General features: G+C 44.6%; 1 protein-coding gene and 2 long non-coding RNA genes across 19 annotated transcripts; 1 reads left to right on the top strand and 2 right to left on the bottom strand.

Annotated features, from left to right (window-relative positions):
* Positions 1–27,070: 27,070 nt before the first annotated feature.
* On the top strand, positions 27,071–39,480 carry LOC310743186. Its single transcript, XR_014538865.1, has 3 exons — positions 27,071–27,156; positions 30,599–30,643; positions 39,293–39,480. It is a non-coding gene; the product is annotated as an uncharacterized lncRNA (long non-coding RNA).
* Positions 39,481–205,969: 166,489 nt separating this feature from the next.
* Positions 205,970–976,806, bottom strand: SOX5 (SRY-box transcription factor 5). Of its 17 annotated transcripts, none has more exons than XM_083572723.1 (17): positions 976,144–976,806; positions 822,237–822,416; positions 777,704–777,783; positions 538,786–539,017; positions 501,404–501,614; positions 425,847–425,933; positions 404,905–405,077; positions 401,835–401,903; positions 338,802–338,925; positions 328,884–328,969; positions 291,063–291,209; positions 263,976–264,150; positions 254,147–254,319; positions 223,705–223,813; positions 222,213–222,386; positions 214,486–214,702; positions 205,970–206,733 (listed from the first exon to the last, which is right to left on the bottom strand). In XM_083572723.1, the coding sequence occupies exons 4-17, from the start codon at positions 539,014–539,016 to the stop codon at positions 206,427–206,429; spliced, it is 2,283 nt and encodes a 760-aa protein (XP_083428849.1). In that variant the 5' UTR covers position 539,017; positions 777,704–777,783; positions 822,237–822,416; positions 976,144–976,806; the 3' UTR covers positions 205,970–206,426. The 17 variants fall into 17 exon arrangements, with proteins under 17 accessions (XP_083428849.1, XP_083428854.1, XP_083428845.1 ...); XM_083572728.1 differs by having other exon boundaries at positions 338,802–338,922; XM_083572719.1 differs by having other exon boundaries at positions 214,536–214,702; positions 338,802–338,922.
* On the bottom strand, positions 592,242–601,048 carry LOC310743202. The gene is made up of 2 exons (XR_014538882.1): positions 594,677–601,048; positions 592,242–594,309 (listed from the first exon to the last, which is right to left on the bottom strand). It is a non-coding gene; the product is annotated as an uncharacterized lncRNA (long non-coding RNA).
* Positions 976,807–1,044,519: the final 67,713 nt, after the last annotated feature.

Raw genomic sequence — 1,044,519 nt, 5'->3', positions numbered from 1 at the left:
AATAAACGCCCTTATGTTCAATATGTAGGTATATTAACCATTAGGCTTAAAAATTTATGGCATTTCATTCTGACAAGGGAAATGTTACGAGTGCTGCACTGAACTGATTCTCTGCATTGGGATAGGCTGTCAGTCTCTAAAGAAACCAGCTTTCCCTGCACTCCATACAGGGGATGTGTGCTGAGAAAGCCACTTCCGACATAAGGAGGAGGTGGGGTTGCGGGCTTCACGCCCCCAAACTCACGTGTGGAAGCTGTTTCCAGCCCCCGCGCGATCAGGGGAATCCTCGGGCCGTGTCATCCCCTGTGCCAGCCAATCAGCTGGCTCGGGGTGTGTGGCTTGCCTCACTTAAGGCAAGCGCGGGCCCCATCGACCACCCCGGCATCCAGTTCAGCAAGGAGGCCCTCTACCGCAGAGATGGCGTGCATCTTTCCCATGTGGGGAATAATGTTTGGCTGGCCGATATATTCACAGGGATTAAGAATTGGTTGCAGGTCTGAGGGTATTGGGGGCAAGCTTCGCTCGAGTGGCGGTTAGGCATTGGTAGGGGTATTGTTATGCAGATGTGGTGGTGGGGAGAAGCGCCATCACCTCCCCCATTTACTGAAGGGTAGTCCGGTAAAGGATTCCGGGGGGGGGTGTCGCCTCGTCCGAAGCCTATGGAGGTCAGGGCCCAAAGCGGTGACCCCAGGGGAGTACCTAGTTGATGTGCATCAGCAGAGCTCCCCCTGCTGGTGTTAATCCTTCCCAGTCTTCATGCAAACAGGCTGAAGCTGGATAGTCTGATAGGACCAATGCCTAAGCCAATACCGCTCTTACCTGTAACCAATAAAGTTGTGGCCAATTTAAGACCATTAACCTAATACATGTTGTCACGTGTCTTTATTTCCATTGGGGGGAGGCAGGAACTCGCCACGCAAGCACAGCTAGATAGTCTAGCTCAGTGGCAGAGGATCAGCTTCAAACACACAATGTCCCAGGTTCAATCCCCAGCATCTCCAGGAAGGGCAGGGAGAGAACTCCTGTCCAAAATCCTGGAGTGCTGCTGCCTGTAGATACTGTAGAACCAATACTGTGCTAGAGGGGTCAATGGTCTGACTCTGTATAAGGTATTTTCCTAGTCTAGGTAAGTGGCATAGCCCCTGCTTTGCATGCAGAAGTTCCCAGGTTCAATCCTCCTGCCTGTCCACATAGATGTTGGCATCTGCCTGTCTCAAGCGACAGTGGAGTGTGCCTCCAGGGGTGAGATCAAACTGTTATGATAGCAGTGCCGAAGTGACCTCCCTGGAACGCAAGTCTGGGCAGTTCCTTCCCCAGCAGCCCAAGGCTCCTTCGTCTTGTCTCTCTTTGCTCTGCCCTCTTCATTTCTTTGTGTGTTCTGGGAGACCAGGGGGAAGGGGAGCTGGTCACAGCAGGAAGGGGAGACTCCCTGTCTTCTGGCCCACCTCCTCTCCTGCCTCTGGTGTCTCTTTATTCAAAGAAACCAAAACAGGTCTAGTGATCCTGGCAACTCTTCCCAGTAGGTCTTGCCCCAATGAGGTGGTTGCAAGGACTGAAGGTCCCTGCCTTCCCAACGCTCTCTAAGGCTCCTCTCCTGGCTCCTTCCCCAGCAATCTGAGGCTGCTTTGCCTTGTCTCTCTTTGCTCTCCTCTCTTCATTCCCCTTCGCGTTCTGGGAGACCAGGGAGAGGGGAGCTGGTTGCAGCAGGAGGGAGAGACTCCTTGGCTTCTTCCAACAACATGCCTCCACTCTGCCTCTTGACCCCCCCTCTGCTTCTGCCTCTGATTCTGGACTGCTCTCTGCCACAGCCCCTTCCTGCTCACAAAACCCTGTTTTCAGTCTGCCCCCTCTATTCCCTCTGACCCCTTCATCATCACCCCACCACCAATCCCTGGCTCTGAGCCTTCTTCCCTTGGGGGTTCCTCAGCTGGTGCCTCCCATTGCTCCTCTGCATCCAGCTAGTCCACCACATATATGTAGTTTTAATCTTAATTGATCGAACTCCCTCTTGAACCTGTGGAGCAGTGTGTGTCGTAGCAAAAGTGACACAGCTTTTAACCCAATCATTATTTTTCTATGAACAGTTCTTGAAATAAAGGGAAAGGTAAAGGGACCCCTAACCATTAGGTCCAGTCATGGCCGACTCTGGGGTTGCGGCGCTCATCTCGCTTTATTGGCCGAGGGAGCCGGCGTACAGCTTCCGGGTCATGTGGCCAGCATGACTAAGCCGCTTCTGGCAAACAAGAGCAGCGCATGGAAATGCCGTTTACCTTCCCATCGGAGCGGTACCTATTTATCTACTTGCACTTTGATTTGCTTTCGAACTGCTAGGTTGGCAGGAGCAGGGACTGAGCAACGGGAACTCACCCCGTTGCGGGGATTCGAACCGCCGACCTTCTGATGTTCTTTTCTGGAAAAGCGGCACAGAGATAGAAGCAGCTCATTGGTAGAGCACCTTATTAGCATGCAAAAGGTGCCTGGTTCAATCCCCGGTATCTCCAGGTTGGGCAGGAATACCCCCTGCCTGGAACCCTGGGGAGAAGCTGCCAGTCTGTGTAAACAATACTAAGCTAGAGGGAGGAGTGGTCTGATGCAGTAAAACTAAGCTTCTATCATTATAACTCAGCTTCCTACATTCCTAAAAGCAGAAACTGCAGGCACCAGCCATGGCTTTGGTGTCTTCAGTTATTGTTCAAATTCCCTTCTCTTGGGGATTCAAAGCAATGGCATTAAAAAAAAACCCCTTCTATTCCTTCCCTGGTGGGAACCAATTGCAATCACATTTGTTCCCGCAGGGGAATGAATGGAAAACGGACTGCCGATACAGAGAGCGAGAAACTTGGATGCCAGCACCAGGGGAAAGATGACACAGTTGGCTCATAATGCCTGGGAAACCACAGAACCACTCACAGTGATGCGGGTGGGAGGAAAAAGTTTCAGGAGTGGAAATAAATCAATATCCAATCATCTCCTATTACTTTTCTCCAACTTGAAAGAAAGGATGTAAGTGTCGTTTGACATAGGCTAGAAGATGGCTAAGCAGTTAAAGGCGAGCTCCCTTTTTATTTTATTTTATTTTATTTCTTAATTTTCAGTTCTAAAAAAATTATTGATATAAATAAATTTAACAAGCACAAAATAGGCATCAGTTGCCAACGGCCTCAGTCCTGTATACCTGAAGGAGCGTCTCCACCCCCATCGTTCAGCCCGGACACTGAGATCCAGCACCGAGGGCCTTCTGGTGGTTCCCTCATTGCAAGAAGTGAGGTTACAGGGAACCAGACAGAAGGCCTTCTCGGTAGTGGCGCCCACCCTGTAGAATGCCCTCCCTTCAGATGTGAAGGAAATAAGCAGCTATCCTATCTTTAAAAGACATCTGAAGGCAGCCCTGTTTAGGAAAGTTTTTAATATTTAATGCTGTATTGTTTTTAACACTCGATTGGGAGCCGCCCAGAGTGGCTGGGGAAACTCAGCCAGATGGACGGGGTATAAATAATAAATTATTCTTATTCTTATTATTAACGCTGTGCTGAAGTGGAGTCGCATCTCTCAAACAGAAGCACACATATCAGAATTGGGGGCTAGGACCCCGCTTCTGATGGGGCCCCTATTCCCCTCACATTTACCAGAGTGATTTAACAGTCAACCCCTTTTGCAAGGAAACTCTGTGAATTGCAGTTCTGTGAGGGGGAGTTGAATCTCCTATCAGCTCTTAGCACCCTTAACAAACTACAGCTCCCACGATGCTTTGGCTGTTTAAAACGGCACCGTAGTGCTTTAAATATAAGGTGTGGATGTGACCTAAATGCATTTGCTCTGCTATATTTAATTTGATATGACTTATTCCCGGTCCCAGATAAGCGAGGAGAGTAATGCAGCCCAAGTTTCTGAAACAGACAGAAGCGTAATGAATTTATAAACTGTTCTAAGTGCGAGCATATGGCAGAAAAAGCATCATGGAAAGCCAGCTTTAAATAAAGTCTGAAACAAGCAAATGAGTAAGTCTGTAAAGGTGTGCCCTTCACATTCAGAGAGGCATGCTGATACTTTCACATGCACAGACACCACTGATATTCCTAAGAAATGTATAGCTTCAGGAGAGTGTTGGTTCAAATGGGATAAGGCTTCATAGGCTGGGCTAGTGCTTTACAGCAGGAGAAGGGAAACTTGTTTGATTCAAGGGCCACATTCACTTCTGGGGAACTTTCCGGGGGCCACAGGCCAGCGCGACATAAACCATGTACATGTCCCAGAGTCCTTTGCAACATGCTGGGTCTCACCAGTAGTCAGCAAGGAAAATGTTCTGCCAAGTTTGAAAGCCTGAAAAAGCATAGCCATAGCAGACCCTCCAAGTGTCCGTAATTCCCAGGGACAGTCCTGGATTTGCAGAAGTTGTCCTGGTTTCTCATTTGATCCTGGAATGTCCTGCTTTTCCTTAGGACGTCCCTATTTTCATTGGAGAAATGTTGGAGGGTATGGAATTATGCGACCCCTGAGTCAAGGAGTTAACCTTTAGAAGACAGCCTTTAGAATACAGTGGTACCTCGGGTTACATATGCTTCAGGTTACAGATGCTTCAGGTTACAGACTCCGCTAACCCAGAAATACTACCTCAGGTTAAGAACTTTGCTTCAGGATGAGAACAGAAATTGGGCTCTGGCGGCGCAGCAGCAGTGGGAGGCCCCATTAGCTAAAGTGGTGCTTCAGTTTAAGAACAGCTTCAGGTTAAGAACGGACCTCCAGAACGAATTAAGTTCTTAACTCGAGGTACCACTGTATACCTGAAGGCAGCCCTGAACAGGGAAGTTATTTAATGCTGAATGTTTTATTATGTTTTTATATATGTTGGAAGCTGCCCAGAGTGATTGGGGCAACCCAGTCAGATGAGTGGAGTATAAATGATAAAATTATTATTATGGAATAGGACATCCCTATTTTCATCAATGCTGGAGGGTATACCATGGTGCCCAAGTTGCTTGTTCCCCATGGAGTATCACAGAAAGACATTACGTACCTTTAGACTTCCATTCCATTGTACTTCAGGATATATATATATATATATTTAAAAATAATTTTTATTAACTGGCCAATCACATCAAATTAAATCACATCACATAAATTCCAAATTACAAAGCCAAATTTTTAAATTTTGTTGGGGGAACCCATACTTCAAGATCCAAAGGGGGATTCAGATCATCTTCTTATTACTGCGTTAATGTCCAAATCAGTCCCAATCAGTCCAAACAAAATTCATAATTCTATCCAGTCTTATCTTGGTGTTTCCACATCATATCTTGTTCATATAATTTCTATTTTTCCTTTACGATCTCTTCTGTTAGTCTCCTTAAGCCGATAAGCAAAATAATAATCCTGTGTGGATTTCCCGTTCCTCCACTAAGTCCAGATGGTTTCCATATATCTCCTTCGTAGATAACATTGCTCTTTCCATCATAAATTTGGCATTTGTCGCTCTTAAGTCCCACCGAGAAGTTGATCCATGATATGTAAACAACTCTATTTCTGTCTTTCTCCTCCCAGACCCAAGAGCTCCAACAATGCCTCCCAAAATGTCGACGGCATTTTTAACTGCGTCATTCCAAAACTCTTAGCTTTCCAGCTTCATCTTGAAACATTGCTTTGGTTCGAAAGTTTATCTCCACACAGCCTTAAATCCACAGCTTAAGTCCTTAGTTTCTGACTCATTAGGGGAGGGGATTCTTGTTAAATCACATAAGAAAAAGGAAGGCAGGTTTCCCCCCTCCCCCCTCAGTCATACCGTATCTTGACGTATCTTCTCATATTTTATTCTTGTCTTGTTATCAGAGATCTCTTCTGTCAGCAGTCTTTACTCCCCTTTTTCCTTGAAGCATGTGCAATTTATCTCGTCCAAATTGTTTCTTTTGAAGATGCTTGCAACTAGCGGCGCGAATCAGGGACGGTGTCCAGGAGTGCCGGAATCCCACAGGAGGGCTTTGTGCCTAGTGCCCCCACCCCCACAAATTCGGGGGTGGTATAGGGCACAGCAGGCAAGGGCCGTCCCCCCCACAATCCTGGGGGGGGGGTTAAGGAGGCTAATTACCCCCATCATAGCCTCCAAATTACCTCATGTGGGTCGGAGAGATGTTATTGTCAGCCATCTTCCGATGCGCCACCTAGTGGCCCCCCATTGTACTTCAGGATATGCAACCCATGACAATTTGGGCAAAACAAAAAAATTTTTTTCCTTCCAGTAGCACCTTAAAGACCAACTAAGTTAGTTCTTGGTATGAGCTTTCGTGTGCATGCACACTTCTTCAGATACACAGTATCTGAAGAAGTGTGCATGCACACGAAAGCTCATACCAAGAACTAACTTAGTTGGTCTTTAAGGTGCTACTGGAAGGAAATTTTTTTTTTTTGTTTTGACTATGGCAGACCAACACGGCTACCTATCTGTAATTTGGGAAAAGTTATAAATCCTATGACCGGAATGTTGGTCTTGGGGAGTTTTTTTTTTAAATTGTTCCTGGGTTGTTGGTTTTTTAAAAACGAATATCCAGTGTCTTGTGATGCATCTGTCACTAGCAGAGAAGAAAGGCTCAACAAAAGGCGATGTTTGTTTGCGCTTCTGAAAACTCTGTATTTGGGGCAGCAAATAACTCGCTGGATGGATGACAACACTGGGCTGTTGTCTCTGATTCTTCACAATTAAAGCGTGGAGAGACCTATCACCACAAATGCAGCTCACATGCTACTCTCCAAAGACGTTTGGAGGACGGAAAAAGCATCACAAGAGAAACAACAAAGCAGGCCACATCAGGGCTGGTTGAGTGGGCTTAATTGCAGTGGAACATGGAGGGATTTCCAGATCAAACAGATACATTCTTATATAACCCTTATATAATGCCATTGGCTCACCATCAAGGCGGATCTTTCAATCAAGGGTTGGGGGAGATGATTTTGCAATCTTGTTATGGTGATTCTTATCTCTGTTTTGTCTTGGCTTATCCTCTCCTCCTCTGAAGGAACTGGGCTGATGGGCATAAGCACAAAACCACAAAAAAATGTAAAGTAAACTCAAAAACTATGGCAGTTGAGCCTGCCAGCTGATTTAGGAGGTAAAAATGTACTTTGAAAGGCAGACTCTTCTGTCCACCATTCCTCCTCGCAAAGGGATTCTAGAAAAGCCACGACTAGAGAGCAGACGGGAGGAACTACAGCTTGGCCACCAGTGCGGGGGAGAATTGCTTAACCCAAGTGCAATACAATGCCTTTCTAGAGGACATCAGAATAGGCGACTGTGCCAAGCAAGTGTTTGAAATTATGGGTATTGTGTAGGTGCATTGTTTGGAATACACCCCAGTTTACATTTTCAGCGGAAATCAAGTGGCAAAGCTTCAGGCAGCAGAATGGGAAGAGCACTTTCTTTGTATTCAGAGGGACGGAGAAGGTCCCTTGTTCAAAATCCCTGGGAACTGTGGCCAGTCACTGTAGACAATACTAAGCTAGATGGAGCAATGGTCTGACTCTGTATAATGCACCTTCCTATGTCTCTCTGTGCATGCATGTGCTGGTTTTAATGGTCCCCCATGGGGGGAAATTATGTCTCAGGCAAAAATACATACAGTGGAACCTCGGTTTTCAAACTTAATCCATTCCAGAAGACAGTTCGGCTTCCGAAAAGTTCAAAAACCAAGGATCAATGGGCTGGCTCTAAAGTCAATGGGAAAAAATGAAAAACACGGCTCAGAAGCTGTTCTGCTTCCAAAAATTGTTTGAAAACTGGAGCAGTTACTTCTGGGTTTTTGGCGTTCGGGAGCCGAAATGTTCCAAAACAGAGGTGTTCGGGAACCGAGGTTTGACTGTATTAGGGAGAGTTAAGTCTCAGACTTCTTTTATCAGAGTGGGGGTGCGTTTATGGTTTTTGGGAGACCATTCAGACATATACCCACAGGGAGGCAGCTGAGGACCTGTTTCTGCTTAATGCTTAAAGTTGCTCTTGGTGGGAACTCTCACTTAAGGGCCTGCTAGGCCAGTGTTTTATTGAGGGTGTATTCTCCAACATTGCAGGGGGTGGACTAGATGATTCTTGTGGTCCCTTCCAGCTCTACAATTCTATGTTTCTAACAGTGTTGCCTTAATAGTGGATTTATTCCGCTTTACTTTGTTCTGAGGTGCTTTCCTGAAGCTGCCATATTGTTGCTGTCCGGAGAGCCTATATAGCGAGACAACCAATCCCACTTGACCTGAGCAGATAATTTGTGGTAGAAAAAAAATTGTGGGATTTCAACAGCAAGTTACAGGACATGTGCTGATTGGAGGTGAAGCAGGATGACTGCCCCCAAAATTTTCAAGGTAGGGTTGCCATATGTCCTCCTTTTCCAGGACACGTCCTCTTTTTCATAATGAGAGTCGTCCTAGAGAGCCATAGTAAAAGGTAAAGGTAAAGGATCCCTGACTGTTAAGTCCAGTCACAGACGACTCTGGGGTTGCAGTGCTCATCTCACTTTACAGGCTGAGGGAGCCGGTGTTTGTCTGCAGACAGTTTTTCTGGCTCATGTGGCCAGCATGACTAAGCCTTTCTGGTGCAACGGAACACTGAAACCAGAGCAGTGCATGGAAACACCGTTTACCTTCCCGCCAGAACGCTACCTATTTATCTACTTGCGCTTTTGGCCGTGCATTCGAACTGCTAGGTTGGCAGGAGCAGGGACCGAGCAACGGGAGCTCACCCCGTCGCAGGGATTCGAACCGCCAACCTTCTGATCGGCAAGCCCAAGAGGCTCAGTGGTTTAGACCACAGAAGTTGGCAAATGTGTCCACTTTTTTTGCTCTTCAAAATATGGCAACCCTAGTAAGGGCACAAACAGTATTGAAAGCTCCATTGTGTGTGACACTGCCCCGATAGCATCATGAGCACAATTCATTGGGAATGTGCAATAAAAAGTGTTACGTATTCAGTGGTCTGTGTTGCCTGAGCTTGAGTCTGGACTAAGGAGTCTGAGCCCCTGTGCTCTGATTTGATACATGATATCCAGTCACAGAACATTTCAGGATTTGGACCTCTGCCATTGGCCTTTAAACTCTGACTTATGATTCGCAGCTTGGAAGTTTAGACAGCCAATGACGTTGTGAGTGGGAGTGGCCCAGGCCTCCAGAAATGTATATAAGCAGTTGCGTTGCCCCTGTTGTCCAGTTCTGTAGTTCAATAAAGGTTCTCGCTGTTATCACTATGTCCTGCCTTGTCTTGCCAGTGTGGTGTAGTGGTAAAGAGCGGTAGTCTCGTAATCTGGAGAACCGGGTTCGCGTCTCCGCTCTTCCACATGCAGCTGCTGGGTGACCTTGGGCCAGTCACACTTCTTTGAAGTCTCTCGGCCCCACTCACCTCACAGAGTGTTTGTTGTGGGGGAGGAAGGGAAAGGAGAATGTTAGCCGCTTTGAGACTCCTTAAAGAGAGTGAAAGGCGGGATATCAAATCCAAACTCTTCTTCTTCTTCTTCTACATTTCAAAAAGGATGTCAGGAGAGGCCTTTGTTGTGTAATGTGGCCCCCAGTGTGTGAGGCCTAGAACACCCCTTTCCCTTCCCTCACTTGCACGTGAAATGTGTAGAGGATTCCCTCAGCCCCCCCTGCTCCCCCCTGTCTTCCCCTTCAAGTAGACTTCATGTTATAAAATCGTTTTTGTTCACGGACCAGTGAGCACCCCGGCTTGTCAGTATTCAAATTACTACCAGGCTGTTTAGTACCTGTCTAATTAAAGCAGAACTTACTCACTGATGCCTCCAATGCTTAAGCAAATTAAAGCCTAATAGGAAAAGTGATATATCACTTAGACGAGAAGAAAAATTGAATAACTATCGCAACAACCCTCTTTTCTATCTCCTTCCCAACCCTTTCTCTCTGGTTTCTGAGAATTCAGGATGAGAGGGAGGCGCCGTTTTATCTCAGACAAAATTATATACACCAACACAGTCGACAAAAAGAGAGGAAGGAAAAGATAACAGCCTTAAGGAGAAAAATTAAGATCTGAAATAATGTTAGCAGGCCCCATTCGATGCCAAAGTTATGAAAACGCTAGTTGTTTGAAAGTGAGTGAAGGGTAGTCCAGCGAATCATGGATTAGATGTGGGTTCAGGAATCCTAAACTGAAAGGCCTAAACCAGAGCTTTCCAAACGGTGTGTTGTGACACGTTAGTGTGTCGGTTGCAGTGTGTGGGTGTGTCATGTGAACGCTCCCTGTGCTCCTTTTGGAGTGGGAAAGGGGTTAGTTTAACCTCTGGTTTACTAGTAAAATGGAATTATTTTGTTGCAAAATGATGCATGTCCAAAAAGTGTGTCACTAACATGGAAAGTTTGGCAGGCTCTAGCCTAAATAGTTAGGATGAACTGTGTGACATCATATGATTCATGCGCCTGTGTCTTTTAGGTGGACTGTAACTTCCTGTTTCCTGTCTGCTCTTTCTTTCGCTCTCCGCGTAACTTCCTGTCAGGGGGCACTAGGATCTGCATGCAGCGGCCCCATGTGGTTGAGACACTGAATTGCAGCACTTTCTGTTCAAGGGGAAGTGAGGGAACCAGGCTACCACCTGAATGCCTGCACCCCTACAGGTCTGAGACCTCACATGTTCATTTGAGCACCTGAACAGGACTGAGGAATGACTACTAAGCTTGTTTAAGTCTGTGGTTTAGATGCGCCTGAGCACTGCCCAATGTGATCATGCATAATGTGGGCTGGTTGCATGATGCCATGGCACAGATGGAGAAACAATAAAAAGTGTAAGCACCTCTTATACAGGGCACCGAAGCAAACAGAGATCACAATTCCTGCCATTCCTTTCAGCTGAAGGTATTTACAAAGAGGCTGGATGGTCATCCATCAGCTGTAGCTGCTTCCTGCATCACAGATTCAGGATGAAGCTGGGGTTGAACTAGATGTCCTGAAATGTGCCCTCCCAATTGTATGATTCTATTCTTCTATGAACTCCAAGTGAAGAGGTTTTCATCAGGAAAGCTGCTGATGGGCCAGGTCCACTTTGCCTTGGTATTCTCCGCATTCTGTGGCCCAGCTGAATTTCGCGATTGTCTCAGTCACCGTCATTTGCTTCTTGGCTGCTGATAAAAATAGTACATAGAATCTCTCTTTGTTTTCTTCCTATTTTAATAGTTCTCCCGAGCAGAGAAGGGCCTGTTCATCCGCCCTAGACAAAGCGATCACTTGTCTGGGAGAATTGACTTGTTCTATGAAGATTTCCATTATTTTGCCTCTCCTCCTCCAACACTCCTTTTTTTCTTCTTCTTCTCCTGACCCGCCGCCTCACGGAATTGTGGCACATTGCCTCCGGCAGAGAATGCTAATGAGCATCTCTTTTCAAGGGTTTATGCATATTCCGCTCTGTGAATCAGTTGGCAAAAGTTGCAGGCGGCGAACGAGGGGGCAGGGAGAGCTGCTGTCCGGCTCATTTATTGCGATGGATGTCCAGGGGGTACAGTGGTAGGACGCCTCTTTCCCTACCCTGAGAGCAAAAGGTCAAAGCTTCTGCTCATAGTGCCAGTTCTCCTGTAAAGGAAGTGCTTCCCAAGATGTGATAAGATTATAAGACAGAACTGAAGGGGGACAGTGGATCTGCCAATCCTCCTATTTCGAGGCTGGAAGCTGCGTCCAATGCACTCCTTCCAGGAGTGCAAGGATTTACGATCGCTCCTCTCTCCACACCCACCAACATTTCTCTGATGAAATAGGGACATCCTATTTGGAGGGACGCGGGTGGCGCTGTGGGTTAAACCACAGAGCCTAGGACTTCCTGATCAGAAGGTTGGCGGTTTGAATCCCCGTGACGGCGTGAGCTCCCGTTGCTCGGTCCCTGCTCCTGCCAACCTAGCAGTTCGAAAGCACGTCAAAGTACAAGTAGACAAATAGGTACCACTCCGGCGGGAAGGTAAACGGCGTTTCCGTGCGCTGCTCTTGTTTGCCAGAAGCGGCTTAGTCATGCTGGCCACATGACCCGGAAGCTGTACACCGGCTCCCTCGGTCAATAAAGCGAGATGAGCGCCGCAACCCCAGAGTCGGTCACGACTGGACTTAATGGTCAGGGGTCCCTTTACCTTTACTTTTTATTCAATAAATAATAATAATAATAATAATAATAATAATAATAATAATTTTTATTATTTATACACCGTCCATCTGACCTGGTTGCCCCAGCCATTCCGGGTGGCTTCCAACATATATAAAAACGTAATAGAACTATACAGGACTGCCTTCAGATGTCTTCTAAAGGTTGTAGAGCTACTCATCTCCTTGGCTCGGAGGTAGGATGACTCCATACCAGGCTTCATCAAACTTGGCCCTCCAGATGTCTGTGGAGCCATCAAGGAGAAAGTTATGTTTGATGGAACAAACTCGCCCCAATTAATGCCAATGCAGTCATTGAAGGCTGAGCCTGGAAACACCTATGAGGTAATGGCAGTTTCCTAACTGTACCCTGCTGTATATTCCGGCATCTTCTTTGACGTCGTTCTGGGAAGGGAACTTCCCAGGAGACACTATTCCATAGACAGATTTCACAAATACGGAATATTTCCTTCTGTTCATTCGGAACCTTCTCGCCGTATTTTCTGCCCCATTTCGTCTGCTTCATCTCCAGGGACGGCTAAAACTTGTCCTCTTCTTCGGTTTATTATGCTCTTGAAATTCAAAGACCTTTTTTCCTCCGCCCGTTTTCCTCTATCCTTTCTTCCTTTTTATCCACGGGAAAAAGAAGAAGCAAAAGTTGGAGGAGCTTGCTCTTCACCATACAGGACACCAGTGAATCAACAATTTCTGAAAGTTTAGTCATGGAGAATGAGAGATGCAGTGTAGGTGAGGAAACACCTTGGCTTGACCGTTTTGTGTTGCCCTTTGTATAACTGGGACGGAATACTCCTTTCTGCTCAGTGAATCATTCTATGCCAACTTAAATTGTTCTGTGCTAACTTAAAAGCTAGCTATGACACCCTCGACTGGCAATTTTCAGTTGCATCTGGTGAAGTGGGCTGGTTGTCCATTAAGCCTTATGCCATGACAAATGTGTTAGGCCTTAGGGCGCAACAGCAGTCCCTGATGGTAATCGACAAGACTGTGCCATGGAAAATTCTGGGTTTCCTTGGAAGCGTAGAAGGACTTCCCCAGTGAGAATATCAGCAGTGGACAAGTTTCACTGTCCCCCCTGCAATAATAATAATAATACTGGCATATTGCTATTATTGACTAGTGGTCGATTCAGGTCAAAGACAGCACTTATTTGCAGAACCCAAACTTACTTTTCTGGGAGATGACTGCTAGGCTAGGTGACTGTAAAAGGGGATTTGCCCCCCTGAAAGAGAGGATAAAGCCGTCACTGGCTACTAATCATGGTGGCATCATATTCACACCAATTGTGCAATGGGTGGAGAAGGCGAAGGGGCACAAACCAAGACTTTTATCATAGCAGGGGTGATGAAATCATCTGCCAGAGTGCTAGAATAATCGATGGACTCTCCTTGCTCCAGCAAGTGAATGAAGCAATAAGGAGGCTTTCAAGTTTGTTTGTGATAGATCTGCATAGGAGAAGTCACAGAACGTGAAAAATAATGAAACAGGGTCCAGAAACTTCTTTCCCTTTTTTAAAAAAATAATAAAAAATTAGGTTCCTATTTCATACCAACAATTTGAAAGGCAACACTTCTTTTCAAGATTGTTTGTATTTCCGATTAAAACCTAAAGGCTGCATTTCAGCTGGCTAATGATTTTTTGTTATAAAGCTCCGTATGTCTTTAATGTCAAACCTATGCAGTCAAAAGCAAGTCAGCAGCACTGATTTTAATGGAACAGTGCTCCCAGGTAAGCCATACACAGGGTTGCAGTGGTGCTGATCCTAAAAAATTAGGCATTGTGCTATGTACTGCTGCTCTTGGTGTGTGTGTGTAAACAATAAGGGATCAACACAGCTGCCTGTGTTTTTTCAGTCTCCTTACGGGAGAGGCTATGGACTCTGCTTGAGGATGTGGCTATATAGGTCCTGCACGTCAACATTTAACACTGCACCATTGGTTCAGAGACAGTATATCAGACTGATATTAGGGAGGAGGTCTGCAGTCTTTCTGTCCTGCTTTTGGGTTTCCTGGAGTCATCTGCTTGGTCACTGTAGGAAGCAGAACGTCAGACCCTCAGTTGGTTAGAGCATGGTGCAGATAACACCAAGGTTGCAGGTTCGATACACATTATGGGACACCTGCATATTCCTGCATTGCAGGGGGCTGGACTAGATGATCCCCAGGGTTCCTTCCAACTCTACAATTCTATGATTCCATGTTTAAAACACCATGATACCTCATTGCTGCCCTTCTGGGGCTACACGAAGACCTTTCTATTCCAACAGGCCTCGAAAACTGACTTTTTGAGGAAAGGGCTGGTCCTGTGATGTTTTTATTACTGTTGTCTGTATTTAATGGATTTTTAAAAATTCTGTTAGTGTTTAACTGCATTTTAATGATGGCCTTTTCTGTGTTTTTAGCTTGTCGTATTTTACCTGTGCAAGCCACCTGGAGTGCCGGACTGGGGGAAAGATGCAATATGGATAAATATAATACTAATACTAAACAGTTGTGGCTTATCCCAAAGAATTCTCAGAGGTGTCATTTGATAAAGGTGCTTCGGGTTGTTAGGGGACCCCTGTTTTCCTCGCAGTTCCTAGAGTTTCCTGTGAAGACAGATTGATTGTTAAAACACTATGGGAATGGCAGGCTAATGAATCTCAGCCCCTTTAACAAACTACAGCTCCCAGAATTCTTTGGGGGAAGCCATGACTGTTTAAAGTGGCATCTGAGACGGGCTCGTCGGCACTTTTTCCTCTCATGCCATTGAGCCCCCTCTCACTCAGATAAATTGCCCCCACCTCACTGAACAACCCTTTACCCGAAGGTTTCTTTCCCTTTCCTCTTAAAATTCTAGCCCAGAATATCCTGCGGGCGACCTTTGTGAGGGGATAACGAGTAAGCTGGAGTCTCAGACAGGTTTTCTTTAAATAAACAATAAAGATTTATTTAAGGCAAGATAGTATATAAGACAAATGGGTTAAACTTAGGTTTACTTCAGGAATACAGTGCGATTTCACTTTAATTCGTCCTCAGTTGTTTTTGCGATATAGGTTTGGTTCCTTTATATCAGGCATCCCCAAACTTGGCCCTCCAGATGTTTTGGGACTCCCATCACCCCTAACTAACAGGACCAGTGGTCAGGGATGATGGGAATTGTAGTCCCAAAACATCTGGAGGACCGAGTTTGGGGATGCCTGCTTTATATGGCGATACTTTCTTTCAGTTATCGACCCCCTTTAATACTCCTGCTCCTGGGGTACTTTAAGTAATAGACCCAAGGGGGTCTGGGGGTTTCTTCTTTTCCTTAGAACAATCTCTTCCCTCCAGACTAGATTTGAGTCCCAAGTAGACTGTTTCTTTCCAGCTCCTACTTCTCCTGGCTCAATCTCTGCCTCCTAGTAAAATTCAGGTCTATTCCTCCTACAGGACACCACACTCTGTCCTTCATAATACGCTCAGAGTGGAAATGGTTTTTCCAGAACCAACTCTTTCTCCCGTTCACTCTTTATACCTCAACCGGTCTCCCTACCTATCTCCAGCCTCAATTCCAAACCACCTCAACCAACCCTCTCAACTCCCACAACAACTAACTGCCTCTCTTCAAATCCTCTCCTTTTAAACTTTCTCTCCTGGAACCACGGCCAGTCGGAGGCTGCCGTTCACTAACCATGTGGTGGCAGGGAAAGAAAGAAAGAAAAAAGAAACACTTGTTGTTCCAACCTGTCCAGCAAAACCAACTTTTTCGTCACAAGCATCATAGTGCATTAAATCTATGGTGTGAATGAGGGCTCTTTGTATGTTCTTTGTTTACTGTTGAATAAGAGCGGCCACATCGCCCCTGTAATGCGGTTTGAACATGGCAGCTTTAACGTGCAAATCATCCCTCAGACCACAGGGCTCGTTTGTAGTCGGAGCGGACTGAACACAGGCCAAAGGCCTTCTTCCAAGCTCACTGCTCCAGCTGCAAAATAGCTAACCCTTTCTCCTGAGAAATGTGGTTATGCATACACCTGGTCACTTTACTTTACAAGGCCTCATTAAACTCTCCTTTCTCTCCCTCTCTCAGACAGTGCTTTGTAGTGACATGGTGTTAATTCTCTCCCATTAATTGCATAAAACGTAACTAACCTTCAAATTCAGGACTGGAATCCTGAACCAGTCATTATGCAAATTAAACAGGAATGTGGTAGGGTTCTGAGGTGACGGATAAAGCTTAACAGCAGGTTAGGGCTCATTTTTTCCATAATCTTCTGTTTTATGCCTTTTTTAATGAAGGATAAATGTTTGTGAGTCGTTTCGTTTAAGTTCGTTAGATCACCATGCTTTCTGAAATAAAGAGATTAGTACTTAGACAATGGTCTTTTCCCGTTTGTTAAAACAACAGCAAAAAGGTGCTCCTAGGGTCTCCCCCATACCCTCTCCTGCTCTTGATGGCTTTTTCATTTTCTCAGAAAATATATATATTGGCAGGTGTGTTGGGGCATCTCCAGACCGTCAATATTTTGAAGGAGAGATTCAGGCATATGCCAGGAAATTTAGGGTTGCACAATTAAAGTGGATTAAAGTGTTCTGTTATCCTAGTACAACAAACACACTTTTAAAAAGTTTGTGTTTTTTTCCAGAATATTTGCTGTTAGGAAAGTGACAGGGCAATTTGCTGAGAAGTGTGGAATGAATGAACGATTGACAGGAAGACAAATAAGCCCCACTCAAGCAAATCAGGATGCATTCCTTATCATACACCCAAGAAACAAATCAGTATGAATGCTCAGAAATGACTGGATAGAATGTAAGCTCCACGTGAACTTTGCTTAAGCATATCAGGATAAATAACAGGTTGATAAATAGGTCAAGTAGAGGAGGACAATTATCTATATCTATCTGTCTACACACGTTGCTGTTATTACAACTTATTACCTGCCTTTCACTCCCGCGTCCCAGGGCAAGTTACATCAATTAAAGCACAACATTAAAAACGGTTTAAAACAATGGCCATCTGCTAGGGAGACTTTAGCTGTGACTCCTGCACTGCCGGGGGTTGGACTAGATGACCCCTGGGGTGCCTCCAAACTCTACAATTCTATGATCCTAACTTAAAATTACAGAAATAAGTTTTGGAGGATGAGGAGAACAAGAAATGCTAGGGCCAGAAAAGATGTTGGAGTCCGTGGTGGTAGGTGAGGGTCTCTAGGAAAAGTGTGTGGAATGGTGGATCAGGAAAGGACCTTCTCTGTGGCAGCCCGTAAATTGTGCTGTTCCCTCCTTACAGAAGTGCCTCTAGCATCTTCCTCCTGTAGCGCTCACCTTGTTACCTTGGCCTGTGACTGTTGAGGTACTACTGTATTTTGTTTTGTAGGACTTGCCTCCTTTGTTGAATTCATACTGTGCTTTCCCATTTGGAATGGTGTCGTGTGTTTTGTAATAGTTTTATTTGTTTCTATAGTTGTATATTCTGTTGTTGCAACCTGCGCTGGTGCCTTATGGTGAAGGGCGGGTAAGAAATCTTATAAATAATCGTTTTGCTACTCATAGTCCAGATCTGGCCTCAACTTTATAGCTTTAGGCAGTTGGTCAAGGCACATTTTTTTCAGAGGGCATTTGGAGGGAGAAATAGCTTATTTCTGCTGTTGCTAGTAGCAACTGTCATTTAGTGATCTGTTGTTGTTGTTTGTGTGTTGTTGTTGTTTTTAATGAACTTTATGTACTGTCATTTACTTGTTTTTATTATTCTTAAAAACCACCCATATAATGGGTGGTTTATAAACCATCTAAATAAAATATTTGAATTTTGCAACAGGTTTCTTGTTCATTTCAGACGGTGAGGGGCCAGACTGGGATTTTAAGTGTGTTTGAAATTAAGATGCCCGCCCGCCACACTCATGTGCTGTAAGATACTTTCTGTTTGTTAATTTACTTTGTGGTTTTTCATATGGAATTTGGCACAGCCTGACTGTGCAGATGCTATCGGTGGTTTAGATAAACAGCATCACCTCAGACACCAGATGTTCCGATCCATTCGAAATTCTTGCCAGGCGGTAATCCACATTCCATTAGGACCTGCAGCCCTCCATTGCCATTTAGGCCAATTGCATGTTTAATTTTCAAGTTCCTGCCCCCCCCCAGGAACCATCCATTTCCAACTGTGTTCCTCCCTCCCTCCACCAGAATTCCCAAAGAATGCACCTCAGATCTCCAAAGTGTATTGCCTTAATATTTACAGATCACATCCAGCTCATCTTCCCAGTTAAGACGTGATGGGGAGGAGGCAGCAAATACTGGCCAAGGAAACCCTCCAAGGTTTATGCTTACAGAAGCCAGGCAGCAGATGCACTATCCAAACATCAGCAAGCAATTAGCGGAGCCCATATCCAAAAGAAGCCAGCAGGTAGCTGTTGCAAATCCTCTGTCAGAACAGATATGTTGCATAGCCTTCCCAGTCTGGTTGCCCTCCATATGTCTTGGGCTACCAACCAGCATTGGTTTGAGAGTGCTGATGTTCTTGTGTCCTGCTCTTGGGCTTCCTTAAGGCATCTGATTGGCCCCTGTAGGAATCAGAATTCCAGAATATACCAGCCTCTGGTTTCACCCAACAGGGCTCTATGGATGTTCTTTTGCTCTCTCCCCCCCCCAATATTATTCTTTCTCTTTAGGTGTGATGGCCTTGGCGTGGTGCATTGTTGTTCTTTTCTTTCTATCCCGGAAGCCCCTGCAAGCCTATTCATGCGGTGTACAAACTCAGGCTTTGCAACGTAAATGTTGTGCGCTTGTAACAGGCTTTTATTCAGAGGTGCCCCGGCGCTTCTTGCATACTGTGTTTTCATTACAGCCTTTTGATTGTCTTAAAGTGCATTTTTTTTGAAATAAAGGAAAACGGGTACAATTGTGCATATCCCGCCTCCCTCTTGCGAAGACCGGTGACAAGGACAACTCCAAGGTCAGATGATTAAGAGAGAGAGAGAGAGAACAACTGTGAGTGCACTAAGCAAGCAGAACAATACGAACAGCACTAACAGTGAGGAATAACTCAAGAACTATGAAATGTTCGGCACTAGCATTCCTACATAAGGGATGTAATGCAGTTTATTTTATTTGGATGTTTTCAATTTCGTGAGCTGCCCCAAATACCAAATTTTAAACATATCTTTAATAAATGAGGAAACAAGGATCTTTTGGAAAGCAATGGCAAAAATAGCTGCCTATGCTGTATGCTGAAGATTGCTGTAATTTTCTGAAACACCCTCATAGCTTGACTTCTTTTTCCTTAATGGTGTAGAATTGTTCGGCTCTTTTACATAGAACACCCTCCAAAATTAACTTAGGAGTATGTGAATGCAAAAGACTACCATGGTTTGCAGTCTTTTCCTTCCCTGCCTGGTATGGAACTTGTGTGTTTCCCTTGAAGCTGCACAATATGGTTGTGGGTAACAGCCAGACTTTGTGTTGTTAAAAATGGGTGTCACCTGTTGCTACTTTTTCTCAGAATTCTAGGTGTGTCACCTGACCATTGCGAAGGGACGCAGGTGGTGCTGTGGATTAAACCACAGAACCTAGGACTTGCCAATCAGAAGGTCGGCGGTTCGAATCCACATCACGGGGTGAGCTCCCGTTGCTCAGTCCCTGCTCCTGCCAACCTAGCAGTTCAAAAGCACGTCAAAGTGCAAGTAGATAAATAGGTACCGCTCCGGTGGGAAGGTAAACGGCGTTTACGTGCGCTGCTCTGGTTCGCCAGAAGCGGCTTAGTCATGCTGGCCACATGACCTGGAAGCTGTACGCCGGCTCCCTCGGCCAATAAAGCGAAATGAGCGCCGCAACCCCAGAGTCGGCCACGACTGGCCCCAATGGTCAGGGGTCCCTTTACCTTTAACCTGACCACTGCAGTATACAACAGAGACTAATTCAGTCTGCAATCTTAGAACTGAGTCTAAAGGCTGACCTCATGGCTACAACAACATCCAGCCTAAAGAGGTGGGTCTTCAGCGTACGTCACAAACTATATAATGAGGCTTGCCCTAAATCTCACAACATTCAGCTTCTGTATATGATCCTGGGTTCAAGTATCATGGGAAAGGGAGAAAAAACTTTTCTGTATTCACTCTTTTAAAATGTGGCATACTTGTACGAATAGTCCCAAAGCCTGGCTGCTGAGAGCAATTTGTCTGGGTGTGAAACACAAACACAAGGATATTGCATCTAGTTAACTGCCAGAGCTAATTGGCATTTTTTTTGCTGGGCTCTTGACCGTTTTTGTTTATACTTTGTGTGATTTGTGTTTGTTGAGTTTCATGCAGGGAGAAGCAAGTCCTCGGAAGTATTTATGCACTGTAAAAAGTTGTTGCAGCCAAAGAGATGGGGGAGTTTACACTGCCTTCACAATGCTCTTTATATTTTATGCCAGTTGTCATCTAATGGAAAGAATGTCCTCAGGGACGTTGCTTCTCAAGGTTTTAGCTCACTTAAAAAGATGTGCAGCCGTTAGCAGTTCCTAAGGCCAAAGCTGCGTCTAATGGACCAAAGTTCGAATAAAGGCAAACTGGCCTCCTTGTGGTCATTATCACTTCATTGTTGTTCTCAGATGCAAAAGAAAATAGAGGCTCTACCTTATTTGCATTGGGTCTTTTACTATACATTCCTCAATCGGGGACTGAGAGTCTTTGGAGATGCTAGAGAGAGTGAGAGTGAGTGAGAGTACATTAAACTGAATTAATACTCAGTGATGCAAATCTTTATGAGAATTCTGAGAGCAGGTTCAAGCAGAGATTTTGTAAAGTGCATTTGATGGGGTGTAGGGTTCAGATCGGAAGGTTGGTGGTTTGAATCCCCGTGACGGGGTGAGCTCCCGTTGCTCGGTCCCAGCTCCTGCCAACTTAGCAGTTCAAAAGCACGTCAAAGTGCAAGTAGATAAAAAGGTACCACTCTGGCGGGAAGGTAAACAGTGTTTCCGTGCACTGCTCTGGTTTCGCCAGAAGTGGCTTAGTCATGCTGGCCACATGACCCGGAAAAACTGTCTGCGGACAAACGCCGGCTCCCTCGGCCAGTAAAGCGAGATGAGCGCTGCAACCCCAGAGTTGTTCACGACTGGACTTAACTGTCAGGGGTCCTTTACCTTTACCTTTAGGGTTCAAAAGCTGCATGGCCTGAACAAATTATTAACCCACCCCAACTTCCCAACAACTGCAAATTCCACCCAAACGGTCTGAAATGTTGAAGACTTCATTACAGTTTGCTGCCATTTCCCCATTTTCTTGCCACCCTTTTAGGGACTAGAAATGTGCTATTTCAAATGAAATGGGAACATATTGCATGGTTCTCTAGAATGCATTAGATCCTGGCCCCAAGAAGCCTTAGTTTTTATATTTGTTATAATGAAAATTAATGAAAATTAATAAAAATATTATAAAAAATGAACCATTATACTTCCCTGTCATAGTGAATTTTCTTTCAGCGGCTTTCTTTGCTTTTATTTAATCGAAAACATACAATGACCAGTTTTAAGAAAGAATAGATAATAACTCAATCGCATGAAAACGAAAATGAAATGCACACAAACAAACAACAACGAAAGTATACAAATTTTGGTTTTTACATACACAATCCCTGGGAATTATTATTATTATTATTATTATTATTATTATTATTATTATTAATCTTGGCAGGTAGTAACATATCCTGCTTCAATATATGTTTACAAAGACATAAGACATTTCCCCCCTGACATATAAAAACTTATTTTTTTTTTTTAAAAAACAACAGCACAGAGACATAAAGCATCTGGAAACCAAGCCTTATGAGGAACGGTTGAAGGAGCTGAGTATGTTTAGCCAGGAGAAGACTGCTATGCTCCCCTCCTGTTTGTTACAGTGAAAAAAGGTACTGAGGCATGCCTCCTTTTAGCCACAAAATGCTGCACATATATTTTATTAGTGGCCTTGTGGGAAGGCCTTTTATTCAAGAGAGTCACTTTTAACGTGTGCTTGAAAGCGCAAAAGTCACTTAGAGCGGGGAGGTGCGCTCTCAAGTGGCACCCGAATGCTTGTTTTGTCATGTGGGCGCACCACACACACTGCAAGCGCCAGTCTTCAGGCGCCTTTGAGCACAGGTGGGAGGTTATTAGCACTGCCATCCTCTTCAAGGATGGTGACAGCTGGGATGCTGACTGGGCTGCGTACGGCTCCTTGAGCAGTCCCCTCGGCACCACTTACGGCTGCACAGGAACTGGAGTCTCCGGCATCTAGTGAAGGAGAAAAGGCTCAAAACATAGTCAGAAGCATTTGAAGGGGGAAATGCCTTAGAAACACATTCTGCTGTCCTGGATGAAGCTGCAGAGTCAGGGCTCAAGGAAATTGTGGATTTGGGCGTTGCAGACTGGAAGGTTACAGTCCAGTGCTGTTCACTGGGTGCTAGTGATCAGGTTGATGTGCAGGTGCTTCTGCTGGTGGAGAAGAGTGTGGGCAGTGGAAGTCCAATAATGGCTGCACCAGAAAGTTGGTACTTCCAGGGGGCTGGGGAGAGACTTGCCACAGAATCATAGAATTGTAGGACTGGAAGGGATCCCGAAGGACATCTAGTCCAACCCCCTGCAGTGCTGGAGTCACAGTCCGGTTTACAGGCAGTTGAAGTCCTGGCGGACGTCAGGACTGAGGGCAAGATGGCGGGGTGGGAGCAGGAACGGGAGTCTGGAAACCAGGAGTCTGGAAGCCAGGAAACCAGGAGTCAAGGGTCCAAGGATCAGGAGTCAAGAAGCCAAACACAGCAAGGCAGAAATTGTGTTGCTGTGGCAAAGAGCCAAAGGGAAATGCTGACCTTATATCCCTTCCCGGCTCTTGCCACCAGGTGCTGTGAGTTACCAATCAGCCTCACCTGTGCGGCCGCGCCTTGCCTCTTCAGAGCAAGCTTAGGAAAGCCCCAGTCCTGCGAAACCCTATCGGTCACAGGGCCTGGCTCCTGCACACACTCCCGACAGCTGGGATCTCAGCTAAAGCATCCATGGCAGATGGCCATCCAAGCTCTGCTTAAAGAACTCCCAAGGAGACTAGGAAATGTGCACAATTCCCTTTTCATGGACAGGTAATGCGCACTTTATCCAGGCTTCCTCAACCTTGGCCTTCCAGATGTTTTGAGACTACAATTCCCATCATCCCTGACCACTGGTCCTGCTAGCTAGGGATCATGGGGGTTGTAGGGCAAAAACATCTGGAGGGCCGAGGTTGAGGAAGCCTGACATTATCTATGATAAATGGTGAATACTGCACAGTGCCTAGCTGTTATGCACATTAACTGCTCAACTTACATTACCCATAGCGAATCTATGGTGACATTATAAACCAGACTCTTGAGTATGTTGGCAAGGGCAGATCCAGCCTCTTGGGTTGCAGAAAGTAGACTGCATGGAAGAATGAAAGACTAAAGAAACAGCTTAACCTTTTAAATGCTGGCCCCTTTAATACCCAGTGTTTTATTATTATTATTTTTATTCCAGTCCTGCTACAGAGACACCTTGGAATAGAAGAACAGACATGGCAGCTGCAGTAAATGAGGAACAGAGAAAATGTCAGCCAGACTGCCTTTATGAGGAACTGAAAATCCTCATTCTGGAGGGAGGAGGGGAATGATTGGAGTGGGATAAGAAAATGGCATGAGACTTGAATCTTGAGATAAGGTTGTGAGCAGGGAAATTTAAGTATAATGAAATGTCAGTAGTGGCAATGAATTAGTACAACACAAATCTTGATTTTAGCCCAGGACAATTGGTTTTGGTGTTTGGTGAAAGGCCAGTGACTGGTCCAAGGTCACCCAGTGGGGAATCTGAACCCAGGTCTCCCAGGTCCCAGTCTGCCACTCTAACCACTGCACCACACTATAGTGTCTCAGCATTATATTTCTGTCGTGGCGACAGCCTTACAATCTTATAATATAAGACACACTTCATATGTTGTCTATGCTTTTATTTTGAAAGCTGCTTTGAGACCCAGTTGTGGTGATATAGATATGTACTATAAATAACTGAATGTATATAACTATATATAAATCCATATATACTTTTTTTTTAAGCAACCCTACGTATAATACGAGACAATAATAAACTACAATGCAAAATAAAACAATAAAATCCCCACGGAAGCAAGAACACAGCAGCACGTAGCTTTATGGATTGAAACTAGCAATTTAGGTAGGAAGGAATATTTCTTCTGGAAACCGCTTTGGCTCTGCAAATATCCACTCCTTTCAGTTATATTTGGCACCATGGTTCCCCTTGGCTGCTGTTGTTTTGGCGCCATTTTTTTCCTGGGCTCCTGATTCTTCCTCTTTCCAGGATGAGTCACATGGATGATCCTGCCCAGTGGGAGGAGGCCAATAGGATTTGGCTACTCATGCTTATGTTACTGAAGGCAGGAGAGGGCAATTTAGACTTAGGGCTAGGCCTTTAGTGTTCTGAGGGCAACAGCTTAATACCAAGAACTAGTCCCTGCCTACCCACCCAAGTCTAAGGGATTAACCATATTATCCGCTGAGGAGGTAGTGCTGAATTAATTGAAATATTGGCAGGCTGGTTGTACAGTTCTCTGTCCAACCTCTGTGCTCCTCTCACCAAGTTAAAATATAATAATAATAATAATAATAATAATAATAATAATAATAATAATATTTATTATTTATACCCCGCCCATCTGGCTGAGTTTCCCTAGTCAGTCTGGGCGGCTTCCAATTGAGTGTTAAAAACCATACAGCATTAAATATTAAAAACTTCCCTAAACAGGGCTGCCTTCAGATGTCTTTTAAAGATAAGATAGCTGCTTATTTCCTTCACATCTGAAGGGAGGGCGTTCCACAGGGCGGGCACCACTACTGAGAAGGGCCTCTGTCTGGTTCCCTGTAACCTCACTTATCGCAGGGAGGGAACCGCCAGAAGGCCCTTGGCGCTGGATCTCAGTGTCCGGGCTGAACAATGGGGGTGGAGACGCTCCTTCAGGTATACAGGACCGAAGCCATTTAGAGTTTTAAAGGTCAGCACCAACACTTTGAATTGTGCTCGGAAATCCGGTGTTATGTGGTCCCGGTGGCCACTCCCAGTCACCAGTCTAGCTGCCACATTCTGGATTAATTGCAGTTTCCGGGTCACCTTCAAAGGTAGCCCCACGTAGCGCGCATTGCAGTAGTCCAAGCAGGAGATAACTAGAGCATGCACCACTTTGGCAAGACAGCAATATCATTTAAATTCTTGACTTAAAAGGAGGATCAGTATTGTATCTAACACGGAACTCTTCCCATCCCCTGCAAATTGCATTTGAAATTTCCTAAATGCAGATTGCAAGATGGGACAATCAAACTTTCATAGCAACTTTTCCCAGCCAAAGCCATTTTTGTATTAAGCTTCGGTGCAGCATGCTAATAAAACTAGCTGTTTTGAGCAGGTGCCGAAATATTTCTCGGGTCAAATAATTCACATCATGCATAGATATCAGGAGGCACTCCCCCCCCCCACTGGATGTAAAAACAATTCTCAGATTGAACAACCTTGAATTTGATCTTGAAGTTTCAGTATTTTTATAGTCCAAATTTCATGGGTTGTTGTTGTTTAGTTGTTTAGTCGTGTCCGACTCTTCATGACCCCATGAGCACGCCAGGCATTCCTGTCTTCCACTGCCTCCCGCAGTTGGGTCAAACTCATGCTTCGAGAACACTGTCCAACCATCTCGTCCTCTGTCGTCCCCTTCTCCTTGTGCCCTCCATCTTTCCCAGCACCAGGGTCTTTTCCAGGGAGTCTTCTCTTCTCATGAGGTGGCCAAAGTATTGGAGTCTCAGCTTCACAATCTGTCCTTCCAGTGAGCACTCAGGGCTGATTTCTTTAAGAATTGATAGGTTTGATAGGTTTCATGGGTTACCTGTGAGTTTTAGTCTTAATGAAACTTGTAACAAGGCTTTGCTAGAGATTTTAGGGCTGCATATTTCCTTCCTTTTCTATTGGGAGTTGCTGGAGAAGTGGACACAATAAACATGACCTCTCCCAAGCTGGCCAGGCCAGACTCTCTCTAAGCAGGACCCTGGACAGCTCATGGTGAGTGCTTCTGGCTGAGCTGTAAAGGATGTTGTTTCAGCAGAGTGTTGGGGACCATGGAGCTGGGTGTGCTGACAATGGGAGGAAAAATTCTCCAACCATTTATTGGGGAGACATCTTTTTCTTTCTCCACACACCCCTTCCCCCTCAGGTCTTCTTCAAATGGCAGCAGCAACTATGGCGGCTGCTAGTTTGTATTCTCCACAATCCCCTTCAATTTTGCGTTCTCCAAATTGACCTGGACAAGGTGTGTGTGCAGGGAATTTCAGCTCACCTTAAATTCCAAGGGCTTCACATTTACCTTACTAATCTTTATTCCAGCCATAGAGACAGGCTGTGATGGCCTGGGAATCTGATTCAGAGGCTGAACCTGAGGAATCCCAGCCTGCACAGGAGTCCCCGCCTCCAGGGCCGGCTGAGCCGGGGCAGGGGCTTGAATCTGAAGGGCCCTCACCTGTGCCGGATCCTCAGGAGCAGACACCAGTTGAATCCGCTCTGGCTCTGGAGGTGATCGAGGACCCATTGCCTGCAGGTGCTCCTCTCCCAGTCCTGTCAGGGGAAGGTGAGGTTGCCTCTGGGTCCAGTAACCCTACAGCCTCTCCTGAGCTGCAGAGGCTCAGGGCAGAGAGGCGGAGGGAACTAAGTTCTCTCAGGAGGAGTGCTCGCCTCCAGGCCAGGGGAGGTGAGTCACCTGTGGACCGGGGCCGCCCTATGCCTCGGAGGAGATAAAGGCCAGCCCGTCCAGTCCCAGGTTGCGGGAGCAACGTCGTTGGTAACCTGTTCCTGCCGGCACCCTGACCTGCTCTCCTGAGTTCCTGACCATGCCCGACTCCTCGCTTTGGACCTCGCTTCACCCCTGACGGACAGCCTCCTTACCTTTGACCTAGGACCGGACTTAGACCATGCCGCACGGTAACCCCCCCGGGACCAGCACACAGGCTGATGTTATCTTCTCCTTCTTGTGGATGGAGAGCTTGGGTTGAGCACAGTGGCTAGCCTGAGGCCACCTGGTGAGTTAATGGCTGAGGTACCTTTTGAACCGGGCTTTCCTCAGCTTACACTTTTAGCTACCAGACTACACCCTGTCTGCAGAAGAGCTTCTTTCTCCCATCTCACCTCTGTCATGGAGAAACTGAAGAAAAGTGTTTTTTAACTTTGGCTCCCCATTTCACACTGCGTAAAATATTTCACAGATGGCGCTGGGCCTTCAGCCAAGCTGGCTGTAGCTCGATTCCCTTTGGCGTTTGCTGGCAGGGTATTTCCAAGATGGCGCTCGACTTCCCCCTTACGTTCTGTTCCTTTGCTCTCCACCTCAGATGTTTTTCTGGCTTAAGATGCCCAACATAATTAGCTGTGTTTGTTTCCTTCTGAAACCTGTACTTTCTCCTCCTCCTCCTCCTCTCTCTCCCCCACCCCTTTCATAAGAACGCCTTCATTTTCACGTCTGTTTTGCCTCAGTCTTTTCTTCTGGCTAGTTCCATAGCCAAAAGAAAAACTGTACATCGCTGGATAATTAATGAGAATTTTATTATCTTTGTAAGAGTATCAAGAAATCTTCAGCTGTCAGAAATGGGATATGTGTGTGCAAGTATATGTGTTATATACTGCTGGGAAATGCATGAGGGGGAAAAAATCCAGCAGAGTAGAAAGTCTGGTTTTACTAGCTGGATAAATAATTCCATGTGCTTTAGCTTTCAAGTTAAGTTCAGCCCTAGAGATCTACTGCCGGTCAGTGTTGACAATATTGAGTTGGATGGATTGGTGATCTGGATTGGTGGTCTGTACAGCAGTTTCCAAGGGATGCGGGTGGCGCTGTGGGTTAAACCACAGAGCCTAGGACTTTCTGATCAGAAGGTCGGCAGTTCAAATCCCCGCAACGGGGTGAGCTCCCGTTGCTCAGTCCCTGCTCCTGCCAACCTAGCAATTCGAAAGCACGTCAAAGTGCAAGTAGATAAATAGGTACCACTCCGGTGGGAAGGTAAACAGCGTTTCTGTGTGCTGCTCTGGTTCGCCAGAAGCAGCTTAGTCATTCTGGCCATATGACCTGGAAGCTGTACGCCTGCTCCCTCGGCCAATAAAGTGAGATGAGCGCCGCAACCCCAGAGTCGGTCACGACTGGACCTAATGGTCAGGGGTCCCTTTACCTTTGCCTTTTTACAGCAGTTTCCTATGCTGCAATGTTAGCAGGCAAGCAGCAGTCACGAACCCGACTTCTGTCTTCAAATATCTGTCATGTGCAAATCTGGGAGCAGCCTTGATTTCTGTTGATCCAGAGAGCTGGGTTAGAACTAATAGGTGGCACTTATTGGCAGCTGAACTCTGCTGCCTTACATTTCTAATGGGAAGGGCGGTTTGACAGTGGACTAGCCTGCCTTGGGAGATGGTGGAATCTTTTATGCTGACAGCATTTAAGCAGAAACTGTGCAGAGAGCTGTCAGGGAAGCTGGAGTTGTAGATTCTGTGCTGTAGGTCCTGAGTGGAGCAGGTGTTGGGATAGATGGTCTCCAGCGGACCCTACAATGCGAAAATTCTGCAATTGCGTTCCAGTTTTCCAAGTGTTTCGTTGGAAAGGTTTTATGGCTGAATTGGCCAATAATGGCAACTCGTTCTTTGATTTAATTTAGGCTTGTTTGGTTTTCTGGTAACCAGCGTGGGAAATTTGGTGGTCGGCATTGCACCCAGAAACAAAATAATTCAGTGCAACTTGGGGGAAACAATCTGTTCCTTAGGATATAAAATTAGGCACCATCTGCACCATACATTTAAAGCAGCATCATACCACTTTAAACACGCATGTTTTCTCCAATAGAATCCTGGGAAGTGTAGTTCGTTAAGGGCTCTGAGTGCCTTTGGAAGACACCTATTTCCTGGGCAGAACTGCAATTTCCTGAGTGGTTTAACAGTCAATCCTTCTTCCAAGGGAACTCTGGGAATTGTAGTTCTGTGAAGGTAATGGGATCTCCTAACAACTCTCAGCACCCTTAGCAAACTACAGTTCCCATGCTTCTTTGGGGGAAGCCATGACTATTTAAAGCGGTATAATACTGCTTTATAGTGCAGGTGGGGCCTTAATTTGCTATTGAGCTCATGCGGCAATCAACGGCTCCTTAGTTTACCAGGCCCACTTATGCACACTGCATTTAAAACCAGCATGAACAATCACTGCCGCATCTAAACTTACCTATGCTTTTCTTAAAGTCTGCATTCAAATCTTTCTAAATAAGACCTTATTTACCTGTTGATTCTTTAGTCGAGTTAGAGCTTTGGAAATCTGGCATGAGTTGATGGGTGCAGCTAATTTTCCTGCTGTGAATGCAATTAAAATAGTTTGCATATTCCAGTGTAGCTTAGTAAGAAAGAGAGTAAACTGTAACCCAAAAAGCTGCCTTTTCAAATAGATTTATTTCGTCAAGTGGTCACCAGGTAAGTCAATTTCGCTATGCCTCCAATCTGCAATGCGGAGGTAATAATAAAGGGCCGCCTTCTAGGGATGTTGTAATGATTGCAGAAAACAAACCTTGTGACTAGCTAGGAGAAAGCTTAAGCAATAGTCCCAGTTCAAATGAGTCACTAAACCAGGCATCCCCAACCTGCGGCCCTCCAGATGTTTTGGCCTACAACTCCCATGATCCCTAGCTAACAGGACCAGTGGTTAGGGATGATGGGAATTGTTGGGAAACTGTGTACGTGCAGCTACTCACACAGAGTCAATTAAGGTTTGGCAGACAGCCAGAAGGCAATCTGAAGGAGTAAGTCTGCCTGCTGATAACAGAGACATGGAGGCAGCTCCCTGATTGGTCAAGCTCTCTTAAGGGAGTGATAATTAATGGCCTACTAACTGGAATGTGTTAGTTCGTGTGTTCAGGGTTCTGTGTCAGTTTAGGAGTTGTGAGTTGTGTCAGAGAGAGCTAGCAAAAGATCCGTGATCTGTTCCTGTAAATAGTCCACTGTATATAATAAACACCTAACTACAAGTTCCTGGTTCCTGCTTCGTTTACCCTGTCTGCAGCCAAGTTGCCAATTGCTTCCGTGGATTCTGCGTTTACTCTGCTAGGTCTGGCTAAGGTCCTGCAACTAGTCGGAAAGTTGCGAAACACCAACAGGTTTTGCCAATAGGAATTGTAGTCCCAAACATCTGGAGGCCAAAGGTTGGGGATGCCTGCACTAAACCAAGGTTTGAATTAGCTTAATGCAGTGTGAGAAAGGCCCCTTCCACAACACCTTGAAGGATAAAGCAATTATGAATTGCATAAGTTGAAAATCCAAATGAAACTGAGTTGCGCTTCCCTGGTTTCCTTGCTTCCAATCTTCCACCATTGTCTGTGCTCATTTTTTGAATTTTAAATCTAGCAGTCATGAGTGCTAGAAACTTGTAACCGCCTCAACTCTTCTGATTGCAACAGTGCCTGGATCCAGCTTTTAGAATGACTTGTTTAATTGTTTTGTTTTCAGCACAGACAAGAGGAAACCTAGGCAGTAAAGCAAGCTGGCTTGAAGGTAAGGACAAATTATTTTAATTGAATTTACTTCTGAGTAATTGCTCTTTGGGAGGGGGGGGAAAGGCAGGTATGCTAATATGCATTAGTGTACACATTAGTGTATGCATAGTCATCTGTCTTGTTTTGTTTTAATAAAAGGGGATGTTGTTGGTTTTTTTTAAAAAAATACGAGGTATAATTTTGGTAATGTTCAGTAAACACCTGTGTTTGTCAGCAGAGAGAATTCCTAATCAGAAAAGGCAAGGATATTTTTGGTTGTTGTGATCATGTTCCTGGACTTTAATTGCACTTTGTCTGAATGGCTGGCTATTTTAATGTGATCCTTTATGACTTTTGTGTAAAATGCATTAAGTAAAAAAATAAATAAATGAAAAGGGGTTTCCTATCAGTGATAAGCTCAATGGTATATGGAGGGAGATATTTCACCTGAAATCGTAGTAACGTGTATATGCCGCACCTCGATAAATATAGTTTAGGCTGCTACAGTGGAACCTTGGTTCCCAAACTGAATCAGTGCTGGGAGTCTTTTTGATTCCTTAAATAGTTCGGGAACCAAGGCAAGGCTTCTGATTGGCTGCAGCAGCTTCCTGCAGCCAATCAGAAGCCACAGAAGCTGCGCTGGGCGTTCGGCTTCTGAAGAACGTTCGAAAACCGGAACAATTCCTTCTGGTTTTCATTTGTTTGGGAGCTGGAACGTTCGGCTCCCAAGGCGTACGGGAGCCGAGGTTCCACAGTAAAATGTTTCATGGGGCAGGAACAGATAAACTGGTTCAGTGAGAAAAGTTCTATCAAAGAGTAAAGTAAAGTGAGTTTATTGCCTATAGGTGGCATCCAAGCTGGAGAATAAGTATATATACTAATAATGAGCTCAGGTTTCCCAAGTATTTATCCTTAAGTTACCAAACTGCACCACCGGCACATAAGAGGCTGTTTCAGGTTTGTAGAAGTACAAAAGATCCTTGGACTCATGGTCCAATATGGACTGAGCATGGTCTGTGGCCTTAGAATTCTGATTGGCTGTTGGAGAGCAGGAGGGGAGGGGACAAAAAACCAGGAGGGAGGGAAAATGGAATAGAATGCACGGAAAGAGGGCATGGCTGGGTGACCGGCTGGGATTCTGGACAGGAACCCTCCCAACATGCTGCTTTTTATTGCAGATCCCATCTAATCTCCTAAAATGACAGTGTTGTGAAGCCAGACATCTTCATACATCCAGGCTGGATTTGATGATTCCACCCACAAACACTGCTTGTATGTTTGTGTGTGGGTGTGTAATGATCATTGTGCAAAATCATTGTGATGCCCGTCCTTCCTTTCTCTCAGCTTGTGTGTTTGTGTGTGTGCAGCCTCTTGATATTCCCCTGTTCAGGCAAGTGGAACCATGATGGTTCAGTGAGTTGAGCAGGGGGATTTAAAGAGAATCTGCCGCCTGAGGTGGCTACATCATGCTGCCTAATGGTAGGGCCAGTCCTGATCCAGCAGGTAAAGGTAAAGGGACCCCTGACCACTAGGTCCAGTCGTGGCTGACTCTGGGGTTGCGGCGCTCATCTTACTTTATTGGCCGAGGGAGCCGGCGTACAGCTTCCGGGTCATGTGGCCAGCATGACTAAGCCGCTTCTGTTGAACCAGAGCAGCTCACGGAAACGCCGTTTACCTTCCCACTGGAGCGGTACCTATTTATCTACTTGCACTTTGACGTGCTTTCGAACTGCTAGGTTGGCAGGAGCAGGGACCGAGCAACGGGAGCTCACCCCGTCACGGGGATTCGAACCGCCGACCTTCTGATCGGCAAGTCCTAGGCTCTGGGGTTTAACCCACAGTGCCACCCACGTCCCCACGATCCAGCAGGACAGAAACACAAAGTTCCGAGCTGAGCAATAAAAGCAATGAGCGTGGTGTGAATAACTTCCAACACAACTTTTCTTAAGCACAATTTTTGTTTGTTGTTTTGCACTGACTTCAAATACCCCGACTCCCCTTATCTCTTCAGCCCCTCCTGCTGCCACAAAAAGGTCTGGCTGCATGCCCATGGCTGTTCTTCAAAAGTCTTGGATTCTCTGGACTGTTTTCTAGCCCAAGGATTGCCAGTTTGGTGTCCTCCAGATGTGGCTGGACTCCAACTCCCATCAGCCCCAAACAACATGGCCAACGGTGAGGAATGATGGGAGTTGTAGTCTAACAGCAGCTGGAGGACACCACATTTACTACCCTAGCTAAATTCTCTGGTTAGCAAGGTTGCCATATTTTGAAGAGCAAAAAAAGAGGACACATTTGCCGACTTCTACTTTTAACTATGGATCACTATGACAACTCTACTCGTGAAAAAGAGGACATGTCCTGGAAAAGGAGGCCATATGGCAACCGTGGACGGCTCCCGTGCTCCACTAATCCATTTGCCGAACTGGGAAAGCTCTGTTTTTAGTTTTAGTCAAAAAGATGAGAGCTGTACGGCAAAACTTTTTGGTTCTTAATTCACAGGCGTCAATAGAGCCAGAGAGAGACTGGAATGAAGGCTCCATTTAAGGAGTACCGACTTTAATTTCCACGTCAAACAACTCTTTTAATGATGTTCAGAGAGCTTTTGAAGCTATTTTCTTTTCCTTACAGGTCAACCGTTCAGTTTGCCCGGTGGTCAGCTTTCTGAACTGTTAACGATTCGCATTTCAATGCGAACATAAAGATCATTATGTTAAAATTGGCACACATCAGGGTTCTCCTGGTATTCTACCACCAGTTGAGATTTTAGGGGCTGGAGACTTTCAGGGGGTTGAGAAGAAACCCAAAGAAATCATTATATTCTGCTGAAGGTAACTGATTTTCCCCCGCCACAGGAACTGTAAATGAAACGTATATATTTTGCATAATGAAACAGATGACAAACTGGGCCAACCTATCTATTAATGAGACTCCTGTAATGCTAGAATGCATGGACGTGGGGAGTGCGTGAAGAGCAGAGGAAATTATTGCTCTGATCATAATTTTTTTTTATCTAAAAAAACCTCCAATTTTAATCAAACCCTCCTCTGGGATCCTTGAATTCTCTGGTGCCTTCTAATGCCCTGTGTAATTTGAATTAAGAAAAAAGAAAGAGGGGGAAAAAGAGAGAGAGGACGGGGGGAATGGAAAGACATTCTAGGTAAAGATATAAAGGCTTGTTTTAAATCAACTCATTCAGACACGAAACATATTATTAAGTAGGGGGGAAACTTACCGGTAAGGTGTTGAAACAGGGTTTGACTTATGTATATTAACTTCCCACCCCCTGGGAGATGGCGCAGAGTGGAGTGTCCTGCAAGCTGGACTGATTGCACAGAACTGTTCTCAGGCTGCAATCCTATTCCCGTTTACCTGGGAGTAAGTCCCACTGAACTTGGAAGGGTTTTCTGCTGAGTAGACATGCATAGGACTGAGCTGTAAAACTCCCCATTTAGGTGTGAAGGGAGTTTGGCTGCATTCAGGTCAGTGGTCTGTTCTGCCTTACTACAGAAATGAAAATATGTCACCCACCACAGTGCTGAAAATGATAGGAGGGGCAGTCAATTAAATTGGTACTAAACCTTTTAAGTGGCACAACAGCATGCGACAGCGACCGCACCTCGGGAACGGCTTCGACTGGCCGGCTAAACCAGGGGAGGGTAGACGATGGGTCTCAAATCCTTGGTGAGTTAGGGACTCTGGCAGATTGAGCAGATGGGACTAGAAGTGGGTACAATAGTCAATAAGGCAGTTTCTGCGCATGCTGTGGGCACACGGGGCTCATCTTCCTGGGACAGGAGCCCATCTAGGAAAAGGAAAACTGTAATACTAAACCTCCTCTGCCTTGTGGGATATATTTAGGAGAAGAAAGGGCTCAGGAGAAAACCCTACACAAATCCAGCATGCGGTCCCTTAGGCAGTTGGATGGCACCTTGTCCGCCTCCTTCCAGCAACTCCTGCAGCCAAAAGGTAAAGGTAAAGGTACCCTGACCATTAGGTCCGGTCGTGGACGACTCTGGTGTTGCGGCGCTCATCTCGCTTTATTGGCCGAGGGAGCCGGCGTACAGCTTCCGGGTCATGTGGCCAGCATGACTAAGCCGCTTCTGGCGAACCAGAGCAGTGCATGGAAATGCCGTTTACCTTCCCGCCGGAGCGGTACCTATTTATCTACTTGCACTTTGACGTGCTTTTGAACTGCTAGGTTGGCAGGAGCAGGGACTGAGCAACGGGAGCTCACTCCGCTGAGGGGCTTTGAACCGCCGACCTTCTGATCGGCAAGCCCTAGGCTCTGTGGTTTAGACCGCAGTGCCACCCGCATCCCTACTCCTGCAGCCAAGCTGGTGCCAAATAGATTGCTGTACTTCCTTTGGATCACATCAGCGAGACTGAGGTGTGGAGGTGTCTTGTTGTCTGGACAGTCCAGGACCTCCATGTGCACTGCCCTGGCTTGCTTTTCTTTCCAGTTTTTGTGTTTGTGTGTCAGGTTTAAGGTGCTGGTTTTGACCTTTAAAGCCCTATGCGGCCTAGGACCCACGTACCTACGGGACCGCCTCTCCTGGTATGCCCCGCAGAGGACCTTAAGGTCCACAAATGACAACATTTTGGAGGTCCCAGGTCACAAGGTGGTTAGATTGGTCTCAACTAGGGCCAGGGCCTTTTCAGTACTGGCCCCGACTTGGTGGAACGCTCTGTCACAAGAGACTAGGGCCCTGTGGGACTTGACATCTTTCCACAGGGCCTGCAAGATGGAGCTGTTCCGCCTGGCTTTTGCTTTGGACTCAGTCTGACCCTAATGTTTCCCTCCCCTTATGGTTTTGATCTATGGGCTACTTTTTAAAATGATGCTGCATTTTAAATTGCATTTTAACCTGTATTTTAAATTGGTTTTTTTCCTTATTATGTTTTTACTGTAATTTTACTGGTGTTAGCTGCCCTGAGCCTGGCTCTGGCCAGGGAGGGTGGGGTATAAATAAAATTTATTATTATTATTATTACAAGCAAACACACACACAAACCTGTTGATACACATACATACACACACATGCATACATACATACATACATGAAGCTCTAGTCCTCATCTGCCTGTCTCCCACAACCCCACATTTAATACTCCTTCTGGGCAATGCACCAACAGCAAATCCAGTTTTAACCGAGGTCATTTTGAGAATCCCTGCCAGTAAAGACCCATCCGCTCTTCACGAAAGGAAAACGAAATAAAAAATCCTGTGCAAAGCAAAGACCATTGTGTTGTGCTTTCCGCCTCCCCTGTAGTGAATCTTATGTATGTAAACATTCAAACAGCCTAATTAGAGCCTTATTATTTTGAGAATGATTATGCAAGCAGGATCCCAAATCGGTCGGAGCCTCCAGCCTAGCTGCGTTTTGAACAAAGTGCTTTCCCTCCCCTTCCTGGTGTGATGTTTGAATATAGGACTTGCTTACTGTGCTCTGAACTTGAAGACCTCTTAGCCCATCCGATTGCCTCACCTCAGAAAGGGTTTGCAGAACTGGAAAAGGGCAACCAAAATTATCAAGGGGACGGAGCGACTCCCCTATGAGATAAGCTTGCAACATTTGGGGCTGTTAAGTTTAGAGAAAAGGTGACTAAAGGTGGGGAGACGTGAGAGGGATAATCAGTTCTCTGTACAGGGGTGTGTCCAGCATTTGTCAGAGTAGACCCACCGAAAAATAATGGATATGGCCTTTTTATGCGTCTTCTCTGAGTAAAACCTAACTGGACACAACCCAAAGAACATAGTTGAACTGCAGATTTGCTCCCACATGCTGTAGTGGTGATCGCCAACTTGGGTGACTTTAAAAGATTGCAAATCCAGGTTAAGGCTGTCAGCTCGTCATGATGGTTTATGATCTCAGAAGCACAATGCCTTGGAAGGCAAGTGTTGTTGCACTCGGGTCCTATAATTAGCTGGGTCCAGAAGGCAAGACATTTCCGTTGTGTGACACCCCACGTGGGAAAACTCTGTTGTAAACAAAAATCTGCCCTTTCCCCCTTATGGGGTATCCAAGAGCCCATATAGAGTCCTTACATAGGTTCCCTATTGGTAGGAGAAAATAACAGAGGCCAACCAGAGAATATTGAGAAGCAAAACAGCTAGTAAGCCTGATCTTTATGTATCTGTTGCAACAGGGTCCTCACTCAACACACACAGGAGGGAGGAGGAACCCAGAACAAAGGTGTGTCCACCCTTATATAGACATTTTAAATTCCCTCCCTGGAGTCCAAGACCACCCCCAGAAACATCATACCTACATCACAGAAAGGGCGGTCTACAACAGAAATCTGAGTGCGTTGTTTACCTCCTGTCTGCCAGGTTACCTGTTTAATGGCCACTTGATTGGATTGCCTGGGGAGCCTGGCCAGTCTTTTGTAATGATAAATACTTAGTTCCTGAGCCAGGTCACAGGCTCACACCCTATTCATATCTTAAATGTGCCCTTAAGACAGGATTTGTGAGGAAAGAGACAACTGGGAGGCTTTTCCGTTTTCCTTTTACCTTGCAGAGAAAACATTTGGTCAGTTTGGGAATCAAAAATGGTTTGAGGTCGGTCTTCCTGTGCTGATCTATGTACGTGCTTGGTTGGTACATTTATGAACATTATATATCTAAGACTTTAAAATTCTTATCACAACACCTTCCTGTTAAATTGAGGCAGGCATCTTCCCTGATCTTCACTTCATCTTTCAATACCTCCCTAAGACTTACCTTTGCACCCAGACCTTTGCTGGTGCTCCCTTCCAATATCTGATCTATTCATTTCCTTCTTGTTCTCTGCTTATTTTATTACATTCTGTTTTTTATTAATGCATTACATGTTTAATTTTGCACACCACCGCAAGCCTGTTGTGAGTTAAGGTTGGGTAGATAGATAGTTGGCGGAATTCCTCGTGTGTAAACAGCCTCAGCCTTGTGCTCTCACAAAGGCAGATGTCCTTCTCTTTGTCCAAAATATACTTACCGGCTCTTTCACCCCATGCATGCTAGACGGCACGTGTATGCGAGGACTAGAGGCAACATTGTTGTTGTTGTTATTGTTGAGTTGCGCACAAATGAATGAATAAACCAGCAAGATGAAGCAGGAGGGGCATGACACAAGGTCTCCAAAGCCCTTGGACCTGAGAGCTAGCAATGCCTTTGAAGACTTTCTTCCATGTCTCTTTCATAATTCATTGCTCATGCGCTTGGTAGTTTTATTCCATGACCGGTGGTGGGTCCCTTGGGGATTGTGGAGATCTGAAAGTTATTGTTGCAAATATGGATATTGTCAGTATGGAGGAGTGGGGTGGTGGAGAGGAAGAGTTCTAAATAAAATACAGTGCCACGGCCCTTCAAGTTGTTGTTGTTGTTTCTGTTGTTTGGAGAGACGCAAAACAACGTTGCAAGAGCTGCTCATCCTTTTGTGTTGTGTTGCTTTACATTTTCTTTATTGTTTAGCCCTGTGAAATGAGATATCCCAGGGACATGAAACCATGTCATCAAAGAGCTCAGAAATCCATGTGTTGATAGAAACAAGTCCGCATATCAAAGGCATTTCATCCTGAGAGATAAGAGGCTTTGTCCTCCTCCTACCCAACTTGGCTTCAAAAGACCCTCTGCCTCCTTCAATCAGAGGAAAGTCCAAAGTTGAATTAAAATGTTTCTCATACAATGGCTGGCGTAGTTGAGCCATGCCAATTTCATGGACTGTCTTGCAAGAAAGTGCTGTAGGACATGTTGCATCCAAACACTTTTGATTTTTGCAGTCTAATGAGCCAGGTTGATTAAATGCTGTTATTTGGTGTTGTAGAGCCAGGACTCATCATCCTCCAGGAATAGAGGTAGGAGCCTCAATCACTTGGCCACCATATCCTCTATAAGAGAAAGGAGCAATTTTGTTAAGTGGGGCTCTTGCAATAAAAACCTTTTAAATCTACTTTGTAAAATTAAACATTATTTAATCCACATATGGATATACATGCAACTTGCCTTCTTAGTAGAGTTGACACTGGGCACTGAATGTCCAAAGAACTGGGGTAGAATTGGAGCAGAATGCAAAAACTGAGCAACGTGATGATGTCAGGTTACAGAATAAGTTGCATGGGCTGTTTCACAGCAAGGAATGTGACAGAGAGCTGCCATTTTGTGCAACAGGCCTTTCTTTCTTATAATGTGTAATTTTACCTTGGGTGCTGGTGAAATTTATTGAGATTGCTGGTTACATGGAGCATGGAGCTCCAAAGTATGGTTGATTGGTTGTTGTTTTTTGGGGTAGGAGTAGAGCACATGATTTCTATGCAGAAGGTCTAGAGTTCAATCTCCACCACCCCAAATCAAAAGATTCAGGTTGTGATATGGGCCCTAGTTGATACCCAAGAGAAACACTACCAGCCAGACAATATCAACCTAGTTTTTGGGAAGTTAGGCATTTGCTGAATTGTTGCTCTCTGTGATATGTACCCTGCCCCAAGATCAATTGAGATCAATGGTTGTTCTGACATCTGTAGTCCAAAACATCTGTAGTGAAGCCTGCCCTATAGATTGAAAGGAAAGAGCTGCCATGATGTTGTCCGTGTAGAGCATTGTATGCTAAATTGTTCCTACACAGGGGCAGTGATATCTGCCCCTCCTGCCATTCTGATCTCCATCATTTTTTTGACCCCAATTATCCAGCGTAAACAAATGAAGAGGAAGTATGTGGATTCGGTATGATTCATTCAAAACAGAAGGCGAGGAGCGCACTCATATCAACGCATTCCAGGACTTGCTAGCGTAGCACAACTAAATTCAGCAGTGCTGTGATATTGATTTGATTAAAAATGGTTTAAGACTTGTAAATGTCACTGGAACTTAGCAAAATGAACGTTATTAAATCCTTCTGGTGATGGGGAAAACTAACAAAGGGATTTGCAGCGGTTTCTGTAATTAATTGCTCTGTCATGATTTATATTAACTTACAGTATGACTCCATTAGCGCGGACCTGTCATCTCTACTCAAGGAACCACCAAGTAATCACTACCACATTAAAGAATAAATTAGTTTTTGGCTGGGAGCCTAGTTGTGGAATGTTTCATTTGTGTCTGCCTTAGACATATGTACCTAATAAAAGTTGGGAAGAATGAGTTAAGGCACATATACATCAACGTCCTTCGACCATATTTTAGAGACAATATGATCGGCATTGTTCATTAGAGCTAATGAATCACTTTATGCCAATTGCATTGCCTCATTTTCTTCTTTTTCTCCTTTTTTTTGGTGAATGCCTTTAGGTGATCCATGAAGCAAAAGACGGATGAAACAATGAGTCTTCCCCCTCCCCACCCCTGAGAGATTTCTTTCTCCTCCCATTTGTGTTTTGTGGCCTGTGGTTGTAATAATAACTTCATCTGGTTTTGGTTAACACTTCATTACCCTGGGCTTGGATAAATTATCCTCTTGGTCCTTTTCCACTTGCAGACACGTGGGGGAAGCCAAGGTCTTAGCTGCTACTTATTGCCGATTACGAGATTTGTAAGGTTCTATCAAGACATCAATGGCTTTGATAGTTGGGATATATTTTAAATGGTTTGCCCTGGGTTGTTCTTATTCTCTCCTCCCCCCTTTCTTTTGGTGCTCTGCCTATGCTAACAATTGTTTCCATACCCACACAGGCTCCTACAACCTTAAGAGTGTTCAGGTGTTAAAGCTTTAACTGCCTTTCATTTTCTGCTTGGGCGAGGGTAAATCGTTGGCCAGGGATATAAGGCAGCCTTCCCTAACTTGGACTGAAACTCCAATGGATGGGGCTGATCACAGTGACAGTCGGAAAAATATGGAGAGCACCAGGTTGGCAAATGAAGATATAAGGAGTTGTCTAGAAGGAACTGTAAGAACTAGAAGGGGTACAGGTTGAAAAGATTCCAAATTGCATTTCTCTACCTTTCTTTATGGGACACAGGTGGCGCTGTGGGTTAAACCACAGAGCCTAGGACTTGCCGATCAGCAGGTCAGTGGTTCAAATCCCCGCAACGGGGTGAGCTCGCGTTGCTCGGTCCCAGCTCCTGCCAACCTAGCAGTTTGAAAGCACGCTAGTGCAAGTAGATAAATAGGTACCGCTCCAGCGGGAAGGTAAACGGCATTTCCATGCGCTGCTGTGGTTCGCCAGAAGCGGCTTAGTCATGCTGGCCACATGACCCGGAAGCTGTACGCCGGCTCCCTCGGCTAATAAAGTGAGATGAGCGCTGCAACCCCAGAGTTGGCCACAACTGGACCTAATGGTCAGGGGTCCCTTTACCTTTACCTTTCTTTATAATGTGTAATTTGAAGAACAAGCACCTGTCCACTCCTCCTTCACATTAGTGGGCATTGCAAGGGGGGGGGAGAGGAGAAATGAACAACCCTTGAACAGTGGTGGACCCACATTTTGGGGGCCCTGAAGCTTGAACTGTTATGGGGGCCTCTTCACAGCCAGCAATGAAGTCTGGGTAAGCTCCGTTATCTTCCTCAATGGGGTTGTTCCATAACAGAGCACCACAAATTTTCCACGAGTTTGCGTTTTTGGGTACTGCTTTTGTGATCTCATGGCTATTCCTCTAGGGCAGGCATGGCCAAACTTGGCCCTCCAGCTGTTTTGGGACTACAACTCCCATCACCCCTAGCTAACAGGACCAGTGGTCAGGGATGATGGGAATTGAAGTCCCAAAACAGCTGGAGGGCCAAGTTTGCCTATGCCTGGTTTAGGGTCTTGGTCTCTGTTAGAAAGGGGAAAGAAATTACATTAGCCATAGCAGCAGAGCAGCCAACTTAACGCAACGCTCCACCTTCGCAACATCTGTGCCACTGACTCTCAAACTTTGGGATTGTTGAAATATACACAACAAAAAAACAATCAATTTGAGTCATGCAACTCACATGGGGTCTATGAGACCCATTTTTTTTAAAGCAATGTGGATTCAGGTTACCTCTGGGGTCCCTCTGAGATGAAGGACCCTAAAGCTTAGGCTTCATTCGTTTCATAGTAGATTCACCCCTGCACTTGAATAAGGAAAGGCACATCTGGGAGTAGGAATGAGCGAACCTGCTAATTTCAGTTTCTCTCGTTTTCTCATTTTTCCAGTCTAATCCACATTTTCCATATTTCTGCATTAGTTTGCAATCTTTATGGGCAGAGTTACAGTGATAGTGGTACCCACACAAATTCTGTGTGAGAGAGTTTGGGCCACACAGCCAGGGATTACTTGCATGCAGGTGAAATTTAGGAGAAGCGGTTCCTCCTTATTAGAGATGGGCAAATTTGCCGAGCTTGGCACCTGATTTTTCTAATCTTAAAGTCAGTTCTCCACATTTCCACATCAGCTTGCTGGTTTTGTTTCTAAAGTTCTCATGAAAACCCATCAGCATTGCAGCACAAATTTCTTCTAATGCACACATTTTTGTATGAAGTTTTCTTTAATACACTTTTTTTTTGCACGACAATTTCCCCTAATACAATGCATCTTTGTATGTTTTTTTTTTGCTAATATATGCATTTATATGCACACTTTGGCCTAGCATACGCGTTTTGGTAGACATTGCTTGGTAGACAAAGTTTTCTTTAATACACTTTTTTTTTGCACGACAATTTCCCCTAATACAATGCATCTTTGTATGTTTTTTTTTTGCTAATATATGCATTTATATGCACACTTTGGCCTAGCATACGCGTTTTGGTAGACATTGCTTGGCTGGAGAAATGTATTGCAAAATTCGAAAGAGTGTGAATTTTGGAGGGCGGCTGTATTTTCGCTTGCGAATTGTTTCGGAAAATGTGAATCGGGTAGGTTTGACTTTACATGCAAACTGAATCAAAACACCCCCCCCTCCCCGTCTGGGAGATTGTATTTACTATGTGCTTAGTTGAAGACAGAAAAGGTGGCACTTTAGGTGGCAAGTTGGTGGTACTGGCCAATGTATCAACCCAACCACTTGTTTTACCTTTGCAGCACCACTGCCCATTGCAAGCAACTTAACATACAAATGTAGTGCCAGTTTATAAAACCAGTTAGTCTGCGTCAGTCAGATCTTGAGTGCAGGCATCCAATTGCACCATTGCACTGAAAACTGATAATTGCAGACATAAATATGCCATCCTGCTTAACAGAAGTCTCCAGCAGCATATGTAAATATTCAGGTGAACAGAAAGAGATGATTTAAAAAGACACTGCCCAACCCATTTACAGCCCATTGAGTTTGATGGGATTCTTCTGTATGCTTAGGGTTTCAGTTACACATTTCTGTTTTTGCTTTTTTTTTAAGAAAAAAGAAAAGCAAGGAAGTTCTAAACCATGGGTAGGCAAACTAAGGCCCGGGGGCCAGATAAGGCCCAATCACCTTCTAAATCTGGCCTGCGGACGGTCCAGGATTCAGCGTGTTATTACATGAGTAGAATGTGTCCTTATATTTAAAATGCATCTCTGGGTTATTTGTGGGGCTTGCCAGGTGTTTTTACATGAGTAGAATGTGTGCTTTTATTTAAAATGCATCTCTGGGTTATTTGTGGGGCATAGGAATTCGTTCATTATTTTTTTTCAAAATATAGTCCAGCCCTCCACAAGGTCTGAGGGACATTGGACTGGCCCCCTGCTGAAAAAGTTTGCTGACCCCTGTTCTGAACACTAGTCACTTTTGTCACAAAAAGCAGAGGGTAATGTTTTCTCACTGGAAACAACCCCCCTCACCAAGCCTTCCCCCCAAAGTAGGACAAAGAACAGCTCAAGGAGAGGGGGTTGAAAATGGGTGGGAAAATGGTCTGGAAAAGTGGCCATTCTTCTTGTTGCTGTAAGGCTTCAGTCAGTTGCAAGATGGAAGGAAAGGGAAGATTTATTCTGCTTGTTGCTTGCAGTCAAAGTGCCATTTTCTGCAGCTATCCATGACTCCCCGATAGTGAGAACAGCCTCAGCTATACAGTGGTACCTCGGGTTAAGTACTTAATTTGTTCCAGAGGTCCGTTCTTAACCTGAAACTGTTCTTAACCTGAAGCACCACTTTAGCTAATGGGGCCTCCTGCTGCCGCCGCACGATTTCTGTTCTCATCCTGAAGCAAAGTTCTGAACCCACGTACTATTTCTGGGTTAGTGGAGTCTGTAACCTGAAGCATATGTAACCCGAGGTACCACTGTACATACTGCAATTTGATGAGGGGTGTTTCATCTAGGGATGGATGGATCAGGCTATTTCTGATTCATTTCAGTTTCACATGTGCTCAGTCCTAAGTCTGTTACATTCCATTTCTTAAAAAAAAAAATATACCAAAGATTTGCATTTAATTTGTACACATTCCACCCTAAAGCAAGCTTTGCCATATGCTTTTCGGTGCATCTCCCCAAATGTGCATTTTTAACACGAAATTTTGGAGCATTTGGGGGACAGAATTGCAACATGAAAGTCAGAGGGATGTGCACTCCCAATTTATCGCTGTGTTCTAGTCCACATGTAAGTGCAGAGTGGTGAACTTGTTCAGCCCACTGCAAAAAAATGGGCTGAATTTGTCCTCTCGACAGCAACATGGGCGAGGAACCCTTTTTCAGCCTGGTGGCTGAATTTCTCTTCTGGGCTAATTTCTGGGGATTCACATGCCACAAGTGGGCCTAGCCAGAGGCAAAATTTTGTGGGTGGAGGAATGAAGGGGCTTTGAATCTGGCAGATGCAAAGCCTCCGTAGATCCACCCCAGAATGCCCTCCTTTTTGGCCTTAGCTCCCTTGGGAAACTAAGGTTGGATAAGCACAGTAGAGTGTTTGGAAGTCAGAGTGCGTTAAAATGTTTTACTGAATTACCCACTGTCAGGGTACTGCCATCGGAACAGGGCAAGGAAGCAGAGGGGCAGTTGGGTTACAGGGAGCCTCTGAAAATCTTGCAAAGCAGTTCCTCTTCCTGTGGTGAGGAAAGCCCCACCTCCAGTGGGGAAGGGGGGAAAGGACCAGAGGATGCTGCTGGGAGCCTCAGCACTGCTCCTGGCCAAGTCGGCCAGGAGGGAAGCACACCTTTTCCGTCGCCCACCCTGCGCAGAGGTGTAAAACGCAAAGAGGGAAGGAAAAGGCTGGTGGTGATGAAACTCTTATGTTGGGGGAGGTCCAGGAAAGAACCACTCCCGGATTCTGCTAGCGATTGAGGCAGACATGAACTTGTGGCTCTGCACTGTAAATAGTTTTGCACCAAAATAAAACCTGTAAAAGACAGGTCGGAGTCCTGACTGCTTACTCACAAGCAACCACCATTGCCATCTGACACTCACTCATGTTGGGAGGAAGGTGGTTAAGGGCCGGTGTTTCTTGCAGCACGCAAAACGCTGAAGTGCCTTGCTCCAAACCATTTGGCAGGGATTAGTTATTCCGTTAACTCTATTCAACCATTCTACTGGACTCATGGGGGGAATTATACAGAGGGTAGATTACCCCCCTGCTCCCCTTGTGGAATTCATGTTTACGAACAGGTTTAGCACGGGACTGGGGAGTGGTACTCATTCCGAACCAAATTATTGCAGGTTGTGAGCTTGCGTATGTTTTGGAAACACAGAAAGATGCCTGTTTCAGCTCAGACGCTTTGTCTGCCTATCGTATTCTGTACGCTGACTGGCAATGACTCTCCTGGGTCTATCAGGGGAAAAAGGAGGGTGTTTTCCATCACCTGCTGCGTGGTGCTTTTTTCAAACTGGAGATGGCAGGGATTGGATTGGGGCCTCCTGTAATGCAAAGCATCTGCTTTACCACTGCGCTATGGTCCTTCTCTGGTGTAAAAAGACTTTTAAGTAGCCTGCAAGTTATATCGTGTAAGAGAATGATTTCCTTAGTAATCTGTAGCTTGTGATGGAGTCACTGCAGATAGAGATTGAGGTTATTCTATTTCCCACTGTGTATTGGCAATCTGGTTGGCTGTTTTGTGTGTGTGTGTGCGTGTGTGTGTGTGTGTGTATAGTGTGTGTGTGTGTGTGTGTGTGTGTGTGTGTGTGTATGTATATATATATATATATATATATTCCCACATGTCTAGTGTTAGGGACGTGGAAGCGTTGCAGAAAAAAATGAATCAGGCTGTGAGGGAACCTGGCACAGGACGCAATATGCAAATCTGCTGTATGCCATGCTATATAAAAGTATCTTGTCAGGAAACTTGGAGCAAGTCGTAGGGGGAATCTGGCACCCAGTCCTAGAATGGAAAGTATTCACAGGCTGCGAGAGAGAGTCTGGTTTGTTCTGCTCCAGGGGGAGCGACGGCTGGCAAGGGTACAGACGGCACACAAGGGAACTCCTGAGCTCTCCATTCGAGCGCTGTGCCATTGTGCTCCGAGAGGAGGAAGGAGAGGGCTGCCCAAGAAGAATGGCCGGCTTTCTTGCGGGGAGCGGAGGGTCACGAGAGCGAACCAGAGCCAAGTTAAGGAAAGTGCGCTATGGCAACAGGCTATCTGGTCCAAGGAATGTCCTGCAAAGTAGGAGGGGGGGAAGGGGAGATGGGATGTGGCGGTGAAGGGGAGAACTCGGTTCGAATGGGAACAATTCACCCTCCCAAAGGAGCTCTAAACAAGGAAGCAGCCATGTTAGGAAACAAACAGCCGTTCATAGTGAAATGGAGGGTAGGGTGGAATGAGTCGGCCTTCTTCACACTGGTGGGCGACGTGAAAAGTGGCCTTTGACAGAGTGCCCAGCATTGTCCCAGTGCCACCCCTTATACGGGATGGATGGGCAGCCTTTGTTCTGAAGTGTTTCCTCTTTTTCCAGAGCATCGCCAGAGCTAAGCCTGCATTTGGGCAGGGCAGCCTTTGCCAACCTGGTGCCCTCCAGATGTTGTTGTTGTTTAGTTGTTTAGTCATGTCCGACTCTTCGTGACCCCATGGACCAGTGCACGCCAGGCACTCCAGTCTTCCACTGCCTCCCGCAGATTGGTCAAACTCATGCTGGTAGCTTCGAGAACACTGTCCAACCATCTCGTCCTCTGTCGTCCCCTTCTCCTTGTGTCCTCCATGTTTCCCAACATCAGGGTCTTTTCCAGGGAGTCTTCTCTTCGCATGAGGTGGCCAAAGTACTAGAGCCTCAGCTTCACGATCTGTCCCTCCAGATGTAGCGGACTGCAACTCCCGTGACCCCCAGCCAGCGTGGGTGGCTTTCGTGTCCAAGGCCTGGGTTCACAGGGGTGTCTTCAGCATTTGACAGAAATGAAGGTGCCAGGCGGACCTCTGTGGGCAGAGAATTCTACACACCCAAACAGGTGTCTGTTCTGCGTTTGCTAAATTGCAGGTTTTTCTCCTTTACTGAATTTACTCACATGGTCTGTATATTGTGCAGTTGTATTTTCAGTGCTTTGCTTTTTGATGTTTTGAATGTGAGTTGCTTTGGGCACAGTTCTTTGTGGAAAAGCGACATGCAAGTAAACCGAATTAGTCAATCAATCAATCAATCAATCAGTCAATCAATGCTACTGTTCTGTGAGCCAGCCAGCCAGCCATACCTGCTTTCAAGACACTCCCTTTCCCTTTCCCAAGTTTTTTTTCCATACTCAACCCCCCATAATGGACTCTCAACTGGAAATAAAACATAAAAATACCGTATTTTTCGCCCCATAGGACGCACTTTTTCCCCTCCAAAAATAAAGGGGAAATCTGGGTGCGTCCTATGGAGCGAATGCAGGCTTTCGCTGAAGCTTGGAGAGCGAGAGGGGTCAGTGCGCACCGACCCCTCTTGCTCTCCAGGCTTCAGGAAGACATCCGCAGCCTAGGCAGCCCTGCGGGAGTTCCCGCAGGGCTGTCTAGGCTGCGGATAGCAGCCTGCCACCTGGTGCACGGGGCGCCCTGAAGCAGAGCGCCCCGCGCGCCGGGCAGACATCCGCAGTGTGGGGATAGCAGCCTGCGCCCGGCGCGCGGCACACCCTCAAGCAGAGTGCCCCTCGCGCCGGGCAGACAGCAGCCAGCCCCACAAGCTCAGGGGACAGTGGAGAGGCGCAGCGCCGCCATCCCGCTGTTCCCCGACCTGGTTTTGGGGGAGAAATAAAGGAAAACATTTTTTCCTTTATTCCCCCCCCCAAAAAAACTAGGTGCGTCCTATGGGACGGAGCGTCCTATGGGACGAAAAAATTTAAAACTGTTAAAAACATCCAAACAACACCCCCTACAAAACATTTTTAAAAATACCAGATATAAACAAATCATGTGTCTTGATAGGCAGAACAGTTTTCAGCAGGCATCTAAAAGTGTCCAGTAATAGTGCCTTTCTAATGTCAGTAGATGGAAATTGTGTGGGTTATGGGAACTGTAGTCCCTCGGAATGGATGATGGGAATTGTAGTCCAACAATATACGGCGGTCACCACATTATCAACCTGTGTCAACATCATTTTGAAGGCTTACTTACAGCAGGGTGTGGGGACAAGTTGGGGTTAGGACAAAAGCTTCATGGGGTATGTGGGTTTTAAGGAGGAAATCGAAGGAATAGAGACAAAAATGAACCATGGAAAAGGTAGGCCGCATTAAAATGGTTTCACTTCACACTTCAGGTCTGACCAAATGTATGTGATTTCAAATAAATAAACAAACAAATTACACCTTAAAAAAGAAAAGAAAAAGAAGAGGCAAATTGGTGGCCGCAAACTAAGAACACCCAACTCTGTTACCCCATTGTGTTAACCATGCCATCACTTTAATTGCAAGACAGGGATTCGAATTCAATCCGTTCTTCCCATTTAGAGGTGGGGAAAAGTTCTCATCCCCCCCATTTGTGAAAGAAATAGTTTTAAGTATGTGGTTTTGATTTATTTACATTTTTTTAATTAAAAGAAAATTAGAAATAAAAAAAAGATGCTGTAGCAACTGCCGTCCTACAAAAGCAAAGCATTGCTATGTAATTAAAAGGGCTCCTTGAATTATAATTAGATTTGAAATTTAATTATGACTGCAACACTTCATCTTTACATGCAACTGACACCTTGCTGCTACATAGCCCTTATTGTAATTTCCGTATATGTTTAACTCCAAGATCTTAAACAGCAGACTAAGTATCAGGGTATCTGCAGAAAATAAAGGCTTAGAAGGTGGGAGAAGAAAGCAAACGTGATCTTTGCCCCCTCTTAGCATGTTGGCTGCCTCACGCACACACTTGAATGGCTCTTCTCAGGAGAGACGTTGCTGTGTGTCGCAGAGAACAATGTTCTTGCAAGAGGAAAAGGAACTGCCTTGCTGTATAGAGGTTGCCTCGCCACCAGGTATCCTTCAGCAGTTGTCTAAGGCAGGGATGGGGAAGCTGTGGAGCTCCAGGGGGTGTTGGACTCCAATTCCCATCGGCCCCAGGCAGCATGGCCAGGGATGCTGGGAGTTGTAGTTCTCCAAATATCTGGACTGCCACAGATTCTTCTTGCCCTGGTAATAATAATGATTTATTATTTATACCCCGCCCATCTGGCTGGGTTTCCCCAGTCACTCTGGGTGGCTCCCAACAGAATATTAAAAACACGATAAAAGATCAAACATTACAAACTTCCCTAAAGGTGTCTTCTAAAAGTTTATTTCCTTGACGTCTGATGGGAGGGCTTTCCACAGAGCGGGCGCCACTACCGAGAAGGCCCTCTGCCTGGTTCCCTGTAACCTCACTTCTCACAGGGAGGGAACCACCAGAAGGCCCTCATAGCTGGACCTCAGTGTCCGGGCTGAACGATGGGGGTGGAGACGCTCCTTCAGGTATACTGAGCCGAGGCCATTTAGGGCTTTAAAGATCAGCACGAACACTTTGAATTGTGCTCGGAAACATACTGGGAGCCAATGTAGGTCTTTCAGGACCAGTGTTATATGGTCTTGGCGGCCGCTCCCAGTCACCAGTCTAGCTGCCGCATTCTGGATTAGTTGTAGTTTCTGGGTCACTTTCAAAGGTAGCCCCACGTAGAATGCATTGCCAAGGAAATAAACAGCTATCGAACTTTTAGAAGACACCTGAAGGCAGTCCTGTTTAGGGAAGCTTTTAATATTTGATGAATTATTGTATTTTAATATTTTGCAGGAAGCCGCCCAGAGTGGCTGGGGAAACCCAGCCAGATGGGTGTGGTATAAATAATAAATTATTATTATTTTTATTATTATAGGAAGGCTCAGAGCCTAGGGATTGTTGGTGGGACACTGAGGAGAGGTCAGAGGAATAAGAGTGGGTTGGACTGGATTGCCCTTGTGGGTCCCTTTCAACTCTACTATTTTTTGAGTCTATGATTCCATGACATTGCCCAAATCTTGCCCTAAACATTCTCTGTTTCAGAACGAAAAAAATACTCGCCATTTAAAGGTAAAGGACCCCTGACAGTTAAGTCCAGTCGCAGACGACTCTGGGGTTGCGGCACTCATCTCACTTTCAGGCCGAGGGAGCCGGCGTTTGTCCGCAGACAGTTTTTCCGGGTCATGTGGCCAGCATGACTAAGCCGCTTCTGACGCAATGGAACACCGAAACCAGAGCAGCACATCGAAACGCCGTTTACCTTCCTGTCGGAGCGGTACCTATTTATCTACTTGCACTGGCATGCTTTTGAACTGCTAGGTTGGCAGGAGCTGGGACCGAGCAACGGGAGCTCACCCCGTCACGGGGATTCGAACCGCCAACCTTCCGATCGGCAAGCCCAAGAGGCTCAGTGGTTTAGACCACAGCGTCACCTGTGTCCCCACTTGCCATTTAGAGAACGCTAAAAACACTTGATGTTGTTGTTGTTACTTAGTCGTGTCCGACTCTTCGTGACCCCATGGACCAGAGCATGCCAGGCACTCCTGTCTTCCACTGCCTCCCGCAGTTTGGGCAAACTCATGTTTGTAGCTTCGAGAACACTGTCCAACCATCTCGTCCTCTGTCGTCCCCTTCTCCTTGTGCCCTCCATCTTTCCCAACATCAGGGTCTTTTCTAGGGAGTCTTCTCTTCTCATGAGGTGGCCAAGGTATTGGAACCTCAGCTTCAGGATCTGCCCTTCCAGTGAGCACTCAGGGCTGATTTCCTTAAGAATGGATGCGTTTGATCTTCTTGCAGTCCACGGGACTCTCAAGAGTCTTCTCCAGCACCATAATTCAAAAGCATTCATTCTCCGGCTATCAGCCTTCTTTATGGTCCAGCTCTCACTTCCATACATCACTAGTGGGAAAACCATAGCTTTAACTATATATAATTCTCTAAACAGCCCTCTGTTAGGTTAATATCATTATGCCCATTTTGCAGATGTAGGTAGGTGACATTGAGGCCGAGAAGTAGAAGGCTTGGCAAATGCTTCCCAAGTAAGTTCAGCAATAAAGAGAGGTTAGAAAACAAAGACGCCCCAGTTCTTATTTTTAGCCACTATGCTACACCGGAATAATTTTGCCCCATTTTTCTCACAGTAGGTGTCAGAGAATGCATAGTAATGTTTTTAAAAAACACAAAACCACACTGTAAATTAATATCTAGTCGCAACAGCAATTACATCAGAGTTTCCAAACAGGATTTGTTCATGCTGTTTTCTAGTTCTTTCTTTTCTTTTTCCTGAGCTCAGTGGTTATGTGTTGAGGGAACAAAGTTTAGTTCAGAGACTAAAAATGTCGGCTTGGCAGCAGAGCTGGTTGAAAAAGAGCAATGCCATTTTTATGACAATTTTGAGACTTTGTTTTGACACGGCCATCACTTCCGCGTCAATAGCGCTGAAACAAAACGTCAAATGTTGTAAGGGAGGAAAATCGAAATTTTGATATTTTCCATATTTTTGGATACTTTTGGCGAGGTTGCTGAAATGGCAAAGAAATTTGTTGGGAGACGGGGGAGGGCAAATGTGTGTGTTCTCCAAGCAAAATCTTTCATCCAAAAAAACAAAAAAGAAAGAGAAAGCACATTTAAAAGGGGAGTGAGGGAGAAAAAGAAATAAGATTGGTTTGTTGAGATTAGCGACTTTTGCAGTTAAAGTTTGGGGCTGCTTTTTTTACAGGTTTTGACTTGAAGAAATAAAAGGAAAAGACACCCAGGAGAGATATTATACCATTTAACTGAAAAACTTTCTTTTGTTTTCAAAGCGTGCCTTTTCATTGTTTATGTGCTCTTAAAATATGTACACTTTGAAAATATTCTATTAATAATCACACGTTTGGAGTGTGCATTGTATTTCACACACATTATCTCAGTAGCTTTCAAGTTAGGAAATTTTAAAACTATGCAAAGTGCTATTAGTTATAAATGAAACGTTGAATATGTATAATCCCCGAAATCTGCCGTCATCCTTCATTATAGTATATTTACAAATATTGTACATATGCGACTTTTATTAATGTAGCATTTTATTTTAAATAGCTAGCAGTTGAGATTAGTAACAGGTAAATTCTTAACAGTAAATTGATATTAATTATTTAATCATTTGATTAATGATTTTGTAATATCACAGTCTTTTTAAAACACATTTTAAAGGGCATAGGATTTCAATCAGCCATAGACCTAGTTGAAGAGGAATGTTTTTGCCTGGAGCTTAAAGATATGTAATGGAGGCTCCAGGCGACCCTCCTTGGGAGAGCATTCCACAAACAGGGAGCCACTGCAGAAAAGGCCCCGTTCTCATGTAGCCCCCATCCAGACCTCTCATGGAGGAGGCACACAAAGAAGGGCCTCAGAGGATGATCTCAGGGTCCAGGTAGGTTCATATGAAGAAAAGCAGTCCTGAGATGTTTAAGGTCCTGAACCTGCACCTTCTGTATTCAAAGCAGACGATCCGCTACTGAGCTATGGACTCCCTTCTTTGCCAAGCCAGGCGGCTGCGGATTTGTAAACTGTTTAGGTTTGCAGAATCCTCTGCCCGCAGAAGTGAGTCATTTCTGTCGTATGCTGACAATGCCCCCCTTTACCCTGCCCTTTGACACGTGAGAGAGATGTTTCCCGGACTCGCCCTATTCCTGTGATTGTAAATAGTTATAACCTGTTTTTAATATTGAATCTTAACTCTTTGCAACCTGCCCTAGGACCTGATTGTGAAGGATGGGTAATAAATTGAAGAAGAGTTTGGATTTTTTATCCCGCTTTATCACTACCCGAAGGAGTCTTAAAGTGACTAACATTCTCCTTTCCCTTCCTCCCCCACAACACACACTCTGTGAGGTGAGTGAGGCTGAGAGACTTCAGAGAAGTGGGACTAGCCCAAGGTCACCCAGCAGCTGCAAATGGAGGGGCGGAGACGCGAACCCGGTTCCCCAGATTACGAGACTACCGCTCTTAACCACTACACCACCCTGGCTCTGGAATAATAATAATAATCCTTTTCATCTGCTGAGCATTTATTTTATTTTTGCAGAATCCATTTATATTGCTCGGCTTTGGAATTTTTGTTCACTATTACTTGTGTTATTTTGATGGTTGCAAGGTGGGGGGAGAGAGAAAGTTAAGTCCAGGTGCTTTAAAGTAGATTTATTTCAGGCCTGGCACATTTCAGAACAATCCTTCCTTAGGGGCATGTCATGAACTGCTGTTTCCATCAAGCACATAGGCCACTGGCTGCAGTAACCCCTGTGGGCCTCTGAGAGCACTGCAAATGAGAAAAGTAGGGATCCATAAATGGATTGAAGTATCTATAAAAAAATTCAAATAAATTTATAATACTACCAGACCCACACATTGCCTATTTGTAAGCTGTTGCAGGGGTTTTTTGTCCATCCAAATCTCTCAGGAACATAACAAGCTTTCCTTTCACAAATAACGCACTGACCCTGTTTGCGTTTTTTCAAGGTAACCTGGGTGATAACAATGTCATCTCCATTCACTACAATGCTTTAAAAAAATAATAATGTCAGGAAGTGTTCATATTGATTTTACTCTGGCCTTTGATCCAACAATTCACACTGCGCACTATCTTTGTTTCTTTCTGTTTGGTGAGGTTTATCCATGGGAGAATGGTTCTTCAGCTACGTTAGCAAGGAAACAACAAGTGATTTTGCTTAATGGTGTTGAATCGGAGATGAAAATGTTCCCCGGGCGAGTTACCCCGGAAGCTAATTAGAGGGCTTTTACTTCTCCAGTTTTTATTAATGACTTGTTGGTGTTGTGGTGTCTGCGAAACAGTTCTATGTGTCCACATGCTGACGGTGTGACCCCATATGCAGTAAGAGCACTGTAAGGTTATCAGACCACGACTGTTTAGACGGGAGATTTATGGAGCCATATTCAGTATTTAAAGATATGGGCAACCACCTCCCCAACACCACTAGAAACAAATTGGTTTGCAGACCAAGCTGAGGCTCAGTAGGGCTGAGCAATATATCAATACATCGTCCAAAACTGGTTTGAAGTCCATATGATATTGGTTTCATAATTTTTGATCCAGCGATATATTGCGAATCAGGATGTATGTTAGAGCTGGGTAATATATCACCCAAAACTGGTTTGATATTGGTTCCATAGTCATGAATATCACACTTGTGATATTGGTTTCATAATTTTTGACCTGCCAATATGTCGTGAATCATGATGTGTGTGTGCTTTGCAAAAAAAAGCCACAATGTGGGAAAAACCATGAAGCCAGCCAGTGCTTCTCTTGATTCCTGCAGCCTCTGTTAACTCTGCCATCACAGCAGTCTTGCAGGGAGCAGAGGAACTGGAGAAACTGGCAAAAATCACAATGCAGGAAAAGCCACAAAGCTGGCCAATGCCTCTACCTAGCCCCCAAATGCAGTGTGGGTATTTAAAGAGGATACCCAGGTAAAAAAGAGGCTTTGTGCTGGTTGAATTTACAGGCATGGCCAAACTTGGCGCTCTAGCTGTTTTGGGACTACAACTCCCATCATCCCTAGCTAACAGGACCAGTGGTCAGGGATGATGGGAACTGTAGTCCCAAAACAGCTGGAAGTCCAAGTTTGGCCATGTCTTAGCTAGTAGGACGGTGTTGTCTTATTGTGGTTGGTTTTTCAGTGACAATCACACTACAGTTTGCATGTATGAAGTGGACCGGACTGAATAAATGATAGCAGAATAAATGATGTAAGGAGGGAAGTGCAGCCCAAGGTACAAAAATAGGTAGTAAGGGAACACCTAGCTACTTTAAATGAATTTAAATCTCCAGGGCCTGATGAGCTGCATCTAAGGGTACTAAAGGAGCTTGCGGATGTAATTTCAGAATCTTTGTCTATGATCTTTGAGAATTCTTGGAGAACAGGTGAATTCCCTACAGACTGGAGGCGGGCAAATGTTGTCCCCGTCTTCAAAAAAGGGGAAAAAGAAATACCCAAGGAACTACCAACCGGTGAACTTGACATCAGTACTAGGGGAGGTCCTGGAACAGATAATTCAACAGTCGGTCTGTGAGCATTTAGAAAAGGCTGCTGTGATTACCAAGACCCAGCACGGGTTTCTCAAAAATAAGTCATGCCAGATCAATCTGATTTCCTACAGCCAAGAGGCAGAGATGAGCCAGGCTTGAAGAATTCAGGGAGTTTTTCCCCTCTTGCTGTGAGCAGCTCTTGTCCCCCCCGGTCTCCCAGAACATGCAGAGAAATGAAGAGGGCAGAGCGATGAGAGACAAGACGATGGAGCCTTAGGCTGCTTGGGAAGGATACAGCGGCAGAGGGGGCCGAGAGAATGGCCGGAAGGACCTTCTCACAACTGCATTATTGGGACAAGTCCTATTGGGAACGGTTGCAGTGACAAATCAGGACCTCCCTTAAAGAGGGCACGTATTGCGGTGAGACCTGGGTACAAGTGGTCAGCCACAACACCCGATTGGTAGGTCCCTTGTAGCTGGGAGCAATCTGGCCAATGGGACACAGTCCAAACGGTTCAAGGGACCTATTTATGCCCATGCACATGACCCAGAGCTTCCTCTTTCGGCGCATGCATTCAGAACACCCGCCCACCTCTCCCTACTTTTAAGGCTTTGCGCTTGACCTTGCTATGCCATCATGTGTTGTCTGTCGTTGGGACAGGGGCACGGCAGGAATTTTCCCCAATAGGCTGATTGGCTGTTGCCATTTGGGTTTCGCTTGCCACGTAGCAAATCGTCACAACTTGTAAGGTTGCGGATAGGCTCTGGTTCAGGTGATAGGATGGGAGAACGCTCTTGCCATCCCTATGTGAAGGGTATTCCGTTAAAGGAATCCAGGGACTCGATGGTTTGGTCAACCCCTGAGAGGGGGTTGTGCTCATGCCTGAGTCCAGGGGGGCATTTGGGTGGCGGAGATAGCCTGTTCTCAGCTTTCCGCTTATCCAGGTGTTTACCCTTGGCTGACCTATGCTGGAGCCCTGGGTCAGTGCTACCTGCATGGAAGGGAGCTAGTCGAACCTATGCAACCACTCACTTTCTGTAATCAATAAAGTTGTGGCCTAAATTCTGCCAAAAACCAAAACCAAAATTTGAGTCAAGTGTGAATTTACTTAGGGGGGAGGTTTCTGGGTCTGAACACGCAACTAGGAATGAGCTGTTTTGTTAACTTCACTGACATGTGCTTTATTGTTTCATTGCTGACCTACACTGACTCCAGCTCCTGATATTGTGCTTTTTGTGGGTTTCCACTTTAGATTCTGCCTCTCCGAAAAATGTTTGTATCATTACAAACCTTGGGTTCCCCCAGCCTGCTGAGCCCTGTCTCTTGTCCATGGATGATGGTGTTTTGACCACTCACAGCCTAAGGATTGGAAATTCAGGAAATAATGGTGCTGGACTAAGGTTTGTCTGAGGCTAGTGCTGCCTGAACACATGTTTGCTTGCTTCCTACCCACTCAACCTGCATCTCTGAAAAATAAATAGTTGACTATAACAGGCGCCATAAATCTTCTGTTCTCTCTTTTTCACATGGGCAGCCATTCATATGCAGCTGCACTTGGAACGTGTGGAAACAGGAGAGTGTGGAAACAAAACTTGAAAGGCAGAATGTGACTTTTTTCAAGTATAGTTGAGTACAGTACTGACGGAGCAAATAAAGGGTCCGTGCACACAAAATAATCACCTCGGACCAGAAGAGCCCGGCACATTTTTATAAGTTACAGCAAACCCTTATAAGACTCTGCAGCCAATTAAATTGTTTTACACTCTTGCAGTACAAGGGTGGCCGAAGAGACTTCACTGGAAATGTATTGCGAAACTAAACCAAAAACCTCCTAATGCACCGAATAGTTTAGACATGGGAGCAGACTTTAATGGCTGGATGATGGAGCGTTGCAAGCTTTCATAAAGGGGGTTCATAAAGAAAACAAAGCAGAGGAAAACGTCTGCCCATTTTCTTCATTTCTGATGGCAAAATTAACACTTTTAGGCCCAACTTCAACTTAACCATAGGTAGATCCACACTAAACATTTAAGGCACACCCACATTGAAAGCAAATGGCTTCCTCCAAAGAAACTTAGGAGCTGTAGTTTCCCCTCATGGAGATAAAATGCCTAGCATGCTTTAAAAAGCTGCAGTTCTCAGGAAAATCATGTGCTTTAAATGGATAGGGTTGCCATCTTTGGTCTGGCAAAGTAAGGGACAGGTCAGGCAAAATATGGGACAAGTTGATTAATATCCTACAGCCTTTGTGTCTGCGGGAAGGGGGTTATTGTTTTACTGTTTTAATTATTGATTTTCTCCTGTTTCTTATTCTGTGAATCACCATGATGAAGGGCGGTATATAAATCTTAATAATAATAACAACAACAACCATTTGACGAGGCTGCAATAAAACTGCAGCTCACAGTAAAAACACCACCACCAAACCGTGCTGATACCAATCAAAATGTTTCTCTGATATCCCTTTTAAAGAAAGTATCAATGAATCAAATGCTATTATGCAATCACAGAGCTGTTAACTTTAAAGAAAACAAAGGTTGCGCGCGTTGTTTTTTTAAATTGTCAACACACGATAACTCTGCATGTGGGGGGGGGGGAAATGGGTGAGGAAATCGTACATCAGTCATTGCCTGTGTTTAGCTACCTCCGTGCAAGCTAGTTATTTTTTAACTAGATGAGAGGCTAGCTAAAAGCATATTCCTTCCTCTCTGCCTGTTTGCAGACCTCTTTGCTTTTTTCTTTGCTGGCAATAATGAAATATGCCTCTACGCTTCCCCCCACCCCATCCAACCTCGTCTATTCGGTTATCAGTAAGCCATTGTGCGGCTAACAATGGCCCCTCTTTTTTTGTCCCCCAGCAACGCTTTGTAGAATAATGCTATTCATCCCCACGGAATCCCTGGTTCATAAAAAGGTATTGATGAAAGGTGGGGTAGATTTGCTCAAGTTTTCAGCATAATAATCCTATTGTTCACCGCTCGGGCTTGCCTAGCGAATGGCCCTTAAATGTAAACAGCCAAGGCAGTATGCTTTGTGATTATATGTGGAGGGGTCTGTTTGAGGTGGGCATTGCTGCTTCCTTTGATAGGACTCATTAAAGCCAAACCGGTGCGGGTAAGTTCTCGCTGCATTAGTTGGTGGCTTGCATCTGAATTCTTGTGTGTATTCTCTGAGAGGTATTTTGTCTACACTTGAAAGAAAGGCCCACAGTGCAAAGGCAGGCTTATGCTTTTCATTAGGTCCCACCTGTCAGGTAAGGGGTGCTTGTTGCAACAAGACAAAGGACCTTTGCTCTTTTCGGCCAGCTTTACGGGATCTCTTACTTTGCAGAAAGCAAACGCTGAGATCCTTCTCCTTTCACGCCCTTTGCTTTCTATAGGGCTGCCTTGAAAACGGCCCCCAACCCCACCCCTGCCTACAGGGAGACAAACTCAGCACAATAAAATATTACACACAAACCTCATTATTGTATTAAAGTTATACAGTGGTATCTCGGGTTACAAACGCTTCGGGTTACAGACTCCGCTAACCCGGAAGTAGTACCTCGGGTTAAGAACTTTACTTCAGGATAAGAACAGAAATCGCGAGGCGGCGGTGCAGCGGCAGTGGGAGGCCCCATTAGCTAAAGTGGTGCCTCAGGTTAAGAACAGTTTCAGGTTAAGAATGGACCTCCAGAACGAATTAAGTTCTTAACCCGAGGTACCACTGTATCCTGCCCATGGGCATAGCTAGGGGGAGCGGGAGGCAGCTGCCCCACCCCCCAAATCACGTAAATAAATAAAAATACTTAGCTAAAAGTATAAATTGTAGAAAGATTTGGACAGGTTTTTCTGAGCGCTTGGGGTCAAAAGAAATAAATTTAAAGCAATGGTTGTTGAGACATTTCATTCTGAATCTGCTAGACAGAAGATGGTGATGGATGGGTGTCTTGCCTTCCCCAATATAAATCCTGGCTACGTCCAGGATCCTGCCCCACACCAAGTGTATTTGAATGCTTTAGGACAGGCTTCTCCAACCTGGTGCCCCCAGGTGTTGTTGGAAGCCTGTTTCCACCAGCCAAAGGCAACATGACCAATGGTCAGGAGTGATGGGATGCAACAACATCTGGAGGACACCAAGTTGGAAATGGCTGATTTAGGAAGATGGGAGAGCAGGGTCTCTCCAGGGTCTTGGACGGGAGTCTTTCTCAGTTCTCCCTGGAGCTGCTGGGATTGAACCTGGAACCTTCAGCATGCAGAGCCTTTCGTCTTTTTCTCTGATTCCATAAATCAAATTCCAAATACTTGGGGCAATTTCACTCATTACACAGTGTCAAGCCTTGACTGGCCATCTCTGGCGTCTGTTCAGCAGGGAACTGCACCAATCACAGCTTCTTGGCCGTGCAAATATGTTCATTTTATTTATTTATTTCACAATACCTGCACATCGCTTGATTGTGAAAAGAAACCCTCAGAGCATGTCTATGCATTTCACATTTTTCAGGTGTCTCCTTAAAGCAATCTGGGAATTGCCTCTGTTCGGCTCACGAGGATGGTTGTACGTTGCCTTGGGTTGCCTCACGCAAGATGAAGCAACTAACAAATTTAATAAGTAATTAAAAAAAAAAAAGGATGCTATTCTTAAAGCGCCCCCCCAATCCACCTCGATGGGCCTTTGCTACAGCAGAGCATGAAGTTAAATTGGGCAGCCCTTCCTTTACCTTCCCTGTAGTCTCTTGGTATTCTGAACTGGCTTTGGGGGAAATGAAATTGTCAATAGTTTATTGCATTGGAGACAGCTGCGATACATCGAACGCTCCAGCCTGTTCATAGTTATCAGTGCCATTTCTTCAGGTTTCCTCCGTTCTGAACCTAATTGGATTGAGAAATCAAGGGGGGAGGCTCAGTAATTGCCCGCTCTCCCACAACAGTGCTGCATGGAGCAGGGAAGTGTGCCACACCTATGTTTAAATTATGTCTTGCCTCTGTATCTTGCCCCACTTTTTTCCTTGGAGGTCAGGGTGGGCCTGCTCTGTGTCCATCTGCCCTCAGAAGTGGGCCAGCAATATAGAGCTTTTCAGGAACTTATGTAGGAACATACATTTTTTGGAAGAAAAAACCCCCTGCCTTGTGCAGATTTGGAGCCCAAGAATTTCTCTTGGCTATCAGAACTGAATGGAACGCACAGGTCTTCTGCATGAAATCCCACTCCAGTCTACTCTTTTTAGTCTGCACTTATTAAGTTTGCAGATGACACCACCATAATGGGTTTAATAACAGGTGGAGACAAATCAGCGTATAGAGGGGAGGTCCAAAAAATATCTACATGGTGCCTAGGGAACAACTTGCACCTTAATATCAGCAAGACAAAGGAGATGGTGTTGGACTTTCAGAGGAAGAGGGGAGAACTAGCCCCACTGTACATCGGGGAGGGCTGTGTGGAGAGAGTCTCTTCCTTTAAATTCCTAGGAGTTTATCTCAGTGAAGGTCTTACTTGGAAAATCAATACAACCCAGGTGGTTAAGAAAGCCCAGCAGAGACTCCATCTCCTCAGAGTATTGTGGAAGAACGATGTCAATCAACATTTGATGCTCTCCTTCTACCAGTCAACAATAGAAAGTGTCCTTTCATACTGCATTACGGTGTGGTACGCTGGTTTGACATCAACTGATAGGAAGTGCCTACAGAGGGTGGTGAATACAGCACAAGATATTATGGATTGTCCCGTGAATCCGCTGAATGAAATAGCGGAAGAACATTGCCTCAGGAGCGTGAGGAAAATTTTCAGGGATGATTCACACCTTGGCCGGCACTTTCTTGATCTCCTGCCCTCAGGCAGAAGATATAGAAGCATGATTAGTCGCACCAACAGGGTAAAGAACAGCTTCTATCTGTGGGCTGTTAGGCTGCTGAATGAAAAGATAACAACAGGGCAACTGACTTTTGGGTTTGGTGGGGAATTAAGACTAAGAGAGCTGAGTGGGGGGTGCTCGTGTAATCTCACTGTATACAAGTTGTACAAGTGACAATAAAGTATTTCAATATTTCAATTTCTAAGCATTCTCAGTTTCAGAACTTAGAAAAGCACCGGAAGCTGCCTCTTGCTAGCTCTGACCATTGGTTCATCTTGCTCAGTTTTGTCTACACCGACTGCCAGGGTTTCAGGCAAGGACCTTCCCAGCCCTACCTGGCGATGCTGGGGATTCGACATGGGACCTGCGTGCAAATCATGCTCTGCCGCTGAGCCTTCCCCCATTGAATGCATCCAGGTTTTGGCATTTCTTCTCCTGGGGGGATCCATTTCCCACCCCTCTCTGAGTGACTCCTGGCCTTCTGGCGTCATGTCAAAACTCTTCTGTTTCAAAGGACGTTTTAGGCAGAGAGTTATTTTCTGACTGCTTTGTTATCAATCGGCTTTTATGTTTTCCTATTTTAATTGCAACTGTTGTTGGGCGGGACTTTGTTCGGCTTTTGGGTGGTTCTGGTCAGTTGATTGTTTTTATGACATTTTATTATTTGTTTTCTTCTGTATTTTAATATTTTTGTGAGCCTCTATGTGCATTTCCTTTATTTTTTAAAAAGGAAGAGCAGGATATAAGCATTTTAAAATAAACATGTTGTATCCTGGCGCTGTGGTGTAAACCACTGAGCCTTGGGCTTGCTGATCGGAAGGTCAGCGGTTCGAATCCCCGCAATGGGGTGAGCTCCCATTTCCGGTCCCTGCTCCTGCCAACCTAGCAGTTCAAAAGCACATCGAAGTGCAAGTAGATAAATACCGTATTTTTTGCACCATAACATTCACTTTTTTCCTCCTAGAAAGTAAGGTGAAATGTCTGTGCGTGTTATGGAGGGAATGCCTACGGGTGGCATGCCTACGGATTTTCCTCCTCTAAAAACTACGTGCGTGTTATGGTCGGGTGTGTGTTATAGAGCGGAAAATACGGTAGGTATCGCTCTGGCGGGAAGGTAAATGGCATTTCCGTGCGCTGCTCTGGTTTCGCCAGAAGCGGCTTAGTCATGCTGACCACATGACCCGGAAAAACTGTCTGCAGACAAACGTTGGCTCCCTCAGCCAGTAAAGCGAGATGAGCGCTGCAACCCCAGAGTCATTCGCCACTGGACTTAACTGTCAGGGGTCCTTTACCTTTACCTTTACCCTCATGAGAACTTTGCAAGGCAGATGAAGGCTGGAAAATACCAAGTGTCCCAAGACCACCTACCGTAGTTGACATTCTTGATAGACAGGATCATCCACACTTACTTTTTCTCCTCTCTTTCCAGGCACGGTCTGTACTTTAAAGCTCCGCATTCAAGCACACTGCCTCCTCCTCCTTTTTTGCTCCAGAGCGTTCCCTGCAAAACCCTGCTTTTTAAACCTGAATCGGAGCAAATGAGAAACCTGAATATCCATTTGCTCCAATTCAGGTTTAAAGAGCGGGTTTTTGCGAGGAAAGCTCTGGAGCAATAAAAAATAAAAAAATAAAAAATTAGGGTGCTTAGACCCCTTTAGAGCACTGACCTGTGCCTAGAAAGAGCAAGGCAAAAGCAGGATAAGCCCCAAGTGGTTTATTTTTGTCCCGGCACTTTGCCCAGGAAAGCCCGCATTTTACTGCTGCATTGGAGCAATCTGCAGAAAACCCAATTGCCATTTGCTCGAATTCAGTGGTTAAAAAAGTTTGAGAACCACTGGACTAGCTTGTACTGTGCCTTGGGAATGAGCATTTATGGGGGCAGGTAATTAGCACTGACGAAGGCTGGGCTGCTCCTTTCTAATCAATCAATAAAACAGGAAATGTGTTTTGTTATTTTCTGGGTAACTTTTAGCTATTGTGTAAAACAGGTGTGGGGATGTTGCTGACCTCCAAATTCCTGTCAACTCCAGCAAGCACGGCCAATGGCCGGGGGGTGATGACAGTTGCAGTTCAGCATCTGGAGGGCCAAAAAAACATTCCCCACAACTAGTGTCCCTCTGCACATTGTTGTTGTTGTTTAGTCGTTTAGTTGTGTCCAACTCTTCATGACTGTATGGACCAGAGCACGCCAGGCACTCCTGTCTTCCACTGCCTCCCACAGTTTGGTCAAACTCATGTTAGTAGCTGCGAGAATACTGTCCAACCATCTCGTCCTCTGTCGTGCCCTTCTCCTTGTGCCCTCCATCTTTCCCAACATCAGGGTCTTTTCCAGGGAGTCTTCTCTTCTCATGAAGTGGCCAAAGTATTGGAGCCTCAGCTTCAGGATCTGTCCTTCCAGTGAGCACTCAGGGCTGATTTCCTTCAGAATGGGTAGGTTTGATCTTCTTGCAGTCCATGGGACTCTCAAGAGTCACCATAATCCAAAAGCATCAATTCTTTGGTGATCAGCCTTCTTTATGGTCCAGCTCTCACTTCCATACATCACTACTGGGAAAACCATAGCTTTTACTATACGGACCTTTGTTGGCAAGGTGATGTCTCTGCTTTTTAAGATGCTGTCTAGGTTTGTCATTGCTTTTCTCCCAAGAAGCAGGCGTCTTTTAATTTCGTGACTACTGTCACCATCTGCAGTGATCATGGAGCCCAAGAAAGTAAAATCTCTCACTGCCTCCATTTCTTCCCCTTCTATTTGCCAGGAGGTGATGGGACCAGTGGCCATGATCTTACACTTTCCCAAACTAAACGAAAAATTGCCTCCCTATCCATTTTGAAACAAGCAAAGTTTCACTCACACCTCTGTGTGCAACTGCCTCACTAACTTCTTCAACTGTTTCACGCTTTATTCTGCAAGGCTCTGTTGAAACTTGAGTGCATCCCTATAGTTCTAACCCAGACGAAATCCCCCCGAAAGTGATCATATACCATAGATAGATAGAGATATAGCCTGCTTGTGTTCATAGCCAATCATAACCCTTCACTGACACTAATGAGAGGTGTGCATATAGAGATGGAGGGCGGGGGGAAGGGAGAAGAGGTCCTTTAGTTAATGGGGCCCTTAATATGTTTTAGTGAGCCAATGCAATGTTCTAAATATCCCAAAGCCCAGAGGAGGTGGGAAGGCTCTGCTTGGCACTGATGAGGCAGATTCATTGCCTCGGAGCGGGCTGCATTTCTCCTCCTCCATTGGAAAGGGGATGCAAATGCAACGATCATTTACACTAACGAGGAAAAGGTAAGGAAGACGGATGTAAAACCAGGGAGCCGCAAACGGGGGCGAAAGGGAGTAAACCACTTGGGCTGTCAACTTCGCCATGTATAAAGCTGTCCGGTTGAGAATGTACAGTGGTACCTCAGGTTAAGTACTTAATTCGTTCCGGAAGTCCGTACTTAACCTGAAACTGTTCTTAACCTGAAGCACCACTTTAGCTAATGGGGCCTCCTGCTGCTGCCGTGCCGCTGGAGCACGATTTCTGTTCTCATCCTGAAGCAAAGTTCTTAACCTGAAGCACTATTTCTGGGTTAGCGGAGTCTGTAACCTGAAGCGTATGTAACCCGAGGTACCACTGTACAAGGATTCTGTCCATGTCTGACTTTCATTATGGTTCTAGTCCCATGCCGGATTAATACCGTGTCTTGTTCGGATGGAAATAAGAATGCGATAATCTCCCGATAAGTCATTAATAACAACAACAATGCAAGCAACCAAGAGCACATTCGTATCGTACGAAATATCAGGGCCGTTTCCCTCCCGTCTCCTTTCCTGCCCCTGCTATTAATATGATTATTGTTTAACCTTGGCTGGGTTATAATGCCGAACATATGTACCCTTGGCCTTAATCACCTTGTCAAGTTAAACGATATATTCAACTTAATTTACATGACACACGATCTAATGCTGGAGAACAACAATGCTATTGTGGCGCGAACAGCAACGTCTGAGCCAAGCGCCAGGAGAAACCAGCGGTCTGATTGCTGAAGGTCCTGGGGACGGGGGCTATTCCCTCACCTGCGCTTGGACCATAACGCCAACATTGTTACCAACATCTGGCTCTAATCAGCCAGAGGCCCTGATATGTTACTCCTGTGGCACATAAATTTAGCATTATATTCCTTTTTTTCTTTCTCGAGACTCTCCCCCGCCCCCACCTGCCCCCGTGACAGCCTGTTCGATCCCCTTTTCAGGTTTTTAAAGACAAGATAGATTCATGGCTCCACAGAGTCTAACAAAATGGGAGGAAAAAATTGCAAACAGCGTAAGTTACTGCCCGAGTTTCTAGCTGGTGCGTACCACTTAAATAATGGAATTTTATGATCAGCTCCGGGCTTTCAAAAGTCAGGTTGCTAGAGGTCCCCCCCACAGTGAGACAGGGATGTCGACTCTTTATATAAAGTAAAGAAAGCAAAAGCAGTCGTAACAGGCGAATTTGAATATTGGCTTGCTGGCTATTTGTATATATGCTCTGCCAATTAGATGTATAGCAGAGTCAAAGATGGATCGGCTACACGAAACAATGCACACACTTTTCCGTTTAAGAAATGCTTTTATTAGTTGTTTTAGAATGCCATTGGCAAGTCCTTGAGGAAGACCTTTGATAAAAAGATGAAGAAAATGTAATTACATACTTATTGCTTTAGTGTAAAGGTTCAGACAAATGCAAACAGGTATGAATGAGAGGTCACATTTTACTAAGTGCAGAAGTGGTGAGGTTTGACAATAAGGACATTGTGTAAAACAATTACGTTGTTATATCTAAGAAGCAAACAGTATTCGGGGTTAATGGTGTGAATCTACTGCTTCTGAATCCAGAAATTCGGGGTGGGGGGGTGGGGATTCCAGATCTGTCATACTCATCATCTGATGAGTAAAGTATCATCATGAGAGGATTATCGTGTGTGTGAAAGAATTGCAAATATTTGTACAAAATCAACCATGAATTGCAACAGTAGGTGAAACCAAATTTGTGAAAGCCCAACCTTTTGAACACTCATAACATTTTAAACTTGTAGTCCTTGGTATATAATTCTTGCACATTAATGTGCAACAATTGCACATATAAGAATGGCAAACGATTTATACAGCTATAAAGACTACAAAATCCATGTTGTGGTGCAACCGTAAGTGAAAGAGACGGGTGAAAGCCCAACTTGGTGTTCCTGTAATACTGCAGTTTTTTCTATGCCAAATAATGTTCATTAGTGCAATGGTACACACATCTGCGGCAATGCCACACTGTTTCTGGGTCCTTTTAAAAAAAGCAAACTGCAAGTGAAACAACACCAGAATCTTTCAAAATGAAACGAACAATTGGCACAATCAAGGGGAGGGCAGACCCAGTCGAACTAGACCAAATCTGAACAGGTAGATGTAGTTTCTATACAAATCTGGTGCCTGGGGACTGGAAAGCATAAGTGAAATTTCCACCTGGAGCTCTGTACACGACTACTTAGCTCTCTATCCACTGTGCAATATGTAAACTACAGTGATTTTGATAAAGCACATGGTGATCCTCTCGCTAATGCTATCTGTCAGTGCAGCTGGTATTTCTTTGCTTTTGTGGATTTCAGTTGAGGGGTGGGGAGAGGGAAATAATCTGGATAATCTCCACGATTTGTATCACCTTTACAACATGGGGTTTTGAGATGCAATCTACCTCCCATTGAAGCCAGTGACAAAACTCCCATTGGTTTTAATGGGCCTGGATTGCACCCTTTTGTCAGTTAATAAATGCTAAGTACTGTGATTGTTCCCTGCGACTTTTATTCCCGCACTACCATTTTGCAGAGATATTGTTATCTGAGTGGGAGATTGCTGGGACCCCAAATGATAATTTCTCTTTGTGGATTGCAGCCTTGGCTTGTGGCATTATGGAATCTCCCGCACAAATTACATGTTTTCAAACAGGAAGGTCGATTAAATGCGAAAAAAGGCCATTATGAAATTGAACCTACTGCCTATTGCCTTTTGCATTCATACCTAAATATAGACTCGCATTATGTATAAATAATGGCAAATCTATTCTATTGATAGAAAGAGAATAAAGCAAATGCTTCCTTATGATAATCATTTTTAAACATCTAGCCTGGCACACTTATGAGCTGGGGCTTTCTTTGTGATGGGTTTTTCAGCAAACATTGAATACCAGTACAGCGCTGCACAATGCTGACAATTTAACTTGTATCATCACTTTAATTACTACATTAAACAATGGAATGCACTTATTCCAAAACCCGTGCGAAATCTCTCCCCAATTGTATTTGAAAACTGCAAAAAACCCACAAAAACAAAAACACACCCACTAGCAAATGTTTGAGGAAATCCCTCTTTCGATTGGTAGCCTCTCATCTGAGCGCATTCTTACTTTGATTATCGCAGGCAATTATCACTTTTCCTGAATTAGTGTCCCCAAGGGAGCCTCTCGTGGAAGGATACACTTATTTATACAGGGCCGTCAATGTACAGCTGCCTTCACCAACTGCCAGATGTTTTGGACCACAACTCCCATTGGCACACGCTGTCTGGGGCTGATGGGAGTTGGAGTCCCAAACATCTGGAGGTTACCAGGTTGGCAAAAGCTGATGTACAGCATAATACCCACACAAACAAAGAGCAGCTCTCTGCCCCACAGAGTTCGCCACTGAAAGTTTGATGGTGGAAAAGGCACTGGAAGCTGCATCACACCAGGTCAGATCTAGCGCATTATTGTCTACTCCAGCAGTAGTGAACATGGTGAAATCCAGATGTTACTGCCTACAACTCATTGGCCCCAGCCGTCATGGCCAATGGAAAGGGATGGAGTTCAGCAATCTCTGGAGGGCACCATGTTGGTCACATCTGCACCATACATTTAAAGCATGTTCGTTGAACATTTAAAAACACTCTTACTTCTCCCTAAAGATTCCTGGGAGCTGCAGTTTATATTTCGCAGAGATCCAGTTGCCAGGACCCTTAACAAACCACAGCTCCCAGCAATCTATACCCATGGTTTTCTCCAGGGATCTCTTTCTTTCCCCTTCTGTTAGTGCTGGATTTCTTGGCTGTGAGTCCTGGAAGACCTGTTTCCTGCCTTGCAGGCCATTTCCCACCTAGGACTGACTCCAGCTACAAAAGCTGAGGCTGTTGAACAGACTCTTGGGCCAGGGCATTGTTTAGTGGGGGTTGTTGCTGTTATTTACATCGTATTTTTGTACCTTTCTAGTTAGATCTTACTACGATTTATGATTTATGTGGAAATTGTTCCGTTTGGGCCTGTTTTGATGTGTTTTATTTATTGCAAATGACTACTTTTGTTATGTTTGTAACTATGCAAATCGTTTCATGTTGTACGCCACCTTGAGCTTGGTTTTAACTATGGAAAGGCAGCATGCAAATAAAATGAGGAGGGTGATAATGATTTCACCTCCTGCCCTTTCTATCTTTGGGCAGCATTCTATTAAATTATTGCACAAGCACAAGGAGAGGCTCTAGCACAATGGGACTTTCCACTGTCTCCTCCCACTGTGTGTGCTTTGCCCTGTCCCTAGACCTCCTCTGGAGGGTTAAGGGGTGCATGGAGGGGGGCAGAGGGGGAAGTCCTGTTGTGTAAGGAAAACCTTTGCACTGACCCAATGTTACCTTTAGTGCTATGTTGAATACAATCCATAGTATTTTGGGGTGGGAGGATTAAAAGAGGATGAGGAAGAAGAAGAAGAAGAGGAGGAGGAGGAGGAGGAGTTTGGATTTGATATCCCGCTTTATCACTACCCTAAGGAGTCTAACATTCTCCTTTCCCTTCCTCCCCCTCTGTGAGGTGAGTGGGGCTGAGAGACTTCAGAGAAATGTGACTAGCCCAAGGTCACCCAGCAGCTGCATGTGGAGGAGCAGGGACGCAAACCCGGTTCACCAGATTACGAGTCTGCCGCTCCTAACCACTACACCACACTGGCTCTCCCTGGCAGGCCCAGCATCACCATGAGGCATATTGAGGCAGCTACCTCAGGCCGCAAAATTCTGAGGGGTGGAAAGTGGTTACAAAGGTGTGCTATGTGGTCTGCAATGCAACCCCTAACCTAGCTTGCTGCCCTAGTATGGCTGGCACATCAATGGAGTGATTGAGGGCCCCACCCCCCCACAGGTCCTGCACCCAATCGGCTTGCTCCGCCGCTGCTTCTTGTCGTTGCTTACTCTGTGTTGGTTACTGTGGCGATCACACAGGGTCCCCGGACGTTTAACAGTCTATGCCACCCTATGCCACCACTGTGCTCCCTTCCCCGCTGCCACCAACCAGTTACTCTCTGGTAAAACACTGAGTCCAGTCAGTTGTTAAAAGTGAACCAAAAAAACAACTTTATTTTACAAACGTTAACAAGTTTATGATTTCTCAGATAATATTCCTGTTAGTATCTTAACTTTAGTTTCTTTACTGGCCTATACCTTCCTAATACCTTCTGACTGATTATCTCAACTGTTTGACTGACTCCTCTTAACAAATTCTCCCCCTCTCTCACACCAGACTAGCCCAACCCACAGACTATTCTTATCTGTTTCTTCTAACTCCAGACAGTCTTCTCCACAACTCTAAGGCTCTCCAAAAACCTCTGTGCTTCAACCTTATACACAGTTAACTCTGCCCCTTGGGTTCCCATTGGTTAGTCATTTTACAATTAGTTAACCCTTTCCCTATGAACCCAGTACGATGTCACACACCTATGAGGGCAAACGCCACAGTTACGTTGTCTGCAACACTTTTGCTTAATTACTGAGCGCACTGAGCTCAAGCTGGATCTGTTGCTGTCTCCCAGCCTTACCTACCTCACAGGGCTGTTGTGGGGAGGGGTGGGAAAGCACATATGCCAAAACATTCAACATAAATGTGGTAATACTACTAGTTGTTGTTTAGTCATTTAGTCGTGTCCGACTCTTCGTGACCCCACGGACCAGAGCATACCAGGCACTCCTGTCTTCCACTGCCTCCCGCAGTTTGGTCAAACTCATGCTGGTAGCTTCGAGAACACTGTCCAACCCTCTCGTCCTCTATCATCCCCTTCTCCTTGTGTCCTCAATTTTTGCAACATCAGGTCTTTTCCAGGGAGTCTTCTCTTCTCATGAGGTGGCCAAAGTATTGGAGCCTCAGCTTCAGGATTTGTCCTTCCAGTGAGCACTCCTTAAGAATGGAGAGGTTTGATCTTCTTGCAGTCCATGGGACTCTCAAGAGTCTCCTGCAGCACCATAATTCAAAAGCATCAATTCTTCGGCGATTAGCCTTCTTTATGGTCCAGCTCTCACTTCCGTACATCACTACTGGGAAAAATACTACTGGGAAATACTATAGTACTAATGATAATATAAGGAAAACATTGAAAAATAGCAGACAGAAACTTTCCTTGCCACCTCACCAACTGGAGTCCTGGCTCTTTTTGCCAGTAAATTCTGACTTCTGTAAGAGACCTTATATCACAACGAAAGCACAGAATAAAAAGTTCTCTGCCATCTTCTTACAGGTAAAGATGGTGAGAGGAACTTTCACTACATTACAACGTATTTTTGGCTCGTCCTTTGGGGGAGGGAATGGGCTTTTCTGTTAGTTTTGTTTTCCTTTGCGTTATATGAATTACGCTGTGGATTTGCATGCTTGTGGCAGCAGGGGGCGGCTAATGAAGCTACTGAATGAAGGGGGGGGGACTGGCATCTGTTTCCAATTTATTTGAGAGTCAGTTGGACAGATAATTAAATAAACATGTAGATGATCGGGACAAGGACGAGCCCTCCTATTATTCTTGCGACGGTCTTAATTCAATCACCAAGTCAGCAGGCAGCAGAAATCAGGACCCAGAGTTCCATTAATTGTTCATCTACCATCTCACTCACACGGCACATGCTCATTTCATTGTTTTAATTCCCCCCCTCATTAGAACTAAAACCAAGGAGCAATTAAACACAGATGAAACATTTTTGCTCCTTTGTTCTTGTTGCTGCTGTTCGTTTTTGCAGAGCGGGAAAAGGGCATTGATTGAAAGGATGGATTTGAAGAGCACTGCTCTTCCACCTCTGTTCCATTCTTCGGAAGGAAGGGTGAGGATAGGAGTGCATCCGGGCCTTCTGCAGCCTGACCAATGGGGGAAGAGCAACACTGCCCCTTTAAAAGGTGTTCCCGCCTCCTCCTCCTCCTTCTGCAGTTGCCTACAGCTGTGACATCCTGTCAACCTTCCTTTGTAAGTGACAGTGCAGGCTTCGCACTGGTTGCCATTCAGAAACTGAGTAGGAATATGGTTATCCACCCCATTCTCAAGCAGAGAACTGGCTTTTCCTGTGGAGTCATAATCAGAGCAGGCTGCTGACTTAACAGGACACACATGTGTGCATATTGGGAGAAAGAATGAGATTTTCTGCTCTCTATAGAAAATGGAGCCACAATGGGCTGAATCCTTGTGTTCAGAGGCTTGACAACCATATGTCAGGAGTGCTCTGATGGTGTTTCCTGCTTGGCAGGGGGTTGGACTCGATGGCCCTTGTGGTCTTAGTCCAGTTAACACATGAAAGGGTTAATACCATAGAGTAAGCTGACCTGCCAGGCTAAGCGAGGATACTTTGCCTTACCTTGGGCAGAAATGGGTTGTCAAGTCTATTGTTCAACCTCCAGTGTCCTTGAAAAACTCAACATGTGCGGAGGTCTGAGCTAAGCGGGACTTTGAATCCAGGTCTTCATAGTCCTACTCTGCCGCTCTAACCATTGCGCGACACAGCCTCTCAGTAGATGCAGACTACCCTATATAAGGAAACTTCCTGTGCAGTGGGCCTGCCTATCCATTCCATCCTCAAGCAGAAAACAGATTTTTCTCATGAAGTCATAATCGTAGTGGGATGCTGACTTAACAGGACACATATGCATGCGTACTGGGAACAAGAAAAAGGGCTGAAGTTCCCTGATCTATTTATATGCTTGAGTTCACTGCTAGATTTTGTAATGGGTGTAACGCTAACCGAGTTTCACTGTGGGGGAGAGAAGCCATGTTCCTTTCCTCTGCCCAGCTGGTAATAGCCACAAGACGTCTGTAGTTATGTCTATGACTTTGGCAGGCTGTGCATTTGCGAGGGAATTAAATTTGTTCTTCAACTGTTCATTATTTTAACAACCTCCCTGGCTTTGTTTTTGTGGCTTCAGCACTAGTAAAAAAGTACTGTACGTTCCTTCTGCTGAACAGAAAACCGTAGACACCCTGTTAAAGGGATTACATCACTTGCGCCTGCCTCTTTGGCTGCCGAAGTGAGAAAACAATTGTCAAGTGTATAGCTACGATGTGAGGGGATTTTTCACATTTCTCATGTTAAATAATTAGGAAGTGAACATTTTCTTCCAAATGTTGTTCCTTTGGCAGGATGGTGCCAGAAATTGCGCGCGCGCGCACACACACTTAATTTAGGATACTGAAACAAGAGAGGTTTCACCGTATTGACTGAGAAGTTAGAGGGAGCTCTTGACTTAATGGGACTGTGCGAAGTATTAAAATGGTGCCCCCATCAACAGCCTCCAGAGCTCCTGGTGCTCTGGTGCTCTATTCTGCTCTGGATTCACTAAGTTGTGCTAGTTGAACCAGAGCAATTAGTCCTGTTAATTCAGTGGGACTTCCCTCGCTCTTCCTCCTGTGCCCCCCGCATTCCCTGCCCAAATCTGCTCTGGTCAGGGAGAGGAGAAGGGAGATTGTTCCATCTGGCAAGCAGAAAATTTCATGCTGCTAGAACAACCGCCTTACCAAACGGTTGAATTCCGCTTTTTGTGTGGGTGCAGTTTATATTCAGCTAGGTTTTAGTCAGAGTAGACCTACTGACACGATAGACCTAACTTAGTGACGTTCATTAATTTCAGTGAGTTTGCTCTGAGAAAAACTTAGTTAAATACTATCCTGTGTCTTTGAAATGTGAACTCTACCCCATTCAAAAACTGCACTCCATTTTGAGCCAGGCTGAAGGGGCTAGAGAGACCCTCTTGCCCTATGTGTGTCCATAACGATGGCTTCTCCCCCAGTTAGTTTGTGTGATGTGTGACCCATTTAGCTGTCTGCAAGGTGCTTTTAGAAGAAAAGTCAAGCTGTCCACTTTCAACAGACCTTGTGGTTGGAAGTTGGAAGGTTGGAAGTTTCCTGGTGGTTGTAGAGTTTGGTGGTTGTAGAGAGACCTTATGGTTGTGGAGCTCCTGGCATTGTTGAAAAGGCATTGTCCAGGAGGGAGTAGGTAATGACAGAGAGTGACCACCAAACCTGCTAAAACTTGCTTTTTGAGGAACTAAGCCCCTCAAACCCTGAAGACTGACTACAAGCTTGGTGGCGGGGTGAACCCCCCAAGGGGTGCCTTCTTGTCACCCCCTCAAATATGGCACCCGGGGCAATCCGCTCCCCCACCCCCCACTTCCTCCGCCACTGTACAAGGTGTTTCCTGTGAGGTCCATGTCTATGCTTAGTGTTAATTAACAACTAGGTCTTATCTGCTTGACTTTAGCATAGCATATCTATGATCATGTGTTCTTCACATGTAACCATGTATGGGGACTGTATAATATGTGTCTTGCGTTCCACAGTTTCTTTGGGTGTTAACCTAATCTGTGCCTTCTGCCATGGCCGTATAAATTGTTTGACTTTCCACCCTGGTGTGTTCATTGGCTACGCACACCCTGGCTCAATGGGACATTTGTCTACAACAGGGCTCAATCCTCTTCAAGTTTGAGTGTGGCTCAAAACAGAAATTCTTCCTGGCCTCTCCAGCTCACTCGCTCTTACTGCCAGTATCTTTGCCAACCCAAGCAAAAAGACCACCCTTTATTTTTGCGAGGGGGAAAGAGGTGAGGGCTCCGTCGAGATAGGTGAGGACTAACCACAAAATGGCGTCTACTCTTTTCAAGGCTCTAGTGATGACCCAATGGTAACACTGTGCAAACTGACCCTAGGACCATGTTTCTCAAATTTGGGTCTCCAGGGACTACAAGTCCCACCATCCCTAACCGATGGTGTTGCGAGGTAGGAATGATGGGAGTTGAAGTCCAAAAACTGCTGGAGACCCACGTTTGAGAAACACTGCCTTACGGCGTGGCCCAGAATCTTCTGCAACACATTGTGGTTCCTCAGCAAAGCCAGGAAGGAACAGTTTCCTTAAATAAATCAAGCCTGAAAAGCCATATTTAAATTTTAATGATACCCAAGTCCTGTTTGTAAAAAATATATTATGATATTGGCTTTCTCTCCCCCCCTTTTTTTCTCTGTTTCCTGCAGTCAGTCAGTCAGTCACCTGTGTTAATCACATCTATCCCTCAGCCCCAACCCTTGCTGAAATTCTCCTATGTAGGTCACTTGCAACTCTTGTAATTCCCAACCAACACCAACACCAAAGGCTTGAAGTTGGAAGGCACAATCTCTGTGATGCAGCGTGAATTGCTAATTTATTTATTTTTCTCCCCGCTGAAATCTATATGCAGCAACAAACTTGTAAGGAAGAAAGAGGGGGAAAAACACACAGACGCTTCTCTCTGCACTCCGACAAATTTGCTCACGCATGCAAAGAGCCGGAAAGCCTTCCGTCGTTAATAGAGCCCTGGGCATTTCTTAAGCCTTAGCCTTGAAAAACTAATTTGTTTTATTCTCTGACTCTCTCTTTCTGTTGTCATTTGGTAAACGCCGGAGTTTAGTTTCAGTGAAGTTCCTTGTGATCATTCGCCATGAAGGGCACCACAGAAGTCTAACAAGCTAATGGAGTCAACTGATCGCATACAGGCCTCCGTGCTGGATTGCTGCGTTTGCTGGTGTTTGAAAAGGATGCTGGCGCGTGGCTCTACATAAAGCGTATTTAGATCTTCCTTTGCAGCTGCCGACGTTTCTCCCAAAGGGAAATATTTCGAGCAGATTAATAGGCAGTTCGGTCTTTGGGCCTTTTTCGTACTTTTTATTCTGTTCCATAATAATTTCCTTCTGTTCTGTGATTAATTATCATAGAAGAGTGGGGCGTTATTATGGGAAATAATAGAAGTAAGAGAAAAGGCCCGAAGACTCCAATTGTCCATTAACTATGGGATTAACAATGGGACTATGGCATTCCAGCCCGCAGGAGGTATTGGTGGTGAATTGCAAGTGAACCCCAAAATGGAGAGAAGGGGGTGGGTGGAGCGATGCGATTCGTGCCAGTTGGGAAGGAGGGGGCTTGCTAATTTACTGGATTTCTGTTCAAAATATGATAACAATTTTAAAAGCAGTTGATGTGGATGAAAAAACAGTGCTCTCTCTCTCTCACACACAGAATGTCACTGGAATGTAGTCTCTGTGGGAGTATATTGTATTTAATTGTGGGGTATCAGAGTTTTTAGGGGGTTAACCAGGCTGGGATAGCTGGGATAGCAGGCTTGTTGGTTTTTGAATGTCTGATGTAGATTTTTTTCAATTTTGTTGTTCTGTATGGGACAATGACAATAAAGATTATCGTATTGTAATGGAAACTTTTGTTTCGTATTGTAATGGAAACTATTGTATCGTATTGTAATGGACGCGGGTGGCGCTGTGGGTTAAACCACAGAGCCTAGGACTTGCCGATCAGAAGGTCGGCGGTTCGAATCCCCACGACGGGGTGAGCTCCCGTTGCTCGGTCCCAGCTCCTGCCAACCTAGCAGTTCGAAAGCACAACGTGCAAGTAGATAAATAGGTACCGCTCCGGCGGGAAGGTAAACAGCGTCTCCATGCCCTGCTCTGGTTCGCCAGAAGCGGCTTAGTCATGCTGGCCACATGACCCAGAAGCTGTACGCCGGCTCCCTCGGCCAATAACGCGAGATGAGTGCCGCAACCCCAGAGTCAGTCACGACTGGACCTAATGGTCAGGGGTCTCTTTACCTTTACCTTTAATGGAAACTAGAATAGCCACATCAACCTCCATTGGCAAAAGTATGTGCTGATGAGTGTACTGAGTGGGCAGGAACACTAGGGAGAAGGCTTTTCTTCAAATACCGTCTTTAAAATCATTTAATGTAGGTGGGGGCAGCTAACCTTAAGTCCTGCAGATGGGGTTGGACCTCAACTGCCAACACCCTGACTATTGGCCCTGTTGGCTGGGGCTGGAATCCAACAACATCTGGAAGGCCACAGGTCAGTCTGATTTAAGGTTATGAAGGAGATCACCTTCACTTTGATTTGTGTTTGGGAAGAGGCTGGAAGCCAACAAGAACGATCAGCATTGGAATTGCATCCTTCGAAAAACAACAGCACTGTCCTTCTTTCACCTGGTATTTCTTCCCTACACATTCCTTTCTGCATTTACATCAGTTGGCAAGTGTTGCTGGCCATCCCCTGCCTGATGTGTTTTTGGAAATATATGTATCATAGAGATTCAGCTCACCAGTGAACCAGGAATGGTTGCCACTCCCTATCAAGCGTACACACAGTGCCAAACCTGGGCTTGCTACCATGGCATGTGTAGAAAGGCTTCCAAAGGAAAACGTAAGGAATTAGTGGAGAAAATTAGCAATGGCACCAGATGTTTCAATGTCAGAACTGTCATTATGCCGGACTGACAGATTTAACTGGCAGATCAGCTTCCAGGAGCTTTGTCCATTGGGTGTGTCAAGAGTTACAGCCAATTATTCTGACATTGCAAAGGCATGAGTCCTTGGCCATTATCTTCCTGCTTCTCTATATCATGTGACGGAAAAGATGTGACTGGGGGAAAGAGGAACTGGGTATCAGTATAACTCCAAGAAGGCATGGAGGGTATGATGAAGCCACTGTACATTTGTCTCTCTTTAGGGAAAGGGTGGATGACATTTGTGGGGCTTTTGATGACTTCAGCCTGCCAGCTCTTAGAACATTAAAAAAACAACAACCCTTCTTTCCCTCTGGGCGATTGGAATCAGCAGTTGCTAGATGCCTTGCTGCTAAAAATATTAGGCTATTGTAATCTCATAGGCTGTGTTCAGATGTAAAATTAATTTTCCCTTGCTTTGTTCATGGGGCGTGGGTGTGTTCTGCCAGCCAGGAAGGGCGAGGCAAGTTCCTACTTTGGCTGATTTCATTGCATCTGTGTATCGATTTTGCATGGCTCTTAAGTCTGGAAGGCTGCAGTTCTACATCCTTTTCAACCTTTCTTCAGTTTGCTGCTCCATAGTTGGTAAAGTGTTGTTTTTTTCAGATGCACATGTGATTCCATCATATTTAGGATTGTTTAACAAACTTGAGTATATTCTGACCATGAAGATAGTCATCATCTTTGATGGGAGCGCCAACAGATCAACAAACTATTGGCTAAAAGTGATTGGGAAGATTGAAATACTTTATTGTCACTTGTACAACTTGTATACAGTGAGATTACATGAGCACCCCCCATTCAGCTCTCTTAGTCTTAATTCCCCTCGTTTACTGACGCACACCCACCAAACCCGAAAGTCAGTTGCCCTGTTGTTATCTTTTCATTCAGCAGCCTAACAGCCCACGGATAGAAGCTGTTCTTTACCCTGTTGGTGCGACTAAGCATGCTTCTATATCTTCTACCTGAGGGCAGGAGATCAAGAAAGTGCCGGTCAGGGTGTGAATCATCCCTGAGAATTTTCCTCACTCTCCTGAGGCAACGTTCTTCTGCTATTTCATCCAGCGAATTCATGGGACAGCCCATAATATATTGTGCTGTATTCACCACCCTCTGTAGGCACTTCCTATCAGTTGATGTCACACCAGCGTACCACACCATGATGCAGTATGAAAGGACACTTTCTATTGTGGTAGAAGGAGATCATCAAATGTTGGATGACATCATTCTTCCGCAGTACTCTGAGGAGATGGAGTCTCTGTTGGGCTTTCTTAATCACCTGGGTTGTATTGATTTTCCAAGCAAGACCTTCACTGAGATAAACTCCTAGGAATTTAAAGGAAGGGACTCTTTCCACACAGCCCTCCCTGATGTACAGCAGGGCTAGTTCTCCTCTCTTCCTCCGAAAGTCCATCTCCTTTGTCTTGCTGATATTAAGGTGCAAGTTGTTCCCTAGGCACCATGTAGATATTTTTTGGACCTCATGACAGGATTCAGGATGACTCCTTAATATTATTGAACTACTTACTTTTGATAGCAGCAAAAAAGTTATGTAGGCAGACAATGAGTAGCAACAGATGCAATGACTAAGTCAGGGTGCAAGCCAAATCCTGGCAATTTCAGGAATAAGTTGTTTCTCATGGAGAATCCTAGGCAGAGGGGGTTGTAACAAACTTATTTCCCATAACCTTATTTCCCTGGGAGTGAAAACGCAATAATAAATTAAATAAAATAACTCACAATTTGCTGCCCTTTCATGAAATGTCTAACAGTAGGGCTGGCCCTGTGGGAGACATTGGTGTAATATACAATCATGACTGATTTGTAATTTCTCTCTCTCTTAATATTACTAACAGAGAAAACAAAAAAGGCACAGTCGTTTTAATTTACCTCATGGTTATAAACTCTAATTTTCCACTACTTCTGCCAGAAATGCTTTATAGAAAAGGGCAATTTTTCAAACGAAGAAGTTACATATGGGTGGAGATAGAAAAGAAAAGAAAATTCCCCACATTGGCAAGACACCAGTCATATGGCACATTTGAGTACAGCCAAATATGTACACGGATTTTACTGAAATGCCCAGAAGCTGAACAATGTAGGTGACAAAACTCGCACATCTTTAAAGGTGCAAATTGATCATTGGACATGCAGCCAATGAAGTTATTAATTGTACTCTGGAGGTGAAAATTGGCAGACTAACTACAGTTATCCCTAAGTTGTAACAGTAGAGAAACGCAGACCGAGACTAGGAACCAGCGAGTGACACTGAGTGATTTTCAATAGTTGATTTGAAGCCCTCATGAAAAAAAGTTTAGCATCTGTACAAAAATGCAGCTGCAAAATGGTGGTCACAAGATGCCATCTTACAGCCTGGCTTTATGAGCCAACTAAACTGGAATTAGTCTGAGAGATCACAAGCAATGATATATTAGGAATGGGCAGTATCCAGCAAATGGGCTCCGTCAGCGCAAGGATTTCTGCTTGTGCAATGGCACTTCTACCCTGCTCCTCCCACTGTACATGCCTATCAAAATCTGCTCTGAAGGGTTGGGCGAATCCCAATAACAGATTTAGGGGACATTGGGCGAGGGGTGTGTGTTCCTGTTGTACAATGATAAATCCTTGTGCTTATGGGATGCCATGCTTTGGAAGCATGTTGCAGGGATATGGAGTATGTCTTGCCCTGTAGAGCAAATGGAATCTGGCTAATCATATCACAACCTGATTATTACTGCCTTGTGGTGATGTGGAGGTAGGCTTTTTCACTGGGAACACCAGTGTTGTGGGATACACTCCCTTCTGAAATACAAGAAGGCTCCATTTGCAATGGCCTTCCACTGGCTTTTGAAAACACAGTTGTTCACACTGTAATTTCCTTGATCTTTTGACCAGAGTCTCCTACTTTAATTGTTGTTGTTGTTGTTTAGTTGTTTAGTTGTGTCCGACTCTTTGTGACGCCAGGCACTCCTGTCTTCCACTGCCTCCCGCAGTTTGGTCAAACTCATGCTGGTAGCTTCGAGAACACTGTCCAACCATCTTGTCCTCTGTCGTCCCCTTCTCCTTGTGTCCTCCGTCTTTCCCAACATCAGGGTCTTTTCCAGGGAGTCTTCTCTTCTCATGAGGTGGCCAAAGTATTGGAGCCTCAGCTTCAGGATCTGTCCTTACAGGGAGCACTCAGGGCTGATTTCCTTCAGAATGGATAGGTTTGATCTTCTTGCAGTCCATGGGACTCTCAAGAGTCTTCTCCTGTTGTGGACTACCCGTCCTGGCCAGATTGGTCAACAATCAAATGTGATGAGATCTCTAGTCCAAAACATCTGAAGAGCATCAGGTTGGGGAAAGCCTCCAGCACTCCAGCAGGTTTGGGGAAAGCCTCTCAAGAGTCTCCTCCAGCACCATAATTCAAAAGCATCCATTCTTCGGCGATCACCCTTCTTTATGGTCCAGCTCTCACTTCCATACATCACCACTGGGAAAACCATAGCTTTAACTATACAGACTTTTGTTGGCAAGGTGATGTCTCTGCTTTTTATGATGCTGCGCTCTTTTGATGGGATTGTTGTGTTGTGTGTGTGTGTGTGTGTATTTAAGCCAGACAGTGCCCTCAGGGTATCGATCTGCCGTTAAGCAATTGGTGAATCTGCCAACATTGTTCCGAAGTAACCACTAGGCTAAGCTGGCCTGGTTGTGTTGTATATTTAAACAGGTGAGCTCCTGTTGCTCTGTCCCAGCTCCTGCCAACCTAGCAGCTCGAAAGCACCCCAGTGCAAGTCGATAAATAGTACTGCTGTGGCAGGAAGGTAAATGGCATTTCTGTGCACTCTGGCTTCTGCCATGGTGTCCCGTTGCACCAGAAGGGGTTTAGTCACACTGGCCACATGACCCGGAAAACTGTCTGTGGACAAACACCAGCTCCCTTGGTCTGAAAGTGAGAGGAGCACGACAACCCCATAGTCGCCTTTGACTGGACTTAACCACCCAGGGGTCCTTTACCTCTTTTTTACCTTTATATTTAAATCACAAATGTTCATATTTTAATGTTTTAATGGGGTGGCTTTATTGTGTATTTAAACTATGGTGTTTTTTAAAAAATATTCAGTGTTTATCAGTTTGTCCACACTTAGCTTCCCTTTGCTTTTTCCAGGCATGATCCATGCTTAAAAGCTCTGTTTCTGAGCACCTTTCTTTTAAGATGCAGAGCTTTCTCTGGGAAAAAAAACCATCCTTTAAAGCTCAGTCAGGGCAAATGCCAATCCATGGAAAACTTGAGTTGACATTTGCTCCGATTGAGCTTTAAAGAGCAGCTTTTCATAGGGAAAGCTCAGGACAAGCAAGCAAGCAAGCAAACCAACAAACAAAAAGGCGCAGAGACAAAACTTTTACAGTAAGTGCAGACCTCTGCTTGGAAAGAGCGAGGCAAAATGTACAGTGAGAGTGGATAAGCCCAGGGCTTTTTTTCCAGGGGGAACTCACAATAATTCAGTTCTCTGGTGGGTGCCATTGCCATTCTAAGAGAATGAGGGTGGTGTTCATAGTGAGTTCCGGCACCTGTTTTTTCTAGAAAAATCGCCCTAGATAAGCCCTGTGCTGTGCAGTTGGCTTTTACGTTTTGTAAACTGCTTGGAAGCCTTGTGGGCATAACGCAGCATATTAATTAATGAAATAGTCATACCTCGGGATGAATATGCTTCAGGTTAAGCATTTTCGGGTTTTACTCCACGGCGACCCGGAAATAACAGAACATGTTACTTCCGGGTTTCAACACTTGCGCATGCGCAGACGCTCAAAATGATGTCACACAAATGCGCGGAAGTGGTGAAACGCGACCTGCGCATGCGCAGTCGTGCAGTCGCGTGTTACATTCGCTTCAGGATGTGAACGGGGCTCCGGAACGGATCCCGTTTGCATCCAGAGGTACCACTGTAGTAGTAGCCATGGCAGAGTCACATACCCGAAATTTTCTCCTAAAGGCAGGAAGAGGAGCAGATTTGTGTAAGCACAGTACATAACCCCACCAGCACAATGCACTGCTGGAAATATGTCAGTTGCGTGGCGAGTTCCCGCCTCCCCCCGGAAGAAATAAAGACACGACACACTGAATATAAGGTTAATGGGCGAATTAGGCCACAACTTTATTGATTACAGGAATGAGCGGTATTAGCCTTAGGCATTGGTCCTATCGACTAGCCGGCTTCCGCCCAATTGTGTGAAGACTGGCAAGGGTTAACCACCAGTTGAGGGAGTCCCGCTGAGGCACGTCAACTAGGAGCTCCCACAGGGTCACCGCTCGGGGGCGTGCCTTAGGCCCACACCTCCATAGGCTTTGGACAGGGCAACACCCCCCCGGAGTCCTTTATCGGACTACCCTTTGCTGTGGGGGAGGCGATGGCGCTTCCTCCCCCCTTTCACATACACTTAACCCACCCTAACCAATGCCTAACAGCCAAAACCGGGAGTTGTGACGAGTTGCTACGAGGTAGGCGAAAAACCAAGTGGCTTAAAATCTGCCAAATGGGAAAAATTCCTACCAGGCCCCTTGCGGCGACCAACGTACGTCCATAGCAATGTCAAGGAGCCTGCCTAAAGGGAGGGAGGGTGGGAAACGGAGTCAGCCGGAGCGGCGAAAGAGGGCGAGCCTCGGCCGCGCCGACCCTAAATAGGGCAGGCCACACCCCCCAGCCACCCGATTGGTTGGCTGGGTGGATGATGCGGCCGAGGATTCCCCTTGGTCTCGCGGGGGCTGAAAGCAGCCCCCGCGCACATGGGGTGGGCGTGAAGCCCGCAACCCCACCTCCTCCCAAGCTCGGAAGTGGCTTTCTTGAAAACAGCAAACTATACATAATATAAAGATAGATGCTTCTACTTAGGATGTTGGTGGCTGTCATATGTAAGGCAAGGATGGGTAGAATTTAGGCTTTCAGGATCTACCTTGTTTTTTAAATAAAACCTCAGGATCCAGCACCCCAGAGCCTGATATCTCTTGCTTGTTTGGAGGGAGGATGGAGGGGAGGGCTTTGAAACTAGGCTACTGAACAAAGTAAAAAGTCACATTCCACCAGCTTTTGCATGTAGCCCTCAGAATGTGACCCTGTATATATACATGCTCCATAAATCATGTTCACCATCTCTAAGATCAATTTCAGTGAGCTGGCTCATGTAATCAGGCCATAAGATGGCATCTTGTGACCGCCATTCTACCTGTCTGCATTTTTGCACATGTGCTAAATGCTTTATACGAATACTGCAAGGCACCTAGTGAAAGCAACTCGGTGTCATTCAACGAAGCAGTTGGATAAAACTCAATAGTAATTGCTAGCTTAAGGAAAATCCAATACAGGTGCCAGAGAGTATTATTACAATATCATCACTTCCACCTCCTGTGAATATAGTCAACTGTGTGCTATTGACAACTATAACTTAAATTGCCATAGAGTTCCCAGCACAATCCCCGCGGCTCGGCACCTTAAAGCGTTTCTCGTTTCTTCACTGAGAAAGAAGAATGGCTCTGCGGAAGTGATCCCTCTCCCCACCCTGAACATGATTATTTAAGGCAAACTACCTAGTGTATGGAAAGCTGTAGTGCTGTTTCCTTTCTGATGGTGTTGCTTTATGGGAGGAGCAGGGCGGCAGTAGGACAAAATATTGAGAAGGGCTGTAGCTCAGTGGTACAGCATCTGCCTTGGGTGCAGAAGGTCACAAGTTTGATCCCTGGCATCTCCAGGTAGCACAGAGAGTGAGTGAGAGAGAGAGAGAGAGAGAGAGAGAGAGAGAGAGAGAGAGAGAGACTCCTGCCTGAAATCCTGGACAGCCTCTGCCAGTCAGTGTACAGAATACTGAGCCAGATGGAACCAATGGTCTGACAATCGTGTACGACTGCTTCCTGGGTTCCTGTGCTTCCCTTCTGTTATGTACTGAGTTCAATAGGATTCAGAATGCAGCAGTCTGATTGGTCCTAGAACAATGCAGCAGTCTGATTGGTCTGCAGGAGCCACCCAATCCAGCTCCAGGTGGAAGTGAATCCACAACCTGATTGGCCTACAGGAGAAGCCAGGAATTAGCCAATCACGTGCGGCCCATTGTGTATAAAGCAGATATTTTGGGGGAACTTTTGTTCCTCACTACTATGAGCTGAATAAAGAGCATGAAATCCACACTCGGCTCCGAGTATATTTCACCTTCCTTTCCCCTTACCCAGGGTCTCAGGCCACAAGTTACTCTTCTTTGCTGTCCCGTGGCACAAGCCCTGCTAAGGATGGGAGATGGAACCACTCAGCCTTGCATCAATCCCTTATGTTGATTCCATTGCACGGCTGTGTGTGTGTGTGTGTGTGGCTTGTGCCCTCAGTATCAATAAATAAAACAGTTGGGCTTGATGCAAGTTCTGCTTCACAATAGATGCTCTGGTTTAAGAACTAAATTATGCATGTTGTGTTTCCTCAGAAGTTGAAACACATCTGAGGTAGTGAAGGGTGCAGCATCTTTTAAAGTTTAATCCTCCTTCTTATGTAATATTTTGCAGAGATAATAAATCTGTGTGTGTTATGTGCATTTTCAAAATGCTAAAACATTTAGCATGTTAGTAACAGTTAAGCAACACAGGTTTTTCTACCTACTTCAAACTCATATTGCCATCTGATTATTATTTTTTAATGCAACAGTTTGATTCCTTATTTGTTGAGGCATCTGGACTGAGACAACAAGGGTTGTAGACTTAGCACAGAGCCATTAAAATCAATAAATCTAGGTTGGTCATGGTTATTAACTTCATTGTGTCTATTCTGAACAGGACTAGCGTTGGCTAACATCCTATATTTTTACTGGGAGTCCAAAATTACCTGGGTTGGGAGAAACTGCAGATTGGGGTGGGGAAGGAATCGCAAGTACACAACTGGCAACCTTGAAACACAGTATTAAAAAAAGAATAACAACATCAAACATGGCTTTGATCCTGTTTGTGAGCATTCAGTTATTGGTGCTCATTTTTCACGTCCCTCGTACTGAAATCCTCACAACGAACTCAGCTAAAACTTCCTTGGGTTGACATATAGCCTCTTAGAAGCCATTTTGGCATGTCTATGATAAATACGTAAATAAATGATGGTGGTGTATTATTATTCTTTATTTAATTTATATACCGTCCTATACCTGGAGGTCTCAGGGCGGTTCACAGAACAAAATCAAAATATAAAACCACAAAATATATAATCAAAATAAATACAACAACCCAATAACCCCCCTCCCCCCAAAAAAACCCACATTTTAAAAGGGCATAGGATGTCAATCAAATCAGCCCAAGGCCTGGTTAAAAAGGAACATTTTTCCCTGGCGCCTAAAGGTGTATAATGAAGGCATCAGGTGAACTTCCCTGGGGAGAGCATTCCACAGACAGGGAGCCACTGCAGAGAAGGCCTGTTCTCGTGTTGCCACCTTCTGGACCTCTCACAGAGAAGGCCCACAAAGGGCATCAGAAGATGATCTCAGGGGCCAGGTAGGTTCATATGGAAAGAGGTGATCCTTGAGGTATTGCAGTCTTGGGCCATTTAAGGCTTTATAGGTCAAAACCTTCATGGATCACTGCCTTGACGTGGTGAAGGGGCTTGAATAACTCAGAGAAGCTATGAGCTATGCCGTGCAGGGCCACCCAAGATGAACAGGTCATAGTGGAGAGTTTTGACCAAACGTGATCCACCTGGAGCAGGAACTGGCAAGCCACTCCAGTATCCCTGCCAAGAAAACTCCGTGGACAAAGACAACAGGCATATAAAAGTTATGACACTGGAAGATGAGCCCCTCAGGTCAGAAGGCATCCAACATGCTACTGAGGAAGAGCGGAGGACAAGTACAAGTAGATTCAGAGCTGATGAAGCGGCTGGGCTAAAGCCAAAAGGTCGCTCAGTTGCGGATATGCCTGGAAGCGAAAGGAAAGTCTAATGCTGTAAAGAAAAATATTGCATAGGAACATGGAATGTAAGAACCATGAACCTTGGTAAGTTGGATGTGGTCAAAAATGAAATGGCAAGAATAAATGTTGACATCCTGGGCATCAGTGAACTAAAATGGACGGGAATGGGCGAATTCAGTTCGGATGACCATCGTATCTACTACTGTGGGCAAGAGTACCGTAAAAGAAATGGAGTGGCCCTCATAGTCAACAAAAGAGTGGCGAAAGCTGTACTGGGATGCAATCTCAAAAATGACAGAACGATTTTGATACGAATCCAAGGCAGACCTTTTAACATCACAGTAATCCAAGTTTATGCACCAACCACTGGTGCTGAAGAAACTGAAATTGACCAATTCTATGAAGACTTAAAACACCTTCTAGAAATGACACCAAAGAAGGCTGTTCTTCTCATTATAGGGTGTTTGACCAAACTGTGGGAGGCAATGGAAGACAGGAGTGCCTGGCATGCTCTGGTCCATGGGGTCATGAAGAGTCAGACACGACTAAACAACAACAACAACAAGGTTAAAACCAGCACTTTGAATTGGGCCCAGAAACTAATTGGTAGCCAGTGTAGTCGGACCAGGATTGGTGTAATATGCTCAAACCGTCTTCCTCTGGTGAGCAACCTGGCTGCTGAATTCTGCACTATCTGAAGTTTCTGAACCGTCTTCAGAGGCAGACCTAAGTATAACACAATAAAGCAATCTGACCTTGAGGTTACCAGAGCATAGACAACAGTAGTTAGGCTATCCCTGTCCATATAGGGGCATAGCTGGACCATCAACCAAAGCTGATGGAAGGAACTCCGGGCCACTGAGGCCACCTGAGCCTTGATTGACATCAAAGTATCCAGGAGTACCCCCAAGCTACGAACCTGCTCCATCAGAGGAAGTGTAACCCCATGAAGAGCAGGCAACCTCCCACCCATCTGGTCTAAGGAACCACCCACTAACAGTGCCTTAGTCTTATCTGGATTGAGTTTCAGTTTGTTGGCTCTCATCCAGTCCATTACCGAGGCAAGACACTGGTCCAGCACTGCCTCACCTGCAGATGTAAAGGAGAAATAGAATTGAGTGTCATCCGCATACTGATGACAACATACTCCAAACCTCTGGATAACCCCACCCCGTGGTTTCATGTAGATGTTAAACAATGTGGGGGATAGGATTGAACCCTGCAGAACCCCACATTGAAGGTTCCATGGGGCTGAAAAACACTCCCCAAGCAACACCCTCTGGGAATGACCATCCAAGTAGGACTGGAACCACCGCAAAGCGGTGCCACGGTCTCCTAGTTCAGACAGTTGCTTCAGAAGGATACCATGGTCAATGGTATTGAAAGCCGCTGAGAGGTTGAGAAGAATTAACAGGGACATGTTTCCTTTGTCTCTCTCTTGACAGGGTGACCAAAGCAGTTTCTGTGCCAAAACCACACCTAAACCCCAATTGAAATAGATCCAGAAAATCAGTTTCTTCCAAAAGTGCCTGGATCTGGTCTGTATGCGTTTTCTGGAGAAGAACGTAATGAGATTGCCATGAAAAAATGGCAGATTCCATTCCCGGGATCATTAGGAAAGGAATTGAAAATAAAACAGTTAATATCATAATGCCGTTACACAAATCTATGGCACAACCGCATTTGGAGTACTGTTCTGGTTGCCTCACCTCAAAAAGGATATTGTAGAGTAGAAAAGGTCCAGGAAAGGGGAGAATCAAGGTGGATGAAGCAACCCCCTATGAAGAAAAGTTGTGGCGTTTCGGACTTTTTAGTTTAGAGAAAAGGCGTGTAAAAGGCGACATGATTGAAGTCTATAAAATTACACATGACACGGAGGAATTGAACAGAGAAACACTTTCTCCCTCTTTTGTAATGGACATCTGAGGAAGCTGAATGTTGGAAGATTAAGAACAGGTGAAAGAAAACGCTTCTTCATGCGGCACGTAGCCGAACTATGTAACTTGCTCCTCCAGGAGACAGTGATGGCCACCAACTTGGATGGCTTTGAAAGAGGATTAGACAAATTCACAGAGGAGAGAGCTATCAATGGCTACTAGCCATGATGGCAATCTTCTGCCTCCACAGTTGAAGGCAACAATGCTTCTGAACACCAGTTGCTGGAAACCAGGGAAGGGAAGAGAGGAAGAAGAAGAGTTTGGATTTGATATCCCACTTTATCACTACCCTAAGGAGTCTCAAAGTGGCTAACATTCTCCTTTCCCTTCCTCCCCCACAACAAACACTCTGTGATGTGACTGAGGCTGAGAGACTTCAGAGAAGTGTGACTGACCCAAGGTCACCCAACAGCTGCATGTGGAGGAGCGGGGAAGCGAACCCGGTTCCCCAGATTATGAGTCCACCACTCTTAACCACTACACCACACTGGCTCCCAGTCTCTTGGGCTCTGCTCCTCAGGCATCTGAGAACAGGATGCTAGACTAGACGGGCCACCAGCCTGATCCAGTAGGCTCTTCTTAAGTTCTAATGCTTCTAGAGTATTTGTGCTGTTTTGATTTGTACTGTTCCCTTCTCAGATCTCAAGCACTACAAAACTAATATCATATACTCATAGAACGGAGGCTTATATACAGTGCTGTTTTGTACGAAAAGTGGAAAGCTGCTAAATGCACACTCATTATGTAACTGCGAAGTCCAATGGTTTGTTGGTTTTTAGGAACCCCTGCATACATAGCTAAACTGCTTTAAGAATGGTACAGTTACTTTCATATAGTTGAACATAGACTGAGAAAAAGCAAAAGGAAAAAAAAAGGTCATAGAAATACTTGATTAAATTTGTGCCAATTGGCTGGTCTTAGATTTGGTTCTGATACTGTGGTTTCTCAGTTCAGTTAGAATTCTTTCTCTCTCTCTCTCTCTCTCAGCAACAGCTGTGGTGTAAAATATTCTGAGATAGAATTTTTTATCGTAATCAATAATAGATGAAAATTTCTGCGTTTTTGAAGTTCTAAACTCCATGCTGTTTGATTTACGGTGTCTTTATAGTTGCTTTCCTGGTAATTCCATCCTTTCCCCACCCAGCCCTACTGGGATACAGCCAGATGGGTGTTTTTTAAAAAATAAAGATTATATATATCACAGCAGAACCGGCACAGTGCTCTTTCCTTTCCTTTGGTGTGGCCTTTTCAGTTTTTGTAAATAAAGGGTGGTACCCAACCAAGTCATACTCATGGTAGACCCATTGAGATCAGTGGACTTTGGTTATCATGGCGAACTTTGTTGTTGTTTACTCGTTTAGTCGTGACCGACTCTTCGTGACCCCATGGACCAGAGCACACCAGGCACTCCTGTCTTCCACTGCCTCCCGCAGCTTGGTCAAACTCATGCTGGTAGCTTTGAGAACACTGTCCAACCATCTCGTCCTCTGTCGTCCCCTTCTCCTTGTGCCCTCCACCTTTCCCAACATCAGGGTCTTTTCCAGGGAGTCTTCTCTTCTCATGAGGTGGTCAAAGTATTGGAGCCTCAGCTTCAGGATCTGTCCTTACAGGGAGCACTCAGGGCTGATTTCCTTCAGAATGGATAGGTTTGATCTTCTTGCAGTCCATGGGACTCTCAAGAGTCTCCTCCAGCACCATAATTTATTAATTATTATATTGATCTCTTGCTGTTTTCCCAGGCAGGGACTCAAGTTTCTCCCAGCCTTAATGCAACATACAGGGGATTGAACCAGGACCTTCTATATGCAAAGCAGATGTTCTACCACTAAGCTACCTTCCTTCCTTCCTTCCTTCCTTCCTTCCTTCCTTCCTTCCTTCCTTCCTTAAAACTGGACCACGAAGAAGAAGAAGAAGAAGAAGAGGAGGAGTTTGGATTTGATATCCCACTTTATCACTACCCTAAGGAGTCTCAAAGCGGCTAACAATCTCCTTTCCCTTCCTCCCCCACAACAAACACTCTGTGAGGTGAGTGGGGCTGAGAGACTTCAGAGAAGTGTGACTGGCCCAAGGTCACCCAGCAGCTGCACGTGGAGGAGCGGGGAATCAAACCCGGTTCACCAGATTACGAGTCCACTGCTCTTAACCACTACACCACACTGGCTCTTGGCATGCCAATAAAGGCATGCAAATGAGGCCCTATCTTTCTTTTAGGGGCTACATTATGGCCTTAAGAAAAGCTGAGATGATAAATATTCTGCTTTGTACGTGCACAGAGAGACTCAAACCATCCTTTCCTCCTCAGCTGCTGTCCTTTGTTGGCTTTATGGAGCCTTTGTATATCTGCCTTTCTTTAATCTTCCCCAGTGTAATTGCTGGATATTTCGGGCAGGCCTTGTAGTTTACTCAGGGTTAATTTGCTTGAGCAACTTGGCATGCGCGTTAAAGTTTCCACTTACCGTCACTATGGCAAAACTCCGGAGAAGCGATGCTGTGAAGGAAAGGAAGAAGTTTGAGGCTAAACTGACTCACATCGTGTCTTCTGAGGTGCAGTTCTTTTGATCTGTGAAATGCTAATAGGCTTGTTTAACAATACTGTTCCTGATTCAGGAATATCTGCTCAGTTGTCTGTTCCGTTACACACACACACACACACACACACACACACACACACACACACCTTTGTTGTTCTGGAAGCTCTTTGAAGTTTGCTAACTTTGTAGCCTGTTTCATGCTCTGGGCCTATTTACCCTTTCCCTCTTCAGTGTTTTCCCCAGTGTTTTGTGGGTTTTGTGCCTCTTCCTTGGGGCTATTTGGTTGCTATCCTTGCTTCTTACTGTGGATTTAGCTCTCCATATCACAAAGGCAGACCTTTCAAGTGTCCCTGTCTTCCAAGGACGGTCCTGGATTTATGGAAGCCAACCTGGTTTCTGATTTGATCCCAGAATGTCCCGCTTTTCCTTAGGACGTCTCTATTTTCATCAGAGAACTGTTGGAGGGTATGGAGTAGGACATCCCCAGGGCTTTTTTTCAGCCAGAACTCACTGGTACTCAAATCCAGCACCTCTCAGGTGGGCACCAAAGAGAATGAGGGAGGTGTTCATAGTGAGTTCCGGTACCTCTTTTTCTAGAAAAATATCACTGGATGCCCATATTTTCATTGGTGAAATGTTGTACAGTCATACCTCTTGTTACGTTTGCTTCATGTTATGTTTTTTCAGGTTGCGTCCCGCGGCGACCCGGAAATACTGGAAAGGGTTACTTCCAGGTTTCGACGCTCGTGCATGCGCAGACGCACAAAATGATGTCACGCGCATGTGCAGAAGTGGCGAATAGCGACCTGCGCATGCACAGATGAGCAGGCGCGGGTTGAGTTCCTTTCATGTTGCGAACGGGGCTCCGGAACAGATCCCGTTCCCAACCAGAGATACCACTGTATCGCTGTTCTGTGCTACCCCGTAATATAAACTTCTCTGCGCAGTTTGCAATAAGCATGTAAACAGCAACAAAAACCAAAAGCCCCAAAGCATTTTCAATTAAAAATAAAATAAAATCAAAAATAAATATGACAGAAACAAAAACAATACAAGTTATGGAGTCGTGGGCAAGATCACCAACAGAACAGATGAAGACATAATGCAATATGGCTAATGAAATCACATTGAGAAGAGCTAATATATTAATAAATTATTATTGGTTATATTTTAGGGTTGCCATATTTCAAGCCAAGACTTGAAAGTTGTTGAGCTCCCCCCCCCTCAAAAAATGCCAAAAAAGTGACTTTTCGATTTGCTTTCCTAAGATCTAGGACAAAGCACCACCTTTCGGAAATTTCCCCCGTATGTTAATTCTGCCTTTGAAATCCCAGTAATGTCCAAGGAAATCTGGACGTATGGCAGCCCTGTTATATTTACATTTCTAGTAAGTCTTTTCCAAGTCATTCATCCAGCAAATTTGTCACAGTAGGGCCAAACTAAGGGAAATATCCCCCCCAATACTGCCATTTTATTCCTTTTGAAAGCAATATTTCTTCCTCTAGCTTTTGGTCACTATTGTGGCCATCCTTATTCTTTTAAGCCCTTTCCTTCAGTCTACTGAAGAGACTTCAGTTGTGTCAGATGTCTTAATTTCTGCTGATTTAAATATATTTGCCGATTCCAACACTTGTTAATTATGAATGCAATTAAGCTTAGGGGGCCTAACAAGCAATAAAGAAAGACTTCCTTTTCCTTCTGACAAAGGGGAGAAATGCTTTTTCTATTATTATAAAGGAAGAGTGAATAATTGAGGGCGAGCTTTTCAAAACACGAGGAGACTGTTCTGAATGTGATTAAATTGTACTGTAACTGGGCTCACTCCAAAGGAGGAAGAAACATACGGAGTGGTGTGGCAGTATTTTTCATTTCCAGTGGAAGGGACAAATGGAAAGACTAGATGCTGAAATGTTGAAAAGTTGACTCAAAGATAAGAACGTAAGAAGAGTCCTGCTAGATCAGGCGGTGGTCTAAAATGGCATTTTACCATTGTACTGTTGAGAGTGTATTAACTTATGGTCTGTGTGTGTGGTTTGGGAGCTGCACGGTCGGGAGGGAAACAATGCTGTCCAGGGTTGTAAAGACTGTGGAGAGAATAATTGGGTGCACTCTTCCCACCTTGGATCAAATCTATGCTTCCAGGTGCCATAAGAAAGCTGCAGAGATAGCGTAGGATAGTGCGCACCCCGGAAATGATCTCTTTCAGCTTCTGCCTTCTGGAAGAAGGTACAGGGTTATAAAAACTAGGACTAGCTGTCTGAGAAACAGTTTTTATCCAAATGCGAATTTGGTTTTAAACGCAGTGTAAGGTAGTCTCTGTGGGAGTATATTGTATTTAATTATGGGGTATCAGAGTTTTTAGGGGGTTAACCAGGCTGGGATAGCTGGGATAGCAGGCTTGTTGGTTTTTGAATGTCTGATGTAGATTTTTTCAATTTCGTTGTTCTGTATGGGACAATGACAATAAAGATTATTGTATCATATTGTATCGGTCCATTTATCCCAGCACCCTGATCTCAAGAGTGGCCAACCAAATGCCTATGGGAAACGTGCAAGCTGGACCTGAGCACAAGAACAACTCTCCCCTCCTGTGGTTTCCAGCAACTGCAATTCAGAAGAAGCATGGCTGACTCTAACCATGGAGGTAGACCTTTCTTCTTCTTTGGCGATCACTCGTAGCCGAGTAAGATTATCTTCCATAAGCACGGTTTTAACAATGAGTCCATAAGTGACTGTGGAGGCCAATTCTGGAACCACACGTCCTTCCACAGTGGGGACATTGGTTTCCGGGCGGGAGTTGATCATGGTGTGGATTTGCCAAGCGTGCCTTCCTCTTAGCACATTTCTCCCTTGCGTCCTGAGTTCAAGTGTCTTCAAAGCCCATGACATCTTTGGCAAGGCTGTTCTCCAGTTGGAGTGCTCGCAGGCAAGTGTTGGTGTTTATTGTACATTTTTAAAAATTTGCCTTGAGACTGTCTTTAAACCTCTTTTGTTGTCCACCAGCATTACACTTTCCATTTTTAAGTTCAGAATAGAGTAGTTGCTTTGGAAGACGATAATCAGGCATCTGCACAACATGACCAGTCCAACAAAGTTGATGTTGAAGAATCGTTGCTTCAACACTGATGATCTTTGCTTCTTCCAGTACACTGGTATTAGTTTGCCTGTCTTCCCAAGCAATGTGTAAAATCTTTTGGAGATACCATTGATGGAATCTTTTGAGAAGTTGGAGATGACGTTTATAAGTGGTCCATGTTTCACAAGCATACAGTAAGGTTGGTAGTATAATGGTTTTCTAAACAAGCATTTTGGTTTCCCTGCAAAAGTCCCGGTCCTCAACTCCAACCATGGAGGTAGACCATAGCCATCATGGCTAGTGATCATTGATCACTTTACCCTTCATGAATTTGTTCAATCCTCTTTTAAAACCATCCACGTTGAGAGTCATCACTGCCTCTTGTAGAAGCAAATTCCATAGTTCAGATATGCGTTGTATGAAGAAATAATATTTTTCCCCTGTCTCTTTTGAATCCTTGAACACTCAGCTTCATTAGATGTCCATGGATGTGTTACGACGGTGGTGAAAAAGTATGCCTGACAAGTGAGAAAATTGGCAAACATTTCAGTGGAGGGCTTTCTGATGACCTCTTGAAGGCAGTGCTGCATAGCAGCTGCCATTCCTTCCCCCGAATGTATCTGATGTCCTGTCATTACTGGATGTTGTTTCAGGAAAGGGCAGCCATAAGGGTGGGAACTGCCATCTCCCTCCCAAAATTCCCTGGATTGGTACTTCTTCCAGGAATTATGGAGAAGAATATGGGAGCCCCTGGCCATTAGGAGCAAAAGAGGACCTCTGAAAGTTGCACAAGCACACCCACCACCAAATACTTGACACTGTGGTCACCAGGAGTATGCTGGATTGGTAAACATCTGCAATGGCCAAGTGGACGGCAACATATGGGCAACATACGTACTGGCATATGGGAAGTAGTCACAACTGATTTCAGGCTCTGCACCTGTCATGGTGGACATTGCAAGACGGAATCTGGCTTGACATTGTGCAGATTTCTAGCTGCTGATTCGCCAGGTGCACCCCGCCTGGGAGAAGGACACTGAAGATAGCAGTACCACTGGATATGGCTAAGCAGACAGAAAATGCACACCTGCATGGTGCTGCCCCAGTCAATTCTCTGCCAGCCCCTTACCGTAACATCCTGTACAGGAATAAATTTCTTGCTGCTTAGCAGCAGTGACCTCTTTCTAGATCAAGAATGGAAAAGCTGTGATGCTTCAGATGTTCAGATGTTGTTGGTTTTCAACTTCCACCAGCGCCAGCTGGTGTAGCCAATGGTTGGGGGTTTATGGGAGCTGTCGTTCAACACTATCTGGAGGACTGCAGGTTTCCAGTTCCTGCTCTAGATGCGAGCCACAGCTGGCTACACAGGCTGGGAAGTTGCACATCACTCCAGCTGCTGATGTCGATATATTGTCTGCATCCGATGTACAAACACGTACCTGGAGAGAGAAAAACAATGCAGGAGGAAGCCAGACTTCCAGAAGAAGTGACCTTGAAGAAGACATGGCGCTTCCGCAGAAGGTTATATGGATGTGTTGCACCATATGATTTGCAAAGAGAAAAGGAGGCCTCGAGGTCTCTCGCCTGTCTTCAAAGAAGGGGTAATGCATTTTCATCTTGCAGCATTAAAAAATTCTTTTGGCAGATCGGCAAAAGAGAGCAAATTGTCTCAGGAATCTGCTGCCGTGGGAGGTCAGGGAAGTCGAAGGAGAGGTCAGAGAGTCAAACGCTGCAGTGGGGCTTTAACAAAAGAAAAAGAATAATTCAATCACCATTAATTACATTTGTAGATATACAGATGCTTAAGCAGCAATAACGGCACTCCCCAGAAGACACAGGAAGGAGCTGCAGATTAACCAGTGTTTTGCCTCGCATAATCGGTCAGGTAGGCAGAGATGGGTAGGGTAGGTCTGAAGACCCATTCGCACAAACATTGTCTGTATAGTAGGGGCCCAAAAATTCCTCTGCCACAGATCACACTGCCTGTGATAGTCAGGGGCAGCCACCTCCATGCTTGAGAGCCAGTGTGGTGTAGTGGTTAAGAGCGGTAGTCTCGTAATCTGGGGAACCGGGTTCGCGTCTCCGCTCCTCCACATGCAGCTGCTGGGTGACCTTGGGCCAGTCACACTTCTTTGAAGTCTCTCAGCCCCACTCACCTCACAGAGTGTTTGTTGAGGGGGAGGAAGGGAAAGGAGAATGTTAGCCGCTTTGAGACTCCTTAAAGGGAGTGAAAGGCGGGATATCAAATCCAAACTCTTCTTCTTCTTCTTGAGGAGTTTGATTTCTGGGGATTCTGATATGAACCAACCTAGTCTCTGTCAGTGTTTGTAAAAAGCAAAAAAAAGAAGGAAAGGGTTCTGACCTCCCTTTTGTCTCCTCAGCCTGGTCCTCAGACCCTTTTCGGCACAAAAGAGTCCACGAGAATATCCTTTCAGAGTTTTATTCTTAAACGTCTTTGAGCAAAAGCGACTGAACAACTATACACACCAACACTAACTAACCAACCAACCAACCAACCAACCCAAACACCAGCCTCAGCCAAACTAACATTTCTCACTCTATATATACAACTTGGTGCAGGCCGCTGAGTCATGCTGACCCAGCTTTATTCGCATTAAAGAAACAGCGGCCATTTTAGCCGTGACAGTCTCCAGCTCCCAGACTAACATGTCAACCAGAACACAGATTTTTCATGTTTCCAAATTTTGCAGTACAGAAATCACGGAAGAAACCACGTAAAAACGTGTATTTCAGGATAATGCATTTACAAATTTGTACGTTGAGAGAAAAAAATACATTTGGAAATGCAGGTTGTTGGGTTTTTTTTGAGAAAAATATGTTCAACTATTTAAAGGCATATTTAAATACAAATATTCGTGCAGATTTTATTTAAAGTTCAGATTGATGTGGGAATGGGACAAAATGGAGTTGTGAATGAATGCATGCAAAACTGAGATAAAACTGGAAATAGACTGGTCTGTTTTAGTCTACTGCACACACTGTAGTGCAAACTCAGGGCATCAGGCCAAAGTTAAGCATATTTACATCCCAGTGGAATTGGTGGCACATAATCAATGCACCTGTTTATGTAGGCATTTTGTTGCTTTCTTGACCCAGGTCACATCCACACCATGTATTTAAAGTACATCTAACATACCTAACGTACATCTAAAGTACATCTAACATACCTTGGTTCTCAAACGCCTTGGTACTCAAACGCGTTGGTTCCCAAATGCTGAAAACCCAGAACTGTATTGGTTTTCGAACGTTTTTTGGAAGCAGAATGTCCAATGCGACTGCCAGCTATTGTTTCCGGGGCACCTGCACCAATCAGAAGCTGAGCCTTGGTTTTCGAACATTTCGGAAGTCAAACGGACTTCTGGTACGGATTAAGTTTGGCGCTTTTGTTTTTGCTATTTATTTTGCATTTTTGTTTTTGAGGCTTTTTTGGTTTTTTGTTTTTTTTGTGTGACTGTGTGGAACCCAGTTCAGCTACTGATTGATTGATTGTGTGACTGCGGAAATGGATAGAAGCCCCCAACCATCCAAACAATAACTATCATTAGTACAGGTAAGAAAAGATTTTATATTTTTATCCTCTGCAATACTGTCTTATTTATTTTATAATGCAGTACATTGATTATTGTTTTCATTTTATGGATCAAATGTCTCGATGGATAGTAAGATTCATGTTAAATTGCTGTTTTAGGGGTTGTTTTTAAAAGTCTGGAACAGATTAATCCATTTTGCGTTACTTTCTATGGGAAGGTGCGCCTTGGTTTTGGAACGCTTTGGTTTTGGAACGGACTTCTGGAACGGATTAAGTTTGAGGACCAAGGTACCACTGTACATTTAAAGCACATGGCTTTCCTCAAATAATGCCAGGAACTGTCGTTTACCCCTTACACGTCCCAGCACCTTGAGCAAACTACAGTTCTTGGGATTCTTTGTGGGGAGCCATGTGCTTTAAATGTATGGTGTGAATGTGAACTCTGGTTTGAACTGCAGTGTTGTCTCAATGGGGTTGTTCTATTGTGCATTTCAATTACAGGTGTTTATATTTTAATGTTTGAGTATGGTTTTTATACTGTCCAGAAGCTTATTTTGGCATGAAGCAGCATATAGATTACTGTTACTGATACTAACAATGACAACATCTTGGACTGGATCATGCCTGTGCTTTTCTTTTCTTTTTTTAAAAATAATATTTATTACTTTTAAAGATTACAAAAAAGGAAAAGAAAAGAAAAAAAGACAAGAGAGAAAAAAACAAAAGAGAAAAAAAGCAATACAATACAATATATAAACAATACAAAACACAACCTAAACACATTAAACTAAACACATTAAACTAAACTAAACAAAATCTTAACCCTAACCTTAAATAAAACAAAACAAAAACAATTTAAAAACATACATCACACCTCTTCCATACTCTATCTTTCATTTCCTTGTTTCCTCGACCTCCTCTCACCTCCCTTTTTGTATTCCACTTCTATTTAATTGTTTCAGCAAATCCTTTCCATCTTTCTCTATTTTCTATCATATTATGAATATCTCAACATATTTTTAACCTTATTTTCCATTAAGACTAAAATACTTATATATGCTTAACTCCTTATAACATTTCTGCTAAGGCCATAAAATTTCATTCCACCATTTTTCTATCACTCATTAATTTTACAGTATTTCTAAATATAAACTTTAAATTTTCCAATCTTCTTCCACCATCTCCTCTCCCTGGTTTCAGATTCTGCCAGTCCTTTCCGTCAATTCCATATAGTCCATCAACCTGGAGATCTTATGTCCGAGGCTCTTAACTCTTTTCCAGGTCCCTTCTGAAGGTCTTCTTCATATTCTTTAATGCTAAAGAGCAGATCTCGGGAAGACTCCAACCTAGCAATACTTTTATTCCTTCTGGACAGGTCAGCCAAATTTTCATAGTTGAAGCTAAGATCCATAAAGTGTTTCAGGACATGTTTCAAGATTCCTCCAAATCCAACGGCCCCAGAACTTCAATCTCCTCCAGACCCAAGTCCATGTCCCAAAAGTCAGTTAATCCCTTCATAGAGGGATATTTCCAACTTTCCTTCTTCAGTCCAGGCCGGGATCCGATCCTCAGATTCTGACTTTTTCTAGATTCGATCATAAAAGGCCTCAACTTGTAGTCCTCAATTTTCTTCTGTAAGGCTGAGGATCCCGCTTGTATTACTTTAGGTTCAACAACAACAGCTTTCTCCTTCTCCTCCACAATTTGTCCTGCCAAAGTAGATTCCTGTACCAAGTCCTGAATTATTTCTGTGTTGGTGCTCACTTTTTGTCTCATGTTAGTCACTTTTTGTCCCAAGTTGTCAATTTTAAAAGCCATGTCATCCGTCTTCTTATGAAGCTGTTCCAGTGAATAGCTTATCTTGCATAATACAGTCACTATGGCTTCTCCTGTCAACATTTTTAAATGGTCCAAGGTCAGTCTCTGGTTCTCACAATTTCTTATCTTGCAGCTGGAGATTCCCCAGTTACACTCCTGTAACAGTTTCAAAAGCTCCCTCTAGAGGGAAACAGTCTCCACTTGTATCAATCCTTTCAAACACAACTCAAGCCATAAAAGATAGTTTCAATTTTCAGTTACTTTTCCTCCTTTTTAAACGCAGAAGAGGACAGTGGAAACAGTATCTTTCTCTTATTTAGCTAGCTGTCAAATACTTTCTGTTCAGAGTCAATGAACTCTCCCAAAACGTCACTCTTTCTGGCAACCCTTTTCCAGGTTCAGAGCAGTGGTAATTTGATTTTTCACTCTCTCCTGCAGGCTTGCTAGGTCCAAAATTTTCCCCCTCTTCTCCTGCTTCCAAGGGGGTTTTTGTAATTTTAACCGATGGAAATTTAATCCTTTACCAAAGGCTTTCCAAGACTTTAGCTTGTAACGTCTTTGCTTCAATCTATTTACAAAAGAGGAAGGCGGACTTCCTGTTTAAGACCTTCCCGTTTCGGTGCCAAATTAAGGTATTTAAGGATCCAATTTTCCGTTCTACTCACGGGTAGTTGTTTAAAGTCCAATTGTCCACAGGAAAAAGTCAGCGCTCTCCGGCAACAGCAATGCGGCTTCACTCCGTGAAAGAAGCAGTCAATTCGAAGCACCGCGCCACTCACCCCACGTCGCTCCGGATCCCCAAAACAGGGTTTTCCCGCGAGTAGGGGAGGCGCAAAAGGTGCCAGCCGAACCCCAGGTTCACAAGCTTCTCCCGCTTGTGATTTCAATGGGTCTCCGCCTTCGCCGTGGCGGTCAGACCCTGCTTTTCACGGAGCAAGTTCCTCCCGATCGGAGGAGCTCCGCCATTGCCGGAGGCGCCAACCCGGAAGTCTGTATTGTTCTATTGTGCATTTCAATTACAGGTGTTTATATTTTAATGTTTGAGTATGGTTTTTATACTGTCCAGAAGCTTATTTTGGCATGAAGCAGCATATAGATTACTGATACTGATACTAACAATGACAACAACTTGGACTGGATCGTGCCTGTGCTTTTCTTGCATGCAAAATGCTTCATCCTATTCACACCTGGCTGACTGAAGCCAGTTTTCCCAAAATGGAGGGAAAGCTAAGTCAACCCTGGAGTATTGTCCTCAGTTGGAAGAAATGAGAGGGAAATAGTAAAAAAAGAAAAGACAAAACCCAGAATGGGTGAGGGAAATGCTACTCTGCTCTCTGTAGTTCTCTGCTGGAGCAAAGTCTTGGGGAAGACAGGTTTGTTCAATTATGGTACTCTATTCCTCCTGTTTTTTGGATTTCACCATTAAAGGCTCAAAACACTTACAGTGCAGTATTCCAGTAATCTGTTCAATCCCAGTATCTTCTGGAAGGTTTAGGGAAAACACCCTGGAGAGCATGCAAGGAGGGTGAGCTAGATGTACCAAGATTCTGTTATAAGGCAGCTAGCTTCTTATGTTTCTATTTAAACAGAGGATCTTCTTCTTCTTCTTCTTCTTCTTCTTCTTCTTCTTCTTCTTCTTCTTCTTCTTCTTCTTCTTCTTTTTCCCACACATAGCCAAGTAAGATTGTCTTCCATGAACACGGTTTTAACAGTGAGTCCGTAAGTGACTGTGGAGGCCAATTCTGGATCCACATGTCCTTCCACAGTGGGGACATAGGTTTCTGGGTGGGAGTTGATCATGGTGAGGGTTTGTCAAACATGCCTTCCTCTTAGCTCGGTTCTCTTTTCACCCAGAGTTCGTGACCAAATTATCCAGTTTGAGCGCTTGCAGGCCAGTTATCAGTGCTTATACTACATTTTTAAAGATTTGCCTTGAGAGGCTCTTTAAACATCTTTTGTTGTCCACTGGTATTTCACTTTCCATTCTTGAGTTGGGAGTAGCTTTGGAAGATGATAATCAGGCATCTGGGCAACATGACCAGTCCAATGAAGTTGTTGTTGAACCATAGCTGAGTGACAGAGCATCAGTTTTGCATGTAGAAGGTCCACAGGCTCCATCCCTGGAATCACCAGGTAGATCTGGAAGAGGCTGTTGCCTGGAGTCCCGAAGAGCTGTTACCAGTCAGTGTAGACAACACTGGGCTGGAGAGCCTAATGGTCTGACTCAGTATTAAGTGGCTTCCTATGTTTCCATGTTCTTAGGTATTTGTGGGGAATAAAGGAAATTAAGAGAATAATGGCTGCCTTGAGGTACCATGCTACCAAGACTGTTTCACTGCCTCATCCTGCATAACTTTGACATATTGCAATCCTTTTCTTTTTTTAAAAAAACCCACGTTTTCTTGGAAAGGTGCCTCCAGGAGCCAAAAGCGCTCTGTAATTGTTCAGCACACCTGTTTCCAAATACCTCTGGAAAAAAAAGTATAACTATTTGGTTTTCTCCTGCAAGAAGACTATAGTATGAGTTCTGTTAAGCCTTTGACACCCAGCCAAAAAAAACATCATTTATATAAGCCTGAGCTCTATGGACTCTATTCACACACACACACACACAAATACACACACACAAAAGGGACAGGCATTTCTCACTTCTCTCGATGAATTTTAAATGGGAACTGGAGTATGTTAAAGACCATCCAGTTTGGCGATAACCATTGTGGCTTTGTTAAGGGGTCATTGGAGAAGAGAAGCACAAGCAAGTGGTTTCCAGTGAGCAAACAGAACATACAAAAATTCATTCAGAGGATAAGAGAAACTCCTCCTTAAAAAAATAAAGCAAATTTGCAATTATGATAATGGCTGGCTGTGTAGGGGCCAAGAGGAGAGCAAGGAGTTGTTTCTGATACCTGATACCAAGGGAATTGGACCTGCAGGAGGTGCTCTTTCGCCAGAAATATTGCAACTTGAGAAATGTGTTGCATGGATGCAGGTAAGCCAGGCCTTAATCTGTGAACCTTGGGTGGAAAAGGTCTGGGGGACTTAGAACTTGTTTGAAATCAAAGGCTCAACAGCCAGTGAGCTTCTGGGGCTTGTGAACCTTTAAGAATATTGCGTGCATTGATAAAAGGTGTGTGTGTGTGTGGAGTACTGGATCATATTGTCTGGAGAGAAATCGCTTTGGTAAAGTCCAGCACTTCTCCTTTGTTTCTTGTGTGCAGCTCTCACTTCTACTCTAGGAGAGGAGAAAATGCATAACTAAACAATGGAGCTTTTCCATTAGGGGCAATTTGTTACTTTCGCACCAGCTTCCATTGGCCCTCAACTGCCTGTCTTCTTGCTTGCATCCAGCTGAAGGAATGGTATCAGAGGCGGGTTTTAAGGAGTGCAACAGGGTGCCAACACTAGAGGGAGCTGTAGGGCTTCACAACTATAATTTAGTGAATTGAGCAGAACGGAAGGCGGAAGGCGGGTTGGGGACAAATTTTGGCCCCACACAGGGTGCCACCAAAATGTTAAAGACCAAAGTCTGCCATTGGCGGCACTGGCTGTCACCTCCCTCAGTCCCAGGGCTGTCCCTGTAGCTCTCATCAGCAGGGAGGAGGAGGGCAAAACTAGAATTAGTGGCCCTGCCTGGCTGTAGCGCCACCTACTGCTGGCCTCCATGTTTTCTGCCCTATCAGTCCCAATGGGCACCAACCACCAAAGGACCTAAAGCAGGCTTCCTCAGATTTGGCCCTCCAGATGTTTTGAGACTACAGTTCCCATCATCCCTGACCACTGGCCCTGCTAGCTAGGGATCATGGGAGTTGTAGGCCAAAAAACACCTGGAGGGCTGAGTTTGAGGAAGCCTGACCTAAAGGAACCAGGATGCTATTTAAGGCTTTAGCGGTGAGAACCAGCACTTTCAACCGGGCCTGGAAAACACCAGCAACCAGTGATCTAATAGAGGAGTTACAAGTGCTGACTGCCTTGCCCTCTGGCAGCCTCACTGCAGGTCAGGTGAACCCCCCCCCTGCCCCCCGCTGCCCCACCACACTGCTCACATATCAAGGGGAAGAGTGAAGAATAAGGATTCCATCTGCTATAAGCTTTGCTAGGACTCAGCCCTGGAATCTGCTTAGCGTGTCAGCATTCAAGCCTGGAGCATGTGAAAGAAACCCTTCGTTGCGAGTAATCAGAATCCATGCCTGCGGTTCTGAGAGCACGCACAAGGCATTTCAGGTTGTGGGGTGACTTTGGCAGTATACCTTCTGGGCAAGAATGAACCCTAAACCTCGCGTTTCGTTAATTAGCCACCGGTGAGAGGCAACAGCTCTAGGCTGTCCCGACGCAGCAAGAAGGATGTCAGCCAGAAAAACGCTCCAGCAGTGTAACCTGCTAACCAATTATACTGTTCGAGCTTTTCTGTTGTTGTTGTTTTAGTAAACAGCATACAAAGTAGTGGTATTATTTCATTTTGGAAACTCCTCGTGTGATACGGAAAAAGAAACCAAACAACATCCAAGGAGTTTACTTTGGCAACTTCTCTGATCTTCGATGAGCTGGGTACCCAGGGGTATTGTAGGGGTTAAGTACCAGTCTGCAGCTACCTCCCTTTAGCATCAGTTGGAGCGCTAGCTAATTAGCTACCCACATTGTTTAATTGCAGGAGTTATTAGTGGAGAATAAGCAGAGTCAGGTTCACACCACACGAAGAACGCACTTCTTAGAAGACGTGTATTTTCTTTTTGGCTGAATTGCTGGGCGTATGTGTTGCATATCTTACTGTCCCCCCCCAAGCTCATCTTCTTTCTTGCCCTTTGAACACCTGACATCACCCTAGGGTTTCCTCACCCGCTTCTTTTCTCTCTGCAGCAATACTATTGATATCAAAATCTTTCTCCCGAAGGCACAAAAAGATATGTGAGAGATGGAATGGCTTAAGGCATGCCTTGTTGAACACCCAACGGCTCTCCTATGCGGTCCAGTTCATCCAAAATTTCAAGCGTTTAGTGATGGAGTGAGCGTTTTTCACAGGGGTGTGAGCCCCCAGTGGCTGTTTGATGTGACCCAGGCTACCATAATGGGAATGCTAAGTAAGGGGCAGCTCTAATATTTTGGGGGCTAGTCAGGGTCGGGGTGGGGAAATCTGTCAACTTTAGTTTCTCTCAGTATCTTATTTTTCAAACAGTTCTCCACATGACCACATCTATTTGGAATTTTTTAAATAAGAAAAGTCCTCATGGAAATTCAGCCACAGTTTAGAGTAAATTTCTCCTAATCCATGGACGTTTGTATGCAAGTTTGCAGAACAGTTTACCCCAGTATATGCATTTTTGAATAAATTACTTGGAGGAACTGTTGCAAACTGTTTTGGAAATTGTAAACTGGGTAAATAAATATGTAAATTGGTTACATATATATATATATATATGTGTGTGTGTGTGTGTGTGTGTGTGTATGTATATATATATATGTGTGTGTGTGTGTGTGTGTGTGTATATATGCCAATTTTTCATACTTACCTCTTTGCATACTTACCTGCATACCCTTTACCTCTTTGTTCATTTGGTTTATGGCTCATTTTACGTTACGTCCAGTATTGCTGCGTAGAAGAGGAACAGTGGTTTACAAAGCAATTAACAAAACAATTCATCAATCCAATAATATGGTGTTTCAAACAATTAAGAAAAACAACAACAGGTGGAAGATAAAATAGGCACAATACAACTTAATTACCGTATTTTTCACTCTATAAGACGCACCAGACCACAAGATGCACCTAGTTTTTGGAGGAGGAAAACAAGAAAAAAAATATTCTGAATCTCAGAAGCCAGAACAGCAAGAGGGATCGCAGCACAGTGAAAGCAGCAATCCCTCTTGCTCTTCTGGCTTCTGGGATAGCTGCGCATCCTGCATTTGCCCCATAAGACGCACACACATTTCCCCTTACTTTTTAGGAGGGAAAAAGTGAGTCTTATAGAGCAAAAAATACGGTAAAATGCCTGCTGGGATAGAAAGGCCTTCACCTTAAGAGAGGTGAATATTGAATACTGAATGGAAAGATCCTGTTGGATTATGAGTCGTGCATCTGAACCGTGGCATACCACCAACAGAGATCTCAGTGATCATCCTAGAACATTTGTTTTGTTTTTATTCCAATTCTGGGCAAACCAACTTTCTCTGAGCATCACATATATTCATTCTAATTGTTACATTTATATCCCACCTTTTCTACAAGGAGTCCAAGACGGCAAAGACATTTCTCCACAGCCCTATTTCATACTCGTAACAACTGTGTTTGCAAGGTTAGGTTCAGAGGCTGTGACTGGCCCAAGGTCACCCAGCACTCTTCCTGGCTGAGTAGGGATTTTACTTGAAAGCAAGAAACAAATATATTATGAGCAATAGTGGAAAACATTGGGAGATGCAGCACTTCAAAAGGACTCACGGAAATTTTGGCATCTGGTTGCCCAAGGTACAAATGGGCTGGGCTACTCGTTAGAAGCATCTGTCCAAGTAAAGGATTGGGTGACATATTTTACAGGGATATGTGGCCCCCGTCCTGACTCACCCTCACAAGTTTGCTATACTCAGTTATCAGAACTGCCAGAATGGCCAGACGTCACGCCCAATCAGATTAAGAGACTAATCGTAAGCCAACTAGCCAATAAAGCTCCAGGAGAAGACATGATCCCAATGGAGATTTATAAGATAAGACCTGATTTCGGCTCACCCATTTTTGCAAAACTGTTTTCATACATTAACAGCTCAGGTCGCATACCAGAAGGGTAGGAGCTGGGTATAATTGCCCCAATATCTAAAAAGGGTGATAAGAAAAACCCTGCCAATTATAGACCCATTAGTTTGTTAGATGTAGCCTCTAAACTATATGCCAGGCTCCTTCTTGGGAGACTGGAAGAATGGGCAGATAGAAATAAGGTGATATCTGAAGTCCAGGCAGGTTTCCAAAGAGGAAAATCCACATTGGACCAGTGCTTTGTGATGTGAGTAGGGATTTGAATCCTGGTCTCTCACGTCCTAGTCCAACACTCTAAACAGAACACTGCATAATCTCCCATTATGGTGGAGCCAGAAGCTTGCGTGGCTGAGATTAGGTAAAGATAAAGAGACCCCTGACCATTAGGTCCAGTTGTGACTGACTCTGGAGTTGCGGTGCCCATCTCGCTTTATTGGCCAAGGGAGCCGGCGTACAGCTTCCGGGTCATGTGGCCAGCAGACTAAGCCACTTCTGGCGATCCAGAGCAGCGCACGGAAACGCCGTTTACCTTCCCGCCGGAGCGGTACCTATTTATCTACTTGCCCTTTGACGTGCTTTCGAACTGCTAGGTTGGCAGAAGCTGGGACCAAACAACAGGAGCTCACCCCGTCACGGGGATTCGAACAGCCGACCTTCTGATCGGCAAGTCCTAGGCTCTGTGGTTTAACCCACAGCGCCACCCGCGTCCCTCATGGCTGAGATTACCCCACCCAAATTGGGATCAAGTCTTAGGATCCCATTTCTCATTACCAATGCTTAAAAGTTAACTTGTCGAGTTGTACTTGTTCCCATAATGCCAAGCTGAAATGCTTCTTCTTCCTTGATTCATGAACTGTGGTGTGTGCTGGTAGCCAGACGGAGCAACTTTCAGTCAGGGCAGCCACAGGAATGAATGGAGGAGTTCGCACTGTTGTATATAGATGCAGAGGTTAAACCCAAACACATTGGGGGTGGGGTGGGGGGTAGAGGAGGGGGGGAAGTGACGCTGGAAGCACTTGGGAACAGCTGGGCCTGATGAATAACTCAATTGGATGCCATGAGGAACAAATTAAACAAGTGACTGGAGAGCGAGCTGCTCCTGTGACAGACACTTTAATCAGGAAGTCAAAGGCTGATTGACAAGATGAAAAGCTGGACGACATGAAAAATGGAAACAGAAGGAACAACACAAGAAAAGGGCACCCTGGGTCAGCATGCTGACAAAAATAATCAAGTACGACAGGCCATAATCCAATCTTTGAACGTTTGGCATGGGGCTAGTTATGAGAGTTTGCAGCCAAGAGGAAAAGAGCTGTTATGAAGCACAAGGAAGGAGCTGCCGGTGTTGGACTTGCACGGACGCAAGCCAATCAGGATCTCTCCTCCTTTCTGGAAGGGAAGGACCAGCAGCGCTAAAGGAGGCAAGCGAAACCAAATCTACGGTTGCATTTCAGAGGGTGAAGAATCACTTGCAAATGCAAATGCAGGACTCTTTTTTTGGAATCACAACATTTAAAAAAATCCAGTTAATCAGATGACCATGTTGAAAAGACATAAAAGTGAACATGGTTCAAGTGATATTATTATTATTATTATTATTATTATTATTATTATTATTATTATTATATAAAAAATCTGACAGTTCCACCTTCCAAGTTGTTGAATTCCAAATTAATTACAACAGAGTTATCATGCTGCAATTCACATCCTGTCTACCAAAGAGCTGCCCTATAGACTTTAGTAAAACTGCACCAGAGGAAAATGTAGAGATATGTGTGACTTAAGCATGGGGTCAGGATCTGGACTCCCTGTCAGGGCTAAGGCCTGGAGTCATAGGCTATTGATCCTACTGAACAGGCAAAAACAAAATTGAGGGACTTGACTCAGTGATACCAACTTTTCAAAGCCTGGTAGTCATTTGCACTTCCAGTGCCCCCCTGCTGCCACCCCCTTGCCTCTCAGTGCCCCCCACCCCACTCCCTGGGGCCCTACCACTCACTTTGGGAACCACTGATACAATATTTCCCACGCGGTATCAAAATCTGCTGCATTTCCCCAGTCAGTCTCCATACTTACTCACCGTTATGATAACGCATTCTCATATTTATTTATCTCTGGGGCGATGCGATGAGATACAACGATGGTAGAGAAGAAAAATCATGAAGGTCCATCCAGTCTATGTATCCCTAAGTCGGGCATAGGCAAACTCGGCCCTCCAGATGTTTTGGGACTACAATTCCCATTATCTCTGACCACTGGTCCTGTTAGCTAGGGATGATGGGAGTTGTAGTCCCGAAACATCTGGAGGGCCGAGTTTACCTATGCCTGCCCTAAAATGATAGCTCTGAAATGGCTGACAAATTGCAGTCCTGCCTGCAGCTCTCTTAACCTGAAGAAATTTGGGATTATGCTGGTTTAGTTCTGTAGAATCTGCCTGTTGATATCACAGCCCATGGAGACAAAGCAGGAATGACTGGGTATAACTGTTGGCACAAGGCACCAACCGATGATGTGCATGCCTTCCTTGTTTAGATAAGTGCCAGCTTCCCCACAGCGCCCTACCAAAGTTCCTAGCCATTGATGTGGAAGCCTGCCATTCTCTAATCGAAGGAGTTTAGTCTCCATATGCGTTCATCGTTGTTCTTTTGATCGAGACTACCATCAAGAATGACAGTTGGTTTTGACGCCAACTGTGATGCAGACAATAGTTACTGAACTTTGAGAGGCAATTAATTCTTAAAAAATAACAATAATTCACCAATGATTCATCAGATGGTTGTGAGGTTTTAAGCCAGTTCCATTAACCAGTGAACTACAGGTGCCGATCCAGGCAGCAGAAGATAAATCTGGGAGAGATGCCAAATGTGGCAATCTGGCAAAAGCTGCCCTTACTTCCTCCAGGCAACAGAAAATCTCAACATGGGCAACACCAGATGGAATTGTGGCCTTATGTGCCAGAATTGTGGTCCTTGACTCTCTCTCTCTCTCTCTCTCTCTCTCTCTCTCTCTTTCTTTCCCCCCAGAATTCAAAATATAGGGTCGCCCGACAGTAAAGAAACACAACATTACAACAGATTCCTTTCGTTGCACAAGCTGCTTCCAGCTTCCCACCGGCGAATATGGGACTTCCTCTTGATATGGTAAATCCCAGTATGGTAAGTCAAGATCAGTGGCTGTGTGTGCAAATTAGGGCACAGAACCAGATAAATATTGGCCTGGGATCTGGACATTTCTGAGCAAGAATGCCAGCTTTCAAAGCAACTAGCTTTTACGCAGAAGCATTGTATGGATGGGAAATGCACACTGCACATCTTGCTCGTTCTTTTTCAGTTCCTCCTCCATAACCATCAGGGCCTTCTCCTTGATTTTGTTCCCATTATACCTGCACATCTAGAGACGCTCTTGAGCTGGTGTAATCCCCTCCCCACATTTTAACGGTAGCAAACTCAGTCATGAAGCACGCTCGTGTTTCAAAATCAAATGCCTCAGTTTTAAGTGTGTGGGTGTGACATATTTGTATGTGCCATTAAATCTAATCTGTAGGAGGATACAAATTACTAGAAAATATATGAACGGTGGCAGACAAAATGAAACCGAAAGCACTTGCTTGGATGCAGCCATGTTTACATATTTATGAACCTAAAATGTTATATCACCCTTTATATACCCAATCGACCACTGCACTCTGCTAGAGAGGGCCTCCTGCAAATGCCATCTTCTCAAAAGATCTGTTCTGTACAATTTAAGAATCAGGCCTTTAATGTAGGGGTCGGCAAGGCTTACTGGTCATGGGCTGGATCACTCCCGCGGAGATCCTCCGTGGGCCAGGCCGGTGTAGCATGATGCTGGAAATCGCGCCTGCGCATGTCCGTGGTGCCGGAAATTGCACCTGTGCATGCCCAGACACAAAAAATTGCGCCTGCACAGAAGCGATTTTCTGCGCCTGGGCATGCGCAGAAATGATTTCTGGCACCGCAGACATGCGCATATGTGATTTCCAGCATTTGGGCACTTGCAGGAGCAATTTCTGGAGCTGCGGAAGAGAGTCACTGTAGCACCCTGCTTGTGGTTAACGCTTAGCTGGAATGAAATATTCAACGCAGCAATAGAGAAATTAAAATAATATTTTATTTGTCAGACAAATAAATGTGAGGCACAGTGGTATATGGTTACCAAGCTCTGGCCTGGCCTCCTGTCATTATGGCCAGCACTTATATTCCCTCAGCTCAGCCCCCTTGCTCCTCCTTTGGCTGCCTCTGTCCAATCAGCCTGGTTAAAATTCCTATTGGCTGTTCGCTAGAACCAATCATAAAAGATACACCCATTTCCTATTACCTTTTATGGGAGACAAAGAGCTATATTTCCTTCTATTTATAATTGGCAAACAGCCATTAACCTCTACAAGGCACCTTAATTACCAGATAACCTTTTGCCCTAGACTAGGCGCCTTAACTAACATTTCATCTTTTGCCCTATTGCCCTATTCACTCCAAAACAGATCTTTTGTTCATCTTCCCACACATTATCAATGAAAGATCTCCTTCTTTGGAGGTCATTAAGCAGAGACTTGACAACCATATGTCAGGAGTGCTCCGATGGCGTCTCTCTGTCTGGCAGGGGTCCGGACCCAATGGCCCTCATGGTCTATTCCAACTCTTCTATGATTCTATGATTCTTACTTTCTAAATCCTTTGCATAATTACATTTAAGCCAATATATTTCATACATATATAGATTTTTTAGAAGAAAGGGAACTTAGTAAAAGCTAAGCTAAGTTTTCTAAATTCTCTGAAGCTTTAAAGCAGCTCCAAAGAGAGAGAGGCCTCTTCCTTAGCCAGCTCTGTTTGTATTAGCTCTTGCTTTTTTTTAACCTTAGGAAGATGTAGCTCAAGTTTAATGGGAGGCACAGTGTTTTTGCAACCTTGATTGATTGTATTCTATCATTTGTATGGTCAGTGTGACCTTTTGCTCCCAGCCTGTTTTATGACCGCAATAAACCAAAGGGGCCTCTGACAAAGACCTTGCCTGTTGGTTTCCCATCTCGAAAGAAACATGTGAATTTAAGCTCATTTTTTTTAATACAGGAATCTGATCAAAATATAAGCCTTGATTAAAAATGCAGGCTATGATCAGATGCCTCATTCCCCCCTTTCAAGCTCAAGGACCTTCCCAAGTGTCCTTGATAGCTTGACCTTCATCATATTCCTGAGGTAAAGCTCTGTATAGGGCCATGATATGAGGTAGAGTTTCATTTGAAATCATATGGCTAATTGTACTTCTAAAACATGAAATGATACATGGCACCATACACAAAACCATTACTACTACCGTCAAGAAAAACAAGCAAGACAATAGTATCCCTTTGAGTCCTGCGACATTTGGTAACCAGTTGGTGAGCCATCCCATATCCCATCCTTCCCATGTTTGTACTGGGACATGTGCTATATTCTCCATCTTTGTGGCCAACACACGGATCGCCTCACCATTATCAGAAATGTTAAAGCAACAGGCATTCCCTGTCAAGTTCAAGACTCCACATAGGCCTCCCTGCCTGGCAAGTACATAATCCATTCCCATTTTCAGCTGCAAAATGGCGGCTCTACTTTCATCCAACTGTTGTGCAATAAGTCTCAAACTCTGGGCCGTTGCATTGGTTACAAGTTCCACTACTGCTTGCAATCGAATTATTCTGTTTAGATTATAAATAGGATCTCGAGCCCCTTGTATGAGCTCATCAGGATTCCAGGAGGCAGGTTCATAATAGGCTATAATGCGCTCTGGTGGCCAATCATCAGTATCGCTCCAACTTTGGGTACTTCCTCCTGCTATATGAGAAATATCAGCGTTTCTTCGTGTACGCTTGGCCGAACTAGTGGGCATAATCCACATTGGTGGTAATACCCATCCCAGGAAACAAGTCCCACTCCATTTGGAAGGGAGTTTCTTGTATGCCCATTCTCCACATATCCACCACAACCATCGGGTCTGAGGTCTTTGGTACGTGGAGTGCATAAGGCGAAATATCAAAAGGGGCATAGAGCTCACAGTGCAGTATGTTAGATTGCCTTTTTCTGTCATAGTTCTGGGAGTACTGAGTATTCAGCCCCAGTATCAATCATAAAGTCTATTAAATGGCTCCCTAATTGAATCGTGACCGTGGGCTCCTGGAAGCCTAACTTTATGGAGTCCGGTCGTTCCTAGTCTTGGGTAAAATCCTCCTCTGCCAGTCCAATGAAATTGTCTCTACTCTGTCCTTGTCCAGGTCTCTGATATCTTCCATTTCGGATCATTCCCCGTCCCCGTCCCTGGTTTCTTGGGCCGGAGCCTGGGCCTGGGCCTGGGCGTACTTCTTCCAACCTCAGGGGTTCAGGACACTCCCGCTTCCAATGACCCTCCTTCTTGCAATTCGCACATTGATTCCTTCCCAGTGGTGGATTCCTTCCCCGCCCTCTCCCTCCGTTTAAAGGGCGGTAGTCTTGCTTCACTGCTGTGGCTAGCATCACCATCTTTTCCTTCTGCCACTTCTTCTTCTCTTGTTTCTCAGCCTCATCCCTATTCCGATAAACTCGGCGTGCAATGGCCATAATTTGGCTCATCAGCATCCCTTCCCATCCTTCTGATTTCTGAATTTTCTTACGAATGTCAGAAGCACACTGGGCCACAAATGTAGCAGTAATCATTCTGCTGTTTTCAGGGGCTTCAGGGTCAAAAGGAGTCCATATACGATAGGCTTCCTGCAGCCTCTCTAAAAAATCTCCCGGACTCTCATTTGGTTTCTGTTCTACTTCTGAGACTTTAGACATATTAGTGGGCTTCTGGCATGCCCTGCGGATACCTTGCACAAGCGTCTGGCGGTAGGTGGTAAGCCTGGCCAGGTGAATTGCATTGTTTGGATCCCAATTAGGATCTTCCAAAGGAAAGTTATCCTGGAGATGACGGTCAATATTAAAAATATTTCCCACTCTGGCCTGCTCACGCAAATATATCTGTGCCTTTTCAATTATGTCTCTTCTTTCCTCAGTGGTGAACAGAGTATTCAGGAGTTGGCGGCAATCTGTCCAAGTAGGACTATGAGTATTTACTATTGAAGTCACCAAGTCCATCATAGCCTGAGGTTTTTCTGCGAAAGATGGGGTGTGTGTTTTCCAATTCATCAGATCCGTAGTTGTGAATGGAATGTACTGGAGGGTCGAAGTTCGAGGTGGCCGTGGTCCGGGTTGCCCGTTAACCAGCACAGGCTCCTCAAGTGCATCAAATACTCTTCTAAGAGGGGCTACTACGTGACCTTTCTCTTCGCTTTGCTCTAGGGGCCTCAAATCATAGGGGATGGTATCTGTCCCAAGGCGTTCTTTTAGCAGCTTTATACGCCTGGCTGTATTGCTTGCTGACCGATCAAGGTCTTCCTGTAACTTCTGTAATAGTTCTCTAGGATTTGGATGTACAGGGGTTTGGGGTGGGCAATTGGTTGTTCCACTAAAGGAGACTGTAGATGGAGTTCTACTGGGACTCACAGGTGGAATAACCACTTCTGCTTGGGCTTTATTATAGGACTCCAATGCCTCCTGAAGATATTTATCATAATCTATCAAGGAATCAAGTTCTGTGACTCCACCCCCATTATTCGTTCCACTTTCTTGCCTTGGGGTTACAACTGGTGGAGTATTTGGATTAGGCTCCCTTCGATGTGGAGCATAGGGTGGAGGTGGAAGCACCTCTTCCTCTGGTCCCTCAAAAATGGGCTTGAGTTTATTTGGCAAGATTCCTTTCCTAGCTTCGGCTTTTACAGCCAATAATTTGCATCGTTGGACTTTGCATTCCCTTATCCATGGAGGATTTTTATTTAATGTGCTCAGCCAAGAATCTATATATGAAAATTGTTCTGGGCACCCTCCCGTTTCTTTGGCGATATTAGTCCAAAGTTTGCTTACTAAATTTATATCAAAAGTTCCCTGAGATGGCCATTCAGTATTTTGTTTCGGCCACTCTAATTCACATAACGTTCTCAAGCGCTCTGGTGTCATTTTGACTCCATATGCTCCTGAGAAGGCTTTCTTAAAATTATTTAACATACATTCAAGAGGTGTATTTTCCCCCTTTGAACCCCCAACTCCCATTGTATGGCCCTGTGAAGTATCCACTCAGTCACTCACACACTCGCTTCGTGGGGTTCCTTGCCCAGTGAAGTCGCCTTACTGGGAAACGAAGTACTACCCACTCCACACTCAGGTCAGCTACAGATTGTACTTTCTCACACATACAATGCGCTGGATACTTCACCACACTCTACTTCCCAACCTTTCCCTTTTCCTCCACCAGACCACCGTCTGATGTACCCAACCACCTAGCGTACTCAGTTTCCCCCTTACTGAGACGCAGAAGTTTGATCAAGACTTCTCTTCCTCCCAATTAATTGGAGGGCCAAAACCCCTTTGTGCACTTACCCTTAGCAGATCCCTCTTTATTTCTCTGGTTCCCCCCGGTCCGTCGCCGTCGGTGAGCAGGGTATCAGACAGACGAGACTTCTGCGTTCCCCTGGAAAAATGTTCCAGTGCGCGCTGGGTAAGCAGTTAGTGGTCCTCCCTCTTGTACCCTGCCCAGTAAGGCGAAGGGGCTGCGTTCCAGCAGACCACTTATCCGAGTCACAGAGGCACCATAAAATGTAGCACCCTGCTTGTGGTTAACGCTTAGCTGGAATGAAATATTCAACGCAGCAATAGAGAAATTAAAATAATATTTTATTTGTCAGACAAATAAATGTGAGGCACAGTGGTATATGGTTACCAAGCTCTGGCCTGGCCTCCTGTCATTATGGCCAGCACTTATATTCCCTCAGCTCAGCCCCCTTGCTCCTCCTTTGGCTGCCTCTGTCCAATCAGCCTGGTTAAAATTCCTATTGGCTGTTCGCTAGAACCAATCATAAAAGATACACCCATTTCCTATTACCTTTTATGGGAGACAAAGAGCTATATTTCCTTCTATTTATAATTGGCAAACAGCCATTAACCTCTACAAGGCACCTTAATTACCAGATAACCTTTTGCCCTAGACTAGGCGCCTTAACTAACATTTCATCTTTTGCCCTATTGCCCTATTCACTCCAAAACAGATCTTTTGTTCATCTTCCCACACATTATCAATGAAAGATCTCCTTCTTTGGAGGTCATTAAGCAGAGACTTGACAACCATATGTCAGGAGTGCTCCGATGGCGTCTCTCTGTCTGGCAGGGGTCCGGACCCAATGGCCCTCATGGTCTATTCCAACTCTTCTATGATTCTATGATTCTTACTTTCTAAATCCTTTGCATAATTACATTTAAGCCAATATATTTCATACATATATAGATTTTTTAGAAGAAAGGGAACTTAGTAAAAGCTAAGCTAAGTTTTCTAAATTCTCTGAAGCTTTAAAGCAGCTCCAAAGAGAGAGAGGCCTCTTCCTTAGCCAGCTCTGTTTGTATTAGCTCTTGCTTTTTTTTAACCTTAGGAAGATGTAGCTCAAGTTTAATGGGAGGCACAGTGTTTTTGCAACCTTGATTGATTGTATTCTATCATTTGTATGGTCAGTGTGACCTTTTGCTCCCAGCCTGTTTTATGACCGCAATAAACCAAAGGGGCCTCTGACAAAGACCTTGCCTGTTGGTTTCCCATCTCGAAAGAAACATGTGAATTTAAGCTCATTTTTTTTAATACAGGAATCTGATCAAAATATAAGCCTTGATTAAAAATGCAGGCTATGATCAGATGCCTCATCACCATGCCACACCACGCCAGTTTAGCGCAGTGTGCAGGGACTCGCTGAACGGGCAGCTCAGTTTGGAGGTGGCTCGTGGGCCAGTTAAATGGCCTCTCTGGGCTGCTTCTAGCCCATGGGCCGCAGGTTGGGGACCCCTGCTTTAATGTCATGGCTCCTCCTCTTTGGAACCCCTCCCATTATTAGATAGGCACTTCCTATGTTGTCTTCTCAGCCCCTACTGAACGCCTTCCTTTTTCAACAAGCCACAGACTGCCTCCATCTCCTTTTCCCCTTCTCCTTGCCACTCAAACATCACCCCCTTATGACATACCCTCCAACTTTCCTCAGATGAAAATGGGACATTTCTCATTTCCCCACAACTGACCATCCTCGTCCCCCCCTGTTTTTTGTTCCCGCCGCCGCCGCCGAGCATTTCGTGTCATAAAGATGAGTGCTGCCACCACTGCACCAATGGGATACAGCACACACGTCCTCCACCATCCTGAGAAAACCCCTTAATCCTGATTTTAGTTTATTCTTGGGTAGATTTACAAAAAGAAAAACACACACCAATAAATATTTTTTTTTTACAAAGGGGCAAGATTAGATGCAAATGCACAAAGTATTTTTTTTATTATAAAAAAATCAAGACTCCTGTTGGTGTGTCACACTCGGTGGCAGCAGCCTGCCTCCCCTCCTCTTCGCCCATTCTCCAACAGCTGCAATGAGCTGCCCAAAGGAGGAGGAGGCTGGCAGTTGCAGCCATGGAGAGGCAAAAGGATGCTGTCTTGCAGCTGCCACCACCACCACCGTCGTTGCTTGGGACAAGAGCCAGTTCTTCCTCCTCCCCAAGCTCGGCAGCAGCAGCACTGGCAGGAGAAATAGAGACATTCCGGGATCAAATCAGAAGCCGGGATGGTTTTCGTAATTCCAGGACTGTCCTGGGACACTTGGAGGGTGTGTCTTATGGGTGTTGGGATGTGTCCGGGGAGACGGGGGCATTTGGCAGGCCCCCAACTGGCTCCAGCCACTGGCCGGCAGCCGGGCGAACTCCGGTTCTCGGAACAGCATCAATCAGCGACTCGAGCCTCTGAAACCTTTAAAGACTGAGCACGCTCTTATCAGCAGAGTGAATAAATCATCACAACGGAAGTAGCGGACAGAGGCAGATGTAAGTATATTTACAGGCATTTATTCAGCATCAGGAACAAAGGAAAAACATGTCTGCTTCCCTTCGTGTCCAAGCAAACAGCAGCATAGCAAAAGCAATATACAAACGGAAGTTCCCAGCAGACTGTGCTGGTAGTAAACAGGCATGTGACACACAACAGTCATGCCTGTTCCTTTTAAGGTGGAACAGAACTATATCCTAACAATGGGAGCCCCAGAACTCTCCATGTGGAATTGACAGGAGGCGATGCTTCAACCGACTCCAGCCAAATTCCAGGTTGACTTGAATCAACCCAAATCAAAGTGGGACCCAGGATTCACCCTGATGGGTTGTGTCCAATGCTAGTCCTACTCAGAGTAGACCTGTTGAAGTTGCTGACCATGATTAACTTAAGTATGTTGATTTCGGTGGGTATGCTCTGAGTGTAATTTAGTGGGATACAACCCAACGAATGAACAAGCAAGCTAGCTGATAGCGTTGCAGTCCACTCCTTTGAATTAGATCCAGTCTGTTTGTGTGGTCATGTGACAAGGAAAAGGCCTTCCGACCAGGTACAAGTCCACGGAACTTGAACTACAAGTTTTGCACCAAAGGGTTTCTTCCTTCCTTCTGAAATTCTGTTAGCCTCTTTCCTGCAAACACCTTCTTCTCCCCTGTCTTGTGGTGACATGGAATAACATTGAGAACAGACAGAAGGAAACTCCTTTGTATGGCTCTTAATGGAAGCCTCCCTTGGGGAATCATCATCAGAGACATGTATTTGAAGCTTGCTGCTAATAGAATACTTCATCTTTAGGCACGGCCAAGTTCATTTCTTGCTGCCCCCCAGGAAATGGCCCTCCGTGTTGTCTGAGGGACCTTATTCCCAAAGTGCCTTCGTTCCAGCTTGAGAGAAGAGAGTTAGCCACACAGCGGGTTGAAAAAATAGGTATTATGTACAAACAATGGAGAAAAGCTCACATCTCTGCAGGCCTTTCTCTATTCAAATATTTCAGATCTCAAATTAAAAAGTTATTTTTTCATGAGGTGGGGAAAAATTCCCGTTCTCTTATTCCCCTCTCTCCCCCTCCCTCCCTCCCTCTCTCTTTCTAAAAGAGTGCCTCCTAGGTGGGTGTTAAATACTTTAAAAGGACCTCCTACAAAGTCAGGACAAAAGAATGATTTTATGAGATTGTCAGAGACAATCTCCTTAACAGAAGAGAAACACCATCGCACTGTTTGGGACGAACAAGGACCTGGTGAGTGTCAGTTTAACAAAGCTGGAGGCCTCCTGAGGGATGAAGGCCTGAGCCTCTCAATAGATCAGTCAACAACTTTCATCAATTCACACTCCTCGCTTCCCCTCGGATATCTTAAAATGGGTTCGACATAAATGGGGCCGAGGATCAAATATTCCTATGAGTTAAATTTGTCTTGTTGTTAAGCGTACATCAATGCCGTACAATATAATCACGTTTGAACTAAGGCCCCTTTCAGGTTTCACATTGACTGAAGAGAAAAGAAACAGATGTTTCTGCAGTGGGAAATCACAGTGGTGAGATAAATACTCCGAAGCCTGTGACATTTGATAGAAAGCCTCCCAAACAAAATCAGTGCTTTCGTTTAATATCGTGGGTGTTGAACATGTGAAATATAATTGGCCCAGGTCGAAACGGGACTGTAACCCAGAGAGCTGGCTGGCTGTGCTCGTGCGACGCCTTGCTCTGCCAAGATTTTTGAACCCCTCTGCAAAGTGCCATAAGACAAGTTAATGCTACCAGACCTCTTGATCAGTCTGCATCAGGGATAGGCAATGAGGTGCCCCTCAGATGTGGTTGGACTGCAAATCCCATGAGTCCCAGCCAGCATGGTCGATAGTCAGGGATGATAGGTGGTGTGGTCAATGAAACCTGGAGTCCCTCATGTTAGCTATCCTGGTCTAGCGCAAGAATGCCAGGTGCCAATGATATACCCTCTCACATTTCTCTGATGAAAATAGGGATGTCCTATTGTATTATTACTACTGCTGCTACTTCTACTAATACCCTGCCCATCTGACTGGGTTGCTGCAGCCACTCAGGGTGGCTTCCAATATATATATATATATACACACACACACACACACACACACACACACACACACACACACACAGAGTCATACCTCGGGTTACAGACACTTCAGGTTGCGTTTTTTCGGGTTACTGACCGGCCAAAACCCGGAAGTACATGTGCAGAAGTGCCAAATTGCAACCCGCATGTGTGCAGACATGCCGCTGCAGGTTGCGAATGCTGCGGGTTGTGAACGTGCATCCCGCATGGATCACATTCGCAACCTGAGCATCCACTGTATATCTATCTATTTATCTATCTACACACACACACACACACACACACACACACACACACACACACACTGGTACCTTGGGTTACAAATGCTTCGGGTTACAAATGCTTCAGGTTACAGACTCCGCTAACCCGGGAAGTAGTACCTCAGGTTAAGAAATTTACCTCAGGATGAGAACAGAAATCGTGCGGCGGCAGTGTGGTGGCAAGAGGAGGCCCCATTAGCTAAAGTGGTATCTCAGGTTAAGAGCAGTTTCAGGTTAAGAACGGACCTCCGGAATGAATTAAGTTCTTAACCAGAGGAACATTAAACAATTACAGGGCTGCCTTCAGATGTCTTCTAAAGGTTGTAGAGTTACTTATCTCCTTGGCTTGGGGGGGGTCACATAACTCCATACCCTCCAACATTTCTCCATTGAAAACAGGGGCATCCTAAGGAAAAGCAGGACATTCCGGGATCAATGGCTTCTGTAAATCCAGGACTGTCTCTGGGAAATAGAGAAACTTGGAGTGTCTTTATAGTATTGTGCCATTAGATTGATATTCTCTCTCTCTCTCTCTCTCTCTCTCTCTCTCTCTCTCTCTCACACACACACACACACAGAGAGAGAGAGAGAGAGAGAGAGAGAGAGAGAGAGAGAGAGACTATCTCACACAATAGCTCTCTTCAAAGGCAGGCAACGTATTTCAGAACTGTAGGACTGGCCTTCAAATAAGGTGTCATCAGATTACTAGGGTGACTCCTGAAATACTTCATTGGGAGAGCGGGGTGGGAAATACCATCACTAGGGAAGCAAGGGTTGAATATAGAGGTAAAGAACCTGTGACACTCCAGATGTTGAATTTCAGGTCTCCGCAGTTCCAGCCAGAATAGCTAATGGTCTGGGAACATGGGAGTTGCAGTCCAGCAGTGCCTGGAGGGACTCAGGTTCCTCAGCTCTGATTTAAGCCATGCTATGTACTGGGGTAAAGTTTAACAAAATAAACCCATTAGTGAAAATAATGTGCAAAATGTGTGATATTTTGGAAATCGCTTTGCACAAATGTGAATGTTAAGGGAAATAAGCATACAGAAAAGTGTGTGTTGGGAGAAGTTCACACAAATATGCTGATGACTTTCCATGAGGGTTTTAAAACAAAAGAAAATGGCAAACTGATATGGAAATGTGGAGAACTGAATGGTAAGATTCAAGAAACTGAAATCGACAGACTCACTCATCCCTTCAGCGCAGGTATTAATGTTGGCAACCTTACTGTCTCCAGAAGGCCGATCTTTTACAATTACTTGGAAATTAGTGTTTGCTTGTATAAAAAGCATAAATAAATCTAATGGGAGCAAAATGCAGCTTTAAAGAACAACGAGCTGTTTGATTCCTCTTTAAGCTTTAACAAATTAAACAGAGAATCTCGCTAAGCTGGGTGCAAAAAAAAGGGGAAAAAATAGAACTATTAAAACATCCCCTCTGGTATTTTTTCCTTTGTTTACTCATGAGACCAGACTTCAGTCCCTTTGAACCACGTTGAAACTATATTTGGAGAACTCTGTATTAGGCTTTGGGTATTTGCACTCAAACAAATTTTTGGATTCTAATTCATACAGTAGGAACATGCTGCTTCCACTGAAACAAGCAAAGTCAGAGATGCACCTTATGTTGCAACATGTTTTCAAAAGTTTGGCCAACAAGGGCAGCACATGGCATCTTCACAAACTGTGTTGAAATGACTTGAAACTTTGCAAGAAAGACTGCGCCTGCTGCGGTCTGAGTCTCACGCTCATCTCAGTCGGTCGAGAACAAATACGGTTTTCAAAAATTGTGCCTTTGGCCAATTGTTTGCATCCTGGGTTGGTTTTTATGGAGGTGCAGACGACAAGAACAGGGATGTCAAGCAGCAGTGGTAGAATCTGAGCTGATCCATCCGCCAGATGAAGCAGGGTGAGGCCATTGATTCAGGGCAGCAGGCTCTGGAGAACTGGGAAGGGCAGAAGATCCACCCCCGCCCAGATTTTGATCAGGTTGCAACTCACCTCACTCCATCCCACCCCAAGTGAAGAAGAAGAAGAAGAAGAAGAAGAAGAAGAAGAAGAGGAGGAGGAGGCGGCGGCGGAGTTTGATATCCTGCTTTATCACTACCCTAGGGAGTCTCAAAGCTGTTCGTTGTTCTTTAAAGCTGCTCAAAACAATCTCCTTTCCCTTCCTCCCCCACAACAAACACTCTGTGAGGTGAGTGGGGCTGAGAGACTTCAGAGAAGTGTGACTGGCCCAAGGTCACCCAGCAGCTGCATGTGGAGGAGCGGGGAAGCGAACCCAGTTCACCAGATTACGAGTCCACCATTCTTAATCACTACACCACAAAAGACTGGCTCCTTGTTTGCAACCAGCCAGAGAACCCCCAGAAGCCCTAATAAGCCCTTCACAATGACTTCTGGGAATTGTAGTCTCCTTGGGCAGGAGCCAGAAGGAGAAGTAACGGTAGCCTATGGAGCTGAGGACAACAGCTCCCACAATGCAGGGCAGCTGCCAGAACCCCATTTACTTGCCCAGGCAGCTTTGGTGGTGCTTGCCATGACTTGGAGAAGCTGCTACAGGCTAGGAGTCCTGGGGGAGTGAGGCATCGGGGGGGGGGGAGTGAGCCAACTGGCAAGTTCCCTTCTTCTTCCCTCCATAGGAGCCCAATTATCTGCTCTAAAGAGGAAACAGTGGAGGTGATCTCCATAGATGATAGATGATAGATAGATAGATAGATAGATAGATAGATAGATAGATAGATATAGATGATAGATGATAGATGATAGATGATAGATGATAGATAGATAGATAGCTAGCTAGATAGATGATAGATAGATCCTTTAAGAAACTCTGATTCTTGGGTGGGCTCCCCTCAGGTGCCAGAATGTCTTGGGCTTGTCCTGGATAGAATCTATCTTCTTCCTTTGTCAAGATGTGTGTCCCCTGAGAATCCCTGTCTTATTATGAGCCTTTGTATTCCAAGGTCTAGTTCTCACTGACAACATAAACCGGCAGACCCTCCAAGTGTCCCTATTTTCCAGGTTACAGAAGCTGTTTCGGTTTCTGATTTGATCCCGGAATTTCCCACTCTTCCTTAGAATGTCCAAGAGAAATGTTGGAGAGTATGGTAGGATGTCCCTATATCTACTTTGAGTCATCCAGAATTCCACCAGTAGATCCTTTTGCCCCCGCTCCCCACCCTGTCTTAGACCATTCCATGCATCAGATGCTTTGTCCCAAGTGGAAAGCATTCTCCATACACTTCCAAGTACTAAATGGCTACCCAATAATTTGCAGGGGGTTGTTACTCATAACGTTTTCCAAAACAGCCTTTTACTTAGGGATCAAAATAATTTTGAAAATAATAAGACTTGGCATCTGCATTATGCAAAATATTACTACTCATTTCCTAAGCAGCCCAAGAACTGATAGAAAGATAAAGTGGGATAATTCTTCTGTTAATGTTATGGCATATTATAAATATTAATTTGACGGCATTAGTCATTAGTTTCATTATTGCTGAGCCACTGTTTTCTCCTCTTTAAATTGCTTGATGATTGCTTATGTTAATGAAAGAGCATATTAATGGGTAACGTCAAGCAGACAATGCAACCCAGAATATATCTGGCGCTAAATTTGATTCTTATAGAAGCCAGTTAAGCAAAGTCTCGTATCCTGGTTACAGTTTGTGGCACAGTATTTCCCATGGTGAGAAAATGGGTATCTTTTAAAACCAAAGACCCACTACCTGCCATCTCTAACCTGGTGCCCTCCTGATGATGTTGGACCACAAATCCCATTATCCACTGCCAGGATGGCCAATCATCAAGTATGATGGGAGTTGTAGTCCTAAACATCTGAAGGACACCAAGCTGGGAAACACAGGAAGCTGCCTTATTTATACTGAGTCAGACCCACCAGTCCATCTAGCTGAGTACAGTGGTACCTCGGGTTACATACGCTTCAGGTTACAGACCCCTCTAACCCAGAAATTGTGCTTCAGGTTAAGAACTTTGCTTCAGGATGAGAACAGAAATCATGCTCCGGTGGCGCGGCAGCAGCAGGAGGCCCCATTAGCTAAAGTGGTGCTTCAGGTTAAGAACAGTTTCAGGTTAAGTACGGACCTCCGGAATGAATTAAGTACTTAACCCGAGGTACCACTGTATTGTCTGCACTGACTGGCAGAGGGTTTCACTCCCAGCTGAGTGTTGAACCTTCTGCATGCAAAGCTGATTCTGTCCCACTGAGCTATGGCCTGCTCTGTAGGACTAGCTTCTCCAGTTTTCATAAGGCCAAGTTGATGGTGTTGTTTTAATAAATGTTTCTTTCTGTCAATTCCAGTCTTTTCAGATGAGCCATGCCAAGACAGGCTGGCACCGTTCCTGAGAGAGCTTGACATGGCATGGCTTGTGAAATGTTCCCCTTTTTTTCCCTGAGACGATTTTGGTGGGAATGACGTTCAGCAAAAAATCTCAAGACCCGATGCCATAACATAGCCTTTTAAAGCACAGAGCTGGGCCATGTGCTTTTTCTTCACTGCGGTTCTCAGACACAGACATTGGACTGATATCTGCAGCTGGTGCCAATGTCATAAAGAACATGCCATCTATGCGCAAAAACATATTTTCCTTTGCATAGATGGTTATTTTCTTCCCATTGCTGGTGGGGGACTACACACACACACAAATCTTAGCCCGGGTCTTCCGCATTCAGATATCCACTGAGCTATAGTTATCCCCTGGGGTTCTCTAGGGAGTTACTTGAATGCTACCCAGGACATCTTTGCTTGTTGGTTGGTGCTGAAGCAGACAGACTGCCACTGATGCTTTTCTGTAGGTATAATAATAATAATAATAATAATAATAATAATAATAATAGTAATTTATTACAGTCATACCTCGGGTTGAGGTAGCTTTGGGTTGAGCGTTTTCGGGTTACGCTCCGCAGCGACCCGGAAGTAATGGAACACGTTACTTCCGGGTTTCGCCGCTCGTGCATGCACAGACACTCAAAATTATGTCACACGCATGCGCAGAAGTGGCGAATCACTATCCACGCACACGCAGACGTGGGTTACGTTCGCTTCAGGATGCGAACGGGGCTCTGGAACGGATCCTGTTCGCATCCAGAGGTACCACTGTATTTATACCCCACCCATCTGGCTGGGCTTCCCCAGCCACTCTGGGCAGCTTTCAACAAAATATTAAAATACAGTAATGCATCAAACATTAAAAGCTTCCGTAAACAGGGCTGCTTTCAGATGCCTTCAGATGTCAGAGGTAAAAGGAAAGAGAGAGAGAGAGAGAGAGAGAGAGAGAGAGAGAGAGAGAGAGAGAAGATACATCACTGCCAACATTTACTGCAGAAAACAGAGTGATGGGAGATGAAGTAAAAACAAACAAACCTGTAGAGTTGGAAGGGACCCCCAAGGTCATCCAGTCCAACCCCCCCCACAATGCAGGAATCTCAGCTGGAGAATTCCAGACAGATGGCCATCCAACCTCTGCCAGTGTGGTGTAGTGGTTAAGAGTGGTAGACTCATAATCTGGGGAACCGGGTTCGTGTCCCCGCTCCTCCACATGCAGCTGCTGGGTGACCTTGGGCTACTCACACTTCTCTGAAGTCTCTCAGCCTCACTCACCTCACAGAGTGTTTGTTGTGGGGGAGGAAGGGACAAGGAGAACGTTAGCCACTTTGAGACTCCTTCGGGTAGTGATAAAGTGGGATATCAAATCCAAACTACTACTACTACTACTACTACTACTCTTCTTCTTCTTCTTCTTCTTCTTCTTCTTCTTCTTCTTCTTCTTCTTCTTCTTCTTCTTCTTCTTCTTCACCAGTGAAGGCGAGTCTACCCCACCTGCTGAGGCAGTTTGTTCCATGGTTTCTTACCACCAGAAACAGCTCTTACCATGAAACAACAGTACCTAGACATCACAGGCCTGCACTTTGGGCACTGTTCTTTATTTTGGATGCCTGGTTAATTTATCGCATGTGTGGTCCCATGTGAACTTTTCTGAGGAACTCATAGCTGATGGCAGCAACAGAAAGAAAAGGCATTGGTGGGGCAATTGCACGAAGGTGCTCCAAATAAGGCTGGCTTTGCCAGTGATTTGAACCCTTGCAGAAATAAACAATGCTCCCCCCCCCCCGGAAGAAATAGAACATCATGGAAATTTGGCGCAGCTTTCTGCGAAGGCAACTTTTGAATCACATTTGTTCTGCTTTCCTTCAGATGATTAAATCTCCTGGTGCATATTCCTTCAAAAGAAAAGACCACAGAAACATGTTTAGAATGTTTAAAAAGCACACAGGAATAAACCACTTAAGGGAAACAGTTTCTGGGTGATGCATGGGAAGTTACACCCAAGTCATTCATTAAAGTTAATAGGAGCAGTATGACCAACTCTGCCTTATGCAACGCCCTGAAAATCTGTCTCTTTGTCTCCTAGAATAAAAGAAATGAATGCTGCTGCTTCATGGATCCTTGCCATGTGATCCTTTCCAAGTGGTGTAAACAAGTCACCCAAAGGGTTCATAGATATGCTTCCCTTATGGAGATTTTCTTTCCATTTTTTTTGCCAGCTATGTATGCAGTATTTGTATTATTTCCCCACAAACATCCTTGTAGTTTGCAGTAGACAGGAAGAGGCTATGTCTCAATCAAAACTATTTTCAATGGGTTTTTTTGTGCAAGCATTTTCAGCTGCCCCTTTGCGTGGCAGTTTTTGCAACTGCTTTGCCTTCCTTGGTACTCAACTCACAACTGCCTTTTCTTGCCTTCAGTGATGTCATCATGTAGTCAGTTCTGATTGGCTGCAAAGCAATGAGAGTATCTGGTGCAAATGTACAGGAGAAAATCAGCATGGCTCTTCACATTATCTGTGTGGAGGTGCAGAAGATATATTAGTAGTGGGACAAAGTTCTGTGGCAAATAAATCCTACTGTGCTGTTATGTACTGAGTTGAATAGGATCCAAAATGCAGCAGTCTGATTGGTCCTAGAACAATAGGATCCAAAATGCAGCAGTCTGATTGGTACTAGAACAATGAGGCAGTATGATTGGTCCGCAGGAGCCACCCAATCCAGCTCCAGGTGGAAGTGAATCCACAACCTGATTGGCCTACAGGAGAATCCCGGAATCAGCCAATCACGTGCAGCCCACTGTGTAAATAATGTATATAAAGCAGATATTTGGGGGGAACTTTCATTCCTCCTCACCACTATGAGCTGAATAAAGAGCATGAAATCCACTCTTGACTCTGAGTATATTTCATGTGCGTTCTGCACATGGCTAAATAACTCACAGTATGCACGAGTCCACAGAATGGAAGATGGCAGGATCCCCAAGGGAGCTGACTTCAGGCACCAGGCCTATTAGCAGGTCAACTCTGCGTTACAAAGATGTCTGCAAACATTACATGAAGGTGGGCAACATTAACCCTGCCGTGTGAAAATCCCTTGCAGATGATCCAGCATCTGGAGAAAACTGGATCATGTCAGACCACTGGTCCTGGTTGCTAGGGATGATGGGAATTGTGGTCCAGCAACGGCTGGAGACCCAAGTTTGAGAAACCACATTCTGGACTGACTGGCTGCAGTTTCTGTTCTTTTCACATTCGGAAAAGGGAGCCGTAGAGCAGATTTTCTGCTTGTAAGTTGAAGTTCTGGCGGCTTCAGAGAGCAAGACACCAGGTCCACTGCTGAATTCCTTGGTTTGATCCCTGCTGGCACCTTACACATGACTTTTAATTACCTTTGCAGTTATGGGTGTACATCTGCAAAGCATAATGCATGAAGAGACTTGGAGCCGTAAGGGTAGAGGCCGGAGCGGCTGGCCCATGCCTGATTTGACCCACCAAGCCATTCTTGGTGGCTTGCCAGCTTTGACCTAAATTCCCAGTGGTGGTTTTGCAGGGGCTCCAGTGGCATCAGCTGTGAGGGCTGCAGAGTAAAAGCCAGAGGAAGAAGAAGAAGAAGAAGAAGAAGAAGAAGAAGAGGAGTTTGGATTTTATATCCCGCTTTATCACTACCCTAAGGAGTCTCAAAGCGGCTAACATTCTCCTTTCCCTTCCTCCCCCACTCTGTGAGTTGAGTGAGGCTGAGAGACTTCAGAGAAGTGTGACTAGCCCAAGGTCACCCAGCAGCTGCGTGTGGAGGAGCGGGGAAGCAAACCCGGTTCACCAGATTACGAGACTACCGCTCTTAACCACTACACCACACTGGCTCCCCATCCCTGGCCAAGAGGATTGAAGAAACACATGACTGAGTCAGATCATTGGCCCATCTAGCTATTGACTGGCAGTGGCTGTTCTGGGTTTCAGGTAAGAGTTTCTCCCAACCCTACCTGGAGATGCTGGGGATTCAACCTGGGACCATGCAAGGCAATTGCTCTACCACTCAGCTACTGCCCTTGCTTGTCAGAAGTCCTGGTCTAGGAACAGGTCAACACGTACTTAGTGAACAAGGACAGAATCCCGGGGTTTTCCTTAGAATCACAAAGTTGGAGGAGGGATCCCTGGTGGATGGCCACCCAATCTTTTGAGGTAGTCCATTCCACAGCCAAACGGCTCTTACTGCCAGAAAGTTCCTCCTCATGTTTTGTTGCAATCTCCTTTCTTGTGATTTGAATCCATTGGTTTGGGTCCTATCCTGTGCCGCAGCAGAAAACAAGCTTGCTCCATCTTCCATGCGACAGCACTTTAGATATTTGTAGATGGCTGTCATATCACCTCTCGGTTGTCTCTTCTCTAAGCTGAACATATCCAATTCCCTCATCTGTTCTGCTCTGTTCATTTCCTTGCTTGCTTGAGCAAAGCATGATGTTTTAGACAATGGTAATTTGGATGGAGTTAGGTGAGAATCATATTGTGTGTGTGTGCATGTGTGTGTGTGTGTACACACTTTCTCTACCACAAGAGTGTGCTGAAATGTCTAATTGCTGTGCTAAGCTGAATACACAATGACTAGCCATTATTTGGCCAAACCAAATAGTGAAATAAAGCGATGAATGGCAGATTAAGTCATGTTGGGGGGTGGAGGTAGGGGAAGAAGTGGGTAATTTATCACCCCAGGGTGTTAGTAATAAAAACCATGACCCAAAAGTTAGTCAGCCACATAACTTCACAAAACAAAACATATTAGCTAGCATTTCAATTTTCCTTTCATATTTTTTGTCCATAAATTTACTGGGTCCACCATAGAAACCTAGGAAGGAAATGACACAAACACACTGAGCGAGCACCTCTCCCTCCCTTCTCCCCTGCCCCCACCCAGTCAATGTGTTCATAGCCCACATGGCCAAGGAACAAAACCAACACCCCAGGCCTAAGTAAATAAGTCACAGTGATGGCATACAGAGTGGCATGCACTGGTGTTAAAAAATCCGCAATGCATTGTGGGTAGAGCAGCTGGGATAGAAGTGTCCAGCAAGGTAACATGTTGGGATTTACTAGCATACACTGGATGTGAAAGGAATTCTCCCCACCACCCTTTGTGTCCTTTGAAATAAGCAGATGTTGCCTGTCTCTGCGGCTCTGTGCTGCCCTCCCCATGTGAAATTGCGATGGATATGTGAAATATACTCAGAGTTGAGGGTGGATTTCATGCTCCTTATTCAGCTCATAGTAGTGAGGAATTGAAGTTCCCCCCCAAATGTCTGCTTTATGTACATTGTTTACACAATGGGCCCCATGTGATTGGCTAATTCTGGGATTCTCCTGTAGGCCAATCAGGTTGTGGATTCACTTCCACCTGGAGTTGGATTGGGTGGCTCCTGCGGACCAATCAGACTGCTGCATTCTGGATCCTATTGTTCTGGGACCAATCAGACTGCTGTATTCTGAATTCTATTGTTCTAGGACCAATCAGACTGCTGCATTTTGGATCCTATTCAACTCAGTACATAACAATATGGCTGCCATGATGTTGAAATGCTACCTTCAGGATCAGAAGGGCTGTAGCTCAGTGGCAAGGCATCAGTCTTTAATGCAGAAGGTCCCCCGTTCTATCTGCAGTGCCTCGAGGAAGGACTCACTGTCTGAACCCTGGAGTGCTGCTGCCAGTCAGTGTAGACAATCGTCAACTAGATGGACCAATGGTCTGACTCAGTAGGAGGCAGCTTCCTGTCTTTCTGTGCTCATGCTCCTAAATACCAGTAGCTGCCGAACAGCTGTGGGAGAGCACAGTTGCTCTCATGTCCTGCTTTAGCACTTCCTGTACGCATCCGGTTGGAAACACAATCCTGGACTCAGTGGGCCTTCGGTCTGTTGCAGCAGGGCTCTCCTTCTGCTCTTGCCTTTATAAGGATCATAGGAGCAAATGAGAGAGATGTATGCCTGCAAGCCCAGAGAGCTGAAGCCAGAGAATAAGATACTGGACTGGATGGGCAGATGCAAAACTGATTTTTTTTTTTTATCTTCCAAAGAAATTATCTGAACTCTAAACCAGATCATCGCTGCACCCAAGAGCAGCAGGTTTTGCTTCAGTGGCTCCTGGGAGCCTTCTGCCTACTTTCCCAAACAAGGGGAAACAGCAGGAAAAGCACCCCTGGGTGCTACTATCACCATGGCTCCTTGCATCCCTGGGTGATGCAGCAAGCATCTTTAGCCATGTTCAGGAAGGTGGACTCAGCTAGATTGGTAAAGAAAAAGCATTTTATATATGTTGTATATGCAACATAAAACTGTGACACCAGATGGCGATGTGGAGTCCCATCTTCCCCTACCGGATTTCCCTGTATGAGTTTACAATGTGTTTAACTGAATCACTTCTTTGATGTGTCTAGATCCAGACTGCCTTTCATGGGAGCAATCCTCACATCTTGAAGGAAGGAGGCAGCAAGGAGGACTCATTTGAGTGAAAATTACACCATTTTGAACCGGGCCTGGGCCCCAGAGGGATAAGGATCCGAACAAAAATGGATCCAGGAGTTGCAGGCGCTATCAGCTTCTTCCTGCCACCATTTCCAAGCAATGGAGTTTAAAATACAGTCGCCAAGAATCTAGGCTTGCCATAAGTCAGGGAAATTCCTGACATGTCCTGTTTTCGGGGTGCAAAAATGGCGCCGGGGGGAATTTTGCTGAAACGGCAAAATGTCAGGGGAAACCCAGATGTATGGCAATGCTCAAAAAAGCTTAAAATCACTATTTTTTGGGTGGTTTCCTAAAATTTTGCGGGTGTCAAGAATTCTACTTTTTGAAATACAGTGGTACCTCTACTTACAGACTCGATCCGTTCCGGGGTGCTGTTTACACCCCCAAAAGTCTGCAACTAGAGCGCCGCTTATGCACACACACGCGGCTTCTGTGCAGCGTGTGTGGCGAAACCCGGAAGTATACACTTCCGGGTTTGCCACGTTCGTATCCTGAAAAAACGCAACCGGAGACTGACGTAACAAGAGGTACAACTGTATGGCAGCCCTACAAGAACCAGCGTTCCGGAGCCCTCTCTGTCCTTGCGCCATCACTTTTGTTGCTGCAGGTAGACCGGAGGACGCGCATTATTCATCCCAGCTCCAGCCCTCCTTCCACATCTGGAAAAGTGTGCAGCTATTCATTCTGATCGATGTGTGGCCGCGGCGGAAAGCACGGCGCACACCTATCGCCGCTAACGACGCCCTTGATAAATGCGGCGGGAGTACAGTGTCACCGGTGCCTTCCCTTTCTTTATTTCCATTATCCATCAGAGCGGGCCATTCGGGAATGCCTGGGAACTCTGCAATAAGCCACGACGCTAATGAGGCATAACAAATTTAGGAAGTATCATGTATAATCCTGATCCCTCATTGACACTATTATCGGTAGAGGTTTCAATTCCTCATTTGTTATGTGCTTAACACAGATGGAAGCGGGCGGGTGGAGCAGGGTTATTCCTGCCTGGCCGTTAACATTTTTCAGGGACTTGTCATCCTCCAAAACAATAAAAAACTCTGTGGCAATGGGCTTTGTTTTGCCACTGCTGTTTCTCAGCGGGACTTTGCTGCTTGTTCTCCGAGGAGGTCAGCCAGATTTTCTTTCTCACAGTTTCAGCTTCTTGGGGATTTAGACTCGTACATTTTTTGAGTGTCGGGCATCAGCTGGGCCCAAGATAAACAAGTGTACCACTCCGTGTGCCCCTCTGCAACCCCTCTCATGCCCTTCAGAAAGGAAAGGGGAGAAGCGGGAGAATCATTTGACGGAGTTGGATCTGGATGCTTGGATAATTGGAGAAAGCCTATTCTGGAATGAACTGAGGATTCTCCATGGCATCTCTCTGGCTCGGGCTGTGAGCCATTTATGCGGGGAAAGAATATACCTCTGCAGCATGTCTCGCAATTCCAGTTGCTGGGAACCACAAGCGGAGAGATTGCGCTGGATGCTTTAGGATAATAATGTGGCTGGAAGCTGGAGGAGAGGGCAGAATGGAATAGGATGGAATATTTTGAGGTTTTGTAATGCAGATTCTGAGGAGTTATTTGGCTTCCAGGAAGGACAGACATAACTTTATATGACAGGAACTCAAACCATTTATTTTAGGACATAACTACAGTTCCTCCCAAAGCCGCCTCCTCCTCCTCCTCCTTGCTGGAACATTTCCTCATAGGGGAGTCACTCCATCTTTTCTTTGCTCGCAGAAGGACTCATGTTCAATCGCAGAGCTGTAGAGTTGGAAGGGGCCATGAAGGTCATCTAGTTCAATCCCCTGCAATGCAAGAATCTCAACTAAAGCACCCAAGACTGGTGGCCATCCAACCTCTGCTTAAAAACCTCCCAGGAAAGAGAGTCCACCACTTCCCTGTTTGGGGAAGTTTTTAATGTTTGAAGTTTTATTCTGTTTTTAGTCCCCTGTTGGGTGCTGCCCAGAGTGGCTGGGAAAACCCAGCCAGATGGGTGGGGTTTAAATATTATTATTATTATTATTATTATTATTATTATTATTATTATTATTACTTTCCAAGGGAGTCTGTTCCACTGTCAAGCAGCTCTTACAATTAAAAAGTTCTTCCTGATGTTTAGTCAGAATCTCCTTTCTTATAACTCAGATTCATTGGTTTGGACCCTACCCTCTGGAGCAGGAGAAAACAAGCATGCTCCATCTTCCATGTGATAGCCCTTTAGGTATTTGAAGATGATTATCATATCTCCTCTCAGTCTTTCTTCTCCAGGCTGAACATACCCAACTCCTCATAAGGCTTGGTTTCCAGACCTTAATCATCTTGGTCACTCTCCAGCTTGTCAGTAGCCTTCTTAAATTGTGGTGCCCAGAACTAGACACAGTACTCCAAGTGTGGCCTGACCAAAGCAGAATAGAGTGGTACGATTACTTCCCTTGATCTGGACACTATACTTCTGTTGATGCAGCCTAGAATAGCATTAGCTTTCCCCCGCTGCTGCTGCATTACACTGTTGACTCATGTTCATCTTGTGGTCTACTAAGACCCCTAGATCCTTTTCAAACGTACTACAGGTAAGCCAGGTTTTCCCCATCTTGTATTTGTGCAGCTGGTTATTCCTGCTCAAGTGTAGAACTTTACATTTGTCCCTATTGAAATTCATTTTGTGAGTTTTGGCTTGGTTCTCCAATCTGTTATGGCCATCCCCATGTAAGGCTGGGAAATACCTCTGTCTAAAACCCAGGCAATCAGTGTGTACAACACTGAGCTAGATGGAGCAATGGTCTGACTCAGTATAAGGTTGTTTCCTATGTTCCTACTAGACTCAACAAAGGGACTGCATCCGCAAAGTCCATAAAAAGGCCCCACCTACACCCTCAAGACAGCCCAGAATTGATGTATGCATGTCAGTTATGAATGAGCAAAAAACTCTTCATTTCTCCCTCTCCCACCCCCAGAGATCATCAGCTGAATCCTTTGAAGAAGAAGAAGAAAAGGTACAAATAATTAAATACATATCTATATGCACTTTTAACCCCTATATGTGCAGCGAGAGAATGACGTGGCTCAGTTCGCCTTTCATATTAAGGATAAAAACACTCCTCACAGATAGCATCAATCATCAGAATAACAATGAGATGCCCTGACACGCTGGATTTTTTTTCTGAAATCACACAAAAATGAAGATACGGGAGAAGATAACGCAGCTTAATCTCCATCTCAAAGGTTTGAGATGTGCCTTCAAGGCTAAAACTGCTGTAATCTGAACATTTTGGCCATTTTTGACAATGGTTACAGATGAATTTAATTCCTTTGCTAGTGCCAATGGCTCAATCAACAAGAACATCTTGGGCTAATGTTACTCAACTGTCACCAAGCTGGTGCCCTCCAGATAATAATAATAATAATAATAATAATAATAATAATAAATACTTATACTACGCTCATCTGACTGGGTTGCCCAAGACACTCTGGGTGGCTTCCAACATAATATAAAAATTCAGAAAAAGATCATACATTAAAAGCAGGGCTGCCTTCAGGTGTCTTTGGAAAGATGTTCAATTGTTTATCTCTTTGCCATCTGATGGGAAGGCATTCCGCAGGGCAGATGCCACTACTGAGAAGGCCCTCAGCCTGGTTCACTGTAACTTCACTTCTCGCAGTAAGGGAACAGCCAGGAGGCTCTCGGAACTGGACCTCAGTGTCTGGGTTGAACCATGGGGGTGGAAACCACAACTGTTCTAGACTACAACTCCCATCTACTTGAGCTAGCTGGGAGTCGTACTCTAGAACATCTTGAGGACACAAGGATTATGAAGGCCATGCTAGTTCTAAGTGAAACAAAACCACCTATTTCTCTTTGCTGCCATGTAGGGCTGCGTCTCTCTGCATGATCTCTTGATGTGGTACTACCTCTGTCCCACTTTCCAGATCCTTCATCATCTTATATTTGTTAGCAGAGGTGCTTAGGTTCCAAGCCATTAATTTGCTAGTTCTGACATTTTTACTTAGGCCTGGTACCTCTCTGACAGCCACTGCAGTCCTTCCATTGCAGCTATTATGTAATTGCTTACATTAAATGTAATTTCAATGCAGCTATTATATTGTAAGAAGAGCAGAAACAGCAGTGAACACTCCTGTGTTTAGGCAGGAACTATTTATTGATTTATGTATTACTCCCTGGAAGATCCAGGGCCCAAATACCCTTTACACTGGTGCAGTCCAAACAACTACCACATACAGTTCCAGGTGGTAGAATATGTCAATTTTGGTTTCATTCCATTTCTCATTTTTCCACTTTTAGCTTCAGTTCCCCACATTTCAACATCAGTTTGCATTTTTTTAAGTACTTGTGACAATTCACCAGCATGTCATTGCAAATTTCTCCCAATATACATACCTTTGCATGCAATGTTGTCTTATATACACATCTTTGCAAAGCAATGTTCCCCTACTATAATACATGTTTCTATGTAATTTCCGCTCGTGCATGCATCTTTACTCCAGGATAAGGAGTTTCTTTCACCTTACTTGGCAGGTGAACTGGCAAACTGCATTGCAAAATTCAGAGAAACACAAATTTCAAAGGATGGCTGTATGCCGGTTCTCATATTGTTTTGGAAAGTGTGAATTAGGTAGATTTGCCTTTGAATGCAAGCTGGATCAAATTCCTTCCCCGTTCCTCCTTAAAGCACAACCCTGTGCGTGTCTTCGCAGAAGTATGTCTCATTCAGTTTGATCAACTTGCAGCCAGGGATTCATGAACAGGACAGCAGCGTTAGCTTGTCTTGTGGCCAATCTCATCCTTGTGAGATGCCATCACAGTAGCTAACTGTTGCCTGAAAACTGTTGCCTGAGCACACACATCAGGGATGACTATGTTTTGGTGCTCCAGATGTTGCTGGACTTCCATCATCCCTGACTACCGGCCATTCTGGCTGGGGCCGATGGGAGTTGGAGTCTAATGACATCTGAAAAGGCACAGGTTAGCCACCTGATGTAAACTAGCTGAATCCAAGAGCTGGAATACTGCTTGAACTCTGAACTGCAAGCAGAATACATTCCGCCACAAGGCACAACTAATGAAAAATTCAGGGGGGCCATTTCCTTTGTAACCTACTAGCCATGAAAGCTATGTTCTGCCTCTGCGGTAGGAAGCAATTCATGGACCATTGGCCTGATCCAGCACACCTCTTCTTCTCTTCCTATCTTCCAGCAGATGGTCATTCTGTTGGGAATCAGGGAACGCTAGCTGAAGAATAGAATAGAATAGAATAGAATTTATTATTTATACCCCCGCCCATCTGGCTGGGTTTCCCCAGCCACTCTGGGCTGCTTCCAACAGAGTATTAAAATACAGTGGTCTGTTAAACATTAAAAGCTTCCCTAAAGAGGGCTGCCTTCAGATGTCTTCTAAAAGTCTGGTAGTTGTTCTTCTCTTTGACATCTGGTGGGAGGGCGTTCCACAGGGCGGGTGCCACTACCGAGAAGGCCCTCTGCCTGGTTCCCTGTAACTTGGCTTCTTGTAGTAAGGGAACCGCCAGAAGGCCCTTGGCACTGGACCTCAGTGTCCGGGCAGAACGATGGGGATGGAGACGCTCCTTCAGGTATACTGGGCCGAGACCATTTAGGGTTTTAAAGGTCAGCACCAACACTTTGAATTGTGCTCGGAAACGTACTGGGAGCCAATGTAGGTCTTTCAAGACCGGTGTTATATGGTCTCGGCGGCCGCTCCCAGCCACCAGTCTAGCTGCCGCATTCTGGATTAGCTGTAGTTTCCAGGTCACCTTCAAAGGTAGCCCCACATAGAGCACATTGCAGTAGTCCAATCGGGAGACAACTAGATCATGCACTACTCTGGCAAGACAGTCTGTGGGCAGGTAGGGTCTCAGCCTGCGTACCAGATGGAGCTGGTAAACAGCTGCCCTGCCCGGAAGGGAGGAGCAGCCTTTCCACTTTGCATGTGAGAAAGCTGAGAAGATTGGGAATGAAAATTAAGGTTGGAGTTGGGGTGTTGCGAGGGTGGCGGGCACATCCAGCGGGAAGAAAAGAGACTCTGCGACAGACATCACATCTAGCCATTCTGATAGATCTCGTTCCACACTTCCTCCGGGCCTCTATTATTTTCACAAAGCTCCTCAAGCTAATTACGCCTTTTTGTCAAAGACAAAAAGATAACACCGTACAGCGAAATCACGGTTTTTATCTTTTTTGTCTTTGGAGTGCTCTATTGTCCCTGTGAAATGCAGAAGCCCTTGTTGATTCCGGGAGCTTGGGAAGTGGAGAAAGGAAAAATTAAACGAGGTCACAGAACCAATGTTTCACAACCTGACTGGGAGCTAACGCACACTTCTTATGTTTTAAGCACTCAGAATTCACACAGACTAATTAGTTTCTTTAATCTGGCAAGCAGAAATACCTCCTCTTGACTCTGCGACTCTCTTGCGGTCGCAACACCTTGAAGATCAGAAAATCTTCATCGGGGGATTGTTCTGTAATATAATAGGTAATAGAAATAGGTATCTCTTTGCTGAAAACAGAGCCGCGTTGTTAAATATTCTCTGCTACGAACAACAGGAATTGTTAGAAGGATGGAAGAGCCACAGAAAGTGCTATTGCCGGTTTTCTGAAAACCCCAGCTTTCATATTGCTATTTCTTTTTTTAAAAAAAATTATTGTCATTGTGGCCACAACAATATTCTTAAAATCATGTGAGTAAAAGTAGTGAAGGCTAAGAGGGCTTGCTGAATATGGTTTTCTGTAGAGGGCGGGGCTTCATTGCCTCACGTAGCTCCATCACATTTGACTGGCAGGAGAACGAATTCTGCAAATATAGAAGAAGAAGAAGAAGAGTTTGGATTTGATATCCCGCCTTTCACTCCCTTTAAGGAGTCTCAAAGCGGCTAACATTCTCCTTTCCCTTCCTCCCCCACAACAAACACTCTGTGAGGTGAGTGGGGCTGAGAGACTTCAAAGAAGTGTGACTAGCCCAAGGTCACCCAGCAGCTGCATGTGGAGGAGCGGAGACGCGAACCCAGTTCCCCAGATTACGAGACTACCGCTCTTAACCACTACACCACACTGGCTGAGTGACGCAAAACAAGGTCAACCATTCAACTTTGCTTGACTGCATAAAATGAATGACCACCATGGCTGCCTATGCCTTCTGTACTTTGTGAAGAATTTAACCTCCCAATGGTGGGATCATAAAACTGGGGGATCTTCTGCCATCTGGAGCAGGGACGTAATTCTTTCAGGTTATGTATCCTCTGACCACTAAGTAATACTACCAATTCAGCTTCTATTGATTCATGAGAACATAAGACACACCTACTACGGCATCATTGTTGTCACCAGATGCCCGAAAGCGGGATATGAGCGCAAGAACCCATGTCTCTCCTATGGTTTCCATCAACTGGTACTCAGAAACATTGTGCTGGTTCTGAGGGTTAACCGTGCAGAGAGGTCTGAGTCCAGTCCGAGGTCGAGGGTGCGGTATGGAGGCTTTCCATCAAAGCTGAAGCGGGGTCCAAGGCAGGGAGTTGGGTGAGGTCAGGAACTCTGGCAGAAGAGCAGGACGGGGCAGACAGGAACAGGCTAGCAACAACGTTGCTCCTGCAACCTGGGACTGGGGCTGACTGGCTTTTATCTGCCCTGAGGCATAGGGCGGCCCCAGTCCACAGGTGACTCGCCTCTCCTGGCCTGGAGGCGAGCACTCCTCCTGCAGGAACTTAGTTCCCTCCGCCTCTCTGCCCTGAGCCTCTGCAGCTCAGGAGAAGCTGGAGGGTTACTGGACCCAGAGGCAACCTCAGCTTCCCCTGACGGGGCAAAGAGTGGAGTACCTGCAGGCAATGGGTCCTCCATCACCTCAGGAGCCAGAGCAGACTCAGCTGGTGCCTGCACCTGAGGATGCAGCACAGGTGAGGACCCTTCAGGCTCAAGCCGCAGCCCCGGCTCAGCTGGTTCTGGAGGCGGGGACTCCTGTGCAGGCTGAGATTCCTCAGGTTCAGCCTCTGAGCCCGAATCCCAGGCCATCACAAGCATACAATGGAGACAGAACAAAGTGATTGTGGCTATTACCAAACGAGGGACTTATCCTCTACGAATTTGTCTAATCCTTTTTCAAAGCCATCCAATTTGGGAATAAGTGCTTTTCCTACCCTGCATCTTCCAACATTCAGCTTCGTCACATGTCCCCATGTTCTAGATTTATGACATCCATAAAGAATCATGCCATGAGTCTGCCTACAGGCTCTTACCAACACACCACCTCATAGTTCTAATGAACTGCACACTTTAAGGCTCCAGCATCATGCCCAGCTTGTTCTCCTCGCACCCACGCCAACCTATGTCCTTTCAAAATGTGTTGGGGCTGGGTATTGGGTTGTTATTGTTGTTATTTCGGTTATATATTTTGTGGTTTTATATTCTTGTTTTTATTCTGTGAACTGCCCTGAGACCTGCGGGTATAGGGCGGTATATAAATTCAATAAATAATAAAAATCACTTTTTAAAAATTTATTTATTTATTTAAATAATACAGAAAAAACAAAACACCAACAAAAAAAGGAAATAAATGAAATTAAAAAAATGAAATTGAAAAAACACAATTCAAAAACATTGAAAACAAACATTACATACATACATACCCACCTACCCATCCGCAGCTTCCCTCCGCCACAATTCGACTTCTTTAAATCTCTATCTCCACAGTTATCCTTGCATTCTCCAAATGTATCGTTATTTGTACTTCTTTTATCTCTTTTCTTTTCCAGTTCATACATATACTTTACATTTTTATTCTAGGCATATTAGCATATTTTTCTTAGAACAATACTTTAACACATAATCTTTGAAACATTTCCATTCGTTTTTCAATTTTTGATTTGATTGATATCTTATAATTGGTGTTAGCTTTGCCAGTTCTAAATATCCATTTAATTTGCAAATCCACAGTGGCGTAGCGTGGGTTGTCAGCACCCGGGGCAAGGCAAGTAATTTGCGCCCCCTAACCCGTGGATTTGCGCCCCCTAACCCCAGATGTTGCGCCCGGTGCGGCCGGCCCCCCCTGCACCCCCCACACTATGCCACTGCAAATCCACTCCTCTTTTGAGGGCAAGATTTGAGCTTTCCATTTAGAAACAACAACAAACAACAACAACAATGATAATTACTTAACGTCCAGCCTGGAAAAGAGCTCTGGGAAACTCAAATGTTTGCTCAGTGGATCCTAATAATATTTTTCCTACTGTGGCTTTTAGTTTTCAGGGAAAGGTTGCAAAGAACTTTTTGTAACATGCAGAGTTTTATTCCAGAGGTTAGCAATGACACTGCTTAGGTTTTTGCTCAATCCAGATCAGGAAACAACTTGCATATTTCAACCTGACCTGTGGTGCAACATTTCTGTCAGCATTTTCTTCAAATATCCCTTTTATTTTGGGCTGTAACAACTATTCTAGCTTTCATTTCATTCCCCCTCCACCCTTAAACACACACATATCCTGTTATCCAATATTTTCCTATTTAAATCATCAAGACTGCAATTGTACAAACACATACCTGGTAGTACGTCCAATGGAAATATAAGGGATTTGCTTTTGAATAGTCATGCATAGGATTCTGCACCCAATGCATCTTTTTGTTTGACCTGCAACAGGTTATAAAATGATCCACGGCCCTCCTGTGGTGCAGTGGGTTAGTGTGTCTGGCTGTTAACCAGAAGGTTGGTGGTTTGAGCCCACCCAGGGATGGCTATGGACAGGATTTTTGCATTGCAGGGAATTGGACTTAGATGTGCTTTAATTCTATGGTGTGCATCTGCACCAAGACATCTAGTAAGTAGTTGTTGGGCAACTAAGAACTCTAGTAAGTTAAGTATGTGTAGTGGATGCTTCTTGGGAGCAGTTTGGGCTACATGGAGCAAGCAACACAGATTATATTGCCATAAGTGGATCGTGAAGCTGAGGCTCCAATACTTTGGCCACCTCATGAGAAGAGAAGACTCCCTGGAAAAGACCCTGATGTTGGGAAAGATGGAGGGCACAAGGAGAAGGGGACGACAGAGGACGAGATGGTTGGATAGTGTTCTCGAAGCTACCAGCATGAGTTTGACCAAACTGCAGGAGGCAGTGGAAGACAGGAGTGCCTGGCGTGCTCTAGTCCATGGGGTCACGAAGAGTCGGACACGACTAAACGACTAAACAACAACAACAAGTGGACCCTCCCAAGGTGAAGTAAATAAAAGAAGTGGCACTAGACTCTTTTCCCTCTTTCTTTCCTCTTCTGAATCTCAAGCCACAGGGTGACACTGTTGGCTTCCCCGAGCCTTCGATAGCTGCCGGTGTCAACTGCAGTATCAGCTTTCAGGTAGGAGCCCCAGATTGTAATTAACGGGAGTGAGCAAGGCCAAAATCACATAAAAATTTAATGGCTGGCAATAAATTATTTTTTAAAATACAAATTTGCTTTTGGACAACTTGCTGCTGAGTCTGTGGTTGGTGGGAGTTCAAAGTGCTGGCTGAGCACGGTGGAAAAAGAAGAGCTGAATTGTCTCTTCATGTGGGGAAGATTATGGGGGGCCTTTCTCCAGGCCAACCTAAAAAGCTGAAGAGCCAGACAAGACACAGGCCCAACTCTACCATTAGGTAGAGGCAGTGCTGGATTTATGTATAAGCCAAGAAAGCTGGGATGGAGGTGGCTCTGTGGGTTAAACCACAGAGCCTAGGACTTGCCAATCAGAAGGTTGGCGGTTCGAATCCCTGCAACGGGGTGAGCTCCCGTTGCTCAGTCCCAGCTCCTGCCAACCTAGCAGTTTGAAAGCATGTCAAAGTGCAAGTAGATAAATAGGTACAGCTTCAGCGGGAAGGTAAATGGCGTTTCTGTGTGCTGCTCTGGTTCGCCAGAAGTGGCTTAGTCATGCTGGCCACATGACCTGGAAGCTGTGCACCGGCTCCCTCGGCCAGTAAAGCGAGATGAGCGCCGCTACCCCAGAGTCGGTCACGACCGGACCTAATGGTCAGGGGTCCCTTTACCCTTAAGCAAGCTGTAGTTTGGACCCCACTCTCTTGGGCTCCCCCCAAAAATAAAGGGAAAAAACTGGATGTACATTTCCAAAATATAAGATAAAAAACAAATAAAATAAAACCTACATGCAGCAACAGTATTTTGTGTTGTGTAGGCTCCAGTGATGTAAGTAATGGGCCCCGCCTGCTAGCCTGCTCCCTAAAATATCACTGGTTTGTTCATTTCCATATAGCATATATTCAACACAAAGAAAACAGCGACAATTTGTTGTTGACAAAGGACAGCTGGACATATAAAGGGCCCCATTACCTTCAGTAGCTGAGGGCCTCATCAAACCTAAATCCGGCCCTGGGTAGAGGGAAGACGCTGCCTCAAGCAGCTAGTTTCAGATCTAACAAAAGGAAAGCAAATTGTTATTTACTTAATTTATTATTATTGGGCTGGGCTCTTTTTCTTTTGGTGGGGGGTGAGGGTATAGATGTGTGAGAAATTCAGTCCAATTGGCATTTAAAGGCAAACCTACCTAATGCTCGATTTCTGAATTTTGCAGTGCAGTCCCCCAACCTAGTAATGTGTACAGCAGAGCACATATGACTTACTTATTTTCATTTTGGCAAAGTATATGCCACTTTACCATAGTCATTTCTAAGCAGTGTGCTGGAGGCTCTGTGCAACAGAACTAAAAAAAGCAATAAAATCAGAATTCAGTTAATAAGCCTAAAGGGACCCCTGACCGTTAGGTCCAGTCGCAGACGACTCTGGGGTTGCGGCACTCATCTCGCTTTACTGGCCAAGGGAGCCGGCGTACAGCTTCCGGGGCATGTGGCCAGCATGACTAAGCCACTTCTGGCCAACCAGAGCAGTGCACGGGAACGCCGTTTACCTTCCCGCTGGAGAGGTACCTATTTATCTACTTGTACTTTGTGCTTTTGAACTGCTAGGTTGGCAGGAGCTGGGACTGAGCAACGGGAGCTCACCCCGTCGCAGGGATTTGAACCACTGACCTTCTGATCGGCAAACCCTAGGCTCCGTGGTTTAACCCACAGCGCCACCCACATCAAAGCATTCAGTAGGCCCTGGAAATTCAACAGGGACCTCACCTGGAATGGAGTTCAACAACATAGGACCCACAATGCCACATATACCAGGGGATTCTTTCCTGGGACCCTTCAAAATCTGGAGAAATGGTAGGGTAGGTCTATTTTTTTTATACAAAAATAAATAAATCCATGGGTGAGGAGGGGACAGACTAATCCTTACCCTGCCTCCTGTTTACTTTGTTAGTCATATGAAATGTTTATATCTTCTCTTTTGTCTGCTTTTGGAGTGATGTATTTCCTCTTTTTAGCGCTGCATTAGTGGCCACCCCAAAACTGGGGCCCCCGGCACCGTCTTTCCTCTGGCTGGTTGTGACTTGCAAGTACTGGAGAGGCTGCTTATATCTGCTATGAAGCAAAGAAATGAATTTAGCTGCTTAACCATCCTCGGAATGCTTAGAAGCACCGAAACGGTTAAAAGGTTGGAGGTGCAAAAGACACTTGGTTAAAAAATCGACTTCATTTCCTAATGGACATATGTTGGTTTCAGAGAGCAGGGTGGGGGTTCCTTTCCCCCTTTTTAAAAAGAGAGAGATAATGCAGAGAGGAGACAAAAGTGAGGTTGCATTGGCTCATCTGCTCGGATTATGGAGATTAAAAAGGCATTTGAATGGTTTTGTATATTACACTAATACGTAAGGTCAGCAAGTACAGGGCTGAATGTTCTGTCCTTGAATGCTTATGATGACAGCGGGGAAGCAGAACACATTCAGGGGGGGCTAATTGACAGTTAATGGGTTAATATTATGGAGGGAACAATGGCAGGGGATTATGGGCAAAACCCCCTACAAACTCACAATGGTACTTTATGCATAATATTGAAATACTATGTTTTGGGAAGCAGAGACAGAGGCACAGGAGGTTCGGTTGGGGGCCTGAGCCCTGCAGGGATTTTCAATGCTTCCTCCCTGACTTTTCAGCTTTTATTAAAAGCAAGAAGATGAAGAAACCTCTGAGTTGTGGAGGCAGGAAAAAAAAAAAAAAAAAAAAGCAGGCAGGCAGCATTCAGCCCAATGGTTTGTTACAAGTTTGTTGCTCCAGTTTGTTGCTCCAGTGTTCTTCTGACCATTGAGTGCCAAGGAGCGTGTGTGTGGAAAATTGGCAAGTGCAATTCAGGCACAGGCAAAGCCATCAGAGCAGTTACAAACTGAGGACTAAAACGGCAGCCAGGGCTTACTATGTAAGGTCCTCTGCTAGCAAGGCCAGAGCTCAGTCATGATGGAAGTTGTAGTCCAACAACATCGGGGGACCCACAATTTGAGAGCAACGAGGTGCTAGGTCAGCGGTTCTCAACCTGTGGGTCCCCAGATGTTGTTGGACTACAACTCCCATCATCCCTGAGCTCTGGCCTTGCTAGCTAGGGGTGATGGGAGTTGTAGTCCAACAAACATCTGGGGACCCACAGATTGAGAACCGCTGTGCTAGGTGGATCTCCCTGGAGGTGGAGCACTCTAATAACGAAGTGCCAGCACTGAGAAGGCTATCTTCCTAGAAGCCACTGAATTCCAGATATAGAGAACAGACACAGGTATTTCTTGCATATGTGGCCAATGAATTGTAGAGTTGGAAGGGACCCTAGCGCTCACCTAGTCCAACCCCATGCAATGCAGGAATCTCAGCTAAAGCATCCATGACAGATGGCCATCCAACATTGGCTTAACAACCTGCAATGAAGGAGAGTCCACCACCTCTTGTGGGAATCTGTTCCACCGTCAAGCAGCTTGAAAGTTCTTCCTGATGTTTAGTGGGAATCTCCTTTCTTGTAACTCGAAGCCATTGGTCCGAGTCCTGCCCTCCTGAGCAGGAGGAAACAAGGCTGCTCCATCTTCCATGTGACATCCCTTGAGATATTTAAAGATGGCTATCGTATCTCTCACTCTCCTCTTTACCAGGCTAAACATGCCCAGCTAGAGGGCCACAAGTTCCCCGTCTTTGCTCTAAAGCTGTGGTATGGTTTTCCATCCAACTCAAAATTAATGTCTCAACCCTTCTCCCCCCCCCCCCCCAGCTGGGCTGGCTGGAGTTGGAGACAGTTGTAGTACAAAACATCTGAAGTGCATCAGTTTAAGGACAGCTGCCCTGTGCATGCCTGGTATAGTAAAGATGAAAATAAATGTTGAGGGTAAAGACCAACAATGCACGCTTGGTGTTTTCAGCAGTAGAAGGGTCTCTGTTTACGTTACACTCATTTCAAGGCTCTCAGACTGCTTTGTCTTGCTTCTCATCCGCCGAACGCCCTTCTCAGTGTTATTGTATGGCTTTCATCTCTGATAAATATTGCTTTTAACAAATGATGTGCACTTGCGATGAAGAATTCCTTTGTGCCCCAGACCCGAACTGATCCAGCAGAGCTTTCTGTCTCTTCTGCTCACACTCAGATCTAGGAACTATGAGTTACATTATACAGGCCAAGAATTAGGGGGACCTTGTGTCATGACCAGTCCCCCATTTGGGGGGTGAGGAAGGACCCTGCTGCCACACCAATCTCTTTGCTAATTTGCTCGGATGGATTAGAAACCTGAGACACAAACAGGGGTGCCCCTGTTTGTCCTCCTGATGGACTCTCCATAAGATAACAGGCACCTGCATCTTTCCCCAAAATGAAAGCAGAGGATAAGCAGGTTTGGCCAACTCCTGATGGGTCACACACATGTCTTACAGAGCCATACCACCCTCCTCTTACTAGCCTCCAGCTGCTGGGTTGCTGTAAGATGGTGCATCTGTAGTGGCTTAGGGCCCTCATATTTATGAGACTGCCTCTCCTGGTCTGCCCCGCAGAGGACCTTAAGGTCCATGAATAATCATAGTTTAGAGGTCCCGGGCCCTAAGGAAGTCAGATTATCCTCCACCAGGGCCAGGGCCTTCTCAGTGATGGCTCCGACCTGGTGGAATGCTCTGTCCCAGGACACCAGGGCCCTGCAGGATTTAACCTCCTTCTGCAGGGCTTGTAAGACAGAGCTATTCTGCCTGGCTTTCAATTTGAATTTAGCCTGATCTTTTATTCCCCTTCCTTCCCTCCCTCTCCCCCTTTTATGAAGATTACCTGCTCTGGGATCCCACAGCTAATTCTCCCCTGGTCTCCTCACTGGCCCAAACAGGACTAATTTATCTAGCTAGCCCTGGTGATCATCTAATGTTTATTGGATGGATTTTCCCCTTAAATTGATTTTAGAATTTAGAATTTATTGTTATTCACGCTTTTATACTGTCTTTTATGCTGTTTTCTGTTGTATCACAAGTGTTTTAAACTTGTTGTTAGCCGCCCCGAGCCTGGTTTTCGGAAACGGGAAGGGCGGGGTATAAATAAAAATGTATTATTATTATTATAGCTAACATAAGAGTGCAGATTTCTGCAGAGAGACTTTAGCAGAGTGGCACAACACCCGCCTCCCATGCAGAAGGTCCTGGGTGCAATCCCTGCCTTCTCCAGGTAGGGATGGGAGAGAAGCCTTGTCTGAAATTCTGGAGAGCCACTGCCGGTCACTGATCAAGACAGACAAATGGTCTGACGCAGTACAGTGTTACCTCGGGTTACATACGCTTCAGGTTACATATGCTTCAGGTTACAGACTCAGCTAACCCAGAAATAGTACCTCAGGTTAAGAACTTTGCTTCAGGATGAGAACAGAAATCGTGCTCCGGCGGCGTAGCAGCAGCAGGAGGCCCCATTAGCTAAAGTGGTACTTCAGGTTAAGACATAGCTGTCAACTTACAGATTTGAAAATAAGGGACCAGCAGCCTCGAAAATAAGGGATCAGCAGCCAAAATAAGGGATTTTGGCTTAGCTTATACAGAAATCCGCCACTGATGGAGCCATGCTGCTTTTGCTTCCACTGACTATGTTTTGCAGGGGGTTGGACTAGATGATCCTAAGGGTCTACAACTCCAACCAAAGAAGAGTGGCAGACAAAACTGATGAACGACGTCAAGATGGCAAAGCTTACAGGCAGAATTAGAAACCAGGAAGAGGACCTCTTTAATAAAAAATGGGGAAAGTTGATAATTTAGTTGAAAAGCTATTGTAAAGAGTTACATACATTGGTAGGTTGACAGAAAACTTGCAGTAAAAATTTGAACTATGGATGGACAAATGATTTATAAAAATAGAGTTATAAAAGGGATGCAGAGGGGGAAATCACTACATTAAGATGCTGCACTGGTTGGAGGGTATGCTAAGCAGCACGTGGGGGTTGCTGTCGTCCTGGCGCAAGGAGTTCCATCGGCCCTTTCCCGCCCGAGAGAGAGGGGGGAGGGAGAAAGACTCTTGCCCATGCTGCCCGCGAGCCTGGCATGAGGCGGTTGCAGCGCTACAGCAGCTGCTGAAGCGCCACCCATCTGTGTCCCTCCCCATCCCCTCCTCTTCCTCCTCCCTCAGGCTGCCTCCTCAGCCGCTGCTGCCGCCTCCGGCTTCCCCTGGCAGCACGGCGGAAGTCTTGCAAGAGAGGGGCTGCCTGCCCACCCACCACCACCCGTCTCCTCACGATGCGCCCCTGAGGGGGAAAAGGGAGAGACAGAGACAGAGCAGCTCGTGCGCATGCTCTCTCGCGCGGCAGAGGACCCTGAGCCGCTGCTTCCCTCCCAAGCCGGGCGAACATGAAACCCGGGAAATTTAAGGGACATCATCAATAAGGGACAGCAACGGTGCTGGGATAAGGGAGTTTCCCGCCAAATAAGGGACGGCTGACAGCTATGTTCCAGTGTCCCTAGAATGGGATCACTTTCTGGTTGTTGTAGGTAGAAAAATGGCAGTAAGAACTTGATACCCACCACCTGCAATCCTCTTCATCAATTGTGCTGCCGACTGAGAAGTGACGGGTAGAAGACAAAGACAACAAAGAGGGGAAAAGAAAAGTTGTCCGAACATACAAGAGACAAAGAGAAAACTATCAAGCAATTTTTTTTTTTAAGGAGGGGAATAATCAATTGGCAGGAAAACTTCTTAAGAGATATAAATCAAACGGTGGCAGGCATATGAAAAGAAAACATTGCGTGTGTGTGAAATCTGACAGGGACATGAGAAATGAAAAGCATCTATCAAGGCTGATGGGCTTGGGTTGGATTTTTTCTTTTCTTTTTAAGGCCTTGGAAAGACAGGCATGTAAAATGCATTTTTGTTTTCTCCCGTTTCAAAAACGGAGAAGCAGGAGCAGTATTCTGAACTGCCTTCTTATTTGAGCACTGAGTTGAGTCAAGAATTCTTGGGCTGGAATCCCAAACTGCTTGAGGAAGTCTCAGCTGTTTAGGGCTGGCAGGCGCTGCCAGTTTCAGGGGCTGACAGCTGCTTCTGTGGCACTGTCTGGTTTTAAACCTTTCCAGACCCAGGATCTGCCTCTAGCTCAAACATACACTTTGGGACCAACTTCAAAATTTCTTACCATATATATATGTATGTCAGTAGTGTTGCAATTGTGATCAATCCTAGGTCCAATAATTTGGCCTTACACCCTTTTGCAGGGTTTTTTAATTCCTGAAAAGTTAAACAATCTTGCGTTTTGTGTGTAAATTCTATCACTTTGCAATTTATAACGGGGTCAGGGCAATTACAGTTTCTCTCAGTTTCTTGTTCCCCTCAATCTTCTTTTCAGATTGTCCTATATCTCCATCAGCTTGTGATTATATATATATATATATATATATATATATATATATATCCCTCAAAAAAATTCCGCAGCTTTTTAGTGCTAATGAACGCAATTTTCTCACATATAATGTACTTTTGCATGTTTGTTTTTACTAATCTCCACATTATATACATATATACTTTAAAAACTTCCCTATACAGGGCTGCCTTCATATGTATTCTATAAATTGTTTAGTTATTTATTTTATTGACATCTGATGGGAGGGTGCCACTACCGAAAAGGCCCTCTGCCAGTTTCCCTGTAACCTCACTTCTCGCAGTGAGGAAACTGCCAGAAGGCCCTCAGAGCTAGAGCTCAGTGTCTGGGCTGAACAATGGGGGTGGAAAAGCTCCTTCAGGTATACAAAGCTGAGGCCGTTTAGGACATACTATATATAATACCCATATATGTAATCCCAGACATTCAATGCCAGGTTGATCTACTACCCTGTTTCTTTAAAAGATAAAAAAGACACAAAACTGTTTTATGAGAAATGGCATGTGAAGAAACATGTGTCCATTAACTTGTTCCCATATGCTATATCCATAATGGGTGTTGGCTTCTCAGTTATATAACAGAGACCTAATGGGATGGCCTGCTTGGGTGATTAAGATACCATGGAACCATCACATGAGATCATAGCTCTTATTATTAAGTAAAAAAAAAAAGTTTCTGTTCTGAGAAGATTCAATCCATTTAGCAGTATGTGATTCTGAAAAGATTGCAGCGTTTGGAACTTTTCAGTTTAGAGCAAAGGCGAGTGAGACGTAACATGATAGAATTTTACAAAAATTATGCCTGGCATGGAGAAAGAAGAAAGAAGATTTTTTTCCTCCCCCTCTCACGACATTAGAACTTTCATTCATCTGTACTGAAACTTCCAACATTCAATGGACGTCCATTGAATGTTGGAAGTTTCAGTAGAGATGAATGAAAGTACCATTTCGTGCAGCACATGAACTTCCACAGAAGGCAGTGATGGTCAGCAATGTGGATGGCTTTAAAAGAGGACCAGGCACATTTATTAATGGCTACTATTTGTGCTTTGCTCTGCCTCCACAACTGGTATGCTTCTGAATACCAGTTGCTGGAGTCCACAGGAGGGGAGAGCTGTTCTGTGCTCAGATCTTGCCGGTGGGTTCCCCACAGGCCTCTGTTTGTCCACTGTGACAACAGCAGGCTGGACTAGATGGGTCATTGGCCCAATCCAGCAGGCCTTTCTTATGTTCTTACTCTGAGTAAAATTATGACGAATTCTACCCTTGATTTATATCTTCAGTTTACAGTGGACGCTTGGGTTGTGAATGTGATCTCTGCGGGATGCATGTTCGCAACCTGCAGCAGTGGGTCTGCGCACGCAATTTAGTGCTTCTGCGCATGCGTGACTGCCAAAACCCGAAAGTAACCCGTTCCGGTACTTCCGGGTTTCGGCGGGGTCCGTAAGCCCCCCAAAAAAACGCATCCTGAAGTGTCTGTAACCCAAGGTATGACTGTATTTGCCACTCTTCATGCAACATCACAGAATGTTTTGCAGATAAAAGCAGAAAATACACAGCAACAATGAGCAAGTAGAATAAAACAACACAAGACAAAACAATCACAAGACAAAGTCCCTTGGAGGGCTATCAGTGGAACTACGCAGAAGTAGGCATTCTTCACCAATCTCCCCCTTCATGCTTCTTGAACTAGAAGCTTTCAAAGCTGTTCTCTTGCTTTTCATGCCTTCACCCTTTTCTACCTTCATCAGTTTGCACTGACTCCTCCTGTCTCTTCTGATGAAAGCCAGTGGAAAGGCTTGAGAAGTAAACTCTGGCAACTCATCTCAGAACAGAGGCTTCCACATTTCATGCAAATGAGGACTGTGGACATTTCTAGTATCGCTTGCCGCTGTTATTTGTATCGCTTGATGTCTTCATTGGCATTTCTTCCCTCTCCTTCATTTGGTGATGCCACCACATAGCCAAATCTGAGTGGCTATATAGCATAGCACCATGATCCTGTTCGCCGTTTAATCTCTGATTCGCTTGGAACACTGATGTGATTAATTCAGGAATTCGCTTGCAATTGATTTCTCTTGCCCAAATCCGGTTGGCTATGTTGCAGCATGCTATCAACCCATTCATTCTCCATGTGATCCCTGCGTGGCTGGAACCACATTACAAACCCAGGAAGGAGAAAGAAACAGAAACTAGAGGCAGAATTGGCACTGAGGAAGTCAGCTAGGAAAATCAATGGCACAGAACAATATTTTGAAAAGTTAAATATTAGCAGACATTGTTTCTCAGCAAATACAACTAGCCCCTTCCTTCCAAGTTGCCATTTTGGGCCCAAAATTCAAAACTGGAGACAATTTTGCATGGTCCTTATTTAAAATTTTAAAGGTTCCATCCAGTGGCGTAGCGTGGGTTGTCAGCACCCGGGGCAAGGCAAGTAATTTGCGCCCCCTAACCCGTGGATTTGCACCCCCTAACCCGTGGATTTGCCCTAACCCCCAGATGTTGCGCCCGGTGTGGCTGGCCCCCCCTGCACCCCCCACGCTACGCCACTGGTTCCATCTATTTAGCTAAAGTTTGTTTTCTCTAATATACTTGTATATCACTCAGAAGCTGCATTATATCTCCCCCCAAGGAATTGTCCATATTTCTACATCGCTCGGGGAAAGTCAACACTTCACATCCACACTCCTTTGACTGATTACAGCTGAAACACATGGATAGCAGCCCTTTTTGTGGCAACCTCTGTAAATGAAAAGGTGCCACATTCATTTATTATAATGTAAGCAATTCAGTGCAAAAGTTAAACATACCTGGAGAGTGACAAGGTCAGGAAAAAAAATACTGAATCTCCTTTTGTAAAAAAAAAAAAAAGGAAAAAAGGCACATTTGCTAAGGGTTTGCATTAAAACCAAAGAACCTGCATTTTAATGATATATATTCAGAAGCCTTACCTTTGTGGAAAGAAGATTGAACTTCTTCCAAGAGCCCCTTTGAGTTTGTGCAGTCCCATACCACATCCCAACAGTTGCCCACAGGGTTAACAAAATATTTGATCTGTAGGTAGGGACTGGGATCCAGAATCATAGTGGGTGTGTTGGAAATGCCCTAGAACAATGCATCTTGACCTTTGCCTGAGAAGGCCACTCTCCCATATTTCCAACTGGTGTGCATCTGAATATAGGTGCACATTCAGGAATATCTTGAATTATGTGCTTGTGTTCCAACAAAATCTCCGTAGTAAGAGGAGTGGATTTCAAAGAGCACATGAGTCTTCCTGTGCCAGTGTGGTGTAGTGGTTAAGAGTGGTGGACTCATAATCTGGGGAACCGGGTTTGCGTCTCTGCTCCTACACATGCAGCTGCTGGGTGACCTTGGGCTAGTCACACTTCTCTGAAGTCTCTCAGCCCCACTCACCTCACAGAGTGTGTGTTGTGGGGGAGGAAGGGAAAGGAGAATGTTAGCCACTTTGAGACTCCTTTGGGTAGTGATAAAGCGGGATATCAAATCCAAACTCTTCTTCTTATGGACACCACTTTTCTCCAGTTATTGACCTAGTTTCAAATCAATATATACATACTAGTAAATTTCACTTGCATTGAGAATGCAGAGATACATGCTCCTTGCCTGCTGGTAAAAATGTGCCTTTTTTTTTTTAATGTATGAAGAGGAAATGGAAATCTCCAAGCCTAATCTTCCAACCCATGAATTTTGAACATGCTCTTTGCTGAAGTACTGGCCCCTCTTAGCAGGGTGCACGTGGGACCTGCAACAAAATGTTGCAGTCAGAATTATCATGCAGTGTATATAGGGTGGTGACCCCAAAATGGGCATCTTCTGCTGTTGCCATTGTACTCTGGAATGAATGGCCTTCCTTCTGTTGTACATGAAGCAGTTGCTCCAGAAATCTTGTGAAGACTCATCTTTTTGCCCAGGCCTTTAATATTGGATCTTTTAAAAGATGTCTAAGTCCTCTGAATTCCTGTTTTATTTGCCTTTATGTGTTTCTGTACTGCTGTTTTACTCGTTTTTGTTTCAATGTTTTAAGGATACATTGTTTGTTGCTTTAGACTATACACCGCTTAGATATTTTTGAAGTACAGTCAAACCTCAGCTCCTGAACGCCTCCGTTACTGTATGTTTTGGCTCCCGGACACCTGAAACCCGTAAGTGTGTGTTTTGGTTTTTGAACGTTTTTTGGAAGCCAAACATCTGATGGGGCTTCCGCTTGAGTGCAGGAAGCTCCTGCAGCCAATCAGAAGCTCCGCCTCAGTTGTCGAACATTTCAGAAGCGAAATGGGCTTCCGGGACTGATTAAGTTTGACAACCAAGGTTTGACTGTGTTAGGTAGTTCATGAATCACACTAAAACACACGCTATATAACCATACTGACAATGCTCACGACTCCCACCAGCCCCAGCCAGCATTGCTGATGTCCAGGGATGATGGAACTTCTGCAACATCTGGAGAGCGCTGGGTTGGGGAAGCCCAAATTATATGTTATAGATTCTTGGTGCTCCCCTTTTGTCCTATGCACTCCCAGCAGTTTCCAAACATCTTCGCTGCATGCTTCTCAGAACCTTCCGCCTCGCAGAGAAGCGAGCCAGATTAGAGCAGCCGAGAGGGCGGAGAGGAGCGTTTTGTCTCCCAAATATTGTAATTGATTTAGCAGCAGTTTAAAAACAATGTTGAGCATTGTCAAGGATGCTCCTCTGTGGCATTAAATCAAGTTCCTCGAGATGGATTAGACGCTATCCACATGCTATCTGAAAAATCTCAAGGGCTGTTTCTCGCTCGGCAATTTACGATTGCCTTGTTAGAGAATTGCATATTGGGCCTCTCTGGAGTCCAAGGAGGAGCAGAGATGAATAGCATGCAAACCCCATTGAACAATTTCTTACTTTGTAGTGCAGAATCCCAAGCATCTTGTGGATGGGTCCTTTTAAAAAAATGCATGCTGCCTTATAGGACAATAATCATTTTGTAATATTCCCGATATTTAAATCATATTTATAATAACACAGCTTTAATGTAACATCCCCTCATAAAGTTCTCGGGGCATTTTACAAGATGCATAAAGCATGGGAAGGAAAATAGGAAATCCTAACTTAACAGAATCACCTACGGCAGGGTCTTGGAAGCAACCTAATGAGGCCGATATACCAAATCCTAAATTGACAGTTTAAGTGTTTTAAGTAGTATCTATAATAATTCAGAGATGCTTAAAGATATCTCTCGCTATAAAACCCCTCCTTTAACTAAACAGTTGGTTGAGCTGGTAGCTTATTTTCAGTTTATGGGTTCGTTGAGAGAGTGGAACATTTCGAGGTTTGTAATTTACAACGGTTCCCTTTAAAATGTTTAAAGGGGTCAACCTAAGGATAAATTTCTGACTGTGGTCTCTCTCTCTCTCCTGTTGCTATCCTGTAGAGCAGTCATCACCAATAGGAAAGGACCAATAACCCAACTTCCAAGCCAAGGAATACTGAAAGGATTGGCACCCTAATCCGCGTTGTACCTTGCTTCTAAAAATTAACTCTGAGTAGATCAAGCAGGCATCCAAGGTGGATCCAGGGGAGCAGGACTGGTTTGGGCGCAAGCCTTCTGGGGCACCGCAGCATTTGCTGCAACTATGAAGTCCAGGAAAAGGCAAGAGGTGGGAACATTGGATTTTGGCATCGCCCAGGTTGCCACTGAAATTTGAGATGCCAAGATCTGCCACTGCAGGTGCACCTTGCTACCTGCCAGGCTGAACACAGTCTACCACTATATATATTTTCTGCACTCCCAGTCAGGCAGTGGAAGAGAAGGTTTAATGTTGTCATGCATGACTTCTGGGTTGCCAACTGACCTGAAAAAAACAAAAAAAGCCTGGCCTGCTCACAGGGTTGGTGCCACTCAAGAGATAGGAGAGAATTTTGATTCTGTTTGCAATTAAAACCGAACCTGTTTATTTCACACTTTCTGAAACAATATTATAACTGAGACACCACCATCCTTCAATTTTTCAATACTCTGAATTTTGCAATGCAGCTTTCCAACCAAGTCATGTATACACAATTGCTACACTAGGGTAAAGTTTGCATTAAAATGTGTGCATTGGTGTAAACAACAAACAAAACGCAGTATATCAGTTGCATATCCAAAAATGATGATTAGGTGAAATTTGCACTAAACTGCTGATGAATGTTCACAAAGACTTTCTTTTTAAAAGATAAAAATGCAAACTTGCAAAAATGTGGAGAACCTAGAGTGGGGAGAATGAGAAACTGAGAGACCACAGGCTCAAAATGGCGGGGAAGGGCTGAGCCATCCAGGTGTACCTTATTGTCTGAGTTTGCAACCAGGGGATACATCAATAGCTGCCGGTTGGATAATTAGGCAGACAGATGGGAGGCAGAACCAAATTGGGAATTAGGGAGCAGGCAAAAGCTGATGGTGGAGAAACAGTTGTTTTTTTGACCAATAAATATATGCAGATCCAAGCCGGTTCTGGCTAGTCCTTTATTACAATCATTTTTCATTGCGGCAAACCAGTTTTTCTCTTGAGAGATAGCCAAGAGAATGACGATACCTTTGGGTTCCAAGTCCTGCTCTTTTGGAAAAGCGCCCCCCGGTGGCCTCTTCATCATGTGTTGGGTCATTAAATAGGGCTACCGGGGGACTCTTATTTCAAGGGAATGTTGCTAGGTACTTCAGAGTACCTATTTCCCATGTAGTATAGGGTTAGCACACAACTCTGCTAACAGTAACAATTTTGACTGCGTCAGACCAACACGGCTACCTACCTGAATCTAGTAACAGTCATATTGACTTGGCTTCACCTACATCGAGCACACAAGGGGTCCAAGCAGTCCTCCAGAGTAAGAAGTCCATGTCCGGTTTGCAATCATAGAATCACAGAAACATAGAATTGTAGAGTTGGAAGGGACCACAAGAGTCATCTACGCCAACCCCCTTGTGATGCAGGAATCTTTTGCCCAATGTTGGTCTCAAACCCCAGACTCATGCTTTAGCGACTGAGCTATCTCACCATCTGTGACATTTGCCTCATAGGTGGGTCATAAGGAAAGGGTTAAAATGAGTGTGATGTGATTGGCCAGTGGAAACTGATAGGAGGACTTAGGGTTAGAGGGGGAGTTGTGTGAAAGTCAGTTGAGAGTTGAAGAAGGAAGAGGGAGGTTTAGTCTGTGGGTTGGTCGAGTTGTGAGGTGAGGGAGTGAGAGGAATTGTTAGGTGGAGTCAGATAGATAGCTGGAATAATCAGTTTGAAGTTGTTATGAACGCATAGAACAGTTACGGAACTAGGATTAAGAAATTGCTAAGAAAAATTAACTGAAACCATAAGTTTGTTCATGCCTATAAATAAACTTGATTATTTGTTAATGTTAACAACTGTCTGGACTCCGTGTGTACCTGAGGGAAACGGGTTGGTGGCAGCGAAGAAAGCAATCACAGTGGTGGCACAGGGTCAATAGACCGTCAAATGTCCGGGGGCCCTGTGTAATTGCCACACCATCCAATATCGTAACTAATCATCATTTATCCTTTTGGGCAGTGGTGGACCTTGGCGATGCCATAATCCAGCATCTCCCTGCCTCTCGCCTTCCATTGGTCTTCATAGTACCCCAAAAGTTCTGTACCCAGAGTGACTGAACTGGTCATGCTCCCCTAGATGTGCCTTTGCTTTCAGGCCAGTGTCTCAACATTGCGCTCTTCCTTTCAGAACTGATGCTGGACAATCCACACATGAGGCTCTGTATGGATGAGCAGATGTTCTCTCTGGAACCATTTTTTAAAAAATAAAAAAAAATTGGTGAATTGTCTAATGCCCACTAGATGTTGGGAGTGGAGTGCAAATCGAAACACTGAATGAGGTCCAGAGCAAGGCCCCAGGACATGGTATGTGGTGATTATTATTTCTCATTTATTGCATGCATTACCCACACTTTGCCACAAGTTCCCAGGGTACTGGGCGCCAGTACTTAACAATGAACTGGTGGCACCACTGTTTTGGACTATTTTGTTACTGAAATCAGGCAGGCACCTGCAATTCTGATCTTTTATCACCTGCTTACAATGTTTCCCTTTCTCTGTTAATTAATTTGATTCAATGTTGGTCATATGCCTCCAGTTTATGATTTTATGATATTTTAATGATTCTCTTGTATACCACCTTGATATTTTTTTTAATGAGTTGGCAGTTTATAAATGCTCTAATAAATAAGTAAGTGCTGCTAGCTCCCTGCTACTGGGACTGTGCATGAAGAAGTTTCTTAAAAACTTTGAAGGGGAGATAGCACTCTGGATAGCTCAGTTGGTTAGAGCGTGGTGCTGATAAGGCCAAGGTTACAGGTTCGATTTCCGTAAGGGACAGCTGCATATTCCTGCATTGCAAGGGGCTGGACTATATCCTCCTCAGGGTCCCTTTGAATTCTATGGTTCTATGTAAATGCCTTCCATGTGAAAAAAACCACTCAGGCAAATTTGCACATTGTTGCTGTTTAATATACTGCTTAATTGACAAAGTAGCTTCTAAGCAGTTTACAAATATAAAACCAAGTACCAAAAATAGCATTAATTCAACGAGGCAAATGCACCCCACCCCCCAATTCTTTGATGTTCCTCTGCAGGAAAAGAAATGCATTTTTCACAGAGAGCAAAGAAGTCCATGGAAATTGGAGGCAGTTTCAGCAGAGCATGAGTTTGGAGCAGCTCAGTCTGTATTGAGCAATGACTGGCTCAGATTGTGAAGTGAGGCTAACGATAGCTAATATATATACAGTCATACCTCATGCTATGTTTGCTTCATGTTACGTTTTTTCAGGTTATGTCCCGCGGTGACCTGGAAGTACCAGAAAGGGTTACTTCCGGGTTTCTCTGCTAGCGCATGCGCAGTAGCGCCAAATCACGCTTTGCGCATGCGCACAAGCACCAAATCATGCTGCGCACCTGCGCAGATATGGCACTTCAGGTTGCGAGCTTTTCATGTTGCAAATGGGCCTCCAGGATCCCGTTTGCAACCAGACGTACCACTGTATGGCCATTGGCTCCCAACATCACCTGGTCCTGCTAGGTCAAGAAGCTTCAATTCAGCTTCAGGCCATCTGCAATGGTGCTGCTGCACAGGAGTAAAGGTTAGGCCAGCAGTTCTCTAGCAACATTGGAAGCTGCCTTATTCTGAGTCAGATCATCTAGCTCAGCATTGTCTACACAGGGTTCGAAACTTGGGTCTCCAGGTGTTTTTGGACTACAACTCCCATCATCCCTAGCTAGCAGGACCAGTGGTCAGGGACGATGCGAACTGTTGTGCACAAGCAGCTGGAGACCCAAGTTTGGGAAACCCTGGTTTATACTGACTGGCTGTGGCTCACCAAGTTTTCAGACAGGTGGGCATTCCCAGCCCTACCTGGAGATGCTGGGGATTGAACCTGGGACCCTTTGCGTGAGCCATGGCCCTCATCCACAGGGTAGTGCTGAAGCAGACCAAACCAGTGCTCATAGGGCAAGGCCCAGTGTCCTCATCTTGCTGAGCGGCCTCTGACAAAGACTACTGTTGCTCATTCCCAAATGAGAGGAGCAAACATGCATTTCTGCCAAAACCTCAAGGTCATTTACACCCAACCCAGCAGAGTGTTTCTCATTGCGTTATCACAGACAATGTGTTCCAGATATTATGCTCCATCCCGTATGCACACATCCAGGGTGAAGTTCTCGCAAGTTATGCTGCTGGACCTCTTGTCTTATCGACTCATATCTGTTGTCACCAGGAGGCTCAGTTCCACAGGATTGTCTCCAGCGCTTTTGTGACATGAGCATGTTCCTGTCAGTTGACGAGGAAGCAAATGTGACACAACGGATGTCTCTTTATCTGAGGTGGCTTATGCACAACATCCGTTTCTCCACCTAAGGGGTGGAATATCTTTTCTGCTTGACATGGTCTTCACTTCAGCAAACTCCAAGAAGGTAGAAATCATAACTTTGGGAGGCCGCTAGCTATAAAGGCAGAGGTTTTGAGAATAGGCCCTTCACTTCCTCTTTGTGTTCCAGCCTTTCTGGGACTCTTGTCATCCAAAGTCCTCCTTCCCACCGGATTTTCCTCCACTCCTAGCACCTTCATTTTTTGATAGATTGCTTAGCACTGTGCCTGGATTGCGATGCTGCTTCTGGCTTCATACCTCTTTGAATGTTTGATGCATAGATGCTAAGGACTGGTTCACAAAGGCCTCTTCCATCGCTTGACCAATTCAGTGTCAAGTAGAGTGAATGAGAACCTAGGAAGACCCTGCTAGATTCAACCAGTAGCCCTCCTAGCCCAGCATCCTGTTCTCACAGTAGCCAACCTCATGAAGGACCCAAGCAGAAGAACACTCCCCTGTGGTTTCCAGCAAATAATATTCAGAAGCATTACTGCCTCTGACTGTAGCAGCAGAGCATAGCCACTATGGCTAATAGCCATTGATGGTCTTATCCTTATCCTTGTCCAATCCTGGTGCAGCAATAAAATTGCCAGAGTATTTGCTAAGCTAAGCAGGGTCCGGTATGGTTTCAGTTGGATGGGGGACCGTCCCTTCCAACTCTACAGTTCTATGATTCTTAGTTGGTAGCCATCATTTCCTCCTGTGAATCCCAGAGTTTACGTACGATCAAACAACAACAGCATTCATATTGCTTAACATGACCAAAGACACAATGGGATTCAAAAGAGTCAAATTAACACATTTGACTGTGCACCAGCCGCTTAGTGTAAACTGGGGATGGTGAAGCTGTGGCCTCCCAGATGTTAGAGGACTTCCAACTCCTCTCAGTCTCTTCCAGCACAGCCAATGATGAAGGACGATGGGAGCTGCAGTCTAACAACATCTGGAGAGCTGCAGGCTCTCCATCACTGGTCCAGACCTTTGAGTGGAACCTCATCTTCTTGCTTCCATTTCCAGAACAAGGTAAAATTGGATGACAACACACAGGGTAAACATGCCAAGAACATTCCAGAAATTAGAATAAAATAGAGAGTGGTGGGACAAACCTAGACAGCATCTTAAAAAGCAGAGACATCACCTTGCCAACAAAGGTCCGGATAGTTAAAGCTATGGTTTTCCCAGCAGTGATGTATGGAAGTGAGAGCTGGACCATAAAGAAGGCTGATCGCCGAAGAATTGATGCTTTTGAATTATGGTGCTGGAGAAGACTCTTGAGAGGCCCATGGACTGCAAGAAGATCAAACCTATCCATTCTGAAGGAAATCAGCCCTGAGCGCTCACTGGAAGGACAGATCCTGAAGCTGAGGCTCCAATACTTTGGCCACCTCATGAGAAGAGAAGACTCCCTGGAAAAGTCCCTGATGTTGAGAAAGATTGAGGGCACAAGGAGAAGGGGACGACAGAGGACAAGATGGTTGGACAATGTTCTCAAAGCTACCAACATGAGTTAGACCAAACTGTGGGAGGCAGTGGAAGACAGGAGAGCCTGGCGTGCTCTGGCCCATGGGGTCACGAAGAGTTGGACACGACTAAACAACAACAACAACAACAACAACAACAAGAGAGTTGTGGGAAAGCTCTTCTTAAGAAACAGCAGCAAATGCAGGAAGGCCTTAGGAACTAAGAAGGCTACCTTATACTGAGTCAAAGCATTGGTCTATCTCAGCATTGTCTACACTAGAGTTTCCCAAACTTGGGTCTCCAGCTTTTGGGGGGCTATAATTCCCATCATCCCTGACCGTTGGTCCAGCTAGTTAGGGATGATGGCAGTTGTGGACCAAAGACAGCTGGAGATCCAGGTTTGGGAAACCCTGGTCTACACTGATTGTCAGTATGTCTCCAAGATTTCAAACTGGAGGCATTACTAGTCTTACTGGGAGATGCTGAGGATTGAACCTGCATGCACAGCAGATGCTCTGCCACTGATCTACAGCCCTTTCCCAGCAATGGCTTATTAATAGGTGGAGGCAAAGGGTGTGATAAGAGCAGCAAATGTCGTGTGCCAGTTTGAACAGGTGCCATATTGAACCTATAATATTTTAGCATTTTGGAGAGGGGCATATAATTATGCGTAAAAATGTGAAAGCATTGGAGTTGATGTGCAGAGCAGAGGCCGGCTATGAGCAATATATATCAAGGATTCCTGGCTGGTCTGCGCCTCTCATTGCCGCCAGTGCTAAAAAACCCATGTGTCATTAAAGTAGCATCCTTTATTTGTGTTCGCTTGCGCCAATTCGGCATAAATAAAGCAATTGGACGGCCGTCAGCAGAGCTGTTTGATAGAATTCAGAAGCAGATAAACAACAAATAGGAAAGCAATTGGGTCATTAGAATTATAGATGTATATACTGTATATAAAATCCAAACAAAAAATCTCCCTCTCTCCATTATGCGTTTTTAAATTTTTTAATTGAGCTGGCCTGCTGCCTCCAGTTTCCCTGGCAGAAGTGGAACATTTAGTACGTAACCCTTAATGTGCACTGCACTGAACCAAAGGGCTAGTGAAAAAACCAGATCATTATTGTTACCTAGGGGAAAAGCAGGTTTGGTGCAAAGACACGAGCTCAGCCTTCCTCACTTGTCTACACTGACACAGTGGCTCTCCAGGGTTTCAGACCAGGGGGACAATGTTGAGCAGAAAAACAGCTAGCTAGCAGGGAAAGGGTTAAGCGGTCCTCCCATCAGCATTCCTGCAACCAAAATTCTGTCGCCAACAGCCTGTTGTTGTTGACAATGGAGGAGTGTGCCTTTGGGGGTGAAGAGTTGGAGAGTTATAACACGTGTAGAGACTGATATGGGACAGACATGTTTTGTTGCAGCTGGGGCAGATGAAGGTATCTGGTTGTGCTCCTGCAGATGCCACCCCACGGATTTCTAGAAAGGGCCCCCTGGGATTCATCATGTCAGGCTATCCAAGTGCCCCTATTTTCCAGGGACAGTCTTGGTTTCTGATTTGATCCTGGAATGTCCCGCTTTTCCTTAGGACCTCCCTATTTTCATTGGAAAAAGGTTGGAGGGCATGGAATAGGATGTCCCTATTTTCATCGTATAGTTCCTTATAGTTCCATATAGGTCTGTATAGTAAAAGCTATGGTTTTCCCAGTAGTGATGTATGGCAGTGAGAGCTGGACCATAAAGAAGGCTGATCGCCAAAGAATTGATGCTTTTGAATTATGGTGCTGGAGGAGACTCTTGAGAGTCCCATGGACTGCAAGAAGATCAAACACATCCATTCTGAAGGGAATCAGCCCTGAGTGCTCACTGGAAGGACAGATCGTGAAGCTGAGGCTCCAATACTTTGGCCACCTCATGAGAAGAGAAGACTCCCTGGAAAAAGACCCTGATGTTGGGAAAGATGGAGGGCACAAGGAGAAGGGGACGACAGAGGACGAGATGGTTGGACAGTGTTCTCGAAGCTACCAGCATGAGTTTGACCAAACTGTGGGAGGCAGTGGAAGACAGGAGTGCCTGGCGTGCTCTGGTCCATGGGGTCACGAAGAGTCAGACATGACTAGATGACTAAACAACGACAACAACAATTTTCATGGGAAATTTTTTGGAGGGGACATATCTATTTTCATTGGAGAAATGTCGGAGGGATTATCATGTGCATCCACATGGTATAAGTTTCTCTTTAAGTCTGGTTTGTTGTAGTTTTAGCATTTGGCGAGCTCCTCTGAGAACATATTGCAGGGCAGGTTGTGAATCTCCTGGGCTGCATCCCGAGAGGTGTTGAACCTCCAAGCTAGCGGACAGCAGAGAGCCCTCTAGAGCTCTCCACGTGCCCCTTGGAATTCTCATTAGGCCACACCTCCCTCTCTCCAAGCCACGCCCCTCACTGGCCCCGAGGGTTGCATCCAACCTACATTTCCTCAGAGCAGACCCACTCAAATGAATGGCCGTGACTCTTTTTCATTTCATTTATATCCTGCCTTTCTCCCAGGAGCACGAATTAAAACAAATGCAGGTAAAAAACACTCAGAATCAGTATAAATATTAGAAAACAAATAAGTATCCCTGTTAAAAACAGAAAGGAATATGCAGCAACTCACCATCTGCAAAGACCCTGCCACAGCAGCCAGTTAGTGGCCAAAGGGCTGCCTGAACAAAGCAAATATTTGCCTGCCAAGGGAAAGGTTAGCAGAGAGGGGACCAGCCTAGTCTCCCACAGAACAGAGCTCCACAATCTGTTTTTTTTTAAGAAGATATTTATTAAGATTTTCCATTTTATACAAACAAAGAAAAAAAGGAAAAAATTAAAAAGAAAAAATATTAAAACACATAAATTTCATAACTTATTTTTCAATAACATATTTCCCTGACCTCCTCATGCCTCCCCTTCTTGTATTCCAGTTCAAATTGTTCATCCAGCAAATCCTTATCTCATAGCATTACAGCTAAAAACCTTATTTTCTATCCATCTTCTTAAATTATTGTAACTTATACTTTTACTTATATACAAAAAAGAACTATTTTTTCATATTCTTTTGTACCATTACAGCTGATAACCCCTTAATTTCAATCCAACATCACTCAATATTCCTTAATATTACAATATTTTTGCAAATAGTCTTTGAATTTCTTCCATTCTTCTTCTGCCGATTCTAGAGCTCCACAATCTGGAAGCAGCTGCCTAGAAGGTCTCAGTGGACTAAGTTAGGCCCATTCCTTTCAGGGGGCCTACTCTGAGTAAGAGTCAGCTGAATCACACCCCAGGGCGTTTTGGGCTGAATGGAATGTGCCCTTAAACTCTGATACTGACTCTTGCCCTTGAGGGGTTTGCACCCATGTCTTGTGTAGAAGCTTCGCTACTGTAAAAGGTAAAATGGCATACCTGTCAACTGCCCCGGGGGGGGGGGGGAACTGAACATCCCAATTTTTTTCTCATGAGAGGACAGCAGCCAAAATGGCCGCCACAATCTCACACAATTTCAGGCCGCACTTTGGGGGGCACGGTGCCCCTAAATGTGCATTTTGGGGTGCCACACAAGATCACTTCCCCCAAAAGTGCTTTTTCAAGGGCAGCAATCTTGCACCGTGCCCCAAAATATGTGTTTGGGGTGTTGTGCCCTAATTTTTTTTGGGGTGGGCAGGCTGCAATCTCGAATGGGTCACGGGACTCGTGCGGGAATGTGGACCTGGAAGATAGTGTTCCAGATTTGGGCTGTGTCCTGTTGGAAGGTATGAAATGAACATTTGCTGTTCTGTCCCACTTTTACATCTAGCCTCAGCTATCACATGCCCCCCCCCCCGAAGGCTGCGCAGAAAGGAATTGTGGTCCTTAGGCTGAAAAATGTCCCACACTGCTATTACACACACACACACACACACACACACACACACACACACACACACAACATACACTCTTCTGGGTAGACATGCATGGGATTACACTGTTCCATCATATATAAAATAAATTAAACACACATGAGATTTACCCCGCCCCCAACGGCTTCCTTGCATGATGAACTTTCTGAGGTTCATCTATGGGAACATTTGCCTTTAAAAAAATTGTTAGATTTCTAGCCATATTTCAATAACAACAGAGAACGAAAGAGAGAGCGAGAGAATGAGAGAGAGACATAACATTGCAAAATGACAACCTGTCACTGTGTAGAATGGCAGGCTTTCTATTCAGGCTGTATATACGCCATCCATAGCCTTTTGTGTGCATTGCCTTGACATCGTTTTGCCTTTATGAACAAACTGTGGAAATGCCATTCACAGCACATAGACTCCCATCGACAGCTTCTTGCCTTTCCTCCAATCACGGCGCCGTCGAGACAGACATCCGTTGACATTGTTTGGCTGTTGTTTCCCTCAGATTTGCAGAAATCTCATTTGGTTTTTTGTTGCATTCTACAAAGTTCAGGGTAGATTGTTTCCAGGGAGAGAATTCATAAAGATACTGGGTTGTATTCAAGAGAAGTCATATTCAGAGAAAACCCTTTGGAATTATTGGATCTTAGTCATCATGCCCATTAACTGCAGTGGGTCTACACTGAGTAGGACTAGCGTTGAACACAACCCACTGCAAAGTTATAAAATAGTAATTCAAAAAAATGGAAAGGAAGGCTCTAGTTTCTTGATATTTCCACCAGACACATCCTCACATGAAATTTGTGTATGGGAGAATTATGAAGCTGAACACAAATGAATTTTCTTAAGTGCAGGGATGGGGAACCTCAATTGCAGGGACAGGATGCGACCCTTTGTGCCTCTCCCACCCTCCCCACAAGTGCTTTTGCTTGGCTGGGATGTGTTTTCAGCCACTACCTCAACATACATTTAAAATACTCTTATGCCACTTTAACCGTCATAGTCCCTCACCCCCAAATCCTGGGAAATGCACTTTGCTAAGGGTGCTGGGAACTGTAGCCTCCTAGGGACCCAAAAGCTGTAACTATGGGTCCCAGGATTCTTTGGGGGAAGCCATGACTACTGAAGCATTATAAATGTACTTTACATACTGTATATAGTGCAGACGCGATAGCTGAACAGTGACAACAGGAACACATGAAGCTGCCTTATCCAGACTCCTGGTCCCATCTATCTCTGCATTGTCTATGCAGACTGGTAGCAGCTCTCCAAGGTTTCGAGCAGGATCCTCTCCCAGCCCAACCTGGAGATGCTGGGGATTTGAACCCGGGACCTTCTGCATGCAAGGCTCTGCCACTGAGCTATGCCTGTTCCCCAATGCATCTTGCTTATCTGGTCGGAGATTAGAGAAGGATGTGTGACCATGAAGTCCTCAGGCTGAAAATGGTTCTCCAACCCTACTTAAGCATGTTGTGGTTGTTTCTATTTCAAGAGGACAACCGTGCTCCTTACACTGTAAAGCATCATTGCCAGTCTTTAATTTGGAATGTCTTTGGTTCCAGTTTGGCTTTCCGCAACTGCAGCTCTCTAACTAGACTTACCTGCCATTATCCAACAGGCTGAGTTACATTCCTAGCAGGCATCAGACCACAGCTCTTTCAAAGTCTATATGCATGTATTGTTACATACCAGTTGAAAGTTGGAGCCATTCTCCCTCCCCCCCATCTCTGTACACAAACTTATTGTACTCGGTACGAAAAATTGTTCAAAGCTATTCTTATGGAAGGGACGCGGGTGGCGCTGTGGGTTAAACCACAGAGCCTAGGACTTGCCGATCAGAAGGTCGGCGGTTCGAGATCCCGTTGCTCAGTCCCTGCTCCTGCCAACCTAGCAGTTCGAAAGCACGTCAAAGTGCAAGTAGATAAATAGGTACCGCTCCGGCGGGAAGGTAAACGGCGTTTCCGTGTGCTGCTCTGGTTCGCTGGAAGCGGCTTAGTCATGCTGGCTACATGACCCGGAAGCTGTACGCCGGCTTCCTCAGCCAATAAAGCGAGGTGAGCACTGCAACCCCAGAGTCGGCCACGACTGGACCTAATGGTCAGGGGTCCCTTTACCTTTATTCTTATGGAAAGAATGTTCTGGGGGCAATTTTCACAACTTCACAGTGGTGGCCACTCCTGGGTATGGAATACTTTTCCTAAGGAAGCTCACCTGCTGTCCATATTGTTGTCCTTTTGGCACCAGACTAAAATGTTTTGGTCTTCTCAGCCTTTTCAGGCAAATTTATGGGCTTGCAATTTTCCATATTTCCAGAGGAAATTTCAATGTTTCTAGGGAACTGCTGAGAGTCCAGCAACCTTTGGCTCCTCTTCTCATTGAGCTCTTTCCAGTATTGGTATAAAAGCTCTTTTACTGGGTTTCCTTTTGTGTCACATCTTTTATATTGTGAGCCTCTAGCTGGGGGGTGACTCATTACTGATCTTTGCAAGCTTCTCTGGGAGCCCTTGCTTGGCAGAATATTAGGGTAAAAACAGGAGTGGGTGGCATGGTGTGGCAGTGGCACTTCCCTGACCTCCTCTCACCAGTGTCAGTGTGACTTAAAAGAAGGGTTGAGGCAGTGCTGAGAACATCGCAGTGCAAATGCAACAGTGGAGTCAATTGGATGCACCATATGCAACTTTCCACCACCTCACCTGGGAGCCAGTGTGGTGTAGTGGTTAAGAGCGGTGGACTCGTAATCTGGTGAACCAGGTTCACATCCCTGCTCCTCCACATGCAGCTGCTAGGTGACCTTGGGCTAGTCCATGGGTAGGCAAACTAAGGCCCGGGGGCCAGATCCGGCCCAATCGTCTTCTAAATCCAGCCTGCGGACGGGTTTTTTTACATGAGTAGAATATGTCCTTTTATTTAAAATGCATTTCTGGGTTATTTGTGGGGCATAGGAATTCATTCAGTCCCCCCCCCCCAAATATAGTCCGGCCCCACACAAGGTCTGAGGGACAGTAGACCGGCCCCCTGCTGAAAAAGTTTGCTGATCCCTGGGCTAGTCACACTTCTCTGAAGTCTTTCAGCCTCACTCACCTCACAGAGTGTTTGTTGTGGGGGAGGAAGGGAAAGGAGAATGTTAGCTGCTTTGAGACTCCTTAAGGGGAGTGAAGGGGACGTGGGTGGTGCTGTGGGTTAAACCACTGAGCCTAGGGCTTGCCGATCAGAAGATCGGTGGTTCGAATCCCCGCGATGGGGTGAGCTCCCATTGCTCTGTCCCAGCTCCTGCCAACCTAGCAGTTCGAAAGCATAAAGTGCAAGTAGATAAATAGGTACCACTCCGGCGGGAAGGTAAACGGCATTTCTGTGCGCTGCTCTGGTTCACCAGAAGTGCTGGCCACATGACCCGGAAGCTGTATGCCGGATCCCTTGGCCAATAAAGCGAGATGAGCACTGCAACCCCAGAGTCGTCCACGACTGGACCTAACGATCAGGGGTCCCTTTACCTTTAAGGGGAGTGAAAGGCAGGATATGAAGTCCAAACTCCTCCTCCTTCTCCTCCTCTTCTTCTTCTCACCTCTCTGTCTCCTGCTAAACTGTGGCGAAGACAGCAACTGGAGGTCAAGGGAGCACTGCCACTCAACCCCACCACTCAATACTGTATTAAAACATATCCAAACAAACAAGCAATACCATTATTATTATTTTTAAATCACCACTTAATTTGGATCTAGGGTGCCTGGGTATGTGAGTTTTGCTTTAAAAAACAAAACAGAAAACCCTTCCAGCAAAAACTTTATGGGTCTCTGCTTTGTGTTTGAAATTAAAATTTCTGTATTTAAATTTTCTAAAGCCTGGGCAAACAGACACTATCTCTTTCCAACTGCAGGCTGAGCTTAAATGTAGTTAAAGCGTGATTCAATTACACCCAGAAACCCATTTCATTAAAAATATCCCGTTTGCATTTTTTTCCTTCCTAGTTAAATTCCTGCTTTTATGGCTTTTCCCTACTCTAATAGAGTAGCAAATCCTCATATTTTTGTACACTGCATATTCGAACTTGGCATTAGACAGCACACACACTGTAAAAATATATGGTATCATTAATAAAGTATAATGCAATACCCATTAGTCCAATAAGGAAGTAACATTCTGTGACTTTATTAGCTCATATTAGTAAACACAGCTTGCATTAAAAGCCATTCCAGTTTTACTCCCAACATTTTTAATACAGGCAAGGAAGGTCCTGTGATTATTTTTTAAAACCGCCGGTGCATTTCTGACACTTACTTAAGAGACACTGTCAATGTTATTATGAGAGTCTGACAATTCTATGAGGAAGTCAGTTTGTGGGGCAAAATACACCTCGGAGCCCCTAGAACAGGATGGGGAATTTTGGACCCTTCAGATGTCCTCAATGGCCAGGGATGATGGGAGTTGTAGTCCAACAACGGCAGGAAGGCAACGAATTCCCTAGAAACACTGAAATTTCCTCTGGAAATATGGAAATTTGCAAGCCCATAAATTTGCCTGAAAAAGGCTGAGAAGACCAAAACATTTTCTGTTGCCAAAAGGACAATAATATAGATGTTAAGTAAGCTTCCTTAGGAAAAGTATTCCATACCCAGGAGTGGCCACCACTGAGAAATTGCCCCCCGGGCATTCTTTCCATAATAATAGTTTTGAATAATTTTGTGTACTGAGTACAATATGTTTGTGTACGGAGATGGGAACTGCTGCAGCCTGATGGAATGCCTGCTGCTAATGATGGGGGGGGGGAGTCTAATAATAATTTTTATAATAATAATTTATTATTTATACCCCGCCCATCTGGCTGAGTTTCCCCAGCCACTCTGGCGGCTCCCAGTGTTCAAAACAATACAGCATTAAACATTAAAAGCTTTCCTAAACAGGGCTGCCTTCAGATGTCTTCTAAAAGTCTAGTAGTTCTTCTTCTCTTTGACATCTGGTGGGAGCGTGTTCCACAGGGAGGGTGCCACTACCAAGAAGGCCCTCTGCCTGGTTTCCTGTAACTTGGCTTCTCGCAGTGAGGGAATCGCCAGAAGGCCCTCGGCATTGGACCTCAGCGTCTGGGCTGAACAATGGGGGTGGAGACGCTCCTTCAGGTATACAGGACTGAGGCCATTTAGGGCTTTAAAGGTCAGCCCCAACACTTGGAATTGTGCTCAGAAACGTACTAATAGAGCCAGCTTCTCAGCGGAGCTGATGGAGTGGCTCTGCTTTCCTTTCCTCCATCTTTTCTGCAGCCTGATAGAATCGATTTGCTCAGTAAATGCAAAAAGTTATTTGTGTGCATGACTAGCTGCACGACAGAATGAAGATGGGAGATCCTTAAATCCCACTGAAAGCGAGAATGTACAGAGAGGATAAATCCATGATGGATACGACTTTCAGTGGTTACTGGCCATGATAACTATGTTCACTGCTGGAGGCAATGGGACTCTGAATTGTTGGTAATCACCTGGAAAGAATGATGTTGGATTCAGGTCCTGCTTCCAGGCTTCCCATAGGCATTTGGTTGGCCAATGAGAGAACATAATGCTGGACTAGATGGGCCTTTGGTCTGATCCAGAAGTAAGGCTCTTTTTATGTGTTCACGGGAGGTGGTGTCCCTAGATACGCATTCTGATGCAGATCTGAACAGATAGTCCAACAGGTGTGCATCAGCTCCTTTCTCACAGCTGCCATATGGATATAACATCCGGGCAGAGTCTGACATCTTTGCAGAAGCCTGCTTTCGTGAACTGATCTCCAACCCCAAATCTGATCATAATTTAAAAGCACATATGTAAGCACACACACAATATATTTTTGCATTGCATCCCACTTCTGTTGATATAGGACCATTGTGTAATCTTCTCCAGACCCCTTGAGACAAGGTAACCCGTAAAGGGTTAAATTTGCTGGAGAAATATTATTCTATGCATTGCAAGGGGAGAAATATTATTCTGTGCATTGCATTATTCTATATGCATTGCAAGGGGTTGGACTAGATGACCCTTGGGTCCCTTCCAACTCTACAATTCTATGATTTTTTAATTATTATTTTTTTGCAGAGCCGCACAGAAGCCTGTAAAAAAGAGAGAGGGTCATTATCAGATGATCTGTTCAAACGAACCATTGGTGAAACGAAACAAGTAAGTCAGACACTTTTAAGAGCAATATTGTTAAAGCAATCGTGTTCTTTGCTTCTTCAAAAAACTTAAAGGGCATTTATTCTCTGCTTCTGCTGTAAATACAATGCTGCCATGTTGGCTACCTGTAAGCAAAATTGTGATGTGGCTGTGTACCTAGCATCTTTAAATAAATAAATAAATAAATAAATAAATAAATAAATAAATAATATTTATACCCCGCCCTCCCCGGCCAAAGCCAGGCTCAGGGCAGCTAACACCAGTAAAATTACAGTAAAAACATAATAGAAAAAAACCCCACCAATTTAAAATAGAGATTAAAATGCAATTTAAAATGCAGCCTCATTTTAAAAGTAGCCCATAGATCAAAACCATAAGGGTCAGACTGAGTCCAAACCAAAGGTCAGGCAGAACAGCTCTGTCTTGCAGGCCCTGCGGAAAGATGTCAAGTCCTGCAGGGACCTAGTCTCTTGTGACAGAGTGTTCCACCAAGTTGGGGCCAGTGCTGAAAAGGCCCTGGCCCTAGTTGAGACCAATCTAACCACCTTACGACCTGGGGCCTCCAAAACGTTGTCATTTTTGGACCTCCAAGGGGCATACTAGGAGAGGCAGTCCTGTAGGTACATGGGTCCTAGGCCGCATAGGGCTTTAAAGGTCAAAACCAGCACCTTAAACCTGACCCTGTACTCCACCGGGAGCCAGTGCAGTTGGTAAAGCACTGGATGAATGTGAAGCAGAAGTGTCTTGCCAGGTGGGCCACCTTTGCTTACTGGAAGAGAGAGGAAGGGGCACAAGGGGGCAGGAAAGTTGGTGCAGTGCAAAAACACTGGCAGGTGCACCAGACTGGCCCCCGCTGCTGCAGTTGCACTGCACCAGCCTCCCCACCCTTCCTCCTAGTAATCTGCCAGGAAGCAAGCACAGCAGCTCTGTCCCTCCAGATGAGCTGCTACTGCTTTTAAGTACCGTACTTGGTGCAGTTAAAAAGATGGTTAGAAGCACCTTCATGTGTCTTTTGCTGTGTCTGGTTTTGCAACTGAAGAGGCTGGACCTGGGGATTTGGGAAGCTTCTGCACGCAATGCGTGTGCTCTTTCCCTGAGTTGTCCTCCAGCACCATATGTGCAAACCAACTCTTCATCCACACGTTGGAAAGATGAGGCATTTTTGTAGCCCTCGCTGTTTCAAAAAGAAAAAGGAAATCAAATAAAGATGCACTTTGTTCAACATTCTTTACAAAAATATTAGTTCTTAAAACAGTCTTTCTTTCTCTTTCTTTCTTTCTTTCTTTCTTTCTTTCTTTCTTTCTTTCTTTCAAAAAAGAAGACTAGAGATTTTCAGTTTTGGCTTCTGACCAATGAGACAGAGAGAGCTAAATTAATTTGAGAAGCAAATTGTGTTAAGGGGGGAGCTGATAGATAAGCAGTCATGGGAAATCCATCTCAATGGAGGACAAATGAGCAGAACTTGACTTTCCTCTAACCCTTAATCTATTTATAGGAGGGAGAATTGGGGAATGAAGTACCTCTCAACAGAAGTTTAAGTCAACAACTAAAATTAATTGCCTCCACTTTCAAACTGTAGTATATGTATGCACTGGCAACATAATGAACGAGCTGATAGCGCAGTGCTAAATTCTCAGCTTAAAAAAAAAAAGTCAACAGAGCAAACTTTGCTTGAAAACAACAAGGCAGTCACCTCTGAGCTTTATATATCCCTCGCTTCAAGTCACAAGCCAGTTACAAATTCACTTTATGAAACCAGAGGGGAAAACCATAGTTCAGCGGTACAGCATCTGCTTTGCAAGCAAAAGGTCCCGGGTTCAAATCTCGCCATCTCTAGAGTCCCACCTGAAACCCTGGAGGTTAATGATCTGAAAAACAATGGATGCTCTTTTTGTGTGTGAACCAGTCACACACACACCTTGTCAAAATTCAATGTCACCTTGTCAAAATTCAATGATTTTCACTGACGTTCCCATTCTACATCTACATTTTCAGTGTTTAGGTAATGAGATAATTTTCACGGTGTTCCTGTCAAAGGATCTGTTTTGTGGCGTGTTGAACAGGGAAGATTATGAGGCTGCATTCTACTTCCTCTTGGCTGCTGGCAAATGTGAGGTTTGTGCAGGTACTCTCCCCTCTGGCTGACTTCCAGAGCTCATTAATGCAGCAAGACAATGAGTCAACCTAATCAGGCTGATTCTAGGCTTAAAGGTAAAGGTAAAGGGACCCCTGACCATTAGGTCCAGTCGTGGCCTACTCTGGGGTTCCAGCACTCATCTCTCTTTACTGGCTGAGGGATCCAGTGTACAGCTTCCGGGTCATGTGGCCAGCATGACTAAGCCACTTCTGGCAAACCAGAGCAGCACACGGAAACGCCGTTTACCTTCCTTCCGGAGTGGTACCTATTTATCTACTTGCACTTTGACGTGCTTTCGAACTGCTAGGTTGGCAGGAGCAGGAACCAAGCAACGGGAGCTCACCCCGTCGCGGGGATTTGAACTGCCAACCTTTTGATCGGTTTAACCCACAGCACCACCCGCCTTCCCGATTCTAGGCTTATGGCTACTTAATTGCACAAGCTTAAACTGGGTGATCTCTGCTATGGGGTGGCTTAGCCTGTGTTCCCTCTCTGCTCACATCTAAGGCAGAAGGCAATGCTCTTTTTAGGGTAGCACCACAAAAGGTGCAACGCCTTGCCTTGGACCTAGCCTGACCCTGAAAGTAGGGATGTAGGAGTCTCTCAATCTCACTTTCTCTCCATTTCTCATAAGAACATTAGATGAGCCCATGGTCCTGAACCTCTGTGTAAGTCCTGATGGTGCACACAGACCCAACACCAACACTAGAGAGCAGTCAGACACGCCAAATGCTCAAATACCAGTCCATGTCCAACACAACAAGCAAGGTCTGAAATCAATCTGCAAGGTCAGGTTCCTGACTCTGCAGAAGATCCAGGGTTGGAACACCTGGGGTCAGTCCCAAAGTTACAATCTAGTGGAGTCCCCGAAGGAACCAAGCTGTGGTCCATCAACAGAAGAAGGTGAGCAGGCACAGAGTCTCTGCTTTGCTTTCTTTTTACCCTCCCCAGTCTTGATTGATGCACCTGAGCTTGTGCCTCTCCAGTTGATGAAGCATGTGATCTTCACCTGCTCTGAGCTTAATCCAGCTGAGTGACTACAGCTTCCTTCCAGACCTGACGAGTCCTATGATCTGCACCTGGTCCACTCGTGAGCTGGGCTGTGTTCCCTTCCCTGCCTCAGTCTCCTGCTGTTCCTGATGGGCCTGCTGTGTCCACAGAGATGGGGACACTTCTGGTGATGTGTCCAGCTCCCCATAACTGTCAGCTGCCCCCGCAATATCCTCTGATGGCCTGTGAGTACCTCTGAATTCCCCAACCTCCTCATTCCCATCTTGCCCTGGTGTGTAGCAATCTTGGCTCTAGCCTTCACTGGGATCCTCTTTCCCTTCCTGAGTGTCTTGCCAGCTCATGATGTCCATCCAGCCCAGAATCCTGTTCTCACAGTAGCCATCCAGATACCTGTGGGAAGCTTGCAAGCAGGACTTGAGCATGAAAAGCACTCTTGCCTTCTGTGGTTTGATGGCATTTTACCATTGTACTGTTGAGAGCGCATTAACTTATGGTCTGTGTGTGTGGTTTGGGAGCTGCATAGTCAGGGAAAAAGCAATGCTGTCCAGGGTTGTAAAGACTGCAGAGAGAATAATTGGGTGCACTCTTCCCACCTTGGATCAAATCGTGTCGTAAGAAAGCTGCAGAGATAGTGCAGGATAGTGCACACCCCGGAAATGATCTCTTTCAGCTTCTGCCTTCTGGAAGAAGGTACAGGGTTATGAAGACTAGGACTAGCCGCCTGAGAAACAGTTTCTATCCAAATGCAATTTTGGTTTTAAAAGCAGTGTAAGGTTGTCTCTGTGGGAGTATAATGTATTTACCGTATTTTTCGCTCCATAGGACGCATTTTGTCCCTCTTAAAAACTAAGGGGGGAAGTCTGTGCGTCCTATGGAGCGAATGCAGGGGGAGGCAGGCAGGAAAAGCCCCCAAGCTTCGTGCGGCTCTTGCGGGCTTTTCCCCAGGAGGGAGAAGGGACTGACACGGCCAGTCAGTCCCTTCCTCCTCCTCGTAGAAAAGCCTGCAGGAGCCACGCACTTCTTAAAGGGTGCGCGGCTCCTGTGGGCTTTTGCGGGAGGTGGGGGAATTGCCATAGCCACACACAGCCTCTCCAGCTGGGAGAGGCTGCGCAAGGCTAAAGAAACCAAGGCAGTGAGCGCGATCCAACCCGCTCACTGCCTTGGCTTCCTCTTTAGCCTTGCACAGCCTCTCCAGCCGGGGGAGGTTGCGCAAGGCTAAAGAGGAAGCCAAGGCAGCGAACGGGATGGATCGTGCTCACTGCCTTGGCTTCTTTAGCCACGCTTCTTTAGCTGCGCTGGAGAGGTTTAGCTCCCGGCTGGAGAGGTTGCGCGGCTATGGCAGAAGCCAAGACAGCCAGCTGGATGGATCCCGCTCGCTGTCTTGGCTTCTTTGCTCTTTGGGGCTGGGGGGGGAATAATTGTTTTTTCTTGATTTCCCCCTCTAAAAACTAGGTGCGTCTTGTGGTCCGGTGCGTCCTATAGAGTGAAAAATACGCTAATTATGGGGTATCAAAGTTTTTAGGGAGCTAACCAGGCTGGGATAGCTGGCTTGTTGGTTTTTGAATGTCTGGTGTAGTGTTTTTTTCAATTTCGTTGTTCTGTATGGGACAATGACAATAAAGATTATCGTATCATATCGTATTGTTTCCAGCAACTGGTATTCAGAAGTGTTGCTGCCTCTTAACTGTGGAAGCAGAGCCAAGCCACCTTGACTAACAGCCGCCAATAGCTTTCTCCTCCGTAAATTTGTCCAATCCTCTTTTAACGCCATTCAAGTTGGTGGTTTTCTGTGGCTCCTGTGGGAGGTAGTTCCACAGTCCAATTAGCTGCTGTCATTTCCCCCAAACTTAAATTCAGCTCTCCGTGTTTCTGCAGGTATTTATCATCCTATTTTTAACCCTCATGAATTCAGTGTGAATTTATCCTAACAGGCACATTTTTTTTTTGCATGTGTTTTGATCAATGCACCATTTTTTGCAAGCAATTCATCCAGATACAATGCATTTTTGTATGCATTGGTTGGGGAACTGCGTTGCAAAATTCAGAGAAGTGCAAATTTTGAGGGATTTGGTGTTTAGGTGTTTTTATTGGCCCAAGAAGTATGAATTGTGCAGTTTCTCATGAAAATGCAGCCCAAATTGTATTCTTCCCTCATTAAGTGAAAGAGGTTATAGCACCCTTTACCACTTTCCTTGTGTACCCCAAACCTCACCACCACACAGGCTACCACTGATGTCGTGATGGTGTCATGTAGTGCCAATGATGTCATATGTCTGCTGCAAAAATCCCATGCGTGAGCAACACCCATCTGGAGACACCCCCTGTCTCCATAAACACTTTCAGCTGTTTAGAGCCAGGCAAAGAGGTAGCGATGGATATGAAAAAGTTCTACCAGGTGGTGATTCTTCAGAACAGCAAATGTTCTCGATGGCAGCTGTAGGGATGTAAACAGAGTTAATTGTTATCGTTTTCTTAGTTGTGCTTATGTTAAGTATGTACATGTTTATCTCCACTGTGTTTATCGGAAGCCTCGGATTCCCCTCCCATTGTTTGTAAATATTCCTCACAATTTGTCTGCTTTTATGTATTAATGCGTATCTGCTCATTTATTTTGGGTAGCAACCTGTTTTGTAGCAGTATTTTAATAAAATAAAATTAAAAAAAAATCTGTGAAGCAGGCGGGAAAAGTAAAGCACAAAACAAACATGAGCTGTGCTAATGAAAGCTGAGGAGGTGCACTTGGGGAAGGGGGGACTGTAGACTAGGATGGAGGCTTTTTCATTCGCAAGTGGGGTTTGCTAATCAGTGCTGACAGCAGGTCTGGCTGGGATCAGTTGCAATAGGGAGTTTCCCATTGGAAACTCTTTCTAGTGTGGCGGAAGAGGCACAGCACTTTGCAAATGCTGGCAACCAGCTGCTTCTGCCTTTGCAAACGCACTTGGTCATGCAAGAACTTCCAAGAGCACCGGGCTTTGCAAGCGCCAACAACCAACAGATTGTCGGTGTGACGTTGACATATGAGAGTGCCGGAGGTGAAATAGTTAAACAGGTTACCCAATCAGAACCCAGGGGGTGGAGTCAGAGGGACTATAAAACCAGCTCTGGGAGGGGCAAAAGGGGAGTTCGTTGAAGGAGATCGTTGGGAGTTGGGTGGTTGGTTGGAGTGGGAGTGAATTGGGATAGAGTCTGTGGGTAGGTTGAGTGAGTGTAGTGAAATAAGCTGAGTCAGGAACAGTTAGGGGCTAGGAAGACAAGTAAATACTGAGAGGTGGTTTAGTGAGAGAGAGAGAGCAGGTAGCGGAAGTTATAGATCTGCATAGGCACCCCAGGATTGTAATTGACTGATACTGTTTATGAAACCACATGCTTGTTAAACTGCAATAAATAAACAGAAGTTTATGTTCCAATTTAAACCTGACTGGACTCAGTATTGTACCAGGTAGGGCCTGGGTGGTGGCAGCGAGGAATCAAGTGGTGGCACAGGGTTCAATAGACGGTGAAATGTCCGGGGACCCTGTGTGATCAGCACAGTCGGTTGCTGCAAAGCGCCACATTTTGCAAGTTCCCACAACCAGCTGATCATTTGCATTTGCTGCCTTTTGCACGGTATTTGAGTCCAAGCGGCATAGGCAAAGTCAAACGGGTTGCCTGGTGTCTTTGTGACATCAGGTGATTGACGGTTGGGTTAGGTGCATCCTGTCACAGGAGCTAGCCCACTCATCGGATCCAGTTAGCTACACCTGCGTCAGGGACTGGCAGGAAATGGACGATTGTGCACCGGGGTTTGTGTGCCTGGAGTCTGACTTGGGATGGGGGAGGGAGTGGTTTTTGGGGCCCTGCGCCCACAAGAATCAGAGGCAGGGGGAGCTTCAGAGCTGGAGAAAGAGGCAAGCCAGGCAAGTCGAGGCCTGGGTGCTGAAAACAGCCCCCTGTCCAGATATAGGCAATACTGACATACATTGACTCAGTGTAAGCACTTTCCTATTCCCTTTCAAGGCTTGCCTTAGGTGGAGACTCTAGAAAGCTTGGATATGGTTTAAAATCCAAGGCATAAGATCTTAACGTAAGAAAGGCCTGGATAGGTAAAATAAGAAGTATTTGCAATAACTTGCAGACAGGAGAGTCCTACTCCTATTTGATCCCATTAAACCTACGCTTGTGAGAAACATTTCCATTTTCTTTTCCTCTTCCGTTGTCCGTTTCACTTGCTTGTTGTGCCTTTCTGTTGTTTTTAATTGGTTTTTAAGCTCTCCAAGGCAGGGGGAATCTTTTCTCAACCTGTACGGGCAAGCGTTTAGCTCTGGAGGGGAGAGACAGGGGCTATGTAGTTGTGATTCCTGCATTGGAAACTTTTGATTTAGCGGGGATACCTGCAGGTTGGACTAGGTCTCCCTTTTGGTCCCTTCCAACTCTGATTCTGTGATCTGATATAGAAGTAATAAAATGGGATAAGGACTGGTAAGGAAGTGATTTACAATAAACCCGGTGAGGGAGAAACCCACCCCCACTATGTATTTTCTGATCAATTTGAAAACTGAGTCCATTCTATATCAGCGATGTCAAGGAATGTGTTTTCACAGCTGATAGTCTATTTCAGAATGAATTTAAAATGTTAACATGTCCAGATGATCAAAATGAGTTATTGAGTTGGATTTTCATATTACGCTTCGAAATGGATTGGCATCAGAATGCTACTGTAACGAGATGCATTTTTGCAGTTGTGTTGTGGGGTGCTTTGCATGCATCACTGTGGGAACTGGAATAATAAATAAAATTTTTCCTGGTCACTTAGTGACCAATTGATCACCAGTTGGGCAGTTTATGTAAGACCAATAAAGCACTCAAAAGACAGTTCAGCAAAACAATCCCAATACAGTGGTACCTCAGGTTACAGACGCTTCAGGTTACAGACTCCGCTAACCCAGAAATAGTACCTCAGGTTAAGAACTTTGCTTCAGGATGAGAACAGAAATTGCGCAGCGGCAGCGGGAGGCCCCATTAGCTAAAGTGGTGCTTCAGGTTAAGAACAGTTTCAGGGCTGCAGAAGGGTCAAGGGCGGAAGGGGAAGAAGGCTAGGCTGTCAAATGCAACACGTTTGCATTTGCATATGACCATGAAACTGGTATAAAGCCGATATAGAAGTATATAGTATAAACCTGCTCATAGCATACCCTCCAACCTCTCTCCAATGAAAATAAGGGTGTCCTATTCCATCATCATCATTTTATGATTTATACCCCACTGACTGGTTTGCCCCAGGCACTCTTCCATATACAGGGCTGCCTTCAGGTGTCTTCTAAAGGTTCTATAGTTACCCTACTTATCTTCTTGGTTCGGGGGGGTGGGTGTCGCATAACGACAATGTTTTCATTGGAAAAATGTTGGAGGGTATGGAATTATGCGACCCCTGAGTCAAGGAGTTAACCTTTAGAAGACAGCCTTTAGAATACAGTGGTACCTCGGGTTACATATGCTTCAGGTTACAGATGCTTCAGGTTACAGACTCCGCTAACCCAGAAATAGTACCTCGGGTTAAGAACTTTTCTTTAATGGGGAGGCCCCATTAGCTAAAGTGGTGCTTTCATTTTTCCAATGAAAACAGGGACGTCCTAAGGAAAAGCAGGACATTCCCGGCTGAAATCAGAAACTGGGACGGCTTCTGTAAATCCAGGACTTTTTCTGGGAAATAGGGACACTTGGAGCATTTTTATAGTATTGTGCCATTAGACTAGTATATTCTCTCTCTCTCTCTCTCTCTCTCTCTCTCTCTCTCTCTCACACACACACACACACACACACACACACACACACACAAACACACAAACAGGAGTCTCTCTAACACAGTAACACTCTCTCTAAAAATCTCTCTATACAACCGGAATAGAAAAGGTTTGGTGCCAATTTCTACACTAAGCGCTCTTGGCCTAGCTTGCTTGAACCATCGCTGATGTGAGTTATACTCAGCAGAACAAGGTAGTCCCTACCATCTGCTTCCACGCTGGAATAACACGAAGGAGCCGTTTCTGCAAAGGCTGTCTGCCTAGCTGAGCTTAATCATGCTTCCCAATAAGGTCCCATTTATAAATTCTTCGTTATTAATAAAGCAGAGCAATTTGCGGCAAGCCTAAAAGTTGATTTATGCTCACGTGCTAAGGAAGCCTATCAATTTAATAATATCGGAGACTTATAACATGCCTTGTAACAGCTTGTCGCACCATCATCTGTTAAGCATTTCCTCTTAATGCATTTCATACTGGGCCTTGTAATAATTTGCTAGAGGATGCAGCTGCGTCTATTAAGCTCCCCCCCCCACTCCCTGAATCAATATGAATAGCACATTTTCTAAAATGGCAGGAGAAATTAAATGATTTCTGGATAGTCTAACGAGAGACAGAGTTTTTCTCTCTCTGGCTTCTCGGCTTGAGGAGAAATGCAGCTTTAAAACAACATCGCTTCGGATTTGACAACACTTGAAAGAAGCAGGACCAGCCCAGCCCTACCATTAGGCAGACTGAGGCAGCAGACTCAGGTGGCTAATTTGGGGTGTCATGAAAAGGTAGAAAGCAAATTTTCAGGAATTTAGTGTACTGTTATTGGATTTTTAATGCCAGAGAGGGAAAGAGAAGCTTGTGGGACTTTAGGCACCAAAATCATTTGGTTGGTGTTGGGTACTGTGCCCACCCTTGATTTGGGCAAAGGTCACATTTGCCGCATTGTTTCATGTGGCAAAATACCTTGGGGTCTGGTGCTACAGTCCAGGCAATATTTGATACTTCCAATGGCTACTAGAAAAGAAAAGAAAAGAAAAGAAAAGAAAAAAGAAAAAAGAAAAGAAAAGAAAAGAAAAGAAAAGAAAAGAAAAGAAAAGTGAGCAAGGCGTTTTCAAATTCTTTACCATGTCATAATAATAATAATAATAATAATAATAATAATAATAATAATAATAATAATAATTTATTATTTATACCCCGCCCATCTGGCTGGGTTTCTCCAGCCACTCTGGGCAGCTTCCAATGGAATATTAAAATACAATGGTCTGTTAAACATTAAAAGCTTCCCTAAACAGGGCTGCCTTCAGATGTCTTCTAAAAGTCTGGTAGTTGCTCTTCTCTTTGACATCTGGTGGGAGGGCGTTGCACAGGGCAGGCGCCACCACCGAGAAGGCCCTTTGCCTGGTTCCCTGTAACGTGGCTTCTCTCAGTGAGGGAACCGCCAGAAGGCCATCAGCGCTGGATCTCAGTGTCTGGGCAGAACGATGGAGGTGGAGACGCTTCTTCAGATATACTGGACCGAGGCCGTTTAGGGCTCTAAAGGTCAGCACCAACACTTTGAATTGTGCTCGGAAACCGAATTGTGCCCCCCACATCTGCCCCTGGCATAGGCTGGTAGTCTTCAGCCTTTGCAGAAACAGTATTCCCCTTAACCCAGAGATGGAGGTCCCATTATTAAACACTATAAAAATAATAATAATTTTTTATTTATATCCCACCCTCCCCAGCCGAAGCCGGGCTCACTAAAAGCTTCCCTAAACATGGCTACCTATAGATGTCTTCTAAAAATCTGGTAGTTGTTTTTCTCTTTGACATCTGATGGGAGGGCGTTCTACAGGGAGGGCGCCACTACCAAGAAGGCCCTCTGCCTGGTTCCCTGTAGCTTGGCTTCTTGTAGCGAGGGAACCGCCAGAAGGCCCTCAGAACTGGACCTCAGTGTCTGGGCAGAATGATAGGGTGGAGATGCTCCTTCAGGTACACCTGACCGAGGCCGTTTAGGGCTTTAAAGGTCAGCACCAATACTTTGAATTGTGCTCGGAAACGTACTGGGAGCCAGTGTAGGTCAACCATGTTGTTGAGGGTTGCTTGCTGGTCACACGCTCCAGATCTAATGGGGTTTAGATGCAGTGGATGGAACTTGGATTTAGCAATGAAGGAGGACTCCCTACATGGATTCCAAAATGAATTCACCTGGTCCAGACAGAGCTTGTCCCAGATCAGATCAATGGTTTACTGCATAATCCACAGTCTGGCAGATTCCATTACAAGGTCGTCTAAGGGCTACGTGTTGTTGCCAATGCTCTCCCTTCTTGTCCTCTTCTTTGTCTCTTGTCCTCTTCATTGGCTTCCAGTACGTTTCTGAGCACAATTCAAAGTGTTGGTGCTGACCTTTAAAGCCCTAAACGGCCTCGGTCCTGTATACCTGAAGGAGCGTCTCCACCCCCATCATCCAGCCTGGACACTGAGGTCGAGTGCCGAGGGCCTTCTGGCAGTTCCCTCACTGTGAGAAGTGAGGTTACAGGGAACCAGGTAGAGGGCCTTCTCGGTAGTGGCGCCTGCCCTGTGGAATGCCCTCCCAGCAGATGTCAAGGCAATAAACAACTATATTACTTTTAAAAGACAACTGAAGGCGGCCCTGTTTAGGGAAGTTTTTAATGTCTGATGCTGCATTGTTTTTAATATTTGGTGGAAGCCTTCCAGAGTGTCTGGGGAAACCCAGCCAGATGGGCAGGGTATAAATAAATAATAATAATAATAATAATAATAATAATAATAATAACAACAACAACAACAACAACTATTATTATTATTATTATTATTATTATTATTATTATTATTATTATTATTATTATTATTGCCTTTTGAAATGGTACATCCAGCCACTGTGGAGGGCACACAGTGCCTCACACACCTCAAATGAATGCAGAGCGAATTGCCCAGGCATCTGTTTGGCCCTTGTGAGAGCAAGATGCCTTGGGCCTGATCCAGCAAGACTCTTCTGATGCTTTTATGTTCTTATTTTGCATCTGATTAGAAATGGGATCCTAATGAGTGAGAGTGAAATGCATATAAACGAATAATCGCAAACCACAGAGAAGTTTGCTTTTGTAGATGGCGTTACCAAGACGCCCACTCTCCGAAGCATGGAAGCTACATCTGATGCAGTTTGTTCTGTTCAGCTCCCAATCGCTTTTACCAGTTACCTGCCCTTCAAGCTAAGGTCCTAGGGTGGATTACAACGTTAAAACACAATCCTAAAAACAGTTTTCAACAACTTTGCAATCACAAAAGTAAAGTGGGTCCTATAAACGTACACCTCAAGTGCCAAAAGCCAGGGGGAAATTTAGTTATTATAATGAAACACATTTGACCAGATATGATTAATATTGTGGACTCCATGCTAAATACAGAATTCAATTCCACACTCAACACCATCCAAATTCTGCACTAGGAAAATGATGCAAATTGAGCATATTTTCTGGGTGTTTTTTAAAAATATATATATAAAACTTTATTTTGCTACCCTCCTAAATTTTAACATTTCAGCAGGCATTGCCCAGACATTGCCCTAGTACATCTTCACAGCCATAAATCCTAGAAATTTGATCTATGGTTTTAAAATGTAAACTATTATTTGAAGTTTATTTCAGTGTTCCTCCAAAGCCATGCCTCAAAATAGCGATGTTTCAGCAGGCACGGCTCATATATTTTCCTTGTACGTTGTCATGGTCAAAAGGACTAGAAACTTTATTTGTGTGTGTTTTTAATAGGAACTGGGATTCTCAGGAGGCTGAATCTTTGACTCCTGCAGAGCTGCAGCATGCACCCAGTTTTCATTATGACTATACTGAGATCGCAATAAACCTCAGGATATCTTGCTCATTTTGCCCCACAGATGCAGTGGATGGCTCAGCTGTTCATAACTCTGCAAGCTGATGTTCTTTGCATCTTGCAGAATATGATTTACCTCTGTAACATCTACTTTTCTTCCTTTCTCCCGCTTCTCCTTCTCCTTCTTCTTTTTACAATCCTCCTACATCTATGATTTAATCTCCCCCCACCCCCCAAAAGTGGCACCCTGCAATGTTTTTGGAGATTAAATTCTTAATTATAAATTTCCTTGCATTTGTGAGTTTGCCTCAGATCCTTAACATTTTTAATGTCATTTTTATGTGAATTTCCATGCTATTTTAATTCATTAGTCACGGGCTATCATTTTTCGATGTAATTACTGTAATTTCATCAAGTGACATAATTACAGTAAATACTTGAAGTAATTGCCATTCGTATGGAAGAAAAAAGAGAGGGATCTGGAGGTGTAATATTGTCATCTAATAAACTATTTATGATGTGGGAAGATAAATTACGATGACATGTTTACGGCACGTAATGACATAACTGAGTCCTGCTGGCCTGCCGAGGGAGGCTGGAAATGACATATATGAAACAAGCAATGACATCATGTGCCAGTAATAATGAAAGAAAGTTGGACAGACATGTGTGCCCCTTGACTGCATTTCAAGGTTTCTTTGCCATATATATATATATATATATATATATATATATATATAAAGGTAAAGGGACCCCTGACCATTAGGTCCAGTCATGACCGACTCTGGGGTTGCGGCGCTCATCTCGCTTTATTGGCCGAGGGAGCCGGCGTACAGCTTCCAGGTCATGTGGCCAGCATGACTAAGCCAATTCTGGCGAACCAGACCAGCACACGGAAATGCCGTTTACCTTCCTGCCGGAGCGGTACCTATTCATCTACTTGCACTTTGACATGCTTTCGAACTGCTAGGTTGGCAGGAGCAGGGACGGAGCAATGGGAGCTCACCCTGTCGTGGGGATTCGAACCGCTGACCTTCTGATCGGCAAGTCCTAGGCTCTGTTTAACCCACAGCGCCACCCGCATCCCATATATATATATATATATATATATAGGAGGGGAGGGGGGGAGGGTGCTCTCATTCTTGGGTCCTGCTCGAGCATTTGCATGTCAAAGCCCCTAAGCCACTCCCAGAAGAAATAAAAACACAAGGACACAGAATTTTAGGTTATTGTTAATGGGCAAATTTAGGCCACAACTTTATTGGTTACAGAATGTGAGCAGAATTGGCTTAGGCATTGGCAACAACAGACTACATCTGACTTCTGCCCGTCTTGCAGGAAGTCTGTAAGGGTAAACCACTTGAGTGTCCCCTAGGTTCCCAAACGGGTTGTGGCATGGCTTCAGCGTCGCACCACAGTTTAAATCGACCCCGGCCACGCCCCCAAGCGAGCTGATTGGCTGCAAGGCCCCATGGCGTGGCCAGGGTTGACCCAGTGTGATGTGTGACACTGTCCCATGCCCACACTGTGACTGGGAGGCTGAGCGGCCCAACCTCAAAGCATCCCCACGTGGAGGTGGAACCGATTTCCCATGTTGGTGGGAAGGAGAAAATATGGTAACAAAGAGATTTCCCTGGATGCCAAGATCCAGGTTTGGGGCAAGAAGTCTTTGGGTGAGAGAACCCCAGCAGAAATTTAAAATAACAAAGTATGCAGGAAGGTAAGGCATAGAAATGTAGGCTGTTGGACCTTAAAAATGCGCCCTTCTAAATGCCATACAAAGTTTCCCAGCATTGAAAAAGACCACACGTCTGGTAAGTTAGAAATGGTTTACTTACAAACTTTCCAAAGGTCAGATTCATGTGTTTTTCCATACAGCATTCAGGGAATGTTGCAGTCAAAGTCGGATTAGTTTCAGTGGGGAAAGTTCCTAAATCATTGGTGCGGGATAGCTCAGTTGGTTAGAGTGTGGTGCCAAGGTTGCAGGTTTGATCCCCATATGGGACAGCTGCATATTCCTGCATTGCAGGGGGTTGAACTAGATGATCCTCAGGGTCCCTTCCAGCTCTACAATTCTATGCTTCTATAAAGGCTTGTTAGAGCCATGCGGTCAGAGCTTAGAGGAACCTGCTCAGGTCTCACACATGGAGCTTCTCAGATAAACTGAAGGAGAACAACAGGTTTGATTCCCTTCTTCCCAAGGTGAGGGGCAGTGGCTTAGCTAAGCCTGGCAGGACAGCTTACTCTATGGTGTTAACCCCTTCACGCATTAATTAGACTTAAACATGTTGCTTATCTGAGGCTTGTTGCCCCTTATCCCACAGCTGGCCATTGGATGGGCCATTGGCCATCTTATGTGTTTATGGAAACAGAGAACATTGCGGCTGCTAGTCATGATGACTATGTTATCCCTTCTACTATTGGAAGCAGTATGCTTCTGGTTACCTGTTTCAGGAAACCTGGGGGGGGGGCGCGAATGCTCACGTGCTTGAATCTTGCTTGAGGATTTCCCAAAGGCATCTGGGTTGCCACTGCGAGAACAGGTTGTCAGGCTAGATGGGCATTTGGCATGATCCAGCAGAATCTTAATATATTCTTACCCTGATTCAGTGGTGCTTTGTGGGTTTTTGAGCTCTACTGTTGATGCTGTGCTCTTCCACTCAGTGGAGGGGCAGCTTGCTCTGTGCATGACAGAAATATGCATACATGCATCTTAATCCTTTATTATAGATAAGGGAGGGATTTTATTCAGTTCACATTTAAAGGTGAACCTGACTAATTTCCCCATCTGAAGCTCCAAGATCACCTGAACACAGCTATCTTTCAAAACCCACACATTCTTATATTTTTCAAAGTAATGTACAAAACATGGGTATGCTTGGTTCCGCAAAAACAAAGCCACTAGAATGCCTATTTTACGCAAATTCAATTGAAAAAACACGTCAACGTAATAGGCTGTATAGTGACGATTGTAAAGTTATTTACTAGAAACTACTTCTCAAAATGGGACGTGGGTGGTGCTGTGGGTTAAACCACAGAGCCTAGAACTTGCCGATCAGAAGGTCGCTGGTTCAAATCCCCGCGACCGGGTGAGCTCCCGTTGCTTGGTCCCTGCTCCTGCCAACCTAGCAGTTTGAAAGCACATCAAAGTGCAAGTAGATAAATAGGTACCGCTCTGGCACGAAGGTAAACGGCGTTTCCGTACGCTGCTCTGGTTTGCCAGAAGCGGCTTAGTCATGCTGGCCACATGAACTGGAAGCTGTACGTCGGCTCCCTCGGCCAATAAAGCGAGATGAGTGCTGCAACCCCAGAGTCGGTCACGACTGGACCAAATGGTCAGGGGTCCCTTTACTTTACCTACTTCTCAAAATTAAATACAGTTTCTCATAATGTCAAAATCAACATCGTGACATAACATATTAAAATTTTAAAATGTAACTTATTCAGTTAATCATCAAGTCCAGTATGTACAAAATGCAATTCCTATTTTGTCAGTCCGGTGTACATTCATTTTAAATTTCTTCATCTTCTCTTGTATATTTCTATCTGACAGAGAGTAGCATGGAATAGTTTTCTAAGTGTCAAATGATGATGATAAGTTGGTAGATATAAGAAACTGGCACTGGTCAATGCACATGTTAGGGAACGTAAGATACAAAAATGCATTACTTTAGGGAATAGCTGCTTTGGCAAAATGTGTACATTAGGCAAACTTTGTGTATATTAGGAGAAAGTCGTATTAAAATGTTGAAAAACATTACCAAAGTCAATTTTAAAATAAACAAATCGCAAACTGATGTGGAAATGTGGGGAACTGAATTTAGGATTGGAAAAATGAGAAACTGAGATTGACAGCTTCATCTGTCCCTATCCTCCATTGATGTGAATGGGAACGAATGCTTCTGATTAATGGCATGAGCAATAGATTTAAATCCACTGCCCTGAATACTGGTAGAAAGATTCCTTCAAAGTCTTCCACAGTCCAAACTGCAACTGGATGGCAGGATGGTTTTTCTGTCTATCATAGGTCTTGATGAGCAGAAATGCATCACATTCCATATGCTTTTCACCTGGCACCTGTAGCTACCTGTGTATTCCGCCAAGTTGGCTTGCATCAGTGTGTGACATGCGCATCACACCCTAATGGCTCAAGTCAGTTGAAACTAGTGTGCTTCAGCTGACTGCACTTTTTCCAGGATATTCCAGGATAAATATTGCTGGTATTTGACCTCCCATATCACTTTACAAATCATGTATCCTAATGTCAACAGGATATGCTGGGGATGTGGGGAAAGTGAGGCAGATTTTATGCACACTTAGTGTGCACATGTGAAAAGATGCTTTTGCAGGAAAAAAATTATGCAGGCAAGGCATGGTCAGATACAGTGCAGTGTTCAGTCTGCTACTTTTGGATTATTTTGGCTGATCTTTAAAAAGATTGTGAGCAGGACATTGTAATTTAGTGGGAAATTTGACGATCACAGCCAAAACGTTCATAGTTGCTAAATGATGTACTCCTATAATTCCAACTGAACATGAGTTGATCATCGCTTTGACATCCTTCTGCAGGGCCTGCAAGGCGGAGCTGTTCCGCCTGGCCTTTGGTCTGGGCCCAGTCTGACCCCCCTCTTTTTTATGGAACCCCTTTCTATGGGACCCTGTATGTTTTTCCAGGATCAAGTAGGAACCACCAGCTCCAACGGCATTGTCTCTTGCTGGCATGGACTTTTCCTGGCTCTGGGGCAAAGTGTCCAAGCAGCTGAGCACAAATTCTCACAGCCCAGCGATGGTTGAAACATCATTGAAATTAACTGGTGCCTTAGTCACATATGTTGAATCCCATGCAGCTTTTGCAAGGCTGCCCATGAAACAATATGGAGCAAAAAAAGGCTCTCTACCTTTGATTTAGAGGGACGCGGGTGGTGCTGTGGGTTAAACCACAGAGCCTAGGACTTGCTGATCACAAGGTCAGCGGTTCAAATCCCCGCGACGGGGTGAGCTCCCGTTGCTCGGTCCCTGCTCCTGCCAACCTAGCAGTTCGAAAGCACGTCAAAGCGCAAGTAGATAAATAGGTACCGCTCCGGCAGGAAGGTAAACGGCGTTTCCGTGCGCTGCTCTGGTTCACCAGAAGTGGCTTAGTCATGCTGGCCACATGAACCGGAAGCTGTACGCCGGCTCCCTCGGCCAATAAAGTGAGATGAGCGCCGCAACCCCAGAGTCGGCCACAACTGGACCTAATGGTCAGGGGTCCCTCTGATTTAAGTGAAGCGGCAGTCTTCCATTGGGCTTGCATTACATTTGCAATCCTGCATTCATAGTGCACCACTGCACTGGCTTCCATTTGGTTTCTGGACTCAGTTAAAAGTCCTGCTTTTGACCTAAAAGCTTTATGCCACTCAGGACCCCAATAGCTCAAGGAATGCCTCTCTCCACACGAACCAACCCAGACCCTGTGTTCATCATCCAAGGCCTTCTTCCAAGGGAGGTGTGTGGATGGTTGGGAGGGGTCCAGCCACTTTTCAACACTTTCTCTTTCCAGTGTGGACCTTGGGGTCTCGAACTTCAGCAGCACCCTGTGCAGAGCCAAAATTCAACACCCCCCCAGCCTCTCGCCTGCCATTCTGTATCATAGTTCTAGCACCCCCTGTGGCTCTGCACCTAGTTCGACCAAATCAGGTGCGCTTCCCTAAATCCACCCCTGCTCTTTCTCCTGTATATAGTCTGAATTTTCAATTCAAAAAGTTGCAAGCCGGGATGCATTTTTTTTTTTTTAAATGAAACTGCAAAATAGAGGATGCTAAAAGATTTGCCAGCATGACAGGCTAAATCAGCCTCCCACAGCTAAACAAAGCTATGGGAAGCCACATCGCCATCCAAAGAGGGTGATTGTATCGCTCAGATGGTCAGGGAAGGGACACATGCCAAAGGAATGACAGAGAGTTACGCTAATTCGAAATGATTAAATCAAGAGAGATGAGGCTATTGCCGGCTAGTTTTTGGTGCCCTAAACCTGATTGACAGATCATACCATTAGGCTGAATGATGAGATTTTGCACATATTTCTCCCCCATAAAGAGCGAGTGCTAGGGGTGACTCTGTTTGGCTGCGGCGGAGACGCATGCCAGGGTCTTTAGAATCCGATGGGGTTGCCAGCCATCTTGCGCTTGAAGGGCTGTCGAACGGTGGGCAGGCAATTCAACAGCCCAGACATAAAACTGAAAGCTTTGGAGGAATGGCAAAAAGGCCCCATCTCTCATCTCAATTTACGACAACAACACAAAAAGAGAGATAGGGGGAGGGAGCACTTCTGTAGCCGTTGCTGGGCTCAGTCTGAGGCATGGACACCTCCCAAGTGCGTGTGTTTGTTTGCCTGTCTTCCACAAGAAACTTTTTTTTTTTTTTTTTCAATTTGTGATCCTTGCCAAAGCAGAGATTGGGATAGCATGAAATGTTGAAAAGCCATCATCTGGAATGTGTAGGTTCAGAACCAGGCCCATTTGGTAGATGGATGAACAGATGGATAGATAGTGAGATAGAAAGATTGATAAAGATAAATAGATGAATAGAAGGAAGGAAGGAAAGGGAGGAAGGGAAGGGAGGGAGGGAGGGAGGGAGGAAGGAAGGAAGGAAGGAAGGAAGGAAGGAAGGAAGGAAAGAAGGAAAGAAGGAAGGAAGATCTAGGGTGGCCACTTACACGTTGCCAAAAAGATGGACAAAAAGAGATTTGCATAATATTTACATATGCTAATTTATATGTATAGATGCACATTTAGAAATAATTAGTCTAAATGAAATAGAACTGCATCTCAGCACAGTGGAGAATTCTCTACCCGCTGCTGAGATGCCAGTCAGCTTCTTCAGTATCTCTGCTTGCCCTCCTCACCCTCCTCACTGCAATTCACCACAATATTTGCCCCTGACACAAAGCATTTGAATGCCCCTACTGAAACAGGGGCAAGTAATCAAGCAAGGAGAGCAGTGGGAATGAGCACGCTAACACCACCCTTTCTGTTATTATTCTTCTCTCACTCGGATGGTACTGGACTCTCCTTCCTCGGAGATTTCTAAGCAGAGGTCGAATGGCTACCTGCCATGGACGTTTTAGCTGAGATTCCTGCATGGCGGAGGGGGGGGGGGTGGGATTAAATGACCCCCATGGTCCCTTCCAGCTCTGCAATTCTATGATTCTGTTATTCTAAACAAATGTAAAGAAGACTCCCTGTGCATTTCAGAACCCTGATTTTCCAGAGCAGCAAGTCTCCACAAGTACAGAAGCCTGCACAATGCCTCACAAGGCATTGGAGGGAGATGATTATGGTGATGTTGTGGGGGCAGAGAGCTAGTCCCTGTTGCTCTCCCCCATGTGATTAACTTATGGCTCATGAAGCTTCGCCTTTGCTGCCTTATAAATGGGGCTGCAGCTTAAATGATTCACAAACATTTGGAGTGTGTGTGTGTGGCTTCTCCACAAAAGCACCTGGCTTGAAGAACTTTGCTTTTCATCTTAACATATTTAGCAGCAAGCAACCAGGCCCTTCCTATAGCAGTACAATGGTACCTCGGGTTACAGACGCTTCAGGTTACAGGCGCTTCAGGTTACAGACTCCGCTAACCCAGAAATAGTACCTCGGGTTAAGAACTTTGCTTCAGGATGAGAACAGAAATTGTGCAGTGGCGGCGCGGCAGCAGCAGGAGGCCCCATTAGCTAAAGTGGTACCTCAGGTTAAGAACAGTTTCAGGTTAAGAATGGACCTCCAGAACGAGTTAAGTTCTTAACCCGAGGTACCACTGTACATCCCAAAACTGCTGCCAACCAATTTAGGAAGGATGAAGGTATAAAAAGCCAAAAGTGTAAACTAAAGAGTGCGACAACAACAACAACAAAAAGTTCTTCAGTTTCAACAAGAGCTTTGGAAGCTGCTGCGCCTTTCAGTATTCTATTTCCCAGCGATGATCATCTTAACAAAACAAAGCCTTTGAAAAGGAACTTGTATTCACAGCCTGATCGCTCTGTCTGTCTTATTGACAAGCAGAGTTGTCATTTGACCAAACTGAATACAGGTAGCATTTGCATTGCCCCTCCTCCACCCCCCAAGAAGCAGGCACCTGGAGAAGAATGCAAAAAGTCCATCATCAGCTCCCATCAGCTGTCACTTAAACACTGATACGCCTGGCAGAAAAGAGAAGTTTGACATCTGTTTTGATTCTGCTGTCAGGATTGTCTTTTATTGTCTGCCGGGGAGTTGCCTGTATAATTTGCTCCTCCCTGATATGATAATATAGATTGCCCTCTCGCATTCACTGGGAAGAATGGGAGTTACCTGTTAAACGCACCACCTACGTACGATGTCTCCGGTGAACAGGAGAGGAACAAAGCTTTGACGGGAATATAGATCTCAGGCTGCATGCCTCTGCTCGCTGCTTTTCAATCAAACTCCGAAACGAGATGAAGTTGAGCTTCTTCCCAAAGTTAGAAACTTCACGTGTCTGTCTTCGGAAACTGCTTTGATTTTCCTTGCTCATGAAGGCTTCTTCAATGCTGTCCATTTAAAAAGAAGTTTAAAAGAGGTTTATTTGTTTCTATTTTTTTGGCGTATGTAGATAGATAGATATTAAGGACGTGGGTGGCGCTGTGAGTTAAAATACAGAGCCTAGGGCTTGCCAATCAGAAGGTCGGCGGTTCGAATCTCCGTGACGGGGTGAGCTCCCGTTGCTCGGTCCCAGCTCCTGCCAACCTAGCAGTTCGAAAGCATGTCAAAGTGCAAGTAGATAAATAGGTACCGCTCCGGCGGGAAGGTAAATGGCATTTCCGTGCGCTGCTCTGGTTCGCCAGAAGCGGCTTAGTCATGCTGGCCACATGACCCGGAAGCTGTACTCCGGCTCCCTCGGCCAACAAAGCGAGATGAGCACCGCAACCCCAGAGTCGGCCACGACTGGACCTAATGGTCAGGGGTCCCTTTACCTTTACTTAGACATATATTCTTTGACTAAGCCTGATTACAAAGCGGTAATGTCAGGGACTGGCTAGGCACTGAGGACAGATGGCTGGATTCTGATGTGTGGCCACCGGGAGGAAGGGGGGTTAGAGACTGACTTGGAAGAAGGAGTCAATGAACTGGGGGAGCCTCTAACAGCAAGGAGATGAAAGGCAGAGGCAGGAGAAGCTGCAGGGTTGGAGAGTGAGGAACAGGTGCAGGAGGAGGAAGGGAGAGAGGTCAGGCTGGTGTGGAGTCAAGGGCTTCCACACCTCCTCCTCCTCCTGCCCCTACCTCTCCTGCTCCACTGTCTCCCAGGACCAAGAGAGGATTGAAGAGGGAGGAGCAGAAGCAGGCTGCACGCAGGTGTAGTCTTCGCCTGCTTGTGCGCAGCTCAGGTGGGAGAGATACATGAGCTGAGGTTAGGGACGGGGCCTCTCTGTTGTGGTAACTGCCTCATTGGATGCACATCTAGGAGTAACAGAGAGATGGAGGACAGATGGAACATGCCTTTTCCTAACTTGTAAGTGTCCTTTTGACAATAAAGAGTGAATTCCTCCCTCTGGGCATTCTTGTGAGCTGACCAGGCCACTACTTGCTACTTGATTTGCAAGGTGGAAGATTGGAGACAGATCATATTGTGCTGAACCTCACATTTCAGTCCTTTGCCTGGCTTTTAAATTGGGGGAAAGGAAGATAATTTATGTGGTTAATACAATGACTGGTGGGAGCTCTCCCGGATTTCAGACAGGGGATCTCTCCTAGCCCTACAGGGATCAAAACATAGAACTTCTGTGTCTAAAGCACATGCTCTGTCACCGAGCAGTGGTCCTTCCTTGGACGACACCATATACTTCCAAACCCAAAGCTGAACCAACACTCTTGGAGTCTAAGCAGTGTCCCCTGCTAAGCCCAAATCCTTGCTTCAGCAAACTCCTGATTTCATCTATCCACCCCTCACGGTGCCATCTGAATAAGCAAGATTGGCACTGTAGCAGGTGCAGTTAACATTTCATGCATCTGATTAAGCGTGCTCTAGTCCAGGAGTGTGAAACCTAAATGTGGCCCTCAGGCCTTTATATGGCCCTTGGGACTTTTATTAGGCCACACCCATCTCCCCAGACTGCACACCTCACCAGCGCTGTTCTGTACTTCCTCCAGGGCTTTTTTCCTGCTTCAGGTGTATCCATGAATTGTGAAGGTGCCTCTGGCTTGATGGAGAGATGTCCAGGTGTAGAAACCTCTGTTTTCTTTGGCTTGCCTCTGGCCTATGGTATAGTGGTAAGAACCACATATCTTGTCCCACCTATTTTTGTCTCTTGCTTGTTCTATGTCCACAGTGATTTATGTCACCGCCTGTCCCTCTTAAAGATACCACAGACGCCCCCCTATTTTCTACTCATCACTCTTCATTGCAGATGCTTCTGAAAAATCCCACCCTTAGAATTTCTCCCCAGATTTTGGAGTTCCAAATGATATAGTCCCGTTTCTTAAGGGGAGCCAACAATTAAACCTCTTATACCCAGAACAAACTTAGTTGGTCTCTAAGGTACTGCTGAACAATTTTTTTTTTCGACTGTGTCAAACCAACACGGCTACCTATCTAAATTAAACCTCTTGTTTTTGTTATCTTCAAAAATCAAGTTCTGATTTTTTGCAGCGTGTTGCAGATGTGGAGCTTGCCACAGACTTCAAGGTCCTCCTGGTTGTCTGTCTCTTTTGCCCCAATGTGCAGGGTTGCAGGGTTAAACTGCTGCCAATGAGCCAATGGATGAGATCCAGCATGATGTGACCACAAGTCGCTTGAGAGCTGATGTTGCACAAGCTGAACCATCACTGAGTAGAATAATTGTGATGTTTGCACAAGGGCAAAGGTTCCCAAATTGTGGTCCGTGGACTTCATTCAGGTGGTCTGGGTGATTTGTGGTTGAAGATGGGAGACAGCCAAACCGCCACATTAAATACACATATTGATTGATTTTTTAAATTGCATTTTTATCGATTCTTTCATTTCTTATACTGTTTTTCATTGCATTAGGATTTGAGTTCCGCGGACTTCCGATTGTAATACAATAAAATACAATATCTAAAAATAAAATAAAAGAAGCAATAAAAAATACAATTATTGGGGTGTGTGGGTGGAAACAATGGAAGTAAACAACCAATTAAATGAAATTTTATATTGCTGGTATTTGACCTCCCATATCGCTTTACAAATCATGTATCCTAATGTCAACAGGATATGCTGGGGATGTGGGGAATGTGAGGCAGATTTTATGCACACCTAGTCTGCACATGTGAGAAGATGCTTTTGCAGGAAAAAAAATTATGCAGGCAAGGCATGGTCAAATACAGTGCAGTGTTAAGTCTGCTACTTTTAGATTATTTTGGCTGATCTTTAAAAAGATTGTGAGCAGGACATTGTAATTTAGTGGGAAATTTGACAATCACAGCCAAAACGTTCATAGTTGCTAAATGATGTACTCCTATAATTCCAACTGAACATGAGTTGATCATCGATTTGACATCCTTCCGCAGGGCCTGCAAGACGGAGCTGTTCCGCCTGGCCTTTGGTCCGGGCCCAGTCTGACCCCCCTCTTTTTTATGGGATCCCCTTCTCTGGGACCTTGTATGTAAGTTACCTCCTTGGCTCTTTTTATCGGCTCCTGTGGGACCAGCATGGATAGCTGGCCCTGGCGAATACTTGATGTTCCCTAACCCTATGGTTAGGGAAGTGAGAGCTGGACCATAAAGAAGGCTGATCACCGAAGAATTGATGCTTTTGAATTATGGTGCTGGAGGAGACTCTTGAGAGTCCCATGGACTGCAAGAAGATCAAACACATCCATTCTTAAGGAAATCAGCCCTGAGTGCTCACTGGAAGGACAGATCCTGAAGCTGAGGCTCTAATACTTTGACCACCTCATGAGAAGAGAAGACTCCCTGGAAAAGACTATGATGTTGGGAAAGATTGAGGGCACAAGGAGAAGGGGACGACAGAGGACGAGATGGTTGGATAGTGTTTTCGAGGTTACCAGCATGAGTTTGACCAAACTGCGGGAGGCAGTGCAGGACAGAGGTGCCTGGCGTGCTCTGGTCCATGGGGTCACGAAGAGTCGGACACGACTAAACGACTAAACAACAACCCTATGGTTGTGATTCGTGGGCTGCCATTTAATTTCATCCTGATTTTAATTTTAAGCTGTATTTCAATCAATTCTTTGATTGTGTTTTTAATGTATCACATATTTGTTGTTAGCTGCCCTGAGCCTGGTCCTGGCCGGGGAGTGTGGGGTATAAATAAATTCTTTATTATTATTATTATTATTATTATTATTATTATTATTATTATTACTACTACTACTATTGAAACATCTACGTTGCCATGATGTCAAAACTCACCAAACTGGTATGAGAAAGAAGATGAAGTCAACAAGGACTTGAGCGAATTTCTTTTATTATACTTTATTATACTTTTAAGTAATTCAAAATTATATGAAACGGAGGTGTAATTTGTGTAGGATTTCCATTATTATGCGAGTTATATTTCTTTTTCATATGGTTTGGAATTATTTAAAGTGTTCACACTGCTGATATCAAGATTATTCTGTAAGATTATAGCAAAGGATTTAGTTTGACAATGTGTGGTGTGGTGGAACGAGGTTCTACGTAGAAAGCCGTGGGGATTTTTTATTGACATCAAAACTGTAAACATGTAAATATGTTTTATGTGACGGTGGTTGCAGTGGGGGTGCAGTGACTGTGACATTAGCTGCATTTCGTGATGGAGATCTAGATGCCTGCAAGCCAAAGGAAATGAAAGCTGCAGCAAACGCATCTTCAGTTAGTTCACCAGCGAAACCCGTTCCTGGAATGGAGTAACTTGGACTCAGTAAATCATGTGCTGCTAACATCCCAGATAGATTACTGTAATGTGCTCTACGTGGGGCTGCCCTTGAGGACGGTCTGGAAATGGCAGCCTGTGCATAATGCTGTGGCCCAGCTGTTGGTGGGAGAAGTGAGAGAGTTTCGCAGGCTCTGCAATGGATGCCAATGTGGCTGAACAGATCTGTAAATTTCAGCTTCACGCTTTTCCAGTCTTAAATTCAGTTCTGCACATTTCCAAAGCAATTTGCAATTATTATTATTTTTTAATGCACATGAAACTTTGTCAGCATCCTAGTGTGAACTTCTCCCAATTTTGAAAGCTGTTTGGGCTAGCGTACACCTTTTCAGCAATCCCTTTTCCCTAACATAATTCTATTTTTTATTCCCGACACCTGCATTTTCACGCACACTTTCCCCTAATATAGATGTACTCATTGGTTGGAAAACTGCATTGTGAAATTTGGAGAAGTGTGGGTTCTAAAGTGTAGCTGTGTTTCACTTCATGTAATGGACTGAGATGCACAGTTTTTGGTAGGGGAATAAAACACAGTGCGGAATGAAATTCTGAGTCAGTAAAGTAAGGAATGTGGGCAATGGGCTCAGGGCAGGATTTAGGTTTGATGAGGCCCTCAGCTACTGAAGGTAATGGGGCCCTTTATATGTCCAGCTGTCCTTTGTCAACAACAAATTGTCGCTGTTTTTGTGTTGAATATATGCTATTTATGGACATAATAGGTATCTAAAAGGGACACGGGTGGCGCTGTGGGTTAAACCACAGAGCCTAGGGCTTGCCGATCAGAAGTTTGGTGGTTCGAATCCCTGCGACGGGATGAGCTCCCGTTGCTTGGTCCCTGCTCCTGCCAACCTAGCTGTTTGAAAGCACGAAGTGCTAGTAAATAAATAGGTACCGCTCCGGCGGAAAGGTAAACGGCATTTCTGTGCGCTGCTCTGGTTCGCCAGAAGCGGCTTAGTCATGCTGGCCACATGACCCGGAAGCTGTACGCCGGCTTCCTCGGCCAATAAAGTGAGATGAGCGCCGCAACCCCAGAGTCGGCCATGACTGGACCTAATGGTCAGGGCTCCCTTTACCTTTACCTTTACCTAGGTATCTAAAGCCATCTGCACATGTTGCCATGCAAGCCATCCATGCAGAATGTAGAAATGAGCAAACCAGTGATATTTTAGGGAGCAGGCTAGCAGGCGGGGCCCATTACTTACATCCTAGGAGCCTACGCAACACAAAACACTGTTGTTGTATGTAGGTTTTGTTTTATTTGTTTCTTATCTTATATTTTGGAAATGTACATCCAGTTTTTCCCCCTTTAGTTTTTTGTGTGGCCCCCCAAGAGAGTGGGGCCCTAAGCTATATCTTGTTTAGCTTATATCTAAATCCGGCACTGAATGGGCTTCTCTTCCCCAAAGTTTAGAGGTGTGTTGCTCTCGGCATAAAGGAATGTCACGCTTTAATGGCATTAAGAATTTGGAAACAGAAACACAGTCTAGGTAAAGAACACATTTGCTGTTTTTTATTGGTGCCCTGCAGGGCAAATAATACTGGAAAAAAGGGCAATGAAAAAAAGAAAGAAGGAGAACCATCGCCTCACCCCCCCCACCCCTCAAACCAGGATCCTGGCAAACCCACATCATCTTCTTTTTTGTAAAGAGTACATAAACTCCTCTTTTTTTTAATCGTGGCGTGAATGTTAACATAAAACCAAAACATGAAAATATACAACTTATATTACACTATGTGTTATGAACAAAATATAAATCTATAACTCTATGTTATATTTACATAATTATTTTCTTTTATTATTATTATTATTATTAAATTTCAAGTGAGATGGTAGGTTGCACACATACTTTGTTTTAAGCTCCAAGCATTTGATTGTCTCTTTTTTTTCCTTTTATTTTTTTTTCCTCCTGTGTCCCCTCCCCCCCCCCCCCCCCCGCTCCCGGCCCTCACTTCCCCAGATACAGGAGAGGAATAAGCACTTTAGAACAAAACAGAGCTATAAAAATGTGCACCGCCCCGATCCATAAGCAGAGATAGGGCTGTGTGTTGATACAACTGTGCCCCGCTTGCACTGCCTAACAGGTGGGTGGTGCTTTCAGTGATGATTAAGGGTTGCAGAAGAGGGAAAGGATGCCAGATTAGGTCCAGGGTCCCCCATTCCTGTCTCCTGCTCATAGCCCAAGAGTTGATGAGTATTGTGGGTTGACAGTGCTGATCACCTAGTTGGCGTAGGGAGAGAGAGGGGGACGGTTCCGCGAGTGTCGCATCTGGCAGGAGCTCCACTCTTGGCTCCTTGGAGCAGGCTGGTGATTATTTCTAACACCACATGCCATACATTTTGCAGGAGGAGATGTATTCACGATGTATCTTTTGAGTCAGCTGCCTGGATCAGGCTGTATGAGCCTTGCACACAACATGCAATGAAATGTATAAAAGTAGCAGTGCCTGATGTGGCCGCTGTGTCAGAAATCTATTATATTATAGAAGGGAGGATTGCTGGCACAGAGCAGGGTGGAGGCAGAAACTGAGCCGTAAGCAAAACAAACATGCTTCGTTAGTGAAAATAAAGCCAAGAGGAAAATCAGCACACATGGAAATGAAGCTGAATGTGTGTGCATGCACACACACACACCAGTCTCTCAATGGTTATGCGTGGTGTTAGGGCTGGCACATAGCCCGAGACCTGTGGTGCGAGTCTTCACTGCAGTGGGCCGGAGTGTGGCTGTATATTTTCCCTTTCAAAGAAGTCCCTTGAAATGACCCACAGCTCTGCTAAAGAGCTCCAGCCATCTTTGCAAGGGGAAGGCAGGGAGCACTCCTGCTAGCTTGCTTAGTGTGAACACACAGAAATGACTAAAGTCTGGTTCCCATACTACACCTGTCCCAGGAACAAAAGTCCTGAACACCCCCAGGTATACCGAGACTAGTGTGAAACAAATGGCTGGTGGGAAACCTCCAGACTCCAGGCATCTTGGTGGGGCTGGGCAAGGCAGGAGAATGCAGAACTATCAAGGAAATTGCTCCCATCCATATCTGGGATTTGCCTCATCAACCAGTTCACATTTCTCCTTAAGCGTGAGTCAGGGTTGTAGACAGTTGCTCACTTCCAGCTAGAATTAAATGTGATCAAGTTCCATTGAACTTAGGGAGATCTAACGTTTTCCTTCTCTCTTGCATTGCAGCGGTCCTCCAGAAAACTACATTTCCCGAGGGACAGTGGGGCCTTTCAACGAGGGTTCCCACAAAGGGATAGAAAGGATCAAGTCTTCCATCTCTCTGTGGCGGAAGTCCCACCATGACTACCCTGCTCAGGTAAGTCTTGTTGGAATAGAATTTGATGGGTTTTGAAGGTATATGAGCCAGGATTTCTTCTGCAGCTTAGATTTTACTCTGAGCTGCATGATGGTGCAGGGCTCTTGTAATGTTCACCACTTCTTTGAGATGCGGGTTTTAAACCTCAAAACTTGTTATCCACACCAAGTTCTCAAGCCTGGAGAATTTGACCGAATGGGAGAAGTTCATTGCAATGAACTGAAGCAGGACTTTAGCATGCACCCCTTTAGTTAGAAATAGGACTGAACAATAACTCTGCTATTTGGCACTGAGTTTTGAATATTTTACTGGATCGTTACCAGAAAATTAATCAGCAAAGTGGAGAAGGGCGACTATCACTGAGTTTGCATGGTGGCTTCTCTGTGGTTCCCTCTGTTTGTGAGATGACGAGCATGATTTTGGGGAAGTATTGTGAGTGAATGTGGCGGACGTTCACAATATGACCATGCTTTAAAGCTGAAATGAACTGGCGGTTTAGGGGTGGAGAATTCAAAAGCATGTGTTTTTTGTGCTCCAAATGACTTTGTTCCATTCTATCTTTACCACCACCACCCCAAAAGAAAGAAAGAAATAGCAGTGCGTAAAACACTTGAATATGGCAAGACTAATTGAAGGACAGTCATTATTAACCAGATTTAAAATTTTAAAGCTCAGTCAATCCAATGTTAAGTCTTTAAAAATCCTAATTAGTTTCAATAGGGTATTATTAAGCACAAATTTAATGATTCCCCACTCAATAAATTTCATTGAAAAATGATTAATTCTGGTTGGGTCACCCCCATAGTTCAAAAAGCAGAACTTTGGGGCTGGGGTTGGGTGGGATTTGAATTTCAGAAAGTGAGATTTGAGTTGCAAAATATTGCACGATTATCATCTTTTAGGGGGAAAAAGTTGATTTTTTAAGTAAAAAACCCCAATAACATTCAAACCAGTTTCCAAAATGTGCCCAGTGAGAAACTCAGGTTCTGAGCATGTGGTAAATCATGCAATGTACTGCACAGTCATAGAGGCAGGGGTGGTGGAATGTCAAAACACATTCACACAAACCATATCTCACCACCTAAAAATGGCCATGTGAATCAATCTGCAGATGACTCTGCAGGTCATTGTTGCTTTCTTCGTTGACCTACAACATGGGCTCCATCAAGCCACATTTTGCCATGCTAAAAAAAGATGCTTGCAATTCAGAGAAAGCTAGCTGAAATCTCTGGGTGTCTAGAGTCTACAATGATGGAATATTCCTTAGCTGTTTTTGTTGAGTTTAGTATTTAATTTGGAGACACTTTTGTTATTATTGATATTACGGTATTGTTGGAACTTACCAATTATGCGAGGATTGCTTAATTTTATTGCATACTTACTGAGAAGTTTTCATTTGCTGTTTATGACTACTTAAAACTTTGATATAGTTTTGTAACTAGTAAGAATGAATCAAGGTATTCTTTAGTGTTGAAAGTTGCCTTGAGCGTGGTTAAATTATGGAGAAACAGCATGCAAATAAATGATGATGAACTCAATGGAACTAAAATGCAGCTCTCATTCTCTGGATAGAGGACAAAATTGTGTGGCTCACAATGTGAATAGGGATAGATGAGAGAGGGAGATCACAGAAGAGTTGGAAGAGACCCCGAGGGTAATCTAGTCCAACCCCCTGAAATGAAGGAATCTCAGCTAAAGAATCTATGACAGATGGCTACCCAACCTCTGCCTGAAAACCTCCAAGGATCAGAGAGAGACAGAAGGCAAGAAAACTAAATATAGAAGTGGGCCCTTCTGTACTTTAAGCTAGCATGATAACCACCCTGTTCCTTATGAGCAAAGCATACATTTGAATCCAGGCTTAGTGAATTGACTCAACCAGAAAGTGGAAACTAAACATTTCACCCTTATTAAAGCATGTCTTTAAATAGATGCTATTGTGTGGTTGCCATTAATTCTAGGGGATAAGTTTTTGCTAAGAGAAGCTTATGTTTGTACTGAGTATAATTATTTTCAACTTTAGAAGAAACGTGATGTCAGATACTTCTTCAGGAACAATGAGCGTTCATCTCGTTTGGATTATGTTACAAAAAAAAAGGACTTTGAAAATGTGTTGTAAGGAGGTTAAAGACAATTTCTTTTGTTAAAAAAAAATTAACTGAAGGAAGTCTACTGCCAAAACCCAATCTCTGAAACATTGTCACCGAAGAAAGACTTGCTTCCCCCATCCATTCATTAATAAGAGGATTTGGTTACTCAACTAATTAAATACTGTAATAATAGTTATGAGTCCCATTTGGGATTAATACAGTAGGACAGTTAAATAAATATGTTAAATGCACTTGGCAATCCTATTTTGCCAATATAAAGCATGAACAATTTATGGGGAGGCATAGCAATAACGTGAAACTATTCCCATTTCACTGGAAACTGGTGGTATTGAATATTTTCTTTCCCACCTTTGCCAGTGATAGTATTATTTTTGCCAAAAATGATTTAAAAATAAAACAAAATAGCACGAATCATATGACATCAGGAAGTAGAAGCGGTGGCCCTGATCCAGCTAAAGTTAGTAGGGACTAATCCTAAACACACTTACCTTGGATGTATGTGTCATGGGTGCTTCTTCTGAGTAGAGATGTACAGGGTTGCCCTGCATGCCCCATTAAAAGCAGTGGGAGATCAGTGCAGTGCAAACTTACACATGCCTGCTCAGTGAAGCCTCATGTGTTTACTCAGAAGGAAGTCCTACTATGTTCAGTAGGGATTCCTTCCAAGTAAAGCGTGCATAAAATTGCCGTCACAAGTAACTCTAGCTAAATTGGTGCTGCTGGAATGAAGATTCAAAAGTTCAGTGCAAACAACACAATCCTTTACAAGATTCTCAACTGGACAAGAAGAGGTAGGCTAGGCAATAATTGGGGGGGGGGGCAGGAGAGGGGATCGCTGTGTGGATCAGAATCAGAGGGCCTTAATGTTCAGTGATCGGACACATCCTAATCAAAGTTAAGCTATTTTTTTACTTCTGTTAACTCCCCACTGAAGCCAACCTGAATCTCAGTACTCAGCATGTTGATCTCAGAGACAGACTATTGGGCTCAAACCAAGGCTTTTTGGTTTTTTCCAGCCGAAACTCAGATGTGTTCCGGCACCTCTCCATTGCCATTCTAAGAGAACGAGGGAGGTGTTTATGGTGAATTCTGGCACCTCTTTTTCCTAGGAAAATAGCACTGGCTCAAACCATTCCACGCTTGGATAAAATATCCATACCTGACCAAGTCTACTGCTTTGGATTCAACCTTCACGTTTCTAGATGTGGGCTGTCCTCTAAGTGACCCTAGGGTGTTGTTGTTCAGTAGCGCCTGGGATACGTTCTGTAAATAAGGTCATGCTTAACAAGGGCTTGACATCAGTTTAGCTTCTTACGGCTATCACATCAGGGACATATCCAAACCTTGAATAGGTCCCATGGCATACAGTGAAGAAGATAAATGCAGAAAGACTCCCCTCTCCCAATCAACAAAAGAAATAAAGCTCTGTCCCCTTAACTCAGTAGGAATGGAGAGCAGGTATGTTCCCCCCAGTTACTCACAGATGAGGTCCTTGTACCTGCAGTAATTTTGAAGTATTTTGGGTCCAGTACAGTAAGCATTTGCAAGCACAGGCCCACTGGACTCAACCTAGGACAGTCAACTGAATAATTGATTACGTTTATCTGTTTCTGGGGCGATCAGACATACATTATGGAGTATCACTTATTTCTGAAGTTTCCCTCAACACAGTTGGGACCACAATGAATTTGTGTGGATTTGCACGTGCTTCTATCACAGGCTCATCCCAGATTATATATTCTCATAACTAGTGTGTTGATGACTTGCTCCAACCTGGGTTGGAACTAACCTGGAGCTAAAACAAAGTATTGATGTTGACCAAAGTCACATAATTAACCCAGACTGTCTTCATAAAATGGTGGAAATCAAGCATCCAACACATGTGAGGTTGAACCCACAAGAGTCAGAAATATTTGTTCACAAAGACAGGGAACAATCTGGTTTAGTTGTTTTGTGTTTTTTTCCTTTTAGAAAAAGAGAGCAAAATGTTCAGTTTTCACATTGTACATTTGTCATAATATTTATATTTATATTTATATATATATATAAAAGTTTGCTTTAGTTTTTAACCAGAGTGCTTTGAATGGCTCTAGAGTGTCATTAAATAATCCAAACTGAGTGAAGTTAATTAAGATTGAACTCAACACTCCCATAATTCACCCCGTCTTAAGAAATGTCCATACCTGATGGGACAGTGGGCTCAAAATTATGTTTTCTAAAAGATCCCACATACACACACACACCAAGAAAGGGGGGAATGGGCGAGCAATAGCGAAATTGCAGCTTTTTAACCCAAAAGGAGGAAAGGACACTTTTTTATATATATAAAAAACACCTTAACAGCTGTCGTTGTTCGTGGTAATTGCCAAATTAAAAAAACACCAACGTAATGTAAAAAAAAAAGAGAGGAAAATAAATTATGCATAATTTACTAACTGGGAACAGCTGACCATTATTATTCTTAACGTCATTATAAGTACCATTACAACACTAGCATGAAGAGGCAGTTCAACTGAAGAAAGAAAAAAACTCTCACGCAAAATCAAATGCAACCATTAACCAATACAAAACAAGACATCTCCAACATAGAGAATATGATGTACTACTCTGAATATCAACCCAGACAAATATTGAGAGGAAGAAAGAGAGAGAGAGAGGATTGTTGAGGGAGAGGTGGATAACGTGAAAGAGCAGTGGGGGTGGAAATTGCATCCAAGCACCCATTTAACTATTGCCAGAACTATTCAATCACAATGGGATACTGTTTGCTTTGCCAGAGGGAGGTCTATTTTTGAAGTAGCATTCTGTCATACGAACAATGAGGGCATGAATCTTCAAAGAGTTAATAAGAATGAATAGGGATTGATGATCAATTCTTAATTTTTTTAATTTATTTTTATTTTTACCCTTTTGAGTCTTCTCCCACCTACTTCCTTCAAGATCCTCCTCAATAACCTCAGCATTGCCAATAAAATATTCCCCATTGTTCCCAGTGGCTGGAATTTTGTGAATGCCACTATCTTGTACATTTCTGGGCAAGTATGGCAGTCACACTATCCAATAATGCCCAAGATGGCAGTAATGATTTCCAATGTAAATACTGCCATCTTGAAAAACTATGTGGTGTGCTTAAACATATTTGATGGGACCACCCCTTCCCAAGATAGCTACAGTGTTGGATAAGGCTTGCCACCATTTTTGACATACCCAGGCAAACACATGATAGCCACAGAATATGGTCAGATATTTTTTAGACTTCAATAACCATGAAACTTCCATTTTGCTCTGGCACCATCCACCCCACTGATCTGTACACAATGCTTTTTTTTGGAGAAGTCAATTCACACATTGAAATGACAGTCAGCAAAATCAACAGATGTATCAACTCTATGCATGTTTACTCAGAAATAGGTCAACGGGACATACAGCCTAATACGTGTGGCAGCCTCAATCTGGTCCTTCTGTCATACAGCCTTTCCCTATCAAAAGTATTATTTAGCTACCACTCTAAGCTTTCGAGATTCCGCCAGATGTTGTCCTGAGTTTCTGTAAAATCTTTGCAATAGTGAGGACTAGAGATCTGCTCTTTTAAAAATGAATGGCTGCTGACTTCAGTTTGTATTCTGCACTGTACCAGTTTGTATGTAATGATAAGCCGTTGTTTGTTTTAACCATGGATGGATCAGCCCTGCAGATGACCAGAGCAACTATAATTTGTTGTGCCTAATGTTGGTTTTTTAGGGGATGAAGGTGGTGCTGTGGGTTAAACCACAGAGCCTAGGACTTGCCGATCAGAAGGTTGGCGGTTCGAATCCCCGCGACGGGGTGAGCTCCCGTTGCTCGGTCCCTGCTCCTGCCAACCTAGCAGTTCGAAAGCACGTCAAAGTAGATAAATAGGCACCGCTCCGGGGGGAAGGTAAACGGCGTTTCTGTGCGCTGCTCTGGTTTGCCAGAAATGGCTTAGTCATGCTGGCCCCATGACCCGGAAGCTGTACGCCGGCTCCCTCAGCCAATAAAGCAAGATGAGCGCCGCAACCCCAGAGATGGTCACGACTGGACCTAATGGTCAGGGGTCCCTTTACCTTTAATGTTGGTTTCATTTTCAAAATGTTCATCTTGCACCTTTGTAGCTGAGCAAGCATCGAGGGCAGGGTGCTGAAACAAACTGGGATTAAGCCAGGATAGTGGGTTCAGACCTAATGAGAAACCACAAGTCAAAATTTGCAAGCCCGTTTCAAACCATGGTTCCATATACTGGTTTGTTGGCCACAACAAAAATATAGTTGGCTAGGATGGACTTGGATGTACAAACAAACCACCATGGCTTAGCAAACCATGGCTTAGCATTGCATGCAAACAGTATATGTGCAGGTCTATCTCTGTAGCTCTCTGCTGTAGTAAACCACTTAGAATGGAATTAATAGTGGCACACAGAATGGCAGAATAAACCTTTCCCATTTGGGTCACCGATGAGCCTGAGGCATCTGTATTAGCAAGCAAGACATTGTGGGAAGTGCTGGAATGTGGAGCCACTTGCTTATCATCAAACCTAGTATGCTATCTGGCAGCCTGAACTATAAACTGCTTATGGTAAAGTTCTTCCATTTAGCGAGCATAGTTCCATTGATTTCAGCTAGGTCAAAAGCCTAGTTTTCCCTGGTCCAGTCATCATGACTTCCTCATCATGGCAGGAAGCCAAAGATTGAATGGGGCCAGGTACACAAGATATACCACAAAATCAGGGCTCTGTCTCATTCCCTCTAACCTGGGAAAATGCCAGATGGAATTGGGGTGATATATACCCAGCGCTCTCTGGCATTGAAATGAATAGGGCAGTTGCTAGGCCCTGGAAGCCTAGAGTGTGTTGCCAGAGCCCTCAATCGGGATTGTTCCAACTGTTGGAATCTCCCTGCAGCACCAAAACAATGTCCCAGTGGCACTACGGCAATGTTGCAGCACCATGACTGGAACAGCTATTGATGCACAAAGGCCCACTGCAGACATTAGTGCCCATGGTAGTGTAGTAGTGCACTTTGTATCACGAGGGATGGGACTATGTGGAATGACAAACTGTGAGGAATGCCTTGCCCAATCTGAGTCCAAATCTGGGTGCACGGGCATGGGAAGATGGGTCACACATATTGAGTCAATCATTCATATATCACGGGAATTATTTTCATAGCTCACTCAAGATTTCATCCCCAAGCAAGATTTCATCTCAGCCTCCACCTCATGGTTGATGCGGATCTGGAGCTGAAAGTCTCTGAACACCTGACATTGGACATCCTCACCCTTTCCTCCCCAATACTTGACTTAGGAAGTTAATGATTCACATTCTTCAGCGCCACACTTCATATGCAAACAATGGAAATCTATTACATGTAGCACCAACATGAAGTGTAAATTCAGGATGTCAAACAGACTCAGTTATTTGGGAAATCATCCATTGATTTACTTCTGCTCCACCCCAACAATTCTCTGAAGGTTATTCTTATTAGTACCATAAATACCCACATAAACCTAAACACACAAGTCCACGATGCATAAAATATTTTTTCCCTCTAAATCTATTGTTTTTTCTCTCTCTCTCTCTTTCTCTCTCTTTTTCACCTGAGAACAGCACCTACAGTTTCCTTTAACTTGTGTTTTTTTTTAATAGAAAATTAATTAAAGAAAGAAAAATCTAACCTCACCAGCTGCTGGTAATCAGGTTCTTCAACGGATTGTCTAAGACACAACACTGTCCTAACTTTAGACCGAAGACGAGATGAAAGAAATAAAGAAAAGACGACCAACTGGGAAAGAAAACATGAAATGGAAGTTGTTCAGCATGTGAGTACAAATTTGGCACTTGCTCAGAGACTACGTCTGGTGTGCAATTGGTGGAAGGAGGCCTTGTCTAGAAAGGAAGGGGGTGATTGGCTGGGGTGGTGGTAGCAGAAATAAAGAGTATTCCCACTGCAGCCCATGTGGCAACATGCTCTCGCGCACATCCATCAAGGTCAAGCAGATATTGGATTGGGACAAGGGCACATGCGTCTCCCAGATGCTCAGGTGCTCAGGCTAACTGGCTATTGGTGACTGGCATGACCCATTTAAGGATGTGTGTAGATTAATAAGGAAGTTGTCAAACCAAGATATAACAAGTGCTTGCATTTTTAAGGGACTGGGTTAATGTATTTTGGTGGAAGGGAAGGACGTAAGTCAGTGGGAGAGCATTGTTGTTTTAAAGGATTTTAATATTGTATTTTTATATGGGTCTAACCTGTCCTGGGACCTGGTGGTATAAGGCAGGTAAGACATCCAATAAATAATGATGATGATATGTTGATGAAAGGTCCCATATTGGGCACCTCTTGAGCTCAATTCATGGTCTACAAATCTCTCAAACCACCCAAAGGTTTATTGCAGCCTGCACAGAAAACATTCTGCACTGCAGCAAACCACAAGGGCCCTAAGCAAACTCCTACAGGTCCAACTAAAGTAGCAATTGCTGTGAATCGGGATGTGCAATGCCACATGGGCTAAAAAAACCAGGTCCGTTCCAGCCAGATGCATAAATGCCTTAATAACCCTGACTCTGGAGAGGAAGGGTGAAAAAGAAAAAGGTGGGAAAGTTGGAGGGGGAAGTATAAAGAATTGTTTTTAAAAATCATCTATTCTGCCCCCCGCCCCATCCTGGTCAGGTGCGTCACCTCCCCTCCCAACCTCCCCCCACCCCACCCCAAATCTTATTTTTTTTCCTTTAACCTGTAGCACAAAAACAACAGAACACATTCACAAGCCACTTGTTGGCACTGTGTACCTGAGTGAGAATTTTCTAGAACATTGTAGAACAAACAGCCATAAAGTTTATTTTGAAAAAAATAATAATAATAAAAGGTTGAACGGGTAAGACTTCAGTGCTCGGGTATAGCAGCTGAATTACTGGCATTATATTACCCATAGCTTATTTACGTCCGTTTTATATATATATTTATATATATATATATTTGTTGTCTTCGTGAGTTGTCTTCCTTGTCACGGTTCCTTCCTCTGAGCCTTTTTGTCTCTTTAAATTTTTTGTTTCGCTTTCCTTTTAAAAAGTTTATTTTTCCCCCCCAACGCGGGCTGATGCCTATTGATCAGCTGATGTCCCCCCAACTAGTTAAGACTAAGAGTTTTTAAGTAACAGTCAGTGTGTGAGGATTTAAGTCTGTGTGCTTGGCCACTGGGCTAAGGAACCAGCCGGGGCTTCCCACCGAAGTCTTCCGAGGTCAACGCCAAGAATCGGGACCCCCTCCTATCAGTTGGCTTGCCCCGCGATGTGGTTTTCGCTGTCGCTGCCGTAGTCCACGTCGGGGTCATCGTCCTCTTCGTCGTACTCGTCGTATATTTCGCCGTTGATGTCGTCAGTCTGCATCTCCTCCTTGACGTGGGAGGTGTCCTCGCTTTTGATGCCGTAAGTGCTCTGGATAACGGGCATCCCGGGCTCTGGACTGCTAGAAACGCTCGAGTGCTCCGAGGGCAGGTGCGGGGAGGGCATTCCTGCCATGGCAATGGCCCCTGGGTAGACTACGCCGGCCGTCGCAATGGGAATCTGTGCTTGCTGTCTGTTGGCAATGAAGGAGGGGGGAACAATACGGGGAGGCGTTAGACACAAGAGGGAGGGTGCATCCTCATAAGCCATTCTTTTAGAAATAAACAAAGGAAGCTACCTTATACAGTCATACCTCATGTTACGTTTGCTTCATGTTACTGTATTTTTTGCTCTGTAAGACTCACTTTTCCCCTCCTAAAAAGTAAGGGGAAATGTGTGTGCGTCTTATGGAGCGAATGCAGGTTGCGCAGCTATCCCAGAAGCCAGAACAACAAGAGGGATTGCTGCTTTCACTGCACAGCGATCCCTCTTGCTGTTCTGGCTTCTGAGATTCAGAATATTATTTTTCTTGTTTTCCTCCTCCAAAAACTAGGTGCGTCTTGTGGTCTGGTGCATCTTATAGAGCGAAAAATACAGTACGGTTTTTCAGGTTGCATCCAGCGGCGACCCAGAAGTACCGGAAAGGGTTACTTCCAGGTTTCGCCGCTCGCGCATGCGCAGAAGTGCTAAATCATGCTTTGCGCATGCGCAGGAGCGCTGAATCGCACCTGCACAACCACTTCAGGTTGCGGGCTTTTCATGTTGCGAACGGGCCTCCGGAACGGATCCCATTTGCAACCAGAGGTATCACTGTACTGAGTTAATTAGTCCATCTGCCTCAGTATTATCTACCCTGATTGTCAGTGGCTGTGCGGAGAAACATAGTCAACTGTTGTCCTATACAGAATAGGACCATTGGTCAATTAAGCTGAGTATTGTCTACACTGTCTGCCATCAACCCTCCAGGGTTTTAGGCACAGGACATTACCAAGCCTACCTGGAGATGCTAGAGTTTGAACCTTGGACCTTCTGCATTCAAAACAGATACTATGCCACCAAGCTATTACCCTTCTCTCTCCTTCTCTCTCTTGCAGGCCCCCTTAAAGCCATGTTTCCAGGGATATAAAAATATGTTCAGCATCTCCCCAATAATTAGTATCATTTTAGACTCCAAGAAAGTCAAACTGGAAGAAAATAAAACATTGCACTTTGGAGTTATTAGACCGCAGTATGGTGACAACTCTGATTTAACAACGCAGCGGTGAAACTGCACAAATGCAGCAGTTAAGGTAAGGAACATTAACTATTTAGTACTGTTGTTGAATGCATACTTCCAAGAAGTTTTGAGTGGAATGAAAGCGTCCATGTGTAAGACATTAGGGGTAGGAGAACCCCACACGGGGTGCAATTACAGACCCCAGATGCCATATCTTAATAATTGTACCCATGTATTATAAATCTTAATGCATTTTTTTTTACATTACATTATATTGGAGCCATTGCTTCATATGTTTGATATGCCTTAGATGTCAAATATAACTCATTATTTCTCTGTTTCACTCTGACTTCACTGGCATTTCCTTCAGTTCTAATGGGCATGCTATTTCCCCATGTGGGCCCAGTACAGAAGATTCCCTATAGGGCATAAGAGGTCTTGTTTTCCCACTTCCTTCCTTAGGACCAACATTAATTTCTCTAGTGTAATTTAATGCATAAGTGTAAATGGCAGCAATGGGGAAGTCTGAACAGCCTCAGGAAAGGGGTGGTGGTGGAGGGGAAGTTTAACCCTCTCTTCATCCCTGCCATGGTGCTGACAAAACCACCTCTGAACCTGCTGCTTGCATTTCAATAATAATAATAATAATAATAATAATTTATTTATACCCCACCCATCTGTCTGGGTCTCCCCAGCCACTCTGGGTGGCTTCCACCGAAAATAAAAACAATACAACATCAGACATTAAAAACTTCCCTAAACAGGGCTGCCTTCAGCTGTCTTTTAAAAGTAAAAATAGTTGTTTATTTCCTTGACATCTGTTGGGAGGGTGTTCCACAGGGCAGGTGCCACTACCGAGAAGGCCCTCTGCCTGGTTCCCTGTAACCTCACGTCTCGCAGTGAGGGAACCACCAGAAGGCCCTCAGCGCTGCACCTCAGGGTCTGGGCTGGATGATGGGGGTGGAGACGCTCCTTCAGGTATACAGGACCGAGGCCGTTTCAAGGGGTGTATCCATTGATGCATGGTGTGTTGGCGTCAGGAAACAGTAATGCTTCCCCCAGCACAATGCCCAGGATGCAAATTTGCATCCCTGAATTGTGAGGATGGGGGTGGATTGCGCTGGAAGTTCTGAAGGCCCTTTGAGAAACAGCACTGGTGCAAGAATTTCCTGTGCAATCGACTGATCACACTTATTTCTGGTTCTGAAACCTTTGCCAGAAAAAAAGGTCAAATCCCAGGGGGAGGACCCACACACTCAGTGGTAGAGCACACACTTCCATGGGGGCAGGGAAAAGGCACCCAGATTCATTATGCAGGACCTCCAGCTAGATAAAGAGTTCAGGCTGCAAGGCTGGGAATGACTTCATTGCAAGACATTGCAGACCTGCTGCCAGGAATGGGGAACTTGCAGGAGTTTTAACAGCATCTATAGAGCCACAGTATGGATGGGCAAAGTTGTTGGTTTCACTTTCTCTCATTTTCCCAGCCTTCAGTTCCTCACATTTCCACATGCATCTGTGACTTTTCTGCTTTTACTTTAAAACAGTCCCCATGGAAATCCATCAGCATTTTATACCAAATTTCTCCCCAAGCACACTTTGTTTTTTTGTATGCAGCTTATCCCAATATATATCCTTGTATATCACTTTCACAAATATAGTACCATCATCATCAATGATGGGTTGCCCCAGCAACTCTGGCCAGCTTCTAACAATTTATAAAACTGCCAACATTAAAAACTTCCCTATAAGAATTTTCATCCATACACTACTCTAGTATATGCATTTTTGTACATGTTACTTGCCTGGAAAATTGCTTTGAAAGATTTGGAGATATGCAAATTTTAAAGGAAGTGTTTTGGTTTGCATATCTTTTTTTTGGGGGGGGGAGTGCAAATGCGAACTTAATAAAAATTCTTCTCCCATCCCTAGGCCAGAAGTTCCCCAGCCCCTGGCATAGACAATATAAAGGTAGACAAATCCACTTGTCTGACTCAGTTTAAAAAGACAGCTTCATAAAATCAGACCTTAAGGCAGTTCTTAAAAACTGTAGCTGGGCTCTGAGCATCCAAGAGAGGCATACTAGGCCATCTTCTTGTAACTTTTCTGCGAAATCATAAAGCTACCATGCCAAGCATCTGCTTAAAACCTTCCTTTTCAGATACCGAAAGCTTGGAAATACATGCAAATGTCATAAAAGAGCTGGGTTATTTTAGGCCTGCTAAATTCCTTCCTCAAATCTTGGAATGCTGGCTGTGTTTATCTCCCTAAGAAGCTCTGGGGGATCCTTGCAAACCTACAGATTTAGCACTGATGCTCCTTTTGTTGCCTTGCAGCATGGGCTAATTCAATTGCGATAATATTGTGCAGAACATGCTCCGCATTGTAATGTCATCAAAGGTGTGTCCGTCTGCAACGGAAAGCCTTGCCACGGGAGACAGGAGGGGAATCTCTGGAGGAGAGCAGGCTTAACTGAGAGTGAAACCTTGCCCTGGCCATTTATGCCAAGCATACAATAAGCCTCAGAACAGTCCTGGAAGGCCATGGGGCAAGGTTGGCAGAGTTCTCCAATCCTTGCCACATTTCTAAATCTCTCACTTCTTTCCTTCAAGGAGAAGGTGGCTGTTCAAGCGTTATAGCAACATACAGAGGCCTATCTGGGGCAGAGGATACAGGAGTGGGGAACCTATTTCAGCCTGAGGGCCACAGGCCAGCAGCAGACAGGGTGATGACCATAACAACCTTGTGAGATAGGGGAAGAGGTGGTAAACCTGAGTCCGGGTTGAACCACTTCATAGACTGCAATGCTCCTCAGTGCAATTAAATTGAACTAATTCCTGCATATAGAGTGCTAGAATCCCTACGAGAATATTAGATTTCTGTGAGGAGACTGATTTTGTAGAGATGAACATTCAGTCATGAGAACCTCAACCTACTGGTTAAAACAGCTTCACCTTCCAGGTCATTTTGGACTACAACTCCAATCAGCCTCAACCAGAAGCGATGAAGAGAAGAAGAGGAGTTTGGATTTGATACCCCGCTTTATCACTACCCGAAGGAGTCTCAAAGTGGCTAACAATCTCCTTTCCCTTCCTCCCCCACAACAAACACTCTGTGAGGTGAGTGGGGCCGAGAGACGTCAGAGAAATGTGACTGGCCCAAGGTCACCCAGCAGCTGCATGTGGAGGAGCGGAGACGCGAACCCGGTTCACCAGATTACGAGTCTACTGCTCTTAACCACTACACCACGCTGGCTCCACACCATCGATGGGAGTTGCAGTTGTTGAAGGCTGATCTAAAGTGAGATAGCCCAGTCACAGGTTTAGAATCTCTGAGACCTAGGCCCTTAGTATCAATGAATTCAAAGGTGATGTGAAAATGACTAGACAATTTCAATCCATACAGAATACTCCCCCACCAAACCCCAGTTTTGCAGGGCTCCAAGAGCATGTAGGTGTATGGATTGGTAAAAATAATTTGCACTTAGCATGGGTTAAATAAGGGAAGTGTGGGATTACGTAGGATGGATTTTACCACACAGGCATCTACAACAGCAACACCAACACCAACACCAACCTGTAACTAGATCTGTTACAGCTGGCCGTGGTTAGGAGGCTAATTTCTGAGTATAGGATTGGAACACTTTGAAAACCTGCAACATCAGAGTTCACTGTGTGCCACAAACCATGGCAGCTCTATGGAGTTGCCTCTATATTTCTGAAGAGCTGCCACCTGTAATCTCACCAAGTTTACTCAGAAGCAAGTCCCAGCCTCCCCTGATCGGGATTCAAGCCCTACAGCCTGGCGCTGTGCCGATTTAGGCGTGAGACAGTCTACTGAAAGCAATCAGTTCTAAGCACACCAAACTTAGCACGAGGTTGCAGTAGCCTCGTTTGCATATTCTGACAAACGTCACGCCCTTTAGAGAACCCAAAATCAGTTCCCTTTAAGATATCACCTTGTTACAAAGACCTCATTTGGGGCACACCTATTGGTAACCCCAAAGTATCTGCGCCACTCCCAGCAGAGAGAGAATTTGGCTAGCTCAGTAAGGAAGCTGAATACCATTTCAACTATTGCTGGATTAATCCCCCCGCCCTAACATTGTCAAGCATCAGTGTTGGCGAGATAAGTGGAATTCTGGAGGCTTTGTCGCTGCCTATTCTTTCTCCAAAAGGTCCTCCCCTCCCTCTCTTTTTAATCTCCTGATGCCAAGGTTTGGCTGACATCCCTCTGTTTGTTTCCGCGCTTACCAGTGGGATCACCGGACTTGCCAACACCACAGGGTTAAGCGGCTCAGATTTCTGGGCTGAGCTGCTTAGTATTACAATGCACACTGTAGCTGTTTAAAATACTGCCTGGTGACACTTAGCAGTAGCTGGACAGATTCATCTCTGTTCATCATTACTGTCATCCATTAACCAGGCTCAAACAGCCAGCTCTCGTTCCAAAAACGTTGGGCGCAGTCCAGCCCTGGTTAAGCAGTTTTAAGTCTCCTTGATTTCAACAGGAGAGATTTAAACCTGTACTTAACTCTTACGCTGGAAAAAAAAATCAATAGGACTCAAAAGTGCTTAGCTTTGGATCGGCTAGGCGTTTGTTCTCTACCAACTCAGAAAGATTCAGCACTATGTAAGTAGATAGAAGGATATATCAATTTTGTTTCTCATTCCCCCCCCCCAGTCTTAAATTCAGTTCACATTTTCTAGCGATGAGGATTTAAAAAAAAAATCCTCATGAAAAATTATAAATGTTTTAGTGTGAATTTCTTCTATTAAATAATTTTTATATTTTGACTAATGTGCACTCATTTGCAAGCAATTACCCCATATTTCCCAATTCTTCTCACTTATATCTTCATTTTTAATGCACACTTCTTCCAATAAATGCATTTTTGCAAACACTGTTTTGTTGAAGAACTGCATCACAAAATTTAGATAAGTGAAGATTTCAAAGGATATTTTTGTTTCGGTTTGCGAATTGTTTTTGACAGTGCAGATTTGACTGGTCTAGCTGTCAATGCATACTGAATCAAATTTCCCCTCCATCCTCTATCAGTAGCCATAAAAAAATCTTGTGGCGGTGAATTCCATATATTAATTGTGCATTAAGTGATGAAGCGCCTGCTCTTTCTCCCCAGAACATTCAAGACAAGAAAGAGTGTATATTTATTTATAAGGCACACCCTTTCCTCTGTATAACATGCTATATAACTAGCATGTGGAGTAAGCAGTAAGGTGACTTTTGGAGGGCAAAATGGAAAACATTTGTCTCTCGTCCTCATAGAAGCTCCTTGAATGATTTAGAACCCTGCATAGTCAGGGGCGTAAATCCCACGGGGTGGTCCCCTGCTTTTGAGCATCGCCTTGAAACTTAGTGAAAGCTCTAAACTGAGTAAAAATGGTATGCCAGAGCGGGCAGGGCTGTGAGGAAACTGAACATTTGCATAGAGTTGAAAAGGGAATGGGAACAGAATGGTGGAGCTTGAAAGCAGGTCTGTTTGGCTAGCTGGCTGGCACCCTGAACTGGAAGGCACCACACTGCAACATTTTGTAGCAGGCCCGACTTGCAATTAACTAAAGGAGTTCACTGCCACGTAGATGGGGTGATGAGCACTGGCTTAGATGGCTTTGAGAGGGGACCAGTAAAATTCGCAAAGGGGGACAGGTCTGTATCGGTGACTACTAACAATCACAACAGCTAAATGGAATCTCCGTGCTCAGAAGCAGCAGTATGCCAGTGGACAGCATTTGCTGAGAAAGAAGAGCAGGACCTGGGGGGGTCATTGATTACAGGGCCTGCTTCTCATCCTATAGAATGTAAGGGCAGCCTCTGAGAACCAAGCGTGCAAACCACTTGCAAATACTGAGTCCTGAATGTAAGAGGAGCCCTGCTGAATCAGGCCAAAAAGGCTTATCTCACCCAGAATTCCTGTTCTCACAATGGTCAGCCCATGAGAAGCCCAGGTCCCGAGTGCGACAGGGCTCTCTCCCCACTTGCGATTCCCAGTCCTGGTGACTGGCATTCAGAGGCATATTGCCTCTGACTGTGGGGTCAGAATGTAGCCATTGTCCCTAGTAGCCCTTTTCAGCCTCAGCCTCCAGGAATTTGCTCAATCCTTTTAAGCCATCCACACTGGTGCCCATCACTGCATGTGATGCACTGGAAGTCGTGTTACAAGGATGAGCGTGGGTGCACACAACTGACTTCCCTCCAGCTGAAGTGGCTAAAGCTCTCATGTGCTAGTGGTTGGGCAAGCAGACCTTAAAATATTAGAACTGTAGAATTGGAAGGGATCTCAAGGCTCATCTAGTCCAAACTCCTGCAATGCAGGAATCTTTTGCCCAACGTGGGGTTCGAACCCACAGCTCTGAGATTCAAAGGCTCATGCTCTACTGACTGAGCCACCCCTCAACCTTGGAAGTCAGGAGAAAAGAGATGCAAACTTGTGGGCCCCTTTTCTCCATCATCCCACACCGGGAAAACATCAGGTTCCCACTATATGCCTAATAACACCTGCAAGGCTAAAATGCACATAGACTCATAGAACAGTACAGTCGGAAGGGACTACGAGGGCCATCTAATCCAACCCCTGCAATGCAGGACTTCTTTGCCCAACATGGGACTCAAACCCATGATCCTGAGGTTAAGAGTCTCATGCTCTATCAGCTGAGCTACCCCAGACCCTTTCCACCTAAGTATATGAAATCCGCCACAAAGGGCCCATACCCAACATTGAAATACTGCCTCATCTCTTGACGCCGATTGCGCATGATTGCCTTGTATTCGCCGATCCGCAGCTTCTTCCCGTCCACTAAGCACGTGCGCTTCGGCCTGGGCTTGTACTTGTAATCCGGGTACTTCTCCAGGTGCTGCTTGCTGAGGCGCGCCTGCTCCTCATAGTACGGCTGCTTCTCAAGGTTCGTCATAGCCTTCCAGCGAGAGCCTGTCGGGGGAAGAAGGGAAAAGGAGATCTGTCCATCTCTGAGCCTTTTCAAAGGACTTGACAGCCCTGGAGTGGTCTAGCGGCAACCCGAGGGCCAGATCCAGTCCATGTAACACTTGGATCTAGTACAAGGTTTTCCAAACTTGGGTCTCCAGGGTTCATGGGAATTGTAGTCGAAAAACAGCTGGAGACCCAAGTTTGGGAAAAGCTGATCTGGTGGTACCTTGATGGCCCTCCCAAATTGTAATTATCCTTTTGGTAGCTCCAAAAGAGTCACTGGTGGCCTTCCTTTGCCCAAGGCGGATGCTGGATTGCTCCCTTGCTGGAGCTACCTGGAGTGTTAATTTGGCAGTTTCTCATGAAAATGCAAACAAAATCAAATTTCTCCTCCATTCCTAGAAAGTGGGACAGGGGCTGGCCAAGGTTGGTGAAGCATTACCCCATTTGCACTAACGGACCAGCCACTACCGGCTTCTCTCATCCATGTCTTGTAGCTCCTTGAGATAGGACCTGTTTTGCTTACGTTGTGCTGCAAAAAGCCATTCATTCATCCAGCCTCACTAATTCAGCCTCCATTCCTGCCCCCACTGCCATTCTTGTATCTCTTTTGCCAAATGTGTTTATCAATAATGTCATCCAGCTCATTCGTAATGTGACCTGAGTTCCTTACTGTTGTTTAAAATCACTTGTGTGTTGTGTGTGTGTACACAATGTGCATGTATGTATGTGTGTGCATACACACACACACACACATAATGCACTCACAGATATTATACACACACACACACACACACACACACACACTGGTACCTCGGGTTACATATGCTTCAGGTTACATACGCTTCAGGTTACAGACTCCGCTAACCCAGAAACAGTGCTTCAGGTTAAGAACTTTGTTTCAGGATAAGAACAAAAATCGTGCTCCAGCGGCGTGGCAGCAGCGGGAGGCCCCATTAGCTAAAGTGGTGCTTCAGGTTAAGAACAGTTTCAGGTTAAGAACGGACCACTGGAACGAATTAAGTACTTAACCCGAGGTACCACTGTATATATATATATCTATCAAACATCCACATGCATAATTGCATCAGCCCCAGAGGATGAATGACACAAGTGATTAAAGTTATGCCTCTTAAGGGAAAAACAACAACAACCCTTTTCTGGCTGTGTAAGCGAACAAGTCCTAGGCAATGCTTTGCTAACATTTGAGAAAAGAAAAATATTACAAATGGAGGAACAATGTTCATTTGCTCTCCGGGTTGCTTTTTCTAATGGAGCTGGGTGGAGAGATTTTTGTTCTTACAAAATACTCATGATGCTCATAAATCTGGGCTGGGAGAATTTTTTTTTGGGGGGGGGAGAGAAAAGAAATGACCCAATGGGATATTACTCAGGCTAGCCTTGTAGTGCTCAGCCTCTTTGGGGAAACAGAGATGAGCCCCTGGCTATGAAAACAACCCCTGGGTGGAAATGTGGCAAGGACATTGTGGGGGCTGATCAACTTGGGAGACAGCCGTGGCCTTCCTCCTCGCCGCAGTTAGCTCACATTATAACTTCCACCATGCCTAGATCATCACAAACACCCCACGCACCATTTATGATCTACAGAAAGCTTACATTCTCTCCCTTTTGCAAAACATTTGTCCCTTGCTCCAACAAAAACACCAGCAAACCATATAGCTTCTATTAGGAAAGTCTCAGGTTTTTAATATTATTAACTGCCAATTTTCCATTTGCCTTGCTAGGTGGGTGCGAGTATGCCTTTCTCTTCTGATGAGGGTCAAATGCACGCTGGGCAGGAAATGTGTCTACACAGGACTCCCTCTTCCCTCTGGCAGGCTTGGACAAAGGCGGCCCTCCAAGTCTTTGTCTGGCCCTCAGAACTCTCTGCACAACTCATTCCTGCCCTAGCTACACCCACTGTCCCCAAGCTTTGCACCCTCCTTGAGAGTTTTTGCCTGTCTGGAATGTGCCATTCAACTGCAATGGTGCCATTTGCTACCTTTGAAGGTGACCTGGAAACTACAACGAATCCAGAATGTGGCAGCTAGACTGGTGACTGGGAGCGGCCGCCGAGACCACATAACACCGGCCTTGAAAGACCTACATTGGCTCCCAGTACGTTTCCGGGCACAATTCAAAGTGTTGGTGCTGACCTTTAAAGCCCTACATGGCCTCAGCCCAGTATCCCTGAAGGAGAGTCTCCACCCCCCAGCATCCAGCCCAGACACTGAGGTCCAGCGCTGAGGGCCTTCTGGTGGTTCCCTCACTGTGAGAAGCAAAGTTACAGGGAACCAGGCAGAGGGCCTTCTCGGTGGTGGTGCCCACCCTGTGGAATGCCCTCCCACCAGATGTCAAGGAAATAAGCAACTATCTGACTTTTAGAAGACATCTGAAGGCAGCCCTGTTTAGGGAAGCTTTTAATGTTTAATGAATTATTGTATTTTAATATTTTGCTGGAAGCCGCCCAGAGTGGCTGGGGAAACCCAGCCAGATGGGCAGGGTATAAATATATTATTTATTATTATTATTATTATTATTATTATTATTATTATTATTTGCTTGCATGGGCGGAGAGTGTGTGTGCAAATGTGCGTAGAAACCGGCCTAGCGCATGAAGTTAAAAGCTTGCATTTGTTATTTTGCCCCCTTTTGCCTCTCACGGCCCTTGGAAACTTTCCCAGAAGGTGATGTGGCCCTTAGGTTCAAAAAGCTTCCCTTCCTCTTGGCTAGGGTGCAGGGGAAGGCCAATAGCATCACAAGGAAGCTGAATCAGACAGACGGGCAGATGCAGGTGCGGTCCCTGTATTAAGGAATGCAGGAGAACACTGTTCCTTGACTGGTGGCCCAGGCAGCCTCCAAATGCCTTCCCCGCAAAAGCTCCCTGTGCCATAGCAATTAATAGCCACCCAGAAGCTGAATGAGCACTGGCCACAACTAGCCAATTGCAACATGCTGAACACTAGCTGGTTGTCCCCATCATTTCCGTAGCAAGTTTTAATCTCCCAAAGTGCTTTACCGGGGTCTTCTTTTCCTCTTTAGCAGCAACTCAGGGGAACTGAGTTACCATACCATTTTAAAATTATTTCTTGTCCGGGGGAGGGGGCTGGAACGGATATACACTCAATACCTGAGCCAAAAATCCACCTATAATCTGTAATCAATAAAGTGGTGGCCATTTCTAATCCAGAAATGGATTGAGTTTATTAGTTACATCTTACATTTAGCCACTACCTTGGCGGGGGGCACTGTGACTGGGCCGGCAATAAACGAGCAAACAAACTTCATGGTGAGTTCTCCCACTTTTATCCCCGGGGGAGGGGGACTGCAGCTTTATCTTTCTTATCTCAACTCCTTTCACAACCAGCCTGCGAGGTAGGCTAGGCTGACAAATACACAGGCTAAGGCACAGCAGAGGCTTGAAACCTGCCGCATCGTATCTCTCTTCCACTTTTCCCATGAAGCATTTAACCAATTAATGCCAGTCTAGCAAAGCTGGTCTAAGGATACAGAGGTCCACCAGCACCTGTTGATCCCTTGTTTACCTGTGGCTCTCTCCCTTCATTGACATTTAGATTGTAAGTTTCTTGAGGCAAGGACCTTTCTTTTTTTCTTTTACGGCTTCCTTGAAACAAACACACCAGTCTTTCTGTTTCATTGCAACTGTTTTGTTTTTTAATTAATGCTTATTGTTGCAATATAACTTTTGGTGAACTGCTTTGGTGAGATCTGCCTGAATGGCTGCATGCAAATAAGGCAAGTATGCTGTTATCAGCATAGTGTACTTCCCAAATAGGAGAAATAGCTTAACATTCAGAGATCCCGGCTATCACCGGCCTCCTATTTCACACTCCTATAAAAATGGCTGAATACAGAAAATTGTGTTTTAGTTTTTTTCCAATTAACTGCAACACACACACACACACACACACACAGAGAGAGAGAGAGAGAGAGAGAGAGAGAGAGAGAGAGAGACAGACAGACAGACAGACAGACATTCACACAAGAGAGATAGATAGAGAATCTTAAAGACTAAGAGTGGGAACACTGAGAGACTGAAACTGCCAGGGAACTGCCATCGGAGCCAGAGGCGGATGGAAGGCTCCAGAGGGATGCCGGAGAGGGTCCCAGCAGGCAGAGAGGCAGCCCATCTGCTGGGGAAGGAAATCAGCGTAACACCAGTGGAGAAGGGGGGCAGATGGGGGAATCGGAGAGGAGGCTCCAGGACTCTCTACCGGAGACCAGCGGAGAGAGCACGGGTGCTCCACTGCCCACACCCTCCCTGCGCAGAAGACTTCCACGCAGGGAGAGTAGGCGTAGACTTGGCGTCAAAGAACTTCTTTGCTGGAAGAAGTTCAAGAAACGCCCACTGACGGATTCTGCCAGCGACTGAAACAGCCACGAAGTGAAGGGCTGTCCAGACAGAAAGGGTTCAACCAGGTAACCTAGCCAGGAGTGGCGGCAACTTACGCACGAGCAACCCCTATAACCATTACAGAAACACTTCTTAAAAATGACAACAAGGTTCTTTAACAAGCCGTCTCTCTTCCTTCTTGCAAAAAGTGAAATAAAAATCGGATACACCAGTTTACGTACCAATGAACAGATGGATGACAAACATGTGCGCAGATGACTTTGCTAACAAATCCATGCATTGGTACTCCCCCCCATTTTTTTTAAATGTTCAGAGCGTAATATCAAAAGTGTCAAAATTTAATCCCAGGATAGAATAGCACTGTAGTACAGGAGCCATATATAGAGAGCACACACACACACACACACACACACACACACACACACACACACAGCCTGTTTGAGCAACAGTCTCACATAACCCACAGTCAGTGTGAAACTTCAGACACCTGACCCCAGTGCCAGAAAGAAGGAAGAACGATGACGATGGCGAGTTAGAACAACTGTGCCATTCTTGCAAAGAGACCCGAGTACCTGGTTGATCTGCGAGCTTCCAACTCCCTCTCCTTCCCAAAGTTAATAGAGAACTCCCTGCTGAGTTCAAAAAGTGGCCTTCGGCAGCCCAGAAGGGACCTTTCCAACATTTCCATCAGGGGAAGAGGAGAGCGCCTCACCCCCTCTTTATTGCAGAGGAGGAAGAAATTCCCCCCTTTATCCTCTGATGTTTCAAAGGAAAGCAATCTCTCACTTTCGCTTGCTTTCAGACCTCGCCACTCACTTGCAGTGAGTGCAAGAAGTTTTGAGAGCTAAGCAGGGCTGTCATCTCTATGAGAATCTGGAATGGATTTGCATGTTACACTCCACGTACTGTATATTTAATCGGAAAAAGATGCTCGAGATACGCTCGCCGCATTTCCCTCCTTCCCCGCACTGGCCTGGCCTAGTGCTAAACAGTAAAAGGTGATTCCTTATGTTAAATTTCTTAGCCGAAATGGTTTATTAAAACCAGATTTGGAGGGTATTATAAAATGCTTAGAAGCCCTTTAAAATGTCAACGCGGATCCCCCAGAGACTGAGTAAAATGTCAGCCCGGCTCAAGGGCCTATTTTAAGTGGAATGAATTAGCAGCGTGCTGTTGGAGTTTGTTATCCCAAACAATCAGTTAAGATGGGGAGAAAACATCCAAGTTCCCTTTGTACTTTCTGTATGGAAAAGTGGAGGAGATGGTGTTTGCGGTGATCTGACCAATTCCTGAAGACGATTGCTTAAAGGTAAGTTTAATCAGGACAGCTCTTAAATGCAAAGACCCAGCCAAACTGTTTTTCCTCCTGACTCATAGGCTTAATCTCACAGCCACTAACTGCCTTTAAATCCCTTCTGCTAGCATATGCAAGTGTTATCTTTCCAGGAACAAATGTAGACTCCTTATCTCACTTTCTTTCGACTAATCTAGTCAATTCAGGTGCCCTATTAAAACCATCCTACCTGCCAACTATAACCGACAGCTAGTATATAGGCCTCTGTGAATCTGTAGAATGAAGAATCCAATGGCAGTCACACAAATCCTGCTCCCAGCAGAATTTCTCCAGCGGCCAACTTGCCCGTGTGAAATTGAGTCAACCTACATATTTGAAAGGATGCGGGTGGCGCTGTGGGTTAAACCACAGAGCCTAGGACTTGCCGATCAGAAGGTCGGCGGTTCGAATCCCCGCAACGGGGTGAGCTCCTGTTGCTCGGTCCCTGCTCCTGGCAACCTAGCAGTTCGAAAGCACATCAAAGTGCAAGTAGATAAATAGGTACCACTCCGGCGGGAAGGTAAACGGTGTTTCTGTGTGCTGCCCTGGTTCGCCAGAAGTGGCTTAGTCATGCTGGCCACTTGACCCGGAAGCTGTACGCCGGCTCCCTCGGCCAGTAAAGCGAGATGAGCGCTGCAACCCTAGAGTCGGTGATGACTGGACCTAATGGTCAGGGGTCCCTTTACACATTTGAAAAGCCAGAATTGTGACTGCACAGCTACAGATTATGGGAAGGATGTTGCCGCCTCATGTAAAAACAGACAGGCACACACAACAGATCAAACACAACTCCCTGAAAACTGCAAACTCACATTCTAGAGACAAATGTGTAGCCAAGTCCTCTTTCTGATGTTCATTACTAAAAAGAGCTTTTCACACAGAGGAACTTTCAGAAGCATTTCAATTACCAATAACAATATCTTGTATTTTGGTCCCAAGGCGGGTTGGGAAACCCCCCCCCCCAATAATAATACAAACATGAAAATGTTGTGTAAAATCCACATAAAATTCTACAACAGGGGTCACGAATGTGCCTTCTGCAGCATTCATGAAAGAACACATTTGCTGTCTCCTCAAAAAACCTCAGCACAATAGAGAATTTTTGTTCTTTCTCCTCAGGTTCTATTTGCACTGGCTCAGCCTCTCCTACACTGAATATGCCCCTTTAAACATGCCCACATTTCATTAGATGCCAGGAGTGGACATCCATTCACCCATCATTTCTGAACAAAGGAGAGGTGCAAAGAGCTTCTCTTTGTGAGTGAGCTCAGGAGTGGCTGATGGGAGCACATTCCCTCCCCTATTGATGGGGTGGCTGATGCATGGCACCCATTTTGTGTCATGCCATGCCCCATGGCAGCCATTTTGTGGCTGGTGCCCACAACACCATCTCAAAATTCCAGATGTGCCTACTGACCCAAATGTTGGGTGACCTTTGAGCTACAAAGATTAACAAGACAAAAGCACGACCCCAAAGAAGCCATACCCCATATCCAACACCCAAAATGGCCCACCTTCACTCCTGAAAGTGGAAGAAGCCTCAGATACCGATCTGAGTGCAAAGTCATGGCCGTTCTGCAAGCTACATTTGGACAAGACGGTCTCTTGGCCATCTTGGCCACAGTTCATTTAGGAGACACCTCACTACACTACGAAATGGTGCAGTCCAGAATTCTGCCACCTCGTTCTGAGTTAAGCACAGAATGGCTTTTGCGGAACCAGATGGGTGTCCAGTTGATATTACGCCCACTCCAAACCACAGAGCCCTGCTGGAGAACTGCTGCTCCTGTTTTTCATTGCCTTACCCAGTATTTTGCTGATGTTGGAGTTGTGCATATCCGGGAAAGCCTGCAGGATCTTCCTCCGCTCGTCTTTTGCCCATACCATGAAGGCATTCATTGGGCGCTTGATGTGGGGTTCGTTGCTCCCACGCCCTCTGGACTCCCGATAAATCCGAGATTCTGAGACACCTGCGCTTCCTAAAACGATGGGGTGGGAGGGCAGAAAAGACAGGGAACAAAGGATATTTCATTGTTATAAGCTGCCTCCTCAAGCATAGCTTTAAATTGTACTTGGGAGGGTTCATCACTGCAGCATGAAGTCCTGCATCTCCCATTTCTCAGTTAAGACATGTACTTGTTGTACAGCTTTATGGCATGGTGGATAAGGGCACTTGTGTGCTTTCCCTCCACCATATAATCACATAAACATAGTTGCTGATGGTAGTCAATGCTGAGGTCCAAATGTACACACCTCCGGTTTGCACAGCCTTCCCTTCCTCTCTTTTTCCGCAGGGAATGAACTGCCCAACTTGGGTCTCCATAGGGAATGCTTCCTTAGTGAATGGTGGAAGGAGGTTCCACACATTCCCATTCTTCTGCTCCTCCTAGAGAATCGCCAGCCACTTGAGTAAAAGAAGTGGGGCATGGGAATGTTACCCATGGTTACACTGTCTCCAAATAATGCAGGATAGTGCTATGGGTTTTTCTCTCGGGATGAGGGTGGGGAGGGTATCCGTTCTGAAACGCCATCTAAAATTATTTATTTTTTCTGAAGATTTTGTGATTCCACCAAAGGACTAGGCAGTGCTAGTTGCTTCCTAACAGTGAAGGGTCTTTTTTTGGCAGCATCACAAAGATATATCCCGGCTTTCCTGCTAAGAAGCTCATGGCAGTGTACATGGCCCCTCTATTTTATCCTCACAATTCCCCTGTGAGGTAGGTTAGGCTGACAGGCCAGAAAGTCACCCAGTGAGCTCCATGGCTGAATAGCAATGGAGGTTCAATCAGGTTTAACACTCTAACCACTTCACCACCCTGGTGAACATCTAACCCCCTGTCCTGTGATGTATGAATTGGATGTAACAAGCCAACAAGTGCTTGTTCATGACTGCCTGTCTTTTCATGCACAGACACCTCTGCAGTGGTACAGACAATACGAAAGGTCTGCGCAACTCAAACAGCTGCTACAGTCCCAGAGTGTGCCTGTCCTGTGTCCAATCGGTTCTGCTAACTGATCACTTCTGCAACTGATCTCATTCTTCCAAAACCTATTTCTGTTTGCATCTTTCATCTCATCTTCACAGAGCCAGAGACGTGGTCTTAACCTTGGCAATGGCGTTTACTATGACAGCATGAAAAATTCGCCCACAGACTTTCAGCATCGCACATCGCCAGCTTTGTTTAGTGGGTGTCTCCTCGCCATGCACTAAGTACCAAGGAGATCAATGTTCTCTCTCCACCGGGCAGTGGATGTACAGGCACAGCTGGGAATAAGGCAAAGCGCTCCGCTACTGACCATCAGAGTCTCCGCTCATGTTGAAATCCATCATAGCGTGGCTAAACTTCCCGTCTTCATTCTGTTTGACTGCCAACTGTTGAGTCAGGTTCTCCAGTGTCGTTTTGTCCTGGGTGGGGAGAGAAGAGAGGGCACAAAGGAGTCTTTTTATTAACACGCAATGGAACCACAAAGTTCATAGGTAATTTGCAATATTCCCCAGAGAAGGAGGGTTAGAAAATAAGGAAGAAGATGGTTGAGTTGGAAAAGTAAATGAAAGTGGGGTGAATGCCCGAAGGGATGGGGGGGGGGAAGAATAACACAATTATTTCTGGGAGGTTTTATGAATTGAAAGTATCATGGCTTGAACATTCACTCCTCCCATTTAAAAATACAGCTTTATTAGCCGAGGATGAGTAAGCTTGTGAAATTCAGATTAGTTTGACACACATTGCAAGCGCTCAGCTAGCATGTTCCACAAGCGGTTCAAATGTTTCTGGTGGAATTCAGTGCACTGAAAAGTGGATTTCGTTTAGCAAACCACAGGGCAATTTAAGATGCTAAATTTTCTGATGGGCCCGATGGATAATTGCCTCTGAAAAACCTTGTAAAACTTAACATTGATAGGAAGTTAAAAGTATGCCAGGGCCGTTTCTGATGTTAATTTTTATCCCTGTCCTTGTCTGAGATGCAAGTAAGGCAACTGAGAAAATAGCCAAAGGAAATAACTCTGAATCAGAAATGACTACCTTGTTCACAGGATGTAAACGGCAACAATCCCTTCTGATGATTTTTCAGGAGTACCTTTACAAATGGGTGAAATTTTCACCCCACTCATCACTGTGACAATCACTTTCTCATCCATTTTCCTTAAAACTGTTTCGCCCACAACATTCCAGGGTGAGGACAAGAAACATTTTCCTCACACTTATTTCACAGAATTGTAGGGTTGGAAGGAATCTAGTCCAACACCCTACAATGCAGGAATCACAGTTAAACAATCCTCGACAGATGGCCATCCAACCTCTGCTTAAAAACCCTTCAGTGAAGGAGGGTCCAACACCTTCTGAGGAAGTCCCTTCCACTGTCGGACAGCTCGCACCATCAGAAAGTTCTTCCTGATCTTCAGTCAGAATCTCCTTCATTTGGTGCAATGAAGCCAACAAGATTTGGCTATTTGATGGTGTCTGAACAACGCCTTGGGTGTTGTAGGGGTGGGGTGGAGAACTGAGGGGAAAAATCAGTATGCGGATGATACCCAGCTCTACTTCTCTTTTAAATCAGAACCAGTGAGGGCGGTGAAGGTCCTGTGTGAGTGTCTGGAAGCGGTTGGAGGATGGATGGCGGCTAACAGATTGAGGTTGAATCCTGACAAGACAGAAGTACTTTTTTGGGGGGACAGGAGGCGGGCAGGTGTGGAGGATTCCCTGGTCCCGAATGGGGTAACTGTGCCCCTGAAGGACCAGGTGCGCAGCCTGGGAGTCATTTTGGACTCATAGCTGTCCATGGAGGCACAGGTCAAATCTGTGTCCAGGGCAGCTGTTTACCAGCTCCATCTGGTACGTAGGCTGAGACCCTATCTGCCTGCGGACTGTCTCGACAGAGTGGTGCATGCTCTGGTTATCTCCCGCTTGGACTACTGCAATGCACTCTACGTGGGGCTACCTTTGAAGGTGACTCGGAAACTACAACTAATCCAGAATGCGGCAGCTAGACTGGTGACTGGGGGCAGCCGCCGAGACCATATAACACCAGTCTTGAAAGACCTACATTGGCTCCCAGTACGTTTCCGAGCACAATTCAAAGTGTTGGTGCTGACCTTTAAAACCCTAAACGGCCTCGGTCCAGTATACCTGAAGGAGCGTCTCCACCCCCATCATTCTGCCCGGACGCTGAGGTCCAGCGCCGAGGGCCTTCTGGCGGTTCCCTCATTGTGAGAAGCAAAGCTACAGGGAACCAGGCAGAGGGCCTTCTCGGTAGTGGCGCCCGCCCTGTGGAACGCCCTTCCAGCAGATGTCAAAGCGATAAACAACTACCTGACATTCAGAAGACATCTTAAGGCAGCCCTGTTCAGGGAAGTTTTTAACGTGTGATATTTTACTGTATTTTTGGTTTTTATGGAAGCCGCCCAGAGTGGCTGGGGAGGCCCAGCCAGATGGGCGGGGTATAAATAATAATAATAATAATTATTATTATTATTATTATTATTATTATTATTATCATCCTCAAGACAACAAACAGAGAGCAAAAGGTGATGGGAAATAGATGAGAGCGGTGTCACTTGCTACACAAGGAAAGATCCTGTGTGAGAGGCCGGGAAGGGAAATATATATGACAGTAAGGGTAGGTAAAAATGCATATTAAAGAAACACATAGAATCAATAATACAGCACAGCAACTAAACACAGCAACTAAAGAGGCAGAGTGGGATTCAAAGAGAAAACTTGCAAATTTGCATACAGCACGCCAGTGATTTATGCAACCCCTGGGCGGCTGCTCTCCATGGCTGTGACATGCTTTGTGGTTCATATGTTGTGCAGGCCTGCTTTGTGCATAACCACTCCCTCCCGCCATCCCCCCCCCCCACAAATACCGCTCCTCACCTATGCCAGAGACCATGCTCAGAGTCTAGTTCTGGGAACGGGTTATGCCCAGCAAGACCAAAGAGGAGCCTCACAAACCCCACAGCATGCTCAGAGCTCGGGAATGCGCCTGCAGTGTGTTTACAAACATGGCTTTCCTGCAAATCCTATAGCCAAAAGCACTGTGTGCCCAGGATTAGTGCCGCGCACTTGGCTTGGAGGAGAACGATGCCTCCGCTGTGGGGCTTTGGAAGAGGCTAGCCGGGGTCTGCACCTTTCTCTGAGTGCAATACCTGCATTCATCATTGCTGGAAAATGTTGCTTTCCTCCCCCTCCACACCCAGTTATGGGAGTGCTGCGGTGCTGCAGAACTGAAATGTGCAAAGCAAAGGCAGCCCTCCTTTCCGCAAGCCGCACACAGTTCAACTTGCCTGGCTTTCGGTTGCCTCTCTCCGCAGAACGCGGGAGCGATAAGGGGGAGGGGGGAGGAACCGGAGACTCTGTTTCAGCGACAAGGCGACCCCTAACCCCCCACTACTAAAACATGCAGTATAATAAAATAATTCAATTAGTCGCCATCAAAGGGAAAGTTGAGATAATTCTCAGAGGCTGTCACTCTGAAGCCGAGCGATGTCAAAACAGTCAGCTATGCTTTCGTTATGCCCCTTTGAGCCATGACTTAAGTGAACCTTCAGTCAATCTCGGTGCTGAGCAAAGGGAGAGGGATGGCATGCGAGAGTTGGCAGCGGGGCAGAGGAGGTGAAAAGTGAGTTGCAAAAAGCTTTAATTATAAAACAACAGAGCGGCCTCCAAGGCTGAGGAGGCCCAGCCGTTGCACTTAACCAATCTCTGCTGCGGCTGATGCACTGAACGAAATTAACGCGGCTAAAGGAAGAAAAAGAAGAAGGAAAAAAACCCAAAGCAAAACAAAAGCAAGAACACCCTTGTGAGCAAAACAGGTTATTTGGTTTTTAAAGCAGAGGACACGGTAATCCATAAATTAAAAAGGGTTTTTAAATCAAAGAGGGGAGCGAAAGCTCAGCCGGGACGTAGCAGGGTGTTTGAGTGAAAGGAACAGGAAAGTTTTCAAGAGGCATAAGTAATGAACAATACTTTTGGCTTTGCGGCGTGTGCGTCTCAAGCTGAAGATTGCCACAGTATTTCCGGGTTGTTGAATTCAGTTCGGCACTGTAGTTCATGTGGGCATTAGTCAACGAGACGGATGGTGGTGGGGGAACATAGGAAGCCAGCTTATATCGAGTCAGATCATGGCTCCATCAAGCTCAGTATTTCCTGCTCGGATTGGCAGCTCCTCTCTAGGGCTCCCTGATAGGAACGTTTCTCAGCCCTGCCTGAGGGACTGAACCTGGGACCTGATGCCACTGCATCTTTCTCAAGTAGGAACACAGGAAGCTGTCTTAGACAGAATCAGGCATTTGGCCCATATAGCTCAGAAATATTGATTCTGACTGGTAGCAGCTTGCTATGGTTTAAGGCAGAGGTCTCTTCCAGCCCCACTTGGAGGGACTGAACCTGGGACCTTCTGCATGCAGATACTCTGTGAAGGAACCATCGTCTTTTCCAGGATGCAGAGTTAGAGTGATGACCCAATAAAACGAAAAGGCCCCTTGCTATGTAATAAACTTCACTCATATGTAACAAACTACGCTTAATGTCTCATCTGCTTTGGCCCTCAAATTTATGTTGTTCGGATTGCATTGTAATATTTTCTTTTAGGGTTTAGTGGCTGGTGCCTAATTTGTGGGTTTTTGAAGCAAGGTATAAATATTTTTGGAACGTTTTAGGAAGCTGCCTTGTACTGGTTATTTATATTGCTATCTCTGTCCCAGAATTGTCTACTCTAACAGAATAGGGTCTTTCTTTCCTGTCACCTGTTACTGTTAGAGAAATCAGTATGAATTTATTTATTTTTAAGGTAAAAGAGTGGTCACCCTGATGCTTCTAGATGCGACCACACTCTCCACCTTAAGAAGACAGAAATGTAATAAATAATAAGAATAAGAATAATAGTACCCCGCCCATCCGACTGGGTTGCCCCAGCTACTCTGGGCAGCTTCTAGTATGGTTGCCATATGTCCGTAATTTCAAGGACAAACCCGGAATACAGTTGTCAGAAGCAGTGTCCAGGTGTAAATCAGCAAAATGTCCAGAAAAATCTGGACGTATGGCAACCCATGTTGGCAGTGCCATTTTTGGCAATGTTACTTTTGGCCAAAACAACAACAAAAAAGCCCAACAACTTTGCCCCCCAAAAAGGTCAGAACTTCCAGCATATACAAAAACACAACAAAGCTTTAAACATTTAAAACTTCCTGATACAGGGCTGCCTTCAGATGTCTTCTAAAGGTTGTATAGATACTTATCTCCTTGACATCTGATGGGAGGGCGTATCACAAGGCATGCACGACTACTGAGAAGGCCCTCTGCCTGGTTCCCTGTGTCTTCACGTTTCACAGTGAGGGAACTACCAGAAGGCCCTCGGAGCTGGACCTCAGTGTCCAAGCTGAATGGTGGGAGTGGAGATGCTCCTTCAGGTATACAGGACCAAGGCCATTTAGGGCTTTAAAGGTGAGCACCAACACTTTGAATTTCTGGAAACGTACCAGGAGCAAATGTAGGTAAGAAGAGCTCTGGTGGATGCCAATGCCCATCTAGCCCAGCATCCAATCCCACCAGTGGTCAACCAGATGCCCATGGGAAGCCCAAAAGCGGGACATGAGTGCAACAGAGCTCTCCAAACTTGTGATTCCCATCAAATGGCAAACGCAATCAGAGAGTGACAAGTCTCAGGTGCTTGGTCCCCAGGTCTCCATTACAACTCAGGTGAGGCCATCAGGAAGTAGCTCCTCAGATGGGGCTTTGTCAAATCAGGTATTGCATGCACCTGGGGAGGCTGCAGAGCACTGGAGAGAACATTAATGCAGGGTTTCCCAAACTTGGGTCTCCAGCTCTTTTTGGACTACAACTCCCATCATCCCTAGCTAGCAGGACCAGTGGTCAGGGATGATGGGAACTGTAGTCCAAAAGCCCAAACACTGGGAAACACTGTATTAATGGAAAGAAACACACCCAACCACCAGGCTCAGGCACCACACACCCTAATAAATTCTAAGTACCCTGTGAATGAGGAAGGAACAAGGAAGTGTGGTGGGAAACTTTTGGAAAACTGGAGGGCAGGTGCTAATCAAAAAGGCCATATAATGAATGGCGCCAGGGCAAAATTAAGCACAAAAGCAGCAGCTAACCTGTTTTGCTTTAGAAGAAAAAAGAGGTGGGTGGCAATCTCGTATCTGCCGGGCTATGCACTTTCCAGGAGGATATTTCAATTTATGTTCATGGCATCACTCTGTCAACAAAGGAAGAGGATCCTCTTTCCTGTCCCTGCCCACTCACAAATTAACCGCAGCTCGCTGACAGAGGGGCATCCCACCTTCATCTTGCGAAACCCATTTAGCGGTTCCAAAGGGGGAAGCACAATGGTTTCAGGTTTGCACATCAAAATGCACCCATTAATCATAGCTGGCTGGCTGGAACATGGCCATTTCCGAAACTCTTAGAAACTCTTAACTGTTTGCGATGTGGATCAGGCCTTGGCACTATTTGTAGCCTCTATTTGCAGCTCTCTATTTGTAAGGAGATGGTTTAGGTCACACTAGGTCACACTGGCTTTCCCCACTGAAAACATCTTTGGCTTCCCTCATAACTCCTGAGGTGTTCCTCTTTGCCAAATTTATATTGAAATTTCCATTTTGGAAAAGCCCTAGTTCCAGGCCTTATCCGGCGATGCTCAGATGGAAGATGGCAGCAGCTGTGGGAAAGCATGTACTACCTAGGTAAAGGTAAAGGGACCCCTGACCGTTAGGTCCAGTCGTGGATGACTCTGGGGTTGCGGCGCTCATCTCTCTTTACTGGCCGGCATACAGCTTCCGGGTCATGTGGCCAGCATGACTAAGCCGCTTCTGGCAAACCAGAGCAGCGCACGGAAACACCGTTTACCTTCCCGCCGGAGCGGTACCTATTTATCTACTTGCACTTTGTGGTTTTGAACTGCTAGGTTGGCAGGGGCAGGGACCGAGCAACGAGAGCTAACCTCGTCGTGGGGATTTGAACCGCCGACCTTCTGATCGGCAAGCCCTAGGTATGCAAGATTTGCTTGATTTCTGCAATCCTGTCCCCAGGATGAAAAGATTGTGGAAACTGAGGGAATTGCATCTGTAGCTGAGATCACTTGCAATTTCATTACTTGGGGGGGGAGGGTGCATGTTCCCACCACACCGGAGCTCATAGCTGGGATGAATATGTGAGCAGGACCTTCCACTCCTTTTGACAGCTGCTAAGCATGTGGCTTGACCTCCCCACTGAGAGATTCCCCACAGCAGCACTGCATACTCCTGGTGGCCTCCAGGAATGGAGAGCAGAGCCTCCAAACGATTAGCTTGAACCATATGGAAAGTGTCTTCCAAACGAAACAGCTGCCATGTGGAACCCTGCCCCACAGGAGCGATTGCCGGCAGCTTCTGCATGGACGCCATAGCGCTGAATTGGCCTTTCGTTCTCTAGTTCTTCCAGGAGAATTAGCTGGATGCACACACAAGTACTTCAGCCTAACTGGGTGATGGCTCAAGATTCAAGTGCCTAGTTCCCCACACCCCTTACCCCACACCCCCAGTGTGGTAATACTCTACAGCTGGGTTTGGCCAAGTGAGTGCAAGCCTGACAGCGGCATTCCTCCACCGAAACGTTCTCTTGGCCAGGGTAGCGCTGGCAAAATCCTAGAGAGCTGTGAACTCTGTTTGCCAAAAAGCTCTTCTCTAACTGCGTAATTCAAGGTTAAAATTTCATTCCAGCTCTCCATCCACAGTACTCGGCTCCTTCTCCTGCCATCTCCTCTCCCTCTTCCAAAGGCAGGCATACATTTCATTCACATTTGCTGCCTTGCAGATAATACACACACACACACACACACACACACACACACACTTGTGGGGCTGCAAGCCAGCCCAGAGAGTGCCAAAAAGTGCCGGCTCAGACACAGCTCCCCAACCTCATGTTCTTCTCTGCCTTTTGCCAAATGCAGTGTGTGTGTGTGTGTGTGTGAGAGAGAGAGAGACCAAGCTGAGATGACTGCGGGGAGAGGGTTGGTGAGGTGGGAATCCTTGAGGTCTGGCGAAGCCTGGCTTCCAGTCTGCACAAAGGAGGCTGCATTGCAACTAGGGGTAGGGGGGAAATTTGAATCAGCTTGCACTCTAAAGGCAAGCCTACTAAATTTAGGCTGTGGACACACTCCTGTTTATTCTGCATCCGATATGCTAGTTGAGGAAGGGCTGTACATATGATGTTATCCGCAATCCCTATCTAGCCTGTCGTTTCTGATGAAATGCTGCCTTTTGATGGGTTTTCTCTCAAGCCAGCTTTGATCCATTTTTTTAAAAAAAGAATGACCCAGCTGTGTTTTAAGCTAGGAATTTGTACACAGCCTTGCACTTTCTGGAGGAAAAATATGTGCAAACTGAAACACAGCCATCCTTCAAAATTCACACTTCTCTGAATTTTGCAATGCAGTTGTCCAGCCAAATAGTGCGTACAATAATTTTCATTCTTAGGTAAACTGCGTGTATACTAGTGAAAACGGCATACTGAATTGCATTGCATTAGAGGAAATTGCATACAAAAATGTGTGTATTGGTACGATGATTGCTGTATGGAAGCATGGAAGCCTTCTTTTTTGGACTATTTAAAGAAATATTATAGTATGATGAATTCGTGAGCAGGAAGGCATGAGAGAGTGTTGTATTATTGTTATGATCCAAGAGAGGGAAGACAGAGAGCAACAAGGGGGACAAATAACAAACAACATGGAAAATGGGATGGGATGTTGACAAAAGAAAAGAAAAATCTATTGTGTACTGGAATGTTTATGTGGGGTTTTTTTTTGGGGGGGGGAATTTAATACAATATATCTTTAAAAAAACCCCAAAACCCCAAAATGTGTGTATTGGGAGAAATTCACACTAAAGTGCTGGTGCACTTTCATGAGGACTATGAGTGAGTTACTATTGGGGTGCTGGCATTCTGGGCCTGACTGAAATCCTGGGGAGCTTCTGTCAGTCAGCATACACAACACTGAACTAGGCAGACCAATGATCTGGCTCACTATAAGGCAGCTTCCTATGTTCCTAGTTTTCCCCTCTTTTTTGGAAATCATAACCAAGCTATGGATGGGACCACTTTACGTGTCTCACCAGGTCAACATTGGCCAGCTGTCATGAATGCTTTAGTTGAGAGTCCTGTATTGCAGAAGGTTGGACTAGATTACTCTCACGGATCCCTTCCAACTCTATGATCCTATGACACTATGGACTGTGCCACCTCTTATCTCTGGCCATTGCCTTGACAATGACTGTTGTGCAGAAAAACATGCCATAAAACAGAAACAGGATCAGTTGTTGCAACAGGCTGAGCTCTGATGTGCTTAAATGTAGTTTACAGAGCTATAAAACCCATGCGTGAAATGATAAAATAGAGTGAGACTTTCAAATGTTGACTCGGTTATTGTTAGCCCTCGTTCTGGTGGCCCCGCTTTATTGTTTTCGACTGTTCTAATGAACAGGGAAATAGCAACAAAGAAGGGCTTTAACCTTCCAATTATATAAACTCCCCGGACCACCAAAGTAGACAAAAGATTATTTATAATGCAACTAAGATTTATCAGTCAGGAGGTTTCTGCCCCCACCCCAAACCCGCTTTCCTTGTTTGTATTGAAGTTAAAATTGAAAAAAAACTGCTTAAACTACCCCTTGCTTATCCAAAAAAGAAAGAAAAGAAAAAGGCACCCATAGGAGCTAAAAGTAGACTTAAGAGAAGCGAGTGGGGAAGGGGAGAGGGAAACAAATTCCGATCTTATTTTCATACCTCTTTTGGGGTGGAATTGTATGACAGCTTAGTTTTAAAGTGTTCTCTCTGGTCCCTGCTCTTGGCTGGAACATGGGTGGCTTGAAAGCCTGGCTGCAAAGCTTTTAGCAGATCGGTTCGAAAAAGAAGATCCATTCGGTGTTCAATAAATAACGCTTTCTTCAGACTCCAACCGGCCCCCAAGCACAGTTGACACTGACTTATTGAATCTGGTTCTTATTCATACCTGGTCGTGAGTTTATCTCCTTTTGTTATTTACACAAGGGTTTTAACACATCGAGTGCTTTGCACACATCAATGAGTTCCACCGTAACAACAACCCTTTAAGGTAGATTATCGCCCTCATTTTGCAGTAGGGAGAGTGCTGCATTCGGAGACACCACAGCACTAAAGGGCGAAACTCACCCCTCAGCCCTAAAACGGGCTTCTCTCTCCTTCCAGTGTTCATAGAATCCTAGAATTGCAGAGTTGGAAGAGACCCCCCATGGTCATCTAGACCAACCCCCTGCAATGAAGGAATCTCAGCTATCCATACGGATGCAGCAATCACATCCATGACAGATGGCCAGCAAACCTCTGATTAAAAACCTCCAATAAAGAAGAGTCCATGCAACAATATGCAAATCCTCCCTCCACACAAACCTGGTATTTTATAAATGACAGCTATGCTGGAAAAACAGAATTGGCACAAGCCACGTACACAGTACTACTCACTGAAGCCCCATATCAATGGGGAGCTGAATGCACTTAACTGTTTTGCATTGCAAGCAAAGGATGTCACACACACACAATCGCTTTCTTAAAACCTAAGCTGTGTAAAAGCGTTTATCTGGCTGCCTTCGTTTTCTCCTGAACCAGAGAGGTCCTTGCAATCAAGGGGTTAACGTTTACATGGGAGGGGGGCATTAAAAAAATAATAATATGGAGAGGGATGAAAATTGCAGCCCACACAGGATAGGGAGTAGCTGCTTTCATGTAAACAGAAAGTCAGGACGCAGACTGTGCTTTGCTGGTAATTGTTTACTAAACAATAGGGTGACTCAGTCACTCAGCAGTGCTGCACATGTCTAAAATGGCTCAACATCCATTCCATCAACCGCAACTTTCCTGGGAATGTATTAAAGAAGCTGAAAATGCCACTAATGCTTTTTGTTGTAATTATTTCCTCTGCCCAGAAGCCCTATCACTTGTCCTCTAGGCCTGGAATGTACAGAGAGCACTGGATTTGTGAGTTTATGGGGTGGGTGGGTTATTTATGGTGCGTCCGTCCAATGAAAGAACATAAAAGGCTGCAGCTTTTTTGGATGAAGCCAAACTCCTTCTACAAAGGGTTTAGGGCTTGGGCACATGGAGTCCTGGGCAGTTTGCTCAGCTAGCTCCTCGCCTCAAACCATGAAGTTCCCAGTTCAAGCTGCAGCTGACAATGATTTGCTGCTTCCCTTGTGAAAACATGTGCTGATGTGCTCCCCTGTTAAAGGTAGATGCTTTGAGAACATTTTCATCAGGTAGTAAATCAAATGGTACAAAAGGGGGTGGGGAAAATCTAAATGGGATCTGCTAACCCACAGGTTTTCAACCAGTGTGCCATGGCACCCTGGGGTGCCTTGAATGATGGTCAGGGGTGCCGCGGGCAACACTGGTCTCTGCCCCTCTTCCCTTCCCTCCCTCCTCTGATGCCCTTTCATGTCTTGCACAGTTGTTTGTTGCAGCAGCCCTGGCTACAAGCTCCGCAGGTGAATGGTGCCTCTGGGGCTGGCCAGGGGGTGCTGGTTGCCAGGAGATGAGGCAATTGAGAGACCAGGGGTGGCTACAGTGGCTGCCTGGAGGACTCCCAAGGAGAGGGGAGAGGAGAGGAGAGGAGGCTGGGGGAATGCTCCACAAGGGAGGGTGTTTGAGAAAGGGTGAGGGGCTGCCAGCTTGGCAGGCGAGGGGTGGCATACCTGGGTTTCCTGAGCCCCACAGGGCTGTCCTAGAAAGCGTGTAGTTGGTCAAGGGAGCTGTGGACTCAAAAAGGTTGAAAATCTTTGCACTAACCCTATCTCCTTATCTCTCTCTACCCCTTCCCTAATATCACCTAAAAAGGTAAAGGGACCCCGACCATTAGGTCCAGTTGTGACCGACTCTGGGGTTGCTGCGCTTATCTCGCTTTATTGGTCGAGGGAGCTGGTGTTCAGCTTCCAGGTCATGTGGCCAGCATAACTAAGCCGCTTCTGGTGAACCAGAGCAGCGCATGGAAACACCATTTACTTTCCCGCTGGAGCGGTACCTATTTATCTACTTGCACTTTGACGTGCTTTTGAACTGCTAGGTGGGCAGGAGCAACGGGAGCTCACCCCGTCGCAGGGATTTGAACCAACAACCTTCTGATCGGCAAGTCCTAGGCTCTGTGGTTTAACCCACAGCACCACCTGTGTCCCTAATATCACCTAGTTGTGTAGTAATCAGAATAATTTGAACGCTGCAATAATCAGATCTCCAAACAGAATGTTTTGAAAGTTAATGCACAGCTAAGTCAACATCAGATATCACGGGCATGCTGTCACACATGATTTCCGGGGACGTGCGGCATTCCTTCAAATACATACTGCGAAAATTCCATATCTTGCTTGCAAATGTGTGTTCCGAGTGTGCAACGCGATTTATGATTATTACTTGTGCTGCAGCAAAATTGGTTGCATGTTTCCCCGGAAATCTTAAATAGTGCGAAGGGCCATTTATGTTCATAATTCAAAAACAGAACAATAACAAATAAACAAGCGTGCGGGAAGGCAGAGAGATTTGTAGAAATAAAAGGATGGGTTTTAATCACATTCTTAGGCCTGGCAAGTTTCCTTATGAAGATGCTAGATCTCGCCTGCCATTCAGCTGCATCCAAGTGATGGCAGAAGGTGTCAGACTGACAGCTTGAGACACAGGGGAAGCCTAATCCCTCTCTTACTGCAGTTCGTACCAGTTTCAAATCTATTGGCCTGGATATGGCATCACAATACGTTGGGGGGAAACAGGCCAAGCTCCTAAAATTTAGCAACATGTAACACTGTGCTGCAGGAAGGAAGGGAGGAAGATACCCAGAGATGGGAAAGTCTACATAGCTATGTTCTTTGGCGATCACTCATAGTCAAGTAAGATTGTCTTCCATAAAGACGGTTTTAACAGTGAGTCCGTAAGTGACTGTGGAGGCCAATTCTGGCACCACATGTCCTTCCATAGTGGAGACATAGGTTTCCGGGTGGCAGTGGCGTAGCGTGGGGGGTGCAGGGGGGGCCGGCCGCACCGGGCGCAACATCTGGGGTTAGGGCAAATCCATGGGTTAGGGGGCGCAAATCCATGGGTTAGGGGGCGCAAATCCACGGGTTAGGGGGCGCAAATTACTTGCCTTGCCCCGGGTGCTGACAACCCACGCTACGCCACTGCCGGGTGGGAGCTGATCACGGTGTGGATTTGCCAAGTGTGCCTTCCTCTTCGCACATTTCTCCCTTGCGTCTTGAGTTCGAGTGTCTTCAAAGCCCATGACACCTTTGGGAAAGGCTGTTCTCCAATTGGAGCGCTCGCAGGCCAGTGATATCTATAAGCTTTCAGTCACAGCCCAGCAGTATACTCTAAGACTAGGGCCACATACTCACATACTTTAACCCAGTTAAAGCACTTACCGTATTTTTCCCTCTATAACACGCAGATTTTTTCTCCTAAAAAGGAAGGGGAAATGTCTGTGCGTGTTATTGAGCGAATGTGTGGTCCCTGGAGCCAAATGGCAAAAAAAATCAGGCAAAAATCAAATCGCGCGTCTCGGAGAAGTGAAACCTGAAAAGAGGAAGTGGCTGCTTTCCTGCATTCTGCCTCAGGGTCTTACTGCCCACCCTCTCTGTTTCCTTGCTGTGTTTGCTCAAACGGAACAAAGAGCAGGGAAAGCCCCTCCCCTCCAGGCAAGCAGAGTGTCGTCTCTGTGCTCCGGTGCTGCTGAAAACATGCAGGAGGGAGGGAGAGAGAGAGAGAGAGAGAGAGAGAGAGAGAGAGAGAGAGAGAGAGATGGCTGGCTTGGGTGGGTGGGTAGGTGAGGGAAAACTTTTGCCTTCCTTTCCTCCCTCCCGTTATACCCCTCTCCTGCATTCTTAGCCAGCTGCTTCTCTGCACACCCCTCTCGTGCTCCTTGTCCATTCTGTATTTTTCCTTCCTTCCCCACTTAAAATGTGGTTAAAAAGCATGGATCCACATGGATCCTCAGGATCTTTGCATTGGGTCACCCCAAATTCACCATCAGATCACATAGCATGTCCATGGCTACAGCCTGCCCCCCAAAAATCACACACACACTGTTGCCTGGGGCTGCAATGGTGCAAAAATGTGGTTAAAAAGCATGGATCCACATGGATCCTCAGGATCTTTGCATTGGGTCACCCCAAATTCACCATCAGATCACATAGCATGTCCATGGCTACAGCCTGCCCCCCCCCAAATCACGCACCCACTGTTGCCTGGGGCTGCAATGGTGCAAAAACGTGGTTACAAAACATGGATCCTCAGGATCTTTGCATTGGGTCACCCCAAATTCACCATCAGAGCACATAGCATGTCCATGGCTACAGCCTGCCCCCCCCCAAAATCACACACCCACTGTTGCCTGGGGCTGCAATGGTGCAAAAACGTGGTTACAAAGCATGGATCCACAGGGATTCTCAGGATTTTTGCATTGGGTCACCCCAAATTCACCATCAGATCACATGTCTGTGGCCACAGCATGAAGCACAAAAATGATACATCCACTGTTTCATTCAGAATGTTTTTTCCCTTGTTTTCCTCCTCTAAAAACGATGTGCGTGTTATGGTCAGGTGCGTGTTATCGAGCGAAAAATACGGTATATCTGAGCAGGCTGAAAGCAAAGAGTAAGGTTACCGTAACTTCTGTCATAGATCTTCAGTATGCTGACGACAACGTAGTGTGTGCACGCTCAGAGGATGACCTCCAAACCATCCTAAATATCTTTGCAGAAGCTTACGAAAAGCTTGGCCTATCACTCAACAACCAAAAAACCAAATTGCTGCACCGACAAGTACAAAATAACCCCTCTGCAGCGCCACAAATCCAACTCAATGGTGTAAAGTTGGAAAATGTCGATCACTTCTCCTACCTAGGCAGTTATCTTTCCACAAGGGCCAACATTGATGCCAAAATCCAGCATCGCCTGAGCTCTGTGAGTGCGGCTTTCTCCCGATTGAAGTGCAGAGTGTTTGAGGACCGGGACATTCGCAGGGAAACCAAAATGCTTGTTTACAAAGCTATTGTACTGCCAACCTTACTATATGCTTGTGAAACATGGAACACTTATAAACGCCATCTCCAACTCCTCGAAAGATTCCATCAATGGTGTCTCCGAAAAATTTTACACATCACTTGGGAAGACAGGCAAACTAATATTAGTATACTGGAAGAAGCAAAGATCATGAGTGTTGAAGCAATGATTCTTCAACATCATCTTCACTGGTCATGTTGTGCGGATGCCTGATGATCGTCTTCCAAAGCAACTACTCTATTCTGAACTTAAAAATGGAAGGCGCAATGCTGGTGGTCAACAAAAGAGGTTAAAAGACTGTCTCAAGGCACATCTAAAAAAATGTAATATAAACACTGACAACTGGGAAAACTGGCCTGTGAGTGCTCCAGTTGGAGAACAGCCTTTCCCAAAGGTGTCATGGGCTTTGAAGACACTCAAACTCAGGATGCAAGGGAGAAACGTGCTAAGAGGAAGGCATGCTTGGCAAATCCACACCGTGATTAAATGCCACCCAGAAACCAGTGTCCCTACTGTGGAAAAACGTGTGGATCCAGAATTGGCCTCCACAGTCACTTACGGACTCACTGTTAAAACCATGTTTATGGAAGACAATCTTACTCAGCTACAAGTGATCGCAAAAGAAGAAGAAGAAGATACAGTATTTTAATAGCAATTTCTTCCACTACAGCAGAGGTTCCCAATCTTATTGGGCCTAATGCGTCCTTTTCAGGAAAAAAACAACCAACGACTCAGCACTCACTGCCTCTCAGCCTAACCTACTTCACTAGGTTGTTCGGAGGATGGACTCAGGGGACAGGGAACTAGGTCTTGAGCTCCTTAGAGGGAAAGGTAATAAATAAAAGTGAAAAATAAAGGTAAAGGTAAAGGTACCCCTGCCCGAATGGGCCAGTCGTGACCGACTCTGGGGTTGCATGCTCATCTCGCTTAAGAGGCCGGGAGCCAGCGCTGTCCGAAGACACTTCCGGGTCACGTGGCCAGCGTGATGAAGCTGCTCTGGCGAGCCAGCACCAGAGCAGCGCACAGAAACGGCGTTTACCTTCCCGCTATAAAGCGGTACCTATTTATCTACTTGCACTTAGAGGTGCTTTTGAACCGCTAGGTGGGCAGGAGCTGGGACCGAACGACGGGAGCTCACCCCGCCGCGGGGATTCGAACCGCTGACCATACGATCGGCAAGTCCTAGGCATTGAGGTTTTACCCACAGCGCCACCCGCGTCCCTTAAAAAAAAGTGAAAAATAACATCAAAATAAAAATGGCTGGTAGGTACACAGGGCAGAGCCTTCTCTGCTGTGGCACCCACACTATGGTATAAATTAGGAGTGCTGAACCTGCAGCCCTTCAGCTGTTATTGGAGTCCAATTCCCATCATACCTGGCCATATGATAATGGATGGTGGGAGATTTGGGTCCAGGCCCAGCAGTATCTGGAGGGCCTCTGTGCAAGAAGTTTTGCTTTATCTCTTGCATTTTGTGTAACCTTTAGATTTTGTTTAAAAAAGATTTTGATTGCTTTCAATTATTGTTGGATATTTTGCTTTTGAGATTTCCTCTTCTTCTTTTACGTTTCTCATCTCTATCTCTATCTCTATCTCTATCTCTTTTTTTTTATAAATTTTTATTGCTTTTCCAACATGAATTAAAACACATTACAACTAACAATACATAGACAAACAAACATATAAACACGTATAATTTCATAACCTCTTTTTCTTAAGCCTTATTTCAACGACTTCCCCATACCTCCCTTTTCTGCATCCCTGTTTTGAACTTTTTCAGCAACCCCTAATTTCAATTACTTATGATTCACTTTCTTTAATCCTTTTTCTCTTACCCAATCATTTATCGCTGCAATTCTGTTTTACGTTACCCATGACATTTTAGCACTCATTGATTTTACAACAGTTCTTAAGATAAACTTTAAATTTCTTCCAATCTTCTTCCACCGTCTCTTTTCCTTGGTCGCGGATTCTGCCAGTCATCTCAGCCAGTCCCATATAGTCTATCACCTTCGTCTGCCACTCTTCCAGCGTGGGTAGTTCTTGTGTCTTCCAATACTTTGCTAAAAGAACTCTTGCTGCTGTTGTAGCATACATAAAGAACGTCCTATCTTTCCTTGACACCAATTGGCCCACCATGCCCAGGAGAAAGGCCTCTGGTTTCTTATGAAAGGTACACTTGAGGACCTTCTTAATTTCATTATAGATCATTTCCCAGAAGACCTTGATCCTTGGGCATGTCCACCAAAGGTGGTAGAAAGTACCTTCAGTTTTATTACATTTCCAGCATTTATTATTGGGCAAATGATAGATTTTTGCAAGCTTGACTGGGGTCATGTACCACCTATAAATCATTTTCATAATATTCTCTCTTAAGGCATTACATGCCGTAAACTTTATACCGGTGGTCCATAACTGTTCCCAGTCAGCAAACATGATGTCATGACCAATGTCTTGTGCCCATTTAATCATAGCTGATTTAACCGTCTCATCCTGTGTATTCCATTTCAACAGCAAGTTGTACATTCTTGACAAATTCTATCTCTATCTCTATCTCTATCTCTATCTCTATCTCTATCTCTATCTCTATCTCTATCTCTATCTCTATCTCTCTCTCTCTATCTCTATCTCTATCTCTATCTCTATCTCTATCTATCTGCTGCCCTTTCCCCCCGTGTTTTATTCATCTGCGTATTTTAATACCACTTTGCCACAGGGCCAAAGCAAAGCCCCTCTAAGCAGTCAACAAATGAAATCATCATTAAAACAGGTTAGAAGCCAAATGCAACATTCGCACTAAAAAAAAAAATTTGCAGCAATGGTGAAAGACACAACCGAAAGGCATAAAACAGCAGCACCTTTCTCAGTTAAAAGTGGACGTATATAACCAGGTCTTTAGAGAGCCTGCTTAAAACCAGTCAACGAGGGGAGCCAATAAACAAGAAGTGTGCATTATTGCTTTAAAATTGTGAGCCACCCTGAGTTTCTTGGTGATACGACGTTTTAAACAAGCAAGCAAACAAATAAATCCCTGCGTTGGCAAAAGCCAATGGGGTAGAATACCCCCACTTTAATATTATTATTATTTTTTAAAAATGCTTTATATATAAAGAATCGAAGCCATCTATGCAAAAACTGAGAGGAGAGGAAAGTACATATACCCAAATCCATCTGATAATCAATCTCTACCATGCGTGGGCACTAGCTAGCTGTGAGCAGTGGCAGTGTGACAAATATAGCAAAACCGAAAAATCAGGCTACAATAGAAGGGAGAGGGGAGGGGGGGATCTTTCACTGACCATCTGTGAAAACAAGGCATGTGGCCATTATATGCAGAGGCCATAAATAAGCACAAATGCTAAGAACCAAATGGCAAAAAAGGGAGTGAGAGCTAAGCTCAAAACAAATCAAAATGTTTAAGGCTGAAGAAAAAACAAGTCCGATCTTGGTACTATATCAACTTGACATCTATTTTCATATTTCTCTCTCTCTCTCTCTTTATTTAAGGGAAGAAGCTATGATGCAATGATGGGAGGGGAAGAGCAAAATTCTTTCCATACAGTAGCACTTTGGATAAACTGCCCGTTTTGATGTGTACGATCCCGTGAAGGCTGTTGACGGGAGGTACAGGATAGGTTTGACATTCGGCGTGATGGATGGGCGATGACATAAGACCCACACGCCCCTGCTGACGCGTTGTTGCAAAGATGTCTGGTAAGTGTGGGCAACATTAATGTAAAGCAGATTGCACACTTCACCACAACCCGTCTACCCAGATACAAATCCCACTGTCTGTTCGGACATCACTTGCGGAAGGCAAAACCTCTCACTGAATGTCACCAAACTTTGTCTGAAGTGGGTTAGTTGTGTTTTTTTTTTTAAGGCAAAGTTTGGTGCCCCCACTCAGGCACATCTGGAGATAATGGTTGGTATTCTTCTAAGGAGTCCCAACAGTGCTTGTGCGATGGGAATTTCCCCTCTCTCATGTGCCTTCCCCAGATCTGCTCCAGAAGGTTGGTGGAACCCATAGAGCATATTTATGGAGGGGGAGAAGCAGAGGACTTCCTGTTGTGCCACAGAAATCTTTGCACTGCTGGAACATTTGCTCTAGCACTAGGATGAATCCAACCCAATGGAAAAGAACCTCATGCATGTAAAGGATGTGCTCTACAACTGAGTGACAGCCTGCCCCCAACATTTTTCAGTAGAGTTTCGCACACTGTTGGTTTCGGTCTCTTGCCGACTGTGGGAGAAAAAGCAATAACCAATGCATGTTGTACTATGGGTATTTGGATAAGACTACCCCCGACATGGGTGGCACTGTGGTCTAAACCACTGAGCCTAGGGCTTGCTGATCGGAAGGTCAGCAGTTCGAATCCCAGCAACGGGGTGAGTTCCCGTTGCTCAGTCCCAGCTCCTGCCAACCTAGCAGTTCGAAAGCACATCAAAGTGCAAGTAGATCAATAGGTACTGCTCCAGCGGGAAGGTAAACGGTGTTTCCGTGCACTGCTCTGGTTTCGCCAGAAGCGGCTTAGTCATGCTGGCCACATGACCCGGAAAAACTGTCTGTGGACAAACGCCGGCTCCCTCGGCCAGTAAAGCGAGATGAGCACCGCGACCTCAGAGTCGTTCGCGACTGGACTTAACAGTCAGGGTCCTTTACCTTTACCCCTGAAAAGCTCCGCACCAAAAATTATCCCCAAAACTGCATTACAGTGGAACCTCAGGTTATGTACCATCCTCCTTACGAACGCTTTGGGTAACGAGCTCTGCAAACCTGGGAGTAGATGGTCCTGGTTGCGAACTTTGCCCAGGGATGCGAGCGGAAGTTGCGTGCCAGTGGCGCAGCAGCAGCGTGTGGCCCCATTAGCGAAAGCGTGCCTCATGTTAAGAACAGTTTCAGGTTAAAAAAGAACCTCCGGAATGAATTAAGTTCATGACTGGAGGTACCACTGTGTTTTATTCTGCTTCTAGCAAGGCATGGGGAGGAACATGGCCTCACTCCAGAATATCCCATGAGAAAAGGCCTTGGGAAACGGGAGGCTTAATGCTCTTTTACTCCCTTCCCAAAGACTGAAGCACTTTTTCTGCTCAAGAAGACGCTGCCCCGGCGTTTACTCTGCTCATCCCCATCCATCAGGCAGCCGGAGAGGCATCAGGAGAGCATGATGGATGCAAAATTATCACAGGGCTGCCACTCGATACACTTCCTGCCATTTGTAACTAGCGTTGGAGCTGACATGCTTTTTTCCATTATTAAACATCCACATTAAGTCAACATTGGTCACTGTCATTTCAAGTCTGGTACACTGTTTAAGGGGAAAGCGGAAGATGATGGAGTCTGAGGAGGATGAAGTGAGGAGTGGGAATTGAGAGGCGGGTGGAGGGAGAGGGGAAAAAATAAGCAATCTGGATCCTGTTCTCTTTAAACTCGCAGAAATAAAATCTGCCTTTGCCGTCGCAAAGAGATCTTTTTATCGCAGCTTTCTAGTCCACAAGCCCTTTGAGAAAAGCAACGCTGCAAAGGGAACAGGAATAGAGCCCTGAGTTGAAAAATCAAGAAAATTATTAAATGCACATTTCTTGGGGGGTGCATTCACTCCTGTGACTTCATTCTTTGAGGGGGGGATTCCACTTACATGCTCCTGCTGCAAGCCCTCCCTCCAACAGCATCCCTTTGGTCAGCTCCCCCCCCCCCGTAACATTAAGGATAACTTGTTCTCTGGAATGTTGCCATCTCATGATGTTTCCATGTTCTGTACCACTTCCCTGGATACCACGGGTGAAAATTTAGAGATATACAATGTAGTTACATTGCTACATGGTTCTAGTTGTACAACCAGGGGCAGCCTGTCCCGTTTCGCCGCCTGAGGCTCAGGACCAAAATACTTCCAAGGACTGCCTTTCTCCATACAAATCAACCCAAACCCTGCACTCAGCATCTGAGGCCCTTGTCTATGTCTCCCCCCCCCCCACCCTGCAGAAGAAGTCCAGAGGGGGGCAACACAAGACAGGGCCTTTTCTGTGGTGGCTCCCCGACTGTGGAATGATCTTCCCAAGGTGTCTCACCTGCACCATCATAATATATCTTTAGGAGCCAGGCAAAAACTTTCCTCTATATATAACTAGGCCTTTAAGTATCTGTAGCCTTTTAGAAGTGGGCAGGGAGTTTTTAATGTATTTCTCCCCCCTCCCCCACTTAGTTTTATTATATCTACGGTATGTGAGTTTTGTTTGTTTGTTTGTAAGCAAGTCATTTTGGGTTGCCCTGGGCAAGATAAAATGCCCCCAAAATGTAATAAATAATAATATTTTTTATTCATGTTTTCCTGTAAAATTTGCATTTGTGTACATCATTTTTGGTTGATGAACTATGGAACAGGATTCAAAGAAGTACAGATTTAAAAGTATAAGTTGTATTTTGGGATTTGGGCACCAGGTAGGTACTGTACTGAGGTTATGCCCCAGCTTTGGAATGCACAGTCTTGGCCATATATAGCCTATTTGAATTTCACTCTACTCCAGGCCACGTGGAGAAGCAGATAATTCTTAACTTTACAGAGGTCAAGGTGATATATTTTTAATGGCTCCTAAGCATCACTCTCTCTGGATGTTAAACTGCACTATTGGAACAAAGCTTTTTCAAAAAGTTATTTTTGTTTAGATACAGAAAGTATCAAGCTATAATTAACTGGAGGTGACAATTATAAATACAACTGTGTCCCCAGGTTTCCAAGAAACCAGAAAAATACACAAGCCGGGCACATGTTCATTCTCTCTCTCTCTCTCTCTCTCTCTTTGGTTGAAACTCTTCCAAGAAAAGTAAAGATATTTTAAAAATACACTTTATTGCCTTCTCAATTAAAATCTGAGCTGCATTCATTATATGCGTGCACATAAAATGAAATTTATTTTCTCCTACCCGGGTAGGACTACTGATCACGGGAAGACACATTAGTCAAGACTTATTTACAGATCTCTTCTGGGGGGGGGCGGATATATACACATTTCTAGGTTGTTCATTTATCGTGGGTGGCATTCCAGAAACAATTGCCTGGTGGAATATCATGGCCACATGGCTTTTCTTGATAATGTGTTGACGATTGCGATGGTAGCATTTGCAGCGGTGATTCATACAGTGACATCAGCATAGCTGGATATTTTGTAGAGTTTCAGAAGTAAACATGTCCATGTTCCCTGCCCGCATGGTGCTAATAAGAACTATAATAGTAACAAGGCCCATAGTTGCTGGCCAAGTCAGGTGAAAAGGGGTCTATAGTTCATCTTGTCCCTGCTACCGGCAATAATTTAGTTGAGGCTTGAACTGGTGGGACCATCTGCATGTGAGCACTCCTCCATACACAGTTCCCCCTTTAGCCTCTGGAATTTCCCCTGCCCTGAAAGTTTGCCTCAAAATTCTCTCTGGAAAACTTTTGATCTGCCCTTACATCTCACCCCACAGCCTAAAAGATCACAGACTGAGTAAAGGCCACAAAGCTCAGCCCTGCTCCCCTGAAGTAGAGGGCCTGCTGCCCGGCAGAAGTCACCAAGGGAAGACTTGCCTCCATCAAGGACTGAAAAAGATTTCCAGTTACTTAGTCCCACCCCGCTTCCTTAAGAGGATGTAGGAGGAGACTCTGCTTAACATGATGCCTGGGAAGAGCAAGGTTGAAGACAGGAAATGCTGCCTGAATAATCCTGGTTCCAAATGGACACAGAAGCAGCCAAGTACCAGGCAAGATGGCAGGAACATTGGCACTATGTGGGCACACCAGCAGAGTCAATCTGGCATTCCCGGTGGTGTGTCCACACACAGGCAGTGCTCACACTGCATTGCACCTCCCCCTCTTGATAAGTGGCCATGACTCTGTTGCTGGGAGGTCAGCATGTATGGCGCCTGTATGAATACCATGGAGCTTTCGTTCCTCTACTAGATCTGAGTGTGATCTCATTTTGAGAATCTTCTCTGAGGTGCTCTGAGAGCCTCTTGGGGCTATAAAGCAGGGTATAAATGTTCTATATGGCCACACTCACACTAAACATTAGAAGCACTATGATGCTACTTTAACATGCATGGATCAAGGGTCGAGAAACCAAGCCATATGAGGAACGGTTGAAGGAGCTGGGAATTTTACCCTGGAAAAGAGGAGGCTGAGAGGAGATATGATGGCCAACTTCAAATATCTAAAGGGCTGTCACATGGAAGAGGGGACATGCTTGCTTCCTCCTGCTCTGGAGGCTAGACTTGAACCAATGGCTTCAAGAAACGAGATTCCATCTAAACATCAGGAAGAACGTTCTGACGGTAAGAGCTGTTCAACAGTGAAACAGACTCCTCGGCAGGTGGTGGACTCTCCTTCCTTTTTTAAGGTTTTTAAGCAGAGGTTGGATAGCCATCTGTCATGGATTCCCACATTGCAGGGGGTTGGACTAGATGACCCTCATGGCCCCTTCCAACTCTACAATTCTATGATTTCCCCAGAGAGTCCTGGGGACTGTAGATTGTCAAGAGTGCTGCGAGTTGTTAGGAGACCCCTATCCCCCTCGCCGAGTTGCAATCCCCAGAGTTCCCTGGGAAAGGGGACTGACTGTTAAACCACTCTGCAATTTGGGAACTGTAACAACTCTCAACAAACTACAGTCCCCAGGATTCATTGTGGTGGTAGCCATGGCTGTTAAAGCCGACATGACAGTGTTTAAAATGGATGGATATGTCTTAATGAACAAGCAAGCAACAAGATGGATTCATGCTTTTTGTGTGGGTTCCTTGGGAGCCCATGGAAACACCTCACCCATCCTTGCGAAGCATTGCCGGTCTTACTGAAAGGCTGTTCGCTTCCCTCAGAATTCCTCCGATGTTCCTCAGAGCATTAGCCACCAAGTTTACCTCAGAGGTTTGCTGGGGTCGGGGATTTGGGGGGAGGGGAGGAATCTGGTGGCTGCTTGCCTCCTTTCAGCGCATAACACTGAAAGGGGATCGCTCTTCCCCACTCGGAGACGAAGGCATGCAAACGAGCAAAGGAGACGAGTTTGAGACGGAGCTTGACAACCGAAAAGTGGCAGACGAAAAGTGGACACAGATGAGGGCTGTAGCTCCTGTTACTTAATCAAAAAAGCTGAAGTGGAGTCACCAGGGCCGTCGCAAAGTCATGTGTTAGAACAACAGCTGATCTGTATTAAAGAAGATTAACTCACAGTGCCACGGCGGAGGGCCCTGGATTATTTTATGTACTTCCCTTGCCATACAAGCCGTCAGCACAATTACTGCCCTCCGAAGTGAATGACTGATCTGTAACCACAGCTAAACAGCAGGCTGCTTAGGGGCCTGGCCTGCTTCATGAAGATGGATTTCCATACCATCAAAGCGCTTTTAATGGGCTCCCTGATCCCGACCACAAGGCCCCGCTTTGCAAGTATATAGGAGTTGGGATGAAGGCTCCCTGTCCAAAAGGATTTGGTCGGTTGTCACTTGACAATTCCCAGCTAGCGCAGGGGAGGAGAGGGAGAGGGGGCCAGCGGAGGAGGAGGAGATAGGTAGACTTGTCTCTGCTTTGGAGGATTAAGAAGAAGAAGGAGAAGAGAGAGGGGAGTACAGATGCTTTCTAAATGCAACCAACTGCTGTATCCACAGCTGAATTCAATGTGCTTAACAAATAACGGCAATTTAGCTATGCTTGCGAGGAATAGCTTGAGTCACTTTGCATTAGCATCTGGCTGAGTGTTAAAGTCATTTCTACATGGGGAGCAGAGAAAAGGAATTTCTGCTCCAAGCATCCTTTCAAGAATGCTTAAATATTTGAATATAAATTCCTTTGTGCTTGCGATCACTTCGTCTTATATCTGACACTCCATTTTCTCCCCGCGCAGCACCACTCTCCCCACCTCCCTTGCTGGGGCTCTTCTATCTGTAGCACCATCAACACTCACTCTTCATTTGCAGCCCCCCCACCTCACACCGCCCATGCTCTTGCCTCCCCCCCCAACCAAAGCTGCCCTTTATTCCTCTAAAGCAGATCTTAGGTGGTGAGAGACCCCTATTATGCCAAGCACTTTTTGTCCTCCAGAGTCCCTCTCTGGAAAATGCCCCAAATTGCAGCAATTTCCCCATATTTTACACTTGGGGGGGCTTGCACACAGAGTACGTTCCACTTGTGGGGCTGCTGCACGGGGAGGTCATTGCTGAGCTCGCTGGGAGCATCAAAAAAGGGGAAGAGAGTTGGTTATTGGAGAATGAGGCACTTTCCCCTCTGAAATCAAGAGGGGATTATTCTCTCTCATCCACCACAAAAAGTGGGCCACACTACATTCATTGCTCAATTTGTGTAATAAGAGAGGCCAGGAAATTTGTCCTGAAGTTACTCTCACAATGTGGTTTCCCCTCTAATCCTGTAAGTGTCTGGGATGGCAGTTAAGTAGGTTAGGAAGTCAGGGTCAAAACTGAGATTGCGACAAATGCATGACTTACACCAAACATGGCACCCACAGAGCCGCTCCCACCCCCCCATTATATCTAGAAGAGCTTTTCGGTGTGTCGTGGCAGCAGCACAACCTTCCGTGACTCCCTGCTCACTGCCAGCCATTAACATGGAGCAGTGGCACACAAAATGCAGTGACATCACAGCCAGATGTTCTGCCAGATGTTGGGGAAAGCTTAAGTGCAATTTTCATCGTCAGCTGCTGCTGCATGCTCATGATGGCATCTTGCTTAGTTCTTACTGGTAAGAGAAGGCACTCTTTACATGCTTAGGGGTACCCTTTTTATTACCACTTCACCTCCACGGGGATGAGTCCTTGTGCTCAGAACAACTTCTGGAGCCAAGTCCAAGTCATTTTTAACTAACCTTGCTGCACACTCTTACCGAGCCAGGAAAAGTACAAAAAGCTCAGTTGGTTAGAGCATGGTGGTGATAATGTCAACGTCGCAGGTTCAATCGCCGTAAGGATGCATATTCCTGCATTGCAGGGGGTTGAATTAAACTGTAAGCCTGACTGTCTTATTGATTGTTATAAACCTCTCTGGGAGTCTTTTCAGTGGGTAAAAATACTCTAAATAAATAAAGCCAAGGGCCAAAAATCAGCTGCAGCGTACTGTGATTATAATGACCAGGAGGCTCATATGGACTTTTCTTTTTTTTTAGTATCACTTTTTTTGACACATGAGGATATATTTCCAGGACCACAGTAGAGAAGCAATAGGTTAAGTCACATGCTATGGTCCCAACCAAGACTAGTGATACTTATTTAATGTCCAAGAATCAGGTTATTTCAATAAGTTGCTCTAAGGAGGCATAGGCAGGGCTGGGTTTTGATGTGAACTTTCAGAATCTGTGACATCACACAGGATCTGACATGCTGAGAAGGATCAGCTTCTGTTAAAAACAAGCAGCTTCTTCCCTGTGATTGTTTAGAATGGATCAAATAAAACTCAAAAAGAGAGTGCTGAAGACCTGTGGTGCATTTTGTTTTACTGGATGTTACTGGGTGAGAGAGGAATGGGAGGTCTGCTGTTTTCAGAAGAAGTGGCTTAATGCTCCAGTAATATTTAATTCTGGTCTTAAGCTACCAGTTTCACAATGCTGTGCTGTGAATATAACTCTGTGCACTGATAACTGGAGAACAGTGATCACAACAAAGCCTCTGCAATCTAAATAGCTAAGGTTTGGGTAAACAACAACATCAACAACAACAGTTTTATATCAGCCTTCATCCAAGGATCATAGGGCAGTTTACAATAAAAATAATCTCCCACAAAGCTACCAGTGATCATGGATCTTTGCTTTTCAAAGCTTATCACAATCTACCAAGAGGTGTACAACAACTATGAATGGTGTAGAGAAAGCAGACAGAACAGTTTTTCTCCTTCTTTCATAATACTACAACTTGGGAACATCCCAGAAAGCAGAAATGTTGGGAGATTCAGGAAAGACAAAACGAAACACTTCTTCACACAATGCATAGTTTTAACTATGGAACTAGCTCCCAGAAGAGGCACTGATGGCTACTAGACATGATGGTCTTCCTCCACGGTCAAAGGTGTTGCGCCTCTGAAGACCAGTTGATGGGAATCACAAATGGGGAGAAAATGCTGTTGTGATTAGGTCCTTCTCATTAGGCATCTGACAGGCCACTGTGAGAACAGGAATCTGGACTAGATGGGCCATTGACCTGAGCCAGCAGCGCTCTTCTTCTATCCTCAAGCTAATACTTTTGACCATCTTGAACTCTCCTGGCCTTCCAAGTCAAACCTATTTCCTCCACCTTCCCCTTCTTTGCCCTCCCTGTTCATAAGAAGAAACAGTATGTTGTGAGAGGGCCCTGGACTCCAGTAAGCTTGATATTTTATGCACGGAACAGTTGACGGAATGGAGAACTCTTCCCCAACTGGGGGCCCTCCAGCATAGCTGTCAACTTACAGATTTGAAAATAAGGGACCAGCAGCCTCGAAAATAAGGGATCAGCAGCCAAAATAAGGGATTTCCTGGGCACAGATATGTTCAACTTCTGAGCCCCTCCGAGCCAAAGGCAGAAAGCCCAGCCAGCAGCCAAACGAAACCTCAAGCGGTGGTTCCCACAGCGCAGCTACCCGGCAAAGGGGATGCAGCAAGGAAAACCACCGTCACCTGTCCTCTGGGAAGCGCTGAGCAAAGGCGAGTCCCCAGGCAACGTGGCCGATTTGATCGGCAGAAGGCATGCAAGCTCCACCCCCCAGTCGTTCTTCGACTCCTTATTGGGTGAGCAACGCAGCCAATCAACACAGGTGGAGCCTCCCTCCTCCCTGGCCGGCAGGGAGGGAGGCAGAGGAGCTGCTTCCTTTGAAACCCAGGAAATTTAAGGGACATCATCAATAAGGGACAGCAGCGGGACACAGCACTGGGATAAGGGAGTTTCCCGCCAAATAAGGGACGGTTGACAGCTATGCCCTCCAGATGTGTTGGGCCACAACTCGCGTCAGATCCAGACCACACGGGGAATGGTCAGGTGTGATGGGAATTGGAGAGCACACTGTTGAAGACGCCTGTCATGGAGGCTGAGACCTGCCGCCATCATCTTCCTCCCTCTTTCCTTCTATATATTCTGCATCCTGTCCGGCTGCATCAACAGCGCTTTTGATATGCAAATCTGGAACAGTGAAGCCGAACCAACAATGCATGTCCGAACCCTAAGTTCTGTGTTTTCCTCAGCTGCAAATTTGTCTCTCAGACAGGATACTTTAACACAGCTGCACTTCTTTCCCCTTACAGATGTGACATTTTCTTGAAAGAGTGTTTTCAGGGTTTTCGCTCTGCCCCCCCTCCACACCCCTTGTCCTGGCCAACAGCTCTCAATTTCCAGTGTTGTGAAAGTGGCAGGGAAAGGCAGCAGCGAGTCCATTCACACACTCAGCAAGGGGCAGAAAAAAAGCCTGCACTGTGAAAATTCACAGGGGAGCCGGGGGGGCGAGGATGAAATACAAGGAAACCAAGGAATTCACACCATGAGAAAGGCAGTAGAAGCATGGCTATTTTTTTAAAGGTGTGTGTGTGTATTTCCTATTGCTCTAGCCAAGGGTTCAAATCCTTTCTCAACTAGGAGGTTCGCAAGATGAACAATTTCCTACCCAACCTCCAATGCAGTGATACCCTGTTTTCCATAGCTGTCAACCTTCCCTTTTTTTTGCGGGAAATTTCCTTATTCCAGCGCCGTTTCCCGCTGCTTCCCGCTGCTATCCTGGATTGTTAGATATCCCGTAGACTGTCCCCAGGACTGGTGAGGCTGCTGATCCCTTATTTTCGAGGCTGCTGATCCCTTATTGTCAAATCTGAAAGTTGACAGCTATGCTGTTTTCTCTAAATGAGGACTATATTAAGTCAGAGCTGCATAATCTCCATTTTTGTTTATGTCAGGGCTGGGGAACCTCCAGGTGCTGTTAGGCCTATTGGACTCCCATCATCCCTGACCGTGGACCATGCTGGCTGAGGCTGACAGGAGTTGGAGTCCAAAAACATCTAGAGGACCACACCTAGGTTCTACACAAGATCCATGTCAACTTCTACATGAACCAGCAAAGATCAGCAGCCAGCTATAGTAGCAGACACTAAGTTTCCTCCAAGGACCTCATTGCCATCTCACTCTCTCCAGTCCATCACAACAACTCTTTGTGGTAGGTTAGGCTGAGTGGGACTGGCTGGACAGAAGCTTCATGGCTGGGTGGAGATATGGTCTCAGGCCACCTCGCTCTTAGCCAGAAACTCTAGCCACTGCACTAGTCAAAAGCCCCAGCTGAAGAGTACAGGGGCCTGGTATTTCTGGGGTTGTGTTTGGGTTTTTTTTGTCGTGTCATCTAACATGACTCATAAGAAAAACTCACAAAACATGCATGACAGCCTGACGTCACCAGCAGCTTAGCCTCCATGTCAGCAAAAGCTTTTGCTCCCAGAGAAGCTTGAATAACATTATTTTCAAATCCAGCTCATCTCCCCAACACATGTATTTCCAAAAAAAGAGGCATGTTCCCCCCCCCCCACTTGGACCAAATACTTCAAGGATCACCCAGACATAAGACGTATTGACAGCATGGAATAGCGCTTTTTAAAAAACACACACACCAAAACACTCATCTTGTTACATTCAAACACACAAACCCTTGCAAAAGGGCTTATTAGGGCTTTCTTCTTTCCCTTCTTTGAGTCAGTGTGTGGATTACATAAATAAAGAAACTGGCAGAGTCTGAACATTGCAGAAGAAAGATAAATTGGAGAGGCCCAAATATAATTTCTTAAGCCCCATATCATATCATATCATATCGCGGGTGGTGCTGTGGTCTAAACCACTGAGCCTCTTGGGCTTGCTGATCGGAAGATCAGCGGTTCGAATCCCCGCAATGGGGTGAGCTCCCGTTGCTCAGTCCCTGCTCCTGCCAACCTACCAGTTCGAAAGCATGTCAAAGTGCAAGTAGATAAATAGGTACCGCTCTGGCGGGAAGGTAAATGGCATTTCTATGCACTGCTCTGGTTCGCCAGAAGCGGCTTAGTCATACTGGCCACATGACCCAGAAGCTGTCTGCGGACAAACGCCGGCTCCCTCGGCCTATAGAGCGAGATGAGAGCTGCGACTGAGCCTAACGGTCAGAAATACCTTTCCCTTACCTTTAAGCCTCTATCAGCAGCTCAAGATGCCCCTCCTATTATTTATTATGCCATCCTCACCCCAGTCTTCCTCCCAATCTCATCCCAAGGTATTCAGCGCAGCCTGAATGGTTGCCTCAAAACAACCCTGTGAGGTAGACGATGGTGAAAGGCAGTGACTGGACCAAGGCCCTCCTCAGAACGAGAGGTGGAGACGTACCCCTACAGCCACCAAAGCTCAGTTCAAAACATATCCAAGCATAGAACTAGAGGGGATGTTAATTACATGATCTCTGATAATGCTTCCTGCTCTCTTGGGTAGAGGATACAGCAGGGTGTGTGTGTGTAGAAAGGTTGTGTGGCAGAGGTAGAATTTCAATTCATTGCCCTATCCATTATTTTTTTTGCCTCTGGCATGTGGCCCCCAAAAGAGAATGCAGCCCTCCAAATAGAAAAGCCCCACTGAACCCCTGTTCCAAACAGAAAAGCTGGTACAGAGAGCAGTCAGGTGTAACACTTGGGAGCTGAACTGCCAAGAGGATTCTTGGGAGACTGACCTTGTCTGTCCTGCAGTTATTCAGACCCAAGTTGTTTGTCACAGCAACCTTCCCGTCGAGCACCTGTTGCTCCCGCCGTAGCTGCTCCTTCATCTGCCGAGCCTCCTGGATCGCCTTGGTAACAGCATCGTGGTCATTTAAGTACCCTGACGATGTGATAGAGGAAAGGATATCTAGGCACGGGGTGGAGGGGAGAGAAGGGACACAAACAGAAGCAAGGTTACCAGGAAACATTGCGAGCGATTATCTTCAAAACACTCAGGTGGCCTTTTTTTAATGGACGCTGGGCAATGAGCAAACTCATCAGTTGCTAGTGCCTCGAATTAGAGATGGAAACACCCTGTGGTATAAATGGACGTGTATTTGATTCATTCTTCAGTCAATATATGGAAATAAAAGATCATCAGTGGTATCAGGAGGCTTTAAAAACAAGTTTTGAGGATGCTAAATAACTACTTTTCCTCGCTTGGCCAGATAGCATAAGGAAATTGTTTATTGTGTGCAAGATCAATCAATCAATCAATCAGTCAATCAATCAATCAATCAATCAATCAATCAATCAAACAAACAAACAAAATGAATTTTACTCCCCTTTGGCAGCATGCCACTATTATTCCTGTTTTATAGACAAGCTAGGAAAGAGACCTCCAAGAACACCTTAAGACTACAGAGCCGTAACAAAAGCCCTGGAGATAAAGATTATGGGTCGGTCCAATGCTTGCCATACTCCGAGTAGGCCCATTGAAATTAATTGGCATGGCCAAACTCCAAGAAAACCTGAGGACTGCATTCCTAGAGAGTAATCTGTTGTGGGCTGTTGCGATGGGTTGGGGGGGGAGAAGAAGAAGAAGAAGAAGAAGAAGAAGAAGAAGAAGAAGAAGAAGAAGAAGAAGAAGAAGAAGAAGAAGAAAAGAAAAGATGGACCAGCCACTTTTCTCTCCCTTTGACGGCCCCTTCCCCTCTATCTCCCTTTTTTGTGGAATGCTCTCCCTAGAGAAGCTCGCCTGGTGCCTTCATTACATAACTTTAGGCACTAGTTGAAAATGTTTTTCTATGACCAGGCCTTTCCTTTGGCTGATTAACGTTCTATGGACTTTTACTTTATTTATAACTTTCATTTTACAACAAAGAAAAAGCAAAAAACAAACAAACTTAAAAATCAAGTTATTACATATGTCACATTTCGACTCCCCTCTCCCTCTTTCTGCAGTTCCTTATACTTATAATATTTTTACTGCATTTCCAAATTAAACCTAGTCATTATTTATCACATATAATCCATAACTGTTTAATATCACTGCAGGCCTCTACCTTAATCCTGCTAATGTCTTAATCTGTTTGCAAACCATTCTACGGCCTTCTAAATGTGTTTGTGGGGTGTGTTACTGGTTTGTTTCTATTTTTGTTTTGTTAGGTGTTTTGAGTTCAAATTCTGTATTTTTATATTGTGAACGAAAAACAACCCCACCCCACTTCAGACACCACTTTTCTCTCCATCTCTCGCTCTGCCCTCCAGGAAGCCCCCCGGAACAGATTTTGGGGGCACACAGGGTGAAGGAGAGGAAGTTCCATTCCACAAGTGGAACTCTGTCCTGAGCACAAACCCTTAGTTCTGAGCCAAACACTCATTAAACTGGGCACCAAGCGAGCAGTCCAGGGGAGCCCACTCCAGCGTTTGGGTAACACTCCCCCAAAGGCCCTTTCCTAACCTCTGACCACGGGCAGCGGCCCTTTGCAGACTGCTCACCTTGCCTTGCCAATGCTACTTATAATCTAAGTCCACTGGGATAGGAACTAGGTCAAGTTCTGTACAGCACCTAGCACGCCTTGTTGCTGCAGCAAACGAAATCCCATGCAGCAAAAAAACAAAACCTGGAGCTATAATTGCCTTCCTCGGAGCAGAGCTTATTTAATTGAGCCTGTGTGGCAGGAAGAGAAAAATCAAAATATCTTACACCCATTTCCTTAAACTCGCAAATCCCTTAATAAACCACAGGTGATGATGCTTTTGCTGTAAGATATGGCGGCTGAGCGGGTAAATCTCAGCTACGGAACGTCACCCGCAGGCACACAAATGCACACACACACACACACACACCTCCCCACGCCACCTGTCAGTCAGAAACACATAAGGCACCATAGTGCCATGGACTTTAGATTCCCGCTCTGCTAATTCTGGGTCAGATGTTTATTCCATGGCTGCAGTTCTCTCTCTCTCTCTCTCTCTCTCTCTCTCTCTCTCTCTCTCTCTCTCACACACACACACACACACACACACACTGTTGGGGAATAAAGACCTCCAGACCCCAATCTATTCAAACAGATGGGGAGGGGGAACCAATCCTAATATCGGCCATTTCTCTACCTGCCTCCCCGTTCCTCTTAACCTGGTCACTTTCTCTGTATCTTTTAAAGCTAGGGCATCGAAGTTGCATATTTATTTATTTATTGCTTTTTATATATTCCCCCCCCCCTTCCAAGAGCAGCCTTGAAAACTGCAATATGAAATTGCCCGGAAAGGGGGCTTCTGTTTGTGACATGAGGCTAAATCTAACCAGATCCATTGGTGAATTGTAACAGATGGAGGGGCTGTTAGACAGAAGGCTGGCACTAATCACACGCAAAATGACCGGCTTGCCTCAACATGTTCCATGGATTCCAGCAAACTTTACACCCTAATCCATTTTTAGAACAAAAAACATCTGGGCCATAAATCCTCTAATCTGCCAAAACACGCTATTAAATCCCATGATTTGTTGAAAAACACTAAGATTAAAGAAAGGAAATATAAAATGGCTAACTGCCGCGTTAGGAAAGTGTTATTAATACTCTTTTCTTTTGTCTCAATTATGAATGTTCTGTTCCTAAAGAGCCTTGTCTAATCATGTCACATTACACATCCTTGCCGTATTGCTTGCGCCTTCTATCTGATCTGCCGATTGCCAAAGAATGTACAACATTGTCTCCTCGCGCTCCGCTTTGAAACGTTACGGGGAGAGAAGCTGGTGTCAGGTTCGTCTGCGGCGGCACTGCTGAGAGGTTGTTGGGTTGTTGCTGGTGTGTGTGTGTGCTTTTAAATGCTTTGGAAAAAAATAAAATTGTTTTGAAAGCAACGGAGTTTGGCAATCCCCGCTTCCTTGGGAAATCAAAACCTAGGCGCTTGGGAAGCCTCCCAGTTTGAGTGGGCAGAGGAAGCCTTGGTTAGTGTTGATTTTCACATTGAAGGTAGTGAGGGGGTAGCAAAATTACAGCAATATTAGGTGGCACGATGTGCTGTATCAGATGGAGCAGGCATTCCATTTGCTTAAGAAAGAAAAAACACACACACCTAACCGCAAGTGCAGTAGAAGGCTAAGATATTGCAGAAGCCTGTTCCTTTGTGAGCTAGCTTTCTATAAGCACTTGCATTCGCTCTTCACATCTGAAAAGAAGACCCCACGCTTCCCCCGGCACTTTAAAGTGATGTTGTCCTTTCTATTGCATGTGTAGAACAGGCCCAAGCTATTTATTTTCGGGACTTTCTCAGCCCAAGACTGAAGGTGGGTCGATTATTTTTAAATTCTCTCCAACATGAAAAAACAAAACAAACCCCCAACTGCTTGCATGTAATAAACGAGCACATCAGGGAGAGGCTGAACAAAACCCTAAAACTAAATCTGAGCCCAGGACAAATTAAAAAGGGACACCTTTTTGAGTTTGTGAAAGATTGTTATATTGTTGTTAGAGTATGATGTTTATAATTATTATTATAATTTTGTTATTAGCTTTGGTGAAATATGCTAGTATCTGGAACACCTGAGTTTCTTCCTTTTCTTGATTCTTAATGAATTTTCCCCTAAGTAAATTTAAAAACTGGGGTAGGAATCCACCTTTAGTCAACAGAATGTACTATCCTAAAAAATGTCCATGTTTGCCTCCTTATTTATTTTTCTTAAGAATGAATATCGAAAGATTTATGGGAAAGTAGATATCTATAATATGCTGGGATGCAAATGTTAAGAAAATATCATTTTCCCCTTCTCTTCTCTTCCTTCTGTTATAACTTTTTTTTGTTCTTTAATAAAAACAAATTACAAAACAAACAAAAACCTACTTTTCTACTTCATTATTTTCTTTAAATGTGGGACAATATTCATTCCCCACACTCCTTAATTCCAAAGCAGCATTTGCCTAAAACCTCTAGATATTTTGCTGGCTGGAATTAATGGAAGTTGTCGCCCAAGACATCTCAAGGATACCAGGTTGGCAAAAGGTGGTCTAAAGTCCAGGTGTTGAGTCTCTCGGTCCACTTTGCCACGTTATGCTTGCGAGGTGGAAGTCTCTACAGTGTGCTACTTTCACACACTGTGCAGGGAATGTCGGAGTGCAGCTGCTCGCCGCTGCAGCATTGCATCTGGTGGAAAGTGGGACAATGCTGACCTAAGAAGGCACACACTTTCCCCACATGGCCTGGGGCTTCTGAGCAGGGCTGAGGAAAAGGTAACCTACCCAAGGGGGCCCTCAATCCACCATCACAATCTGCATAATGCACAGAACAACTCTTAAAAGCTGTCAACGGAAGAGACAGGTTGCAGGGAATTAACTGGATCGGGGAACTCGTATTTCAGGAAGGCTGCGGCTCCAGTCGACATTTCGGAAATCATGTCCTCCCCCCAGAGAGCACGCGTTGCGGTGAGATCATCAAGATTGACCTCACTGCTGTTGTGGGTGGGAGCAATTGGATAGCCACAACAACCCGATTGGTAGTCCCTTGGTTACTGGGGTAAATCTGGGCAATGGGATAGTTTCATGCATTAACCGAGGGACCCATATATACCGCTGCACATTGCATTGAGCTTCCTCTTTTTTGCCTTCTGCACCGGATCACCTGCCCACCCTATATTTAGGGTCCATTACGTGGGTGGCGCTGTGGGTTAAACCACAGAGCCTAGGGCTTGCCGATCAAAAGGTCGGCAGTTCGAATCCCTGCAACGGGGTGAGGTCCCGTTGCTCAGTCCCTGCTCCTGCCAACCTAGCAGTTCGAAAGCACGTCAAAGTGCAAGTAGATAAATAGGTACCGCTCCGGCGGGAAGGTAAATAGCGTTTCCATGCGCTGCTCTGGTTTCGCCAGAAGCAGCTTAGTCATGCTGGCCACATGACCCGGAAGCTGTATGCCGGCTCCCTCGGCCAGTAAAGCGAGATGAGCGCCGCAACCCCAGAGTTGTCCGCGACTGGACCTAATGGTCAGGGGGTCCCTTTACCTTTACCTTTATGACCTTGCTATGCCGTCGTGGGTCGTCTGCTTTTGGGACAGGGGCCCGGTAGGAATTTTCCCATTTGGCTGATTGGCTGGTGCCACTAGGGTTTCGCCTGCCGCGTAGCAAATTGCGACAGCTTTGTAAGGTTTGGTGGTTAGGCATTGGTTCAAGGTGGAGTGAAGGAGAAGTTGTCACACGTGCCCCTCCCATGTGCAAATGGTATTCTGTTAAAGGAATCCAGGGGCTCGCCTTGCTTTTGTCTGATCCCATTCCAGGAGTTAGGGCCACGCCAGAACCCCTGGGAGCATTTGGGGTGAGCTTGAGTCTGAACCTAATCCAATACTCTGCCAGGATGTTTTCCCTTACTGACATCTGTCGGAGTCCAGGCGTCAGTGCTGCCCTGCTGAGGTCAGATGCAGCTAGTTGAGAACCAACGCCTAAGCAAACCACTCACGACCTGTAATCAATAAAGTTTGGCCAAAATTATGCCCATAACCTTAAACTAAATTCTGTGTCAATTGTGTCTTGATTTATTGGGGGAGGTCTTGGGATCTGAACACGCAGCACCTCAAAATCCCCTCAGGATGTGCAGAGAAGGAGTTCTGCTTTACAGAACAATCACAAATTGATCTTTGAGACCATCATAGGATACTTCAGGAGGAGCAGGAGGAGCCATTTAAAGCTATTAATTGTACCAAATACAGCGTCTTGATAGGAATGCTTTAAATTCCACCAAGATGGAGCTGCTGTTGGCAGGCGGTTCGCCAATTTTTGGAGACAGTGCTGCATCTATTTCTGATGGGGTTTCACTTCTGAAACTTTGCTTTAGGGTGCATGTGTAGGAAGCCCAAGCGGGCTACCAAAACATAACCCAAGGCTGGTGTGACAGATATGGCCTCGGCTGGCCTGGCCAGTTTATGAATCACTATTTTGGCTATTTAGATCACGATGATGAATTGTATGCGAGGGTGCCATTGAAGAGGTTCAGAAACTTCAGGTAAAACAAAATATGGCAGCTAAGTCACAAACTGAGCTTAGGCACATGCAGGAAATCGTGGCAATCTTAAAAATGCTACTAAGATGTTCCTCAAAGACTCTTCTCCAGATTCTGCGTTTGGAAGTGAAGCCAGTGATGATCAGTGGCAGGAATGTGCCGACTCTCAAATGCTGTACCTAGAGAGGCTCAAGTCTGATTATTTTTGGCACCAGGTGAAAATATATTTCTTTTTGCCCTGGCATTTTTGTTTCTGAGCTTTGACAGATTTGACTTTAAAGGAGAACTGAATCAACTTTCTGCCTCATTCCACTTCTAACCATCTCTTCCTGATTGTAACTCAAACAGCAACCTGGCAGCAGCCAGAGATTCCCCAAACTTAAAGGAAAGAAGAAGAAGAAGAAGAAGAAGAAGAAGAAGAAGAAGAAGAAGAAGAAGAAGAAGAAGAAGACGACGACCAGGCTCCATTATCCTAGCCGGCACGCACCACGATCCCCTTCAGTAACCTCAAAAAGTCCCTTTCTATATCTGTCTCACAAAGATATACGGTGGCGAAGCCCATGTCATTAACAATAACTTAAATATGTTATCTTTTGGTCCACAGTTTCCCATGGTTTATTAATGGTATAACACATTAATTCTCCTTACAAGAGTGACCTTTACAACTCCAGTCATCCTCACAGCTTTTATCCAATTACATTATCACTCATTACAGGTACAGCCTTTCAAAATCTACATTTCACTGAAAGGGAGGGAGGGAAATGGCAAGGATTCCAAATGCAGGGAAGAGACCAGAAAGTGGGAAGGAAAAGATTTTATCTGGAAAATTAAGAAGTGCGTGCAGTTACTCCGAGGCTCGTTGGACAAGCTTAAAAGTGCCTTTGAACGTTGGATGGTGGGGGGAGTGTGTCAGGACTGCAGTTGTGGGTGGCATCCCAACAGCTCTCCTGGTACCCTCACCCAGTGACACCAGTGTGCACCCAGTGCTCCACCCCATACCCAATGTTCGAAACTGTTCTAGGTGCATTTTGCGACAGGGAATTTCATTAGTGTGAGCAGTTTCTGAGCTCTGGGAGCAGTACTGCACCTAAGAGTTCAGATTAAAACTGCAGACTAGAAGGAAAGGATGGCGTTTTTCTGCCTCCTCACTTCCAGCTACTCTGTGAAGACTGGAGAAGAGACCCTCTTAAGAATATTAGGGGGCAGGGGAAGGACTTCTAGACCATGTGAAAAATGAACATAATATTTTAGCTGCAGTTCATTCATTTTCAGCTTTGTATTCTTGTTATATAAAAAAAGTGTGCCTTTACATTCCATGCTTGTCTTTGTCCATGGAGTTTTCTGGGCAGGGATACTGGAGTGGCTTGCCAGTTCCTGCTCCAGGTGGATCACGTTTGGTCAAAACTCTCCACTATGACCTGTTCATCTTGGGTGGCCCTGCACCGCATAGCTCATAGCTTCTCTGAGTTATTCAAGCCCCTTCGTCACGGCAAGGCAGTGATGCATGAAGGGCATCTTAAAAAGCAGAGACATCACCTTGCCAACAAAGGTCCGTATAGTTAAAGCTATGGTTTTCCCAGTAGTGATGTATGGAAGTGAGAGCTGGACCATAAAGAAGGCTGATCGCCGAAGAATTGATGCTTTTGAATTATGGTGCTGGAGGAGACTCTTGAGAGTCCCATGGACTGCAAGAAGATCAAACCGATCCATTCTGAAGGAAATCAGCCCTGAGTGCTCACTGGAAGGACAGATCGTGAAGCTGAGGCTCCAATACTTTGGCCACCTCATGAGAAGAGAAGACTCCCTGGAAAAGATCCTGATGCTGGGAAAGATGGAGGGCACAAGGAGAAGGGGACGACAGAGGACGAGATGGTTGGACAGTGTTCTCAAAGCTACCAGCATGAGTCTGACCAAACTGCAGGAGGCAGTGGAAGACAGGAGTGCCTGGCGTGTTCTGGTCCATGGGGTCACGAAGAGTCAGACACGACTAAACGACTAAACAACAACAACAACAACAGACATTCCATTGTTGCGCCCATATCCTAGGTTTCAGGTGCCAGCTCCTAGCTTTCATATCTCAGTTTCTAACACTGCATGCACCAGAGTAAACATTTCCCTTGATGAACATGAGGGGGGAGATGTCGAGAGCTAGCATTATATCAAAACCAGGGGCGCTTTTTTATTATTAGGGGAAATGTGCTGCGGACTATGGTGGGACTGCGTTTGAAGACGCTCAGAAGCTTCAACTGGTTCAAAATGTAGCAGCCAAACTTTTGTCCTGTGAGAGGTGTTCTATTACTCTCCCTACCTAGATAGATCTGTTGCTATTTCAATGCCCGGCCTTTACCACCCTGCAGAGTCTGGAAATAGTATACGTTAGGGAAGCTCCTACTGCCAGAATTGGTGTGAAATTTTAAAAACAATAATAATAAAGAGAATAGATAACGGAGGGGCTGAAAACATTGCCGACTGTCACTGTCCCCCACAAGCACTCAGTTGGGTGCCATCCTTTTTTCCCCTTGGCCCCCTTCCCCTGCAAATTTTGAAGCCAAAATTTTTCAAGGGGGAACTTTCAGCCCAGTCCTAGAAACTCGCTTCCTTTTTCTAAACGAGAGCTTAAAATTAAAGACCCACATTAATCCTTGAGTAGGTTAGGTTCTCCGAGGTTTCTTTGGCAGAGGTTATTCCTCTGATCTCACGAGAGTCCTGCATTAAAATAGCTGCACTGGTTGCCAATTCTTTCCCACACTGAATTCAAGGTGCTCTTGGTTAGTGTTTAAAGCCCTAAATGACTCAGGCCCCCCAAAGCTGAAAGACACCCCCCTCTTTCCCTGGAGATTAGACTAGATGACCCACAGGACCCCTTCCAATTCTGCAACTCTATGAGTCTATGACCCTCTAGGGTGTTAAGATCAGCACTGGCCCTCTTTGTTGCTCCATCGCACTCATAAACTCTGGGTGGCAGCAGCCTGGAAGAGGGCATTCTCTTGGGCAGCCCCTAAGTTGTGGAGCTTCCCCCACTTAATAATAAACAAACAAACAAATGACATCTTCATTATACAGCTTTCAACAAATGCTGAAGATGTACCTCTTTACCCTGGCTTTTGATACTTGAAATGTATTTATTTTTTAGGATCCCCTCTCCCTCCATATCTGTGACTGTAAATTGTTTTGAAATGTTTTCAGAGTGGTGCTTTAATGGTTGTAACCCACCCTGGGACATTAGGGTGAAGGATGAGATCTTCATCATCATCACCATCAGTTCTATTTTTCCAGAAGAAGAGATGCCGGTACTCACCAGGAACACCTCTCTTAATAATAATAATAATAATAATAATAATAATAGTAATAGTAATAATAATAATAATTTTATTATTCATACCCCGCCCATCTGGTTTCCCCAGCCACTCTGGGCGGCTCCCAACAGAGGACTAAAAACAGAATAAAACTTCAAACATTAAAAAAAAAACTACCCTTCTCTTATAATGGCAATAGGGCCCACCTGAAAGGTGCCAGAACTAAGTTCCAGCTGGGAAAAAAAAGTCTTGATAATCATAATCACCATCTGTGCTCCTTTCTGAAACGGAAGAGAACTTACCTATTGTGTTGACTCTGGCCGAAGGACTGGCTAACGTTGCTGGTATAGATTTGAGCGAGCTGCTCCCGCTGTTTATTCTCAGGGGCGGCATGTGAGGAGAGGTGGGTGATGTGGGAGACTTGCTGTCTGCTGTCTTGGGTTTTGCCGAGAGGTTCAATGGCTGGGCCACGTCGTCCTAAAATGGGCATAAGAAGACCAAGCAGGTGAGACAGGCCATACTGCTGCGACTTCAGGCATATAATAATGAAGACGCCAGGCAAACCTGCCTGGGGAGAGAATTACACAAATGGGGAGCCACAGCAGAAAAGGCCCGTTCTCATGTTGCCACCCTCCGGACCTCTTGTAGGGGAGGCACATGAAGAAGGGCCTCAGATGATGTTCACAGGGTTGTGGTCGGTTCCTTATGTGGAACAGTTGAAGGAGCTGGCTATGTTTGGCCTGGAAAAGAGGAGACTGAGAGGAGATATTATAGGCATCTTCAGATATCTCAAGGGTTGTCACATAGAAGATGGAGCAAGCTTGTTTTCTCCTGCTGTGGAGGGTAGGACTCAAACCAAAGGAGATTCCAACTAAACATCACAAAGGACTTTCTGATAGCAAAAACAGTCAGAAAGCTGTTCGACAGTGGAATAGACTCCCTGCCTTGGAGGTTTTTAAGCCAAGGTTGGATGGTTATCTGTCATTGATGCTTTAGCTGAGAGTCCTGCACTCCTCATAAGGCTTGGTTTCCAGACTCTGGGTCATCTTGGTGGACCTCCTTTGCACATGTTCCACTTGTCAACATCCTTCTTAAATTGTGGTGCCCAGAATTGGACACAGTATTCCAAGTGTGGTCTGACCAAGGCAGAATAGAATGGGACTATTTTACTTCCCTTGATAGATAGATAGATAATACTTTATTCGGCTATAAGCCCACAAGATAAAACCAATCAATAAATAAAATAGCATTTTACATTCTAAAATATCAACTAAAATATTTCAACGCATAATCTCCTTCACGTTACATACAATCTCTAGATGTACCATATTGTGGCCTTGAATATAAAGATGGTGTATAGAGTTTACTAGATTTTTAATAGTCATGCAGCATTCCATGAAGTCTTTTATATGAAAGAACTGAATTCAGGAATCTGGCAACCTGTAATGTTCTATAAGAGTCAATGTCTTGGAGTAGGTAGGCTAGATGTAATTCAGGTGGTTTAGCAACAGTTTCCAAAATGATTGAACTCAGAATCCTTGATCGGGGAACAATATATAAAGGACAATTAAACAAGATATGATAAAGGGATTCTATTGATTTGTTGTCACATGCGCATAAAACAGAGACCAAGGCAGAATAGAATGGGACTATTTTACTTCCCTTGATATGGGCACCACACTTCTGTTGATGCAGTCTGGAATAGCATTTGCCTTTTTTGCTGCTGCATCACACTGTTAACTCATGTTAAGCTTGTAGTCCACTAAGTCCCCTAGATCCCTTTTGCAGGTGTTCTCTGCCTTATATTTTTGCATCTGGTTCTTCCTGCCTAAGAGCAGAACCTTACAATTGTCCCTATTGGACTTCATTTTATTAGCATGGGGCCAGTTCTCCAATCTCTTAGAGCAGATGATGTTATTTATATCCCCCTTTTAAAAATAAATAATACAAACATTGCTGCGACGAAAACAAAATGTGATCATGAATGACGATGGTTCCGGATTGCTAACCAAATATGCCATTCTTTGTAGAAAGCAAAGAACACCCCCTGAACACACAAATTATAATAATTTGTACATTAAGCGGAAAGATTGCCAGCAAGGCCTCTTAAGCAAACATTTCTTTGCTGCTAGAGTAGATTTGGCCGAGCTTAGAAATGTAATTGAGATTTTGGCCTTGCCCACTGTTACCATCTTATTGCACACCCTGTCACTTTTGTGAAATTGGTGAGGCTCAAGCCACTCCAGAAACTTGAGTCAGGGATTTGGCCAGCACATCCGGCAGAATGACGTGGCAAAGTTTTAAGGAAGCAGCCTGGACTATGCCATTTCAGACGACAGATAGGAACAGCCACAACTTTGAAGAAACAACCCCCCCCCCCCCGCAAATAGAAAAATAGCTCCACAGGGAATGCTTGGGGCTACAGCCTTTGTGACTAATGCGCAATACAGTGGTATCTCTGGTTACAAACTTAATTCGTTCTGGAGGTCCATTCTTAACCTGAAACCATTCTTAACCTGAGGTACTACTTTAGCAAATGAGGCCTCCTGTTGCTGCCACGCTGCCGCCACATGATTTCTGTTCCCATCCTGAGGTAAAGTTCTTAACCCGAGGTACCGAGGTACTACTTCCAGGTTAGCGGAGTCTGTAAGCCAAAGTGTTTGTAACCCAAGGTGTTTGTAACCCAAGGTACCACTGTATATTAGCTTTAGGATTTTGAGGTGGGTGGGTAGGTGGGTGGAGCAATAAAAATGAGCACCCCTTGCCCTCGATTTAAGGGTCACCGTCTACTTGGCCACCTAAAGGTTCTGCCACCTCGTGATGGGGTCTGAAACATCACTGTGAGGAATGAAAACCAGAGCAACGAACCCAGATCTCATTGGAATTTGAGGGTTTCGAAGCAAGGCAGTCTATCCATCTCCACTGGCTAAAAAGAGCTTGCAAAGCGGTGGTGATTGGTGGGGCTACGGACTACATTGCTGCAAGTGGAAAGTGCAACTTAAGAGGACTTTGCATTGTGCACCATCTGACTGGGTGGGGGTGGGGGCTGGGGGCAGCAAAGCTGGAATGACCTGGCAGAAGCAGAGGAGAGGCTGCTCTGCTAAAGAGGCTTTTCCTGACCTCTGGGAACACATCCATTGCGTATTGCAGCCTATTTAAATGACCTTGACAGCAAGAAATTACAGCCAAAGCGTGAGAGATGCAAGGAGCCACAGAGGGAGGTTTTTTAAAAACAACAACAACAACAACAACAAAAGAAGAAGAAATAATAATAATAATGCACCCTTACTGCTTTGGAAACAAAGCCCCAGACCTACTCCCTCCCCATCCCCAGCCAGTTTCCCTCCTCCCTTTATTTTCTTTCCCTTTTCATAGAGATCTTCATTTCATCATAAATGCACAATACGGTGAATTTCCTGGCACATCTGGGCCCATAGACAATCGTGCCATTGTCGTTTACTGAACAATACCGCCAGTCACTGGCTTATCTACTGAGTCGCTAGCTTATCCCAAAAACGTCTGACCAGTAAATATATCCATAATGGACGTCCAGAGGCAACTGGCACACACAAAAGTCAGACCTTCCCCATCACTGCCTCCAGAGACGGCAGTTGTACAGACAGAGAGAAAGAGAGAGACAAAGAGAGAGACAGACAGACAGAGATTGACAGTTCTCTTCCTCCTGTTCCCTTCCTCTTATCCCAAAAGCAGTTCTGAAACTACCAGCCGCGGTTATAGAAGTGGAGAGGTAAAGGCAGTTGTGAAATACGTTGTGTAAATGAATTATGCTGCTGATATTATCCTCCCTGATGAAATAATTGTATTAAATTAAGCAGGGATGCTCACATGACAGGATGGCGGAATTGGATAATTCTCCTCCGCAACACCAGCACACACACACACACACACACACACACACACACACACACACACATGTGTGCACAGAAACACACACTGGTACTTCCTCCCTGCTCCCCCCACCCCAGCCTGCCTTTCTCAAATTCTGATTAAGAATAATGCATCTCTTTCTCTCAAGAAGGGAATTTATGCATCTGCAGAGACACATAGAAATGCAAGAAAGTGTGTGTGTGTGTGTGGGGAGACACACAGGGGATGGACAGACACCAAAGTCATAAATTTTAGCTAAGACAGTGAAAAATGTGAGTGATCTCCCCCCTGCTTCCTCCCACCCCCCCTAAAACCCGGGAACAGAATCATCCTGAAACTACTATTGTTTCTGTAACTTGTTGCTGGGCAAAACACTTTTCTGATGCTAGTCGTCCACCAAGCCACTCAGTGAAGAATACTTTTTCCAGTTCCCACGTGGCAGCTGAGAATTAAAACATAAAAGATGACTTGCTGGATCAGGCGAACCAGATGCTTCTGGAAAGGTTTGCAAGCGAAGTAGAACGGCACTCGTATACAGCCAACCAGAGGTATTCTGAACCTGAACACAGAAACTGCATCCCACTGTCATGGCTAAAATAGCCAGTGACCCTCTGTGTGTTTGTCCGCTCCTTTTGAAAAGCAACCTAAGCCAGTGACAATCAGCATACAGTTGTGGCAGAGGGGACTCTTCCCCACTGTTTATGCTGAGTGGACGTGTACTGGTTAAGCATGCCAGACTAGGACTGGGGTGACCATGAAACTTACTGGGTGACCTTGGACTATTCACAACCGCTCATTCCTGCATTGCAGGGCCCTGGAGTAGATGACCCCCAGGGTCCCTTTCAGCTCTACAACTCTATGAACCTGCTTCACCAAACTGTTGTGAGGATAAAACTGGGAGGAGGAGGAGGAGAAGAAGAAGAAGAGTTTGGATTTGATATCCCGCTTTATCACTACCCAAAGGAGTCTCAAAGTGGCTAACATTCTTCTTTCCCTTCCTCCCCCACAACAAACTCTGAGAGACTTCAGAGACGTGTGACTAGCCCAAGGTCACCCAGCAGCTGCATGTGGAGAAGCGGGAAAGCGAACCTGGTTCACCAGATCATGAGTCCACCGCTCTTAACCACTACACCACACTGACTCTCACAGTCCCGAGTCCCTTAGATGAAAAGCATCTTATAAATGTAAAAAAATAAAATGAAGTTTACCATATTGTTTGGTTTGGCTTGGAGCAGGTGTTCAAACAGTACACCCCAAACCAATCTACTACCTGGCAAAGTTTCTTTTAGTCCTGACAGCCTGGTTGGCCTTAATAAAGGTACGGATTTTCATTATTTTTCACCAGCATGCCCATCTTTACTCTTTAAATATACCCCCGAGCCACCCTGACTGCATTTCTCGGTGCTTTTGCTTCTTACTTATTTAGCGTCCTCGCCTTTCCATTCCGCAATTTCCACAACTTTACTCCGCACAGCACTGGAGGATGGGAGTTCCTGGGCGTATTGAGCTGTTTGCCATTATGCCAGCTCTGGAGATATGACTTAATCATCCTGCTTTTTGCACAGAGTTCACCCCCCCTCCCCTTTTATAGTCTGCAGCTGGCTGTCGGACAAACAACAAATGCTACTTTTAATTCTCTGTTTCAGGACACCTCCCGCTCCCCTGCTCCCCTCCTTCCTCATCCTCTTTTGTCTTCTTTACCATGATGCCTTGCTGCTTCAATGAAAATATGGCATCCGGTTACAATGACCTGCTTGCCTGCCCAGAAACCCTCGGCTTTTATGCCTGTCTATTCCATATGCTGTTTTGCTGAGATAGCGAGCCGGTGTGCTGTTTCCCCAATGCATCTGGCACTGTGGTTTGTCTGTGTTTTACACACAATTCATCAAGAGGAGGGGAAGAGGGAAGAGGGATGGCAGAACAAAATCTTCCAGTGCATTTCCTCAGCACGGCAGCCGAGCAATCTCGAAACCCGGAGCGGCGGAGACCTCCCCGCACTTACACACACAGGGGTAACAGTGACCCACCATGACCCTGAGGCACGCCACCTGTTCCACTGTTCCGTATTAGCATTTAGCATTTTTTTGCTTAGCAAGATTTATATACTCCTTAATTGAGCAAATATATGGGTGTAGAATATTTATTTAAAACAGCAATAAAAACAAACCGTGAGAATACAGTAGAAATAAAACCAACACCTGTTTAAAAAACACAAGATGAATATAATAAAATTAAATATCTGTGTAGGCTTGCCTAAACAAAATACAGTGGTACCTCGGGTTACATACGCTTCAGGTTACAGAATCATCTAACCCAGAAATATTACATAGGGTTAAGAACTTTGCTTCAGGATGAGAACAGAAATCGTGCTCCGGCGGCACAGCGGCAGCGGTAGGCCCCATTAGCTAAAGTGGTGCTTCAGGTTAAGAACAGTTTCAGGTTAAGAACGGACCTCCGGAACGAATTAAGTACTTAACCCGAGTACCACTGTACTTATAGACTTGTAGAATTGGAAGGGACCCTGAGGGTCATCTAGTCCAGCCCCCTCCAATGCAGGAATGTCAACACGCGGTCCCTCATCCAATTTCAAACCATACCAGACCCTGCTTAGATTTGCAAATGTGCTAGCCGTTTTATTGCTGCACCGCTCAGAGGACCTTTTGAAAGCATTCCCACTAAGCTAAACACAGTCTACCAGGGACTGGGTAAGCTTCCTGTTTTTGGTATCCTTTGAGGAATAAATCCCTGGCAGGATATAATACACAGCAACAGTGGCCGGCATGATGGGGCAGTAGCAGAGTCAGTGCAGTGCAAATGCACTGGCAGAGCCAATCTGGTGTTCTGGTACCTGCATATGCACCAGGCTGACCTCGCTGCTGCCTCTCCTCTCCTCTTCACCTCTCCCTCCAATAAGCAGCAGTGACTCACCTGTCAGACCAGGTAAATGCCACCCCCTGCATCGCACATGATGGAGGACTAGCAAGCATGGGGTTTCATGCATTTGGCAAGTATTTCGAAGTACCAAAAACACCCCCCAATGGGAAGTTCTTTTCAACCTCAGTGGAAAAATTTAAAACATGTATGAAGCTTTGGCTCTATGGTAGGCCAAAGAGACCATCAACTCCTCTCCTTTTGCAAACTGGCCACCACTGCTTTTGTGGTTTATTATATGGCTCCTCCAGATAACTGGCAACCCCTAATAACTAGAGCATTGTTCAGCTAGATTTCCCACACCACGGTTGTTTGGTTTCAATGCTAGCCCCCACTCCCAGTTCTCCATAAATAGGTTCAGGCTAGCTGCTAAACAGGAAATGAGTGTCTTAGCTACAGATCAGCAGGGATCAACACAGCATCTGCAAATCCCTCAGGGAGGCCAGGAGCCAATTTCTTACTTTGCCTCGAACAATACACAGTGTTTCATGAGAGGCAAGAGAAAGGCTGAGAAATCGTGTTGGAACTAGAGGGAGATTCCCCCTTCATCAAAAGCAGCACTTCTTCTCAATATCCCTCCCCGTTGAATAGGCGGCATTTGGGATGAATAACAGTAATTGACAAAGCTCTTTATCAACACTCATTAAATTAACTCTCAGTGAAACATCCTTATCCCTACATTGCAAATAAAGGCGACCCCAGGTGTCTGGCTCACTGAGTGACTTTCTCCCTTGCCACAATGGAAATAAATTGCCACGTCAGAGAACATGAGATACTATCGGGAGGGTCAGATGGAACAAGACAGGTGCAGCTAAAGAATATACAGAATGCAATGAACGCTGGGAAGATTTTCTCATGGGTGTTTCAGCAAAGAGCTGGATAAGTTGGCCTCTGGAGGTTTTCTCCTCAATACATGGCAGTGGCCAAAGGGAGAGATCATATGGATACATATGGATATAACAAATGAAGGCTTTGTTACTGGGTTTTAGAGTTAATCTAACCCCGTCCAGGAAGCGGGTGGTGCTGTGGGTTAAACCACAGAGCCTAGGACTTGCCGATCAGAAGGTCGGCGGTTCAAATCCCCGCGACGGGGTGAGCTCCCGTTGCTCGGTCCCTGCTTCTGCCAACCTAACAGTTCAAAAGCACACCAAAGTGCAAGTAGATAAATAGGTACCACTCTGGCAGGAAGGTAAACGGTGTTTCCGTGCGCTGCTCTGGTTCACCAGAAGCGGCTTAGTCATGCTGGCCACATGACCCGGAAGCTGTACGCCGGCTCCCTCGGCCAATAAAGCGAGATGAGTGCTGCAACCCCAGAGTCGACGCGACTGGACCTAATGGTCAGGGGTACCTTTACCTTTACCTTTAACCCTGACCAGGACCACACCTGTAATATACAGCAGAGCACTGAAGCTAATTTCCATGGTGGTTTATTTTCAACTGCCTTTTTAGGGTATTTCGATAGGCATTACTTTATTATTTCATCCGAGATTACTCGACTTACGGTACAGCACCCTACACAGTGGTGACCCCCAAACAGGGCATTTCTGTTATAGCCCCTGATGCCCCAACCTCTGACATACCAGGCCAAGTTCTAGGTGTTGCTATTAGTACATAAAGCCCATAACAGCTTGGGACCAACTTGTCTGCGGGATCGCTTCACCCAATATACGCCCACTCAACACCTTCAACCTATGGAACTGACACTGTGGCAGATGCCACCTAATATTTCTCCTGCCTTACTGATATCAAGAAGGAACTTTCATGATATACTCTCTTTGTTGCCTGTTTAAAACATTTTTGTTTAGGCAAACTCATCCAGGCATGTAGAAGTTACATGGCTTTCTTTTGAGCTACTGTTGATTCTAATCATCTTCTGAATATTTTAAATACCTGCCTTTTTTAAAAAAATCAGTGATTTCACAGTTTTGTTTTATATCTTTGTAAACTTCCTAGAAGTCTTCTTAGGCAGTATTTTTGTTAAACAAATACGTGAACCACCAGCTGCTTCAGGCATCCTGTAAAGACTTATCTTTTTGCCTAGACTTTCCCTGATCCAGAAAATCAGAACCTTGTTTTATGCATTTGAATTCCAAGAATTTCTGTTTCTATATGCATTTACACAACGGTTTCATTGTTTTTATGCTGTATTTTTCTTTTAACCATCTTGCTTTTCTGTTGCACACATCTTAAGAGACTTGTAAAATATTAAGCAGCTTATAAATACTTCCAGATAAAAAGGAAGGAATAAATCATTCCTCCCAGAAGATGTAGTGATGCCTTCAAAAGAGATTTAGTTAGGTTCATGATGGATAAAGCTATCAATGACTACTCCATGTGGAGGAGCACTGTTGAATTCAGATCCAGACAAAAGACTTCCTACAGACATCTGGTTGGCCACTGTGAGAACAGGATGCTGAACTATGGTGGGCTATTGGTCTAAGGCTGCAGTATTCTTTGTATATACTGTATTTTTCCATGTATAAGACAAATTTTTTTTGCTTTAAAAATTGTCAAAAATTGGGGGTTGTCTTATACACGGATGGTGAATGCACAGGGTTTAGGGGACTGGCTCTGGTGGCCTGGGCTCGGGTTCGGGCTCTTGAAATATGGCAACCCTAACTTTGGGTGACCTCTGCCCAAAGCTTGATGTTTAAAATACTGGCTTCTTAATTTTGGGTTCAAAAGAACAGGGATCATTATACATAATGGGGGATCCTACACATGGAAAAATGTATTTAAAGGAAAGAGTGCACCATTAATACTGGGATACTTCCTGAAATAATAGCTTATTTTCCTGTTAGTACTGAGCTGGAGAGTCCCATGGACTGAAAGATCAAACCTCTCCATTCTGAAGGAAATCAGCCCTGAGTGCTCACTGGAAGGATAGATCCTGAAGCTGAGACTCCAATACTTTGGCCACCTCGTGAGAAGAGAAGACTCCTTGGAAAAGACCCTGATGCTGGGAAAGATGGAGGGCACAAGGAGAAGGGGACGACAGAGGGCGAGATGGTTGGACAGTGTTCTTGAAGCTACCAGCATGAGTTTTACCAAACTGCGGGAGGCAGTGGAAGACAGGAGTGCCTGGCGTGTTCTGGTCCATGGGGTCACGAAGAATCGGACACGACTAAACAACAACGACAACAACAACTGAGCAGGGAAAGGGCTAGAGTGCAGAAAGAATAAGAAACAAAGGTCCTCAAAATAGGAAGTAGCCTTCTGCTGACTCAGCCCATTGGTCCACCTGGCTCAATACTGTGTCTACACTGATTGGTAGTGGCTCTGCTGGATTTCAACAAGGAGTCTCTCCCAGTCCTACTCTGGAGATACCAGGGGTTGAACTTTGGACCTTCTGCATTCAGGGCAGTTCTTCTGCCACTGAGCCCTTCACAATGCCAGGCATGAGAACGAGCAAGGGCCCCCAAAGACGCTCAACTATTAAATGAAACAGAATCAAGGAAACAGAAGCCATGCTGATCAAAGTCTACCACCTCTCTCCGCTGTAGATGACGCCTACGCTGAAAGCATCCCACCAAAACACATTGATATGAAAACAAATTAGGCACAGACCCCTTGTCCTGCTGTGGCCGTATGAAAGAGAGGAAATAAAATAAAATAAAAAATAAAGGGGGGGGGGACCTGCAACTGAGTCAAAGGAGCTTTACAGAAACAAAAAAAAATCAAAGAACTTGGACACCCCACAGAGAACAGATTCCTCTTCAAAACCCACCTGGATTTCTTCTGACATTCGCTCTCTCTCTCTCTGATGCCTACATAGACTTACGTACCAATGCACATACGCCCTGCAGAACATAGTTGAAGTCATTTGTGGGTCTTGGATGAAACAAGTCTGCTTTTTATTCCTTCCCCACCCACTCTAGTTAAAGCCAACTATGTCAGCCTGATCCTAGGCTCCTTTGCTCAGAAGTTAACCCCTGCTGAATTCAGTGGGTCTTGGTGGGGTGTTAGGGAACAGGTGGTACCTCTGGTGGGGGGCACCCCACCTGTGGCTCCTAGAAGCCATTGGCATGTGACAGGCGCCACACCCCAGGAAACGGCTTTGACTGGCCAGGTGAGGATAAGCTGATGAGTCTCAAACCCTCAGTGAGCCAGGGGCATTCCCTGCAAGTAAAGACAGGCTTCTGCAGGTTCAGTGGACGAGACCAATTGTGGGTCCAACGGTCAAGAAGGTCAGATAGGGCTCATCAACCTGGAGAGGTAGCCCATCTAGTGGAAGGAAAACCTCCACTGCCTTGCAGCTATTTGTGAGAGAAAGGCTTCAGGAGTAAACCCCGAGGAAGAATCTGTACCTGCTGCCTTGTGGGACATCTTCAGAAGAAAAGGCTCAGGAGTGAACCCTTAAAATTCTGCAGACGTTTCACTATTTACTTCCAATTTCACGTTAGGCAAAATGTCACTGTCAACTCTGTTTGGCTTAAATAAGATTGCCTGCTCTCGCATATCAGTTCCGTGGTTTGGTAGCACCTCTTTCTCAGCACTGTTAAATGTTTACCCACCTAGTGCTTACTGTTAACAAGTGGAAACATGGACACTTGAGGAAGCATTAAGAATTCCTTTGCCCATAACCCCCTGATCCAATAGTATCTCTCTGTAGAACTTAGTTCCTGGTAAATCAGTGTTAGCCAATGTAGCATTATTCTAGATCTTGCGGACTACAGCTCCCATCTGCTCCAACCAATTTGGTCAATGGTCAGGGATGAGGAGAGTTGTTGTCTACAACATCTGCACAGACTTCCCCTGTAAAAAATGAATAAGGAAATTGTTGTTCTAGGTTTCTAGAATAACTTATAAGAGCTCACACTGAAAAATCCATTTTGGCTGTGTCACCCAAAGTTTTGATGTACAGATGAAGTCCCATATACCATTTGGCACTGGGGAATGCCGCACCTCTACATTGCAATGGCAAGTTCCATTCAATTACACATCTGTTTTTCATTGTTTCATGCCAGTTCATTTCCACATCAGGGTGTTGTTGTTGTTAATAAACAGAGAAGTGCATGAAGAAAATTGCACCCGTATATGCTATTAAACATTAAATTTGACCGTATTTTGCATATTTCTTGACCTTTCAAACATATTTGTGGATGTATTTTCTTGAAGCATGGACATTTTGGGCATTTTAAACACTTTTGTTTGTGTTTTCTGAGGTGAGAACTGCACCACAAAACTCAGAGAAGTGTGATAGCTGACAGATTGTCTGCAATGCTTTTTGTACTTTAGTTTAGGCGATGTGGAAAGTTTGGTTTGCTATGAAATGCGAAATGAACAAAATCCTCGAGCATCCCTAGCTGCAGCAGAGAATTTCTGAACACTGAAAAGAACAGCCAAGTGAGCAGATCACACCACCAAATACATATTTTATATCAGCAAACAAGAGCCCTTTCTCTTTCTTCTCTCTCAGGAGCTTCCCAATTCCTTTCTTTGAGTATGAGCATGTTTGAACTCGTGACATTCGGAAGAAAGAAAAGCATGCTTTAAAAAGGAGTGGAGTGACATATTGAGTCATCACATCACTCTTCTGTGTTTCAGAGGGCCTAGGTGCATGGTGATCAGACCCAACAGACAGCATTCAACCCATGCTCTACTTCAAGCTCACTGTTGTCCGCATGCATGGAGTACTTATCATGCCTCTGCAAGCACCTGATGCTATCTGGTTGCGGTCCTGTTCTGAAAGCCAATCAGTGTGCATCAACAGTAGTCAAATGACCACATTTCCACATCCAGTGCCATAGAGGAAGCTCAACCAACATGGTCTGAATGCTATCACATCAGCGCTCTGCTGCGTTGTATAGGGCATCCCAGAAAGACTTGCGTAACATGCCTTTCTTGATACTGCAGAATACATAAGACAGTGCTTCTTTGTCTAAATTTTAAAAACAAAGCCCCCCCCCAAAAAAAGAGCAACCATCTATAAAAACCACAACAACATATGCCTACGGTTCATCTATGATTTTCAGGACTCGAGAAAATCTTGACTTAAGAACACTTCCAAATGCATTTCCATCACTCAAGACGGAAGACATTCACCTCCCAGAAACTTTAAAGAAGCGAAATATGGAAAGCAGGAGGAAGACGCAAGAGACCTCGAGGAGGAGAGACCTTTAATCCTCCTCCTGGCTTGGCCAAAGGGCTCCCTGGCCCACTCCAAGACGGCTGAATTGTGTCAGAAGCTAGCTGACAGCTATTTTTTGATGATTTTATGGCTGACGTCTTCAGATCGCCTTTTATTTTAATGATAACCCCAATGCAAACATTAAGATTGTCATTGTCTTACTGGCAATGTCCTAAGGGGGCCTGATGTCTTTTGAGAGACAGGGGGGGGGGGAGAGAACCCATAAAGCTCTCCAACGCTTGATATACAGTGCCACTTAAGGGCAGTTTTATGCCAGATGGAGTAACCTAGGTTTTCACCTTTCAGCGATTCAAGGCTTTGTGATTTCAGGATTGCCACCTTTTAACCTTGCATATTATGGAAGGCTGTCTAGGTTAGACAGCATCTTAAAAAGCAGAGACATCACCTTGCCAACAAAGGTCCGTATAGTTAAAGCCATGGTTTTCCCAGTAGTGATGTATGGAAGTGAGAGCTGGACCATAAAGAAGGCTGATCGCCGAAGAATTGATGCTTTTGAATTCTGGTGCTGGAGGAGACTCTTGAGAGTCCCACGGACTGCAAGAAGATCAAACGCATCCATTCTGAAGGAAATCAGCCCTGAGTGCTCACTGGAAGGACAGATCCTGAAGCTGAGGCTCCAATACTTTGGCCACCTCATGAGAAGAGAAGACTCCCTGGAAAAGACCCTGATGTTGGGAAAGATGGAGGGCACAAGGAGAAGGGGGCAACAGAGGACGAGATGGTTGGACAGTGTTCTCAAAGCTACCAGCATGAGTTTGACCAAACTGTGGGAGGCAGTGGAAGACAGGAGTGCCTGGCGTGCTGTGGTCCATGGGGTCACGAAGAGTCAGACACGACTAAACGACTAAACAACAACAAATTATGGAAGGCTTGTTTAATAGTAATTTCTTCTGCTCAGGAAAGTCTGGGCATGCTTGTTCTGCAAGGAAGCCAAAAGTTCCTGTCGCCTTCACCAATCTATACTTTCTCAAGATTCTTTGACAGAGGGAACCATGACAGTTAATACTGGGATAAAACCAAAATTTGTGGAGGTCCCATGTGGAGGTTCTGGCATTATAAGAGAAGGAGAAATCCATATCTCTCTCCACTATCTCCCCATCATGCAAAATATTATACACTTCTGTCTCGACCCTCCTTGTCTTTTCATTCTAGATGAAAAACCACAACCATTGCAACCTTCTCTCATACAGTTGTGGTTCCACTTCTTTTGTTATTTTGGTCATCCAAAATGCGGTTTGACAGCAGTCAGCGGGATTTGTAAGACAAAGAGAGGACTGATAAAAAATTGGGAGAGAGTGATTATGCACAAGCTTATGTACAATGAACAAACAATTTCTTTTTTTTTTTTTTAAAAAAGCCATGGCTCTGTGGTTTCCATTTATCTCTTATGTGGAAGCTCCAAGCTGCTTATCATAATTCAATCAAATATAGCTGGCAATTGGCTCTATAGCCAATATTTGATTATTTGGCTATATAACTTACAGACCAGAAACTTCTTACTCATTTAGGAGCTTGTCCTTTGGCTGTTTTACTTAACTGTTGCTCAATATTAGAGTGAACCAAGTACCCCTGATATTCTAAAGTTTGTAATCTTCATGAGTCTTCGTTTCCCCTGAATTTGTCATTTTGTATCATTCGGTTGGCTCCTCCTTTTCACTGTCTGCATTTTGAACTTTATTTCAAAAGAGGATTGCATTTAAACTGTAAAAAGAAAACAAACTGGCCACAGGTACACGATTAATGGATAAAAGGTGATGTTTACTAGAACGTTTAAAAAAACATAATTTCTGCACACTGCTTTCCTGCATCCGGCATAATGTGCTTACGACGGCACTTTCCTCCATCCATCCATGCCACTTTTGACATGTGTCCCCCCCCCCTCAGTAAAATATTTGTAAGTAGCGTGGGGTAGGAAGGGGAGGGGAAGAATCTTCAAAGATACTTTAGGGAGCCTTTTGTGCCAGTTTCCCCATGGATATGTCATGTTGAGTCTCATCTGTCACTACCACTCCAGTGGTGTCATATTTGCACAAAATCACGTAATGCAACAGGACTGACAGATGCGTGATGCGGCTTGTCGTTTTGCTGCATGTCAGCTGGAAGGCTGCGCGAACCTATTTGTTATCTATCTGTTCCCCCCTCGCCTCCATCCAGAACTCTGCTGCCAAAACCGTTTGCCTGACTTACTGTCCCTGCTATGCCCTTCCTTCCTATCCTCTGTGCTGACTTCCCATCTCCTTTGGTACGCAGAAGAAGCTCTTTCTTCCTTACCTTTCACGGATTCATAGAATTGTAGAGTTGGAAGGGACCCTTAAGGTCATCCAGTCCAACCCCCTGCAAGGCAATGGCCTTGCCTTCTCATCTTTCTCTTTGCACATGCACTTACTTACTTACTTACTTCTTACTCAACTGATCGATAGGCCACTTAATATAAAAAGAAGCTGGAAGTGGTTTACAAAAGGAGGAGTCTTTAAGCAGATTGCTCCATCTGTCCTTAACTCCCCAAGTGCACTGTTCCAGAGGTAAAATGTAAATGCATATAAACACACATATTAGTGGACATGATGCACATATATGCATTACATCTGTGGCAAATGCTTTGCAAAAAAATGGGTATATTAGGCAAAATGGCACACATACACACACGTGTGTGTATTGGAACAAATCTGCTCTAAAATGCTGGTGATTTTTAGGATTTTTTAAAATTAAAAAAACCACAAAGTTGTGGAAATGAACTTAAGAGTGAAAAAATGAGAAACTGAAATCAGCAGGTTCATCTGTCCCTAACAGTTACGCAATAATTTTTCAACACTCTCCCTCTCTTGCCTCCAATAAGGTAAGCTGGGAAAAAGCTGGCTGTCCAGTCAATTTTAAATTTGGTAGGTTTCAGGGGACCATCAAAAGGCAACATGTTCTGAATTATTTAAATATATAGCCCCAGAACACTTTAGGTCATCTCCAGCTAGTGATTCGGTAGATGCCAAGGAGTTTGAGCTGAAGTGAAATTTCACATCAATCTGAAATTAGGAGAGATTTCAGAATCTGAATTCAACCTTTGAAATTTTCAGAGAGGTTCAAGTTCCACTTTTGGATTCAGCTTTGATGAATGCTTTAAAGTTGCTTAAATCCCAATGCTCGACTGATTAATTTTAAGCTAAATATCTGCATGTGAAATTCAACAGTTTTACAACTGGTATTATCCCCTTGCCCCACAAAACACTTGCCGCATCTAACTACATTCACACTTGACCTATATTTCGGAAACGCTGGAGAAAATCACAAAACCAGAAACTCTTACATTTGTATCCTTGCATGCAAAGTTGAGGTGGGGGAAATTGCACTGGGGGCTTTTTCTTTTTCTTTTTACCCCAGACTCATTTCTGCTCTGCAAAGAGTTAAGATTGCTGGGAAAGGACAAACAACAACCTGCCCATCCATTTTGTTTCAGATTTCATTCGGCCCCTACAGTTACAATTTTATGACCCAGTTAGGAATTTCTGGCCAGCTGGATGCAACAACACTATTTGCTATCCTAATGGCTATAAACATTGTGAGGGTTTGGCTTGTTGTCCAATATATAAGCTATAAAATGATATTCTTCCTCTGTTTGCTTTATGCACAAAATTGTGCTTCAATGCCCAATATTTTTCTCTCTCTCTCTCTGAAGACCGTACCTCAAACTAAACTCTGGCTTCCAGTAACAGAGAAGCCCGTAGAAACATAGAAGCTGGATTGGAACAGGGGGCTTTACATGCCATAGGGGCAGCAACCTCGTGCCCATAGGCTGTTTGTAGCCCTTTGGAGCTCTTTATCTAGCCCTTGGGATCCTTCCCAGACCACACCCTTGTCTGGCCTTGCTCCATGTTCTCCTTGAATGCTTTTGCCAGAATGGAATTTGCTCTTGAATTGTGATGACGCCTCTTCCTTGACTGACTGGAAGATGGTGAGATGCGTGTGCATGACTTGGGTCACTTCCCATGCCTCTGGAGACATGATCTGCACCTCTTTTGGACCCCACCATTTGCCCTGGACCCCACAGAGCCCTGATACTCCCATACAAAAAAGAATTCCCCAAAGCCATCACTTCAGAATCTTTGAAGTACTATTTTGCTAACAAGATCCTCTCTGTGCAATGATCATTGGGAGTGGGGATAGCTTAGTCATTGGAGCATGAGACTCTTAATCTCAGGGTTGTGGGTCTGAACCCCTCACTGGGCAAAAGATTCCTGCATTGCAGGGGATTGGACGAGATGACTTTAGGGGTCCCTTCCAACTCTACAATTCTATGATTCTAAGCATTCTCCACTGCGAAGCTCTTCTGTCTGTTTGTCTGTCTCCTGTTCACAACTTCCAAAGCATGGAATCCTTTCCAGGCTGTTTCTGCTCAAGTCAAAAGGTTGATGCATCTTTTACCATCCACAGCTCTGTCTGGTGAACAGATAAATTGAGATAATGAGGGATTAAACCACCCCACCCTCTTTGCTTAAAGATCCAATCCAATGTTTGAGAGGGTTTTGCACCCAAAGGAGAGAAAAACTTCGCATGCCCTGGTGGTTTGCATTGTTTACAGCTTGCCTAAACCACCATTTATTTTCCTTGTTGCAATTCCCGGGTGCTACTGCTGAGCAAATAGTAGCGTTGCTACCCAGGAGTAACGGAAAAGAACAGCAGCAGCAAAAATTGATCTGAACAATCTGTGTGCTGTAGACATTTGATGGGGATGCAACTGTGACTTGGGCAAAAGTCTGGGGTTGTAATGAGGTTAAAAGGAAAGCCGACGGGAATTGGTGGCTCTTGCTACATTTCACAATGAACTGGCCCTGGATTTTTCAATGGCTTCAGACAATGCACAGTGCCTTGTTGAGCAGCAAGAGATGTTTAGTGAACATCCTAAGGAGCTGTGGAAACTCACAGGAGACCAGAGCCATATTGAGAGAAGGAGCCATAAAAAGCTTGATTGTGATGTACAACAGGTGGATAAATGCCACCTGCATTTATGTAAGGTTAAAATATACAGAAGGATAATTTCACACAATACAGGGAAACAAGAAAGCGGCCTTGTTCCTGTACTCTGTGCAACTAAACATGGCCCCAAGTTTATTGATGTCAATGGGAGGTAGTGCACGCAGCTATTAAAAAAAAACCAACCACCACTCCCCCATCCTACGGATACATCTATCACTGCTTCAAAGTAAACAATTTAGACTGTGAACACAAGGCCTGCATTTTCTGCCTTCTTATCAGTGTGTGTGGTTTTTCAGGCACAATTCAAAATGTTGTTTAGGATTGGGGTGAGTGTGCTTGAAGAACTGCTTTATCTCGTAGGAAATAAGAGTGATATCGAAGACCTGCTTTTGAAGGCCCTCTGTTGGGAGGCCCTGTTGCCTGATATTAGACAGGTGATGATGGAGAAAGAGGCCCGGAGGGCCTTTTCAGTGGTAGCAAGCTATTGATGGAACCCTGTCCCCAGAAAAGTTTGTGCTGAAGCTGAATGGAGATGCCCACCACCTATGCTGTGAGTCCATAGGCCTTGAAGGTCTAGACATCCACATTCACTCTGGTATACTGTGATTCAAGAAGACTATCTGCTATGCAGTAATACATGAAAGGGCCTTCTTGATACTGGTGCCCAGATTATGGAATGCTGTCCTCTGTCTGGTTCAACTGACCCTGATGGGTTTTACAATAAAAAAGTCCCTTCTGGTTAAACTGGTTTTTGGTGGAGATGGGCATGGGCCCCTGCATGGGTGAGCCTACATAATTTGCTCTTTCTGAAACAATAAATGAACTGAAACACACTTGTCTTTTGAAATTTGCATTTCCCTGAATTTTGCAACGTGGTTCCCCAGCCACATAATATGAACAAATTTGCATATACTGGGCGAAAACGCATATACTAATGAAAAATATCAAATGGAAATGCATTAGAGTGTGGGAAATTTGTTTTGGGAAAAAAAGAAAAAAGAAAAAAAGGCACAGATACATACAAAAATGTGCGCATCAGGAGAAATTCACACTAAGACGCTGGCTAATTTTCACGAGGACTTTTATAAAAAGAATTCCAAAGAGATGTGGAAATGTGGCATCTGTACTTAAGATTGAAAAAAGGTGAGAAACTAAGAAGAACCAGACTTGTCTGATTTAACCCGTCCCTAATTGCACCCCATGGTGCGATTAATGAAGAGCAAGCTAGAGATTTCTTAAATAAAATAAAAATGAGGGCAAGTGGAGTTGAATGCTGAGGTTCATATCTGCAGGGAAATAAGTAGTGCAAGAACAGAAGGTGCCAAGCAATTCTGCTCAGTCCAACATCAAACAACTGGTGAGGACCACTGATAAACAGTTTGCCAAGATGGTGGCTGCCAAGGTCTTAAGAGGTTCCAGTGATGTGCTCAAGTCTTACGTAGATTTAAAGGATGATTCTTGGCAGCTTCCCACCAATCATTCTCAGCACTTTTAGGGCCAACAGTTGCTCCATCTGCTGCTGAGGCTGACTTTGAACAATCCTTGCTGAAAAGCAATGGACCGATAACTCTTGAAGTTATCCTCTACGGAATAAAAACACCTCTCTCTCTCCTCCAAGAACCCAACCCTTGTCGTAGCTTCAGGTGAAGCTACTACCCTCTCCAAGAAAACTTGAACAATTCCTGCCTCTCCCCACACATTGTGCCAGCACAAATAAGGGCCTGCAGATGGGTTTTCAGCAAAACAACAGCTTCTTGAAGGTCATTTGAAGGGGGAGGGGATGGGAAGGAACCTTGAACAGTTCCTGGGTGGAAAAATTTGGCTTACTGCGATTTTAATGAAATTTCCTCCATCACAAAAGAACACAAAGATTCTCCAACAAATTTACGACAGGGCGAAGAAAGAACTTTAAAATTCCAGATTGGTCTTTGCAGGAGAACAGCTGAAATAGATCATTGACCTGAAGTGCACTGTAATTCTGTAAAATCCTATATCAATCACATTACATTTCACACACGTTATTATCTTCCCTGGGTTTGCAGAGAAGGGAATCCCTTTGCACATCTACATTCAAAGTGTGTGTGTGTGTGTGTGTGTGTGTGTGTGTGAGAGAGAGAGAGAGAGAGAGAGAGAGAGAGATTTGTTTTGTTAAAATGGTAAGATCCAATTTAATTCATTTTTATTGTATTGTGTTTTTCATACTATCGGGCAACACAATTTACTGTCATAGCTGTCAACTTTTCTCTTTTCGGAATAAGGGAATCCTATTTGGAATAAGGGAATTTCCCTTTAAAAAAAGGGAAACGTTGACAGCTATGTTTATTGTATCAAAATCCCCATGTCTCCTCTAGGACCCCATTTAGGGTAACCAAAGTGACCAAAGAGTTGGAGGAACTTTCATACTACGAAAGGTTAAATCAATTAGAGGGACATGATAGAGGTATATAGGATTATGCACGATATAGAGAAGGCTTATAGGCTTTTCTCCCACTTTCAGGGGTTATCCAATGATGCTGAATGTTGGGAGATTCAGGAAGCACTTCTTGACATTGCACATAGTCAAGCTGTGCAATTTGCTACTATGGAACATGCTAATGGCCACCAACTTGGATGACTTTAAAAGGGGATTAGACAAATTCATGGAGGGTGAGGACCTCACCATGCCTATTTTACTTCCAGTTTCAGTGGCACTATGACTCTGAACACCAGTTGCTGAACAACACGAGCAGAAGCATGGAATTCAACATATGTCCTATTTGTGGACTTCCCATAGACATCTGGTTGGTCACTGCAGGGATGGGATGCTGGAATAGTGATGAATCCAGCAGGGTCCATCTTACTCTCCTTCCTCAGAGGTTTTCAAGCAGAAGCTGGATGGTCACCTGTCATGGATGCTTCAGCTGAGATCCCTGTGTTGCAGTGGCCAAGATGACCCTCAGGACCCCTTCCAACTCCACAATTCTATAATTCTGGCCTCATCACTGTCAAGGCGTAAGTGGCTATGCCCAAATCTAGTTCTTCCACCTCATAGTCCTGAGGTCACTGACACATTAATTTTCTATCTGCAGGAAATTCTTCCGTATGGAAGAGGAGTCAACCACACGACCCCCCCCCCACAGTCTGAGGGGGTAGAGCCAAAACGCAGACTTCCCACCTCGGTGGGAACTAGAGCTGAGTGGCTGGTAATAATAATAATAATAATAATAATAATAATAATAAATTTTTATTTATATCCCGACCTCCCCAGCCGAAGCCGGGCTCAGAGTGGCTAACAACAGTAAAAGTAACACAGTTTACATAAAATCACAATCCATTAATTGAAATTCTAAAATCAGTTCGTTCTAAAATCAATTCTGAGTCAAATTAATGGCAACCATTGGGCTACAGTTCTATGAGGATTACTGAAGGAGTGGGTCGGACTGTGCCTTGGCCAAAGGCCTGGTAGAACAGCTGTCTTCAGGTCCTGTGGAAAGATGTCAAGTCCAGCAGGGCCCTAGTCTCTTGTGACAGAGCGTTCCACCAGATCAGGGCCATGACCGAAAAAGCCCTGGCTCTGGTTGAGGCCAGCCTAACCTCTCTGTGGCCTGAGACCTCCAAGATGTTTTTATCTGAAGACTGTAAGGTCCTCCAAGGGACATACCAGGAGAGGCGGTCCAGTAGGTACGAGGGTAATATTTTCCTGGTAAGGATAACTCCCTCCTTTACGTTATTTACCCACACAACTTCTTATACACGTACTGACAACCATTCCAGTGAATTGATTTGACTGACCTTCCATCTGCAGGCATGAAAAACGGTTGCATGCAAAAATGTCTCAGGTTCAACCTCTGGCACATCCAAGTAGGACTGTGGGAGACCCCTGCCTGAGACCTCTGGAGAACTACTGCTGCTGGTGGTGGTCAGTGTAGACCCTACTGAGCTAAGTGGACCCCAAAGGCCTGGATTGGTAGAAGGGAGCTTCTTTTGCCCCTGCCCCCTCTCCCCTGCTCCCACCACCTCTTTCTTCTGGGTGTCTGATAACTGCCACCAGAAAACACTCCTTTCAGATCACTTTGTATTATAAATAATTGTGCTGCCATGTTTCAGTTCCGAGCTCAGAACTGCACTCACCCAAACTCCACAGGCAGATCAGGTGACCTTTCTCCAATTCAACTCTCTCTCCTCTCTCTCCCCCCCCTTTCCATCTCTCTGTGTTGTGGAGGACAGACAAAGTGATATGTCTGTCATATGCCATTACCATTAGAACAGAATCTTGTTCTTTTATTACAACTGAACTCTGCCGGATTTCTCAGCAGGAATGCTAAGTGAAATCAATGTCTTGGATTTCCAGCTTGAGCTTGGAGGTCACAGCCACTCTATCATGTCTCAGCATTATCCTTTCCTTTCACCCCCCCTCCTCTCTCTCTCTGAGCCTCCAACTGGCACACAGCAGATTGAAAACAGCAGGCTTCAGAAGGATCATGCTGCACAATTTTACAGCCTTTTGGAGGGCCCCTTCTCTCCCCCCCCTTTCAATTTGCGGATAAATTCTGTTTGTGTCCTTTGAAAGAACTGCAAGCCAAAGGCACAGAAACACCTAGAAAAAGTATTTTATTTTTTTAAAAAAAGAAAATTGGGAAGGAAAGAATAGCATAACAGAATTCTGGTAACTGCCACTAGATTTTCTTTTCTTTTTAACAGGCATCCTTCTGAGTCACTGCAGTGGTGGCTGATGCCATTTGCGATGGGGAGGGGGGCAAAGGCAGAGAGGACAACAGCAGGTGAAGCCATAGCCAAGTACAGACAGAGTCAACTTATTCTGGTTTTGCCCCCTGTCCTCCGCCCTGCAGAGTTCTATATGGGCAACACTGAGGCAGAAGAAGAAGGTGGTACTCGATGCTGGTTGTAAGTGCATTGAATGGTTGTAATTGCATTGAATTGCCAATGCAATTCTGGGCTGCATCAATAGGAGTATAGCATCTAGATCAAGGGAAGTAATAGTGCCACTGTATTCTGCTCTGGTCAGACCTCACCTGGAGTATTGTGTCCAGTTCTGGGCACCACAGTTCAAGAAGGACACTGACAAACTGGAACGTGTCCAGAGGAGGGCAACCAAAATGGTCAAAGGCCTGGAAACGATGCCTTATGAGGAACGGCTAAGGGAGCTGGGCATGTTTAGCCTGGAGAAGAGGAGGTTAAGGGGTGATATGATAGCCATGTTCAAATATATAAAAGGATGTCACATAGAGGAGGGAGAAAGGTTGTTTTCTGCTGCTCCAGAGAAGCGGACACGGAGCAATGGATCCAAACTACAAGAAAGAAGATTCCACCTAAACATTAGGAAGAACTTCCTGACAGTAAGAGCTGTTCGACAGTGGAATTTGCTGCCAAGGAGTGTGGTGGAGTCTCCTTCTTTGGAGGTCTTTAAGCAGAGGCTTGACAACCATATGTCAGGAGTGCTCTGATGGGGTTTCCTGCTTGGCAGGGGGTTGGACTCGATGGCCCTTGTGGTCTCTTCCAACTCTATGGTTCTATGATTCTATGATTCTAAGTAAGAAGGGGAGGGTGGGCTATGGCTGAGGTTGGCAGGGCACAGCCCCATGCTCCCTAATAAACCCCAAGAGACCCACCTCCACTGAGGGCAGATGTCATGCAACCTAACACATCCTTCGCCAACTCTGTGCCCTTTCAAGGTTTTTGTCAGGGAACTGCCATCAGCTCAGAGGCGAGAGATGGAAAGGCAGTTGTGTTATAGGGAGCCTCTGATAATCTTGCGAAGCAGTTCCTCTTCCGGTGAGGAGGAAAGCCCCACCTCCAGTGGAGACCAGGGGATGCTAGGGAGAGCCTCAACACCGAGCCTGAGCAAACCGGAGAGGCGGGAAGTATGCCCCTGCCAGCGCCCATGCTGCGCAGTAGGCTTCGGCGAAGGGAGGGAAGGAAAAGGCTGGGGGTGACGCGACTTTTATGCTGGGGGAGGTACAAAAACCGACCACTCCCAGATTCTGCTAGTGATTGAGCCAGACATGAACTTACGACGCTCTTCACTGTAAATAGTTTGCACCAAGAATAAAGCCTGGAAAAGACAGGTCGGAGTCTTGCCTGTTTACTCTTGAGCAACCACACTAGCATCTGACAGATTTGGAGTACAACTTCCATCAGCCCAAGTCAGGATAGCTGATGATACACAGCTCAGCTTTGCCATGACATCTGAATCAGTAGAAGCTGTGAAAGCTCTGGATCAGTGTCTGAATGCAATGGTGGACGGGATGGAGGCGAATAAATCTTGGGTAGAAAGAGCCTCTTTGAGCGGGTGGTTCCCGAGTTTGGGAAATTGGCAAGTTACCTGTTTGGGATGGAGTTGCACTCCCTCTGAAGCAGCAAGTGCGTAGCTTGGAGGTACTCCTACATACATCTGTGTCACTAGAGGCCCAAGTGTCGTCTGTGGATAGGAGTGGCTTTTAGCAGCTTCACCTGGTTCGCTAGCTACTGTCGTTCTTGCACAGGGATAGCCTGACCACTACACACTACACGTTGGTAACCTCAAGGCTGGATTGCTGTAATGGCTGCTGGTGGGTTCACCTAGTCGAGAACAACTGACACCATTGTTAGAACAGCTGTTTTGGCTGCCCATCTACTACTAAGCCAGGTTCAAAGTTATTGTATTAATTTGTACTTGAACAACTTAGGCCCAGTGTACCTCAGGGGTCATCTGAACCCTTATATTCCAACTCGATCATTGAGATCATCTGCAGGAACATCACTGGTCATTCCCCGGGTTGGCAAGGCTCGTTGGACAGCAACGGGGAACTGATCGTTTAGTGCCATTGGCCCAATCTTGTGAAATACTCTGCCAACAGAGATTCAGCAGGCACCTTCTGTGCCAACTTTTAAATTTCTGCTGAAACTTTTCTATTCCACCAGGGCTACGTAGGCAATTGCTAACACATCTTCCCACAATGGTTAATTGATGGCTGCTTTTAACTTTTTATATATGGTTTTTATTGGGTGTTTTATGTATTGTTGCTGCAAACTGCTCTGATATGTTTCTTTTTCCGATAAAGCAGTATAATAATAATAATAATAATAATAATAATAAAATAATAATAATAATAATAATAATAATAATAATAATAATAATAATAATAATAATTTATTATTTATACCCTGCCCATCGGGCTGAGTTTCCCCAGCCACTCTGGGCGGCTCCCAATCAAATGTTAAAAACAGTACAGCATTAAATATTAAAAACTTCCCTGAACAGGGCTGCCTTCAGATGTCTTTTGAAGATAGGATAGCTGCTTATTTCCTTCACATCTGAAGGGAGGGTGTTCCACAGGGTGGTCGCCACTACCGAGAAGGCCCTCTGTCTGGTTCCCTGTAACCTCACTTCTCGCAATGAGGGAACCGCCAGAAGGCCCTTGGCGCTGGATCTCAGTGTCCGGGCTGAATGATGAGGGTGGAGATGCTCCTTCAGGTATACAGGACCGAGGCCGTTTAGGGCTTTAAAGGTCAGCACCAACACTTTGAGTATAGAATTATTTTATATATAAATAAGTAAATTCAATGGTAGTATTTATTTCCCTGGCTATCTTTAATCTGGGCCTTTTTACTGCTCGGTTAAAGGCACTGAGACACTACTGTCAGTTCAAGGAATCCACTGTGACGTGATTAAAGAAATGTGGTCAGCAGACTGGAGGACAGTGAGCAAAGGGAAGATCATATCTTTCATCAAACATTTTCTCATGACCGAACCAAGAGTGTTTCGTGCTTCACCCCTAAGCACATTTGGCTTAAAAGCCAGTCTCAGTACTTTGAATGGCATGTACTCTTGAGCGCAGGTACAGCAAAAGGCAAGAAGGCAATGGTTCCTTCCTAAAATGAGAGGTGCTGAGGTTTGGACTGGCGCTGACATTCATTCTGATTTGTTTGCAGGGCGAATAGATGACATTGCATCTAAGCAAGCGTTATTCCACATTTTCCAGTGCATTTCCCATCATTTTCCTCATCACAAAAATTCCAGCATTTGGAGACAGTGGTCTAGTTGTGCAAGATCTCCCAATCAACTGTGGTGATTGCTCAAACCAAATTTGCTGGTCTGTGACTGAATCCCACCCCAAAACAATAGCAGTCTGGAAGCGCCCAAAGATATAGTTGTATCTCTGACAATTTCTGAAAGCTGCAGAGACGTGCGTAAGAAAGCGTGCTTGCCCACTCCCCAATCTGAAATTCTAACAGGTGGCATTTGATAAGGTGTAGAATGCCCATGAAATCGTTTCCCCATCCTTAAGCAATGCACTGCTGAAAGAAACCTCGCTACCCTTCTGAACTGCAGCTGAATCTGTTAGATGCACCATAATTTTGATATTATCAATTGCATGCTTCAGTCACAGGCCCCAGATGTTTTCAAACAGCTTGTGGATAGGTGGAAGGAACTCGCTATGTTTAGCTGGAGAAGAGACAATGATAGCGCTCTTCAAATATCTCAATGGCTGTCACAAAAAAGACAACGAAGACCTCTTCTCTGCAACTCCAGAAGGCAGGACTAGAATGAATTGGCTGAAGTTACAGGAGGACAGATTTTATTGGGATGTTAAGAGAAGTTTCTTGGTGGTAATATTAGAGCTGGATAAACACCACATTTTAAACATGCATCCCCACCCCTGCCTACCAAAGAATCCTGTAGTTCTGGGTTTTTTGGGGTGGTTAAACAGGGAACTGAATTTTTTGTTGGATTCTGTGCTTTAAATGTATGCAGCCCAGGTTCTTGTTGGTAAGAACAGTGTGACAATAAAATTGATTACTCCGATGAGCTCTTCCATTGTTGGAGGTCTTCAAACTCAGCACTATTTCCTTGCAATCTCCATGCAGTCAGTAATTCCCCCCCCAACACCAATAGGATTAGGTGCGTGGGTGGCGCTGTGGTCTAAACCACTGAGCCTCTTGGGCTTGCCAATCGAAAGGTCGATGATTCGAATCCCCGCAATGGAGTGAACTCCTGTTGCTCTGTCCCAGCTCCTGCCAACCTAGCAGTTCGAAAGCATGCCAGTGCAAGTAGATAAATAGGTACTGCTGTGGAAGGTAAACGGTGTTTCCGTGCACTCTGGTTTCCGTCACAGTGTTCCGTTGTGCCAGAAGCAGTTTAGTCATGGTGGCCACATGACCCAGAAAACTGTCTGTGGACAAACACCAGCTCCTTTGGCCTGAAAGCAAGATGAGCACCGCACCCCATAGTTGCCTTTGACTGGACTTAACCGTCCAGGGGTCCTTTACCTTTTTAAAACACATAATAGTTGCTGTTATACCAATAAGCACCACAGAAATGTCCCATCCCGTGCTCAGACTGCTTACAATAACCCGTTATAAATTTCAGAAAGGTCTAAGCCACAATTGCATATACATCATGCTGAAAGAGAGTCACAGAAAGAGAAACAAAGTATGCAAGAAAAGCCAGGCAGATAAATCTGCACAATAGTACCTTGCTTTTGGGTGGAGGGCTGGTTGTGCTCTTGTCGGTATGGATGCTGGTAGGCGATACTGCCGCACCAATGTTGCTTTGGGGGATGCCGGGTATTTTCCCACCTGGGGATACTTGCATCGCCGCAAGCTGGGCAGCATACAACTGCTACGGAAAGAGGAAAAGCGGGGAGTCAGAAAGTGGGGGGGAAAGAAGAACACATTTCTCTATGTGAAGCCCCCCTGGACCGACAATAACCACTCAAAAGATGTACTTTCAGAGAGACCCATGTCAAAGAAGACAAATGCATCCTTCCCAACATCCCCAGTGTGGTGACTTACAGCTGTTTCGGGTAGTTGTGCTGCTGTGGTTGATGGGAGTTGTGGGCTGAAACATGTGGAGGGCAACAAGTTGTGGGGAAGTGTGCACCATTCAAAAGCAAATAAGGGCATGATCTCACAGTTAATTCACGAGTTGGTTTTCGTTTGCAACAAAGTAAGCCCACAACTTATTCACATTTAACTTGTGCACATTCAGCTTACATGCATGGCATTATTATTATTATTATTATTATTATTATTATTATTATTATTATTAAATAAGGGAGTGGAAAGGAGGTGGAGCTCTGAGAAAAATGACTTTGGCAATTTCACCTGCCATTGAACCCAATATGTCACTGTATTTTATTTCCTGATGCTTAGAGGATATCTTGTTTAGTTGTTTACCATGTTTTGCAATGTGGAATTTCCCTTGTTTCTCATGGCTGATTTTTGTGTGTATAATGCTTATATTGATGCCAAAGAGGACACTCTTTCTGTTGTTGTATTTTATAGAATGGAAAAATTTCCTGGGCTTTTTTTGTTATTTATTCAACCTACGTTGCAAACTACTTAAAATTATCTCTTGTGGAAATCGCCCCAAGACAGTGGCTTAGGAGGTGAAGAATACATCAGTCTATCTCTATCATCTATCTATCATCTATCTATCTATCTATCTATCTATCTATATCTATCTATCTATCATCTATCTATCTATCATCTATCTATCTATCACATTGCTTCCCTCAAAGAACCTTAGGAATAGGGATTGGTGATATCTGGTTAACATAATATCATGATATACCGAGTCATTGGCTGGCTTCACAGTTTCCCCCACATTGCGTGGACAGGCGGAGTCCCCAGATCCCGTGCGGTCCCCCCGTCATGTGGAATAACGACTCAAGACAACATGCTATGGGATTAAATTGGCCACAACTTTATTAAATTTCAAATGTGGGTAGACCTTGGCTCAGGCATTGGGCGTTCTCCCTCCCCAGTCCCCAGCCGGGGACCTAGGGAGCATCAGGGTTATCCAGTGTGTGTGTGTGGGGGGGATGGGCCGGCTCTGGAGAACATATGTTCAAGCAGAGATAGCAGCCCCCGTAACGCCGCCGCCGCAGGGGAGAGCAATGACGACCTTTCGGCGTACGGTCAAAGCCTCCCTTCAGAAAACCCCTTTAACGGGGAACCCTGGTATCGCCGCCGCAAAGAGGAAGATGGACAAAAGGATTCCGCCCAAGGCCTGATACCGCCAAAGTTGTGACGTTTTGCTACGGGAAAGGCGAAACCTGCCAATGCAGGGAAATTCCTTTCCGGCCCTTTAACAGCGACCTTAACGTAGCAGCACCCGCATACCTGTGAAGAAAAGTTAACCTGCAAAACCTGTGCAGAAAAGTTAACCTGCCAAATAAGACATTAACTGAGGGTGGGTAGGGTGGAGGAAGCTCTGGAGCCAAGTGAGGATTCCCAGGTAAGATCCTCCCTCTATTGTGTGGGCAGGTAATCCCTCCCCTACCTGGCCTGGTCTCCTTGGCAACGCTTCCCCCAGGTGGGATTGGACAACTGACTGAGGTAGGCGGAGACCTCCAGGTACCCCACCTGAGGGAAGGCAAAGCCAAGCCTATGCTGTTGGAGCCGCTCCAGATCTAGGGGCTGCACGCGTCCACGCAAAGGGCGCCCCCCGTTTTAAGTGGGGAGTGGTCATTCTGATTTTTGCATAATTAACACACACACACACACCATGATTCAAAATACATTGCCAGGTCAAAAATTATGAAACCAGTATCATGATATGGACTTGAAACCGGTGGGTTTTGGACGGTATCTTTCACAGCCCTAACACACATCATGGTCCATGATATATTGCCAGGTCAAGAACTATGAAACCGATATCACAATATGGATTTCAAACTGGTTTTAGATGATTTATCGCCCAGCCCTACTTAAGGAACCATTGTTTATGCCCCACAAAGCCTCAACTCTTAACAAACTACAGTTCCAGGGATTCTTCGGGGGAGGGGGGACCGGGACCCATGTGCTTTAAAAATATGTTTTAAATGTATGGATGTGACCACAGTAGAAAATGCACATGCCAAGCCACTGCCGCCTGCAGTACAAGTAGGTTAAAACGATAAGGGGTTAGGGGGAGTACAAAAGCTAGCAAAGAAAGTACAGAGAAATGGGGTATGTTTCAGCAATATTCATTGGTTCATCGTTTCAAGGACAAGGAGGGGAACAAATTATGCACCTCTTCTGAAGATGCTTTCTATTGTTGATGCAAAGTGTAACCAAGTCGGATATGATCACAAACAGAGCAAGGACAAACATGAGACAACACCGTGACCAGTGCTATGATCATCCATTGTTGTTATTGGGTGTTCTTCTTTTATCATTGACTGTTTACATTAGCGGAGCCATGAAGGTTGGAGGTCACCAGGCTGCAGAATGCTAAACAAAGCAAGTGAGCTTTGAAGACGAGTTTGGAGTAGCGCTTCAAGGTGATCAGGTAGGGTTGCAGATTCCACAGCAGCTTTCAAAGATGTGAGGAAATACGGCACGACTTCGTTCGTCTACTTCTAACCCTCTGACTAATTCAATAATATTTATTAAAGTTTCAAAGAAATTACAAAAATAGAAAAAAGAAAAGAAAAGAAAAAAAACCAAAAAATATCAAATACAGAAAAATAAAAAACAATTAAAAACAAATCAGTCTTTCCATGTCTTATCTTTCATTTGCTTGTTTCCCTGACCTCCTCACACCTCCCTTTTTTGTATTCTAGTTCAGTAGTTGTTTCAGCAAGTCCTTACCCTTTTTGCTTTTATCTTAATATTTTATCTTAATATATTGTAACTTTACATTTTCACCTGTTAACAATCCATTTTTACATACCCCTTTATAACATTATTGCTAAAACCACATAACTTCATTCCAGCATCCCTCTAACATTCCTTGATTTTACAGTGTTTCTGTAAATAGTCTTTAAATTTCTTCCAATCTTCTTCTACCGACTCTTCTCCCTGGTCTCGGATTCTGCCAGTCATTTCCGCCAGTTCCATGTAGTCCATCAACTTCATCTGCCATTCTTCCCGGGTGGGTAGATCTTGTGTCTTCCAATACTTTGCGATGAGTATTCTTGCTGCTGTTGTTGCATACATAAAGAAAGTTCTATCCTTCTTTGACACCAATTGGCCGACCATGCCCAGGAGAAAGGCCTCTGGTTTTTTCAGGAAGGTATATTTAAATAACTTTTTCATTTCATTATAGATCATCTCCCAGAAAGCCTTAATCCTTGGGCACGTCCACCAAAGGTGAAAGAATGTACCTTCATTTTCTTTACATTTCCAACACTTATTATCGGGCAAATGGTATATTTTTGCAAGCTTGACTGGTGTCATGTACCACCTGTATATCATTTTCATAATATTCTCTCTTAAGGCATTACATGCCGTAAATTTCATACCTGTGGTCCATAACTGTTCCCAGTCAGCGAACATAATGTTATGTCCAACATCTTGTGCCCATTTTATCATAACAGATTTCATTATTTCATCCTGAGTATTCCTTTTCAACAGCAAGTTATACATTCTTGATAATATCTTAGTTTTGGGATCTAACAGTTCTGTTTCCAGTTTTGATTTTTCCACCTGGAAGCCAACTTTCTTGTCCAGATTGTAAGCCTCCCTTATTTGATAGTAATGAAGCCAATCTCGCACTTTATCTTTTAGTTTCTCAAAGCTCTGCAATTTCAATTTATCTCCTTCTTGTTCCAAAATCTCCCAATATTTCGGCCATTTGGCCTCCATATTGAGCTTTTTCTGAGCCTTCGCTTCCATCGGTGACAACCACCTTGGGGTTTTACTTTCAAGTAGATCTTTATATCTTATCCAGACATTAAACAGTGCTTTCCTGACAATATGGTTTTTAAATGCTTTATGTGCTTTGACCTTATCGTACCACAAATATGCATGCCACCCAAATACATTATTAAAACCTTCTAGATCCAGAATGTCTGTGTTCTCAAGAAGCAGCCATTCTTTCAGCCAGCAAAATGCGGCTGATTCATAGTAAAGTTTAAGGTCTGGCAGGGCAAATCCACTTCTTTCCTTTGCATCAGTTAGTATTTTAAATTTTATTCTGGGCTTTTTGCCCTGCCAGACAAATCTAGAAATATCTCTCTGCCACTTCTTGAAACACAAAAATGTTAAGCCTTAAGCTGTATCATACCTCAATCAGCACCCCAGATAGAAGTAACTTGGACTACAAGTTAGGGGTAGACAACACTATCAATGTCAGTTTCTCTCGATTTCTCACTTTTCCCGTTTATCCCAATTCCCCATCAAGCCTTCCTTAAAAAATGCATGAAATTTGTTTGCATTTTGTTGCAATTTCTCCTGAATATATGTGTTTTCGAATGCAATTGTGCTTTATATATTTTACGAAGGAAGTTTCCCTAAAATAATGCATTTTAAAATAAATATTTCAGGAGCCATTTATGCTGCATCTACAGAAACAATGTCAAGAAATGGACTCACTAGCAGGATTTGAGTAAACACAATTAACAACAGGAATATAGAATTTACAATGATGGTGTTAAAATGATAAGAACACAAAAATACTGAATTTAAAGAATTTTATATTAAGATATAATAAAACAAGGAGGAGAAGTTAATATGTAAAAAACCAGAAGAGGAAGTTGAGGGAAGTTGTGGGGGGGAGGGGAAAATTTGGGAATCATTTTTTCTTTTGTGATTTGATATGATGTTATTACAATAAAAAATGTAAAACTTAATAAAAATTATTTTAAAAATAAAATAAAATGAATATTTCACTAATTTGAACATTAATTAGTGCCCTTTCCCCTAACTTATGCCTTTTTTTCTTCTTGCTTTGTTTGGCTAGAGAACTGCATCACAAAATTCAGGGACATGTGAATTTCAAAAGACAGCTGCTTGCATATTGGTGCAAATTGAAATGTGAACTGGACAAATTTGTCCCCTATCATTACCAATAACTGCCACCACCACTTCACCAGCAGATCCCAGGGTGGTTACAACAATTTAAAATTATGTATTAAGAACAGTTAAAACAAATTACATCCACAAGAATAGGGTGGGTCCTGAAAACACACATCTCTGGTGTCAAAGAGTAAAGAATACCAAACGAGTCATTAGAACATCTATAAGGATGTATCCTTACCACAACACTGCAATAATGGAACTCTCTCTCAGCAACCTGTTCCTTAAACCAGTGGTTCTCGAAGGGATGCCACACTGGTTGTGGCAGGAAAGAATGGCAAGTGTGGCAGGGAGATTCAAGGACAATCAAAGAAACATTTAAACATTTCAGTGCAGTGTGGACATACAACCAGAAACAATATCCATGGCTCTCTTCAACAACATTGGCTATTCTTTTACAGTTCCCTATGACATGTTGTTGTGAACATGTATTTTCAACGCTGGCAAATATGAAAGATCAGAAAAGATAAAGGCTTCTTTGTGTTGATGAGGATATGAGAGTTTGTTTGCCTCAAATTAGACCTAACATAAATGAGATTACCCGGCAAAAGCAAAAGCACACCTCTCATTGAGTTTGTGTACATATTTTACATGTCTAAGAGGCTCGTTTATATTTTAGGAATTATTCATGTTCTTATGATGTCCTGTGATCATATTAAACAATAGTTGTGTTCTATCTTACACATCAAACACTGCTGGAAGCTGTTTCTTTTTGTTTTCCAATGTATTTCTCATCAATTAAAAAACTCTTATGGTGCGAGGAATTTTTTATTCTGAAAGCATGGTCCAGAGAAAAAAAGCCTGAGAACCACTGCCTTAAACCCTTATTATGACTTCAAGAAGTCAAAAGAGGAGAGAAAGAAGCCACATTAATAAGGTTTATGCTGAATGAAAGCCACTGAAATTCCAGCCATCCTCTTTAAAATAAACTTTAGGACGTGCCCATGAAGAAGTCTTCCTACTGGATGCCCAAGAAATTGGGTGCCCCTTGAATACCTGTTATTTCCACACAGTGTTACCTGTCACTGTTATGATTAAGTTAGGTCTGATAATTGCAGTAGATTTGCTCTGGGTAAATCTTAGTTGAATACCACCCCAGGTTTCTGGCTTCATGGCTACCTACCTCCTACAACCCACTTCCTGACCATCAGTCTCCAGCCTGCCTTCCACTCTTTCCCCCCAGAGTACCTGACTGTCCTTGGCTAAAGTCTCTTATACCACCAACTCTGCCTCCCTCTATTCCACACAGCCTATAGGGTATCTCTTACGGAAGAACTGCACATATAGAACCTGCAATCTCACCTGCAGCAGCATGTACTGTGGTGAGCCGAGGCTGAACTCAACAACATGGTGCCCAAGTGCACAAGCATTGCCTACACAGCTCAAGCATGCACATTAGATGAAGATGGTTCTGCTGACTTTGAATTCAAATACTTTGGCAACCATGCCAATGTCTGGCTTTTACACACACACATGCACAAATCTGGCAACCGGCCCAGAGCTCACAAAAATTGGTTGTTGTTGTCATGTGTGGCCAGTTGGCCATCCAATCTCCATGGCCTGTGGCTACCCTTGGTTACAATGGCCCCATAGTGTGACACTACAGAGAGAGAATTGCCTGGGTTTGTTCCCTCCTTGCTTTGTCAATGAGATTCTTCTTTCAGACCTGCCATGCCTTGTAACAGAGAATGAAATGTACAATATGCAGGATGGGGCGCAGCATGCTAATATTTTTAGACAAGATTGAACTTTGACATTATTGAATCTGTCTGTTCAGATTTAATCATTCCAGGGCAGGACAACGTCTGGCTCAAGACCAGGGAAAAGGACACTGGAATGACCGCATGCTGTGCATCAAGATGGTTAACTGACAACATTTTAGAGAATGAGAAGTTATGGCACCCTCAAGCAATCAAACAAAGGACCGTGTCTACTCAAAGGTCTATAATTGAGAGCTCCAAAATTTGGATTTATTTTATGCTCTAGGGATGCTGCCAACAGTCTCTGTGGCAGAGCAGTGCAGTGAAACACAATCTGTATTTTGCCATCTTCCCATAAGTGTACATTCCCCATGTCTTGTGTGTCTCGCCTAATGGCGAAGGCAGAACGTGGAGGAGCTAAATAAGTGGATCTGGAGCCAATTTAATTTGTGTATTTTGTTTCACATGACTGCTGGGAGGGGAAATTAGAAAGAAAGAGCACGACTATTTCATAACATTGAGGGATGTTCTGCTAAAATAGATTGCAACTTGGTTTACACATTAATTGAAGAGGTGTGATTGTCTTCTTCTCTGTGGCTGCTCCCATTCTGGATGAGATGCGTAGCTCCTGTAAATACAGTAAGTGTGGATTGTGCCGTGACTTCTAACCTTGATGATGCCTGCCCTGTTATGTGTCCACAGATGCACGACATCAGCACTCATCACAGCTGTGGAATTGCATCTAAACTATAACTCATGCCCAATATGTTGCTGTAGGCTGTTGGTGCCTTTGGGGTAAGGCAAATATGCAGTAGACTGGTGGTCCATTGCCCAATTGATGTTGGAGCATCTAGTGCAGGAATAACTAATGTGCTGCCTCCATATGCTATTGGGCTCCAACTCCCATTATCCTCAACCAGCATGGTCAGGAATGATGGAAGCTGCAGTCCAACATCTGGAGGCTGCAGTCCAACATCTGGAGTCTTTAATCTAGCGCTTGCTAGTCTCTGGAATTATTTGTCCAACATTACTGTAGAATATCTACCTGGGTCTGATCCAGAAAAGCACTTTTTATACTTTTAGAGTTCAGGCACAGGATCACTTTGCATAGATTAGTTATAGTTTAACTCTTAAGAGATCCTCAGCATGTGCTCTGTCTTGCAAATTTAATGCACACCAGGGGATTGTGGAATTTCTAGTGTAGTAAGGCTGAACAGTTCTGCCCAGTGCAATGCCAACACACTTACTTACATTCTCATAAGATGCAAAAGGTTTTGGGGGAAGAACTGAGGGCTTGGAAATGGTTTAATGGGGGATTTTGACTTGTTTTAGTAGGGTACAAGATTTTCCCAGAGGCAGCTCTGGTATGGTCCACTTTGTTCACTCCTGAACTCTTGACAACTTGACTGATATGGGTTAGGTATTGGGATTCAAAGATCCTTCCTTCCTTCCTTCCTTCCTTCCTTCCTTCCTTCCTTCCTTCCTTCCTGGAGTTGAACAAAGTGTCTTCCATGTGCACTCAAAAGAAGAGCCAATGACCCATCATTTCCAGGATCCTGTTCTCATAGCGGCCAACCAGATGGCTTTGGGAAGCCCATAAGCAAAACTTGAGTGCAACAACAACACTCTATTCACTTATGATTCCCAAAAGTTGGCCTTCAAAGGCACACAGCTTCTGATGGTGGAGGAAGAACACAACCATCAAGGCTAGTAGCCACTGGTATCCTCATCTTTTATTAATCTGTCAAAATAATAATAATAATTAAGCCATCCAAGTTGGTGGCCATCACTACCTCCTGTTAGAGTGAATAATAAAGTCTAACTATGCTCTGTCTGAAGTACTACTTCCTTTCTCCTGTTACAATTTTAGAATTCTCATTAGCATGTTGACCTTGGGTTCTGAGGTTTTTAAGGAAATGTTGTCAGTCCTGAGCCAACACCTTAAACCCTCTATAATCCTCACCTGCATATTAAACAGTAATATTCTGCTACACTCTCTGAAAGATTGCGAAACATCTCTTGGCTCGATGGCTCTGTGGTACATCAGAAGTTCAGCCATGAGGTTAGACTGCCTTTGAAATCTTTCCCCTGGGGCATTGTTATTATATGTTAACAATGTTCATTACAGCTTCGAGGCCACACTAAAAATGAATTCTTGTTCTATGAATAAAGAAAACGAGAATGTGGCATAATGGGTATTTTTAAAATTATTTTAGGGAAACAAATATTAGCTGTTTTACCATTAAGTAGATGCATGTGCTTCGGATCACAGCCATATTATTAAAATCACTTGAAGAGGCGGGGGGGGGCTTTGCATTTGCAGTTGGGGACAAAGAGTAAAATAAAATAAATTTTAAACAACAACAACAAAAAAACCATCCATGGAAACAGGATTATCTGATGGGTTCAACTTCACCCTGAATGTAAAAGCATCTACTCCCAAAGGATGTTCCATATAGAACCAGGCATGAACTAGACTCAGTGCATTTAAATAATCTGAATCTATTAATTGTGCCAATATTCACATTCTATATAATTTGTAGACCTATCATTAAAAATATACACACGAGCAGGTCTTCTTCTGATTTGCCAGTATGAATCTCCACACTGCATAGCTTTGATTTGTTTATGTAATTGAGTAGATATTTTATGGAGCTGGACTCTCCCCCTGTGTCGAATGCATCAATGGGATCTTTCTCCAATTTGGGTGGTTTTGTAAAGAAACCTATCTGGTAAATTGCAAACAAGCATGCCACATGCATCCTTTTCTTAGGGCAGAAGGAGGTCTTACAAGACAGCGACTCTGCATACCCCCACTATAAATTTAGTAAAGAAAAAAACGCATGGTGTCCATACAATCCCACTTTGAGCATCTCTCAATTCCCAGTATCAGGAGCCAGTGAATGGGAGCAGGGGCTCAGCAACTCTCAATGTGATGATGTCATGCCACACCCTTTCACTCAATAGATTTCGCAGCAGGCTTCCTCAACCTCGGCCCTCCAGATATTTTGAGACTACAATTCTCATCATCCCTGATCACTAGTCCTGCTAGCTAGGGGTCATGGGAGTTGTAGGCCAACAACATCTGGAGGGCTGAGCTTGCGGAAGCCTGTTTTACAGAGAAGAAAGCAAGAACAGCTGCTGTTTTCATCGGCCACATACATGTCTCTTAAAAAGTTTTGTTGTGCTCCAACAGCTGGTTCCAGCTACATATTCTTCCACACGGAGAACAATAAGCTTGGAAAAACATTGAGTTACAAAAATGTGAAAATCTCTCCATGAGTCCATGAACATTCCCTCCTTCCCTTAATGCTTATTTGGTTCCTTCCTTCCCTTTCAGACATTTTGCTCATGCATTGTAATCAATGTCTGTGCAGAGAGTTTGGTCGTGCCAGTCATCCTCATCTTTAGTGATGTTGTCCTGCTGGCCATGGGCTATAGTTTTACTCAAAGTAGACCCACTGAAATTAATGAACATGGGCAAGTTAATGGGTCTACCTTGAGTAAGACTTAGGGCTCATCCACACTTATGTTTTGCCAGGGCTTTTTTTCCAGTTCCGGCACCTCTCAGGTATGCGCCATTGCCATTATAAGAGAACAAGGGAAGCGTTCATGGTGAGTTCTGCTACTTCCTTTTCTGTAAAAAATAGCACTGTGTTTTGCCCTAGGACTTTGCAATCAGAAGATCGGCGGTTTGAATCCCTGCGACGGGTGAGCTCTCATTGCTCGGTCCCTGCTCCTGCCAACCTAGCAGTTCGAAAGAACATCAAAGTGCAAGTAGATAAATAGGTACCACTCCAGCGGGAAGGTAAATGGCGTTTCAGTGCGCTGCTCTGGTTCACCAGAAGTGGCTTAGTCATGCTGGCCACATGACCCGGAAGCTGTGCACCGTCTCCCTCGGTCAATAAAGCAAGATGAGCGCTGCAACCCCAGAGTCGGCCACGACTGGACCTAATGGTCAGCGGTCCCTTTACCTTTACCTATGTAGGCACATGTCCACTCTTTAAAGCTGCATGTCGAAGCACTTTTTTTTTGTCCTTCCTCTTTCCCCATGAAAACTCCCCATTTAACACTGAATTGGGACAAATGACAATTTGGGTTTTCTGTGGGTTGCCTTTTGCTTCCATTCAGCGGTACAGAGCAGGTATTTGTGGGGAAGCTGCCTGGACAAAGAAAAGAAAACAAAACCCTTGGACACAGAACTTTAAACAGCAGGCCTGTGTCTAGAAATGCAACACAAAGGAAGTATGGATGAGCCTTTAATTGAAGACCACCCTCTGCTGTTGATGTCCATGCAATGAGCACAAGAATTTGAAGAAGGGAAGCCTATATATGTAGATCTCTAAGACTTCCATGAGATTTAGAACCCCAATCATGAAGGTTCCAGATGACATGGAGGCCTATGCTCCTTGCTCATGCACTGATTGCCACACGTGAAGAAAAGAAAATGTATGAAAGGGGCCTTTGTGGTGATTAGTTGTATCAAGAACCAACTTGGAAACTGAATCTAAAGTGCAGACCACAAGGCTCCACATCTCTCTCTCTTTCTTCTTCTGATTGCAAGATCTCCTTCGATGTTGTTCACATGCAGGAACTTATCACGAGGCACTTCCTATCACCAGCTTATAAAAAATTGTTACTCAGCTTCTGCGATAATAATGCAATCGCTGTGAAGTTCGCGTACCAGATTGCTTCTCCCTTCGCAAATTAAGAATAGCTGAACTGGAAGGCTGCCCAAGTAAGTCACATATTTGTACATAACAATGTTCACGGCATGTGACAGCAACTGAAATGGAGTGAAAAGACTTGAATGCTGGCCAGAAAGGAAATGTGATAGGGTCATCCGGGTAAACACTCTTGGCTGATACATTCCATATGAATCTGTTGTCCGATGTGAGCAATGTAAGTGCTCAAGACGAACAAAGGGATCTACCATCAACTTATCCATAAACCTTATCTGGTGACTTGGAGTCGCAGTGCAGCTGAGCCCTGCCGCATTTCTTAGGGGGAACAGCTAAAAAGGGGGAAGGCACACATAAACATGAATTGTTCCGATTTATTTCTTTTTTAAAAAAAGAAAACCTGAATGGGAAGCAGCTGTTTCGCACAACAAAAAGTTATAGGAAGGCCCAATGACATGAATGTACACCGGCTTTTGGAAAACAGAAAAGGGAAATCCTTTTCTATAGAGGTATTAACAGGTCCCAGCTAAGATGACAGAAGCACAAGGCATCCCAAAGCTTGCTAGTAGCTGGAATTGAAAGGTGGGCTCCATCTGTACTTTACAATCAAACCAGTATTATGCTACCTTAACAATCCTGGGAGCTGTAATTTGTTAAGGGTACTGAGAGCCATAGACAGGCACAGAGCTGCAATTCCTAGAGTGGCTTAGCAACCCTTCCCCTTTCTCAGGAAACTGCACGTACATTAAATGGTGTATATTAAGTAAAATTGCACACAAGTGTTATATTATGAGAAATTTGCACTAAAATGCTGATGAATTTTCATGGGTACTTCTTTCTTTAAAAAGTCGCCAACTGATGTGAAAAATGTTGAGAACAAAATATTGGGGAAATGAGAGACTGAAAGAACTTGAATTTGACAAGATTTGCAAATTGCTACTCCCACACCAAATCCCTGTTCCTGTTTCCACTTCCTTTGCCACTATTTTATTAAAGTGTGTGTGGGGGGGGGGGGGAATGGACCACAAAGCAAATTGTGTAAGAAACATCACATCTAGCCTGCCCTATAGCGGGGGACAGTGCCAGATCACAGTAGGATAAAAGGAGGAAAAAGTTTGGCTGACCTGCATTTCCTCCCTCTTCCCCTAAACACACATTCCCATTCCAAGGTTCTGAAAACATGCTATCTTGGCTGCGAGAGTCATTGGGGAAAAAGCACCCCCACCAGAACAGTGGGTTTTCACTCCCAGGTAGCGCTTACAGAATCGGAGGTTTCTCGCTAATCCCGAGTTACAAAAAAGTGGAAATGAAGCAGAAACGAAGACAAGACTCCAGCCTGGGATTCCTGCCATCCTTTGAAATGACACACTTGCCACTTCCCCAACCAGCTCCCTCCCCGATTAACTAAAATAAACTTCTTGTGCACCAGAAAGAAGCTGTGATATCCTAGCTGTCGTGTTCCATTAAGCCTGCAAAACGGAGCACAACAAAACCATCCCTGGGAATCAGGGCAGCCTACAGTCTAACTTTGAGGGACGATGTACATATTTTCCTGCCATAATTTGAATGTCCTCCGCTCTCTCCCCACCACACTAACTTCACTCCCTCCTACGGAGCCTTTTCCCGTTCTCCCCACCCCAGGCCTCGTGTGTGGCTGCGAGAGCTGACTCCCAGCTAACCCACGAGCCACGCTTGTCAAATTCTTTCATCTCCGCCTCAATCGGAAGAGGGGTAACTGCTTTTCCAGGCCGCGCTCCAACGCCGCGCACCGAGGAGTGACTGTCTGTCATTGTCACCGTCACTGTCGCTCGTGCCTTTATCTGGGTTGGTTGACTGACAGTAATGGAGAACCGATAATGGAGCAGAGTAGTTTTGCAGAGCAAATTAAGCTTTTTTTCCCCTCCTGGACCAGCCCGGCTGATGCCAACAAGTTCTCATCTGACCACGGAGTGGGTTAATTTACATCTCTGAGGGGTGATCAGCTTTTCTTTAGGAGCGGTCTTAATTTTCATAAGAAAAGAAATACCGCACACACACCCTTTAAAATGAAGACGAGACCCAGCTTCCTATATGTCATTTACAATTAGCACTGGAATACCAATTTGCGGCTACAAACTGCACGCTTAATTCCCACAAATGACAAACCTGGGTTGGTTACTACAGAGGAAATTTGCATTTTATTTTTCTCACTCCACACCCTCTCCTCTCCTTGCCTGTGATATATCTGCGTGCACTATGGTCTTATGAAGAGAAATACGTTGCAGAGGGCACCCATCTCTTGCCTCCAGTATCGGATTAAATGACATTTGGGAGAAAAGGAGATTGGACACAACAATGTTAAGCGATGCCCCATTTTCATGACCCAGGCGGCGCAAACTCTTCTCTACCTGCTTTCACCCTGAGCAGCGTCACAGAAACGCACACAGTGAGAACGGCCACATGAACGTTTTCCCGGTCAAAGCACGTCACCCAAATGTGATGCAACAACTTGCAAACTACGGCAGTTTACCCTATACAGCAGCCAGTTCTCTGCCTAGTTATGAATGTTTTCCAAACGCTTGTGACACAGGAACAGCGGGAACTACAGTGGTACCTCAGGTTAAGAACTTAATTCGTTCCGGAGGTCCATTCTTAACCTGAAACTGTTCTTAACCTGAGGTACCACTTTAGCTAATGGGGCCTCCCGCTGCTGCCACACCGCCAGAGCACGATTTCTGTTCTCATCCTGAAGCAAAGTTCTTAACCTGAGGTACTATTTCTGGGTTAGTGGAGTCTGTAACCTGAAGCGTCTGTAACCTGAAGTGTCTGTAACCCGAGGTACCACTGTACAAGCATATAAGAGATTGTGATGCCCATGCCTCTTGTTCTCACAGCGACCAACAAGATGCCCATGGGAAACTCGCAAGCAGGATTCGAGAGCAAGAGCCCTCTCTCTCCCTGTGGTTTCCAGAAACTGGTATTCAGAAACATTGCTGCTGCCATCTGTGGAGGAAGAGCATAGCCATTATGCCTAGTAGCCACTGATGGCAATCTCTTCCATGAATCTGTCTAATCCTCTGTTAAAGCCATCTAGGTTGGTGGCCATCAATGCCTGCAGTGGGAGGGAGTTCCACAGTTTAACTATGCACCGTGTGAATAAGTATTTTCACATTCGATGAAGATGGGATCCATCTTTCACTGAGGCACCTGAATTTCAAAGGAAGTCTGTATTTCAGTTTGCATTTTGTTGCAGAAAATGTGAATTAAGAAAGCTTGCCTTTAAATGCCCATTGAATTCAATTTCTCCTTCATCCCTACTCTGGAGCAATTGAACAACTCTGATAACGTTGGGTGTCTGTCCTTAGGCTCAGCTCCTGCACAACTTTGCAGATGCAGTTCCCGCAATAGCCACACTGATACCAGTAAGCATCAGACGCCAAAGTAAAAATAAATAAATAAATCTTAAATGACTTCGTACATATTTGAATTTATGTAAAAGTGCCATCCAAATGAGCCCAGAGATTCCCTTCCCCGAGACGGCCTGTGCTGCATTCAAGTTTGTCAGCCAAAAAGACTCAGCTACTCAATATCTAATTAAGCCAACCAGAGCATTAAAAAAAAAAAAAAAAAACAGGGAAGGAAAAATACTTTGTATTTCCTTAGTTATTACAAATCCATCCCAAATCATCATAAACTGAAATTACTGTCCCTATATATGAGAGTTTTCAATTGCCAACAATGAGATTCATTAAGAGAGGCCCTAATCCACATGTTAAGAAATTAATCACCTGCAAATCTGCATTTAACAGGAGGGCAGGAAGTACAATTTTTAGTCTGTCCCCCCCCCCCAATTTTCATATCTTCCTTGCTCCGAAAGCAACTCTAAAACACACATTCAGCAATAATACACAGACACACATTCTCTCACACATATACTCTCTCTCTCTCTCACACACACACACACACTACACACCCAACACAAATCTAAGCTTCTGGTTGAGTACGTGACTAAAAAGGAAAGACGGTTTTTGTTTCTGGGAGATAACATTTTGAAAACTCATTTACAGTTACATCACCATGAGTTACTCGTATTTTCCCCATCAGCTTCTTAAGTCTGATAAGAGGGTTAACGAGGAAGGGACGTGTTAAAGAGGATCCAAATGAAGACAATCAAGGAAAGGGAAGTTGGTGCAACTGACTAAAGTTGAATCCAAAATAACCAAATATAATTTAAGATGCAAATATTTTTTGCTGGTTAACCACCAGCCTTTGAATCAATTAAATAATGGGTTGCATAGGCATAAGTCGGTATCTTGAGCAAGCTACCTATCTATAATAGAGCTGCCTTTTTATAATGGGATACACTGCTTAGAGAGTTGTTTGATCAAATCCAGGGAGATATAGGTTCAAATCCGTACTCAGCTATGATGTTCACTGGGTGACCTTGGGCCAGTAACCTTATTGCAGCCTAACCTACTTCAACGGATTATTATGAGGAGGAATTGGGGGGTGGGCAGGCCTTGACATGCATGTGTGCGTGTGCATATGTAACTATTGCTCCCTCAGATGGTTGGGCGCCAACAGAATTCAAGACAAATGGAGGCGCTTCTCAAACAAGCTTTTTCCAGCTAGATGAACTAAGGTCTCTGTCCACCGTGCATTGTTTTCAAACCTATCTCCATTTATTTTTTGTATGGTTTTAAACATTATTTTGGCTCTTTTTATGATGTTTGTGTATCACCTTGATTAATTAAATTATTATTAATCATCATCATCATAATCACCACTGCCATAATATCAAAACAGAGAAACTCTGCAATCTGCAGGTGATTTTAAAAAAAACACCACACACACAAAATCTAAGGGGGCAAAAATAATAATAAACAAACTTTAACTGGAACTGAGTTAGGAAATGCTGGATGTCATTTTTAAAAAACGGAAAAGAAAAATTGGGATATGGCATTTGCACTGAATGTCCTGCTTTAGAGGGAATGGCTAAACTCTGAACAGGAGAATTCCTAATAGGAGAGTGGACACATGGCCACATTTTGCTGCGTGCCTCAGTTCTTAGAGAGAGATGAAACTGTCGCTATCCAAGGAACCACTTTCTTTGGCAACTACCATGCACAACGCAGCAGATCATAGCTCAACATCTTATGGGGGTGCATTGAAAGTCTCATCTGTCTCCAATTCCTTGCAGAAGACAAAGCCGAGGCTGATAACGGGGATGGGGGAGGGAGAGGAAGATGCCACTGCTTTCCTTGTTCGCCGTAAGCCATATTCAATTGCCACACAACATCCCAATGCAATATGTTCAAACAGCTGACTCTCCATATGACATGCGGTCTATTCTATATGTGCTGCTCCAGACAGCCTCAACAGATATACATTTCTCATTGTTTTTCAGGTTCTGGGTCAATAAACGACTTCATTGAGGGGAAACAGAAGAGCCACTGCGACTGGTAACCTAGCCTTCTCCTAACATTCTGGGTTTCTATGTGCAAGGCTTTGGGGAGATTGCTTGTTTGCAGGATCCTTCTGCCATGGGAACCCACGCCTGCACTATGAACTAGTCCAGCCCAGAAAGAGCTTTATCACCTGGGTGAAAACTAGGCCTGCGTCACTTTCTGCAGCTACCTGTCCTGTGATTTCTGCCACTGATTAACTCGTCTTTGGCATCCATGTTTCCCCACCTGTAAAATGGGTAAGCGATTTCAATAATGTCTCAAAAAATTATAACTGAAGGAATGCTCCTGCATAGGCCTCTCACACAGAAAACTAGCATTCTAGGGATAAAAACAGAATCCTTCTCCCTCATTGGAAAGCTCAGTCGGTCAGAGCATGGTGCTGATAACGCCACGGTTGCAGGTTCGATCCCCTATGGGACAGCTGCATATTCCTACATTGCAGTGGGTTGCTCTAGATGGCCCCCAAGGTCTCTTCCAGCTCTGATTCTCTGATATCCAGTTTTCTCTGAAGGGGTACTGAATCATCAGAACCCCCTGCTTGCAATCTATCTTGGACGTATGAGTCCATTTCTGTTGCAGCTGGGATACGAAGAAGTGAACTCACAAAGAAAGACAGAGAGAGAAAGAAAACAATAAATAGATAATCTTGTGCCAAAACTGACAGGGTTAGAACCATAGAATTCTATGGGTGATCTAGTCCAACTCCCAGTAATGCAGGAATTTCAACACACAGCCCCTCACCCAGAAACCTATGTCCCCACTGTGGAAGAACGTGTGGATCCAGAATTGTTCTCCACAGTAACTTACGGACTCACTGTTGAAACCATGTTCATGGAAGACAATCTTACTCGGTTACGAGTGGGAAGAAGAAGAAGAAGAAAGAAGAAGGAAGAACTCCCCAAAGAGGCTGGATTGTCACCCACTTTGTGATAATTTTGGTGTCAGGTGAGTACCTTTTTATTTCCCCAGACATTTAAACATTGCTAAGTTTTAAAATTTCAGTGCATTTAAGATGATCTATGTTTTAACTGATTGGAGTTTCATACTGTGTTTACACTGGCCCATGCTGCTGTTTTAAATTTTCTCCAATATTTATTTGTTTGTTTTAAACTCTTTTATAAGATGCCCTGGGAATGCTTACTGGCCTTTGAAAGCTGAGGAATAAAGTACAGAAATAAATAAATGCATAAGTAGTAGTAGTAGTAATAGTAATAATAGAAATTAGTCCCAAAATATCTGAAGGACCACCTCCTTCCCCTCATACATTTTGGGTGTTAAAATCAATAGAGGGCCCTTGGTAGTTCCACTATCCTAAGAATTTGGGGGGGCTGGAGAGGCCCAGGAAAGAGCATTTTCTGTGTCTGCCCCAATGTTGTGGAATTCCTTCCCCACAGAAGTCTGTCTGGCACCTTCATTTATGTAGTTTCAATCACATGCCAAGGATATACTTCTTTGTCGCCTGAGATACATACTTTTGGGACCCACCCATATTCATTTGATTGCATTGTTTTCAACTGATTTGAATATTGCATTCTTAAATTGCTAATACGAGTGGGCACTATCCAACTAAATCATACTCAAAGCCATGGGTAGGCAAACATGGGTAGGCCCGGGGGCAGGATCTGGCCCAATCACCTTCTAAATCCAGCCCACAGACAGTCCAGGAATCAGTGCATGTGTCCTTTTATTTAAAATGCATCTCTGGGTTATTTGTGGGGCATAGGAATTCGTTCATTTCCCCCCCTTCAAAATATAGTCCGGCCCCCCACAAGGTCTGAGGGACAGTGGACCGGCCCCCTGCTGAAAAAGTTTGCTGACCCCTGTTCAAAGCAGACCAACCGAAAACAATGGCATTAAGACCAGTGATTTTAACATGCCTACTCTGAGTATGACTTGGTTGGATATCACCCAATATACTGAAGCCAAGTTTTAATGTGATGGAACCCTCATCAAAATTTGTTTAATGACTACAGTCCAAGCCAGAAAAAGTTCAGCGCATTGATTCTGATTGGGGAGAGTTAATCATGTGCTTAAATCTCTCCCTTCGAAACCCACAGAACTGCAAAAGTGCTTAATCTGGGCTGAATCTGGCCCTTAGCTGGAAACAATCACAATAGAGAGACTACCTTTGCAAGGGGGGTTGGACTCGATGGCCCTTGTGGTCTCTTCCAACTCTATGATTCTATGATTCTAAGTACCTAAATGAAAGGGTCATCTTTAGGGATAGGAATGTAGGAAAGCAGCCTGATACATAGTCAGTTCATTGTTCCATCTAGCTTGGAAATGCCTCTATTGATGGATAGTGTTTCTATAGGGTTTCGTGCAGGAGATATTCCCAGTCCTTCCTGGAGATGCCAGGGATTGAACCTGAGACCTAGCTGAGCTATGGCCCTTCCCCACATAAATTATGTAAAATAAGCCTGCAAGGATGTTATCTGTTATCATTAGCCTACAGCAAATCAAGGGCCTTGCCAGTTGCCTTTTACCAACAAGTCTCCATCCATGCTAGATTCTCTTCCAAATTCTGATGGCTTCATGTGAGCACAGCTGTCACTCTTCTCCACTGGGGAAAGATCGATGGGACACACCAACCTCAACCTTGGTGACCTTTGAATGTGACAAGATTTTTTTGGTCAGGCCTACTAAATGGAAGCCATGGTGTATTGAGGACTGCCTCGGGGTGAAACTTCCAGTGAATTTATTATCTCCCAATGCCCTTTGGACTCCTTCCCACCATCAAACACCATGGCAGCCCTCGGAACAGGAAGAAATACATTAACTGGAATCTGATCGTTTTAAAAGGTTACAGATGCCCAAATATAATTTAATTTCATACTTGCCCTTTGAGGGTTTGGTGTATATTTTCATTTTATGACTGCAAATGATAAAGCTCTTAAGATTCCAGGCAATAAAAAGGGGAGGAGGGTGGAAGTATTTTAAGGGCTGGAACTGTACTCTCTGCGTGAATGAAGTGATGAATCAGCTATTGCTTCTCTCTCTCTCTCTCTCTTGCTCTCTTCTATGACATGTCCACAAACTTTAGAATGACTGGGACCTCAAGGGCCACTTCACGTGTTTCCAAATTCTTGGATAGGTCCAGAGGAATGCTGGCTTTCCTTTATCAGAGCAGCAGACTCTCTGCACACTCCTATCATATGACAAACGGCTCCTTGAAAGACTCTCATTTTCAAGTGTGGTACACCATGCAACTTGAGGATTGCTTAGTCAACAGAAGCAAAAGCGGGGCAGAGTCCTTGAGGTTACAAAGTGAGAATGGTTCTTTGGAAGATGGCCAAAGAAATCGTTCATAGCATGACATCTTGAGACGTTGGCTGCATTCCCAAATCACACTAAGCCAAACTATGGCTTAGTAAAGGTAAAGGACCCCTGACAGTTAAGTCCATTCGTGAACAACTCAGGTTGCGGCTCAAATGTGCTGAAGATGGAGATGATAGTGAGTTTGCTCTTCCAGGGGCTTTGTAGGCCCGCACAGCATGGCAATTAAGCCAAGGTTTGGGTTATCTGGACCTAGGGTCATGGTTGAGGTCTCTCCTCTTTAACCACGTTCTTCAGTCAAGGTTTGTCCTGTGCATTAAGGAATACCCATCCCAGGTTTGAATGATAAGTTGAGCTTGGGATGGTGAACCTTTGTGGCTCCAGGGCCCAGATCTTTCTCTGCCCCCACCCCATGTACCGCCTTTGACTAGTGGATGGGCCAAGCTGCCTGCCAATCACATGATGCCTTTTTAACATCACATGATTGACAAGTGGATTATCCCTCCTACCTGTCAAAATCCTTGGCACGGAAACCAAGCTTGGGAACCACAACACAAGGGGCACTGCCAGCCCTATGCTTTGCAAGACACCCTGTGCTGCTCCTTTCAACATCCAATATCAGAGGCTGAAGGGAGCGGCATGCAGAGAGGATTGCAAAGTGCTTTGTAGGCTGTTTCACACTGCCCCTTTCAACTTCTGGAATCAAAGAATGAAAGGAGTAGCCTGGGTTGGGAGGAAGGAGCAGTTTTCATGGAATGGAAAAACACTTCCTTCTCCTTGAGCAAGGTGTGCTCCCACTGCCAATCCATTGCTGGGAAGTTGGGCATGCAATTGTGAGCCTACTTTAAGCTTTGTCCCTTTGAAACCCCAGTCTTACCCCACATGGACCTAATGGAGAGGTCTGGTGGCCCATCTGAAGCTGACCTAAGCAGCCCAGAAAAGAGAAAAAAGGGGTTGTGAGGACCTTGTTGGGTGCCTGCAAGTTCCCGCAGTCATGGTAAGCCATACTCTGCCTTCTTGCAACATGTGAACCAAACCACTGTTGCCCTCCATAACCTGATGCCCTTCAAGTGCTGCTGGATGACAACTTCCATCATTCTTGACCATTGACCATGCCGACTGATGGGAGGTGCAGTTCAACAGCATCAGGAAGATGCCAAGCTGGGGGAGGTTGGCTTAGAACACTGAAACTAATGACTGGAATTGATTCACTGAGGGGCTAGGGATGCTTCTTAAGGTTTTGATGTTCCAAATGACCTGATCTTCTTTAAAGAATGGGACAGGTGCACGGAGACTCCCTTCACTGTTCCATATATATATATATGAATTTTGAAGTATTGTATATATTCTATGTCAACATAGCCAGGGGTGGACACATGGCTTAATGAGGGAGAGAAGAAAGGGGGAGATGAAAGGGGGGGGAGATAAAGAGGAGAGATAAGTGAAGATAGATGAGAAAATGCTTTTTTATCCTCCACTGTGTCTAAAATTAAAACTTGGAGAGGGTTGGCTTTCAATGCACAAGGCCAGATGCTCAACTCCCTGAGCAGGTGTGTGTGTGGGGGGGTAGAATGGAGGGGACTCCTTGCATTACAGAGCACCTGTGTAGCAGTAATGTCAAAGTCTCCGTGTTTAATCTCAAGAAGGTGCAGAGAAAATGTACAGTGTAATCCTATGCATGCCAAACTCAGAAATATTTCCCACTGAGTTCTATGGGATAATCCTAGGCAAGATTGTGGCCTTAGTATTATTATTATTATCATATATCCCACAGAGAACTGGCGTGAGCTTCCTGTCATATATTATACAAACTGAGCACACGAGAACTAGTGAATGTCCACACATAACACATGGTATAAAAGCTAGCAAACCCACAGCACCTATTTCTCTCTGAGCACATTTACGTACTCCACAAACTAAAGCAGTTTTAATAGCCTTGATGATAGTGGAACATGGGGCCAGCCAACAAAACTGAACGTTGGAAGATTCAGGACACACAAAACGACACATTTCTTCAAACAGAGCAAAGCTGAAATGTGGAATTCGCTCATGCAAGATGTCATGAGGGCTACCAATTCATATGGCTTCAAAAGAGGATTGGATGAGCAGTGCGCCTCTTGAGTACCAATCGCTTGTGGGCTTCCCATAAGCATCTGGTTGGCCACATTGAGACCACAATGCTAGACATAGATGGACTTTTGGACTGACCCACCAGAGCTCTTCTTACGTTCCCTCTCTCCAAGGACTTTGTAGAATGCCTTCATACATACGTGAACACTCTCACAGTCACAGGCATAGAACCATAGCTGATGAATAGCATACCAGTACATGCTAAGTGCATCAATAAAACTCATTTTATTTTATTTTTTTAAAAAGTCTTCAGTGAGCCCAACGAACTAACAGAAGAGGTTGCTCATTCTCTCTCTGGAAGATGCACTGCTGTGGCGTCCCCCTCTGCCTCATTTCTTCATCAAATATGACTGGAATAATATCTGGGTCTTTTAGGCTAGAGAAGCGGGAGACAGTTGTGATGGCTTCCGCTCATGAGATTGAAAAAAGCAGGACTATGTTCACCCTGCTCCCTTCAATCCTGCTCACAAGCATTCAAACAAGGATGCTCGCTTTTTCAAGTGCCCCTGTCTGAACGCCCACAACATCCCTCACCTCAACCATTCGAGATTTGGGGAAATCATGGGAAATTTTGGAGCAAGAGGGAAATAAATTAAAATTGCAGAGCTTTGAAAAACTAAAAAACAAATGCGAGATTGGCTTCATTATTATCAAATAATGGAGGCATACAATTTGGACAAGAAAATTGGTTTCCAGGTGGAAAAATCAAAATTGGAAACAGAACTGTTAGATCCCAAAACTAAGATTCTGTCAAGAATGTATAACTTGCTGTTGAAATGGAATACTCAGGATGAAACGGTGAAATCTGCTATGATTAAATGGGCCCAAGATGTTGGACATAACATTATGTTGGCTGACTGGGAACAGTTATGGACCACAGGTATGAAGTTCACGGCATGTAATGCCTTAAGAGAGAATATTATGAAAATGATATACAGGTGGTACATGAAACCAGTCAAGCTTGCAAAAATCTATCATTTGCCCGATAATAAATGTTGGAAATGTAAAGAAACTGAAGGTACATTCTTTCACCTTTGGTGGACGTGCCCAAAGATTAAGGCTTTCTGGGAGATGATCTATAATGAAATGAAAAAGGTATTTAAATATACCTTTCTGAAGAAACCAGAGGCCTTTCTTCTGGGCATGGTTGGCCAATTGGTGTCAAAGAAAGACAGAACGTTTTTTATGTATGCCACAACAGCAGCAAGAATACTTATTGCAAAGTACTGGAAGACGCAAGATCTACCCAGCCGGGAAGAATGGCAGATGAAAGTGATGGGCTATATGGAACTGGCGGAAATGACTGGCAGAATCCGAGACCAGGGAGAAGAGTCGGTAGAAGAAGATTGGAAGAAATTTAAAGATTATCTACAGAAACACTGTAAAATTAAGGAATGTTAAAAGGATGTTGGAATGAAGTAATGTGGCTTTTGCAGTAATGTTATATAGGGTTAAGGAAGAATGGATTGTTAACAGGTCAGAAAGTAAAGTTACAATATATTAAGATAAATTAATAAGATAAACACAAGAATGGAAAGGACTTGCTGAAACAATCAATTGATCTAGAATACAAAAAAGGGAGGTGTGAGGAGGTCAAGGAAATAAGTAAATGAAAGATAAGTTATGGAAAGATGGATTTCTTTTTAATTGTTTTTACTTTTTCTGTACTTTGCATTTTTTGTTTTTTGTTTTTCCTTATTTTTGTAATTTTTTTCTGAAACTTTAATAAATATTAATTTTTTTTAAAAAAAAGAGAGATTTGGGGAAATCACTAGACCAGAAGCTCCAGAGTCGGCAGAGAAAACCCTGTATTAGTATTTCTTAGGATTCTGAAGGGAGGAAAAAGTTAAGAACTAAATTCTCTAGGATACAATATTTCGGTTTGTCTGTCAAAACAGAAGCAGTCTTAAGAATTTCCCCAATGCTATAGTTGATTATCAAAACAGATGTGGGAAATCTGTGCCATATAACAATCTATCTATTCCTCTATCTCTGGTTTAAGATTTGTTAGCTCAAAACTGTAACTCCACACTGGTTGTAAGTGATTATCTGTCATGGTAATCGTCACCACTTACAATTGCAGAGATATCTGGCCTCTGATATAGAATTGAAAAAGCAGCTAAATAAACTTCTGTATAACTAGACTCAGATGCCATAAACAAACATAAACTAATATAAAAGTCTCTCCTCAACTCTCCTCCAATAATGAGAGCATTCAGCCCTTCAACGGGACATCCGAACAAAGCAGACATGGGCACAAACCCGTCGGCAAATGGAGTCGTCTGCCAGTTGCCACAAGGACTGACGATGTCAGCCACTTAAGCAATATTCATCTAAAATTAATGTCTTATAAATAATCAAGGAGCGTTCTGTCTGCTTAACCTCAAAAGGAAAAGAAAAGAATTTTTTTTTGCAACTGCTCTCCACCCCTCCTCTCCTTCCTTTCTTGCAAGAGGAAAGAAATTAAGGATGGCTTGACCTCTCCATCGATGCTTGCCAGGCAGTTACATGCTCTTGGTTGCATAACCGCTTTTGCCTTCCCGTCTTCCAGAGATGTTCCAAATGGGTGCTGACTCAGAGCTGGCGTGAGGGCCAGGCGGGGGCTGTGGGCGGCTGTGCTCAAATGCAAACCCAGGATGGAAGCTTTTCAGCCCAGCGTCTCTACCTTTTTGTTGCTGGGACGGGGAACACACAGTAGGATCTGAAGCAGGCAAAAGGTTCTGCTCCGTTGACCAAGCAGGGGCAGAAAGACGCATTCCTAACATTTATACGAGGCCTGGCTAATCCAGAGGTTCCATACTGCCTGCCAACGAGAGGGGCCAAGGCTGCATATCTCTGTTTCCTTCTGAGCCCAAAGAGGGTTCTGAACCCATGGCTTTCTGCTTCCAGCCTCACCACTCCATTGGTAGGACCGAACCAAAATCTCCCTCTTTTGCCACTGGGTGGTGAGGAGGAGCAAGTTTGGGGGATTTGCAGTGGAGGCTGCTCAATTGGGGTGAATGGGCCCTGTCTCACCAATCTCAGTCTTCCTTCACCTGCTTGCCTCCTTACGAACAACCGGGAGATGATGGGTTCTGCCAGTCATCGGATCTGGATCCACCTATGGTCGATCTCGCTGTCTTCTGCTCTACCAGTTCCAGTGGGCATCAGTCACCACTGGTGATCTGTCATTAGGAAGAGTAGAATTTCATGGGTGGGGTAAATTTACTCCCAAGTGCTTTGTGCACATATCAGCAGAATGTCACCACCATTCTCGCTCCCCACAATGTCCATAGAAACAGAAATTGTGGAGCATTCTGAGTAAGGTGCCCTGTCCTCACTGGTAGCTGCCATTCCCCCCCCCCCCCAGGCATTGAGTGGAGATTGTCTGAACCTCACTACTGAGCAAGACCATTAGTCCGTCTACCCCAATACTGGTCTACTCTGGCTGGCAGCAGCTCTCCAACTACTCAGATAGGAATTGTTCCCACTCCCTGATATCTTTTTAGAGTGGAGCAGGACACTGAATCTGGGAACATCATGAAGACCATGCAAAGTATGCATTCTACCACATTCCTTGTAGGCTCCACTCCTGACCTCCTCTAGACTCCACCCACAAGTCCTGCCTGAGACCCAAATCTTGAAAATCTAAGCTGGCAACCTGTTGGAATCAGACAGGGAAAGAAAGAAAGAAAGAAAGAAAGAAAGAAAGAAAGAAAGAAAGAAAGAAAGAGGAAGTTGTTGAAAAACCAAGGGAAATGGGATAAATACAGAAATGGAAAGAGCTTGTCTGCAAGACCCAGAAGATGGGGATGGCTATGTTTTGAGGCTATTTTAGCATGGAACGAGAGTCATCACAATCAGGCTGAAGGCTTGCCGATATGAAAAGAGCACAGAAGAAAGGCTTTGCTTGGGCTGCTCCTATTGTCCAAATGTCAAAGAGCTCCTGGGAAGCCTAGGGGTGGTAATAGCTGTGTAAGCAGCTCCTCACCGGTTCCTCCTCAAGGGAATTGTTGGGAAGCAGTGGCGGAGTGGGGTGGGGAGTGATGAGAAGATGAAACGACTGGGTCCTAGGGTTCCTGCCTGCCAGGATTTGGTAAAGGCAGAGTGTGTGTGTGTGTGGGGGGGAGGAACAGACCTATTTGCATACGTGCTTTAGTATTCCAAATGTCTCTTGATGTAATTGAATTGTTGTTTCTGCCTCTATTAATACATATGCAAATGAGCCAGTGTGCTGCAGCTGTGCTGTATTAATCATATGTGTGCTTCTGTCTGTCTGCCCCGCAGGCTCAGGGTCGGAGAGAGGAGGGAGAAGAGAGGGAACACAAGCTCTCTTTAACCTACAAGGAGGTTCACTCATGCAGACAGAGGTCTGCTTGCACACACAGCAGGCCAGAGCCAAGGCAGGGATGGAGCTGCTATGTTTTCCCCACCACCACCCCACACAAGTACACACTGATGAAGTTGGCGAGTTATGCGGGGAGAGCCATTAGCCTCATAGCTGCTTCTCAGTCTCTGCTTTGTAGCCGGATGCAGACAGACGAGTCCAAAATACGTTGGCCTCTCGTCATGTTCGAAGTGAGCCCAAGTGTACAAGGTGATCAGGGAAGAAGAGGAGAGAAGCCGTGTTGCATCAATCTAGTTCAGCGCTCACTTTCCAGTGGTGTCGAGCCAGACAACTCACAAGCAGGGGAGGAAGGCAACAGCCTTCTCTTGTTGTTTGTCTCCGGCATTTGGTATTCAAAGGCATGAGAAGACAAGGCCACCCTTGCTAGATCAGACCAGGAAGTCTGCCTGCTTCCCATAGCGGCCAACCAGCCCACAAGCAGGACAAGAAGGAGACAACCTGTTCATCTCCAGTCTTTGCATTCCATGGCATAAAAACATAAGGCGGTTCTTGCTGGACCAGACCAAAGATCCAACAAGTTCATAATCCTGCTTCTCACAGTAGCTTTTTGGGAATGCATAATCATCCCATGTCCCTCTTCTACTGCTGCTGCCCAGCAGCTGGTATTCAATGACACAGTGTCTTCAGACATGTGGTTCACATTTACCTGTTATATCCATGTCTATCCATGTCCTAGCCCAATCCCCCTTTTAAAAGTCTTCTAAGTCGGCAGCTATCACCACATCTCCTGGCAACAGATGTAGCACAATGCTTTGCATGTTAAGTTGGAAGTAACTCTGTTCCGTGGAGTTTCTTCCCAGATACATAGGACCACCAGACTTAAGAATGCATGGTGCAGCATCCTATCTTTTGTCTTGTCCTGAGTGCACTGCCCACCTGGTGTGACATCCCATTCGTCCACAAAGTACGCACAACAGCACTGGTGCTGACGTGGTTATCACACTGTGCCATTTCCAACACTGGTGGCATTTCTGTGTAAGAAAATGGTGTGAGATGAAATGCACTGAGTGTGCATGTTTCCACTTCATCACCTGGTCCTGCTGTCATGTACACATGGCAGATTTTTTGCACATGAGGTGTGAACATTGGAATTTTTTTAAATTAAAAAACAAAACAAAAACATACATGGATTTGCCCATGGTGGCTGAAAGATGTTTACCTTTCCTCACCACCCTACTTCCTTCCTGTTTTTGAAGACTATGCTGGGTTTGCCCGTAAAACTGCAGTGCATCATGCTCTATCAAAGGCAGACTAGGGGTTTCTTTGCTGGCAGCTATAAAGCACACCATGGAAAGTAGAAGGGGAAAGGATTTATTGCAGCTGATATATGTTTAGTGGATCAATCTGTCACCATCTCAAGCTTCTGGCTAGTGATTTTCACTGTAAGGACTAGCAACGTCCCTGGGTGAGAAAATACTCTTCTTAGATGGGGTAAATCTAGTGGTTCTCTGTACAGTGGTACCTCTGGTTATGTACTTAATTCGTTCTGGAGGTCCGTTCTTAACCTGAAACTGTTCTTAACCTGAAGCACCATTTTAGCTAATGGGGCCTCCCGCTGCTGCCGCGCCGCCACACGATTTCAGTTCTCATCCTGAAGCAAAGTTCTTAACCCGAGGTACTATTTTTGGGTTAGCGGAGTCTGTAACCTGAAGCGTATGTAACCCGAGGTACCCCTGTATTTATTTTGCCTCCTTTTTGCAAATGGCAGCTAACTAGAATCTGGGTGCCTGCAGAGCTGTATTTAAATAACCATCCTCATTATGATACTCTATAGCATATTCCTTCTGTCTGGTTCTGAAGGGCAGGTCACTGGTGAGTCATGAGAAGGCAGCCAAGTGGGTGGGAAAGAGCAAACAGGTTGATCTTCTCCATTCATGGCTGGAGGGAAGAAGGTTGGAAGGCACTGGAGAGGGGTAAAGACCCATCCAGAACACTTCCCCATCGCCACACACCCATCAGGTTGCCAGACATCCAGTTTCATGGTTGCCATTCCCCCTCTTGAGTCAGTGAGTGGCATAAGCTCTATCGCACATGATGCTAATCTCTGGTGAGCATTGCATCTGCATATGTGGTTTGAGATGACTAACTTAGTACATTCTGTTCCTCCAAGGAGCTGAAGGTAGAAGTTCTTCTCCACCACACCCCATTTTATCCTCACCACAAACTTGGGAAGTGGGTTAGGCTGAGAACTAGGGACTGGTCTTAGAACAAAGGTTCCATCTCTCCCATGTCACACATATACAACCATGCCTCAGCACTTTAGAATGATCATGGCTGGCCAATGGCCACTGACCCATGAGTATATATATATATATATCCTTTTCAAAGATGTGTTATTGCATCTATTTGTATGACAGGGATGCTATGAAGAAGGGCAGGACCCCATGCTTGCAGCTGCTGTGATGAGGAGGAGGTGGGGGAAATCAAATTTTAACATTAATAATGCATTATTTGAAAACACCTAAAAGTGGAGCATGCCAGTAGGTTTTTTTTAAATCTCTCTCTCTCTCTCTCTTTTATTACCATTGCTAGGTCTAAATCCTCAGCTGCTGTTTATGGGCATTGATCCATTAGCACCAATGGAAGTGCATATATTCCCTACAGCTGGCAAACTGGCCCTTGATCTCCACCAATCCCTTATTTTGGCTACCCCTTGGGCAGAACAGGTGGTGAGCATCTTTCAGCCAATACACCTAAATATAGCATCAGCAATAAATGGGGAGTGCAATGCCCAATCTAGGTTAATATTATACATTTGAGACCAATTTCAGGGGCCAGCCAATAGGAAATATTCATACTATGCTGCCTTGTTAGCTCACTGTCATTATCATCTTCAGCATTTGTGATGTCCATCAAGGAATGTGCATATTAATATTAAAGGAATCTAGTGAGCTAATGGCGGATGGATGCCTGCCATCTTCTGGCAATGCTAATCTGAAACACAGCAGTATGATTATTTATCTGTTATTTTCAGTTTATTTTGCCCAGATGTTTGCTCGCAGAGTGGAAACCCAGTTTTATTTTGGTTTCCCCCAAGCAGAAGTGGACTGTGGTGGTTGTCTCATACAGCAATTAAAGCATGAATCGTCTGTCCTCCTGCAAATTAAGACATTTAGAGGGAGCAGGTGAAGCAGCAGAAAAGAAATCGGAGAAAACGGAGAGAGCCCCAGTGACCGAAAAATCAAGGCTTAATTGGCTTTTGAAGTTGTGCCCTGGCTATTGAATACAAAAAGCAATGCAACATGTGGATTTATTTTTTATCTTGTATTTATTACTGTCCAAGAAAAGCCAAAGTATCTACCCATATATTTTTACATGATGGCTGCATGAGTGCAACTCCCTTTGGATATTCTTTGGCCTGATGTTGGAACCACAGTTAGGAACATAGAATACTGCGAAGCCATTGGTCCATATATAGCTCAGTTGCGACGGTGGCTCTCCTGGGCATCAGATAGAAGACTTCCCCAGCATTAATCAGAGATTCAAGGCATTGAACCTGAGGCTTTTTGCTTGAAAAACAGGTGCTCTATCATTGAGTTATAGCCCTTCACTGACACCTAATCATGGTCAGCACAAGCCATGGTTTGTTGCCTTATTCCCAGCAGTGAACAGTAAGTGAAAAGGTTGTAGCTCAGTGGTACAGTAGCTGCTTTGCATGCAAAAGGTCCCAGGTTCAATCCCCACCAACTCCAGGTAGGACCTGGAGAGTTTCTTGCCTGAAATCCTGGAGAGTCACTGCTAAGACGATGATAGGGAACCTGAGACCCCACGCCAGATGTTGCTGAACTACAAGTTTCATAATTCCTGAGCATTGTTGACATTGACTAGGTTTGATGGGAGTTGGGGGTGGAGGTCCAACAAAATTTGGAGGGCCACAAATTCCCAATCCTTGCAGTAAAATGATACACATGCTGCACTGCTCCAGAACCCATCCCATCAACAGCCACGGGTGTCCACTCAGATACAGTCAGTGCCATGGTCAGGCATTCCATACTGAGACCTGAGACCTTAGAGAAAATAGCTGGGTAAGTTTGACTATCACAGCGGGAGATGTGCAAAGATGGAGACCAGATAACTGGGTTGGAGTGGATCAGGATTCAGAATTAGGGATGGATTGTGCTTAAATTTGAGAAATGGGGTAATCCAGCGCTAGCAACATTTCCAAAATGTTAGCTCAGCATGAAAGCTCCCAATCCTCCCCACATCTTCCATGTAGGTCAAGTTGGTTGGCCACCTAGCCAGTGTTAAGAATGGAAAGAACCTGCATGGGGAATTTTGCTTGCTGTAGGCAGAACCACACATTTCAGCTGCAAGCAATGCATTGTGTAGAAGATCATGTACATTGCTTCTCCAATGCAATGTGTTTGCAGGAAAGGCCAATTGGTTAGGAAGTGACAGCAAGCAGGAAAAGGGTTCCTTAATTTTTCTGCCATCAGCCACTTTCTCCCTGAAACCCCCCTATCCCAAGTTGCAAAAATGCAGGGTTTGGAACTGCTGCTAAAAAAACAGAAGCAGCTGGAGAAAAGAGGTGAAGGGAGTGCAGTTGGTGGATTAACCTTAGGCATTCCAAGCAGAGGGCCTACCCTGAATCATGTCCCTTCCCTATAAACACGTAGAAACTCTTCTGAGTTTCTTAGAACTCTCTCAGATGCTTGGCTCCAGCAGGAACCTCCAGATCTTGCTTTGGAAGAAAACTCAGAAGCAACTTTCACCCCATGTCTTATTAGTTTTGCTCAAGGCACAGAGAGTTTTCCACCAACCTTATACACTCAACCAGACAGTGGGCATTCATCATACAGCTTAGCTAGCAATCTGCACTCATGTGTCTGCTGTGTCCCTCATGGGCGGGCTGTACAGATCCACCCACCTCCCAGCAGATCACTCCTCTCAAACTTCCTTGGGCATTTTGCTCAAGCAGGAACCTCTAAATTCACTTCCCTTATTTTTTTGCTTTGGGCAGAACTATGATGGCAACTCTGTGCAAGACACAGCCTCCCTGGCAATGTAAGTTAGGGCAATCAGCACCCTTGGAAGCACTGTAGGAGTCAGTGACAATGAGACCTATTAGCTCCGTAGCTGCAACAAAAGACAGCAAGTCCCCGCTTTATCCTTGTCAAAAGAAGTTAAAACGTAGATGGTATGAATGCCAACCCTGCTAGCAAAGCAAGTTACATTCAGTGTACAGTATGCAGTGCTACAAACAGGGAGGGCAGTTTAATGTACCTGCTCATCCAGTCATTAGCCTCTCGGCAGGCGGTGCCAATGAGGGCAACCAATTAGTGCTAACTGTGACAGGTAGGACATCGCAGTGGGGGACTCCTGGAGAGAAGAAGGAGAGGAAGGGCTTCAAAACACATGTCCTCTCAAAGCAGGGGTTGGCAGGGGTCTTTCAACACAGAGCATGTGTCAGCCTCGGCACGGAAGCGACAATGTTGGCAATACTCCTTTTCATCCCCTTCCCACAAAAACCTGCCTCGCTACTGCTATCAGTGCACAAAGACTGGGGGTGGCATGGGGTGGATTAAAGAGCATCACTGGGGGCAGGGGAGTAATAAGAGAGAAAGTGAAATAGATCAGGTACAAAGCCTTCTTCTGAAAGTTCCAAGAGATGTAATTGAAATCTATAAAGCCATGCGCTGACTGCGTACAGTGAACTGAGCAGTTGTTTTGCAGTCCAACTCAGGAACAGGCAACACGGACTAGAAGCCCCCGAGTTGAGTGAATGGCCTCATCCTGACTCTTTTTGTGCTGTGTTTCTAGACACAGGTCTGGGCTTTAAAGCATCCTGGGGTTTTTTTTTTTGCCCTGGCACTTTCCCCAAGAAAAACTCACTGTTTACCGCTGACTGCAAATGGCAATATCCAGAAAACCCAAATTGCCGTTTGTTCTAATTCAGCGTTAAAGAGCGGGTTTTCCTGGGGAAAGCAGGGGTAGGCGGGGGAAGTGCTTGGACACAGACCTGTGCCTGGAAAGGGCAGGGCAAAATGTAAGTGTGGATGAGCCAATGTCTCTTGTAGGACGTCCGAAGTGAAGAAATGCAGTCAGCTGCAACACTTGCCTCTCAACTTGGTTTAGTATCTTGGCAAGCTCTGAACTTATTGACCATATTTCAGTTACAATTATATTGTAAATTGCTGTGGGACGCTCCATGGGAAGTGATTCCTAAATGAAATAAACATAACAACAATAGGTAAAGGGGTAGAGGGGACTCCTGACCATTAGGTCCAGTTGCAGACGACTCTGGGGTTGCGGCGCTCATCTCGCTTTACTGGGCACGGGAGCCGGCGTACAGCTTCCAGGTCTTGTGGCCAGCATGACTAAGCCACTTCTGGTGAACCAGAGCAGCGCACAGAAATGCCGTTTACTTTTCCAACGGAGCGGTACCTATTTATCTACTTGCACTTTGGCATGCTTTCGAACTGCTAGGTTGGTAGGAGCTGGGACCGAGCAACGGGAGCTCACCCCATCATGGGGATTTGAACCGCCGACCTTCCGATCGGCAAGCCCTAGGCTCTGTGGTTTAGACAACAACAATACTGCTCTTCAAATAAACCTTTCCACACGACTTCGCCTATTGAGGAAACCTTGCACACATGCCATAGATGGAAAATATACACATGGTATCTATTATTAATTAAAAATGTGTATATACCACCTCTTGTTGATTCCAGGGTGGTTTAGAACTTCTTAAAGTGCTCAAATGTAACAAATAATTCTAAAAACCAAGCATTGTCATAACCCCTTGGTTAAAACAGCAGTTAGCACAGCAGCAGAAAATGTCACAACACCGCACTTAAAGCAACACAATTAAAAGCCATGGAATACCGTATATATATTTTTAAAAAATAAAAAACTCCTTCTCTGGTGCCTAAGAGAGAAAGTGGAATAGTTTCTCCACAACATTACCTAACATATCGGACACCCTGTGTTAAAGTGGCTAATAGTTGCATTGTTTTATTTCATTTATTTCTCTCCCTCCTTGCTCTCCTCCCACCCCCTGACTTGCTGGGTTCCACCCACTGCCCGCCACTGCCCACCAGTTCATACCCCTGGATCCACCCCAAGTAAACATTCACTGGGGCTGCCCCTATTTCCATGTGGGAGAGATTTCTGCTCCCAATCGTCGTTTTGCATTTTTGCTTGCCATGAAACCAATAAACTTGGCAGAATGCCTCCGTTTCCCATTAACCGCTATTATAGGCTCCTTTCTTTCTCTTATCAGAGTTCATAGGCCCTTGAATGACTAAGCCAGGTTCTGAAAAACAGACACTTACTGTCCACTCCTTCTATCACTGACAGCTTTTTTCCCCCCCTTGCAAAAAAGAAAAAAAGACAGTGGAAACAAAGCCCTTTTAGATCACAAAACTTTGACTTCATTGCTAGTAATCTAGCCCTGGCTGGAGTCCCCCTGACGCTTCCTTTCCAATCTTTGTGTGAATATTCGCAGCGCTTACGAGGATCGAAGTGTTCCCCCAGAAATCATTCCAGGATGAAGGCCGGCACCCACAGCACTGCTTGTTATGACCCCCACGATTCTCATGCTGCCCAGAGTATTTGTATCAGAGGCTAAACCACAGTGTTGCTTTTCATATAAAGGCACAATAAGAGGCGAATATATTAACCTCTGCAAGCTTACACACACTGACAGTGCTTTATCTGGCACTCAGCTGACTCAACTGCAGAGGAGATCCATCTCAATTGTCTCCCAGCCTCTCGCCTGCTCATTAAGAGTGACTTATTATGCTGGTATTATGTCACACGCTCAGCTCACAGGGATTCTCATGCTCTCTCACCATGCCAGACCTATTCCATCTACTGCACAGAAAGGCCTCTTTCCCCAGGTCCCAGGACAGCAGGCAAAATCCAGCAACGAGCCAATGGAAGGCAGATCCAATTAACTCCGTAGGTCTCTCAGTAGGTCTTTTTGAAACTACTGGAACTGTGATTTAGCTGGCTATTTTTTTGGGAGGGTGTCTTCTAGGTTTGCCAAGGTGTGGTTTTGGAAGGTGTATCCAGATCACAAGGTTGGTTAGTTATACAAGCATTTTCCGAAAATGTCACTTTGTTATGATTCTGAATAACCGTTGAACTAGTTTGCATGGCAAAGGAGGAGGACTGAGGATGGAGGAATGCCATATGATATGCTCTACAATGGCACCAAGGATTTGTGAATTGGCACCATCATGCGCTGGTGGTAGCATTAATCACAGACTAAAAGAAGCAGCAGTCACCTGTCTGGGGCCAACGGCTTTCAAAAAGGCCCTGAAACTGCCCGAGTTATGTGTACCACAAAGGTACCTTTAGCATGAAGGAGACTATTAATTTAACAACTGTTGATCAGTGACTTTAGTATTCCAGGACAGAGGTCCACAAAACCCCTTAATAAATTGGTTACTTAATCTTAGGCTGTCCTGCCTCCCTATGACATCACAGCAGTTAAGCCAGGGGTGGGGAACCTCTGGTGTGTGAGGCAATCTTGGCCCGCCGGGGATTCCAGTTTGGCCTGCGATGCCCTTTCCTCAAAGCCACACCACTTTTCCATTCACTGACATCACTCTGTAATGTCAGCTGATGGGCAGGCGTGTAGGGTTCAACTCGACCGTGGCTGTTCAGTTCCCCAAAGCACGCTGGCACAGGCAGCCAATACACCAGGATCTAACCCCTGCTGTTGAGTTGGACTTAAATCTGGCACAGTTCAGCGGGATTTGATGCAAACCCCTGCTAAAATGAAGGAAGAACCTTTGTTTCGGTAACTTCTTGCTGCCCGTGAGGTGCTCCGAAGTCCCAACTTTGGGACTTCAAAATGTGAAATCAATTGTGATGTCAGGTGATTGACATTGTGACATTAGGTGGGGGGGGGGATTGGTTTGCTTTTTTTTTAGGGAAGCTTTTAATGTGTGATGCTTTACTGTATTTTAATATTTTGTTGGAAGCCGCCCAAAGTGGCTGGGGAAGCACAGCCAGATGGGTGGGGTATAATTTATTATTATTATTATTATTATTATTATTATTATTATTATTATTATTATCTTTTGCTTTTGTTCTATTATGTATTTGGTTTTCTCATTTTGTATTTTTCTGTTGTGAACTGCCCTGGGATCTTTGGATGAAGGGCAGTATACAAATTTAATTATAACAATAATGGGAACTATGTGCCTGAAATTTTATTTATTATTTACTCATCATCTAGACTTCTATCCCACCATTCCTCCAATCACCATCATCTAGACTTCTATCATCATCATCTAGACTTCTATCCCACCACCATCATCATCTAGACTTCTATCCCACCATTCCTCCAAGGAGCTTTAAAGGCAGCATGGATTGCTCCCCCACTCCATTTTATTTTCACAACAGCCTTATGAGGTAGGATAGGCTGAAGGATGGTGACTGGCCCAAGGTCATGTGGGGATTTGAATTCTCCCTGCTCCTAGTCTGATGCTCTAACCACTACAAATATATATTTATATTTGTATAAAGTCTTCTGGTAGTTGGTTAGCACGATGCATTCTGGACTTGTCCTGCTAAACGTGGCATAAATATGGTATTTATTATAACCTGTCCCTTAATCGGGATGATGAAGGGCAGTTTTATAAACCAAAAGAAGGAACGGGGAAAATAAGTAAATAAGTAGCTAGCTTATCTAATTCAGCCCCAGCATCTAGTAGTCAAAAGCACATGGCCTCTAAGACAGATGCCTCATCCGCAGCTCTCATGGCCTTTGCTGGGTCCTAGGGCATGGTCTGAAGTCGTATGATGTACATAGCTGTCAAGCGTCCCTTATTTGGCGGGACAGTCCCTTATCCCAGCGCCATGTCCCGCTGCTGCCCCTTATTGATGATGTCCCTTAAACAAGCTACTGAAGATAATGGGGCCCTTTCTATGTCCAGCTGTCCTTTGTCAACAACAAATTGTTGCTTTTTTGTGTTGAATATATGCTATATGGTAATTTATGGACCTAATAGGTATCTAAAGCCATTTGCACGCAACAAAATATGTATTTTATCAAAGTAATTGTTGATCCCTTATTTTGGCTGCTGATCCCTTATTTTCGAGGCTGCTGGTCCCTTATTTTCAAATCTGTAAATTGACAGTTATGATGATGTAGCCCCCTTGCTGAAGGTATGTGGGTTTGTGCCTGGTCTGCGTATGGCTGGAAGACCCAGTGTGCCTTGGAATCCTGCACATGCAAACTTGAGTCCCGTCAGTGAAGCAAAGGAGACTCTAAATGTATTGTGGCAAACAGCCATCAACAGACCTATCCTCCTTAATGTACGGCTGCATGCTCACCACATTTATACCGTAGGACTTTCCCCTGAAAAATCTCAGGAACCGACAAACAGAACTACAATTCTGAGCGCTGCTAACAAACTCCAGTTCCCAGGATTCTTTAGGGAAAGGTCGCATGCTTTATAAACGATGGAGTGAGTCCAAGCTCCTTAGAAAACAACGGCCTTCACCTCACCTTGCAGCAGCGAATCCTGTAAATCAGCGACGCATCCTGTGAAGCACTGCTTCCTTTCGCCCCTCCTAAGCAAACTACCATGAAAGGCTCAGAGGGCTAGCATTCTGAGTGGGTGCTAAGCATCCCTCTCTGTCCCCTCTGCTTTACCAGCAAGTCACAGTTCCTTTAAACCAGGGGAGTGGGTGCGGGAACGGCACTTTTGAAGCCCGCCCTCTCCCAGGTGAAAAGAAAGCTACTTCCAGATGTAGATTTGTAAATGAAAAGGGTGTGTGGGGGTGTGTGCCAGACAAAAAAAGGCGGGGCGCAAAAGAGAAAGAAGGGAAAACCACATTGTGTGTGTTTTGCAGGGTTGGAACGGGAGAGAAAACTGCTTTCCATATTTATTTAACCTTTGCCTCCTCCGTCATTGTAGCCGGACTTACCTGCAGTTGGAGAGGACCTAAGCCGGGGGTTGCCGCGGCAGCAGCTGCCATGGTTGTTGGGATCAGCTGAACAGGGTAAGGGTCACCTAAGTAAGAGAATAATAGAGGCGTCAGCACCTTTTATCCACTCTCCACCTGCAAATTAAACTCCTGCATTCACTCTTTCCAAAAGCCTCCTTTTGTGCGCCTCGCAGAGGCCTAATGAAAAGCTCCATTGTGAGGCCTTTTACTAACACTCTTCACAATTCTGGCTGAGAGAGGAATGTGAATAAAAGGCGCAGGCAATTAAGGCGGAAACCTCATCCTTTTTCATGATGTATTTAGGGAAATGGGGAGGGGGGAGCGGAGTGCACACTGATCAGAGGGCTGAGCTTCCAGAGAGAGAGAGAGAGAGAGAGAGAGAGAGAGAGAGAGAGAGAGAGAGAGAATATATCTACAAAGGAGAGAAAAGGAGAAAAAGAAAACAGCGCAACCTTGATAAGATCGCCATGCCGGATTGGGGGGCAAACCTACAGACTGAGCCGAAGCAGGAACTTAACCAAACAGAGGGAAGCTAGTAGCACCGACACTTAACACACACATTGCAAGTGTTTGGGAGATGCAAACAGAGCCCCACTTGTGTAATTGGAACACTATGCTTGCACCAAAGATCGTTACCTAAGTCCACCCCTTATATTTGTGTATTAAACCTCATTTTCATTTAATACTGTCCTGCGCTGGCTGTTGGAAAAAAATGTGATGCGAAAGCCCTTGTACTATGGTTACCAGATTTTTTTCAATGAATCCAGGGACACATTTTTTTTTTTAAAAAGCCAAGTAGCAACAGGGAGTCAGTAGTGGGGATGGTGAGGCAAAAGACCCTGGGCCCAAGCACACATGCATATTGTATAAAGGGGCAAAGCCCTTCTTTCGCACTCTGTGAAACATAAATGCACAGAGTTTTTTTAAAACTGGGCAACGGCGCGCTGCCCGCCCGTGACTCCCAAGCCTTCCCCGATCTCCTGCCCCCTTCCCCCTTTGTTTTGACAGATCAGGGGAGGCTCGGGAGTCACGGGCAGGTGGCCATTGCCCGGGAGGGGCGCAAGGTGCACGGTTTCTCTGCCAGGCAAGGTGCAAAGCCCTTCTTTTGCACCTTGTGAAACATAAATGCGCAGAGTTTTTAAAAAACAGGGCAACAGCCGCCTACCCGCGACTCCCGAGCCTCCCCCATTAGTCAAAACAAAGGGGAAAGGGGGCAGGAGATCTGTATCACGATATGTCCCCGGTTCCCCTTTGGCAGTGGCAGCAGCAGCGGCAGTCAGCAGCCCGGAGCCAGCCTGATAGTGCAGTTGGCTCTGGCTGGCTTCAGGAGCTGCTCACTGCCCACTGCCGTGGTGCCCACCATTTTTCCTCTCCGGAAGTCCCCAAATGATGTGATGCACACAAGACACATCATATGGGGACTTCCAGCAAAGAAAAATGGCGGCTGCCATGGCAGCAAGCAGTGAGCAGCTCCTGAAGCCAGCCAGAGCCAACTGCGCTACCAGGCTGGCTCCTGAGGCTGCCACTGCCACGTTTCCCAGGGAGAGATTTGCAAATCTGGGGACTGTCCCCGGGAACTGGGGATGTCTGGTAACCCTACCTTATACCATTTGTGTTCAGGTTGTTGCTGCCGCTGTTCTTAACTTTCAGAATGTTTAATTTCACTCTGGATGCAAGTACCACCTTGACCAGATATTTAGATTGGTCTTTGAACAGCTGACACAGCCTTTTCAGTGGTGGCACCACACATCCCACAAATGCATTGCTGATAGAGGTTCATAGGGTCCCAAGAGCTCAGCCCATTTAGACAGATGGCTGGTGAAGACTGTGTTTTTAGGCTAGCTACTTTTTCCTCTGCTGCCTTCTGGAAGAAGTGTGTTAATAACAACTCATTGCTCTGATTTTCTTAAAAAAACAACAACACCCAAAACTTATTTCTCAGTGGAAACTTGACCATAGGTGGCACATTCCTCATGGCAAAGAATCCTTAGTGAATGGCCCTGAAGCCCTCAGAAACAGTTATCACAGACCAGAGGCTGTGAACTTCCTCTTGACAAGTCTTTTGAGCTTTATTTTGATAAGAACTCTTATACCACTTCAACAACTGGGAACTGTAGTTTGTTAAGGGTGATGAGACTCCTCTCACAGAGCTACAATTCCCAGGGTTCCCCGGGACGAGGGGCTTATTGTTAAAGCACAGGAAATATTCACAACAAATGCTCTTCTGTTTCTGCAATCTAACTTTGAATATATCTACAAAAGCAGGCCTTCATAGGAAACGACTGCCTTGATAACCCTTTCCATTTTTGTGCAGAAAACAAAGGGCCGAATTGTTAACATCTAGCCTTTGCAGTTAACACAGATGTGCTCTGCCTTATATATTCCTGGCCTTTCTAAATGACAAAATGTTTAAAAAGCTTTCCACTCCATTAATAAAGATCATTGGAGCATTTGTGCATGGCCCAATGATGTGCTAACAGAAATTATTAGGCCAGGAAAGTCTTTGGAAACAAGACTTACAACGGTACACATTCATTAGGAAAGCACAATGCAAAGTCATGGTACATTTGATTCAACGGGCACAATAAGCTTTCCTTTCTGAACGCTGTTTCTTTTCTAGCTAATAGAAGGGAAGTACATTTAAGATAAATTGCAAAGGGCTACATCGCAACAACACACTTCATTGTTGCTAGTTATCAGTGTAAGACGCAATCTGCACTTTATTTTTAAAGCAGTACCAACCATTTAAAAAACTCTTGGCTTTCCCCAAAGAATCCTGAGGACTGCAGTTGGTTAAGGGTACTGAAAATTGTCAGGAGACCCCTATGCCCCTCACAAAAGTGCAGGATCTGCATCAACAGATGTCTAGTGTCCAGATCAAAAGAAGTAATAGTACCACTCTATTCTGCCTTGGTCAGACCACACCTGAAATACTGTGTCCAGTTCTGGGCACCACAATTTAGGAAAGGTGTTGAGAAGCTGGAAGGTGTGAAGAGGAGGGCATCCAATATGATCAAAGGTCTGGAAACTAAGACTTATGAAGGGAACTGTTGAGGGAACTGTGTATGCTTAGCTTGGAAAAGAAGAGACTGAGAGGAGATACAATAGCTATCTCCAAATAGCTAAAGGGCTGTCTCATGGAGGATGGAGCAAGCTTGCTTCTTTTCTTTTCTTCCAATGGCTTCAAGAAAGGAGATTCCAGCGAAACATCAGGAAGAACTTTTTGACAATAAGAGCTGTTCTGACCGTGGAATGGACTCCCTCTGAAGGTGGTGGACTCTCCTTCCTTGGAGGTTTGCAAGCAGAGGTTGGACGGCCATGTGTCATGGATGCTTTATTTGAGATTTGCAGGGGGTTGGACTAGATGACCCTCAGGGTCCCTTCCTACGATTCTATGATTCTACGATTCATTGCTCTGCCTACTTTTGACCTGTCTGCCATGAGCACGTGTCCCTCAGAAGGCCACCTAGAAAAGAATGTGGTCCTTCGGGATGAAAAAGGTTCCCTTCCTCTGACCTAAACCCACCATATCTTACTTAGCTGTGATACTTTTGTCAGCTGCACACTCACCAAAGTCTAAATCTATCTTTTTGTCTTCATCTTCTCCCCCTTAGGGCTTGGCAATTGTTAACAACCTGGATATCATCTGACAGCACTTAAATGAGAAATTAGCCAGCAGCCTTTTCCAAGCCATGCCTGCGGACCTTGTGTACATGAGACATAATTATACAGCCCACATGATACCCCATTAAACAATGAAACATGTGATGAACTAAAAAACAGAGATACATCAGCAAATCTGCCTGGGGAAGTTTATGGTATTTAAATCCTAAACATTAATTTTATTGTCCTGTATGAGAAACCAATTAACTATGAGTTTCATTTTTTTTTTTATTGGATGTAGGGGATATTGTTCAGAAAACCGTCAAATGGTGAATTCAGCATATTTTAATTTTATTAGGCTTGGCTTGTCCACTCTCGTACCCAGTTGCGCCAAGTTGAAATAGTAATTAGATATTTCATCAATAACTGTGTTTGGGCTTTTCTGCAAATTTGATTTTTTTGTTTTTTAAGTTTCCATTCAAAGGGAGCTGATATGTAAGAAATACACAATGCATCTATTGTCTAGCCATTCCCCGCCCAAAACAAGGATGAAAGAGGGATGAAAGCACATCAGCCCCAAAGTCCAGGCAGATGACATATGACTCAACAGCTAACGGGCAGCAAATGTATACTTCTCCCATTGGAAAGAAAGGGGGAGGGACTTAAAAATGCTTTACTTCTGCTGCATCATACTCAAACCCCCACAAGGATAAAAAGCAGCAGCAAATATTCTCCAAAAGGGAGGGAAGATGGAAATTCCAGTAGATTCTAACCTGAGAAGATTTCCATTCACCTATATTCTGCCAGTATAGGTATAATTAATCTAGGGTTCAGACTTGAATGTGCCATCTGTACTCAAATTTCAGCAAAGTCAAGAACAGTGGCATTTGGGGTAGAGTTTTGGCCAACACCCAGCAGAGGAGGGCTCAGAAATGAATCGCTCCCATTCTGAGAAAAACAAGGCACTCCTAGGTGAGCCCAAACCCTCCTGGAGTCCAGCTCTTGGTGCTTAGGCTTTGCCTAAAAAAGTGAATGTATCGCCCAAAAAGGATACTTATTTGCATGAAAGTTGCATCCCAACAGGTGTTTTGGACTGCAGTTCCCATCAAGTATGACTAAGCGTCAAAATTCTACTGCAGTAGTGCAGGCATTGAACATAAAACTATGTAACTCTTCTGAATCTCATCCCTTACTTCCAAACAGATCACCAAGGCCTGGTTGGCATCCGTCTTGAGAGACAATGGAGAGCACCTCTGAAGGTAAAGTCAAACCACTGCGTTAGCAGCACTGAAGGGGAAACCTGGGCAGTATGTATGGAGGTCCTGGGCTGCCCTGACAATAAGACCCCCCCTGCTCAGCCTTGTTGATGTGGTCCAAAAGAAAGCAGAGCAATACGTTTGGCACCAGCTTGGCTGCAAGAATTGATATAAGGAGGTGTACAAGGCACCATTCAGCTGCCTTAGGAATTTCACTCTCGATTTATGTAGGGTTTACTCCTTAGCCTTTCCTTCTCCTGAAAATGTCCTGCAAGGCAGGCAGCAGAGGTTAAGGGCCAGAGTTTTCCTTCTCCTAGATGGGCTACCTTCCCAGGTTGATGAGACCCATCTGCCCCTCACCAAGGCTTAGATCCTCAGGAATGAAGCAGCGCTATATGCATGGGACAGAACTCCCAAAACTCCCTTAGATTCCCCCATGTCATGGATAAATTTGTCAAATGTGACTTTATTGATGAAGAAGGTCTTTCAAGAACATCTCCCTGGCATGCAGCTATTACAGGCATCCCTCAGGCCTAGGCAAAAACCTGCTTCAGTTTTTCATTTCCATGGCGACCAAAATGTGTGATGTCATGTCAGTCTCATGGATGTGATGTGCTACACAGCTGCCATGCTGTTAATATACTAGCAGTTGAAAAGCAAACACACATACACAGTGCCACACTGTGCTAAACATGGAATTAATTGAATCTGCCAGATATGTTTAATGGGATGCAGTCTTGACCTTTTGCAGGCCTACAGATATAAATAGCAATATTCAACATTCAACAGCTTTAAGTTACATGTTCGGCAACGTGAATCACTGCATCTGCCATATGAGGAAGAACAGCTATAGGAACACTCGGTATCCATGCTATGGGGCAGAGCAGCTCTTGGATCAGCTTAATAGCCCTGATTTTCCAGTGTGGAGAAAGGGAGAACTCTTCACTGTGGTCCATATGTGTCCGTGAATAGCCACAGCCAAGATAAGCGATTCGGTAGGCTGGGATCAAACTGACCCAAACTACACTGACAGTGTTGTTGCATATGGCGAATGCAGAAGTTGGTTTACTTTTACTCAGTTGTAACTTACTCTGGTGTCCTTTCAGATATGTTGTAAGCTAGTGGTCTGCGTAGAGAATTTCTCCACTCCCCGGTTCTCTCAGATTTCTAATCAACTCTGAAAATGTGGTAGAATTCTCCTCAACACTTGACAAGGAAATATGTACGGCTGGCTTATCAAATGGTTACATATCCTTCATGGAAAATTACCACTTGCTAAACAGCTGCCTGAGTGCATTCTCAGTAAACACTGTGGGAGCTGTTTATGAATTGCTGGCTGATGAACTGCATCAAAACTCAGCGCTGCACCAGGAACCAGCCCGAGTGAAATGTTTTGCACATTTGGCAATGCCAGAAAAAAAGGCCTTACCTTCTCATCCCTCCTTGCATAACCGCTCACTTATTCCTGTGCATTGCCCTCACTTGCTTGCTTGACTATGTAGCGTTGTGATGTCATTCTGTTAACTGCGCGATCCCTGATTGGGTGCGATTGGCTGCGTAACTGATCCAGCAAGCAGGAAGCAACAGCCAAGAGGGAAATTAGCAACAGCCAGGGAATACAGTACAGTGGAACTGAACAGGGTATGGTTTGAAGTGATGAATGGAAGTGAGAGCTGGACCATAAAGAAGGCTGATCGCCGAAGAATTGATGCTTTTGAATTATGGTGCTGGAGGAGACTCTTGAGAGTCCCATGGACTGCAAGAAGATCAAACCTCTTCATTCTGAAGGAAATCGGCCCTGAGTGCTCACTGGAAGAACAGATCCTGAAGCTGAGGCTCCAAAACTTTGGCCACCTCATGAGAAGAGAAGACTCCTTGGAAAAGACCCTGATGTTGGGAAAGATGGAGGGCACAAGGAGAAGGGGACGACAGAGGACGAGATGGTTGGACAGTGTTCTCAAAGCTACCAGCACTAGTTTGACCAAACTGTGGGAGGCAGTGGAAGACAGGAGTGCCTGGCATGCTCTGGTCCATGGGGTCACGAAGAGTCGGACACGACTAAATGACTAAACAACAACAACAACATGGTTTGAAGGCGGCTGACATGCATTCCACCCTGGGTGCCATGAAGGAAGGAAGATGGGATATAAATGTAAGAAAATAAATAAGCAAAACACTCTTCACACAATGTTTTATTTAAAAGCTCAATCCCCATTTCACTGACAAAGTGTGAGTTTGTCAGTGACACCCCCTCCCCAAAAGATAAATAACCCAAGCTGGAGAATATTCATTGCAAATTCGTGTTGTTTTAATTGTGTCCCTAGGTGAAGGCTCCAGTTCTACCTATTTATATTTTGGAAGTTCGGGGAGGGGGGATTCAACCTTGAAGATTAACACTTTGGAAAAGACTTATCACCGGCACAGTCCTTTTTTGTTTTTTGTTGTGTGTTTTTTTGCCTTGGAAATGAATTTCAACTGCTCCTTTAGCGAATACTGTGCTAACAAAAAGAAAACAATTGATGGATTCATGAGTTAGTCAATGATACACTGATGCGGACATAATAAAGCCAAACAGAAGGACCAAAGACAGAAGCTCCAGAACAAGAGGGCTTCAGATAGCTAGATAGGAAGCTGATGTCAGAAGAGTTAGATAAGCGGAAATGAATGAAACCAGTTTTTATGAAATCCACGATGAAGATAAATCTCTTTGCTGAAATGAAGACTTTTCAGAGCTCTCCCCTTTCCCCCTCATTCTAAAAAAAAATAAAACAGCCAGTGCCATGATGACAGGAGCACACAAGTTTCTATATAAAATTGTCCAAATGCGTGCATATGCACACACAAACACACTCCATTGAAAGCAAAAGCCTTCAAGGATTAATCTGCTGCGTTTTTTCAACCTTAGACTGTTATAAAGATACTCATGCTTTGTGTTAGCCCATAAATTGAGAGACATATGCTACCCTTGATCTATGCACAGAACTCCTGTTGAGATTAATGGGACTTGCATGTTGTTTGGAAGTTGCTTGCAAAAAGGGCAAATTAAACCTCTTCATTAAATAGGGAACAGGCTGTTTTAGAAGGAAATCTTATTTCCCCTACAACAGTGTTAAGTCTCTCTCTCTCTTCCCCCACCCCTCAATCCCTCTTCTTCCTTCAGGGGGTTGGAGTGGAAAAGAGGCACTGCAAACAACGGCAGCTTTAGGCAATAAGAGACGTAAGTTTCAAAGGTATCTGATCTGTTTGTTTGGGTTTTATGCTCTCAAATGTCACTATCAAGAAAATTCCAGATGATTTTTAAAAATTATATATATATATATGGAAGATGTTTCATTTTTTAAAAAGCTGTATCTGCAAATCCTTCTTCCTACCTGCAGTGAAGGTGAAGAGAGTTTTTTTGTAGGAGCCAAGTACAGGACTGGGGTAGGAATGCACTTTGGTTCTCCTTTAAAGACAAATTAGGACTCTCTGTAACAATATGTGAACCGTAACCAAAGCTGCCCCTTGTTATTTGCACTTATTGTAATTTTGTAATGCAGTTCTCCAACCAAAATGTTTCTACAAAGATGTACACATCAGGGCAAAGTGTGCATAAAAGGGCATTGATCAGTGACCACATTTAATCAATAATAGTTTTTTATTGCATTGTAGCATATAATTTATTTTTGTGTATAATTCTCACGTATATTTCATGGCCATACGTTTCTGCTTGACTACAGCCTCTGTTTGGTTTATTTTTAATAGATTTGAATCTGTTCATGGAAAATAAGATAAAAATGCACTAAATTAGGGGAAATGGTATTATCAGATCGGGGGAGGCTCCAAACCAGCTTAATTGATCATCACTAAAGATGCAGAGCAGATGCTAATTCTTGGGAAGACAGAGCTTCTCTAGCGTACCAGGTACTGTGAACCAGGAAATCCCTGGATCAAATCTCACTCTCACACAAGTCGGTGGCCTCAGGTAAGCCACTCACTCACCTTCAGTGATCCTAACTCATGAGACAATCTCAGGGCTATGGGTTCAAGCACCATATTAGGCAAAAGATTCCTGCACTGCAGGGGGTTGGACTAGATGACCCTCGTGGTCCCCTCCAACTTTATGATTCCATCCCCATTTACTCCCTCTAATAGCAAACCAAGCTCAGGAGAACCTGAAATTTTGCAGAATACGGAGGTGCCTTTAGGGAGGAAAATGAAGAGGCAAAAAAAATAAAGGCAGGTGGATGAGAATAACTGTGCGTGGTGGCCAATGGTATGTTGAGTTTGTGGGACCTGTGTGTTAAAAAGTAATGGAGTATCCTGGAAAGGGGCATCACTTGTCATGAATTTGGAATGTTTCACACTGAACCGGAGACCTGTGTAACAGTCCTGTAAGATAGGCTGCTATTCATACTGAATACAATGGTACCTCTGGTTATGTACTTAATTCGTTCCGGAGGTCTGTTCTTAACCTGAAACTGTTCTTAACCTGAAGCGCCATTTTAGCTAATGGGGCCTCCTGCTGCTGCTGCGTGATTTCTGTTCTCATCCTGAAGCAAAGTTCTTAACCCGAGATACTATTTCTGGGTTAGCGGAGTCTGTAACCTGAAGCGCATGTAACCCGAGGCACCACTGTACACCTTTGTCTTGCACCAATGCTCATTTAAGGCAGGTCTGCATCTTCTGGCCCCACCCACAACCTCATTTGAGGTCCCATTCGCAAAGAAGCTTTGTACACATGGGTTCATCTCAACATGCATAGGCTCTGAGCATACACCTGGGGGAAAATGGAGGGTACAGATCATGCACCAGGGGAGTCTGAGTTTGTTTGGGTGTCTCCACGCAGGGCCCTGTGCAGACAGGATCTTGAATACATGGAGACTGAGGTGAGGTCCCTGAGTGAAATTCTGAACTGGCAATTGAGCCAGAAGCTTCCTGGTTCAGAAGACACATTTTTGGCCAGCATGCTACACCATCTCTCGCTCAGCCTCATTAAAACATTAATCCTCTGCTTGCACCCCAGCGGGGCGGGAGAGGGGGAGTTGACTAGACTTACTGCAGCCTGCCTTGTAGCTGAAACCAGGAGGAAGGAGGAATCCCTGCTGTGCTGCTGCTGCTAGAGTCCGCTGGTCTGGAGGGAATACTGGAATCATTAATGGCGGCAGCTGACCTTGGACCTGCTGAACAGGAGAAGGAAAATCAAACCAGAAATCGGGGCTTCTCCTTAATGGTAAATTTGCAACAGGACAGTGGTGGCATTTGCAACTGAAAAGATTGGCCTACAGTGAATCCAATCCAGAAGAGAACAGTCTATGCACTGAATATTTATTATATTTTGCAAAATTTGTATACCACTTTATAATCATAATAAAAAACCTCTAAGCGGTTTATGAAAGACAACCTAATGCATACCTTCAAAATGCAGACAAAAACAAACGTTAGAAACACATTAACACTGCATTTTAAAAGAGAAATAAAATCAGCCATCTTAATACATGTTGAAATTGCATGCTTAGGATTGTTGATTGTTGATTTTTTATTTATTTTTTTTAGCTGCTGGCAAAACCAATGCAGTTTTGGTGCCTGACTAATATTATTGGGAAGGGAGTTCCAAAGAGTAGCCACTGCCACAATGAAGTACTGAGTCCTTGCAAATGTGGAACGAACACTTGTAAATAATAATAATAATAATAATAATAATAATAATAATAATAATACGGTAATTTTTTATTGCTCTGTATGTGCTAATTGGCTTACCAATACCAGGATGACTGTGTAATAGAGACAACTTTCTGCATGTGAATGGGAACTATAAGGAAGGCAGGTAGCAGGGCCTGTTCTTTTCTGCATTCCAGACCTCACAGATTACAATTTACTGCCCACTCCCTTCCGTTAGATGAAATCTGAAGCTCTCAAACAGTCACAAGATCTGGTTCAGAGGTTCATTTGCAGAGCTACAGGGTCCTATGAAATGATGACCCACCACAAATGCAGACTACCCACCAGTTATGACACTGTCCCACTCCAACTTGGATGCCCCAGCTGGCAAAAAGTCTAGAGGTGAGGAAGATCTGCTGTCCGGTTGCCTCTGAAATAAGATGTTGCTTCCCCACATTTCCGTGTCGCTTGGAAATAAGTCACTGCCCCCATGAGCCATCAGACACTCCCACACATCTCTGGCCATGGCAATACTCAAGAAGAAAACCACTGCATGAAATTAAGGTCTCTCTCTCTGTTTCTTTCCCTTCTCCAGTGTCTGGTGTATTGCTATGAAGAAGACAGGACCTCCACTGGCCTCTAGGAAATGCAGCTGGTTGCGTAGAATATCAATGACCAGGAGACCATGGGACTTATATCCCCAAATTAGTCCGAGGCATGTCTTTCAATTGGCGTTAATGAAGGTCCACATTCAGGTGGAACTTATTTATTAGGAAATAAATAAGAAATACATTCTCCGGAGGGGCAAACAATGTTTGTCTGTTGCAGAGAATGTCTTAAGGGCTATCACATTTATTATGGCATGATAAACCCTTTTGGAGTACTGTTCAGTTCTTCAGATGCATGAAATTTTATCCTGATTTAGAGGTATGCAACACTAGCATCACAAAGATCTGCATGCGCTGCCTTCCTGCAACAAAATCTCTCTCTCTCTCTCTCTCTCTCTCTCTCTCTCTCTCACACACACACACACACACACACACACACACAAATGTATGATTGGGCAAATCTGACAATAACAGTTTCTATTAGTTTTCCATTTTCCCCATCTTAAATGTAGTTCTCCAGATTCCCAAATTACTTTGCGATTAAAAAAAGTCTTCATGAAAATTCACCTGCCTCTTAGTGCAAATTTCAGCTAATATAGACATTTTGTTGCCTAACATACACATTTTGGAAATGCAGTTTCCTCTAATATAATGCATTTTGCACGTTATTTGCACTAACTTATGCTTTTTGCACCACTAGAATGTGCATTGTTGATAGCATTATGAGGCTGAAGAACAGTCTTGCAAAATTTGGAGAAGGGCAAATTTTGAACCATGACTGCATTTTCATGTACGCTATTGTTCCAGAAAGTACAAACTAGGCCCACCTTTAAATGAAAACTGAACCAAATTTCTCCCTTATCCCTTATCTTACATTATCTAAGTAAAAAAAGGGTAAGGGACCTCTGACCATTAAGTCCAGTCACAGACAACTCTGGGGTTGCAGCGCTCATCTTGCTTTACAGGCCGAGGGAGCCGGCGTTTGTCTGCAGACAGTTTTTCCAGGTCATGTGGCCAGATTGACTAAACTGCTTCTGGTGCAATGGAACACTGAAACCAGAGCAGCGCACGGAAACACCGTCTACCTTCCTGCTGGAGCAGTACCTATTAATCTACTTGCACTTTGGGGTGTGCTTTCGAACTGCTAGGTTGGCAGGAGCTAGGATTAAGCAACGGGAGCTCACCCCGTTGCAGGGATTTGAACCGCTGACCTTCTGATCGGCAAGCCCAAGGCTCAGTGGTTTAGACCACAGCGCCAACCGTGTCCCTATTGTCTAAGTAGTGAACCTTTATTAACGAGTTCAGCTGAGCATGCAAGTTTCCCCCACCCGCCTTGAGAATGGCTGAAGGCTCGCTTGCCCAAAAGGTTTTGGAATCTGGGGGCATCAGTAAACAATTCAAGCAGACCAATGAATCAGTGGCTTCTGGACCACCAAGGCACAATCTTACTTGTGGAGTGACTCCACTGAAGCCCAAAGTGCCTTGCTCACCTGCCACAGCACTGCACAATTATAAACATAACCCTGACATGAAAGCAGTAGAGGCTGGTGGGGTGGCACAGACAGGGATGAAATCCTGAGCTGCCTCCCAACAGTGGGCATTACTGTCAGTTCCCGAGAAGGCAAAAAGGAACTAAGTGCAGTGCAGATTCCTCCTCCTGCTGCTGCATCAGCACCCTGCTGCCTTGCATCCCTCTCCTCTGCAACCAACAGTGACATTTTGCACTGGAAAGCCAGGTCAGCAATGCCACCCCCCACCTCTATGCTGGCTGCTGGCTCCTCACCACACAGGAAGATAGGGAATAGCTTAGTTGGTAGAGCATGAGACTCTTATTAATCTCAGGGTTTTGGGTTCGCGTCCCACGTTCGGCCAAAGATTCCTACTTTGCAGGGGGTTCAAATAGATGACCCTGGCGGTCCCTTCCAGCTCCACAATTCTATGATTCAATCGCCATTTACTCCCTTCTAATAGTGAACCGAGAGGGTGAGCACAGGGGAACCCAAAAAGTTTGCAGAAATACAGAAGTGCCTTTAGGGAAAATGAAGAGGGGGGGAAAGTGGAGTTGGAAGAGGCCTAACCGTGCTTAGTGGTCCAGTGGTATGTTGAGTTTGTGGGACTGGGACCTGTGTGTTGGAAAGTAATGGAGTATCCTGGGAAAGGGCACGGCTGGCTGGTTGACTGGCAACACTACAATGCTACATGGAAGCATTGTTTGGTGCATAGGGCACACTTTGGGAAGCTGAAGCAAGCATCATCCTCAGGAGTTTGGGGCAGTGACAATGTGCAACTACCGCAGAACACTTGCTGGTCACAGATTGCACTGCACTGCACTGCGCTGGGTCTCACACAGAGAAGCACCCTGTTCTGTTTCCCATGCACCAAGAAAGGAAGATTCCACAACTAGTTCCTAACTCAAGCGACTTCTCCTTTTCCACTCGTGCCCCTGTTGTTATTCTAATTCAGCTAACAAACGACGCACACGCCCTGCAATTTATTATTATTTTTAACACCCTGGAATAATCCCATCCCTGCCTTGAATCGATATTTCGTTTTTCTTTTTGAAAAATCACAAAGAAACTCCATTCTCCTTTTAGAAACAAAAATGAACAGCCGAGTGGAATTTTCGCATTGCATTCTTCGGCAGAGAGCCATGGAACTTTAAAAAAAAAAAAAAAAAGGTTCCAAGGATGAAAGTGACTTTGCCAGCAAAGAAGCTTCAAAACAGAACTCAAAACACTAATAGAGAGACAGATGGTTCCACTGAAGGCTTTGCTGCCAAAAAAAAAAAAAAATCTACAAAAAAAGGAGAAAAAAAACCCAGAGTGATGTTATTGAAGCCGACTGGAAAGTTCTCTGATGACTGCAAATACTCTTGTCCCATTTCAAGTGTTAACTCTGCCTCCAGGGCTAATATAAACTAAAGCAACACACACACACATGCAGACACACACACACACACACACACACACACACACACACACACAATCTCATGCACAGCCTCTGCCAAGCCCACAAGGTAGCACAAGTCTGCACTCGATTTCAAGTGACTTCTGGATACACTAACAAATGCATTGTACTCATGTGTCCCTGCTTGGGAAGGAAGCCATTAGAAAAACAAGGTTTTTTTTTTATTTTATAAAAAATGAATAAATAAAGGCACCATCACGTTTTCTCATACAAAATTTCCACCTCCTGGTACAAATGTAAAAAAAAGGGGGGGAGGGTTTGAAAAAAATAAATAAATTAAAAGCCTCCTGGCTTCAGATGACAAAACTTAGCTGAGTAATGGAGGTAAGGAAAGCAGAAAGGTGAGGATGGGTTGCGTAGAGACCGAAATAACTCAGTCAAAACAATGTAATTTTCGTTCCAATCTGGAATGTAGGGCGAGGGAGAAAGAGAGTTTTAATACCTGTGCTCCATTTCCTTTCTAAAGTAAATAAGTGCCCAGGTAATTTTATTTTTATCAAAATATTACAGGAGGATGAAATGTGAACTGAATGCAGAAGCCGGCTGATTTTGTCCTAAATGCTGTATTTATTTATTTTTCGCAGGGGAGGAGGTAGGGCTTTCAGCAAGGTTTGTTTACTTGTTGCTAGGTTACAGATGTGGAAAACGACAAACACAAAAAACCTAGATTCTCCCCCCCCCTTTTTAGCTAAAACAACACATTTTTCAGATATGTTTATACAGAATTATGTATACACCCAATTCCTTTTCTCCTCCCCCCTCACCTCTCAAACAGCTCTACTGACTTGTGGACTGACTTGTGGATCCTAGATTTAAGAGTTTCTTTAGGACCACTAAGAACTTCCAATCAGAGCTAGATGCAAATCTTGGCATATATGTGGCCACTCCTTGAAAAGCCCAGCTTGGACCCAATGGAGTGTAGCACTCACTGGAGAATTGCCAATACCCTATTTTGGGGGAAGGGGATGACAAAGGTGGAGGAGAGGGTGGCTAATCTGAATGAAACAGATTAGCTGGATCCACCTCAGTCGGGATTGAGACCTGGCTAGTGAATCAGCCTTGGTCACCCTGAAGGATGACCAGTATTGAGTGTGACCCTCTTACAATTACGCAAACTCTTAGTGGCTCCTGGATCAACTGTGGGATGGGTACTGAAGGCAAAAACTACACTTTCATTCCTACCTACATGGTTCAGTCCAAAGAGCAGAATTGGTGAATAGTTAAAGGTAAAGGTAAAGGGACCCCTGACCATTAGGTCCAGTCATGGCCAACTCTGGGGTTGTGGCGCTCATCTCGCTTTACTGGCCGAGGGAGCCAGCATATAGCTTCTGGGTCATGTGGCCAGCATGACTAAGCCGTTTCTGGCAAACCAGAGCAGCGCATGGAAACGCTGTTTACCTTCCCGCCGGAGCGGTACCTATTTATCTACTTGCACTTTGACGTGCTTTCGAACTGCTAGGTGGGCAGGAGCTGGGACTGAGCAATGGGAGCTCACTCCGTCGCGGGGATTCGAACAGCCGACCTTCTGATCGGCAAGTCCTAGGCTCTGTGGTTTAACCCACAGCGCCACCCGCGGTGGATAGTTACTCCCTGGTAATTATCTACCAAGTTCCACCAGGTGCGATTTTGTCTCTAACAACCAAACAACCATCCAATGGGAAGAGTCATCAGGTGTCTTGGAGTGCAGTTCCATTGTTATGCTGATGACACACAGCTCTCCTTCTCTATAACATTTGAACAGGGAGAGATAGTGGAAGCCCTGGACAAGTGTCTTAATGCAGAGGTGGACTGGATGAGGGCCAATAAATTGAGTCTGAATCCTTGGTGTGCATGCAAACTGCCGACCCCAGCTGACATTCATAACAAGAGACCTGCTGGATCAGGTCAATATCTCACCTAGTCCAGCATCCTATTCTCACAGTGGCCAACCAGATGCTTGTAGGAAGCCTGCAAACTGGACATGAGCATAACAGCACTCTGCTCACCTGCAACTGGTAACCAGAGGCATCAGTGGAAGTGGCACATTGCAATTTTTGGATAAGATCCCCACAGAAGCCATTTGAGTTTCAGTCTTTGCCCATCACGTCACGTGTTATTTCACCAGCCCTAGACTCGTAACAGGTAATCCAGGGTCCATAAGAAGCAAATACAACAGACTCCCTCAAAAGCTGGTGGACTCTCCTTCTTTGAAGGTTTTTAAGTAGAGGTTGGATGGCCATCTGTCAAGGATGCTCTAGTTGAGATTCCTGCATTGCAGGTTAGATTAGATGGCCCTTGGAGATACCTTCCAGCTCTACACTTCTGTGATTCTATGACACACACAATACAGTTAGAGTTGCAACCAGAATTAGTATATCCTGCTTGTTGGTGAACGCATACAAAAACCATTGACCTAGACCAGGCACATCCAACAGGTAGATAGTGATCTACCGGTAGATTACTGGACATTTGCAGTAAATCATGAGTAGATCACTGCCCCCCAAAGAAGCTCCCTTAAAAAAGCTCAACATTTTTGCCCTTCACCACCCAAAAACGGGGCTTTCCTCCTCCCGAAGAAAGCTCTTCAACTTTGACCCGAACTCCCCCAAAACAGGCCCTCTTCCTTCTTAAAAAGAGCTCCACAACTTTTACCTGAACCCCCCCCAGAAAGGGGTAGATCACTGCCAGTTTTTAACTCTGTGAGTAGATCGCAGTCTCTTGGGAGTTGGTCACCCCTGACCTAGACCTATTTGTCCCTCCCTAGTGGTTAAAAGTTGCAGCAGACACAGGTGGACTCTTGGTGGTGGCCCCCCCAAATGGAGAACAGATCTCAGCAAATTCCCAATCATTCTAAACCCTAATGATGGAAAGGGTCTAGCAGTGGACGGTGCCCCTTGGGATGGGAAGAGTAGAAGGCTGATAGACCAACCTTGGGTGGAGCTAATGGAGCAGAAGTCAATGACAGGTGGAGCCCACTAATTTTACCTAAGTTCCCATCTTCCACTCTATTGAGTTCTGCAAGGGCAACACTGAGACTAAGGAGGAGGCAGCTGACAACCCCGGATGGGTTGCGAATAATAAGGCAGACAAGCAGGGGCTGGCTGAGAGGACTGGGAGGACAATGACCCATTTGCCCTAATGGAGAAGTCTACTGAAAGGGTCTTTTGCTCTAAAAGATGAACACGGCTCTGCCGCACAGTTTAATATAACACAGAGACGGATAGGAGGAATTTGCTCCCAAATGTGTAGCTATTAATACTACGGAAGAATTCCTCTGAAACGTTTCTTCGGAAGTGGAGGTGGGAGAAAAATCTGTGATCGTTTCATTAATAACTGATGTTCCCGCACAGCGTATGATGGAACATACAGCTTCCAGATGCTTGTTTAATGCAGCGACTGATAAGCTGCGGGCTTTGCGGAGCACCACGGTGGTAAGAGAGTCAATGAAACATTTGTCAGGGAAAGGAAAACAGGTGTGAGATTGCTCGATGGTGGGCGCTTTCTGCTTTTCAACGGAGAATGTGCCGGATAATTTCCCGAGCTGGAAAGGCCGCCTAATGCTCTGTGGAACATTGTTTCGGTTCTTAAAGATGCCGGGAAGATTTTTGCATTGATGTGATAAATACATTATTTACAACGGGGGGGGGGCTGCTGAAAGATCAGGATGCTCATCCACATCTCTGGGGAGAAATAAAAATAATGCTTTTTTAGGTTTAAAGCAGCACGCTGCCTTCTATTGCATCCCCAAATATGGGAATCCCTACTGGAATTGAAGGTTGGTTTAACCTCTTCCTATATAAGCAAGTGGCTTCCATTGAGTTCTATGTGGGGTAGTCTCTAAAAGCTTCCTGGAAACTTTAATACAAAAGGCAGCTGCCAAGTTCCTCCATCGGACCAGCTGCATCAGTGATGGCCAAACTTGGCCCTCCAGCTGTTTTGGGACTACAACTCCCATCATCCCTGACCACTGGTCTTGTTAGCTAGGGGTGATGGGAGTTGTAGTCCCGAAACAGCTGGAGGGCCAAGTTTGGCCATCACTGAGCTACATGGATTACTTCCCACAGTTCTTAAAACAAGTAAACTGACTGCCAATCCTTTATAGGAAAGGTCCATAGCTCAGTGGTAGAACATATGATTTGCATTCGGAAGATCGCAGGCTCAACTCCTGGCATTAGGGCATGTCATTTTAGAGGGTGAAACTTGGTTTTTGCATATTTCTTAAGTGAGGGGTTTTAAAAATATGTCTTTGGGTGTGAGGAATTCAAACCTAGATTTGTTTTAGTGATTAGGCAACTCTTAGCTTGGCAAGTCTACTTTTGATGGAGAAGCACATGAACTGCTTTCGGAAAACCAAAGAATTTTCATTCTACCTTCTAGAAACGTCAGGTAATGCTAAATAAACAAATAATATACAGTGTAACAGCAAGTACTTGGCAATCGTTTTTTAGTGATTTCTATGACTACAAGGCATCTGTTTTTGAAAACTGAAGTTAGCAAGTTTGTGTGTGTGTGCATGCAAGTGGTTAGCCTTGCCTAGGGCACAAAATAGCCGGGCACCAACATTGGCTCTATGAAGGAAGCAGGGGTCTTGCAGCAGCTCTTAGCATCCTTAACAGACTACCCTTCCAAGGATTCCTTGGGAGAAGCAATGACTATTTAAGGTGGTATCATGTAGGTAGGGTCTAACCAATTAAATAGGCACTCCTTGTGGAACCTAAATCTGGATCGAATGTATTTGCGTGCCAAAGCCCCGTGACCCGCAGTTCCCTAGTGATTAATAAACACATGGACACGAGTATTTTGCTTTATGGGTTCAAATAGGCCACAGCTTTATTGGTTACACATGTGAGCGGTTTGGCTTAGGCATTGGGTGAAGCCAGGCTATATCTGAACTCCTGCCCATCTGCAGGGAGTCCATAAGGATAAGCCACCAATAGGGGGAGCCCTATGATTTATTATATCCCATTGGGGTCATGGCATGGCCCTAGCCCATGTCCTAGGTTCCACACCCCCGGATCCCTTTAACAGGATACCCTTAATGAGATCCGGCAAAAGGGCAAGAGAGGAGAGCCCCTCCAGCTGTGCCATGGTTACAATTCCCACAGCCACGCTCCCTACCGGTGCTGATTGGCCAGTGGGGCCTCACTGGGCATGGCCCCACCCAGTGCTGGTGATCAGCCGGGATGGAATGAGGGGGGCATCTACACCCCGCCCCCATGCCAGATCACTGCAGGGGCCTGGATGCCACAACACCGCCCACCGAAAAAGGTGAGGGGACTTCTTTTCTACAGAAACCCCCCCCCCCTCAAATTTAACCCACAAGTTTTGCATGGCAGTTCTTTTCCCCACCTGCACATTGGCTCATCAGACTGATTTCATTGATACTGACAGCAGAGTCAACTTAGTGATTCAAACTTCCCCCTGCAAATTATCATTTCATGTTCATAGCTTTTTGCTTATCATTTATCTTTCAGCCGATTCCACCCCCCCCCCCCGTGTTGTTTTAAGTAACAAGTCTTATTCTTTCCAGTCTATAACATTATAAGATCCTTTGGAAAGAATCCTAATATTGTTGTTCTGCTGTTGTTGTTGCATTATCATTATTATCATTTTAAAATGTTTTCCTTTTCTTCCAGTATCTTTTCTCTCCCCCCCCCCCGCCCATTTTCTTGACAAGTAGTTATAGCAGTGTTTGCTTTAATTAACGTGTAGGCGGGTGGGCAAGAATGAGAGGTTATCTAATAGTACGCAGTGGGCAGCAATTCAAAGTTAGCACTGTTTTTGCATGATGTATTGGCACAAACACAAAGAAAAGTCTAAGTCGAGTCATTTCACTTTAAGTGATATCCATCCATCTATCAAGAAAAACACACTCAACTAACTTTATCTTGGAGGCAGAGCAGATTTTAATCTTTCATGAAACATCGACGTTTGAGTTCTGTAGTTGGGTTAGGAGCCAGAGAACCAGCTCCGTGTTTCCAAGTGGGATTTAGGTTTCTCAAAGAGCATACACCAGCATCACCAGTGCAGCAAAGCAAACTAATTTCAAAGTCCAGGGTCTCTGGAAAGCAGGTTTGGGTATGGCACAGAAAGCCGACGTTCAAAGGAAGACGTGCCAAAAACACATGCACCATGCACACTCACACACATAAATCCTTTGCTGTGCTGAGTGTAGTTCACGAGATTCCTGCCTTGATCTCTTGTTGGGCTTCAAGGTTGGCACACACAGAAGATCTGCCACCCAAGGGCTGTTTCAACAAATCTCTGTGGTGGCTGCCTCCGTATTGGAAAGCCCTTCTCAGTTTCTGTCTATGCTGGTTGTTTAAACATCTTCAGACCTAGGATCTGCTTTTAATTCCAACCCACAACTTAGGATCATTTGCCTGAGAAGGTCCCAGATGGATCAATCCAAAAGTCTATCTCTTCCAGCAACCCCTTTCTCATAGCAGGCAACCAAAGTTTGAGAACCACTGGAGGACCATAGGCCACCTTTTAGAAACCCCTGCTCTGCACTGACCTTTTTCACCCTGAAGGCCACATTCATGCATGAGCAACCTTCCAAGGGCCACATGGCAGTGGTCAGTGGGGCAAGATGCAAAAGTTGGATTCTATTTACGTAACCTAAGGCTTAGTAGTGTTTTGCATTTGCAAAAGTTGGTGGAGCAATGGAAGTGATGCTCACCCTTGTACAGTAGGCCAGGCAAATGTCAGATAATAGCATGGTAAACCATGTTTTGCATAGCTTGTCACTCAAAGGGAAAGAAAATGTTGAAAACTTATCCCCTTTAAGACTAATGCCTTAAATCTAGCGATAGGGCCATCTAATTTAATTCCAACAAGACTGAATGCATGATTGGCATGCAACAACATCATTTTTCACAACTTTAGTTGTTACAACGGTTTCGTACCATCCTTTCCTCAGGATGACACATTTTGTAATTATTTTTATATTGAGCATTATTGCTGCCATACAATTTTTCATTTAATTCACTGTTAACTAGAGTGGACAAACAGAAAGGAAAAGCAGAAGCAGTGGCAACAATATCCTCTGTGTGCTTGTGTGTGTGTGTGTGTGTGTGTGTGTGTGTGTGTGTGTAATGCATTAATTACTCCTGGTACTAGAAAGCCTCTAATTGCTACCCAGGGACTTCGTTCAGCTGTTCAGGCTTGCATCCGATAGCCACCTCTGCTAGGTTGACTGCTCTTTAAGAGCGCTTTGTTTCTATAAGAGCACTTAGTTTCATGGTCAACTGCTCGGTTTTAGAAAGCAAAAGAGAACAGTCAGAAGAGGAGGAAGGCTGCTGTTGTAATGTTCACTCTCTGCCTCATGCTATCTGAGGCTTTACTCTGAAGGACCAGTTAAACATGTGGTCAGGAAGCGAGGAAGGAGGACGAAATTCAAGGAGGGTACCTGTGCATCTCCTTCATCCCACTCTCTTCATCACCAGGCTGCCCTCTTTTGACAGCCCCAGATCGGAGGTGCAAACTTGCTCCACAGCTTGGGGGGGGGCAGTGGCGTGCAGTGTGCGACTGCCGTCATGTGCACAACACGCATGAGTTACATCACATGTGTGATGTCGTGTCACCACATCGGGAGCCAGCCATGGAAGCTGTGCTGCACTTGACTCCATGGTTGGCTCTGTGCTCAGCCTCTTCCACCCTCTGATTGTTTGGAATATTGGGGGCCGGGCTCCCCAAAAATTATTGGGGTGGGCAATGTAGCTTGGCCCCCACAAGATGGTGCCCCTACCCTGAATTGTTCTAGGCTGACCCATTCTGAGCAAGGGCATTCCAGGGCAGTCTCAACTGGATCTGACTGAATACAGCATTGGCCTAGATCAGCCCATCTTGTTTCCATATCTGGCATTTGGCCAGACCTGGGGCAAAACCCTATCAGGTACTGCTCCGGGTGAGAGGCTCTGCTAAGTTTATGAAGCTAAATGATCCCGCATCTGTATGAAACCAGTTGAGAGGACTTTGCCCTGAAAGGCTGCATGTAAGTACTAGGAACGAATGGACTCCCTACTGTAGCCTGAGTCAATTGACTGTCTCTCAGCTTCATTGTCCTGCATGTGGAATGTGCAGACAATAACACTGACCCGCGGGTGGTGCTGTGGGTTAAACCACAGAGCCTAGAACTTGCCGATCAGAAGGTCGGCGGTTCGAATCCCCGCGACGGAGTGAGCTCCCATTGCTCGGTCCCTGCTCCTGCCAACCTATCAGTTTGAAAGCACGTCAAAGTGCAAGTAGATAAATAGGTACCGCTCCGGCGGGAAGGTAAACGGCATTTCTGTGCGCTGCTCTGGTTCGCCAGAAGCGGCTTAGTCATGCTGGCCACATGACCCGGAAGCTGTACGCAGGCTCCCTCGGCCAATAAAGCGAGATGAGCATCGCAACACCAGAGTCGGCCACGACTGGACCTAATGGTCAGGGGTCCCTTTACCTTTACCCAACAAGGATGTTGTAAGGAATACAACTAGAACATTGTTGAGAGGGAGCTGCACACACAAAAAAACAACCCCACATTTATATCTGCTCCATATTTGCAGACTCAGGATTAAACAAGGAAAATGTTCTGTGGAACCGCTGTCCCATCAGATATATATAGGCAACTGGATCTCTTTTTAAAACAGAACGCAGTCTTTTATAGTAGCAGAAAACTTCAAATGCAATTCATAACCTTTATGCCATTAATTGCAAGCTCAAAAATTAGGGACTGCCTTGAACCCTGTTTGGCCTATTATTCCTGGTGCTTCATTTCTCCTCCTCCTCCTCGTCCTCCTCCTTTAGTCCCTGCTGGCAATAGCAGCAGAACAAAAGCACAAAGGAAACAATTGACAAAGAGTTTGTTTGCTAGCCTTTTCCAAGCAGTGCTGGTGAAGGAAATCATCTTTGTTACAAGGAACATTATTATCCTTCTTAAAACAAAACAAAACCAAACCAAAAAAGCCCTATTACCGGATGGTTTTTATTTTATTTTGGCAATCTTTTCGAACGCTTGTATCCTGCATCTTCTTTCCAGTAGTTCGCTCTGAATTTGGCTCAGTCCAGAAATCGGGAGTGAATTCTCCTTTAGAACTCTGAGACAATATCTGATTGGTATGCAATGGAAGGGGTCTCTCTCTTTCTCAAAAACCTGTAGCAGCATAGGCAAAAGCTCGGAAAACGCAGCATAATTAAAGTTAAGTCTCTTTTGATATTGATATTTTCTTCCGGAAACTGAAATAGTTCTTGGAATATACAGCCATTTTTCTTCTTCTTCTTCCTCCTCCTCCAGATTGCCAGTCTTAAATACATAGCTATTTCACTTCTAGCTCCATTTCTAAGCCGCTATAGGTATTAGAGGATAATTTACATGCAATTTGCATTTTTTTTTTTTTTTTTGTGCCTGTGGTTTTGGTAAGTCTTCCAAACCTAATGACTGTTCCTTTTGGCCAGCAACATAAATGCTGTAATCACACAATTATTGTGCTGGGAACAGTTTAATTCAGCATTTTGTTCTCAACCACAGAACAATTACTCAACAATTTTGGTTAACCGTATGAGCTTGCAGCCTGGAGAGGAAGCCACTTATTCACAAGATCTATTGTCCTACACAAAGGTGCAGTTACCCTTGATTCTTATCTGCTCCAACTTCCAGCGTCACTTAGCTCTTTAGGGGGAGTTCCACGTTCTCTCTGGCTAATGAAAATGAATGACTGCAAAGCCTGCTTTATTAGCTTATTCATCTCTATCTGCTGAGCACTTTTAATTACTCATTTGCTTATCAAGAGAAAGGTTTTCTGTGCACGTGTCTGGGGAAAAAAGTTTAAATGTCCAAAATTATTTTAACCCTCTGTTTCCAGCCTACATCAAGGAAACATATAAGAAAGTCAACCCCTGCCTTCCTTCAAGGAAAGCAAAGGGGAACTGGATTTTTTCCCCCTTCCACTTTAAGCCTTTGGCCCTGGAGATGTTGCTGAACTAAAACTCCCATCAGCCCTTGCAAGCATGGCTGATGGGCAGGGATATGGGAGTCATAGTTTAGCAATGGATGGCCAATGGTTCACCTACACCTGTGTTGAACACTTGAGGTGTTATATTCCAGTGTAGATACAGGTCTCTCTACCTAGATGTTGAACCCTAGCAGAAGAAGTCCTCAATCAATGTCATAGGGTTACCCCCGTAAGTACACTCAATATTTTATTTTAAGGGGGTATCTTCTGCCACCCATTCTACTATTACGTATTTTGCATTTTAGGTTGTAAAGCTCCCTGCGGGCTCTTGATGTGGAGGAGGTATATAAATTTAAAAACAAACAATCATAATCTTGCTTATTTTTCAAAATACTTATATCCTATACTTCCACCTTTCCACCATGTCTTGCAATAAGAAACACTAAAGGCAATAAAAATAAAGCCAATCCAATAACCTCAGGATTCATACACATGCTGGAAAAGTCAGCAAGAGAACAACTATTAATTAGGTAAACAGACAAGCCAACCAAATGAAAGGATGCAAGAAAACAAAGATGTTTTAAAATGGTTTTTCCAATATCTAAATGTCTTCAAAGAAGGCACCAGAAGGCCAAGTGGAGGAAGTGCAGACACAACAGCAGCATTGGATATAACTACATGTCTTGGCCAACTTCCCTTCGACTACTGACTTGCCTCTGGACCATCTGACCGACTGTTAAGCCCCCAAAGACATCCCCTTCTTGCACAAGGAGAGCAATACAAGTTATGTGGTAGACTATGGATCCTCATAGAATTGTGGGCTTGGAAAGGACCCCCAAGTCCTTTCCAAGTCTAGTCCTGAAGCAACAGGACAAATTAAGAGCTCATTGTTCTTGACCCCTGACCTTCTTAACCAGAGATGAAAAACTCTGGCCCTCCAGACACTGCAGGAATACAACTGCCATCATCCCTGACCATTTGCCATGATAGCTGGGGACAATGGGAATTGAAGTCCAACAGTATCTGGATAGCATCTTAAAAAGTAGCATCTTAAAAAGCAGAGACATCACCTTGCCAACAAAGGTCCATATAGTAAAAGCTATGGTTTTCCCAGTAGTGATGTATGGAAGTGAGAGCTGGACCATAAAGAAGGCTGATCGCCGAAGAATTGATACTTTTGAATTATGGTGCTGGAGGAGACTCTTGAGAGTCCCATGGACTGCAAGAAGAACAAACCTCTCCATTCTGAAGGAAATCAGCCCTGAGTGCTCACTGGAAGGACAGATCCTGAAGCTGAGGCTCCAATACTTTGGCCACCTCATGAGAAGAGAAGACTCCCTGGAAAAGACCCTGAAGTTGGGAAAGATGGAGGGCACAAGGAGAAGGGGACGACAGAGGACGAGATGATTGGACAGTGTTCTCGAAGCTACGAACATGAATTTGACCAAGCTGCGGGAGGCAGTGGAAGACAGGAGTGCCTGGCGTGCTCTGGTCCATGGGGTCACGAAGAGTCGGACATGACTAAACGACTAAACAACAACAACAACAAAGTATCTGGATGACCATAGATTCCACACTAATGTCCTTAAGTCTCTTTATAGAAGAACTGCATTTGGTAGGCAAATGGTCCCAGCTACATGACCTCTGCCTGAAACCATGGTGAGCCACTGCCAGTCAGGGCAGACAATATTGGACTATATGCACCACTAGAAGTCAGCTTCCTCTTGCAAGAGAGGTTCAGTTTGGTTTGCATTTTAATGCAAACCTACCTAAGTGGCACTATTTAAAGCAATATGCAAATTGGATCACCACTATATAATTTGAACTATATTTTACGATGGGAGTTCCCCAGTATGTTCAGGGAAAGCATGCATGAATTATGATGCACATATTAGCAAATCAAAACATAATGCATTACACAAGGCAAAAGTATGTACAAAAATGTGTATACAGTGGTACCTCGGGTTACATACGCTTCAGGTTACATACGCTTCAGGTTACAGACTCTGCTAACCCAGAAATAGTACCTCAGGTTAAGAACTTTGCTTCAGGATGAGAAATCATGCTCCGTCGGTGCGGCAGCAGCGGGAGGCCCCATTAGCTAAAGTGGTGCTTCAGGTTAAGAACAGTTTCAGGTTAAGAACGGACCTCCAGAATGAATTAAGTACTTAACCCGAGGTACCACTGAATTGGGAGAAATGTGTACTAAGATGCTGGTGAGTTTTCATGAGGGCTTTTTTTTTGGAAAAATTGCAAACTGATGTGGAAATGCGGTGAACTCAGAAAACGAGGCAGAAATCTAAGTTGAGATCACCACCCATCCTCAAGCTATACCCTGAGCATTGTTGGGGACCTGGACACAGAAGCTTCTGCGTCCTGTGGGACCTAAGGCGGGGAAGATGGCACAGGAATCCTCTGTGGACCACACCAGAAGACACAGCAGACCAGTAATGATCCCCTGTCACCTGGTCCCACCTCCGCCCCCAATCCACAAAAAAGAGACTGGAAAGCCGCAGGTAACCCACAGCCATAAACTGTCCACCCCCGCATTCAGAGTTATTACATAAGGTTTTCGCTGAAGACAACTGCATGGAGCCAGAGTGCAGCTGCTTTAAAGACATCCTCACTGCCCCATTTGCCGCCCCCCATGCCCTGCAAGCCAGAATGCAGGAAAAAGCAAACTTGCAGCAATGTTACCTAGCCGCAAGTCGAGCCTGTGTGTGGCCAGAGTTAATGAAAAACAGCTGCGCCACAGGCACACGGTTTTGACTAAAACAATTAAAGGGGTCTTTGGTTGCCGGGCTTAGGGTGGGTGGGTGGGGAGGAAGCTATATTTACCTAATTGACTTACTTCCTTAGAAGCGCTGCTACTACTTAGGCGTGCAAGAATGTAGCAGTCGAAAGCTATAAAAACTTGACAGTTAGGACAAAGGACTTTTTTTAAAGGATAGTTTTAAAAATCCCTCGCTTTTGACAGACTGCCCTTGGAAAGAGAAATGTTTGAGTAAAAAGTCAAACCAGTTTTCACAACTGAATCTGCCTGTATGGTGAGCAGCATTTCCAATAAAACAAAAGGATTTTTTTTCTCTTTTTTTGCATCGGTTCCCCCAGCCCTTACATTAATCACTTTACATTTAAAGTACTTTCATACCACTAAAAGGCAATATTTGTCCTAAGGTTCCTGAAAACTGTAGTTTGTTATGGGTGCTGTCCTACTGTGCCCTGAACAAACTGCAGTTCCCAAGATCCTTCCTGACAGCCAAAGTGGTACAGAGTGCTTTAAATATATGCTGCGGTTGTGACCATTGTTTCAGAGTTCTTGCTTCCACATGCAACAACAAGTTCCAGGGTCAATCTACTTGTGAGAATGCACTAGAGAGCAACTGTGTACACATGTACTTGGTTGACCACAAACTTGACATGAGCCAACAGTGTGACGCAGCAGCTAAAAAAGCCAATGCAATTCTGGGTTGCATCAATAGGAGTATAGCATCTAGATCAAGGGAAGTAATAGTGCCACTGTATTCTGCTCTGGTCAGACCTCACCTGGAGTACTGTGTCCAGTTCTGGGCACCACAGTTCAAGAAGGACACTGACAAACTGGAACGTGTCCAGAGGAGGGCAACCAAAATGGTCAAAGGCCTGGAAACGATGCCTTATGAGGAACGGCTAAGGGAGCTGGGCATGTTTAGCCTGGAGAAGAGGAGGTTAGCCATGTTCAAATATATAAAAGGATGTCACATAGAGGAGGGAGAAAGGTTGTTTTCTGCTGCTCCAGAGAAGCGGACACGGAGCAATGGATCCAAACTACAAGAAAGAAGATTCCACCTAAACATTAGGAAGAACTTCCTGACAGTAAGAGCTGTTCGACAGTGGAATTTGCTGCCAAGGAGTGTGGTGGAGTCTCCTTCTTTGGAGGTCTTTAAGCAGAGGCTTGACAACCATATGTCAGGAGTGCTCTGATGGTGTTTCCTGCTTGGCAGGGGGTTGGACTCGATGGCCCTTGTGGTCTCTTCCAACTCTATGATTCTATGATTCTATGATTCTATGTACTGGCTGAGCAGGTGGAAAGTTGCCATTATAAATGACAGCTCCAAGTTAATTCTTTCCTTTTCTCCCCTAATGCTTAGTCCAGAAGCTGCAATCACTGAGATGCACTATTCTAATATGTAAGAAAATAATAACAGTTTTGTTATATCAAGCAGAAGGGTCATCCAGTCCAGCGGTGGCTCACCTGGCTGAGACCCTCCAGATGTCCTCTGACTCCTGTTTCCATCAGTCCAGCTAGCATGGGCAGGTATGACAGATGGGAAGCCCAACAACATATGGAGGACCAACAACAGATGGAGGATCCCCTTTCCTAATCTAGTCCATCTTCCTGATCCTCACAGTGACCAACTAGATGCCTCTGGGAAGCCCGTAGACAGGTTTTGGAGGCAACAGCGATAACAGATGCTCAGTAGTGTTCCATTTAGCCAACAGAATTGATAACCACCAGTAGTACTGTCCTCAATTAATTTATTTGACCCACCTTACAAAGCCTTCTAAACCCATGGCCAAAACATGTGGCACCAAATTCCAAACAACAATAGGTTATGTGAAACAGTACTTTCGATGTCTGCCCTGAATCTACTGCTAATCACTTCCAATGGATAACCCCAAGTTATGGTTTTATGGGCAAGAGGGGTGGACTTCTATCTATACCAGCCTTCCAGAACCTGGTGACCTCCAAATGTTGTTGTGACTCCAACACCCATCAACCCCAGTCAGTATGACTATTAGTCAGGGATGATGGAAGTTGTAGTCCAACATCATCTGGAAAGTCACAAATGCTTCATTCCTGCTTTAGATCCACACCATGCAAAATTCTGTACAACCTCTATCAAGCTCCCCTTTAATCACCTTTGACCCCAGAACTAAAAAGGCCCAAATGCTTAGTCTTTCCTTGTATGGAGGATATATAAACACCCTTTAACATTTTAGTTTCTCCAACTGGGGTCACCTTTGGTCTATACTAGGGATGGAATATCTCTCAATTTTGGTTCCCCCATTTCTCTTTTTTCCAATCTGAAATCCAGTTCTCCACATTTCCACAGTAATTTGCTATTCTTTTCCCTTAATCCTCATGACATTTCTTCAGCACCATAGTGCAAATTTTTCCTGACACACACATATTTGCAAGTAATTTTTCTTAATAAATGCAATTTTTGTATGTTTTTTTTTTTACTAATATAGCCATTTTAATGCACATTTGCCCCTAATATGTGAATTTTGTAAACATTGGTTGGTTGGAGAACTGCATCACAAAATTCAGAGAAGCGCAAATTTTGAAACACGTCTATGTTTGTGTTCTCATGCTGTTTTGGAATGTACAGTTTTGATACATTTAGCTTTATATGTGAACTGGACTGAATTTCTCTTCCATCTCCACTCGCTACTGAGGGAGGCTTGCAGGATGGAATGTTTCACCTCTGCAAAAAAAATCCTTGCATGGAGAAAACTAGGTACTTTCCTTCCTAACATGCACATTTTCTAAGTGGATCGTCGTATTTGCTATCACAAGATGTCGTTCTGGCCACCAACTCAGATAGCTTTAAAGAGGGGTTACAGAAATTCGCAGAGGGTAAGCATGAGAGGCAACATGCCTGAATATTAGTTGCAGGGGAATGCGAGTGGGAAAGTGTTGTTGTTGCTGTTGTGCTAAACTGCTGCTTGAGGCTTTCCACTGCATCTGGTTGCCATGATGGAGAATGTAATGTAGGACTAGATAAAGTGAGCAGGGCCTCACTTGCTATCTCTAACGGTGCAGCCCAGACACAGGTTTTCTACTTAACTAGAAACCAGGAAGAAACTCGAAAACAGCTGCAGACACTGCACATGATCCGTGACATCTCCGAAATGCCTACTGACCATGAGAAAGCTTTAGGGAAATGATTTCCTCTGCCTAGTCACCACTGCAGAGGGTCTCTCCCCCCCTCGTTCCTTCTCCCCTCCATCCTATCCTTTTGGGAGGGGGTAGAACAAGAGGATTGTTTTCTCCCTGTCCTCCTCTCCTTTTCTCTTTCTAATCAGCGCTCTGCCGATCATCCTTCACATTTTAGCCTCTGCCCTAGAATACTCTCTGGACAATACTATTGGTTCCATCTGTGCTCTCCATTAAACCCTGGTAATCCTTCTAGGAACAGCTGGACATTGTGGATTCTCTACACAGAGAAAAGTCTTTTTGTGGAAAAACCGTTGGCTACAATTACGCTGAGGCTGCATTCCCCCACTTCATGCCTGCGGAAGTCTTTTGTTGGAATTGGGGGGGGGGGACGTAGAATGTTGTGCTAATAAATGAACTGAACAATGCACTAGAACTTAAAAGAGATGTAGGCAACCTGCTCAGTGCAGAGAGAGAGAGAGAGCCACACTAGAATTGCTTTGATCATTGCATATTCAAGCTTCTCTTTGCAACACTAAGGCCTATATAGACCCAGGGTCAGCACCAGAGGGTGGTAAAGTTGAGCACTGACCAGGGCCCCGAAGTCCAACAGGGGGCCCACTGCCCTAGCCTTCCACTTTGCACAAAGTTTCCAAGAAGCTCGGATGCTGCTTAAGAGAGATCTCAGTTGGCATGAAGGACCCCTTGCAGGTTGTGTGTGTGTGTCCCACTGGGAGATCAATCCCTGAGGGGGCCTCCAAATCATAGAGCCAGCAGTGGCTGGCCAAGATCTGAACAGGGTTGGCATTATAGAGAAATGCCTGATGGATCTCACTTGTGTACATGAAGAGACAGACAGACAGACAGACAGACAGGAGGGAGGGAGGGAATGAGAGATGATCCAATCTCAGGAATTGTTTGAGAGGAAGAAGAGATGGACACGGAAATGTCAGAATGAGGGAGAAATGTTTCTTGATCCTATATATATATATATATATATCCAGAAAGCATCTCTGTTTGCATCATTTAGGGTGGCTATAGTGTTAGACTAGGCTTGGGTTCAAATCTCCACTCAACCATGAAGCTTGCTGGGTAATCTTAGGCCAGCCATTCTCTTTCAGCCTAGCCTATTTGACAGGGCTATCAGGAGGTTAAAATAGGGGGAGAGCACATACTCCAGTTATGGTGGGAGAAAAGTTTAAAGTTTGTTTAACTGGAGTACAGTGGTACCTCGGGTTAAGAACGTAATTCGTTCTGGAGGTCTGTTCTTAACCTGAAACTGTTCTTAACCTGAGGTACCACTTTAACTAATGGGGCCTCCTGCTGCCGCTGCACAATTTCTGTTCTCATCCTGAAGCAAAGTTCTTAACCCGAGGTACTATTTCTGGGTTAGCGGAGTCTGTAACCTGAAGCACCTGTAACCTGAGGTACCACTGTATAAACAAACGGATAAAGGATTGAGAATCTTTGGGCATCCTTCCTATGGGGCAGAGTATGAGCAAAAACGCTGGTTCGCATTTGCACTTCCATCATTTGATGACCTCAGCATCCAGTTGGAAGCAGTCCACTCATGCAGCTGCTAGTCATCTCAGCTACGGTTCCACTACTCTTCCTCACAGGGTTGTTGTGTGAGGTTGGTTAAAGACATCCTAAAACATGACATTATAATCTATGAAGATGTAGTGAAGGAGGGAAGCCATTTACACTGATATCAGGTGTGAAGAGCAAGATTGCATTTATTTTTCTGTATTTAGGGAATACATTGCCAACTGATGCTTCTCAAAGCATGTTCATGCGGTAAGGTTGCACTCCTAATTCCACTTACCTGAGAGTAAGCCCTGGTGAATTCAACAGGACTTACCTCTGAGTATATATGGTTAGGATTGCACTGGAAAATAGAAAACAAGTGCTGTTTTCATTCCTGAGATTAGGCATATTTCGGAATCTCTGGTTTACCACAATATCAGATGCTGTATCTGAATTTTCATGTCAAAGTTTGCTTTAAGCAGAACTCAGTGGCAATATAAGGATTTAGAATAAAAATAAAAATCTCTGAGGAATTTTGCAATATAGAAAAAACCCTTTTAGGTACCAGTGACTTTCCTGAGATGCTCTGCCTAAATGTTCCCCCTGCATACCCAAGTCCACCCATTTAAATAAAAGCTATCATTTATAGAGCTGGCACCAAATGTTGCATATTGTTCGTTTCTTTGTTATATTTACATATCAGTCTTCCTCCCAACAGAGCCCAGAGCAAAACAAATATTACAACACGCATCACAAGACAATCACATTCAAAATTTTTTTTTAAACCTTGCATCAAACCCAAGCTAAAATAACACCACAGTCCACCACCTCAGTTACTGAATCCCAGCACCATTTCACATAAGAAGCACTTGGATTTTTATTTTTATGATTTAAGCAGCCTATAAATTTCATTAAGCAAAATAAAATCCAAGTCCCCCAGGTGAAGACATATGCTTTTCATTGCTGTCTAAAGACCATCAAAGTGAAATATGAGGGGAATGAGGGGTATCTTGCTCAGATGTAACATATGCTTGGATTCTGAGGTAAAGGTAAGAAAAGGATCAATGTCAGAGAAAGCAATAAATAGTTCCAAATTTGAAAATCCCCAAAAGTCAACCTTTGGATTGAATGGGGCAGAAGGCTCTGAAATTAGGGACAGGATTTTTTTCCTAACGGAGTGAGAAGGCTTCCTATTGCTAGGAGTAGGGGTGGATGAAAGCAGTGTAGTGAAAGGGTTTACATCTTTTTTAAAAACTTGAAGGGAGGAAGAGGAGAAGATCCTTGGTGGCCATTTCCCCTCAAAGTGCCCTAGACTCAGAATGCCCTGATCATCATTCCAGAACATTCTTGGAGCAAAACAAGGGTGGTCTAACCTCTTCTAGCTAGAAGCACCAGTGCTCAGAAATGAGGGCAAAATGCCAGCTGCCATTTTGAAGAAGGGTGCCTTGTTGTCATTCATCATACCCTCCAACATTTCTCTGATGAAAATAGGGACATCCTAAGGAAAAGTGGGACATTCTGGGATCAAATCAGAAACCGGGATGGCTTCTGTAAACCTGGGACTGTCCCTGGAAAATAGGCACATGTGGAGGGTCTGTGTCGTTAAACCTACTGCTGCTGCCCCATTTTATTTATTTCAAAGCCACCTTTCAGCCCATGGCATGTTGCTCCTGAGGACAAAATGGCGCCTCCCACACTTATGTACAACAGCCAAAGAGACAGGCAGTTGAATCTTACTTTGATGCGAGTGCTGAGGCAGAGTCCTCCATTGCCCTTGAGGAAAGCAGACTAGCTAGGAGAGTCCAAAGCAGACCGCATGGCACACACAGCTCTGTCCACTCCTTGCCTCTCAGAATTTGCTGTATGAGGCAGTTGTGAAACTCTGCCTAATGGCAGGGCTAGAGTTGACTATGGCCTCCTCAGGGAGTTAATAATAATAATAATAATAATAATAATAATAATAATAATTTATTTATACCCCACCCATCTGACTGGGTCTCCCCAGCCACTCTATGCAGCTTCCAAGCAAATATCAAAAACAATACTGTGATAAGCCCTTCACAAATCCTTTCAGTGGGGGAATTAGCCCTCTCCAACAAAACCAAAATGGACCATTCAAATCCCAAGGGCTGTCACGTGGAAGAGGGAACAAGCTTGTTTTCTCCTGCTCCTGAGGGCAGGACTCGAACCAATGGCTTCAAGTTACAAGAAAGGAGATTCTGACTAAACATACAGAAAAAGCTTTCTGACTGTAAGAGCTGTTTGACGGTGGAACAGCGTCCCTCAGGAAGTTGTGGACTCTCCTTCCTTGGAGGTTATTAAGCAGAGGCTGGATGTCCATCTGTCATAGATGCTTTAACCGAGATTCCTGCATTGCAGGGGGCTGGACTAGACGACCCCTGGGTCCCTTCCACCTCTACGATTCTATGAAATTCTCTTGTCTGCACAAGAGCTGGCAAATTTGTGGGGGGCAGTTTTGTTCAAGACTAGCGAAAAGTATCGCCACAAGATTCATTGGAGGAGGAGAGGGAATGCCCTCCATCTCTGCTGCAGATGGCATAGCCCTAAGATAAGGATAGTGGGGGCACATTAAAAGTTCGTCTAAAATTGCTAAGCAAACGTGATTATGAAAACAAGATGCATCTTGTTACAGATATGCCCTTGCTAGGAGAAGCTAACTGAACATGCAGTCAGCTTCTCTAAAACCAAATCTTGTTAAAATAATAAGATGATCCTGTAGTAAAAGTTTTAATGACTTTAGTTTGGGGGGGGAGGGGGAGAAGGGTAGAAAAAAAGGTGGAACTTTGCAGCCAGCTGGTTCTATACTGAAAGCCAGGCTGCACAGCTTGAACTTAAAGCTATCTTAACATAATGAATAAGTGCCAATAATTAGCATATGTAGTGTGAACAGGTTTGCTGGCACAAGCAAGTGAAAAACTCCAAGGTAAAGTTATTATTAGGGAGTAATTAGCTCTGTGAAGTAAATGAGTGAAACAATAGCTGCCAGCACTGACAATATGGCTAACATCTGACTATCTGGAAGATAACATTGTAAAGTATTGCTCCCTGAGCTAGAATCTGTTAATAACCATATGTTAGTTTAATTAATGCAGAGTCTTCCTGACCTGTTGTCGCAGAAGAACAATACTTTCTTGGAAACAGAGAATATTATGAAAATGATTTACAGGTGGTACATGACACCAGTCAAGCTTGCAAAAATATATCATTTGCCCGATAATAAATGTTGGAAATGTAAAGAAAATGAAGGTACAATCTTTCACCTTTGGTGGACATGCCCAAAGATTAAGGCTTTCTGGGAGATGATATATAATGAAATGAAAAAGGTATTTAAGTATACCTTCCTGAAGAAACCAGAGGCCTTTCTCCTGGGCATAGTCGGCCAATTGGTGCCAAAGAAGGATAGAACTTTTTTTATGTATGCAACAACAGCAGCAAGAGTACTTATTGCAAAGTATTGGAAGACACAAGAGTTACCCACCCTGGAAGAGTGGCAGATGAAGGTGATGGATTATATGGAATTGGCGGAAATGACTGGCAGAATCCGAGACCTGGGAGAAGAGTTGGTGGAAGAAGACTGGAAGAAATTTAAAGACTACCTTCAGAAACACTGTAAAATTAATGAATGTTAAAATGATGTTGGACTGAAAATAAGTGGCATTAGCAACAAAGTTAATAAGAATATGCAAAAATGAATTGATAAATGGATGAAAATATAGAGTTATAATATGTTAAGATATAGAGTTAAGATAAATGAAAGAGGGTAAGGATTTGCTGATTTGATTATTTAAATGGGAATACAAAAAGGGGAGGTGTGAGGAGGCCAAGGAAACAAGCTAATGAGTTTAAAGTTACTAAAAATGGATTTGTTTTTTAATTCTTTTTTATCTATTTGTTTTTTGTATTTTGTATTTTGTATTCCTCTTTTTTCTCTTTTATGTATTTTTCTATGTCTTCTTTTTTGTATCTTTTTCTTTCTATGTGACTTTTTTCTATTTTGTAAACTTATGTTTTTGTAAAATCTCAATAAATATCTTTTTTTTAAAAAAAAAAAAAAAACAACTTTCTTGGAAACATTCAAACAGGCATCCCTGCACGGGAAGGAGTAATTGGAAACTTTAAGTGCAAATACCTGTACCTGCGTTATAATAAAGCAGAGCCAAGAAGAGGCGGTCTTTGGGATGCCGGGAATAAGAAAGGACAAGTTAATTGAACAATAAAAGACCCCAACTGCACTACGCATTAAAAGCACTCTTATGCCACTTTTTAACAGCCATGGCGTCACCCAAAGAATCTTGGGAACTGTAGTTTATTAAGGGTGCTGAGCTGTTAGCAGACTCACCACAAAAGACATAATTCCCAGAGCTGCCTGGGAAGGATGGAGTGATCTCTGGGAATTGTAGCTCTGTGAGGGAAATGGGGGCAGCCTAACAAGTCTCACCACCCTTTAGAACTACAGTTCCCAGTTTTCTTGTGCAGGGGGCAGCCATGACTGTTCAAAGTGATGCAACGCAACTTTAAATGCACAGTGCAAATGGAGCTGGACATTTGAGTTGGGACCAGCTGCTTTTTAAAAAATGATTAATTCTTTACTACTGCTGCCACAGTGATGATAGCACAGTCAGTAGAGCATGAGACTCTTCATCTCAGGGCTGTGGGTTTGAGATCCACGTTGCGCAAAAAGATTCCTGCATTGGAGGGGGGTTGGACTAGATGACCCTCGTGGTCCTTTACAACTCTACTATTACTCTATGACTGTAAGTGATGATGCAGGCTCAAGTGTCCACATAGTTTTATTTCAGAAAACCAAAATAGCCACTGAGGTGGTTAAAAAACAACAACCAATCCATGTTTACGTTGGTGAGCATAGAAATATATAGGTCTCGCTGTTTTTTCAAGAGAAAAAACAAATATGAGGAAGTAGACCTAAGCGCCCTTCTTTTGACATAACACACATGGCTTTGTTTTAGGACACTGAGAATTAGGTTTCTTGTAAAAACTAAAAATCTCCCAAACCCACTTGTGCTATGCCACAAGAGGCAATGGCCACCACCAGTCTAGGCAGCTTTAAATGACGGTTAAACAAATTAATGGTCAATAAGCCTATCTTACCTCTACCGCTCAAAGCAATATGCTTCTGAAAACCAGCTGCTATTCTTTTCAGGACTCTGGGTGACTATTATACATGACTTTCTGCAAAGTGACTCTAAGGCAAATCAGTAAGACGTGGACTTGGGTAGGATAAGAAGCCAGGACCTTATTTGGTGGTGGCACCCATGCTTTCCAGAGAGGCTGGCTGGACCACCCTTTTAGGCACACAGTGAGCTTATTTCTGTGGGGATTTTTCCTTCAAAGGATTTGGACATTTGAAATACCTGTTATGGCCCTGGTTTTAGATTTCATTGCACTGTTGTTTGCATTTTCATACCATGGCAGCATTTCATTCCCATAGACTACGAGCTGCCTTGTGGGCCTGATTCCAAGCCAAAAGGTAAGATATAACTTTAGTAAATAACTAGTTAGGAGAGAATGGTGAGGATCTGAGAGGTTAATTGGAAGCAGAAAGCACTAAATCTCAAGGCCATCGTTGTCGAGGAAATACTTAGCTGAAGTGGTTTAAAGGCCGAGCCAAAACTGGCTTGATGGACTCTGAAGGTGGGGCCATTCCAAGATAACTTAGTGACAGGGCAAAAGCCATGCAGGAAGAAGTCTTATGTAGCCAATTAGTTGATTAATTAGCCAATTAAAATAAATACAGCCAGATCGTTCTGAGAGGGTGTTTAATAATAACAAAAAAATAAAGTTTCCCTGGAAAATAAAGACCAAGAATATCATCTTGCTTTTTTTCTTTTTCAAATCTTCAATTTAAAACACACTGCCCGAATTAAAGCACAAAAATCTCTTGCTTGTACAGCCATTGACTACAATAATGCTACACTTTCTGAAAGGTGCAGAGTATGACCGGAATCCAATTTAAAATCCACATTCTTGCCATTTATTAATGAACACATTAATTGCAGGGAGTAATTAAGGCTTTCGAGCCTAGTTTGAGTGCCATAAATGGATGGCAGCAAGGCCAGCCTTCTTTCTATATAGGCTGCAAATGAACACATACAAAATTAAAAGGAGGCAAATGAAAATCTCATAAAGGTTATGAGAAGATGGGGAAAGTTCCTATTTCAGAATGGCTTCAGCTTCTGCTACTGTGGTCAAACTGGAGTATGTGGAAGAAGGGATTAGGACAGGGGTAGGCAAACTAAGGCCCGGGGGCCGGATCTGGTCCAATCGCCTTCTAAATCCAGCCCACGGACGGTACAGGAATCAGTGTGTTTTTACATGAGTAGAATGTGTGCTTTTATTTAAAATGCATCTCTGGTTATTTGTGGGGCATAGGAATTCATTCATTTTTTTCTTCAAAATATAGTTCGGCCCACCACATGGTCTGAGGGACGGTGGACCAGCCCACAGCTGAAAAAGGTTGCTGACCCCTGGATTAGGAGGACACTTTACTCTAAAGAAAGGTCTTTCGTTCTGCCACATTTCACGGTGTGTGTCCCCCCAGAAAGCAATTCTTCCCTTAACAAAGCTTTCAGTTGGCGATCACCTCTGTATCTACCATTGACAGAGCAAGCATTTAAACATTTAAACATTTGGGAGATCAGGAGCAGAAAGATTTGGAGTTCTTGGGGGTTTGTGTTGAATTAATATTCTCATTAGTATTAATTTCCCTACCTGATTTCCCCAAGGCCCAAACGAGATGTTCACTTAATACATAGCAAGCAGCTATTTATCTTGTTTTGCCACAAATAATTACAGCCACGAAGGAACCCAATTCCTTCTGGAAAGACTGCACACGGGCAGGAGAGGGTTATTTCTTTGCTCGCCCTCCACAACTGGAAAGGAGATCAAACCTGCACACCAACAGGGACTAAACGCTCTGGCTGTATGTGTGTATGTGTGTTCATTCTCCATTCTGATTCTGATCATAAGGTGAGAGGATAAACCTCCACTCTCTGTGAGCTCCTTTCCTAAGTGAGAATCTCCCAAATTTGTTTATACATGTAGTTCTTTTTTTCTAGAAAAGTAGGTGCCGGTACTCACAATGAAGTTGTTAGAGCAAGTGTCAAACTTTTTAACAACAAAAAGAGGTGCCGTACACTTGAGTACCCCCTGGGGAAAAAAGCACTGCATACATGTTTTGGAAAAACATCTTCATTTCCTGAAGGCCCCCAAAATTCCTAATCCCTCCCCCACCTAAAAGTTGCATACACATAGGTCATGTTTGGTTAAATGCTTTCGTAAGCATTTTCCATCCCACTATTGTCATGTACAGTGGTACCTCGGGTTAAGAACTTAATTCATTCTGGAGGTCTGTTCTTAACCTGAAACTGTTCTTAACCTGAAGTACCACTTTAGCTAAAGGGGCCTCCTGCTGCCGCCACACGATTTCTGTTCTCATCCTGAAGCAAAGTTCTTAACCGAAGTACTATTTCTGGGTTAGCAGAGTCTGTAACCTGAAGCGTCCGTAACCTGAAGCGTATGTAACCCGAGGTACCACTGTACTACTACTCCTACTTATGCATTTATTTATTTCTGTACTTTATCCCTCAGCTTTCAAAGACCAGTAAGCATTCCCAGGACATCTTATAAAAGAGTTTAAAACAAACAAATAAATATTGGAGAAAATTTAAAACAGCAGCATGGGCCAGTGTAAACACAGTATGAAACGCCAATCAGTTAAAAAACATAGATCATCTTAAATGCACTGAAATTTTAAAACTTAGCAATGTTTAAATGTCTAGGGAAATAAAAAGGTGGACATAGGTTTCCAGGTGGGAGTTGATCATGGTGAGGGTTTGCCAAGTCTGTAACCTGAGTCTGTAACCTGAAGCGTCTGTAACCGGAGGTACCACTGTACTTTTCTTTACCTTATCTTTACTGTGGATGGCTTTAAAAGAGGATTAGACAAATGCAGAGAGGGGAAGGCAGCCAACGGCTGCTAGCCACGATGCCAGTGCTCTGCCTTCGCAGCTGGAAACAGTAATGCTTCTGAACTCTAGTTGCTAGAAAGAACAGGAGGGGAGAATGCTCTCGAACTCAGGTCCTGCTTGCAGGTTCCCCACAGGCATCTGACAGGCCACTGTGAGAACAGGATGCTGGACTAGATGGGCCATTGGCCTGATCCAACAGAGCTCTTCTTATGTTCTTAGGTTGGACAGGTTGTTCTTATCTATCTAACCCTATCTACCGCTTGTGACCTACCAAGCCTATCTAATATGTAGTGTGGCCTAACAGATGCCCTGTTTTTTGCAGTGCAAAAGAAGAGGCTTTGTAGGGCACCGAACATGACGCTCTTCTTTTCCTCTCCCCTTTCTCTCTTCAAAAGATGGCCATGGTGTTATTGGCATAACCCCACAATAAGCACAATCACGACCCTATTGTAGATCGCAGCCCACCAGATGAAGAATAAAGCTTTGCACCAGAGATGGGGACCAGATTTGGGGTATCATATCCATTCTGAAGGAAATCTACCCTGAGTGCTCACTGGAAGGACAGATCGTGAAGCTGAGGCTCCAATACTTTGGCCACCTCATGAGAAGAGAAGACTCCCTGGAAAAGACCCTGATGTTGGGAAAGATGGAGGGTGCAAGGAGAAGGGGACGACAGAGGACAAGATGGTTGGACAATGTTCTCGAAGCTACGAACAGGAGTTTGACCAAACTGCGGGAGGCAGTGGAAGAAAGGAGTGCCTGGCATGCTCTGGTCCATGGGGTCACGAAGAGTTGGACACGACTAAACGACTAAACAACAACAACATCACAAGTGTTGCACCAGTAAGGTAGGAAACTTCTTGTATTTTCCCCCCTGTTTTTACAAGGTGGTTTGTTTAAAGTTTGCATTGATTTCCCCCCCTTTTTTTTGTAAATCAGCAGCAGCTGCACGAGTGAGGCAAAAGAAGCCTACCTGTTTGAGAAAGACCTCAGCCATTCATCTTCTGGCTAAACATCCATTTAAAGTGTTGTGTGATCTACCTCTCGGCTCCAACGATCCAGAAAACATTTGAACCTCCTGCCACACAATCCACTGTGATTGTTTGATCAGAGCCTCTGTGCACAGTAATCACCCCTTTCCCTTTTTATCTTGTCTAATGTTAAGGGAAGAGGAGAGGGGAAGGCACAGCACCTCCAATTAATCTTCCCACAGAGGAACCTACAGGAAGAATATAGTGTCTTTCGTTGGTACAAAGTGATGTTTTCCTACTTGGCATCATTACACTTCACAAAGGGCCTTATCAATAGCCCTGGTAGCAGAAAAGCAACCTTTCAGCTTATTTCATGAATGGAATTGTTGGTAAGCTTGCTTAACATAAAAGGAACCTATCAACAGGAGTCTTAGAAGAGGGCTTTGAGAAAAACGACTTTCTGTTTAATTGCACATGGGGCAATGAGAACCTATTTTATGTTGTCCCCCCCCCCCCCGCTTCTTTCTTCTCAAAGGGACCCACGGCTACCTTGCTCTCTCCTTTGCTAGCTCATAAATGTATCAGAAGTGACAGAGGCTCCCAGCAAAGGGAGTGGACCACTGCAGAGAATGGCCTCCCCACAAGGACACATAAACATGCCACTATTTAATTTACATCACTTTCATGCACTTCTCCACTTGCCACTACTTGCCTCCTGAGTTCTGACGCCTTTGGGGGAAATGAATGGCATAGATTTAGACCATGCATGCCACTTCACTTCAAACCCACTCAAAGTAATGAATGGAGGCTCTGAGCCAGGCATAGGCAAAGTCGGCCCGCTAGATGTTTCGGGACTACAACTCCCATCATCCCTAGCTAAACAGGACCAGTGGTCAGGGATGAAGGGAACTGTAGTCTCAAAACATCTGGAGGGCCGTGTTTGCCTGTGCCTGTGAGCCTTACAGTCAAACACCTGAATTACTGCTGAAGGCCAATAGCTCGCTGGTGGAGATTCTGCTTTGAATGAAGGCCGCAGTTCCATCTTCAGTTAGGGCTGGGAAGGCCACTGCAAGTCAGTGTCTACCATAATGAACTACATGGACCAATTGGTCTGATTTAGTATAAAGTAGCTGCCATTGTTCCAAGTGGTTCAAAATCCCCGGCCTGTTTCCTACTGACATCTTGAAGGTTTGAACAACTGTTAAGTTTGGGGACTGCAAAGAAGTCTGCCTACCAGGGCATAGGGATTTACAGACATGGTTGTCTTATCTACCAGCAAGATAGCTTAAGACACCTGGGGCTTTTTGTCCCACAAGCACCTTTTGGGCAGTGCAACCTGTTTGTGACAGCCTGAGTTTTGCATAAGTAAGGATAGGTTTGGCCTTATTTTATTAACAAATCTGTGTTTCCATGCTTATTTTCTGGGGTGGCTTACACATTAAAATGACTGACAATATAAAATAAGCTATAACAGCAGCCAATTTCAAGGCAGTAGCTATAAGAAACATACAACCAGTAATGCGTAATTTAAAAGTTATTTAACAACACATTGGAAATGAAAAAGGTCCGCACCTGACACCAAAAAGATAACCTGGGTACCAGGAGAGCCTCTGAAAGGGAACCTTCAACAAGTTGGGTGCCACCACCAAGAAGGCTCCTTTCCATATCAGCAGCCATTGCACCTTAGTGCGTAGGGGGCACTGGGAGAAGGGCCTCCATCCATAACCTTAAGAGTACAAGCAAGCTTTAAATGTCTACACCAGCCTTTTGAACCGCGTCCTGAAATGGAACAGGGTGCCCCTGTTCAGGGAATGGCAAGATACTCCTAATGCCTGCTCAGCAATCTAAGAACAACATGGAAGCAAGGCTTCAATGGCACCCTGGACAGCTCCATGCAGGCTCAGGTTGGAGACACCATAATAGTGGGGTAGGAGAGCTGGAAAAAACCCAAAAACATCTGGCAACCAATGAGCCCCTTTGCCTAAGCCTCAGTTTGGTCAGAATTGTGTATGCACTTCCAGATTTAACACTAAATACATTACTTACATTGTTAGGAAAAATATTGGCGATTAAAATGAATGTATTGCAAAAAATGCTATTTCTTTTTCAATCAATACCAGTGATCCTGAAACATGAATGTTTTAAAAAATGGCAGAAAGAGATTTCAAAATTTATCTGGGGGGGGGGGGGCAAAAGGCCAAGGATAAAACATAAAATACTTACAGACGTAAAAGACAGAGGCAGGTTTGCCCTCCCAGACTTTAAATTGTATTATGAATCTGCTTGTTTGGTATGGATCAGGGACTGGATGAGACTGGATAAGCAAGAGGCATTAGAACTAGAAGGACATGACAACAGATTCGGCTGGCACGCATTCTTATGGTACGGGAAAGGGAAGGTTCATAGAAGTTTTTACAACCATATAATCAGGAAATCATTAATGAGAGTATGGGAGAGATATAAAGACTTATTGGAACAAAAGACCCCGTGGTGAGGGCTTTTTAGACTCATCTACCCATGTACTATCTGAAATCAAAGGGGCGTGTTGGTTGCCAGATGTGAAATATATTAGCATTATTTTCAGTTCTCCCACCCCACTATAAGAGCAGAGGGCTCTTGGAGAGAGCTGTGGAGTTCAGAATTAGGTCACATAGCTTTAAAGAGCAAACATCAACACAAGTCTCTTGTATGGAGAAACTGTTGGTCCATAGATGGGGAATCTGTGGCCCTCCACAAGTTGCTGGACTACAGCTTCAATCATCCTTGACTATGGTGGCCAGGGAACAGGTTCCCCACCTCTCATTGACTGAATGAATACTGGCTACTCCAAGCTTTCCAAGGTTAGTATCAGTATTTATTTATTTTGGTCAATAACCAGTTGAGTTTTTAATAACCAGTTGAGGCTTTCCAAGGTCTTAGTCAGAAGTTTTATCCAGCCTAGCTGCTTGAAATACTGGACATACCAGTGATTGAACCTGGGATCATCTGCAAGTGAGCTCTGTGATCTGCCAATGAGGTATACCCTATAATATTTCAGGGCTATGAAAAACTCCTTTGAAAAACTTTCAGCAAGTACCTGCCATCTGTTTTTGGTTTCTTTCTTCCCTTCCCTTACATTGTTCATTGAATGTAGGTTATGATCTCAAGAAGTCATTCAATAAAAATGATGACAGTGCTATGGTGTCTCAGCAATCAAGATTAAAATTGTTACCTAGCTTCAAACGCATCTCCCTCACTGAAGGAGGAGGAGGCCTAAGGCTGGGCCCAATGAATTTCTTGCAAACATTTTAATAAGCAGTTGTAGAACTATGGCACCATGATCAAAAATTCTCTGAATATTAAAATATGTGAAAACAGGATGTCCCGTATACATCTCCTGGTAGTTGACTGATGAGATGGGTGTGTGACCCAGTTGTGACATGTCACACTGAACCATTGTTAAAACAAGCTACGGTTTAATGTGAATGAGTAGCAGGTTGCTCAGAAGTTCTCACCCCACTCCTTTCCTGCTTGTAATGGTGCTACATTGCCATACAAACAAACAAACAAACAAACAAACAAACAAACAAACAAACAAACAAACAAACACAATGGCATATGGCATTTGGAGGAACCAAACCACAAACCATGGTTCAGAAATGAAAATCCAGGCTTTGGCTTCCTTCCCTTTGGTGTAGGAGGAGCAAAGCAACAACTTATTTCATGGCAGCACATGAGGAATGGAGGAGGAGCTTTAAAGCTGCGCGCAGTAGTTGTTGTGTATGCACATCGAAACTGTGGTTTGTTTTTAACTACGGTTTAATGTGATGTGCAAACCAGGCCACCGTGTGAGTTCATTTGAGGCCTTAGGTGTCGTATGAAACGCTTGTTGCCATAGAAATGAAGATTGCAGGAAATGGTGAAGGGTTTGTGGGGAAAGATAATGAGTTCATCTAAGGTTGGTGCCTTTCCTTAAGAGTCATTTTAGCCAGAGATTAAGACACACAAATCACCACTATCTAATCATTGTGGGTTTTTCTTAATTATTGATTTAGGTCAAGGGGTTACACACATGTAGCTCCATATTTCTACGTTCAGTGAAGAGGCTGCCATCAAATTGTCACTCAAGGGCATTTGTTCTTTTCAACAAGTAAGGTCTTCACATCAAGACCCAGATAAACTCTCACCTATATAAATTTTATACTGTGAAGCCTTGCTTTGATCACACAACAGGGAGGACAGGGCTAAACTGTTATCTCATCCCATTTGGTTTAAATCTAAATCTCATTGAGTAATTAAGAATCCAGAGGGGCATGAGAGCCTGTCGGGAGACGTAGCTTGCTATAAATACTACCCTGAGACACAGGGAGAATTAAAATTAAAGAGTTTGGTTGTTTGTTTTGCAAGCCACCAACAAATCTCAAATCAGCTTAAGATAAAGGGTGGAACTAAATGTGGCTGTGAATTGCTTTAAGTGCTGATCTCTGCTAAACAACATTTCCTCTTTGTTTTCAACAGTGTTTGCATTTGTGGGCTGGAAAGAACTTGCAGGATCAGAGCCTTGCTACAGACAACAGTAGCTTCGCTTCATAGGAAGAGACTTGCTGGATCAGACCCAACACCCATCGAGTCCAGCATCCTGGATGTCTGCAGGAAGCCCCCCCAAAAGGCCTGGGTTTAACAACACTCTCCCCACCTGTGATTCAGAAGCTTTGCTGCCTCTCACAACAGAGGGAAAATGCAGCCATTGTGGCTAGTAGTCATTGATAACTTTCTCCTCCATGAATTTGCCTAACCCTATTTTAAAGCCATCCAGGTTGGTGGTCATCACTACATCCCGTTCTCCCTGATAGTGTTCCTCACCTGAAAATCACTGAGCATCTTGGTCATATCTTTGTAAGGTTTGGAGGTTAAAGATAAAAGTAAAGGGACCCCCTGACCATTAGGTCCAGTCGTGGCCGACTCTGGGGTTGTGGCGCTCATCTTGCTTTATTGGCCGAGGGAGCCGGCGTACAGCTTCCGGGTCATGTGGGCAGCATGACTAAGCCACTTCTGGCGAACCAGAGCAGCGCATGGAAACGCCGTTTACCTTCTCACCGGAGCAGTACCTATTTATCTACTTGCACTTTGACATGCTTTCGAACTGCTAGGTTGGCAGGAGCAGGGACTGAACAATGGGAGCTCACCCCGTCGTGGGGATTCGAACCACCAACCTTCTGATTGGCAAGTCCTAGGCTCTGCGGTTTAACCCACAGGGCCATATTTGGTTGGAGGGAAGGGGAAGTCGTGGCCATCACCTACCCCTCCTAACTCAAGGGTATTCCGTTAAAGGAATCTGAGGGGCGTGGTCTCTGCCCGAAGCCCAGACAGGGGCTAGGACCATGGCATGACTCCTAGTGGTGATCCTGGGGGAGTTCCTGGTTGAGGTGGATCAGCAGGACTCCCCCTATTGGTGGTTAACCCTTCTGAGACTTCCTACAGATGGGCAGAAGTCAGATATAGTCGGTTCATTTCCAATGCCTAAGCCAATACCACTCACATTCTGTAACCAATAAAGTTGTGGCCTTTTTTTAGCCCATTAACCTAAAATACTGGTTTCATGTGTCTTTATTTCAACATCTCGGGAGGGTTTGGGGCCTTGCCACGCAACCTGGATAAAGATGCAGATTAGGAGCTTTCATTATCCACTGACTTTTACACTTCCATATATAAATGCATTTTAGAAAACGTGTATTTGAAACAAAATACTGTTTTGAGAGAAAATGCATTTAGAAATTTATATTTTGAGAGGAAATGTGTATTTATATAACATTGTCGTGCAGGCCTATTTTGAAACCCAAATGCAGAAAAGACATCTTCGGCATACTGCAGGATACTTTGCTTTCACTTGAGACTCAGGTAGCCTCAGTGGTGTGGAGCGCCTTCCATCAACTTCAGCTGGTGACCCAGCTGCACCCCATCTGGACAAGGATAGCCTAATTTCTGTTGTTTATGCTCTGGTAATCTCTAGGTTAGAAGACTGCAACGTGCTATATCTAAGGCTGCCTCTGAAGACAGTTCAGAAACTTCAGCTGGTGCAGAGTTTGGCAGCCAGATTACTCACTGGGACAAGATGCCTTGAGCCCATTACACCAATCCTGGCCTGACCGCACTGGCTGCCAATTAGTTTCTGCATCCAGTTCAAAGTGCTGGTTTTGAAATGGCTCGGGATGGCAATACGTCAAGGACTGCCCCTCTCCATATGAACCCACCCAGACTCTGCAATCATCATTTGAAGCCCTTCTTTGTGTGCCTCCTCCATGAGTGGTCCGGAGGGTGGCAACACGAGAACGGGGCCTTTTCTGCAGTGGCTCCCCGTTTCTGGAACGTTCTCCCGCAGGAGGTTCGCCTGGCACCTTCATTATACACCTTTAGGTGCCAGGTGAAAACATTCCTCTTCAACCAGGCCTTGGGCTGATTAACATCCAACACCTTTTCAAACGTGTTGTGGGAGGGGTGAGGTTATTGGTGTATTTTTATGTTGTGAACTACCCTGAGATTTATGGGTGAAGGGCAATATATGAAATAATTATTAATCAAACTCATAATAGTAATAATAATGTGGAAACAGGATGTGGACTTATGAGTGAAAACATCCAAAAATAGAACCAATTGGAATTGACTGATTTGTCCATCCCTAATCAAACAGTATTGTCCATCAAGTTTCCTTCTCCATAAGGAATGTATCCAGTAATGGACTCAATTTCCCGCCTCTTTGTGATGAAGGACCCATCCTTTGCTAGCTACTGGATGTTTCACATCAATCACATATTAGGCAACACAGGTCGTGAAGGGCAGGTGAACCTTGCAAGCAGAAATCTGATCCTGTTTGTAGATCAGCCTTGCTGGATTATGGGAAGAAACTGCATATATGGTCACATTGTAATATTCTTGGCTTGCCTCAACAGAGCCTCCCCTGTTTCTGAGAAACATGACATGCATTTTATTTTATTGCCTTTCAACAGCTTATCTTCAGATAGGTGTTTAATTAACTCACGGTGGCAGTTTCAATGTTTAGCCTGAAGGAGGGCGAGAAGAAAAAGTATCTGAACAGTGTTGCAGTTGCAGATTTAAAGCGTATGGTATGTATATATGTGTGTTGCATGCATATATATATATATATATATGGCACACACCTATGTATAAATAGCACATCCAATCCTACTAAATTATAAGCGTATAGATTCCCCAAGGAACTATTTCACAAGTGGCAGAGGGGAATTGGAAAAATCCACAGATACAAAGACACATATCTTCAGAGTTAAAGGAGCCAGCTCAGAGTTGAAGCTCAATGACAGAGCAGGGCTTCCCAAACTTGAGTCCACACACTGGGTATGGGGGGTGGGGCCTGCCACCCACCACCATTGCCAGGCACCCTTTGTGCCCCAGCCTATTCCCAGTAGCCCAGTAGCCCAGGAGCCAGGCAGCAGCTGGAATGAGTGAGGACGAGCCTGGCAGCTCAGGAGTTGGGCGGTGGCTGGGAGGACCAAAATCTTTGCTTTGCTTGTCCCAGCATCCGCCCAGCAGCCCAGGAGCTGGGCAACGGCTGGACTGAGCAAGCGCGAAGAACCCCCTCCATGTGTCCTGTGCATGCCAGGTGGCATCACGTGATGTGTCATATGACTGCGCCCCCTCAATGTGGGGGACAAGTCGGCGTCCCTGCTTGAGTCTCCAGGCGTTGTGGGACTACAACTCCCATCATCCCTGACCACTGGTGCTGCTAGCTAGGGATTATAGGAGTTGTAGTCCAACAACAACAGCTGGAGACCCAAATTTGGGAAACGCTGACAGAGCATCTGCCTGGCATGCAGAATGCCCCCATGTTGAATCCTCTGCATTCCCAGGTAGGGTTGGGAATGTTCCCCATCTAAAGTCCTGGAGAGCCTCCACTGGTCAGTGTGGACAAGGAGCGTCCAATGTGGTGCCCTACAGAATCTGCTGAGCTCCAAGTCCCATCACTCCCAGCCAGCATGGCTGCTGGCATGTGCATTTGCAGGATCCCCCCCCCAATAGATAAGAAAAGAGAGCAAAACACTGAAACGAGGGAGCAGGATAATTCCTCACAAAAACAGAAGAACTATATTTTGTCTCATATCTCAGGTTCTACAAATGCTAGAAACTCCCTGTTTTGTTTTTTCACAAAAGCTGAGAAACTGGGGGGTTACAGATCAACTGGGGAGACCACTGTCCCCCACTTTCCTTCTCCCCCCCTCCACCTGGATGTCCATGACCAGTGGTTGGGGATGATGGGAACTGGAGTCCAACAACACACAACAAAGGCTGCATCTCCACTAAGATATATTGCACCGAAACTCTAAAACAAACAAACAAAAGTGTCCAGTTCCCTTCTGAGCTATCATCTACAGATTCTACCTTACAAAAAAACAAACAAACCCCCAAATGGTTCATTCTCTAGGTGAGCTTTTGCTGCCATCTTTGCTCTCCCCTTATTATCACACCATTATTTTTTTTCTTTTAAAAAGGGAGAAAGTTAAAGGAAGAAGGGGGAAATGGACACGAGTGAGACGCATCTGCTTGCATTTGTTAAGAACATGCTGAGCTTACATAAGTGGAATATTGAGTTTCACTCTTTTCTCTCTCTCCTTTTTTTCCACCCTCCTTTGGCTTTTCATGAAAGCAGGTAAGTCAGTTTCCAGAACGCAATAGAAAAGCGACTCAGTGAATGAGGCGCTTTCCCCCGCCCTCTCCCTCTCCCTGCGCTGGAGCAGATCAATCTGGATCAACAATGTGGGTAGGTCCCCCACTGACATTTAGCAGGGCTTAACGCAGCCAGCACTGAATGAAAGCAGAACAATGGTCAAGGTGAACTGAGGGCAGAAGATAATGAATCAGACAGCCTGGGCACTCCACAAACATGTTTCTCAGACGAAAGGAAGGAGACATGCATGGTGAACTAAATTTAAAAAAGGGAGAGTGGAAGAAAAGACCTCCTCTTCACCAAGAAAGGAACTTGGGTTTCAGGACTGAAGGTGCAGGAGACAAAATATTTTGGTACTTAAGCTCTGTTGGGAGTACAAACCAGTACAAACCACAAACCAGTACAATGGATCTGTTGCTAACTGGAAAGTATTTGGGAATGTTTTGTTATTTTTTAATGTGATCTTTAATGTGCCTTTAAATATTTGTTACTTGCCTTGCACCTAAGTGCTCTTGCCACATCCCTGAAATAATAAAATTGCCAAAGAAAGGAAGAAAAAGCATTGTTTATAAATGGTTAATGAACAGGGGGAAAACAGGAGGTAAAATGTCCTCTTAAGATTTCGTTAATAGAAATGTTTTTTTGGCTCCCCTGAAAGTCCTGCAGACGTTTCTCCTGAGGAGAAACCACATTTGCTCCTCGTTTCTCCTTGAGATGAAATTTTGTCGGCATTGGAACGGGCAGTTTGGTCCTGCCTGAAAATAGAGAGGCAGCAAAAGGAACATAACGTGGTTCTAAATGACAAACATGTGATGTACAAAGGTTGAGATTCTGTTGAAAGCACACTAATCCATGTTGAAAGAAGCAAGCAGTGTGCTGTGCATGAATACTGCTACTTTTCTAAGTGTGTAGTGTGTTTCTTTATTATTATCAGTGCTATTTTCCTAGAAAAAGAGGTGCCGGAACTCACCATAAAAGCCTCCCTTGTTCTCTTATAATGGCAATGGCGCCCACCTGAGAAGTGCCGGAACTGAGTTCCAGTGAGTTCGGACTGGAAAAAAAGCCCCGATTATTATGGCTATTGATAACCTGGAACTACATTTTAACCACAGTAATACACTGGATTCATCTTTATATCTGACTTTGTTGAGGTCGTATCCTGTCTTGAAATCCAACCTGTGATGAATAGCACTTCAATTCTGTGCACACTGTCCTGAAAGTAGGCTCCTCAGCAGGATTTACTTCAGAGCAAACATGCAAAGGATGTATACCCTGACATGCATTTTAAACCAATACAACATAAAAAAATAGATTAGTGCAGGAAGCATGGACTGCAATTCCCATTTTCCTGACCGCTGGAAATGCTAGTTGGGGCTGATGCCGACTGTGGTCCTTCACATTGGGAGGTTTTAACTCTTTGCCATTCCCACCTAGAAAAGCAATGACAAACCTAGACAGCATCTTAAAAAGCAGAGACATCACCTTGCCAACAAAGGTCCGAATAGTTAAAGCTATGGTTTTCCCAGTAGTGATGTATGGAAGTGAGAGCTGGACCATAAAGAAGGCTGATCGCTGAAGAATTGATGCTTTTGAATTATGGTGCTGGAGGAGACTCTTGAGAGTCCCAGGGACTGCAAGAAGATCAAACCGATCCATTCTGAAGGAAATCAGCCCTGAGTGCTCACTGGAAAGACAGATCCTGAAGCTGAGGCTCCAATACTTTGGCCACCTCATGAGAAGAGAAGACTCCCTGGAAAAGACCCTGATGTTGGGAAAGATGGAGGGCACAAGGAGAAGGGAACGACAGAGGACGAGATGGTTGGATAGTGTTCTCGAAGCTACCAGCATGAGTTTGACCAAACTGCGGGAGGCAGTGGAAGACAGGAGTGCCTGGCATGCTCTGGTCCATGGGATCACGAAGAGTCGGACACAACTAAACGACTAAACTACAACAACAACAATTCCCACCTGCAGTTCCAATATGGATTGAGGCCTCTGTGCCTGCTACTTGCATCGAAAATTGCTCCAATGGGAACTTTCTCCTCAACGTAAAGACTAGGTTGGGTGGGTGGGAGCAGCGGTTTCAATCTGGATTGAGACTGCCATGGAGGGGAAAACATCTAATCCAGATCAGTGCTCCCTGCACCCTTTTAAAAAGCTATCCACACAATTGCTAATTGCAGGACTGATATTGTATCTGGTTTGATGTTAAGGTGCAGCTCCCCCTTTTCACAGCCTCTTTAAGTTCATGTGAATTGGATTTAGTCATACTCAAAGTAGTCATACTCAGAGTAGATCCACTGAAACCAATGGTTCTAATCTGAGCATGCCTTAGTTGAGTCTCATCCTGTAACTTCATACTTGAAGACAGCGGGGCTTGCTTCTGGGTAAACACATATAAAGCTGGCCTGTATAAATAGTTTAAATCAATATGTTTAAGGCAGAGAAGTAATACAAAAAACAAAAACAAAAAAAAAGGAAATTGTATGCATGTAATATTTTACACGTGCAAAACTTGTAAACATAAATAATATGAAATAAGCAAAATGAATTTATCTTCTTCTTTATCCTTGTCTTTTATGTAACATCAGCTTGCAGATTTTTTCCTTTGGGGAAAAAAAAGCCCCCCCCCCACTTGTTTCCTTTCTGTTCCTGTCAAACAGATTAAGCCACATAATCTGATGATGTAATTCCACTGTCTGCAAATTATTTTAATGCCAACACTCCTGTTCCGTATTGCCAACCTTTAGTTTCTATTATCTGCATTTAGTGAAACTGTCTTGAAAGTTAATGCAGATATTATAAGACTACATGTATATTGCCACTTAATGTAAAAATCTTTAGGCGTTTCACACAGATAACCACCATAACATCACAAGTTAAAAAAACCAAACGGATATATGATATCACAGCACATTAAAAAATGCCGTAACATATTATAACTATGGGTTGTATGCAGCTAAGTTTTGTATGCAGCTAGCCTTAAAAGAAGGGTTGAAATTATTACGCCAATCCTGGCCTGACTGCCAATTAGTTTCTGGGCTCAATTCAAAGTGCTGGCTTTGACCTATAAAACTTTAAATGGCTCATGACCTCAAGACCTCAAAAGAGCTGCCTCTTCCCAAATGAATGGACTCAGACCCTGCAATCATCGTCTGAGACCCTCCTTCAGGTGCCTCCCCTATGAGAAGTCTGGAGGGTGGCAACACGAGAATGGGCCTTTTCCGTGGTGGCTCCCCTTTTGTGGAATGCTCTCCCCGAGAAGTCTGGCCTGGCACCTTCATTATACATCTTTAGGTTCTCTATAACCAGGTCTTTGGATGAGTAACATTCTATGGGCATTTTAAATGTGGGGTGTGTGGTTTTTTTTGGGGGGGGATTATTGGTTTGCTTTTCTTTTTGTTTTATTATGTATTTTGTCTCCTCATTTTGTATTTTTACACTGATCTTTGGATGACGAGCTATATACCAATGCAATAAATTAAAAATAAATAAAGACGTGTCCTTTAAATTTAAGGTTTTATTAGATAAAATAAATAAATTTTATTGAATAAAATGAACAAACCCAAAGCATTGCTATGGAAAGAGCAGAGGATCGCTGCTACAGACAACCTGCGACATTTGTATTACGCTTTTGGGAGTGGATTTCTAGGGGGAAACAAAACTTTTAAAAGGAGTTGTACCCTTTGTCCAGGGATTCTTCTTTTGCTATTTTATAAGTGGAAACTTTGATGCAACAAAATTAAGATCAGGCTTACTTGCTGCCCGGCTTTGGATATACCTGGTTGTAGCTTCTTGCTTTACTGCTGATAAGACAATTGGACCCCACAGGATCGCAAGTGCCTTGAGTGAGGGCTGGGCTGTAGCAGCAATCCCCTCATTTTATCATAACAGCATTAGAAGAAAACAGCGAATATCCTGAACTGAATGAGGAAGACATTCCAGAGGACACACACACACCTCGAAATCTAGACAAATGCAGCTTATTTTTCTTTAACTTAGCTCTTTGTTCCCAACGTACTTCAAAACATAATCTGGTAATCACTTCTACTCCCACCCCACCTGACAACAATGGAAAAGAGAAAGTTATACTTCACGAAGTGATTTTCATTATTTCAGCAGCAGGAGATTATAAGAATAACAGCACATTAGTGGAAGATTTGCATGCGAGATCGTCAGAAAATCATGAGTGTTGGCAGCCAACAGACTGGCGAGGTTCCATGCCAACTATGTACAAGTTATTGTCACTTCTGGTTCTTCCTTTTTTGAAGCGTTATAATACACGCCCTTTCCATGAAATATGTGCGTGTGGCGGGGGGAAGGAATCATACAGCACTAACACAATCACATTCCTGAAAGATTTGATAATCCAAATCTCACGAACCTTTTTTTTCTTTTTCTTTTAAAGAATAATGGATGAGGGTAAAAATAATCTTTAAGGGGGAAAGGGGGAGAAAAATCATAGTTAGAAGGGACCCCAAGAGTCATCTAGTCCAACCCCTTGCAATTCAGGAATCACAGCTGAAAAGATATGAAGTAGAGATGATCTCTGACAGCTATAGATTTGGAGTATCCCTAGAGCCCCCCAAAACTTGAAGCATGGGAAGTCCCAATAAAAATTTATAATTTGGCAGAATATTTGGACTATATGATAGGTATTAGTATAATTTGGAATATTTAATGTGATTTGATCGGATTGTTAAAATGGGAAAATTATTTAAAAATTATTTTTTTTAAAAAAAGATTTGGAGTATCCCAAATAAAACAAAGCCAGCGAACCTGAAAGAAAGCATTCAGAAAATACAGACTTCTAGGAAGGTGGCATATATTGGGTCAGACTAGCTATTGGTCTAGCTATTGGTGCTGTCAACTCTGAGTGGCAGCTGAATTTTGCAAGATTCATGACAGACAAGAGAAAGTACATGGGGGAGGATTCCACTGAATTTTTGCACTACTGGGAGCCAATGCAATAAGACCCACAAGTGCAATGGGACTTTAATAATAATATAATAATAAAATTTTATTTATATCCCGCTCTCCCCAGCCGAAGCCGGGCTCAGAGGAGCTAACAACAGTAAAAGTAACACAGTTTACATAAAATCACAATCAATTAATTGAAATACATTCTAAAATCAGTTCATTCTAAAATCAGTTCTGAATCAAATTAATGGTAACCATTGGGCTAGAGTTCTGTGAGGATTACCAAAGGAGGGGGTCAGACTGTGCCTTGGCCAAAGGCCTGGTGGAACAGCTCTGTCTTGCAGGCCCTGCGGAAAGAGGTCAAGTCCTGCATGGCCCTAGTCTCTTGTGACAGAGTGTTCCACCAGATTGGGGCCACGGCCGAAAAAGCCCTGGCTCTGGTTGAGGCCAGCCTAACCTCCCTGTGGCCTGGGACCTCCAAGATGTTTTTATTTGAAGACCGTAAGTTCCTCTGTGGGACATACCAGGAGAGATGGTCCAGTAGGTACGAGGGTCCTAGGCCTTTGCCTCCTCTTCCTCCCCATGTGCCCCTCGTCTCCTCAAAGCTGCTTGTGAGGGCCAGGAGAAACCCCAGAATTGGGGGGGGGGGCAGGAGAGGTGAGATGGTTCTGTCTGACAAGTGAAATTGCAAGCACTGAAGGAATGGCTGCCTTAGCACGATGTTGAATTCCATCCGGGGTGGTCTATCCCAACCCTACGCTAAGGATTGAACCTACGACCTCCTGCATGCAAAGAAGAGGTTCTGCCACTGAGCCACACTGCTCCCCTGTTTGCTTTCCTTCCAAGAGTCGCCATGATGCAGAAGCCATGCAGGACACAGGAAGAGAAGGGACATGGGGGCAAGGTAGAAAAGAGGCCTCCAGAGTCTGGTACATCAGGCATGGGGACCTCAAACCAAATAACCACCTTGTGCCTATTTTATAGCAGACTTCCTCAACCTCGGCCCTCCAGAAGTTTTGAGACTACAGTTCCCATCATCCCTGACCACTGGTCCTGCTAGCTAGGGATCATGGGAGTTGTAGGCCCAAAAACATCTGGAGGGCTGAGGTTGAGGAAGCCTGTTTTATAGGATGAGAAAGTCTGCCTAAGGCTACAGGAAGAAGAAGAAAGCCAGGGCAATTGAATGCAAGAGTATGCATTTGAGTTGACAGCCAAATCATAAATCCATAAGAGCAGGATGGAGGGGGGAGAGATTGAGTTTCCTGCAACTTAATTGACAGTTTAGGGGAATAAAGAGATTATATTTCTTGAGCCACACTGAGATATGCAAAAATGAAGAGGCTGGTGCGTTGTGGGAAATCTATACAGTTGACGCGCTCTTCCATAATCTAAGTGAAGACCAGGAAGGAGTTCAAGGAAGTGTCCTTCTCCCTTTAAGCGTTTCACTTGCCTTCTGAAACTGTAAGAACCTTAGCGATAAGGACCAAATTCCCTACCCTAATCTGCAATTCTACAGAGGGGCCGGGGGGGGGGGGGGAAGAGGATTTGGACAAATAAGCTCAGGATCTTAAGGTCCACTTTTCACAAGGACTGGAGAGAATTAGATCTGAGTAGGTTTATCTCAGTCAAACTTGGGTAAATGCAGTTGGCTTTTTTTTTTAAAAAAATAATTATTATTATATATATATATATATATATATATATATATATATATATATATATTATAAATCCACATTTTAACCAGGAAAGTTAAATCCCCTCTTTTCCTGTGAAAAACTCAGATAAGTTTGTCCCTCTTCGCTGTCTCCCTTTTCCAGGTATTATGTCACTGCACATTAGTACGTGTCAACACACCGTGACTTTGTCCCCCTGCTAATGCAGCAGCTCAGAAAACATGGAGCCTGACAGATGATTTCAGAGCGTTTTCTTTTCTCGCTTTTCTGTAACCAGGCATTTTTATCCTTCCTCGGTTCTGACATTTCCATTGAGAGACAGTCCCAACAGGAAGGAAATCAGCCTTTCAAATGCAAAAGGAACTCCTCAAAGTGGCACACAGCTCTGACGCTCATTCTGGGGGCAGGTGGGATTTGGGTGTCACTCACACAGCTCCCCTGCCTAGCCGCATCCATGCACCGTCTTGATAAGTTCCTTGGTCTCCACCAACACCGGCTTCTCCTTCTCCCCAAGAGAAGGCTAATCCCAACACCACATGAGGTGCCAATAAGATGACTGCAGGGGGCACAGCAACAAGACGGAAGTTGAGAGGAAGCAAGTCCGAGTCACAAAAGCATGTGGAATCTGCCGGCTTCTCAGCCAGTTTGGGAGCACACCTCCCGCTCTTGACAGGGTGATGTACAAGGCTGGGTATCCATCCTTCATCTTGTAGGGGATCACTTGAAGTAATCAAGGCTGGATTACTGCAATGTGTTCTACATGGGCTTGGTCTGGAAGCTCCGGTTGGTGCAGAAGGTGGCAGCCAGCCTGGATATTGGCCGACAGCATGAGACACAGTTGTTACATGGCTACACCATTGTCTGGAGGTTCTAGCAGGGGAGCGCAGCTATCGTATACCCTTGACTGAAGAATGGTACACTCCTTTTATCTGGGATGGTCGTCCTCTTCCACCAAGTGCGCAGCTTCGGGAGGGACGCACATGGAGCGGTGAGGGAGGAAGGGGACACCCGCTTAGACAGCCAGATCAGCCGAATCAACCCTGGCGATCAATGGGGTGACAGATGTCGCAGCCAGATCGCCCTCACACCCTACACCATTGTTAAGCAATAGGTGCCCACCTACTACCGAGCCAGGTGAGTCCTCATATTGATTCACAAATCCCTGAACAACTTGGGTCCATGGAACTTTAGGGAGTTCCCAAACCCTTTTATCTCAGCTCCGTCACTGAGAACATCTGTGCGAACATCACTGGTCATCCCCAGAATTGGTGAGACATGAAGCTGACCCCTTTGTGCCATCGGCCCAGTCCTGTAGAAGACTCTTCCAACAGTTTCAGCAGGCACCTTCTATTTTCGCTTTGAAACATTTTGCTGAATTTGCAGAATGTATGCATTTTTTTTAAAAATAAATGAATAAATCACCCTGAGCTTTGTGTAAGTACTTCTATGATCACGGGGCCAGACCAGTATATTTTGCTGCCTGAGGCAGAGGACAAGATGGCGCTCTCCCATTCTGCATATGAAATCCAACTGGGTTGGCAATCTTCCTTCAACACTGGTGATGGGGTGGCACCCTCTGCCCCACCTGGGAACAGCAAGCTAATTTAGGGAGTGCAGGGTCGGCATATTTAAGGGGCTCATGAGGAATGGTGGGGAACTTTCCCCTGCCTCTCCAGCATCTACTGCATGAGGTGGATTCCCCAATCTGCCTAGGGTTGGCACTGCCTGGAGATCTCCCTCTGGTAGACTCTATCCTGATTTTTTTAGAAGATTAGTCAAATCATCATCATCATTATTATTATTCAGAAGGGTCTTCAGTGATCTGAGTGATGCTCTTATTCATTCTCATGTGCTTATAATACGGTTGCCACAGCGGTTTTTTCATTTATTTGTGTAATGTCCTGCATTTTTTTGATCGGATTGTGAAAACCTGTAAGTTAGGTGGCAGGTTATTTGGAAACGTAGCCTAACATTTATTTGGGAGGTGTATGTGTGTGCATTTGTGGCCTGATTTCCGCCCCTGATATTAGGTTTGGTGAAGCTCTATTGAAGAACAATGCTTCAGAACCAGAGGGGGTACAGCAATTTGAATTCAACACCAACATTTGTAGCGTGTCTTGTGCTTTTACCCATTACTACCTGTAAACAAGCTAATGGTAGCATACTAAGCCATCCCAGCTTGTATGAGGATAAAATGTAGGTCTCTCTCTCTGTGTGTGTCCCCCTCCACTCTCCTCAGCGCTATCAACATATTTTCCTGCATTGATTTTCAGGATGCTGAAGTATTTATTCCCAATTCCCCAAAATGTGCCAAAGTCCCCCCTCAAACCTGTTCGACCCCCCCCCATCTGCTGCTGTTTCAATGCCACTTTTCTAGTGGGGTCCATTTCTCCTTACCAGTGACCCCAGCTAATCAGGGATTGCATGGTTACTTATCTGGCACCACAGGTACCAACTCCTAGGGGCCCAGCTTTTTTGCCCCATAATAAAAAATAAAATCAGGGGATGGAGGAGGCCAAGCGTGGAGCCAAGTGTGGCATGGCTTTAGTGGTCAGTGGCTACCCTTGCAGTGTAAGGGAAAGATGGCAGCAGGAGAAGGAGGCTGAGTGCCAGCGAGGAGGATCTACCAGCCATTGAAGCTGTGCTGCTGCTGAGTTCGGCTCCTCCCACTGGCTCCTCCTAATGTCCTGCCATTGCATGGGCAACATCATGCGCACATCATTGCCCCTTCGATCTCCCTTGCAAGTTGGCGCCTCTGTCGGGCACTATGCTGCTATGCAGGTGTCACTACATGCTAATGACACCAAGGGGGAATGGAGCCAAGTTAAAATGAGAGCCATGTTTCCTGGACTGGATCAGACGGTGAACTGATGACATTGCTAAGAGCAGAGAAATGCTTCCTAAATAGGTGAACACTCTTATCTTCACACCACAAGTGGGGTAACTTTAAACGCTGATAAGGTTCCCCCCCCCAAAAAATGCCTCCCCTTTTGGTTTAGCCCAAAACATTATGTTAATCAGTAACGTTTTGTTGTCATCTTGGATCTTAAGACTTTAGAGATTTTAAACAGCACTGATAGGGACAATGGAAGCTTCATCACACCAAGTCAGACCATTGGGCTCATCTCACTCAGTACTGTCTGTAGCAAATATCTACCACCTTTTCAGACCCAGTACTCACTTTTCACATGCATTGGGGGATCCCATTTCTTAATCTCTCACCATATATTTTCATGGTGGTAATGCTCCTGTTGCAACCCAGCTTGAAGACCAGTGGTCTACAGCAACTGGGCCCCCAGCCCTACCTGCAGATGCTCAGGATTGAACCTGGGTCCTTCTCCATGCAATTCATGTACTCTATCAGTGAGCTAGGACCCTTCCCCATAATAGATATGGGGGGGGGGAGGGAATGGACGTGTGGGCGGGATAAAGTCTGCAGACCATTTGTTCTGTTTTTAGATTTAGCTAGGGTGAGGCACAAGGATAATCGAGGGAAGAGCAAGAGGCCGAGAAAGACTTAAGCAGCGAGCATGAAAGAAGAAATCGAAGGCATTTGTGTACACACAAATTCCATGTGCAATTTGGCATCGTTGCCACAAAGAAGAGTTTAATCAAAAGTCTCCAAGGAGCCACCACAAAGGAAACCGTTGTGTTGCCAGCTCTGGGGTAGTGAAAGAAACACCTGCTATGTACAACAAAGGGAAAGGCAGACAATAGTCGGAGAAGAAAAACCTGCAGCAAACAATGGGGATTGAGGCGGCCACTTTCTCTCTCCCTATTAAGGTGCAGTCCACAGCCTGCTTACTCTGGAGTATTCCCAGTGAGCTGAATAGAATTACTTAGAAGTAAACCATTCTTGGCTTCAGCACCGAAGTCCAATATTTGAGATAAGCTTAGCAATAATGTAAATGTGTTGAGTATCAACAGCAAAAGCTCCAGAAACCAGGAATCTTAAATCCAAGGGCAGATAATATTTTCACTCGGAGCCACCCAAACAACACTGCTAACTTCAGAGCAGATAGTACTCTACTATTTCTCTGCTGTTTTTCATAGGTCCCCAAATGTGCTTCTCAGGTCCTGATTGGCTTCCAACCTTACACCTCTGGTCAGACCCACATTGTTTCTGCTGCCAATTTTTCAAATATGGTTGGAGGGATTTTGAAAATGCAGGTTATAGTCTTAAAGATTAGAAGCATTTTTTCTTTCAGACAAACAAACAAACAAACAAACGCACATTTAAGCAGAAAATCTCAGGATCGCATGCCGTTGCCACCAAAAGCAACCAGAACTGCAAGTACTACTCAGCTATAGCACTGGTGGGGAAAGTCAGGCCCAATTGCAGCCCTCCAAATCTCTCTATCTGGACTCAGAACTGTCCCAGGCCATAATCCCTCTCTCCAGGCCTCATCTGCCACTGGCCCGGCCTCTCATCCTGAGTATTTTTGATAAAATACGAGAGTTGGAAGGGACCCCATAGATCATATAGTCCAATTCCCTCCAATACAGGAATATGTACCCATCAAACCTGTGACCTTGCCGTTATCAGCACCAAGCTCTAACAAGTTGAGCTGATGGGGCTTTGGTCTCCTTGAACTACTGTACAAAGGTAACATTTCATCAATTACTCTGCACACTTTTGCTTCTGGCACAGCCCAGCCCAGACGGCATCTTTGGAAGATTGCCTAGAATAGAATGCCTCCCTTGGGCTTAAAATATTTTCCACCTCTAGGCTATAGGTTGCCACCCCTAGGCTATAGGCTTGCAATCTAGGGCTCTGGCTCAAAGGCTCGGCTCTCCAGACCATTGTTAGAGGGATTATGGCACAAGGATGTATGTGCAGCCACTGCCATGTGTGCAGTTTTCTTCTGACCTGCAGAGCTTGTGCAAATCTTAGAATTTGTGCCCCATGGATGTAAACTTTGGTTCTTAGGAGGGCTCCATGTGATTGCAGCAAAATCCAGTTGGTGGCTTTGCTCCATCCCACAGGTGTTGACCCCCTTAGGTTGACTTGGTTGTTTTGAAAAGGACAGAAAGCTAATCCCTTCCAGGCAACAATGAGATCACCACTATTTCAAGCCGCTTCTCCCTTTCCAGATCCAAGCATGATCCTCCTGTGTGCCTGGATAATGCAGGATCCAAATCATTATAACTGATTTGGCAACTTCGATTTACAGCTTTCATTATACGCACCTCTTTTGATGACAGATGAATATTTTTGGAACCACCTTATTTCTATAGTTTTATGTTCATAAAGGTAAAGGGACCCCTGACCATTAGGTCCAGTCGTGACCGACTCTGGGGTTGTGGCGATCATCTCGCTTTACTGGCCAAAGGAGCCGGCGTACAGCTTTTGGGTCATGTGGCCAGCATGACTAAGCCGCTTCTGGCGAACCAGAGCAGCGCACAGAAATGCCGTTTACCTTCCCACCGGAGCGGTACCTATTTATCTACTTGCACTTCGTGGTTTTGAACTGTTAGGTTGGCAGGAGTAGGGACCGAGCAACAGAAGCTCACCCCGTTGTGCGTATTCGAACCGCCGACCTTCTGATCGGCAAGTCCTAGGCTCTGTGGTTTAGACCACAGCACCACCCACATCCCTTTCATGTTCATAGAATCATACAATTGTGGAGTTGGAAGGGATCCTGAGGATCATCTAGTCCAACCCCCTGTAATGCAGGAATATGCAGCTGTCCCCATACAAGGATCGATCCTGCAACCTCAGCATTATCAACACCATATTCTAACCAACTGAGCTGTTCTAAGTAGTTTTTAAATGTGGTCTAATATTGCATTTGTTGCAATAACCATAGCTTAATATTGCTTAACCATAGCTTAATATTGTTAACCAGTAGTGATGTATGGAAGTGAGAGCTGGACCATAAAGAAAGCTGATCGCTGAAGAATTGATGCTTTTGAATTACGGTGTTGGAGGAGACTCTTGAGAGTCCCCTGGACTGCAGGAAGATCAAACCTATCCATTCTTAAGGAAATCAACCCTGAGTGCTCACTGGAAGGACAGATCCTGAAGCTGAGGCTCCAATACTTTGGCCACCTCATGAGAAGAGAAGACTCCCTGGAAAAGACCCTGATGTTGGGAAAGATGGAGGGCACAAGGAGAAGGGGACAGAGGACGAGATGGTTGGACAGTGTTCGCGAAGTTACCAGCATGAGTTTGACCAAACTGCGGGAGGCAGTGGAAGACAGGAGTGCCTGGCGTGCTCTGGTCCATGGGGTCACAAAGAGTTGGACACGACTAAACGACTAAACGACTAAACAACAACAAATATTGAATTTTAATGTTAATAGTGTGTTTTAATTGCTATAACCTGCCCTGGGACTTTAGGGTGAAAGGCAGGTAGTAATAATAGTAGTAGTAGTAGTAGTAGTAGTAGTAGTAATAATAATAATAATAATAATAATAATAATAATAATCTTTATTTGCTATCACTGCAAAGTTTAAAGAATGCCAGATACATCTGCCACATTGCAAAATAAAATCCAACACAACGAACAGAAAAACCCCCGAAACAAAATCTCACTCCTGTCAAATTGTTTGGATGGTGCCTCCCCAACTGGTAATTCAATTACGTCTCATAAAAAGAGTAGCAATGGGCACAACCCATCTCAAGAAGGGTGATGCGCCAGGGGAAACCCACAATGGTACAGTCAACAGTGCTGATGACTCAGTAGGTGGTACCAATACATTTCCAGTGAATCACTCCGGAGAACTTCTCCTAGCATTTGGTCAGCAATGAGGCTGGAGTGAGATGTCAAAACAGATTGCCCAAGCCAACAGATGGAATCCAAGAGAATACCCAGCATTGTTTTTAAGAGGGATGGGCAACTTCTCAACTTTTGCAGGCCATTTTATTCTCCAGATGCCAGTCTGCTGACCAGCAGTATATTTTGTAACATGAACCGACTTTCACACAGACTCTATTAAGAAAGCAAGCAAAAAGCCATGGTCTTCATTTTGGGCAGCCCAAAACAAACAAAATCATAGCATAACATTGTGTGTACATGTGTAGGAGTGTGTGGTGGTGACACCATGGCTAGGGCACAGTCCAGACATGGCATGCAAAGGAAAATCTGATTCCACCCTACTGGGAATGGGGGGAATGGACCAAGCCTGTGATGCACCTCTGCCGTGCACCCAAAAATCATAGTTAGTCAGAATTTCAACAGTGCAGTCCTAAATACCATAACTCCTAAACATCTGTGGCAGTGGAGGCCATTTCCATACATCAGACAGTAGGTAGTTCCATTCCAGGCTGCAATGTAGGGTTCAGTGACCACATGTGAGAGCAAAATTTGGAGGGTCACAGGTTCCCCACCCCTGTGTACCTGAAGCATCATCTCCACCTCCATTCTTCAGCCTGGACACTGAGGTCCACCTCTGAGGGTCTACTGGTGGTTCCCTCACTGCGAGAAGTGAAGTGCTTTATTATGCTTTTGTTTTTGTTGGAAGCCACCCAGCCCGTTAGGCGGGGGACAAATAATAAAATTATTGATGATGATGATGATGACTAAAGTGTTGGACTGAGACCAAGAAGACCAAGGTTCAAATATCACCTTAGCCAAAAAAGCTTAATGTGACCTTGAACCATTGCCTGTCTTGGTTTCATCTACCTCACAGGTTTTCAAGTGAGGATATAACAGAAAGGAGAACATGTACAACACTCTGAGTAATTTGGTGGAAGTGTGTGGCAATAACAATAACATTCATTTATTGAAAGCAAGGTTGGGGAAACCTGTGGCCCTCCAGCGGTTATTGTTGGACTCCAGTTCCCATCAGCCCCAACCAGCATGGCCCAATGTTCAGGCATGATGGGAATTGTAGTCCAGCAACATTTGGAGGGCCACAGGTTCGCCACCCCTGATCTAGAGTGATGAATGGGGGCGGGGGTGGGTTGCCCTGACAAAGACCCACAAATGCTATCGAAACCCCAGTAAATCGTGCATAAACCCATGACCGTTATAATGATGTTCTCCTTTCCGGGAAAACACTGCAATGTTGCGCGGCGATTTGTCTGTTAAATTGAATCTTTGCCTCCAGATAGCGAGATAGATGGATACAAAGTTTATTTTGAAACGTCTCCTGGTGCCTTGCGAGCCTGACTGATGTGAGATGTTATTTTGAGCATGCCAACGCATCTGAATGGCTCAGAGTCCTTTTCTTTTTCGGCGCGCATTCCTTGATAAGTGGCAAAGCTCCCCACTTATCAGTCACTCAAAGTGACTGCGGCTGTCAGTTGTGTACAAAGCGCAATCAGTTCCGAAGCAGAGACACCGGCATTTTTCTTCTCAGCTTGAAGCAAACACGTTTTGACTGCTAGTCATTCAATTTTAAAGCATCGTCAATTAGGGGCGGACGGAGATATAAAGAAAACACATCCTAAACACCTCCACCAGCCAGCAGTAAAAAAATTTATTGTTATCTTGCCTGAATCATCTCTTTTTTTCCTCCCTTTCTTCTTCTCCTTTTTTTTTACCTCCCCTCAGCAGAAGCTGCCTTTTTTGGCTTCCGAACAAAAGGGCTCATGACTCCACTCTCTCCACATGGATGAGACGCTGATCATATGGCGAACTAATGTTCCCCTTAGTAGGTCAGCTCAATGGACAAGGATGCTTTTCTTTCGCCCGTTGGCACCCGTGGCTTCGCGCTGCGCCTTTCCATATGTGCAGGCACACAATGGCAAGAAATAATAAAAGGGATTCTTAAAAAAACAAAACCACACAAATACCCCAGCCCCCCTCTTTCACAAACACTCACTCACTCGCTGGAATAGAAAAATAAGAGACGTCTCCTCTTGCTAATCTGCAGCCCATCACCTTATTGCAAAATAAAGGAGAGGGTGCAAATGTAAACAACACACTTCCATGATATTACAGAGCTGGAATTCAAGGGCCATCTGGTTTAACCCTTGTGCCCCAAAGGGAGAACCCCACCATCACCCTATGCACACATACAAAGAGTGATGTGCTGGAACTTGTCCTGAAATTTCTTGAAAGCTGTCTTCCCCTGTGAAAAGGGCTCCCATTTCCCTGCCTTGTTCTCATGGCATTTCATTAGAATTTCTATGGGTATGGAGTTCTGAGCTTACCTTATCTTTGCACGATGGTGCTCTGTGTCTTGCCAGTAAACATTCCTTCAGCCTCCCTGGCTGCTTGCACTTCCTGATCTGAAAACGCCCCATGGGAGGAGTCACCTCCCCTGAGCTTTCATTGAAGCCTGGGCACCCATGGAGGCTACAGAGTACAGACTATTGGTCAAACCATTTACAGAATGAAAAGTACACTCACAAAGGCTCACTGTCTGCTTCAGAATGAAGGCACGCGCAACATGACACCTGCATCCCCACCCATGAAGAAGAAGAGTTTGGATTTGATATCCCGCTTTATCACTACCCTAAGGAGTCTCAAAGCAGCTAACATTCTCCTTTCCCTTCCTCCCCCACAACAAACACTCTGTGAGGTGAGTGGGGCTGAGAGACTTCAGAGAAGTGTGACTAGCCCAGGTCACCCAGCAGCTGCATGTGGAGGAGCGGGGAAGCGAACCCGGTTCACCAGATTATGAGTCCACTGCTCTTAACCACTACACCACACTGGCTCTCAGTGAGAATTTATCTCTCCTTTAATAATTTTTAAATGCAATTTCCTTTCTTGTTAATTAATGCAGAGAGGGAAAAAATGCGGGAGAGTCTTTTTTGGAACAACAATGCTGGCAAACACAACAAAATTCGTTGGAACTGTGACCAAAAAAGGATATGCCCTCCCTGTAAAAGGAGAATAGAGAAGCCCATGAGCAACTTACAGAATGAACTGGTGGTAGTTGATTGTAGTGGTGGCAGACCACAGAGAGGACAAACTAAGTTGAGACATCAGTTTACTCCCCCCTGCACCACCAGGGTTCCTTGTTGGAAGGCAAAACTGTAGGGAATTAGGTGGCCTCAGAGAACCAGTCTTGGGCCATGTCTTTCTAGTAAGTTGGATACAGAGTTATATCCAACAAAGTTGTCCTGTTAGTGCAAGGACTTTGGTATGCCAAGATGGACTTCCTCTCCTCCTCCTCTCTCTGCACATCTGGAGGGTTGGGGAAAAGCCCAGAATAATTTTGGGGTGGGTGGGGGGTGCACTGTGCAAACATGCATGGAGAGAAGAAGTCCTGCTGCGCAGGCAGAAATACTTGTGCTAACAGGCCACCTTTGTTAGATACAAGTCTTCTACCCTGTCTCAGGTTGGGCAACTCACCACTCAAGGGAGCCACCAGATTTCACATGCAGAATCCAATTGGATTGACAGTTGAATCTTATTTCAGTACTGATGGCGAGACAGAATTCTCCACCAGACCTTTAGCCAGCTGGCCAGATCAGCTGGCCCAGGAATGGCTGAAGAGTTCAAGAGGAGCAACTGCTGCCTGATGTTGTTGCCTCAGCTTGCCTAATGGCAGGGCAGGCCCTGCCTCTCTTCTTCTAACATGCTTGACAACCAAGCCTGCCACTTGCCCCTCGCTTGCTAGGAGGGGACTGTGAAGAGCAGACAGCATTCAGAACCAGTGGAACAACAGATGATGGTAAGGATAGATTCCTGAAGCATAGTCATCTCTTTGGGTGTCACACCTGTTTATTGGATGCACAATATTCAGAGCAGCTGACATGTGGTTCCCAACAGACTCCTTGCTGGACAATTCTCAGGGCCAAACCCATTTCATCTCAACCCTGAGAAAACTAAAATTCTAAGTGGTGTCTGAGTGAGTTTTGCAACCAATCTCCACCCTGACACTCACTATCCCCTAAAATGCAAAAGAAAGGATCACGATAAAAATCAGGAAGAATTTTTGAAAACTTTTAAAGTTTGGTCCAGTTTTGAACTAATAATAGAGTCCTCTGCCACTAACAGAGAGGAAATGAACTATTGAGTCCTTTTGGGGAAGGGGAGAGAGACAATTATTTAGAGGTTTTGTTTTTAGACGGCAGTCCCTCCCTGTTGTTTGCAAAAGAAAAAAAGGTTGCAAAGTCGTGGGAAAAGCATTTGATGCAGCTCCTTTTGGGGCCTTTCTGAGTGCATCTGGTATGCTGCCGATTCCAAGTCACGTGGAAACAGGCAGCTGCTCCTGACACAGGGCAGGAAACTATCCTGAGTATATCAAAACCCTGGAATGGTGGACATCACCTCTGACAAATCCATGAGATTTGCAGCAGGTGAGTGGCCCAGCTAAGGGCAGTTTTTGCTGATGAAGCAGCAAGGGCTCCACTGCAGTGTATAGCTTGTGGCTTTCCAGCAACTGTGGCTCAGTGGTTTGCATGCGCAAGTACCCAGGTTCAGTACCCAGGAACTCCTGGTAGGACTAGGAATATACCCTGCCTTGGAAGCTTAGAGAGCCATAGCTAGTCAACATAGACAGTACTGAACTAGATGGTTGCAGGTTCGATTCCCATATGGGACGGTTGCATGTTCAGGGGGTTGGACTACATGATCCTCAGAGATTCCAACTCTATGATTCTATGACCATTGAGTCTGTCTCAGTGGAAGGCAATTTCCTATGGAATCACATGCCACGTGAGAGAATTAAATGAATTCTCAGCTAGTGCCACTCCTGAGAAGGGCAATGCCAGATTAAGAACTGCTGCATAAATTCAGTTAATTATGTTGCCTTTTGTTACTGTATCTTGATATATTTTGAAGCTTTGTTTATGATCTGCTTTTGCAGCTTTTATACATTTTACTTGAGCGCATTTATTTTGCTTACATACACTGTTTTCATAGAACCAGAGGATGGTAGAATTGGAAGGGACCCCAAACCCCCCGCAAAGCGGGAATCACAGCTAAAGAATCCCTGACAGATGGCCGCCCAACCTCTGTTTAAAAACCTCCAGCAGCGAAGGAGAGCTATTTAGAGAGAAGTTTCGAGATATTTATTGCTGTATGATTATTTTACTTGAAAGGTGGAATTGTGATTAGTAGTAGTGTTAGTAGTAGACGCAGTAGAAATCTTGTTGTTGATTTGTTTAGCACCTTCCATAGAATGCTAAAGACAATGAAAAATGGTTAAAAACACAAAATTGCACCTTATTTTTTTAAGAAAGCTAAACCTATAAAAGGTAGATACTCCTGGTAAAGACCCATTTATCCAACTCAGAAAGCCTGCGGGTACAAAGATGTCTTCAACTGCTTCTGGAAAGTGCAGCTAAAGAACACCTGTCATATCTCAGCAGGAACGCTATTCCACAGAACAGTGGCAGCGACACTAAAAGGCCTTTTCTGAACTACTGTGGAGAGAGCTTCTGAGATTTTTTGAACTTTCAGGAGAAACTCTCCCACAGGCTGCAGTGATCTGCTGCATGTATAAAAGTGTAGAGGGGTTTGCTTATTTCAGCAGAATGTGAAATTTGTATTGTATTTCTTTGTGGAGGGGTGGGGGGAGAAAAGACATTGATTTTTTTTTGTGGTTCACATATGCCAGCCACTTAAGTGATTTCTGTTGAAATATGAAGCAGTACGCAAGTTAAATAAATAATCCACTTGCATTTTTACTAGTTCAGGAACAAAATTTCTCAGCTGGGAACTTTCAGCCTGAACTGATTGTGTGTGTCATGAAAAACAAGGGGTGAAACTGGTACCTTAGAAGCTGCCGTAGAACTGTAGAGTTGGAAGGGACCACGAGGGTCATCTAGTCCAGCCCCCCCTGCAATGTAGGATTCTTTGGGCCCAACATGGGCCCTTGAACCCATGACTCTGAGATTAAGAGTCTCATGCTCTGCCAACTGAGCCATGTCAGAAGTCTCTCTTGCGCATTTTGAGGACAGGGAGCAAAGCTTACTGATATTCTTCCTCACTCTCCCTGAGCTGAGGGCCACATTTATTTCCCCAGCTGCTACATTTAACGATACCACATCGTTACATAGTTTTTTTGGGGAGAGAATAGTGTCACCCCTCTGGCAGTCGCTGTCACCACTGCTATCTTCCAGAATAGCGTCATTCCAGGCGTTCTGAAGAATTAAATACATGGGTTGCTGGCACAGGTGAGATTTGCGCCATCATCTGAGAAATTCACCTTTGCACCCTAAAATAGTCAGTATTTCACCTCCTGTGCTTGGGGTTTCCTGTGCTTTGAGGTGGGGCACAGTCACTCCCACAAGAAACATTATTATTATTATTATTAAAATATATTTTTATTAAACAATTTCAACAGAACAAATTATCAATCCAAACAATCAATTACATTATTTCCCCTCTTTTTATTCCCCCCATCCCTCCCTCTCCCCCCCAAAGACTTCCTTAAGCACCCCTCTCTGATTTATTTGCGCATATTCTCTGCATGTTCAAAATTGTACATATCATTACCTTATCTGTCATGTATTCTATTAATAAATTTGTGGATGTTTATTCAAAACCTGCCAGGGAGTCCAAGTCATTTTGGTTTTTTTTAAAGTAATTTGTAAAAAGTTCCCAATCTTCCTTGAAGTCACGATTGTCCTTCTCACGTAGTTTATGTGTCACTTTTAACCCAATCTTTTATGGGGTTACTTGCCACCTAACTCGTTCGTTTTTAACGTTCTCTATTTGTAGCCCACCTTTCCCCAGAAAACAGATCCCAGCCAGTTTACCGTTTCACAGGAAAATGCCTGAACTTGAAGATGAAGTCTAAGAGCCGAACAAGTAACAGTGACTGCATACCCACCATATACCGAAATCGTATTTGAGGTGTATGGCTTTCTCTAAAGAATCCTGGGAACTAGAGTTAGCCAGGGGTGCTGGGAAATGTAGCTCTGTGGGGGTAAACTACAATTCCCAGGATCCTTTGGGGAAAGCCATGTATTTTAAATCCATGGTGAAAATACAGCCTTCATTGGGAACGGTGGATTTTGGGGAACAAACGTGTTGTGTGTTTTGGCATATTGTTTAGAAAGCCTAAGATAACAGGGTGGCTTTTTTTCAAGTATAAATCCTCATCAGTCCATACTAGATTATTTAAAAAATGGTATTTCTAGTAAAATATTATCAAAGGAAATTTCCTCTCCTTGCAGAATAATTTATCCAAAATTGCTACGACTTTAACAGACCTTACAGAAAATTGGCTCAGGTAAATGGAATTCCTTTTTTTCACTGGAAAAATAAGACAGATTTGTTCCAGCATCTTAATCATTCAAATGCATGATAATTAAGCAGCAAGCCTAATCTTACAGAGTTGTTTCCTCACTTCTGGTCAACTTTCTGGGCTTGGAAGCAGAAGTAATGGACAAGAAATGGACTCCCCTCTATGGGACCCTGTAAATTACCTCTTTGGCCCTTCTATCGGCTCATGTGGGACCAACATGGATAGCTGGCCCTGATGAATACTTGAGGTTCCCGACCCCTATGGTTGTAATTTCGTGGGCAGTCATTTAATTTTATCCTGATTCTAATTTTTAAGCTGTATTTTAATCAATTGTTTGATTGTATTTTAATGTATTTGACATTTGATGTTAGCCACCCTGAGCCCGGTCTTGGCTGGGTAGTTGTGTGGGTCTTTGACAACATGTGTGGGGTTACATCTTAAAGGCTTTTCACCATCTCTGGCTTCTTGCACATTTTATGAAAGCAAGCTACCATTCTCAGGATGCCATTTCCGGCATAGATACTTGCAGTGAACTCAGACTTGAATTACAGTATCTGTGGACAGGCATCCCAGTGCAGAAAGCTACAAGTCCTTTCAATCCATCAGAGAACACTGAGGCTGCTAGGAATCAGCCCCTCTGATTCTAGATTTCCTAGAAAGCAAGAGTTTGTGTGGGTGGTTCTGCCCTGCTAGTGAGCCAGAGCATCAGGCTCCAGCTTCACCAGTTCAAGCAGGAAAGCTGACACTGGAAATGCCCAAGGGGTCTGGACTCTGCACATTTCTATGGGAAATAGCCTGATCCATGCCTTTCAGACTAATGTGTGGTTCTGGAATTTAACAGGTCAACAGATTTCACACTTCTCTGAAACCTGATTCCCAACAGTTGAAATGTATCCAAGTATGGATTTAAATATGTATTCAGAGAAAACAAACCTTTTAAGAGAAACTACACACACACGTGTATTCAAATACATTATTTGGAGAGGATTTTTTTTTAATCAACTGCAGATTAATGTGGAAATGTAATGGAAATTTGAAAAGTAAAAATAGGTGAAGTTGACATGAACCAGAATCAGATAGATTTGCCTATGCCTAGTTAAACCAATAAACAAGATGATGTAAACTCTCTCTCTCTCTCTCTCTCTCTCTCTCTATATATATATATATATATGGTCAGGAATGGTTTTATTTCAGAAACACAAAAATGGACATTAGTGTGGAACATAAGGTAAAGGTAAAGGGACCCCTGACCATTAGGTCCAGTCGTGGCCGACTCTGGGGTTGTGGCACTCATCTCGCTTTATTGGCCGAGGGAGCCGGCGTACAGCTTCCGGGTCCTGTGGCCAGCATGACTAAGCAGCTTCTGGCAAACCAGAGCAGCTCACGGAAACGCCGTTTACCTTCCCGCCGGAGCAGTACCTATTTATCTACTCGCACTTTGATGTGCTTTCGAACTGCTAGGGTGGCAGGAGCTGGGACCGAGCAACGGGAGCTCACCCCGTCGCAGGGATTCGAACCGCCGACCTTCTGATCGGCAAGTCCTAGGCTCTGTGGTTTAACCCATAGCGCAACCCGCGTCCCAGTGTGGAACATATTTATCAATAAACTCATAACCAGAAATATGCAAAATACTCACTGATAGGGTGAAATAAAGTTTAAGGTAGGTTGGGAAGTTGATAGGTTAATGGAAGATACAGTTAAAGGGAAGTGCTACTTCTCTAAGTTCTGTTTGAACCCTGTTCTGTTCTGAAATACAATGCCAGCTTTGGCCACAGATGATACATTATGGACTGATTATGGTCACAGAAGCATTTGTAACAATTAATGAACATACCAATCTCTTACTTTAAAAATAACTAGATTTTTTTTTAGAAAGAAAAGTTCCACTTTTACAGAACACGATCAAAAAGATTAAGATGAAAACAACCTTGATAACATCTATTACAGATTCAGCCCAAATCTAAATCAGATCTCAGAGCCTTCAGTCCAATCCAGTTAGGAGCATGTGATAACTGGAAGAGGAATTGTGCAAACAAGACTGAACTGCTGCTGTTAGAAAAGGAAAGCTGGGAGCTGGTTTTAATCCCCACTGCTCTCCAGTTCTCAGTGAAGAGGGTTATTGCTTATGGCATGGCTGGGACTATGCGCGTCGAGTCCGCTGGAGCCTGCACATGTTGTTAGATCACACCGTCTTTATATCTAGTAATCATCCATCAATGTCATCTCACACCTTTCCTGAAGCATACTACATTCTAGCATATGAATCTCCACATGAACAAACCAACTTCCACTCCTGTGTGAAATTAGGTGCTTAAAAGCAATGAACTTGTTTACAGAGACACAGCCCCAGCCCAAGATGTTTTGCTGTTTGAGATGATGGATAAAATTGCACTCCCCACCTCCCGACTGGACTGCTGTTGACCCTTACTTCAACATTCGAACCGCGGCAGCATGCAACAGAGCTCTGAACTCTTAACACCTCGCCGCCACCTCCACCACTCCCCAGCATCTGCGGCCTGAAGCAGTTGTCTCATTGCGCCTAATGGGAGGACTGGCACTGCAAATAGCCATTTTCTAGTTACATCTGTAAGAAGCCTTGCAGCTCCTTTAAATAATAGTAATAAGAAAGCCACCATGCTTTTATAAACGGCTAACTCTCCAAGCCCATTTTTCATGCTTTCTTTGTACTAACACACACACACACACACACACACACACACACACACACACACATACACACACACACACACAGCAAGATAACAACAGGACTTTTGTAACAGAAAAAGGTTGGGGTGGTTTCATGTCCATCATCTGGAAAGCACAGAAAGACGGGCTTGCAGCTCACCCCAGCTGGTTTCATGAGGGCTAGGAACACATTTTAGGACAGCAAGCTATGGTTCTCAGGGTGCCATTTCTGCACAGACACTTGCAATCAGTTCAGACTCGCATTATGGAGTATCATGGCAGGCATATCAATATACACACAGCAACATCCATAGATTTGGAACCAGCATCAATCTACTTAAACTCAGATATGGTTGCCTATTTATTGATGGCAATAAATTATTGAATTGGGGGTAGTAGAAAAAGGCACAAAGAGAGACAGAGAGAATAAAAAGAATGGGTAGACTCAGAATCTCTGACCTGGATCTGTTGCTGGAGAAGGTTGATTTTGTGTTGCTGCTGCAGGAGCTGCTGTTGTTGCCTTGCAATCTGTAGGGTCAACACACAACAGTACTTAACAGGAGTCTAATTACAGTCTGAAAAAGGCACATTTGCCCTCCTCCATTTAGACCTTTGCCCACAGCTGGTCCTATCCAAATAAAGACAATGAACACTTCCACTCTGTCACCAAATGTATTAAAAAAACCCCATGTTTAATGGCACTGTCTCCTATGCATAACAGTTAGAGTAGAAATGTGGTTCTTTTGCACTCAATAATAGTGAATACTTCAAAACAGAAGCAAAAATACATTGTACCTAAATGCTACCTGTCCCTTTAAGGTGGTGCTCATTTTTATTTTATTTTATTTATTTATTCAATTTATACCTGAAGGTCTCATAGTGGGCAGAGGGTTGGCTTTGTGTATTTGCAAGTATTCTTTGTGTGAATGTGTTTGATTATCATGTGTTTTCATTTAAACACATGGCCTCGGTCCTAAACGGCCTCGGTCCTGTGTACCTGAAGGAGCGTCTCCACCCCCATCATTCAGCCCGGACACTGAGATCTAACACCGAGGGCCTTCTGGTGGTTCCCTCATTGCAAGAAGTGAGGTTACATGGAACCAGACAGAGGGCCTTCTCGGTAGTGGCGCCCGCCCTGTGGAACGCCCTCCCTTCAGATGTGAAGGAGATAAGCAGCTATCTTTTTTAAAAAGACATCTGAAGGCAGCCCTGTTTAGGGAAGTTTTTTAATATTTAATGCTGTATTGTTTTTAACACTTGATTGGAAGCCGTCCAGAGTGGCTGGGGAAACTCAGCCAGATGGGCGGGGTATAAATAATAAATTATTATTATTATATTATTTAGGCTCATGCTCCTAAACATATCGTAAGTCACTTGGAGCTCTTTTTGTGTAACGAGCGAGTAACGTGTAATAATCATAAATCACAAATCCGACAAAGACAGGAGGGCAGAGTCATGGAGTGAGCTTTGTGGATTCCGACTCTGCTGTCAGAGACAGTGTGCATCTGAAGACCAATTGTTGGGATTCACAGTGTGAGAGGTGTGCCTTGTGCTTGGGTCCTGCGTGCCAAATTACCACAGGCATCTGGTTGGCCGCTGTGAGAACAGGACACTGGACTAGGTGGGTCTAGTGGCCTGATCCAGCAGAGCTCTACTTATGTTTATGTTGTGGACTCTCCTTCCTTGGGAGGTTTTCAAGCAGAGTTTGAATGGCCGACTGTCCTGGATGCTTCAGCTGAGATTCCCACATTACGCTGTGTAGGTCTAGATTGAATAAATGACTCTTGGGATCCCTTCCAACTCTACAATTCTATGTTATGTGCTAATACATTTCCCCTAATATATGCATTTGGGGGTTGTTGTTTTTTAAGGTAGCTGGATTTTTGTTCTCACCTTCATTAGGCATGTCTGCAGTAAAATACGAACTGAATGAACTTCTCCTACATCCCTTCTCCAGTGTGCTTATTTCTAACAAATCACAGGTGCCAACTCCTAGGAGCTGAGGTTGCTTCGCCCCCCCCAATAAAATATTTGAGGGGAAATAATGGAATAAAAGGAAGATGGAATAAAAGGAAACATCTTGGCAGAATTAGACTGATCCCTGTATTGCATAAATATAAGTTCGTAGGGAGGCAAAAAGAAATTATATAAGAAATATGTAACTGTGCGGTATAAAGTAATGGATAGATAAAGTACAGTGAGATTAATTGGAAGTCAGTTTTAAATTTCTTCTCTATAAGTTTTATAATTGTGTTCAGTATCAGGAGTATGTATTATGGTGATTATATTAATCTTCTTGTATCTTACAGTGTGGTGGTTTGTTGGATTTTTCTGTTACTTGTTTGTTTGATTGTATGTTTGTTTACTTGTATGTATGTATGTTTTCTCATAAATGCATTTATTTTAAATTAATAAAAATAAAATAAATTAATTAAAATAAATAAATTAAATTAATTAAAATAAATAAATAAAGAATTTGAGGGGGCATCCCCCTAAGTTGATGGGCATTGCCATTCAAATGGTGTGGGTGGGTGTGCCACGTCACATGATCAATTATACAGGGTTGGGTTTACCTGCCCCGTCCCAATATTTTTTTCAAGTTGGCACCTCTGTCATTTATACTGTGTCCATAAAGGCTACTAATCCTGATGGCTGTCCTTCATTTCCCCTGCCAGAAGTGCTATGCTTCTGAATACCAGTAGCTGGAAACTACAGGAGGAGATAAGGCTCTTGCAGTCAGATCTTACTTGCGCACTCCCCATTGGCTTCTGGGTTGACAGCTGTGACCAGCATTCCTGAAATATACTCGGAGCCGAGTGTGGATTTCATGCTCTTTATTCAGCTCATAGTAGTGAGGAATGCAAGTTTCCCCCAAATGTCTGCTTTATATACATTATTTACACAATGGGCCGCACGTGATTGGCTAATTCTGGGATTCTCCTGTAGGCCAATCAGGTTGCGGATTAACTTCCACCAGGAGTTGGATTGGGTGGCTCTTGCGGACCAATCAGACTGCTGCATTCTGGGTCCCATTGTCCTAGGACCAATCAGACTGCTACATTCTGAATCCTATTGTTCTAGGACCAATCAGACTGCTGCATTCTGAATCCTATTGTTCTAGGACCAATCAGACTGCTGCATTCTGGATCCTATTGTTCTAGGACCAATCAGACTGCTGCCTTCTGGATCCTATTTTTCTAGGACCAATCAGACTGCTGCCTTTTGGATCCTATTCAACTCAGTACATAACAATTCCATAAAGTTAAATGCTTAAATTTGCTAATTTGCACACACACACACACTCTAAGTTAACGGATACTTTTTCATGCATTTTAGCCAACTTTTCATTCATTCCCTGCCCCCCATCCTCCCAATAAATAACTGAACTAATTCCTGGGCTCGGATCCTGCAATATTTCACACCTCCTTAAAATAAGGATATGTTAATGGAGTGTTACTATTCTCCCCCCCCACACACACACTAAAGAGGGGGACTAGATTAAAAGTCCCTTTTAATAATAATCACTCACCTGTTCCTGTTGCTGCTTGGCCAGCTCCATTTGCTGGCGCTGCTTCTCAATTTGTGAGGCCGCCAGCTTCTTCTGCTCATCGTGAGCCGCCAACAGCTGCTCCCGCAAACTGGTCAGCTGATTGATCATGCCCATGAGCTGCCTCTCTTTCTCAACTAGGCTCTCTGGAGTCCCTGAGCATCATATGGTGACAAAAGGTAATGGGAGGAGGGGGAAGAGAGAGGGGTTGGGGGGGGGGAGAGAAGAGAGAATGAGAAGCAAGAACTGGGTACCGTTCCAAGAGGACAGCTCCTGTAAGGCACGGCAGAAAATGCATATTGCCACACAGACATATGTTCGGGAGACTAACCCATTATTTACTTACTTACTCAAAATATTCTGTCCCTGTCTTTGCTGTTCATCCAAGTATCCTGATCTAGAAATACTTGGGCAGTAACAGTGGCCTCCCTGTACGACGGCGCTGTGCCAAAATCTGCCTCCCAATTTCTCATTCAGTTTTCCTCCCTGGAAAAAGCAGCTTCCATTTTTTTTTCTTCTGTCTCATTTTCAGGACACTTCAGAAATTTCTTTTAGGATTTTCATGGCTGATTTTATCATTGTGAAGTAGTTGTGTGTGTTTCTCTCTCTCTCTCTCTCTTCAGGAATCATTTCTTCAGCACCCTGTAGCCTCCCTGGTTGCCTGCACTATCTGATCTGAAGAAGAGGAGGAGGAGTTTGGAACTGATATCCCGCTTTATCACTACCCAAAGGAGTCTCAAAGTGGCTAACATTCTCCCTTTCCCTTCCACAACAAACACTCTGTGAGGTGAGTGGAGCTGAGAGACTTCAAAGAAGTGCGACTAGCCCAAGGTCACCCAGCAGCTGCATGTGGAGGAGCAGAGACGCGAACCTGGTTCACCAGATTACGAGTCTACCGCTCTTAATCACTACACCACACTGGCTCTCCCCAAGGGCTTTATATCTCACAGTGGCTCCCTCTTGGCTGTAGCTGAAGGGTGGGCACCTGGGGAGGCTGCAGTGTAGAGGGACAAAGATGCTCACAGACACCCAGAGGCATTAACTTCCAAGGAAGAATGGATGGGCCGACGTTGCGCGTGTGACATCAAGACGTCGGGCAGAGCCAGGGGCAGAACCAAAAGCAGCGGCAGTACAGTTTCAATGGCTGGCTGCTACTCCTGCCACCACCACTAGCCAGGGGCTGCTTCCCTGCTCCTTCCCCTCTGTGGCAGGAGGAGGAAAAGGAGCAACCACTGAAGCCACACAGTGCTCAGCTCCGCACTTGGCCTCCTCTGCCACCTTTGAGCACCAGGGACCCCCAGCACCCTCCTTTAGTTGAGGGCCAAAAGGGCTCAGCCCTAGGAGATGTCCCTGCACATAGTTTTGTGTGACCTTGAGAAAGTTATTGCCAGGGAAAAACGAAGTTGATTCTCAAAGACAGTCAGCAACACAAAATCAACAATAAAAGCAAGATTAAAACTAAAGCCTCAAACCAAGAAACAGAAATAACACATATAATTGCCAAAAGTTCATCAGTCAAAAAACCCAATTGCTTCAAATTATCCAAAATTACCCCTGAAGGCTTATTGGAAGAAACAAATCTGTTCTGCCTGACCAAAATCAAGAGGTCTTCCAACAGAGAGCATTCCATTGTTTATATGTCACATGGGGTCTAGATGAATCTGTCAATTTCAGTTTCTTTCAGTTTCTCATTTTTCCAATCTTAAATTCTCCACATTTCCTCATGAAAATCTTCACGAAAGCCAAGGCCTTCTGAACTGCATTGTCAAGTGTTAGAGGGGGAAAGACCTGTCCATTTTAGTTTCTTCCACTTTGAAAATCTGTCAGCAATTTAGCGTGAATAAACACATTTTTGTATGCTGTTTTTCTTAATGTCCACAACTTTCCTAATATAATGTATTTTTATGTTATTTTCACTAATGTGTACATCTGAAGCACACTGCCCCCCAATATATGCATTTTTTATAAGTCCTGGTTGGGAAACTGCATTGCAAAGTTCAGTTAATTTTTGTAGGACGGCTGCGTTGTGGTTCTCATATTGTTTCAGAAAGTTCAAATTTGATAGATAAGGATTTAATCCGTGAGCCGGATCCAGAGGGCAATTGGGCCTGATCCAGCCTGCGGACCTTAGTTTGCCAACCCCTGTGTTAGGGCATTACTGCCTAAAGAGTGGTTGCTGCAGACGATGATTGTCACCACATAGGAGTCATGGAATTTCGTTTCTGTGTCAGAAATTCATCTTGCCTCATACTAAGCGGTCCTCATGACGTCTGCTAGAAATGCAATCAGTGGAATGAAACTATAACACTTTATTTACAGTTTCCCTAAGCTTTGTGTGAAAGGGAACAGCGCCGCATGGTAAAATATTAAGAGAAAGGGAGGGAACCCTTCTAATTTGCAGTTTTCACTTCAAACGCCATCGGAGACCAAGGCGTCATTGCCGCAATGTGTTTGCCACCTGGACACGCAATTAGACTGAAGTGTCTGTTACAAGTCTTTGCATCCAAAGAGTTGTTATGCAAAAGGAATTAGCAGCTCCCCCCACCAAATGCTACAGCTCGAATTCTCCTAAAAGGGCAATTCCTCAGTTTCAAGATCAGCTATACAGAAGCAGTCACACCATTGGCCTTCATGTCGTAAAACATGTTTGATGTTATATAAATGCTTCGGCAGGAAGATAAGTAACAGCATGTAGAACAGAGAAGTGGAAATCTGAAGACAGAAGAAATGCAGAATTTGACAGCAGACCCAAGGCAATTCACCTTCCACTTCTGCAGAAGAGACCTTTCCATACACGCAAAATCCATTTCTTAGCATGCAATAATAGCTGTGTTCCTGCACACACCACAGGTTCCAATGGTGTGATCTGCGATCAACTTTGACCTTCTGAAAAATATACGTAGCCCCCTTAATCTACCCGGGATGAGTATGAGAAAAGATAAGACAGTCTGTGGAAAAACCTGAAATCACGAAAGTCAGAGTGGAGTTAAAATGGACCCACCGCCACTCCCCCTCTAGTAGCAAATTGGCTGGTCGTGTGCCAGTTATTCTGAAGGTGAAGTAGGGACACACACAAAAAAATAAGATAGTGGTTTCTACAAGAGATTACCAAGGAATTAAGTTTGGATTTTTTTTTAAAAAACAACATGTTAAGAAAGTGCTCGTTTTTGTGTGAAGCTGGTCCTAAACTTGAGCCCTTTAATGTTAAGGGGAGCTTTCACTGGGATGGGAAAGGAAGAAAGGTGTATTTTCCCATTCTTTCTCTCCTGAAGCCTCCCCCCAACCCTGTGAGACCCCAAAACTGCTAGAAGGCTTCTGCATGGGATGGTCACTTATACGTCAGCCCCAAAGGAGAGATGCATTACCTAAGGAGATGTTGGGAGACCAATATTCTCCCCTCACAGAGCTACTGTTATTAGAGATCCCCAAGAAGAGGGGTTCATTGTTAAACCACTCTGGAAACTGTAGCTCTGTGAGGGAGAATATTGGTCTCACTCTCAGCACCTATAACAAACTACATTTCCCAGAATTCTCTGCAGAGGAAGCCATGACTGCTTGAAGTGGCATGATACGGCTTTAAATATATAAGTGCAGATGGGGCCCATCCACTATTCCACACTGATGCCGTTCCATCTAAAGTCAGCCACTCTGACTACGTCCCAATGTAACAAGTTTGATCGTAACTAACTTAAAGAGTGCAATTGCCTTCAATAGGACTTAGTTATGGCTACATTTAGCTGGATCAAGTCTGGTTTATTTGTTTATATATTTATTAAATGTATTTATTTATTTAATGCTGATATAGCCTTAGAATCAAGGGCTTGGATGATGATGGACATTCAGCTTTTCTTTTTTAATTTTAAAATATCTGTACTGAAATTCTGCTTCCATCAATATGTTAGGCATATCTTCCTGGATTCAAACAACAGCCATCTACATTTAATTTTAAAAAGTGTACCATTTCAAACAACATTAATTTCCTGCATCACTGCAGGAAAACGGGGATATAAATTAGTAGCAGAAGTAGCTGTATTTATTCAATTTATATACCACACTTTACAAAACATTATAAAAACCATACTGACGGACAGCCTAGTAGCAAAATAGTCACAATAATAAACAGCCCTCCCCACCCTACACACTTTCATGGGCCATAGATTATTTAATGGGCAAAGGTAAAGGTAAAGGGACCCCTGACCATTAGGTCTAGTCGCAGACGACTCTGGGGTTGCGGTGCTCATCTCGCTTTATTGGCTGAGGGAGCCGCTGTACAGCTTCCGGGTCATGTGGCCAGCATGACTAAGCCACTTCTGGCGAACCAGAGCAGCGCATGGAAACACCGTTTACCTTCCCACCGGAGTGGTACCTATTTATCTACTTGGACTTTTGACGTGCTTTTGAACTGCTAGATTGGCAGGAGCAGGGACCGAGCAACAGGAGCTCACCCCGTTGCGGGGATTCGAACCACCGAACTTCTGATCGGCAAGTCCTAGGCTCTGTGGTTTAACCCACAGCGCCACACGTGTTCCTTTAATGGCCAAAGGCCTGGGTTAAAGAGGAATGTTTTTGCCTGCCTTCTAAAGACATGTAGGGATGGCACCAGGCGAGCCTGTCTGGGGAGAACATTCCACAACTGGGGAACCACCACAATAAAGGCCTGTTCTCTTGTTGACACCCTCCAAACCTTTCTGGGAAGAATGACATAGAAAAGAGACTTAGAGGACAAGTGTAGGGGCTGGGTCAGTTTGTATGGGGGGGGGAGCCAAAGTAAATAAAGAAATATATAAATGCAAAGTAAATAAATAATACATAAATAAACAAAGAAGCCAAAGATGCAGATCAACTTAAGAAAGTATAAAAATGACAGGTTGAAATTGAGGCTATTTCTTTTTTTAGTTACCCAAGCTGGCTGGTAAAATGCCAAGTTGCACACACATGCGCCTCTATGCCAACGCAGGCACACAGCCCTCCAGTGCGAACAACTCAACTATCAAAATGAGACTTTATTTTTTAACTGAAACGGGGAAGGCGCACCAAGGCTTAATGTATTTGCAGCCAACCTATTGATTGGCAGGTTGTCACAGTATGACGTGCCTCTGCCTGCTCACATCGCCAGCAGAGGAAAACAGGAGAGCGCTCCCGCTTTCCCTTCCCTCTTGTCTCAAGGCTGAAGACGACGACAGAGACAAGCTTGATGAGCTCAAATATAATACCTCCGAACATACCCCTCAAGTTACTCTAATTGACAGGGACGTCCCTGCTTTGAACCTAAGCTTTTAAGCTGTCCCTCCATCCCTTATTATCCTTGCAATACCCCCTGATTTTTCACCATGGGTTCCTGTGCTTCTGCATTCGCTGGCAACGTCTCTTCAGGACTCCAAGGAATGATGGTTGCGGGAGGCGGGGAAGAAAGACCCAGTTCAAACCAGAACAGGGGCAGGAGACAGGTCTTGCATTCATGCCCTGATAGTGGGATTCTCAGAAGTATCAGAATGTCCACTATGAGAGGAGGATGCTGAACGAGAGGGGTCTTTGGTCTGTGGTTCTCAGCCTCATTCCCTCCTTTCGATTCTGCAGAATGGGGGTAACAGTAGCACTGCCAAACTTACAGAGCTGTTGTAAGCACGGATGAAATGATAAATGCGTGAAGTGCCTTGAAGCAGTATACAAATCCTAACTATTGATTTATGAAAAAAAGCATTATCTATATTGCCAGCTCATACAGAACATCAAGGTAGTGTCCAATAGCATAGTCAATGAACATAAAGTGTCATAAAACCATACAAAATAACCATTGGAATGGCTGGCTAATCAAGAAAATATAAACAGCTGCAGAGGACTGTTGGCACAAAAAAAGTTCTCAAGAACCAATGGATTCAAGTTACAAGAAAGGGGATTCTGACAAAACATCCGGAGGAACTTCCTGATAGTAAGAGCTGTTTGACAGAGGCATGGACTCCCTTGGAAGGTTGTGGACTCTTCTTCCATGGAGGTTTTTAAGCAGAGGCTGGATGGCCATCTGTCAGGGATGTTTCGAACTTAAAAATGGAAAGCGTAATGCTGGTGGTCAACAAAAGAGGTTTAAAGACTGTCTCAAGGCAAATCTAAAAAAAATGTAGTATAAACACCGACAACTGGGAAACACTGGCCTGAGAGCACTCCAGTTGGAGAACAGCCTTTACCAAAGGCTTTGAAGACACTCGAACTCAGAACGCAAGGGAGAAACATGCTAAGAGGAAGGCACGCTTGGCAAATCCACACCATGATCAACTCCTGCCCGGGAACCAATGTCCCCACTGTGGAAGGATGTGTGGGTACAGAATTGGCCTCCACAGTCACTTATGGACTCATTGTTAAAACCGTGTTTATGGAAGAGAATCTTACTTGGCTATGAGTGATCGCCAAAGAAGAAGAAGTTGAGATTGGGTTGGACTAGATGACCCTTCCAACACTACAATTTTATGACTCCATGAATATTCTTCCTATTGCAGAGACCTCAGCTGTGCTCTCCAAATTCCTTAAAACTCTGCATGCTGTCCATTCAGAAACCACCAGACACGGCTGGCTCTTCCATGTGGAAAAGCGAGGTAATGAATTGGTGCTCCCTCAGTTCACTGCTTGTCTTTGCTGGCCAGCCCTGTTGCCACCCACCCAGTGAGCCAACATACCCCGTACCTTGCTCTAGGAAGGACCCAAGGAATCCTTCTCTCAAAGTTTGACATTCCGGGCAGAGTGGCCATGAGAGCACCCCTAAGCATTGACACAGTGGCTAACAATGCCTAAAATTTAAACTATGCCACCCCTGACAAGAACTCCCAAGGAAAATAAAGAATTTATTTATGTATGCTACAACAGCGGCAAGAGTCTTGATTGCACAAGGATGGAAGAATGAGGAAACCCCGACAAAAGAACAGTGGCAAGAAAAATTGATGAACTATGCAGAACTGGCGAAATTGACATGCAAAAAGAAGAAGAGGAGTTTGGATTTGATATCCCGCCTTTCACTCCCTTTAAGGAGTCTCATAGCAGCTAACATTCTCCTTTCCATTCCTCCCCCACAACAAACACTCTGTGAGGTGAGGGGGCTGAGAGACTTCAAAGAGGTGTGACTGGCCCAAGGTCACCCAGCAGCTGCATGTGGAGGAGCGGAGACGCGAACCCGGTTCCCCAGATTACGAGGCTACCACTCTTAACCACTACACCACACTGGCAAATTGCAAATTGCGAGACAAGGACAACTGTGACTTTAAAGAAGACTGGGAGCCTTTTACAAATTATTTAAAAAGACAACAAAATGAACTGGACTCCTTGGCAGGTTTTGAATAAACATACACAAATTTATTGAGGGTTAACATAGCATAGCTGTCAACTTTTCCCTTTTCTTGCGAGGAATCCTATTCGGAATAAGGGAATTTCCCTTTAAAAAAGGGAAACGTTGACAGCTATGCATAGTAGACAGATAAGGATGTGTACAATTTTACAAGCTACCAGCATGAGTTTGACCAAACTGCGGGAGGCAGTGGAAGACAGGAGTGCTTGGCATGCTCTGGTCCATGGGGTCACGAAGAGTCGGACACAACTAAACGACTAAACAACAACAACAATTTTACAATATGCAGAAGTTAATATAGGTTGAGAAATCAGAGAGAGGAGCTGAGGGAAGTCACAGGGGGGAGGGAGGGAGGGTTTGTGGGGGAGGTGGGAAAATGGAGGGAAATAATGAAGATGATTTACTTTGATAATTTGTTATGTTGAAATTGTTAATAAATTTTAAAAACTATGCCATCCCTGATATTAGGCATTGTTAGCTACTGCAGGAATTCATGTCAGCAGCGCAGGCACTTTTATAGCCACCCCACCAAGAATGCCTAGCTCCGAGGGAAGACTCCGCCAAATCATTCCTTTAGCAAGGGAGCGAGAGAGCATCCTAAGGGGTGCTTCCACCACTGCCAAACTAGCTGGACAAGAAACCAACAAAAATAAGCTGAGATGAGGGGCTGCCTCTGCCACAATGAAGAGGGTGAGGGGTGGCAAAGGTGTTGCCGGCTCAGATGGCACAACATCTTGCACTGGCCCTGCTGTCAGAAATATGTCCCATTTCACTACGTAGCAGGAAACGTATGAAGCTATATTATGCTGAGTCACCCCACCGATCCATCTCAGCCAGCGCTTAATACTCTGAGTCAGCTTTCTAAGATTTGAGGCAGGGATACTTCTAATTCCCACGCCCAATAGCTGGAGATGCCAGTCACTGAACTAAGAGCCTATTTATACAAAGATGTGTTCTGTCACTAGCCTAGATGCGGCCTAGCAAGCATAGTGAAACCCACCAGCTATATATAATGGAGAACTCCCTTCCCACTGGTTTCAGCTCCAGACAGGCAGTAAGAAAAGGAGAAGTTGAGAAGATTATGGGTTGCCCCCAAGTGGCTGGTGGACCACAAGTTCTGCATGCCTGATCATCTGGCTTAACCCAGGTTCAGTCTTAACTAACAGGTCTCCATGCCTCTCTGATCAGGACACTCCTCATAGAGATATTGCTTGTTAGTACAATCATGTTTGGGGTGTGGGGAATTGATGCTAAGAATAAAACAATGAAAATCTGTATTTGCCTATTCACTGCTCTTTCAATCCCCTATTGCTAAATTTCATGTTGCTTTGCATTTATTTTTAGTTGTTAAAAAATGGGTTTGTGAGAGAAGACACTCATTTCACAATCCCTGAGGATTTTACAATGTCTTCCCATCACCGCACCGTCCTTCTGAATTAAAAGTGGCTGAACACCCCAATCCTAAGCGTTCTTAGGATTCCCTTCCCCCAATGGAATTTGCTTCTCAATAAAAATAAATGTTCATGCGTGATTAGCTGTACCAGCTGAGGGTGGGGTTGTGCATGAGAAAGCATCTTCCACAGCGAAGACAGCAGTGGTGATGTCTATGCAGAAGAAAATTTCATTGAGTTTACCTGGGAGTAAGTATGTATCACAGGAATGGGAGACCTGCACCTCTCTTCCTTAAATGTTGCTGGACTACAACTCCTGTCACCTTTTACCATGATGGCTGGGGCTGTTGGGAGTTGGAGCCAAACACATCTGGAACGCCATAGATTCCCCATCGCTGGTGCTTCAGATTATGGCCTTGGATGCAAACACAGTCTCCGATCTTCCCCTCTCTGTGTAGCTTGAACAACAGGCTGCACATCTAGCTGCTAATTATTACAGATGCCAATGCCAGGTAGAATTTGGTTTATGAGAAAGGTTTGAGATAATTGTCTGCTCCACCAGAACAACAAGGTGCACTTTCGAAAGTGAACCCAATGGATTTCTGCAGCATCCCTAACATGAACCCGTGCCAAAGATAAGAGAGAGCATTATGGGGGAGAGGACTGACAACATGGGAAAAATCTAACAGAAGTAGCTGCAGGTTTTAGGGATACCTCCGGGAAGCCTATTGCTCGTCTTGTGGATTGAGCTATTGAACACCACAGTGGGTTCTCGTTACCTCTGTAATACTGCCAGGTTTAACAGCGAGGGCCGGTATCCGACCAAAATTAAACACTATTAAGTCCGACTGATTTCCAGAAGTGAGTTAAATGCATCCCTCATTCTCTCCTATTGAATTTACAGGGGAGTGGGGTGGGGAAGAAAAGGCGCACATCCCGCTCTGATATGGATCCCCCGGTTGTTTCCCTATCAAGGGTCTGATCAGGTCAACCCCTCTTTAGCGATACTGCGGCATCAGTATTCACCAACCATGCCCTGCACCCTCAAGTCACTGGGATTTGAAAAGTGCTTAGCTTTGGGCTGAATTGTGTCTTTGCCCAGAAACAATATCCATCAGTTGTTCAAAATATACACAGAAAAACAGTTAAATCTACCTCTGAGTCATTTCACTGTCAGAGTAATGAAGTAAATGGCTTTTGAATTGTTATTGTCTATCTTTCAAAGAAGCATCAGAAAGTACAGTGTGCTATTATTAAACCTAGACAGATGCAATAACATTGTATTAAAGTCGTGGCATAAAATATGACATTTCTTTTTTTTGTCCCCCCCCCCCTCAAAAAAGACAAGTATGCTAAGGATTGTTTGTGCCCACCTCCACAAAGTTATCCTTATTGAAACACTCTTTTGAAAAACAACACACAAGTGGGATAGATTTGTGTGTTTATTTTTAAAAAAGTATGCTGTTAATAGTTTCATCTGATTTCCCTTCAGCACTCCACCAAGGCCCATGCAAACTATTCTCTAATTTTGATATTCATTTTTAAAGCAGTATATCTGGCATAGCCAATCAACATACATCCATACAGGTTAAAAAACTAAAAAAATAATTCAAGGCAAAAACATAGGGTGAACATGAACCGGCAAGTAGCTGTTAGAAAGCAATGTGGTCTGGGACCACATTAACAGAAGCTGAGTGCCAAGATCATAAATAAGAATGGGAGAATCGGACAGTTTCAGTTTCTCCTAGTTTCTCATTTTCCCCAGTCATGAATTCAGTTCTCCACATTTCCAAATCAGCATGCTATTTTTTAAAAAGCAAAGAAGTCCTCATAAATATTGGCTTACAGTAGGCTTCCCAAAGGTATAGGTTTTGGCCCCTGTGGAAACAGTATGTTGAATTAGATTGTGGTCTCATTCACCTGTTCTTATCTTCTCAGCCTTTCTTTCCCCACAATGTCTTTAGATCCAACTAGTGGTTTCATTTACAGGTAAATCCATCATTACATCAGGCGCAGGGCCATGACATCATCACCATCAAATTCTAAATTGCCTCGGCCAATCAGATTAAAATGGCAATGTGGGCAAATGAGGCTAAGGGCTGTGAGGGCAAAAAGGACAAGGAGAAGGAGAACATCCAAACAACAAGAAGGTGTTTGCAGCGAGTGCCAGAAACAGCTGAAAACAAGAGGCTTCTGGAAAGGCATGAAAAGAAACACAAAATAAAGTGAGTCATTTTGGCTCAGCAGTGCTCTGTTAGGACAGCTAACAGGAGCTGTCTCTTTTGAAGATTTTAGAGACAGTGAGAATTTGTTGGGCTTATTGTGATGGATGTTTCAGTACAGCACAGGGCAATTCGCCTGCTTAAGTAAAGAAGAATGGATTTCACACTCTTCCTAATACATCCACACACATTTCTGGTACTGGATGTTTCCAACTGTGTTTTCCTTTAATGGATGTTCTTCATTCTAATCTATACACACTGAATACTTATGCGATGGTTTTATGCAAATGTAAGTACTTCAGCAAAGCAGTATTTGCCAACCTGCTGCTGTCCAGATGTTATGGGCTACTGCAGCTTCCCCTAGTCAGGGTACCTGTTATATTAGACAGGTTTCGATGATGTTTCCTTCGTTTTTGCTTCTCCACCATACCTCACCCAAGTGCCTGAAACTCAACATCTTCAAAACCACTTGAACACAGACCTCATTCTCAGCCAGACCATTTGTCTACCAGCATAGTATGATAGGAATTTTGAGGTCTTAGATATATGTTAAATGTTCATAAGTGTACCAACCAAGCACATACATAGATCAGCACAGGAAGACCAACCTGGAACCATTTTGATTCCCAAACTGTCCCAAACTGACCAAATGTTTTCTCTGCAAGGTCAAAGGAAAATGGAAAAGCCTCCCCATTGTCTTTTCCTTCACAAATCCTGTCTTAAGGGTATGTCTGTGTTTGAATAGGGTGTGAGCCTGTGAACTGGCCCAGGAACTAAGTATTTATCATTACAAAAGAATGGCCAGGCTCCTCAGGCAATCCAATCAAGTAACCTGCCAGACAGGAGATAAACAATGACAGGAGAAAAACAACATTCAAATTTCTGTTTTAAGACCACCTTTTCTGTGATGTAGGTATGATGTATCTGAGGGGTGGTCTTAGGTTACACCCCTTCTGTGATGTATGTATGATGTTTCTGGGGGTGGTCTTGATCTACAGGGTGGCAATTTCAAAAGTCTTTATAAGGCCTTGCGCGCCATTTTTTCTGGGTTCCTCCTCTCTCCTGTGGGTGAGGGGAGTACCCTGTTGCAAGAGTTCAATAAAGATCAAGCTTACTAGCTGCTTTGCTTCTCAGTATTCTCTGGTTGGCCTCTGTTATCTTCTCCTACCAATAGGGAACCTATGTAAGGACTCTATATGGGCTCTTGGATACCCCATAAGGGAAAAGGGCAATTTTTGTTTACAACAATAGTCAACCCTGACTGGTAGCAGCTCTCCAGAGTTTTGGACAGGGAATCCCTCCCAGCTTCACCTGGAGATGATGGGGACCTGCTGCCTGCAAAACTGGTCCTGAGCTACAACCCTTCTCCAAATTCAGCCGAGGCCTGGGGCTGGTGACTCTGCCAAACAGATGCAAGGTAGTGAGGGCAAGGTTTAGGTTGAAGCAGTAGGTGGGGAACTGTATGCTTAAGCTTTACTCTTCCCAGAACTTTTCACCTCAGGGACATATGGCTGGGGAGAGGCTTAGTGCAGATTCCCAGGCCTCTAACTACCGGGCTACAGCCACATCCTCCAGGCTCTGCAGAGCCCCTCCTTAAAGCAGAGGCTCCCATGCATGCTCTTGGAGGTGTCCCCCTCCTCACACCCTCTCCCCCTCTGGAAATATTTCTCAGGCGAGAGCCTTCCCAAGGCAGATGCCTTCCATTACCAACTCCAAATACATTAAAGAGAAGCCAAGGGAGAAGAAACAGCATGGGCTGCAGTAAACACTGAATGTATCATAAGGAGTGACAAATAATTACATGCATCCTACCTCATTTGATTAAGAATCTCTCTGCCCCTCCTCTCTCTCTCTCTCTCTCTCTCTCTATCTATCTATCTATCTCTCTCTCCTGTCCCCCATTTGGGAAAAAAACAACAGCCACAAAGCTATCATTAAAAGAGAACCCAGTAGTTCTGACACATCTGGCAAAAAAAGAGAGATGCATTAAAAATTCCTCAAGAACAAATAAATTACATTCACATAGCTACTCTGAGGGCATGCTGCTTTACAGCATCTCCCAGGGAATCTGTGCTAGTATTAACTAAAGGGTTTAAACCAACATTTGTCCTCTTGAATAATCTCCTTATCATGGCTCTCTCCTCCTCCTCCTCTTCCGAAGGGAAATGTGGTGAACCCTTGTAGCTTTCTTGTCTTCAGTTCCCTGATTACAAGATCCCAAGTGTCACGCAGTGGATTACCCTTCATAACCGGAGCGCTGCCCCCCCCAAAACACCTTGCTTGTCTTTCAACTTGTCCAGTGTTACTTAAATGGAATTATCTGTCGCAATCCGTATACAGAATCTGCCTAGCCCACTTATCTCAAGTTTCTGTATGTCACCTAACAGATTATCCTTTTTAATCCATACATCGAATCTACATAACATATGTCTTTAATTCACAGGCTCTGATGAGCTATAGTATCACTGAATGGATTATTTCTCTTAATCCATTATTGGCAGTTGTAAGAGCGTTCTCCAAAGAGAACCCACTGCCCCATCTTGGTGACACTAGCATACAAGGGTTTAGTTTTCAGCAGACTAGAGGCCTGTCATATGTTAGACACAGCTTGACATAAGTACCTGTTACTGATGTCCTCTACGCTCCACGATACAGAGCTATACTGTTCAAATAAACGTCTATTTCAGGCCAAATGGGATTTAATGAACTAAGATTACGCGTGTTGAGGCCACAATTCTGGTGGTGTTCCTTTTAAATCTGGAGTTACCACAGTGACATTTTCCAAGTCAAAACCAACTGTAAGCAGGTGAGACTGAGGGTCAATTTCGTCCCAGTAATATGAAACTTTCTAGTTTGGTGAAACCTATGACTTGGAGGCAAATGTACCCTTTGAGCCAAACTATACATTACATGGGAGATCTGCAATGGAATCTTCCAAACCTACTTAATTCATACTTTCTGAAACAAAATGTGAACTGAAGCACCAAAATCCTTTGAATTTCGCACTGCTGTAAATTTTGTGAATAAGTTTTCCATCTAAGCAATGTATAGAAAAACACATATACTATGGTAAAGTGTGTATACAAATGCGCGCGCGTGTACACACACACAGTGGTACCTTGTTTCCCGAAGGGCTTAGCTGATGAACATTTCGGCTCCTGAATGCCGCAAACCCAGAAGTAAGTGTACCGGTTTGAAAACATTTTTCAGAAGCCAAACGTCCGTCTTGGCTGTCGGCATTGTTTCTGGGGCCAATCAGCTAATCAGAAGCCGCGTGTTGGTTTTCAAACGTTTTGGAAGTGGAATGGATTGAGTTCGAGAACCAAGGTATCACTGTGCGTGTGTATTCATGAAAATAGCATACAGAAGTACATTATGCATATTAAGATAAATTGTACTAAAATGTTGATGCAATTTCATTAGGACTTCATTAAAAAAAATAGCAGACTGTTGTGGAAATATGGAGAACTGAACTCAAAATGCTTTTTTTAATGAGATATTGAAATTGACAGATCTTCCCACTACAGTTAAGAACAGCTATGGTGTATGTGTTGAATTGGACTGGGGACAGCAGAATAAGGAGAAGAGGACAACTGTTCTGCCTGCAATATTTTCCTGATGAAGATTATCCCTCCCAAGAGCTGCTATTTTTCCACCTGAGAGAGAAAAGACAGACATTTGCTTTGTGCCTCCCCCCCATTGCAACTTTAATGTGGGGTTTTGATCAAGATAATTATTCACTTGGGGGGGGACTGTTCCACCACCTCAGTCTCCCCCCGCCCCCGCTATGTGGGAAGTTCCCTTTCTTTGCTTCTAAGTTGTTGTTTGTGGAACATACACACACAAGTGTGACTGGGGATGTTCAGCTACTGGGCTCATTCTAGAGCAGGGATGGCTAACCTATTTCCCTCCCTATGTTGTCAGATTCCAACTCCCATCATACCCACCCACAACGGTCAGAAATGTATGTGGCACCACCATCGAAAATGGGCTCAATCTTGAATATTGCAAAATAGGATATTAATGCATTTGGTGCTACGTTAATATAATTGCTAAATTCTGGTATGATTTCATCCTGTGGGTAGAACTGCCTGTGTTCTACAGAAATATAGAAAGTTGGCAGTTTTCCAACCTGGAGAAGGGGGACAAACAACAGAGCAGTGTGATAGGTTTATATGCCCATTATTACTGGCAAAGTTCAAACTGAGACCAGCGTCATTGATTTTCAAGTGATTGGCGGGGGGCGGGGGGGATGAAAGCAGACCAGTGATGGCTAGATGAGCCTCAGATATGTAGACTGGAGAGCAAACTATGCACACCAAGTAGGTTTAACACCTAGCAGATCTGAAATATCAAGGCTTCACTAATAAATATGGAAAACATTGCTGAACATGAATTGTCACTGTGAAATTCATCACATATGATGTTTACAGTGATTTTTCCATTTGTCTCTTTCACACACAAATCCAGAACTGAAACAAGAAGTTCCTGATAGACTCTCTCATTCACTCTCACCGCTGTAAGCATTTCCTTCCTTTTGTAAACTATTAAAATTGCAAAGCTGTGCAGGGACAGCAATGATCACATTTTTGGGTAAACATGCATAGGACTGAGCTATACAATTGCCTAATGTGGTGGCAACCAAATTGTGGGGAGAAAGAAAACAGCCTTCACCTACGATGTCGATCTGTGTTTATGACTAATGTATAATTCAGTGATAAAGACAAAAAAATCCAGGCAGCACCATCCAAAATCGTTCTCAAGTAACTCTGCACAGGTGAAAAAACATTCTCACAACATGTTTCCCCCCATTCCTGCCTTGGAAATTTCCCTTGAAGATGTCCTGGTGCCAGCTTGCCTACTGCATGCCAATAACCTCGAGAGCAGAAACAAATTCCGAATTTCTTTTCCAGGAATAATTGGCAGCATCCACACAACATGTTTTCACAGGGATCCCATCACAGGAATCATAACTGAAACATAAAAACACACCACACTCCTCCAAAGGATGAAATCTCAATATGGAGCGTAGTTATCAAATGGATTGACAGGAGGGATACTCCTGCCCTGGGATATATATTTTCAGGAACCAACCTATATTTTCTGATTGTATTTTTCCTCCTATTACAAATATTTATACTGTATCTAATATTGTATTTTATATTGTTGTAACGTACCCTGGAACCATAGTGTGAAAGGGCTGGTAATTAATGATGATGATGTAATAATAATAATAATAATATGTCTGGCTCCAACCCATTATTTCCAATGCAGGTTTTCTTGGCTGTATCCACACAGAGATTGGTCCACTTTCTGGGTTTCTCATGCTCTCTTGCCCCATTGGGATTCAGCACAGAATACGATAGTTCAGGTGAGCAAGAAATCACAGCTATTATCATCTACAGGAATGACAATAGCGAGAAGACCTTGCTCTGGGGCCTCTCTGATCTTGCTCTTTCCATGACAGCATTGCAACCACTGTAGAAAATATTCTCAAGGCACAGTCTAACCCCCCACTAAGCTTGTCTGGTGTAGCTTCACCTCTACTAACAAGATCTTGAGGTCAAGCGGTTTCTCCCCACAGTAATTCACAGGCCTTTTCTCACCTATCATAGGAATATTTGGAAGGTAGGGAAATAGCTTGGTGACATGGGGTTGTTTTCCAAAAATGTGGCTCTCCAAATACTTGAGTGGAGGTGACAACTAAGGAAGAATCAAGGTAAGTGGATTCTAGAGGTGTGCATCAGCACCGTGTGTGGTCCAAATTATGAAGGGAACGGGGATGATGCAAGTGAGGTTTTTCCTATCCCCAAATCAGATGGTGAAGTCAACAAGGCTTATTGAATCAGGTCAGAGTCTCCCCAATGTCCTGAATCACTCTGTGGACAGAGGCATCCCCAAAATCTGCATTTTGCTATTAAAATAAAGGACTGCAGTGTGTGTGTTTTTAAGGCGAAACCAATTTGACTAAGGAAACACCCTGATCTCAAGTGAGGGAGGCTGGAAAGGTGGGGGAATATTTCATTTTGATGGACAGGTCTAGGTTTTAAACACATGCGAATTATTTTCCCAGGGCACCCCAATCACAGCAATTTGAAGAAGCAATGTTTGATGTAACTCATTTGTTCCTTTTTATTCTAACCCCTTTCTGTTTTCCAGCAAACAGCGATTTTTAATTACTTGCTTTCCCTTCCATTTCTTTACATTTCTTTACGTTTGTGTAAACTTCTCTTAAAGTCCCCTGTCCCCAGGTGATGTGACTGTGTGTTCATTTGTTGCCTTATTATTATTATTAATTTCCAGCTGGTTTTTCTCCTGGTCTTGTTCAAAGTTTCCCTCCTCCTCTTTTTCTCTTTTGAGTGTTCCTGTGATTTCAATACGCTGAATTCTTTTCGGCCAGTATTATTAATATTTGTAATATAGATTTCTCTCGTTCCCCACTCAAGGTCTAATACGCTCCCTCCTCATTCAGCAAACCCTCCTTGCCTTTTAAAGGAAGACAAAAAGTTATGGCTATTTTTAGATTCTCCATTATAGCTTCGGATTTGACATATCGGATATGAATGCAACTAACAAATTGAACTGGAAACCACACAGAGTGGAACTGAAACTGACCAGGTTGATTCTTAATGCTACAGATACATGATGAATCTTGTGGCCCAGTGTACACCTCTAGTGGACTTCCCTCTTAAGTTACCAAGGAGGAGGAGGAGGAGATGTCAATGAGACCCCCATAGGCCAGCAGAGCCTTCTTTTTTCTGTCTCCCACCCCCCCCTCGTCTAACTTATTTGGAAGTAGATGAGGAAGGAGTTTGGGGTGGGAGTCAGTGTGGGATTTTTTTTTTGAGGGGTGAGTGGGTAAGGTATACACACCCATCCCTACAAAAGGCTTTAGAACTCCAGCACTGCACACATTCCAGGGCAAAGAAATCTCAATGCCCAAGGTGTCTGGTGGCTGTTTTTCCAAAACGGCAACTGCCAAGACAAATATATCAAAGAATTAATTAAAACTTTGGAGCTGGCGAGCTTGTAATAAATAACCTCGTATTCATGGAGAAAGAATGAAGAAAGACTTCTTTCCAATACACGTGTGACGGCTGCACACACCGTTGTGTTGTTTCAAGAAATACAGCTGCAACGTGGCTCAGCTCAGGCTCATTTTCTCGCTCCTGTGCTCCTGGTGGTGGCATGAGCGCCCCATGCCAGGGACCTGAAGGGTCAGCCTGGCAACCTCCTTCCTTCTCCCTCAAAATGAAAGTAAAGACCAAAGCAATCTACCTACCTACCTGTTTTAAGAATTTATAAACTGCTTAATATAGAAAATCAAAGTGGCATGAATGGATGAATTTGCCAAGGATGGTTGGGGTTTTTTTTTGCGACCAGTGTAACTACCAAAGTTTTGGGAGCTTCCTGGGCAAAGCACTTTCTGTTGTGCCCCCTCATAGGAACAGAGGAAGCTGCCTAACACCAAAACAAACTTTTTCGGCCACATTCCTTTATAGGCAACTTTCAAGGGGCCACATTACAGTGGTGGGTGGGGCCAGAAGCAAAAGTGGGAAAAGCAACACATGCAAGTTTGGCCTTTGTCCCAGAGGCTAGTTCTACACATACACACACGCCCCTCACTATCCTACAACCAGGCAAGCTAGAAGCATTATCAAGGACGTCTTCCAGCTATCAACTACCCTCAAGGAAAGTGCAATGCAGGGTCAGGATGAGACACCTGGGCTGGGGTGAGGGGTTTTGCAGCCGGGGAAATGGGTGTTGTTTGGGAAGTCCCGGAGGCCAGATAGAGGAACTTGGAGGGCTGCATTTGACCCCCAAGACCTGTGGCTTCCCCATCCTTTATGGTAACACAGCAACGTGATGTACATCAAAACAAAAGCATGCTCGAGTCAGCAGCGTTCCCGACTTGAAGCAGACCTAACCCTGCAGGTATGGCTGAACTCTTGCCTTTTCTATAATGGCCTCAGATAAAGACGTAAAATGATGGGCTGCTTCACAAATGCAAGTTCATGCTCCCCGGATATAGCAGAATTAAGTGATGGCTTGCCTGTGCAAATGATTAAATGATCAAATCCTACGAATAGAACAGTCACACCTCACCCAGGGTCAAACAATATTTTGCAACAGTAGCAGATGACAGGCAAGCACGAAATTACGTACGGTGTGCAGGTTTCTTTCAAAATACTAGAACCTGAGCACATCCAGTGAAGATGAACGTTGGAAGATTGAGGAGAAACTAAAGTTCTTCACCATTGCGGGTTTGCTCCTACAGCAATGGCTTCCATCTTGAATGTTTCTGAACGAAGGCCGGACAAATTCAGGCAAGAGAACGCTGTCGACGGCTACTAATTGCTCTGTATAAATTGCTCCAAATATTAAGAGTCAGTATGACTCTGAATACTAACAACTGGGAATCACAAATGGGGATAGTGGTTTTGTCCTCATGTCTTCCTCATGTGCTTCCTATGAACATCTGGCCGGCCACTATGAGAACAGGATTCTGGGCTAGATGGGCCCTTGGCGTGATCCAGAAGGGCTCTTGTTATGAGAGTCAACTGGGGTCAGTTTGCATGCACTCCCTGCACATGGATGCAGTGCGTAAATAACATTCTTCCACCTGTAACCTCTCCTACTACAGTGCGCACTGAATGGTGACCTGCAAAAACTCCAGTTATTTATTTATTTGTGGCAGCAGGTTTATGGTGCCAGAGCATCGAATCCACTTTAACCAGATGCCGACCATCTGCAAGGCTAAGCTCAAGGTGTTAGCTTTTGGCGCATAAAGCCCTACATAGCTTGGGACGGGGATAACAGAAAGATCATCTTACACCTTATGTACCCCATTGATCACTGCACTCTGGCATGTGAAGGCCTCATGCAAGATACCACTTTTATTGGGGCGTCCATTCCACACAATGTAGGAATTGGGTCTTCAAGTGCTGTGGCAGCTCCCCCTTTGGAATTCCTGCCTGCTAAATATTAGGAAGGCACCTGATCTGTTAGTCTTTCTGGCACTCACTGAAGACCTTCCACAGCCTGCACCTATATGTTTTTTAAGATCTTTTAAGTATTTGCTTTTTAATTGTCTTACTGCTTCTCGCCTGCCACCCTGGGCACGGTAGATACTCAATAAATCAATAAATAACTGCACAATCTGCAGCTGACACTATGTGACTGAAACCTACGCACCCACAAAAGACCAACAGCATGGAATTGGGCACCATAGCTTTGCTCATGGGATTTTTCATCACAGTAGAAGATGCGGCACTGTCTTCCAGATGAGAGCAGCCTAAAGGGTGCAATCCTGTGCTCACTACAGCTCCTATTATAAACATCAATTAGACACTTTTCCATGCATGTTGCAAGTGGGCCATTTAAATGCAGCCTAGATATTTTGGCCACCTCATGAGAAGAGAAGACTCCCTGGAAAAGACCCTGATGTTGGGAAAGATGGAGGGCACAAAGAGAAGGGGATGACAGAGGACGAGATGGTTGGACAGTGTTCTCAAAGCTACCAGCATGAGTTTGACCAAACTGCAGGAGGCAGTGGAAGACAGGAGTGCCTGGCATGCTCTGGTCGGTGGGGTCATGAAGAGTCGGACACGACTCAACGACTAAATAACAAGGACCCTCCTGCATCTCACCATGCTCTTGAGAGGTCTTCTCCAGACTCTCCACACTCCTACTTCTACTGAGAGCAGCCTGTACTCCCAGACCCCACACAGGGACAAGAGGCTGTGGACTGATGGAGAGCCTCAGCTGCAAAAGGAAGGCCCTGCCAAGTTTTGGCATGCTCAGAAGAGCAGGATTGGCCCTGAAGACATTGCTCCAGCGAAAAAGTGCAGAAATGGAAAAGAGCAAATGACGGCATGCTTCGTTTGCGCTAATTGAACTCACATATATTGCAATGCATTTTCAATCTCCCCCCCCACACACACACACTGCATCCCTTCAGGTGATAGAAACAAGGTTTACCTTTTATTTCTCCAAAGTTCCCTGATCCCATGGCAAGAAGCTTGTCTTTCCAATCTTTTGATAGTAGCTTTTCAATACTGGGGGTTTCTGAATGAAGGGGAGAGAGAGAGAGAAAGAGGGAAAAAATGTAAGTGAATCAACATGACTGACGGCACAATGGAACTCATTAAAAGTCTATCTGCTAAAAATAAGAGCTACCCTATCCTGGACCCCAGTTCATAATGACTTCATCAACAAACTGATAAGAGGGGAGAGAATGAAAAAAAAAAGAATGTGTTTTGTCACCTGCTGTTTCAAATTCATTAGCTTTTACCTCTTACTGAACAAAGCCATTCCATATGACAATGGGCAGACAGAAACCTGGTGCTCATTGTTTTTCAATTTAGAGAACAAGTTTCTGCCTATAATGGATGCTTGTCAATTTAAGGATGTCTGTATGCAGGCACTATATATATATATATATATATATATATATATATATATATATATTGATAAAATGCAAAGTGGGGGGGGGAATAAATAAAAGGCAAAGAATTAGCGCCTAAATCTGCTACATGTAATTATATCCCTCGGTGTGTTTACAATTACATCCACTTTACAACGTGTTTAAACACAGTGTGGTGGTAAGCATGCTGTGGCAAGACACTCCCCGCCCCCAGTAACACACACAAAAACACACAGCAAACAAATAATAACAATGGGGCAAAGTTCAGGATGGTAAACGCTTTGCGACAATTGAAAAATCTGGGAAGAAGACTGAAAGGAGTCCTATGAGGTATTAAAAACAGCAGAAGAGTTCTGCTATATCAGATCCACCTAGTCCTCCAGAATCCTCTCCCACAACAGCCAGCAACAGTGGACCTACGTTGTTTTGTGGGGAGCTTGTACCTTAAACTATCATGGCACAACCAGCAATGAGGGTCTAGGTAACCACTGTTATCTTCTTCAATGGGGTTGTGCCATGACAGATCACCACACCTCTATAACATCTTTGCTACCGATTCTCAAACTCTTGGGACTGTTGAAATATATACAACAAAATATTGGTCAAATTGAGTCATGAGACTCTAATTGGGTCTACCAGACCCAAAAAGGTTAAGCCACGTGGGCTAAAGTCTCTTCCAGGGTCCCTCCAGGACTAGGGGCCCTGAAGCTTAAGCTTCCCTAGTTCCATAGTAGATCTGCCCCTGGGGGCCAGTCAAGTGCCTCCAGAGATCCCATAAGCAAGGGCTGGAGGAAGCAGGCCTGTCCTGCTGTGGCTTCCCAGCGACTGGCATTCAGTGGCAGGTTCTTCCTTTGAACCTGGAGGTTTCCATGCAGCTGTCATAACTAATAGCCACTGGCAGATCTATCCTCCAAAACTTACCTAATCCTACTTTTAAAAGCCTTCTGAGCTACTGTTTAGGGAAGTTTTTAATGGTTGGTGTTTTAATGTATTTTTGATCTCTGTTGGAAGCCACCCAGAGGGGCTGGGGAAACCCAGCCAGATGTGGGGTACAAAATATCATCATCATCATCATCATCATTACTGTCAATCACTCTTTTCACAGAATCATAGAACTGTAGAGTTGGGAGAGACCCCAAGAGTCATCTACCTGTAGTCCAACCCCTTGCAATGAAGGAATCTCAGTTGAAGCACCCATGGCAAATGGCCATCTGTATTTTTTTTTTGTATTATTATTATTATTATTATTATTATTATTATTATTATTATTATCTTTTAAAAATGCTTCTTATAACGTTGCATTTTAAATCGTCGTAATCCGCTCTGGGACCCCAGGGTGAAGGGCAGATGATAAATTATTATTATAAAAATGCATCTTGCGGCAGTGACTCCTGTTTAAAAAAGAAAGTGTAGAAGAATTATAGAATCGTAGAGTTGGAAGGGACCCTGAGGGTCATCTATTCCAACTCCCTGCAATGCCGGAACATGCAGGTGGCCCATCTGAGGATTGAACCCACGACCCTGACGTTATCAACACCATGCTCTAACCAGTGTAACTGTACGCAGAAGAGCCCCACTGGATCAAACCAAGGGTCTATCTACTTCTCACAGGGGCCAACGAGATGCTTCAAGGATACCCAGAAGCAGCACAAGAAAACCAATTTATTTGTTAATTTCATATCTACGTATATCACTTGCTTTAAATATATACTTTCAGAATTTTCAGACAAGAGTGGATATCTATCTGTGCGTGTATGTGTGTGGGGGGTTTAATATTTATAACTCTTGCTTTTTGCCTTTGCTTTTTTTGTGCAGATTTTTAATGCATAAGTAAATACAAATGCTAATACAACCCAGAGGATGTTAAACTCTGTTCCAAACAATGTAATTGTATATTCTTGTCAGCATTTAGAAGGGTGCACAATTACAATAGCTTTCAATCCCGCGATTAGCGCTGCATTCAGTTCGAAAATGGAGTGTACTAAAAGATAAGTGCCCCAGTATGTTCCATCTAAATAACAATAGCCACCCTTACTATCTCGATCTAAGACATATAACTGCTATTCTCCACATTTGTGCTTATGTGTATTTTGGTGCCGCCATTTGTTTACCCCCTACTAGGAACGGAAAGAGAGTACATGTTAACTTTTCAAAGGGACCGTCTGGCCTAGAGACCATGCAATTATTAGCAACTGGTTAATTTCCCTCACTGAAATAAAAAGGCATTACAAGGATCCTTCATTATCTTGGCTGGCTAATTTTGCTGAAGTTTTTCTCCCTGCTCCCTCCCATGCCAGCAACATACTCTCAGGAGTCAGTGACACAACTCAAGTCTCAGGGCAGGACTGATGTGGGCAATGTGTGGACATTTGCACACTGCTCTGCCCATATTAGTCCTAACACAGAGAGCTCCCAAGCTGGTAACATAGAAGTGCAAGCATGTGAATCTGTCTTATCCTGGGTCTGACTGCTGGCTCATCCAGCCCATGAGTTGTTTGCTCTGACAGATAGCAGTAGTCAACCCCAGGGTTTGAGGCCCCTCACCCCTAGCCTATGGGTTTTCCATTCATGCTGCCTACCCAGTAGGGTGGGAGATAGGGAACCTATATCCCTTCATTTGCTGTTGGGCTCCAACTCCACCCACCAAGGCAAATGATGACAGGATGATGGTGAGTTATAGTCCAACAACATCTGAAGGTCCTCAAGTTCCTCATCCCTGCACTAGATAATGGGTCTGGTCGGGTTTTCATTTGGTTGTTTTGCTCCAAGAGGCTACATCCGTCACATAGCTCAGTAGTAGAGATGAATATAGGGTTTGAAGGCACTTAACACAGACAGCTTCTGCTTCAGCTTTCTAGACACTAGGAGTGGAGACCCGTTTATTGCGGTGCACTGAATTATTTACTATAGATGGGGAAGACCCAGATTTAAACACCCAGCATGAAACTGACTGGGTAGCCTTGGTCAGCCAAACCACACCTAACTGACCTTAGGACTGTTGTCATAATTACAGTGGTACCTCGGGTTAAGAACTTAATTCATTCCGGAGGTCTGTTCTTAACCTGAAACTGTTCTTAACCTGAGGTACCACTTTAGCTAATGGGGCCTCCCGCTGCCGCACAGCCACACAATTTCTCTTCTTATCCTGAAGCAAAGTTATTAACCTGAGGTACTATTTCTGGGTTAGCAGAGTCTGTAACCTGAAGCGCCTGTAACCCGAAGTACCACTGTACATCCTTGTCTTAAATGCCATAAGTGGTCAGTGAAGCAGGGGAACTTATCTGACCTCTTGTCAGTGGCATTTATGTGGTTTACTGGAAGGGAGAGCAGAGAAGCAGCAGCGAGGTTGTCATGGTACAAACTTGCCAGTGGCAGCACCAGGTGGGAGGTCGGATAGGTGCCACCACCCTGCCCCATCCACTGCTACTGCTAAATGGTTACCTGGGCATAAGTGGTATAATAGGGCTAGCTTTGGGGTTTGGCTTTTAGGCACAGCAGTCCAAATTATAGGAAGGCAGTGTTACGCTGGGATAAATTATACCTAACTTACTCCTATTCCAGTCCTGGCCCCCTTCTAGTCTCCCAGAACACTCCTTTTTGGGGACTTACTCCAACCTTGACTCAGCCAGCTGAGCCCTGGCTGAAGACCTACACGGGTGTAATCTCTGGCGGAGCAGAGGTGAGGGACTTCAGCCAACTGAGCAGGAGAAAGACCGATCCCAAACGACACTCATCCTGGTGGATCTTGGGTTTGGATCACTCCCTAACTGTCTGCTTAGCAGCAGACATACTGTAAGTGTTATACATGAAATGCGTAACATTTTGTACCTTGAAAATTACTACAGAAATTATTAATAGTCACATAAGAGCACTTTGCTTTAAGTAGGCTTGGGTCCACCTGTTAAGTTATTTACCCCGAATTAAGAAATCACCGGTCAACAGCAACTTGTAAATGCTAAGTCGACTGCATTTTAAAAGACGCAATTTAAATGAAGATGGCTGTAGCTCAGAAATAGAGCACAAATGCTTTGAATGGAGAAAGTCCCAGATATGCTCCCTGGTGCGTCTAGGTGGGACTAGGGAAGACCATTGAAAATCACTGCCATCCATTGTAGTGGTCTGATTCAGTATAAGGCAGCTTCCTAGGTTCTTGTATGTCATTAGTGTGCAGGACACTGTACAGAACAAGCTGGAACCTCTACGTATTTCTTATTAAAATGCTGTCCCCCTGAAAGATGGTGCATAAACTATGCAATAAAAACAAACAAATGCCTACTTCCCCCCTAAAAACAACGGCCTACACAGCTAACAATATGCTTAAAATAAACAACAAGCATTAAATAAAACACAGGATGGGGTGAACGAAAAGCACCGTAAGCCAGCAGAATTCAAAACTTTGGCAAAAGGCGCTTTCAAATATTACACTTTCCCACAAAAACAATGGAAGGCCAGGGATGAGGAAACCAGGTGGGCTTTCTTTGGAATGGTATTCCACAACTGTGCTGCCATGCCTGAGAAAGATGTAGCCTGTGTTTGCCAACCTTCCATATCTAAGGCAGTGGTGATTTGGAGAGGGGCCTCCAAGGCTGATCCAAGCATTCAGAAAGTCTATATAAGATTGATTATTCCCCCTGTGCCTCACTAACAAATAGACTGTATTTTGCTAGTGAATACTTCATCAAGAGTTAAAAAGAAAACCCAACAATCCTGAATAGGTTATCTAAAACATTGCTATTCCCCCCCCCTTTCTGCTGTTCCTTGAAAAAAACAAAACCTTGAGTAGTAAGTAAACAGGCCAGAATACCATGGTATTTGCAGTAGAAGACTGTCAGTCATTAAAAGCTAACAAACCTTTGCAAAGCAGGAATGCAGCAATAGAAATCCATTGTGAACTAACAATAGACCACAGAACCTCCAGGCACCAAAAGCAGACCATTTTACTTCTAAGTCTATTGTCAGCAAAGCCGTGACAAAGCTTTTCCCCTGCAGCTAGACAAAATATTCACCCTAGTGTGCTCATAAAGAAACTGAAGACTTCTGTGTAACTTGCAGAGTTAAAGCAACAGTAGCCCAGTTTGGGATGTCAATAGAAGCCGTTCACCTGCTGCCACTATACAGATATGTTTGTTGCAGATTCGTATTTGCTTTAAAATAAAAAGTGCCCTCAAAACAAGCAGTTCATTCAAGCTAATGTTGGAATAGGCATAGGAAAAATATCGCTTCTCGGCCTTTTGGCTAAGATCAAGTGTAGTATCTGTTCTTATCAGTTTAATATCTGATATGTCCTCTATTTGATGGCCGAAATATTGGGAAATTCTGGAACAAGAAGGAGACAAATTGGAATTGCAGAGTTTTGAGAAATTAAAAGATAAAGTGTGAGATTGGCTTCATTATTATCAAATAAGAGAGGCCTATAATTTGGACAAAAAAATTGGCTTCCAGGTGGAAAAATCAAAATTGGAAACAGAACTGTTAGATCCCAAAACTAAGATACTTCCAAGAATGTATAACTTGCTGTTAAAATGGAACATGCAGGATGAAACGGTTAAATCTGCTATGATTAAATGGGCACAAGATGTTGGACATAACATTATGTTTGCTGATTGGGAACAGGTGTGGACCACTGGTATGAAATTTACGGCATGCAATGCCTTAAGAGAGAATATTATGAAAATGATATACAGGTGGTACATGACACCAGTCAAGCTTGCAAAAATATATCATCTGCCCGATAATAAATGTTGGAAATGTAAAGAAAATGAAGGTACATTCTTTCACCTTTGGTGGACGTGCCCAAAGATTAAGGCTTTCTGGGAGATGATCTATAATGAAATGAAAAAGGTATTTAAATATACCTTCCTGAAGAAACCAGAGGCCTTTCTCCTGGGCATAGTCGGCCAATTGGTGCCAAAGAAGGATAGAACTTTCTTTATGTATGCAACAACAGCAGCGAGAATACTTATTGCAAAGTATTGGAAGACACAAGATTTACCCACCCTGGAAGAGTGGCAGATGAAGGTGATGGACTATATGGAATTGGCGGAAATGACTGGCAGAATCCGAGACCAGGGAGAAGAGTTGGTGGAAGAAGATTGGAAGAAATTTAAAGACTATTTGCAGAAATATTGTAAAATTAATGAATGTTAAAATGATGCTGGATTGAAATTAAGTGGCATTAGCAACAAGGTTAATAAGAATATGAAAAAATGGATTGATAATGGATGAAAAAATATAGCTATAATATGTTAAGATATAGAGTTAAGATAAAGGAAAGAGGGTAAGGATTTGCTGAATTGATTATGTAAATGGGAATACAAAAAGGGGAGGTGTGAGGAGGTCAAGGAAACAAGCAAATGAGCCTAAAGATATCAAAAAATGGATTTGCTTTTTAATTTTTTCTTATCTACTTGTTTTTTGTATCTTGTATTTTTTCTTTTCTTTCTCTTTTTTCTCTCTATGTATTTTTGTATTTTTTGTATTTTTTCTTATTTCTTTCTTTTTTATGCTTTTTCTATACTCTGCAAACCTTTGTTTTTTGTAAAACCCTAATAAATATTATATATATATATATATAAAAGGAAAAATAATTCAAAACCAGGTTTCAGCGTTCTCAGAATGTCCTAGACATTATTCATTCGTTAGGTTAGTATTTGTTTGTGCTTATTTTGACATAATTCATATACCACCCAGTCAACAAAAAAGTAACCTCAAAGCAGTTTGTGGAAGACAATGTAAAATACCGGTACTCACTAAGAATACTGACAGAAACAGACACTGAAAAACAAATTCACATAAAATGTATCAAAATATAAATGAAATTGGTTGTTTTAAAACAAATATGCATAATAAAATTTCATGTTAAAATTGCATGCCTCAGGAAAAAAATTTTTTAGCAGGTGTCAAAAATGGTACAGCAAAGGGTTTTGCCTAACATCAATGGGCAGGGAGTTCCAGGGCCTACGTGCTCCCACAACGAAGGATTGATTAATCACAAATGCCCTTCTTTCAGGGCACAGTAATTCCCCCAGCCCCTCCCCACTTTACCACTGACTGTCATTTCTGCTTTTCTTTGACATTCAACTCTTGCTTTGCTGTTTTCTCCTTTCTACACCTGACAAGGAAGATCTCCTTTCATGCACCTGACAAAGTGAGCTTGAGTCGCAGAATGTTATGCCATCCTAAACTGCTTGGTCTTTAAGGGGCCACAAGACTCGTTCTGCTGTTTTTCCTGTGAAGTATGTTAGGCCTGGAGAGAAAGACCAACCCAGCGGCTCCAAAACTTATTTTCCCACAGATCCTTGGCAGATCACTTAAGGCTGCTGTTATTTTGGTCCATTGCAGATTGTGATGTGCTGTGCTAGACACTGCATGACTTTCAATTGCATTTTTATTTCTCATAATATTGCATTCCATTATATTGCAATTTCAATCCCACAGGATTCAATTTGCAAATTTTCTTCAAAGGCATGCTGCGGATGAACAAAGATTGGGGGCTGCTGGGCCACAAAGATTGGGTTAGCCAAAGGTTGCCCAGAGAGCTTCATGGTGCCCCTGGGTCTCCTGTTCCAACCACTAGGCAATATTGCCTCTTTTCAGCCCTCTCTAGTGAAGGTCCCCATTTCTTGGAAGGAAAGGGAAGGCTTTGGAGATGAAGAACGTACAGAGAAAGAGAAGTTACACCTTCTTTAGCATCTGATGTGAACTCTCCAATTGCGCTTGTATCAGGATATATATTATTTTGACTAATGGGGGGGCCTATTCCTCCTTGGCACCCCCCCCCACTGCTTCCACTCATCATTTTTTCCCTTTCTCTCTCCCTCCCTCTCCTTGACAGCTGTCTCCTCATCATCCCAACAGGTGCTATTAGGCCCCGAACAAAGGCTAAGGCTTTTAAGCCACTGGCTGTTGACAAGTGAAAAGGAAACAACAAATGGCCCAGCACTGCTACTCTCCCCGGGTCACTCAGCCAACGGTAATCGCTATTATTTTTATTTATTAGTTCTGCGGCACTGTCCTCTAACCTGCCTTCGCCCGCCCACCTCCCCTCCCTTCATTCCATGACAGCCAGGAGCATTTTAACTTTTAATAAAAAGGGGGGAGAGCTGCGAGCGGCTCCTGAGCAAGCTCTTTCGTTAAAGTGCCTGGCTAATGAATGTTGTCCATTTAGATCTGGATAATTTATGATGTCAGCAAAGTGTGGGTGGGGAGGGGAGTTGGAATCAGAGCCCAGGCATTAGTTGGCGAGCTGAGCTGAGAGAACAAAAGGGAGGAGGAGGAGGAGGAAGAAGAGAGAGAGAGAGGCAATCTGAAAGATAATTCAAGAATTCATCATGAATATAGCCTATCCGCCACTGTTAAACTTCCTACCTATCCACATCAGTATGCTAGTCAAGGAATCCCTACGCACTTCACAGAAAGAAAGACACCTCCAGTCATAGAACTGTAGAGCTGGAAGGGACCACGAGGGTCATCTAGTCCAACCCCCTGCAATGCAGGAATCTTTCGGCCCAATGTGGAACTCGAACGCACAACCCTGAGATAAAGAGTCTCATGCTATTCCAACAGTACTTCTGAGGTCTATGGCAAGGGTTGGGGAGCTTCATCTTTGGGGGCCAAATGTACCCCCCCATCAGGCCTTCAGGACTATTCTCAAACCACACCGGCCCTCCTCCACACCTTCCTTGAAATGTTTTTGCCTGGCTGGAATATGTCCTTGAATTCTGATTGCGCCTGGATGGAGGACAGAGAGGGGTAATGTGAGCGCATGTAGAAAGTAGCCTACTGTAAGGTAAAGGTGAAGGGACCCCTGACCATTAGGTCCAGTCATGACCGACTCTGGGGTTGCGGCACTCATCTCACTTTATTGGCCAAGGGAGCCAGTGCACAGCTTCTGGGTCACGTGGCCAGCATGACTAAGCCGCTTCTGGCAAACCAGAGCAGCGCACGGAAACGCCGTTTACCTTCCTGCTGGAGCGGTACCTATTTATCTACTTGCACTTCTTTGATGTGCTTTCGAACTGCTAGGTTGGCAGGAGCAGGGACCGAGCTCACCCCGTCACAGGGATTTGAACCGCCGACCTTCTGATCAGCAAGTCCTAGGCTCTGTGGTTTAACCCACAGCGCCAGCCTACTGTACAGAGGTTCAATTTGCACCCATTGTTCCTTCTACTCTTGCCTGTGGCCCCACACCCCTTTGGGCCTAAAATGTTTCCCCACTTCTGGGCTATGAGCAATGTTGCAATCTAGGGTACATGCTTAACTCAGGGATATTTCACATGGTGCAGCCTCCAGTTCCCATTATCCCTAACCATTGGGTATGCTGGCTGGCATTACACTGACTAGTGGGGGCATAGCAGGGTTTGCACCCTTACCTGGATACTGCAGATATTGGAACTGGGACCTTCTGTATGTAAAGAATGTGCTTTGCCGCTGAGCCATGTTTTCTCCTCTTAAAGGAGGCCAGCCTATTAGGTGCAAATATTCCGTACTTGCTTTCCTTGGGATACACAGATCCATAAAATGGTAGAATTTGACCCCGCAGAACTCAGCAATTAAGAGATGGCTACTCCATTGTGTATTGCTGTGTTTGTTGGCAATCAAATGTAACACAATTATTGAAATGGTGTGGGGGTTGTTGTTTTTTTAGTGGATCACTTAATAAAATTGATTTTTTTAAAAACGCAGAGGGTTTTTGTGTTGTTGTTGTTGTTGTTTAAAAAGCTTAGAACAGAAGGTTAAAATCACAATCAAGGAACACATATCAGAATGAGACGCTTTCTAGCCTTCTTGAAAATATGACAGAATGTTTTGCTACTGGAAGTGAGAATTAAACCACACACGCCTGATGCTAAAACAGCTCCACATCCTGATCTCCTCTTGCATAACATATGTGAAAACAAAATCGCAATCTTTATTGTGCCAGATGCCGGAAGAGATGAACAATTAAAAAAAAAACCAACAACATCCGCCATAAATCATATCTAGTGAAGAGCAAGGTAGTTTCACAGTAAATCAGGATGTGGGTTTTGTTTTGTTGTTTTTTTTAACAGAAAAATTAGATGGTATTTGCATGAAATCGTAATGTCAAATTAAGTAGAAATTATTAAAGCAAATGTCAGCTTTGAATTTGCTTCAGCAGGGAGGGGGAAAAAAACCTTGCAAGATTCGCTCTGAGCTTCTCCACCAAAATACAGCCCTCCATCTGCTTTGGCAACTTGTTCCATTTGTTTGCACTTGTCACCATCCATGGATTATTAGAATGCATTATTTTGTTTTCTGGCCTGTGTTATTTCCAGTGCAGATAAGGAGTGAAAAAGCAGTGACTTGCTCTGTTGGGAAGAGCATGAGGAGTTCAAAAGGGAAAACAGAGGCAGCCCCCAAAACGTTTCCAACAGGTTACAACATATGCACACAACGCCGAGGTTCAGGAGTCTCAGGCACAGGCTCTGAAACTCTCCCCAAGCCACAAACACTGCTCTGCATTGCTTCCCAGCCTCCTTATGTGTTTCTGCCTGGCTGGAATGTGCCCTAGAACTCTGGCAATGACTCTTGCCTGCCCGGGTAGAGGACAGAGAGGGCTATGTGTAGAAACTAGCCTATTGTACAAAGCTGAAATAAATATTTGTTGCTCCACCCACTTTCGCCTCTGGACCCACCTGCCACTAGAACATGACCCCTGAACATTGTCCAGAAGGGAATGCAGCCCTTGGGATGTCTGCCGTATGTTGACAGGGGGTTTTCTGTTACAAGGAGAGGAATTCTGCCACTAGAGTGAGATAGAAGATTAAGCAGAAGAAGGGGGGACGTTATGATTGATTTGTTTGCTGCATTTTTATGAAAAGGTGTGCAACAAGCAAGCACACAGGCAGTCTCCCAAAGAGGCATTTCTAGCTCTTTTAGGCTTCTATTCCTCTGAAGTTTCCTCTTAAAACAAAGCCTCAAATTAGTTTTTAATTTCACCTGATGAGAAATTTCACAGGCAATTTTTCACACTCATATGACTGAAAATACCACCCCCAGAAATTGGGAGGTATTTTGGCTAGTTGGAACGCTTTACACTTGCATTCTACTTTTTTTTAAAAAAAAATAAATAGGTAAATTTAAGAGGTGATTGGGTTTCGCAATGACATAACGGCTACCCCAGAGCGCCCGCTGAGTTTTTCATCTTTATTCCCGCATCAAGAATCACAGAGCCCAGGTAACTAGTTCTGCCATTCATAGCACAACGTCTATACAATGATTAGAGTTTGGAAAGAACATTAGTTTGGGTCTGCATTTTAGCTCTATCCCACCTAATTCACACTTTCCCATTCGACCCAGGAACTGAAACACAGCTATTATTTGAATTTTGCAACGCAGTCCTCCAACCAAACAGTAAGTTCAGAAATACATATATTGGTTAATATTGTGCATTAAAAAGTAAATATTAGTGATTTTTTTTAAAAAAATGCATTCTAACAGATAAATTGCTTGCAAAAAAGGCAAAATTGCATACAGATTTTCATTACAGAAAAATATTCACGCCAGTTGATGAAGAAATGTGGTGAACTGAGCTATATATTGGGAAGGAGGAAGAGAAACTGGAATTGACAGTTATACTGGCTTCAGTTATATGGGCTCTGCTGCTGCAGGATTTGTTTCAGCAGCTCCAGCCTCCCTGCCTTAGGTTCAGAGTCCTCTTGGTCACCAGCATCAGTAGCATGGAACCCAATCTGGCTCCCAAACCAGGTGGGCACTGCAGCCTCTGACTTGGTGTCTTGGTCACTTCTAGACTCTAGGGCAGGCACCCCAAACTTGGCCCTCCAGATGTTTTGGGACTACAGTTCCCATTGTCCCTGACCACTGGTACTGTTAGCTAGGGATGATGGGAGTTGTAGTCCCAAAACATCTGGATGGCCGAGTTTGGTGATGCCTGCTCATGACACCCAAGTACCAACATCATGACTAATCACGAACAGACTGCTGAATTGAAACACTTGAACTACATGTCCTGAGAACCCACATTCCCTTGGCAACTGATCTACACCTGGTCTACCCATTCACGTGCCTGTATACCTCTGCACACAACCCATCGAGAGGTAATAAGTCTGAATGGGCCAATTTGTTTTTTACTTGAAAACTTTGTGAGGAATGCTTAGATCAGGGGTCAGCAAACTTTTTCCGCAGTCCACTGTCCCTCAGACCTTGTGGGGGGCCAGACTATACTTTGAAAAATAAATAAATAATGAATTCCTATGCCACACAAATAACCCAGAAATGCATTTTAAATAAAAGGACACATTCTACTCATGTAAAAACACCAGGCAAGTCCCACAAATAACCCAGAGATGCAATTTAAATAAAAGGACACATTCTACTCATGTTAAAACACGCTGATTCCCGGACCGTCCACGGGCCAGATTTAGAAGGCGATTGGGCCAGATTTGGCCCCCGGCCTTAGTTTGCCTACCCATGGCTTAGATAATACTTTAATTCTAAAGAAGGCTGCAAAGGCATATGAGAAAGCAGCCCTTTGCAGGGGACTTGGGTTTGAGTTATGGGAGGGGATGTGCTATCTGAAGGCATTATTTCGTGATGTTATCCTAACAATTACGTTTCAAAAGCTTTACGTTTGCATAGATAAATATCAATGGCTGCAACACAGTAGCATGTGCTTCTACCTCTCATAAACTGCAGCTGCTATAACAATAACCTTTCAATTCCTGGACTGTGCTAGCAAGGAACACTCGTTTAAATTGTTTTTTCTTGCAGTCCAAGCATCTTAGCAAAGAAGTCACATTGACCGGCATTTCACATATACACAAGTGAGCAGTTTTCAGCCTTTTGGAATAACAACAGCCAAGCAGAAACTAGATGCTATTTAACAACAACAGAATTATAGAATTGGAAGGGAGCAGGAGGGTAATCTAGTCCAACTCCCTGCCATGCAAGAATTTCCTTTACAAGAATATTTGAATTAAGTTACTACATTTTTATGTATCCATTGAATTAAAACAGCAACCAGCTGCCCAAGCATTAAATTCACGAAGCATACACACAAGGTCCCCCTTAAAGGTAAAGGTAATGGGACCCCTGACCATTAGGTCCAGTCATGGACAACTCTGGGGTTGCGGCGCTCATCTCGCTTTATTGGCTGAGGGAGCCGGTGTACAGCTTCCAGGTCATGTGGCCAGCGTGACTAAGCTGCTTCTGACAAACCAGAGCAGCGCACGGAAACGCCATTTACCTTCCCACCAGAGCGGTACCTATTTATCTACTTGCACTTTGACATGCTTTCGAACTGCTAGTTTGGCAGGAGCTGGAACCGAGCAACGGGAGCTCGCCTGACCTTCTTATCGGCAAGTTCTAGGCTCTGTGGTTTAACCCACAGCGCCAGTCACGTCCCTTCTCCCAGCCTAACCCAGTCATTAGATCCTAAGACCTTCATAAAGAGCCAGATTGCAGCCTGGTTCCTAAAGGACCAGAAAGTTGGGAGCTGAGAGTGTATCTGATGCCACAGCCAAGAAGGCCCTGCTCCTGCACCAAACCTTTCAGCTGGAACACAAGGAGCAAGGCCACAGATATTGAGTGGAGTGCACACATGGTCATTAGGGTACACTATAAACAGAGATGGATTTAAGGGAGCGTGACTGATTTGGTCACATTGGGCATGGAGTCTTAGGGATGCCACAACTATGCTTTAGAATGGATTGCAAGAGGCAGAGGGCACCAAATTTTTCTATTGCACAGGGCACCACTGAAATTTGAGATCTCAAGGTCCACCACAGCTGTAAGGCAGTAAAGGATTTGGTGATAGCAGTGGCAGTCAAGTCTCTTGCACTGACCATCCAAGTTTTTCCAAAATCACCAAGATGGCAGAGCTGGCTCTGGGTGTCATTGCTTGCATCAGCCAAAGGCCACTGCAAGTTCCTTGACAGGACCTTCCACCATAAGTAACAAATGCCACTAGATCACAATACCATTTCATCTGACACCCTCCAGCACCAAGAACAGCAGCATCTGCCAAAAGGTTCAATCTGAGTTCCTCCAGTGGTATGCTGTGCTTTTATTTTTTCATATATATCTATCCAACTTCCTTGCTTCTAAGGAATTTGTGTGGAGCAAGTCCAGTCTACATCCTCAGCATTCTACTGGTACATTATGTTGTGTGTGCAGATGCGGAGAACATTGCAAGGCCATGGAATGGAGGGAGGAGGTCAGCACCAAAGCTGACCACTTACCAGAGGTCTCTGGCTGAACAAAACGAACTTGTTTGGAAGAACAACCTTGCCCTTTGATTTCCTGGCAACTGGTCAGAAACTGAAAGAAACAACCTGGCAGAGCCTTGTACGAATGGATAGATGTGTCAATTTCAAGTTCTCATTATTTCAACTTTAAGTTTAGTGGGGAACCTAAGTTTGCTTGTGTGTGTGTGTTTCTAAAGGAAGAAGTCACCAGGGAAATTTGTCAGCGTTTTAGTGTTCATTTATCCTACGATATACCTTTTTAAACAGTGCATAGTAGTAGTAGAAATATATTATTATTGTTGTTGTTATTATTATTATTATTATTATTATTATTATTATTATTATTATTATTCTGTAGTCTTATACAACAATGCAAATATGAATCTGTGCAAAAGGGACCCCCACAAAAGTAAAGGATTATTTCTTGTCAGGTTTTGCTATATCCAGCCTGGAGTCTCCCGCTAGCTTGAGCCAAAATACTCGAGTGCCTGTTTGCTCTCAACTCTTTCCTTGGTAAAGAAATCGCAATGTTTAAAGAGAAGGCTTCTTGTTTAGTAGCGGAGTTTCTTCTTAAATTTTATGTATCGTAAATTGTCTTTGGAAGGAAATGTGCCCCACGCTCAACACTGCCTCGTTTGTTTGGATGCTTCGCGAAACTGAAGGTTTCAGTTAAGAGACCTGGGGTGGTGTGTGTGTTTGGTGGAGAGTGGCGGGTGGACCAACTTCTCTGAAAGTAAATGGTAGTTGGTTTGCAGTCATTCTAATTGGATGAGCCAGATTCAGAAAAAGGAAACAATCTGTAAAAATAATATCAAGAGACTTTCAGGTAGATTGCGACCTTGGACACGCATCTTCTGATTTTTTTATTGCAACTGCCCAGAACACATAGGCTAGCTATGTTCCATCTCCCTTCACCCAGCTATGGGAATTGTTTTTAACTATTGGCCATGCTGGCTGGACCTGATGGGAGCTGTAGTCCAATCTTGAGTATACCCAGGTGGGGAAAGCTGCCTCAGAGACTACAACTGCCATTTGGGCCTTCTGTCATCTTCTGTATTGTCCTTTTAAAAAGCAAAACAATACACTCTAATGGAGGTTCTACACCCACCCACCCACCCACCCACCCACCCACACACACACACACACTGTAAAAGTTCACTAGACTTTCCACATTTGTTTCATCATGACCAGTACATTGCTAAGTGATTAGTTTTCTTTTCTAAAGCCATGTGATTTTACACCATTTCCAACTCCTACTTCCCTGAACCCCCAGACAGTTATTTTCATTTTGTAAGCAGGGCGATGGAACAAGAAGGAATTTCTTTATTATCATTTATTTTTATTTTTTTGCTGTGATGTGACATCATGGCAAAATGTTTCCACCTTGCTTTATAGCAGGATCTATGCAGATTGCTTTGAGAAGTTGCCCTCGTAAATAACAACAAAGCAGTGCTGAATTATCAAGGCTGTAACTCAGGCAAAAGGTGCTATCTCCATTTATATTATATGACCCCAGTGCAACATTCTTAATTGAATTGCAGACATTCATCTAATCAGCTGGTCGGCAATATTTTCAGCACTAGGATGGCAAAAAGATTGCTCCTGTCTAGTTGCCACCCCTTGTAAGCCGAATCGCTACAGATCTGTACACAGAGAGGATTCGCTAGTAAACTACTAAAAAGCAGTCAAATATGTATAAAACAACAAATGCAGACTTTAGATATAAAATCTGGATTCAGGAGAGAGCTGTGCATCTCTAAACATGCAAATCCATTCCCTCCTCCTGAACCACTTAAGCCGGGAAGGAGGTGGGAAGTTTGCCTAACAGATTCCTGGAGTATATACTGACTTTCTAATAGGAAGGCTTCTGATCAGGGTTCCAAAAATTTCTGACTCGAACAAAGGCTGATACAAATATCATGCCATTGCCTTGACACAGAAACTTAAAGCCTAATCTTCCACATTTCCTTCTCGTCAGTTCCCTTTGGGCCACGGCTCACAGTCTGCAGCAAAAGGCCTGGGTTCGCCAGCAAGTTCTTGCTTGAGCTTTGGCCAATTCCACCTCTCAGACAAGTGTGGAAGTGTGATGCATGCACTTTCAAATACCAGTTTGCCACATTCACACTTCACAGTGGGGAAAGTCTCAAGCGTATACCTGAAAACATAACAACTCTTTGCCATTTTTTTCTAAGGGTTTGGTTGTAGAGCTGTGTCAGAAAGTTAGCCTGTTTTATTATTACTATTATTAATTGCTTTACTGTATATCCCACCTTTTTGTCCAATGAGCTTAAGGTGGGGTAGGTTAGACTAAGAGGCAATGGTCACCCAGTGAGCTTCTTGGCCATGTGGGGTTTTGAACCCTGGTCTTCAAGGTCCTAGGCTGACACTATTCACTACACCCCACTGGCTGTCATTATCCATCGTGGGAAAAGAAATTGCATTCAAAAATTATGAAAGGGTAGGGGACTGCAAGAAGATCAAACCTATCCATTCTTAAGGAAATCAGTCCTGAGTGCTCAATGGAAGGACAGATCCTGAAGCTGAGGCTCCAATACTTTGGCCACCTCATGAGAAGAGAAGACTCCCTGGAAAAGACCCTGATGTTGGGAAAGATGGAGGGCACAAGGAGAAGGGGACCACAGAGGACGAGATGGTTGGACAGTGTTCTCGAAGCTACCAGCATGAGTTTGACCAAACTGCGGGAGGCAGTGGAAGACAGGAGTGCCTGGCGTGCTCTGGTCCATGGGGTCATGAAGAGTCGGACACGACTAAACAACTAAACAACAACAACAACAAGGGGAAAGTCCGATGAAATTCTTACTTTTGAGGTGGCTGGGGGATCTTTGCAAGGGTCTTTTCTTGGATTCCACAAATGATCTGACCAATGGTCTGTACTCTGCAGCCTTCCCGGGTGCCTGTGTTTCCTGAAAACTGCAGAACACCTTAGCTACTGAACACAGGCAGAGTGGGAGGCTGCCTCCCATGTGCCTGACAGCTGCTAATTGTTATTTTTAAGAGAAATATTTTCATTTTATAAAATCAATTGGGAAGTATATAGGTAAAAGGAAAAACTTCCCTTAAAAATAAAACTAGTGGGGCACACTGATCTGAAGCTCTCAAAAGTCAGCCTCCCCAGCTTCCATCCTTCCATGATGCTTTTTCAGATCAGGAAATGTGGATAGTTGAGGAAGCTGCAGAGCACTGGAGAATGGGAAAACACACCCACATCGCTTTTGGCCATATTGCTGTGATAAGGTGAGCTCAAAACTCTACACCCAGCATAATGGTGGCAGAATGTTAAAAGACCTTCTGAATGAGACAGATTTATATATAAAAAAATGAAAGCCTATTTAATAGGGGAAGAAAACTTTTCAGAAATTGGACTGCAGGTTTTTGGCACAGCACTAATTAGTTATGTGAGTTGGCCTCCAAAATTGTGTATTACAGTTTTGCATGCTAGGTATGTGTACTAGACTCTGGAAAAAGTCCTGTATAAATCAATATTTGAAGGGTCCAGCCAAAGTGAATCATATGTAGGACTTTTTGAGGGGATTAGCCAAAATGCTCAGCATTTCCGGAGCTGTCACTGAACTTCACATAGGCGAATGGGGGTGTGGGTCCTGCTGAGGCGGCAAGTTGTTTGACTACAAAATTCATCATCCCCAGCCAGAATAGCCAACCATCAAGGACAATAGGGCTGGCATCTAACGTATCTTGGGAGAGGGGGGACACCAAGTTTGAGAAGGCTGGTCTATACTAGGGATGGGTGAATCTGTCCATTTTGCTTTCTCATAGATTCAGTTCTCCTCTTCAGTTTGCAGTATTTATTTATTTATTGAAAAATCTATCTTGCCAAGAATTCCCCAGCATGTTAGTGTGCATCTCTCCCCGATATACACATTTTGCAAACACTTTTTCATCATACGATGTACTGCCGAATCTTCTTTTCACCAATGCATGCATTTTTTTCAATGCATCGCCTCTTCCAATAAGACAATTTTTTTGCACACATTATTTGGTTGGCAAACTGCATCACCGAAGTGTGGTTTTTCTGGTGGATAGCTATAATGTTTTGGAAACTGCAAACTGAGGAGTTTCCCACTGAAGGGCAAACTAAGCCGAAGTTCTTCCCCCATCCGTAATACATCCTATTAAAAACCCAATAATGTTATCGTTTAAAGTCTATTAATAACCCGCCAACCAAAAAACAAAACAAAAACAAACCCTCATCATCATCAAGTTTGGGGATGCCAAACACCTCTGGTCCTCTGTCTGTCAAAATAAAGAAGACAAACACGTAACTTTGGGGTTGGCCCTGAGAGACAACCTCCGCCAGAAGCATAAATTAGAAGCCATTCATGGCTTTCTCTCTCTCTCTCTCTCGACAGAAGCCTTTCACTATGCTGGGGTTTGAGAAAGAGGAAGCGCTAAAACAATGGCTTTAGTCTGGGAGAACAATTTCTGTTTTTCAAGAGAGAACTCGCCCCCCCCCTTGCTGCTTCCACCATACCCTGGGACATCAGGGCGCTTTCCCTTATCGTGAACTGCAACTTTTCATATCACGCCCAGCTCTGCCTTCTCCTTGGACCACCTCCTCCTTTCAATACCTCCACAGTGAGGAGAAAAGCTACACTAAGCCTCTCTCTCTCTCTTCCCCTCCTCTCTCCCCCACACCTCCTATTTTCTTATATTTGTGTAGCTGTTAGACATTTTGCAAAGGAGGGGAGTACCAGCCAGCCTTTCACAACAAAAGAGCTACTGTCACTCCGCCAGTCCCAGACATGGTGGAAACCAGCCCACAGGAAAAGGCCTGGCTCCAGCGTTAGGCCCCGGCCGAGCACAGTCACCGCATTCACTCAAATTGGCAACAGGTCTCAGTGTTCCTGGCTTTGAGCTGTGAACAAGGGTCGGGATTGAATAACCAATTATACAACCGCTGACTGAGTTTATCCAAGGTTTGCAAACTGCTATAATAGCCCAGTATTCAACTGGCTGTTTTATCCTTTTCCAGATATAGTGTCATATCTCCCCTTGTGCTCCATTTACATGTCATTTTATTACATACATCCATTAAAAAAGGTTAATACAATGTCACAGTCAGTGCCTAAATGATGCTATTCAGCATCCATACCCCTGGCTGCTGCAATTCGTACAGGCACCTCTCTCTTTCTGTTTCTTACACAAACACACACACACACTACTGCATATATCTGTGCACATACTTTCCTGTAGCAACACGAAGTCTGTTGCTAGCAAGAAGTGCAATGTGCTATATGGACTCCACCAGCTATAAAATGAAATTTGGAAGGCTAAGAAGAAGTTATCAACTCAGACTTGCAAACATGCATAGGGAGGAGGCTCTCAAAAGCCAGATGCTTGGAAGTTGAACCACTTTTTAAAAGACTTCCACTCTGAACGCAGGTTAGTGGATAAAGGCAGGTAGATTTCAGCTTTGGCAAGGGTGCTGGACACCAGTCGCCAAAAATCTGGTGCTGACCATTCTGGCCCTCAAGGGAGATTAAAAAACAAAACAAAACACTCAGCGACATCATAGTTGCAAAAGTAGAGAATTACCTAGTTTTAAAAATCCAAATAGCAGCCGAATGTGCATAATACATTGATGAAGACCATGACTGATAGGGAGGACAGTTTAACCCTTTCCTCTCATACCCCATGGTCCTGATGAAAACCACTGCCTTGGGAGCCCAAACTGAAAGAAAGCCTCAGATTTAGACACTTGTTAATTTTTGGCATTTGATCCATTTTGCAACTTGCTTTCATGGGCATCAGAACAAAAAGTGACACACACTCTCAGCTCAGAGCCGCAAATAGGAGATTTGGGTTGGCCATTACTAGACCTACTCAGAGTAGACCCATTGGAATTGATGGGCATGACTAGTTTAGGCCCATCCATTTCAGTGGGTTTGTTCTGAGTAGGACCTAGATGGAGACAACCCATAAGATTTTCCTCACTAAATGGTACATTTCCATAGAAGGATAAAAAGGCATCCTTTCAGTGCTTTATTTTGTTTCCATCTGTTGTCATAAAAAAGTCTGTGGTGGAAAAGCTTCAGAAGTTGGAAATGGCCTGGACCTCTCTGGAATTAAGTGAGGGCCAAAGGAAGGATTGATGTCCTTTGCCCAAAGACATTCTAACAGACACTGAAGCAACCTCAGACTAGAAAGAGTGCAACTGATTAAAAAATGTTGCAGAATCCGGTTTGGGGAAATCTGATTGTAGATGTGCCAGTTTTCTCTTTGTCCACACCAATGCCCAACATGCAAGCATGATGTCTGACAAACTTCAAGCTGTGAAATCTGGTAAGGTTTGGCATTTGTGCTCAACTTCATGCAACCATAGCTTGGTCTAAACAAATTCAGCGCTGCCACCATTCTCCCCAACCAACACGGTGAATGTTTACATGAGGGATACATAAGGCTTCACATTCCAGTGTCATCCCCCCCTCATTCCTCCTTAGATCATTAAGCTCCCTCGTTCTTTCTGCACAAACAAAAGATGAGCTAATAAAAGTTCATCGCTTTCTTCTTTGGCTAAGGGGGGGATTAATGGGGTATCTTCAATATGTGAGGAAGCTGACATTTCAGCTATAATTTTGGCAGCAGGCAGATCCCATTTACCTTCTGTCATGCCCTTACCAGACTACAAAGAGGAGAAAGGCAGAAAAACGAGGAGAGAAAGTTGAAAGAACGTGAGAAATATTTAGGATGCTCATGCTGAAGTGCAAAGAGAACCAAGTCCCAAGGAAAGGAATGCTGTTTAGTGCAAGCTCCTGTTTTTATGAATCATGTACCAAGTATAGCCCTATTTGGGCATTCATTACTCATGCAGGGGATGCGGGTGGCGCTGTGGGTTAAACCACAGAGCCTAAGGCTTGCCGATCAGAAGGTCGGCGGTTCGAATCCCCGCGACGGGGTGAGCTCCTGTTGTTCGGTCCCAGCTCCTGCCAACCTAGCAGTTCGAAAGCACGTCAAAGTGCAAGTAGATAAATGGGTACCACTCCGGCGGGAAGGTAAACGGCGTTTCCGTGCGCTGCTCTGGTTTCACCAGAAGCGGCATAGTCATGCTGGCCACATGACCCGGAAGCTGTCTGTGGACAAACGCTAGCTCCCTCGGCCTATAGAGCGAGATGAGCGCCGCAACCCCAGAGTCGTCCGCGACTGGACCTAATGGTCAGGGGTCCCTTTACCTTTACTCGTGCAGAGCCAATTGGGTGAGGGGTAGAGTGATTAAGTCCTTATCACTCCCATCTACATGTAGAGGTGGAAGATGCAGAATTTTGGGTGATGTTGTTTTATTTGTCCAATGGGGTTATCAGGCATAATCCTTAGCCAATGTCGCTAGAGAGGGAATTATGGTTTAGGGCAGGGGTGGTTAACCTGTGGCCTGCAGAGGATGTTGGAATCCAGCTCCCATCCGTCCTAGCCAACATAGTCAAAGATCAGGAATTATGGGAACTGCCTGGGATGAGGTTGCTGAGAAAGCATCTAATCCCCAGCGCATCCAACCAATGAACACATCCTGCAGACACCATGCTGTCAGGAGAGCCATTCCACCTGACGCCAGAAGCAGGCCTTTTGTGTGGCATCCCAGACAACCACCTCAAAGGCACAGGAGAAATATGCTACCCTTGATGGTGTCCGGTTTGAACCCAACCCATGAAAGACAGAAATGAGGAAAGCTGATAGTTAGAACCACAAATGAGTTTGAGTGCTGAGTTGATGTTTGGCGCCAGAGGATAGCTGCCCATATAAGGACACCCACCTCTTGGCTTAACCGGTAAGCAACCTGTGTCAAGAGTTGTTATGAGGTCCCCATTCCCCTCCCAGAGCTGCAGTTCCCAAAGTGTTTGGGAACTCAGAGGCAACTCTGGGAATTGTAGCTGTGTGGGGGGAACAGGGGTCTCCTCAAAACTCCAAGCACCCTTAACAAACTAGGGTTCCCGTAATTCTTTGGGAGAAGCCACGACTGTGTCAAAGTGTCATCGTGATGCTGTCAATGTATGGTGTGAACGTGGCTTAAATGGCTGACATCTGGGTGCCAATGATGTCAAGTGGAAGCTGTGAAGAACTTGCCTGCAATGCATTGAACACCCCATCGCACAACAAGAACGGTTCTGGAAGCACCCTCCTATTCACAATACGCCTCAAGTTGGCCTGCAAATCCAGCAGTCACAACAGTCAAGGTTACAGCACCTCTTTCAATCCTAGCTCTTTTCAACAATGCAGAAGCACGCTTTTCTCTTTTCCCCTCCGGACACTTTTCTTTTTGCTGAGGAAAGTGTTTTAATCTTCCTCAATTCAAGGTGTTAACTGATCGGCAGCCCCGCAGTTCCACAAGCAGCCCAGGCCGTCCACCTGGCCTTCTGCTCAAGGCTCTAACGATTTAATGTCCTTATTTATTTACTTCCCCCCCTGTTGGCGGCCATACTTCTTTCCTTCTCCACTCCTGGGCGAGATGCTATAAACCTGAAAGGATTTTGGTGGAGCTGTTGCCTGGAGGTGGCCCATACGGAGCGTGAGCCAATCACACTCAGAAGGGAAGCTACCGTACCTAAACAAACCATTATCGGCTCATCTTCTGTCTTTGTACTTCATCTCCTTTCCTTTTCCTTTTTTTTTTTGCTATTACCTCACGGGATTAACTTTTATCTCTAATCTCTGCTCTGGCCAACTGTCAGGGAGCCTAAAAGCCTCCCGGCTTTTAATCTGTGTGTAATAATACTGCTGTTACTAACAGATAACTGTGAAACAACATGGAAGGAAGGGCGATCCGCACACCCGCAGAAGGGGCTGGCTTGTCAGAAACAGCTGCGCCGGCTTCTCACCTGAGAGGAGAAAGGGAGGAAGCCACAGCAAGCTTTCCATAGTTCAATAGTGTATCACACCATCCATTTGTATATGCTAATGGTGAACTCGATTCTCTGAGGTCTCATCTTCATGCAGGGAGAGAGAGAGAGAGAGAATACGGAGCTCCAGCAGGAAGATTTATTGCAAGCCGACCACATGAGAGCAAGTGTGGTGTAGTGGTTAGGATATTGGACTGAGACCTGGGAGAACGGAGTTCTGGTCCCCACTCAGCTATGAGGCTTCCTGGGTGACCTTGGGGCAGTTACTGTCCCTCAGCCTAACCTACCCCACAGGGTTGTTGTGAGGACGAAAGAGAGAGACAGAGAACCATCTGTGCCACCTTGAGCTCCTTGTAGGAAGGGTGGGATACACAGGCAATAAATAAACGAAATTCTTTCTGGCGGGGAACACATTTTTAAGAGCAACTCAGTTCAAATGCATGGGGCACTATTTTAACACATACCTGACATTTAGAAGACATCTGAAGGCCTGTTCAGGGAAGTTTTTAATGTGTGACATTTTAATGTATTTTTAATCTTTGTTGGAAGTCGCCCAGAGTGGCTGGGGAAACCCAGCCAGATGGGCGGGGTACAAATAATAAATTTTATTATTATTATTATTATTATTATTATTATTATTATTATTATTATTATTTAGGGGTAGGGGCAGGGGAGAGATTTGATTCAGTCTGCATTGTAACACAAATTTATATAATGTGCAGTTTCCAAAGCACAAAACGTGAACTGGTTGTAAGTGACCGTCAGTCCCAATATCAGAGTTGCCCAGGCCTCTCACCTATGTTAAATATTCAGGCAAATTAGGAAACTCCTGTTTGAGGACCAAACTTCCAAGGAATTCGTAAGGGAGCAGAAAATGCTACCAAAGGGAGGGATACATAAACCATGAGGTTTTATACCACTGAACATAAACCAATGGAAGCAGCGATTACCATGAAGGCAAACTTCTACAGGTTCTAGACTGGTGTTTCCCAAAGTGGGCAATACCTTCTCCTGGGAGGCACTGGAATGATTGGGGGGGCGGGGCGGAGACAGTAGTAGCCTCTGGTGCAATTGGGGGGCATTGAATAAAAGTAGGGGGTTGTTGGAAGCATAAAGAAAAAAGAGAATACAATGTTGAAAAACCGTCCGTACGTGTTCCATTTGTTGTGTAATGACACTTGCTGCCAGGTGGGGTGCCGTTGTGGGATGGCGACAATTCCTACCCTGGATCTGGGCTTTCCCAGACTTGAGTGAACCCTTTTCGGCTTCACTCAGGTCTAGGAAGTGGATCACAGCTTGCCTGCCTATTTGGCCAATGGCAGGCTGGCTGCGGCACCTTTGTTTGCTTGCTTAAAGAAAATATGATTTCCAGAGGGTGCTGAGTTTTGGGGTTTTTTCTGAAAAGGGGGTGATAGGTCAAATGAGTTTGGGAACCTCTGTTCTAGATCCTAGCCAGTGAAGCACATATAAAATATTTATAATAGACATTTCTTTACAGACACCGTCTCTCTTTTTCTTGGTTGGGCTCAGCATGCGTTAAATGGTGAATGTGTATGTCAGAGTTTGCACACATTCATCTGTGTTGGAAGGCCATTTATTTTTTTTACCCATTTTCCAGTCAATATGGAGAATGACCAATGGATGACAGAGAATGCAAGCTGATCATATGCAGATGTTTCATACATTGCTTGGTTAAATTTGTGTATATTGCCAAGCAAAGATCCTTCAGATTGTCCCTTAGCTGAGAGACTTGTTGATTTGGTTTGTTTCTTCCCCAATAGTTACTCCAAGATACTCTGCATCTTTGAGCATGTTCAGGCTAAGGGTGAAGGTTGTTATATTTCAGCACACATATTTATTTGTTTGATGCTGTGCTATTCTTTATTTAACACGTCAAATAAAAAAACTCAGCAAACCTCAAGTCAAAATATCCACATTTAAACTATTTATAAATATGTAGTGGGTTGCTACTTGTTTAATCTCTGCTATGATGGAATTGATTTTTAAAAACTATTTAACTTCACTTTAGTATTTCATTATATTTTATTGTAAGCTACTCTAGAGACCGTGTTGTGCTGAATATGCAAGCTATAAATATACTGAATATATATGCATATTCTCTACATCAGTGTTTATCACGCTTAGGTTGAAGATGAAGTTGGACTACAATTCCCCTCATCCCCAGACAGCGTAGTCAATGGTCAGGGATGATGGGAGTTGTAGTCCCAACACCAAATAGGGACCCAAGCATGAAATATACTCCTTCAATCTCATACACTACCTAGGTAACCTGCATAGACCTGCAAGCAGAGGATGTGGAAACAGAAATAGACGGGGAAATATCAACAAAGTAAACAATTAACACATTGTGCACATTGTCCAATGTTGTTTGCAATGTATGCATGTTGACCTGGCAATGGGATGCATTCAATTCTTGCAGCCACACTCTACACACTCGCTTTCAATGTAAATGTGCACAATTATCAGAGTTTATGCACATTCTCCATTCATCTCAGTTTAACTGCAACATACGTGTGTGTGTGTGTGTGTGTGTGTGTGTGTGTAAATACACACACACACAACACTCACATCTATGACTGTTTTTGTTCGAAGCCAACAAAAAAATAAAATAAGGTGATCTAAAAGCCAAACAAATAAACAAACACATTTAGTTTCTCTGAAACCCATATGCATTTTTAATCTGGCTGTCTTTTCAGTCAGCATCTGGCCCCTTTATCAACAGTTCTTTCTATCCGTATGCTGGTATATGTCTCATTCAGTGAAGGACAATTAGCATCTAGAAAGATTAGTAAGGAATAATACAATGGAATAATCATTCACCTGGCGCTCCGAAGTCCGCTTGCATTGATCCCATACTATGAATATATTCCCCCCCCCCCCAGAGCTGAAAATCATAGGTTAATTTAGCTATAGAGACCATCAACTTTCCAAAGACCCAAGAAAGAAAATCATATTTACAAATATGCCAGCTTCAATTTCAAGGTCTACAAGAAGATTACAGGGGTGGCAGAGGAAATATAATAAAACACGAAATCGCTTTTTCCTCCCCTCCTTTGAACATATCCAACAAATCAAATCTCTCAGGTCCAAACAGCGCCATAGATATGTATGAGAATGAAAATAAGGAAGATAAAACTACATACACATAAGGCCAGATAAAAACCATCTAATGTGTTACTATAGCTTGGAGTGATGTTAATAATAGTAATAAAAAAAAACCCTGCTTAGACAAGGCATTACCCTCTATCCCCATCACACACAGCCTATATGTCATTGCCAAAAGGAAATATATATACGGCATTATACCTCAGTCATCTGCACTGCAAGAGGAGGATTGTTCTGCCCAGCAAAGGTTATAGACCGATTTTGTACATGATGAGGAAATAAGGGCAGGCTTTCTGGTGCCTCCATCATTCCCCTGGCTGCTGGAAGTTCGTACCAGACGATGAACGGAGAAGACAAGTAGGTGCCCTGCTGTTTAAATATTGTTTTGTACTGTGCTGTTGCTTGTTATGTTTCCACGAGACTGCTGTAAACCACTTGAAGTTTTCTGATTGGCGGGTGGCATGGAAATAGTTTTAATATTTCAAAAGGGAAGATAGAAACCATCTCGGTGCTGGAACTTCATCTCTGGACATCCCCTCCTGCATGGAGATTTACCAACAACTGTGGGAAGGATCTTGGTAACTTTCAACTCTGTTTTTGCCTGACAACATTGACTTCAGGAAAAACTTTCTTACTGTAAGAGCTGTTTGACAGTGGAACGGACTCCCTCAGAAGTTGGTCGACTCTCCTTCCTTGGAAGTTTTGAAGCAAAGGTTGGATACCCATCTGTCATAGATGCTTTAGTTGAGTTTCCTGCATTGCAGGAGGTTGGAGGAGATAACCCTTGGGATTCTTTCCAACTCTACAGCTCTATGATTCTTCAAGACATAAGAACTCAGTTTAAACTGTGAGCATCTTGGACTCACACAGCACTGTTGAGTTCCATGCGTGCTGTAAGGTAAAGGGACCCCTGACCATTAGGTCCAGTTGTGGCCGACTCTGGGGTTGCGGTGCTCATCTCGCTTTATCGACTTAGGGAGCCGGCGTACAGCTTCCTGGTCATGTGGCCAGCATGACTAAACCACTTCTGGTGAACCAGAGCAGCACATGGAAACGCCGTTTATCTTCCTACCGGAATGGTACCTATTTATCTACTTGCACTTTGACATGCTTTCGAACTGCTAGGTTGGCAGGAGCAAGGACAGAGCAACGGGAGCTCACCCCATCACGGGGGTTCAAACTGCCGACCTTCTGATCGGCAAGTCCTAGGCTCTGTGGTTTAACCCACAGCGCCACCCGCGTCCCTATGCATGCTGTAACAAGAGCCAATTGCATGTTTGTGGAATGGTGGGGTAAAGCTCCATTCACCCCAGATGACTGGCCCTGTGAAAGAAGCATCAACTAGCTGTCCAAGCAGAGAAAAACATCAACTGAGTGATGCATGCTTGTAGCCCACTGTGGCTAGGGGACAAAATGCTTCTCTTTCAGAAAGGTTTATGGGAAGCTTCTCTGTCAGCATGAATTTCTGGGTCACCCTAGCAATTGCCACTTAGACCCATCTCCCCACATCCATGGACAAGAATGGAAAATGTAATGTAGGACAAAGTTAGAAGGGAGAAGTGTTTTGTGAGGGGGAAGAGTTTGCTTTCTCTAAATAATAAGCATGTCAAGATTTCTCACTTTTCCTATTTATGATATTTTCAGCAAAGATAAAAATACCAGAACATAGTTGGAATGGTGGTTCTCTGCCCCCCCTCCTCTCTCCTTTTGTCACCTCTCATGAAAACTTGGTTAATTAGTATCGCATTGAGTGATGGCCTTAGTGTACATGTGACAATATTCGCCCACACAACAGCTCACTGTGCCACATTAGAACTTAATTAGAAATGGGCCTGTGAATGCCAAGTCTTAACACTGATCTAGGCTTCTTTAAGAATTGCTGGATGATTTCTCATTTGGGAAGGCTGGGTAAGATCGAATAAGAGAGGATTTAGTGGTAAATGCTATCAGCTGGGTTTCAGGTACTTCGTCAGGGGCCTTGTTTAGGTAATTAAAAGGCACGGGGTGCAGGCCCATGGTGCAAATTTGCATACGTTTTCCGTACGTTGACTTATATAAATCAATGCGAATTCAGGTCAGCTTTCAGATGGAGGGAAACCCAACTCTAGCTCTTGCTGTCAGAGCATACTCTGAGCTATGTGGGGCCAGTAGGATTTCCTGGACCCAATGCACTGTGTGTGAAAAGAACTCCTCCACAAATTAAGATGGTGGCTGAGTTGTCACTAGCACTGCACTTTGAAGAGTGCCAAGTTACTCTATAAGTTGTTTTTGTTGTTGTTGTTGTTAAGGAGGAAGAGAGCTGGGGCATGTTGCAGGTTCCCCCTACCCCGATCACCCCTATCATAGGGATAGGGAAAAGGCCTGGGGGCTAAATGCAGATCTCCGGACTTCTCTAATTGGCCCTTGAGGTCACACTCACAGATACACCCCTTCTCCTCATGACACACTTCTCACCAGCCCTGCTTTCTACCCTCATTGGATGTGTTGACTGATGGAATGTGTCCCTGAACTCTGATAACGCCTCTTACCTTCCTGGATAGAGAATCGTAGGTAGCGTTGGAAGTCCAACCCGCTGCAATGAAGGAATCTCAGCTAAGGATGGCATACTTTGCCTCCTCTCTTGCATCCTCTGCTATTCAGCAGAGCTTTTCTGGGTAGGCCTTTTAAATGTGATTGTTGGTGGGGCTGTATTGGCTTGTTTTTGCTTTTATTGTGCATTTTGTGTTCTCATGTTGATTTTTTATATTGTGAACTGTCCTGTGATCTCTGGATAAAGGGTTGTATACTTATATTCATCAGCATCTGACAAGTGGAAGTTCTGAAACCCAACGCTCCTGAACAGAGCTCCTTCCTATTTCTACCTAATATCTCTTAACTGAGGAAACTGGGGATCTTGTATCTCCACTATAAACAGCTGCAGTTCCAACAGAAGTCAACACCTCTACATTAGGAATATCATCACACTGATTTCTGCCTGTTATACAGACAGCAGAAGCTGGTCAATAAGGACAAATGGGGCACCACCCACCAATCTTAATCATTCCCCTCAGCCTCACTCTTTTACTTGCAACCAGTCCAGGGCAAGGCAATGCCTATCGGTTGACTCCTCCTCATTGTTGCCCTAGTAGAGCTCAGCAGGGAGGAGGATGGGAAAGAACTAATAGGCTCTGCTGTTGGCCTCCTTGCCTTTCACCCTACCAGCCCCCACTATGTTCAGATGTTACAGATAACCTCTAACCACAATATGAAATGATACTATACGACTGAATGTCCGGCCAAGTAGTTGTGTCATTGGGTACATTAAAGCAGTTGCTGGTGTTGTTTAGTCATTTAGTCGTGTCCGACTCTTTGTGACCCCATGGACCAGAGCACGCCAGGCACTCCTGTCTTCCACTGCCTCCCGCAGTTTGGTCAAACTCATGCTGGTAGCTTCGAGAACACTGTCCAACCATCTCGTCCTCTGTCGTCCCCTTCTCCTTGTGGCCTCCATCTTTCCCAACATCAGGGTCTTTTCCAGGGAGTCTTCTCGTCTCATGAGGTGGCCAAAGTATTGGAGTCTCAGCTTCAGGATCTGTCCTTACAGGGAGCACTCAGGGCTGATTTCCTTCAGAATGGATAGGTTTGATCTTGCAGTCCAAGGGACTCTCAAGAGTCTCCTCCAGCACCATAATTCAAAAGCATCCATTCTTCAGCGATCAGCCTTCTTTATGGTCCATTAAAGCAGTAGGTACGTCCTAAATAATATTTGGTATCAGCAAACACAGTATTTTCTAAGTATGGTGAATCTCTACACATAGCTGTTGACAATATTCCCAGAAACTCTCAAAACTACTGCCATTGATCAAGTGGTCAGATGATGCCCGCCCCTTCTAAAACCCAAAATGGAGAAACAGGCCATGAACCATCATGGAATTAATTGTGCTTAAGCTTTATAATGTTCTGCATTGTCACAACAATGTATAAGAAATGGAAAATACTACCACGGAGTCATGGCAGGACAGAATGGGTGGGAGGATGTAATTTAATAGTCTGTAGCAGTCTTGCGAGCACCCACATGAAAGGATAGCTTGAAAACCCCAAAGTGTTACCTAGCAGATTCCAAAGGTCCACCAAATCCTTTTAACTACTGCTCATTTCAGCAAAAATCATTTGAAAGCCACAATTAATCCATGCTGTTTACAAGTTCCTCAAATTGCATACCATACCACCACTTTACCTTAATGATTTGCATTCGCTCTTTCCTGGTTACAGATAGGTATTTATTTAAGGCGTATACAAATTAAATGATTTCAAAACCCACAGGAATTATGATAGCCAAAACTATTGTCGATCATGTTGCCCTTCAATTCAGCATCCATTTATCCACCATCGGACCCAACGATGCCAATGGGCTTTAGTAGTTATAACTAAGTGTGGGACTTCAGTCTTTCATACTCTCCAGTCTTCTGATGCAGGGATGCTACGTTTTCCTTGGACAACAATTGTGTCTCTAGAAAAAAATGTATTCCCCATCACCACCTAGCACTTTAATTGCTACTGGGGCTATTCTGTGGAATGTGACCATATCATGTATTAATTATTTTACTGAATGATGCCAGTGGCATCAATAGTACTGGGTGACAACTCCCTCCACCCTCAGTTTCAGAATGTCTGTTAATGTTCTTGAGATATTGTCATTTAAGAGTTGCTGGTAGTTGCTCAGGGTGGGAGAAGATTCATTGGCATTATGTGAAACTAGAGTGCAGGCCAGAAATATAAGCATCCCTAACATGCAGTTAGACATTGTCTGAAGGATAGGGTGGGATACCACACCTCTGCTTTTCCTAGATATAATTACAGCTGTACCTCAGGTTAAGTACTTAATTCGTTCCGGAGGTCCGTTCTTAACCTGAAACTGTTCTTAACCTGAAGCACCACTTTAGCTAATGGGGCCTCCCATTGCTGCCACGCTGCCAGAGCACGATTTCTGTTCTCATCCTGAAGCAAAGTTCTTAACCCAAGGTCCTATTTCTGGGTTAGCGGAGTCTGTAACCTGAAGCGTATGTAACCTGAAGCGTATGTAACCCGAGGCACCACTGTATGCATATGGAAAAACCCCTTGAGAAAGATTGTTAGCCTTATCAAAAGCACACGAGGAGAAACTTCCAAACTTGATTCAGCATTCAGTCCAGGAGAAATCCAATGACATAAGGACATCTCCGCAAGTTTGCAAATCTTACTGAAACTCATTCGTTGCCATCAAAATCCTTTACATTTTTGCCTGAAATCTCCCCCTTCCCCAATTTGCTTGAATTTCTCTCTTAAATTTTCTTTCCAAAAGACACAAGTTGACATTAAAATTTGCATATTCTAATTTATATGTATTATGTGAAAATTCAGAAATAAATAGTGTAATGTAAATAAAAGCAAAATCCATTTCACCATAGTGGAAAAGATCAAGGCAAGGTGACCTGTGTGCTTCCTTAGTTGGCTGTCCTGGTACTAATTGTTGGTGGGCAGCTTCAAGGCTCCTGAACTAACTTCTGATGGTTCTTAATCTTTAAACTGGACTTGGACCAAACAGCCCTGCAAATGAATAGAGCACTTGCCCATTGCTAGCAGAGGGAAGAATATAACATTGCACTACATTTATCATTCCACCTGGGCAAACTTGCAAGGAGGAATTATCCATCATCTTCTCCCACCAATCACTATTCTGGGAGTTATCCTGACCCCCCCCCTGAGGATTTTGAGGGGCACGTGGGGAGATGAGAGGGAGGAAAGTGGAAGTCCTTGCACAGGCCATCCACTGACGGGACACATTAGCGGAATCCTGAGTTTCTTATTTTTTAAAAAATCAAAATTTGCCACACCAAATTACGCCTGCAGCAGCGGTTTGTACAGTAGTGCACCACGTTGCAACTTTTTCTGCCTTGCAGTCTCTGGAACCCAACTGGCAACTAATGCCTGCCTCTCTAACAAAGGAAATCAGCTTCATGTGAGAGCTAACCTAATAAGATTTAACAGGGCATTCTCGTCAGATTTAAGAGGCCTATAAAGGAAAAGCAATGAATCAAATTACCATTTTAAAAGAGTAATTTCATCACTCCCAACTGGTTAAAGCTATGAGCCTAAGCAAACTTACCTAGGCGAATGTTCCACTCAAATCCACGGAACTCGCTTCATAAAAGGGCAAGGCAAGCATTAAGGACAGAGATGTCCATTGGCCAGTATTTTAACCTCAAAGGCAAGGAGGGCTGGGTGCCTCAGGACCAGGGGACAAATGCAACCCTCAAAGGAGCCTATCTGGTTCCAGCTGGGCAGGAGTTCCACAGAATCGGGCCCACAATGCCAAATGCACAGCTCCTGGTGGATATGAGCCATGAATCTGAGCCATGAAGGAGGGCTAACTGCGACTCCTCCAAAGACCTCATTGATGGGGAAGGCAAATGAGGAATCAGGGAGTTGTTAAGGACCAACAAATTACAGTGGTACCTCGGGCTACATACGCTTCAGGTTACATACGCTTCAGGTTACAGCCTCCGCTAACCCAGAAATATTACCTCGGGTTAAGAACTTTGCTTCAGGATGAGAGCAGAAATCGTGCTCCGGTGGCGCAGCAGCAGCAGGAGGCCCCATTAGCTAAAGTGCTGCTTCAGGTTAAGAACAGTTTCAGGTTAAGAACGGACCTCCGGAACGAATTAAGTACTTAACCCGAGGTACCACTGTAATACAAGAACTTTGAACCCTTCCATACCTCCAGTTTACCTACTGCATGCTTCATAAGGTGTGTGTGGCTAATGAAAATTTGAGAGTTATCTCAAGCTCTACAGCAATCCTGTATAGAACTACTAATTTTATTCGGGATGTATGCAAATAGTCATTGGTACAGTTCCTCTGGCCCAGGTCCAGTTCACTTGGCAGTGAGGTTAACTAAAACTTGAAGAAAACAGCAGCACCCACAGTCACTTAAGGAGCAACTGGAGAAATCAACGAGCAGGAGACACATGCAGGGGTAGACTTGACTTGCCTTTAAATTTCAGGGGCGCCATGTGCAAGGCCAAAATTTGGCGCCCACCACACCTCTCACCTTCCATTCCACTCAATGCACTACGTCAAAGTTGCAGTGCCCTAGCCTTGGCGCTCAGTACAGCGGAGCCAGTCGCACAGCCCTAAATCCGCCTCTGACACATGCCAGAAGCATCTACAGGACAATGTTCCACCACCTATGCCATCTTTAGTTATGTTTGCTTCTACAGCACAAGGTTAGTAAATGTGGGGGGAAGAAGAAGGAGACTAGTAGTCTGTCTTAAAGTAGTTAGAAGTGTGGCAGTGTGGAGAGAACAGAGAAAGGAGTAGAAAAGAGACTACTAACACAGGGCGGATGATGCTAAATAGTTCTAATCAAAGTGGTGCAGCGGTGAGGGTACAGTGAGTCAACATGGTGCCACCTAGATGCTTCTGGACTACAACTCCCATCAGCCCCAGCCAGCAGGGCCAATAGAGTGATGGGAATTGTAGTCAAACATCATCTGGCGGACACCTGGATTAGAGTGCTGGACTCAAACTGGGGAAATGCTGATTCAAATCCCCACCCAGACACAAGGCTCGCTGGGTGGGTGGGAAGAATGAACCTGTCAGTTTTGGTTTCTCTGTTTCTCATTTTGCCAGCTAAAAAATAGTTCTCCATATTTACACATCTGTTTTGATAATTTTCTTTTTTTAAAATTTGTGAACTTTTAGTGTGAACTTCTAATATGAAAATTCATATGCAATTTTGCGTAACGGGGGCATTTTTGCAAAGGAAATTCCCCTAAAATAATGCAACTGTGAATGCTATTTTCAATTATTTATGCATTTTAATCGACACTTTGCACCAGTATTTGACTTTATTTTTTTTTTACATGACTTGACTGGAAAACTGCCTTGCAAAATGTGAACAAGTGCAATTTTCGCAGGATGGCTGTGTTTTGGTTCTCATATTGCTTTTGGCAATGTGAATTTGGTGGGTTCAAAGAGCAAACTGAATCAAATTTCTCTTCCAGTCTTAACTCGACAAACTTGGGTTAGCCATTCTGAGGGTTGCCATATTTTGAAGAGGACACAATTGCCAATTTCTACTTTTAATTATGGATTGCTATGGCGACTTTACCCATGAAAAAGAGGATGCGTCCTGGAAAAAGAGGACATATGGCAACCCGATGAAGGCTGTTGCAACTATGAAACAGCGAGGGGGTGCTGAGCTCTGGGGAGAAAATGTGGGCTGCAATAAATAAACGAGTAGCCTAAAGATCCTAATTTTAGTAGGAGAAAATGGAGGAAAAATAGCTAGAAGACAAAGACAGTATTACAGATAACCTTCCCCTCCCCATGAAAGAATATCAAAAACTTGTCTCCTACCTTGTATGCTCTCTGTTGGACTAATTTCATTCACATGAAAAAATATATACTGAAACATAACATTAATTTTTTTAAAAAAGACTGACTTACAGAAGACTGAACTCTAGTCCTCTACTTCAAGCTCTGACCTGAAGATGCTGGCTTGATTATGTCCAAGGCACAATAACTGGAAATTGTCTTTAAAATAGTTTTGAACACACATTCCCCTTAAAAAACACAACAACAATTGTGAACATACACAGCCTCTCTCTCTCTCTCTCTTACTCTAATGCTTACAGGGAGAGATCCACAATGCAGCCTCCAAAAACTTGGCAACCTGTAAAAGTGCCCAGTCGAAAATTACTAACAGCTGGAGATGACAGTTGTTTTAACAGCTGAGCTGACAGGATTAATTTAAATGCACTGAAATCAAAAGTAGATAACACCTGTTTAGTCTTCCAGGGCCATTCGGCAAGGTAGGCCAAAGGGGGGGAGGAGGAAGAGAGAGAGTAACGAAGCCAGAATATTGTGCAATTGTGTGCATTTTCGAAGGACAGAGGGACTTCAGAAAAGAATGTCATAGTTTCCTGAAGAGGAAAAGGGCCAGGGAGGGGGGACGAAGGAGAACCAGAGAGCCACCTTCTTCCATCGACTTTGAACATCTGGTTCCCATTCTGCTCCTCCCCTTCCCACCCCCCTCCACCTTGTCCAAGGTCTTTGACCCAAACCCAAGAAATGGCTGGAGATCAATGAATTTCAAAGCCACGCTTTCTCACTCTCGCATTGCAGCAATCCTCCTGGGTTAATTAATGTATTCTCTTTGAGCTTTTCGGTGCTCATGCCCTCCTCTGTTCCAGGCTTGCTGACTTCATTCGCCATTCTCTCCCCCCACCCCCGGAACCAAAAGAAAACAAAATAATAAGAGGCCCACAGTCTTCAGTGTGTGTGTGTGTGTGTGTGTGTGTGTGTATATATATATATATATATATATATATATATATATATATATATATAAACGATAAGTGCCGTGCATTGTTTACACCATAATAAAAATGATCCCATCACAAATTAGAATATAAGGCTCTCTTTCAGGACAGATTTCTGTTGTTGATGATGCTGAATTGATTTTAACTCCTTCGTTAAAATAAATAAACCCAAACTTTCATTTGATATATCTTTTTTAGGAACAGAAGACGGGGATATAAATTTTAGTAATAATAATTAACTAACAACCTATGATCTGTAGCTGGGTAGTAGGAACCAATATAGCATATTAGTTTTCCATCAATTAACCAGGGAAGTCAAATTTTATTGAGTTAATTCTATTCCAGATAGCCGTGCAAGTAATCTCCTGCACCAGAAGCACTATTTCAAACTCAGGGAAAGAGGAGAGATCCCGGGAATATTCATGGCCAGATCTTTCTAAAAAATTCATTCAATGCATTTCAGCCTTTTGTTTTAATATATCTGGTGGGGAAGGGCATGTAAAACTACTAAACCACCAAATTTAGACAACAAGCCTCTTGAGACTCATGGAATTTGAATGGGCTTCTTTGGTTAGAATTTTGTTTATGCTTCAATACAATGGATCAATTTAGGTGGACTTTAGTTAAATATCTTCTAGGGTAGGTGTATGGGGTGCCCTCCAGAAGATGAGGGACTATATCTCTCATCTTTGCTGAACACTGGCGAGGCCATCGCAGTCTGATAGGAGTTTTGAGTCTATTATTATCATCAAATGAGTAAGTCATTTTACTCATGGAAGTGACTCAAAGCAACTTACTGGGGGGGGGGGGATGACGACAAATCAATTAACATGAACACAATCAATAAAAACTTAAAACACACACACAATGACAGATCTTGCAGATCCTACACCACAAGAGGCCAAAAATGCTTAAAAACCATTCCAATTACACATCAATATTGCAGGTAAAAAGGAAAGATTTTGCCTGGCACCTAAAACTAGATAACGGTGCTAGGCGGGCCTTCCTGGGGAGAGCATGTCACAAGTGGAGAGCCACCACTAAAAAGGCCAATTTTCATGTTGCTACTCTCTGGACCTCCTTTGTAGGGGGGTCGTGGAGAAGGGCCCCAGATTATGATCACAGATACTGGGTCAGTTCACGTGTGGAGAGGTGATCCTTGAGGTATTGCTGTATAATATACCACACTGGCTACTCATGTTCTTGGTGAACAAGAAGCTGACATAGCAGATCACACTATGTATCCATCTACCCTACCACTGTCCAATCTGACTGGCAGCTACCTGCCCCCCCTTGATATAATGTTTTACCATTAAGCTACACTCCCTCCCCTAATTTCCCTATTCCATAAACCAAAATAAGCATTAGCACAGCAGCAGCAACAACGTGACCAAGCTCATTCAAGCTACATGAACAACAATGACTATTCAACAAAATGGAGGGTTTTAATCTTCTTAATGCCTCTTTCCTATTGGGGCAGAAAAATAACAATAAAGTAGCATTTGGAATAGGCATCGCTGGAGGATTTAAGCAGTGAGAAGGCAGGAGGGAGAGGCTGGAAAACTGAACTGTTTGGGTCAAGCCCTGACATCTGGCACCTCTACTTTGGAGATCAGAGGTCAAAGGCCAATGCAGGTCACTTCAAGCAAAGCATAAGGTGAGTAACTCACCCCATATGACCAATAAACGCAGCAGCGTGTACTGCCGTAGCTGAAACAGCATCCTGTCCCATTTCTGGAGCTTCGCTATATTGAATCAGCCATTAGTCCAGCCTTCCTCAACCTGGTGTCCTCCAGATGTTGCTGGAATCCCACCGGTCCCAGCCAGCATGGCCAGTGGTCAGGGATGATGCGAGATCTAGTCCAATGATGCCTGGAGGGAACTAGGTTAGGGAAGGCTGCATCAGCTCATCTACAAAGATCCTTCAAGAAGAGGAGGAGGAGGAGGAGGAGAAGGAAGGAGAAGGAGGAGGAGGAGGAGGAGGAAGAAGAAGAAGAAGAAGGAGAAGGAGAAGGAGAAGGGAGGAGGAGGAGGAGTTTGGATTTGATATCCTGCTTTATCACTACCCTAAGGAGTCTCAAAGCTGCTCACAATCACCTTTCCCTTCCTCTCCCACAACAAACACTCTGTGAGGTGAGGCTGAGAGACTTCAGAGAAGTGTGACTGGCCCAAGGTCGCCCAGCAGCTGCATGTGGAGAAGCGGGGAAGCAAACCCAGTTCATCAGATTACGAGTCCAGTGCTCTTAACTACTGCAGCACACTGGAGTGTGGATGGATGGATATTGGACTTATGCTCCAACTCTGAGGACTGGCCATTGCCCTGACACTGGAAGCAGTGCAGGCATTGTACCTGTTGACATGAGCAATGGAACATAAGAGATGTATGCTTTAGCAGTATTTATTGGGGGGGTCACTGCTGGGCAAGAAATCCTGAGTGGGATCCCCTCCCTTGCTTCCACCGCCCATTTGCTTATCCTCTTCCTGTGGGCTGAAGTGCAATGCAATGTTGGCAAGTGAAAGCAAAGGCCGGTAAAAGTTGCTGTTCCTTCTCCTTACTTTTGGCACCACTCATGGACTTGGAGAGGGTAAGGGAACGGGCAAAGAATGAAGCCTGGAGGTCAGCTGGTGGTGGTGGTGGTGAGGGCTTGGCAGATGCCCAGGGGTGTCAACCCTGATAAAAGCCCTCCAGGATGTGTTTTGGTAGAGTGGTTAGAGTGCTAGACGAGGGTGTGGGAGTCCTGAATTCAAATCCTCACTCACTTGATGTCCTTGTACTGCTCACTGTCTCTCAGTCTCAGGCCCCACCAGAACTATGAATGGTCACATCAATGTTTAGGTGTGTGGTAAAGGTAAAGGTAAAGGGACCCCTGACCATTAGGTCCAGTTGTGACTGACTCTGGGGTTGTGGCGCTCATCTCACTTTATTGGCCGAGGGAGCCGGCGTACAGCTTCTGGGTCATGTGGCCAGCATGACTAAGCCACTTCTAGCGAACCAGAGCAGCGCACAGAAACGCCGTTTACCTTCCCACCGGAGCGGTCCCTATTTATCTACTTGCATGTTGACATGCTTTCGAACTGCTAGGTTGACAGGAGCAGGGACCGAACAATGGGAGCTCACCCCGTCATGGGTATTCGAACCGCGACCTTCTGATCGGCAAGTCCTAGGCTCTGTGGTTTAACCCACAGCGCCACCCGCGTCCCTTTTAGGTGTGTGGAGGTTTACCTAAACTGAGATAAAACTCGAAGAGGGAGATATGAGCTCCTTGGAGGAAAAGTGGCATAATAGGAAACAAATAAAAGTCCAAAGGTCTCACTCATGGCAGCTCTGAGAAGTTGCTGTGTCCGAGATCCATGTTCTCCCAATTTTACACATAATACGACTTGCGGATGTCTCTAGTGAGTGAATAATATGGCTGAGATCAGCATATAAGTGGGACAGCTATCACTGCAAAGGTTTTACATATCCAGGTACAGGCAAGGTTGCACCACAATGTGGGCTGTGGTAGTCCCTCTAATGTTTTCAAACTGGAGCCCTGGCACCTGTCAGTTTGCATCAGAACTTAGAGTGATCCCATAAACATTTAGGGTTTTTTTTTGGAAGGGTACCTAGGCATAAACAGCTCTAAGATTTTTGAAGAACAAACAGTCTGTAAGTACAATACAATTCAGCAATGCGTTTTAAAAGGTGGGCTTCTGCAACATTCCATCATCTGGTGAATCCCCAGACTCACCTAGCAAGTTTACCAATGCGGTCTCTGCTACATCACAACAATGACTAAACCATGAAACCACTGGATTAAAAAAAAACACTGAATCAAATTCTGCTGTCACTGACTTTGGTGACAGCTTGTTGATTTTGTCAGAAACACTGCATTCTGATTTTTCCATATAATTTGCAGGGCAGAAGAAGGCAACCAAAAAGAATCTGATCCAGTTTTTAACATCAACTTAATCACACCTGAAATGGGATTAATTTCTAAGTTCAAATGATAAAGCTTCTTCTAGTAACCATAGTCCATATTTCTCTTTCTCTCTCTAAACGTCCCTATAAGGCATGAACAGATGGAAGCTGTACGCTAGAAGAAGAAAAAAACATCCCCTATACTGCACAAAAGGTGACTTGGTATTTGCACACAGAGAAAACGACAGGGCTCAGAATTTGCTTAACCAAGGCCAAATGTACCGTTGACTTCCGTGGGTTAATTAAGCATACTATACTTAATACTTCTCTATACTTCTATAGAGAAATCATGAATGGCCATAGCTCAAAGATGGAGCATTTGTTTTGAATGCAGAAGGTGACTGGTTAATCCCTGACATCTCCAGGTAAAAGGTAAAGGGACCCCTGACCATTAGGTCCAGTCGTGACCGACTCTGGGGTTGCGGCGCTCATCTCGCTCTATAGGCCGAGGGAGCCGGCGTACAGCTTCCAGGTCATGTGGCCAGCATGACTAAGCCGCTTCTGGCGAACCAGAGCAGCGCACGGAAACGCCGTTTACCTTCCCGCTGGAAGGTACTTCCACTACTTGCACTTTAACGTGCTTTCGAACTGCTAGGTTGGCAGTAGACATCTCCAAGTAGGACTGGGAATATTCATAGAGTCCAATATATTCCCAATCTGAAAACCAGGAGAGTCACTGTCAGTCAGCACAGCAAAACTGAACTAGCGAGACCAATGGTCTGGACTCAGTATATGGCAGCTTCTTAGGTTCATATGTTCTTCACTTTGGCTGGATTGTGTCTTACGGCTAAGCACTGTGTAGTCTGTTTAAAATCCCATTTATTTCAGATTTAAGTAGCCTAACTATCTGTAGGACTACAGGATCGTATTTTAAGCCCAAGCTACCTAGCTCGCTTTATAGGCTGTTATGTGCTTGTTTTGAGATGCCACACAAGAGAGATGAAGATTATTGGCTGCTGGAGAGGTGTTTTCCTTTTCCCTGCTTTTTATTTTACTGCGGGGATAGTATTATTTACTGTGATTTTATGTCACTGTCAGTACCTGGCTACTAAAAACAAACATGTAGCAGGATCAATGCCTTGCCACGCGTCTCTCCTGACAAATGTTTTAGATCTTTTACAGATATTAAACATTGCAGGCAGGCCTGAGCAACTAAAGTAGCAATCTGCAACCCTCTTAAAGTAGCTCCTAGTTCCAATTTCTAAATGCAATAGGTGGAATCCAATTGGCTTTATTTGCACAGCCGCGCTGCTGTTGGCCAGATCATCCAGAGCTGAATAAATCCTTACACTAAAGACATGCATTTTTCTCCTCCTCGTATAGTACCGTTTGAGGCATACTCAGAAGTCAGACCTATTGATCTGCTCATCACATGTAGCAGAATGAAGTGGTAGATAACCGAGGTAGCAGAAAGACCTTTACTGCATCGGACTTTAAGTGAGGATGCCATTTTTAAATGAAACCCTCTGGTATAAAAACACACACACCCCAGACCAAAACATCATTGCCTGCAGAAAACTAGCACATCAAGCATAATAAATGTTCTAACCCAGCCTCCACCCTTCCTTTCTCACTTTTTATTTGCTACGTCAATAGCCTCCAGTAGTGATGGGTATCATTCCCTGAACCTGCTGTAGACATGTGCTTACAGATGTTTGAGTTGGGAGTGGCCAGCCAGGATGAGACCAAAGGACAACTGACAATCATGAGTGTGGGGTGGTGAATCAACATTTCTTTTGTTTTGACATGCTGAACCCAGTGTTGTGAACACTCCAACACATGATCTGATGATGACTCACCCAGCTCCTGACATGCTTTCCAAAATTAGGTTGAACCATGCACAACACAATCAGCTCCGTATGTTGGAGAAGGCCACAAGACGGACTTGACACGTACAAATCTACGGAGGAGGTCATTTAGCTCTGGTAAGAAAACGCTGTGTGGGTCAGATGGAAGCTACTCTTCAACTTACAACGTCAAGAAGCATCGATCTGTGGGTGAGGGAGGCAAACAGCCATGCAAGCCCCATTGCTATCAGTACACCCAAACTCTCATAACTGTATTCCACCCATTTTCTCAGCGTAAGTTCTAAAAGGCTGCAATGCCATCTGTAGCTGAGTACACATTAAAGCACATTCAAAGCATGTACCCTCCCCCCTGCAAAATGCAGTTTAGCCCCCCCAGAGCTACAATTCCCAGCACCCTTAAGAAACTACAGTTTCCAGGATTCTTGGGGGGGGTTGCACTGAATGTATGGTGTACGCACACAGCCTAAGTGCCTTTTCAGAAGACCCTTTGAAAAGTTATCTTTTCTTTATTTAACCCCTTTTAAAATAAGAAAGGGAGCTGCTTTTTCAGCGTTCTTGATCAATCAAGTCCACGACAGTGCTGTTTTCCCCAACGATAAGATTCCTTTCCTTGGATAAAATAAGAGGCAGTTTGTTCCCCTTTTTTAAAAAAAGAATCTTTACACAACTCAGAGGCTCAAAGAAGATAATTACAAACAATGCCTGGAGAATGGATCAGTTAATGTTAATTTATACAACAAACTAATTACTACCAAATGGTATAAAAAAAAAAATCACATGTGGAAGTTACTCTCTCCCACGCACACATCTAAACTTGCAGCCATCTGTCTCGGCTTCGAATCTCGCAGTGACAACGAAGGGTAGAATTGGATGCCGGAGCCTTCCCCCTTCCGACATAAATTCTTATGTACTTAAAAACCCGTTTCCGTACAGCCAGTGTGGGCACTAGAGGAAGATTTTGTATGTGTGTTTAAAGCTGCTAACACCTGGTAATGTCTAAATCTCTCTCGTTCTTAAGAGAGTTGCAAGCATCTCTTTGCCATCAATTTTAATTCTTCCCTCCGGCCATTTCGAGACAATGCTCCTTTCTCTTGTCTTTTCTTGATACAGTGAAAAAATGCCTTTCATCGGATCGCTCTCTCCATTTCTGAAATATAGTACTATCTATCTGTAAGGGGGATTTATATATATATTATTATTATTATTTTTATTCCAGTATTATAGCCCGATTAAATGCTGAGTGGAGATCCTGGGATTAAGATCTTAGCCACATCTTTCACCAAGGTGAAGACACACATAGAACTCAAGCAAATGTTTCCTGCCTCTCAAATAGGAAGATACCTCATCCCGTGAAGGATTCCACATACCTTAATAATAATAAAAAAGATACAAAACTGAAATGCACAAACTGATGGATGTCCCTTGACTGAAAGAATGCGTTAGTTTTTGCAAAATACATTAAGCAGAGACAAGGACCCTGTTGCCTTGCAGTTGCAGTTGGCAACAACTCCCATCATCCTTGACCTTTGACGGTACTGATGGGAGTTGTAGTCCAGGAAAATCTGAAATAGGGCTGTGCCCAATCTACCCTCCGGTTTCTTTAAAGTTGTCTTCCCCCGTAAAAAAGACTTCCACATTTTTTCTTGCCTTATTCTGGGGACACATGAGGATTTATTTTGTGTTTTGGTGAGCACAGAGCTTTGAGTTTAGCTTGCTGTTACAAGGTGTCTGAGGCTGGGGTATGTGCCCCCCCCCAGAAGCATTTCTTCAGCACCCTGCAGCCTCCCCAGCTGCCCACACTTCCTGATATGAAAAAACCCCATGGGAGGAGGCTTTATTGGAGCACAAGCATCTGGGAAGGCTGCAGAGAGCAGACCACTCCAGATGGTCAGCATTTTGCAGGAGGGCTCCAAGCACAAAACAGAACTTCAGGCTTCTGGAATCAAAGTGGCTCAAAGTGCCCTATCACCTTAACACAACAAATCTGCCCTTTTTCATTTCTCTTTAACGGGCTGCTTGTGGTTTGGAAAGTGATAGGGAAATGCAGTGAAAAGTGTGGGATGAACAGAAGAAGTGTAAAATACCCTGCAAGTAAAAGCAGGATGAGTGCTCATTGTCATATGACTGCTCCATGAACAAATCAGAACAAATGGTTAATTAAGGCAGGGCATGGTCTAACCACTGCACAAGCTTTGGTACAAGCAAATCAGGTTGAATGCTGAATAAACAGGTCATATGGCTGAAAGAAAGGAATGGAGAATTGGTACATCACAGGAGGGTACTATTGAGCCTAATCTATTTACGTTGCAGAATGAGGTGGTGGTAACACTTCAGCCTGCAGATGGGGAATGCCATTTTATTGAATGGCAGCCCATATAAAATCCTCCCTGAAAGTTTGACTTTAAAAAAGCACATCAGATAGGTTCTAGCCCACCAAGATGAACTTGTATGAGTATATATGATTCTTTTGAACAACCACCAGCATGCATTTGGGGAGAGCCAAAGTGTCAGAGCTTAGGGAGTCCCTGTTCCACCTCAAGACACCTTGTTAACAGCACAATCAGACTTAGAAATGTGACACACCCTCCCTGGGTCAACCCAATTTGCCTTGCAGTTCACAGAGAGCTGATGTACAGCCTTGATTTATAGAATCATAGAATTGTAGAGTTGGAGACCTGAGGATCATCTAGTACAGGCATGGCCAAACTTGGCCCTCCAGCTGTTTTGGGACTACAATTCCCATCATCCCTGACCACTGGTACTGTTAGCTAGGGATGATGGGAGTTGTAGTCCCAAAACAGCTGGAGGGCCAAGTTTGGCCATGCGTGATCTAATACAACACCCTGGAATGCAGAAATCCTGCCCTGGATGGGCTTGGATCACAAAACCAGACACATTGACCCCATTGTGCCACATAAAAATTCTGGGGGCATCTAGGTTGCAAAGTGGCAGCCCTGCTCCCCATTACCAGGAAACTGGATTTTCCATCTTTCTTTTCTTTTCCTTGCCCTTTTCTGACTCTAGCAGAAGCCTGAGAAACTGAAATTACCCCACTGAATCTTCCGATCACCTGCTTCCATGTCAATGGACCTGTTCAAGTTGTGGTTAAAGGCACAGGAACACCGCCAGAAAAAAAAGATGTCAACCTTACGAACGACTGTGGTTCTTCCCCCTTCCCTCTGCTTTTTACTGACCCCTCAGTGAGAGGCTAGCAGATTTACAGTCTCAGACAAATTCATTTATTATATTTGTCCAAGCAGAGACTTGACTTTCAAAGTGGAACCTGGAAAGCAGAACCTTGGTATTTTGACTGTTAATTATTCTCTGATGAGCTTTCAGGCTCAGAAACTGAAGGCAAGCATCTTCTCTCTGCTCAACATTCTTCACTTCCAACATTCTCCTCTCTTTGAGCTCGGGACTCCTACGGTCATCAAAGACAGCTCAGCGCAAAGCAGGGGGGGCCGACAGTCAGAGTTTAGATCCACTGTGCAGCTTAAAGAGGCGAATTTAGCCTTAAGAGCAAACATCTACAGCCCCTTTGTGTATCCTGAGGCTGGCTAAAGATATTTTCCTAAGTCTACGTGGCATTATATTCTGCTCCAGGGAAGGAAATCCTCATATCAGAAGATTATCCCATGTAAACTGGCGCTTCCCTGCATCATATTTATGGAGACAGAAATGGTCACATTGCTTGTATCAGAATTAAATCTGCACAAATGCCACCGTCAGCCTGTCTAATGAGAAATCTGGCTAAACTGTCTTGGATTCTCTCTGTTAGGTGCCACAACCAGAATCCTTAGCTCTGTGTGTGACTGTCCCATGTGGTGTTGGGTGTCCAGGCAGTTTCTCATTTGCCCAGTTCTTCACATTTTGCAGCAATTTACAGTTTTAAAAAATAATAATAAAATCCTCATTAAAATTCATCAGCATTTTAGTGAGAATTTATCCTACTAGAAACATTCTTAAATACAGTTTTGACTCATGTGCAGATTTTTGCAAACCACTTCCCCTAATATAACACATTTTTGTTTGTTATTTTCATTAATATAATCATTTTTATGTGTTTTTGTAAACTCTGCTTAGCTGGAGAACTACACTGCAAATTTTGGATTCCTGCAAATGTGAAAAGATAGCTGTGTTTCAGTTTGCTTATTTTTTCGGAGAGTGTGAATGTAATCGTTTTGGCTTTAAATGTGTATTGAATCAATTTCTCCTCCATCCCTAGTTATCAAGAACTGCAGTTGGAACATCTACCCAGGCAATTAATTTCTGGAGCACCTACCTGGTTCTCAGGCTCTGAAATGGGCCAGTCTAACTGAGCCCTCCTAGACAGGAAAAGCTGTAAAATGCTTCCTGTTTGAACTGGGACTTTGCCACCGTAACAATGGCCTTCCTGGTTCGGGTATGTTTTGGTTTGTTCTCTGCCTGTGACACCTGGCTTGACCTTCCATGATTCCTGGCTCTGTCCTGACATGCGCCTATAACTTGCTGAGACATCCTCAAAACTCTTGTAATGTTTTGACCGAGAAGGAACGTTGCACAAATTTGCTACAGTGGGCCCAGTGACCTTGGGTTATACGGACCCCCCATTAGAGGTTTTGCAAGAGCAATCAAATCTCTTTTGGGGGGCGGCTCACATTACACCGTGGTGAATTTTGGGTGGCAATTAGTGATAGGCAAAGATCACCCATCCCCACCCCAGGACCCTAATAAGGGCTTCCCCAACATCCCATATCCAATATGGTGGCAAAGGCTCTTACTGGAGTCCAAGAACAACCTCCGTTGGGCTCTGGGTACTGCTCCAGGAGTTCAGAAGGTGATAACTAAATGAGAAAAACATTCCTCACAACTCTCAGCATTGCAACTATCATATCGAGAGCTGAAGCAGAGGTGAGATTCAGTACAAGGGACAATGGCAAATCTAGCATTTCACTAGCCGTGGTGCTGGTGTTCCCAGGTTATAAGCAGGAACGTGGGAACTAGAAGAGGGCAAAATGAGGTTGGTGGAGGGGTGCTCCATTAGCCTCAGTGATCTTTGGATGAAGGGTGGTATACAAATAATAATAATAATAATAATAATAATAATAATAATAATAAATACTGAGTAGGGTGGTTGTGTGATTTCCATCTGTAGATATAAATCAGCACATGCACATCCTACATGCTCTCATTTAAATTTTTTTCTGGCAATGGATTTATTCTTTTAGGTGGGGTGGGACAATGTCTAAGTGGCCCCCTAGTGTCTGACCTGGATACACCCCATTGAGTATTCTACTCAGTCACTATAGATATCTCTTATCTCAGTGAATATCTCTGGGTTTGTGGAGAGGCAGCTACAGGAATAAGTGGGGAACAGGGCAGGGGGAATATATCGCTCTGAGTTATCTTACATTAGGAAAAAAGCTTTCCTTTTTTAGCCCAATTGCTAAAGATCTTATCCTGCTGTGTGGGCAGATGAAAGGTAAAAATAAAAGGAACGGAGTCATAAAAAATAAATAAATGTTTGCCTGCTAAATTCCAGCACTGCTTAGAAAGATAGGGTGAATAGATATTCACCCCATCATAAGGTTCTGCACTTAGGCAGGAATAACCAGTTGCACAGATATAAGATAGGGGGTACCTACCCGTGAAAAGGATCTAGGGGTCTTAGTGGACCACAAGCTTAACGTGAGTCAAAAGTGTGATGCAGCAGCAAAAATAGGCTAATGCTATCCTAGACTGCAACCACAGAAGTCTAGTGTCCAGATCAAGGGAAATAATTGTACTACTTTATTCGGATATGGTTAGATCACACCTGGAATACTGTGTCCAGTTCTGGGCACCACAATTTAAGAAGGATATTGCCAAGTTGGCATGTGTGCAGAGGAGGGCAATCAGGATGATCAAGGGTCTGGAAACCAAGCCTTATGAGGAACAGTTGAGGGAGTTGGATATATTTAGCCTGCAAAAGAGAAGACCGAGTGGAAATATGATAGCCACCTTCAAATATCTAAAGGGCTGCCACATGAAAGATGGAGCAAGCTTGTTTTCTCCTGTTCCAGAGGATAGGACCCAAACCAATGGCTTCAAGTCACAAGACAGGAGATTCCAGCTAAACATCAGGAAGAACTTACTGACAGTAAGAGCTGTTTGACAGAGGAACAGACTCCCTCAGAAATTGGTTGACTCTCCTTCCTTGGAGGTTTTTAAGCAGGCGTTGGATGGCCATCTGCCATGGATGCTTTAGCTGAGTTTCGTGCATTGCAGTGGGTTGGGCTAGATGACCCTCAGGTTCCCTTCCAACTCTACAATTCTGTGAAACTGAAATGGAGGGAGTGTAAACTCTAGCCCTAGGCAGAAGTTATCTGTATCCCTTTATGGTGGAGCTACGGGAATTATGGCATCTAGCATGGAAGTAGATGTCAGGGCTCTCTAAACCAAGGGTAGCCAAGGTGGCACATTCCAGATATTGTGGACTACAAATCCTATCATTCCTGACCATTGGCCATGTTGGTTGGGGCTGAAGGGAGTTGCAGCCCAGAATATCTGCAGGATGGCATGTTGGCTATCCCTGCCTAGACTGACACATCTGTTTTTTTAAAACCCAACTATGCTGATGACCTTTAAACAATAGGTGTTTTCTCTTTCAGTAATAATCTAACTTGGGTCAATGCACAACTTGCCTGTACCTAACCTACCCCCTTGTGTCCTGCCTTCCACAATCATGAGTAACACATGAATTCCAACTTCTTGCCATAACCCGCTTTTAAAGTATTTGAACGGGTATTGTCTTGTTCGCCAATCTCTTCTCGAGTCTGATTAATGCTAACTAAAATGGAACTTGCACTCGGTGTCAAACACATTTGTATTTTTAGAAATGCGGCTTTCTCCACCTCCTCCTATCTCTTACATGACTACTGGGCTTTAACCCTCCCTGACACCGTACATTCACGGCTGCTTCTCTGCCCTTACCCAGCCTCCTAGAGAGAGCTCCTGGGATGCCAGTCCCTTGGATACGGCGGTACTCTTTGAAAACATACCACCAGCACCCTCTGGTTAGGCAGTAACTCTTTACATATTGCATAAATCAAAACGTTTGCATAAGCCAGTAGCCGTCTGAGCAAAACAGGTATTGTTCAATGCAATACATGGCAGCCTTCACACACTTGGTGTCCTCTAGATATTCTGGACTATCTAAAGCGTGGATAGCTCAGTTGGTTAGACCGTGGTGCTGAAAATGCTACGGTTGCAGGTTTGATTCCCATATGGTACAGCTGCATATTCCCGCATTCTAGATGATCCCTAGAAACCCTTACAACTCTACAATTCAGTGATTGCAAAGCAGGGGTTGGGATCCTGTTGGCTCACCAATGCAGTGGACTGTGACTCCTATCAGCCCTGGTGAGCATGACCAATGGCCAGCAGTTATGGGAGCCAGGGTGCAGTAACACCTGGGTTAGGTTGCCAAGGGCTGGTATACGATGTTCAAAGTGTGAAACCATAAACAGACTTCTAATGCAGGAGACAATCACATGGTCAAGAGAATTGCCATATACTGGGCCTATCTAACTCAGAACTCTGTAATGTGATTGCTGATAGATCTCTGAGGTCTCAGGTGGGAGTGCAACCCAATATCTGTCTGTCTGTCTTACTTACTTACTGGTGATGCTGGCTTGAATCTGAGACCTCCCACCACCCAAAACAAAGAAGGACAATCGGATTGTTCATAAGTTATCTTCAACACAGCCACAATCTGTCTCTGCACACACAGTGGTACCTCGGGTTACAGACGCTTCAGGTTACATACGCTTCAGGTTACAGACACCGCTAACCCAGAAATAGTACCTCGGGTTAAGAACTTTGCTTCAGGATGAGAACAGAAATTGCACGGCAGCTAAATTGCCCCATTAGCTAAAGTGGTACCTCAGGTTAAGAACAGTTTCAGGTTAAGAACGGACCTCCAGAACGAATTAAGTTCTTAACCCGAGGTACCACTGTATACAGGTTTTGGTGTGAAAGACTATGCACTCTTTGATTTGTACAGCTCAGCTGCCGTGCACACAAGGGTATACTGACTGTATGCTCCCTGAATGTAATGTGTGATCACCACTCACCTAAAAAGGAGCAAAGTGTATGTAAATATCTTGAAGCAAATATCATGAAAACATTCATAGAACTGTAGAGCTGGAAGAGACCCCAAAGGTCATCCATTCCAACCCCCTGCAATGCGGGAATCCCAGCTAAAGCATCCATGACAGATGGCCACCCAACCTCTGCTGAAACACTGACCATTTCATTTTATGTGAGCCTTCTCCTTCGAGGAGCAGGAGTCAAACGAAGAGCCCACTCGCCATTTATGCAGCGTTGGGAGCTGGGAAACACTAAAATTGTGACGGGGAGAGTGGGGGCAGGTCCACTGGGGCACATGATTGTGTTTCCAATGCATATTTATTATTTATTATAAATTTATTATTATATTATTATTATATTTAGGGATGAGTGGCTCCCCTTTCCCACAGCAAGCATCAGGGCAATGTGCAAAGAGGCCCTTAGAAGATGACACGATGCTTATTACGTAAGGAACTTTTATTTGATGGCTTTGCACAGTCAGACCCTGCTGCTTCAGCAAGTGGAGCAGTCCAGTATTTTAAGCAAGGGTCATAGTGTATCCCAGGCACTAAAAATTCCCAGCTTGCAGGGACCGTTTCCCCCATCCAGCAGCCCGTGAGCTTGTAACTGACATCCCCGTTCCTCCCCCTCACTTGCCCTGTGTAGCCTGAAGCAGATCTCACAGCCAAAAGTCTGCCTCTAATTTTAGTTCCTACTCCTGGCATATGTCATGTCCTAGATCACCATGAGCCTCGAATTAATTCACTAAGACTCAGTATTAAGCTAGAGAACTGGCAGCTTTATTGGATGCAACCGGCTTGGCAGAGAACTCTACCTGGAATTGCTTAAAGATCCCTCTTGCCCGATCTTGTTTAAAAATAATATACGGGGGAAATCACTCAGTCTAACTGTGCTTAGGCTCGGGACAATCAGGCATGCAAACAGCCAGAGCTTTCCAGACCTCGCTGCTGCATTTGTTGCTGCTGCATACAATACTATAATTTAATCATGTTCCAGTGAAAAGTCTGTTTATGACAGGGCCAGCGGTACATGGCAATGGCAAAGGTATCTGTATTTAGCGCTGGCTGACCCCTGAAGCTTTCTTAAGGGTTGGGGAGCATCACCTGATCTATTCTGACGTATTGTTGTAAGGAAGCTTCTTTGGCTGGATTCCTTGCAGAACCTTGCCTTGTGAAGACCTGGCTGGTAGTGAAGCAGTAGAGACCCTGCCTGACTTCTGTCAGTTCCAGACAAAAGAGGTTTAAAGACTGTCTCAAGGCAAATCTTTAAAAATGTAGTAGAACCACCAGCAATTGGGAAACACTTGCCTGCAAGCGCTCCAATCAGAGAACAGCCTTTACCAAAGGCAGTGGCGTAGCGTCGGTTGTCAGCACCCGGGGCAAGGCAAGTAATTTGCGCCCCCTAACCCGTGGATTTGCGCCCCCTAACCCGTGGATTTGCGCCCCCTAACCCATGGATTTGCCCTAACCCCAGATGTTGCGCCCGGTGCGGCCCGCCCCCCCTGCACCCCCCACGCTACGCCACTGACCAAAGGTGTCATGGGCTTTGAATACACTCGAACTCAGGACGCAAGGGAGAAACGTGCTAAGAGGAAGGCATGCTTGGCAAATCCACACCGTGATCAACTCCTGCCTGGAAATCTATGTCCCCACCGTGGAATGACATGTGGATCCAGAACTGGCCTCCACAGTCACTTAAAGACTCGTCGTTAAAACCGTGTTTATGGAAGACAATCTTACTTGGCTACAAGTGATCGCCAAAGAAGAAGAAGAAGAAAAAGAATACTGTAGAAATTAATTGCAAGGCTGCATATGGAGCTTACAGATGAGCTGAGATGTAAGAAGGGTATTTATAAGTTATGGGAGAAACAAGGAAACACAAAGGATGTGTATGCACAAGTAGCCAACAACTGCAGGGAGAAGGTCAGGCAGGCCAAACCTCCAAAAGAGCTCAGGTTTGCAAAAGAGGTTAAAAACAAAAGAAAAAAACCCAAGGTTTATTTGGCTATGTTTGAAGCAAAGGGGGAGAACAAGCAAGCAGTAGGTCCTCTGCGTGGAGAAGACGGAGAAACACTATTGGTGTTTTGTTTGAAAAGGAAAACAAGCAAATTTCAGATTGATGCACAAATCTGGCAAACTGAGTTTAAGAAATAAATGGTGTGTGTGTGTGTGTGTGTGTGTGTGTGTGTGTGTGTGAAATTGACTTGCCCATTCATCCCTAGGCATGATGAGAACTCCTTTCCCCTCTCTTGGTTCATATGCATACACCCCATGGCAAGAAATCGAAAGGGCTTCTACAGAAATAGTCATGAAAACCATTTATGCCTCAAATGCCTTATTTTTTCCAGTAGAGGGGTAGGCGATGGGACTTGTGAATGCAACCTTCCTGATTGAAACTGCCCCCACCTACCCCTTCCTTGCCCTTTTGCTCAGTCTCCTCCCTGCCAAACACATATTAAAGAGAAATGTGTGCTCCATTTCGCATTGATAAATAACGCCTCTCCTCCTTCAAAAGGGGCTGCTGCATATTCTCCACACCTGCTAACAACGCAAAGAATTTCTCTTTGCCAACATCTGCTCTAGGAATCCACTAAGCTTCTCCCTTAATGCTTTAATTCTTTTTTGTAGGATGAGTGGTTGTGCAGTTTGTTTGTTTGTTTTTCATTATTTCATAACTGTCTATATTTGGGGACGTTCTCATAATAGAACTCCTCCGACATCTGGCTCCTTGTTAGGAAAGTAGAAAGCTGCCTTACTGCAAGTCTGACTATTAGCCTGTCTGGCTCAGCATTGCCAATGCTGACAAGGGTTCCAGACAAAGGGGTTGGACTAGATGACCCTCAGGGCCCCTTCTAATGCCACAATTCTATGACATTCCCAGGCCTACCTGGAGATGCAGGAGGTTGGAGCCTAGGTCCTGCAAGAGCTAATGCTCTTGGGCAAAAGAAAAGCTTTCATGGGCTCCAATTATGTATTTCCCTATGCCAGGCCTAGTTTAGACCATAGTGCAGCTTTAGAGCTGAGAAAACATCAGTAAACATGATGACCTCTCAGCACCAGCCACAAGACAGCAGCAAGAGCTGTTACAACAGAGCCATCCAAGACAACTCCTTTCCAGAGAGCAACTGAAAGGAATCCTAAGGCAGGGGAGTGATTCGCTTTGTCCAGCCCACTAGCAACCCGATCAGCTACTCCTCAAAGGGCCACATGCCAGCATGGTCCATTGTAGTTGTGCGACCAACACATACTTAAAGGTGAAGGGACCCCTGACAGTTAAGTCCAGTTGCGAACGACTCTGGGGTTGCGGCGCTCATCTCGCTTTACAGGCCAAGGAAGCCAGCGTTTGTCTGCTTTGCATACAGTTTTTCCGGGTCATGTGGCCAGCATGACTAAGCCGCTTCTGGTGCAACGGAACACCGACACCAGAGCAGCGCCGTTTACCTTTCCGCCAGAGTGGTACCTATTTATCTACTTGCACTGGCATGCTTTCGAACTGCCAGGTTGGCATACATTCACCATCCAGAGAGACCATGCACATACACATAAACGTGCCAGAGAGACATGCACACATTTGAACACACAAAATAAGATAGGCACATGCACTGCAAATCTGCTGTTCTGCAGGCAAACACAACTGGGAAGAGAGGTCCTTCTTCTCCTATCTCAGTGCTGCTATCTGTGCTGCATTTATTTCCTCCCATTCCAGCACTGTGATGGGAGGAGATGCTGCTTTCCTCTTCTCCTGGCACCATGCTGTGACAGGAAAGAAAGCCTCAAAGTCTCATTTGCTTACCTTTCAGGGGTGCCTCTTCTCCACCTGCCATGGTACCAATGCTAGGAGGTCTTAGCACTAAGGCTAAGATAGTGGGATAGTTCTTCCCATTTCCTAAAGATCTCCTAGCAATGGAGATGGGAGATGTGTCTTTGCAAAAGGAGCAGAGGTGCCTGATTTTTCCATGGACTTCCGAGTCACCTCTAGTGACTTGACAGGCCAGATCCAAACTGCAATTTCACCATCCCTGCCCCAAGCCATTCTACCATGAATTAACACTAAACAAAGCACACTAAACAATGACCTGAACAGGATCAGCAGTTTGGGTCTCTGAAAGACCCTAGAGAAGATGCTTAGTCTGGTTCTCCATTAACAATATGCACAACAGCATGTAGCTGGGTGGATTCAAACAAAATATCTGTTGCGGTCAAGAACCATGTGAAGAGAAGCTGCATCCTTATGTGAAATAAGGTCCAGGTGTATTGCTTCTGAAAGTGCAAATAATGAATAATAAATCTGAATTTCTTCCCATCTCTAAATGTAGCACATTGCAATTTAGAAAATGCTGTTTGCAGATGTTGCCAAGCTCCTTAACCCATCCAAACCCACAGAAACATACAAACTAGCCTTTCAGAAGTGATGTTCTCCAACATGGTCAGCAATACGATAACCACAGATGACACAAAAGCCTGTGATCATCCTACCCAACACTCCTCTGGAGGTGACCATAATCTGCTGCCTTGGAACTACAGTGACAGATAACCTGTAATCTGAGAAGAAACCAAACACTTGCATTGGGAAAGCAGCCACCAATTTTGACAGACTTCACATAGCTCTCTCTCTCTCTCTCTCTCTCTCTATATATATATATATGAGAGAGAAAGAATGAAAATGACCAGCACTGGATACAAAAAAGAAGTTGGTAACAGGTGCTTAGAAACTATGGATAGCCACAACTCTCAATGTGCTTTAAGTGTTTGAATATACAAGAGAAGCTCAACGTCTGCACCTTCATAACATAAGAGGAACCGGTTGGATCAAGTCAATAGCCCACCTGACCCAGCATCCTGTTCTCACAGTGGCCAACCACATGACTGTAGAAAACCAGCAAGCACGACCCAAGCACAAGAGTAGTCTTCTCTCCTGTGGCTTTCAGCAACTGGAATTCAGAAGAAGTGAATAGCTATGATGGCAAGTAGTGATTTATAGCCTTCTCTGTCCTGAACCCCTGGCCTACCTGGCAGCAATGAAGCATGTAAAGTCCCCAGTCCAGGGTTGACCCAGGTGTCCAAAGTCTGAACCAAAGCACAGTCCCAGAGAGATCTTGAAGCATCCAAACTGAGGTCCATCAACATGGGCAGTTGAGCAGAAACCAGTACCTCAGCTCTGCTTCCCTGTTGCACTTTGCCTGCTGATTGCAGCATCTGGGCTTGATGAGGCAGACGACCCTCACCTGTTCCATGCCTACTCCAGCTAAGGAATCAAACCCCTCCTCCCAGAGCTAGTAAGTCCCACCTGGCCAGCTAGGGAGCTGGGCTATGGGCCTTTGCCTGCCTCAGCTTCTTGGAGCACCCCTTCTTTTGCTCCCTATGCCTTAGAGCCTGCTGTGTTCATGGGGATAGGGACCCCTCTGGCTTTGGTGATGGGTCCTGCTGCTCTGGGTACTGTGCACTGACCCCCATCCTCTCATCATCCTCCGTCACCCTGTGAGTACTTCCTACAAGAACCTCTCTTTCCCCATCCTCAGCTTGCTCCAGTGTGCCCCAGTCACACCCCTCACTGGGATCCTCTTCCTTCATGACATTATCCTGCATGAATTTGTTGGATCCTCCTTTGAAGATCTTTTTAAACTTAAAAGACACACAGACTCCTTGTGCCTACAAAAATATCAAACCAAGAGCTGCCTATTAAAATGGAGACGGGCAACTTTGCTCTCTTTTCGGTATGGGGAGGATGGAATTTGAATCAGTTTGCATTTAAAGGCGAAAGTATCTAATTCGCACTTTCATGACCAATGCAAGAACTGAAACGCAGCCACCCTTTAAAATTCACACTTCTCTGAATTTTGCAATGCGGTTCTCCAGTAAAATAGTATGGAAAAAAATGCACATGAATGAGTGAAAACAGCATACAAAAATGCATTGTTGCAGGGAACATGGGAAAAGGGAACATGGAAGATGCCTCATACTGAGTCAGACCTTTGGTCTATCTAGCTCAGTGCTGGCTACACTGACAGGCAGTAGCACTCCAGGATTTCAGGCAAGTTCTCTCGCAGCCCTACCTGGAGACGGAACCTGGGAGCTTCTGCATGCAAACCAGATCCTCTGCTACTGAGCCACTGCTGTGCTAGCATGTTGTGTACAAGGCAAATTTATGTACAGAAATGTATATGTTTTGAGAAATTTGTGCTGCAATGCCAATTCGTATGCACATGTTTGCAAACAAGTCCCATAAATCTATTTCTTTCTTGAGATGGAAGGAATGCAGGGATCATGTCTAGGAGAGCATCAAGACAGATGTATACTGATGGCTGCTTCTACGTCCTGGGTCTTTCTCTCTCTCTCTCTCTCTCTCTCTCTCACACACACACACACACACGAATCTAAATACTGAATATTCTTTAGTACCTACAGAATCTCCAGAGTGCTGCACATACAATCTCTCAGGGCCTGGTCTACACATGAGGCAGAATTTATCTATTTGTTTGCACCCTGCCTCTTCAGCTCAAGTGGCTGAATTGGTTAAAACAAGACAGTCCCTGCCTGCAGGCTTACAATATAAAAGGCATGGCACAAAAAGGGACATGGAGGGAAGGGAAGGGGAGGAGACACAGCCACGGATTCTTGAAGTTAAATATTAGGTATTGTAACAGCCAACTTGAATGGAAACAGTGTTTGGACCTGATCTTTCAGCAGAGCTGATGGAATGGGTCTTGCTTCCTTCCCATCTCTCCGACTGAAGGGACCTGCTGGAGTGGCTGCTCCCAGGTGACTGTTGAGGGAGAGGAGACCGAATGAGGCTGGACTTTCAACAGAACTGATGATGGAGTAAGTCCTGTTTCTCATCTCCACTTTTTCTCCTCAGCATCATTTCAGGTGCAGGAGGGGAACAATGTGCATTCAAAGTTACTCCAAAAGAAGAAACGGAGTGCATCGGAGAGAAAAGTTTTTGTCCATCCTGTCCCTGCTCTGGTAGTTTTCTGCTAGCAAGGAGTTGGATAGGCAGGGGGAAATTTCATAAAGTTGACTTGCTCCCATCAGTCTGACATGGCACAGCCTATTTTGCCCTCTCTCTCTGAATCCCCACCATCTTATTCTGATGGCTTTGCAAGGTAGGTATCTACACCCTACCACAAATAAAGGATTGTGGGCTTTGCGTATGCACTGGTATTAAGGATAATCTCCCATGGGCCGTTCCTGAAGCAATATTAGCTTGCGCACAGGATAGCAGACGGCCGTTGCTCTCGATAGCTAAATTGAACTTCCATGTTTAGAAGCAGCACGCTTCTGAATATCAGATACCAGAAATCAAGAGAGGAAAGTGATCACACCCTTCCTGTGAGCTTCCCAGAGGCATCTAGCTGACCTAAATGGACCATTGGTCTGATCTCACAGGGCTATTCTTGTGTTCTCAAGAACGGCAAATGGTTCTGTCTTGAGGGCTCCGAGGCATGCATTGGCAGAACACACACGCCTTTGTTTTTCTTTAGAATTAATCATCTTTTTCTCCCCACCCCCAAAAATGTGGAATAAGGCTGAGTTTTATCCCCCCCAAACCTGATTTCTTGTACAGACTTTGGCATGGCCACTCCTGTTTACACTGTGCTGCACCCAACCTTGAGGCTTGTCACTCAAAGTTCCATTCCTGAGTTAGGAAAGACAGAAGGTGGGGGAAAGATAGAGAAGAGAAGGAGGGAAGGAGGGAGGAAGATAGAATTGTTGCCCTGATGTGTGTGTGTCTTTTTAATAGAGAAAGAAAGAGAGAGAGAGAGAGAGAGAGAGAGAGAGAGAGAGAGAAAGAAAGAAAGAAAGAAAGAAAGAAAGAAAGAAAGAAAGAAAGAAAGAAAAGAGAGAGAGAGGCATGAGATTAGAGGGTAACAAAACTAGAGAGGAAGATAAATAGAAACGCAAAGAAAAATCTCTTTTGTTCGCGTAAAAGGCTTTCCGCACTCAAACCCTCCACATGACTAATGCCACAGTGTGGTGGATAAAACCTCTCGGGCACATTATACAAACAAAGCATAACTCGGCCACAGCAAACAAAGGCCTAAGTAACAGTGATTGAATTCATCTTAAAACAACAAATCAATTCTTCCCTATTAATGCCCTAAATACCAGCGTAGGAGCACTGTCCTGTTGTAATAAACAGCCATGTGTTCAATTACCGTCTGTTTTCCCCCAACTACTGCTCTCTTCAGTAATTACGGCGCGCAATGCATTCTACACTGACATTATATTAATGCGCTGGGAGGGGAGACCTTAAATACGAATTAAATCAAGGCTAAACATTTCAGAAAGCCGTGCGCTGTGTCGCACAAGCGCTAACAGCACATTATTTAGAAGGAGTCACAGAGGGGGTTTTCTGTTCTAGCGGCTACTGCTTCCCCTCTCCGATTAAACAAAACAAACCGGGGAGCTGGGGAAGGGAGGGATATTTCTGCAGAGAGGGGAAGGAAAAGCCAGAAAGAAAAGTAGAAAGAAAATGAAGCAAAATCTCAGCAGTGGGACAGGGGTGCCACCCCCCCAAGAAGCAGAGCGCAGTTAACCTTGCCCGTTAGATCCCCCCAGTGCCGTTTTATCCGACAAAAAAGAACCCTTGTCAATAGCCTTTCATGAAATATGCACCCATGTCAAATCAGCTCCAAGGAATGGTAATAATAATCGTAATGCTAAAGGAAGAAGAGAAAGTGTGTGTGGGGGGGGGGGGAGAGACCTTCAGTAGGAGTCAGGTAGCAACGAATGCATAACAGGGAACTGGAGGGGGGGGGACTTTTGTTGCCATTGTTGTTTCTGATCCATGACAAAAGCAGAAGGATGGAAGTTCAAGAAAAGGTTTCTCTCCCTCTGTGGAACTTGCAAAGCCTTTCGCCCTCCCCGCCTCCACCCACCCCGAACCGATCATTGAATAGCACCTAGTAAACAAATGGAACAATAGGTGCGATGAAAGCTGTGTTGATTCGCAAAGGGTTTCCCTGTGCACACGCCCCCCCTAACCCCCGGTCCTTGTTCTATCCCTCCTGCTCTCTGCCCTTTCTTTTTTTCATTCTACAGGCACTCCTGCTGCACAGTTTGTATTCCGATTTCAGAACAACAAACAGCAACCTGGGCAGAACACAGGAACCCGAGGAAGCTGCTTCGTACCTAGCCCGGGACTGTCGGCACTGACTTTGCCAGCTTTGCCCGCAGATGCCAGGGAATGAAGTCGAGGCCTTTTGCATGCAAGGCTAGGCCCCCCACTGGTGTCTGTCTGAGGGTCCCAAGAGCTGGCTCCCTGCCTTGTAGGGCCAGACACTTTCTGGAAGAGGCATAAGGGTATTTTGACCGCGAAGCATCTCTTTCCTTCTGTGTTAAATTGCTTAGAAATATAACATGGAGAAAGTAATCATACAGCCTTTAAAATAGCGACATATGAAGCTGCCTTCAGCCAATTCAGAGTACTGGTCCATCTAACTTAGTATTGTCTACACTGACAGGCAGCAGCTCCCCAGGGTGTCTAGAAGGGAACCTGGGAATGCTAGGGATTTTACCTGGGATTTTCTGAATGCAACATAACAGTCTCTCTCTCTCTCTCTCCCTCTCTCTCTCTCTCTCTCTCTCTCTCTCTCTGTTTCATGTGTAATACACACACACACACACACACACACACACACACTACCATATTACACCAAACTGTCAGTGTATCATTATTGTATGTGCTTTACCACTGAGCTATCGCCTTCCCCCAAAGGGGGTTCAGCAATTCCCGTTTATCCTTCTCACATGACAATTCTTCCAGTCCAGGTCCCAAAAGTATCCATTTACAGCCTCGTCCCAGCACACTTGCACTGACTGGTCCACAGCTGAGATTGACTGCTAGTCTAGTGCAGTGACTGGAAGAAGGCTGAGAACCAACACTGTGTAATTTGTCAGAGTGTTGGAGCGGCTGTAGGGAGACATGGATTCAAAACCCCACTCAGCCATTCAGGTGAAACATTGGGGCTGTTATTAGCCTTCTCTCCCAGCCTAGTAAAGGTAAAGGGACCCCTGACCATTAGGTCCAGTCGTGGCCGACTCTGGGGTTGCGGCGCTCATCTCGCTTTACTGGCTGAGGGAGCCGGCGTACAGCTTCCAGGTCATGTGGCCAGCATGACTAAGCCGCTTCTGGTGAACTAGAGCAGCGCATGGAAACGCTGTTTACCTTCCCGCCAGCGTGGTACCTATTTATCTACTTGCACTTTGATGTGCTTTCGAACTGCTAGGTTGGCAGGAGCAGGGACCGAGCAATGGGAGCTCACCCCGTCGCGGGGATTCGAACCGCCGACCTTCTGATCAGCAAGTCCTAGGCTCTGTGGTTTAACCCACAGTGCCACCCGTGTCCCTTCTCCCAGCCTAACCCAGGACAAAAGAAGGGGAGAAACATTTATGCTTCACTGAGCTCCTTCAGGGAGAGAAAGGGTAGAAATGAAATAATTAAACAAACCCTGTATTGATCAGTCAGCAATAAAGAGGGAGCCTACATGATAAGAGTCTCCTGGATCAGACCAAAGATCCACCTAGCCCCACACTACTGCTTTCAGCCATGGGAAGGATCATAGCTCAGTGGTAGAGCATTCACAACCTACTGAGCTAGTTGTCTAAGGCAGATTCCTATGTTAGCAATATAGGTACATTTTGCCCAAAGGGCAGAATATGGACCCAGAGGAAACCCATTTAGAAGGGTGGAGGAAGCTAGAGCAAATTTTCCAAGAGTGGCCCCAAACTAGACATTTGCTCATGACAGGGTAAGAGTGGCAAACTATGCACCTAACTCGAAAGGACGCAGTATTTTTTTCCAGTTTGCATTGTGAGCTACTCCCCACCCCAAAATCTCACACCAATCCTATTCAGGCATAAGGATGGATGGATACCAGTTTTCCAATCTTAAATTTGGCTTGTTCCATTCCCACATACGTTTGCCATTTTAGCCATTCCCATGAAAAGTTGCACACATTCTTCTGTACATTTATCCAAAGATGCATTGTTAAGAAAAAATGCCTGCAAGAATGCAAAATTGCACCTAACAGAACACATTTTTGTACATTGGTTTCTCTAGCATATCTATTTCACTGATGTACACTTTTTTTGCACACATTCTTTGGGCAGAGAAGAGCACCGCAAAGTTCAGAGAAGTGTGAATTTCGATGTGGAGCTGTGCTTTGATTTCTGCACTGGCTTACAAAGTGTGAATTACGTAGGCTGTTGATGTCAAACGGGCACTGAATAGGTTTCTCTCCCATTCACAGCCCTTCAGGCCCAAAGGCACTAACTTTCAACTGATAAGAAATCTCTGTCTGTGTCTACCAACATGGTGTTCATAAAATAAGCATGTGGTGAGCAGAGTCCCAGTCGTGTGTTTGGAACAGACTTGGCTCCAAAGGCAGATGCACCGAACTTTCAGGGCATCTTAATCACCTTAAAACAAGCCAGCTCGGATGCTCAGCCTAGCCTCTCAGCCTCCACTCATCGTCTCCTCTCACTTACTTGGCTATAATTTCCTGCCGCTCATTCCCTCCTCCTCAAACAGGGCAGTTAGGGGAGGATCCGGGGAGCTCTCCAGCCCTCAGCTCAGTGGGCACAGGTGGCACCAAAAACTTTCAAGTGAGCCCTCTGGCACTGCGGAGCTGTCCGTGCCTCCTCCGCAAGCATCTCCTATTAGGGAGGAAAGAGACCAAGCACCCACTAGAGCTAAGCCAAGCAGGCCTCTTTAATTAGGGCAAGCGCTTGATAGCCACTTCTTCATGTTGAAAAACACACAGCCACACAGGCCTAGGAGGTCTGATTAATTTTAATATGCACGGTCATGACAATTGCCTCGGGTGGGAGAGAGAGGGAAAAGAAGAGTCTCTCTCTCTGTGTGTGTGTGTGTGTTTTGGGAAGTGGTGGAAAGGAACCCTTTTGCTTGCCGACAGATAGGCCCCGGATAAACGCAGGGCAGATTAGGAGGTTACTATTCACTGAGGGCCTCGCAGACTTTCCAAAGAGGCACGATGAGAGGCCTAGGAAACAGGTGGCTGCCTCTTTACTCCTGCATAAATTGCATCCCCTAAAAGGCTGTGGAGTGGGCAGAATAGACTGGCACCATCTGCGGTGAATATTTGCACATTAACATGCCGGGTCAGAGGCGCCTCAGAAGACAACCTGGAAAGCAAGGCTCACGGCTTCTGTCAAAAGACACTCAGTGTGAAATCAACCTCAGGCCGGGTCGCTGCTGGGTACTTGGGAAGATGCTCAGTTGGCGTGAGCATCTGGGAAGAAAGAGCCAATACTAAATTGTATAATCAAGGCTACTGGATGCTATATTCGAGGGGTGAGGAAGCTCCTGCGGCCCTCTGGGTCTCCTTATGTGGCCCCTGAGACTCTGCCCAGGCCATGCCTTCTCTCTGACCTGCTCTATGTCCTCCTCAAGTGCTTTTGCCCACCTGGAATGTGCCAACGAAGTGTCATAGTGCTTCTTGCGTGCTCAGGTGGCTGGATGGTTGGATGGAGAGAGGTGTGGATGGAAACATCTAGCTGGTATGCAATCTATGCTCATTGCTCCTCACACTTTCCCCCCTGTCCCAACCCACCACTGGCCCCCAGAAGGTTCCCCATGCTGGTGTCCGGCCCTCAGGCTGATTAATGTTCCCAGCCCTGCCATGAACCAAAGGTAAGGGATAAAAATAAGATCCTCCTCAATGAAGGCACCTCCAGGGTCGTTAGCAGTGGGGGCAGGGGGAATTGGACAAACGAAACAACCAAATAATAACTTAATTATAATTATTGGTATGTTTTAAACAGATTTTATATGTGTATATTAAACTGTGCTCACTGTCCCTCCAGTGTTCAGTCAAAATCTAGCACCCTGTAACTCAAGCCTGTCAGATGTCTGGAGCTGCAAAAAACAAGCCCTTGCTTGGACTTTGCTGTTGAGGGGATACATATGTAGGGACCTGCAAGTAATTAATATCTGTGTTAATAAAATGGGATGTCATATCCTCCAACATGTTGATGACCAAAAGTGAGACACATGTATTTCCGGTGACACTCTTGGGTTGTCCGGACTTAATTGGGGCAGTTGATAGTTATGAGAGGGTGTTCAAGACCTCTCTCCAACTTTCTGTTGACTTTACTTTCTTTCCTTACCCAATAATGTTAAGAAATCCATGGAAACTCCACAAAGAGTGCTGGGTACCCAATGGTTTTAGAAGCTATAATATAAATCAAAAGCAGGTCCTGTTGATTGCTTTCAGTGGGAATGCCAATTCAGCTGACCTCCTCCATTCTTAATCCTGGCTCTACCACACCCATCCACCTGCCTAGCTTGTGCTAAGAGTTTGCGGACAGGTCATTTTTGAGCTCCCAGACAGAGTGCAAATTGGATAGGAGTTGGGACCGGGGCCACTGTTTGCAGTGGCAGAATTAAAAACATCTGCATTAGAAATGGAACCGGCCGGACTACGCTAGCATCTCTCATTTGTATTATAATTAATAAGGATGCAGCATTTGTTAATTCATATGCTAGATCAATTAATGTAACTTTTAATCAAAGAAGAAATTTGCCCTGATCAATGGCTACTAGCTGTGGTGGCTATATGCTATGTCTCTGAACTGCTCGGAAATTAGCTTTTGTGTCCTTAATATAGGCTTCCTGGAGACACCTGTGGGGAACATGATAGAGCTTCCAAGGCTCTTCCAAGGCTCTTCTTGTGGTCTTATAAAAACTGTGGCTACCAATCACCATTTTTAGTGACCCAGCACCGTAGAGTGTTGGACTAGGACCTGGGAGACCATGGTTCAAATCCCCACACGAGCATTAAGCTTACCACGTGACCTTGGGTCAGTCACACTCTCTCTCAGCCTAACCTACCTCACTGGGTTGTTGTGATGATAACATGGAGGGGGGGAGAGAACAATGACGTACAACACCTTGAAGGGAATGGAATATAAATCTAACAGGATTATTAATACAGTCATACCTCGGGTTACAGATGCTTCAGGTTGTGTTTTTCGGGTTGCGGACTGCTGAAACCCGAAGTACCGGAACGGGTTACTTCGGGGTTTCGGCGGTCGTGCATGCGCAGAAGCGCCGAATCACAACCTGTGTGTGCACAGATGCGCCGCTGTGGGTTGCGGATGCTGCGGTTGCAAACATGCATCCCACCCGGATCACGTTTGCAACCTGAGCGTCCACTGTATTACTTTAAGGAGAGACACTCTCCCTTGGATCACACACAGAAATTCAGCGCTGCTTACTCCCTGTGAAGAGAGGTTAGGATTGAAATCCTAGCCTAGATTGTCCAACCTATTGCTGGGGCTCAGAAATAAACCTATCTTCCTGCTCCTCCAGAGCGTAAGGCCCAAAGCAATGGATTTGAATGATAAGGAAGGAGATTCCAACCAAACATTGGGAAGACTTTCTGATGGCAAGACAGTGGGGCAGCCTAATGCAGAAGGTCCTTGACTCTCCTCCTTTAGAGGTTTTTAAACAGAAGTTGGATGGTCGTATATCAGGGTTTCTGTAGCTGTGATTCACGCGTGGTTGGGCTGGATGGCACTTCCAACTCTATGATTCTAATAATGTAACAGCCTGAACTCATATGCCCAGTCAATGTAAGAGTTCTTTAACTGGGCAAAGCAGCCCTAGCCATTAATTGCTGAACTATAAGAAGCCACTTTTGTTCCATCACACAGAGGAAAAGAGGCAGACGAAAAGAGCCTTTCAGCCAAAAGCAAAGTTTTACTACAAACTCTCTCACTTGACCCCCTTTAGTTTCTTTTGCATTTGAAGATGCCTTATCAACATCTTAGCTGTCTTTTATCAGCCCAGAAAACCAAAACCTACAGACGCTCCAAACCTTTTGAGGATGTAAAGCAAGAGAGGCTTGGAAAGCATTCTGAGCAACAACGAAGAGGTAAGGGGAGCAGCAGCAACAACAACAACAAAAAAGAACCATCGACTGGAATCAACTTTTCACTCTCAGTATTCAATTATTAGTAGATGGTGGGGGGAGAACTCTTGAAGGTGACAAATGGGCCAACCGCTTTGAAGCAGGAAGAATTGGCAAGGCTTCAAACTGCACACATTCTATCATAACGTCAGAACCCTCAATAACACCACCACACCATTTAAGGGCTTCCTTTTTTGCACAGGCATGGCTCCTGTTCTCGTACGTCTTCCTTTCTCTTAACTCCCTCCCCACCCCTTCCTCTTTAATCATCAGTTGTGTGTTTGTGCATCTCCATATGGTGGTGCTTTTGAGAGAGAAAAAGGGGCTCCGGGGTTACGCGCTGGCTTGCTCTACAAGATGAGACACAGGTTGGTGTTGTCGGTTTTCCCCCCACTGTAGCTCCCACCCCCCGGGATAAAGCTGTGCTGAGGAGAAACGTGGCCGTGGTGCAGCACCCTTCCCAACAGCGGAAGAGTGTGGGGAACCAAACTTGAAAGCCCTCAGTTGCAAAGTACCCTTGTTTCTCCTTCAGTAGAAAAAGCATTTACAAAGTCTCTTTAGTGCAGGCTTCGTCAAAGGCGAAGGTGAGGATGAACCAAACAAACGAGACTCAAACCTCAGCCAATTAGAGTATCCCGAGGCTTTCCCCCAGGTTCTGATTGCTTTATTTCACCCCTCCCCTCTTTTTTCCTTCTTCACCTCATCAGATCTCTCCCCCCCCCTCAAAAAAGAACCTGTTATTTCAAAGGGCCTTCTCTTGTTGTGTCCATTAATGATCTCCTTTGGAATACCGGTGGCTCATGAATTTGTAAACCTCTTGATTCCCTAACAAGAGATGGTGATTAAAAAGTTTGATAGTATTAGGGGATATGGGCAGTTCTCATTTCAACTAAGGTCGTCAGAATCTAATACGGTCCTTCTCTTCCTCTACACGCCATCACAGAGATATCAGAAATTCTGCAAAACAAATCCTATAGGTGTTCTGACTTGTAATGTGAATGTAAATGGAAATACTCCTGGGAGATAGACTTAAGAACTAAGATATGGGTAGGCAAACTAAGGCCTTAGTGCCGGATCCGGCCCAATCGCCTTCTAAATCTGGCCCGTGGATGGTACGGGAATCAGCGTTTTTTTACATGAGTAGAATGTGTCCTTTTATTTAAAATGCATCTCTGGGTTATTTGTGGGGCATAGGAATTCGTTCATTTTTTCCCTTCCAAAATATAGTCCGGCCCCACACAAGGTCTGAGGGACAGTGGACCGGCCCCCTGCTGAAAAAGTTTGCTGACCCCTGAGGTGTTTCTGGCTAAGACCCTAATCATTACTCTCACCATAAAATAGTTCTATACACACAAGCTTGGTATAATAAAGGATGGTGTTTGCAGCGCTTATGAAGGAAATATAAGCTCCTGTTCAAATGAGTACGAGAGGAAGAGCCATAGCTCAATGGCAGAGAGCACATGCTTTGAATGCAGAAGGCCGCAGGATCAATCCCCAACAGCATCGCCAGCTAGGGTTGAGAAAAGACTCCTGGCTGCAACTCCAGCCAGTGTAGGGAGTTGAAAACCACAACTTAATCCTACAACGTTAGGAAGTTGAACTAATGATGAGCATGACAAATTAGTTTGTAAAAATAAAAGCTTTCTATATTTTATAACATTTTGCAAAAGTTAATATGGTGAATTACATCATCCATGCTGGACATTTCAGTCTATCTGGAAAGAGATAAAGGGCTACATAGTAAAAAAAAAAAAAACACCCTACAATCCAACCAAACTAGGGAAAAGCCAAGTGGTTGTTTGGGGTTTTTTGTTTTTTGTTTTGCTCTTATGAACAGGAGCAGACTTTGGTCATTCAAATTTGGTCATTCAAATTTGGTCATTCAAATTGTGCGAGGCCAAATTCCGGACTGCCCCTGCCTCTCGCCTTCCATTCTGCTCAATTCACTATGTCATAGTTGCAACGCCCTGCAGCGCCCCCTAGGCTTGGTGCCCAGTGCAGCGGAGCCGGTTGTGCTGCCCTTAATCTGCCTCTGTTATGAACTTGTGCCATGCCCCATGTTTTCATCTGCCTTCTGGGCCTGGGGAGAACACAGAAGTCTGTCCTCCTGGAGCAAGGGAACAGGAGCAGGGGAAAACATGCTTGTATCTCTTCCCACTAATGATTTTAGCTGGAAGAGAAATGCCATGGTCAACAGGCAACCCACAGTGTAAGGGCTGGAGGTCTGTCACAACCTATAAGCCTTCTCCCAACCCACTCCCATTATCTTCATTATTGTACACCAGAAATAGAAGGGGACTGACTCTTCTTCTCCCGAAACCCAAGTTAGAGAGAGAGAGATGCTTCCTTTACAATAACACTGGGTGACTTCAGTAATAGATTTATGCCTTTGGGGGGTATGGATGCTAAAGTAGCACTGATGTAGAGTGCATCAGTGGGAAATCAAACTCTCCAGATTCTATGTCCACAAAAACACTTGGCTGAAATGGCTCAGATTTGCACTATCTGCTCACATTAAGCAGTAGCCAAACAATGACAGAGAAAAATAAGAGAAGGAGGCAGGGACAGGGAAGCTACAGCAGACTACATCTCACCAGATATCATGGAGAGAGAAAAACAAGGGAGAGACACTGGAGAAAGTGGCATGAAATAGAGCATCTTTTTAAAATCTGCAAGGAATTATATGAGGCTTTCCAAGTGGAAATGGTTTTCCAAGTGGAGAACTTCATTCTGTCGGGAGGTTTAGAAATGTCAGAGGATTTGAAATGGAAGGGGCTTATCTGTCCCATGTTGTTGCTGCTTTCAACCCACAAATGATACACAACTGAATCCACACACACTCCACACATTTGCATTGCATTTCCTTTGCACTAAAATATGGGGTGGAAGAACGTAATGATGAAATTTTGCCACCGTGGACAGAGAGATGAATAATGTCGTTTTTGGCGGCCAACAACCCACAGCAGAATGGAAATAGTGCTGAAGAGGACAAATCCAGGGCAGAATGGAAAATGTTGCCTACTTACATCCCTCCCAGTGTGAAGCTTGATTCTCAAGTTATGCTTGACATTGAGAAAACAAATGGGCTTCATTCAGAAGAGCCTATAAAGAATTCTTGTGTCCAAGACTTGCGTGTGTTCCAACCTGCTGTCACACACAAGACTTAATTTATTACTTCTTGTCTTATTCAAACCATAGCTTCCCATAGCTTGAGCAACACCCCTGAACCAATGTAGGCAACCCCATCTTGTTGGTTCATAGGCAAGTCGTAAGAAAACATCACAATCTCCAGATTGATCAGTTTTCTCACCCTGTGCAAGTGTATGCATTAGTGCTTTGCCCTTATTTTGTAACTTATTCTGAAGCATATCCTCTTAACATACCTCTTTGGTTGATAAAATACTGCTTTCTTGATTGGGTACAACTTTGCTGGCATATTCTGAGAGGTGCAATACTGAAAATTATAGTGCTTGGTCATCAGACGCATTGAAAAATATATCTCAATGTGCAGTGGCTAAATGTACAAATATAAGGTTATTGGAATGGCAGACAAATTTATGTTTTAATGTACGGGTTTAGGATGCAATTAGATGCAATGAAGATCATAGGTCTGCCACAGAAAACGGCAGACCCATATCTCATTTTCCCTCCTTTATTCATAATATCTAGTTAGGAAAACCTATGATGCAGGTAATGATATTGCCCCTCTGAATGCCAGTTGCTAGGAAATGCTGGTGTGGAGAATGCGGCTACACTCAGGTTCTGCATCTAGCTGAGACCATAGGAAGCTGAGTCAGAAAATTTGTCCAGTTAGGTCAGTATTGTGGGCACTGACTGGCAGGCTGTCAAGGGTTTCAGGGATGGCACATTGTCAGCCCAACCTGGAGATGCCAGGGACAGAACCTAGGGCCTCCTGTATGCGACACAGATTCCTTAACACTCAACTATGGCCCTCTACAACAGAATTCAATGGTACTTTGGCTGGATCCAGCAGGGCTCTTCTCGTGTTCTTCTCCAGCGCTCCATATCTTTGGCTTTTATGAGAAGAGACAACTTGATGAGGCCACATCTAGAGATGGGCAAAACAGCCTATCCTATGTCTGGTCTGTGCCACTTTCTCCTGTGTTAACCCATAAGTCCATTCCAATAAAGTCCACTTCTACATTAATTTGTCCATTTGCTTTACTGGGTGGGTGGAGCAAAGTTTGGGCATGGACAATAGCCAACAAATTAACGCAGTGTAGCAGAGTCCTAAAGAGAGTGAAGCCGGTTGGTGGATTTGATGGAATCTGTGCAGCTTCCATTGTGTATGGAGCAAGACAGAGAGGGACTTTGGTGCCCCCAAAACCACAGAGATTGTTTTGGGGAGACTTACTACACCACAATTTGTGGCACTAAAATATTGAAGTGGGGGTGATAGCCTGCTAAGTCTGCAAAACTAACTTTCTCCCATCCCTTTTGCGACTGTCTTCTTTTTTTGTAAACAAAAAGTGCACCTAGTTTGCTGGTGCACTTTTTGTGTCAACTTACATTCTATGTCTGTCATTTGTAACTGTGCTTTAAGTCGTTAAATCATATATATATATATATATATATATATATATATATATATATATATATATATGATTTATTTCTTCACAAAACTCAGCCAGATGGGCAGGGTGTAAATTTATTATTATTATTATTATTATTATTATTATTATTATTATTATTATTAAATATCACATTTAAATATGCTTTAAAATGTGTGTCCTTAAAAGTATTTCCTTTTATTTCCTTTCAGCACACACATTTCTAACATTTATTTCAAAATGCCTATTTTTATGTATTTTTATTTATTTCACAAAACTTCTATATCACTTGACTATTGAAAAAACTGCTTCAAAGTGGTTTACAAAAATGAATGCAACAATAAAATTAACAGTAAAATCAGTTAAAAACAGCTATTTCAAAACTTTCATCAAATAATGATGAAAATCAGTGGTAAGTTAGAAACAGATCAAAACATTTGTAATTATTATGCATATATGAGTAGGCTTGTCTATACAAAAAGTGTTCTTAGAAGGCACCAAAAAGAGTACAGTGAAGGTGCTTGCCTAATGCCAGGACATTCCACACAAATGCAGAATGAGAATTATGTATCTCCTGTCACTGTGCCCATTCTGCAATCTCTCAGGTAAACTGGCTTTACATACTAACAGAAACTTATTGAACTTGGCCGGGTAGCAAATCAGCAACCAGTGCAGATCTCTGTTCTGTGTTGATAAATTCTCACTTCTGTCAGCAATCGTGCTGCAGCATTCTGGACTAACTGCAGATTCTGATTCACACAAGTTTGAGGTGGCATGGATCAGACCGAATTCTTGGAGCGTCTCAACTGGAAGAGATTGCCATTTTCAGCCACAACCCAGTTATCTAGTGCTACATGCAATGGAAATGCTTTGGTTTCATGGATTATGAAGTGAAGAAGTACTCTTCCACGTAGCTTGAATCTGGACTTCCTAAGTTCAGTTGAGGGACGCAGGTGGCGCTGTGGGTTAAACCACAGAGCCTAGGACTTGCTGATCAGAAGGTCAGCAGTTCGAATCCCCACAACAGGGTGAGCTCCCATTGCTTGGTCCCTGCTCCTGCCAACCTAGCAGTTCGAAAGCACATCAAAGTGCAAGTAGATAAATAGGTACCACTCTGGCGGGAAGGTAAACAGCGTTTCCATGCGCTGCTCTGGTTCGCCAGAAGTGGCTTAGTCATGCTGGCCACATGACCCGGAAGCTGTACGCCGGCTCCCTCGAGATGAGCGCCGCAACCCCAGAGTCAGTCACGACTGGACCGAATGGTCAGGGGTCCCTTTACCTTTACCTTTAAGTTCAGTTGACACATCTTAGCGGCTATAATGGAACACCACTGCATTGCTGCTGCATTGTTCCAGTGTTTTGTTTTGTTTTTCCTTCAGTGTGCATGGACATTTCAGCATCTGATCGCCATTATCAACTCATGAAAGCCTTGAAGTGCACAAAGTATAATGTCAGCAGACACTGAACATTTGGAAGTTGAGTGTGCAGTCAAGCAGCCATGCACATGCTGCGCAGGATCGCCCAAGTTAGCAACTGTTCAATCAACCTGCATTTCAGAGACTTTGCAGTCAGTCGATCCTATCCATGTTCACTCAAGAAATAATTTCAATGGTTTTCAGTGGAGCTTGTTCACCAATACATGTGTTTGGCATTGCTGCAAAAGGGTTGTAGAGTTGCTGAAATCGATATTGGCTAACTTAAGTTTGTTGATTTCAGTTGGTCTGCTCTAAGTACGACTTACTTGGATGGCAACCAGGAATCAATAGGATGGATCCAGACTTAGTCCTTAGTATACAGTCCCCCCCCCACACTACTTACGTGGGGGTTGTGTTCTGGGCCCCTGCATGCATAAGTGAAGCCACGTAAAATGGGGAAACCCTCTAAAAAGCCTCTACAAAGCTTTTAAAGCCAATTTCCCCCTGCTCTCCAGCTCTCTCCTTTTCTCTATCTCCACACAACTCTCTTTTCAACTAGTGTTGAAGCTCTGGGGCCAGCTGGAGGCTGTTGGACACTCAGGAAGCGGCTGCAGCTGCTGTGCTACCCCATGCCTCAGCTGTTAGACGGGGTGGCTGAGCAGCGTAAACGAAGCTCTGCTGCACCTCTGGTCTTTTGGGGGCTTCCTCCACCCTACCTCCCCTCCAGGGAGGGCCTCACCACAAGCCACAAGGACTCTCCAGCTCTCTCACACAATTGACTGGTATAATGCTATTTATATATTTCCTGGCCCCGCGCATATGTGCGGACACGTGTGAGTAGAACACGCATGAGTGGGGGTTGCCTAATTGAAATCAATGTAACTTCAGTTGGTCATGATTTCAGTGGGTCTGCTCTGAGCTTGAATGAGTCTCTACCCAGTTCAGTGAACATCAAGAACATAGCTAAGCACCATGTTTAGAACCAAGATTTCAGTGAGACATAGTTGGCACGGTTTAATGTTATAGTATGTATTTTAGAAAGGTTAAAGAAAAACAAAGAAATGTGGAACCAAGGAAGATGCTTCTAAAAAAACTTCTCCTGAAAGAACAGGAGGTTCTGTGACCATTTATGATGGACTGTAGTGGGTACAGAAATAATAGTATTGATAATAATAATAATAATAATAATAATAATAATAATAATAATTTATGTAATGATAGTATTATCGATGATAACTAATGATAATTTATTAACCACCTTCTACTCAATTGTATCAAGGGAAGGAAGGAGAAAAAGCATTTCACCATGCATAATACTACATATTCAAACCAGATTTATTATAAAATTTATCCTTACCACTTTGCAAGATGACCCAGACATCTAAGCTACTCCAGGGTGCTAGTGTTCACTCCAGCATCATTTGGCTGTCTATGTGGGATCTATGTGGGCTTTACATTTATAGTAACAGGCTGATACAACTGAGAGTCCAATAATATATTATGTGCTGATCTGTCCACTGACAAGTACTATCATTCCCAAAATGAAATCTTTCCCCTTTGGTGAGATTTCTCTTTTATTTTCTATTTAACTAGACAATCTAAACCTCCAACGCCATTGCAAATAAATTATTACAGATAACAGGAGCCCTCCTTTTTGAGACCCACCACGCTTCCACCTCACATACGGATGAATGGTTAATTAGCCATTTTCTAAACTGGGTGGGTGGGTAGTATCAGTCTGAGAAAAGGCGAGGGTGTCTTAAAACGCAAATATCACCCCCTGCCATTTTAATACTTTTAATTTTTTTTCTCACTCACTACCCCTTACTTCTAAGAAGATGCACCAATGTTACATCCTTTCGCAGCATCCCCATTCAACCTTCCTCTTCCTCTTCCAACTTCCCGACTTGCATTATTATTATTATTATTATTATTATTAGTGAGGGGAGTTGAAGTTGAGATAAAACCCACCACATTTTCTAATTCAGGTTTTTGTGTGTGTCTCCTTGATGGAGGAAAAAGCCGAGGCATGAATATGGCACCCTCATAATGATTTAACTAGAGCTTAATGAAATTTTCATCAGAACCTGCTGTTCATTTTAATGGCCTTTGAAAGACAATAGAACAATGGCTGGAGGGAAGAAAAGGTTTTTCTGTTGCATACATTTGTTTAAAAGCCCCAATGTTCTGTGGTTCTCTCTCACTCTGCGCCACCCCCACCTCTTCCCTCATCTCTTCACAAAGCTGTAAGTCTTTTGTTTGTGCTATACATTTTCATTTTAGCGGAGCTCAGATAATGCATAAGCTCTGTTACTATTCTTATGTCTAAGCGTAACCTTTGCTTAATGGAGTCTCTGGAGCCTTGCATGGCTTCCCACTCAACATGGTATTCTCTCAACCTGCTCCCTTCTTTCCAATCTCTTTCTCCCCCCACCCACCCACCCCATCCTGAATACAGCTGGAACAGAACCACTTGAACCAGGCAGGTTAAGCTAAACTAAGCTGGGGGTACAAGCTGCGGAACAGGTAAGCAAAAGGTAGAAGAAGAAGAAGAAGAAGAAGAAGAAGAAGAAGAAGAAGAAGAGTAGTAGTAGTAGTAGTAGTAGTAGTAGTAGTAGTTTGGATTTGATATCCCGCTTTATCACTACCCTAAGGAGTCTCAAAGCGGCTAACATTCTCCTTTCCCTTCCTCCCCCACAACAAACACCCTGTGAGGTGAGTGGGGCTGAGAGACTTCAAAGAAGTGTGACTGGCCCAAGGTCACCCAGCAGCTGCATGTGGAGGAGCGGAGACGCGAACCCGGTTCACCAGATTACGAGTCCACTGCTCTTAACCACTACACCACACTGGGGGGGGGGGGGGAGTAAGTTTCCGAAGGGGACTTAAGAGCAACCTTTGCCAGTACGGGATTCTGCAAATGGTTTGGACCTCAGTGCCCATCATCAGTCCCAGTCAGTACAGGGGCTGATGGGAACTATAGTCCACAACTACTAGAATACACCAGGTTGGGGAAGGCTGACTTGGAGAGAAAATGAGTTGTGTGACACTCTCAATAGTGTGTAAAATGGAATGGTTAACCAGAAAACAGGGTGTACAGAAAGAAAAGTACTGAGGAGCAGGCAAGTTAGGAAGATTTTGAAATCTCTCCTGGAAACCTTCTATTGTCCCCAGGCAGGCCTGTCTCCAGTGAGGAACAGGGACAAGCATAGGAAGAACAAGATGCTAATTACATCAAAGCCTAGACAACTTTCAGTGCTGGATGCCACACACAGGTGACATTTGGAAGCAAATTGTTGCAGTGCTGCCATAGTGAGCCAATGTGAAAAACTTGAACACCCCTCTTATTTTGTCCGTAGGTTGGGAGCACCACTGGACACAATGCAGGTGCATATGGCTCAGTGCCTGTGGGTTTCTGTGGATATTGTGCTGCAGTTTCCAACTTGGGTGCTGAAGAAGTGCTATTCAGCATTTATTAATTAAATCACGGTACTTGTAAGCTGCGTTGGAGGCATCCACGATGACAGACAGTGTGAAGAACTTTACAATACAATACAAATCAATTCAAACTAAAATTACTCAGAAAACCCCAACAGAACGGATTGTCACAGCCAAGAACATCAGGAGTGCGATTTGGCTCAACCTTCTTAAGCTATGCAAACAGTCTATTGAAATGGAAGGGGCAAAAAATCAATAGACATATGTCTTACAATCCAAAGTTAGTGTTATGGGGAAAGGAGAGAGATAGAACAAGGAATGCAAATATGCTTGCTTCTGTATTTGGAACACAGAAACGGTGGTCTCATTTTCACAGAACATTAAACCAGGACTGCGGCCCTCTAGTTGTTACTGCTTTCAAGAAGTGAAGCTACAGGAAAACAGGCAGAGGGCCTTCTCGGTAGTCACACCCGCCCTGTGGAACACCCTCCCGCCAGATGCTGAAAAGATAAATAATTACACCACCTTCCATTGACATCTGAAGGCAGTCCTGTAATGGGATGCTTTTAATGTGTGATGTTCTGCTGTGTTGTGCTTTTGTATATTATATTGGAAGCCACCCAGAGTGGCTGGGGTAACCCAGAAGGATGGGGTACAAAAAACAAATTAGTGTTACAGTGGTACCTCAGGTTATGAACAGTCCTGCTTACGAACGCTTCGGGTTACGAACTCCAAAAACCTGGAAGTACAGTAGGTGTCCCAGGTTGTGAACTTTGCCCCAGGATATGAACGCAATCCACTTCCAGGGCCGCGGGAGGCCTATGTAGGGAATGCGCGTCTCAGGTTAAGAACGGACTTCCGGAACAAATTAAGTTCGTAACCCGAGGTACCACTGTATTATTATTTATTACTGGACTGCATCTCACATCATTCCAGGTCACTGGCCATGCTGGCTGGGGATGGTGGGAGTGCAAGAGCATCTAGAGATCCACAGGTTCCCCAGCCCTTCACTTACACCAGAGTTTGGCAATATGAAGACCAGGGCTACTCAGGTTCCAATGCTCCTCATACCCCTCTGGCAGAGTGGCAAGAGGGATTTGGACCCTTTGTTTCCATTTCAGATCCATCTAAGCTTGTTATGATGATTCAGTGGTACTTGGAAGAACAGCCACTTTGTGGTGGGGTGGTGGTAATGAGGAGGTGGCCTCTTCAATGTTCAGCACTGCCTTGTGTGTTTTTAACTTGGGGAGTCTCAGCTGATTTGTGTGGGGTGGTGGGAAAGGGCAGCAAACTTCCATGTGTTTCTAAGACCTTACCTTCTGGTTCGTTCTTGATGAGCTCCTCCATTTTCCTCTGTTTTAGAGTGTCCACAACGTCCGCTAGGCTGCCTTTGCGCCTTTCTGGAGTTCCCAGAGCTGTGCTGGAGAAGGACTCTCCGCTCTGACGCCCACCTTCTTCTGCCTTCAAGGGTGAGGTAGATGAGTTGTGTGGGGCAAATGAAGACATCACTTTATTGCCATCAACTTCCTGAAAGAGAAACGAGACCAGATGAAACACCTCTTTTTAAAAAGGAAAAAGAAAAAGAGAGAAAATCACCACAAGCATGTGAAAACATGAAGGAAAGAAGGGGGGAAGATGACAACAACAACCCTTTGTTCTTCCGAGTTCATTGCTGTTTGTTCCTCTGTCAAAACCTTTATTTAAATTGGGGAGAGAAGAAGGGGAAATATAGGTTCAAAAGTATGGAGAACAAAGACTTTCCATCAAGGATAAACTAAGATTACAGGATGGAGTGAAAAAAGATTAGCGTTCAGGAGAGAAACATTACACACACACACACACACACACACACACACACACACACACACTCATACACAAACAGATATCCTCCAAATGAGAACAGTTAACATTCACAGGTTTTCCAATAACAACAGTATGGATTACCTTTAATTGTTTGCTCCTTTACAGCTTTTTATGCTCAACCTGTCGGGTCTTTTTATTTCCCCCCTAAGAACCATTAATTTCCTGTTATTCCACCCACCCACCCCAAGTTCTTAATATCAGGATGGTTAGATGTTCTGACGAATGAAAGAAATATCCAGTGGCCCATACCACAATTGGGCCTTCCTTCCCCCCGCCCCCCGCTTGCACACTCCAAAACCACATTTCAAGCAACTATCTTTTATTCATGGATCAGATCATTTAGATCTTTCTAAATTATTCTTTCCCCACACACTTCAATCTTTCTTTTTAAAAACACACACACACACACACAAGCTCTTTTAAAGACACAAAGGTGGCCCTAATGATGCTTGCAAATATAAAGTCCAATGACATAAGCACACACTTTCCGCCAGGAAAGGTGAGATCTGGCTCTCATTAAAGTTGCCAAGAATATTCTCACCTATTTTAATGGATTTGACTTTTAATAGCCACATTCTGCTCTGTCCTGATGAGACCAGCCTTCTTCACACCTTCTGATACTTCAAACAGTTTCCCCTTCCCTCCTTTACCCTTTGGCTCTGATTTGCTTTTTGTTCTCCCCTCCTTTGGAAATTCTCTTTCAGTTTCTTGATGTTTGTGTACCTTAAACTGCCTCTTCTTCAACTGGTCTGTAATTGTGTTGACAGTCCTAACATGGATCTGAGAAGCTAAGCAGTAGCCTACAAAACCTATGCCACAATGTATTTTTAAAAGGGTTGAAGCCAATACTGTGCATGAGTGGAACGGACACCACCACCCACCCTCCCCTCCAGATATGCTCCAAAGGGTTAGGCGACATGCACCCGAACAAATTTTAGAGGTGCACTGGAAGACAGCAAAGTCCTGTTGAAGTGGAAGTCCACTTGCACGCTGTTGGGTTCCTCCTTAAGGGCTCTTATTCAACACTAGTTCAACTCAGTTAAGACCCATTAAAATTAATAGGCCTGCCCATTAATTTCAATGGGTCTACTCTAATTTAGGATGATCGCCGAAGAATGGATGCTTTTGAATTATGGTGCTGGAGGAGACTCTTGAGAGTCCCATGGACTGCAAAAAGATCAAACCTATCCATTCATAAGGAAATCAGCCCTGAGCGCTCACTGGAAGGACAGATCCTGAAGCTGAGGCTCCAATAATTTGGTCACCTCATGAGAAGAGAAGACTCCCTGGGAAAGACCCTGATGTTGGGAAAGACGGAGGACACAAGGAGAAGGGGACAACAGAGGACGAGATGGTTGGACAGTGTTCTTGAAGCTACCAGTGTGAGTTTGACCAAACTGCAGGAGGCAGTGGAAGACAGGAGTGCCTGGCGTGCTCTGGTCCATGGGGTCATGAAGTGTTGGACACAACTAAACAACAACTCTAATTTAAATGGAAGAACAGTTGCTTCATGGCAGAGCATCCACTTGCATGCAGGAAGTCCCAGATCCAATCCCTAGCATCTCAAAGACAGGCCTGTCAGAATCTCGGAGAGCCAGTCAATTGTAGGAAGTGCTGTGCAGTGGTCTAAGTCAGCATAAAGCGGCTTCCAGTAGAAACAGCCCAATGTCTTTTTAGCTGCTGCAGGAATAATTTATACATGTGTATAAATTCGCAATAGGTTCAACTGCCTATGAGCACCCACTTGCCAATCTGAACATGGTTTGTAGCGATGAAGGCATGTTGTTTCAGATATTTGAAGCACATGTTTTGGTGCTGAGTTGTTCGAAGTCAATAACTTAAGAAGCGGTTGCTCCTTTGGTCCCCAGAGGACAGGTAGTCTGGTTATTTCATCAGTTTCATGGTATGGAAGCTTCCAAGCTGCACAGTATCTTAAGGTGAGCAGAAAAGTGGTCAACACTTATGGTGGCAGAGAGCATATGTCACAGCCCTTATGGGACCAGAGGTTTTCAGAATGCATGTGCGGGTTCATGTGTTTGAATGCCCCTGCAATGTAAACAAACAAACAAAAACCTGCAGCTTGCAGGTCAGGTATGCTAGCATTCTAAAGGCAAGGAGGGCTTTTTGACATAAGGAAGAATTGAGATATGAAATCTTCCACATGTAGCCTGAAGCTCAGGAAAAGCTGTACCACATTATATTTCATAGAATCATGAAACTAGAGAGGGTCTTCTTGCAAGCCCCTGCCCAATGCAGGAGTTTAAAAACAAACCAACAAAATTCTTTAATATATAGCAACCTTCTCTTTCTGCCTGATGATTTTATGTAAACTGAAAAATAAATCCATGTTCTCCAATCAACCTCCCCTAGATGTTTGCATTTCTTAAACAAGTGATGGGAATGCTCAAAAAGATGTTTACAGGAGAATGTCTGAAGCATGGGAAAAGCATAGAGGTGCATCCACTGCTAATACTACTCAGAAATTAATAGCAATGGCTAACTTTGGTTCGTTAATAAAATCATAGAATTGTAGAGTTGGAACGGACCCAAAAGGACATCTAGTTCAATCCCCTGAAATGCAAGAATCTCAGCTGAAGCATCCAATCCACTAATTTCAATGTGTTCATTAATTTCAGTGGGCCTACTCTGAGTAAAACCTAGACGAATACAACCCAGTGACTTTTGCATTCCTGTCTTTGAACATGTATTGGGATTATTTAGCAGATTAATCTCCCCTTGACTTTCAACATTTCGCCAATCTTGGACTTGCATTCAGGGTAAAGAAATCACACGAAGAAACTTTCCTTAACCCTTTCCCTGTCTGCTTATCAGTCTGGTAGAGGTCCTAAATCTGGCCTGCGGCTGCTGCTTGAGGTAACTTTTGGTGGGTTTGTTAGAGCAACCATCACACCAAAACATTATTCCAAAGCTTTCTGACATTTACTGAGAGAAAGATACATCTCAATCTAAGCAAGTGTTTCATGTAAGCATTTAGGAAAGACACAAAGGCACCATGAACTGGCTTACATTTATTAAAAGGAAAAAGCACACCAGGTTTTGGTGAAGCGTCCCCAAATTGCAAATAGGGATGGGTCAATCTCTCCATTTCAGTTTTTTTGTTGCTCATTCTCAATATCAATTTCAATTCTCCACATTTCACATCAGTCTGCAATTTTTTTAAAAAAAGTCCTTATGAAAATTCATCAGCATTCTGATGCAAATTCCTCCTAATACGCACGGCTTATACATAATTCCCTTCAATATAAAAAGTTTCGCAAATCCATTTCCCCCAACATAATGCAAGTTTGCATGTTAATTTCAGTAAAAATATGCATTACATGCTCACTGTACGCCACAGTATATGCATTTTTGTATACATTACTTGGCTGGAGAACTGCCCTGCAAAATTCAGAGAAGTGTGAATTTTGAAGGGCAGCTGTGCTTCGGTTCCCGTATTGTTTTGAAAACTGCAAATTAGATAAATGCATCTTTAAACACATATGGAATAGTATTCCTTCCCCATCCCTAGCTTGCAAGTAACTTGCATAGAAACATCAACGAAAAATTGGCATGAATGAGAATGGGGGAAGGGGAGGAGTTCCTCTCTGACTTTTAATAGACTGGTGAAATCTGGGGAATATTGGTCATCAGCCCCAATGGCAAATGATTGCAAATATTGTTGTCTCCCTGCCCACTTTCCATTTTCAGGAATATTTTCTCTACTAGGGATCCATTCACCTGCTTAAGTTTGATTACATTTCAGCCCCTGGCTGTGTTAATCCTTCTAACAGTTTTATGAGGTTAGCAGCTGTCTCCACACAGGGAGACTCAGGGTTCCTACTTGGCATCATGAATCTCATGCTAATGGGCGATACAACAACATGCAGCTCAAACAACAAAATGATTTCTTAAGGGTGTGTGCGTGTGTGTGAAACAGCGCCAGAAAAACAACAACAACAACCCAGCAGCCTCCTCCTCTCTTGCAAATTACTTACCACAATACCCGATCCAGTTTTTTTCTTTTCTCACTTCTAAGTGCAGCAGAGAAATTCAATTAGATCCTGTAGCGGGGTAACAATACTTCCCCCTTTCTTTGCCTTCTAACCCCCCTCCCCACGAGATTAGGAATAAAAGAGATTGACCCAAGAATTGTGTGCTCTCAGTCCATCCGGAGCTAATCACGGCGGAAGTTGCTATTCTAATTGCCAAAGAGGTTTCCCCACCAGTGACGGAACATCCCTCTTCCAAGGTTTAATGATAAAACAGGCTTCTGCCCTTTCGCGATGAGGTCAATAATCTTCCTTTGTTAATCTTGATGAAGCTTTGCTTAATCTAGCCCCCTTGTCACCTTTGTGACTGACAAGTAAAGTCATGTCACTGGACAATGGACTTTATCCTCGCACTGGATATTCTCTCTCTCTTGCAATATTAAGTAGCCTTCCCATTCCTTTCCTAAAAGAGGAATAATTTTGTGAGACTTCCAGAACACATATTTCAACTATATGCGTATGCATGTGTTTAAAAAGGTCTATCGTATTTGGAATTTATTGGAAGCAATTCTGAAACATCAGCTCTCAGATTCATGTTGGATATGACTCAGAAAGATTCTATAGTATTTTTTTTTTAATCTGTCACTGTTTCAGCTAGAACTTCATATTGTGCTTTGACTCATACTGACAGTCATCCCTCAGCCACCTTCTATAAGCCCAATAGTAAATCCAGCCAGTTAGAAATAATGTGCAAAAATTAAACCTTTTAAAATAAAATGGCTTTCCCCCCTAATGTATTTATTGGAGGCAAATATGTACCCCATTTCTGCTTGAGAAGACAAGCATGAACAGCCAATCATGATGTTCCACAGGCGCCACTCAGTTCATTCCAGAACTATATGTGATGAATTGTATCCTACAGCAACTTATGGTGTGGATTTCCCATAGGAACTGCCTGTGTCAATGTGACAATTTAAGAACGTAAGGATCAGACCAAAGGTCCACCAACTCCAGCACCTTGTTCTCCAAGTGGCCAACCAGCTACCCCACCTGAGATTCCCAGCAGTTGGTTTTTTGAGCCATATAGCCTCCACTTCAAATGACCCCACAGGTCCTTCCCCCAAACTGGTGATGAAAGAGCAACTCGGTCAATTAGCAACAGCTAAACGGAAAGGCCAATACACACAAGTAAGTCCTTCTCAAGGGAAGCAGCACCCCAGAGAAGGCAAACACATACAAGCCAACAGCCAATCAGGAACAGCCTAAAAATGCCTTCCAGAGCCCCATAAAGAACAATCAACACAAGCCCATTGTGGTCCTTTGCCCATTTGGTTGGGTTGTGTCTGCTTGTTGCCCTGACAGACATTTCCAGCTCTTGTTCCAAGCTACACAAGAGCTGGGTCTCACAAGGCATTAAGTGACTCGCTTAAGTGAAGCCTTACTTGTAGCAAGGCAACCTTGTCCCTCTGCTCCACTCCAGAAATATCCACACTCCATTCATTTTTTTCTTCAGGTGGTGGCTTTTCTCAGTGTTCATTCATATTTGTTTCCTTACATTTATACCTTGCCATTCATCCATCATGGAACCCAATGTGATTTATACATGGTTCCAAGCCACCTATGCAGGCATTGACCAGACCTGCTTAGCTTCAGCAAGATGGTGGCTTCGTGTGCCTTCAGACCATGTTGGGGGTCTATATTTGGAATAAGAGGGGATAAAGGAAGAGCAGCAGGACTAAATTTAACAGAAATAAAAAAGGGGGAAGGTTTCATTGATACTGTAGCTGTAGTAGGTGAGCAGCGTAGCAGGCTGATAAGAGATGTGGATAATGGGCCTTTCCATGGAAACATCTGCCCATCTATCACAGTGGTGTGTATACATGCAACCCCCATGAGCAGGTTGGGGTAGAATCACTCAGTGAAGGAGGAAGAAGCCTGTTCTGCTGGAGAAACGAAAAACATTTATGGGCTCCTATCCTCTTCAATTTGAAGGTGTTTATAATTAGCAAGGGACGCGGGTGGCGCTGTGGGTTAAACCACAGAGCCTAGGACTTGCCAATCAGAAGGTCGGCGGTTCAAATCCCTGCGATGGGGTGAACTCCCATTGCTCAGTCCCTGCTCCTGCCAAACTAGCAGTTCGAAAACATGTCAAAGTGCAAGTAGATAAATAGGTACTGCTCCGGCGGGAAGGTAAACGGTGTTTCTGTGTGCTGCTCTGGTTCACCAGAAGCAGCTTAGTCATGCTGGCCACATGACCCGGAAGCTGTACGCCAGCTCCCTTGGCCAATAAAGCGAGATGAGCGCCACAACCCCAGAGTTGGCCATGACTGGACCTAATGGTCAGGGGTCCCTTTACCTTTACAATTAGCAAATGGAGAATGGGGGGGGACCCAAAATCCAAGGCCAAACCCAGTTAGGCCTGGCAGGGGCTCCACTTGCCCCACACCTAACATCATATGTGACTTAGCCCTGGGGCAGGTAAAAAAGTGGCTGTAAAGGAACAATGGTGAGCTTAAGGAGCACTCCCAATTGTTCCTTGACATCCAAAGATTGCTGACAGTGACATTCAGCTGAACAGCACTGACAATAAGTCGCTTTTACGTTGTCACGTGACATTACAGTGGTGCTCCTCCCATCTGTTAAAGAGGTCCTTGAGAGATGGGGAAGGTCAGGATCCATCCTGCTGGCTGGATCCCAGTATTTACCCCTGGGATAGGGAATCATTCTTTTCTATAACTGGTATTTTGTTGTATAATTGTCCTTTAAGATGCAGTTTGTAAGCTTTCCATCTGCTGTCTCTTTGGGACCAAACCTGTTTGCAAGGAAGAAACTCTGAAGTGTCTGGTACCTTGGTGGATTAGAAGAGCACTGGCTGACAACCAAGTTTGCAAGAAAGAATGTTCTAATTTTCTCTTCTGGACTCAGAGGGGCTATTGGTTTTATTCTTCATGTTTCACAAATGTCTTATGCATTTCGCTCTATTCAGTGATATTCAACTGAGAGCAAACCCACTGAAATTAATGGACCTCATTTAGTCACGCTGGTCAATTTCAATAGGCCTACTCTGAGTAAAGTCTAGTTGACTACTACCCATTGTGAGCAATTGCTGCCTGCTACTGTACAATTACGTTTCCAGCTAAAGAAATTGGTTCACCTTAAGTATTTGCAAGTTTTATTCTAGCTATGACCTGTAGGACGCGTGGACAGAGGGTAACATACACTCATTACCCCACTCCCTGCCTTTGTCACTAGTGTCTTCACTAATCAAACAAGTTTTGCAGGTTTTGCGGCATTTCAAAAACCTACAAACCTGTTTGATCAGAGAAAGCAACAGGAAGAAGTAAGGAGTTAGCAGTGATTGTGATACCACCTTCAATTCTCTAAATTGCCCAGCAGAAGCTTTACTAAATTTCTCAGTCTGCATAGTTGTATGCCGTGCTGTACAATACGCTTTTTTAAAAAACCAAAAAAAAATGGAAGAAACGCAAACCTGACATCACCCCACACCATCAAACATTGTGTCTTTTGATGCAAGCTGGAAGCAACATGTAAATTCTTAACTTCTTCTTGCAAGACCACCAGCAAACACTTTACAGACCACAAATGATAGGTGGAGAACCACCGCAAACTTTAATATAAGCTTTCTCCTCCCTTTGCTGTCCCCCCATCACCCTCCCACAAACAGACTGAGCACTGAATTGTTCATTGACCTGAGCTAATCCAGCCGCCTGTATTTGGGTAATTACAAGCCAGAAAGCTATGAACATAACTGCCCATCTGAGGACAGTAATGAATGGATAAGCAGTTTTTGCGGATGCAATCTAGGAGGTCTTCCCTGGAAAAAATATATATCTTAGAACTGGTTTTCTAGTTATGATGACCAGTGGAGTTGAGTTTAATGATCTGTTTTGTTTTTCAAACCTGAATTATTTCATTCATTGTTTAGTTAGTTTTCATTGGGCCAGTTCATACAACCCAGAAGCGGTGGGGTGGGCACTCCAAATTCCAGTGTGGATGCACAGAGGTGGATGAACCCAGAAAGGCATCCCCTGTGAGCCTCCACCACAATGTTAACCATGTTAAAACATAGCGGAAAAGGAGTGTAGGAACCACATGGACAAACAGAAGGAATGGAAAGCTGCAGCAAACTGCCCATTTGTCCACTCTAAAATGAATTATACAAATTCTCCATAAAAAACTATTGCTATGCCAAAATTGCACCACACTTTCTGCTAACCATACTCCAACAATTAATCAGGGGGTAACGCAGCACAAAATTATTGAAAAGGTGGGGATATGGTTGGTGGAATTATCATGGATGAGATGGGGTATTCTGGTTGTTGTCATTTAAAACAAAAACAACAACCCTTACCTTGGAGGTATCTGTATCTTTCCCACCTTTCTACAAATAATCTCTCTGCTGCTACTCTGCAGCAAACCCTGGTGTCTACATTTACATGAAAGCCCAGTCAAGGATGCCATGGGGTTTTGATGAATCATGAAAGATGCAGAGACCACCAAGAAATGATTCTGCACTTACACTCTCACAGACGTCTCAGCCACCTCATAAGAAAGGTAAGTACAAACCCTGCTTAAAATGAAAATCTAAAAGAATTTCTCAAGCATTGTTGTTGTTTAGTCGTTTAGTCGTGTCCGACTCTTCATGACCCCATGGACCAGAGCACGCCAGGCACTCCTGTCTTCCACTGCCTCCCGCAGTTTGGTCAAACTCATGCTGGTAGCTTCGCGAACACTATCCAACCATCTTGTCCTCTGTCGTCCCCTTCTCTTAGTGCCCTCCATCTTTCCCAACATCAGGGTCTTTTCCAGGGAGTCTTCTCTTCTCATGAGGTGGCCAAAGTATTGGAGCCTCAGCTTCAGGATCTGTCCTTCCAGTGAGCACTCAGAGCTGATTTCCTTCAGAATGGAGAGGTTTGATCTTCTTGCAGTCCATGGGACTCTCAAGAGTCTCCTCCAGCACCATAATTCAAAAGCATCAATTCTTTGGCGATCAGCCTTCTTTATGGTCCAGCTCTCACTTCCATACATCACTACTGGGTTCTCAAGCATTAGAAGAACATAAAGAAGACTCCTCCCTTCCAAGAGCCTAAGAAGGCCAAAAGCTCCATCTAGAACAGCATCCAGCTCTCACAGTGGTCAACTAGATGCCCACAGGAACCCTGAGTGCAGTAGCACTCTCCCAACTTGTGATATCCAGCAACTGATATTCATCCCCCCCCCAAAAAAAAAGTGCCATGGGAAAAGAAAACAGCCTCTTTCTCATGGGGAGAAGGTTATCTGGAAATCCGAGGGCAGGATCTGGCACAACACTCATAAATACTCAGAAGACAGGTGGAGTAGAATACCAGGCACAGTCAACTCACAAAAGATTTATGGAACAGAATGGGAGACATCTGCAACATTTAATTCATTAATTACTAGATCAATGAAGTGAAACTAAAAATAAGCAGGTAGCAGATTTTTTTAAAAAAGTATTATAACAAGAGCTTATTAAACAACACAGATAGAAAGCACCCATCATTAAAGAGGTGTTCTCTCTCAAACACATGGGGAAAGCCTCTTCTAAGATGATGTCTGTTGTGACACCAGAGCACACCAGCTAAAAAACAAGGAAATAATTATTCTTCTTTGCTCTAGAAACTATACGAACAAAAATTTAGATAAACAGCACAATCCTTAGCATGTTCTACATGAAACTGCTAAATGGGATTATCTGGAGTTTTGGAGTTTGTTGTCAGTAATATGCTGGTGATACACAGCTCTGCTTCTTTTTTACATCTGCAAGCGTGGCTCACGATCACAAATACTTCAAGGACTGCCTTTCCCCACATGGACTGACCTGGATCCTGTGATCATCACCTGAGGCCCTTTATCAGGTGCCTCCCTCAAGAGAGGTCTGGAGGATGGCAAGAGCCTTTTTTGTGGTGGCTCCCCATTTGTGGAATGCTCTCCCCAGGCCTGGCACCTTCATTACATATCTTTAGATATTTCTCTTCAATCAGGCCTTTGGCTGATTAAACATTAAAATAGCCTTTCAAATGTTTTTGTGGGAGGAGTGATATTGGTTTGTTTTTGTTTTATTACGTATTCAGTGCATTCGTTTTGTAATTTTATGTTGTGAACTGCCCTGTGATCTTCTGATGAATGGCGGTATACAAATTTAAGGAATAATAGTAATACTGGGTTGAATGGGACTCACTACCTAATAAACTTGCTTACGAGTGCAGGGTCTTCTCTGTTGTGGTGCCCACCTTGTGGTATGCCCTCTCCTCTAAGATCTGCCTTGCACCAACCTTGCTTCCATTTCAGAGTTGGGTTAAAACTTGGCTCTTAACTTGAGCCTTCAGTAGATAAGCTCGCTGCTTAATTCATGATGACCATTGCTTTTGTTTTAAAATTATTTATTGTTTTAATATTTATCTACTCCTGGTCTACAGCTGGGTTTGTTGCTGTAATTATTGGTGTACTCTGCCCTGAATTCCTTGGTCAGAAGACAGGTAACACATATTTATTCAAGCAAATGAAGCGAATGATGAACCATTCCGCCCCCTGTTTGGGTTACCACCTTACTGAAAAAATAACTGAAATAGAGGAGGACAGGTCAAGGCTGAGGCAGATTAGGTTATCACCACCGACGTGTTTATTACAGTGTATTAAAAACACACACACACACCAAAATTTATGCTGGTTGATATAATATTTAAAAGGAAAAAGCACAAATTAAACTGTGAATTTATAACGATGTTCAAAACACTTGAGGTAAAAGCCAGCAACTTCTTCCACCCAACCACTGCACAACTTGTTTCCTGCTTATCGCTATCTCCCACTTCAAACCCTCCTCCTTAACTCACAAGTACTAGTACACGTTGTCTTTCACGAAGGGCAGCCAATATGGTGCCTTCCAGATATTGTCAGACTACAGCTCCCATTTCCCCCACCCATTCGCCATGCTGGCTGGACTTGACGGGAGCTGGAATCCAATAGCATCTGGAACAGGGATTGGCAAACTAAGGGCCGTGGGTGAGATGTGGCCCGCCGGGCTTGTTAATCCGGCCCGCGAACCTTGCAGACCCTGCTGCCCGCTCGGTCAGTCCCCACACTAAACAGGCATTGAATGAAGGACTCGCCGTGCAGGGACTGACTGAAGCGATGGGGCTTCCGATTGGCTGCAGAAAGCTCCTGCAGCCAAACAGAAGCCGGATGCCTCTGGGTGGATGGCGACTCTGGTACGGCCTCCGTGTCACCACAGCTTCCTCCCGCTCGGCTGCCTCAGCGGGAAGGAAGGGGGTGGCGCCCAGAGGCGGCCAAGTGAGAGGAAGTGGCTGAGCAGGAAGAGCTGAGTGGGAGGAAGTGGTGGCAGCACGAAGGCTGCCTCCTCCACCCAGGCCAGCGGTGTGGGCTCTGCGCCCCACTGAAACAGAGGAAGAGGACGACACTGCTGAAGATGAGGCGGCATCAGTGGCGGCGGCTTGAGTGGCGGTGGCAGGGGTCCTTTCAGGAGGGGGGTGCTTTGGGGAGAGGGTGCGTCCGACCCCCCACAAGCTCGGAGGGGCAGTGGACCGGCCCCCTCCTGAAAAAGTTTGCTGACCCCTGATCTGGAATGTGACACTCAAACTGCAACCTGCAGTTCTGAGCAGTCCTTCCTTCACCCCTCTAACCCTGCTGCCTGCTCAACCCCAAGACATCAGAAAGACCATGTCCTATAAGAAAAAAAGTGGGTACAAATAAATGAGGACTTCACCCAGTTCTTTAACTTTGGAAGCTGGGGCACTCGTGCCTGGGCCGAAGGAGTAAGGGAAAGGTATCACATCCAACGCTATTGTTCTAGAAAAAGAGGTTCCGGAACTCACCATGAACACCTCCCTTGAGAAGTGCCTGAACTGAGTTCTAGTGAGTTCTAGTTGGAAAAAGCCCAGGTCACATCCAATACCACCAAGGCCAGTGCAACACAGACTGGACCAAAAAAACATTCCTCTCTTTCCTTCATGCTGATTTTTCCTTGGGTTAAATCTGATGCCGTTGCTTCTCTCAATGTTCCCTCTCAGCACCCGAAGTCACCCTCTTCCCCCCTCCTGGGTGCCTGTGCGAGTTGACATCCTTTCAGGCAGTTCTCCTGCCACATTTAGCCCTTCTGTATACATATTTAGCTCTTTCAATCTTTCTCCACAAATGAGTTCCTACAGCCCTTTCATCATTTCTCCTGCTCGCGTCTGAAATCCCTCCAATTTGTTGACATCTTTTGAGGTGCCTGGGATTGAACACAATATTTTACATGTAATCTGACCAGAAGCTATGAAGAGCAGGACAATTACCTCGTCGTTACCTCCCTTTCCCCTTTTCTGTGCCTCAGAGGAAGCTCACATCTAATTTGGTCTGTCACACCTAAATCTTTTTTTCACCATTACTCCTTTCCCAAGTACATTCCTCCCCTTGATTATCTGTGTTTTGCATTTATTTTCCTCCTATCTGCATTAAATTGTAATTTTAAAAGCACAGCCTCATTTCATAATTCCCACTGATAACATATTTTTAACCCTTCTTCCTATTATTTCTCTCTTCTGACAGGAGCAGAATTCAAAATGTAACTAATCCTCTCTTTTTCACTACTCATTTCTTTTTTAAAAAGAGAAAGAAATGAGGAAGCCAGTAGACTCCTATACAAAGGCCAGAGTATATATTCTAAACCATTTTTTAAAGCCCCACTATAGAAAATTCAGCTCAGAATGCCTAGTCCAGTGTTGAAAAGGAGGTGTTCATTTTTTAAATGTGAATCAACCTCATTCACACTTCCCAAGCTAATATATTAAGTGAAACTCAGATGTTCTTCTAAATTTGCACACCCAAAAAGTGTGTGCAAAATAAAGCATATGTTGGGGGATGGGGGAACATGCAAATATGCCCAAAGCAGTGGAAAAAAATGCATTATATTTAAGGAAAATGTTTGCAAAAATGTCTACATTAGGTGACATGCACACAGAAATGTATATATTTACACACAGAGACACACACACAGAGAGAGAGATAGATATAGAGATATACGAGATGTCATGTGTATGTTGGGTTTTTTGTTTTTAAATCACAAACTGATGATTTAATGGGGAGAACTGAATGTAGGTCTTGGGGTGGGAGGGAATGAATTAAGACTGCATCCTGAATTCTGACCTACATATCAGTCTGAGAGATGCGAGTCAAGCCAGTTAACTATTTTGGGCTGTAGGTGGGAGACAAAATTATTTGAATGCTTCCCCACAAGATGTATTCCCTATGTACTTCAAACTAGCATGCAGAGAGGAAGTCTCACCTAGAGGGATCTTCAGGCATGATAGTTACATAAGAACATAAGAAATGCCCTGCTGGATCAAGTCAACAGCCCATCTAGTCCAGCTCTTCTGTCATACTCTGTCATGAAACCTGCCCCTGTATCTAGGGGACTCCTTCTACTAGCAAACTGGTGAATGCCAACAGGACTGCAGTCCAAATGGGGCTGTTGAGTAATAACAGGGAGTTTGCAGAAGCCCGCTCAGGAGAGGTGGAAATGGTGCATTATTTAAAAAAGACACCAGTAGGTTGGCTGGAACGCTGAACAGGAGCACTTAGCACTGCAACATTTGGTTGCAGGTCTCAGTTATTTATTATTAGTTACACCAATGTGTTGGAATTAGCCCCGCAAAAGCCAAATCGCAAAAGGTGTGCTGAGTTTTCTCAGCTCCTGTTGCCCCCAAGAACGAAGGAAAGCACATATCTGTGACAGGGACGTATTTCCTTGACTAATAGAGCCTGGCTTTAAACAATCTGGTGTTTCTGGCCTTCAGATCTACAAAGAGCAAATCTCAGGGTATGATCCAGCCAGGTATTGCTGTGCCTAACGGCACTGAACTGATACGCATCGAGGGTTCTACAAAAACCCCTCTGAAATCCATTCATTATACTTAGCAACATCAAACAGAGAAAAATAATTAAAAGGCTCCCATTGAGCACCTAGAGACCTTGAGCACAGATAGGGGGCGAACACAAAGGCAGGGTATTTGGTTACAGGAGTCATACTTCAGCTTTTTAATTATTATTTTTTATGGCAGATTTGGTGGCCTGTCAGGGATTTACACACCTCCCATCTTTCATTTTTAATGGCTCTGCACTGAACATGCATGATCCACGCACAACATGTGAACGGTTAGTTGTAGGTGGATTTAAAGAAAAATAACCATTTTTAAGATGTGTTGAAGCGTGGGTTTCTCATTCTTAAAATATAATTGCCTGAATAAATTAAATTATCCAGAGGAGCAGTAGAAATAAGATGCAAATGACATTATAACCAGGGTCTGCTCTTGTCCAAGTTATGCGCAGACTAACAATATTATTATCCCTTTCCAGAGGAGTCCTAATCCCTTCTCAAATCACAGCAAACCACCCAATAAAGGTAGACTCTGCAGGCATAAGGTTGTGTTCATCGGGGAGAATGGGGGGGGGGGACTTATGCATTGCACAAGCAACTTCACCTTTGTACTGGAGCAACAATGAGATTCTCTGATCTGCTTGGGATTGGCAGTTCCAGCCACTGGTCTCCTGGAACATTGGTGAAGGGGGTTGGGAGGAAGTGAACCAGGAAAACAGATAAGGGCAAGCCAAGCATGGATTTGCATTGCAATAACCCCTTGAAATTGCATCAGGTGACTGCACCAGGGTAAACCTGCTTTGAATAGTGCTTGACTCCTGCTCCCGCCATACAACCCAGGCTTGGCATGATCCTGAGTCAGCAAATATGGATGGTCAAGTCTGTCACGTCCTACAGAAAAGAGGTCAAATCATGCTGAGTAAGCAAATCATACTGAGCAAGTGAGCAAATATGGATGGTCAAGTCTGTCACGTCCTACAGAAAAGAGGTCAAATCATACTGAGCAAGTGGACAGTTTTTGGATGATGACACTGCATCACCACATGGCGTGCATGGAGATGGGTGCCATTTTCAAGCGTACAGTTTCTGCACACAAGTTCTGGACTCCCCAAGTCTTTGCCCATACCATACCCAAGCTGAGTTCGCTAGGTTTTGGGCCAACCCATGAGAAGCAGAGTCCAAGACATAAGTCTACCTGCTTGCGGTCACCTTCTGTGATTGGCTACCTCATCATCCATAAGCCTGCCAAGCAGGCCAGAGTGACAAGTCTTCTCATGCCTGCACGCATTCTACTTCCTGGAGTCTGTCTTGTTGCTGTAGCAGAATGATGATGAAACACACTCCAAGGTGAAATGATGCAAATCAAGGGAGGGGCTATGCAGATAAGAAGAGCTTAGTTCACATTAGATGCCAGAGCTCACGACAGCCTTCAACCCACCTTTCAGTGTCCTGTAGATTGTGTGTCTGACCTTTGATTACTTCCTCCAACATATTTTTTTATTCCTGGCACTTAAAGTGTAGAAAGGTGGCAGGAGTGAGTGAGAGGCACAGCTTAATTTTCAGATCCTGGATTAAGTCCGCAAACGGAGGTGATTATACATGTGTTTGTGTGATCCTTCTTTGATGTGAGCATATTTCGCTCGACTCCGTCCACATGACCCTATAATGGCATATTTGCCATAATTGTTCTGACAATATCCACCCGCTAAGTGTTGAGGTCAATTGGTCATGAAGAATGAGCTGCACGCTTCTGACATGAGAGTAAATAAAGAGACTGACACTCCATTAACCTTCATGACAACAGTTATTTATCAAAAAATAAAAATGGATTTCCCAAAAAGGAATGGAGGATTCTTCAATGGGGAAAGGTTAAGTGCTATAAAACAAAGTCATTCTTATTAGCAAGTGGGTGGTATCACATTAAACTTCTGAAACAATATTCCAGGTCTATTAAATGTCCTTAAAGCCTGCCACAAACTGCCCAAGGCCTAACATATGAAGTCTCCCTACTTTGCTGAACACTCTAACATTTCTTTGATGAAAATAGGGACATCCTATTCAACAACAACAACAACAACAACAACAACAACAACAATAATAATAATAATAATAATAATAATTTTATTTATACTCCACCCATCTGACTGAGTTGCCCTAGCAACTCTGGGCAGCTTCCAATATATATAAAAACATAATTAAACATTTAAAAACTTCCCTATACAGGGCTGCCTTCAGATGTCTTCTAAGGGTTCTATAGGTACTTATCTCCTTGGCTTGGTGGTCACATAACTCTATACCCTCCAACATCTTTCTGATGGAAATAGGGACATTCTAAGGAAAAGCGGGACATTCCAGGATCAAATCAGAAATCAGGATGGTGTCTGTAAATTTGGGACTGTCGCTGGAAAATAGGTACACTTGAAATAATCTCACCATAGTGTAGCTCCTCAGGAAAAGTTACAACTGGGGATGTAAGAGGAGTCGTACCAAAACAGAAATTGGAGTTGAAAATGCTAATGTTCACTTATGTGTCCTGTGTCTGGAATGGAACTCTGTCCGGCAAATGCTACTGGTATTTGTTGCTGTTGTTGCTTTCAACCCACAAATGACACACAACTGAATGCATATTTTTCTTATCTACGGTGCAAAAATAGGGTGACCTGCTGAGCTGCAAGGCTCACCAAGGCTGCAACTTCAAGCAACAGGACTACTCTCAAATTAACCTGGAAGGTAATTAATGGAGGTACACATTTTGGAATAAAGCCATCTCATCAATCAGTAATAAATACCTGCAAGTTCTAATGCAGGGTGACTAAATCTGTGTGTCCCATCCCCGTCCCCCCCAAGATTTTGTTGGGCTCCCAAGTTTGATAGCTCAGTGGGTAGAGCGCAAGACTGAATCTCAAGGCTATGGGTTTGAGCCCCACATTGGGCAAAAGATTCCTGCATTGCAGGGGGTTGGACTAGATGACCCTTCCAAATCTGCAATTATATATCTGGACTCCCATTAGCCCTAGTCTGTATGTTTGAGGCTGATGGGACTTGGAGTCCAACAACTTCTGAGCAGCATAGGCTGCCCACCACAGATTCTAAAGAGTCATTCTGGAAGAAGACACCTAGAAAGGCAAGCTGTTCAGTTGCTGAGAGAGAACCCCAAAACTGCCTCCATTAATCTTATTCCTGTGCATCATCCAAACTGAATTAGATGGTTTTAGCCTCCACCTTAATTAAAAACCAAATCAGGCAGTTGGAAGTCTACTAAGGTTTTGATAGGGGAAGAAATATATATCCTTTCTTTTCCATTTTTGGAGTAATGATGTTAATTTAGTCCTTTTGAAGAGATGCTTTAGGGGACCCAGATCATACTTTGCTTAATTTCAAGCAAGATAGCTCAACACTGTAGGAGGTGGTTAAAAAAGTAAAAAAAGAATTTCCTTTTCCTCCTTCACAGATTCCTTCTTCTTCTTTTTTTTTTTTTGTATTTTAAAGAGAAACGTTCTTGTTTGCTTAAAAAAAGAAAAACCCAAACCTTCAAAACCATCTGGAAGTCCTCTGCCAAAAGTTTGGTATTTTAAATATCACCTCCCCCTCTTTTCTTAAAAAGTGTGTCTATATGTGTGTCTTTGTGTGACGAACAATTAAAAAGCACAAAAATTGCCTGACACCCCTAGGAACAAAACAACACCATCAAGAAAGAGAATAGTTAAAATGCTAGGGCAAATCTTCCTGCAATTCTGGGCCTATGGCTCTTTTTTCTGTAACTGGCTTCTACTAATAAGATCCGTTTACTTTCAAATTTATATCCCACCCTCCAGCACAGAAACAGATCATCAAGTTAGCTTACCAAAAGAAAAATTAAAATACACACAATTTATAAAACCACCTAAACACAGAACCGCATACAGCAGTTCATTAGGAGTAATCCACAGCACCAACAAATCCAGCATCAGTCAAAGGCTGCAAAATTCTGCTCTGTAGGGTTGCCAACCCTGGAAATAAATAAATAAAAATCCTGCTAACTGCCAATGTTTCTTGGCAGGGGACAGAGGCCAAGAGAACTCCAAGTGTGTCTGTCTGTCTGTCTGTCTGTCTGTCTGTCTGTCTGTTGTGTGTGTGTGACAGGGAGGGGGGCTGTTTCAGAAATGAGTTTCATATGCATAAAATGCAGATGTTTGTATTCATTTAAGTTTTTTAAAAACCTCATATGAATGTATTTGCAGAGAAGCTTTTGTATTAGGCAGGAGGTTTCACTCTGGCAAATGCAGCAAAAAAAGTGGGTGTTTCTGTTTCAGGTTAATTGATGGCTCATCCCAGAAACCCAAGCTGCATATCTCTCATAGCAAGAAGGTGAAACCAGTAGCAGTAACAGCTGGAAGCTCATCAGTGAAGATGATACAAACAAGTTCCTTAGGATCTCTCTCTGGGGCAAGAGAGAGGAAAGTTAACTGAACTGTTTTAAGGACCACATTGTTTGCTCTCTTGTTTAAGAGCAATATGTTACTTTGTAACTCTGTAATGTATATTTGTGACTATTTTGAGACTGATCTGCGTTGAAACTCATTGTTGTGGTGGATAGCAAATTCTTTTCTCCATGACACAGATTGCCATCAAACTACTGAACCATTCTCTCTCTCTCTCTCTCTCTCTCTCTCTCTCTCTCTCTCTCTCTCTCTCTCTCTCTCATGCATACACATGCACATCATACTATAATTACACAAAGTCCGGATCAGGGATTCCACTTGCAGCAAGTGTAACAGGCACTTCCTTCTCCCACATTTGAGGAATGCGGCCTCGGTTCAGTGGAAGCTGCCATTTCTTCCACGAATGCATTAAGACACGAGTCTCATAGTGACTCACGCAACCAAGGTTTCCAAACTTGATGCAGCTGCTAGTCCAACCCCCAACTTCCACATCTCTGATGCACAAGAGCAGGGTCAACGTGCACAGGGCCTACACATGTTTATCTGGAACCATAGCAGGGTTCCAGATCACGCACACACTTGTATGCGCATAAGAACCATTCTTACATTCTGTTTCCTTGAGGAAAGTTGGAGCCAGTGGATAGGGATGGGGGAGGAACTCAATTCAGTTTGCAATGAAAACGTTGGCCTACCGAAACTTGACTTTCAGAAACAATTTGCAAACTATAACACAGTTTCGCAGTGCAGTTCTGCAGCCCAAAATGTGCACAGGAATACATAGACTAGGGCAAAGTGTGCATTGAAAATGCATACATTAGTGTAAGGAGCATACAAAAACACATTATATTAGGGAAAGCTGATTTACAAAAACGAGCAATTTAGGGATAATTGCATACAAAAATGTGTAGATTAGGAGAGAGAAAATGTAAAACTAGGAGATGGTTGGGAAAGCAGGGTCAGCTAGGATAATCATTTTCCTATCCATGCATGTGTACATAATGGATTGCTCCTACAGGTAAAACTTGGAGAAGGGGCTGAACTTAATGTTCAGCCAGATTGGTATGGGGTATGTTGAATGGCCCCCAGCCATTCTTTAGAGATAAGTGCTAGCATCAATGAATTGGGCTCATAAACAATTGGGCAGCCATTATTATACAGTCATACCTTGGGTTGTGAACGTGATCCGTGCCGGAGGCGCATTCGCAACCCGCCGTGCCGTGTCTGCACACGCGTGCGATGCGATTTGGCACTTCTGCATGTGCGTGTGACGTCATTATGTGTGTCTGTGCATGCGCAAGCGCCGAAACCCGGAAGTAACCTGTTCCGGTACTTCCAGGTTCGACGCGGTCCACAACCCAAAAGCGCGCAACCCACAGCGTTCGTAACCTGAGGTATGACTGTACCTTCAGAATCAGCATAATATGGCTCTATCTAGATAAACCAGTCACAATTCTTGCAGCAGGTGTCAGCACCTGTGCCTTCAAGGCAGCTCTGTGTACAAGGCAGCTGCATAACCCAGTCTATGATACTACCCAGGTCAATCTGAACACATTAAATATATACTGCAGTTCTCAGGCTTTTTGCTACAGAACAGTTTTATTTCAGCAAGAAAAGGGGAGAGTGTTTTATTATTATAGCCTCGTCCACTTCCGTTTCCCCTTTCTTTTTTTTAGTCGGAGACTCCATCTATCAGATTTTTGTATGCCAAAACTATTGGAAAAAAAAGTTCATGAATGAATAAGGCTTTCCATCGTAGGAAGCTTAAAACACACACGAAACAAACGTGAATAGGAAAATAAAACAATAAAGAGATAGCAAAAGCAGAATAGGAGAGCTACAAGTGATTAGCATATTTTAATTACATATAATTGATCTGCCCACCAACATATTGTGCTTATTCTGACATGCCCCCAATTCCCTGAAGGTGGCTTCACAATAGAGCCGTCCATGTGTGAAATGTAAATGAGATTTCTCAGGGACTATTCTCAAGCCAGGTCAGCCTTCTGAGTCGTGGGGTCGTATGCACGGAAAGGGAATCTTTCAAACAGAGCAGGGCAGGCTGTCCGTGACAGGGCGCTCATGAGTGGGGGGAGACATAGGGACAGCCATAGCTCAGTGACAAAAGAGTTTACCTCTTGTTCCTCCAGTTAAAAGATGGTTTGGGAATCTGAGTCCCGGAGGTCAAATGCAGCCCTTCAGTACTCCTTATCTGGCCCTCGGGGATCTCCCTGGCCCATGCCCCTTCCTCAAACCATGCTTCTCAGTTGCCCTCCTCTGGGTGCTTTTGCCTGGTTGGAAGGTGCCTTTGAACTGTGATAGTGCTTGTTTGGATGGAAAGAGACATTGGAATAGCTCAGTCATTAGATCATGAAGAAGAGTTTGGATTTGATATCCCACTTTATCACTATCCAAAGGAGTCTCAAAGGGGCTAACATTCTCCTTTCCCTTCCTCCCCCACAACAAACACTCTGTGAGGTGAGTGAGGCTGAGAGACTTCAGAGAAGTGTGACTAGCCCAAGGTCACCCAGTAGCTGCACGTGGAGGAGCGGGGAAGCGAACCCGGTTCACCAGATTACGAGTCTACCACTCTTAACCACTACACCACACTGGCTTCCTTAATCTCAGGGTTGTGGGTTCAAAAATTTCCTGCATTGCAGGGGTTGGACCAAATGACTCTCGGGGTCTCTTCCAACTCTACAATTCTGTGATTCTGTGTGTAGTCAGAGTCCCAGACATTGCTCCACACACTTTTGCCTCTGGCCCCATCCACCTCTGACATGAAGCCATCAGAAGGTTCCCCATGACAGAATGTGGTCCCTGAGCTTCAGATGGCTCCCAATCACTGAGTTAAAGGGATATCACGTGGCAGGGTTGGGAAACAAGGTTATATCTAATGCTGGTCATACATTGGGTTGTACCCGATGTAGCCTAAGTGAAAACCACTTAATTTGTTCTGGCATTCTTGTTCCGTTGGTGAAATGCGTTGTGCCAGCAGAACATTGTTATGCAAGAGAATGCATAAGCAGGTTGTTGGTGCACATCTTTGGTGCACAACAAGTTTCTGCTAGTTCCACGGTTGCGTTGGATTGATGGGGTGAATTACAACTCAACCATCTGCCCCAGAAAGCGCCTTTGCACTAGCAAAGGAAAATTGGATACAGGCCAGAACCAGGGTGGAGTCTTGTGACTCATGTGCGGGGCCAAGGCAGCCCTTTGGTGGCGCTCAGGTAGAGATTGTGAGTTTACTAGCTTTTAGACCTTATTTGATAGCACAAATACGTACTGGTTGGATCAGTAACATTATGGCTGGTTCAAATCAAATCAAATCAAATCCCTTTATTGGCATCACAATATAAAATGTTTCAAATCACTGGGATAATTAAAAGGACAAGGGTGAAGCTGTCAAGGGTTATAGGGTTACACTGTGGTCGTGTGCACTTAGATGTTCTGCTACGCCTAGTCTATTTCCCAAAGGGATGGTTCATTGGGAACCCTTTCGGGTAAAATTGTGGCTAAAAAGGAAGCTACTAGAGCTTCCTAAACTTCCTTGTAGATCAGAATGTAATTCCCAGACTGGTTGCTCACTTCTCCAAATTGTGTGATGAAGTTTTAAGGTGCAAAATGTGTAAACACAAATAAATAAACAAACATTTTACATAAAATTTGCAGGCAAAATGCACATTTTATGGATGAACGCATTTTAAGTTTGCATTTTGCATTTTAAAAAGTGTGTACTTCCTTTAAAAACTAGGTGCAAAATGTGGACAATTTAAATGAAGACTTTTTGTGCATTATTTCACAAAACGAAACCCCACACAAATGGGCTGGGGAAAGGGAAGGCCTATGATTGAGCTGCCAGCAAAACTGAAACAGGATGGAAATACACTGTTCAGCCATCCCTATTCTGCTTGGATATAGCAGGGGAAAGGCTTACACACAATGGCTTGGGATTACGGAAGGGAGAAAAATGCGATTCAGTTTTGATTGTAAGGCGAACCTACATAGTTCCTGTTTTTTCAAAACAATACACAAACCAAAACACAGCAATTTTACAATGCATTTCTCCTGCCAAGTAATGTGGAAAAAAATATGCATGCACAAAAATTGTGCACATAATTGCATATGTTAGTGACTAACGTATATCAAGGTAAATATTATATATTATATTGGGACGCGGGTGGCGCTATGGTCTAAACCACTGAGCCTCTTGGGCTTGCCGATCAGAAGGTTGGTGGTTCGAATCCCCGCAACAGAGTGAGCTCCCGTTGCTGTGTCCCAGCTCCTGCCAACCTAGCAGTTCGAAAGCATGCCAGTGCAAGTAGATAAATAGGTACTGCCGTGGCAGGAAGGTAAACGGTGTTTCCGTGAGCTCTGGTTTCCGTCACTGTGTTCCGTTGCACCAGAAGCGGTTTAGTCATGCTGGCCACATGACCCGGAAAAGCTGTCTATGGACAAACACTGGCTCCCTTGGCCTGAAAGCGAGATGAGCGCTGCAACCCCATAGTCTGGACTTTTGACTGGACTTAACTGTCCAGGGGTCCTTTACCTTTACCTTATTATATATTAGTCAATAGCTGCTAACCATGATATGTTCTACCTCCACTATTGGAGCTCATATGCTTCTGAATACCAGTTGCTAGAAACTGCAGGAGGGAAAGATGCAGTTGTGCTCATGGCCTGCTCTCATACTTCCCACGGGAATCTGGTTGGTCACCCTGAGAGCAAAATGCTAGATGGGCCATTGGTCTGATCCAGCAGGCTCTTCTTATGTTCTTATGGAAACAACACAAAAACGCATTATAATAGGGGGAAACTGGTTTGCAAAAATGTGCATGTTTAGCAAAACTGGGCACAAAACACACACACATATATATAATTAGAAGATATTCACACTGAAATGCTTGTGAATTTTCATTAGGGCTTTTTGCCAACCAGAACCACAAACTGATATGAAAACGTGGAGAGCTGCACTTGAGATTGGAAAAACGAGAAAAGGAGAGAATTCGCAATTGGCAATATTCACCCATTCCTGCTCAGGACAAAGATAGTTATACGGAAGGTAAATACAGCCCCTGGTCATGTAAGGTGCTGCACTAGGGGGTGACCACCCTCCTGTTCCCACCTTCCCGCTGGGCTGAAAAAAAGAACACGGCCAAGCACAAAGAGCTCCCCATTCATCTCAATGGCAGGAACACCGTTGCATGGACATCCTTTGGCAAGTGGAGAGCTGCCTTCTCCATCAAAATTAACAGGAAAGCCCCATTCCTGCAGGGTCTGCATAAACACATGCATTTTGGACTGAAATCCAGCCTTTTCTAGATACGCAAACTTTGAAACAAGGTAGGAAACAGCAACTATGTCTCTCCTGCTTCTAAACACACGTAAAATGATGGTACTTTGAACTGCCTCAACTCTATCCATTGGACTGGCCATTATATTTAGCAATTGGGGTGAAACTTAGATGAGATGGTGGAGATCTGGAATTGGAACATCAATTTCTTTAAACTTTTCTAAAAAGGGGGGGGCATTGGATTGGGGCAGTGGCCCTGGAGGGAAGGATTTTTTTCACCCTCCTCTGCACTATAGTTTTCCCAGTATAAATAATCCCTGAAACAGCAATTTGCTCTGTTGGGGGAAAGAGAGAGAGAGAGAGAGAGAGAGAGATGATAGATATAGATAGATGATAGATGATAGATGATAGATAGATGATAGATAGATGATAGATAGATGATAGATAGATGATAGATAGATGATAGATGATAGATAGATAGATGATAGATAGATAGATAGATAGATATAGATAGATATAGATAGATAGATAGATAGATAGATAGATAGATAGATAGATAGATAGATATAGATAGATGATAGATAGATAGATGATAGATAGATAGATAGATAGATAGATGATAGATAGATAGATAGATAGATAGATAGATAGATAGATGATAGATAGATATAGATATAGATTCCAACACTACTGTTGCCAACTGATTGGTGTTTATGAGTCAGAGCAAATAATATAATAAAGGTAAAAATAAAATCATACATATATGAAGAACCAGTGCTATATATATTCTTTTCTCTCCCCACCCCCCTCTTCTTGTTAGGCAGGGCAAATCATCTCCATAAAAATTGACCAAACAAAAGCTTAATATCCTGCTCCGGCACAGTTATTAATTAAACAAAGGCCCAATTAGCACCTACTTCTTTTCACCTCAATGTTAAAAGCATCCACTTCGCCCTCTCTTGTTTGTCTTCATCCCCTTTCCTCCCCGTGGAAAGCTAAAACCCTACCCCCAAAACCCTTCGGGCCACACGGGGAAGAAAGGAAACGAAGAAGGCAGAAACACACACACACACACACACACACACAGAGAGAGAGAGAGAGAGAGAGAGAGAGAGAGAGAGAGAGAGACTCTTAAATACTATCTTTCCTCTAGGCAGCAATTTCCACAGATGAAGAGGTCACCACTGTTTAACAGTGTGCCCGCCACGTTAATTTAGTATGACAAGATAAAGCAGTAATCTCTGCTCGGAGAGGCTGTAAACCGCCTGCTATCCAGGGACATGCTCGAGTCGATTTGTACTGTATATCACTTTATACAATTGCCGTGACAAAGCCCCCAGAGTTCTCTCATGTAAATCTCTCCCGCTCTCTCCCTCTCAACTTCGCTGCCAGTCAGACAGAAGCGGATCGGCGTTATAAGCTATGCAAACTTAGTGTCTTATGCATGCCAACGGGCTCCCAATCCCTCCTCCCGCCCTCAGCTCTCCCTGCCTCCCTCCCTCTCTCACACACACACCCCTCCAGAGAAGATGTTTAGGACTTTGATAATCCATTGATCCCACTTCCATATCGGCTTGTATTTTTCAATCTGTCATGTTAAGTTGTCAGAAGGGGCGATTATACCGATGTTTCATGTTTTGAGATTTGCGTTCCCGGGAACGATAGTTTTCAAAAGCCTTTCTTGCGAGGGTTCTGCGGAAAGATTATCCCTAAGAAAGCTGATGCAAATATTATTACTGGCATAAACCTGGTAATAAAAACCGTAAAGTGTTTTAGGTAAAGACATTTTAGAGATATTCCGGGGTTATAAACATAAGAGTTTAAAGCTGGATAGAATTCTCTCTCTCTCTCTCTCTCTCTCTCTCTCTCTCTCTCTCTCTCTGTGTGTGTGTGTGTGTGTTTTAAACCTGTCAGCTGTTTAGTCTTTTCAGCATGAAGAAGGAACAAAAACCATGTAGAAGAGAGGAAATGTTTCTGTCTATATATATGAATATATGTAATCGCAGAAGAACGTGCACCAAGCATCAATAAAGAAAGGTTACATTTCCAGCAAGGCAGCAAAACTCTTTGTTGCATAAAGAGGGCAGTGCTAAACATGTTTACTCAAAAGTAAGTCTCGCTAAGCTCAGTGGGGCACATAGGATTGCAACCGTAGCAATCATAGTGTGCTTAAGGACACAAGGCATCTTAAGTGTGGAATTACTATTCAAAGAATGAAGGTGAATGTTGGAAGGACCAGGGTAGACAAAAGAAAGGACTTATTCACACAACACAGCCAAACTGGGATTCACTCCCGCAAGACACCAACTTGCATGGCTTTTAAAGAGGATTAGATAAATTCATGGAGGGTAAGGCTATCAATGGCTACTAACTCCAGTGAATATGTTGTGGGCAGTATGCTTCTTAATTCCAGTTGCTGGAAGCCACAGGGGGGGAGAGTGTGGCTGCACTCAGTTCCTCCTTGCAGAGGTCCTATAGGCATCTCTGTGGCCATTGTGAGAACAAGATGCTGGACAAGATGGGCCTGGGGCCTAATCCAGCAGGGTCTTCTGACATTCTTAATAAACTGGTGTTTTGTTAGTTCGTTCATTAGGTACTGTAGGTTCACATTGAGATGTGAACAGAACAAAACTATCCCTAACTCTTACATGTTACAAAGAAGAAATGTGGTTCTTGACTAGAGATAAGAGGAGGGATTTTATTTGGTCAACATTTAAAGCTGTACCTACCTAATCTGCACTTTCCAAACCGATACAAGAACAGGAGCACAGCCACCTTCAAAATTCGCAACTCTCCAAATTTTGCAATGTATATACAAATGCATCTATCTACCAGGCCAACGAGTGCATAGAAATGGCTACACTACTGAAAATGACATACAAAACTGCATTGTATTAGGGTAAAGGGATTTGCAAAAAAAGTAAGTGTGTTAGGTAAAACTGCATACCAAAAAGTCTCTGTTAAGAGAAATTTGCACTAATGTGCATTTGAATTCCCATTAGAAATTGTATATGTAAAAAGAAATCAAGTTGGAAACGGAGGCAGAAATATGGAGAACTGAATTTAAGTTTGGGAAAATGAGAAATGGAGAGAATCTGAAACTGAGAGATTTACCCATCCTTATTCTTGACGTAGAGCTGACACTTTCAATGACAGTCCTAAAATTGTCTCAAACATGAAAAGCTGTCTTATGCCAAGTCAGATTACTTATCCATCTAGACCAGGGCTGCCTACTCTGGCCGGCAGCTGCTCTGCAGAGTTCCAGGCAGGGAAGTATCTTCCCTGTCATCTGATGCTTATAACTGGAGATGACAGGGATTGGATGTAGGAACCTGTGCATTCATAGAATGTGCAGTTTCAACCTCAGTAAAATACAGCACAGCAGGTCAATGTTGTTATTACCCATATTGCAAATGAGGGCACACAGAGAGTAACCTCAGAAGAAGATATGAAACAAGGACATCACAGATGCATCCATCTTTTTTCCCCATGGAAGGGCCACACGAGAACTTTCGCAGTCAGAAGTCAGCTCTCAGTGCAGCAGGTGAAAGTTAGGATACGGTGCAGTGCATTTGTTCTTCATCTCAACCTCTTATTTACATCTCTTCAAATCCTTAGCGGATGGCTGAGGATAAAACGCACACACCGCAACCTACCGAAAGGTAAACAATTGAAATGACACGCACTGGGCCAACGCTAGATTTGCACACAGACAGGCTGCACGTTTGGATTAAACACAGATCAGGAAGTAAGCTGGAATTAAAGCAAGAGTGCTGACGGAGTGATTTAAGTATGACAGCTTCATTTACAGTCCAACTCTTTCTGCCTGGATATCTATATGTACACGGACATGAAGGCATATTGGATACTGACAAAGACATATCTTATGTTGGAACCTGTGCTACAAAACCTGCCAGCTTGCTTCCCAATGAATGTTGTTTTATATTTGGGGAGGCTTGGGAACCTAGGGAGCTAGCTCATTTCGTCAACTGGCAGCAGCTCTCCAGGATTTTGGACAGGGGACATTCCCACTCCTACCAGAAGATGCTGGGAACAGAAACTGGGACCTTCTATGTGCAAAAATGGACACTGTACCATTAGATCTAGCTTTGAGAGCCTTCTGGTGAGTCCCTCACTGCAAGAAGTAAGGTTAGAGGGAACCAGGCAGAGGGCCTTCTCGATAGTGGCGCCCTCCCTGTGGAACGCCCTCTCATTGGATGTCAAGGAGATAAGTAACTACACAACCTTTAGAAGACACATGAAGACAGCCCTGTATAGGAAAGTATTTAAATGCCTGATGTTTTGTGTTGTTTCTGCATATGCTGGAAGCCACCCAGAGTGGCTGGGGCGACCCAGTCAGATGGGTGGGGTAATTATAATAATATCATTAAGCTAGGGCTGAATCACTAAACCCCCAAGGGATATCGAAAGGAACCAACAAAACGAGTAAAGAGGAAGTGATTGATTTAAAGGCACAGGAGCCCTGAAAATAATGGACAGCTCTTTTCTTCACCGTGTTGGACATACAACTGCATTTCATCATCGAAGGTGGGGAGGAGATTGGCCCAAACCTGGTTGGGTTACTCAGGAAACGGTAGGATGCAACAAGCCAGCAACAATGGGAGGAGAAGGTTGTCAATGGCTGCTTGCCATGATGGCAGCAGTGGAAAGTGTTCTTCTGCTTGAATCCTGCTTGCTGGTTCCCCACAGGCAACTGTTCAGCCACTGTTGGCTTGATGGACTTGATGGGCCATTGGCCTCATCCAACAGGCTCTGATGTTCTTAAGTTCTTAGCAAAGCACCCTCGGCATTCTATAAAAGTGTGCGGATGAAGGATGGCCATTGCAAGGGATCAGGTCTAATGTGGAAGCGCCTCCAAGCAGCTTCATCATCCCAAGCATTTTGATGTACCTGGATTGTAGATCTGGATGTCCCCACCCTTTTTGCGCACAATGCGCCATCATTATATTTCAAAAGGTGTGATTAATAATTAAGAGGATTATGATGTTGAACAATCAAAAGGATATCATGACGCCGAAGCAAAAGAAACAATTACCGGATGCAAAGCTTTTTTTTTTTAATTGGCCCTTTTCCCAAATCATCGGCAAGCGTTCGCTGTGACTTTCGCCTCTATCCTATCTGCAGCTTGCAAACAGATAATCCTGTTTCCAGAGCTCTCTCCCCCCCCCCCGCTTCTCCTTCTCCCCATAGGGCTGGTTTGAGTTTTTCAAAGCGCAGGGAAGGGACGCTGTAGAAAACACCCTCCCGCCTACATATAATGATAGCATTGTTTGGGGATCTGTGGCAAAGTCATCCCCAGTTAATTTAGACACAAACTCGAGTCAATTGCTTTATCTTGTGATGTGAGCTTCACAGGGTTCCTGGAGGTTGCTGGCCTTACTTAACATGAGGGGATGCCTCAGCTTCTCACATGTAAGCTGAGCTTTATTGGCAACTGGGAACACAGCGCCGAACTTCCGCAGCTCTGTTGATGCAGGAGGAGTTGGGGGGGGACAGAGAGAAAAGAGTTCCAAAGGTCTTGTCATTAGCGTCAGAAAGCAGTGGCCAATTTACCGTATTTTTTGCTCTATAAGACTCACTTTTTCCCTCCTAAAAAGTATGGGGAAATGTGTGTGCGTCTTATGGAGCGAATGCAGGCTGCGCAGCTATCACAGAAGTCAGAACAGCAAGAGGGATTGCTGCTTTCACTGTGCAGTGATCCCTCTTGCTGTTCTGGCTTCTGAGATTCAGAATATTTTTTTTCTTGTTTTCCTCCTCCAAAAACTAGGTGCGTCTTGTGGTCAGGTGCGTCTTATAGAGCGAAAAATACGGTAATGCCTAAAACACTGCGATGGCAACCTAAGTGCTGGTGAACGGGGTGCATCTGTATGTGCAGAATCGGCATGCAGAAAACATGCCAAGACTTTCAAATTTCTCTCTTTTTATAATTCCAGGTTGGGGGGGGGGAATAAACCTCGATATGTGAGCTTGCAATCGCGCGTGCTAATTTCTAAAGGGGACCCTGGGAAGGCAGATAAGCCCATAAGGAATTTCCTAGTGGGCCTGGTCAGTATCACGTGGGCTTGCTGAAGAAGGTCACTCACTACTACTTTAACAATGAATGACTACAAATCAAGATCCCCACCCCCCCGGCCAAATCCTGCTGAATGTGAACTGGAACTTAAGGTGCAGTGTGAGTATGGTGGGGGGAGCGCAGCCCCTTTCAGGGATATTCCAGGCCATTCCCTGAACGTACATCTTCCATCTTTTTTTTCTTACACAGATTTCCACAACTTTTTTTATAAAATAGAAAAGTGAAAATGCTGGATGCAATTGCTCACTAAGAAATGATACAATTCCATACGGTGTTGAGAGAAGACCCCATATCCCCTCACAGAGCTACAGTTCCCAGGGTTCCCTGGGAAAAGGGATTGGTTGTTGAACCACTCTGAGAATCGTAGCTCTGGGAGGACAACAGGAAGTCTTCTAACACCTACCACTATCCTTAACAAACTACCGTATTTTTCGCTCTATAAGACGCACCAGACCATAAGACGCACCTAGTTTTTGGAGGAGGAAAACAAGAAAAAAATATTCTGAATCTCAGGAGCCAGAACAGCAAGAGGGATCACTGTGCAGTGAAAGCAGCAATCCCTCTTGCTGTTCTGGCTTCTGGGATAGCTGTGCAGCCTGCATTCGCTCCATAAGACGCACACACATTTCCCCTTACTTTTTAGGAGGGAAAAAGTGAGTCTTATAGAGCAAAAAATACGGTACTTCCCATGGGGAAGCCATGGCTTGTTTGCGTGTTACACTGGACACAGGAACAAACTGTCTCTACTCACGTTTGTGTGACGATGTATACTTGTTTATTTGTACAGCTCTGCTACTGTGTACACAGATTGTACACTCATCCACGGTTACATGTGAATAGGGGTGTTTGCCCATTTCATTCAACAACCTCACAGAGTTGTTGTTGGGGGTTAAACCTCGAGCTCCTTGTACAAAAAATGGGACATAAATGTAATCAATAAAACTAAATAAAAACAATTTCAATTATTTTTGCCACCTGCTTCGCTGGACATTTGGAGTATGATATTCTTCTCAAAATTTTAGGAGCACTATTATTTATGTGGTGTTTGTTGGTGCCCTTGACAAATAAATACAAAAGCTTCACGGTATGCTTACGACCTCTTCTCTTTTTGTTATATTGCTGTATTTTGTATTTTACTTCTGGGGATTTTTGTTGCTGCTCTAAACCTTTCCTTATCTGAAAAATCAACAAAAAATATTTAAAAAAGTAGCTGAACTCCATAAACCAGTGAGTATGCACGCTTTCACACAAACATTTGCACATGTGTAAAGACAGCTTATATAAATGTGTTCAGTGCAACATGTAAACAAGCCTTATAAGCGTTTAGCTCAGCTATCTGCATGGACAGATACACAGATTGCACGTTTGTTCTTTGCAATGTATGAAGGCACCTAACAAGGGCAGTCAAGTACACGAAATGGGGTTGAGGAAACACCCAATGTGATATAATGACATAGGGAAATCTATGCTACAGAGGAGGAGTGAGAACCATAGCTGTCAACTTTTCCCTTTTTCTAAGGGAAATTCCCTTCTTCTGAATAGGATTCCTTGCAAGAAAAGGGAAAAGTTGACAGCTATGGTGAGAACTTGACAAAGGACTTCCATTTTCAGTGACCACCTGGCCTTCACCATAATATCCAGATTCACCCATCAACAAATTGTCTCAGCAGCCTCCTCTCACTTCTGTGAAGAGGGCCAGAGCAGTCTTTCTCTCTTGGCTCCGTGGCCCATTCAAAAATATTTATTGCTGACTTTCACCAGTCTGGAAAAATAAAAGCCACCAGAACGGACTATCTGAATACTCTGGCGGCCTTCAAGGCACAGGTTTCCACCTCGTTGGGTTTGTACACAATGTTTCAGCTGCCCTGAGTGAACCGGGCGTTTGCTCGTATTGACACAAGAGGCTCAAGCACAAATATTTTCTGGTATGAAGTCATTCAATTGTTCCCCCTGCTTAGGTGTGTGCCTGTATGACTGGAAACAATGGGAAACCTACGGTTCCCAGCACATTTATAAAACAATGTGTTTGCTTTTCAGGTGATTATTTTCTGCTTAACTGATTCCAAATGACTCTCTTAAAAAGACGCCAGGGCTTCGCACTGAGTTGCTCCTAAACAAGAGGTTGCCAACCAGCCCCACCCTGGCTCACCAATGCAGTTGCCCCCCCCCCCGCCCAGCCCGTGGACTCTGAACTTCTCAGTCACCCCTAATATCACACCGCAGGGTAGCCTAAGGCAACTACATTGTCTTAAGTTCACTGTCATTTGTGTGCCCTGCCCCCTGCTTTTTGTTTTGCAATTTAAAAAATGTCAGTAAACGACTTGCATCATAATAATCGCCTGCCTTTGTTTTCATTTTTGATTGCAAACTCGCAACTGCGAACTCACAAATGCACCCAAGGGTCATCTAGTCCAACCCCAACCATGCAGGGATCTCAACTAAAGCATCCATGATAGATGGCCATCCAACTTCTGCTTAAAAACCTCCAAGGAAGGAGAGGACCCAGTGATGTTGAGTGTTGAGTGTTGACTCCAGTCCCGATCTCCACTCCGAGTTTTCCTCTCTCAGCTTAACCCACCTCACAGGGTTGTCGCATGGATAAAATGAGGAAAGGGGGGATATAAATGCAATAAACCGATGTACGGGAAGCCTTGCCTAAAACTGAAATGCTAGCTCTGAAGGTGTATTACATTATTTCTGCTGCTGCCGCTGCTTGATGCAACATGGACTGCTTTGTTTATTCCGCCCCAGGGGTTATTTTGTAAGACAATGTGCGTGTATACACGGAAAGGCAGAAATATCAAACGTCAGTTTGCAAGCCTGGAAATTATATGTATGGAAACAGCTTTCAAGTGCTACTTTCGTGATGACATTTAGTGCAACAGTGTTTTCAACAATATAATTCCATCATAAGATAAATATCAATTTAGCATGGAAAAAAGACATTGAAGGAAGACAATTGCAAACTTTCATCGCCATTATTTGCTTCATTTTAACTGAACTGGCCTTGTTCGGGGAAGCTGGCCCGCCTCTTACGGAAACAACAGCGTGGAGTTTAAACTGCGAAATTGTGCGTGTATTGTGTGTCTGCAGAAGTGCATAATTACGCTACGTACTAACTATGCCTTATTGCCATGCTGCACATATGGCATCTAAGCAAGCTCTATCTGAATCTTTGCAAATCTATTCGCCATGCGATTTGAGCGGAGCACATTCCACATCGTTCAAAAGTAATTACACTTTTGTCTCCAGTGTAGGAGACGGCTTCCCCCCAAACAATGAAAATTCTCATTATTGGAGCTGGCACAATAACTACACTGGTGTTCACAACACTCTGCATTGTCCCATCACAATTAAAAGGGGGGAACCTATCCGAAGCTAGATGTACAAAAGGTACGCTTGCAAAACTACATTCCTCCTCCAGAACTGTTCTCTATTTCTTTTTTTATTAAAAAAAAAAAAACAAAGCTCTGTGGAGCACGCAGATTACTAATAGAACAGAGAGGAGGCTGACACACTGAACTGAGAACCAGGGCATCATCATTGCCACCAACAGCACACAGACCCATTGGGATCTTTCCGCTGCCATTTGCTTGCAAAATAGGTTTCATCCCTCTCTTAGCATTATCTGCAATATGGGGATAAAAACCCCAGACCTCCCTTACAAGGCTGTGGTTAGGAATGGGGGGAGGGAGAGGAGACTTCTTAAAATCTAGATTCATGGCACTCCTCCGAGGAGCTCAAGGTGGTATACATGCAGCTCCCTCTGCACATTTTATCTCCGCAATAACCCTACGAGGCAGGATACGCTGGGAAAATATACGTAGAATGGCTAGCTGGATGGGTCTTCTAGTGCAGAGCTTTGTGGTTCACAGGAAATTTGAACCTCAGCCTCCCAAACCCTAGTCTGACATTGTAACCACTGTGGAACCATTCAGGCAGTTTACCAGCCATTAATACTATTTTAGAGGGTTGGGCTAGATGACCCTCGGGTACCTTCCCACTCTACAATTCTATGATTCTACCCCATACAGATGAGTAATTTGAGGATTGAACAGAGAGGAGTCACCAGAAAGGGAGGAAAACACACACCTTGGACAAGTTGTTTCCATCTAGTCTCCCTATCTTTGCTTCCATCTTTCAAAAAAGCTTAACCAAAGCTTATTTTTTTATGATTGTAAGTTGTTTTAAACTGCTTTTCATATTATGTTATATTGTTGTAACCCACCCTGAGAACTTAGGGCGAAGGGTGGGCAATAAATAAATAAAGAGGACAAATCTAAATCCCACTTTACTCCCCACAACCACACTTTTTCCGTCTTCTGGTGTTACCACTGGGGTGTGTGTGTGTGTGTGTGTTTTTTCCAGGAACAGTCACCAATATGTATCTTGACTCCCAAAATGTAAGCTAGTAATGTACATACAGTGGGACCTCGGTTTAAGTACTTAATTCGTTCCGGAGGTCCGCTCTTAACCTGAAACTGTTCTTAACCTGAAGCACCACTTTAGCTAATGGGGCCTCCCATTGCCGCCATGCCTCCGCTGCACGATTTCTGTTCTCATCCTGAAGCAAAGTTCTTAACCTGAGGTACTATTTCTGGGTTAGTGGAGTGTGTAACCTGAAGCGTATGTAACCTGAAGCGTATGTAACCCAAGGTACCGCTGTATCTAGGTTGCATCTAGGTTTTCTCTTTCGTTCTCTTTGCTTCTGTGTGTCCTTCCTCATTCTAAGACACACACACACACACACACACACACACACACACACACACACACATGCTCTCTTCCTCACACACCCATAGCCACCTACCAGGTTATTCTTTGCAAAAGAATAACCAAGAAATAAAATTATCAACCCTCCATGTTTGCTCTGAAGTGGCAAGCAGCAGGATTTAACTCTTTGCTTTAGATGCAGAAAACAGGGGTGGCAGGGAAAGGAGGAGGCCACATACTGAAAAAATGATGAATTTTCTCCCTCACGTGACAAATTTATTTTGAAAAATAAAATAAGCAACAGAGTTTTCTGCTTTTTGAAAAACTAAAGAAAGATGGCACATCAGCGACCCTGCATGAGTTTGGGAAGGCTTGAAAAAGAATAGATGAAAGGGGTTAATACCAGGGCCTATGCATAACCCCCTGGTCCAATTCAGTGCCCAATACCATGCTTTGGCATGGCCCTGATCCAACCTGGAATGATCCAGGACTGCTTCAACCAGGATCTGGGTCTGAAACTGAATTGGGGGCCTAGCACTGTATTAATTAGGGTTTCGCTGATGTTCTTAGCTATGGCTTTATGGACCTTTTTTTTGAACTTATCCTTATATATTGCACTCTGCCTTGCTGTATTTTTTTTTATGAAAGTGTGGATTATAAATTTGAAAAAACAGATGAAATAAAATAGAATAAAACCCTGATTGGACATGGTGCCTATAGCCTAAATGTCAATGGATGGAACCAATGGATTCAACTTACAAGAAAGGAGATTACGACTAAACACTAGGAAGAACTTCCTGACACCCCCCAGGATGTTGTGATGGCCACCGACCTGGGTGGCTTTAGAAGAGGAGTAGTCAAATTCATGGAGCATTAGCAGAATGGCTATGTTCTGCCTCTGCTGTCAGGCAGCATCACTGAATACCAGTTGCTGCTAATCACAAGTGGGGAGAGTGTTGCTGTACTCAAGTCCTGCTTTCAGGCTTCCCATCGATATCTGGTTGACTACTCTTGAGAATCTGCAATCCAGCGTGGAAAGACGTCTGCCCCCATAAGAAACTGCAGTACACCAAATCAGATAATTTGCCCATCTATCTCACTATTGTTGACACTGACTAGAGGCAGGTGTCTGTGGTTTCAGGCAGGGTTCTCTCCCAGCTCTACGTAGAGATGCCACAGACTAAACCAGGGAACCTTCCACATGCAAGGTTGACCACATGCAAGGTTATTTGAAGCTAGAAGTGGAACCGGCAACAGAATGTTGGCCTGTTCAGGATTCCAGCCAGCCAGTCATGCCCTTTCACAGGATACTCTGTTCCAATCCCCTTCCCCACTCCATCCCTCCCCCCTCTTGTCCAACAGCCAGCCAGCCAGCACTGCTTACTGAATGACTGTTCTGCCCTTATTGGGATTTTTGTCCCACCTCCCTATAAGGCTGTCACTCTGAAAATCATGTGGAGTTCTGGAAACTATGAGGTTCCTCTGGAAGACCACTGGAAACTCCCCACTTTTGTGTGGATGCTGACATTTTGGCTACATCATGATCCACATTTGGACAATGAGCTTGCTATGAGAAGCGCAAGAATCAGCAGCACTTCTACATGCTTGCAGAGAAATCTCATGCTGATGCGCAAATTGTGTCCATATCTGGGTGCTCCCAGGTGCCTCTGGTCAGTGTGCGCCGGATTCACACATCACATCTATTTTGGCAAGCATTCCAACCTCAAGATTTCAGCATTGCAGAGGGTTGTACTAGATGACTCTCAGGTTCCCTTCCAACTCTGCGATTCTGTGATTCTATGTGGATTGTGAACCTCTTTGTGCCTCCTGTAATTCCCCCTCATCCCTGTGAAGTTACCCTCCAACCACTCCTGTCCCACAAAATACCCTCCCTAAATCCACAGATTCCCTATGCAGTCGGTGTAGCTCTCTTATCTCTGCCCTACTAGGAAATCTGAAGATGTAGGGAGGAGGAAGTGTGGGGCAGCCACAAGGAGAATGACACATGCATGAGGGAGAATGAAAGGGGTTCACAATGCACATTAAGCCGAGCTATGGGTGGCTCCTTCATTCCGCAACCCCGCTGGGGAGAAGGGAGGTGATTTCTTTTTCACTATATCATTTGACTGATCTGAGGATTTCAACAACTGCTTCCCAACTTGCCGAGGCCCTCAGCAGAGAGCTGGGGGCTAGAGAGAGGTGGTGTTTTTGGTCCTTGATGAAAACACGCTCTGTTGGAAGAAGGGGGCGCCAGGAAGAAAAGTGGTCCGGCTAGGTCAAAGTTTTCCCATTATTGTGATGTGTTCCGTACATGTGATGGCAAAGCCGCGCACCGTGCAAAAGGAGAGGTCTTTAGATGCCAAGCTATTGTGGAGGCAAAAGCGAAAGCACAATTGGAGCCTGGAGGAGACCTACCATTGTGTTTTGCTGAGAGGTGGGAGTTCTGTGGCTGCAAGGCTCCTGCGTCAGCAGAGAAACCGGCTGAAATTCCTCAGAATGAGGCTTGTTGGGATAACTCACATGCAAAGGAAGGTGAAAGGCTTGGAGCCCGTCACTCTCCTCTTCTTCCACTTTCTGTCTGCCTGTCACCATGGCTACCTCTCCATCTGTTTCCCCATACGGAGAGGCTGGTCGCTTGGAAGACATCCTACAAGGAACAAAAGAGGGGGAAATAATGAAACCTCCACATAAATCCTTAATGCCGTCATTGTGTGGTGAGGGGCCATTGTAACAGAAATGCCTTTTTTGTGCTGGCGGAGAGCAGGAAACCATCGAAATACCACTGCAAAGCACACACAATTGGGAACAACGGCCAAGCAGGTAGCAGCAGAATAGCGCCTGTTTGTTGTGAGAATAATACGCTAATATAGCACTCTCTTGTATGCTGGGTTCTTAAACACAGTCACAAGGGGAGGGGGAAATTACCTAAGAGCACAACATAATGAAATGCAATTCCACTTTATTTTATTTTTATATAGTCAGAGGGGGACTTGATTCTCTCTCTCTCTCTTAAAAAAACACCACATTTTGGAAGAGTTTGCAAAAGGCAGAACATCTGTCCGGTGTACATGGCTGTTGACTTGCTCCTCTCACTCACTCACTCACTCACTCACTCACTCTCTCTCTCACACACACCATATTTTCTTTATTGAAGGGGGGGGGGGAACCATAATGTTGTGAAGCTCAAACTTTTGTGCTGCTAAAAGTTAGCAGTTGCATTAGCGGCCATTGTGTGCATCTGTATTTGCGTGTTTAAGCCACCAACTGGAACAGTAAAGGCTGGTCCACACATGGGTAAGAGTAGAATCAATTGAGAGTAAGATCAAGTGATGGCTTGCTTGTGAGTATCAGCAAGTCATCATTCAGTGTCAACTTTTAATGCATGAGTCTGAGATGCCCAAAGCGTTGAGTGATCAAATGGACATCATCCTATTCAAACGCATGTACAAAGCCCTGTACAACTTGGGACCGGGATCCCTTTTAAAAAAAACGCACCTCAGCCCTTATATACCCAATTGATCACTGTGTTGCACATGAGAGGGCTTCCTGCAGATACCATCCTATCTAGAGGTCTGTTCTGCAGGATGTTGAAATAAAGTCTTTTGTGTTTCTGTTTCCTGCTTGGCAGGGGGTTGGACTCGATGGCCCTTGTGGTCTCTTCCAACTCTATGATTCTATGATTCTGTGTGGTGGCCCCTAATAATTTCGAATACAGATCAGATGAACACCATTTCTACTGAGTTATCAGCATCTGTTGGATACTTTCTTCTTTCAACAAGCCTTCTAAGTGGAGAATTTTTAAAAAAACAGATGGCATGTTTTTGGATTTCAAATTGTTTTTATATATGCAGTTCTTTGAATTGCTCTTATGTGTATAATGGGTTTTTTGTTTTTTGTTTTAAAAAAATGCAGGTTGTTTTGACTGCTTTTATATATGCACTTGTTTTGTATACGGTATATTAAACAAATAAATATGGTGACGATGTCAGCTTGATCAAGGGTGCTGCTTGTGTCAGTGCAAAGCTGAAACACCACTAACCAATTCGGTAAGAGTGCTGTGGTTCAGGACCCTCGGTCCAAAGGGACCATAGGTGACAAGGTATGTTAAAATGGTTGGCTATATGGATTCTGGCTAAGCAGAGTAAACTTAAGACCTAAAATTATTTCCTGCTGTCTCACCATTAAGATCCTCAAACATGAATTACAAGGACAATCTAGCTTCAGGACTTCATAGGGCAAAATAAGGGCTCATCCACACTTAATTCAGACCCTCCAAGTGTCCCTATTTTCCAGGGACAGTTTTGAATTTACAGACTCCATCCTGATTTCTGATTTGATCCAGGAATGTCCCACTTTTCCTTAGAATGTCCTTATTTCCATTAGAAAGACGTTGGAGGGTATAGAGCTATGTCACCCCCAAGCCAAGGAGATAAGTAACTATAGAAGCTTTAGAAGACATCTGAAGGCAGCCCTCTAGAGGGAAGTTTTTAATTGTTTAATGTTCTCTTACGTTTCTATATATGTTGGAAGCCACCCAGAGAGGCTGAGGCAACCCAGTCAGATGGGTGGTGTAAAAATAATAAAAGTAGTAGTAGTAGTAGTAGTAGTAGTAGTAGTAGTAGTAGTAACACCCCTATTTTCATCAGAAAAATGTTGGAGGGTGTGTAAACTTTTGCCAGACTTTCCCAGTCCATTTCTGAGTTCTCCCCCCCCCCCCCGGCTGCTTTCCTCAGGAAAATCTATAAAGCTAAATGGGAACAAATAGCAATTCAGGTTTTCTGTGGAATCCCATTTGCACCAATTCAGTGGTAAAAAATAGGTTTTCCTAGGGAAAGTGCTGGAGCAAAAAAGAACTAGCTTGGACATGGACCTAGAAAGCCCAGATCTTTAAGCCCCTTGAAGGGAAATGAGACAGATGGGATAGACAGACAGACATATATATATAGATAGATAGCTAAATAGGAAGGCCTGAAGGTTAAAATCCTTGCTGCTTAAAACTGGGCTAAATTAGCTGGTTTAAGTGAAGCAACTTTGGAGCAAGTGGCCTGAAGGATATATATACACAGGTGCTCCTGAATGCATAATGTCCAGGCACCATTTCTTGGGCAAGTAAGAAAAACAAAAGAAAACCCAGCATTCACAACATTCCAGTAACAGCATTGCTGATTTTCTTTTTCACGGTTGGAAAAGGTCAGTTTCAAAAGCCTAGTACCCACTTGAACCACAGAGGGTGTTGCGGGGACAGAAGGGTGCTGTGAGCTTGAGAATGTCCATAGAATTTGGCACAGTGAACATGAAATAGCACTCAACTGGGCCAGGCAGCAAGCAGCACCTTTAAACAGCCTTTAATAAGGGCTTATTTCACTCCTAATGACCTGATTTGAAAAGCCATTCTCCCCCTCAAAACTGTGAGACTTAATAATAATAATAAAAAAAATATTATGACTGATCCCTTCTCTCAGGAATACTTGAGAAGTTTGGTTTCTGTGAATTTCAGTGAAAACTGACTGGATCGGCAGATCAGCACCAAATATCTTTGGGATTTTGCACTTCCCTGAATTTTGTGATACGGTTCTTGGTTCAAAAAGATACCCAAAATGTAAATGGGTATTTTAGCATAAAATATGTTCTAAATTGCATATGTCGAGGGCCAAAAAGACAAACTTAAATTCTATTTTGTGATAAAATATGTGTTTAAATATGAATGTTCCTATAGCATTTTTTTAAAAGTACAAAATTGTTAAGGGCTAGAAGCAGACAGATCCATCCATCCCTATCTTTAACTATGCATGCTCATCATCTGTTGCTTAAAACAGGAAGGGGAACTTGTTGCTACCCATCCATTGCTAGACTCCAGCTCCCATCAGTCTAAGCCTGCATGGCCAATGGTCACAGATGACAGGAGCTGGAAGGACACAAGTTGCCCATCTCTGGTCTACAAGGAGAAAACAGTTTGGAGATCTGCTAAGTTTGTGGCAATCCTTGTCTTTTCAGGTGGAACAGAGGATAAAAGCATATTCTAGTCATTTTAACATGGTGCCATGAGTTTGGATTTGATATCCCGCTTTATCACTACCCAAAGGAGTCTCAAAGCAGCTAACATTCTCCTTTTCCTTCCTCCCCCACAACAAACACTCTGTGAGGTGAGTGGGGCTGAGAGACTTCAGAGAAGTGTGACTGGCCCAAGGTCACCCAGCAGCTGCATGTGGAGGAGCGGAGACACGAACCCGGTTCCCCAGATTACGAGTCTACTGCTCTTAACCACTACACCACACTGGCTCTTATTCAATGCCATGAATGTACAATGCATTTCATGGAGTAATTTTTAAAAATATCTATTTGTACAAATGCCCCAGCACCAGAGAGCTACTGCCCAATGCCCAAACATTTAACAAAATTTAGGAAAAAGCAGAATTCACCGTGAATCCAACCATTCTCCAATAAATAAATAGACCTGGCATCTACTTCGAAGTCAAATGCTATCAGCAAATGCCTCCAGCACAATTCATGTTTACGTGAAGAAGCCTATCAATGCTGACACTAGCTTTATTCTTGTGCTATTGTCACACCTTTGTTCACCACTGTTCTGCTTAAATAATAGGTTTTTCAACTAAAGCTTTAGTGGGAATTCTTCTAGGACCATCACACAGACATCTTAAAGGTAAAGATAAAGGGACCTCTGACCGTTAGGTCCAGTCGCGGACAACTCTGGGGTTGCGACACTCATCTCGCTTTATTGGCCGAGGGAGCCGGCATACAGCTTCCAGGTCATGTGGCCAGCATGACTAAGCTGCTTCTGTGAACCAGAGCAGCACACGGAAATGCCGTTTACTTTCCCGCTGGAGAAGTACCTATTTATCTACTTGCACTTGACGTGCTTTCAAACTGCTAGGTTGGCAGGAGCAGGGACCAAGCAACCCATTGCGGGGATTCGAACCACCAACCTTCGGATCAGCAAGCCCTAGGCTCTGTGATTTAGACCACAGCGCCACCCACATCCCATCTTGCTATGGGACAAATACAAGTTTCCTCAGAGGTTTATGCCTCCAAGGCAACTACATGCATGTGCCTTTCAAGGAATGGCTATGCACACCCTGTTCTAATGAAACAAAGGAGGGGAAATGGAAAACCAGGGCAGGGATGGGATCGGGTGTTTGGAACCATGAGTAGGAGCCCTCCAAACTGGCAGCATTTTGTTGCAGTTCTACCTTTACATTAACAAGATAATAATGTGCTTAATTTGTAACCCACTAAGCTGAATGCCCCCCTTCATGGATCACTGCCTTGACGTGGCGAAGGGACTTGAATAACTCCAGGAAGCTATGAGCTATGCCGTGCAGGGCCACCCAAGACGGACAGGTTGTAGCCAAGAGTTTAGACTAAATGTGATCCACCTGGAGAAGGAACTGGCAAACCACTCCAGTATTTTGCCAAGAAAACTCCATGGACATGAAAAAAGGAGAAACTTTGAGAAGAAAGTGAGAGTTTCCAAGGCATGCTCTGGTTCATGGGGTCACGGAGAGTCGAACACGACGAAGACAACTAAACAACAAAGCTGAACCCAGGTTGGCCACTAGAACTCTAATAAGCCTCAATGCTTTGCCCAGAGGAACACAGGAAGCTTGTCTTATACTGAGTCAAATTCATTGGACCATGTACCTCAGTTTTGTCTACACTGACTGGCAGGGGCTCTCCAAAGTTTCAGATGAGGAATCTCCCCCCAGTCCTGCCTGGAGATCCCGGGGATTGAACCTGAGATCCTCAACATGCAAGCATGTTCTACCCCTGAGCGACGCCATTCCTACTTGCAAAAGCAGGGATGCTGTCAAGTATCTGGTTGACCCACACAATCTGTTGAGCTGATTTTATATTGATGGTTCACAAGTTGCCCAAGCCTGAAAGATAATGGACACAATATACCTCAAAGCATTCCTCAGAAAGACCCACGAAGGGAAAGCGCTAATGTTCTCCCGTTCATTGCAGTGGATCGTGCCCTTTTGCAAATGCTTTCTAACCGATTTTGATAACCTCCCACTGCTTTGACTTGGCTCGTTCAATGAGGGACGATTCCTTCAGAGGCATCTCAACCCAAAGCAGATGCACAAAGCGTCCCATATTCAGAAGGGTGTTGTCATCTTGCACACAGCCTTCTTAATTCCAACTCAACTGCTTATACCATAAAATTATGAAAGTCTAATCTTGTTACATTCAGCAAAATGCTCCAGAAATACTTCAAGAAATCCACAAAGGCACTTGAGGTGGGGGGGGGGAGAGAGAGAACTGGCTTAGCCATGTCTTTAAAAGTGACAAACACCGAAGTGTCAGGAGAAAAAGATATGGGGCTATAAATCGTAACTTGTTGGGGAATTAATTAAAGGATTCATCAATCATTACGCGGCTAACACCACATCTATATGTATATACAGCTGAAATCCCATCAGCTGCCACAACCTTACAGCAATCCACAGGTTCACAACTCCGGAAGTCCTTCTCTTCTGACTATTTATAAATGACTTTGTATAATCTAGCATTAAGACCTGTAATTATAAAACAGCATTAAAAACAGGCCTGCATAGTTATGGATAATTACAGTTGGTACACTTTGGAGCAGAAAATTCCCAACAGAAAAAGAAGGCATTTCCATTCAAACACAGGCTTTGCCTTTTTTGACAGTTCCAAGTCCACAGGATATAACAAGATGCTTTAAACTGCATGTCTCCCCAACCACACACACTTCTTTTTAATGTAACAGACATCCCCCCACTCTATTTCTCCATAAGAGCAAAGTTGGTTTCTCACTAAGCCCCATGATGCATGGATGGAGTCAATCAGCCAGCTTTGAGATCAAGGTGAAAACTGGTTGGCTCCAACTTTTCTTTTATGTGATTTAAGCTCGGTCAGTACTCTATTTATACAAAGGTCTTGCCTTCCTTATACATTTTCATAATATTAGAACTCAAGATTCATCCAATACAGCAAACCAGTCAAAGGTCCTAGGGTACAAGAACAAAGGTATCTGCCTTGTGTCCAGTCTACCTAGCTCAATATTGCCTACACAGAATGCCAGTTGCTTGAAACCACAGGAGGGGAGAATATGTGCAGGTCCTCAGATATCTGGTTGGCTGCTGTGGGAACAGGATGCTGGACTAGATGGACCATTAGCCTGATCCAGCAGTTTCTTCCCATGTTCTTACAGTAGCTTTCTAGGGTTTCAGACAATGTCATAACCAACCCTTCTAAGAAATGCTGGAGATTGAAACTAGGACCTTTCTGCAAGCAAAACAGGCACTGTACCAATGAGATATGTCTTCAATTGATTTGACCAACCTCCTTTAATGTCCTCTGGCAGCGAGTTCCACAATTCCATTTTGGGACCTTCTGCATGCAAGGCAGATGCTCTACTAATGAACCACAGCTGTTTCCTGAGATTCGTCTTAAGGCACATGAGGTCACTGTCTTGCTGGAAGTAAGCAAGTCTGGGACTGGTCAGTGTCACATGTACAGTGTCTGGGGTTCCATCAAGGAAACTATGGGAAGGGGGAGCACTTGGGTGGAAAAGACATGCTCTCTGTCTCTACAGTCAGGCACAGGAAGTTGATGCATGTTGGCACTAGATCACTCGATCACTCAACACCGGATGACTTTGAAGACTTAATGAACTTTACTAGCATCTACATAAAGGTAAAGGTGAAGGGACCCCTGACCATTAGGTCCAGTCGTGACCGACTCTGGGGCTGCGGCGCTCATCTTGCTTTATTGGCCGAGGGAGCCGGCGTACAGCTTCCGGGTCATGTGGCCAGCATGACTAAGCCGCTTCTGGCGAACCAGAGCAGCACACGGAAATGCCGTTTACCCTCCCACCGGAGCGGTACCTATTTATCTACTTGCACTTTGACATGCTCTCGAACTGCTAGGTTGGCAGGAGCAGGGACCGAGCAATGGGAGCTTACCCCGTCGCGGAGATTTGAACCACCGACCTTCTGATCGGCAAGTCCTAGGCACTGTGGTTTAACCCACAGCGCCACCCGCGTCCCAGCATCTACATAGGCAATAACAAATAACTGAAAGACTTTTGACTGCTCAACCTTGGTGCACTAGCATCAGGAATTACGGCAAGCAGGATCTGTTCATCCAAGAGTTCTTGCACTCTGTGTCAGGACTTCATAATCTACACAAACCAAAAAGAAAGATGACCAGCACCTTTCTAAACCCTTCTTTAGACTGTGGAAGGCAGGCTAAATTATGGATAGCCATGGTCATCAGTCTCGAAGAGTAATGGCCTATCTGTACATTGCAGACATGAGCTGTACAGAACTGACTTTGCCCAAAGTCTGGGATATGGGGAAGAAAAACCAATATTACTATAGACCTTAAGACTGCTGCTAAACATTACTGGATAAGCCTCTCAGCAATGGCTTGCTCACTGTTGCTCTTATGGGTTTGCTTTATGTTCATTGTTTATGTAGTGTTTCCTTATGCTATTTATTTATTAATGTGATTTCTTATTAACCATACTGTCCTGGGGTGGGTTGCAGCAGCAGAGCGTGCAATAATAAAAAGAGATAAAGCTGTTACAGAACAGCACACATTCAGCAAAAGAGGTAGATCCCTCAAAACAAAATACCTCAACGGTCAAGACCCGGGGGAAAGTGGACTTTGACATACATCACAAGCTGCATAATGAAGATTCTAGAGACACCTCTGTGGGGATGGAGTTTCACAATTTAGGGACTGCCCCAGAGAAAACTCTAGCTAGGGATATCACACTTCTGAGGGTGGCAGAACTACCAAGAGGACCCCTTCAAATGATCTTAATGTCTGAGAAAGTTGGCAGAAATTTTAACAACAACAATGGGGGGGGGGGGGAATGGACCAAGGCCTCAGTCACATTGGACGCTTGAAGCTGAACTAAAATAAAATAAAAATTGAGACATCAGAGCAGCCTTACCCAACCTTGAGTTCCTAGATGTTGTTGGGCTACACCTTCCATCATCCCTTGTCAGCAGGACCAAAGGTCAGGGATGATGGGAGCTGTAGTCCAACAGGACCCACAGCTGGGAAAGGCTCATCTAGAGAACAAGCTTCAGGGAAGTCCCTAACTCCCCAATGAAAACTTCCCTCCACTCATACACCTCTTCCACTATGTGTTCCTTTACTGAAAGAGAAACAAACAAACAAAGAACCCTAACTTGTTGATCATAAATTTAAAAAAAAAAATGCCACAAGATGAAATAAATAAAATGTGTCTCTGCTGTCAATCATCCTGGGACATAATAATCTGTTAATTATTAGTTTCTATGAACACATCAATCACTCACCATTTTTTATATGCATGCATGCTATTTTTCCTCCCCCTTTTTTCCTTTCATGGGCAAAGGGAAACAATAGATTGGTTAACGCATTCCAAGTGAGCAAACTCCGAGCCAACAAGCTCCGTGACAGCAGACACCCTCGACACACCTCTGTGCAACTTAATTTCATGTAAATGCGATCCGGACCCAAGGCTTGGCAAATGAAAACCAGCATAGGCTGTGCTGAGATCTCTTTTGCATATTGGCAAAGGTTGCCAAAACATTGCTTGGAAGTCAAGATACGTGCCCAAAGCTCACCAACGTGAAATGGTGAGAAGCTGCTTTAAATTGGAGCATCATGGCCAGGACTGTCTACACTGAGTGGCGGCAGCCCTCCAGGGTTTCAGAGAAGAGCCCTTCTCAGTCCGGCCGGCCGATGGTGGGGATTGAAACTGGAACCTTGAGCATGCAAAGCAGGTTATCTGCCACTGAGCTAAGGCCCTTGCCAATGTGAAGAGATTGTAAAAACGTACAGCCTTGAAATCTCACTGATATATATGGGCTGATGGATTGTGTGAAGACCAGATATGGGAATCTGAGCATGAACCAAGCCAGGCAAAACCTTTTCCTCTGTTATTCAGGCAAAACTAGAAATTATACTAGCCCTGGCCGATCCAGAGGCTTTGTTTTGTTTATTAACTGCCCCGGCTGATGCTGAACATCGCCTTTGCACCTCTGGGCTTACCCACACACAATCTGTGCCCCAGAGTTTTTAGGCACAGGTCTGCACTTTAAGGCACCATGTAAAAACACTTATTTGTATTTTAAAGAATTTTGCCCTGGCGCTTTCCCCTGAAAACCCACTCTTTAATGCTGAATTGGAACGATCGGCAATTCGGATTTTCTGCAGGTTGCTATTTCCTCCGATTTGGTGGTAAATAGTGGGTTTTCACGGGGAAAGTGCCATGCTGTTGTTGTTTTTTAAAAGCACTCGGATACAACACTTGAAAGTGCTGACCTGTGCCTAGAAACAGGGTACAAAAGGAAGTCTGGATGAGGTCTCAATCACAAACAGCTGCATTTGGCCAAGGAAGAAGCCAGAAAAGATACTTTTGTTTTTCTTGCAGTATTTCAACTAAGAGAGTGGGAGTTTGTGATAGAGATGTATGGTTGTTCTGAGTTGGTTAGAGCAATAACGCCAAGGTTGCAGGTTCGATCCCCATATGGGACAGCTGCACATTCTGGGGGGTTGGACTAGATGATCCTCAGGATCCCTTCCAAATCTATGGTATTGCCCTGGAAGAAGGTACACTTTTGCCTAAATACATTGCTACAATACTTTTTTTGGGGGGGGGTGTCTCTCTTCTTTGAGATCTCTCTTCTCTTTCGTTTTGTTGCTTCCATTGGCTGGATGTTCAACACTGAGGATGGAAGGGCTCCCAGACACTCTATATGAATCCCAGCCAATCAGGAGACACTGGGAGCCAAACAGAGCAGAGAAAAGTAAACCAAGGACATTATTTGCTGGGATCACTTATTGCCTAGGCCTCCAGACAGAAAGGGCCTTTGAATAAGCCCAACAGAGATTCCATACCTTGCTATACTGTATAGAAAAGGGAAATGCTCACATAATAGAATAAAATTGCAATTTTCAAAGTCAAACTAGTGCTAGCTAAATAGCCAAAAGTGGCTGTCAAGAAAGCAGTCATTAGACGTTTGTTAGCCAAAAAGAAGTCAGTTTCCCCTGAAAACGGGAGGTAATTAGAAAAATAATTCCTTAAAGGATGAACGATCCATTTCCTCCTTAAAGTAATCTATAAAATTAAGAGTCAGACGGTGGGGCAGTGCTGAAACAAATTTGCCTCTCAAACGTCTACTAAAAATTCTCCATAATGAAGTTTGATTCTGAATATCCTCCAGATATTCTCATCATACTCAAACATTTGCCAAATATTAATTGCATATTTGACATCCAATGATATTTAATGTCAGCACTTGATATGTGACACTTCATGTTTGACAGTATTTGAAAGTTGACAAGAAATACCATTTAATATTTGACAGATGTTGGTAGCCAACATGCCAACATGGTATTTGGCATGGTTTAAAGGCACATTATGCAGTAACTACCTGGAAATCCTACATATGCTGCCTTGATTGAAATAAAGAGAAATAAATGTAGTTAAGAAATAATGGGTGGTGTCCAACACTACTGTTCCACTAGCACAAGAGACTCTTCTTCCTTACAATCTCCCACATATGCCCCCAAATCAGTTCTGGAGAGTTGGGGACCCCAGAGCAGATTTTGGGAATATGCAGGGGGAAGAGAAGAGACAGACATGCTGCTGCAGCAGTGGAAGTCTGCTAGTCCTGCTTTGGATACAACCCAATGAATTGCATATTTGATGACTGACATGCAACAGCATCTGATAATTTATTTATTTAAAAGATATATAGCCCACACTTCATATAGGTGACAGGGTGAGGTTCAGCATAAAATAGACTGCCAACATATTGATAAATAATGATAAAACAACTGCATCCAAAACAGAACAGATACTAGTATTTTGAATGCAGCACCATGTGACAGATGACATGCAATGGTACTTAGTATTTGGTATACCAACAGTTTATGAGGCGTACTGTTTAAAGACTAGAAAAACAAGAGTGGTCAAATTAACCCAAAGCAACCACTGAGGTAAATCTTCCCATTTAAGATGCAATTATTATTGTTGTTGTTATCACAGTGGTACCTCAGGTTAAGAACTTAATTCGTTCTGGAGGTCCGTTCTTAACCTGAAAATGTTCTTAACCTGAGGTACCACTTTAGCTAATGGGGCCTCCCCCTGCTGCCGTGCCACCACCTCATGATTTCTGTTCTCATCCTGAGGTAAAATTCTTAACCCAAGGTACTACTTCTGGGCCAGCGGAGTCTGTAACCTGAAGTGTTTGTAACCTGAGGTGTTTGTAACCCGAGGCACCACTGTATTATCATTATCACTGACATTTGAGTGGCGAATTTAGACATGTTAGCACGGGACAATTTTTCTTCGCGCTCCCTCACAGTCGAGCCATCTAGCAACCATTTCAACGGGCAAAAGTTCAAGGAAAGAGCTTTGGCCAGTGCACCGACAGAAACTGGGCACCTGCTTACCTCCATTGGGGCAAGCATTTTGATGCCAGGGACAGGCAAGGGGTTTCAGCTCCCAACGTATTTCCAGCAAGGCTCTGCACACTGACAACAGCTATCCCTAATCCAGCTCCCACCTGCCCATGTCAAGACCTAACAGGCAGAGGAGTGGAGACCAAGGCACGGGACTGTAGCCCCAGCCCCAGGGAACATTCCAGCATGAGGCTGCCATGTCAAACACAATGGGCTTCTATCAGCACAAATTTGAAAACGGCAGGACACGGCCATTGTTTACGCTCAGAGAAGGCCCAGCCTGATCAGTGACTTCTCTCACGCAGAAAGCCTCTGCTTGGTTGGGCTTGAATTAAACCTGCAAGCTCATTTATTTGCTAAAAAACTCCTCGGAAGTTAGTGCCTGTCCCATTATTTTTTTTAAGCTGACTGAATTTATCCTGCTAGAACTACTCTAAGGAATTTACTTCACTTTTTTTAGCTACAAGGGAACTCTTCACAGGTAGTGAAGCCTCGGCCCAGTATACCTGAAGGAGCGTCTCCACCCCCATCGTTCTGCCCGGATGCTGAGGTCCAGCGCCGAGGGCCTTCTGGCGGTTCCCTCATTGCGAGAAGCAAAGCTACAGGGAACCAGGCAGAGGGCCTTCTCGGTAGTGGCGCCTGCCCTGTGGAACGCCCTCCCATCGGATGTCAAAGCGATAAATAACTACCTGACATTCAGAAGACATCTTAAGGCAGCCCTGTTCAGGGAAGTTTTTAATCTGTGATATTTTAGTGTATTTTTGGTTTTCTATGGAAGCCGCCCAGAGTGGCTGGGGAAACCCAGCCAGATGGGCGGGGTACAAATAATAAATTATTATTATTAAATTATTATTATTATTATTATCATCATCATCAATTTCCCCTTGAAAGAGAAGGAAAATGTTTGGCACTGACAGAGGGCGAATATATATACAGTGGTACCTCAGGTTACATACGCTTCAGGTTACATACGCTTCAGGTTACACACTCCGCTAACCCAGAAATAGTGCTTCAGGTTAAGAACTTTGCTTCAAGATGAGAACAGAAATCGTGCTCCGGCGGCGCGGCGGCAGCGGGAGGCCCCATTAGCTAAAGTGGTGCTTCAGGTTAAGAACAGTTTCAGGTTAAGAACGGACCTCCGGAACGAATTAAGTACTTAACCTGAGGTACCACTGTATATTTACATTATTGAAAACTAGCTTATGATATATTACACACCTCCTGAGTGACACAATGGGTCAGTGAATCTGGTTATTAACTTGAAGGTTGGGGGTTGGGGCCCACCCAGGGATGGCTGTGAGCCGGATTCCTGCATTGCAGTGGGCTAGATGACCCTCGGGGTCCCTTCCAACTCTACAGTTCTACAGTTCTATGATTCTGCTAGAGCACTAAAGATAAAAGTGCTCTTCCCATAGGGAAAGAGATAGAATCCATATTAGGACAACACCTCTAACTGGGCCAATCTCAATGTCCCAAAACAGTGGGAGAGTTTTGATTGCACTGCAACTTATACCTAAAATAAAAAAGGAATAATTATTTTCCCTCGCCCTCTTTCTCTGTTCTCATACATATATTTCCTATAGATCTTCCATTAGAAGGAGAGCCATAGTTCCATGACAGAGCATCTGATTTGCATGCAGGTCTTTGGTTCAGTTCCCACTGCCAATCAGCATAGACAATACTGAGTGAGATCGACCAATGGTCTGACTCAATATAAAAGCAGCTTCCTACTTCACCACCCCCCCCTTTTCTTTCTCATGTCTCAAAGGTGGGGAACCTTTTGGGCTCCACTCCACAAGCCAGCTTTGACAGGTGGGCAGGACAATCACATGATGTCATGATGTCACCACAGGATTGGCAGTTGGGTTGCCCCGCCCAGCTGTCAAAATCACGTGTGCGGGTTTCCCAAAATCACGTTTCCCAAGTGCCTGACAGCCAGCTGAACAAAAACGCAGGCAAGGCGGGGTTAAATCCTATCCACCTGCAAATCAGCTAACATCATGAGTGACATCAACAGACACATCTCATTCTTTCTCATGCATTACAGATATACTTCATACAGCAGGAGTAGTCAGAGTCATTCCTAGCTTTCGGCCATGCTAACTGCTGTTGATGGACTGGAGTCCCAGTCAAGAGGGTACCATGTTGACTAACAATATGAATTCCAGTAAGGACAAATATAAGGCTCTGGATAGCTCAGGCTCTTAATCTTGGGGTTGTGAGTTTGAGTCCCATGTTGGGCGAAAGATTCCTGCATTGCAGCTGGTTGGACTAGATGACCCTTGTTGTCCCTTCCAAATGTAAGATCCCATGATCTGTGATCTACACTTAGGCAGGAAGAACCAGTTGCAAAATATAAGATGGAGGGCATCAGACTTGCCAGTAGTACATGTGAAAAGGACCTAGGAGTCTTGGTGGACCACAAGCTTAGCATGAGTCAATAGTGTGATGCGGCAGCAAAAAAGGCTAATGCTATTCGCCCCAGCTCCTCCCAATGTTGTGACATCTCACGCGTGTGACGCCAAAGGTGATTTTTTAAAACACCCCTTCACAAATGCATATGAGGGCTATGAAAGCAAAAAATTCAAAACCAATATTCATAGTAGACATGAGGACTTGGGAAATATGGGGCAGCCATTAGATCCTAAATGGCTGCCGTATTGCGCAAGAGAGGGCAATCCTTTAGCAGAAGAAACACCTGGAAATTCATCCAGCAGTTGTGTTACTTTGAAATACAACAGGCTCGCTGTTGGCACTGGGTGCAAAAATGGTAGGAGGGGCAGTGGACCCCCTGCCCTATATTGTCCTGTAGAAACAAGGTGCATTTCAGATTTCCCATTTCTGTGTTAATTTGTAGAAATATTTTTACATTTCAGCAGGCAACCATTTTCTAAATGAAAAAATTAAACCTTATTCTTGCAGAATGTGTTACAACTGAATCACCATGTATGTGTATTATTTAAGGGGAGAAAATTGAGTGCTGGGGAAGGGAGGGCAGGGGGGAACCAACTTCTGACTGAGCCTGACTTTTGAGAAAATAAATCAACTCCTAAATACAACAATTTATTCCGCCTCTCCCTGCTAACGTTCCAGCTACTACGGGCTGCAAATCCCGCTCCCCATATTAACAATAACACCCATAAATGTTTATAGCTGTAAATTGCAGCAAGAGCGGATCGTGTCTAAATTGCAGCAAAAAAAGAAAAAGGAAAAAAAAAACTTTTCACCACAGAGAGATGTTCGTGGGTTTTTCTTTTCTTTCCCCCACAACTTACTTCCATGCCTTATTGCGTGTACAGCCTTCTCCTCTGTAAATAAAGTGTTTAGGAGAGCAGTGATTTCAACTCCCGTTAACAATATCGCAGCAATAATTCCTTCCAAACAGAAGCTCTGATTCTGGCGCAACAAGCCATTTGGCGTCTACCCCTGGTGCCAACCAGCTACAATGCACAGCTCCCTTACTGTTTTTAAGCCCCACAAAATCAATAACATAATGCACTCACTTTCGTCAAAAACAGTTCCTCGCCTTTCATTTCACTCCCTTCCTACATCCACAGCCCCCCCTCCCAAAAAACAACAACAGTACAGGCACACAACTTTTTTGCTATTATTTTGAAAGTGATGCGTCTTCTTTCCTCTGTAAGCTGGGTGTCGATGGGAAACAACCCAATTTAAATATCTTGAAACGGTTCTGAATTCTGAATCTCCCTCGCTATATCCCCCCCCCATGAAATTTCACGACATTCAAGTTCAGAATAAACATTTCAGCTGAAGCGTGTGTGTCTCTGTGTGTGTGTTTAATATATGTATAATCATCATCAACACGAACATCTAAAACAACATACACACAAATCCCACCCCAAAATCTAATTCTGCGTTACACAACACTGTTTAACATTTAGGCACTTCCTAAAGGTGTCGACATGCTTATTTTAGAGAAATAGAGCAGAGTGACATATTTTAGCGCATATTTTAGTAATGTGTGCGTCTCTGCATATGCCTTTAGGACAACATTTGTGTATGCATTTCTATGCGTCTATTTTGGAGAATTTAATATATAGACAGAGAAACATCAACACCAATTTTTTTTTAAAAAAAATCAATATTCAAAAACAGGACAGAATATTTAATTCAGTCTCAATACCCTTATAGTGCCTTTGGAGGATGTTTAGATAGGTAATCCAGGCTGCAATCCTAACCTTACTTATCTGGGATTTAGCTCCACTGAATTTGACAGGAATTACTTCTGAGTAGACATGGTCAGGATTGGGCTGCAACTGTATGAATTTTACAGAGCAACCGTCTGCTCAGAAGTAAGCCGAGTTAGTTTAACAGGGTTTGCTGTCGGGTAAGCATGGAGTATATTTAATCCTTAATCGATCAATCACATTTATATATGAATTAAAACATTTTTTTCTGAAGCAAAAATATGTTATTTCTAGAGGATGCATATATGTGTTGTGGTAGATATGACCTCCAAAAGAAACGGAAATATTTCTTTTAAGATGACACTTGATTGAAGTTTTCATGGCAACTTGTATATATATTTTTTTAAAAAGCGAACAGCCTCCTGATTAAATGGCTCAATTTTTTAGTTGATTAAAAGTTCATTTTTAATAAAATTAATTCATTAATTAAAAGTTGTAGCCCTAATACTGGCATTAACCCCCCCCCCAAAAAAAATCCCTCTATACAAACCATTATGCCCTTTTCTAAATCTAATGAAAGCATCATAAAGTGTAATGAATAGTCTTAAACGTTTGGAACCATTTAAAAAAAGAAAAAAGGCTGCCATGCTCCCTCCTTTTAAGACTTCACCTACTGTAGTGTAATGTCAAAAAGTATGAGCTGTGAGCCAGGAAATTCCCCATTCAAATATCACCTCACCCATTTATCAAATGGCCTCTTGCAAGAAGCAATTTCCTGAGACTCTAGTTTCTCTACCACCTACAACTTGGGGCTGCAGCTTACCTTACAGGGCTGTTGTACAAATTAGTGAGATAATATATGAAGCACGTTAAACAATCAGAAAATGCTGTGTGCATATTATTATTATTATTATTACTCAAAGTCAACAGAAAGGAAATAAAAACAGGACATCAGTGACTTTCCTTTTTCTCTTAATTACTGTCCTTGCCATCTTGCATGTTCTTCCTTGTTTGTTCCACGCATTTTAAATGTTATTTTAAAATAGAATCCCGAAAGAAAATGAACGGGGGAAATTGAACGGAAAGCTAGCCTCCCCCCGCCCCCAACGCCTGACTAAACCCCGCAAAGAATTAGGCTTTGTGCATCTATCTCACAAGCGCATTGCTGAAGACAGGGGAAGAATCAGAACCACCACATCAAAAAACTGTTAAGTAGTTTAATAGGTGTCCAAAACTATTTTCACATATGCACATTCTGGAATGCAAAATAGTAACAGATTCTCTCCACTGGTCTTGCCGGGGGTTAAGATTATTTACGCAGGGCTGCCCCTGCTTTCTAACAACAGATGTATTATGTGTAAAAGGAGTCAGACAGACCATCTTCATATTCATTCATACACATACACAAAGTCGGAATTTTTGAAATGCTGAAAGATTTAATCTTCAGAATGAGCCGCTATCCAACTAAACCTGGGATACACAGACTGATCGCATGCGTCTCTTTTAAAAGAAAATCCCGCTGAGCCAGGCAAAACTTTTTTCTGTTGGTAAACACACACAGAGTCTTCTTGTTAAGCTGATTTCTGGCCCAATGGCAAAGCCAGCATCATTAGCAAATACAACCAGGTATCCTGCCTTAAAGTTGATGCAGGCACTGGCTGACGAAAAGCCTAGAGAGGCGCTGCCTGTCTGTGTTGGCAATGATGGCAATTCCTATCTTGTTAATTTCTGGGGAAGAGGCATAGATCTGTGGGAGGGCATCTTGAATGTATGCAAAAGCTCGCAGGTTCAATCTCCGGGATCTCCAGGTAAGATGAAAACCCTCAGGAAGACCCAGAGATGAAAATCAAGAGAGCTGCTGCCAGTCAGTTTGGATTTGATATCCCGCTTTATCACTACCCAAAGGAGTCTCAAAGCGGCTAACATTCTCCTTTCCCTTCCTCCCCCACAACAAACACTCTGTGAGGTGAGTGGGGCTGAGAGACTTCAGAGAAGTGTGACTAGCCCAAGGTCACCCAGCAGCTGCACGTGGAGGAGCGGGGAAGCGAACCCGGTTCACCAGATTACGAGTCCACCACTCTTAACCACTACACCACGCTGGCTCTCAGTGTAGACAATACAGAGCTAGGTGGACCCATGGGCTGATTCAGTATAAGGCAGCTCCCAATGTCTCTACATTCCTAAAGTGCCAGAAGGCTCCCAGCCCCCCAGATTTCCTCTGTTTTGTTTCGCTGAGACAGACTGACACAGCTATTCCCTCTGGGATAATCAGCAAAGGAGCCGTGCCAGGAGAATGCAAACTCCAAAGTAAATAAATTAAATAAAATATATTTGGGATGTGGTGCGTTTGCCACATCCACAAAATAAAATAAAATAAAATAAATAAATAAATAAAAATCCACCTGCTCATTTATTTATTTATTTATTTGTTTTTAAAATATTTCTTATCCTGCCCTCCAACTGAAGAACATCCAGGGCAGCTCAAAAGCATTTGCAAAACCAACACTACACAACACATAAATCAATACAACAGCTCTTCCTAACAACAGCAATCATCGTTATTATGACTGGATTGGTATGTCACCTAGGTTGGAGGCTCCAGGGGACGTGGAAAACAAGCAGAATCGCAAATTCGCAAATTTAAAAAGACATAATTGCCCCTCAAAAAAGAAAACAACCAAACTGTAAGAAAATTAAGTCAGTTTATTAAAAACAATAATACAATTATTAAGAATAATAATCAGGAATACACACATACTCGCCTTGTGCAATATAAAATAAAACTTAAGAATGCAATTCAAAGGCTCAGGTAAATAATAAGAGTTTAATCTGATGGCAGAAAGGAATGAGGTCAGTTGTCAGGTGCGTCTCACTGAGAAGAGCAATCCACAGGTAGGGATACGCAACAGAGAAAGACCTTACTCTGGTCAGCAGCCTCCCTGGCCTCTGACACAGAAATATGTCAGTTTCCATTTTTCATTTTTCCAGTGCTAAGTTCAGTATGCCTCATTTCCACTCTTGTTTGTATGGCCGTTTTTTTAACTCTGCATGGAAATATATGCATATTTTAATGACCATTCGTTTTTGTTTGCAATTTTGCATTATTTTTTTAAAAAACGATTTCTTTTAAACTAATGCAATGTTGACAACACTTTCACGAATATGCACTTTCTCTTAAACAACACATGGTGGGGGGGAGCAGAATTGTGGCGGTTGAAGAATCGCATCACAAAAATCAGAAAAGTGCAAATTTCGAAGTCTAGCTGCATTTTGGCTCAAGAAGTGTGAGCTGGGTAGGCTTATACTAAAATATGGAAACCCCCCCCCCAAAAAAAACCCTCTCCATCCCTGTTCTGAAGGCTGGGACACCTGGAGATGATAATCTTAACATTTAGATGGTTAGCATTGCAGAGGTTGTACAACGCTGTTGTAGTAGACAGGTTGACCTATTGCTGCTAAGGTAGGCAAGTTGGAACTATCAGTAATTATAATGTGTCCCTCAGCAGACATCATTTCCCCCTCTACTTCCATGTTTCTTCCCCACTATCACTCACTGCTCCTCTCTGATTTATTTATTTGTAGACATATTCATCCCATTCTGAAAAAAATATTTTTTCCCTAAGGCAGCACACAGAAAAGAGAAAGCCGAACAGCTGTTTAGAATGACACACTCTCAAACAATGTGTGTGGTATCAAACTGATTAAACACAGCAGCCAAAATCTAACCAAGAAGAATAAAGCAAATCGTAAACAGGCTGATGGAATAATAATAATTATATTAAAAAACGGTTTTCAAAACCAGCCTTAAAAGACACAGAGGGTTTGCTGATTTCTCCTAGGAGCAAGATCCTCAATCGCGGTGCCACTGCAAAGAAGACCACACTCATGTGTACCAGCTATTTTGATTTCAAGTAACGACTGGCTCCTCCTACCTATTTTCTGTTGCTCCTTTTCCAACAGCATTTTCCCCCAAGCTCAAGCGCAGCTACCTATTCGTCCATCTCTGCCACAATCCAACCCATAACATGCGGGATCCTCTAGTAAGCCTGGTGCCAGATTTCTGGGGAGCTTTGGCATGGTGCTGAAAATGATTGCCACATCCCACCCTAATCAGACATGGACCAAGGAGACATATATCAACATTGGATGGGAACCAATGGTTTTGAACAGGAGCTAAGCTCAGCTCCCAGATGACGGGCCTAAAAAAAACTACTACAGATCTATGAAAGCAGTTGATAGGCAGTTTGAGATTTATACACGCATTTTTACAAAACACTTTTCAAGGCCAACTTAAAAGTCGTTACTGAAGAGAGCTTATATACCAATCTTGGGAGAGAGTTCCATAGGCATGGGGCTGTTACTGAAAAGGCCCTGTCTCTTGTGCCTGCCCATCTAATACTTCTTAGGCAAATACATGAAACAATGCATATTACAGATGAATGGTGCTAACATGCCCACTGAGAAACAGATTCTTGCTTTTGTGCACCAAAATGCTCCAGTTTTGCATAAGGAAGAGAGGAGCTGCTTTATCTTTGTTACTGCTATTGTGCAAGATGATGGGGAATAGATTGTCCAGAGGACGGTGGTGATGTCCTACCTTACAAGGATGCACATGAATAGCTTTGGAAACTTAAAAGTGCAATATAAATTATAAACATTGTCATCTTCGTTATTGGTCCCATAAGCCACCACAGCTCTAGTAGCTGCTGCTTTAATTTACAGTGGTACCTTTGTTTGCATACGTCTTGGTTTGCATATGTTTTGGATTACAAACATGTCAAACCCGGAAGTGCGTGTCCTGGTTTGCAACCTTTTTTTAGATTACAACCCATTTTTCTGGGATTACGAACAAATTTTTTTGGAGGCCCCATTGGCGAAAGCGCGCCTTGGGTTACAACCTGTTTTGGTTTACAAACGGACCTCAGGAACGGATTATGGTTGTAAACCAAGGTACCACTGTATATTCATTTCCCTGAAGCAAGAGTGTCCCTTGAACTTCTCAAGAGTCCCATGTATTTCACCAATCAGAGACTGCATTACTGGGCATTTGTGGGGTATGACCCTCCAGCCACTGTTGGGACTGAATGATGGGAATTGGAGTCAGGGATGATGGGAATTGGAGTTCATTGACATCTGGAGGGCCACAGGCTGCTCACCCTTGATTTGAAATGGATAAGGCTTTCTCAGTAGCCACCCCACCCCCGTTGTGGAATTTCCCCACCAAAAGGGGTTTGCTTGACACCGATGTTACGTAGTTTGAGGCACTAGGCAAATAAACAAAATTTACCCAATCTCTCATCCAGAATTCATCATGTCTGAACATCTTCACAGTCATGAAGGAAAATGTATCAAATACAAATCACAAAATTGCAATGAAAAATTGCATTCTAATGGGAGGGTGTGACCCAGTCAAAATAAAATGCAGTCATTAAAATGGGGAGATTTAAGTGTTTGCCTTGCTCTCCCCAGTGGGGCTAATGGAATTTGAAGGGGCTTGACGCTGGCTAACTAATTTCACTTGCTTTCTTGCAACTGAACACATAGACGCTCACAACCACCGCCACTATTATCACTGAATGAGGACTGCATCAGGTGTTGGGGCAGAAGTCAAGTTTATCCATCTAACTGCAACCCTTAGACATCTCTACTGGAACATGGATTGTCTACACTGACTGGCAGTGATTCTCCAGGGGTTCAACGTTTTGCAAGTCTTTCACAGCCCTACCATGAGATGACAGATTGACCCTGGTACCTTCTGCATTCAAAGCAGGTGGTCTACCATTGAGCTATGGCCCAACTAATGCACACAGAGGTATATAGATTTGTCTTTGAGGAACAAATTCTCATGAAACATGAATGTTCACCAAGGACAGCACTGTGTGTGTGTGTGTGTGTGTGTGTGTGTGTGTGTGTGCATGTGCACATAAGCGTGCCAGCAATTGAAACTGATGGAGACAGAAGAAAAGGAAGAAAAGTCGTGGAGAACTTTAAATCTCAGAGGGAAAGGAGCCGTTACAACCCTGTTGAAATAAAACAAGCAAGTTGCCTATCATGAAAGCATCACACAAATCATTCACACACACACACAATTATAAGTCACACTCCCTGCCACTTACCTCAAGCCGTCAGTGAAATTCTCTCTCTCTCTCTTGCAGAAAAACATTGAGTGGTACACATTGTAAGAAACCCCGTCGCTTGTTAGGTCATGGGGCTCAGAGGAAAGTGTGTGTTTGTGTGTGGTGACCACATCTATTTCTCACTCCAGGGAAACATGGGGAAAGTCTGCCAGTCCTCACTGCATAGGTACTTTGTCTACCTTCACGTCTGTTGTTCTACAGCAATTCCCATAAAGCTTCACAAAGACCCAGCTGTATAAACCAAGTCTGTCAAAGGAGGAATGGATAAACCAGGGAGGGGCGTCTAACATGTTGACCACTGACTGAGCCTACTAGAATAAAGGAGCCTTGATGGAGAGAAATAATCACCCATTGCTGTTTGTTTATTTTAACTCTTCTACCACAGCCTGGAAACTAACCCCCTCTTTTTTTTTCTTGCTTGCCTGCTTCTCCCCACCCATTTAGCATCTCCCCACTGAGAGATCTTTGTGATCTAAAAAGCAGCTGCACCCCCTCCCTGTTTCTTAACACTGGCAATTTTATAGAGAGAGAGCGATCCATAACATGTCTTAAAATAACTACTTGGCACCTTTCACAGCATCACACTGTCCATCATTTGAAATCCAAAACACTTTTCTTGTTAGGTCCAGCAGGCAGAAGACAAATAATGACTTGCCAGGTCCATATCAGACCACCGGGTGCTTTGCCCACTGAGAGAAGACCCCTGCAGTGACTGATCTCTGGTTCACATATGCACATAAAATTGCTACACTGGACTATTAAAATAGATTTCTCATCGCACACTCAAAAAAATCCCAGTATAACTGGCTGATCAATTTATTAGCGGAGTCCGTTAATAAGCATTGTGTTAGAGGGGATACAGAAGTTTTACCTGTGGTGTTAGGTCTGCGGTGGTCTATTCACACAGGGAAATCACCACTTGATGACTCCCAAATGGAGGGGATGAGATCTAAGGGTTTTTTTTTTCCTGACTGAATCCATTGTAGCCATTTCTTAAGACCACTCACACTGACCCACAACACATAGACTCTACATCTTGACTCTACACCTCTTGCCACCAGTGGCCCTCCAAATGCTGCTGGAGTACAACTCCCATCAGCCCAAGTCAGCATACCCAGTGATGGTGGATGATAGGAGTTACAGTCCAACATCAAGAAGAAGAAGAAGAAGAGTTTGGAGGGTGATGGAGGATGGCAATGAGAAGGGGGTTAGTGCACAGGAACCAGAGCAGAAGGAGCCATCACCAAAGCCAGAGGGGTCACTGTCTCTATGAACACAGTGGGCTCTGAAGAAGAGAAGAAGAGTTTGGATTTGATATCCCGCTTTATCACTATCCTAAGGAGTCTCAAAGGAGCTAACAATCTCCTTTCCCTTTCCTCCCCCACAACAAACACTCTGTGAGGTGAGTGGGGCTGAGAGACTTCAGAGAAGTGTGACAAGCTCAAGGTCACCCAGCAGCTGCATGTGGAGGAGCAGGGAATCGAACCCAGTTCACCAGATTACGAGTCCACTGCTCTTAACCTCCTACACCACACTACATCAAGAGGGCCACAGGTTCCCCACCCCACATGTGACCTAGCACATTGCACACTGTATCACACATTACATTCTATATGTAGTGGGGATGAGAGCCTGTGTGAACTAGCTCATACATACAGCATCCTTGAGTATCACAGCTTGTCCAAAGCATGGTGGCTCTGAAGCCCATTGCTCACTCTAATTGGTTTCAATTAGCATGCACTTCGACTGGCAATTTTATTTCCCATTCATCCAAATCATCACGATTCTACTGTATCAGATCAAACGATGCCTAGTCCACCACTCCCTTCGCAACAAATGGACAGCTGCCAGATGGACCTGGGAAGGTGAGGAAAGAAAACCTCTGTGCTTTGTCCTCTGGTGAACAGAGGCATCTTGCATCTCTAGATATGGAGATTTTAGTTATCACAGCCACAAGTTATTCGCAGACTTCTCCCCTATGAATCTGTCTAATGCTTCCCTTTATCTTATGGCTTTATCTCACGTCAATTAATTTCATAGGTTGATGACGCACTGAGCGAAGAGATACTTCCTTTTGTTTGTTCCTGAACAGATTGTTCTACCAATGGCCCAAACCCAATTTAGTGCTCCAGAACATTTTTTTTTTAAAAAAAGCATTTGCTGGCAGCTAAGTCAGGATCCGGACTTCTCTTAATTTGGACTAACTAAATAAAAGTCACTGCAGATGGAAAGTATGTTGTTGTAAATAAATCTTCAAACTCGAATGAAAAATTACATGACGTTTTGATTGGCAGAATATAAGCTGAGCCTGGGCACCCAACCATTATTACTGTTAACTGATTTTGTGTCCACACTGAGGCTACTTGCATGTGCAGAAATCGTCAACTTTTAGCACATTACTGCCAGGGTGAAGCTGTCTCCAGAGTGGATAGCAGGAGAGATGTCTCCTGACCCAAACCCTAAATGATCAAATAGGCCAGTACTAAGTTTTTCTGTTAACCTGCCGGTTATATCTGAGAGCAAGTGGGCAGGTGAGCCATGAAGGAAGTAGGACCAAAATGCCTATTGAAGGACCCAATACTCTCAGGAAAGGATGAAAGACAGCTGGGGAAAGCGAGAACAAGTAGGCTCTGCAACAAAATGTTGCAGTGCATCATCACCTCCTAAAAGTAGGACTCATGTTCAAGGTCCTGTTTCAACTAGCCAGCCATGTCTTCCTTCAGCAGGCCATTCTAACCATTTTCCACTCCCCTCAAACCCACAGCAAATCTGCATCCCGTATTTACTGAGTCCACACAGCCTACAAATGGGCAAAACTCTGTTTCGGTTTCTCTCACTGTTTCATGTTTTCCAGTATTAAGTCCTGTTCACCACATATTGTTGCATTTTCTTTTAAAGTGCTCAAAAAAATTGCATCTGCATTTCAGCGCATATACAAATTTTGGCATGCAATTTTGCTCAAGATAATGCATTTTTTAGTTTGTTATTTTTTGCTAATATACGCATATTCTCCACTAATACAAGCAATTTTTTGGTGCACATCATACGGCTGAAGAACTGCACTGCAAAATTCAGACAAATGTGAATTTCAAAGGATAGCTCTCCATTACCTCTCAAAACAGACAATATATAGAGTCACTAAGTATTGTCTCTCTCTCTCTGAGTGTGTGTGTGTGTTTATTATTGTAAGTTGCTTTGAGTTACTTTTTGTAAATAAAATAGCCATAACTTTAATAAATAATAATAATTGTAATACTTACAATGTCTCTCTGTGTTCAGATCAGCAAATCAAAGATTGAAAAGTACTGTGCCACTTAATGTCCCTATTTAACTGATTAGCAATAACCAGAAAACATTGCAATTAATTTTTAAACCACATGTGGCCTCACAAATATAGGATCCTATAACTGGAGAACATCATAAGGAGGTGTTAATACTTTCTTTTATTTTTTTAGATGTCCATCTGTCATTGTGAAACCAAATGCACACATGGCAGGGCAGTTTTCAACTTGGACGATTTTCACTTTCTCTCTATTATGTCCAGTAGCAGTGTTGCTAGTTGCAATAGGCTTGCCTTGGATAATGGCGAAGCGACTTCAGAATGATGACATCACTCCTGCCCCAATGACGAACTGACAAACAAGTACATGTGGGAAGAAGAGGCTTTTGGCCTATCCAGGAGCTGTGCACATTCTAAGATTCTGTGAACATGTACAGTGGTACCACGGGTTACAGACACTTCAGGTTACAGACTCCGCTAACCCAGAAATACTACCTCAGGTTTGCTTCAGGATGAGAACAGAAATCGTGCGGTGGCAGCGGGAGGCCCCATTAGCTAAAGTGGTACCTCAGGTGAAGAACAGTTTCAGGTTAAGAACGGACCTCTGGAACGAATTCAGTTCTTAACCCGAGGTACCACTGTACCATGCAACAGCAAAATTTGGTATCGGCTGCAAGTCACAAGAGTCACAGCAAGCATCACTCCCTCCTTTGCTCCCTTCCTCGCTTCATGCCCATCTCTGTCACTGAGCCAGGCTTCTTACGCATTCATAGTTTGGATGCTCCAATTAGATTTCCAGGTTGGATGATAAATTGGCTCATCAGGACCACTGGTTTTTTTAAAAAATGGGCAAGCATGGCTTGTTGGAATATCAGAAACCAGAGAGGTTGGATGTCACCAAGTACCATCATGCATGTAACATCAACCTTCTTCTTGCCTACCAACCTGAGTTGGACCCAACCTGGACATGTGCCAGTTCTGACGCACGCAGGCTGTTTTTTCTCATTAAGCAAGCAATTGTGATCTGCTATCCAAATTTTGTCGGAAGGAAAATTCAAGCATCAAATTACAGGTTGCTCCTCACACAAAACCTGGGAAATCAAAATCGTTTTGATAAAGCTAGCCAAAAATAAACAAATTCCTGGGGTAGGGTGGGATCTGTACAAACCCACAGTCATAAAACCCAGCCTAATTTTCAAGAATATCTGATACTCAAAAAGAAGAAGAAATAGCACCGGGATGGAACCCTTTAGCTGACACTAGGGATGCGTGAATCAGTCTATTTCTGGTCCATGTCCGTTTTGGATGTGTTTATTCACAAGGCCGTAAGGAGTATTCAAAAACCTGCCTTATACAGAGTCAGGCCATTGTCCCATCAATGGCTCATTAAATTAACTGGCAGCAGCTATTCAGGGTTTCAGACAGTGATCGTTCCCTGCTGTCCCTGAAGATATTGGGGAATGAAGCCATGTTCTACTGCAAGCTAAGCAAATGGTGCACCACCAAGCTTCAGCCTTTCCAGTTTGCAGAAGGGCGACATTTGAAGAATAATTGCATTCACATCTGTACAGGAGGAGCAAATTAGGGCCAGTTTGCTAAGAAATGTGACCCAAATTAAATTCTGCTCCATCTCTCTTTGGCACCATATCCCTGAAAGCATGCTATTGGAACCATCAGGGTGACAAGGTCTGTAGGTGGTCAAGAGAACACCAATGAATAGAATTGTAGTAGCACATAAAGACTGAATCCTCACATTCTGCTGCTTGTGTCACGATGGCTGCTGTAATCCTCATAATCTGCATGGGTGAAAATTCCACTCTCCATCACGACGTATGGTGAGGTGTCACAGATCACTGCCACGTGTCACAATTATTCATAAAATCGGAGCCATGCTAGAAGATGACGTGCCTATCACAGGTTGACTGTCATCCATGATAGAATGGATATCACTTAAACTGAACATTTATGAATAGATCCAGAGATAATTTAGCTTTGGTCTTTAACATAAGAGTTGGTTCTGATTGTATCCTAGGGCTGTCTGTGCTTTAAAGCACCTCACGTCAAAAAGCTGACACATGTAGGAGCCACGGTGCATGGTGTGAATTAGGTAAAATGGGTTTTCCCTCCTTCCCTCACGATACTTGGACTCAGGTTGATTCAATGAAACTTGACTGGCAGGAGATATTCGTCACAGTGCTTCTTCATACAATGAGGAATTTATTTATGGAATGTGTTGCCATGTGATCATGTAGGTTAGTAGACTGTATAAGGGATGAGGCAACTTCATGGAGGGTAGATCAATGCTTGACAGCCAGGCATGATGGCTACACGGATCTTTGAGGTTTATAGGCAGAGAGGCAGTGTGTCTCTCACCTTGCCAAGGGCATCTGCTTGACAACCACAGACAGAACAATGAAGGGCTAGGTCGTCTGATCTAGCAGAGTTCTGTTCATGAAAGATTTTAGCCTGGCTTTCAGGAAAACAAGAACACAGTGGGGAAAAGATCTTCTGTGAGCTAGTGGTTACCATCTTACACCAACCAAACAAGAAGACAAGTGAAATCAATTCTTAGCCAGCAAGACACTAGATTGGGGATGAGGAGCCTGGGCTACAATTTGCATAATCCCTGACCATTGAGCATGCTGGCTGAGACGAATGGAAGCTGGAGTAAACCATCACTGGAGGACCACAGGTAGTAGAGGAAAATACAAATCAACCAACTTTTTCTGTGCTTCATGTCCTGTATCAGGAGGACAAGAAAGCTGTCGTCATTACTGTGCTATCATTGTTTTGTGATTCTATATTGGGACTATTTGTATCCTAACCATGGTTGAAGAAACTGAACGTCTCTGGTTTATGATTTAATAAAATGGAAATGAGGTCTTCATGGTCAGACCAGTAAACTAAAGGGCGGGTGATAATCCATTCCAGGGCCAAGCTAAAAGAAGTGTTTTGTGTGCATTTCAGGCAAAAAGTTGCAGTAATCACTTCATCACATTAAACAGAAGTTTCATTATGGAGAAAGTTCAGTTAATGGGGACAACACAGTGAACTTAGTCATTGGTTGGAATAGTATTACATGGGTAATGAGGACACACCAGGCCTGGAATTGTAGCATATAGACTTGAAAAGAAAGCTAACCTTTCACTAAAATAGTAAATGTTGTGGTGAGTAGTGACTTAGATTCAAGAAGCCTTGTGCAAAGATTTTGAGGTAACCTTACATAAATTCTATTTTCCTGGAGGTCTTTTGTTGAGGCTTTGCCATGGCTCTTTTAAACACAGCACATATCCTGACCCATGGAAGAAGATGATGGATTCTTCACTTAGGTAAAAGATTTTGGCCCTCCAGTAGGGAATTGTGGCTCTGTGCCGCAGAGTTAGACCAGGTGGCGTAACCACTCTCTAAGTCTGGCGTTTGAGAATTATGCTTCTAAGAACTGACAGCGCAAACCCAGGTGAAAGTTACGGAAAGGAGAAAGAGGCAAGCGGTGGGAGGGGACATTCCGCCCTCGGCTTTCTGTTCCACCTCTGTTTAAATCCCCTCTTTGTTCAGCGTGCCGTACAGCCTTACCTACCGGCTCGAGAAATGCCCAAGCCAGCAAAATGCGGTATTGAAAAAAAAGTGATGGAAAGTTGGATTGGAAAACCGCTCCGCGCCAAACCTTTCTTTGGGAAACTAATCTGACAGTGTGAAAGACGGCTATTATGCACCGATCTCAAGCCTTACCTCAGTTGCCGACGGCTCTGCTGGATTCTTAAAAGCACTGGCCTCTGGGTTGGTTTAAGACACGTTTCACTGAAAAGGGTTCACAATCACTTATTCCTGAGTGTATAAGTGTACCAGTGCATATAAACCACTTTTTCATCCCCCCAAAATTCTTGATTACCTTCCCCTCCCACACACAATGTTTCAATTCTAGCATTCCTAAATGGTAAGGATCCCCCCTCCCAAAAAATATTAAACCATAATCTAAAGTCTTAAATATTTAGGAGGATTCCCTAGCGGAGTGCTTTCAGTATTGCAGAGTGACTTGGGTTGTGTAAATCTATCTGCAAGGCAGACAGAAATATGGAGATTTATAGCTGGGGGTCTCTGCAGACCACTTTAGGATGACAGCTTCAAGATTATAGGAATCCTTCTATTAAAGAGACTCGTGGGGGGGGATGAAGGTGTGTGGATGTCTAGAGAGAGTAGAGTTGGAAAGCCGTCCAACACACAGTTTACCACAATGTGCTCTCTCCTTCCTCACCACAGACTTTGGCTTAGGTGCAGAATTATGCTTTCCTGATAGCTTCATGTTATGTACATTATTCCTCTCAATACATGTATACATCGCTCTGAGCCCTCCCCAGAGCTCTTCCCACCCCCTTTCTCCTCCTGAACAGTAAATGCATTTTGCAGATGGACAAGCGGCGGGAAGATACATTTCAGGCGCACTTCCAAAGAACGAGAAAGTGCCGCGATTGGGCTCTCCGGATGACATTTTAAGAGTTGATTCTCACAACACCTTTCTTCGCTCTCATGGGATTGTCAGCCTCATCCTTCTAGGGCATCAGACTTTGACTTCAGGATGTGGTGCTCATGAAAACTCAGGCCATCCCCTTCTAGGAAACCTCACCATCAACCTCCAAGACATTGCTTGCAAAGGCACATCTTAACACAGGGGTAGCTAATGTTGTGCCCTCTGGATACTGTGGGACTACAGATGCCATCATCCCTGACCATTGCCCTCACTGCTTGGGGCTGATGGTAGTTGAAGTCCAAGAACATCTGGAGGATACCACATTGGCTGTCCCTGCCTTAAACCCTTCCACTTAGTGCCAGCTCAAGTTTTTTTGAGAAAGACACCTCCTGTGGGTAGCACAGTCTCAATCCAGGTCCACCTTCCTCTTCTTGCCATTGGTGCTCCATTGTCGTACTACAGCATACCCACTGGCAAGGAAGAAAGCTTGCAAACAGGGCTATTGTTAGGGGGTGGCTCAGTGGTAGTGGTAGCCCCAGATCTTTTCCACTGGGTCCCAGACCTTATGGCTCTTCCCCTATTTATTTTACTTGGATTACAGGGCTTCTGATTATACCAAAATGCTGGTAGGAGCCTAGCCATTCTCCTTCTAAATAAATTAGCAAGCACAATTTTGTGTTATGGGCCTGAGCCCTGAGCCCTTTAAGCACTAGTAACTGGAGTGGCTCACTGGGTGGTGTGGAGCCACTATGCTAGCTTCCCAGCAGATGAGTTGCTGCCATTTACCAGGAGGTAAACAGGGAAGGGTGAAGTGGCAGGGAGGTCAGCGCAGTGCAAATGCACCAGTAGAGCCAATCTGGTGCTCCCACCAGTAGGGATGTTGGAGAATTCCAATGAAAATAGAAACAGGAGCAGGTGGCTGATCTTCACTTATTTGTCCCATGTTGGGAGCCAGTGAATATGATCAGCGTTCACTGCTGTTCTTGCTTTCAGTCAGCAAATGATACACGATTGATTACATTCCCCCCTCCCCAATTTGCATTTCTTTTGCATTGGAATGAGCGGGGTAGAAAAAGGTAATGCCAATGTAATTTATGTAAGTTACTGAATTAATTACAAAACTTACGCATGTTACTGGATTTCATCACAGTGAGCAGAGGGAAATAACACAGTTTTGGGCAGGTGAACTGAAGCACAATGGAAACAGTGCTCCATGTGACAGATACAAGGCAGAATGGAAAACAATGCCTTCCTACCTGCCAGTGCACTTGCACCGTGCCAACCTCCCAACTCTCCCACTCTCCACCCCAGTAAGCAACAGAGACCCACCAGCAGGGAAGCTAGCGCAGTAGCTCCACCCCACCCAGTGAGTTGCTTCTGCCCCTGCTAATGGGCCAGCAATCAGGTGGGCTGTGGCAGATGATCCTCTCCCACTCACTGCTGTCATTTGCCTTAGCTAGGCCAGAAGTAAAATGCAGGTGGCAAAAGTGAGGAGGCTTGGCAGTGAGCCCATTGCAGAGGTGTGGGCATCAACAGGCAAGCTCCGCCTGATGAAATCCCCTCTCCCACACCACTAGTAAATGCAGGAGTCATGGGTCCCATTTTACTGTGTCCTCTGAAAGGCTGTGTGGTCCAGGTTTGGTTTAAAGATATAGAACCAGAAAAAGGAGAGAGCAGGAATCTTGGATGTTGCAGATAGACAGCAGACTGAGCAGGCATGCAGCTCACCTGGTCACAATTTTCCCCTACCTCCCTGCGCACCCCTCCCCCCGTGAGATGTATTGTAATTCACAGTAGTTATTTCTAAATTTGCATCTCTACATATCAATCAGCACACATGCAATGGAATGCAAATTGGTGTCCACTTTCTTGGTGGTGCATTGCCTCTGTTTTGGCAATGCAGAATAGGTCACCCTGCTATTAAAGGAGCAGGAGCTTGCCATCTTTCACATCTGGTTGCGCCTTGGACTTTAAAAAATCCAACTCAGGGAAAGCATTTGCAGGACAGTCTGAAAAGCTCACCTCAGATTTCAACAAGCACTTTGTCTCCTTGTTTTCTTTGGTTAGTACCAGCTGAAAACTAAAGCCCAGGGAACGGCTTCTGAAACATCTGAATTATCCAAAGCAATTTCCAACCTTAGTAAAGTGCTTTGAAAAATTGTTCCTGCGATACGCTCCGGAATGCAGTAATTATAAGTTCTTTTTAAAGCGCTTCTTCCATGCATACTCCAAAGGGGAAGCCATATTAACTGAATCAAAAAAACAACAGTCGCACAAGCACCTTAAAAGACTGGCAGATTTACTGAGGTGTGAGCTTCAGTAGGCCAGATGCAACTGAGGCAGTGGGCTATGGCCCTCTTTAAGGTGCCACAAGACTTTCTGATGTCCTTGAGAGCAGAACGAGTTTAAATTTATGGGTCCACAGAATGTCAACAAGGGTCAGTGTTGCAATCCTGCAAATCAGCTGGGATGATGATACGGATTCTGTGCTACGGATTTACACCTGTCTCTTCCAGTAGCTGGAGTTGACTCTACAATTAAGTCAAGTGCTTCTCCTCCTCTTTACTACACGCTTTCCTGCTTTCAGTATGGACCAAACTACTGCCTTTCCTCTCTTCATTATCTCTAGGCTGGGTAAGAAAATCACTGTCCTATAATCCCTTGCATAAAGCGAGGGAGAATGGAAGCACCGGCCTTTGAAAAAGCGTCTGCTACCTCTGGTCCAAAGGGGGCACATCGATATGACACACGTGTCAGTTTTATGCCATTTTATGTGGCATAAGCTGTGAGGATGGGCCATAACTCAGTGGCAGAACACAGGCATTACTTATCAAATCTGTGTGTTTGTTTGTTTGTTTGCTTGTTTGTTTGTTTGTTTAAAAGCCTTTCTAACCTGCTGGGCAGTTATGCACAAAAACACAACATCGAAACCACAAAGTAGTATCATTAAAAATGGGGATGCAATAAAACACAGTATAAAACAGTACTGACATGGTCCAATCATGCGGGTCACAGAAAGCTTAAGAAGAAGAAGTCTTTGCAAGGCATCCAAAGCTAACCCTGAGCATTCCTGCAGACATATTTACATGTTTGCCAGTGAGTGCCTGAAGGAGACTGATAAACGCAGATACAGTCCAAGGACAAATGTGGCTGAGGCCAGTCCAAAATGGGTGAGTATTTTAAGCAAGAAGCATAGTTCAAAACCAATACTTTGGACTTTGCTCAGAAACTAATAGGCAGCAACTGTATTCAGATAAAAGAAAGAGGGGAGGTAGGAAGAAGACTATTATCCCAACATCTTAAGACGCCTGGCAGCATCCCTCTAAAGCAGCTAAAGTTCCTTGACTGTCTTCAGTGGCAGCCCCAGGTGGAGTGCATTGCAAAACTCAAGAGAGACATGACTGAGGCATGGATCACTGTAGCCAGATGAGAATTAGTGCTTTTAGGTGGCCCCTGCCCAGAGTGACCTGCCTGGCTGCTGTGCAATGCTGGACTGGAAGGATCTCCTTACCTTCTTATGTGCTAGGTTGAAGCTCTCAGATTGCATGACCACATTAGCAGCTGCAGTCTGTTATCTAAAAGGAACATAGGACTCTGCCTTGCACAGTCAAAACCACAGACCATCTACCTCAGTTTCGTCTACACTAGCTGGAAGCAGCTCTACCAAGACAGAAGCTAGGGCCTTCTGTTCAGACCTAGAATGGAATTCTAGCCCTGTTCTGAATAAAGAGCAGCTCCATATCACCAGCTTCCATGCCCCCCCCCGCTTTTCCCCTGAGCTGACCGAGCTCGTCAAAAGGTACTGTAATGCGCTGCATCAGAAATTGTATTTGAAGACAAGAAAATCAGTGGTTATGAAAAGCCGGCATTTATGGCAGCCCTCACAACAAGTCCAATAAACCTCCCTGATCTCTGGGTGAAGCACATCTTCAACGTTGCCTGTGGGGTAAAAGCTCAATATGAGTAGTAGCAGTTACATATAACGAGGTCTGGCGTCATTTCAGGTAGAAGCCTATATTTCTTGAAGTAGAGCACTTGGCTATAAAGACGTGTTTTCAAGCCTCATTTCATTACACCCGTGTCTCCCCCTCTTTATGCAGAGGTAGATTTTTTTTCAACAACAACAACAAAAAAAGAAAAAACCTCAAGAGGAAAACGCAGGGCCCCTGACAATATTGTTTTCAGCCAACATTCAGTTGACAGCCAGTGTGATGGAGTGGTTAAGAGAGTTGGACTAGGACCTGGGAGACCAGGGTTCACATTCCCATTCAGCCATGAAGCTCACTTTGGGCCAGTCACTGCCTCTCAGCCTAACCTACCTCACAGTGTAAAAGGTAAAGGTAAAGGGACCCATGACCATTAGGTCCAGTTGCGGCCGACTCTGGGGTTGTGGCGCTCATCTCGCTTTATTGGCCGAGGGAGCCGGTGTAGAGCTTCCGGGTCATGTGGCCAGCATGACTAAGCCGCTTCTGGCGAACCAGATCAGCGCACGGAAACGCCGTTCACCTTCCCGCCGGAGCAGTACTTATTTATCTACTTGCACTTTGACGTGCTTTCAAACTGCTAGGTTGGCAGGAGCAGGGACCAAGCAACGGGAGCTCACTCCATCGTGGGGATTCGAACCACCAACCTTCCAATGGGCAAGCCCTAGGCTCTGTGGTTTAACCCACAGCGCCACCCGCATCCCTCACAGGGTAGTTGTGAGGATTAAATGAGAAGGGGAAACGAATCACATGGATGACCGTGAGCTCCTTGGAGAAAAGGTGGGATATATATGCAATAAATAATCTTCAGTTATGGCATGGTGAGCTGGACTGCATCACTTCAAGCTGCAGGTGTAGGGTGGATTTTTGAATGCTCCTTCGCACACAAAAGAACAAAAACACCACTTTCCTGAACTTTGTAAACGACACCGAATCAGAGTAAAACGTCTCCCTTTCCCTGGGTATGCTCAGGGAGATTCTGTTTCCTACACGGAGGAACGTTCAAAAACGTGACCTCCCTAAGCCAACATCTGAAATGGTGCAACCCAGAGTTCTGCTGCCTATTGCTGAATTCTGTGTGGAATAGCTCAGTAAGCACCTTATCTGTGAAATGTTAATTGTAATTACTGGGGTCCCAAGCTCGCCATGAGAAGTAACAAGATAAAGTGTGTAAGGTGCCTTGGGATTATTGATATTATAAGAGGATAAGAAGAATCAGGTGAAATCACAACCAAGCCTGCTATTATCATGGTTCTACCTCCATGAAGGAACTCAGTGCATTTCCATTATGTTCTTCAGCTCTTTTGTCTGCCTGTCCATCTCTTGTTGGATTTTTTTTTACTTTCCTAAAAATGTGGTGTAGGGGTTGGGTGGAGAGGTCCTTGCTTGTGTGCTTGCTTGCTTCAAACTCCTTTAGTTCTCCCTTAGGGCTGTCATACATCCAGAATTTCCCAGACATAGCTGGGATTTGCCCACTAGAAATAGCATCCGGAGGTAATTTCTGAAAAGCAGCCAAAATGTCCTGGAAAACTCAGGCCTACAGCAACCCATGATGGAAGTGTATATTTTGTTCGTGAATTTCCTTTAAAAAAATGGCTAATTTTTTTTGGTGGGGGGTTGTTGAGATGCCAAAAATGCTCAACAACTTTGCCGCCAAAAAATCTCAACAAATTTTCTGTCCAGATTTTCACTTTATGAAATATGGCAACCCTACTCTCCTATAAATATGCATTTTTGCTGTTTGGTATTTTTGAAGGTGAAATATAGAACCACAGAATTTTAGGTTTGGGGGACCCCAAGGGCCATCTATCTACCTGCAATGTAGCTAACGAATCCCTGACAGATAGCCAACCAACTTCTGCTTAAAAATCTCCAGTGAAGGAGAGTCCACCATCTTCTGAGGTAGTCTATTCTACTGTCGAACAGCTCTTACCGTCAGAAAGTTCCTTCTAAAGTTTAGGTTTTTGAAGCATCATATTTGTTTCCAGTGTTTTCACCTCTATCGTTCCACCCATACTCCTAATTAAAAATATATTTATGTGGTCTGTGTTTTTTCTTCATTAATACATGCAGCCATCCTATACAGGTGCCATTTTTTTTTTGGTCTTTTGAAGCTTGTGTGAAAGATGAATTGAAGTCTGCTTATTTATCCTTCTGTCTGTTATCTCCCTTGTCTATAAAAAACCAAACCTTGCCCACTTTCATTATCGAAAGTGTGGCTTCCATGGTATGAAATAATACCAATATTTAGGGTGCAAAAATAAAAATGAAATGTATAAACAAATTAGCATGGCAAGGATACTGCATTAATGACCACTGAACCACTGGAACCTATAAGAGCTTGAGAAGCGGTACTCAAAAGAAATAAAAGTAAGACAGACTTTTAGGTATCTGCTACAGAAACAGTAGTCTGCAAAGAACAGACCACCAGAGATTATTTGTTGAATAAATGAAGTACAGTCAAAAACACTCCACAGCCACCAGAAAAATTAACTAAACACGAGAACCTTGCACTTCACGCACAAGAATTTCTCCAAAATTTTCCATCCCCTTTGACAATTTTCAAATGCAATTTCTGTACTCAAGAGTCTCTTCCAGGTAACCTCTGGGCATTAATCCTGATTTACTTATACAAAGCTTACATAGCAGTTAGACTATGTAAGCTTTTACTGAGCAGTTGTTCTGATTGGTCTGCAGTGCAGTTGTATGACAGTGAGTATTCATTCTGATTTGGGAGAGGGGTGTTTATATGATTTTCTATTAGTAATTCATCCATCCCATGCTTTTGAGTGCATTTTCCTGTTGATTTCCAAACCACCAAAAAACCTGTTTCTTTTTAAATGGGAACTGGTGCAACAGAACCTATAATTCCAGTGTGTGCTTCGATCTCCACTGCAAAATAGTGGCTGTCTGGAGGCGCCCTTAATAACTAATGGAGAATGGCTGAAATAAATGCAGGATTAATTTTTCAGCACAACGCTATTTCAGGCTACAAATTCCCATCACCCCTAACCATTAGCTGTGCTGGCTCTAGCTGATGGGTGCTGTAGTCTAAAGCATATAGAAGGCACCTGATTGGAGGAGGTTGGCTGAGATTTTGTGTCAGCCTGTGGCTCTTTTACTGTTTTTTGGAGTACGTTTCCCAGCATGGCCAACAGTCAGGGATTCTGGGAGCTGTGGTCCAACAACATCGGAAGGACCACTGGTTCCCCATCGTAGTTATAAGTAAGCATATTCTTAACAGGAATCTGTAGCAAAAGAAAATGCAATAAATACATCTCCTCCCCCTCCCTAAAACCACCTCCTCTTAATCCTGAATTATTTAGGCTGATTTTGTCCTTCTTCATAGGAAGGTAATGGATTAAGCAGAACATTACTTACTGTTACAACCACTCATAGTAAGAAGGGATTAATTAGGACATTCCTGCTCTTGTCATTTCTCAAGATGTTAAGTTCATCCAGAAAAATAAACTTGACTTCAGCCAAATCGACAGCCTCAAAATGTCATGGCTTAGAAAATCACTCTCCCCCCCTCTTGCCCCATATACTAGAGCTGTTTCCTTCAACACCTTTGGCTCTTGTAGGAGAAAAACCTAACTGCTGATGAGTGGATTTTTAAAAGTGAAATGCTCTGAACTTTCCCCCTCTGTGACGCAATATAAAGGTGGGGCCATGCTAACAATAATGCAAAATCAGGCTTGCCCAGTTTCTCAGTAGCATAAGACAAAAACTACCCCCTTTTCCTTGGACACTACATGGTACAGGATGGAGAACCTGCAACTCTTCAAATGCTGTTGCCCTGCAGATGTTGTTGCATCCTCAAAAAAGCCTCATGATCCTCTGCAGCAGGAATGGGGAACTTGTGATCTTCTATGTATTGTGTGATTCCAGCTGCCCTCGGCCTTAGCCACCATGGCCAGTGCTCACTGATGATGAGAGTTGTAGCCCACCAACATCTAAATGGGCACAGGTCTCTCAACCCTAAGCTTGCACAACAAGTGGTGCAGTAAAGCTAGCATGCTGGTCTTGGACATGGGAAATCCAGGCTCAAATCCCTGTTCAGACATGACATTGAATGGGTGGCATCAGGCCCATCGCTAACTCTCTCCGCCTAACTTGTGACATTAGGCAAAGACCATTTGGGGAAGGTCTGTAGCTTAGTGGCACAGCGTTTACTTGACATGCAAAACATCCCAGATCCAGTCCCAAGCAAGTCTGGGAAAGACTCCAGACTGAGAATCTGCTGCCAGTCACACGTGGGGTAGTACCATCAATCACCTCCATTGTTAGGGGCCCAGTGGAAAAGATCTGGGGCTACCCCACCACCACTGCCACCGAACCACCCCCTAACAATAGCCCTGTCTGCAAGCTTCAATATAATTATGGGTAAATGGAGGACCTGAATCACATTTGCAACCTGGCAAAGGGAAGATCAGGACGTGAAGGTATTCTTTGAACATCTGAAGGTCTGCTCCATGGAAGGGAATAAAGTCTTGTTCTCTGCTCCCCCAGATGGAAATGGAGCCAAAGACCAAGAGGGCTGGTAGGCTCTTCCTCTCTGGACATCTTCAAGCCAAGGCTGGACAAATATCTGTTGGGGACATTCCAAGCTCTGGTTTGCGTGCATCAAGCAGAAGGCTGAGCTAGATGTCTTAAAACAGAAGCACGGAAGCTTTCTCCAGCCCTAGGGCCACAATCCATTGCAAGCAACCTTTTGAGGGCCACATGGTGATAGTGGATGGGACTAGAGGCAAAAATGAGGGGAGAAGTAGATGCAAGTTTTACCTTTGTGCAGAAGCTAGTTTCTACATGCACACACACACATCTTTCATTTCCATCCACGCAAGCAAGATTCATGATCAGAGGTCAAAGACACCCTCCAGCCGTATAAAAATAGCCAGGGTGCGAAATAGGGTCAGTGAGAGGTGATTCTCTATAATGTCAGATTTCCTAGCTAATTCTAAATGTGTTAATTTAGTCCCTGGGAATCAGCTGCACCATGGTGTCTTTTCCATGTTTTAGACTAATAAATATCACAGATACATAACTAAGTATTTGGGTTGCTGTTTTTCAGCAACCAACATAGCAAGACAATGTTTTCCTAACACCGTCACTGACCGCAGTTATTACCTCATACACTGTTCTGGCATTGCAGCCTAAACAGTGTAAACAGCTCTCCACACAATTTACAAATGAAGTTTTGAGGGTGTGTTTCTCCACTGCCACTAAACAGAATGGGAATTTTTTAATTTTTATTTTTTAAAACGAATGTGTTTTCCTTCTCTTCTGTTAAATCTGACCCAATTAGAATGCTAAAAGCAATCACAATAGGGCTGAAACCTGAAGGGAGAGAAACATTGATCATAATCAATGAATTGTTTTAATCCAAGAGCGTTATGTCCATCTGTCCCATTAAAGTTGCACGTTGGTAAGGGATCTCTGAAGCAAGAATGCCTTGATTGCAAGACGGCTCATAGGACGCTGCCTTAGAGCAGGTCAGACAACTGGTAGTGGCTCTGGAGGGCTTCAGAAAAGGTGTTTACCAGTCCTACCTGGAAGTGCCAGGGACTGGATCTGGCACCCTGTCATGAAAAGCAGCTGCTGTGCCCTCAAGTTCTGAGCACTTTCTTTGTCAAAATAGGAATCATCTTAGAAAGGACCCTCCTCCTATGTTTCAGCAAAGGGAGAATGCCTCTTTTAAGATATTGCTTGCCACCTGCACTTCCATAAACACTTACATTAAAATCTCTGTGTGTGTGTGTGTGTGCGCGCGCACGCGCATCTTTTGCCTGGTTAATCAGGGCACCTTTTAAGTTGATTAAATGTGTTTTTTTAAAAAAATCAATTATATGATTTAAATCAGCCAATCATTAGGGGTGAACAGAGCTGGAGACCAGCAACATATAGGGGAGATCACAGGTTTCTCTGCCCCTGGTATACTGTAAGACCTGGACATAGACTTCGGAAACACAGATTGAAATTTCCCACCTCTCTCTCTTTCTCTGTTTAAGGTACCTCACATAGCTGTTGTGATGGTCCACTCTGACCTCCACAGAGAAAGGAAGAACAGGATGAAATACCGTATTTTTTGCTCTATAAGACTCACTTTTTCCCTCCTAAAAAGTAAGGGGAAATGTGTGTGCGTCTTATGGAGCGAATGCAGGCTGCGCAGCTATCCCAGAAGCCAGAACATCGCTGTGCAGCGAAAGCTGTTCTGGCTTCTGGGATTCAGAATTTTTTTTTCTTGTTTTCCTCCTCCAAAAACTAGGTGCATCTTATGGTCTGGTACGTCTTATAGAGCGAAAAATACAGTATAATATAACAATAACGTTTTTACTTTCTTTTTTTAAAAAAACCTTTTATTTCACGAACATGATGATAATTTTACAGAGCCATGAAAGACTATCAAACCCATCATTGACAACATTTTAGTGTTTCCGGAAAAATACATACAGGCAACCCCTGATTTGTGTGTGGGTTGCATTCCAGGTCATTGAATGCTTGTGTGAAATCACGTGCAATCAAAACATCCCGTTCCTCCTTGTCCCCACCCCGCCCTTTTAGTGACGTCTTTTATGACGTTTATGGGTCACTTCTGGGTTCAGCACTGTACGCGTGTCCGTGATTTGCACACTCCTAAAATGGAGGTTGAGTGTATAGGTAAGCATTTTCATGCAGTTTATTACATCGACGTGTAACCAAATAAGGCTCTATTATCCAATGCAGAGGCTGCTAGTCTACCTTCTCTGACTCTAGCTACACGAAGATTCCCGCTACATCAGACAAAAGGTCCACATTGCCCAGTATCCTGTTCTCAGTGTAGCCAAGCAGATGCCCATGGGAAGGTAGGACATGCATGTGACAGCACTTTTCCCACTTGTGATTCCCAGGAACTGGTATTCAGAGGCATGCTGCCTCCAACAGAGAAGGAAGAACATACAATAGCCAAGGTGGATAACAGCCACTGAGAGTCTTATCCTCTGTAAATTCATCACACACGTTTATGTATCGCAAGAGCAAGGAAAATCCCTTCTGCTGCTGCTCTTTATCCCTCACTATTCTGAGTATGGTAAGATGGTTTCTTATTGTATACGAGACATCAGCCCGGCTGCAGTTAGAAAAAGCATCACCAGATACCCATTTTACCTGTGATTCACAGATTCTGGAATATGCTATATATCTTCAGTTGTCCATTGGCCAACACCCGCATGCGGTATTCTAAGCCACAAGAGACACGGCCTGCGTTTTGCAACTAAAGCTGCTCTCCAAGAAAAGAAAAAGGAAAAGAAAAACCGAGTCTCACAAGTTCACACTTCCAGTCCTCCATATGTCTAGTTTGGATAACTTCTGCTTTTTTAAAAATACCACTTTTTAACAACTGCAGGCTTGCCAGTGCTCACAAGTTTAACGCAAACTTTCATCCTTCTAGGCTGGCCTCCGACAGCGCAGCCCAAAACACACACAGGTCTCCCAACACTCTAATCCCTGAACCTTCACCAGTTGTCAATAATAATAATAACAACAACAACCTGAGAGGTACAATCAAACTTGTATTTTAAAATGGCTGTGGGAGAAGAGATATGCAAAACTCACTCAGAAGCAAACACAAATGTGTTTCTTATGTCCTCCCCGAACTTCTAAATCATTTGCTATAGCCAGGGTGGGAAACCTTTTTGGGGGACCGAGGGCCACATTACTGTGGTTGAAAGCTGCCAGGGGCCACATTCCAAGAGTGGGCAGGGTTGCACACACTAGTGTGGGCGACATAATACGCAATCCAAACACAGGCATACACTAAACACACCCACGTATCTGAGTTCAAATCCAAGCCAGACTCAGATGAACTCTCGTGCCATCCCTACTGAAAGCCTTGTGAACCGAAGAATGAGTGGGTGTCCCCAGTTCCATTTCATTATCATTCCATGGGTTGTCGCTGCCTCATTCTCTGCTCCATCTGCTTTAACTAGGGGAGATTTCTAAAATCAAAATAAGAATTGGCATACCCACAGATTATTCCACCCCTATCCCCCGTACAGTTTACTGATGCACATTCGCACATGCATGCACTGCTTAAACACAGAACAACAAGGAATGTTGATGCAATCATACGATCACATCAGAATTCCTTTTTTTGCACTGTAGTCAAATCACGTGTGTGCTAGTAACTTCAGGTGTGGTGGGAGTGGAACGAAACTAAAAACAGTGGCAAATGGACACAAATCTCTCGACAAATCCCAGAAATGAAATAAAGGGGAGAATTGCGGACCATTAACTCATACATACATCTTCTGCACGCAGGAAAGTAGATTCTAAACATCAGGAAGAACTTTCTGATACAGTGGTACCTCGGGTTAAGAACTTAATTTATTCCGGAGGTCCGTTCTTAACCTGAAACTGTTCTTAACCTGAGGTACCACTTTAGCTAATGCGGCCTCCCGCTACCGCCAGGCGATTTCTGTTCTCATCCTGAAGCAAAGTTCTTAACCCGAGGTACTATTTCTGGGTTAGCGGAGTCTGTAACCTGAAACATCTGTAACCCGAGGTACCACTGTAGTAGGATTTGTTCAACAGTGGAACAGGCTCCCTTGGGAGGTTGGGGACTCTCCTTCACTGAAGGTTTTTAAGCAGAGGTGGGAAGGCCATCTGTCATGGATGCTTTGACCTGAGATTTCTGCATAGCAGGAGGTTGCATTAGATGACCCTTCCAGCTCTACGAATCTATGATTCTATGAAGCAGTTGCCATGCCCTTCCCCTCTCCCTCCCCTCTCACCCCACCCAGCTCTCAGAATGGTTACTCTCAAACGCCAGCTTTTAACTGAGTTTGGACAGCACAATGCGGGCGCCTGTTTCAAGAGACTGATGCATTGAGACATTTTGTGGTCTGTGTACGGCATGAGGGAGAGATGGCTGTTTGTTCCCCCTTCATCAATGGTGTTAGGCAACTGAGAATTAGCGCCGTTAATCAAATCAAATAACCCAAGGATCTCGTTAGAACCTTTAAGCCTAATAATAATAACAATAATAGGGAAGACAATCGGCAAGTTGTTTCGACTCCGAAACTCCCTCGCCTCACGTTTCCATGCTCCCCTTCATCCCACCCGCTCCCCTCCCCACATTGACGCCACCAGCAGCCTTCTCAAATTTAACCTGTCCTATGCAAGCTTTGAAATCCCACTCAAACCACAGCGGCCTGGAGCCCTCTACAAAGAAAGCATATAAATAGTATTACCTATAATGCATGCAGCACATGGAGAGAGAAGTTTTGAAAGAAAATGGACAAGATGTTGACACTGATCAAGTACACCTTCCTCTCTGGAAGTTTACAAGAACATTATGGTTGAAACTGATTTCGATCGGGCTTTCCTTTAAAAGAAAAAAAGGCAGATTCCCGCCTCCTCATCTCACCCATCCTCTTACACAGAAGCTGATCCCTATGCATTCATTTCTCTGCCAGCCAGATAAGCTGTTATTTCCTGCTCGTGAAGAAAACTCTGTTCATCGTATGGATCATGAAGAATTGTTCTGCCAATAAGCTGGTTAAATAATGTCAGCACAGTTGCTATGGGGAGGCATGGTGAAGTGTCGGATTAATAAACTAACACTCTGTGGCTCGGCCCCTCCACACCCACCCAAACACCCCCATTACAATCACAGTTTATCTGGCCTCAGAACGGTCATAATTCAGGTCACTAAATCCGATATTTAGCCGAAGAATTGATGCTTTTGAATTATGGTGCTGGAGGAGACTCTTGAGAGTCCCATGGACTGCAAGAAGATCAAACCTCTCCATTCTGAAGGAAATCAGCCCTGAGTGCTCACTGGAAGGACAGATCCTGAAGCTGAGGCTCCAGTACTTTGGCCACCTCATGAGAAGAGAAGACTCCCTGGAAAAGACCCTGGTGTTGGGAAAGATGGAGGGCACAAGGAGAAGGGGACGACAGAGGACGAGATGGTTGGACAGTGTCCTCGAAGCTACCAGCATGAGTCTGACCAAACTGCTGGAGGCAGTGGAAGACAGGAGTTCCTGGTGTGCTCTGGTCCATGGGGTCACAAAGAGTCGGACATGACTAAATGACTAAACAAACCCAATATGGCTGCCTCTGGCCGTTCAGACTGAGTCGGAAATGAATTTCACCCGGTTTTTGTAGGAACAAGTACCATCATAAGGAGCAGCTGGAGGGAAGGAGTTAAGTTAGCTATAGAGATATAACCAGCATCCATTGATTGTCCTGGGAACACCTAATGCTGAGGAAAAGATAACGCTTCAGTGTGGTTCCCTGATCAGGGACCGAATAAGGAGGCTACTGGGTCCTCAATTTTATGTAGTCTGAGCTTTCTCAAAGGAAGAACAGGATATAAGCAAAATAAAAAGCAAATAGACCAGGGCAGAGCCCCAAGAACTACAGCATTTTTCTTCCAGCACAGCATCCAGCTGAACCTTTATTTTATGAAAAACAAGTCTCTAGTTTTCACGATCTCTACTTAATGCACCTTGTCTCCAAAATTTCAGGTCTCCAAGACTACGGGCCCAAACAGCAGGAGATCTGCGATTGGATCTCCTGACTTAAAAAATAACAACAAAACTTTAAAGTAGCCACTGGTGGGGGGGGCGGGCGATGAGTGCTTAACTCTTTCTCCTACTCCATTCCCCTCCTTTAAATCTTCCAGCCTCTACTTTTAAGATTCTAATCCTTCTCTCCACCCAATTCCACCCTGCTGTTCTCAGCAGAGAATAGCAGCAGAGAATTTAAGCCAATAGCATGGCTTAAAAAGGTGGGGAGCAATTTATATCGGAAAAATGGCATGGGGAAAAGGATTCAATATATGTTCCATCAGTGCTGCTCAGATCTGCTCAGATTTGTGGATCCACTTTTGCAGGTGACATTAAAAATTAGGATATATGCCACCGTAGTTTAACGTGGCCACATTACCTACTTTACAGCAGAGGTTCAGTCCTTTGTTTCAAGGAGTTTCTCTATTTGATGGGCTGCCCAGTCCAAGTCTGGTTTACTGATGCAAAGCCTCAGAAAGGGACACCAGGAGCCTTCGATTTCCCCAATCCACGATTAGCATCCAAGCAGCAGACCGAGAAGGCAAACAGCTCATCTGGTCAAAGTCTTCATCACTACGTTGAAGCATACTATTTCCTATATAGTCTTCATGTATTCATGGACATGTACACCACCCCAGGGGTGCCAACTTGAATAAAATATTTTTGAGGGGGGGGGGGAGGTAAGCCCTGCCCCACAGAATCAATCACAAGACACAGTGCACACAAACCATTTGAATGGCAATACCCATCAACTTATTAGGGGAGCCAGTCCCCTCAAATATTTTATTGGAGGGGCCAAAGGGACCTTTGCCCCTAGGAGTCGGCTCCTATACACCACCCTGAGTCTTACTGTATTAGGCAGTGTTTGTGTGTGTGTGTGTGTGTGTGTGTGTGTACAAATACACACACACGGTAGACCCAAGAATGAACATGAGTAAGTTGGGTCCATTAATTTCTGTTCTGAGTAAAGCTTAGCTGAATACCATACAAATGATTTTATTTGTGGACTTCAACATTGTGCTGATATGATTGTTCCATCAACACAAGAATTTCTGCTTGCCTCCCCCTGTGCACTGTTCTGCAGCTTCTCCCAACCCTCCCTAGAGGATTTGGGGGAGACATGAGGGCACACAAGGGAAGAGAGTGCGAAAGCCCTATGGGGCTAGTGTGAATCCTTGTGTTGGCTCCTGCTAATGGACCAGGTTAGTTGAATCTGGCCCTAAATATTTAAGTGACAGCAATTTCTCAATTTGCATGGATCCATATCAGCGAGTAAATGCTAACTCAGTATAAATCTGCACCCACTTTTGTACTTTTTTAATAATGAAGATGATGATGATGCAGAAAAGGCCACCCAGTTGCAACCCCGAAATCTGTATTCGACAGGCAAAGATTGAAGCAGCTCTGGGTCAAAACAATGGCAGTTTTGTGCCGGGTGTATAAACCGTCAATCCTTTGTTTCTCCTTGTTGTGTCATTAAAGGAAGACAGTCCATCCTGATTTAAAGCTGTATATTCAGCTCAAATGGAAAAGTGTTAAAATCTCAGCATGTCCTTGGTCCATTAACTTCTATCCCGATTTAACACGCTCCACAGTGCTTGGGCAACAGACACCGCCATACAACCTATTCCTAAGCAAACAGCATTTTGTTTCCATAAACCATCTGGGGTGGTAAGGGCCACTTGCCTGGAGTAGCTTAATACACTTGGCTGTTTTAAAACAGAGAACTAAGAAACTTTTCTTCAGTCCAGGGGGAAAAAATGACTGGTTTTGGTGGGGGTGGGGGGGTGGGGAGGAGACCGCCATCGAAGGAGGAAGAGAATTTTGGCCAAGGTAGCTGTTTTCATTATTCAGCTGGAGAAAAGTCATTGGCTACCCAGGGTTTTATTAAAACACACGCAGACGCACACACCTATAGGTCCCCCCCCCCAAGATACCAACAAAAGTGATCCCATTCATAAACTTGGACAGTGGTTTCTTTCATATACTTAAAGCCTCTATCAGCCACTCAAGCCGAGCACCAAGAAAATGGTTGGAATCTAGTTTGTATAAATTGTGAGACTATGCGTGCGCATTGCAAAACAGGCTTCTTATATTCATAGAAGGTGCCTGAATCTTAGCCTTCAAGTACAAGCATTGAGCATTGAGCATTTGAAGCTGAATGATGAAGCTAGTCACAACTCTCCGAAAATATTCCACTAGTTTCCCCCAGATGTATAATTAAGGTGGGTGGAGAGGACCAACAATCACAAATAGTGAACTGTGCCTCATAAAAGAGCTAGTTCACACATTACACAGTCACAATTCCAGGTTTGCCAGAGAGCGCATGTCACAGGGAGCCACAACCAAGGCCAGCTTAATGGGAAGCCTATGTACACTGCATGCGTTTTCAACCACCTATGCGTCACATTTGCACAATACGGTTTTAGCTGTACACTAGAAATACTGTAGGTGCACTAGGTGCACCTGTTAGATGTGCAATGTGCAGATGAGAAACGTCCTTATTTTGTATTTGTGTGTATAGTGGTACCTCGGGTCAGTGGCGTAGCGTGGGGGGTGCAGGGGGGGGCCGGCTGCACCGGGCACAACATCTGGGGGTTAGGGGGCGCAAATCCACGGGTTAGGGGGCACAAATTACTTGCCTTGCCCCGGGTGCTGACAACCCACGCTACGCCACTGCCTCGGGTTAAGTACTTAATTCGTTCCGGAGGTCCGTTCTTAACCTGAAACTGTTCTTAACCTGAAGCACCACTTTAGCTAATGGGGCCTCCTGCTGCCGCATTGCCGCCAGAGCACGATTTCTGTTCTCATCCTGAAGCAAAGTTCTTAACCCGAGGTAATATTTCTGGGTTAGCAGAGTCTGTAACCTGAAGCATATGTAACCTGAAGCATATGTAACCCGAGGTACCACTGTATTTCTTTAATGCCAATTTTCCTTTGAGCATAAAAAATAATAATCTCATTCAGTCATATCACCATCAGAAAGTGAGAATTTCCGGAGTTACAGGCAATTTTGTTCTTGTCAGTTTCAGGTTTTTGTTGTTTTATTTTAAAAAAATACAATGCAATAGACAGAGCAGGGCTATCATACAAGGTTAGTCCTCCAGAAGTTGTTGAACTGCAATTATCCTGAGCCATCATGGTGCCTATGAATGCAACATGTAACTGTTTTTTTGCTTTGTTTTTTTTCCTGTATAGGATGGCACCAAGGCTTGGGAACCCATGGGCATCCAGATGTAACTGGACTGCATCTCCCATCACCCTTGTCCATTGTCCATGCTGGCTGGCGCTGATGGGAACTAGAGTCCAACATTATTGGAACGACCACAGGTTCCCCATCCCTGAGCTAGACAGAGGCCAATTTGAGGAAATATTTCTACCTCTATCTTCAAAAGTCTCTCAAACTTGTGGGATCTGTGAGCTCAGTCCTTGCTATTTGTCTGGAGTGGTTCTTCCAGAGGCCAAGGCAGCCCTATCCACCTCAACCACACCGTCTTGCCACCCAACCAGCAACCCTCTCCATACGACAAGAGAATGCAGAACGAAACCCTCCCACGTCACACACTTAAGTGTTCGGCAACCCATTGCTCTCTAACGGCTGGTGGAAGTTGTAATCCAAAACATCTGGAGGGCACCAGAGAGAGTTGATGAAAACTGTTTTAAAAAGCTTTCCAAGCCACCACCTAGGATACTATTCCTAGAAAGGGAGGGTATAGGAAATGTTTTAAATCAATACAGCTATTGTTAACTTACACCCCACTGATTTGCTATGGAGGAAGCACAGCTGTGTCCCTAAGGGGCTTATTCACAGGACTGTATCCTAAAAAGATACCAGCAGTCAAATTATGTACAACTGGGAGCAGAGAGAAGCTGCCCACTTTCCACCTTCTGTTCTGCCTCATTTAGTCCCTGTGTTTAGAAGGCTCCATGGGGGACCATGAGTTAGTTAAAATGGTGGGTTGGATGGCTTATGCATTTCATAAGGAACTCCTCCGCACTAAACTTTTGATTTTATATTTGATTTTCCTTGACTTCCAGAATTGGAGGTCAGTTTTTCATGTAATCCATTAGGAGATACCGTCGTACCTTGGCTCCCGAATGCCTTGGGAGTCGAATGTTCCAGTTCCCGAATGATCAAAAACCAGAAGTGAGTGTTCCAGTTTTCGAATGTTCTTTTGGAAGCCGAATGTCCAATGGGGCTTCCGCAGCTTCCCATTGGCTGCAGGAAGCTCCTGCAGAAGCTGTGCTTTGGAAGTCAGATGTTTCGGAAGTTGAACGGACTTCCGGGATGGATTCTGTTTGACTTCTGAGGTATGACTGTACTTCCTTTGAACATGGGTGGGACACAGCTCACAGCCCACCAGAAGTTATTGGACTCCAATTCCACTAGCCATAGCCAATGTGGCCAATAGTCCAACAAATCCAGAGGGCCACAGGTTTCCTACCCGTGGCTTAATACTAGCTACTCAGCTGCCTGAGGTCCACATGAGCTTGTTATATAGAATCAGAAGGAAACACAAGGGTCATCTAGTCCAACCTCCTACAATGCAGAATTTTTTTTGCCCAATATGGGGCTCGAACCCACGGCCCTGAAATTGAGAGTCTCATGCTCTACCAACTGACCTATCTCTCTTTCTCATACTCAGATCATTGGCAGCAATGGAGGTTATACGTTCACCTCCATCAAGGCAGCAGCAATGGTGGGCAGGGGGAGTATCAGAAGCTGTAAATATCCACGAACCTATCATTATTAATGATATTCCAAAGCCCCCTACTTTACATATTTAAGTAATTTAAGTATTATATTTCATCTTGCCAGAGCGAGACCTTTAGAGATTGTAATTGGACTACTGTAAGAAATCTGTAATTTGCAGTTCTTGGAAACTTAAAATGGGGAATATGGCAAAGGGCAGTCTAGAAGATAAAAGACATGGAACGGGATGCGCGGAGATCTGATTTTCATCATCAACTGTTCAACCTTAGAACAGTTTATTCCTCATTTTCCCTTATGTAAACATGCCTGCCTATCTACCCCCCCCCCTTATTTTAAGTACTCAGACAAATAACTTGAGGCTCCAAAACATTCTGGGTTTTCTGACTGAGGAAACATTTTTTGATAAGTACAGTTTTCAGCAAATTGGGGGGGGGGGAGCAAAAGAGTTTGAGCATTCAGAAATATTTAATTAACCCAGCATTTAACAGCAGAATGCCCACTTCCGATACCACTCATTTAGGCCAAATAATAATTAAAAGAACCTTAAATATCAGAGCCTCGACCCTAAAGTTTCTCAATAATGATAATCACTGGCACAATAAAAGAAAGCCCAATTATGCAAGTAAGAGCCATAATAAAACATATAAGAACTGAGCTATGCCCTCTTTGTTGGAAATGCCACTGCCGGCCCGAACGCATTTTAATGCTGTACAAAATTATGTAATATGCTTGCAATTACATAATGCAAAAAGCAGAAAAAGAAAGGCGTAGAAACACTTGGGGCCAAATTGGAGTCATCTCTGTAGCTATATATAAACTCTCCCCCCCCCCCCATTATGTGAAGAACAGAGATATAGAGAGAGACCCTGGCAAGATTCTGATCAAGGGCATGTGTGCAAGAGAGAGATCCGTATAGCCGCACAAATATACACGTACATGCGCAAACATGAATATATTATGTCTTCTAAGTTCACCTCAGTGCTACGGCTAGGGAAAGAAAATGGTAATATTTTAAAACTTAAATAGGTGTGAAGTGCCCCATATGGTCAAACAGGCTATCAACTGAGTGGGAAACAAATTAAATAAATAGTCATCGTGTTTAAAACATTTGCATCTCTCTCTCTCTCGCTTTGTTGCTATCTTTCTATTTTGATGCTTTTCTAAAATAAGCCAATTCACAGGCACATTGCAAGTTCAACGATCGAACGGACAAAACCAGGACCTAGTTGAAAGCATAAAACTGGTATTGCTCCCCAAGTCCAGCCCCAAAAGGGGGTCTGGGAGGGAGTGTGTTTGTGGGAGGGAATGGAAGCCTGGCAGGAAACTGTGTCCAGTTCAGTTCCTGGATGGGCACCAGTGCTGTGTAGGCAAACCCTCCTCAACCCCACTTCTCTGAAGATGAGCAACTTGGCCCATCTTCCTGGGATGCAGATAAGGTGGTCATCACAGTAGGGGCCCAGGTGGAATTCTTGTCCTCTCCTATGATCGACTGGGGGAGGTGGAGGTTTTCTTTCACCTACTCCATCCTAGGCAGGTGCAGTTAACGGTGGAAGTGGGATAATTAAGCTGATTGGTCTCATTTGTTGACTTAGGGGTGTGCAAGAAAGGGAAGAAGTCGGCAGAAATGGTGAGTATTTGCACACTGACCTCTGGGCTCCATGTAGTAGGCCATGGATCACTTTTGAGTTTAACCCAGGCATAGGCAAACTCGGCCCTCCAGATGTTTTGGGACTACAACTCCCACGATCCCTAGCTAACAGGACCAGTGGTCAGGGATGATGGGAGTTGTAGTCCCGAAACATCAGGAGGGCTGAGTTTGCCTATGCCTGGCTTAACCCTTGCAATTGCAGCACTCAATAGGAGCGTGAATCAGGAAGACCTCACTCCCCACCTGAAGAGGTGCGGCAGGTGAGAAGAGGTGGAATTACTGCCAACTTTCATTCCTGCCTTGTAGGCTTACCCTACCACAACGAGCTCAGCAGCCTGATAGAGGATTTGAATATTTCCCTTGGTCTTTTCCTTCCTTGTGTGGTTCATAAGTTCCTAGAGTTACAGTTAATAAAGTGGGCTTAGATAGATCCCATACCTTGAGTCTTGCCTCTTACATTCCAGCCTCCTAATGCAATTTACTCCTATCCACAGAAACAGCTAGAGTCTGGCAAAGGATCTAAGGATCAGAAAGCACTTGTTGAATTTACTGGTGGGTCAGAAATCAAGTTGGAATCTTCTGGCTGTGGACAGAAGGCTTCTCTTAAAAAAGGAACTGGGAACTCTCTATTCTAATTCCATCCCACCCTATTTTTTTAAGATCACAAAGCAACTGGGAAACATTTCAATTTTTACTGACCACAAATGAAAGTAGGTAGATAGGTAGATTTGCAAAGCACCATTACAGCCTTTTTTTCAAAGAGTATCCAAACATTCTGAGCCCATTCATCCCCATGCCCCTATTTTATAATCAAAGATCTGGAGGTGATTCCGCCATCTAATCCACACACACCCTTGCGGAATATTCTGCACATTAACGCTTCTGGAGATTAACCTGTATTATCCACATTAAAACATGCCACAAGCAGACAGCAGAAGCCAGCAAAGACAGTTCTTGCTCTGATTCAGGTATTATTCATGCAGGGCTTGGGGTGAATATTATTCTTTAATTACTAAAGTTTTTTGTTTTTTTTTAAGTAGGCCCTCAATGCAACTAAAATCCACCATCATTCTACTCATTTTATAGTGGGGAAATTCTGACTGCAAGGATCGCAGCAGCCCGGCAGAATAGACCAGTATTGTTATGCCCATATTGCTGTGTTAGGGGAGGTTGTCCTGAGAAAGAGCTTTAATTAATTAATTAATTAATTTCTGTACTGCCCTTCACTCGAGGAACACAGGGTGGATGACAATACAGAAACACAAAAATACATAAACAATGTCCATTGACTGTTGAATTAGCCAAGGTCCTGGGAGAAGAGGAATGTTTTTGCCTGCGAGTAGTGTATAACAGCTCATGCAGTGCTATCTGGAGTTTTGTATTATTATTATTAGTAGTAGTAGTATTATTAGTGCAGTTGAGGGAGTTCAGTGGTAGAACATCGGCTTTGCTTGCAGAATGTCGCACTTCAGTATCTCCAAGAAATGCTGGGAATGTCCCCTGCCTGAAACCTTAGAGAACTGCTTCCAGGCAGTGTAAACGGTGCTTTTCCTGAGCTAGATAGACCAATGGTCTGATTCTGTATAAGGTAGCTTCTTATGCTTCTAATTTGGTTGTAGCAGTGGTCTGACAGTGCAGAGGAAAGTCTTCTTGGGGGTAGGGGTAAGATTACAACAGCAGACTGAAGTGGAAGTGTTAATCACCCCTTCCCCCAGTGACATTTCTATAACTAACTTTGCAAAATTTGCAATGAACGCTTGCATTTCCTTTTTTTTTTTTAAGCCACCCTGTGTATATCTTGAACCTCCAGGCTGTACCCACATCTAGTCACTTTCTGTCGATGGCAGGTTTGGTTTCTCACCCACAAAGCACACCTCAAAGCTCAACGGAGGTCAGACGCTTTCTTACCCACAAATCAAGGACTCAGTTGCATGCAGAAGCCCCATGTGCCATCAACTTGCATGTAGCCGCACAAACAGTGCGTTTCTCATTTGCTCCAGCAAAGCATCACCAAGCCAGACCAAACCAACTCTCCAACTAAGCAGACTTGCACTCTAGGCTTGCTATGGTCAGACAGATTTCGTTCTGCAAGAGAGATTTAGGCACACAGCAGGTTACAACTATAGAAGCTGCGTATCGTGTGAATGCCTATTTTGAACTTTTGCTATTAACAACGAGGCTGTTCAGGGCTTTAAAAGTCAGCAACCAACACTTTGAATTGCACTCGGAAATGTACTCGGAGCCAATGTAAGTTTTTCAGGACCGGTGTTATATGGTCCTTTGAAATTCGCACTTCTCTGAATTTTGCAGTGCAGTTCTCCAGCTGAGCAATGAGTACAAAAAATGCATATATTAAAGTGTGCATGAAAATGCACATATTGGTGAAAATATTATAGACACACTTTATAAGATGTAATGTCCACAGTGAGGCTTACTTTCAGGGAAAGTGGGCATAGGGCTGCCACCTTTAACATCTACAATTGCCTTAATTTTTATTTTGCCTTTGAAGGTTCAGATACATGTTACAAGTAGAATTATCTTAGAAAACTCAACCGTCTGTTTCCTTCCTTTAAACCAGCCCTGAAAGGAGTAACTTTGAGTGGGAAATCGGAATGCGTGTTGGGGGAGTGGGAGATTGTTTAACCTTATCCCAGCCCATCATACGACTTTCAAAATTAACAAATAGTTCGCATAATATGCAAACTAAGCTGAGAAAGTTTAGTAAAACCCATACCTAGGTGTAGGTGCTGACAAAAAGGTGGCTTGTTGTTGTTTTTTTGCAGTTGGAACAAAGAATTATGCAGAATCAGCCAGGAGTCTTCCCTGACCCTACCTGGAAATCTGTTTGGGGATGCCAGGGATTGAACTTACAACCTTTCGCATGCAAAGCATGTCCTCTACCAATGAACCATAGCCCTTCCCCAGTGCTGTCATGCTGTGAACTGGGCTGTGGTGGTGTCCTCATATTCCCAAGCAGCTTGCATGGAGGATGCTATTACAGCCTTCTTGCCCAAAACCTGAGCCTGAACACCTCCTCAAAGTACCATAATAGTTTCTTGAACAGATGTGGTACAATCTTAAGATTAAGGTTGTTGATGTGTTTAATTCAGTATGTTGTTTTTATTTTCTTCTTAAATCGCTGCCTTGGGAAGAGTTGGGGGATAGAAATGCACACTTGGTAGATCCCCGCTCATGAAATCCTAGCAAAGAATAGTCTTATTTCACTATTCCTGTTGTTTCAGTCTAAGGAGCTAACCCACATACAAGAGGCAGAGGGGAAATATAAAATCTCTCCCAGAGAGAGAGAGAGAGAGAGAGAGAGAGAGAGAGAGAGGAAAGGTGGAGGCAGGGTTGTTAGTCAACTAGACAAAGGTGCAGCTTCAGATGAGGAGATTCTTTGATCCCAAAATATGATAGTCATTCAAACCTCAGGCATACCACCAAACATTCCCACTATGTTTCCGAGCACAATTCAAAGTGTTGGTGCTGACCTTTAAAGCCATAAACAGCTTCTACCCTGTAAACCTGAAAGAGCATCTCCACCCACATTGTTCAGCCTGGACACTGGGATGCAGCTCCAAGGGTCTTCTGACGGTTCCCTCACTGCAAGAAGTGAAGTTACAGGGAACCAGGCAAAGGGCCTTCTCGGTGGTGGCTCCCACCCTGTGGAACACCCTCCCACCAGATGTCAAGGAAATAAACAACTATCTGACTTTTAGAAGACATCCGAATGCAGCTCTGTATAGGGAAGTTTTTAATGTTTACTGTGGCTTTGTAATTCATTAGGAGGAGCCCAGAGTGGCTGGGGCAATCCAGTCAGATGAGCGGCATAACAAGAACAACAACAATTCTTTCTTGATCTTGAACATAAATCCAGATTACCCAACCTTCCACGCCAAACTTTGAAGCTATAGCTCAGTGCTTGTGCAGATATTTTGAATGCAGAAGGTCCCAGTTTTGGTCCCTCAACATCCTCAACTTAAAGAAGAGTAGGTCATGGGAGAGATCTCTGCCAGAGACTCAGGAGAGATGCTGTTAGTCAGAGTAGACCGTCCTGGGTCACAGGGACAAATAGTCTGACATTGGGGTGCTTGAGGAAATCAATCTTGGGGATGCCGATATGTCCACACCTCTCCACACTAGTGGGCTGATTGGAACCCATCTATCCTTTGGAGGAAGGACTTTGGGGGCACTGCAGTGGCACCTGGTGCCCATTGAAACTAATTCTACTTTTGTCCCCTCCCTGCTCAGTTCTACAAAGGGGTGGCATTGAGACTTAGGGAAGAGGAAACTAATAGGCAGGACTATCCCATGGACTGCCCCCCCATTTATATATTATTAAATTCTTTTTAAAAAATCACATATACACTTCAATACATAATGAATTGTTCTTTTGTTTTATTGACTTCACACCTCATTTTCCATGGTGGTATTTTTTATATTTCTCCCCCTTGCTGCACCTTATCTTCTCTCTGATATCATAACAACAGCACAATACGATAATCTTTCATTCCTTCTGTTGCCCATAGTTCAAATCCTGCTTGCAAATTTATCATACTTCAATATTTCAAGGGACGTGGGTGGCGCTGTGGGTTAAACCACAGAGCCTAGGACTTGCCGATCAGAAGGTCGGTGGTTCGAATCCCCATGACAGGGTGAGCTCCCATTGCTCAGTCCCTGCTCCTGCCAACCTAGCAGTTCGAAAGCACGTCAAAGTGCAAGTAGATAAATAGGTACCACTCCGGCGGGAAGGTAAATGGCGTTTCCATGCGCTGCTCTGGTTCACCAGAAGCGGCTTAGTCATGCTGGCCACATGACCCGGAAGCTGTACGCCGGCTCCCTCGGCCAATAAAGTGAGATGAGCGCCGCAACCCCAGAGTCTGTCACGACTGGACCTAATGGTCAGGGGTCCCTTTACCTTTACCTTTAATATTTCTTTAAATAATCCGAAAAATCCACAGGCCCTGGGATTTAAGTTGTTAAGCAGGTAGGGAACTGGCTGAGAGCAGGCTGAGTTAGGTTGGGTAGTGCCCCATTTATCCAAATGGAGCAGCCTCCACTGGGGCTTTGGTTTCACATGCAGAAGGCTGTGAGTTCAATCCCCAGCAAATTTGGTAAGGCAGGAGGGACTCCTGCCCGAAACCTTGGAGAGGCCCTGCCAGTCAGTGCAGGCAGTATTGAGCTATGTGGACCAGTGCTCTGACTTCTTTTGGCAGCTTCTTTTGTCCGTGTTCCAACAGATTTTGTACTTCTCTGAATGAAACTTATCCATCCATTGCAGGGAATTGGACTTGGCGACCCTTGTTGTCTCTTACCAGCTCTACAATTTTATGATTCAGTGGAACTCTGGCTATCTCTGACGTCTCAGAGTAGAAAGGATGAAACTAATATGAAACAGTTAAATAAGCAATGCACTTCAGCTCAACACTATTAGGGACTGACACGGAAACACGCAACCCATTTATTGTACACTGGATCGCCGGCATGAAGTTAGCAACTTTCTGAAAGCGGCGCTTCTACTTGCCACTGACAATTAGCCCCAATTTGCCAGTGGCCACATTATCGTTGCCCTGTGGGGCGCGAGACCCTTTTTGCCGCTCATAACAGCAGGACGGTACACAGCCTCTTTATCTTTTCCCTATCGACCAAGAAATTGACATTTGCAACCACACTAGGTGCTAGATTGGTTACCGGGAGAAAAGAACAATATCGCATATTCTACTTTACAAGTGGAAATTTAACACTTTGCCGAGGATACAAAATGTTCAACAAGTATATTTAGGCGGAGGGAAAGCTGGGGGGAATTTGGTTCGGTTCACATTTTAACACAAACCTGCCTAATTAGCACTTCTTAATATAAAATATGAAACACAGCCGTCCTTCACAATTTGCCCTTCCCGGAATTTTGTGATGCAGTTCTCCAAAAAATAAAATAAAATGCATGCGTTTGAGGAAAGTGCATGTAAGAAAAGCATATACTAGTTAAGTAACATAAAATGCATTATTTTGGGGGAAATTGCTTGCAAAAAAATGCATTTATTAGGACAAAAAAAAAACATGCACAAAAATGGTGGTGAATTTTCCTCAGTTCTTTAAATTTTAAAAAATTGCAGACTGATGAACCAGTAGGGTAAACTGGGGCAGGAGGAAAAGAAACTGAAAGAAAACAAAAATGACAGAGTTGCCCCTACCTAAGCAGAGATAATGATCCTGGGGCCTAGAAAATCCTATTAAAGCCAAATTATGTCAAACAGCTTGGACAAAATCCCATTGAAATCAACAGCTTGAAATTGTCATCAGCTCACATCTTACAGTGAGATTATCTTGCTTTTTTATTATCTTGCACTATTAATGTGCAAAATGGTTTGCAGTAAGAACATAAGAGCCCTGCTGGATCAGGCCCCGGGTTGATTTAGTCCAGCATTTCTGTTGCCAGAGGTGGCTATCCAGATCTTCTGCAATGCCCACAGAGAATAAGGCCAGCAGGCGTTCCCTGTCATGTTAACCTAGAATCTGATAGTCAGAGATTCCGTTAAGCACTCGTGGAGCGAGGGGGGACCTTTATTCATAGATATATATATATCATCCATGAATCTTGTGTGGTCTCTTTTTAAAGCAGTCTAAGCTAATGGTCATCACAGAGTCTGATGAAAACATTATGCACGTATCTTCCTTGTTTCCTACATGAAATGGTTTGATTTGAATCTCTTGGAGTTTCACATTGTGGTTGTTGTTGTTTTTTTCCAGTTCTCCAAATGCTGGGAAGCAGTTCTTGACAGGAGTACACATTTAAATATATATATTTAAAGCAAACACACATCTAAATATGTTTGAGGGGAAACGCACATGCAGAGATGTTTTAAGAGGATTTTTATATATGCAAAAAGCAACAAGAACAACCCACAGATTAATATGGAAAGAAGAACAGAATTGTGGGCAAAAAGCTGTGAAACTGAAATGGATTGGTTCACTCACCCATCTTTAGCAATGTGCCTTCTTCACTTGAGAATGTGATAGGGCATTTTGGTCAAAGGCCAATGAATGAGTCTTTGGACCTGAACCAATCTCCCCACTCTAAGTCAAACATTCTGCTCACTATACTAAAATGGTTCTGAAATACACCCACTCATTAGAACTGTGGATCAGGCTGTCATCTAAATGCACGCAGAAGCTTTACCACCCCAGACAAACGAAATAGCCCCTGGGCTATTATTATCATTATTAGTAATATTTATTAAAATTGCATACCACCCTATACCCATAGATCTCAGGGTGGTTCACAACATAAAATCACAATATAAAAAAGAGAAAATAGAAAATGAAACCGAAACAACAATAACCCAAAAATCCCTCCTTAAGTGTCCCGAGAAACATCACCAAGGCCTATTTAGTGCCGCATCCTGTTTTCCATAGCGACCAATGAGATGTATATAAGAAACCCAGAAGTGGGACATGAATTATGGTCCTACTCAATATGAGGCAAGCATCATTCTGTTAAGGACTGTGCAAGATTTCAGAATTAGAAGATTTCTGTCAAAGAAAGGATGGATCTTTTAGTGCGTTCGCGTCAACACAATCTAGGTTAAAAGAAGGGATGTAATACAGATCCTCAACAAAACTTAAATGTAAAGCAATGTAGCATTTCACAACACCACGAAGAGTGAAAATCACTTTTTAAAAAAACAACAGCACAAGGACATCAACGACACATTGATGTATCTCGTGAAATTTAATATAAAGTATCCCTTTAACAGAAGAATGGTGGTTGTATAAAGATTTGATGCTTGTGGTGGAGGGGGGAAAAACAGGATTAAAAAAAGCAATGAGTATTTTGTCAAGTTTGTTATAATTATCAACAGTATCAACACCTGTCATCTTTAGTTCTGTGAAAACGAACCTGATCCTCTGAAAGAATAATTTCACCAAATGGCTCGGACAAAATGATGAGCAGAACACACGGGTGTTGAGAGCCAAACTAAGACTACAACATTTGTGGAAAAATGCTGCTATTATTCTGGCAAAATGACTATTACCTCTAGACATCCTGTGCATGCAGTTGCTTCGTGGCATATAACCAGGGTGCAATATGGCTGGAATTGGGGAATGATTCAACAACGATGTATTCTAAATACATTTTTTTTGGCCGCTACAGAGGCATGTGCCCTGCTCCACATCTCGGTATACTGGGTCGCAACAATTTTTTCCCTAATGGGATTTCATAAATTCGAGGTAGCGCTTTAAGGTATGTGTGTCAGTATAATTGAGGAAATCCTGGGTCCAAGGCTGTAGCTTAATCCTTTCACCTTTCTCTTAAGAGACATCATCCTTTAAGCAAAACATATCCTAAGGTACAGCATTTATTGTGACTGGAACGGGAAGGCTAGTGCCTGTCAGACGACGGATATCAGAAAGTTTCCTAGTTACAGAAGAGCGGTCCTGGAACAACGTGGAATGTAAAAAATAAAAAAATAAAAAAAAAGCTGATATAACATTTATTTCTATTTGAGATGCCAGTTTATTTTTTTAAGAGGTCAGTGGAGACCTTTAACAAATTACCTCCAAGAGCAATGCAGACCTTTGCTACACAGTTTATCCCAAGTGAAAAACAAATCTAGATATATTTCTGAACATGGTTTAAACGGAGATTATTAATGTGACTCGCACTCATGTGATTTGCTAGCACCCAGGGAATGATCCAGCCAAGTCTCATCGATTTCAACTTGAGGGAAGAGGGATTTTTTAAAAAGAGAGAGAATGTGCTTAATTCCCCCATCGAAATCAACTAGGCTTTGAAGTGTTTCATTTTGGCTGCATTCTGTCCCTAATATCAGGCATCACAAGTGTTTTATAAAATATGTTTTCCGTGATATTTTTGGAGCCGGCCTTTGGTACGTAATAATTTGTGATGATCATGTCGGAACGCATTTTTAAAATAGAACGGGGTCGAAGCAAACAAGATGGTCTTCTTCCATGCAGCTTTTGCACCCGCGGCCTGCTTCTGTGGCCCTGCCAGCACAGACCACTCAGGTCACTACTGCAGCTACACAGATCTATCAGACCGAGATGCCAGCAATTTCTCCCCCTTGAACAGGTGCAATGCTGATTTCCAAGGTGTAAAATTACCAGCCTCTGCTAATGCGGCAATGCCTTGCGTGTTTATAATTATTATACCCACTCCAATAAATGAGTTAACAAGAACGGTGGCCAAAGGACATGGTAGCCAGAAATGTCAAGCACACTAGAAAAACAAACAAACAGACAAAAACTGTCAACAAGTTTCACGACCAAATCCCAACAGATTAAGCTCTGATGTTTGCGGCAGTTGTGGGAGCTGGGTTCAGTTCTTCACGTCTTAATCTTCTGCCACCCCCCCTCACCCACTGGAGAAACACACTCCCATATAATTTCCCTGTTTTAACACCACGATTCCTCGCTTTATGGACTTTCAGCACGTCCTTTGCAAAAGAAAAACTCGGCTGTTGACATCTAGGAAACTGGGTCTTCCCTCCTGTTGGCTCCTCTGCGAACAAGTCTATTGTGCAATAAAGATACGCTGGTTTGAGCAAAACTTTTCAGCTGCAAAAGCTTATCCACCTACCAAAGGTCAGGCGTAAGAGGGCTGCCGAGGAGAGATGGCTATTCTCAGGAACGGAAGGTACGGTATCTGCTCACAAATAACCCCCTAGTGGTTGTCTTGGATTAGACAGTGCACGATATCCAGAGCAGAAGAGAGCCAGACAAAACGGATTTTGGAAAAGGCAGTTTCGAAGGAGGGATAATAATAAAAATAATAAAGTGAGAGAGAGCTAAAAATTGAATTCAACCCTGAACTGATCTCCTGCCTTTAGGAAGCAAATATCTCACTAGAATCACTCAGAAGGGCTGATATCCACTATCAGGCATTATATTTAAAATATCTAGCAGAAGTTCACAAAAACAAAAAGCACACCGTTCAGTCTATTCCTTTGCTGCAGCTTGGGCCACAACCCACTTTATTTGGAGTGTTAGCAAAGCAGCTAATTTAGCCCATGTTAATTAAAGAGTACATTTGCAGACAGAAGGAAGAGGGGGGAGAGAGGATGAGTTTAACCAAGCTCCTCATCCCAATAATTGCTCCAAGCTGATTTCATTTACCATCGCTCTAAGATTATTATTATTTAAATACATGCCAATTCATCCCTATTCTGAATGTGGGAAATACAGAAGCATTTCCAAATGATATAAAACATTTTTTGGTGTGTTTCAAGTATGTTTTCCCTGCCCCAAGATTCTGCTCCCCACCCCCCAAACAAAATTGTTGGCAAGAGCAGAGAAACAGTGCAAACTATTTGAGAAGATTCTCCTAAAATTATCGCGTTATCAAAACGTACTGTGTGTCAAGTGATACCTGTATCTGGAGTAGGGATTCCTTCTGAGCTTACAATTAAGATGACATTATTGCCCAAGAAATCGTAGTGTGTTTGTGTGTGTCAGTAACACTGACACTACTTAACTAAATGGTAGGTGAAGATATTTGCTTTGCAATAAGATTTAAAACAACTAATGTGATGAATTGCCCAAAGTGATACTGTTCTGTCATTTGTTCACTTTATCATCTGTTTGAGATACACACACACACCCATGCACACTTGCCAGCTAAATAAATGCAGCCTGATCCAAAGCAAAATATAGATTTCCAAAGGAGCCAAGAGAAACTTATTCAATCCCTATCAAAAAGCACCATGGCTAAAACAACAAGACAGGTTGTCACATTTTTAATAAGGCTCTGACACAGATATTGCTGCTAGTTAGAAGCTCTCAAAGACGCTGTAAATACCTCTTGCATTCATTATGCTTAATGTCTCTGGACAAGAGGGAAAAGAAGGTTTTTTTGGGGGGGGGCTCTTCAAAGTAGCAGGCGCGCACACACACACACACACACACACACACACTGTCCTCACAAGCAAACATTTTAAAGTCACATGGCTTGATTGCAGGACAGCAGGAGGGGGCAGCAGACTGGCCACCCACCCCTCTCCCTGTCACTTCTCAGTTTAACCCCTCCAGTGCCAACGGCAAACCAGCCGGCCCGAAATCTGGCCAACTTAAATCCTGCGTTTGGCTCGAGCCAGAAGCTCAAGGCTCCTTCCGTGGAATTAGTCACTTCTCCGCTCTCTCAGAAAATAGCGTCCAGCCCTGCCTCACCATTCTAGCAGTAGAGAGAGGTACGAATCTATTGAATTGTTCGTTGAAATCTACAGGCTACAAACTAAAGGCGGCAGCAGCAACAACAACCACCCTCGGATAAGTTATAGCCAGCATGTTTCCTAGAGATCTAAAGGAAAAAAAAGAAGAGGAGAAACCACCCAAAAAAATCTCTTCAAAAGTAAGTGCCAAATGAACACACTGAAAACACATTATTCCTTCTGCTTTCATGCAGAGAGACGTCAGCGGGCCAGATTTTGTTTGGACAAAATGGATGTTTGTGGTTATTCCCAGGCCATGGGTACAAATCAGGGAAATACATGGAGAGGTGGGAACATGGAGATGAAATGACACCATGTGCCAAGTACCAGTACCACCACACAGTTTGGCTTCTCAAGGGGAGAGGGGAACCCCTGTAGTACATTCTCTCTGGAAGGGCATTGTGGAATACCATTCTGACCCATCCCAGTGACGGAAGGCTGTCAGTTTTTCCACTTTCGGAAAAACCAAAACCAAAACAGGAGGCAAGCGTGGGGCAGTGCATCCCTTCTGGGAAACTTTAGCTAAGACAAAAACTGCCATATAGGCAGGGAAAGGATTTGTCATTTAGTGGCACCGAAGGAACACTAAAACAAATTCAGCAAGGGACAAAGATGACAAGAAAAACACAATTCACAAATATATTACTGCCCCATAGACTACTTAAAAAAACTACCACCTTGAACTTTCCTTGTCAGCTGCTGATTTAGGATCCCCCTATTATAATTATTATTTTTTAGAGCAAGTGAGCCAATAAATATTTTGCATGAAACATTCCTTCCTTTCCTCCCTCCCCTGTTGTTTATCAAGAGCACAACCCATCCTTCACTTTGAAGACTCGTGGGTCAATGTGCCCATCTCCGTCCTCCTATGCCTATTCTTTGGGTCTACAGAGAAATCATGACAACATACGCCAGTTACTTTAGGTTTGAAAAAAGCATCCCACACACCACGAACGTTGTCAAGCAGCCCCTTTTGTTTTTCCACTGACAAGGTTTTTATGAAGACATTCAGCGTTTATGCCAGGCGTTTCTGAGCTCTTAATTGTTCTTGTAAAATTTCACAGCAACGTCCCTAATGCTGAAGTTACAGGTCCCTCCCATCAATTGCTTAAGTCAGAACTTCACCTTGACTTGCCTGTTTGTATCTAACATAGGCTGTGTCTCTATTTTGAAAAAAGCAAGAAAATTAAATCTTGGTGGTGTATATTTTATTTATTTAACGCACACCCTAGAATAAAATTGGGCGGTCACATAGTGCCTCATCAAAACCCACCACTCAATAATTCCAGAGAAACAGAAAGCTTGTTCTAGCTGGAACCTCTCAGAACCTTTTGCACTCGACATTTCAGCTGTCTGGAGTGCCTTTCAAAGTTTTGGTAGAACCCCTTCTCGATTTAAAAATAACATGAACAACAAAAGGGATGGACAATCTCTCTGTGTGCTTGCTAAACCTGCCCTGAGTTTGGATCAGCAAACAGCTAATTCATCAATGAGGATAATATGGTCACAGATTCATCACAGTCTTTCTCGAGGATGCAATAGACACTTTTCTTTCTAGGCTTCTGTGTTACCAAAGTTAAGGGCAAGGGGAGGGGGAGGAAACAAGCAAAGCAAAAGAGAAACTGGATCAACTCACTTTCCATGAGAGACAACTGCCTCCCCACAAGATGTAAAGTGAAGTTATGGAAGTTTCAGAATAAATCAATGTGCTAGAAAGGCGAAGGGGGGGTGCGGAATCCCTCTTCCTTAGAAAAACTTGGCGACTGAGAAACTGGACTACCACCCAAAATGCCTGAATCATAAAATCAATGTCTCCTTGTAGCCCACCCCACGGCCTGTGCAGAACGGGCCTTGTAAGCATTAATAACAATGTAGTTTGGGTCTGACAGGTGAGAACACTGATTTCAGCAAAATGCACAAACAACATTAGGCTCCGAGAGGGCCGGGTGTGTGTGTGCGGAGGATGGAGAGATTGCAAGAACATCCTCTATCTACGCAACCCGAGTTTTCATGTGAATTGTGCATGTTGTGTTGTGAATAACTTCCACAACCTGTACAGATCTCCATGTGTGTGTAACTACAGTCAAACACAGAGAATGTAAACAAATGGTAATGATTAACAGAGATATTGGTTTGTATTACCAGCTAAAACCACAGATGGAAAATGGTAAATAAAAAGAATTGTATGGCAAGGTTTCATTCTCGTCCTCCCCCCCTCCATTTAACTATTTCTGTCTATATACCTTGATAGCTACATGTCTGTTAAGGCTAATAACATATGGATTATTTAACCAGTACTTCTCCCGCCTTCAAACAAACAAACAAAAATAAGAGTAAAACTCTGAACACACACCTCATCAGGGAGATGAAAAAGAAAGAGGGCAATCAACTCAAAAGTTGAGTTTCAAAATGAAAATGAAAGCGAGCTCTTTAAAGCAGGACATAGGAAGAGAGAACACACGTTTATATTCCTGCCTTCTGCACCTATTCAGCTCAGAGGAAAAGTTACACAGAGATAGCAAAACAAAACAAAAACACTTTATATATTTGTAAGCATGTTGCTATGGACATGCCATGCAGAATAGCTTGAAACCTCTTGAGTTCTTCCCCTTCCCGAAAAGAAAAAAAGAAACCAGTTTTTGCCAAGTTAACCTAGGATTTTTACTAAGATAAACAGTTAAGTTCTCGCAGGTATGTCCGTATCACAATATTATGAAATGGGGGAGGGGGGAAAATGTCAGCGATTTTAAACAAAGGAGAGAAATTAATTGGATCAAATAAAACCTTGGAAGGCATTCAGAAGTGCCAACCCAAAGTGTTCTCTCTCAAGGGTTAGAGTTACGAAATACAGTAGTTTTCAGAACAACCATCACCCCCCTTACTGATTTCAGTTGCTTTATACTGGTATATAAAGCTATATAGGTGCACACACATCGGTGTACATACATATATGAATACGTGTATCTGTACACATACACCCCTAGCTAGTTTGTTCTCTGGCAATCTAGTATTCTTTGCACTCTATACTTGCAACTTCTCTGCCCTCTTAAGATGTTTGACGGATATTTTCCTCCCTGTGCCTTTTACTATCAAATTCAGCAATCTGAAAGCTGAACAGCTTGGCTTACCATATTTTTTTACCAGCTGGTCTATCACCTAGCTTGCATTACATAGTCAGATGCAACCAAATGTTTATGCAGAATGTAGCTTTCATGAACCGTGGGGAGGGGAAGCTGGGAAACGTGCGCTCTGACAATTTAAAGCCTTTTCATTTTTCTTTATAAAGAGCCACTTAGAAATGCAAAGGCTTTGAGTCCCTCCTCATAGCCAAACATGGGCTATTTACAAGCTTAAAATACAGGGGGGGAAGTGGGATGGGGATGCAGTCAGAGTGGGATGATCTTGGTTCTTCCCGAAGTACAGTGTACAAGTGGTTGAGAGTAATCTTCAAACATAGTTAGCAAAAGTCAAGATTCATGTGAACTGAGCAATCTATGGGAGGAGAAGGAGACTTGGGATCTAGACCTCATGAACAGCTAGGATCTGAAGGACTTCTAAACTTTGGCAAGTGGGTGGTAGAAGTACAGGGGAAGAGGATGGTAAGGCAAACAGGTCATAAATCAAAAGAGCAGGTTTTGACACGCAGTCAGAAAGAGGTACTGATAAATTCAGAATGAACTGTTCCACTCCACTCTCTCCGCTTCCCAAATCCACTTTCTGTGTTTTAGTTTATTATTTTGCTTGCTCAAGCTTGGGATGATGTTAACTTGCCTCCAAATAGTCACTCCTATTAGATCAACCACCACTACCAACGGGAGGGGAGGGGAGTCATGTGCTTCCTAGAAACTTTTTTTTTTTAATGGAAGGATCAAATTGAAAGTTTAAAGCCTCGCCAGTTCTTCCATTCATTCCAGGAAGCGCTCTCTCCAAAAAGGCAAGGAAGATTTAATTTCCCTCCCTTCCCTTTTAAATAAAGACCAAAAAAATGTCTTCTAAGACATTGTTGCTTCTCATTATCTAGTAGATTAATTCAGAAGAAGGAGCCGGGAGCGGCGGGGTTGGGGGGGGGTGGGGAGAACAGAAAGAGGGGCGGCGGCGGAGCAAAAGACAGAGATATACAGTCATGATGATGTTCATTCAAATCTCTAGCAGGGAGCTAAACAAAATCCGAAAGGCATCGCTGTCGAAGTAGGTTACAGGACTTTGGGTGATCCCTTTCAATCTAGTTCAGGAGATGGAAATGGTGCGCGGTTGGAGAAGAGAGAGAGAGAGAGGAAAAAAATAGCAAACAGCAAACATAGATCAGGAGTAATCTGACATTACTGCATGCTGGGAGGGAGATAAAGTGCATGGTTGTTTGTTTGTTTTACTACTCCGGATTTTTCTTTTTAAATATATATATATATACATATATATTATTGACGCGCATACAGGGAAAGTTGCACTTTAACAACATTGGAAAGATCTCAAATCATCATCATAATATTTAAACGCGCGCACGCACACACACCCCAGTAGCGAATGCATGCAAAGCAGATATATTATAAATATATACAGACACACACACTGATCTCCTGGACTCACCTTTCAAACTCCTGGGGTAAATCGGGGTCAGTGAGCATGCTGAAGGGGGAAATAAAAAAAGCGCAATTTTTTTTCCCTTTGTCACAGTAGCCAGCTATGATCGCCTCCAACTGAACCTGTCAAGTGAATCCAAACCTCCTAAACCGATTGATTTTTCTCTCTCGCTCTCTCTCTCTCTCTCTCGCTCTCTCTCTCTCGCTCGCTCTCGCTCTGTGAGCTAGGGACTCCTTGACCAGTCTCTTAAAGGGGTAGCGCACTTTAGCTGAAGGAGACAGCGTCGAGCAAGCTCCCCCCACCGCCGCGCCACATGGCTGGGGTCTGACAAGCAGGCAGCAGCCTCCGCCAACCTCAGGGGTGCCTGTCCGCTTTTGCCTTTATTGCCCCTCTCCTTGTCACAGCCCCCCGCCCCCCGCCCCTTGCAAAGTCAGCTCCTTTCATCCTCTCCTCTTCTCCAATAGCCACACACACACACGCAACCACTACTTGTCTGTGACACACACGCACGCACATCTGAAAGCTTCATGCAGGATCGTGCCAATTTCAAAACCCAAAATTTGTGCTCGCAAAATAAAATAGCAATCGCCACCTCCAGCCTCGATATCCCCAATGTGCTCAGGACAGGGAAGGGGGGGCGTTACTGGGAATGGGGAGGTGTGGAATATGCACATTTGCAACACTTATTCCAGCAGAAATGCAGTTATAAATAGAAACGCACGTGTTACACACACACACACACACACACACACACACACACAACCTAAGCAATTTCCCCGTCTAGGATCTTCCCCTAGTGTGGCCAAATTATGTTTTCCCTATCTTGATATGGACGGACACACACTTTGGATATCCCAATATCTAATTCTGCCGCTAAAGATCATTTCCCTCTCCCCATTCGCTTAATCTTTTAAGAGGGGAGAAATCAGTTGCAAAAGTCCCTCTCCCTGTTTCTCTTTCTCTGTGAGCATCTCTGTTGCACAACAACAACACACGCAGAACACAACCACATACTGAATGAGTCCTTGGCAAATTTCTGCTAGTCAAGCCTCGGCTCCACAAATATGAAGTCGGAGGGAGAGGATCAGTACCTGAATAGCATGTAGAAATTTGTTATATTCAATATGTGTCTTAATTTATAGGTCTACATAGCTGTTAGTTGGCACAGGCAGGCAGTGAACATGTGAGTGTGTGTTTGCACCATTATTATTATTAATTATTATTATTATTATTATTATTATTATTATTATTATTATTATTATCATTATTATAAAAAATCTCTGCCAGATTCTGTTGACCAGAATTATCTAATAGGCAAGCCTGACACCCATCACTCTGCCCTTTGTAGAGAGAAAGATCTGCCAAGGGGAGGGAGGCAAGCTAGGGGGGAGATCAGTGGCCAAAAAGAAACTTAAACAAGGGCTGCTGGCTTAATACAGAAAAGCACTTAGCAACTCATTGAGAGGAGTTAGAAGAAAGGGAGGGAGGGAGGAAAGGAGAAAGAGAGGGAGAAAGGGGAAGAAAAGAAACTCTGAACACCTAAGGACAATCTTCAATATTCCCAAAGGGTTTGTGTACATGGTGTGTGTGTGTGTGATATCCTATATATATATATATAATTTTCTCACCTCTTCATTTTTTTTTAAAAAAAATAAAAAGTCTCTGTGCAAGGGGAAGGGGAAGGGGAAGAAAGAAAAAAAACACCCTACACAACAATCAAGCATTGTTCTGGAGAAAGAAAAGCAACTTTGACAGATTGAAATATACCAGAGGCCCCTTCAAGGAAACCTGTAAACAACTTGTCATTCACTCTGTCGGTTTCACTGCCTTGCCCACAAAGTGCGAGGAAGCAGCCTGGCAACGCCACCGCCATCACCACAAACTATGGGGTTGGGGGGTGGGGGTGAGAGGATAATCCATAGCGCCCCCCCTCTCCCCAGATCACTCTAAAAAAAAAAAAAGGTTTAACTCAGTTCAAAAAACACACACCAAAAAACCCCCTTGGCTTTATGGAATAGGAGGAGAGACTGCGCCACAAGGGACAGAAAGCCACATATGGTGCAATGCTTGTGTGTGTAAATCCTGATCGAGCCAGCCGCACAACCACAAACACACAAAACCACCATTTCCCGGGTCTACCCAGTTTTCCTGGCTTGCCCTCTCTTTTGACTGTGGATCTTTCCCCCGCATTTCGTTCTGCTTCCAACCCTGGCTAAGGCAGCCTCGGCACAACCTGAGCAACAACTCCTATCATGCTGGCTGGGGCTGATGGGAGTTGTAGTCCAACCCCACCCCACCCCAACTAAAGAAGTGGTTCCCAAAATGAGGGATACTGCACCCTGGAGGGCAGTGGGATTACCTGGAGCAGGGTGAGAAGAGGGGGTACTGGGAGTATAAAGAGCTACCAGGCTTTGAAAAGCTGGTATCACTGGCTCAAGTTCACCAATTCCGTTTAATTAGATTAAATAGTTTTTAAACTGGATTTTGAATAAATGTGAAATCAGCTGTTACTGTTCTAAATTTTATTGCGTTACTTTCTTCCTTAGTGGGTCATGCAAACCACTATTCTGAGCAATGCTTTTCATAGGGTAATGATAATAATAATGTATCACTTGTATGCCACCCATCTGTCTGGGTTGTCCCAACCACTCTGGGTGGCTTCCAACAAGAATACAAACAAAACAAAGAAGCATCATACATTAAAAGCTTCCTAAAATGGGGTTGCCTTCAGAGGTCTACAGAAGGTTGTATAATTGGTTTTCTCCTTGACATCTGCTGGGAGGGTGCCACTACCGAGGAGGCCCTCTGCCTGGTTCCCTGTGACTTAACTTCTCACAGTGGGGGAACTGCCAGAAGACCCTCAGAGCTGGATCTCAATATCCGGGCTGATTGATGGGGTGGGGTATAAATTTTCCTTTAGGTAGGGGGCACGAGGGATGAGTTTATGCAACCAAGGCAGGGGTGGCCCAGAAAAGTTTGGCAGGATACCAGGCTGAGGAATGCTGGGTTAAAATAACGCCATATCCTCCAACATTTCTCTGGTGAAAAATGCCCTAAGGAAAAGACATGCCCTAAGGAAAAGCAGGACAGTCCAGGATTAAATCAGAAACTGGGATGGCTTCTGTAAATCCGGGACTGTTCCTGAAAAATAGGGATGCTTGGAGGGTCTTGTAATATAGATGTTGTAATGGTACTACTTAGAACCTTCTGGCTTCTGCAGGTACTTTCAATTATTCCATAACAATCAGGCAGGCTAGGAAGGGGTGGGGGAAATTTTCAGCCTGAAAAACTATTTGGACGGGGCCAAGGGCAAAAGTGGGTGGAGCAACACATTAATTTACTCGCAGTTCTCTTTCTATCTCATACCCTCCAACTATCCCTATTTGTCCGGGACATTCTTGGAATTGCAGAAACCACCCTGGCTTCCGATTTGATCCCAGAATGTCTCAGGGGTGAGCAGGATGCTTGCAGTGCTGCCATTCTCTCTCACGATTCAGCTGGCTCCCTCCAGAGCTGCGTGGTACACAAAGCTCTGTCCTTCACCACTTCACCACCTGCACGCCAGCGTCGGCCACCTGAGGGAGTTGCTTCACTCTGTCTAAGGGTAGGGCTGCCCCCGAATGCAACACGTTTATGTGCACCGTTTGTGTGACACACACCAGTCCGTGCCACCGTGAGTTTTAGCACATCAGCGACAAACAACCACAACCAGGTGAGACACAGGGAGAGAATGAAGATGCCTGCAGCCACTGGGATGGTCCAACACAAGAAACTACGTTGCGTTGCTCACCCTCAGCAGCAAGAGGAAGAGGGGAGTGAAGTGTGTGCAGGGAAGCCTTCAACTGCCAGCCAAGCAGATGTGATTGGTTAGATTTTCTGGGGAGGCTTCCATTAGGAAATCCCTGTTTAGTATGGAGACTATTCTGCAAATTGCCCAGACAACAGATATGTACCATAGCAAGAACAACACTTAGAATCATAGAACTGTAGAATTGAGGATCAGTTCCTAGTCCAATGCAAGAATATGCAGCGATCCCATACGGGAATCGAACCTACAACCTTGGCATTATCAGCACCATGCTCTAACCAACCAAGCTCTCCGGACTATCATTTAAGGCTATCCTTTGCCTTAAAAAAAGGAAAAACGGTTCTGGATTCTTTATATCACTATCCTCTATTTCTTTTCCACAACAACTCCCTTCCTCCTCCTTTCCCCCAGTTTCCTGCAGTTGGGCCCTAGACATATTAGGATCTCAGTCTCTTGACCCTATCACCACTTGATCATGTCCGTTCCTGTACAAACACCCTCTCTCTGACACTCACAGGCAGGCGGTATGCTTACATTACATATACATGTTAAAAACCACAGGCGTTTGTAGGGTGGATATGCACCCCACTTTACAGAGAACAGTCCTCTGCTTGATGGCACTCTCTAAGAACATAAGAAGGCCCTGCAGGATCAGGCCAATAGGCCCATCCAGCCCAGCAACCTGTTCTCAAAGTGGTCAACCAGATACCTCTGGGAAGACTGCAAGCGAGACCTGACTGCAACAGCGTTCTCCCCCACTTGTGATTCCCAACGACTGGTATCCGGAAGCACATTGCTTTCAACAGTGCAGATAGAACACGGCCATCAAGACCTGTGGCTATTGCTGTTTGAAGGGCTGTGAAGTCAAGATAAAGGACCCTAAGAAGGGGAAAGCAGCAGGGAACTTGGAAATGCCCATCAACAGGGAACAAGCTCACCTGGTGGCAGCCTTTCCTAACTAGGCGAAGGTGAACTTAACACATAGGAGATATTTCTAAATTTGCATCTAGGTCTATAAATTAAAATGTGCAAGTTTAATGAAGTTCTGTGACATTCTTCGCTGGAAAAGCATTCCCTTGTCAACATTTTTATGCCTACTGAAATTTAAGCAGATTTTTTTAAAATAACAACTTGGGCCAATGATTATTTTGAACATCACTGTTCTTAGCTGCCTTGAACACCATGGAGTGGAGAGATGGATTATAAATTTAACCAGCAAACAGCAACAACAACAACAAAAACACTATTTGGTATTATTTCATGCTTTCAGAGTTGATTATTGTAAATATAGGCAATTCCAAAAGTCCAATCCCAATTTCTATTTATTTTATTTTATTTTAGTGATTTTTCTATATTGCCCTATCATAAAATATCAGGGTGTGTTTAGCATCAAACCACAAAATGTGTTTTAAAATAAATATGAGAATACATGTGGAGGGAAATGTAATGCAAGGATGCAAACAGCCACTCAGACATAGCAGGAAAAACCTGCAATGATCAGAGATGGGTGTGGAGACCTGCACAATTAATCAGAGCCCTGTTCAAGTATCAGGGGCATGGAGAAAAGCAGATAATCATGTCCATACCCATAGTCCTAACCTTCTCTATAAAGGTAAAGGTAAAGGTACCCCTGACCGTTAGGTCCAGTCGCGAACGACTCTGGGGTTGTGGCGCTCATCTCGCTCTATAGGCTGAGGGAGCCGGTGTTTGTCCACAGACAGCTTCTGTGGTCAGCATGACTAAGCCGCTTCTGGTGAAACCAGAGCAGCGCACAGAAACGCCCTTTACCTTCCCGCCGGAACGGTACCTATTTATCTACTTGCACTTCGATGTGCTTTCGAACTGCTAGGTGGGCAGGAGCTGGGACCGAGCAACAGGAGCTCACCCTGTCACGGGGATTCGAACTGCTGACCTTCTGATCAGCAAGCCCTAGGCTCTGTGGTTTAGACCACAGCGCCACCCGCGTCCCAACCTTCTCTATACATTGATCTAAATGTTTGAAGAGAGCCTATGGGCATATGACTTGCACATGTCATCAAGGAGCATGAATCCATGCATATACAGGTTCTGTTCGGACTTTCAGAACATCACATGAACTTCAGGAGAAGAAAGGACAGGTATGATCGCCCCTCCACATTTAAGAGATCCATGGTTTCCAAATATTTATTATTTATTTATTGCTCATATACCCCACCTTTTCCTCCAAGGAGCTCAAGGTGGCGTACGTGGCTTCCCCCAATCCTTATTAGTTCTTTGTTGAGTTTGTGGGGCTGATGGGAGCTGGGACTCCTGGAAGGCATTACTCTGGACTGGAATATTTGGACTTATTTTTGGTGCAGACTGAGATACATATTCAAACAACTTTGCTCATAAAAAGAGGCATGTCCAGTGGATCAAAAGAACGAAACCACAGTTATTAAAATATGGTGTGTCCATGCGCTTTGATTTGCAGAACAAAATAAATCATTAAGCGGTCTGCCTAGACCCCCACCGATTTTCAAGAGGTCCACAAAAGAGAAAAGAAACATCCAGCAGTCTCTGCTCCAGGATTCTTGTTTTATTGAGTAAAGCAGATGCGGATTGCTTCTGATTGAGTGGAAGAGTGGTGGACTGGGTGAGGGAAGGAGACAATAATTGCTTAAACCTTTCCTTGCCTTCTGCCCATCGTTCTGCCCAGACAATTAGGTCCAGCGCCGAGGGCCTTCTGGCAGTTCCCTCACTGCGAGAAGCCAAGTTACAGGGAACAAGGCAGAGGGCCTTCTTGGTAGTGGCACCCGCCCTGTGGAACGCCCTCCCAACAGATGTCAAAGAGAAGAACAACTACCAGCCTTTTAGAAGACATCTGAAGGCAGCCCTGTTTAGGGAAGCTTTTTAATGTTTAACAGACCACTGTATTTTAATACTTTGTTGGAAGCTGCCCAGAGTGGCTGGGGAAACCCAGCTAGATGGGCAGGGTATGTATAAATCAATCAATCAATCAATCAATCAATCAATCAAAATGCTCCCCCAACCACATTACTCCCTTTGAAGTCTCTTAGTTTAGGAGGGAAAGTGAGAAAGGAGAGACATGATAGAGGTGTATCAAATTTTGCATTGTGGGGTAAAAGTAAAGAGGGAAAAGCCTCTGGGGTCATGAAGTTTAATGGTGAGAGATAGTGGGGGAAGGCAGAGCATAGCCATCATAGCTTGTACCAAATCCTCTTTTGAACTTGGTGGCCACCACTTTATCCAGTGGGCATGAGTTCCATAGTTTCTCTATGCACTGCATGAAGTTGTGTTGTTGTTGTTTTTTTAAAAAAATCTGTCCTGAATCTTCCAATGTTCAGCCAACCAGACAAAGCAGACAAGAAACAACATATAAGAGCCAAAGAAAAATAATTCCAGTGAGCATTTAACTGTGTAATCCTTTGTATTGTTAAAGAGAATGTAGTATCACCCTCTTCACTGACATTTACTCCTAGGTAAAAGTGCATAGGATCACAGCCTAAAATTCCCAGGGTGGAGAAGGAGAAGCTTGTATAGTATTTTTATACTATAGCGGAGGGTGCAATTCTATGAACATTTACTTGGGATTAAAGACTACAAAACTCAATATTACTATGCATGAAGATCTGTCTGCAAACATAAAGAGATAAACGTAATGTTAGTAATAGCAAAAGTTTTCATTTCAAATAGCTGTGGGGGCAGCGGCAAGAGAGAATAGCAACGCACCAAGAAGGAATGAGCTACTGAATCAATTATGGGCGAGAACTGATGTATCCTTGATTCAGATACTTACACAGAAAGTATATGAAGTTGCCTTATGCCGTCAGATCATTGGCCCATCCAGCTCAGTATTTTGGGGGTGGAGCTGAATGCCCTCATGATCTACCTTCTAAGAAGCCACACGCTGGTGGTGCACAGGACTGAGCAATGGTCATGACTCTTACCTAGTACGCTAGGCTAAATGCCAGTCAGAGGTTTCCACCATGCACCCATACACACAAACCCGTACACCCAGGCAAGCAAAGGGCTTTACCACAGTTCAAGAACACCTAACAGCAAGGCAAGAACACACAAGGTATAGAGTGTTTGCCTGGGGATAGAGGGTGTGAATGGAGAGCATGATGTGTAGCTGGGGGGAGTCTAGAGAACCAGACAGAGAGGTCGAGGTGTGCGTTTGGCCCTAGCTCCCTCACTTAAGAGTCATAGAACTGTAAAGCTAGAAGAGATACCCAAGCCCTGCAAAGTAGGAACCACAACTAAAGAATCCTTGACGGATAGCTGTCCAAACACTGTTTAAAATCTCCCAATGAAGGAGAGTCCACCACCTTCCAATCTAATTCTCCACCCTGGTCTACTCTTGACTTTCCAGGATGAGATCCTTCTAATGCAGGAATGTCAACTAAAGCATCCAAGACCGTACAACCTCTGCTTAGAAACCTCCAGCGGACTCTCCTTCCTTGAAGGTTTTGAAGCAGAGGTTGGATGGCCATCTGTCATGGATGCTTTAGTTGAGATTCCTGCATTGCAAGGGGTTGGACTAAATGACCATCGGAGCCCCTTCCGACTCTACGATTCTGTGATTCTATAAATGACGAGAATGGAACCTGGCGCCCTACAAATGCAAAGCATGTAGCCTACCTTTGAGACACAGCCCTTCACTGTCGCTGCCCTTGACTCCCTCACCCCACCAGAGAGGAAGTCGATGTTGACAACTCTGGTGAACTCTTAAGCAGGTGGGGAGCCTCTATCTTACTCCACCCTCCCTCCTTTCCACTAATATAATAATAATAATAATAATAATAATAATAATAATAATAATAATAATAATTTATACCCCGCCCTCCCCAGCCAGAGCCGGGCTCAGGGCAGCTAACACCAATAAAATAAAATCACAGTAGAAACATAATAGGGGAAAAAGAGAGGGGGGAAACCCAATTTAAAATACAGGTTAAAATGCAATTTAAAATGCAGCCTCATTTTAAAATAGCTGATAAATCAAGACCATAAGGGGAGGGAAACATAAGGGTCAGACCGAGTCCAAACCAAAGGCCAGGCGGAACAGCTCTGTCTTGCAGGCCCTGCGGAAAGATGTCAAGTCCCGCAGGGCCCTAGTCTCTTGTGACAGAGCGTTCCACCATGTCGGGGCCAGTGCTGAAAAGGCCCTGGCCCTAGTTGAGACCAATCTAACCTCCTTGAGGCTCGGGAATTCCAAAGTATTGTTATTTGTGGACCTTAAGGTCCTCCGCGGGGCATACCAGGAGAGGCGGTCCCGTAGGTATGTGGGTCCTAGGCCGCAGGTGAACCATACTGCATGCAGTCCCCTCTTTTATTCAGCAGCAGCAACACTGTGTGGTGATCTGCCTCAGCCTCCTGGACTCTCCCCACCCACTTACTTACCCACTCCTGTAGCTGCACCCTCCAGCAAAACCCTGTTGCTTCTGCTTGCATCTGTTTCTCCCCAGATCAAGGCAAACACGCTGGCAGTGACTTACGATGTTATTTTAAGAGAAGTGAGGGTGCAGTAACTTTGGTAATCAGTGGCCCTTATTTGTATTCTTTTGGAATGCTAAATATAAACACTCTAATCCAGCACGGGGGCATATTTCCGCAGGCGATTCCCTAGCCCAGCCGAAAGAGGAATCGTGTGTGAAAATGGGTGCTATACATGGGGAGGGTGCTTGCCTAATCCAGCTAAGTACGGCCGCATCCACACAGCTCTCTTAAGAGAAGCCTGTGCATCTGTCCTAGAGACTGGGTAGCGCTGGTCTGGGTTCCCCCAAATTCCCCATCGAAACAACTAAGCTCTGAAACAGCTGGTTCTTCAGCCAGGCTATGTGCTTACAGCTCCAGCCGCTGTACATGGTGGGAACACAGGGGTTAAAGAGTCTGTTTCTGTTGGTTTATCTATTTTCTGAACTGCAATATTGGTATCTTATGCAGAGAGGCAGCAGTGAGGCACATGCCCCCATTAGGAGGGGCTCACCTGTGCTCCCCAGATGTTGCTGAACTCTAACTCCCATCAGTCCCAGCCAGCATGGCCAGTGGTCAGGAATTACGGCAACAGTCACCCAGAAACACCTGGAGGGCCACAGGTTAGCAACTCCTGCTTTACACAATCCTTGCACTTTACTTATTTTAAATATTTTAATAGATTTTTTTTGACACAAAATACAATGAGAATGAGACTAATCAACAAAACAAGAATGATTTTTTTAAATCCCCCAAAAAATAAAAAGGAAGAGGGGAAAAGAGAGAGAAAAGGATAGAGAGAAATAACTGTAAAGCCCTTTATCATTTTTACAGTTGTCAAAAAGTGGGATTTCCCCCACTCCCATGGCTACACAGTGACAGTTTCACATCATCAAATCAGCTCTTGAGAACCTGTTAAGTTCTTCTGAACCTGGTTTGCTTGTGAACATCTTAAAAGCGATCAGTTGCTGCTGATTTTTTTTTTGCCAGCTATTTTATTTCTGCACCTGAAGAAGTTTGCAAACTATGAAGCTTGTTTTTTTAAGTGTTTTTTAATTTAAAAAACCCCAAAATAAATTGCCTGCAAACATTTTAATACAAATCATATGAATGTCCTTGATATGTTTATTTCAGTTTACAGTCAGTTATGATCTGCTTGTCAAATCTAAAGAGAGCAGAGTGAAGTGCAATTAAAGGGGTAAAAGAAAAGAAAAAAAGATAGGAAATAGGAACTCAGGAAGCTGCCCTCTGCTGAGTCAACTCACTGGCCTGTCTAGCTTGGGTCAGTTCCAGGACCAATTCAAAGTACTCACAAAGCTCTAATTGACTTGGGTCTCAAAAATCTGAAAGACTGCCTTCTTCCCTAGAGACCCTCTCAGGTGATGGGACCAGCAGAGGAGATCGTCTTGGAATGATCAAACAGAGACTTCCCTCCTTCCTTTTTTGGGGAAGAGATTTACAGCACTAGAAAGAACAGCATTCCTAACTGATGATGATCAATAGTATTGCCATGAAGGTCCCATGAAACGCTCTGTTGGGAAACAAGAGTTCTGCAAGTGGAACCCGTGACATAAGGCTGAGGTGCAGAGGGTTTCTGGGGCTTATGCCAGCCTGCCCAATTCCAGAACACTCTATGGCATTACCCCTTCCCACCCTCAGTTCCCCCACCCCTTTTCCCTAGAATAAATACTCAGGATTCTGTGCCCTCTAAGCATGTTCAGTCCTCACTGTGCTGTTATTGCAGGGGAGGGGTGTCCAACTGTGGCATCTTCCACACATAAGGAGGAGGTAGGTTTTGGCTACATAAAGGATTTGTATGTGAGCCCAGTTAGGGACGCGGGTGGCAGTGTGGTCTAAACCACAGAGCCTAGGGCTTGCCGATCAGAAGGTTGGTGGTTTGAATCCCCGCGACGGGGTGAGCTCCTGTTGTTTGGTCCTGCCCACCTGCTCCTGCCCACCTAGCAGTTAGAAATCACATCGAAGTGCAAGTAGAGAAGAAGAAGAAGAAGAGTTCGGATTTGATATCCTGCTTTATCACTACCCGAAGGAGTCTCAAAGCGGCTAACATTCTCCTTTCCCTTCCTTCCCCACAACAAACACTCTGTGAGGTGAGTGAGGCTGAGAGACTTCAGAGAAGTGGGACTAGCCCAAGGTCACCCAGCAGCTGCATGTGGAGGAGTGGAGATGCGAACCCGGTTCACCAGATTATGAGTCTACCGCTCTTAACCACTACACCACACTGGCTCAGTAGATAAATAGTGATAAGTAGGTACCGCTCCAGCAGGAAGGTAGACGGCGTTTCTGTGTGCTGCTCTGGTTTTGCCAGAAGCGGCTTAGTCATGCTGGCCACATGACCCGGAAAAACTGTCTGCGGACAAACACCGCCTCCCTCGGCCTATAGAGCAAGATGAGTGCCGCAACCCCAGAGTCATCCGCGACTAGATCTAATGGTCAGGGGTACCTTTACCTCTTTATGAGCCCAGTTAACATTTTACACAGGTTTCATTTACGTCTTTTAATCTCAGCTACAGATATGCAACCCCCACCATCATGCCAAGTTTGTATCCTTTACAGGACTAGAAGTAGGAAAAGTGAGAATGGGCTACATCTGATATATTTTCTCATGGGGATATGTTGTGAGTAGCAAGGGCTCACTTTGGAAGCCTTGATACAGTTGGCTACAATACAGTTTAGATGGTATATTTAGGAACCTATTTTTTGTTCCAGGAAGTGGCATGCTGAGCTGTCATTTTCATTAATGGGAATTTAGTGCGTGTGTCAAGTTGAGATTTATTTTTTAAAAAAGTAATACAACTGATTTATACTTTGAAATATATAAATGCGAGGTGTTTATGCGGTGGTGAAGAAGCTGAATTGCAAAGAAACAAAACAAAAGAAAAAAACAAACAAACCCAAAAACCCAGAAGTGGTAAAGAAAAGCATTATGCAATGTGTTGACTCTTAAAAAAAAATAGACTCAATCATTTTTAAATCCCAGTCTTCACTGTAATTGGTAACTTAAACAATGCCAGCATATATATGTATACTAATTAGGGCTAAGCAGAAATTGCACACTGTTCTCCGGGAATGTTTTCAGCACTGCTAAACACACACACACACACACACACACACACACACACACAACCCCCAGCAAAAATATTTCATTCAATCATATTGTCTTTTCCTGAATCCCACCCTGAAATCAATTCTGATTGTGTGCACAGGGTAGCACAGGGCTAGCCAATGAGGTGCCCACCAGATGGTGTTGGACTACAATTCTCATCAGCCCCAGCCAGAGGGATCAGCAGTCATGGATGATGGGAGTTGTAGTCCAACAACATCAGGAGCGCACCACACTAGATACCCCTTGCTGTAGTGATATCATCCAGTTCACTGAGTGAGGGCTGGGAGGAATTATGCAAATGTCTAACTTAGGAAGCATTGCTTGCTCATGCTCACTCAACTGACTGTCCTCAGTGATACCATCACACTGCCCAATCGGATTGCCAACGTGACGTGTTGTGACATCATCGAGTTCACCTATGCTTACAGATTAGTTGAGATGATTCATGTGACCAATTCAACAGGAAGAAACAGTACATTGCAGAAGAAAAATGGCACCAAAGCATCATCAGGTGGAGGAGAAACAGCACGGAATAGGGGGGAAAAGGTGAATGCTCCCACAATCAAAGTGTTATTCAGGAAAAATTTCCACCGACTTTGAAACCGCTGTTTTTGGCCTGAAAGCTGAAACAAGTCTATTCAGTGCAACAGGAGATGATATTTTGCAGATTATGAGCTTCTCTGAAAGTCCAAGAGTTGTACGATCCAGCCAAGCTTAGCACTTTCAGTAAATTCCATCCATTTCAGTTGGAGAGCATGGCAGGTGGTGCTTAAATTTTCCACTGAAATGAACAGTGGATTTAAATTCTGCTAAACTTTGGCTGGATCCCACGTTTAGCAACTTGATCCTGAGTAGTAGCAGTAACACCGGTGCTCATATGGCTTGTTTAGGTATTGATGGGGAACAACTGCTCCCTCGAAATTAGAATCATTGTTTAACCGGCATTTTTTGCTCACTCTCCATGAAATCTAAAATGGCAGCAAAATGCTGATCCTTTGATAAATGTGAGCCAGTGTACACAGAGCGAGCACATAATTGTGCATTGTGTGGCAGAAAGAGAATGCCTGCTCTGGAAAGATTTGATTCATGGCACCTACATTCATAAAATTCTGTTAAGAGGAAGAGAGAAACCAATTGTTCTCCATGGAGACTGATGGTAAACCAGGAGGGAATGGGATCTTATTGCAGGAAGAAAGAGGAAGGTGAAAACACCAAGAGTTGTCACCAGCAGTTAGAATAATCACACAGTGGTGAAAATAGAACCCAGGGAGGCTATACAGTGGTACCTCAGGTTAAGAACTTAATTCGTTCTGGAGGTCCATTCTTAACCTGAAACTGTTCTTAACCTGAAGCACCACCTTAGCTAATGGGGCCTCCCACTGCCACCGCACTGCAACCACGTGATTTCTGTTCACATCCTGAAGCAAAGTTCTTAACCCGAGGTACTAATTCTGGGTTAGCGGAGGCTGTAACCTGAAGCATCTGTAACCCGAGGTACCACTGTACTGGTGCCACTGCCAGAGACTTTTCTTTTTCCTGAACAAGTGTGGGGGGGAGAGAGGCAGGTAAGGATGGATTAAATGTGACTGGTCCTACTTCTAAAGAGAGTCAATGGAACAACCATAGCCAATAGGATGTCCTCTGGATATTGCGGGAGTAGAATTCCCTTCATCCCTGATCATTAGCTATATGGGAGTTGAACAACACCTTTAAGGCACCAAATTGGCTATCCCTGTAATCAGAGTATGGAACTTGGTCCTAAGTTAACTCGGGTTCAAATCCCAGCTCAGCCACAAATTTCAATTTTCAATTTATTTATTTACGGCTATTAGCCCATAAAATATGTACAAACATAAAAACACAGGGGCATAAAAACAGATATATCCGACAACAGAAGGTGAACACCACGATGCAAGGGTGGGTCATTGAGCAGAGCCAAGTGACAGCTAGGGGCCAGGAGAGCTCCAAGGGACGGATCACAGAAAAGGAAAACTGAAGATGAACTCCGACATGCACTCTCATCATAACAGTTCGATTAGTTTTGATGTTGTTGTTGTTTTTTGGTGGTTTTTGAGTGTGAGATAACCGCATTCAGAAATCTCGCCACCTGCAGAGTTACAGAAGGATCTGTATCCTGCAAAAGCAGTGCGGCGTGTGACTCAACAGGCCTGCCAACCAAGCGCAGTAAAGCAGGACCCAGGAATTTAGCCCTGGCTATGCTATGTAGGGGACAGTTGAACATTATATGTGAAAGAGATTCAACAGTTTCCCCGTCACACACGCATAGCGGAGACACCAAACCCTTGGAAAATCTGTGGTTCAGCAGGTTCGATGGAAAGACATTGAACCTTGCACGAATAAATGCACGTCAGTGTGGTACTGATGAAAGAGATGACATGTATGATGGAAGGCCAAATGGTGGGGTTATTCCGTGATACCTGGGGGAGCAGACACCCCCACCCCTGGCGAGGTTGTGTTGATTTGCTCAGCCACAAAGCAAACTTACCTTACCTCTCTCTGCCTTACCTAGTTCAGAAGGGTATGGTGAGGATAGTATGGATTCAAGTGACCAGAAAGGAGAACCCAATGAAACATCAGGAAGAACTTTCTGAAAGAGCTGGTTGACAGCGGAATGGACTCCCTCAGAAGGTGTTGGGACTCTCCTTCCCTGGAGGTTTTTAAGAAGATGTTGGGTGGCCATCTGTCACGGATCCATTTGCTGAGATTCCTACACTGAATTAGCATCTAACTTAGGGGTGAGGAAGCTGTTACCCTCCACTACAGTTCCCATCATCCCTGACCTTTGGCCATGCCGTTTGGGGCTGATGGGAGCTGGAGTCGAACAATATCTGGAGTGCTACTGGTTCTGTGGGGTGTCAGGGGTGTTAGGGGTGGGGTGGTACCTCTGGTGAAGGACAAGTCATGCTCCTTCAAGGGTAGTGTGATCACACCTTTAGTCCCCACCCTGCACTCCGTTCTCACCTGTAGCTCCTAGAAGCTGTCAGCATGAGACAGTGGTTGAACCACCCTGAGATCTCTGGATGAAGGGTTGTATACAAACTTAACAAATTATTCAATAAAATTCTATGATTTTACAGATTGACCCCATGTACACCACCATTAGAGGGACGCGGGTGGCGTTGGGTTAAACCACAGAGCCTAGGACTTGCTGTTCAGAAGGTTGGCGGTTCAAATCCCATGACAGGGTGAGCTCCCGTTGCTTGGTCCCTGCTCCTGCCAAACTAGCAGTTCGAAAGCACGTCCAAGTGCAAGTAGATAAATAGGTACCACTCCGGTGGGAAGGTAAACGGCGTTTCCGTGCGCTGCTCTGGTTCGCCAGAAGCGGCTTAGCCATGTTGGGCACATGACGCGGAAGCTGTACACCAGCTCCCTCGGCCAATAAAGCAAGATGAGCGCCACAACCCCAGAGTCGGCCACAACTGGACCTGATGGTCAGGGGTCCCTTACACCACCATTAGCTAATTCATGTTTGCATTCCAGCATGCCTTGATGATGAATAATATATACTAATAGTAATCTCAGTACTCCAGGCATTGACCCCTATGTAGGCAAAGCAACACCACACATATGCATGATATATCAGTGTGCTTAGGGCAATCCTAAGGTTTAAAGAAGGACAGAAATTAACCACCCCCCAGAAGCTCAGTAAAGGCTATGTGTGCCCAATAGTAAAGGTTATGTGTGACCACACGTGGGGAGGGAGGGGGACCTGGTGGGAAAAGGTGTGGAATGGTTTGTGCTGTTTTGAATTCATTCATTCATTGTGTTTTTTCTTATTATTATTTTATGCCATTTTATTTCTCATTTGGGTGGGGTATTTTGAAAGAATGCTTTAAGCCTCCCTGAGTGTTGCAAGTGCACTGGAAGGGGGTGGTATATAGGTTCTTCAAATGATTCAATAAAATCCTACCCACTGCACAGCATTGGCTCTGATAAAAAGTAGGCTTGCCTGTTGCTTTTCTAGCGCAGGCTGCCCAGTTCACTGCAGAACAGAGTTCTTCTTCCCTGTTGCACCTGCTGCAAAGGGAGATGCCACTTTTGGCAAAATCCTTCCTCTGGGAAGAATTAAAAGCAAAGAATCCTTGTCCGCAGAAATCTCTTTGCCAATAACCCCCTGCGGAAATCTAAATGGCACCCCTGCTAATTGTGCTACTGAACATTTCCTGTGTACAAACTAGTTTCCCCCCCTTCCCCTGCAAACTACCACACAGATTAAAGAAGCAAGAGAAAATTAAAAAGAAAATTGGAAAATAAACAAATGTTCTTTGTGTTCAGTGTTTTTGGACTCCACTGATTTTTTATAAATAATAACAATAAAAATCAACACATATCCCTACAAAATCAGGTTCTCCAGGTTCTTGACATGCTCTAGCATCAAGCACATTGGAGTGGTGGGAGGCAGACCCAGGATAGGTCGATGCAAATGAAGGGGTAGCCTTATGTAAACAAAGGAATGGGAACATGCAAATATAAGCATGCTTTATTCACGGTGCCTCTCATTAAACTATGTGGGGCAAAACAAACAGGTTGCAATCTGGGACACAGCTGAGAAAAAACTAAATTCCCTCTTCTCCTCAAATGCCAATACAGAGGGTTTAGCCTTCACTGTTTTGGTGTTCTTAACCCAGAATCACAGAATAATGAAATTATAGAGTTGGAAGACACCATGAGGATCATCTAGACCAGCGGTTCTCAACCTGTGAGTCCCCAGATGTTGTTGGACTACAATTCCCATCATTCCTGAGCTCTGGCCTTGCTAGCTAGGGATGATGGGAGCTGTAGTCCAACAACATCTGGGGACTCACAGGTTGAGAACCGCTGATCTAGACCAATCCCCTGCAATACAGGAATCTTTTGCCCAGTGTGGGGCTCAAATGCGAGACCCTGAGATTAAGAGTCTTATGCTCTACCAACTGAGCTATCCCTCATGAAATGGATGGCTGCCATTAGGTCCTATGGGGAAAGCAGAGCACTGCATTTGGGAACCACCACAAGAGTGCTCCTCACCCAATAGGGCAGGGGTAGAGAACCAGGTGTTGGAGGACTACAATTCCCATGCTAGCTGAGGTTGAAGGAGTTAAGACTCCAACATCCAGGGACAAAGAAATTCAGGCCTATCTGACCCTTGGGACACTCTTTGGGGCACACCCTCTCCTCACATAACCTTCTTACCAGCTTGGCTGTTCACCCTCCTTGAATGCTTTGGCCTAGCTGTTGTTCAACTGGGATAATGCCTCTTACCTGACTGAATGAAGAAGGATGTGTCTCTGTGTGCAGAACCCTGTGATCTTTACATGGCTGAAATGCAATCTACCATACAATGGAAAGAGTCACATCCATTGCCCTACCCCCTTCTTTTTCCCTTTGGCCCTGCCCGCCACTCACATGTGCCCCCAGGAAATCAGCAATGAAGGAATGTGGCCCTTGAGCTGAAAAAACACTCCCCACAACTGCCATGGGGTGTAAAAACAGTGTCTCCAGAGGGGGATTTAGGGAAGTGCGGCCGGTTTGGGTGCAACCGGGTGCAGAGCCTTGGGGCGCTGTGGAGGGTGTCACAACTATGAAATAGACTGGAAGCCAAGAGTTGTTGGGGCACCAAATTTTGGTGTCACACAGGGCACCGCTGAAATTTGAGACCTCAAGGTCTGTCACTGGAGTCTCTGTGTGCTGACTGCACAGATATGCTCAATATACACATCAAAGAGTTCTGACACGATAAATGCCCTCCTGTTGTCGTGCCCCGCCTCACCCATTTTAATTATGTACACTGCATTATGCATTGCATAATTGAAAACACATGAGCTCTGCTGGATCAGGCAAAGCTCTCTCTAGTCCAGAATCCTGTTTCTAGCAGCGGCTATCAGATCCTTCCAGGAAACCCACATTTAGAACATTACAACGACAGCATCTCCCAGTGTTGCCCTTCCCTCCAGTGACGCGTGGATGTTCCATTTAGATACCCTATATACAAGGCCTCAGGAACGTTTTGCAGCCTGGGGACTGCATTTCCTTCAGGCACCCTTCCAAAGGCCAGATGCCTGGTTCAAGGCTCCTGCCTTGACCTACGAAACCTTGAACAACTCAGGACCAGGATACTTTACAGCAGTGCCTCTCAAACTTTTTTCCCCAGGATCACACTTTCAGAATAAAAAATTGCTTGCGCCAAACCAAATTTTTTATTGCATTGTTGTTGTTGTTTAGGCGTTTGGTCGCGTCCAATTCTTCATGACCCCATGGACCAGAACACACCAGGCACTCCTGTCTTCCACTCCCTCCCACAGCTTGGTCAAACTCATGCTGGTAGCTGCGAGAACACTGTCCAACCAACTCATCCTCTGTCGTCCCCTTCTCCTTGTGCCCTCAATCTTTCCCAACATCAGGGTCTTTTCCAGGGAGTCTTCTCTTCTCATGAGGTGGCCAAAGTATTGGAGCCTCAGCTTCAGGATCTGTCCTTCCAGTGAGCACTCAGGGCTGATTTCCTTCAGAATGGAGAGGTTTGATCTTCTTGCAGTCCATGGGACTCTCAAGAGTCTCCTCCAGCACCATAATTCAAAAGCAAAGAAATGCATTGGAAAAGAAAAAAACTCCTAGCAGTGCTTGATTTATAGCAGAGAACACAACCATTTTATAATTTGATCATGGGACATCCAGAAAGTATACAGGCATCCTTGCTACTGACCTCGAGGCATCTCTGGGAAACTTTTCCATGCCAACGGGTTTTTGCAGATGTTCGAATTGATTAACACATTACTGTAATGATTACTTCGGTTGTTTTCAGTGGCATTCTATGTTTTATAGTTGTACACCTCCATTTTATGATGTGGCGATATTGAAATACTTTCACAAAGTTAATTAATGTTGAAGGTAGGTGGGGCTAGAGGTGGGCAGAGCAACGAACACAATTTTTCAAAAAAAAAATATATGTACAGTAAGCTATTTTCTACATGCACTCACACATCCCTCCTTATCTTCCAGGCATTGACAGAGTTCAATGAGAGCTGTGGCCTAGGGAGAGTTCTGAGGGCCAGGTGGAGGATGAATGTGGCCCTCCAAATCACTCTAAGGCTGAGGCTCCCTACGCCAGTGATTATGTTAATAGCAACACTCAATTTCATGAGTGTGACTTGTTATGGAGACCGACAGAATCATCCACACCCACACCTCAGCAGGCTGGGAGGTGCACCAAGGTTTGAAGAAGGACACAAAAATCTGCGGGGGGGGGGACAACCCTTGGAAAGGGGAACCCCCAAAGAGCTGGAGAGGATAGGATGGAGTGACTTGAAATCTGAACAGGAGGACTCTGCACTGCAGCATTTTGTTGCAGTCCCCCTTGCTATATCTAATAACTGTTGAAAGACCTTACAAGGAAGGATAATTGATCAGAAGGCTAATTTGCCCCTTGAGAACTCCTGGCTGAAGTTCTCAATGAATTTGGGCTGTGGTCCACAGCCCATTCATGCTGGAGTCCTCCAACTTCACTGACTGACTGAGGACTGACTTTGGTGTAAGTGGATTGAAGACTGCGGGCTTTGTCATGTTAAATTATGTTGTGTGTCTTTAAGCAGTAAATTACTTGGGCAGATGGAAAACCTGGAAGAACTCACTCAGTTTTGACAACTCCTCCTCTTAGTCTTTTGGCTTTTGTTTTTTTGGCTCTTTTTAGTTACACGGAGAATATTTATATCGGTGCCTGTATTCTGCCTCAGGGGGAGAACTCTTCGGAGCATGTGAAATGTAAGAAAAATAAAAATGGTGTTTGGATGCTGGATATTTATGAAGGTAATCCACAGCTTTACCAACGAGTTGCTCCTTCAAAAGATGACCTCGCTCACAGAATCTGGCTAGAGGAAAGAGAACGGGGCTGCTTCTTAAGACACAGCAAGTTGTCATGTCATATTTCAGTAAGGGGCGACTCACAGGGCAATGGGGCAGAGATCTCCAGCAATGTTTAAAGGTACATTCTGAGATAGATTCAAAATTAAATTGAGTGTGCGCACACACACAAAAGCCATGCTATGATCGTTTGTTATGGCAGTGCATGGTTCAACTAGGGCACTTGCTCCCACAGTAGAGAGCGAAGGCCATTGACTTGGGTGGCTTTAAAAGAAGATTGGAGAAACTCAACTAGGGCCAGGGCCTTTTCAGTACTGCCCCTGACTTGGTGGAAGGCTCTGTCACAAGAGACTAGGGCCCTGCAGGACTTGACATCTTTCCGCAGGGCCTGCGAGACAGAGCTGTTCCACCTGGCCTTTGGTTTGGACTCAGTCTGACCCTTATGTTTCCCTCCCCTTATGGTCTTGATTTATCGGCTACTTTTAAAATGAGGCTGCATTTTAAATTGCATTTTAACCTGTATTTTAAATTGGTGCCCCCCCTCTTTTCCCCCTTATGTTTTTACTGTGATTTTATTGGTGTTAGCCGCCCTGAGACAGGCTCTGGCTGGGGAGGGTGGGGTATAAATAAATTTTATTATTTTTATTATTATTATTATTATTAAGGAGAGGACTATTGATGGCTACTAGCCAAGATGACTGTGCTCTGCCTCCATAGTCAGAGGCTTCTGAATACCAGTTATGGGAAACCACAGATGGGGAGAGCACTCTTGTGCTCAGATCTCGCTTGTGCGTTTCCCGTAGACATCTGGTTAGCCACAGTGAGAACAGGATTCTAGACTGGATGGGCCATTGGCCTGAGCCAGCAGAATCTTCTTACGTTTTTGTGGTTACTTAAAAAGACTTAAACAAGTAGATAAATAGGTACCGCTCTGGCGGGAAGGTAAATGGCGTTTCCGTGCACTGCTCTGGTTTGCCAGAAGCAGCTTAGTCATGTACAGCTTAGCTGTACGCCGGCTCCCTTGGCCAATAAAGCGAGATGAGCGCCGCAACCCCAGAGTCGGCCACAACTGGACCTAATGGTCAGGGGTCCCTTTACCTTTAAAAAGAAAACACTTCCCCAACAATCCTCAGATTTTCAGGGGCTTTCACTCACGTTTGCTTGAACATGAGTAGAATCCTCGTTCAAGGATAAAGCATAGTCTCTGGACACAGGAAGGTTTCCATGCAAGTAAACTCCCCCATGAAAAGTTTCACCATTCAAGGCAGGGAAGGTTGGGGGCTGGGTGATGCAGAAAGAAAAAACTGGTGGAGGAGGCAGGGCTAAGCATGCTCCTAACCCCAATCCCCAGTTTTACATCTCCCACGTTCAGGAGAATGCTGACTTTCACTGGCCAGTCATACATATGTTCCTGACAGTTAATAAGAACATTTGTTGTTGTTGTTGTTTAGTCATTTAGTCGTGTCCGACTCTTCGTGACCCTATGGACCAGAGCACGCCAGGCACTTCTGTCTTCCACTGCCTTCCGCAGTTTGGTCAAACTCATGCTGGTAGCTTCGAGAACACTATCCAACCATCTCATCTTCTGTCATCCCCTTCTCCTTGTGCTCTCCATCTTTCCCAACATCAGGGTCTTCTCATGAGGTGGCCAAAGCATTGGAGCCTCAGCTTCACGATCTGTCCTTCCAGTGAGCACTCAGGGCTGATTCCCTTCAGAATGGATATGTTTGATCTTCTTGCAGTCCATGGGACTCTCCAGAGTCTCCTCCAGCGCCATAATTAAAAAGCATCAATTCTTCGGCGATCAGCCTTCTTAATAAGAACATAGGAAGAGCCAGTTGGATCATGTCAATGGCTCATCTAAGCAAAACATCCTGTACTCACAGGGACCAGTCTGTGGAAAACTCGCAAGCAGGACCTCAAGCAGAAGAACACCTTGTGTGGTTTCCAGCAACTGCTATTCAGAAACATTACTGCCTCTTACCATGGAGCATAGTGATCATGGCTTGTAGCCATTGATAGCCTTATCCAACCTGAATTTGTCCCACCCTCTTTTAAAGCTATCCACATTGGTGTCTCCTGTCTCAGTGAGTTCCACAGTTTACAGCTATGTGCTGTGTGAGGAAGAAATCCAAGGCCCTGTAAGGGTGTAGCCTGTCCCCATTGTCTTGCAAGCAAGGATCAGTTTCAATTATCCCTGGATCCACATGGTTAATGTGTCTAGATTTTGTAAACATGTTTTATATCTGTGCAATTTCTCTTTAAACTCTCCAGGCTCAAGGAGCAGTAAAAGTGCTTTTCAGAAGGAAAATCTCCATGACCTTTTGGAATCAAAAGCTCTTCCTCCATATTCCCAGAGAATGTCAAGCACATAACCACCTCTGTGGATGGGCACCATGTATTGGCAATGTGGATTGGCTGCCTGGTGTTGGATTGATAAGGTTCAGGACCCCCCGCCATCCTTAGGTAAAGGTAAAGGGACCCCTGACCATTAGGTCCAGTTGTGGCCAACTCTGGGGTTGTGGCACTCATCTTGCTTTATTGGCCAAGGGAGCCGGCGTACAGCTTCTGGGTCATGTGGCCAGCATGACTAAGCTGCTTCTGGTGAACCAGAGCAGCGCACGAAAACGCCATTTACCTTCCCGCCAGAGCGGTACCTATTTATCTACTTGCACTTTTGACATGCTTTCGAACTGCTAGGTTGGCAGGAGCAGGGACCGAGCAACGGGAGCTCACCCCGTTGCGGGGATTCGAACCGCTGACCTTCTGATCAGCAAGTCATAACGTAACGCTGTGGTTTAACCCACAGCGCCACCCGTGTCCCTCCCCCCATCCTTACATGGGTCTATAATGCAGAAATCATAAATGTGAAAAGGCAGCAAGCGTATAACATGCCCAAATCTTCAAAGCAACATTGTTTCACTCTTACGTCCCACTATGACTGATCTGAAACATTTTGTAGTAGTTAATCCAACATAGAACCGCATATTATTATTTTTGTTCCAGTTCTTCTCTCCGTTTTCCTTCCTCTGTGACACACCATGCCTATTTCTGATTCTTTCAAAAGTTCAGTTTCTTTCTCACTCTTTGTTGATGCGTTCTCCTTTTGTTATTATTTCAGAGCTGTGGAGAAGTCATTAGTGACATCATGCCAAAGAAAGGGTGAGTCTCCTGAGCAAGCGAAGGGTTTTGATTCACTGGAAACAGAGTCAATAATTTATCTTAGCTTTCCTCAACCTGGTGTCCTGCAGATATTTTTGACTACAACTCCCATCATCCCCAGCCTGTGGCTGATGGGAGTTGTAGTCCAAAACATCTACAGGACACCAGGTTGGGGAAGGCTGGATTACCTTGCCTTGTACAAAATAAACCTACACCTTTAGAACACTATGGCAGGTGCCGGGTTGCAAACTTGCTACCTGCCAGTCAACTTCATAGGGGACAGAGCAACACCCCCATAAGGAAAGGTTGAAGGGCTTGAGACATTTTAGCTTAGAGAGAAGTAGAGTAAGAGGCAGCACGGCAGAAGTTTGTAAATTCATGCATGACATGGAGAAACTGGATAGAGAAATTTTTTTCTCCCTCTCTCGTAATTCATGGAAAGCCAGTGAAGCTGAATGTTGGAAGATTAAGGGCAGAGAAAAGGATTTCTTTATGCAGCACATAGTTAAATTTTGGAACTCTCTCCCGTAGGAGGCAGTGATGGTCATCAACTCTCTCTCTCTCTCTCTCTCTCTCTCTCAATTAGTTTCTTAACATATCATTTCCAACATTCATATAACATAACTTCTTATCTTACACAATATTTTTGACTTCCGTCAACACCTCTGATGATTTTCCGTTCTTTATCACTTTTTCTGCATTTCTTAATTTCTCTATTACTCTTAATTATCATTAACTAATAATTCTCCTCATAGTCTTTCTTGCAATATTTCAAATAGTCCTCCTTAGAAAAGTTATTGCAATCCTACTAGCGTGATCTGTTCATTACTATTACTTTTCAAATAGTTCATATATTTACTCCAGTCTTCTAAGAATCTCTGGTCCTGCAGGTTTTGAATCCTTCCTGTTAATTTATCTAATTCTGCACAGTCCATCAATTTCATCCTCCATTCGTTGGTAGTTCTTCTCTCCCCCAGGAGGCAGTGATGGTCACCAACTTGGATGGCTTTAGAAGAAGACTGAACAACTTCATGCAGGAGAGAGCTATCAATGGCCACTTTGCCATGGTGCCCATGCTCTGCCTTTGCAACTTCTGAATGCCAGTTGCCGGAAACCACAGGAGAGTAGAGAAGAGAGCTCTTGAGCTTGAATCCTGCTTCTCGGTTTCCACCAGGCATCTGTTTGTACACTGTGAGAACAGGATGCTGGACTTGGCGGGCCATTGGCCTGATCCAGCAGGCTCTTCTTACGTTTTTAACTTATTAATTAAAGCAACAACAACAACGCATTATAATGAAGGGATGGTTTAAATAGTTGTTATTACTATTACCTCAGTGATTTATAAGGGATGCGGGTGGCGCTGTGGGTTAAACCACAGAGCCTAGGACTTGCCGATCAGAAGGTCAGCGCTTTGAATCCCCGCGACGGGGTGAGCTCCCGTTGCTCGGTCCCTGCTCCTGCCAACCTAGCAGTTCGAAAGCACGTCAAAGTGCAAGTAGATAAATAGGTACCGCTCTGGTGGGAAGGTAAACAGCATTTCCATGCGATGCTCTGGTTCGCCAGAAGCGGCTTTGTCATGCTGGCCACATGACCTGGAAGCTGTACGCCGGCTCCCTCGGCCAATAAAGCGAGATGAGTGCCGCAACCCCAGAGTCGGCCATGACTGGACCTAATGGTCAGGGGTCGTCCCCCCCTTTACCTTTACCTTTACAGTGATTTATATACTGCTGAAAACTGTAGCCTTTAAGCGGTGTACAAAAAGTTACAAAAGTGATAAAACAAATTGAAATCAACCATAAAAACAAGAATAAACCTTGCATAATAATAATAATAATAATAATAATAATAATAATAATAAAAAAATAATGTATCATTTATATGCCGCCCATCTGAATGGGTTGCCCTCCAGTCACTCTAGGCAGCTTCCATCGAATTAAAACATCTTCAGTAAGTACCAGAGGTTCAACAGGAGGGGAGAGGATCTGTCTGATCTTAGTCAGAAGGAAGTCCCACGGAGTTCACAATACGGAATGCATAGCTTCCTGGTGGAGCATTCCCCCTCTCTTTGTGCTTCCTTTAAATGGGGTCTCTGCCCTCCACTGCTTCTATGCAGTGTTAGCAATGCTCCTTCAATCCACTGCACCCTACGAAGCGTCTGTGGAAGGGGATGTACATGGGGAGAGGTCACTCTCACCCCAGGAAAGTGATGGTGGGGAAAAAACTGTTTAAAACAAGCAAGGAGGGGCAAATAGCTTTTAACTGGTGCTCGTGGTTCCCTCACTGCAAGAAGTGAGTTTATGGGGAACCAGGCAGAGGGCCTTCTCGGTAGTGGTGCCTGCCCTGTGGAACACCCTCCCATCAGATGTCGAAGCAATAAGCAACTATCTTTTAAAATGCATCTGAAGGCAGCCCTGTTTAGGGAAGTTTTTAATGTTTATTGCTGTATTGTGTTTTTAATATTTGGTTGGGAGCTGCCCAGAGTGGCTAGGGAAACCCAGTCAGATGGGCGGGGTACAGATATTATATTATTATTGTTGTTGTTGTTGTTGTTGTTGTTGTTGTTGTTGTTGTTGTTGTTGTTGTTGTATTTTAAAAGCCTCTGACTGGATACCCGATGGAGGAGAATCACTGCTGCCACAGGAAAACATTGACAGGCGCTGTTTTCAGTGGGAAGCAAGTAGGAATGCAATACTATCTAATGAATTTCTCCAGTCCATCCACAAACACAGAGAAACCGATTCCATATCTCTGCAGTTTAAGAAAGGGGCTGCGAAGGTGTGGGGACACTTTCTGATAGGGTGCACAGACACAAGGGAGGGTTCAGGCACGTTCCAGTTTCCCTCCTCTGTGTATTCACTACAAACAAGACACACTAAGTCCTCAAGTCTAGTTTCAGGCTAAGAGGACTCGCTTACATGGTCCTTTGGCTCTCGGGCTAATCTCTGCTAAATCACTGCATGTGGAAAGGGACCTAGCAAGATGTCAAACCATGGTTCCATCCAGCTCAAAAGAATATAAGATGGATCGAGCCAATGACCCATGTAGTCCATCATCCTGTTCTTGCAACGGCTGACCGGTTGCCTGTGTGGGTGAAGCTTGTGAGCTGGACATGTGTGCACTCTGTCCACATCCTGATTCAGAGGTAGTCGGAGGCATGATACCTCTGATGGTGGAGGCAGAAAATCATCTTGACATTGTCTACATTGCCTGACAATTGCTCTCCAGGGTATCAGACATATATATGCAGAGCAGTTGCTCTACCATTGAGTTGCAGCCTCCTTCCCGCCCCCCCATTAAGCTCATATCATTCAAACTATGCCTACACAATTCATAGGGTGGCAGTTTTAGGGGGAAGTTATCTTGCACACTTGAGGGACACGGGTGGCGCTGTGGGTTAAACCACAGAGCCTAGGACTTGCTGATCAGAAGGTCGGCGGTTCGAATCCCCGCAATGGGGTGAGCTCCCGTTGCTCGGTCCCTGCTCCTGCCAACCTAGCAGTTCGAAAGCATGTCAAAGTGCAAGCAGATAAATAGGTACCACTCCGGCGGGAAGGTAAACAGCATTTCCGTACGCTGCTCTGGTTCGCCAGAAGTGGCTTAGTCATGCTGGCCACATGACCCAGAAGCTGTACGCGGCTCCCTCGGCTGATAAAGCGAGATGAGCACCGCAACCCCAGAGTCGGTCACGACTGGACCTAATGGTCAGGGGTCCCTTTACCTTTATCTTGCACACTTGCTATTATTAGCACCGAACCTCAGCACCTCCTATAGACTCAACAGTATCAACGGGTTTTTATCCACAGAGCTTCTTTTAAGAGTTTGGATTATAGTATGAGAGACACGGCACAGCTATTTGAAACTGTTGTTTGAGAACAGCACTTGTTAATCCTTGAAAGCAGATAAACCTTTGGGTGTTTTTTTTTTTTTTTGAAGAAAAACAAATCTATAGCACTACTGTTGTGAGCTGCTACACTTTCGATGCATGTTGCATGCCTGTTTTGGGAAGGATGCAAAGAACACACTAGAGATAGGTTTCCAAGGGGAACTAAAGCATTTTGCTATTTTTTATAAGGTTTTTATAAAGATAATGTATCAGGGAAATAGAGTGCCCACTTACGCATGGCTGAAAAGGAGGGGGGCATGGATTTGCAAAGAGTTTGCATATTCTAATGTGTATGCAGTTGTAGAAAGACTTGCTCTAATTTGAACATAATTTCAGTACTTCTCACCATAGAGGGGAAGGCTGTGAGTAGCTGATCTGTGGGCCTGTTGTGTCTGCTGCCTAAGTTCTCAGTATGGATAGCAACTTCAAGGTCCTTACTGCTCTCTCTCTCTCTATAAATTGCAATTGGACAGTGTGGTCTTTAAAGGGCTACCCCTCCATTCACACAGTATATGTGCCTTGGAATTGGGGGTGGGTGGGTGCAATTCAGTTCGCATTTAAAGGCAAACCCACCTAACCTGGGCTTTCCACAACAACATACAAACCAAAATACACAACTCCTTCAAAATTCAAACTTCTACAAATTTTGCAACGGGGTTATCTCACCAAGTAATAAAAACACAGACATTAGGGGAGAGTATGCATATGTTGATGAAGATAACATTAAAATGCATTATATTAGGGGTAACTGCTTAGCAAAAAAAAAAAAAAAAGCATTAGGGAAAACTGTTACACAAAAGTGCGTATCTGAGGAGAGATTCGCAATAAAATGCTGGTGAATTTTCAGAGGACTTTTTAAAAAATCCAAACTGATGTAGAATTATGCAGAGCTGAATTTTAAGGTTGGGAAAATGAGAAACGGAGAGAAATAAAAAACTAAATTATACACTGCGTGATCTACAAGCTGAAGCTAAGTTCACATTTTCCCTCCTCATTCCTTCTTCCTTTTCTCTATTTATTTATTTATTTATTTATAGAAATATTTCTGCAGCATATATGTATGCAAAGAGACGATAGCTGCAGACATTTGCTAAGGATCTCTGTGTGTGTGTGTGTGTGACACACACACACATTCACATTTATACATTTACTAAGGATATAAATATATTCACATAGTTATAAAAGCATGAAACAGCACTTCACATAAGGTTGCTCCGGCCCTTTTAAATAATTTGGCTAATCACTAGAATAAAATATCTGTTAGCAACGCAGAGTATTTTTTATCTATGTGGCAAAACAGATTGGTTTCTGCCTTCATCAGCTGTTTTGTGAAAAAAATTGTGTGTGTGTGTCTTCCCTTAGCTAATGCAAGCCGTCTTCAACTAACTATTCCAAATATCTTATGAAAAGAAACAGGAATATCAGTTACAGTACTGTTGGTCCCGTCTGTATCTAGAAATAATAATAATTTAAAAGTTTCAGTGCTACTGCCTGTCATTGTAATCTGACTATCCACTAACAAAGGGCCTGTGAGTCCAAGTTCAATAACACTTTTTGAGTGAGCACTGGACAGCCATTCCCTCCCATCCCTGTACAGCTTGGGAAGCAGGGTGGTTTTGTGCAGAAAACAGCTTTCGGGGAACGGGTCAAGCACTCTCACCCTCTTCCATTATCACAGCCTCTTGGGGTTGCTTTTCATGTTAATATGAGTTAGGAGAAGGTCATCTGTAGCAAGCAGACTCTCCTGGGTTCTTGGGTCACCTGCAGGAGCAGTCAGAGGGCTAGTGCAGTTGTGCTTACCTGACCTCTTATCACTGGTGTCACTGAAGCTGGCCAGAATGGACAGCAGGAGGGGCAAGGGGGCAGCAAGATCAGCTTGGTGCAAACACAGAAGCAAAGTCCATCTGAGACTCCTGCCGGTATGTTTGCACTATGTCAACCTTGCCACCAGCTTCCCCTTTGCCCTGCTGGTAAGCCAGAGCAATGCCAGTTGCAAGCGACATGACGTCAGTCTAGTGCTGCTGCCCCAAACCACTGACCACTACCTTGCCTATACCAGGTTGAGAGCTATAGGACACCACCTTGGCCTCTGCTTACAAGCTGCCTGGTTGCCATAGGACATCCCTAGTTCAAGACTCCTTTAAAGTTTAAACCAAAACTTTTTAGTTTAGAGAAAATATGATTAAGAGGCGACATGATAGAATTTCATAAGATTATGCATGGCATGGAGAAAAGTTCTTCTCCCTCTCTCATAACTCTAGAACTCATGGACATCCAATAAAGCTTAATATTGTAAGATTTGGGACAAATAAAAGAAATTACTTCTTCACGCAGTGTATAGTTAAACTATGAAACTCACTCCCAAAGCAGGAAGTGATGGCCACCAACCTAGATAGCTTTGAAAGAGGACCAGACAACTTAATGAGCTGAGAAGAGAGCTCTTGAGAAGAGAACTAATGGTGGCTACTAGCTATCATGTCAATGGGACGCGGTTGGCGCTGTCGGTTAAACCACAGAGCCTAGGACTTGCTGATCAGAAGGTTGGCGGTTCGAATCCCCGCAACGGGGTGAGCTCCCGTTGCTCGCTCCCAGCTCCTGCCAACCTAGCAGTTCAAAAGCACGTCAAAGTGCAAGTAGATAAATAGGTACTGCTCTTGCGGGAAGGTAAACGGCATTGCTGCTCTGGTTCACCAGAAGCAGCTTAGTCATGCTGGCCACATGACCCGGAAGCTGTATGCCGGCTCCCTCGGCCAGTAAAGCGAGATGAGCGCCGCAACCCCAGTCATCCGCGTCTGGACCTAATGGTCAGGGGTCCCTTTACCTTTTTAGCCATCATGTCTATTCTCTTATCTGCACAGTTGGAGGCAGTATTGCTTCTGAATACCAGCTGCTGGAAACCACAGAAGGGGATAATTTTAATCCTGCTTTCAGGTTTCCCACAGGCATCTGGTTGGCCCCTGCGAGAACAGGATGCTCAACCAGATGGACCATTGGCTTGGTCCAGCAGGCTCTCCTCGTGTTCTTAAATTTGCAGGGTGGTGTTGAACAGACACCTAGGTCTGAGATTGGAAAAAGTTATCAATCTATGGCTAAGAGCTGCAAAATCTGTTCGATATATACAGCTGTGCCCTTTAAGTACTTCAGCAGCAGTGCCTCACAGCATTTGCTTCCACAATACACTATGAAAAGAGAGAAAGCAAATTAGTAAGATACTGAATGGAAGGGATGGGGAGGTGGGGGGAAGAGGAGATTAAATTCCACTTACTGTGCATAAGTGTTGTGAACACTCTTCCCTACAAGTGTAGGGCATGTTCCACATGCTCGAGACATCTAATACTTCAAGGTGGATTTTCTCCACACCGAAAAGGCAAGGCGAGTTCACCCGGTAACCCTAGATGACAATTTAAGTGCAGGCCAGGCGAGCTTACAGTGCCACAAATTCTTGCGGCAGCATAAATGAAGCTCTTGTTGCAGGTTGCTAATCTCAGGATTCTTATTAAAAATGGATGATTACATGCACTCGCAAATAGCCAAGGCTTTGGGTATTGATTTACTCAGCGTGCAAGTGCCGCTGCTGACATTATTCTTACAAGGTCTTTATCAAGAGGAAGGGGCGAAAACGTAAGTGAGGGCAAAGATGGGTCAATTGATCCGCTCTCATTTCTCTCCCTCCCCTCCCACCTATCCAAAAGCCAGGTCAACAGTCCAAGCAGAGTGGCCAAAAAGCTGGTCTCCTTCCTTGCGACCAGCTAATTTCTAGAGGGGTGTTAAGGTCACACCATTTATTTACTTACTTATAAATAAGTGTTTAGATGCTGCCCTAACACAAAACTTCAGAATGGTATATAGGAATATTAATTCCCCACCCCCACCCCCAAAAACCCCCCAACAGAGTGATCATTAAAATGAATGCCTGCTCACGAACATTTTGCACAATTTCCAAGGCAGGTGAGTATAAAAAGGTCATCGAGAGTCAACAGTAAGGGTGCCAGCTGAAAGTCTGCTGGTAGAGTGTTACTATTAATTAAATTTGTATATTGCCCTATACCCATAGATCTCAGGGTAATTCACAGCATAAAACTTCAAAATGCATAATAAAAATAAGAAGTGTAAACCACAACCATAGGGGATGCCCTATGACTTACATAAAATACGGGCACCCTTCCCTCCACAGAGTCCCTGTTGGAAGTGTAGTATGGCCTTAGCCCCTGCTTGGGCGTTGGACAGAAGCTACTTTTCCCAGATTCTTTTAACAGGATATCTTTTTCCCATAGAGAGGCAAGCAGAGGCTACAACCTTCCTCTCCAGTCAAGATCTAGGCTCACCCAGAGATATCAGGAGGAACCTGCTAATGATGAAAAAGGATGGACTGAAGAGCATCCAAGATTTGTGAATACATCCGAGACAGGATAAAATTGTCAACCGTTTTCAGACATAGCAAGTGGATGTGATTTGCCGTGCGGCCAGAGCTGAGAACTCCCAAGAGGAAATGATCTGGAATCAGTGAAGAACTTGTTTTCTTTTATGACAGCCTCAGCCATTTCTATATCCTTGTTGAAAATAACCCATTTGTTTTAAGTGCACCAGGCCCTAGCTAAAAGTAGTAGATTTACTCCCTTGATACAGTGCTCCTTCTTTCTTTTTCTCAAGCGAAACTGCCAGGAAGGTAAATACTGTCAGATCAGACAGGGGTTCCAAACTGCCACAATGACAGCTTCATCTCAGTATGTCAACACACCAAGTATTTTCTCCTAGCTACCTCTGAGGGTCAGATTCAATGCTTCTCCCACTCCACACTACAGCTCCCACCCTCAGTAGCCAGAAACTATTTTGTCGCCTTAAGCGACAGCTTTAGGTTTGCTAAATTAACACAAGCACAAACACCTATATTTAACTACTCTCTCTCTCTCTCTCTCTCTCTCTCTCTCTCTCTCTCTCTCTCTCACACACACACACACACACACACACACACACACAAAGAATTGCTACTCAGAGAAAAAGGGGGAGCAAAAGAAAGAAGAGGAAACAGAACGGAATGAGGACATTAAGCATAGAGGAAAGAGTTGGTTAGAGTCAACTGTGACATTTACGAAGGGGAGCTTTGTAGTATGTAGATGTGCTGGGGGTAGCAGAGCTCACTTGGGTTGCTGGGGCAGTTCGAGGTCGGGAGTTCAAGGATGGCTCACTCAGTGCTGCTACCTTGAATCGGCAACCCCACCTTACGACTTGACCTTTAAAGCCCTAAATGGCCTCAGCCCTGTATATCTGGAGGAGCGTTTCCCTCCAATCGTTCAGCCCAGACACTGAGGGCCAGCTCTGAGGGCCTTCTGGCGGTTCCCTCACTGTGAGGTTACAAGAAACCAGGCAAAACCAGGCAGAAGGGCCTTCTTGGTAGTGGCACCCTCCCTGTGGAACACCCTCCCATCAGATGTCAAGGATCCTCTATTCCTTGATCCTCTATTCCCCTTTCCCCTTTCCTCTTCTATGAAGAAACCCTTTCTGGGACCCCACATTTAAATTCTTCTCTGGTCTCTTTGAGTGGCCCTAGTAGGACCAACTTGGCCAGTCAGCCCTGGTGATCATTTGATGTCTACTGACTGGGGTTTGTTTGTTTTCCCCCCAAAATGACCCCTGGATTTTTGAATTTTATTGATATTAATGCTGCGTTTTATGTTGTATTTTATGCTGTTTTATGCTGTTTTAAAGTCATATTTTAATCAGTGTTTCATATTTGCTGTTAGCCATCCTGAGCCTGGTTTTTAAACCGGGAAGGGGGGGTATAAATAAAATATTATTATTATTATTATTATTATTATTATTATTATTCCCATGTCTTGGCCAGAGAACACATGTACACCACACATTGAAAGAAGGATGATACCCCTTTAACAGTCATAGCTTCCCCCAAATAAACATGGGAAATGTAGTTTGTTAAGGGTGCTGAGAGTCGTTAGGGAGATCTCTGTTTCCCTCACACAGCTACAATTCCCAGAATTCCCTGAGAAGCGAGAGTGATTGTTAAATCAATTCATTGTTAGTCTGAAAGCTGCTGAATAGATCAGTTTGTTTAAAAAACATGGCCCAAGCAAACTTTTCTTCCTATTCTCAAACCACATAAGTTTACTTTTAGGAGTGCCTCTTTCTGCAGGAACCATGAGGTGTTGTTGTTGTTCTTTAAAGAAAATACAAAGACATTAAAATATTTAAAATATGCTATTTTTATGATTTCATTGAATTCTCTCTCTCTCTCTCTCTCTCTCTCTCACACACACACACACACACACACACACACACACAAAAGGCAAGACTTTAAACACACACACACACACCCTGCCAAAATGGAGCTCCTGGTTACACTGAAAGGAAAAAGGAGGAACATATTTTAAATATTTACTGCTTTCCTTTAAGTGAAGCCAAAGCCGTTCAAGACATTAAAACATTTATATAACATCAGTTTAAGCGATGATAGAAGCCCACGGTGACTAAAACAACCAAATGCTTTCCTAAAGAAAATAGGTTTTTAACCGTCTCTGAAAGGTTCCCAGAGGCCTGAGCACCTGAGCTTGTGGGGACCAGGAATTCCACAGGGCCTGCCTCATGATAAAAAAGAGAAATTAGAAAAGAAGAGAATAGGAAAGGAAAGCTATATTTTAATCCAACAGAAACTCCTGTGACAACCTTGACATCTGCTGAAGCAGGCTAAGGTTCTTTTAAGTCTCCTGGTTGAAATATTTACCTCAGACACTCAAGGAATCTGCTTCTCGCATGACTTTTCCTGGCGTGCATTCCTTGAAAAGTGACCAGGCGATGCGCTGCTTTCCTGTTTGTGAATTGCCAAGTGTGTGCCAGATACAAAAAAACGGCAGCTCTCACAAAAACCCTGCCCATTCTTACTGTCGCGGCATTATATCATGCCCAGAGATGTCTAAGACAAACAGTGAAGTCGCCCGCTCTGGAACTTTCCAGGTGGAGAGTACTCATGCCAAGGCCTGAAATGATCAACCAAGGGATTGAGTGATGGTCCATATTGGACCACTGGTAGTGCCATGAGTCCTGAGACGTCTCGGGCCTGGAGTAGCAGGGCAAGGAGCAGGGAAAAGAGGGTGTTTTGTGGGACTGAGATAGGGGAATAGAGGCTGGAGGGAGCAGATAATTCCCATCTCAGCTGCTGAGGATGGCGAAGCAGGACTTCCACCTCCTCTCTTCCCTCCTAGAAAGAGGGGCAGCTGTGAGGGATGGAGGAATCAGAGTCATAAAGGGAGAGCACAGCCTGGTTGTCCAGGACCCAGTGGCACTCCTGTCACTTGGAAACAGACCCATCCCCACAACGCAGTACACACAACTGATATAGTTAAACCACGGAACTCACTTCCACAGGAGGCACGGTTGGCCACCAACTTGGAAAGGCTTTAGGATTAGAGAAATTCCTGGTGGAAAAGGCTGTCAATGGCTCCTAGCTACAACGACTATTTTCTACCTCCACTGCAAGAAGCGTCATGCCTCTAAATATCAATGGGACACTGTGATGGAAGCCAGAGTGCATGGAAATGCTGTTTACCTTCCTGCCACAGCAGTACCTATTTGTCTACTCGCACTGGCATGCTTTCAAACTGCTAGGTTGGCAGGAGATAGAACAGAACAATGGGAGCTCACCCCAAAGCAGGTCACCTTTGAACTATGAAATCCCATCTCCACAGAGGGTAGCAACAGTCACCAACGCAGATGGCTTTCATATCCTTCACAACTTCTCTGATGAATATAGGGATATCCTTTTCAATAATAATAATAATAATAATAATAATAATAATAATAATAAAAAAAAAAAAAAATAAAAAATTATTATTTATGGGAATCACAGGGTGCTGTTGTGCCCGTGTCTGGCAAGGAACATAGGAAGCTGCCTTATACTGAGTGAAACCCATTGGTCCATCCAACTCAGTATTGTCTACATTGACTGGTGGCAAGTCTTCAAGTTTTCGGACAGGGTGTCTCTCTTGATTGTACCTGAAGATGCTGGGGACTGACCCTGGGTGGATGGGTTGTGCTATATATTTCCTGCCTGTCGTACACTAAGAGCTGCTAAAGAATACCTCCCCAGCTGTTGCTTAAATGGGTCCCCCCAACATTGCAAGTGGGTTATTTTTGGTTTTCAAGCACCTCGTGGCTCACAGTTGCCTCCCTTCCCTGTCCTCAGTGCAAAATAAATGGCCACCCAATTTCTTCCTTCAGCCTGCACTATGCAACCGCAGGTTTACCCTAAGAAATTTCCTTCAGATTCCTAGCCGGGCTTTGGGTTGGCAGGGAGGGCTGGAAGGCGAAACTGGAATCTGCCAGCCGTCCGTTCTGTGGGACAGCTGACGTGCTGCTGGGCCCTAAAGGTGTAATTTCCACTCACAGTTTCAGATTGAGCCCTAAATGTCAGCTCACTGGGATCCCTGCGCTGCTCTTGCTAATGTTGGCATCTGCAAACATGGAGCCTTAAGACATGCCTGTTGTTCCTTTTCTTTATTTTGAAAATCCTCCTCTACGGGGTGAGGGAGAAAGTGCTGTCAATCAATTGGATTGTCCCCTAAAGGAAACACTGCACAAAGCCTGATGCTCTCTCCATGGCCATCATTTGCTACAAGCTCTGGGCTCTTTTCAAAAAGCTCTGGCTCAAACCCCTGCCTTTCGGGCTTTGCCTTTTCATTCAATCCATAGCCTCCAACAGTCATTCCTTGTTAACTCACCAATCCACCCCAGGAGTGTGCAAGCTTGGAGGAACAAAGGGAGAAAAAGAATCTTAATACTTACACCTGTACCAAGAGGGGAGGTTTTGTGGTTTTTTTTTTGTGTTTTTTTTGGTAAAGGTACAGTGAGATGGAGAGGGATACCTCTATTCATTTTTGGTCGAGAGCATGCACAAATCCACCGAGTTTAGTCAATAATAAAAGAAGCTCAAGCTTTCAAAAGTATTTGAGGGATGAAGGATCAAAAGCCATTTGGGTCTGTTTGTTTGAGATCCAAGGGGACACGCTGTTATTCCATCGCTCTGCGTACAGACTCCTAGTTTGATGGACAAAATGTCTAGAACAATTCGACCACAAAGTGATATATATCCCTAAAGAACAAAACGCATGCAAGCAACCTACAGTATGCTCACAGTAGCGACTTGCGATATTTCAGAGTGTTTTCCTATGATAAGTCCTAAGCCATTTTAGATGTAGCCCTGCAAATGTGTGTTGTGGAGCTTGGATGTCAGAATTCTCATATGCAAGTAGAAACTGAGTATGAAAAATCTATTTTGCTGTGCGTATTTTTCTTGTCACAATAAAGGCCCATTAGTGGTTCTTTCCTATAACATTTAATGTGTGTGTGTGTGTGTGTGTGTGTGTGGTGCATAGGGGCAAAAGTACTATAAGAAAAAGAGTTGTTATCTGGCAGTTTTTTAGATGTAAGTGGGACTACTCTGAAAAGAAAAGGGGGCTTAGAGCATCAGCTTCTAATTTTTCTTTAAATAAAAATATTGTGGCAGCAAGTTGATATGAATGTCAGCTCTATACCACAAGCTCTCTGTCCTCCTTCTCCCAAAACTGCAAAATGGCTTGATCATATCTGAGCTCAATTCCAATTCCAGACCAAGTCATGCATGCTTCTTAAATGGTGGTGTCCAGACCTGAACACAGTCCTCCAGGTGAATCTGATCAAAGCCAAGTAGAGTCAGACTGTTACTTCTGGCAAAAATATCCGAAAGCAGCTTGTTTGGCCGAATCAAAAGAACACAAGCAAGGAGTTAATTTGCAGGCCCTTCCTGCTTCCAAGCATCCAATCCTAAAAATGCCTCTTCACCACAATCAATTGGGTTTTCAGTGCCTCTACGTTCTCAGGAAAAACGGTAGGGATATGCCACTCCGAACTGATGCTACATGTTGGAAGTACAGCTGACACAACAGTAATTCAAGCCACACTGATGGGTACAAATTCTCTTGTTTTGGGGCTTTAACTGCAAAACACCTGTTATTAGCACAGGTTTTCGTGGCTCAAGTCGCTGCCGTCAGAAAAGCATGGCTTTGCTTTATCTCCTTCATCCCATCCACAATCTGCGCTGACAGCTTTATCGTCACGAGGAGCATTATGTCAGCCTGTCCGATGCTTCTTGAAGCTGTCAACAACACTTAGAGTCAAGCCCTCCAAACTTTTAAAAACTTAATCATTTTTATTCTGGGCGCATAAAAGCTGAATGCGAGAGACCCACGCACAGGCTTTGCACCGGGCATTTTATTGACTCGGCTGGCCAAGGGCATAATCAGGCTGCTGAAACATTTACGGAGTACAAAGCACTTTTCTGCACAGAAAGCTTGCTCTTAAAGCCAGGAGTACACCTGAGGTGGCAAAACGTTAGGGCTTTTTGTGCAGGCAGAGCAGGGGGTGGGGGTGGAGAGAATTACATGCAATGACCCACAATGGGCTGCAAAGATAGGTGCCATTCAATATGCAAGAGCATCATCTGTGGGCAACTTTACACTGCGAGATGACAAACGTCAAGAGTGGCTGGTGCAGCAGTTCCTTGCTCATGCCGCCAGCCTGACTGTCAGCTGCAGAGCAGAGTGAAACAGACCAGGACAGGGTGGCCCTGCTGGAGTAGGACAGAGGCTTGGCCAGCTAGAGGATAAAGGTGTGCAGAGAGGCACGTTTAGTGGAAGTTCCAAGCAGGGTGTCAGGTCTTGAGTCAGGCCAGTGAAACAAACAAAACCTCAAGACTAGGTGGTCGCAGCAACCCTTCCTAGGAGGCCTTGCCCTGATGCCACAGTTGTGAGGACTGAAGGTTCCTCCTTTCCCATCCCTCTCTAACGTTCCTCGTCTCCTGGGTTTCCCCGAAGCAGTCTCAATCTGTTTCTGCACACCACAAATCTCTGTTCTGCTCTTTTAATTTCTCTGTGCATTCTTGGAGACTGGGGTGGTGGCGGCGGCGCAGAGCTGGTTACAGCAGGAGGGGGAGACTCACTAGATTCATCAGCAGCCTCTTGACTCCTCTAGCCTCTGCATCAGCCTCAGAGTCTGAACTGCACTCTGCCACAGACTCCTCCTGCTCACTAAACCCTGTTGACCCTTCAGTTTCTGACACTTGCTTCTACCAGGCTTCTCCCTCTGACCACTCATCGTCATCCCACCACCAACCCCCTGGCTCTGAGCCTTCTTCCCCTGGGGGGTCCCTAGGACATTCCCCGGCTGGTGCCTTGCTCCACTCCAGTGCCCCCAGCCTGTCCAAGACACAGGAAGGGAGCAAAACTCACCAGGTCCACCCATTCCTCCAAGCTCCTTCATTCCTCATCCTTCTCAGTAATTGTCCCACTGTGAATTGGGAAACTATAACACGAAGACTTGACTCACACGCAGGTGGATTGGGAAGCGGGTGGCGCTGTGGTCTAAACCACTGAGTCTCTTGGGCTTGCCGATCAGAAGGTCAGCAGTTCGAAGCCCCAGAACGGGGTGAGCTCCCGTTGCTCAGTCCCAGCTCCTGCCAACCTTCAAAAGCACATCAAAGTGCAAGTAGATAAATAGGTACCGCTCCGGCGGGAAGGTAAAAGGGCTTTACGTGCACTGCTATGGTTTCGCCAGAAGTGGCTTAGTTCTGCTGGCCACATGACCTGGAAAAGCTGTCTTCAGACAAACGCTGGCTCCCTCGGCCAATAAAGCGAGATGAGCGCCGCAACCCCAGAGTCGTTTGCGACTGGACTTAACTGTCAGGGGTCCTTTACCTTTTTAAGCTTTGAGAAGCTCAACGTGGGAATTTGGCTTCCAGCGATAGAAAGCAGCACAGAGAAGCTACAGGGGCTGAAGCATCAACCCAAAGCATGCTCATCTCACATGAGGCTCCCATGCACATGGATGCATTTAGAAATGCACACGAGGATGCAAAGATCAAAGACAAATTGGGAAACATGCCTCAAAAAGCAGTGGAGAACAATGGACAGAAATGGAGGAGACATGAAGGGGAACAAATAAATAAACTGTGCTTTGTAGGTTTAACTAGATTCTTCCGTTTGCCAATCCGCTGACATGTGTTTTGGTCTAGTGGGGGATTAGAACACACAGCTGGTGCGTATTTGGCACACAGGTGTCTCCCTCTCTGCCTTTGCTAGCTAGCTCACAACAGATGGCTCCGTGCATACGTGTATGTGTGCAAGTGAGCACGTAAAGAGGGGAATCCTTCTGAGTGGTGTTAAAGGGAGAGCTCAATATATTAACTACACTCTTCTTCACACACAGACCCGGCACAGTTAGCATAAAATTAAAACGACGCTAGGTATCTGCCTCATCGGGTTGTCATCAGCTGTTTGAAAACACAGCAAATCCAGAATGAAACATCAAAAGGACCCACATGGTAACTTTGCCAACCAGAGCATGATAACACATCGGTAATCCACACACAAGAGTTCTGATGTGATGATTTAGAACACCCTATCACGTTAATCTGCCAGACTGCTGAGGAGGATCTGTGCCATGTTTAGGCTACACAGAAATCCGGGAGAATCATGAGTTAAAGAGACTGGTAAAATCTCTCGGGCTGGCTATAGGAAGGCAACCTGATCCAGATCTGGAGTTACTGAAATAAAGGATCCTCGAGGTCAGTGTGGAGTTGTTTGAACTGTAGCTAGAGACTGAAGTGCCTCAGAAACAAGGCCGGCCCTAGCATGTGGCAGAGTGGAGCAGCTGCCTCAGAGGATAAATGCCAAGGGTCAGTAAGTGGAGAGAACTCTACATAGGCTTTGTAGTCTGCCTTGCACCCACTAAACTAGGCCATTGCCCCTCAGGGTGCAATGGAGGATGCTGAAATAAGATTCAATGGTCTGTTGAGCTTCCGTGCATTAAATGGGCCTGAGATGAGGCAGTACTGATAAAGTACTCCTTCCTTGACCAGGCAACAGCAAGTTCCTTTTATCTATACCCATCCAGACACTACACACCAAATGCAAGGATCATATAATCCTGTTTGGGGAAGGAACATAGCTCACTGATAGGGCACCTCCTTTGCATGAATCTCCTAGGTATCATTCTAATTTAATTAAATTTATTTGCCAGTTTTTCTTACTACTTCAGATACCTTCTTCAGATCTGAAGAAGTGTGCATGCACACAAAAGCTCATAGCAATAACAAACTTCGTTGGTCTCCAAGGTGCTACTGGAAGGATTTTTTGTTTTTGTTTCAATATTATTGTTATTATTATCAACTAAGTGAGGCATGATTAAGTCCTTTTGAGGACTTCTCTCTTATTCACCTTTTTTCTCTAAATTAAAACGGCCCATATTTTGCAACCTTTCCTCAGAGGGTAGTTGCTGTATCCTCTTGATCATTTTGGCTGCCCTTTGCTGAGACTTCTTCAGTTTTATAATATCCGTTTTGAGGTTATGTGACCAAAACTGCGCACAGTATTCCAAATGCAGCTGCACCATAGATTTGTATAATGGAATTGTGCTGCTGGGAGTATAATTTTCCATTGCTTTCCGAATGATCCCTAGCACAGGATTCTCCTATTTCACATGGTCATACACTGGGTCCACATCTCCATCGAGATCATCTCCCCTATGATCTGATGTTCTTACTCCTAAGTAGACATGGTTTGGATTGCATTGCAACTTATTTTTTAAAGCACACACACTAATTTGTTAGTAATGTTCTGAAGATTTCAAAGCACCCAACAAAGAACAAAGAGTGTATGTAATTATTTAAGAAAATGATGATTTAAGAAAATGATGAACACTGGAACCAAAATTCTGAAATTCAATATACAGTGGTACCTCGGGTTAAGAACTTAATTCGTTCTGGTGGTCTGTTCTTAACCTGGAACTGTTCTTAACCTGAAGCACCACTTTAGCTAATGGGGCCTCCTGCTGCTGCTGCGCCGCCACTGCACAATTTCTGTTCTCATCCTGAAACAAAGTTCTTAACCCGAGGTAATATTTCTGGGCTAGTGGAGTCTGTAACCTGAAGCGTATGTAACCCGAGGTACCACTGTATAAATAATAATAGAGAAGTTACCTGTATGGTAAGTTAAATTTACAATCACCTATTGTTTTAGCACATGAATTGACATATACCGTACTTCTTTTTAAAATGCGGGGGGGGGCAGTATGGAGTTGGGGCTGCACATCTTGCTTAATCACTGTTCCCACGTTACAACACAAGGATGCATTTGTAGGATTGTCAATTGCTTCCATGAGCTGAGACCTTCTTGGTGTTCTTGAGAGACCACAAGGTCCCCCTGTGACAGTTCTCTAGAACATTTGAAAAAATGTTTGACGGCATCCCCAGAAAAAAACAGCAGGGTGTAGAAATGCCCTTATCTTCATATTTAATGGAAGACTTGCCCATGTCTTTTTGCCAACCATCCTGAACTTCTCAGTTAAGTTGCACACTCCCAAATGTGCGTGCTTTACAAATGCTAACAATGTTTGCTCTTTGTGATTTTCCACTCCATGCTCTGCCATGAAGACAGTGCTTACAAATATGGGGAAATTGGGGGGTGGGGGTGGGAGAGAGAGTAATACATAATCCACCGTCTTGATGCGATGGAAAGCAAAAAAAGTTGCATAGACCTTTAACCCAATACTTCTGGTTTGATCAGCGCACTCCTTGCTGGGAAAGCTCAGATAAGCGAACCACAGCAACTGCTATATTTTTTGTGACTTTACGTCACCGTTCATAGCGGTATCAGATGGGAAGCTGTTATCCAGGATGGCATAACACCTGGAGAAACCATTATGCTTATCAGGAAAACGTGGGCTTAGTCAATTCCTTTGGTGAACTCGCAAGCCCTTCTGAGCCTTTTAGCTAGGCCTGGTCAGCTTCCATTACGACCTCAAGCCTTTTTCTCCGAGAGTAAGTAAGGAGGGCATTAACAGACGCCGCATTCTGGCCGGTGCAGCCTTTAGAAAAAATTTCTCAATTAAAATAAAGAGAAACTATGGTGATTGGAGGCTGGAAGGGGGTTGAAAACAACTCGTGTCCACATGTTCCGAACAGACGTTGGGAACAGACGTCACACCTTTATGTGTGAAACCTGCCCAAATTCAGGAAAGGGGCCTTCACTTCTTATAGGACACAGGGGTGGGGAGTTGCATCCACTGTTACCGGGTGGTGGGTACCACCACTACCTGCCGAAGCCTCATCTCTGAACGCTCATGTCAGAAGTTTTAAATGACTCTTTAAATTCACTATCTTGGGGGCCTTGCTGCTTAATAAAGACTACGGGGTGTTGAGAAGCACAGTATATTATTTCATTAAGTGCTTTTCGGGAGAAGGGGATTTAGAAGTAAAACTGCTGGCTTTGTGTGGCAAGGTCACAACCTTTGACAACTTCGGAGCTTATCTCTTTCATCTTTCCACTCCCCTGAGACCCCAAACTTGCAGAGGAATCGAAGCCAGTAAGCTGGGGCGAGACAGAATTCAGCATTGTTACGGGCTAGGTTCCCCTTCTCTCTCTCTCTCTCTCTCTCTCTCTCTCTCTCTCTCTCTCTCTCTCTCCCCTCCCCTAAACAAAACAGATCTGAACGGAGCCAAGGAAACAAAAATGTATTGTTCCTTGCAGATGGAAGCGAGAGTCGCCTAGGTAACCAGATTAATCTCCTTTTTCTCTCCCTTCCTCTCTTGTAGTGCGGTAATCGGTGGGTTCTCTGTTCACAAAAAGCCAGCCTCAAAGCTGGGGCTCTAACTAGGTTCCTAATTAGCTGCAATTTACAATGAAGACAACATGATGAGATAATAGAAATTTGCAAAATAATGACATACCTCAGCAAAATATTCCTCCTCCTAAGAACCATTTTTATACAAAAACAATAAAGAGGGCCCTTCTACAGCAAAGCTGGAAAATGGTGGTGTATTATGTGACACAGAACATTATTGTTCGCCTCTTGTTCTCCCAATCAACAGCTTATTGTTTGGCATCTTAAATAAAAATGACTCAAATACAGGCCACATAATGATCTCCATTGCGCTAATACACTGTATATACAGAGTAGTAAAAAAAAGGGGGGGGGAAGGAAAAAAAAATGTATTCGAGCCAAAGTGGAGCTTATACAGAAGCAGACCCCAGAAAGGTTACTTACAATGCAATGCAATGAAAGTGGGGGGTGCTGGGAAGTATTATTACTGGGTCTTAATCACACGTATCTTTGTGATTCCTGTCAGTATGCTGCATGGGCATCAAAAAAAAAAGGGCAGCTGTACAGGACAGCAGTTAGTTAATGAAATATGATGGATTGCATTTCTTGTCCTCCGTTGGTTAGCTCCAACGAAGCAAGCTTCCAGATTGTTAGCCAACAGAATTCTCTGGTGCGACATCAAAGGATGCCATTCAAGTAAGGAGGAGGGAGGAGGAGGTGGTAAGGTGAAATGGGGAGGGGGTGGAATCACTGGGAGATAATGCAACGTGGAGGAGCTATGGAGAGAGAGAGAGAGAGGAGGAGGAAGAGGAGGCTTGGTAAAGATATACAGGCATGTATATCACTTGCTCCTTCTACACTTGATGAAGACCGGGCTATAAGGTAGCTCTACGTGGGGCTACCTTTGAAGGTGACCCGGAAACTACAACTAATCCAGAATGTAGACTGGTGACTGGGAGCAGCCGCCGAGACCACGTAACACCGGTCTTAAACGAGCTACATTGCCTCCCAGTACGTTTCTGGGCACAATTACAGTGGTACCTCTGGTTACGTACTTAATTCGTTCCGGAGGTCCGTTCTTAACCTGAAACTGTTCTTAACCTGAAGCACCACTTTAGCTAATGGGGCCTCCCCATTAAAGAAAAGTTCTTAACCCGAGGTACTATTTCTGGGTTAGAGGAGTCTGTAACCTGAAGTGTATGTAACCTGAAGCATATGTAACCTGAGGTACCACTGTATAAGTGTTGGTGCTGACCTTTAAAGCCCTAAACAGCCTCAGCCCAGTATATCCGAAGAAGCGTCTCCACCCCCATCCTTCTGTCCGGACACTGAGGTCCAGCGCTGAGGGCCTTCTGGTGGTTCCCTCACTGTGAGAAGCCAAGTTACAGGGAAGCAGGCAGAGGGTCTTCTTCGTAGTGGCGCCCACCCTGTGGAACACCCTCCCACCAGATGTCAAAGAAATAAACAACTATCTGACTTTCAGAAGACATATGAAGGCAGCCCTGTTTAGAGAAGCTTTTATTTTCTGATGAATTATTGTATTTTAATATTTTGCTGGAAGCCGCCCATAGTGGCTGGGGAAACCCAGCCGGATGGGTGGGGTATAAACATATTATTATTGTTATTGTTGTTGTTGTTGTTGTACCTCGGGTTAAGAACTTAATTCGTTCTGGAGGTCCGTTCTTAACCTGAAACTGTTCTTAACCTGAAGCACCACTTTAGCTAATGGGGCCTCCCGCTGCCGCTGTGCCGCTGGAGCACGATTTCTGTTCTCATCCTGAAGCAAAGTTCTTAACCCGAGGTACTATTTCTGGGTTAGCGGAGTCTGTAACCAGAAGTGTATGTAACCTGAAGCGTATGTAACCCGAGGTACCACTGTATTATTACTCTGCTTGCAACACTGTATGTTGTGATGGCCTGCTCCAGGTGTGTGGAACCTCTGGCCCTGCAAAAGTTGCTGAATGACAGCTCTCATCATCTCTGGCCATTGGCCATGCTTTCTGGGGCTGATGGAGGTCATTCAGCATCGTTTGGAAGGTCAAAGGTTCTACACACCTGACCCACACATACCTGAAACTCAACGCTCAACCCTGCAGGGAAGAATATGCATGTGGGAACTGGACTAAATTAGTATCCTGAAAAGCTGAAATCAGTAGCCACATGAATGTATCTTTTGCCACCAAGGTCTCTATCCTACCTCTGCATCTAAGGGTTCTACCTGGGCTGATGGGTAGCAGGAAGGAAGCCCTCAACATAAGAACTGCTTGCACTGGGAGGACTGTTGCTTAGCTACATTTAACAATGCCTTATTGACTGGACTGGGAGAAAAATGCATTAAATGGCTGGCTGAGTATTATTATTTTTTAAGCTTTTATTTCATGGGTTGGGGTGGGTGTTGCAAATTGGTGGTTTTAGGTTTTTGTCAGGGGGGTGTTTATTGGAATGTATAGTTAATTGTTAATTGGCATCTCATTATTATTTATATTTATATTTTGATGTTTGAATTGAACACTGGAGCGTTGGGGAAATGAGCAAGGTGTTTGATAACTAAGTTTGAACCCGTACATTAGTCCGGGAGCTGTAGATCAGTCCAGCTCATACTGGAATACATAAATACATCTGGAGACAGAAATTGCCCCACGACCTTAAGCTTGTTTTCAGCTAGCCCACATCTGCCGGCCTTCTTACATACAAACAGTTCAGTTCATATCAGCTTCCTTATCCTTAGTGTTAGTGTTAATGTTGTCTCTGTACAATTTAGCAACGAGGAGAATGGGAACAAAACTGGAATTAGTTGGTCCCATTTCTCACTGGCTTTGACTCTGGCTGACATTGGCTCTAGCGCCACCTACTGTTCGTCTCCCTGCTTTCCACCCTACCAGTGACCAAGATCAAATTCCTCATGAACCCATAACTCCCACTTCCTAACTTCAGAACTGAACTCATTCCGCCAAGGCCAAGTCTCAAGAGGAGCTTTATATGTTTCATTTCTTGCTTTGCCTATTCTGAAGTACAATTACTTTCTTAGATAACTCTCCATGAAATGAACTAATGCCATGCCAATAATGATTGTCCCTTTCCCCCCCCGAGTCACAGAACCATAGAAGAGTTGGAAGGGATCGTGAGGATCATCTAGTCCAACCCCTGCAATGCAGGAATCTTTTGCCCAACATGGGGCTCAAACCCACGACCCTGAGATTAAGCGATGCGTGCCCTACCAACTGAACTAAGTCTGGAGGTGCACAAAGAGGTATCTGTTAAGTGCCCAATACATCCCTGCACTTCAAAGCCCACTTGGAGCACATGAGAGTGGTACAATTGTAATTGTTTTTAATTAAAAACCTAAAAGAGAAGTTCTTTCAACTTTTTTTTCAGATGCTCCACTTTCACGTACACCAAATGCAACCTCCACAGCAGCCTATGCTGGAAAGGCCATGAGAGACGGTGTCAGGACTAGGAATGAACAATTTTGCCAATTTTGGTTTTTCTCGGTTTCTCATTTTTCCAATCAAAAGTTCATTTTTCCACATTTATACATCAATAAGTATGTTGTTGTTGTTGTTTTAAAAAACCCTCTTGAAAATTTATTACCATTTTAGTGCAAATTTCTCTGAATAAGCACATTTTTGTAAAACAATTTCCCCTATTATAATTTATCCATGTGTTGCATATATATAACCAGGACTTTGGCTGATTGACATCCAATACCCTTTTAAATGTATTGTGGAAGAGGGGGTTATCGGGTTGTCTTTTTTTATATTTTTTTATATTTTTTTGTTATGTATTTTGTGTTTTTTATATTGAAATTTTATGTTGTGAACCACCCTGAGAACTATGGATATAGGGTACAATACAAATTTTATTGACTGATTGACTGATTGTAATATCACCCCACCCTTCCTTTTAAAGAAACCCATATAATACTTTTTCGGTATGTTATTTTTATTAACGTGTTTATCTTTTTCCATGCTTTACCACAGTATATGTGTTTTGCGACCCATTACTTTAGTGGAGTATAGAATTGCAAAATTCAGAGAAGGGTGAATTTTGAAGGGCAGTTTTGCATCAGTTCGCACCTTCTTTCAGAAAGCGTGAATTTGGTAGGGTCACCTTTGAACGCAAACTGGATAAAATCTGACCTCCATCCTTAGTCAGGAGGATGTAACAATCCTCCCATACACTGGCACAAGGTGTGGGCAGCTGGGGAGGCTGCAGAATACTGGAAGGGGAACACAGATTGTCAAAAAGGAAGACACAGCCACTCCTTGGATGCCACATATCAATCCAGTAAGAACCAAAGCACTCACACCCTTGAGAATTTCACCTAAATTCTCACATGCACTTCAGAAAAAAATAAAAACAAAGCCCCCTTTTTTGCAAGGGGGCAAAGATTTATTCCAAATTGATGGGCAGGGTTTTGAGCACCTGCCAAACGAACACAGTATGTTTGGGGGGAAATTACTATTCCATTCAGATAATAGGTCTAAGTCTCTAGTTATGCATCTCTGCAATCAACTCTGGCATGCCTCCCTCTCCCACTTTTTAAAAACACAATAATATTAACTATCTCTTACAAAAATCATTCCACCTCCTCTGGATCTTTGTTCCCGAAAGACATTATTCAGTACTTTGCCACAACGGAGCTCTACGCTTGTAGCCTTTGTATAAGAATAACTCCATCTAGGTTGCAATCAATGGGGGCGATGCCTACACATGAAAAGCCTTTTTCGCCACATTGCAGAACCTAAAATTAGTTACCCTGTTGTGAGGGCTCAAAACCACAGCAAATGTTCAGCTAGTGTCCTGAGGTTTGCCTAGCTGAGATTCAACAAGGGGTGCATCGGAAATTGCTTTCATCTGGATTTCTCCCTGGATTTTGGAGTTATTCCCAAAAAGGAACTGGTGCATTGGAAATCCCACCACTGTTCCATTTTTCTTAAAGTTCTGAATTTTATTCAGAATGCTATATATGTGCAGTTTGTACAAAAGGGCCATAGCTCAGTGACAGAGCCTCTGTCTTGCGTGCGAAACGCCCCAGGTTCAATCCCCAAGTAGGGATGGAGAGACCCCTACCAGAAACCCCAAGGAGCTGCTGCCAGCCAGTGTAGACAGTACTGAGGTATATGGGCCAATGGCCTGACTCAGTATAAGGTAGCTTCCTGTGTTGTAGCTTTCCAGTTCCTTCCGTAATTAATTCACGCCTTGCCTCTCTTCCATATTCTGCTTACGTGCTCATTGATTAAACCACTGCAAAAAGAGCAAACTTTATCAATCATAGATATGATTGCATCAATAGTCTTTTTGTTTTAGGTTTTACTAATGCATGTATGCACCAGGATGCACTGATTCAGAAACACCGCAAAAACATTGCAACATTGGTGCAATTGTACATATGATTGCAGGTGCATAGGATTGCATGCAGATTATTTTTCCATGGTGTTTGTTTTACCCATGCCTGCAATTTCATGTGTGCACTGGAAAAACACCACACAAAAATAATCTTGATGTGATTATATTTACGGTCACCTCACTCTTTTTTGTAGTGTGGTAGCACTGCACATATTTGTATGGTTAAAGAGAGAAAGAAAGCAGTGAATAAACAGAAGGAACTTAAATACTGTGCATGCTTCTATTCAGAAAACAATTCTAGAAATTCTCTTAGGCTGGATGCACACCATATATATAAAATAAATTTTAAGCACTTCCCTTTCCCCAAGAATTCTGGGAATTGTAGTTTATCCCTCGCAGAGGTGAAATTCCTGGTGAGCTACATTTCCCAGGATTATTGGCAAGGGATATATCAAGTGTGTTTTCAATGAACGATGGGGACACAGCCGTAGTTAAACTGGGAATGTGGGGAGCTGCACACAGGACAGAGTGAACCTATGTAAAAATCCAAATAGAAGTCAGGAAAGATGTTCCTCATTAGATCCAGCTGCATTCAGCTTGAAGAATAAAAGTCATGACTTAAATGCACAAGAGGAGCCATGGAAACTAGGGCTAAGTGGGAATTTTGATATTTCATTATCTTGTACTTAGATGGAGATGGAATATACAAAAGAAGATGACCATACTCATAACTGTTACCAACCATAACACTAGTGCTATTTTTCTAGAAAAAGAGGTGCCAGAAATATTCATGAATGCCTCCCTTGTTTTCTTAGAATGGCAATGGCATCCACCTGAGAGTTCTGGGGAGTTCTGGTTTCAAAAAAGCCCTGCATACTACTAGTACAAAACAAAACAAAAAACAAAGCAAACTTATATAACACTTTTGACTTTCCAGAGTGTTGTAGCAATCATTACAGCAGCCCTAGATGATCCCCATATTGCAGGTGTGAGTGTGGGGGACTGAGGATGAGAGATGGCGACTTACCCAACACTATTTAGGAGTTCATAGCTGAAGGGATTTTTGAACCAGCAGCTCCCCCTCCTAACAGATAGGGTCTCTACCAGCTAGAGAAGACAACTACTCCATAAATCCTCACTTATTAACTGCTCTGATCTGCAGAATTGGAACTGTTGTTCTGCATTTGTAAGAAATCGGCCGTTTACCATGGCATCACCAAACCTTTATGGTGTTGACCTTTAAAGCCCTAAATGGCCTCGGCCCAGTATACCTGAAGGAGAGTCTCCACCCCCATCGTTCTACCCGGACACTGAGGTCCAGCGCCAAGGGCCTTCTGGCGGTTCCCTCACTGCGAGAAGCTAAGCTACAGGGAACCAGGCAGAGGGCCTTCTCGGTGGTGGCGCCTGCCCTCCCATCAGATGACAAAGAGATAAACAACTACCTCACATTTAGAAGACATCTGAAGGCAGCCCTGTTCAGGGAAGTTTTTAATGTGTGACATTTTAATGTATTTTTAATCTTTGTTGAAAGCCACCCAGAGTGGCTGGGGAAACCCAGCCAGATGGGCAGGGTACAAATAATAAATTGCTATTACTGTTACTATTTGCTGCCTATTGACATCCAGCACGTGCCCTTGCTGTACTCTTTTTGGCTACTGCATACCCTCCAACATTTCTTTGATGAAAATAGCGACATCTCATTCCATAAAGATAATTTTACTATTTATACCCCACACATCTTATCGGGTTGCCCCAGCACTCTGGGCAGCTTCCAACATATATAAAACATAATGAAACATTAAACATTAAACAAACTTCCCTATACAGGTTTGCCTTCAGACAGCTTGCAGGGTTGGATAACTCCATACCCGCCAACATTTCTCCAATGAAAATAGGGACATCCTAAGGAAAAGTGGGACATTCCGGGATCAAATCAGAAACTGGGACGGCTTCTCTAAATAAGGGACGTCCGTGGAAAATAGGGACACTTGGAGGGTCTGCTACTGCTAAAAAGATTTATGCTTAGGCAAGTATTTCCATACACATATAATGTTGATATGGGTTTCAATCTGGTTTTTAGCTAATTGTTTATTTTATTTTATTTTAAAAAGGTTCTAAAGTGTTGCAATGATTTCACTCTTTTATTCTTTTTGTAAACCACACTGAGGTTCGGGGCTTTTGTTGTGTTTTTGCACTCAAGCAGAGTATAAATTTTATGAAATAAATTAAATGAACTGCAGACCCAAATGTTTGAACGTGGTTCTGCCCCAATCATATAGGAACCAGGGAGGGGAATTATTAAAAGAGAGAATGGGTGAGGAGCATAGGAGAAACATATACAAAGAGCATGGCAGAAGAGTGCAGATCACCACTGCCCCTGCTGGCCACTTACTTCCCATAGCTCTTCTCTGCAGGCGAGGGAAGGAGGCAGCTCATTGGTAGAACATCTGTTCTGCATGCAAAGGCTTGCATTCAACTATTCAGAGTGGACCCATTGAAATTAATGGACCTGTTAGCATTGCTTTCAGCAGCTGTACTCTGAGTATTATTATTATTATTTCATAAAATTTATAAACCGCTTGATTGTATAAAACAACAACATCAAAGCAGTTTACAAAAATGATAAAACAATAACATTATCACTAATTAAAAAATGCCAACAATAATTTAGGAATACAAAATATAATTTAAGAATATTGAAATTCGTTTTGTTAGTTTTGGCCCAGTTCTCCAATCTGTTAAGGCAGGCTTTCTCAAACTCGGCCCTCCAGATGTTTTTAGACTACAATTCCCACCATCCCTGACCACTGGTCCTGCTAGCTAGGGATCATGGGAGTTGTAGGCCAAAAACATCTGGAGGGCCGCGTTTGAGGAAGCCTGTGTTAAGGTCATGTTGAATCCCGATTCTGTCTTCTGTGGTGTTAGCTACCCCTCCCAGCTGGGTGTCATCTGCAAATTTGATGAGCACCCCCTCCAGCTCTTCATGCAAGTCATTTATAAAGATGCTGAACAACAGTGGGCCCAGGACAGAACCCAGTGGCACACCACTAACAGGACTATTGGTAGCACATGGGTGAATATGAGCTTTAGCACACACAGAGTGTCCTTCTTCATTGTGCTTGCACATGGAGAACAGCAGCCTGGTAAGGAGCCAGAAGGTTCAGCCAGCTAGATCTACTTGCAGACCGCAACAGTAAGGACATCACCACACCTGTAGCTATTTCCAAGGAGAAGTCTAGGCTGCCATGGGCAGAAGGCAACTATTGGTGGACCAGCCCCAGTGGGGTGGCCCTGATGGACCAACTCCAAGGGATCCCTTTGAGGTGTAATAAGAGTGAGGGCACGCGGGTGCCGCTGTGGTCTCAACCACTAGGGCTTGCCGATCGGAAGGTCAGCAGCTCGAATCCCCACGACGGGGTGAGCTCCCGTTGCTCGGTCCCTGCTCCTGCCAACCTAGCAGTTTGAAAGCACGTCAAAGTGCAAGTAGATAAATAGGTACCACTCCAGCAGGAAGGTAAACGGCATTTCTGTGTGCTGCTCTGGTTCACCAGAAGCGGCTTAGTCATGCTGGCCACATGACCCGTAAAAACTGTCTGCGGACAAACGTTGGCTCCCTCGGCCAGTAAAGCGAGATGAGTGCCGCAACCCCAGAGTCATTTGCAACTGGACTTAACTGTCAGGGGTCCTTTACCTGAGTGAGGGCATTCCCCTTGGGCCACTGGGTGCTGATGGGCTTGCTCCTAGGTAAGAGACTGCAACAGCCTGATGGGGGCAGGTGCAGGTGAGTCATCCTGGCTTCAAGGTGAGAGGCCGGTGAGCTTCGCTTGTGGCGAGAGCATGAAAGCAGCTCACAAAATGTATACAGATTGTGTCAGGATTTTGCTGTTTCTATTTTTATAGACTTGCTGTATTTCTGGATTTGCATTTACTGCAGTTTTATGTATTAATCTGCTCACAAACTTGGTGGGCCCTTTGGGGCAAAAAAAGCAGAATGTATAAATAAACCAACGAACACATGAATGGTTATATTCCATTACATGCTGTCGTTTGCTTTGTAAACTGCCTTGGTGGTTCTAAGAAATGAAAGGTGACATACGTGTAATTTTAATAAATAAACGACGGGAGCTGCAGTCCCATTGTTGCCTGGTCCACAGGTTCCCAACTCTGTGCTAGGCAAAGTCAGAACCCAAGGAGAAGGAAAACATCGGCTCTCGATCCATTCCAGTCCGGCTTCCGCGCTGGTCATGGGACCGAGACGGCTCTGGTCGCCCTAACAGATGATCTCCACAGGCAGCTGGATCGAGGCGGGTCAGGGCTGCTGATTCTTCTAGACCTGTCAGCAGCCTTCGACATGGTCGATCACGAACTCCTGGACCACTGCCTTGCCGACGTGGGGATCCAGGGCACAGTCCTTCAATGGCTGCGCTCGTTTCTCTCTGGTCAGGGACAGAGGGTGGCGCTTGGGGGGGGAATTGTCATTGCGCCACTCCTTGGTGTGTGGAGTGCCTCAGGGTGCGATTCTCTCCCCGATGCTTTTTAACATCTTTATGCGCCCCCTCGCCCAGCTTGTCCGGAGTTTTGGGCTGGGTTGCCATCAGTATGCCGATGACACCCAACTCTATCTGTTGATGGATGGCCATCCTGACTCGGCCCCAGACACACTGACCAGATGTCTGGAAGCTGTGGCTGGATGGTTACGTGGGAGCCGGTTGAAGTTAAATCCTTCGAAGACAGAGGTCCTCTGGCTGGGACGGAGCGATATGGGATTGAGGGGGCAACTCCCATCTCTTGCGGGGGTGCAATTAGTGCCAGCATCGTCCGTTAAGAGTTTGGGTTTAATCTTCGATACCTCCCTCTCTATGGAGGCGCAGACTACAGCTATAACAAAGGCGGCATTTTTTCATCTCCGCCAAGCTAAGCAGTTGGCTCCTTATCTCTCTCGCCCTGACCTAGCCTCTGTGATCCACGCGACGGTCACCTCCAGACTGGATTATTGTAACTCGCTCTATGTGGGGCTGCCCTTGAGACTGACCCAGAAACTCCAGCGGGTGCAGAATGCCGCAGCGAGACTCCTTATGGGGTCTTCACTGCGAGATCATATTCATCCGGTACTATACCAGCTGCACTGGCTCCCGGTGGAGTACAGGATCAGGTTTAAGGTGCTGGTTTTAACCTTTAAAGCCCTATACGGCCTAGGACCCTCGTACCTACGGGACCGCCTCTCCTGGTATGTCCCACAGAGAAATTTACGGTCTGCAAATAAAAACATCCTGAAGATCCCAGGCCACAGAGAGGTTAGGCTGGCCTCAACTAGAGCCAGGGCTTTCTCGGCTGCGGCTCCAATCTGGTGGAACGCTCTGTCACAAGAGACTAGGGCCCTGCGGGACCTGACATCTTTCCGCAGGGCCTGCAAGACAGAGCTGTTCCACCAGGCCTTTGGTCAGGGCGCAGCCTGACCCCCTCCTCTGGCAATTTGCACAGAATTTTGCTTAATGGTTGCCATCAATTTGATTTTAATTTGATCTTAATTAATTTTATAATGAATATTTTTAGAATGTTGAATTATTTTGATTGCTGTTAGCCGCCCTGAGCCCAGCTTCGGCTGGGGAGGGCGGGATATAAATAAAATTTATTATTATTATTATTGTTGTTATTATTATTATTATTATTATTATTATTATTATTATTACTCACTTAATCTTCCCAAGGGAAATTGAACAGGGCCACAGGCCCAGCCATCGCTGGGGGGTGGTGGGGTTCAGGGCAGTACAGGACCACTGGTTCATCTTGCTCAGTATTCTCCACAATGACCAGGAGCTGCTTTCCAGGATTTCAGACTGGGACCTCTCTCTCTCTCTCTCTCTCTCTCTCTGTCTCTCTCCACCCACTCATCTCACTTGTATTGTTATGTACTGAGGTTCTTACCCTGGGCCAGCAGGGGGATACTGCAGAGTTTTCACTCAGGTCCGCATATGCAAATAAGGAATTGAAAGTGACGTTCAGTGATTGGATAGTTACAGAAAGTTGTTGCTGTTGCTTTGTAGTCGAGCTCTATATAAGCAGGTTGGCTGAACCCTTCAGTTCAGTTCTGTCTGGCCAATGGCCCATCTAGCCCAGCATTGTGTTCTCACAGAGGCTGACCAGATGTCTGTGGGAAACTCTCACACAGGACTTGGGCTCAAAAGCTCTCTCCCTGCCTGTGGTTTCCATCAACTGGGATTCATAAGCACTGTTGCCTTCAACTGAAGAGGCAGAGCACAGCCATCAATAGTCCATGAATTTATATAAGCAGGATTGCTTCATTTTGCTTTGGCACCACACAGCAAGCGTAACTCGCCTCACACTTTTTGACCATTTGCAATATGGGACCTCCAGCATGTGGCCAGGCATGCACAGGACTGAGTGGCTACAGGGTGGGAGTCAGCGCATGAAACATTTCCCTCCAGAGGCCACATTCTATGAGGGCTTCCATCCCTCCAGAGGCCCCAAACCACCAGTTCCCCATCAAGATATGGCCTCCTGTTATTTTATGTTCTGCAGGAAAAGAGAGCAAAGAGGGGCCACGTGTGTGTCAGTGCTACCGCAAACAAACCCATGTAGCCGAGCAAAGTTTAAATGTCCAACCATTTGTTTTCTTCCCCTTGGCATCCTGTTCTGCCCTGGCCGCACTTCTGTGATGGAGCAGGGGTGGTTTAAATCGCTGACTTGAAGCCATCAATTTTACAAACCCTTAAGCCATTAGGGCTCAGAATTCCACATTGTAACAGCCCTAACCTCCCCTCCCGCCCCAATTTGAGACAAAGACAAACACACACACACACACACACACACACAATAAAGGAAATACTCCCCTGGTCCTGGGATTCACAATGCTCTTGTTCAATGCACTCCCTCTCTCTCTCTTTAACTTAAAAGGAAGAAGAAAACAATTAAACGGAGCCTCAGAGTAATCTCATACTGCTTATTTAGCCTCTTCATCCCTCAATGTGTGGTTGGTAAGTGCTGCAATCAGGGGGCTACGGCCTGCTATCGTTCGGCCTTAATTAAAAAAGACACAGGCAGTGGAGCTGTGAATTAGAAGAAAGAAAGACAGACGAGAGAGAGAGAGAGAGAGAGAGAGAGAGAGAAGGGGGGAGCGGAATGCAACAACACACTACCCCTGATTAATTCGAGGCTCATGTTGGATTAATAACGCCAAACAAAGAACAAAAGGAAATTGTTATGCGAATTGCAGCCCTCCCAGGCCAGACAAAGGTCAAATCACAGGATTTCAATTTCATCCGGACTCGCTTAATCAACTCCCTCGGAAGGAAGAGCATATGCGGTTCTCAAAGCTGCCCATTGTAGCTGCATTGTCGCTGGACCTGGGAGACGGAACAGTGATAATCCCAACTATTCCCAGTCTTCTGCCTTCCTCCCACAACTCCCAACAACCCCTGCACCCCTCTTTTATCTTCTTTCCCCCTCCCCTTCTTAAGGACACCCTCCCTTGCTAATTATGGGCTAATGGCGAAGGGATAAGACTGCCGCACAAGAGAAATCTGTCTTTGTGGTCGCTGGTCCATGGAATCGCAATGCTTTCCCCCTCTCCTGATGCAGCTGCATGGACTCTGCCCCTTATTTTGCTGGGGAGTCTCTCTCTCTCTCTCTCTCTCTCTCTCTCTCTCTCAACAGAGGCCAAGAGCTGTCAGGATGAAGGTATTGTATGGCTGCCCAAGGGCATTGCACTGCAGGGAGACAAAGTGTGGAGGACAGGTTCAGCGGAGGCCCTGCATTGCCTGACTTCTAATGCTAGGCCCTGGTGTTCAGCCTGATGTTAGTAGAAGTTTTAACAGGACCCAAATGCCACAGGGAGTTTCTTCTTTAGCTGATAGGCAGCAGGAAGGTGGGGGGGGGGGCTACAACTATTTCCTCCACAATAAACTGCTGTAGCAAAATCACACATGCACACTCAAGCGACAGTGACCAGGAAAATCAAAGTTGCAGCAGTATCTATTTCGGCCAGGTTACACGAGAAAATTGTAGGGTTGCGTCCAATGTTAGTCATACTCAAAGCAGACCCATGGAAATTAGGCAAAGGGAGAGTCCGTTAATTTCAATGCATCTTTTGACAACCTCTCCCGTGATATTCTTGAGGAGAAGTTGGCAAAATGTGGTCTGGGCGAGGTAAATGTTAGATGGGGATTTGTAGCTGGTTGACTGACCAAACCCAAAGAGTGCTCACTAATGGTTCCTTACCATCCTGGAGAAAAAGTGACAAGTAGGGTGTTGCAGGGTTCTGTCCTGGGCCCATTGTTGTTCAATGTCTTTATGACTTAGATGAAGGAATTGAGGGGACGTTCATTAAATCAGCAGATGATACCAAGCTGGGAGGGATAGTTTCTTTGACTTCCAGGGCTGATTTGAAGTCTCCAGGTTTGCCTTGCCCCCTCTAGGTGAGCAAGAGTTTCTTTCATTATTATTTATTTATGTATTTATATTAATAGAACTATATATTCAGGTTAAAAACATTCATCCTGGCAGCAGCCAGTTGCAAATTATTGCACAGAAGTTCGGGGGGGGGAGTCTGCCCTCCTTCACGCCCCTGCTTCCCTCTCCCAATTAACCTCCGTCTCCACGGCTCTATGGCGGGAGTGAATGCAAAGGAAGAATTGTTCCTGTTCTCCACCAGGAGCTGGCCAAGTCTCAGGTTTGGGCTCTGAAATCTCAAGGTCTGGGATGCTCCTGAACTGGGAAACCTATTATTAATGGGTGTGCGTATGTGTGCATGCCCCCCCCCACTTACATTTTTAGATGCCTGCAATGGACGCAGGTGGCGCTATGGGTTAAACCACAGAGCCTAGGACTTGCCAATCAGAAGGTCAGCGGTTCGAATCCCTGCAACGGGGTGAGCTCCCGTTGCTCAGCCCCTGCTCCTGCCAACCTAGCAGTTCGAAAGCACCTCAAAGTGCAAGTAGATAAATAGGTACCACTCTGGCAGGAAGATAAACGGCATTTCCGTGCACTGCTCTGGTTCGCCAGTCATGCTGGCCACATGACCCGGAAGCTGTACGCCAGCTCCCTCGGCCAATAAAGCGAGATGAGCGCCGCAACCCCAGAGTCATTCGCAACTGGACTTAACTGTCAGGGGTCCCTTTACCTTTACTTTACTGGACTTAGAGACTAAAGGAGCAAGTTCCTTATCTTGAGTAAGATTGGCACTGTATAATCTTGGTATATTGTATTTTTATAATTCAAATAATTTATCTTTTTATCTCCTGTGCAGCATTTAAATATATAGCATCTTGGACATGTTTTACAGTTACTCCAGTTATGAAGTTTTTATACTGAAGCCCATGGGTGAGTGATAACATGGTGTATTTGGTTAAAAATGGATCCGTCCTCCCGTAGGAAGTACTAACCACTATTATGTGTTAGATTGCTAATGTTCAACCACTGAAGAAGACCTAAAGTTGAAACACGTCTGGACAATTCATCTGAGGAACACTCACTTTTCATGGGCAAATATATAAAAAAAAATTTTAAAAATTGTCCAGTAGCACCTTAGAGACCAACTAAGTTTGTTCTTGGTATAAGCTTTTGTGTGCATGCACACTTCTTCAGATACCAACTACAGATATTCGTATCTGAAGAAGTGTGCAGGCACACGGAAGCTTATACCAAGAACAAACTTAGTTGGTCTCTAAGGTGCTACTGGACTATATATAGAGAGAGAGAGAGAGAGAGAGACTGTGTCAGACCTACCTGGATCTTTTCACGGGCATTTTGCCTCTAAGCAGAATACAGGAGTGCATTCTTAATATTTGCCACATTTCTCTGAATTTTGTGATGTAACCCTACAACCCAAAAAGTACAAAAATGCACTACATATGAGGAAATTGTTTGCAAAAATAAATAAATAAATAATGTGTATATTGGGCAAAAAAATATAAAATTGCAAAAAATGTGTATATTAGGAGAAATATACAAGACTGTGCCTGCAAATTTTCCTGCAGATTTATTTATTTATTTTAATACCCACAGACTGGTGTGGAAAAGAGGAGGAGACTGAGCTTACGGCTGGAAAAAACAATTAGAAGAAAACAAAACTGATAGATTTGTCCATTCCTAAATGAGAACAGGGATTGCCTAGAACCCACTTGAGAAATTATGTTAACCTTATTGAAATCCTCTATACTTCCCTGAACATTCCATAGCACTTTAGCCCGAGAAAGAACCCTCAAATCTGCTATTAATGTCACGTTAAATAATATTTCATTAGCAACTCTAATCAGAATATAGCAGCTGCGGCAGAGGAAGATGGAACGGTGGGGAGGTGTTGAGCTTACTTAAAGATCACATTCCCCTGTTCGGCTTCTGTGCAACTTCCTGCTGGGGACCTCTCCCCTGGATAGGTCATCCCAACATGTAGTTGGCATCTGTTGCGAACATCCATCTCTCTCACATACATTCTCTTTGTGGAAATATGTTGTTTTAGATCAGACTCCAAACAATGGGACTCATAGGGTCAACTCAGAAGTTAAAAGTTCCAGTCTGGAAAATGATTCTGGTGTGTTTATGCCCAGGGATGTGTGTGTGTGTGTGTGTGTGTGTGTGTTTAATGTAGGGATTTTAAAAAATAAGGTAAAGGACCCCTGGACGGTTAAGTCCAGTCAAAGGCAACTATGAGGTTGCAGCGTTCATCTCGCTTTCAGGCTGAGGGAGCCGGCGTTTTTCCACAGACAGCTTTCCGGGTCATGTGGCCAGCATGACTAAACCACTTCTGGCATAATGGGACACTGTGACAGAAGCCAGAGCACATGGAAATGCTGTTTACCTTCCCACCACAGCGGTACCTATTTATCTACTTGCGCTGGCGTGCTTTCGAACTGCTAGGTTGGCAGGAGCTGGGACAGAACAACGGGAGCTCACTCCATTGCAGGGATTCGAACTGCCGACCTTCCAATTGGCAGACCACAGCGCCACCCACGTCCCCTCAATGTAGGGATATGTTGTATTAGAGGCATAAAAAGGCAGCAGTTTCCATTACAGTATGTTTTTGCAGTCACCAGCGCTGCTTCTGTTCCACTGGCATTTGGTTTCTGCCAGTTACGCTGTTATTCATCTCGCTGCCCACTATTTAACGTTAAGTTATGCAGCTTCTTACATGACTTGTGTCATTGACATCTGCTTCAATGTAAGTAAACATCAAAACAATGTAAAAAGAGGAAGACATGAATTACATATCATTCGTAGACCTAAAACTTTCCCAGCAATGGAGTGAAGGAATACAGATCATTTCTGCTTGGCTGACTTCTGTTCCTGACCACAGATGAACACGCAAACTGCAAAAAAAAATTTTTCTTTCCAGTAGCACCTTAAAGACCAAACTTAGTTGGTCTTTAAGGTGCTACTGGAAAGAAAAAATTTTTTTTGTTTTGACTATGGCAGACCAACACGGCTACCTATCTGTAACGCAGACTGCAGCAATTTATGCTTTCTTTTCTGCTTTATCTCAGAATTCTCTGACATTCCTAGTTGTAATGTAGGAACATGGTAGTGAAATCAGCACAAATGCAGGATCTACATTGCAGAAGGTTGGGCTAGATGCCCTTTGAAGCTTACACTTCTACCTGTTCCTTCATGATACGCCAGTTTTGCTAGATGAGTGCTGAAGGATAATACAGAGGGGGGTATCCCACTGAACTGCAATGTAGTGGGATTACAGTGGTACCTCGGGTTACAGACGCTTCAGGTTACAGACTCCACTAACCCAGAGATAGTACCTCGCGTTAAGAACTTTGCTTCAGGATGAGAACAGAAATTGCGCGGCGGCGCAAGGCCCCATTAGCTAAAGTGGTACCTCAGGTTAAGAACAATTTCAGGTTAAGAACGGACCTCCAGAACGAATTAAGTACTTAACCCGAGGTACCACGGTACCACTAAAAATGTGTGAGCCATGGGAGGACTTCCTCAAAAGTGGAGTTTTACAGTAAAGGATCTGTCTGTGTCAGCGGCGGAGCAAGCCAATCAGGCGCCTGGGGTGGCGTGCGGCAAGGTGAGCCAGGCAGGATGCTCCGTGGGGCCTCCGAGGAGTCTGCCTGCCTCCTTCCGCTCAGCCGCCCTACAGCTGAGGGGGAGGTGGCAGGCGGATCATTTGGAGCAGTGGAAAGCCTGTGGGCCCCCAAGCTACCACGTCACTCCCAGGAGAGATGCGTGGCTCGGGCACGCTGAAGAAGAAGAAGAAGAGCTGAGATTTGATATCCCGCTTTATCACTACCCTAAGGAGTCTCAAAGCGGCTAACAATCTCCTTTCCCTTCCTCCCCCACAACAAAGACTCTGTGAGGTGAGTGGGGCTGAGAGACCTCAGAGAAGTGTGACTGGCCTAAGGTCACCCAGCAGCTGCATGTGGAGGAGCGGGGAAGCGAACCCGGTGCACCAGATTACGAGACTACCGCTCTTAACCACTATACCACACTGGCTCTTGTGGTGCTGCTGGCCCCGCGGTGAGTGCCACCCACCCCTCAGTGGTGACACCCGGGTCAGGTCACCCCACTGCACCCCCCTTCCTCCACCCCAGGTCTGTGTCAGTTTGACCTAGGCTTCTCCCATGAAAGACCCTCTGAAGAGCAGAGCTGGGTGATATATTGATATATTGTCCCAAACCGGTTTGAAGTCCATATTGTGATATCAGTTTCATAGTTTTTGACCGGGCAATATATCGTGAATCATGACATGTATTAGGGTTAGGCAATATATTGTCCAAAACTAGTTTTAAGTCTATATCATGATATTGTTTTCATAATTTTTGACCTAGCAATATATTGTGAATCATGATATGTGTGTGTGTTATGCAGAAATCGCAATGTGGGGAAAACCATGAAGCCAGCCAATGCCTCCACATAGCTCCATCCTTTTTTCAGACAACGTGATATTTCAGAATATTGCAATGTTTAGCTGGTGGTATATCACAAAGCTGAAAACCAGATATCGCCCGGCCCTTATTTCAGACATAATGATATATTGGTATATCATGATAGTTAGCTGGTGATACATCACAATGTTGAAAGCTGGATGTTACCCAGATTTGCTGAAGAGTAAGAAAGCAGAGAGACTGGATCAAGCTCAACTTTATGGCTCACCAGGACTTGAACCCAGGTCTCCATGATCCAAACGCAGTGGAAGAGAGCATGGAAATGGTGTCACCTGGGGAGAGTCTTAGAGGCCCACATTTGGTTCCTTGCCTCAGCATTGAACTTTTAGCTCTGCCCCGATTGTAGCTACTTTAGTGGCACAATACAGTAATTAAGGGATATTAGTCTTTAAATAATTCTAAGGAGAACAAAAAGGAAAAAAAAACCTTTCCCCTTTTCTGGATTACCTTTAGAACTGAAATCAGAGAGCACTAAACGAATGATAATTTGCGCGCCTCCTGTGAGTGATTGAAGATTGAATCAAATTTTAACTAGATTCTATTTTGTAAATCCCTCAGGATGACATAATTACAATTCCACACATACATTAATTAGCAGTACACATCTATTTCATAGAGTTTAGCAAGTTTAAAATGGCTTTCATTGTCTGCAGAGCGTCTGTTCCTCCACGGCTAAAAAGGAAATAAGCCTGATATTTGAAATAGCGGGAATTAAATTGACTTCATTAGAGTGACAATTTTCCTTTAAAGTTAATATCTGCTTAGTCTGGAGCCCCAAGGTCAAACCCACGCAAGGATGCTCCCAGTTAAGGATTTGAGGAACTTCAAAATCAATGGAAAGTATACAGCGGCTTGAGGGAAGCAGCACTGAGGAGACTGTCCTCCCAACTTTGCCTTCCTTTGACTGGCAACTAATTCAGAGACTCATTCTGAAGCAGAGAAGAAGGAGAAGGAGTTCACAAGGGGGAAATTTGGGAAGGACCCGGCCTAGCGGCCCAAGACATTTGGTTGCCTGAGGCAAGAAGCAAGAGACGACGTCCTCCCGTTCCTCTAAGCCTTATATAGCTTGGGACCCCTTTGGGAGGGAGCAATCTGTCAATTATAGTTCCTGTCAGTTGCTCTCTCTCCACCATATTTAAATTCAATCCTGGCCCAGATGGATCAGGACTCTGACTGAATGTAAGGGAGCTTTTCACTTCCAAAAACAGTTTCAGGACCTTCAATTAACACGGCAGCCCTGCATGAAGAACAGGGATGGGTGAATTTGTCCGTTTCAGGTTCACTGCATTTCTACGTTTGCCAATCTTAGGTTCAATTATCTGTATCAGATTTTGTTCAAACTCGCTAAAATGCATCCGTGTTCCTGCCTGGTTGGGTAGTTATTCCACTGTGTCAGCAGAGGGCGCTGTTTGGAAAGATCCTTTTAGACATGGACAGCAACCATACCTATTTGGGTGGGTCTAAGCATGACCTCAGCCCTGAGTGCTCACTGGAAGGACAGATCGTGAAGCTGAGGCTTTGGCCACCTCATGAGAAGAGAAGACTCCCTGGAAAAGACCCTGGTGTTGGGAAAGGCTTTCAAACTGCACAAGGAGAAGGGGACAACAGAGGACGAGATGGTTGGACAGTGTTCTCGAAGCTACCAGCATGAGTTTGACCAAACTGCGGGAGGTAGTGGAAGACAGGAGTGCCTGGCGTGCTCTGGTCCATGGGGTCACGAAGAGTCCGACACGACTGAACGACTAAACAACAATCATGACCTCAAGGCACCTGTGGAAAGCGGATCCTTCACAAACCAAGATCCCAAACCATGAAGTGATTTAATGCTAAAAGCCAGCACTTTGAACTTAGCTTGGAAATAAACCATGGCCTTTGCCTGGCCTTCTGCAAAGATGGCCAAATTCCTACCCTTCTATCTAGACATGAAAATGGAAGAATGGGAATGCAACCTGCAAGTTAAGAGACTGCTGGCTGTGTTTCTGCAACTTAATATAATGATGATGATGATATGTGTTCCCCTGCCCTGTGTTAGATCAAGTGAAACTTCTGAAGAATTTCGAAAGCAGTCTGAAGAATTTCGCTTTGACCACCAAAACGAAGAGGTCAGAAGCTTTGGTGTGGCAGATTCACAAAACAGAATTGAACTTTGAAATGAATTGGAAGACTCTTGCTGGGAAACAAACCTAGAGGAGTTTGAAGCACCTATTGCAGTTTCAGTAAGGTTGGCAAAATTTCTCACACTTATCTAATCAGCAGATATTTTATGTCCATGACCATGTCCACATGTCAAGGTAAACAACAAACCATGGTTTAATGTGAATGAACAGAACTTTTGCATGCTGCCAAATCACTCCTTCCTCAAGGCAAGAGCAAGATACCATTACTAAATCAGCTCTCGTGGTTTATTTCTCTCCAAACAAACCCTTATTATTAAATTCATTCTTCGCTTGACAAGAAATAAACCATGGACACGGATTCACATGCCATGTTAAGCCATGGTTTATGATTTATATGCAAACAGAGCCTTCTTACTGTACTTGTATATTGCTTTAAACCCAACTTCTTTCCACTAAAGAAAGGTGGAATTTTGCCTTTCATGTGTACACACACACACACACGCAAACTTTCATCTTCTTGGGTTTTTATTTGGTTTATATAGTGGAAATGTTTCTCTGCTTAATTGGGCTGACATCTTCAGAGCCTAAATAAATATCTTGAGAGTCCACAGCAGGGGTGGGGAACCTCAGGTCCTGGAGCTGAATACAGCCCCCAAAGCATCTTCTTATCTGGCCCTGAAAACTCTCCCCAGGCCACAGGGCTCCCCTGGCTCTGTTTCTGCCTGCCTGCCTGGAATGTGTCCTTTATGCCAATCCCTGTTGCCTACCTGAATGGAGGACAGGTGTGTGTGTGTGTGTGTGTGTGTGTGTGTGTGTGTGTGTGTGTGTAGAAAGCAGTCTACTGTACAAAGGTGAAATTTGCATTTGTTGCAACACCCCCTTTTTACTTCTGACCCCACCCACCATTCGTATGTGGCCCCTCAAAAGTCACCCAGAAGGTAATGTGGCCCTCAAGCAGAAAAATGTTCCCCAGGCCCTGGCCTGCAAGCCTCCCAAAACCAAATTCACCGCCTTGAAACGACCAGCAGGGGCAGCATATCGCCAGCGTCCCTGTCCCAAATAATTTCCCCCTTGTTCAGCAGAAGAATGGGTCACTGATAGCTATAAAAATATCCTTTCACTGGGACTTGGGGGGGGTTGTGCATGTGTTTCCCTAGGAAGGAACAGAAGACAAGGCATTCCATTCAGCCAACAGGGGACTGAGTGCATCAAAAAACGCAGCCAGGGTTTCTCCCCCCATCCCCATCCCTGCCCTCCCCAACACAATAGCTCAGAAAACAAAAGGCAGATTATTAGGTTTAAGTATGTTAGCTTGTTCTTCACATGCCCCCCCCCCCGCCCGTCCAGCACATCTGGCGACCATGTGTGGCAAATGCTAATTAAGACTTTCCTAAGTGAGCTACAATTAGTTACGACTGCTGTTTAGTTCTCCCGGGCCCGTAGCGAGGAAATAAAACAAAACCTTCCCTTTACTGTTATACGGAAATCTCCCGGCCCTCCCCCCTGACCCAAGCCCAAGGGATTCTCCCTCATCATCACGCTGCTGAAATTAAAACAGAAAAGTGTAAGCAGATACTTTAAGGCTCTCTTCCGCCTGATTTTCTCCCCTCCCCCTCTTTTTTTTGAAAAAAAGAAAAGAAAAAAAGAAACCCAGCATTTTATTCATTTTGATTGAGTGCAACAGGCAGGCAACAGTGTGTCTATGATCCTTCCAACAAAAGGGAATTGTTAAACAGATGTCCATATTCTACTCTTCACCCCACCCCACCTCCCCTCGACTGATAATATTAGAGACACAGCAGTTTTATCTACTCCTGCGCCATGTGTGCGTGTCATATATATAAAAGAAGGGGGGGGTTGTCAAAATTATCGGAATAAACTGTACAGAGAAAGGATGCAGACTGTACACAATTATGACTCTCTCAAGGACCACACATTTTTATTTACCTTTGGCCATTTCTTCCCTCCACAGATCAAGCTCTTTCCAGAGCTGTTTGAAAAATTTAACAACAAGAGGCATTTATTTTACTGCGTATCTGAACTTTCAACAAGCTCCGTCCCCAAAAAGCTCTGCATCGGGGAGGTAAACCGACGAGAACAACAAAATATTTAAGGCGCAATCCGCCTGAAAGCTCCACGCATTTCAGTCTCGTTTAATTTCAGCCAGAGATTTATGCACGTGCTTAAATCTCTCCTAGGCAGTAGAACTTCCAAAAAAGTTTTGAACCAAGGCCAGATGATGGATTGTATCCTGTACTAACTTTACGCAGAGAAGACCCACTGAAAATGATAGCAAAGGCTAATTTCAATCGGTCTTCTCTGAGTAGTACTTAGTTGGCTAAAACCTCATATTTTGCTGCAAAGGGTCATCCACAAATGTCCAAAGTGCAGTTTATGTGGCCAAGTCAATGTCTTTGTTTTTTTCCATTGGAGATATGGCAGCCTGAATTTTGAACTCTTCTACTCTCCACCGCTTTCTCCATCATCTACCAGGGGCTCATAAAATATAGTTGAAATGAAACCAGAACTGTACACAGTACACCAAGCTATTGCACCATAGATTTGTATAATGGCATTATGATACTGGCAGCATCGTTTTCAGTTCCTCTCTTAATGATCTCTAGCATGGAATTCACCTTTCATTCACAGCTATTGAACTCTGGGTCAACATCTTCATCGAGGTATCCACACACACCCAACAACTCCAAGATCTTGTTCCTAAACAGCAGGGCCGGCCCAAGGCATTTCAGCATCTGAGGCAAACCCCCCAACGGGGCATGCACCCGCTCCCCGCCAGGGAAGAAGGGGTGAGTGAAGATTGTTATCAGGAACAAGGCATGAGGAGGAAGATTGACATTGGAATCTGCCGCCCCGGGAACCCTGCCGCCTGAGGCAGTTAACTCAGCTGGCCTCATGGTTGGGCCGGCCCTGATAAACAGACCTGTTTAAGATTGCATTCTATCATACATGTATGCTGGCTAGGAATGATGTGAGTTTCAGTCGAAGATATTTTGAGGGCAACAGGTTGGCAAGGGCTATTATAAAGTATGAAGTGAGGACAAAATTCATTGTTAAATTCTGGATCTCCTCAGGAAGAAGCTAAACACACCAGATCCCTGAAGATCTCACACACATTTTCACATTCTGTCTTCCATTTCCCCCTGATATCACTCGCCCCCCCCCCCCAGCTTAAAAATCCATAGTATTGCCCCTGGTACATATTCTCGGCTCAACTTCAATTTTCACAGTAAGAGACATGACATATTTTCTTCCTTTTTATAACTCTTAGTTATACCACAATGTGACTGCAACAGCTCAGCCCCCACTAGAAAGGATATTTCCACTAAGCAAATACTCGGAGTAATTAATGAAGAAGTGATAATATCTGAATGCATCATGGTTTGCACAAATTACGGCTTATTTGTATCAAAAGAAAGAGGCACAGCCCTCCTACTAGCTTGAGAGTACAACCAAAGCAGGGGGAAAGGATCTCAGTTCTAAACATACCACAAGAGATTACGTTTGCTGATTAAAAAATAACAATGAGATTTCTAAACATACAAGCGCAAAAGCATCTGCGAGATACGGAGTAACAGGCAGAAAGAGGAACAAAAGGCATTTTAAAGCATTTTAGGATTTTTCTGAGGGAGTCAACCTGGTGCCCTCTAGTTGTCCATTTATTATTTTTATTATTTATTACATTTATATATTGCCTTTTTCTTCCAAGGAACTGAAGGTCCCATCCTCAATTAATCTCCACAACAACCCTGGGAAGTAGGTTATGCTGAGAAGCAATCACTGGCCCAAAGTCACCCAGTGAGCTTCATGGGTGAGTAGGGATTCGAACCCTGGTCTCCTAGCTCCTAGTCTAACACTCTAACCATTACACCACACTGGCTCTCTAAGTAGGGATAAGAGAATTGGGTAATGTCTGTTCCCTTCAGCATCTAATTTTTCCAATCTTCAGTTCTCCACATTTCCACTTCAGCTTGCAAATTTTATTTGGGGGGGGGGGGGGATAAAACCCTCCTGAAAATTCATCTGTGTTTTAGTGTGAATTTTCCTAAACCAATTATATTTAATGCAGTTTTGCCTAATATACACACATTGCTAAGCAATTTCCCCTAATATAATGCATAAATATATCTTTAGTGAGAAACATGCATTTCTGTTTACACTGTACCCCAGCAGGTCCATTTCTTTGTACACATTTCTTGGCCGGCGAACTGAATTGGAAAATTTAGAGAGGCGTGAATTTTGAAGGGTGGCTGCATTTTGGGTGGGTGTTTTGGGGAAAGTGTAATTTTAGGTAGGTTTGCCTTTAAATGTGAAATGAACTTCATTTCTTCCCCAGTTCCCTACTTCTGAGCACATTTATACACATTCATTTTCTATTTTAAAAAAATCGAACCAGTGTGAAATAATATAGGTATATGCACTAACACACACTGTAAAAGTGACACAAAAGCAACCAGAATCCTGTTCAGCTGAAATGCACTTAGTTCCTACCTTCCTTCAGGCTTTCCAACTCAACACAGGAGGGGAAGGGGGTTACATCTGGCGTGCCCTGTGCTCACACAACCACTCTCCCTAAACACTTTACACCCACACATTGTTTTGAACATATGAAGAGGCTTTATATATTTTGGGATTGCTGTGGGAAAGTGCATGTTAAGGCCATGTGCACATCCGCACTCTGAAATATGGAGGATCCAGACAAAGCTAGCTGCGTTTTGTACCCAGCGAAATCAACGGGGCTTAAGTCGCCACAAACTTTTCACACTGATTTCAGTGGTAAAGGGACCCCTGACCATTAGGTCCAGTTGTGACCGACTCTGGGGTTGCGGCGCTCATCTCGCTTTATTGGCCGAGGGAGCCGGCGTACAGCTTCCGGGTCATGTGGCCAGCATGACTAAGCTGCTTCTGGCAATCCAGAGCAGCGCACGGAAACACTGTTTACCTTCCCGCCGGAGCGGTACCTATTTATCTACTTGCACATGACGTGCTTTCAAACTGCTAGGTTGGCAGGAGCAGGGACTGAGGAATGGTAGCTCACCCCGCCGTGGGGATTCGAACTGCCGACCTTCTGATCGGCAAGTCCTAGGCTCTGTGGTTTAACCCACAGCACCACCCGCGTCCCAGATTTCAGTGGTATCTAAGTGCAACTAACTCAATCTGCAGCCAGCCCAGGAGCAAACTGAGCTGCGATATTATAGGCTGCCCTTCTGCACTGTCTTCCCTGCCAGTTCAGTGAGGATTAAATCAAGTGGGCCATGCAGATGATAGAGAACTGAATGTCGACCCAGATTTCTCCAAATGTCAACTCAGTGTGCAGCAGCTGCGATAAAGACAAAGTCCATGTTAGAGATCATTAGGAAAAGGGATTGAGAATAAAAACTGCCAGTGTCATAATGCCGTTGTACAAGTCTGGGATGCCAGCACACTTGTTGGAATATATCGTGCACAGTTTTGGTCTCCCGCAACTCGCAAAGGATATTGTAGAGCTGGGATGGGAAAGGTGCAGAAGAGGGCGACCAAAATTATTAAGGGGCTGGAGCAACTCTCCCTGTGAGGAAAGGTGACAAAGTTTTGGGCTTTTTAGGTTAGGGGGAAAGGCAAGTAAGGGTGGTGGTGAAAGAGGTGTATAAAAACTCTATGCAACTTAGAGAAAGGGAGTAAGGATATGCTTCTTAGGATATAATACCAGAACCTGGGGTCAGCCAAAGAAAGTGAACAGTGGGAGATTATGGAAAGAAAAAAGGAAGTCCTTCTGTGGAATTCAGGGTCGCAAGCTGCAGTGGTGACCACTGCCAGCTTGGATGGCTTCAAAAGGAGATTAAACAAATTCATGGAGTGATCAATGCTAGCAGTGGCTACCAGTCACCACGGCTATACATTAACTCCAGTAACAGAAACCTTATGCCTCTGAATACCAGACCCTGCAAGTGTCCTTATTTCCCAGGGACAATGTCAGATTTGAAGAAGTTTCCCAGTTTCTGATATGGTCCTGGAATGTCCTGCTTTTCCTTAGGACGTCCCTATTTTCATCAGAGAAATGTTGGAGGGTATGGAGTTTTGCAACTCCTGAGCTAAGGAGATACAACCTTTAGAAGACATCTGGAGGCAGCCCTGTATAGGGAAGTTCTAAATGTTTAAAGTTTTATTATGCCTTTATATAGGGGGACGCGGGTGGCGCTGTGGTCTAAACCACTGAGCCTCTTGGGCTTGATGATCAGAAGGTCGGTGGTTTGAATCCCTGCGATGGGGTGAGCTCCCATTGCTCGGTCCCAGCTCCTGCCAACCTAGCAGTTAGAAAGCACGCCAAAAAGTGCAAGTAGATAAATAGGTACCACTCTGGCGGGAAGGTAAACGGCATTTCCATGCACTGCTCTGGTTTCAGTGTTCTGTTGAACCAGAAGCGGCTTAGTCATGCTGGACACATGACCCGGAAGCTGTACGCCGGCTCCCTCGGCCTGTAAAGTGAGATGAGCACTGCAACCGCAGAGTCGGCGACGACTGGACTTAATTTTCAGGAATCCTTTACCTTTACCTTTTATGCTTTTATATATGTTGGAAGGCACCCAGAGTGGCTGGGGCAAACCAGTCAGATGGGTGGGGTATTATTCTTATTTTTATTCTGGAATAGGACATCCTATTTTCATCGGAGAAATGTCAGAAGGTATGGAATACAAGTTGTTGAGAAGAGCACTGTTGTGCAGATGCCTTGCATTTAGGCTTCCCACAGGTATCTGGTTGGCCGTTGTGAGAATGGGATGCTAGACAAGTTGGCCTTGGGTCTGATCCAGCAAAGCTATTTTTTATGTTTCTGTGCACTAAAATGCTTCTGCTTGAAAACCTGGCTACAAATGCACCCACGGAAAGGCACACTAGGAAAGTGTTTTCCAAAGTAATTATTCTTTACCACATTATTGCTAATATTATATGATTTCGCAAATTGATCTGCATTCTGCATGAATGTGCCCTTCTATTAGAAACAAACACATGCATGCATATCCCAATTTACTTCCCTACACTCAACACATTTTTCAGTTAACAGATTTCAGAAGCGGACAAGCTACTTACACAGCTGAGGATTTAATTTCAACAACCCCCCCTTTTTTTCTTCCTGTCAAATACAAACTTTGCCCAAAGCTAATTTTATTTATGATGAATATGATCAACTTACTTTCACGAATCATTGTTGTACAAACCTGAAGGAAGAGATGGTGCTAATGTGTGAATAATTGTTGACACAATTAAGCACCCAGCTCTATGCCTGTTAAACAGCTTCCAGCAGTAAAATTCTCCAGTAGTTTAAAGGGATAGTCAATTCATTTCGGAGTGCAGAGAGAAAGGGGGAGTTCTTTTACTGACTTGGTGTTTTGAGGGGGTTCTGAATGGGCCCATATATGGTACCTCAACTCTTCATCGCTGAGAAATGGGGGTCTCGCTGTGGAGAATGGCTACATATTAAGTCAGACGCTTACCGTTTAGAGACTCAGTAAACAGAAGGCTCACCCCTTGACCTTCCTTTGCAGAGACTGTCTGGTTCATAACCTGCCAGGGACTTCCGCCTACCTAATGACCTCTTTGTGAATTGGTGGGATTGCTCTAAATTAGCCTTCCTTCCGACAGCCTTGCAAAAGGAAGGAATCAGCAGCCTAGTCTGGATTGCAACACGAAGCTGGCGGGCGGGCGGACAGGGGTTAGGTGGGTGCTGTAGTGATGCTGAAATGAACTCTCTTAGTTTGAAGTGGATCAAAAGTTGTGGGGAAATAAAAACTCTCATTTCTGCTCCAGAAAAAAAATATGTCTCGTTTCTGCTCCAGTCTCTGTTGGGCAAGGTCGCAGAAGTTGATGAACTGCTCACGCTGGTGACGGGGAGAACAGTTAGTCCAGCCCAGACCTCTCTACACATTGCATGCTTGTTGACCGACAGCCTCAGCCAAATTGCTAGGTGAATGATATGAACAACGTCCATGCAAAGACCACTGAATTCCATGTTTTGGGCAAATAACCTGCTATGTAATGTGAGAGAGGCGAGGTAATGCAGAACCCAGGGCCGTGAAAAATCCTGTATGAAATAGCCAGTTATCTACATTCTCTCTCTCTCTCTCTCTGCCATGCCCTTAAATGCACTGGATTCTGTCATAGTCTACCCTGGGAGTGGGGAACTGGAGCTGGTCAGTGGATCAGATGGTTATCTGCCCCACCCCTCATGAATCAAATTTGATAGCTGGGTGGAGTCACTCACTTGTCCATCACCTGCCATCACGATGACACCAGAAGCCCTCTTTTTGCCTTCAAGTGTCTTGTATAGCACTTTGAAAGGGGCTTCTCCTGACCTGACAATCAGATCTACACACAAAAACACACGAGCCCAAGAAGCTCATGGTACCTTTATCGTTAATGAGGAAACCCTGGCCAAGTTCAGAGTGTTGCACTAGGGCCCAGACATGAAGTCTTGTGCCCTGCTGGCAGAGGATAGTGTTCTGCTTCAAGGATGAAGAATCCATGGCCCTCCAGATGATGCTGGACTCTATCAACTCTCGCCAGCCTTGACCATTGGCCATACTGGCTGTGGCTGATGAGAGTTGGAGTCGCACAAGACCTGGAAGTCCACAGCTTCCCCATCTCTGATCCACTTGGAGGGTTGCCCGATTTAAAGATAAAAACTATAAGGAGAGACAGCTGGAGCTCTGAATTTTTTTGTATTTATTGGCGGAGGATTATACCACTTAAAAAAAAAATCTCAAAGCAGTTTATGTAGAAACATATACGAATACAACAACAACAACAATGTTGCTCATCAATGGTTTGCAGCTGAACAGCACATTGGTCCCATCCTTCCCCCATACAGTGAGATGTATGGGGTTTCTATTTGAGCTGTAATCACTCTCACAATGCACTTACATCAGAGGGTTATTGCAACAGTGAAATAAGGGGCTGGGAACAATGAACACCACCCTGATGTCCTTGGAGGAACAGTAAGATAATAATTGAATAAATAAAAACCTCAAAGACCACCTCTCGCTACAAGAACCTACCTGGACCCTACAATTATCATCAGAGGTCCTTCTCTGTGTGCCTCCTTCAAATCAGTCACAGGGCTTCCAAATAATCCTGGGTACTGTAGTTCACTCCCTACAGGAGAAGGATTCCCAGCTCCTTTAACAACTACAGTTCCCAGGATTCTTTGGGGGAAGCCATGTGTGGATGTGTCCATTGTCACAGCTTCTTATGCACCAGGCGAAGACATTCCTATTTTCCTGGGTTTGGGAGTCTTAACACTGATTGTACTGCAATATCATTTATGTTCAATTTTTGGTGCTCATTTTTTTTAGTGTGGTGGGATAGAAAGCATCCTTTTCAGGCTTGTTGTTGTACGAACACCTTTAGAAACCTTTTGCTTCACTTTAGGCTTATTCAGTGTATCTGCTGTTGTTTTTTAAAGTTGCCAAGTTGATTGGAAGCTTAAAATATTTTGCAAGTCGCTTTGAGACAATTCTGTAGCAAGTGACAAATAAATATGGGGAAAGGCTGTATGTAGCTCAGTGGCAGAGTTTTCCATGAAGAAGTCCCCGGGTTCAGTCCCTGAAATCTTCAGGTAGAGCTGGGAATGTCCACCTGCCTGATACCCTCAGAGGCTCCTACCATTCAGAATAGAGAGAACTAAGCTAGATGGAACAAGGATCTAACTTAGGACAGTCTCCCATGTTCCTAATAAAGAAAAAGAAGGCAGCATACCAACTCCTACGAAGCAAGGCTGTGCCACTTCAGCTCACAAACATACACCGAACATTTAGCCTCAGAAAATGTGACGCCCCAACTTTCCTGTGAAGCTTGCAGCCTTCTGGAGAATAAGATGACGAGACTCAGTGACATGGTCCAAGGCCACATCTGTGTCACAGCCTGCATCTGAAAATTCCCATTAGAAGCAGAGTTGCCGTGTCAGTTCTGGAATCAGATGCCAATGCTGGAATTACGACCCATGTGCCACTGTGCCAATTTGAGACCCAGCTCCTGGTTCCTACAGGGGCCGTTTTTTGCTGCCAGCTCAAAGGGCCATTGGATCCAGCAAGCCTGTATTTTGCTCATCATAATTAACTGATTAGAAGTGCCCTCAAAGTAGATAGAGCATCTTTGTTTGCAATCCAAAACTGATGGGAGCATAAGGATTAAGCTAAGAGCGTACTAGATCATTGGGAAGAAATATACCACCAACCTGCCAATAGTAGGGAATATATATATATATATATATATATATATATATATATATATATTACACCCTGTGCTATTTTTCTAGAAAAAGAGGTGCCAGAACTCACCATGAACACCTCCCTCTTTCTCTTAGAATGGTGATGGTGCTCACCTGAGAGGTGCCAGAACTGAGTTCCGGCTGGGGAAAAACAAAACCTTGTTTACACCTGATGTGAGGCAAATGTAGACCTTTGAACTTGCTGTTGTTTGCATGTGACCTGCTGGCATGCCGGCTTTCTCAATTGTTCTGCCAAAAGTCCTGCGCACAGCAATCAAGTCTTCAGCATCCAGTTCAAAATCAGCAAAACTCCCCTCACCATTTGGCAGGTTACTGGAGACTCCATACAGACCACTCTCTATGAAGCATCAGAAGCATACAGATCATCCCTCAAGAATAATTTTTATCAGTTATTAGGTAGTTTTCTTTTAAGTCATTGATAATGCTTACTGCTTGCTGAATGGTCACCTGTATTCATAAAGAAAGGTGATGCATTCTATAAGCTAAGAGATTGGGATATGAATCAGTAAGGCTCAGGTTCAAAACTTTCCTCTTCTAGGAACCATGGTATCTAGGAACTTGAGGCCACCACCTTGCTGCAGCTAAGCAGGTCTGGGTCTGGTCCATGCACGGATGGGAGGCCACCTAGGAAGAGCCACGTTACTTAGACCTACACTGGCTCCAGCACATTTCCAAGTACAATTGAAAGTGTTGGTGCTGACTTTTAAAGCCCTAAACAGCCTCAGCCCTGTATAACTGAAGGAGAGTCTCCAATCCCATCATTCAGCCTGGACGCTGATATCCAGCTCTGAGGGTCTTCTGGTGGTTCCCTCACTGCAAAAAGTGAGGTTACAGGGAACCAGGCAGAGGGCCTTCTCGGTAGTGGTGCTGTCCCTGTGGAACGTCCTCCAACCAGATGTCAAGGAGCTAAGTAACTATACAACCTTTAGAAGACATCTGAAGGCAGCCCTGTATAGGGAATATTTTTTTTTTTATGTTTAATGTTTTATTATGTTTTTATATCTGTTGGAAGCTGGCGCAACCCAGTCAGATGGGCGGGGTAAAATAGTAATAATAATAATGTTTCCAGGATGGAAGGAAGGTGAGATAAGAACACAAGCACAGCCTGTTGCAAGTGTCTCATCTAGTCTACCATCCTGTTCTCACAGCACCAACCTATGGGAAGCCTATAACCAGGTTCTGCCACATTACTCTCCCTTCCAGTGGTTTACAGTAACTGGTATTCAGAGGCATACTGGCTCCAACAGTGAAGTGAGAACACAGCCATCAGGGCTAGTACCCACTCATATATAGGTAAGAAAACAATTTAAAAAGAAATGAAAAGAAACTCACTTAAGCAGCCATTCTTTCTAAGTCTCAGTTCCCCCACTCCCCCAATCTTCAAGAAGGGGATTATAGCAGTTCAAAAGCACGTGAAAGTGCAAGTAGATAAATAGGTACCACTCTGGCGGGAAGGTAAATGGTGTTTCCGTGCGCTGCTCTGGTTTGCCAGAAGCAGCTTAGTCATGCTGGCCACATAACCCGGAAGCTGCTCCCTCAGCCAATAAAGCGAGATGAGCGCTGCAACCCCAGAGTCGGTCACGACTGGACCTAATGGTCAGGGGTCCCTTTACCTTTACCTTACCTTAAATAGTTGTTGTGAAGATGCTAACAATATAATGTACCTGAAGTGCTTTGAACAACCAAAAGCACTGTTTAAATGTTAAGTATTATCAACACTGGCCCACTGTGTCTTCCAGAGCAGACAGCAGACTTTTCACACTTTCTGCCTGAGAATGGAGGGAAGCAACAACTGTTGCATGCATTATGCAAGGGCAGAAACACAGGGAAGACTTCGTCTCCATTATATCACCCACATCTTAGAAACCCTCCCAGCAACACTTTTGCCAAGACAATATTACCTGGGTGCTTCTTTTTCTTCTTCACCTGTGATAACGCGATGAACTACTGAGGAGCGTCACTTGCCCCAGACTCTCTTCTTCTCACTGCTTTGTTTTTCCCGATCCGTCACAGGGGACAGTGGCAGCAGCATGAGGAGCCCAGGGAAAGCGAGAAAGACGGATGGAAATCCCACACAGAGTGCCCTTTCTCTCCCCAGACAGGCAATCGCAGACTCTCTTGTCAAGCCAAGGCCTCGCTAACCCCAGGGCCCGTCCTTTTCTTCTCTGTAACAAATCAAATTTTGCAACCCAAGCTTGCCACATCATTTGAGCGTATTGACACAATTGGGACTTCAACCCCAATTTTGCTTTGTGTTTTTCAAGTGGGGTTTACATAAGTAGAGAACAAGATAAAGCACGCACAATACATCGGGGGCCCAGCTGAGCGAACAGTGAACTCCACGGTCTGCGTATCTGGAAAGCAAATCCATGGCCATCTCCAACCTGCTAGCAATGTTTAAGGGGCCTTCCACCACCACCCACTGATTTTTTAAAAATTACTTTTTGAGGTTGCTATCTAGAATAATTATAAAGGTAAAGGGAGCCCTGACCATTAGGTCCAGTCGTGACCGACTCTGGGGTTGCGGCACTCATCTCGCTTTACTGGCCGAGGAAGCCGGCGTACAGCTTCTGGGTCATGTGGCAAGCATGACTAAGCCACTTCTGATGAACCAGAGCAGCGCATGGAAATGCTGTTTACCTTCCCACCGGAGCGGTACCTATTTATCTACTTGCACTTGATGTGCTTTTGAACTGCTAGGTTGGCAGGAGCAGGGACCGAGCAATGGGAGCTCACCCCGTCGCGGGGATTTGAACCACCAACCTTCTGATCGGCAAGTCCTAGGCTCTGTGGTTTAACCCACAGTGCCACCCGCGTCCCTAGAATAATAATATTACCTTGGAATTTTGTGGAGCTTCCTATACCAGAATACCAAAGATTAATGGGGCTGTGCCTTCCTTGGCAACCTCTTTTAATTTATTATTAATATTTTGTCTTCTTGCCTCACTTGCAAATTCTCAACATAGGGAGCTGCTTTGCACCCATAAGTCCCACCTTGTAAATTTTGAACTCACAGGGAACATTGTGGTCACATCTGCACCATACATTTACAGACCCTCCAAGTGTCCCTATTTTCTCAGGACAGTCCTAGATTTACAGAAGTCATCCGGGTTAACTCAAGCACACCATTGTCACGCCGTTCCCAAATCAGACCACATTTCATATATCTTCCAATGGTGAAACGATTTCACCATTTACACAGATCTCACTTGACACTTCACTGCAAAAGGGTGTCCTATTTAGCATCAAGAAACAGCATTATAAAGGTCACACACATATTTCCTTTGGATGAGGTAGCTTCTAATGACAAATGCAAATGTCAGAAGATCCTAGCAAAACTGCATTGTTCTTGTGTGGAAATTCCGAGATTCTTGAATTAGACTCCATGAGTCACTGGCATCCAAAAGGTAAAAATGGAAATTCCTGGAAAATGTAGCTGATGGGTAATACTTCACTCTTTAATACATGTGATCTGTTAGAGCTGAATTAATAAGCTATCACTAAAGAAAGATCGTTGGGATCTCACGAACTGGATTGTCATTGTTGTTAAGTTAAATAAACCCAAAGTGGTTAACTTAGGAAGGAAGGAAGGAAGGAAGGAAGGAAGGAAGGAAGGAAGATAGATCCTGGGGCTGAAGCTTCTGTAGATATGTTTTCTAAACAAGTAGGTTGACACCAACCAGTTGATGGCATGAAAGGTCAACCAAGTCAAGTGGTTTCCTGAGGTCCAGAAGCAATCAAAGAACCACTAAGTCAGTCTTGCAAACTTGACTTTCACTGGGTGTGAGTTCCAGCCCACTGAAGGCCAATATTCATTACTTCCCATGAGACCACGACTTGCACCAAATGGGTGTACGGCCCAAAATCTCATGGCAAACTTTCCAAGTGTCCCTATTTTCCAGGGACAGTCCCGGATTTACAGGAGCCATCCCAGTTTCTGATTTGATCCCAGAATGTCCTGCTTTTCCTTAAAAAGGTAAAGGGACCCCTGACCATTAGGTCCAGTCATGACCGACTCTGGGGTTGAGGCACTCATCTCGCTTTATTGGTCGAGGGAGCTGGCGTACAGCTTCCAGATCATGTGGCCAGCATGACTAAGCCGCTTCTGGCGAACCAGAGCAGCGCACGGAAACGCCATTTACCTTTCTGCTGGAGCGGTACCTATTTATCTACTCCAATTTTCATTGGAGAAATGTTGGACGGTTGCAAAAAATGTGTATACCAGGCAAAAGTTCATATTTATATTAGGTGAAATTTGCACTTAACCTCTGGTGAATTTTCACGAGGATTTTAACAAAAGAAAAGAATTCACAGACCAATGTGAGGAACCGAACTGGAAAAACGAGAAGCTGGGAGCAACTGAAAATGATGCACACACCCCCCCAGTCACAACCTGCTCAGGCTATCTGAACCACCAGTGATTTGGCTAACCTTTCACTCTCCCCAAACATCACCTAAATGTGCCTCTCAAAATTGTCTCCAGCAAGAATGCCAAGTCATCTCTTCCGCAGTCCAGCAAAAGTTTCACCACTTGATTCCACTGGCTGTATAAACTGATCTTTGCTTTCATGCATGTGTTTGAACCTTGGAGTCTGCAGCACATTCTACCTGCCAGCTCACCTTGCACTTGAGTTGGCCGCCCCTGAATTTTCACTCCATTGTCATATCTTGGCCAGTTTTCAAATCACAAGAAGACTCTCTCTGACACTCTGGGGTTACCAGGTTTCCTAAACAACTTCCTGCGAAAGGACTTACTAAAAAGCATTTTCGACATCTGAATAATTCACAGCCAGATCTCGTCTTCATCCTACTATTTTGCTATGTCTTTAGAAGACGAAGGGGAAGGGGGGAAAACACACACAATTCTAATTAGTTGGTGTTTGTACAGCGCTTTGAAGATGAAACGAACTACTGTGCTTGAGTATTATTATTGCGATGCCTGGGGCACCATCTCCAATTTGCTTCTCAGAAAACTGAACATGATCCAAGAGCAGTTTGCACAGGAGCCAAGGCAAGGAATCCCAATTACTACCTCGGTGTTGTCAGGAAGCTACATGGGTAAGCCAGCCCTTCCAATAAGCAAGCATCACTCCCCACCCCAAGGGCAACACAAGACATTTGGCTGTCTGTGGTGAGGAATAACAGGGCTCAGCCTCCTAATCCATCTACAGAAGGCGACCAGATTGGCAGCTCAATTATACTTCAGCACGGGCAACAGGCTAGCTTACGGTTTGCTCAGAAGGCCACATGGAACACCCTATCATCATAGAATTGTAGAGTTGGTAGGGACCCCGAGGGTCATCTAGTCCAGCCCCCAGCAAAGCAGGAATCTCAGCTAAAGCATCCATGGCTGATGGCCATCCAACCTCTGCTTAAAATATGGTTACCAGATTTTTTCCAATGAATCTGGGGACACTTTTCTTTTTCTTTTTTAAGCTGAGTAGCAACAGGGAGTCAGTAGCGGGGATGGTGAGGCAAAAGACCCTGGGCCCAAGCACATATGCATATTGTATAAACGTGCAAAGCCCTTCTTTTGCACCCTGTGAAACATAAATGCGCAGGTTTTTTTTAAAACTGGGCAACGGTGCACCACCCGCTTGTGACTCCTGAGCCTTCCCTGATCTCCTGCCCCCTTCCCCCATTGTTTTGACAGATCGGAGGAGGCTCGGGAGTGGCTGATGGGCAGCCGTTGCCCGGGAGGGGTGCAAGGCATGTGTTTTCTCTGCCAGGCAAGGTGCAAAGCCCTTTTTCCCACCCTGTGAAACATAAATGCGCAGAGTTTTTTAAAAACTGGGCAATGCCCACCCGCCCGCAACTCCTGAGCCTCCTCCATCAGTCAAAACAAAGAGGGGAGGGGCAGGAGATCTGTATCGCCGGAAGTCCCCAGTTCCGCTTCGGCAGTGTCAGAGGCAGTCAGCAGCCCGGAGCCAGCCTGGTAGCGCAGTTGGCTCTGGCTGGCTTCAGGAGCTGCTCGCTGCCATGGCGCCCACCATTTTTCCTCTCCAGAAGTCCCCATATGAGGGGTTGCACACAAGACACATCATATGGGGACTTCCAGTGAGGAAAAATGGTGGGCACCACGGCAGTGAGCAGCTTCTGAAGCCAGCCAGAGCCAACTGCATTACCAGGCTGGCTCTGGACTGCTGAGGCTGCCGCTGCCACATTTGCAAATCTGGGGACATTCTGGGGACAGAATTTGTCCGGGGACAGATTTGCAAAACCGGGGACTGTCCCCGGAAACCGGGGACATCTGGTAACCCTAGCTTAAAAACCTCTAAGCAAGGAGAGTCCACAGCCTCCCGGGGGGAGACTATTCCACTGTCAAACATCTGTAGCACCTCTGTAGCATTTCTACACACAAAAATAAAAGGAAGCGCCATAGTTTGGTGGCAGAACATCTGCTTTGCACGCAGAAGGTCCTAGGTTCAATCCCCAGCATTTCCAGATAAGGCTGAGGGGAAATCCCTGTCTGAAACCTCAGCAAGCCACTGCCAGTCAGTGTCAGCCATATGAAGCTAGATGGACCACTGAACCTGACTCAGTATATGGCAGCCTGCTGTAGTTCCTAAGCATTTCCCCATTACCTTATTTTGTAGACAAGCTTACAAACAGCAGCACTCTTTGACGGGAGGAAAGCCAGGATTTATTTATTTGTGTGTGTGTGGCACATGCTACATTCTGAGTTTCAAGCCTGGCAAAGCTCCCCGTGTTATGAATTTTTTGGTTTCTCCTCCTGACTTCTTCCCTGTCACTACAGCGAGCTTGTTTTCGTTTGGTGTTTTCAAGCACGGGTTGCGGTCATGTCTGTCCCGTGTGCACCACTTGCTCAATCGCTCGCTCGCTCTGTTTTGAAGCGCAAGTGGCTCATTCCCCGAGTCTCATCGTTGCTTTTTGGCCCAGGCTCCTAACAGGAAATGCGAGATTTATTTTATCTGGCTTGAACGACATTGTTCCTTCCTGGCTACTGGTGTTACTTCGCTCTGAATAACATGGCTTGGTGCTCACAGCTACCTAAGGTCAAAGCCGGAGGGTAACAGGCACATTTAAGAGCAGCGGGAAGCGAAGGAAGAGAAAGCAATGGGGAGCATAAGGACGTGGGGGTGGCAGTAAGAGGGGAGTAGCAAAGACGCAATGAAAGAGCCTTCTCTCGCAGCTGTAAAGTTGCCACGGTTAGGAAAAAAGCAATGTGTGGTATAGTAGCTCTGACAGTAAGATCCTATATATGTTTTCTCAGTAGTTTCCCATTGAATTCAATGGGTTTTGCTTTCAGGTAAGGGGGGGGGGAGAGATGAAGCCAAGTAAGGGAGGGGGGATGATGTAAACCCACCAAGTGTCTCTATTTTCCAGGGACAGTCCCGGATTTACAGAAGCCGTCCCGGTTTCTGCTTTTCCTTCGGATGTCCCTATTTTCACCAGAGAAATGTTGGAGGGCACAGAATTATGTAAAGGTCAAGTCAAGGAGATAAATAACTATACAACTTTTAGAAGACATCTGAAACTGCTTTCAGTAGTACCTGTACAGTAGTACCTCTGGATGCAAACGGGATCCGTTCCGGAGCCCCGTTCACATCCTGAAGTGAACGTAACACGCGACTGCATGACTGCGCGTGCGCAGGTCACGTTTTGCCGCTTCCGCGCATGCACATGATGTCATTTTGAGCGCCTGCGCATGCGTGAATGGCAAAACCCAGAAGTAACACACTCCGTTGCTTCCGGGTCGCCGCGGAGCGCAACCTGAAAATATTCATCCCGAAGCTACTTCAACCCGAGGTATGACTGTATAAGAAAGTTTTAAATGTTTTATTATGTTTTTATATATGTTGAAAGCTGCTCAGAGTGGATGGGGTAATCCAGTTAGTGGGGCAGATGACGACGACGACGACGACGATGATGATGATGATGATGAAATAGGCTGTCCCTATTTTCATCGGAGAAATGTTGGAGGGTATACAGATGTTGCAAAGCATTTTGTTGAAATTAATCCAGCTTGTTTTAAGCATATATAAAAATATTTTTTCAAGAACAACTATCCTTTAGGTGTTTCCCACCCCCACAGACCCCCCCTGGAGATAGTCAAGAAAGATTTGTTGTTGTTGTGACACACACACACACACACACACACACACGGCTGCCCCCTCTGCTTGCGTTGCTTGCCAACTCCAGCTGCCCCACCTCGCCAAACAACCTCCCTTTACCCCCCCCCCCCATCTTTCCCTCTCTCCCTGCCTTAATTTCATGTAAATCCAGAAGTTTGTGATGTGGCACTACAAATTCTCCAGTGGGGGCTAACTGTTGACAGCCTGACTTTTTTATGTATATAGGAATATCTAGCTAGCTAGCTAGCTCTACACACTCACACACAGGCACAGGTTGAATTTAGTGTGAGACAAGACTGAGCTATGTGGACCAATATAATCTGACTCAATATAAGGCAGCTTCCCGTGTTCCTATGTGAACTTTCTGCACTGGACACCACCTTTGGGAGATTCAGGTGTTCACCCTACTTTTAAGTCATTTTGCTTCGCTGAATGCCATTCTCCACAATCCCCGAGTCTAAGGAAGACAAACAGCTTGACTGTGGCATATCCTCGTGCATCTGTTGCGATACGTCTGATGGAAACTGCACCGGTGCAGTTTGCTCATGCTCTACGGAGAACCATCTGGCCGCAAGCAAACCTGCCCAGGACCCTTGATTTTCTTCCTCTTTTTCTTTCTTTCAAAATAAAACTGCATGCTGGAAAGCTAAAGAGATCACCAGGCTGCTGGGATGGTTGCCAGATGGTAGTTCAGGTATGTTTATGAGATGAAGTTTCTTATTTTTTATATGTCTGTGTGTTTTGACACTGTTCGCCTAGAGGCAAGGAACACGGAAAGAGCTACTAAGGGCCTCTCAGCTACAGAAGGTGCCCGTCAAGCCCCAATTTATCTCATGAGAACAAGGCTGGGGCCTTTCTTCAGCCCAAGGCAATCCCCGCAGGAGTCCCATGCTAGAGGCAAAAGTGGGTGGGCAACAAATGTATGTTGTCGCTCTTTTCAAAACTTTGATCAATTAGGCTAGTCCCTATGAACATTTGTACACTGGCTTAAAACTATGCCAGATCTATACAATGGTACCTCGGGTTAAGTACTTAATTCGTTCTGGAGGTCTGTTCTTAACCTGAAACTGTTCTTAACCTGAAGCACCACTTTAGCTAATGGGGTCCCCCCGCTGCCGCCACGCCGCCGGAGCATGATTTCTGTTCTCATCCTGAAGCAAAGTTCTTAACCCGAGGTACTATTTCTGGGTTAGCAGAGTCTGTAACCTGAAGAGTCTGTAACCTGAAGCGTATGTAACCTGTGGTACCACCGTACCCTGTTCAGAACTGAGGTTGCTGCCGCCGCTCTTCCTAAGGTTGGCAGAGGAAAAGCAAGCCTTTAAATTTATACTCTCTGCCCGGTTGCCAGCAGGGTTTATCCACACTTACATTTTGCCCTGTTCTTTCCACATGGAGGTCAGTGCTTTGACGCTCCATGCCCAAATGTTTATTATTTCTTTCCCCACAAAAAAACTGCTCTTTAAAGCTGAACATGAGCAAACGTGAATTCTGGATTTTCCGCAGACTGATGTTTGCTCCATTGGGGCAAATGGAGCAGGTTTGGATGGAGAAAGCTCCACAGCATGGGAGGAAAAGGGTGCTCAGACATGGAGCTTTAAATCATGGAGGAAAAATAAGTGTGAATAAGCCCCAAGTTGAACAGGTGTTGGATCCAGCCTAAGTCCCTGCCCCCCAGTCCTACCCTTGCTCTTCTCTAGAAAAGAGGAGCCAGAGAATGAGGTGTGTGTGTGTGTGTGTGTGTGTGTGTGTGTGTGTGTGTGTAATGCCTGAGAGATTATAACTGGTCCAGAATAACAAACTCTACAGGCTTGGATGCAGTTTCAGAGCCTGAATCATGTTATGAAATCATGTTTTTTAATTGTAACTGTTTATAGGATGTTTTTGACTGAAACTGCTTCTAGATGTTTTGAATTGAAGCTGTTTTTAGAATGCCTTAACTGTGTTCGCTCAGTTGGCTAGAGCGTGGTGCTAATAATGCCAAGGTTGTAGGTTTGATGGCCGTGTGGGACAACTGCATATTCCTGTATTGCCGGGGGTTGCACTAGATCATGGAATCATAGAATTGTAGAGTTGGCAGGGACTATGAGGGCTCATCGAGCCCAACCCCCACCAATACAGGAATCTTTTGCCCAACGTGGGATTCGAACCCACAGCCCTGAGATTCAGAGTCTCCTGCTCTACTGACTGAGCTCTCCCAGGCCTGTCTGGGCCCCTTCCAACTCTACAATACTATGATTCTGTGAGTGCTTTTCTGTTTTTTTAAAAAATGTGGATATGTTTACTACCCTGGGCTCCTTCAGGTAGAAAGGCAGGATATAAACCCAACAAACAAACATTTATGTGCTCTGGAGGGAACATGTTATTTAATGACTAACTTGATTATTCGTTGAGGGAAGGTCCCAGGTACAATTCCTAGCACATTCAGAGATGGCTGAGAAAAGACTTGCGCTTGAAAGCCCGGAAAGCTGTTGCCAGCCAGTGTGGACAACACTCAGCTTGATGGACCAACAGTCTGACTTGGTATAAGGTCTCCCACCTAGCCTTAAGATTCACCATGTTCCTTCATACAGTGGTACCTCGGGTTACATACGCTTCAGGTTACATACGCTTCAGGTTACATACGCTTCAGGTTACAGACTCCGCTAACCCAGAAATAGTGCTTCAGGTTAAGAACTTTGCTTCAGGATAAGAACAGAAACGTGCTTCAGCGGCGCGGCGGAAGCAGGAAGCCCCATTAGCTAAAGTGGTGCTTCAGATTAAGAACAGTTTCAGGTTAAGAACGGACCTCCGGAATGAATTAAGTACTTAACCTGAGGTACCACTGTATTTCTATTTTATTAGTTTGCTTTCTTTGCACCGAGTGAACAAAGCTAAAAACTTGCCAAATATTGTACTTATTATTGGCACCCACTCATTGCTCTTTAAGAAATGGAAAATTTTCAAGGGGGAAATAGAGCACTGGACTGAAACATCACCGACTGAAGCAGGTATTCATACCCTGCCTCACTTTTCTGCTTCACTTTCAGAGAACCCAAATTAAGATGAAATCCAATTGACCTCATCTTAGGGTTATGAGTTTGAGCTCCACGTTGGGCAAAAGATTCCTGCATTGCCGAGGGTTGGACTAGATGCGCCTCGTGGTCCTTTCCAACTCTACAATTCTAAGGCAGCATCCTAGGGACCCTCCTCAATACATTTTCCTTTCCTTTGCTGTCTCCTGTTTCTTTCCAGGAGTCCTCCATAGACCAGAGCTTTATTACAGTGAGGTCAAGACAGCAGAGGTTTGGAAGAAAACTGCCTCGTCAGTTTCCGAGCAAAACCCAACACACAGAGAAAAGGCTACTTCTAGTTCTGATTGCTACTGGAAATCAGCATATGATTATGACTGGGGAGGGCAGGGGAAGGAAGAGTGTTGTTAGTATGTCTCATTTAAATACACGCGCAGGGACTTTGCTCTGTTTCCCCCTTCACTTTAGGTAAGGTAATTATTATGGAAACTGTCAGCTGGGTTATTAATTAGGCAGCCATGAAGATAACACACACCGTCTCCCCCAATAAGCCTTGGCACGAGGGCAAACAGAGGCTGTTGGCAGGAAGGCGTAGAGAGAGAGAAAGAGAGTGGCATGGGCTGCAGAGTCTTGCCATGGCCAAGCCCTCTTGACACAGAAGGGTTTCCCTTCCCTCTGCCAGTGCCGCGCTCGACGCCAGCTCGGCTGCCTTCCCCACTTCCAACAATGGCTCTCCTCCATGTTGGCAACCGGAGAGCCTCGCAGAAGAAATTGCTCTTGGAAAAAAAGAGTGTGAGTGGAAGGAAGAGGAGCGAGCCAAGAGAGAGGGATCCAAATGGAAGCTCCCACACTCTTAAATGTCACTCGAAAATATCACACACACGTGTGTGTGCCTACACACACAGACACACACACACACACACACACACACACACACACACACAGAGCCAGCTCTGTCCACAATGAGAAACAAGAGATGGCAACTGCACTGGTGGGTGATGTGAAATACCTAGAGGGATGTGGTACAACTGAAGCAAAACGCCCGTCAACTCACTTCAACAGCAGATTTCTTTACCTGCTTCAAGAACAGAACTAAGGCTTCTGGATAATGATTCCTGGCCTGAAAACAAAAAAGCGACAAGGATGCTAATGATAGATTTATCTTGAGCACTTTAATCATTTCTGTTTTGTCCTCCTCATAGGTTTCTTTAGAAAAGAACAGGACACATATTCGTAAACATTTTAAACATGGAGGGGGAAGGATCAGTCACGGGATGTTGGAAACCAGAGCGGGAACGGTGGAAGCGGAAGGTGTGTTTGAGGAATTTAAAAAAATATATCACATGGGTTTGTAGATATTGTGTGGTTGGAGGTTGCAAAAGGCTATGGGACGGGAGCATGGAAAGGTGGAGTAAAGAAGGAGCAGGAAGACGGGGGGAAATGCCACATTTATTATGTTTATATCCCAGCTTTTTCTCCAAGGAGCTCAAAGTGGCACACATGGTTCTCTCGCTACTCATTTAATCACCACAAAAAAAAAACAAAACCCTGTGAGATAAGGTAGGCTGAGAGGCCATGACTGGCCCAAAGTCACCACAGTGTGGAGGATTTGAACTCTGGACTCCCAGGCCCTAGTCCAACACTCTAAACATGCTGCAGTGGCTCCTCCATGATCTTGGAATAGGAAGGGTGCACGTTGGACACAGGAAACAAAAGACAGCTGAATTTCACGCGCAAATATTGTTCCGTCATTTGTTTAAATCTCAGAGCAAGTCTCAAATTTTCTCCTTACAAACTACTGTAAAACCAAGGTCTAGTGAAAGAATACAGAAGCCTACACAGTCCATTCACAGCTGATTAAAAGAAAGGGTACAGTGGTACCTCGGGTTAAGAACTTAATTCGTTCTGGAGGTCTGTTCTTAACCTGAAACTGTTCTTAACCTGAGGTAGCACTTTAGCTAATGGGCATAGCTGTCAACGTTTCCCCTTTTTTTAAGGGAAATTCCCTTATTCTGAATAGGATTCCTCGTAAGAAAAGGGAAAAGTTGACAGCTATGCTAATGGGGCCTCCTGCTGTCGCCATGCCACTGCCGTGCGATTTCTGTTCTCATCCTGAAGCAAAGTTCTTAACCTGAGGTACTATTTCTGGATTAGCAGAGTCTGTAACCTGAAGTGTCTGTAACCTGAAGCGTCAGTAACCCGAGGTACCACTGTATTCCCAGATAAACATCCCATGAGACTCCAAGGGGTTTCATCCAATTACTCAAAGTAGACCTGTGAAAGTTGTGGGCTCTGAGTAACTTAGGTTCCTGGGTCTACTATGTGAAGGACTTAGCTGGGGGAAAAACAAACTCAGATGTGGTGGGGTTCAAGATTCACCACAGCCAGCACTTAAGACTCACATCTTAAACATTGCCCACCTCTATTCTGGCTTATTCCGCATGCTTCAGCGGAAGAAAACCACTAGAGAGCCAGTGTGGTGTAGTGGTTAAGAGCGGTAGTCACGTAATCTGGGGAACCGGGTTCGTGTCTCCGCTCCTCCACATGCAGCTGTTGGGTGACCTTGGGCCAGTCACACTTCTCTGAAGTCTCTCAGCCCCACTCACCTCACAGAGTGTTTGTTGTGGGGGGGAAGGGAAAGGAGAATGTTAGCCGCTTTGAGACTCCTTAAAGAGAGTGAAAGGCGGGATATCAAATCCAAACTCTTCTTCTTCTTCTACTTGGTTGTGATCTTTCCAGCTGAGGGGAAAATCCACAAATCGCAACGGGATGCATGACGCAGAAGCCCCGCCCTTTCCATGTAAGGAAGCCATGGACAGCCGTACACAGTTCCTTTTATACATTCTCGGGGAAAGCCTTGGAAAATATACTAGCAGCTCTGGGATTTCCATTAGCTCTCTCTCTCTGACTGCACATCTCTCCCAGCTCTGCCCTGCACCACCACAGGGACACACCCATGTCGTGGTAGAATACCAAGTCACCCAGAAGGCCTAAAAAGCTGCAACAAGCAGCCTTTAAGTCATCCACGTCCTCAGGACTGGTCTCCCTCCCCACCTCTGGCAAAGAGAGCCAAACCATGGAAGGGAGAAGGGGGTGGGGAGCCATGTGTTTTTCTCCTTGATCTGTGCAGCCTTCGGTGCTCCAGAGTAAACGCTGCCAGAACAGGAGAAGTGCATTATGCTAACTATTCTGCCGTGGCTCTGCGGTGCTAAAGGTAAGATGTAACGCAGCGCAGCTTTTATTCGCCAGGATTCCCCTCAGGCAGCCTCTGTTAAAAGGGTTAATGACAGATGTTTCCATTAAACCTGACCTACCTCTTAATTTCGCAGCCGCCTGACAATATCCCTGCCTCTGTGCTTATTTGCATGGGCAAACAGAGTCGCTCCATGACATGCCACACACACGCGCGTGCGCCCAAATGTCAACCCATTCTTTTTTTATAAAAAACAACAACAATGTTGATCTGCACCCATGTGTGCATTTCCCCCTTAATAAAATAAAAATAGAAATAACAAGAGACTTTTTAAAAAATGTTCCTATACACAGGGAATTCAGAAGCACACAAACCATATAAATGAATGTAGTTATGCCCTTCAGAAGTATTAGGACTACCTGTTGCCTACTCCTTGAATACTTCTGATGGCCCTTTTCACATCTGCACATCATCACTTTTGGGGAGAGATTCTTTAGCCGTGATTCCTGCATTGCAGGAGGTTGGACTAGATCAGGCTTCCTCAAACTTGGCCCTCCAGATGTTTTTGGATTACTGCAATGTGCTCTATGTGGGGCAACCTTTGAAGGTGACCTACAACTAATCCAGAATGCGGCAGCTAGACTGGTGACTGGGAGCGGCCGTCAAGACCATATAACACCGGTCTTGAAAGACCTACCCTGGCTCCCAGTACATTTCCGAGCACAATTCAAAGTGTTGGTGCTGAGCTTTAACGCCCTAAACAGTCTCGGTCTTGTATACCTGAAGGAGCGTCTTCACCCCCATCGTTCTGCCCGGACACTGAGGTCCAGCGCCGAGGGCCTTCTGGCAGTTCCCTCACTGCGAGAAGCCAAGTTAGAGGGAACCAGGCAGAGGGCCTTCTCGGTAGTGGCACCTGCCCTGTGGAACGCTCTCCCACCAGACGTCAAAGAGAAGAACAACTACCAGACTTTTAGAAGACATCTGAAGGCAGCCCTGTTTAGGGAAGCTTTTAATGTTTAACAGACCACTCATTTGAATGCTTTGTTGGAAGCCGCCCAGTGTGGCTGGGGAAACCCAGCCAGATGGGTGGGGTATAAATAAATTATTATTATTATTATTATTATTATTATTATTATTTTGGCCTACAACTCCCATGATCCCTAGCTAGCAGGACCAGTGGTCAGGGATAATGGGAACTGTAGTCTCAAAACATCTGGAGGGCCGAGTTTGAGGAAGCCTGGACTAGATGGTGACTCCTTGGGTCCCTTCCAGCTTTACAGAGCCAGGAGTCTAAAATACTTCTGCTCAAGAGCCTAGCTGCAAACGTGCCCCTTTAAAGGCAAACTGAGACTCACATCAAACCCAGCCAGCATGGCCCATCATCAGGGTGGTAGGAGTTGTGGTCCAAGACATCTGGAGTTTACCAGGTTGTGGGAGGCAACCAGAAGACCTCAGGTTCTCCATCTCAGACCTACAGTTTAAAGTGGCACAGCCCAGACTCTCACCAGCTTCATTTTCTGTAAGGTGTAAGAATGGTTTTAAGACCTCTGCTGGAATAGCCTCCCACAATTGCAAATTGCACCATCCCTTTGGGAGAAGACACCATTAAACTCTCTGAAATTAGAGTTGCTTTTGTAGCGCAGAGCTAGCCTAAAGCAAAAACTACCCTTCCGAGATCCTAACTAACAAGAAGATGAACAACAGCAAAAGCCAAACTAACTTTTCCCCACCCCGGTATTGGTATACCATTTGGAAAAAAATTATATTGGAAGAAGTGCCTAAGTGTGTGTGTGTGTGTGTGTGTGTGTGTGTGTGTGTGTACCTTTTCCTTGTATGGAAATGTAAAGGACTGCATACACAACACACAAATCTTACCTGTCCAGGTGACTAAAATTGCTACACAGAATCCAGAAGATATAGATAGATCGTCCAAAGGGTCTTCTAAACATTACTGACCCCTAGAGGCACTGGAATGAACTGATTCACCATCCAGACTAGGTTGAAAAGATGAATTGTGCTTGAGAGAGAAACAGAAATCTCTGCTGAGCACAGACATATGGAATGGCCTCTCAGAGAAACAGCCACACGGATCAGAAAGACCCACGGAACGCACACTTCTAAACCTGGCCTGAGCAATCGAGGCAAACATGTCCACCCATCTGTGTAAGGTCACCTGCAGAGAATTTAGGCAATGCCGATTGCCTGGGACTTAAAAATGGGGGAGAAGGTCAAGAACGTGGTTGGCCATGGAAACATACTGTAGCTGGCAGGCTGAATACAACGTGATGGGCTGCATGCCATGAAGGTATCTTCTAAAATGAGCCCTGGCCCTTTAAACTACCAGCCTAGGGAAGATTCATAAGCCTGTAGAATACAAAGCACAACAGAGTCCTCTCATGCATTATTCATGTGTTGTTGGTCATCGTTCATTCATTCATGCATTCATTCATGAACATAGGAAGCTGCTGTATACTGAGTCAAGACACTGGAACATCTAAATCAGCCTTTCTCAACCTGTGGGTCCCCAGATGTTGTTGGACTACAACTCCCATCACTCCTAGCTAGCAAGGCCAGAGCTCAGGGATGATGGGAGTTGTAGTCCAACAACATCTGGGGACCCACAGGTTGAGAACCACTGATCTAAGTCTATACTGCCAGCACTGGCTGGCAACAGCTCTCCTCGTGCGGGGACATTCCCAGTCCTGACTGGAGATGCCTGAAGGTGGAGCCCGGTATCCAAAGCAGATATTTTCCCACTGATCTGCAGCTGCTTCTTAGTTTACTTATAGGTGGGCTACACTAATTTAGCTCAATATTAAAATCAGTCAAAGCAGTTTATGCGGGAAGAATGGGGTGGGTCCTAAATATGTATCCCAGTTGTCAGAGGCCAGCATAGCGAGGTACGTGCTCAGTAAATGACAAAAGCCACAAAATGAAGGTGCCAGCTGCACTCTGCGAGGAGGGAATTGAATAGTTTAGAGGCTGCCACACAGAACGGCCTCTCTTGGGCTGCCACCACTCAAATTTCTTAGGGTGGTAGAACTACCAACTACCCTTCTGCCACTCTTAACACCTGAAAGGTCTGTAGGGAAGGAGGTAGTCTTTCGGGATATGTGAACATGCATCACTTAGGGATTTAAACACAGTATGTTTCTGGTCACAATTCAAAATGTTGGTGTTGAGCTTCAAAGCCCTCAACGACTTTGGCCTTGTATACCTGAAAGAGCGTCTCCACCCCCCCGTCGTTCAGACAGGACACTGAGGTCCAGCTCTGAGGGCCTTCTGGCAGTTTGCTCACAGTGACACGTGAAGATACAAGGAACCAGACAGAGGGCCTTTTCGGTAGTGGCGCCCTCCCGTCAGATGTCAAGGACATAAACAGCTATATGACATTCAGAAGACATCTGAAGACAGCCCTGTACAGGGAAGTCTTTAATATTTGATGCTTTACTGTGTTTTCATATTCTGTTGGAAGCTACCCAGAGAAGCTGGGACAACTCATTCAGATGGGTGGGGTACAAATAATAACATTATTAGTATTATTATTATTATTATTATTATTATTATTATTATTAGGCCACTGGGACAGCTCAGTTGGTAGAGTATGAGACTCTTGATTTCAGGGTAGTGGGTTTGAGCGCCATGTTGGGCCAAAGTTTCCTGCACTGCAGGGGGTTGGAGTAGATGACCCTTGTGGTCCCTTCCAACTGTACAATTTTAGGATTCTATACTTGTATTACTTAGACAGCATCTTAAAAAGCAGAGACATCACCTTTGCCAACAAAGGTCCTTATAGTTAAAGCTATGGTTTTCCCAGTAGTGATGTATGGAAGTGAGAGCTGGACCATAAAGAAGGCTGATCGCGGAAGAATTGATGCTTTTGAATTATGGTGCTGGAGGAGACTCTTGAGAGTCCCATGGACTGCAAGAAGATCAAACCTCTCCATTCTGAAGGAAATCAGCCCTGAGTGCTCACTGGAAGGACAGATCCTGCAGCTGAGGCTCCAAGACTTTGGCCACCTCATGAGAAGAGAAGACTCCCTGGAAAAGACCCTGATGTTGGGAAAGATGGAGGGCACAAGGAGAAGGGGACGACAGAGGATGAGATGGTTGGACAGTGTTCTCGAAGCTACCAGCATGAGTTTGACCAAACTGCGGGAGGCAGGGGAAGACAGGAGTGCCTGTTGTGCTCTGGTCCATGGGGTCACAAAGAGTCGGACACGACTAAACGACTAAACAACAACAACAATACTTGTATTACTAAAGTGAGGACCTTTGGTTGGGCCCGGAAACAGACTGTCAACCTGTGTGGCTGTATAAGAACAGAGATTAGGGGAGTTCAGAATAGAACCTTGGCCAGTAATCTGGCTGCTGCATGACCAGCTGAGGTTTACAGGGGAGACCACTGGTAAGAGAATAAGAAGAGCTCTGCTGGATCAAGCCAATGACCTATCTAGTCCAGCGTCCTGTTCTCACAGTGGCTGACCTGAAGCCCATGGAAAATGTGCAAGCAGCACTCAAGCACAAGAGCACCCTCCCCCTGTGTGGTTTCCAACAACTGGAATTCAGAACCGTTACTGCCTGGTCCGAGTTAGACACCAGCCCATAAAGCTCAATGCTGCTTACACAGACTGGCAGCATATCTTCGGGATTTCAGACAGAATTTCCTTCCCGCCCCACCTGGAGATGCCAGGGACTGAATCCACGACCTTCTTCATGAAAAGCAGCCGCTCTTCCAGAGATCTGGGACTCCCCCTGCCCAACCCGCCAAGTGCCATTACGATGCCATCAAAGTGCAAATTACTGGAGAAAGTATTCCGTTCGCATCGCAAGCTGTGACTTGGCATAGAAAGGAGCGTCGCTGAGCGGAGATATCGGCAAGTATACCGTTTCAGATTAACGTGTGCGCGGAGGGAAAAGCCCCGATTTAGACAGCTCAGCAGGAGCTCGCCCGTCATGTTACATGTTAATTCGGCAAAACTGATACTCCTTGACAACTCCTCGGCGGTTAAGGAGGAGGTAAGCATCCTAATGCTTTGACAGAGCTAACATGTCTCGCGCACTTCTCTCCTGACCCCTCTCTTTCTCTCACCCCCTCTTTCCCCATGTCAAGATTTCATAATACCAGCACAGACACAGAATTCAAACGGCCCGAGACGTCCCCTAGGATTTGCCTACCAACACCGGGAATAGGAAGAGAAAGCTTGCTTGAAATCTGTCTGAAGTTACTCCCAGCCTAAGTGTAGGTAACGTGAGGAACACACACACGTGACATTCGATGAGCATACAATCTGTGTACAGTGGTAGCTTGGTTCTCGAATGGCTTAGTTGACGAACAAAGCATCCCCCAAACACCAAAAACCTAGAAGTAAGTGTTCCGGTTTTCAAACGTTTTTCGGAAGCTGAACGTCCAATTCAGCTTCCGCTTGAGTGCAGGAAGCTCCTGCAGCCAATCGGAAGCCGCACCTTGGTTTTCGAATGGTTTCAGGAGTCGAACGCATTAAGTTCGAGAAACTAGGTTCTGCTGTACCTGCATGGACAGGTAGTTGAGTTGCACATCCGGTTAATTATTCACATGTAATGTTCAACAAGTATACATTCTATGTATCTGTGTAGCTGAGCCATGTACAGTTATTGAGTAAGTGTAGAATCCGAGTACAGTGGTACCTCGGGTTAAGTACATAATTCGTTCCGGAGGTCCGTTCTTAACCTGAAACTGTTCTTAACGCCGTGCCGCCGGAGCACGATTTCTGTTTTCATCCTGAAGCAAAGTTCTTAACCTGAAGCACTATTTCTGGGTTAGCAGAGTCTGTAACCCGAAGCGTATGTAACCCGAGGTACCACTGTACCTGCATAAGGGTTGCAGAATAAATCTGATCCAGTGCACATCTAAAGACACCTAATTTCACCATATTGTTATCCAGTCAAGCTATGTGTACAATAATGCATATATTAGGGTACAGTGTGCATACAAATGCAGTTTAGGTTCTAGGCTAGGGGTTGGCAACCTAAGGCCTGGGGGCCGGATGAGGCCCAATCGCCTTCTCAACCCGGCCCGCAGACGGTCTGGGAATCGCATTTTTTTACACGAGTAGAATGTGTCCTTTTATTTAAAATGCATCTCTGGGTTATTTGTGGGGCCTGCCTGGTGTTTTTACATGAGTAGAATGTGTGCTTTTATTTAAAATGCATCTCTGGGTTATTAGTGGGGTATAGGAATTCGTTCAATTTTTTTCCTTCAAAATATAGGCCGCCCCCCCACAAGGTCTGAGGGATAGTGGACCGGCCTCCTGCTGAAAAAGTTTGCTGACCCCTGTTCTAGGCGAAAAAATTGCTCTTCTCCCAGGCCTTTGGCTAAGCAAACAATATACAGTGGTACCTCGGGTTACAGACGCTTCAGGTTACAGACTCTGCTAACCCAGAAATACCTTGGGTTAAGAACTTTGCTTCAAGATGAGAACAGAAATCGCTTGGTGGCAGCGCAGCAGCAGCAGGAGGCCCCATTAGCTAAAGTGGTACCTCAGATTAAGAACAGTTTCGGGTTAAGAACGGACCTCCAGAACGAATTATGGTAAGTTCTTAACCCGAGGTACCACTGTATGTATTTTTTTGTTTGTTTTTATGCCCCCATTATCCTTGGATGAAGGACAGTATATAAAGATGAATCCGTTCTGCATTCCACCATAACTTCTCAGAGCTCAACTGAATAGTACTAATCATTCCTACCTGTTTTGAATGTATAATATCCCCATCATGCTTCGCTGTTTTGCATGTTGTCCCTAATCTGCAGCAGGTGGTAGGGTTGCCATATTTTGAAGAGCATAAAAGATTTTCCGACTTCTACTTTAACTATGGATCGCTATGATGATTCTCATTTTACATACCCATGAAAAAGAGAACGTGTCCTGGAAAAAGAGGATATATGTCAACCCTACTGGGTAACTGTTACCCAGAACAAAATAGAAGGACACTTAAAAATATTTCTGCTAGCTTGAATTATTTTGCAAAACTTCCGAATGATATGTTTCTTGTTTGATATATTTCTGCATTTCCCTTAACGTGAATGCAGAGATTTCCCTCATGAATTTTGGCCATTAATGAAACGATGATTCTTAATGTTATTGCGGTAAAACATTTTGATTTTAGCTTTTAAAACAATCCTTCAAAGCAAAGAAAGAAAGAAAGAAAGAACTTTGAAATGCTGAATCACAGTTCAAATTCTGTAATTTTGAAAATAAAAAATAACACATGTGCAAAATCCCCTTGAAATTGGTCATTTTCATTTTTAGTGACCTGTGTTAAATATTTGGGGATTGGAATGTTATGAATCATAATGACTTGACCACAGGCCTGAAGCAAACTAGCTTCTTATCCCCAACTGATTTTGTAAGTGTGCGTCGGCCTTTGCTGAGATATCCTGGAAAATGTTCTTCATCAATTTACAATGTCATTTAACACATGACGCCTGCCAAGTTTTCATGTTGTTATGTCAAGAAAATCTCCCTTGAGGACAAACAGAGGGAAAGAGGTCATCTTTCATCTATGGAAGACTGAGCAACACTTTCTTGGCGACCAAGTAGGTCTTAATTTAAATGACCACATTCTTCCTCCTGTCACTATATTGATACTTATTTGAAAGTCCTTAAAGACTAGGCCAGGATATTTTGAAAGTAAACTGAAGGGGAAAGCTCACATTTAAGGAATAGTATATATATTTCTAAAACCTTGGTGTTGGAGAATAGAGACAGAGAGAGGCAAGGAGAGTAATATTTCACTTCCCACAATATGTATCTATTTTTACATTACGTGCTCAGTCTCAAATGTGCATATTAGCAGCCAAAGTTGTGTGGGTACGTAAATCGAATCTGAGAGCATATTTGAGGTTGACTTGAGCAATAAATTACTTAGACCAGTGTTTCCTAAACTTGGGTCTCCGACTGTTTTTGGACTACAACTCCCATCACCCCTACCTAGCAGGACCAGTGGTCAGGGATGAAGGTAACTGTAGTTCAAAAACAGATGGAGAAACAGTGTTTGGGAAACACTGATTTAGATTAAGAAGCCAGGCCGAGCTCTGAGGCTATATAAGGTTCAGATGGCCATTTGCATTGCCTGAGAACTGTTAACCTGGTAGCTGCAGTACCACCTTTTGTCCTGCAGTGTTGGTGGCGCCAAATCACAGAATAGTTCAGGACAGCAGCCCCCTCTTGTGGTCAAGCTGCCAAGAGAATTTTGCAGGTGGTATGGTTGGTGGAATCTCTGGGTCATGTCCCCTGGATCCCTTCAACATGTCACAAGCATCACACAGAGACCACAATGGAAATACTCCATGGACAGAGTATGCTGTACTGCCTGTCATTCTTGCATCTGCCATAGAGGACAATCAAATGGCCTCCCTCAAGAGCTGATGGACTCTCCTTCCCTGGAAGCTTCTAAGCAGAGGTCGGAGGACCATCTGCCATGGATACCTAAGTTGAGATTCCTGCATTGCAGGGGGCTGGACCAGATGACACTTGGGGTCCCAACTCGGCAAGTCTAGGATTCCAGAATTTCTGTACCTATTCTTCCACTTTCAGGAGGAAGAAGAAACACTCTGCACCAACAGTCAGGAAGCTGTTTTTGATAGCCTCCTGCACCAACCTGCACTATAGCTCAAACCCAGCAATTTCTCTAAACAAATGTTGGATGTCTTGTGACACTTTACTCATCCACATGAGCAAAACCATTCCTTCGACAGCTGCTAATTTACAGAAACAGAAGTTGTCGTTGTTGTGTGTGAGAGAGAGCGCAAATCCTAGAATGAAACAGGAACACAGGAAGTTGTCTTCAATCAGGCTAGATTATTAATCCATCTCATAGCACCAGCAACAGCCCCCAATTTGGATGGCTTTAAGAGATGGTTCAACAGATTCAGGAAGGATAAGGGGATGCTGGACTTTGACCCAATCCAGCAGACCTTTCTTATCTGCTCTGATAGGCAACAGCTCTCCATTGGAGGTCTTGTTCTGTGTACCTAAAGTTTCCAGGCACTGCTACTTGATCCTTCTAACTAAAGGCACCAAGGATTGATCCTGAGACCTTCTGAAGGAAAACAGTAACTATCATTAGCATATGCTCTGGCTACCTAAATGGCCTCTGTTGAAGTCAGGTGTTTCATATGGAAGTTCAGGCCCCATGTGATTTGGGCCATGCACCTATGAGGAAGTTTAAATGGAGACACAGGTAATCTTTCTGACCGCAGATCTGATGGGCATTTCACAATTGCCATCATCATCATTGTTTTATTATTTATATGCCGCCATCTGACTGGGTTGCCCCAGACAGTCTGGGCAGCTCCCAACAAAATATTAAAAACACAATAAAACTTCATCCATGAAAAACTTCCCTGAACAGGGCTGCCTTCAGATGTCTTCTAAAAGTCAAATAGTTGTTTATCTCCTTGACATCTGATGGGAGGGCAATCCACAGGGCAGGTGCCACTACTGAGAAGGCCCTCCGACTGGTTCCCTGTAGCTTTCAAGTCTCGTAGTGAGGGAACCATCAGAAGGCCCTCAGACCTGGACCTCAGTGTCCGGGCTGGACAATTTCATGGGGGTCTAATGGCGATCAAGACAACCAGTGTTTGCTGCATTGCTTCCAGCACTGACATTATACTCTTCACACCCTGTGATTAAAAAACAAACAAAAAACAGCCTTGTCGTGGCAATGTAACATGTGAATAAACCTTTGGTCTGCCCACCCACTTTCTGGCCATATTTTAAGAAGACCTGCCATTCTGGAACCACTTAGATAAAGATGGCAAGAAGCAAAAAATATAAAGGACCATGACAAATAACTACCCAAAACCCAACAGGCAGTCTTGATGTCCCTGCTATTTGCAAGCTGTTACAAGCACAGTCCATTAAAAGAAATAATAATTCTGGCACACGCAGAATGCTCTCATGTTCGCACTTGGTATTAGCTATCCTCCTAATGATTTCTAAATAAAAAATAAAAAATTCCAATCAGATAATTATCACAAAATCCAAACAGGCCTCTGTACACAGTGATAATACCATCTGCTTTTATTCATAGTTTTGTTTCCTTGCCACATGACAATACAGCACATTGTTTTGGTCTCGTTGCAGCCATCTCTCCAAATTGCTAGGGTTGGAAGGGTGACACAACTTTGGGAAAGAGCTCGGGAGCTGCAGGTGGAAGCAACTCAGGTAAAACTCTGTAGGACAAGTGGATGCATGCTAACGGTGGGTGGAGACAGAGGCAACAGAGATGATGCTTACCATTGTACAGTAGGATAATTTCCACCCTGCAACTGGCAGAAATTTACACATGGGAACAGACTTCAAGGGACAGCCTCACAGATCAAGGACACATTCTGGTCAGGCAAAAGCACTCAAGGAAGGTCCAGGGCAGGGTCCTGGCATGAAAAGCCTCCCAAGGGCCAGATAGAAAGGCTTGGAGGGCCACATTTTCCTCCACCCCCATTTCTGCTCTCAAGCTATAGAGCTGGGAATAGGATTGTCCATTCTCAGGGTTGGACCAAAAGTTTTGAAGTTCTACCTACCTTCCAAGACCAGAGGTCTCCAGGGGATGGCTTAAAGCTCATGAGTTGGAGTCAGAAGCAAAGGTGAGCTCTACCTCCTACAGACTGCATACCCAGACTTCTCTTTTCCCTTCTGAAGTTTAAATCACACCCATTCTCTTGACCTTCATGTTTTAGTGGTTCTTTCAGTGGCACAGAATAGCTGATAGGTGGGTGTCAATGTAGTGACTGTCATTATATTCCAAAAAAGCATGGAAAGAAGGAAGCAATATTAATGGTGGCTTGTAGATCTCTCTGATGATTACATCTTGCTAGGCCTTGTCCCCGGAGACAACAGGCACTACCTGAGTGAAACTAGCTCCTACCACCTCAGACTCTTGAATGCCAAGGGAATGGACACCCTAACGATAAACCTTTTTTTGAAAAAAAAATATGGATTAATGTGTCTTGAATTTTGAGAAATGGGACGTTTCCCCCAAATTTACTGTGCACAGGCTAACTGTGTCTACTCAGAACTAAGTTTGGTATGATTCAATAAGGCTTGGTCCCAATTAAGTACTATCCTAACCCCATTTAACCTAAGAGTAAACCCCATTGAATTCAAATGAGCTTACTTCTATGCAAAAATAGTTATGGTTGCATTATGAATTGGTTGCATTTAGTCTGCGCTGAACTCAATGGGACTTTTATGTCAGAATTAACTTGTCCAATTGATTTCAATAGGACCTAATGCAATTAATTGAATCTGAGACCCAACCTGGATAAAATATGAGAAATTCAGATGTCCTGAACAAGGAGCCAGAACAGATGAGAAACTTCTTTATTTTTTATTGGTCTGGGTTGGTTCCCTGAAGTTTTCTCAATGGGCTGTGGCTTGACAGTGGTTCACAGAAAGGATGGGGTTTTGGTTCACATTTTAATGAAAATCTGCTTAATTTCCACTTCCTGAAACAATGCATGAACCAAATGCAGGTTTTCTTTGAAATTTGCACTTCTCCAAATTGTAGTTGTTATCCAACTCACGACACGTTCAAAATGCTCATATTGAGGGAAGTGTGTGTAAAAAATTCCTATAACACAAAAATGCATTATATTATGGGAAAGTCCTTGCAAAAATGTGGATATTAGGCAAAATTGCATAGGAAAACGTGGATATTAGAGAAAGGTAAACTAAAATACTGATGATTTTTTGCTAGCTGTTTAAAAAACAACAACCCACTAAACTGGTGTGGAAATGCGGAGAACTGAAGAACAGAAAAACAAGAAACCAAAATCGACACATTTGGAAAATGGGACTCTTCTGTATCTCCACTGCCAATTTCTGGCTAACTGGAGAATGTGACGTTTGGCCCCTTGAGGTTGGGCAAGTGGGATTCTTTCCTCCATCCTTTGCAAACTTAAGCCTTTAACCTTATTGGAACAATCGCAACAGCAGGCAGATATAGATATAACAAAACATAACTTGTCCAAAACAACCGAGCTGCTGCTCCAGACTACAGTTCCAGATCTGAACTCTGCAGCTCTGCTAATAAAGAGCATATTGATTCACGTCAGTGTTTACAACAAATTTTCAGCGGCACCACTGAAAATCCTAATTACAGAATCAACAAAAAATTACTGCACAATAGTTTCCACCGGGAACGCCGAGCCAATTAATTAACCACTTCTCTCCAATAATCTCATCAGCTCTCACCGAACTCTTTCAGACTCGACCACCATAGATTTGAGGATCACGGGGGTTAAAGCCATGGTGTCACTTCTCCCTGTTTGAGATATATATATATATATATATATATATATATATATATATATACACACACACACACACACACATACAAAATGCCATGCGTCTGCTAAAAACCTGACTTCATTTGATTTACTTTCCAGCGCTGTTTTTTCCCCTCTCCCCCTTTTCTTTTATTAAATATGTTTGACTGCTATTTCTAATTAAATGTCGAATTAATTTTGGCAAACGAACTGCAGATCCAGTTTATGCTCAGTTTTATCAGACAGATTTATTTATAAGCTGTCAGCTTCTTGAAAAGACTTCATTTTGGAGCAGTCTTAAATTGCTAACAGTAGCTGTAAATGGGGCTACTGTTCTCCCAGAGACCAAAGAAAGTGTGCTATAAACGTCCACTCCATCTGCGAGGAATCATAAAACAATCACATTCCTTTATTCCCCCTCCCCCCTCCATCCTCGGGCCCCTTTATTAAATTAGTTCGACTCAATTAAAAATAACTTCAAAAACATTTCAGGGTCCCTTTGTTTTGTGGAATACTTGGAACTCTCTGCACGGAACGTCACCCCTTTTAACTAATCCCTAGTGCTAAATGGAAGAGAATAGTGGTATTGTGACTTCAGACAGTGCTTTCAAGGGTCTCTACTGTACCGAATTGAGGTCACTCCAAGACAATGCCCGACACCGAATAGCTATTCAAACATTCTTCACAACTCTATCAAGCTCGCCTTTCTTTCCTGCTTCTCGCTCTTCTCTTGTGGCAAAGTCATCGGACAATGGGGTAGGGTGGGGGCTGTGGGGGGAGAAGAAGCCTCCAGCACCATTTATGGGCACCCATACTTGCACATGACAAAGACCATTCTTTCTGGTTTTGCCAATTCTCTCTGTTTTACTTATTTATTTATTTTCGGGCAAAGGAGGAGGAGAAGAAGAATGAGCCCTGGGTAAATTTTCCCACCACGACGACGGGAACTGAAAGCGCAGCTTTGGGCTTCCAACAAAGTGGCCTTTGAGCGTGTGTTTCCTGCGATTAGTTACCTCGGGGGGGGGGGGGAGGCTCAGAGCACACACACACACACACACACACACAACCAAAAACCATATGGAGCACAAGATTATATGTGCCATATTACAAAGCAACATGTGCGTGACGAACCGCACAACTCTGAGTGATACTGAGAGAAACAATCAAAGGAGAGCTGTTATCCCTCATCTGGTGTTAACAAAGTTATTAAACTTATTGTTTTCCTGTACAGTAATCTGTGAAGCTCCATGCCAAAATGCAAGCTTCGGGCTTGCTTGGAAGCTATTAGCAGCATCAGCTAGCAATGAGAAAGGAGCGGGGGGAATCAATTTACTACATATTTGTGTTTGCTGGTCTTTCAAAAGGAGTTTCTCTTACCCTCCCCTTTCTATGTGTAGGGAAGGGAGAAGCGTTGAAAACTCAGGTGAACTAAAGAGTGTCTTGCTTTAATATTGCTAATATTCGGCGCAATCGTATGAACTCGTTTACGTCAGGGGTGGGGAACCAATGTTAGAAACTCAGATATATAAGCTGAGCACCAAATGGCTCTTTAAACCAGGGTTACAGTCGCCAAAACAGACTGTCTTGTTGCCAGAAAGTAGTGTTTTTCAATACGACTTTTTGGTTCCTGAAATTCGTTCTGATTGTGCAGATTAAAAAAAGAACGGATATAATTCTAGCAGGATGTGTGAAAACAGACAAGATCCAAGGATTCCCAGGCATGCACCTCCAGATGGTGGAGATGTCAGGCACCCTTCATAATCTTACCAGGTGAAGCAGCAAGTCAAGGTATCAACAGAGAGGAGTGATGGGTGAAGCAGCTGCAGCAGCAACCCTCTGCTTCAATATCCCAGAATACCTCCAGATTCCAACATACACAAGATCGAGCCTCAGAGGCATCTAGATGGAAGCAAGAAGTCAGCTGCTGCAGCTGCATCCTCAAAACTGCTCAGCTGAATACCAGGGCACGAAAATAATGGGAAGGGGAATGAAGGCATTAGCCCTAGGTGGCCCAGGTGGCTCTCCGGGGCACATGGACACCCCCCTCCCCAGCATTTGCCCCACGTTGCAAGATGGTGATACCACCAGGCAGCTTTGGAACTTTAATGGGAACAGAACAGTACTCATGCCCATTAATAATGGCTAATATATAATGTGTTACACAAATAGCACATTGTGCATGAAGATATATCTATTTTTTTGCAACGGCTGTGTCTGGGAGAGCTTGCTAATTCCATGACCACTGCAACAGCACCCAAAATCGTTTGGGCTAAGGCACTGTGGAAAGAGGGCAGAGCTCGTTTCAAATCTCTGTAGAGGGTTTTGCCAGCATCATGACGACTTGTTGTTGCTCGAGGAATAGAGCATAGTGAAAATGTAGATCTCCGCCCATTTCAGGATGAGAGAAATAAGTCTGATTCATATGCTACATGAGTGGTGTGATAGTAACTTGCAAAGGGAAGAGAGAGACAGACAGAGAGAGAGAGAGAGAGAGAGAGAGAGAGAGAGAGAGGTGCACAGGTAATCTTTCCCAGACATTTCTATTTATTAATGTGCAACATTTCATCTTTCTAGTGAGGGTGGAAGAACCTTAAGCATATGGTGGGATGGCCGGGTCCATTGCTTGGTGGGACACATGTATTAATAGGTCCAGTAACCATTGCACTGGGATGCGGGTGGCGCTGTGGGTCAAACCACAGAGCTTAGGACTTGCCGATCAGCAGGTCGGTGGTTCGAATCCCCGCGACGGGGTGAGCTCCTGTTGCTCGGTCCCTGCTCCTGCCAACCTAGCAGTTTGAAAGCACATCAAAGTGCAAGTAGATAAATAGGTACTGCTCTGGCGGGAAGGTAAACGGCGTTTCCGTGCGCTGCTCTGGTTTGCCAGAAGTGGCTTAGTCATGCTGGCCACATGACCTGGAAGCTGTACGCTGGCTGCCTCAGCCAATAAAGCGAGATGAGCGCCCCAACCCCAGAGTTGGTCATGACTGGCCCTAATGGTCAGGGGTCCCTTTACCTTTACCTAACCATTGCACTAGCAGAAGCACTCACATGTGCACCCACAGATTGTGGCTTTCTATAAGCTGTGGACAGTCACATCCCAGCAATGTCACCACCCACTTGACCCTTCAACATCTCAATCTCTCCTGGTCTCAGGTTGGTAGGAAAGGGTTCCAGAAGTGCCCACCTAATATTCTCCCTCTCTTCACCAGTGAGATGCATATACAAGTAGCAGACTTCAAATTGTCCAGGATTCTTTAATAATGGGAACCCACAATTCTCAGGTTTGCCCCCGGAGGAAACACAACATATGGAGAAAATGGACTGGCAGCCTCCACATTGAATTCATCCATCATCGAAAGGAATGCCATTAGGGTAAGAGTTTTCCTTATATTCACATTTTAGTACCAACTGAGGACTTTTTGGAGAACTTTTTACATTTCCAAGAATTATGTCTCCAGGGGTTTCACGTTTGAACAAAAATAAATTTATGTGATTCTTCCCTAGAGAGAATCCAAGAAATAGTCCATTTATGAATGCAAATGGGACATAAATATAAAAATGCTCATATGCATTTGCAATATTTGGGGATTTTATGGGAAGCATTTAGGTTTTCGGTCCCTCTGGTCGATTTCCTCCTTTCCAGCCAAGGAGAGTCCACGTGATACAGAAAGGGAGAGGGAGGAAAAGTGTCATATGCTTTCAGAGCAGCTGATGTTTTGCTTTAGGCATCATATCTGATAGCAAATCATCAGAAGTTAGGAAACTGACATTTAGAGAGAGAATAAATTACACAATGTTAGAAAATCCCGTCCAGAAACCTTCGGAGCTGGCCAGAAATATAAAGTGTACTGCTATGAAGCAGTGAAGCAAGTTTGAAGATGGGGACCCCGTGGTTCTCCAGATGTTGTTCTATAATCATTGTCCTCATCCCTGACCACTGTCCATGCTGACTGAGGCTGGTGAGGCTTGAAGTCCAACAACATCTGGAGGGCCACAGGTCCCCCAAACCTAGTTCTAAATCTAGATATATTTTGTTGCTGCTAACAGAATCGACTTGAAGTATCATAGCCCATAGGTCTATAGGTCCATAGTCCATGGATACCCACAGATCTTAGCAAACTCCAGAGGTGCCATCTTAATAAATTACACACTATGCCCTGACATTACATGTGCAACACCCCCTGAAAATTGAGGGGGCTTGGCCCCTCAAAAATTACTTGGGGAGGGGGTCAAGCTGCTTCGGCCTCTAGGAGTTGAAATGCCTGGTGGACTCCAACTTCCATCAGCCTTAGCCAGCCTACAAAATGGTCAAAGGTGATGTGAGCTGTAGACTAACATCATCTGGAGGCAACCTTGTTCATTATTTGGTGTCTGTGGTATCAGGTAGTTAACTTCAACATGTGAATCAGTCATCACAATTAAACACTATAGGTGGGGTGGAACTTCCACACCTCATTTCTCCTCAAATTTGTCATGTGCGAATTCACACATTCAGTCATGAGTTTTCAAATGATGAGTACAGTGGGTTACAGACGCTTCAGGTTACATACGGTTCAGGTTACAGACTCCGCTAACCCAGAAATAGTGCTTCAGGTTAAGAACTTTGCTTCAAGATAAGAACAGAAATCAGGCTCCGGCAGCGCGGTGGCAGCAGGAGGCCCCAGTAGCTAAAGTGGTGCTTCAGGTTAAGAACAGTTTCAGGTTAAGAATGGACCTCCGGAATGAATTAAGTACTTAACCCAAGGTACCACTGTAATGGAAAATCATAGAATCGTAAGGTTGAGAGCATATAGATCATCTGTCTTAGAATGGCTTCCTTTGATTTGCTATGACTATCTCTAAGGTCACTCATAGGTCTTTCTCAGATGCTTCCAGAGATCCTTCTCATTGAACACTGCCTGTAAGCCGTGTTCTCTACCACAGAGCCACAGTCCCTCAATACAAGGCAATCTCATTTGCTCATGGTTGCGTGGAGTTTTTAACCCATATCTTCCATGTCCATCTTTAACACTCTTTTCCCTACTCAGATACAAGAACCTTCCCTCTTCTTCACCAATTTTTATGGGAGGTGATGACCTTTATCCATCCTTTGCAACTGGTAAAGTGAGTAGTTTCAAATTCCTTAGGGTCTCTTTTCCCACTTAAATGGTACTGTACTCAGTGGTTAGAGCATTTGTTTTGCTCTACCTCAGGCTTTCCCAAGCTGTTGTTGGACTATGACTCCCATCATCCCTAGCTAGCAGGACCAGTGACCAGGAATGATGAGAACTGTAGTCCAAAAACAGGTGGTTACCCAAGTTTGGGAAACCCTGCTCTATCTGGTACAATCACTGGCACCTCCAGGTAAGGTAGGAGTGCCCCCCCCCCGCTTGAAAACCAGGGAATCCAGTAAATTGAAGGGGGGGAGACAAGAACTAGAAGAGATGAAAAACTCAGAGGAAGCAGTTAGGATGTTGGAAAATCAATGATAAGGATAAAATAAGTTCTGCACAATTACATGCAAAAAGGAAGGAGTTAGAAAATAAAGATACGGAAAAAGCGCAAAAAGATTTCAAATTCTTGAAAAGAGAGTTCTTTGAACATAGTAATAAAAATTCCAAATTGCTGATATTCAAATATCAAAGATAAAACAGGTAATATTCACAATTTGATGAAAGATAAGTTGACAGTATTTCAGGAGTTTTACCAAGAGTTATATTCAGCAGGTAACAATTCTGTGGGGATGATGAAAGAGTATATTGAGACACACTGGAAGATAAAGCTAGAAAGTAGGGATAGAGAGGTTATAGAACAACCAATTTGAGAAAAAGGAATAGAGGAAGTTATAGGGAAACAAAAAAGGGGGGAAAGCCTCAGGAACAGATGGATTAGGAAGGGAATATTATAAAGTATTAACAAATATATTGGTTCATAAATTAAAAGTATTATATAATTCCGTAATAGAGGGTGAGAAGATCCCTCCATCGTGGGAACAATCAATAATTATCTTAATTCCAAAACCAGGAAAAGATTTGAAGGTCCCAGGATCATATAGGCCGATTTCTCTAATAAATCAAGATGCTAAAATATTGACCGTAATAATGGCAAAAAGGATTAATAATTTTATGTATAAATATATAAATATAAACCAGTATGGCTTTGTAGCAGGAAGACAGATGTCTAGTCTAATAGGAAGGGTGTTGAACAAAACAGATATAAGAGGAAGAAATAAAATGAAAGCTGGTATTTTTAAGGCTTTTGACTGTGTAGAATGGCCGGTGTTAAAAATGGTTATAGAAAGTCTAGGATTTGGAGAACGATTTAAGGGATTAATCAGTCATACTTGAGTAGCAAGGCATATGTTGTAGTGAATGATGGTATAACAGAACAAATAATACTCGCCCAAGGTACAAGACAAGGATGCCCCCTTTCCCCAAGTTTATTTGTATTTGTCATTGAAACTCTGGTCAATGTAATTAGAGAAGATGGAAATATAAAAGGAATAAGCAATAATGGAAAAGAGAAAATAAGCTTATTTGCAGGCGACACCTTGCTAACAATCGAAAATCCGTTGGAAAATATGCAGGTAGTAGACGCACATTTGGAAAAAAATACTGGAGAAATAACAGGGTTGCGAATTAATTGGTCCAAATCAGAGTTGATGATATTTAACTACAATGAAGATAAAAAACAAAACAAAAACAATTGAAGGAAATTAAAATTAAGAAATGTAATAACAAACTTGGAAATAAATATAACAAGCAATTTAGAAAATTTAGAACAAGACAGCCTTAACAAATTAAAGAGGGAAATGAAGGAAAAGCTGGAGGAAAATAAGAAAATTAAGTTTTCATGGTTTGGAAGACTAGTGATAATTAAAATTAAAAATTTGTCTAGAATTTTTTTTTTTTTGAATGTTACCAATTAAGATATTGGAGACAAATATAAAGGGTTGACAAAGTATGATTAATAAACTTTGTAATGGGGATAAGAAACCTAGAATTAATAAAAGAAGATGGTATATACCCCAGAAAACAGGTGGACTGGGTCTTCCTAACATAAGTTTTATTATATTGCAAACCAGTTAAGTGAGGGAGAAGTTAGTGAATATATATTTTTATCAAACCAAACAGGCAATGGTGCCAGAATATTGAAAATATATTATATAAATATAAAGGAAAATTGATACCAGTAAATTCCCCACTAACTCCAGTGGTGATGATAGAAGACTTCCAAGTAAATTTTAAAAAGGGAAATTGAAAGAGAAGAAATTACTTAAAATAAAGGAATGGGTGGAGAAAATGAGAAGAAAGAACAAATAAGTGAAGCTCTAACAGAAAGTAAAATAACTTGGTTTAATTGCATACAATTGGAGCATTGGACAAAGAAGTGGTTAAGGGAAAGCAAGAAATGCAAAGAATATAAAAAATTCAGAAAAATGATTATAAAAGGGGGAGATAAAGAATAAAGTGTAGTAAAATTTATAAAATGTTAGTAGAAATATTAATTAAAAGAGGTGTGGGAAAAGGAGACAACAGGGCAGATAAATAGTCAAAGCTGGGGGGAAATATGGGAGAAACACACTTTGAAAAAGTTGTCTTTAAGGATAAAAGAAAATTCCAATAAGTTAGTATGCAGATGGTATTTAACACCAGTAAGATTAAAACAAATAAACAAGGAATATTTGATGTTATGTTGGAGGGGATGCCAGGAAACCGGGACTTATGTTCACATGTGGTCGGGGTGTAAATATGTACAATTTTATTTTATTTTTATTGTCAAAGGGTGTTTAAGGAGATAACAGAAATCACTGGATTAGAACTGACCAAAAGTCCAGAGGTAGCATTGTTATCAATTTATGATGGGGTGGAAGGTTAGCAGGCTATGAAGGACTTGCTCACAAATTTATTAACAGCTGTATGAGTTATTATAGTTAGGAAGTGGAAGGGGGCAAGCAGGATATAAAATGGAAGAATGGTATAAAGAGGTGTGGGATATAATTACTAATGATAAATTAACATGTGCCATTAAGGGAATATAGCGGTACCTCGGGTTACAGACGCTTCAGGTTATAGATGATTCAGGTTACAAACGCCGCTAACCCAGAAATAGTACCTCAGGTTAAGAACTTTGCTTCAGGATGAGAACAGAAATTGTGCAGTGGCAGTGGGAGGCCCCATTGGCTAAAGTGGTACCTCAGGTTAAGAACAGTTTCAGGTTAAGAACAGACCTCCAGAATGAATTAAGTTCTTAACCTGAGGTACCACTGTATGCAGGAGAAATGATTTTGAGGAGAGATGGAAGGTGTTTATAGAATTTGTACTGTTAAAACGGAAAGGCGTCAAACCATTGCAAGAGGTGTTGAAATTTTGGGAGGATGGATATTTACAAGAGAATAGTCTTAGGGATGGGTGCACATTTTTATTTGTTATTCATCTATTCTTATTATTTTGTTAACTAATAATAATAATAATAATAATAATAATAATAATAATAATAATAGAAAACCTGGAGAACTGCAGCCAATCTGTGTGGACAATGTAGAGCGAGAGGGGCTAGTAGTCAGACCCAGGAAAAGGAGACTTCCTATGTTTCTTTGTAATGACTACATTTAGAAAACAAGTATCTCACAAGACCACTAAACCCAGAGTCTAAAAACTACATGACTACTTCAATTCAGCTGAACTTGAAATGCAACTTAACCACAGGATGAAAATTGCATTCTCATTCTTGTTAAACAATTCCATTTCTTGAGCCATGTTTGATCAGTCAGATTAACAATGAGAATGTATTAGGGCACTGGGGCATATCTCTATCATCTATCTATCTATCTATCTATCTATCTATCTATCTATCTATCTATCTATCTATCTATCTATCATCTATCTATCTATCTATCTATCATCTATCTATCTATCATCTATCTATCTATCATCTATCTATCTATCTATCTATCTATCTATCTATCTATCATCTATCTATCTATCTATCTATCTATCATCTATCTATCTATCTATCTATCTATCTATCTATCTATCATCTATCTATCTATCATCTATCTATCTATCATCTATCTATCATCTATCTATCTATCTATCTATCTATCATCTATCTATCTATCATCTATCTATCATCTATCTATCTATCATCTATATCTATCTGTCTATCTATCTTTTTTATATATATAAATATTTATTAGATTTTCCAATTTTATACAAACACAAAAAGAAAAAGAAAAAGAAAAATATTAAAAACAAGTCAATTTCAGTAACAATTTTTCAATAACATGTTTCTTTGACTTCCTCGTACCTCCCCTTCTTGTTTTCTAGTTCAATTTGTTAATCCAGCAAATCCTAATCTCTTAACATTCCTTTTAAAATAACACCTTATTTTCCACTCAACTTTTTAAATTTAATGACTTAAACAATTTTAATCCCTATTATCTTTATCATAACAGCTAGAGACCACAAAAGTTCAATCCAACATCTTTTCAGAGTTCATTAATTTTGTAGTATTTCTGTAAATAGTCCTTAAATTTCTTCCAATCTTCTTCTGCCGACTCTTCTCCCTGGTCGCGGATTCTGCCGGTCATTTCTGCCAGTCCCATACAGTCAATCAACTTCATCTGCCATTCTTCCAGAGTGGGTAGATCTTGAGTCTTCCAGTGCTTTGCTATAAGTATTCTTGCTGCCGTTGTAGCATACATAAAAAAAGTTCTGTCCTTCTTTGGCACCAAATGGCCGACTATGCCCAAGAGAAAAGCCTCTGGTTTTTTCAAGAAGGTATACTTAAATACCTTTTTCATTTCATTATAAATCATTTCCCAGAAAGCCTTAATCTTTGGGCACGTCCACCAAAGGTGAAAGAATGTACCTTCAACCTCCTTACATTTCCAGCATTTATTATCGGGCTATCTATCATCTATCTATCTATCATCTCTCTCTCTCTCTCTCTCTCTCTCTCTCTCTCTCTCTCTCTCTCTCTCTCTCTCTCTCTCACACACACACACACACACACCTGTCTGTCTGTCTGTCTGTCTGTCTGTCTATCTATCTATCTATCTATCTATCCAGATAGCAAGCTCAAATTTGCAGGCCCTCCAATTGTCCCTAATTTCCAGGGACAGTCCCGGATTTACAGAAGCCGCCCCTGTTTCTGATTTGATCCCACAATGTCTCTCTTTGCCTTAGGACGTCCCTATTCTCATCAGAGAAATGTTGGAGGGTATGGAGTCATGGGTGTAGCTGAGGTGGACAGGGAAGGCAGGTGCCCCCCTCCAATCAAGTAAATGAATTAAAATACTTAACTAACTGACCAATTGCGTCACAGATAACTCAGCTGTGCCCCCCTAACATAAAGCCTGCCCCCGTAAAATAAATCCTGGCTATACCTATGTATGGAGTTATGCGACCCCCAAGCAAAGGAGATAAGTAATTATACAACCTTTTAGAAGACATCTGAAGGCAGCTCTGCATAGGGTGTTTTTTTAAATGTTTAATGTGTTATTATGTTTTTTCATATGTTGGAAGCCACCCAGACTGGCTAGGGTATAAATAATAAATTTGTTGTTGTTGTTGTTGTTAAGGAATAGGATGTCCCTATTTTCATCAGAGAAATGTTGGAGGGTATGAATTTGTGCCACCAATTTTTCCTTGAAACTGTCGGAACTGTAGCAATAAACACAAGCTCTGCTTCCACTTCTGGGTCTCCTTCTTCACACAAATATTGGCAAAGCGAAACACTGTTCGTGAAAATGTCGCAAAAATCCCTACCGTGTGTAGTGCTCTAGAGATCCAGTGAATCAAAAAGATCTCAGACCAGGAATAGCGACCAACAACTATCTTCCCTCCCCCTGCCCCTCCTTCTAATTCTCTCCTCCCTTTTCATTATGCAAAGGACTTTAAATGAGGTTTGTTCCAGGCTATTAACCTAAGCCGGGTGACTACCAAGATAAGATTTCATCGTCAAACAGAACAAAGAAATCACATGGGTGTGGAAATTGCAATGACAAGGTTGTCTGCAGAGATTGTGATGTAATCAAATGAAGTCTCTGACGAATGTGTCCAGAAAACATAGGATGGCCGATAAGAGCCAAGCACTTGGTTGAGCTAATATTAACTGCATTCAGAAGGTGTTTGAGGGGCCTTGTTCCGCTGCTCCGTGGTTAAGGGTGACTTCACACATTCTGTTGAAATGGTGCTCATGATGTGGTAGGTGATGGCCTGCTTGTGAAGTACTTATCACCCCTATTGTTGGGTAATTGCCTGTTGCTTCGATCCCAGCTTGCTAGCATCTGGCTGGCTAACCCTGCAAATGGAACAGGGGACCAGATGAATCTTTGGGGCAAACCAGATGGTTTCTTATTAAGGTCAGGTGATAACAGGCCATGATTCTAATGATCAACTGTGTGATCATGAAAGATGAACTTTCGGGCATCATCTGAATAAGCAGCTGATTGATACATATGGCCTCAGATTGGTAACAGGAGATGGGATGACATCACACCAGTTTTTGAAACAACTTTCAGTGGTTCCCTGTTTGCTTTGAGGCTCAGATTCAAAATGCTGGTGCTTCTCTTTAAGATCTTGCATCCCTATGGACTCAGGTTATCTCCTGGTCCACCCTCATCCATATCAATCCACCTGTATATTGAGATTTTTCCCAGTAGTGATGTATGGAAGTGAGAGCTGGACCATAAGAAAGGCTGATCGCCGAAGAATTGATGCTTTTGAATTATGGTGCTGGAGGAGACTTTTGAGAGTCCCATGGACTGCAAGAAAATCAAACCTCTCCATTCTGAAGGAAATCAGCCCTGAGTGATCACTGGAAGGACAGATCGTGAAGCTGAGACTCCAATACTTTGGCCACCTCATGAGAAGAGAAGACTCCCTGGAAAAGACCCTGATGTTGGGAAAGATGGAGGGCACAAGGAGAAGGGAATGACAGAGGATGAGATGGTTGGACAGTGTTCTCGAAGCTACCAGCATGAGTTTGACCAAACTGCGGGAGGCAGTGGAAGACAGGAGTGCCTGGCGTGCTCTGGTCCATGGGGTCACGAAGAGTCGGACACGACTAAATGACTAAACAACAACAAAATATTGAGATTTACATCTGAGGCTCCTCTCCAGTTGCCCCTGCCATGAGAAGTATGGCAGGTGGCAACCAAGGACAGAACCTTATTAATGGTGGATCTTCACCTACGTAATGTCCTCCCCAGAGAGGCTTACTGGATTCGTACAATGCTTTTATTTTGGTAGCAGGCCAAGACTTTGCCCACATCCATCCCAACTTTTAAATACCGCTTCTGCTTCTGGAGTGCTCTCTGCTGCAGACTTTCCCTGCTCACTAAACCCTGTTAACCTCATCAGCTTCCAGCACTTCCCAAATCTCTCCTTCTTCTCCCCTGGGCCACTTACCATCACCCCACCACCAATCCCCCAGCCCTGAGCCTTCTTTTCCCCAGCTTGTGCCTCCCACCATTCCTCTGTATCTAGCCGGTCAATGACAACCTTACACAACTCAGCAAGGAGGAGGCTGTGGACAAAGCTGGAATTAGTTGGCTGCCCTTACCCTTGGCTTCAACATACTGTTGGTCTCCCCTGAGTTCTGCCCCACCATTCCCAATGGGAACGAGCCATTGCCACTCCACATTCAGCTACTTAGGGTTGAAAAGAGACAGTTTAGTGACTTAATGGCATTGCCCTCTGGGCTTAGCCATGCTCCATCTTCTCATTAAATCCCTATCACACTGTGACGTAAAACATCCTGGATCAAAGTATTTGCCAGGGAGGGGGTTGGAAAGTCCTAGCGAACAGTCGGGGAAAACCACCGCTGGCAGCAGAGCAGGGAAGCATGCCTTTTCAGATACGAATCCTCTGAAGAAGCTTAGCCTGGATGAATTCCGATTAAGTCTGTGCATACAGACCAATCTGGAATACCAAGCCCCAGCCCAGCGGTTGGGTCTTACGCTCCTCACTTGAATGCGACGCACAAAGCATTTCACTGTGAGAGCTTGTTCATGCCATAAATTAAGTCACACACTCTATTGTTTTAACAGATTTAATCCCATTAAGGCATGACTGCATTATTATAATTATTAGAGATAAAAAAACATTAAAAAAAGATTATCTGCAATGTTTTTAGGAGGCCTAAACTGGAATCCACAATCTGGATATAAAAAAGGAGGGTGGGAGGAGAATAGGAAGTTGCCTACAGATGACATTTCAGTGTTTTCTGAAGTGTGCCCATTCTTATTTTATTTGCTGCCCGGTACCAAAGGCTTGAATTTCTGCATTCGGAGTACTGAAATTAAGTATGGTAAAAACCATGCTGAAATATGGGGCTATGGAAATCCACAGCCAGTGGAGCCAGTGCACACTCTCACCTGCAAATCAACATGTTTAACAGACTACTGTATTTTAATACTTTGTTGGAAGCTGCCCAGAGTGGCTGGGGAAACCCAACCAGATGGGCGGGGTATAAATAATAAATTATTATTATGTTATTCTTATTAACACGCATTCAGGAATAAGGAAAAATAATTTGGTCAGTGATTGTGGATATTTGAACCAGTTTTTGCTGACTGGCCTCCTCTCCTGCTGGACAGACTAGAAAGGCACCTTTCGACTAGACACCACAACCTATTAGGAAAGATATGGGGAACCTTCAGTCTCTGGGTCTACTGCTGAGGCATGGTTCTCAATGCCATCTGCAAGGCCTCTTTCCCCCCACTTTCCCCACAAGAGATTCCAACTAAACATTGGTGGGGGGGGATTCTGATGACAAGAGCCGTTTGGCATTAGAATGGGCTCCTATGGAAGGGGGTAGACTCTCCTTCCTTGGGGGTTTTCAAACAGAGGTTGGAGGGCCAGCTGCCAGGAATTCTTTAGCTATGACTCCTGTATTGCAGCAGAAGAACTAGATAGCCATTGGTGTACCTTCCAACTCTACGGTTCTATGATTCTTTGGGGGGAAATAATGGCTATTTAAAGTTGTATCACAGTGCTTTAAATGCATGCTGCTAATGCAGCCTTCATAGTATCTAGATTTCCCCCCTATTTAGTTTTGCATTTTAGGGGGACAGGACTGAGGATGTTCTTAGAAGTAGCCCCATCTCACACAAAAAAAGAAGCGTTGATAGGATTCGCCGCCTCTTTAATCTGAAACGGACCAAGATAGGATAGAAGGACAAAAAGCTATGGCTGCTGAGGAGAGAAAAGAATGGGGAACAATTAGTGCGTTGATGTTGGCTTAAAGGAGGTCACAGCAAGATCAACCTTTTTTCCAGCATCTGTTCTTTAATTTGAAGAAGGGAGGGGAGCCGTGTGTGGAGGAGCTGCGTCCACTACCCATCACTATGGCAACATTTAAATGTTGTGCAGCCCAAAGAAGCTGCCCCTCAGGTGCCAGGGCAGAGCTACAGAGCTGGAAGGAACGGCAAGAAAGTTCAAGAGTAGGTTGCCAAAGCTCATCAAACAGCGAGGGGAGCAAGAGATGAAGGTCACCCGACTTTATAAACTGCAACCAGTGGGATGCAAACCACCTTGAGTGTTTCTGAGGAAGAGGTATCTCAGCATGGCGCAGCGCCTCAACTCTTAACCCTGGCTTTTGCCACATGAGATGGGTGGCTTTGGGGACCTACCTTGCTTCTGTGATTGTGAGTTGAGTTGTTTAAAACTATGTTTATAGTGTTCCGTTTCTATAGTTGTGTTGAATTTTGTGACCCATCCTGGGACTCTAGGGAGGAGGAGGAGGAGGAGGAGAAGGAGGAGGAGGAGGAGGAGGAGGAGAAGAAGAAGAAGAAGAAGAAGAAGAAGAAGAAGAAGAAGAAGAAGAAGAAGAAGAAGTTGTTGTTGTTGTTGTTGTTGTTGTTAGAGAGCTGGCCTTTAACTGGGACCCAACTCCCCACTCAGCCAGAGTGCTCACTGGATAATCTTCAGCCATGCACAATGGACAGAATGCAGAATGGGCAGGTACAGTAGATATTCAGAGATTCTGCTAAGCTTTATTATTGGTATTATTATTACATTTATATCCCACCTTTCCTCTAAGCAGGTGTGCATGATTCTCCCCCCTTCCTCATTTTACCCTGCGCAGTAGGGGACACCAAGTGACAGTGACTGGCCCAAGAGCTTCACAGCTGAACTGGGAACTTCCCAGTCCAACGCTGTAGCCACTAAAACCACGTTGTGTTTCTTGGGCATACCTGTGCCCTGCTCTCCCTCTTAATGTATATTAATGATCCATCTTAATGATCTATCTATGGAAATTCCAGGAACTGGAACAAAAGAAGTGTCCTGTCAAGAGGAAGGTAGAAGGAGGAGATGAGATTAAACAATATTTTGGGGCGGATTTCCATTGTGCTTTGTTGGCTGGCTTTGATCATCAGAACTCTTCGAGCTGTGCCTGCAGTGACGACTTGATAAGCTATTCTATATATGCATGTGTACACACACACACACACACACACACACACGTACGTATTGGCTTCCCCCTCTCCACTAAATCATTTTCCACTTGTGCTAATAATAGCCATGCTATTTATTCTCTTAGTTAATTGCAGCTTTTCCTGTTCCTCTCCTCTCCTGCTTCCTGCTTCCCTTCAAATTACTTATTTCATTTTATTTTTTGCACCGTCAGCATAATCATCCAATTCTACCCATGGAAAGAGGTAGGTCCCTTTGTTGTTGGTCCCTCTCCCTCCACCCCCTTGTCCCTCAGTAATTATTTATTCATTTTTGGTGTGCCGCAACTCCCCCCCCCCCAACACACCATTGTACCTGCAATGCACCCAATTTTTGAGTGTGATTCATTTGCAGTTAGTGCCACCGCCTACTCCCAAAGAGACAGTGGCTTGCATATCCCAAGATGCCCCATGCTGGGGACATCAGCAAGACAGCACAAATTGGAAATATAAATAATCACCACTAAATGGCCTCTCTGGCAGGTGAGCCCATCTGCTTGGGGGATGATGGATGCCTCCAACAGCATCATCCATTTGGCAAAAAGGGGGGGAAAAGTTTCAAAGGGTATTGTTGTGCTCTCACAGGCAGCAGATAAGGAGGCGAACCTGTTCCTCCCTGAACCTGCAAGGTTTCAGACTGCAGGTGACTCTCAGAAAAGGATGGTGGAGAATTTTGTTTTGTCCACTTTTTTTTAAGTGAACACACCTGATTCGCAGATCCCAGATTAAAACACGGAGCATGAATTATCCTTCATATTTCTCCCATCTCTGGATTTTATGAGACAGTTCTCAGCTTTAAAAAGTACTAAAGTGAAAAATAATAATAGACAGATGTGTATTTCAGGGTAAGATATGGTTTGAGATACGAACAGTGAAGAATGTATCCTACAAAGTCACACACAGACCTACTGAAATGAATGGGCTTTTAACATGTCCATAGCTTCCAGTGGATCTACTCTGAGTACGACTCCATTGGATACAGCCCTCTGCAATTAGGCACATTAGTGCAATTTGTCCAAATAATCAAACCCTCAAATTTATCCTGTATAATAAATGTTTCTAACTGCCCAACGGTATGAATGTTCCATAATGGTCATCCAATGCATTCCTGGGTGACCCTCATAATTGACCCTGGTTTTTTGGTGGGTTTTTTTGCTGATTACTACTGCTGCTTGTTTTTTGATGCCTAGAGCCTGTGAAAGAGGTGTTGACCTGCTGATGCCTGACCGGCCCAATCAATAAGTCTGCTCTTCCATCTAATTAACCTATATTGGTGTATTCTGACCCACCACTGAACACCAGGTTCCACTTTGGCTCTGCTCCTGGCCCAAAGCTTTCTCCCTGTCTCCAACACTGAACAGGCAGGTATCATCTACTCACTGGCCACATTCACCCAGGATCTTTCTTCAGACCCCATTAAGTCAATTTAGTGCTTCATATTCAACAGTCCTTTCAGACTCTACAACCTGTTATCAATTAGCTTGACTTGGCTTCTTTTACATAGTTATGCATTCCATACATTACTAGAGGACTATGGATGATTCACACTTCCATAAGATTAGCACAATGTGAGCTACCATCGGCCAACACACACACCATATACCAGCCTGGTACTGGAGAACATGTGCTTATCTGACCTCATGGAAGCAGAAGTCCCTCTCTTCTTCTGACCTCCTTTCTATGGACTCCATGCCTCATATGCCATTTCATTTGATGTCCAAGGGGACATGCAGGCAAGCAATTATATCTTCTGCTCATATCCATGTTTTAATAGTCTACTTTTTAACTTGCACCTGACCTTTCCCCACTTAAATATCCCTCCGGTCTCTTGCCCATTCATCTCTGCAACCTCTAAATCCGACGATTAAGTCACATTTCTCAGCTGCTGGAATTATAACGCTTCCAAGCCATCAGGATACATCTTTTATCGTGCAGGCAGCATATGCCACATTGTGCTTGAGGTCCCCTTGCCCACAAAGGGGATGTCTGTTGCATGGTAATAGTGAACATAATTCCATGTTATATATTGCACCCCACATAATATATCAGTCAAAGATAATTCGCATGAACTGTATGGATTGCTTTATGGAATAGCAACACAGCCAGTAACAAGGAAAGCTGGGGATTTTTGTGAGGGCCCCCCCTTGTATGCTCTTAAAAAAATATCAAACTGTAATTCCTCCAGAAACCCCAAAGGATTTGTGCCTTTAATTCCACATGCTATATTTGAATTTTGCAAATATGCAATGACAAATGAAGAAGAAATACAGTGGAACCTCGGAAGTTGAACATAATCCGTTCCAGAAGGACATGTGATGTCTGAAATGTTCAAATTCTGAGGCGCGGCTTCCGATCGGCTGACAGCTAGGCTTTTTGCAGATCAGAAGCAGTGTCGGATGTTCAGGTTCTGAGGAACGTTCGAAAACCGGAACACTTACTTCCGGGTTTTCAACTTTTGGGAGCCAAAATGTTCGGGTACAGAGCCGTTCGAGAACCAAGGTTCCACTGTGTGTTTGCGTGTATGTATGTCTTTAGTCAGTAAGCAAACTGCAAGCCCCATTTAAGAAGCATCCCTTCCTTGTGCAATCACATAGAAGGAAATGCCTCTTCTTTGATGATTGCTATGATACATACATATATTGTGTATGCATCCCTTTGCAAAGATAGCAAGGGTTTGCTGGCAAAGGGGGGAAATGACTAGCTGCCAATGGGCAAGGGTGATGGGCAAACGTTTAAACCTCTACATCGCTTGGAATCAGGTTACTTGAAGGATTGTCCCCTCCCATCTACAACTGCTCAAAACTTGGGATCTTCATGGGAAACCCTTCTCAAGGTTCCCCTGCATGAAGACGTGAGGCCGGTAGCTGCTCAAGACAGGGTCTTTTCTGGGGTGGCACACAGATTATGGAAAAACCTCACCATGAGGTTTGCCAGGCACCTACTTCAAGACCCTTTTGACACCCAATGAAGCCCTTTTGATTCTCCCTTGGAACAGGCCATGCTTACAGGATTCGAAAGCTGCCATATTGCTTGCACTTCTTTGTATGCAGGGAACTGAAACAGATTTTTAAAACGTTTTAGTATTTGCATTGTTTCTGACCTCTGTGTGAACTGCCCAGAGAACTTTGTTGACAGGCCGGTCAACAATCCCCCCCCCCAACTAAATAAGGAATAAATAAACATTTAGTCAGCCTCTGACTCAAAGGTTCAGGAGTTGAGCTGAAAGAGGCTGCATCCACAAAATGTTGCTCAGCAGCATCACAACTCATGATGCTCCACAAGCATTTCACCTGGCAGGTAATCAGAAAACCGCCCCCCTCCATATGGGTAGAATAATTCACTCTTCACTCTCCCTGTATTGAATGACTGAATTACAACAGTGGCACCGTTGCCCCTTTTAATTTAAGAGAAGGCTGCCGTTACATATGAACACTATTTCTTCAGTCAAAGGTATTCCATTAGTCTCCAATGGAGACCAGAGGATGATGAAGACCAGTGGAACATCACTTCCTCAGTATGCCTATTAAGGAAGGAATCTCAGGCTCATTTTATATAATTTGGCAGCCTTGGCTGTCCCTGTAGGCATTTTATACTTCCCAAGTGCTTTTTATGAGCAAAGGTGTTCTATGCAACAGGGAAGATTACCAGCAGGTAAGTTTTTGCAGGAAACACTGAAGAGGTAACCAGCAATATAATGTATATCCATGCTTACTTGTCTTTGTAAGTCTTCTGTTTTCCAGCTGATGGTTTATTGCCTTAGATGTTTTTGCCACTGAACTTTTTCCTTTCCCCAGTGCCCATCACAGAAGTCTGCCTGTGCATCTATGCCCTGCCCCCAAACAGAGGGCACCGCCACCTTTGATAGAGACAAATCACCTGTTGAGGGAAGAGCCTAGATTAGGCCCCATCTCCATGCCCCACAAATACGTCCCACCTTATTGCAGACACTCGCAGTGACTATAGTATGATCCCAACTCTTAAAACAAGAAGCTAACAAGAGATGTCTCAGAATTTTAAGTTTCAGTTTCTTTAAGGCGGAACCTGGAAGTTAGGCAAAAGCAGTGTATGCTGCTCAATTTAACCCAGGAGCTTGCTGAACAACTTGCCTGCAATACCATATCTGTTGAGGGCGCTGAAACATCTGATGGCCTCCTTTTCTCCAGACTGTAGTTCCCCATCTTCAACTATACACTTAGCCTTTACCTGCTTAGTGATTGCTCCTACCATCATCTTCAAACCTCTCCTCGGATCTGCTTCCTTCTAATCCTACCATACGTTAGGCCTCACAAGAATACATAGATGGGGGAAGAGAATCCCATGGATCATTCCCAACTAAACCATGCCGATTCACAAGAAAGGTTGATTATCAGACAGAAAAGATGCACGCGACTGGATCCATCCTTGTCAACCCAGTGTTCACATACATACTTGGACCATGAGGAAGTGGTTCCCACAGTGCTGTAGATGCATAAGAAGAGGGGGAAATGTCACTGAAATTGTTGGGGGTACTAACTTGGCTAACTCAGTTGGTTAGAGCTTGGGGCTGATAATGCCAAGGTTGCAGGTTTGATCCTCATATGGGATAGCTGCATATTCTTGCATTGCAGGGGGTTAGAATAGATGGTCCACTTGGCCACTTCCAACTCTACAATTCTATGATTCATGTAATGAGGCAGCCAAGGGATGCTTTTCCTTGCAACTTTATTTTTTTTTTAATCCTCACATTGCTCTTTGGTGCACCACATCTCCCTCTGTTGGTGCACTTTTTGAAATGCTCGTGGGAAGATTCTGTGAGATAATCCCCTCCCAAGAGCATTCCAGGGAGTGCGGCATCCAAAGGGTCTGCCTGCAGAGTGCCAGACAATGGGACCCTGTAATGTTTGTTAATTACAAGGAAGAACACTTATTGATTGCTTCATAATTCTTCCCCTGAGACAGGCAGGGAAATGACTGTCTCTTTCATGGGGTTGGGAAAGAGTTCCTTGAAATTGATGGTCCATGGTTAGCAACAACGCTAGCTGATGCAGAGCAATTCGGCTCACATGAAGTTGTGTTGCATTGGATCAAGCCATTGGTCCATCATACAGAAGTATCTACTCTGACGGACGGACAGTGGTTACCCAGTGCCTCAGAAAGACACATTTTTAAAACCAGAAATCCCTTTAAGGGATCCCCCAACCCCAATAATAAAGAACATTCACCATTTAATAAGGGGAAATGCTTGGTTCTGGATGATAGGCTCCACCAAATGAACACATTATCCTTTGGTACATAGGCAGCCAAGATACCCACTTTTTGTTGAACTCCATCTCCCAACAACCCTAGCTAGTTGGGATTGTGGGAATTGTACTCCCACAACCTCTAGAGCTGAACACGTTGGTTGTCCAAGCTTTAGTGTGTAGAAGTCTCAATCAAAGCGGGAAAACGTGAATCTCATCATTCATGGACTGGGATGGAAGTGGTTTTTGCTAGACTCATTCCAAGAACAAGTGTCACATAATGCCCCCCCCCCACTTTCACTGTAAAATAAACATGTTACTGGATTTTGTCAAGTTTCAACTTGAGTCTTTTTTTTTACCATTTGACCATTACAGACTGAAATCTGAGCTGCAAGATGGGAGATTACTGCTAGGCCTCTTGACAGAGCATCTGGGCTCTAGTGCACTTTTCTGAGGTCCTACATGAGGTCTTCTCCACTGTGTTTCTTTTGAACCATGAGGACTTCCTGTATTCTCAACTAATATAGCTCAACCAACCAACCAACCAACCAACGGGAATTTAGAATCAGCTCCAGAAAATGGCCGCTTGTGTTTGAGGTTCTCCATTCTTCCTTGTCCTTCTGCTGTTCCAGACCAAAAGAACTTTTTACGCCAGGGGTATCCAGCATGGTGCCCTCCAAAGCTTGTTGTACACAAATGCTCAGCCATTGGCCAAGCTGGCTGGGGACAATGGGAGCTGTAGTCCAATAACCTCTGGGGGCACCATGTTGGGTATCTCTGATTTACACTGAAGCAGCTCCGAAGAAAAAGAAGACCCAACCATCTGCTGCACACAAACTGGGATGTCCCAGTTTTTGTTGCTGCACATTCTTGCTACTGCAAAGTAGCCTTCAGCTTTGAAGTACATGCATCAAATGGCCTCTCACACTGGCCAGATCCACACACCAGTCATTGTTCAGCTGCCTCAGCTACTCCCAGGCTCTCTAGATCTAGAGAAATTCTACAGGATTTCTCCAGTATGTCCCCTGCCCCTGCCCAGGTCTGATTTTGGGATCTTAGCCAGTATCTGTACAGTGCTGTATGGCTATTCTGATGGAGATTGTTCATCTCATGCCAGACTTCCCATGGAAATCGGACCACTAGATGGAGACAGTTTAATGTGAACACTCCAAAAGGAATATGAATGAACAAGAGATGGCTGAGTCCTCCTGGGCACTAGGTTAATATTATGAAAGGCAGGTTGAGAGGCAAAGCTGCAAGGCAGATCAAAGAACATGTATTAATATATACCATTCTCTCTCTCTCTCTTGCTTGCTCTCACTCAGACAGGGATCCAAATTTTAAGAATGTACTATCAGCTGAAAGTCTATAGTAGTAATGAGTGAATTTGATCTCACTGTACACGTAAACACATACAGCTAAACTCATCAACTCATGTTAAATGTTTTTTAGACATGTGCAATGTGATGGAGCCCATAAAAAAGGAAGCAGAAACATGAACAGCCAGGGTACCTTGGGCTCAACTCTATGTTCTATCCTATGATAATGGTCATGGCGGCATTACAGCAGAAAACCCAGTGGTGTACAGGACTACATGATCTTTTCAGAAAGCCTCCTGAAAGGGGGGGAAGTGGTTGTTGTTTTAAAAAACTGAAAGTCAGAACTGTGTCACAGACACAGTCTCCTCTGTAACCACCTGGACACTTCAGACTGTTGTGATTTTTGAGGGTTGATGCAGGCAGGTTCCGGTTGTGCAGTGTTTTAAGCAAAAGGAATGTCAGCCTGGGTGAGTGTCTGGCTGCCTGGCAGGACAGGGAGCTTACTCAAAAAAGGAGGTGGTATTGACACCTCCATGAACTGTACTTCCACTGACTGTGGTCGAAGAACATAGCCATAGTGGCTTGGAGTCACTATTAGGCTTATTCCCCATGATACAATGCTGAGCGCTAATTCCCATGTTGATATATAAAAATAAGACACAAAGTAAAGGGTTAAAGAGGGACGCGGGTGGAACTGGGGGTTAAACCACAGAGCCTAGGGCTCAGAAGGTCAGCCATTCAAATCCCCTTTGCTCTGTCCCTGCTCCTGCCAACCTAGCAGTTCAAAAGGACAAAGTGCAAGTAGATAAATAGGTACCGTTCTGGCGGGAAGGTAAACGGTGTTTCCGTGCGCTGCTCTGGTTTGCCAGAAGCGGCTTAGTCATGCTGGCCACATGACCCGGAAGCTGTATGCCAGCTCCCTCGGCCAATAAAGCGAGATGAGTGCCGCAACCCAAGAGTTGTCTGTAACTGGACCTTACGGTCAGGGGTCCCTTTACCTTTTAAAGGCTTAAAGGTTTAGCCTTCCCTTCCATCAAATATCAAGTTTGGAACTGGTGCAAGACAGGGAGAAAGAGCTTAACTTTGTGGGGGTTGGGATTCAGGGTTGTACTCCTTAGAAGAAGCCAACTATGGAAAGCTGAACCATTGCATGGAGAGAGAAGCTACAGCGAAAAAGACCTGTGATGTATTCTTCTGCTTCCTTTGACTTGCTCAACGAGAAGACGAGCCATGAGAAATGACCCCTTTGGAAACGTCTCAGGCGCTCCTGACCTCTCCTGGCGCATCTCCCTGCTGGTAAGTCAGCCACAAAGGCCTTGTGCAGGCAGAGTGCAAGCGTATGCCTATACACATCAGGGCACGTGAGTTTCTGTATATCAAGGAGGTTTTTAAAATCAGATTAATTTCCACACAATTAACGAGGCTGTTGAAAGATCTGTTTTACAGCTGCTGCCACTGCCGGGAGATGATGACAAGAAAGGAAATGAAAAATCAAAGGAGGAAACAATTACAACAATACTCACTGCAACTATTTACTTATTTTAATAAGACTCAGGGAAAGAGGGGTTGGGGAGGGGGGAGGGAAACCCATCCGTAATTGAGAGAGTACATTTTGTTGCTGATTAAGATAATATTTAATTTAGGTTTTCTCTTAAAGATCCATTAAATCATCAATTAAGAGCTTTTCATTTCCAGCGGGAGCAGAGGATTCTGTGTGTTCTGTTGGCAATCACAGGGAATGGGAGCTCTCCAAAAGGATGGAAAAGCTTCTCCTTCCAGTTTAAACATTTTGTTTTCAAGGCGGTTATAAAGGAAAGCAGAGACTGCAACAGAATGTTGCAGTGTGCCTACTGCCTACAATGGCTGTGCTCTTTCTTCACTGTTGCAGGCATATGCCTCTGGATACCAGTTTCTGTGAAGCACAAATGGGGACATTACTACTCTTGGGCTCATGTCCTGCTTGTAGACATCCCATAAACATCTGGTTGGCCAGTGTGAGAAGAGGATGCTGGACTAGGTGGGCCTTTGACCTGATACATCAGGGCTCTTCTTATGGGTTGTCTCCAGCTAAGTTCTACTCAGAGTAAACCCACTGAAATTAATGAAACTAAGTTATGTCTATTCATTTCAATGTATCTGCTCTAGCATTGGCTATAGCCCCATGTTCTCATTCTGAGTTTCAGAACAGGGGCTGGTCCATCTTGCAACATTTGCCCACATTTGTCCTTTGGGAGCATTCCCTCTCCTCACCCCACCCCAATTGTCAGCATTCGGCTGGGCTGAACATTCAGGAACAACTATTTTCAAAAGCTACATGTGCAGTAGCAGAATTACATCCTATACAACTGATGAGACGCCCACAAATAATTTAGTGAGCCGAGTCTCTGATTCATACCAGTGCTTTGGGGGAGTAAAAGAAAATAAATAAATTGTATTTATTTATTTTTAAAGGTGTGTGCTCAAAGCGAGGTAGGAACCCATATTTGATTTAAAAGATTATAAGGGGAGGAAGCTTAAAAAGCATTGTTTTCATGCTAAAAGACAGTAAGATAGCAGGAACAGCCCTGCCAAGGAGTAAGGTGAAGTAGCACAAATGAGGTTGGAAGGAGGCAAGAATTGGTGTCTGAATGGTTCAGCAAGACTTTTAAAGAACTTGTACTGGGTATCATTTGGGATCTGCTTCGGGCTGTAAAGTATCTTGAGCTGGCACTGATTGCAAACAAATGCTTTCTTGAACATTAATCATTGCAGCGTGCACACTGCATATTGAAATATTTCCCTTGGCTTTAACAGAGGCACACTGAATGAAATAGATGGTCTGATTAACACCACCAAGAGTTGCCAGCATGATTCCTGTGCTAGAAAGGGTACACTTCCTGTCGAGGCATGGAGGCTGATGATGTCATCAGTAAGGGACAGCCTTGTGATTGTATGGAGTTAAATTGAAATAAGACATTTAAAAGAGACGTAGCTCTGTTAGTAACAGGGGATAATTTCCACATTAAAAGAGCCAACTCTCTGGATTTTTAAAATTATCTGGAGCTATATATTATTAATAAAGAATAACAACAATACTGCTCCAATACTACAAATAATCACAGCAGCGGTAGTATTGAGAATCACAGAGTTGCTGTGGATTTAAGTCAATTTATTATATTATTGTTATTAATATTAATACTTGTATACTTCCCCTTTATCTGATGATCACAGGGCAGTTCACAACATAAAAAATAAGACTCTTAAGTGATCGGCCTTGGAAAACAGCCAGTTATTTGAAGCTAATACACGCAAGCAACACTTACCCGCTTTCTTGGAGCCAACCCACTTACAAGATGCAAAGAACGTCAATTCTTTTTCTTCCCCAAACAGGCGTGCATTTCTACTTGGAAGTAAACTCCACTAAGTTTAAGTGGGGATCACTGCTAGGTAAGTGTGTGGAAAGCGCTGAAGATTCAGCATATTTGCAGTTGCGCATAAGCGGACTGCACAGACCAACAGGTTTTGCAACTGATCCAGCAGGCCAGCGAGCACAAAGAAAGCTGTCAGGGGTTTTGTTTCACAGCCCTGCACAACACTCAACACATTGAGAACCTTGCGCAGTTACGAACGAAGGTTGGAACTCACCATTCAGAGTAACCAGTCCTTAAAAAATGGCAAACAGCTGGCTCTTGCGGCTAATATCCCAAGCCTTGTGCTGTCCACAGGCATAAATATTTGCAGAAATCACGGGGACGTTTTTGCACATCTCAGAGAATTTGGCCCTAGGATCCTGGTATCACAGCTGTGCTACTGGGACATGGAATTCAGGCAGATTAACTACTGTTGCAGAAGGGATGTAGGTATGCAAGAGAGCACTTGCTTTGCATGCAAATGGTGCTAGGCTCAATCCCTGCTACCTTTGAGCAGGGCTAAGAAAAAAACCCTGTCTGAAAATCCAATTGCTGCAAGCCAGCTTAGATTGTATTGAGCTCGGCTGGTCTGTGTTGCTTCAAGGCAGCCCGCTTTGTTCCTATGGATTTGGGTAGGTTGGGGGCAGTGTTCGGAAATCCCCCAGGATTTTGCAGGTCCAGTTGCAACCACATGGAGATCTCTGGATGCAAAGTTGGCAACTGACATCTCCATCTGGCTGGCCCCTCCAGCTTTCTTAAGCGGGTAAGCATTTATATCCCACCTTTTTATCCAAGAAGCATATGGTTCTCACTCCACTCCACAACAATCCTGCGAGGTAGGTTAGGATGTTGAAACTGACTTGTCCTAACTGGACATTAGAACCCTTATCTAACCACTGCACCGCCCTGGCTTCCTAGAGTACTTCTGCCTTGGGGACGTTATATAAATTAGGTAAATAAATAGGTGGAAAGCAAAATGTCATTTAGAGAAGATTCTGAAATAATTCCCTTGGAGCTTGAATTTGTTTTATTCTGGATCGTTTTACATATGTGATGTTTTAATGTCTTGTAAACTACTTTGATATTTTTACTCCTTTAAAATATAAAGAGATATAGAAACAACAACAACAAAAGAATCCATTGGGGGAAAATAGTGCCTAGGCATTCCATTGTGGCAACCGTAACCTAGATTTAAGGTGCCATTTGGTGATTAGCTTATACAGTGGTACCTTGGGTTACAGACGCTTCAGGTTACAGACGCTTCAGGTTACAGACTCCGCTAACCCAGAAATAGGACCTCGGGTTAAGAACTTAGCTTCAGGATGAGAACAGAAATCATGTAGTGGCGGTGCAGCGGCAGCAGGAGGCCCCATTAGCTAAAGTGGTGCTTCAGGTTAAGAACAGTTTCAGGTTAAGAACAAACCTCCAGAATGAATTAAGTTCTTAACCTGAGGTACCACTGTATATCTGAGTTTCTAGCACTGGTTTGCGGGAGGCTGCCCTTGGTCAAAAGGCTCTCAGAGAATAGCTCCTAGTTGCAGTGGCCATATTACACCTGCAATGTCAGAGGTAGAATGCCTCTTGGAATCACAGGTGTGGACTGTACTGCTATTGTGCTTGTAGACATACCAGAGGCACCTATTTGGTTGGGCACTGTGAGAATAGGATGCTGGACTAGATAGGACTTCGGTGCTTCATGTTCTTAAAAGCCCTTTTGCTCAGATTCATGCACATAAATGGTTGGAGTCCTACATTTTTAACTGAAAACATACAAAAAGGAAAGAATTATTTCACTTCCTGTTCTTTATTATTTAGTTATTTCGAATGTGTGTGTATTAAAAAACAAACAAACTCTATGTGACAACGGCGGCAAGAGTCTTGATAGCACAAGGATGGAAGAACGAAGAAATCCCAACAAAAGAACAGTAGCAAGGGAAACTGATGGACTATGCGGAACTGGCGAAATTGACATACAAACTGCGAAACAAGGACAGCTGTGGCTTTAAAGAAGAATGGGAACTTTTTACAAATTACTTAAAAAAACAACAAAATGATTTGGACCCCTTGGCAGGTTTTGAATAAACATACACAAATTTATTATTGTTAACATAATAGCCAGACAATTTAAGGATTTTTACAATTTTATAATATGCAGAGAATAATATGTGTTGAAAAACCGGAGAGAGAACCTGAGGGAAGTCTGGGGGGGGGTGTTTCTTGGGGAGGGGGGAGGGGGAAATGGGGGGGAATGAAGATGATATGTTTTTGATAATTCATGATGTTGAAATTCTTAATAAAAACTATTTAAAAAAATAAAAAAAACAAACTCCAGTGATCTCCCACCTTTGTTGTGAAATCAAGCTTTGCCTTACTTCCCTCCCCTCCGCACACAACACAATCCAGGGAGGCCTCCCGTAACACAACCCCTGTGCGGCCGCTGTCCTTATCTCGAAGCGGCCCGGAGAACAGAGAACAAACTGGAACTTTCATCTTGTTGCAGCCACAGGACGCGTTGCTCTCGGAAAAGGAACTGAACACCAGGGAACACGCTCAAATGCGCCGGTGCTTTTGTTGGGTCAGGACAATCGTGTGAAGTAATTAGCACTCCGGCGCTGGGCCTCGCTGCTCCCGAGGAAACGGATCACTCTCTTTCCTCCCCTCCCTAGGGAGACTCTAAAACCATCAAATAAAATGGGAGGGAGGGGGAAGAAAGAGAGCGAAAACCCCGCCTTGCAACTCACATTTGTGGATGGTAGCGAGGGCCGTTGCTTGACTCCTCCGTGTCTCCTTTTTTAGCAGAGCACAATAGTTGCATTTAGTGGGAGAAAGGAGGGAGCAGGTAAGATCAATGTTATCTAGTGGATGACACCTCCCTCCGTCCCCCAGGCAAGTAGGTTGAGGTAGTGTTGTCGTCCCCACCACCACCACCTTCTGCCCTCGCTCTGTGGAAGGAGGCAGCGGTGATGGTGTCAAATCAAGAGGAATAAGGAACTGGTCCCCCCCCCCCCTTTTAAAGAACAGCATCAATTAAACCCAAGGGAGGCGGGTGCAGTTTACTAGTTAATTAGTCCGGGGATGTGCTCCTTTCATGTCTAATTCAGAACAGGAACACCTGGAGTGAGGCACTTCAAAGCGCGAGGGAGGGATTGAGGAGGGTGGGGGGAGGAAGGGGGAGCCACACAATGCAAGATGCGGTCACAAAAGAAACCAGAGGCACAAGAACAGAAGGGGGTGAGAAACTTTTATATATCTATCTCTCTGACCTTGTAAAGAATGCAAGGCAACAGAGCCCCCTCGTCTGGCCTTCCAGGAGAACAAACAGACTGGGCTCGCTGGGGATCCCAAGGCAACCCCCGCCATACACACAGGGGTAACTAATTGTTTGGCTACCCAATTAAACAGAAAAACAGAGAGGAGGTTGGGGATAAGGGTGGGACAAGTCAATCAGAGTTTCCGTGCTCTAGTGGAAGAGGAAGGAGAGAGGGCTCTGAGTCATTGCAAGTGGGTTTGCCGACAATGGGGCAACTTTTGATTTTGAATGTAGCTGTCCAAGCAGCCAGACTTGGTGGCCAACCCTAGAACATCCTCCTCAAACTGGCAGGGCTGAGGAAGTGGAACCAGACAGGCAAAGCTGCAGCTGAACCAGGTGGCAGTTCAGGGGTGGGACCCAGAAGAGTCCCGAAGATCGGGGACAGAATCAGAGCGCAATCTAATGTGGTCTGCTTGCCCTCGAAGGCTCCACCTGTCGTTCTGCCTGGACATTGAGGTCCAGTGCCAAGGGCCTTCTGGCGGATCCCTCACTACAAGAAGCCAAGTTACAGGGAACCAGGCAGAGGGCCTTCTCGGTAGTGGCAACCGCCCTGTGGAACGCCCTCCCACCAGATGTCAAAGAGAACAACAACTACCAGACTTTTAGAAGACATCTGAAGGCAGCCCTGTTTAGGGAAGCTTTTAATGTTTAATAGGTTATTGTATTTTAGTGTTCTGTTGGAAGCCGCCCAGAATGGCTGGGGAAACCCAGCCAGATGGGCGGGGTATAAATAATAAATTATTATTATTATTGTTGTGTGTGTAGCACAGCAGAATCTGAGTTTACTAGCTTTTCAGGCTCTTGTTGGTGACGTGGGGCTCTTCCCCTTATAAAGATTCAAGGAGAATACTAGGTGGCAACTGTTCTTGTTGCAATAGCTTCCCCGCATTGGGCGTTCTGTGGGTGGATTGCTCCTCTGCAGTCTGAAATGGTACAGGCTGCAAAGGACTTCACATTTGAATCAACATGAAGGTTTGGATGAAGGGGGAAGAGCTGAGTCGAAATCATGGGTAAACTCAGCGATGGCTTGGGACCAGAGATGTTACGCAAAGCCAGATATAGCGTGTAAGCCAGATATAGTGAAAGAGATGAAAAGATAACTTGAACTTGCAATAGCATTCATATTTTTTTTGTGTGTGTATGTCTTGCTTTCTGATTTTAAGCCATGGCCCCAATCCAGTAAGAGATCCCTATACATGCAACCAGGGACTTAGCCACTGCCAGCAATGGGAAAGAGAAGAGAACCATGCAGTCATTGAACTCCATCTGCCATCCTGGCAATGGGAGACTTGTGTTCAGAAAGGATCTGGATCACGGCCCTTTGTCTTTTGGTAAATGGCCATGGAAAGTCACTTGTGGAGTTTACAAAAATCAGAGTATTGTTGTGATGGGATTTGGGCTATCCAAGTAAGCTGTGTTTCATTTACATGAACTTGGCTGTGGATATTTATAGGCCCAGCAACAGTTCACGCACAGGAAGAACTTTCTGACGGTAAGAGGTGTTCGGCTGTGGAACAAACTCCCACGAGAGGTGGTGGACTCTCCTTCCTTGGAGGCTTTTAAGCAGAGGTGGGATGGCCATCTATCATGTATGATCTAATTGAGATTCCTACATTGCAGGTGGTTGGACTAGATGACTGTAGGGTTCCTTCCAACTCTACAATACTATGATTCTAAGGGTGTCCCAGGAAGTTCCTACTGGTTTTATGTGAATGAAGAGGAGGGATGATAGGTAGGTGCCTTGACTATCTGCTGGTTCCTTGTCTGGCCCATTTCCTGGTCACATTTCATTTATCATTATTGGGTACAGTCCAGTAATGAAATGACTCAGAGCTGGGGTCTTTGAAAGTTTATGACAACAACAACAACAACAACAACAACAACAACAACAACAACAACAACTTACTTATACCCTGCCCATCTGGCTAGGTTTCCCCAGCAACTCTGGGTGGCTTCCAACAAAATTATTTAAAATTCAATAAAACAACCAATAATTAAAACTTCCCTAAACAGGGCTGCCTTCAGATGTCTTCTAAAAGTCAGATACAGTGGTACCTCGGGTTAAGTACTTAATTCGTTCCGGAGGTCTGTTCTTAACCTGAAACTGTTCTTAACCTAAAGCACCACTTTAGCTAATGGGGCCTCCCGCTACTGCCGGAGCACGATTTCTGTTCTCATCCTGAAGCAAAGTTCTTAACCCGAGGTACTATTTCTGGGTTAGTGGAGTCTGTAACCTGAAGCGAATGTAACCTGAAGCATCTGTAACCCGAGGTGCCACTGTAGTTGTTTATTTCATTACTTGCACGTAATGCTAAGCTAAACCATGGTTTAGCACAAATGAGCAAATATACAGGCTTCCAGAGAAATTATTGCAGTTGCGTTGCTCCTCCTGCTGCACTGCTATCAGCTAAGCCATGGTTTGGCTTAAACTTACATCTGACCCCAGAGTCATGGTTTATCTCTCTTAGACAAACTATGAGTGGCAAGCCATAGGGGAAAAACAAACAAACATTGGATACATCTCATGGTTTGTTTGGAGTGAAATAAACCATTGGCCTGGGTTTGGATGTAATGTATAGCCAAACCATGGCTTAGCTCACAGCAACAGGACTACAGGAGGAGCAAAGTGTCTGCGATCTTCTCTCCAGGAATCTGAACTTTTGCTCACTCATTCTAAGTCATGGTTTGGCTTAGTGTTATCTGCAAACTGTGTCCAGCATCCCTGTTTCAGTGAACTATGCTCTGCAAGGAACTTCCATGCAGATCAGGCTATAGTTTAATATAAGTTTATTTTGTAAAGTGATTGATGTGCGGCAGGAATGTGGCTTCATGCCAGAAGCAAGCTGGCAGTAAACCACACTGTGCAAGCTGGAGTTAACTCTTTATTGGCAAAAACACAATCTGCACATGAGTGTTAGGCCTAATGAGCAACTCATTCCTGGCAGGTCTTGTACCCCTGAAGCAGTTGCCAAGGCTAAAGGTCCCCACCTCCCCACAGCCATCTATGTATTCTCCTTCCCAGGGCTTTTTCCAAGCAATCAGAGACTACGCCTGCATGCCTATCTTTGCTCCTCCTGTTTCCTGCCTCTTCTGGTTCTGGGAGAACAGAGAGGAGGGGAGGGGAGCTTGTGGCAGCAGGAGGGGGAGATATCTGTGACTCTTCACCAGCCTGATTCATCTTGGCCTTCCTCCTCTCCTGCTTCAGCTTCTGCCTATAATTCTGAACTTCTCTCTGCCACGGACTCTCCCAGCTCACAAAACCCTGTTACAACCTCAGCTTTTGACACCTCTTCTTCTCTGTCTCCCCCATCACATCCCTCTGACCTCTCATCATTGTCCCACCAGTCCATGAAACTTCATTTATGCAAGGCCCTAACAACTTAAAATACACTTTTATTAGTTCCTCACACTTATTCCACTCTTGGACCTCTCATTTACTTTCTTTTTCTTGTGGAAGCTCAGAACAGGTGTGAACCACTGAAAGGTTAGTCATACAAGGCAAGTAGGAAAGAATACATGAAAATGTTATTATTAGTAACACTTTCTTTATTCATTCGTGACTATAACCCTAAACAGGATCACACCTGTTCAGATTATTAAGTTATTTTATTTTGCATTTTTGGGCCAAGCCCTCACAAAGCATTATATAAACTAAGAAATAAGGATAAATACATTAAAATAAAATAATGAAACAAACTCACGAAACAGCATCAGCAAACGGACAATAAAACTAGTGGAAGTACTGATAGACTGTTTTTTAAAAATAGTTTGCAGGATCCATTTAGAAATCACAGCAAGATTTTCAGGGGTCTAGAAACCAAGCCTTATGAGGAACGGTTGAAGGAGCTGGGTATGTTTAGCCTGGATAAGAGGAGACTGAGAGGAAATATGATAGCCATCTTCAAATATCTCAAGGGCTGTCACATGGAAGATGGAGTAAGCTTGTTTCCTCCTACTTCGGAGGGCAGGACCCGAACCACTTCATGTTACAAGAAAGGAGATTCCGACTAAACATCAGGAAGAACTTTCTGACAGTAAGAGCTGTTGGGCTCCCTTGGAAGGTGGTGGACTCCCTTGGAGGTTTTTAAGCAGAGGTTGGATGGTCACCTGTCATGTATAATCTAATTGAGATTCCTGCATTGCAAGTGAATGGATTAGATGACCCTCGGTTTCCTTCCAACTCTACAATTTTACCATTATATGATTCCAAGAAGAAGCTGGGGGTTCAAAAGCAATGACAGGCCAGATGTTTCCAGAGTAAGGGGGCGGGGCTGAGTGAGAGAAATTTGGTTCAATGCAACCTATGTAATATATGCTTCCTGATCTGAAACACAGCCACCCTCCAAAACCAAGTCTTCTCCAAATTTTGCGATACAGGTTTCTAATCAAACAATGTGCCCCAAAAGGCATATGGCGGGGGAAATTGTGTAAGGAGGAAAAATAGCTATGTTAGTGAAAATAACAGAAAGCAATGCATTCTATTAAAGGAAGCAATTTTAGCAAGGTTGTCACTGAGGAAAATTTGCATTCGAAAAGAGGAGAAACGTGCACTTAAAAGGCTGAGAAATTTTCATGAGAATTTGCTTTGCTCTTTTTAAAATAAAAATAAATAAATAAATCTCAAACTCACATGGAAACATGGCAAACTGAACTTAAGAATGGGGGTGGGGGGATGAGAACCTGAAACCAACAGATTCACCCATTCCTAGTCAGGATCAAAGAGCACATCAGGAACAAAAAGACTGAGCAGAACACACACAGGAATAGACAAGAGCTCAGGTATAGTTGGTCAGGCATAGTCTAATTCAGCCAAGGATCCTTTTTATGTCCCTCCGTGTTGACTGGCAAACTTGGATGGGTGGAGCCAGTGCATCGCCTGAGAGGCTGCAGCCATAACAGCAGCAGGTGAGGCTCCAGATCCATGGTGGCATTGTTGGGACATTTTGCCTACAGTGGCAAAATGCCGCAGGCCAGCCCTGTGTGGGTCGCTTTTGTGAGTGAAGTGCCTTACAAGTATAGGGTTGCCATGCTGTTGTTGTGTTGTTTAGTCGTTTAGTCATGTCTGACTATTCGTGACCCCATGGACCAGAGCACGCCAGGCACTCCTGTCTTCCACTGCCTCCCGCAGTTTGGTCAATCTCATGTTAGTAGCTTTGAGAACACTGTCCAACCATCTTGTCCTCTAGTGTCCCCTTCTCCTTGTGCCCTCCATCTTTCCCAACATCAGGGTCTTTTCCAGGGAGTCTTCTCTTCTCATGAGGTGGCCAAAGTATTGGAGCCTCAGCTTCAGGATCTGTCCTTCCAGTGAGCACTCAGGGCTGATTTCCTTCAGAATGGAGAGGTTTGATCTTCTTGCAGTCCATAGGACTCTCAAAAGTCTCCTCCAGCACCACAATTCAAAAGCATCAATTCTTCAGCGATCAGCCTTCTTTATGGTCCAGCTCTCACTTCCATACATCACTACTGGGAAAACCATAGCTTTAACTATACGGACCTTTGTCGGCAAGGTGATGTCTCTGCTTTTTAAGATGCTGTCTAGGTTGGTCATTGCTTTTCTCCCAAGAAAAGCTTTTTTCTCCCCTTCCTGGATCACTGCCTTGCCGTGGCGAAGGGGCTTGAATAACTCAGAGAAGCTATGAACTATGCCGAGCAGGGTTGCCATAGATCCAGGAAAACCCAGACAAGTCCTCTTGGGGCGGGGGCAACACGTCCACCCAGGCAGATTTTTACATTTTAAAGGAAATGTTTGGGGGTTTTTGGGTTGGGGGGAGCCTTGGGCTTGGGCGCATAATCCACAAATAGAGGATCGCCCTCTGTAAAGTGGGCAGTGTGGACCCCCCTTGCCATGCATATGCCTTTAACAGCTATTAGAGGCAATCAAAGCCTCCCCAAGAGGTGTCATGCTACTTTTAAACTCATATTAATTTCTAAGAAGATCTCAACAAGCGAGCTTCAGATGGATGGGAAGGAATAATCCTCTTCCCTCGTGAAGCTCCCATCGACAGTTTGTGGCGTGTTCCACGGAGCAGAAGACCCCCCCCCCATCCCTTTCAAGAACACCCTGATAATATGCAAGGCTAAAATGTCAGAAGCTATTAGAAGCTCCCCGGCACACAATATATGTCCATCCTGGTCCTTCTCTTCTCTTCTCCACAGCCCCACCCGCCGCTTTCCGGCTCCTCTCCCTTCACACCACGCGAGCAACAAGACAACAGGCGTGTGAACTGCTCAGCTGCAACTGCTCCAAGTCGAATAATTACAACTTGTCAGAAAGAATTAATTTTCCCATTTCTCATAAAGATGTGTAAAAATTACCATGTTATTATACACTGACACTCTCTGGAGGCAGACACAAAATTTAATTTTGAATTCTTTCCGCATATTAAATTAAATCCATAAATAAGAGTTTAGGCATTCACTCGGAAGCATATGTTCATTGGGAGCGAAAGCCAACACGAGCCCGGCTGTAATGGCTGTTGTAATGTTTTAATAGCTCGCTTCTTCTAAGCACCAATAAATTTACATGATCATAACAGTCGTAGGCATACAAGCAGCCCATTACTGGCTGGGCAAAGGCAGAAGCGTTAACAGGATGGAAAAATGGAAAAACCAGGGCTGTGGGAAGCCGGGTGGGGAGAAAAACTCTTAAATAAAATTAGGCAGCCGCACTTGTCAGCTGCTCCATGATTGAATTTTTAATATTGTGGTCAATTGGTCAAAACAAATAATGGGATAAAATATTTTAATGTATTTAGAACCTGCTCCTCTGGTTAACAAACACAGTCAAGAAACTACACGCTGGTTTATGCAGAGGAGGCACTGATGTTGTAGATACAGAGGGACACGGAAAGCTTGGTCTGGAATTGGCTGGAGGAGAAGAGAAAAAGTTGTGCTAATTTGGCCCAACAGGATGGTGTTTCAAGGAGAAAGAGTTGCAGACAGCTGCCCATGGAATGCAGGGGGGTCTTCTGGGGGCCATGTGTCAGTGGCGGCCAGGACCAGAGGTGAAAGTGGGGCGCATGTCAATTTTACCTTTGTATAGTAGGGTAGGTTCCACACAGCCCTGTCTCTCCTCCATCCATCCATCTAAGCAAGAAGCATTATCAGAGTTCAATGAGTTTCAGCCAGACTAAATTAAGTTGTGAAGCAGGGCAGTAAGTGATGTGATGTGAGGAGATGGGGTGTGGCTTTGGGAGAGTCCCAAAGGCCAGACAAAGAGTTATGGAGGGCTGTATTTGGTAGGTTTGTACACTAGCACCAGGATTCAGCCAGAATGAGTGGAGGCAGTCCTGGATCACTGTGGATCAGGTCCACTGCCTGTGCCTTGTCTGAACTGAGCTTCAGGTTGTTAGTCATCTTCCCAATCCACTACTCCCTTACCTGGTTTAGATGAAAAAGAGAAGCAGGGGTGCGTGTCATCCACAAGCTGATGACATCACACTCCAAAGCCCTGGATGACCTCACCAGATATGAGCAGAACCACTGTAGCACAGTACAACCCACATCCAACTTGGGCAGGAAGATGCTATGGTGACAGTAGTGAAAGTTTCTGAGAGTTTGAGGAGAGGAAACAGGGTTTCACTCTTCCTACCTCTCTCAATGTAGATAATCCTAACAGACCAGTGAGGCCCTTTTCAAGTCTAAACCTCAACTGAAATAGATAGAGAAAGCCAGCCTTATCCAAGTGTCTGTAGATCTGGTTGGCCATCACTCATTTATTTTTAGTGCATTTAGTTACTGGATTCATAACTAAACGTTTCTTGCTCAAGATGATGTACCCTCTTTATCTTCTCACAGTGGCCCTATAGTCTAAGGATGGTGATCTGAACCCATCTGAAATTCCTAGTCTGGCATTCTAACCACCAAACTATGTGAGCTCACAACAGTGCTTTGCCAAGAGGTTGAGACTTGAACCCTTCTGACAGCCTTGCCAGTCAGCTCAGTTTGTTAAGAGCATGGTGCTGGTAACATCGAGGTCATGGCTTTGATCCCCATATTCCTACAATGCAGGGGGTTGGACAAGATGATCCACGGGGTCCCTTCCAGCTCTAGCATTCTAGCATTCCATCCCTAGCTTGACACTCTGCATGGAGATATGTTGTCTTGTGCCTGATAATCCTTACAGGAATGCCAGAGGAGAACTCCAAGGATGGGGAACTTGGGGCCTTCAAGAATTTTGTTGAACTGCAACTCTCATCATCCTTGAACATTAACCTTATTGGCTCAGGCTAGGGCTGCAGTGAGATGGAATCCAACAACAACTGAAGGACCACAAATTCCCCATCCTCTGGATTTAAGAGCATAGTACATCTTTAGCTCTTAAAACCAACAGCAGCTCAAATCAAGGATGAGGAATGTGTGGCACTCCAGATGTTAGACTTCAGATCACATCCATCTCAGCACAGTATGGCTAATGGCCAGGGATGATGGGAGCTGCAGTCCAACATTATCTTGGAGGACCACAGGTTTTTTACCACCATAGAAGGCCATAGCTGTGTGGTAGAGCACATACTTTGTGTGGAAAAGGTTCCAGGTTCAATTTCAGGCATCTTCAGATAGAGCTGAGAATGTCCCCTGTCTGCCACTGTGGAGTGCTGCAACCAAATCAATGTTGATGATGCTGAGCTAAATAGACCATTTATGTTGGTTGATATAAGACACCTTCCTAATAAAGAAAGGTTTGTGGAACCAATTGCATCCAGTGTTATAGTTCAGCACAATGGTCCCTATTACCGTATTTTTCGTTCTATAGGATGCACTTTTTCCCCTCCAAAAATGAAGGGGAAATGTGTGTGCATCTTATGGAACGAATGCAGGCTCCTTGGCTTCAGCAATAGCAACGCGAAGCCTCCGAAGCGCAGAGGGAGCGCTCTCCCTCTTGCTCTCCAGGCTTCACTTCGCTGGAGAGGCGCTGCACAGTTTTCCCTCTCTGCTCAGCGCCCCTTCAGCGAAGCGGGAGGAGAAATGGAAGGGGCTCCGTTTCTCCTGCCGCTTCACTGAAGGGGCCCTGAGCAGAGAGGGGGAGAATTTTTTTTCCTGTTCTCCCCCTCCTATGGTCCAGTGCATCCTATGGTCCGGTGCGTCCTATAGAGCGAAAAATACTTTCGAAACATCCAGTTGCCACCAACTTTAGAAGGAAAAAAATCTCTCTCTGAGATTAGAGTGTTTCCTCTCAACAATGGTGTCTTGCTTTGTGAGCGACCAATTGCTACTTTTTACTTTTGTACTGCTGATTTATGCATATAATTATGTACTTCCAGTATCCAGCAAAAACCCCAATGAAAAATATATACATATGCTAGGTATGGCTCCTAATGCATAGAATTCACAGGAGCTGGGCTGAAGTGTGCATCATTTGCCAAAGTGTGGCAGCAGCTTTTTAAATATGTCAGTGAGCCGCAGAAGAAAGCTAGCAGGATGATTTAAAGGGGGTGGCGGCATTTGAGGCATAGAATGACACCTTCATCAGCTTTAGATTTGCTGCAGCGCTTTGCCAGGAACCCAACCCTTTCACTCTATAGAAACTCTTTAAAAGGGGATTTCCCCTTCCCCATGTGTCCCTAAGGAAAGCCTTTGCTGATCTGGTACCCTGATGCTGTTGGACTACAAACTCCCATTAGCCCCAGCCAGCACTGCCAACAGCCAGGGATCATGGGAATTGTCATTCAAGATATCTGAAGTGCACCGGGTTGGGGAAAGGTGTCCTAAGCTCCATTTTCACTGTACATTTAAAGCAGTTTTGTAAGGCTACAAACAGTCCTGGCTTTCACACAGAGAATCATGGGAACTGCAGTTTCTTAAGGGTGCTGAGAGCTGTTAGGAGACCCTGATTCCACTCACTAAGCTACAATTCCCAGAGAGTTAAGCAATCAATCCCTCTTCCCAGAGAACTCTAAAGGGGTAAAGGGACCCCTGACCATTAGGTCCAGTCGTGGCCGACTCAGGGGTTGTGGCACTCATCTCGCTTTACTGGCCGAGGGAGCCGGCGTACAGCTTCCGGGTCATGTGGCCAGCATGACTAAGCCGCTTCTGGCGAACCAGAGCAGCGCACGGAAACGCCTTTTACCTTCCTGCCAGAGTGGTACCTATTTATCTACTTGCACTTTGAAGTGCTTTCGAACTGCTAGGTTGGCAGGAGCAGGGACCGAGCAACGGGAGCTCACCCCGTCGCAGGGATTCGAACCACCGACCTTCTGATCGGCAAGTCCTAGGCTCTGTGGTTTAACCCACAGCGCCACCCTCATCCCTCAGAGAACTCTAGGAACTATTGAATTGCAAAAGCAAAACTGGTTTATTTGTAGCTGCACTAGATCATTTCTCAGTTGTGGCTGCTGCCCATTGTCACTGGTAAAGTAGAAGACAAGGAGTCCAACCTTAGGTTAACCAATGAAAGGCAGAGCCAACTCAGGCTGTATTATTATTATTATTATTATTATTATTATTATTATTATTATTACACCCCACCCATCTGACTCTGGGAGTTTATTCCATTTCCCCAACATTTCCCTGTTTATTTCTACATTATATGTGACATAAAAGTCACTTCCTGAAACCCAGCGGAATAGAGTGGAAGCCTAGTGCTAATTTCTGGGTTAATCGCTTCCAGAAGAAAAAGATCCATTGACCCAGAAAATTGCAGGAGTGAAGAGGCAAGATTTGGGGTGATATACCAGCATACAGTTCTTTCCTGGCATTTTGGTGTGGGGATCAAGGGGTGAACAGAGGCAGGCATGTGCAGAAAATGTGGAAAGCGGTGATATTGTTCAGTGATGTTCACTGTTGTGTTACGCCGCACCCACTGGTGTGAATGAAATTGAGCGCAACACCAGCCATTGCCGCAGGTGCTAAAGTGTGAAAGGAATGCTAGAACAGGACAGAACCGCTAGCATTATATTCAGGAACACTGTCACAGCATTCCCCATGGCTGAATGCACCCCTTAAATCTAATTTTGTCCCCATCATCACATCATTCCCCAAGCGCTTATTTCAAAAGGTATTTACATGTGCATTTTCTCTCTCAAAATACTTCTTTTGGTGCATATTTTGAAATGCTTAAACTGCCAATAGCTGCAAGGCAGTGTTCGGGACAGGGCAAAATTCGGTGGGTAGCTAAGTTTATGAGCAGCACAGTAGCCCAAGAAGTATGGATCTGGTATAGGAATGTACACAGATCAAATTCCTTTCCATCCCAAACCTAAAAGCAGCAATCTGGTGGAGCTTCTGTAAGCTTTTCACATCAGGAGGGATGCCCAGGGAGGGCTACAGCTCAGTGGTACAGCATCTCTGTCGCATGCAGAAAGTCCTAGGAACTGGCACTTTTACAAGTGGGTCTTAGAATCATAGATTCATATAATTGTAGAGTTGGAAGGTACTCCAAAGGTCATCTAGTCCAACCCGCTGCAAAAAGTGTGAAACTGAAGATTAAACTAATCCTTTAGTGTGGCAGTACCTACTCTCTTGAACTCCCTGGCTATTAAGATTAGGCAGCTGCCTGCCTTTGCTCTGTTGGTTCTGATGCCAGCAAAAAGCTGTTGCTTTTTTTGTTTAGGCTAGCTTACCCAGGCATGCAACTATAACTTGGAATTTTAATATGGAGGTTTATTATCTATGCTTGTTTTAACCTGGCGGATTTTATTTATGTTCAATCAATTTCATGTCAATTTCTTTTTAACATTTGATTTTGTCCATATTTCAACGAATTATATATACTTAAAGCTTAGAGGCTTTTGCTGATTGAGCAGTATATAAATCTTATCAAAGAAACAAAAAATAATATTCATTTAGTTTTATAGGCATTTATAAATAGGCTCACTTCCCGGTATCCTCAGGTTGGGCTGGCAATGCCCCCTGCCTAAAACCATGAGGAGTTGCTGCCAGCCAGTGTAGACAATATGCAGCTGGATGGACCAATGGTCTGGCTCAGTTGAAGGCAGAATGATCGGACCTGAGGCCTTCTGCATGCAAAGTAGATTGTCGACTCCTGAGCTCATAGAGGAGAAAGCACTTTTGATGCACTATTTCTGAAGGATGTTGAAGAAATAGTTATTGTTTTCGCTCCCTGATCATTTTCTGGCATATATAACACAGGGAGCATGTAGGAAGGAAACAAGCCTTGATGTGACAGCGAAGTCCTGAGGCAACTGAATAGTCATTTTCTTCTTCTTCTTTAAAGACAGCTTCTAACAAACTACTCAAACAACAAAATGAACATAATGTACTCTCCAGGAGAACAATGCCCTTCAGCTTGAGTTGGAACATCGCATTGAAGGCTTCTTAAATTAGAACTGCAAATAACCAGTTCAAATGATAAGTTTCTCATTATTTTAACCTTCCCTTCCATATGCACAAACACACAAACACACACACTCAAGCATCCATTAGTCATTGTATTAGGTATGCTATTCCCTCCCTCTACCCCCCCCCAAAATGGTCACATTTTTCATCCTGCCTTCCAGCTCAAGAAACTTTGTTGTTGTTTAGTTGTTTAGTCGTGTCTGACTCTTCGCAACCCCATGGACCAGAGCACACCAGGCACTCCTGTCTTCCACTGCCTCCCACAGTTTGGTCAAACACATGTTTGTAGCTTCGAGAACACTATCCAACCATCTCGTCCTCTGTTGTCCCTTTCTCCTTGTGCCCTCCATCTTTTTCAACATCAGGGTCTTTTCCAGGGAGTCTTCTCTTCTCATGAGGTGGCCAGAATATTGGACCCCCATTTTATCTGCACAACAGCCGTTTGAGATAGGATAGGCTGGTTGCTCATCAGAGGACACCCATTCAGCTTGAGACCCAGATCTGGACCCATCTCCCCAGTCCAACTCCAGCACTACACCACACCACACCACAACAGGCATAAGTTTTCACATTGCCAACAGATCATACACAGTTCCCTGAGAGGGCAAGATGTCCCATTAAACTCAATTGGCCTTACTTCTGAGAAGACATGTACAGGATGCCACTGCGGGTGACTTTTTGAGGATACTGGAAGTCAAAAACTGCCCTCTTAACATTTCCAGTCAACTAGCTCATTCACATGGTAAAGGTAAGCCAAGATATCGCCTCCAAGGGATGCACCACCCACTGGAGCAGTTGCAGCGATGGGTGTGGCTTGCTCCCTGGAGGCTGGATCTGCTGCTGTCGCCTTGGCAGACCCCCTCCCACAATGCCGCCTGCACAGAGTCCTCTTGGCCAATAGGAGGCGCTGTTGGTCTCCTCCCACCCTTGTTTCCAAAGGAGGTCTTTATTCCTCCCTCGTTCCTGATGGAGATAGTCACTCACCACCTGCTGTAGGGGTAGCCATTTTGTGGTTCACCTCAGGTGCCAAAATGTCTTGGGCCAGCCCAACTCAGCTACATAGGGTCATCTGGGTTGCACAAAGCCACAGACCGACACCTGCTAGTCCAGCTCCAAGAGAGCCCCTGGGCATGGGCCAATGGAGGCCTCCCATAAGATCATAGAGTTGTAGAGTTGGAAGGGACCCCATGGGTCATCCAGTCCAACCCTCTGCAATGCAGGAACCTCAGCTTAGGCATCCATGACAGATGTCCACCAAACCTCTGCTCAGAAACCTCCAATGAATGAGATGTCTCACATTTTCAAGGCATACTTCAGGTCCACCTCCTTTACCCTCCTAACACATCCCTTTTGAATCATTGACCTAAGAGAATAATCTCAATGGGAAGGTTTGGTACCCCCACACTCATCTCCTTTCCTGCCAGTTTTATTATTTGTTTCCTATACGATCTGCATTCATTATGCCTCATTCCAGCAATACAGCTTCCACTGCATTCCTAGAGGGAAACAGTGAACATCTGTGATTCCAATAAATTAGATATTTGATTAAGGATCTCCTTAACAGCACCTTCAGTTTATTTACAGGATAAGGACAAAACGAAAAAGATTTTTTTTGAGCAGGGGGGAGAGGATCTATTATTAACTCAGAGAAAGCACAAACACTTTGAAACAATTTCATCAGAGAAACCAATCAGGGAAGCCTTTTCTCTTTCCTTTTTTTCTCCCCCTGCGCAATTTCGCGCAGCCATAAGGAAGAACCGTAATCATATCTAATTAGAGTTAAAATAATGTTTCCCTTTGAAATCCTTAATTAGCTGTGCTTTATTACATAAACATTTTTGACACAGAGCACCAGCCTGCGCGAGGATTCGGGGATTGGCTCCGCAGCGTGTGCTAAAGTTCCCGGGCGCCCAGTGTGTGGCTGCAAACCTGACAAGGGGTAGCTGTTCTTACCAGACGCCCGAGAAGACTATCAGCGGATCCGTGACGCTTGCCGCAGAAACAGCAGGCCGGCGTTTCAACCTTTGTCGCTACTGGTGAAGCCTCCCATTGAGCTTTCAATTTAACAGCATCACAAGGAGACAAAAGAAGTTTCCTTTACAATATGCCTCAGAGTTCGGAGACAAATCTCATTTAAACTTGCTCAGCCTTTCATAACGTATTAACTATTGTTGCCAGACCGCATGTCCCCTGGCAAGACACATTACTTGCTTGGGAAGGAGGGGAAGGGCAGAAGGGGGGGGGGAGAGAGAAGGCTTGTCTTTACCACCCGCCTCTCTCTCTCTTGTTATTATTATTCCACTTTCTTCTTCTTCTTCCCCTTTTTTTTTTTTTTTTTGCACTTAAGTTTGATAAAACAAGGGACCAGATTTACTGGCAAACCTACAGCCGGCTTGTCAGAAGCTCGCAGCACCATTTAATTAACCTTATTACAAATATGGTTTTCTTGAAGATTACATCACAATCTGCTTTCTTCTCCCCCTCCCCAACCCCCCAGCCATGTCGCCTGCTGCTGATTCAACATATTCAGAGCTTCGGAGAACATGTTCGTTTCTTTTAAAAAAAGAAAGGTCAAGGTGTTAAAATATCTAAAAGTTTGTGTGGAGGCGTTGCCTTGATGGATTCCATGACTCTTTTCACACATCTCTCCCCCCCCCCCCCGGTTTTCTTCGGTACATCAGTATTTCTTTATCTCCAGTACCGACTGTTCTCTCGCTTCGGTCCAACTCTGGTGGCATGTAGGATGAGGGGTGAGATAGAAGAGCTCCGTAGATTGGCCACCCTGCCTTAAGGACACATAGTTAAGCTATGGAATGTGGTTTCCACGAGTTGGTGATGGCCACCAATTGGGGTGGCTTGAAAAGGTAATCAGACAAATTCAGGGAAGGGAAGGATCTCAACGGCTACCACTAGCCACAATGGCTATGTTCGACCTTCCCCATTGGAAGTAGTGTGCCTCTGAATGGAGGTCACTGGTGATCACAAGTTGGGAGAGAGTTGTTTCAAGTGGGGAGAGATGCTTGTGAGCATCTTGTAGGCACCTGGTCAGCAACTGTGAGAACAGGATGCTGGGCTGAACGAGCCATTGGTCTGATCCATACGCATAACACCCGCCAGTGTGGTGTAATGGTTACGAGTGATGGACTCATAATCTGGTGAACCGGGTTCGTGTCTCCGCTCCTCCACATGCAGCTGCTGGGTGACCTTGGGCCAGTCACACTTCTCTGAAGTCTCTCAGCCCAACTCACCCCACAGAGTGTTTGTTGTGGGGGAGGAAGGAAAAGGAGAATGTTAGCTGCTTTGAGAATCCTTCGGGTAGTGATGAAGTGGGATATCAAATCCAAACTCTTCTTCTTCTTCTCCAACATCTCAGTCTACACGAAGATGGTCAAGTCCAACACAAGGGACTCACTCTACATCAGTACCCATTTCAATTTTGAGAAGGACACCCCCCTCTGGGCTGAACTTCACCCATGGTGAGGTCTTCCACATGGTGGACACCATGTACTGGGGAAAGTGGGCAGCCCATGAGGATGGCGAAGGAGCTTCAGGAACTAGGCAAGGGCATCATCCCAAATCAAAACAGGTATATTGGGGTGTCTGCGTGAAATAGGACCGGGGGAAATGGATTGTATCTGAGAGTCCCTTTGGATGTCCTCTTTGTTGTGTGTTCATGATGTCCATATATCATGGATGCTTTCATTGAGATTCCTGCATTGGACTAGATGACCCTACAATTCTATGAATGTATGAACATCACTCTGATGAAAATTGGGACCCGTGTCTTTTGGTGTGGTGCTGCTGCGCAAGTCAGCTGGCTCGCGCAAGAGCACAACAACAAATGACAGCTACAAGCAGTGGCTCATCCTCCTCCCCCAACCCGGCAGTGGTGCTGGAGGGGAAGTGGGATATTCCAGGATCAAATCAGAAGCCAGGATGTCTTCTGTAATTTCAGGGTGCCCTGGGAAAATTGGGATACTTGCAGGGTAGACATATGTTCTTATGCTTTTAGAAGGGTGTGCCCAAGGCCTTGGAGAATCAGTATCTGCCACCCACAATGGGGGGGGGGAGTTTCGTAAGATGACCCAACCCCCTTCACAGTGCATTTTTCAGCTCCACAGTACCCATTTTGAAGTGGGGAACCCGAGCAGTACATGGTGTTCTGCATTTGGCCACAGCAGAGACATAAACAATACTTTCGTCAACATTCTCAATCCCTTCCAAACACCGAGTCTGCCTTTTTTACACTACTGCAAGTGAATTGAACCGATGTATTCGTTGACACACCCACCCATATCACTTTCCTGAAAGTCAGAGCCGGTGCTGACCCAACCAGCATTGGGTCTTTCGAAGCTGAAGGTGAAAAGGCCAATTGGGGATGGCTGAATTATTATTTTTTTTTAAAAAAAGGAAAAGGAAAAGAACATTTCTACCAGAGGTCAAGATTAATATGTGGTTTTCCCCTCCCATTCTTCTGTAAGTGAGAAGCCACAACATTTAGATGGCTGAATTGCTTAAAATCTTTTGTTTCTGTTTTTTTGCTAGAACTAATGAACGTGGAGGTCATTCTAACTTTGTCACATAAGGAGGCTGTGGGTGCTCTCTATGGCGACTAACACGATCAAACGGTGAAATCATCGCAAGGCTGAGCAAAAGGCCTTGATCTCCTGGAAATCCAGACAAAATTACTCATCTGTCTTTTTAGGGTTGCAGGGGGGAGGGAATAAGAAAATGCTTTGCATATCACTGAAGGTATTTCCTTAGACACAGTGCGAACAAACTCAATATATACCGGTAATTTAAAATCCTCATGAAAATTCACGAGCATTTTAGTGAGGATTTAACTTAATGTGCACATTTTTGCCTAATATAATTATTTTTGTGAAGTAGTTTCCCTATATATAATGCATTTTTGTGTACTATTTCCACTAATATCTGCATTCACGTGCACCTTTTACCCTAGTATATGCATTTTTGTTCGCATAAGATGGCTGGAAAACTGAATTGCAACATTTATAGAACTGCAAATTCCGAAAACTGGCTGTGCTCCAGTTCACAGAAAGTCCAAATCATTTTGTGCATTCTTTCAGAAAGTTGCAAACTGAAACTAATTTGTCTCTCTCTCCCCCCCGCCCAATGATTCATGATCAAAACGACCAAGCCTTTTGAGGAGCAGTTGAAGGAGCTGGGTATGTTTAACCTGGCTAAGAGGAAATATGATGGCTATCTTCAAATATCACAAGGGCAGTCCCATGGAAGTGGGAACAAACTTATTTTCTCCTGCTCGGGGGGGGGGTGGGGGGTTAGGACTCGAACCAATGGCTTCAAGTTATGAGAAAGGAGATCCCGACTGAACATACAGAAAGACATTCTGACAGTGAATGCAGTTCAACAGTGGAACGGACTCCCCCTCGGAAGTTGTGGACTCCCCTTCCTTGGGGGTTTTTAAGCAGAGGCTGGATGGCTATCTGTCATGGATGCTTTAGCTGAGATTCCTGCATTGCAGGGGGTTGGACTAGATGACCTTGGGGGGTCCCTCCCAACTCTACGGTTCTATGAAAGCAACAAGCAGTTCTGCAACAATAGCTATTCAATCTGCTCTTCTGCAAGCCGCACACCCCTCCAGCTCTCCACATGCAATCCACTCCGCAGCATGTGGCAGAGCGGATCCTCTCTGTAAGTGATGTGGCTCGATTGTAATGAAGACCTTCTGGTTGACAATGTGTGAGATTTCGTGCAAACAAACAGGCGGGGGGGGAGAGACAGAACCATGTAATTATAATTAACAGAATTCACATATAACGGAGGGCTTCTAAATTTTCGTTAAGGGGCAGTAGAGAGAAACTCTACAGTCAGCTTGCTTATTTCTTCCCCCCTTAGGGATTGGACAAAACGTTGCTACTGTTCAAAATCTAAAACAGCAGGAGCCGAAGGCTTTGCAGCGTCCAGCTCTCTTATCAGAACCCTCCATGGACAAAACACCTGTTTGTGCTGGCACAGAAGAAAGAACATATGAGCCAGGGGTTTGGGCATCTTGTCGGGCCCAGCCTGCCACACAATACAGCAGCAAATTAGAGACCTAAGATCAGAGGTGCTTTCTATCGCCCTCTTCCTCCTCATAACCATATTATTAAAATATATGTCTTATTGCAAGCAATCTCTTTCAGACCCCTACTGGGGGGTAAATTCCAGTCTGAAACATGCTGGTGTTTGAGCATGAGCTGTGATGTAAATCACCTTGGACTTTATTTAACATCTGAAATTGAGTGCTTTTCATTTTAAGATGTTTTTTGGCAATCGTTTGACCAGCCTGTTGCAGAAGCCACCTTTCTGCCGGGAGAGAGAAAGGGGAAGACTGCAAAATGCACTTTTCTCAACCCAGTTAGAATTCCTCTCTGAGGGAAACTGGTGACGAGTTCCACCATCATCATTCAAACACCTGTCCAGGCTGGCTTTGGGATATAAGATGAGAGAGTCTCTGGCCAGCCAGATTCCTCCCTTGGTTGGTAAAATGTAATGAACTGTCATGTGGGAGGAGAGCAGTTCACAAGCGACGCAAAACATTGGCAAAAACCATCTGGGGGAATCCCCCGGCCGGAAGGATATTTCAGGTGTGAATGGAAAGCTGCATGGAAATATCTGCTCATTTATTTACAGTGTGTGTGCTCTGAGCCAGCTGTTATATCCATGGGAAATATGCATTTCAAGGTGGCTATCATACCTCATCATCCACTCATTTTCTAGGGTGGCCTGTCGTAATCTCTAACGTTGCCTGAGTGATGTGGGATCAGCATTTCCACACTCCAGTTCCATATCACTTCAGTAAAAGCTAAAGTGAGGAATCAGGTAAATCAAATAAATAATACAGGTACTTTTGACACTGGAATCACCCATTAGAATTCCTGCTCCATGATTGCAGTCATGGGATTGTTGTCTTTCACATGACAGTATATGTTTTGACTCCACAAAGTGGGAAGTGACAGAGACAGGATGTTTGTGTTACTGTGTTCTGTGAAGTGGGACTATTGTCCTTCGTTCTTTTTCTCTCTGCTGTCTGATGCTAGAGAGAGAGGGAGCCATGTTGCAGTGCTCCGTGTGTGTTTATATGTAAATAAAGTAGATTAGCCAAAATGCTGAGTTGCTGAGGTCTGTTACGCAACTGAGAAGACTCTGCAGATCCCTAAGTGTGCCGATGTCTGTTGGCATCAGTCGCTGTGATGTTCAGGCAGAAGAAAGCTTTTGAAGCTTCTGAACGATCGACCAGGAGGGAGAGAATATGCCAGTCGGGCATGTGTCTCTGCCAGGGTCCTACTCGAGTGTAGGACGAGCTCCTGACACTTTTGACACTGGAATCACCTGTTTCAGGAGCAGCAACACAGATGCAGGAAGGACACAGGTAAGAAGAGGCCTGCTGGATTAGGCCAAAGCCCCACCTAGACCAACCTTCACTGGCCTTTTTGGGGAATCCTGGGGATTTATTGCCATTTATTGCTAACCACTCATCTTCAAATGACTACCAACATGAATAATCTCTTCTTCATTGTTTCATTTCTCCCACCCCCTGCTTTCAAACTCAAAATCCTCTACCAGTCCTATTTTTCTTCAATATGGGGGTGCTTTGATCATCTCCACCAAAATAAGTTGTTTTCCTGGAAATGAGAAGGCGTGAGGGGGGGGACTGCTGGTCGCTAACTTCTCCAAGGACTGACTAACCCAGATAATGGGAATCATCGCCCTCGACTTCCTATGGCTCAAGAAGCATTTTTTTCCAGGGTTTTGTAGCCCACCTCCCTTTCTAATGTAAGCAAATGAGCTTTGGAAATATTCACCAGTGTCAGGCATGCTGTGAGCATCCTCTTAATGAGACCATAAGGATGCAAGCAGGAAGAGCTATTTCAGTGGGCCTAAGAAGGTAATAGCCAACATCCAGGGTTCTTAATTTCACCTAAGTGTGAGTTGGAGAAAAGCTAACAGCTGAAAGTCGATTTGGATGGAGGCGAGTGTGTGTCCCCCCCTCCAGCCGTTAGAGCAAATAAGGCAGCTTTCAAAAGTAGCCCAAACCAAGAGGGGGAAAGTATTCCCAAACTGAACATTCGGCATTCCGGAACCATGTCATTTGCAAGCACTCTGTCTTTAAAATATTTATCGCCACTAAACAAACGTCATTATTTATCCCAATCCCAGCTGCTAGGATCTATGTTGAAAGGTTAAGTGATATAAAAGAAAATCAAACGTGAATGAACTTTGAGATCTTGCATTCGTTCACAAAGACACTGAAACTTGCATTAAGCCGTCCTAATTCATGAAATTCTGGAGCACAAAAGAGAATCAGGGTTTGGGATTGCTCTCAGTCCCTTTTGAGTGCAAATTCTGCCTGCCCATTAAAGTAGGAAGTCTCAAGAGTATTACTTAGAGTAGACCCACTTAAATTAGTGGACCTAAGCTAGTCCTGTCCATTGACTTCAGTGGATGCCATAATTCCTATGATCCGACATAGGTTTCTCAACAACAAGACAAATCTCATTTCATTTTTAAATAGAGCTACAGGCTTCATGGATCAGGCAAATGCTGCAGACATAGCGTACCTTGTTTTTAGTAAGGCTTTTGACAAAGCCCCCCATTAAATTCTTGCCAAGAAGCTGATAAAATGCGGGCTGGACAACAATTTGGGAGAGATACAGTAAATAAGAAGGCAAGGCTGGCTGGCTGGAACCCTGAACAGCACATCCCTTACTGCAAAGTTTTATTGCAGCCCCTCTCCATTGTGGCATATTATATAACAAGATGCCGTATCGATGTACCAAAGGACCTAAGATTCACATGTTAGTGAACTGAACTCTCAAAAAAGTTTTATTAAAAGTTCTATGTGTGTTATTCGTAAGTCAACTCCGAAAAAGCAAATCCTCAAATTTCATGGTCAGCTCCACAAACTCCATCCTTGGAGGCCCCTTTGTATTTCAAATATGCCTTTTAGGAAACTTTCTGGCAAACTTTCATTCCCCCTAGCCCTTGCTTTTAGCTACATCTTCAAGGCTGTCTTCACATGGAAGCAGGAGAAGCAGCAAAATCTGTCATCCTAACATTTTCACTTTCCCCCAGAGAAGAGACTCCATTGCTCAACCAGTAGCTCAGCTGGGCAGTCAACGGTGGAACATGGTAGATGGTGGGTTCTTCCTTTTTTAACAAGAAAACAAGAGTAACAATGCTCCCCCCCCCCGCAAAGCAAAGAATAAAGAAGAGCCATGGTGCCATTACACTTCTCACAATTCACAACTGTTACACTTGATGCTATTTTTTTTTAATAATGTAAACAGCAAATTGTTTAGGAAACAAGGGGTTGCAAATAGATCTGTCATAAATCTTGAGCAAAGCTACAGAGTGACTTCTGATGCCAATGAAAGTGCATTACACATTCCCTTGTGCTCACATGCAGTGGTGTGTTTTCATTGTGAGGCTGGACTCTGCCACAGGACAGTCTGAACCTTCCATTGTCTATTTATATGGCAAGATCCTGCAATCACTTTACCCATGGTGCCTCTTTAGGCTTTGGCGTGGCAAAGGTCTGTCCAAGGCACCTCTGTAAAGTTTAAATGCAGCCCACCACAAACAAAATTTGCAAACACTGAGACTTTTGTGCCTCTCGCAAATAAGGTACATTTTGAGCTGATTCTTTTGCACCCAAATGGTCTGCATGCGTCAGAAAGCTGCTGGTGGCCAATGCTGTGAAGTTGAGAAGGTTAGCCCCTTGCATAACCTTGACAAACAGCCATACAGTGGTACCTCGGGTTAAGAACTTAATTCGTTCTGGAGGTCTGTTCTTAACCTGAAGCCCCACTTTAGCTAATGGGGCCTCCTGCTGCTGCCGCGCTGCCGAAGCACAATTTCTGAAGCAAATTTCTTAACCCGAGATAATATTTCTGGGTTAGCGGAGTCTGTAACCTGAAGCGTATGTAACCCGAGGTACCACTGTATAGCTCATCTGCAGGAGCTTCACTGGTCATTCCTTGAGCTAGAGAGGATCATTGGATGACAGCGAAAAACTGAGTCCAGTATTATGGAATGCTCTACCAACAGAGATTCAGCAGGGGCCATCTGTGCCTAATTTTAAAAGCTCGCTGAAAACTCTTCTATTCAATCAGGCTTGTACAGGCAGTTAGGGACAGCTCTTTCCACAACAGCTAGCTGATTTCTGACTTTATTCATTTTGTAATAGTTTGCATTATATGGCTTTATGTGCAATAGTTGTAAACGGCTTCAATTTTTTATGAACAGCAGCATGTAAATCTCTGAATATATCTGCACTTCAGTCTATTCTTAGTGTGCACATGGTTGGGGGTTGGCGATGGTTTCCCAAGACCAATTCTCAAATCAGCATCCTGCTGCGCCCCCCCCCCCATGATTCCCACTCCTGGCAGGAATGCATGTGGCCATCAGGCTCTGCTCCACAAAGAGAAGGAGACTGGAGCAGAGCAGAGTGGATTGGGGGATGTTAGCTGCTGCAACAGTCTCCCACAAAGGGCTTCCGCTCAGAATGCCACTGCAGCTGCTGACAGTGTTAGTGTTAGGATTGTCCTACTCTCGTGTAGGACCCTGGTAGAGACACATGCCCAACCGGCATGTTCTCTCCCTTCTGGTTGGTCATTTGGGAGCTTCTAAAGATTTCTTCAGCCCGAACATCACAGCGACTGATACCAAGAGACATCAGCACAGTTACGATCATGCAGAGTATTTGCAGTTTGCTTAACAGAACTCAGTAATAAATAATAATAATAATAATAATAATAATAATAATAATAATAATAATTTATTATTTATACCCCGCCCATCTGGCTGAGTTTTCCCAGCCACTCTGGGTGCCTCCCAATCGAGTATTAAAAACAATACAGCATTAAATATTAAAAACTTCCCTAAACAGGGCTGCCTTCAGATGTCTTTTAAAGATAGGATAGCTGCTTATTTCCTTCACATCTGAAGGGAGGTTGTTCCACAGGGTGGGTGCCACTACCGAGAAGGCCCTCTGTCTGGTTCCACATAACCTCACTTCTCGCAATGAGGGAATCGCCAGAAGGCCCTCGGCGCTGGATCTCAGTGTCCGGGCTGAACAATGGGGGTGGAGATGCTCCTTCAGGTATACAGGACCGAGGCTGTTTAAGCATTTTGGCTAATCTACTTTATTTACATATAATACACTCGGAGCATTCTGCTTTAGCTCCTTCCTCTTTCTCGTCAGGCAGCAAAGAGAAAGAACAAAGGACAATAGTCCCACTTCCTGGAACACAGTAACATAAACATCCTGTCTCCATCACTTCCCACACTGTGGAATAAAAACATACACCATCATGTGATACCAAAACAATCTCATGGCTGCAAACACGGAGCAAGAATCCTAACAGTCAGTCTGCCTCCCCTCACAGCAAGTGTCATGGTGGGAATGCACATCCTTCAATATATTAAGAACAACAACAAAAAAAAGTTTGACAGCAAGTGATTCGTTTTTTAATGTTCATGCAAGAAGCTTGTAATTACTGAACTCAAAACATGAACAGATCAGGGCTCGCACTCAACCACCATGTGGGCAGGGCTGATCACATTAGGTCTCTTACTGAGTGATGAACTTCTATGAGATGAACTTCAAAAAGCAGGTCCCAGGCTGCTGCTTAAGATCTAAAAGTTGCCAATGTCTCATGAAAGTTTTGGGCTTGCCTGGAGAATTACTGTCAGATCCATTAAAATAAGTGGGTTAGATCTGCTGATCAGTATTTAGCATTTATAAAGTAAGCACTAATAAATTTAGCATTTATTCAGATAACGGCTACATTATTTCAACAATCCTCTCATCATAGGAAAGGGGAACCTATAGCACACCAGAACTTTCTGGACCACAGCTCCCATCATCCTTGACCCACTGGCCAAGCTGCCTAGGCTTGATGAGAATCTGAGTCCCAAAAAGATCTGGGGTACCACAAGTTACCCACCCCTGCTCTACAGAAAGCTGCAAAGCAATCTTCATCACCTTGGTGCTTTCCCATGAGTCCCAACCAGTATGGTCAATGTTCAGACATGATGGGATTTGTAGTCCAAGATCAAAACACTGCAGAAGTTTGCTATAAGGCAAGACAAACTAGGCAGGAGTTTCTTTATGTGGGTTTGATCAGTGTGGTAAAATATGGTCATGCATTCAAGATAGTTCCTATTTTGCTTCCACAACCCAAAACTTAAATCAGGTGAGTGGTTCTGGGAAAGAGGAGCCTCAAAGGCTGGAACAAGGAATTTAGAGGTCGCTTGACTGACCTGGTCCAGATCTCCCAGTCCAAGCATCAGAATTTAAGTTACCCAACCAGTTTTGCACTTCCTGGTGTTCAGCACAGTTCTTGGTTCAAAAACAAAAATTGATTTTTAAGCCTATGTTTGTGAGAAAAAAGTATTTTGAGATAAAATACATTTAGAGATGCAGATTTTGAGAGAACATAGAAAAAAAGATGTTGTTAAATACAGACTTTCATGCTTAAAAAAAATAAATCTACCCAGAGCAGATCCACTGTAATGAATGAACCCAAATTAGTCATGTGCATTAATTTGAATCAGTCTGCTCTGGGTATGACTCATATTGGCAACAACCCAGGATGGAATAGATTTGGGGATGAATGTATGCAAAACTGACATGAGCCAGAGAGAGAATGATTTGTCCATCCCTTGGTGGACCTTGTAAGCTACCAAGGATTGAGGGTGTTAACCTCTCCCCCATCTTCAGTTTCAGTGATGGACAACAAGGATATTTGGTTTGAAAAGCACCTATCCTGGGTTTAGATTCAGGTATGGTCAGAGCACCCACAGCCCAGAAAACCCATATCAGGTTGTGCTTCATAGTGGCTAACCCAGCCTCCCCAACCTGTGGCCCTCCAGGTGTTTTGGACTTACATCAGCAGCAGCCAGTATGGACAATGGAAAGGAACAATGGGAGTTGTAGTCCAACAACATCTGGAGACCACAAGGTTGGGGAAGACTGAGCTAGCCTCTTGTCTATGCACGTTAAGAATATTAGGGATGCTATGTGGGGGGAAAGGGCTACGCTAACTAGAAAGTACATCAAGGCAAAGGAAAAATGATGCAAAAATAGGAGAGGACCACAAAAACTCTGCAGTTCTCAAGACAAAATGGCAGGGTTGGCTAAAACACGTACACCAAGTATAGCTTGCCGGGAAGACCATTTTTCAAATGGCCCTCAGACTGGGATGGCCTATTTGAAGCTTTGAACTTATTTAATAACATTAAGCAAGAACACTTAACTATCTAAAAGAAGGATCAGCAGCATAAATCAGACATCATTTCACATATTTCAGGATCAAAGCTGTAAAGCAAAATGATTTGTGAAGACATCTGAACAGCTCCAATATATCACAGGTCCTTTCGGAGGATACTTAGGAATATTAGTTGCCCAAATGATGATTTCTTTGGATGGCGATAGCCAAAAGAAAGGAAAATCGAAACTTTTTTTTAGTTCATTTCACAAGTTGGCTTCTCCATAATCATGATTTATCTCGAATATAAAAGGAAACAGATGTGGAGTTCCATGAATTTGAATTAACAATAATAATAATTTTTAAAAAAACAGGAGAGGAAATTACCAAATCCCAGCCCTGCTTCTTCCCAGGAACTTCCTGTGTGCATCTCTTTCTGATGCTGCCAGGCCAGATCAGGCGCACGGAAAAGGTACATCAAGAAGAGGTTCTGATGGGCTGTCCACATGCAGAAGTTTTAAAAGGAGGGCAAAATATGTCGTTTGGCACACAGCCCAGCTTCCTTTCCCTTTCCCCCAAAAATAAGTATCTAGCACTTGTGGAGGCAAAAGTTATGCTTTGAAAGGGATGTGAGCTGTGCTTGTCATCAATTTATTCATTTTAAAAAACAGTGAATATAATGAGAAAAAGTAAACATTGTTTTTTTAAAAAACATGGTCAGCTGACATGAATAAGAATATTCCATCAATCATAATTAAAAGGTGCAAACTGTCCAAATAGGGTATCTATATGAAACTGACAATTAAAAGTCACTGTAAGAAAGTGAGATCTTCAAACCACTGGGTGGTAGATGGTGGATGTCCTTCCAACTTTGCAGTATCAAGCCACATTCACACCACACATTTAGAGCACTAGCATGATACTTCTTTACTTTCTTTTACTTCCTTGGGTCCATGATCTCTGCAGATGGTGACAGCAGTCACGAAATTAAAAGACGCCTGCTTCTTGGGAGAAAAGCAATGACAAACCTAGACAGCATCTTAAAAAGCAGAAACATCACCTTGCCAACAAAGGTCCGTATAGTTAAAGCCATGGTTTTCCCAGTAGTGATGTATGGAAGTGAGAGCTGGACCATAAAGAAGGCTGATGGCCGAAGAATTGATGCTTTTGAATTATGGTGCTGGAGGAGACTCTTGAGAGTCCCATGGACTGCAAGAAGATCAAACCTATCCATTCTTAAGGAAATCAGCCCTGAGTGCTCACTGGAAGGACAGATCCTGAAGCTGAGGCTCCAATACTTTTGCCACCTCATGAGAAGAGAAGACTCCCTGGAAAAGTCCCTGATGTTGGGAAAAATGGAGGGCACAAGGAGAAGGGAACGGCAGAGGACGAGATGGTTGGACAGAATTATAAAAGCTACCAACGTGAGTTTGACCAAACTGCGGGAGGCAGTGGAAGACAGGAGTGCCTGGCGTGCTCTGGTCCATGGGGTCATGAAGAGTTGGACACAACTAAACTACTAAACAACAACATGATACTTCTTAGAACAGTCACAGCTCCCTCCCAAAGACTTCTGGGAAGTGTCAATTTTTTTAGTGTACCAAGAGTCGCTGGAAGACCTCTGTTCCTCTCATGGAGCTCCAATTCCCAATGATCAAACCCTCTTCACAGGAGACTCTGGTGTGATGCTGCTTAAAGGTATAATGCAGGCAGAGATACGGGTGGCGCTGTGGGTTAAACCACAGAGCCTAGGGCTTGCCGATCAGAAGGCTGGCGGTTCAAATCCCCGCAACGGGGTGAGCTCCTGTTGCTTGGTCCCAGCTCCTGCAGTTTGAAAGCCCGTCAAAGTGCAAGTAGATAAATAGGTACTGCTCTGGAGGGAAGGTAAATGGTGTTTCCATGCGTTGCTCTGGTTCGTCAGAAGCGGCTTAGTCCTGCTGGCTACATGACCTGGAAGCTTTCCGCCGGCTTCCTCGGCCAATAAAGCAAGATAAGCACCGCAACCCCAGAGTCGTCCGCAACTGGACCTAATGGTCAGGGGTCCCTTTACATTTACCTGTATCTGTAGTCACTGAACTCAAAGGGTCCAGCTTATAGCTGCATCTTATATAGATGCACTCATTGCAAATAAGCCTTCTCTCTCCCTACGAGCAACCTCGCTCAGTGGGACTGTTGATAACATTAGGACTCCATTGAAGAAAACATCCCAATTCAATACGTTAATGGGCTTCTGTGGCATTAAAGACACATAGAGTTTGAGTGCATTTGGCTCATTATCCTCAATAATGCTTAGCAGCAAGATTTAATGTAAAATCTTTTAGGGGGAGAAATCTTTACCAGGAAAAAAGAAAGAGAGAAGAAATATGTAAGTTGGGTTCTTTCTGTGGTCCTTAATTGATTTTTAATCTGCTGATGGTAGACTATAAATAAATGCTTAAAGCACACACAAGTGCAAGTCAATAGGAACTTTTATTAGCTTGCTTTCAGAGAATTATAGCAAAGATCGAAGAACTCAGAACGACTCGCCAGCCTGGTGGCTGAATGACTTCTCTACTCTGCATGAGTTGCTTGAACAGGGCTTCTGCAAAAACCCTGGTTCAGACAGAACAAGTGGAATCTGCAAAAATAAACATGTTATGGTGTGCAGCATTCCTGTTCTGGGTTCCAGCCAGCCATGCTTCCTTCCAGAATACTCCATTCCATTTCCTCTCCCCCATGGTTTTCCATTACCCCCAGCTCTAACTGCACCCCAACTTGCTGTGCCCTCTGATCACCCTAAGTCCTCACTAGGATGTTTTTGGCCTCCCACAAGCTTGCCGACACCTCCATCTTGTGTACGCTTTGGGTACATAAAAATCCACACTCAGGGGATGAATTTGCTCTTTGGCTACAGCAGGGATGGGGAAACCATGGCCAGTCAGATCTTGTGGGACTACAACTCCCATCATCCCTGACCACTGGTTATATAGGCTAGGCTGATGGGAATTGGAGTCCTATAACATCTGGACAGCAACAGGTTCCCCATCTCAGTATACAGAAATGTAGATTTCTACATTTCGGAAACTAAATTATCAGAGCACCTGCTTTTAAGCACCTGTGCTGGGGAAGAAGGCCTGGAGCCACAGCATGTGCAGAGTATTTTTCTAAAGCCCCCTGACCTATACACGCAACATGTCGAGGTCCCTGTAAGACAACTGCCCCTCTGTTTCCTGCCCCTGTTCTGATGGCAGTTCCCTGACAGGAGCGAAATGTTGGAAGCCGCAAGACAGATAAAAGAAAGTACTTTTTTCATGCAGCACCTGGCTAAACAATGGAACTCACTTCAACAGGAGGCAATGATGGCCAGCACCGTGCATGTCTTTAAAAGAAAAGTGGACAAATTCATGGAGGAGAGGGCTATCCATGAAGGCTCTACACTACTAGCCATGAAGGCTCTGCACTTACTTCCATAGTAAGAGTGAGTACCACTTCTGAATACCAGTTGCTGGAAGTCACAGGATGGGAGAGCACGTTTATATAGAACAGGATTATAGGCTAGATGGGCCATTGGCCTGTCTCATGTTCTTATGATGTGGGACTCATGGGCCCCCTACAAACTCATTCCTAGCATCTATGGCTCATCCCTATCAGGGAAAACCCTTGCTTTTGTTTTTACTACAAAATAAAATGGATGCAACCCCCAGCCACTGACTTTTAAAGCAAACGGTTGAAATAATTAATCCAAATGTATTAATAGGATACGGGGGTCTCACCATTAATTGTTTAATCCTTAGCTACATAATACTGTACCAAATTATTCCCCCTCCTTTTCCCCCCGCTAAGAACCGAGACAAGTACAATAATTAAAATAAATTTCAACACTGCCATTGGGAAAATTGCCAACATTTTTCAAGAACTTATAATTTCCTTTTCTTTTCATGCACACACACACAAAAATATAGAGTTTTGACATCTTGGCATAAAACAGTGACTAACTGTTACGTTAAACTGAAGGCAAATCACTGTTTTAATCATGACCTTTCATCTGCCCTTGATCGGGGCTGGGGGGGAGGGTTGGGGGTCGGGTAGAAATTGGCCACTTACAGACACAATTGCTGAGCGACGGCCCCATGCGGCTAAACATATTCAGAGTTGCAAATAAGAACAGTTCTCCACACACACACACACACACCAAAAAAATAATAATAACAATCCAAAATGCCAGGAGCTTTCTCCACCATCAAAACATGTGCTTGTAGCTAATATGGACTGGAGTAGACACAGAAAACTGTGACCTTAGAAAAGGATGTTAAAACACAAGCCTTTTCACATTGTCTGTTACGGGTCACATTCCTACTTGTCCGTGATTACACCAAAGGCGTTTGTCAGAAAAGCTATGCTTTTTATTTATCTATTCCCGAAGTATCGCTCGGTGCTAAACTGTACTAAACTCGCCATTGGTATTCTTCTGCCGCGGTCATTGCAAACCATGAATCATCCTAATACAAATTAAATTTAAGTAACAGTGTAAACTGTAATGTATGCTGCAGGATTATATTAAATTTAATACAATGTGTATTGGCAATATCTCCCACAGGGCCAGCTAGGCTATTAGTCGCAAAGAGGTTCTAAGCAGGGTATATATGCGATATGTAATTGAGTGTTCAGCATTGTTGTCATAAAAAGGGGGGGGGAGGAGATGTCAAATTTGTATTCATTGGCCTTGTTACAAGAACAATAAAAATTATGTAAAATAAGTTGCATGTCGAGGGCTCCAGGCAAAGTCCTCTTCCATCAGTACACAAACAACAATTGAACCGGTGAGTGCATCATTATTTACTAGCAAGACGCCCTCAGTTTGTAGAACACATGCTTGGTCTGCAAGTTCTGAGTTCAATCCCCAGCATCTCCAGGTAGGTCTGGGGAACTTCCTGTCTGAAACCTGGGACTTGAAGAGCTGCTGCTATTTACTGGAGACAAGACTGAACTAGATGGACTAAAGGTTTGATTTGGTACAATGCAGCTTCCCATAGGAGCCAACTCCTAGGGGCTGAGGTCTCTTCAGCCCCCAGCAAAAAATTTAACTGAGCCTCCTCCCCAGTTAATGGATATGGCCATTCAAATGGTGTATGCATGCTGTATCATGTGTTCAATTTTGTGGGCCGGCGCTTATCTCACCCCCATATTTTATTCAAGTTGGTACCCCTGCAAAAGTAGAGACATCACCTTGCCAACAAAGGACCGTATAGTAAAAGCTATGGTTTTCCCAGTAGTGATGTATGGAAGTGAGAGCTGGACCATAAAGAAGGATGATCGCCGAAGAATTGATGCTTTTGAATTACGGTGCTGGAGGAGACTCTTGAGAGTCCCATGGACTGCAAGAAGATCAAACCTATCCATTCTTAAGGAAATCAGCCCTGAGTGCTCACTGGAAGGACAGAACCTGAAGCTGAGGCTCCAATACTTTGGCCACCGCATGAGAAGAGAAGACTCCTTGGAAAAGACCCTGATGTTGGGAAAGATGGAGGGCACAAGGAGAAGGGGACGACAGAAGACGAGATGGTTGGACAGTGTTCTCGAAGCTACCAGCATGAGTTTGACCAAACTGCGGGAGGCAGTGGAAGACAGGAGTGCCTGGCGTGCTCTGGTCCATGGGGTCACGAAGAGTCGGACATGACTAAACGACTAAACAACAACAACTCCTGCAACTTCCTATGTTCCAATCTGTGATTAATATCATAAAAGTCATGGGAGGGGAAGAATCATAGCCCAGTGGCTTGGTATGCAAAACATTCCTAGTTCAATTCCTAGCATCTGCAGGCAGAGATGGAAAAGAGTCTTGAAGCTGCTGCCACTGTATGTCGTTGGTTGGGAACCCGGGACCTCCAGGTGTTGCTGGACTCCAGTCCCCGCCCCCCGCATGGCCAAGGGCGATGGGGGTTGTAGTCTAGCAAAATTTGGAGGACCACAAGCTCACTGCTGCTGGTGTCGACAAACTGATGGGCTGGACCAATGGTCAGTTGTGGTACAAGGCATCCCCAGCTGATGGTGAACTTGTGGCTGTTCCCAACCTTGTCCCATAGGAACAAAATAGCAACTATTTTGCTTATTTGGGGGGGGGTTGTGGGGTGGCTCTCAGGGATGCCACTGGGGTGGGAAGGCATGAGCGCTTGGCCCTTTTTTACTGACTAAGGAGGGTTTATATGAACACTTTCAGGGTGGTGGACAGACACCTGCATCAGATGCTTGGTTTGGTGTTGAAGTTTATTGGAACACCGCACAGCCACTTATGAGAAACGTGTAGCCATTTAAAACTGTGAATGGAGAGAGTGTCCTAACTCTTATACTGAGTCAGACCACTGGCCCATCTCGCTTAGTATTTTCTACACTGTCTTTGGTTCTCCAGTGTTTAAGGCAAATTATTTATTTATTTATACCCCGCCCATCTGACTGAGTTTCCCCAGCAACTCTGGGTGGCTCCCAACAGAATATTAAAAACACAATAAAACACCAAACATTAAAAACTTCCCTAAACAGGGCTGCCTTCAGATGTCTTCTAAAAGTCAGATAGTTGTTTATTTCCTTGACATCTGATGGGAGGGCACCACTACCGAGAAGGCCCTCTGCCTGGTTCCCTGTAACCTCACTTCCCATAGTGAGGGAATCACCAGAAGGCCCTCAGAGCTGGACCTCAGTGTCCGGGTAGAACGATAGGGGTGGAGACGCTCCTTCAGGTATACTGGGCCAAGGCTGTTAAGGGCTTTAAAGGTCCACACCAAATCCCTCTCCCAGCCCTACCTAGAGATGCTGGGGTTTGAACCTGTGGACTTTCTGCATGCACAGTAGATGCTGTACCATGGAGCCATGGTCCCATCCAATATATGGCAGCTACTATAGTTCTGAGGGCTCAGCCACATGGGAATTTTAGATTAAAAAAAATCAATCTGATTTCCACCAGTGGATGTGTCAATGCAATAGGCTGACAAAGGGGTCGTCTCTGCCACTGGCTTTATTTATTTATTTATTTATTTATTTATTTATTTATTTATTACATTGATATGCCACCTTTCCCTCCAAGGAGTTCAAAGTGATGTTGTCAGGGACCATGCTGAGGAGGGCAGGACTGAAGAGGAATGGTAAGAGCCACCCCCTCCCCCTGATCCTGAATCTTCCCAGGAGCAGAAAGACAGTATAGATTTGGAACAGTGGTTTGCAGAGGGGCATAGTTCAGAAGGCAAAAGCTGGAAAATACTGGAAGGGGAAGAGCTAGGAGAAGAAACACTGGAAGAGAGAGGGTTAACAGATGAACAGTCTCTGGAAAGCATTCCTCCACCACCTTCCGCAAAGTCACGAAGAGCTCAGAAAGTCTGGGAACAGAAAGCACAGAGGGTACAAACTCAGATTACAAGACATAGGAGTGACGTAGATTAATAGGGATGGAGGGGGTGTGAACCTTAATCGGGAGCACCACCATTTCTAGGAGACGGGTTCTTTGTTCTCTCGCTGTGATTATTAAAGATTCTAACTGGTAAGATGTTCCTTTGATTTGATCTCCTTTTCTACTGCCACAGGGGGAGAAAGCCGATTCCACGAAGCTTGAGAGATGTACATAATGATCCCCTGCCCATTGTGTTCTTACAACAACCCTGTGAGGTAGTTTAGGCTGAGAGACAGTGACTGGCCCAAGAATTTGAACCCTGGTCTCCCAGGTCCTAACCCAACACTCCCCCCCCGCCATAAGAGGAAGTTCCACAATCTGGGAGCAGCCACCAAGAAGGCCCTCTCCCACGTCTTCACCAAAAGTCTTTGAGAAGGTGGCACGACTGAGAGAAAGGCGTCCCCAGAAGTTCAAAGCCCAGGCATGTGCCCTCTTCCAAAAAGTAGCCTGGAGGGAAATGGGGCCTTCAGCTGCAAAAGTTTGTCAGCCCCTGCAGGGCATGTGGATAGAATGGGGAAAATAAAGCCACGTCTTCACCTGACTTTGGGAAGAAATATTTGTTTCTTTAGAGGAGAGGAATGCAATCAAGAGAAATGATTGTTTCCGTGGCTTCCCAGTATATAAACCGACTCTTTAAAGTACCCCCGTGACTGGACTTTACTACAAGATAAAATTCTTTAATGATATTTTTATTAAACCTGAAGGTGTTATGCCTGCGCGATGTGAGGGGGGGGGGCAAAGCTGCTCTTTTGGCCAACACTTCTCCCCTGGCCTCATAAATCAACTCAAAGGCTTATGAAACAACCATCATCGCATTACCATAAAAAGGATCAGGAAAACAGAACCGTCCACCCCAGAATTTAACAAACAAATGATGTTTAAATGTGTGTTCAGGCCCTATTTAGCCTCCCATTTGACAGAAATGGAAATAAAACAGCCATTTTAAGCTCCCTGAAATGACAATATCGTGTTATCTAGATAAGCAACACGCACACACAAAAAAACATTATTGAAATTCTGATAGCATTTTGCTTTACTGGTGGAGGGAAATTACCTGTAATACATAGTTTAAATAATTACTTTTAAACAAAAGCTTCTTTTCCGCATTGCTTATTTATCTTCCGAGGCCAACTCGGCAGGCCTATGTATTTTATTAAAATTGCCTTCAGACTGCTAATGGCAGGGCGTATGTTAGCACAGGAGAAGTGACGGCAGCCGGAGCCCCGTTCCTAATATTGGGAGCTAGTCCAGACGCTGAAAGAGCCAGGAGTCTGCTGTGCGTTTGACTAGTGTTATCAACACTTTACTTGCTAATGATACTGGTGGCAGCACGTCTTTCTGATGGGTCAGATTTAAGCAGGAAAGCTTATAATTGTGTTCACAATAGATGTGTTCTTTACAAAAAGAAAAAAGAAAGGAAGGAAAAGAAAGAATACTGAAATCTCTTCAGTTTGTGCAAAGCCTCGGGAATTATGCTGCCAGCTCTCTCTTGTTAGTATGAAGACAATCTCTCTCTCTCTCTCTCTCTCTCTCTCTCTCTCTGGCTTCCCTGCGGTCCAAAAAGAAATGGAACCACAGACCAAGAAGGAGAACATAGAATGGAGGGAGACTACATGATCCAGCTCAGAGGTCAGCAAACTTTTTCAGCAGGGGGCCGGTCCACTGTCCCTCAGACCTTGTGGGGGGCCGGACTATATTTTGAAGAAAAATGAACTAATTCCTATGCCCCACAAATAACCCAGAGATGCATTTTTAATAAAAGCACACATTCTACTCATGTAATAACACCAGGCAGGCCCCACAAATAATCCAGAGATGCATCATTTTAAATAAAAGGACACATTTTACTCATGTAAAAACATCAGGCAGGCCCCACAAATAACCCAGAGATGCATTTTAAATAAAATGACACATTCTACTCATGTAAAAACACTTTGATCCCCAGACCGTCCGTGGGCTGGATTGAGAAGGTGATTGGGCTGGATCCGGCCCCCAGGCCTTAGTTTGCCTACCCATGGTCCAACTCTTACCATGGGCAGACTCTCTGGTGCTGAGGGAGACCCCGTGTAGGAAAATGGGAATCTGGCAATTTCAATTTCTCTCAGCTTCTCCTTTTCCGAATCCTGAATTCAGTTTTCCACATCAGTTTGCAATGAAAAAGAAGCAAGTCTTTGTGAAAGCTCACCAGTGTTCTTGTGCAAATTTCTTTCCCTAAAGCAATTCCCCCTAAAATAAGGCATTGCATTGGGAAGATTTGGGGCATCACGTGGCAGGACAGAGTCTCAACAAAGTTGTGCTCTCCCAAGCCCACATTCCTAGCGTGTTCACATTCCTGTCTCAGCGATGTCTATGCTGGCTTGGTCGTGTCGAAAGAATAGAAGGTGGCAGGATCCCCAAGGACACACTCTATGGGGAGCTGGCTTCAGGCTCCAGGCTCATTGACAGACCAACTCTGCGTTACAAAGTAAGGAGCAAGCCTGATGTTACCATGTTTGGGGGTTTTTAATTTTAGAGAACGAATGGTGAGTAAGGGAAGTGGAATCATGATAGACGGAGGGGAGAAAGTGGATAGAAAAAAAGTTATTCTCTCCCCTGCACTCATAGCACTAGAATCCAAGGAGTCTTGGCATTTATTATTTATTTATTTAAAAAAAATTACATTTCTGTTCCAATCTCCCCTACCCCCCCCAATGACTTACAAATGACCCCCCAATGACTTACAAAGCAAAACTGTAAGATTCACACTTCATTCTTTGGATTTCAGATGGGGGGCGGGGGGAACTGGTCCTTTTAACAATGTGGATAACCACATTTGAGAGATGTGGAATAAGAAATAGAGGAGGATTTTTTTCCCATGGCCAAAGAGTAAGCTGATCTCTTGAGTTGCCATTATTTATATATATATCAGAAGTTATTAAAAATATGAAGGATCATCCTCTAAGCAGGCAAAGATTTGCCAGAGGCAGGGGAAAAAGGACAGAAACAGCCTGACCTTAACTTCAAAGGAAATAACAGCGTAACATATTATATATATATATATAGGCTCTCCAGTTATTTGAATGGAAAGTGAGATTATGACCAATGAGACTATAATATTCAAGTTAAGGGAAAAGTTATTCCAAGTATATATATATACATACACACACACACACACACGGAGCATATTCTTCCAAACCACTTCTAATTTACTTCATTTCACTCCAGCACAAGAAACTGCCATATACTGTCAGATCATTGTCCATCTAACTCAATAATGTCAACACTGACTGGCAGCAGCAGCTCTCCGGGATTGCAGATAAGGAATCTTTCCCAGCACTGCCTGGATTGAACCTGTGACCTTCTGTATGCAAAACTCCATGGGGCCAACTTGTATAGCTTTGAAAGAGGACTGAACACATTCATGGAGGCCAAGGTTCTCAATGGCTACTAGCAATGATGGTTATGCTCTTTCTCCATGGTTGGAATTAGTCTGGTCAGCTTCCGTCCACTGCATTGGAGGGGGTGTAATTAGTAGCAGTCATCAGGCCAGCAGTGGCTATCTGACCTCCTGGCACCAGCATCCGTGTGGCTTCAGAAGAGGTAGAGGTCACAGACCCTCCAAGTGTCCCTATTTTCGAGGGAAAGTCCCAGATTTACAGAAGCCATCCCGGTTTCTGATTTGATTCTGGAATGTCCCGCTTTCCCTTAGGATGTCCCTATTTTTATTAGAGGAACGTTGGAGGGTTATGGAGTTATGCGACCCCTGAGCCAAGGAGATACAACCTTTAGAAGACTTCTGAAGTCAGCCCTGTATAGGGAAGCTATTGTACTACCAACCTTACTGTATGCTTGTGAAACATGGACCACTTATAAACGCCATCTCCAACTCCTCGAAAGATTCCATCAACGGTGTCTCCAGAAAATTTTACACATCACTTGGGAAGACAGGCAAACTAATATCAGTGTACTGGAAGAAGCAAAGATCACAAGTTTTGAAGCAATGATTCTTCAACATCAACTTCGTTGGACTGGTCATGTTGTGTGGATGCCTGATGATCGTCTTCCAAAGCAACTACTCTATTCCGAACTTAAAAATAGAAAGCGTAATGCTGGTGGTCAACAAAAGAGGTTTAAAGACTGTCTCAAGGCAAATCTAAAAAAATGTAGTAGAAACACTGACAACTGGGAAACATTGGCCTGCGAGCGCTCCAATTGGAGAACACGTGTCATGTGCTTTGAAGACACTCAAACTCAGGACACAAGGGAGAAACGTGCTAAGAGGAAGGCACGTTTGGCAAATCCACACCATGATCAACTCCCACCCAGAAACCAATGTCCCCACTGTGGAAGGGCGTGGGGATCCAGAATTGGCCTCCACAGTCACTTACGGACTCACTATTAAAAACGTGTTTATGAAAGACAATCTTATTCAGCTACGAGTGATCGCCAAAGAAGAAGAATATATCCTACCCAGCACTGACACAGTCATTAAGTGTGGTGGCACATTTTGTGTGCATATGGCCTGTGAATTCCTGCCTCTCTGGAAATACAACACAACTCATCAATGGCTACTAAGCCTGGTAGCCACGCCTGCCTCCATGGTTGGAGGCAATGATGCTTCTGAATACTAGCTGCTGGAGAGCACAGGAGGGAAGAGGGCTCTTGTGGCTGGGCCCTGCATGAGGGTTTCCCAGGGCATCTGGTTGGCCACTGTGAGAACAGGATGCCAGGCTAGATGGTGACAGTGTTTGAAAAAGAAAAGGTTCTGACCGCCTTTTCACTCATTTGCCTAGTCCTCAGACCTTAGTCGGCACAACTTATATGCAGAATTCATCATGCGAAAGGCTAATCTGGATGACTCCCAAACTGGAATTAAGATTGCCGGAAGAAATATCAACAACCTCAGATATGCAGATGACACAACCTTGATGGCAGAAAGTGAGGAGGAATTAAAGAAAGAGCACAAAATATGGTCTGAAGCTCAACATCAAAAAAACGAAGATCATGGCCACTGGGCCCATCACCTCCTGGCAAATAGAAGGAAAAGAAATGGGGGCAGTGAGAGATTTTACTTTCTTGGGCTCCATGATCACTGCAGATGGTGACAGCAGTCACGAAATTAAAAGACGCATGCTTCTTGGGAGAAAGACAATGACAAACCTAGACAGCATCTTAAAAAGCAGAGACATCACCTTGCCAACAAAGGTCCGTATAGTTAAAGCTATGGTTTTCCTAGTAGTGATGTATGGAAGTGAGAGCTGGACCATAAGGAAGGCTGATCGCTGAAGAATTGATGCGTTTGAATTATGGTGCTGGAGGAGACTCTTGAGAGTCCCATGGACTGCAAGAAGATCAAACCTATCCATTCTGAGGGAAATCAGCCGTGAGTGCTCACTGGAAGGACAGATCGTGAAACTGAGGCTCCAATACTTTGGCCACCTCATGAGAAGAGAAGACTCCCTGGAAAAGACCCTGATGTTGGGAAAGATGGAGGCCACAAGGAGAAGGGGATGAAAGAGGATGAGATGGTTGGACAGTGTTCTCGAAGATACAAACATGAGTTTTACCAAACTGCAGGAGGCAGTGATAGACAGGAGGACCTGGCGTGCTCTGGTCCATGGGGTCACGAAGAGTCGGACATGACTAAACGACTAAACAACAACAACAACAACAAGTCTTTGAGAAAGAATATTCCTGCAGAACATTGCTGCTTTTATTCTTTAAAAATCTTCTTCTCCAACCACGACCGACAGTTTTTATACACACCAAACGCAACCAGCTTTCTACCATCCAACCAACCCACACCCAACACTAACATTGACCGCTCTATATATACAGGTACAATTTGGTGAGAGGGTGCATGAGTCATTGTAGGCCGCTGACTCATGCTGACTCAGTTCTTTTAGCATTAAAGAAACAGCGGCCAATTTTTAGCCGTGACAGATGGATCATTGGACTGATCTAGCAAGGCTGCTCTCATGTTAAAGAGAAGTGGAGAGATCATCCTCCCTTTTAAAAATCAAGGAGGAAGAGGAGTGCAAGCCTGTTTTCTTCTGCTCTGGAGGGTAGGACTCAAACCAATGGCTTCAAGAGATTCTGACCAAACATACAGAAAAACTTTCTGACGGTAAGAACTGTTCGGCAGTGGAACAGTCTCCCTTGGGAGGTTGTGGACTCTCCTTCCTTGGGCGGTTTTTAAGCGGAGATTGGATGGTCATCTGTTATGGATGCTATAGCTGAGATTCCTGGATTGCAGGGGGTTGGACTGGATGACCCCTGGATCCCTTCCTATGAGGAGCAGACTGTGAGGTTTAAGAGTTAAGGAAGGAGGAGAAATTTAGGCTGGTCTACTTCAGAGATAAAGGAGCAATGTATTTCTTGCTGCAAAAAGGGCCAGGGGGCAGAAGGAAAGGTTGGATTAACCATTATGCAAAGTATGCTATAGCATAGGCCTAGCCATATGGTAAACCCTTGGTAGGGCTTAAAGTGGATAAAACTATCATCCGCTAGGCACCAGCTGCTTCTGATCCTCACAACAGCATCTTGACACAGAGTGTTCAGCAGTGGTAATCCTCTACTTTTGATGCAACAAGCATTGATATGGCTCCACTACAAAAATTTCTAGAGCTGAAGCCGGTGAAAAAAATAAAATGAAGGATAACTCACTGATGCGAATACGTTGTCGAAGAGATTCGGAATGCTACAGCAAGTAAGCATGAAGCAGAACAAAAAACAAGAATGCAAGCAAATGTTTCCTTGCCTTGTTGCCATGATCCCATGAGACGGGCAAGAGAAGGATGAGCAATAGGGCAATCTCTTCTGAGACGAGGCTCCGTCTGAACACAAGAACTAGTCACGAGCCACTGAAACTGTATCTTATGTTGCTAGCAAGGAAATGTTGGTGGATGCCAATGCTGGAGGGATGTTAACAACAGATGGGAGGATAGTTGGAGGGTTTTTATATTATATTGCCAAGGCCCCATGTGTGTCTGTGCATCCACATCTGAACACGTGCAACAGCTGTACCATCTGCCCCCTTGATATCAACTATGGAAGGCAGGTGGTGCCCTCATAACTAATGTATCCCCTCCGAAGATGCCTTAGTTTGGTCCATGGATGGTTAAGGGTTCAACACACTTGGGAGGTGCAGTATCTGCTCCATGACCTTGATGACTCCAGCTTAGGACAAAGAACTTGTGGCCCTTCAGATCTTGCTGGACTAGCAACTCCCATCAGCTCCAGGAGGCCAGCCCTACCGTTAGACAGCAAGGCAACTGCATCAGGTGGCAAATACTGGAGGGCAGCAAGGTAGGGCCCCTTGCTGCTGCTCCCAAGTCCCAGCTGTATGCTTCTGTCCCAGCTATATCCTTCAGTTAGAGCAGTGTGTGCCACATTGCCTGGTTTCCCTAACTAGTCTGGAGCCCTTGGTCGTAGTGGAGGACACAATGCTGTTGCCAGGGCTGAAGTAAGATCTAACTGCCACTCCAGTTGGCTTCTGTCTATTAATATTTTATTAGAAAAAGAGAGAGTGAGGGGCAGAAAGAAAGAGATAAAGTGAGTGAGGACGAAAAAGAAAAAGTACTGTTACACTACCATACAATAATAATAAAAAATAAATAATAAATAAATTATTATTTATTATTTATACCCCATCTGGCTGGGTTTCTCCAGCCACTCTGGGTGGCTTCCAACAAAATATTAAAATACAATAGTCCTTCAGATATTAAAAGCTTCCCTAAACAGGGCTGCCTTCAGATGTCTTCTAAAAGTCTGGTATTTGTTTCTTCCTTTGACATCTGACGGAGGGTGTTCCACAGGGCGGGCATCACCACCGAGAAGGCCCTCTGCCTGGTTCCCTGTAACTTCACTTCTCTCAGTGAGGGAACCACCAGAAGGCCCTCGGCACTGGATCTCAGATGTGTATATTCTTATCCTTATTAAGTCAATAACCTAATAAACTCATTCCAAATATCAGTGTATTTATCCAAAGAAAGTCTGTGTCGATAAGCTGCCCATTCATATGTGTTGCCAATATTGTCAATTTGTCAAGCCATTGATTAAGAAAAATCGTATCTCTATTCTTCCTATTCATCAGTATCAGTCTCCTGGCCACCATTAGGGTGTGTAGAATCCATTTTCGCCATGCTGCTGTCAATTTCCATATAATGGGTATATCGTTCAAGAGCATATTCACCTCTGAAAATCTTAAGTTTCCCATAGTGTCTTGTTTCTATAGTCCATCACTTTCTCCCAAAACTTAGCAAGTGTGGGACACAGTAGAAGCATATGTTTCAAAGAAGCATTGTCCATATCACATCTCCAGCAAAGAGCTACATTAGATAGTCCTTTCTTATACAAACATAAAGCTTCTGTATAAGAAACGGATGAACCGAGAGGACACACACTATATTGTCCTTCACCTCATTCAGCAAAATATTTTCATTTGGCCCAAAGCCTGAACCAGCATGGTCTATGGTCAGGAATGATGGGAGTTGTAGCCAACAACATCTGGAAGGCTACAATTTCTCCATCCCAGCTCTAGCCATGCTGATGGCATAACATTGTATTCCTGTCTTAGATTTTGTTCTCTTTCTGAGTTCCTGAGTCTTTATATGGCAAGCAGAATAATATGACTAATTCTATGTGTCCTGATCCTGATCTCAATATGTTACTCCTATATTTATAACCACGGTGGTAAGCATCCTAAAATGGAGGCATCCACACTGGGGGTGGGGTGGGAGGACAAAGAGAAATGACATACAGATGAGAGAAAGAAAACAAGGAAGAAGAAAAAACAAAGAATGTATCTTATCTCAGGGGAAACATTCTTCTCTTTAATCACTTCATTTTTTTTTAACAAAAAGAAAGAATTCAGTCTTTGTCTTGATGATGAAAAAGAAACACAAGCTCTTTCTGCCACACGGGTCAAAACCCCTGGAGAGAAAACCTTTTTTTATGTCATTAAAAAATAAACCACTGTCTCTGCTTAATACTACAAAGAAACAAATTAGAAGCTAAATTGCAGATGTACAGGATTATATGAAAATTATATACGTTTGAGAGCGTTCTCCACAATTTGCACGCACAGGCACAGACAGTGAAACAAACAGAATTGATGGGCAAATCATTCTGAAATGGCTAAGATTTCAATTATCATTGGGAAATGGCTTTCATGGGCATTCGCACCATTGTCCAACGCATTTTGAAAAGGGTGCCTGCTAGACTGGATTGCCTGCCTCCTTGTGTGCCACCAGCCACACAAAACAGCTCACTCCCTTCCCTCCGCTGTAAAAACAAGGAGAACAAAGAGTCTTGTGGCACCTCAGTCTCAAGAAACTATCAAATCTAATGCGGCACAAGCTTTCATGAACCAGAGTCCCCTAAATACTGCACACTGTCAACTCCTGATGGAACCATCCATGGTCTGAGAAAATGCTTGGGTACCCTCTACTCCATCTGCTGCAGCTATTTAAGAAGGACCCATGTGCCCTTGACAGAAGGCAGAAGTAAGGAAGACCAAGCCAGGGAACCTGTGCCATCAGCCAGCCTGAGAGGATCCTGTTTCTCTATATTTCCTGGGAACCTCAGCTCCAGGAGACAAATCAGGCATCTCTTGCTGCATCTGAAGACCAGACTTGGTAGATTATGTTTCATATTTCAGGAAGCATGAGCTAAGCAAAAATAGTATACATACTCATGACAACTAAAAATGAAACTGATATGTGAAAATCTGAATGAGGTAGCACAGGTGCAATAGAGGTCATTTCCCTTCCAAATTATAGCCAACTGAGTTCCTTCTATAGCTGTTTTTACATCCAGCCAACGCATGAAGGAAGCAACTGAACCAAAAGCATGCTAAAGTCTTGAACTGAAAGTCAATGAAGTCAAAGCATACATTTTCAGCCTTTAATAAACATCCTTTTTTGTGTGTGCTTAGAAGAAGTTCAGAGGAAATCTGTACCATGGAAGGAAAGAAAAACGTTCCCATGAGCCACGCAACCAAACCCAGACAACAAGATCTCAACAAAGGATCGCACAAGATCAAACCCCAAAACTTTGTGACTTCCTTGTGGAACCGCTTACATTCAAAACATGCAGAATGAAACCTAATCTTACATCTATAATTTCCACTTGCCTGGTTCATTCTTGTTCCATTGACCATCTAACCCCACATTCTCATTTTCACTGTTAAGCAATGGGCTGTTTTCAATAAGGCACATGGAATTTAAAATGGCTGGGTTTTTCTTCTTGAAGAGATAGGTGCTCCAATATTTGGGGTTTTCCCACTAGGCCCAAGCCTAGTTTTAATATAAAGTACATTTCTGAAAGCAGAAAATCCAAGACTTACCTGTGTAGCTTCCCAGCTTGACCACTGTCTCTTAACCACTCCACCACTCCTGTCTTTTATATCCTCATTTGCTTCCGAAACTGAAGAAGAAAGGGGGGGGGAGAGACACCATGTTACCAGTTAAATCAGGGGTCAGCAAACTTTTTTCATCAGGGGGCCGGTCCACTGTCCCTCAGACCTTGTGGGGGACTGGACTATATTTTGGAGGGGGAGGAATGAACGAATTTCTATGTCACACAAATAACCCAGAGATGCATTTTAAACATTCTACTCATGTAAAAACACCAGGCAGGCCCCACAAATAACCCAGTGGTTATTTTACATTTCTATTCATGTAAAAACACGCTCATTCCCGAACCGTCTGTGGGCCGGATTGAGAAGGCGATTGGGCCAGATCTGCCCCCTGGCCTTAGCTTGCCTACCCATGAGTTAAATGGTCAATTGTTCTATGAAAACAAAATGAATGAACTCCAAACGCCTTACAAAGGCACACACTAAACACTTATTAAGGACTGTTGATCTATGGAGGCACAAAGCGGAGAGGGAGGCAGAATTTTTGATGCAAGATTCTCCATCCTTCTGTGCTCATCCACATCAGCTTCAGCAAGAGTGGCCAGATGCAAGAGAAGACAGGGCTTGTGTTTCCATTTATGACTTACTTCCTGTAAAATCATCTCAAAGCAATTTCACAATAGTAGTATTATATGCAAAGGTTGTGTACGCTTGTGAAGACATCCATGACCTGGAGCATGGAAGGCAGATTGAGAGCATATGAGAGAAACAACAGAAACCTTACTGTGGGTGTCTGCTATAGACTTCCAAGCCAGACTGAAGAATTGGATGATGATGATGATGATTGATTGATTGATTTATACCCTGCCCATCTGGCTGGGTTTCCTCAGTCACTCTGGGCGGCTTCCAACAAAATATTAAAAATAGAATAAAACATCAAACATTAAAAGCTGCCTTCAGATGTCTTCTAAAAGTCAGATAGTTGTCTATTTCCTTGACATCTGATGGGAGAGACATCCACATGGCGGGCGCCACTACTGAGAAGGCCCTCTGCCTTCCTACAGCAGCTTTCCAAACGTTCAAAAAGGGGAACTATAGTAACCATGGGAGACATCAATTACCCAGGATCTGTTGGAACTCAAAACTCTGCCAAGAATGTAAGGTCCAACAAATTCTTCCATTGCCTTGCTGACAAGTTTCATTCCTGATGCTGGAATCCAGCTGGGAAGAAAGGGAGGCAACAGACCACAGGAAGATAAGCTACAGATGCTGGACAATTTAGCATCTCTCAGCTGCATGTTTCTCCACTGTGTGGCTGATAGGGCAGAAGAGCCAACGACAGGCAGTCTCAACTCAGTCTAGTGTTGTCCCCATCTTCCTGCCTGCTGAGTTCTACAAGGGGCAACCCTGAGGCAAGGGAAGAGGAAGCAGACATGCAGATCCACCCTCTGGACTGGCTGTTAAAAATAGGCCGCCAGATGGCAGCTGGCTGAGCACAGAGAGTGTTTGATGGGGCACCCTGAAAGCACCCTGACTCATGGATTCCCAGTTGAGAAACTGGCAACATTGGCATAAAATGGCTCTGCCAGCTGGTTAAAGTGGGGCTGAGCAGAAGCAAACCTGAAAGCTGAGCGATCTTTCAGCAGGCACACAAATCAGCGGTTGATAGTACAGGATAATGCTAAACTGCCTCAAACTCTTTATGGGAAGGCGAAACGAAAAACGAAAAATAAGCAGAGAGGACCTGCATCCCATCTGACTGTATTATCCATGCTGGTGGGTTTTTTCGTTCTCGCCTCTAGAGATTGCAAGGATGGGGGAAAAACTACCAAAGAGTTAAACCCAAAGCCATTTATACACCACAGACCATGCACTACTCCCCCCCCTCCTTGGGTGAACAAATGAGACATTCTTTGCACTTTGCTTGTAGGCACATCATGAGTTTTGCGGATGACAGTGTGAAACTAGCAGCTTCTTTTCAACAGTGTCACGCTTTCGTAAACAAAGAAGAGATAGAGCCTCTTTCCTTTCCTGAAATGTTGCTTTTTCCTAATGCATTGTCGCCGTTACTGTCATTGGATATATTTCCCTTTTGCTTTATAAAATAAAATCAGTTTTCTTTTTTAAAAAATGAAAGGACAGTAGTAGTTTTCACGTGTTATGCTGAATGAGTGGAAGGTGACTGGACTGTGGGTTCCTCCACACATTTAGGTTAATAAGTGCAACTCTGGACTTGTTCTCAGTGAAAAGAGATCCATGCTGCTGAACTCCATCTTCTCCGGCGATTTAAGGTGCTCGTGGTCTTGTCTGATACTACATCTATAGGAATGGACCTGTTGTATCAGTCTTTGGTGTTGATGAACACATATTGCAGTAATCCAGTCTTGGGGGTACTAAGACCACAGTGGCCAAGCTATCATGATCCAGGAATACCTGTAACTGCCTCATCTCCTGAAGCTGGTAAAAGGGACTCCTTGTCCTTGCGACCACCGAGTGACAAAGATGAGTCCAAAAGCAGCCTCAGGCCATGAACTCACTCCTGAGTGCAACCCTATTCAGAACAGACAACCGATCCATTTCTCTGGCACAGGACCTCTCTCTTGCCAGGGTTTAACATCCAGAATTAAAAGCAGTTAAACAAACCAGAGTCGTGGGAATATGGTGAGTTCTAAAAACGCACAGTGTCAAAGGCCAGAGCTAAGAGGGACGTCTTCAGCATTTGCTGAAAGCTAGATGGTAAAAGTGACAGATGTATCTCTGTAGGAAAAGAACTACACAACTGAGGAGTCGCCTCAGAGAATGCCCTCTCCTGGGCCACCTCCAAATTTCTGAGGTTGGCAGAACTACCCAGAGTGCCCCATCTGTTGATCTTAACACCTGAGGGGAGGGCCTATAGGGATGCAGTCTCTCAGATACTTGGGGATAAAGTACAGTGGTACCTCAGGTTACAGACGCTTCAGGTTACAGACTCCGCCAACCCGGAAATAGTACCTCGGGTTAAGAACTTTGCTTCAGGATGAGAACAGAAATCGTGTGGTGGCGGCACGGTGGCAGTGGGAGGCCCCATTAGCTAAAGTGGTACCTCAGGTTAAGAACAGTTTAAGGTAAGAACGGACCTCCAGAACGAATTAAGTTCTTAACCTGAGGTACCACTGTAGTTTAGGGGTTTCAGCACTAGTGTGGGCCCAAAAATGAACTGCAGCCAATTTAGAACAAAGAACTTGCAAAAACATAAATAAGAGGATTGGTTTTAGTGATTACTGATGACTCGTTGCATCCTAAACTGCACACTTGAAACCAACGGGACAAGTTAGTCCTGACTTAATTGAAGTTCCATGTGTTTCAACGGGAATGAGTTCAATTAACTTAATCTGGATTCAACTCTATCGTTTTTAGGGGCAATCTCCCTGGTATACAGATACAAATTCTCCACACACAATCTATTGCTTCCTCCTCCCTCTCAGATCAGCGAATAGTCCTTCTCCTCACTGCCTTTTGAAGTAATTCAGGACTCTGGGAGTCGACAAACTCACTTACATCTGATATGCAATTACAGAGATCTGGCTCTGTTCAGGAAATTCACTTGCTACCTTATATGCCTATCTTATATTTGCCTGCCCTCTAGAGACAGGCTTGAATCACAGTCCCATCTGCAAAGAAGCGCCACCTTTTCTTTCTGAATGTGTTTTGCTTGCTATGAAATAATGCACGGTGGTCTGGAGCGAAACTTCCTGAACCATGGCACTTGATTCCATAATTCATGTCAGATCTAACACGTAGATAGCTCTGATCCATAACCCGTGTCGTCTGATTTCAGACTGCTGTTCTGAAAAGCACTTATGCAGTCTTAAAACAAAGAGTCCTACATGTGAAATCAGGCTCCTTCCTGAAAGCGACTTAAGTTTTAAGCAAGTTGTTGAGATATCACACCGACATCAGTCTGTTTTGTTTTGTTTTTTTACTTACAAACAGGTTCCCCCCAGACAAGGTCAGTCTGAATTAAATGGCAAGGTGCATGCAGCCTCATATCCAAATTTATGGTTAAATTATTTGGCCTGCTTGAAAAACAACACCCGTAATTACCTTCTTAGGGTACTGATTTTGCTGGGTTTATTTATTTATTTATTTATCTATTTATCTATTTGACTGAACAGGATGGATATGAAAATGTTTGACATCTATGAAGAGATGCTGTCAACACTTTGCTTGGGATTCATGGGTTGAAATTGACGGCTGGGGTTCCATACAGGCTTGGTTTGGGGGTGCATAGTGTGGGACATGAAGCAACACAATCTGAGAATTAATGAAGGCTCAGTTGACAACAACAACAATAACAACATGCCGCCCATCTGATTGGTTTACCCCACTCTGGGCAACTCCCAACAAAATATTAACAACACAATAAAACATCAACCATTAAAAAGTTCCCTGAACAGGGCTGCCTTCAAATGCCTTCTAAGAGTCAAATAGTTGTTTATCTGTTTGACATCTGACGGGAGGGCGTTCCACAGGGAGGGTGCCACTACTGAGAAGACCCTTTGCCTGGTTCCCTGAAGTTTCACATCTCACATTCATTTTTCACTAGCGATGGGTGAAGCTGTCAATTTCAATTTCTCTCAGTTTCTCAGTCTTTCCCAATCTTAAACTGATTTCTACATCCATCTGCAGTATTTCTGAAGTCCTCGCAAAAATTCACAAATTCAGTACAAATTCCTCCTGATATACGCCTCCTGTTTTTGTGCAATTTGGTCTAATGCCATAGCTGTCAACTTTCCCCTTTTCTTGTGAGGAATCCTATTCGGAATAAGGGAATTTCCCTTTAAAAAAGGGAAACATTGACAGCTATGTCTAATGCACACATTTTCGCAAAGTCTTCCCCCCTAAAATAATGCATTACTGTATGTTGTTTTCACTGATGTATGCATTTTGTGCAGACTTTACCAGAGTATATGTCTTTTGGGTCACATTACTTGGCTGGAGAACTGCGCTGCAAAATTTGGGGAAGTACGAATTTTGCAGGATGGCAATATTTTGTTTCTCTTACTGTTTTGGAAAATTAGGCAGCTTGACTTTTAAATGCAAACTAAATTTCTTTCCCCCCATCCTTAGTTTTTAAGGCACAAGACATCCTGATGCCTAACATGCAGGACAAAATAATGCTTCCACTTCCATACACAGAAGTTGCTGCCACAGTCAAACCTCAGTTGTCAAACGTAATCCATTCTGGAAGCCAGTTCGAATTCTGAAACGTTCAGCAACTGAGGCGCAGCTTCCGATTGGTTGAAGGAACTTCCTGCACTCAAGTGGAAGTCACGTCGAATGTTTGGCTTCCAAAAAAAGTTTGAAAACCGGAGCATTTACTTCCAGGTTTTCAGTGTTCGGGAGCTGAAGCGTTCCAAAATGGAGCTGTTCGGGAACCAAGGTTTGACTGTGTGGCGATCACACAGGGTCCCCGGACGTTTCACTGTCTATTGATCCCTGTGCCACCACTTTATTTCTCGCTGCCACCACCCAAGCCCTACCTGGGACAATACTAAGTTCAGTCAGGGTTAAATTGGAACAAAAAAATTCTGTTTATTTATTGCAGTTTAACAAGCGTCTGGTTTCATAAACGGTATCAGTCAATTACAATCCTGGGGTGCCTATCCAGACCTATAGCTTCCGCTCCCTGCTCTCACTCACTAAACCACCTCTCAGTTATTTAATTGTCTTCCTAGCTCCTAACTGTTCCTGACTCAGCTTCTTTCGCTACACAAACTCAACCTACCCACAGACTCTATCCCAATTCACTCCCACTCCAACCAACCACCCAACTCCCAACGATCTCCTCCTTTGCCCCTCTCAGAGCTGGTTTTATAGTCCCTCTGACTCCACCCCCTGGGTTCTGATTGGGTAACTTGCTTAACTATTTCACCTCCAGCACTCTCATATGTTAATGTCACAGGCTGTACCTTGCCTGAGGACAGCATGGGAACTTAGTGGCTGCAGCATAAACCATGCAGTGCACATAGCTCTGCCTTTCCTCATCTTGTCTCTGCCATCAGCCTATGGCGTTCTGTTGCCTGGGGCAGCCACCCCGCTCTGCCTAATGGTAGGGCCAGCCCGGTCAATTTGCAAGACCAGGCATTCCAGTTCTAGTCATGCCTTTTTGAAAAATAACAGGGCTGGGCCAAAGCCAGTGGTGGCGGTGAGAAACTTTTAATGGGAAAACATTGGTGCCTGTGAAATGTGTATCCCCACTTCAGAGTTACTGGAGGTTACTTCCATGGGACTCACTACAATCTGAATCAAGTGAAAACGGTGGTGATAACAGCAGCTAGGATAGCTGGGTCGGTAGAGCAGGAGATTTTTAATTTCAGGGCCGTGGCTCCAAGCCCCACATTGGGGAAAAGTTTCCTGCATTGCAGGGGATTGAAATAGACGACCCCCCCATAGGGGGTCCAGACTATGGGGAGCCCCGAAAAATCAATAATTACAATCTGGATTATAATTTGGTCTTTTTTATTTTAGTTTTTTGTTTTAATTGGATTGTGATTGGATATGTTGATTGGATGTTTTTTATTGGAAAATCAATAAAAATGATTTATTTTTTAAAAAAGGAATAGATGACCCCAATTGCCCCTTCCAGTTCTATGTTTCTCTGATTCTAACAACTGCAAAACACTATACAGTGCTACCTCTGGTTGTGAACGGGATCCGTTCTGTAGGCCCATTTGCAACATGAGCAGAACGCAACCCGTGTCTGCACGTGCGCAGGTCGCGATTCACCGCTTCTGCGCATGCGCGTGATGTCATTTTGCATGTCTGCACATGCGCGAGCGGTGAAACCCAGAAGTAACCCTTTCCGGTACTTCTGGGTCGCCGCGTGACACAACCTGAAAACGCTCAACCTGAAGCAAACTTAGCATAAGGTATGACAGTAATGTAATTAAAATATTATGAGAAGAAGGAGAAGAGAAATATTTCTTACCCAGGGCAGATTACAGCATATTAAAACACAACACAATTAAAATAAGCAACTACCCCCACCCCCCAAACAATAATTCCATACATCATGTTACAAAGAGGGCACCTACTTCATGTTTCACCCAAGATACCTCATTGCATTTGCATCTTTACATGATCAGGGCCCCTTTAAAAATAAAAGGATAGTAAATAAACAAACAGCTTCCCAGGACCAAGAGAATACATCAGTGTGTGGTGGCAGGCAAGGCATGCCAAAGCATGCTATGTATGTGCTCTGCCTCTCACCACCATCATGATTTGCCCAGGAATCGGTGAAAAACCTTTTACAACTGGGGGGGGGGGGGGGAGAAACCTGTGGCCCTCTGAATGTCATTGGACTACATCTCCCATCACCCCTGACCATCGGCCATGCTGGTTGCGGCTGATGGGAGCTGTAGTCCAACAATACTGTCTGGAGGGTCGCAGAGCCAGTGTGGTGTAGTGGTTAAGAGCGGTAGTCTTGTAATCTGGGGAACTGGGTTTGAGTCTCTGCTCCTCCACATGCAGCTGCTGGGTGACCTTGGGCTAGTCACACTTCTCTGGAGTCTCTCAGCCCCACTCACCTCACAGAGTGTTTGTTGTGGGGGAGGAAGGGAAAGGAGAATGTTAGCCGCTTTGAGACTCCTTAAAGGGAGTGAAAGGCGGGATATCAAATCCAAACTCTTCTTCTTCTACTACTATACATTGGGCGATGCTGAAATGGTCCAGGACTTGAGTTATCACCAAAGTTAATCTATGGCAAAATGTTGATGTAAAATGTGAGGTTCTTCCTCACAAAGAACACATTAGAGAAGCAAAATGGGGTGGGGGATGTTGGGGTTTTCTGTACACCCCCAAGCTAGGTAAAATTGCATCAGCCCAGCTCTTCTGTCATTAAATTCAGTGGCATCCCTTTGAATATAAACAGCAGCAGCAGCAGGAACAGGCCCCGGCTTACTTAGATTGTGTTAATTATAATCAGTGTTTTACTTTTTACGTCTTTGATTGTTAAGTTGGCAAAGTGCTGTGGAGATCCCTTTGGGGATGCGAGGCTCTATAGGAACGCAAGCTATTATTATTAAATAAAAATCACCTGGAGTTTAAATTATACAATAGCCACCTGATTACACTTAGCACTCCAGCTGTAATAAAAAAATAATTGCATGCAATATAAATTAAAGATGTGTTTACCCAAGTTCAGCAAAGTTCAGGTGCTCTGAAATAATCACAGAGGTGTCGGGAGAGAGTTGTGATACCTTCATCAGTCAGGCTGTCTCGGTATAAAGGGAGTTTAGAGCGGAGGCGCCTGAGAGGAGCAGAGGCCAACCGCCAGGTGAACGTTAGCAGAACCAAGTCAAACATAGAATAATAGAACCACAAATTGTAGAGTCGGAAAGGATCCTGGGGGTCATCTAGTCCAACCCCACTGCAATGCAGGAATCTCAACTAAAGCAATAATTGCAAATCGGGGCAAAGGCAACACCGTATCAGGGGTTAAATGATGGCATACAGGGTTCCAATGAAGACATGAAGCAAGGATTGCTTATTGAGAATGCCTGCCAGAAGGAGAAAACGAGGTGCAAAGAGCCAAAAGAGCATTATTGGGACTCACAATTCCTCTAAAACAAAGAATCGGCAGAGAGCCAACGCCAGCTTCCCTGGCTCAGAAACAGAGCGGGTTGAGGAAGCTGAGAAAACGGAGCAAATAGAACAAACAGTGAGTAACAACGTTAGGGGAACCTCACCCCCCCTTAAGGAGGATGACAATGACCCGACCCCCCTCCTCCCAGAAAAAGCTAATCCGTCCAAGAGGGCAAGAGGAGGAGCAGGAGGGATCCTAACGCTGACCCACCCATGCCTCTAGAACAAGATATCAGAGGAGCCTGCTTTCAACCGATTCCGGATACGCACCCCTACCAAGAGATTTGCATGTTGTCTGCAGAAACTATGGTTCTGGTTCTCCAAAGACTGAATGAAATCCTCACCAAAATAGTTAACATTGAGAAACAATTGGATACTAGTTCCTCCCCTTTAAATGCCCAAGGGCTTAAAAGGATGATAAGAAATGACTTTGTTAACAACTCACCAACTCAAACTATGGATGAAGTGAGGTCCTGTCAAGTCTTACAAACGAACCAGATAATGCTTGAGATTCACCGATACGCTCATAGGTGGATGAACCGCAGACAAATTACTATGTCCTTGTCTCAGCTCCTGAATTACCATTACCGAAATGTAGATCTAGAAAATTTCCACTTCCTGCCTACCTTGAGAAGCACCACGCGCCTATTTATGACCTTTAGGTCATCAGCCCTCCCATCTCGACTCATGGAGATAAAGGATACTCTATGGTGGTTCCATTCTCTCCGCCCAGTGCAGGTATTTAAGGACGTAACAAGGAGGCAATTGGTCCCTTGGATAGAGTCAAAGCTAATGCGGATAAGGGAAACCAAGCTCAACACTAGAAACACTAATTGCCCGAAGGAAGAAAAGAACCCTGTAAGCCTAGAATTACAAGACCTGAAGAAGAGGCTAATGAGTATAAAGACTGAGATTTCTACCCAAAATATAAGGACAGTAGAGCCTAGAGCACAATATTTAAAGACAGCCAACAGCTCTTTATCCCATAGAAAGACATCAGTGCAACTCCCTGTTCCCTTTTCAAACGACTCTGAAGTAGATGAGAAATTTGGCGCCTCCGACATTTCTATGGCAACAACACCTAAAGAACTCTATGTTGCTGACAATCTAGAGATATCCAGCACCAAATCTACATCTGGACCTTTGTCTAATGTTTCAAAAACTTATCAGAATGATCAACCTTCTCTACTGTACTCCTGGCGAGACAGGATGGACAGATCTTCTGTATTCGAAGCTGGCTCTTTGTTAGCCAGTGATCCACATTTTATAGCACATACCTCATTAATACTCCCACAGCCACAGATAGAACCAACAATCCTCCAATCAACCCAGGAGGGAGAGGGGGATTGACAGTTAATGAAACACCATGGGACTGTCCTCCCTGCTTGGGGTGCGGTTGGTTGGGTTTTATCTTCTAGGGATACTTACCCTATCAGACCTCCACCTCTTTCCCATACCATTTTGACCCAGGAGTCCTGGCCCAAGGATGACTTGTTATTGAGGGGATGTTACCCATCTATTGGGGAGGCTAGTATGGGATCTGGGATTTCCACAATTGAAGGGCTAGGGAGGAATGGCGGTGGGGCTAGATATCTCTATCGGCGAAGGGTTTCGAGATGCAGTGATCCTCGAACCCCTTCCAATCTACGCCCCATCCCAAGGGATGAGGGTAGGGAGAGCAAGGATTACCCACCTCCATTATTAGTGCTGTGCAATGCCAGGTCCATAGGCAACAAAACCACCACCATGCATGACTTTTTTGTCTCGCAGGGGATTGACCTGGCTTGCGTGACGGAGACCTGGGTACAGGAAGGCGAAGTAGTCTCCCTACATGAGATAACACCACCAGGTTTCTCTGTCCTCCATCAATCGCGGACTGTGGGTCGGGGGGGAGGAGTAGCGTTGTTAATCTGGGAGGATTGCTCTTTCAGAGCTCTGCCATCACCGGCAATCTCCGGCATTGAATGTGTTGGTCTCGTGTGGGGCACCAAGGAGAGCTTGGCTGTCTGGCTGGTGTACCGACCACCCAGCACACCTGCAGCCACCCTATCAGACCTGCTGGAGGTGGTGGCAGGCTGGACCTTGGCGTTCCCAAGCCTACTGGTTTTGGGAGACTTCAACGTCCATGCCGATGCCGCTCCCTCCTCACAGGCTCTGGACCTAATGACTTCCATGGCAACACTAGGGCTCTCCCAGTTTGTTTTGCGCCCCACTCATCAAGCAGGCCACACACTGGATCTGATCTTTGGGGCTGGCATAGATGTGATCATGCTCCGCCCTGTGAAAGTGCCATGGTCTGATCACTACGCTCTGAAAGCCAAGATTGACTTCCCGCTCCTCCCCTGCTCGGGTGGCGAACCTATTTGGGCTCATCCGCGAAAACTGATGGATCCTGATAGATTCCGACAAGCCTTGCGGGACCCTGCTCCTCCTGGCGACTCATTAGATGACCTTGTTGAGGACTGGAAAAACCGGCTCTTGGTAGCCATGGATGAGATCGCGCCTAAGCGCCCTATGCGACCCCGTCGAAACCGGGCCCCTTGGTTTACTGAGGAGCTCCGGAAAATGAAGCGGGATCTCAGACGGCTAGAGCGAGTATGGCGATGGACTCGTGACAGAGCCTCAATAACATCTTATAGGATGCTTATGAGGAAGCCTATGAGATGGCTATGAAAGCTGCTAAGAAATCTTACTTTGCAGCTTCCATTGCATCCGCTAGCTCTCGCCCGGCACAACTTTTTAGAATAATTAGATCAATAACGTCCTTAGGAGGACAACCAAATTTAAGCACAAATTCGACCCACAGCTGTGAGGCATTCGCGAGCTTTTTTGCGGAGAAAGTCCTGTTGCTCCGCCGTGACCTCCCTGCCAATTTAGATACAGTGACTGAACTGGAGGCCCCTCGACTGACTTCAGGTCCAGTGTTGGACCATTTCGATCGAATACTCCCTGCTGATGTGGATAGATTCCTCCAAGTTGGTAGGCCCACCTTGATCCGTGCCCGTCTTGGCTGATTAGGGAGTGTCCAGATGTTGCGCGGACCCCCCTGGTTGAAATTATCAATTTGTCCCTTGACACAGGGACATTCCTAGGGGAACTGAAGGAAGCAGTGGTATGTCCACTCTTAAAGAAAACTTCATTAGATCCCTCAGACCTATCCAATTACCGCCCAGTTTCAAATCTTCCATATCTGGGTAAGGTAATTGAGAGAGCGGTTGCTGAATAGCTTGGTAGGTTTCTGGAGGAAACATCAGCTTTAGATCCATTTCAGTCCAGTTTCCGTCCTGGTTATGGGACTGAGACGGCTCTGGTTGCCCTAACACACGATCTCCGTAGACAACTGGATCGAGGCGGGTCAGGACTAGTGATCCTTTTAGATTTGTCAGCAGCCTTTGATATGGTCGATCATGATCTTCTGGACCACCGCCTCGCAGACGTGGGGATACAGGGCATAGCCCGTAACTGGCTGTGCTCTTTTATCTCTGGTCGGGGACAGAGGGTGGCTCTAGGGAGGGAAATGTTGTCGCGCCACTCCTTGGTGTGTGGAGTGCCGCAGGGCGCAATCCTCTCCCCGATGCTTTTTAACATCTTTATGCGCCCCCTTGCCCAGATTATCCGGAGCTTTGGGCTGGGCTGTCACCAATATGCTGATGACACTCAGCTCTATCTGCTAATGGATGGCCACACCGACTAGGCCCCGAACACACTGACCAGATGCTTGGAAGCTGTGGCTGGATGGCTTCGTGGGAGCCGATTGAAACTAAATCCTTTGAAGACAGAGGTCCTATGGCTGGGTCGGGATGGTATGGGGATGAGGGACCAACTCCCTTCTCTTGCGGGGGCCCAATTAGTGCCATTGACTTCCGTTAAGAGTTTGGGTGTAATCCTTGATGCCTCCCTTTCCATGGAGGCGCAAGTTACAGCAATAGCCAAGGTGACATTTTTCCACCTTTGCCGCATCAAGCAGTTGGTCCCTTACCTTTCCCGCCCCGACCTGGCCACAGTGATCCATGCGACGGTCATCTCCAGGCTTGACTACTGTAATTCGCTCTACGCGGGGCTGCCCTTGAAGCTGTCCCAGAAACTCCAGCGGGTGCAGAATGCTGCAGCGAGGCTCCTCTGCCATGGGAGCATATTCACCCAGTGCTTTTCAAGCTGCACTGGCTCCCGGTGGAGTACAGGGTCAGATTTAAGGTGCTGCTTTTGACCTTTAAAGCCCTTCACAGCCTAGGACCCTCGTACCTACAGGACCGCCTCTCCAGGTATGCCCCACGGAGAGCATCAAGGTCCATAAATAGCAACACCCTAGTGGTCCCGGGCCCTAAGGAAGTTAGATTGGCTTCAACCAGAGCCAGGGCCTTTTCAACTCTGGTGGAACGCTCTGCCTCATGAGACCAGGGCCCTGCAGGATCTGATTTCTTTCCGCAGGGCCTGTAAGACAGAGTTGTTCCGCCTGGCCTTTGGCTTGGAGCTAATTTGATTCCCTCCCTCTCTTTCTTTTTTCTTTTCCTTCTCCTCCTGCGATGAGGCTACATTTTAATATTTTAATGTTTCGATATTTTAATGTTGTATTTTAATTTTGTTTTAAGTTGTAATCATTTAACTTGTTTTTATTATTGCTTGTAAGCCGCTCTGAGCCTGGCCTTGGCTGGGGAGGGCGGGGTATAAATAAAAATTATTATTATTATTATTATTATTATTATTATTATTATTAAGGATTGATGGAATGGTAGCTGTTATGTACTGAAGTTCTCACCCTGGGCCAGCAGGGGGATACTGTAGATAGTTTTCACTCAGGTTCACATATGCAAATAAGGAATTGAAAGAGACGTTCAGTGATTGGATAGTTACAGAAAGTTGTTACTGTTGCCTTGTAGTTGAGCTCTATATAAGCAGGTTGGCTGAACCCTTCAGCCCAGTTCTGTTCTGGGCCTGTGAATAAACAAGAGCTGTTTGAAGAATCTACTGTGCCATCTGATACGTTCACCCACAACCTAACAGTAGGGCTCATGGTAGAGCACTTAACATAGATAAGAACATAGTGGCTAAAAGACTGAGCTGTGAATCGTGAAGCCCCTGGTTCAAATACTGCCTCTGCCATGAACTCATTGGGCAAAGCATTCAGTTTTGGTACCTCCATATGCAATATGGAGGTGGCTAATACTGGCTTACATTACTGCAAAGGTGGAGAGCACTCCCTCCAGATACTTAAAAGTAAGATACAGATGTTATTATTATAGACAATCTAGGCTAAGAAAAGTGGCTGTTAAGAAGCAGAAATCCAGATCCATTTTTTGCAGAGGGGGAAAAAAAGGTGGCCTTGTACCGTATTTTTCGTCCTATAGGGCGCACTGGCCCATAGGACGCACCTCATTTTTTGGGGTGGGAAATGAATAAAAAAATATTATTTCCCCCCCCCCCCCCCAGCCACGGGGCTGGGGCGGGGGAAGCCCGAGCTTCCCCCGACCCCAGCCCACAGAACAGGCTGCTATCCGCAAGCCTTGTGAGCCCGGGGGCAACTCCCGCTGGGCGCACAAGGCTTGCAGACACCTGCATGAAGCACGGGGTGTCCTCCGGAGGGCGCCCCCAGCTCCGTGCTGCAGGCTGCCACCCACAAGCCTTGCGAGCCCGCGGGAACTCCCGCCGGGCGCGCAAGGCTTGCGGATAGCTGCCTGAAGCCTGGAGAGCGAGAGGGGTCGGTGCGCACCGACGCCTCTCGCTCTCCAGGCTTCAGCGAAAGCATGCATTCGCCCCATAGGACGCACACACATTTCCCCTTCATTTTTGGAGGGGGAAAAGCATGTCCTATAGGGCGAAAAATACGGTACTTAAAAGACAGTCTTCACTGTGCAAACATTTTTACATAATTGAAGTATCATTTGAATTTCAGGCAATAATGTGTTATGCTTTAAGCCTTATTGTGGGGATCACCATAGCTTGTTTTTGTTTTATTTTGTGCTACAGAATCAACAGTATTAAATATATTCTTAGAACACAAAAAATAAATAAAAATTAAAATAAAATAAAATATGGACTGCCAAGGAGGGATGTTGGAGGAATTTGTTATTCATCCATTCCAATATGAGCAGGACAGAGCTGTACCTCCCAGAATAATTTGTGGATCGGTACATAGCTATTGTTGGATTTCACACTTCTCCAAATACTGTGACAGTTACTCACTCAAAAAGCCCCAGGAGAGCTCTTTTAAAAGTGTGCATTTGGAGAAAATGTATGTTTTAAAACATATATTTAACAGTGTTTGTGTGTAATATATGGAGGGAGAGAGAGAGAGAGAGAGAGAGAGAAAGGGGGAGAGAGAGAGAGAGAGAGAGAGAGAGAGAGAGAGAGAGAGAGAGAGAGTGTTTAATGAGGAAACAAGATGAAACAGACTTATGGGTGAAAATATGGAAAAGAGACACAGACGAGAACTAGTGATCCATCCAGTTCTACTGCCAAGTCTGCAAATTACAAACATTTATGCAAATGTACTTAATTTACACAATGTATTCCAGAAGCGCAGCTCCTTGGACCCAGCCCCCATGGTTATGACAATAGCTATTCTAGTAACCCCGTACCCACCCAAATAGCTGCAATCTGACGCCATAGTAGCTGCGTTGGCTCAAGGCCATCAATGTACGGAACCGTCCTGCAATTAAAATATATGGGATTCTCTCCAGATGCGTCAACAGAAGCCCTCTGCATGCATATGGACCACCATGATCTGCAAATACTAGGTGAGTTCTGGAAACCTGTCAGGTGTACGGATTGCATGAGGGCCATTGCAAGGCAGATATGGAAACTGTGCACAAATGCCCTGTGTATCTCTATCTGTATTCGGTGCTTTTTTTCCCTAGACAAAAAGGTCCCAGAATTCTCCTCCCTCACAACACCCACCCCAGAGGTTCTCGTCAGGCTTGGGGGGGTGTCTCCTCGCCAGCCAGAGACTTGTTGATGCTGCTCAGCTGAGGTGTGGGGAGCCTTCCTCCCCATAGCTGAGCAGCTTAACAAGCCCCCCCACCCCTCACCTCTCCAGCTCATGTGAGCTGGAGCAGCACTGGGACTTGCTCAGCTAAGGTGTGGCTTTGCCTGGGAGGTTGAAGAGCCTCAACAAAGCCCTGGCTCATGATGAGACCCTCCTTCTCCAGAGCCTGTAGAGCAGTGGTGGCCAAACCTGGCCCTCCAGCTGTTTTTGGACTACAATTCCCATCACCCCTGACCACTAGTCCTGTTAGCTAGGGATGATGGGAGCTGTAGTCCAAAAACAGCTGGAGGGCCAAGTTTGGCCACCACTGCCGTAGAGGATGCCCCCTTCCGGCTCTGGGGAGGGTCTCCTCATGAGCCGGAGGCACAGCAAGACTTTCCAGAGGCTGGTCAGGTCTCTCCCCGCACTTCGGGGGCCCAGGTGAGAGGTGCCAGAACACCATTCTAGCTGGGGAAGAAGCCCCTATACAGTAGTACCTTGGGTTAATAATTTAATTCGTTCTGGAGGTCCATTCTTAACTTGAAACTGTTCTTAACCTGAGGTACCACTTTAGCTAATGGAGCCTCCCACTGCCGCCGCGCCGCCACCACGTGCTTTCTGTTCTCAGCCTGAAGCAAAGTTCTTAATTTGAGGTACTATTTCTGGGTTAGCAGAGTATGTAACCTGAAGCATCTGTAACCCAAGGTACCACTGTATCTATATTAGCAATAGCAATGAGGTGCTTGGAAAAGACTAGCCCTACAGTTAGCTGCGCATCCCTTTAGAACGTGTCAGTGGAAGTGCACTGGGTAGTCTCTGTCAGTCAAGCTATAACATATCCTGACACCCCTTTTAGCAGAGAGCAGCTTGAAGGCTAAGTCAGGATGATGTCTTCAGCAGTGGGCGAGATCCGGGGTGGGGAGAGATGGAGGGAGCTGGCAAGGGGCTATGAGAGGAGCGGTATTAGTTCCATATTGTTGTTCCACTCGAAGGACACAGTGTGTCATAACAAATTACCATTAATTTGCACCAGCAGTACTGTTAGATTAAGACGGGCAAGCAATGATGACAAATAGAACTTGCGAGTTCGCCTAACGAGAGGGCAAGGCTGCATCGCCGGAGCCGCTTCTCTCAATTAGTGGACAAGGCTTTTAATGCCTCCGCGCCCAACCAAAGCAATTTTGATTACTCAGAGCTAAGCCTTCGCTTAGAAGAATCCAGAAGCTGAAATGCATCTCCCACTCCCCCCGCCCCGAACTCCACAGCTACTTCCCCCACCCCTTTTAAGCATAATTTATTTACAGAGCACTAATATAGAGAGAACCTGTATGGTTGCAAAAGAGCAGGATACTGGGTTTTCCAGCCCCCTGGTCTTGAACCGCTGGGTCCCATGACCCACAAGGTCTTGCCCCACCAAAAGATGAATCACGCGAACAGCACTGCAACCATCTTTCAGGAAGAGGTGAAAAACAAGAGATGGGAGGAGGGAGAAAGGAAGAGCACAGATCTACAAACCTACTGGTAGGAACATAAAATGTACAAGGAGGAGCTAGAGGTATATCTTGGGTCTAGAAGGGTTAAGGGTAGTAGAGCTTTATCCCAACCTGGGAAAATCCAGGCATTTTAAACTGCAGCTGCCATCATTCCCAATCAGCATGGATCAGGGATTATGGGTTTCTGGGTTCTTAGAAGGACAAAATTGATGCCTCATTCCAGCAGCACAGGAGGACAACCAAGGCCCCACCATCATGGTTAGGCCGAAGCCACAGCCTGGACCCAGCGGACCAGAGATTCTTGAGGAGTGATGGAGGAATCAGTCCCTTTCTTGCATTATTTAAATATCCTGGCTCAGCAACAACAGGCTTATGAAACACATATTTAACTTTCTTATGGTCCTCCCACAATTGCCCTACGACCAGTTTTTAAATGTCAGCCTATTGGCCTTTTGAAATTTCCTGCTTTGTAATAACCAAAAGCTATTTGAACATACGGAATTATGGACTAATCGCTGCTCGGCCAATTTTGCCGAGTTTTCACAGGCGGCGGCAGAAGGACGAGAGAATGCAATTTAGCTACAACTTCAAAGTCGTGTTCTTTGTTATCATTGGAGCTGAGGCTCCTTTGTCTTCTTCCTTCCCAATTTGGCTTTTCAAGTGAATGGGAACTAGTTGTTTACATTTCCTCACGCCATGTCATCTGGCAACGGAGTTCTGGATAATAAATTGGTCAGCGGCGGAATGGTTGTGTCGGAACGCGCATAAGCATTTTCAGTGGTGGCTGGTCTCCATTGTGACAGGTTGGGCAGAAGGCAGGGAGGCCAATAGGAGGCAGAGGCAGAGGCAGAGGCAGAGCCAACGATAGGTGAAGCCACAGCCAATAGCAGGTGGAGCCACCCCCGATTGGCAGACTGAGCTTGGTGGGGCAGAACCCTCTTTGCCCTTGCGGACCATTCCCCATTGTCTTTTCTCATGATCTCACAGTCCATGAATGATCCCCAAACCATGCTTTTCCAGAAACACAGTTTCCCACCTTTGTGTATGTTACAGTGATTTCAGTGGGAGTGTTAAATATTCCTTCTCCTCAAGCAGGACCTGAGCAGAACAGTGCTCTCCCTGCTTTTGATTCCCAGCAACCAGCAACCAGCACAGGTGGCACTGTGGGTTAAACCACTGAGCCTAGGGCTTGCCGATCAGAAGGTCGGCGGTTTGAATCCCCGCGACGAGGTGAGCTCCCGTTGCTCGGTCCCTGCTCCTGCCAACCTAGCAGTTCAAAAGCACATCAAAGTGCAAATAGATAAATAGGTCCCGCTCCAGCGGGAAGGTAAATGGCGTTTCCGTGCACTGCTTTGGTTCGCCAGAAGCGGCTTAGTCATGCTGGCCACATGACCCAGAAGCTGTATGCCGGCTCCCTTGGCCAATAAAGCGAGATGAGCGCCACAACCCCAGAGTCATCCGTGACTGGACCTAATGTTCAGGGGTCCCTTTACCTTTACCTTTAACCAGCATTCAAAGCCAAATCACCTCTGACAGTGAAGAAAGAACATTGCTATTGTGGCTAGTAGCTACTGTCCCCTTATTTCTCTAAATCACTTTTCAAGCCATCCATGTTGGCAGCCATCGCTGCCTCCTATCAAACCCTCCAAGTGTCCCTATTTTCCAGGGACAGTCCCAGATTTACAGAAGACGTCCCAGTTTCTGATTTAATCCTGGAATGTCTCACTTTCCTGAGAGACTTTCCTATTTTCATCAGAGAAATGTTGGAGGGTATGGAGTTATGCGACTCCCAAACCAAGGAGGTTAAATAACTATGCCACCTTTAGAAGACATTTGAAGGCAGCCCTGTATAGGGAAGTTTTTAAATTTTTAAATTTATATATATAGGAAGCTGCGCAGAGTGGTTGGGGCAACCCAGTCAGATGGGCGGGATCAATAAATTATTATTATTATTATTATTATTATTATTATTATTATTATTATTAAATAGGACATCCTTATTTTCAATGGAGAATGTTGGAGGACAGGTCTTATGGGAGCGAATTTCATATGATGTGTGAAGATTAACTTTCTTTTATCTGTCCCAAATCTTCCATGAATTCTAGTGTTATGAGAAATTGAGTATATACAATTTTTGTTGTCTGTCTATATTCATTTACAAATCTTGTTCAACAATAGTCCTAATATACATTTTTAATTCATTTTGATATTATTATCCAATTTTTTGTGTTTTCCCATTAGGAGGTTTATTTTAGTTCTATTGGTTTCCCTATTTCACATCGTCTTCACTCTATATAACATAAACTCTCCCTATTCTTTTTTATATGTTTCATCACCCTGAGATTTATTTGTTTACAGACATTTTATGGAAAAAATTGAAGAAGAACAATTATATATATAATGGACAAAGACAATGCGAAAAGTTAAAGACGACAGAAGGAAGGAGGGAAGTCAGCTCAGGAGAGCAAGAACAAATGTGAAACATAATGTATGTGTATGTATAGTATGTAACTAAAAATTCAATAAAGATCATTAAAAAAAGAGAGAGAGAAACTGAGTAAAGCTTTTTTTCTGTCCACTTCCTCTGTGTCGTGTATAATTTTATAAACTTCTATCATGTTGCCACTTGCTTGCCTTTTCTCAAAGTAAAAAGTCCCAAATCCTGCGACCTTTCCTCATAGGCCCTTGATCATTTCCGCTGGCCTTTTGAAGGAAGAATGAACACACATTTGGGTTGGAGAATTCTATCAGGTGTGTCAGCTGACCAGGGATGAAGTGGGCCAGGAATGTCATGTGCAACATGCGAGCTCTGTCTTGTTCACCTCTTGATAGGAAGACCACGCACCCCAATTACCCCCCTGGTTCAACGAAAAAGTTGGGCTCTTAAGTTGCTCTACTCTCAAAAGGAGGGTGCCACATGGCGGTCTTACCTGCACGCTCCACAGCTGGCATAAATGCCACAGATAGCAAGCTGTCCCACAACGCTAAGAAGGGCAGCGAGACGCCACCTAACAAATGCAACTTTAACAACAGTAAAACAACCTAATAGCTCAGCGTGCCAGGGGGTTAATGTGGCGGACCATTTAACGCTGAGCTAAATAGCCCTGGTTTGCTTCTCAATGCCAAGTGTCGAACTGAGGATTGCAATTGCAGGAGCGGTTCCTAATTCATTAGTTAAAGGGGGTCATTGCTCGTGGGGTGGGGGAGAAGGAGGGAAAGAGGGAAGAACCGGAGGGGGCGGAAATAGCAGGGGAAACTCGGAGAGACTCAAAGTCAGCACAAGGTTGGGCTCCTGCCGTTTGCCATATTTAGCCGCGCAGCCCCACAGGTGGCAGTGAAATTTGCACACACAGAGGTGGGTTCTTCTGCAGCCCACATAAAGGAGCTGTATGAGAAAATGGGAGGATTTGAGGATCTTTTTGAAAATGTGCTGCATTCTCCTTTCCCCCCTACTTATTTTAGAATGGTTTCAGGGGAAGGAGGAACATTTTGACCCCAGTTAGAAGAAATCCCACCCTAATTTGCAGGACTCAACCTTCTTTCCAGCTCGCCACTACAAAATATTTTGAAATACAAACACGAAAACATTAAATATTTTAAAATGTGTACATAAGAACAGAGGAAGAGCTGTGTTGCATCAGGGCAATGGTCCATCACATTCAGCATCCTGGCCAGTCAGATGCCTGTGGGAAGCTTGCAAGTGGGACCTGGGTGCAAATCTCCACACTTGAGATTTCTAGCGAGGGGCATTCAGAGGCATACTGCCTCCAACAGTGGAGGAAGAAGATAGCTATTGTGGCTATCAGCCTAAACCAGAAGAAACACGCTGATGGAAACATACCCATTAAAGCAAGAAAAAGTGAAGGGATAAGCAAGCAAGGCAATCCTATATACACTTTTCTGGGTTTACTTCTGAATATAAATGTATAGGATTGTGTTGTTAGGCTGAACCCTATATGCATGTTGGTCTAAACCACAGAGCCTAGGGCTTGCCGATCAGAAGGTCGCGGTTCGAATCCCCATGACGGGATGAGCTCCCATTGTTCGGTCCCTGCTCCTGCCAACCTAGCAGTTTGAAAGCACGTCAAAGTGCAAGTAGATAAAAAGGTACCATTCCGGCGGGAAGGTAAACGGCGTTTCCGTGCACTGCTCTGGTTCACCAGAAGCAGCTTAGTCCTGCTAGCCACATGACCCAGAAGCTGTCCGCGGACAAACGCCAGCTCCCTCGGCCTATAGAGCAAGATGAGTGCCACAACTCTAGAGTCGTCTGCAACTGGACCTAATGATCAGGGTACCTTTACCTTTACCTTTACTTACTGCTGATACATACAGTGATCAGCAATAGCTGTGTTGCAACATTAAGTTGTAAGTATGAGGAAACCATGTTTTAGAAGTAGCTGGATAGCTCACTTGGTTAGAGTGTGGTGCTGATAATGCCAAGGTTGCAGGTTCGATCCTCGAACAGGACAGCTGCATATTCCTGCATTGCAGGCGGTAGGGTTGGATAGGATTATATGCCTGATTATATTTTTAATTTTTTTTTTAATTTCTATTTTTATTTATTCATCAACACTTAACCATGACTCTTATTTCTAACCTGGCCGTAAATGTCAACTATGCTCACCACTGGCTTGGCTGCATGTCCTTACAAAAAAATCAATACATATGTGCAGAGAGAAAGAGAGAGAGAGACAATCTCACTGTCTTCTGAGCACCACCTTTCCAGTTGTCACAAAGGGCAGCAAGAAAGTGAGGGGGGGAGGAGGGAAAATAATAGACCCCAAATGGGTTACAGCAGAATACAACATTTCAATTAGACCTCGGCAAAGGGGAAGGCTTTCTTCCTGAACATTAACCCCCCCCCCCCGAAACAAGCGATTTCTCTAATTCCTGCCATCATTCAGACTGGCCTTGAATTACCTCCTGATAGGCCTCCCATGCGCTTGCAGATGAGAGAGTGTAATGGGGATCTGTTAATTAACTAGAAGCAAAGTTGCACGGTGGGGATCAAACACTGGATGCGTCCTAAAACTCCCACAGAGAAGATGAAATGCAGCGCAAACTTTAAAGACTTCCCGTCATTAGCCAAGACCTTGGCTGCTCCTGGCCCAGACCCCTCCTGTTCCAGAGAACAATGAGGACAATGATGGCAGAAATGAAATGGTGCAGCAAGGAACAAAGGAATTAGCTATTTACCCACAGAGAATGAAAGGAAAGCTGGGGACAAAGATTGGCGGGGAGGGAGGGAAAAGACGCTTGCTTTTCCCGACGACGGTTCCTCTCTACTTTTAATTAATTTATGGCTGCCAGGGACCTGCACACAGAGCATGCCCAAAAGCATTGTGTGCTTGGAGCACAGCTTTAAGACCCTCGCGTAACATCTACTGTTTACTCTTCGGTGGAATAACAAAGTGGCTGGGTGGAGGTGGAGGAAGGAGGTCAGGAGCTGAGAAGGGGAGATGTTTTGCTTTCGGAAGAAATGGAAGGAGGGGACCAAAAGGTCACAGTGACCCCCTACTCTGCCTCCTAGGGGCCAATTTCCCTATGAAAAAAGTGCACGGCTTTTCCAAGGATTTTCTTGGACGCAAACAGCGGTGTTCGGCAAAATGCAGCTGTGGACCACAACTGGCTCGTGACATTACTCAGCTGCTGTTTACACTAAGTATTTTGCATAGTATCTGGCTCAGTACAGTCTACACCAGGGGTCAGCAACCTTTTTCAGCCGTGGGCCGGTCCACCGTCCCACAGACCATGTGGTGGGCCAGACTATATTGGGGGGGTGAACGAATTCCTATGCCCCACAAATAACCCAGAGTTTTAAATAAAAGCACACATTCTACTCCTGTAAAAACACCAGGCAGGCCCCACAAATAACCCAGAGATGCATTTTAAATAAAAGGACAGATTCTACTCATGTAAAAACACACTGATTCCTGGACCGTCCACGGGCCAGATTGAGAAGGCGATTGGGCCGCATCTGGCCCCCAGGCCTTAGTTTGCCTACCCCTGGTCTACACCGACAGGCAGCAGCTCTCTGGGATTTCAGACTGGGGACATCCCCTGCCCTACCTGGCGATACCAGGGCTTGAACCTGGGACCTTCTGCATGCAAATCAGAGGCTCTTCCACTGAGCTATAGTCCTTCCTATGACCAAACTTGGGGACCTGAGCAAAATATGAAGATAACCAAGCAGCCTCTGTAGTTATTCTATGGCACACACCAGGTTTCACTCAGGAAGTGACTAAGAGCCAATTTTGGTTGCCCGTGATACAGCGAATTAGCTTTGAGAGCATGAAATTCTTCAGGTCACATGTGTTCCCCTACCATTTATATGACTGGCAATGAGACTTGGAGGTAATGCATGTGCCCCCACCCCCACCCCCCAAAAAATCTCTCAAACTTATTTTTCATGTGGGGCAAGTTGCACAAGTGAGCCCCACCCATGGAGGTAACTGTGACTGCATTGGCCCCAGATCAGTGAGAACCCATATGGTGCCCATTATTATTATTATTAGAATTTATATACCGCCCTATACCCGGGGGTCTCAGGGCGGTTCACAGTATAAAATCAAGATATAAAACAAAATACATAATAAAAACAAAAACAACAACCCAATAGCCCCTGTCGTAGTCCAATGACATCTGGAAGCCCCCAATGACATTGACTGCCCCCAGGACCCTAGAACACATGGAGAGTACACAGACAGAGGAATCTACATGAGTCTATTAGGCATGGTGGGTCTTGAAGACCAGAAGCCATATGGGAAACCTTTTCAAGCCTTGGGGCTGCAGATGTTGTAGGACGACAATTCTCATGGGGCATGCTGACTGAGGATGATGGTGTTTGTAGTCCTGGAATGCCTGGAGGCCAAAGGCTGGGGAAAGCTGCAATGGGGTCTCCTACATGTACATTGGCAAGGGTGTCTCCAGATGCATAACACTGGTTGGGTCATTTGGGCTAGCACCAATCCAGTCCCCAGAAGGATGTCCAGCTTCATTCAGTAAATGAAGTATCTTTGCTGTAGGGGTCCTGATGTGGAGAACAGCATTTGTCCACGTCTTATTCTTCTTTTAAATACGTAGAGAAGCAGGCTCCAGCAGTAGAGACAGGGCACAGAACTATGTGGCCAAGTGGGGATTTGAACCCTAGTCTCCCAGGCCTGGCACTCTAACCACTACACCACACTGTCTCTCAATTATCTTGTGGCTCAGCTTGACGCTTCAGTTTCATCACAGCCTGTTGCTGAACTGCGCCCAGCTCCAAGAAAGGAGCAACATTTTAACAGTGCTATGATATTCATGAAGCTTTGGGTCAATGCCAACAAGGCATAAATTAGGCTGATTTAGATTCCGCCCTCTTCCTGCCGTTGCCAGCTGCTGCCCCCTGCTGCCTCCCTGAATGAGGCTCCAGTTGACAATGGTGGCACGAAGGAGAAAAGAGCAGTGGCCGGCAACAGTTGAGAGCCAAGGCTCCCTAGGGAGTCGGCAAGGGGGTGTTTGTGGCCCCAGAGCTGGCACAATCGAGGGGGTGACTGACACCAGCATATGGTGCTACTCAAAACACCGCCCATATCTGCCCCAAAGTGCAGCCAAGGACTACTTCTCTACATTTCCAGCAAAAGCTGCAGTAATGCGGGTCAAACTGCTGTGACCATCAAGGGGCCGTTTATTTGCTTCCTAGCTAGGGATGGGGGCAAAGTTTGGTTTTGTTCGCATTTTAATGAGAAACCACCTCATTCGCGCTTCTTGAACCATATGCCAATCAAAAGACAGCTATCCTCTGAAAGGCACACTTTTCTGAATTTTTCAATATAAATTTCAGTGTGTATTTTTGGGGGAGGAATGCCTATATTGTGGACTAAGTGTGACTAAAATGCATAGATTAGTGAAAATAGCATATAATAATGCTTTATATTAGGGAAAACAGATTGCAAAATCTGTATGCTAGTCTAAACTACACAGAAAAATATGTTTTATTAGGAGAAACTCATGCAAAACTTTCCGGAGGATTTTTTTTAAAAAAATCCACAAAATTCTGCAGAAATGTGGATAACTGTATTTAAGATCGGAAAAATGAGAAAGTGAAAGAAACCAAAATTCACAGACCCATCTACCCTTATTCCTAGTAGATCATTCTCATTGTACCAATTTGCCCCAGGTAACCTACAATTAGGGACACGGGTGGTGCTGTGGGTTAAGCCACAGAGCCTAGGACTTGCCGATCAGAAGGTCGGCGGCTCGAATCCCCGTGACGGGGTGAGCTCCCGTTGCTCGGTCCCTGCTCCTGCCAACCTAGCAGCTCGAAAGCACGTCAAAGTGCAAGTAGATAAATAGGTACCGCTCCAGCGGGAAGGTAAACGGCGTTTCCATGCACTGCTCTGGTTCGCCAGAAGCAGCTTAGTCATGCTGGCCACATGACCCGGAAGCTGTACGCCGGCTCCCTCGGCCAGTAAAGTGAGATGAGCGCTGCAACCCCAGAGTCGGCCACGACTGGACCTAATGGTCAGGGGTCCCTTTACCTTTACCTAACCTACAATGTTTCCATGTCAATTTGAAGCAGCAAACCCTCTTCCTCTACTACTCTCGAATTTCCAGACTGCAGCCCAGCTAAAGGCTATGGGAGTTTTCTTAGGGACCTAGGCAAGAATGCTTGACCCTAATTTTGGAAGCAAACTGCATTGATTTCTGCAGAAAACCCCTTTTCAAGCACAAACGACCATCGATTATTGGATAGGGCTACCAATGCCAGAAGACGCACGTGGGCATGGGGGTGCCTTGGCAGTAACGGGAGGGGATGCTATTAAAACAGAAATGTCTCGTGCAAATACATCATATCGTCGGGTAATATTTTTTTGGATTAGCACTTTTGCAACCTAGTCAAGCCCCTCAGCCACAATTATTAAAGCACGAAACTGGCTGCATTAAATTGAAATCACCTGTGAAAGATACTTTCAAAGACTAATCTGCCAGTTCTCACATGCAAGCAAAATGGAGGGGGGGGGAAGGATGATTGGTTAGCACAAGATAGTATAGCCTTCTTCAGGCATTTTGTGTTAGGGTTAAGTAAGGTAAAGGTAAAGGACCCCTGGACGGTTAAGTCCAGCCAAAGGTGACTATGGGGCTGCAGCGCTCATCTCTTTCAGGCTGAGGGAGCCGGCATTTGTCCATAGACAGCTTTCCGGGTCATGTGGCTAGCATGAATAAACCACTTCTGGTGCAACAGGACACCATGATGGAAACCAGAGTGCACGGAAACACCATTTACCTTCCCAGCACAGTGATACCTATTTATCTACTTGCACTGGTGTGCTTTCGAACTGCTAGCTTGGCAGGAGATGGGACAGAGCAACGGGAGCTCACCCCATTGTGGGGATTCGAACTGCCGACCTTCCGATCAGCAAGCCCAAGAGGCTCAGTGGTTTAGACCACGTCCCTTTGGGTTAAGTAAACACATGAGCTGGCATGCATATGCTGTCTCTGTCCCCTTTCCACTATTTTGGTCACTCTCCATGGAAAACCAGGGTTCCAAAATGTGCAGTGATTTCAGTTTAATGCAGCCAGTTTAAACCTAATACAGTGGTACCTCGGGTTAAGAACTTAATTCGTTCTAGAGGTCCGTTCTTAACCTGAAACTGTTCTTAACCCGAGGTACCACTTTAGCTAATGGGGCCTCTCGCTGCCACCGTGCCGCCGCACCGCCAGAGCACGATTTCTGTTCTCATCCTGAAGCAAAGTTCTTAAGCCAAGGTACTATTTCTGGGTTAGCGGAGTCTGTAACCTGAAGCGTATCTAACCTGAGTTACCACTGTACAGAAATGTATGAAGAGGTCTACTGCCGCAACTATTTGTCCATTCCCAAACCCTCTTACTGAATGAAACTAAGTGGGAGGAAAAAATTCTGATTGCAAGAAATAAAGGGTGCTTCCTGATCAGCGGCGTAGCGTGGGTTGTCAGCACCCGGGGCAAGGCAAGTAATTTGCGCCCCCAACCCCTAACCTGCCGCCACTGCCAGCTTCTTCTTGCTGCTGCCTGGGCTGGGATATTTATGGTAAGGTAGCCACGGCAGTGGCGGCGGGTCCGTGTCAGGTGATCTGAGGTGAGTTGCCACTGGCACTGCCGCCCAAACGACACCGCTTGCCCGGAGGAGGAGGGCAGAGAGGCGAGGGAAATGCAACATGGCCCAGCAGCTGCAGCGGCGGCGGCGGCGGGGCTGTGAGGAGGGGCTGCCTGGCGCGCCCTCCGCGGCCCTGACGCGCGGGGACCGCGGCGAGCGCTGAGAGCCGCTGCCTGCCGGACGCCTTCAGCCCGGACGCGCGCACAGCTTGTCGGTTCCGCGAGACATGGGGCTCTGCTACAGCCTGCTCCCGAGGCTCTTCGGCGACTCCGGAGGCGGCGAGCACGCCCCCCAGGTGTTGCGCCCGGTGTGGCCGGCCCCCCCTGCACCCCCCACGCTACGCCACTGTTCCTGATGGTCAGTATTTTGCAGGAGAGATTCAAGCATATATTGGGAAATGTAGGTATCGTAGAACTGTAGTGTCAGAAGGGACCCCAAGGGCCATTAAGCCCAACCCCCTGCAATGCAGGGATCACCGCTAAAGAAACCCTGACAGGTGGCACTGCAATCTCTGCTTAAATACCTCTGGTGAAGGGCATTCGACCACCCTTTGTAGTTTATGCAATTAAAATGGGTCAAAGCACTCTGCCACCCAAGCAGAACAAATCCACTTTCGGGAATCATAGAATAGAATGGTAGAGTTGGAAGGGACCCCAAGGGTCATCTAGTCCAACCCGCTGCAATGCAGGAAGAAACTGACTTTTCCCAGTTATGAAAGTAATGGGGAAATGCACTGAAAAGTGTGGCATGAATGACTCATTAGCAGGAAGAGGTGTAAATGCCATACAAGCAAATCAGGATGAATACAGGACAGGTTCATCTCGTTGACGAATACCCTCCCCGCAAACAAAACAGAAAAAAATATGCAATAAAGACTAGGTACTTTCTAACTTGTATATATTTTGTGGAAGCAAATCAAGACAGCTGCTCGATGAACAGGTGGTCTGGAGGAGCCCAGAGAGTGCAAGAGAAAGTGTAAGGAATAGCTGGCCTCATTTGATAAAGCCTTTCCTGAACTTGGCAAAAGAAATCACCAACTAAAGGCAGAGTCTGTAAACACCTTGGCATTGCTTCTATATCACTTTGCGTCCAATGGCAAGTGCCAATGCATAAGGTACCATAGGTGTTTGGCTTCCACTTCACCAATAACAGACCTTATATAATAATCCTGCTTCATAGCATCTTGGGATGGCTGTGATTCAAAACAAACCATTGTGCTCGATGGTCCGTTAAGTGCAATTCATAGTGACATGACATGGAGAATCAGCCACTGATGGGTATTTTATTAATTAATTAATTGGTCACTTTATTTTGCTCAGAGCAACCCAAGGGGATTTTTAACCAGCCAAACAAAGAGGCAGAAAACCCCACAGCCCATAAGATACCTTGAAATCAAGAGGAAAAAGGAAACAACTCAGAGACTATGAAAGAAGAAGGATAATAACAAAGAAGATTTAAAGAAGGGACTAGTGGACACTCAAAGCAGTAGAAATAGGAGATGATTGGACCCTACTGAACTTGAAGCATGGGAACCCCCAATAAAAAATATTTGGACTTTATGATATATATTTGTATAATTTGGAATATTTAATGTGATTTGATTGGATTGTTAAAATGGAAAACTTAAGAAAAATTATTATTTAAAAAAAAACAAGAGGAAAAAGAAATAGATTTAAAACATCCCATCCACTTTGAGAAGGCCACAGATAGCTAAAGGCCAAAGGCTTGGTTATAGAGGAAAGTTTTTGCCTGGCGCCTAAATATATGCAATGAAAGCAGCAGGAGGGCTTCACTGGAGAGAGCATTCCACAAACGGGGAGCCACTGCAGAAAAGTCCTGTTCTCTTGTTACCACCCTAGACCTCTTGGGGCGGAGGCACATGAAGAAAAGTCCCAGACGATGATTGCAGGGTCCGGGCCGGTTCATATGGGGAGAGGTGGTCCTTGAGGTATTGCAGTCCGTAGCCATTTAAGGCTTTATAGGTCAAAACCTGCACTTTGAATTAAGGCTGGCAACTAATTGGCAGCCAGTGCAGTTGGGCCAGGATATCAGGTCAGAACTGTGCACAAGCTTCACCCTCAATCCAAACAACCACATTTTAATGTGTGGCACGTATAAAATTATTAACCCCACTCCACGTTGTAGTTTTGAAAAAAACAACAAAAGCCTTTCATTTTGCAGGTAATTGTAGCCTTAGGCAAATGTAACTTACAATCACTGGTGAAGAAGATTCGCTTTGGTGAATTAAAAATCGTAAGAGTTATTTCACTAGAAAAAAAGGGAAGATATAAAGAAGCTCAAATGATTAATAAGAGTGCGTTTTGCCTTTCTCTCTCTCTTTTTTTTAAAGAAAAAATTAATTCCATGACATGAAAGCCCAAATCCTTGTATGTTATAGACTTCTGTGATCCTGCTTTTGTTCCAGAAATTTTGATGGCGGGGTGAGGAGAGAGAGAGAGGAGAGAGAGGAAGTAAAACTAGTTCATTTGTCTGTGTAAAAAGCAGGATGGCGGGGGGAGTGCAAGACAGAAAAAGTTGGCCATAACCGAAGGGCCTTGGCTCCAGCTGAGTGGCTGTTATTATGACAGCGAAGGTGCACCACACGATCAAATCATAGCACTAAACCTTGTTACAAGGCCTTTTACAGCTCCAATATCTGGGTTACATGGAAACCCGCCGTAGAGCCTCCCTCTACGATGAAGTAAATGTCATTCCGACTGGCATCTTCTCTTCTAGCGAGTAATTTCTCTCAGCTGATAAATCGATACCGGGGGTGGGGGGTGGGGGGGAGAGACAAATGAGGCGAGCACAATGGCCACATTGAGGATCACAGTTTTATTCGTTTCAGAGCCCCCGTAGCAAAGTATTATTATTTTTTAAACACACACATCCAGGTATAAATTGATGCATTTGAGCTTAAGAGAGAGAGAGAGAGACTTAAAGAGAGGGGGAAAGTCTGGAAGATGAAAAGGGAAGAGATTCTGCAAGTCTGCGCATCTTGTAGGCAAGGGGCGAGGCGGTCAATCCCTGATATTGATCTAAATTAATCTCCAAACCAAATGCAAAATAAAACTTGGACTGAGGTGGGAAATGTTCCAGGAAGCTGAAATTATATCAAATGCTTTTAAACAACGACACAATGGACATCGTAGATGGTCAGGCACATGTAAATGCTATGGCAATTTATCTCCCATTTTCCCCACTTGATATAGTCATTGCATGCCCAAATTAAGAACATAAGGTGTCCCATAAACAAGGCAGCCCTACCATTAGGCAGAGTGAGGCAGCCCCCCTCAGGCAGCTGATCTGGAGTGTCATGAATGAGCAAGCAGTTTTGCTTCCAGGGAAAGGCGATTGTGGGCTTTGCTGCCTCAGGTGACAAAATAACTTGACCAACCTTGGCTACTATGTATCTTGACTTTGGTGAGGGCTGTTACTGCTGCACCTCAGGCAGCAAAATGTCATGGATCACCCCTGCCTGTGACAACTTACCCAAAGAGAGCCCTGCTGGTTCAGGCTAATAACACCATTTCTGGCATGACTGTGCTGGCTGCCAGTGAAGTTTCTAAGCTCAGTACAAAGTACTAGTTTTGACCTATAAAGCCTCATGGGGCTGAGGACCCCAGTTCTTCAAGGACCACCTCTCCCCACATGAACCAACCCAGATCCTACGATCAGCATCCCTGACCCACTGGATCCTATTGGATCTAGCCAGCTTCCTGATTGCAGTTTTGTTTATTAAATTTTGTTTTTAATATTTAACGCTGTACTGTTTTTAACACTTGATTGGGAGCCGCCCAGAGTGGCTGGGGAAACTCAGCCAGATGGGCGGGGTATAAATAAATTATTATTATTATTATTATTATTATTATTATTATTATTATTATTAAAAGAAGTGGGCGAAAACCCATATGGTTGACTGCCAATATGAATGTGGGAGGAAAGGAGGAGGGGGGAAAGTTGGATGCTAAGTTTGAAGTACTAAGTTAAAAGTACCAAGCTAAATTACAAATACTGTATATGCAGCATTTCACTTCTTTTGTAATAAGTGTACCAGACCAATAGCGGGTTTCTGGTTTCTGCACATGCTGTATAGGGAAGTGAAGGACAGATGGGGCATGTCAACCTGGGAAGGTAACCCACCTAGGAGAAGGAAAACTCTGATCCTAAACCTCTGCTGCCTGTCTTTTGGAGGAAAAAGGCTAAGGCTTCCTCAACCTCGGCCCTCCAGATGTTTTGAGACTACAGTTCCCATCATCCCTGACCACTGGTCCTGCTAGCTGGGGATCATGGGAGTTGTAGGCCAAAAACATCTGGAGGGCCGAGATTGAGGAAGCCTGGAGTAAACCCTACACAATCTGAACTGGAGTCCCTAAGACAGTTGAATGATGCCTTATATACCTCCTTCTGGCAACTCCTGCAGCCTTGCTGGTGCCAAATGTCTTGCTCTGCTTTCCTTTGGACCACATTCCTTTGGATCAGTGAAGCTGATGGGGAGGTGGGTGGTCTTGTCACCTGGGCAGCCCAGGACTTCCATACATACTGCCCAGGCTTGTGCCCCGGGGAGGTCACTTTGGTGCTGCTAACAAAGCAGTTTGACTTGTTCACATCGGAGACAGTGATGGCCACCAGCCTAGATGGTTTTCAAAGAGGACCAGATTAATTCATGGCAGAGATGGCTATCAATGGCAACTAACCAAATAGCTAAGCTCTGACTCCACTGTCCGAGGTAGCAAGGCTTCTGAATACCAGCTAGTGGCAGCTGCCGGAAGGGAGTTTCTTGCCCAGGTCACCATCAACTCTGCTCCCGTGGCCCTGGGGGAGATGAGGGGGTCTGAAAGCAGGTCAGAAACCTATGCACTGGTGTGGAGGACGTCCAGTCTGATGGCTCCTCCACATCACTGGCAACATGAAACCCCCGGGTATAGGGTGGTATATAAATTCAATAAATAATAGAAATAATAATATGGAGATCAGCTGGAGGGTCCAGCTCCCTTCATTCCACATCTGAGAGAGCCAGTGTTCAAGGTCTGAGCAGGACTAAACTCTAACCTGGGCCTGGGTCTCTTCCATGGAGCCAGTATGGTGTAATGGTTAAGAGCGGTGGACTTGTAATCTGGTGAACTGGGTTCAATTCCCTGCTCCTCCACATGCAGCTGCTGGGTGACCTTGGGCTAGTCACACTTCTCTGAAGTCTCTCAGCCCCACTCACCTCACAGAGTGTTTGTTGTGGGGGAGGAAGGGAAAGGAGAATGTTAGCCACTTTGAGACTCCTTAGGGTAGTGATAAAGCGGGATATCAAATCCAAACTCCTCCTCTTCTTCTTCCAACTTTTTAATTCTATGATCTCAGAGATCAACATGAGAAGTCGTAGGTGCGTACCTGAACAAACAGTATTCCTCTGTGTGAAATTAACATATCAATAAATGCATTCAAGGGGGGGGGAATACATACACATACATACCATTAGACCTCAAAACTGAAGAGGTAGGTTACCTTTTAGTTGTTTCATTTAGTGCTCTGCTCGCAATATTGGAGACTAAAGGGAAGGAGAATTTTTTTTGGGGGGGAACCTTCTCTCTAATTTCTCTCTGCATCCGTCCTCCCCATCTCCTCTTTCATGAGCTGACCAAGGAGATGAAATCTGGGTACTTTAATTACCATTCCCAGCCAACCGCCTGGCCTTTGATATGGAAATACCACTTCAACTCTGGCTCTGCTGCTGCTGCCTTTGCCTGTCCCCTTCCTCCTTCCAGCCTTCCCAGATGAATTTTAAGCAGCCTTGGAAAACACACACACACACACAACACCTGATAGCAAGAACGAGTGAGAACATGTACAAAGGGTGACTTCCTGGCCAGTGTGATGGGGGCCGTCATCTCTGGGGAGGGAGGGATTGGGGACTTTGGGGGTGGCTGGCTTACATCTTCTGCATGCCCCGCACCCTGCTGTCAGCATTTCTTCTGGACCTCAATTCACATTAAAGGGGAGAAAAGGGAGGAAGAGGAGAAAGGAGGGGAAGAGAGAAGAGAGGCATTTGAAGAGCTGTCATGTACGGTTACCCTGTTATTGTCATCTGCCTGCTGCATGACTCGCGGCTCTGCTATAATTATTAATTGCACTTGTCAACTGTCATTAATTCCTCTTTAGCATCCCTGTCTTGGAGTAATTAGACAGAACAGCCTCACTGCACTCATTGTTTGGAGAGGCCCCTGAAAAGAAACCGGTGGGCTTTGATGGGAGAGACAACCATGGCTAATAGAACAGAGATACCTTGAATGTAATCCTGTCTAAGGGAAGTGATGGGGGGGGGATGTGACTGCTAGGGAGTGGCTTTGGATCGGGGCCATCCTTTGGGCAAGCGATTGAGGAGTCAACGTTTTCCTACTCAAAGCACGAGTCCAAGGAACCTATGGGGGTGATGAAGGTAACTCCGCAGTGAGGTCTACTTGCATCACCCTGAGCAGAGGATGAGGCAACGGAAGCCTCTGGTGAGAGGATGGGTGGTGCGGGTGGGAGGAGTCTCATTTGAATGCACACCTGCAATGGCCTGGATAGCTCAGTTGGTTAGAGCGTGGTGCTGATAACGCCAAAGTTGCAGGTTCGATCCCCATAAGAGACTTGGGAGCAAAGTGAAAAATTAGCACAGTGGGGAGTGGCTTGGGCTCCAACATTTCTTCCTGATGTGTTGGAATTTATTTTTATGGGTTTTTATTTATTTATATACAAAAAGTAGGGTAATTAAAACGCTGCACCTGCAATCCAAAGTGGTCCAACCCACTCTTCTACCTTCGAAAAAAAAATCATAGAAGACACTACTTACAGGGAAAGGAGAGGTGGATTCTCAAAGATGCACAACATTGGGTTACAGACCATGGCCGAGGCCCAGAGCTGTCCATTTAAATGCCTTTAAGGAAGATCTTTTCAAAATGTAGCGTAACAGCTCTATCCCACTGCAGAGTGCAGCTTCTGCCCAAGCCATGAAAGCCTTTGAAAGTCCAGACCTGCTCATCATCATCAACACCATCATTTTCTACTTCCAACTCTCTGCAGTGAAGGGTGCTTAAGTTTAAGTGAGGATTTATAGTTCTGCTATATTTTTAGTTTGGTAGGGATGATTTTTGCCCAAGGCAGGTTAAAGAAGAGGATTTTTTTTCCCCAAGGAAGAAAGCTTTCCTCAAAGGGATTAAAAAACTAGTTAAATGACCATCACGAAGGTCATTATAGCAATAAGATATTTTTTTTTTAAAAAAAAAATTTTAACTCTGGCAGTCTCTCACTCTCTTGGATTACTTTGATATTTTACTTTTCTGACTTAAGAGAATAAGAACATTCGTGATTTTTCCAAGTAAGCAGCTATAGCTTAACTTAGTGGTTATCCCCCAGCCAATCGGGATGTTAAAGGGCTCCCCTCCCATCGTATAGTAATATGGGCCAAAGTATATATATATATAAATATTTCTCAAAAAACCCTTTTAGGTCATTATGCCAGGGAGTTATTAGGTTGGAAAAGAGCTTCTAGGCAAATGATGCAATTCATGAACCTTTTACACCAGAAATAATGGTTGGATTATTTCTGCCTCACAAGCAGTCTTGAGGTCTTGATTTCTTTTTTATTTTTGGAGTTCCTACACAAAAGGCAATGTTCCTTTGCTGTTGAGTAATAACACAGAGCAGTTTAAAAGGTGAAAGGAACCTCAACACTGAATAGGGAGATTGTAATTAAAGTTACAAACGTGGTAATGAGAGCAGGTTGTTTTGAATTGGGGAAAGAAGATCTTAATTTTCTCCTTAGGATTCTTTCTTCCCCTGACCACCCCTCCCTTCTTTGCTCACATTGTTATTTTCCGCTGCCAAGGATGCCCGATTCTTCTAAGTCCCCTTTATGTTTAATTATGTGTAGGTAAGGATGCAGGTTAGATTTGGTTTGGGTCATGCATTAACACAGGAGTAGGCAACCTAAGGCCCGGGGGCCAGATCTGGCCCAATCGCCTTCTCAATCCGGCCCACGGACGGTCCAGGAATCAGAGTGTTTTTACATGAGTAGAATGTGTCCTTTTATTTAAAATGCATCTCTGGGTTGTTTGTGGGGCATAGGAATTCATTCATTTTTATTCCAAAATATAGTCTGGCCCACCACATGGTCTGAGGGATGGTGGACCAGCCCACGGCTGCAAACGGTTGCTGACCCCTGCTTTAACACAAACCTACCCGATTTGCACTTCCCACAACAATTTGCAAACCAAAACCCAACTACCCTTCAAAATCCATGCTTCTTTCATCATTCTGGTACTCAAGAAATATCTGAAATAATTAAATCAGTTCTTTAGGCCTTCCCATAACTGTCATTGCTAAATATGTGGACAGATGACATGAAAAGCTTGTCACTCTAAAGAATTTTTGTCCTGGATGTTGGCTGCAGCTAGGGCATCAGTAGCCCAGCAATGGAAAACCTTGAAAAAGATACATTTGTCTTCATGGCATAAGAACTTAGGGACTTTAGCTGTTGCAGAAAATAATAATAATAATAATAATAATAATAATAATAATAATAAGGTGCATGTTTCCAGAGAGATGGAGGTTCAGAATGTCATCTATTGGGAGTTTATTACTTATGTTTCAGACTTTGGTGCCCAACATTCACCATGGCAGTTCAGGATATATGGAAGCCTTGGTGTGTTACCATTTCTTCCTCTTATTTTTTTGCTTGCTTTCCTGTTACATTGTACGGTGCCCTGCAACTGCCCCATTGGGGTGATTTTTTTGTTTCAGTACTTCCTTTTTCATTGTAACAAAATGACCATTACTATGTTACAATAAAAAGAAGAAGAAATAAAACAAAAATACACGTTTGCCCAAATTTTTCAAGATCGTTCTCTAGCCAAATATATATATGTATATTTTAGGGGAAAGTTTGCATAGAAATGTGAAAGCATGTTAGTGGATTCAGGTAGGTAGCCGTGTTGGTCTGACGCAGTCGAAATAAAAATAATAAAAAATAAAAAAATGTCTTACAGACCAACTAAGTTTGTTCTGGTATAAGCTTTCGTGTGCATGCACACTTCTTCAGATATTAGTGGAAACTGCTTGCAAGAAGGTGTTGATTTGGCAATATTGCAAACAAAGATGTGTTTATTAAGAGAAAAAGCAAAAATGTGGAGAGCTGGAAAAAATGAGAAACATAGGGAAATTATAATTGACAGACTCGGCCAATTTCCTCAATCCAATGTCTGGCTAGTGGGGACCATGCTGATGGGGGAAGTTGTGCAGCTTCGCTGACCTTGCCCCCCATACCTAGAGGGAAAACCATGGGTCCGTGCCCTGCTGCATTGCTCCGTGGTTCTGCAGAACCCCCTGTGAGTAGGACTTTGCTATCTTTGAGACCCTCTTGAACAGAGAAGTTTGGTCCATTAGCCCATCTGGGCACTGCCTTACCAATCTCAGTCTGCAAATCTTAGCCATGGAAGGAAAGGGGCACAGAGAGAGAGAGAAAGCATTGATTTTGCACGCACACACAGGGAATGAAGCAATCACATACAGAGAAAGGGGCGATTACATACACATGCACACTCCCAGAGCTTGCCATCTGTCTGGTGCAGGTCAGCAATGCAACTGGTGTCAGTGAAATTAACTCTTTATGCAAAGAAACCAAACAGTGCAGGCCTAGTGATCACAGAAACTCTTCCGCGTAGGTCTTGCCGCAATGAGGCAGTCACGAAAACTGAAGGTCCCTGCCTTCCCACTGCTCTGTAAGGCTCCTTCCCTAGCACCCTAAGGCTCTGCTTTCTTGTTACTCATTGCCCTGTCCTTCTCATTTCTCTGTGTGTTCTGGGAGACCAAGGATGAGGGAAGCTGGTCGCAGCAGGAGGGGGAGACTGCCTGGCTTCTTCAGCAACCTGCCTCATCTCTGTCTCCTGGCCCTCTTCCTCTCCTGACACTGAATCTGGACTGCTCTCTGCCACAGCCTCTTCCTGCTCACTAAACCCTGTTGCCCCTTCATCCTCCAACACCTCCTCCTCCTCCCAGTCTTCTCCCTTTGACCTCTCATCGTCACCCCACCACCAATCCCCTAGCTCTGAACCTTCTTCCCCTGGGGATTCCCCAGATGGTGTCTCCCACCATTCCTCTGAATCCAGCCAGTGCTTTTTGGGGGGGGATGGGGGAACGCAGGGGTATGCATACCCCTAAACATTTTGTGAATCAAAGTTTGGCCTCATTGAGGGGCAGTATTTCAATATGAGTAGGAAAATGAGAGTACCCCCAAACATTTTTTTAGAAGAAAAGCACTGCATCCAGTCAGTCCTTGACACTTACATGCATTCCTGGTGTGGTCCTTCGCTTTAGTCTCAGTGTTATCATTATATAATTCAGTAGGGAGGACAGGTGGAGGGCAAAACTAGAATTAGTTGACTCTACCCTGTGATACAGTTAGAACTGGATATGGAACAACTGATTGGTTCAAAATTGGGAAAGGAGTACGACAAGGCTGTATATTGTCTCCCTGCTTATTTAACTTATATGCAGAATTCATCATGCGAAAGGCTGGACTGGATGAATCCCTAGCCGGAATTAAGATTGCCGAAGAAATATCAACAACCTCAGATATGCAGATAACACAACCTGGATGGCAGAAAGTGAGGAGGAATTAAAGAACCTTTTAATGAGGGTGAAAGAGGAGAGCGCAAAATATGGTTTGAAGCTCAATATTAAAAAAATGAAGATCATGGCCACTCGTCCCATCACCTCCTGGCAAATAGAAGGGGAAGAAATGGAGGCAGTGAGAGATTTTACTTTCTTGGGCTCCATCATCACTGCAGATGGTGACAGCAGTCATGAAATTAAAAGACGCCTGCTTTTGGGGAGAAAAGCAATGACAAACCTAGACAGCATCTTAAAAAGCAGAGACATCACCTTGCAAACAAAGGTCTGTATAGTTAAAGCTATGGTTTTCCCAGTAGTGATGTATGGAAGTGAGAGCTGGACCATAAAGAAGGCTGATCACCGAAGAATGGATGCTTTTGAATTATGGTCTGGAGGAAGCTCTTGAGAGTCCCATGGACTGCAAGAAGATCAAACCTATCCATTCTGAAGGAAATCAGCCCTGAGTGCTCACTGGAAGGACAGATCGTGAAGCTGAGGCTCCAATACTTTGGCCACCTCATGAGAAGAGAAGATTCCCTGGAAAAGACCCTGATGCTGGGAAAGATTGAGGGCACAAGGAGAAGGGACGACGGAGGACGAAATGGTTGGATAGTGTTCTCGAAGCTACCAGCATGAGTTTGACCAAACTGCGGGGGGCAGTGGAAGACAGAAGTGCCTGGCGTGTTCTGGTCCATGGGGTCACGAAGATTTGGACACGACTAAACGACTAAACAACAACATCCCTGTGATTGGGTCTGGCGCCACCTGCTGGTGGCCTCCCTTTCCTCTACCCTACTTGTTCCAATGAACTAGTATCTCAGCTCTTAAAACACCTTGGCCTTTTCCTCCATCTTCTTCCCATGCCAGATGCAATATGTCTTTTTGACTTGCCACGTCCATTTCTCTTAGCCTCATTGACTTCCACCTAATCACAACTGAGCTTCTTGGAAGCCTTTTTAACAGGGTCAATCGAGAAATTATGGGCAATTCGCATTTAAATAGATATTCCAAAAAAATGCTGATCATGGGGGGCGGGTGTCTGTTTTTGTCCCAGAGATCAAATAAAATATTACATTTGGGGGTGGGGGAGCTGTGGTACAAAGAAGAAAACAAAGGAAACGGTAACAATGTGGCCAAGCAGCTCGAATCTTCTAATTTATGTAGAATGGATTATTACTTCGACAACTTGACCCCGGGCAAAAGTTCCTCAGCTGAGAAGATTTACAATCTAATTATGCAGCAAGTTCTGCTGTGGCAGTTTGGGTCTTCTATTACATTACATTACATTAGCTAAAATAGCTGCTTCCTCACTCTCTTGGTGTTCCATGCACTCCAGTCGTCTGCATCTTTCTACTCTTTGGCTGCTTTTAGTTAAAATATACATATTTATGCTGATGCCTTCTTGCTCTCAACAGCAGCCGCGGGATTAAGCAGTTGATGCTTTACATGTTCTGCAGTTTGGGAACTCCCTCTCAGCTGAGTGACTTTAAAGGACCATCAAAGTATTTTTCATAATTTTTCCAATGACCATTTTCGCTCCCCCTACCCCAACTTGTCCACAAATAACTCCATGAAAAAGCCTGGAGCTAAGATCTGTTTTGTTTTCCCGTGATTCTTCCCTGCAAGCACATCTAGTTCACTATAGGGCATAGCAACACTGGGATTCTTTTTGCTCCTAAATATATTGCACAGTAGGGGGCTTCCAGCATACAAAGACACCTGAATATTGTTTTAGACCACGCAGCCATCAAGCCTGGCAATGGTCATTCTAGCTGGTGGTGGCTGGGGTGAACGAGGGTCATCTAAGTCCAGCCTCCTGCAAGGCAGGAATGTCAATTTTGCACATATTCACTCATCAATCTGTTTCATCCCATATCCACATTAACCCAATGTGCAGCAGAATTCATATTTAATAATAATAATAATAATAGGCCGGGCTCAGGGCGGCTAACAAGCAATTATAAAAACAAGTTGAATGAATACAATTTAAAAACAAGATTAAAATACAACATGAAAACATTAAAACACAGCTTCATTACAGGAGGAGAAAGGAAAAAAGAAAGAGGGGGGGAATCAAATTGACTCCAAGCCAAAGGCCAGGCGGAACAGCTCTGTCTTACAGGCCCTGTGGAAAGAAATCAGATCCTGCAGGGCCCTGGTCTCATGAGGCAGAGCGTTCCACCAGGCTGGAGCCAGAGTTGAAAAAGCCCTGGCTCTGGTTGAGGCTAATCTAACTTCCTTAGGGCCCGGGACCTCTAAGGTGTTGTTATTTATGGACCTTAAGGTCCTCTGTGGGGCATAGCGGGAGAGGTGGTCCCATAGGTACGAGGGTACTAGGCTATGAAGGGCTGTAAAGGTCAAACCAGCACCTTAAATCTGACCCTGTACTCTACCGGGAGCCAGTGCAGCTGGAAAAGCACTGGGTGAATAGGCTCCCACGGCAGGGACCCGTGAAGAGCCTCGCTGCAGCATTCTGCACCCACTGGAGTTTCTGGGACAGCTTCAAGGGTAGCCCCACGTGCAGCGAGTTACAATAATCAAGCCTGGAGGTGACTGTTGCATGGATCACTGTGGCCAGGTCGGGGTGGGAAAGGTAAGGGACCAACTGCATTCAAATGTATTTTATCAAAACATACAGATTTGTGCACGTATTTTAGCTTATCATGTGCATTTTAAGGCACTTCAGTAGGCTTTTTGAGCTAAGCACTATATCACAAAATTTAGAGTAGTGTGTAATCTAAAGGATAATTATGTTTGATCCATATATTCATCCTAGGAGGTGCTCCTCTAGTAAGTTCGCTCTAGAATACACGGAAACTGAATTCTTCAAATATCCATCACTCAGAATAGCCACTCAATGGTAAGCTAGCTCTGTATACATATTTGATGGCATGCAGAAAATTCATTTCTACTCCACAGGTCTCCTTACTCCAAGGGTATCCAATCATCTGGGAGTACATTTGGAAATCTAAGAATCTGTAGCAGGCCCTACAAAATGCCCAGATAGAATTACTAATAGCACTGCCAGCACCCCATAGCAGGCAAAACACCTACATGCCTACAAAAATAATAAACTGCAATGGAAGCAAGCTCCCCAGAAACAGGCAATCTACCCCAAATCAGACAATAGTGCCCCCACACTTGATAGCATCATGTCCTGCCTCCACTTTATCCTTGAATTGTGACAATCCCAGACAAATGTTCAATATGTACAAAACCTCGCAGACGTACCTGCAAATGCTGACTAACTCCTAAATGTGTTTATCAGCATTTATTTCTGTATTTCCCTATTTTTCAGACATATACCAAGGAGTCAAATTTAGGTGAATTTTAACATTCGCCAATACTATTCTGAATCTTCAGATAATTACAAAAAAAATCATAAAATCATCTTGCTAGCTTTCACATTGTGAAGGTTGTTGCTCATCAAATTTCAGAAAACTTCCTTCTTCCCTCTCCCTTTCTTACGGTAAATGTCATCAATTTAGCAAATGTTGACATTTGCCATCATTTATGGTGCCTACGCTTCCCAACATGGGAATTGTGCCAACAGGGAGTGTGATCATCAGAGAGCCCAATGTAGTTCTGATGCTCCGTTTCCTATAATGCCTTGGCTTTCTTCGTGCGCTAGGAAGCATCCTCCTCCAAGCATTTAAGAGATCAAGGGGAGAAATTATGGTGCTATTAGGTGCTTTTAATAAGGATGTAATCTATGACATGCCTAGGATTGCACTGTAAATCTTGTCCTCATCCACAGCTAACGGATATGTTCCATGTCACAGATGCACTGTAAATGTTAAAGACAAACCTCACAATATGAAGCATTTCTAACATTTACCGCTGGCCTCCTAAAATAAATCTTAAGAATAACTGGTAAAAGTCAACATTCACCAGTTCATTTGTAAACAGATATTGGCTATAATCCCCACTCACCCATAGAAAGCAAGGAGTTGGAAGTTCCAAGTGCTAAGGAACAACATTTGGTTTTTAGGCAGTCAAAATACCGAAAAGAAAGAAGTGGTTCTTTCCCAACGGCTGGCAACCTCTGTCGTACCAAAGGCCTTAAAGTCAAACTCAAAGTGAGCCATTACTCTGTGACCCTTAATTATTCAGAAATAGTTTAGCAACTGGCAGAAATACTTTATCCTCCCTATAAAGTATGCATTTTGCTGTCTAGATACGTGACCCCCGCTGATGGGTGAAAAGTGATTTCTTGTTTGATAAACTCACTTAGAAGTGAAGGCTGATTAATTGCAGTTAGGAGTCAAAGGTGAATCAGAGAGCTGCTGGAAATAAAAAGAAACCTTTTATATAAGATGATATATTCAAATATATACTGATGTAAAACACCACTCTGTGATTGTCAATAAAATGGGGGCACAGTGTCCTTCAGACCACAAGCTGAACGTTTTGGTCATGAAAAGCCAAAAGTACCTCAAACCCAAAATAGCTGAGAAGAATGCTTCTCACTTTTGAATTATGGTGCTGGAGGAGATTCTTGAGAGTCCCATGGGCTGCAAAAAGATCAAACCTATCCATTCTTAAGGAAATCAGCCCTGAGTGCTCACTGGAAGGACAGATCCTGAAGCTGAGGCTCCAATACTTTGGCCACCTCATGAGAAGAGAAGACTCCCTAGAAAAGACCCTGATGTTGGGAAAGATGGAGGGCACAAGGAGAAGCGGACGACAGAGGCCAAGATGGTTGGACAGTGTTCTCGAAGCTACCAGCATGAGTTTGACTAAACTGCGGGAGGCAGTGGAAGACAGGAGTGCCTGGCGTGCTCTGGTCCATGGGGTCATGAAGAGTCGGACACGACTAAACGACTAAACAACAACAACAAATGCTTCTCACATCAGCTAAGAGACGTTTCCTATCTAGGTACCAAACTGGCAACACACGAAGCTGGTATGGAAAGGCGTTCTTCATTGCTGCCCCCAGCTGTGGAGGAATATTCTTCCTCTACAAGACAATGGGTAGGCCAAATGCAGTCTATAAAGCCCTCAATCAGCTTTATTTACTTGAAGGATCACCTTACTGCAGAACAGGAACTTTTACAAAACTTTGTCTGTTCTGCACTTGTAAGCAACCAATCCTTTAGTGTGGCAACACCTACTCTCTGAAATTCCTCGCCTATTCACATGACACAGTTCTCTTCATTGCACTGTATCTTTATAGCAAAGTATAGTGGGAAACACTGAGACACTGATGTGACTTCAAGGCTGGATTACTGCAACGCACTCTGTGTGGGGCTTCCCTTGTGGTTGTTTTGGAAACAGCAGTTAGCGTCAAATGCTTTAGCATGATTGATGTCAGGAGTGAGATCCCAGCACTGCTGAGATCACACCTCTGCTCAAAGATCTGCCCTGGTTGCTGAGCCAACTTCAAATCTTACTAGTAGTACATAAAGCCCTTAACAGTCTCTCAAGCCTTGTCCCTTATGTGTCTGCTTTACCACCTAGATGTGCACAACTTGCACTCTTGCACAATACAATGTTCACTCCACATCTGATAGGAGTTTAGCATTCAGTGTACCAACAGCAGACACATCCGTTTTGTTGTTTCAGACTCCTGGTAAAAACAATTCCTTTTTGGGAAGCCTACCTGAGCATGTGGGTTAGAAGCGGGTGGCGCTGTGGTCTAAACCACAGAGCCTAGGGCTTGCTGATTGGAAGGTCGGTGGTTCGAATCCCTGTGACAGGGTGAGCTCCCGTTGCTCGGTCCCAGCTCCTGCCCACCTAGCAGTTCGAAAGCACGTCAAAGTGCAAGTAGATAAATAGGTACCACTCCAGTGGGAAGGTAAACGGCATTTCCGTGCGCTGCTCTGGTTCGCCAGAAGCAGTTTAGTCATGCTGGCCACATGACCCAGAAAAACTGTCTGCGGACAAATGTCGGCTTCCTCGGCCAGGAAAGCGAGATGAGCACCGCAACCCCAGAGTCATCCGCGACTGGACCTAACTGTCAGGGGTACCTTTACCTGAGCATGTAAACAAGTTTGGCATACTTGTTTTTATTTTTTTCCTGAACTTATTTGCATATTGCTAATTGCTACAAACTGTTTCACATACACTGCTTAGAGGTTCTTTGCTTATGTGGTTGATGAGTTCCTCAAATAAACAAAAACCAAACTCAGGACTGGGTTTCAAGAGTCCATCTCAGGTACAAAACCCACTGAGAGGCCTTGGCAAAACCTCTCGGGTAGGATTGCCAAACATCTGGAGTTTCCTGGACCCAGCCAGTATTCGGGCCTCGTAAACAGTATCCGGGCAGAAATCACTGGAATGTCTGTGAAAATCCGGACGTATGGCAGCCCATTTTGGAAGTGTAGATTTTGGCGAATTTCATCAAAAATAGCTCAAAAACTCTTTTTTTTCTTTTGAGATTTTTGCAATATGGCAACCCTATCTCAGTGAACGTACGTTGCAAGGGTGTTGCAGATATGTAACACTGCTGGGAGCTCCCTGATGGAAGGAGGACAGGATCCAAAGGCAAGTTATCACCATCAGTCTTGTTCCATAATCTTTTACACCTTCTGCCCTTCAAATATCATGTGTGACAGAAAACAAGAGGTTTGTTCCATACCATCAACCCAAGAAAACAGAGGATTGTGCCTCAAAGCAGAATATATCATTATATCAGAGTGGAAAACACAAATCATGGCCATATAGGAATTATTCAAGCGGAATCACCTTATCCAGTTTCTGCTTTTGCATTTTCATATTGGACACCTCTGCGATGTGCGCCCTTCACAATATATGCAATGGGTTTGTTTGTGATGTCCTACCCAATAGCACCGAGCTGTAGGTTTTCCTATTCTTCAGAGTCTTCAAAGCACGGTAATGGGAACGGAGTCATTATCAGGAAAAGGGCTAAAAAACAAAAAACAAAAAACAACATATCTGTGAGCATTTTGTATACATTTTGCCATCCAAAATCTTAGACAAATAATCATATCAGTTCAGACAGTTACAGCACCATTCTAACTATGTCTACTCAGGAGTAAGTCCTGCTAAATGACTCCCAGTTAAACAGGATAAAGATTGATGGTTTAATCGATACGACCTGCATAAACACTGGATCTGAAGGAAAGAGCCTTTGCTTCGGAGATGATGTATTTGTGCATCACAGCAATCATCAACTTACAGAGGTGTTTTGAGTCTCTTATGACTGGGTTCATCTGTATTTGGCAGGATTAGGGTAGATGTTTCAGTCTACCATCATTCCAAGTCTTCCTCTGGGAAGGAAACTTAGCAGCAGCCACAATTCCACCCCTGCTACTGTGCCACTAAAATGGCAGTGTCCCCCTCCCCCAGTTTGCCACCTGAGAATGGGGTGTGAGTGTCAGGAACCTCCACACAACTGGGGATCTTGGCCGGTCAGGATCCTTGCTGATGTGGTGGAACTCTGGACTCATGGGGCCAGTGTTAGAAACTCAGACATATAAGCTAGGCACCAAATGTCTCCTTACACCAAGGTTGTGGTCACCAAAATGGAATGTCTAGTTGCCATTTTGGGGGCAAGTTGGCTCTAAAGCAGTGTTTCTCAACCTGTGGGTCCCCAGATGTTATTGGACTACAACACCCATCGTCCCTGACCACTGGTCATGCTGGCTAGGGATGATGGGAGTTGTAGTCCAACAACATCTGGGGACCCACAGGTTGAGAAACACTGCTCTAAAGTCTTATCCCCTCCCCCAAATGATAGACTGGCTGTGATTGATTCTCAGTTAAACATCTGGTTAGTTCAGAAGACAACCTTGCGCTAGTTAAGAGCTTTGAGAACTGAAACAGGAAAAGTCACATGATCCAGGCACAGTCAATATATATACAGTGGTACCACAGGTTAAGTACTTAATTCGTTCTGGAGGTCCGTACTTAACCTGAAACTGTTCTTAACCTGAAGCACCACTTTAGCTAATGGGGCCTCCTGCTGCTGCTACACCGCCGGAGCCCGATTTCTGTTCTCATCCTGAAGCAAAGTTCTTAACCTGAAGCACTATTTCTGGGTTAGCAGAGTCTGTAACCTGAAGCGTATGTAACCTGAAGCGTATGTAACCTGAGGTTCCACTGTACTGCCCTATTTTGACCTCTTTTTCTTAAGGGTGACACGGACGCATTCATAACATAAGAACATTCTTCACAACTGTGAGCACGGCAGTAGGGTGGGGTAAGTGAAGACAAGCGACAACAATTAACTATAACGTTCACCGCTCCTGGCTCAGGCTGCACGGAAAAAGCATTTGGGTTCCTAAAATTCATTCCAACTGTGCAGATAAAATATTAAGGATAGAATTCTACAGGATGTGGCATTCATGTGTTAAAACAGTTAAGATCCAATGGTCCCCAGGCATGCACCTCCAGATGGTGGAGACGTCAGGCAGCATCCTGGCACCCGGGCATCTTCACTTGGTTGCAAGTGGCTGATAGCCAGGCGTTAAATGCGCCCGGTGCCTGGCTAATTTCAAACACTGCATGGGGCTTAAAGACCCCTTGCTCACCAACAAAGTATGGTATGCCTCTCGTCCATTTGCCAAGGAAAGACACAGGTCTCTTGGGACCAGATTTTGTGTGTTGTTTCCCCCATTAGTCTACATTGTGTGTCTAAGTTAAATAAAAGTTTGCAGTCGTCTAAATGGCAGCCATCCTCTGAACTGCCAAAAATGTGTAGCAGCAAGTTTTGCTGCTGTTCAGTGCAGAGGAGGGAGAGGGGAGATTGCAATCTATTTCCCAACCTGAGTCATTTATCCCCTATTAGATAAAAGTATAATAGACTATACCAAAAGGGTCACTGGCCTTCCATTTAATGATATTGCCAGCACCAATCTACATTTTTTCTTTCTCCCGGCTGCATCCCACAACACAGAATAAATGGCTGATCTCTTCACAATAACAGCTGATTTCTATTTATTAAGCTAAAAAGGTCACCATTTTCTACGGCTAGGCCGCCCCGCACTATTGATAATTTTATGCATAAACAAATGGCAAATTTGTGCCACATAAATATGCATTAGCAATTACTTTTTCTCCGGGCAACGCTCACCGCATGCAAATGCGTCCCGGTAGGGCTGGGTGGCTTTTGTTTTAGCTCTTGAATGGCCAAACAAAAGAGCACAATAATAATAATAATAATACACCGATTTTTTTTAATAAAAAATAAATGCCAATCAATAGGAAATGTTAATGCAAAGGTAAATGGCAAGAAACTTGCTTGAAAGGAAGAGAAGAAAGAAAAAGAGAAAAGCCAACAAACAAATGTAATGAAAGGGTGGGGGGGGAGAGTATTGCATATGGGCGGCTCTCAATTTTACACCTATTTCAACAATTAAAAAAAAAAGAAAGAAAGAAAGAAAAAGAAAATCCTGAAATGGCTAAATTGCTCTTGAAATGGTAACAGACAGACTGGCATTAAACCAGACACCAGATGGAGGAAGGAGAAAAATACATACAAGTTGAATAAACACCAAAGAGGACACAAGCGCACATAGGGGGGGTGAGGGAGAAAAAGGGAAAGGAAAAGGTTGGGGATGCATACGCAGAGTTTTGAAGGTAATTTATGCAGTTCTGGAGTTGTCACAGATCCATTCCTGTTTCTGGGTGTTTCATTTTTTTAAAAAAGTGGAAAATATAGCCACGCATCAAGAAGTTGCTGTCTGAAAAGCAATCGACTTTATTGCAATAGATTGAGATGATTATCTGCATGCACTTGTTTAAAAGTTGTTTGTTTTTTAAATCGATCAGCGTCACACAAAAATAACGTAAAAATGCAATGGGACAGATTGGAAACAGTAAATCCATAATAACAGGGTCCAATGCGATGGCTCTGGGAAAAGCCAGGGCAAAATGATATATTCACAAGACGTCTGAAGCAACATCCTATTGGGGCCTTAGCTCTTGACACCTTGCCATTATCTTTTAGGCAAACTAACACAAGTTGTAGGCCAGTGTGATGATGCTTCACTTGAAAGTGGAGGAGCTCCAGCTTCATTAATCTGTATGATGGGTGGAAAACCTCAAGTCCGAGGGCCAAAAAAGACCTCAGGGCCTCAGGACTCGCCCTCGCTCTATTTCCCTCCCTCACTAGATCCAGCAGGACTCCTCTTATTCTGGAACAGGACCTGTCCCAGATTTCTAGGAGGACTTATTGGAATCTGCCATGGGTCCCACCAAGTTCTGGAAAGTCTTAGACCATGTAGGTTAAACCACAGAGCCTAGGACTTGCCGATCAGAAGGTCGGCAGTTCGAATCCCTGCGACGGGGTGAGCTCCCATTGCTCGGCCCCTGCTCCTGCCAACCTAGCAGTTCGAAAGCACGTCAAAGTGCAAGTAGATAAATAGGTACCGCTCCGTCGGGAAGGTAAACGGTGTTTCCGTGCGCTGCTCTGGTTCGCCAGAAGCGGCTTAGTCATGCTGGCCATATGACCTGTACGCCGGCTCCCTCGGCCAGTAAAGCAAGATGAGTGCCGCAACCCCAGAGTCGGTCACGGGTTCCCTTTACCTTTCATAAGGTAACCTAATTGATTGATTGTGATTTTATGTAAACTGTGTTACTTTTATTGTTGTTAGCCACTCTGAGCCCGGCTTCGGCTGGGGAGGACGGGATATAAATAAAATTTTATTATTATATTATTATTATTATTATTATTATTATTGTTATTATTATTACCCAAGCACTGAGAGAGCATTGCAAATTCCAAAAGGATAGTCATTTAGCTTCTCGCGGCTAAATGAACAATGCATGCTGGGCCGCTTAAACAACCATAGATAACATTGCATGACATACGAGCCAGTTCTTAGGGGCCAAGGCAGTTCCTGCCCCCATGTTGTTGTTTTTAGGGGACCGGGCCCCCTCAATGCTCAGAGGGTGTTCGGCTCTGCCCCAGGCTCCTCACAACTACACACATGATGTTGCGCACATGACTTCAGGACAATGTGGGGGCCGCCTCCATCCATGTGACAAGATGGCGCCTCTGTTGCATGATAATAGCTTTTATAGATCACACCACCTCCAAACATCTTCCGCTATGAAATTAGTTAACTGTTAGTAATGTGTTCTTTCATTAAGGTGTTAAGGGCTCTTAGCTCTCTCTTTCTGGATCTCAGTGAAGCCTATAGTTTTGTGCCAGACTCCAGATGCAGTTTGGGAAGTTGTCCAGAAATCCACTCCCAAAATTCAGAAGGCTGGGCTTCTCTCCCAGCTTTCACCAAATGCTACAATTAATGAAGGGTATCGGAAAAATAACATTGGCAAAGAGCTCACAAGACACTGTTTTAATCCCATATCCCTATCTTTGAGTAGAAGAGATTGCTACTGAAGTCACATTATCTTCACCCCCTGCTCTAAATAGATCTGTCTTAAATAAATCTCCATATATTATGTCATTCTTCCATAAAGCCATAGACATGAGAACCAAGAATGCTGAGTCTCTCAACTCTCCTAGCCCAATATTATCTCTGTTGAAATATATAGACACCCGGAGGAGCCACAGATTCTGCTACCAAAACCTTTCAAAAAGGAAACAATCTCCCTATTGGCTGTAGCTTTCTGGTGGGGAATAATTAGAAGGAAAAAACAATGTGCCAAACTGATGCACAGCATTCACGCAAATGTTAAATGCTGTTGGAAAATGTGTGTTCTCAGAGCTTTGGGTACTTTTTTGCAAAAATATTGCCTTCATTCACTCTCGTGCTCAACTGCCTTCACTTGTTCTTTGTGATATCACTGCAGTGCCTACAGAGCATTGAGATGATATGCCATTCACTGCGTGGTCCCTGACTGGTTATGTGGAGTCATGACATCATTCTCTTAACTGCTTGAACCCTGATTGGCTGATCCATGAAAAAGAAGGCTGTAGCAACAAGTTGGGGCATGGTGCCACAGTAGCAGCAGCAGCCAGTAAAGCAATGGGACAGGATGGAGTAGCAAGACAAAACCCGCCTAATCATTATTTTCCAGAAACACTTTCTACCCCATTTGCTATTGTCTGTCCAAAGATCAAAACTAGAGAACATTTGGCACAGACCTGGAGACCTAACGGGAATGGAATCCGAATCCACTATGTTTTAAAATTCTATTCTAATTTTTCCAGTTCAAAGTGACTAAAAGCAGAAGAAAACAAAAATAACTCAACACAATTTGTAAGTCCTCAGAGCATCGACGTATCGGCTGCTTCTCTGCTAACTGTCCGGCAGAGCGATGGCACTTAACAAATACTAATTGCTAACCATGGAGTCTAAAGCAACTGTGTGTCTTTCTATTGAAGCTTGTGAGAATAGCAAAGTGATGAATATGGGCTGTAGCTCAGTGGTTAGAGCATCTGCACTGCATGCAGAAAGTCCCAAGTTCAACCCCGCAAGGAAACGTAGGAGTGTCCCCTCTCTGAAAGCCTGGAGAGCTCCTGTCAGTCAGTGCAGACAACACTGTGCTACATGGCCCAATGGCTCTGACTCAGAGCAAGGCAGCTTTCTGGGTTAGGTAAAGGTGAAGGGACCCCTGACCATTAGGTCCAGTCGTGGTCGACTCTGGGGTTGGGGCGCTCATCTCGCTTTATTGGCCGAGGGAGCCGGCATACAGCTTCCGGGCCATGTGGCCAGCATGACTAAGCCACTTCTGGCGAACCAGAGCAGTGCACGGAAACGCCGTTTACCTTCCTGCTGGAGCGGTACCTATTTATCTACTTGCACTTTTGATGTGCTTTCGAACTGCTAGGTTGGCAGGAGCAGGGACCGAGCAATGGGAGCTCACCCCGTCGCGGGGATTCGAACCGCCGACCTTCTGATCGGCAAATCCTAGGCTCTGTGGTTTAACCCACAGTGCTACCCGCGTCCCTGCTTTCTGGGTTACACATCTATAAAGAGGATAAAGCTGTTGTCTGTTTTCCAAGGCAGCATCTGAAGCATTCCAGAGGGTTAATACATCTCTCGGCACATTTAGCATGGTGTTTTGTTAAATATGTCTTTGATCCCCAACAAAAAGAAAAGAAAAAAGAATGAATGCAAAGGTCTCCCGAGGTCAATCAGAACAAGGAAAAAGAAAGAAAAAGGCATGGACAGGTACGCTAAAGAGAAATAATGTCAAATTGTTTGATTGTCACATTTCGCACACATGTTCCCGCAGCCGATCTGACTTCATTTAGCAGGGTTAGGCTCCCTGTAACAGGAGGGCAATTATGACTGCGTGGTCTGCAACACAGGGAGGGCACTTAAACCAAGAGAAAGGCAAATCCATTGGCCAACGGATTATCTTGTTCACACCCAACTGAATGCAGTATTTAATTTTTCAACATTATTTTATTTTCTACGGCAATCGTGATGATTTAATAAATGCATTGCTTCGGAATGAAGAGCAGCAACAGGTGAAAGTGTTAGAGCAGGTTGACAAACAGATCTTCCCCTGCATGCAATTAGATCTTACCACAGCATGTCTTTTGTTATCTTGCCGATAGAAGCAGTCAAGGTTTTTGCCTTCAAGCTAAAGATCTGAAAAGGGGAAGGGGGTGGGAGTGGCGGGAGGGATTTTATTTTTTATTTTTTTTATTTTTGACATTGACAGCTTGTACGGAAGCAGTTTGGGGGCATAGCTGAATGTAAATCAGAAGGCAGGCTAGGAACACAATGATCGGTATTGTTATAGTTTGTCTCTGAACCTCCAGCTTCAATGCCACCCTGCATGTGTGGGTAAGAGTTCAAAAGAAGTCGGTCTTTAGAAGTTGCCGAACCACTCTGCATTTCATTGCAGAATGGATTTCAATGTGCATGGTGTCATCCCCCACCACCACCTCCTTACTTCAAAACTACAAGCCGTCCTAAGAGTTAAAAAAGTATTTTTTCTTATTCCCCGATTCCAGCCTCTGGAGCTATTATCATTTGAAACCGTAATCCTACGGCAGACTGACAGAGCTGTCACTGATAGAGAGTCTAAATACAGTGTTTAGGTAGTCTTATATGCCACACATAAGCAGAGTGGGGGGAAACCCCAGACAAATAATTGATAATACAAATGCATGATTGACTCCCAAGACAATCACATTGTTCCCCAGATGGCTTCCGCAACAGGATAACTATGGCATGTTGCAAAAAGTTTCGACTCTCAGGACTGAAACAAATGGTACCCTTCCTTCCCCCACCATTTGTTAACAATAATCATCACATGTCAAAAATTCTTAACATAAGAAGAGCCCTAATGGATCAGGCCAATGTCTCATCCTGTTCTCACAGTGGCCAGCCAGAAACCTATGAGAAGGCCACAAGCAGAACCTGAGTACAGCAGCACTCTCTCACTTGAGGTTCCCAGCAACTGTTATTCAGAGTCGTATTTCCTCCAACTTCCTTTCCCTGCGGAAATCGCCATTCTCTGCCTCTTGGCCCACCATCAGATAATCAGAAGTGTGTCGCTCTTAAATAAGGGAATTCACTTGGCACTCTAAATAGGGCGGTGGCTCAGTTGTAGAGCATCTGCTTAGCATGCAGGTCCAGTCCCAGGTCCAGTCCATGGGATCTCCTAGTAGGACTAGGAATGTTCCCAATCTGAATTCCTGCCAGGCAACGTAGGCCCACTGAGATGGAAAGTCCAAAGGTGGCTTTATATGTACACTTACTTGGGATCAAGCTTTATGGGACACGGTAGGACTTCCTTCGGAGTGCAGGGAATTGCGCTGTGCGGGAAACGAGGTGAGAACCAAGCAGTTGAATTAAAGGTGAAATGCAAAAAAAGCAAAGTTGGCATTTTCCCAGGGACCCCAGCACAGACCACGTCCGATGAACGTGGACAACAGGAACACATGTCTCAGTCTTTGTACTAGAGCAAGTGTGCTTTTCTTTAAGCTAGGGATGGGGAGAAGATGGACCTGCATCTTCTAGTAGCTCAATGGGTCACCAAGAATCTCTTACTCCTAATGCTATGGCCCTTCCCCTATAGCAGTGTTTCCCAAACTTTGGTCTTCAGCTGTTTTTGGACTACAAATCCCATCATCCCTAGCTAGCAAGACCAGTGGTCAGGGATGATGGGAACTGTAGTCTGAAAACAGCTGGAGATCGAAGTTTGGGAAACACTGGCCTATCGGCTTATAGACATATTCAGCAGTCAAGGGCTGATATCTAGAGAAGCAAAACCACACTTGAAATTTGCTGAGGATACTTGGCTTGTGCAATACCTTACCAAAGAAATCTGTTTGCATGCATCAACAATGTTGCTTATTATGGAAAGTTCTGCTTTCATCAGCAAGGAATATACCCCCCCCCACTCTGCTTTGTTGTAAAAGCCTCAAAATAGCATCCCAGGGAAGGGGGGGGACTCAGAAAATTACCAGTTCTACATTTCTGTCTTTCCCCCTTGCTGATGACTTTTGCCCGAATCCTTAACATTAATATCAAATGTTATGCTCGAAGCTGGGAAATGGGGAAAGCACTTTTCTTCTTCTCCTTCTTCCTGAGAAAGCTTTTAAATGCCTCATTTCCATCTCCTTAGCTGGTACGAGACTATTTCATAAGGAAATCAGAACACCTCCAAGCAACAGCTGATGAAAGTGTCCAGGGCTGAATTAGCTCACCAGCCTCAATCAGAAATGGCATAGAACCAAACTCCATTTCTGGAAGGTAGCCCATAATAGCAGGCATAGGGCAGGTTTGACTGAAACTCCTCTTACTAAACTTTGCTGCACCTAATGTTTCCAGGATCAGTGGCTATGTTTTTTTTTCCATTTCTTTTATTGGCAGATTCTTCTCAGCGATGTTCATCTCAGAGTTGTGCTTACGTGCTGATTTCAGGGGGCTTTGGCGGGTCAGCAAGAGTCGAGCTGGACTTGTTTTCAGGTTGACGACTGCCTCTTCGATGAGAGAGACTCCCAGCCCTCCCAGCAGATGTCAAGGCAATAAACAACTATTTTACTTTTAAAAGACAACTGAAGGCGGCCCTGTTTAGGGAAGTTTTTAATGTCTGATGCTGTATTGTTTTTAATATTTGGTTGGGAGCCGCCCAGAGTGGGCAGGGTATAATTATTATTATTATTATTATTATTATTATTATTATTATTACCTATAATCTTGTTTTCCTCAGAGTGGGTCTAAAGGTAAAGGTAAAGGGACCCCTGACCATTAGGTCCAGTCGCAGACGACTCTGGGGTTGCGGCGCTCATTTCGCTTTACTGACCGAGGGAGCCAGCGTTTGTCTGCAGACAGCTTCCGGGTCATGTGGCCAGCATGACTAAGTCGCTTCTGGTGAACCAGAGCATCGCTCGGAAATGCTGTTTACCTTCCCGCCGCAGTGGTACCTATTTATCTACTTGCACTTTGACGTGCTTTCGAACTGCTAGGTTGGCAGGAGCAGGGACCGAGCAATGGGAGCTCACCCCGTCACGGGGATTCGAACCACCGACCTTCTGATCAGCAAGCCCTAGGCTCTGTTGTTTAACCCACAGTGCCAACCGCGTCCCCAAACTGGATCTACTAGACTCATTTTTAAAAAAGCAATGTGGACTGAACTTGCTTCTTGGGCCCCTCCAGGATTAGGGGCCCCAAAGCTCAAACTTCTATTAGTTTCATAATAGATCTGCTCCTGCAGGAGCCTATGAGTCAGTATAAATTCTTCATGCCAGGGGCTGCTTGAAGTTTGCAGGGAAAGGCAGCTGGAAGAAAGAAACCTCTGATTTGCTGAGAACTGCGAGTGAGGAGATGCTGTTGCACTCAGGATGTACTTGTGTTTGACCACAGTGAGAAAAGAATGCTGGACTCGGTGGCGGATTTGGGGAGTGTGACTGGTTCGCCTGCACAGGGCGCTGAGCTGAGAGGGTGCCGCAGGGGGGCATTGCAACCAGTACAAACAATGGAAAGTGAAAGGCAGAGGGGCGCAGAATTGTGGTGTTGCATATTCTCCCCCACCCTGTCCCACCAAACCACCTAAAACCTTACGGGACTGCCTCTCCTGGTATGCCCTGCAGAGGACCTTAAGGTCCATGAATAATCATAGTTTAGGGGTCCCGGGCCCTAAGGAAGTCTTCCACCAGGGCCAGGGTGATGGCTCCGCCCTGCTGGAATGCTCTGTCCCATGAGACCAGGGCCCTGCAGGATTTAACTTCCTTCCACAGGGCCTGTAAGACAGAGCTATTCCACCTGCCTTTCAATTTGAACTTATTCCCCTTCCTTCCCTCCCCCTCCCCTTTTTATGAAGATTACCCGCTCTGGGATCCCACAGCTAATTCTCCCCTGGCCTCCTCGCTGGCCCAAACAGGAGTAATTTGGCCAGCTAGCCCTGCTGATCATCTAATATTTATTGGATGGATTTCCCCCCTAAATTGGTTTTTGAATTCTGAATTTATTGTTATTCACGTTTTATACTGTATTTTATGCTGTTTTTTGTTGCATCAATTAAGTGTTTAAAATTTGTTGTTAGCCACCCTGAGCCCGGTTTTCTGAACTGGGAAGGGCGGGGTATAAAAAAATATTATTAAAACATACTAATTAAAACTTCAGCCATGTGCTAAAACCAAAAGATGATCTAATCAAGGAGACTTCAAAAACAGAGGAAGACAATGAAACCATTCCCATTCTTTGCTCCAGGTTTCCATGAATTAGAGAGCTGTACTGCTCCAGTTCAGAGGGGTTCTGTCCTTACTACAGCTTTAGTATAGATTCAAGGTCACAGGTGCATTAAGTGCCACTTTTGAGCTGTCAAATCATTTTGTGTTGATACTCCCAGGCATTTTAAACCGCTATGGCTAATATCCATTGATCAACCTACCTCCCATGTATTACTTGTGCATTACTTATTCAAAAGCCATTTAAGTTAGTGGCTCCCTGTAATGTTTGGTAGTGTTGGGAAAAAAGGAAATTTTAACTAATTACACACTAGAATAGAGTGATATTGTTTGGGGTTTGTAACTCAATAAACACTGAGCCAAATCAGGATTTAATGTCCTATTTTCATAATGTTGGCCTATTTGTTCTCATTACAGTTAAGCACTAGTTTTTTTGGCTTAGTCTGCTAAAGCATCAATGGATCTTTGTGGGTTACAATCGGATTTACTGAACATCCCAAGCTGTAAACAAGCAGCCTGGATTATAAACGAGAGAGCAAGGTAGCAAATATGTTTTATCATTCCCTCCCTCGTATACCGTTACGTTATTACGCTCATCTAGTTTATTTATGCGGCCGCATGAGGCTGAAGTACTCCATTAAATGTACAGAGTCATTCCAAAGGTATTAAATCAGGATCAGTGCTTTATGCCGCTAAAGTTAAGTGTCTCCGTGTCGAGAGCCCTGGTGTGATGGTGCCAGGCACAAGTCGCTCACAACTAGTATGGAGTCAAAATGGGGTGCCAGTTTCGTTTGAAAACTTTGTAAGCGCCTTTTGTCCATTTGGGGAGAGTCATTATAAAAGGGCTGAGAAATATTGATACTTAAAGTGACCCCTGTACATGAAGCATTGTCCACTTTCTAATGCCATTCATTTATTATCTGTGGTGTCTGAATTATTAAATAATAATGACAATGACAGTACAGTGGTACCTCTGGTTGCGAACGGGATCCGTTCCGGAGGCCCGTTCTCAACATGAATAAAATGCAACCCACCGTGGCGCGTCTGCGCACACACAGGTTGCGATTAGCCACTTCTGCGCATGCGCATGCGGGGTATCTGCGCATGTGTGAGTGGCGAAACCCAGAAGTAACCCTTTCCAGTACTTCCGGATCGCCGCAGGACGCAACCTGAAAAAACGTATCATGAAGCAAACGTAACATGAGGTATGACTGTTATAATACACCACCCTTCTGGCTGGGTGGCTTCCGAGACAAATAAAAACATAATATAACATCAAACATTAAAAACTTCCCGATACAGGGCTGCCTTCTGATGTCTTCTAAAATTTGCGTAGTTCTTTATCTCTTCGACATTTGATGGGAGGGCATTCTACAGGGTGGGTGTCGCTGTCTTGTTCCCTGTAATCTCACTTCTCATAGTGAGGGAATTGCCGGAAGGCCCTCAGAGCTTGGTCTCAGTGTCTGGTCTGAACAATGGACATGAAGACACTCCTTCAAGTATACAGTGCTAGATCTGACAGTTTATAAAGCACCTGGATGTCATCACAACCATTATGTGTTTCCTGACTTTCCAGTCTCACTCAAGGAAGAGTGAAAAAATGACCAGAAGGTTTGTGTGTGTTTCAGAGCATGGATTACCACATCTCTTGGATTTCTCTACTTTTCAGGCAAATGCGAAATCTGAGAAATGTTCGGCTCAGCACTAGTGAAAACCCTTTGATTCTCAGGCCTTCACATCTGTTGACCATGCAAAGCACATGCACTACCCCACAAGTGACAGAACTCCTGGGATATTGCATTGATTCAGTATGCAGTTGGTTACATAGCCAACTCAAGTATAAGCAATCCAACCAGTCACTTGTGATACAATGCAACACTTCGAAATTCCAATATAGTGGCATGTAATCCACGAAATAGCCTTTATAACAGCACCAAGGGTGGACAATGTATTTATTAAGGGTGATATCTAGTGTTGGTCATACTCAGAGAAGGTCCATTGGAATAAAGAGGTTGAAGTAACACCATTTATTTCCATGGGTCTACTCAGATGCTATCTTAATTGGAGATCACCGACGTTTTACATGCCCCTTGATATAAAAATACACCTCAAAGTGGGTTACATAAAATATAATTTATTACAAAGCAACAAAAATTGGCATAAAAATTTGTTTTCCAAAGCTACATGAAAACAAGAGAAATCATGGAGCTTGATAGCTTAGTTGGTTAAAGCATGGTGCTGACCGTTAAAGCCCTAAACGGCCTCAGCCCAGTATACCTGAAGGAGCGTCTCCACCCCCATCGTTCTGCCGGACACTGATGTCCAGCTCTGAGGGACTTCTGGTGGTTCCCTCACTGTGAGAAGTGAAGCTACAGGGAACCAGGCAGAGGGCCATCTCAGTAGTGGCGCCCGCCCTGTGGAACGCCCTCCCATCAGATGTCAAAGAAATAAACAACTATTTGACTTTTAGAAGTCTTCGGTGTTACCTGCAAAGGCCCTGATGGCGAAAGGAACCACGCCAGATGTTGGAATTTCATTTGTAATTGATACGGGCTGTAATTTTCATATGTCCCCGCACAGAGGACTCTTTTCGACGTTTAAGAAGCAAAGCTTCGCTGTGGAACAAGCCAACGGTCAGAAGCTGGAAGCGACCGGGGTTGGAACTGTGTATCTCAGGAGTCTGAACCTGACTATACACAATGTTTACTTGGTTCCTGAATTGAAGTTCAATCTGCTGAGTGTTTCGCAGATTGCAAAGAAAGGACTGAAACTGTCCTATGATGATAAGAGCTGCGAGATCTTCAAAGATGGAGAGTTATATCTTTCTGCCAGACAGAAAGGTGGACTGTATTTGTTGGACTTTTGACCAAAGTGATTACATGGAATGTAATTCTGAGTCTAACTTGATTTCTCTTGCAGGTGTGACCAAAACGAGCGCCAAGAAGGTGGCCAGGGTCGACAGAGCGTTTCAGCGGGTGTATGCTGATGTGATTGGTCCTCTAGAACCATCTAGAGGCAATGCAAGATTTTATCTTGTGTGCGTGGATCATTTCTCTAACTTTGTCTGGGTTTATGTGTTAAAAAGGCCACAGGAGGCCTTGGAAAGGTTTCAGGAGTTTTGTGACAAGGTTAAGGATATGCATGATGCTAACATTGATTGTCTTTTCACAGATGAGAGGCAGATTTTTCTTTTACAGGATTTCCAGAGGTTCCTGCACAAGAAAGGGATAAGACACAAGGTTGCTGTTTCAGCGGAAGCGTGGAACAGGGGTGTCTGTGTACGGCTGAACAAAGAATTGCAAAAGGGGATGAATGCGCAATTGCTTAGTTCACATCTGCCACATGAGTTCTGGGCGGAGTCACTCATGTCGTTTTGTCATGCGTGGGTGAGAAAGGTTTCAAAAGAGTTGGGAAGTTCTCCTTTTGAGAAACTGTTCCAGAGAAAACCTTCGGTTGCCCATTTCAAGGTTTTTGGGTCTCATGTGAGGACAGAAGCTCCAGGTGGAGTAAAGAATGCCAGAGGCATTTTTGTGGGATATGAAAAGGGTCTCTACAGAGTAATTTTGTCTGAATCTGGTCAGGTGATTCTCACAAAATTTCTAGAGAGTGCTCCTGAAAAGGAGAGAGTGATAGTACACACATTTCCCACAGAGGACGATTCAGATGATGATGATGATTTCACAGAGTACAGTGGTACTGAGAGCGACAGTGATAGCTCAGAGAGCTCTGTTGACACAGTCATTGAGAGGAAATCTCACACAATGGATAGACCTTCACAGGTGAAGGTTGAACCACTGTTTACTGTTGGAACTGGTTCTACTAAGAGTCCTGAGACAGAACCAGTGAGCAGAGAGGATCAGCACCTCATACGCAGGTCTGGGAGAGTCACAAAGGGTGAACCACCCAAAAGGTACTCAGAAGAGTATGCTAATTTAGCTGTTGCATGTGTTGCTGTTGTACACAACCGAGGACAGGTTGGAGCTGTGTCTAAGTCAGAGACAAAGACACAACAGAGAGTTGCTAGCCAAGGTAATGCAGATGCACTCATTCCTTGGAAGCCAGACAACCAGAGAGGTACACTGGGGAAACCAGTGGCGGGTAGTTCCAAGGGTGGAACTGAAACAACAGGGGAGTGTTATGTGTATAACAACTGTTTGTTTTCTTCTCTGGATCACGCTTTGCTTGCCGCAACATGCATTGATTCTTTTGGGGGAGGTTGTTACGAAAAAGGAGCAATGCTGCTGAGTGCTCCAGATGGCTGGAAAGCCAAACAGGATGTTGATGTTATGGGACTGTACCGTGGGAACAAGGGACAGTCTATTATGTGCACTGAGCACCGGATGTTAGCTCAGAGTGTCACATGACCCTGTACTGGAAGTACATGGGTGGAGTTATTCTCTCTCTGGCTGCTGATGTGAGAGGGTGCAGACATGATTTCTCTGCACTACTGGAAGGACAGAAATAAAGGCATGTAAATACATTTCTGTCTGTCTCTCTCCCCTCCCTGGGAGTGAGGGAGGAGGGATGGTTGTGTTCTTCTCACGTTGAGGAGAATCGGCCGATAAAGACCTCGCCTTGTCTTGCCGGGAGTCACTGACGGGGAGGTCAACATGGAATCAAAGCCGGGCACCTGGAGAGTGCCAAATTCCTCTGACTGATGGGCTTGAGATTCAACACCTGTGGAACGCCCTCCCATCAGATGTCAAAGAAATAAACAACTATTTGACTTTTAGAAGACATCTGAAGGCAGCCCTTGAACTTTTATTCTGTTTTTAATGTGCTGTTGAAAGCCGCCCAGAGTGGCTGGGGTATAAATAATTTATTATTATTATTATTATTACTACTACTACTACTACTATTATTATCACCAACACTGCAGGTCTGATCCCCTTAAGGGACAGCTGTATATTCCTGCAATTCAGGAGGCTGGACTACATGTTCCTCAGGGACACTTCCAATTCTACAATTCTATAAAAGATAGATATAACTGAGCAGTATAAGAGGTGATAGGGACAAGGGTGGCGCTGTGGGTTAAACCACAGAGCCTAGGGCTTGCCGATCGGAAGGTCGGCAGTTCAAATCCCCGCGACGGGGTGAGCTCCTGTTGCTCGGTCCCGGCTCATGCCAACCTAGCAGTTCGAAAGCACATCAAAGTGCAAGTAGATAAATAGGTACCGCTCCAGCGGGAAGGTAAACAGCGTTTCCGTGCGCTGCTCTGGTTCGCCAGAAGCGGCTTAGTCATGCTGGCCACATGACCCAGAAACTGTACGCCGGCTCCCTCGGCCAATAAAGTGAGATGAGCGCCGCAACCCCAGAGTCGGCCACGACTGGACCTAATGGTCAGGGGTCCTTTATAAGAGGTGCTACATCCCTGAATACTAGCTGCTGGAAGTGGGGAGGATGCGGCTTCATTCATATCCTGCTTGGTAGCTTCCCAGAAGCACCCAGTTGCAAACTGAGAAGAGGATGGACCTAGGCTGGCTCAGTAGGGCTCATCCTACATTCTTATGCTATCAAAATCATACAGATTAATATACTGGTCTGCAAATTCCAGTTGTATTTTCTCTGCGTACACAAATTGCTTCCATTCTGATTATAACCAGGCCATGCCAGAAATAGGGTAGTTTTCCAGCAATGTTGGAAGGCTGACTTAATGTCCCAGGCATAAAAAGATCCTTCTCCAATAGATATTTAACTTGGAACCCTGAAGGAGAGAATTAGCTGAACCCTAAAACCTCTCTCCAGAAATTAACAATAAACAAGATATAGGAGCCAACATTCGACGACAGGGCATATCTAAAGCCATTATACATCAAAACACCCAGGATGGGAACTGCTCAGAGTAGGGAAATAAAAATGCTGATTCTACATGTTATATTCCATGGGAGGTCAGGGGGAGGGTATATGATTACTGATGGATTGGGGGGGGGGATTTGATTGGAAGGTGCTCCGAGATTTATTGGAAACCACAGGGAGTAAATGAATGAAGGGAAATGAGCAAGCAGAGCAGCAAACAAGAAAGAGTGTTAGAAAGGTAGGTAACCTGACCAAGAAAATACATAATCGGTGTCAGATATGAAGCTGAAAACGACTTCTCATATACTGGGTTTATTTTGTCAGGGTGAGCCCAGAGACATTGTAGGTTATCACTGAATCCAAGTATGGTGTGAAAAGGGGGTTCAGGTGAACCCCATCAGACTTTTTAAAAATGTGTTAGTACAACAGTGGAATGTGTCTAGCACATTTTGCCCACAGCACAGCCACCTGTTTGGGTCCTGTACTGGGAGAAAGTCAGAATATAAATAAAAACGGGCGAACAAATTAACAGCAAACAGGGGTCCAAGTTGAATAAAATATTGCGATGGTGGTATTGTAGCCCTCTCTGAGTCTTGATGCCAAGCAAGCACTTTCCTGAGAAGTCAAGCAGTCCAGAGGTCATAGAATCCAGATGATCACAGAACCAAGGGTACGAATGGAGAGCAGAGAGCAGCAAGCTGGAGCCAGGAATCACAGCCCTTGTTTCCAGCACCTGACTGCTGCTGAGATCCAATTAATCCAGAATGCGGCAGCTAGACTGGTGACTGGGAGTGGCCGCCAAGACCATATAACACCGGTCCTGAGAGACCTGCATTGGCTCCCAGTACGTTTCCGAGCACAATTCAAAGTGTTGGTGTTGACCTTTAAAGCCCTAAACGGCCTCGGCCCAGTATACCTGAAGGAGCGTCTCCACCCCCATTGTTCTGCCTGGACACTTGAGGTCTAGCGCCGAGGGCTTTCTGGTGGTTCCCTCACTGCAAGAAGTGAGGTTACAGGGAAGCAGGCAGAGGGCCTTCTCGGTAGTGGCGCCTGCCCTGTGGAATGCCCTCCCAACAGATATCAAGGAACTAAGCAACTATCTTACTTTAAGGCAGCCCTGTTTAGGGAAGTTTTTAATGTTTGATGTTTTATCATGTTTTTAATATTCAGTTGGGAGCCACCCAGAGTGGCTGGGGAAAGCCAGCAAGATGGGTGGGGTATAAATAAATTGTTGTTGTTGCTAGAGCTCTAGAAGGCTGAAGCCAGCTGGTTCTCATCAGTGCCTTCTTCTCACTCCACCTTCTCCCACTTCAGGCTTCTGTTCAGCAGGTGACGCTGACTCTGGCCCATGACAGGGGGCAGGTAAGCCCCGCCCCGCATAATCAATCACAAGGCATGGCAGACACTCAACATTTGTATGGCAATGCCCATCAACTTTGGGGGGACGGCCCCCTCAAATATTTTATTGTGGCCCCTAGGAGTTGGCACCTATGGCAATGAACAACCTGCTCCTGTACATAGGGACTGATATGTTAGTGCCAACACCTTGTTCCTGTCAAACTGTCCCACTCCCCATCTCAAATGCACCCAGTGCTTTTCAATTGTTCTGTTCAAACACTTGTCTGGTTGCCTCCTCTGCTTCCCCCTAGCCAACTCTCCCTTACCTTGGGGGGAAAGGACTGTAGCTTGGGGGTAGAGAATCTGCTTTGCTCAATCCTTGGCACCATCAAGTAAGTCTAGAAGAGGCCGCCACCTGAAACACCACCTGAAAGCTTCTTCCAGTCAGTGTAGACCCTACTGAACTGGATGGACCAATGGTCTGACTCTATAGAAGGCAACTTCCTAAGTTACTAAGAGGGGAAGACTGCTATAGAGGCAGCAACAGTGGGTTCTCCCATGGAAGATGCATGGAGCATCTTTTCCTGCAAGGAACTATTCCCCGTTGAAAAAAGATGAACTACATTTATAGGAGAGCTCACCTTTCCTGTTGCTTTCTCAAGATGTCCCTCTCCTTTCATGAACAGAAGTCGCAAGGAAGCTTGAGATAGCGGTCCTGTTCACAGCAAGCTATGCTAACCCCGACACACCTCTGCCAGCATAATGTTAGAGTGGTGGACACAGAGACCTGAATTCAAATCCTCACCCAGCCACGAAGTTCACTTGGTGACCTGGGGCACACTCTCCGAGCTTAACCTACCAAAATGGGGAGAAGGAGAACTATGAACACCAACTTGCATTCCTTGAAGGAAATGAGGGATATATCAATGCAATCAATCTATTGCTACAGTGCTACAGACCTAAGAACCATCCACCTTTCAAAGAGCTCACCTTTCACATACAGAAGAAGCCCATGGAAAGTGGATCAGCTGCTAGCTTCAAGATGCTGGGTTTTATTCAACACGCCCCCCAATGTCTTTCTCAGATATCTCCTTCTCCCCTGCCCACTGCCTTTTCCCTTTCCTTCATTCCTTTCTTTGGGAATCTTCATCTCAAACTCAAATCTAACCAGGACCTACTGGTTTTTCATTGAGGCCTGATTATCAATTTGCACCTCTGTGTAGGAAGGCTGGAGGATTCTATTGTTTTGTTAATTGTCAATTTACATCTTTGAAAGGTGTTGTAATTTCCCCCCCTACTGCTTGGCAGGTTAAGACTAATTCCGCCTGTACATGAACGAACACACACGGCTCCTCTGAGATATAGTTTACTAAAAGTACATTATTTCTAATTTTTAGCTCATTGTTCATTTTTTTCTCTTAGAAGCGGGGAAAAACCCAACTGGAACTTGTCAAAGCAAGTAGAAATTACACTCATTAAATAGTACTGCTCTAGGTACAGTAATTGGTTCCTACCCACCTGCCCACCAGTAAAGTTGTAGATTAACCAGTAGCAAAATTATTTGCCAAATTCAGCACAAACGGCTGGTGACTGTAAGAATAAAATCAGTTATGGGGAACGGCTATGGCTCAGTAAGCCGCAGATTTAGCCCTATTACATATCCAGGTAGCGGCAGAAGTGTCCCTTTTCTAAAATTCAGGTGAGTCACTGCCAGTCAGGGTAGCCATTCAGATTTCAAAGTAAAATAAATCAAAAATAAAGTCTGTTCTACTGGACGCTCGCAATGGGATTTCCTTACTCTCCTTCTTCTTGAAAGAATCTTTGTCCCAACAACTGATGGTGATGTTGCATACCCTGCATTTGTCCCGGGAAAACTGGGACATCCCGTTTTTTCCACACAAGACCACAGAGGCCATTTTGGGTGCTGCAATCTCACGTCATGATCAACCCCCCCCCAAGTGCTTTTTCTGAGGCCACGATCTCACACAGGTCACATGACTCACCCGGGAGCACGGCCTGGAAGACATGTGTCCCGGTTTAGGGCCTGGACAAGTTTGAGGGTATGATGTTGGTGTGTGAGTGTGGGTTTATTACATGTGGTGGCCATGATCGGCACCAACTTGGATGGCTTTGAAAGAGGATTAGACAAATTCATACCCAGCTCTACATCTCTTTTAAATCGGAACCAGTGAAGGCGGTGAAGGTCCTATGTGAGTGTCTGGAGGTGGCTGGAGGATGGATGTTGGCTAACAGATTGAGGTTGAATCCTGACAAGACAGAAGTACTGTTTTGGGGGGACAGGGGGCAGGTGGGTATGGAGGACTCCCTGGTCCTGAATGGGCTAACTTGTGCCTCTGAAGGACCAGGTGCACATCCTGGGAGTCATTTTGGACTCACAGCTGTCCATGGAGGCGCAGGTCAATTCTGTGTCCAGGGCAGCTGTCTACCAGCTCCATCTGATTCACAGACTGAGACCCTACCTGCCCATGGGCTGTCTTGCCAGAGTGGTGCATGCTCTGGTTATCTCCCGCTTGGACTACCGCAATGTGCTCTATGTGGGGCTACCTTTGAAGTTGACCTGGAAACTACAACTAATCCAGAATGCGGCAGCTAAACTGGTGTCTGGGAGTGGCCACCAAGACCACATAACTCCGGTCCTGAAAGACCTACAATGAAAGACCTACATTGGCTCCCAGTACGTTTCTGGGCACAATTCAAAGTGTTAGTGCTGACCTTTAAAGCCCCAAACGGCCTTGGCCCAGTAGACCTGAAGGAGCTAGAGGCAGCAATGCTTTTGAACACCCGTTGTTGCTGAAAACTACAGGAGGGGAGAGTGTTCTTGTACTGGGCCCCATGACAGCTGCTATTGAATGGGAGCTTTTGAATAGGAGCCAATCTCAGCACTCGTTCATTCTTAATAAACTCAAAACACAATGACCCGGCCTATCGATCCAACGAATCTATTCCAATCTGCAGATTTCATACATCTATGGATCACTCACCCACTGACAAAATGGCCATTCAGAAGCATAGCAGCACACCCATGTCAGTCTCACGAGGGGGCCTTCTTAGCCATTGGGGACATCAAGCAGTGCCCTGCAAAGCTGTCCACCAGCACCAGGCCTGATGCTTCAGCCACAAGTTTGAGAGAGGAGCACAGATTGACAAAAGTGCCTCTTTTTGTTTCTGCTCCTGACCTAAATTACTCATCTAGTTACATTCTGAAACAGTTTAAGCTGGTGTTTTAGCAAGCTAACACCTCTTGTAGACTGCGTGCAGAATTGTTGCATAAATGCTCTCGGTGTTATACTTTTGTAGCGCAAAACCCGCTCGCGGCCATCGGCACCACATTCATCATCGCCCTCTTGTAAAATCTCCTCCTGGGGCCTTTGCAGGAATTCTGGGTATTCTGAGCCAGAATTTGCTGGTTCGCTGCTCCAGGGTGAGATTTTATATTAAACCCTGCACCCGCTTGGGAAAATTTCAGGGTGCGCATAATGAGGCTGGTGTCCATTTGCCCATTTCATGTGTCCGCCACCATTTTGCGCATAGAGCCTCACGGTTTAAGAGGGCTCACGATACAACAATGTCACCCGTCAACTGGATGGGAGACTGCATGAAAACCCTGAGCAAGTTGCTTTTGAGGCCAACAAAGGCAGGGAAATAAATATAACGCGAATAAATATTATAATAAAACACCGGTGCATAATTGAGTTTTCATTGGCAAAGTCCACACCAGGGGCACTTAATATAGAGCATTCAGAAGATTTCTCCAAGGTGCTACTTTCTCCACAGCTACACCCCATACTGCCCTGCTTGCAACCTCCTTGAGTATTTTTGTGTGGCTGAAATGTGTCCTTGAACTCCAGACCTGTGCTTCCCAAACTTGGTTCTCCAGCTGCTCTTGGACTACAATTCCCATCATCCCTGACCACTGGTCCTGCTAGCTAGGGATGATGGGAGTTGTGGTCCAAAAACAGCTGGAGATCCACGTTTGAAGAACACTGCTCTAGACAATGCATCTTGCTTTGCCTAGGTGGAAAACAGAGGGAGGTGTGTTTGCGTGTAAGCTAGACTACTGTACAATGGTAAAATCAACTTTTTCTGCCCTCATTAGCCCCACCCACCACAACGTGTGGCCCTCAGGAGGTCACCCAGAAGGGAATGTGGTCCCTGGATGGGAAACAGTTCACCGCTCCCGATATAAAGTTAAAATGTGGGGGCAAAGACAAGATTTGAAAAAGGAAATCCTAGTTTAAAATAGAGAATAAAGGTATTTCTTCTTGGAAGCCATTTGCCATGCCTAATGCATTTCCAAAGCTGAGCTTGACAAGAATGTGTTCCAAGAAACAATCATCTTTAGCCGTTGTTTTAAAGCAGTATTAATGTTTTCAGATCTACTTCCTATTTTTTCCTGCTGGAGACCTAGCCAAGCACACTGAAATAATGTGGACAGCCGATCCACCATCCAAAATTTTCAGTGGGAAATTGCCAGGACTTAAATCTGTGAGAAAGTAGGCAGGGATTATTATTATTATTATTATTATTATTATTATTATTATTATTATTACTATCTGCAGAGCATAGACTCTGTCCGATATTTACTTTACCTCCACGCTCCTCCTTCTAGAGAAGCCACTCCGCTGCTTGATGTGGGCAAATCAGATGTCAGGTGCGACTTAACCCCTTCACTGCTGCCAGGCTCTGTGCTTGGGCAAATGGTTCCCTAGCCGCAAAGGAACTTCCAGGGAGTGATTTGCAACGATAAGTCAAGCCACCTCGGATTCACACATGCACCTTGTCTCATTCAGCGCAAAGGATGTTTAATATTCCGATCTGCTAATAATGTATGCACAGGCTTGGATGCAAAGATTCCTTTTCTCTAACAGAAGAAGACTTCCTTCAGTGAAATCCCGTCTCCTCTTGACAGTGGGAGACTTCCTGTCATAAGAAACTTAGCAAACTTAAGGTTTGTTTGAAGAGGCTATTGCTGTTGCATGTTGAATGATTTTTTTTCTTCTTAGAATAATTGAGAGTTGGTACTGACATTCGGTCCCCCAGTTCATTTCCGCTAAGCAGTAAACTTGATAGTAGTGGTGTAAAATGTGGTTTGAGAGCTGGACCTGAGAGACCTGGGTTCAAATCTCGACTCGGCCATGAAATGTCCTTGGAACTTTGGGGCATGATGCACCTCACAGGAGCATATGAATGGGCTTGGACAACACCCAAGAAAGAATAATAGAGGTGTGTGATAACGCTGTGTCTTTGATAAGAAAAACAATTGTACACATTATGTTCTTTGAATAGTTCTCTAGGCTAATGTCCTTTGATCTCTCTGTGCATGTGTGTCCTTTTTATTTTACTTTTTAAGTTCTTACTGTTCTATGCCCAGGAAATTACTTGGCAAAACTTCTGTGAGAAATAAAACTGAATGGCAAAACCACAGATTCCATCCTAAAAATAAATGAAGAGAATCAGTGGTGGCTGGTGTTCGTTGAGACTGGCAGTACAGGAGGCAGTGAGCCCAAGCAGCAGGTGGAAACAGAGCCAATGAAAGTAAGAGCCAGCTAATTCCCTATTTTAGGCCATATACCTCCTCCCTGCTGGATTCTACAAGGCAACACTGAGACACAAGAGGAAGAAGTTAGCAGGTGACGTCGGTTTCTGGGGTGCCACCTTTGTCCCAATGGACCAGCCACCACTGAATTCTCATACTTTCCAACATACAGCTGTCTGAAAGGTTGACTTCAAAACTTATTCATCTGTTATATCTGTCTTCATCTGTTGTAGGAGGGAATTGTAAGACGTACTAATTGAACCCATCACAACTCTTTCCATCTTTCAATTTACAATTCTTACCACAGTCCCCCAAGACAATAAAATTCAGATTGGGCAGCCTCACACACACACACCAGTGTGTGTGTGGGGGAGGTAAAGGTAAAGGAACCCTGGACGGTTAAGTCCAGTCAAAGGCGACTATGAGGTTGCAGCGCTCATCTCACTTTCAGGCCAAGGGAGCTGGCGTTTGTCCACAGACAGCTTTCTGGGTCATGTGGCCATCATGACTAAACCGCTTCTGGCACAACAGAACACTGTGATGCCGTTTACCTTCCCGCCACAGCAGTGCCTATTTATCTACTTGCGCTGGTGTGCTTTTGAACTGCTAGGTTGACAGGAGCTGGGACAGAGCAATGGGAGCTCACTCCGTTGCGGGGATTCAAACCACCGACCTTCCGATCAGTGTGTGTGTGTGTGTGTGTGTGTGTGTAGATATAGATGATATAGATAATACAGAGATAGAGACAGAGACAGAGACAGAGATAGAGAGAGATAGATGAGATTGAGATAGAGATAGAGATAGAGATAGAGATAGAGATAGAGATAGAGATAGAGATAGAGATAGAGATAGAGATAGAGATAGAGATAGAGAGATATATAAAATGTTACCAATTCTAAACTGATGACCTTCAACACTGAAAGCAAAGTGTAATTGGGCATTTTTCCAGATGGGTCAAGTTTCCATCTGGCGTTTAAGGCTCCACCTCTCCCTCTGCAGCTGACTTCCCCCTGGGTGCAGACAGACCTTCCTTGGCCTTATTGCAGGATCCTGACTCCTCACCCCAAGGTGGAGCCTGACCCAGGACTTGGTGATGAGGAATCCCACGGTTGAGGCATGGCACGTATTCAACATGGCACTACAACTCCCATCCTTCCTGACTGCTCTCCACGCTGGCTGGGGCTGATGGGAGTTGGAGTCTCATTCTTCCAGACAGCTCTGGGGTGACTGACCTAATACTGAGCTTGGTGGGCCAATTGTCTGAGTAGAAGGCCGCATCCTATGTTCCTAAATATCCATTCGGAATAGATGCCCCACAAATATTTTATTTTCTTCTGCCTCTCTCCAACCCCCACTCCCCTTTTTGGTTCTTTTTTCCTTTCTTTTCCTTTTTTTTAAAAAAAATCTGCACCTTTGTTTCCTTTCGCTTTATTTTCCCTCCCCCTCATTCCTCCCTCTCTCTTGGTGGCCATTAACTACGCTGACAGGTTGTCAGGCTGAAATAAGGAAATAAAACACTTAAACATTGTTTCCTGATGTATGCATTCATCTCTTCTGCCAAATACAGATATTGAGGAGATGCTTCACTCCTGTCAGCTTGCAAAATTATACCCCAAGCTCACATAGCAACGCAACACTCGAGTCTTTCATGTTGGGCTGATCGGTCTTCCCGATTTGACGCTCATCGGAGGGCTGTTTTCAGGGAAGCCTCATAGACTCAGCATTCGAATGTACAACTTTCGCATGGTTTCTGCTTTGGTGTTGTGCAATTTTGTTTTTGTGTTTTTTTATTGCTTTGCTTCTGAAAACGCAGCTAATACAGCCTTACACTTCAGCTTATTAGATCTAGTTATGCCTGTTGGGGAAAGAGTTTTTGCCTTTTGGGCCCTACATTTGAAGCAGTATATTGTACCACTTTAAGCCAGTGTTAGAAACTCAAATTTGTAAAATATTCACCTTTCACCTAGGTTAAAGCTGCCACAACAGAATGTCTTAGTGCCTTTCTTTTTTAACAATGAAGTTTATTATGATTATTAATTTCATTTCTATGCTGCCTGGTATTTTAAAGAAAAAAAATCGCAAAGAGGTTTACAACTCATTCAAACACCAAATAAAACAATACAGAATGAAACAAACCCAAGCTTCAAGGAAAATATTCCAGTTATTTCTCTAAATATCCTTTTGCTTTCCCCATATTTATTTTCCTACTTACCGTAATTTATATAGCTGCCCCACAGCAGTGCTCTAGGAAGCCAGTGTGGAACAGTGGACTAGGACACGCTTCCCAAATTAGGGTCTCCAGCTGTTGTTGGACTACAACTCCAATAATCCCTAGCTAGCAGGACCAGTGGTCAGGGATGAAGGGAACTGTAGTCCAAAAACAGCTGGAGACCTAAGTTTGGGAAACCCTGAGTTATCTGGGAACAGGGATTGACTGTTAAAGCACTCTGCGAATTGTAACTCTGCAAAGGGAATAGGGGGTCTCCTAACAGCTTTCAGCACCTTTATCAAACTACAGTTCCCAGGATTCTTTTGAGGAAGCCATGACTGTTTAAAGTGGTACGATACTGCTTTAAATGTATAGTGCAGATGGAACCATAGAGAAGTATGTCTACATCAGTGATTGGGAACCTGCGACCTTCCAGTGGTATACATTGTTGTTGTAGTTGTTGTTGTTAATTTATAGCTAGGAATGTATTTGGGGGGTTCAATTCAGTTTGTCTTTTAATGCAAACAGCCCAAAATTGCATTTCCTGAAACAATATACACCACAAAAAATGCCGCCGTCCTTCAAAATCTGAACTCCCCCTCATTTTGCAATGCAGTTCTTCAACCAAATGATAAGTACAAAAATACATATGTTATGGGAAAGTGTGCAAAAAATGTATGTATTAGCAGGTCTAACACAAAGGAAAAATGCGTTAGGGAACACCGATGTGCCGATACGTGTATAAGAGGCATACAAAAATGTGTAGGTTAGGTGAAATGCGCACTAAATGCTGGTTATTGTGAAGCCTTTTCTTTTGAGCAAACTGAAACACATACATTAAAAGTGGAAAAAATGAGAAACTGAGCAAAACCGAAGTGACAGACCCACCCATTGCTATCCACAGGCCTGTCCTAGATTGAGCCCTAAACAGCTAAAAATAGAGAAACGTAATTTTTTGCCTTAAAAAAAATCTTCCTTGCATTCAGTTGACAAATTGGTTCAAGCTGACAAAAGTTTAGGTGTCTTTGCTTCTAAGTAATCTCAAGCAATGCATTCGGACAGCGAAGACAAACCCTGAACCTAATGTTACAGGCATCTGTGCCAGGGCCTCTGTGGCTAACAGCACTGTATCATTGTGCCATATCCCGTCTGCAGCGATAACGGCGACTGCTTGTTGCCTCCAGTGGGTGCTGCTGTGAACAAGCTTACCAGCGAGGAGAGATGAATGCAGAGACTGTTCTAATAAGTTTTGCAGTGTGGAAATTTGCTTTATCGAAGCAATTAAGAAGTCACCACAGTCAGGCTTGAAAGCAATAATTATCTTTCATCTTGTCGCTTTGTCTCTCTCTCCCCACCCCTCTCCCCCTCACTTATCTGTTCACTATAAACTACAACAGAGCTACGTTGGGTTATGACGGTTCTCGGTCCTTTGTCTCGGATGGGCTTGTAACACAGGTTATGTCAACGGCACACGGGGACCTGCTAGGGTCAACCAAGCTCAGCCATTGGAGAATGCCCTCCATGCTCCAAGAGGAAGGTGTCTGCCAGGGATGGCTAACCTGTGGCCTTCAAGATGCTGCTGGATCCCTTGCCATTGGTCATGGTGACTGTGGCTGATAGGTGTTGATATGATCAGTTGGATAGCTCAGTTGGTTAGAGCATGGTGCTGATAACGCCAAGGTTGCAGGTTCAATCCTCGTGAGGGACAGCTGCATATTTGTGGGGCATAGGAATTTGTTCATTTCTCCCCAAAAAATATAGTCCAGCCCCCCACAAGGTCTGAGGGACAGTGGACTGGCCCCCTGCTGAAAAAGTTTGCTGACCCCTGTCCTAGCCCCAATGCTCAACCAGTCATATCGCATTAACCTTTACCCTAGGCACTTTAAGACTGACTCATAGGAAAGCAAAACATAAAGTTTAGTGCGTATCTATCAATCAAAAGGAAGAATTTGGAGACAGAAATGAAGAATTCGGAAGGAGGGCTATGCTAACCTTTTGCTCTACGTTTACTGTGGTACCTCGGGTTACATACACTTCAGGTTACAGACTCCGCTAACCAAGAAATAGTACCTCAGGTTAAGAACTTTGCTTCAGGATGAGAACAGAAATCGTGCTCTGGCGGCACGGCAGCAGCAGGAGGCTCCATTAGCTAAAGTGGTGCTTCAGGTTAAGAACAGTTTCAGGTTAAGAACGGACCTCCGGAACGAATTAAGTACTTAACCTGAGGTACCACTGTATAGGGTTTTTCAATAATGTATTTTGAGGAGTAATGCAAACTAGGTGGAACCAGTGCTTTTTTCTTTAAAAAAAAAATGTTTAGCAGTACTCTCCTTTTCCTACTCATATTGAAACACTGCCCCTCAATGAGGCCAAACTTTGATTCACAAAATGTTTAGGGGTATGCGTACCCCTGCGTCCACCCGGGAAAAAAAGCACTGGGTGGAACACTCCACTTTTGTCTGATGCTAGGGATAATTAATGGCGCAAAATATTAATTAGATCTCGGGGAGAGGGGATTCTGATCTTTCTAGATATCATGTCCCTGATACCATCCAGCTTTCACTAGTAATTACATTTTAGTTATTAAATGGTATTGTGTTTCCCCCCAGAATCAGCACCTTTGGATTACCGTCTATTAGCCTATTGCTCACTTAGGACTTAACATACAGAGAGAGAACAGGTCTCGTTTTTGACTTGCTGGCACCAGCTGTATCCCTTGAATGAATCTTTTGAATTTTACTTGGCTAGAAACACGCATCGGTGCAATCTGGAATAGATGCACTCTAATCCTTCATAGACCAAGTCACTATGACTACGATTGCACCTTTGGGTTCAACACATCGGGTAGTCAACACATCGCCCTGAGACCTGGAGATATAGGGCGGTATATGAATTCAAGAAAATAAATAAATAGTCATGAGTACATCTCTCAGCTTCAATTTCTTATCTGTCGGAAAAGTAATTCTGGTGCCTACATCAGATCGTTTACCTAAAGATGAATGGGGCTGCCACTTTTTTTAGCCCTGGAAAGATTTTTTTATGCACTGATTATTAGGTAGATGGTATTGCAATTTTCCCAGAATCTGCACCTCCAGATTATTGGCCGCTAGCCTATTGCTCAGATGAGGCTCAAAATTATGTACATAAGTATCATTTTGTCAAGGCACTACCATGATCTTGTGGGTGTCTATTAGCACTGCTAGTGCCACGCATTTCTTGAGGGTTGTGGATGGTGGATGGAGCCACCAGTGGTGGATGGAGCCAGAGGCAAAAGTAAGCGCAGCAACTCAACTAAATTTGACATTTGTGCAGTAGTTTAGTTTCTACGTGCACACTTTCTCTGTCCTTCATCCGGACAAGGAAAAGCCAACTTCAGAGCTCAAGGATGCATTTGTGCCAGGCAAATGTCAACCTCTGAACAGGAGGATGATCCCTCATCCATACTGGGCTAAACCAAGACATTTAGCTGCTTGAGATGAAGGACAAGACAGCACCATATAGCTAGCTCTGGTATTTAAGGACACACGTGAATACCATCCCTTGTTAAAACCATATCTGTACATGCTCCACACTGATTTCTTCTTTCTTTCTCCTAGTTCAAAGTCCCAGACATCTTATTTAATCCTTCATTGCTTACAACCATAGGTCATCTCCATATCATTGGCGGTTCTTCTTTTTTTCTTCAACCAAAATCAAAACATCCAGACAAGGAACAAATCATCTAGCATTACAAGATACAGATATCACCAAGTATCTAGCTCTGCAGGCTGGGGTGATATGGGATAGCATTTGCTAGGTGTGCTCTGAGTCTTTCCAGCCTAGCAAAATGTACTGTAAAAACACGTACAAATGGTGTGCTGCAATGTATCTGTGTTACTCAAGATTCTCCAGCAGCTTTGGGGCATTCCAATTTCTTGGCTTAATCACTTAGCTTGCTTAGTTAGTGACCAGTGCAACATACTCCATTCCAAAGGCTTGAAGGTAAAGGTCACAAGAGGGCACCGTGGATTAGGCAGGGTGCTGCAACAAAGGCCAATTGAGGAACGCCCAACAGATTCCTACTGGTTAATCCTGACACTGTCCAAGGATGGGGCAGAGGAAACAGAGGAGTTTGGGTTCAAATTTCAGCAGAACCCTGTGCGACGTTAAAATTCCACACACACACACACACACACACACACACACCTGTTTGTGCTCTGTTCTGCATCATTGTTGCAGCACCTCCTGAGGCACTGGTGCCTAGCGCCGCTGAACCTGTCACACTACCCTAAAACCACCACTGGAGGAAGCTGCGGCAATGAGAAGGAAGTGGTTGTGTGGGTGGAGTCTCCTTTCAAAGAAGGTTGCTCGCCCAGAAATGGAAGCAAGAAGAAATACCGACGGAAGAAGAATGGCAGACAAAATTAATGGACTACGCAGAATTGGATAAAATGTCAGGAAGGATTCGAAACCTGTGGGACCAGAGATTTGCAGAAGATTGGAAGAAGTGTACGAACTATTTGAAGAGCAACTGTAATCAACAAATTACGCTAGTAGGACTACAAGAAGTTTTGTAAGGAGCTATATATGAAATATTGCAAAGAAGAGAGATATTAGATATGATATTTAAATGTAATAGTGAAAATAAGAAATATATATTAAGTGATTAGACTGAAAATTTTCAGATGTGATTGATGGAAGTCAAAAAAAATGTATAAGATGTAAAAGTATGTTTAATTACTTGAAAATGATATGTTAAAAAATTAATAAAATTTTATATTAAAAAAGCTCACTCTGCTCTGATCAGTCGCAAAAGGAAGCAGGTGATCATGTGCTCTCCCCTCCCATTTGGATGAAAGCCCCACAAGACTTCCTCCCAGTGGGGAAGCATGTTCACCCCCGGTGGCGGAGCAAGCCGATCGGGCGCTTGGTCGGGGCCAGCTGCCCACGGGGGCACCGCAGGGCCTCCAAGGATTCTGCCTGCCTCCACCCACTCAGCCACCCTACAGCTGAGGAGGAGGCAATGGGCGGGTTGTTTGGGGCAGCGCGGAACCTGCGGGCGCTCAAGCCACTGCTCCACTCCCAGGAGAGACGCGTGGCTTGGGCACGCTGCAGGCATAGCTGTCAACTTTCGGATTTGAAAATAAGGGATCAACAGCCTCGAAAATAAGGGATCAGTAGCCACACCTGTCCTGGGGACAGTCTACGGGATATCTAACAATCTGGGATAACAGGGGGAAGCAGCGGGAAACGGCGCTGGAATAAGGGAATTTCCTGCGGAAAAAGGGAAGGTTGACAGCTATGGCTGCAGGCCCTGCAGTGAGTGCTGCCCACCATTTGTTGCCGCCCTCAGTGGGGAGACATGGGGTTTGCCGCACCTACTGCACCCCCCTTGTTACACACACACACACCATGCTAGCAATATCAGGGGCAACTCCAGAATAAGGTTGAAAAGAGTCAAACTAGAGGCAGAGGTGCCAACTTGAATAAAATATTGGGGGGCGGGGGTTGCAGGTAAGCGCCACCCCACATAATCGATCACATGGTGTGGCACACGCACACCACTTGAATAGCAATGCCCCCTCAAATATTTTATTGGGAGGGCTGAATACCCTTTGGCCCCTCGGTGTTGCCTCGTGTGGGTGGAGGGGTGGGTGAGTTATCCAGTGTCCAGTGAGAAAGAGTTAGCTTTGAGACAAGCAGACTGAATGGCCAGTGCTTGCCTATGCACAGTAGCCCCATTGTGTTTGGTGGGACTTACGGCCAGGGAAATGTGGAGACGATTGTAAGCTTATCAAATGAAGGTACTCCTCTGTCGAAGTTTAATGGTGGGGAGGTTCTGCAGTATCTCTGAAGATAATATGTTCAAAAGCAGAGGAAGGGAGTCAAAGGGGTCCTTCTGGATCAAAGGGAAATTCCTTTCTAAGCACGATACTGACTTTTTCAAAGTTTGCAGATCATAAACAGACATCCAGCAGAAACTCATGGTAACTTCCTCCACTCTCAGGAATGCAACATAGCAGGGAGAGCAGCTCCTTTCGATTGCCAAGAAAATGTGCGTCAGATTGTATTGACCCATTAGGGCAGCCACTTCTGCATTGCCTGAACTTTTACATTGCCAATGTTGCATTGTATTGCCAGATGCATCACACACACACACACACACACACCCAAAAAAGAAGACAGGGATTTGCATACAATTTGCATTCGCCTTGAAAGCTGCCTTGAGCAAGTTTTACTCTTAATGGCAGACTATAAATATTTTAAATAAATTAAATAAATATGCTAATTTTTCTGTATAGGTGCAAATTTAGAAATAATTACCTCCTTTCAAGCACAAATATAGCGTGTCTCACCATAGTGGGGAAGACTGTGACCAAGCGCAGGCCTGGAACCATCAGTCAGCCCTGACTGAAGGCCCCAGGGTTCAGAAGAGACCCTCAGAAGCCTAACGCACTGGGCACTCACTCATTGCCAAGCGTGGGAAAAGAACCAAACGGGACCTTCTCCTCAGGGCCAGGCATTCTGACAGGTGGCCAGGAAAATGCCTGTGTTCCTGCCATAGCTGTCAACTTAAAGATTTGAAAATAAGGGACCAGCAGCCTCGAAAATAAGGGATCGGCAGCCAAAATAAGGGATTTTCCAAGCACAGGTATGTTCAACTTCTGAGCCCCTGCAAGCAAAAGGCAGAAAGCCCAGCCAGCAGCCAAACAAAGCCTCAAGCGGTGGTTCCCACAGCACAGCACAGCAACCCAGCAAAGGGGATGCAGAAAGGAAAACCACTGTCACCTCTCCGCTGGGAAGCGCTGAGCAAAGGCGAGTCCCCAGGCAACGCGGCCAATTTGATCGACACAAGGCATGCAAGCTCCACTCCCCAGTCGTTCTTAGACTCCTTATTGGATGAGCAATGCAGCCAAGCAACACAGTTGGAGCCTCACTCCTCCCTGGCCAGCAGGAAGGAGCTGCTTACTTTGAAACCCGGGAAATTTAAGGGACATCATCAATAAGGGACAGCAGCAGGACACAGCACTGGGATAAGGGACTTTCCCGCCAAATAAGGGACACTTGACAGCTATGGTTCCTGCTGTGACTTCTCTCTCTCTCTTTTACTTTCGCTTTTTAAAAGACAACAACACTAAGATTAAAAAAGTATTTCTAGCTGCCACAGCAAACAGGGACAATGCTCCATCATCTTCCTGGCCACCTTGCTGAGAATTCCTGGCCATTTCTTCAGGGCATGGAACAGTTTGCAGCAGCAACATAACACACAGGCAGGGAACTTGAATCTCTCCACGTGTTGCTGGACTACAACTCCCATCATCCCTGGGGCAGAAGCGATTTGGAATCCAACAACATCTGGAATGCCGCAGGTTCCCAACTCCAGAACAAATGCAATTTAGTTCGTTGAGTGTTGATGCAATGTGGTGATTTAAAGCAGGGTGCAGAAAACCAATACAAGCTGTCAGTTCACCGACACGAAAAGCTCCCAGGTGATCTCTGCCAACCATCCCTGGCTTACAAGGGTACATTGTCCAAAACCAAGGCTAGCGTTCAGCCAAGGCAGCAATATGACGTAAAATACATTGCCAAGTGCCAAATTCCTAACAATAACATTTACATATCGCATTACTCCAAGGACAATATACACTTAAAAAGTTCCCGCGGTGTATACAGAAAAGAATAATCATTTCTCTTTAACATTAAACAATGTCAATGGGCGCAATATAACCTTGCCTCTGGATTCTGCATGTGAGCTTAATGAGCTTTTAAGGGCAACGATGGCTGAGATGAAAGTTCCTCTATACCCCGAGGTGTGCCTAGCTAAGCCACATGCCATTGAATGGCCACAGGTGTCTGTGACAAAGCTCCGTAAACAGAACACCTTTGCCTCAGAGTGAAAACGGACACCCTGGAAATGATTTGAAAGCAGGGCAAGTTAGCAGCCCCAGCAATGCTGCCATTTTTCTATTTTCTGCTTACCAAGCTCTGCCTTCAACAAAGCTGTCCAGACTGATGGTTGCCAGCTCCACGTTTTGTTCTAATGCCAGTAATGGGCTGTCAGCTAATGGAGCTACAAACCAGGCCTTCCTTGCTGGGATGTTGAACATAGAGCCAATCGACACTTTGAGAAAAAGCATACAGTGTAGCTCTCCTGTGCCGACATTTGAAATTTGAATTCAAAACCTGAGTGGCAAAAGTGGAAATCAGCAAATTTGGAAGGCGTGCAAGCACGTACTTTGGGTTGGATCCACACTTCAGTACTTCATAGAATTGTAGAGTTGGAAGGGACCACAAAGATCATCTAGTCCAACCCCCTGAAATGCAGGGATCTTTTACCCAACATGAGGCTCAAACCCACGACTCTAAGATTAAGAGTCTCATGCTCTTCTGGCCAAGCTATGGAGCTTGATCTCAGGTCACACTGAAAACAGGGCAAGTTAATCGCAATGAAAGAAACCTCACCGAGTCCAATGGGAAATAAGGCATCATGCACACCAAACACATAAAGCACATGACTTCTCCCCAAAAAACCTGGGGTACTTTGTTAAGGGTGCTGGGATTTGTCACTCTGTGGTAGGTGAACTACATTTCCCATGATGCTTTGAGAGGAGCAAGATGGAGCAAGATGCAGACATCCCCTTTTATAAGATCCTGGGGAGGGGACCTCAGCCACCTCCCCCTGCCCCACAAGGATTGCATATGCATTCTAAGTTCAAGTAAGATGCAGCTGAGCTCTTGCACATCTTATCTTGCTTAGCTCAAATACGATCTCCATTTCGGCGATACTTTACAATATACACACACACACACACACACACACACACACACATATATATTAATTGCAAACATGACAAGCCATGCTTACTTATTTTTGCTGGCCTGTCCTTTTACAGAAAATTGATCAGAGCTGCATTAGCAGTCATTTTGATGTGTAGTCTAGACAACATTAAGACTGTTACTAAATATATCTAAACAAATGCTATTAAGTCAGCAAAGCATCAATGTCAGCCAACTGGCATTAGGAAAACCTCTGGTTAAAATGTAACTGATAGCAAATGGCCTGTTCTGCTTTTATTGTCTAGGGTTGCCTAAACGCTGAAACACAGCAAACCTCGGGAAGCCTTCGGGGTTTGCGTAAATATTAATCTTGAGTGGATTTACTGGATTACCTGTGTTTCATTCTTATTATTTAAAGGCGTCCAGCTGCAGAATATTTCGTTTGAATGGATGTGGCTTAGCCGTCATTTAGGAAACTTTAGTTCGAAACGCCTATATGGCAGAAACTGGTTATGTCCTCTTGACGTTTCTGGAGCTGATTGTTTGCTACAGAAGATAATAAATTTGACTTCCCTTTCTATTAATTCTTTGCAGAATTTCATGGCATTTCATTAACTTCCACTTCCACATTCTATTAGAGCAGTGGTTTTCAACCAGTGTGCCATGGCACCCCGGGGTGCCTTGAATGATGGTCAGGGGTGCCGCAGGCAACACTGACCTCTGTCCCTCTTTCCTTCCCTCTCTCCTCTGATGCCTTCTCGTGTCTTTGCCTCCCAAAGGTTTGTTGCAGCAGCCCTGGCTACAAGCTCCCCAAGCAAATGGTGCCTCTGGGGCTGGCTAGGAGGGGAGACCAGGGGCAGCAGCTGCGGCTGCCCAGAGGAGAAGGGAGAAGAGAGGAGGCTGAGGGAACACTCCACAAGGGAGGGTGTTCAAAAAAGGGTGAGAGGTTGCCAGCTCTGCAGCCAAGGAGTGGCATAACTGGGCTCCTGAGTCCCACAGGACTGCTGCAGATAGAATGCAGTTGGTCAAGGGAGACATGGACTCAAAACGGTTGAAAACCTCTGTATTAGAGGACAGATGAAATCAGCACTTGATAGAACCTCCCTCCTCAAATCTCAGTAAATTCCAGCAGGTAGGTTTGCAGCTAATTTATTTACCGTATTTTTCGCTCAATAAGACGCACCTGACCATAAGAAGCACCTAATTTTTAGAGGGGGAATGCAAGGGAAAAAACATTCTTTAAAGGGAGGGCTGAGCAAAGCCTGTATGCATCCCAGGCTCTGCTCAGCGCTCCCTTTCATGAGCCGCGTGGAGCGTGTGTGCGGCGCTTGCAGGCTTTTCCCCGAGGAGGAAAAGCCCCCAAGAGCCGCACACATGCTCTTGGGGGCTTTTCTGGGAGTTGGGGAAAGGGACAGAGCCGCTCGCTGCATATGTGCTACTTCAGAGGAAGCGCAACCTCATCCAGAGTAGGCAACTGGCCAGTACCACTCACCCACAGAGCCTCTGTCTCGTCAGGATTCATGCTTACCTAACTTTTCCTCATCCAGCACATCACTGCATTCAGACAACAGCCTAAGCCCTACACACCCTCTGCTGACTCAGATGCTGTGGAGAAATCAAACAGGGTGTCGTCAGCATATTGGGGGCACCTTGCCCCAAACCCCCTACTGCTTGCTCCCAATGGCCTGGGGCAACGCATAGCATAACTGCCAACGTTCTCCCAATACTATTCTCTGCTTCATCGGTAGGCCTGGAGCCACTGGAACATGCTGTATCCAATACCCACCCCACAGAGGATATTATATCAAAAGCTGCAGAAAGGTTGAGAAGGAGCAATGTTGCCTTGGGGATGTGGGTGGCACTGTGGGTTAAACCACAGAGCCTAGGACTTGCCGATCAGAAGGTCGGCGGTTCGAATCCCCACGACAGGGTGAACTCCCGTTCCTCAGTCCCTGCTCCTGCCAACCTAGCAGTTCGAAAGCACGTCAAAGTGCAAGTAGATAAATAGGTACTGCTCCAGCGGGAAGGTAAACGGCATTTCCGTGCACTGCTCTGGTTCACCAGAAGCGGCTTAGTCATGCTGGTCACATGACCCGGAAGCCGTACGCCGGCTCCCTCGGCCGATAAAGCGAGATGAGCGTCGCAACCCCAGAGTTGGTCACAACTGGACCAAATGGTCAGGGGGGTCCCTTTACCTTTACCTAATGTTGCCTTGCTCTCAATAAAAGGCAACTCTCTCTGCCATTGTCCTCCAAAAGAAGGCACTAACAAGTTCTAAGCCATCTTCTTTAGAAATGGCCACACTGCTTTCTCTTTCAAGGGACCGGTGACCACTTCTTCACACATTGAAGTGTCAACCACACTCCGGAACAATTGGGACTTGTTGCTTTCAGTAGAAACCAGGATCTGCTAACTTAGTCTGGATCTGATATGTATGTGTCCTATTTAAAAACTCATTTTCAAAAATGCTACCCTGAGCTTTTCTGCTTCTACAAGGGGAAACCCCAGTGATGGACTATATGGAATTGGCGGAAATGACTGGCAGAATCCGAGACCTGGGAGAAGAGTTGGTGGAAGAAGACAGGAAGAAATTTAAAGACTATCTGCAGAAACACTGTAAAATTAATGAATGTTAAAATGATGTTGGATTGAAAATAAGTGGCATTAGCAACAAAGCTAACAAGAGTATGCAAAATTGAACTGATAATGGATGAAAATATAGAGTTATAATATGTTAAGATACAGAGTTAAGATAAACGAAAGAGGGTAAGGATTTGCTGATTTGATTATTTAAATGGGGATACAAAAAGGGGAGGTGTGAGGAGGCCAAGGAAATAAGATAATGAGTTAGGGTTACAAAAATGGATTTGTTTTTACTCTTCTTTTTCTTATTTTATGTATTTTTCTATGTTTTTTTGTATTTCTTTCTTTTTATATGATTTTTTAAATTTATGTTTTTGTAAAACTTCAATAAATATCTTTTAAAAAAAAATACAAGGGGAAACCCCAGAAAACGATGAATGAGTCTTTTTTAAAAAATAGCAAAACCCACCAAGACCCCTGTTATTTGCATAATACATCACCCGCTCCAAGGAAGTCTCAGATCTGCAAAACCTTCCCCATTCCATACACTAAAACCCACCCAAAAGCAGAGTGGTATGACTGTAAGCCAACATCATTGCCCTATTTACATTTTTTGGTACATTAAAAATAATAATAGGGCTATGATGAATCTCCTTCCTCTTGACTCCTATTTTGAGCTGTGATATTTTAATCTTTGCCGTTCTTGCTGGAGCTGAGGAGATGAATGTGCTGGGTGACAGAGCTCAGAGGAAACAGTATAAATAAAGCAAAGTGGCGCTCTGACATCTCAAATTTTATAGCTTTTTTTATTGTAGCCTAAGCATAAACAGAGCGCAGCTGTGTTATACTTAATGTTCAGAGTGTTCCCTCTGCTCCAGCCCCCTACTGCTTTTAGAGAAATTGCTCTGGTAGGGGATACCCTCCCCTACACACACAAACATGCAGACACACACACACACACACACACACACACACACACACAACTTTCAGTACACAAAAGTGCAATTGCATAAATGTCTTCTCAGAGTAAGACCCATTGCTTGCAATGAAGCTTGCCCCCGGTACATAGGAATATAGCATCACAGCCTAAGCACAGAATTTCCCTTGAAATAAATGAGGTTTCCTTCCTACTGAGAAAAAAAAAAATGTGATATTGCTGTCTCAGTCTGCTTCCCCATGTTCAACACACAACCACTAGTGGTCTGCTTGTCATCCCTTTATTAATATACAGTAACCATAAAACAAAAATGTGAAATGTGAAATGAATCAGCAAATGCAACCGTAAAAAAACACCTTACAGCTACAGCAAGTTAAAAATCCCTATCAACTGTACTTTTAACACAATTTTCTTTTTTCATCAAGTTTGGCAAAACGTTTTATGTGTTTCTATGTTTCGCTGAGGGTTGTGAAACTGCAAGTATATGTTACCCAGTGTACATCGGTATGGAAACCAAGTCAAATGAGGAACGATTGAAGGAGCCGTGTATGTTTAGACTGGAAAAGAGGAGACTGAGAGGAGATACAGTAGCCATCTTCAAATACCCGAAGGGTTGTTGCATGGAAGATGGAGCAAGCTTGTTTTCCCCTGCTCTGGAGGGCAGGACTTGAGGCAATGGCTTTCGGTTCCAAGAAAGGAGATTCTGACTGAACATCAGGAAGAACTTTCTGACAGCAAGAGCTGTTGGATAGTGGAACAGGTCTCCCTCGGGATGTTGTGGACTCTCCTTCACTGGATGGCCATCCGTAATGGATGCTTAGCTGAGATCCCTGAATTGCAGGGGGTTGGACTAGATGGCCCTCAGAGTCTCTTCCAACTCTACAACTATATGATTCTATGTCTTCAGGAGTGGGGATGCTGTGTGGAGTCTGAAGATGTCTCTCCAGTGTCTGGGTCGGGCTGGGATTCTGACACTGAGCAATCAAGGCTCCACACAGTGGAGAACCCATGGTGTGTTGTGCTGTGTGCCTGGATCCTTCCTGCTCCCCACCCACCCACCAGGGCAGACTTTTGTGCTGTATGCACAGACACCACGGAGGGTTGGTGTGGAACAAACCTCAGGGTGCAGCTATTTTACATGCCCCTCCTTGCATGCCACCTTTACTCCAAAGTAGAATAATTGAGTAGGGCTTATGTTTCATAGGATGCTGCTGTGTACCGAGACAGACAAATGGTCCATCAGACAAATGACCAGCAGGAGCTCTCCAGGGTTTCAGACAGAAGCCTCTTCCACACTTAAATGCAGATGCCAGGGATTAAACCTGGTACCTGATGCATTCAAGGCTCTACCATTGCGCTACAGCCCTCAACTGAGCTGCTGGCTTGACACTGTCGGTAGACTGAACAGAGGCAAGAGTATTGCTATCCCAGAAATGGAAGCAAGAAGAAATTCCGATGAAAGAAGAATGGCAGACAAAATTAATGGACTATGCAGAATTGGACAAAATGACAGGAAGGATTCGAAACCTGCAGGACCAGAGATTCACAGAAGATTGGAAGAAGTATATGAATTATTTGAAGAGCAATTGTAATCAACAAATTACGCTAGTAGCACTACAAGAAGTTTTGTAAGGAGAAATATATGGTGTTACAAAGTAGAAAAAAATAGAGATATTAGTTATGAGATTTAAATGTAATGAGGAAAATAAGAAATGTATACTAAGAGATTAGATTGGAAAATTTTCAGATGAGATTGATGGAAGTCAAAACAATTGTATAAGATGTAAAAGTATGTTTAATTACTGTTGAAAATGATATGTTAAAAAACTAATAAAATTTTATATATATATATATATATATATATATATATATATATATACACACACACACACACACACACACACACACACACACACACACTGTCGGTAGATTGACCATGCAACTGTGGTCCCTTTCACTTCAACTCTTTCTGTGTTCAGAAAGAGAGCCAGTGTGGTGTAGTGGTTAAGAGCGGTAGTCTCGTAATCTGGGGAACCGGGTTCGTGTCTCCGCTCCTCCACATGCAGCTGCTGGGTGACCTTGGGCCAGTCACACTTCTTTGAAGTCTCTCAGCCCCACTCACCTCACAGAGTGTTTTTTGTGGGGGAGGAAGGGAAAGGAGAATGTTAGCCGCTTTGAGACTCCTGAAGGGGAGTGAAAGGCGGGATATCAAATCCAAACTCTTCTTCTTCTTCTTCTTCTTCTTCTTCTTCTTCTTCTTCTTCTTCTTCTTCTTCTTCTTCTTCTTCTTCTTCAGCTGCCTAGGGCCTCTCTCTGTCTCTGTCTCTGTCTCTCTCTCTTTCCTCCTCCTCTCCACCCTCCCTTCTCTCTCTCTCTCTCTCTCTCTCTCTCTCTCTCACCCACACATTACTCACTGTCAGAAGCAAGGATCTCTACAGCCGTTGCGTGCGTGCAAGTCTATTAATGGAATTCCTTGGTTGCGATATCGGATTAACAAACTGCATCCTTCAGGAGGTGTGTGACCTCATCGAGATTCGTGGAGCTTGCTCCCCTGTGATTGACTTGAATTCAGCTCCATTTGTGCAATCTATAATTTCATAGAGACGCTTCTGTCAAAACATACCACTACTCAGGAACGGATGGGTTTAAGGAAACACATCTGTAATGTAAATAACCTCTGAAGTCTCTTAAAATACACTAACAGGCTGGGGAGGTTATTTACATTGCACGTGTAAACATGTCCAGCGGGAAGACAGGAGGGGGAGACACGGCGAGGGCTCGACCCCCTTCAAAACTGAGATGAGCAAACTACCCTTTCTCTAAAACAGTGTTCACCAACCTGGTGCCCTCCAAAGGAAGACCACAAAGAGTTTGGGCTACAGCTCCCAGTAAGCATGCCCATTGGTCAAGGGTGATGAGAGTTGTGGTCTAAAAACACATAGACACATCAGTTTGGGAAAGGCATGTGCAGAGCTTGTATGGAGCCAAGGGTAGGAGTCCCCAGTCAGCTGGGAGGAATGGGGCTCTATTGGCATGGCAGAATAAGTCCAGCAGGTACAGATAGCAGACAGGATGTGATACCATTGGTAAAGCATTTGCATTGGCTGCCCATCTGCTACCTGGTCAGGTACAAAGTTCTTGATTTAATTTTCAAAGCCCTGAACAACTGGAGTCCAAGGAACGTTAGGTAAAGGTAAAGGGACCCCTGACCATTAGGTCCAGTCGTGACCGACTCTGGGGTTGCGGCGCTCATCTCGCTTTATTGGCCGAGGGAGCCGGCGTACAGCTTCCGGGTCATGTGACCAGCATAACTAAGCCGCTTCTGGTGAACCAGAGCAGTGCACGGAAGCGCTGTTTACCTTCCCGCCAGAGCGGTACCTATTTATCTACTTGCACTTTGACGTGCTTTCGAACTGCTAGGTTGGCAGGAGCAGGGACCGAGCAACGGGAGCTCACCCCATCACGGGGATTCGAACCGCCGACCTTCTGATCGGCAAGTCCTAGGCTCTATGGTTTAACCCACAGCGCCACCCACGTCCCTCCAAGGAACTTTAGGGACCACCTAAACCATTATACTCCGGCTCAGTCACTGGGATCACCTGTAGGAGCATCAATGCTTGTCCCCAGAGTTAGTAAGGCTCATCTGATGTCAACACAACCCTATTATCAGCTCACTTTCTTCCAACAGAGATTCAGCAAGCATCCTCCCTATGCATTTCGAAATGTTTGCTAAAAACTATTCTATGCCACCAGGCGTATGTAGCTAATTAAAGGGGGGGGGATATAATTTACAGCTAGGCTGTGATATGTGATATTTGTTTTTATGTGGCTTTTATTTTGTGTGTGTATTTTTTGATTTTTTTAAAAAATGAAATTGCAGGATATAATCTTTTTCAAACAAACAAACACTGGTTCTCAGTGTCTACAATGACAAGTCCTGAGGTTTCATAATGAATTTTATAAAATAAACAAAAGTATAGGAAATTTAGCGGCCATAGGTCTAGTGGAGAGAGACCAGCCTCAGTCAAACCTCAGGCAGCAAAAGCCAACTTGAAGCTCCTATAATAGATTAATACATCAGATGCCAATGGAAGTTCCCAGTTCTTCCTTTCTCCAGAAATTCTGGTCCTTTTCAAGGGGAGTAGCAAAGGGCAGAATGAAACATTTTCCTCCTCTTCACTTTTCAGAGACTAGGGGAGGGGGAACAGCCATTCTCACCCAGATCACACCCTGACCATGACAAGCTGCTAACAGAACATCTACATACGACTTAGGAGTGTTAAATGAGCTTGATTATTCCGCCACAGATCTCCTGAAATGCCATCAAAATCATACAGCTGGTAGAAGTGAAATAGGTGTTACATTCCATCCATTCCACAACCTTTTGTCCACAGGCGATATAATTTTTTAATTAAAAAAATCAATCCAGAACAGAAGTTGGGAAGCTTTTTCAACCCCAGGAGGCCCACATTCCCTTCTGGATAAGTTTTGGGGGGCCACATGTCAGTGGTGGGTGGGGCCAGTGGTGTAGCGTGGGTTGTCAGCACCCGGGGCAAGGCAAGTAATTTGCGCCCCCTAACCCGTGGATTTGCGCCCCCTAACCCGTGGATTTGCGCCCCCTAACCCATGGATTTGCCCTAACCCCAGATGTTGCGCCCGGTGCGGCCCGCCCCCCCTGCACCCCCCACGCTACGCCACTGGGTGGGGCCAGAGGCAAATGTGGGTGGAGCCGCAAATGCAAATAATAATAATAAAATCCTTTGTGCATTAGGCTGGTTTCTACACCCACCCACAGCCACCTCTTTATCCTCTATCCAGACAAGCAAGAGGCATTATTTCCTGTACGGTAGGTAACAGGAAAGCACTTAGATCTACATGGCTTCCCCCCCCCCCTTATCATCTTTCTGCTTCTGTATCATGAGACTACTCCCTTTGGCATTTAATCATCCATAGAAGTCTTTTATTGCTTCCCATACAACACCACAATGAACATAATCCCTTCGTTAAGTGCCAATTAATTATTTAAAAAGCACTCATTGGGGATTAACAATCATGAAATAGATACTGTTCTATTAGTTGTTAATCCTCAATAAATCTACTTGTAGTAGGCATTCGTATTTCAAGTATGAGTGAGCTGGTCTAAGTTAATCTAATTTCTAGTTTTTGTATGTTGGTGAGATGATGGTTATTACGTGAAAGATGTGTTCTTCTCTGTGTTTTAATCTGTTTGGCCACTAGTAACTCTTTAACACAGACATCTATCGGACACCTTTGGCGTACAGGCACACCTTTACATACATAGCTGCTTGCTTCAAGGGAGGGGAACCTGTGTCCCTCAAGATGGCTTGGACTTCAACTCCATTCCTCCTTGACTATTGGGGGTGATAGGAGTTGTTGTACAAAATCTATGGAGGGCACCAAATGTTTTAGCCGCTACACTGCATAGCCTTCCAGATAATAGCATATGCTATACCACAAGGACTGCCTTTCCCCATATAAACCAGTCTGGACCCTGAGATCATCATCTGAGCCCCTTCTTTGTGTGCCTCCTCAGTGAGAGTTCTGGATCATCATCATCATCATCACAATTTATTTATACCCCGCCCATCTGGCTGGGCTTCCCCAGCCACTCTGGGCGGCTTCCAGAAAAATATTAAAATACTGTAATACATCAAACATTAAAAGTGAAATATACTCAGAGTCGCAAAGTGATTTCATGCTCTTTATTCAGCTCATAGTGGTGAGGAGGAATGAATGTCCCCTCAAAGTATCTGCTTTATATACATTATTTACACAATGGGCTGCACATGATTGGCTAATTCCGGAATTCTACTGTAAGCCAATCAGGTTGTGGATTCACTTCTATCTGGAGCATGATTGGGTGGTTCCTGCCAACCAATCATACTGCTGCATTGTTCTAGAACCAATCAGACTGCTGCAGTTTGGATCCTATTCAACTCAGTACATAACAAAAAGCTTCCCTAAACAGGGCTGCCTTCAGATGTCTTCTAAAAGTCTGGTAGTTGTTGTTCTCTTTGACATCTGATGGGAGGGCGTTCCACAGGGAGGGCGCCACTACCAAGAAGGCCCTCTGCCTGGTTCCCTGTAACTTGGCAGCAACATGAAAATGGGCCTTTTCTTCAGTGGCTCCCCGTCTGTGGAATGATCTCCCAGGGAGGTTCGTCTAGTGGCCTTTAGGCACCAGGCAAAAACGTTCTTCTTTAACAAGGCCTTTGACTGATTAATATTCTACAGCCTTTTAAATGTGTTTGTGGGAGGGAGCAGAGGCAGAGCATATGCCCGCGCTGGCCAGGGCGGGTGCACTCCCGAGCAGTGTGCACGCCCTGCAGCCGGAGGCAGAGCAAGCCTCCCACGGGGGCGGAGCAAGCCACTGATGGTGGACATTTGGTGTGCCGCCCACCCACAACTCCCAAGCCACCTCCGAGCATTCAAAACGAAGGGGAAAGGGGGAATCCCGCTAGCAAATCGGCACAGCTCCCCCCTTCCCCCGACGGCTCAGGGTAGGCTTGGGAGTCGCGGGCTGGCATTGCACCAAATGTCACACCCCTCAGCGAAGACACCTAGGGTGGTCTGCCCGCACAGCACCCCCCTTCCTCCGCCCCTGGGAGGGGGGTTTGTTGTTTTGTTGTTTTTGTTTTAACGATTTATTTGTGCTTTTACCTTGAATATTTAGCTAGGGGATGAAGGACAGGTATGTAAGTCTAATAAATAAAATAAAATAACTTTTTTCTCGGGTTATCTCCAACTGAACACTACAGTCATACCTCGGGTTACAGATGCTTCAGGCTGCGTGTTTTCGGGTTGCTCACCGCGCCAAACCCAGAAGTACCGGAACGGGTTATTTCTGGGTTTTGGCGCTCGCACATGCACAGAAGCACTAAATCATGCTTTGCGCATGCACAGAAGCACTGAATCGCAACCCACACGTGCGAAGACGTGGTGCAGAGGTTTGCGAACGTGCCTCCTGCACAGATCATGTTTGCAGTCCGAGCATCCACTGTATTTCCTTTTTAGCCACCCTTCACGAATCCCTGCTAAAAAACAGCTTTGCTTATGTTGCAGTCCTATATCCACATACCTGGGAGCAAGCCCTATTGTCCTTGGTGGGGCCTACTTCAGTGTAGACACATACAGGATTGCTCTATTAGTTGTGTATCAGAAGCTGTGCCTGTAGTACTGGTTAAGATTGTACCCATCTCTGGATGGCTTTTCTGGATGGCTTATATTTAGGCAGCTTTGCCCATAATGGACAGAGTTCCTGTCCCCCTCAGCCATATTTCTCTTTACGAGTTGTTTCTCAAGAGGAAGAAAATCCCAGTAGGTAACAAGGAGTTTTGCAGGAATTACAAATCAGAGATGATGCTTGCGACTTTGATCAATGGAACTGATAAATATAACTAGATACTTGTGCTCATATTAAAGTTTTAAGAGCCCCCTTGATGGCCAACTCTGACTTGCAGAGGTAAATGTTGGCAAAAAGACTCATAATTCATGGGAGGTGAGACCTTACTGCTATAAATAGATGTAAATGTGTGTATTGCGGCCCGTTAAAATTTAGCAAAAAAGTTCACATGTGTGGCAGTGGATGAATGCAGATGTTAAGGGTGCTGCAAATATCTGTGCTCAGAAAAGCATCTAGAATCCACAGTAGCCTCAAGAGGATCACTGGATCCATACTTCCAAAAACTAAGATTGAATGAGTAATACAATACCTAATTAAATCAACTTCACATGTGATGCTGAAACGGATTCAGATCTACATTGCTTTCATAGAGAAATGCATGTGTTTTTGAGTGGAGAGCATCATCATCGCTGCCACCCTCACAGCGAAAGAATAAACAGATAAAATATTGTGCAGGCAATACACAACAGTGATTTGAATATGAGTCATGAAAACAGCTTTTTTCGCAGATAACTGTCCCGAACACACAATGCCGGGCCAGAATGCTGGAAGACTGAAACATTTACAGGAATTAGCGGGGTGTCGGGAGGAAACAGTGAGTACTGTCGCATCAGAATTGGCCTGCATGGAATTGTCTCTTCACATAACGAAAGCAAAAACTGAGACGAGCTTCAACAAATCACTTAATGTGGAATGCAAATGTCTCAACATGAAGGCCATGCCGCTGAGATCTCTGTATTTTCTAAAGAGAACCTTCTCTCGTAATTTCTGCTTTCCTGGGGGGCTTATAGTGTTGTGACTAGGCAAAGTGAGATGACATTCCTATAGTTCTTTTTCCTCTGGTGGGACAAGCATATTAAAACATATTTAATGCTTAGGAGATGCTTGCTTAAATTATTACTAAAACAGTTTTTTAGGGCTGGTACTGCTAGATACTTAAAGGTCTTGGGACACAGGCCCAAAACACTAGTTTACATATGCTAATTTTTATGTATCCATGCCTCTGGGCGTGGATGAAGGTGGCAGGGGACCAGCTTTGCATTTCATAGTGTGCCTAGTCTATATGAAAATATTTTAATAGGAAGTTTTAAAAAGGAAGGAAAGGCAGGAAGAGACGCAGGGCTCTGCAAAAAGAACCCAGGACTCAGCACTCTTTAGACCATCCTATAACAAGACCCCCGGCTGGAATGCTTCTCAAGCACACCTGCCCAAATGGATGGGTTGATCAATTGTTGAGTAGTTTGAAATGGAGCTTGCACATTATAAAGAAGCCTGACTTCTGTGAATCGGTGTGCCCTTCTCTGTAGTTGGGCCAGGCTTTCAATAGGGCTTGGGCTGACTATAAACAGATAGAGATGGTCTCACTCAGCAGAGCTTTCCAAACTGTGTGTCACGACACCTTAGTGTGTTGGCTGCAGTGTGTAGATGTGTCGTGCAAACGCTCCCCACAATTCCTCCTGGAGCTGGAAAGGGGCTAGTTTAACCTCTGTTTTGCTAGTAAAACTGAATTAAAAAGGTAAAGGGACCCCTGACCATTAGGTCCAGTTGTGGCCGACTCTGGGGTTGCAGTGCTCATCTCGCTTTATTGGCCAAGGGAGCCGGCGTACAACTTCCGGGTCATGTGGCCAGCATGACTAAGCCGCTTCTGGCGAACCAGAGCAGCGCACGGAAATGCTGTTTACCTTTCCGCTGGAGTGGTACCTATTTATCTACTTGAACTTTGACGTGCTTTCAAACTGCTGGGTGGGCAGACACAGGGACCAAGCAACGGGAGCTCACCCCGTCACGGGGATTTGAACTGCCAACCTTCTGATCGGCAAGTCCTAGGCTCTGTGGTTTAACCCACAGCGCCACCCACGTCCTGTGTCGCGAACTGATGCATGTCTAAAAAGTGTGTCATCAACATGAAAAGTTTGGAAAGCTCAGCTAGGGCTTCTGTAATGGATGCCTCCAATCAGAGCAGAGGCAGTTTTAGGGTGGCATGAATAGTGCAGCGGAACTGGGTGTCATGCTACAGGGGCACCACAACGATGCTGTAGAATGGAACACGAGAGGTGAATTTTAGCGCTGCACAGGATGCCACTGCAATTTGAGAGCCCAAAGTCAGAGGATGACAGTGGGGCATCCTTGGGGGACACAGACATCAAAGGCATCTCTTTCTGAAGTGTTCCAAGTTACCCCAGCTGAAGCAGGTGGAATTTGGTAAAAAAGACTGCAAGGGCAATGCCCAGGGTGTTGAAGAAGGTGGTCCATCAATTACAGCTGTTTGAAAATAGCGATAGACTAATCTGTCCATTCCAGTTTCTCCCAGCTTCTCCAGTCTTAAATGCAGTTCACAATTCCACATAAATTTGCAATTAAGGGGAGGGGAGTCGCCATGGAACTTCATCAGCACTTTAGTGTGAATTCCTCCTAATATACAAATCTTTGCATGCAATTTTGCCCAATATGCACATTTTTGCAAAGCAATTCCCCCCCCCCCATATAAAGCAATTTTGTATACTATTTTCCACAATTATATATACATTTTTATGCATGCTCTATGCTAGTCTATGCATGTTTTTGGACACATTGCCTGGCTGGAGGACTGCATTGCAAAATTCAGAAAAGAGCAAATAAATAAATAAATAAATAAATAAATAAATAAATAATTTATACCCCGCCCATCTGGCTGGGTTTCCCCAGCCACTCTGGGCAGCTTCCAACAAAACACTAAAATACAATAACCTATTAAACATTAAAAGCTTCCCTAAACATGACAAAGAATGGCTGTGTTTTGGCTCAGGTAATGTTTAGGAAAGTGTGAATGATGCAGGTTCGTCTGCAAATGTGAACCGAACTGAATTCCTTCCTCTTCATCCTAATCAGCAACCCGACATCCTCCTTATAAGGAAAGTTGAACTGTGAAAGCTACCTCAGCTGAAAGTGCCCATTGCTCAGGGATGCAGAGGAAATGAACGGAAGACAATTAATGGAGGAACAAGAGCAAGGGTCAGCGAGTTGGGTGTTTGAGAATATCCCACATAACCTTCTTCTTAGATCATGCAAAGTAGGATTCAGCTAAGTGTCAAAAATGGGGGGAAAGCTCCTATTTTTATTTTTGTTCCTTTGAAAGGACACAGTCATTACAGGAAGCCAGGTTAGCCGTGCAGAGTCCGTCCCCCCCTTGCTCTCAGATGTGTCAGGGATGTGCCCTTTGAGGGTCAGGCTTTCATTTGCCTCTGCTAATTCTCCGTTGCTTGTTAGCTCTCCTTCATTGTAAGCCTTGCTCCTCGGCCGGGCACGCTCCCCGTTCCCTGCTCTAGCCAGACTCTCCATGTAAATAGTGTTTATGTTAAGGAAGTCATGTTCTGTGTGACTGGTGCACATTGAAACTGATGTTGTTGTCACTTTAGATTAAGATCTCGGCCTAGCAAAAGAGGCAATTGGAGCAGGCAGCCGAGTGGCCGAATGAAATATTCATTTCATTTCATTTAAAGCTGCCCTTGTCTCCATTGTGCCACTGCTGGCACAGCTGGTTAACCCTTGTTGGTGTCTGTCTTTCACTTGCCTCTTCCACCAAAATTCTACTGAGCAGTCAAACCGCATTCCTCCCTTTTTAAACAATATTATTATTATTATTATTATTATTATTATTATTATTATTATTTACCATAGAACATTATAAATGTACAGTGGTACCTCAGGTTACATACGCTTCAGGTTACATACGCTTCAGGTTACAGACTCCGCAAACCCAGAAATATTACCTCAGCTTAAGAACTTTGCTTCAGGATGAGAACAGAAATCGTGCTCCGGCGGCACGGTGGCAGCAGGAGGCCCTGCTAAAGTGGTGCTTCAGGTTAAGAACAGTTTCAGGTTAAGAACGGACCTCCAGAACGAATTAAGTACTTAACCCGAGGTACCACTGTATATTGTTTAGAGATGTATTCTCTCTGTTACTTAAAGTGTGGAATTTTAGGAGCAGCTGTACTGAAATCGGAAGTCACAGTTTTATGTAATAAAGATTGATTTTCGCTGAGATGCCAAACACTCCAAGATTTCTTGAAATGTAAAGTGGCATGCAAGTTAAGTACGTACCAATTAAATTGCATTTAAATTAACTTCCCTATATGGTATAAATATATCAATCGATACTCATGTAATCAAAACCGCATGATTTCATTCCTATGACTACATCAAGAGTGCTTCTCCCACACTGTTTCGTTTATTTATTAAAATGCCTGCATACTACCATCTCATAAAAATATCAGAGCTGTTTATAACAAATTATACCTGTACCGTACAATAAACCCACATAAAATCCCAGGTCATCGGTTAACTATTAGAAGATGTTTTCTTAACCATCTTTGCAAGCCTGACAGCGTACAGAAGTTTTCAAAAAGTATTTAAATATTAAAATAGAAGGCGCCTGTTGAATCTCTGTTGGAAGATCCTTCCACAGGACTGTGTTGATGACATCAGGGGCTCTACTTTGTGCTGATGTCAAATAAGCATCACCAACTCGGGGGATGACCAACAATGCTTCTGCACATTATCTCTTTGATCAAGCTGGGATATAAGAGTTCAGGCAGTCTCTAAGGCAGCCTTTCTCAACCTGTGGGTCCCCAGATGTTGTTGGACTACAACTCCCATCACCCCTAGCTAGCAAGGCCAGAGCTCAGGGATGATGGGAGTTGTAGTCCAACATCTGGGGACCCACAGGTAGAGAACCACTGTTCTAAGGTACCTTGGGCATAATGTAAGCTGTTCAAGACTTTGTAAATTGATACAAGGACCTTGAACATGGATTGGTAGTAAGTGGGCAGCCAATGTAGGTGTTTTAACAGTGGTGTCACATGTTGTCAGCAATATGGCGGTCGCATTCTCCACCAGCTGGAGCTTCCAGACCAAGACCAAGGGTGGCCCCACAGAGAGCCTGGTGCAGTAGTCCAGCCCTAAGGCTACCTACACATGAACTACAGTTGTCAGTATTCCCTCCTGAATGCACAGATTGGGGAGGATGTGAACAAACTCTATGCCTGAGTTGCCCTACAACAACTGCATGGGGAGAGGGCTCAGCGTAGGATTTCCGATTAATCATTTCCACTTCAAAAACAAGCCTGCAATATTTGGAATTCTGAAATCCCAGTAGAAATTCCGGTAGGGAAGAAGATCAGAAGTGTCCCTGTTTGCTAAGCCCTTGACCACAAAAAGAAAGAGCTACATGGGCAGAGAGCAATTCGTAGTTTCTTCGCCCACAGACCCCTGCAGAAGCAGAAATTGGTTTCTCCTCGTGTCGAGTCAAAAACCTTCAAAGTCCATTCAGATCAAAGGAATCCTGCCTAAAATCCCCTGAATTTTGAAGAGGCTCAGATTAGAAGTTCCAGCTTGGACTCTTAATACTCTCTTCTGCTGAATTATTGCCAAAGGAAAATGTCATGAATTCCTTAATAGTAATGGCTGGAGACTGAAATAAACCAGGTGAGACAAAATAAAAGAAATAAGAAGATACCTGGGAGTTCATAAATACTGATACTCCTACGGCTTGGAACAATTCATACTTTTGCAGATACATTTTGCCAGGATTTTCTTCTTCTTCTTCTTCAAAGAGAAATACACTGCTCACTGATTTGCATTTAATAGTAATTAATTTGGGGGGGGGGGAGAGAGACTTTTAAAAATCTGCTACAAGACTGAGTTTTCTTGTTATGACCTTTTAAAAACTGTGTACCAGCCTTCAGGATTTCATGTAGGTGGGTATTATCTAAAGACGCTGAGTCGCCGCAGAGCATTCCATTGTTATGCATGAAAAAGCACCAGATAGGGAGTGCCGCATGCCCACATCTCACTAAGCCACTGAGCTCAAACTAAGATTATATCTTCAAAAGCTTCCCTCAACATGTTGCAAGATAGGGTCCAATAATTATACAATGCACCATATAAATATATACACGGAAAGAGGAGGAGGAGGAGGAGGAGAGGGAGGGGGAGGGAGGGAAGGGGAAAACACTTGCAATCTCAGCAAGGCACAATTTAGCCTGGGGTAAATTACTCACTATTTGTCTCGTACATTTCAAGTGGTCGAAACGCTCCTTACTACAGTGAACCTTGCAACGGTCATGTAAGGTACTGGAGGCTGGTCCATTAGGGTGAAGATGATGCCCCGTCCCCCATCCCAGCCTCAACCTCGGCCTGCCAACCCCCAGCTGTTTGTCTTCTCACTTCCAACAGTCTTCCTCATGTGTTGCCCTTGTAGAACTCAACAGGGTGCGGGAGGAAGAGGACAAAATTAGAATTAACTGGCTCCACCTGTTTCTGGCTCCACCCACTGTGAGTCTCCCTGCCATCTGCCCTACTGGTCCCAAAAGGCACCAGACACCACCATCGTGAGGTAGGATAGTGTGATCACTCTGCCTGTTTTCAAAGTTGGTCCAATGCGTGCATAAAATATGCTGTTCCTGGAAATGATCTGGCCAGGGGGAGTTCCTTGCATAATAGAGGATAGCTCCCCTTGCACCACCAAAAAAACAAAAAGCAGAAAACCTGTGGGGATTGAGGGTTGCCCATGGTTTGCCTGGGACAAAGTTGCCTTAAGGGCCATCTGTATCAATATGCATGTACCCAAAACTTAAGATTGAAATCAAGGTTTAGAGGCTTGGATGTGCACATAGACTGAATGTTCCTGCAGCGAGGGATGGTCCGGGGGTGGAAAGTATGCAAAATAGCCTGGTTTCTGAAAGTTTTGCTTTGAGTGTTTTGTCTGCTTATATTCTGAATTCAGAGAAAAAAAATCACCAGCCATGAAACCACATGACACAGAAAGGGAAACGGGCTTATTCCAGCAATGAGCAAAGAGTCAAAGGCCTATCCTGTCCAGCGCCCCATTTCTAATTAGGTGTCTATGGGATGCCTACAGGCAAGACATGGGGGCAAAATAGCCCTCTGATGCTTTTGTCCCTAGAAACTGGTACGGGAGCTACAACCCTTCCCCATATTGACGCTTGAGAAGATGCTGGTCTCCTCTATTATATTAAGGCAGCTTCATGCTTACCACGGAATCCTAGAAGGCTGCCTTATACCCAAACAGAACAAGGGTTCCTCTGCAAATGTAATAACCCTGATAGATCAGACCAACATGGGGTGCAGCAGGGTTCTGTCCTGGGCCCGTTGTTGTTCAATGTCTTTATAAATGACTTGGATGAAGGAATTGAGGGGATGCTCATCAAATCTGCAATGACACCAAGGTCTCCTCATTGAGCGTTATTGTTGAAGGTCTCTGGTCCTTGTCCAAAGACTCTAGACACTTCTCCACACCAGTTCCAGAGCAGCCCACCCATAGCCTGGCTCACATGCTCATTCATTTGCACCCAGAAACATTTAGCTTCTTCTAAGAACAGAGGTGAATGAGGAAGTTGCAGTAGAGGGAAGTCCAGAGTGAGGCAGCTGCCAAGAAATGGAGAGCGAGAGCAAGGTGTTGGAAGACAGAGCAGACAGTGCCACATAGCCTCCCAGCAGGACTTAATCTAACTTCCTGACTTCAGTTGCAGCAAAGGACACAGACTCATCTCCAGGGTTGAAGAAAGATTCAGTGGAAGCTGTGGTTGGCTTCTGTATGGGGAATGGTGGGGCCAGGGCGCCATTTTGTCTTTGGCATCAGGCAGCAAAATACCCTTGGTCCAGATTCTTCACATGTGTGTCCCAGATAGGCACTGACTGTCATCCTTTTCCACCTCAATTTTCCCCACCCTCAAAATCAGCCCAAGCCCTCCTGTGTCTTTAAAAGGCACCCAAATAAATAGACCGAAACCTGGGAGTTTTGCGCCCCATGACTGCATTCACAGCCAGCCACCATAATTAAACAACAGAGTTTCATTTACACAGGCTTAAATTCTTCCAAATCTCTACCTTTGCAGATCTCTTTTCCCTTTGAAATGTATCCGAGTATTATTATCCTTGAATACACATGAAAACACAGCGCGGTGAATCTATAATAAGAGCTTCGCCTGGTTCTGCGGCACTGAATTGTGCGTGAGCGCATTTGATTAAATGTCCAAATTACTCCCACTTAAAACAGCATCTGCATCCGGGCAAAGATACGGAGCTACTTAAAAATCAGTTTTTAACAGCTGACCCCAGCCTCTCGGCAAGTGTATTGCAGTCTCTCCCCAGGGGAAATGCAGGGTCGTGAGCTAATAACCACGTCCTTTGACCTCATGCCAGGGAAGGCTGAGCGCCTGAGTGTTTTCCAGGTGGCAAGTTCACCCGCCCTCCCACCGCAATGCTGTTCGGTTTCCAAGTGACCGGGGAGCAATCAACGTCATGCGCTGCGCAATCCATCTGCTTGCCAGCTTCCTGGCCAAAGGGTGGAGGTCAGCAGGGAGAGACAATTGGGCAGCGAGGGTGGATATATAGCTCAGAAGGAAACTGAAAGCGGGGGGGGGGGGGATGGCATAGTTGACGGAAGTTATTTTTAGCGCTTGGGGCATTCAGAACCCCCCATGATTTGCCAATGGATTGGCTGCCACGCGGCTGTTTCCAGCAGAGTACAATGTGGGAGGCAGCACTTACAGAACATCGTGGAGAGCTTGTTGAATGCATGTTGCCACCAAGCCAGCTTACAGTGCTCTCCACCCTACTGTTTTGCTTTCGCCCTCAAGCCCACCTTGGTTTTAAAAGAAGAAAAGCTTCTGTTTCCAAATCCTTGTGTTGTTTCAAAAGCCCTTTTGCTGTGCTATCTAGTCTCGTAACAAGAAAAACATTTCCCGTTTCCCAAAACTAGTTGCTGCCCTTCTAATCTAATTTGCAATCTAATTTCTTAATTTCGGCTGCTTTCCCTATTTCAGCAAGCCAGTTCTACTTATGCGCACACACACTCTCTCTCTCTCATATGCAAAATGTATTGATGCATCAATGCTTGCAGCAAAAGATGCGTTTGGGACTTAAAGCAATGCAAAGTGGATAGGTGGGCCCATACTTTTAACCAAACTCCATGTGGGAAAAGCACATCACTTTTGAACTGCCCATCAGGATTGGGACCAACGTGTCGGGGGGGGGGGACTTTTATCACTTTCTTCCTGCACCATGTTCCAGATCAACCTTCCCACCCCCTGGAGCTGCTATTTGCTATAGAAAACAACTGCCCAATGAAACCGAGGGAACCTTCCCCTCCATGACAAAGAGCAGCTTGGCGGGGTGGGAAATGGCTGGTACTGCGGCAATTCCACTCGGCGAATTGGCAGGGACACTTGGAGGGTCTGCACCCTTAATCTGGCCCTGCCTTCTTGTGGGCTTCCCTGAGGCAATTGGTAGCCACCATGGGAAACAGGATGTCTGACTAGATAGAAGTCGCCAATGTTTCTGGCTCAGCAGGCACATTTGGAGTATTGAGGATGTGCTTTGGGTTCCAGCTACAAAATGGCTGTGGTGGGCCCGTTGCATAACACAAAATGGCCGCTGCATTTAAAAGAGTAGAGAAAAAGAGAAGGCCGCAAAATGGCGTTGACATTTGACCATGTTATGTATTGAAGTTCTCACCCTGGCCACCAGGGGGGTATTGTGTATATAGCTTTCACTCAGGTCCACATTAATTTAGGCAGGAAACCCTGGGCTGTTGTTGTTACAATGTTGACAGCCTATAAAAGCAGGCTGGCTGAGCTGTTTGCTGTTCAGTTCAGTTCCAGCTTACAGTCATACCTCGTGTTGCGTTTGCTTCATGATATGTTTTTTCAGGTTCCGTCCCGCGGCGATGCAGAAGTACCAGAAAGGGTTACTTCCGTGTTTCGCCACTCACACATGGGCAGACGTGCAAAATGACGTCACACACATGTGCAGACGTGGCGAATCGCGACCCGCGCAGACGCGGGTCGTGTTCTGCTCATGTTGCGAATGGGACTCCGGAATGGACTGTACTTATAAAGAATTACTTGGAGAAATTTCTGTCTCGTCTGCTATGTCCACCCACTACTTAATAGACCACACTCTCTGACAAAAGAATAAAAGCTTTTCTCACCTCTCCTCTGTTTGGAATAGAAGGGATGGTGGGCATCCAATCCTGAGATGTAGTGAAACATGGGCATGTCTGAGGGTATGTTCAATGTAGGAGACGCTGATCCAGTGCAAACAGCAACTGAACAGTCTCTCATGCAGTGTGTATTTTGGGTGGGATGCACATATTCTGAGACCTTTCCTGGGTGCCACAGAAGGCCGAGGCGCCATCTTCTCAAGCTGACTGAGGGGGCACAACATGATGTCCTGACGTTGTGCATGTGATGTCACAGGAGCCAAGGGGTGTTGCCCAACACACTCTGAACATTGAGGGCACCCAGCCCCCTCAAAAAAAATGGGGGGCCCAAAACTTCCTCAGCCCCTAGGAGCTGGTGCATATGATAGGAAACCCAGTCACATGGGTGGGCTATAAATAATATATTATTATTATTATTATTATTATTATTATTATTATTATTATTATTATTACTATGTGTACAACTTGTGCTCATGGGCACAGCAATGGCGACAGAGGTAAGTCTCTGATGTGATCCAATGGGTGTGGTGATGAAGATCATAAGGTTAGGTGTTGGGTCAATTATCCCTAAAAGATTCCGGAAGAGCCTACTAATATATATAACAAACTAATGATGATGATGAACTATATATTGCCACATTGTTTTTAAAAGGGATCTTCAACCTAAAGACAAGTGGCAGCGTAGCTTTAAGGATAGAGAGATAAATGGCTGTCTCTAGCCTCTCCTTTACCTTCTTTTTTAAAGGTAATACCTTAATTTGCATAGTAATAACCCAATTATCGTAAGATTAGGCAACGGGAATCTCATTATTCCTATTCCTACCAAACAGTCGATATTCCATTCAATATCTTTTAATCTTACCTACCTTAAAACACAATTATTCCAAATAAATGCTCATTCATCTTTAATGCAATTTCTTTAATAAGGTTGAAAAAAAAACAAGAAAAAAGAAAATCTCCTGGTAATTGTTAGCTTTCCCAGCACTAATATATCAGTGGTTAAACACTTCTCTCTCTCTCCCTCCCCCCCGTCTCACACACCTCATTTGGGCTGCTATAGAAACAGTTCAAAAGTGGTCAATTGCTAAAACGGGGGTGGGAAGGTTTTTTTACAGTGTTTTCTGAGAGAAAACCCAGCATCAAGTCCCAAAACATGCGTAATGGATGGGATGTGTGCCCCCTGGTATGTGTGTGCTGCCAAGTGGCATAGGGGAGGGGGGCAACCCCTTCATTTAAAATTTGTGGGTACCCGGGCACCCTGCATAGTTGGCACCTATGATTCACATCATGTCTGAAAGGCGTTAAAAAGTTTTGGGTTTCATGAACAAGGCTTCAGCCTAACGTTGGCGGTGGAGACGTTTCTGCAAAAATGCTCATCTATTTCTGCAAATAAAAGGGGGGGCTGGCTGGCTTTGCAGCCATAGAACAGCTTCAGTCACAGAGTGACAACTTCACAAGGGCATCAGCAGGAAAAAAAAACATTTAGCAGCTTTTCAACAACAACAAAAATGCAAGTCGCTGCAATGTATTTGTGGTCTCTTCAAACGCGTCTTCTTTGTGTGTATGACATGATTAAAAAAGAAAGGAAGGAGGAAGGAAAACTGCTTGTGCATTAAAAGGTCTTGGTAAAACTGAATATTTAATAGCAGAACATTAACTCCGACTAGTCTGAACATCCAGGATATTTCGAAGACACATTTTAAATATTAAACTCTCTTTAGTTTGAACTAGACACACATGGCTTGAACATCAGAAGCATGTTTCTTTTGCATGCGTAGGCCAGATGTGGGTGGCTGAGATGAAGTGCATGGCCGATGCTGAAATTTTTGATGTTCCAAATATTTGGCATGTAACTGGGTTCTCCAATACTCTCCATTACTTGATGGGACACCTGTGCCCATCCCTTACGTCAGCATCTGAGGAGCTGCTCCAGATACCTCCTCTGAGGGAGTTTTAAAGAGTGGTGACAAAGGACAGGGTCTTTTCAGTAGTGTCCCCCGGTCTGTGGAAAGCTCTCCACAGTGAGCCTCATTTGACATCAACTTTGTCATCTTTTCAACACCAGTTGAAGTCCTTCCTCTCTTCCCAGGCATTTGACGGGATGGGATAGTTGATTCGAGATCTTATTTCAGCTGATTATCTATCCCTGGTATTCTTTTCCTGCTTGGGTGGTGTGACTATTTATTTTATGTACTTAACAGGGTTTATATCCGTACATCTCTAGAAGGATTGCATAAAGCAATATAAAAAACCATTTTTAAAAAATACTGATAAAATGAAATATAAGATCAAAAGATCAAGCTGAATTTAACAAATTTAAAATAGAATTAAAATCAGCAATCTTAAAAAGTATGCATATTATTGTAAAATTGTGTATTAAAATTACTTGTCAGGATTACATGTCACATCTGGATAGGTTGTGTCAGGGAACTGCCATCGGAGCCAAGAGTGGAGGTAAGGCTCCCCAACGATGCAGGAGAAGGGACCAGCAGGGAGAGAGAGAACACTTCCTTTGGGAAAGGAAATCGGCGTGACACCAGGAAGAAAGGGGAGCAGGGAAGGACTTTGGAGACATGGCTCCAAGACTCTTCCACAGAGGCCAGCGGGGAGAGCCCAGGACCTCCGCTGGCCACGCCCACTCTGCGCAGAAGACTTCCGCGCAGGGAGGCTAGGCGGAGACTTGGCATCAAGCAGCTTTTATGTTGGAAGAAGTTCAGGAAACACCCACTGACGGATTCTGCCAGTGACTGACACAGCCACGGAGAAAGGGCTGTCCAGCCAGGGAAAGGTTTAACCAGACAACGTTGCCTAGAGCAGCAGCCCCCTTACGCACGAGCAACCCCAATTCCCTTTACAGGTTGTTATCATTATTATCATATATTTATTTATACTTCGCCTTTTCCCCTGATGGAACTCAAGGCAGCTTACAAATAAAAACAAGTTTGTGACATTATAATGCTGACTGCACTATTTTGTATTAATGTCTTGTTTTAACCCTTGTATGTTTATATATCGCTGTTCTAACAATTGGGATAAAAATACTATCTGTATTTTTACTGTATCTTACTTAAATATAGTGGTGGCTGAAATTACTGAAAACATTTTGTCAAATTATTTTGCATCTAAAAGATAAAGGTAAAGGGACCCCTGACCATTAGGTCCAGTCATGACCGACTCTGGGGTTGCCACGCTCATCTCACTTTATTGCCGAGGGAGCTGGCGTACAGCTTCTGGGTCATGTGGCCAGCATGACTAAGCCGCTTCTGGAGAACCAGAGCAGCACACAGAAACGCCGTTTACCTTCCTGCTGGGGGTAGTATTTATCTACCTGCACTTTGACGTGCTTTCAAACTGCTAGGTTGGCGGGAGTTGGGACCAAAGAACAGGAAAATGCAGTGCTGGAGTGACTCTGGAAACGATATTCTAGATATCTCAAAATACTGGAATCAGTGTGTTCTTTTAAAAAAAAATAGTGGAAATCTATAAGTTGCTTAACTTTGTTTATGTTCTACATTTTTGTGTTGTATTACAACATATGTAGAAACAGTAACCTGTGAACTATGCTTTTCATAACTTTAAAAAAATATATCTAAATGAATGCAATGTGCATAAATATTTTTTTAAAAATGCAACCGTGAACTATTTGCACCTTTTTTTTGCTAATGCCTCTATTTACTTGCTTTGGCATAAAGAATGAGCCAGCCAACTCTGTGTCCTGTGGAAAAAAATATATAAATGTTGTTGGAAATTGCTCATAGATGTAATGCTAATTAATGTTAAATCACAAATAAACAGTATTTTAAATAATAAAAAAAAGAACGGGAGCTCACCCCGTCACGGGGATTTGAACCGCCAACCTTCTGATCGGCAAGCCCTACGCTCAGTGGTTTAACCCACAGCGCCACCCATGGCACCAAAAGGGGTGTAGGGATGCACCCCAAAATGTTGGGGAGTGGCTGTTTTTTTCTTCACATAAAAGTTTTCAAAGCACTCTCTCCCTCTTATGGAGAGAGGAAGCTTTTCCAGAGAGCCTGCAGCCTTTATTCTCCTCCCACAGGGAGGAGAAAACTTGCAGGTGGAGAATAATATTGGCCATCCAAGAGACATATCATTTTCAAAACCTGGAGGTTCAGGGTATTTCCACCTCTGCCCTAATAAATAGCCCAGAATGTCACCTCCAGTATCAAATAGCGGGCGGGTGTGCACACACACACACAAACATACGGTTACGGTACATTCAATGCTAGTCATATCCCGGGTAGACCCCCTGAAATTAATGGGCATGTTTGCCAGGACATAGACAACAGAAGTTAGGCTATCCCTGACCAGACAGGAATGCAGCTGAGCAACCAGCCAAATCTGATGGAAGGCACTTTCCTCTAAGGCGGCAAAAACCCCCACAAAGTTTTCAAGTAGTCAAATGGACAGGCTATAGGTTATATGTGTTTTGACCTTGCAGACCCTGGTCTCCTTCACTCTCTTAGGGGAAGTTTTCTCTTCCCATGACTGAGCTATTTGCTTACTATAAATAATACTATTTAATTATGTCCTAAGAGTCTCAGCAGAGCATCTCATCCTTAAGAGAATGTTGTGTTCTTGTCAGGTTAATGTACCTGCATTTTATCTGCGTGAAGTATTTGGTATCTCTCTCTCTCTCTCTCTCTCTCTCTCTCTCTCTCTCTCTCACACACACATTTATTTTATATCTATAAAATTGTTATTAAATTTTCTGTTTTACAATTCTCTCTCTTGCTGTCTCTCTCTCTCTCTCTCTCACACACACACACACACACACATTTATTTTATATCTATAAAATTGTTATACAATTTAAAACACTCATTTTGCATCCTTAAGATATCAATGACTTCCCTTCTTCTCTCTCCAGGGTTCATTTTAGGTATCATAAATCCCTGCATATTTTACAAAAACTATACCATCCAGTATTCCATGATTGCATCCATCAAAACTTATTTACACTGTCAAATTTATCTTAATGCTGCCAGAGTTTTCAGCTGTCCACAATTATTTCCCATATATTCAATAAACGTTTTTCAATCTTCTTTAAACGTATGTTCTTCTTGTTCTCTTATTCTATGTGTTAAGTCTGCAAGTTGTGCATATTCTGTCAACTTAAGCTGCCATTCTCCTTTGCTTGGGAACTCACTCGTTTTCCATTTTGGGGCTAACAAAACACAGGACACAGCAGTAGCATACATAACCTTTTTTTTTTTTATTAAATATTTATTGGTATTTTCGAAAAACACACAACAAACAAAAACAAAAAATAAACAAAATAAAAACAACACAAAAAAGCATATTCAAAACTAAACAGAAAAATAGAGAAAACACATACAGTTTCTGATACTTATTTTCCTCAACCTTGTTTCTCAGACCTCCTCACACCTCCCCTTCTTGTATTCCAATTTAAATTGTCAATTCAGCAAGTCCTTAACTTATTTCTTCACCTTAACTTAAACATTTATTCTAACATACTGTTATTTTACTTTACTTCTTTTTTCCATTTCCTCAATTTATTTTTAACAGCCTTATTTTCACTTAATTTAAAAAAAAAGAAAAAAAACCAATTTCACCTTATTAAAATTACGCATCAATACTTATACCTCATTAATTTATTCTTAAACCTTTTTCCTAAAGTCGACCAAAATTTCCCTTCCACCTGGCAGGGGAGATACCATGATCACATACATAACCTTTTTTGACACCTGGGAATTTCAATCTGAATTGTCCCCAACAGAAAAGACTCTGGGTTTTTTGGGGGGGGGTTCTTTTAAACATTTTTTTCAATTCATTATGGATCATTTCCCAATACTCTTTTGCCCTTTTACAAGTCCATCGTCATCTCTTGCTGATTTGTACATGTGATAGTTGCTACCTTTTTTAAAAAAGAGACATACTGGAGATTGGGGGTGGGATTTTGGGGTCTAAATTAAGATTAGTTTGTTTAAATTCTATTGAAAGGAGTCTAATTAGCCCCCTATTCCTTATAGTCCTTTCTTAGCCCAATACTTCCTTCATGCATCAGCATAAACCCCAGATAATTGTTATGTACTGAAGTTCTCACCCTGGGCCAGCAGGGGGAATACTGTAGATAGTTATGCAAATAAGGGATCGAAAGTGACGTTCAGTGATTGGATAGTTTTAGAAAATTGTTACAGTTACATTGTACTGGAGCTCTATATAAGCAGGCTGGCTGAACCCTTCAGTTCAGTTCTGTTCTGGCCTGTGAATAAACAACAGCTGTTTGAAGAATCGCTGTGTCGTCTGATATGTTCACCCACAACTTAACAATATTATTTTAATGTGCAAATTTATGCAGAAATGTGATAGAATGGACTTACAGATGTGAAAAAATGTTGCAAGCCCAAAATGGACAGATGTGCCCAATTCTGCTCTGCCTGTACCAAGGATTTCTGTGCTGCATTTCCTCAGACTGAAGGGCCTTCAGAGAAGATCCACAAGCTACAATCTCACATGTGGCTCTTTTAATGCATTCATTTTTGTTTTGTTCTTTCCCCGAGGTTGGTTAGGTCAATGATAGTTTGAAAACGGCCTCCCTTGCCATGTGAAGAAATCTCAGCGCATCATTAATTCCCATGCCGCACGATCACAGGAGGGAGCTGCTGAACTCCTGCTCACCACAATCAATTTTGCATTGGAGCAAGTTGATCTTTTAGGGAACGGGGTCTGCAGGGCAGGCGGGATGTCAGACATCATGTCCAAAATGACTTTTCAAAATCCGTTGATAATGAGTTAAATGATATTCTCGGAAGGCGCTCTTCAGGCCAGTGTAAGCGTATTAGAAACTAAATGCCTCCCCCCCACACACTTTTTATCACACTTAACAGTAATAACAACCAATATGTTATTTTCGCTCCTGACACAGAGTTGAGGAGTCTGCAACCTCTAATTTGACAGCCACTGTATTATTGCTCTCTGGGAAAATTAGACAAGATGGAAAATTAAGCCATCCAAAAATTGACACAAACAGAAAACTAGGACTCTCGCTTGGTCTCTGTCGCTTGTGCAACGAGCGCTGATTATATGGTGTTTGACATTCCATTTCCAGGTCAGCCACAGCAACACAGAAGTCATACTTCATTTATACTCCATCTGACACCACTGAAGGACCGCGTTAGTCTTTGAAGATGCCATGCGCTCAGAAAGAGGAAGACTAGAATTAACCTTGTCTTCTTGGTGGTCTTGTTTGTGGATTTTTGTCTTCAGACGGCAAACGCAGAAGGCAGCCCAAATTTCAGAATGCCTTTGTATCGAGATTGCCATAATCACAAAAGGCCAGAACTTGCTGTCACAGGAGTCGCACGGCCGCAGCTGAAAGCAGCACCGCAATATGTCTCCTCTTCCTCTGGTAATGTGTTGGAAGTATAACAGCAGAGATCATGCAGTTAGTAACCTAGGGGTTAACTCTGATCTCTGTGTAGCCAAGTGCCCAAGAGGGTTTGGAGGTGTTGCTTAGTAACCAGTCAGATTGGCATCATACTTCCTGGAATTACTTAAATTCTGATTAGTTTAGTTCTAAGGGAGTTTTATTTATTCATTCATTCATTCATTCATTCCTCGCCCATCTGGCTGGGTTTCCCCAGCCATTCTGGGCGGCTTCCAACAGAATATTAAAATACAATAGTCTATTAAACATTAAAAGCTTGCCTAAAAAGGGCTGCCTTCGGATGTCTTCTAAAAGTCTGGTAGTTGTTTTTCTCTTTGACATCTGGTGGGAGGGCATTCCACAGGGCAGGTGCCACTACCGAGAAGGCCCTCGCCTGGTTCCCTGTAACTTGGCTTCTTGCAGCGAGGGAACCGCCAGAAGGCCCTTGGCACTGGACCTCAGTGTTCGGGCAGAATGATGGGGGTGGAGATGCTCCTTCAGGTATACTGGACCAAGGCCATTTAGGGCTTTAAAACTCAGCACCAACACTTTGAATTATGCTCGGAAACGTACTGGGAGCCAGTGTAGGTCTTTCAAGACCGGTGTTATGTGGTCTTGGCAGCTGCCCCCATGAGGCAGTTTAGCTGCCTCATTCTGGATCAGTTGTAGTTTCCAGGTCACCTTCAAATGTAGCCCCACATAGAGCGCATTGCAGTACTCCAAGCGAGAGATAACTAGAGCATGCACCACTCTGGAAAGATAGTCTGTGGGCAGGTAGGGTCTCAGCCTGCGTACCAGATGGAGCTGGTAAACAGCTGCCCTGCATATTTAGCGGTTGAATAGCCTTCTCCTATGAACAAGGCCTGAACGAAGAAAAACCAAACTCCTTTGCTCCTTTCTCCTCACCTAATACTTTGTTTTGTTCAGATTCCCTCAGTAAAGTATTTTCAGCTTGCTTCTCTCTCTCTCTCTCTCTCTCTCTCTCTCTCTCTCTCTCTCTCTCAGAACTCCATCTATGTTAGTCAAGATATTCTGGCTAATGCAACACACTAAATGTGTGAAATTGTCATCCGTCAAAATGCTTCAAAAATTTTGGGAGTTTGCAGAGATTACCCTCCAAAACTGGTCCATCGCAACCCACCAGCGCTGGGATGTACAAACCACTTCCCGCTTCAGAAGAGGACAATGTAATTGTCTACTGAGAATCATGTTAATCACTTTAAAGTGTCTCAAGCTAATATCAGGTTTCTCAATTGGCAGTTCTCCACACCGCAGTTTCAAACCACTAAAGATATAATTGTTAGCTATTAATAAGATAATGTTTGTAAAGTGATTTGAACATAAAAGCATTTTATGGGCCTACAAGGTATTATTATAACCGCATTCAACAATAAAACATGAACTGCGTCTAAGAGCGCTCAGGTCTACGACGCCCAAATGTTTGACATTTGCCTCTGCAAAGTGTGGCTTTTTTATAAAAGAAAAACACATTTTAAAACAGGACAGTGATGGAAAAAGCAAAGAGTAGAAAAAATAAAGAAGAGTTAAAGGTTTTGCTAGCAAATTGGCAGAATCCTCTCCAGTCTAATGAATTACACTACTTCTATTGAGAGTCCTTTTAACTTCCCCTGTCATTACGTTGCTCCTTGGGAGAAACCCACAAATTTACTATGAATTTCACTTTATTACAATTTTATTTACTATTATATTTGTCGCTTTTCATTGAAAAGAAATCTAAGTGCAGTTCACTGAGAGAAGATATACATGAAAACAATTTTAAACAGAAAAAAAATTGAAAATGGATCACTGAAGCAGGGGTCCCCAACCCAGTGCACATGGGCACCAGTATTACCATTGAAACATCCCCACTTTCAACATGCCCACATTTCATTGGATGCCAAAATTAGTCACCCAACATCCCATGTGTTCTGAATAGTAGAAATGCTGTGATCTAGGCACCATTCCCCCACTGATTGGGCAGCTGATGGAGGGAGGGTGGACTTCTAGAAAATAGTAATTAAAAAACTCTTAATATACAACTGTGGTGGTGTTGTTTTTTAAAAAAGTAATAGCAGCAGTCATGAAATTAAAAGATGCCTGCTTCTTGGGAGAAAAGCAATGACAAACCTAGGCAGCATCTTAAAAAGCAGAGACACCACCTTGCCAACAAAGGTACGTATAGTTAAACCTATGGTTTTCCCAGTAGTGATGTATGGAAGTGAGAGCTGGACCATAAAGAAGGCTGATCGCCGAAGAATTGATGCTTTTGAATTCTGGTGCTGGAGGAGACTCTTGAGAATCCCATGGACTGCAAGAAGATCAAACCTATCCATTCTGAAGGAAATCAGCCCTGAGTGCTCACTGGAAGGACAGATCCTGAAGCTGAGGCTCCAATACTTTGGCCACCTCATGAGAAGAGAAGACTCCCTGGAAAAGACCCTGATGTTGGGGAAGATGGAGGGCACAAGGAGAAGGAGACAACAGAGGACGAGATGGTTGGACAGTGTTCTCGAAGCTACCAGCATGAGTTTGACCAAACTGCGGGAGGCAGTGGTAGACAGGAGTGCCTGGCGTGCTCTTGTCCATGGGGTCACAAAGAGTCGGACACGACTAAACAACAACAAATAGCACAAAAATGGGGGAAATGTACAATTAAGCCAGGTTCTAGAATAATAGGATTTGAGAGTTGGAGGGAACCTTTGAAGTCATCCACTCTCATCCTTCTCAAGGCCAGATCTTTCATCTACAGACACAGGCCTCTGCATCTTTGAATGGGGAGCCATGCACAATTATGCTAGGTGTTATGTACTGGAGTTCTCACCCTGGGCTAGCAGGGGGATACTGTAGATAGTTATGCAAATAAGGGATCGAAAGTGACGTTCAGTGATTGGATAGTTTTAGAAAATTGTTACAGTTACATTGTACTGGAGCTCTATATAAGCAGGCTGACTGAACCCTTCAGTTCAGTTCTGTCCTGGCCTGTGAATAAACAAGAGCTGTTTGAAGAATCACTGTGTCGTCTGATATGTTCACCCACAACTTAACACTAGGCATTGAAATAAGTGTTTGGAAAACCCTACATTTGTGGCAAGGTCACATACCTACAGAAATAACCAGGAAGGTTTCAGATCCCGCTACTATCCCTGGCTAGCCTACTTCTCTCTGTTTCCTAAGGACTGTCGAGATAAATTTGTTGTTGCCTGGTACTACATCTAAGGGTAAATGTTTCGCAAGAGTCTCAAAGGCAAAAGCAGCTCCAATATTACAAACCTTCAAATAGCTTCACAGGCAAAATGGAAGGTGGGTGGGTGGGTGGAAATAAAGTGAAGCCATTCCTCTCTGGCCTAACCCGATTAGTGCTCTGCTTAAAGTGATGAAGCTGTCTTTCTCTCTTGCACAAATATATGGAACAATACATCTTATCTATTTACTGCGGCATTGCGTAGTGTCTCCAGGGCTCGCTATCAGCCAGTTTAATTGCAAGACAGTTTTATGTGAAGCCTGGGATGATGGGAATTCAGTGGGCAAGGCAGAGTCAAAATAAGGAGTGGAGAAAGTAGCCAGATAGCTTATAAACATACCAGAAAGACAGGCTAATCATTTTAGTTCCTCTTCTCCGGCAGAATTAATGCTAGGCTGGCAGCATGTTATCTGGTACATCCATCTAGTGTATTAAACAAGGAAAGCAACAAATGTCTGGCTGAGAACCATATGGTGATCATATGTTTGTGATGTAGGGATCTGCCGATTAAATGCATTTTAAATTTAATTTTCCTTGCATGCCGTTTGCTTACTCTTTTGTGAATCAGCAACAACCAAAGTGACTACAGAGCCTGCTTTTTTATTATTTATCTGAGTGGCAGATATTAAGGAACACCACCGCAGTGTTAGATCATGAGTGTATTAGAAGGGAATGTGATATATTCTGCCAGCAGGTATAGCACATATCTACATTGAAAGAGCATGTATTATTCTATGGGTTGTAGAGGGCAAAGGTCTTGCTGATTCAGTCGTTGAACAATATTGCTAGGGTTGCTACTTCAGAACCTGGATACGGTCTTGTCCTATCAACCACCACCCCATCAACAGCTGTGGATCACATATGGTCAAGACATAAGGACATAAGACAACCTTGTGGGATCAGGCCATTGGCCCACCTAGTCCAGCATCCTGTTTTCACAGTGACAAACCTGGTGGCTGCCTGCAAGCAGGACTCAAGCGCAATGGCATTCTCCACAACTTCTCACACTATGCAAAATTTTATACAATACGATAATCTTTATTTTCATTGTCCCATACACAACAATGAAATTGAAAAAAATCTACATCAGACATTCAAAAACCAACAAGCCTGCTATCCCAACTATCCCAGCCTGGTTAACCCCCTAAAAACTCTGATACCCCATAATTGAATACAATATACTCCCATAAAGACTACCTTACACTGTGTTTAAAACCTAAATCGCATTTGGATATAAACTGTTTCTTAGGTGGCTAGTCCTAGTCTTAATGACCCTGTACCTTCTTCCAGAAGGCAGAAGCTGAAAGAGATCATTTCTGGGGTGCGCACTATCATGCACTATCTCTGCAGCTTTCTTATGGCACCTGGAAGCATAGATTTGATCCAAGGTGGGACGAGTGCACCCAGTTATTCTCTCCGCAGTCTTTACAACCCTGGACAGCATTGGTTTTTTCCCTGACCTTGAAGCTCCCAAACCACACACACAGACCACAAGTTAATACACTCTTAACAGTACAATGGTAAAATGCCATCAACAGGTCCTCTATCCTGTGAAGAACCTCCATACTGGCATACCCTCCAATATTTCTCTGATGAAAATAGGGACATCCTATTCCATCATCAATGTCATTTTATTATTTATACCCCACCCATCTGACTGGGTTGCCCTAGCAACTCTGGGCAGCTTCTAACATACAGTGGAACCTCGTGTTACGGACAGGATCCGTTCCAGAGGCCCATCCGTAACACGGAACTGATGTAAGCCAAAGCGCCGCATCTGTGCGCGGTGCGATTTAGCGCTTCTGCGCATGAGCAAGCGGCAAAACCCAGAAGTAACCCGTTCCAGTATTTCCGGGTTGCCGCAGGACGCAACACAAAAACACGTAACCTGAAGCAGACGCAACATGAGGTATGACTGTATATAAAAACATAATATAACATCAAACATTAAATAGCTTCCCTATATAGGACTGCCTTTAGATGTCTTCTTAAGGTTGCATAGTTATAGAGTTACTTATCTCCTTGGTTCGGGAGTCAAACAACTCCAACATTTCTCTGTTGAAAACAGGGATGTCCTAAGGAAAAGCGGGACATTTCTGGATCAAATCATAAACTGGGATGGCTACTGTAAATCTGGGATTGTCTCTGGAAAATAGGGACACTTGGAGGGTCTGAACTGAGAGCCAGTGTGGTGTAGTGGTTAAGAGCGGTGGACTTGTAATCTGGGGAACCGGGTTCGCGTCTCCACTCCTCCACATGCAGCTGCTGGGTGACCTTGGGCTAGTCACACTTCTCTGAAGTCTCTCAGGCTCACTCACCTCACAGAGTGTTTGTTGTGGGGCAGGAAGGGAAAGGAGAATGTTAGCCACTTTGAGACTCCTTAAAGGGAGTGAAAGGCGGGATATCAAATCCAAACTCTTCTTCTTCTTCTTCTTCTTCTTCTGCTGCTGCTGCTGCTGCTGCTGCTGCTGGGGAGTTTTCCCAGGCTTACCTCAAATTGTTTCCAACATTATAATGGGTTAATTCACACCCAAGTCAAATCGAGCTCAAATTAAGTTGAGTCGAGCCCACTACAAGCCACACTGAGGAGGAGCTCATGCATCGCCAAATGCGTTTGGTGCATGAAGTCAAAGCGGCATGAAATCTTCCTTGTTTTTTGTCACTTAGGCAAAGAAAAGGAGAGAGAGAAAATTAAAATGTTTGCCTTGTTCTAAACAACCGGCATGTTATTCTAACACGAGCGTTTGTGCACATTCTCCTAGCGATGCAGTTATCTTGTCTTCTTCACAGATGGAAGCTATTAAATATGGCACTAAAACACACACCTTATTTAAAAATTAAATAGGGCACTAAGAGATTAAATAGGGCACAAATGAAACACTTTGCTGGAAAAAGCACCAGGTAGGGTTCTTCTTTCCTATGTGCAACTGCATATCTAGGATATTGTTGTCAAACTTCCCCCACAGTTCCCCTATGAGAAAAGGTTACAGCATTTGGGGCTTTTTAGTGTAGCGAAAAGGTGAGCAGGAGGCGACCAGACAGAAGCTTATGGAATTAGGCATGGCATGGAGAAAGTGGAGAGAGATATGTTTTCTCTCTCTCTCATAACACCAGAATTTATCCATGGTGGAGGCAGAGCAAACTCAGCCTCCTGGCATACCCCCAAACTTGGAGAGGGGGTCATATGGCAACTCAGCCACTGGTGCAAATCCATCCCAGCTCTTTGCAAGTACGGTACCTAAGACATTTTCCAGTACTGCCCTACCCATTTATTAAGATCTTCTGGAGGAGCCTTGCTTGTTACGCTCACTTTAGCTTCCGCTGGGTGACAATGTGTGACAGGGCATTCTCGGTGGCAGCCCCCTGGTTGCGAAACTCCCTCCCAAATAACGTTTGGTTGCGCCTCACGTCAGCCTCTTAGAAGCACGAGGCAAAAAGCTTTTGGTGCACCCAAGCCTTGGAATGTAACAAACCCTTCTTTGCTGACACATGCCACTTTGTATATGCTGTCAATTGTGCCGTTGTGTGTTTTTAAGTGTTGTTGTGCCACGAAGTGCTAGTTGTTCTATATTCCCACTGGGAGGAACGATGGGATTCAAGTATGAAGGGAATTGCAAGTAAATAACCAGGTTGCAGGACACAAAAGTGTAATGCTTTGTTTTAAAAAGTGCTGCTGAAGTTGTTTGACCCATTTAGACCTCAGTCTCTCCCTCAGTCTCCCATTTCAGTTCTTTCCTGCCCAATTAATGAGAATACTGCATCCCTTTGATTATATAACAGGCAAACAGGAAATGCCCAAAGAAGTAGAAAACAGACTGTTTAGAAACAGAATTCCTATCACTGAGTCTGAACTACCAATCTTAGTAAATGTTGGCAGCTGGTCATTATACTCCCTGTGGATGAACCGTGATAAAGAGCTGACTGTCCTGTTTTTGTTTTTGTTTTTTAAAAAATGAAATGAATGATCAGCTTCTGGATATAAGGGCTGAGACGTGGGTCCCATTGTTATTTTGACTTTTGCAAGGTGATAATGGTGGGGGAAGCTAGGCGAGCACGTACATACACAACACAGATACTCGAAGTGTAGGGCTGCCATGCTTCCTGATGTTCCGGGATTCCCGGGATTTCAAAAGCGGAAGTGATGTTGGGGGGGGGGGCGATTTCCAGAAGGTAGCAGTTTTTTTGGTTTTGTCTAGAAAGTTCAACAATTTTGGGGGTGTCCTGGCAACCCTATCTGCAAGAGGAACTCTGAAAGAGGTGTCACTTACAACAGATACTTGCTTCGTTCCATCAAGCTGTTGGCTTAAATCAGTCTCTCCTGGCTGCTCCCCAAGCCACGCCCCTCAATAGCTCTGCTTCCCACCCAGCAGCCAAGCGGGTTTCAGCCTCCCCCAATAAGATATTTGAGGGGGTTGGGCTCCCAGAAAGTTGATGGGCATTGCCATTCAAATGTGATTATGTGGGGTGGGGTGGGGCTTAGCTGCCCCAATATTTTATTCAAGTTAGCCTCCCTGTACTCACTGCTGTTTGCTGCCACTGTTCAACAATATTCCCTTACACACACTCCCTCTGTATGGTCCAAGCATAGCTGTCAAGCGTCCCTTATTTGGCGGGACAGTCCCTTATCCCAGCGCCATGTCCTGCTGCTGTCCCTTATTGATGAGGCTTCGTTTGGCTGCTGGCTGGGCTTTCTGCCTTTGGCTCAGAGGGGCTCAGAAGTTGAACATACCTGTGCCCGGAAAATCCCTTATTTTGGCTGCTGATCCCTTATTTTCGAGGCTGCTGGTCCCTTATTTACAAATCTGTAAGTTGACAGCCATGGGTCCAAGGCATCCCCTATTAACTGTCTTGCATCCATACTGTGGACTTCCAGGAAAGCACTGGCTAGGCTTAAAAAATAATAATACAGGTAATTATTCACATCTTCCTCTCGCCATCCGCAACTCTCATCTGTATTGATGTCAGAAATGAAGGGAGGGGGGAGGTGGTGTGCACACCAACAGCTTCCAATTTGCCCTTTGACCTTCGTAACTGGGCTGGTGGCAGAGCTGAAGCTTAATCAATGCAATGGAAGTGACATTTTGCAGTCAAATCAAATTAAATGGAAATGAAAGGAAAATCTGTGGTCCAACCTAAAGGCTGTTCCCTCTTGCCACCGAGGTTATCGCCATGGCAACTAAACGCTACAAATGTGTCGGGCAAATCCTTAACAAATCTGCCGAAAGCATGTCCAATTGAATATGATCAGGGTTTTTTCTTCTTCTTCCTTCTTCATCACTGTAATTCGCAGCTTTCAAAATACGTTGTGCCCCCATGAACAAAAGCTTGCAACAGTGTCTATATGTAGAAAGTGACAAAACAGAAAATAAAGCAGTTGACACAGAAAGGGGGGTGGGGGAAGGCCCAGGTTAAATCTTCCACTGTTACAAGATGCCCATGATAATACAGCCAACGAGAGGTGTATGGGTACCTCAAAGAAGAAGCCCGTGGTAAAAGAAGATTAGGCTGCAGAACGATTTGTTTCCAACCTTGCCTTGACTTTAAGCTTGCCTCTTTCAAACTGCTCTTTCTATTGCTTGAGGTAAAGGTAAAGGGACCCCTGACCATTAGCCGAACTCTGGGGTTGCGGCGCTCATCTCGCTTTATTGGCTGTGGGAGCCGGCGTACAGCTTCCAGGTCATGTGGCCAGCATGACTAAGCCGCTTCTGGCGAACCAGAGCAGTGCACGGAAATGCCGTTTACCTTCCTGCCGGAGCGGTACCTATTTATCTACTTGCACTTTGATGTGCTTTCGAACTGCTAGGTTGGCAGGAGCTGGGACCGAGCAACGGGAGCTCACCCTGTTGCAGGGATTCGAACCGCTGACCTTCTGATCACCAAGTCCTAGGCTCTGTGGTTTAACCCACAGCGCCACCCGCGTCCCTATTGCTTGAGGTACCCAGGAACAATTCTGCTTACCTTGCTAAAGACTCTGTCATTTCAGAACCTGGTTGCCCCATCCCATAGCCCACTGGGACATTGCTCCCTGATGTTATCCCCCCGGGCTGAGAACAATTCTGCTCATCTTCCAAAGGAACGATGGCTTCATCACTTGGTGCCAGGTTGACGGCCACCAACTTGGATGGATTTAAAAGAGGATTGGACAGGTTCAGGAAAGAGCAGGCTATCAATGGCTGCTGGATATGATGACTCTGCTCTACTTCCACAGTCTGAGACAGTAATGATTCTGGAGAGCATTTGCTGGAAACCATGGGAGAGGAGAATGCTCTTGCGCTCAGATTCTGCTTGAGGGTTCTCCATGGGCATCTAGCTGCCCACTGTGCAAAAAGGATGCTGGACTACATGGACCATTGGCCTGATTGAGCAGCCAGGATTAGGCAGGAGCCTGCATTGCTGAGCTGGCATTAAGAGTGACTGAACTAAATGACCCCTAATGTGCAAATATCCCCTTCCGTTTCTGCGATATCCGAACAGCAATAAAAAACAGTTCAAACAACTCACACTACAGTGGTACCTTGGAAGTCGAATGGAATCCGTTCTGGAAATCTGCTCGACTTCCAAAACATTCGGAAACCAAGGCCCAGCTTCCGATTGGCTGAGGAAGCTCCTGCAGCCAATCAGAAGCTGCAGAAGCAACGTTGGGCGTTTGGGTTCCAAAGAATGTTTGCAAACCAGAACCCTCACTTCCGGGTTTGCGGCATTCGGGAGCCAAAACTTTAGACTCGCAAGGCATTAGGGTTTCAAGGTACGACTGTACTTATATTAAGATACCGAGAGCAGAGCGTATGACAAATGGGAATTTAAATGAGGAGACAGAAATTCAGCCCACACAAAGAGCTCAGCAAAATGAAAAGGTCTTAACTTTTTAAGGTAAAGGACCCCTGACCATTAGGTCCAGTCATGGCCGACTCTGGGGTTGCGGTGCTCATCTCGCTTTATTGTCTGAGGGAGCCAGTGTACAGCTTCTGGGTCATGTGGCCAGCATGACTAAGCCACTTCTGGTGAACCAGAGCAGCACACGGAAATGCTGTTTACCTTCCCGCCGGAGCGGTACTTATTTATCTACTTGCACTTTGATGTGCTTGGGAACTGTTAGGTTGGCAGGAGCAGGGACCGAACAACCGGAGCTCACCCCTTGGCAGGGATTTGAACCGCCAACCTTCTGATCGGCAAGTCCTAGGGTCTGTGGTTTAACCCACAGCGCCACCCACGTCCCTCTCAGCATCTTACCTGAAGCTTAAAAGAGAGGGCCAATCAACGCCCATGAAAGGAGACAGGTCTCATATTAAGTCATGGTGGGCACATATGAATGAACTTTCACAGACAGAACACCACAGACTGAGCTGTCCCTTCATACCATGTCCAACTACCAACATTATCACTGGAGAAAGTTCATCTCTACATTTGGTGGCCATGAGCCTCCAAGTGTTTCTTGTTGTGGACAGGACTATAGCAAGCCACACTCTATTGTAGGCTTCCCTCATCTGCTGCAGGCCAAACCTTGCTGGACTGCAACTCCCAGGATTCCTGATCACTGGCCAGGCTGGATGGGGCTGGTGGGACTGGAAGTCCAAGGACCTTCCAAGGTTAGTCACATTTCCTTTACAGTAATAGGCAGCAGGGACCATCCATAAAATGTTGCACATTTGGGGGAAACAAAGATGCAGTGGATTTAATAATGGTTAAACAGGAGCAATGTGTGGCAAGCGCAATAAAGCAAGAGTTTTTAAATGAGACTTTGGAAACCTGACACACTTATTTAAACAATCTGTGTCACTTGACATATCCCAGCCTCTTCAGCCCCATAACTCACTCGGTCCCACCGCCATCTCCCTGAGTATACAACTGTTGTCAAGCTGGCGGAAGGATTGGCAGTTTAAGGGTTAAGGGCCCCATTTATTTATAAAATATGTCTGCGAGGCCGCCTAGACAAAAGAGCATGGGAAATTGATTGTTTCATAACTTCTGTCGTGGCCTCTCAAAGGCTTCCCTGATGCAAAGAAAGCAGGCCCAGGGTTTATTGAATCAGCATCTACGTGGGCTGGCCCAGAAATTAACCTGGCATTGCAACAGTCTGAGGAGTGAGCAGCCTAATTTGCTAACATCTGAACACTGGAATCCAATCGATGCAGCGTTGCTTTATGTGTTAAATTTTCTGGCTGTCGTGCCCTACTTAAAAGCAACAAAGTGACTGTCAAAAAAGAGAGAGAGAGAGAGGTGGCATTTCTCAAATCTATCCCAATAGCGATAATGACATATTCCAAAGAGATACTCTAGAAGACCTGAAATAAGTAATTTTCAAGGGACAGAGTATAAGGATCCATATTCTGCCAGATTAAGTGCTTTGAGACATCATAAGGACCCCTCAAATTTGTCATAACTGAACTCCCAGAGTTGCTTTGAGCAGATTTCACAAAGCCTAGAACTAGTTGCTCCCATCATGCAAATGATTACCAAGGTCAATTTTAATATTTATTATTATTATTATTATTATTATTATTATTATTATTATTATTATTATTATACCACCCTTCGTCTGTAGATCTCAGGACGGTTCACAACATAAAAATGCAAGATAAAAAAAAGAAATACATAATGAAAACAACAAGAACAAAACAAATCACTAAATAATAATAATAATAATAATAATAATAATTTATTATTTATACCCCACCCATCTGGCTGGGTTTCCCCGGCCACTCTGGGCGCCTTCCAACAGAATATTAAAATACAATAGTCAGTTAAACATTAAACCTTCCCTAAACAGGGCTGCCTTCAGATGTCTTCTAAAAGTCTGGTAGTTGTTTTTCTCTTTGACATCTGGTGGGAGGGTGTTCCACAGGGCGGGTGCCACTACCGAAAAGGCCCTCTGCCTGGTTCCCTGTAACTTGGCTTCTTGCAGCGAGGGAACCACCAGAAGGCCCTGGACCTCAGTGTCGGAGCAGAACGATGTGGGTGGAGACGCTCCTTCAGGTATACTGGACTGAGGCCATTTAGGGCTTTAAAGGTGAACACCAACACTTTGAATTGTGCTTGGAAACGTACTGGGAGCCAGTGTAGGTCTTTCAAGACTGGTGTTATGTGGTCTTGGCAGCTGCTCCCAGACACCAGTCTAGCTGCCGCATTCTGGATTAGTTGTAGTTTCCGGATCACCTTCAAAGGTAGCCCCATGTAGAGCACATTGCGGTAGTCCAAGCAGGAGGTAACCAGAGCATGCACCACTCTGGCGAGACAGTCTGCGGGCAGGTAGGGTCTTAGCCTGCGTACCAGATGGAGCTGATAAACAGCTGCCTGGACAGCTGTGAGTCCAGAATGACTCACCCTGTTTGTTTGTTTGAGGCATATAAAAGCCTCCCTAGAATCAGTTTCATTCACAACAACAACAAAAATTTAAATGCATACAATAAAACTGCGTAAAAGCAACATCAAAACAGTTTGCAGTTCTAAAGCCTGATGAGAAAGAATTCTCCTTTGGACAAGAAAGACAGTCTTTCCTTAATATCAGATGTTCTTATTCAAAAATGATGACCAGCTACAGTCATCATTTATGGAGAAAAATATTATGCAAAGGTTTCCAAGTGCTTTAACGAACTACGCTGAAAGCTGGCCTTAACGGAAGCAATTTGCTCACCATAGATGCTTGACTAGTGCTAGTTATATTTGAACCGATATATATTTTAAAAATGCCTATTTCTCATTTCTTTTTGCTACAGTTACTGCTTCTCAGGTCCTAAACATGGTTTTGCAGCTGAAGCTGCCCTTGCATTTGGTTGCCAACTTTCCAATTAGCTGCTGCAGCTGCGCTCTTACCAGAAGCTTGGTGAGCTGACGTCAGCAGGTGATGTTTGTCTCTGGGCTACAGAAAAAGATTTGCCTGTAGATTTCTGCATTGCAAGCTGCAGCTAAAAGCACAGGAACAAGGCAGGCCATTTCCTCCCACCCCAGGTCACTTGGTGACTGTGCAGTAACAGATCAATGATACTTGTCAAGTCCAGCCCCCCTGTGGATAGATTGATTGCTACACATGACCCAAGGAACAAGAAGAACCTTTATTTATGCAGGATACAAGCATGAGAACATCCTTTCCCCTGCTGGCATAGTCCTTTAGAAGCTCTGTCTGTCTGCCTTATCTATCTATCCTATATTTCTTAGGGGTTTAGGGAAATTTTGATTCAGTTTCTATTTAGAGGCAAATCTATCCAATTCTCTCTATGAGAACGAAAACACAGCCTTCCTTTGAAATTCCAGCAGACCCAAATTTTATACTGCAGTTCTCCAACCAACCAATGTTTACAAAAATGTTTTGGTATCAAATCTGAATAGGGTTGTAATAATCTGCTAATGTCCAAACACACTCAGCTAACATTGAAGGCACAGCCAAGAGTGCCAACTTGAATAAAGGGGAGTTGTGAAGGGACCTTGGGGGCTGGCTTCTATGGGCACAGCACAGTGGTCAGCTGAACAGGTGGCAGCTTTATACCTAAATCAAATAATGGAAAGATGACTTTTTAGTGGTTGATTCAATTAAGCGATCAAAATAAAAGAAGCCATGCAAGGAAAAGAAAGACGAGGCACTTCTTCAGCAAGTTAAATCACTCTTGATAAGTAAAAACATGACATTAGTCATTAAGAAACAATAACCCAGAACCCTAAATAATGCATTCAGAACCTACAGATCTGAAACGGAACATAACAAAGCCCCATAAATCTGTTTGTTCATTAAGTAAGGGGGGTGGGGAGACCAGACTTTGTGTTGCTATCATGTCAGGCGGCACCAAACCGTACGCAATTTAGTGAGACTACAAAGCGAAGCCCATAGTGTACAATGGCAGAGTTTTTGATCACGCTAATTAACAGCCATTTTGTTTAAAATAAACAGATACGGCTCTAATTGCCTTTTTTACATAAGAAAGGGAAGATCTTAAAAGTGAATGCATGCCAAAAAATATATAAAAGGGGGAGGGGGTGTGGAGGGATAAGATCAGACAGACGCCTTTTCAGGCTGATAAGCAAGCTCTATGCTAACGGGAAGCCAAATGAAGTTTGAGATGCTCTTTGGATTTATGGCACGGTGGAAGGAAAGAAAGGAGACCTCACTCCAAAAGGGTAGTCTTTCTGGATTGGAGTAATGAGAGGGAAAATCCTTCTGGGAAGCCCATAACTAGGGAATAAAGTCAGAAGCTGCTGCCCACCCCAGTGATGTGGGTTTTCTGGGAATTTTTCTTAGGCAAATTAGTCTCAAACGAGACTGTTCAGCCCCAGCCCCAGTTCTCTGGTTTCCTTTACACGGCTCCTGCAGACCACTTGAAATTATTTGTATTTGCATTTCTGTATCAGTACTTATTGGGGGTTCACCTGGGTGTATTTCTCAGCGGCCCCATTTGGGTTCTAATCATAGGAGTCAACTCCTAGGAGCTGAGGTCTCTTCGCCCTCGCCCTCCCAATAAAATAATTGATGGGGCGCACCCCTCAAAGTTGAAGGACATTGCCATTCAAATGGCGTATATGTGCCGCACCTTGCGATCAACTATATCGGGCGGGACTTAGCTCCTCCCAATATTTTATTCAAGTTGGCACTCCGGGTTCTAATCCTGGTTCTCAGTCAACCACTTGAGTTCTCTGTTTTAGGGGAAATGATTTGGTGCAGGACCAAAAAATAAACCGGTAAGAAAATTGATTCATTTACAAGGTTATATACAGCTCTCTAGAACGGCTCTTAGTACAAGCCTGCAGCAGGGTTTGGCCCAGTTCAAGAGAAGAGGGAGGAGGAATTTGAAGGCTGGGCTGTATTTAGGGTAAAAAAGGTAAAGGGACCCCTGACCATTAGGTCCAGTCGTGACCGACTCTGGGGTTGCAGCACTCATCTCGCTTTATTGGCCGAGGGAGCCAGCGTACAGCTTCCGGGTCATGTGGCCAGCATAACTAAGCCGCTTCTGGCGAACCAGAGCAGCGCACGGAAACGCCGTTTACCTTCCCACCAGAGTGGTACCTATTTATCTACTTGCACTTTGAAGTGCTTTCAAACTGCTAGGTTGGCAGGAGCAGGGACCAAGCAATGGGAGCTCACCCCGTCGCAGGGATTCGAACCGCTGACCTTCTGATCAGCAAGTCCTAGGCTCTGTGGTTTAACCCACAGCACCACCCACGTAGCACTGCACAAATAATTCACTTTGCCTGAATGCAACTTCCAGTTTGCAGCACCAGTTGATGACACATCCTTTTCTCTATGCTTTCTCATGGGGGGTTGATAAAACAAGCCAGCTGTGAATTGATGTATTGCTCTGCCTGATGCATTGCTGCGTTTTTTAAAAAAAGGATTGTCAGAATCTGTATTTATCTGATGTTTGATTTAATTTTTATTTTCATGTGACTTCTGTTGTATTTGATTTGGAACCTGTCCTGAGATCACAACGGATAAAGAGTGGGGTAGAAATGAATCACTGGGTGAAGGACTTTGGTTATAATATTGAATTAGCAGTGTGGGAGAGGTCACGGACAACAGGTTTAAAATTTACAGCATGTTACACTTGGAAAGAAAATGTTATGAAAATGATGTACCGTTGGTATTTACCTCCTAGGAAACTAGCTAAGATGTACAAATCGAAGTCTAAAACGTGCTGGAAATGGAAAGAAAAAGAGGGCACCTTTGATCATATGTGGTGGTCATGGTAAGGTGATAAAATATTTCTGGGAAATGATATATAATGAATTGGGGGAGGGGGGGAATGCTGAAAATAACTTTTCCTAAGAAACCAGAAGCTTTTCTTTCAGGAATTCTAGGTGTGGAGATCCCGAACGATCAGATGAAACTATGTATGCGACCACAGCTGCCCAAATTCTGCAAGCCCAGATAAAATGGATGAACTATGCTGAAACGGCAAAACTTACAGGAAGAATTAGAAACCAGGAAGAGGCAGGTTTTAATAAAGAATGGGGAAAGTTGATAATTTATTTGAAAAATTATTGTAAATAATTACATTCATTGGCAGAAAACTTGTAGTAAAAATTTAAACCATGAATTGGCAAAGGATTTATAACAATAGAGTTACGGAAGAGATGCTTAGGGGAAATCATTTATATGAGGATCCACAAAGGGGGGGGGAGGAGTCAAAGATGATTTAAAGCCCTAAATGGCCTCGGTCCAGTGTACCTGAAGGAGCGTCTCCACCCCCATCGTTCTGCCCGGACACTGAGGTCCAGCTCCGAGAGCCTTCTGGCGATTCCCTGGCTGTGAGAAGCCAAGTTACAGGGAACCAGGCAGAGGGCCTTCTCAGTAGTGGCACCCGCCCTGTGGAACGCCCTCCCACCAGATGTCAAAGAGAAAAACAACTACCAGACTTTTAGAAAGCATCTGAAGGCAGCCCTGTTTAAGGAAGCTTTTAATGCTTGATGCATTATTGTATTTTAATATTGTGTTGGAAGCCGCCCAGAGTGGCTGAGGAAGCCCAGCCAGATGGGTGGGGTATAAATAATAAATTATTATTATTATTATTATTATTATTATTATTATTATTATTATTATTATTTCATGTTTTTATTGTGTGTGTTTTTTTGCTGATTGTACGTAACACAAAAATAAATTATAATAAATAAATACAAGAAGAAAAATTGGGATTAAAAACCCAAAAAGAGTGGGGTAGAAACTGAAAATAGGTGGATCCTCCTGGCCTTACAGAGTTGTTGTCCTGATTACTAAGAAAATGCCTGTGAAACGTTTTAAATCCTCTACAACTGCCCATGCAGATGTCTAGTTTAATGGATTTTGATGCAACCCATTTATGCGCTGTCTGAACTGCTGATAATCCGAACAGAGAATGTTGATGTAACCAAATGTTAACAGGAAGCAGATTTCAGTGCGACAGACTCTTTTATTAGGGAGATGTGCTCTCACAACTGGCAGAACTGGAACATGATGATGGGAGGAGCTGGAATAACCCCTGAGAATGTGTAACATCTCTCCCTCATTTGTCTAGCAGCTTTTGTCTTTGAAGAACTGAGAGTTTAAACACAAGAGCCATCTATGGGGTGGAATGTAGCTGCTAATGTAGCACAGTAGCAGAACCACACAGCAAGAAGTTTTATATTTGTTTAGTCACTGCCACTGGCATCCTGTTCTTCCATGAGAAAACTCAGGGATGGTTTATAAGACGCTCCGGAGGGGGGGGCGGTGAGACTCTCACTGGCTGGCTTGAGGCCTGCTTAGTTTTAAGGCTATAACAATAGCATCACAATCCCTCAAGAATGCTCTTTGGTTGTAAGTCTACAGAGTTGCCATTAAACTCAGCCAAAATCAGAGCTGGAGGTGAATACAGAACTGAGTTGGTTAGAGCATGGTGCTGATACCACAAAGGTCGTAGGTTCAATGCCCATATGGGACAGCTGTACATTCCTGTACAGTGGTACCTCTGGTTAAGAACTTAATTCATTCCAGAGGTCCATTCTTAACCTGAAACTGTTCTTAACCTGATCCGCCACTTTAGCTAATGGGGCCTCCTGCTGCTGCCACACCCCCGGAGCACAATTTTTGTTCTCATCCTGAAGCAAAGTTCTTAACCTGAGGTTCTATTTCTGGGTTAGTGGAGTCTGTAACCTGAAGCGTATGTAACCCAAGGTACCACTGTATTGGGTCCTCAGGGTCTCTTCCATCTCTACAATTCTATGATTCACTCAGCAAACTATGGCATTCTCCCCAGAAGAGGTGGCCAGCAACTTGGATGGCTTTAAAAGACAATTAGACTAAAGGTAAAGGACCCCTGGACGCTTAAGTCCAGTCAAAGGTGACTATGGGGTGCAGCACTCATCTCACTTCAGGCCGAGGGAGCCAGTGTTTGTCCATAGACAGCTTTCCATGTCCATGTGGTCAGCATGACTAAACTGCTTCTGGCGCAACAGAACACTGTGACGGAAACCAGAGTGCACGGAAATGCCATTTACCTTCCCGCCGCAGCATTACTTATTTATCTACTTGCACTGGTGTGCTTTCGAACTATTAGGTTGGCAGGAGCTGGGACAGAGCAATGGGAGCTCACCCCATCATGGGGATTCGAACCGCCGTGCTTCTGATCAGCAAGTCCAAGAGGCTCAGTGGTTTAGTCCACAGTGCCACCCGCATCTCTAAAATTAGACTAATTCATGGAGGATAAGGGTACCAAAGACTGCTAGCCCTTACAGGTATATTCTACCTTCACTGCAGAGGTAGAGTATTTATTGTGAATATCAGTGGCTAGGAATCACAAGTGGGGTGAGTGCTGTTGACCTCAGGTAATTCTTTGTGGGCTTCCCATGGATATAACTCCTCATTGTCCACTGTGAGAAGAGAATGCTGAATTAAATGGGTATTTGGCCAGATCCACCAGGGCTATTCTTGAAACACATAGCAATTCCATCTGCCAAGCTTTCCCCAAATGCACCATGCATTTCACTAAAGGTGCTCCTTGTTCATCTGCAATTGTCCCCCCTGCAATACCTTTCCCTCATTTAAAACCTTGCCTTGAACTAGAAGACATCAGCACATTTCTGAATCGTATGCTTTCATATTGTGGTTGAATAAATGCATCTTGATGGCAAAGCCAGCATAATATAACTTCAAACAGGGGAGTAAAAATAAATTAGTACATTGGCTTGCGTCGTGAGGAACAGCCTATTTTCATATCAAAAGTATAGATGAATCGTTATTGAGCCATGATGACCTATAATATGCAAATCAATAGCACAGACCAGAATATATGAGGAGATGCTTAACTAAACCATCTATCTTACTCATTCTCAGTAATCTGTAATCGTTATGAAGAAAGAAATGCCTTAGTTAGGAGTACGGCTCAGCAGATGCAGAGAACAGAGTCAATAGAAGGATATTGTGCATCTGTGTTAACACCCTAAACTTGACTTCCATATCACAAAAACCACGCTGTATAAACTGAAAGGAGGGAGGTTCTTCTCACAAAAACTTACAGCAGTCATTAAAAGCACACTCTCTCTTTGTAATTGTGTCACCAGTCCTGAAATTTAAGTTGTATGGAATATGTGTGTGCACATATATATGGGCTGTGAACAGGATTTGACCAGGGACTGAATCCTAAGCCAACTCAGGCCTATTTGAAGGCGGCAGTTTGAGTCAGCTTGAGGGAGCCCCAGATCTCTACAGGTCGGGTTGAGCAACCTGGAGTCATCTGGCACTCACAGGGCATCAGGCAGGAAGAAGAGGCAGGTGTGAGACAGGACAAACCATGAAAAAGAGAGACCTATAGGGTGGCTGCATCTTTTGGGGAGTTGTGGGGTGCCTTTCACCCCAGATGTCTTCTTCCTGTGTTCTCCCTGACGCAGCACCACACAACATTCAAATTACAAGGAAGGAGCTACCAACTAAACTTTAGGAGCAATTTGCTCGTGGTAAGAACCATACAATAAACTATCTTGGAAGCTAGAAGGTGGTGGGCTCTCCTTCATTGGGTCAGACAGCCATCTATCAGGGATTCTTTAGCTGTAGACTAGGATGATCCTATGGAAGTGAGAGCTGGACCATAAAGAAGGCTGATCGCCGAAGAATTGATGCTTTTGAATTCTGGTGCTGGAGGAGACTCTTGAGAGTCCCATGGACTGCAAGAAGATCAAACCTATCAATTCTGAAGGAAATCAGCCCTGAGTGCTCACTGGAAGGACAGACCGTGAAGCTGAGGCTCCAAGACTTCGGCCACCTCATGAGAAGAGAAGACTCCCTGGAAAAGACCCTGATGTTGGGAAAGATGGAGGGCACAAGGAGAAGGGGACGACAGAGGATGAGATGGTTGGACAGTGTTCTCAAAGCTACCAGCATGAGTTTGACCAAACTGCGGGAGGCAGTGGAAGACAGGAGTGCCTGGCGTGCTCTGGTCCGTGGGGTCACGAAGAGTCGGACACAACTAAATAACTAAACAACAACAAGGATGATCCTTGGGTTCAATTCCAACTCTACAATCCTACGTTTCTTTCTCTTCGCAAGACTCACTTCCTCTGCACCTCTCACTTCCCGGACACTGATTTATTAACAACGAGCCTTGCTTCCCCCTCTTCCCCCAACCTGGTAGTGACTGGAAGCTTTGGTTACCCTCCTTCTGCTTTTCCCCTCCACCTCCCTTCTCCCCGACCAATCTTCTTCTTCTTCTTCTCTCTTAGTGAGCCCTCACATACTTCCAGTCAAGACAAAGGCCTCGCATGGAGGTGAACTCATTCTTTTTGCCATTCTGTGACTCTCTCGAGCTTCCTGTTTGAGTGCCGCAGCTGTTTCTGGGGCTGCTGCCGCTGCAGCAGCAGAAAGTAAAAAATAAGAAAGGAAAGAAAGAAAGCCCAACATTTGTGGGGAATCCCCTGCTGTCACTTCTGTTCCTCTTGCTTGCAGAGTGGGGTTGACGTGTCTAACCAGGGGGGAAAGCCAGGCTGCAGGGTGTATGCAGTATTTTAAGCCAGAAAAGGAAATGAGTAAGACTTCTCTTCCACTCATGCTGAGGTGGAGACTGGAGAAGAAGAAGCTCACCAAGTCACTGCAGCACCTCATCAGGATCCTTTGAGAGCTCATTTGCAGGGCCTGTTTGTTTTCCTGAATAGTCAGTTACCCCCCACTTTCAGGATGGGAAAATCTTATCAATTTCGGCTCCTCTCAGGTTCCTCATTTCCCCCACCTGAAGTTCATTTCTCCACATTTTAAACATCAGTTTGCATTTAAAAAAATTAAAAAAAGGCCTCGTGAATATTCAGCAGCGTTTGGGTGTGACTTTCTCCTAATATGTCTGTATGCAATTTTGCCTGATGTACACATTTTTGCAAAGCAACTTTACACTGAATGTAATTCATGCTAGTATGTTAATAATAATAATAATAATGTTGTTTAGTTGTGTCTGACTCTTCATAACTCCATGGACCAGAGCACACCATTATAATAATAATACATTTTATTTATACCCTGCCCTCCCCGGCCAGAGTTGGGCTCAGCGCAGCTAACACCAGTAGAATTACATTAAAACATAATGGGGGGGGGACCCAATTTAAAATGCAGGTTAAAATGCAATTTAAAATGCAGCCTCATTTTAAAAGTAGCCCATAGATCAAAACCATAAGGGCAGGGAAACATAAGGGTCAGACTGAGTCCAAACCAAAGGCCAGGCAGAACAGCTCTGTCTTGCAAGCCCTGTGGAAAGATGTCAAGTCCCGCAGGGCCCTAGTCTCTTGTGACAGAGCATTCCACCAAGTTGGGGCCAGTACTGAAAAGGCCCTGGCCCTAGTAGAGACCAACCTAACCACCTTGCGACCTGGGACCTCCAAGGTGTTGTCATTTGTGGACCTTAAGGTCCTCCGCGGGGCATACTAGGAGAGGCGGTCCTGTAGGTACGTGGGTCCTAGGCTGCATAGGGTTTCATTCATATATGTTTGTTTCACTCTTATATATATTTGTCCCTAATGAAAGGAGATTCCGACTAAACATCAGGAAGAACTTTCTGACAGTAAGAGCTGTTCGACAGTGGAATGGTTTCCCTCTGGAGGTTGTGGACTCTCCTTCCTTGGAGGTTTTTAAGCAGTGCTTGGATGCCATGGGTGCTTTAGTCCCTTCCAACTCTTCAATTCTATTTTTCTATGATTCTATGCAGCTTTACACACAATATAGGCATTTTTGTAGATGTAAATTGGCTTGAGAACTGCATTGCAAAAGTCTTGTTTTGCGTATTTTTTTCAAAAAGTGTGAAGTAGACCCAACCCTTTGAATCCAAACTCTGTTGATTTCTCCCCACATCTCTGCTCTTAATACATGTCATTGATTCCTTTTGAAGTGAGGGCTGACCCTAGGCATGTCATCCCATTTTCTCTCTCCTGGCAAGCCTCTGGGGCTTTATTTTATTTAAGAAATGTGTAGACCACTCTTCATTTAAACATACACATCTAACACACATACACACAGACTGTCCTTTTAAGAATAAGACTGTAACAAGCACTGCAAGGAAAAATAGTTTTTTTCAAATGCAGACACTTTTTACTAGAAACTCATCTTCCCTTTTGACAATTGTGCCCTCATTTTTGATGGCTACCACGAGGAACCTGGCTATATTTTCTGCAATCTTAGTGTTGTAGTCTGCCATTAAAATTGGCAGTTTACAACACGGTAACATAATGAACAACATGATTCCTACACGTAATGCAATACCTATAAAGCAGAAACAATTTAAACGGTCCTATAACGGTTATATAAATAACTCTACAAATAAAATGCATGATAATAAGCAATACATAATTACGTAATAATACATAATATGCAGCGCTGTGTCACACTATACACAATGCCAACCCAGCAATAAATCCCACAACTTTTCCTCTACCAAAAAACAAACAAACCCTGAATTGCAGAAACAATGTATGAAATGCACATATTTCTCTCTGTGCAGAACTAGCTGTTTGACAACAGCAGCATGACTATGTTGGTGAACCCCTGATGACATTGTTGTGTTTTAACGGTGCTGCTACGAACCAGCTTTCCCAACTATTATTGTACTTTAGTATGTCATCCATTGCAAACCATGTTATCTTTCCAGACTGACAACCAACAAAAGCTTCAAAACCACCATAAAAGCACATCACTCGTCTACTTCCTGTTTCTCCACAAAAACACACACAGAGATTTAAATCTGTCATCACCAGGCTAGATTATGTTTCAAAGTGATCTTACAGAAACGGTCACTAGATTCAGGAAAAGATGAGGACTCTCATACTGTGCAACATCTCATGGATGCAAATAATAAAGTTGAACCCCTCTGATTTTCATGTTGAGACTGAGCCCCTCCAAATATACGAATGCAAGGCCAAAGGCTCGTCTTTCCCTGTCTTATGACACACTCGTTTACTGTACATATTCATATTCATTTACTGCCAAATTCATTGACGACAGGATGAGGGGACCCTCCAGATGCTATGAGACTACAACTCCCATCACACCTGACCATTTGTCATGTTGGCCAGGGCTGCTGGGAGATGGAGTCCAACTTGCATCATTAAGTGGCTTGAGATGGTACTTTGTTCCTACAAGAACTGCTCTCATCCATGCAACTTCCAATTGTCTCCTTTGGAGAGAGGATAATAGAGCGGAAGACCATTTGGAACACAACTAGCAGCTTCTACAAATGAAATTACACCTCCTGAATTGCCAAGATATTTTTCTGGGGATTTTGAAAGGCTGTGTCCTGGCTGGATCTTGCTGAGAATCTTTTTGGCTGCTTCAGAGATGACATTAGGCAGAATAAGTTATTTCCCCCACCCACCCCATTCCCAATGGGCACAGAAAATGAGACTTTCCGCCCCTTCAAACTTGGAGCCTCCTCATAAACTGGGTTCCATGCAACCCAGCACCAAACACCAGCCACACAGAACATGAAGAGATCTGTGCACAACATTGTGCTCTGTGCCTGTCCCAAGCAGAGGTGCCAGCTTGTGATGGTGACTGGGAGCGCCAACAGCACATGTGTGATGTCAGCACATCATGGGGAGCTGGGGGCGGAGCTGAATGCGGTAGCTGCATGGCTGCAATGGCCAGAGGCTCTCCTCCGCATCCTCCTGGCACTGCCACCAGTGAGAGGCTGTTTGACCCTCCTTCCCTTCCACTGAAAGAGAAGGCGCCAGCCAATGGAACTACGCTTGGCTTTGCACTTTTCACCTCTGTGATTTTTGAATGTTGGGGGCAGCCTCCACCCCCCAAATATTTGGAGGACCTAAAAGGGTTCGGCCTCCAGGAACCGGCACTCCTGATCCCCAGGAACAGCTCTTTGGACATGCTAAAATTAGTATACAGTGGTACCTCAGGTTAAGAACTTAATTTGTTCTGGAGGTCCGTTCTTAACCTGAAACTGTTAACAACCTGAGGTACCACTTTGGGGCTAAAGGGGCCTCCTGCTGCCGCCATGCAATTTCTGTTCTCATCCTGAAGCAAAGTTCTTAACCTGAGGTACTATTTCTGGGTTAGCGGAGTCTGTAACCTGAAGAGTCTGTAATCTGAAGCGTCTGTAATCCAAGGTACCACTGTATTAGCAGTTTTCATCCATGTTTTCTATTGTTCCTTAAAATGCAAATGTAGGAGAAGTATGTAATACACGCTATTGAGTTGTCATTTCTTAACATATTTGCAAGTATTTCTATAATAATTACTTCCGAATAACAGCTCTGAACTGGTTTGACTATCATTTTTGCATTATGTTAAATTCAGTGTATTTGCCTGGCTTTTGTTCCCTGCACCAGGTATTTCAGTTCAACTACCGTATTGGCACTGAATATAAGCCACACTCCCCACCCCCCAATTCCGACCATGAAAAGTTAAAGTGCGGCTTAAATTCACAACCTTACAAAAATTGGCTTTTATGATATCTGAAACAGACATACAATAAAACAGAATGGGTGTGAGTGCCTGTGGAATTTTAAGGGAGCGGCTTATATTCGGGTATTGTCTTTTTTTCTCCCCCTCCCTCCCTTGAATTTTAAAGGTGTGGTTTATTTGTGGGTGCAGCTTATATTAGGGCCAATGTGGTACTTTTGCCCAATTCCCCAGCCATCAACCCCTAATAAGACCTTAATATTCAGCCTCACGCCTATTTAACTTTCTGCTGCAGCTTAAAAGTGGGAATGGGGGATGGAACACTTTCCCAAAAATTATTTCACAGCCCTTTCTCGTGTGTGTGTGTGTGTGTGTGTGTGTGTGTGTGTAAGTGTGTGTGTAGAGCAGACGGGCACTACAATGCCTTAACAATTCCCTTACCTCTCTTTCTGCCTCCTCCTACAGTTCAGCCAGCCTCCTTTGAGCAGATGAGAACAAGACACATTGTCCCTGAACACAAGGAAATTGACTGTACGCTCGGTAATTATCAGTGGATATTACTAATCCCAACAGAAGACGAATTATGTACACACAGATAGACACACACACTTATAGTCATGCCAAAGTATGAGAATACACTATTAGTGAACGGAGTGGGGAAAGCAAGAAAATCCTAATTACGAAATAAAGCGGAAGCCCTGACTCCAGTACAGTATATTTATCGTGTTAATGTACCATTTGTCTCCTGGGCAAGTTACTAAAGGTCATTTGTTCTTCACGGCAAGTGTTGAAAATAGTTTATGTTGAGGGTCTAACTTAAAGGAACAATGTCAGAACCCTGGGGCCCAAACTGACCTTTCAGCATCGAGGGAGAGCTCTAAATCTCTTACTGAGTGAAGTGGTGATGTTTTGAGATTTCCCTCCTCCCTGGTCTCCCTCCATCCCCATTTCAAGCTACCCATTCAGTATGCAATGCTTTATGACAAGGGAATGGACTACAGAGTTAATGCACTTCTTCCATACTCCAAAATCTTTCTAGTACCATAGTACCAGGGACTGGTGGTAAGAGACCCAGTGAGTGTAGCACCTTCACCAAATCCAGATGTGCGGCTGAAACACACACACACAGAGAGAGAGAGAGAGAGAGAGAGAGAGAGAGAGAGAGAGAGAGAGAGAGAAGGCTCTAAGCCAGTGTTTCTCAACCTGTGGGTCCCCAGATGCTGTTGGACTACAACTCCCATCATTCCTAGCCAGCATGACCAGTGGTCAGGGATGATGGGAGTTGTAATCCAACAACATCTGGGGACTACAACTCCCATCATTCCTAGCCAGCATGACCAGTGGTCAGAGATGATGGGAGTTGTAATCCAACAACATCTGGGGACAACAACTCCCATCATTCCTAGCCAGCATGACCAGTGGTCAGAGATGATGGGAGTTATAGTCCAACAACATCTGGGGAACCACAGGTTGAGAACCACTGCTCTAAGCGCAGTAACAGAACATCTGCTTTCAGGGTAGGAGGTTCCAGCTAGGGCTGGGAGAGAGCTCTATCTGGAATCAGTCTGTGTAGTCGTCAATACTGGGCTAGATGCACCAGTGGTCTAACTCAGTATAAGTCACACTCCTATGTTCCTATAGCATTTCCCATTTATGGGGCTCCAAACATCTCCTACAAAAAGATCTCCATGGCTTCAAACAAAGAAGGAAGGTGCTTGAGCCTACAAATGCAAAAGTATGTCCCTCTGTGCTTTTTCTTTCATATGAGTGTTTTAGGATTGCAGCCTTGAAGTATATAAACAAATTATACACAAGTACTGCAAAACCAAGCTAGCAGCTTAAAGCATATTTATGTGGGAAGAAGGACCGCTGATATTTGACCAATATTCCTTATTCATTAAGGAGGACCGCTGTCAGAGTGGTTCTGTGGCTGGGAATGGTTGGTCACTGTGGCAACAGGATGCAAGACCAGACGGGCCTTTAGCCTGATCTAGAAGCATAATGCGGCTGCACCTGTTGGACTTCCTTCTTGGGTTTGTTTATTGTGTATTGGTTGGCAATTTTGTTTTATGCCTTTTAAAAAAAATGGTTCTAAGCTGCTGCAAGGTCCTTTGGGGGAGGAAGATGTGTGCACAGTGCAACACTGCATGTGTGAACTCAGAAGTGAGTCCCATTGGATTCAATGGGCCTTATTCCCAGGTAAGTGGGTATAGCAGGGCTGATGAAACCTCCAGCCCAGGAACTGAATGCAGCCATCTAGGATTCTCTATCTGTCCCTTGGGGCTCTCTCTCCAAGGCCACGCCCCTTCTTCCCAGGCCACTCCCCTCGCCAGCTCTCCTTCTTGAGTACTGTTGCTGGCTGGAAGGTGTCTTTGAACTGAGATAATGTCTCTTGCTTGTCAGGGTGAAGGACGGAGAGTTGTGTGTGCATCTGGGTGTGGGAAGTGGAGAAGGCTGGAATATAGTCTACTGGTCAACAGCAAGAGTCACATCAGTTTCATCTTGTATGTCTGGCTATGCCCACAGCCAGCATGCAGTTCCAGTGAGGGACCATGGCCTTCAAGCCATCACTGCAGTACAGGGTTGCAGCTTCTAAATAGGTACACCCAAATTGCTGGTGACTAATATGAACAGAAAGGGTGGTGCTGTGGGTTAAACCACAGAGCCTAGGACTTGCTGATCAGAAGGTCGGTGGTTTGAATCCCCATGACGGGGTGAGCTCCCGTTGCTCAGTCCCTGCTCCTGCCAACCTAGCAGTTCGAAAGTGCAAGTAGATAAATAGGTACCGCTCCGGCGGGAAGGTAAACAGCATTTCTGTGCGCTGCTCTGGTTCTCCAGAAGCGTCTTAGTCATGCTGGCCACATGACCTGGAAGCTGTACGTTGGCTCCCTCAGCCAATAAAGCGAGATGAGTGCCGCAACCCCAGAGTCGGCCACGACTGGACCTAATGGTCAGGGGTCCCTTTACCCTTTACCCTTTAATATGAACGGATATATACGCAAGTAATTTTTTCCAATGTGTTGGGCGCAAAAAGGCTGCTCTCTCAAACACCTTGAAAAGGCAAACGTCGCTCCCTTGCATTAATGGCTCCTGTTGTCAATTTCCAACGCTAAGCTCATTTGGTGTGACACTCTCCGGGTGTCAGGAGAGAAAAATAGCAACGTGACGGAAAAGAGTTGCTGAAGTTGTTCAGGGTTCTGCAGCTCCAAATCTTCCCTGATCAGAAAGACCAGATTCAACCTCCATGCCAGATTTTAATCCAGCCCTTCCACACACATACCAGCCTTCCTCCAAAAAGCTTAGAGCAAAATATAGAGTGTGGGTGAGGGAACTTTGCCCCTTGGGATGCGTTTGGACTCCAACTCCCAACAGCCCCAAGCCAAGGGTGGATGATGGGAATTGGAGTCCGGCAACATCTGGAGGGCCGCAGATTCCCCATCCCTGATCTAAAAATAACCATTTTGTTTTCAGCCCAAAGGGATCGTTTCTATCCTTTTCTGTTTGAAGCAAAACACACGTAAATACCCAAGAGGCAAACTTTAGACTCATTTGTTTTCTTTGCAATCAGTAGCAGAATAAAACAGTGAAGCAAAATGGCTCAGAAAGCTGGAAGCATTTGAAAGGTTTCCTTTTCCTTTTTCGAACGGCCTGGTCTTATAAACTTCTACACCGACATGGCATTGCAGCTTGGGTGGGTGTCAGAGTGATAAATCGAGCCAGGACATTTGCGCCGACACAGCAAACATGGGCAGATGTTACTGCCACAGCCTTCATTTAACTGGAGTGGCAGCAAGAAGCAGCACTGGAACAAGGCCATGTTATGAGCAGAGAATGAAGACATCTTGCCTATACGTTGTTCCAAGGGCCTTTCAGCAATTGCAAGGTTTGTAAAATTCTTCACAGCATGGAGAAAGTGGAAAGAGAGAAGTTTTTCTCCCTCTCTCATATCACTCAAACATGTGGACATCCAATGAAGCTGATTTGGGACAGGCGCGTCTTCACACAAAGTTCATCTATGGAACTCACTGCCACAAGAGGCAGTGATGGTCATCAGCTTGGACGGCTTTAAAAGAGGAATGGACTAATTCATGGAAAAGGCTATTGACGGCCAGTAGCCACAATGGCTATGCTCTATTTCTACAGTAAAATGTAAAGGTAAAAGGACCTCTGACCATTACATCCAGTCGTGGCTGACTCTGGGGTTGCGGCGCTCATCTCGCTTTACTGGCTGAGGGAGCCGGCATACAGCTTCCAGGTCATGTGGCCAGCATGAATAAGCCGCTTCTGGCGAACCAGAGCAGCGCATGGAAACGCTGTTTACCTTCCCGCCGGAGCGGTACCTATTTATTGCGGTACCTATTGCATTTTGACGTGCAGTTGGCAGGAGCAGGGACCGAGCAATGGGAGCTCACCCCATTGTGGGGATTCGAACCGCCAACCTTCTGATCAACAAGTCCTAAGCTCTGTGGTTTAACCCACAGCACCACCTGCATCCCTGTTTCCACAGGAGGAGGCATTAACACTCCCGCATACCAGTTGCTGGAAGCCACAGGAGGGAAGAGTCCCAGGTTCAGTCCTCACCATCTCCACATAAGGCTGGGATTCTCTCCAGTATGAAACTCTAGAGAGATGCTACCAGTCAGTGTTGGGAATAATGAACTAGATGGACAAATGGTCTGACTCAGGCAGCTTCTTGTGTTCATATGAATGATGGGAAAGACATTTGCCCTGAGCTATTCCCAGACAAATTAGAGAATATCGGCCACTCCCACCATATCTGACCATTGGCCATGCAGGCTGGCTGACAGGGGCTGATGGGATCTGGAGAACACCGGGTCAGTGACAGCTGATGCAGCAGGTGACTGGAAAGATCTCTGCCTCTAAGACCCTGGGGAACTGATGCCTGTCCAAGCAGACCATAATCTGACCCAGTAAAAAAGGCAGTTTCCTATGTTCCAGCTTTTGCTCCAGATCAGAAGACGCGCATGTACAGCTGTGTGTGTGGCTCCCACTATTTTCTTTCTTTTTTTATGAAGAAGGTTATGTGATCTGAAAGGCCTGTTTACTACTAGCCATGTAGGTCAGATTAAAAATATGTGACCACAATTAAAGATACTGAAATCAAATGACATGAAATCTTTGCTTGCATGAACAAAATGACAAAGTTCCAAGTCTTGACAAAAAAAAAAAGATTTCTTCCTCTATCTTTTATAATGGGCTATCCCCCCCCCTTTTTGTCTTTTTCTTTTTGGTCTATTGAGCTTCATCCTGACCTTTCCCAACACTGAGGAATATTGCCTTTCAGCAACTTTCATGTCTCTGCTATTGGCGACTCTTTCGGCTCCCATTGTTAACAGTCGTTCGCCTTAGTTGTTCTAAATGTGCACCGTGGTTCCCTCTCTCCAAGCGGCATGTGGAAGAACAAAAGCAAGCATTTACTGTACCCTTTGCAGTCTCTTTCCCCCTCTCCCCTCTGCAAATCAACACCAAGAAACAGCTTGCTATAAACCACAATGGATGTCAACAAACATAGCAAGAATCAAACTTAAGAAATATCTGTGCAGAGCCTCAGTTCCGCAGAGCCTTTTACTCATGTGGCAAATTTGGGAGCTATATTCTGCGATCTTCCTAGGGGCCACCTGATAACTTTTTCAAGGTGTTTGTGTGTGTGTGTGTTCACTGTATTTTTTTCCCCTCTGAGGGCACAGAGGTCTTCACTGCTTCTTAGCCGCCTGAAACCCACCTGCGCTCGTGATGTTACACAGTTAACATGGCCTGAGCACGTAGCTGATTTGTGGAAATATCTGTGCTGTTGCAAGGATCCAGGAGGATTTTAGGAAAGTTTTAAGCTTGCATGCCTTCTTTCCTGGAACATCTGCATATCTATGCAACATCACATGGTTACAAGATGTCCCAGGAACCATTGCCAGTCTAGAAGCCAGCTTGCAAAGATCTTCATCCTGCTGTGAAGATGCTCAAGGTTTAAAGCATCTTGCTAAGAGCAAGAGAAACTGCCCCCCAACACAGACACACACACACTTGGCCACCTGTCCAGTTAAATGTGGCAAATGCAGCCTGGAAGCATTTCTCCAAACTTGACTCTCTTCCAATCCTCTTCACGGGCATCTTTGTTTTGCATCACCTGACTTCTTGAACAGTTCAAAATAGCAGCACACCAAGGTTTGGACCATGGCTTTGAAATAGTAGGGGATATAACTTAATGAAGGCTGGATTCTTGCAATGCGCTCTACAGGGGGCTGCTTTTGAAAAAGTCTCGGAAACTTCAGCTGACGTGAAATGCTGCCGCCAAAGAGATTGCTAGGATTTGCTTTTCAAAGAAAGTTCCTCTGGCCTTGAACCTTTAGGGCTGCCTTCCAGCATGTTTCTGAATGCAACTCAAAATGCTGCTCGCTTCTCCTTGAAAGGCATAAATGGTCTGCGGCCATTTTTTCTGGAGGGTCATATATTACCACATGAACCTACCCACCTATTGCTCTCAGCATCTAAGGTCTTGCACTGCAACCCCCTGTTGCCATAAAGCAAGGGAAACCAACATGGTGCACCCCAGAACACAATTCCCATAATGCCTGACTGGAGTTGATGGGAGTTGAAGTCCAACAACACTGGACCTTCTCAGTAGTGGCGCCCACCCTGTGGAATGCCCTCCCATCAGATGTTAAGGAGATGAGTAATTATATAACATTTAGGAAACATCTGAAGGCAGCCCTCTATGTTGTTGTTGTTTAGTTGTTTAGTTGTGTCGGACTCTTTGTGACCCCATGGACCAGAGGACGCCAGGAACTCCTGTCTTCCACTGCCTCCCACAGTTTGGTCAAACTCATGTTGGTAGCTTCGAGAACACTGTCCAACTATCTTGTCCTCTGTCGTCCCCTTCTCCTTGTGCCCTCCATCTTTCCCAACATCAGGGTCTTTTCCAGGGAGTCTTCTCTTCTCATGAGGTGGCCAAAGTATTGGAACCTCAGCTTCAGGATCTGTCCTTCCAGTGAGCACTCAGGGCTGATTTCCTTAAGCATGGATGGGTTTGATCTTCTTGCAGTCCATGGGACTCTCAAGAGTCTCCTCCAGCACCATAATTTAAAAGCATCAATTCTTCGGCGATCAGCCTTCTTTATGGTCCAGCTCTCACTTCCAAACATCACTACTGGGAAAACCATAGCTTTAACTATACGGACCTTTGTCGGCAAGGTGATGTCTCTGCTTTTTAAGATGCTGTCTAGGTTTGTCATTGCTTTTCTCCCAAGAAGCAGGCGTCTTTTAATTTCGTGACTGCTGTCACCATCTGCAGTGATCATGGAGCCCAAGAAAGTAAAATCTCTCACTGCCTCCATTTCTTCCCCTTCTATTTGCCAGGAGGTGATGAGCCCTCTATAGGGAAGCTTTTTAAGTTTTAAGGTTTTACTGTCTTTTCATACATGCTGGAAGCCACCCAGAGTGGCTGGGGCAACCGAGCCAGATGGGTGGGGTACAAATAATAAAATTTATTATTATTATTATTATTATTATTATTATTATTATTATTATTATTATAGCATCACAGTGGCCTCCCCTGCCACAACGCAATAACGTAAGTGCAATGCACACATGGGGGGGAATTTCGCATCCTCCGGAAGTACATGCGGAGCTGCCTTCTTTATTTGCATTATTTTTAAAATTTGAAATGTTTCTTAACTACCCTTCACTCGAAGATCCCAGAGCAGCGCATAAAAGTGTGAAAACAATTTGCGCAGCAATATACTTCATCAAACAAACTTCAGCAAATAAGAAAAATAAAGGAAAGGCTGAAAGCAAAACCAGTACGGAACAAAGCAGCCCTGATTAAAACTCCATCTAAAAAAAACAATGCCTAGGCAAAAAGGAGGAAGCAAGCACAAATCTTGCACCAAAATTATTAAGAACATAAAAAAAAGAGCCATACTGGATCATCTAGCTTAGCATCCTCATCTTCCTTTAATTTATTATTTATTTATTTTAACAAACATTATCAACTCCTTAATTCTCTCTCTCTCTCTCTCTATATATATATATATATATCAAAGCAGTGTACAGGGGTATTCTTCTTAATTCTCAGGCAGTAGAGATGGGCAGATTGGTCTACTTCCAGCGTATGTCAGTTTGTCAGTTTCACATTAGGTATTGAAGAAGTGTGCATGCACACAAAAGCTTATACCCAGAACAAACTTAGTTGGTCTATAAGGTGCTACTGGACAATTTATTTATTTTTTTAATATTTCGACTGCATCAGACCAACATGGCTACCTACCTGAATCTAGTTTCATGTTGGGTTATTCATAAATGTGTAACGTCCTGTTTCTGCCATCAATATGCGAATTGGAGGCGAAAACAATCAGATCAAATCTTTAACTATTTTGCCACAAAATACATTTACGTTCGTATTTTGTGTGTGCATTTCCAAATATGTTTCATAAAAAGTACACATTTTAAGTACATTTTGTTATTTTTTTAAGTGCATTTTGTTACTCTCTTTTGTTTTAGCCAACATCTGTATCACAAAATTCAAAGAAGTGTGAATTACATTCTGATCTGTTTAATAGACCGAGAGGTGCAAATTGCTTCAAATGCAGATTGGACAAAATTTCCCCTCCGTTCCCTACTACAATTTCCATGTTGTGCAATGAGTCTGACAAAATTCTTCACGGAAATCAGGTCTATGGCTCTGGACGAACAAAAAAACTAGCAACTGACTTTCTGGGGAGGCTGTGTGGGTTTGAGCATCTGAAACATCTGGCACCATCTGCACTAATCATTTAAAACAGTATCATTGCCACATTAAGCAGTATTTGCTTCCCCCAAAGAATTCTGGGAACTGTAGTTTCTTAAGGGATCTGAGAATTTTTAGGAGACCGATTGCCCTCCCAGAGCTAAAGTTCTCAATGTGGTTTAATGATCAATCCATCTTCCCAGGGAACTGTAGGGGAATTGTAGTTCTGTGAGGAAAATAGGGCTCTCCTAGCAACTCCCAGTACCCTTAACAAACTACAGCTCCCAGGATTCTTTGCTGGAAGCCATGACTGTTTAAAGTGGCATGGTGGTGCTTTGAATCAGTGTTTCCTAAATGTGGGTCTGTTTTTGGACTACAATTCCCATCGTCCATGACCACTGGTTCTGCTAACTAGGGATGATGGGAGTTGTAGTCCAAAAACAGCTGAAGACCCAAGTTTGGGAAACACTTCCTTAAATATATAATGCAGATGGAGTCTCCATATTGATTAACAGATTATAGGGGGGAGGGGGGAATGGTGCAAAACAGAGCCCCAAGCAACTCAAACACAACACAAAGAATCTATTTCAGGCTGCTTCTCTCACCTTAATTCCCAACTGCATTGCATAGAGAGTGAAGTGCAGGTGAGAAGCAGGGATGGCTAAGAACTGCTTCTCAAATGCTCCTGAGCAAAAACTTCTAACGAGAAAGTCTGGAAAATGGCTAGATGCCTCCTGGTTAGTGGGTATGTTGCTAGTGTTTGGATGTGGCTGGATTCAAGCATGTTGCTGCTCACTTGCTCCTTGATGAGGCAAAGGACCTCCCTTTCTCTTGGGTTTAGGACTGACTCCAACTGTGGCTCCTGGAAAAGTTTCCTGCGACAATACGCAGCGCATAGCTAAACTACCAACCTCGGTCCCACAGGAGACAGCTTGGATCGCTTTCAAAGAGGATGAAACAGATGCATGGAGGACAAGGCTATCTGAGGCCGAATACCAGTTGATAGGAATCACAGGTGGACAGAGTGGACAGGTGGACAGGTAAACAGGTGGACAGGCTGTTGTGCTCAGGTCCTGCTTGTGGGCCTGCATCTAGATCACCACTGTTTACACAGCAGGCTGGACTAGATGGGCCATTGGCCTGATCCAGTTGGCCTGTGTTAATGTTCGTAATAGCGCTGCTCCCACCTAGGTGGGCTTGCTTGCAGTTGCCTGGGCCATTGTGGGCAATCTAAAATGGTCGCTTTCCAGCTGGCATGCTACTGCAGAACAAGGAAAAGTGTGGTCCTCATGAACTTGCTCAACTCTGACGTCCATCAGTCCCAATCAGCATGGGTAAGGATTACTGGACTTTGACATTAGCATCTGGGAGTGAGGGAGAGTACAGGTTCTCTTTAGAGACTGGGCCCAGGGCTGAAAAGCTATTTGCAATTCCTAGGAGACACTATCAAATGCCTCACAATCATTTCTAGCTCTAAAGCCAGTGGTTCCCAGCTGGTGGCCAAAGGGCCAAATCTTTGTGGAGTAGTCCCTGCCCCGTTAAATATTTCTCAGTGTTACAATGCAATTGTTACCTGACCTTTTTGTTCACAAAGAAAAGGGAGGCGTGTTTTCTAATTGTGAGAAAGAAAGGCTCCACATTTTAGGGGCTGTTTTCCTCTTTGAGATTTTGTTTGCAACATATAAATATACGCACTTGGATGCAATGCTATAGCTGAGCAGCACTGCAAAATGCATGCTAGATGGTCGCAATATTATATTAGGGTTGTATTCAGTGCTAGTAGTAGACCCATTGATGTTAATGGGCACAGCTAACTTAGGTTCATTAATTTTGATGAGTCTACTCTTAATAGAACTTAATGGAATACAACCCATAATCTTTAGCAGTTGTATGCAACTTCATATATACATTATCCTTCCAACAACATGAGGGTAGGACCACATTATTATTATTCCCATATTATAGCTGGAGGGGTTGTGAGACAGTGTGACCTGCCTAAGGCCTTCTAATGAGTTCTTGATTCTGTTTTGAACAATGGGCTCAAGTGGTACAGAGAAAAGACTACAATGGTACCCTGGACAGCTCCATGGAAGGCTAATGCTTGAGACTCCGTATAAGAGCCGAGAGCTCAGATGTTGTTTCAGCAGCGGTCATCCTCAGATTCAGTCTGTCTCAGTGGCTAACTCCCCTGCCTGTGAGAGGACCCTCTTCATTTAAAGGCCCCCAGTCGGCTTTAGCAGGCATTAACTCCAACAGTGCACGTGAGGCTGTGATTCTAACTAAGGGCTCCAAAGTGGAGTGAGAAGAGGGAAACACAACCTCCATGAGACTGAAAAGAAGAGGCACAATGAGTTCCTCTCGCACCAGTGACTGTGGTTCAATATGTACATCTGGGGCAAGAGCACATCTGTGCCCAATGAGCCTCCCTCCCAAGCAACTGAGATTTAATAATGAGGTTCCCCTAAAGATCACCTAGGGAGATTAGATCATCCTCTGCAAAGAACAGGGGCCTTCTCTGATTTTGCCCAAGGTTTGTATAGCTGCATTTTTGCTGTCTTTCTAAAGACAGGTCAAAAGGGAGGGCATGTATTTCCTGTTAGAATTCCTGCTCCATGATTGCAGTCATGGGACTTTTGTCTTTCACATGACGGTATATGTTTTGACTCCACAGAGTGGGAAGTGACGGAAACAGGATGTTTGTGTTACTGTGTTCCGTGAAGTGGGACTATTGTCCTTTGTTCTTTTTCTCTTTGCTGTCTGATGCTAGAGAGAGAGGGAGCCATGTTGCAGTGCTCCGTGTGTGTTTATATGTAGATAAAGTAGATTATCCAAAATGCTGAGTTGCTGAGGTCTGTCACTCAAGGTACGCAAACTCTGCGAATCTCTAAGTGTGCCGGTGTCAGTAGGTATCGGTCACTGTGATGTTCGGGCTGAAGAAAGCTTGTGAAGCTCCCGAACGATCATCCAGGAGGGAGAGAACATGCCAGTCGGGCATGTGTCTCCACCAGGGTCCTACTCAAGTGTAGGCTGAACTCCTGACATTTCCTTCTTATGCTTGTCCCTTTCTACCTGTGCCTTACTTCCAAAGAAGCTCTGCGTTACCAGATTAAAAACCACAAACTGCTTGGAAGAAGGTTACTCCAGCTCCTCTAATACTATCCAGTTGTTTATCGCAGAGAAAAGTGGCTATTTGGTCAGGAATCATATTTACTGTTTTACTTATGCTGACCCGTCATTTCTGTAAGGAAGCAGCATTTCTAGGTTCAAAGCCACTGTTTCTGGAGAGGACGTTCCTACAGCTCATCTTACTCCATCCAATTATTTATGCTAAAGCAAAGCATGGGACCAAGTGCGGCACCTGACCTATGGTTAGATTTGTCTTTTGCTCAAACATCCTGTAGGTAGCTGTGCACTGCCGCTTTCAAAACCAGTGATGCAGAGATCCTGTGTTGCAGCTGCACCATGCATCAGCATGAACGTATCAACAAAACGAGAGCAACTGCGCACACTATCTGAGTTGCTAAATAGACTGGCAAAGCTGGTGTAGGTTTGCCAGGTGACACACCCCACAGAACAGTCTAGACAGCTCTGCAGCTGCAAAGACTGTGGCCAACCCCAGCCCATGTCTCCCTTCCTCTCTTCACCTATCTTCTCCTGCCTGCGATGGGACAAGACTCTGACCTGCTTCAGCCCATATCTGTAGAATTTGTAGTCCACCAAGCCCAACATTGCCCACCAGCCATGTATGGCCACCAATCATGGCCTTAGTCAAATTCTTGCCTGTGCCACCTGCCCACAATTATGAAAACAGGCAAGTTATCAGATGGACAGAAAGACATAAGAAGAGCCAGCTGCTTCAGGCCAATGGCCCATCTAGTCCATCATGTTCTCACTGTGACCGACGAGATGCCTGTAGGAAACTGCAAGTAGGACTGAGAACAAGAGCCCTCCCTCTCCCCTCCTGTGGTTTCCAGCAACTGATATTCGGAAGATACTGCCTCCGGCTGTGAAGACAGAGCATAGCCAACATGGCTAGAGGCCATTGGTAGCCTTCTCCTCCATGCATTGGTCATATCATCTTTTAAAGCCATCTCAGAGTTGATGGCCATCAGCACCTCTTGTGGGAATGCATGCCACAGCTTAGCTTACGAGCTGTGCTTTCTTTTATCTGCCTTTGATCTTTCAACATTCTGCTGCATGAGATGCTTCCAGGTTCCAGGGTTATGAGAGAGGGAGAAAGGCCTTTCTCTATCCACTTTCTCCAACCACTGCCAAGTACCAGGCAGGGCGCAACACATACATACATCCCACTATCTTAGGGATTCTGCTCCTCAGTTCCCATGCATGTGATACTTACAAACAATTGAAATATATATATAAAATAAAAAAAATTGTCTGAAGATATCTTAAGAAGAGTGCATGCACACGAAAGTTCATACCAAGAACAAACTTAGTTGGTCTCTAAGGTGCTACTGTACAATTTTTTTATTTTATTTTTATATATTTCTACTGCGTCAGACCAACACGGCTACCTACCTGAAATTACAAACAATTAGTACACTTGACGATCCGTGTTCTCTGGTTTACAGAGGCCACAGACAACACATTGGTGGGCTATGCTAAGCTTGAATTTTCTCAGAAGTAGCACAGACCTATTTCTTGATTTACTTAAGCTGCAATCCTATACACACTTTACCTGGGAATTCAGTGGTGTGGACTTCTGAGTAGACATGCATAGAAGTGTACTGCAATTTATTTTGAATAAAGATTTTATTTGTAATTTTATTTAAAAGACTCCTTATGGGTGCCCACATGTTACATTTAACAAGTAATCTATGTACCTGTGTTCACAAACGCCAGGGCTCAATCTTACTGTTAATTTTAATTATCTTTAAATGTTTTTTTAACTGTTTTCTTTATAGTTTTAATATTCCCTGCAAGTTCTATTACAATCCAATTTTGTTAAATAAAAATAAATAAATGCTTGAGCTGTACAAATCAACAAGTTCAAATATCTTTGATTTTCTGAAGGGCTGTCACATGGAAGATGGCACAAGCTTCTTTTCTGCTGCTCTACAGGGTAGGACCCAAACCAGCGGCTTCAAGAAAGGAGATTCTGCCTAAGCATTAGGAAGAACTTAATGAAGGGACTCAGCTACACAGCTGCAAATAAAACATTTTAAGTGTGTTGCAAAGTGCAATACACAAATGTGACGTGAGATGGTGACAGTGAGCTATGGTAAATTCAATATATTTTTCAAAACGTTTTTCCCCCAAAAAAAGCATTTTCAGAGCATTTTTCAAATGTGTGTAGATTCCACCAAGGTAAGAGCTGTTTGACAGTGGAACAGAATATCTTAGAAAGTAGTGGATTCTATTTTATTTGAAGTTTCTGTAAAGAGGTTGGATGGTCATCTTTAGCTGTGATTCCTGCACTGAGGGGGATGGACTCGCTAACACTTGGGGTCCCTTCCAACCAGCGTTTGAAATTCACCAGGTGCCAAGTGCCTGATGTCTCCACCATCTGGAGGTGCGTGCCTGGGGATCCTTGGATCGTGACTGCTTTCACACACTAGCAACACATCCTGTAGAATTCTATCTGTTATATTTTTATCTGCACAATCAGAATGAATTTCAGGAACCAAAAAGTCATAATGAAAAATAAAATCAACAAGTGGCTTTCACACAAGCAACTGTACATGTGTAGAGGCAGCTTGTGTGTAACGTGTGAACAATCCTCTTATTTTAAACCAGTTACTCAATTTATCAACGGAAGCCAAACCAGCAAAATGCACTCAGAACCAATCGATATTGCAAAAGCTGTGTTTTCAACAGTTTGAGGAAGCAGAATTCTCCACAGACCCTGGTCTCAATCACAGTTATGTAATACCTGAACCGGGCCAAGATGTATCATGTATAAAGAGGAGGGGGGAGGGAGGAAAAAACAACAGCGAACCACCACCAATGTGGAAAACTTTCAGAGGACAAGGAGGAGGCACCATAGTAACAGAGAAAACACTGGGGGGAAAGGAGCCAGCAAGATGAAAGAGATCAATACGGAATGGCTGATATGATGAAAACTCAACAAGATTCAAGTGGAAGTTTTGTAAGCACCAACTGTTCCCACAGCAGACAAAAGGCTGTGTGCTAAGAGCTGCAGGAACCCACACGCGTTGCTCTTTCTGACTGGATTTCTTTGTGATTGTTTTCCCCTCCTTTTTATATACTGACCAGGGAGGCAGATTATCTGACAGGAAATCAGGAAGATGATCTCTCCTCCTTGCTACCACCACATCCTTCCTCCCCTCACTCCTTTCCCACCCTCGCAAAATCTCAATCATACCCTGAAATACAGTGGGCGCCTCACAACCCTCAGCACCCTTTACCAAACTACAGGTCCCAGGAGGCTTTCAGGAAGCCATGATGGTTTAAAAGGATATGACACTGCTTTAAATGGATAGTCCAGACAGGGTGTGGTGTTTCTGCTGGTCCAGTGCAGTTTTTACCTGTACCACAATTCATCTGTTTTTGCTGTATTTTTAATGTAACAATTGTGTATTTTGCACAGACATCAGGGAATCCCCCTCCCATTTAGATTTTTTAAGGAGGTACTGGCACAACGGTCTTTGAAGATGAGTACTTGTTGATTCTAAAAGGGACGCGGGTGGTGCTGTGGGTTAAACCACAGAGCCTAGGGCTTGCTGATCAGAAGGTTGGCAGTTCGAATCCCCACGATGGGGTGAGCTCCCGTTGTTCGGTCCCAGCTCCTGACCACCTAGCAGTTCAAAAGCACGTCAAAGTGCAAGTAGATAAATAGGTACCACTCTGGCGGGAAGGCAAACGGCGTTTCCGTGTACTGCTCTGGTTCACCAGAAGCGGCTTAGTCATGCTGGCCACATGAGCCGGAAGCTGTCTGTGGACAAACACCGGCTCCCTCGGCCTATAGAGCGAGTTGGGTGCGCAACCACAGAGTCGCCCACGACTGGACCTAATGGTCAGGGGTCCCTTTACCTTTACTTGTTGATTCTAACCTTTAAAGCAAGGGTAGAACATCTGCTTGGCACGAAGATCTCGGTTCAATCCCCTCCCCAATATCTCCATGTTGGATGCAAAGGAGCAGTGGAAGGTACCAGCTGGGGAACCCCAAAGGGATGAAGGCTTAGAGTTCAGAGACTGTTGGTGGGATGACGCTGAGTGGTCAGAGGGAGAAGACTGGGAAGAAGATGTGTCAAAAGCTGAAGAGGTAACAGGGCTTAGTGAGCAGGGAGAATCTGTGGCAGAGAGAAGTCCAGAATCAGAAGGTGAAGCAGGAGAGGATGGCCACCAGGAGGCAGAGATGAGTTAGGCTGGTGAAGAAGCCAGGGTGTCTCCCCTCCTGCTGCAACCAGCTCCCCTTACCCCTTGTCTCCCAGAACCAGAAGAGGTATGAAGAGGGAGGATCAGAGACAGGCACGTCAGCAGAGTCTCAGATTGCCTGGGAAGGACCCGGGAGAGGAAGACATTTAGGCAGCTGTGGGAAGGCAGGGGACTTCAGCCTCCACATCTGCCTCAAAGGGGCAAGACCTACCAAGAAGAGCTACTGTGTTCATTAGGCCTTGGCTCCCATGAGTAGGCCTTGCTTCTTCTCATAAAGAGTTAAACTTCATGTACTCTGCATGATTTATTGCTGGCTTGCTCCCTGGTAGTAGGGCCAGGAATGTCCCCAGAAAGCTGCTGCCACACACTGTAGACATTGGATGGACCAATGGTCTGATCCGGTATAGGAAAGCTACCTTTGTTCCTATGACAAGAATTTTATTTGGGATATGCTGGCACTCCATTAATTCCTAGCTTGCGTGTTACACTCATCTGAGGGGAGCCCACAAATATGTGACTACTGCTTTCATGCGAATCAGCTGTTTCTAACCTTTATAAATCTGAGGATGGGGAAAAATATTTCTTTGAAGACTTCCTTTTGCAGGTTGAGGAGATTCAACCCAACTTTTCAGTCCATGGCTCATTAAAGTGTCATGAAGTACACCTACATGATAATGAATGTCTCTTCATCCATAATAATGTAACCACACTGGTGATAAATATTTTAACTTAATTGTCAATGCACTGTTTTAAAAAATGAGTTTAGCCATTATTTATTCCTACATCAGGTATAATGCAGATTGACTTTTATTTTAAAAAAGCAACCCTAAGAGTATGTCTTAGAGAAAGGGAGAGACAAAACACATCTCTCCTATAATAAATAAATAGCCATTAAATTTTTACTGAAAACTATTGCATCAAAACTGGAATTTCACTTCCGTTTTCTTCATTTTAGAAGTCAAAGGTATGTTTTTGTTACTTTCTGCTTTTAGCAGCTACAAGACTCTAATATTATTCATTATTTACATAGGGCAACTGCTGTACTTTGGAGACGGATATAATCTGACAAAAGTGTGAGGAGCTTACAAGCTTTATAAAGGCTGCATTCCCAGGGCTGGGGAATGTGTGGCCCTCTGAATCTGGCTGCACTCCACATCCCATCAGCCAGCAGCATCATGGCCAATGACCTGGGATGATGGGATTGGAGTCCCATTTCTGTAGGCCACCAGGTTAGAAAAGCCTAGGTTAGATTAACAGATTTAAAAACAGACTTCCCCTGCCTATAGCTTTCAGATGAACTTCATGGAATCATAGAACTCGGCAATACACCTAGGACTTGTTCCTAGCTGAGAGATTGGAATAGATAGCACTGGCAGAAAAGTAGTGAGCTCACCTGGTTTCTAAGTGTGAGGTGGGATTCTGGAGCGCTTTGAAAGCATGAATGCAGCTCATGAACATTATTGCTGAATATTTGGGGATTTTGCTGTTCTACATTTTTTAACTGTTTTGTTGTATTTTTTGAGCTTTCATTGCATCTTTCTTTGTCATTTTAAATTTGTTGCTTGCCAGTATATAAAGAAGCATCGGCCACCACCTCTCTAGCTACCTCACAGGAAAATGTGATTTTTACTCTTTCCCAAAACAGTGGTAAATATTCCAAGAAAACTCTGCAACGTGGCATGTGGTGGGGGGGGGAGGCAAGAAAAAGAAAGCATCAGAAATTTTCTCGGCAAGGAGGGGGCTGTCTTCTGAGAAATTTCAGTTCAGCTCCAAGTTGGCTAGAACTGACTCCTCTCTGCTCACGGATGGCAAGACTGTGAAGTGTGTGGCTTAACAGTCAGGATCAAGGGTAAGTCAGCCTTGCTTCCAGGACTTTGGGTCTCGGAACAGAACGTCCAGAGCAGTAAAACTGGCATTAGAGGAAAACAATCTCACCACTTTACTGTCTTTGCAACCCCCCTTGAATCCTTTCCCACTTTCCATGGGACAGTAAGGGCATTAATGGGCAAATGAGGAGGAGGAATACCGTATTTTTCCGTGTATAACAAGCCCCCATGTATAAGACGCCCCCTATTTGGGGGGACTCAAATTTAAGAAAACGGGGGGGATTGCCCAGGATTGTTGAGCTTTTCTGGGGGGGGGGTTGCCGAAAATCGCTCAGCCACACGTGTCGCAAAAGCCGCCTCTCGTCTGTCGCCTCACTGGCAGTGACTACAGTATCATATGAGCACTGATCCAGAGCATATTTTCTACAGCGTTTATATTTACTTACATGTAAGATTGGCTTGTTGAGAAATTGAACTGCATCTTTCTCACATTAATTCTTACAAGTCTGGCTGATGAAGAATTGATCAAGATTGGCTGATGAAGCACTGAACGAAACAGATGGGTTATCTGGAAACTCTGTTCCGGTGATATTTGGTGACAGTTTATGTATATCTTGAACTTTTGAATTATTCTACCACGACTGGTGAAGAAGATTTAGAGACTTTGGTTGCAATTTCTGATCATTTGGATTAGTCTATAAATAGTGTTTAGTGCCATTGTTATTGGCCAAAGCGTTGTGTTATTTTGTTCAGTCTCACCGGCAGAAGCTGCCAATCGCCCATCCAATTGCCGCAGCAACGGCCAGTCAGCACCAGCCCTTACCGCAGCCACCAATAACACGCACAATAGCCACTTACAATCTCTGACTCATGGCAGCAACCAATCACACGTCTCCCCAATGCACTATCCATGTATAAGGTGAGCCCCAATTTTTAACATAATTTTTAAATAAAAAATCCTCATCTTATACACGGAAAAGTGCAGTAATTGGTTAAATGCAATGACTGATACCCTGTCTTACCCTGCAAATGCTGCATTTATATATTATTTTATTTTATTTAAAGCCCACCCTTCACACCAAGTGTGGTGTTTGCCCTCCTAAGTGTGTGACATCATACTGGGTCATAAGGAAAGGGTTAACTAAGTGTAAAATGACTAACCAATAGGAACCCAAGGGGAGGAATTAGAGTTAAAGAGTTGTTAATAAGTCAGTCTGGAGTTAGAGAAGGGACGGAGAGAGAATAAGTCTGTGGGTTGGGTTAGGCTGATGTGAGAGAGTGAGAGAATCTGTTAAGAGGAGTCAGTCAAACAGTTGAGATAATTAGTCAGAAGGTATTAGGAAGGTATAGGCCGGTAAAGAAGCTAAAGTTAAGAAACTGACAAGAATATTATCTGAGAAACCATAAGCTTGTTAACGCTTATAAAATAAACTTGTTTATTTGGTTCAATTTTAATAACTGTCTGGACTCAGTGTGTACCCGAGAGTAACGGGTTGGTGGCAGCGGGGAAGCGAGCACAGTGGTGGCACAGGGATCCATAGACCGTCAAACATCCGGGGACCCTGTGTGATAGCCACACCAAGGTTCCAGGATAGGTCACAACAATTTGAAATGCAACACTGAAATCAGATTGAAAGAAATTACAATCACAGGACTAAGGTAGAGCCTCTGTGGACCAGAACTTCCACTCCTGGGCAGGTCCAACCTCAAAGAGTGAGACCCAGAATGGGATGCCAGCTCCCGGCTACCATAGAAACCCCTGTGGACCTTGTCCTACAGACAAAGAATCATAGAATTGTAGAGTGGGAACCACAAGAGTCATCTAGAACCCCACCCCCACCCACAATGCAGAAATATTTTTGCCCAATGTGGCGTTTGAACCCAAGACCCTGAGATAAAGAGTCTCATGCTCTACCAACTGAGCTATCCCAGCTGCACATAAGAGCTCTGACACCGGTGCAGCTGAAAAGGGGGCATGGCAGGACTTGCTGGAGATGTACCAGAACAGATCAGGATGTCGGCGCCTCCATACGACCGAGCTGTAATGGCTACTCCTCCGGCCGTATCTTCAGAACCCTATCCACGCTCTCCTCCGACGGTGATTAACGACCTAAGCCTTTGAATGAGACTTCAGGCACGCTCTCCATTGCGCAGAGTACCCAGACAGCAGCAGAAGGAGCCAGAAATATGTGCTACATTGCTACTTTATTTCTAACGATGCAAGACAGAAAAGAATATGCGTCTGCTCTCTGTGAGATACAGAAAACAACAGGACACAGAAACAGGAAACCAGTAACTTCAACATCTGTCTCCCATGAGACTTCCAACAGTCTGGAATGTCAACAGAGTCTTGTGACTCCAAGAACTGCACAGTGACATAACAGAAACCTGACACAGGAGAGGGTCACAGGAGAGGGTTCATAACCTTCGGCACACTCCCAAACAAAGGAGGAAAATATGCCAGTCTTTGAGTCGGCACAGTGACTTTTCTTCCCATTGTTTGCTCTGAGAGGGAACCTGATAAAGAATTTTAAAAGACCTCTCCTCCTCCTAGAGGGGTTGTGAGCGGAAACTGGTTCCCGCGTCAGCAGGGGGGTGTTTCTGGCCCCATGCCTCAGCCATTCCAGCTGCCGCACCACGCCCCCACTGCCAGCCAATCGGCCTGGCTCGGGGGCGGGGTTTAGCCACACTTAAATGGCCACAGCAGCGCTGCCCCCTCACTTTGCTTCGGATTTCATCGGATCACCTGCCGACCACTCCCTTTAGGTCATATCTTTATGGTTGACATTGCTATGGACCTGTGGTTGGTCACCTTGGTTGTCCAAGGAGCCTGGTAGGAATTTTCATCCATTTGGCTAATTGGCTCCTGCCTCTTGGTTTTCCACCTACCTCGTGGCAAACCGTCACAACTTTTTGGGTATTGTCGGTTAGGCATTGGAATATGTGTGGTGTGTCGGCAGGCAGGTTGTGGCCATCATCTACACCTCATATTTTAGGTATTCCTTTAAAGGGATCCAGTGGTCGTGTATCCTGTCCGATGCCCTGCTGGTGGCTAGGGCCATGGCACGACCCCCGGTGACGTCAGAGAGAAGCTTCCAGTTGTATTTGCATCAACAGGCTCCTCCCACTGGTCGTTAACCCTCAAAATGACTTCCCGCTGGATGGGGTTGAGTCATGTACAGATTGTTTGATCCATTGCCTAAGCCAATACCACTCACGTGCTGTAACCAATAAAGTTGTGGCCTTATTTAGCCCATTAACCTTAAATACCGTATTTTTTGCTCTGTAAGACGCATCAGACCATAATACGCACCTAGTTTTTGGAGGAGGAAAACAAGAAAAAAAATATTCTGAATCCCAGAAGCCAGAACAGCAAGAGGGATCTGGCTTCTGGGATAGCCTCTTGCTGTCCTGGCTTATGGGATAGCCGCACGCAGCTTCTCCCGGGCAGGGGGAGGAAGGCTCCCCCAAGAGCCACACTCCCATTAAAGAGCGCACGGAGCTTGTGTGCGGCTCTTGGGGGCTTTTCCTCCTCGGGGAAAAGCTCCCAAGAGCCGCACACACACTCCACACAGCTCTTTAAAGGGAGCGCTGAGCAGAGCCTCCCACCTGCATTCGCTCCATAAGATGCACACACATTTCCCCATACTTTTTAGGAAGGAAAAAGTGTGTCTTATAGAGCAAAAAATACGGTACATGTGTCCTTGTGTCTTACTTATCCCTAAGCGGGTGGCGGGTTCTCGACTCACAAACCAATAGCAAAGGACAACAGATTGCAAAGGGGGAAGCTCCACCACAGCATCTGCCGTGCTGGTGAGAGATTGCAGGGCACCAGATGAGGAAGTTCAACCACTTTTGGTTCACACACGCTCCCTCTCTGCCGTTAGGTTGGCACTGTAAATGATTTCTGTCCCTCTGTTGTCAGGGTGGACAGACCCGTATAGTACAGCTCCCAGATTAGTGCAGACTAAAATACCCTTCAGGCCAAAGAATGAAAAACCACCCTTCCCTGCTTCTCTGCCTCAAATCTCTTCTAAGGAGGAACGAAGCCAGCACGGAGACATTGCAGGTTATTTACACGCAGTGGCATTGTATGGGATTTTGCAAGGTGTAAATTTTTTAAGAGCTTTAATGAACGTTAATCATCTGGCATTTCCACTGGCAATCTTGCTGCTCAGCCATATGCTTTGCCTTTTTACACCTGTGCATTCCCCCCCCCCACTCCCCAAGCTGGTTCTCTCCTTAAACTGTTTTACCTTTCTAAAGTGGTACAAGTATTAATATTTGGGAAACAAGGCTGCCGCAGCCTAGACAGTATTTCTCCACAGCTTATTTACTGTATGTATTCCCCAGGCTCTGTGAACAAGTGTGAATGAATGCTGTGCAGTTGCGATGAGTTGCCGCACCAGCAGACATCTCCGTTGCCTTTGGAGCATGTTCCAAGGTAGGTTTGAATGTGGAGCGGTGGGTGGACCTCTGAGTGTTCAAAAGAGGCTGCGCTGGGGTCACCTCCAAGGGAACTGGACCTTGTGCAGAAGTAACTCAACCTAAGTGCCTAAGCGACTCTTGAGAGTCCCATGGACTGCAAGAAGATCAAACCTCTCCATTCTGAAGGAAATCAGCCCTGAGTGCTCATTGGAAGGACAGATCCTGAAGCTGAGACTCCAATACTTTGGCCACCTCATGAGAAGAGAAGACTCCCTGGAAAAGACCTTGATGTTGGGAAAGATGGAGGGCACAAGGAGAAGGGGATGACAGAGGACGAGATGGTTGGACAGTGTTCTCGAAGCTACCAGCATGAGTTTGACCAAACTGCGGGAGGCAGTGGAAGACAGGAGTGCCTGGCGTGCTCTGGTCCATGGGGTCACGAAGAGTGGGACACGACTAAACGACTAAACAATAACAAGTGCCTAAGCACTAGCTCAGTTACACCCGTAAATCCAAATATAGGTACGTTGGGAGCTACCTTGTACTGAGTTCCATCTAGGTCTATTGTGCCTACACTGGCTGGCAGGGGTGCGGGTGCCGCTGTGATCTAAACCACTGAGCCTCTTGGCTTTGCCGATCAGAAGGTCGGCGGTTCAAATCCTCGTGACAGGGTGAGCTCCCGTTGCTCTATCCCAGCTCCTGCCAACCTAGCAGTTGAAACTGAACTGAAGGAGTGTCTCCACCCCCATCGTTCTGCCCGGTCACTGAGATCCAGCGCCGAGGGCCTTCTGGCGGCTCCCTCACTGCGAGAAGCTAAGCTACAGGGAACCAGGCAAAGGGCCTTCTCGGTAGTACTGCCCACGCCCACCCTGTCGAACGCCCTCCTACCAGATGTCAAAGAAATAAGCAACTATCAGACTTTTAGAAAACATCTGAAGGCAGCCCTGTTTAGGTAAGCTTTTAATACTGGATGAATCATTGTATTTTAATATTCTGCTGGAAGCCGACCAGAGTGGCTGGGGAAACCCAGCCAGATGGGCAGGATATTAATTATTATTATTATTATTAAAAGCACGCCAGTGCAAGTAGATAAATAGGTACTGCTGCAGCGGGAAGGTAAACACCATTTCCATGTGCTCTGGTTTCCATCACGGTGTTCCAGAAGCAGTTTAGTCATGCTGGCCACATGACCCAGAAAGCTGTCTGTGGACAAACGCTGGCTCCCTCGGCCTGAAAGCAAGATGAGCGCCACAACCCCACAGTCGCCTTTGACTGGACTTAACCGTCCAGGTGTCCTTTACCTTTACTTTTTTTTTTTTACACTGGCTGGCAGTGACTCTTCAGACAGGCATCTTTCCCAAGTCTAAATTGATGATCTCCTTCTACCAGGTCACAATAGAAAGTGTCCTTTCATACTGTATTACAGTGTGGTACGCTGGTTTGACAGCCACAGACTGGAAGTCCCTACAGAGGGTGGTGAATACAGCACATGATATCATGGGCTGTCCCTGGAGTTTGTTAGATGACATCACGGGAGACCACTGCCTCAAGAGAGCGAGGAAAATTATTAGGGACGACTCACACCCTGGCCAGCACCTCTTTAATCTCCTACCTTCAGGCAGGAGATACAGAAGTATAGTCAGCCGCACCAACAGGTTAAAGAACAGTTTTTATCTGTGGGCTGCCAAATGGAAAAAAATAGTGGTGCAACTGACTTCCGACAAGCACACCGAGCGTGAACAAGACGGAGTGTATGGAGGGGGCTCGTTTAATTTCACTGCACACAGGTGGTGTAGTGACAATGTTGTTGTTGTTGTTTAGTCGTGTCTGACTCTTCATGACCCCATGGACCAGAGCACGCCAGGCACTCCTGTTTTCCACTGCCTCCCGCAGTTTGGTCAAACTCATGCTGGTAGCTTCAAGAACACTGTTCAACCATCTCGTCCTCTGTCGCCCCCTTCTCCTTGTGCCCTCCATCTTTCCCAACATCAGGGTCTTTTCCAGGGAGTCTTCTCTTCTCATGAGGTGGCCAAAGTATTGGAGCCTCAGCTTCAGGATCTGTGCTTCCAGTGAGCACTCAGGGCTGATTTCCTTCAGAATGGATCGGTTTGATCTTCTTGCAATCCATGGGACTCTCAAGAGTCTCCTCCAGCACCAGAATTCAAAAGCATCCATTCTTCGGTGATCAGCCTTCTTTATGATCTAGCTCTCACTTCCATGCATCACTACTGGGAAAACCATAGCTTTAACCATACGGACCTTTGTCGGCAAGGTGGTGGCTCTGCTTTTTAAGATGCCGTCTAGGTTTGTCATTGCTTTTCTCCCAAGAAGCAGGCGTCTTTTAATTTTGTGGCTGCTGTCACCATCTGCAGTGATCATGGAGCCCAAGAAAGTAAAATCTCTCACTGCCTCCATTTTTTACCCTTCCATTTGCCAGGAGGTGATGGGACCAGTGGCCATGATCTTAGTTGTTTTTGATGTTGAGCTTCAGACCATATTTTGCACTCTCCTAAAGGTTGTTTTTATTAATTATTATTATTATTATTATCATCATCATCATTATCATTATTATTATTATTATTATCATCATCATCTACCTGGAGATGACGGGGACTGAACCTGGAACCTTCAGCATCCAAAAGCAAGTTCTCCTCTACTGAGCACCCTTCCAGGTACCTGGTGAAATGACTACTAGATTCTGATAAATTGCCCACTCAGTTTTCAAACAATTTTGCCAAGGGGAGATTAAAGATCAAAGGCCAAAGAATGGTGCATTTTTGGTGTACTTTTCTTCATCAGTTATTCCTGAGAATCCAAGCGACATTCATTCGAAACAGCTGCATTCCCATAGCGCCCCTATTGCCACCCATAAGTTGCTCGAGTACTTACTGAGCTTGAATTTTTTTTTAAGGTGGCGGATCTGCCACATTTGCAATGCAGCCTTTTGAGGTGCGAATTCACTGTATAATTTATCTCCCCCCGCCCTTTAAAACATTTCTTTATCATTGTTCATTAAAAAAAAAAATCAAAGCAGTTCGCATTGCCAATAAAGGATTCATTCAAATACAACGAGACAATTAATGTAACAATTGTACAGAGCCTGTGCAAATCACACTAAGTTGGTATACAGGGACAGCAAATGCCACTGTTTTGAGCAGGGAAACAGCAATTGTAATTCTATTGTCCCATCTGAGGTGGAAAGGTAGTTATGACTGGGGATGGACAAATTGGTCGATTTCAGTTTCTCTCAGTTTTCATGAGCATTCATCAACATTCTAGGGCAAATTTCTCCTAAATGCACACTTTTACAAAACAATTATCTGTGATATTTTTGTATTCCCCCTCACCTAATAAAACAATAATAATAATACTTTATTTATTTATGCATGCATGCATGCATGCATGCCCTGCCCATCTGGCTGGGTTTTCCCAGCCACTCTGGGCGGCTTCCAACAAAATTTTAAAAATACAATAAAACACCAAACATTAAAAACTTCCCTAAACAGGGCTGCCTTGAGATGTCTTCTAAAAGTCAGAAAGTTCTTTATTTCCTTGATGGGAGGGTGTTCCACAGGGCGGGCGCCACTACCGTGAAGGCCCTCTGCCTGGTACAAATGCATTTATGAGAACATTTTATCCAACTATGCATTTTGGTGCCCTTTTTTGTTGGAGAACTGCACTTCAGATTTCTGAGCAATGTGGATTTCAAAGGAAATTCTGTGTTTTGGTTTGCCTAGTGGTTCAGGAAGCAGGATTAGCTACGTTTGCATTCAAATGTGAACAAGTTAACTCAACAAATGTCTCCTCCATCCTCAGTTGCGTTTGAACAGGACTAATGCTAGCATAGCATGAGTTTGAAAAGTTGCTTTTGAGTGTCACTTGGAAGTGTTCTAACTGGGTTTCAAACTGACAAAAATGCTCATCTTTTTACCTGCACAATTCATCGCAGGACTCTCTAATTCCTGCATTGTAGGGGGTTGGACTAGATGACCCTCAGATCCCTTCCAACTCTACAATTCTATAAATTTGCAATGCTTATTTTCTGAGCATTTTGCTTCTGCTTAAGCAGCTGCTCTACTGTATACATTGACGCAAAACGATTAAGAACAAGAAAAAAACCCCAAACCCTGAAGCTACCTATTATGAACATTAAATAAAACTGCTGTGGGATCCCTAGGAATAATCACAAACAGCAGGAAACGAGTTATTTTTATTTTTCAACATCATAAAGCGAATGGCACCCCTAAAAAAAAAGTGTATCCAATGCTTTGCTGCAAACTTAAACTATCGCAATTTACATTACTTAAAGTGTATGTGTTGCGGCCAAAAGACAAACAGTTGGAAGAGCAGCGAAGTCTGAGAGAGGTAGACTTGCGCCACGAAAGCTCTCGGCAGTCTGGACGAAGACAGACAAAAGGAGAGGCTGTGCATGGATGGTGCTAATTGCTCCCAAAATATCGAGCCCACTGCCAGCATTGCATATCCATAATAAATGGCGTTCATAAAAGCCACAGCACAATACAGGGGGAAACTTACCAAAAAAAAGAGAGAAAACTCACATTAAGCATCTTTGCGGGCTTTCTCAGCAGGCTGCCAGATATTGAACAGTTGGAGAACTGAGATTATTCTAGTGCAGCGGCTTTCAAATGGTGTCCCAGGGAACCTCGGAGCTCCTCAGAAGCTTGCCAGGGGTTCCTCAAGGAGAAAATGAGGAATGGGAGACAGGTTTTCCATTAGACAGTTTGCTCACAATCACTGCTGATGTTCCCTGCAATGGGGAGTTGGGGGTGTGCTTTATTATTATATTCTTATTTATTCCTTTTTGCATCCCACCATTTTCTCCAAGGAGCTGATGGAGGTGTAGATGGTTCTTCCCCTCCTCATTTAATCCCCACAACAACCATGTAAGGCTGGTTAGGCTGAGAGGTAGCGACTGACTCAGGGTCACCCAGTGAGCTTTATGGCCGAGGAGGGGATTTGAACCCAGGTCTCTCCCGGGTCCTAGTCCAGCACTCTAACCATTATGCCTCACTTGCTCCTAAGGTGTGCTCCCCATTCACTCTGAAGAAGAAGAAGAGTTTGGATTTTATATCCCGCCTTTCACTCCCTTTAAGGAGTCTCAAAGCGGCTCACAGTCTCCTTTCCCTTCCTCCCCCACAACAAACACTCTGTGAGGTGAGGGGGCTGAGAGACTTCAAAGAAGTGTGACTGGCCCAAGGTCACCCAGCAGCTGCATGTGGAGGAGCGGAGACGCGAACCCGGTTCCCCAGATTACAAGACTACCGCTCTTAACCACTACACCACACTGGCACACCACTCTGGACAACTAGAAGGTGAAGGCAATTCCCCATTGGAACAAATTGTGTCCCTGAGTCTTCTGCAGTATCCAGGGATGATGCTGAAGACATGAAGAGGTCCCTCAGCCACAGAGGGGTCCTCACTGGGACCGGTGGGCCATCTCAGCAGTGACACCTTTCCGGTGGAATAGCGTCCTGGCAGATGTCAAGGAGATAAATGACTATAGAACTTTTAGAAGACATCTGAAGGGAGCCCTCTACCAGGGAGTTCTTTTTAAGGTTTGATGTTTTCTTATGTTTTCATGTGTGTTGGAAGCAGCGCAGGGTGGCTGGGGTATAAATAATAAAATTTTGATTAATGATTATGGTGGGGCAGAGAGTAGGGAGACCAACAGTGGGTGGAGCAAGCTGCAATGACAGGCAGAGACACACCCTGATTGGCAAGACGGAAGGCAGGTAGGCAGGTGTGGCCCATCCCATTTTGCTGGTGCTCTCGCAAGATTTCACAGGACTCCCATGAAATCTTGCAAAAACCCCAGTGAGTACCAATGGAATACACAGGTAAAACTGACAACTAGGTAGGTGATCTGAATTCACTACTGAATTCGCTTAATTTCCTTCGCACTAGACCAGCAGCTTAATGTATTTTTAAATTATTTCCCCCCTTCCTTTATCTTCCCCTTTCTCTCCACCCCACCCCCCAGAGATCACTCAGGCCTTTAAATTCCATGAAGAGATTATAAGCATAAATCATATATACACCATAGATAGATATATAGATATAGATATAGATATAGATATAGATATAGATATAGATATAGATATAGATATAGATATAGATATAGATATATCCCCAAGACCAGTTGGTTCTTTATGACTGCAGACAATAGGATGTAGGAAGCCAACGGGTATCTTCTAAAGGAAATGGTTTGAGAACTCTGTCCAACATGTTTTCACGCATATTCCCTACTGACGCAGTGGGGTAGATGTTCACTGACGTTTCGCTAATGAACTCACACCTAACACCAGCAATCGACTCCGAGGTGCTAATTGAGCAAACGAACGTGTTGGGGAATGAGTGAAAATTTGTCACGAAAAAATTTATCAAGATTTCAAATTCCCCGCCCCCCAAGAAACTTCAAACAGACAAATCAAAAAGCAAAAGCCCAGGACCTCTGGCTTTCACTCAAAGGCATCAGTAGCCAACGTGATATTCTCCAGATATCACTGGACTCGAGGCACCATCATCCCTGACTATTGGCCATGGTTGCTGGGGCTCATGCGAGTTGGGAATTCAACAACAACCAGAGACAAGCATGGTGGCTACCACCGATCTAAGATGAGAACAGCACCATAAGGCCACATAGATTATTGACCACCGTGGTAGAAATTAAGAGGTTTTTAAAAATGATATTATACATGGAGATCACAATCCACTTAAAATTTCTCTACAACTTCTGCCCAAGAATGAGAATAGAGTCCAATTCAAGTGAGACCCAAATGGTATGGAAATCCCTGGGTTGTTTCTGGTTTTCTTCGCTGTGGTTCCACTGATGTGACTGGACATGACTAACCTGGGTTCGTTCATTCCAATGGGTTTACTCCGAGTACAGCTTAGGTGGGCACAGTTCACTGCAACAAGGCTAGCCTCAGGTTCAAGGAGTTAGGGACAGGGAAGTGAGGCCCAGTGTGTTTTCTTGATGTGCACACAGTGATGCTGCATTCATCTATAACATATGGGTTGGATCTGCCATTTTGATTTCCCATACTGCTATCCAGTGCATTGTGGGAAATTAAAATGGCAGCTTCAAGTCACCTGGCACAGGAGACCCAAGCCCTACTGAAGTGCAGGGACCCTGTCACCTGCCCAAGGTTGCTACCTACTGGGGCCAGGTTGGTGCTTCAACATGGCTGCTTCTCAAACAGCTCAAGTATTGTTTCAAAGAAAGCTATTCCTTGGGGAAATAAATGGGCACAACCGCATTCCATGCCAGTTGCTCATGACTAACCAGACTGAGGCCAGCGTCACAGGTTGCCCCCCACTCCACAAAACTGAGGACACCATGTTCTGTTAGCGCCATCTACTGGGTATTGGCAACAGCAGGAGGTTACCATTTCTGTGACGAACTTTGGAACAAGGGTCCAAGCGGGAGGGAGGCAGGCCTTGCCTCATACCTCAGAATGAAGATAAAAATTTAGCCATGAGATTTGGAGATGGTGAATCTGGAATACCTGGAAAAGGGGCTCCCAAGGTCTCAGTGGAGGAACAGTTCACAGCACTGACATCGCCCCACTGCTTCCAGGGTAAACAAGAATACAAGGAGCATCCTTGAACTTTTGCTCAGAGATCATTTCTTCCTCCTCCCTCTCTATCCTTTTATACCTTAAACCTGCAGTTAACCTGCATTGCAAGGATTTTGTACAGACCTTTCCTATTCCCCTTTCCATTCCCCTTTGCCTTGGCTAACAGAGAGTTATCTGAAGAAGTGTGTATGCACACAAAAGCTCATACCAAGAACAAACATAGTTGGTCTCTAAGGTGCCACCTAGCAGTTCGAAAGCACGTCAAAGTGCAAATAGGTACCGCTCTGGCGGGAAGGTAAACGTCGTTCCTGTGCGCTGCTCTGGTTTGGCAGAAGCAGCCTAGTCATGCTGGCCACATGACCCGGAAGTTGTACGCCAGCTCCCTTGGCCAGTAAAGCGAGATGAGCGCCACAACCCCAGAGTTGTTCGCAACTGGACCTAACAGTCAGGGGCCCCTTTACCTTTAAGGTGATACTGGAAGGAATTTTTTAATTTTGTGTGAACTACGGCAGACCAACACGGCTACCTACCTGTAACTAGAGAGGACTTTGATTTTATATTGTCAGCTACCTCCTTTGTTACTCAAATCAGCACCTTTCACAAATACCATAAAATCCTTGGGAGGGGGGGCAGAAGCAAACGTATTTTTAATTTCCTATCCACTACAGCTAAGTGGTTAAGTACTTAATTTGTTCTGGAGGTCCATTCTTAACCTGAAACTGTTCTTAACCTGAAGCACCACTTTAGCTAATGGGGCCTCCCACTGCCGCAGCATGATTTCTGTTCTCATCCTGAAGCAAAGTTCCTAAACCAAGGTAATATACCTGGGTTAGCGGAGTCTGTAACCTGAAGCGTATGTAACCCGAGGTACCACTGTATACACAAATAGGAAACTCCAACTCCTCTGTGTGCCAATCTGTATCCAGCCAAAATAGTGCTGCTCCCCCACCCCACATATGAGGGAGTTATCAGCAAGCTGTGGGGGAGGCCTGAGCTTTGCAGGGGTATGAAAAATCCTTTGCAAGGGAGAACACTATGAGCCTGGAAACCCTCTAACAGCCCAGTGATGACCAAATATGCTCAGAAGCCTCTGGGAGAGGGGGAAATGAGGAGACAGCAAGAGGGTACAAGGAACGGAATAGCCTGAAAGGGGGTTGACTGGCTGGAACCATAACCAGGAGCACTCCACGCTGCAACATTATTGCTGTTAAGAAACCACAGGAGCTGCCTGCCCCACACTCTTCCTAAGCATTTCCTTCCTCGCTTCACAAAACTCAAGATGAGAAGGGAAGAGAAAACTTTGGCTTACAGTGCAATCCTCTGCAGGTCTACTCAGAAATTCTTCTGAGTGCTGGTTGCTGCAAATTGCAAGTAAGGAGAGTTGCTGTCTTGCCTGCGGTCCTTCCAGTGGCATCTGGTTGGCCACTGAGAATTGAGCATTCTGAACCAGATGGGTCATTGGCCTGATCCAGCAGGGCTTTTAGATGTATTTAAGCTCCACTGAGACTTACTCCTGATTATGTGAGTATAGGTCAGACAACATCAAAAAAACTAAGATCATGGCCACTGGTCCCATCACCTGCTGGCAAAAATAGAAGGGGAAGAAATGGAGGCAGTGAGAGATTTTACTTTCTTGGGCTCCATCATCACTGCAGATGGTGACAGCAGTCACAAAATTAAAAGACTCCTGCTTCTTGGGAGAAAAGCAATGACAAACCTAGACAGCATCTTAAAAAGCAGAGACATCACCTTGCCGACAAAGGTCCGTATAGTTAAAGCTATGGTTTTCCCAGTAGTGATGTATGGAAGTGAGAGCTGGACCATAAAGAAGGCTGATCGCCGAAGAATTGATGCTTTTGAATTATGGTGTTGGAGGAGACTCTTGAGAGTCCCATGGACTGCAAGAAAATCAAACCTATCCATTCTGAAGGAAATCAGCCCTGAGTGCTCACTGGAAGGACAGATCCTGAAGCTGAGGCTCCAGTACTTTGGCCACCTCATGAGAAGAGAAGACTCCCTGGAAAAGACCCTGATATTGGGAAAGATGGAGGGCACAAGGAGAAGGGGACGACAGAGGACGAGATGGTTGGACAGTGTTCTCGAAGCTACCAGCATGAGTTTGACCAAACTGCGGGAGGCAGTGGAAGACAGGAGTGCCTGGCGTGCTTTAGTCCATGGGGTCACGAAGAGTCGGAGACGACTAAAAGACAACAACAACAACAACAACAACAACAGGTCAAACACACATTATGAAGGCAAGTCTTTGGAAGAATTGTCTGGGGGTCTCTTTCTAGTCTAGCATCCTGTTCTCCCAGTGACCGAACAATTGCCCATGGGAAGCCCAGAAGCAGGATTTGGGTACAAGAGTCCTCTCCTCTGCTGTGGTTTTCAGACACTGGTATTCAGAATCATTGTTGCCTTCAATAGTGGGGGAAGAGCAGAGCTTTTGTGGTTAGTGGCCATCAATAGCCTTCTCCTCCATGACTTAAAGTGAAACAATGCACATGACTATCTAAAGAAGGGAAGACCCTGGAAGGCCACTCAGTCCAGACTCTACCATTGCCTAGCTGTCCATTGCCATGTCTCCCATGAGTGTTGCAGCTGCCATTGCCTCTGGCTCTTCGGTGACAGTCCACAGACAACACTCAAATTCCCTTACCCCTTCTTGCAAGGATTCTGTAGTGTGAGTAACAGCTCTGACAGCAAGCAGTAAGAAAGACCCCCATATCCATTCAGCTTTCCATAGGGAAGACCATCTTTTTTCCACTGCTATTAAAAAAACATACAGGCAGTACTGTATCTACACCCAGCCACCCCCCATAATCTATGATTGTGCATTATTGTTGAAAAGCAGTTTCCTTCTTCCCAGGATCATAGCATATTGGAAAATACGCCTGGAAGATAATGCTCCAAAAATGCACAAAACACACTTTATAGATCCACAATACAGCATGCAAATAATTCTGACTAAGCATTCGCAAGAGACAGGCCCATGCTGCGAATGTATATTATGAATAATGCATACAACTTGGCTAAATCTTAATGAGTCCGTTGACATTCCACGGAGTCCAAGGAAGCCCCCCAATTCCATAGCAGCCCCACAGATTCCTCCGATCCTTTTATGAGCACAAATGTCTACACGCAAATACAGGCATGCACCTTGAAAAACAGACAGGATGTTCTCCTGCAGATCAGCTATGTGCATATTCATTGGGGCTGAGCAGTATTGTGGCCAAAGGGTACTTATGCAGTAAAAAAAGGCAAAGGACCGCTGGATGGTTAAATCAACCCAAAGGCGACTATGGGGTTGTGGCGCTCATCTCGCTTTCAGGCTGAGGGAGCCGGCGTTTGTTCACAGACAGATTTCTGGGTCAAGTGGCCGGCATGACTAAACTGCTTCTGGTGCAACAGAACACCGTGAAGGAAGCCAGAGCTCATGGAAATGCTGTTTACCTTCCTGCCACCTATTTATCTACTCGCACTGGCATGCTTTCAAACTGCTAGGTTGGCAGGAGCTGGGACAGAGCAACAGGAGCTCACCCCAAAGCAGGTCACCTTTGAACTATGTAATCCCATCTCCACAGGAGGTATCAACAGCCACCAACGCAGATGGCTTTCATATCCTTCACAATATCTCCGATGAATATAGGGATCTCCTTTTCTATTTTAATAATAATAATTTTATTATTCATGCCCCACCCATCTGACTGGGTTGCTCCAGCCACTCTGGGTGGCTTCCAACACATATAAAAATGTAATAAAACCATTAAAAAACCTTCCGTATACAAGGCTGCCTTCAGGTGTCTTCTGAAGGTTGTATAGTTACTTATCTCCTTGACTCAGGGGTCGCATAACTCCATAACCTCTAACATTTATCCATTGAAAATAGGGGTGTCCTAAGAAAAAGCAGGACATTCCAAGATCAAATCATAAACCAGGATGGCTTCTGTAAATCCGGGACAATCCCTGGAAAATAGGGACATTTGGAGGGTCTGGGTTTTAAAAGAGGGCTGTTGATGGCTACTAGCCAAGACAGCTATGCTTCGCTGTTGCAATTGGTTCTATGATGAACCAAGAGCCTGACTTGGTAGAAGGCAGCTTCTTGTGTTGTCCCCAACCATGTGGTCCTCTGAAAAATTCACAGAGGCCATATGGCACATGGGCAACAAACCTAGCCGCTTGCTAAGGAAGGCTCCTTGTAGCCTCGCTGTATTGTCTCTCAGTTGTGCCTTTTCCGATGTTCGTGGCTGCTAAAACTGCACAGATTCTGTGACCTTCGCAAATTACACCCCTTCCAAGTCCCTCGCTGTCTCCGCGCTTGACATGAGATGCTGCCCTTGGAATTCAGTACAAGGGAGCAAAAGGTCAGGCGTGCAGATAACAATCCTGAAAAACTGCTTTGCCCGTGATTTGGGCCTACCCGCTTCGCCGTCTCCACAATTGCTCCCTAGATTCCTGCCTCCTCACTCTCTCCTCCTTCCTCTGCTCCCAATGAGAGAGAGAGAGAGAAAGAGAGAGAGAGAGAGAGAGAGAGAGGTCTTTTGGTAATACTTTCCATCTCAGCGGGAGGCAAGAGTGTTTGTGATATCCATTTTGATACAAAACCGAAATTAGGCCTCTGGAAATAGCTAATGCATAAAAAGAGGAAGCATTTTTGTTTGGCGGGAGCATCTTGCGTGTGGCAAAAATTATTATTATAGGTTACCGTTAACCCTTGGAAGATGGAAGTCAGCTCTGCAGCTCCCCGCTGGGACGAGGAAATCGCAGGCGCTCCCTCAGCAGATCTTTCAGGAGTGCTCTCTTTGGGGGAAAGGGAGATTCTGTTGACCTCTGCTTTTCCGAGAGCTAATTTAAGTGAATTTAAGTGAAACGGAGCCAAATGTACCAGCAGTTAAACAAGGTAGGTGTGTGGGCTCTGAAATGTCCCATCACATAACCTGCCTAAGAGTAGAAAGCTTTTCTTAGCTGTTACGTGAACACAGGCCCTCGGTTGCACAGAATTTACACCAAGTGGGGTCTTTCAGCCTTGCATGATCCACCTTTTTCTTTTTAAACTAGGATTCCTGTGATAAATCAGTGGATTTTGAAATTTACACATGTGCAGGGGTGCCAATCCAGGAATGATTAAAGTAGTGCACGTGCTTCTTCCCATGCAGAAGATCCTGGGTTCAGTCACCAGCATCTCCAGATAGGGCTGAGAAGGACCCCTGTCTGAAAACCCTGGACAGCCACTGCCATCAGTGTAGACAATACTAAGGAAGATGGAGCAATGGACTCCACATGGCAGCTTGCTATGTTCCAATTCATTAATTTATTGCTTTTTTAAAATGAATATGCTGCCCATCTGACTGGGTTGCCGCAGCCACTCTGGGCAGCTCCCAACAAAATATTTATTGAAACATCAACCATTAAAAACTTCCCTGTACAGGGCTGACTTCAGGAAGTACATCCTCTTTATTTATTATTACAATTATCTCTTGCCTTTCCTCCAGGGAGTTCAAGGTGGCATAAATGGTTCCTGCCTCTGAGGTTCAGTTTGGCTGAGAGGCAGGGACAGGCCCAAGTAAGTATTTGAAGCCAGGCCTCTCAGGCCCTAGTCCAGGACTCTACTCAGTAACCCCACACCAGCTTGGTGGTAAACACTATAAATCCTTAAGCTTCTTGAGAATTTGGTCCCGCCACATGGCAGTAAATGGAAATAGAGGTAAGTCTATTGTGAAAATGTGAGCAATGAGTCTAATTCAGTCTTCATCAAGGGGGTCCCTCCAGATGTCGTTGGACTGCAACTTCCATCAGCAAAGCTGACTGGCTGGGACTGAGGGAAGTTGCACTTCAACATCTGGAGGGCACTGGGTTGGTGGGTGCTGGTCAAATTCAATAATAATAATTTATTATTTGTACCCTGCCCATCTAGCTGGGTCTCCCCAGCCACTCTGGGCAGCTTCCAACGAAGATTAAAAATACATTAAAATGTCACACATTAAAAACTTCCCTGAACAGGGCTGCCTTCAGATGTCTTCTAAATGTCAGGTAGTTGTTTATCTCTTTGACATCTGATGCGAGGGCGTTCCACAGGGTGGGTGCCACTACTGAGAAGGCCCTCTGCCTGGTTCCCTGTAGCTTACTTCTCACAGTGAGGGAACCACCAGAAGGCCCTCGGCGCGGGACCTCAGCGGAACGATGGGGGTGGAGACGCTCCTTCAACCCCTTGCTCCAAAGTATTCTTCACTGCAAGTCTATAACTAATTCTGGATGGGATGAGGAAATCAATTACTTTCATATTTACAGGTAAACCTACCAAATTTGCACTTTCTGAAGCAATATGCAAACCAAAACACAGTTGCCTTTTGGAACATGAACCTTTCTGAATTTTGCAGAGCACTTCTCCAGTCAAAAAATATGTACAAACATGTGTGTAGTTTGAATAAGCAATGGATAAAAAGGCAGATATTAGAAAATTACCTGAAAATATCTATGATAGAAAGCAGTCAATCTATTTGCTATGCATTAATGTAATGAATTTTTTCATGACAGCTTTTGAGGTCAGGGAGCAGGTTTTCAGCTATTTTTGCATACCATTTTGAATCCGGGTAGTAGGCTGAACCTTTCAAAACTTCCCTGATATTAACCTCCGATTTCAAAACTGCACCAATTTTTTTTTGGGGGGGGGGTAGTTCTGAAGACATCTTGAGCAACCCTGGTGGATAAGGCTGCTTGTGGATTTTATTCAGGGGAAAATGATTTGCAAATTAGGCATTATTGCACGCAAAAATTAATATACCAAGAAAAAATGCACTAAAACGCTGATGAATTTTCACAGTGACTTAAAAAAAATCTTCACTGACTGATGTGGAAATGTGGAAAACTGAACTGGGGGGAGACTGAAAATGACAGAGTCTCCCCTTTACCTCTAATATACAAACCATGCCAGTAAAGACTAGAATCAAAGATTCCCCCCGCCCACCCCCTTTAAAATGACAAACTTGTTAACAGCTATAAATAAGCTAGTAATTTGCAAGTTATGAATCACTGCGACTGAGGATTTCACTGGCGTTATCACAGCTTTCATGCCTCAGCATCACAGACTTTGAACAATCTTCGCTTTCAGAGCTGTCATTCCAGAAGTTGTGGGGTTTTGTGCGTGTGCTTTAATGTACGTTCCTCATTAAGAAGAGAAGGCACCAGAAGACCTCAGATGAAACCCGTCCCTTGCTCTCGCTGCTAGAGCAAGCAAGCGGGTTCACAACCAGTTGCTCCCGAGTAAGGATGGGTGAATCTGTTCATTTCAGTTTCTCATTTTTCTAGTCTCTAGTTCACCTCTCCACTGCCGTTTGCGGTTAATAAACTTGCTGGCATCCGTCTGCATCAGGAGACAATGGAAGATTGCACCATTGTGGGTAAAGTCAAACTGTCAGAGCTATAGCGCCTCCTGTGGCTGTAGAGACTGACATGGGAGAGAGATGTTTTACTGCAGCTGGGGCAGGTGAATGCACCCAGATTTGCTAGTTTTTTTTCTTTCTGTGCTCCTCCCAGCGGTCATTTCACCTCTGGTCATTGCTGTGAATACATGACCTGACTGTCTGTCTCCCAGCACAACGGTTGTCTGCAAAGGATTCCCACACATTGCAGTTCATGTTGCCAGACTTCATGCCATGTTTGCAGACAACTTTATAACACGGAGTTGGTCTGCCAACAGGCCTGGTGCCTGAAGCCAGCATCCCATAAAGCACATCCTTGGATATCCTGCCATCTTCCATTCTATGTTCATGCAGGTCTCTCTCAACATCCATGTTTTCGTATGAGGTTTTGCCCAAAGAACACATGTTTTGCAAAACATTTCCCCTAAAATTTTTGCATGCTATTTCCACTAATATATGAACTTCCATGCATATTTAGACCTTGGCTGGAGAAATGAATTGCAAAATTCAGAGAAGTGCAAATGTCAAAGGCTGTGTTTGGGGGTTGTACGTTTGTTCAAAAAGTGCAAATTGGGTATCTTTGCCTTTAAATGTGAACTGACTCAAACCCCCCTCCCCAAATTCCTACTCCAGAGTGGACTTTCAGCCATTAGCAGAGGAAGCAGATTTTTCGTTCGTTTCTGTTATCTGCCTCCCTGCGTCTCACTTCTCCTAAGCACCTCTTTCCCACTCCTTCAAATGCACAGACTTCAAAGGGATGTGAACTGTGATCTGAAGTCCAACAGTTCCATTTCCCTAGGATTTAAATTGAACTATATCACCTTTTTTTATTTAATAAAAAAAAAGTCCCCGCTCCCATTTAAGTCAATCATAGCTCCAGTTGTGCAAACGCTTGATAAGAATAGCTCTGCAGCCTGCCAAGACATGGAGGTGCTCTCTTGATTTTCAGCTTCAACAAGCACCAGTTGCTTAAACTCACTTTCTGTGGCACAGAAGCCACTCTGGGTACCACGACAGTGGCATATCGCCCACACAGCAGTAGAAATGTGGGGGTTTTTTGGAGGCAGGAAGGGAGACGACTGCTTCTCTCTCCTCCTCTCACTCCAGGAAATGAATTACATGATGTAACCATAAGAAAGAAAGGAGAAGGGCTGAAATTCAGTGGTGGAGCATCTGCTTTCTGCACAGAAGGTCCCATGTTCAATTCCTGGCATCGCCAGGTAGACCTGCAAAAGACACCTGGTCAGAAATTATTGAGATATCATTGCTGCCAAGCAACACTACTGAGCTAGAAGGAACCAATGGTCCAACTCAATGTTGGACAGCCTCCCATCCATAGAATAACCCTTTGTCAAGGAGTGAGCTGGTAGAAAACCACACTATTCCAAGTTGGAGATAACTCTCTGTTAGCAAAAACACAATATTCATAGACTTGGCTGTGTGTCAGGCATAATGAGCAGAGCACTCATCCATGGTAAGTCTTGCCAGTGTCGGATTTGCCACTACAGTGGTACCTCGGGTTACAGGCACTTCAGGTTACAGAATCCGCTAACCCAGAAATAGTACCTCAGGTTAAGAACTTTGCTTCAGGATGAGAACAGAAATTGTGGGGTGGCGGCAGTGGGAGGCCCCATTAGCTAAAGTGGGACCTCAGGTTAAGAACCGTTTCAGGTTAAGAACGAATCTCCGGAACAAATTAAGTTCTTAACATGAGGCACCACTGTAATATAAACAAGTTATAGCTTAGGGCCCCACTCTCTTGGGGGCCCCCAAAAAATTCAAAGAAAAAAACACCTGGATGTACAGTTCCAAAATATAAGATAAAAAACAAATAAAATAAAACATGCATACAGCAACAGTGTTTTGTGTTGTGTAGGTTCCTATGATGGAAGTCATGGGCCCTGCCTGCTAGCCTGCTCCCTAAAATATCACTGGTTTGCTCATTTCTATATACAGGGTGCCTACATTCTGCATAGACTGGTTGTAACAATTGCTTTGATGAAATACATATTTTGTTATGTGCAAATGGCTTTAGATACCTATTAGGTCCATAAATTACCACATAGCATATATTCAACACAAAAAACAGTGACAATTTATTATTGACAAAGGACAGGTGGTCATATAAAGGGCCTCATTAACTTCAGTAGCTTAGAGGCTCCTCAAACCTAAATCCGGCCCCTATGAATCAGTTTGCCAAGACTGAAAGACCCCACCTACCCCCACTTGTCTAAATTCCCCTCCTTCCAGGGCTTTTTCCAAGCAATTGGAGATTACGCCTGCATTGCTCTGCCCATTTCAGCTCTCTTCTCTTGCCCAATGTGGGGCTTGAACCCACAACCCTGAAATCAAGAATCCCACACTCTACCGACTGAGCTATCTCAACATACACGGAGATAGGGCAGAAAAGAGACTTCACAGGGTGGTGGCTAAGAAGAGGCTGCAGTTCTATGGGTTTATATTTGGGATTGTATTTGAAATCAGTGGAACATAGTTCTGAAGAAGCCGGGTTGGGATGTGCTTGATAGAATTGCTCTTTTTTAAAAAAGCAGTACACAGCTTGGGAAAAGAAGGCTTCCACTCTGTGGTGATTAATTGCAATTAACATTTTTTAAAAAAACACTTTGTACGAGCCTTTTGCCGTGGTTTCCCCTATCTCTCCCATCTTACAGCCTGCTCTAGTTTGGATCCTACAAACTGTTTGCAAGAGCTGCTGAATATGGAACAGGAAGATAGACTCAACCAGAAAAGCTTTGCTCCTTGAACCCAACTGAACGATGGCATACACCAGGGTTGAGGAACCGTTTTCTTACAGTGGGGTGCATTTCCTTTTGAGCAGCCTTCCAGGAGCTACAAAGCAATGGTGGGGTGGGGTCAGAGGCAAAAATGGGCGTGTGTACATCTTGCAGAAGGCCAGTTTCCACAACCTTCTCTCCACTCAGGCAAGCCCTATCAGAGTTCAGAGACACATTGCAACCAGTTAAAACAACTCAAGTATGTTGCAGGGATCATGAGCTGTGCGGCCTGGGGAAGGTGGGTGTGTCTGGGGAGAGTTCCAGTTGGCGAACAGAGAGGCTTCGGGGGCCACATTTTGCCCCTGGATGTTCCCCACCCTTCTTGGGTTGCCATATGTCCTCTTTTTCCAGGACACGTCCTCTTTTTCAGGGATAGAGTCGTCATAGCAATCCATAGCTAAAAGTAGAAGTTGGCAAATGTGTCTTCTTCAAAATAATGGCAACCTCACAACTCCCCATTTGTCTCTATTTCCCATCTCTTCTTAGGGTGGACAATATGCCAAGGGAGGCAGGGCTCCTATATTTTCCATAAAGGTAAAGTAAAGGTAAAGGGACCCCTGACCATTAGGTCCAGTCGTGACCGACTCTGGGGTTGCGACACTCATCTCACTTTATTGGCCGAGGGAGCCGGCGTACAGCTTCCAGGTCATGTGACCAGCATGACTAAGCCGCTTCTGGCGAACCAGAGCAGCGCACGGAAACGCTGTTTACCTTCCCGCCGGAGTGGTACCTGTTTATCTACTTGCACTTTGACGTGCTTTCAAGCTGCTAGGTTGGCAGGAGCAGGGACCGAGCAACGGGAGCTAACCCGTCGCGGGGATTCGAACCGCCAACCTTCTGATCGGCAAGTCCTAGGCTCTGTGGTTTAACCCACAGTGCCACCCATGTCCCTTCAATATTTTCCATAGGTTGTGTCTAAATATTTATATTCCTCCTTGGTTCCCTCAAGGCAGATTTGCAAAATAGGATTGAGACAACTAGATTATATAACACATTTTATATAATATTATATATTATATACTATATTAATTTATGATAACGATGGTGCATTGTATGGTGGTAAGTGGCCGGGACTGACAAAGTTAAAGAGCTTTGGAGGATTAGATATGCACACTAATTTATACCTAATATATTTCTATGTTAAATATGAAAGGATATCTTGTTTGCAAAATAACAGTGTATACAATATATATATATATTTCTTTTAAAAATCAAAGCCAGTACAACACAACATCTAATAATGCAAAAGAACTTTGGGTGAAACATGATGAGCCAACATTAAATCAATCAAGAAAAGGGCTTGACAAGATTTTAGAAGAAACATTCTCGGGGAAGGGAATTCAAAAGGGGTCACTGTACAAAAGAGGGGTTGTTTATTGGTGCAACTTGGGGTGTGAGTGAGTGAGAGAGGGGGTGCAGGACCCAGCCTATCTGTTTCCACATACAAAAGGACCCAGCCTATCTGTTTCCACATACAAAAATAAAAGTGAAGCAGCTTTGTCCTCCTTTGCTTCTGATTCCCCTTCTCTCTCTTTCCATTTCCTGCTCTTAAAAAAATTCCAAAGACAGAAAGTGATTGGTCAACACAAGACCCTTCATATAGGTCCAAATGTCCCATATGAACTCCTACAGACTCAATATCCTTAAGACACATTTCAGCATTTCAGGAAACGACACAAAATAGTTCTCGCCAACATCCCCATCACCTTGGACCTACGCCATCATTTGCCACCAAGCCACATCCCACAGCAATCTGGTAGAAAGTTGGTGAAGGAGGGAGGGGGAACGTGAAAAGTGCATACTCACTCGTTTCTCTTCCTTCTAAGCACCTTTGCCGCCAGACTGTCCTCTTTCCCATTACCCGCGCCACGTCTAGCACTCAATCGGAGTCGGATCCGGCGGTACTTTTCCACCAATGCCATTCCTTCCGTCCCCCCGACTGATGCTTCCCTTTTTTATTCCGAAGCTCTCCGATGTAAAACAAGAATGCCACCTTTCTAAAATTGCTCCCATCCACCGAAGTAACATTTACAGGAGGCAATATTCTCCAAAGCTATGAAGCATGTCTTGCCCTAAATTACATTGCGGCGCCTGCTCGGAGCTCGCACATTTTTGAATACGAAAGCGCCCAAGGAATCCTTTCCCCTCGTTTCCATACAGAGAGTGCATTTACTGCTTGAAAACATTTCTTAACCTAGACACTGAAGTGCCAGCCTCGCAGACCTCATGCTAATCCTAGCCCGGGTGGCTGTTCTTGAGGGAAAGCATGCAAAAAATTGTAGCAGAGCATCAACTTTGACCCTTTTCGCTTAACACACGAGACTCCTAAATTCCAGAGGGAACGGCTGAACTCTGACCTGCTTAAAATTAGCTTTGTTTAGTGCCTTGTGTGGTGGTGACTCAACGGGCCAGATTTTGTTTTTTTCTTCCAGGAGAAGAAAAGACTTTTCGTTGCCCCTGAAGATTTGGTGCAAAACGTCCAATGCGAATGGCAATGCAGGGATTACTTTCCTCAATCCAAGGCAGTCTGGTTCAGCACTCTGTTGCTGACTGCATAACTTTAGGACAAAGGTAGCCCTCCAGATATTAATGGATTATGGCAGGCATCACCCCTGGCCATGGGCTGTGCTGGCTGGGGGAGCTGGAAGTCCTGCAACTTCTGAAGAGGGATGCATTGGCTATTCCTGCTCTAAGGACTCTGCAAATGAAAAAGGCAGTCTTTTCTGTGGTTCCTCTCCAGCAGCTGCTATTCAGAGGTAGACTGCCACAGGACATGCAGGCTTCATTTAGCAAGTGCAATTTGTTGCTTGTTTGATTAAATTTTAACGACGATGATCGATCAAGGAATTGTGAGTAAAAAGAAAAAAGCCAAGGCAGACTGAAAAGCCTGGAGAAATAAAAAGGCCTTCAAAAGGTTGAAGGAGTTGGGTATGCTTAGCCTGGAAAAGAGAAGAACAAGAGGAGATACGATCGCCACCTTCAAATATCTCAAGGGCTGTCACATGGAAGATGAAGCAAGCTTGTTTTCTCCTGCTTTGGAAGGTATGACCTGAACCAATGGCTTTAAGTTACAAGAAAGAGATTCCAATTAAATATCAGGAAGAACTTTCTGACAGTAAGAGCTGCTTGACTGTGGAACAAACTCCCACAAGAGGTGGTCGACTCTCCTTCCTTGGAGGTTTTTAAGCAGAGTTTGGGTGGCCAGATCTGTCTTATATGCCAAAGTTGAGATACCTGCATTGCAGGGGGTTAAACTAGATGACCTTTGGTGTCCCTTCCTTCTCTACAATTCTATGATTCACCTGGCACCAATTGGCAGACAAACCTCTCTAGGGAGGATATTCTACAACTTGGGAGGGATTTGCCTCTGAGATGGTTCTCTTTTCTGTTCCCACCCATTGCACTTCACCCAGGGGGGGTCTAGTTGGAGAATGCCCTGAACCCCTGGCCTACCTGGCGGCAAGTCAGAATATCAAGTCTGAAGTTCAGGGGTCAATCCACACAAGCAAAGTCCACAGGTCAGGAAACACAGTCCAAGGTCAGACCAAGTAAGCCAAGTCCAGCAGTCAGGATACAAGCCCAGAGTCAAACCCAAAGCACAGTCCCGCAGAGATCATGGAGCCTCCAAGCTAAGGTCCCTCGACATGAGCAGTTGAGCAGAAACAGTGCCTCAGCTCTGCTTCCCTGTTGCACTTTGCCTGCTGATTGCAGCATCTGGGCTTGATGAGGCAGACGACCCTCACCTGTTCCATGCCTACTCCAGCTAAGGAATCAAACCCCTCCTCCCAGAGCTAGCAAGCCCCACATAGCCAACTAGGGAGCTGGGCTGTGGGCCCTTGCCTGCCTCTGCCTCCTGGAGAACCCCTTCTGCTGCTCCCTTCACCTCAGAGCCCACCATTTTCAGGGAGATAGGGGCCCCTCTGGCTCTGGTGATGAGTCCTTCGACTCTGATTCCTGTGCAGCGACCCCCATCCCTTCACCATCCTCTGTCACCCTATGAGTACTTCCTTCCCCATCCTCTGCTTGCCCCAGTGTGTTCCAGTCCTGGTTCCACCCCTCGCCAGGATCCTCTTCCTCCTCTTTGTCATCCTGACGGTTCATGAGAGAGAAGGGCTGTCTAAGAATATCTTGGGATCAAGGTATGAAGAGAGATGGTCCTTCAGGAACCTGGTCCCAAGCCATGAAGCATGATCATTTGAACTCATCAGATGATTTGGATGCCCCAGGGGAACTTAAGCCTACTAGTATTATAACATCATCATCATCATCAATTACAGTGGTACCTCGGGTTACAGACGCTTTGGGTTACAGATGCTTCAGGTTACAGACTCCGCTAACCCAGAAATAGTACCTCAGGTTAAGAACTTTACCTCAGAATGAGAACAGAAATCTCATGGCGGTGGCGCAGTGGCAGCAGGAGGCCCCATTAGCTAAAGTGGTACCTCAGGTTAAGAACAGTTTCAGGTTAAGAACGGACCTCCAGAATGAATTAAGTTCTTAACCAGAGGTACCACTGTACTATTATTACAATTTAATAATCAGCATCACCATTTCAAAAAGCCAGTTAACCACCTATTTCCATTGTATTTTCACTAACACACTATGCCATGGCAGATCTTTGGGGAAATGTTGAGTCAAGGAAACTCAAGAGGGAACTAAGCTAGAGGGCCTGGGGTGGGCCGTCTCAGAGCCTGTCTTGAAAGTTCCCCTTTAATTGAGGGAACCATTCACATCCTTTAGGGTGGCCTGGTGAAAAACAGGCCAAAGCTCTTATACCTTTAGCTGTGCTGCTAAGGGAATTTCAGCAGGCAGAGCTTGTCCTGCAAGTTACACCTGCTGAAACTTCCTCTTCTTCATGGCTATTAGAAGTCCAGAAGCCCTTCCCTCTTTTGCAGGTGGCTAGCCCTCCAAAACTGCTCTCCTTGAAGGAAATGGCATGGCCATCCTGTCAGTGTTTACTCAGCGGGAAATTCCACTGTACAGTGGTACCTTGGTTCTCAAACTTAATCCGTTCTGGTAGTCCATTCCAAAACCAAAGCGTTCCAAAACCAAGGTGCACTTTCCCATAGAAAGTAATGCAAAATGGATTAATCCATTCCAGACTTCTTAAAACAACCCCTAATGCAGCAATTTAACGTGAATTTTACTATCTAAGGAGACCATTGATCCATAAAATGAAAGCAACAATCAATGTACTATGCTATAAAATAAATAAGACAGTATTGTGTGTGATAAAAATTAATATTTTTTTTCTTACCTGCACTAATGATAGTCATTGTTTGGATGGAGGGCTTTTATCCATTTCCACAGTCACACAATCAATCAATCAGTAGCTGAACTGGGTTCCACACAGTGACAAAAACAAATTAGCAGAAAAAGCTTCAAAAACAAAAACGCAAAATAAATAGCGAAAACAAAAGCGCTAAACTTAATCAGTTCCGAAAGTCCATTTGACTTCCGAAATGTTCGAAAACCGAGGCGCAGCTTCTGATTGGTGCAGGCGCCCCAGAAACAATAGCCGACAGCTGCATCAGATGTTCAGCTTCCGAAAAACGTTGGGAAACTGGAACACTTACTTCCAGGTTTTTGGCATTTGGGAACCAAGGCATTTGAGAACCAAGGTACCATTGTACTCCATGGAGTTAACCCTTCACAAGGATGTTTCAAGACCTACTTTGCTTGGATCACTTCCTAACCATGTGAATGCATACAAGTCTGCTCAGAAGTAATTCTCATCGAGTTCTGGAGGGGGGGCCTTACTCCCAGGGAAGTTGGCATCAGACTGCAATCTAGACGGCAGTTTATTCCATTTTCCCTCTTCGCCAGCTGTTAATTTCTGCATTATATTTCCACTTTCACACAATGTAAAAGCTGCTTCTGGAAATTTAGTGGAACGCAGTGCAAGTCCAGTACTCATTTCTGCACCATTTGCTTCCAAAGAAAATCTACTTGCAAGCCTGGAAGCCCAGAAAATAATGGGAGTTTTGTATAGGGCTGTGCACCTAAATGGAGCACAGCCCACCCCAGGATCATCCCCATTAACAGCTATTGAGCAGAGGCCCAAGTGAGGCTGGTGGAGCATCACATACACACCCGTTTTGCCCCCAATACCCTACTGGTGTAAATGAAATTTAGCACGACGTGGTGGTATACAGGTACTACAGTGTGAAAGGAACCATATAAACTGGGGCAGAAGTGCTGCCATTACAATCAGTAAAATTAACACAATCAGTGCCATGTCTGAACTCAGCCCAAGGCCGTGCTGCTAACCCTATCTATTTAGAAACACATCCCACTGAATTTAAAGGGGCTTACTCCCAGTTAAGTAGGGCTAGGACTGCAACCTATGTTGCGAGTCCCTTCCTGTATGGCGATACAATGAAAAATGTCCGCTATTATTCTACCCAATTGCTCAGTAGAAAGCAGATGTTCTACTCAACGAGTATGCAAGCACTGGGGTGATTAACAACTGCTAAATTCCTTTTTAAAATTCCCTTTTGTTTCACAAACCCAGGGCTTTTGGGGGGTGTACTCAAGTGTACACAGTACTGGCACATTTATTCCTTGAAGGAAAAGCACTGGTTAAAAGTGTGGCACTCACTGTAACAACTTCATGGTGAGGCACCATGGGTTTTTCTTTCCACCTTGACTCAGGCCTCACCTTTAAACAGCCATGTCATCCCCCAGAGAATCATGGGAACTGTAGTTTGTTAAAGGTGCTGAGATTTGCTAGGAGACCCTTATTCCCCTTGCAGAACTACAATGCCCAGAGTTCTCTGGAAAGAGGGACTGGCTGTTAAACCACTGAGGGGAATTAGGCAAAGTCTAATACAGTGGTACCTCGGGTTACATACGCTTCAGGTTACATATGCTTCAGGTTACAGATGACGCTAACCCAGAAATAGGGCTTCAGGTTAAGAACTTTGCTTCAAGATGAGAACAGAAATCGCGCTCTGGCAGCGCAACGGCAGCAGGAGGCCCCATTAGCTAAAGTGGTGCTTCAGGTTAAGAACGGACCTCCAGAACGAATTAAGTACTTAACCTGAGGTACCACTGTAGCTCTCAGCACCCCTGACAAACTACAGTTCCTAGAATTCTTTTGGGGAAGCCACAGCTGTTTAAAGCGGTATGATACCATTTTAAATGCATAATGCAGATGGGCGTCATTGTGCTCCCAGGATTCCCTGAGGGTATTTTAGCCATGTTGGTTTTATGAAGACACCCCTGGATGGATCTTGTTATGGTTGACAGCATTTGGCTGCTCCCTCAGAGAGAAAGAAATGCGAAGCCTGCCCAGAAAGGATTTAGCATTGCAATGCGCTTATTGCGAAATCCAGCAGTTAAGAAAGGCTTGTACATCTGAGATAAACATTTTCATGATAAGCAGCATTCTTGGAGAGTGAACTATGTCATTGACTGTTCCACAGATAATTCTCAAGCCAAGACTGGCCTGAACATATCTGTCATATCAAGAGAAAATAGCACATACTTGTGTGTGTTGCCTCCTTGGCGTTGTAGAGAGAGGGGGAGAGAGATCTCGAAGGTGTCGATACACACACACACACACACACACACACACACTTTAATCTGCTCTAGGATTGCAAAACGAGTCTGCAGAGTTGTTGTTTAAATAATCCCCAAACAACCATGATGTATGATTTGCAAGTCATCAGCACTAGGAAGGCGGAGTCTGGTATATTTTCTAAAAAGAATGCAAATAAGATGGTTTGGATTTCCGGCCCCCAAGGCCCAGAGGATCAAGTCTGGCTCTAGCCCTGCCCATATTGCTGCATACCATAACTATATCCTCTTCTTGTTGCTGTTTAGTCGTTTAGTCGTGTCCGACTCTTCGTGACCCCATGGACCAGAGCACGCCAGGCACTCCTGTCTTCCACTGCCTCCCACAGTTTGGTCAAACTCATGCTGGTAGCTTCGAGAACACTATCCAACCATCTCGTCCTCTGTCGTCCCCTTCTCCTTGTGCCCTCCATCTTTCCCAACATCAGGGTCTTTTCCAGGGAGTCTTCTCTTCTCATGAGGTGGCCAAAGAATTGGAGCCTCAGCTTCAGGATCTGTCCTTCCAGTGAGCACTCAGGGCTGATTTCCTCCAGAATGGATCGGTTTGATCTTCTTGCATTCCATGGGACTCTCAAGAGCACCTCTTAGAACCCTCTTAGAATCATAGAATTGTTGGAAGGGACCTTTAGGATCATCTAGTTCAACCCCCTGCAATGCAGAAATATGGAGCTATTCCATACGGGGATCAAACCGGCAACCTTGGCATTATCAACAATTTTTTTTAAAAAAAAGGAGTTGCTATTCAAGGAAAACACAATGGCAGCCACCAGCAACTTGCACTGTCCGTGTCAATGTTTATTAGCCACTCCCCAGAATTCAGCCCCACTGTGCCAAGTTCATCTAAATGCCCCCATTTCCCTGCTCATGAGTGGGATAGGGAAATTGATGGACGGAATTCAGCACAGCTCAGCCCTAATGCAAACCTACATATCTCTGGTTCGCACAGGGCCCCCCAGTCGTTCCACAGACTATTGACCCTGCACCACCATGGCTTATCTCTTCCACTGCTATCAACCAGGTTTCCCCGGTAATATATTCAGACTCAGTCAGGTTGCAACGTATTAACAAAGATTCCAGTTTATTGTGAACAGAAGCAAGTTTAAAATACTTTGAAACACTATAATCCGATTCACTCTCTCTGTCTCCCCTCTGTTTCTAACTCACTCTGACTCCTATGCCTCCCACCCACAAGAAACCCACCAAACTAACTGCCCAAACCCCTGTTTTGAGCCTTAAACACAGTTAGGCTCCACCCCTGGGCTTTCTTATTGGTCAGCCTATTAACCCTTTCTTTCTCTCCCCCAGTACGACATCTCCATAATGAGTGGGCAAACGTCACAACCGGTTGGAATGTTTTCTTTGGGTCAAGCTGTGGTTTATTGCTATGTCTCCATTTTGCAGACAGGAAACTGAGGCTGAGAGGAGCTCGCTCTGTAAAGCCTTGGGCTAGAGAGAGACTGGACCACAGGCTTCCAGCCCTGGTCTCTTGCGACTTAGATAGGGATGGGCGCAATCCGTTTGCCTACACACAAAATCTTCCAAATTCTTTTGACCAGTGGCTCGCAAAACTGTGTTGCGGCCAAGACAGATTAATTAAGCTGGGCTCCATCTGCACACCGAGCACACCTGAGCTCCTCATGCAGATGGCAAAGAGCCAGAGAAGACGGATAAAGGCATCTGTCATTTTTGGCTTGATATCCACAACAGCATTTAATAACTTGTTATTATTCCAGGTATAAAAGTCTTTGTATTTATGAGATTCCCCAAACGCGGATTATTTCTCCCTATGTAACTCTGTCTGGTGTGTGTGTGTGTGTGTGTATCTATGTAAAGAAGTGATGAGGAATTTGTGACCCACCAGGTGTTACTGAACTACAGCTCCCATCATCCCTGACCATTGGTTATGCTGGCTGGGGCTGATGGGATTTGTAGTCCAACTGCATCTGGAGGGCCACATGTTCCCCAGGCCTGGTGTAAATGAAAGGGACATTGCTGTTCAAGTAGCAGACCTGTGTGAACGTACAGTGGTACCTCGGTTTTCAAACGTAATCCATTCCGGAAGACCGTTCAACTTCTGAAACGTTTGAAAACCGAGGCACAAAGGGCAGTCTGTCAATTCAATAGAGAAAATTGTGAAATACAGCAGAAGTCGTTCAACTTCTGAGGCATGTTCAAAAACGGAAGCATTTACTTCTAGGTTTTTGGTGTTCAATAACCAAAACGTTCGACTTCTGAGATGCTAGAAAATGTTCGACTTCTGAGATTCTGTGGGACCACAGGGGGAAACTGAGGATGTGTTCCTGTGTTCTGCTTCCAAATAATTCTAACCTTTTTCTTTTTAAAGCAAATGTTTAGACCTTATAGCTGCAAAGAGAATATCAGAAGCTGGAAGAATGACTCAATAATTATAATATATTGATTATGCTTTGCCTTCTTCCCTGACAGAGACCGCAGGCAGTTTACAGACGAAACAAGAACAGTTAAAAACATAGAAAAAAATCTTATATATGTCTATTCCATTAAAAACATACAACCATAACACAAACAGCATGACACAAGCCCCTCATTAAAAGCAGTCAGTTCCCAAAAGCCTTTTGGAATAAAGTTTTCAGCCATCAACTGAAGGACAAGGAGTCACTTCTCCAGATCTTCTCCTGCCAAGTAATGTGTACATAAATGCATATACCAGGGCAATGTGTGCATAAAAGGCACATGCTGGTGAAAACAGCACAGAAAAAGGTGTTACATTAGTGGAAATCGTTTTGCAAAAATGTGTATATTAGGCAAAATTGCATACAAACATGTGTATATTAGGATAAATTCACACTAAAACGCTGGTGAATTTTTACAAGCAGCTTAAAAAATAATAATCCACAAACAGAGAAATACCCATCCCATATTTTACATAAAGGTTGTGTCTTTCATGTGGAAAATGTACTCAGAATGCATAGAGTTGGACAGGACATTGTGCAACAGAATGAGATGCTATGCAATGGGATGGAAGAAAACCTATGATCAATTGCCAACAAGACCAAAACCGGATGAAATCAGCTGCTCAGGCCATCCCTCAGCTTTTTATGGCTTGGAACTAATAACCATTATCATCTGCTAATTTCTGCCAGCCAAACGACTGTCCAAGGGGATATCTCAGGGCTGATTCAGATTTGGCAAGCTTACAGGCCTGCGCGCGCACACACACACACACACACACACACCTCAGGGTATTTCGTGATGTATTCCCCCTCTTCACCCTTTATGACTCCTACCTGCAGGAATGTGGCAACACCTTTGCCACTACAAAGCACAAAGCAGCTCTTAAGACGTGGCAACTTTACATAGGAAAACTCCTTCAAACAAAAGAAATCCTGGCCAATAAGAGAGAGGCAGGGAGAGGGAGAGAAAGTCCTAATAAATCACAGACATTTGTAGTACTGCACAAGTGCATTCTCACTTAGTTCAAGAGAAAACAAATCGTTTCATACACTGGCATTGTATGTAACGTTACCGCCGTGAAAGGAGGGGTGTTTATTGCGCCAGTCTATCTGAACAGCACTGTCACAGAAAGTGCTTTCCTAACAGGCACAGATGGGCATTGCCTTCTACAGCCTCAAAGTTGGTGTCTGAGACCTGGGAGGGAAACCTTTGGAAGTCAAGGGCCACTTTCCGTTCTGGAAAACCTTCTGAGGGGCCACATGTAACTGGTGGGCAGAGCCAGTAAAAAGGAGGAGGAGACAGTTGGCTAGATTCTACACAAACTTCCACACCCCTCTCTTTCCTCCATCCTGGGCAAGCTCTGTTCTATATTAATATATATCATTTTAGTTCATTGCCTGCCTTTCACCCTAAAGTCCCAGAGCAGGTTACAACAATTCAAAACACAACATCGAAACCAGTTTTATTTCAGTTTTGAAATAACATCCAATAAAAAGTTTCGACGATTGCTTGCATTACACTTCGCTTTCAAATCTTTCTGCATTACCCCTCTTAAAGTCCGTTTTCTAAAAATATATCATTTCTCTGCTCATATCCAAAGGTATCATTCAGTTAAAAGAGAAAGGCTTCCATCAGCAGAACAGGGAGGTTGCAAATTTTTGGGGTTAAAGGGACAGATGAGTCCCAGGCTGCCATGCACAGACACTCAGCTGATCAGCAATCCGAATCTGCAAAGAAAACATCTTTGCAAAATGCCATGGAGTTAGGAGTTGACAATGGACCAGAAACCCAGCACGCATCCTGTCTTCCTCCTGCCCCTTTAAGACAGAAGTGCTCTGCAGAAACCGGCAAGAGAAGCTGTTTAGGGTATGGAACTAAGCTAAACCACCTCTTCCTTGCGGCAGATCAAACTGCTGGTAAGAGGACAGCTACCCAGCTGGTTCGAAAACTGTGAACCCTAACCCTAAAGCCATGTGAAGATTTCCCTCGTTCAGAAAGTAGCACAGTGTTCTTCCCTTAAAAACATTTGCACCACAAGGTAATGCGCAATTGCCTTTTCCATCAATAATTTAGAAGCAACTTTAACAAAAGTAGGCCAACAAGGAAAAGGTGTTAACTTTCAAATTTGAACACGTATAAATATATACAGTTCTGGGCTGTGTCGATAAAGTGATTGCTCTGCATTTGATTTGTCCTCTTCCAGGGTACATTTTCCCAGAGATGGTTTTCCTTCATCTGCCCAGCAAAGCCTAGAAGGGCGGGTCTTCTTTCAAGAAATATGCAGACTCTTTCCCCAAAATATATATTGGTGGAATTTAAATGGCATCCCTGTAGCTTCCCTTGATATTTTTCCCCAGCTCATTTTCACTTGAACAAAACCTTCCATATTCCCCCTCCAAGTTAGCTTCACATAAGGACATAAAAAGAGCCCTGCAGCGGGATCAGGTCCATCTAATCCAAGATCTGGTTCTCACCAGTGGCGTAGCATGGGTTGTCAGCACCCGGGGCAAGGCAAGTAATTTGCGCCCCCTAACCCGTGGATTTGTGCCCCCTAACCCTAACCCCCAGATGTTGCGCCCGGTGCGGCCGGCCCCCCCTGCACCCCCCACGCTACGCCACTGGTTCTCACAGTGATCAACCAGATACATATGGGGATCCACAGGCAGGAACCGAGTGCAAAAGTTTTGATTCCTGCAGCTGATATTGAAACTGATACTGTGCATACTATGTGGCTAGCATGACTCGTAGCAAAGTCATCCTCCATGAATTTGTCTGATTGTTGATTAAAATCAATGTAACAAATAGAAACAAACCACTGGCAGACTCAGAATCTAGCAGCCTTTCTCAACCTGTGGGTCCCCAGATGTTGTTGAACTACAACTCCCATCACCCTAAGGGAGCTGGGCATGTTTAGCCTGGAGAAGAGGAGGTTAAGGGGTGATATGATAGCCATGTTCAAATATATAAAAGGATGTCACATAGAGGAGGGAGAAAGTTTGTTTTCTGCTGCTCCAGAGAAGCGGACACGGAGCAATGGTTCCAAACTACAAGAAAGAAGATTCCACCTAAACATTAGGAAGAACTTCCTGACAGTAAGAGCTGTTCGACAGTGGAATTTGCTGCCAAGGAGTGTGGTGGAGTCTCCTTCTTTGGAGGTCTTTAAGCAGAGGCTTGACAACCATATGTCAGGAGTGCTCTGATGGTGTTTCCTGCTTGGCAGGGGGTTGGACTCGATGGCCCTTGTGGTCTCTTCCAACTCTATGATTCTATGATTCTACCCCTAGCTAGGAAGGCCAGAGCTCAGGGATGATGGGAGTTGTCGTCCAACAACATCTGTGGACCCACAGGTTGAGAACCGCTGAGGGATCTTGAACAAGATGCCTTCAGTGGCAACCACATCACAGGCCGATTTAATTGTGACTGTCACTGTGGATCATTTTGTGGCCATTTCCCTCTGGCCCAATCCACACAATTGCCTCGAGGGAAAGGAGGAAGGCTGTTGTTCACCATTCTTGAACACGGACCACCACAGGTCTGAGAGTCCACCCAACCCTGGACTGGAGTTCAAATTCCACCTCCTGATCTATGTCAGTATTTGGTGAATTAATGGCTGCCAGATTCTTCTTTTAACTGTCTCCTGTGTCCTTAGCAACGTGCAGAAAAGTAGCTGGCAAAGCTTGTTTTGGCATGCAAATAAGAAATAAGGGAAGTTTCTCCCTTCTATTTTTCTATGCATCACAGACTACTTCAAAAGATGCAAAAGCAAGATCAGTTATGAAAATAAAACAAGGGTAATCCTAGATATGTTTTCTATTTTAGTATATAATATTTCAACTATGGAAGATGCGGTGATGACATCCAATTTATTTATTTAATTTTACTTACTTACTTACTTACTTACAGGTAGGTAGCCGTGTTGGTTTGAAGCAGTCGAAATAAAAAATTTAAAAAATAGTCCAGTAGCACCTCAGAGACCAACTAAGTTTGTTCTAGGTCTCTGTAGGTATACAGAACAAACTTAGGTATACCTAGAACAAACTTTGTTTATCTCTGAGGTGGTACTGGACTATTTTTAATTAGTGATTTATTTAGTTAGTTTTTACACGAAAGTGCCTCAGAGTGGCTTAAGAACCAAAAAAGTTGAAATGGAATATAAGGAGAAGAATATAATAGGAACCTAAAATGCTCATCCATAAAATATATATTAAAAGGAGAGCTCCAGCCCACTCCAAGGTGAGCATAAAAAGAGGCCACAGACATAGTCAATCACCTTCCAAATTAAGGGCCAAATGGTGTGTTTTAAAGCAACAACAAAGTTTTAGGACATCCCCTTTGAAAGTGCAGAAGGATAAAGCGATCAGTGGTTACTTGTGCAGTGAGCCAATGTGGTTTGGTGTTTAGAATATCGGACGAGGACCAAGGAGAACATGGCTTAAATTCTCACTCAGCAATAGAGTTCACTGGGTGACCTTGGGCCACTAATAACAGCAAGGGGGAGATATTGCCCTTGTGGCCTGCTTATAGGTTGTATTTTTTTTAATGGGTGCTGAGAGTTGCTAGGGGAGGTTAAGCAATACTTTTTAACCCACAATAAAACTAGAATGGCCATTCTTGCAGGGAAAACCACTGTAGCTATCCTTCCGAAATTTGGCTGGGTTCGTGCCTTCCAAAAGAGCAATAGTGCTAGCAAATTTCATCAAATTCTGTCCAAAAATAAAAAGTTAAAGTTACCAACCACTTTGCCTGGAATTTTGCAGGCTTTATTTAGTGTGTGTGTGTTTGTGTGTGTTTTCTATCCACTTCTGTCAAGCGGGGGGGGGGGGAGAGATGTTACAGTGGTACCTCAGGTTACATACGCTTCAGGTTACAGACTCTGCTAACCCAGAAATAGTGCTTCAGGTTAAGAACTTTGCTTCAGGATGAGAACAGAAATCGTGCTCCGTTGGTGCGGCAGCAGCGGGAGGCCCCATTAGCTAAAGTGGTGCTTCAGGTTAAGAACAGTTTCAGGTTAAGAACGGACCTCCAGAACCAATTAAGTACTTAACCCGAGGTACCACTGTATTTTATTTTCCAATTGTGTGTGTGTAGATTTAAATGGACCCACAGCTAAATCAGGCAGTCCACAAGGTATCTGAGGCAGGCTGTTTCCTGAAGCATCAAATTGGGGTCCACATTGAATCCTGTGGTTTGTGCAGACCTCTCCCACAAACCCTTTCCTCCTTTCTGCTGCCTTCCTTCCTTCTTCCTGTTAAGGGTAAAAATGGTCACCTTTTTTATTACTTAGTTATCAATGGCCATTTGACTTTTGAACTGACCTCTACAGCTGTCTCTTTTAGAGCAGTTTTTGTGTGCGCAATAATTAGAAAATGATCATGTTTAGATCAAAACATAGATGTTTGGGTGGGGGACTAGGAAGTGGGAAACCTGAACTAATCTGCACATCCTTGAAGCAGACTTCAAATCTCAACAGTCACGATAACATCTCTATGAAGACATGCATCAGAAACCTTCATTCTCCTTTTACACAGAGTCAACAACAACACGAAAAGAAAAAAAAACCTGGCAAGATCTCACTGTCAGATTATGCATAAATATGCAGTTTCCCTAAGGTGTGATCTTATACTTTTCACACATTATTGTTTCATGCTGAGCCAAAACACTAATCTTTCCACAGTTCCAAAATAGCTTGCCCCCCTCCTATTACAGCACTGCCATAGAAGCAATACAGTTAAGTTGGCATGCAGGGCTTATTGGAAACAACCTTGAATAAGCAACTGGTAAGGGAGAGGCAAGGGACACAGGTGGAGCTGTGGTCTAAACCACAGAGCCTAGGGCTTGCCAGTCGGAAGGTTGGCGGTTCGAATCCCCGCGAAAGGGTGAGCTCCTGTTGCTCAGTCCCAGCTCCTGCCCACCTAGCAGTTTGAAAGCATGTCAAAGTGCAAGTAGATAAATAGGTACCGCTCCGGCGTGAAGGTAAATGGCGTTTCCGTGCGCTGCTCTGGTTTGCCAGAAGTGGCTTAGTCACGCTGGCCACATGACCCGGAAGCTGTACGCCGGCTCCCTCAGCCAATAAAGCAAGATGAGTGCCGCAACCCCAGAGTCGGTCATGACTGGACCTAATGGTCAGGGGTCCCTTTACTTTTACTTTACTGTATATACCACTTAATCGAAACAATGAAAACTCCTCAAAGTGGTTCACATCAAATGACAACAAGGACTGATTCAGGAAGAATGCCCTCGGGAAGAGCCTGACAGCAGGATCTGGACAGCACCCAGACAGCACCCTCATGTACTGTTCCACAAAGATGAGGAACAACTGCTAGATCATGGGTAGGCAAACTAAGGCCCGGGGGCCAGATCCAGCCCAATCGCCTTCTAAATCCGGCCTGCAGATGGTCCAGGAATCAGCATGTTCTTACATGAGCAGAATGTGCCCTTTTATTTAAATTGCATCTCTAGGTTATTTGTGGGGCCTGCTTGGTGTTTTTACATGAGTAGAATGTGTGCTTTTATTTAAAATGCATCTCTGTGTTATTTGTGGGGCACGGGAATTCGTTCATTTTTTCCCCCTTCAAAATATAGTCCAACCCCCCACAAGGTCTGAGGGACTGTGGACCAGCCCCCTGCTGAAAAAGTTTGCTGACCCCTGTGCTAGATCATTAAACCAAGTGGCGGGGATCAGTCACTGCCCTGCTCCTAACCCCAAACCTTTGAAAGGAGCTGACATACCTAAAGCTGTGAAACTTTGGCTCTATGTGTTGGAAACTTGGAACATCTCGGCAGCAGAGTATTCTCAGCTTCCGCTTCCTGCGAGCTGCTTCGGTAATACGTGGTAAATGAAGGCTGATTTAGTGGACTGCTGAATGGAGTTCCCGGAGTAGATTCAGAGGAAATTACTCACACTTATGGCCCCCCGAAATGGAATTCGTCATGACTAATTTGCCCCCAATTAATTCATAGAACCGTAGAGCTGGAAGGGAACTTGGATGCGTCATATACCCCAACCCCTACTCAGTGAAGGACCAACATCAGACGAGGTGACTACAGCATCCCTGATGGACAACTCTCCACCCCCTGCCTGCATACACCCAGAGGAGAGCCCATGACTAGGGCTGGGTGATATCTGGTTTTCAATATTGTGATATATCACCATCTAAACATCGTGATACACCGATATTTCACAATGTCTGAAATAAGGATGGAGCTATATAGAGGCATTAGATGGCTTCATGGGTTTTCCCCGCATTGTGATTTTTGCATAGCACACACACATCTTGATTTTTGATATATTGCCAGGTCAAAAATTATGAAACCGATATCACAATATGGATTTCAAGCTGGATTTGGACAATACAGTGGTACCTCTGGATGCGAACGGGATCCGTTCTGGAGCCCCGTTTGCATCCTAAGCAGAACGCAAACCACGTTTGCGCATCCGCAATTCGCCACTTCTGCGCATGCGCGTGACATCATTTTGAGCGTCTGCGCATGCGTGAGTGGCGAAATCCGGAAGTAATGGAACAGGTTAACTGGTACTTATGGGCTGCCGCAGGACGCAACCTGAAAACACTCAACCTGAAGCGTATTTAACCCGAGGTATGACTGTATATTGATATATCACCCAGCCCTACGCATGAGTTCCATGAGGCAGCCCAGTCTACTGCCAAACTACTTAATCCATTAGGAAGTTTTTCCTAACATTTAGCCTCAATACAGTCCTCTGTAATTTCCACTTATTGCTTCCAGGCCCACCTTCTGAAGCCTCAAAGAACAAGTCTGCTTCACTACAACATCAGTGGGAATTGAAACATAACTAAATTCCTCTGGGTCCAGCAGCTTACATTTACCAGTTGACAAACCCACATGGGTATCTTCCACTCCTGTCACCCATCCTAACTCAGCCTCTTGGAAGGAACTGTGCAGGCTCCAACAGATGGGATAATGGCTGCCGCACAGGTGAGCATGCATGGATCTAGAAATGTAGCAAACCTGCGGCCCTCCGGGTATTTTTGGACTCCAACTCTCATGAGCCCCAGTCAGTATAGCCCAGAGGAAATGAGAGCTGAAGTCCAGTGTCACACACTGGCTGGATGCAGAGGAGCAGTGGGAGGCACCAGATAAGGAACAACCAAGGGAAGAAGGCTCAGAGCCAGGGGATTGGTGGTGGGATGACGATGATGAGGGGTCAGAGGAAGAAGAAGGATCAGACTTGGAGGAGGAGGTGTTGGAAGCTGAAGAGGCAACAGGGTTTTGTGAGCAGGAAGAGGCTGCGGCAGAGAGAAGTACAGAAGCGGAGGCTGGAGAGGAGGGGAGCCAAGAGACAGAGGTAAGTCAGGCTGCTGAAGAATCCAGGATGTCTCCCCCTCCTGCTGTGACACCCCCCCCCCCCCGGTCTCCCAGAACCAGAAGAAGTATGAAAAAGGCAGAGCAAAGACAGACAAGGCATCAGAGTCTCAGATTGCTTGGGACGGTCCCAAGGGAGGAGGAGACTAAAGAAGCTGTGGGAAAGTGGGGACATTAAGTCCCCAGAACTGCATCATAGGGGCAAGATCTACCAGGAAGAGTTGCTGTGCTCTCTAGGCCTCGGCTGCCGTGTTTCTTTGAATAAAGGGTTAACTTCACTGACGCCATGTGAGTTATTGTTGACACATGCACTGACATCCATCTGGAAGGCTACAGGTTCATCCTCTCTGATATAGATACAGATATAGATATAGACATAGACAAATGAATCCACTGGCCATGATTTATTTATTTTTCAGATTGAAGCTTGTTATTTTCCATCTGAAAGTGCAATAGGAAAGAATGGCTTCATCTATATCTCCTATTAGGAGATGGCTTGCTGATGGGGTCAGTTAGCCGACAATTGTCAGGACCAGTGGGTGCATCAAATAAAACTCTAAAAGGGACTGCTGCATCTGTGACGCATCCCAGTAGGCAGCAGTGCTCTGGGGCACTCAAGTTCGATTTCCCAGCCTCACTGGAGGTAGGTTTAGGAGCAATAAGAGAGTTCTGTATTTGATACACGGAGCCAAAGTGGCATTCTTACAGTCTCAGGCCTCCTGCACAGATGGAAAAAGCAGCGGGGGATTAGTAAGGAAGAAAGTAATTGTCCTTGAGTTCCTGAAAATCGCCAATATTAATGGATTCCATTGTAGATTACCTGTGGGCTTCCATCTACAGTTTGAGACCAATATAAAAATAGAGGGAAACGGGGAGAGGCAGAAGGGGAAATGCTGTCATAAATGTTAGAGAAGGACCTCTTCAGACTGTCAAAAGGCATATGCTGTCGGCAGGCTGAGAGAAATCTAAGTGCATCTGTGCTCTTGGAGAGAGGAATTTCAGATCAAGGACATGGGTAGGCTTTCGACCAGCAGAGAACAGAGAGGCAGTGGGGTCAGTGGGAGGAATAAAGTGCTGGCCTCAGACAAAAGAGCTGGGGTTCTGGACCTGAAGAGGATGCATCGCAACCCAGGGTGTCTGGTGCTGAGTTGCCATCCTTTCCTGGAGCAGTGAATTCTCCCTTTTCCATATCCTGACACCTCCACCAGTAGCCAAGGATTAACCTGTGGGAACCTTCCAGTTCAGCTTGACCTCCTGTCTAGACATTGTTGTGATGTGCGTATACCTGCCCCACAGCAAAGTTTGTCTTGGTGGGAAGCAAGGCAAGTTGGAATAGGATGGGCAACCTGTAGCTCAGGACACTAGAAATGAATGTTTTTATTACGGCCAAACAGTTTTATTACTGTTATTACGGCCAAACAGCCAGCGTACTGGGGTACAGTGGTACCTCAGGTTACATATGCTTCAGGTTACATACGCTTCAGGTTACAGACTCCTCTAACCCAGAAATAGTGCTTCAGGTTAAGAACTTTGCTTCAGGATGAGAACAGAAAACGTGCTCTGGCGGTGCGGCAGCAGCGGGAGACCCCATTAGCCATAGTGGTGCTTCAGGTTAAGAACAGTTTCAGGTTAAGAACGGACCTCCGGAATGAATTAAGTACTTAACCCGAGGTACCACTGTACTAGGCTTACTTACTTTCAAACATATATAGAGGAGTAAAATGAAAAATAGAGGAAAGGTGGCACAGACAGACAGAGAAAGGGTGCTCCTTTTGTCTCCAGCCCCACAGCCTCTTGGCCCCAGTTTGCCAACTGCAAGTAAGTGGCACCCAGCAGATTATTCCTCCCCAAATCATGAGACCCTTAGCGGAAGGTTCCTGACTCCTGAACTAGATGTCACAGAAAGGATCTTCACAAATGCCCCTCCGTTTGCTCACTGACTGCACCTGATGCACCATGTTGGTGTGCACCCTGCTTCTGCCTCCTGACTGCCACACTTGGGTTTGCTGATTGGAAGGTCGGTGGTTCGAATCCCCACGACGGAGTGAGCTCCCATTGCTCAGTCCCAGCTCCTGCCAACCTAGCAGTTCAAAAGCACGCCAGTGCAAGTAGATAAATAAGTACCGCTGTGGCGGGAAGGTAAACGGCATTTCCATAAGTTCTGGCTTCTGTCATGGAGTTCTGTTGCACCAGAAGCGGTTTAGTCCTGTTGCCACATGACCCAGAAAGCTGTCTGTGGACAAACGCCGGCTCCCTCAGCCTGAAAGCGAGATGAGCACTGCAACCCCATAGTTGCCTTTGAGTAGACTTCACTGTCCAGAGGACCTTTATCTTTACTTTTTACCTTTGCCTCCTGACTGCCACACTGCCATTGAAAGATCTGGATGGGGAGCCTAAGGACTCGCAGCTGAAATATCTGGAGGCTCAAAGGTCCCCACCTATATATATAGGCTAATGAACTTACATTTTGTTGAAAACAATAAGAAAGGAAAATCTTATTGTAGCAGAATGAGGCCTGGCTACTCAGTTCTTGCTCAGACAAAAAAATTCCCCAGAAATTTTAAAATGGCTATTTTCTTCAAGAGACCCGAGAGAAGTAGGATTTGATACAATTGTTCATATGCTAAAGAAAGTAAAAGACTGTCACAAAGATTATGCACATAATCTAAAAAATAAAATAAAAAATCTAATCTACCAACCCTTAAGAGCGTTGCAACATTCCACAACAAAAGAAGGGTAGCTGAAGCCAGTGTTTTCAGCATAATGCTGAAATTGCTATTTTCCCCCCATTGCTTCTAAGTGTTGTGACTTTTCACTGGTAGATCTTAAAACTCCAGAGCACATCAGCAGCGAAGAGTGAAAATTATGTTCACAGTACGTGGTGGTATCATTATTAGTACTCCTAACATTCTGTCACACTCTGGTATGATGGAACCAGAGTGGGGCTGTGCAGATATGAGCTGGCGGTAATTTGAGTTGTAATTTGAGAAGCAGTTTGGAGGAAGGGAGGGGATTTCCTCCAGACACCGGAGTCATGAATGATGGGGAGGGGCTGTAGCTCAGTGGGAGAGCACCTGCTTTGCATGCAGAAGGTGCCAGGTTCAATCCCCAGCCTCTCCAGGTAAGCAGACTCAAGCACCTGCCTAAAACCCCAGAAAGTTGCTGCTAGTTCATGTCGGCCAGTGGTTCTCAAGCTTTTTTCTCTGGGCCACACTTTCAGAATAAAAATTTGCTTATGGCAGTTTTTTATTGATATGAAGTACACTGGAAAACATCAAAAAACCTAAGATCATGGCCACTGGGCCCATCACCTCCTGGCAAATAGAAGGGGAAGAAATGGAGGCAGTGAGAGATTTTACTTTCTTGGGCTCCATGATCACTGCAGATGGTGACAGCAGTCACGAAATTAAAAAACGCCTACTTCTTGGAAGAAAAGCAATGACAAACCTAGACAGAATCTTTAAAAGCAGAGACATCACCTTGCCAACAAAGGCCCATATAGTTAAAGCTATGGTTTTCCCAGTAGTGATGTATGGAAGTGAGAGCTGGACTATAAAGAAGGCTGATCGCCGAAGAATTGATGCTTTTGAACTATGGTGCTGGAGGAGACTCTTGAGAGTCCCATGGACTGCAAGAAGATCAAACCAATCCATTCTGAAGGAAATCAGCCCTGAGGCTCCAATACTTGGGCCACCTCATGAGAAGAGAAGACTCCCTGGAAAAGACCCTGATGTTGGGAAAGATGGAGGGCATAAGGAGAAGGGGACGACAGAGGACGAGATGATTGGACAGTGTTCTCAAAGCCACCAGCATGAGTTTGACCAAACTGCGGGAGGCAGTGGAAGACAGGAGTGCCTGGCGTGCTCTGGTCCATGGGGTCACGAAGAGTTGGACACGACTAAACAACAACAACAACACTGGAAAACAAAAAGAAACAACTCCTAGTAAATGTGATGATACACTGGGCTAAAGTTTTTTGATATAATATTCAATTAGAATCATGGGAAAGATTATGGAAGGATGGTATTAATTTTACTGCATGCAGTGCACTTAAAGAAAATGTTATGAAAATGGTGTATAGATGGTATTTAACACCAGCTAAACTTGCTCAGAGCAGCTAAAGTCAAATATATAACATATTACCATAAAATCAAGTAATCAATTAAAATACATCCTAAAATCAAATCAGAATCAAAGTGAAATATAATCAGATGGCAACCCGCAAATTAGGGATGGGGACCTTAAATGCTCACCAGGCCTAACTGCTTATACTGATCTTATATGAGCCTGTGAGAAAAGTTGGGGGGGGGCTACTTTCATGCAAGTTCTTATGAGGAGAGAGCGGGAGTCAGGCTGTGCCTTGGCCAAAGGCCTGGAGGAACAGCTCCATCTTGCAGGCCCTGCGGAAAGATGTCAAGTCCCACAGGGCCCTAGTCTCTTGTGATAAGCGTCCCACCAGATCAGGGCCATGGCCGAAAAAACCCTGGCTCTGGTCAAGGCCAGCCTAACCTCCCTGTGGCCTGGGATCTCCAAGATGTTTTTATTTGAAGACCGTAAGGTCCTCCATGGGGCATACCAGGAGAAGCAGTCCCATACGTACGAGGGTCCTAGGCCGTATAGGGCTTTAAAGGTTAAAACCAGCACCTTAAACCTGATCCTGTACTCCACCGGGAGCCAGTGCAGCTGGTATAGCACTGGACAAATGTGATCCCGCGGCAAGGAAGTAAGTGGTGAGTACAGCACAATAAAGTACAGCACAACTCTTTAACCCCGTTGGGATCCTCGCAGTATGCTACAAGCCATTTTGCGCAAACGTAATATAAATAACTGCACTTTGTAAGTGCAGCAAAGCATCTCCTAGACCACACTGGGCAAGTTGAGAAACCACACAGAGCCCTGAAGTGAGTGAACTTGAAACTGTCAACATCTCTTCACTACTCTAACCTCCAGTCCACAAAAGAAGTCAGCAGATTGTCAAGTCCTGCTCTGCAAACTTTGCAGCAGGCATTTGAGGCAGCTTACATTTTGACCAAAAGTGCTAACGAAGGATGCCAATGCAGTGTTCATTTTCAGATCACGTAGGATTATCGAAACACAGCCAATTAATGATTGCTCTTCTTAACAAACCACTTAGCTGAGATCTTGCCGAATATTACCCTATCGGGGGGAAATACCACGAGCATCTTTTTCTTTCCCTGCAACTGCTGCCAAAATAGTTGCAAACTTCTTTTGCAGAATAAGGCATCCCTTCTGCTTTCTTTTTAAAGTGCTTCATCTACCTTTGCAACGTCTAATTGAACTTCCTAGAGAAGAATCTCAGACACAACCTTGTGATCTTTCTCAGGGAAAGATACGAAAGGGATGAGCATGTCACGCTTGCACAGAATCTGGAGAGAAGCCTAGAGAATTGGTTTAAAATACTTCTCGATGGCTTTAGTGGGGCTTCAGGCAGAAGCTAAATTTAAATCAGCTGGGGCAAGCAACCTGCAAAACTTTTGCTCTATGGATATTCAAATGCGACAGAGATGCTTTCTGGAGCTGAGCTGAGCTTCAGCATCCTGCTGGATCTCTCCACGTCCATTTATTTCAGCTGTTTTCAGATCTGGAAAGTTGCCTTTGGGGTGCCCGTCAGCAGAGCACAAAGGCAGTCTTCCTCGTGGCCAATATTCACGAATACAGTGCCTCTGGAACTGGAGTCTCCATTAGGCTGAGATTTACCATCTCTCCGTGAGGCTTGCATTCCAGTTCTTTGAAGCTGCATGTAGCAAACAGTAGCACACCTTCCTTGGGACCCATTTAAAAAGTCAGAAAAAGCAAGCAAACTCTCTTGCGTTCACAAAGCTTTTGAAAAGCAGACTTGCTACTTTGTCTTTGGACTTGGTCTAAAGTGCTGTGCTACTGTTGCTGTTTTGGATTCCTCTTGCCTTCCTCCCCGCCCCCCCCCCAAACTCCTCCTCTAATGACAAACACAGCTGCCTATATCTTCATATCTATGCAAAACTCTTCTCAATTTGGAAAGGGGAGGGAGGGGAGAGATTCTAACTTATCTTCGAAAAGGTGCAGAAATCTGCTAGCGTACAAGTCACACCCTTACAGTTCACAGTTCACAGGAGACATTTTGCAAAATGCGTTTGCTTCCACGTTTCAAAAAAATAAATAAATTGAAATTGAATTGCAGCATTATATGTCTGCAAATCTCCCCGGTTAGCTGATAGAAGCTTGTTATTAGGAAGCAATGGCAAATAAATAAATTAATAATCCTGGGAGCGTCTTGGGATGTGGCACTTATTTATGAGCTAGGAGGAGAAAACAGCCCCTCCGTCTTCTGCAGATTCCCACAGTCTTCTTATCCGAAAATCCCAGAGATTGCTATTGGGTCTGCCCTTGGCCAGAGCACAGAGTTGAAGAGAAATCCCATGGGGGGAATCTGTCCATGCTGTTCTTGACAAAACAACCTCGGTTATTCTAGGATCCCAGCCGCGTTTGTTAGAATAAAGTCCCTGATGTGAGGGCGCTTCACTCTCTCAGAAGGCAAAGTTCACTGCAGTTGTGTGTTCCCCATGCAAAGCTTAGCTTTGAGAGTTTAAATATGCTGCTTTATTATCATTGCATCCATTGATTTAGGATTAGTTTTTCTTTCCTTTCTGACTTTTCTCTCTCCCTTCCTTTTATTGGGGGGGGGGGGGCGGGGAAAGAGCAAGAGTAACAGCTGCAAAAAGACAGTGTCTCCGAGTCCTTTCTCAGCGAGCCAAAGCGTTTTAAGGAGGAATGATTTTTTAAAAAAAGGGAAAAAAGAGCAAAACTTGGAAAGAGGAGCATTCTTAGCTGGAAAGTATGTCAACAATGCCTTTCTACTACTGCTGAAGCTACTACTCTCCGAATGGTAGATCAATAATACTCTGCAAAGTGCAAGCAGACAAACGCATTGATACGACAATGAAATTTTCCCCCAAAATAAAACAAACCCCACTCCTCATTTTTTCCCCTTAATAGGCTGGTGTGGGGGGGACAAGCAAAATGCCATCTCCATCCGAAGGGATGCTTTTCCATTCTCCCTCCCCACACAGGCGTACACAAACAAAGCCGAGGCAATTAAAATAATTTAATGCTTCCTGTCTGAGGGATCCCGGAGGACCAGGAGCCCAGTCCAAGATTCAAGAGCGAGAAAGAGAGAGATTTTCTCCCCTTCTCACACAGTCGCTCAGCTTTCTAGCAACATGCACAGAGACACCCCAACCCCAAACTCTCCCCACGCTGCAGGGAGATCAATAAAGAGGAGGAGCCTTTTTGGACCAGACAAAAAAAAAACAAAACCATCTCTCTCTCTAACCCAGTATTCTGCTTCCAGCGGAGGACAGCTAGGTTTAGCTCCGAGCAGGAGCTGGGCGCTAAAGCAACAGCTTCTGCCACGCTTCCTTCTCCGTCCCCCCACGAGGATCTGGGTTTGCAGAGAGGCCGGGGAGGCGGGCCAAACCAAGCTGCAAAGTTTTTGAAAGCGCCTCGCCAAGGGTCCCATTGGCGAGGCGCGCATGGCCTCGCTGGTGCATGCATGTATACCTCTCTCTCTCTCTCTCTCTCTCTCTCTCTCTCTCTCTCTCTCTCTCTCCAGCACCATGGCCAGAGGAGGGGGGGGTGGCATGATCCCGGTGCGTGTCTGCCAAGGTGGGGGAGAAAGGGGGCAGCAACTGAGATCTACACACACGCCAAAAAGAGAGAGAGAATAAAACGAGGGCGATATGGGGCTCGAATCTTGCGCGCCACCCCTTCGCTCTCCATCCGCCTCCCTCATCTCCTTGCAGCCAGTTGTAATAAACACTGAGCACCGTTTGATCCGGAGCGATCCTGGGAAAGTGTTGGGGGGTGGAGAGAGGAAGTGCAGATCCCACCAGCACGGCTGGTTCCCCAGCAGATCCCACCCACCCACCCTTCACACGCTCGCGCAGAGAAAGTTCTCCGTGGCTCCGTCTTTTTGCAAAAACCTACCCGGTTTTCCTCTCTCGGGCCTGGAGAGATTCGGCCGTCAGACGCGGAGATGGCGAAGAGCGGCAGAGAGATATACTGGAGGGAAGGAAGGAGGGAGGGAGAGAGATACCGTCTCTCTCTCTCTCTCTCTCTCTTTTTCTGTCTGTGCCTTGATCTGCTGGCTTCCCTTTTTCTCAAGGACGAGGTGAAATCCCTTAGCTGGTCATGAGGCAGCTGGAGAGACAAACAGCACCACAAGGCGAGCGCAAATGACAAAAGCGGGTGGGGTGGGGGAAGAGATCCAAGAAGTAGCAGGGGAGGGGGGGACAAGAAAGAACCCTCCCGGAGAAGCGTGCAGGTTAATTGCGTGTGAATGCGTGCGTAGAGGAGATGCACCGACACGCATGGGCGTTCGCTTGCAAAATAATAATAATAATCTCGCAATAGATGCTCGAAGTTACTTCCAGCCTCCCCTCCCCTCCACGTGATGTGATGTTTTGTTGGGGGGAGGGTGGCCGGGACTGGAGATGGTGCCCCCTAAAGATGGATGGGGGGGGGAGAGAGATGAGTCGCCTTTTTTGCACATACAAACACCCGGCTGCTGTCTTCCTCTGATCTTTTTTGCTCTTCCCCCCTCTGCCCAACTTCCAATAGGATCACCTCCACCCTCCAGACCTCCCAGCTGGGGCTAAAGGCAGGCCGACGCCAGGGCTGGGGCTGGGGGGCGGAGCTGGGGTCTCTCTCCCCCCTCCGCCCCGCCCTCCGCCCCGCCCTTCCTGCCAACGTGCTGCGGGGGCGGATTGTAAACAACGGAGCTGGTAATTGACGCGGGGCGCAGCGGCGCGCGGCGCGGACGCGGGGGAGGAGAGGGGGGCGCAATCGCGGGAGGCCGCTTCAAAGGTATTCCCCCTCCCACTCTTCAATGCAAAAAAGGACAGAGGAAGGAAAAGGGAGAGTTAATGGTATTCCTCTTTCTATTCCCCCTTCTGTGAGCGTGGAGGGGGTCCCAGAAGGAACACACACACACCCCGGCTCTCAGATTTCCAGCTTTCCTTTATTATTTCATATATATTGTCATGTGGATAATCTGAGACACGTTGCAAAGTGCGCAGGAACTATCCATCTTCAAATATATATATTTCGTAAGAAATTAGCCTGCATCGTTTTACTACAAAAATAAATCCATGCCCCTTTTTTGTCGATTTAAAGGATCATCGACAGCATGATGTTCACGCGCGCGCCGTGCAGCAGGATCCTAAACTTGTCTGTTCAGGCGCAAGTGCCGCTGGGAACAGCGGGGCTTACTCCGGAGCAAGTGTGCATGGGATCGCAGCAGCCTCAGAGCGCAACCTGCAGCGCGTCTGCTCAGAAAGAAGCGCTGCTGAATTCAGAGGGGCTTATTCCTAAGGCGCTGGACCTACGCTGGGATCCTTCGGATATCAGCGATTCCATCGGGGCTTACTCCCGAGTAAACATGCGTAGAGACCGGCTGAACGTAGAGATGCGCCTGTTTTCGTCAACTCGTTGCCTGTTGCTCTCTTCTTCCACCCCACCCCGCCGCTGAAAGTTAGATTGTAAGCACCTCGGGGCAGAGACCTGTCTATTTTGCCTCTCGGTCCGTCTGCAAGGCTCCTTGTAAGCTGGTGATCTGGGAGCTATCCCCATCGGATCATTTCCCCTAATTGCGCGCTTACTTGGGAGCAAACCTCCACTCAGTTCAGTGCGACTTACTCGCGAGTAAGGGGTTGGTAGGGATTGCACTGAGCAAGCAGCTGTCAAATCTCAGAAAAGAAAAGAAAAGAAAAACGATTGCTTTTTGGTTCCCTTCACTTTAATGTCCGATGACTTCCAGTTGCGATTAAGAGCACAAATTCTGTGCTCGCAAAGCATCGCAAAAGTTGCTCAGCGGATTCTTGGATTAACCCTTTGCGGGGTGGGTGCAAAGGCAAAGCGAAGACGGAGACAGAACCAGCGACATCTCCGAGGAGGAGGCGGTTCAGAGACGCGGCTGCTTTAAAACGAAGCGCGGAGGGGGGCGTCGGAGAAAGAGAAAGTGAGAGAAAGCTGCGTGGTGGGGGGTGTGAGGAAAGACATCCGTTTCACAAGCTGCTCCCAAGAAATCGACGCCCTGTCATATCCCTCTGGCTGTCCCAAGGCTGACGGTGGAGAGGAAGGGGCGGGGCCTGCAAGAGGCTCCTCCCCTCGCCCAGCCTGGGAAGAAGGAAAGTTGCATCATCAGCCACAGAAAGACCTTCGATAATTCACAGAGCAGAAATGAACTAATCCGAGTGCGCTGGCCTTGAAATGCAAACCGGCAGTTGCCGCTGTCATTTTTTGCAGTGCTTGATTCTTGTGTGTGTGTGTGCATTAGTATTAATAATGGGTTAGTGCATCTCGTGGTTCCAGCCCACCTGGCTGGGGGCAGGATTTCTGCATTGGAAGGGGTTGGACTAGATGACCCTCGGGATCCCATCCTGATCAGTGGGACTCTTTGAGAATGGCACGTTTCCAAAGAGATGGGTATTTATTTGCGTCTCTACATGGTTTGTGGAGAGAAGGGGATATTCTGAAAGTTGTTCTGCTTCAACTAGCCCACTTGTTCTACCACCATCACATTGCTCTATATCTATATCTATATATCTATATCTATATCTATATATATATATATATATGTGTGTGTGTGTATATATATATATATATATATGAGGATTAAAAAAAAAAGTAAAGAGGGGAGGAATGACTGGAAAGTGTGTGTGAAAATGAGGCTGTGTAGTACAGTGGTACCTCTGATTACGTACTTAATTCGTTCTGGAGGTCCATTCTTAACCTGAAACTGTTCTTAACCTGAAGCACCACTTTAGCTAATGGGGCCTCCTGCTGCTGCCGCGTCACTGGAGCACGATTTCTGTTCTCATCCTGAAGCAAAGTTCTTAACCTGAGGTACTATTTCTGGGTTAGCGGAGTCTGTAACCTGAAGTGTATGTAACCCAAGGTACCACTGTATAACCTCTGCACAAAGTGATCAGCTTAGAATCGTAGAATTTTATCGTGTTTTTAATATTCTGTTAGGAGCCGCCCAGAGTGGCTGGGGAAACCCAGCCAGATAGGCAGGGTATAAATAATAAATTATTATTATTATTATTATTATTATTATTATTATTATTATTAGTCACGAGGTTCATCTAGTTCAACCCCCTGCAATGCAGGAGTCTTTTGCCCAAGGAGGGGCTTGAACCCACGAACCTGAGATTAAGAATCTCATGCTCTGCTTAGATCTATATCATCTAACCTCCCCTAAAGCTTTGTGCAAACAAATCTGGATGGCTGCTCTGTAAACTGGTAGTCTAGAAGGGACCCTAGCTTGGAATTTGCCTTTTTCACAGCTGCCGCACCCTGGGTCAACATATTCCTTGAGATATCTACCAGGACTCCAAGGTTCCAGCCCCATGAGCGTATATGTGGAGCAAGGAAAAGTATTGTGGGGCACTGTAAAAACGTTGTTGTTGTTGGGGAAATTGGGTAGTGGAAGAATCCTGTTTCATAAGAACATATAAAGCACCCTGCCAGATCAGGCCAATGGTCTATCTAGACTTGGGTCTCCCAATGGTTTTGGACTATAGTTCCCATCATCCCTGACCATTGGTACTGTTAGCTAGGGGTGATGGGTGCTGTAGTCCAAAACCAGGTGGAGACACAAGTTTGGGAAATCCTGATCAGTGCCAGATTTACGTATAAGCTAAACAAGCTATAGTTTAGGGCCCCACTCTCTTGGGGGCCCAAAAAAAATTTAAAGGGGGAAAAACTGGATGTACATATCCAAAATATAAGATAAACAAATAAAATAAAACCTACATACAGCAACAGTGCTTTGTGTTGTGATGTAAGTAATGGGTCCCGCCTGCTAGCCTGCTCCCTAAAACATTCAACGCAAAAAAGCAGCAACAATTTGTTGTTGACAAAGGACAGCTGGACATATAAAGGGCCCCAATACCCTCAGTACCTTAAAGGTAAAGGGACCCTTGACCATTAGGTGCAGTCGTGACCGACTCTGGGGTTGCAGCGCTCATCTCGCTTTATTGGCCGAGGGAGCCAGCGTACAGCTTCCAGGTCATGTGGCAAGCATGAGCCGGAGCGGTACCTATTTATCTACTTGCACTTTGACGTGCTTTCGAACTGCTAGGTTGGCAGGAGCAGGGACCGAGCAACGGGAGCTCACCCTGTCGCGGGGATTCGAACCGCCGACCTTCTGATCAGCAAGTCCTAGGCTCTGTGGTTTAACCCACAGCGCCACCAGTACCTTAGGGCCTCATCAAACCTAAATCTGGCCCTGATCCTGATCCAGAGCATTACATTTTCATAGTGGCCATCTAGATGTCTCTAGGAAGACCACCAGTGAGAAGATGTGATCACACATCTGTCTCCTGCTAAAGATCCATGGCAACTGATATTCAGGGACACACAGCCTCTGATGCTGAAGCCATCATGGTTAGCAGCTATCCATCATCTTATCCTCCTTGAATGTGTCTAATCCCCTTTTAAAGTTGTCCCCACTGGTGGCTGTTATACATTGTGGTAGCCAATTCCAGAGGTCACCTATGCACAGCATGACTCTCTCAGGGGAAGGAATCCTAACAGAGGGGTGTGTGCAGAGCCCTTAAAGCACATTGCACTTCCCTCCCTGAAAATATAGACCCTTCTTTTGCACTACAGCTAGGAACCTGTGGCCGTCCAGATGTTGTTGGACACCAACTCCCATCAGTCATTCCCAGCATGGCCAACGATCTGGGATAAGGGACCTGGAGTCCTGCAGCAGCATTTGGGAAATTGGCTAGTTTTACTGATGCCCCAAAAGGAGGGAAGAGGAATTGTGCCAAGGGGACAAGTACACAATCTGAAGAGAGAAACAAAATGTCTTGTTTTTTATTGATTGTTTTGCACCTGACCTGGAGAAGGGAAAGGGAAAGTGAGTGCTTGGTCAGGCAGGCTAGGGACAATTTCGGCTGAATTGCTAAGGAAGGAAAGAAACAATTCTAGCACTAGAGTCAGATTGATCAAAGAGAGAGAGAAAGTTGGGTTATTGTTATTCTATGCAAGGAAAATCTTATTTTCTACAAATACTTGAGACTCAGCTAGACTGGTAAAGAAAAAGCGATTTATATGTGTTGTATGTGTGATATGGAGGGATGTGGGTGGCACTGTGGGTTAAACCACAGAGCCTAGGACTTGCCGATCAGAAGGTTGGCGGTTCGGATCCCCGCGACGGGGTGAGCTCCCGTTGCTTGGTCCCTGCTCCTGCCAACCTAGCAGTTCAAAAGTGCAAGTAGATAAATAGGTACCGCTCCAGTGGGAAGGTAAACGGCGTTTCCATGTGCTGCTCTGGTTTCGCCAGGAGCGGCTTAGTCATGCTGGCCACATGACCTGGAAGCTGTACACCGGCTCCCTCGGCCAATAAAGCGAGATGAGCGCCGCAACCCCAGAGTCGGCCACGACTGGACCTAATGGTCAGGGGTCCCTTTACCTTTTTATGTGCGATATAACATTGTGCCACCAGATGGCGATGTGGAGTTCTGTTTTTCTCTACCAGTTTTCCTTGTTTAAATGTACAATGCTTTAAACTGAAACGCTTCTTTGATGTGTCTAGATGCTGCCTTGATAGTGACTGAGACCAATAATTAACAGAAGGATCAAACACTCTCCCCGATTTCTTTGGGACTTTCAAGACATCAGCTGGAAGGATTCGTGAGCATTCTGCACTCTGTTTCTGCTTTGGCAGCTCTGTTGCATAGGACAGCCTTTCCTAGCCTGCAGCTCCCATCAGCCCCAGCCAGCACTCCTGTTGGTAGGAAAGGCTGGGGAGGTTAGGAATGCTTAACTTGAGGAAGAGCCAATTAAGAGGCAATCATCAGTGTTTCCCAAACTTGGGTCTCCAGCTGTTTTTGGACTACAATTCCCATCATCCCTGATCACTGGTCCTGCTAGCTAGGGGTGATGGGAGTTGTAGTGCTGGTTTTCAGTGAGATCTTGCCCCAAATTGCGTGAGATTCTGCACAAGACATCACATGATTTTGACATCTCGCCCCAAATCAGCGCCAATGACAGTGGGGATTCTCCGCCGCTGGGCAGCTTCTGCAGCCTGAGGCAGTGAACTCCCCCTGCCTAATGGCTGGGCCGGCTCTGTCAGAAGCCCTGCAAAAGCCAGGGTCCCCAAATTGTGCATACAGAGCCCACTCTTTCCGTGGATTCAGAGTCCGCACATTTGGTCACGACTTTCACGGACAACATTCACGGCACAAGCACGATAGATCACATCCATCCTGCACATTTATGCACACTGAACAGTCATGGTTCCGTTCCAAGAATCCTGGGAGCTGTAGTTCACAACCCCTAGTACCCTTAACAAACTACAGTTCCCAGCATTCTTTGGGGGGGGGGAGCCATGTATGCTAAAGTGGTACAAGAGTGCTTTAAATATATGGTACAGATGGGCCCATAGACCGATATGCCAGCATGCAAATACCCTTTTAAGAACACATTAGTTATTTATATGGCTCTGCGCAGTCTGCTGGGAGAGCTTGTTTGCAAATATTTATTCTTGTCTTTAGTGAAGATGTTTTTTTTTGTTTGTTTGTTTTTTTCCATGATGTTCCAAACCTTTTTTGTCAAGCCTTTGTTAGTTGTGCTCGGAAGAACTCCAGGCAGCATAAAAGAGAAAACAATGGAGTACTTTACAAAGCAGCCCTGAATTATGGGGTTCGCAACCCACACGCAGGTACAATAAGATAATCTCACCCCTGTTTGCATGCAGGAAGCTTTTTATTTCAAAAGCTACCCTGCGGCACCCTCCTCCCGTTTTTTTATTCCTCCTCAAGCCGGTACTTGTCATTGAGAAAACCGTCACCCATGCCGATGCCCCCAGACGCATTACTAGTTCTTTTTAGTTCAATAGCAAAGAGTGAGAGAAGCCAAAGGAGGTATATGCCCATCTCAACATATGCACACTCCAGAATGGATATTCTGTATCTAAACGGGGAGTGACAAAAGTGAGAAGCAGGAGGAAATCAGAAACCACTCTGTGCTGTAATCAAAATGCCCATTATGATGATGGATGGATAGACGGATGGTGTATTTGAATGGCGGGTGGGGTTGAGGGAATGTCAAACAATACAATCGTGGAGTTTTACAGCTGGCAGGGATTCCTGGAGGTCGTCTATTACAACCCGCCTGTGCAATGCAGGAATTTTGCAACCACAGCAGGGATGGGGAACACAAACCTGAGGGCCAGGTGTGGCCCTCCAGCCCTCTCTATCTAATGCAGGGGTAGGCAACCTAAGGCCCGGGGCCCAATCGCCTTCTCAATCTGGCCCGTGGATGATTCGGGAATCAGCGTGTTTTTACATGAGTAGAATGTGTCCTTTTATTTAAAATGCATCTCTTGGTTATTTGTGGGGCACAGGAATTTGTTCATTTTTCCCCTCAAAATATAGTCCGGCCCACCACATGGTCTGAGGGACGGTGGACCGGCCCACGGCTAAAAAAGGTTGCTGACCCCTGATCTAATGCTTCGGGGCACTGCCCAGGCCACACCTCTAGTGGCGTAGCAAGGTCAAGTGGTACCCGGTGTGGAAAATATCTTGTTACCCCCCCACACATTGATTTTTGTATTTTTTTGCCTGCAAAAATGGTTTGACTTTATTTTATATTTTTTTTGGGGGGGGGAGCCAGAGTTGTTGACCTTCTTTTGAGGAACCAGAGTTGTTGAGCCTTTTCTGTGGATATCATGTGCCTGGAGGAGTTTGCCTTCCACCCAAAAACTGAGGGGAAGCCTGCACACAGCAAAGTAACAGTGTCCCTCACAGATGTTCAGTGACGCACAGCATTTGTCACACACCCCTCGGAGGTGACACCCGGAGCAAAACGCACCCACCGCACCCCCTTGCTCCGCCCCTGCACACCCCTCATTCGCTTTGCACCCCGTGACTGCTAGGTCATATTTAACCAGAGAGTTTCTGTTTCTGTTTCTAATGCCATGTTCCATTGTGGTGTGTGATATGCATATATCATCTTCTATTTTGTCCATTGTAGAGCAGGACATTGGCCTACTGTGTGTATACACACACACACACACACACACACACACACACACACACACTGCAAAATGAAATTTTATTTTTTTTTAAAAAAAAACATAAACAAGTCTCATTAAAATATTTCAAGACTGGATTGCAACAAATGAACTCTGTGTGGGGCTTCCCTTACTCTTCATCCAGAAGTGCAGAATGAAGCTGCATGGTTGCTGGAAGGAACGAGACCCTGGCAGGAAAGAGCACTTTTGCTCAGAGACCTGTGCAGTGGTACCTCGGGTTAAGTACTTAATTCGTTCCGGAGGTCTGTTCTTAACCTGAAACTGTTCTTAACCTGAAGCACCACTTTAGCTAATGGGGCCTCCAGCTGCCGCCACGCCAACACTGCACGATTTCTGTTCTCATCCTGAAGCAAAGTTCTTAACCCGAGGTACTATTTCTGGGTTAGCGGAGTCTGTAACCTGAAGCGCCTGTAACCTAAATAAAGCGTATGTAACCCAAGGTACCACTGTACTGTTTGTTGATTTGCTGCTGGGCCACGTTCAAGGTGTTCTTATTAGTATATAAAGTTCTTAACCTCTTGGGACCAGTTTACCAGCAGGATCAGCTTAACCCATATATATACCTCCTCCGCTGCTTAAATCTACAGAACTGTTACAGGTACCCAAACAATGCAGGCTTCTTCACTGTACAGTGGTACTTTGGGTTAAGAACTTAATTCGTTCCGGAGGTCCGCTCTTAACCTGAAACTGTTCTTAACCTGAAGCACCACTTTAGCTAATGGGGCCCCCCGCTGCTGCCGTGCCGCCAGAGCACGATTTCTAGTCCCATCCTGAAGCAAAGTTCTTAACCTGAAGCACTAGCAGAGTCTGTAACCTGAAGCGTATGTAACCTGAAGCGTATGTAACCTGAGGTACCACTGTACTCTTTTCAGGGCCTGCTAAAAACATTTTTGTTTAGGCAAACCTGCCAGCTTATGTAACATATTGACACCTATGTTTTAGTCCGGTTTTTAGCTCATTGTTAATTTGAATTTTTTAATGTTTTAAATAATTGTTTTTACAGTTGATCACTTCATTGCTCCTTTTGTAAAACCACTTTGAGCTTTCACTTTTACAATCAAGCACGATGCTGTGGGATGTTCCTTCCGGTTTGGCTGAAATTTAAAGCAGCTGGGAGATGAAAGCCACATTGGTTCCACTGAATGTTCTTAACTTTGGCAGGATCATGCCCCATCTTTGGTCGCTGCTCCTGATTGCTCGCTGGTCTTGTTGAAATGCACTCATTTAGCCAAGATATTGTTCACATAGCTGCAGACCCTCCAAGTGTCTCTATTTTCCAGGGACAGAAGCCGTCCTGGTTTCTGATTTGATCCTGGAATGTGCAGCTTTTCTTTAAGACATCTCTATTTTCATTGGGGACGCGGGTGGCGCTGTGGGTTAAACCACAGAGCCTAGGACTTGCAGATCAGATGGTTGGCGGTTCGAATCCCCGCGACGGGGTGAGCTTCTGTTGCTCGGTCTCAGCTCCTGCCAACCTAGCAGTTCGAAAGCATGTCAAAGTGCAAGTAGATAAATAGGTACCAATCCGGCGGGAAGGTAAATGGCGTTTCTGTGCGCTGCTCATTTACTATTTTCATTGGAGAAACATTGGAGGGTATGGAGCTATGCAACTCCTGAACCAAGGAGATAACAAACTATACAACCATTAGAAGACATCTGAAGGCAACCCTGTACAGTGGTACCTTGGTTCTCAAAATTTATCCATTCCAGGAGTCCATTCGACTTCCGAAACCATTCAAAACCAAGGTGTGACTTCCGATTGGCTACAGGAGCTTCCCGAACTCAAGCAGAAGTTGGACGTTTGGCTTCCAAAAAACTGGAGCGCTTATGTCCGGGTTTGCAGTGTTCGGGAGCCGATTTGTTTGGCAACTAAGCCGTTCGGGAACCAAATGACTGTATAGGGAAGTTTCTTTATATTTAATGTTTTATTATGTTTGTGTATATATTGAAAGCTGCCCGGAGTGGCTGGGGCAACCCGGGCAGGGAATATTAATGATGATGATGATAAATGGAATAGGACATCTCTGTGGGTTAAACCACAGAGCCTAGGACTTGCCGCTCAGAAGGTCAGCGGTTCGAATCCCCACGATGGGGTGAGCTCCCGTTGCTCGGTCCCTGCTCCTGGCAACCCAGCAGTTCGAAAGCATGTCAAAGTGCAAGTAGATAAATAGGTACCGCTCCAGCGGGTATGAGTGCCGCAACCCCAGAGTCAGCCATGACTAGACCTAATGGTCAGGGGTCCCTTTACCTATTTTCATTGGAGAAATGTTGGAGGATATGTCGTTGTTCATGCCTGAAGTCACTAAAGAGTCACAATAGTTTTTTATTCTGAAGCGCTTATATTTTCACCTAACTGAGCCTCTTCAATCACACTCTGCAGGATTGCCCTTGTTGGTGTGTTCTTCTAGCTGGCTGTAGCTGTATTAAGTCATCATTCCTCAAGGAAAAGGGCGACTATCGCTCCCTCTTTAAATTATGGTTTCTGGTGACTTGAGCAAAGGAAGCGTTTGCAACCCCCCTCTAGTGGAGAAAGCCTGCCATTGCAGAGGTTGCTTTCCCAATAGATGTTAGGCCTCTCTGCTGCCTGCATAATCTTCAAGTGGTTGATAAATTAAATCCCTTCACTCATCCATCATTTCAAACACAGCGTGTCAGAAGTAGGTGCAGCACCACTCGTAATTCTCGTTTTGGGATGCAGGGAAGTGTCTGCAGCTGAACACAGTGCAGGCCAATCCAAGCCTCTCACTGAAGCACACTTAAAACTGAGGGATCCTCAGAACTTTCCTTTTAATTAATTGCTGGTTTAAAATAAAAATAGCACTCTGGAACCATGGATACCAGCACAATGATTTTGTCTTAGGGAGGGATGAAATTTCCTGGAGAAAAAGGATATATATATATATATATATATATATATATATATATATATATAATCAATATGACCTTAATGGATTTACTGTGGGGTAGGGCTGGTGTGTGTTTGTGCGTATGGGCGACAGTGGAGCCAAGATAGGTTTTGTGAACATTTGTATCAGAGTACCTCCACCAATTTTTCAAGCATTGCCTCCTAGGGGACAAAATAATTTGCCCTGTTCAGGAAGCCTTGCCCTCACTCTGAATGGGCTTTGTCTTCACTCTGAATGGGCTTTGTTTACTCATTGTGATATTTGCCAGCAGCTAAAGCCGAATGGCTGCATAACTTTAGGATATCCTGCCCACTCTATGAACTCTGACTGGTCAGTATCACACATGTAGGTGAATCAGAAAGACTTGTCCTCTGTCTGAATGGACTTTGTAGTCCATGACATCAGCGCATAGCCAATTCTGATTGGGTATGAGGAACTACGACAAAATTGTTCACCCTACATGTATTTTTACATGTATTTAAGAAAGGACACACACTTCAAAAACATATGGAAAGGAAGGAAAGGAAAGAAGGAAATAAGATAATACAACTGATATAAAATACACACAAAATACAAATTTTGGTTGTTGCAATCACAGTCCGTGGAAAGAATTATTCTTGGTACTGGGAGTAAGAGTAGTACTCTTTTCCCCCCCTTTCCTAAATTTTATTTTATGTTATTACATATAACAATACAAATGTTTGAGAGATACAGAAATGAACAATGTTTGTCATCAAACAATCCACAACTTTAAAAAGAAAATGATGCTGAGTGGATAAATGGTTTCGATTTGTGTTTGTGTTATTCTTTTTAATAATAAAGTTGTTGTTTTTTAATTCTTGTTTTATGAAAAACAAACAAACCACCCCCTAAGATGGGCAGCGCATTCACCGGCCCCAGTCTGGCTAATTACAACACCAGTCCCTACCCAACAGAGACCTGCTGATTTTCAGCAGTTGCGAGCCAGGGACTTGAATACAGGGTGAACCATTTCCTACCTGGGTGAGCCTCGTTTTGTACATTTGCCATGCAAGGAGGGGAGAAAATTGAGATCAGCGCTCACAGTGTGCAACACACGGCCTTCTCGACTCTTTCCCCCATGAGCTACTTTCCCTAGCTATCACTCAGCGCATGCCGGCATCATCCGAAGAGAAGGTGAGAGAGCTTCAGAGCGGGACAATTTACAACAGCAGGTGAAGATTGTAACGTCTCTGATCAAAGCAAGGTAGGCACTGCCTATCCCAGCAGCCTCTGCAGGTAGCTATCTATATTTATTAGGTCGTCGGGTGTTTGACACTGTGGGGAATGTTACGAGAATTACCTGCCTTGTTTATGCATGCTTGTCTTACAAAAGCCACACACGTACTTCGCAAGTTCTCCTGCTGAATTTTCAACGCGCCGCGACTGCATTTCTAAGTGCTGGTACCTTGGGCCGCCTTCAAAGGCAATTTGTTTCCTGCCTGATTCTTTGCACGGCCCCTTTTGCTGTCTCCCACTGGAGGTTGGTCCATTCGGGCAAAGGGGGCACTGCCCTGCCAACTTTAGTCTGCCCTCAACCAACGCCCGCCTGCTTGCCTTCTTATCTATAGGCAGTCCAAGGGGTAGAATTGTCTACCAGCTTCCTCCTCTATGTTGCTGTTCAAGAATGCAGCAGCAAGACGGATGGGGACCAAAGTAAACTTGGTTGGCACTGCCTGTCATTGGCTCTGGCGCCACCTACTGTTAGCTCCCCGCACTCTGCCCAACCAGTGACAACGGGCATCTGCCACCACTGCCCTTTACCCCATTTATATCTTATAGCTTAATCACAGGCAACTCCCCATTTACGCACACTGTATTTGTGTGTGCAATTCTTGTTTTTATCTATAAGCTGTCCTGAACCCTGCCAGGGAAAAAGACTGTGTGTAAATAAATAAAATAACAACAACTACAACAAGAATGCACATTTTTGCAAAGCAATTTCCCCCTATTTATTTAAGGATTTCATATATCACCTAATACTAAAACAGTCTCTAAGCCGTTTGCCATGTATTGCACTTTGTATGCTATTTTGCACTAATACGTGCATTTTTGTCCATACTTTACCCTAGTATATGTGCTCTATCATAAACATTACTTGGTTGGAGAGCTGCACTGAAAAATGAGTGGCAATTTCAAAGGCTGGCTGTGTTTGGCTCACTTATTGTTTCAACAGGTGCTTATAAGTGCTACCTGGGTTGAATTTCTCCCCCATCCATAGATACGACCCTTTGCATTGCTTTTATATTTTATTTTTAAATCTGTTTGTGCATTGTCCTGTAATTAAAAGAATATGAAAGAAAAATATAAATACATTCTGTAGTCAAAGGAAGCTTGGGCAAAAGATTCCTGCATTGGACTAGATGACCCTTGTGGTCCCATCCAACTCTACAATTCAATTATTCTAAATATTAACGAGATTCAGTCTGGTTTCTTACATAATGGTGTGTGTTTTTTAACCTGCTTGTTACTCACTTGACTCCAGTGGCAAGCCAAAGGGATGAAACTGTAGTCCATTTTCTTAATACAATGAAGGTTGTTTCAATTGAATTAGTTCCAATGGTCACACGACATTTCTAGGTTCAATATCACTGCGAATATTCTGAAGGTTCTCCGACCTTTTCATCAATGAAACAAAGTGAATCGCATGAGAACTGGGTCACTGGGTCAGAGAAAAGTGGAACTCTTACCTTTGCTAGCTCTGTTTTGTTCTGCCTTTGGAAAACACATGTGCGCAGCACACCTTGGCTCAATATACATTCTAAATTTAAACAATATCTTCTCCAGGAAAGATAGCAGACCCAACGGAACACCTGGGAGCTTTTGAACTGGTTTAATTCTTCAGTGATTATACACTGGAGTCTCATCAGATTTTATCTCTGTCAGAGTACCTGGCTTCAGAATGGGATTCCCCCCCCAACTCTACATCGCTCACTCATTTCATCCGCCCCATAGCAATTACGGGTGGCACCATTTTTCTCCCCTTATCACCGCCTAGAGGCAAAAGATGCCATTACCCCTTGTGGAGAACCGTACTTAAAAAGAGGCAGTGACACAAATCAGTCGAAAGCAGCCAGGGTGCTGAGAAAGACACAAATGAAAGTTGGTTAGCAGGAAAAAAATATCCAAATCGGTGCCATGGCATTAAACTCTCTTTCACAGGTCCTCAGATTCGCATAGGACCCCTGCAGATATCATTTTTCATCTATGTGCATTCATGATGATTTGTGGTCATGAAAGTATCCAGGCACAATCCCACTTTTCCTACCGTTTGCGTCTACAAATGTTCTGGGGTGGACATACTGCTTTATTTCTAATCAGTGCATGTCCTTTGGCTTCCTGCTGAAATCCTGCCTCTTTTCATGCCAGAAATGTTCCCTTGTTGTCCTGCTTTTGTTGTGCTGTAAGAGTGCCCTTCAAGACAGCAATAACTTTGAGGAAACATCTCACAACAACTCAGAGCGGCATGCTGTGTGGACGCTCCAGGATAAACCCACCACTACTTAACTTTTATCGCTGCAATGGCAGGCACCAGAGACACGGAACAGAATCCAACCCATCCCTTGGAGCAAGTAGGTACCAGGCATAAAAAAGGTAAAGGATCCCCGGACGGTTAAGTCCAGTCAAAGGCAACTATGGGCTTGCGATGCTCATCTCGCGTTCAGGCCATGGGAGTCGCCGTTTGTCCACAGACAGCTTTCCGGGTCATGTGGCCAGCATGACTAAACCGCTTCTGGCACAACAGAACACTGTGACAAACCCAGAGCACATGGAAACACCGTTTACCTTCCCACCGCAGCGGTACCTATTTATCTACTTGCACTGGTAGATTGGCAGGAGCTGGGACAGAGCAACGGGAGCTCACTCCACCGCAGGGATTTGAACTGCCAACCTTCCGATTGGCAAGTCCAAGAGGCTCAGAGGTTTAGACCACAGCGCCACCCACGCCCCAGGTACCAATCATGGCAGGGCTAGGGTGGAGCTGACTGGTGACCAACTGCACATTTATGATAGGTGAGTTCTGATTTGCCCCACATCTCCCAAATTCCCTCACCACTTGTACCCACAGCAAACCCTCCGGTGCCCACTATCCTGATACGCAAGAAGCTTTCCTCGAAAGTAGCTTGAGGAACTGCCACCATCCAGCTCCCATAATGGCCTCTCCCTTGCCCCAACCACCACTACCAGGTCATCTGAAGGGCCCTCCTGCCCTGAGGAGAGAGGAGGAGGAGCTTTTCCTAAAGAAACAAGTTGGCTTTTCCACTCTATTGTAACTTTTAAAAAAAAGCCAATACTTGTAGTGATCTTACATGAACTGCTTTGTGATGTCCACCTGAAAAGTGGTAGAACAATTCCATAAGTAAGCAAATTGAGGAGGTTGCATCCCAAATGCTGTGGAATTTATATTTCCCTCAAATAGCTCAGCTGGCAGAACATGAGCCTCTTAATTTCAGGGTCGGGGATGACATGAAGACATCAACCCCGTCATGTGGGAATCCCTTGCAGATGACCGCAGTGCCTGGAAACAGACAGTCAGGTCGTGTATCTGCAGCAGTGACCAGAGGAGGAGTGGCTGCTGGGAGGAGTGCAGAGAGAAGTCATGCCGTGGTGCATCTGCAGCAGCACAACTGGACGCCTTCCTCTGCCCCAGCTGCAACAAAACATGTCTCTCCCATATCTGTCTCTACAGCCACAGCAGGCGCTGCAAATCTCCAACAGTTTGTCTTCACCCCCAAAGGTGCATTCCTCTATTGTTTCCCAAAACAGACAGATACCAACACCTACCTTTATTCCTCAAAGCAAAATGCCTCTGAATATCAGTTGTTGGCAATCACAGGTGAACAGAGTGCTGTTTCTCTCAGGTTCCTGATTGCAGGCTTCGCAGAGGCATCTCTCTGTGAGAACAGGGTGCTGGACTAGGTGGGTGATTGGCCTGATCCAATAGCTTCCTCTTATGTTCATATTTTTATTTTCTTTATTTTCTTTCCTGAAAGAGACATATCACCATTAGCAGCTGCACATGAAGCAGCATGCTGGCCTTGCATTGGGTTTGGGAGCGGGGAGAGCAGAATTTGGGGGAGGCGGCTTGCAGCAGCAATCAGGCATACCCCACTGTCAATTCAGTCTCCCCATTGGCCTCTGCACGCTGAGATTGTCATGAGGCTAGACACAAATTAGTCCCATTGACGTGAATCCGATTGGTTGTGGATCAGGCAGTTTTACAGGCCATGAAAAGGAAATCTGAACTTTTGATGTGCCTATTATATTATGTCACACTTATCCCTCTTCACAACCCATTATCCATTAATAAATTCTGTAGCATGGTTAGTTTCGCTCCTGACATCAAACTGAAAGTGTCAACTATTTTAACAAGTCCCTTTTATCTATTTGAACATCAAAAACATGCACATATTTTTCCTGATGTCTGAGCTGACAAGTAAATCTGTATCTTCAAGGAAAAATAGCATCTGACATAACATCTAGGGATTCCAACAGCAGTTTTTAACTTGATCCAAGCATGTGTCCAGAGTAGCACACATCACTGCTCTGCTGTCTCTCACTGTTCTGCTACTAATTTCGATGCATTCTCTATTCATATGCAACAGCTTCCCCCTGGAACTGGAAGCTTGGCTTTTGTTACCCTCTAAAATAACATTGGGACGTGGGTGGCGCTGTGGGTAAAAGCCTCAGCGCCTAGGACTTGCCGATCGAAAGGTCGGCGGTTCGAATCCCCGTGGCGGGGTGCGCTCCCGTCGCTCGGTCCCAGCGCCTGCCAACCTATCAGTTCGAAAGCACCCCCGGGTGCAAGTAGATAAATAGGGACCGCTTACTGGCGGGAAGGTAAACGGCGTTTCCGTGTGCTGCTCTGGTGCCGATTCGCCAGAGCAGCTTCGTCACACTGGCCACGTGACCCGGAAGTGTCTGCAGACAGCGCTGGCTCCCGGCCTCTAGAGTGAGATGAGCGCACAACCCTAGAGTCTGTCAAGACTGGCCCGTACGGGCAGGGGTACCTTTACCTTTACCTTTACCTTAAAATAACATTACATTTCCGCAATTGCACACAAGGGTCCATATTACCGTAGCCAAGTAGAATCGGAGGTTTGTAGAGTTGGAAGGGACGCCAAGGGTCATCCAGTCCAAACTCCTGCAATGCAGTAATCTTTTGCCCAATGTGGGACGAACTCAGAACCCTGAAATGAAGAGTCTCAAAATCTACTGACTGAGCTATGCCAGACTTGAACTTTTAAAAAGCTCATTATGGCATTCTTTTCCTCAGCACCATCCAAGACCGCCCTTCCATTAGGCAGTGAAGACTTGTCCGGTAAGGCAAATGGTTTCCTTGTCCCACTAACCTCAGTTTGCTCTCAGTCTCTCACTGCCTGCCTGCCTTGTTACTTACAAGCAGTCCAGGGGGCGGTCCTCTCTGTCACCTTCTTCCTCCTCTTTGATCCAAGTTGCCTTTTGTAGAACTCTGCAGGGAGGACAAAACTAGAATGCGTTGACTCTGCCTCTCCTTGGCTCTGGCGCCACCTACTGTTGGGCTCCTTACCATCCACCCTACCCATCCCAAGCTCTTGGCTTGGGTCCTATCCTCTGGAACAGGAGAAAACAAGCTTGCCTTATCTTCCATGGAGCTCCATCATATCATCTCAGTCTCCTCTTTTCCAAGCTAAACATACCCAACTCCCTCAACCATTCGTCAAAAGGCTTGGTTTCTGGACCAGATGATCTTAGTTGCCCTCCTCTGCACGTGTTCCAACATGTCAACCATCTTCTTAAATTGTGCTGCCCAGAATTGGACACAGTGCTCCAGCTGTGGTCTGACCAAGCATAGAGCAGTACTATTACTTCCCTTGATCTGGACATTATACTTCTGTTGATGCAGCTTACAATAGCATTAGCTTGCTTTTCTTTCTGCTACTACGTCACACTGTTGACTCGTGTTAAGCTTTTGGTCCCCCAAGACCCCCTAGATCCTTTTCACTTGTACTACTGGCAAGCCAGGTGTCTCCCATTTTATATTAGTGCAGCTGGTTCCTTTTGCCTAAGTGTCGAGCCTGACATTTGTCCCTATTGAAATTCATTCTGTTTGTTGGAACCTAGTTCTCCAATCTGTTAAGGTGACAAGAGTGAGACACTGTCAGTATAGAAGTCCTCTGCTCAGAGATTTGTTGTTGTTGTTGTTTAGTCGTTTAGTCATGTCCAACTCTCCTGTCTTCCACTGCCTCCCGCAGTGGAAAGAAGGAAGGCATCTTATCCCTCCCCAGGATAAGATGAAACAAACCAGTCTTGCATTCAGATGTTGTTTGCTGGAATTAAGAGAGTTGCAAATAGTAATTTTCTATGAAAATATCAAGGGAGGTCTGGCCATTTGTCATGTGAGCTAAATTCCTTGATCCAAGAGGAAACAGAAAACGGTCTTGTCTGAGTCGGGTCGATTGTGTTCATTTTACAATATACAAAGGTAACTCGATACAGAGGATGACCTTTCCTAACAGTGTGGGTGGGGAGTCTTCAATACCTGACATTCATTAACAGCAGGTAGCCTGGTGCTGTTTCTTAAGGCCGGCGGCAGTCCTATTGATGCACCTGCTTGCTTAAAATGCTGAATTTTCACTCTCGAGCTTCTGGGCTTAATGCTGCCCAGTGAAAAGGTAGCAGCTTCCCAAGCAACATTTAGTTTCATCTCTTGCACCAATGCCCTGCAAAGTTCCTTTTGCAGGATTGTGCCCATGCTCTGGCATGGAGCTGCCCCCTTCACACAGGGGTTGCTGCAGCTTACCTGGGCAGGGTGGTGGCAAAGTCTGGGCCGTGTGGGAGCAACGGGAGCATGAAATCGGCTTCACCGGTGTGGCCAACAGCTCTGACTGCACTGCTCGGGACCCATGGGAGTTGTAGTCCAAAACATCTGGAGAGAGCACCAGGTTGAGGAAAGCGTCCATGCAGAACTCTTGTGCCCATTTGATTGCAACAGACTTAAACCAGTGTTTTTCAAATGGTTTGTAAACTTGATTCTCCTTCTACACTTATTGTGTAGTCCAAGATCTTAGGCAAGATGAGACCACATGAAGCTGCTGAACTACGATTCATCAGCCCTAGTGGTCTTAGCCAGGGGTTGGCAAACTAACGCCCACGGGCTGGATCAGGCCCAATTGCCTTCAAGATCTGGCCTGCAGACTGTCTGTGGATCGGCATGGGGATTTTGTTCGTTCAGGATGCGCCATATTTTCCCCTGCACCATTCCAATTTCCCCTCCCTCCTCCCTCCCTCCTCCTGGCTTCTTCCCACCCTGCCTAGAGGAGGAAGGGGGATGGGCTGAGCTGGCCGAGTGCCATTTTAAGCAGCGCCTCTCCAGAGCCCTTTTGCACCGCTCATCTTCCCTCTGCCGCTACCACCGCCCTGATGCTCCTGTGGGCCAGAGAACGGAGTGGGCAAGCTCGCTCTGCCTACCCACGAGAAGCAAGTCCAACAATGCAATATCAATATAAACTCTGTATATAATCTATACGGAACATAGAACAATATGACCACTGCTCCTTAGTTATTGTTGTTATACATTTCCATTCACCATATAGATGGGTTTATGAAGCATTTCCGTATCCTTCTGTTGTGCTGGAGAAGAATTCTATGAAACAGTGGGTATATCCAGAATCACTGTTCACTATGTCACCACTTTGGCAGCATTGGACGTCATAAAACAAAGCTTTACGGCTTGTTTTCACCAGATAAGAATCTGACCTATTGCTTCTTTCAGAGACTTGCATAGTCTACAAAGACTTTCAGAGACTTACAGTGGTACCTCGGGTTACATACGCTTCAGGTTACATACGCTTCAGGTTACAGACTCCGCTAACCCAAAAATAGTCCTTCAGGTTAAGAACTTTGCTTCAGGATGAGAACAGAAATTGTGCTCCGGCGGCGCGGCGGCAGCAGGAGGCCCCATTAGCTAAAGTTAAGAACACTTTCAGGTTAAGAACAGACCTCTGGAACAAATTAAGTACTTAACCCGAGGTACCACTGTATAAGACTTATGATTATTTGCTTCTACGTTTTGAAGAGAATCCATCAAGAATACATATTTTGTGACTTTCAGAGATTTATAAGGTTTCTGTTTATTTTGTTTTGCAGAGAGTACATATTTCATATATTTCATATTGTTCTATATTCCGTATAGATTATAAAGAATTTATATTGATATTGCATTGTTGGACTTGGTCATCGTGTTGCCTTGGATATTACTGATATTTGTTTGCAACACAGGGGTTTAATTGTTTGCTTACCCATGAGAAGCAGCAGCAACGGTGGTGGTGGTGGCTGCCCCTGGGAAGGTAAGCGCAGCGGCTGGGGCTGGGGGTGTGGGGTGTGGAGGAGGACAACTTGCCCCCCACCTCCTCTTCCAGCTCCCTCCCCCCGGTGCTGCTTCTCTGGCCCGCCACAAGGTCTGAGGGACAGTGGACCGGCCCACAGCTAAAGAATTTTGCCAACCCCTGGTCTTAGCCAATGGTGATGGGTGGGTGGTGATGGTGGCATTTATTAACCCATGCTTCCCCAGCAGGGTTACAATCTAAAATGCAGAACTGAAAACATTAGGAGTGTGTTTTGGCGCTGTGGGTTAAACCACAGAGCCTAGGACTTGCCAATCAGAAGGTCGGTGGTTTGAATCCCCACGATGGAGTGAGCTCCCGTTCCTCAGTCCCTGCTCCTGCCAACCTAGCAGTTCGAAAGCACGTTAAAGTGCAAGGAGATAAATAGGTACCGCTCCAGCGGGAAGGTAAATGGCGTTTCCGTGTGCTGCTCTGGTTCGCCAGAAGCAGCTTAGTCATGCTAGGCACATGACCCGGAAGCTGTACGCCGGCTCCCTCGGCCAATAAAGTGAGATGAGCGCAGCAACCCCAGAGTCGGTCACGATTGGACCTAATGGTCAGGGGTCCCTTTACCTTTACATTCACAAGAATAGGGAGTTGTATTTCAGCAACAGCCAGAGGACCCCTGTCTTCTGCCATTGCTCCATCTTCACCAGCACTGGGCAAGAATAGCCTGCAGGGCAAAGAAAAGCAACCAGTAGCTCAGCCCTAAATTTACGTAGGTTGCAGGATGTTTGTGTGTTGGGGAGAGAGATCAGGGGGGGAAAGGATACCAGGGAGAGTTTGAGGAAGGGTAAAGAGAGAGAAGGAAAAGGGGTGCCATGCCAATTCTTGCTCTGGCCATGCCAACCACTGGTTCTGGCTCTACCTTGTGCCAGCATGCGGCCCCTGATAGATTGTTACTGGGGGAATGTGGCCCTCGGAAGAAAAAAAGGTTCCACACCCATGATATACAGGTATCTTTGCTGAAGAAAAATGCTCAGAATAAAGTCAAAGGACCATTTCTTTGATCACTTTTCAAAGCTCAATTTTGACAGCTATCTATGAAAAGGTCCTTTACTTTGTATGTCTTCAATTACACACACACACACACACAATCTTTTGAACCTTACTGAAGAATGGAGGATCAATACTTGGGAGTGAGGTCTGGAGTTTTCCCAGTTTATGATTTAAACCTTAATGCTACCATAGCCTGTTGATTGCAACTCTCTTTAAACGATCCCATTTTACAAGATTGCAAATCCATTTCTTTCCCCTACTTGTTCCTTTAAGGTTAACTGTGCGCTTTGTTTGAGGACAGTCGCCACAAGTTTCCCGTCGGAGTGGATTTCCAATTCATATTCTCCAGACAGACTTCCCCTTCCTCCCCCTGAAGCTTTTAAAAACAACCCCATATTGATCCAATTCTTCCTTTGTTAAGAGACATTCGCCTGGGACTGTCAATATCAATGTGGGTTATATTGTCTGCCTCTCGCAAAAGCCCGATGCTTCCTTTGATTTTTGGCTAATGGCCAAGGTGCTTGTTCAGTGTCAATTATGTTAAAGTTAAATTTGTGAAGTCTGTCCTTGCCAGAATTGTCAATGCGCATTTTCCCCCTGAGGGGTGAGAACCGTCTATGTGACATTGTAGGATTTTAGCCTGGAGTTATTCCATGGTAGTTTGTCTGATTTAGTCTGTGCAGCCTTGTAGTAATCATCTGCAGGTAGAGCCACAATGAATAAGTGAAGCAAAGGGTCAAAGCAACTGGGTCACCATGGCAAGGAAAACTAGGAGTGATCTCCAGAACTAGCATCTTCATCCCATCCGAATGCCAGCTCTGCAAACTAGTGTCATGAGTTTGGAGGTGCCAGACTCCCCTAAATTCCTGGACCCCTTAAGTGTTAGAAACACGCTCTACATGGGGCTACCTTTGAAGGTGACTCAGAAACTACAATTAATCCATAATGCAGCAGCTAGACTGGTGACTGGGACCAGCCACCGAGACCACATAACACCGGTCTTGAAAGACCTACATTGGCTCCCAGTACGTTTCCAAGCACATTTCATAGTGTTGGTGTTGACCTTTAAAGCCCTAAACGGTCTCGGCCCAGTATACCTGAAGAAGCGTCTCCACCCCGGACGCTGAGATGCAGCACCAAGGGTTTCTGGCAGTTTCCTCGCTGCAAGAAGCGAAGTTACAGGGAAGCAGGCAGAGGGCCTTCTCAGTAGTGGCTCCTGCCCTGTGGAACACCTTCCATCAGATGTCAAAGGAATAAACAACTATCTGATGTTTAGAAGACATCTGAAGGCAGCCCTGTTTAGGGAAGCTTTTTAATGACTGATGTTTTAATATATTTTTAATCTCCTGTTGGAAGCTGCCCAGAGTGGCTGGGGAGACCCAGCCAGATGGGTGGGGTTTAAGTAATAAATTGCTGCTGTTGTTGTTGTTTAGTCGTTTAGTCATGTCTGACTCTTCGTGACCCCATGGACCAGAGCACGCAAGGCACTCCTGTCTTCCACTGCCTCCTGCAGTTTGGTCAAACTCATGCTGGTAGCTTCAAGAACTATTATTATTATTATTATTATTATTATTATTACTACTACTACTACTACTACTATTATTATAGCCTCCTGAACCCCTGGATCCAGCAAGGGTTAAAAGCTAAGCCAGGCTAGCTTCCTCAGAAGGTAAACACTTGGGAGATGAGCCATTAAGAAAACAAAGGAAAGGTAATAAGCCAAGGAGAGGGGACTCTGTGCCAGACAACAGATGAATGGGGCCCCTCCTCTAGCTCTGAGATTGTTAGAAGAACAAAAGCCAGAGTTTAGAGTTTTACAATTTGCTGTAATGTGACTTGGGGATAAAAGGTTGCAGGATGGTAAATGCAGCAAGCTGGAGTGAGAGTCAGAGCGTGATATTTGAATCTAAGGCTGCAGCGATGAAAGAAACATGACCCTCTTGGGTTGTTGATGCTGTGAAGCCCTCCATCATAGGCTGAAGTAATATATATGAGATTCTTTGTTGTTGTTGTTGTTTAGTCATTTAGTCGTGTCCAACTCTTCGTGACCCCATGAACCAGAGCACACCAGGCACTCCTGTCTTCCACTGCCTCCCGCAGTTTAGTCAGACTCATGTTGGTAGCTTCGAGAACACTGTCCAACCACCTCGTCCTCTGTCGTCTCTTTCTCCTTGTGCCCTCAATCTTTCCCAACATCAGGGTCTTTTCCAGGGAGTCTTCTCTTCTCATGAGGTGGCCAAAGTACTGGAGCCTCAGCTTCAGGATCTGTCCTTCCAGTGAGCGTTCAGGGCTGATTTCCTTCAGAATGGATATGTTTGATCTTCTTGCAGTCCATGGGACTCTCAAGAGTCTCCTCCAGCACCATAATTCAAAAGCATCAATTCTTCGGCGATCAGCCTTCTTTATGGTCCAGCTATAATTTCAACTTGCATAATTTCAGCCTTACATGAAGGCAGCCTGGTTGAAATTGTGCAAGTTAAATCCAATCAAGGTAGAGAGCTTAAAGGCGCTTTAGGCGCTGGGCTCTCTTGGGTTACCCAGCATGTAAAGAGCTTTAAAGCCCTCTGCCTTGATGGGGTGGGGGCAGGTTTGCTCAGAGCGCCATCTAGAGAAGGAAGGAAGAGACAGCCTCAACCAGAGAAGAATGACAAACCAAGTTGATGGACTATGCCAAAATGGCAAAACTAACTGGGAAGCTCAGAAATCAAGAAGACAAGAAATTTTTAAAAAGAATGGGAAATGTTTATAATGTACAGTGGTACCTTGGGTTAAGTACAGTGGTACCTCAGGTTACGTATGCTTCAGGTTACGTATGCTTCAGGTTATCAGACTTCACTAACCCAGAAATCGTGCTTCAGGTTAAGAACTTTGCTTCAGGATAAGAAGAGAAATCGTGCTCTGGCGGCGCAGTGGCAGCAGGAGGCCCCATTAGCTAAAGTGGTGCTTCAGGTTAAGAACAGTTTCAGGTTAAGAACGGACCTCCGGAACGAATTAAGTACTTAACCCGAGGTACCACTGTACTTAATTCGTTCCGGAGGTCCATTCTTAAACTGAAATGTTCTCATTCTGAAGCAAAGTTCTTAACCTGAAGCACGATTTCTGGGTTAGCGGAGTCTGTAACCTGAAGCATATGTAACCTGAAGCGTATGTAACCTGAGGTACCACTGTATATACAAAATCATTGTAAACAGGTCAAAACATTAGAAGGATTTTAAATACACAGAAAGTATAGATAACTTAGGAAGATGGAAAATTGGAGAAGTACTGATATGCAGTTGAAAAATAGAATCAAAGGGACCCATGGACATAGCTATCAACGTTTTCCTTTTTTTAAGGGAAATTCCCTTATTCCAAATAGGATTCCTTGCAAGAAAAGGGAAAAGTTGACAGCTATGCCCATGGAAGGGATGGGGGGAAGTCAGGAGATTCAGAGTAATCTCGATATTTGGATTTTGTATTGTTTTATGTTGTATGTTTATATTTTCAAAAATCAATTAAAAAAAAGATTCTTTAAAAACAAAAGCAGAGTGCCAGCTCTGGGCTGCTCGAGCAAGATCTCATGTGGCTATCCAAGTTCCCATAAGATCTCACGTGAGCATTCCTTAGCCTCCCAGAGCTCATGTGTCAAGTGGGCCTTGCAAGCAAAACACGAACCTGTAAAGTGTTTCTCGTGCCAGGTCCACTTGGGTTACCCAGCACAAAAAAAGCTTTTAAGCTGTCCGTCTGGGAGTGCAGGGGATTCTCTCTCTTTCCCCACCTCACCAACTAGCCATAGAGTGGCTCCAAGGGTTTGAGTATACATGGTTTTTGTGTATGCAGGGAACCCTTCAAACTGAACCCCCATGTAAGATGATAGAGTTAGAAGGCACCACAAGGGAGAGGACGTTACAAAACAAATCGACCCCCGCCTGTTAACAGGAAATAGTATTTCTCCGGGGTCAATGAACTACTCCCTAAACAGCAGAATGAAATGGGAAGATTACATTTTGGCCCACAGAATGAGACCCTTGCTATGTCGATAACTGACACCCCACCACACACACAAAGCTTTAAATAAATTTATTTTCTGGTGGTACACTCAGGGCCAGTTGAATGGGTCTCCATAGCCTCAGTTTTGACATTGCAGAACTCAGCAGGGAGGAGAAGGGGGAAAGCCATCGCTCGGTGGTAGAGCACCTGCTTCGCATGCAGAAGGCCCCAAATTTAACCTCCAGGTAGCGCTGAGAAAGAACCTTGCCTAAAATCCTGGAGAGCCACTCAGGCAATACTGAGTTAGATGGGCCAATGACCTGACTCAGTGTAAGGTACCTTCCTGTGTTCCTAGAATGGAACCTAGAATTAGCTGGCTCTGCCTGTCATTGGCTCTAGCGCCACCTACTGCTGGTCCTCCTGCCTTCTGCCCAGGCAGCCCCAATAGGCACCATCTGCTATGGCACACAGACACCATGTTCACCTATCAAGAAAGCTCTGTCTGTGAAAAGCTGTTTCAGACAAGCTGCTACATGATAACTGCAGCCCTTACAATGATAAACTTGCCTACGTGAGTCCATTCTTCCCCCACTGCTGTCCTAATACTCTTCAATGGGAGACAAATTGTTTAAATCCAAATGCTTATTATTATCCAGTATATGGATAGGGATGCTTGTAATGTTATTTGTTCAAGAAGTTTTATTGCACAACATTTCGATTGCACCTGTCAGTGCAATTTTTATTTTATTTTATTTTTCTGCAAGCACTTCCCACTAACAACAACATCAGCTTTTATTGGCTTAAATGAGTAATTTTTCAGCTGTTGAGTTAAAATCAAGAGGAGAATCAATATGGGCATCTCTGTAATTGAAAACCAGTGGGTGATAATTCGGTGCTGAAAACAAGATAATAAGAACAGAGATGAAACACCATCAGGGGAAAGGGAGAAAAGATTATGGATACAGTCTCAATTAAATATCAATTATTAGCAATGCTTGATAAAGAAACGTGCATGTTTCATTTTTCCAGTCGCATGTATTTCCTCCCTTTCCAGTTCTGTTCTGCCAGATGTTACCTGATGAAAAAACCACCAATGTCACTGATGTAACAGATGGAGGCAAAATCAAATCTGGATTGATACTAATGCTGAAGGCTGAAGTAGGAATTCCCTGTTCCTTGGCTTTTTAGGGTATATTTACCTTCCTTTCCGTCAGCGGAGAACATAACAGTCGGGTTTTTACTGTGAAAACAGTTCAGGTGATAGGGTTAACCCCATACACCAGGGGTACCTCTAGACTACAACTCCTATAATCCCTAACCATCAGCCATGCTTGCTAGGGCTGATGGGAGTTGGAGTCCAACAGCATCTGGATTGCATCCCTGCTAAACACACACAGAGAGAAAGAGAAAGAGAGAGAGAGAGATGCCCGACAGGACTATTAGGATCAGTCCAAGACATTTTGTAGCCTGAGGCAAAGGATAGCATGACAAACACAAACATTCCATGAACATTGAATGACATTTAGGGACATAGAAGAAGAAGAGTTTGGATTTGATATCCCGCTTTATCACTACCCGAAGGAGTCTCAAAGCAGCTAACATTCTCCTTTCCCTTCCTCCCCCACAACAAACACTTTGTGAGGTGAGTGGGGCTGAGAGACTTCAGAGAAGTGTGACTGGCCCAAGGTCACCCAGCAGCTGCATGTTGAGGAGCGGGGAAGCGAACCTGGTTCACCAGATAGGAGTCTACCGCTCTTAACCACTACACCACACTGGCTCTCATAGGAAGCTGCCTTACACTGAATCAGACCATTGGTCCATATGACCCTGTTCCTGATGTACATCCTTTACTCACCCCTTCTTCCCTGGTGGCGAGGAGAGTGCTATTTTGTGGTTCACCTCAGGTGCCCAAATGTATTGTGCTGGCCCTGCCACTACCGACGCCACAACTCATATACAACCTGAAGCACCTGCTTCACTTTGCCTCATGGTAGGGCTGTCCCTGGAGACTTTTAAACTCATTTTTAAGAAAGCAGGAATTCTGAACATGAGATCCCCAATGTTAGTTGGGGGACCCTTACAGAGGCAGACCACAGCCAGTTTAAGGCCACAGACTGCATCATTTGATTTTGTGTTCCATTACATAATGGGAAAGAGCTTAACACCTGACATTTGACTCCTAACACAGAGATAAGAAAGCACCTTGTTTTTCCTCTGGGGACAAGCTTGTCACGCTCTCTGCTGTTGCCACAGAAGTCACAGGTCATACAGGCACTTCAGGAAAACATCTGTGCAGCTCAGTTAGGGAGTGAGGTGTTAGAATTCCTGCTCCATGATTGCAGTCATGGGATTTTTGTCTTTCACATGACTGTATGTGTTTTGACTCCACAGAGTGGGAAGTGACGGAGACAGGATGTTTGTGTTACTGTGTTCCGTGAAGTGGGACTATTGTCCTTTGTTCTTTTTCTCTTTGCTGTCTGATGCTAGAGAGAGAGGAAGCCATGTTGCAGTGCTCCGTGTGTGTTTCTATGTAAATAAAGTAGATTAGCCAAAATGCTGAGTTGCTGAGGTCTGTTACGCATGATGCGCAAACTCTGCGGATCCCTAAGTGTGCCAGTGTTGGTTGGCATTGGTCGCTGTGATGTTCAGGCAGAAGAAAGCTTTTGAAGCTCCCGAACGATCGACCAGGAGGGAGAGAACATGCCAGTCGGGCATGTGTCTCTGCCAGAGTCCTACTCGAGTGTAGGCTGAGCTCCTGACATAAAGTGGGCTTTAGTCCAAATCTAGTACCCATCACTGGTGCAGTTTTTTATCAGCAGTGCCTCCTATTCACTGAGAGACCACTGTAGAGGCAGCAGCGGAGCAAGCCGATCGGGCACCTGGGGCGGCGCACATGCCCTGCGCCCAGGGGCGGGGCCAGCCACCCAAGGGGTGGGGTTGGGCCAGCCAGGGCAGGACACTCCGCAGGTCCTCCTTCCACTCAGCCACCCTACAGCTGAGAGGGAGGCAGCGAGCAGACCGTTAGGGGCAGCGCAGAGCCTGCAGGTGCCCAAGCCACCATGTCACTCCCAGGAGAGACGCATGGCTCGTTGTGCTGCAGGCCCTGCAATGAGTGCTGCCAGGCATTCTGTCACCCCCCCAGTGGTAACACCTGGGGCAGACCACCCCCCTGCCCCCCTTTCCTCCATCCCTATGTAGAGGCAGAACTGGATGGGCTGCTGAGGAAGAGGCAGTTCCAGACTCCAAGGAATGATGCTATTGAAAACAGTACCAAAGCATCACTGATTTGGGTGTAGGCAAAATCCTGCCCCCTTCCAGAGCCCAGCCCCATCTGCTGCCCTAACATGCATTCTGCTGCTGGATGGGTTTAGCAATCCAGGTCTCTACAATAAACAAAAAAAAAATTCTGGGAAATGTGGCATTGATAAAATAATAAAAAAGGACCATTAACGCTTACTTTAAGCCCCACTTCTTAATTGGCAGGTTTTAAAACCAAGTTTGCTATTATTTAAATACTCAATTTTCATCATTCTGTCTGTGTGGTTCTTAATAAGCCTACAGGATTTATTTATTTTTTTCACATGATGACATGCAAAGTCCCCATAAGGTGACTTTATGAAGCTCATTCTGAAGTGTTCCATTCTTTCGGAGGATATTTACATAGATGTTTATCATTGGGCTACTTTAAAAAAAAAAAAGCCTGTCTAATTATAAGCAGACAAAAGTTTTTATTACGGGTTTAATTCTGAAATGCAAATGGACCATTGTGAAAGTGCATGTTGAAATTTTAATTTGCGCTTTTTATTTGTGTCGGTGGATTAGCAAACTGTCCTGCGTCGAAATTAATTATAGGGAGAGAGACATAAAACTGGCTGCAAGATAACAGTGCTTTAAGCATTCCCACATGCCGGAATTGCTCAGAGGTCTCCACCGAAAGTTTACATTTGACCTACACATCGCAGTGGTTGTAAATAAATGCTTCCCTACTGCATCGAGATCTACAACGAATGTCTTCTACAGATGATACATATCCTATTTAATGTTGCCTACTGTTACCAGGGCTGTGATAGCCTTAATATTGTATGCTCACAGCAAGGTGGCAATTAGTGTTTGGATTTAGAGGAAGGAGGGGATAATATGATTTCATGCAGGAACATCTCTTCTTTAATACTGTTGCTGGGCATAAAACGACAGGCAGTTCTCCATCCAACAAGATAGATGAACCACCACATTTTGTGGTTTCAAAATCAAAATCCCACCAGGACTAAGGGGTCTCCCAAAGGTCTTCTACGGTTTTTGTGCCGAATTCTGTAAAAAAAACAAACTCAAAAAAGAGAGATGTTCAGATTGCAGAAATTGTTCATGTAAGAAACTTCCTTACATCAGTCCATCTCCATAGATATAATCCAAGTCCGGCCTAGGGCTTGCCGATCAGAAGGTCGGAGGTTCAAATCCTCTTGATGGGGTGAGTTCCCCTTGCTTGGTCCCAGCTCCTGCCAACCTAGCAGTTTGAGAGCATATCAAAATGCAAGTAGATAAATAGGTACCTCTCCCGCGGGAAGATAAACAGTGTTTCCGTGCGCTGCTCTGGTTCGCCAGAAGCAGCTTAGTCATGCTGGCCACATGACCTGGAAGCTGCACGCCGGCTCCCTCGGCCAGTAAAGCAAGATGAGCGCCGTAACCCCAGAGTCGTCCACGACTGGACCTAACAGTCGGGGTCCCTTTACCTTTACCTACTCCTGAATTATGGGGTGATTTGGGTGAGACTTTCACATTCTCAGTTTGGCTTGTGCTTTTAACAAAGCCCCTGCCGCCGCCGCCGCCCAATAAGTGCCAGATTTACGTATAAGCTAATCAAGCTATAGCTTAGGGCCCCACTCTCTGGGGGGGGGGGGCAAAAAAATTTAAAGGAAAAAAACCTGGATGTACAGTTCCAAAATATAAGATAAAAAACAAGTAAAATAAAACCTACATACAGCAACAGTGTTTTGTGTTGTGTAGGCTCCTATGATGTAAGCAATGGGCACCGCCTGCTAGCCTGCTCCCTAAAATATCACCAGTTTGCTTATTTCTATATATAGGGTGCCTACATTCTGCATGAACTGGTTGCCTGGCAACATGAACAAATGGCTTTAGATACCTATTAGGTCCATAAATTACCATATACAGTAGCATATATTCAACACAAAAAACAGTGACCATTTGTTATTGACACCGGACAGCTGGACATATAAAGGGCCCCACTACCTTCAGTAGCTCAGGGCATCATCAAACCTAAATCTGGCCCTGCCCCCAAGGAACGTGGTGGATTCAGGCACCAGGCCCATTGGCAGACCAACTCTGTGTTACAAAAATGTCTGCAAACGTGACACGAAGGCCGGCAACAGCAATGAATCCCTTGCAGATGACCGCAGCGCCTGGAAGCAGACAGGTTGTGTATTCATAGCAGTGACCAGCGGCAGAAGGACCACTGGGAGGAGTGTTGAGCGAAGAAACGCCATTGTACACCTGCAGCAGCACAACCAGACACTTTCGTCTGTGGAAAACCCAATGGATTTTTGCTCCAATTCAGGGCAGAAGAGTGGGTTTCCCCTGGGGAAAACTGCAGGACAAGCAGAAGTCTGGATGAGCCCTTCACTGCAAAGCTGTGGAGCATGGCTATTAGGATTCAAAATGGAGGCCCACGCTCAGGAGAAATTCAGCAAGGCTATGCTGGGACGCCAGCAGGAAACCCAGGAATATGAACAGAGGAAGTGAGAACAGCTTGGAGGTTTTACTTTCAATTAAGCAGTGTACAAACTCCATTGGATAAATAAAATAAAAACGTCCCGTGGGCTTTCCCTTGAGGCATATGGCTGGCCTTTGTGAGAATGAGATATTGGACTATGGTGGGCCTTCTGATCTTCTGGAGAGCCAGTGTGGTGTAGTGGTTAAGAGCGATAGACTCGTAATCTGGTGAACCAGGTTCGCATCCCCGATCCTCCACATGCAGCTGCTGGGTGACCTTGGGCTAGTCACACTTCTTTGAAGTCTCTCAGCCTCACTCACCTCACAGAGTGTTTGTTGTGGGGGAGGGAGGGAAAGGAGAATGCTAGCCGCTTTGAGACTCCTTTGGGTAGTGATAAAGCGGGATATCAGATCCAAACTCCTCCTCTTCCTCCTCTTCTTTTTCTTCTTCTTCTTCTTCTTTCATTCTCAACAAATATGTTTTATTTTCTCACTAATAGCTGCAGGCTGTCACTTAGGGAAAGCAATTCATAGTACCAGTTTGTCATTTATCATCATCATCATCATCATCAAATTTTATGTATAAAGCGTCTGGAATTACTAGGTGATGCACAATACATTTGAAAAAGACAATTCCCCCTACCCGGAGGCCACAGTCTAAAATCAACTGATGTACTAGGTAGGATATGGGGGAAAGGTGGGGAAGAATAGGGGAAGGAGAGGGACCATTTCCCACCTTTGTTGGTGTTGAATTAACTGCTGCCTTTTGATAAAACAGAAGAGAGTGCATGTGCCATTTCCCATTGTTTTCTTGAATGCCTTTTCTACATCTCCTGTTATTTGTGCTCCTCTGAATAGATCCATGTCCTTTCATTTCACTCATCATTCACTTCATTCTTTCTTGAAATATTTTCTGTGCCTTTGTCTGGCCTCTTCCTTAGTTGTCCTTGAGATGGCATCATCTAAACCTCAAAATAATGTTTCACTGGTGAGCCATTACCCATAGAATCACAAAATCAACTGCAGAGTTGAAGGGACTCCAAAGGACATCTAGCCCAACCCCCCCAACAATGCAGGAATCACCGTTAAAGAATCCCCAGCAGATGGCCATCCAAACCCAGATATTTGAAGATGGCAGATGGTGACAGCAGTCACGAAATTAAAAGACGCCTGCTTCTTGGGAGAAAAGCAATGACAAACCTAGACAGCATCTTAAAAAGCAGAGACATCACCTTGCCAACATAGGTCTGTATAGTTAAAGCTATGGTTTTCCCAGTAGTGATGTATGGAAGTGAGAGCTGGACCATAAAGAAGGCTGATCGCTGAAGAATGGATGCTTTTGAATTCTGGTGCTGGAGGAGACTCTTGAGAGTCCCATGGACTGCAAGAAGATCAAACCAATCCATTCTGAAGGAAATCAGCCCTGAGTGCTCACTGGAAGGACAGATCCTGAAGCTAAGGCTACAATACTTTGGCCACCTCATGAGAAGAGAAGACTTCCTGGAAAAGACCTTGATGTTGGGAAAGATGGAGGGCACAAGGAGAAGGGGACGACAGAGGACGAGATGGTTGGACAGTGTTCTCGAAGCTACCAGCATGAGTTTGACCAATCTGCGGGAGGCAGTGGAAGACTGGAGTGCCTGGCGTGCACTGGTCCATGGGGTCACGAAGAGTCAGACATGACTAAACGACTAAACAACAACAAATCATATCACCTCTCAGTTTCCTCTTCTCCAGGTTAAACTCACCCAGCTCCCTCAACCATTCCTCATAAGGCTTGGTTTCCAGACCCTTTTTATCACGTTGATCACCCTCCTCTGCATACGTACAACTGAACTAATAAACTTAAAGCTAAATAGAAAGAAATATCCACAGGAGGAGGAAGTAAGATAGGCTTTGAACTCTTAGGGAGTAAATATGTATTGCATTAAGAGTCATCTGGCTGGCATGACCATCACATGATGGCTTTGATGGGGACAGGATCAGAATCTGTTGGATTGAAAAGGGACCCTTTGATCTTGCACCTAAACAAAAGGAGGTGCTTGACTTGCTTGGGGCAAAAAATGAGGAATCAACACCCTGAGTTTCATGGTCTTGTTAATGGATTTAAGGCAAGACATTTCAGTTGCTGTAGAGAGGAAGCCAGCTTTTGGAGAGATATACATACATGGCAACCAGCTAAGCTTTTCAGCAAAGCATGTGTGCTCTGTTTAGCTTTGGTGTTGCTGTGAATTCACACAAATTCCAGACTTTCCTTTTAGAGGGTGACACAGATGTTTTCTCAATACTTAGTATCTGTATTTGACATTGAATGACAGCCACACAAAGAAAAGGTAGCCATGCTGACTGCTAAAAGCAAACATTTGGCCATTTGTGATGGTTGACAAGTAATGGTATTTAGCATTCGTCAGTGTTTGAGGGATGACATGCAATGGCAATTAGCATGCAACAGCTGGAGGGGTGCTTTTTAAAAAATGCAAAAATTTCATCAATTGGTTATTCAGGATGGGAGCAGGCAGCTTCATTCAGTATCCCCACTCCTTCTCTGCCAGGCAGCTGATATGGGATTTCAGCTTTTTAAAAAAGAGCTCTGTTGGATCAGAGCCCAGAGCTTCATGTTGCAAAACAGAAATAACAGATTTTTAAAGATGCACACTTGTTTAAAATGAAAGGGAAAAAGCAATCCATAAGCTGAATTGGACACTGATTGATCATATTCCCAGATTTCTGCCAGAAAGTGTCCTAAACTAATCTACTCCTTAAGTCCCTTATCATAGCATCATAGCAAAATGTCCCTCCAGCTTCATATCTAAGCCAGAAAATCTGGACCTAATGCTAAACTCAACAAAACTTGATATTTTAACTGTGCTATTTTAACTCACACAAAAACATAGACTGGGAATAAATAGAGATCTCCTATTTGGGACTTGGGATTTTATCACAATAGTGAATATTTATCAAGAAAGATCTATGATTTCCAAAAGAAACATTATTTCCCCCCTTGACCCCTAGAGCATCTCTGAACTTGCATTCAGTTACATGCATACAAAATATCAAGTCTACAAAAATGAGAGGCAAAAGTACCATTTGGAATGCCTGCTGAGAAAGATTTGCTTTTTACCACAGTTGACATATGAAAAGTTGCTGAATGGGATTTTGTCTGCTTGGTAATGTCAGACCTTAAGGAAGCTATCAAAAGTTGCATATATAGGATTTTTTCAAAAGGATGGAGAAATGCTCAAGCACGTAACCTCATGCAGAGGACCCTTTTGTTGGGAGTAGTTGGAGACAAGACACAAAGGAAGCCCCTCTCGTTCTCTGGGTGCACGGGGTGTGCCTGTCTTATCTAGGGCAATCTTATCATAGGGACACGGGTGACGCTGTGGGTTAAACCACAGAGCCTAGGATTTGCCACTCAGAAGGTCAGCGGTTCGAATCCCTGCGACGGGGTGAGCTCCCGTTGCTCAGTCCCTGTTCCTGCCCACCTAGCAGTTCGAAAGCACGTCAAAGTACAAGTAGATAAATAGGTACCATTCCAGCGGTAAGGTAAACGGCGTTTCCGTGCGCTGCTCTGGTTCGCCAGAAGCGGCTTAGTCATGCTGGCCACATGACCTGGAAGCTGTACGCCAGCTCCCTCGGCCAATAAAGCAAGATGAGCGCCGCAACCCCAGAGTCGGTCACGACTGGACCTAATGGTCAGGGGTCCCTTTACCTTTACCTATCATAGGAAGTGCATGGCCAGTTTTCCGGTTTTTAATTTACGGTGCAAAATGGACAAGGATTGCAACACTTTCAGAAGACAGGCTTTTTAAAAAGGGAGTGAAAGCAAAGTGATCTCAGTGAATAAGTGGACCAGTGATAAGATTGCCTGCATAAATATTCCTTAGTGGGGTCAATACTCATGGAACGAGTGGCTTTCATTTGGAAGTGTACAGGGAAATAGTTTGAGTGTGACAGTCTTCACTCTTCCCTAGCTCTTGGGGCCACTCCTCTCCAGCTTCTACTTCTGCCCCCGATTCTGGACTGCTCTCTGCCACAGCCTCTTCTTGCTCACCAAACCCTGTTGCCTCTTCCTCTTCTGACAGCTCCTCCTCCCAGTCTTCTCCCTCTGACCACACATCATTGCCCCACCACCACTCCTCTGTCTTTAAACCTTCTTCCCTTGAGGGTTCCCCAGCTGACGTCTTGCTCCACTCCTCTGCATCCAGCCAGTCCATGATATCTGGTTTGAAACAGCCTGAAACTCTGCTGGTCAGCCCTACCCTATACCAGTACATCATTGGCTTACACGGATGTCAGTGTCTCTCACCTCACTAGTAATTTATTGTTAAGGAATGTCTTTTGGTGAGCAAAGGGTTGCCATATTTCAAGAGGTAAAAGCCCAGACACAAAAAGTTGTTGAGCTTCTTTTAGGGCAATTGCTCAATTGCCCCTCCACCGCTGCCCACACCAGAGCCCAGGCCACCCAGGCTGAAATATACTCAGAATCGAGTGTGGATTTCATGCTCTTTATTCAGCTCATAGTAGCAATGAATGGAACTTTCCCCCAAACGTCTAACTATATATACATTATTTACCCAATGGGCCCCACATGGCTAATTCCGGGCTGCTCCTGTAGGCCAATCAGGTTGTGGATTCACTTCCTCTAGAAGCCTGATTGGCTGCTCCTGCAGGCCAATCAGGTTGCTGATTCACTTCATCCAGGAGCCTGATTGGCTGCTCCTGCAGGCCAATCAGGTCACTGATTCACTTCCACCTGGAGCTGGATTGGGTGGCTCCTGTGGACCAGTCAGACTGCTGCATTCTGGATCCTATTGTTCTAGGATTCAGCTCAGTACATAACACAGGTCAAAGCCAGAATCAGAGTCAACCGCACATAAAAAGTAAAAAAAACAAAAACAAAACCCAAATCTAGGACATTTGCTTTAAAATGTGAAATCTGGCCTCCCCATGGGCATGTAGGACCCTCAAAATTCCTGGACATATATAGCAACCCTAGGTGGGCAACAAATCCAGGATTGTCTCTTTATTTCCTTTTTTGTGGGGGTTCTTTTGTTTTGTTTTCATTTGGACCACGTTTCAAAAACATTCCACTCTGTGGGCCGCCATTGCTGTGGGGAATGAGTAAAAGGTTGCCCCTTCGCAGCATGAGAAGGAGAGCTTTGTGTTCCTCCTCTACTGCTGCCTGTTCAAAAGGGGACGGTAATGAACGCAACGCACAGAAAGAGACACAAAAACAAGTTCGTCCGGTTTGATCTCCTCGTCTACAACGGTGGTCAGCGGCAGACATGTTGGAAGAGATGGGAATGATACGCTTAATTGTCTTCTGCTTTTGAGAGAGAAAACTTTCCCTCCTGACCCTGCTCAATGAGGATGCCCTGCCCTGAAGCGCGATGGCAGCTTCTGCGCTTTATACCGTCGGTGTCCTTGGCGACTGTCACCGCAGGTGGAGCTTTGTTCTTTTGTTTTTGCAGGTTTGTCCCCACCTCACAGAAACATTTAATCCTTTTATTTTCAACTTGCCAAACAATTTGCCTCCGTGGTGTCTCGCAGCGGCATGGCAAGTTCTTGGCTATGTTAATTGTTCCCGTTGCCTGCAATTTGAGCAGAGCGGGGAAGACTGAAGCGAACAAAAAAGTATTGAAAGGGGAGGGGGGTTGTGAAAGAAAGAAAACTTAATGGCTGGGACAAAATTGGGTGGGGGGTAGCATCCAGTCAAGAGATGCATTTACGTGTGTTGCTTTTGATAGGAAAGAAGGCCCATAGCTCAGTGGGAGAACATTCGCTTTGCCCGCAAAAGTTTCCAGGTTCAATTCTCTAGGTAGGGCTGGGAATTGAATTGAATTTTATTACAGTGGTACCTCAGGTTACATACGTTTCAGGTTACACACGCCACTAATCCAGAAATAGTGCTTCAGGTTAAGAACTTTGCTTCAGGATGAGGACACAAATCGGGCTCCGGCGGCATGGCAGCAGCAGGAGGCCCCATTAGCTAAAGTGGTACCTCAGGTTAAGAACAGTTTCAGGTTAGGAACGGACCTCCAGAAAGAATTAAATACTTAACCTGAGGTACCACTGTATTATGGTCACAGACCAGTTCCAGCTCACTTACAATATCAGGAAAATCATAAAACACAACAGGAATACATTGGTAGCACTGGAAAATGTCTGTGTCTCAAATCTTGGAGAGCTGCTGCCAGTCACTACTGAGTTAGACAAACCAATGGTCTGACTCCATAAAAGGCACCTTCCTATGTTCCTGGAGTAAGGATAGAACCATAAAATGCTGGAGGGGAACCTAAAGGACATCTAGTCCAGCCCCTGCAGTGCAAGAATCACAGCTCAGGTATGGATGAGGGATGACTACAGCCACGGAACTATTTCTCAGTTCCATTAGTGTGAAAAGGAAAAGCCTGCACTTTGCTCTCTAATAACTGTAGTAAAGGTAAAAAGGTAAAGGACCCCTGGAAGGTTAAGTCCAGTCAAAGGCGACTGGGGTTGCGGCGCTCATCTCGCTTTTCGGGGCGAGGGAGCCGGCATTTGTCCACAGCGGCATGTGACCAAAGGTGCAGGCAATAATCTTAATGCAGCCTAGGACCCACGTACCAACAGGACCGCCTCTCCTGGTATGCCCTACGGAGGACCTCAAGGTCCACAAATAACAACAATTTGGAGGTCCCGAGCCTCAAGGAGGTTAGATTGGTTTCAACTAGGGCCAGGGCCTTTTCAGCACTGGCCCCGACGTGGTGGAACGCTCTGTCACAAGAGACTAGGGCCCTGCGGGACTTGACATCTTTCCGCAGGGCCTGCAAAACAGAGCTGTTCTGCCTGGCCTTTGGTTTGGACTAGGTCTGACCCTTATGTTTTCCCTCCCCTTCTAGTCTTGATTTATCGGCTATTTTAAAATGAGGTTGCATTTTAAATTGCATTTTAACCTGTATTTTAAATTGGGGTTCCCCCCCTCTCTTTTCCCCTTATTATGTTTTTACTGTGATTTTATTGGTGTTAGCTGCCCTGAGCCTGGCTCTGGCCGGGGAGGGTGGGGTATAAATAAAATTTATTATTATTATTATTAAACCAACTGCACTTTTAAAAAAGAAACAAACTCTCTGCAATGAATACAAAAATGCTATCTACCAACTTGCTTTAACTGAGATTCCTGCATTTCAATGGGTTGCGCTAGATTACCCTAGGAACCCCATCCAGCTCTGTAAGTCTATTACATTGGGCAGGGAAAAGTAGATTGAATCTTCCTGGCCTCTGTGTAAATTAGCCCTGGCTATTTATTTCCCCTTTAATTTGCCAGCTTTAAAATTTAAACCCTGTTTCCTCCCCCAGCCGTGCGCACACTTCCCTCCTCCAACCCCCCCTCCACTTTTTTTTGCTGTTAAAAGAATAATATCAATCTTTTAGGGGCAACTTAAGAAACTGCACATCTTTCAAATGGTCTTTGAAAGGGAACATCTAAGACATTCCAAAGGGAAAGGGTTAATGAGTATCTGACACCTCCATTTTTCTACTCTGCTTTCAAAAGCCTTGTCATCACCAGACTCTCTCTGTCTGTCTGTCTGTCTGTCTGTCTCTCTCTCTCTCTCTCTCTCTCTCTCTCTCTCTCTCTCTCACACACACACACACACACACACACACACTCCTGAGTAGTGGCTGAGGGTTTCTTGAGCCTACAAGACCAAACAATGCTGCGGAACCTATTAAAAAAAAACAGCATTGCAACATAACCAGGAAAGCTGCTTTAAGGTTCCTTCCATTGAATTAGGAATAATATCTATATAATTTTTTTTTTTAAGTTTTAGCACAGATTCCCATTATTCAAAGAGCCTCTTGCTCTAAATCCCAGAGGTTATCTTCTTTTGGCATACGAACAACTCACGAGCACATTAAAGCCAGCAACTTAGAAGTGACATAAACAGGGCTCCCTTCCCTCCGAAACACCCCACGCAAGATAAAAGGCTAAGCTTTAAAGAACTTTATATTTATAGATAAATGTTTCCACAGAAATCATTACAGTGGAAGTTGCTGGCGTCAGCAATCCTTTTGGATCTGGGGAAGAAAAGAAGAGAAAGAGGCTTATATTCAAATGAGCAGGAATCAGAGATTCAGCCTTCTACCTGCAAAGGGAAGAAGGGAAAGATCTGTGTCTCAAGAATCATTGAATTGTAGTAGAGTTGGAAGGGACCCTCAGATTCATCCAGTCCAACCCTTCAATGCAGAAATCGTTGGCCCAACGTGGGGCTCAAACCTAAAACCCTGAGTCTCAAAACTGACTCTCAAAACGAGAGGGAGACATGGTACATGGTTCATTGTCACCCTGTCACTTAACTATAACGTCTCCCACCTACAACTTTTCTCCATCAATTCACCAAGGGAGAATAAAGGGGTCTTCCCCAAAGTGCATTCATGTATGAAGCCCACCTGCTGATTTGTGGTGCATTCATTTTGTACTTGTTTTACGAATCCAAATTTATCAGCAGAGCCTGTAAGACAGAGCTATTCCTCCTGGCTTTCAATTTGAACTTAGCCTGATCTTTTATTCCCCTTCCTCCCCCTCCCCTTTTTATGAAGATTACCCGCTCTGGGATCCCACAGCTAATTCTCCCCTGGTCTCATCGCTGGCCCAAATAAGACTAATTTAGCCAGCTAGCCCTGGTGATCATCTAATGTTTATTGGATGGATTTCCCCCCTAAATTGATTTTAGAATTCTGAATTTATTGTTACGCACGATTTATACTGTATTTTATGCTGTTTTTTGTTGCATCAATGAAGTGTTTTAAATTTGTTGTTAGCCGCCCTGAGCCCGGTTTTCTGAACCGGGAAGGGCGGGGTATAAATAAAAAAATTATTATTATTATTATTATTATTTATTGTTGTGGACTTTCTGCTGTTCTCCACCATGACCTTTCCTTTTCTATTTTTCAAATCTCCGAAGAGTCGTCACACAGAGGAAGCTTGTTTTCTGCCTGCTCCAGAGGGTAGGATGCAAACCAACAGGTCCAAATGGCAAGAAAAGAGATTCTGGCTAAACTTTAGCGAGAGCTTTCTGGCGGTAAGAGCTTTTCCACAGCGGAACTACCAGAAGCTGCTATGTTAACATCACAAATAACTTTATGATGCATCACAAATGACGCCATCATCTGAAACAGTATCCCTCTGAATGGCAGTTGCTGGGAATCGCAAGCGGAAAGACTGCTGTTGCACTCAGCTCCTGGTGTGAGGACAAGATGTTACTCTAGACACAACAGGGCCTTTTCTGTGACAGCCCCTAAGCTGTGGAAGTACCACCCCAAGGACATGGTCTAGCAGCTTCATTATACAGCTTCTGGCGAATGCTGAAGCTGGGATCTTTTCACCTTGACTTTTCACACTTCAGCTGTATATATTTAGAACCCACCTTATTTCTGTAACTGTAAGTTGCTTAAAGCTTATTTTAATACAGTATGCCCACAACCTACGGGGGGGGGCAGTTATGTTTTGGGAATCTCACCTAAAACCAAAATTGCTAACATTCAAAACACATAGGGTTCAATTAGGGCTTTCTTTTCAACCAGAACTCAGTTCTGTCACCTCTCAGGTGGGCACCATCACCATTCTAAGAGAGGGAGGTGTTCATGGGGAGGTGTTCATGGTGAAAGAGGGAGGTGTTCATGGTGAGTTCCAGCCCCTCTTTTTCTAGAAAAATAGCACTGGGTTCAATGGCATATGGGATTGCCAAAGTCATTTTCCCCAGAAGCCTGTCCCTTTTCCTCCTTCTTTTTATTTTTATTTTTTTGCCAAGTGCCTAAAGCCGAATGCACACAAGTTAAATGCCTGTAAGTTGTGGGCTTGCTGTTGTTATATGAAAACAAAGAATGGCCCAGACTGGTAAGGATAATGCAGTCAGCAAGCATTATAAGGTATCTTGGCAAACAGGAGACAAGCCACACTCTCAAATTTCTGTTGTAGACCGCCTCTTTCTGTGACGCATGTTTGATGCTTTTGGGCGGTCTTTGGTTAAGGGGTCGGGCAATTCCTAAAGACTTTAAAAGCTGTTGCACACCTTTGTTCCGGGTCCCCACCACCTTGCAGCAGAAAAATATAGGTCTGCCTTACTTTCCTACTACTGGTTCCTGTCTCCACTCCATTCTTCTCTGACCAATATTGGGGAACATCAAATCCCTTGATGGGGAGTTGGACTGTAAAAGTCAACCCCAAATTTTCATATAACACTGTATTGCGTTGTAATGTTGTGTTTTTGTTATGTACTGAAGTTCTCACCCTGGGCCAGCAGGGGATACTGTAGATAGTTTTCACTCAGGTCCACATATGCAAATAAGGGATTGAAAGTGACATTCAGTGATTGGATAGTTACAGAAAGTGGTTACTGTTGCGTTCTAGTGGAGCTCTATATAAGCAGACTGGCTGAACCCTTCAGTTCTGTTCTGGCCTGTGAATAAACAAGAGCTGTTTGAAGAATCGCTGTGTCGTCTGATATGTTCACCCACAACTTAACAGTTTTAATGTTTCAACTTGCCCTGGGACCTTAGGGTGAAGGGAACATAATCAACTGAATCATCTTCATTAGAAACTTCCCTCAGTTTCAAAAGCCAAGATTGCAGGTTCAATCCCCGAATGGGACAGCTGAATATTCCTGCATTGCGGGGGGTTGGACTAGATGATCCTCAGGGCTATGAAAATCAGTCTGCCATGTGGTGTAAGCAAGTGGTCTGCAAACCCAAGGCCAAAGCCCCCACCGGGCTTGGAGATTTTAATGTGATGCTGTTGTTTTGCTTCCTAGCTGAGATGCTCTTCAAAAGCAAGGGGTGGGGAGGAGATGGCAGGCCATGTGCTATTATAGTCCTGGCCTAAGGAAGCCATGACAAATACGATGAATATTCACATCTCAGCGGTAATTTCTCTTTCCCTTATAAAAACAAAAGCCTTTTTTTCTGAAGCGAAATGGGCCACGTTTCCACCGATATACAAATGTTTCCATTATAACCAGTCCCTGTCAGCACCTCTTTTCAAAAGAGAAAGCCTTGCTTGTTTCTTTTGGCACGGGGCATTTTTACACTCGCAAAAGACGGCTCTGAGGGGAAGCTGAATAGCCAATTTAACTCTCTCTCTCTATGTGTGTGTGTATTTTTAAACGAGCGCTTTGGAAAGGCATCGCCAGTTGTCTGGCCGCTACACAAGCTACTGAAGTCTGACACTTTCGCTGGACGGAGCGGAGGCTCCAATAAATAATGAAACTCCCCCCTTTTTGGCATGGGGAGATGTTTGTGTTAACACCTAGCCGAGCAGAGGGGAACTGGATGGGCAAAGGTGGCGTTTTGGACTTCAAAGAGGTCGCCCCTGGCAGGGTCTGAACACTGGGAGAGGGCTTGGCAGGCGCTTTTGGAACAATGGAGGCCATTGGCTGCATCCCGGCTCCCTGGAATGTTGTTAGGAGTGCGTGGGATTTGCTGCGGTTCAGAGGTGTTGCCATGGCACGTTAACGGCTATGTTAAACAGTCAGGGATGCAGAGGAACACAGAGGCCATTCTGATTCGCTTGTCCATTCATACAGGTGAGGACAGTGCTGTTAACATCGCTGCTGAGTTGGGTGAGGAGAAAAAGTCTCTGTGCAGAGTGTTCTTTGCCATGGGGGGCGGGACACACGTCTGAAATTCCACAGCGTCAGAAGGGTCAGTTTCCAAAGAAAGCAGGCGGCTCGACAGAACAGAGGAAACTGCCGTATACCAAGGCAGCCCATTCATGCATCCAGCTCAGTATTGTCCAGTCTGACAGTCGCAGGAGTGTTCCGGCCAGTAATCACATGGTTCAAAGATGGAGTTAAGACTATTAGCAAAAACATGACCTCCACAGAGGTTCCCTCACTGCGAGGGCCTTCTGGAGGTTCCCTCACTGCGAGAAGTGAGGTTACAGGGAACCAGGCAGAAGGCCTTCTCAGTGGTGGCGCCTGCCCTGTGGAACTCCTTCCCGTCAGGTGTCAAGGAAATAAACAACTATCTGACTTTGAGAAGACATCTGAAGGCAGCCCTGTTTAGGGAAGTTTTTAATGTTTGATGTTTTATTGTGTTTTTAATATCCTGCTGGAAGCCCAGAGTGACTGGGGAGGCCCAACCACATGGGTGGGGTATAAGTAATAAATTATTATTAGTTGAATGTCAGGCCTAATGAGCAGAGCACCTCATTCCCAGTGGTCTTCCTCCATGAAAATCAGTTGCTGAGACAAAGTCCCTGTCTCCTCACCAGGGCTTTTTCCTAGCAATCAGAGACAGCACAGGTGTGCCAGCCAACCTCTCCTCTGTCCCTTTCATGCCTCTTCTGGTTCTGGGAGACAAGCAGGGAGAGGATCTTGTCGCAGCAGGAGGGGGCGACACCTGTGACTCTTCATCAGCCTGACTCATCTCTTCCTCTTGGGCTCCCGCTTCAGCTTCTGTCTCTGATTCTGCATTTCTCTCTGCCACAAACTCTTGTAGCTCACGTAGCCCTGTTACCTACTGAAATGTCCCTATAGAGCAACCGTTTGCTTTATAAAGGAGTTTTCAATGAAGATGGGAAAGAAATTTGTTTCAGTTTGCATTTAAAGGTGAGCATGCTAAATTCACATTTTCCAAAACAATACGTGAACCGAACGTCAGCCTCCCTTGAAATTTGCACTGCTCTGATTTTTGCAATGCAGTTCTATAGTCAAGTGATGGACACAAACATGGATATACTGGAGCCAAATGTCCAGGAAAATGCATATATTTCCAAAAATAGTATACAAAATGCATTATATTGGGGAAGATTGCTTTGCAGAAATGTGAATATTAGTCAAAAATTGTTCAAAAATGCTGGTGAATTTTCACTTTTTAAAAAATTGTCTAATTGTTGTGGAAACGCGGAGATCTGAATAAAAGACTGGGGTGTGAAATGAAGAGAACCAAAATTTACATATTCCCTCCCTTAAAGCAGAGTTCACTTTCTCTGGATTGTGCCCCCCAAAAAACCTTTTCGAGTATTTTTATTTTACAAAAGCAGCTAATGTTCATCAAAATGAAGTTAAGTGAAAACGCACACACACATTTATGGAAGGCGTAAAGTGGACTGTGTCACCTACCCCGAAATTTACCCACATGTGTAAATATCAAGAGCCAGCTAATTCCTTCCTTTCCCTCTGGCACCTCTTTCTCCCACGCAGTTTAATCTGAGTCAGCTGCAATGACCAGTGCCAGCTTGTCAACTCACTGGCACCGTTTCCCTTCTGGCACTCCCAGGCAAGCAAAGCAGATGCATTGTTTATCATCGGTGTGCTGTCCATTCCAGGAGAGGCTGCCCAGAGGCCTCCTCTCTTTCTGCAAAGAGGAGTTGTCACTGAAAAAGTCACACAGACACACACACACCTCTGTTGCATTGAGGCAAGTCCTGGAGGCTTTAATAGACTTTGTCATCTCGATTCCCTCCCCTACGCACACATCAGTGCATTGCTTTCGAGAGTTTCGTAATTAGGAATGACACTCCATACAGTGTGAAATCCGCACGACCTTCTCTCCATCATATTCCTTGGACACAGCGGCAATGTGACCATCCACCCACGGTTAGGAGCAATGTTGCAAAGTGTTGGCATTTCTCCATGAAAGTAGGAAAGGAAGAGGGATGCCTGAAGGTGCTAAGGAACAATTGGTGCCCGCGATGAAAAATAGGCGCTCTAATTGAAAAATAGATGCATGAGGATCTTGCAATGCTGTTAAGCAAAGGCGCCCGTGATCACGAAAACCGTAGCGAAGAGAAATCCATTTCACATTTAGGGATTTTTCTACTCCTCTCACAAACAAACCTGCTGGGCAATGAGATGCCCATCTAATGCCAGTTTCAGCATTATGCTTACTTATGACACTGGAGTCGATGATAAGTAGCAGATCTCAGCCATGAAAATAGATGGCGCTAAACTGAGAATGGTTTTATGTGGCGATCTTCCAGCAGGTGATCAGGGTTGAGGAATCAGGAAAAACAAATGGGAGGACTCCAGTCCCAGGGAAGAGATCTCCAGGTACATAGGAAAAACTTTTACTCCTCTTCAAAGGCACTTTTGAATGACATTTATCACTAGGGAAATGTATGGTGTTTTACTATGTTTTATATATGCTTTAAGCTGCCCAGAGTGGCTGAAAAACCCAGCCAGATGGGTGGAGTATAAATAATAAAATTATTATTATAGGGATGAGGGAGAAATCCAACAGCGTTCACAGCAGAGTTCTAGCTGAAATATCCCTAGATTCACTGATTTCCTTGTATATGGGTTTTCATAGGGATGGGGCCGAAATTTGATTCAGTTTGAATTTAAAGGTGAGCCCACCTAATTAGCAATTTCCTAAACAATGCAGGAACTGAAATATAGCCATCCTACAAATTTTCCATTTTTGCGATGCAGTTCTCTAGCTAACTAATGCGTCCATAAATGTATATGCATTATCGTTACATGTGCATGAAAATGCTTGTATTAGTGAAGATAATATACAAAACTGTTATAGTACGAGAAATTGCATTGTATGTTGGGCAAAACTGTGTATGTTGGGCAAAATTGCATTTTAAAAAAAAGCATTGAAAGGCAAATGAAAGCAAACAAGAGGGTGTTGGGTTTTTTTATCAGAGGGAGATCCTGGAGCACTGGCTCTGGCTGGTAGTTCTACAAAGTTAAAACATAGTTTACTAAGTTAACTAATATAGGTGGCACTATTTTTGGAAGCTGAACGTCCGACAGGGCTTCCACGACTTCTGATTCGCTGCAGGAGCTTCCTGGAGCCAATCAAAAGCCGCAATTTGGTTTTTGAACGTTTTGGAAGTTGAATGGACTTCCGGAATGGATTCCATTCGACTTCCAAGGTGCAATTGTATACCATTGGACGATCTGCCCAAGTTTTTCCTGCATCACCCTTTGAAGGAAGTATATCTGAACCACCTAGAACATCGGTTTGTTCCTTTTCTTCTTTTTCCTCCACGGAGCCTTAAAACTACCCCCATTGTCAAAACTAAATTGGTTGATTTCTGATGGAATGTATTTGTTCCATAAGCTGTATATGCTTCGATATTCTGGACGCGATGTGTACATTTGAAGAAAGCTCATTGAGCTTGAGCTTGTCCCTCACTCCTCCTCCCCCCCCTTTTAAAAGTGCTTTGGGATACAAAGAGCTACAGAGAACAGCCCAGTAGCTCTGAAAGGGTCCATTGTCTCCCATCTTGTTTGGATAGGAAATGGTTGCTTTTTAGGTCTCCAAGTGGGAATACAAAACTATGCTCACCTCATCAAAGGTGCCCATTCGCATGAAAAGATTCAGATTCCATAATTCACATGGGAGAGCTGGGGGAGAGAATTCTCCAACAAATGAATCATTTTAAAGACTCCATAAATATTGTACCTTAGGCCAGTGTTCCCCAAACTTCAGACAGCTAAGGTATACTTTCCCCTCCAACCCTTTCCAGAGTTAAAACTAGAGGCATGCTTCACCATTGTGTCCCCAAAAAAAGGGTTTACTTGTAGAGCACGTAAGAGTATGTGTTGTACACCTTTGAGGGAGTGCATCATCTGCATTCCTGTATGAATCCCTGATCTGCAAGGAGGCAAGGCCAGAATGGTAACTCATGGAGAGAAGCAGCAAGCTCCCTCTTCTGAATGGAGATGCTATAACTTGTATGATTTGTATGCTGTTTTGTGTTTATTTAATAAATTTTATTGAGGTTTATAGAAAAAAAATCAAAACTTAATATCTGCCCCCTTTTTTTAATCCCAACTAAGACTTTGTTCTAAATACAATAAAAAATAAAAAGCGGTGACAGGTGGGAGGAATAGAAAAATAAAATAATAATAATAATAATAATAATAATAATAATAATAATAATAATAATTTATTATTTTTCCCCAGCCACTCTGGGTGGCTTCCAACAAAATATTAAAATAGAATAGTCCTTCAGATATTAAAAGCTTCCCTAAACAGGGCTGCCTTTAGGAGAACAGATGTCTCCTAAAAGTCTGGTAGTTGTTTTTTCCTTTGACATCTGGTGCGACGGCGTTACACGGGGTGTAGAAAAGAGGTTAAAAGAGAAAGATATAAAAAGAAAATTCAGAAAGTAAAGAACTTCAGATTCTTCACCTGTCCACTATGTAAAAACAATACTGACTTCATCCAATCCGATATAACACCCAAAAAACCTATTTTGTATAAACAAACATTCCCAAAGTCTTCCCAAAGTTGTCTGGTTGACCACTGTAACAGGACACTAGGCTAGATATACACCGTTGATCTTATTAAACAGCTCTTATGGTCTTTAAAATTTTTTTTTAGTGCTAACCCAAAAAGACCCTCTTCCTTTTCTCCACTTCTTTCTATATTTGTCTCCTGTCCTTGTATCTTAGGGTTGCCATAGGCCCAGATTTTTCTGGACATGTCCTCTTTTTCAAAGGTAAAATCACCATCTGGACAGATTTTAAATATTTTGCAAAATGTCCGGGTTTATATTTTTATTTTTTGTGCCATTTGTACCGGGGCCGCTCTAGGAATTGCAGCAGTGAGGCCTTGTGCAGCCTTCCGGGGGCCGCCCTAAGCTTTGTGATGAATCCGGGGGCTGCCAGGCCTGGCAGAGACTCCTGGGGGCCACTCTAGGCTTTCTGCTGTCTCCGGCAGCTGCCTGGCCTTCCCATCATCTGGAGATGCAGCACCTCGTGAGTAGGAGGCCAAAGAAAGCAAAGGTAAGAGAGGGGAGGGAAGGAGGTGGCAAGCAGGTGGGTGAGGAAGGGGTCAGCAGCGGGGAGGTGGTGAGCGACAGAGATGCAGGATGCTGGGGGGGGGGTGCCCCAAATTTTTCTCACAAAATGTTGGAGGGTGTATCATTTTCATTTTTAATTACCATTATTAATTATTTCAATGTACCTTTTTATCTTTTACTGTACACACACTATTACTACTATTTCCCCCCTCCCCCGCCCACCTACAAATGTGTCCTCTCTTTTGCTCTTCGGAATATGGCAACCCTATGTCTATCTTCCCTGAATTACCTTTGTTAATAGCCTGGGTGATGAGCCATTAAAGGGGATTAAGGGGCTGGGTGTGAGATGGCAAATGGGTGGGGGCCCCCTCTCCCAACAGATAAGGGTAGAAGTTTTGGGGGCAGTGATGTGACTGAGAAGCAAAGCAGCAATCAGAGATAATAATAATAATAATAATAATAATAATAATAATAATAATAATAATAATAATACCCTGCCCATCTGGCTGCGTTTCCCCAGCCACTCTGGGCGACTCCCAACAGAATATTAAAAATACGTTAAAACATCAAACATTAAAAGATTCTCCAAACAGGGCTGCCTTCAGATTTCTTTTAGAAGATAGTTGGATACAGTCATACCTCGGGTTACAGACGCTTCAGGTTGCGTTTTTTTCAGGTAACCGGAATGGGTTCCTTCCGGGTTTCAGTGCTCGTGCATGCACAGAAGCACTAAATCGTGCTTTGCGCATGCACAGAAGTGCCGAATCGCAACCCGCATATGCTCAGGCACACTGCTGCAGATTCTGAATGCTGCGGGCTGCGAACGTGCATCCCGCACGGTTCACGTTCGCAACCCGAGCGTCCATTGTAGTTTATTTCCTTGACATCTGATGGGAGGGCGTTCCACAGGGTGAGCGCCACTACCGAGAAGGCCCTCTGCCTGGTTCCCTGTAACCACACTTCTCGCAGTGAGAAAGACATAGAGAGCCATGTGATATCTCTGCTTGAATCCAAGGCTGTGGCTATGGGAAAAATGAGACCTTTTCGGGTAGAGGGGTTCGGCTATGAACCCCTCTACCGTAGGCTCAGGTTCCATATAACTGTAAAGAAACCATATACCCTAAAGACACCACAGTCTCCTCTGTGCCTCATTCCAAAAAGAAACTTGAAGCTTGGGCACGTGCCTGGAACCCCTGGAATTTCACACCGCTTGGAGATTGGAGTGGCATCCAACAATGCCTTAGTCAAGTTACCTTGAAAAAGTTCAACCACCACTTGAGAACAAAAGAGCACAAAATGAGTACAGTGGAAAAGTAAGAATGCCTCCACTTGCCCCTTGAAAACGCGTCACAATCGTTCTTCAGAAGAAGGAGCAAAAGGAAACCTTTCTCCGTTTGACAACAATGGAAACAGAAGATGTTGGATTGAAAATAAGTGGCATTAGCAACAAAGTGAATAAGAATATGCAAAAATGAATTGATAATGGATGAAAATATAGAGTTATAATATGTTAAGATATAGAGTTAAGATAAATGAAAGAGGGTAAGGATTTGCTGATTTGATTATTTAAACGGGAATACAAAAAGGGGAGGTGTGAGGAGGCCAAGGAAATAAGCTAATGAGTTCAAAGTTACAAAAAACGGATTTGTTTTTAATTCTTTTTTAGTTATTTGTCTTTTGTCTTTTGTATTTTTATTCCTTTTTTTTCCTTTTTCATGTATTTTTCTATCTTCTCTTTTTTGTATCTTTTTCTTTTTATATGACCTTTTTTCATTTTGTAAACTTATGTTTTTGTAAAACTTCAGTAAATATTTTTTTAAAAAAATAAAACAGTAGATAGATTTATGCTTCCTGCTGGCTAGAACAATGAGCGTCCTTGCAACAGAACCAATTAGCAGAGTCACTTTCTTGAAGTGAGAGCCATCCAAGATAACAACTGGAGCAATATTATCATCATCATTATTATAATTTCTTATACTGCTCTGTATCTGCAAGTCTCTGAACGGTTCACAACATAAAAGCAAAAAAATAAAAACACAAAATACATAACAAAAATAAAAACAAGAACCACCCAATAATCCCCTGCCAGCTCATTTTAAAAGGGCACAGCATGTCAGTCAGCCCAAGGCCTGGTTAAAGAGGAATACTTTTGCCTGGCGCCTAAAGGTGTATAATGAAGGAGCCAGCCAAACCTCCCTGGGGAGAGCATTTCACAAATGGGGAGCCACTGCAGAAAAGGTCCCGTTCTCGTGTTGCCATCCTCTGGACCTCTCATGGAAAAGGCTCACAAAGAAGGGCATCAGAAGATGATCTCAGGGTCTGGGTAGGCTCATGTGAGGTATTGAGGTCCTGAGTTGTTTAAGGCTTTATAGATCAAAAACAACACTTTGAGCAAGCAACAAACTGTTTCTACAGACTTGTTGTTGTCACAGGTTCACGGGTGATTGAAGTCCCAGCTGGGGACATCGGGACCGGGGGCAAGATGGCGGGGTGGGAGCAGGAACGGAAGTCCAGAAGCCAGGAGTCAGAAAGCCAAGAGTCCAAGGGTCAGAGAGCTGGGAGTCCAGAAGCCAAGGGTCCGAGGGTCAGAAAGCAAGGAGTCATGAAGTCAGGGGTCCAAGGATCAAGAAGCAAGGAGTCATGAAGTCAGGGGTCCAAGGATCAAGAAGCAAGGAGTCATGAAGTCAGGGGTCCAAGGATCAAGAAGCAAGGAGTCATGAAGTCAGGGGTCCAGGGATCAAGAAGCAAAGAGTCAAACACAGCAAGGCAGGGAACGTGTTGCTGTGGCAAAGAGCCAAAGGGAAATGCTGACCTTATTATATCCCTTCCCGGCTCTGGCCACCAGGTGCTGTGAGTTACCAATCGGCCTCACCTGTGCGGCCACGCCTTGCCTCTTCAGAAAAAAATTAGGAAAGGCCCAGTCCTGCAGAGTCCTATTGGTCACAGGGCCTGGCTCCTGCACGCACTCCTGACAGTTTTGTTGTTGTCATCATCACAGCCAATGATGTCTGCCCACTTGCACAACAAACATTATCCTGTTCAATGGGGCCATTTTCCTTCTCTTCCTCCCAGTAGCTCCCCACATGTCCTACATAACTGCTCAGGAAGGTTTTCCAATCCTCAGGAGCAGATCTAGGAGGAAAAGAAGGTTCCAGGGGGGAAGAGAAGACAGAGAAGCTCTATTGCATCAGCAGGTGCCTGTTTGCACTCTGATGGATCTGATTAGTGAATCAGTATTGATATTCATAAGGTGCCCTGTAGCATCAGGCCCTCCAAAGCCTGCTTCCAGCCCCATGCCAAAAATACATAATCCACAAGAATAATAAAAAGAACCAGAAAAGTGCAATAATAAAATTTGGTTATTATAACTATGATAACTATTTTTATTTTATTTTATCAAGATTCCTGCATTGCAGGGGGTTGGACTAGACCAACCACAGGGTCTCTTCCCACACTACAATTCTATGAGATGTCAGCCTTCCCCTTGAAGTAGCCCAGGGTGGAACGCAAGATAAAAGTGGAAAGTGAGCTTCACAGTCAGGGTGCCAGTGGGATTATCTCAGAGCATGAGATGGTAGGTATCGTGGGAGATACGGCTTTAAGTACTTGGGCATTATTATTATTATTATTATTATTATTATTATTATTATTATTAATAATACCCCGCCCATCTGGCTGGGTTTCCCCAGTCACTCTGGGCTTCCAGCAGGATATTAAAAACACAATAAAACATCAAACATTAAAAACTTCCCTCAACAGGGTTGCCTTCAGATGTCTTCTAAAAGTCAGATAGTTGTTTATTTCCTTGACATCTGGTGGGAGGGCATTCCACAGGGTGGGCGCCACCACCGATAAGGCCCTCTGCCTGATTCCCTGTAACTTCGCTTCTTGCAGTGAGGGAACCACCAGAAGACCCTCGGAGATGGATCTCAGTGTCCGGGGTGAACGATGGGGCTGAAAACACTCCTTCAGGTATACTGGGCCGAGGCTGTTTAGGGTTTTAAAGGTCAGCACCAACACTTTGAATTGTGTATAAACCATTTAGTGCGTCAGATGTCAAGGGGATAAATAACTATACAAGTTTCAGAAGACATCTGAAGGCAGCCCTGTATAGGGAAGTTTGATGTTTTATTATGTTTTTATAATTTGTTGGAAGCCGCCCAGAGTGCCTGACTGGGCAGCCCAGTCAGATGGGTAGGGTACAAATAATAAAATTATTATTATTTAAAACTTACGGGATTCCATTACACTTGTTTATGAAAGGACTATCTAAGTCTCTACGACATCTAGCTGCTGCAGATGTAACAGGGACAAGGCTTCTTTAAAACATATGTTCATACAAAGAGGGAAATACCCTTTTGAATTATATACCCAATACATGGAACCTAACAAAGGGACAATATGAATGGACTCTCTGCACCTGAACTACACCAAAAGATAGGTATTGATGAACTGGAAAAATAAAAATGCAGTTCCCTTCAATGAACAGATAAAAGAAATGTATAAACTCACAAAACAGTCACGCACAAACATAGACTTGTAATGGACAAATTTAGCAATATTTGGAATTCATTTTTTTAAACACTGAATTGGGTTAAGTTTATATTAACTACAATAACCTGGAATGTTTATAAGGTTTTGTTTTTTTTTTAACATGGGTGTTTTCTCCCCCTCCCCCATCTTATTTTACCTTGTGCACCAATACTTTTGATTTTTAAACATAGGAAAAAAGTAGTAGGAGTAGTTAGTAATAACATTGAAACAGCACAGTACCGTTGCTCTGCACTACTATGGAAGCTGCTACACATTTAAGCTAGCATGAAATTTCAAGGTGAGCGTGGATGTCTTTGCTTAGATATAACATTTGAGGGGTCTTGAATAAAGTTTCCTATAACTGTGACATTTCTTAGCAGGGCACTTGGAGGGTATGCAATGTCACCTTTAATGTTCTGTGTGATGCTCCTGCTGCAGCAGCTTAACTCATCCTAGAACAGCTCAGTGACATTGGAAGTCTGAGGCCATGGCTGTGGGGAGCTCTCAATCACTCCAACTCCCATCAGCCCTAGCCAGAATGGCCAATGGTCAGGGATGATGGGAGTTGTAGTCCGGCAGCATCGCCCTGCTCTGAAGAATAATCCAGTGAAGGGCTGCAAAACGTTCACCCACAGAGAGTGACCATCTTGATCAGGCAATGGCTTTTTTTTGGGGGGGGGGAACGCATTAGTATCCTGCTCGAACGCTCCAAGGTTAAACCTTGGCTTTGAAAACAAATTCCACAGCAGAATCTTGGCTCAAATTAAAGCCCTGAAAATGGCCCAAGGCCTCTCTCCAAACTGCATGATGCTTAAAAAAATAAAATACAGTCTAGGCCGTAGATGAAGCTTCTTTAATGGCTCCACTGTATACAATTATCTAGTCTCCAGCAGCATCCCTAAAGCAGATGTAATTAGGGATCTTCGGAGCCAAGCTGTGCATGGTCTTAATTACAGAACCAACATGGGATACTTATTTGTTCCAACAGTTTAAAAGAGAAGAGAAGAGAAGAGAAAATAATCTTTGGGGACACATCTAATTGAACAGAAAAGTTATTTTTACACGCGGCTTGACTCGAGAAGCTCGCAGCTGGTGGGGCTGCCTCAAAACGCAATGTTGGGCCTGCCGTTTGGGCAGCAGCTTCAGGGTTTGTTTCCCAAAACAAAGAGGGAGGTCTGACGCGAACCAACCTGACGGACGTGTGGGGACTTCTGGCAAAGAGTTGCAGCATCGAGTGCTCCTGCTCACAGTTCTGGGCTCCACATTTTAAGAAGGATGTTGACAAGGTGGAACGTTGGCAGAGGAGGGCAACTGTTATGTACTGAGTTGAATAGGATCCAAACTGCAGCAGTCTGATTGGTCCTAGAACAATAGGATCCAAAAGGCAGCAGTCTGATTGGTCCTAGAACAATAGGATTCAGAATGCAGCAGTCTGACTGGTCCTAGAACAATGCAGCAGTATGATTGGTTGGCAGGAACCACCCAATCATGCTCCAGATAGAAGTGAATCCACAACCTGATTGGCTTACAGTAGAATTCCGGAATTAGCCAATCATGTGCAGCCCATTGTGTAAATAATGTATATAAAGCAGATACCTTGAGGGGACTTTCATTCATTCCTCCTCACCACTATGAGCTGAATAAAGAGCATGAAATCACTTTGCAACTCTGAGTATATTTCAGCAACCAAGATGATCAAGGGTCTAGAAACTAAGTCTTGTGAGGAACAGTTGAAGGAGCTGGTATGTTTAGCCTAGAGAAAAGGAGACGGAGAGGAGATACGATAGCCATCTTCAAATATCTTCAGGGCTGTCACACGGAAGATGGAGCAAGCTTGTTTTTTCTCCTGTTCTGGAGGGTAGGACATGAACCAATGGCTTCAAGTCACATGAAAGGAGATTCCGAGGAAGAACTTATAGGCACTTACTGTTTGACTGTGGAACGGACTCCCTTGGGAGGTTGTGGACTCTCCTTCCTTGGGGGTTTTTGTGCTGGGCCCGGGGGTAACCCTTGAAACGCAGTCCAGGACCAGTCCAGAATTTGGAGGTTCCACTAGGAGTCAGTCCAACAGGGTCAAGGCAGGACACAAGGCAGGAATCAAGGAAAGGACAGGTACAGGATCTCAGGCAGGATGTGGCATACAGTAATATTGCTCCCGCAACCTGGGGCGGGGTCCGTCAGCCTTTTCTCTTTGTTGGGGTAACGGCCGGTCCTGATCCCCTGGCAACTCACCTCCCTGTTTTGCCCGAAGGCAAGCACTCCTCCTGCGAGTACTCAGGTCTCTCCTTCTCTCAGATATTAGTCTCTGCAGCTTGGGAGACATCGGTGGGTTACTACACCCAGGGACCGCCTCAGCCTCTCCTGACCCAACTGGTAGTGGAGCAGCTGTAAGTGATGGCCCAGCTGAGGGCAATGAGGTAATCCCTGCATCTGGAGCCAGGGCAGGCTCAGGCCCCTGACTCGGCCCAGCTGGTGTTTGTTGCAGGGGAACCTGTGCAGACTGGGACTCTTCAGGATCAGGCCCCAGGCTTGGTTCAGATGATGCCTGAGGCGAAGGATCCGGTGCAGACTGAGACACCTCTGGTTCCGAGTCTGAGCCCGAGTCCCAGGTCATCACATTTTTAAGCAGAGGCTGGATGGCCATCTGTCATGGATGCTTAAGTTGAAATTCCTGCTTTGCAAGGGGTTGGACTAGATGTCCCTTGAAGTCCCTTCCAACTCTATGATACTATGGTTCTAATTTAACCAAAATACCTTTTGAATTCTCAAGTCATGTTATGATTTTTAAAGCACTCCCCATTTGGGGAATTTGAAAGTTGAAAAGTTCAGTGCAACGCTACAAGCAGTAGTTGCTGGAAACCTCAAGAGGGGAGAATGGTCTTGAGATTGAATCCTGTTTGCAGGCTTCCCATAGGCATCTGGTTGGCCAAGGCAGGAACGGAACACTGGACTAGATGGGCCATTGGCCTGATCCAGCAAAACTCTTCTAATGTTCTTATATTCTTGACGTGGTCATTTTGTATATCCGTTACAATAGTCATTGAGATGTCCCTTCCCTCCATGAATTTGACACGCAGCATAATGCAGAGTTTTTAAGTGAAATAATAAGAGCTTTACTGAGTTAAAATAAACTTCTTCATAAACAACATGGTTCCAAACAGTTTGACTGAGATTACATACTGACTCTGCTCACAACTGAGGCAGAACTACTCTGACTGAAAGCTCACAGAGAAAATGGCTGCTACTTATAAGGAGAATGAGTCACATGTCAGAGTGACTCAACAGTTAGCAGTTAGGCCTGAATAACTTTAGTAGGCCCAAATGATTGTGCAGTCCCAGCACTTCCCAGCCTGCTTTGCTGCTTCTGCTCTCATGTGTCTTTGTCACATGACAGAATTAAGGGGGCAGTTCACCGTTCATTCACTGTGCCCATATTCAGTCTGAGGGACTAGGGGCTGACATAGAGCTTGAAAGACCTTCGTGTGTGCACAGACCACAACCCTTGAAACTTAATTTGGTCCATTGGTTCCCTTGCTCCAGAAATTAAATGAAGGGCAGGATCCAAAGATTTGGGCATCCAAGCTCTCTTTGCACCCACAGGGGCATTGGGCTAGTTCTCAAATAGCACGACAACCTGCTTTTGAAACCCAGAATGCTTGCCAAACCATTTTGTGATATGGCATGGTGGAATATATAAGGTTACCCAAGTTGTGTGCCACCCCAACTCTCTGCAAGATCCCAGGAGGTTCCAGGTGCTCACCCAGTTCCTTTGGAGAATTGAAACGCACACGGAGACTGTCGTAGCCTTAAGAAATATGGTTTATTCACCTGTTTACACTTTCAGTCTGCATGGAGGGAGTCCAGATCTTACAGCATGGTCATTTCAAGAGGAGCTTGTACCCCACAGCAGTGCAGCCAGCCTTCAGCCAACCTGCCTAAAATGGATCCCAGACTTCTTCTCACCTCTTCTTCTTCCCAGAACCCCTTGCTAAAAAAAAATATCTTTATTTTCCTGTCAGTTCAAACACCCCCCATCACCTTGGCAACATCTGTCTCAGGCCAAAGGATTCCTCTCAGGTCCATCAACACCTTTTGTCATGTTAACAGATCTGCTCTTCACTAAGGTAGCCAGGCTGGTTTGCATAAGCCAGCCCTGGGATTCCTTGTTTGGCACAGTTCTGCAACTTGTACTTTCATTCATATCCCAATTAATCAAAAGACTACCATTTATTAATTTCTAGGGTTCAGGGGGTCCTCCCAATCTACAACGACCACAACAAAACTTTTTTGAGGGGAAATTCCCCAAAGTTGTTGAGTTTTTTTGGGGGGGGAGATTGCCCAGTTATTGAGCTTCTATCTTTTTTGGGGGGGTCACCAGTGCCAATAACTGTACAGCCTGCAGGCCAATGCAAATCACACGCAAAGCCGCAGCCACCAATCGTCTGCAGGCTCGCCGCATAGACCACACCTGGACACTCGACGCAAGCACAGCTGATTGCACGCACACCTTGCCACTGCCATAAATAGACAGCCCAATTGCCGTAGCTGCAACCAATCATCAGCAGGCCTGGCCGCAGCAACCAATCACACGCCCAGTCGCCGCTGCCAATCTCCTGCTGGCTGCTGCCAACAATCGCCCGTCCCCCTTCTGCTATCCATGTATAAGACGGCCCACAATTTCCCCCTATTACTTCTAAGGGAAAAATATCGTCTTATATAGGGGGAAATATGGTATATGTATGGAAGACGCTGTTGAGACATGGTGAAAGGATCCGTCTACATACCAGCTTCTATATATCAATTTTTGTTCCCTGTCCCATAATAATATTTATGTGTAATTAACTGAGATGATACTTGCAAAGTGCTTTGAATGCTTTCGAGTACTCCAGAAATGCTAAACAGCATTGTTATTTAGTGGCTTGGGTGTGATGGACCTGCTGCACGAAATTCAATATTTCTTCTTGTTTGCTTGGAAGTGCAGATGTTTTAAGTCTTCCCCGAGTACAGAGATGGCTAGTTAGGCTGCCCAAGCCAAGAGGCCTTCGGTCAATTTGCAGCGTACATTATGGGAAATCTATTTACTGGCGCAATCGTCTTCTGCGGACTTTTCAAAACGCACCCAGAGAAACAAGCCTCGTCGCAGTACAACGCAGCCGCCGTCACCATTCCAGGTCAGGAGTTCCCTTGGATCCCATCACGCTCCGAAGTTAAATAACAACAGCAATTACATAGCACTTTCCGTTCTCAAAGTCCTGTACAAACAGTAATTAAGCGCTGCAGCTGCATTTTAACAAGGCCTGGATAATTTCGTGACAGATAGCGGGGATTGGAAAGGCTGCGACGTGGGAGTTTCCTCACGCTGCTGAGTGAACCGCTGCAATGAGCTATTGAATCCGACTCCTCTTTCCCTTCAGAGAAACGGGGGCTTTTCCAGCAATAGGCCAGATCAGAAGCCACGGGGAAGTGGAGGAACAATTTTCAACAGGAACCGAGAGCGTTTAGCTATGTGCCCAGATTGTTGTTGCTCCCTTGCCTGGCTGTTTTGTACATGCCTATGTGCCCTCCCCTACTTCCCCAAGATGCGAGGATTCTTCAGTTCAGTTCTCCACATTTCTGCACCCCAATATATATTTTTAAACTCCTTGTGAAAATTCACCTGCATTCTAGCGGACATTTCCCCTGGCAGATGTACATTTCCTACATGGTTTAGCAAAGAAATTTCCCCATCTCTGATGTATAAGAAGAACCTATTGGATCATTCTGACGGCCCATCTAATCCAGCAGTCTGTTCATAGAAGTCTAACTCGGTCACATTCATAGAACTGTAGAGTAGGAAGGGACCGCAAGGGTCATCTAGTCCAACCTTCCTTTTGCCCAACATGGGTCTCGAACCCAGGACCTTGAGATTAAGAGTCTCAACTCTACCGACTGAGCTAGCCTGAGTTCTCACAGATGTCTCTGGGCCTGAGCACAAGAGCACTCTCATCTCCTATGGATTCCAGCAGCTGGTACCAAGAAGCATTACTGACTTCTGCTATGGAGGCAGAACATAATATCCATGGTTGGTAGGCATCGATAGCCCTCTCCTCCATGAATTTGTCTAATCGTCTTTCGGAGCCGTCCAAGCTGGTGGTCATCATTGCCTCCCATGAGAGCAAGTTCCCTAGTTTAAACTATGCACTGAATGAAGAAGTCCTTTTAGAAATCTGAACCGAAGCTTCCAAACCGATGCACGAAGCAATGTAGATGCACAAAGTTTTGCTCCCAGGTAAAACGTCGGCTTTGCTCTGCTCTCCTAGGCAGCACTCAGAGCTGGAGGATCTGCTCTGAATTTCTGACAAAGAGTTCTTTATTGACAAGGAATCCTCACTGGCTTACTGTGTACGAGGCTCTGAAGATTGCTGGTGGAAATATTTTGTGTTTACCTTTCGACAGCCTATATATGGAGCAAAAGGGCTTGACTAAAGGCCCTCTCTTCTCCCCCGTATAATGGCATTTTTTGTGCCTGCTGTCCTGAATGCCTAGTGTGTGTAAGATTTCATAGAGAGCTTATGCCCTACTGTATTCTCAGAGCGAAAGCATGGCTGTCTTAGAGCAACACCTTCTGGAGGTGGAATGGTACTAAAAACAGCTGCACCGAGGTACTTAGCAGGCTTTGTCTCAGGGAAAAGGAGGGCCAAATTTACCCCACATTCCAGACTGCAACATTATGTTGCAGATCCCATTTCGTCAGACAAGTTCTGCAAAATGGGTCCTTCGCTTCCTGCATCACTTCCCATTTCTCTCTGTGTCTAATAACGTTTGCATTTAAAGAGGTGTAAAGATCTGGAGTTTGATCCATCAAGAAAGCTACTTGAGGCGTTCTGAAAGCCACAAAAGGGCTCCTGACAGCTGCTCAGTTCAATGCTTGGGCACTTAACCAGCCAGAGAAAGTGTTGGAAGGCCAGGCAACAGCAGCTATGGCCCTGCTCCCTGCATGCGTGTCATTTCTAAAGGAAACAAATTGTGGTTGAAAAGTTCATTTCCACGGCGTGAGCTTAAATCATGTAGCGATAAGCTTTACATAGTGACATCCCTTTTCACAGCGCCAAGAGGTATGGAGAGGGTATATCTGCACATCTTTAGCCATAGCTATGGCCTTCCATAGGGACGCGGGTGGCGCTGTGGGTTAAACCACAGAGCTGAGGACTTGCCAATCAGAAGGTTGGCGGTTCAAATCACCGGGGTGAGCTCCTGTTGCTCGGTCCCAGCTCCTGCCAACCTAGCAGTTCGAAATCACATCAAAGTGCAAGTAGATAAATAGGTACTGCTCCGGCGGGAAGGTAAACGGTGTTTCCATGTGCTGCTCTGGTTCGCCAGAAGCGGTTTAGTCATGCTGGCCACACGACCCAGAAGCTGTACGCTGGCTCCCTCGGCCAATAAAGCGAGATGAGCGCCCCAACCCCAGAGTCGGCCACGACTGGACCTAATGGCCAGGGGTCCCTTTACCTTTCGCTTGGTTTACAACCAGAATCTGTTCCAGAGGTCCATTTGTAAACCAGAACAGGTTGAAACCCAAGGCGCGCTTTTGCCAATGGGGCCTCCCAAAAAAATTTGTTCATAATAATAATAATAATAATAAAGATTGTAATAAAAAAAAAAGGTTGCAAACCAGGACACGCACTTCCGCGTTTGACGTGTTTGTAATCCGAAACGTATGCAAACCAAGATGTATGCAACCCAAGGTACTACTGTATTTGGTTCTTGCTTTTTTCCTTCTCTTTTTGCTTGCCCAGAGACCATCTAAAGTTGCCACTGCAGCCGTTTTTGAACAACAGTTTGTAATACCCAGACTCCGTTTTCCGGGGCTGGCTTTTGCTTTTAAAAGACTCACCGTGTGTTTGTACAGCAAACTCCTCCAGCTGGTTGAAATGACTTGCTTTTACTGAGGCTCTCCCTTGATCAGCCCTCCTCTATTGCTGGACCTTCAAGAAACCCGTATTTATTGCCCCCCACATAATAATAATAATCCGAATGACCTGCTAGCAGTGGAAACGTGGGAGCTAAGCGCCATCTACTGTTTTGTTACTGAAACAGCTGCCAGTGGTTTGTGATCATAATAGGGAGCTATCCACCCTCCCAGGCTAAGACTGGCCATGCAGGTTGGGGCTGATGGGAGTTGTAGTTCAATGCGCCTCACTAACTCAATGGGACTTACTTCTGGATATATGTGCATTTGTATGCTGAAAGGAAAAGACAGTGTGTCGGTGGAAATCAAGTGAGGCTTGCCTTGTGTTGACGGGAGACTAGGATTTGTTATCATTGCAGTGCAATTAGTATCTAAGACTCTCAACAACTTGGGATCGGTTTACCCATGTTGGGCGAAAGATCCCTGCATTGCAGGGGATTGGATGAGATGATCCTTGTGGTCCTTTGCAACTCCATGATTCTATGATTCTACCTAAGAGATCGCTTTCCCCCATACACACCAACTCGACCCCTTCAAACTGCAGAACTGGTACTGTTGCAGGTGCCACACAATAGCTGTTCCACCTCAATCTTTCAGTATAGCAGCACTATGGAACTCCCTGCCTATTGATATCAGGCAGGCTCATTCACTGTACTCTTTTTGGCACCTGTGGCAAGCATCTTTGTTTAGACAAGCCTGCTCAGATGTTTAGAATGCTAATGCAAGTTGTCATCTGCGTTTAGTTTCTTTGGAGTGGAATGAGGGCATGGGCCAGCCCCCCTGTGCTAAAACTATTGTTTTAACAGGGGGTTGAGCTTTAACTCGGGCGGGTGTTGTTTCAGGGGAGTGAGGTTGTTTAAAATTGTTTTTAAATGTTATATGTTAATTTGGATTTTTGTATTTGAGGGCTGGCGGGTTGGTTATGAGCTTTTGTTGAAGAGTGCATTTTTTCTTAGTTCGTATACATTGGTATTGTTAATTGCTTTAACTATTTTTAGCTTTTATGTTGTGTCTTTGTGTTGTGAACTGTCCTGAGACTTATGGGTATAGGACGGTGTGCAAATTATTTAATTAATAATACTAATACCGTATTGTTGATTTTGATAAAAAAAATTGAACATTTTAAATTACCATGGGGCAGGTAAGGGTAGGGACTTGAAAGAAGGGATCAGAAATTTAAAGCTCCCATTGTTCCTTTCATCGAGCAAGGTACCGTGCCTCTTCCCAGGGATATCTGGGAATTAGTTCCATGAGGGGAATAGGGCTGTCAAGGGTCCAAAAGCATAAATCAAATATTTGACCTTAGCACTGTGGAACCAGCAAAAAACTCATGGGCGAGCAATGCAGCTAAGAGCTCTTTTCTGGGAGCCCACATACAATGGTACCTCGGAAGTCGAATGTAATCCATCCTAGAAGGACGTTTGACTTCTGAAACTTTCGATTTCCAAGGCACGGCTTCTGATTGGCTCTTGCAATTGGAAAAGCCAATCAGAAGCCATTTGCCTGCAGCGCTGGACGTTCGGCTTCTGAAAAGCTTTTGAAAACCAGAACACTTACTTCAGGGTTCAGGAGCCGAAACCTTCAGCAATGGAGACGATAGAAAACCAAGGTTTGACTGTATTCACACATTTGCGGTGTCAAAGTTTGGATTTGTGTAATATGAGAACCAGGCCAATATGTCACTTGAAAGGGAAAGGGAAAATTTGCCAGGCCGAGTTTAAATCTGTGGTAAACAGCCACAAGTCATTGTGCCCACGGATATCTGTGTGGCTGCCGTGCGATTGCTGTGGACAAGGCAGGCTTACAGTACGAGCAAGATGGTTCAAGATCAGGAAATTTGGTGTTTCTTCTGCAGCTCAAGTACAGGAAGTCAGATTAACCTACAGAAACTGGAACAAGCACAGGCTACAAAGCTGAGTATAATGTGCCCTGATTGGACAAAGTTTTTGGGAGAAATGCCTTAGGAAGGGGGATTACAAAATGGGAAGGAATTCTTCAAGTCCCTCGTTGACTCCTTTTTTCCCTTCAGTTAAACTATTTTTCTTTCTCAGTGGTTTTAGTTCTTAATTTGATTGTGTCTCATTTCTGTTGCTGCTCTTAGCTTACCTACTGCAATGTTTTCAACGTGTTTTTTTTGCAGCAGTTTTTTATTTTTAAAAAATCTTCATGGGGTGGGGGGCGGGAAATAATCTCACATTACAGCTCTTAATTCTGCTTTAATGGACACAACCCAGCAAACAGTTGCAACTAAAGGTGAAATGGAAACTCCATGATTTGCTAACAGGAACTGAGAGGATTTAAGTCAGGGAAACAGAAAGGTGGATAGAGTTAAGCCCAGATTTTAAACAAAGAAAAAGATAGCTCTTTGGCCCCACCCAACTGAAACCATTGGAATGGGTCTTAATTCCGTCGTTTTCAACAGCATGTGCAGCCCATTCCTATGCATTTTTACCTGTAAGAAAATCCTGCTGTGCTCAGTGGTGCTCACTACCAAGCAGGTGAGCATAATCCTTGACTGACTTTTTTTTTTAAAAAAAGCCGGCTTTGCAATTTACAGTGAGACCCCCCATTTCCTATCAATAATAATAATAATAATAATAATAATAATAATAATAATAATAATTTATTATTTATACCCCGCCCATCTGGCTGAGTTTCCCCAGCCACTCTGGGCTGCTGCCAATCAAGTGTTAAAAACAGTACAGCGTTAAATATTAAAAACTTCCCTGAACAGGGCTGCCTTCAGATGTCTTTTAAAGATAGGATAGCTGCTTATTTCCTTCACATCTGAAGCGAGGGTGTTCCACAGGGTGGGCACCACTACCGAGAAGGTCCTCTGTCTGGTTCCCTGTAACCTCACTTCTCGCAATGCGGGAACCGCCAGAAGGCCCTCGGTGCTGGATCTCAGTGTCCGGGCTGAACGATGGGGGTGGAGACGCTCCTTCAGGTATACAGGACCGAGACCCTTCCTCCAATTCAAAGATGAAGAGAAGTCCAAGTGGAACCCTATTTAAAGGTAAAGGGACCCTGACCATTAGGTCCAGTCATGACCAGAGCAGTGCACGGAAACGCCGTTTACCTTCCCGCCAGACTGGTACCTATTTATCTACTTGCACTTTGACATGCTTTCAAACTGCTATGTTGGCAGGAGCAGGGACTGAGCAACGGGAGGTCACCCTGTCGTGGGGATTCGAATCGCAACCTTCTGATCAGCAAGTCCTAGGCTCTGTGGTTTAACCTACAGAACCACCCGCGTCCTGATAGGAACCCTATTTAGCTAGGTACAATAAGTTCACAATATGTTCTTGGCACTACAGCTCCCATCATCCTTGAGTCCAGCAACATCTGGAGTGTCACAGGCTCCCCATCACTGATATAAGATAGCAGTCCACACCTTTTAGTGCAAGCTGTTCCCTGGGACCTGTCCAAGGTTCTGAAGGGTCTCTCTTGGGTTGCTCTCACTTTCCAAACTTGGATACTTGTAAGAACCTATGAAGAATCCTGCTAGTTCAGAGCAAAGGGCTGCCTAGTTAAGCATCCTGTTCTCACAGTGGCCGACCAGATGATTACGAGAAGCCCACAAGGACAGCCTTCCTTCTATGGTGGAAGTAGAACATAACCATTGTTGCTGTCAACCATTGATAGCCTTCTTGTCCATGAATGTATCTAATCCTCTTTTAAAGCCATTCAGGTTGGAGGCCATCACTACCTTTTGTGGCATTCCATACCTTGATTAGTGTGAAGACATACTTTCCTTTCTCCATCCTGAACCTTCCAATATTCAGCTTCAGTAGATGACCCTACATTCTAGTATCATGAGAGAGGACTTTTCTCTAGCCACCCACCACAATGCAACTTCTTCATCTTTTCTCTGAACTACTGCTTGGAGGAATTGAAGTAAGTGTTGTCCTGAGGCCAGGTGTGGAATTAACACGGCAGCTCCAATGGGACGTTTGGGAAGCTTTTAAATGGTGACGTGATAATTTAAAAATAATAATTATATTATTTATACATCACCCATCTGGCTGGGCTATCCCAGCAACTCAGGGCGGCTTCCATATAACACTGGTCCCGAAACACCTACATTGGCTCCCAGTACGTTTCCGAGCACAATTCAAAGTGTTGGTGTGACCTTTAAAGCCCTAAACAGCCTCGGTCCAGTATACCTGAAGGAGGGTCTCCACCCCCATTATTCAGCCCGGAAATTGAGGTCCAGCTCCAAGGGCCTTCTGGCGGTTCCCTCTTGGTGGTGGCGCCCGCCCTGTGGAACACCCTCCTATCAGATGTCAAGGAAATAAACAACTATCTGATTTTTGGAAGACATCTGAAGGCAGCCCTGTTTAAGGATGTTTTTAATGCTTGATGTTTTATTGTGTTTTTAATATTCTGTTGGGAGCCACCCAGAGTGGCTGGGGAAACCCAGCTAAATGGACAGGGTATAAATAAATTATTATTATTATTATTATTATTATTATTATTATTATTCCAACACAAAAGTGCCTGCTACTGGTACTCATGGGAGAGGGGCACTTATATAGGACTAGCTCACTGGACATCCCATTGCTGAGGGTTCCCGCAACCTTGGAGCCACCTCGGCTAGCACTTAATTCTCTTGCATAAATTAGGAACATAGGAAGCTGTCTTACATCACTGGTCCATCTAGCTCTGTATTGTCTCTCCAGGGTCCCAGACAGGAGACATTCCCAGTTCTATCTGGAGATGTTGGGAATGGAACTTGGCATCTTCTGTACAGTATATACCTTCTGTATATGCAAAGCAGCTGATCTGCGGCCTTCCCCTTGCTGGGCCTTGGTGTAGGGTTTCATATGCTGAAAAGTCCTTTTAGAAAGTATTAATATACTACAATAATACACCGTAAATAACAAGCACATATTCTGCAATATTAAGGTCACGCCAAGCCACAAAACAGGTGTCCGTTAAACTGCTTTATTGGAGAGAGAACAACGCTGCATAATTACAGATATTATTTGGAAAGTGCAAGCAGCACTGTGTGTTTCTGTTGCCAGCGAAACACAATTATTACAGCTCTTTTAGACGTACAAATATAAAAGGGTTTCTCTCTGTGCCAGATGGTTTGTGCGCAACGACCCTGTTAGGAATATTTAATTGTACTTCTCCAAAACTTTTAAAAAGAAGAATGAGGTAGCGTTTCCTTTCCTTTACCCAACCATTTCTCTCAACCATCTGCTTCTTTATGGTTCTTATAGGTTTCGTTTCTTTGTAAAAACACTCCGTTAACTTAAACATTTATAAAAGCAGGGACCTTTCGAAAGAGCTGGGTTCCTCTGTCGGCTTTTCTTTTTCGGGATGCCAAGAATGTCTGTGCTGTACTGGCAAGTGGAAGGAGCGAAATGAACACTTCTCAAAAACTTTGGGGATTTGTGGCATTGGTAGTCCGTTGCTTCATCTCTGATGCATCAGGAAATAAGGGCTGTGTGGTACCCAAATCACTCTAGATGAAGGAGGACAACCTGTGGCCTGAAGGGAAGGGCTGTATCTCAGTGGTAGAGCATCAATTCCTGGCATCTTCAGGTAGGTTCAATCCCTGGCATCTACAGGTAGGGCTGGGAGAGCATTGTCTGAAATCCTGGATGGCTACTTCCCATCAGTGTAGACAATATTGATCCAGATGGATCAATGGCAAGTTCTGATGTTCCTAAGTTGACACAGGTGGCAAGGGAAGGAGGTAACAGAGAGAGGGAGAGCGAGGGAGGGTCCTTTACCACTTTAGGTTCTGACCACAAACTCTGGCCTTCAACCATCCCTGGCTGCAGCTGTGTACCACCAGCATGCGACCCTCAACAGAAACACCCTTTTCCACTTTAAAACTGAATAGAATTCCTCATTATGTCCAAACTTGAGGGAACTATGGTTAGTTCAAGCAAGCCAATCAGAAAACATGGTTAACAACCCTGGTTTGTTCACTATCCAGCTTTTAAGATGAACCAGAAATTCCCCCACATGGATGAAAGAAGGAACTCTGGTTATTTTAAAGCAGAATTAGAGGCTTCTGATCACAACCACCCAGAGGAGATAGCAGGGGTTGTCCTAAGCCTGGGGCTTCTGAATGTAGCATTAAAACCATGGTTTACAGGGCAGCTGCTAGGTGCAGATCACATGTATAAGATTCCAGATTGGATCCCTGGCATCTCAGCGTAGGGCTGGCCAAGACCACACCTGAAACCTTGAAGATTGCAGGATTCAGGGCAGACAATATCAAGTCAACGTCCTACATTATATCTAGACCAGCTATGTGCAGCTGCTGCCCTCTGGCATAATCATAAGGTAGGGATAGCCAACACGATGCCATCCAGATGTTGTGGACTACAACTCCAGTCGGCCCCCATCATTGGTGGTCCACAGCATTGGTGGTCCACAACATCTGGAAAGCACCACACTGGGATACTCTTGTCTTCCTGATGCTATTTTGTACTAATTTGTTGGACCCAAACCTGAAGAAGATGAAGATGAAGAAGAAGAAAGCAGAACAGAGCAGGGAGAAAGGACACACACAAACAAAACTGGAATTGATCATCATTGTTTAAATTCCCACCACTTGCAAATCATGCACACACGTGAGAGGGCTGAATCACATTTGATCAACCCAATTAAACATTAAATAATTGCAGCCAATTATGCAAATATCACACAACAATATTAATTTGTTGATTCCTTCTTTGAACAGCCCCAAACGTTTCTAATGTTAGCCTATCTTATGTGTTAAACGACCAATTAGCACAACCATAACTAAGCGATGAAGAATGGGTAATTGCCTAGTTATGATGTACCATCCCCCTTGCTATGTTAATCCACCACAATTAAACAAATAGTGCACAAGGGAAGAAAAGACGCACAGATGTTCTTTTACAATCCATTATTAGCTTGGGGAATTGTGTAGCTTCTGCCTAAGCAGGAAGACGGAGTAGGAACGCAGGACAATGGGGCCTAGTATCTCAATGTTGTCATTTATGTGTAAATAGATTTATTTGAGGAATTAGTATCTGAAAACCCAATGCACTTCAAGCTATAGAAGAGTGCTGAGAAGAAGAAATGGGAGGGACGGCATTGGCTCAGTTAGTGGTGCCTCTACTTTTCCTGCAGAAGGTCCCAGGTTTAATCCCCATTATCGCCAGCTGGGACTAGGAGAGAACCCCTTTCCTTAAATCCTTAAATCCTGGAGAGCTTCTGCCCATCTGTGTAGACAATCTTGCTACAAGGCCACTTCTATGTTTCTGGTGGTCTCCAGAAATTCACCAGGTTACTTGTGGAGTATAATAATAATAATAATAATAATAATAATAATAATAATACAAATAATTTATAATCTGCTCATCTGGCTGGGTTTCCCCAGTCACCATCTGATGGGAGGGCGTTCCACAGGGCGGGTGCCACTACCAAGAAGGCCCTCTGCTTGGTTCCCTGTAACCTCACTTCTCGCAGTGAGGGAACTCACAGAAGGCCCTCAGAGCTGGACCTCAGTGTCCGGGCTGAACGATGGGCGTGGAGATGCTCCTTCAGATATACTGGGCCAAGGCCGTTTAGGGCTTTAAAGGTCAGCACCAACACTTTAATTGTGCTCGGAAACGTACTGGGAGCCAATGTATGAAAACTGGGGGAGGGGGCATTTTGCTGAATGCTCTCCACATGAGGAATAGCATTTTCAAGAGTTCAGAAGAAGCTCAGAGATCAAAATACTGTCAGAGAATCGTTTGCTGAGAAATGTCAGTCCACTTAAGGGTGAATGAAACCCTCCTCTCAGTTCATATTGGTGGATGAACGAAACCATGGAGGAAGACTAGGAGGAGGAGTGCAAGCCCACTGTTTCCTTCAGCAATATTAAAAGAATACTAAACTTGCTTAGTATTGCATCTTCAGCTGCCACCTCCTCCCCCCCAAAAATTGTAGATGTTGATGTATTGCCAAATATCCACTAGCAAAGGAAGGCTTGAAATTCTCCGAACAGTTTGGGGAAAACTCAAAAGGAGAAAACTGGCAAAAATGTGTCAGAAAATTATTTCCTGAGAAAT

The sequence above is a fragment of the Podarcis filfolensis genome, assembly GCF_964270895.1.
Source record: "Podarcis filfolensis genome assembly, chromosome: 10".
Taxonomy (NCBI): Eukaryota; Metazoa; Chordata; class Lepidosauria; order Squamata; family Lacertidae; genus Podarcis; species Podarcis filfolensis.
Note: the sequence above shows the minus strand (reverse complement) of the source record. Positions and strands in the feature narration are given on the sequence as shown.

What these genes read in the sequence shown, in the direction of transcription:
- SOX5 (XM_083572713.1), bottom strand. Translation starts at nt 605,599, where the DNA reads ATGCTCACTGACCCCGATTTACCCCAGGAGTTTGAAAG. An exon ending in CATGAGCGGAGACTCTGATG is followed by an intron (nt 222,387 to 223,704) that starts GTCAGTAGCGGA and finishes CCATCGTTTTAG; the next exon opens with GAAGCGCAGGTGTCTCAGAA. An exon ending in CAACATCAGCAAAATACTGG is followed by an intron (nt 214,703 to 222,212) that starts GTAAGGCAATGA and finishes TTCCCCCGACAG; the next exon opens with GCTCTCGCTGGAAGGCTATG.